We start from the raw sequence: 1,153,433 nt of genomic DNA, 5'->3' as shown, positions 1-1,153,433 counted from the left end.
CTAGGATGCATTGCATACCATAGTGTAAGCAAAGTGGCAAATATGGAGAGAATCAGGAACTGTGTTGTGATTGAATATCTTCATTTTAAGAGAATGACACCCAAGGAAATTGCGGAGGACATGTGGAATACACATAAGGACAGTGCTCTGTCTTATGCAACAGTGAGTAACTGGGTGTCTGAATTCAAACATGGAAGAATGAGTGTGGAAGACGCGCCAAGCAGTGGAAGGTGTGTCATCATTGCCACTGATGAAACAGTAACTGCAATTCACTATACAATATTGCAGGATTGTCGAACAACATTGCAGCACATTGAAACCACATTTGGAATCTCCCATGAGTATGCTCATGAAATTGTTGTGGATATTTTGGAAATGCAGAAAGTTTCATCTCGATGGGTTCTGAAAGACTTGAATGCAGATCAGAGTCGGGAGCATGTGCAGTATTGTGGAGAAATCGTCTGCCAATTTGAAGCATATGAAGATGGCTTTCTCGCAAGGTATGTGACATGGATGAAATGTGGGTTCACCGCTTTGATCCTGAGATGAAACAACAGTCACAACAATGGAGACATCCTTCATCCCCTATCCCTAAAAAATTCCAGGTGCAAAAATCAGCTGGTAAGGTGATGGCATCGGTCTTCTGTGACGCAGAAGGTGAAATTATGGTGGATTACTTGTAAAAGGACATAACTATCAATGCATCATACTATTGCACCCACCTGCACTGTTTCAGAGAAGAGATACAGAAAAAAAGCTGGAGAAACTTGGCACGCGGAGTTATTTGCATCGGGACAATGCACTGGTGCACAAAGCCCTTGCAGCACTGGAAACTCTGCATGCCCGCAAATGTATTTGTGTACACGGGTAATACATTGAAAAATAAATTTGTATTATGAAATTTCTGTCATTCTTTATGTGTTAGGCTAGAAACTTTTCAATCCCCCTCGTGTAATCAAAACCAAGTATATCAACTATACTGATAAGGAAAATTTGAATTCCATTGGTGGTAGAGACACAAATAACTCTTCTAACCATTTTCACAAGTGTTCTCCTCATAATTTTCTGATGATGTATTGAGGCACCATTTGGCTCACCTTTATTTAGTATTTTATGCTCAGAGAAAAACTAAAGGGCCTCACAGTAGAAAGAGCTCCCCACACATATGAGTGGGAAAAAGTTTTTTCAGATATGTAGCACTTTACACTGTCAGTTAATAGTTGTTAAAGTCTCTTTTAAGCATTATGTTCCACCTGCCAACCACATATACTTCAGTGAGTTCAGCATTATTATTTAAAAAATGGTGAAGACTACAAGTGTAATATATGGAAAAACATATTCCTTCTTGCAACAATTACACTGGTTGCCGCAAAATCTAATGTCTGCTATGATTCATATATTTAAAAAAAATTCTGTAATGGAAATAAAAGGCAGACAAAACTTACTTTTATCAGGAATAAACAATCAAAAACAAAACAAATCATATTCTACAGGGAAATAACTGCCCAAGGAGATTAAAGAGTAGATTGAAATACAAATACTTTCTTAGTTTGTTAAATCATTTTAGTGCTTCTTAAATGACTCATATTACAAAATCAAGGGTTATTTAAATAACACAATGTCAGGAATAATAAAAATGTAATATTATTGAACAATAAATGGCTGTCATTCTACAGGCAACTGTCATTGTGTAATGAATCTTACCATAAAATCTTATGCCCAATATCTGTGAGATAATTCTTTCCATTTTCTTTAGCTCAGCACCTCATTAATTGTGGTGAGGTGCTTACTCAGACAAGCCAAGGCAGCAACACCAAGAGGAAGTCTCATCAAAGTTGTTATGTCAGGGGAGGAAGGGAGAGGGAGGGAGGGAGGGAGAGAGAGAGAGAGAGAGAGAGAGAGAGAGAGAGAGAGAGAGAGAGAGAGAGAGAGAGAAAGGGGGTCTTCTAAATCACTAACAACAAGTTTTCATTTTGTTGTTATTCCATCCTTGACTGTTTTCTTTTCAATGACTCATTTGAAACATGCAAATAATGAGTTCTTTAAAAATGGAGATGTACCTCTCTCTGCAAGGCTTCATGAGACTAGGGCTGATGCGCCCCTACTTCCCCACTTTATTGGAATTATTTGGTATGGTAATGTATTTTCCACTCAGAAATTATGGACTGTGTCAATCTTTTATCTCAGGCTGGATTAGGTGTACAATCTTGTCATTCATGTATGCAACATAAACACTTTCTTTCTGTGAATGTGGCCAGAAACTACATCAACAGGTACTGTTAGACCGGCTTAAGTAAAAATGTCTGTTAGATTTCAGTTTTGACAGCACTTGGTCACAACAGTCAAGATTAGGTGTTTTGTGTGTGATAAATTTATTAAAAGTGCGTAACAACATTTTATTCTGACAATGTATTAATTCTGTAAATATTAGCAGTTCCAGTTTACTGTAATGTATTCACCTATTTTGACAATCTCCTGACAATTGATCAGGGTAGTAAGTATTATATTCAAATGTTTTATGTCTCTTATGTTATAATTTCTGACATGTTCCACACTCACAAGCATCATCTCATTTTGGAGTCTATGGAACAAAAACTAAATCTAATCTAATCTAACCTAATCATTCCGAGAGTTTTCAGAAAAGACATCCTGCATGTATATCACAGTGAAAATAGCACAATATGCAGTTTTGTTAAAGGAAGTTTTATTTTTGTGTTCATGTTCAAGACAGAATGAAAACTCACAATCTTCAAACTATATTATATGCTTGTTTTCTAGAGTCTGTATGATGACTCTTATACTAGGGTGTACCTACTTAAGTAGTAATAGAGACTTTTGAATGGCCGAAAGAAATAAGATGCAGAAGTTGTAATTATATGCCAGTCCAGTGGTATAAATTAGATTGCTGCAAATTATGAAACCTTTCAACTTTTTGAATGTGAAGTGAGACTCCTGGAAATGTGAGACCATGAACCAACGAACAATAGAAGATAAATGCAATACTGAGATTTTACTACCATTATTGTGCCCAGAAGGATGAGACATTTCTGCAATGGGACTCTGAAATTTGGAGTCCATGTGATCTTTCATCTTATCAGTTTAACAATCATTTTACATTTGTTTAACTTCAAACATAGCAGATCCCATGGGATATGCTGAAGAAATTTAATATTGGCCATACTATTTGTATGTTAAAATGTTCTAAAATATTTTAGGTGCTGCACTTTGAAATTACCCATTTATAATAATGATTAAATTTCCTAGAAATCAAATTTGTGACAAAAGAAGTAAACAATATTTTCCAGTGTGTTATATTTTACAGTTATCTACAAAATGCAGAGGACGTACTGAACTTATAAGCTTGCTTAACAATATGATACTTTTTAACAAAAATAATTTCTAGTAAAACCTTGTTTATATCATTTTTAGTCATCTGTGGGGTAACTTCTTCTGATATTGCTTCCAACATCAACTGACTGCTAATCTTATTTACCTTTAATTTCTATCAAATTTAGAAGGGGGAAGGAAGCAAGTGCACCCGTACCCAGGGGCAAGGGGGCTATGCACCTCCCTACCCTCACCTCTCCCCAATCCCACCCTCCTCCCCACAGCTCTCAGGGAAAGGAAAAAACTATAGTGTAGTCAGGTGTTTTTCTTTCAAGAAAATGATTGAACATCCATGTTTTGGGACTGCATCTTTTTTATGGCCGCTTACAAGTCACCAATCACCTTCCAAAATATTAAAAATACTCCATACCCCAATTCAAGACCCCTTGTGAGGTGGGGGATTCAATTGAATGAGGAAAAAAAGTGACTTGGAGATTGATCTCACTTCATGATATTTTGCATGGTACCACATGTTAGACTTTCTTCCCTTTCCAAATGCATATTAAGCACAGAAAGAATGACTGCTTAAATGCCTGATTAGGCTGATCTTCTCTTCACAGTCAACAAGGGAACATTGCATTTGAGGCTGCAGAATATCTCTGGATTTTCTGGTTAGTATTGGTTCTTGAAACTTTATAACTAGGCCTACACGGGATAACTGGCATACGTCTTCGACAGTCTACAGTTCAAATTTTTCATCATTTCCCTTGCACTCTCCCAGGAATCAAACAAACCTTTTACTGTTCATGTCACCCTTCTTTCTATACATTCAATATCCCGTTTTAAACATATTTGGTATGAGTCCCACACTCCTGAATAATCCAGTCGCAAATTTCATTTTATATTTCATATAATTGTTAATTTTATTAATAAATTTTGCTGTGATACGGAGTCAAATGGTTTTTGTAATTCAGGAAATACTGTATCAGTGGACTGAGGATGACTGTGTGGCAAGAAGAATTGTCACTACAACACCACAAGAAGATCATAGCATCGTTTGACTCAGGCGAATGGACAGGTGGCGACAGGTGGCAACAGCTGAAATCTGAGCACAGGTTACAGGTAATATGTCACAACAGATCATCAAGAACAGATTACTGGAAGCTAGGTTGAGATCATGCATTGTTTACCATTGACACAACATTGCAAATAATAAAGACATTGCGTAGCCTAATCAGGGTCATATGGGATACTAGATGGCATTCTGTGGTTTTCAGTGATGAGTCTCACTTCAATTTTTGGTGGTCATATTGATATCCAAGTGTCTACAAAGGAAGGTGCGAAATGTAAGAGGCAGTGATTCTTGAGACCTGTCTGCACCGCCTCAACATCTGGAATGATGTTATGGGACACTATTTGATATAACAGGACTGATTTAAAATATAAGAGGAATTCCACCTTATGCAAGACACTTTTGTAGTTTTGTTTTCACGTAGGCATGTTTCAGCACTTTTTATGCCATCTTCCATGGGTCTGCTAATTTTCCTTCTCACATGGAGCAATTGCATACTTGTACCAGTAGCTTTAGGCCTACTACAATCTACAGCTTGTCATTGTTTTTTTGATGGTAGCAAAATCTCTGTGCTTGGCAAGAAATCTTATAAAACAAATGTGTAAGTACAAAAACAAATGAAATACATCTGCTATCTTGACTCAAAGAAGTAAAAACACCACAGCATAAAAAAGCTGACAAGTTATAGATTACATAGTAGACCTAAAGCTACTAGCATACTTACTCAGTAGCTCAATGTGAGAAGTAAAATAAATAAGCCCACTGAAGATAGCACAAAAAGAGCTGAAACATATCTCAAGGAAACCAAAACGACAAAGGTGTCTTGCATAAGGCAGAATACCTCTTAAATTTTCTTAGCAAGCACGGAAATATGAATTGCAACATTCACATGATGATTAGGACTGATTTAATAGTTGTCACAGGGAGGCTGAATGATCACCAGTATTACACATGAATGTTTGTTGTTTGTGATAAGATAGCGTAATGCATCATGTAAGGAGGAGAAACTTCTGTCCCCCGTGTTGGAACTTGACAGTAGCAGGATTGTTGCCTGTAGATATTGCAGTTGATCATTCCGTGTTCTTGCTTCTCACATTGATAAGGATCCAGTTACTGCCATGAGAATATGGAATCTAAGAGTCCAGGATGGCCATAGCTAATGCCATATAAGATGAGGGCACAGGTATATTGTTTGCTCAGCCATGCAGGATTGTGCAGTCAGGAAATGGACTTGATAACAGCAAGGAAAGTATCCACATAGACAATTCAATTCGATTCAATCTATTACCATAAATTTTAGACCTGTCATGGAAATTCTAAGGAACTCACAGATATTGATGATAAAATACAATGCGTTTATATTGTATATATCATTATAAAGTATGTTAACAGTAATTATTGTTATTATTAATGTAGAAATAAAACAAAATCTTGAAAACATAATCAAATAAAAATGCAATGAAAAATAAAAGGAATTTAATTAAAGTTCTGAGTGAATAAGTTCAATCCTATATTGTTACATCTGTTACCAGCAGTCTCTGAAAAGCTTAAGGTTTGCCATCTAACTACAACTACACTTTAATCTAGACCAGTTGCTGCTACATTATTCTATATTGCCCCCACTGGTATGTGTGTGCCTCAGCAAACGTTGGGTCTACACATACCTATGTTTGTGGCCATCATATTTGCTACTTATTTTTAATTTTTATTTTATAGTTTCTCTTAGTAGATTTTATTCATGTCTGTCATTATTCTATTATGGAGGTAACACTTCTTGATAGTCTTCTAAATTTGTTGTTCTGATCTTTTGTCATTATTTTAATATTCATAGTGTCCACTTAATCTTAAAGACTAAACGTTCAGAGGTTTCTTTTTAGATATTCAATGTACAGTCATACTAAGTGTAGCCCATCATATTTTTTTTCATTTACAATTGTTTGCAAATCACAGGCTAATATTATGCATTCCCTATCTACTTGGAAATGGGAGGAGCTGAAAATGAAATGATCAGCAGAACCTTTTCCTCCACACTGGTGGGTGTATCCATCCCACTTGACATAGATGTTTGGGATATGGACCACAATGTGTTAATAGGTACACCATATTTCGAGTAGTGTCACTGTCGGGCATACTGAGCCTGTTCTTAATTCTTGGTGATTTCCCTAAATCACTTCAGGCAAATGCCGGGATGGTTCCTTAGAAAGGGCACGGCCAATTTCCTTCCCCACCCTTCCCTAATCCGAGCTTGTGCTCCGTCTCTAATGACCTCGTTGTCAACGGGACGTTAAATAGTAATCTCCTCCTCCTCCTCCTTAATTCTTGGGAATATGCTATATACCTGCCTCGCAGTGCTTCTAGTGTTCCAATCATACTGCGATTCATCTTACCAGCTGCTTTAGATTTTTTAACTAACATCTGTATCCTTAACACCACAGTAAACTTCTGACACCTATGTCTGTGTCTTTTTACATCATATTTGTTATGGATGTTTACAAAAGAAAGTCAACCAGAGACTTTGTAAGGGAGGGGGGGGGGGAGGTAGGGGGAAATATCAGTGTCAAGTACCGTGTCAATAACATGATGGTCGTTCCAAGATTTTCATGCACAAATATCCATCACAAATCAGACACGAAGCAATTTACGATAGGTTTCAATACTGGCACCACTTAGCATTTGGTGCTAAAGTCTTTGTGGTGAGGCAAAACGAATAAATGACTGGGTTTGGAGCTTCCTGTGTAGTGTCCACCAAGAAAAGAACTATTTGTCATGGGGAAGCAATAAACTACTGTTTCTGAACTGTGTTCTTACAGTGTGTCAATTGCATGAAAGTTAATTAACTGAGTCGAGGAACAGTGTGCTATAAACACACTCATATGCCTTGCTGGAAGGCACAACTGATGGAACTCCTGTGCAGCCTCACAGAAATGAAAGGCAAAGACGTTTTGAGCAGTGGAAGTAACAAATGCAAAACAGTGTTTATGCAAATCAATCCTACTTTGAGCTGGGCACAATTACTGAGATACCTTCCTCCTCTTCCTCCTCCTCCTTAAAAATCTACCGACCTACATTACTTCTCTGCTTTTCACTTCCAGCCTCAGACCTCCATTTGGTACGGTCAGGCAACACATTTCCAGACATTGAGCTCTTCGTTGGTCCTTCCTTCAGATACAACACAATCTACTTTTCATTATTCATTTGGACATCCAGTCAACTGTCATCCTCTCCATATGCCCTTTTCAACATAGTCTCTGAGATTTTACAAATGTCACTATATCTTTTCCATGTACAAGCTGTTGTATTTCATGGCTGAGTCATACTGTCCAACCTTCTGACTCTCTCACAGGTCCATAGATTTTTCACAGGAGTTTTCTTTCAAATGGCCTTAGGTTTTTTATATTCATTTCTGTCATCCTTCATGTTTCCTTATCATATGTACAGCTGGTCAAACAAGTGAATATTATACTCACGAAACTACTTTGGTGATTCACAAAACCTCTTTCCTTAGTGTCAGATGTCTTCCACATTATCCGGTGTCACACAAGAAGACCCATATATTAAGCTGCTCCCCCACTGGCACTGTGTTTATCGATTTTGATGAAACTTGTCACAATGAAAGATCACTGTTTCATGTGAAAACACAGTAGTGTACTATGTGCCATGGCAATTAAGCTCATTAGACAAAATACAGGGTGTATGAGGAGGAATGGTCAATATTCAGGAGTATGACAGGAATAATCATTCAAAACAATGAAGTGTAGCGAACATAGGCTCTCAGGTGCATATCTTAAGAGCTGTGATTTGTTCATCTTCGATACTGTGAAACCATCTCTTCTAGTGAAGAAAGTGCTCATAGCTCTTAAGGTATGTGTTTTAGAGCCCATGTTTATCAGACGTTTTTTGCTCCAGATGATCATTCCTGTCATATCCCTGAATATTGACCATTCTTGCTGGGACATCCTGGATATTATCCACCCCCTTCAGAGAGCACATTGGTTGTTATGGAGCACTGTAGATGGTATACGAGGGGTGGCTTAAAAGTTTCTAGCCCAAGATAGTTACCGTAATGCCTCACACAAACACCACCACCTACTTTTATGGTGACCCTTTGTAAGTAAGGAAGTCAAATTTCGTGGCTCCAGCTTCATTATTTTTGCTTCTAAGCTACAATGCATACCACAGCATAAGCAAAATGGTGATATAGAATGAATCAAGAACCGTGTTGTGACTGAATATCTTCATTTGAAGGGAATGACACCCAAGGAAATTGTGGAGGACACGTGGAATACACTTAAGGACAGTGCTCCATCTTATGCAACAGTGAAAAACTGGGTGTCCGACTTCAAAGTGGAAGTATGGATGTGGAAGGAGAGCCAAGGAGCGGTAGGCCTGTCACATATTGCCACTGATGAAACAGTCACTGCAATTCATGATATGAGTTTGCAGGATTGTTGAACGACGTTACAGCAATTGAAACCACATTTGGAGTCTCCCATGGGCATGCTCATGACATTTTTATGGATATTTTGGGAATGTGGAATGTTTCATCTCGGTGGGTCCCGAAAGACTTGAATGCAGATCAGAGTGTTCAGTGTTGAGAAAAAATCGTCCACCAATTTGAAGTGCATGAAGACAGCTTTCGTGCAAGGTATACACATGAACGGAACATGAGTTCACCATTTTGAACCTGAGACAAACAACAGTCACAACAATGGAGACATCCTTCATCCCCTACTCGAAAAAAATTCTGTGTGCAAAAATCAGCTGGTAAGGTGATAGCATGGGTCTTCTGTGATATGGAAGTGGTAATTATGGTGGATTACTTGCAAAAGAGCAAACCTGTCAATGCATCATACTACTGCACCCTCCTGCACCGTTTGAGAGAGGAGATAAAGAAAAAAAGGCGCGGAAAATTGGTGCACAGAGAAAAATTCCTGTTGGAATTGAATACAGGTGCACATGCCACTCGTATGACAATCAAGATGCAAATACACTCATGCCCATAAATTACAGATAATTGCAGAATGTGGTGCCACACAACGTGGTACTACACAAAACTGGTGCTAATAATACAGGTACATAGGGAACACACATCACACAGATCTTTAAGTCCACGGTATTGGTGATAAGTTGAGAAACCATCCCGAAACACACGTGCTACAAAATGCCACTGTCTCCTGCCCATGTAACCTGACATCAATATGGGATATGATCACCATACACACGTACACAGGCCGCACAGGCTGGATCAGGTGGTCGAGCAGCTGCTGGGGTATAGCCTCCCATTCTTGCATCAGTGAACTCCTGAAGTGTCCTAGGGGTTTGAAGACGTGCAGCGATACATCGACTGAGAGCATCCCAGATGTGCTCGATGGGGTTTAGGTCTGGAGAACAGACAGGCCACTCCGTTCGCCTGATATCTTCTGTTTCAAGGTACTCCTCCACGATGGCAGCTCGGTGGGGCCATGCACTATCATCCATCAGGAGGAAGGTGGGACCCACTGCATTCCTGAAAAGGCAGACATACTGGTGCAAAATGACATTCCGATACACCTGCTGACATATAACAGTTCCTCTGTCAAAGACATGCAGGGGTGTATGTGCACCAATCAAAACCCCACCCAACACCATCACACCACGATCTCCATACAGGTCCCTTTCAAGGACATTAAGGGGTTGGCATCTGGCTCCTGGTTCATGCCGGATGAAAACCCGAGACAAGAATCACTGTTCAGACTTTACCTGGACTCATCCGTGAACATAACCTGGGACCACTGTTCCAATGACCATGTACTGTGTTCTTGACACCAGCTTTTATAGACTCTCCTGTGGCCAGGGGTCAGTGGAATGCACCTAGCAGGTCTCCGGGCGAATAAGCCATGTCTGTTCAGTCGTCTGTAGACTATGTGTCTGGAGACAACTTTTCCAGTGGCTGCAGTAAGGTCCCGAGCAAGGCTATGCAGTACTCTGTGACCGTTGCGGGCACTGACGGAGAGATATGAGGTATCAGTCTTCTTGTAGTGTTGTACACTGTTGACGTCCCATACTGTAGCGCCTGTACACATTTCCTGTCTGCCGGAATCGTTGCCATAATCTTGAGATCACACTTCATGGCACATGGAGGGCCTGTGCTACGACCTGCTGTGTTTGACCAACCTCCAATCGCCCTAGTATTTCACCCCTCATAATGCCATCAATATGAGTTCTTTGAGCCATTTTCGACACACAGTCACCATTAGCACGTCTGAAAATGTCTGGACACTTACTCGCTGTACTGTTCTCTGACATGCACCAACACATTTCTGCATATATGGACTGCTGCCAGTGCCACATTGCGACGGCAGCAGGTCAAATGCACCGCATGGTCATACCCCGAGGTGATGTTAACCCACAAACTGCTCATGAGAGCGTTGTTTCATCATGTATCAGCGTTAACCTTAATTTATGAGCATGAGTGTATTTCCTGGATGATAAGTTTTGCACAGTCACTACAAAAATTATTCAGTACGATAACACACATGTGAAGGGCTCTGTATACCGTATGTAGTTAACGTTGCTGTCGAAGTTCACAAAGTACACTATTAATTGCCTCTATATACTGTAAAGTCATCTGCCAGTTCTACTGTACTGGGGAGAGACTGGGTAAGATCCATTCCACTTAAATGGGACGGTATTATCAAATTACATCAAGCTAAACAATTAGAAGTTTTACACACAGAAATAAATTCTGTAGAACAACTTGTGAAGGCCTATCATGAGATTTTCACAAAAGAATCAGGGACCTTACAAGGTGACAAAGTTACACTAGTGCTAAAAGAAGGGGCTCAATATACTGCTCTTCGTGCCTGGTCAATCCCCTACCTCACCAACTTCTTATAGAAAATAAAATACAGAACATAGTGGAGGAAAAATCCTTTGTCAAGTTGTCAGATGAGGAGTTAGCCAAAGCCAGATGGACTACACCTGTTGTGCCTATCATTAGAGGTCTGCACGGATGCGGATATCCGCGGATATATCCCTGGATATCCGCGGTATTTGTTACTTGACGGATAAAATCGCGACCGGCGCGGATATCCGCGGGTCATCTGCGGATAATGAGCGAGGCATCTGCCCAGTACGTATGTTGCAATGTTAGTTGAAAACTTCAAGTCTGTTGACATTCTTGGAATCTTGCAGGGCCCGGGTAGAGCGGATGTCTGTTGCCCTCAGCTCCTGGCTACGACCGACGTAGCTGTACCCAAGAGACCTGCGCCTAATCCGTTTCCGCGACCGTGTCTTCTGTGTGGCCTGTGAAGTGCTCTCTGGGTGGCAAACCTGCCCACTGTCTACCAGACAGGTGCCCGTTGCAATTTTCCGCTGCCTTCAGTTAGCGCTTTGTAGTGACCGAGTGACAACGTGCATCATAGCAAATATCAGTGAGAGTTCTTTCTTCAAATGAACGCCATATTTATGGATACAATTTCGTGTAAGGTGAAAAAAGGTGATTTTACATTAGTGAAGGAAAGCAAATTGAAATCGCCAATTTGGAAAAAATTGGGATACGTATTTGATGACAACGAAAAGATAAAAGATATAGTGGCTTGTTTTGCATGTAAAAAAGTATATTTCTACACTGGACACAAAAGTGGAACTTCAAATTTGCTAAAACATTCGTGTGAGGCTGGACAAAGTAGTGTAATTACTTATTTAAATACAAAGAGAGATGTGAAAGTTCCTGAAGTTCCGCCAAATTTGAAGACAGCCGCGACAGAAAAACTTATCAATCCTGTCAGAAAAGACATTTTACCATTCGAAGTTGTGTGTGAATCTGGGTTTCTCGAGACGGCACAGTTTCTTATTGATGTGGGGGCCAAGTACGGTGCAACTGAGTGCTAAGGAACTGCTGCCTCATCCAACCACCATATCCAGAAATTTGAAGGAAACGGCCGATCGTCTGCGTGAAACTGTCTCCGCAGAAGTGAAGAATATATTCAGAGATATAGGTCGAGCACTAACTGTCGATTTATGGACTGATTCGTACCGTAAAATAAACTATATGGGAGTGACTGCACATTATGTTAATTATGAAGAAGTGGAACTTGAGGATCGAGTGTTCTGCACCAGAAATTTTGAGAGTAAGATTAAAAAAACAGGAGAAAACATTAAACTTGAACTAATTAAGATACTACGGTCGTTCGATTTATTCAGTGCTGTGAATAACATCGTGTTCGTTACGGATAGAGGTCCAAATATTGTGGCAGCAATTCGCCAATACAAGAGGCTCTTGTGCTTAGCACACATTCTTAATACTGTGTTGGAGCACACGACTCGAGGAGACGCGAATGATAAGAGGAGTGACGTGCAGCGACTAATAAATTCCTGTCAAGCTATCAGAACTTTCTTTAAAAGATCTGGTCTTCAGAATCGCCTTCAGAAGTCATTGAAAGGAGATATAGACACACGATGCAACAGTAAATTGGATATGTTTGATTCTATTAATTCACAATGGTTTGAAGTTCTGTCAATTTTGCCAGAGAAAAACCAAGTTAATTTGATTGATTCTATAGACAAGGGGATATTGGAAGATATAATAACCTTTCTGACACCATTTAAAATAGCTTCTTGTGATCCCGAAGCCTCCAAAACCCCTACGCTTTATTTATGTGTGTTGTGGAAGTTAAAACTTCTTCCTTGAAAAAAAAAAATGATAGCGACAGCCCATTTCTGATAGATTTAAAGAGTACAGCCGAATCTATTTTAATCAGAAAATGGGACATAACAGTAACCGATAAACTTGCAACGTTTTTGAATCCAAAATATAAAAACCTAAAATTTCTTAGCAGTGCCGAAAAAGATGAAGTTGTAAAGGAAGCGAAAAATTATGTTGCGAGAAACTGTCCACAGTTAAAAGATAAGGAGGAAACAACATCTGGAATTCCTGCAAAGAAACAGAAGTCTGACGTACTTTTTAATGAATTTGAAGATTCCTCAAAAGATGAATCGACGAGAGATCTTGACTTCGCGTCAGATGAAATTCTCAGATATACGAATGATAAAGTCCAATTTTCGGAAGGCATCGACCTGATAGCTTGGTGGCATGGACGTGAAAACGTCTATCCGCGTCTTTCCAAACTCGCATACTTCGTGCACTGCACTCCAGCGTCTAGCGCGCCATCTGAGAGAAGCTTCTCTACTGCGGGACAAATAATGCAGGACAGACGCACGTCTTTGAAGCCACAGACGATTGATGACATCACGTTCCTGCATAATAATCTTCCAAAGTAAAAAGGTACTTGTACAGCTTCTCTTACTTCACTGTATTTTTTGGGCTTATCTGAATTAGTTACAATTTTTTTCATCTGATTCTTTCTTTAAGAGAATTTGAATCAGAAGCAAGCAGAAGATGAAAATATTTAATCTGAAGCCTGTGAGTTTTTATTGTAATATTTATAGTAAAGAATTTCCTGACATATTGTTAGTATTTTTACTATTCCCAACAAGAACATTTAAGTAGCATTAGGCAAAAGAAGGAAATATTTAACAAGCAATTTGTTTTGTTGTAATTTTCATATTAAAGAGCTCAATTTTAAGTTTTTACTCTTCGCAACAAGAACATTCAACAGCTAACACGTCAATATTATTAAAATAGGAAATGATGATCTCATAAGTGCCTACCTAAATTTTAGTGCGCACTACAGTAACATTTGCAGCCGCCGAGCATTGTCGATCTTTGTGAACAGTGAAACAGCCCGGCCGGAGCGGTGGCACGGCGGGCCTTGTAATTAATTATTACAAGTGGGACTTCAAACACGGCTCACGACCACCAACAAGCTGTGACTGCGATAGCCCGTGAAAGATTATTCTGATCACATTGAAAACGTACAAAATACAAAATATTCAAATCATCCAAAATAATAATGTGTCTTTTAATTTACAAGCCAATTAGTAAAGATAAGGGCTGAAATTCGTAACAAAATTGAACATTTTAACTGTAACTCGGTATTGCTTAACAGGGAACAGTGCAAACATTTGAAGTTATGGGACAGTGGTTTTTATATAGACATCTTGAAATCTTTTGCAGTTCCATTAAACTCTGAAAAAAAATTATTTTTTGACATTGAAAGTATTAACTGCGAAATCTATTGCATATTTTGTCTTAGTAATTCAGACCAATGTTGAGGATGTTTTAAAGTGTGAGAAACTTTGTTTAGTTGAGAATGAAACAGACATTTCATTTATCGCTAGGTCTTATTTCGATAAATCAGCCAAAAGGTGAGGTTCGAGATTTCAATCGTATTTTTAGCTAAAGCTAAATGGACTCCTAATTTCTATAACCACCAATTTTGTTGTCACTCTTCGGAAGAGGAGTTATTTCTTCCAGACAACGTCAATTATTGCTGGCAGTTTAACTTTTTCACAGGTGCGCCAGCGCTTTGTAGTGTAGGCCTAATACTGTAAATATTTTCACCTGGAAATGACGAGGACTGAACGCTTAAGCTATAATATAATTATCAGCTGACATGAATGGCTTCAAAATTTGACACATTCAAGCAGTGAGTACAAAAAAACTGTCGGTAAATGATGCAATGTGCTAGTAACAGTTTAAAACCATCGTCATTTTCAGCTGCCTTGGCACAAGAGCAGCGAAATATAATTGTTTCTATACACGTATTTTCATCATTTGATACTATTACATTGAATTTTATTTTTTTAAATAGCGTTTCCAATCTCAAGAGATCCGAGCCGCTACTGCGTGTGCTCCGGAGCGCCAATGCTTTCCTGTTTGGAATGGTCTGCTTTAGAGTAGGTATAGAGCATTTCCTGTGATTTAAGAAGTCAAAAGTAGTTAAGTTGTCGCACAAATGGCACCCTAACAATAACTATGTCATTACATACCATAATTCTAAGTACTGCTATTACTATTAATTACTCATTCAAAACTTAAATATATGCGGATGCGGATAAGGAACTTGCGGATGCGGATTAATTGCTGCGGATGCGGTTGCGGATTAGGACCTTGCGGATGCGGTGCGGATGCGGATTGCACTTTTCTTATCCTCGCAGACCTCTACCTATCATTCAGCAGACTAAAGGCCAAACACCTAAATTAAGAATTTGTGTGGAATTTAAGGTAACTGTGAGCTCAAACCTTGTCATTCCTCAGTACCCCTTACCAAAAAGTGCTGAGATTTTTGTTAAGTTAGGAGGAGGTGAGCAATTCACCAAACCTTACTTAAATAGTGTGTTTACGATTAGAAATGGATGAGCCATCTCAAGACCTGCAAACCATTGTTACTCCTTGGGGGTTGTATAAGTTTACTAGACTTGCCCCAGCTGTATGGCAAGCAAAAATGGATAACATTCATATTGTTCTTAAGAAAATACATTGCTATCTTGATGATAGTATCATCACAGGCTTCCCCCGGCAGAGCATTGGTTCCATTTAGTTGTGTTAACAGAAAGGTATAAGAATGCAGGTCTTAACTGTCAATGTTGAGAAAAGTAGGTTTTTCAAAATGTTTCAAAAATTGTGGACACATTATTGGTAAAAATGGATTGAATACTAGTTATAGGTATTAATAAAAATGAATTGAATGCTAGTCATAGGAAAGTAGAGCCCGGGCAGAAATTCCCAAAGCCAACAACCCAAACTCAGATCTTGATATTTTGTGGTATGAGGACCTATTATGGAAAATTTTTACCAAATTTGCCTACAGTTTCAAGTCCTCTGTATTCATGTGCCAACAAACCAAACGGGTATTCACTGGACAAATATATTATACTAGAATTAACATTTGATTACATTTTCACGCAGTTTGGGTGCATAGATCCTGAGAAATCAGTACCCAGGACAACCATCTCTGGCCGTAATAACGGCCTTGATACGCCTGGGCATTGAGTCAAACAGAGCTTTGATGGCGTGTACAGGTACAGCTGCCCATGCAGCTTTAACACGATAGCACAGTTCATCAAGAGTAGTGACTGGCGTATTATGACGAGCCAGTTGTTCTGCCACCATTGACCAGACGTTTTTAATTGGTGAGAGAACTGGAGAATGTGCTGGCCAGGGCAGCAGTCGAACATTTTCTGTATCCAGAAAGGCCCGTACAGGACCTGCAACATGCGGTCGTGCATTATCCTACTGAAATGTAGAGTTTCGCAGGGATCGAATGAAGCGTATAGCCACGGGTCGTAACACATCTGAAATGTAACGTCCACTGTTCAAAGTGCCATCATTTCGGACAAGAGGTGACCGAGACGTGTAACCAATGGCACTCCATACCATCACGCCGGGTGATAACGCCAATATGGCGATGGCGAATACACGCTTCACCGCGATGTCGCCGAACATGGATGCGACCATCATGATGCTGTAAACAGAACCTGGATTCATCCGAAAAAATGACGTTTTGCCATTCGTGCACCCAGGTTCGTCGTTTAGTAGACCATCGCAGGCGCTCCTGTCTGTGATGCAGTATCAAGGGTAACCGCAGCCACGGTCTCCTAGCTGATAGTCCATGCTGCTGCAAACGTCGTCGAACTGTTCGTGCAGATGGTTGTTGTCTTGCAAACGTCCCCATCTGTTGACTCAGGGATCGAGACGTGGCTGCACGATCCGTTACAGCCATGCGGATATGATGCCTGTCATCTCGACTGCTACTACCCTCCTGAACCCAACGATTCCATATTCTGCTAACAGTCATTGGATCTCGACGAACGCGAGCAGCAATGTCGCGATACGATAAACCACAATCGCGATAGGCTACAATCCGACCCTTATCAAAGTCGTGAACACGATGGTACGCATTTCTCGTCCTTACACGAGGCATCAGAACAACGTTTCACCAGGCAAGGCCGGTCAACTGCTGTTTGTGTACGAGAACTCGGTTGGAAACTTTCCTCATGTCAGCACGTTGTAGGTGTCGCCACCGGCGCCTACCTTGTGTGAATGGTCTGAAAAGCTAATCATTTGCATATCACAGCATATTTTTCCAATCGGTTAAATTTCGCGTCTGTAGCACGTCATCTTCGTGATGTAGCAATTTTAATGTCCAGTAGTGTAGATAACCTTGTTTTACTTTCCTGCCTTGCTTCTAAATCATGTGATTTTATAATACTGCTTATTCACTACCTTCGCGATGAATCATCTGTCCCCTCTTACGATCTGAAAACATTGTGGAGGCAGAACATATAATCCCAGTGCCTAATGGCTCACCAGCTATTGAACTGTTCATTGTTCTTGACAAAAGAATGAAAAAACAAAAGAACTGTACAGATATATGTAACTAAAAACTATGATGAACTAACGAAAACAGATGGAGTGCGAAAAATGAAACACTACTCAGTGATAATAAAATTCAGTATACAGTAAGGCCGCATTTTTCGGATGGGCAACACTTCCACTGCCCATATGCGCCATGCCGAAGTGAACACATGGCAGGGCTGCCTTCCCGCTGCCGGCCTCATCCCTCCAGTAGCGCTCGCGTGGCGCGCGGCGCGAGAAACTGTACCGCAACCACAACGCCGCGCGACCTGGAGCAGGGCCGTGTCGCGTCCCAGTCGCGTCGCGTCGCAATTTGCGCGGTCCCATTTGAACCAGTTACAAAAATGCGCGCTGCGCTGCGTCGCGCCACCCGCGTCTCAGTTTGCGCCTAGCCCTTTGGTTGGCGTTCCTACGGCAACGACAGAGGCCATTCAACGGGCTGCCCTGCCTCCTATGCAACATCCTGCAAGTGCTAGTACCATTGGCAGGCTGCAGCGCGGCACAGGGCTCCCAGCACGCCGATCATTACGACGTCTGCCTCTCATATCCTCGTAACGTTTGGCCGATTCGCCTGGTGTAGGTAATGAAATTACAATGAAATCCAGACCTTTAATTGCTTATAAGAGTTGATAAATATCAACGGGGACAGTTGAAAATGTGTGTCCCGACCGGGACTCGAACTTGGGATCTCCTGCTCACATGGCAGACACACTATCCCTTTGAGCCACAAACGACACAGAGGATAGTGCGACTGCAGGGATTGATATCTGGCACGCTCCCCATGAGACCCACATTTCCAACTTACTGTCCACACACTACATTTGTAGTGCCCCTGCCGACTATACTCATCACTCGCGGCAGTCAATTGTAATATTACTGGATTTCAGATACTTTGAAAATGAGAAATTTGTCATAAAAGAAAGGAACAGCCATCGGGCTGTAGTTCGTAAAGTTATTAAGCATCACAGCGCATGTGTAAAGAGACGAAATGCTTTATAATGTACGCCTACACCAAGTCGCGAGTCCAGCGTTAAAATATTTCAAATAAACACTATGACCCACTGGGCGCAGATATTTAAATCATTGCCACAGCGCTCGATAGCAATAAGCTGCGAAACATTTGAAAGAACAATCCATCATTTGTTAAGAAATGTTCTAGAGACTTCATTACCTTTTCACGTTTGGTCGCCGACTTGTTAAGACGTATTGTGTAGCACCGCTACAAGTTATATTTTATTAGTGTCAAAAACCATGTAAATCACCAAGCAAAACGCTTCGGTAAACCGTGTGACGCTAAAAAGTACTTATGCGCACGCCAGAACATTTAATTTTTAAGAAATCTCGGACAGACAAAAGCAGCGATTGTTGAACTGCTGCATGTATGAGACAAACATAAAAATGGAAGTTTTGTATTCATTGTATATTTGTTAATGTCTATTAGTTTAACGCCTTTGTTCTTTGTGAATATATTTACAGAAAATCTCGGCTTATTCTTTCCTTTAAACCCACCATGATTTTTCAATATAGGTAAGCTTTGTTACAGGTTCGCACTTCATCGCGGTATCTCTATTGTATTCGGGAGGACATTAATGTGTTCAATTTCCAATCCCATTAATTTCTCTCTCTTTCCAAGTCGTACCAAAAAGGCAGAGCAGAACTGCCGTGAGTACGCAATGTAGTGTTATAGGTTGCATTCTTTATCTTGTTGGCAAACATTGCCAGACATTATCATCATTATTGTTATATTTGATTAAATGTGTGTGAATAGCAAAATCTATAACACTACACAATCTACCGACTCCTGTAAGAGTTCGGGCAAGGTGAGTGCATCCGCACTGAAGTTCAGTGGTCGGTAAGCCTTATCTATATGAAGATGGTATCTGTTCTTTCGGACATGTCATGTGTGTGGACAGTAAGTTGGAGATGTGTGTCTCACGGGGAGCTTTCCAGTGAACAGTCCCTACAGTCGCACTCTCCCGTGTCCTCTGTGGCTCGGACGGATAGGTGTAATATCCACGACACTATGTTCTAGCCACAAGATGTTAAAATGAACTAAGTTTACAAACTTTAACAAATATTATCGATACTACGTATAAAAAAGACCGCATCGTGTAAAAATGACGATAATTATTTCATTATTTCTGTAATAATTTAATTACTCTGTGAATTAAAACTATTGTCAGAGAAGTACACTCATGGAAAACGACAATTATAATCTTTTTTTGTTATCTGTGATAATTGTGGTTCAGTTGTTCTTCCTGTGCTAACCGATGAACTGTTCGGACGTGAGACGCGTAAGGTCTGTAAAGAGAGAGCCTGTAACTATATATTGTTAATTATTATTTGAAGAATAGAATCGCTATTGTCTAGACTTGGATTTGTATTTATTTCAATTGTAATCCAATCTAAGTAATGTTTTTAAGTGTTAATTTTCAGCTCCGGAATTAGGAGCGCAGCCATTAGCGCTAGTAACTTACAGCAGAGTTTACTAGTAGCTGGTATAAAAATTGTTGTCTAGACAAGACAGCCTAGACACAATGAGAGGAAGCCGAAAGGCACGCGCTAAGTTAAAGCAGGATTGCGTGAGGTCTGAAACAGGATACGTAATGAATGCTATAAAGAAAAGTACGTAGCTTCTGGAATACTTAACTTTAATCCATCCTTTTGGTCCATTTGGAGATTGTGGCGATACAAGTGAGACTCATTCGATACATGCAATGTTACTAATGGCGCCTTGCTAGGTCGTAGCCATTGACTTAGCTGAAGGCTATTCTAACTATCGGCTCGGCTAATGAGCAATGCTTCGTCCATGTAGTCGCTAGCAAAGTCGTCCGTACAACTGGGCGAGTGCTAGTCCGTATCTCGAGACCTGCCTTGTGGTGGCGCTCGGTCTGCGATCACACAGTGGCGACACGCGGGTCCGACATGTACTAGTGGACCGCGGCCGATTTAAAGCTACCACTTAGCAAGTGTGGTGTCTGGCGGTGACACCACATTCCTCCCCCGCAAATCGGCGAACGGTTGTGTTATAAGGCTCCCGCCCGCCGTGGGGTGGACCCCATGTTGACGTATACGATGAGGTGGAGAGCCTAACAACAGGCCAGGCTGTGCCACCCGCACCCGGCCATTCGGTCCGAGGGGATCTAGGAAACGCCTGAAAACCTACTCCAGGGTGCACGTCAACATGCGGTGTATGCGCCCGTAAAGAGACAGGAGGGGCCGAAGGGTCGACCTCCATTGCGTCGGGGTACGCGACGCGCGAAGACGCCATGTGGTCCGGAGCGGGCAAGAGTTCCGTGGCGGAGGACGGCTGGTCACGGGAAGCGATCGGCGGCGCGTGACCCAGGGAGGCGCTTGGCGGCTGCAGCGAAGCGTCTACTGCGGGCGGCGCCGGCTGGAGGACAGGCGGCGGCGGCGGCGGAGGCGGCAGCGGCGCGTCGCCATGGGGCAAAATGGAAGGCATCGTCGGGAACACCTGGGGATGAGGCGAGCCAGTAGATGGGTCCCCAGGGCGCTGACCGGACGGCACCGTCGCTGAAAGCAGACGGGGAGCGGCAGAACCCGTGCGACGACAGAGGCGCAGCTGATTGAGATGCCGACGCACCTCACCAGAGGCCTCCAAAACCAAGTACATCGCGCGGCCGAGGCAGCGAAGAATGCGCCCTGCGAGCCAACGCCGTGAACCTCGATAGGTGCGATAGAATACAATGTCGCCTGGAGCAAAAGCAGGAAACTGCCGCTGCACAGGAACCTGATGCGGCGGGTGCAGCAAAGACATCAAGGTGCGATGAGGACGACCGTGGAGCAACTCAGCCGGCGAGCGACCATCTCGGGGCTGAGAGCGAGACGATGACAAAAAGAGCAACAACGCGTCCTCCCGAGAATGCGACTTTTTCAACGTCAACATCTGTGACTTGAAAGTCCGGACCAATCGTTCAGCGGCACCGTTTGACTGAGGCGAAAACGGCGCGGATGTCAGACGTTGAATACCATTGGCCTGGCAGAATGACTGAAATTCTGCGGACATGAATTGTGGGCCATTGTCGGAAACAATAGTCTGCGGAAGACCTTCAATGCAAAAGATAGCAGACAACGCTTGGATGGTGGCAGAGGACGTTGTGGAAGACATCCGGACAACAAAAGGAAAATTACTGAAGGCGTCTACCAGAACCAACCAGCGAGCATTCCAGAATGGACCAGCAAAATCGATGTGCAAGCGTTGCCAAGGGGAAGTGGCTTTTGGCCATGCAAAGACTTTCCGCGGCGGTGCGGATTGTTGTTCGCCACACGTCATGCAAGAACAACACATATTCGTAATCGCAGCATCGATTCCGAACCAAGTACAGTGCTGACGAGCAAGTTGTTTCGTTCGCACTATACCCCAATGACCTTGGTGAAGAAGCCGTAAAACAGAGGACTGTAACGAACGTGGGACCACGACTCTGGACTGATCATTATCAGAACGCAACAACAAAACACCACGTCGAACAAAAAGTCTCTCCTTATGAGCAAAAAATCGGCGAACCAACGGATCCTCGATCCGAGACTTTGACAAAGGCCATTGCGTAGCAACAAAACGCAAAACGGCAGCAAGGACCGGGTCAGCAGCTATGGCTGTAGCTACACGACGAAAATCAATCGGAAACGATTCGACCACGTCATCAGTTTCCGAATCAATGAACATGCAAGCAAGTTCGGAAGAATCGAATGCTCTATCCTCAGCAACAGGCAAATGGGACAACGCATCGGCGTTTCCGTGCTTAGCAGTGGACCGATACAAGATATCGTAGCGGTACTGCGAGAGGAAAATAGACCAGCGAATGAATTTCTGCGCTGTACACAGATGAAAAAGCGATGTCAAAGGTTTGTGGTCTGTGATGATGGTAAAGTGATGACCATACAAGAAATCATGGAACTTAGTAACACCAAACACGAGAGCCAAAGCTTCTTTCTCTATCTGTGAATAATTTCTTTGCGTAGACGAGAGCAATTTGGACGCAAAGGCAATAGGGCGATCATGCGACCCATCTTTATGCGCAAGCACAGCCCCAATCCCGAAATCCGATGCATCTACCATCAACAAAAGGGGTTTCTGGGGATCGAATGGCGTAAGGCAAGTATTTGAAAGCAACGCCGATTTCAACTGGCGAAAGGCGCGTTCGCATTCCGTCGTCCAGACAAACGGAACACCTGTTCGGCGTAAGCGATGAAGCGGAGCTGAAATGGAAGAGGCATTGCGCACATTCAATTACTCCTTGTGATTCTAAATCGTTTAATGTTCTTGCGACCTCATCACGCAATGCGTGGGGAACATTGCGCGCTCGGAAAAATTTCGGTTGCGCGTTTACTTGCAGTTCCAAACGTGCTTCATAGTTCTTAGCGCAACCAAGGCCCGGTGCAAAAATGTCTGCAAATTCTTCACACAGACGAGAAACACTGTCTGAAGGCACAGTCTGATTCACTGATAGGACCTGATTTACTATAGACATGTTAAACAATTGAAATAAATCTAAACCAAACAAGTTCACTGCAGAAGAAGAACGAAGAACGTAAAATGACACAAGTTTTGTTTGTCCCTTGTATGTTGCAAGAAGGCTGCACTGTCCTAACACAGGGATATCCTGACCTGAATAACTATTTAACTGAACATTTGCGGCTCGCAACGGAGGTTTGCCCAGTTGTTTGTACGTGTCGTGATTGAGCAATGAAACAGCAGCTCCGGTATCGAGCTGGAATGGTATGACCTTGCCATTAAAGTCCAAATCTACAAAAAGTTTATTGTCCTGCTGACGACAAGAGCGACTGTTTCGTGCAATTTGAACTGACACTGGTACAGCATCACTTGCTAATTGACGTGATTTCCGGCGACGTCGACACACACTTTGTGTGGGACGAACACAATCACTGTTAGAGACAGTGGCACTGGACGAAGTGGAATTAACTATATGAATGTCCATGGGCGAAGGTTCACGAGCCTGAGTATTCTTGGTTCGATTCCGGCGCGAAGCAAAGGGCCTGGAATGGTTGTGATTGTCTGATCTGAGCTTTTTCTGGCAAACACTTTGAACATGTCCTTTTTTAGTACAGTAAAAACAAATAGCTTGGTGTGATGGGTAATTGTCACGCGAATGTCTAGTTGCACACCGCAGGCATGATTTCACTGCATTTGTATGCTGGCGCGGCACACCTGGGTTAGAGCGTGGCGGCAGCTGGGCGGACGTGTGCGAGGGCAGTTTACCGGCCGTGCAGCGCGCCCGGTGGGCGTGTTAATGTTACACACAGCTGCGAAGTTGCAAATGATTCCTGAGCAAAGTCAAGCGTGTCTTGTCTATCCAATATGTCTATCACTTGTTGAAGGGAGGGATTGACTAGTTTCAAAATCTGTTCCCGTATGCGAACATCAGAAACGTTCTGTGCTATTGCATCACGTACCATAGTATCTGAATAAGGGAGTCCACATTCACACTCAAAACCACAATCCCTTGTAAGGCCTTGCAATGTTGCAACCCACTCCCTATTAGTCTGACCGGCCGTACATTTCGTACGAAAGAAAGTATACCTCTTTGGAACTACATTAACTGTTACCTTGAAATAGGCATCTAAAGCAGACAAAATTTCTTCGTAGGACAGAGTTGCTACGTCGCGTCGGGGAAATAATTTCACTATCACACGGTACGTTTGCACCCCTACACACCCCAATAAATGAGGCTGCCGCTCGTTACCTTGTATTCTGTAGGCGGCGAGATGAAATCCAAACTGGCGTGACCACTCCGTCCATGTTTCCTGAGCAGGATCATAGCGACGAAATGGGGGTGCAACTGCATGTTGTGGCTGCGGTAGCGGTGAAGCGGCGGCTGCCGCATCGTTTTGCAGTGCACGTTGACCCTGGACGAGCTGTCCAAGGGCATCCAATAACGCCTGCGTCTGCTGATTCTGCAAGCGATAAAATTCGGACAGGACATCTGGCGAAGCCATGACACAAGTAAATGTAAGCAATTAGAAAGAACAAGACCCTTATCCCATCCTCGTCGCCAAAAATTGTTGTGTCTAGACAAGACAGCCTAGACACAATGAGAGGAAGCCGAAAGGCACGCGCTAAGTTAAAGCAGGATTGCGTGAGGTCTGAAACAGGATACGTAATGAATGCTATAAAGAAAAGTACGTAGCTTCTGGAATACTTAACTTTAATCCATCCTTTTGGTACATCTGGAGATTGTGGCGATACAAGTGAGACTCATTAGATACATGCAATGTTACTAATGGCGCCTTGCTAGGTCGTAGCCATTGACTTAGCTGAAGGCTATTCTATCGGCTCGGCTAATGAGCAATGCTTCGTCCATGTAGTCGCTAGCAAAGTCGTCCGTACAACTGGGCGAGTGGGCTTAAAGAGTTTTATCTAAATATATTACCTTGATAACATAAATCGAGAATAACAATAGAAAAATTGACTATCTTCTGTCTGCCGCCATCTTAGCAAAAATATATCCGCGACAGTTTCGAATCGAGAATTTTAATAAACATAAATGTTGTTAGAAATAAATGAATGGAAATAAATGTGCACCGGTGGTCCCGAATCTAGTTTGAAGGATGGAATTCAACTCAGATTGAATCTTTAAAAATGGTGTTCACAGCACGTTACCTAATATCAATTTCTTAATTGCTGATGTATGAAGCCTAATTATTTCTGACGATTTACATGAAATATTTTAATAGGAGACATACGTCAGTGTTGTGCGCGGGTAGTATTTTGTGACTAAATGTTCCTTTTGCTAGAGAAAAGTGCTTCCATGTTAAGTAACAGTTGTGTAAAATCTGATAATTGGTATGCAATTTAGTGCCACTCACACGAATTTACAGACAACATTTCTACACAACGTCAAGTGGAGATTTCTTTAACAGAGTGACAAATATTAGCCGGGATAATCATTTTTGAGACCAAACGAATTGTTACGATGGCAATAGGTAACTGGTTTTATATTTTTTTGATCTACCTGAAATATCATTTATAACTAATTAAAGTTACGAAATACTATAAACCGGTTCCGCCACAGTGACTACCATATAAGCAGGGGATCCAGGGAGAGTCCCGGTTGGGGCACACATTTTCAACTGTATCCGTTGATATTTATCAATACCCGTAAGCAACTAAAGGTCTGGACTTCATTGTAATTTCATTCTTCAAGAGCTGCAAGATCACCACTGGTATCTGTTCTTTCGGACATGTCCGATAGAACAGGTACCATTTTCATATGGTGTAGGTAATGTCGGACATGTAACCTGCAGAACAGGTACTTTGTGGTCTCCCATCACACGTCCCGCCAGCATGGGGATTAGTGCTGGGGTGATATCGTATGGTGACCGTTTACCTTTAGAGTTCGTAACGGACTCTGAGACAGTCTCGCGATATGTGGGGCAGGTCCTGCAACCTATGGCTCTGCCATTCGTGAGCGCCCACGCACATGCCCTGTTTCAACAGGACAGCGCTCGCTCGTCCCCATACTGCTGCCACCTCCCGAGCGTGCCATGCAGTTGCGGTTGCCCTGCCATGGCTAGCCGCTATGTCCCATCTCTCCCCAATAGCGAATGTGTGGGGTTCCATGGAATGTCCCGTCAGAACTCCTCCTCCACTGACCAGTCTGTGATAACTATGCTCGCAGGTTCTAGCATGAAAAAACAAATAAGTTAAATATATTTCAATTTTTTTTTCAATTTTAATCTACTAGAATGTCGTGTTCCCAGTTTGGCACAGCTTTGCCACAGGAAACACGAAAGCGGTCGAAGACGTCCGTCTTCTGGTCGGCTCCTGATCGTTGTCAGGAGGAGACTAGTTTTTGATTGCGCAAAGACTTCTATTATTTGGAAAAGAACAACCCGGATTTCTTAACGTAATCAGTATGAATTTTATAATTACCTAAGGGATCATTAACAATGAACAATAAAAAAATTGCATTTGCAAATGAAATCATTAATAAATGGGGCAGCTATGAGTTGTATAGAAGACAAGGAGCGGCCTTCTGTCTACGACCAGGGTGCCGCAGTATGCTCTGCTGTAGTAAAGGCTGTCTGACATTTATAAAAATAATATGGCATGAAGGTTAAAAAAGTATAAAGGCAAAGAATAGAATAAGAAATCTGGTAAACACTAAATATATTCAAACAATTCTCACACGCAATTAGGGCTTATTTATAGACAGTATAACTTACATAAGTGCTTTTCTAACTGTATGGTGCGATCAGATTTCAGCCTGTCCTGTACTAGTTTCTTGGTTCACGTTTTTGTCACAAATTACAGTCATTACTTTTCTCCTTCCTTCGAGACAATTCTTGCACCGTTCAACACCTTCATAACAATAACTTGCCTGTTTACAGTATCGAACACAAATTACTCGAATTTTATTAATTAATAATGTTGTCTGCACGCTGCCAAGACCGCTCACTTTTATGGCTTAAAGACGACCTTCTTTACGCTTTTACATTACAAGCAGAAGTACGATAAAATCTGAATATCTACAAAAGTTTTTACTGTCATGTTTTATTTAGATCGAAGCGGAACGTTCAGTTCAGCTTCTGTTAAAATGTTTCTTTGACTGCGCAATCGATGTATTAGCGTCCGCGCTAGATGCGCATCTTTACAGTTATGTAAATTATATAAAACAAATGTCTTTCAAAGAATAGGTCTCATAAGTTGATCATTTAATATACAGATAGGTGAATGCCTTTCCAAGGGTACTCACAGCTTTGATACTACGGAAATTCCAATAATATTACATAGTGCAAGCAGCATGGGATGGAATTATCACAAGACTACATTCGAGACTTGTACAACTTCCTGCCGCAACGTCTGGATGCTTGTATTCACAACCATGGCGCCCGACACCGTACTAATACTGTAAATGCTTTTTGTGGCCATGTAGCGCAACAAATGTTCGTCCTTCACATTTAAAAGTGTATTAATTTCGTATGCTGGTATAATTTACCTGCCTGCCAACAATAATCGCACTCCATTTTGACCTGATGGGTGCAGCTATTTTCATGACGATCAGTGTACAATGATTACCCTTGCGTAGGCCTAGTAAAACTGTTTTGTGTCAAGACTACTTGAAAAATTGAACCTTAGATATAACATGGAAAACATGAACAGTGCACACTAACGTCGTGTGGCTGGCTCATAGAACTGTGTCGACACCTGAGAGGACAATATTGTCAAACTATCGATACATACCATCAGTATGTATTGACAATACTGAGAATATTTCTGAGGCCATCAATATCGCTCCTCAATACTTCTAGTATTGACAATAAGTCAATACGCACCCTCACCACTGAAATAACATTCTGACACATTGACATATTTCCATAATTGCATCAGAGGATGATTTAAAATCAACACTTAGTCACCTAAATAATTAAACAATATTTTATTTAACAGTTTATGTTATGGATTGTTCTCATCTTCTAAAGGGTAATATTTCTTCGAGTGTTTGACAGTATTTTGGTCCTTTATGCTATCCAAGAGAGTGAGCGAGTGGATGCTGCCTGTATTTGTCGTATGAATCTTGTTATTTGTTATAATTAATGAAGAATGAGCATGTGAATCACATGGTGGAATCGAGCAATGGTTCGAACTTGGCACGATGTCCTTAACGTAATATAGCCAGTGTAAGGATGTAGAAGCAAAACCTTTGCTTCAGTCCTTAAGAGAAGTATAGGTTTGATTATTTTCACTTTACGTATCTTTCAGAAAGTATAGAGTTCGTTAGTTGATGGAAAGTAAATCCAAATTTCAGAAGTTATGAGGATTTTCTAGAATTTTACGACTTTCTTCCAATAGGCTTAAAAATTCCGCGTGACGAGCTAAGCAGTCGTAAATCGGAACTTCAAACTACTGAATGTTGCTGAACTGTGTAGTATTGAGCGAGCGTACCAGAACTGGTAACCACAGGTGAACTTTCAGAGCATACACTGACTGTTTTAACTCGTAACTGGTGAGCTACTATATTACATACGTAAATGGTGACATGGGGATTACACTTACTCCAACGCAGAAAATAGTTTCAAGGAACTGGAATACTAAATGTGTGTTTTAGTAGTACTTAACAGTATTTTTCTTCGTTTCATTTTGGAATAACACAAAAAAACAACTGACAGGAGGCACATCTGAGTATCAAACTGGGAAATAAGTCGAAGTCAACATTAATAAAAAAAATATTTTTCCTACAATACTCGTTTAATAGCGACTAATTCTCATACGTGCTCTGACTGCGCATCAGTATCTGACTAACGTAGTGTTTATCACATAAATTAATCTGGTTACATAATTTCAGTGTTAAGTCAGTTTCCAGAGTCTCGCTACGAACCGTACACTGAGCACACATAGGCACCTCACAGTTTGCTCAAAGGACTTCCTTTTCGGCGGTCATTTCTCCTTGGGCGTATTCCACATCTCACTACTTTACCTGAATCAGTGTGGAGCCATACAGCTGGTACAGATACTTTCCAGATCCGCCTTAGGACCGAGCGAGATGGCGCAGTGGTAGCACACTGCACTCGCATTCGGGAGGGCGACGGTTCATTCCCTAAATCGCTCCAGGCAAATGCTGGGATGGTTCCTTTAGATTAGATTAGATTAGATTAGATTAATACTAGTTCCATGGATCATGAATACGATATTTCGTAATGATGTGGAACGAGTCGAATTTTCTAATACATGACATAATTAGGTTAATTTAACAACATACTTAAGTTAATATAACAACTTTATTTTTTTGTGTTTTTTGTTTTTCTTTTTTTTTTATTTTTTAAATATTTTTTTCTCTTTTTTTTCTTAATTTATATCTAAAAATTCCTCTATGGAGTAGAAGGAGTTGTCATTCAGAAATTCTTTTAATTTCTTCTTAAATACTTGTTGGTTATCTGTCAGACTTTTGATACTATTTGGTAAGTGACCAAAGACTTTAGTGCCAGTATAATTCACCCCTTTCTGTGCCAAAGTTAGATTTAATCTTGAATAGTGAAGATCATCCTTTCTCCTAGTATTGTAGTTACGCACACTGCTATTACTTTTGAATTGGGTTTGGTTGTTAATAACAAATTTCATAAGAGAATATATATACTGAGAAGCTACTGTGAATATCCCTAGATCCTTAAATAAATGTCTGCAGGATGATCTTGGGTGGACTCCAGCTATTATTCTGATTACACGCTTTTGTGCAATAAATACTTTATTCCTCAGTGATGAATTCCCCCAAAATATGATGCCATATGAAAGCAATGAGTGAAAATAGGCGTAGTAAGCTAATTTACTAAGATGTTTATCACCAAAATTTGCAATGACCCTTATTGCATAAGTAGCTGAACTCAAACGTTTCAGCAGATCATCAATGTGTTTCTTCCAATTTAATATCTCATCAATGGACACACCTAAAAATTTGGAATATTCTACCTTAGCTATATGCTTCTGATTAAGGTCTATATTTATTAATGGCGCCATACCATTCCCTGTACGGAACTGTATGTACTGTGTCTTATCAAAATTCAGTGAGAGTCCGTTTACAAGGAACCACTTAGTAATTTTCTGAAAGACAGTATTGACAATTTCATCAGTTAATTCTTGTTTGTCAGGTGTGATTAGTATACTTGTATCATCAGCAAAGAGAACTAACTTTGTCTCTTCATGAATATAGAATGGCAAGTCATTAATATATAATAAGAACAACAAAGGACCCAAGACTGACCCTTGTGGAACCCCATTCTTGATAGTTCCCCAGTTTGAGGAATGTGCTGATCTTTGCATGTTACGAGAACTACTTATTTCAACTTTCTGCACTCTTCCAGTTAGGTACGAATTAAACCATTTGTGCACTGTCCCACTCATGCCACAATACTTGAGCTTGTCTAGCAGAAATTCATGATTTACACAATCAAAAGCCCTTTCAAAGGGCACGGCCGACTTCCTTCCCTAATCCGATGACCTCGCTGTTTGGTCTCTTCCCCCAAACAACCCCCCAAGATCCGGCTTAGCAGCAGCTCAAGCGGTGTGTACTCTTGAGACTCCAAAGGTTCCTAGCCAAGCGACTTCACAAACTCAATTCTACGGGGTGTTCAAAAAGTCTCTCCGCAGTGCCATATGATTGTTAGCCGTGTGTGCCGTGTGATTGTTCGCCTACCGAGCGAGGTGGCGCAGTGGTTAGCACACTGGACTCGCATTCGGGAGGACGACGGCTCAATCCCGTCTCCGGCCATCCTGATTTAGGTTTTCCGTGATTTCCCTAAATCGTTTCAGGCAAATACCGGGAGGGTTCCTTTGAAAGGGCACGGCCGATTTCCTTCCCAATCCTTCCCTAACCCGAGCTTGCGCTCCGTCTCTAATGACCTCGTTGTCGATGGGACGTTAAACACTCACCACCACTACCATTGTTCGCCTGCCTGGGTTACTTCCCCTTCAAGTGGACTCTCCCAATATTCTGCAGTGACATTCTGTACCCATTCATAGGAGAACTTGCGTTAAGTGAAATACTGAACGGTTATTTTCAACAAGATGGTGCAACCGCGCATACAGCTCGCGTTTCAATGTCACTGCTTGCTGATGTTTTTGGTGATCGCATAATTTCACAGGGACTTTGGCCTCCACGATCGCCTGACCTAACACCACCTGACTTTTTCTTACGGGGTGCAGCGAAAGCAACTGTCTATAAAAACCATCCAGAATCCATCGATGAACTGAAAACTGCAATACCCACTTTCACTGGTTGTGTTACAGAAGAAATGTTACAGCTTGTGTTTGGAAACATGATTAGACGAATTGAATTGTGTATTCAATTGTATTGAATTGAGTATTAAACAACGGGGGGGGACACTTTCAACATTTAATGTGAAAATTTGTAAGTAAAAACGAATATTCAATGAATTAATAACTTGTATTTCACTGAGTTTCATTTCGGTATATTCACTGCGGCGTACGGCACGCGCGACTACCAATCATATGGCACTGCGGAGAGACTTTTTGAACACCCCATACTTTGCACTGAACTGGCTGGGAAAGCTGAGAAGGGGACGAATGCATCGACCAGGCTGATTTTGACCATGGCACATAAGATAACAAGTGGTTACTGATTGGGCCAACAGCTAGTGTTCACTCTACACTTTTTGTCGCTGCATCAACGTCTTCCTTAGTGTTGTTATAAAAAAAACGACAATTTCTGCCCTGCAGAATACGTATTTCCACTGTGGTGCATAGATGATACTAGGAGAATTGATTTATTTGTCTTTCTTACAAATGATACCAGAGTGACACCTTTGATAAATCTGCACAAGCTAGACATTTCCTTTCCGCCTCGTGATGAGAGGAAAGCTATTCTCCCTCTTACTTTATGTAATGTTGCCACATAGGTGAGGCCTTTCTTCCGTAACTCGTTCACCATTTCCATCGAAGAAAACTAATTATCAGTTGACACGTAACAAAAATGGGTTTTGAAAGCCGCAAACAGCCTGCGTTGGTTTGAAAGTTTTTTCTCTCATCTGCCGAGAGGGTAATTCCGTCGCTATCTTTCCTTGAGTAAATATACCCATTGAGGAAGTATTTACGTCTTGGAGTCGTTTTTTGGTCCGTTAACTTCAGTCTGTACTTACGAGGTTTGTTGGACATTTACATTTTAAACCTGCACTTGCCTCTGAATCCCATCAGCTTGTCAGCAATGCATGCGTACTCTCCGACTGAGTAACAATTATGTCAGATTTTTACGAAGCCTTCGAATAATCAGGAAAGTGGAGCTGTTGGATCAGTGTTTTTTCTTTCCTCTCTATCAACTTTGTTGTCAACTCGAAGGCGCACTATTTATAGGACAGATATGCGCTTTCAAGCATATCTTATGAGGAGAATGTAAATATTAACATTTCTGTCAATTTCAAGTATAAACTGAATGGCAGTCAGAAGATTATTTAATCCGACGATTGTGGATTGGGAACAATAGAAAAAACTATACCTAAATGTCTTTCATTTTCTTAAAAAACAAAAGTAAGCAAGCGTGGACTTCCTCTTCTGATCTTCTTGTGTTGCATTAGTGAGCACAGGTACCTGTAACTACTTTGTGTAATTTGTAATTATTAATGAATAACAATGCAGTTTCTTAGAATGTGTCTGCACTCATTCGTAGAATCCTTTGGAATTATGTATTTTAATGTGGTTGATGAGTTTTAAACATTTCAGATCTGTGTATCACGACTGAGCACACATTGTTTGGAAGCAAAAAGGCCGATAGCTCATCACACAGGGTAGTTTTACTATTACGTACATACAAAGTTGAACCCTTGCATCATTTTTCCTCGAAGTCCGATTTCATACTTTTTGCCACTTGGTTGCGCATGAAAGTCAATATACACGGTCAATGGTTTCAAACAATGACAACGCACACTAGCTACCAAGGTCTGATACAGCGAGAGGACATCAAAATAGTGATGGCAGAAGTATGATACTAAAGTTAAAACTTAACCAAATGATGATAAATTTTATGGTGTTTTTTTACACTGGTAACCACATCGTGCCTTCGTACTTGTTGCGCCTTTCGCGAAGCAAGCCTTTCTTAATTGCGTCTCATACATTTTGCTTACTGCTAAACATTTTTCCCAAATTTTATTCTGCCACTAAGGAAGGATACATTACAACTGGCGACCGTAACAGGACTAATTGCAGGTAAATGTTTTAGAAATATTTTTTTCTGTTACATGTATTACCCTGAATACGATGCCTGGCGACAAAAAATTATAAAGACGAATCCAAGGACAAAAGGAAAAACAAAAGGAAATCAAAAGATATACCAGTTTGTATGTATTGGAATTTAAAGAGGAAAATATCCATTATCAAAATAAAATATGGCGGCCATCGCGATAAGGAGCAAAAATAGCAGGTGAGGGCATCCTTGAATAGACGAATGCCTTTTAATGTTACGAATCTTGAGAGTTTATCATAAGTGTATCATAACCCCCCTGCCCAATTGGAAATTTTTAGTTTGCAATACAAAATATTTGTAATTGTTCTATTTATCGCATGCTCAAGATCAGTGGCACGAAGTGACTGCTTTTTCAGCTGGACAGTGCGATGCAGCGCAGTTACGAAAATATTATGAGTGATATTTGAACAAGACGAGATGCTGGGATAAGCCCATGTCCCTCAAAGACGTAATCAAGCAGTTGAAGGCTAAATTATCTGCAGATACAAACAAGAGAGTGATGCACACGCAGGAGGTGGGTCTGGAACAGTTTATGTTAGTTCTACATCCGCTAGATCTCCTACAGCAAGATTTAAGGAGAAATTCTGGCAACGACACTAACCAGTCAGCGACAGCCGGTACAGCTCGTAACAATCGAACTGAGAACGGCAGCTGGAGCGCAACAGCTTGTAACGCTATTATCGATATTACTTACAACTGTCTTACCTAAATTCTTTGTCTATTTTTACTTAATGTGATTTCCGTAAAACCGTGCTCTTTGATGTAGCATTTATGTAAATGTTTTATTCATTATTTATGACCATTTATGTAATTAATCCATGTCATCAATTTCGAAGTAATATACTACAAAAGACTGGAAATGTTAAAACTTTACTTGTAATATTTTTTCATGCGTAGGGCATGTAGATTTGTAATCATGTAAAACATGGAGGGAAGCCCCTTTGCAACGAGACTGGATTGACGGGAATAGAAAAGGTGGATCTGGCGGTCGAACTGCATAGCTCCGTTGTGGCATCGCTGGCATGAATTAATCGGTGGCTAACAGGCAAAGTGTTCGTATCTTGTGGAGTAAACCGAGGCCAGAAACAACAAATTAAAAGCACTGAATGTTCAGCGTCACAACTTGCAGTGAATTTATAAAAAACAAATAACAGCAAATATACGGGAGTTTACAAAATAAATTGTAATTCCAGAATGGAAGTTTGGAAGGTAGGAGACGAGGTACTGGCAGAAGTAAAGCTGTGAGTACCGGGTGTGAGTCGTGCTTCGGTAGCTCAGTTGGTAGAGCACTTGCCCGCGAAAGGCAAAGGTCCCGAGTTCGAGTCTCGGTCGGGCACACAGTTTTAATCTGCCAGGAAGTTTCTTAAATTGTAATTCATATTCTGTATTAAATGGACATAAAAATGTTCAAATGTGTGTGAAATCTTATGGGACCTACCTGCTAAGGTCATCAGTCCCTAAGCTTACACACTACTTAACCTAAACTATCCTAAGGACAAACACACACACCCATGCCCGAGGGAGGTCTCGAACCTCCGCTGGGACCAGCCGCACAGGCCATGACTGCAGCGCATCAGACCGCTTGGCTAATCCCGCGCGGCTAAATGGACATAAAAACATTAGTAGATAAAAGCGAGCAGGACGAGACACTATAGGGCATACCGACAAACATCATGGAACCCGACAGCAGTAACAGAAATGAATACACAATAGCGCTACAGAATGGCAATTGGCGTACGTAGTATACCACGAGTACGTAAACGATCAGATTCAGATGAGGAGCCCGTCACAAAGAAAACAGGAACTAATGGACGGAACAAATGAAAAAGTTTACGTGGAAGATAGTGGTTATGCGACTGAATCTGTTGGTATGCTCAGTTGGCCACAAATCGAGAAAGAACCGATCGAGAAACATGAGGTAGAATCAGAACATGAAGGTACGGTAGAGCGAGACAGTGAAGCACCTTTGAGCATGAATAATATGTTAAAAATTTTAGCCTATACAAATTAAAGCACAAGGTAACAGCATTAACAGTCAAATTAAGGCACAAGTTTGTGGCCTTGATAATCAACTCAAATCACCAATTAGTGGTGTTGATAATCAACACAAAGTACTAACAGGTAGCCTCAATAATCAGTTGAAAGCACAAAATAGTAGCCTTGAGAATCAAGTTAAAACATAGGGTGTAAAGATCAGTAGACAGATAGAAAAAAAGCAGACGAAAAAGTAGTCGTTTTGGGAACTGCAATCAAAACATTAAACTTGAAATAAATACCGATGTGTGCACTATGCAGGAGGCAGATCAGTGATATCAGCGAAAGGTTCTATTTAGAAATCCTATAGATACCAGAGGCCAACTGCCTTGCCGCAGTGGTAACACCGGTTCCCGTCAGATCACCGAAGTTAAGCGCTTTCGGGCTTGGCTAGCACCTGGATGGGTGACCATCCGGTCTGCCGAGCGCTGTTGGCAAGCGGGGTGGACTCAGCCCTTGTGAGGCAAACTGAGGAGCAACTTGATTGAGAAGTAGCGGCTCCGGTCTCGGAAACTGCGGCCGGTCGGTACCCTTAGGCCTTCATGGCCTGTGCGGGAGGAGTTTATCCATCTTACCAATGCAGGGCGGCAGACTTTCGGGAGCTGTTGCCGTGAAATCCCAGTATGTTAAGTGGTAGGAGCAGTTCGAACTAGATTTTGGGAGCGGAGCAATGAAATGCACGTCCCTGTCAGTGAACGGACTATCCGCGTCCTACATAATATGTCCACAATTTTTGCGTGAATGGAACAGTGTAACTGGCCCCTCTCGTGGAAAGTGGATTTTGGCAGTTAATGGTAAGGAAGTCGTGGATCTGTTAAAAACGAAAGCGCGGCATGGCAGAAACTGCCGTGGTAGTAGGTTGAGAATTATATAGCGGAAATTGCTGTATTTTGATGACATTCGGTCTCACAATTTTGATGATGTGAAGTCAGACACAAATGATGTGCATGTGGGTTGTAACACGAGTCGCATTCATAACAAGATAAAATAATCGCGGTGCCTCAATCAACACAACAAAACGAACTAGCTGATCTGTTGACAAAGTACATCCACATCTTTTCTGCCAAACCCAGGGTTGATAAAGATTATCAACGCAAACACTACTGCTTATTTTCTTGTCCCCAAACTGCGGATTAAACACCATGGTATAAGAGAAGAGAATAAGAGGATATGCAGTGGAGTATCAGAAAGAAGATATGTCCAGTAGTGAAAAGAGTTATTTTCCTTATGTTGTTTTATATGTTGTCATGTTTGTAGTTCTTTTACTAAAAGCTACAGTTAACGAATCAGATTCGCAGTGCTTTTGTGCCTAATGATTTCTCGTGGTAATAATGAGCAAAGGAATGATACAAGCATGGATAGGTCTTAGTTACCACGAATAATGAAGAGACATTTTTCAGATGGAATGATTTACAGTACAAGGGGTACGATACTAAGTTGCAATGTTCAAAGTAACCATTCAAATTAGTCTAGGTAAATACGTAGTTGAACAGCGTAGTTACTATATATTCTAAATATTCTCTTTCTGTACTATAATGAAAGATTGTAAGTAGGCTGTTTATGTTTTCTTATTGGCAACGTTACGTAGCGCTCTGTATGAAAATCACTGGCTGTGCTAGTAGGCTGTTTATGTTTTCTTATTGGGAACGTTACGTAGCGCTCTGTATGAAAATCACTGGCTGTGCTGCGTGCAGTCTGTGGCTAGTTTGCATTGTTGTCTGCCTTTGTAGTGATGGGCTGTTGGCTGTCAACAGCGCGTAGCGTTGCGCAGTTGGAGGTGAGCCGCCAGCAGTGGTGGATGTGGGGAGAGAGATGGCGGAGTTTTTAAATTTGTAAGACTGGATGTCATGAACTGCTATATATGTTATGACTATTAAGGTAAATACATTGTTTGTTCTCTATTAAAATCTTTCATTTGCTAACTATGCCTATCAATAGTTAGTGCCTTCCGTAGTTTGAATCTTTTATTTAGCTGGCAGTAGTGGCGCTCGCTGTATTGCAGTAGTTCGAGTAACGAAGACTTTTGTGAGGTAAGTGATTTGTGAAACGTATAGGTTAATGTTAGTCAGGGCCATTCTTTTGTAGGGATTATTGAAAGTCAGATTGCGTTGCGCTAAATATATTGTGTGTCAGTTTAAGCACAGTCATGTATAATTTTTCTAAGGGGACGTTTCATATGTCGACCCTTAGCCGAGGATACCTCACTGGAATCTTCTGATTTTTTTGTAGTTTGTGTAATTAATGTAGCTTTTGTTTATTGCTAGCGCGTAATTGTAGAGAGAATCTCCTTTGTAGTTGCAGTCTTTCACTGTTGTACAGTAAAACAGTTGTGGCATGCATGTAGATTTGCACCAAGTATTTCGCAGCTGCGCTTGCAATTAACTAGATATTATTTTCAGCACTATGTTAATGTGTTCTCTTATTTTTGCTCTTCAAATTGTGCTTTTCTGTGTTATCGTGTGAAATATTGTGACAATAATGGCGTGTGAAAAACGTAACACTAGGCTCCAAAGTAAACTGAGAAATAATAGTGACGACGAGCGTAGCTTACCAGCATCACTGTGTAATGAATTAACTAATGTTCAAAGTAGTAATTTGGTAACTGTGCATAGGGAAATGGAGCGGGCGTCAAATAATGGTGTAGACAGTGAAACAGGTAGTGAACAGGGAAGCATTATCGATTGATCGGTTGGCACCAGCTCGCCTCAGGTATCCGAAATGACAGGACACAATCTTGCAAATACTGCAGATTCAGATTTTGGGTCCTCACCGTTTTCTCAAATAAGTCAAGACACATTTTCCGCTTGTCAAAATGTGAATGTTGCCGGTGCAAATTCACTGCCGAAAAGCACTGACGAACATGTTTCAGACACCAGTGCATCGTTATTACAATTAATGCAGCAAATGGGACAAAAGCTTCAAAAGTTAGACACAATGGAACAAAATCTTCAAAAGTTAGACACAATGGAACAAAATCTTCGAAAGTTAGACACCACGCTTGAGCAAACACGTGAAGATTTAACTACTGAGTTACATAACATTGAATCGAAATGTCAAAAAGTCTGTAATGACGTAAAAACACAAATTTGTGAGCATTTTCAACCTATTTTTTCGTGGCATGAAAATGTATTACAGAATCACGAAGCAGCCATAAGAACTGCAAACTATTGTTCATGAAAATCATGAGACCTTGCAAGCTAAAATTGACTCAGTTGCATCTACCGATTCGGTTATGCAACTTGCAAAAACTCAGGAAAACTTAAAGGACACAGTAGATACTCTGAAAACTGGTTCAGAAAGACACATGGAGGAAATAAGTTCACTATCAGAGAAAGTAGTCGAACTTTCGGATCAGCTAAATAATTTATCTACAAAGGTAGATGATGATCTGAATGACACAAGACCTGTAGCCTTCACTGACACTGAAGAGTATGAACAAATTAGAAAATTCAAACAAAATCAAAATCAAATCAATACACAGTACAAAAGAGAAATTCGGGAAGTACAAGATCAGTTGGCACAAGTAATACAAGAATTACATATTTCAGAGGACACTCGCGCTCCAACACGGGAAGAGGAACTTAGAAATACGGAAAAGTCACAAAATAATAACACAGGGCATTTCGGAAATTATGAAAGAAATTGGCAAGGTGCACCGAATTTTGAGATGGAACCGCCGACACGACGTAACAATGACCGATATGCGACTCGCCGACATGATGATTTTGACTATAAGCTGTTTATTACTACACGTAAATTCAAAACATCTAAGAATTCCGGCAACGACATTCATCCACAAGCGTGGCTTCATCAATTCTCTCATTGTTTTCCTCCCAACTGGCCATTAGAGCACAGATTAGAATTTATGTGTGGCTATTTAGAGAATGAACCAACTGTAAGAATGCGATCGGTCGTTCACGATTGCCACAGTGATGGAGAATTTTATCATGCCTTCCTCTCAGCATATTGGTCTCAAGCTACACAAGACCGAGTAAAACACAGCATCATAATGATGAAACATTTCGAACAATCTGAATTTTCCAGTCTTGTGAAATATTTTGAAGACATGTTGCACAAGAATCAGTACCTGTCAAACCCATACAGCCCCTCAGAACTCATCCTCATTTGCTTAATCAAATTACCTGAACATTTACGACATATTATTTTGGCAGGACGTTGCAAAGATGACATTGAAGCTTTTCAGGGACTCTTACAAGAATTATAAATTGCCACTGACAATCGCGGAACGCGAAAACATGAACACAACAATTACAGGTTACAGCCGTCGCAATTCCGCGATGAAAGAAATAATAACTGGACATAACAAGGCTATTCTCACAACACAAATTGTGACCAAAACAGACACCACCCGTATGATAACCATTGGCAGAGTAGTAACAATTACAGGGGAAGATCACCTCTCCGCAGTAGTGACTATCACAGAGACAACCAGAGAAACAGACAATATGGGAACCAAAATAATTATTATCAAGGGAGACAGAATAACTTTAGACGTAACGGTCCAGCGCGCAGTTACGATTCCGGGAGAAATTCTCCACCACGTGACCGACAAGAAAGAAACTATGGAATCTACCGACATGACGACAGACGATATGATCGTAACGACAGACCTGAATTGCATCAGAACTGGCGAAATTCAAACAGGGCAGGGCCCTCTCGACAAGGTGAATTTGTAGAAGTTAGGTCTCCAAATCCCAATAACGACGCGCGCCAACAAAGAGACAATAGACAATGACTCATACCGCTGGCAGCCACAAAACGTACTTCTGAAACTGACGACGCAGCTGCCGTAGCTAGTAATTACGTAAAAATGGAAGACATTAGGGACATCTTACTCCAGGAACATGACGTAAAACATATCAACATTGCATATCCTGTGATTCACATTACAGTAAATGACGTAAAATTTATGGCAGTACTTGACTCTGGCAGTCCCATTTCAGTAATTAGTGAAACAGCCTTTATCAAATGCAACAAATCTAACGATTGCCCCACACTTCTGTTACGTAAGATTGAATTACAAGGTGCAATCTTTGGAAAAAGTGTAGATGTACGCCAGAAAACCCACTTAGAATTCTTTTGTCAAAGCCACAGCTTCCCTATGAACTTTCTTATTGTTCCATTATTAAACTTTCACGATGCTGAAATAGGTTTAGAGAAAGAAGGTAAGTCAGGTAAGTCAGTAGCTTTGAAACTTGAAGATTGGCTTTCAAACCATGACGAAGAAATTAATCGGCTTTACCTCCTGTTAGACAACAGTTCGGAATTTTCGACGGAACTTGACACTAACAATCACTCTGCAAGTACTGACAGGGATGATATCGACGGCGCATTTGATACTAATGAGTTAATTCAGAATAAAATTCAAACAATTGAGAATTGTAATGACACTGATAGGCAGGACCTTTTTGAGATTTTACAAGTACATTCCACAGTTTTTACTCACAAAACAGGAACAATCAAGGGATTTCAATACCAGTTTCGTGTTCGTGAGCATACTAAATTTTGTGTTAGACCATACGTAATTCTGGCACATTATAGGGACCGTGTTAGAACAGAAATACAATCTATGCTTGATGAGGGCATTATTGAGCTTGCAGTAAGCTCATACAACAATCCATTACATGTTGTTGAGAAGAAAAATGGATCGATCAGGCTTGTCTTAGATTCGAGACAAATCAATACTATCATCATTCCTGAAACAGACAGACCGCAAACGTTGGAAGAACTACTTCAAAATTTTAATGGTGTAAAAGTGTTGTCTTCTTTTGATCTCAGATCCAGCTTTTATCAGATCGAACTTCATCCAGAATGTAGAAAATACACAGCTTTCCTTTGTTTCGGCGTTTGTTATCAATTTCGGAAACTTCCTTTTGGTTTGAACATTTCTTTGGCAGCATTCATTCGCGGGCTAAATTCTATATTACCTGAGTTCTTGAAACGTCACATCACATTATATGTGGACGATATTCTAACAGCAGAAGCCTCATGGGAACAACATAATCGCATCCTCAACAGCGTGTTACATATTTTTGCAGAATCTGGAATTACAGTTAACTTGGAAAAGTCTGAGTTTGGTAGGACAAAGGTGAAGTTTTTGGGACATATTATTTCTTCTGAAGGGATTCAGCCGGATCCTGAAAAGTTAGAAGCAATCAGAGCCATTCCAGTTCCATCCGCAAAAAAACAAGTCCGCAGTTTTCTAGGTCTTGTAAATTTTTACCGTCGTTTTCTGAATATGCTTATTCTAGTTACACCAAAACTTTGTTCTCTCACTGGAAAAAATACTATTTGGAACTAGGACGAACAAGCACAGTTGTAATTCAATTCTTTGAAAGAAGCGTTACTTAATGCGCCAATACCAGCTCATCCAGATCTGTCACAAGATTTCTGCCTTAGCATGGATTCTTCTAAAGTCGGTCTTGGTGCCCATTTATTTCAAGAAAGCACAGGAAATGACACTGCTGTTCAGATAACCATTGCTTTTGCTAGCCGAGTGCTAACAAAATCTGAAAAAAATTATTCCGTTACTGAATTAGAAGCTTTAGCTATCGTTTGGGCATTTAACAAATTCCGTTTCTTTCTTTCTGGTAAGCACGTAAAAATATACAGTGATCATCGTGCATTACAATTTCTTATGTCTTAAAAATTAAATCTTGACAGGTTAAAACGTTGGGCATTGTTTCTGCAAGAATTCCACTTCATAATAATCTACATTCCCGGCAAGGAGAACATTGTTGCGGACGCACTGTCACGCGCACCGGCTGGGCTTGAGAAAAGTAACACAGAAGGCAACCTCGAGAAAAATTTCCATATTCTTTACATTCAGAAAGTCGCCTTTGAAAACTTCATCACCACATCTTTAAAGGACATTGTTCATGAGCAAGATAAAGATCCGATTTGGAAAGGCACCAAAAGTAAATGGCATGAAAAGACGCACACTCAGATTCGGCATTATTATCTGGTTAGAAACAACATACTCTTCAAACGCTGCGCTGTTGATGACAAGCTATGTGTACTTTGCATTCCAGACGATTTTGTTAATAAGCTCATTTGGTACATTCATTTCAGGTACGCACATTTTGGTCCACGAAAATGTTGTCCTATTCTTCGAACGACTTGTTATTTTAACAATATGGAAAAGAGAATTCGAAGAGTCTTGTCTATTTGTAAACTTTGTCAAAAGGCGAAACCATCTACTATCTCACATCGTGCTCCGTTGTTTCCTATCTTTCCTTCTAAATTAAAAGACTTTGCTGCAGTTGATCTCCTGGGACCCCTTGTCAGAACATCGAATGGATTTTTGTACGTTCTAGTCACTGTTGAACTTACTTCAAAATTTGTTTCTTTCACTCCATTACGTAAAGCCACTGGACGGTCTGTATCCAACGCCTTTGTTATAAATTTCTTATGTGAAGTTGGCCACGTTGCTAAAGTCATTTCAGATAACAGACCACAATTCAAATCTGCTGTTTGGTCACGCATGCTTCGGAATCATAAAATCAAACCTGTTTTTATTTCATTGTACTCACCACATTGTAACCAGTCTGAACGATTTATGAAAGAAATCAATAAGCTTTGCAGACTTTATTGTCACAGAAAGCATCAGCATTGGGACAGATATTTACACTTATTTCAAAATGTGCTGAATGAAATGCCTCATGACTCCACTGCTTTACCACCTACTCTTGTACTGAAGAATGAAGAACCACCGAACAGAATCAGAGAGCTTGTACCTTTCCCAAATATACGTAAACTTCGACACAAGGACATAATTGATTTGGCTATTAAAAATATAAAATCTACAGCAGACAAAAGGAGAAACTACACGGTAAAGCAAATGCAAAGAAATTATATATTGGTCAGAAAGTTCTCATTAAAGCTCATTCATTGTCACATAAGAAGAAACACTTGAGTCACAAATTCTTTCTAGTTTACAATGGACCTTACAGAATCCGACGTATACCACATGATAATTGCGTTGAAGCTGAAACTCTGCGTACTACGAAGAATAAAGGTTTACACCACATTTCACATGTAAAACCGTTTATTGAAAGATAATCTGCTTTTTAACTTAGTCTTTGCCATACAATTTTTCACTTCACATTTCTAGTATGCTTTGTCAGACTTAAGAAACTGTTAACATGCAACAATGTTTGAAGTTAAATATCCACTCAAGAATCAAGAGAACATATTTAAACAGAAGTTATGAATGCATTGGTATGGTGAACAGACGAGACAGTGTTATTGTGTGTATACATTCTTGCTTGTTAGTTGCACGATTACTTAACGACTATAAGACTTACTTACTTAGAACATATACTGGTACTGCTAATGAGATTTTAATGCAATATTTTGGTTTACTTGAAAATACATTCTGGATTTAAAGTACTTTATGTGAGATACCAGATGACACAGTGATTAGTTTATGTGACAGCTACACGATTTTATCACGACGCTACTAATGAGTGACAATTTACAATGTTGCTTTTGTGCTGTATCTGTTTTATATCTGCACAGTTTTTCTGAATTATTCTGGAAAGTAAAACATGTTTTAGTAGTAACTTTTGTGGTATAGCTACAATGAGACAGCCTTTTCCGTAGCACATCAATACGTTACAGCACTGTACTTTCTTCATCACGGCAATAAGCGTAATAACTAAGATATCTATACGCAAAGCATTTCACTTTTGTATATCATGAGGTAAGTACATTGACTTCTGCAGAACTTAGCTTTCGGAGGACGATAACTACAACACTTCCACAGAGATTATCTTACAACAAGAGCACAGTTTAGCGCTACAGGACACGCATTTGAGTGATTAATTTTGTACTTAAACCATTTATTTTTCAAGATTTTTCAATTGCAAAGAAAGTTTTCTGTGATACATTTCATTCCATTGCTGTAATCTGTAACACGTGAGGGTATAATTACCTTAATCCTCAGGGGGTACACACTTACTTTGTGTACCATGTGTGTGGCAAGCATAAGGAGCCCTAGCTAATATGGTATTTGCTTATACAACTTTACACATCGGTACCATATTTCTCTAACACAGAATTACACAGCTATCTGATCATTTAACTGAGAGAGACAAATATTTTATTTTACTACATCAGTGACAGATGTTTACGTAATTCACACTTATGAAGTTATATTTTGTCTGTACTTTGTGAACCATATTTTTTCGGAACCATTATGATACTATGAGGGCTTTGAATGATGTATTTGGTATGGGATCATGATTTTTAAAGTACGTTTGAGGTAGATGACACTATTGAAGTGGCAGAGATTTTTTTTAGGTTTTGAAACTATTGGAGGAAGCTACGACGATTTTGAGATTTGGCTGAGGTTTTATGATGTTATGATGACGATGTGTATTACGCTGTTGCGGTATGTTTATGATCAATAAGCTGATGCTATATGAGGAATTTGATTATGCTACATATTTATTATGATGAAATATTGAAGAAGTGTCTACGAATATGTATATGTGTAATAAAGCAAGGAATAATGAGTAGTGGTTAGGGACTCTGGTTTGTGAAAAAGGATGTTGGAAACCGAGAATAGTACTTTAAGAGTTATGAAAGGTGTGTATATGTGTGAATGTATCACAATGCCGACGAAAACTTTTTGAACACTGTTGTATTCATAGGATTTTGTTTGTACACATTTGCAACGCAAATTCTCGACATGTGAAATTTTTTATATGAGATTGTCTCTGTAATGCAAACTGGTGTTGTACATATTTTGGTAAGAAAGTTAAGTGATCACCTTCAAGTAATGAGTTGCGTGACAGTCACCTGGAAAAAAGCCATTAGGGTGTGCCTTTCAGAGGCACAGGTGAAAGAAAAAAAAAGGGGACCATTATCCTCGCTATTGACATTCCTTTATAGAAAGCATCGCAAATACGACACACTCAAACTTGAAAACATATGATAACACTGTGGAGCTCTTAATTTATGATATTTACTGAAATGCCTAATGAAATGACGAGAAATATTTTTATGTCTATACACCTGATTATGACTACTGTCTTTCTAGTTGAGAGATTTTTTTACTACCTCATGAAATGCCATATGGCTAATGAATGATGTTTCATGCCTTCCTTTGTACATATTTGCTCATTTTCTTTAATATCTAGTTTCTAGCTGCACTGCAGCATTGGTTATTATAAAATTTAATAGATGTGCTAATATCACTATTTTCTGTCTACAGACCCAGTAAAGAATACGTTTATGATATACTTTCTTAGAAAAGAGAGCATAAAAAGACATTTCCCTTCACAGGAATTGCATACATAATTTTTGTCAATGACTGGGTAACTTATTTAGTAGTGTAAGTTAAGGTGATGCATCACCCTAGTGTTAAGATGTGACATAGTTATTAAATATGGCCATTGTTAAAGTAATATTTTTTTCTGCTTGAGCTTTGTCATGTTTAGGTATAAGTTATTTCATTTGCTGCTGCTGTTTGCCAGGCATAGTGTTACTGAATTTGACTTTGTATTACTCTGTTAAGCCAGTTTTACTACTGATTTATTTTTATTGTTTGCTGCACATTGCCTCATATTAGTTGTAATATTGCAGTTGCTCTGCTAATTTATTTTAGTGCTGCTTGCTTTGCCAATTTCCATTTTTTTGGTCATTGCTGTTTGTGTTAATTGTTTTGTATTGCTGCATTGCCTCGTCCCTTAGCTTAGCATCTGAGCTCAGTAGATTTAAGTTAGCTTAAGAGGGGGTAGACTATATAAGAGAATGAGTTGCGATGAATTGCAATACATGCATTGAGAAGTTATATGAAAAAAGTACAGAAAGCAGGTATAGATAGGACTTTTTGGGAATAATGATGAACGAAGGGAGATCTCCAAGAAAAACAAGTTTTTTTTGCAAAATACTGCAGTACCAAACGTTACACTGAAAACAAACCCTGTCCTTTCTCCCTGTGTTATTCTGCTATGTGTTTGTGTACTCTTGTATATTTGTGTTTTTCCTGTCTTTATGTGTTTAGCTAATAAGATTTATGTTGTAGAATTTTTCAAATACTATGTTATTTTCTTCGTAAAGATGTTTAGACATTATTAATTCTGTTCTGTTTCAATGCTCAAGCGTGAAATTAATGTTTCGAAAACTATTCTCATTATTTTATATATTTACTTATGTCATAATTCCTGTAACACTGATGTATATGTTATTTTGATTCTTTTGTAAAGCCTGTCCCACAAATGTTATCTGTATTGTTATGTTTTTAGTTATGTATTTTGTACCTTTGTTATTGTATTCTTACGTTATAAATTTGTAATTGACACCAGTTCATCATATTATTAACTTGTAAGTTCCATTTCACTGCACACGTTTCTGTTGGTCATAGTATATGGACAATATGCGAGAAGTAGGGACTGATAGTGTTTGCACATGTGATAATAATTCAGCAAGGGACTGGATAACAGCATTGCTAGTTCTAAGGACATTTCAAACAAATTTTTTGTGAGTGCACAAGTGGTGGTTTATGGACTTGCTATATTCTCCGCAAGACTCTTCGATGGTGATTGTGCACCTGCTCAGTTGCAACAGATGGCTGCTGGCCGTCTCTACAAGGACTACAGTGGGTCTGCATCTTTGATGGCCCACCAGTACCATTATTTCTACAAGGACTATAGTGGGTCTTGTAACGTTCCCTGGCAAACTCACGCTATTAATGAACAAGAGTTTATTTGTACCATATATGCCGCTCTGAGCAAGTTGTATATACCGTAATTATTGAACAAAAAATATTATTAAATTTTGTGTAAAAGACATTTGTTATTATCGTAATATTTTTTGTAGTAATATTCTCTCTGTATTTAGGATAGTAATTTTTCTATATTCATTATGTGATTGTGAAATGTGTCAGTATCTGCGATAACAGAGATGTAACATTTAGCCAGAGGAGAATAATATTGTCAAATTACAAAGAAATGTTAATAGTCAGCAGTAGTATAAAAGAACCATGTACAGTGTATTCTTTGGTCTTCTCTGTGTAGAGCTGAATGCGAGAGGAAGCTGTGTTGAAGCGATTTATGAATGTGTAGACTTCTCTTGTCTCTGTCTAGATTTAGCCACCACTAGAGCAGAAGTTACAAATTAATGTGAGTTGAATTATTGTTTGATCTAAATATATCAGAATTTATCAAAAGTGTGTATTATTAATGTAAATTAGCTTGCCCACGTCATCTATAAAATTTCTTTAAAGAATTTTCAGCATTTTTAGCGGTGTTGCTGGGCTGTGCCGCGACCGATCGATTTGCAATGGCGGCACATTTAAAAAATTGTTCCGCTAAAGGAAAATCAACCAAACCCATAAATCGGGAACAGATAGATAAAAATTAACAGTGAATTAAGAAATTGTTCTTCTTTTACAGTGATCCTGAGACTGACGAATTTTAAACTAATTATACGTTTGTGCATTCGTAGGTGGATAGTTAATGTTAGTTAACATTGAAATTTAACAATTTTGGTTCTTTCAAATAACTTAAATGTATAGCGAAGTAGGTTTGATCAGTGATAATTAAATGTCGGCTTGGCAATAATTAACCATTTTCTGCTAATAGAGATAATCTCGTGTTCCATAGTTAACGCCGGGATAGAATTCAGTAAATATTTAACAAAAAATCTACTTCATTTAGAAAATGTGTGCCAAGGCCGAATGATGTAAAGGATTTAATTCTCAACTAAATATTCTTAATCAGTCAATATGAGTTCACGTAATTTTTAAATGTACGTAATTCTTTTGAAAGTGAATTTTTTTATTACCACACGTAAATAAGAGAGAGGTTCTACAACAAAGTTCGTACTTACAGAAGAAAGTTAAAGAAAGGCAAATTAAGTAACTAAAAGCAATAATAATTATTATACTATCTTTAACGAAAATAAAAGCAATTTCGTTAAATTGGCGCCCAATGTGGGGCTCGAATATGCAGTGGCCACTAAATACCCATGAGATAACTAGGGAATTATTATAGTCGAACTTTGTTGGAGAACATTTAATAATTTTTCCATGTATTGTATGTATTGCATAACGAATATTGTGTGGTAATACCTGTATATGATTTTTTGCATGAGAACAGTATATACCCAGAGGCAAGCTGAAGAAGAGAGCTCATTATTTCGAAAAATTAATTACCTACCACAATATCAGGGGGCAGCTGCACCCAAGATAGATCACCAAAAGGTAAAGCTACAGTGTAGTTGTCCTGTGGGTAGTAAAGTAGCCTCAGTGCAGTGTTCTCGGATCATTAGTGGTGTGCTTGTTGTTAGTGCTTTGTTTTAAAATAACAGGACATTTGAGTAGTTAGCCACTGTAGTATATAATAAGTGTGTTTTAACAAATGACCATTTCTTGTGTGATTGTCAGTGAAACCTGAGTGTTAGGATATTTAGTTCAGATTTTATTTCTTTTGTTTACTACGGTTAGATTGCGTAGTCAGAAGGATATCAACATGGATAATGAACAACAGTTAGTAAGTAGTGATACCGAGTTAGAAAGTGGGACACAAAGTAATGTTAGTGACGTAGTTCAGGAAGTACAATGCGAGAATCTGGGGGCAGAAGGGCAAGAAATGTTGCCACTGCCACCCAGTGATTCAGTTGATAGCGGAAATACTGTACCACCCGCAAGCACTGGACACGGACCAGAGAGTGGTGAGGTGTCAGAAGTGCAATCATTAGGAGTTATGTTCGAGCGCATGCTCAATTTCCAAGCTGAATTTGTACGTATGCAAGCAGAGCGTGAAAGAGAACGTGATGCTGAACAAGCAGAGCGTGACCAGAGATTGGTAGCTGAATTTGCATGTAAACAAGCAGAGCGTGATAGAGAACGTGATGCTGAACAAGCAGAGCGTGACCAGAGATTGGTAGCTGAATTTGCCCGTATGCAAGCAGAACGCGAAAGAGAACGTGATGCTAAACAAGCAGAGCGTGACCGACGCCTGCATGAGAGAGACTTGCAGTTAATGCAATCTTTGGAAGCTATGCAAAGGGAGATAGTTAGTTTGAAACAAAACTATGAAACCATACCCAAAACGGTGCAGGAACTAAGCGAAAGAGTAGATAGTATCCAAGTGGCTAACGCCAGTATCGTAGAGGAAATCAGTGTACTGACCAACAGGGTGGAACAATTAGAGATTGACACAAATCAAGTAATTGAGCACAAAGTGTCCGAACAAGTACACAAAATGGAAAGCGAATTTATAAAGGAAATAGACGAGAAAGTGCACGCCGCGATTGAAGCCAAAGATGTGGGCTCAAATGCGGAAGTGCAGAACCTGAAAAAAGTGGTACACACTGACATTCCGCTGTGGCAGCGGAATGTCAACCGTCGTCTTGCCGAAATAGAAATCAGCTTGCGGCATGACGACTCACAGCTGTATGTCACGCCAGCCAGGTCCAACAATGATAGGCTTATAAATACAGCAGTAAAAAATTGCGACTGCGAGACAGAACAGACAATCAATGTAAGCGAAACAAATAAATGTCATTCCAAAGTAGTGATTGAAGAAAGCCTGATTAGAAACCGACAGTTTCAGATCTTTACAACGGAGAAGAAATCTGTTCACCCTGTAGTGTTTATCAAGGGATTTAGAAACATTTTGCCTAGCGTTTGGAGTCATACACAGAAAATACAGTTCGTTATGTCTTACATACAAGGAGATGCTGCATTATGGGCAACCGAAGCAGCTGACAGTTGCGATACATATGAGCAATTTGAAGAGGCATTCTTGGCCAAATATTGGTCAATATGTATTCAGGAGAGATTACGGAAGGAGGTATATAATCCAGAGCCGTATTCTCCACGATTAGGCAATTTGCGAAAATATTTTGAGAAGTACATTAATAAGACCCGGTATTGGGACGAGCAGATTTCATCCCGGGATTTGATCGGACTTCTGAAATCACACTTGCCGATACACGTAAAGGAAAAACTTATACACGTGCCCGAAAATGACATGGAACATTTCTTGTCTGTTCTGGACTCAATTGACCTGATTCAGGAGGACGTTAAGGCAGCCTCTGAACAGGCTAGAAGTAACGGAAACGGTTACAGAAATGGTCGAAATAACACGCCTCCACCAAATAATGGAAACGGCGGAGGTAACAATAGGAGACAAGATTATGTACAAAACGGGAATAGAGGTAGAGACCGGAACGGCAACAGTCCGCCGGTGAATAATGGCCGGAAAAGGAGGTCTGATGACCGATATGAAACAGGCCCACCAAGCAATAGTAGATGGCCACAGAACCAGAGGCCCAGTCCGGACCGGCAAAACAGTGAAAGATATGACAATAACCGACCGCCACCACAAAATGCGCCAATTGCGCAACCGTGGCGGCCGACGCAACACAACTTACACATAGTGGAGGTCAGTGACACAGAGCAGCCACACCCATCCACCTGTAATAATTCAACAAACTAGATTCAGCCGAGATACGCTCTCCATCGTCGGCTGAGGTTTGGAGTGAGAGCAGCCCGACACCGAACAAAACATTGGGAATCTGTATCCTCAGGTATAATGACGGGGTACAGATGGGACATGAATTGATAACTGAACCATCCACGTGCATAAAGGAGCACAAAGACAAAGTACAAGCGATAATAGAGATCAAAATTAACAATATTGATGTGCAAGCGATCGTAGATACAGGTGCTACTGTCAGTGTCATGAGTATGGACTTATTCAAAGTACTGGGGAAAGAAAGGCGTATGCTGACTTTTCCTGTGAACAATTGTAAAGTCACTGGAGCCATAAGTGCACAGCGACAAATAATTGAACTCCAAGTGCAGGTAGAGATGTATATAGGGGAAGAAGCCATAGTGTGCTCATTCCTGGTAGTAAAGGGTTTAAGGGTAGCCTGCATTTTGGGGGTAGATTTTTTGAGAGAAAGGGACGCAGTAATCGGCCTTTCTCGGGGAAAATTAAGTTTGATGAACGCTGGTAGGAGGATAGAATTGTCCATGATCAGATCTGAAGAGGTACCTGTGCCTAATTATAATGCTATTAACATAAAGTGTAGGAATCAGTGGATACTACATTTAGACAGTCATTGTCAAGGGCAAAATCTCTATTATCCAGACGTACAAAGTGATCAATTAAAAGCAAATGTGGACGCACTAGTGAACAAAATATCACAGTCCGAAAATTTGAACTCAGTGCAACAGCAGGATTTGGTACAGTTATTAACTAACTATGCAGATGTATCTTCAGAACGACCAGGGATTGTTAAGGGATATCAGTACAATATCGAGGTGAAGCCTCACAAAACCTACTGTTGAGCCTCATACTCCATTCCTTAGTCCAAGAAGGAAATAGTAGCTATCTCTTAGCAGATCCCCACTCAGGGAGAGTACGGGGACTGTATCCGCGTAAGGATGTAAAAATATTCCTACAGTAAAAGACTAATAGTCCTATGTGGACACCATTCATTTGTAAATGAATGAACATTAATGATGTGTGATCTGTAGACATAATGTACTAGTGTAGAAGTATTTAGTTATAAGAATATGATTGACTTTCTCTTTTGTTTATGAATATTTGTGTTATGTCTTCTTTTAATTAATGTTAGCTTAAACATGCTCTAAATGTCTGCACTGATAACCTGATTAGTGCAATTATTTATAGTGTTAAATTGTGACAGAGATCAGTCAGGAGGAACATTTTAGTAATGATTAGTTTGTGTACTGCATAATATTCTATATGTGTGTCAAACTTGAAATATTTCTTGTTAAATCTTTTCCATTATATGTGTATATATGTATATATGTGTGTAGCTGTCAGATTGACAGATTCGAAACCAGAATAATATCAATAATATGAGGCCCTGAGAACTTTATTATCTAACCAATGTTATCAGAGAGAATAATGCACCCAGTAGTGACCCGAGGGCACCATGGGAGGCAAACTTATTGCAAATTTAAGTAGCGCAAAGTTACGCACAAAGAAGCTTCAATTGAAGCATGTGCAGATTCAATCAGTAAAAACGGAGCTAGCCTGATACAGTCCAAGTCAATTTTAGCCTACAGAGACTACACTGTAGTTACGTAGGACCTTGCAAGTGAAGTAAGACATAATTTCAAAGGAGTTATTGAACAATATGCCTGAATCCGGCTGGAATGCACAAATAAAATCTACTCGAACACGAATATAGATGATTTTTGGGCAAACTAATACGAAATTTTAATATTTGTTACCATGTACGCAAATATCACACACCTTGGTAAAGAGTTACGAATGTGCTGTTACAAAAATTGCACAACGGACATTGTAAATAAAAATAAATAAAAATAAAGGAACTTAAACAAAAGTGCAGTATTGTGTGGCAGAGACAGACAGTGACTGTTAAACCTGCAGCAATACGTCACGGAGTTGTTGTGTATAAGTAATAAAAAACTGTATCATCGCCGTGTGTGCAAGTGGACAAGGAACTAGCACGACGCGAACAGTGAGCCGATAACGGACGGTGGACCAAGTTAGTGTCAAACTTTAATTCTTTGTGTGTCAAGGGACGCTAGGAAAGCGCATTGACTACAGAGATACATTTTGTCATAAGGTGAAAACTTGCGTGTGACTAATGACAAGTCATGACATGGTGAAAAATATTGTGTGCCCATAAAACGTGTTACTGTGATAACGAAACATTGTGCAAACCAGACTAGTGAAGGCCTACTGAATAATAACTGCCAATAACTGTGTGCGTTTTTTTTCCACAGCAGGAAAAATGCCCATAAGGATAGTACACTGTTTGTGAACTTGTTGCATGTTTGCTGGAGCACTGCAAGAAGACGTCACACGGGCGAGCTGATATACAACGCGCATCCGGCTACATCAGCCATGCAGCGGCCGCAGCAGCCCGTAGCAGACCAGACAGCCACACGCCTCTCCGCGCCGTAGCTGTCAACAATCACTCCGCACCGCTTACCAACTACAGCATTATTGACTTTTTCCAAAATATTTACATAAACTGCATAACATGTCAATGACTCCATTTTGATAAACATTGAACATTTATTATGTATGTCCGTAAACTGATAAGAGAAAATGAACACTAACAAGTGCAAGAGATGAATTTGTAACACGTAGGTAGTGGGAACATTATAAAAAGTGATGCTGTGCTAAATGATTTCAAAAAACTAACTGATATATCCTAGGACAAGTGACCTTGCAGTATATCGTTGAACTGTATGTGACTGTGATATTATGTAACCGTTGATGACAAACTGCTAGATTAATTCAAATGAATGACTGTTAAAGAGACAATATTAATCATGAACCACCTGGGATGGCTGGGCTCCGGCACAGTTTTGCCCAGGTTTCCTGTCTGCCTTCGCCCAAATGGGGGAGCCATGAACATATATAACCCTGGGACTAATTAAAAGAGCCATTCCATAAAAAATACAGAATTGTAAAGAACGTTACTGGCACCATTGTGTCAAAGTATAGAAACTCTTTGCCAAATGCTGCCAGGGGGCAATGTAACGTTCCCTGGCAAACTCACGCTATTAATGAACAAGAGTTTATTTGTACCATATACGCCGCTCTGAGCAAGTTGTATATTCCGTAATTATTGAACAAAAAATATTATTGAATTTTGTGTAAAAGACATTTGTTATTATCGTAATATTTTTTGTAGTAATATTCTCTCTGTATTTAGGATAGTAATTTTTCTATATTCATTATGTGATTGCGAAATGTGTCAGTATCTGCGATAGCAGAGATGTGACATTTAGCCAGAGGAGAATAATATTGTCAAATTACAAAGAAATGTTAATAGTCAGCAGTAGTATAAAAGAACCATGTACAGCGTATTCTTTGGTCTTCTCTGTGTAGAGCTGAATGCGAGAGGAAGCTGTGTTGAAGCGATTTATGAATGTGTAGACTTCTTTTGTCTCTGTCTAGATTTAGCCACCACTAGAGCAGAAGTTACAAATTAATGTGAGTTGAATTATTGTTTGATCTAAATATATCAGAATTTATCAAAAGTGTGTATTATTAATGTAAATTAGCTTGCCCACGTCATCTATAAAATTTCTTTAAAGAATTTTCAGCATTTTTAGCGGTGTTGCTGGGCTGTGCCGCGACCGATCGATTTGCAATGGCGGCACATTTAAAAAATTGTTCCACTGAAGGAAAATCAACCAAACCCGTAAATCGGGAACAGATAGATAAAAATTAACAGTGAATTAAGAAATTGTTCTTCTTTTACAGTGATCCTGAGACTGATGAATTTTAAACTAATTATACGTTTGTGCATTCGTAGGCGGATAGTTAATGTTAGTTAACATTGAAATTTAACAATTTTGGTTCTTTCAAATAACTTAAATGTATAGCGAAGTAGGTTTGATCAGTGATAATTAAATGTCGGCTTGGCAATAATTAACCATTTTCTGCTAATAGAGATAATCTCTTGTTCCATAGTTAACGTCGGGATAGAATTCAGTAAATATTTAACAAAAAATCCACTGCATTTAGAAAATGTGTGCCAAGGCCGAATGATGTAAAGGATTTAATTCTCAACTAAATATTCTTAATCAGTCAATATGAGTTCACGTAATTTTTAAATGTACGTAATTCTTTTGAAAGTGAATTTTTTTATTACCACACGTAAATAAGAGAGAGGTTCTACAACAAAGTTCGTACTTACAGAAGAAAGTTAAAGAAAGGCAAGTTAAGTAACTAAAAGCAATAATAATTATTATACTATCTTTAACGAAAATAAAAGCAATTTCGTTAAAGTCTGCATCTTTGATGGCCCACCAATACCGTAATCTCTATCAGGACTACAGTGGGTCTACTCCGTGATGACCTATCTACCAGTATTCTTCAAAACTTCGACTGACTCTGCGGTGGGTTTGCTCTGTTGTGGCGCATTACCTGTCTGCATGTCAAGAGTCAGTACTGTCTTTCCGTTGGAAGGACAATACTACTGTTTCAAGACTGCATGGAAATCCACTGCTTCCATGTGCATTTTCTTTTACTGCTCAGACTTTGAGAAAAACACTGCAATTTTACTGTGATGAATGATCATGACTGTCTTTATGGACTGTGAGAAAATTTTAGCTTTTGACCAACATTGTATCAACAAGTGTGTGCATTTGATATCTTTGTTATTGTAATTATGAAAAATTTTATCAAATCATCATTGGCCACTGCCCAAAACAATTTGTAAAATTTTTTGGAGGGAACATGGGGGTATGTAAGTAGGCTGTTTATGTTTTCTTATTGGCAACGTTACGTAGCGCTCTGTATGAAAATCACTGGCTGTGCTAGTAGGCTGTTTATGTTTTCTTATAGGCAACGTTACGTAGCGCTCTGTATGAAAATCACTGGCTGTGCTGTGTGCAGTCTGTGGCTAGTTTGCATTGTTGTCTGCCATTGTAGTGTTGGGCTGTTGGCTGTTAACAGCGCGTAGCGTTGCGCAGTTGGAGGTGAGCTGCCAGCCATGGTGGATGTGGGGAGAGGGATGGCGGAGTTTTGAAATTTGTAAGACTGGATGTCATGAACTGCTATATATATTATGACTATTAAGGTAAATACATTGTTTGTTCTCTATTAAAATCTTTCATTTGCTAACTATGCCTATCAGTAGTTAGTGCCTTCCGTAGTTTGAATCTTTTATTTAGCTGGCAGTAGTGGCGCTCGCTGTATTGCAGTAGTTCGAGTAACGAAGATTTTTGTGAGGTAAGTGATTTGTGAAAGGTATAGGTTAATGTTAGTCAGGGCCATTCTTTTGCAGGGATTATTGAAAGTCAGATTGCGTTGCGCTAAAAAATATTGTGTGTCAGTTTAAGCACAGTCATGTATAATTTTTCTAAGGGGACGTTTCAAGATGAACTATAAGTGTACAAGAGATCATGAACTATGAGCAGGGACTAACTTCAGTGGGTGTGAAGAAGGAACATCTGGTTCACTAATATCGTAAGTTACCTGTAAATGGAGTGGGACTTTGTTAAAGGTATAGGCATATAGGCATAACCCCCCTCATGAACCATGGACCTTGCCGTTGGTGGGGAGGCTTGCGTGCCTCAGCGATACAGATAGCCGTACCGTAGGTGCAACCACAACGGAGGGGTATCTGTTGAGAGGCCAGACAAACGCGTGGTTCCTGAAGAGGGGCAGCAGCCTTTTCAGTAGTTGCAAGGGCAACAGTCTGGATGATTGACTGATCTGGCCTTGTAACAATAACCAAAACGGCCTTGCTGTGCTGGTACTGCGAACGGCTGAAAGCAAGGGGAAACTACAGCCGTAATTTTTCCCGAGGGCATGCAGCTTTACTGTATGATTACATGATGATGGCGTCCTCTTGGGTAAAATATTCCGGAGGTAAAATAGTCCCCCATTCGGATCTCCGGGCGGGGACTACTCAAGAGGATGTCGTTATCAGGAAAAAGAAAACTGGCGTTCTACGGATCGGAGCGTGGAATGTCAGATCCCTTAATCGGGCAGGTAGGTTAGAAAATTTAAAAAGGGAAATGGATAGGTTGAAGTTAGATATAGTGGGAATTAGTGAAGTTCGGTGGCAGGAGGAACAAGACTTCTGGTCAGGTGACTACAGGGTTATAAACACAAAATCAAATAGGGGTAATGCAGGAGTAGGTTTAATAATGAATAGGAAAATAGGAATGCGGGTAAGCTACTACAAACAGCATAGTGAACGCATTATTGTGGCCAAGATAGATACGAAGCCCACGCCTACTACAGTAGTACAAGTTTATATGCCAACTAGCTCTGCAGATGACGAAGAAATTGAAGAAATGTATGATGAAATAAAAGAAATTATTCAGATTGTGAAGGGAGACGAAAATTTAATAGTCATGGGTGACTGGAATGCGAGTGTAGGAAAAGGGAGAGAAGGAAACATAGTAGGTGAATATGGATTGGGGGACAGAAATGAAAGAGGAAGCCGCCTGGTAGAATTTTGCACAGAGCACAACATAATCATAACTAACACTTGGTTTAAGAATCATGAAAGAAGGTTGTATACATGGAAGAACCCTAGAGATACTAAAAGGTATCAGATAGATTATATAATGGTAAGACAGAGATTTAGGAACCAGGTTTTAAATTGTAAGACATTTCCAGGGGCAGATGTGGACTCTGACCACAATCTATTGGTTATGACCTGTAGATTAAAACTGAAGAAACTACAAAAAGGTGGGAATTTAAGGAGATGGGACCTGGATAAACTAAAAGAACCAGAGGTTGTACAGAGATTCAGTGAGAGCATAAGGGAGCAATTGACAGGAATGGGGGAAATAAATACAGTAGAAGAAGAATGGGTAGCTTTGAGGGATGAAGTAGTGAAGGCAGCAGAGGATCAAGTAGGTAAAAAGACGAGGGCTAGTAGAAATCCTTGGGTAACAGAAGAAATATTAAATTTAATTGATGAAAGGAGAAAATATAAAAATGCAGTAAGTGAAACAGGCAAAAAGGAATACAAACGTCTCAAAAATGAGATTGACAGGAAGTGCAAAATGGCTAAGCAGGGATGGCTAGAGGACAAATGTAGGGATGTAGAGGCCTATCTCACTAGGGGTAAGATAGATACCGCCTACAGGAAAATTAAAGAGACCTTTGGAGATAAGAGAACGACTTGTATGAATATCAAGAACTCAGATGGAAACCCAGTTCTAAGCAAAGAAGGGAAAGCAGAAAGGTGGAAGGAGTATATAGAGGGTCTATACAAGGGCGATGTACTTGAGGACAATATTATGGAAATGGAAGAGGATGTAGATGAAGATGAAATGGGAGATATGATACTGCGTGAAGAGTTTGACAGAGCACTGAAAGACCTGAGTCGAAACAAGGCCCCCGGAGTAGACAATATTCCATTGGAACTACTGACGGCCGTGGGAGAGCCAGTCCTGACAAAACTCTACCATCTGGTGAGCAAGATGTATGAAACAGGCGAAATACCCTCAGACTTCAAGAAGAATATAATAATTCCAATCCCAAAGAAAGCAGGTGTTGACAGATGTGAAAATTACCGAACTATCAGCTTAATAAGTCACAGCTGCAAAATACTAACACGAATTCTTTACAGACGAATGGAAAAACTAGTAGAAGCCAACCTCGGGGAAGATCAGTATGGATTCCGTAGAAACACTGGAACACGTGAGGCAATACTGACCTTACGACTTATCTTAGAAGAAAGATTAAGGAAAGGCAAACCTACGTTTCTAGCATTTGTAGACTTAGAGAAAGCTTTTGACAATGTTGACTGGAATACTCTCTTTCAAATTCTAAAGGTGGCAGGGGTAAAATACAGGGAGCGAAAGGCTATTTACAATTTGTACAGCAACCAGAAGGCAGTTATAAGAGTCGAGGGACATGAAAGGGAAGCAGTGGTTGGGAAGGGAGTAAGACAGGGTTGTAGCCTCTCCCCGATGTTGTTCAATCTGTATATTGAGCAAGCAGTAAAGGAAACAAAAGAAAAATTCGGAGTAGGTATTAAAATTCATGGAGAAGAAATAAAAACTTTGAGGTTCGCCGATGACATTGTAATTCTGTCAGAGACAGCAAAGGACTTGGAAGAGCAGTTGAATGGAATGGACAGTGTCTTGAAAGTAGGATATAAGATGAACATCAACAAAAGCAAAACAAGGATAATGGAATGTAGTCTAATTAAGTCGGGTGATGCTGAGGGAATTAGATTAGGAAATGAGGCACTTAAAGTAATAAAGGAGTTTTGCTATTTGGGGAGCAAAATAACTGATGATGGTCGAAGTAGAGAGGATATAAAATGTAAGTTGGCAATGGCAAGGAAAGCGTTTCTGAAGAAGAGAAATTTGTTAACATCCAGTATTGATTTAAGTGTCAGGAAGTCATTTCTGAAAGTATTCGTATGGAGTGTAGCCATGTATGGAAGTGAAACATGGACGATAAATAGTTTGGACAAGAAGAGAATAGAAGCTTTCGAAATGTGGTGCTACAGAAGAATGCTGAAGATTAGATGGGTAGATCACATAACTAATGAGGAAGTATTGAATAGGATTGGGGAGAAGAGAAGTTTGTGGCACAACTTGACCAGAAGAAGGGATCGGTTGGTAGGACATGTTCTGAGGCATCAAGGGATCACCAATTTAGTATTGGAGGGCAGCGTGGAGGGTAAAAATCGTAGAGGGAGACCAAGAGATGAATACACTAAGCAGATTCAGAAGGACGTAGGTTGCAGTAGGTACTGGGAGATGAAAAAGCTTGCACATGATAGAGTAGCATGGAGAGCTGCATCAAACCAGTCTCAGGACTGAAGACCACAACAACAACAACATAGGCATAACGACGAACCGTTACCAATAATGTGACGCCAGGACACTAAGGAGAGTGAAATCGACAAACGAACTATATAAGCAGGGAATAACGCAAGTGAGCCCAATCAGGTATTGTCAAGGTTCAAATGGTTCAAATGGCTCTGAGCACTATGGGACTCAACTGCTGAGGTCATTAGTCCCCTAGAACTTAGAACTAGTTAAACCTAACTAACCTAAGGACATCACAAACATCCATGCCCGAGGCAGGATTCGAACCTGCGACCGGAGCGGTCCCGCGGTTCCAGACTGCAGCGCCTTGAACCGCACGGCCACTTCGGCCGGTATTGTCAAGGCAATGGACTATTAAGGACAAGTTAATGGAAGAAACAATTCTGAGTAATATGAAGCACAGAAATCTGTAAATACACTTATATATAAACTAAGTGGTTGAGTAAGAAAAGAAGACTTTCACAAGTAGCTAATAGGTTGTTTCTTGATTTCTATTCTCGTGTAAATGCAATTTCGTGCATGCATACAACCAAACGGGCTACGACGATCTTTGTGAAGCCTCGATTTCGGTGGCGCTTGCCCTGTAAGTCCCGCACGCTTGTGTTAATGCGGTAGCTTCCGTCTGTGTTTTGCAAGGTGTTTGTTTGCGTTTGTCAGTCCCGGGGAAATGAAACCGCTTGGGATGTTTGGGAACTAAGAAGGACGCTTTAGTAGGATTATATGTAATATAAACAGGCAAAGATGTAGATACGTGCATTTAAAGCACAATTTAAGAATAAAAAGAACAGGCAAAGACAAAATCTGTGTGAATCAAACCCTTGGCTACATAATGAAGTCACGAAAGTATTGTACAGAAGGTAAATTATCAATGGAAATAGTAATGTTAAACTAATTAATTTAGAGTATTAATAAAAACTTTAAAATTATAGTAAATAAAAATAAAAATTTCCAATCCGTTGAGGATATAAATTACGAAGAGCACAGTAGCACGAAACCAATAGAACGCGACGTGTGTACAAATGAAGGAAATATGTGTCTCAGTGCGCACAACAGTACAGGTGAAGTATTCGTGTTAGCACGCGTAGCACAATTGTGGACGCTCATGTGAGTGATAATCATGAATGATAAGAGTGCAGTGAGACAGTAAAGCGAAAAAATATAGTGAAGTGGGTACTTACCTTCTGTGGTCGCCGATACTGAATTGTTCAGCAAATCACATGGCAGATGATGTAGCCCATGGAGTCTTCAAATAAAGTGAAGTACTTCGCAGATCACAATGTTAAGTCACCCCGGAGAAGTAAACATCGCGCGCGCTAATGGCAACGCCAGACTGTGGAGAGCGCTGATAACCACAGCGACAATATGGCTCACGGCGACGGGCAGTTACCATTTTTAAAATGTACGCAAATGAACAGTGCAATTATGAACTAATTGGAGACCGTGATTAAATCCAACCATACAAGGATATTATAAAAAGTGCTAGTTTTGGTCATTATTGAATGTATAAACACAAATAAAAGAGGAAACACTGCGCCATAGCTAAAAACCTCTATGTTAAAAGTAAAGACGAAAAGACATTGACTTTTAATATGTAGGCTAACGTTCATTAAGAAAAGTAAAAATCCCCATTAACTAATACGGATCGAACAAAAAACAGCTAATTTAGACTATTGTGGAGCAAAAAACCTGTGTGTTACAACTATTTTTCTTTGTGTAGGGTAAGACAAACTGTAGAGAGCTAACACTGGCGTACCAATGTTGTATGAAACCAACTCCGATGTGCAATCGTTCAACGTGATGGAGAAGAGCAATCGGAACATGCAGCAGGGACAGACAGAAGACGGCGCCACCGTACTGATGCGGCGATGCGACACCCGTCCCACGTAGGGTTGCCACAACTACGTCGGGAAACTCTGAGGTGGGGGTATAGAAAGGAAGTGAAAGAATTATTTGATATAATTACTTTAGAACACAATTACATTGAACTTGTTGCGGTAGAAGGCTTTGGTACACCATATTTCTCGGAAGATTTAATCTTTTTCAGCAAGTCTTTTTTTTCCCTTTTATGTATTTATAAAACCCCACACAAGTCAGCATGTAGTTAAACTGGCTTTGTTAGACTGATTCCACACTCCCTGGCAGCAGTCGAATTCTTTCATCAGTCCACTGGGCCGACATCAGCGGAAATACTCTTTCCACGGTGTCGTTGTGTTCGGGGTTTTCGGTTTCCTTAAGAAAGTAAATCCACCTTTCTTACACGGAATGTTGAGACTTCCATTATACCTAGTCACCCTTCGTTTACAAAAAGCTCTTCAGACACATACATTCTTGAAAACAATTGTCGCCTGAAATCTTAACACAATTTTTAGGCAGGTATATAATAGTGTTTTCAGTCGTCACCCAATCTGGGGTTTCAGATAGTGTCACCCAATCAAATACTTGATATTTATTAAACTAAATAGCCCATTTCTCTAAGTAATCAAATGCTATGGTATAGACAGCCATTGTCTCTTCCTCAAATTTCGAAATCAGATTAATTAGTTCTTAGTTAGGGTTCTCATTCCTTAAATTGTTCAAATTCATCTCGGTTTGTATGCCAATAAAACTGGTAGTCTTCCTTTTATTCAGAGTGCTTTGAGTGTCGATTAATATATTTCTTATTTAGACTATGGAGACTTTATTCTTCTCAACGCTTTTTATATTTTTTTCAAAGAGAGCCAAGTTTGACTACTACTTCTTCTTCTTCTTCTTCTTGCGTTACGGCCTCTGTAGGACCACGGGTAGCCCCTTCGTGGACTGCACTTTCCTCTTCTTCTCCCAGAACCTCTTCATTCTTTCTCTTCTTCTCTCCCGCTCTTTTTCTGAGATCTTCAATTTCCGTTTCTGCTGTCGGCTCCACTGGTGATACACTAATCTTTTACTGTATTCTTCTTTGTCATTGATCTCCGGCATATTGGTCGGTGTATATTTGTTCCTCCAATTTTCCTTTCCTTCGACCTTGATCCCCAATTCCACCCAGTCCTTCCGAAATTCAACAACCCGCTTGGTTCCTGTCTTTCCCCTTGTCCTCCCTGTTGTTTCCCACACTCTCTTCGTCATTCTGACCATACTCATCCTAACTACATGTCCAGCAAACCTTGGCCTTTTGAGTCTGATTTCCCCGGCTATTGTTCTCATGTTCCGGTACAATTCTTCCCTAGGTCTTCGCATCCACCTCTCTCCACCTCTTTTGGGACCTAGTATTTTTCTCAGTATTTTTCTCTCTTCTTTCTCTAGTTGTTCTGCCTCATTTCTTTCTAGTGTCATCGTCTCAGCAGCATATAATACTGCATTCCTCACGGTTGCCTTGTAGTGGCGTATCTTTGACTCTGTGCATATATTCTTTTTATTGTGTATGTCCAAGTCTGTCTACAGAAACAGAAGTAAATTTCACTGGTCGGACAACTGAAAAAATGTGAAATTATATTAGGTGGCCTGTCTTGGGCGTCAAATAAATGTTTAAATGAAATCCAAAGCCGAGGAATTCTCTCAACTGCGGGCCTTAACGACAGCCATCTTGTTTTTCAGTGAGATAGAAGAGTCTGATGATTGACATCAACGTAGAAGGAGAACTCTTTCAGCCTTCATGTTATTGCAGTGTATATTGAAAAAAACATTAAATATTTTCATGACGATTATTTCAATGTCGACAGTTAAGACTATAGCAGCGCTTCTTCTTTAATTTGGTGAAACACATTCCGCTGGCCGCGTCGATGGAGCTCTCCGAAGTTGGCGTTGTCTCCACCAAAAGCGATTAATTTATCTAATGGAATTTGCAGTTGTCTTAAAGTGTCTAGACAAAACTTTGCAACTGCCTTCGATGTTTCGTTATTCAAATAATCAAACTTCAACAGCTTCTGCTGGCTTCCTTCAGTTTCAGTAAAGAATTGAAAAACTAAAGGAAACGTCTTTTCAGCCTCGTGGTTCGATGTGTCGGTGCCTATGACGTAAAATGGAACTTCGTGCAATTATTTTATGCATTCAGACACGGAGTGTTTTTAACAATCGCTGTAGCCTTGGTCCTGGGTGCACACTGCTGTGTCAGGATACACTGCGGCATTCAGTTTTACGGTATACTCAAGAGATCTGAAGGATTGATAATGCTCAACAACTTTATAAGCTGTTGTTAGTTCTGCAGCAGCAACGAGCAATTCTTCCTAGCTATCTTCTTTAATCATGAATGTAGAAATAGGCTTTGATGTTGATACTACCTCGAATCTGTTTCTATGATTCTCCATAGAAATGTGGTGCCTCACATCTGCCTTACCTCCTTGAGTTTGACAAAAGACCACTCCTTTGTATAATCATCCGAAAAGTAACACTCTCTCTTTCTATCCTTAGGTGTTTTCTTAAGCTGTGATAAGTTTATTAAACGGTAAACAGTTGACAATAACACTTCAGTCATCGAAGTACATTTCACTACACACTTCACGCCCTACATATCCGCAGTAAACACTTAAAATATTACTAATTAGCACTCGTTGTTCGTATTACGCTTAGAAAGACTCGTCTTATCACATCGATGTTCGAGTGGTAACTGCCCGCTTCTTACACCTGACGCTGCTTAAATAGTTCCAACCCCGTACTATGGAGAAGTCTGGTATTTTCTCGAATGATGGCGCTAGGTCTAGAAGGTGCTTGCATCGCCGCTACAGGATACGTAACATGCAACGCCGTACGTGAGACAACGTTGTCAACACAAACTTGTTGACATAAATAAAACTGAGGCTGCATTTACGTGGGCACTAACAGATGGCGTTACTTCAGGACTTGAGACAAACTTGGAACAGTATTTTGCAAAATCGGGTCAAAATTGGGCCATGTCGGGACAAGAAGATCCATAACGGTGACGGACAGCAACCCTAGTCCCACCTCGCTGATGTCACTGCAACCCAGCTATCAACAACGTTCATCTCACAGCGACGATTTGAACTTTTACACCACGACACTACTTTATCAAAAATTGTTCTACGAAAGTAATATTTATGTAAATAAAAACTAAAAGCAAACTTACGTTATATAGTCAAGTTGGAAAGAAACAACAGTTAGTTAACCTTGCTGATAAAATATTACAAAAACCTTATGCTAGGTAAGGACAATGTATTAGAAACGGTAAACATCGAAATGCAACGAAATACGTTAAGATACTGTAAAAACCAAAACAAATGTGTCAAAAAGTGCCTCAGTCAAGCTTCCTTTTATTTGTCACAGCCAGAGCGTTTTCTGAAGTTAGTGACTCTGGTTCCTTTTAACACTCAACCATTAGTAACGCTGCAAATTTTGGGGATACATGAACATATAAGCTCATTTCCTGTGTACAAAACGCACTATGCATCTGATACAAACTTCACGTATCTGTCATCTGAACTGTCCATCAAAAAATATATGACTCGTATAAGCTAAAACATCTTGGTGCAAATACCAAGTATGAGATTTTTAATACATATTTTTAAAAAATAATCTAAAGTTCCGAAAACCACAAAGTGACTTATGTTTTTGGAGAGGAAAAAAGAAGGTGCGAATACATTGTCCTCATTTACAGAATACTGTGAAAAGAGTCGAGACTGCAGAATTAATGGTGCACATGAGGTGAGCTAAACAGTTCACATCTGCTCTTAATGAAACGACTTAAAAACAGTGAAGAAAATGAAAACATCTTAGGCCCTGTATTTGACTGTATTTAAAATGTAAGTTTACCGAAGATTCTTGTTTATGAAATTTATTGCTTGAGTGAACTTTTTTTGCATTTTCAACTCTAAAACAGGTTTAGCCCATTACTACATCTACATCGAAGGGCAGGCTCACAAAGGACCCGACGAAGCCGCTTCGTTCTGGTTGGACTACATTAAAAAGGTTCAAATGGCTCTGAGCACTATGGGACTTAACATCTATGGTCATCAGTCCCCTAGAACTTAGAACTACTTAAACCTAACTAACCTAAGGACAGCACACAACACCCAGCCATCACGAGGCAGAGAAAATCCCTGACCCCGCCGGGAATCGAACCCGGGAACCCGGGCGTGGGAAGCGAGAACGCTACCGCACGACCACGAGATGCGGGCGGACTATATTAAAAACCATGTACCCGAGACAGTTACCGAGTTAGACATGTTTTCAGATAATTGACCTAGTCAAAACAAGAACCATACATTGTCAAGAGTTTGTCTTACCCTAATTGATACGTGCAGTTTTTTTCCTTTGCATGGACTTTCATAAAACCATGCGACTGAAAATTCACCGTATCTACACTCCATTGAAGTTTGAGAGCTTATAGCTATCGCTGAGAAAAAACATGCAGGGGCAGTTAAGCCGGTTGAGACCGACATGTTCATTGGGTGTTCCACCTGCTGGCCTCATTATTATGAGAAGTTGGTCTCTCTTGAAACCAGACACGTTCCAAGAAATGAAAGAGCGAAATTTAATATTTCCAAATACCACTATTTTGAGCACTCTCATGAACACAGAAGTATTGTAAAAACAATTGAATACATAATATCACATGGTTTTCAAAGACTGAATATCTGTATCCTCAAGAAAACTAATGAAGTTAATGAAGTCATCCACAAAGAAATTGCAGAACGGAAGACTTAAAAAAGTTGTGCTGTATATTGTAGAAAACGCAAAGATTTTTACGATCATCTTTTACAGTGGCCATTAGCTTCTGTGTCTCTCAATGATATCTACGTCTACATCCATACTCCGCCAGCCACCTGACGGTGTGTAGCGGAGGGAGAGGTTCAGAAAAACGAGCGTTTGTAAATCAATAACATTCATTAACTATTAATGATTGGTGATTGTAATACAGATAACATATTTTACTCATTATTTAATAAAAACCTGCGCTATTTGAAGCAAAACCATATTTTAAATTTTATTGAGCGTTAAAAGATACCTAAGTCAACAAAATAAATTTTTTTCTGGTTTCCTATTAGGTATTATGCGTCGAAATATACCTAATTGTAAGTCTATGTACATACTTTAATACATAATTTTACCAAAGCACTATTTAATAACACACAAGAAAAGTTAGTTATTTTGTTTTCATGAAAACTATGGAAAAGTGACTTAGGTACAATCGTCCTTTCATATACATATAATACATGTTACGTAAAGTAGTACTCTTTATTTTTAACAAACTGAAGAATTATTCTGTATTGTTTATCATTTTCTGTAATTGTATCATTTCTTAAAGAAACTTTGTAATAAAAAATTATGGATGATACGGAAGTCTGAAGCTTCAGTTGGGGGCTTTCCAGTGCGTTTTCCAGCGATACTGAGCCGGAATGGGTTAATGACAAAATTTATTCGGCCCACAGCTAATGCAATTCCGGACTTCCTGAGCGAGCCAGTAAACGCTCAAAACTGCTGCACAAAAGTCATTTCTATCAATTTGTGAATCAGAGTGCAACTGAAATAAAACATTTGTATTTTAATTAAACGACTATGCCTCAGGACTGTTAGTTAACTTTAGTTGTATTCTGGAAGTGAGGTGACTGCGAACCATAACTTTCAGAATTCAAGAGGGCAATGAAGTGTAAGGAGAATGTAAATTTTTACATTCTTTTGTTGTAAATTTCAAAGATAAATTTAATGTCAGTGAGAAGCTTATTTAGACTGTGTATAGCGAAAATTGGGTAAGACTATATCTAAATATTTTTCATTAAAAAAAAAGGAAGCATGGACCTCCTCATCTTTTTTTCTTGTGATGCAATAGCGAATAGAGGTACGTTTAATTTCTGAATTCACTTTCTTCTCCCTGAAGATGTGCATTGACCCAGTCCTCTAATAGTGGCACATCTCCTCTAATAATATCCCTCGAAGCAACTATAAGCTTTTGAAAGACTGAAAAGAACATTCAGGACTGACAATACCACATGTGTCATAAAAATGCTTATAATGCGAGACAACTCATCTTTCGCAATGTGATCATTGCAGCGTTCGAAGAGCAAATGACCTGCTGAGAGGTGCCAAAACGCATTAGTCCCTGCGTGTATCTGCTTCGCGCGGGTTTCTTTTTATTCACCAGTTACGGGTTAAGCTACTGTTCTTTAGACAGCAGGCCGCAATTTCTGTGCTTTTTTGGCTACTTTTGAGAGAATGAGCTATGTGCGTGAACGTGATAGTGCAAGCTGTGAGAAAATATGTGATTGTGCATCAAGAATTCTGCGTTAGGGCAGATTTGGTAGTAACGAGTGTATCATTCAAATGTGAGTATAACGCAAACATTTTATGTCATAACTTGTTTCATAGAGTAGCTTTAGCTGGACCTATGACAAAGAGCCCTCTTGCAGCAGGAAACTGAACGTTTCACGTACCCCGTTCTCACACACAGTGCAGTCTGCATTTCAAACAGTTTTTCCAGGCCGATGAACGTTATATGTCGCTTGAGGGCAGGCCGTGATTCTATGGAAACTCAAGGAGGTAAGTGAGTAAATTATAAAGTTGTGTGTGAAGGATATACTTCCGGCCTGAGTGTGTTCTGCGATGTTTTGGGGCTATTTTTTGTGTCATAACTAGGCTCCACTCATTGAGGTCACTGCGAATGTGAACCATGATATTCGTTCCAACATTATTGGTAACCAAATTTTATCCAGTCTTCGACATCTTGAGGAAAAGTATATTGTGAACAGTCCAGTCCTCCAAGTTAATGACAACTGTGTTGTCAGGGCTGCGCGCATACATTGCTGGTTTTACGAAGACGTATCCTATTGTACTTCGACTTCCTCACTCAAAATAACCTGGTCGTAATTCAATATGGTCTACGAGATGTATGAGACATGCGAAATACCCTCAGACTTCAAGAAGAATGTAATAATTCCAATTCCAAAGAAAGCAGTTGCTAACAGGTGTGAAAATTACCGAACTACCAGTTTGATAAGACATGGCTGCAAAATACTAACACGAATTCTTTACAGAAGAATGGAAAAATAAGTAGAAGCCGACCTCGGGGAAGATCATTTTGGATTCCGCAGACATGTAGGAACACACGAGGAAGAACTGACCCTACGACTTATCTTTGGAGATAGTTCGAGGAAAGGCAAATTTATATTTGTAGCGTTTGTAGACATACAAAAGTCTTTTGACAATGGTGACCGGCATACTCTCTTTGAATCTCTGAAGATAGCAGTGACAAAAGACAGGCAGCGAAAGGCTATTTACAACTTGTACAGCAACCAGACGGCAGTCATGAGTCTAGGGGAATGAAAGGGAAGCAGTGGTTGAAAAGAGAATGAGACAGGGTTATAGCCTATTGCCGTTGTTATTCAATACGTACATTGAAAAAGCAGTAGAGGAAACAAAAGAAAAATTAGGAGTAGGAATTAAGGTTGAGGAAGAAAAAATAAAAACTTTGAGGTTTGCCGGTGACATTGTAATTCTGTCAGAGACAGCAAAGGACTTGGAAGAGCAGTGTCTTGAAAAGAGGATATAAGATGATCATCAGCAAAAGGAAATCAGGGATAATGGAATGTAGTCGAATTAAATCAGACGATGCTGAGGGAATCAGATTAGGAAGTAGAAGATGAGATTTGCTATTTGGGCAGAAAAATAACTGATGGTGGCCGAAATAGAGAGGATATAAAATGTAGACTAGCGATAAGAAGAAAAGCATTTCTGTAGAAGAGAAATTTGTTAACATCGAGTATAGATTTAAGTGGCAGGAAGTCTTTTGTAAAGGACTGGAGTGTAGCCTCATATGGAAGTGAAACATGGACGACAAACAGCTTAGATAAAAAGAGACTAGAAGCTTTGGAATTGTGGTGCTACAGAAGAATATTGTAGATGGGTAGATCAAGTGGCTAATGACGAGGTACTCAATAGAAATTGGGAGACAAGAAATTTGTCCCACAGCTTGACAAAAGAAGGGATCGGTTGGCAGAACACGTTCTGTGGCATCAAGGGATCGCCAGCTTAGTATTGGAGGGAAGTGTGGGAAGTAAAAATCGCGGAGGGAGACCAAGAGATGAATACAGTAAGGAGATTCAGGAAAATGTAGATTGCAGTAGTTATTCGGAGATGAAGAGGCCTTGCACAGGATAGAAAAGCATGGCGAACTGTATCAAACCAGTCTTCGGACTGAAGACCGCAACAACAACAATAAAAATAATAATATCACAGAAAATATTTGGGGCTTCTGTGAAGCAGCGGGTGACATATAACAATGACATTCCGGCATTTTCGTAGATCCACGGGATTTAATCGTCAATGAGTGGCTACAAGTGGATACGGCGTACCCGAAGAAACTTGTGAACTCTCTTCCTCACTTAATTGAGTCCATTATAAAGGCTGTAGGCAGTGTTACACTCTGTTACTATGATGACTCCTGGAGATGAGGAAGTTTCGTCTAACGTACTCAGTTCCTTAATTAATATGTCAACCATCCTATTTTTCTTAAATTTTTAGACTTCATATGACAATCTTTCATTACACAAGCCGTGAAGAATGTTATTCAGTTTCAGTGCCACTAGAAAATACACAGGGTGAGAAAAAAGCGAAGCATCCACAAGAAATTCCCGGATGTCAATGTAATTTCGCTCACATAGACACCATCGACGAGTATATTGCAATTCCTTGAGACATGTAGAATGGTTCTAATGGCTCTGAGCACTATGGGACTTAACTTCTGAGGTCATCAGTCCCCTAGAACTTAGAACTACTTAAACCTAACTAACCTAAGGACATCACACACACCCATGCCCGAGGCAGGATTCGAACCTGCGACCGTAGTGGTCGCGTGGTTCCAGACTGTAGCGCCTAGAACCACTCGGCCACCACGGCCGGCGAGACATGTGGAACAGCCACCAAAGTGCATGAGTATTGTTCGTGTTTAGTGTTGTTATTAGGCTTCGTAGGGTATAAAAGTGGCGTGAGTAACGTCACATACTGAGTGATCACTATGAAGGATACGGAGACGGCACGTACTCATGTGAGACAGCATTATCAGTACCTGACAGAGTTTGAAACAGGTTTGAATGTAAGTCTAGATTTGGTCAGCTGATCGAATCGTGGAATATTCAGATTTGTGGGGCATTCGGATGTGTCAATAGTCCGATGATGGACAGCCTGGGGACTTGATGATGGGTTCTGGTCGATCATGTTTGGCCACCAGAAGGGACGATTGCCATGTTGTGCAACATGTACATCATAGATCCTTCACATCTCTGCCCGCAAACGAAGAAGAATCTATGACTTCCCGCAACATTCTGCGTCATGGCCCATCACTGGTCAGGGCGTAGCAGCATCCACACTTGAGAATTACCGTTCCATGCGTAGGCTGCATTAACACCACTACACGAACGTCTGCTTTTGAAGTGGTGCTGTGACCATGAAGTATGTACTATTGATGAAAGGCGTTGCCCTGTGTTCAGTGATGAGTCGTGATGCTTCACTACCTGGGATGACCATCGTTGGCGAGTATGATGGCGACCTGTGGAGAAGTCCCGTTCATCTACTGTTTTGAAGCGACACAACGGTGTACTCCTGGCGTCATGGTATGGGGAGCCATACGGTACGAAACCAGGACACGGTTGCCAGTAATGGAGGGAATTCTGACGGCACAACGGTACGTCACAATCATCCAGTACTCTCATGCACTGCCTCTCATACGATACTATCTTGATGCCATTTTTGAAAGGCAGTCATCTACACATGGCACATGTCTCTATGACCTATCTACGTTACGACGTCCCCATTAGAACTTGTGCCGACAATCTTGGACTACAATTCTGTCCTAGCACCAGCATCCAGGATATGAAGGACCCTTTACTACACTTGTCGCTAGCTTGCATCAGAAGAGGATACAATGGCTTAATGACATCCTTCCCAACCGAATCAGAGCACATCCAGGCCAAAGGGGGTGGAACGTCACACTGATAAGTAGCCTTATACTGGGGCAAGCTGTTTGTAAGTTTGATTCGATTTTGGAATCACTGAGATAATGTCACAAACGCTCTCAACCAATAAAGTTTCATTTTGTTTCCTTCTTTCATGTGGTTGCTTCACCTTTTTTGTTAGTCAATGTATATACTCTTAAATGCGATTAGAGTTAATTGCTGTGTTAATGTTTTAATATGGATTTCGCCTTATGTTGCCAGCATCCAGCGATTTTGTTCAGTAGAAACCGATATTGTCTTCCTGTCTGAGCAGACATTCGTCAACGTGTATGCAGTCCCTTCTTTGACTGTGTACTTTCTCCAGATCGAGGGGCAAACCACAGTTGCCCACCGCCAATGACACAGGTGACGTATATCTCTTTTTTGTCATCGAAGACTTTGCGCTGGCAGAGAGCAGTGTCGTGGACGAGAGTGCAGCCAGCCAGCAGCAGCCGTCAGACAGGTGGCTGGGCAGGCGGCCCGCCACGGTCAGAGGTCGACGTCGGTGTAGGAGGAGACGTCGGCGTTGCTGAGCGAGTGCGTCAGCATGACCAGCACCTGCTGGTGCGGCAGCCCGCCGTCGTACAGCGGCCGCTCCAGGCTCATGCTCATGCTGAAGCTGTAGCTCCAGTCCGCCTCTGTAACACACCAGCTGCGCGTCACAGCACTGTGGTGGTCGTCAGTAGTAGGGCAGCAGGAGCATCAGCGCACATTGCCAGTTGCCTACATTCAGGAGGAAACCTATTATTCTTCTTTGATTGACAGGTCCTTCAACCACTGTTCTGCTAAGAGGATTATGACCCCCGGGGGACAATCCAACCTTTGATTGACGGGTCCTTAACCTGTTGTTTGGTTAAGTGGTTTTCCGTGTCACCCCTACCCCTCCCCACCCTCTCGGAAACTTGGCACCACTTCTGAGATCAAATAATTGACTAATTAATGAAATTAATTGAAACAATTGGCGGGAAATGGGTCAGTTGTACCGCTTTCGGTATTTACGAGCTGCTTCAGGTTATTCGAAGCAGCTCGTGAATGCTGAAAGTGGTACAATTGTGCTATTTCCCGCAAATTTTTTCAATCTATTTAATTAATTAGTCAATTACTTTGGTGTTTGTATGAATCTGAATGTGATCACTTCCAAAGAAATGATGAAAAGATAATAGTTTTCCATGTAAGCTGCAATAAATGACTGCAAGTTTCACAGTCGCACAGTTTTCCCTGTGTTGTATCGAAACATATGTTTTTAAAGGTTTTGTAGTTTTCCACATGTAAGCCATCAAATTCTGTCCATGTCCAATCAAATCTGAACATGACATGGAATTTTGGAGAGTGAAGTTGATTCTGTGTGAGAGCTTGAACTTTGATAATAGACACACGATCACGAAAACAATAGTCCTCTTTGTATCTGTGCATCTCTGCAAAATCCGGCTGCACAACAGGTATATAACCTGTAGGAATGGAATCATATCCACCCCTACATGAAAACTGTACAATGCCTGATTCTTCTGTCTTGTATATCCTTCAAGGAGTAAATCAAAATCTTTGTTCGCGCAGAAGGATGATAGACATGTCAATGGCTGGACCGACAGCTCATAACTTTTGAAAAAAAAAAAAAAAAAAGAAGATTGGGCATGAGGGAGATTTAAACACGAATCTCCCGCTTTACAGTCTAACGCCGTGGCTCTGCCTATTCACTTGATGTTGTGCATATTGAGCTGAGACCCTTCATTGTTTCCATCTTGCTTCTTTTTTCACAGTTCAGTACAGCTTCTTCCTGTTTTTATGCTTGATATGTGTTCAGTTTTTGACGGGCTATCCACTGGGCCATCTTACCACTGAATCTGATGGAGTGGGAGGGAGGGGGGGGGGGGGAGTTGTGATGAGGAGATTCCCTTGTAAGAGTGTGCTAAAAGATGTTGTGGACCGTACTTGCACATCAGTATATCTTTAAAAAGTTTGTTATTAAGAAAAGTCAACAACAGTTATCAAAATTTTGTTTTATTTTTTTATTTTTTTGGTTGTCATAAGTATCCTCCCCTGCGTTAATACATATTCTTCAAAATATGTTGGTATTGAGACGGTTAATGCCTAACTAAACTCTGGGATGAAAAAGAATTTTCTTTGAACTCTATTACTATGTAGCACGACAGTTTACTCAAAGTTGTTTTGGAAGGGCAGTCACTTACACATTTTCTTTTAAACCTCACCCCCCCCCCCCCCCCCCTCAAAAAAAACCTGGCTTCAGAACAGGACCCCCTTGGAGACTAATGGTGCAACGCGTTCTCTGTATGGCCGACCCATCGTTACAGCAGTTCATTGTTAAGAGATGCTTTTGTTTTTATCTTTGTCTTATTTCGCTGGTAGAGCTTGTACTATATTTATCCGCCAAAAAATCCAAGTTTTCATTACATTCGTACTGTGTGGAGAAAATGCGTAGATGCATATTTATGAAATTGAAAGCTCAAGCTGTCAAATTATCTCCGCAGTTAATTTTTAACAAACAGTAAGTAAACTAGACATTTTTGTGTTATCAATTCTCTCTGTATCTTAAATTTAACTATTCGTGATATACAGAAATGAAAACATTAGAGGAAAAAACGAGCCGCAGACTGTAAAATGAAAACCGCTGAAGGGATCGTTATGTCATTACCTACAGGAGAAGGTGTGGTCGCTGAATGAGCGCTGAGGGCCCAAACTCGCCACGAGAGGGACACGGGCGAACACCCACGTGACGCCAGACCGAGCACTGAACGCGTCGATGGTCCACTGCACTCAGTCGTGCTGAAAACAGAGAGACGGAGGCTTCGGAAGATTAGAATAGGGGTGTAGTACGTTACCTCACAGCGGAAGAAGCGCGGGGAACGTAAATTTATCGAAGGGTGGCACAAATGTGCGGAGAGGGTTGCAAGGGTCTATGCTCAGGCACAAGCAATTCAAGGACGGACGGATGTCATTTTCAAGTGACGAACGATCCCAGTATCATAGTCCAGCAGGTGGATGCCTTTATTGTTGAAGACCGGCGAATTACGGGAGCACCCATTATCCCAGAGACTGGAATGAGCGTCGGAATCGCACCGGACATTAGGTTTTTTCCCTGTATTTGTGCTTTCCTTGAATGAGTTTCCTTTCCCCACACTCCTTCCGCTGTACGGAAATGCATTACGGCCCTATGCTGTTGTTTTCAAGCCTCAGTTTTCCTGTTTCCAGCCTATTGAGTAAAGTGGACCATCGACGAGTGCAAGTGCTCGTTGTGTTCGCCCGTGTCCCCCTAGCGGAGAACTGGACCCTCAGCGCTCTTACAGGTACCACACCTTCTCCCGCAGGTAATGGTATTATGATCCCTCCAACCGTTTTCATTTTACAGTCTCCCACTCGTTTCTTTTTGAATGAACTTAATATGAATACTATTAAAAATCACGGATTTTTCCCTATACTCTTAAGGCAATTAATTACTAAAGACATTCGCCTCGATATTCACAGAAATCCACGTGTTGTCGTTTATCACTAAATCGAGACGTTGCCTATAGTAATCAAAATGAAAGAATTTGAATGGGGAAGGTGGTATTCTATAATCACCAATGACTACAAAAATTCTGATCTTTCAAGTCAAATTTGGGACGCGAAAACAAGGTGTAGTTTACATCAGCTTCTGACTCACCACTCACATACGAGAGAAAATATTGATTATACGTACGTGCAGAGAAAATGAGGTACGGTTAAAACAGTCTAATGACGGTGGAAATCGTTGATCAGTGCAAGTGAGTCCTCGTAAACCACGGCCTTCTAGAAAATGAAAGGTTGCATATTATCCACCTTTCGTTTGTTGTAACACGTCCCACATTTCTTGCCATTGATGTTTTCCATGGCGCTACACATCGCGTAAGTAGTCTGTATACGGCAATTTCAAATGGGGGGACAGTTACCGTGGATGCAGCTTGCATCGCTAAGGCAGCAACTTTAATATTATAGCGAATGATAGCTCCAGAATGCACGCACAGCAGATGGGTTGTCTGCTCTCTCCGTTTACTGCGAACCTATTACAGTACCGCATCCAAAACCTAAATATTAGTTGTTTTACTCCATCTCCGGTATTGATTATTTTCATGCACACTCTGGGTGTCGGACACGGTTAATATCTTTAAGAAGGGAGTTACATGCCAGTGCGGCCATGTTCCCTCCTGTTGAAAAATAAAATGTTCGCCGCGTTCTTGCTGTCGAGTGAAGTGCCATATCTCCAACATATCGACGTAAATGATTCCTGTAACTATCTTTTCTGAAAAAAGAGAACGTGTCGTAAATCTTTTATCAGGAAGCGGCACAAAACACACGAAAGTTTGAAGAATCTCTCTCTGGCTCGACTGTGACATGAAACCGCTGTGTTCCGCATGTTTTTCATAGTGGCGGTACAGTTTTCCACTTAAGTGGAAAGTAGCCTCATCACTGAACAATAAACGGGAAAGGATGTCGTTTCTGCCATCTCCACGTCCAGAATGGATTCACAGAAATCTACGTTTTGCCGTTTATTACCAGCTTGAAAAACTCGTAACACTTAAATCGTGTATGACTTAAAAGGCAAACGTCACCGGATAGGCATAGTATCTGCTTGAATCTGATTGTACTATTGTCGAATTCTTTGAACTGAGGCGATGCAGTACGATTCTCCCGACAAAAACACGCCGCACAGGTGTAACGGAATTACACTAGTTGAAACGGAGAACCCAAAACGTTTTTTGTTGCTGTGTTGAGCGGCATCCTAGCTCGATGCACACCCGGCGAGGCCCTACGTGCTGTAGCGGAGAGATGAGCTAACTGTTCCCGCAATGAACCCGCCATTAGCGGGGACAAATATGAATGTTGGCCTAGTGACTTGAAGGGTATGAGAGACAGCGAAAGGTAACTGAAGAACAAAATAAAATGACGTTTACTTCAAACTCCTACTGAATAATAAAGTCTGTCTTAAATGAATGTAGTTTCCTAGCTTTCGAAGCATGATGAAGGCTTGTTAGACAGATTAAGGCAGAAAAAGCTTCGCAATGCTACCACTGCTCCTGCCTCAGCAGCCAGATACACTTGTGACAATTGCGGCAAGAGATGCCGTGCTGCCATTGGCTTGACAAACCATGTGAAAAAATGCAACCCATAAACACACAGATACTGCAACAATCATCTACCAAGATGTCGTGGCCAATATGTATTACGAGGGCGCGCTGAAGAGTAATGCCTAACAATTTTTTATGTCAAAACACTTACAGCCGTTTTAGAAAAGCAAACATTATTAAAACTCTACATCTTTATTCCTCATGTCTACATATTCACAGCGCTTTGGCGCTAGAGGGCTCCGAATTACAGCTTTTAACATATCGGTGTGTAACGTAACTACATCGGCTCGTGAGAATCAGCGTGCTGTAATAGACATTCGAATTATAAAAGTTCGTTCACACATCGAGCATCCTCTCCTTCAGCATGACAATGGCAGACCACATACGAGCATGGCGACATCTACAACAATTCGCCGTTTTGGGTTCACTGTCATAGATGATCCTCGGTGGTAATGCCGGCACGGTAGCTCAGCGTGCTCGGTCAGAGGATTAGATGCCTTCTATAACAAAAAACTGAGTGAACGGATCGACGATGAACCTGAACGGGTGTCATCGGACGTCCGCCCGGAACAAATTCAACGAACAATATAGAACAAAATGAGATCTAACAAAAAAAAGGCGGTTCTAGGCGCTTCAGTCCGGAACCGCGCTGCTGCTACGGTCGCAGGTTCGAATCCTGCCTTGGGCATGCATGTATGTGATTTTCTTAGGTTAGTTAGGTTTAAGTCGTTCTAAGTTGTAGGGGACTGATGACCCCAGATGTTAAGTCCCATAGTGCTCAGAGCCATTCGAACAGTTTTTTTTATCATCCTCGGTACTGCCGCAACTTGGTCCCATCCGATTTTCTTAAAGAACACCTTCGAGGACTTCACATTGACAGAGATGAAGCGGTACCAGCAGAGGTGAGGTTGTGGTTCTGTCAACAGTGCCAAATGTTCTACAGTGACGGTATCAACAAACTGGTCTCTCGTCGGAAGAAATGTGTTCGTAGGAAATAAATATGTAGACATGAAAAATAAAGATGTGGAATCTTAACAACGTTTGTTTTATTTGAAAAACTTTAAGAGTTGTCGCAAAAAAATTTCGACGGCATTACTTTTCGAAATGCCCCCGTAGGTCCACATCAAAAGACGGGAAGTTATACTGTAGATATCTACTCAAGATTAAATGAGTCGTTTGTTACAAGTATGGGTCAAAATGCGGCAACTTATCGGTCCTAGATAGTTTCATGAAACTTACGAAATAGCAGATAGTGACTAAGTGTTCCACTTTCGATTCTTCCTTAATATGCCTTTACACTTCCTATTCCTCTTATTTTCCAATTTTATTTTTGTACGGCACAATTTTATCTACCTTCCTTCGCACAACTTTATCATATTTTTCCTTCAACTAGTTTGGACTTGAATAATTGTAATCTCCAATATAATTTAAATTAGCCATGTCATATTCACACTTGTTTCTAACAGGGAAACAAAGTCCTTATGAACTTTATTTGCATGCTGTGTATGCAACTTTTAATCAGATATTCGCCATCATTAACTAAATGCAATCACAGTCTTGCCCTCCAAATGTCGGAGTATGGAAATGCTACACTAGCACCAGTGGGCGGTCTTTTATTTTTAGTAAGTCTATGAGTGGGCAACGAACGAAGGAGCGAACGAGCTGCGCGAGGGAGACCCCTCGTGGCAACTGCATGAACCCGCGACTTGGCGAAGGGAACCAAGATACGCTTATAGTTTCGATACGTAAGCTAAAATTCACCAAAAGTTTCTGTCTTCATTGGTGTACAAATTGAAAGTATCTTTTTGAAACAGCCTGTATTATTAATGTAGAAACACACACCACTAAGAGGGGACGGAGAAAGTTTCTTGCGCTAGTCGTGAAAAGCTGCTTTTTATCTCACGAAGACCACGTTTAGCACTGCGGTCTACTTTTCAAACTCCAGACTTACGGAGTTCCAGTTAATTATGACCGCCTTATCGGATCCTTCCTCTGTAATCGCCCATTCGTTGTCACCATTAACAACACCAATTCCCGCACCTTCCATCCCACTACAAGCGTGCCCGAGGCTCCGTCCTCTCTCCTCTCCTCTGCCTCCTCTACACGGCCTGTATGCCTAAACCACCTCCACCAGCCCACTCCTTCTGTACGCTGATGACACCACCTCCCTCGCTCTCTATCCTACACTCAGCAAATACTGCGTGAAGAGTTTGACAGAGCACTGAAAGACCTGAGTCGAAACAAGGCCCCAGGAGTAGACAACATTCCATTAGAACTACTGACGGCCTTGGCAGAGCCAGTCCTGACAAAACTCTACCATCTCGTGAGCAAGATGTACGGGACAGGCGAAACACCCTCAGTCTTCAAGAAGAATATAATAATTCCAATCCCAAAGAAAGCAGGTGTTGACAGATGTGAAAATTACCGAACTATCAGTTTAATAAGTCACAGCTGCAAAATACTAACGCGAATTCTTTACAGACGAATGGAAAAACTGGTAGAAGCCGACCTCGGCGAAGATCAGTTTGGATTCCGTAGAAATGTTGGAACACGTGAGGCAATACTGACCTTACGACTTATCTTAGAAGAAAAAATAAGGAAAGGCAAATCTACGTTTCTAGCATTTGTAGACTTAGAGAAAGCTTTTGACAATGTTGACTGGAATACTCTCTTTCAAATTGTGAAGGTGGCAGGGGTAAAATACAGGGAGCAAAAGGCTATTTACAATTTGTGCAGAAAGCAGATGGCAGTTATAAGAGTCGAGGGACATGAAAGGGAAGCAGTGGTTGGGAAGGGAGTGAGACAGGGTTGTAGCCTCTGCCAAATGCTCATCAATCTGTATATTGAGCAAGCAGTAAAAGAAACAAAAGAAAAGTTCAGAGTAGGTATTAAAATTCATGGAGAAGAAATAAAAACTTTGAGGTTCGCCGATGACATTGTAATTCTGTCAGAGACAGCAAAGGACTTGGAAGAGCAGTTGAATGGAATGGACAGAGTCTTGAAAGGAGGGTATAAGATGAACATCAACAAAAGCAAAACGAGGATAATGGAATGTAGTCAAATTAAGTCGGGTGATGCTGGTGGAATTATATTAGGAAATGAGAAAGTAGTAAAGGAGTTTTGCTATTTGGGGAGCAAAATAACTGATGATGGTCGAAGTAGAGAGGATATAAAATGTAGACTGGGAATGGCAAGGAAAGCGTTTCTGAAGAAGAGAAATTTGTTAACATCGAGTGTAGATTTAAGTGTCAGGAAGTCGTTTCTGAAAGTATTTGTATGAAGTGTAGCCATGTATGGAAGTGAAACATGGACGATAAATAGTTTGGACAAGAAGAGAATAGAAGCTTTCGAAATGTGGTGCTACAGAAGAATGTTGAAGATTAGGTGGGTAGATCACGTAACTAATGAGGAGGTATTGTATAGGATTGGGGAGAAGAGAAGTTTGTGGCACAACTTGACTAGAAGAAGGGATCGGTTGGTAGGACATGTTCTGAGGCATCAAGGGATCACAAATTTAGCACTGGAGGACGGCGTGGAGGGTAAAAATCGTAGAGGGAGACCAAGAGATGAATACACTAAGCAGATTCAGAAGGATGTAGGTTGCAGTAGATACTGGAAGATGAAGGAGTTTGTACAGGATAGAGTAGCATGGAGAGCTGCATCAAACCAGTCTGAGGACTGAAGACTACAACAACAACATACCTTCCCTCACAAGATCTTTTACCAACTCATGAAATTCCCGCCTGTCTTCACTCACACTGAACAGCTCTGAACCGTCCACAAACTCGACTTCAACAATGCTGCAGTTTCCCCTCTCCTCTCCAATCTTCTTCTGCTGCCGCGCCTTTAGCAACACATCCCATCATCCCTACACCTACATACTCTCCATATACGCTCCCAAAAAAATTTCGACCATCTCTTCCTCCCAGATCATGCACTCCACCCCAGCGTTTCCCCAATCTACCAGCTATAAGTCCAGCCAACCCATTCCACTTCATCAGGACTATCTCTCCTTCCACTTCCTATATTTCCCTTTTTGTCCCGATCTGCCTTTCTTTCCCCACCTCATTTCTCCATCAACTATTAGCCTCACCATACCTCTCTCTACTCCATCCCCTTTTCTAAGCCAACGGTCATTCCTAACCCATCGATACTAACACCAGCCCTCCATCCTTAAACCACCACATTCCTACCCACCTTACCGGCAAACCTTTTTTCCTTCATTAACAGACTCCTTATCCTACGGCATGGCCTCTCAGTTTTAGTGCCAGGAAAGCGCTTCTTTTATACATCGGTTTTTCAGCATCATGTTTTAAAATTGCACTACAAATTCAAGAATTCATATCTCTTTATTATAAAAAAACGTTCATTTTATATTCACCTCAAAGTTTGAAATTCATTGTAAATATCTCACTCTTCTGCTTCTTCTTTTTTTTCTCATTTAGTTTTTGTTGTCATTTGGCTGAACGCTGGTTGACTATACCGCTGACAGTGCGTCCCCCCACGCCCATTTGGGGAAGTGGGATGAAATAACAATAAAAGAAAAACATTTTATAAGTCAACGCACTTTGTACAGTCACGATCAAAACTATATGTCGGCGACAAATAGTTCGAATCGCAACTGTGGACTGCCTTTCTGCCTACGTGGCCTTCTCAAGAAACGCGGACTTTGCGGACTAATTACTTGCGACAGTGCGGCGAGAGATTTTCGTAATTATTACGTGAGAGTTGCGAACAGCTACATAAAGACGAAGAAATTATAAACGCCAGGTAGTCTGCACTACCTTAAAAAAAGTAAAACACCCAGAAAACAGCCACTGGAGTGCATAAGTGTTGTTTTGTTTAGTGTTGTTACCAGCCTTGGTACAGTGTTTAAGGGGCGTGAACGGCGTCAGATGTCGAGCGATCACTGTGAAGAAACGTGCCAATGTGATCCAGTGTTTTTCGCACCTGACAGGAAGGTACATCTCCGTTCCTCTGGATGGTTGAATAGAGTAAAATCCAGACTTGTGAGGCATGCTGTTGTGACAGTGGCCCGATGTCAGACAGCGTGGGAACGTGAGGGCAGGTTCCGGTTGAATGCGACTCATCACCACAAGGGAGAATTGCCATATTGTGCACCAGGCACATCATAACCCATTCTTATCTGCACCTGCCTTGTGAGAACAAGCAATGGGCTCCATTGACTCCATGCAACATTCTGTGACATACAACAACATTGGTCTGGGACTAGCTGCAGCCTGACAGTCCCATGCGTACACTGTCGTTAACACCACAACACAGATGGCTACATTAGGACTGGTGCCGTGAGCGAGAAGCATGGACGGCTGATGAGAGTCGTCACGTCATGTTTCCTCATGAATCACAGTCCTGCGCTTCTTCGGGTGATCATCATTGCCGAGTACAGACATGGCTTGTGAAAGGTCCCAATTTTCCAATTTTTTGGGGAGTTACAGCGATATTACTCATGGCGTCATGGTGTGGGGAACCATCAGGTATGACTTCAGGTCATGGATGGTAACGATCGAGGGCACTCTAATCGCACAACGGTACGTCACAGACATCCTGCATCCTCAAATGTTGCCTCTAATGCGACGGTATCGAGGTGCCATTTTTCATCAGGACAGTGCTCGTCCACATATGACACATGTCTCTATGGAGTGTCTGCGTGACGATGAGGTACTCCCACGGCCTGCATGATCCATGGATTTGAGTATCTCATGTGCGAAAAGAGCGAGTTGGCATCAATGCTGGTTGGCATGAAGGAGGTCATTCTGTTAAATACGTCATTAAATTTGAGGTCAGAATATGTTCTACGATTTTACATCAAATGGTCATGAAGGACACTGGACAGTAGTCTTGTGGATCACTCTGCTGCTCTTCCTGTAGACAGATGTGACCTATGCTTTCTTCCAACCAATGGGCACGATTTTTTATTCGAGGCATCTGCGGTATACCATGGTTAAAAGAGAGGCTAACTCAGCCACAAATTCGATGATGAATCTAATAGGGATTCCATTGGGCTCCGGAGCTTTGTTCAGTTTTAACGATTTTAAATTTTTCTCAACGCCACTGATACTAATATGTATTTCACTCATCATTGCAGTTGCAAACGGCGAAGTGTATTGCGCTCATCCCATGGAAGCGCAACTCGCCTGGCTGCAAGTAGAGTGCAGCCTTTCGTCCGCCGCGGCACTAGGATGGGGAGGGTGGCGAGCCCATCGCCCCGGTGGCATTTTACCCCCGAGAAAGATCCCCAGTACACAACCTGATAGCGGTCTGAGTGGATCTTGAGCTGTTCTGGAAGGAGTGGAATGAGAAGAATGCCTGCTCCTACCCGGGATTGAATCGGGGACCACCTTCGCGAGACTCTAGCGCTCTACCCGGTGGATTCTCAAAGGCGAACTATGCAGTGGTGTGAAAATTAAATGAGAGCAATCCACCTGGATGCTCTTTTGTGAAGGAACATTTGAAAGTGTAATTTTTTTTAAATTTTACTATGCTATCATTAATTTCAGTTTCTATTTTGTCCACGAGTGAATGACCACAAAATTTCGCGCCGCTAACAGCCTTTACATGACCAGAATTTCTTCAGGTTTTGTGAAAGATCTATACATTCCTAGTTTGTTTCAGAGTATATTGTGGTAGGAAATACTGTATTATTTTTAAAGATAGACTGCCCACTAGTTGTATATTTTTTGTATTGCAGATCTGAAGATGGTCATTACTGACTGAAACCGGTCGTCGTCGAATGTCTTTACATTGTGATCAAAGACTGGAAGAAAAAACGTTTGAAAAATCTATCGATAATACTCCGGTAAGGAAGTCACTGATGGCTTCACGCATTGTCCTCTAACAGCCAAATGGGAAAAGGAATGTAGTTTATTTTCAATTTCTCCTTTTAAATTTTTTATCATTATTTGATAATTTCGAATCATTAAAGTACACCCACGCAAACTATTTTATCTACTCGATTTACTATCATAACTCGAGACATCTCTCAACAACAAAGAAAAATGACACATTTTCTCTTTGTAATTGCACACTTCATCTCACTAACTCTAGAAACCAGTTGAAAGTTTCTTGGTCCAGTCTACGTTGTACAGGATTATCTAACGTGTAAAACAGGCATTTGATTACTGGAGAAAAATCCAGCAACTAGTCACTTTTAAGAATCCTGTATTATAAATGCTTTGTCAGTTCTGTGGACTTTTGACTAAAAATGTCTTCTCATTTTCAGAAGTACTTAAAATTTAAGAAAGTGGATCGAAGAGTCCACGAGTGTACAGCCGGCTCTAACGTCCAACGAGCACAAAATTTCGGCGATCAGACATGGCACCATCGTGAGGTGCACTGACAAGCGTTTGCACATTTGACGATGGCGTCATGTCTAACTGGTGAAATATTGTGTTCGCTGGACACTGTGAATAGACCGTACACCGTGGATGGTACATCAACTACTACTACGGGAGAAATTTAAGAATTTAAGAAAGATGTGTATATGAATCATTACAAACTTATTTTCGTGTTCTTTTTTCAACCCTGTTACGTCATTTTATCTAAAAATCGTCTAATATAAAACAATGATTTATTAAACTACGTACCTGAATTTTTATCTAAAAACTCGTAAAGATTTTTAAATAAAACAAACGTCAGTTATTATTGTAGCCAAGATAGACACGAAGCCCACGCCTACCACAGTAGTAAATGTTTATATGCCAACTAGCTCCGCAGATGACTAAGAGATTGAAGAAATGTATGACGAGATAAAAGAAATTATTCAGATAGTGAAGGGAGGCGAAAATTTAATAGTCATGAGGGACTGGAATTCGATAGTAGGAAAAGGAAGAGAAGGAAAAGTAGTAGGCGAATATGGAATGGGGGAAAGGAATGAAAGAGGAAGCCCCCTCGTAGAATTTTGCACAGAGAATAACGTAATCATAGCTAACACTTGGTTTAAGTATCATGAAAGAAGTTTGTATACGTGGAAGAGGCCTGGAGACACTGAAAGGTTTTATATAGATTGTATAATGGTAAGACAGAGATTTAAGAGCCAGGTTTTAAATTGTAAGACATTTCCAGGGGCAGATGTGAACTCTGACCACAAAATACTGGTTATGAACTGTAGATTAAAACTGAAGAAACTGCAAAAAGGTGGGAGTTTAGGGAGATGGGACCTGGATAAACTGACAGAACCAGAGGTTGTACAGAGTTTCAGTGAGAGCATTAGGGAACGATTGACAAGAATGGGGGAAAGAAATACAGTAGAAGAAGAATGAGTAGCTTTGAGAGATGAAATAGTGAAGGCAACAGAGGATCAAGTAGGTAAAAAGACGAGAGCTAGTTATAATCCTTGGGTAACAGAAGAAATATTGAATTTAATTTATGAAAGGAGAAAATGTAAGAATGCAGTAAATGAAGCAGGCAAAAAGGAATACAAACGTCTCAAAAATGAAATCGACTGGAAGTGCAAAATGGCTAAGCAGGGGTGGCTTGAGGACAAATGTAAGGATGTAGAGGCATATATCACTAGTGGTAAGATAGATACTGCCTACAGGAAAATTAAGGAGCCCTTTAGAGAAAAGAGAACCACTTGTATGAATATCAAGAGCTCAGATGGAAAACTAGTTCCACACAAAGCAGGGAAAGCAGAAAGGTGGGAGTACATAGAGGGTCTATACAAGGGCGATGTACTTGAGGGCAATATTATGGAAATGGAAGAGGACGTGATGAAGATGAAATGGGAGATACGATACTGCGTGAAGAATTTGACAGAACACTGAAAGCCCTAAGTCGAAACAAGGCGCCGGGAGTAGACAACATTCCATTAGAGTTACTGAGAGCCTTGGGAGAGCCAGCCCTGACAAAACTCTACCATCTGGTGAGCAAGATGTATGAGACAGGTGAAATGCCCTCAATTTCAAAAAGAATCTAATAATTCCAATCCAAAAGAAATCAGGTGTTGACAGGTGTGAAAAATATCGAACTGTCAGTTTAACAAGTCACTGCTGCAAAATATTAACACGAGTTCTTTACAGACGAATGGAAAAACTGGTAGAAGCCGACCTCGGCGAAGATCAGTTTGGATTCCGTAGAAATGTTGGAACACGTGAGGCAATACTGACCCTACGAATTATCTTAGAGGAAAGATTAAGGAAAGGCAAACCTACGTTTCTAGACTTAGAGAAAGCTTTTGACAATGTTGACTGGAATACTCTCTTTCAAATTCTGAAGGTAGCAGTGGTAAAATACAGGGAGCGAAAGGCTATTTACAATTTGTACAGAAACCTGGTGGCAGTTATATGAGTCGAGGGACATGAAAGGGAGGCAGTGGTTGGGAAGGGAGTGATTCAGAGTTGTAGCCTCTCGCCGATGTTATTCAATCTGTATATTGAGCAAGCAGTAAAGGAAACAAAACGAAAAATTGGAATAGAAGTTAAAATCCATGGAGAAGAAATGAAAACTTTGAGGTTTGCCGATGACACTGTAATTGTGTCGGAGACAGCAAAGGACTTGGAGGGGCAGCTGAACGGAATTGACAGTGTCTTGAAAGGAGGGTATAAGATGAACATTAACAAAAGCAAAACGAGGATAATGGAATGTAGTCAAATTAAATCAGGTGATGCTGAGGGAATCAGATTAAGAAATGAGACACTGGAAGTAGTAAATGAGTTTTTCTATTTGGGTAGTAAAATAACTGGTGATGGTCGAAGTACAGAGGATATAAAATGTAGACTAGCAATGGCAAGGAAAGCGTTTCTGAAGAAGAGAAATGTGTTAACATCGAGTATAGATTTAAGTATCAGGAAGTCGTTTCTGAAAGTATTTGTATGGAGTGTAGCCATGTATGGAACTGAAGCATGGACAATAAATAGTTTAGACAAGAAGGGAATAGAAGCTTTCGAAATGTGGTGCTACAGGAGAATCGGTAGATCACACAACTAATGTGGAGGTACTCAACAGAATTTGGGAGAAGAGAAATTTGTGGCACAACTTGACTAGAAATCGTAGAGGGAGACCAAGAAATGAAAACACTAAGCAGATTTAGAAGGGTGTAGCTTGCAGTAGTTCCTTGGAGATGAAAAAGCTTGCACAGGATAGAGTAGCTTGGAGAGCTGCATCAAACCAGTCTCTCGACTGAAGACCACAACAACAACAACAGTTACTAACTTTCTTCATCTTAACTCTTCGTGTCTACATACTTATTTCTCAACGTAGCCACAATGACTACGAACACATTTCTCCCAATGAGAGGCCAGTTTGGTTATAGCGTCACTGTAGAATGTTTGACTTTGTTGACGGAGCCACAACATTACCTCTGCTTTCACCGCTTCATCACCATCAAAGTGAAGTCCTCGAAAGCGTTCTTTAAGTTCTGGGAAAAAGATGAAATCAGATGGAGTCCAGACCGGACTGTATGGAGCATGATCGGTCACAGTTAACCCATCGCGTCCGATTGTTGCAGATGTTGCAAAGCTCGTGTGTGTTCTGGGATTGTCATGATGAAGGAAAGGGTTCTCCAAGTGTAAAAGAACTGTTCGAATTCGTACTTTCGGTTTTCTGAGGGTCCTTCTCGCAGCGACTCTGTTACGTTACACACTGCCATGTTCGACGCTGCCCTGTAGCGGCAGAGGACTGCAAATATAGATATATGAACGTAGAATATTAATAACATTTCTTTTATTTATAATTCTTGTAGAGTTTTCACACAGAACATTCGGAGGCATTAATTTTCAGCAAGCCTTCCTATTTTGGAGGGCATTCGCCAAATAACCAAGTAAAACCTGTCGAAAACTCCGGTCGGAAGCAGCAAATTAGAATTATTTTACTCTATTTCTGGGGCAATCTTGTCCATTGTCTCAGCCAGCAGATCTGACGGCTGCACATTGCAGTGCACCAAGCCAAATGTGGTTTAGGGGTTGGATGTTTCATAATGAGTAAATACCAACCATGAAATGCTATCCTCGAATATATGCAAAATCCACGGCACGGTGTGGCCCCTTTCTAGAACGCACCGAGCGAGGTGGCGCAGTGGTTAGCACACTGGACTCGCATTCGGAAGGACGACGGTTCAATCCCGCGTCCGGCCATCCTGATTTAGGTTTTCCGTGATTTCCCTATATCACTTCAGGCAAATGCCGGGATGGTTCCTTTGAAAGGGCACGGCCGATTTCCTTCCCCATCCTTCCCTAACCCGAGCCTGTGCTCCGTCTCTAATGACCTCTTTGTCGATGGGACGTTAAACACTAATCTCCTCCTCCTCCTCTAGAACGCAAACAAAGTCACAGATTTCTTTAGGAGTGGAAATAAGTGCTTGCAGGTGTCAAACCTAGAGAATAGTGTGGTTGTTACAACAACTCATGCTTCAAAGCTCCCAGCTTTCCTATTGCCAAAACACCTTACGTTGTCACGAACAAGTATGAGTTAGGCGCCAATCGCGTCCTTTTCCATCAGACGACTTCCATAGTACTTATCACTTTTTTTTTTGTACCTTGTGCAAAATAATGTATAAGAAGATTGTATTTTCTATACAAGGAACAACTGGCCGTAGCCATTGCAGCAGCAGATGAAACTGATTTGGCTTTTTCAAGTACTAGTCTTCTACTGGCTGCTTTTATTTAGGAGTATATGTAGTTTCAGGCCTGAAGGGGCGAATGCACATTTCGTCTACAACAGCAAATCAACGCATAAAACGGTCCAAGTGATGCAGAGTAATTTCCTTTTCTCCTCACTTAAAACTTAGTAGATGGACTGTTGGTAAGGAACCCATGTCCAGAAATGTACCGTTTGGATGTAAAACGCCTTTTAGGATCGGATCATTTTCAAACCCTCCACTTCACGGTATGCACGCAGCGGAATGAGCTCTGAGTTATGTTCTGTAGGAGCGCATGCCTCTGGCAATGTTTCGACTGCTTGCCCATGGGATCTCTTCTACGGTACGAAGGACGTCCTCTTCAATGTCGATGGCGCAGCGCGCCCATTGAGCTCCACAGCGAATTACTCCAGTTTCTCACAGCCGTTGTTGCAGTCTGACAAAGGTGTTACATGACGTCGTAATTACAACAGGGACTGACGACGGGGCCCTCTTCTCAGCTTGTGTACGTTCCGTGAAGTGGGAGATTTGAAAGTGATCCGATCTTCAAACTTATTTTATATCAAACGATACATTCATTGACATGCGTCCCTCATCAAAACTTCGTGTACTAAGTTTCCTCTACAACTCCTAGAAGCCTGGAAGAAAACTACCCTTCCAGCTGGTCCCAGCTTCCGGTTATGATTCAACAAATTCAGCAGGAAATAGAAGGGGGTCGGCGGAAATAAGCGCTGACACTGAATTTGGTAAGGACTGGACTGGTCATTTTATTTGTTGTGTTTTCGAATGTAATACATGCAACTATACTGTAGTTCCGTGTGTGTCGCTAGAAAACGCTGTCGAAGAACCAACTCTGATGGAGGTGTAGGGGGCAATAAAAAGGCTACAAAATAAGAAGGCCCCTGGCGTAGACTTGATATCACCACTGTGCATCAAGGAAGGGAGATAGAAGATACATGAATGGCTAGCCGAACTGATAAAAGGGGTATGGAGAAAAGAGGTAATGCCGGAGGAATGGAAAACTGCTGCTGTATGTCCCATATACGAGAAAGGAGCGTTACATAGCGCTGTCTGGATACTTGTAATCAGGTTGTGTATATAGCCATGTAGTCAGGTAAATTAGCTCTAAGATATTAATACTTTATTACAAGATGTCTCATTTTTGCAGACATGAAACGCCTCTTAGTAGTAAGACAGTGATAATTTGACTTTTTTTGTATTTGCCTATGTAAAGTAACTGTTCGTCTCTGACGTGCTTCGATTTGCGACTGTGGCAGCAATCATTCTTCATCGTTGCTAAAAAATAACGTTTTAAAAAGAGGAGAAATTCGAGACAGTACACAAGGCGAGTAGGACAAGGCAGCCAACGCAGTACAGCCCCCTCGAAGACCTGTGTCTGGTGGTCTGTGCGCTGCGGTGTAGTGTGGATAACACCAGAGCACTCAGAACGGCCATTGGAGCTGCTGTGTCCGATCAGATTGTAAGGATCGGGTTACGAGAAAGGATCTTAAGACCCAGACGTCCTGCGCGACTACCCCGTTTGACAGAACAGCATCTTCGACCTCGCCCTCAGTTCAGCCGTTCCCACCTAAACTGATGACTTCATCACTGGTGAAACGCGTTATCCACAGACGAGTCCAGATTTCCTCTGACGCAAGGTGATGGCCATGTGAGTACTTGGAGACGCTATGGTGAGCGGGACCTGCCAAATGTAGTCCACAAAATCGACAGATTCGGCAGATGTACTGTGATGGTGTAGGGAGGCATCGGTGTTGACAGCTGTTCGGATCTTCTGGTTGGCCATGGTCTTCTTGCCGCTAGGCAGGACATCGAACAGATCCTGTGAGACCGTATAGTGGCTGATTTGTACGATGGTGGCCTTCACATGCACAGTAATGCCAGGACCATGTTGCGGGCTCACCAGGGATGTCTTTCGACGTCTGCACATTGAAATAGTGGAATGGTCAGCGGTGGGTCCCGACCCAAATGCCATCGAGCATGTGTGGGGCATGCTTGAAAGTCGCGTTCGTGGCCACTGTGTTCCACTGCATACTCTCCAAGAACTCTCATAACCTCAATAGACTTATACGGAGCATACCACGATGTGTCAGGCGGTGCTAAACGCTCACGGAAGGCATACTCGTTTCTGAAGCTCTCGAAGTCCACTGAAAAGCTCCCAGCCTGAGGGGATGAATGGTTGTTCCCATTTTGTTTTCCATACTTGCCTGACAATTCAGCCCTTGTTATGTAAATGGATGAGGGTAGAATGATATTTTGTCGAGTACTTAATTTGTGAAAGATAAAGGTATACTTCGGTAACATACCCAGTCCTCAGTTATTGCTCAGTGGAGTATGGCAGACGTCCAAAGTCATGTTCCTTAGTTCGTTTGAGCAGTGTAAAGCAAAGAAGTTACACAAACGACACTCTACGATCCTAGCCTGGTGCTGTCGAGAGGTGCAGTACACTGCACTCACTCCACAGGCAGACACAGTACGCACCTGTGGGACAGCTGCTGACGCTGTCCTCCGAACCGGCAGACTGCAAGAGGGTATCTTCGAAGACCCTGTAGGCGCCGTCCATATTGTCGTTGCTACCGCCCAAATACAGGAGGTCGTTGGATGTCTGCACACCGACTTCTTCTGTGTTCGGTTCGTCTCCGGAAACGAGCACTGTGTCGAGCACCACGTCTGACAGCAGGCTGGCCACGACGTCTCTGGCTACGGCGGCGCTCTCAGAGTCAGTGTAGGCGCCGGCGTGGCGAGAGTGCGCCTGCTCGAAGCACGCGATGTCGCCCTGCTCCTGCTGCGAGCGCGCGCTGTCCTCAGATGTGGCGCCGACCGACAGCCAGGAGGCGAACGGGCGCGCGGGCAGCTCCTCGCAGCTGCGGTAGGGGCGCCGGCCCGGCGGAGGCGGCGGGGGCGGCGCCAGCGGCGGCACGTCGCCCGCCAGGTGCTCCAGGTCGAGCGGCAGGTGCAGCCGCGCATCGCCCTGCAGCTGCACGTCGCAGCAAAGAATCGAACCGTCCCCCTCGCGGTTGCCCTCCCGCGAGAACACCAGCCTGCCGGAGACACCACCTGCCATCTACCACTTGCTCCTACTGCAGCACTTACACGATCTAAGCGGTATTTATTGTATTCTGGAGACTGTTCTCCTGTGCCTCTAAAGGAGATCGCACAATCCATTCACAACAATGAACATTCTATAGAGGGTGATTCAGTTGCCCCTACCTATGAGTTTTCTGCAACCCACAACACCTTCAAAGCCTACGCTCCAATTTTCGTATTCTCTCACTCGCTACTTGCAAACGATTAGTCCCATAGAAAAATGAACAGCATATATACTAAGATGGTATCTGTTCTTTCGGACATGTCCGTAAGAACAGATACCATCTTAGTATATACACTCCTGGAAATGGAAAAAAGAACACATTGACACCGGTGTGTCAGACCCACCATACTTGCTCCGGACACTGCGAGAGGGCTGTACAAGCAATGATCACACGCACGGCACAGCGGACACACCAGGAACCGCGGTGTTGGCCGTCGAATGGCGCTAGCTGCGCAGCATTTGTGCACCGCCGCCGTCAGTGTCAGCCAGTTTGCCGTGGCATACGGAGCTCCATCGCAGTCTTTAACACTGGTAGCATGCCGCGACAGCGTGGACGTGAACCGTATGTGCAGTTGACGGACTTTGAGCGAGGGCGTATAGTGGGCATACGGGAGGCCGGGTGGACGTACCGCCGAATTGCTCAACATGTGGGGCGTGAGGTCTCCACAGTACATCGATGTTGTCGCCAGTGGTCGGCGGAAGGTGCACGTGCCCGTCGACCTGGGACCGGACCGCAGCGACGCACGGATGCACGCCAAGACCGTAGGATCCTACGCAGTGCCGTAGGGGACCGCACCGCCACTTCCCAGCAAATTAGGGACACTGTTGCTCCTGGGGTATCGGCGAGGACCATTCGCAACCGTCTCCATGAAGCTGGGCTACGGTCCCGCACACCGTTAGGCCGTCTGCCGCTCACGCCCCAACATCGTGCAGCCCGCCTCCAGTGGTGTCGCGACAGGCGTGAATGGAGGGACGAATGGAGACGTGTCGTCTTCAGCGATGAGAGTCGCTTCTGCCTTGGTGCCAATGATGGTCGTATGCGTGTTTGGCGCCGTGCAGGTGAGCGCCACAATCAGGACTGCATACGACCGAGGCACACAGGGCCAACACCCGGCATCATGGTATGGGGAGCGATCTCCTACACTGGCCGTACACCACTGGTGATCGTCGAGGGGACACTGAATAGTGCACGGTACATCCAAACCGTCATCGAACCCATCGTTCTACCATTCCTAGACCGGCAAGGGAACTTGCTGTTCCAACAGGACAATGCACGTCCGCATGTATCCCGTGCCACCCAACGTGCTCTAGAAGGTGTAAGTCAACTACCCTGGCCAGCAAGATCTCCGGATCTGTCCCCCATTGAGCATGTTTGGGACTGGATGAAGCGTCGTCTCACGCGGTCTGCACGTCCAGCACGAACGCTGGTCCAACTGAGGCGCCAGGTGGAAATGGCATGGCAAGCCGTTCCACAGGACTACATCCAGCATCTCTACGATCGTCTCCATGGGAGAATAGCAGCCTGCATTGCTGCGAAAGGTGGATATACACTGTACTAGTGCCGACATTGTGCATGCTCTGTTGCCTGTGTCTATGTGCCTGTGGTTCTGTCAGTGTGATCATGTGATGTATCTGACCCCAGGAATGTGTCAATAAAGTTTCCCCTTCCTGGGACAATGAATTCACGGTGTTCTTATTTCAATTTCCAGGAGTGTATATAGTTAAGGTTCACCAGCCACTTGACCATCTTCTTCTTCTGTGCGAATGCACAAACAGTGCCCGAACTCTTACGGGAATCGACAACGCGCCGCGAGTAATGAGTATAATGAGCGGGGGCACCACGAATGTAGTGGGGGCAATACGATGAGAATGTGGGTTTCGCGGGAGGCGTGCCAGAGATAAATCCCTGCAGTCGCGCTATCCTCTGTATCCTCGGTGGCTCATATGGAGCCGGCACGGTAGCTCAGCGTGTTCGGTCAGAGGGCTAGCTGCCCTCTGTAATAAAAAAAACTGAGTGACTGGATCAATAATGAACTTCAATGGGCGTCAGGGGACGTCCGCCACGAACAATTACAACGAACTATAGCGAACAAAATGAGATAAAAAGAAAAGATGGATAGAGCGTCAGCCACGTAAGCAGGAGATCTTGGGTTCGAGTCCTTGTCGGGGCACACATTTTCACCTGTCCCCGTTGACGTATGTCAACGCCTGTAAGCAGCTAAGGGTGTTCATTTCATTGTAAAAATGAACAGGACATTTTTGTAGGAAATTTAATGTTGTTAAATTTTGTACTGGGATATGTTTTCGCTGGAGGCCATTGTTCTCGAGTTATTGGAGAAAAACGTGATTGAAGGTCATTTTTGGACGTTTTTCTCGAGTAATTCGAAAACTACGGCCTCTAGCGAAAACATATCCCTGTACAAAGTTGGAGTACATTAAATCTGTTACAAAAACATCCCACTAATTTTTCCTGTAGACTAACAGTCTGCATATAGTGTGCAGGAAAATATGAAAATTTTGCACGTGGGTTTTGGAGGTGTTGCAGGTTGTATAGAATCCATTGGTAGGGGCAGCTGAATCATCCTGTATATACTGCCGAATGATTTCACGGTGATATCCATACATATTGTAAAAGTATTTGTATGCACGTATCTTCCACATCTTCTCCTAAACCAGTGGGCCGATTTGAAGCAAAATTGGTACACATATCACTTACTGCCTAGAAAGAATCACTGTGGCGATAAGAAACACCTGCCTGTCAAAAGGGAGGGGATGGGGGTGAAAAACTAGTGTAGGTCACGACGCGTGAATTCCCAGATTTTATTCACCCTGTGATTGAGAATGAGAGTACTTAATGACTTGCAAGAAACTTTAAATATGGTTTCAAACCTTTAAGAAACTTTTTCTTGCTGACACTCTGCACAAAATGATAAAAGGAAAAAAAACTTTATCACTTACTACATCTTCGCTGTTCATGCAGTAAAACTGCCACATCAGGCACGATGTTTTCATTTCTTTATCTACTTTTTTTCTGCTAACTGGTGAATGTACCGACAAAATTATATCATTGTATGACACATAGTTCAGGAGCTATGACGTCATAAACAATTCCGAATTGTGGACAAAACCATGTAAATTTATATACAGTTAATTTATAAGACAATTAAAAAATATAATCTTACAAACTAAATGTTGTAGATGGTGTATAATCATGTCTACCGATACATACTGCCTTGCTGTTAGTATATCTGTCTTGGATAAAATCGTATGCTGATTTTAATTAAAAGGTTTTCAGAGATTAATTAATTATCTTATGTAACAAGAGACTAGCTCAATTAGGTGCATTGATGAGCGCTACAAATTGATAATTCGATCTCTTTTGTGTAATGAAAATTGTAAAAGTTATTAGTTATTTACATGGATTTCAATTAAACAAATCTACTCACCTCTTTATCTTCATAAACAAATAATCCGCAAAGAATATCTTCATATCAACAGAAACGTCTTTACTTCATGTTTAACGTGCTTTTCTGTATCCAAAGAGCTTACGCTGTGCATGCGCAAAAGTGAACTACATAAATCTGCTCTTTGTTCTCGCTAGTGGGAGGAGGATCTGACATCATGTCCAGAGGGTTCAAATGTGACGGAAGCACATGGTGTGTGCAAATCAAATGCTGCGTCCAGCCTGAATCGAACGTCAGTATTCAGATATAAGGAGATTGGAACTATTTTAATTTGTTGCTGACACAACGTTCCCCAAGAAAAAAAGTAGGCCCTACATAAAATATTAAGTATTGTTTGTTATTGTGTAGCTGTTTGTGTATGTCAAATTGTAAGATCAGTAACTTGCTCAGCAATTGCTGCAGTGTACCTGAGGAGAAATTACTGTGAACACTGCGTTCACTGCGGCTGACATTCAGCTAGATATTATCTGGAGCGTCGTTGAGCTCCAACTGTGGAGAAACGAACTAGCCAGTTAGTTAAGTTCTTGCAAGGACCGAGAAGGCATTTTAATATGCTAGCTGCTCAAACCATTCGTGTGCATATCGCCATGTTCCAAGACTAGGGATGAGTACATGTTTTCTTGCATAACAAGAAACATGGGGAGAGTTTCTGCTGGAAAAATCAGCAAAGGCTTAATTAGTTTTTACAGGAATTTCGGAGGATGACAGTAGTCCAGCAGACGACAGCTCATCGCAGCTAAGGCAAATACCGTGGGCAGAGGCATAAACTTGTTGGTTCACCAGCTTGCGTCCACTGTAAACTCGAGCGACCTTGGATAATCTTTTGCTCAACTTGTCACAAAACTAACCATCCTCCATGGACTTGATTGTCATCCTATATAGTACCGAACTTTGAACTGGAATTGTGTGATTTGTCATAGCACTGGCCAACATCATGATGTAGTCACAAGAATAATTTTGTACGGAAACTTATAGTAAAAATTTACCATTGTTGTGTTTAGGATTGATTCATTTTCTGAAGATGAGATGGGTTCGTTTGACAACTAAAAAATGGTTCAAATGGCTCTGAGCACTATGGGACTTAACTGCTGAGGTCATCAGTCCCCTAGAACTTAGAATTACTTAAACCTAACTAACCTAAGGACATCACACACATCCATGGTCGGGGCAGGATTCGAACCTGCGACCGTATCGGTCGCGTAGTTCCAGACTGTAGCGCCTAGAACCGCTCGGCTACTCCGGCCGGCATTTGACAACAGTTGCAACATTGTCACATTGTAAACTGTATAAATGCGGGTATTTCTGTGATAATATTGCAACATTAAACCAAAAATATTTACAGCTTACGCAGCTGTTGTTCCGTCCTAAAAACCTTACACCTGGAACCATGTAATTTCATTTGATTGAAAGCACCCAAACCTAGATTTCAGGGAGGATCCCCATTTCGTTCGATGCTCAGGTACTATTCCAATACAGTTGGAGAGCTTCTGCAATGCTGTTCGAGCTTCAGGAGAATACCAAGTGGGATGAGGTGTGACTGGGAATTTGGATAGAGGAGAGAGGTATGCTAGGGTAGTCCATGCAGCACTTCAGTCTGCATATATATATATATATATATATATATATATAGAGAGAGAGAGAGAGAGAGAGAGAGAGAGAGAGAGAGAAAGAAAGAGAGAGAGAGAGAGAGAGAGAGAGAGAGAGAGTCAAGCCTGATCCGGAATACTTGAAGATAAACAGGGACAAAGTTGTTGAAGAGATTAATCGGCGTTCAACAGAAACTTGGACAGACTTCGCGAAGACAATTCAGAAGGCAATGCTTTGGGGGCAACCTCCTAGGAAACGAAAACATAAATGGTGGAACGCGAATTGTGATCTAGTCATTGAAAGAAGAACACAGGCATGGAAGAAATTCAGCAGTAACAGAACATCAGAAACATGGAAGGAATTTCACGAGATTCAGAAACAACCAACAAAGGAAATCAGAATAGAAAAACGGGCATACGACAACAACAGGTTGAAAGAAATTGTGGAAGATTTCAAGAGAAATAACACTAGAAATTTTTACAGAACATTCAACGAAAATGTGAAGGCTTATCAAGCTCCTAGCCTCTGCTTCCGAAGAACAGATGATCCCTCGAAACGAACACGACGGAAAATTGCAAAATCCTCAAACAATACTTTGATGAACTTCTGCATTGAAAGAGACCCACAGAAAAATTAACCTTCCAAAAGGCCACAGCCAACCCAAATTCTAACCCACCCACAATAGAAGAGATAGAGAGAATTATCAAATAATGAAAAATAACAGAGCAGCAGAAAAAAAGGTATTACTGACGAGATCTGGAAGCTCCAAGATGAAAACATCACCAAGCAAATTTGTAACATTATCTCAGAAATTTGGGTGACAGAGAAGTTGCCAGAGAAATGGAAATGTGCTTTGATCTATCCCCTACATGATGTAGTTGTGGTCTTCAGCCCTGAGACTGGTTTGATGCAGCTCTCTATGCTACCCTATCCTGTGCAAGTTTCTTCATCTCCCATTACCTACTGCAAACTACATCCTTCTGAATCTGCTTAGTGTATTCATCTCTTGGTCTCCCTCTACGATTTTTACCCTCCACGCTGCCCTCCAATGCTAAATTTGTGATCCCTTGATGCCTCAGGACATGTCCTACCAACCGGTCCCTTCTTCTCGTCAAATTGTGCCACAAACTCCTCTTCTCCCCAATTCTATTCAATACCTCCTCATTAGTTATGTGAATTACCCATCTAATCTTCAGCATTCTTCTGTAGCACCACATTTCGAAAGCTTCTATTCTCTTACTGTCCAAACTATTTATCGTCCATGTTTCACTTCCACACATGGCTACACTCCATACAAATACTTTCAGAAACGACTTCCTGACACTATACTCTATGTTAACAAATTTCTCTTCTTAAGAAACGTTTTCCTTGCCATTGCCACTCTACATTTTATATCTTCTCTACTTCGACCATCATCAGTTATTTTGCTCCACAAATAGCAAAACTCCTTTACTACTTTAAGTGTCTCATTTCCTAATCTAATTCCCTCAGCATCGCCCGACTTAATTCGACTATATTCCATTATCCTCGTTTTGCTTTTGTTGATGTTCATATTATATCCTCCTTTCAAGACACTGTCCATTCCATTCAACTGCTCTTCCAAGTCCTTTGCTGTCTCTGACAGAATAACAATGTCATCGGCGAATCTCAAAGTTTTTATTTCTTCTCCATGGATTTTAATACCTACTCCGAATTTTTCTTTTGTTTCCTTTACTGCTTGCTCAATATACAGATTGAATAACGTTGGGGAGAGGCTACAACCCTGTCTCACTCCCTTCCTAACCACTGCTTCCCTTTCATGCCCCTCGACTCTTATAACTGCCATCTGGTTTCTGTACAAATTGTAAATAGCCTTTCGCTCCCTGTATTTTACCCTTACCACCTTTAGAATTTGAAAGAGAGTATTCCAGTCAACATTGTCAAAAGCTTTCTCTAAGTCTACAAATGCTAGAAACGTAGGTTTGCCTTTCCTTAATCTTTCTTCTTAGATAAGTCGTAAGGTCAGTATTACCTCACGTGTTCCAATATTTCTACGGAATCCAAACTCATCTTCCCCGAGGTCGGCTTCTACCAGTTTTTCCATTCGTCTGTAAAGAATTCGTGTTAGTATTTTGCAGCTGTGACGTATTAAACTGATAATTCGGTAATTTTCACATCTGTCAACACCTGCTTTCTTTGGGATTGGAATTATTATATTCTTCTTGAAGTCTGAGGGTATTTCGCCTGTTTCATACATCTTGCTCACCAGATGACAGAGTTTTGTCAGGACTGGCTCTCCCAAGGCCGTCAGTAGTTCTAATGGAATGTTGTCTACTCCCAGGGCCTTGTTTCGACTTAGGTCTTTCAGTGCTCTGTCAAACTCTTCACGCAGTATCGTATCTCCCATTTCATCTTCATCTACATCCTCTTCCATTTCCATAATATTGTCCTCAAGTACATCACCCTTGTATAGACCCTCTATATACTCCTTCCACCTTTCTGCTTTCCCTTCTTTGGTTAGAACTGGGTTTCCATCCGAGCTCTTGATATTCATACAAGTGGTTCTCTTTTCTCCAAAGGTCTCTTTAATTTTCCTGTGGGCAGTATCTATCTTACCTCTCGTGAGATAAGCCTCTACATCCTTACATTTGTCCTCTAGCCATCCCTGCTTAGCCATTTTGCACTTCCTGTCGATCTCATTTTTGAGACGTTTGTATTCCTTTTTGCCTGCTTCATTTACTGCATTCTTATATTTTCTCCTTTCATCAATTAAATTCAATATTTCTTCTGTTACCCAAGGATTTCTACTAGCCCTCGTCTTTTTACCTACTTGATCCTCTGCTGCCTTCACTACTTCATCCCTCGGAGTTACCCATTCTTCTTCTACTGTATTTCTTTCCCCCATTGCTGTCAATTGTTCCCTTATGCTCTCCCTGAAACTCTCTACAACCTCTGGTTTAGTCAGTTTATCCAGGTCCCATAGCCTTAAATTCCCACCTTTTTGCAGTTTCTTCAGTTTTAATCTACAGTTCATAACCAATAGATTGTGGTCAGAATCCACATCTGCCCCTGGAAATGCCCTACAATTTCATACCTGGTCCCTAAATCTCTGTCTTACCTATCATATAATCTATCTGATACCTTTTAGTATCTCCAGGATTCTTCCATGTATACAACCTTCTTTCATGATTCTTGAACCAAATGTTAGCTACAATTAAGTTATGCTCTGCACAAAATTCTACCAGACGGCTTCCTCTTTTATTTCTTTCCCCCAATCCATATTCACCTACTATGTTTCCTTCTCTCCCTTTTCCTACTATCGAATTCCAGTCACCCATGACTATTAAATTTTCGTCCCCCTTCACTATCTGAATAATTTCTTTTATCTCATCATACATTTCATCAATTTCTTCATCATCTGCAGAGCTAGTTGGCATATAAACTTGTACTACTGTAGTAGGCGTGGGCTTCGTGTCTATCTTGGCTACAATAATACGTTCACTATGCTGTTTGTAGTAGCTTACCCGCACTCCTATTTTTTATTCATTATTAAACCTACCCCTATTTGATTTTGTATTTATAACCCTGTATTCACGTGACCAAAAGTCTTGTTCCTCCTGCCATCGAACTTCACTAATTCCCACTATATCTAACTTCAACCTATGCATTTCCCTTTTTAAATTTTCTAACCTACCTGCTCGATTTAGGGATCTGACATTCCACGCTCCGATCCGTAGAACGCCAGTTTTCTTTCTCCTGATAACGACGTCCTCTTGAGTAGTCCCCGCCCGGAGATCCGAATGGGGGACTATTTTACCTCCGGAATATTTTACCCAAGAGGACGCCATCATCAGTTAACCATACAGTAAAGCTGCATATCCTCGAGAAAAATTACGGCTGTAGTTTCCCCTTGCTTTCAGCTATTCGCAGTACCAGCACAGCAAGGCCGTTTTGGTTATTGTTACAGTGCCAGATCAGTCAATCATCCAGACTGTTGCCCCTGCAACTACTTAAAAGGGTAATAAGTCAGATCCAAATAATTACAGAGGTATTTCTCTAGCACCAGTCACGTAAAAAATTCTCTCAAGGTGTTATGAAACAGACTAAAACCACAAGCAGATCCGCAAGTAGGGGAATACCAGGTAGGCTTCAGAAGAGGGAGATCAGGCATAGAACAGATCTGGAACTTGAGGACACTTTTGAAAGTCAGACAGGGAAGAAACACTGTAGTTACCTTTGTTGACTTTAAAAAAGCGTACGACTCCATAGACCGAAAAACGCTCTTTGACGTACTGGAAGAATTTGGCGTCGACAGAAAAACCAGGGCAATTATACAACAGACGCTCATAGACACTACCTCGAAGATTAAGTTCATGGAAGAAATTTCGGAACTCTTCCAGATACACACAGTCGTCCGACAAGGAGATGGGCTTTCACCACTCCTGTTTAACATAGTCTTAGACAAAATTGTCAAACAATGGGTAGAACAAGTTAAAGGAATACAGCTAGAAAGAACACATGAAACAAGAACAATCATAAAAGTCTGGCATTTGCAGATGACATAGCCATACTTAGTAATAACCCACCTACATAGGTATAAATGATCATCACGGTAAAATAAGAGAAATCAGAGCTCGCACAGAAAAATTTAAGTGCTCGTTTTTCCCGCGTGCCGTTCGAGAGTGGAACTGTAGAGAGACAGCTTGTAGGTGGTTCATTGAACCCTCTGCCAGGTACTTTATCGTGAATAGCAGAGTAATCACGTAGATGTAGATGCAGGAGGAAAAGGAAGCACTGGAACACCTACATGAAATAGCTACCAAAACAGGTCTACAGATATCGTATGAGAAGATTCAAGACATGGAACAACAAACCAACAATGTACACATGACGCAAACTATGTATGGATCCGTAAAAAGAGTCGAAAAATTTAAGTATTTAGGGGAATACATACAAATAAGAGTATCAAACATGGCATCCAACATAGAACGAACAGAAAGATTTCAGACTCACATGGTCACATTATAATAAGAAATGCATATCAAGACAGGCCAAAATTAGACACTACAAAACAGTTGTATTACCGGAACCACTATATGCGTCAGAAACGACCACAATTGGAGCATCAGCCATTATAGAGACAGAAAAAATTGAACGCAAAATTCTCAGGAAAATATTCGGACCAATACACAAAGATGGCATATGGATGAAAAGACCTACCAATGAGCTATACCAACACACTGATAGACTCACAGACATGATCAGAAAATGCAGACTAAATTTCTACGGACACATACAGAGAATGGACAGTAACAGACTTACAAAGAGAATCTTTGATGTAGTAAAACATTCAAGCCTTAAAACAAATTGGTATCATGAAATAGAGGAAGACATAAGGCAGTTGGGTATCAACAAACAAATGATAAGAGACAGAAAGGAATTCAGGAACAAAATTAGGAACGCAAAATTTATGGTAAATGGGAAGAGAAAGACGGGAGCATTATGGACGGAACAAAGGAAACAAGAGCATAGTCAAAGGATGAAGAGATTTTGGGAAGAGGAAAGGAAGAGAGGAAAAAAGTGAAAATTGTGTCATCATGAGATATTTGAGTTCAAACGCTGTCCATAAGGGCAAAAATGATATGAATGAATGAATGAATATTGAGAGTTCAAAAGGTCTCTGGAGCCATATAGTTTCATTTAGTTAATAATAAAGAATAAAGTTACGTAATACACAAATTGTGTAGTTTTTATTCTTTTTCATCATTACATGCACTGATGAACCAAAACATCATGAGACTGAATGGCATTGATGGCATTTCAGACAAATGGAGAAATCCACAGACATTTTTTGGCAAAGGGCAGAATGTTATGGCACAGTGCCTGGGGAAGAGCATCTCGGAACTGAGGCAGCTAGTCAGCTGTTCGTATGTTACTGTCATGAGTATCTATGGAAAGTGGTTGAAGGACAGTGAAACCATGAGTTGATGAATAGATGTCAGACGTTCGCAACTTACCACAGAAAGGGAAGTCGGACATTTGACCCATATGTAAAGCAGGATAGGTGCCGATCTGTGACAGATTTGACAATGGAGTACGAAGCTAGGTCAGGCATAACTGGAACATTGCTCAGCTGTCTAAAATATGGAGACCGGCAAGGGTTACCCATACATTTCCCATGTTGGCCCAACGACATCGTCTATTGTGGTTGCAGTGCCACAGGATCATCGAGATTGGGCTGTGCATCAATGAAATGTGCCACTTGCTCGATGAGTCATGTTTCTTGTTACACCAGGTCGTTGGTTGTGTGTGAATACAAAGGCATCTAGGCGAATGGCGGGTCACACAGGCCAGTGTGTGTAGTATAATCCTATGGGGGACATTCACCCAGGGTCACATGAGTCCTGTAGTAGTAAACGAAGGCACTATGACACCTGTTGAGTGCATGACCATTATTGCAGACCATCTGCGTACCTTCGAATTTTATGTCTGCCCCAGTGGTGATGGAATCTTCCATCACGATGACCACCCATAGCAAAAGGCCAGAACCGCGCTACAGTGGTTTCCGGAGCGTGATAGTGAACTCATTTTGATGTCTCAGTCACCAAATTCGCCTGATCTGAACCCTATGGAATATCTCTGGGACGTTCAAGGGCGCCAGCCCCATGGTCAAAAACCACCAGTCTGTAGACATCTGGTGCCACGTACCTCTGGAAACCTAACAAGGAATTATCAAATCCATACTACGGAGAAACGCTCCTGATTTTGTTTCAGTGGTGGGTCGACATACTATCAAGTCGGTTGTCATAATGTTGACTCATCAGTGAAGATGGTTTCATGGCAGATTTTGTGGACTGTATAATTATTTTGATCTCCTCTTTTTAGCAACTGAGAATCTGCAAATGACCACTGACTTGTTGGAACCTGGTACAGCATTGTAAAACATCATGGGGTTGTGTTACATAAAATTTTTAGTAAGAAAATAATGTAATTAATCTATCACTTATTATCCATGGTCATCGTTAGTTTTATGTATATATGCAGACTGAAGCGACAAATGAAAATTTGTACCAACACATGGATTTCGACACAGGTCTCCTGGTCATTTAATTCAAGCACCTATGCCTGGGTTTCAGGTAGCAGCCCTCGTTTTGTGCGATGCTTAGGTGCTATTCCAACACAGTTGGGAGAGCTTTTGCAGTACTGTTCGATTCTAGAGGAGATAACAATTGAACTGAAACGTAAATGAGAATTTGTATTGAGGAGCGAGGCATGCTAGGGTAGTCCGTGCAGGTGTGCAAAGCCACTGTGGTATGGTGATTTACTGGTTAACACATCTACCTAGAGTGCAGGAGATCTGTATTTGAATCCTGGCCTTAGTACAATTTTTTTATTCTCCGCTTCCATTTGCATATATATGTCATAGATGTTTGAGAATTGAAAAGGTTTCTAGAACCATGTAGTTTCGTTTGATTACGTTGGCAAGGGTCTTATCCAACAAACCCCTGCTCTAAGAGCCCTTTCCATTGATTTCTGTCGAGTGCACTCCATTTGGTGTTGAGGTCCATCCTAGCTACGCCTTCCAGATGTTATCTTGCCACCTAATTCTGGGTTTCCTCTGCCTCTCGCTCCGTCTTTTTTTCTGCAGAATACTATTCTAGGTATTCCGTTCCCAAAGGACGTCATAACCAGGTAAAACATTTTCTGGGGCAGGGTGCTCTCAGCTTAGACAGGCCGAGTGAGAAATGGCGAGGCTGCCCCCACCTGATGGGCGTTCCTGGCAGCGCGGCGGCCGGGTCGAGCTCCGGCTGCGCCTGCCTGCGGTGCGCCTGGCTGTACGGCGGCAACGGCGCGGGCCTGCTGGCGCCAGCGCCGGCGCTGTTACTGGCGCCAGCCAGCTGCGCCGCGTCCTCGTGGTTCCAGAGCTCGCGCACCGTGCTCAGCACGTCGCCCCAGCCCACGCAGCCGCGCACGTAGCGAGACACCGCCTGCAGCTTGAGCTCCACCGGCGCCGAGCTGCGGCACACCACGGGCGGCGCGTCCCGCACGCAGCTCATCTGGCGCACCACAACACAGGCCGTGCCCCACCGTCTCGCAGCGTACACGCACACATACTCACGTTCTACACCTACGGTAACTGATCAGAGGTATCTGTACACATGTTAGGTCACATTAATATGGCTTCTTCCGTGCTGGGGACACTGAAGCATCAGAGTGTCTGTGGAGCAATGGCAGGCCACTCTTCCTCAAGAGCTGAAGCCAGAAAGGGCAATGATGGGGGCCTTCTACATCATCTCAAAAATGTTTCGTTGGACTCAAGTTGGGACTCGGGACAGACCATTCCATTTCAGAAATGTCCATGAACCATTGCTTCACAGGTGCTGCTTATGATAGGCTGCATTGTCATGATGATACAGTCAATCACCATCTCTGAACTGTTCGTCTACTGTACAGAGAACACTGTTATGTATAAAGTGATCATATCCTATCGCAATTAGAGTTCTCTTTAGCGCAATAAGCGGACCACATCCTAACAACGAAAACTACCTTCATACCGTAACACCACCTCCTCCGTGCTTCACTGTTGGCACTACATGTGATGGCAGATAACGTTCTCCAGGCATTTGTTAAACCCAAACCCATACACCAGCGCCGGCCGGAGTGGCCTTGCGGTTCTAGGCGCTACAGTCCGGAACTGCGCGAGCGCTACGGTCGCAGGTTCGGATCCTGCCTCGGTCATGGATGTGTGTGATGTCCTTGGGTTAGTTTGGTTAAAGTAGTTCTAAGTTCTAGGGGACTGATGACCTCAGAAGTTGAGTCCCATAGTGCTCAGAGCCATTTGAACCCTTACACCAGCTTTCCACAGCGATAACCTGATTCATCACTCCAAATTACTCGTTTCCAGCCATCCGCTATGGAGTTTCGTCGCTCTTTACCCTACCTGGAACGTCTGCTTAGCACCGACAGCAGATATGTCTGCCTTGTGTGGAGTTGCTCGGCCATTGTGCCACATTGGTCTCAACTCCCTGCGCACAGTCAGCTCTTCTGCTGGTAGCAATTTGGAAATCATCACTGATTTCTTCTGCTGATTTCATTTGGTTTTGTTGTTCCGCGTTTCCACTTCACAGCTACACCACCAACAGTCCACTTGAGCAGCTTTAGAAGGGTTGAGATGTTCCTAATGGATTTCTTTCTCACGTGACGTCCCAAAAAATGGTTCAAATGGCTCTAAGCACTATGGGACTTAACATCTGAGGTCATCAGTCCCCTAGAACTTAGAACTACTTAAAGCTAACTAACCTAAGGACATCACACACATCCATGCCCGAGGCAGGATTCGAACCTGCGACCGTAGCGGTCGCGCGGTTCCGGACTGAAGCGCCTAGAACCGCTCGGTCACATCGGCCGGCTGACGTCCCATGGCTAGTCCACGTTGGAAGACACTTCTCTCTCCTGACCGAACCATTCTTTTGTCACTCCTTCTCCACTGACAACACAGTACGCCTCGTCACCTCTTATACCGGCTAGTCTGCGTCACGCGACATCTAGAGCTTAATTTCGCATAACATTCGGGAGTCCGGATACTTTTAATCGGATAGTGTACACACATTGTGAAAAACGCAACTCTGAGGAGGATACACTGATGACAGTGTTACTCTATGTTCAGAAAGTGAACAGACGCTGAATGAAGTGGAAACGTGACAGCAAGTGACCATCTGCACATCAGTTTCCTTTGTTATTTGAATTCCCCATGAGAGGGCGGACTGGATACGGATAGCGCCACTCTTCAGTCTAAGTATTTTATGTTTTACCTAGCTGTATAATCCGAAACAAACTCTGAAATGGGTTTAATATCCCCACCATCGGACATACATATGGATTCAGATGAGCTGGAGTGAGTCTCGTAGTAGAGTAGTGTGGAAAGCTATCAGGGACAGCATGGAAGAACATAATATGAATAGAATTGCTGATCCAGGAGTTTATTTGCCGGCGGCGGTATGCTGGGCGCAGTCGTCTCTTATGCTGAAATCGACTCACATGGACCTAGGTTTCACATCATGCCATACTCGCGGTTCTGCCTGTTAGTCATTTCAGTCATTCGTGCCAGTTGTGTATTGTACCTCTCTCCATGCTTTTCCGTACGCGGTGTTCAGTGTCTCTGCTTCCCTGTCGACTGCTCCAAATGTTGAGTTTCTCCTCTTCCTGAATCCAGCTCGCCAGATTCCGGGGTCAAGCAGCCACCGTCGGCTACAGTAGTGACATTTGTGCTCATAGAACAGTTTCACGGCGTTGTTGTGTTGATATGGATACAACGCAGAAGCAAAGGAGAAATCAGTTGCTGTACATAGAGATTGCAGGGGCAAGTGAGCTGACATGTGAAACGAGAAAAATTGGCTAAATTTAGTCGGGCATATCCGTAGAATGAGCGACAGAAGATTGCGCTGGAGCATCTAGGAGTACATGAAGATATGCAATAGCATCATGACATGGATGAAGGAAGTTAGAAAAGACTCAAAAGAAGTAGGCGTAAGCATAGAAGACATGACGGTCAGGAACACATAAAGAAAAGTAATAGACACTGCATAATTTAGGAAACTCGGGAAATAGCGAAGCGCACTAACTGACCAACAGAGGGAGGCTGGAAGTTGGAGTATAATAGGCAGGGAACAGAAAAGCATAAGCTAACCGTGGTCCACAGAAGACCCAAACGAAATGAAAAAAAAAAAAAAAATAAAATAATGCGATAATTTAGGACTTACAAAATTTATGTAGATGAAACTTTGAGTAATACTACACTTGTTTCAAACAAATTGGTAATCTTTCCTGTAATCCATTGGAATTCCTTTAATTGTTATTAATTTGCAGGACATCATTCCCGTCCGCGCACATTTGCTCGTCTTGTTAGCTATTGTGGACGCCAGAGCTGTTTTCCGTTGTCCAGGTGTGCGGGCTTTTGTCCAGCCTGGGGAGATGGGTCAGACATTCAGTAACACTTATAAATGGGCTATGGTTAGGGCTTATTATACTATTCTTTGGAGAGCCATTCTTCCATAGTGGCCGATATTTTCCGATATCTGTTGGAAAAAAAATTCTGAAAATAGTGGCAGGAAGCAGTCTTATCATAGTGGTCCTATTAGAAGCAGCAGGAAATGGCCAACGAAGTTGCTCGCATTCGGGTCTTGAAACTGGTTGGCAGGAAAGCTTCAGTGTTAAATAAATGTCGTGTGACTAGGGCCTCCCGTCGGGTAGACCGTTCGCCGGGTGCAAGTCTTTCAATTTGACGCCACTTCGGCGACTTGCGCGTCGATGTGGATAAAATGATGATGATGATGATGAGGAGGACAACACAACCCCCAGTCCCTGAGCGGAGAAAATCTCCGACCCAGCCGGGAATCGAACCCGGGCCCTTAGGATTGACAGTCTGTCACGCTGACCACTCAGCTATCGGGGGCGGACAGCTTCGGTGTTGAAACAGCTTCGTGGAGTAATCAGGAACATACCAAATCATGCCCCCACGAGTTGTAGGAGGAAAATCTTGAGCCCTCTGCGACAGAAGTATGTATTTCTGAAGACAATAGTCAGTGAACCTAGTATTTATATATTTTTCAAGTATGAAAAGCCTACAAGAATCTGAAACTTTGTTCCCGTGCGTGGGCACGGAAATGTGATTGAGGCAAATGCTGTTTATTGGGTGGGAGTAGTGTGATTTAATGAGCATTCACGTGGTCTTTAACCAGTTCACGGATCCAGTAGCCAGCTGGCTGTAGTGTTCAGTGAATGACGCACGCTTGGCGGGATATAATTGAAACCAATAAACACAATTTGTTTCTCTGTAAACTGGAGTAAGATATTTTTGTGTGTAACTTTTCCGTCACTGACTTGAAACTGCCATGCTGTTTTCTTTTTGTGGGGGACTATCGGGGAATGCTGCTAGGAGACAGCTGGAGGCGGTGCACTGAACCCTGAGCACGCTTGTGTACACGTTGAGGTCCAACGATGGGATCTCGGAATTTTTCACAGAGCAGTTGGATAGCTACGCTGATTGGGTTATTGAGACTGGAGTACTGAGAAGTTTAACTCCGTCTCACTAGTCAAAGTGATGATGGCGACCCTTGCTTTTACCGATTTAACAGTGTAACAGCACTGAGAATTGATCCGAGTCCGCTAAGAAACGTTTCTGTGCAAATCTGATGAGCTATAAGTCACATAATTTGTCTCGCACGCCTCACAACGATAAAGCTCCTCCTACGCTATCAGTAATATTGTTTAATACTACCGTACAATATATTAAAGGTTGCCTCAGGCATCGAAATGATACTGCGCAATTTTCACATGTGGGGTATGCAAACATGGCGGATATGGACGCCAGTTGGTATTTGAAACTTGCGCTCATGGAGAGAAAAGTGAATGGTCAGATGGCTGATGGAGTGGTATAGGAAGAGAGGAAGAAGAATGCAGGTAACTTTAGTAATTTTTTTAAATGAAATCATTCAGCTTTGGGCTGCTAAACCATTGTTCATTGCGACTGCAATTTCGACACGTGGTCATTTTCAATCACTCTCCAAACAATCAGTCGTCAAATGTAACACACGCAATTATGAAATTGACAAATGTTGAAGGTGAAAATTTCGAAGCTACCTACGTGAGATATTGTAACTGTAAGTAGGCTGTTTAGGTTTTTTTATTGGTAACGCCACCTCTGTATGAAAATCACTGGCTGTGCTGTGTGCAGTCTGTGGCTGCTTTGCATTGTTGTAATACTCGCCATTGTAGTGTTAGGCAGCTGGCTGTGAACAGCGCGTAGCGTTGCGCAGTTGGAGGTGAGCCGCCAGCAGTGGTGGATGTGGGGAGAGAGATGGCGGAGTTTTGAAATTTGTCATGAACTGCTATATTTATATATGATGATATCAAGGTAAATACATTGTTTGTTCTCTATTAATATCTTTCATTTGCTAACTATCCCTATCAGTAGTTAGTGCCTTCCATAGTTTGAATCTTTTATTTAGCTGGCAGTAGTGGCGCTCGCTGTATTGCAGTAGCTTGAGCAGCGAAAATTTTTGTGAGGTAAGTGATTTGTGAAAGGTAATAGTTCAATGTTAGTCAGGGCCATTCTTTTGTAGGGAATTTTGAAAGTCAGATTGCGTTGCGCTAACTAAATATTGTGTGTCAGTTTAAGCACAGTCATGTAGAATTGTTCAAAGGGGACGTTTCATATGGCGACCCTGCCAGGATTCGAACCTGGAATCTTCTGATTTTTTCCTGTAGTTTGTGTAATTAGTGTAGATTTTGTTTATTGCTAGCGCGTAATTGTAGAGAAAATCTCCTTTGTAGTTGCAGTCTTTCATTGTTGTACAGTAAAACAGTTGTGGCATGCATGTAGATTTGCACCAAGTATTTCGCAGCTGCAATTAACTAGACATTATTTTCAGTGCTATGTTAATGTGTTCTCTTATTTTTGATCTTCAAATTGTGTTTTTCTGTGTTGTCGTGTGAAATACTGTGACAATAATGGCGTGTGAAAAACGTAATACTAGGCTCCAAAGTAAACTGAGAAATGACAGTGAAAATGAAAGCAGTGTGTTAGCGCCACCGAGCAATGAATTAACTGATGTTCAAAGTAGTAATTTGGTAATTGTGCATAGGGAAATGGAGCGGGCTGCAAACAATGGTGTAGACAGTGAAACAGGTAGTGAACAGGGAAGCATTATCGATCGATCGGTCGGCAACAGCTCGCCTCAGAAATCCGAAATGACAGGACACAATTTTGCAAATACTGTAGATTCAGGTTTTGGGTCATCACCGTTTTCTCAAATAAGTCAAGACACATTTTCTGCTTGTCAAAATGTGAATGTTGCCGGTGCAAATGCACTGCCAAAAAGCGTAGAGAAACAGATTCCAGACACTAATACATTATTATTGCAATTAATGCAACAAATGGAACAAAATCAGAGACAAATGGGACAAAATCTTAAAAAGTTAGACACAGTGGAACAAAATCTTAAAAAGTTAGACACAATGGAACAACATCAGAGACAAACACAGCAACAGTTAGACACAATGGAACAAAATCTTAAAAAGTTAGACTCATTGGAACAAACACGTGAAGATTTAACTACTGAGTTACATAACATTGAATCGAAATGTCAAAAAGTCTGTAATGACGTAAAAACGCAAATTTGTGAGCATTTTCAACCTATTTTTTCGCGGCATGAAAATGCATTACAGAATCACGAAGCAGCCATAAAAGAACTGCAAACCATTGTTCATGAAAATCATGAGACCTTGTGGGCTAAAATTGACTCAGTTGCATCTACCGATTCGGTTACGCAACTTGCAAAAACTCAGGAAAACTTTAAGGACACAGTAGATACTCTGAAACTTGGTTCAGAAAAACACACTGAAGAAATAAGTACACTATCGGAGAAAGTAGCCGAACTTTCGGATCAGGTCACTAACTTATCTACAAAGGTAGATGATGATCTGAAAGACACAAGACCTGTAGCCTTCACTGACACAGAAGAGTATGAACAAATTAGAAAATTCAAACAGAATCAAAATCAAATCAATACACAACACCAAAGAGAAATCCGGGAAGTACAAGATCAGCTGACACAGGTAATACAAGAATTACGTATTTCAGAGGATACTCGCACCCCAATACGGGAAGAGGGACACAGAAATACGGAACAGCCACAAAATAATAACACAGGGCATTTCGGAAGTTATGAAAGAAATTGGCAATGTGCACCGAATTTTGAGATGGAACGGCCGACACGACCTAACAATGACCGATATGCGACTCGGCGACATGATGATTTTGACTATAAGCTGTTCATTACTACACGAAAATTCAAAACATTTAAGAATTCTGGCAACGACATTCATCCACAAGCATGGCTCCATCAATTCTCGCATTGTTTTCCTCCCAACTGGTCGTTAGAACACAGATTAGAATTTATGTGTGGCTACTTGGAGAATGAACCAGCTGTAAGAATGCGATCGGTAATTCACGATTGCCACAGTGAAGGAGAGTTTTACCATGCCTTCCTCTCAGCATATTGGTCTCAAGCCACACAAGACTGAGTAAAACATAGCATCATAATGATGAAACGTTTCGAACAATCTGAATTCTCTAGTCTTGTGAAATATTTTGAAGACATGTTGCACAAGAATCAGTACCTGTCAAACCCATACAGCCCCTCAGAACTCATCCGCATTTGCTTAATCAAACTGCCTGAACATTTACGACATATTATTTTGGCAGGACGTTGCAAAGACGACATTGAAGCATTTCAGGGACTCTTACAAGAATTAGAAATTGACACTGACAATCGCGGAACGCGAAACCAGGAGCACAACAATTACAGGTCACATCCGTCGCAATTCCGCGATGAAAGAAGTAATAACTTGACACGACAAGGCTATTCTCACAACACAAATCGTGACCAAAACAGACACCACCCGTATGACAACCGTTGGCAGAGTAGTAATAACTACAGGGAAAGATCACCTCTCCGTGGTAATGACTATCACAGAGACAATAAGAGAAACAGACAATATGGGAACCAAAATAAATACTATCAAGCGAGACAGAATAACTTTAGACGCAATGGACCAGCGCGCAGTTACGATTCAGGGAGAAATTCTCCACCATGTGACCGACAAGAAAGAAACTATGGAATCTACCGACATGACGACAGACGATATGATCGTAACGACAGACCTGAATTGCATCAGAACTGGCGGGATTCTCAAACAGAGCAGGGCCCTCTCGTCACGGTGAATTTGTAGAAGTTAGGTCTCCAAATCCCAATAACGACGCACGCCAACAAAGAGACAATAGGCAATGACTCACACCGCTGGCAGCAACAAAACGTACTTATGAAACTGATGACGCAGCTGCCGTAGCTAGTAATTACGTAAAAATGGAAGACATTAGGGACATCTTACTCCAGGAACACGACGTAAAACTTAACAACATTGCATATCCTGTGATTCACATTACTGTAAATGACGTAAAATTTACGGCAGTACTTGACTCTGGCAGTCCCATTTCAGTAATCAGTGAAACAGCCTTTAGCAAATGCAACAAATCGAACGATTGCCCCACACTTCCGTTACGTAAGATTAAATTACAAGGTGCAATCTTTGGCAAAAGTGTAGATGTACACCAACAAACCAACTTAGAATTCTATTGTCAAAGCCACAGCTTCTCTATGAGCTTTCTCATTGTTCCATTATTGTCGACGGAAATTATATTGGGTGTAGACTTTTTGAATGAATACAAAGCAATCTTAAACTTTCACGATGCTGAAATAGGTTTAGAGAAAGAAGGTAAGTCAATAGCTTTGAAATTTGAAGATTGGCTCTCAAACCATGACGAGGAAATTAATCGGCTTTACCTTCTGTTAGACAACAGTTCGGACTTTTCTACGGAACTAGACACTAACAATCACTCTGCAAGTACTGACAGGGATGATATCGACGGCGCATTTGACACTAATAAGTTAATTCAGAATAAAATTCAAACAATTGAGAATTGTAATGACACTGATAGGCAGGACCTTTTTGAGATTTTACAAGCACATTCCACAGTTTTTACTCATAAAACAGGAACAATCAAGAGATTTCAATACCAATTTCGTGTTCGTGAGCATACTAAATTTTGTGTTAGACCGTATGTAATTCCAGCACATTATAGGGACCGTGTTAGAACAGAAATACAATCTATGCTCGAAGAGGGCATTATTGAGCCTGCAGTAAGCTCATACAACAATCCATTACATGTTGTTGAGAAGAAAAATGGATCGATCAGGCTTGTCTTAGATTCGAGACAAATCAATACGATCATTATTCCTGAAACAGACAGGCCGCAAACGTTGGAAGAACTTCTTCAAAATTTTAATGATGTAAAAGTGCTGTCTTCCATTGATCTCCGATCCAGCTTTTATCAGATCGAACTTCATCCAGAATGTAGAAAATACACAGCTTTCCTTTGTTTCGGCGTTTGTTATCAGTTTCGGAAACTTCCCTTTGGTTTGAACATTTCTTCAGCAGCATTCATTCGCGGGCTAAATTCCATATTACCTGAGTTCTTAAAACGTCACATCACCTTATATGTGGACGATATTCTAATAGCAGAAGCTTCATGGGAACTACATAATCGCATCCTCAACAGTTTGTTACGTATTTTTGCAGAATCTGGAATTACAGTTAACTTGGAAAAGTCTGAATTCGGTAGGACAAAGGTGAAGTTTTTGGGACATATTATTTCTTCTGAAGGCATTCAGCCGGATCCTGAAAAGTTAGAAGCAATCAGAGCCATTCCAGTTCCATCCACAAAAAAACAAGTCCGCAGTTTTCTAGGTCTCGTAAATTTTTACCGTCGTTTTCTGAATATGCAAATTCTTGTTACACCAAAACTTTGTTCTCTCACTGGAAAAAATACTATTTGGCACTGGGACGAACAAGCACAATTGGAATTCAATTCTTTGAAAGAAGCGTTACTTCACGCGCCAATCTTACCTCATCCAGATCTGTCACAAGATTTCTGCCTTAGCACGGATTCTTCTAAAGTCGGTCTTGGTGCCCATTTATTTCAAGAAGCCATAGAAAATGACATTACCATTCAGAAAACCATTGCTTTTGCTAGCCGAGTGCTAACCAAATCTGAAAAAAATTATTCCGTTACTGAATTAGAAGCTTTAGCTATCGTTTGGGCATTTAACAAATTCCGTTTCTTTCTTTCTGGTAAGCACGTAAAAGTATACAGTGATCATCGTGCATTACAATTTCTTATGTCTTCAAAATTAAATCATGAAAGGTTAAAACGTTGGGCATTGTTTCTGCAAGAATTCCGCTTCACAATAGTCTACATTCCCGGCAAGGAGAACATTGTTGCGGACGCACTGTCACGCGCACCGGCTGGGCTTGAGAAAAGTACCACAGAAGGCAACCTCGAGAAAAATTTCAGTATTCTTTACATTCAGAAAGTCGCCTTTGAAAACTTCATCACCACATCTTTAAAGGACATTGCTCATGAACAAGATAAAGATCCGATTTGGAAAGACATCAAGAGCAAATGGCATGAAAAGACACACACACAGATTCGGCATTATTATCTGGTTAGAAACAACATACTGTTCAAACGTTGCGCTGTTGATGACAAGCTATGGGTACTTTGCATTCCTGACGATTTTGTTAATAAGCTCATTTGGTACATTCATTTCAGCTACGCACATTTTGGTCCACGAAAATGTTATCATATTCTTCGAACGACTTGTTATTTTAACAATATGGAAAAAAGAATTCGAAGAGTCTTGTCTATTTGTAAACTTTATCAAAAGGCGAAACCATCTACTATCTCACATCGTGCTCCGCTGTTTCCTATCATTCCTTCTAAATTAAAAGAATTTGCTGCTGTTGATCTCTTGGGACCGCTTGTCACAACATCTAATGGATTTTCGTACGTTCTAGTCGCTGTTGAACTTACTTCAAAATTTGTTTCTTTCACTCCGTTACGTAAAGCCACTGGACGATCTGTATCCAACGCCTTTGTTAAAAATTTCTTACGTGAAGTTGGCCACGTTGCTAAAGTCATTTCAGATAACGGACCGCAATTTAGATTTGCTGTTTGGTCACGCACGCTTCGGAATCATAAAATCAAACCTGTTTTTATTTCATTGTACTCACCACATTGCAACCCGTCTGAACGGATTATGAAAGAAATCAATAAGCTTTGCAGACTTTATTGTCACAGAAAGCATCAGCATTGGGACAGATATCTACAATTATTTCAAAATGTGCTGAATGAAATGCCTCATGATTCCACTGCTTTACCACCTACTCTTGTACTGAAGAATGAAGAACCACCGAACAGAATCAGAGAGCTTGTACCTTTCCCGAATACACGTAAACTTCGACACAAGGACATAATTGATTTGGCTCTTAAAAATATAAAATCTGCAGCAGACAAAAGGAGAAAACTACACGGTAAAGCAAATGCAAAGAAGTTGTATATTGGTCAGAAAGTTCTCATTAAAGCTCATTCATTGTCACATAAGAAGAAACACTTGAGTCACAAATTCTTTCTAGTTTACAATGGACCTTACAGAATCCGACGTATATCACATGATAATTGCGTTGAAGTTGAAACTCTGCGTACTAGGAAGAGTAAAGGTTTACACCACATTTCACATGTAAAACCGTTTATTGAAAGATAATCTGCTTTTTAACTTAGTCTTTGTCATAAAATTTGTCGCTTCACATTACTAATATGCTTTGTCAGACTTAGAATCTGTTAACATACAACAATGTTTGAAGTTAAATATCCAATCAAGAACCAACAGAACTTATTTAAACAAAATGACGAATGCATTGTTATAGTGAACAGACGTTACAGTGTTATTGTGTGTGTACATTCTTGCTTGTTTGTTGCACGATTACGTAACGACTATAAGGCTCACATACTTAGAACATTTACCAGTACTGCTAATGAGATTTTAATGCAACATTTTGGTTTACTTGAAAATACATTCTGGATTTAAAGTACTTTCTGTGAGATACCAGACGACACAGTGATTAGTTTATGTGACAACTACACGATTTTATCACGACGCTACTAATGAGTGACAATTTACAATGTTGCTTTTGCAGTGTTTTTGTTTTATATGTGCACAGTTTTCTGTTTTATTCTGGAAAGTAAAACATGTTTTAGTAGTAACTTTTGTGGTATAGCTACAATGAGACTGCCTTGTCCGTAGCACAACAATACGTTACAGCACAGTACTTTCTTCATCATGGCAATAAGCGTAATAACTAAGATATCTGTACATAAAGTATTTCACTTTTGTTTATCATGAGGTAAATACATTGACTTCTGCAGAACTTAGCTTTCGGAGGACGATAACTACGACACTTCCACAGAGATTATCTTACAACAAGACGCACATTTAGCACTACAGGACACGCATTTCAGTGATTAATGTTGTACTTAAAACATTTATTTTTAAAGATTTTTGAATTACAAAGAAAGTTTTCCGTGATACATTTCATTCCATTGCTGTAATCTGTAACACCTGAGGGTATAATTACATTAATCATCAGGGGGGTACACGCCTACTTTGTGTACCATGTGTTTGGCAAGCACAAGGAACCATAGCTAATATGGTATTTGCTTATACAACTTTACACATCGGTACCATATTTCTCTAACACACAAATTACACAGCTATCTGATCATTTAACTGAAAGAGACAAACATTTATTTTACTATATCAGTGACAGATGTTTACGTAATTACACAGTTGGATAACTTCACACTTATGAAACTGTATTTTGTCTGTACTTAGTAAACTGTTCATATTTTTTCGGAATCATTGTGATACTATGAGAGCTTTGAATGATATATTTGGTATGGATTCATGATTTTTAAAGTACGTTTGAGGTAGATGACACTATTGAAATGAGCAGAGAATTTTTTTTAGGTTTTGAAATTATTACAGAAAGCTACGACGTTTTTGAGATTTGACTGAGTTGTTATGATGTTATTATTACGACAACGATGTGTACTATGCTGTTGAGATATGTTTATGATCAATAAGATGATGCTACCGTATATGAGGAATAAGAAGTATGTTGGAAACCAAGAATCGTACTTTAAGAGTTATGAAATGTGCGTAAATGCGTGACTGTATCACAATGCTGACGAATATTTTATTTGGACACTTATATTTATAGGATTTTCTTTCTACAGATTTGCAACGCTAATTCTTGACCTGTGAAATATTTTTATATGAGACTGCCACTGTAGCGGAAACTGTTGTCGTAAATATTTCCGTAAGAAAATTAAGTGACCACCTGCACGTAATGCGTCATGGGCACCCAGCTGTGTCAGACGCCTGGAGAAAAAGCCATTAGTGCGTGCCTTTCAGAGCACAGGAAAAAAAAAGGGAGGCCATTATCCTGGCCATTGTCATTCCTTTAGAGAAAGCATCGCAAATCCGACACGCTGATTACTTGGAAACATATCGTACTTTCTGATATTTACTGAAATGCCTAATGAAATGACAAGAAATAGTTTGTCTACACACCTGACTATGACTACTGTCTTTCTAGATGAGAGATTTTTTTACTACTTATGAAATGCCACATGACTATTGAACGATGTTCTTATGCTTTGCTTTGTACATAGTTGCTTATTTCATTTGATATCTAGTTTCTAGCTGCACTGCAGCATTGGTTAAAATAAAATTTTATAGATGTACTAATATAAATATTTTCTGTCTACAGATCGAGTAAATAATAATTTTTTAAAAAAAATGAGGGAGCACAAAATGACATTTACCTTCACAGGAACTGCATTCATAATTTTCTTTTCAAGTAATTGGTAACTTTTTGGTAGAATAACTTCTTGTGGTGCACCACTTTAATTACTTAGACATTTCCCTTATCTGCATTGTTATCTTTAGTGTACTATTTTTTCTGCTTGAGCTATGTCATGTTTAGATATAAGCTGCTGTTTGCCAGGCATAGTGCTACTAAACTTTAATTTGTGTTACTCTGCTAAGCCAGATTTATTTTTTTTTGTTGCTGCACATTGGCTCATATTAGTTGTAATGTTGCATTGCTTGGTAATTTAGATTTACTGTAGCTTGCTTTGCAATTTTCCAATTTTTTGGTCATTGCTGTTTGTGTTACTTATTTTGTGCTGCTGCATTGCCTCGTCCCTTAGTTTAGCATCTGAGCTCAGTAGATTTAAGTTAGCTTAAGAGGGGGTAGCCTCTAAGAGAATGAGTTGCGATGAATTGGAAGAAATGCATTGAGAAAACAGGTTTAGGTAGGATTTTCTTGGAAATAAATGTTGAGGTAAGAAATGTGTGAACATATAAATACAGAAAGCATGCTTAGATAGAATTTTTTTGGTGGAAACAAAGGATGAAATAAGAGGAAAGATATATGAAGTTTTGGGTTGGACTGCAGTACCAAATGTTACACTGAAAACGAACCCTGTCCTTTCCTATTGGTGTTATCCCACTATGTGTTTGTGTACCCTTGTGTATTTGTTTTCTTCCTGTCTCTGTGTAGTTTCATAGAATTTTTTCTTCTTTTAATATTAAGCTACATTCACTATGATGAGGAATACTGATATCCTCGAATATAATTGGCATTAATAATATGTTATTTACTTTGTAAAGATGTTTAGACATTATTTATTCTGTTTTGTGTTAATGCTCATGTGTGAAGTTGGTGTTTCGAAAGTTATTCTGATCTTTTATGTATGTACTCATGTCATAATTCCTGGAACACTGACGTATATGTTATTTCGATTCTTTTGTAAAACCTGTACTACAAATGTTATCTGTATTATTATGTTCTTTAATGATGTATTTTGTACCTTTGTTATTGTATTTTTATGTTACCAAATTGTAATTGTTACCAGTTCTTCAAATTAAGTAACATTTCACTGCACACGTTTCTGTTGGTCATAGTACATGGGCAATATGTGAGAAGTAGGGACTGATAGTGTTTGCACGTGTGTTAATAATTCAGCAAGGGACTGGATAACAGCATTGCTGGTTCTAAGGACAATTCCAAGCACTTTGTGAGTGCACAAGTGGTGGTTTATGGACTTGCTATATTCTCTGCAAGACTCTTCGATGGTGATTGTGCACCTGCACAGTCGCAACAGATGGCTGCTGGCCATCTCTACCAGGACTACAGTGGGTCTGTTCTGTGATGACCTACCTACCAATATTCTTCAAAACGTCGAATGACTCTGCTGTGGGTTTGCTATATTGTGGCCCATTACCTGTCTGCATGTCAAGAGTCAGCACTGTCTTTCCGTTGGAAGGACAACACTACTTCTTCAAGACTGCATGGAAATCCACTACTTCTATGTGCATTTTCTTTAATTGCTCAGACTTTGAGAAAAACTCTGCATTTTTACTGTGATGAACAATGTGGACTGTCTTTATGGACTGTGAGAAATTTTTAGCTTTTGACCAACATTGTATCAATAAGTGTGGGCATTTGATTTCTTTGTTATTGTAATTATGAAAATTTTTTTTCAAATCTGTATTGGCCACTGCCCAATTCAATTTGTAAAAATTTTTGTGGGGAGCATGGGGGCTATGTAAGTAGGCTGTTTAGGTTTTTTTATTGGTAACGCCACCTCTGTATGAAAATCACTGGCTGTGCTGTGTGCAGTCTGTGGCTGCTTTGCATTGTTGTAATACTCGCCATTGTAGTGTTAGGCAGCTGGCTGTGAACAGCACGTAGCGTTGCGCAGTTGGAGGTGAGCCGCCAGCAGTGGTGGATGTGGGGAGAGAGATGGCGGAGTTTTGAAATTTGTCATGAACTGCTATATTTATATATGATGATATCAAGGTAAATACATTGTTTGTTCTCTATTAATATCTTTCATTTGCTAACTATCCCTATCAGTAGTTAGTGCCTTCCATAGTTTGAATCTTTTATTTAGCTGGCAGTAGTGGCGCTCGCTGTATTGCAGTAGCTTGAGCAGCGAAAATTTTTGTGAGGTAAGTGATTTGTGAAAGGTAATAGTTCAATGTTAGTCAGGGCCATTCTTTTGTAGGGAATTTTGAAAGTCAGATTGCGTTGCGCTAACTAAATATTGTGTGTCAGTTTAAGCACAGTCATGTAGAATTGTTCAAAGGGGACGTTTCATAACGCACTCAATTTTCTAAAGCTGTGATGTACTGTGTGAGAGCTGTTACATTGTGATATTTTGCATTTCGGGAACATGAAGAAGTCACACGGGGCTAAATCGGGTGAAAGGCGCGTGGTCTGTCACGGTGATTTAGCGTCGGGCCAAAAACTCGCGCCCAACGAGCGACGTGTGAGCGGGCGAATTGTCGTAATGAAGGATCCACCTGCCCCCTTTTGCCAACTCCGGTCGAACTCGGGCCACACGAGCTCTGAGGCGTGTCAGAACGTCAACGTAAAAATTTCCGTTCACTCTCTGGCCGGGAGGTACAAATTCCTTGTGAATAATGCCCCTAGAATCAAAGAAAACAATCAACATTGTCTTCACATTGGACCTTGATTTTCGTGACTTTTTTGTTCTCGGTTCTCCTGCTAGTTTCCATTCCTTGCTTTGAGATTTGAGCTCCACATCGAATTCGTAAAACCAGGACTCGTCTCCAGTGATGACTCGGTTGAGAAAGTCCCCTCGTTCTTCTGCTTCCAACCAATCCTCACAGCACTCAACCCTCTTTGCTTTCTGTTCTGGCGTCAAGAGCTTCGGTACGATTTTCGCACACAATTTCTTCATTTCAAGTTTTTGTGTCAGAATTTCGTGAACGATTGTTTTGGGAATTGACAGCTCGTCAGAAATCATTCTGACTGTCAATCTACGGTCTTTAAGAACACAAGCCCGAATTCGTTCAACATTTGCATCGGAACTCGATGTCAAGGGGCGTCCTGGGCGAGGGTCATCGTTCACTTCTTCTCGGCCATCCCGGAACCTTTTTAATCATTTGTTCACGGTTGATTCCTTCAGAGAATTGTCTCCGTAAACCTGTTTCAAACACTCAAAAATCTCACGGCCATTCTTGCCTAACTTTGCAAGAAACTTGATGTTGACGCGCTGTTCCTCAATCAGAGAGAGCTCCATGCCGACGGCAGGTGAAAAAGGGTAACTGTCAACAAGCTGCCGTACACTTCCACCTTCGCGCAGAGTGCTCTGACTCGAACTGAGCGTTGAGGGGATTGATTCCAGCAGCAGTCACACCTGTCAGTGACTGCAACTTGTAACATAAAGACATTATTCAAGTTTTATACTATTTTCCGGACAAATCTCGTATAAACATATACAGTTAATTTTGTTTTTTGATGAACGGGAAACTCAAAAAGTTGTTTTTCATAGCTTTTCATAGGTCTTCAGTATGATCCCCTTGAGACGCACGGCATATGTCAATGCGGTATGCAAACTTTTCCCACACTACAGCGAGCGTGTCTAGAGCTTCCACAGATGCTGTTATGCGATGTCTCAGCTCCTTCATTGCTGTTGGTAACGATGGCACATAAACAGAGTCTTTCAAAAACCCCTACAAGAAATAATCACATAGTCAGGTCCGGTGACCTTGGAGGCCAATAATGTAAGGCTGAATCATTTGGTCTAATGTGACCAATACACCATTCAGTAATCCTTTGATATAAAAATTCCCGAAACTTCCGGATGGCAGTGTGGTGGCGTCGCAGCCTGTTGGTAAATAAAGTCGTCAGAATCAGTCTCCAACTGTGGGAAAAGAAAGTTCTGAAGCATATTGAGATATGTGCTTCATATAACAGTGTTCTTGGCAAAGATAAATGGACAACACAGCTTTTCCCATAAAACTGGACAAAATTTTGGAGAGTCCCTCTCATGTTGTGTAGCTTCATGTGATTGTTCCTACCCCATATTCTCAATTTATGATGGTTCGCTTTTCCATTTAAATGGAATGTTGCCTCGTCACTAAACACTAAGCGTGGATGAAAACTGTCATCCCCCGTCTTGCCGAGAACGAAATTACAGAACTCCACAGGTTGTTGTTTGTCACCTTCATGAAGAGCTTGCAGTAGGTGAATTTAGTATGGTTTCATGTGTAAACGTGGTCGCAACACACGCGATACGGTCGTCGGGGGCATGTTGAGCTGTCGATTGCTGCAGACTGCTTGTGAAACTATGGCGGATGTGTTCGACGTCTGTGTCAGACACTCTGGGACGGCGCAGCGATTTGCCTTTACACAAACTACCTGTTTCTCGGAATTGTTCATGCCATCGTTTAATGCTCTGTTCCGTAGGAGGATCCACACCATACCCAGTACGAAGGTCACGCTGAACAGTTATTACTGAACCGAACTGCGCAAGACGTAGAACAAAACGCTTTCTGTTGTCCAGACACCATTTTTACTAGAACTGAAGTGGGCGCTCACTGCTGCTACCTAGCGGGGACCGTGTAAAACTCGAGAGTTTGCTCTTTCCAACAATACGTTGTTCACGCACGTATCTCAAATAACATAATATTATGATTTTTAAAAAATCGGACGATTCTTTTTGATATACCTTGTATTTCATAGCGGCAAGAACGCCATCTCTCGGCACAGGCAGCAGCATTTCGCAAGCAGTACAACCACAACGAAGCCGCGTCGAGCACAGAATGCTGAGAGCACATATGTAAAGAGGAAACAAGCCAGACACAGGAGCAGGCAATCATCGTAAGTCGTACTACTCGCTCCTTCCAGTTTCTGGATTTCTCCCTTACCATCTGCACCCATCCTGTCTGCTTCTCCTCTACCCTCACCTAGCTTGGCCTCACCACTGACCGTCATCTCACCTGGATCCCTCATCTCTACTCCATCCAATCCAAAGCCCACAACCGCCTCCAACTCCTCAAACTCCTCTCTGGCCGGACATGGGGGTTGAACCCCTCTACCATCCTCCACACCTACAAATCCTTAATCTGTCCCATCCTCTGTTATGCCAGTCTCGCCTGGGTATCCCCCGCCCCCCAATTCTATAAGTCCCTCCAGATCCTCGAGCGCTTTGCACTCCGCCTCGCCTTCTGTATACGCCTCCCGTCCCCCACGCGGATCCTCTACGACCTGATTCCTTTCCCCCATCTGCTCCTATTCCTCAAACATATCCGCATACTCTACAACTCCCACCACCTTGATCCCCCTCATCCCCTGGTTGCTCCTCTCCTCTCCAACCCCTGCCTTCTGCCGTGCCTTCACTGTTGTGTCCCACCTACCTTCCATCTCTACACCCTTCATCTCCTTTCCCAAGGTGGCTTCCATCAACTTCGCCTCCCAGATAATGCCCTCTCTCCCTCCATTTATCCCTCCTATCAACTCTGATCCTCAGCTCCCCCTCCTTTCCTCTGTCCTTTCCCCGGGCTCCCTCTTCCTCACATTCCATCCTGTTTTTTCCCTGCCTACCCTCTCTCTGGCTTCCTTTTCCCCCCACCCCTCACCTCGAGTCCTTTTGCATTCCCTTCCTCTGCCTTTCCCCTCCCCCTCTTGTGTCTGCCCAGCACTCCCTCTCGTGGGTCCTCATCCTCTGTTGACTCCTTCCCCCCTCCCCCCACTTCGTTTTTGCTCTCCTTCTCCCCTTTTTCTTTCCCATCATCTGTCCAGGTTCCCCCCGTCTGCCCTCAGCTGTAGTGTGTCATATTTGTGCCAACTTTTTAGTGCAGTGTTCAAGTGAGTGTTCAGTGTCGTGCATCTTTCCGACGAGTTGTGAACAGAAGTAGTGCTGTCGCTGGGTGTGATTTTTATATCTCTGGCGAACAGAAACCAGACTGTCGCCGTGTTTTGTAATTCTCTGTCTACTATTTTAGCTGTCTGCTTCCCGTGTATTTTATTAGCATCATCAACCCTTTGCTTTATGTTTTAAGTTCCACAATTTTCCGCCATTTTACCATTAAGTCACCGATTTTATCACCTGTTTTTATTATTTATTATCTTCATTTTTTTAAAACAAATTCTGTGGGCTGAAGAGCGGCGTACTAAGCTGCTGCCAGCCCGCCCCCCCCTTCGGGCGGAATCGAAATTCGATAAAGGAAAGAAGGAGGAAGTGAAGTTGGTGCGTGTGAGGTACCTGGTACCTGCCGGAGAGGAGGAAGAGCGGCTGCCCGGCCTGCCTGGTGAGCACGAGGTGGCAGGCGGCGGTCTGGCTGCAGTCGAGCAGGTCGACCAGCTTGACGCCGAAGGGCGTGCGGCGCGCGGGCAGCGCGGGCTCGACGCGGCTGTCCAGGTGGTCGAGGAAGTCGTGCGCGCGCAGCAGCAGCCGCGCCGCGTCGCCCGGGTCCACGTGCGGCAGCCGCGGGCCGCGCTCCACCGCCAGCGCCAGCAGCGACGACGCCTCGTCCAGCAGCGGGCCCGCGCCCATGCACAGCGGCCACCGCTCGCGACGCATGTACCTGTGTGCCCGGCACGCCCAACGTAACGTTAGCGACAGCCCCGGACGGTGCACAAGTCCCGCCCAATCACCCCCCTCCACACCGATCCATATCCTAAGCTCCGCCCACGGTCTGCCGCATGTTCCGACATCAAAGTTGTTCGTATCACAGATATGCCAGTCATAACAAGGGAGAAAATCAGTAGTCAGTACGAAATACAGTTTTTCCGGTACCATTGTGAAAAGAAATAGAAATATGTTCATTAATATGCGAGTTGAAAACTCATCAATAAGAAAGAAAAAAAATGGTATCCACCCTGTCTTTTTTATTTCATGAGCTTTCATCTGCACTATATCAAAAAATCTGGTATTTGTTAACTGCAGTCAGCGCAAATTTCCGTCACGTCGCGCAGTGTAAGAAATTCTGTTGGGAAATATTAATTGGTAGTATCGCCAAGGATGCTGTCCATTATCTCGATTGTCTAAAGTCAATGTTGTGCATAAACAAGGCAGAGTCGATGTCTTCGTTTGTTTCTGATTACCTCATTAAGACTAAAGAATAAAGAGTGGGATCTACATCTACATCTACATCTACATGATTACTCTGCAACTCACATTTAAGTGCTTGGCAGAGGGTTCATCGAACCACAATCATACTATCTCCCTACCATTCCACTCCCGAACAGCGCGCGGGAAAAACGAACATCTAAACCTTTCTGTTCGAGCTCTGATTTCTCTTATTTTATTTTGATGATCATTCCTACCTATGTAGGCTGGGCTCAACAAAATATTTTCGCGTTCAGAAGAGAGAGTTGGTGACTGAAATTTCGTAAATAGATCTCACCGCAACGAAAAACGTCTTTGCTTTATTGACTTCCATCCCAACTCGCGTATCATATCTGCCATACTCTCTCCCCTATTACGTGATAATACAAAACGAGCTGCCCTTTTTTGCACCTTTTCGATGTCCTCTGTCAATCCTACCTGGTAAGGATACCACACCACGCAGCAATATTTTAACAGAGGACGAACGAGTGTAGTGTAAGCTGTCTCTTTAGTGGACTTGTTGCATCTTCTAAGTGTCCTGCCAATGAAACGCAACCTTTGGCTCGCCTTCCCCACAATATTCTCTATGTGGTCTTTCCAACTGAAGTTGTTCGTAATTTTAACACCCAGATGTAGAAATGCGTAATGCAAGCAGTCAGATATTTATACAGTGACATTCTTCATTAATATTTGCCTGTGTAATGGGTGAATTTTTACTTGTGAACTCTTATGACTGCTTGCTTATAGCACACACGAAATTACTTTGAGTTCTTCTTCAGTGTTTGAGAGCTTTAGAGCTGCCTATTGTTAAACATATGTACAAAATTTCGTCAGTGTAATTCCAACACATCTTATCGTACTTTAATGTCTGTTAGATATCAGTTTTGACAGCAGTTGGCCACAACAGTCAAGTTTAGGTATCTTGTGTATGACAACTTTATTGAGAGTGCATATCTATGTTTCATTTGGACAGTATTACACAAACTGCTAAGAAGTACTAACAGCACAACACTGCTAGTATGAACAACCGCAGTAAAACATAAAACCACGAACAAAAACACGACAGCGACGAGGACTACCAAAGATCATATTTATGTGCTCTTGGTTGGTGTGGTGGGGGGTAGGCGTGGAGGGGGGTAAATGGGCTGGTAGGTGTGGAGGGGGGTAAATGGGTGGGGCTTGTGCGAATGTCCGGGGCTGTCGCTAACGTTTCCTCGCACAAAAACTGCTCGAAGAGCCTGCACCTATCGTGCTGTGTGTAAATCAGCAACCGACAGACGCGAGTGTGTCTGTGACGTCAGTCACTTATAGACTGTGCTTAATGTGGAGTTCTAAATTTCCGAGTATGTTACACACTGCGCATGTGCAGAAACGAGGGACTATTGGCCGCGTCTTGTAATATTTCTGGCTTAGTCAGCCATCATATTAGGCTCCAAGAAGCTGTTCCCAGAGCAGTGGAGATGCAAGAAGTATAGATGACGAAATGTGGTGTGAGGTACCTGTGACAGATGTTAGATTCTGTACCATTCCCGTGAGAAAGACTGCCTGCATAATGCTACTGTTCTGTGATTGGCTGCTGTGTTTGGAGCAAGGGTGCCAAAACGTTAAACTATAGTTATTATTATTAGTTAAAATACTCATTGGAATGACTTAAAAAAGAAAAAAAAATGGTTCAAATGGCTCTGAGCACTATGGGACTCAACATCTGAGGTCATCAGTCCCCTAGAACTTAGAACTACTTAAACCTAACTAACCTAAGGACATCACACACATCCATGCCCGAGGCAGGATTCGAACCTGCGACCGTGGCAGTCACGCGGTTCCGGACTGAAGTGCCTAGAACCGCACGGCCACCGCAGCCGGCTTGGAATGACTTCACTTTTTAATATAAATATGTCTCAACAGCTGACTATCAATCAGTCATTTTAGAATTATTAAAAACAATTTAAATCAAAAACAAAAGACTGACGAAATTGCAGACGAAGCACTTCGGAAGCGTTCGGGTCACGCCTTTTCTCGTATGGCGCGCGAAGCATTTCGGGCTGTTCGTCACTCTGGATTAGGCAGTCGAGAAGAACAGACATGTTGTCTGTCGTAGGATGTGTTTCCAATTTTTATTTAAGTTCCTGTTCGTCACTCTGGATTAAACAGTCGAGATGTACAGTCATGTCGTCTGTGGCAGGATGTGTTTGCCAATATTCAGTATCAAAAAATTCACTCCGGTAGTCATGAGGCACAGACAAGCGACACAAATAATGTAAAGATACATTTTCGTAATCATTGTGTTTGATCATGTATTTTGCTGTATCAGAACGTGTTGTCTTAAGATCATGTAGTCTTCTCGTGTGGCTATATTAAAATACGCGAGCGGCATCCCAAAGAAGTGATAGATTATTTCAGAACAGAGCCTCGCTAAAAGTCAGTTTCAGCCTCAAGATACAGAACCTACGACCTGCGTGCTGTTTTCTGCGCTGGGGACATCAACTTGAAGACAGCAGGTTAGTGAACTATAACCGAACCTTCGTATTCCACACAGTGCAGTGGAAACAACTAGGCGCCTCACGTGTACTGCATGCACAGAACAAATGTGCTCAGTGACACGTCATCTGCAGTAATGCAGAGGAGGTAAAGGAGGATGATCGTTATTAACACCAACAGTCGATTCATTCTTCCTTTCTTGCGTAGCCTGCCAACATCGAAAGCCAAGCTTTTCTGGCTGAGGCAATTCCTGTTATAGATATGGATTTCGTGCTTTCGTTTCTTCTTCATCTCTACTGTATTGTTTGCTTTGTCTTCCTGACACACTGAAAAGTTACACAAAATCTTCGTCTTTTCTCCTACTAATGAATTTCTACAAAAGAGATGAAACCTCTGATAGCAAATGGTACTTACATTTACAGAGAAAGCCCTCCACTACGCATAACTAAGAAAGTAAACAGATACACGTGTTTCAATGAAACTTATTTCAACGGTGGGAAAGTCAGAATTATTTGACGAGAAAAATAATTTTCGATGTGGTTTGGCATTTAGCAAGGAATACACAAGAGATAAAAAAAAAGGCGCTGTTTACTGCGGTCTAGGTACTGTTTTATGTGTTTGCAGTATATATTTTATCAAACATATGAGACAAATAAATGCACATGTTCTGAAATGCTTGGATTAGACTTTTCCTATTCAGTCAGTTCTCAAGAATGTAAGGAATTCACCACACGACCTTTGACAAGAACTTCCGCTATGAGTTCTGCTTTTATCATTAATAAACTCTATTATCATTGTTTGCCCGCACAAAAAAATGGTTCAAAGGCTCTGAGCACTACGGGACTCAACATCTGAGATAATAAGTCCCCTAGAACTTAGAACTACTTAAACCTAACTAACCTAAGGATATCACACACAACCATGCCCAAGACAGGATTCGAACCTGCGACCGTAGCAGTCACGCGGTTCCGGGCTGAAGCGCCTAGAACCGTTCGTTTGCTCCCACATTCCGTTATTATGTTTCGATTTTTTCGTAAAAGGATACTCCGTCACAACCTCACTTTCACCGTTCAGATGGCAAACCGCACAACAGACAGCTCTCACAACACGACGTTATGGTGCTGACGTGGAAAAGAAAATCACCACCCGAAATAGACGAGACACAGTACTGGGACAAAACACCAAGGGCTCACTTGTCTCGAGTTGTCATTTCAGACAAGAAAGACGATTCTGTAAAAGGGGCTTCACACTGATAGCCACTAAAATTGCAACGCCAAGAACGATATCAAATTGCAAAATTATTTCCTGTGTAAGAATACTTCGCCGAGTGGCGAGCCCTCTGTCAGCCACTGTGAACATCTTATTAGCAACTCAGGCGATTTTATCAGCCGAGTTGATCTTCCTCAACTTAGTCAGGATGACATTATAGCTAGCTGCTGTTTACGAATGTGAAATCAGTGAGAACACGCTTAATAGAGGAAGCAGCATGCAGCTCAGTGTGGTGTGGTGTGTACAGCAGTCTGGACCACCACCTCTGATGGTCTCGCTGTACCGTGTTACAACTTGCAATGTCTAGTTTTCATGAGCAATAGAAAGGGCGGAAATGATGTTTATGTTGATTTCTATTCCAATTTTCGTACAGGTTCCAGAACTCTGGGAACCGAGGTGATGTGTGTATGTTGCTTCTGGGGCCGAGCATTGGCCCGTCTTCTAATGTGGCTGATGTAATGCCATGTCACCAGGGACGCTACAAGGGATACTCTCTCTGTCCCCCAGTTCATTTGCCACCTCTCTCTCACAATCCAGTGGCAACATAATGCCCAACATTGTGTAATCTTAGGTATAATTCACTGAGTACTCCCTGTCAAGACAGTCATTATACAGAGGCGGTATTTTATATTGTGTATGTCACAAGTTCGGAGTAAGAGATCCTTTTGTTCAGTCAAGCTATTTAGGCAGTACGGAAGACTGAGAGAATTGGATGTGTGTACCTGGGAGAGGGCGTGAAATCCTACTCAGCGCTTTCCAGTTTCTCTTGGCGAGTATTGCGGTTTAAGGACTGGTGTTTTTTCCTTTTTTTTAAAACAGAAGGTCTAAGATCCCAGCGTGGTGACATTAGTTAGCTGTAGGTGTTTTGATATAACTAAGGACTTGTCTAGGCTTAAATGATACCAATAAGTTTCATTTCTTTCCACGCAAATTTCAACGTGGTTTTTTGAGTGACGTTTTCCCTCTTTGACTTCGAACTGTTTACCTGTTTTGTTGTTACGGTAGTTGTCAATGACAGTTGGTAATGGCCTGTTGAAGGCGGTGTACTGAACTATTAACGGTGAACATAATGGAATCCAGTGGTCAGACACCAGAGTCTTTCCTGAAAGTGTAAGGGGCAGTCAAACAAAACTCTTAACACCCAACACAACGGGACCATGGAATGGTTCCATGCAAAAGTAATCACCATACACTTTAAGACATTTGTCCTACTGAGAGGCAAGACTATCAATTCCTGTTTCGAAGAACGCGTCAGCCGTTGACGGATCTACAACCGCACCCACTCTTGCACTTTCTAGTCTGACTGAAACAGACGTCGACGCATGGTTTTCCTCAGGTTCCCAAAGATATGAAAAACACACAGTGTAAGATCCGAGCTGTAGGAAGGTGTTTCCTACCGAATCGCTGAAGCACAGCCTTCGTCCGATTACCAGTGCCGGGCCGTGCGTTATAGTGCAACAGGATGATTCCATCCCACAGTATTTCTGGACGTTTCGACTATATGGCACATCACAGTTTCTGCAAAATGTGTTCATAACATTGTGCACAGCTTTTGGTTCCACGTTCGAACAACTCGAGGAGCAGAAGGCCCCTGCAGAAGAAGAAGAGGATCATCATGAGATTACCGAAACTTGTGTGAACGCCTCTGGATTTCTCTGGCTGGGAACATTTTGCCTTGGTCTGTCGGAGTGCTGTAGGATGGGCCGGCCGAAGTGGCCGTGCGGTTAAAGGCGCTGCTGTCTGGAACCGCAAGACCGCTATGGTCGCAGGTTCGAATCCTGCCTCGGGCATGGATGTTTGTGATGTTCTTAGGTTAGTTAGGTTTAACTAGTTCTAAGTTCTAGGGGACTAATGACCTCAGCAGTTGAGTCCCATAGTGCTCAGAGCCATTTGAACCATTTTGCTGTAGGATGGAATGATCCTGTTCCTCAATAAGCGCTCAATGATACTACTAATCGGACAAAGGCTATATTTCAGCGATTTGGTTCGGAAACACTGCAACATACTCCGAGTAGCCTGAAGCTTTTACAGTCTCATCTAAAGAAAGTCATGCGTGGACGTCGGTTTCAGTAGGACAAGGAAGAGCAAGGGTGGGTGCAATCGTGGATCAGTCAGCGGCCGACGCGTTCTACGAAACAGGAAGTGACCGTCTCGTTTCCCACTGTGATAAATGTCTGAACGCGTGTGGTGATTACTTTGGAATGGAGCCATTCCGTGATCTTGTTGTGGTGGCTGTTCCATTTTCATTTGACTGCTCCTCATAGTTAGCTTTTTAAAAATGGTTCAAATGGCTCTGAGCACTATGGGACTTAACATCTGAGGTCATCAGTCCCCTAGAACTTAGAACTACTTAAACCTAACTAACCTAAGTTCACCACACATATCCATGCCCAAGGCAGGATTCGAACCTGCGACCGTAGCGGTCGCGAGGTTCCAGACTGCAGCGCCTAGAACCGCTTGGCCAGCCCGGCCAGCAGTTAGCTTTTAATTACTGAAGTTTAGTGGTGAAGTTTAACCCTATCTCGTGAGTTGAAGCGACACTGTTGACCCTCATTTACATTGAATTGGGAATGTAGCAGTATAGACAATTAATCCGGGTCTGCCAGTAAACGTTTCCAGTTAAATGCGCGGAGCAGTGCGTCGCGTAATTCGCCTCGCGCACTGCACATCGCCAAGAGTACTGTGGGTCGATATCGCAGCCACGAGGGTGACTTCGTGCGGCGTTATGGAAGCTCCGAAAGACGGACGAAAGGAACTTTTCAAAATGACGAGATTGTACTTATTCGGCGTATACAATGTCGATGGAAGAATACACGACTAAATTTGTAGCTGATTGGGGGTGGGGGTAAATACCTTATGGAAGACAGTACACAGAGCTGCCACCTCTTCCAGCAGCAACGGCTCTGGGCAACGAGTCGAACTGAGCTTGGATGACGTCAATCAGTGTTACATCACCTCTATAGCAAAGTTCTTCAGTCGTAGTGGCTGGCGGCGACTGGTGGTACAAATCTGATTATAATTAAACACTTTATTTGCACATTAAAACATTATATTTATTTTGCTGTCAATGGCCTTGCTCCAGTGGTAACACTGCTTCCCGCGAAGTTAAGCCTTGTCTGTCTTCGCTAGCACTTGAGTGGGTGATCGTCCAGTCTACCGACCGCTGTTGGGAAATTGAAGAGCTACTTAGTTTAGAACTACCGGCTCCGGTCTCGTAAACTGACAACGGCGGGTAGAGCGGTGTGGTGACCACATGCCTCTTCATATCTGCATCCGGTGACTCCTATAAGCTGAGGATAACACGGCGGTCAGTCTGTATCGTTGAGCCTTCCGAGACTTGTTCGGACGGAGTTTAGTTTTTTTATTTTCTTACTGTTGTTAAAACTGTAAGCATCTGTGGGAGAGTCGGTAACAATATGTGATCCCTCCAAGATACGAATCCCTTACCTGTCACTGTCCAGACCGCTGGCGACTAGTCGGTAATAGAATCCCAGTCGTGGTGACAATGTCAAGTTGCACTGAACAATGACACCCTCTACTTTAAAACGTACAGGTATGTCCTCTAGCATGTGAACAACCGAAAGTCACTTGCAAAAGCTGCTTCTGCAATGTGGAAACATCCATAGAAAGTGGACTTCCAGAGGCAGCTGCGGAAAGTTAGTGGGAACAGTTTCCTGCGTATTGGTGCAATTACTTGTCGAACTTGGCGATTGCTAGAAGCTTTTCTCAAATCTGCGGAAGCTTTGTATTTTCAATACCGGTATGAAATTATCAGTGTGATAAAGTGAGATATTCGTGTGGACCAAGCAAAGAGCGCGACTGTTAATTCAGAAAGCGCACTGACTTAGCGACACGAAGAATAGGTGATGCACTGGAAAATACTGCAGCAGATTTTGAGACAACACTTGCCTATCCCACGCCGCAAGCCTAATGGAAACATTTCTGCAAGTATTTACGGCGAGATACTGAAATTAAAATTGACCAAGCGATTTGAAGACGTAAAAAAAAAAAGAAAAAAAACACAATTTACGCCTTTCTGCGCACAAGAAACTAATAAAACGTATGTTGAAAAATTCAATATGCAGGCCTCTACACCCATTTCTTGACTTAAATACTTCTTTCTCCTTAACTTCTGTTTTTTTTTCAATATTTTCCTTTGGTAATAATCATGCATCAACGGTACCAACTGCTCTATTTCTTACAAACGGCGCTGTAAATTCGCCACTTGCGTATCTCGCGCTGCGACTCTAGTGGAAACACTTGAGCAAGAAGTTGTAGCAAGTTCCTCAAAACTAAATTACCCAACCTACTTGTCGGAAGCTTTTATTGGACTATAAACTCCTAAGCAAGTACACTATAAAAAGGTATTCGGCCATTCGTACATAATACGAACTTGACATCTAGATGTCACGAGAAGTGGATCCGGTAGTATAAAAGAAGGGGGAAAAAAGGTTAATATATTGATCGTCCCATCGACAGCAAAGTCATTGGGGACAGATCACAAGGTAGGATTAAAGAAGGATGGGAAAGGAAGTCGCCATACCCTTACAAAGAAGCCATCCCAGCATGTACGTTAAGTGATTAAGGGAAATCACAAAAACCTAAATCTGGATGGCCAGATGGGGATTTGAACTGTCGTCCTCCCCAGTGTGAGTCCAGTGTGCGCCACCTCGCTCAGTAAAAGGAGCTGGGAGTACTGTCTTGTCATCAGAGAAGCAGACTGCAGAATAAGTCTATATACTTATATCTTATATGGATATGGTGTCTGTTTCTTTCGTACATGTCCGAAAGAACAGACACTATATCCATATGAGTATATAGTTCTGGCAATACTGGCCATGACCTTCTTCTTCTGTGCGGATGCACAGATATTCCAGAACTCTTACGGGACTTGGTAAGTATGTCTTCCACGAGTAATGAGTGTGCTGGGGTGGGACACTACGAATGTAGTGTGTGAACATACGAGGTGAGAATGTGGGTCTCGCGGGAGACGTGCGCGAGATAGTGTCTGCAGTCGCGCTATCCTCTGTGCCCTCGGTGGCTCAGATGGGTAAAGCGTCTGCCATGTAAGCAGGAGATCCCGGGTTCGAGTCCCGGTCAGGGAGCACATTTTCACCTGTCCCCGTTGATATATATCAACGCCCGTCAAAAGCTGAACGTATTACATTAATTCTAATTTCGCAGAATAAGTCGGTCAGGAGAGCACAGTGACTTCGAACGTGATCGAGTCACTGGATAACACCTGCGTAACAGATCCATTAGGGACATTTCCAGCGTTCTGAAGTTGCCCACGTCGACTGTTGGTGGCATGATTGTGAAGTGGAAACGAAAAGGGAGAGCCACAGCAAAACCAAGACCAAGAATACCTCATGGGCTGACGGACAGGGACCGTTGAATGTTCAGAGGGTTGTTGTAGAAAGTCAGATGAAATGGGTGAGAGGAATCACTCGTGAGTTCTGAAGCGCTACCGGTGATCCAACTAGCACAATGACTGTGCTTAGGGTATTACAAAGAATGCTGCACAGTGGACGAGCAACCTCTCTTAAGCTCCGTGTTTCTGTAGTGGCCCGCATCTCGTGGTCGTGCGGTAGCGTTCTCGCTTCCCACGCCCGGGTTCCCGGGTTCGATTCCCGGCGGGGTCAGGGATTTTCTCTGCCTCGTGATGGCTGGGTGTTGTGTGCGGACTAGGTTAGTTAGGTTTAAGTAGTTCTAAGTTCTAGGGGACTGATGACCATAGATGTTAAGTCCCATAGTGCTCAGAGCCATTTGAACCATTTTTTTCTGTAGTGAGTGCTAAGCGACGCTAGAGGTGGTGTAATGAGCGACGCCATTGGACACAGGATGACTGGAAATGAGTGATTTGGAGCGACTAATCGCGCCATATGCCGTGGCAATCCTATGGATGGGTTCGTGTTTGGGGAACGCCTGTGGAAATTTAGCTGCTATTACGCGTAGTGCCAACAGTCAGGTACGGATGAAGTGGTGTTACGGTATAGGGGTGTTTTTCGTGGTTAAGGTGTGGTCCCCTGAGTGATATTAACAAAATGATGTTTGCAGAAGTATATGAACTCATTTTATAGCGCTGTGTACTGGGTGCAGCAGAGAAACAGTTTGGAGACGATGACTGCAGCAGTGTGACAGTGCACCCTGTCATAAAGCAGCAAAGCAGCATATTTGAGGATAACATTCCTGAAATGGACTGGCGTGTACAGAGTTCCGACCTCAACCCAATGGATCACTTTTGGGACGAGTTCGACCGTCGATTTCGCTCCAGACCCAACTGTCCAACATCAGTACCTCCTCTAATTTGGGCTCTTTAGCAAGACTGGGCTGCCATTCCTCCATAGACATTCAGACACCTTACTGAAATTGTCTGCAGCAGAGTCCAAGCGCCGTCCGCTGCGGCCAAGCTGTTCTAGGCCCTTCAGTCCGGAACCGCGCGTCTGCTACGGCCGCAGGTTCGAATCCTCCCTCGGGCATGGATGTGTGTGATGTCCTTAGGTTAGTTAGGTTTAAGTAGTTCTAAGTCTAGGGCACTGATGACCTCAGATATTAAGCCCCATAGCGCTGACAAGGGAACCTCCCCATCCCAACCCCCTCAGATTTAGTTATAAGTTGGCACAGTGGGTAGGCCTTGAAAAACTGAACACAGATAAATCGAGAAAACAGGAAGAAGTTGCGTGGAACTATGAAAAAATAAGCAAAATATAGAAACTGAGTAGTCCATGCGCAAGATAGGTAACATCAAGGATAATGTGAGCTCAGGAGCGCCTTGGTCACGTGGTTAGCGTGAGCATCTGCGGAACGAGAGGTCCTTGGTTCAAGTCTTCCCTCGAGTGAAAAGTTTAATTTTTTAATTTCAGACAATTATTGTCTGTCCGTCCGTTCGTTCGATGCGATCACTTTTTGGGAGTGATTATCACATCCACAAGAAAACCTAAATCGGGCTAGGTAGAAGAATCTTTTTACCCATTCGCCATGTGTACAAGTTAGGTGGGTCGACAAGATATTCCTGCCATGTGACGCACACGCCGTCACCAGTGTCGTATAGAGTATGTCAGACGTGTTTTCCTGTGGATAAACCGGTTGACCTATGACCTATGACCTTGCGATCAAATGTTTTCGGTTCCCATTGGAGAGGCACGTCCTTTCGTCTACTAATCGCACGGTTTTGCGGTGCGGTCGCAAAACACAGACAGTAAACTTACTACAGTGAACAGAAACGTCAATTAACGAAGAGACAGATAATAATTGTCTGAAAATAAAAATTAAACTCTTCCCCTCAAGAGAAGACTTGCCCCCCTTCTAACAGCCGTGTACCGCAAGTCTCTAGAGGAACGGAGGGTTCCAAATGATTGGAAAAGAGCACAGATAGTCCCAGTCTTCAAGAAGGGTCGTCGAGCAGATGCGCAAAACTATAGACCTATATCTCTGACGTCGATCTCTTGTAGAATTTTAGAACATGTTTTTTGCTTGCGTATCATGTCATTTCTGGAAACCCAGAATCTACTATGTAGGAATCAACATGGATTCCGGAAACAGCGATCGTGTGAGACCCAACTCGCCTTATTTGTTCATGAGACCCAGAAAATATTAGATACAGGCTCCCAGGTAGATGCTATTTTTCTTGACTTCCGGAAGGCGTTCGATACAGTTCCGCACTGTCGCCTGATAAACAAAGTAAGAGCCTACGGAATATCAGACCAGCTGTGTGGCTGGATTGAAGAGTTTTTAGCAAACAGAACACAGCATGTTGTTATCAATGGAGAGACGTCTACAGACGTTAAAGTAACCTCTGGCGTGCCACAGGGGAGTGTTATGGGACCATTGCTTTTCACAATATATATAAATGACCTAGTAGATAGTGTCGGAAGTTCCATGCGGCTTTTCGCGGATGATGCTGTAGTATACAGAGAAGTTGCAGCATTAGAAAATTGTAGCGAAATGCAGGAAGATCTGCAGCGGATAGGCACTTGGTGCAGGGAGTGGCAACTGACCCTTAACATAGACAAATGTAATGTATTGCGAATACATAGAAAGAAGGATCCTTTATTGTATGATTATATGATAGCGGAACAAACACTGGTAGCAGTTACTTCTGTAAAATATCTGGGAGTATGCGTGCGGAACGATTTGAAGTGGAATGATCATATAAAATTAATTGTTGGTAAGGCGGGTACCAGGTTGAGATTCATTGGGAGAGTGCTTAGAAAATGTAGTCCATCAACAAAGGAGGTGGCTTACAAAACACTCGTTCGACCTATACTTGAGTATTGCTCATCAGTGTGGGATCCGTACCAGATCGGTCTGACGGAGGAGATAGAGAAGATCCAAAGAAGAGCGGCGCGTTTCGTCACAGGGTTATTTGGTAACCGTGATAGCGTTACGGAGATGTTTAATAAACTCAAGTGGCAGACTCTGCAAGAGAGGCGCTCTGCATCGCGGTGTAGCTTGCTCGCCAGGTTTCGAGAGGGTGCGTTTCTGGATGAGGTATCGAATATATTGCTTCCCCCTACTTATACCTCCCGAGGAGATCACGAATGTAAAATTAGAGAGATTAGAGCGCGCACGGAGGCTTTCAGACAGTCGTTCTTCCCGCGAACCATACGCGACTGGAACAGGAAAGGGAGGTAATGACAGTGGCACGTAAAGTGCCCTCCGCCACACACCGTTGGGTGGCTTGCGGAGTATCAATGTAGATGTAGATGTAGACCTCCCGTTTCGCAGCTGCTCACGGGACCACGGCGCTCCTGAACTTTCATTCTCCTAGAAGTTGCCTACCTTGCGCATGGACTACTTTGTATATTTTGCTTATTTTTTTCATACTTCCACAGAACTTCTTCCTGTTTTCTCGATTTATCTGTGTTCAGTTTTTCAAGGCCTATCCACTGTGCCAACTCATAACCAAATCTGGGGGGGGGGGGTGCGATGGGGAGGTTCCCTTGTTAGAGCCATTTGAACCAAGACTCCAAGCAAGCGAAGGGTGGAGACACCTGACGATTATGTCCACTAATACTTTTGAGCAGATAGTGTACTTGCGGACGTTTCCTGCTAGCGGACGCACGCCTCAAAACGACGTCGGAGCGAGTGGGGCTGGGCGTACCTCCAGCAGCAGGCGCGGATGACCCTGATGACGGCGAGCAGGAGGCGCAGCACGGAGTGCCGGCGCTGCACGTGCAGCAGGCCGCGGCCCGCCTCGCGCCCGCCGGCCGAAGCCGCCTGCGCCGCGCGCCGCTCCAGCGCCGACATCTCGAGGCGGACTGCGCGGCACAGCCGGCCCAGGCGCGCCCGCAGCGCCGCCGCCGCCGCGCGCCGGAACGCCGCCGACACCGCGCCGCAGCGGCTCAGCTCGGCCGCCGGCAGCTGCTCCAGGATCAGCGCCAGCAGCGGCTGCGGCACACCCATGGAGGTAAAAATAAGAGGAGTTGTCATGACGTCACAAACTTGAAGCCGATCCAAGTGAAGATCCGCCATGTTAGCTACGCCAAAATATTCGCCTCCGGTGGTTTGATTCCGTGTAGTCGTGAAGTGTTTTGATAAAAAATGCCGGCTTCCGTCGCTTACGGGTGTACTAATCATTCTGATTATAGTCTAAAGTTTAAACAAATCACATTTCATTCGTAAGTGGACTTATTTAAGCGCTATTTTCTTGCATATACTTGAAATTCTGATGCACTCTAAAGTTTTACAGTATGGTTTTATTTCTGTGATTTGACTTTAGATTTCCTATCAGTCCAGTGCGAAGAGCTCTTGTGGTTATTCACAAGTAACTGAAACGTCCTGGTAAGAAATATCCTGGAAATGGGGTCTAATGTTTTAAAATGCAATAATTTAGTATAAAAGTAAGGTAACTACGTGCAGTTATTAAATCTTCAGTAAAATGTGTGGAACACCTGTTACAGTGGCTAAATTATAAGTACTTAAAGGGTTACGTATTTGTTAAAGCAAAGTTCCTTATCTAAGTCCAGGCTATTTAGATCATTACATTGATCACTGTGTTGTCGTGTTACCCTGTAAATTGCTGTTATTTGCCACACTGAATGTCACTTGGTAGGTACAATTTAAAAACAAAGCAGATGTGTAAACTGCAGTGGGTCTGACAATCTTAAATTCACTTCTTTTCCTTCGTAATTTAAAGAATCTTTCACTTTGTTGACGTGACAGCTGGCTTGTTTATATTATCCCTGCATACATCTATGGGACACCAAAGGAAATCAGGTAAGTTTCCTGCAAACTTGAACATTTAAAATTTACATTGGATTGAAAATGTAACGAATACAAATCAGTGCCTCTAAACTATCAATTATTACTTTTGGAGTTCTGGCTTTATCAATTATCGACACAAACACAATGAAAGTGAATAGAAATGGATTACGAAAGCACGCTTTTCATGGCACATACTTCTGTTCTCGATTATTCGAAGCGTATAAACAAAAAGGCATTACAGTACTGAGGCCAGAAGCGTCATATTTTCGTGTCGTATTACTGTATCGAATACGCATTTAAGACCAGAAAACGTTTGAAGTAGCGTTCCTTATGCTGTGTTTTTCACTAAAACAGTGTAACGTCTCCTATATAAAACAAATATCGCGTACACGCGACAGAAATAACGAACAAGAGGCAATTTTTAAAACTTGTCTGCTAATGTTTTGGGGGATCCAAGATGGCGGCAGGCCCCGCCCACTGGCTTCAAAACAACGTACAGCGGAACTCTGTAGCGCCATATCCCCTTATTCTACCTCCATGGGCACACCACTCCTGTCATGGTCGCCAACTCATTCCAGCCTCGTGGGCCATCAACCGAACCTATACACCTGGGGACAGTCGCTACGAGCGACAAGCCGCGTTTCCACACCAAACTAAAATGACGTCACAGCAAGTGACGGTTGACATGGCAGTATCTGAGCAGTACACCCGTGTAAGCAGACAAATAAATTTTTATCCAAAACACCACAACAGTACACAAGAATGACGACTTTTGTAAATCCATACAAATATAAGACTAGATGTATGTACATATACAGGGAGCGAAAGGCTATTTACAATTTGTACAGAAACCAGATAGCAGTTATAAGAGTTGAGGGACATGGGAAGCAGTGGTTGGGAAGGGACTGAGACAGGGTTGTAGCCTCTCCCCGATGTTATTCAACCTGTATATTGAGTAAGCAGTAAAGGAAACAAAAGAAAAGTTCGGAGTAGGCATTAAAATCCATGGAGAAGAAATAAAAACTTTGAGGTTCGCCGATGACATTGTTATTCTGTCAGAGACAGCAAAGGACTTACAAGAGCAGTTGAACGGAATGGACAGTGTCTTGAAAGGAGGGTATAAGATGAACATCAACAAAAGCAAAACGTGGATAATGGAATGTAGTCGAATTAAGTTGGGTGAAGCTGAGGGAATTAGATTAGGAAATGAGACACTTAAAGCAGTAAATGAGTTTTGCTATTTGGGGACCAAAATAACTGATGATGGTCGAAGTAGAGAAGATATAAAGTGTAGATTGGCAATGGCAAGGAAAGCATTTCTGAAGAAGAGAAATTTGTTAACATCGAGTATTGATTTAAGTGTCAGGAAGTCGTTTCTGAAAGTATTTGTATGGAGTGTAGCCATGTATGGAAGTGAAACATGGACGATAAATAGTTTAGACAGGAAGAGAATAGAAGCTTTCGAAATGTGGTGCTACAGAAGAATGCTGAAGATTAGATGGGTAGATCACATAACTAATGAGGAGGTATTCAACAGAATTGGGGAGAAGAGAAATTTGTGGCACAACTTGACTAGAAGAAGGGATCGGTTGGTAGGACATGTTGTGAGGCATCAAGGGATCACCAATTTAGTACTGGAGGGCAGTGTGGTGGGTAAAAATCGTAGAGGGAGACCAAGAAATGAATACACTAAGCAGATTCAGAAGGATGTAGGCTGCAGTAGGTACTGGGAGATGAAGAAGCTTGCACAGGATAGAGTAGCATGGAGAACTGCATCAAACCAGTCTCAGGACTGAGGACCATAACAACAACAACATGTACATATGTATGTCTCTATGTATGAAAATATATATGTGAACATACAGAGAGGTCCAAAAAAATGTATCCACTGTTTAAAAGTCCATAACTTGCGGAGTTGTCTCATTTTTGGTGAAAGTGTAGCTTAAAGTCCAACTTACAGATATCGCTGTAGGTGTTCGAAATTGCCACCATTAACATCCACACACAAACGATGCCGTCGAACTGCAGCACAAACTACTGACTGCAACGTGTTCAGTTGGATATTTGCACATGAATGTACGATGGATTCTCGAAGTTCATCCAATGTGCGTGGCTTCTGTCGATAAACGACGTCCTTTAGTGTTCCCCACAGGTAAAAGTCCATAGGAGTTAGGTCTGGGGAACGTGGTGGATACTCCACAGTACCTCTACGGCCTATCCATCTTCCTGGTAGATTTTCGTCGAGATACGACCTAACACGATTTTGGTAGTGGGCTGGGGCACCATCTTGTTGAAAGTAAACTCTTCCGTCTCCATACTAGTCTCGGATGGCAGGTAAAATAGGTGTCTGAAGCTTCTGAAGGTACACCTCACCGGTAACTGTGCCGTCAAAGAAGAATGGCCCAATCAAGCCCCGGTAAGACAACCCACACCACACATCTACTCCTGCCAAATTCACGGCTTTGTTTACATGGACGTTCGGATTTTCGGCGGCCCAGTAGATGCAATTGTGGCGATTTACTGTACCATTGAGTTTGAACTGTGCCTCATCAGACCACACAGTCATTTCTGCAAACTCTTCATCGTTCCACACCATGGTAGTAAACCACTCGCAGTACTCCATTCTACAATCTGGGTCGTCCTCGTTCATTGCGTGTAGCAATCATTGGATGTAGCACTTCCACTCTGCTGTCTTCAAGAACGAAACACTTGAGCGACTCACTCCAGTTTCACGGGCACACTGTCTCACAGACTACTGTGGTGAGCGAGTGAATTTTTGTAACGCACGACGGGAGTTAGCTGGACTTGTTACTGTTACAGGTCGTCCAGATCGTTGTTTGTGTACATCTTTAACACAGCCTTCGGCTTCAAATTTGTCTCGAATGTGACGAATCGTTAAACGTGTCGGTGGCTCTGTTTGATACTCATTTCGCCATTGCAGTTGAACCCTATTAATGTTTTCGTACTTAAAATACCACTTCAAAACTGACTTCCTTTCATCGAATGTAAGCCTTGCGCCAGCCATGTTTGCCCGAGTAACTAGGTGCAACTAAGAACGAAACACTGACTATCTGGCGACTGTCATCTGACAAAACAAAACAACGCAATACAACGCTTGTGTGGCGATTGCCGGAACTACAAACTATTACACTACCAAAGATGAGACAACTCCGTCAGTTAGTTTGCCAGTTATGGACTTTTAAAGAGTGGATAGATTTTTTTGTACCCCTCTGTATATGTATGTATAAATTTATACACTGGTGTCCAAAATTAAAGCAAGAAACCACTATCTCCCCATCCTGTGTTTAATTCACATTATAATCATGCAATCCGCGCGGGATTAGCCGAGCGGTCTAAGGGGCTGCAGTCATGGACTGTGCGGCTGGTCCCGGCAGAGGTTCGAGTCCTCCCTCGGGCATGGGTGTGTGTGTTTGTCCTTAGGATAATTTAGGCTAAGTAGTGTGTGAGCTTAGGGACTGATGACCTTAGCAGTTAAGTCCCATCAGATTTCACACACATTTGAACAATCATGCAAACTGTCAACAGATGTCTGTACAATTGTGTTTTGCACGGAAGATGGCATTTGGTCAATGGACAACCGTGCTGACGATGGTGTCAGGGCACCTCTCAATCAGGGTAGTGTCTGCCAGGTAGTCCCACATCCACAATCGTCGTGAGCACAGTCACAGCCGGTGCAGTATGGCACAGAGAAGACTCCTACCAGACTCTCTGTGGTGGAAGAATGGAAAGAGGACAGTCGCACACTGATGTAACATGATGGCTCAATGTGAATCGTTATGTTGTTTCTCGGATGTGGCGACAGTTTAGAGAGACCGAAACTGTATCTCAAAGACCAGGGCAGGGCCGACCACGTGTGACATCAAAAAGAGAGGACCATTATCTGGCTGTAAGGGCATAACGGTACCGCCCTAGTACTGCACAGCAACTGGCATCTGACCTCGCAGCTTCCACTGGATGTCTTGTATCGTGGCAAACCGCGTACAGAAGGCTTCGGCAGAGAGCCCTTTATTGTCAGAGACCGTCTGTAAGGGTACCTCTGATGCGTCTGCATAGAAGAGAACGTCTAGAGCAGAGTCGTCAACAAGCCACCTGGATGGTCGAACAGTGGGCCAATGTTCTTTTCGCAGATGACTTCCGATTTTGTCTGCAGAATGATTCTCAACAGATTCGCATCTGGAGTGAACGTGGAACGCCATTTCGGGAACCAAACATTATGGTAACAGACCGATATCGAGGAGGATCCCTAATGGTATGGGCAGAGATTATATTGACCAGACAAACACCTCTTCATGAAATTGTCTGGCTGAATCAGCATGGTTTTACCGCTGTCAGGTATCGTGACGAGATCTTGGGGCCTCATACGTATATACACTTGTGCCCAAAATTAAAGCAACAAACGGAAAATTTTGCAAGGTTACGTTTATTTAGCCGCAGATCAGTATAAACAGGTTGTTGCGAGGAGCTGACGCCCCAGACTTCGTTCTGATGTATGATAATGCTCGACCTCATAGAGCACAGGTGATTGACGTTTTCTTTGGAAACGGAGGATCTTGCACGGAGTGTGGCCTGCTCGCTCTCCCGATTTGAATCACGTAGAGCATGTCTGGGATGCAGTAAGAAGACGCGTTGCACCACGTCAGCATTCACCAACCACTCTCCAAGACTTACGAACAGCTCTGCAGGAAGAACGGGCGTTGTTGCCTCAAGATCAGACTGATGACATTATTTACAGCATGCCCCATCGTTGTCAGGCCCGTATTGCTGTCATAGTTGGTCACAACCCACACTGATCACATTAACCAGTTGCCAGAATGTGTGTGCAAATCTGACAAGCTGGAAAAAACAAAGAACATGATAGTCTACCGTTATGCACGATGGAGTTGTTTACGTTCTGTATTCTTACGTTGTTTTCACTTTACTATCACCTGTTTATACTGATCTGCGGCAAAATAAACGTAACCTTGCAAAATTTTCCGTTTGTTGCTTTAATTTTGGATACAAGTGTATATACGTATGTGTATGTAATTATATACACTACTGGCCATTAAAATTGCTACACAACGAAGATGACGTGTTACAGACGCGAAATTTAACCGACAGGAAGAAGATGGCATGATATGCAAATGATTAGCTTTTCAGAGCATTCACACAAGGTTGGCGCCGGTGGCGACACCTACAACGTGCTGACATGAGGAAAGATTCCAACCGATTTCTCATACACAAACAGCAGTTGACCGGCGTTGCCTGGTGAAACATTGTTGTGATGCCTCGTGTAAGGAGGAGAAATGCGTACCATCACGTTTCCTACTTTGATAAAGGTCGGATTGTAGCCTATCGCGATTGCGGTATTCGTATCGCGACATCGCTCCTCGCGTTGGTTGAAATCCAATGACTGTTAGCAGAATATGGAATAGGTGGGTTCAGGAGGGTAATACGGAACGCCGTGCTGGATCCCAACGGCCTCGTATCACTAGCAGTCGAGATGACAGGCATCTTATCCGCATGGCTGTAACGGATCGTGTAGCCACGTGTCGTTCCCTGAGTCAACAGATGGGGACGTTTGCAAGACAACAACCATCTGCACGAACAGTTCGACGACGTTTGCAGCAGTATGGACTATCAGCTCGGAGACCATGGCTGCGGTTACCCTTGACGCTGCATCACAGACAGGAGTGCCTGCGATGGTGTACTTAACGACGAACCTGGGTGCACGAATGGCAAAACGTCATTTTTTGGATGAATCCAGGTTCTGTTTACCGCATCATGATGGTCGCATCCGTGTTTGGCGACACCGCGGAGAACGCACATTGGAAGCGTGTATTCGTCATCGCCATACTGGCGTATCACCCGGCGTGATGGTATGGGGTGCCATTGGTTACACGTCTCGGTCACCTCTTGTTCGCATTGACGGCACTTTGAACAGTGGCCGTTACATTTTAGATGTGTTACGACTCGTGGCTCTACCCTTCATTCGATCCCTGCGAAACCCTACATTTCAGCAGGATAATGCACGACCGCATGTTGCAGGTCCTGTACGGGCCTTTCTGGATACAGAAAATGTTCGACTGCTGCCCTGGCCAGCACATTCTCCAGATCTCTCACCAATTGAAAACGTCTGGTCAATGGTGACCGAGCTGTTGGACTCAATGCCCAGGCGTATCAAGGCCGTTATTACGGCCAGAGGTGGTTGTTCTGGGTACTGATTTCTCAGGATCTACGCATCCAAATTGCGTAAAAATGTAATCATGTCAGTTTTAGTATAATATATTTGTCCAATGAATACCCGTTTATCATCTGCATTTCTCCTTGGGGTACCAATTTTAATGGCCAGTAGTGTATGTATGTTCCACATCTTCTTTTATACCACTGGACCGATTTCAACCAAATTCGGTACACATTTCATTTCTTGTCTGGAAAGAATCACTATTGGGGTAATAACCATCTAACTACTGTATAAAATGAGTGGTGGTGAAAAAGCAGCGTAGCCCAGGAAGCGAGAACAGCTGTATTTAAACCATTCAGAATTTGAGAATCAGAGCTGTTAGAGACTTTAAACATAATTTCAAATCTTTCCAAACTTTTTGTCGCTGACGACTCAACAAAATGATGAAGGGTTAAAAATGTTTATCGCTTACTACATTTTCGCTGTTCGTGCAGTAAAACTGCACATGAGGCATGACGTTTTAATTTATTACTTCCTCACTACTGTCTGTGACCATGACACATTTTGGACACAGTATTAACGTATACCACTGAATACACCAGCAAAATGACATCACTTTACGACGCTTAGTTTACGAGATACGATGTCATAAACATTGAGCTGCGTGAAAATGAAACTGCAGGTCGAAATTCGCTAGATATACAGGTGAAACGTGTGTACAAATCCACATGAAATATATTAAATATATGTGAAACCCACAGGTAAAAAGCTCATCATAAACGTATGGGACGATATCAGTGAAATTTGGCACACATATTACTTGCAGTCTGGAAAGAAAACTATAGAGATAAGAACCACCAGCCACCTATTGAGGTGAGATTGACAACATGCAGAGAGAATGGAGAACGAGGAGATGGACAGACAGCAAGGGAGAAGCAGGAGATATGCATAGATACGACTGTGGATGAGATGGATGACGATAGGGGGAGGGGGGAAATGGATAGAGGGGGGGATAAAAGGGGATGGACAGAGAAAGAAAAGAGGAGGGGAGGGACAGAGACAGTGGGAGGAAGGGATGGACAGAGAGATGGGGCAGGAGTAAATGAACAGACAGATGAGGAGAAGGAAATGGAGAGAGAAAGGGAAGAGGAGGAGATTGGCAGAGACAGGGGAGAGGAGGAGATGGACACAGAAAGGAAAGGGGAGGAGAAGAACTGGGAGAAGGGGGCAGCAGATGGACTGAAAGAGGGGGGACGAGGAGCTGGACAGAGAGAGGGGCAGGAGGAGGCTGATAAAGAGAGGGGGTAAAGGAGATGGACAGATAGGAAACTGAAATAAATACACACCCAGGGAACGCTGTGTGCTCAGCTAGTAGTGCTTCTATAAATTAATGTAATATTAGAAAGTACTCTGGCGTATGGTTTAGACAACACCTAACGCAACGAAACAACGTGCAAGGGGCAATCAAACTAAAACAAGACATGTGGAAAAAAAAGTAAGTAAATCGTTTATTATTTCAACGGAATCGCCATAGCTGTTAATACATTTATCTCACTGTGAAACAAGACGGTCATTGCCTTCATGAAACAATGTTTGCAGTTGCCTACTGGACCCCGGGCGAGCACTTCTTTGTCAGAAACAGATCGACGGCCTCGAATGTCTTTCTCTGGGGCTCTAAAAATATGGAAACCGCATGGGGTGGTGGGAGGGGGGGGGGGGGAGGAGATCGGAACTGTGTGGAGGATCTGTTAGGGCTTCCCAGAGAAACTTGTGCAGTGTTGTCGAAAGAACAGGCACGCCAGCTCCTGGAAAGTCATGATGACCGTTTTCTTTGACTGCAATGGCCCTCTGCTCACTGACAAGGCGCCACAATTACCGCACAGGAGCACGTAGATATTTCGCGAAAACTGAAGCCCGCTGTCAACTCCAAACGCCCTGGACTGTTGACGGACGGCGAGCGCACCAACGAGTATGAGCTGTAGCAGTCTCCGACGAATTGCGAATATGTACCTCAAATGCAACGTAAACTATTCTGAATATCCAAAACATCAACTTATCTTCTACGTCCTCCGTGTCCAAAGTACCACATAAAATAAGGTGCATTTAGTTAAGTGTTACTGTTTCAACACGCTCCTGTCAAAATTCTAGTGGCACCGTTTTCAAGATAGCGTCAGCTTAGATTATCCGGACGGCCACTAGTCTTGGCATTCAGGTTATGGCATTACAAAGTTTACGACGCCGTTCCTCATAAACTCCTAATGAAATTGCACGCCTATGGAGTATCGTCTCACAATGGCTATTCGGAAAATAAGGTCCAGTCGGATACGAAATGGAAACCATAGTGAAAATCCAAAACGTTTTATTACCTACAGATAGCTACTCCTTCCAGCTACTTCTTTTCATAGTCGCCGCTCCGACTGCGACATTTGTCGTAGCATTGTACCAACTTTCCAATACCTTTGTCACAGAAGGCACCTGCCTGTGCTTTTTGTCAATTCTGTACGCTGATCTGCAGCTCCTTGCCTGTGCCAAAATGTTGTCGTCATAGCCAGCGGTTCACGTGAGCAGGGGTGAAAATCAGAGGAAACCTAGTCCAGGCTGTATGGTGGGTGATCAAACAATTCAATGAAAATCGGCGCAGCGGCGTCTTCATTGCTTCTGCAGTGTGCGGTCAAGAATTGTCATGAAGGAGAAAATACATGACAGCTATGTTATATGGGGTTGCATGAATCAGGCGAAATCTCTCAGTGGGCACCCATACTTGGCGGGAGACACTATTTTCTAGGCATCTTTATGTGCTCATTGTACACTTTGAACTAAGAAGAGCGACGTGAGGAGATCAACAAGCATACAAATACGCACTCTACACCGCATCTATGCAAAGCTTATCCGGATTTTCACTAGACTGAAAAAGAAGGAAAAAGCTTATGTATGCATAAGACCATTTTTTTTTCATTTTCTTAGTTACTGACTTTTTCGCTGTTACATATTGTTGTGACCAGACGAAATTACAATCGTCCGGCCGTAACTGTAGGTTCTTTGACTACTCTTGAAGATGGCTCATTGGAAATACAACATATGAAATATTACTTCACTTTATTACGTGAATGATAAAAAGATTTTCTTAACTTTCCCACAGAGGTGCTTGATAATTTACAACTGATATTGACTATTAAGGCATCACTTGATATGCTAATTAACAAATTTTTCTCTTGAAGTACAATGTTCAACATTCACAAAAGTATACTTCCAACTGAGACTTGACTAACACTGACGTGTGTGTGGGACAGGACGTGAGTACAACCCCGGTATTTATCTAGTTGGGCGCCGGAGACCGCCCATAAACCAGATCTAGACGGGCCGGCTCACTAGCCCTCGTCGTTAATCTGTGAAGTGGACTCTACCCAGGGCAGGCTCGCCATCCCGAATCCCTGTAGCGAAGCGGTTGTGTCCTCGGATACGAAGTCGATTCAGCCACCGTCTGTTGCACTCGTTTTTCTCTAATGCAACAAAAGTGAGTTGTGGTAGGATGCTACTAAACTGACCTATGGGCTATTGGTTTCCAGCACCTACTGAAAATAAATTTGTTATGAGCCCTGGCATGAAGCAGCACTTTCCAAACGAATGCAGCAGGCAATAGAGCCAAATGCCCAATGAGAATACTTGTGTCTGGTAAGGCAGATCATCTGAAAAATCTTTGTATCTCCATCCTTGTGATAGATGGTTACAAGGACTTCGCTTGTTCAATGTGAAATGAAAATTAAAACCGCTGCAGCTGTCTCCTTTTCATATAATTCATTTACTTTACCAGTTCTGGTGTTCCATTACACTATCTCCAGGCCTCTTGACCAACGTCGGTTGGGAGGAGTCCAATCTTGTATGCTGTTACAACGGGAGCCAATATTAAATTAACTGTGTCCGAAGATCTCTGGTTTACACGACACTTCACTTAGCTCATCAACTGACATGAGTTGTCAGTTTATGAACGAAAGGATTTCTACCATTGACTTTTACATTAATCTTAAGCTACCTGTAATACTTTTATATGTTAATTTGTACATGACTCTATGTGCTTGAGTAGAGTCATTCATTCTTTCTCTCTCTTCCCCTTTCACACACACACACACACACACACACACACACACACACACACACATATATATATATAGGGTGGTCCATTGATCGTGACCGGGCCAAATATCTCACGAAATAAGCGTCAAACGAAAAAAACTACAAAGAACGAAACTTTTCTAGCTTGGAGGGGGAAACCAGATGGCGCCATGGTTGGCCCGCTAGATAGCGCTGCCATAGGTCAAACGGATATCAACTGCATTTCTTTAAAATAGGAACCCTCATTTTCTATGACATATTGGTAAGGTTGGCAGCAGACAGCTACTCACTTTTTCACGCAGCAGGACATACTGACGTGTGGGGAGGGGGGACGGGGGGGGGGCGAGGGGGCGGCGGGGGGGGGGGGGGGGGTTGGATGATTGACCCAATGCTCACGGCGAGTTTGCCTGATTGGCACACCGATTCTCGAATGTACAGCCTTTTTTTTGGTTCAGCCCTTATATGTTGAAATCCTCAGCTTAACAATGTTATGATAGCGGATTTTCTGCTTGAAAAGTGTTACACTTTTCTCCTACCTTTCCCATACCTTTTAACGTCGACACCGAGATCATTAGAGATGGAGCACAAGCTTGGAATGTTTCAAGAATGGGGAAGGAAATCAACCGTGACTTTTAAAAGAAACCAACCTGTCATTTGCCTTGAGCAGTTTAGGGCTATCACGGAAAACTTAGATCAAGATGGCCGGAGATGGGTTTTCTCCCGAAAGCGAGTCCAGTACGCTCTCCGAGCAGGACACGTTGACCCATGGGCACAGATCAGTTTTCGTCCAGAGCTCTGAGCGAGTTCTTCCGTTTATTCAGAATGGGAGGCCGACATTGTCACTTCTCGGCCGGTTGGCGGCGACAAAATCGAGGTGCATGCCCAGCAGTCTTTCTCAAACGATTTTCGGAAACTATTTGGTAAAAAAATTTAATTTTTTGCCTAACTTGTAGCTGTATATGTCAGGTTCATGATGACGCGCCCATTTCCTAAATCTTCTCAGTTATTGTGATATTTACGTTGATGTAAAACGCTGCGCAAAATTAGAAAAATTTTGCAGTGAAAAATAATGGTCGCTACAAATTTGCGTTTGATGCATATTACATGATATCTTACTACGTATGAAATTTAGCTAAAATATTGAATCTTACTTTAGACTTGGGTGGAGGTCTCTATCTTTCACCAATCTCGAGAAAATTGATTTGATGTAGCACACTCATTTCCAATCGCACCGCGGCAGCGATGATGCCAGAGTGAAATGTCCACAACATTCCTCGTATTTCATAAACGGTTTGAGATATCGAAGTGGGATTTTTCCAAATGGTAGCAGAAGAGGAGAATATTTTGCTGTATGGTTATTATGCAAAACTTCATCATCTGTCGAGTTATTCCACTAACTATCGACTTTTTCGCTGAAAGAATGTAATTTTTAAGGGCCATCGATAGCTGGTGAAATGAGAAATGCTGTGAGTTTTGGAACAACATAAGTGAAGACATTACAAATTTATTTTGTATCGAGGATGTGCTTTTTCATATGATACTGACCTTACTTCTCTTCAGTTCCTCACTTAATAAACTTAGTAAACCACTGTTTCAGAATTCTCTTGCATTTGCTTCTGCACAAAATGTTAGCGAGGTGAGACTGTATAAACTCCGCTGTGTTTTGGCAAAAGAAGTAAATTTTAACACTGCAACAAGAGATATGTGTAGGTTTTACTCAAAATTCGCCACTTGCAACTCTGAAAGTTACAAATGGTTAACAAGCTAAGCGAAAATAAATCGCTGCATTTTCGTGCGGAGTTCATTTTAAGTATTAACCAAAGCAGAGGTGACAGGTCTTTTCGAATGGTCACAATGTAAGTGTGGGCATGGAGGGGCCCTGCTTAATATTTATAAAAATTGTGAGCATAGGCTTCAGTTTAGAAAGATACTTCCTCTCCAGAGCTCAGCATTTCCCCTACAGTACCTACCCACAGCCCCCACCACTACTGCAGTCTGCGCACCTAACGGCCATGGCATTCTGTGCACACAATAACCACTGCACCAACATGCAAGGTGGTTCAGAATGGAATTCTATATTCTGGTCAAAAGACTGTAGCAGACTGCAAACAGACAACAAAGAGGAAATTGAAATATTTAAACACAAAGTAAAAGAGCAGTTCTTTTACTGATCCTCCTACAATAAGTCAGAATACTTGAACTCATAAATGTAAATTCTGCCTAACTCTAATACTTGTGTAAGATAGATCCTGATTTTACCATTACACAAGGTGTCCCAGAAGGAGTGGTCAATGTTCAGGGACTGGCTCGAACGATCGTTTGAAGCAAAAAACTTCATCTGGCCATATGCCCTATTCTGACTGGTTTTCGAAACAGAAAACGTTTAAAGTACATTGTTATTTGTTTTCTATGTTATTCAATACTTTGTCAAGTTTGCACATGTACAGCATTTAGCAAACATTACAACACGCCTATAACAAAGTATCAATTGAAAAAAATACATAATTTTAACACATCACCGCTGTGCATTGTCATACAAGTCACATTACAGCTTTTGAACAATTCACAATAAATCTTCGAATATCCCACAGTCAACTTCAATGCACTTGTGCACTCTTGGAGGAACATGTGTTCCTTGTCTGAGTGCCTCTACACGTTTCCTAGTGAGGTCAGCAGTGTCCATGATGCATCCAAACAGTTCATCTTGCACATTCACCTTTTGTTTGTACACCTCACACTTCATGCAACACCATTAACAGACATCTAGTGGCGTAAGGTCTGGCGATCTTGGTGGCCAGTTAATTATACTGCGACGACCAATCTAGCGGTTAGGGTAAGTGCGGCCGAGATGTTTTCTCATACGTCTGGTAAAATGTAGAAGGACCCCGTCATGATGAAGGTACATTACAGTCAGCGTTGACAAAGGAACACCCTCTAGATGCCAGCAAATGAAGTTTGCAAAAAATGCAACTAATTCTGGCCTGTCATTCGCTTTTCTAAAATGACTCGACCCATCAACGTGTTACCGATCACGTAGCAGCAAACACTGAGCAAGAAACGAAACTGAAAATTCGGTTCCGCTGTAGTGAGCGCATTTTCCTGCGATCGCCGTTGATTATTACGTATGTTGTTGACTCCATTCTGTGTAAACACGACTTTGTCAGTCAATAGGATTAACTGAAGCAAATGACAGTGTCGTGTAACCACTGACAAAATTGTAGTCGTGTGGCATTGTCGCCAATGTGATGATTGTGGACACGCTGTTTGTCAAATGGGCACAAGTTTTCCGCATTTAATGTTCTCCGTACACATATTCGTGGGACAATAATATATGCAGAAAGTCCCCATATGCAGGCAGTAGGACCACACTGCACCATTTCAACGATGTGTTGCTGTCCCTGAACGGGTCGTCGAGCTACACATTCGGAAGAATGTGGGGACTTGGAACATTGCCTGTTGCACGGAATGCGCTGAAAACTTTTGTATACACTCCACGATCAGGAATTCGGCATGTCGGAAAGCGCCGACGGTATTCTTCGACAGCGGCAGGAGCACTACCACCTCAGAAGCCGTAAACGTACACCATAACTGCATATGCTTCATTAGTATAGATGTGTGACATGTCAGCGAGCGCGTTGTAGAAACCAGTTAACCGATGCTTCTCTTTGACACACTCCCAGTCCCCCGCACTACTTCACTCACAACGCACCGCTGACACCCGCGCGTACAAGGGCTGGTTTAATGGCAGGAAGACGTTTCCCAGCGAAAAGATTTGAAAGCAATGAGTTACACTGGGCTAGAACAAGACGTCAAAGAGGCTTGGATGGTAATACATATACGCGAGCGTCACTAGCCCAAAAACAAATGTACATCAAATGTGGTCTATCACGGAAACCATTCGGTATGAGGCTTACGTCCATGTAGTTTTTTGCTTCAGATGAGCATCTGATGTCGTATCCCTGAATACTGACAATGCCTTCTGGGACATCCTGTATAGAGAGCTAATATTGTAACATCAGAATGTTTTCGTAGAGGTTTTAAATATTTATGGTAGTTAAGTAGCATAAAACGTGGAGAGGTGGCTCTTTCGAAGTAACTGTTTTTCTCCCAACATGCATATGTTCAGTAATCTAGAAGTAATTACCATAGGTATGAGTTTACATTGATTGAAGCAAGTCACTAATTTGATGTTAGCACTCTTTACAGAAGTAGTCAGTAGTGATTGCCTCTGCTTGTTAATATACACTGTCTGACAGAAAAGGTGAAGCGCCCAGAAGTGGAGGAGAAAACAAAGTGAAACTTGACTATTTGAGAGGGTATGTCATTCTATTTCTGCCATCGCGAAGTCAAGTGTAATTTACAATATGAACTCACTTATCAGTCTATATTGCACCCCATCTGGTCTGCATGTATGCACTGGCGGTTGGAAAGGGTGTCGTCAAGCCATTGTATTGTGTCAGGAAAACTGTCCTACAGCTTTGTAAGTGGTAACTGCTATCCTGGATACAGATACTGTGACGAAGTTACCGTCGGAGCTCCTCGGACATACGTTCTACGGGTGACTGCTCTGGGGATCTTGCTGGCCATGGAAATATCTCAACTTCTCGGTGACACTTCATAGAGACACGTGCCGTGTGTGGACGAGCATTATCCTACTGACAAATGGCATTACGATACTGTCGCATGACAGGTAACACATGAGGCCGCAGGATGTCATTGACGTACGGTTATGCCGACAGACTTGCCTCAGTCATTACCAGCCGTGACCATAAGTCACAGTTGATGGCTTCACACATTAAGACGCCAAGAGCAAGACTGCTGCGTCTCTCCAAAACATTGGAAGAATAGGACCTCTCCCGAAGTCGCCACTTTACTCGCCGACGATGGTCATCCGGCGAATTGTAGAACCGTGATTCATTGTAGTACACACAATGCTGTTCACACGCCATTTAGGCCTATCAGCAGTCGGTGCTTCCGGATAGATGCACCACTTCAAACGCAAACGTTTGTGCTCTCTACACGTGGGAGTGAATTCCTCAGTGCAACTGTTGTTAGTCGTGGACCAATGGCGGGGTGGTGGTAAGTTCCTATGAGACCAAACTGCTGAGGTCATCGGTCCCTAAGCCTACACTCTACTTAATCCAACTTAAACTAACTTACGCTAAGGGCAACACACACACGCATGCCCGAGGGAGGACTGCAACCTCCGAAGGGGGGAGCTGCGCAAGGCGCCTCAGACAGTGTGGTTACCCCTCGTGGCCGAATGGTGCGGGATAACACAGAATGTTGCAGGGGTCCGTCACTTGTTCTCGCATGGCAGGCACGAGTCTGTTACAGTCCTCCCTTGCGGTAGTCAGACATTGTCGAGCAGATCCTGTCCTTACGCTGTCATGCAGTCCAACTGTTGCGTTCTAAAGCCCCCAAATCTGGATACTGCACGACTCGACCAGCCAACCAAACGGAAATGAAATGAGCGTTTGGCGTCATTGGTCAGGAGGCCCTTGCGGGGCAGGTCCGGCCGCCTTGGTGCAGGTCTTATTACATTCGACGCCACATTGGGCGACCTGCGAGCCGGATGGGGATGAAATGATGATGAAGACAACACAACACCCAGTCCCTGAGCGCAGAAAATCTCCGACCCAGCTGGGATTCGAACTCGGGCCCGTAGGACGGCAATCCGTCACTCTGACCACTCAGCTATCGGGGCGGACAGCCAACCAAATGTAGACCCACAACGAGACCCCTTTCAAATTCTGTCTGGCGCTCGTAACGCTCTCACGCGAATACGTAGCATCTCCGTGCCCTTCACAGCGATCACTCAACACCTGATGCCGTCTGTGCCTCCTGTGTAGTCTGCGTGGTCTGGTAACAGCAGCTGGCCGCGGTGGTCGAGCGGTTCTAGGCGCTCAGTCCGGAACCGCGCGACTGCTACGGTTGCAGGTTCGAATCCTGCCTCTGGCATGGATGTGTGTGTCGTCCTTAGGTTAGTTAGGTTTAAGTAGTTCTAAGTTCTAGGGGACTGATGACCTCAGATGTGAAGTCCCATAGTGCTCAGAACCATTTCGGTAACAGCACTAAACGCGACCAGCGCTAATGCACTGTGGTCGCTCTTCTACCTACACTGTGAATTGCAACACTGAACGTATACATACTCACTGATAACGTGTACGTGTACCAAGGTACACGGTCATCCGACCGTTCCTTATGGGCGCTACACTTTTTTGTCAGGCGATGTATAACGTGACTCGCTCCCTATCCGTGAACGCTGTCCTTCTAAGGGGACTGGCGGAACACGATGAGTGAACGACTGAGAATGAATGAGTGAGCGCAGCCGTCACCTGTGGCAGCGCCTCGATGGCCGCGAGCTGCTGCGGCGCGCTGGGCTCCTCCTCCATGGCGGACCGCTGCAGCCGCCCGCTCGCAGGCCGGCCTCCGCGCGGTCGCCTAGCAACGAACTCGCGGCGAAACCGCTATTATCGTGACGTAAGTCGAGGCGTCGAGCGATGGGACTACATCTCGTTACAGATTTCTGAAGGAAACGTCGACAGTGATGCGCCTCCGGAACATCTGTGTGAAACAACCTACACGACTTAGTCTGACCGCTAGCAGCCTGGACTGCGCAGAACACAGCGTGTTATTCTGAACTGAGAGAAGTCTTCAGAAATTAAAATAACTTCGGCCGTGCCCCAGGGGAGAGTTACAGGACCATGACTTTTCACAATATACACTCTCAGTCATAAAAAAAGAACGACGCACCACGAAGAAATTATTCGAATGCGGTGAAAATTGGTAGATGTGATAGGGTCAATCCTAGTGTCCGATACCACCCGTGGGCTTTGACCAATGACGTAATGTGTGATGTTATTTTGTTTGTGCCGCAGATTGCTGTCGATGAACGTTAAATGATTTCTCTGGATTTCAACGTTACGTGCGTATATTAAAAATTCGATGTAGATTGTTTTATTTTCATCTCGTAATTTGTTTTAGGCATCTTTTGTTAATGAAAGTAGTCGTGATTTATAAGGTCTTCACGCTGTTCGTTATGGTTGAGTCAGTTGTTTTCACTGCGAAAATTCTGCTTCAGAAAATGAGTGACCGTAAATCAACTATAAAATTTTTGCAATCATTAGGCGTCATTGCTGAATTTTGCAAGTGCAGTGTCTGCGGAAATTATATGGTTTTGACGAAGGTTGCGTTATCACGAACTTCCGACGAATACATGTGGAGGTGCAGAAATAAGAACATATGGAGATCCATACCCAGGGGGACGTGATTCGAAAGATCGAGGCTGAATTTAGAAGTAATTGCCAAGCTAACCTACTATTTTTGCTACGAATATTCTTGCAAATCTGTCATGCACGACGCATGGGTTTCGTGTGACACTGTAGTCGACTGGTTCTCGTTTTGTAGAGAAGTCCGCAGGGAATTTATAAAGTATAGGAGGTCACTGGTGGGAACCAGGGGCTATAGTTGAAGTAGATGAGTCACATTTTAGAAAGAGAAATTACGAAAGGGGGCACGAGGTTGTTGGGCTTTGGGTTTTTGGAGTAGTAGTTTCTGGAGTAGATTATGCTCATGTTGTATTTAGGGTTGTACCAAATTGGACAAAGGCAGTCTTGACATCTTTAATAGAAGAATATGTGTAAGAAGGTTCTATAGTCATATCGGATGGGTTTGGTTCGTACAAGGGGTTATCATCATTTGGTCGTGAATCACAATGTTCATTTTAAAGATTATAAGACAGGGGCATGTACTAATACTATCGAGGGGTATTGGGGGGCTGTAAAATCAGTTGTCTGGCGGGGAAAGCGAAGGATTTCAGTGTTGCAAGGCCATTTGGATGAATACCGTTGGAGGAAGAGTATTCCTAACGGTTATTGTTTATTTCTTGCATTTATGAAAGTAGTCAGCAAAATGTAGAAGCCTCGTTTTGTTCATCTACATCTACATGGATACTCTGCAAATCACGTTTAAGTGCCTGGCAGAGGGTTCAATGTTAGTTACGTGTTGGTGGGTTCGATACTTTTTTCTTGTTTTACGTTGCGTTTTTTTATGTTACTGTATTGTGCGATGCTACTTTTTTGGTTTCAATTGGGGGAGGTTTTTCTGTCGTGTTAATATTTTCTGGTTACAGTTGTGGGCCGCGGGGTACTGCTGTGTCTTTGCCAGAGGGTTTATGTGATTGGCTCGTAGTTTCATTTTTTTAAATTATTGTTTTAAAATTTTGCGTCTGATTGAGGGCGGATGGTAGGGAAGAACTGATTTGGGTGGTACCTCATTCGTGTCTGGCAGTTTGTGTTTTTTATCATTTTTTCATTAGGTATTCTGGATTTTTCTTCTTGCGTTACAATTTGGCCTTCTAACATTATTATTTCTTGTTATGTCCTTATTTCGTTCTTGTCAGCCTCGATCTTTGACTCCTTTGGAAGTTCATATGTGGAAAGTTTCTTTTTATGTAGTCATTTTTATGCTTTTCTTTTCGATGTTTCTGCTACAGTTCTCTTATTTTTACTGTCACTCCTGGTGTATCGATTTTACTGAGTGTTACTTGGAGCTACTGTAGCTGGTGTGACTTTCGTGTAGTTCAGTTATCGGTTACAAGGTTTGGTCATTTTTGTGTTTTATTTCTTTGAATGTGCAGTAATGTGTGTAAAGATTTTCGTTTTTTGAAAGTCTAGTTGTATTGTGTAGTTCACTAACAAGATCATTTTTAAGCACATTTCTGATATGTTATAAGATTTTTGCGCAACGAACAGTGATATTGGAATCGGTAACTAGAAATGACCTCCTACATAGGTTGCTTCTAGTTACCGATTCCAGCTATTCGACGGTTCATTATTCAGATCGTTTTTGCACTACCTGTGGAAAATATAATATAATATATGCACTCGTAATTGTTCTCGTGTTCTTATTTATTTCAGTCATCTTCAACACGTTTAAATGAAATTCGCGCGTAAATAATAGTCGCGTTAAATGTGTTATTTTATGGCTTGCTACATTCGTTTATTTACGAGTATGATCCTTTCCATTCGTAGATTGTCCATTGCAGCATGTTTGGCTCACGTATGACGTCATTGGTCAAAGCCGACGGGTGGTATCGGACACTAGAATTTATCCGATGTGATATACACGTACAGACAAGCAAATGGTTACAATTTCAGAACAATTGGACGATTGTTTCGAGAGGAAGAGCAATGGTAGAGTTTGGCAAGCACAAAGACAAGCAGTAGAATCTCTCACCGTGTGCAGACCGGCATTATATTGCTGAAATGTAAGCCCAGGATGGCTTGCCACAAGGGCAATGAAGCAGGCGTATAATAATGTCGATGTACCGCTGTGCTGTAGATGTACCGCGGATGTCAACCAAATGGGTACTGCTAAGAAAAAAAAAATGGCCCTCCAGACCACCACTCCTGCTTGTTGGGCCGTACAGCGGGCGACAGTCAGGTTGGTGTCCCACCGCTGTCCGAGGCGTCTTCAGACTCGTCTTCTCTGGTCATTGGGGCTCAGTTCGAAGGGGAACGTTGAAGACGATGCTGCTCCAGTCAATGAGACTTCAGGCCGGCACCACTGCAAACGGGCTTGTTGGTGTACAGAGGTGAACGGTAGTCGGCGCAAGGATGCCGCGAGGTCAGCCCCCTTTCTGTGAGCCGCCTGTTGCTGCTCCTTGTGGTCACTGAAGCACCACTTGCACGTTGTGTAACGTAGGACATAATTAAGAGTTGTGTTGAAAACGTAGCTTGCCGTGGAGCCGGGAGTACAGATGTTGGTTCTCACGCTCGCGCAGCTGGCGCTGGCTACTGACCCGAGCGACCTGTGTGCTTGCTGAACGCTGCGTTCAAAACGTTACACATACTCTCTATGAATCTGAAGAAGTACTATTAAATATTATTCGATCTTTTTCATATTTTGTACACAAAATTCTATGGATAACACAATAATGCTATCAAAATTTCTAATAAATAATTTCTATAGTTTTGGAGATATAAATTTTTATCCAAAACACGTAGTAACCGGGCTGGCAGTGTAAAACCGAGTTAGGGATTGTAAAGTATTCATCTACAGTATCAATTAAAACTGCAGCCAAGAGGATAGGTTCATTCATGTAACCTAATTTTCTGGAAGTTTCTTTAGTTTCATTGCCACAGATTCCCGACATACTGAACAGTACATTGGAAAATTATTATTTCATTGCGTTTTGGTCGTGTGAGTGTTTCGAAGAAACTGATGGAATAAATCGAGGACATAGGTAGAGTAAGAATGTGAGATTTTATTAAAACTATGTAAATGTAAGCACGACAAAGTTGTGTAATTGAGGAATTTGTGACGTATGGCCGAGTGTGCTCGATTTTGTAAAAGGGAGCCAGAAGGGCTTTGCTTATTAAATTTATTAATAATTTATTTTGTGGAAAGGAATCGTATTTTGTTTTCATTAAATTTTATATAGCCTAATTGATTGCTTGACGTCAGAAATACTGCGAGTATAGATGTGTTCGAGATGACCTGATTGGCTGCTTAACATACTAGCCAATAGGAAGTCAACGACTGAGTAGGGCTTTGTGTCTCAGCTCTATGATTCGAGATAGTCGCTCGGGCGCCGTCTCCTGGTATACACTTTTGTTAAATTGCGTTGATCAGATTTGTACCAAAATGAAGAAATTCGCGCGTTTGATCTGTTACTGTGTGGTTGATGAAAAGTGACTACAGTTTTGAGTGTTTTGAGAAAGTTTGAACTTGGTGAGTAGTTTACTTTAGGAGATTTCGCGTGTGAACATTTCAAATTGCACATAAGCTCCTCGTACTGTGTTTCGTGCAAATTACGAGACTTTAGGGCGAGCACTTCTTCACAAGAAGGCTACTGAATGTGTTAACTCGCAAGTACTTGTGGATGAGTGACTGTTTAGGACGTTTAAAATATCGGGTCGGACTAAATATCTTCTGGCTGCTTTTGGGTGTGATCTTCAGAGACAGTCAGTAACATTGCGTAATTAGTGTCGGAATATTAAATAAGAACTTTATAGCCATTTTCTGTGGTTTAAACACAATAAACCAGCTTACAGGAAATTTTAGACATTTTTCAAACGAGTCATGCAAGAATCCCGAACGCCCGATAGTTTAACTAACTTTCAGATGCTGTCCAAGGACTGGTGTTATGTGGCCTTTGCGTGGTAGGTATTTAGTCGAATTTTTGCCAACGCCGCTTTTGTCGTCTAAACCAGTATCTACCATCGCAGAGTGAAGGGGGAGACCAACCTGAAGCCTATCCAAGTAGGTGGACGGATTGTTTAAAGGATAGTGAGAGAGAGACCCGACCCTCTCAGTCGGACCAATGATGATGATGAATCCGGGGCTGTGGGAACCACCCTGACGACTCACGTTCTGTCATCCTCTGGGTCGACCTCTTCCTTGTTGACGCTTTGTTCGGCCGTTCTTCATCCACTCCTAATATCGTCGAATAGTGGCATCGCTCCTATTGAAAGGCCGAGTGATTCACCAATTTGTCCAACCGACTTCTTTGGGTCTAACTACACGTCCTGTCTCAAATGCTGACGTCTGAATATATTGTTCACGCTCCTAGCTGCGAGGCATAGTTACTGTCCAACTAAGTACGCGAAATGAAATTCGCAAAGACTTTATGCCCTGGTATCAACGTGTTCCCGTTTATCATCATTGCCAGCTGCGTGGTGAAATCGCGCTGCAGCGTCACACATTCATCCATGGGTCGTCAAAGTTTACAGTTTTGGCAATTCCAGTGGCAGACGCTGCAAAAGAGGCTTTCTGCAACACGGTACGATTTACTGTTAAAGCTCCGAGAGCGTATATTACTCGAAGAATCAGTGAATATATTGCTTCCTCCGACGAATGTGTCGTGGAAAGATCATCAAGATACAGTAAGAGAGATTGGAGCCCAAGCGGAGGCTTACCAGTAACTTTTCTTTTCGCGAACCATATGGACTGCATCAGGAAAAGGGAGGAAGTGACAGTGGTACCACAATGTGCACTTCACCACACACCGTCAGATGGCTTCTGGACTGTAGATGTAGATGTAGATGTCGGTGTAAACTGGCACCGTCACCAATACACCAGTGTGCCGGCCGGGTGGCCGAGCGGTTCTAGACAGTACAGTCTGGAACCGAGCGACCGCTACGGTCGCGGGTTCGAATCCTGTCTCGGGCATGGATGTGTGTGATGTCCTTAGGTTAGTTAGGTTTAAGTAGTTCTAAGTTCTAGGGGACTGATGACCTCAGTAGTCCCATAGTGCTCAGAGCCATTTGAACCAATACACCAGTGAGAGGCTGGCATTGTCGGGTGTCACTGCGTGTCTGGTTCCGCTGTGCATATTATTGCGCCTGCCAGTTCTCAAGCAGGAAGCTTTACCGCACGCGAAAACTTTTCCCATTTCAAGAAGAAAATAACTCCGGTCCTAATTAAGAGCAGTTTTTTTCATGATTATTTTCGTTATAGAGGTGTAGAGGGGAGAGAGTTGTATCCGTGCAGCTGGAAAGGATAGTAAACAGGAGAAATGACAACGCCAGGGCACAAAGTGTTTGCGAATTTCATTTCGTTCACTCAGGTGGACAGTAACTACGCCTCGCAGACAGGTGCATGAACAATATACGCATGTGTCAGCTTTTGAAAGAGGACGTGTAGGTGGGCTCAAAGTAGCCGGTTGGGGTAATCGGCGAATCGCTCGACTTTTGAATAGGAGCGATGCTACTATTTGACGATGTTGGCAGGAAAGTGTGAACCGTGGGCGAGTAGAGCTTCAAGAAGGCAGCGGTCGACCTAGGGAGACGACAGAACAAGTGGTTCGAGCAGTCCTGAACAACGAATTTATCATTATCATCGATCGAACATGCAGTGACTACAAGGTCCATAATACGCTTCTCACAGGAAGAAGGCTGAGCTCACGGTGTCCTTTGTGACGACTCCCATTGACTTCTGTCCATCATTTGCAGTGGTGTGTAGCACATTCGGCCTGGAGTTGAATTGCTTCGGTGATGAGTACCACTTCGACAGAGTCCCGATGACCAGCGAAAACGTGTCTGAAAACGCCTCGGACAATGGTGGGATCCCAACCAGACTATAGCCCGCCTAACAGCCAGGAATGATGGTCTGGGCCGCCATTTCATTTCATAGCAGGTCCCTTTCGTCGTCATCTGCGGGGTCCTTAGAGCGCATCCGTACGTACGTTTCAGCAAGATAATGCCCATCCGCACGCGATTAGAGTTTCTACTGTCCGTCTTCATGCTTTCCAAAACCTACTATGGCCAGCAAGGTCGCAAGACCTCTCCCCAACTGAGAGCGTTTGGAGCATTATGGGAAGGGCCCTGCATCTAGCTCGGGATTTCGACGATCGAACGCACCAGTTGGACAGAATTTGACACGATATCCCTCAGGAGGACCTCCAACAACTGTAGCAATCAGTGCCGAGCCGAACAGCTGCATGTATAAGAGCCAGAGGTGGACCAAGGCGTCAATGACTTCCTCTTTATTTTGAATAAATTATCCAATTTTTCTGAAATTTTAATCATTTGTTTGTCTGAACACATACAGCACATCTTCCGATTTCCGTCCATTTCGGGTAAGTCCTTAATGATTCGTCGTTTTTTTTTATTACAGTGTACTTTCTTACTCTACTGTTAAACGGTGATATTCAGTTTTCATGAGCTGCATTCTTTTCCTGAACTTACAAAAATTACACCGGAGAATTAAGGCTTTTGCAAATGTGAAATGTTCCAAGGTAGACATGGTCATGATGGTTATGTACCCAGAAACAAATATTCGATAGTAATTTTAAAGCGCTGCGATTGAGAAAATCTTCTCGATACTGTAGTTAAGTCTGTTTCTTACATTATTACTCTTTTACACACCAATAATCAGTAAGTAAAATCAAATTTAAAAACAAATTCGAAAACCACTTGAAAGTTAAATGCATTTTGAAACAGAACCTATTGAAAACTAACACATATCTCCATTTTCAAGACAGGCGAAATTGTTAGGATGTTGAAGAAACTCAGTTCATCTGCAAACATCATGTCTTCCATGTTAAACCCTTTTTTTGATTCAAGATAAGAGATGGTGCACAATCGATGAGCTACATGTCACAAAAGCAGTTCTAAAACTATCTAGCATTCTATATATATAAAAGCTGTATAGTATATTAAAGCTATTTAGAATATGTTGTTAGTTCCACAGGTCCCGAATTTTATGGTGGATAAAATTATTATTTTATTTATTTTCGTATGAACATGTCAAGAGATGTGAAGTTCCTTGATCATGATAGTTTTGAGCCAAACAAATTTATGTGGACTTCTATGAAGATGAACCAGATTATCACCAATGAAGAATCATCAACATGAATTCCTTGGGAGGAGTTTTCAATGATGATTCAAGCACTGAATCAAAATCTTTATCAGGTGAACCATTCTACAGATTTGAATACTACAGAGCAAGAATCAATCCTCGATGATTACTTATCATGTGATGAAGACAATAATTCTTTAAGCATCACTCCTGCTCAATAGTTTGTGCCAGGTGTAGACTGATCAGATGTTTCAATTCATGATGTTAACTTCATTTCAAATGCAATAGAGGCCAGTGCATTTGTGAACCGCATCATCAAGAGTGATTTGAGGCTATATATGACGAAAACAGATCGATGGTGAAAAATGATACCTGAGACATTGTAAACAGGTCAAGAAATGAAGGCGTAATTAACTGTATGACTGTTTTGAGGAATAAGTGCAGAATTGATGGTCTTGGTGAGCGGAAAATCAAGAATAATTGCACGAACATTGACCTAACGACCTCGGCTTGCCTTTGTGGAAACATTCTCTCCAGTTGCACGAACCAAATCATTTACATTACTCTTGGCTTTGTCAGTAAAATTTGACTTGCTTATCTCACAACTGAAGATCACAAATGCATTGCTCAATGGTGAAATTGACACGGAACTACTCATGAAACAGCAGAACTCGCTAGTCGAATTCTAATAAAAGACGAAAGATGTGGAGAAAGTTAATTATATAGTCAAGAAAGCTAGTGACATGCCCCAGACACTGAAATCCGGTGGATAAATTGTTTAAACTTCGAAAAGCCATTTGTGGGATACGCCAATATATTCGACAGTGGTGCGCCAAGTTGAATACAATTCTAACATTAATTGGATTGCAATACACAAATCAGATGCACGTGTTTTTTTGTAGACAGTGTAGGAAAACGCCCAGTCTTCCTACTCGTTTATGTAGATGACATTATAGTCGCTTCAGCAGACCAAGAAAGGACAAAACAAAACAAGATGATTATCTGCCAGGTTTGATGTCGAGTATCTTTCTTGATGCCTTAAGCTTTTATCTGGGCATCGAGGCAAATCAGTCTGTTGACAAAATTAAATTATGTCAAACTGGTTATACCAGAGTAATTTTACTTCGATTCAGAATAGATCACTGTAAACCAGCAAGGCTGCCATTGGCATGAGTGGCAAGTTATATGCAACAGCTACGAATACCAGAAAATGGAACTCATTATCCAGTGAGGGAACTGAAGGAGCACTGATCTACATCACCATCGGTACTCAACCCAAGTGTGCTATGCAGTCACTAAACTAAGCCAGTACAATAACAGTCATAATTTGATTCACTCGCAAACTGCTAAACGAATCCTTAGCTGTCTAAAAGGTGCCATAGACAAGAAACTGACCTACATCAAGGATAAGAGAGGAATCTTCAGTTCTGCAGATGCTTGATAGAAAAGTTTCGATGCTAATATTTATCTACAGGCTACAACTTCAGTTTATCCAAATCAGCAATTTCATGATGTATGAAGGCTTTTACGACCGGATGACATATCTTCTGGTAAACCTTCCGGGATGTAAGGTTAGGAGCTGAAGAGTTTCATGGACCACGACCTTACATCCCGGAAGGTTTACCAGAAGATAATTTCATGATGTTCACTCACATGAAGAGCCGTTGTTCTTTCATCAATTGAAAGAGCTTCACCGATGCAGTTGTGAACGTGATCCACCTGTCAACATTGATGTAGGAGCTGGACTTAGGAGAGCTGTCATACTTCACCTTATTTAGTGACAGTAATTCAGCTGCAAAGGTAGCACATAACCCTGTTTTTGACTCAAATGCTCAGAATATTCATATAAAATATCACTTCATACATCAGTCTCTACAAAAATGTCTGCTGAAACTGGAATAATTGCCAATAGAAGATATTATAACAGATGTTTTGACGAAGGCTCTCCCTGAACCAAAGCATGAGGAATGTATTGAAGGTTGTGGACTTCGGTCCTAGAGCCACGAACTTAGGACACATTTTTTTTTAAATCTTTACTGTTGATAGATAGCAGTATGCACATACAATTCGAGTCTATTGTTGTTAGCTTTGTCTCATTCTCCACCCAGTGAGTTACAAATAAAGTTGTGCAGTAATTCCAAGTCGTGCCTGTAATTTCAAACCACATCTCAACAGTGTTAATAGGTCCACTCAATATTTTGTTCAATGGAGATTCTTTGATAGTGAAAAAGTAAACATATTGCATTATTACACGCAAAATGCAGCTTTCATGTTATCAGTATTATTATGGAAGCCACTCTCTTCAGTTAATCATCTGAAAACACATCCTCACACGATTAAATCTAGTACATCAAATGAGTTAGAAAATAAAGATAGAAAATACTCACAAAAATATTTTACCATATACTAACAATGTTACTTGCCCAAAAAATTATAAATTTGTAACACAGAAAATCTGAATGGCTGTAAAAATCTTGTTTTATATCGGTAAAAACAACCAGTAAACCGTTCCATTGATTAATACTGTTTAAAGTATAAATCTCTTCCTCAAATTTGATGTGTTTAACATTGTGCTTGTTTACAAATTTTCGCATTTGATTGTGTAATGGATCAATCTCGTCGTTTTCACATCTTCTATTTTTTAAAATACTGCCCGGGAGAAAGGATAGACCTATATTAAACATGACGCTAGGTAGGGAGCAGACGGTGGAAAATTTCTAGCACCTGGAAAGTATAACACTGTTTTGAAAAAGTTCGTATCTGCTAGAAATCGCAGCCGCAGCAAGTAAGTGGCTTAGTTTCCAGTGGACAGTCTGGCATCCAAACAAACACAAGTTATATAAGTGATCGCTGTTATATAAGTGATCGCTTCAACCTCAATATTTATCGTCGCACTTCACACTAAAACCATAACCGCGGACCTGAAAGATTTCATAAACTGTTTTCAGGCGAGTCTTGCATCTTGCGACAAACTATTTACGTTGATAAGACATAAAACAGAGATGCCAAATACGTCTGTGAAAAAGCAAATCGCATTCGACGAGGAGTTAGATGTATCTGTGAGATTTCTGGCGACAGGCAGGTCATACGAATGCTTGACGTTTGCTACTGTAATATCAGCAAACACAATTAGCAGATTTGTTATTGGGACTTGTTGAAGTAATTATTTTTTCCTGCAATGTTATATATGCAGACAATTAACTTTTTTTCATTTTGTGATAAGTTTACGTTCAAGTTATTTCATTATTAAACTTAACGGCTTGCCGAAATGCTGCCACATAGGCGCAGGACCCATGAAGAGTCGGTTTTGTGTGTGCCTAAAGCGTACAGCACTGAATGCTCCCGCGATGATGGAGAGCTTCATGGCAACATTACTTAGCACCAACCTGATGGTTTCATGACCTGAGCGTGGAGCATACGCTTCATGGAGCCCTTTAAATTATAGCGAATGCATTAAGATTCAACTTCCTTTTGTGAACTAAAAGCAAGCCATTGTGGCGTCTCGTGTGCGGCCGGTAGGGATTGAAATCCCCAAGTGCGTTAGATCAGCTTCACCTACGATGTCTCAAGTTCTTTTATTTTTATTTTATATTTGCTGTAGCCACCATGCTAGATTAGCTTCACCTATGGTACCTCAAGTACGTTTCTTTGTATTTTATATTTATTTCAGTCACTGTACTAGTTTAGCTCCACTTACGATACCCCAAGTTTGTATATTTGTATATTGTATTTTGCTATGATCGTCCGCAGCTCGTGGTCGTGTGGTAGCGTTCTCGCTTCCTACGCCCGGGTTCCCGGGTTCGATTCACGGCGGGGTCAGGGATATTCTCTGCCTCGTGATGACTGGGTGTTGTGTGATGTCCTTAGGTTAGTTAGGTTTAAGTAGTTCTAAGTTCTAGGGGACTGATGACCATAGATGTTAAGTCCCGTAGTGCTCAGAGCCATTTTGCTATGATCACTGTGTTAGATTAGCTTCACTCAAGGTACGTCACGTTCGTTTATTTGTAATTGTATTTTGCTTTGGTCACTGTGTTAGATTAGATACACTCAGAGCACCTCCAAGTTCATTTATATTTATTTGCGTATTTTCTTGATCACTGTGGTAGATTAGCCTCATTTACCATACGTCAAAGACATTAACGATGTTTCTCATGCTGTCTTAAAAAAGCTGTGTAAACTGATTCTCCACAAACAAACGATGGCCACCCCTAGAGTGTACTTGCAATGCCTTCATGAGTGGAGGGATTACCAGGCTGACTCGACTGAGAGTTTTTGTTCATTGACATTTTTATAACAACTTGCCTTTGTGAATGCTTTATGCATTTAATTGTGCCTGTTAATGTTCCAATAAAGGAACTGTTTTGTATTTGGACATCTTTTTGTACACCGTTTCCATGCTTTATCCATTCCTTTTACCCTCCAACCACGGTATCCACCTATTGCGTTCAGTGAGGAACACAGTTCCCACAACTGCATATATACGATGTGCTTTTCGAAGTACAGGCCCTTTTCTACACTGTTTTGTAGTGCAAGAAGCTAATAGGCCTCCTATGTTTTCAAATTAATAAAGAAATCAGTGCCATAGTGAGTCCTCCTTTGGACACCCTAAAATAGTAAACACAACGACTACCCACATATAGACCAATTAAAACTCTTTAACGTTAAAAGATTACTTAGAAAACTGAATCGGAAGAATGATGAGCACAAAGAGGAATTGAAAACTAAACAGTGCACGCTGACGCTGTGGTACCCGTGTCACGAAGCTCTGTTGAGATCTGAATGGTCAGTGTTGTCAAACTGTCAATTCTCGACATCAAACGCTCAGTACATATTTACAAAATTGAGAATATTTTTAGGGCCAGTAATATTGCTCGTTAATATTTCTAGTACTGACAGTACATCAATATGTGCCAACAGATGGCCAGTATATTGAAGGTTTGACAGTATTATTCAGAATGTGAGGACGTCTTGTCACTTCTTCTTTTGACATAGTTGGATTTCAATTGACCACTGCTCTTACTAATAAATAATGCTTACACAGCTTTCTCTTCTTTCAAGACTAATTATGAAATAAGTTTCCAGAGAAACTGGACTGGGACCATTCATGTAGGACCACTAAACATAATATCAGCATTACATCTGGCATTAAGATTTCCTGTAGGACTCTAAACAGTCTCAGTTCTCAAATAAAAAGTTCCGAATATCTCCAGTTCATAGAATATGTAAAGACTTACAGGGGAGCGACATGAAGAGCAGGAAATTACACTTATAAGTGCTGATAACAGTAATATTGGCAAAAAAGACCTGCCTTATTAAATAAATGATTCCCAAATAAAAAATTTAAATCTCACCAATCAGGCTAAACTGAACTATCGTGCACTGCCATACAGCATGAGATTAGCTCCTATTAGTGAACATGAAGTACGATGGTAATCCCAAAAGTAAGGTCTCCTATTTTTTTATAAGTACAGAACTTTGTTTGTGTGGCATTTGGTCACACTGTTATGAAGAGTGCTTCACGCGTTATGTGTAAACATGCGCACGCCGCGCCGAGGCGCTCAACCTTTGCCTGGTAGCCGTTGAGAATGGGGCTGCCGTTGGATGTTACCACCAAGTGCGAATTGCGCGCAGTTATTCGGTTTCTGAACGCAAAAGGGCACTGCGCCGATTGAAATCTATCTCCAATTGACGGAAGTGTATGGTGAGTCGTGCATGAATGTCAAAAATGTTCGTAAGTGGTGAGAGAGTTTGCAGCTGGTCGGACCGAAATTCACGACGAACAAAGGAGCGGAAGACCGTCAATTTCTGAGGAGACTGTGGTGTAGGTTGAGCAAAGCATGGGTGAAGATAGGCGGATCACCCTGGATGATCTCTGCACGTCGGTTCCTGAGGTTTCCCGAAGCACCGCTCACAGCATTTTAACGGAAACATTGAACTACCGGAAGGTGTGTGCAAGATGGGTGTCATGCATGCTGACTGAAGACCACATGCGGCAACTAGTTGATGCTTCTCGCGCATTTCTTCACCGACTTGCAGCCTAACAGGACAACTTTCTGGACTCAGTTGTCACGGGTGCCTAAACCTGGGCGTACCACTTTACACCTGAGACCGAACAACAATCACGCCAATGGCAGTATCCTTCTTAAGCCGCGGAAATTCAAACAAAAATGGTCTGCCAGTAAAGTCATGACAACGGTTTTTTGGGATCGGAAAGGGATATTGTTGGTCGACTTTATGCCCACTCGGACCATTATTAACGCTGACAGATACTGTGAGACTCTGAAAAAACTCAAACGGGCAATTCAGAACCGGAGAAGAAGAATGTTGAGCAAGGGCTTACACATTCTGCATGACACCGCTCGCCCACACATCGCTCGGCAAACCGTTGCTCTTCTGCAACAGTTTCAGTGGAACATAATCACACACACACACTGTAGTCCTGACTTGGCGCCCAATGACTATCACCTGTTCCCCAGGTTAAAAGAACATTTGGCCGGAAAGCGATTCAGCTCCGATGACGAGGTGAAAGAAGAGGTTCATAACTTTCTGACACATCATGGCGGCGAGCTCGTATGACATGGGCACACAAAAACTGCCACAGCATCTACAAAAATACGTCGACAGAAATGGTGATTATGTCGAAAAATGGCTAAATGTTCAAGTTGTAAACTGATGTAAACCATTGTAGAAATAAACAGGACTATGTAGTTATAAAAAAAATAGGAGACCTTACTTTTGAGATTACCGTCGTAATAAAGACGATAAAAAGCGTCAAATTCAAAACGTCGCCAGTTGTAGATGAAGTACCAGTGTCAATTATAATCTGTACTGTTTCACAAATTGTAAAGCCCTTGGCACACACTGTCACTTTATCGTTAACTGATGGAGTGTTCTCTGACTGATTAAATATTTCAAAAGAGATATCTTTATTCAATAGTGGTAATAGGCATAAAACTGAATACTATCCACCCATATAACTTCTCTCAGTACCCTTCAAAGAACCTTAGAGATTAATGAAACAACAAATCACCAAGTACTTAAACAAACATGAGTTGCTGTATAGTAGTTAACTTTGTTTTCGAACAGGTAGAAGTACAAAAACATTGATAATGGATTACACAGATGACATATTTAGAAATCTAGATAGCAGCAATAGCCTTGTAAGAGTTAATTTAAGTCTTCCTAAGGCTTTTGATTCTGTTAGCCATGAAGTTCTGTCAGTTAAGTTTTAAGCAGTGGGGAGAAATGGGTTGCAGACAAGTAGTTTAAATCATATTTGCAAAATAGATCATACGATGTGGAGCTTAGTTCAGCTCATTTTAATCACAACTCAGATTAGTATGATGCACAGAAAGTCGAAATAGGTATATTACAGGGTAGGATGTTAAGTCACTTCTGCTCCTTACTTATGTAAATGACACAAAGAGCTCAGAAAATTGATCTCAGATCATATTGTTTGGCCGGCCGAAGTGGCCGTGCGGTTAAAGGCGCTGCAGTCTGGAACCGCAGGACCGCTACGGTCGCAGGTTCGAATCCTGCCTCGGGCATGGATGTTTGTGATGTCCTTAGGTTAGTTAGGTTTAACTAGTTCTAAGTTCTAGGGGACTAATGACCTCAGAAGTTGAGTCCCATAGTGCTCAGAGCCATTTGAACCATTTGAACCATCATATTGTTTGTAGACAGTACTAGTACAATAGTGTGTGACATTAAAGAACATCTGTGTGCAGCAACTAATCCAGTCCTCATCTATGGTTCACTGCCTGAATGCTGACTGTAATATGAAGAAAATAAATTAGATTCGATTTGGAAAAATGAATCAAAACCAAGATCTCCAACTGGTATTGAGTGGAAATGACTTAGAAAGGCTGTAACAAACAAACATTTTAGTAATGTATGTTGGCCAAGACTTAAACTAGATGATCATATAACAAAATTGTACCAGAGACTCTATTTTACATGTTTTGCTCTGAGAATCATTTCTAAAGTTATGTTCCTCAGAGGGTGCTAGAATAGTTACTTTCGTTACTCCTTGTCCCTTGTAGCTTATAGAATAGTTTTTGTTGGGTAAAACTAATAGCCATTTAAATGAAATTAATACATTACAGAAAAGGGCTATTCGAATATTGTCACATAGCATTTCAATGACTCACTGCAAGTCCGTATTTAACAAGTTGTGTGTCATTAACTCATTACAGTACGTCCCTATACAAATGAGTATTTATGACAAGAGCTACCCCGGGGACCTGCAAACTAATAGTGGCTACTATAGCTTGTAACACCATAGCTCTAATGCTGTACTGATTTATTTTGCTTTTGTTTCATTTAATGTTACATTGCTGTGCTTCTGTAAATGTGTTTGTTTGAATAGATAACACAAAACTGTATACTCCTTTCTTTGTAAAAACTTTGAGTCATGGTCTGATTCTATGCGATGTAGTATATCTGTCGTTTAAATGCTTTGTCCCATTTGGAGGGAACAAAACTTACTGTATATGATTGTAATTTTGTGTGAATAATTTTTGGCAGAAATGTCAATATGTGCAAATGTTCTGTTTTATTTAATGTATTTGGTTGCTGTTATGTAAATTGATGATCCTCACTTAGGGTTCTTAGTTAGTTTATATGTAAACAGTGTAGTGGTTCCCCTCGGGAGCGGAACTGTGTAGCGTGCGCAAATTGTGGTTGGCCTACGTAGAAAAGGTGGAACTGATAGTCAGTCGGGGACGAGCTACAAGTCGGGGACAAGCTACCAAACCGTGCACTGTCATGTAAGAGATGCATATTGTGCTGGTTCCGAGAGAGGCTTTTTCTGCTACTTTCCAATGCCTCAGATGGAGGGAGAAATAGCTGGAACTATTCTGGAATTTGTATCTATCTTCGCCACCAAGAAGTGACAGAGTCCACCGATTCTACCTACCAACATGCATTTGCCATCACATTGCGCAATCATTGCATCAGAATACTACAATGATGTACAGTGAAGGATCAGCTTAATGGATGTGTTAGTGTGCTCAAATATAAGGTAATTTATATCTGAATTTATGTAACTACCCTGATTTTTCTCCTCATCATAACACCTCTCAGGTTCCTCTCCATTTGAGCTAAAGTGATATCCGAGTGTCCTTACTAAAAGAACATTAAAGCCCAGTATTTTGCTCATTAATGCCTCTTGAACATAGTAAAAAGAAAATTAAAGTTAATGTAGCTTGCTGAAAATAATTTTCCCAGTAAAACTGCTTATTAATGTGCTGATGCCAACTTCAAAATTAAAAGTTCTTAAGATTGAGGCTTATAAAGTTTTGCTTGATGAATGATCACATTACTGCCTGTTGTAAATTCTAAAAGGTGAATCAGTTTCTTGCAATTTTGTCAACATTGTGTTTCGTTGTAGTAAAAGTGGGAAACTGCAATAGTAGAAAATTATATGTTCATGATTGCTAAGTGTTTGTCTCTCTTGTGTATTGGAAGTGCATATTAATAGTATAACAAGATACATAGTTTGTCTACTGTATTAATGCTGGGTAACAAGTAATGGGAAGACCACTAATTATAAAAACCATAATTTCTTTAAAGCCTGAAAGTAATAGGGTGATTCGGTATCTCTTATAATTTTGCAAATAGTTTGTGCTGCTCCAGTTGTTAGCTTCAATCTTAAAACATATGTATGTGTCAGAGTTCATTGCACTCGTGTGTGGCCAATTATAGGTTGTGTTTATCCATTAGAGTTACTAGTAACTACTTTCTTAAACGAGAATGTTAATCATTCTCTTGCCTAGTTAGGCTGGCGACCGTTTTCTTTATCCATTAAACAGTGCAGATAGGCAAAATTTCGTTTGTTACTGTTCAAATATTTACGTATTTCTGACTTTCATTTCCGATAAGCCACCTCCGTTAGGTACAACACGGTCAACATAACAAAATTCCTCTCAGAGGGTAACTCTGGTCTGTTGCTTTATACCATAATTGCTTTAACAAAATAGTTTTATATCACAACCTGTTCCCAGCTTTAAGGTTATGGTGTAGCAGTAGCAGATGGTAGTGTTATACGTGGCTTTTCCGTGACAAGACTGATTTGTTCTGTTGGGGCATCGTATGCACTAAACCAAACTTTGTATTTGATTGAATAAGCTACATAAATGCTGTTGTAGTGTTATAAGCTGTAATACATGCAGTTGTGGATCCCTCCATTTAGAGTGAGCAAAAACAACTCACTCTCAAGGACATGTGAAACACTTTGGTGTTTTTTGTATAGTGCATTGTCAACATACATAAAGAGGTAGGAGAAGGAAGCAGATTTTAGAGCAGAGTTAAAATGATTTCTTGTTGAGAAGTGTTTTTACAGAAACACTAAGTTCCTGTTTATTTGAGTACTTTTTAATCTGTGTACAGATATACTATCTCAGCTGTGTTTGTCTTTACACAAGAAAGCTTCTGCTATTTGTTTGCTGTTTTCTCCTTTTCAAGTCTGATGCAATACATCTCTTCAGGGAAGATTAGTTGTGATGGAAATGATGTTGGCAGATGTTCATGTGTTACACTTTTCAGCAGTGCTATGTAATGTGTTCATGTGTTTCCATTATTCAGAAGTGTACTATATCTGAGTTCATGTTATAGTTATAACAATGATTTGATTTCCCATTCACTATGTATGAGGGGGGTTTGAAAAGTCCATGCAAAAATAAAAACTACTTACGTGTTTGGGGTAAACCTTTTTTATTTTTCTACGTAGTCTCGTTTTAGACTTATACACTTCGTCCAATGCTGTTCTAATTTGTTGCTTCCTTCTGAATAATTGGAATTGTCCAAGTCTGCAAAATAGCTATTAGTTGCTGCAATCACTCTTCAAATTGAGGAACAAATGGTAGTCCAAGGGATCCAGTCTGGAGAATAAGGAGGATGTGAAACGAGTTGGAATCCTATTTCCATTTATTTTGCGACCACAACTGATGAGGTGTGCTGGTGCACTGTTGTGATGGAAAAGGACTTTTTTGCGGTCCAATCGCGGCGTTTTTCTTGCAGCTCGGTTTTCAAACGGTCCGTTCACGATGAATAATATGCGCCTGTAATAGTTTTACCCTATTCCAGTTAGTTGATGAGCATTATCCCTCGCGAATCTCAAAAGACAGTCGCCATAGCCTTTACAGCCAAAGGAATGATCTTCGTCTTTTTTGGTGCAGATTCTCCCTTGGTAACCCATTGTTTAGATTGTCTCAGGAGTATAGTAATATATCCATGTTTCATCACAGTGACAAAACGATGCTTAAAGTCTTGCGGACTCTACCTGAACAGCTGCATGCCATCTTTGCAACACTTCACACGATTCCGTTTTTGGTCAAGTGTGAGCAATCACGGAACCTACCTTGCGGATTGGTTTCTTATGTCCAAATGTTTATGCAAAATATTATGTACCAGTACATTCGAGATACATGTAGCACTAACAATCTCACGTGCCTTAACTCTTCTGTCATCCAAACCATATCACGGATTTTATCAGTGATTTCTGGAGTCGTAACCTCCACAGGGCGTCCAGAATATTCAGCATCACTTGTGCCTATATGGCCATTCCAAAAATTTTGAAACCACTTATAAACTGCTCTAATCGAAGGTGCAGAGTCACTGTAATGTTTGTCAAGCTTCTCTTTAGTCTCCTGAGGAGTTCTGCCTTTCATGAAGTAATGTTTAATCACCACACGAAATTCTTTTTCGTCCATTGTCTGACAATCACTCGACTTCCTTGATTCACTCGAATGCCAAACACAAAGAAATAGACCAATATGGCAGAAACTTGGTGTGCGTTCTTTACAAAGAAGCTACTAACTAAACATGACCTCGATCCACACCGGTGGTGCCATCTCTCGGACTTTGACGGACTTTTCAAACGCCCCTCGTATTTCTGGTCTTCCTTCGTATCATGTACCAAGAGAGGCGGTTAAGCCAATGTTCGTGAACCAGACCTGCATTTGGGAGAATGAGGGTTTGTATATTGTCCAGACTTCCTATCCTACTTTTCATTCATTTACATACATACATACTATTTTTGTAATTTCTCTGACATGTTCGATGTTGTTGTGCCAAATAGTCTAAGGGCGAATAAGTAACTAAAAAATGATAAAATAAACGAATGTACAAAAACATTGTTGGTAAGTGTAACATTAAAGTTTCCGTATTAGCGTAAAATGTAAGCAAACCATGTTTAATGAAGTTTGATGTTGGTCCAAGGAGAGTTTGGCCTCCTTGTGTTGGTCACATGCATAGCAGAGAGCACTGGCAGTGTGTTTAACTTATTGTGTAGATCAGTAGAGGTCCTTGGATAGCGACCAAAAAATTGGAATTGTGTGCGAAATTTAGAAGATAGAAAAGGGAAGAGAAAATTACTTTTATCTTGATCTTTAAAGGACTATAGTGCTCACTCTGTTAAGGATAGTGGAGACTACCCGAAAATCGTAAAACATCATCGACTGTTGCCAACATTGCACAAAAGGAGGTTAGAATAAAAGGAGCTGAACATTTTAATTTTTAGTCGAATTATTAACTGTAATAGTCAACAGTACAAATGGCACAAGATTATTCTGATAATTTCACTATCAGAATGTCAATTTTCGTAGTTTAAGCACTGACATAACGTTTAATAATCAGGGGAACATTACAATATTGTACAAAAATTATTGACTGAACTTAAGTTCAATTAAGCATTGCCACTAAAATTAAAAGCTTACACTTAATGTCAGGTAAATATTATCTTTGCCTCTTTCAGACATTTTCCCTCCCTTCCAAGAATGTATAGGTCATTCTATACACTGTCAGTTTCGTTTGATATTTTTAAGAAATCGGGAAAATATATTTCAGTCATGGTTTTAACTTACTGTTGCAATCACTAGTGCACATATATTCAGTTATGATGTCTGTAAAAAGGAGTTTTACGACAAATGGGCTATGCACATAGAAGAGCAATTTTTATTCAACAGAACAAAGGTTATTTTTTTATTCAACAAAAACAATACTCCAGTGCTTGGTGAAATTACCTTTTTTCACTTTCACAGATGAAACGAACTTGCAACTCATCAACCAGTGAATTTTATCAAAAATCTAGTTTACTGTCCTCCAAAGGTAATTGGATTACTTTATTTGCATTCACTTTTATTTATGTGAGAACAAGACTTTCGGAATTCTCATTGTATGAGTCATATTAGAGTGTAATATCAAGTAAACATTATTGTCTCACGTGAGCACTGAAGTTCATAAATAAAGTGATGATATGATTCTGAAATCAACTTACAATGCAGGCAATTCGGAGGAATCAATAATCAACAAACTAACCTTGACCCATTAACATTAATTTTAATGAAGTTAGCAGAGAATGAAGAATGGGAAAAACACAAAGCCAAGGAAAGGGAAGAATGGAGAAAACTTAGGGAATGAGAGAAGGAAGAGCAGAGGAAACAGAAAGATAAGAAAAGGGAAGAACGAGATCAGAAAATCTTGGATGATCTAGCATATATGAACCAAAAGTTAGATGACATCAATAAAAAATATGAAAATCTGCCTAATCTAGTAAGTCAACCAACTATGTCAGTAGATGAGATAACAATGAAAGAATCTAGTCTAAGTAAGACTATAGAGTCATTGACTGAAAGAATCGACGATATAGGGTTAACTGATCAGAACCAGATTGAGGAACACATAACGAACCAAGCTCAAAAGTGGGAAGAAAAAGTTTCTGATTGGTTGGAGGCAAAGAGTGGCGCAATAAATGAAAGAGTAGACTCTATAGTTTCAGAATCAGTGAATAAACTGTCCAGTGCTACACCATCAGACAATGTCGATGCCTGTAAAGAGGAATTTTGTAAGATTAAAGACAAAGCAATTTCAGAACTACCAAAGTGGCAGAAGGAAATTAATCAAAAATTAGACTCGTTGGCAGACTAAACATCCATTAGAAGTGAAAGAGGTGTTAGCTTTAAGAATAGAGAGAACAACATTAATGATTCAGTGGGGGCTTGTGAATCAGCTGAAGGGGAAAGTAATAGACACTATGTAGAAAATGATTCGATACATATTTGTCCAGCATTACCTGTTCTAAAAATAGAAAAAAGTATTATTAAGAACCAACAGTTTCAAATGTACTCTTCAGAAAAAGATTTACCATACCCAGTAGTCTTTATTAAAAACTTTAGGAATATATTTCCAAGAACATGGAACGAAAGGCACAAAATTCAGATTGTGATTTCTCACATTGTAGGAAAGACAGCTTTGTGGGCAAATGACACTGCTGTTTTCTGTGGTTCTTGTCAGGAGTTTGAGTATAAATTCATTAATAAATTTAGGTCGTTTAACAAACGAGACAAATTATGTAAAGAAGTTAGTAATCCAGAGCATTATGATCCTAAAAAGACTACTTTAAGAAAATACTTTGGGAAACTGTTAATAAAACTAGATACTGGGATGAATCCATTGCACCTAGAGAGTTCATTCGTATTTTAAAACCTAAATTACCCCCTTGGTATTAGAGATAAGTTAATTTATATACCAGAGAGTGATTTGGAATACTTTCTGTCTGTAATAGATTCTATTGATCTTATACAGGAAGATATAAATCAGTTTAGTAAAAAAGGGAACGGGAATGGTTCGAAAGGGAATCAGTATGGAAATGGGTATTATATTAATGGGAATGCCTATCATTGATTTAACGGTAACAACGCGAAAAGAATTGGAAATGGGAACGTTTATGGTAATGGGAATGGTAATAATAGTTATACCACCAAGCCAAATAATCCTGAAAACTTTGTTAATAGCATGAGAAACGATAATGGTCAATATCAACCTAATTATGTACCACATAACAATAATAGTAGTCATGAAAGAAAATATAATAATAACCACATGGATCTAATAATAATTCTCAAAGTAATTGGCAATCCCAAAGTAACAAAAGAAATAACACAAATAATTGGCAGAATAATAGCCAGAGTGCTTGGCAGCCTTCTGCTGCAGTTATTAATAATGAACAGTATCCTCAGATGTCCAACACCATTAATAGTCAGTGTGATTCAATCAGGTATGACCAACTTATCATATCAAAGGCGTGGTCAGGACAAAATCATTATATTAGGATAATAGATGTTACCAATGAACCACCTAATGGGACTAAGAATTCAGAAAACTTATAACGACCAAGCTTAGCCTTCTGAGGCTGGGCGCACAACAGGAGAGAGACAATTCACAAAACCTGTTGCTATGCTAAGATATAATGACGGCAAAAATATTGAAGACGAATTAGGTAAAGAGAATGTTGAGGATAAATCTGATAATAACATAATCCAAGATGTAGTTAAAGCTCATATATATGATATACCTGTTCACATTACTGTTGATGCCAGTGCTACTATATCTTTGCTAGATTATGAACTATATAAGCAATTGAATACGCTAAGAAAGATTCCAAAATTGCCTGTTCAGAAATATAATGTTACAGGCGCATTTCGAGGGCAGATTCAATTCACTAAGTTCCAGATCATGCTCAGCAATAAAGTCCAGAAGTATGACATACAGTGCAACTTCTTGGTCATGAATAAATTATCAGTACCATGTATGTGGGGATGGGAATTTTTATGTAAAAATGAAAGCTATGATAGACCTAGGTGTAGGTTCTATTACATTAGCTAATTGTGGTAATGTGATTACATTAAATCTGGTGAGCAGTGTGGATTGTCTTTTAAAGTATGGTAATGGTATAAATATAAGATATATTGTACCTAATATTGTAAATTGGTACAATGAAATGCATACTCAGTCCATAAATACAATGGACAAAGAGATTGGTGTACTTATGAAATGCATACTCAGTCCATAAATACAATGGGCATATAGATCAGTGAACTTATTCATGAAAAAATAGCTGAGTTTACTGATCTTATGGACACAACAGATTGAGTTAAGGCATTCATTACAGTGGTATATCAAGATTTCTTAAAGTAAACCAGGCACAATATGAGGCTGTGTCTGTTATCTGGAAATATATCCTCATAAAACTTTTTATACGTCATCATATTTGATACCTTGGTCTAAGAAAAAGGCCATATCTAAAAAACTTCCTAAGGTATTGGAACAGAATATTATGGAACCTTCAAATCACCACCTATAGGAGACCTTCGGTAGCTGTTAGCAAACCAGACGGCAGCATTAGACTCGTATTGGCTGCTCGAGATATAAATTAAAATTATTGTGCCTGTTACAACCCAACCAGAGAACTTAGAAGAGTTGTTAAAAAAATTTTATGGTACAAAACATTATACTTCCATAGACTTAGGACATGGTTCTGGCAAATAAATTTTGATAAGGAATCCAGAAAATATAGAGCTTTTATATTTTCTAGAAGAAGCTGCCAGTTTCTGGTAATGCCTTTTGGGCTAAATATGAGTGGTGGAGTGTTTATAGCAGCCTTGGATACAGTGCTAGGACCGGAGTTACTAGACAGAGTTATGTTATATGTAGATGATATTTTAGTCACTACAGAAACATGGGAAGAACATATCGAAGTCTTAGAAAAGGTATATAAGAAGTTCAATGATTATAGTGTAACAACAAATTTAAAAAGTCTAAGTTTGGTAAGAATCAAATTAAATTTTTGGGTCACATTATATCAACTATGGGAATCAAACCAGATGTGAAGAAACTGGACATATTGAGAAATATGCCATATCCAACAAACAAATAGCAATTAAAATCGTTTCTAGGTTTGGCCTCATTTTTTAGAAAATTCGTACCCAACCATCTATTGGATAACGATCATTTGTTAAATTTGATGTGGAAAAATACTCCTTGATACTGTCATTTATTTGAATAATTTCACTGACTATGTTGCAGCCACCTCTCTGACTTTCAGCATGTAATCTGACCAGAAAACTTAATAATGACGAATAGAAAGACTTGTGAATAAACAATTTACCACGACATCAAGCTACATTACATCTGCTATTACTGTTTCAAGAGATTTTAATGAAGTTTGTGATTCATCCCACGTGTTTAAATAAAAATAAATGCAACACGAGCCTGGAAAGCGAAGACATCGTCATGCGCCAACTTAATAAACTAAAATTTAGCACCCACGAAAGACTACAAGAAGGAGGAGGTACCACACCATGTAATTTTACGGTTTTGCTTCACAGCTGATACATACACATTGTCATATGCTCCACTAACATCAAGGAAGGCTACTGTTAGATATCCTTGTACTATAAATGTGTGTTTGATGTCCAGTGTTACAACATGAGATTTACCATGATTCATCTTCATTTCCATAAACCATATCATCTCTGTAGTAAGAGGGCATATTTTTCTAGCCACCATTCCAAGAGAGTGTTGATAATCCATTGAATCGTCTTACATATGCAAAATAACAAGGAAATCGATTGACAGAAAGAAGCCATATATGGATCCTTTTCCAGTTTCAGGACAGGAATAGCTAAAAGTGTGCTCCACCCCATAGGAAATGTAGCAGTACTCCACAATGCATCACAGATTTCGATAAGCAGTTTTTCAGCAGGTCTCAGTAATCTAAGGATCACTGAATATGTCAGGTGATCGATCACTGGTGGGGCATTATTCCTTTGCTTCAATGTTTGTTTGACCTCTGCTGTAGTGAATGATGTTTCCAATATTTGTGCTGGTTGTCTGTGAGTATTAAATAACTGAAATGTAGGCATCCTATAGTCGGTCATTGTGAGTGCAAGTCCGTCAATGAATTCCTCTCTACAATAGCTTAACAACGATGCTTATTTGATTTCTACTTCTTTGTTTGACTATAGACTGGATGTCAGACAAAGGAGTGTCTTTATTGATCTTCTGTGTGTAATCATGCCAACTATTTCTCTTTAGCTGCTAAAATGTGTGTTTCGCTTTAGTATGTCATTGTTTATACCTCATGAATGTGAGGTTAGAATATTTTAACAGCTACTTCCCACTTTCCACTTTCTAGGAACAAAGTGTCACTCTTTTTCCGCCTGGGTGCTGATGTTCCTCTTTGTATGTGGGGTGGATTAATTGTAGGAAATTATGCAATCAGTGCATCACTGATAATACTAAACAATTTTTAATAACTTTCCACTAGTGAGGACAATGTTGTTAGCATCTTAATCTGGTTTTCTATTAATTCTTGATATGTTACCCATTCTACTTTCTTAACCTTCCACATTCTTGAAGGGCTACTGGGAGCTGACTGATACTCTTGAGGTGTGTGTATTTCTGTAGCATACTTTTCTGGTCCCAAAGGATAGCTGATGATATACCATTGGTAAAATGGAAATGAGCGTTTGGCATCATTGGCTGAGAGGCCCCGTATGGGGCAGGTCCGGCTGCCTTGGTGCAGGTCTTATTACATTTGATTCCACATTGGGAGACCTGTGAGCCGGATGGGGATGAAATGATGATGAAGACAGCACAACACCCAGTCCCTGAGAGGAGAAAATCCCCGACCCAGCTGGGAATCGAACCCTGGCCCATAGGACAGCAAACCGTCACACAGACTGCTCAGGTATTGGGGTGGACATATACCACTGGTGATCAGTAACGAGGTTTGAAGAGCACAAACCTATGTCAACTGAAGACAGTCGTTCATCCAGTTTCAAAGTGAATGTTGGTGATCCACCATAATGACTAAACACTGCAACATAAAGACCAAAGTCATCTAAAATTTCAGGTAAAGCTGCTCTGTAGTCGCATGCAAGGCTGGGGCATTCAATTGATGGTTGTATCTGGCTCAATAGATTGAGCCATTCCCTTTCTGAGACAACAGATCTCAGTGTCAATACAATGATACCATTGATATTTTTTGTCGATTATTCTGGCCCTAACAGCAACCTCCTGCAGACCATTAAGGCCATCACACCATCATTTCACAACACGTCAAAACGTTCCACAGTGCATTTCAAATGGCGCTGTTCACACTGGCCATAATGTCGCATCACAGCACTGTAAAGGTTTCTTGGGAACAAAGTTTTTATGGGTGAATCATGGTCCATTGTTGATAATGTAATTCTCAAACACATTTCCACCCGATACACAGCCATGCTCTATACCTCATACTTCATTGTGGCATTTACATTTCTTGGTTCATCTGTGCATAATCCTGACGCCATGCAATGTTGTAGCTATGTGACTTAGGCTGGTTTTTAGAGTTACTGACAGTCTCTCTCACAGCATTTGCCGGCCTCTACACTGTTGTTGCTCTAGGTGTTGTAGACTGCCCTGTATTTGCTGCTGTTGTTGCCATTGTTGTTGTGTTATTGGCTGGATTACGCAGCCAATAGATCTTGAGCTACTAGACTGCCATGCCAGTGATTTTAGGGATGGGAATTTCGTGTAACTGTTAAATGCAAAGGGCTTATTTAAGATTTCAGCTTATGTGGCCTGTTGTTGTAATGAATTTCTCACTACTCCTGCGATCTTAGCCTGGGCCACTTTGTGTTTTATGTCTTATTGGTGTTTGCAAGCTTGGAATCATTAGTTGGTGGCGAGATGTGGGGTGCAACAATATAAACGACACTGAGACTCTTCCATAAAAAAATCCATTCAATGTGGCCCACCACATTTATTGTGCCTGACATGGCATCTCCACTGCTAGGTCGATGGTTATATTTTAACCAATTCCTGCATTGTATTCCTGGAGTAATATATGGTTCTACAGACCATCTTGTACTCAAGATTATTAGGTGAAGGAGTAATATTTGCGACCTAAATGCGGTGCTGCCTACCAGTGTTGGGACACCCCTTTCTGGGTTTGTACCAACTTTTCGTGTGTATTGTTTGATACTAATAACTGGGTTTCATTCTGTATTTCTGTGTAGATTTCTTTATCTGTCAAAACTGTATCAACATCATCTATGATCCCATATGTATGTAATGAGAAATTGGTGCTGTACACATCTAGCTTTTTTTCTTTAAATATTGTCAATTCCAGTAAACTGTCACTATGATTACTGACTTCAGTTTCTATTTTCACTCTCTTCCTGTCTAACTGCCTTTTATTCATATCCTTTTTAAGGTGGACACTGTACAAATACATGAATTACCTGTAATCATGAGATGTAACTTTCCGATAGTTTTGTCTAGAGTTTTCAGAAAAACAAGGAAACGACCCAGATCTGTCCTGCTATATCTGATACTACTTTTGAATTAATACATATTTTACACTGGGGAAGGTCGCTGATCCCTCACCCGGTTAGTTACTTCTTGAGTGGGTTCAGCGGAATGTGTATCAGTTATCTCCACTTGCCGTTTTTCTCCAGATTTTTTATTTGATATCCTTTTGTCGCTTTAAAGTTTTATTTCAAAGTTTTCTATCATCTACTGTAAGTTTATAACGCCTGTTTTATTCATTGGATTAGAAGAAGTCTTCTCGCGCTGTGAATGGCCGATATCGTGTGCTTATCTGGTACAAACTTTTTCGTCTATCTTTACGTTCCTTGATGTTAACGGATACTGTGTTTCCATATTGAGGTTACCTTTGCAGAATCTGTACTACATTAGTAACAGTGGCCAATGTTTTAAGATTTTGTGATAAGTCACGTTGGTTTCCCTTGCTGTAGACACCGCTATGCATAATGAAGTGTCCGCTGTAAACCATTAGATGGCAAAACATAAGTAATTTCACCTTTTCTAGCTACTAAATTTCACCCACACTTCGATTTATCGGTTGCTAACCAAAGATGATACCTACCCTATGTTCGGTACTGTGTATTGTATTGTGTAGTGTTGAATATCTCTACGGTGCAAGGCACGTAGAAATCTGTGATGTAAATATTATTATTGTAGATGTTGAAAATGAAAGGCGTAACTGGTTTGTATAGGAAAGTATATAAATGTATAGTGGAACAAAGTCGGTGTTCAGTTTGCTGTTCGCAAAATAATGACCTATGTTTACAAGTTCCTAAGTACACTCTCCCATTTTTATCAAGGAACATCAAGTGCTTTTCCTCAGCTAAAGTCGAACAACATACAACTTATGATGTTTTGAATGTGTGTGATAGAAGAGATGGGGACACTGGCGCTGAAGATTCTCCGTCTGAAGTAAATGGAGAAACTAGGTACCCACTTTCGAATTCGTGTACAGAAGATCTCTCAACCTACGCACCATATTTCAAGCCAGCGTTTAACTTCGCTGCTTATGTCAACAAATCGCCGACGTTGCAGCAGTTAGTCAAACTCGGTGTCGATTTACATCGTATTGAGAAAAGCAGAAACAGCCCGGAGTACATACTGCAACTGGATTTTGAGAGAGATATGAGTAAGCATATAAGGTACGATGTTGAAATTTTTGTATGCCTTCTCCCGTCAGTAAAAGTTACTTCTGTGGGTCTCTGTCCAAGATATTTTCTATGTTTTGATTCTAAGTAAATTGTCAGTGAATTTCGAGTGGGTATTTTTTTATGAATGTATTTTCATTAACAATAGTAGGTGGGGTTATGGTGCTGAATCAGAAGCCTAACTATTGACTTGGACAGCTGAAAACGTAATATAACTCTGTAGGATCAGTTCCCGTGCCTTTATTTAAGTAACCTGTATCAATTTCCAGTCACGGCAACTTTTTGTTCCCTGAAACTTCTGTAGTGAACCGAGATTTAGCTGCTGATCTGTCTCACTGTAATTATCTCATCAGTGTTTCAGTTCTATTGGCATTGACATTTACCGTAATGGAATGTGTACTGTATGCGTGGATTGTCGTTTAAGGAACAAATTTCACAAATAGCATGCGACTCAAAGTATTGTTGGTTTAGTGTGATTAGGGTTTGTCGATTTTAAGCTGATTAATTCCCAGCACATGGGCAGAATGTTAGTCAATTCCATTAAATAGTGTTAATTGAGGTGTGTACAGCTCAGTGTTGACATGTTGAATTAATGTAACGGAAACGTCCGATTCCACCCGTCTGCTTTGACCAATGACGTCACCAATATGTCGGAAACAACCATTCACAATTACTCCCATGTCGCGACTATGGCGTCATAACGTAAACAGGGCAACAAACACAAAAATAGATAGAAAAACCAAGTACATATTCCTCCAAAAATATAATGAAACTAACGGAACAAGCGAGTGAAATTGGGGGTAAAAATAACACAAGCCAGTAAACCAAACGACAAAAACGATAAAAGAAAAAGACCACAACCTTCCCAAAATCAACTAAAAACAATATCCACTGGAATCGAACACTTCCCTTGACCTATATAGGTCAACAGCGACTGCCGATACCACACTATTAGTCTCAAAACTTTCACGACCACCACACTTAATCCCCAAAAACCAACCCTCTTTTCTTCACGACATGCTGAACACTTCACAACTTCAGCCAACAGGACGAATAGCTGAAGAAATTTTATTAGAGACAATGAACTGTCCCCCATCATCAGCGACAACTGAAAACTGTTGACCTTGTCAGTCATATCCACACCTACTAAAGACATAAACAAACCGATTTACCAAAATTCACACACGATGAACAGAAAAAAAAACTTGAATAACGTCGACATAACAAAACCAAAATCGTTGACTCACTGAAAAATATTCCACTGAAAGCACAGTAACCGCCGATACCACACACGTGCAATGCTACCACGCAAATGAACCCCATACGCTACATAACATGCTAACCATAGACACACCACCAGAGAGAGCCACCGACCACAACAATACACCACTTATAAACACGCCACATGCGCAAACTAAACCAACATCACCTAACACACAAACACACCACCAGAGAGCACCACCGATCATATCAAAATGACAACCACAAATACGCCACTCTCGCACACTCATCTCCCAGCACCATCGTGATGTCACACACCACAACAGTCTTACGTCACGGGACTAAGCCGATTGTTGGAATCAGACGCTTCGGTTATCTCCAGTTGCGTGGATGGGTCAAAGGGAATGTTCAAAACAAGTCATCAGCTGCACTGGCCTCACATTTTGATTCATATATTCACAGCCTTGTAGTTAGATGGCTGTTGTTGTTATGGTCTTCAGACCAGAGACTGGTTTGATGCAGCTCTCCATGCTACTCTATCCTGCGCAAGCTTCTTCATCTCCCAGTACCTACTGCAACCTATGTTCTTCTGAATCTGCTTGGTGTATTCATCTCTTGGTCTCCCGATTCAATTTTTACCCTCCATGCTGCCTTCCAATACTAAATTGGTGACCCCTTGGTGCCTCAGAACATGTCTTACCAACCAATCCCTTCTTCTAGTCAAGTTGAGCCACACACACCTCTTCTCCCCAATTCTATTCAGTACCTACTCATTAGTTATGTGATCTACCCATCTAATCTTCAGCATTCTTCTGTAGCACCACATTTCGAAAGCTTCTATTCTCTTCTTGTCCAAACTATGTATCGTACACGTTTCACTTCCATACATGGCTACACTCCTTACAAATACTTTCAGAAACAACTTCCTGACACTTAAATCTATACTCGATGTTAACAAATTTCTCTTCTTCAGAAATGCTTTCCTTGCCATTGCCAATCTACACTTTATATCTTCGCCTGTCTCATACATCTTGCTCACCAGACGGTTGAGTTTTTTCAGGACTGGCTCTCCCAAGGCCGTCAGTAGTTCTAATGGAATGTTGTCTACTCCCGGGGCCTTCTTACAGCTTAGGTCTTTCAGTGCTCTGTCAAACTCTTCACGCAGTATCGTATCTCCCATTTCATCTTCATCTACATCCTCTTCCATTTCCATAATATTGTCCTCAAGTACATCACCCTTGTACAGACCCTCTATATACTCCTTCCACCTTTCTGCTTTCTCTTCTTTGCTTAGAACTGGGTTTCCATCTGAACTCTTGATATTCATACAAGTGGTTCTCTTTTCTCCAAAGGTCTCTTTAATTTTCCTGTTGGCAGTATGTATCTTACCCCTAGTGAGATAAGCCTCTACATCCTTATATTTGTCCTCTAGCCACCCCTGCTTAGCCATTTTGCACTTCGTGTCAGTCTCATTTTTTAGATGTTTGTATTCCTTTCTGCCTGCTTCATTTACTGCATTTTTATATTTTCTCCTTTCATCAATTAAATTCAATATTTCTTCTGTTCCCAAGGATTTCTACTAGCCCCCCATCTTTTTACCTACTTGATCCTCTGCTGCCTTCATTACTTCATCCCTCAGAGGTACCCATTCTTCTTCTACTGTATTTCTTTCCCCCATTACTGTCAATTGTCCCCTTATGTTCTCCATGAAACTCTGTTCAACCTCTGGTTTAGTCAGTTTATCCAGGTCCCATCTCCTTAAATTCCCACCTTTTTGCAGTTTCTTCAGTTTTAATCTACAGTTCATAACCAATAGATTGTGGTCAGAGTCCACATCTGCCCCTGGAAATGTCTTACAGTTTAAAACCTGGTTCCTAAATCTCTGTCTTACCATTATATAATCTATCTGATACCTTCTAGTATCTCCAGGATTCTTCCATGTATACAACCTTCTTTTATGATTCTTGAACTAAGTGTTAGCTATGATTAAGTTATGCTCTGTGCTAAATTCTACCAGGTGGCTTTCTCTTTCATTTCTTACCCCCAATCCATATTCACCTACTATGTTTCCTTCTCTCCCTTTTCCTACTCTTGAATTCCAGTCACCCATGAGTATTAAATTTTCGTCTCCCTTCACTACCTGAATAATTTCTTTTATCTCATCATACATTTCATCAATTTCTTCACCATCTGCAGAGCTAGTTGGCATATAAACTTGTACTACTGTAGTAGGCGTGGGCTTCATGTCTAACTTGGTCACAATAATGCGTTCACTATGCTGTTTGTAGTAGCTTACCCGCACTCCTGTTTTTCTTATTCATTATTAAGCCTACTCCTGCATTACCCCTATTTGATTTTGTATTTATAACCCTGTATTCACCAGACCAAAAGTCTTGTTCCTCCTGCCACCGAACTTCACTAATTCCCACTATATCTAACTTTAATTTATCCATTTCCCTTTTTAAATTTTCTAACCTACCTGCCCAATTAAGGGATCCGACATTCCACGCTCCGATCCTTAGAACGCCAGTTTGCTATCTTCTGATAACGACGTCCTCTTGAGTAGTCCCTGCCCGGAGATCTGAACGAGGGACTATTTTACCTCCAAAATATTTTACCCAAGAGGATGCCATCATCATTTAGCCATACAGTAAAGCTGCATGCCGTCGGGGGAAAATTACAGCTCTAGTTTCCCCTTGCTTTCAGCCATTCACAGTACCAGCACAGCAAGGCCGTTTTGGTTAGTGTTACAAGACCAGATTAGTCAATCATCCAGACTGTTGCCCCTGCAACTACTGAAAAGGCTGCTGCCCCTCTTCAGGAACCACACGTTTGTCTGGCCTCTCAACAGATACCCCTCCGTTGTGGTTGCACCTACGGTACGGCTGTATTGCTGAGGCACGCAAGCCTCCCCACCATCAGCAAGGTCCATGGTTCATGGTTAGATGGATAAGGCATTGAATGTGGGGAAAAAAAAAGAACTGGTCATGGTCACAGACTGATCTGTAGGTTAGCCTGTGGTTTAGCTTGTTGGAAGGTGACAGTTTCCGTGGGGGTTGGCAAAGCTAATGAATGTGAATTTAAGAAAGTGTGGTTGTTGTGGCTGAGTGATCTGTAGCTTTGTCCATTTGAAAACATTGATGCTGATATCAGGTTATAGTTAATTGATTTAACTATGTGCATACAGGTACTGAGTGAGTTCATGTATCGTGATCAAGATTTACTGACACAAGCTGCTGTTGATAGGAGGCAGTTCTGCAGGCATTTAAGTTTGTCTCAGGATGAGGAAGTTTTGATGGAGAACCCTGAGTTGTGGTTTGATAAGATGAATTTTGGATGCGGAATCAAAGAGACTGGGAGATGAGTGTTTGCAGTCATGGAGAAATACTTTTCTTAGGTTGTGTCTAGTTGGGCAAAGCTGTTCTGTATTATCCACCAACACAACAGTAATTTTAAAATATTGTGCAAGTGTCACTCCAATGTAGGTTTCTTATATGAGCGAGAACAATAAAATTACATTTAAAGATGCTGTTGTAGGTGCTCTCATGGACACCATAGAGAGCACTTGAACAGTCACTAAAAGATCACTACACTGTACATAACAGCCTGAATGCTTTTGGGAGAACATATTTCCAAAATGAAACAGATGTATCCACGTATTTTGTGAAGGCTGCTGGCTCTGTTTGTAATCATACTGAATAAAATTGCTTTCACCGTCATTATTTCTTCCCTCATATATTGTAAACTGGTATTTCTAACAAAGATAGCCCAAGTTGTGTTGATTTTGTGTCACGAATGTTCACTTTAACTTGCTACTGCCACAGTTTTCATGATATTTATACTGTGGTCCTTTTACCGAATAAATGTTGAATGTATGTGTGAAAAATTTGAGTAACATAGGGCGTTCAGTACCACCTGTTTGCTTTGATCAGTGACATTACCCAAAGCCTCAGACACAATGTGAACATGATTTCATAAATGTAACCGTGATGGGAAAATATAAACATAAAACAACAGAATCATACAAATTCTTAGTAATAAATATTGGAGTTAATGGGACTATCTCTGGAAAGTGCGGTTTTGGATGGAGACAAACTAAAATATAGCTTAATGGCACCAAAACCACATTAACAAAACAATAGTTTTAAAAAACACAGTAAGGCAAATCGAAAACATCTGTTGACCTTTGTACCTCAACTTGAAATACTGATGCCACTACAGAAATATTAAAACAGACTGCACAACAAAAAAACAAGATGATTCGCATAACAAAAAATCTTGAAAACTATGAAAGACAGATCAGCAAGATAAATTCACCTATATAGCTTAACATGAAAGACCAATACTAATAGAAATATCGTACAGTGTGTAACAGTACATAAAGCCCATAGGCGAGACCAACACACATAGCTGAAATTAAGAAAAAGGCAGCATCGAGATCAGTTAACTTATCCACAGTACTACAAAACCAAAACATGGTTGTATACCTAATATTGAAAACTTAACCTTACCAATGTAGGTAAAACGAGCTCCACAATACCGTATTTACTCGAATCTAAGCCGCACCTGAAAAATGAGACACGAAATAAAGGAAAAAAAAAAAATTCCCGAATCTAAGCCGCACCTGAAATCTGAGACTCGAAATTCAAGGAGAGAGAAAAGTTTTAGGTCGCACCTCCAAATCGAAACAAAGTTGGTCCATTCTAATATGAGACACAATTTAGGTATAATGAATGACGATACAGCTACAGTAGTTTGGTTCGAGTCGTAAGCTTAGCAGTTAAGCTTTACCAGGTAGCCATTGCTACGCGTCAGGCGCTCCGTCCGTATTTATACGGGTACCCTCCCTTTTTCGCGTGCTTCGTCTGGTTTGGATCGATTGCTTATTTTGCTTTGATCAGACAAGTGCCGTTTTCTTTGTTATTGGTGTTTACGTCACTCTAAGCTGAAAATACATTACTGTGCTGTGTCATACATTGTTTGTCGCATTCTGATAGTGCGTGTTTACGGCCTGTCGCCGCTCGCGGCATGGCTTGCTTTTGTGCGCGCTATCGCCGCTTGCAATTAAAAAACAAGAGAGAGGAATCGTCTCATCAGCGAAACAATGGCAAGAGACTGCTATTTGTTGTTACTTACACTGCAGCTTTCTTTGATAATGATCAACAAGAACCAAATAATAGACTGCGTATGATAGAACATGTTCTGAACGAGAGTTAGGCAAAAATTTTTCTCCGTTTGAAAATCTTTGCGGCCGCTTCTTTAGTACGTCAAATTCTGCACAGAAATTAGAGTCGTCTTAGATTTAAAAATCTAGTCAGTTGCCGTGCTTCATTTCTGACTGTATCACTATTAGGCATAAGAATAATACGGATATAAACATGACACGATACGTATATTCTTCCGCGCTTGCTGTTGTCTCACTCGTTTCGTAGTTTATTAGGCAGACAGGATTTAAATGAGATAGCAGGAAACACGAAAGAATACATGGCAAAATGTTTATATTCGTATTACTCTTATGGTGAAGAGAATACTGCATGTGATTCACATTTTATCAGGTTCCTATTAGCAACCATCTCTTCTCACAGGTAGGAAAAAATTCAGAACGTAGAGTTGGCCATATTGACAAACATCCAAAACAGTTTTGCCAGTCGGATTTTCGTAGTACATTGAAATTCTGCTACATTTGAATATGAACAATACGGAATTTGTATTATTTCGTTGGATAATGTATGAAAATGCAGTGGTCGAAACTCGGGGCGGAGAAAAAAAGCTGGTCTTCCATCTTTTTTTTTAATTTATTTACTGACGCATTGGTTTTGGCGCCAGTATTTATCTTTGTGCCTACAAAGCATGCCTGTGTAGCGCTACATATATTCTACTGCAGAAGTTAGTTGTGGTGGCACCTACCAACATTTTTCAGAACTTCCGCTTGCTTTGCACTCGATTCTAAGCCGCAGACGGTTTTTTGGATTACAAAAACCGGAAAAAAGGTGCGGCTTAGATTCAAGTAAATACGGTACCTGCCAATCACAATTCTACATAATTACCAACAACACAAAGCAAAAATTCATAAATAAATTTCATTAACACCAGTTTTGATATATAAGAAAAGCTCAATTGTGCACATAAACCTGCAGGTTATGTACTACAGTAAAACAACATAATCATAAAAAAACATGCTAACCAAACAAAGTCAGCTGACACATAAATCTAGCAATCACAAGAATATAATATCATCAATGCAATCTCGTGAATAACAAACCAAGAACTGGTCCAAATAGAACGCCATTTGTGGTCATGCCACCATCCTCTGGCTTTTCTGAGATGCAGCACCTTTGCTTAGTGTCGTATCTTCTACACAAATGCAACACTCATATTCTCAGCAATAAAAACAAATAACTGTTGGACTTTAATTGTGCTCAACGTGTTGCCACCTACAGCAGCATGCAGGTACCTGTTTGTGAACTTTGAAGTCACATACATAACTAACAAAAAATGAAAGAAAGTTAAATATCTGACCATAAACAAAACATCTCACTAATAATATCAAACCCAAAAATTAATCTCAATTCAAATACAACGTACAACCGTTATGTCTGACATCACACAACACAGGTATGTCATGCGTCATTGTGGTGTGTGATATCAAACACTGGACTTAACCTCAAAGTTCTGCATGCTTTAAATCCCCAAAAAACACAAATTTAATAATGTATTCTTTCTACTATACTGTGTAAGTACTACGACTTAAATTTCATTGCTATCATTGCTGCTGTTGCAGTTTTAACGACCATTAGTGTATTAAAGAAAACCCCAGCAAATTGACCTAAGTCATTCTCTGCTGCTCAGAGATTCTTTTTTTTTTATGTCTGGTGTGAACTTTGCAGCAGATTGAGCAGTTTGTAATCCAGAAATAAGAACTAGAAAATGAACTAAACATTGTGGCTCCCAGGGACTTGCACTACTTTGTAGAGGTCAGTTAATCAGGAGCACAGAGAGATTAGTTGTCAGAATAGAGGCCTCCAAACATTCTCTGATATAGAAAGAATACACAATTAAATACGTATGTGATTTGAGGGTATACGGGGGTGAGCAATTTAGTACACAGGCCTGCAACCTCTTTTGTCATTCCGGTATCCAGTATCGTTGTTGGGTGCACCACTACAGCCATGTCAATGGAAGCCCAAGTATAGTTGCCATGCTAATGGTCTGTGATGCCCTAGACATTGTCACATTGTCCGCGTGTATACTTGTCTTGCTGCGACCAACTCAGTTTCCTGACTCGAGGTACATGACATTACTGTTCAATCCTGCACAGCTGAGTGAACAATGTCTATCCTCTCATATGCTAGTTATGCTGGGCTGACGAAATCATGAACAGTATTGAGTGTGGCCATCCTGAAACTATTGATTCATTACCTTCATCACAGTTGTAAGATCCTGAACAGTGCTAGCAGTCATATTGAGAGGCCATGATCCTGCCGCATTTGAATCCAGACTGGTGCTGGTGAGTGAATGTTTCCCCTTCTTACATGAGGCATAACACAATCTTCTCTCACTATGCAATCTGTCTGTAAATACCAAAATGTGTGATACTGTGTGTCAGCTTTGATCTGTGAATACCACCATTTCACACTTATACAACACATTTTACAGATGCGAACAAACAAAAATTATACAAAATATTATCAAAATAATGTGAAAAAGAACATGAATCTAATGGAACAACCACAGTAATTAGTAGGTTCTGAGTAAAGACAAACAATGATGTTAAAAATACACTAAAACAAAAACTTACTAAAGAATCTAGCAAAGGAAATCCAAAAAACCACAATAAACATAAATAAAAGAAATGAATTCTACAATACCAACAATTTAACCTGCAAAGACCTGAGACCAGAAATTTCACTTGACTTGTACAGCTCAAATAATGTTCACGAACCACACATCATTCCAAAAGCTGGTATCAGAAATTTCACATTGCTTATATTGCTCAAATGAAGTCTAAAATGCCTAGAAACCAAAACTCCTCATCCAGCTATAATTAAAAATCTAATCTGATTGAAATAGGTATAACAAACTCCACGGTATCCTCCAGTCACAACAGTTGGTAGTAACTTCAGCTAACAATACAACCCAAAGATTCATAAGGAATTACATTAACATCAGTTTTGATATATAAGTAAAACACGGTTATGCACATAAAAACATATACTATACAAAAAAGAACAAATAAAAACATACTCACCAAACAAAGTCAGCCAATACACAAATCTGAGGTGATTCAGAGACAAACACACAACAATCACCTCCAGTACCTGTCCCCAACATAATATCCAAATAAACAGATAATTAACAAAAATTATTCATTTCTTTGGGAGAGGAGGGAGGGGAAGCTATCCAAACAAAATAAACTAGTGCAGTCCCCCCTCCTCCCCCTCCCTCCCCCCCCCCCCCCAAACCTTCTCCACTCCCCACAACAGAAACAACATCTACATGACATCTGAAAATTAAGCCTAAAAAAATAATGTGAACCGAATTAAACACTCTACCCTCCACACATAAATTCAGCTCAGAACCTTTGGTCCATACATGTTCCAAGTAATTTCTTCTTCATCTTCTTCTTGCATTACAGCCTCTGTAGGACCACGGGTAGCCCCTTCGTGGACTGCATTTTCCTCTTCTTCTCCCAGAACCTCTTCATTCTCTCTCTTCTTCTCTCCCACTTTTCTTCCAAGATCTTCAGTTTCTGTTTCTCCTGTCAGCTCCACTGGTGACACTCTAATCTTTTCCTGTATTCTTCTGTCATTGATCTCCGGCATATTGGTCGGTGTATATTTGTTCCTCCAATTTTCCTTTCCTTCGACCTTGATCCCCAATTCTAACCAGTCCTTCCGAAATTCAGCAACCCGCTTGGCTCCTGTCTTTCTCCTTGTCCTCCCTGTTGTTTCCCACACTCTCTTTGTCATTCTGACCATACTCATCCTAACTACATGTCCAGCAAACCTTGCCCTTTTGAGTTTATTTTCCCTGTGTATTGTTCTCATGTTCTGGTACAATTCTTCCCTAGGTCTTCGCATCACCTCTCTCCATCTCTTTTTGGACCTAGTATTTTTCTCAGTTTTTTTCTCTCTTCTTTCTCCAGTTGTTCTGCCCCATTTCTTCCTAGTGTCATCGTCTCAGCAGCATATAATACTGCATTCCTCACTGTTGCCTTGTAGTGGCTTATCTGTGCCTCTGTGGATATACTCTTTTTATTGTATATCTTTCTCATCATGCAGAAGACTGACCTCATCTTCTTTATCCTCTCTGTTATTCCCTCCTTGCCCCTGTTCCTTCCTGTTATAAATGCTCCCAGGTATTTAAATTTGTCCACCATTTGCACAGTGCCTTCCGGTGTTTCCCGGTCTGCAGTGATATTTAATGTCTTTGTCTTGTTATAGGCGATCCTCAGTCCCACCTTTCTGGCTACCTTACTTAAGTTGTCGAGTTGTGTCTTTGCGTCTTCTTCCGTCTCGCTTACTATTGCTATGTCATCTGCAAAGGCTAGGCAGTCCACTTGAGCCCTGTTGTCCTTTTTGTCCCCCACATGGGTCTTTGGTATTCCCATTTCCTCGTTTATTGCTCTCCACTGCCTGATCACTTCGTCCAGTGCTATATTGAACAACAATGGTGACAATCCATCTCCCTGTTTAACACCAGTCTTGATCTCAAATTCTTCTGACAGTGCTCCTCAGAATCTCACCCTTGCTTTTGTGTCTGTCAGAATTTCTTTTATGAGTTCTTGTGTAGTTCCATCAAGTCCTCTGTTCTTCAGGATCCTAACAAGAGTGTGTCTGTCGATGGAGTCATATGCCTTTGTGAAGTCCACGAAGGTTATTACTGTCTTTTTGTTTTTTAAGGCCCTATGTTCTATCAGTTGCTTCAGGATAAATATCTGTTCTATACAACCTCTTCCCTTCCTGAATATCACTTGGTAGCCGCCAACTGTACTTTCTACCTGTTCTTCTACTCTCTTGAGCAATAGTTTTGACAGCACTTTGTATCCGACCTCTAGTAGCGATATTCCTCTGTAGTTGTTGTATCTCTCTTGTCCACCTTCGTATGTATTCATACTACAATTGCATTCTTCCTTCCATCTGGGAACTTCTTTGTTCTCCAGATCTGTTGAATTATGTTGGTCATGTTGTCTATTGCTTTGTTGCCTCTCCACTTTATCATCTTGGTTGCTATACCATCTTCTCCAGTTGCCTTATTATTCTTTAGATCGCTTATGACATGTGCGACTTCATCCCTGGTTGGAGGGCATGGCTCTCTCTCTTCCATGTCAGTCCCCAGTTCCAGCTCTCCTTCAGGTGGTTCACAGTTCAGCAGGTTGTGAAAGTACTCTGCAAAAATCAGACAGTTCTCCTTCGCACTGACAGCCAGCTCCCCTTTCTTATCTCTTATAAATAGTTCTCTACCCTTGTATCCAATCAGAGTCTTTTTGAATTTCCTGAAAAAGTGTCTGCTGTTGTTTTTCCTGAAGCTGGTCTCAATCTCATACAGTTCCTGCTTCATCTTCTGTCTTGTGGTCCATCTTATTGTTCGGGCCGCTTCCTTTCTTGCTCCTAAGAAAACTTGCCATTTTTCCGGGTCGTTCTTGCTACTCCAGTCTCTCCAGGCTTTCCTGCGAGTCTCTACTGCTTCCTCACATTCCTTGCTCCACCACCAGTGCTTCCATTTCTTTTCTTCCTTTCCCCATAGTTCACCCTGTTTCGTCATATTTCGCTTCATGTTGTCCCATTCATTGAATGATTCAATTCCTTCCTCATATCTGGATCGATTGTGTCTTAATTTTTCTCTGTCTACCTTTATGTTTTCTGTTCTTCTATTCGTCTGTGGCAGTCTGTCCCTGTTTGGAATCCAAAGGCACTTAATTTCCGTAAGATAGTGATCCGATTCTATTCTTGTGTTCTTCCTGACCTTTGTGTTCATGATCTCTTTAGCATTTGTCCAACTGATTGCTATGTGGTCAATTTGAAATTCCCCAAGGCAGGTGCATGGGTTTGCCCATGTCTTTTTCTTACATGGTTTGGCCCTGAAGTGTGTTGTCATCTATCTCATTTTGTGTTTTCAACACCTTTCAGTTAGTCTTTCTCCATTTTTGTTTGTCCGCTGGTGTGCAGGGTACTCGCCCACTACTCCTTTATGTTGCTTCTCTCTTCCAATCTGTGCATTATAATCTCCTACGAGTATCTTTACATGTCTATATGGTATGTTTTTCAGTGTATCATCTAGCTCTTCCCAGAAACTATCTGCAACTTTCTTGTCTTTTCTATTCTTGTAATTTGTAGGTGCATGTCCATTTATTGTTGTATACTTTTTGTTCCCTGCTTGAAAGGTCAGTGTTGATATCCTTTCTGACCTGCTCTTCATTTCAGTTATGCCATCCTCGTATCTCTTGTCTACTATGAACCCCGTACCAAAGCATCTAGGTGCATGTCTTTCCTTTCCCACTTTAACTCCTGGTTTCCCCTTCAGTATTATGAAGCCTTCTGACTCCACTGTATCTTCGTCAGTGTATCTTGTTTCCTGCATCACTAAGATCCCAATGCTTCTCTCTTTCATCTCATCTATTACTTGTTTAAGTTTACTAGTCTTAATCATTGTCTGTACATTTATGGTTCCAATTCTGAAAGTCTTTTTAGTTTTAATCTTCTTTGAGGTTCTTGAGAGCTCCGACAGGCAGGTCCCCCAGAATCCGAATGCCTGCTTGCGTCGACCTTGGTCAACAGGGTATTGTCTCCCTGGGGTAATCTGGATTCCATAGTGCGATCCATTCCACGAGCTAAAAAAATTTTTTGATGGGATGGCTCATGTCCGTTCAGTTATACAACTGAAGTTGTTAGCCCCAGAAGATGTGTTCAGGCCGCCCTTGACGTGGGGACACAGACGCCTTTGGTAGCCGTCCCTAACATGGAGTTTAGCCGCTACCTGATATGTTTCAGTGGCTCTTCCACTCTCTCTGCCATTGGGAAGCGACGTTCCTCTTCCACCTTCGAGATCGTTGGCCGGGCTTCGCCTGTTACCCTAGGTAGGAGCCCTGACTTGGTGCTACCATCTGGAGCCAGATGGACCCAGGTTTTTTTACGAGGTTGTTACTCCTCCTGCTCCTTCTTCCCCATGACTTGCGAGATGGGGCCCTGGGCTTGGAACTGGCAATGACGGAGTTATGTTCCCAGTAACCTATAATGAACTTTGATTCAGACCCATCTAAAGAAGAATGCAAGGTGGACATTTCAAACAAGACATGCAAAAGTTAGGTATTTGTAAGGTAAAGTAGGATTGTCAGATGCAGCTATAATTAGGACTGTCCAAAATTGATAAGTGTGTATTTACTAAGCTAAGTGGTAGTGTTTGAAATATCACTCTCAAGATCTGTGAAATGAAGAAACTTTATTTATTGGAATAAACACACTCAAATGCATAACTCAATGCAATGAACAGTTTAGGAGACACTATATGTGTTTAACATTAGCTCGTAACAGGGAAAGCTCTGTAACTATGTGCACATTACAATACAGGAAGAACATAACATGAAAAGTCAAAGAATAAACTGTCAGTGCTTGTGCTGCATACATCATCACTGGTTGGTGCATAATTAAATCTGACAGCCACAACAACATACGTAGCAGGTGATCTGACACTAAATCAGCCTCCTTGGTGAAACGGAATGTTGTTGAGAAAACACGCAAGGAAATTCATGTGATGTCCGTATTGAGTCATGCACCCTAGTTGCAGTTCTGCATTGGGCAGTGGTTGCAGTTGTGTCTGTGGTGCTGATAGTGAGAGACGAGGATGCTGGTAGTGCATCCTGGAAGATGTACATTGGCTTGATGTGATTGAAATAAATGGTTGTGCTCTTGCCATTCGCTGCAGTGTCCGGCCTCCATGCATCTCGTCTTAAAACATGGTATGGACCAGTATAAGGAGGTTGTAATGAAGATTTCACATCATCCATATGTAGCATTAAGCAAGACAGTTGCCCAAATTGTGATGCACAAAACTGGGTGGTGTGCCACATCTGGAAGCTTAGCAAGGATAATATGAGCAATGTTGTCCCCTAGATGAGGTATGAAGTATGGTTGGTCATGAGTGTATGACTGCAGAGAACTGGCATCAATAAAATGTCCTGGGAGATATAATGTTTCATCATAACCAAGTTCCACTGATAAGGAATCTGTCTCGCTTGTACGTGTTCTGCAGACTAATTAGCGATCATCCAGTTGTATGTCATGACACATGAGTACAGCTTTAAGGGAATGGTGCCATCACTTGATCATGCCATTGCTCACCGGATGATGGCTGTTGGTCTTATGGTGCACATATCCATAGAACTTGGTGAGCTGACAAAACCAAAGTCAGATTAGCAGCTGCAGTTGGTAGTAATGTGCAGTGGGCAATCAAAGCCAGATAACCATGCCAACACAAAAGTGAAGGCTATCTTCACCACCAGGCAAAACATTGGATGGGCCCCAGTGTGACACGAGTTATGTAGGGTATTGGAGGTTTGTCTATGAAATGCAGCTGGTATGAAAGGATGAGATGTTCCCTGAGAGACATTGGTGTACAGCTTGACACCTTCACCACAAATGTTGAAGAGCCTCAACGGTAATGCAGATATAGCATCTTTAGGAAACTATGGAGCTCCTGGTTATCTTGTTGTGCCATGCGAGTTCTGTGAAAGGACTCGATACATTGTTTATGCATGAGAGCCATTCAGCAACTACATTGTCAGTTCTGGAAATGTGCTTGATGTTGGTGCTAAATTGAGCTATAAGTTCTAGGTGATTATACTGACAAGGTGAGCAGTTGATGCTGTTCTACTTGAAGGCGTAAATCAATGCTTATGATTTGTGTAGATGATAAATTTCTTTGCGTCTATCTGCGGCCAAAAGTTCTCAGCTGCAATGTACACAGTAAGAAGTTCACAGTCATAGATACTCCACTTCTGCTGTGACAGTAACAGTATGTGAGAATAGTAAACAAGTGGTTACCATGAGACATCTGAAGATTGGTGTAACACGGCACCAATAGCTGTCTGACTTACACACACCACTAATGCTAAGGGTGCGTCAAGCTTATGGTATGTGAGATGTGCAGCATTCACCGCACTCTCTTTTGTGGTACCAAAAGCAGAGGACATCACAATGGTCCACTGTATTGGAGTATTGCCTCTAACCTTCAGGCCAGTAAGTGCTGCAGTTAGTGGTTCCTGCAGTTTTACTTAATGTTGTACATGGCGCCAATAGAAATTCAGCATTCCTAGGAACTGGTGTAATTCTTTAATGGTGTTCTGCTCCAGTATCTGCAGAATGGCTTCAACCTTTTCTGATAATGGGAGGGGATGTGCAGAAGATATCTGATAACTAAGGAAAATAATCTCAGATTGCCTGAACACACATTTATCTATCCTCGTTTGAGACCACACCATTCTGCTCTAAGCCTCTGAGCGCTTCAGTAAGATGTTGTCGGTGTTGCTTCTCAGTGACAAAAAAGATAAGAATATCATTGAGGTATGCAGTACAAAGTGGCAGGCTTTGCAGAAGTGAATCAGTTAATCACTACCATATCTGAGCAGCATTGCATAAGCCAAAGGTCATGTACATAACCACAGATAACCCAAATTGTTGTCTTTCCTTACTTCTGGGATATGGGTATAAGCTTTAGCACAATCGAGTACACTGTATAAGGTTGCACCTCGCAAGTCATAATTATAGTCCCACAACAGTGGCATCGAGTAGCGGTCTGGCACAGTTCTGGCATGAATCATACGATAATCTCTACAAGGATACCACGCTTCGTCCTTATTACACACTAGGTATAGATGAGATGACTTGGAGGCACCTGATGGTCGGATAATGCCTCTTTGAGCATGGTGTCAAACTTAGCTTTAGTGATAGCCATGTGATCAGGTGCCAAATGCGTAGGCATGTTTTATATTAGTGGGGCATCAATAGTTTTAATATGGTGCACTGCATTATGTAGCACTTGTTTCGGAGTGCCTAGAGGCCTTGTCAAAGTTGGGAATTGCTGTAACAAAGAGGCGAACTTCCAGTCAGTCGCTTGTGTTTGCTGTCACTGCTGTGCTGCGATAAGATCCTGTAGTAGGCAGGCTGGTGCCGCAGTTGTAACACTGGTTCCAGTCAGATCACAGAAGTTAAGCACTGTCCAGCTGAGCTAGCACTTGGGTGGGTAATCATCCAGTCTGCTGAGTGCTGTTGGCAAGTAAGGTGCACTCAGCCCTTGTGAGGCAAACTGAGGAGCTACTTGATCGAGTAGTAGTGGCTCCAGTCTTGTAAATTGACATACTGCCAGGAGAGCGGTGAGCTGACCTCATGCCCCTCTATATCAGCATCCAGTGACACCTGTGGACTGAGAATGACATAGTGGTTAGTCAGTACTGTTGGGCCGTCATGGCCTGTTCGGACAGAGAGTAGTTTTTTAGTCAGGCTGGTAATGCTGTTGACAAGTCGAGTGTTCGCCACCTCTGGCAGTAAATTGTTATAAGCCAGAAGATTAGCAGCTATTACTGCTTCCAAGATGTCCCATACGAAGAAGCAACACAGTCCTAAATCCAGTTCCATTAATTGGGTTCCGTAGTTAGATATTAAAGACTTGTTCATTGCTGACAAACGAAATGCTGTTGGCATCTGCATTAATTCGCTGAAGTTGTTGGCAATATACTTTAATCAGAACAAGTGTCCACCAAATATTGGTCTGATTTTCTATCGCTTAGAAACAGGCACTGCAGCGTTGACAGGCAGTCGGTTGTGCCTGTGATTGATGGTTGCTGGTGTTTGGGAAGGAACACAATGCAGTACAGTTTTACATCTGCCTGCCAAACTTGCAATGGTACTAGTGTATGGAATGCTCTGCATTAGCAGGTATAGTATTAGTCAATAAATGACTCCTTGATCGTCTATGGTATTGCCCTCTTATCATTGCTGGTGCTCTTTTGAGGCAACAGCTTGCTTAATTTGTGTACACAGTAAATCGACCTTTTTGCCATTGTAGCATCATAATCAACACACAAAAATGGCGCTGTCACTGTTGTACTGCTGCACAGCTCTGTTACTGTGCTAATGTGAGAAGGAGAAATGGCTTTTTGAATTCTGTCTGCAAGGGCATCACGCTACTCTTGCCTTGGCTTGTGGTGGCAGGCAGCTGCTCCAAATGGTGCACAGCAAATTATCTGGAACAGTACCAGCCTCTACCTTGTTGCTTAAGTGTCAACGGTTCTGTGATAGCTTGTGGTCTTCAATATCCTCCTCCATCAGCACTTGACAAATTCTGTCTTCCTGTGAGGCTATGACCCTTAGAATTAATTCTGTCTTGATCTTGTCAAAAAAATTTGCTGGTGGTGGTGCAGTTGTGATGTCCTGTACTTCCACAGTGATCGAGCTGGATCACTACTAGGGCAAACTTTGTTGAATAAGCCATGATGGCAACATAGAAGAAGCTCTCTTAAACCACAGTACAGAGTTGAGCGGCCAGAAAGGAGGTAAATGTATTACTAATCTTGATACAGCTGGTTTGTCTTGGTTCTTGTGAATTTTTTTCAAATTATGGTTGTGCTTAAAATCAAGTTGTGGTCACCTCTTGTCAGGTACAACTAGAATAAGGGCTGTTTGAATTTTAATAAGCATGTATTTATTAAGCCGAGTGGTAGTGCTTGAAATATTACACTTGAAATCTATGAAATGGAAACTTTATTTATCAGAATAAACACACTCAAATACATAACAGCTCTGAGCAATGGACAGATTAGGAGATGTTAACTGTGTGCACATTACAGTACAAGAAGTATGTAATGCAGGAAGTCAAAGAACAAACAGTCATTGCTGCTGCATACAGCATCATTGGCTGGCACTTAATTTAATCTGACAGCTGTGACAGCAACACACAACACATGTGGTGGATGACAGCAGTCTGACACCACAGGCCTCTTAAAAGCAGGTGCACAGTGAATTCCGTGCAAATGTGGCATGTGAAAAGACTTTCAAAGGTCAATGAGAGGTGCAATAAGCAACAGTAACATACCCATCTGATACAACCAGTAAGTCAGCTGTCTTTCAACATTGCTATTCAAAAATCCTGCATTTTGTGGTTTGCTTTTAAATCAATTCAGTAAGAAATGTATGTGCATCTGATTCATTTTGTGAACATCAACAGACAATTGTGACTCTAACTAGACTGCCGTGTTGTTTGTGTTGTATTGCTGTTTGTATTATATCGGTGGTTCAGTTCAGGTACCCATCAAATCCTTTGAAATAATTTGTACATCTGCATTCCATGAGATACAACCCTGTGCAACATGTATCGTTATTGATATTAGAGATGAATTAAGTGTCAAGTGTAAAGCATTGCTTTATTTGACCTGTTTACCAAATACTTTGACAGCCTTATTCAGTAGACCCATTGATTATGCTGTCAAAGAGGCTTGGAATCTGCACTTTGTTGCTAATCTTGTTACTTCGTGATAATACTTCAGGCAGTGTTTGGAGACACCTGGTTTATAGACTGTATCAGTCGTATATGTAATTACTGTTTAATGCACCACTCATTGACTTTTATAATAGTGTGTTTACTTAAAACAAGATACTTGACATGGAAAGCAGTATGTACTTGCTTTTAGGAGGCTTGTTCATCTTAAACATAACTAATTTTCAATTTCTTTACAGTATGTTGACTGACAGACATTTCAGGTAACAAAAGGCAATGCCACTAGTGACCAGAAGTCCCTTAACAATGGCTTTCATTGGACTAATATCCTAGTCAACTGGACATATACTTCAAGGGCAATTGCCTGGCTTGTAACAAACATCCTCAGTACCTTGGAGTTATACTTGGTTGAACACTGTCAGTTAAGCAGCATCTGATAAAGATGGCAACTAAACTGATTTCAATAAATGATATGCAAAAATTGCTTGTTACAACATGGGACTCTGCAGCTTCAACCCTACGATCAGCAGCCCTTGGCCTTGTCTACTCAGGGGCAGAATAGTGCAGCCCTGTATGGATAAACAGCAGCCACACAAAGATGGTGACACAACTTAATCAAACAATGCAGACTGTTAGCAGTACACTTAAGACCACTCCGGTGTTCTGGTTACCAACCCTGAGCTGTACTGCACCACCTAACCATTTTGAAGAGATATAGGAAAATCTATAACCACCTCAGCTACCAGTTCATAAGACTCCACTCCAGGCATCCAGAACAGCTAGCAACCGGGTGAACCATAACTTCAGCCTTTGTGTTTGCTAGCTTGGATGTAATAAGCTTCATAGATTTCTCCCACTCAACAACAAACCATAGCAACGTGACCTTCCCCGTAGAACATGGAGTGCACCTAGTGGGGTCCATACTAACTATGGCACATGCAGTGATCTACTATACAGATGGGGAAAGGTTAGCACTGTGGAGTGCACCTGTGCTGTTCTAAGATGGGCTGACAGACATATTGCTGAAGAATGCCCTCAAAATTCATATCCTGGAAGCCCCTTGGCCTTCTTGGACATTACAGCAGATGTGATCAATTATGTTTATTAAACATTGGTAAATTTGTAACTTATGTACATATTTTATTTTTATTTCTAAAATGAAGTGTAAATTACCATATGATTAATAATGCTGGCTGTTGGCAAGAGATCTGCTAGGAGAAGGAGATTTTCAGATAGTTTTGCTATTGGTGTTTGTAATAGATATGACCAACTGTCAGAGTCTAGTGGAGAGGAATCTCTAGTAGCTGTAGATGTAAGAAGTATGCAGCAGACCTCAGCAGTTACGGTGGCTAGGACAGTTGCAAAGTCTAAGAGAAAGAAGAAGGTTCTGCTGTTAGGTAGTTCTCATGGTAGAGGTGTAGGCCAGCAGTTGCAGGAAGTTTTGGGGAGTGAGTACCAGGTCACCAGCATTGTGAAGCCTAATGCAGGATTGGCTCAGGTGACTTTTACATAGGGGGGTTATGTAGGGATTTTACTAAAGAGGATCAGGTAGTGATTGTGGGTAGGGCTGGTAATAGTATTGATAGGGATGGGGAGTATGACATAGATGGTGACCTGGAAAAGATAGCCGCTCAGACTGGCAACACGAATGTGCATTTCGTGGAACTGTTTCAGCGTCACGATCGGCCTCATCTTAATACAGCCATCAGGCGTAATAACATGAGACTTGGGGGTGCGCTGATGACAGAAGGCATGAGTCACATTTCAGTGGTGTCGGTGGAGTCTATCTGTAGGACAGGTTTCACTAGACATGGCCTGCACCTCAACAGGTATGGGAAGGGGAGGTTGGCAAAACTTATAGGTGACAGCATAGGTGGGGGTGGTGGGATCACTCATGGAAAAATTCCGGTAGTTGTGGGTGTTAGAGCTGTACCTTTTTTAGATTGAAGTCAGCTGATAGGTATTCCTGCTCAAGGGAAGTCTCTCTAACAAAGAAACCACTTTCTACAAAGCTTGGGTATCCGATTAATGAGGGAATTAGTATATTTCATCAAAATATACAAGGTGTTAGAGATAAAGTTAGTGAACTGCTTATAGATGTTGACACTGAAATTATTGGTATATCTGAACACTTCTTAAATAAGGAGATAATTCAGAGGCTTCCTTTACCAGGATACAGGTTGGCTGGCAGCTTTTCTAGGAGCTCTTTGCGGTGTGGGGGAGTAGCCATGTATGTGAAAAATGGTATCCCATTTGAGTCAATTAATGTTTCAAAGTACTGCACTGAAAAGGTGTTTGAATGTTGTGCAGGTGTGGTTAAATTTAGTGGAGCTAAACTTCTTACTGTTGTTATTTATAGATCCCCATACTCCGATTTCACAACATTTTTGCTAAAGCTAGAGGAGGTTCTTGGTTCACTTTATAGGAAATACAAAAAGTTAGTTATATGTGGTGACTTAAATATTAATTGTATAAGTGATTCTGCAAGGAAAAGGATGCTGGTAGACCTCCTTAATTCATATAATCTTATGCAAACCGTATTCTTTCCAACGAGAGTGCAAGGGAACAGTAGAACAACCATAGACAATATTTTTGTTCATTCGTCATTATTAGAAGGGCATTCTGTTAGCAAAAAGGTGAATGGCCTTTCAGATCATGATGCACAAATTTTAAGTCTAAAAGATTTTTGTGCTGCAACACATGTTAAATATAGTTACCAACTTTTTAGGAAAGCTGATCCAGTTGCTGTACAGACTTTTGTAAACCTTATCAAGGAACAAGAGTGGCAAGATGTTTATAGTGCTGATACAGTAGACGAGAAATATAACGCTTTCCTCAAGACTTTTCTCATGCTCTTTGAAAGTTGCTTTCCGTTAGAACGTTCAAAACAGGGTACTAGCACAAACAGGCAGCCTGGGTGGCTGACTAAAGGGATAAGAATATCTTGTAGAACAAAGTGGCAATTATATCAAAACGTTAGAAACAGTCAAAATCTAAATGCAGCAGCCCATTACAAACAGTATTGTAAGGTGCTTAAAAAAGTTATTAGGAAGGCAAAAAGTATGTGGTATGGAGATAGAATAGCTAAGTCTCAGGATAAAATTAAAACCATATGGTCAGTCGTAAAGGAAGTGGCTGGTCTGCAGAGACAGGTCGAGAATATAGAATCAGTGCGTAGTGGGGATGTCCGTGTTACTGGTAAGTCGCAACTATGTACAGTACTTAATAATCACTTTCTGAATATAGCAGGTGAACTAAATAGAAACCTAGTCCCAACAGGGAATCATATAGCGCTCTTAGAAAAAAGTGTTCCGAGACTGTTACCTGAAATGCTCCTCCATGATACTGACAAGAGGGAGATTGAGTTAATAATTAAATCACTAAAGACCAAGAACTCTCATGGATGTGACGGGGTATCTAGCAGAATACTGAAGTATTGTTCCACGTATGTTAGCTCAGTACTTAGCCATATCTGTAACTTTTCCTTTAGGAGTGGTCGGTTTCCTGACCGATTAAAGTACTCGGTAGTGAAGCCACTTTATAAAAAGGGAGACAGGGATAATGTTAACAATTATAGACCTATTTCTATGCCATCGGTGTTTGCTAAAGTTATCAAGAGGGTTGTATATACAAGGTTACTGCAGCATTTAAATTCACATAATTTGCTGTCAAATGTACAGTTTGGTTTTAGAAATGGCTTAACAACTGAAAATGCTATAGTCTCTTTTCTCTGTGAGGTTTTGGACGGATTAAATAAAAGGTTGCGAACGTTAGGTGTTTTCTTTGATTTAACGAAGGCTTTTGACTGTGTTGACCACAAAATATTACTGCAGAAGTTGGAACATTATGGAGTAAGGGGAGTAGCTTACAATTGGTTCGCCTCCTACTTTAAGAACAGAAAGCAGAAGGTAATCCTCCGCAATATTGAGAGTGGTAATGATGTTCAGTCCCAATGGGGCACTGTTAAATGGGGCGTTCCCCAAGGGTCGGTGCTGGGGCCACTGCTGTTTCTTATTTATGTAAATGGTATGCCTTCTAGTATTACAGGTGATTCAAAAATATTTCTGTTTGCTGATGACACCACCTTGGTAGTGAAGGATCTTGTGTGTAATATTGAAACATTATCAAATAACGTAGTTCATGATATAAGTTCGTGGCTTGTGGAAAATAATTTGATGGTAAATCACAGTAAGACTCAGTTTTTACAGTTTCTAACCCACAATTCAACAAGAACTGACATTTTAATCAGACAGAATGGGCATGTTATAAGCGAGACGGAACAGTTCAAGTTCCTAGGCGTACGGATAGATAGTAAGCTGTTGTGGAAAGCCCATGTTCAGGATCTTGTTCAGAAACTAAATGCCGCTTTATTTACCATTTGAACAGTATCTGAAATAAGTGACATTTCAACACGAAAAGTAGTATACTTCGCATATTTTCATACGCTTATGTCATATGGTATTATTTTTTGGGGTAATTCTTCTGATTCAAAGAGGGTATTTTTGGCTCAAAAACGGGCTGTTCGAGCTATGTATGGTGTAAGTTCGAAAACCTCTTGTCGACCCCTATTCAATAGTCTGGGAATTTTGACATTGCCCTCACAGTATGTATTTTCTTTAATGTCGTTTGTTGTTAGCAATATTAGCTTATTCCCAAGAGTTAGCAGCTTTCACTCAGTTAATACTAGGCAGAAATCAAATCTGCATGTGGAATGCACTTCCTTGACTCTTGTGCAGAAAGGAGTGCAGTATTCTGCTGCATCCATTTTCAATAAGCTACCACAAGAACTCAAAAATCTTAGCAGTAGCCCAAACACTTTTAAGTCTAAACTGAAGAGTTTCCTCATGGCTCACTCCTTCTATTCTGTCGAGGAGCTCCTGGAAGAGCTAAAAAATTAAGCTAATTCCAGTGTTACATTCTTAATTTTCTTTATTTAAACTAACGACTTGTCGCCTGAATATGTTTCTTATATTTCATTTTATCTGTTTCTACAATCGTGTTATAATTTCATGTATTGACTCGTTCCATGACCATGGAGACTTCTCCTAAATGTGGTCCCACGGAACAATAAACAAATTAAAAAAAAATTAATTAACAACAATAATAATAACAACAACAACTAACTTTTCCCTTTGTTGGTGGGAATGAACTGTATTGGATGGTGTGTTTCTGTAGGAATTAAAAGTAAATTGTTGGATATTGACCAGCATAGGATAGTTAATCAATCAAGTTCTGTGTTAGGAATTATGCCTTCCATCTGGTGCTGTAGATTTTAGCTGCAACATTTTTATTGATTTATTGCTCTAGTACCAGTTTCTCTTGAAAACAATTTATGTCACAATTTTTGAGTGTAGCTCTATAAGTTTGATATAAAAAGGCAGTTCAAATGCACAAAATACAGCTGACAAAAATTTTATATTTCTCATGTCACATGACATCAGTGTGTTATTCCAACAGTGGAAATGTATTGGCATGAACTTAATAGGATCTACTGCCTCTGCCTCAGGATATTCCATGTATAGCATTACCATACTTTCAGGATTAGACTGAGCAGTCCTGCTTTTTAGTTCTATCCAGGGTAATGTCTGGAGTTGCAAAAATGTGCAAGGTTTAAGAATTTTATGACTGGTGAGGATTTTTTAAAAAATTTCTGACTTGTATATTCAACTTCATGCTTTTAAACATTCTCTTTCGGCTGTGCTTGTCTCGGTTGACCTTGGAGCAAGTGACGATGTCAATGAGGAGGTATAGCTGCAGGTTTCATCATAACTTTCTACTTAGTCAGTTCACAACACAACAGGTGCATTGTGTTTACATTGTTTTTGTGTGTGAAGTAACTCATCTACATGTTTTTCATGATTTTATCTCTATTTCTTTCCTGTCTCACCATTCTGCAGTGGGCAAAAGAAAGTGTTTATGTGCATAAAGTGTTAACCTGGAACAGGAATATAACTTTCTTGTTGTGAATTGTATGATGTAATTAAAGGAAACAAACCATTTCTGAAGAGAGTCACGTCTAGTGAAAAGTATATCTGTTTAAATAAAGTTAATGTTTGAATAAACTGTTAAGACTTTTAAGTAATTTCAAAAATATGCCCTGGGTTTGACCCAAGAAAATATGGTAATATGTTCTGTGTTGGACGTAAAAAAAATTTGGTAAGCCTATCCATGTATAAGTTCTTGTAACTGGCAGTAACAGCCTGTTCATTGCTGCTCCACTGATTTGTTCATAAAATGTTCCATTAAACAGAAAATAAGCTTGCTTCAGGCACTGTGTGAAGAGTTCGGTAAAATATTTGTCTAATTTCTCTCTTAGCCTAGAACTCAAAAAGTGGGACTCCCGACAATGTCAGAACTGACCATAATATCCACGCCGTAGAAGCACAATTGATAGAAGCAGTGTACAAAGTCAGTGGAGTTGTGCATATCATGTTTCAACTTTCCCCACTTGTTGGCTCTGAGACTGCTCTTAATGTGATGCCAATTGTAAATACTGAAAGTTACTATGAAGTGAAGCAATGCTGCATGTGAAAATTCCAAGCTGTTCATAAGTGCTGTACCAACATTACAAACAACTGTATTCTACACTCAGCTTTAATGAAATTAAGAACTTGTCTCTCTTTATTTCTCTTTTACATCTCTGTTTTATTTCACTTGCATAAGTTTCATGCATTCTTTGATAGCAGCAGGTAATCCTAAGGAATTCTAGCTCACTCTTGTTGCACTCATAAGGAAAACACAAATTTTGAGACTTCTCACATTAATCACCACAGGACTCAAAAGTTTGTAAAGGTTTTCCTAGTTACAGTGTGCATTGGTCACAGTCCTTTAGCTCCAGTGATTTCATTTGAATTTTTGTTGTAAAGGCCGTTTACTGTGCTATCTAACAGTAATATGTTAATGTTCACGTGATTGGAAACCTTTCGAAAACTGAAAGCCAACAATAAATTAAATATCTGAAGTGTGCTTGTGTAATGTCTAACTTGAGTGTCAGATGTTATCAAAGCAGCAATGATTCTTTGGATGCAGTCATAGAAAAAAAATATGTTAAAAACATAAAATATCCAGCTTTTCAACAAAGCCTTTAGTAACAGGTTTTGCCTACAGAAATTAGTGCTGCCAATTACAGTTTGAAAACGTGCATTATAGTTAGTACCACAAATAAAATAATAATTACTTTCCAGAAGAACAGTGAAATTAATTTTTCTGAATTGCTGTTAAGAATTCTTTTTTGTTTGTTATATCTTAGATAAAGCAGTTTCATTCTACAGGTTTCTGCATGATGTGGGTGTGCCACCAGATGCACTTGGTGCATTCATAACAAAGAATCCATACATATTTAAAGAAAATCTTGATGATTTGTCAACAAGACTAAATTATCTGCAGTATAAAAAATTTACTGCTGATGGCATAGCCAGAATAGTAACTACAAATCCATATTGGCTTATGTTTAGGTAATTTATGAAGACAATTTTCCTTCTTGACACACATTGTTCTGTATAAGTGCAACATTCCTACTGAAGCTGTTTGTAACATTGTTTTCTTTCCAAAGCACCAAAAGAATTGATCGTCGACTTGGCCACTTCCAGAAGACATATAATTTGAGTGGATCAGAACTACGCATGCTTGCTCAGAAGCAGCCAAAATTAATCACGTACAACTTGCACAAAGTGAAGGTAATATTTATGTTGTTTTCCCTGCATTTCAAGACTTTGTACATCATTATGTTAGTTTGTGCGAGTTGATCCTGGTATGTCTAATGGGTTCATTATTCAAATCTTTTATCAGTGTACTTCAGTATCTTGTCAGGAAACCAGCTGGCTGTCCTAAAATGTGACAGAAATCCACAGATATGAGTGATATAGTTGTTCCCCTGAGATAAGAGATGAGACTTGTAACAGTGCATTGTTCACAGTGAGAGCAATGCATGGAAGTGCGTTGTTGACACTAGGAGGTAACAAAGGATTGTGCTCAGTACATCACATTGTGTAGAAGTCATTAATGGTATGGGCAATATATCCTCACTGATACTCGTGTAGTCTCAGGTCACAGGGGCAGCATTACATCATTTACATTTGTGGATTGATTTGGTGTATTAAGTGGCAAAAACAAATGGTAATATTGCCAGGAGCTTGGATTTTTATAACAATTTGATATGACAAGCTTGTCAAGAATATTCAGGACAAAAAATTCATTGTTATAGTTTCAAAACTAGGCACCTGATTTCATTGTGTTGTAAGCAACAGGTGCATGTGACAAAGGTATCATTTGAGTGCTATCTTGCCATGCTATTTTGGACGTACAACATGTGTCATATTCATATATACCTACTCCTCTGCAATGCATTGGTGATATTTGGACAGGGCATCATGAATGAGTGAACCACACAGAAAACACATTACCTGTCATTTTGACTCTTCAAAGAGAAGTGCATATATTTGTGTCAGACAATTGCTAAGCTGTGGCACTAGCAGTAAGCAGGACTTGTGGGCTCAGGTATAAGCTCTCTACACAATAATGGCACTTCACTTAAAAATTTCTCTTTTCCAGCTTTTCCAAAACAGGTACAGTCCGATTTTCACAGGGTAGTGGAAAAAAAAAAATCATGGTGTACAGTAATTCCTGATACATAGAAAGAAAATATCAGCGTTTTTGATATTGTTCTCTTCATATTTGTTCTTGCAACCAAGTGAACAACAAGAAACACAGCACCAATCTTTTTTTTTTTTTTTTTTTTTTTTTTCTGACTGGTTTGATGCGGCCCACCACGGATTTGTCTCCTGTGCCAACCTCTTCATCTCAGAGTATTCCTTGCAGCCTACGTCCTCTCAAGTATTTGCTGGATGTTTTCCAATCTCTCCTCTACAGTTTGTACCCTTTGCAGCACAGTGTAATACCATGGAAGTTACTCTGTGGTGTCTTAACAGATGTCCTGTCGTCCTGTCCCTAATTCTTGTCAGTGTTTTCCATATACTCCTTTCCTCACCAATTCTCCAGAAAACCATCCAATTCATTACTTTCTCTGTCCACCTAATTTTCAACATTCTTCTGTAGTGCCAGTTTGCCCATAGTCCACGTTTGACAACCATACAATGCTGTGCTTCAAACATACATTGTCAGAAATTTCTTTCTCAAATTCAGGCCTATGTTCGATAGTAACAGACTTCTCTTGGCCAGGAATGCCCTTTTTGCCAGTGCCAGACTGCTTTTTATGTTCTCCTTGCTCTGACAGTCATGAGTTATTTTGCTGCCTGGGTAGCAGAATTCCTTAGCTTCATGTCCTTTGTGATCGCCAATCCTGATGCTAAGTTTCTTGCTGTTCTCATTTCTACTACTTCTCATTACTTTTGTTTTTCTTCAGTTTACAAGTCAGTCCATATTCTATACTCACGAGACTGTTCATTCCAATCAGTGAATGCTGTAATTCTTATTCACTTGCACTGGGGATGGCAATATCATCAGTGAATCTTATCATTGATATCCTTTCACCTTGAATTTTAATCCCACTCCTGAACCTTTCTTTTATTTCTGTTATTGCTTCTTCAATGTCTTGATTGAACAGAATGGCTGAAAGACAACATCCCTGTCTTACAACGTTTTTAATCCAAGTACTTCATTATTGGTCTTCTAGTCTTCTTGTACGTACCATGTATTACACATCTTTCCCTATAACTTACCCCTATTTCACTCAGAATTTTGAACATCTTGCACCATTGTTCATCGCTGAACACTTTCCAGGTTGATAAATCCTGTGAACATTTCTTGATTTTTCTGTGGTCTTGCTTCAATTATCAACCACAATGTCAGCACTGCCTCTCTGGTGCCTTTATCTTTCCTAAAACCAAACTGCTTGTCATCTAACACGTCCTCAATTTTCTTTTCCATTCTTCTGTATATTATTCTTGTCAGCAACTTGGATGCATGAAGTGTTAAGCTGATTGTGCAATAATTCCTACACTTGTTGGCTCTTGCAATCTTCGAATGGTGTGGATGATGTTTTTCCAAAACTCTGATGGTGTATCACCATGCTCATACATTCTACATATCAGCTTGAATAGCCATTTTATTGCTAATTCCCCCAGTGATTTTAAAAATTCTGATGGAATGTTACCTAACCCTCCTTCATTATTCAATTTTAAGTCTTCCAAAGCTCCTTTAAATTCTGATTCTAATACTGGATCCCTTATCTGTTCTCTATTGATTCCTGTTTCTTCTTCTGTCTCTTCATCAGACAAGTTTTCCCCCTCATAGAGGCCTTCAGTGTACTCCTTCCATCTATCCACTCTCCTCTGCATGTAACAGTGAAATTCCTGTTGCACTATTAAGAGTTATCACTCTTGCTTTTAATATCACTGAAGGTCCTTTTGACTTTTCTGCATGCTGAATCAGTCCTTCCAACAGTCATTTCTTTTTTGATTTCTTCACATTTGTGCCAACAAGTACACCTTAGCTTCCCTGCACTTCCTATTTGCTTTGTTCTTAAGTGACTTGTATTTCTGCATTCCTGAATTTCCCTGTACATTTTCCTACTTTCTTCTTTCAACTGAAGTATTTCTTCTGTTACCTTTTTCGTACCTATGTTTTCTTTCCAACTTCTATGATTGCTGTTTTTTTGCAGATGTCCATTCCCATTCAATGGAACTGCCTACTGAACTGTTCCTTATCGGACCATCTATAGCCTCAGAGAACTTAAAGCATATCTCTTCATTCCTCAGCACTTTTGTATCCCACTTCCCTGTGCATTGATTCTTTGTGACTAGTCTCTTAAATTTGAGCCTACTCTTTATCACCACTAAATTGTGATCTGAGTCTATATCTGTTCTTGAGTACACTTTATAATCCAGTGTATGATTTCGGAATCTCTGCCTGACCATGATGTAATCTACCTGAAATTTTTCTGTATCTTCCAGGCTTTTCCAAATATACCTCCTCCTATTGTGAGTCTTGGACTGAATATTCACTATTACTAACTAAAATTTATTACAGAACTCAATTAGTCTTTCTTCTCTCTCATTCTTAGTACCAAGCCCATATTCTGATGTAAATCTTTCTTTTGCTCCATTCCCTAAAGCTGAATTCCTGTCCCCCATGGCTATTAGACTTTTGTCCCCCCTTATGTACTGAATTACCTGTTCAGTATTCTCATATCCTTTCTCTCTCCATCTTCAGCTTGCAACATCGCCATGTTTACCTTAACTATCATTGTTAGTGTTGGTTTTCTGTCAAACTTGATGAGAACAACCCTATCACTGAACTGTTCACAGCAATACGCTCTCTCTCCCCTACTTTCTTATTCATAACAAATTCTACTATTGTTATACCATTTTCTGCTGCTGTTGATATATAATCTATACTCATCTGATCAGAAATCCTTTTCTTTCAATTTCACTTCACTGACCCCCACTGTATCTAGATTGAGCCTTAGCATTTCCATTTCCAGATTTTCTAACCTCCTTACCATGTTGAGATTTCTGACTTTCCATGCATTCAGCTGCCATTACTGATAATTTTTATTCAAAATTTAAGTAGTGACGGGATTTGAACTAGAGACCGAGCACATTTTCATTCTTAATCAAAACGCTACACCTGTGCCATGGGTACAACAATTTTATATGAGTTATATGAAACTAGTTGACCAACAGCTGAAGAAACTTCCTGGCAGATTAAAACTGTGTGCCCGACCGAGACTCGAACTCGGGATGGTAGAGCACTTGCCCGCGAAAGGCATAGGTCCCGAGTTTGAGTCTCGGTCGGGCACACAGTTTTAATCTGCCAGGAAGTTTCATATCAGCGCACACTCCGCTGCAGAGTGAAAATCTCATTCTGGAAACAGCTGAAGAGTTTAAGTGCTTCTTGTCAACACATTGCAACTTATGGAATGAACAGCAATACTGGATTTATAGTCGTGCTTCTGCAGAGAGACTTTCCTGCAACTGCTGTCACCTCAGATGCTGTCACAAACCAAAGCAGTTTACTATGTATTAAGTTCAGCAATTGAGGTGAACAGACACCTACAAAAAGGTAACTCATTAATAAATTTATGTACAATACATACACTTCAAGACTGGGCTATATACAATTTGATTTGCTGTGAGTTCTTCAGCAGTCTTGAGTTATATACAAGGAGAGCAATATTCTTGATGGAATCAAATAGTCTTGAATGCCGATAGAATCTAAGAAATTATTGACAAGTAATAATGCTTAGTAGCGTCATGCTACATTGATGTACTTTTTCACTGCATTCTTTACATTAAGGTAGATACAAGTCTGAAGATACATTGACTCTTCTGGCAAAGCTCTGAGTGTGGCTGCTTAAAAAGACGTGCCAGCCAGTCAGAGCACCGAGATAATTTGAATTCAGCAATGTGTATGCATGTCGCTCCCATCAGAGGTAGAGTGAGGGAAGAGGGAACTCGCTGGCGGCATGTTGTTGGGAGGTTTAAATGTCTCATCTCCTACATAGCGGTGTGCAGAGCATTGGGTGCAGTTGATATCCTGACATTTTTCTTGCAAACTGCTGGGAAAGTATCCTCAGGATGCAGAAAGCTGTATGACTGATGCATTCTCAATGTCCATAACTGCAGTTGTTGATGACAGTGGATATGCAGGCAGGCAGGTTTGAGCTCTCCAGCAGAGGCATTGGAAGATCCATGCACCAGGATATTAAGTGCCAGCAAGGGCTGCTGAGGGACAGCATGTTGGGTTGCAGGCAAAGTGTCTGAAAAGTGAAAATCTTCAGTGGGATCACTTTAATCATGGAAGCAAAGTTGCTTATGATGCCGTCAATGGGTGCCTGACACACTACAATTGGTGTAATGAGCAAGGCCGGATGTCTTGAATGACTACACCAGATTACCAGTTATCAGGCTTGTTGTAGACACAATCTCATCCCTCACGTGGAACTTGGTTGCAAAGTTAGCATCCGAAATAGAGTGGCGAAGGTGAAAGAGATGCAGCAAGTGCAATGGTGATGACCATGTAAGAGTTCTGCTGGTAAAATGGCGTGTGCAGGCATTGTACGGAACATGCTAAGGAACTACAATGAAGCATTTCCCTTGTATGCAAAGCACTAAGTTTGGATATCTGAGCCGTAAAAGTGTGAACGGTGCCATACGGATACATTGAATTCTGTTTTGTTGGCAAAATTGCTAAAATCCCAACAAAGAAAACTGAGGACCATTGTCCAAAGCAATTGTTTATGGCAAAACTTCAAAGCAAACAACAGAAGCAAGTGCTTTGGTAGTGGTAGCACTAGCAGTCAAATGCACTGAAATAACAAAAATATATTTGCTGCATGCACTGACAATAATGGGCCATCATGTTTCCATAAAGGACCAGCAAAATCAGTATCAATATGTTACCAAGGACATCAGGTGGAGCCCATTTGCGAATTTCTTGGCCTGGTTATCTGCACAGGTCTGGCAGCAGGTAGTCATTTCTTCTGTCTGTTTATCAAGCCCAAGCTACGAACAGTGTTGGTGCACTAGCTGCTTAGTTTGAACGATTCCCCATTGTTCTCTTTGAAATAGTTTCAACACATGTTGTTGCAAAGATGTGGGAATCAGGACTCATATTTGTTCATTAGGGACATGGAATAAAATTACTCTCTTCTGAAGAGAAAGGCTGTTGCATTGTGCATGGTATTTGGGAACTGCTGCACTCGAGATTGATTTTGGATTATGAGGCCAACCCAAATGATTGTAGTGCTTGAGCAATTATACTGATTGATCATGTGTTATCCACCAAAAATCAGTGGAAAAAGCTTGCAGTGCGTGCAAAGCAGAATGATCAGTTTGGAGGCAAGAAACTTCTGATGTGCCGAAATCCAGATCATTTCCCATAGGTAAGTGAGACAGAGTGTCTGATTTGCATGCCGTGTCGTAGGATGATAAAGAGCTTAATTTTGATAATTGGAAACAAGTAATGATCAAAGTTGCTGATTCTGTACTGTATGATCAGGTATCTCTACTGCTGGATGAAAAAGAGCAGCCAGCAGCTTATTATCAGTCAGGGTCTGTGTTTTTGTTAGTTTCTTTCTTTTTTCTTTTTCTCCCCCCCCCCCACCCCCCCCCACCCCCACACACACACATACACACAGATATTCATGAAACCTGGTGACACTATAAATTATGGCTTTTCCACCTGACTGTAGTTGACATGGGCCTTGTTCAACGTCTTAGATGTAAATGCTACACGTTGTTTCATGTTGCCAACCTTGTGAGATAAAACTGCCTCTGTTCCATGTGTGATGATGCACCTGCTGCAAGCAGTACCAGTTTTTGTGGACGAAAATGGGTAAAATATGGGTGACTAAACAGCTAAACAGTGCTTATTTCAATTTCTGAAAAGATTGTTCGCATTCTCTAGTCCATTTGGAAGGAACAGTTTTACTCCAGAAGCAATGTGAAGGAGCAGTTATTTGTGCTGCATTTGGAATAAATCTTATGTAGTATGTCGGTTGCCTAAGAACAACTTGGAGTTCTCATACATTTGTAGGAGAACATAATCTCCTTATGGCCTCTAAATGCTTAGTCAAGGGATGAGCACAGTGGGCATCAATGACACTTCCCAAATATTCAATTTCGGCATTGAAAAATGAACATTTATCTAAACTACACTTGACCCTTGCATCAGGTAAATCTTGAAAAAGAGACTCCAAAGTTTTGAGGAGCTGTTGTGGTGTTACTCCAGATACAGTGACATCATCTGAAATCATTTGAACAGGGCAGAACATCAGATATCACATGTTCAAGAAAGTGTTGAAATAATGCAGAAGCAGGGACACTTCCAAAGGGAAGGTGCTGGTATTGATACAAGTTGATTTGCATGTTAAACACCAAAAATGTTTTTTGTTACTCATCCAGGGAAAGCTGGAGATATACATTAACCAAATCAATTTTTGTAAAGAATCACCCACCTGCTAGGCAATCCATAAGTTTGTCAGTACTTGGAAGCGGGAAAGAATCAGTCGCTGTTTGAGCATTAACTGTAGCTTTAAAGTTAGCACAAAGCCTGATCTTCCTGTTTGCTTTGCCTGTGATCATAAGGGGAGATGCCTATCGACTTGCAGAAACAGGCTGTAAAACGCCAATTTCTTCTAACCTGTTGAATGAAGAGGCTACTTCATTGCAAGTGGTCAGGTGTACTAGATGGGTGTTGTTAAGCTTAGGTTTTGATTGTCCTTGAGTAACATATGCGTGAAAATTTGCCACATGTCCCAGTGTGCTGGTCAACAAGTGTCCACATTTTTCACATGGCTGATGAACAGTGGCATGGAAAAGTTGCATATCAATGGCATGCACAGTGCTCTGAATATCTAAATCAAATAAATCAAAAGCATACATGCTAAAAACAATGGGACTACAACATGACTGACCTACTATTAAAGGCACTCATGTAGTCGAATTTCTTTATTTTGCTTGCAAAGTGCATGTTCCAAGAACAGAGATATTTTAACTGTTGTAGGTTGTGAGGTCCAGGCATCATCTTTGTAGTTGAGGGTGTTCCAATTGCTCATAAGTATTTTGCTTACCGGTAATCAGTGTGACTGAAGCATCATTATCTGACTGAAAAGGTACATATTGATTGAAAATCTGCTGAGAGATGAACAGTTTGCTGTTCATCCTCAGAATGTATTTATTTGTTCTGACTTGTGCAAGACTGTCTGTGTCTGAATTGTGATTGACAAAGTGTTTAGCTGTACATCTATTAGAGGAGAGCTGGTGAGAAGGTAAGTTTTGGACTGTGTGATATGTTGTGCGATTCTGTTGCTTTTGCTGGTGATTCCAGTGTGGATTGCCAGGAGGAATGGGTACAGACTTAGACTGATAAATCATACAGGGTGTATCTAGAATGAATCTAGAAAATGAGAGGGCTGGTAGAGTGGGTCATAACAAGCATATTTCATGTAGCAGCCCATGTCCGCATCCCTTAGCATATGGTGCCACTGTGGTAGCAGGTCTGCAGGGCAATGATTTCAATGTATTTGTGACATAAGGTAAAAAGAAACATCGGGTTGAAGTTTTACGACCTTTATTTGCAAGTGCTGCTGTCAACAAAGTTGGAGATATTCCAGATGGAACAACACTTTGGGTTTTCTCCCTCTTACTGGGATATAAATGGATTGCTTTTGGCTGTGTAAATGCCTGTTTGATAGGTGTTGCATAGAGGGCAGCACCTGTCCACACTGCGGAGTCTAGTTTGCCCTGTGTCAGTTTGTCTGCAAAAGGGAACAATATTGTGTTTGTGCGGATAGAAAATATACCGCTGTTCTTGGGGGGAGAGGGGATACATGCACTGTAGAAGGCAGATGGAAATGTTCATGCTGCACAAAGTTTGTTCTTCCAGTAGTTTCCGAATCATTGAGTGCCAGTTCCATGCACATTTACTACCATCCACAGGTCCCTATGAGAGACAGGTTCACTTGAGGTACATTTTCCACTGCAAATCTCGTGTAATGGAACATGTGCATTTGAGGCCTTCTTTAAAACCTGGTGTATGCGTTTTGTGTTGCATGGAAAATAGGTGTAAATCATTCCTCAATTTGGTGTGTGTGTGTGTGGGGGGGGGGGGGGGGGCGGCGGGGGGCAGGAAGGTGATTTGCATCCCTACCACCTACAGAAGGTTCACGCCCTTCACCCAGATGATTTTCCACATCGAATTGGGTTCTGCCACTAGTTTTGGCAAAGGTGTGCCATTCAACCACACTTTCTGAACTGTGTACTTTCTATGGATGGGGCATCCTTTACACGAGAGGGTATGATCAACAGTCACAATCAGCTCATGTGGGCATTGGAAAATCTGCACACTGCCTTCGTTCATGGTCACCAAGATTGCTTCGCTGTCAACTTTTGGTCTGGCTTGGTAGGCGATAACCTGGTTCGTCCATACATGTTTCCCCAGTGACTGAACGCAAACAAATACTTAATCTTTTTATGAGAAACTGTGCCAGAGTTGTTGGAACATGTTCCACTCAGTGTCTTTTGATGGCGAATGTGGTACCAACTCGATAGTGCACCTTTGCACTTTGCACATGCAGTACATGAAACCTTTTGTGGGAACTGACTAGGGTGCTGTGGGCCAGGTGGGGCCATCTGAAATCTGTTGTCTATGAATCACCCATTGAGAATGATAATGAGCTGATAGCGTGCATTATGGCAGCCTTTGTTGCAATTTCCAATTTGCCAGGAGCATTTGAAAGAATGCAACAGTCACTCCAACATCATTGCGTGGCATGCGTACAAGTTGGAGGGCATAATTTTAAGCACTTCTTGTAACTGTTTTCAAAGAAAGGATGCAAAACTTCAGCCCACTTCCCATTTACTTTGATGCCACAAATACATTGAAATGTTGCCATGCAGACCTGCTACCATGATGGTTCAGATGGCATGATGTGTGCCTACCCTCCTGGTGGCGCGTGACGCTGTTCAGTGACATTTAGTGCTGTATGCTAAGGGATGCAGACATGGTTTCAATAACACCTAGCCCATATACTAAGGGATGCGGTGCGGACACGTGTTGCTACGTGAAATATGCTTGTTATGGCCCATTCTATCAGCCTCTCATTTTGTACATTCATTTCAGATACACTTTATATTTATTTCCATTTTATGATATCCATATGCATTTCTTTTGCATGCACACTTAATGTGTTTGCCCTGATTTATGGGGTTATCGGCATTGCACATGGTGGAGAAAGCAGTTTTTGCAGTCAAGTGCTACATAACATTTCATGCAAGACTTCGGAAAGTTTAAACTAGCTGAGGAAGTGGTGGAAGTGTTACGCTGTGTTTGTGCTGTTGCCTGTGGTTGCAGTTGTCTCAGGCCACATGACTCAGGGGCCACTCTCAGCTATTCATGGCCACTGTTGCAACAACAGCCATATTAAAATTACGTTCAATGAATACTTACTCTTCCTGAATTTCGGTTACTTTAAGCATGTCCTTGAGACCAGGTTTGCGATGCTTTAAAATGTTAGCCCATATTCTGTTATCAGCAGGTGTTTGAATAACAGGATCACAAAACATTTCATCTTGAAATGAGGCTGCACAAGAGTAGTTAAATTTACAGTTCGTAGTCATGACATTGAGTTAAGCAATCTATTCCTTGTAAGACTGATTATTACGATGACTCATACAAAAAAATTGAAACAAACAGCAGCTCTATGAATCTGAGCTTTGAAGAAATAACCCAGTTTGCTAACAACGTCTTCATATGGCTGACACTCCTCCCTAAGAAAAAAAGAAAGAGCATCATAAATCACCTGATATGTTGTACGCTGCTCAAGCTTGAGGTGGTAATCTGTTCATTCCTCTTGTTTTGTATCAAAACAATGGAAGGGAGGAGGTGGGACCTGGCTGCTGTCATTCTGTGCTTCTGTGATTCTTGTTTGCTGGATTTGTTGTGCGACCCTCAATCTCCAGTAGTTGTTATCATGGAGTTAAATTGTAGGGTCTGAAACTAAATAAGTGCAGTGAGTGAGTGCTCTCCAGAAATTACCATTGCATACACAAATTAAGAAGAAGTAAAATATATTCCACATAAAAATTATGAAAATTTAACATGTTTCCAAGTGCCACACTCAAAAAAGCACCAGATGTATCACCAATGTCTGATGTGTCAGTAATTCAGGTGGCCAAGAAAGGCAATCGGACATCTGCAAAGAAGTAACACATTAATAAGTTTATTTACAATAACTACAGTTAATAATTGAGATATACATAACTTTGACTTGGTGAATGTTTTTCGGTGGTGCTGAGGTGTATAGGCTGTTTCGAAAGTGATAGTCAGTGTGCAGGGATATGACAGGAATGATCATTCAAAACAAAGTAAAGTGAACGTCTGCTCTAAAATGCATATCTTACGAGCTGCGAGTACTTGTCCATTAGAAGAGTTGTGTTTTAAAGTAGCAAGTGTTTCAAAGTAGCAAAGGTGAACAAGTGCTCATAGCTCTTAAGGGAAGCATTTTAGAGCACATGTTTACCAGAGCATTTTTTTTTTTTTCTTCTTTTGGTCCATACTGCCACTTCCCAAAATTTGGAAAGCAAAGAGCTTGCAGTAGAAGAGATTTGTTTCATAGTATAAAAGATCAAAAATTGCTGATAGCTCTTAAGGTATGCGTTTTAGAGCCCATGTTTAGTTGACTTTTTTGTTTCGAGTGGTCATTCCTGTCCTATCCCTGAATACTCACCATCACTTCTGAAATACCCTGTGTACAATGAGACTAACATTCTTGATAGAAACAAGTAGTCTTGAATGATGATGCAATTCAACAAGTCACCAGCCAGTAGTCATGGTTCTTCAAAGTATTTTCTCACTCCAGCCTTCCATGCTAATGTTGATACAAGTTTGAAGATACACTGATTTTGCAGGCAAAGCTCTGAACTTGCCTGCTTAAAAAGATACGCTGACCAATTAGAGTCGCAGGCAGTGAGGTCATGTGAATTCAGCATCCTCTGTCTGGTGGTGTGTGTATATGAAGCCTGTTTTCAGACTGCCGCAATGTCTTGTAGGACTGTCAGGCAGTCTGTTTTATATGGGCCCTAATCAAAGGAATGTCCATTTCTTGATGCAAGGCTGTAGTTGGGTAATTTTGTGGAAGGCTCTAGATGAGTAGCTGGGCTCTATCTTGCGTACCTTGGAGCCAACATATGTGGCAGTTGGCTGCATTTCCACAAGCTGTGGATGCATATTCTAACACTGAACGGTTCAGTGGTAGATATAATGTGATCCCACAGTATGATCAAGCATCTATTCTGGATTAAGTAAGGGGCAAAGTGCTTTTAAGTGGGCATATGCTTTTTCTTATATCTCTTGCATATCTGGCTTCCACATGAGAAGCCTATCGAGGTTTACCCCGAGGTGTTTCACCATGCAAGACCAACGAATGGGGACTACCATAATTTGCAGCAGCTGAAGGTCCCAGGGCACTCTATGTATCATGATTATGGCAGCCTGGCTTTTCACAGCATTAAACTTAAGATGCCATTTTGTGGCCTAGGCTCCTAAGATATCACATGCTGTCTGCAGATGGTAATGAATAGCAACAATACTTTGGGAGCATGCGTAGAGTACGGTGTCATCTCTCTGACTTAGCTACGTCGGGAGTACAGAGGGAGTGCAACAGAGGGCCGAGAACAGACCCCTGCAGCACTCCCACTCATATAGGCCTCACAATTGAAATGCCATCATCACCACAAACATGGAAAATCCACTCTCAGAGGTAGGATATGATGATTCTGATGTGTGGTCTTGAAAACCCCAGTACACAGAGTTTGTAGAGGAGGCTCTCATGGCACACAAAGTCAAAGGCATAGGTGACGTCAAGGAGTACTGCTCCAGCATACTCCATATTCTCCAAGGCTCCCATTCGCATCCTCAGCAACATGCAGCAGCCTTTGTGTGTGTGTGTGTGTGTGTGTGTGTGTGTGTGTGTGTGTGTGCGCGCCTGTGTGCCTTTGTGTGTAAGCCTTGCATCTTTTCCTTCTTTCAGGATATGTTTCCATGCAGAGGGGTAGTTGCCAGTCCTCAAGACATGTCTAAAAATGTCTATAATGGGCCATAGTGCATCAGGTGGAGTTGCTTCAGCATAAGAGCCTCCACCTGGTCGCAGCCACCAACCTTCCTGGCATTGAGAGAGCGAAGTTGGAGTCAACTTTTTCCTCTGTGATTGGTGTGATAACAGCTCCTGCATCATCCACAAAGAGGACGGACAACTTTTGTCATACCGTTTGCATGTGTTGTTCATCAGTGTCATCTGCTATCAGCAGTCACTCCGCTGACTTGCAGAGGAGGGAAAATGTTGCCCTTTCCTCAGTAGTCTTCTTGTAAGTTTCCGTGCAGAGCCATCTTCAACATGAAGCATGGCTTCCTTGCCTGCCTAGTCCTGATTCCGATGGTTTTCCACTGCCACCTTTATTTCAAGGTGTAGCCGGTTTAGATGGCACTTGGTGGCAGAATGTCACATAATTTCCCACTCACAGAAAGTCCTATTTTTCTCAGTGATGGCCTGTAAAATCTGTCTGTAGGCCTTTGTGCTCCTCTAGGAGTGGCAGCATCTACAGCTCATAGTGCTTCTGCTGTGATCTGCCACAACGATTCATCTGTGCCGATGGCATTGGGATCTGGAGTAACAGCAAGAGTGTCTCGTAGACCGTCTCTTAACTGTTCCCAGTTCACCTGTCCTAACTGTCAACATCTTTTAGGTGGCTCCGCACCTTAAAAATCCATGTCAAAAAGACCAGTAGATTGTCAGATGAAAGATCCTCTCTACTCATTGCAGCAGTAGTGACGTGTATTGACCCCCATAATTACTATGATATTGAGCACATCAGGACAGCAGTGGACATATTAGGGTAATGTGTGAGGTCACACGGCCCCAGTAGGAACAGCTGAAACTCTCCGACTTAGGGGCATATGGTGTATACATTCTATGTGCATACTGTTAATCTGTGGATTGCATTAAGAATGGCACATTGGTGTTGCCTTTTGGTAATTGGCCACACTGGCCAATGCACTGCTATCCCAAGCACATGCAGAAGATTTTGGAGCAATTCTCTGATGATTTCAGTAGAGGGCAGAGCTCATCTGTGAAATCATCTACATTTGCACCAATTATTCGTTTAGAGAGATGTTTGCATGACAAGGGCGTTCTGTCGTCGGTCCGCTCCTGTGAATGTCTACTGCAGCTGGCTGGGCAGCAGGGCACTCTGTATTGAGCTCATACCCGATAATGACTTCCTGATTGGCGGGGCATACTGGCCAATGTTGTTTATGTCAGCATGCGACCCGTGACCGCTAGCTCACTTTTCCACGTACAGCTGTACCAGTTTAGTATGAGGGGCGGACACTGCAGCCCTTCCTCTCGTTACATTACTAAAACCAGACTAGGTGTTACACATGTCGCCAGAGTATTATTGGTATGCTGTTTAGTGTCAGCCTTTCAGAATACTTCACAGCCATGATAGCTTGCAAAATGTTTTTGCGTACAGTTACAGCATTTGGGCATCTCTTCTTGTTTTGTGCTGTAAGTATGACTTCCATGCAGCCCTGCACATTTCATGCATTTGAGTGGCATGGTGCAAAATCTCATGAAATGGTTTAAGCCTAAGGTGTTACATGGACAGACCCATGTAATTTCATATAAACTTTATGTCACAAAAACCACAGAAAGCACGAAAATGCGCACTCGTCTATTTATTTACTGTAAATAAATTCAGACCTGAATAACTTATGTAAATTAATTTTGTGGAATGTAATTATTATTTCCTAGATAATATTTCAAAAATATAGTGACAGTCAGCCTGTGACTGATTGCAATCCATTGTAATATGTTTTTTCTTTTTGATTTTAGAAAGGAAGTGAAGAGCATTCCTGGTCGGTTCTCTCTCTCTCTCTTGTTGTTAGCCTCTATTGATAGGATGCACTATAGCTGCACTCCTTTTGTATCATTAATTAATCTTTCTTTCGCGTAGACAAATGTGATGTAAGTGTCATGTATTAGTTTTAGAACCATTTGCAATTAAAGTAATTTAAATTAATTAAAAATCTCATGAGTTCTGATTTTAATAGTTCTCCTGGTAGATACGTGATACATAAAATGTTTTAATGCTTTATTGTTATGACCATTGACTATTACAAGCTTAACGGATCGTGACGTGGAGACACAATGGCCAAATACAATTAGTATTCTGCCATTTATCCATTTGCAACTTGCTACTGCATTCCTGAGATTAATTGCCAATCATCACAAATCATTTTGCAAACTTCAGTGCAACCGTAGGACCTTAAATGATCTGGACACAGTCTCCTAGCTATGATTCCATTTCACCCATCAATAACAGATACTGACCTTGCAAAACTAATGGGGGTATTTCTAAATCTTGTGGTATTATTCTGGAAGTCAATTTGGCCACTAACAAAGGTGTGTCCATCATGAACAATGGCCATCTGCTCCAGTTAATTTTAACAGTTTTCTTTCCAGTGATTAATTTACATTTAAAGTCAAATTACCACACATTTTAATAATCTTGTGTGAGCAGATGCATCAGGCCCTGGCACCAGAAACATTGCGCCTGTTGGCCCTTACTACGAAACTTTTGTCCTTGAATACTGGTAAAACTCACAATGCCTTTCAGCTGGATTATTTTCCTATTCTCCACATTATCCACTAGTATCACCATAAATAGTGGAGTTTGCTTGTTTTTGGGGCTTCTGCATATGAGAGACGGCCGTGAAGCCAAACCCCAGGCCCTCAAGCTCTTCTTTGAAGTGACCTGGGTCCATTTGGAAAGGTAGTTTTTCAGAGGACTGCCTTGAGTAATTTTAGTGGCTCGGATGAGTGTGTGTTGTATGGTAGACCGTGGTCATGTGTCACACCCATTACTGCATCATATTCCTCTTTCAGTTTCACTGCAGTCTCGTATGTGTCTTATCCAACTGTTTTAATTGCAACAGAAGACTTTGACTGTACCCTACAATTTAAGAGTTTCTGGAAACACTTTTAAAATCACTTGACCAGTGTATGACAATGAAAGTAGGTGTGGCCATCTCTAGTCTACTTAACTGTATATTACTGTCATCTGGCAGCACATCTGTGATGCTGATGAAGCTGTTGGCTGTCGGTTGTGACTGAGCCTGAGCAAGCGTAGTTGCCCTGACAGTGTGCTTCTTGTTAGGCACTAGGAAGCCATTCCCACTGGGCAGCTCACACACGGAGGCCTTTTTCTATGTGCACACCCTCAGTGCCTTGCCTGTTGAGGCAGCTGGTTTCTTGGTGGAAACCTCACTGTAAGACACCGCTGGGTGCTTCCTAGAAGATGTTTCCATGTCAGGTTGACCCCTCGCAGTCGCACCCCTATTTCTGTCTGGTTCCCAGCCAGGATTAACCCCTTCAGGAAAACTGGACTTTCCTGACCACAGCTGTGGTCGTAACTGCCTCAGGAACACCAGTGCAGCTAGTAACTGCGCCTTTCGCATGTAAAATAGGTGTTTCGCTGTGACGCAGCTTTTGCTCACACTAGCGGCACAGGTGGCAGGTACCACTGGAAAATTGCAGGGTATGTCAGTGGCCTCCTCCCCTACATCAAAAGCGCATACTGCGGTGTTTGGGAGCAAGCCCGGACCCACCACTCTCGCTGAGTTACGGTTCATGTCATTGGATGTGCACAACTGAAGCTGTGTACGTCGGCATAATGCCCCCCTCATTTGAATCCATAACTCACACTGTGTGTGTGTGTGTGTGTGTGTGTGTGTGTGTGTGTGTGTGTGTGCGCAAGTGGGAGGGGGAGGGGGGGCTGATATGCTTGTGAGACTCTTCTAACATGTACTTATATCCATTTTTTACTATTCAATGGGGAATAACACGAAAAAACTGACAGTGTAGTTATAGGCCATCCTTTCTCATCCTTGGTTGTCAATCTACTCATGGAGCACACTGAGATGACTGCTCGAAAATTGTTGGCATTGAAACCAGCTTTTTGCTACAAATAAAAAGGGTGAAAAGTGAGTCATCTTGTTTTAAAGGTTCTCACCTTTTTCACCCTTTTTTTGCTCTTTTTAAGTAGAAAATAAGTTATTTACTTTTGTTTCCAAGTTTCTTATTCATGAATTTTGCTCTAGTAATAAAACTGCTGCTGTGATACTCTGTTCTGTTTCAAAAATAAACTTTTTGAGATGGAAAAATGCAAATTCCGAAGTGATTGGCGTGAAAAGAGAGTGAGTTTGAAAAGTAAAGTTTCTGCAAATGAGTGAAAGTGAACTATTTTGCAGTGTTTGTTCTTGCTCTGTTAGTTTTGAGACTAAAGGTTGTAGTTAATTTTTAATCAGTCACTTTCAACAAAATATCAGTACAATTTTGAAATTAAATGTGTGCCACATACGTTACAGTTAGAACTTTCAGATCAGGTACAACCTTCAAGCTTGGTGCCAGCAGTAAGAATGTTAATTACCAAAGATAGTTCAATAACCACTGAATTGCCTGATTTTAGGCCCAAAAGAAAGAATAAGGAGCAGAAGCTGCAGTGAAATATTAAAGATTTGCAAAAATTATGCTTTTTGATGTCTGGCAAGATACTTATTAGACGAGTGGGAGGTTCTACAGTTTGAAAAAGATGATCCAGCTTTAGGTAACAAAGGTATTGACAATTACTGGCAGCAGCACATCACAGCAAGAGACTCATCAGCTATACAACTGATGCACCCAAATGTTTCAAGACTTGTTAAAGCTTCTTTTACATTGCCCTGATGGAAATATGAAAATAGAGAGAAGGTATTCATTCCATTTTGAAGCACACGTTAGGAGAAGACAAGGCAGGAATGACAAAAAGATTTTTAAACAGTGTTTTGACTGTGAGGGATGCTTTGGGAAAATACTCCCATTTTCTTTCTGTATCCATTGCCTCACATTGCTTAAGGTATGGACAGCAAACACATAAAATTTATACTGCTTATACAGAAGAATGTAAAAGGAAAAGAAAACCTGAATTAGAAGAAAAACAAACACATGAAACAAACGAAAGGCATCTTGAAGAGGAGATTGAAAAAAAAAAAAATAAATAAATAAATAAATAAATAATCAGTTTACTATGAGACAAGTGCTCTGAAAGAAAAGAAAAAAGAACAACCACCATCCAAGAAGTCACAAGAAGGCGTTCTCTCCGCAGCCTCCAACTAAAATTAGAGAGCCGGCCGGTGTGGCCATGCGGTTCTAGGCGCTTCAGTCCGGAACTGCGCGACCGCTACGGTCGCAGGTTCGAATCCTGCCTCGGGCTTGGGTGTGTGTGATGTCCTTAGGTTAGTTAGGTTTAAGTAGTTCTAAGTTCTAGGGGACTGATGACCTCAGATGTTAAGTCCCATAGTGCTCAGAGCCATTTTAAAATTAGAGAAGCACTCAAAAAATTATTTAAAGGCAGCAAATGTGGGCATGCTTGAGGGTGCACAGATCATGAAAGTAGAAGAAAGGGTAAAAGAAAGGTAGGTGCAAGCCATTCAGAAAAATCTGTGTAAAGAAAATCCAGAAATGTAGTATGATTACTCCTTTTTTGCTGAGACTCATAAGCAACAGTAATCCAAAACTGTTTTGTGATCTTTTCCCAGTATTGAAATTTAGAATGTCATTAGCTGCAAAAATGTGATGTAAATTTTTTATGTGAATTATGATTACCAATACCGAAATACCGTTAGTGATGTGGGTTGAGTGGGGCCACTGTGGTGTAGAGGTGTGTGGAGTGGCGCGTTGTGGAAGTGGTGGTGCTGGCCAGAGGTGGCTAGGAAAGCCCTGCTGCAAGACACAATATATTTTATTTCATCTTGAGGTTCAATTTTGAAGAGCTGCAGTGGCCCTGCACTGGCCCTGCATACGTGCCTGCAGGCACATAGTCCACTGGCAGGGCCGATGATGTCAGAAGATCGCAGCGGCAGAATGGCTGTTTTTTGTCCACGCCCTGCTTGGCTGACACTGTTTGCCCCTCAGCAGCATGTGCCCTGAGGGAGCAGTGCCAACAATATGTACATCCACTGAATTCTTGTCGGCATCTCTTGCTACTGTGTTAGAAACTTGACCTGGTGTCGAAGGATGGTGGAGTACCATCCTGACTGCAATCCCCTGCCATCCAAGGCAGACGTTTGGTGCTGCCATGGAGCCTGGGGAACAGCTCATCCATTGTGTCGTTCATTCTAAGTCCTTAGGTGTGGACTTACAACAGTGAGCTGTTCTGGTGGAGCTGGCTGTTCAGACCATTGTTGGCTGCTGGCTGGCCCGTAGCATGATGGAGACTCATCTTGACACACTGTCACATAGGGTGCTGCCAGAGTATGCATAATTGTGCTAGAATCAGAGGGTATTTATAGTGCTTAATAGCACACTTGTTGTGCCGACACATTGCTTACAGACATGTACAAATCAGCACCCCTGTGTCTCCATGCTGTGAAAATACTCTGCAGGTTGGCTCGTAGTTGCACAGCACTTCTGCAGTGTCACCATCATTGTGTGGCTTGGCTCATCTGCCTTGCAGTGTAAAACTAGACTTGTGTGTGAAATTTTATGTCAGTGTATCTGTGTCTGCCTACTTGCTTCACACATGGATGCAGTGGAGTTGCTTTTACGAGGGTTGCCTAGAAAGTAATGTACTGCATTTTTTTCTTCAACAATTCTTTATTGAACATAATGAAAATTACACATGCAAAATAATGGTGTTTTATCTATACACCTTGTTTTTCCATGTAATCTCCATCCCGTTCAATGGCCGTTCTCCAGCGCGAAACAAGGGTATGTACACCCTGTCAGTACCAGTCCTTGTCCTGGTGGTGGAGCCAGTGCTTCACTGTATGAACTTCCTTTTCTGATTGACAGTTGCAGTGCCACCTGCTGAGTTGTAATGCATCTGTCCTCACGAATGACAACAGCACCTTGCTGCAACATGTCCAGTGTGACAGCCGTGGATGGTCTCCCCGACCACTGCAAATTGTGGAGCTCCGTCGAACCGCCTTCTGATGTCCTCACTCTCCATGCCCAGTGACCAACTGTATTTCTGCAGATGCTCCATAGACTTTGCACAAGTGTTTGTGAATATTCTCCACAGTTTCTTTCTCTGCAGTGAGAAATTCAATGACGGCACATTGCTTGTAATGTACATCACCTATAGACGCCAGTTGACACCAGTTTGAACTGTCATGCAGCTATGCTACCTGTCAGGAGTGACAGTAACTTGGTGCACTCACTCAGGAGACTTCAAATAATACATATGTAATGTTTCACATTTGTAGCATTGTTTTCGGCTGAGGAAAAAAATGCAGTGGATTACTTTCTGAGCAACCCTCGTAATTAAGTAACACCCAAAATTTAGCAGTGGACCTACATAGCTGTCCTCTGAACGCATGATCAGTTTGCAACAGAAGATGTCACATACAGAGCTACGCCATAGATTATTCACAATTTTCCTCTAACGTTAACCAAACATGGGGCACATACCCTCTACAATTCTCAGCCCATCAGCTTGTTCATCCATCCTTACATAACTACAAAAACCTCCATTCTCATTTGAGCTACCTCTTAACATTAACCCCTCAAAAATAAACAACTGTTTGTATAAATATCCCTTCATCGTGCCCTTATGGTGTCTCGTAGTGTCAACAACAGTGCTCGTTTCAACACCGCTCGAGGTTCTTTCACATCACAATTAATTATATACTACAATACACTTTCTTATTACTATATCAAGTGTCTTGCATGCTTCATACCTTCTCATGTATCAGATGTACTGGAGAATCACATTGATGAGTGGCCATCCACTTAAGGCTGCGCAAAATGGAGTCAACACCGGCCTGGTGCTTATTGTCTTAATCATGTGCTAGCATTTCTGTACATATGAAAGCATTTGCTCTACCAAAACATGTCCCTCTTGCATGTCTGTTAGCAGGTTTAAAGATAGGACTACATTAGGATCTCGTGTTTCATTCAGGTAGGTCAGATTTCTCACTGGAAGGATTGCTAGTGACTTCTCTGGCCAGTCCAACAGTGGTTGCATAGTGTTCACTTATAGGAGAGGCTTATAGGTGAAAGGTCTGCTCTGTTATATCACAGTCTTCCATGTTAATAAGTGTTCCATTATCATGGAGTTCCAAAAGTTTTGCTCCCACGAGCTTCCTTGTTTGTAGCAGTTCACTACTGTACTATTAATAGAACAAACCCCCTTAAATCCCTACTTTCTGAAAATATGATCATAGCTCCAGGACATCATGTGGACAATCCTGGCCTACTTTACCTAAATATAATTGCATTCGCATGGGCCAGTACCTGTATGTTGTCCAGTATCCCTTGTTCCACACTAGTTAACTGTGTAGTGTGCTGTTCCATGATATCTTTTTCCTCCTTGCTCATCTATCCACTTGCTCTATCATACCATTCTGTTCCCAGATGTCACCAGCATCTGGAGTCCCAAAAACTGTTTTCAGTAACCTACCCTCCTACATCCAACGAACCTCGCTTACATCGCTGTACCATTGTGGCACTACTTCCACTATCTGCGACATTTGCCCTTGCAGTTGCTCGTATGACGGATTTGAACCCATAAATGGGTAAAAGTTGGAACAATTCATGCTGTATCTCCCTCCGCTGCCAAGCTCTACTTGATGTGCCTTATGGGAGCAACTAGGTGCATTCAAGTAAAGATATCATGACCAATCAAAACCATTTCCAAACTGTCTGTACTGTGCATATGTAGTTTTGTGGTTTTTGTGATCATTGTGACACCTTTGTCAAACCATATTTAGTGTATTTTGTTGTTTGGCCACTAGTAGAGCTAATTGACACCTTCACTCACTTTGCACCACTCAAATGTTTTAGCTCTAAATACAGAGCAAAATACGTAGTTTTTTCATGCTGATCAAAATGTATTTCAAGTATTTAGTCTCGTTCTGAAGTGCAGTATTTACATATGTACATTTTGTAATGTTTACAAACAATGTGCACAATAGTTTGTGTGTGTGTGTGTGTGTGTGTGTGTGTGTGTGTGTGTGTGGGTGTGTGGGGAGAGGGGGGGGGGGGCACTTTCTATGTAACTCAGGAGGCACCATTACCTAATAATCTCAAGAAGATGAGTGCAGTGCAAGAGATGCAGAACTACACATATGCAAACACCACACAAAATACTTACGTAAATATTTGCGCTCAATAACGTGCAAAATTCTCTAAGCACGTAGTGCTAAACATGGAAAAATACGTAACTGGTGCAATGTGTCATTACTTAAATAATGAATGAGAGCTGCAAGCTTTTGAAAAATATTAATTATGATGTATGAAATTCAGTCAAAAGTTTCTATTTCCCAGACAGTTCCAGTTAAATCAGCTGTTTTTATTAGATAATAATCTTTATTAGATAACAAACAAGTCTCTGACAAGTATTTTGTTGGCTGTTAAGTACATATCTAATACATGAATTGTGAAAATGCAAGGGGTTATCCCATATGTAACTTTTACAGCTGAAAATGTTATTGCCCACATTGTACACCACTTTTTGAAGTCCCTTGAAAATTGTAAAAGCGAGGTTTCACTGTACGTAATTTCTTGCAATGCAAAGTGACATTTTTCCATGCTTAGTGCTAAATTTGCTGCTTGTAATCTTCTAAAAGCATCTGATATGGTCTGTCACACACAAAAAAATAAAAAATAAATAAATAAAAAAAATGTAGTATCTAAATATACCATGTACATGTGAAGTTTCAGTCTCCTCAACATTCCATCCAGCAAATGCCGAAATATTGCCAGAGCATTCCAAACAGCAACCTGTAACACTGGAAATGGTCCCAGGGGACCAAGAAACCTGTTTTGAGATGGTCTTCGATGTATACCTTTATCTGCTGGTACCCTCTCCTCAGGTCTAAGGTAGAGAAGTACTTACACTGCCCCACATTGTCTTTGGTTTCAGTGATGTTTGGGATTGGATATGCATTGGTTATGGTTTTGTTGTTAAGGTGTCTGTAGTCACAACAGACTCTACAGTGCTTTCCTCTGTTACCCCATCCCCCATCCACTAGCTGTTGATGAATGAGCTCTTCTAATACTGGTTGCAAATATTGTGGTGTACAGTAAGGTCTAGAATATACCAGTGACATAGTTCCTGTAGGGATACAATACTGTATTATAGGTGTTTCTGGTAAATGCCTTCATGGATAAAACTAAGTCTCAAATTCAAACAACAATTTCTCCATTCCCAATCTATCTGTACCTCTAAGATGCTCCAACTTCCTATGCAGTGCAGTTTTATCTGCAGTTTGCACACTGCCCTGGTGCACACTGGCCTTTTCCTTGTGTCCCTAGCCACATCACCCAGGTCTTACAAATTAGCTACCAACTTTCATTGTGCCCAATAAAAACTTAGCTTCACTTTTCCCACTATACTACATTCCACCTCTACAGCTTCATTAATTGCTTCAAAATTTATTGAGAGCTCCGCACGGCAATCCTGTGGTTCCACTTTGCTTTTAACACCTGCTTAATTATCCCTGTTTGCCTTACCATTTCTATACTCAAGTTGGTGGTTTCCAGCCACACCACATCTATCACACTGAGCTTAGCAACATTGTCTCTGCTATGTCCCTTCCTCCCACACTTCATGTTAGCAAAGAATACTCCTCTTGTCTTGCATTCCTGTTAGTATATTGATCTCTTCATACTCCATGGCTAATCTGTCTGCAGATTATAAATACTCTGGGTTACCCATTCTCACTCTTCCATAGATATCAGATGGCAACCCCTTAAAAATGTGTCCACTACCCAGTCCTGGTTGGGGACAATTTTTCATATGTTGCTTTAGGTAGTACAACTGTACCTATTAGAGTTGAATTTCCAGAATAAATTTCAGTATTTCATTTCATCTTGTGTTACAATATTGGAGTTCTGTGATGCCCCTGGATATGACCTCTGCAGGTGTAGTCCACGGACAGTGCTGATGATGTTAGAAAGTCGTGGCGTCAGGATGACAGTTTGACGTACATGTCCTACTTTGCTGTCACTGTTTATCTAGCTCAGCAATGCATACTTCTGCCGAGTTCTCTTAGGCGGCTACTGATACAGGACTAGAAGTTTGCCCTGGTGTGGAAGAATGGTGACAGCATCGCCCTGGCCGTGAAACGCTGCCCTCCAAAGCAGAAGTTTGGTGCTGCCACAGAGCCTGAGTGATGGCTCATCCAGTGTGTCATTCTAAGTCCATGGGTGTGAGGCTGCTGGCAGACTGTGCATAACTGTGCTAGAATCGGAGGTTATTTATTGTAGTTAGTAACACATTTGTGCCAATAAATTGCTTCTAGTCATGTTCAAATCAACTTTCCTGTGTTTCCATTTTGAGAAATATTCCACAGACCGACTTGTAGTTGCACAGCTTTTTTGCGGTGTCATTATGATTGTGTGACTTGGCTCAGCCACCTTGTGGTGTACAAACAGGATTGCCTGTGAAATTAGACATTGGCACCTCTGTGCCTCTATGCTTGCTACACACACGGGTGCAGTGGAGCTGCTTTTAATTTATCAACACCCAAAATTTATTGCCGATGTTACATACCATACCCTATCCAGGATCATAATAGAGAAATTTCTTTGGTCTTAACTGGCCATTTCGGTAGAGGATAATCAAAAATTAAAACAATTCATTTTTTGATAGCTGTTTATTGAAATAATTTGTAACCTTTTAAAATACACCTTTTCAGAACACTTTATCACCTTTTTCAAATATTTTGTCACCTTTCTCACAATTTTAAAGTGCCACCATGGCTCCTCAGCCTGCAAAGTGAAATGGAACCACGTAAATTTTTTGGATCATCATTACTCTATACATTCTAAATCAAGTTCGCCATGGAGTATGGTAAAGACAGTCAACTACCATTTGTGGACATTCTGGTCACACACTGATCCGGCAACAAAAAACCATGTATGTAGCATACATCATGCTCAGGACCTATGTATGTTGTGACAAAAATGTCTCTATCCAACATGAGTTGCAACATCTCAAAACTGTGTTCGAGAAAAACTGGTGTAGCAATCGCCAGTTAAGAGGAACAGTCCTTTCTGGATCAAGGTGTCAAAATAGTGTGTCACCACAGGATCAACCCATCACACCACATCCTTGCTACCATATGTCAGCCCTACATCACAAGAATATCAAATGTGTTTGTCCTCTGGTCCCTTTCAGACAATACTAATAGTAGCCTCAACCTTTTGAAAACACATCAGTTTTTTATAATTAAATGCTGTCTAAAAAAAGTGCACAAATATTCAGTCCTATTTTGATAAGATTTGAAACATGTTCAGAGATTGGCAACCTGCTTTAAATATTCGTAAATCCAAAATTTTGTATTTCTCTTAACAGAAAAAAACTTAGTATGCTGTGACTACAATACGAATGAGCCACAATTGGAAACAGTAAATTTATTCAAATATTTAAGTGTAACAATTTGTAGTGCTATAGAATCTGTTGTGGGTAAAGCAGGGGACAGACTTCAGTTCATGGGAAGAATACTACGTAAATGCAGTCAGTGTACAAAGTAGATTTATTTAATCAGAGTGTTTGGGTTTTCATCTTTCTGTTCACTGTTCCAGCGGACTGGTCGGCCCGCTATTAAAAGTGTGGCGGTGACTTCGTAAGGCGTTTCTACAGCGAATTGTTTGTCGCTACGAACGCCGCCACAAAACTTGCCGCAGTTAAAGATGATATAAAACTCCTTGCAGACAGACAATAAGAATAGTGTAAGAGAGACTGGATGAAAACATGCACCATAATGGGCTGCCCCTGTCCAACGGATCGGCTGTTTCCAAACAAACACTCCCATTAAACACACTATACAGTCCCATGATGAAAATTCAAGGCACGTGTGTTATGCTATTATGCCAATGTCCTCAGGGAGGCTGTGGAATTCTGCCTTTCACAAAAACTAATGACCCTGGCCAATGGTGATCACTAATAGCAATTTAACGTTATTTTTGTCAGCTTATAAACCCATATACTCCTGCCCCCCCCCCTTTCCCAAAGCCATATGACAACACTTAAAACATGTAGTTACATTGTTTTTATAATGTGTCTCATTTGTGGTACTTTCACTAACAATTTGTTTTCCAGGAGAGTACATTTGCGATTAAGGAAGAAATGGGGTTCAGTGATGAAGAATTAAAGAAAATGTTGCTTTCAACACCTAGGCTCTGGATTATAAGTAAGTTACTTGGCTTTCTCTTAACCCAGTTGTGTAATTATTAATATTCCTATTCAAGAAGTTATACAATTTTAATTTTAATGTTATTCTTCTTGTGTAATATTAAACACAAGAAATAGTTTTCCGCAGAAGTGTGCCAATAAGAAAAGGGTAGGTTCTCTGCAGAATCAGTGAAGAAAGGAACATACGGAAAACAGTGATGAGGAGGGGGGACAGGATGATAGGGCTTCTGTTAAGGCACCCAGGAATAACTTCCATGGTAGTGGAGGGCACTGCAGAGGGTAAAAACTGTAGGGAAAGACAAGATTGGAATATATCCAGCAAATAACTGAGGACGTACGTTGCAAGTGCTACTCTGGGATAAAAAGGTTGGTACAAGAGACGAGTTGATGGTGGGCCACATCAGATCAATCAGAAGGCTGATGATTTAAATATAAGGAGGGGGGAGGAGGAGGAAGAGGAGGAGGAGGAGGAGAAGAAGAAGAAGAAGAAGAAGAAGAAGAAGAAATTGACCTCCAAAGAAGTTTCTAGAAAGATAAATATAATGTTTTACTTACAAAGGAGCCACAGATTTGGGCACAAACATCAGCTTTTATAATGGAATTAGTTCCTCTGCAGACAAAAGGTAGGTTAGGAAGGAATTTAACTATTAGGGGATTAAATACTATGGTCACATTTAACTCTGGCTCAAAAGTGGCAATGCAGGGCGGAGTGAGAGAGAAGTCATCAGTCATATGCTATTGTGGAAAACACGTTATTTGATAAAATGAGATGCTGAAAGTGACATTGAAGGCAGTTCACAGGTCAGAGAGATATAAAAAAGATTGAAAAAAAAAAAGAATCGGTTAAGAGATGGGGAACAGCAATGATAAAGAATGGTGTAAAAGCGGTACCTGAGAAAAGAAAAGACAATGCAGGCTGCCTTATGACAACAGAGAGACAAAAAAAGAAGAAAAGTATGAATGGAGAACTTTGAAATTGATGGCAGAAATAAAAGGAAGGATACGCAAAACAAGAGTTACCCACTGGTAAGAGTAACAAATACAATTTTAGTCTCTCTCACTCACTCTGTGTGTGTGTGTGTGTGTGTGTGTGTGTGTGTGTGTGTGTGTGTGTGTGTTTAGTTTCAACTGATAGGGAGTTATGTCAGAATCTGTCTGCCTAAGGGCAACTTGGTCGCAGCTATTAAGTTGCAAAGTGTGAAACTTTTTTCATTTCATTCCAGAGTTGGTACAGCAACCAGTATGTATGATATGAAGAAACAAGCAGTCTTGGTTGCAGTGTTGAATTTTTTTTTATTTATTTACTAATTGGGACATAATAAATTTAACACTGCAGCCAGTATTTCTTGTTTCTTCATATTGCTGCAAAATGTGCTCTATGACAGGGTACTGTATGCTACCAGAAGAGCTGCCTCTATGTTTCTGTTCATTGTCACTGATAGCCTTTGTTGAAAGGAGGTATTTGACATGAGTTGTGTTTCAGTCTCACCGTGTGAAAAGTTTGTCCTATCATAATTGGAGCAGTATGTTGTTGAAGGGTGAATAAAATAAATTTACTACTAGTGGATACCAATGGGTTTTGCTGTTGTAGATGGTAGCTACCGTGAGAGTTTTCAGTGTTGTATTTAGTTAATATTGTTGCAATTTTGCTCAACTGCGCTTGTGTCACGTGACAAGATGGATTTATTGCAGCATGTGTAGTTGAAGGTGTGGCTCGGTGGCAGACTACGGATACGCATGTCTCAGGTTTGATTCTCGGCCCATTCTAGGATTTTTATTCACTGCTTATCACTTCTTTCCCCTCTGCCAATATTAGCTAATGTGAAAAATGCTGAGCCACATCTTGGTTTAGATTCCAAGATAAACTGTAAGTCACACTGTAGCTAACTGGGTAAGTCAGTTCGAAGGAAGGCACGGGTGAACCACCTCCAATTATAGCGATGTGATGTTCAAACAGTTTTACCTTTTTACCTTATATGGCTGAGAGTAATTGTCAGAACTTTGGCTTGTGCAGCTTTAAATCCAAGATTACAAACCCATGTTAGTTCAGTATAAGAATACTTAAGTTTTCCTTCAAATGATGACAGAAGATCAATTACTAAATGAACTTAGTACAGTTAACATTGTGGGACTAGCAGAAAGATTTTGCAGTTCCTAATGCAACTGTTGCCTCTAGTGACAGTTCAAACGCATCTGAATAGTTAGTAATTTAAAATCCAAGACACTAATTGTTATCTGATGTAGTTTACAAGTTGATATGCCATTCTCAGTGAAGAGTACTAATCCAATGTTGAGTGATGGTGACTAATGGAGTTGCTGACAAGGTAGGTGTTCAGTAATGACTGAGGTGAGCTGCAGAATAGAGTGCTTTTTGATAGGTGGTAGGCAACTGGAACAGAATCTCGTGATTGGTGTTGAATGTATTATTCGGTTATGTTGTGTTGCATCTCTAGGATTTGTTGCACAGTGACATTAAATACATTTGGTGTGTGCAGTATGAGTCCAGAAAATGTTAGTTGTGTGCTCTGTGTGAATGTTGCATTTCTCTTCAGCAAGTCCCAAGTTGAATGCTTCAGGGACCTCTCTATTGTTGATATATAGCCTTCATCAATTCCACCGTCACTGAAATTTCATGTAATTGCTTGCTTCACAGTGGAGCAAATAGTCTTGAACTGAATGTGAACAACAAGGCCAAGCAGGACTTGCCAGAACATAATGTGGACAGTAATGAAACATTGAACTGACCAACATTCTAGTCAGAAAGAAGTCTCGTTATCTTATTAGATTTATAGATATACTTGTACTGCATACAGTTTTTAAACACGTGTTTTATAGAAGTTTATATTGTTGGATCTAAACAGGAATACATTGCTGCTCTGTTTTACTTCTTGAAAGTTATTTCAAGACACACTTACCTAGAGAACTTATAGTTTTTACAACAAATGATGAGATCTTTAGAAAAATGTAGTAGATGAGATGCATGTACCACAGGACAACTTTCTCCACCTGTAGAGGTATGGAAAGGATGTGTCATTCTGCTGGATACCATGACTTCTGGAAATCACCTCACTGTTCAGGCAGAGGCACATACATGTATGGAAAGGGCATAGGCAGAGGTTGATTAACAAAAAGCAGGCTAGGTGAAGCAAATGATTCCTCTATAGTGTTCATCTTACTGGCATCTGAGGTGACAAAATAATTCTTACTTGCCTATGGACATACCATAGTTCTACGAGACGTGTTCCTGCTGCACCCAGATGTTTTATTAGCATACAATATATTTGTGATGTACAGTTATCTTTATACATTTTATATAATGACAAGTGCAGCAAGTAGATTACCAGCTGCTCTAACCTCTATTTTTGGTGATAAAAAATATGGTATGGATTTTAGCATTTTGTTTTTGGTTTGGCTATCTACCTAACTTATTAGGTAAAAGAGTGTAATGTGTTTTCTAAGTTATTGCCTCATCCTTTTTTACCCAATGATCAGCTAACTATAGTACATGTTACGGAATTTTAGCTCTCTCTCTCTCTCTCTCTCTCTCTCTCTCTCTCTCTCTCTCTCTCTCCCTCCCTCTCCCTCTCCCTCTCCCTCTCCCTCTCCCTCTCTCTCTCTCTCTCTCTCTCTCTCTCTCTCTCTCTCTCTCTCTGTCTGTGTCTGTGTGTGTGTGTGTGTGTGTGTGTGTGTGTGTGTGTGTGTGTGTGCATGCGTGTGTGTGCACATGCGAGCATGACTGCATGTTAGAGTTTTATGGAAGGGGATCAGACATCAAATAGGGATTTTATATCTTACTCTTGAGTATAAATTATCATAATCACATTCATCTCAAAATATTTTAGTAAGGGTGCTTATATGCTTATATGCTTATTGTCTTAATCATAACGTCATTGTACCTCTGCCACCACATATTTGTGCTATACAGAACTAATGTGTGCCTGGTCAAGGCAAATATGGCATAGCATGGAAACATATCCAGTCTGCCTGAGAATCCAATGTATTATTTGAACAGTGGAGTAATGACAACATTATGAAAAGGGTAGACTGCTACTCACCATATAGTGGAGATGTTGAGTCACAGACAGGCACAACAAAAGAATGCTAAGCATGTAAGCTTTTGGCCAAAAGGCCTTCTTCTTGCCACCCCCCCCCCCCCCCACCCCCCCCCCCCCCCTGCCCCATCAAACAAACATATATCCAGGCCAGAGTCTGGCCTCAGTAACCAGAGTCAGTTTTACTTCAGAAGACAGGAGAAGGCCTTTTGGCCAAAAGCTTACTTGTTTAGCAGTCTTTTTGTTGTGCCTGTCTGGGACTCAACATCTCAGCTATATGATAAATAGCAATCTAATCTTTTCATAATAATGACAAAGTATTATTCAGTTTTTATGAATTATCCACTAAGGACTATCACAGTAAAGTGGCTGGTAGTATTTATATGACTCCATGGATTTGGGGAGGAGGGTAAATCTTTGCACTTATGGAATAACTCTTATTACAGGCTAATAAGTATTATATGTATAATACTTCAATAATATCCTGAAACAAGACAGTAATCAACCTAATATTTGTCGTAAATGTGAAACAACTGTTTGTGTAAACAGTAGCTTTTGTTTCATTTCAGGTCAAAAATCTTTACTTTCAAGATTCCATTTTGTACATAACGTGATGAAGGTTCCGCATGAACAAATTGCTGCCTCTTCAAAAATACTGACATGTCGTGAATTTAGAGTACGGCAGAGGCACCTATTTTTAGTGGCACTAAATCGGGCTCAGTACAACCCTAAAAAAGAAAGTTATGTTTCTTTGGAGAAACTAGTCTCAGGCACTGATACTGAATTCTGTGATACTGTAGCAAAGGCATCTATACAAACATATAATGAATTTTTGAAAACATTGTGTTAGCAGAATTTTTTGTAAGACACTTTTACTGTCTTTGTGAATAAAGTACATATCTTTGTTTTGTTGCAAATGTGATTTTCCTTCCCATTGTTTTAGAAGTTGACAGTGTTATTTTACTTTTTAATTTGTGCATTACTGTTACTTATTTTGCATATAAAGCATGTTTAGATATTTTACAATGTGGAGGCAACTAGGCTTTCAAACATGTTTCATTTTATAAAATTCAAAACATAGAATACTGGTACACAATTTTTTACACTATCAGGAAAGACAGTTTGGTACACAGAGATGAATCATGTCAATTTAATGTGCTAAAAGAAAATAAATAATGACTGTCTTCTTTGCCTTCAAAAAGTGAACTAAGATATTATAGGGACTGACTTCCATATCACTCTTAATGTGCACCTATTTTGCATTTGGGGGTAATGCTTACTGCATCCACATTGTTCATTAAGTTACACAAGTCCCTTGGATCTTAGAAAACTGGGAGCTCTTCAGGGAGTTCTGTCATTTTTGGCTGGGTACTGGTTTGGTTCAGTGGGAACGTGAGAAATTAATATTTGTAATTGTATGTGTCTGCAGAATGTTTGCCATGGTGATGCTGGCATAATAGCATTATCATCCTTGGCATTTAACAAAAAAAGAAAGTTGTTACTCTTTTGTTGTAATTCAGTTTTCATTGTGTGTGAGATAAATTATAAACAATTGGAAAGGTACACATGAAATTGAGTCTTTAATGAACTAAGTGTTTAACAAATTGGTGACCATGATGTGACTGGCAAGACGACAACATTTGCAACATAATTTGTGGCAAAATTTTAAACATAATTTTTATTTGATTTGAATTTTTCGTGTAGTGTGTTTAAAAATGCAAAGTGTGTCAACAGACAATGAACTTGAAGGGAATAATGAAAGGTTTAAACTGGAAATTGGTAAGGTAAGTGTTAATCTGCCATCATTTTGGATTGAAAAGCGAGACATATGGTTTTGTCAAGCCAAAGTGCAGTTTACAGACACAGAGTTGACTACATTTAACTATTTGCTTGCCCAGCTGGAGCCAAAATTAGTTGAGAATGTATGGAATTTAGTGATGAGAACAATAAATATTATTTTGCGAAAGGCTGTTTTTTTTAACTGTATTTAAAGAAAGTGAAGAGTGTCAAAAACTTTTGAGTGGTTGAGAACTTGATGCTGTGAAACCTAGCCAATTAAAATGGCTTGGAAAATTTCCTAGTAATATTCAAAGTATTTTAGTTATATCTGATGAAACAGTGGATAAGATAGCTCAAATGGCAATTGTATAGTCAAAATGAACTCTGTTGAGGAGGTTCAAATTGCATCACTTCATTCCATTCCATCAATATCATTGTCACCGTCAGTGTAAAACCTCCTAAGAATTGTAAAATGAGATTAAGATGCTTTGAAAACCAAGTGGGTGAAAATCGCAGAGTAGAAGTAGAAGCAGAGCAAAATTCGATAAAAATGGTAACTATTGCTATTATCATTCAAAATTTGTCACATGATGTAAGCCTGAAAAATGTGTTTAGCATTGCCAATGGCAAAATAAAAGTTGAAATGCCAGACACATACAATTCTGAATGGTCAGCCATTGTAGTAGATGTATCAAGAGGCATATTGCGGGCTGATTACCTTCATCATTATGGTTTACTCATTGGTCTCAAAAATATAAAGTTGTTAGACAACATCACCAAATTAAAAATTTCAGCAGAAATAATCACTGTAAATGCCAAAGAGAAAGTAAATGTGCTCTATGCAACATGCCAGTTTTCCAGTCTCTTGGAGAAATTTCCTGAACTAACATAATCATCCATAGTACCAAAAGTGTTGAAGCATAAAGTGCTACATTGTATCACTATGTCTAGTGGTCCACCAATATACAGTTAAGGCTCATAGAGTGGACCCAAAAAAAATTGCAAAATGACTGAAAATGAGTTTCAATTTCTGGTAAATAATGTTATTATACATCAATCACAATCGCAAGTTTGTGGAGATTATCACTGTTTGAATGACAGGAATCTCCCTGATTGGTATCCAGTTCCACGAGGTGATTTAAATTTTATGCTTGAAAATAAAAATGTATTCGCAAAGACCTATTACCAAATTCCATTATGCAAAGAAGGTAAACCAAAATCAGCTATTACTACATCTTTTAGTCTTTATAAATTTAATTTATGCCCTTCAAGACTTTCCAATGTACCTAGCACATTTCAGAGGTTTATAAAGAGAATTAGATTTATGTTTCCCATATTTAGATGGTATTTTAATAGCATTTGGATCTCCAGAGCAGCTTGTTGGGCATCTGAATTTACTCTTTGAACTGTTGAATAAGTATGGCCTTATATTAAATGTTAGAAAATCAGTATTTGTTCTACAACAGCTAAAAGTCATAGGACATTTAATTACACTTGCAGGAACAAAGCTGCCAGATCCAGGAAGGGTTGCAGCAATAATGAATTACAAATGACCCAAAACAGTTTGTGAACTTGGAGCATTCTAAGGAATCATCAGTTTTTATCATTGGCATTTGGAACATGCTTCTGAAATCCAAGCTTTGCTGATGATTGTTTAAAAGACGCACTAAACATTACTGAAGACATATTGACAGGACAGAAGAAACAATCGATCAGTTCCAAAAATGCAAAAAAGGTATTGCAATTACCATGATTTTGACATTTCCTGGTTTGTACAGCCAGCTCACATTATTTCTGCTTGCACATTATTTTGCTGCAGGTGCTGCATTGCAACAGCGGCAAGGTAAACAATGGAGACTGACTGACTGTATATTTTTTTTCCAAAAAAAGCTCGCATCAACACAGTGGTTGAATCCCATATAGGATAGAGAGCTCTTAATTTATACATGGCTGTCAAATATATCAGGTATCTGTTAGAAGGAAGAGACTTCATTATTTATACCAAACATTCTCCCTCTAAAATACGCATTTAAGCACAAGATGAGAAAGCAATGACAAACCATTGATGTTAACTCGAGTATAGTTCACAATTTACTACAGATCTGCAACATGTATCTGTTAAAAAAGATAATGTTGCTGATAGCTTATCAAGGCTTAAAGAATTAGTTCATATTAACTATGAAGATACAGGCGAACAGAAGAAGATGACAAAGAGCATCATCACCTACTGTCCAGTGGTCACACAGCACTTAAATTAAAATTCCATTTGACACATGGAGGAAAACAGTATTGTGATGTGATGTGTAAACACAAACTATATGTTCTTATATTGCTGAATCATTTAGATATACCATTTTCCAACACTATCATAATTTGGCTCATCCAAGCATTAAGATGACTGGGAACATGATCTCATCAATGTTTGTCAGTATAGAAAAGGATGTCCCATATTGGATGAAAACGTGTAATGCTTGTGAGAAAAACAACATATCATTATACATTTGTTGAAGCGACATTAGCACACTTTCCTATTAATGGTGAACCCATTGAATAATTCACATTGACTTGATAGGGCCAATGCTAATGTGGTAATGTTGACATTATCTTTATTATGTTATCATCTTGAGAATTTTACAGAAAAAGGAGGTTGTTACTCTGTTATTGTTGTTGTTGCAATTCTGTTTTCATTGTGGGCAAGATAAAGCATGAACAAATGGAGAGCCACATGTTAAATTGAGTTTAATGACCTTAGTGTACAACAGTGCTTTGCTTTATCTGCTGTGTTGAAATGTTTGTAGTTGGTGGCTGCTGACTTGTAGGAAGCCAGTTCAGGTAAGACAAAGTAATGGCCATAACAGATCGTCTGATATTGCACATTCATAGCATGAGAGACTTCTACAGAATTTGCCTGTATTGCAGAAACTTGATGAAATAATGTAAATGGATGGATAAAAAATCTACTAACCAAGCAGTGGCAGGAAAACACACACACAAAAGTGTTCGACTTTTACAAGCTTTCAGAGTCAGTGGCTCCTTCTTCTGGCAGAAGAGTTGAAGGGGAATGAAGAGGGATGAAGGAAAAGGACTGGAGAGGTTTAGGGAAAGGTGAACAGTTCTGAAAGTTCACCCAGAACCCCTGGTCAGGGGAGACTTACCGGACAGGATGAGAAGGAAAGTCTTTCCTTCACATCCCAGCTGGTAAGTTTCCACTGACCCGGGGTTCTGGGGGACTTTTCTGAACTGTACCCCTTTCCCTAAACCTTTCCAGTCCTGTGCATTTTCAACTTCTTGCGGCGTACTGAATAGTCCATTAAATTACAGGCATGCAGCTGCACAAATAAAATTTCCTCCACTGATATTTCGGCCACGTATCGTCCGGCCATCCTCAGAGGGAGTCACTAGACTGACGACAAGATACCAAACATTTGGCAGAAAAATACGCAGGTGAAAATATTTAGCTTCCTTATTGAAACCATTGGTAGGAAAATGTAGTCACCACATTCGTAATTCTATGGATTTTATTCAGAGACTTAGCAATGTCAGGCTAAATAGTACGGATGTGTGTGTTGGTTTTGATGTGGTATCATTATACACTAAGGTACCTTTAAAGGACTCTTTATCTCTTATCGGTCAACATTTTGATAAGAACATTACGGCCTTATTTGAACATGTGCTTTTATTATCTTATTTTCAGTATAATGGTGAATTTTGTGAGCAAATTGACAGTGTTGCCATGGGAAGTCCCCCCTCCCCTCTGGTAGCTAATTTATTCATGGAAGACTTCAAGGACAAGGCACTGGACTCAGCAAGTTTTAAACCAACGGTCTTCTGGAGGTACGTGAATGACACATTTGTGTTATGGCCCCATGGGATGGATGAGTTACATCACTTTCTTGAGCAATTGAATTCCATCCATGCTAGCATTAAACTTACTATGGAAATAGAAAAAGACGGCTGCTTCCCCTTTTTGGATGTTGCCTTTCGCCATAAAGGTGATGGCACATTAGGACATGCCGTATATTGGAAACCAACACACACAAATCTGTCTCTTCATGCCAGTAGCTGCCATCACCCTTCACAGACCATAGGTGTCCTTAAGACCTTAGTGCATCAGGGGCACTGTACATCCAATAAAGACAATTTGCAAGAAGAGTTCACATACCTCAAGAGCATTTTTAAATCGAATGGATTTCCTCCGCAACAAATTCGTAGAGCGTTCAATGCAAAACCTAAAATGCAGGTATGTGATGGGGAAGAAGAAAGTAATTTCTTCAGATCTAGTGCGTTTTTGCCCTATGTGGGTGCTCTTTCCTCGAAGATAGGCCGTATTCTTGAGAAACACTGTGTTAAGGTGATCTTCCTGCCCCCCACGAAGATTGCAGCTTTACTTGGCTCTGTGAAGGACAATTTACAGCTTCGTAAAGTGGGTGTGTATCAGATTCCTTGCGGAAATTGTGAGAAGTCGTAGATAGGTCAAACAACACGCACCGCTCATGAGGGGTGTGTGGAGCATCGAAGATACACATTCTTATTACAGCCAGACAAGTCAGCTCTGGCCAAACATTGTATTGATACAGGGCATTCCATGAATTACAATGCTGTGAAGATTTTAATATCCACGTCTTCTTTTTGGGAATCTGTCTTCAAGGAAGCTATAGAGATTAGGTTAGCTAATAATTTAATAAATAGAGACAATGGTTTTAATTTGGACAAAGCATGGAATCCGGCTCTTGGGGTAATTAAACTGCAGAGAAGTTGTCATGGTGACACTGCCACACCGATCATACATCAATAAGCAAATCGAATGTCTGTACGCCTTTGCCACAGGTGGTGCATGTGTAAACATATTTCTCTGCTGCCGACCAGCATCCGTAACCCGCATGCGCAGTACCACCACGGTGGAGCATATAAGGCCGCGCTTGGCATCTTGTCGTCAGTCTTGTGACTCACTCTGAGGATGGCCGGATGATACGTGGCTGAAATATCGTTGGAGGAAATTTTATTTGCTCGGCTGCATGCCTGAAATTTAATGGACTCTCCAGTCCTTTTTCTTCACCCCTATTTCTTCCCTTTTAACTCTTCTGCCAAAAGAAGGAGCCACTTGTGATGAAGCAAGCTGGGATATATTTACGTCCCCTCTTGTTTTGCCATCTAACTCCTTAAAATTCATTTTTTCATGATTGATTAATTACCATTAATATACATGAGGATAATTGGCATTTTCATAAAAGAGAAAGATTGGCCCTCAGTTTTAAAGAATATAGCACCAGATCTAATTTTATGCATAGTTTTGTGTGTGTCAGCAATTTCCTAATTTATTTTGACTATTTCTAGTTAATACTTTTGTTAGAGGGTGAAATCCATAATTGTTTCGTAACTTAACTTCTATTGTTGACTTATAAACAAATATAAGTTCTGTACTAATTATAAACATTTTGAAGAACAACTAATAGGATTCTTAAAGTATTTATTTGGCTCTATTTGAAAACATATTAGCAAAGACAGCTCTTCATGAATTCCAAAGTAATTACCAGTTTTGTCAAAAGTATTTTTTCCGTAACTATATCGGTTAATTTCATCATTTAAACAAATAATTGGGCCTAACTCATGTAGTAGAAAAAAACTGTTAAAAAGACGCAATTTTTTTTATGTATTCAGTTAATTTAATGAGTGAAATTTTAATTGTAGTTTCTGTAAATTAAACATCAAACAATGTGTAGTTTCAATGCCTATTATTGTGATGATATATAAGGGCCTCATTTTTGGTCCTGAGACAGTCAGTCCATGGCCGAGTTTCAGACAAGAAACCTGTGTTGGTTAGAACAACAACAATGCATCACCTTAACCATGAAATTAATGTAACAAAAATAGGCCATATGTTAAAACAGTGACAGTGACTGTTAAATTTATTTGAAAGACTGTGAACTGTGTGGTTTTGTTTTACTGCTCATAGATGTTCAACAGCAAACTATTGTAGTAGTATGTTGATGTTTGCTTGCAACCTATTAATGAGACTATTGAAAGTTAAACAATAGTGCACTGCTCATATAACTGTGTATTACTGGGGGGCTGTGAAGAGTGAAAGTAAAAAACTGTGAAACACAACTGTGTACCTGTCGGCTGCATCATTTAATGTAGTCAGTGTTGAACTTCTATCCCCCCTATTTTTCAGCCAGTGTAGCAACGCAGTACATAGACACTGAGGACAATCACTGAGGAAATAAAACAGATGGACATCACAAGCTCACCCTTTTCTCACACGATACACTGCAAATTATGGATGAAGGGCAACAGGTACATTCCATAGTCCTATATTTCTGAAATGCATTTCAGATGCCTGCTGCAGCCTTTTAACAAAGGTACAAGCATACATAATAGGTTCCCAGATATGTCAGCCTCTCGAAGCCTTCTTAAGTAATAAGACCTGGTACGTTCTCCTCAATGGCGACTGTTCATCAGACTTTAATTTTACTTTTCCATGTCCAGAAACCAGGTCACAATCTTGCAGCCCAGTATAGGGCCACGTCTAAGGCTTCTTTCTTGTCCAGCCATAAATCATTGGGGTTGCACCTGTAAGGGCTGTTTGGGCAGGCGAGCAGATGCTCCATATCCTGCACAGTGCCACAGTCACATTTATCATCCATGGTTCCAAGCCCCCACCTAATCATATTTGTCTTCACTGGGGCCACCACTGTCCTTATTCGGCTCAGTGTCTTCCTCCATGCCTTCCAGTTTGTGCTGAATCTGCTAGGCACTTTCTGTACAGGTGAGCAATTAGCTGGTGGTTCTTCTATTACCGTGGCTAAGAAACTTTTAAGGGATTTCAATCACCTGGGTTTACACTCAGTGCCAAAGGGCGATGCCAATCATCAATAGTTTGGCTGAGCCTGTCTGTGAAGTCATGTGATGTTCTCTGAGAGTTGGGATTTGCAAATCTGGCAGCTCTGTATAGTTTTGATAGGGAAGTAGGTTTCCTGCATCCCATTGTTAATCGACATGTTTCATTAACACTTATGCTGACCTTCTTTGCAATGGTTGATCTGAACCATACTGGGCAGGCATATTCGGCTGTAGAGAAGCATAAGGCTTGTGCGGTGGTTCTTAATATGGAATGTTTAGCGCCCCATTTGCTGTTAGCTAGTTTCCACAGAATATTATTTCTGGCAGTTACCTTTTGTCGCATCTTTTCGCAATGGTACCTGTATGTTAGAGATCTATTGAGCACCATACCCAGGTAAGTTGGTTTGTCAGTATGCTCCAGTATGGTATAATTCCAAGAGACATTAAGTTTATGGTTAGCTTGTCAGGATCGAAGGTGTAAGGCGCTGAGTTGTGTTTTGGACGGGTTTGGCTTAAGAAAGTTGTTTTTATAGTACTCTGACTTTTCCCTAAGAGCTTCCTCCAGCTTCTGTTCTACATCCTCAAAGGTCCTCCCCTGTGTTGTAATTGCCAGGGCACCTGCATACAGAAAATGTTTTGTATGCTTAGGTTCAAGTGGCTCTGAGCACTATGGGACTTTACTTCTGAGGTCATCAGTCCCCGTATGCTTAGGAATTGGTTGGTCATTGGTGTACAGATTAAATAAGGGGGGCACCAAAATGCTTCCTTGAGCCAGACCACTTTCCTGGTTTGTCCACCTGCTCTTTTTCCCATTGAGGACAACATAAAATTATCTATTTTGTAATAGGGACTTGATAGTCTTAACAAATCAATAGTCTGTTAGTTCATTATACAGCTTCTGGAGCAGCAGCCTGTGGTTAATTTTATCATATGCAGAGCTAAGGTCAACCAGGGCTAGCCCTGTTATCTTTTTATTGTCGAATCTTTCCTCTTTGTGTTCTGTTAAGCACAGAATTTGGCTAGTACATGATTTTCCAGGTCTAAAACCAGCTTGTTGAGGATTAAGTTTCATCTCAATAGATTCTGTCATACGATTTAAAGTAAGTCTCTTATACAGTTTGTAAAGATAACACAGAAGAGACATTGGGTGATGGTTCTTTGGCGAATCAGGTGCCTTCCCAGGTTTCAAGAGTGCCACTATCCTTGCCTTCCCCCACAACTTGGGGATGTTTCATGACATTGATTGAAAAGTTGCAGGATTCAGTTCTTTGTGCCCGGTCCTAAGCATTTGATCTGCTCCCTGCACATCATCCCCCCCCCTTCCCCCCAGCTGCTTTGCCGCTTTTTGTATTGCTGAGACACTTGTTGAATTCCTTCATTGTAAAGGGTGTTAAAAACCTATTAGTTTCTGACTGTAAAATCGTGTTAATTTTTACTTTCTGTTGTTTTGTATTAGTCTTTCCATTCAGGAGCAGTTGACGAGCCACTTGATTAGGTGTTACCTCAGCACACTGTTCATCAGAGGCAAAGGTATTATCAGGAGTGCCCCAGGGAAGATAGGACCACTATTATTTTCTATTTACATAAATGATCTGACAGATGGGGTGGTCAGCAACCTGGGATTGTTTGCTGATGATGCTGTGGTGTACAGGAGGGCGTCATTATTGAATGACTCTAGGAAGATGCAAGATGATTTATACGATATTTCTAGTTCATGTGATGCATGGCAGCTAGCTCTAAACGCTCAAATATGAAAGTTAATGTGGATGAGTAGGAAAACAATCTTGTATCGCTTGAATAGAGCATTAGGAATGTGCTGCTTGGTTGGGTATTGATTAGATATCTAAGCGTATCATTGCAAAGCAATACAAAATGGAGTGAGCACATCATGTGGGGAAGCTGAATGCATGTGTTTATTCTATTTGGAGAATTTTGGGAAAGTGTAGCTCACCTATAAAGAACGTGGCATATAGACGGCTAGTGCGACCTATTCTTGTGTAGTGCTCAAGTGTTTGGAACCCTCACCATGTCGGATTAAAGGAAGACATTAAAGAAGTTCAGAGGCTTGAAGTTATATTTGTCACCAGTTGATTTAATCAGCATGCAAGTAATATGGAAATGCTTAAAGAACTCAAATGGGGATGCCTGAAGGGAAGATGACGCTCTTTTTGTGAGGCACTATTGCAGAATTGTATCAAACCAGCATTTGAAAATGACTGCAGATGAATTCTACTGCCACCAATGTACATTTCACATAATGACCACAAAGATAAGATGAGAAAAATTAGGGCTCATATGGATGCACTGAAAATCAATGAAAGGGGACATTCTATGAGTTGGGGTGTGGAATTTCAGAAGTTTGAACTAGATACAAAATATAGAAAATATGAAAAGGGAAATGCAGAGGCTCAATATAGATACAGTTGGGTCAGTGAAGTGAAATGGAAAGTTGGTTGGTTGGTTTGGGGGAGGGGACCAAACAGTGAGGTCATCAGTCCCATCGGATTAGGGAAGGATGGGTAAGGAAGTCGGCCATGCCCTTTCAAAGGAACCATTTCGGTGTTTGCCCGAAGTGATGTAGGGAAATCATAGAAGTCCTAAATCAGGATGGCCAAATGCGGGTTTGAACCATTGTACTCCCATATGTGAGTCCAGTGTACTAACCACTGTGCCACCTTGCTTGGTGAAATGGAAAGAAGACAAGGATTTCTGGTCAGATGAGTACAGAGCAATGTCAACAGCAGCAGAAAATGGTGTAACAAGAGTAGGTTTCATTATGAATAGGAAGGTAGGGCAGAGAGTGAGTTACTGCTAACAGTTCAGTGACAGCATTACTCTCATCAGAATCAACAGCAAACCATCACCAACAACAATAGTTCAGATAGACATGCCGATGTCGCAATCTGAAGATGAAGAGACAGATAAGGTATATAAGGATATTGAACAGGTAATTCAGCATGTAAAGAGAGACGAAAATGTAATAGTAATGGGGGACTGGAATGCGGTCATAGGGAAAGGAGTGAAGAAAGGGTTAGGGCACAATATGGGCTCGGTAGTAGGAATGAGAGAGCAGAAAGATTAATTGAGTTCTACAATATATTTCAGTAAGTAATTGTGACTACTTCGTTCAAAACTCATAAGAAGAGGAGGTACACTTGGAAAAGGCTGGGAAATATGGGACGATTTCCATTAGATTACACCATGATCAGGCAGATATTCCTAAATCAGATACTGGATTGTAAGGCATGTCCAGGAACAGATAGACTCATATCACAGTTGGTAGCAATCAAGAATAGGCTGAAGTTTAAGAGATGAGTGAGGAAGAATCAGAATGCAGTGAAGTGGGAAATGGAAGTACTAAGGAATGAAGAGATATGCTTTAAGTTCTCTGTAGCTATAGATAGTGCAATAAGGAATAGCTGAGCAGGCAATTCAGTTGAAGAGGAATGGACATTGCCAAAAAGTGCAATCACAGAAGTTGGAAAGAAAAACAGAGGTACAAAGAAGGTGACAGTGGGTAACAGAAGAAATACTTCAGTAGAGCAATGTAAGAAGGAAGTACAAAAATGTTCAGGGAATTTGAGGAGTATGGAAATACAAAGTCTTTTAGGAAGGAAACAAATAGGGAGCACAGGAAAGCTACAACTGCATGAAGAATGTGAAGGAATCATAAAACAAATCATTGTCAGACGGACTGACTTAGCAAACAGAAAAGTCAAAATCACCTTTGCTTGGGAATTCGTGTTAAAAGCAAAGGAGAGAGCAGGTAGGTGGAAAAAGTACATTGAGGGTCTCTATGAGGGGAACTACTTGTCAGATGATGTGACAGCAGATAGAAGAACAAACATGGCTGGATATAGAAGAGATAGGGGATCCAGTATTAGGGCCATAATTTAAAAGAGCATTGGAAGACTTAAGATCAAATAAGGCAGAAGGGACAGATAACATTCCATCAGAACTTCTAAAATCATTGGGGGGTTGACAATAAAACAACTGTTTATGTTGGTGTATAGAACGTACGAGTCTGGCAACATATTTTTGGAAAAAAAGCATCATCCAAACAATTCTGAAGATTGCAAGAACTGACAAGTGTGAGAATTATTGCACAATCAGTATTACAACTCATACATCAAAGCTGCTGACAAGAATAACACACAGAAGAATGGAAAAGAAGTCTGAGGATGTGTTAGGTGATGACCAGTTTCGCTTTGCAAAAGGTAAAGGCACCAGAGAAGCAATTTTGATGATGTAGTTGATAATGGAAGCAACACTAAAGAAAAATGCAGATGTGGTCATAGGATTTGTCAACCTGAAAAAAGTGTTCGACAGCGTCAAATGGTGCAAGATGTTCAAAGTTCTGAGAAAAACAGGGGTAAGCTATAGGGAAAGGTGGGTAATATACAACATGTCCGAGAGCCAAGAGGCTACAACAAGAGTGGAAGACCAAGAATGAAGAGATATGGTTGAAAAGGGTGTGAGACAGTGGGAAAACCAGAAAAGGAGAGAATCAGAGCGTTTGAGATGTGGTACTACAGAAGAATTTTGGAAATTAGGTGGGCTGATAAGGTAAAGAATAAAGAGTTTATCTGAAGAATTGGAAAGGAAAGGAACATGAAGAAAACACTACCAAGAAGAAGAGACAGGATGTTAGGACATCACAGAATAACTTCTATGGTACTAGAGGAGCTATAGAGGGTAAAAGCAGTACAGGAAAACAGAGACTGGAATACATCCAATAAATAACTGAGGACATAGGTTGCAAGTGGTACTCTGAAATGAAGAGGCTGACACAGGAGAGGGATTCATTAAAAAAGAAAAAAATAGTGAATTTTACCTCCCTCTATTTGCAAGTGGAACAGGGAAAGGAAATAACTAGCACTGGTACCCTATGCCATGCACATTACAGTGCTTGCAGGATAGGTAAATAAATGTAGATAATTACAGTTCTTACATGATATATCCAATTTAAATATCATGCTGCTAAAACACTGTAAGAATTTAGAATGTATTTTAACTGATGTTGATTCTGTTGACATAAATGAGGTATGACTAGTCAGGGAAATTTCAGCACTATCTGCACTTTTTGCCCAAGTAAAAATAGTGAATTTTACCTCTCTCTATTTGCAAGTGGAACAAGGAAATGAAATTACTAGCACTGGTACCCTATGCCATGCACATTACAGTGCTTGCAGGATAGGTAAATAAATGTAGACAATTACAGTTCTTACATGATATATCCAATTTAAATATCATGCTGCTAAAACATTGTAAGAATTTAGAATGTATTTTAACTGATGTTGATTCTGTTGACATAAATGAGGTATGATTAGTCAGGGAAATTTCAGCACTATCTGCACTTTTTGCCCAAGTAATGTATTGAGCTTAATTACAAAGTTATATTTTGCCCCAAATCTTACTACTGATTTAAGAATATTGCATATGATAATGTTAGCAAGTGGTAAAAGGAGTTTGTCAAAGTTAAAATTAATTAAGAACCTTTTGCATTCAACTACTAAACAAAATTGTTGAATTGTTGGCCATTTTTACAATTGAGCACCACATTGCTCATCAAGAACATTTAAAAGATATAATAAAGAATTTGCAAAACTGAAAGTAGAAAAAAAAGTATTTTATAGCAATGAAAACAACCAATTATTGACAAAATTATTTAACTGGATAGATAAAAAATCTACTCACCAAGCAGCAGCAGAACACACACATAAAAGACTGTTGTGATAGGCAAGCTTTCGGAGCCAGTGGCTCCTTCAGGCAGAAGGGTTGAAGGAGAAGGAAGAAGGATGAAGGAAAAGGACTGGAGAGGTCTAGGAAAAGGGGTAGATTTTGGGAAAGTCACTCAGAACCGCAGGTCAGGGGAGACTTACCATATGGGATGAGAAGGAAAGACTGATTGTTGGGGACTGCACTGCATGAGATTTGAAAACCTGAGAGCTTAAAGGTGGAAGACAGAGTAGTATGCAAGACAGAGATTTTACTAAAATATGGTGCACGAGATAACAAATGTGAGAAGCTAAGTGCATTGTACGTAACAAGAGTTGGTAGGGGGCAGTGAAAAACTAAAACAGAGTGAGGCAAAGAGTAGTAACAGTGGAGAAAAGCTGAGATGGAAGAAATTAACGTAAATTAAGGCCAGGTGGGTGGTGAGAATCAAGGACATGTTGTAGTGTTAGTTCCCGCCTGCAGAGTTCTGAGAAACTTGTTCTGGGGGAAGAATCCAGATGGTGCATGTGGTGAAACAGGCGCTGAGGTCTCGAATGTCATGTTGTAAAGCATGCTCTACAACTTGATATTGCGAGTTGCCAGTATATACCCTCTGCCTATGCCCATTCATCCTAATTATAATTTGGTGGTAGTCATGTCGATGTAGAAGGCTGAACAGTGTTTACATAATAGCTGGTATATGATGTTTTGTTTCACAGGTGGCTCTCCCTTTGATAGTATATGTTTTGCCAGTTACAGGGCTGTTATAAGTGGTGGAAGGGGGGGGGGGGGGGAGGGGGTGCATAGGGCAAGTCTTACAGCGGTGATGGTCACAGGGATAGGAACCATAGGGTAGTGAGATTGGTACAGAAGGAGCATAGGGTCTGACAAGAATATTGCAGAGATTGGGAGGGTGATGGAAAGCTATTATAGGTGTGGTGGGCAAAATTTCAGATAGAATGGATCTCCTTTTAGGGCATGATTTTAGGAAGTCATGGCCCTGATGGAGTAGCTGATTAACACATTCCAGATCAGGATAATACTGAGTCACCAAGTGTGTGCTCTGAAGCTGTTTTGTGGAGGGAACAGCAGTACCAGTATTGGATGGGATGGCCCGGGAAATCTGCTTTTTAACTAGGCTGGTAATTACGTGCAGTGAAGGCTGATGTGAGAATGGTGGTGTATTGCTGTAAAGAGTCTGCATCACAACAAATACATTTGCCTTGGATGCCAAGGCTGTATGGGAGGCAACGTTTGACTTGGAAAGTATGGCAACTGTTGTTTGTTGGTAGGTGTAATGTGGACGGAAGTGTGTAGCTGGCCTTTGGTGAGGACGAGATCAACATCAAGGAAAGTGGCATGGGATTCGGAATAGGACCATGTGAAATTTAACTGGGAGAAGGTATTCATAGAGTCCAGAAATTTTAGCAGGTCAACCTCACCATTAGTTCATATGGTAAAGATGTCATCAATGTATCTAAACCAAACCAGGAGCTGAAGACTTATGGATACCAGGAAAGCCCTTTCCAAGCGACCCATGAAAAGGTTGGCATAGGAAGGAGCCATCCCGGTTCCCATGGCTGCACCCCTGATCTGTTTGTATATCTGCCCCTCAAAGGTGAAGTAGTTGTTGGTAAGTACGAAGTTGATTAAGATGAGAAGGAAGGATGTCATAGGTTTGGGTGGGGTGAGAAGTTCTATGGATTGAGGTGTTAGTCCTTGTGCAGCACCTGAGGTTTTAAGGAGGGACTGCAGGTCAGTTTGAATCACAGGGATGGGATCTTGATGACAGATGCTGTATGTAGAGGTGTCAGACAGCTGGCGTAGACCTTCACTAACATACTCCTTTGAGTCAAGTACTACAGTGGTAGATCCTTTGTCTGCTGGGAGGATAATGATGGAGTCATCAACTTTTAGGGAACATAGAACCTGGAGTTATGCAGAGGACAGGTTAGGGTCATGTTGTAGGGACCTGAAGAAGGGTTGTGAGGCAATGCTGGATGCGAAGAATTCTTGGAAGGCTTGGAAGGGATGATTTTGAGGTAGTGGTGGTGGATCAAGTTGGGATCATGGTCAGAACTGTTTAAGGCAAGGTTCAATGTCAGGTTTGCTATTGGAAAGGTTTTGGGGTTGGGTTGCAAAGTGATATTTACAATGGATATTATGTGCGAAGGAAAGAAGGCCCTTTACCAATGCAGCATGATCAAATGCAGGTTTAGGACTGAAAGTGAGGCCCTTAGATAATATAGATAATGCCAGAGGGGAGAGTGCTTTAGGTGAGAGGTTAAGGACACTGTGCTGTTGTGACTGGTTCATGGGATTATGGGTTGTTCTTGGTCTTGGAGGCAGTGGTGAAGGCTGTGGGATGTTGACGAGAGTTGCCATGCTGAGTTTGTAGGAGAAGAGTGGTGGTTGATGGTGTGGCTGTTTGGGGAGCCGCAGAGGGGCAGGAAGGGAAATACCACTGTTAAGGTAGTTTAGGAGAAGGTGGGGTAGCTTTTTGAGGTGAAGTCTGGCATGTTGTTCCAGTTTGAGGTTGGCTTGGCGGATGAGACCATTCAACGAACTGTAGGATTTTGGGAGAGAAGTTTGGTAGAGTGTAAATTTGCTGATGAGGCATATAGGTCATAGATTAGTCAGGTAAGAGCAAGAGATTGCTGTATTTGAAACTGTAAAAGAGCCTGTTGTAGGATAGGATTGAATCCAGAAACGGGGACTTTCAATGTTCAGCCTTTTGGAGTAACTCCAAGGGGCAAGCATGTTTCAATAAACAGAATGTGGGACCTTAGTTTTGATAGTGAAAAGGTTTTCGAAAGGAATGGATGTAATATGAGATGAGATTCATCATGGCAAGAGAGGACAATTTGGAGAGTTAAAAATCGTGAGAGTGGCAAATAAATAAACAAGCAGAGGGTGGAAAAGATAGAAAAATGGAAGAAAAGCAACGAAAAAAGTCGGAAAAATTAGAAAAATTCGTACTGAATCGTTAATAAGACGTAATGAATGGCCGATATATACTGATACGAAAAAAAAGATAAGAGGAAAAAAAGGATAAAATCAATCAGGAGAGTCGTGAAAACAGCCGAAATTTCAGAAAATGGGTAAACGGAAAGCAAAAGTCATACTACTTAGCTTGGCAATTAAAGTGACGTAAGAGAAGGCAAAAAAGTGGATCAGAGCGATTCGCCGAAAGGCAAAAGCACAAAAACTTGAAAGAATTACGTATAAACAAGATCAGTGGATGGTGGAAAAGAAAACAGCTGTCAAATCTGTGAATAAATCAGTGAAAGATGATCGGAAGAAGGCCATTCTGTGTAATGAACCATAAATTGTTGTACGCAAATTCGTAAATAAAAATGGAATTGTTGTATGCAAATAAAAATGAAAATGAACCTGTCTACTATGAGTGTAATCCCAAAGGTAAGGTCTCCTATCTTTTTTATAAGTACAGAGCTCGGTTTGTGTGGCAGTTGGTCAAACTGTTGTGAAGAGTGCTCCACGCGCTCTGTGTAAACATGCGCACGCTGCGCTGGGGCACTCAGTCTTGGCCTAGCAGCCGTTGAGAAAGGAGCCACCCTTGGATGTTAACCGACAAGTGCGAATTGCGCACAGTTATTCAGTTTTTGAACGCAAAGGGCACTGCACCGATTGAAATCCATCGCCAATTGACGGAAGTGTATGGTAAGTCATACACTGATGTCAAAAATGTTTGTAAGTGGTGTAGAGAGTTTGCAGCTGGTCGGACTGAAATTCACGACAAACAAAGGAGCGGGAGACCGTTAATTTCTGAGGAGACAGTGTTGAAGGTTGAGCAAAGCATGCGTGAAGATCAGTGGATTACGGTGGATGATCTCTGCACATTGGTTCCTGAGGTTTCCCGAAGAACCGCTCACAGAATTTTAATGGAAACAGTGAACTACCGGAAGGTGTGCGCAAGATGGGTGCCACACATGCTGACTGAGGAGCACATGTGGCAACGAGTTGATGTTTCTCGCGCATTTCTTCACCGCCTTGCAGCCGAACAGGACAACTTTCTGGACTCAATTGTCATGGGTGACGAAACCTGGGAATACCGCTTTACACCTGAGTCCAAGCAACAGTCACACCAGTGGTGGCATCCTTCTTTGCCAAAGCCACGGAAATTCAAACAAACACAGTCTGCCGGTAAAGTCATGACAACCGCTTATTGGGATCGGAAAGGGGTATTGTTGGTCGACTTTATGCCCACTGGGACCACAATTAATGCTGACAAGTACTGTGAGACTCTGAAAAAACTCAAACGGACAATTCAGAACCAGAAAAGAGGAATGTTGAGCAAGGGCGTACACATTCTCCATGACAACGCTTGCCCACACATTGCTCGGCAAACTGTTGCTCTCCTGCAACAGTTTCAGTGGAACATAATCACCCACCCATCCTATAGTCCTGACTTGGCACCCAGTGACTATCATCTGTTCCCTAGGTTAAAAGAACATTTGGCTGGAAAGTGATTCAGCTCTGACAACGAGGTGAAGAAAGAGGTTCATAACTTTCTGAACAGCATGGTGGCGAGCTGGTATGACATGGACATACAAAAACTGCCACAGCATCTACAAAAATGCATTTACAGAAATGGTGATTATGTCAAAAAATAGCTAAATGTTCAAGCTGCAAACTGATGTAAACCATTGTAGAAATAAACAGGTCTATGCACTTTTAAAAAAGTGGGAGACCTTACTTTTGGGATTACCCTCATAGCACGGAAGTCGATATTAGAAAGTATGTAGGGGTAAAGTGCTGATTAATCTTGGCGATATTGATAAATAGACGAATGGATTAGCACATAAGGTAGAAAACAGATGACAATTTGAACAAGACAGATGACAACAAAGACTGACAAGAGGGTTAAATAAGAAGCAATGATGAACTCATAGGCTAATATAACAACAAAAACAATCAGTTATTGATAAAATTATTTACTTGGATAGATAAAAAAGCTACTCACCAACTGGTGGCAGAACACACACATAAAAGACTGTTGTGATAGGAAAGCTTTCGGAGCCAGTGGCTCCTTCTTCAGGCAGAAGGGTTGAAGGAGAAGGAAGAAAGGTGAAGCAAAAGGACTGGAGAGGTCTAGGAAAATGGGTAGATTTTGGGAAAGTCTTTGTGATATTAGTGTAATTGATGTTAAGTTGTTTTCTTTTGAAAATAATGGCATTTAAAAATGTGAAAAATTGTATAGTTAAAAATTTGTGGCTAATTATAGATATTTTTAATTAATTTCTACTATTTTGTATTGCTTGATCATCAGTTTTATCTTATGCTTTATGTTTCTTTCTAAATACATGATTTTATTAAAATTTAAATAAAATTATTTTAAATATTATTGAAAATAAAAAATATATATCCATGTATGTATGTGGTGTCTCGTTGGAAGATAACATCATAGACATCTTGAGTACAGGGCACAATCACTTGTCTTACCAAGCCAGAAACATAACAGCTGCTGTCAAAATTACTGGCTATGTGAACCAGAGGCGAATGTATTGTGTACTCAATGGCACCTCACACCATCACACCAGGAAATCTCGCAATGTTTGTTCTTCTTGGAGCCTCCACATATAGATATGTCATTACCTGAGATTAATCACAACATACATTAGAAGCTCACTCTCACATAAGAGGTGACATGGGATTTTGAGATCATTCATTCCTTAGTATAAAAACAGCTGTGTACACAAGTGAATTGGGCATGGGGTCAGCTAGAGATTTTTCATGTCTCTGTGGTTGGAGACAATACTGAAAGAATTGGATGTCAGGCTATAGGAGGTAGATATGGTGTTGATAGTGGAATGAGACACTGGGTTGACTTACTGGTCTGCTTTTTAATGCTTCTTTATGTGTTAGCAATCAACATGCAAAAGAGCACAGACATTGGTTTATGAAAAAACAGGCTTACTAGATTCTCCAAGCCCTTACCAGAACAAATGGCCACCCTGCCCAACAATTTTGTTAAGATTCTGGTATACACAATAAGGTATGGTAATACAGACCATAAACCATGAAAGTGCCTGATTCTATTATTCCTTAGACTCAAGTACCCATCATAATGAAAGTGACACAAAGACCAGGTACATGAAGACAAATGTGTGATGGAAACCAGTAACCCCAGTCCAGTGGTGTGTACAGGCAAGTTCTTTGCAAGTCTTTCTTAGTGCACAAAGTTGATTGATTATACTGCTTACTCACATAGCAATGGCTACAGGCTCATTCATCCGAGGCTACTGTCACTGGATCTCTTCTGTTCACTGACCTCTGCCTTGCTTAGCATACTAGGCCTCTCTATATATGGCATTTGATGCTGTTTGCTTATAGATGATACATGACTGGGATCACTTTTCACCTTTAATTTACAGTCAGTGAGCATTATATCAGTGGTTTCTCAATGTCGGGGGGGGGGGGGGGGTGGTGATAAGGGGGGAGGCTATAGTCCCCCCTCCCCCATGGAGTATCATATTACAGTGGATAAAATGACTTCATAAATCAGCAAATATATTACTCATATTACTCCAACAGATTCAATCATTTTTTATAATTATGTAACAATATAGGTTGCAATGTATTCCAAACACATTTTAATAAAAGAATAAGAGCGGCAAATAGCTTACTACCTAAACCAATAAATATCATTTAACTTAAAATAGGCGTCTTATTATTTATTAATACACATCTTTTACCCTGAACTCCAAAACAGTTACCAAAAACTACTGTAAGCAACACCAAATTTTACCAATTTGTTGGTAGAGGACCCCAACTCTGCTTTTGTTAAGTGATATTCCATTCCCCCCCTCCCCTTGACCGACTTCTAGAATTGCCCCTATATGAAACTTGTTTTCCACACACACGTTTTCATCTATCCTCAGTGTTAACATCACGAGTATACTTGTCTCTATTACTTCATTAATGATCCTTTTAAGTTCTATTGTTTTGTTGCAGTTGTTGCCCATCATAATCTTCAATGCTTATTCCTTTATTACATTCACTTGGGTGGCACTGTCTACAATGAAACTCATGGTTCCCACACTTCCCTGCATGCATCTTATGTTTATAAAACTATTCCAGCTCTCACAGTGTACTGAATACAAATTTGCAGTATGTGTCAACAACATAATCATGCCATTTCTTCAGTACCCAGTTTCTGAGTCTCCATATTTACTACTCTAACAATGGCATTACATTTTCGGGCTAAGGCTTCTGGTTCCTTACAAACATAACATATCACAGATCTCACTTGGTCACATGACTTTGGATGCCATTGAAATGTAATCCAAAGTCCGTTTTAATTTATAGTTCTCCAGTAAAATTCCTTTCACATCTGCCCAAGTGGTGAAATTGTGTACATGTAGTTTACTTTGAGCTGTACCCACAATCCTAGTTTTAACAAATTTTAATAGCACACAGTTGTGTATGAATTCTCTAAGATCATCTTTATTTCCATCAAAAGCTCTCAGGATTAACTGAAATGCATCAGATGAGACTATATTCTGAGAGGGGACCTCATTATCTTCCCGATTCATATTAGGTAATTTTTTTCGTCCTTTTTCACAGCTGTAGACCTCGTTTCCATATTATGTTGTGATACCTGCCTCTGAGGCTAAGGTTGCTAATTCATTCTAGTGTGGTGGTGCTTGACCCAGGGGTAAGCAGGTTCGAATCCTGCTGGTGGAAAAAATCTGCACTGCCAGTATTTGGCCAGCAAGGGGAGGAGAGGTGGTAGTGTAAAGTTCTTGATCACCAGACTCTTACGCCAATGTCCTGGTTTAAATACCAACACACACACACACACACACACACACACACACACACACACACACAGACATAGTATTACAAATATTGTAATTCAGCATGTTGTAAATACATAAACAAAAACGGACTGTTGTAACCCATTTACCTCATTTCTCAATCAAGTAGCGGTGCTGTGTTGACATCTCATGTAGGTGTAAGTTTGTGCTTTCAGCACACACATACCCTGCTCTGTCTTGTTAACTGCTGTAGGCTGATCCCTGTGGTCTCGTAATTCTTTGACATGAGACAGTGTTTGCTTCTTCTTTCTTGCTTCTCTCTACTGACCACTAAAGAGGACTGGTCTGCCTGTGCACCACACCTGATCTACCTTGAAAGATCAAGTGGGTCCATCCTAAGATGAGGCTTACAAGTTTTCCTAAGAGAAAATCCTATCTTCCGTACTCTAAGGCACATTACCTCTTAATAAAGATACTCAGCCAGGAATCAAAGCCCGGACCTCACATCAGTCACCAGTTTTATAGGCTGTAACCTGATGATGGTCGCAACATACTCACTTTAAAAGCTCACTCTCAGATTAGAGACGGCATTGGATTTTGAGGTCATTCATTTCTTTCTGGATTAATAGCTGTGTGCATGAATGAAATGGCAATGGGGTCAAACTGAGATTTTTCAGGTCTCTGCAGTTGGAGACAGTACAGAAAGACTTGGATATCAGGCTAAAGGAAGTGGATATGGTGATGATAATGAAATGAGACTCAGGATTCGCTTACTGGTCATCTTTTTAATGCTTCTTCATGTGTTAGCAATGAACATGCAGAAGAGTGCAAACACTGATTTATAAAAACATAGTTCCTATGCTCTTCAGTCATTTACCAGAGCATATGGCCACACTGGCCTATAATTTTGTTAAGATTTGGATGCACACAGTAATGTATGGTACTACAGATCATGAATTGTGGAAGTGACAGATTCTATTGTTCCAATCGAGTTCTTAGGCTCAAGTACTCACCACAGTAAAAGTGACACAGATCATGAAGACAAATGTACGATGGAAAACAGTAACCGTAGTCCAGAGGTATGTACAGGCAAGTCTTTTGCAGTTCTCTTAGTGCACAAAGTTAATTGACTATACTGCATAGCATCAGCTATAGGCTCATTCATCAGAGGTTGCTGTTGATGGATCTCTTCTGTTTGCTGTAACTCTTGAATTCTGTGTTGCGTGGCTTTGTAGCTCTCTATATATGGCATTTGGGACTGTTTGCTTGTAGATGATAATGACTGCATCACTTTTACCTCCAATTTGCAGTCAGTGAGCATGAAATTAACTGTTTCTCAATGTGTATGACCTGTTAATGGGCTGACAAAAGTGGCGTGCACTGCGTGTCTACATTACAAGGCTTACAGCTAATATTCGTACTTAGATGATTTTTCTCTTTTTTCTGGCAACCTTTCATGATTCTGTCATTACAGAAATATCAATTGTGATGCTGTTTGCAGGAAAAGGCTTCTTTTAGAAAGACGCAATGGTAGCACTCTTGTCTCCAGTGTTGTTGTTGCATGCACTGCTGTTTGTGAGCCTTTCCCTATCGCTACATTTGGGAAGCCACAAGAATGATTTTTGTGTCGACGCCCTGATGCTCCAGTTTTGCACTATCCATGTGATACTTCTCTTGCTGCAAACAAGCCCATTTCCTGACTCAAGGTACATGACAGTAGGTGTACACCATTGCATGGCCAAGTGAACAACAGGTCTGTCCTCTTGGGAGCTAGTCAGTTGCGGCCTTTGAGATCTTGCACAATTTTGGGTAAGGCCCTCCTGAACCATATCAACATGAGTGTCATGGGATCCAAAATAAAGCATGTAGTAATATCAAAGAACTGTAAAGGGTGGTATCAATAGGTCATGATCCTGCTGCTGTAGAATTCCAACACATGCTTCCTACAGTGTGCATAACGAGATCTCACAACCATCAATGCTCAAATGCAATTTCTGAATGAAATATCCATTAAGTAATCTTTCCTTACGTACAAAATGTAGATTTTGCTACTCCTACCTGCACTGTGTGGTTAAGCTGCTATGCTAACCATTTGCATATTGAATCATGTAGTACACTTTATACTAATTTAACATTTCTTACATGCCACCACCTACATGATGTCACAATTTTAATGGTCTTAGGTCTAAATGAGTAAAGTGAATGGACATGGGAACTTCCTTGAACGCTATATAATTCAAGCAAAGTATCTGAATAAAAAACTTAATGAATTCTTGACTTATCCATAAACTACTAATGGAGTGCCCCTTGCCTATTATCCTCATTACTCGTGGCCTTTCTCCGATTCTCGTAAGAATTCAAGTCTGATGGCTACCCGCACTGAAGAGATTATTGAGTGTCCTTGCCTGAATTATGTATACGTGTTGTCTGTTCTTTTGGACATATCAAAGAGAACTCCTTTGTGTCTTAATTCATAGTGGCTGCTGGATAAAAACGGTGTCTGTTCTTTCGGACATGTCTGAAATAACAAATACCACATATATCTAATTCAAGCCGGTACGGCCAGTGAACTTCTCCGTGCAGATGCACACCAGGCCCAAACTCTTACAGGAATTGGCAAAATTCCATGAGTTATAATGATAGTGGGTTAGGGACACTACATTAGCAGTGTGTGTATAAGTTGAGAATTTGGGTCTGACAGAAGAAGGTCTAGGGTAGAACACGCAGTTGTGTCGACCACTGTGTCTGGATGGCTTAGTGGTCAGATCTTCTGCCTAGTATGCAGGAGATCCAGGTCTAAATCCAAATTTGGCACAAATTATCAACTTTTCTCTCCAAAAGAGGAGGTGCCAGATATATATAATTCAGGTGAGGACAGCCAATGATCTCTTCAGTGTGGACGCACACCAGGCTCGAACTCTTATGGCAATTGGTGAAATGCTGTGAATAGTGAGGATAATGGGCAAAATGAACTACATTGGTAGTATGTCGATAAACAGAGATCTTGGGTTTGATGAGAGGCATGCTAGGGCAGTCCATTCAGGTGTGATGACCACTGAAACAGGACGAAAGATGTTGTACCTTAGTGTAATGGGTGGTAGCAGTAGTTCAACACAACAAAGTAGATTTCACTCCCCAGTTGTAAGTACAGCTAATAAATAAGTTATCTTTACCGAGGCAAAGTGCAAAGAAAAACAGATATGAAAATCTGTGTTTGTGTAATATAAAGAGAACAGTGACTAAGAAATAAGCATTTGGAAGAGGGGAGCAATGTTAGTCACATTGATTAGAATTTCTGGGAGAGATTAATGGACTGAAAGTGGATGATAATGGATTACAAGGAACCCTTTGAGTGCGAGGTCGCAAGTTCAGTCTTTAGTAAGGCTCATTTGAAAATTTTGTGTTACCAATTATTAAAGGAAAAATATAAGCTACTAATGACTCATCATGTGCATTAGGAAAGGACAGAAGGTACAGAGATCAATCTCCTATGGGATACATGTATTACACTTCACAAAATGGACATTGTCAACATTCAAGAAATGTTCTAAACAAACCATTAACTTGCACCATGAACACTGAACAAAAACTGTCACACCACAGTGATCAAAAGGTACATACTATTAAGATCGAAAGTGAGCTCCTTGTAAGCTACGAACTGTGCAGGACTTCGGCTCGGTATCCACCCTTAAGGAATTCATATAGAATTATATTGGTGTAACAAGGTGATGAGAAATGATGTAATGTGATGACATGCACCCAAATGTGAAACAGCCTATTGTGGAGCTTATCATGAAACTGGCTATTCTTTAAGGCATAGCTGCAAATAGTTGGTTAGTATGTTTTATAGGCATGGGAAAAACTAAAACGCAGAGGCTGAATTTGTCCAGTGGTTCCAAGTGGTATGAAATGCAATGTCACACTTTTGAGGAGGGATATTTGATCTAAAGGAGTATGATTTTTATGCACAGATTAGGAATCAAGCAAAAGCAAGTTATTTTGAACAGATATTGGCTAAAAGCAGTACTTCTATCATAGTTGTAGTTATCTTATGCCCATTTTCTCACTCTTGCTTGCTGCGATGTGAATATTCCCTACTGTAAATGCACACATGGGAAAGAATCACATGAGGTTGAGCTCCTCCAACTTCTCACAGCACAATGAATAATTTTTCAGCCAATTTACCATCAAGATTAGCAGTTGGCATAATTGTATACAAATTTGTTGAGGCACTGATGTTAGTTGATTTTGATACAAATCTCTTGGAACCTCTAATTTCCAGGCATTCCTTCATATGCATTTCCTGTTCAAATCCTTGTTGGTCTGAGTTGAAAACAAATTCCTTACTGGATGACAAGATAAGTTTATACATATCATCTACAAATTTTTGAGCTGATTTCACAGTATTGTCAAGTTGACGCTTTGTTTGAAATTTTGTTATCTTAAGTCTTCCCATTCTGTAGCACTGTTTGAAGTTATGCATCCATCCATTGCTTCCCTTGAAATCACTGTAATCTGTGTCATGAAATTTAATGTGCATCACATAGTAGGTAGCTATCACGCAAATCCTGTAAACTGTACCAAGCATCCTTGAAATGCATACACACCAGTTGTCGTAACAAGTGCGCCTTATCCCTCCTTGAATATCCCTAGTTTTTCTTGTGCACTACGTGATCATATTGCTGCAGACTTATTCGAAATCTGTTCATAATTTTTTTTTTTTTTTTTTTTTACTAAGTTGTGGTTGATCTTCCATGCACGTAATTGTGTTTCAACCTGCTCATTGGCTTGACACCTGTTTCAAAAGCACTTTCACTTGTTAAGCATGTATTGTCATCACAGTACTCCTCATGTACATTATCCACATAGTTGAGCTTATATGACACCACACATTCTGCTGACTCATCTTGCAGAAATGCTAACATTTCACTTGCCACTTCTTTTTCACTATGTGAAATTCCTTGGGTTCCTTTCTGATGAAATGTCAATATTGGAAACTGTTGTTGTCAATATAAGGCAATGCTTGCTTTGTTTATTGTAGCCATTGCTCTGCTTTGTATCAACACCACTAGCACTGTACCACTGATGTGGGTTACTCATCGACTAAGTAGCACAACTGCATTCCATAGCCTCATGCTATGTTCACCGTTGGATACCTCACCCCATGCTGCCACTAGGAGCCAATTTTGTTGTTGCTTGGTAGACAATATGTGGAGCCTTGAATGGCATGAACATTATTGGCCTTTCGCAGTCTCACACTCAAGTGGTTGCTGTGTGGGTAGAAACATATACGAGCTAGGGCTCATGAATTTTCAAACAGAGGATATGGGATTCTAACAACCCATGTATGTGTAGCTAAAATTAGATACAACTAATTTTCTAGGCTTAGACTGATTCAAAAATGAAAGGTGAGTATTAATTGTGAGTGGTGGGGGAAGTGAAACAATGCACCAACTCTCTGCAGAGCATTTCAGTCAACAAACTGGGACATTTTCTAGGCTTAGACTGATTCAAAAATGAAAGGTGAGTATAAATTGTGAATGGTGGGGGAAGTAAAACAATGCACCAACTCTCTGCAGAGCATTCCAGTCAACAAACTGGGACACTGTCCTGAATGGATAATAACAATCATATAAAACAATAATAATTGTTACTACTGAAAATATGTAATCTAAACAGATGAGAACACATAAAATTGACATAATTTTCAACATGAAAGTAATTATTATTGCAGATATTTGCATTGGCATGGGCTTTTATCAGCAAAGTAGATTTTACTGCAGCCCAGGTTACCCGGTTAAGAAATACACCTTTTCTCAGGTGAAAATACATTTTCCTCGTGTTAAGTGACAGTATACATTCCCATGGAGCTGTAAAACTTATCACTCCTGAGCATGGTTAATGTTTTTATGCACCAGCGTAGGCATTTTAGAAAACTGAGCCCAGCAAAAAAAATGTGTTTTGGGAAGATCTTTCATGCATGGCAATGTGTACACTGCATATTTTTGTATTACGAAAGCATAAATTCGATTTCCACCAAACACAGCACATTAGTTTCCGAAGGATTGAAATCAATTTTTTTCCCTTTATTGTGTTTCAATGCCCCATTTGGGGCAGACTGGCGGCAGCATATGAGCTGCTCTTCAGCTGAAAGATAGTAAATATTCAAAGAAGACATTTAAAATAACAGAATGGAAAAAAATAGGGTGTACACAGATATGAAAAATGGGGAACAGTATGGAAGAGAACAGACAAAAAGGGGTGCGACTGTAAAATGGGGATAAAAACAGTAAAAAAGTAGCGCACACAAAAAAAAACCACACACTGGGACAATTAAAGAACACAAAGCGACATATGACTGGAGTAGAAGAGCATTGACGGACGGCGTAGCACATAACAATCACTGACAGTAACACTATGTACAAGACAAACACACAATTAAAATCACAACTCTTGACGCATGGGAGAACAGCAACAAACACAAAACTGACATAGCACACTGGTTACGATGAGCATACTGAGAGGATCTGCCAGGGGCATAAAGATGAGGGAGGATGGTAGAAGGGTGGGAGGGGTGGAGAGGGAGGGAGAAGGGAAGAAGGGACGGTGGGGAGACGGTTGGGGGGCACGTCATAAAGGGCGGGAGAGAAATGTGTGTGTGTGTGTGTGTGTGTGTGTGTGTTTTAGAGAGAGAGAGAGAGAGAGAGAGAGAGAGAGAGAGAGAGAGAGAGAGGGGGGGGGGGGGGGCTTTAATTACCGGATAACTACTACCATTAGCTCATTCCACCATTGCTGTATTTTGGTTCACAACTATCACTCAGTATCCCTTCAAAATGAAAAAGGGGCATCTAGAATACAGTGAGAATGAGCAGACATGGTGGTACTTTCTTAGTGGTAGATGTAAGTAAAATCTTCTTGGCTTTCTAAATAAAATTCTCACATTTTTTTATTTGTAGAGGCAGCTGACAAATGCTCAAGAATTTTACCTGAAATGATGCAACTAGAAAACTGATAATATTTTATTCACAAACAAGTGCTATTCTTATCTGAAACATAAACAGGATTGAAGAGGTAAACAAAGAATGTGCACAATCATTAACAAGCTAATAGGGCTGTTGACCCAGTGTTAGGTGGAAGTAATGGGGCCTCCTTGTTCTTTCACAATTTTCACAGCTGACTCACTTCTACGTGATGATGACATATAGGCAATCTCTCATTTAGTTTCATCTCTAAGTGCTAGTGGGATTAAGAATTTGAATAAAATTATTGAGATGATTTGGATATATCTTGACATGGATCAGCAATTAAAGTTTACCTACCAGTTTCTGTTCATTCACAATGTTATCTTCCTCACTTGCCACTGTCAAAAAATCACAATAATTAATGTAAAATTCTGTTTTATGACTTAGTGCACAAATTCTCTAAAATATGCATACTCTCATCATCAGGAAGTTTATGCTGCTAATAGACTTACATATTCGAGTCATTCTTACACAAAATAAAACACCGTAACACTCGTACATGCAGTGTAACTAATCACAACTATGTTGAATGAACAGTTTAATTTTCCATAATGAGCTTGATGTCTAATACCAGTCTCAAAAGATGGCTTTGATTTCTTGTGCAAATTTTATATCATTATTTAAAATGGAGCAGATTTCTAATTGATTGTTTGGCACCATATTCAGTTGTTAGATGGATTTCTCATTGTTATATTTCTATATAGCTGTGGAATTCTCAAGCTATCATGGATTCTATAATGAAATATATGGCCCTTGTAAAACCACAGTAAACGACTTTTGTCTGTGTATGGTTCCTAATTGCTGCCACTTCACTACAGGATTATCCAATGCAATTAACATTTTAGTTACTTACCATAAGATAATATTTTTTTGTGATTGTATTCAGAGAAGTGCCGACTGACACATTCTGCCATTACAAATTGCCACAAGTCATTGTAAGAAAGTCGAAGAATAAAGAAAATCCATGTAAATCATTATATATAACTAAAGTGCTACAGCCATTACTGACATAAAAATGTATGCTAGGATTCAGTATGATGTCTTCTGATGTTCTAGTATTGATGTGGCCAAAAATATTTTTGTGGAGAAATATGAGAAAAAGAGACTGTTTTATTACACAAATATTTTATTTAAATAACTTTATACATGATTATGAAGCATTAGCGAATGCATTATCACAGTCATTTACCTAATTGCATCAGTAAACTATGAATATTGATTTACACTTTACATGTATAAAATTGTTCTTTCTATACAAATTTCTTTAGCTGTTACTTTTAGTGTTCCCCTTGAAATACATATTTATGACAATATGTAGATAAGTAATAGATTTATTTGCCCATTTCCACTCATCAGCATGGAGTGTAATGAACAAATCTTTGTGAATTGCTAGCATCAATTGATGTGTTTTATTATGTGATGGATTCTGTGAAGGATCCAAGGAACGCACAATACAAATTGAACCAAAAATTCCCTACTGATGAGAGCAGTAGGAAACTTTGGCACTATGTCCTTATGTGCATGATTAAACAAAAGGAAAATTTTGTGCACTTAAAACTAAGAGGGATGAAAATTAAATATTCAGTTTTCCCAGTACATGCTATCACAGACTTGCACTTATCAAGGATATGCTGAGATAACCAGCACTAGTATCGAGGGTCACATTCCTGAATGGCACATTTGGCAAATGAATATGAATTAGTACATCCCAGCAAGTCAGATTTGATGATGTGGAATGTACAGATAAAACAGTAATGCACACGAGTCTCACACTGCCACTTCGGCTCACAGTGACTACTGATGAAGGCTGCTTCATGAAGCCTCTATTTGTGTCTTACAAATGATTTTCATTATAAAAATATGACTATATTTCCCACAAAATGTCAAATACAATTTGCACATTCTGTTTAATTATTGTATATCAAAGGCAGAATAAGGGATGGTCACTCTCAAGTGTCTATCCCACTTCTCCAGAAATTTGTCCAAAAAACTGTAGCACTTGATGTATTTAAAAGGTGGTATACAATTCTTCTTGGATGCTGCTTGAACGAGTTAGGGCAGCTTTCCCACTGCCTCCAAATGCTCCTGTCAGGGAGTCTGACTTTATGGAGTCCTGAGTTTTCTTTGAATGATAAGCTTCCGAAAATTCCTGTGAAAAGTGCCAATGAAAATAATTATGGAAGTTTTTAAAAATGGATAAACAGACACATAACACATAATAATTAAACAAACATGGGAGATTACCTTTAATCTGTTTCCAAGAAACACAGCTCTCTCTCGCTTCTTGATTGTTATTTCGGAAGGTAAAAGCCAACGATGCTCGTGACATTCCTCTGCTGTTGGTCGTTTGCTGCGGAGACAAGAGATTTTTTTTTAAATTTGAGTGATTACATTATTTGGCTCCAAAGTATAAGGAAGAACCATGGACTAAAATGCTTTACATTGCATAAAATGAGAAATGCATTTTTTTAAAAAAAAAGTGAATAATGTATGGGGACTACACTCCTGCAACCAGTGCTCAATAAATAAGGTCTACTGTATACCTTGGGAAGTACAGAGATGAAAGAAGTCTGAATGGATGCATAGAACCAGAAATTTACAAAGATGACCTACCTGTTGCATATTACCAATAGTATATAAGCTGTTACTAACCACTTCTAGTATAAAACCAATACTGTTGCCTTATATGGGGAATGTACCAAATGGTTTGAGCATAACAAAAAATAGTGTAAACATTGTGATCCTGCTTGTCTATCAGTCAGATGTAACTGTAACTGGGTGGAGAATGGCTGTAGGGAACATTACAACAAATTCAAAGAGACTGCTATAAGGTACAAGGCAAAAATCACAAAAAGTTCTGAGGAGAATCATGAAAAAATTAGAACTCACTTGAAATTGAAAGTGAACAAGATGATAACTGAGAGTACATACAAATATTACATTCAAACAAGAAAATTCAACAATGAAGTTAAAAGCAAGATTTAGGTATATAAAAATACATCACTCACTCACACAAGGATCAAGCTCTCGCATCCAGTGCTAGAAACTAATGTAATGTATGAAGAAAGTGAACATGGTATATGCAAGTGAAAGAACTCAGATATCTAACTTAATATATTATTTTGTGGAATGTCAACAACATACTATGATTCAGTTCTCACAACTCCAGTTACAAATAGGAAGAAAAAGAGAAAATATCCTATCAATGTAAAACATTAATGGTCAAGAATTTGTTAACAGAAAAGTTCAGATAATTACAGTGGTTTCTGTGTTTTCAGGTTCAAGGATTTTGATTCATCAGATCATCAGGGAGGGGAGTACATGTAGGAAGATTTAGTGACATAAGAATTCTGTATTAAAAGGGATAAGTCATGAAACAGCAGAAAAACGCAAGCAATGTAATGTAACAGACAACATAATAGATACACGATATTAATGCTAAACTGTAAATAAGATTTTTTACCACAAAATAAATACCAGTCATGTAAATTGGGTATTTAGGTAAATATAAAGAAAATCATGTTTAAAATAACTGAAGTCAAACTGACCAGAAAATGTGTATTTCTGGAAGAAAATAAATAAAATAAATAAAAGATAGCTAAGATATATGCTTTGGAGCTGTTAATGGCGGAAACTCTTGTGTACTGATCTCCAATGATATAAGCAGCAGTAATTTATCTGCTGTTGCGTTGATTGCCAGATTAGCAAGAGCATATTGAGTATGAATATCAAATATTATTTGTTTGTATCCATTCACTATCAGAGTTCTGTGGTGGTTACCAGTAATAACAATGCTTGCACTGGCATTGACTTGAAGATAAGGAATATTATTCCTACCATTATACAGGAAATTAGCAATCTGGCAGAAAGCTGGTACATAAACTTTACCACAGGATATTGGTGGATCTTGAAGAGACTCTTCTTCTGACTCTTGGGTTATGATCTGTTCCAGTGATGTAGTGTCAAGATTATGCAAGAAATATAACCTCATCAGACAAAATATCAATCACCCATTAAAATAACATACATGTCACTTTGGAGCACTGTAGATGGTGTGGAACTGGTACCAGGCAGTCATATGACCATTCACCACTGACAAAAGGCAGGGCAGTGAAGTGGAGTAAACTGTATGTGCCAATTGGTTGTATGGAACCAGCGCAGTAATTTAGGTTGACATGAAAGTGTGACAGAATAGCAAAAAGGAGGTGTTTTCTTTGAATGTGCTCATGACCAGGGCATGAATGAAGTTGCCTGGCTTGCTGCCTACAAAGAATGGTGTACCACTTGCTACATAATACAGCCTAAAAACAATGCTTGTAAAAAGATCTTAACTGACAGGAACTGGAGGTGAGTGTCATCACACCTTGTCAACAACAATTGGTTTCAAATCTGACAAGAATTACTGCTCTCGGTGAATGCAGCTCAATCACAACCAGCTTATGAGAGTACATTGAAAATGAAACTGAATACAATGGACATTTGCAGCACCTTGCAAAAGACCATTGCTCACAGCGACACATATAGCTGCTTGTGTTTTACTGGACCGAATGCCACAGAAACATGACAGTAGCTGACTGGAGATGTGTATTATGGTCCTACAAGTCACAATTTTGCTTCTTTTCAAATGATGCAAGGCACTGAGTGCACTGATGTCCCAATGAGGCATTTAACTCACATTCTGTGGAGAGTATAGTTCAGGCCAGAGGTGGTTGGATGATGGGTTTCTTGTACTATGACTTAAGCCTTTTCATTCAGTTACCATGAACCTGAGTGAAGATGTTTATTTCCACATTCTCAGTCACAAGTGTTGCCTTTCTTCTACATTGTTATTACATGGACTCTCCCACCTTCCAAGGAGATTATGGCCACTTTCATTAGTGTGATGTCTCCTGTAGGTGACTATGTCTGGAATGCTCATGCACAGTACATTTAATAATTACTAGAGAGTGAGTGCCAGATCAACTGCAAGTGATTGCATAGCACATGCCACAGGTACCGTAAGTCAACATTAGACATTACCTCTCCTATGCTATTCACACATGGAGCAAGAAAAACATGACTGTGTGTGCCCTAACGCTGTTGCCATCTGAAGTAGTGCACAGTGTTTCTTTTACAAAAGCGCTGATACTGACAAAGAATTGGGGCAAAGTTATTTACCTGGCAATGACAAAATAAACATTAAAGTTTCTGAGGTTGCTAATTTCTGCTAGCAAATAAGATATTCATGACCACCTTAAAATACTATTCGTCTGGGGCATTAAAGGTGTAAGTGCTGCAATAACTGGCAAAAACTACCACAAGACTATATAAATTAAAATAATTAGATGTCTGAAATGCTACACAATGCATGATAGAAGTTAAATATTAATAACAATAGTACAAATGATGATGATAAACATTCCATACAAGATTTTGACAACAAAAAACTGAACAAATTATTTATTGTTTCCAGAAGATCACTAGAAATAATTTATGATGTGTAAAGTTGTTTCCTCTTATTAGGGGAGAAGGTAGTTAGATAACAAGGTAGTTAGTAACTATGTATGCTATTCACTTTCAATTGTTACCTTGGTGTCCGTTTGAAGATAAGCATAAGAAATCTTGTGGCCTCTTGAGTAATTTCCTTATATAAGTGTTCAAATCGATATCGTACAAATGTGACATTTTGACGAGTCTCTTCAGCATCTTTACCCACAAATGGTGATACTCCAGATAAAAGAATGTAAGTAATTACACCCACACTCCAGATGTCTGACTGTGGATATGCTGGTTCATCATTGAGTATTTCAGGAGCTAAAATGACAAAAAGAATCATTACAGGTACATTTCAGGTACCAATATCAATGTGCAAGGAAATACAGTAGAAATTAATAGTAGAGAAAGTTGACATCACAGTTATGAATGAAATGCCTAAGATGTAAATCTCAGCTGTTAATATTCATAGTTATTCTTATATTTTCATTTGCATGTGCGCCTATGTTTTGTGTCCACTGTCTTGTACTGCTGAGATCCAACTGAGACATTCCTTTATTAATACCAAACAGCTTGATGTATTATCATAATACAGTTCATCAACCATAGCCTTGTGGAAATAGTCTTTACATGTGTGTCAGATTTTGTACTTACTCTTTAGAGATGTCCATATAAAAATACAAAACTACATACACAAATATGAAAGCTTCAATGGCACACATGCTAACCAGGAAAGGGCCATCTTCAGGGCAGCGATTTACTTCATACTATGGTAGATTACCTATTGTACAAAAACCAGTCTGCACCTAGCTCATGATCTGGTCAGGCAGGAGTTCCAACCACTATTCTCTATATAAATTAAACTATCTACTGCCAAATATCATCCTAAATCTATTTGTACCCAAAGAGTGGTGACCTCAGTGTGAGAACAGAGACAAGACAGTACACATGAAAGTACCAAAAATCTGCAAGACATGAGTACTGAAAATCCGCAATACACGAATACCGACAAGCTGCAAATCCACACGTTAAAAATACCAACACTCTACAAGATGTTAAAACTGAGAACCCATGATACATGAATGTAGATAGCCTGCCATCATCAAACACAAATTTGGAGCAGCTGAGGGCACAGCCACAACAGTTACATCAGTGCCAGAGCTACAAGTGCAGAAACAACTACTGTACTAACAGCGAGAATTCTTCTGGGATAAAGTGTGACTATTCTAGCCGGAGGCTGCTGCCTTATATAAGAAATACCACAAATGACGACAGATGTCACTAGGACATGGTAAAATTTTTACAGTCCAGTAAACCTGGTTGCATCTAAGGAAACAATGCATTGTGATAATTGCAAGACTAGTCGATATAACAATTGTCCACTTGATTAAGCTGCTGCTTGCCTGCAACAGTAATGCCAGTCAACTTTTTGGGGCATACAGGTGCAGGGGTTTGCTGTGTAGTTTTCAAAGCATCACTGCTGTAAGATAACTGCCCAATAATTTCATTGCTGCTGAATAACATTTCTTTACATTAATACTTGTTGCATAGACCATGAATACAACATTTCGTAATTATGTGGTACATGTCATTTTAATATAAGGTAAGAAACAATAGGTATAATCACCCTGTGGCACTTTCAAGTCAGCTGAAACACCCTCAATGTGAGTGATGTGGTCCTGAAACCCATAGTGGTAGACTTATATGAATGTCTGAAAGAAGAGATCATTGGCAACTATCACTCAAACACAAGCAACAACCGCAGCAGCTGCTGTACCAGGAGGGCCTGGGAGACAGAAAACCATCTCAATTCCTATGCTACCTCCACCTATTTATGAGTTACAACTTGCTGATGAATTTCTTAATTTCATATGGAAGTTACACTAAATGGAAATGCACCCCACATTATTGAAAATGGCACAAAAACTGGAGCTGAACAAGATTTTAGAGAACACAGACACAAATTCAGAAGTTTCGTACCAACATTTGTTTACCAAGTGCAGTGATTTCCCTGGCAAGTATGGGGTAGAGGGGGTTCTGATTGTTAAGTCCTGGTGCTGCCTGTCTATTACATCTGCTGCATCCATCACTTCCACATTAAAGTGTTCCTGATGGATTTTTGCCAGTGCCACATCCCAAGCAAAACTCAGTTGGAATCGGCTGTCCCAGTTGACGAGATTGTCATACACTCTTATTTCCACTACCTCTTTGATGACTGAATCCCAGAACCCATTGTTGGAGTGCAGCACCTTCGTCTGTTCAAATACAGAAGCAGAAACCAAGCACTTGAAATTTCTTCCTACATAGGACTGCCCACAGCCAAGATTGCACAGATAATGGACAAATGCAACACAAAAACCCTCTTCCATTCAATGATTAAAATAAAGCATATGCTTGGGTCTGAGCATTCACCTCAGCCCAACTTATAAGTCTGCAGTGTCAGAGCATAGTATCAATGAAGGAGACATGTTTGTTTTTTTAATAGATAAGGTGCTATGACACACCAATAGGTTCTGAGATTTGATCATCAAAGAGGCTGTAGAAATAAGATTATATGACGATCTTGTGAACTAGGACAATGGTTTCAAACTGAGCTCTGCATGGGATGTGGTATTACCAAAAATGCATTAGGAAGACTGTGACATGAAAGCAGCAGAGGCAGTAGGTGGCGTAGACAGAGAGCAAAAGGACTCAACACCTGGAGCTGGTTGCACTGCTTGCACATCCTGTTGCTGAAGCCACTTCAATAATATTTTCAGATGGCTCAGTCCTAATCTGTGGGTGTGATTCTACACAACATATCAATGGAGCCTGGGAAGCTTGGGATTGTTCTCCACAAATCTGACAGAAAAAACAATGCTCTTGGCCCCCAATCTATACAGAGCTTCTTGCTGCCTGTACTTCAGATTTATGGTCAAAAGCCATGTCTTCAGCGTATATACCAAGCAATGCTGCCAGTTGCTCACATTTTCACTTCTCTGGAGCAACTACATGCCACTTCACCTAAACCATCAGAAATTCACTGCCTAGTTCATGACTGACATATGGCACATCACTGGTGTCAAAACTGTCCAGAGTTGCAGCATATCGCAAACAACAGATTTCAATGAGTTGGCAACAGGTCAAAATAATGACACACCTAAAGGACCACCTGCAAGGAACATCCGCCCTCCAATTGTGGTGTTGTACGAGGGTGGTCCCATAAGTACTAGACCCCTTCCCCCCTACTACCCCAAAAAAAGTATTTATTTATCATCCTAATCTTCTTTCAGATCTGTACACTTTTCCCATCGATGTTCAATAAGTTCAATATCCTTTTTATAATAAGAACTGTCGAACTCCTCAAAATGGCCATTAACTGTCGACATCACGTCTCCATTTGTTGAAAATCTTCGACCACTGAGCCATTGTTTTCAAGTTTGGGAACAGAAAATAATCCGAGGGGGCTAAGTCTGGTGAATAGGGTGCATGAGATAGCAATGCAAACTTTAATTCATTAAAATGCATTGTCCTGAAGAAACAACACATTCTTCTTGGCCAAATGTGGCAGTTTTTGCTTGATTTCTCCACCCAAACATTGCAATAGGTTCACATAATACTTGCCGTTGTTAGTTTTTTCTTTTTCAAGGTACTCAATGAAAATTATCCCACGTGCATCCCAAAAAACCGACAACATGATGTTATTTGCAGATGAAACGATCTTCACCTTATTTGGAGTCGTTTCTATAATTTGTTTTCATTGTTTTGATTGTTCTTTTGTCTCAGGAGTGAAGTGGTGGACCCATGTTTCATCCATGGTTATGAAATGGCACAAACAATCAGCTTTGTTGCTGCAAAACTTCGCTAAACTCTCAATTGAAACACCTTCATGTCACTGGTTTTGCTTGAATGCAAGGAAACAGCAGAAACCTTGCACACAGTTTTCCCATGTCCAAATTTTCAGATAATATGCAATGTACCACACTTTTTGAAATGGGTACTATGTCTTCTGGCTCACGCACTTTCAGTCGACTATTATACAGTACCGCTTTGTGGATTTTCTTCACCATTTCTGGAGTCATCACCTCATTTGGTTGACCACTGTGATGCTCGTCTTGGCAGCTCGTACAGCCTCATTTAAACTCAGCTACCCAATATTTTACTGTTGTCAATGAAGGACCATTTGCACAAGTTCACTATTGATGGCTGCCAAACAAATACTAAACAATGTGGCGGCTTCAAACTTGAAACATATGCTTCATAGGTAATATACTTTCTAATTCAGTGATATTTCAACAACAACTGCCATCTCTCGGTCAGGTCGGGTACTTGTGGGACCACCTTCATAAGGGTACCATGTTTCCCTTACATATGTCAATTTTATATCCATGTTGTGCAGCTTCAAATAAATGAACAAGCAGAACGAGTTGAGAGTTAGAATATTTCTTGCTAAGGAGATAACTATCTTTACTTTATTTTTTTAATTGTTTCATTTTTGTAATCTGTGGTTGTTGTATTCTTGTCTGAAGTATTCCTTTTGAGCTACATGTAGCACCAAGAGCAGTCGGGCTGCCCGTGATGTCATCATTATTAGCAGCAAAGAGACCCCAGGCTGTGTACAGCTCCCAAGGAATACTGAAGACCAGAATGTAGAGCTGACAAGAAAGTCAATGAAAAATTCAATTGTTTCTGGTTTGAGAACAAGACTGGGCAGTCTTGCTTGTCTGTATTTATCCACATTTGTGAAGAAATAATAAATTGTTATTCTGTATTTGAGGAATGGTGAAGTAGTGTTATACAAAATAAAAAAGGATTTTGTCAAGAGTTAGTCAACGTTGATCCACTAAAGATGCAAGACAGTTGAAGACCCTTGACTGTGGCAATCATGACAGGACTTTGTACCAGATGCCGTATCAAGATTACCTATTGGCTTACAATCAAACCAGGATGTAAAGGACAGAGGAACATTTGCTATATATTTCTTGACAATTAATAAATACGAAAAAGATCCTGAAACGCTCTGTCATACATTAACAACTCTACAGCAGCAAGATAGTTGTTTAAATACACAGGTTTGAAGTATACAATAAAACAACTCAGATGAGGTTGAAAACTGGAAGATACACAAAGCAATTTTGTTTCATGAGAACAACAAAACAGGTAAATGGTTACTATGCATCCCTAAAAGACAGCACAGAATCACTTATGTGGTATGTACACTTAGATCATGCACACTTTGGACCAAAGAAATTTATCAAGCATATGAAACGGTACTACCACTTTGAAAACATGAATTGACAGCTAAAGAAAATATTATGCTCCTGTGAGATATGCCAAAAGGTAAAAATAAATACTTCAGGAGTACATACTTGACTGTATCCAATGATTCCAGGAGAAATTTGGGAGTTAGTGGCATCGGATTTCTTTAGCTCAATGCCTAAAAGCCAGGGAGGAACTGGATACATCTTGGTCATTTTAGAATATTAGTCAAAGTTGGTAAAGTTATACCCTCTAAGAAAAGCTACAACCAACAGCATAGTAAATAAATTATGAGATCAATATTATGAAAAGGAAAGTTGCTACTCACCATATAGCAGAGATGTTGAGTCACAGATAGACACAACAAAAAGACTGTCACAAATAAGCTTTTGGCTGCACTGAGTGTGGCTTCAGTTGCCAGTGACTGCCTATTTTTGACAAAGGCCATATTGGCCAAAAGCTTATTTGTGACAGTCTCTTTGTTGTGTGACTCAGCATCTCTGCTATATGGTAAGTGGACAAAATTTTTTATGTTGTACTTTGCTGGCCAGGGGCATGGAGAGTGGTGGGTGTGGGTTGCTGGGATCCACACCCCCAAAGGCAATGTACAGCATCTACACATCTCTCTTTTTCATTTCCAGTGTCTTCTCTCTCTTCTTTTCTCCCACTGGCACTGTCTCCCCTCTGTTCAAGCACCACTGTCTCTCTGCTCCTCCCTTTCAACACAAAATAGTGCATATATGTTTGCACACTAAAATATTTGGCAAGAAAGGCAGAATAAGGACTGAGGCAGCAGGTACTCCCATTTTCTGTCAGAGTCTTTTAACGAGGAGCATATTTGCCTTTTTTGTGCTTCAACAGGAGTGTTTTTCAGCTGGTTTCCTTGTTTTTCCTGTTATAGATGGATGTACTACTTACATAAAATGAATTCTGTAGGTCAATAAAGTTCTGACAACTTATTTGTATACTTTGACACTCATACTTTTACACAAAATCATCTCTCATCCAACACTAATTCTCTTCACACTATTTTACATAAATATGCATAGCATTTTTGGGTTGCACCTACAGTTAAGCAAAAAATATGATATATGATTTAAAAGTACAAATAATTTCTTATGACAAAATAACATGCTTATACTGCCAGGTGGCATCGTCAAGATGGTCTGATAGACGCAAAGTGCCCACTGCAGAGAGAGTACCCCATAAAGTTTTATTGGTAGGAAAATGGTGATTAAGAACATAGTTTGAAGATCTCAGAACCCTTTTGATGACCCCAGAAACCTTGCCATGTGTTCATTATGAGAGTTAAAACTGCATGTATGCCTCAGAGGGGATATTAAATGCATATTTTACATGCATAAGTACAGTAAGTTTGAATCTCTAGATCTCAGTAATGGATAATGTTATTGAAAACATTTTCAAACTTCCCTTGGAAAATCATCTTAAGAACAAACAGTAAACATTTAGATGTTTTACCATGAATAGAAATTACAGAAGTGGTTTTCACGGCTTTTCCAAGAACCACTCATGAAGAAATGGTGCTTTCATAAGCCTTAGACCACACTTAATGTGAAGCAACCAACCAATCTGCTTAATTTGCTTGGGCTGGAGGAGGTCTGTAACATATAAATTTTGCATGTACCAAAGGATAACTACAGTATTCCCATTCTCTCGGTACATTTACAAATGATCACTACACCAAAGGCTGGACTGATCATTAATTTACTAATGGAGGAAGTGGGAGGAATAAAAATTTTAGGGGAGAGCAACGCTTCACTACAGTAAAAATGTTCAAACAGATGGAAGTTAAGTTGCAGCAGTTATGCAAAGGTGAAGAGGCTTGCTCAGGATAGATGAGTGTGAAAAGCTGCATCAAATCAGTCTTTGAAATGAAGACCACAACAATAACATCCCCTCTAGCTTCTGCACCTAATAAATCAACAGCTAGTTCTGCCTGTAAAATAAAAGAATGCTTTTTATGAGCCATAGCTGATAAGTTATGACCTTTTTCACAAGTTTTTTGGAGCAAATCTGTATAAATAAACATGTAAATGTTGATTTGTTCAGGGTCTCAAATCTCCAAATGTAATTCGCCAATTGTTTTGAAATTTTGATACAACTTTGCATTCAGACTTGCATGTGCTGTTATACACCTACAGGAGTGCTTTTTATAATATGTAAACAGGAAATATTTTTTCCAGAATGAGATTTTCACTCTGCAGCGGAGTGTGCACTGATATGAAAGTTCCTGGCAGATTATACTGTGTGCCGAGATGAGGTACTGGCAGAAGTAAAGCTGTGAGGATGGGGTGTGAGTCGTGCTTGGGTAGCTCAGTTGGTAGAGCACTAGCCCGCGAAAGGCAAAGGTCCCGAGTTCGAGTCACGGTCCGGCACACAGTTTTAATCTGCCAGGAAGTTTCAGGAAATATTGTTAGCAAAAATCTTGAAAATGTCTTGACTGATTTACTTCAAATTCTTACACAATACACTAATAAACATTTGGGAGGACATAGCCTGTATACTTTTAATATAAATAATATATGACTATGTACACCAAATACAACAGGAAAAATTTTAGCAAAAAAAAAAGTTCTTGAGCAAATTAATTAAAATTTTTGCCTGATGATATAATAAAAATTCAGACTGACATTGGCTATATATTTTTTAAGCAACAATGTAAAAAATTTTGTGTTAAAACCAATCGAGAAAAAGAAAATGCTGTGCCGTAAAAATGTGCTGTTTTTTTTTTCCCCTTGCAACTGGGTTTCACAGGAAACACGAATGTTGTATTTATGGCTTCTCAGCATATGATTAGAATACTAGTACAGGATCTGAATTGACTGAAACTTTGTAATTCTACCTGTTCACAGATTAAAATTATATGAAATACCGTCACTAAGCTACTACCCTCACATATCCAGCTGCAGGGGAGTTTTCTCACACCCTGCATACAAATGATCCCAACTGATTTACCTATTCGTTTTAAGCTGCTTCAATTCCCAACTGAGGTTTTGTTGGCAATAACAAGGCTCAATCAAGATCAAAGTGATGGGTTGTGACAAATAGGCAAGGGGTGGGGGCAAATGGACATACAGAGGAGATAGATAGAGAGAGGGGGAAGAGGAGGTTGAGAGAGAGAGGGGGGAGGAGGATATGAACAAAGAGAGGGAGGGAGGAGGTGATGGACAAAGGGAGAGGGGAGGAGGAGATGGACAGTGAGAAGCGGGAGAAGGCGAGTAGAATGTATATCCAGTTCCTACACATATTTAACAACTGCAAACAATTGCCTGGTGCACTAGAACAATTAATAAATTTAATTCATATATTCCTTTTAACTGTAAAGTTAAGAACAGTTGGAAACAGATAATAGTACAAACAACTTTGTTAATATGTGGCACTGAATTTAAACATTTACCTGTATATTCTGTCTCACCAACTCTTTGAATAACAGTTCCCAATTTACTGACTCTCTGAGCTGATCCAAGGTCAACCAGCTTCACCTGTACACTTCTTACAGAAGCCATGACTATATTGTCAGGCTGGAGATCAAGATGACAGTATCCTCTCCAATGGAGATACTGAAGTCCATCCAACACCTGGTCACAAAAAAATTCAGTAGTGTTAAGACACTGGACAAATTACATAAAAATCATTATAATCAGTTTGCAAGTCCATGGAAGATCAGTCCTCTACCACGCATAAAGTTAAAAATGTACAGTGTATATATAAATGACAGTACACACAAAAGTTGTATATTGGGTTCTACTCAAATACTGTCGTTCAGACACTGCTGGTCTACCTTCCACATTTGAATGTGAGATGCCCCTAATGAAATAATATCTCATATATTACGTAAGAAGCAGTGCTGAACAAGTGTATAATACTTTAATAAATATCATAATTAATAACATGGAAATTTAAATTTTATGGCAAAGAAGTGACTATGAATGTCATCAAGGTAGTAATCAGATTAACTAATTTGTAAAGTGATCACAAGTTCGAAGCTGTTTCAAGGATTTGGGGGTTTACTGGCACACTATCTTGGGTTATATGTTGTGAATGCTAAAGTATTTTGTATGGATGGGGATTTGGGTGGTATATTATAGCGCTCACTCATCTGCAATAAGATCCAGTGACAAATTCACTGATACTGAGTGAGGTGACACACTGGTTAGCACACTGGATTTGCATTTGAGGGGATGATTGGTTCAAATCCCTGACTAGCCATCCAGATGTATGTTTTCCTTGATTTCCCTGAATTGTTCCAGGCAAATTCCAGAATGGTTCCTTTGAAAAGGGCACAGCTAATTCCTTCCCCATCCTTTAGCAATCTAGAGCCTGTGCTCCCTCTTTAATCACCACCCTGTCGATGAGAGATTACAATCCCATCTCCCTTCAGTTTTAAATTGCTTAGAAGAAATAAATTATCAAGTGAATTCAGAGAAGATGCTTAAGTTGATATAAAGATCAAAACATTATTACATACATCAGCTAAGCACTATTTAAGGAACCTTGTCCTATATATTGAGAAAGTTATCTGTAATTAAATAAAGAAATGCAGAATATATACCTGATGGCATTTATGGATGTTGTTGTTGTTGTGGTCTTCAGTCCTGAGACTGGTTTGATGCAGCTCTCCATGCTACTCTACCCTGTGCAAGCTTCTTCATCTTCCAGTACCTACTGCAACTTACATCCTTCTGAATCTGCTTAGTGTATTCATCTCGTGGTCTCCCTCTATGATTTTTACCCTCCACGCTGGCCTCCAGTACTAAATTGGTGATCCCTTGATGCCTCAGAACATGTCCTACCAACTGATCCCTTCTTCTGGTCAAGTTGTGACACAAACTTCTCTTCTCCCTCCTCATTAGTTATGTGATCTACCCATCTAATCTTCAGCATTCTTCTGTAGCACCACATTTCGAAAGCTTCTATTCTCTTCTTCTTCAAACTATTTATCGTCCATGTTTCACTTCCATACATGGCTACACACCATACAAATACTTTCAGAAATGACTTCCTGACACTTAAATCTATACTCAATGTTAACAAATTTCTCTTCTTCAGAAACGCTTTTCTTGCCATTGCCAATCTCCATTTTATATCCTCTCTACTTCAACCATCATCAGTTATTTTGCTCCCCAAATAGCAAAACTCCTTTACTACTTTAAGTGTCTCATTTCCTAATCTAATTCCCTCAGCATCACCCGACTTAATTCGACTACATTCCATTATCCTCGGCCGGCCGAAGTGGCCGTGCGGTTAAAGGCGCTGCAGTCTGGAACTGCAAGACCACTACAGTCGCAGGTTCGAATCCTGCCTCGGGCATGGATGTTTGTGATGTCCTTAGGTTAGTTAGGTTTAACTAGTTCTAAGTTCTAGGGGACTAATGACCTCAGCAGTTGAGTCCTATAGTGCTCAGAGCCATTTGAACCATTATCCTCGTTTTGCTTTTGTTGATGTTCATCTTATATCCATTCTGTTCAACTGCTCTTCCAAGTCCTTTGCTGTCCCTGACAGAATTACGATGTCATCGGCGAACCTCAAAGTTTTTATTTCTTCTCCATGGATTTTAACACCTACTCCGAATTTTTCTTTTGTTTCCTTCACTGCTTGCTCAATATACAGGTTGAATAACATCGGGGAGAGACTACAACCCTGTCTCACTCCCTTCCCAACCACTGCTTCCCTTACATGTCCCTCAACTCTTATAACTGCCATCTGGTTTCTGTACAAATTGTAAATAGCCTTTCACTCCCTGTATTTTACCCCTGCCACCTTCAGAATTTGAAAGAGAGTATTCCAGTCAACATTGTCAAAAGCTTTCTCTAAGTCTACAAATGCTAGAAAAGTAGGTTTGCCCTTCCTTAATCTAGCTTCTAAGATAAGTCGTAGGGTCAGTATTGCCTCACATGTTCCAACATTTCTACGGAATCCAAACTGATCTTCCCCAAGGTTGGCTTCCACTAGTTTTTCCATTCGTCTGTAAAGAATTCACGTTAGTATTTTGCAGCTGTGACTTAGTACACTGATAGTTCGGTAATTTTCACATCTGTCAACACCTGCTTTCTTTGGGATTGGAATTAGTATATTCTTCTTGAAGTCTGAGGGTATTTTGCCTGTTTCATACATCTTGCTCACCAGATGGTAGAGTTTTGTCAGGACTGGCTCTCCCAAGGCCGTCAGTAGTTCCAATGGAATGTTGTCTACTCCAGGGGCCTTGTTTCAACTCAGGTCTTTCAGTGCTCTGTCAAACTCTTCACGCAGTATCGTATCTCCCATTTCATCTTCATCTACATCCTCTTCCATTTCCATAATATTGTCCTCAAGGACATTGCCCTTGTATAGACCCTCTATATACTCCTTCCACCTTTCTGCTTTCCCTTCTTTGCTTAGAACTGGGTTTCCATCTGAGCTCTTGATGTTCATACAAGTGGTTCTCTTATCTCCAAAGGTCTCTTTAATTTTCCTGTAGGCAGTATCTATCTTACACCTAGTGAGGTAAGCCTCTACATCCTTACATTTGTCCTCTAGCCATCCCTGCTTAGCCATTTTGCACTTCCTGTCGATCTCATTTTTGAGATGTTTGTATTCCTTTTTGTCTGCTTCATTTACTGCATTTTTATATTTTCTCCTTTCATCAATTAAATTCAATATTTCTTCTGTTACCCAAGGATTTCTACTAGCCCTTGTCTTTTTACCTACTTGATCCTCTGCTGCCTTCACTACTTCATTCCTCAAAGCTACCCATTCTTCTTCTACCGTATTTTTTTCCCCCATTTCTGTCAATTGTTCCCATATGCTCTCCCTGAAACTCTGTACAACCTCTGGTTTAGTCAGTTTATCCAGGTCCCATCTCCTTAAATTCCCACCTTTTTGCAGTTTCTTCAGTTTTAATCTACAGTTCATAACCAATAGATTGTGGTCAGAGTCCACATCTGCCCCTGGAAATGTCTTACAATTTAAAACCTGGTTCCTAAATCTCTGTCTTACCATTATATAATCTATCTGAAACCTTAGAGTATCTCCAGGCTTCTTCCATGTATACAGCCTTCTCTTATGATTCTTGAACCAAGTGTTAGCTATGATTAAGTTATGCTCTGTGCAAAATTCTACCAGGCAGCTTCCTCTTTCATTTCTTAGCCCCAATCCATATTCACCTACTACGTTTCCTTCTCTCCCTTTTCCTACTACCGAATTCCGGTCACCCATGACTATTAAATTTTCGTCACCCTTCACTATCTGAATAATTTCTTTTATTTCATCATACATTTCTTCAATTTCTTCGTCATCTGCAGAGCTAGTTGGCATATAAACTTGTACTACTGTAGTAGGTGTGGGCTTCGTATCTATCTTGGCCACAATAATGCATTCACTATGCTGTTTGTAGTAGCTTACCCGCATTCCTATTTTCCTATTCATTATTAAACCTACTCCTGCATTACCCCTATTTGATTTTGTGTTTATAACCCTGTAGTCACCTGACCAGAAGTCTTGTTCCTCCTGCCATCGAACTTCACTAATTCCCACTATATCTAACTTTAACCTATCCATTTCCCTTTTTAAATTTTCTAACCTACCTGCCCGATTAAGGGATCTGACATTCCACACTCCGATCCGTAGAACGCCAGTTTTCTTTCTCCTGATAACGACATCCTCTTGAGTAGTCCCCGCCCGGAGATCCGAATGGGGGACTATTTTACCTCCGGAATATTTTACCCAAGAGGACGCCATCATCATTTAATCATACAGTAAAACTGCATGCCCTCAGGAAAAATTACGGCCGTAGTTTCCCCTTGCTTTCAGCCGTTCGCAGTACCAGCACAGCAAGGCCGTTTTGGTTATTGTTACAAGACCAGATCAGTCAATCATCCAGACTGTTGCCGTTGCAACTACTGAAAAGGCTGCTGCGCCTCTTCAGGAACCATACGTTTGTCTGGCCTCTCAACAGATACCCCTCCGTTGTGGTTGCACCTACGGTACGGCCATCTGTATCGCTGAGGCACGCAAGCCTCCCCACCAACGGCAAGGTCCATGGTTCATGGGGGGGCATTTATGGAAGTACATCCATTTATGGATGTACTGTATAATACTTGAAAACACAAATTATTATTTACTTCAGTTGTTGTGTATTAAATGGTCATAACTATATAGTTTCATAATGAAACTAACTCATGTGGGTACTGAGGAAGTCAACATTTGGTATATGCAAATGAAGGTTTAGTTGAGATATCAATGGAATAATTTTTTTCCTGTATCTTTCTACATCAGTTCATACTGTAACCATGATATTTTGAAAGGTGTATACTCTGATCCCACCTTCAGGTGAAGTACCAAAAGTCCGTGGAAATTTTTAATATTTAGTGTGTTCTGGTTATGGGATATCCCATAAGTAGCACTACTGCTGCTGCAACACATTTTAAGGCAAATTATGAAAATAAATGATCATGAATGAAGTCAGTTCAGCCATGAATAAGAAAGTTCATGGTTAAATTATTAATTTTTAAGACTGAGAGGAAAGAAAGCGTCCCTTTATTTTACCCTGTGAAACAGTGTTTCATGAAGATAACAACATTAATTGCACAAGACATTACTCTGCATGAGGTGAAACATAATGTAACAATAGTGCCAAATAATGTACCGATTGGTGTCAGGTAAATAACAGCGAACAGAGGAGATTATATTTATTTTAAATACTGTCAAACATGACAGTAAATCAGTGAATCTCCTTAGGTACTATGTTGACCACTGACTTGGATGGAATATTTATACAGATCAATGATGCACTAGATAATCTCTCATGTGATTGATTTATCCTACAAACTGAGGGCTCATTTTGAGGGAAATATTCTTCCTGCATGGATAGTTTGCTTTCTTCAATTCCTTTATAGATTGTGTAATTCTACTGCAGGGGAAGCTCCACTTGATCAAAAATTGTGTTTCAATGCATGAAAAAATAAAATAAAATAAAATAAAAAAGCTAAATGAAAGGAAGAGGATGGTAGGGGAAATGAAAGCATACCGGACTCACACCATGAGTGTGTTATATGCAATACTCTAAGGAAATGAATATGGCAACAGTCTTTAGCTTTCAGGTTTATAATTGTCAATGCATTAAAGAAAATCTTAATTACTTTGAACTTGGGACGTAATACACCAGCAAAACACAAGAAATGGACATTCAATAAAAAGCTGTATCAAAGACCAGCAATTATTCACAGTAATTGTAAATATCTTAGTCCCATGTATTATGGCAGACATCTAGCTTTGCATAACAAAATATTATTTATAAATATCATATTTTGACATTTGTTTTATAATACATACACACATTGGTTGTCCTCACAATGAGCTATCAGGTGCATTTTCTCTCATGTTTCAGCAGATATTTGCAATTTCAATTTTGCAATGCACAACTGCATTTAGCTCAAACAAATACTGCTCATCACATCTTTCATGTGATGCTCAGTGTCACTGGCAAGTATTTGTTTGTTTCCTCTTACAAACAAAATAATTTTTAAAGCAGAATTTTATGGTGCATTTGAAACAGAATCCCCAAATTAATCTAGTGTGATATTCGTTTAATTGGTATGTATTAACAGGGACAATACAGCATGAAGAATAATCAGCACTCCAGCAGTGATTGAGCAGCGTGTGGTGGTACCAGTCAGTACAGGCCAGGATGGTGCTGTCGTTGCTACAGTACAGGTTATTCTTCACGTTTTACTGTCTCTGCTAATACACATCAATAAAACAAATATCATGCTAGACTAATTTGGGAGTACTGTGTCAAATGGGCAGATAAAATTCTGCTTTAAAAAAAGTTTTGTTTGTAGTGGGAAGCAAACTGATAAAGCATTGACACTTGGCATCACATGAAAGACATGATGAGCAGTAATTGTTTGGGCTGACTCCATCTATACACCGCAAAAACAAATTTGCAAATATCTGTTGAAGCACCAGATAAAAGTACCTGATGCTCCTTAGGAGGGACACCCTGCATGTGTAACTACTGTTACTAAAAAAATTACTGGAAAATTGTCTCTGACTGAAACCAGCCACACAACTAAGAGTAAATCATGTAGCATCTTCAAGCGTTACAATATGTCATTTGTAACATAAAAGTGCACACCTGGTGCCCTCTGAATAAGTTAAGAAGTGAACTGTCAAAATGGATGAATAAAACAGTTTACACATTGTTAGGATATCTAGATCACATAACAAATTATCTACAATGCTGATGCTGAACGACATAAAAGTGAAATATTGAACAGTATTATTAAATGTAATATCTTTATCTAAGTAATGTGACACAACACATAATATTTGTATATAAAAGAGACTGTAGCGTCACACTACATTCTTTCACATGTTTCCAACAGTAGAACACAATGTACTAACACTGACACTGTGATCACTGGGAATGTCAATGGTAATCTGATTTTACCTTTAGTTAGATATGATGCCATGTAGGCTAATATTATCATGGTATCGTCACAGTCATACACAGCTGTGTATGAAATTTGCATGATAACACCAATTAAATGTAAAATGTCTGAAGATTGTTAAATTTTACATGGGAGTATGAAATACCTAAAGAAACAGCTATTTTAATACACACACTTTTTGCCAGTCATTTGCATGTGCAAATGATCATAACTGACAAAATTGTTCATCAATAAGGTAATTATATGAAATTAATTGCTTTTAAGTCTTAAAGTCAAATGAAAAATGAGTAGGCATTAAGTTATTAATGATATTTACAATATAAATAAAAAATATTTATTGTAATGTGGTTGTTTTTTGACCAGGATACAATACTGAGAAAGAAAGGGTGAATGAACTAGAAGTAGTTGTAACCCTTCCCCAAAATGGGAGTTACTTCCAACTGCACTTGTGTATATGAACAGATGAGCACTGAATTACGGTATTTCAAAACTAGATTATTGGCAGGGAGAATGCTGCCCCAAGAAATTTGTGATTAAAGCATATTACAGTGGTTTGGTGTAATGCTGAAGGTATTATTTAACAGAACAAGTATTTTAAGTACAGTAACATTGCAAGATGGAAGTAATCTCACAGATGTTACATCTTATTTAGAGTGAGAGTAAAGAGCAATTGGATATTTTGCATGCTGTTAGGACTGAATGCCTTTTTTATTTTATTTCACCTACAGCATAAAGAATAACAACAAATTGTGAACAAGGTAAAAACATGAAAATCTTTTGTGGAAAAGAGAAATGTGGTGACAGCTTATCTAAATTTAATGTTAGGATTTTTTAAATGAAGATATCTGTTTCAAAAGTAGCCTTATAAGTAAGTGAAATGTGGATGATAAACAATACAGATGAGAACCTTTTGAAGTACGGTGCAATAGAAGAAAACTGAAGATTAGGTAGAGGCACTGCAATGAATGAGAGGAAAAATAAATTATGGCAGAAAGTGACTACAAGAAAGTATGGGTTGACAGGACGCATTCTGAGGCATCATGAATATTTAAGTAAATGTGGGAAGGGGATAAAAATTGTAGACAGAGACCAAAGCTTGACTACAGAATGCACAATCAAATGGATGTGGGTTGCAATAGATAAGTAGCAATGAACTTCATCAGGATAGACTAACGTGGAGAGCTGCAAACAGGGTGTTCATTTATGAGCTCCAGTACAGTACAAATCCAATAACTTTTGTTCTCCTGGAGGTGCACACGTTCAATGTTTTAACAAAATAGCACACTTCACAAGAAAGGTAATAAGTGACAAAAGTAATAACATTAGTATGTAATGTCACTATTAGTTTGATATCTAATCTATAACTGCAATTTCATGTCACTCTGAAACTTACTTGTGTTATTATTGTAGCAACTTGCTGCTCAGTATATTCATGTTTACTTGAGAGATATGTCAACACATCTGCTCCCTGAAGCTTTTCTTCAACAAGTGCAGCCACACCAGATCCTGAGATCTTGTACGCTGTTTCCAAACAAGCAATGCGTTCATGCCTCAATGATCTCAAAGCTTCAAATTCCCTGTTCACCTGCTCTTCTGTCTCAGGCTTCAATTCTAAAAGTTTTGCAACAACTACCCTGTCAGAACTTTTCTCAATTCCCTTGACAACAATGGAGAAGCGCCCCCTGTCAAATTTTAGAACACAAAAAATAGAAATTGTCTAACATTCTCTCTGTAATAAATCATCAGATTCTAATCTGACTATAAATAAAATATCCATTAATTAAAAACTCACATTAGGTTTTAAGAAATGAAAGCAAGAACTTACCAGTCATAATATACAGTGTTGTCAAAAACAGCTTGAAAAGCTTTAAGGGTGCTACAAGATAAGTTGCGCTGAGAAATAATAGTTAAGAAAAAATTTCAATACACTGTGCCATTTCAAAGTTAATTAACACTGAAGTGAACAACCGGGCCACTGAGTACATAAATTCAAGGGGTCCAACACAGATAGTGTCACCAGACGTATTCTTCATTTGGCTTCCTCAAACTGAAGGAACAAACCCAAGCAAAAGGGTGAGCAGTGTTGTGTGGTATCATCTATGCTGTGAAAACCACTGACACTAAGTGTATTTGACAGGCTGTTTGAATTTGCGCATGCAACAGCCTGACTGACTAGCTACAGTGCTAATTAACTTGGAAATGGAGCAACTAACAGAATTTTTTTCTTAACATTTCTCAGCATAACCTATCTTGCAACATCCTTATAAGCTTTTCAGGCTGTTTCTGATCACCGTGTATATCTACTCCACCATTATAAAAAAACTCAGCCATATGTATATTCTCATTAAAAAATTTACTTCACTACGAATAAAGTAGTACAGAATGAAACACTGTGGTTCATTAATTTCTGCCCACATTAAATTTTTAGAATCATACACACTGCAGAGACAAGAAAATAACAAGACATATGACAAAGCACAGGCTGCAAATAAAGCAGCGAATCATGAATGTAATAATAACAATGTTATGTATCACATGTGATTCAAATTCTATGACACACTGGATACTCTTTCTTCTTACTCTTAAATACTTGAATGGAAGCTCAAGTTTTAAAGCTCATGATTTGTTAACTTTTATGTCCTCTCTGTGATGTTTCATAATGCGAAATTCACCACATACCTGTCTTTATAAGTTAATTTAAATGCCTACTGTCAAGGGTACTTTATTTTTAAACAACAGAAAGTACAGGCTGGAACATCAACAATGTTATGAAAAGGATAGACAGCTATTCACTGTAAAGTTGACATGGTGACTTGCAGACAGGCATGATGATGCTAAAAAGGCTGTTACAAATAAGCTTGCAGCCAAAGACTTCTTTAGAAAAGAAAAATGCATACACAATGACACAAACAAGCATGCCTCACACACAAAGGACTGATATCTCTGGTGTTTCGGCTGTTGTTGTGTGTGAGGTGTGCTTGGATGAACGTGTGCGCATTTTTCTTTTTTGAAGAAGGATTTGGCCATAAGCTCAGTGTGTAATAGTCTTTCCATCATTCCTGTGCGCAACTCAGTGTGTTATTTTTATGTTGGGTAGCAATTTATCCTTTTCATAATATTAAGCAATGGAAAACCCAGGATGGAACAATGACAATATTATGGAAAGGACAGATTGCTACTCACCATGTAGTAGAGACTGAGTCACTGACAGGCACAACAAAAAGGCTGCTAAACAAGAAATAGAGAAAATACACACACACACACACACACACACACACACACACACACACTGGTCATGTGTGTGTGTGTTTCAGAAGAAGGCCTTTCGGCTGAAAGCTTACTTGTTTAGCAGTCTTTTTGTTGTGTCTTTGGGTGCGACTCAACATCTCCACTATGTGGTGAGTAGCAATCTATCCTTTTCATAATATTGTTGATTTAATTTTTGTTATTCATATGATATATATCTGGTTGGTAGAAGTAGCTTGAAAGTAAGCAAGAGAATAAAATATTTTTTGTTGGCTGTGCTCCCTAACTTTTATAATTTGTAGAAATGACATTATGTAGCACCTTAAGCCAGTCTTCAATTTATTCTTTATTGAGCTACTTAAGGAATAACAGCAGCTTATGGTGTTACATAATGTGATTTCTACAATAAGCAAAATAAGAGTGTGTTTCATGTCATGACACATTGTGTGTACATAATACATTACTCAAACTATAGAGAATGAAAGCATGCCAGTACTCATCAAATCATTTAACAACCATCAATTTTCTTTCAGTTGTAATTTCTGTCTCAGTTTTGATTTTTTTCAAGAAGTATCTATTCTGGCATGCTCTGTTCCCCACAGATGAGAAATAAATGACATAAAAAAAGAAGCATGCCCTTGCTTTCTTACCGGGCAAGTTCTGAGACAAAACTGTATTTCTCAGTCAGTGATCCCTCAGTGGTCCACTCGACAGGATTCTTTTCTATTGAGTAGTCAAGTTTTGGCTTAGAATCTTCAATTGTGATGGCCTGTCCTGATTCTGTGATTTGCTGAAGATGCTTCATTGCACGTGTGACTTGAACCTTTGGTGACCCTGCAATGGATTAGGAAATTAACACTGGTTGTCAATATAAGTATGTATCACATTAGTAGTCACAGTAACATCCTTTTTTATTTCTAAATCCACATCATACTAACTTGATAAACTGGGAGATTGAGAGATACTAAGCTAATGGTTGAAAAATAAAGTATCCCATTGTGTTAACAATGGGTTTACTGATAGAAATTTCTTTAATGTTTGGCTAGTGAAAATAACTATCATTGTTACAGAGCTCTTTTTGGATAAAGTCTGACAATTAATAGGTAAAATTAACTGATGCCTGGACAGATTAATAAAGCAGAAAGTTCAAATATACAGCTTTGCAATAACTATGTTACAGTGGCTCCCACATGTAAGCTTTGACAGTGCAGGTGTCGATCAACGTAACACCTCTGCGCCTTTGAAATATATACATATGAAATTAGAATAATGTTCACACGCAACAGATCACTTTTATTGCCTCAAGTGTAGCATTAATATTTTCTTACCCAGTTTTTTCTCTATGGTGAACACGAAGAAACAAATGAGCTGTCTAAAAGCCTACTGAATTACATTACAATTTAACAAATACTAACTTTAATATTGCCATTTTGTATAAATATACCAGGCAAAAATTTAGTCATCTGCAGGAGACATAACACTAATACCATGAGGCACCACCTCTGGCCTTTATACTGGCCGCAGTTTGGTGAGTAAAAGAGTCCACAACTGTTTTACTTACGCCAAATCCAGCTGCACCCACCCATCGATGACTACATCCAGCAGTGCTAAGTAGGGGATGTTTTGATGGCTAAATTTCACCTGATGGTCCAAATAGTTCTATGTATTTTCTATGGGATTCAATTCAGGTAAGTTAGTGTGTCAGTCAAGTTGGAATATGTTGCCTGTGTGTTCATCAAATCAGGAATGTATGCATGCTGCCCTGTGAATATGACTGTTGTCATCTTAGAAGATGGAAGTTCCCACAGTATACCCCAAAAGAAGATGCAGAATAAAGGACAACATCTGATTGCCAAAAATAGCTAAATATACTTCCTGGTTCACGTTCACGATAACATGAATGAATGGGCCCATGTCATGTTACAAAACTCATCTCCAAAACATGCACAACTGATTCTAGCCAGAACTGTACTCTCCAAGTATTGCAGTTTAAACACCCCACAGGGCCATCAGTTCACTGGATGCCTTGCTGTGTCATTTGAAAGGAAGATATGATTGCACACTACATGCCTACAGTCAACTACTGTCCAGTTTGTGTTGTTTGATGCACTGAAGATCTGCCACTTTATATGCCACTGTGAGCAAAGGCCTTTTGCAGCGTTCCCAGATCCAAAGGTCTATTACAAGCAGTTCTCATCCACATGTTAGCTCGGAAGCTGGATGAGATGGGCCATCATTCACTGGCTGCAGCAATTCTTCTGTGGTTTGAAATTGACTGTCATTGGCACTCTATGACACTCGTCTCTGGTCCCTGTTGGCTAGGATCTTTACGCAAACATTGTTCTCCTGCCATGTTACATGGCTTCAAAAAGTACACCGTTCCTTGTAGACTTGCTGTACAGTCAACACTGATACAGCAGCAAATTGTGACACTTCATTCAGATGAGTGTATTAGCTTATTATAAAAGTCAGATATGATTAACACTAAATGATATCTAATTGTCTACCTCAATTCTGTTTTTGATGCCTAATTTCATACAAAACATATAGTAGCAAACAACATTTTTATCTTCGGTGCCTGAATTTTGCATTTCACATTGTTATTTGTTTCTCACTGTTGGGATTTACTACACTGCCAACACATAATTTTCCATTCCGTACATATACTGTTTTGTTTTGTCTTAGAATAATGTGTGTTTGTATTTTATTTATTTGAAACAAATTAATGCAGGACACTATATAAACTGCAATATGCCTCAAATATCAGTGTGATGAAGAGTACCTTTAACATTTCATTATGACCCAGTTGTAATTTAGAAATAATGAAGTTAAAAAACCTTTTCCATTTTTAAGGTTTGTTGTCATAATGAATGCTGTCAGATATCAAGCAAAGTCAAGGCATGAGAAGTCTTGGACCAATAAATAAATGTGAAATACAAATTGTGATTTTGAAGATCAGTGTGTGTCATAAGGAATAAGGGATTTCATGGCACAGAAAAGTCAAAACAAAAAATATTTTCAACTGGCAGCTGTTCGATAAAAAAGTATCATCTGTAACTATATTTAATAGAATACCTTAGTATTCAGCTGTGGCTTTGTTTCCCCTTTTTAACACACTATTAGGCAGCAGTACATATAGCACACCAATGATCATTTGTTCTAAGATCATCCTACACATCTTGCAAACACTAATGATTTTTAGATATTTAAATCATATTCTTTGTTCACACCTGTTATATATTTTAGTAAAAGTGATTTATGTGCCTCTTTCTTACACCGTATTACCTCTGTTTCTTATTTACATATTGTGCCAGAAGCAAACAACAACATGGATATAAAACACTGCTCAGCCCCACATTCACAATCTCTAGACAGAAATGCCTTCTCTCGAAATTAGTTCTGTTCCAGTTACTCCAAAATTGAGTTGGTTGACTGACTTCCAAGCAATCCATTTTTCTTAAGATATAATTAACGTTTTTGGGTGTTGTGTTTCAGCATTCTACATTTGTAGTCTCATTTCCTGGGGTGATGCTACAAGTTTCCTCAGTTGTCTTGAGGAAACTGTTGCTCAGCTTCAGTTGTGAATGTGCTTGCTAGCAGCTAAACAGCAGATGAGCTTCTGAAATTGCTTAATCTTCTTTTACTGGCTACTATTTCTCATCAAATATCGGAAAGTATGGGTCTAGAGTAACAATGAAGCTTTCCTGTAGGAGTGGACTGCAGACAACCTTTACTGTTGCAACATATCTGATTATTAGTCACTCGTACAACTTTTGTATGGTGGGATCTGTATCATACAGGGCATTTGTATTCACTTGTAGAGTAGAACAAAATTAGTGAAGAAGTCCTTACAGTTTCTGTTTGTGCTCTCCAGCTTGTTTCTATTGACTTGCACTCAACATTATTTTTAGCAGATACTTTAAAATTGGTATCTGGACAATGCTGCTTAAAACACAAGGCACAGTCCAGTGTAAACCCCAGGTATTTTGGAATTGCACAGTGTTCCTGTGTTATCTTCTAAGTAGATTTTTAAACTATTTTATGCCCTCCCAGGTCCTCAAATGAACACATTAGCTCACATTTTAGTGGGTTCAGTTTGAGTTGATTCTCGTCACAATATGTGTAGCAGGTGTAAAAGGTTCTACTGTTTCGAATTTCCTGCCTTGTGCAGTGACAAATTAGTATGGGTGCTAAACAAAAATGGTGCTAGCACACTTCCTTCATCTGCTTCTCTGGCCCTTGAATTCCATGCGGAAGATTCTATTCTTGGAGAGATTTGAGATAGTTCAGGTTCATAAATAAACTTTTGTGATGATATAAACATTTTCCAATAAAAAACAATGGTTCACATGATTGTAAACTACTGCAAGCTTCTGTAGCAAATACAAATACACTACAATAGTAAAGAAACTTCCTGGCAGATTAAAACTATTTGCCGGACTGAGACTCGAACTCAGGAACTTTTGCCTTTTGCGAGCAGGTGCTCTACCATCTGAGCTACCCAAGCATGACTCACAACCAATCCTCACAGCTTTACATCCACCAGTACCTCGTCTCCTACCTTTCAAACTTCACAGAAGCTCTCCTGCAAAACCTGCAGAACTAGCACTCCTGGAAGAAAGAATATTGTGGAGACATAGCTTTGCCACAGCTTGGGGGATGTTTCTAGAATGAAATTATCACTCTGCAGTGGAGTGTGCACTGATATGAAACTTCCTGGCAGATTAAAACTGTGTGCCAGACCGAGATGGTAGGTCTCTTGCCTGTGAAAGGCAAAAGGTCCCGAGTTTCAGTCTTGATCCAGCACACAGTTTTAATCTGTCAGGAAGTTTCACACTCCACTAATCACTGCATCACCTGTTTTGACCAAAAGTGAGTTTCACATCAATGTGACAAGATTAATTTTGGTGCACTATTATCTGCACAGTTTATTAGAGAGAGAGAGAGAGAGAGAGAGAGAGAGAGAGAGAGAGAGAGAGAGAGAGAGAGAGAGAACAAAAACCCTTTTATTTAAAGGCCACACTCAGTATAATATTCTGAACATCGCTGACATTTATTAACTACTGCAATAACATGTGCAGAAAGGATACATTCTCTTCTTTTTTAGGATAAACATTGCAGTTGTATTTATTAACCATGTGGCCTCTAAAGGAGAATTGTTTTTTAACCATGCAGCGTCACATGTTTGTACGGCATTTGTTGCCTTAATTTTTCTAATACTGTTTACACTACATTTACCTGATTCCTTTGTTTTAATTAGCTCTGTAGGAATGCCCTTTTCACTCCAACCAATGCGATTTCGAGCAGAGAGCCTAAATTGATAATTTGTTGTTGGTTTTAAGTCATGCACAAGGAAAAATTCATGATCAATGTTGTTTGCAACATCCAGCCACTCAACATTATCTGTAAAAGAATACACTGATGAAAACATATAAAACATCTTGTGTATAGAAAATAAAAAAAAAAACGACAAAACATTTTCCATAAAATTCTTCTGATAGGTTGTCTGTGTCATATTGTAAAATTATGAACAGGTTTGGCCACTATTGTAAGTATACTACTGAGGCAAGTAACTCTGATATACTGTTGCCACTCTTGCCCATTTATATGATTGAAAGATATAGGAAGTGATTGAGATAGTTAAGTGACCCTCAAACATGAACTGCAAAGATGGTTACAAGCTTCCTTCATCTTTGCTGCCAGTGGTAGCCACTATACCTTTAGCCACCATAAGGCCAGACTAGATTCGTGAGACTGCCCCAACAAATGTGGCTGTAAACACTTCTATGGAAGGCACACAACACACTGACACATCCTAATTGTGATCAAACTCCATGGCATCATCTACACATCATGAAAGCAATTGCTCTTGATGGGCCAATAAAAATCTTTCTCATCTTAGACACAATAAAACAATCAGCTTGCTTCATCTCTACTTGTGACATTCATTTATGTGATTACTCTTATCCATATTTCTTTTAAGGAATTAAATAGGGTTACAGGTGAAGATAGTACATTAGAGCTGAAAGTTTCATTTCTTTAGTAGTATTACATATCGTGATGAAGGCTAGTTGCTATAGTGGTAGAAAGGTAGAGTCTCATTTTACGTAATGTCACAGAATACAACCTACAAGAATTTTATGGAAACTGATTTCAGCCATGAAAAGCTATGAACATACATGAGAGAGCTTACAAGGAAGAAAATACTTTTGGGAACAAGGTAAGAATTGAATATACTATGTGAAGCAACACATGCCATAAACTTTTCGATATGAAACTATTTCCCATAAGCAACAGCATAAAAAATATTTTTTAAAAAATCTGTAGTATGAAACATGTCAAACAGTCATGTCTCAATAACATACAGTGTGACCCAAAAGTCTGTTAACATTTGAAAATTCAATACTTCATGGAATAATGTAGGCAGAGCGATAAAAATTGATATGGGGTTTTGTTGAAACAAAACAAAGTTAAAAAATGATCAACAGATGGCACTTCATATGATGCGAAAGCTATAATTAGCCTAACAACTGATTTTTAGCAAAAATGATGTGGGACAGTGTTGTGAACAGCTCTGTGTAGCATATCAGTAGGTATGGTGAGAAATTGCCTTCTTATGTTGCCTTTTATCATACCTAATGATGTCAAACGATCATGGTATACTTGTGACTTCAGGGTAAGTCCACAATCAAATGGATTGTGATCTGTGGATCTGGGAGGCCAAGCATGATGGAAGTGGCAGCTCAGCACATGATCCTCACCAAACATGTGCACAAGAGATCTTTCATATGTGTAGCAATATGGGGTGGAGTGCCATCCTGCATAAAATTTGTACCTTTCAGCAGATGCTCATCAGCCAGGTTAGGAATGATGCAATTCTGTATCTTGTCGTGTATTTTGCTTCTGTCACACTTATATTTTGAAAAGGAGCACCCCACATTTCCTTGGAGAAAAAGGGTCCAATAATGAATGATGTGGTAAGTCCACACCATACCACGACTTTCTTGTCATGCAATGGTGGTTTCCATGAAGGTTTTAGGATTCTTGGTAGCCAAAATTCAGCAGTTGTGGCTGTTGACAGATCGTAGGCATGTGAAATGGTCTTTAGTGGTCCACATTATGTTAGCCAACCAATTGTTATTTTCCCCCATTTTTTGAAGTGCCCACACCGCAAATGTTGTGTATCATAAAATTGGTGACTACCAGTTACCTTATGCTCTCCAAATGGTAGTGCCTGGAATGCGGTGCAATGTGCAACTTCACTATATGGAGATGAACCTGCTTATGTCTCCATTTCTATCCAAGCAGCAGGAGCACTTGTGTCTGATTGCCCACTATGGGGCCAATTGCATTATCAAACCTTAACTTCAAATTTCATCATCATTTTCTTCACAGCGACACTTGTCACAGGATCTTTAGCTGTTAAAATACCTTTCTTATGGCGATGGGATCATAAAGCTGCACAAGCGGATTCTCTATTCTTATAGTAAAGCTTCACTAATAATGACTTTTGTGGTAAAGTCAACTTGTGATGATTTTGCTGGCACATTTGACTCTCACTACAGCTCATTTTATGCACAATTCTTATGTGGCATCACCGATGTGTTACTGTCCAGCACCATCTGTTGGCCAGTTTTTGCAGTCATTTTGATTTCAATAAAACTTTATGTCATTTCAGGCTTGTGTGTCAATTTTCACCTCTCTACTTACATTATTCCATGAATTAGTGCATTTTCAAATATTAATAGTCTTTTTAGTCATCTTGTCTTCTTAAAAACTATTTATGAACTAAATGCACTCTCCTTATAATTCAGTCTACAATATTACATACAACTAACAAAAACAAACAAAAATGTTATTAAAAGGAAGCAATGTTATATTACTATTTCAGGAAATAACTAAAAATGCTTACACATGAACATTCACACTTCTGGGCCAATCTAGTGATGACTTTGAAAACTGCAGTAAAGAGGTAGTTCAAAATTAAACAGAAAATGATATACTGTGAATGGTGAGCATCTCAGAGAATTTTGTAGGTGTGGGATTTGAGTAGTTTATACTGGAATGTTCCCAGAATGATCTTTCGGTTAAAAACCGCAAGCACTATCTATTACACTCAAATGTGCTATACATTATTCCTTTCTAAGTGATTGTCATTTTCTCTGGTGCCTATTCTTCAACCTGTTTCTCGTTGTTGCCACACCTATCGCTGTCAGAGAATGGAACAGTGTGTAGCTACTATGTTTTGCTCTAATATGGGAAAAGTGTTTTGGAAATATTTGAAATGATGAAGAGGAAAATAGTGATGACTGTTTGTTGTGGTGTAAAAATAATTTTGTGAGGGACCACAGCTGTTCATATTGGCCTAAGGAGTGGTCATCAACCCACAAAGAACAAGAACACGCACTTCTGAAATGTGCAGGATCTTACTTGGCAGGACTAAAAATTGGCATTCCACATAATAGAAAATCAGTACAACATTAAGAAAACCCTTGTTAATGCCATTTTTCTTGACGTCCTAGGGAAGCAAAATATATATGTGAAAAATTTGAACAACATTTCCTCACCAATGAACAGAGACAATTATGGATGAAGGTGTGTGCAACGTAAATATGATGAATCCACAAAATGTCAAACGAATAGCAAAGTTGAATGAATAAAAGTTTTTGAAGACTTACATGTGCATTTTATTCACCTATTACAGAAAATTCCTGATCAGACTGTGTATGAACATTAAGATCGCTTTAATCATTTTTACTTCAGACTTTATTTTTTACTTCAGACTTTTGATGCCAAAAGAGTGCTTGAAAAGACTTGGTAAGGACGTGGGTTTTGCATTTGGGCAAAGGAGTTCACTTGCTCTCTCTGAATGATTTATGAAAACAAAAGGAAATACATGAAAGCACAACATCAGATCCTCTCTGTGTGGCATATACTTTTATCATAGCAGAGCAAGATGACAGTGTTTGAGGAAAGACAGAATATCTCAGTTCTGGAGATACTTACAGAAATTGCAGGAAGGAAAGCAAAAATAAATTAGATTGCCCATGTCACACATAAAAATAATATATATTTGGTTTTGTAAATAAATTTACAGAAGTCTTTTCAGTTCTGGGTTGTGTAAGATCCTTTTACTTGTCATTTTGACACAAATCTCTTTTCCCTCAATTGCTTACCAACTTATGGATAGAAATTTGATTAGTATGAAGATGAATCAAATATTAATGGGATCTTATTAAAAAACATATTGTAGAACAAAAGGCAGTTACAATTTATTTTTTGACATAGTGCCTCATTTTAAAAACACATTTTCCCAATGAGAAGGAAGGTTTTCTATCACAGCATCATAGAATGAAGCTGGTTGCACCAAGAGCCAACTACGCAAGAATTCCTCCATGCCCTCATCATCTTCAAATCAGTGCCCTCCTAGAGCTTCTTCAAGTGGACCAAACAAATGGAAATCGCAGTGAGATAGATCCAGGATGATCAAGTTGAGTCCATCTGGAACACATTTTAGGGAACTGCAGTTCATTTGTGATAATAGCTTGACAGCTTCCATAACTTGCACTGACTTGTTCTGCAATGTCTGATATTCTCACCCATTGATCACCTTCAAGAATTTCTCGAACCACATCAATGTTTTTGTCTGTAATGCTAGTCTCAGTATGGTGATCATACTGCTGATTTTCCACACATTCTCACCCTTCCTTGAACTCTTCGTGCTATGTAAACTCACACATCCTTGACAATGTATGGTCACCAAACTGTGTAGGCAATCTCTGGAAAATTTCCATGGCTTCAACTCCTTCATGAGCAGGACATTTTATAATTATGCATTGCATAGTGGAGAGGTGCACCTATTGCTCCAACATTGTGAGGGTTTCTGATGAAGCTGATGGACGTATGTAACAGCTGGCTCTCCCCACTTCTAACAAGCCCACCCCACAATACTAGAAGCAAATGTCGAGCCCTACCAACTGTTGATGCTCAGGAACAAAAATCCCATTTATATTTGTTTCACCTTCATATTTGATGATTTCCATCTTTTATACTTTTGTGATAAATCTGGAGAGTATGGCCATCTCACCTGCTTCTTTGTACTGTAGGCTGTAACATAAAACAGCAGAATTTCCATCATCTTTCGGCTGTTTCCACCTCAGCAATACCTCTGTGTCAGATACTTCTGATGCTTCAGGAGAATCTGGAGAGGATGGTATGCTCGCCAGAACAATTCTGCAATAATAAATTTACAGTTTATATAACAAATGTCATCATGATTGTATACATTGTTGGCTTTAGTAACATGTGCACTTAATTATACTTTCTACTGCATTACATTGTATTTCTTTGTCTGCTACTCTTAAATGCCTACAACGCATGTGTGTTCCAGGTGAATCAAGCATCTATGCTGGACGTGTCCAGCACTGCAATAATAAATTACATGCACAACCCTTCCTTGTGAATTTACATATTAGTGAAAAACGTATCAGAATCCCTACAGTAGTTTCTGAAGTTAGCCTGAATGTACAGACAAAAAAATGCCATGGGGAACTTTGTGGCATGATGGCCTGAAGCAAGTCTTTCAATGGAATGCCACATCAGCAACCTGCCCCAGTTATCCAACCAGGGAAGGGGGACCTACAGTTTAACAAGGAATAGGAACCATGTACTGCTTCTGGCAATCTTCACATCATTGAAAGATGAATGCAAGTTAAAAGACAGACTAAAACCCATGGTCCAACTGGGATTCAATCCTCAAACTTTCAATTTCCAGGCATGTGCTTTACTGATAGGCCACCAGGCCTGACACAGACTCATCAAGTTTCACTGCTCTCTGAACTTATGACAACTGTTCACTACTTTTCCTGACAGATACCATTTGTAGCTGACCAGCTCATAGCTCTCATCATTACCACAAGATGTCACTACAAGTGCCAATTACATATGGAAAACATAACAATACCAATGTCACATCCTCATCATTACTTAGGAATAAAAATTACACACACAAACTTTCATTGTGAATCAGTCTACCAACTAGAAAAAAACTACATCAAAATCCCCACAGTAGTTCCTGAAATTAGCCTGAACATACAGGCTGAAACTGTGGTAGATGGCTTTAATTTATGATACATAAAGATGCTTGTTTTCTTTATCACTGGGTTTCTGAGATGCGCTGTCTGTTACTAATTGTGGTGGACATGGGGATGCAAGGAAATAGTTGGGCAGGAGTAGAGTAAATGAAAGAATTTTAGTCGAGGACAGAGCAATTTAACATACTGTACTGTAGTTTCTTTACAGTAGAAAAGATCTGATAGAATGTAAATACTTTAGGAGTAAAGTAGACCACTTACCGAAAAGCACAAGTGCTGAATCACTGACAAGCAAACACAAAAAAGAAAGAAAACCTGCTAGTTTTTGGAACGAACCTTTTCTTGAGCTAGAGTACAAATGTGAACTAGGGTAGGTTGGGATAAGGTGGATTTTATGGGGTGAGGTGTGTAGAGGTAGTGACAGGCAGGAGGAAAGGAGAGGGGTGGGGACGGGGAGCTAGCATTTCAGAGAGAGACAGCTGATTTGCTGGATACGAATGCAGAAGGGAGAGGTGGCAGGCGCACAGGCTAGGCATGTGATACATGGATGTCTGAGCCAGTCAGGAGCAGACCACGATGAATGTAACATGGAGACATGAATTGGGAGGGGGTGCCAGGACAGAGGAAGGTGAAACTGTTATGTGGAGAGTGTGGCACAGTTGGTTAATGGAGACTGAGGCCAGGAGGGTTGTGGGAGCAAAGAATGTGTTGCAGGGATAATTCCCATCTGTGTAGTTCTGAAAAGGCGGTGGAGAAGGGAAGGCACCCAAGCATATTTGTGCTCAGCTGCATGTTATGCCACCAGGTGGTCTACTTATTCTTGTCCATAGTTTGGTGGTGACCATTCATTCTGGTAGACAGCAGGTCAGTTATTATGCTGACATACAAAGCTGTGCAGTGATTGCACCAGAGGGGATATATGACGTGACTGCTTTCATAGGTGGCCCTGCCTCTCATGGAGTAGGATAAGCTTGTGACAGGACTGGAGTATGGAAGTGCTGTGTGGGTCGATTGGGCAGGCCTTGCACCTGAGTCTTTGACAAGGATATGTCTCCTGTGGCAAGGGGTTGGGAGTAGGTGTGGTTCAGGGATGGACTAGGATGTCAGGTAGTAAGTCCCTCATATCAGGGCATGATGATAGATAACCAAAGCCCTGGCAAAGAATATGGTTCACTCATTTCAGTCCAGGGTGATGAGGGGTTGCTCCTTTGTGGCTCACTCTTGGGGGTTGCATGAGGAATTGTGGGGTTATGCCTGTCTATGAAGGCCCTCATAAGACCTTCAGCATACTGGGCAAGGGAATTTCTGTCACTGCAAATACGTCATCCAGAGGTGGCTAATCTGAATGGGAGGGATTTTTTTTCAGCACTGAAGAGATTACAGTTTCATGATACAGGTACTGTTGTTGGTTAGTGGATTTAAATGTGGATAAATGTATGGATGGAACCATCAGAGAGCTGGAGGTCAATGTCCAGGAAGGTGGATTGAGGAGGACCATGTGAAGCGAATGGGAGAGAAGGTGTTGGGTTACGAAGCAGTGCAGACAGATTGTCCTGTCCATGAGTCAACATCATGAAGTTATCATTAATGAACCTCAAACAGACAAGGGGTTTTGGGTTTTGGTAGGCTAGGAAGGTTTTTTTCTAAATGACCTCATTAAAAAGTTGGCATAGGAGGGTGCTATGTGGGTGCCCATAACTGCTCTGCAGATTCGCTTTAACAAGCGATGTTGATGCATCCAGTCTGCGTGATCCTAAGGAGAGAAGCCCAGAAAGTTGTGGCACTGGTTGTAGGGTGTGCCCACAATTCAAAACAAATCTTGTATTTGTATATGGAGTGCAAACAAATTTCTTACTGCTGCTTAATGCTTATGGTAATCTTATTGTTATACCAGATGGTCCCATTTTATATTTTTCCTTACTGATTCATGTTTTTTTGTGTTATTAAAGAATCAGTTTGAATAATCAAAGGACTGGTTCTTTGTTCTAGTGGTTACATAATTCTTATTTATATGCAGCAGTTGTCACATTTTTTCAGCACCTCTTTTTAAATTGGAGCGTTGGTGCCAGTCTCTCATTAATCTATATTGAATTCATTTTAATAGTTTTCCAATGAGTTAATTGTTTGTATCAAATAGGTACCCTATATAAATGCGTATCTAAACCTGTGTGTCAACTTACATTCACATGTCACCACAAATACATATCACCAAGCATTTTCTGCATTTACTCAAGTATCTTTTTATATTATTCCTGTATCATGGACAGATTTGCTTATGAAAATAAATGGATAACTGAAGTAAAAAGATGCTTAAAATAGTTTATTTTCCCGGCAGGTTCCTTTGATGACTTTCCAATTGCCGAAGTGAGATGCTTCTTTTTTCGAAATTAGAATTATATTAATACCATCAGCTGCGCACGGGCATCCATATAGATCAACGGGGACAGGTGAAAATGTGTGCCCCGACCGGGACTCGAATCCGGGATATCCTGCTTACATGGCAGACGCTCTATCCATCTGAGCCACCGAGGGCACAGATAATAGTGCGACTGCAGGGACTATCTCGCGCACACCTCCCGCGAGACTCACGTTCTCACCTTATATGTCCACACACTACATTCCTAGTGTCCCACCCCAACACACTCATTACTCATGGAAGACATTCTTCCAAGTCCCGTAAGAGTTTTGGGAATTTGTGTGCATCTGCACAGAAGAAGAAGGTCATGGCCGGTATCGCCAGAACTATATACTTATGTGATGACCTGGAGCCGTCTAGAACAAAATTAGAATTATATTAATACCATCAGCTGTGCACGGGCGTTGATATAGAACAACGGGGACAGGTGAAAATGAGTGCCCCGACCGGGACTCGAACCCAGGATCTCCTGCTTACATGGCAGATGCCCTATCCATCTGAGCCACCGAGGGCACAGATGATAGTGCAACTGCAGGGACTATCTCATGCACACCTCTCGCGAGACTCACATTCTCACCTTGTATGTCCACACACTCATTACTCGTGGAAGACATTCTTCCAAGTCCCGTAAGAGGTTGGGGCATATGTGTGCATCCACACAGAAGAAGAAGGTCATGGCTGGTATCGCCAGAACTATATACTTATGTGGATATGGTGTCTGTTCTTTCGGACATGTCCAAAAGAACAGACACCATATCCACATAAGCTACTTTTTTCATCCTATTCCAGAAACAGAATTTGTCAAATTCTGCAAATACTCTCTGTTCTAGTGTCAGTTCCTTCTCCTATGAAGTAAATTTCTTTCCAGCAAGCATGACATACAGAATAACCGTGTATTATTAGAAGAAGGTGAATGAAAGATCAAACTAAATTTCAGTGGATACACTGTTACAGTTATCAATGATGATGTGTTGTTTAGGATATCTTCTTCATGAAAGAAAGCTTTTCTTGTACTACTCCTTGACATTTTGCACCCTACTTCCAAATAAAACTATTTATTATGGACAGCAACACAGACCAGTTATCATTTTGTCCAAGTAATCTTTGAGGTTTGTACCCAGAGTATCTGGCGAAACAGTGACCATGAGTTTCCAACAAATGAAACTGTTCTTTGGTGAACTCTCAATCATCTTTGCCCATGATTTTGATTACTGTTTGTGTTTGGACTTTCGTGTGACGTGATGGCACCCATCAAAATCGAAAACTAAATATGTGTGATGTAAATGATGTTTTACATAGTAATAAGTGTGGGAATTGCAAAAAAAGATGATGAAAAGATTGAAGTGTTCAGAGCGCAGCGTTTGGCTGCATGAAAAATGTGCAGGAGTCAACCTTAAATACCTGGAAGAAACAACAACCTGGCTATGCGCTTTGTGCACCATGGAAGCCACATTGGTGCAAACTAGACTTAGAATGGAGAAGTTAAATAATTAAAGACATTCAAATGCAGTTGCACCTTCAAAAACAAACACATGATCAAACCAACGAGCACTTATTGAGTATTGGCATGAGTGATGATCTGGTGGTGTCATCAGATTTGAATGAAATGAATTCTCAAAATGACAAGTCTGATTTTGTGTTTCCTAAAAAAAATATGGCAGAGTCAAATCCCAGGAACATAACAATATCTTACTTTCAAATAAATTTGAGGTGCTAGTCTTTGCTGAAAATGGCAAAAACAGCAAAAGTCTGTTCCAGTAAATGTGTGTTGTGGATAACAGACATACAAGTATACAATCTAAAAGTGGTAAGAATTGTGAACAGAGGACTAAATGAGTGCAATGGCAGATGGTCATGGTTGTGGATTTACTCATCTTCTCAGTGAACAACCCACAGTAAATGCAAGCACCTTCATAAAGCCTGGTTCATCTATGTCCGAAATATGTAAACACACATGGTTCACTGATGTAGTAAGTTTTTCCTCACAGGATTATGTTGTGCTCTGCAGTGGATCAAATGATGTAAACAAAAACACAATGCAAAAAGCAAAACTGGAATTAAAAAAGTGCTTAGCACAGCTGACGCACACAAATGTTTCATGCTGAACATCACACACCAACATGACTTACTAGCGTGGTCATGGTTAAACAAGGAAATTAATGCTGTCAATGAACAAATATCAGCATTATGAAAATATTTCAAAAATGTAAAAATCCTGGATGTTAGCAACATCAGCTGCAGATTCCACACCGCACATGGGATACACCTTAATAGCCAAGGGAAAAAACTGATCATTAAAAATATAAATGATAATATCAACAACAGGAATCAAATAACCAAAAGCACAATCCTCTTAAGCTGGCACCCTCACAGCACAGCTGAGACAACACCAACATTTTTACTACGAAGAAACCTCAGAATTTTTATGGTGAATCACACAAGAGATGTGCAGCATAAATCATCTGATTCATTTTACCTGGGGCAGCCAGATGACAGTAGTCAAGAATTGTGTGTGTCCAACCAGCCAGACATCAAAACAAAAAGAGTGTTTTTCTTGCATATTAATATAGAGTCAACGAAAAATTAACTTGAAGAAATTGAATACTGGTTGGAAGAATTAAATTGTGATTTTTTGCTAGTAAATGAACACTGGGTAATTCATAGTGAACTTTAATTAAGTGTACCTTATTGATACCAATCAGCAACATATTACTGTAGAACAAATTTGAAGCATGTTGGTGTTTCAATCTATATCCGAGAAACAAATAATTTGGAATCTGAAGTGATACATATAATTTTTCTATGTGTAGAAGCAGTTTTTGAAATTTCATCAATATTGACAGCAAGTCAAGAACTAATAGCTGTATCAGTGTACCACTCCCCAAGTAATAATGAAGAATTATTCATAGAAAATATTGAAAAACTGATAATAATGCTCTTACAATATAAAAATTGCAGAGTTCTGATATTTGATGATATAAAATAGACATTAGGTAAAAGACCACAAGCATCTATTACACACATTAAGATCACTTAACTTCTGTTGTCTAAATGATACACCCATCAGGCTCAATGCATGCTTAGATAATATAATCTGCAACTTTCAGCTACATAAAACTGAATTTGGTACTGTAAACTTCATATATCAGATCACGCAGAACTGTGGCTTAGGCAGCCTCTAATCAACAAACCACACAGTTCTTCAGCTGAACTAGGAAGAGTAATCAGGCCACTCAATTAACATAAACTGAATCAGTTAAAAACAAATCTTAATCACGTAAACTGGGATACAGTACCCACTTATGATGTGTCTGCTAATGAATCAACGAAGAAATTTCTAGAGTTGCTAGTAGAAAATCTTGACCCAGATTGTCCCAAATATAAAAAAATACATAAGGCAGCACCAGAGTAATAAACCTCCGAGTGCAACAAATCAAGCTGAGAGGAAAACTTACACAGCAGTGAGGAGATAGTATTGATCTGAAATTAGAGCAGCCAAGAGGTAACCCAATGACAGTTACGTAACAAACTCGACAAATAAGTGTAAAGCAGCACAGAAAGTTATCAAAGCAGAGATAAGCTTTGAAAATATGTACAACAACATTCCAGTTCAACCAAACATCTTGAGTGCACACTTTACCAGTTCTGGCTCAAATTACAAACTCACTGAAGATGCAAATAAAACTGAATTTTTGCTTCCAGCTCTAGATAGTAAGCAACATGACAACTTCTGCTGGTCTCATGTAACCTACAGACAAGTTAGTGAAGCAACTGCTAAACTTAGCAACCCAAAAGCAGAAGACTTCTATGAACTTTCAAGTTATGTAATAAAAAATTTAAAGAAAGACATTATAGTGCCACTAACTAAAAACATCAACCAAATGCTACATGTAGAAATCTTCCCAAATTGCCTAAAAATTACTATTGTAAAACCTATCCATAAGAAAGAAGATGAAACATCTCCTGGTAACCACATCCCAGTTCACTCATACCAATCATATAAAAAATAATAGAATATTGTATGCACAAACAGATTAACCAGCTCTTTGAGAAAAATGATCTACTTAGCTCCTCACAATATGGTTTCAGACCTCATCTTTCCATTGTCAAAGCAGTTGAGACTCTCATCACAAAAGTATATGATTCTTTAGTGGCTAAGAAAACAACCTGTACAAATTTTCTAGATTTGAGGAAAGCTTTTGATATTGTCTCCCATAGTATACTTATCAAAAAGCTCCAGTACTATGGGGTTGGAAAAAATGTTTGTCACCTTATTGCATCATACCTAAGCAACAGAAAGCAGATGGTAACTGTAAACAACCAAAGATCAGACTTATTACCCATTACAAAGGCATTGCACAGGCTCAGTAGGGGGTCCATTCCCACTAATTGTACATATAAATGTCTTACCCTTGCCGTGTCGGGTAGTATTATATGCAGATGAAACAACTCTAATCACACAAGTTGATGATCTAGAGGAGCTGTGACATAATGTAAATGTAATAATGAACCAATGCACTAACTGGTTCCAGGCAAATATTTACAAACTAATAACAATAAAACTGAACACACTATTTTTGATTTAAGTGTTTCCAATGAAGATAAATCCAAGATTCTCTTGGAGTAAGTGCTGCTATACACTGATTAGCCAGAACATTATGACCACTGGCCTGCTATCAGTGTAAACCCATCCAGGTGATGGCAGCGTTGTCTGGCAAGGAATGACTGCTAGTCAGACACAAACACGGTGCACGTAGTATCAATGAGTTTGGTGTCCGTGTGTAGAATGGGAAAGGCATGTGATGTATGTGAGTCCGATCGAAGGTGATTGTGATGGCCCAGAGACCTGGCATTAGTGTTTCAGAAACTGCACAGCTTGTCAGGTGTTCCAGGAGTGCTCTGGTGGGTATCTTCGGCACATGGCAAAACCGAGATGGAACCACGTCCAGACATTGTGGGGTCGGGTGCCCACCCATCATTACAGATGTTGGACATTGTAGGCTGGGCAGACTGGTTAAACAGGACAGGCTGTGAACTGTGGCAGAACTAACATTAGACTTTAATGCTGGGTAATGATGGGCCTCCACAGCCAATGAGCCATGTGTGTGCTAATATTAACACTATGACATCAGCAACTATGACTGAAATGGGCACCTGACCATTGGCACTGGGTGTTGGTGCAGTGGTAGAGTGTTGCATTGTCTGATGAATAATCCTCATACCTTCTTCATCAAGTTGATGGGAGGATGCGAACCCATCATCTTGCATGGGAACAGCTTCTTGACACCTGTGCTGTGGGATGGAGACAAGCTGGCAGCAGTTCCATTGTGCTATGGGGAACATTCTGATGGGTATCTATGGATACAGTGGAGCTCATGTAGTGTACCATGATGGCCAAGGAGGATACACTTGCTCCTACCAAGGCTTCTTTGCTTCTATGCCATGACATGTCACCACTGTTATCCATGCCAAAGGTGTACATACCGACTACTACTTAGGGGTCATAATGTTCTGGCTGATTAGTGTACATCTGATAGCCATTTTTTTGCCATTTCAATACAATGTTTGAGCTGGGGCACTTACCCCATAGAAGAGTTCCATAGGTAAGGTGGGAGTTGAAAAATGCAAAATGTGCATATACTAACAGGGTTTTGCTTACATTATTCCTAGGTTTGTACAGCAAATAAATCACTAAAGACAGTTTTGAGCACAAATCTTCTGTGTGACCCATCCAGCCCATTACACCAATAACATTTAAAACATTTGAAGATGAATAAATTGCATTCTATTCTACTTTATTCTACTCAGGTTTCATTCACATTCACAAACTACACAAAAAATCCTACAGACTGCACCTAAATATCTGTTTGTCAAAAGCCTGTAATTTCATTTCTCAGCATATGCAAGTTTTTTTCATGTGCAATTTCTTCTTCTTCAAAAACGATCACATGATCAAACCAACGAGCACTTATTGAGTATTGGCATGAGTGATGATCTGGTGGTGTCATCAGATTTGAATGAAATGAATTCTCAAAATGACAAGTCTGATTTTGTGTTTCCTAAAAAAAAAAAAAAATGGCAGAGTCAAATCCCAGGAACATAACAATATCTTACTTTCAAATAAATTTGTTTAAATGAAGTGAACTCATTCCACTGTGATGTCTACAATATCAGCACAGTGCGTACATTCATTCTATGATCTTCTATTAGTACATCATGTTGATCTCTTAATGGTGTCATTAATAGCAGAACAGAGATTACATCAACTTGTGAGATAGTGCACCCATGTTTAAGATCATTAACTCAGAAGCACATATTTTGCAGTATCAGAGCAACATTTGTATGAAATTGACTTAATTTGGTTTTGATTTGCACAGCTACTAAATCCTTCAATGAAAATGTTTAATTACTACATGACACTCAATTTCCTCTGTTTTGTGTGTTATCAATCACACTAAAAACTTCAGATTCTTTCCTCTTGAAACTTTCAATACAAGCATTACAAGAGATGAGGTTACTAACTCTGAGATGCAGTTTAAGAAAATTTCCACATTTGCTTAGTAATTTACTTCATTTATCCATTTGTACTTGTAAGCGAGTAAAAATGCTTACATGTTATAGCATACATGATGATTATGAGTGAAAGTACCACCAAATACAATTGTTATGCAATTATAACATATAAACAGTAAAATAAACTTGAAGGGTTTGGACCAGAAAATCCCAATGAGATATTTCAGTGCAATGGGCTCCCCAAAATTAAAACCTTGTATGTAATATTCTGATGAAAAGTTAACTACTTGTTACTCTTCACTGAAGAAACAGTGAGCAGAATGATTCATTTAGGTATGTTACAATTGTGATTCCCCGCCCAAGTTGAACCAGAGAACATCATTTGTAACAAGATGGTGCATCTTCTTAATGATATAATTCTGCACATCACTCAGTACATGAAATGTTTTCCTGTTACTAGGTTGGCCATAATGAACAGGCTAATCTGTTGGCTCACAAATATATATTTGACTAAAACACACACAGTTACAGATAACCATTTGTATATGGAGCTACAATGCAAACGCTCATACCAAGATACACTTTGTTATTGTGGGTAACTGTCTGTTTGTGATTAACTGGTTTCATCCAGCATGCAACATGTGAAATGCTCTTAGAGCTTCATCTGTTGTTAATGAAGCAGTCGGCACTTCTGTCTATCAAACACAAGATACATCTTGAGAATGACTGAGCACCCCATTTTGGACACCTCTTATTCCACAATTCTCTCTCAGTAGTTACAACGATATCTGCACCACAGGACTCCCAGATTTCCTTCCACAGTGTGAGAATACTAGATGTAATTGATATCTCTGATCAATGTCCATAAATCTCTAGACTTCTACCACTTTCCTGGTAACTTTGTTCATCATTATCCCTTACACATTGCCTTCTTCTGTTTTGCAGGCACATGCTTTTATTGATGGCGATTCAGGTTTTTCACATGGTTATGAGTTTGTATCTCCTCATTCACTATCATTTTGGCCTTTTACCTGACTTCTTTTGTGATGCCTTGATATTTATATATTCCGATTTTTATTTTTAGTATTTCTTACTATGTTGTATACCAACACTCAAGCTATGAATATTTAAAACTGAGTAACATACAGGGTTTTTTGACATTTTTTTAAAAGCCAGCAACAAGTACAGGAAGCAGTATTACGAACATGTGCCAACAGCAGAGAAATATTATGATCTAATACCAACCGTGTCCTGCTGATAGCTTGTCCTACTCTGTTACGAGCAACAACTTTGTAGATTCCCACGTCAATATGTAATGCAGGTTCTAATCGCAAAAATGAACGTCCTTCTTCATCTTCTCTCACCTTAACACGGTTGCTCTCTAACACCACCTGATCATTCCTGGTAACAAAACATAAAAATCAAATTGTACAATGATTCTACAACTACTACTAAAATTTTTATAATATTTTCAATGCAAATAATTAATAACAAGCAGGTGACATACTTGAACCACTGAACAACTGGTTTTGGATCGCCAACTACAAGGCACGATAATTCAGCTGGCTGATCCTCAAGAACTGGCAGAGGAGTCTGTGGTTTTTCTCGGAAGAATGGAGGCTGCAAGACATACCAAAATTACCATTACTTTAAAATACTTACTTAAGTTAGTAAGTGTTATAAAGTAAAATTGTTCTGTGGCTGTCGTAAATCTCTCACCAAATCCAGTAAAATATACATATGACAATGGAAAGTCCTAGGTGGAACACAAATAATAGGAATGAAGCTCACAACTTGCTGTATAGCTGAGGTGTTGAATGTTCAGTAGGTACACAAATAAGACTGAAATTCAGTTTTGTGTATGTGCTTATCAACCACTCAATGTCTCATTTACATGGGACATTGTTACTTTTATTTCTTGCATTCATTATATTTCACCACTACAATCTACTTCATTTTAAATAACCAGAGAATTATTTTTCTTACTCCTAAGACTTCATAAAGACATTATCAATTGGTGAAATCAAACAATAGAAAGTGTAGGATCAAATATCAACAATATTATGAACAGGATAGATTGCTACTCACAAGACATGTTGAGTTGCAGACAGGTACTATGAAAAGACTGTCATATTTATGGTAATATTAATCTATCCTTTTCATAATATTATTTACTGGTGAATTATTTCCAAGTGAAAATAAGGATATCCTGGGGACTACTGGGCAAAAGTAGTAAGTAATGTTGGTATTTCAGTTGCTGTAACTTAGGGAAACTTGGGAGTCAGAAAAAGATGGAAAAACTTGAAGCCACATAAATGTTTCCTTAGTTACTTGGCATAATGAGAATGGTGTAAGAAAAATATATGAAGCTGAAAGATTCTACCTACAGCTATAACTTGCGCAAAGCAGTTAGTCTGTTAGGAGAAGGAATCAGGATGTAGGTAAAATGAGCAAGAAAATTTTGGTAAATATAAACCTCGAGAACATACAAACAAATCTTCTGTAGAAAAAGTATTTATTCATTTTTCAGGAAAGCAGTTCTTCAGAAAAGATAGGTAAAAAGTTCTTTTCACTTTCAAAATGAATCTGAAGCATTTGCCACCTGATGAAATGGTAAAAAAGGATTTTTAAACAATTATGGAGAGTTTTAGAGAACAGACCACTTAGTGCAAGAGATAATGGAAAATATGTACACAATGAACAAGGAATATTTTTCCTATCCCTTTTAAGCTAACAGTCACTAACCTCTCTAATTATTAAGCAAAAGCATGCTAAAGGTAGTACTTGTTTTAGCTACCTGTCCTTCTCTCTTGTATTCAATTATGGCCTCTGCTTCTGCATGCCCATCCAACCTAGTTCCAAGCTCATGTCTTAAACGCCGAAGTGAATACACTTCCCCTGAGCCATATTTATTTATGCGTTCTTTTCTTTCATCATCTATTTCTTCATCCATAACATCAGTGAAACGACGCCGTTCTCGTATTACAGGTGTCTGTGAACAAAGTTTATTTTTTTTATTGTTAACAAATATGAATATAAAGGGACTCTTTTTCTTACACATCTATAAGATTATAGACACTGACCCTCCAGTCATATGGAGCAGTTTCTGTCAAGTGTGCTGAATAACCAGGAGCCCTGTTTGCTGCAACTTTCATGTATTCTCGCAATCGCACGGGAAAGTCGACATCACGCAACTGAAGCAGATATGTATCAGGACCATACTGGTAGCTGTAACAGACAATGTACATAAGCAGGAATGCAGAAAATGATGCAATTTATCTATGAGTATGAACGCGAAGCAAAATGAAGGTACACATGGCCCAGTAATATTCATATGTAGGTGTTCTAGGTGAGTTGTAACTTTAGATTTATTGACACATTACTTTTTGTACAACAATGCACAAAAGCAATACTTATTCGGAAATCTAATACAGAAGCGAAACACTAAGCCATTTGCAAAATGTTCCCATAGTCTGACACTTTGCATTGCCATCTGAATCAGTAAACACCATGGAATATCAAAATTTACAATGACATGCTTAAAATGCCACAGGTATTGACAGTCAGCATGAAGTGTGAGGCCTAAAGGATGATGGTTACTTTTTTCAGTGATGTTGCATATGGAGAGAATTCAAGCTTTTAAATGTGCACAAAATTCCATTCTCTTTGGTATTAGTCACCCCCATGCGTATGTGCATTTGTCGTGCTTTACATTTCACATTGTTTTTGTGAGATACATTGAAGTTGCAGGGTTCAGTTTTAGCATGATAGTGCAATGGGAGGTACAAAATTAGCTACATTGCAAAACCTGCACATTTCTCATGTTAATACTTATACTTATGTATATAAGGTGACTCCCAGCATTTCCTTTGTCATCGAGTAAAATCAAGTGCATCACATAAATTCATTTTGAAAACTTAGGTACAAAAACTTCACACAAAACTTAAACATGTTTTTCATGTTATGTGATAGATTGTGTAGTATTGAATAGTCAGTTGTCAACATAGCCCGTGCTTTTCAGGAATGTGATAATTATATTGTGCTTTTCAGAAACTACAGCTGTAGTATTCTCATTTACAACTAGCAGTTCCCAAATTTTGTAATATATTTATCTGAGAAAGGTATATTTTTTAGAAGTTTCAGACACTTGTTATGAGTGTTTTGCATAACTCTTTTGTAGTAAATTTGCGTTTGTGATTTACAGTTACTGAAAATAAGTAACATCTCATGTCACACCAGTTCTCTCTTTTAATAGGAGAGTATATTGTCTGCATTTGATGTAAATTAATGCTACTGTTGAATTTTGCTAGTGAACATAATCTGAAAATCATTTCAGAGAAACAGTAAAATTTGTACTCATCTGGACCCACTGAGTTTATATCTCATATCGAAATACTATACCAAACTTTTCACCTTCCAGAGATAACCTGAAGATGGCAATCACACTGAAAGAGGTCTATTGTAATAAACAATATAATTGAACACGTTAGTGTCTTGATCTCATAGCGTAATGGTAAAATTTGTACTAAGATTTCTGTTGTCATAATTGATATCTTGGTTCTGGCCATGAATCAAAAAGCTACTGGTAATACTTGTAGCATATCAGACTCATAGATTAAGAGAGAATCAGCAAATTTAGTATAAAGTGATTTGTTTACTATTCTATAAAATACTTGTTAACTGCCCTGTAAAATATTACACCAGGCATAATGCAGTCCCATTGTGTTTGCTGTTCTTGGGCTGGGGAGGAGTTGGTTTCTATTTGTAAGCAGCTGGAAATCACCCTGCCTACTGTCAAGCAATTAGAAGCAGCTGCAAATGGGTGTTTTGGGAGAGCTACCAGGAGCTGTGCACCAGAGATACCAAAGGTACCTCAATTACTATCCTCTATGTGGACACTGTCTCTCCTGCAGAAAACACGAAACCCATCATTACTTGTCCTCTTGACTATGAGCAGTGTGTCAATGGTGGGTCTAGGCCTCCTCTATAGTGGAGACAGAGATCAGAAAGAACTCAGGATGTTGCACCCACCCAACTAACCAATAGGTTCACAGTGCTGTCTTCCACCGAAACTGGGCCAGCGAGACTCGCTTCACCTGTTAGGAACACTTGGTGTGTTCTGTGTCAAGGGGCAGTGAACATAAAGGGGTTTGGGTCTATTAATAGTTGGCAGTTAAAACGTTTGTTGAATGGTTGTATGTCTTAGGGAAATGATAGCAAGGAATGGGAAAGAACACTGACTGCACTTAGTGAGTGTGCCTGTGGACCTCAGTCAGCATTTTGAAAAGGATATTTCAGTAGTCATTGAAAGAACAGGGTGCAACCAACTGCAGACTGTGTTGCATCTTTGAAAAAATGACGCCTGCTGTCTGGGCTCTGAGGTCACACTTGGATCATTCCAGCAACTAGCAGAGAAGGTTGAGAAAATCAGTCTTCCTCATGGAGTTTCAATAAAGTTCACATTCTGTGGTACTGTCCCCAAAACAGACTGTGGCCCCTTGGTTCTGAGTGGAGGGGAATGCTTTAACCACAAACACCAAAAGTTCTGTGTCAAGCTAGGCTGTGACTTCTTAGACTTGTGCAACAAGGTTAAGAGTTGGAGGGTCCCCCTAAATAGTTCAGGCATGCAATGCTCATCAGAGGCAACTCAACTACCTGGAAGGGGGGGGGGCAGGGGGGGGGAGGGTGCATACAAGACTTTTTTTTAGATTAGCAGACTCTTCATCCAATCCAGATAAAAACAACTATAGGAAAACTTAGAAGTATTAGGGTAAGACCAAATGAAATGCCTCCCACAGATCAGAGTATCAAAATCCTAGTGCTTAACTGCCAAAGCATTTACAATGAAGTGGCAGAGTTTGAACTACTCATAAAAAGCATTGAAACTCATATAATACCGGGCACAGAAAGGTTCTTAAAAGCTAAAGTTGACAGTAGTGAGATCTTTGGGGAAAATTTAAGCATACACTGAAGAAAAGGGGAATGGGGAGATGGAGGTTATATTTGCCATAGTAAACAAGACATTGAAATACATAGAGAAAGCAATTAAAGCTGCATGTGACACAGTTGGGGCAAGCCTCGGCATCAAGAATGGGCATACAATAATAACAGGATCCTTCTATTAACCACCAGACTCACCTCCTGATGTAAGCAAGAACTTCAGAAAAGCCTCATTTTGTTTGTACATAAATTCCCTAATCATACTGTAATCACTGGAAGAGACTTTAATCATCCAATGATCAATTGGGATAATTATAGTTATGTTAAAGGTGGGTGTGACAAGACATCCTGCCATGCTCAGCACATGTCACACCTGTCTACAAGAAGGTTACTAGAAGTGGTCCACAAAACCACCCTCCATTACCCTTGACATCCATTTCTTGTAGAATCTTAGACCATCTTCTGAGCTCAAAAATAATGAGGTTTCTTGAATAGAACAACCTCCTCCCTGGCAATCAGCATGGATCTTGAAAACACAGATCATGTGAAACCCAGCTCGCACTTTTCTCATGACATTCTGTAGCCAAGGATCACAGCAGTCAGGTACATGCAGTATTTCTTGATTTCAGAGAAAAATTTGACTCAGTACCATATATACACTTATTGTGTAAAGTACAACTGCATAGGGCGTCAGGTGAAACTTGTGTCTGGATTGAGGATTTCTTGGTAGAGAGGACACAGAGTATTATCTTGGATGGAGAGTCATCGACAGATGTAGAAGTGACTTTGGGTGAACCCCCTGAAGGAAGTGCATAGGGTCCCTTGGTGTTCATGTTTCATATTAATGACCTTGCAGACAATATTAATAGTAACCTCAGCCTTTTTGCAAATGATGCAGTTATCCACAATACAGTACTATCTGAATGAAGCTGCACAAATATTCACTTAGACTTTGATAAGATTTCAAATGATGCAGTGTTTGGCAACTTGCTTTAATTGTTCAGAAATGTAAAATTCAGCAGTTCACAGAATGAAAAAAAAAAAACATGGTATCCCATGAATACAAAATAAGTGAGTCACTGTTGGAGCCATTAAACTCTCCAAAGAGCTGGGTGTAACATTTTGTAGGAATGGGAAATGGAATGATCACATAGTCTCCACCATGGCTAAAGCATGCAGCACACTTTGGTTGATCAGAAGAATACTTGGGAAATGAAATCAGCCTACAAAGGAGATTGCTTACATATCATTACATATCATATTCTATAATATTGCTTAACTGTTTGGAGCGTGTTATCAGATAAAAGTGATGGGGGATACTGAACATATATAGAAAAGGGGAGCACAAATGGTAACAGGTTTGTTTGACCTGAGGGAGAGTGACACACAGATGTTCTCTCAAAACTGAACTGGCAGACTATCTCAAGAATCTCAAGACAGCCTTCTTACAAAGTTTTGGGAACTGACTTTGAATGATGACATTAGGAATATACAACAGCTCTCTACATATTGCTCCCATAGAGATTGTGAGGAAAAGATAATACTAATTACAGAATGCATAGAGGCATTTAAACAATGATTCTTCCCACATTCCATAAGTGAATGGATCAAGAAAAAGGTCTAATAACTGGTATGTTGGTGTGCACTCTCTGACATGCACTTCACAGTCATTTGCAAAGTATAGATATAGATAGGTAAATTTGCCTTAGAGGGAATGAGAGATTACCAACAGCCGGCCAGAGTGGCCGTGCGGTTCTAGGTGCTACAGTCTGGAACCGCGAGACTTCTACGGTCGCAGGTTCAAATCCTGCCTCGGGCATGGATGTGTGTGATGTCCTTAGGTTAGTTAGGTTTACATAGTTCTAAGTCCTAGGGGACTGATGACCTCAGTAGTTAAGTCCCATAGTGCTCAGAGCCATTTGAACCAACATTACCAACACTTACTTCCTTATGTAGTTTAAGGGGTATAATTAAAATTATTTAAATGAATACGGATGAAAATAATCATTCAGAGATTACACAGCAGTTGCAATCAAATCTTTATCAAAGATCGGTTTTAAAAATTTAAGCAAATAAAACTTGAGATGATGTCAAAAACAATACCATAAATACACATGACTGATTGATTGCACACAATATAGATTAATTACACACAATGTACTCACATAAAAAAAAAGTTTTGCATCACCCCGGTTCCCAGAACTCCTGAAGATAGACGATGACTATGGATATTGTATCACAGACACAGTCCCTTTGACTGTTCAGAGACATCACTAAACCTGCCCAAAGACGTAAACAACCATGCATAAGCAGCGCCTATTAGATGAAGGGGGTGAGACAACCGATCAGTCCCAGTCATTCCACCAAGAAGGAGGTACATGGCTCATGTTGGCTGTAGTTCAACCATGCCCAGACAGTCAATACCATGGTTCAATCACGTCCACACTGATACTTTGTGCCAGGAAGGGCTCTCAACAAGGGAAGCATCTCGGAGTGAACCAAAGTGATGTTGTTTGGACATGGAGGAGATACAGGGAGACAGGAAATGTTGATGAGATGCCTCACTCAGGCCACCCAAAGGCTACTACTTAAGTGGATGACTGCTACCTATGGATTATGGCTCCAAGGAACCGTGACAGCAATGCCACCATGTTGAATAATGCTTTTCATGCAGTCACAGGACATTATGCTATGACTCAAACTGTGCGCAATAGGCTGCATGATGCGCAACTTCACTCCCAACATCCATGGCAAGGTCCATCTTTGCAACCACGACACCATGCAGCGCAGTACAGATGGGCCCAACAACATGCCGAATGAACCACTCAGGATTGGCATCATGTTCTCTTCACCAATGAGTGTCGCATATGCTTTCAACAAGAGAACCATTGGAGTTGTGTTTGGGGGCAACCCGGTCAGGCTGAACACCTTAGACACAGACACACTGTCCAGAGAGTGCAGCAAGGTGGAGGTTCCCTGCTGCTTTGGGGTGGCATTATGTGGGGCCAATGTCCACCGCTGGTAGTCATGGAAGGCGCTGTAATAGCTGTGAGGTATGTGAATGCCATCCTCCAACCAACAGCACAACCATATCGGCAGCATATTGACAAGGCATTCATCTTCATGGACGACAATTCATGCCCCCATCATGCACATTTTGTGAAATACTTTCTTCACAATAATGAAATCGCTTGATAAGAATGGCCAGAAATGAACCCTATTGAGCATACCTGGGATAGATTGAAAAGGGCTGTTTATGGACAATGTGACCCACCGACCACTCTGAAGGATCTATGCCGAATCGCCATTGAGGAGTGGGACAATCTGGAACAACAGTGCCTTGATGATCTGGTGGATAGAATGTCACAATGAATACAGGAATGCATCAATGCAAGAGGACGTGCTACTGGGTATTAGAGGTACCGGTGTTTACAGCAATCTGGACCACCACCTCTGAAGGTCTCGCTCTATGGTGGTACAATGTGCAATGTGTGGTTTTCATGAGCAATAAAAAAGGTGGAAATAATGTTTATGTTGATTTCCATTCCAATTTTGTGTACAGGTTCCAGAACTCTTGGAACACAGTGTTGCAAAACTTTTTTTGATGGGAGTAGAATGAATAATCACCCATAAAACATATTTAACAGTTCTATACAATCAAATTAGGAGCCAACCCTAGTAACAAAGAAGTTTTAAAAACTCGTGTAACCAAACACAGTGGATACACTCTTTGTTATGGTAAAGGTTTTCCTCTTCTCAGTACAAACATGATTACAATGTTAAAATGTGATGTACTAAGTGTGCTTGTTGCACTACATGTAATATTTTCTGACAGGTCCCCTTTTTAGAATAGATATATGTCTGTCAATGGACTGTTTTTTTTTTCCACCTCCTCTCCCAATGCTTAAGATTAGGTGGGCAGTTGAATACCATTTCAGGAAGGCCAGGAGACATTGTGGGTAGGATGTTCCTCATTTCCAGGCATGATGAAAAATGGGCAAAGCTCTGGAAAGGTATGAAACCAATTGTTCCACTCCTAGACTAGTAAAATTTATTCATGTTCTTGTGAGTCTTCTGACTATTTATCATTGTACCCAGAAATGAGGAACATCCTACCCACAATTCTTCTACCCTTCTTCAATTAGTATTCCATTGCTCAACTAATTTACACAATATCCTGGTCCCTTATTATGCCACACTCCATGCCAATCCCTTTCCACATGGATAATTTCCCTGTGGAAGAGCCCTGTCCAATTCACCCACCCAGCACACCCTACTCCAGTCTCATTACAGGCTTATCCTATCCACTGTACTCTGCTATGCATTTTATGGTGGTTTGCACAGTACAGATGTAGATAGGTGAATTTGCATTACAGGGAATGAGAGATTACCAGTGCTGGCAAACTGGGAAAGCAGTCATGTCACGTATCAGCTATGCTACCATTTCTGCACTGCATTTTATGTGGGTTTGACCACCAAATAGCTGTCCACTTGAATGAAGGGTCACTGTCAAACTGTGGCCAAGAACAAAGCTGACCACCCAGTGATGGAACACTCTGCTGGGCAGAATATGGTTGATTTCAAAGGCTGCTTCACAAACCACGCCATCGGGATCCTTTCCAGAACACCTGGATCCTTTCCAGAACACCTGGTTATTTGAACTATGTAGATACGAGTTGTCCTTGCAACACATCTTTCGTTCCCATAACCCTTACAGCCTCAATCTCCGCTGACCCCCTGCCCACATTCAACTTTACCTTGCCCAAGGGCGCTAATTTCAATCATCATGCACCCACATACATCTCCCTGTAGTTTCCATCCCAATTCACTCATCCACATCATCATCATATTGTGTACACTTGTAGGTGCTGGTGCTGGTACAGTAGTCCTATCCTGAAAACCTGCACCCTCTCCCTCCTGCATTCTTATCCCCTGAACCTGCTGCCTCCCTCCCAGGCATTAAACCCATCAGCTGCCCTTCTCCAACCTTCCTTCCCACTCCCTGCCTTCTTTCTGCTCTCAACCATCCCACCCGACACAACCCCACACGCCAGTCAGGCTACAGAATTGCAGTCACAAGACGAGTTCTGTAACACAGCAGCAGATTATGGTGCAAGTCAGTGTACTGAAAGATAGTGTCTTCTTTAATTGAGAGCTGTGCAGCTGGTGCTATTCTGACCACATTACCATGTCTGTAATTTCAGCATAGACAGCAAGTTAGAACAAAAAATGAATGAGACATTTCATGTGAAACTGGGGAAGCCCTCCATAGTGACACTTGATGTGATTCAACAAGTGTACAGAAATGCTGCAATTAGTTGTGTGAAGTGTTTTGAGTGGCATGCAAGCTTCAAGAACAGAAGAACATCACTGAAAGAAATGAGAGGTCAGGATGAACTTCTCCAAGTAAAACAACTGAAAATGATGAAATAATTCAGCAACTTGTTCATGAGGATCATTTGAGAACAATCCACAACATTGCTGCCAGTGTCAGTGTGTTGTATGGAACAGTTTTAAGCAATCCTCATGTGTGATTTCAACGTGGAGCATGTTGCTGCCAAGTCCGTGCCCAGGCTGCTGATACAGGAACAGAAGTCTGCCACAGACTCTGTCAGCGTGCTTCAGATGACCTGTCTTTCATATCAAGGATCATTATGACTGATGAAATGTGGATGTACAGCTATGACACTGAGACAAAGTAACAGCTTTCACAGTCAAAGAGTTCATCATCTCTGTGACCAAAAATAATGAGGCAAGGCCGCAATGCAACTAAGTGCACACTTATCATCCTTTCCAATATTTGCAGCATTCTACATCCCAAATTTGCCCCTATGGATCAGACCACCAGTAGCGAGTTCTACTCCAAGATTTTAAGGTGTTTGAGGAAAACCATACAGTGAAAGCGGTCAAACCTGTGGTGCATGAAAAACTCACCACTCTGTGTCAACAACATAGCCTGTCACCACATTTTATTCACATATGAGTGTCACTCCAAAAACATAATTATTGTACTTCAGCACCCAACTTATTTGCCAGAATTCGCTCCTCTGAGCTTTGCCATCTTCCTGAAGATGGAGATCCAGCTCAGAGGTTGCCTTTTTGCCAACACTGCAGAGATCACGAGTGAATCGCATAAGGTGCTCGACATTATTTGAAAAGAAGACTTCCAGGGTGCATTTCAGCAGTGGAAGAAATGCAGGAAGCACTGATTGCCTTACAAAGTGACTATTTCGAATGTGATAAAATGTACATGTAGGTAAGTAAATACAGAACTTTCTTGTAAACACAGCTAGTCTCAAAACTTTTTGATGCCTCCTTGTAGCTCACAAAGGGTTTCATGCAAAACCTAACAAAATTTTCAGTCTTGTTTATACGCCTGTCGGTGACTCAGTTCCCTTACTATTTAGTGACTTGTTACCTTTCATCCTGCATTATTTACATTAATTACTTTAAATGCTTTAAGGAGTAAAGATAACAACTCACAAAACAGTTGTAGTCTGAGTTGTCATGAGGCAAATAAATAAGACTGAAAGTTTTTCTAGCTTTTGGACAAATCCTTCTTCAGAGCAAGGGTTGTTTTCCACACCTCCATTAACCATTTTAAGGCAGCTAGCAGCTTTTGTTGGAGAAATAGATATTGTCTAGGCTTCTGAATTCTTGTAGTGCCTCAAGAGATTGTAAGGCAACAGAAGAATTAAATTACATGAATGAAGAAAGTGAGTGTGAGACATGTTCAGATAATTAAATGGTCTGAATACTCTGTGCATATAAACCTACAGAATTCCTGGAAGTACTATAGCAAAACTGTGCTTATGTAAGTTACAGTGTCTCATAGAAAATTCACAAAGATGGTAAGAAAATAAAATGATGTGATGGATCATACTTTGACTTGAATGTGTTAGCTGAAAGAAGTGGATCTGAAAAATGTCATGATTTAATTTGTGAATTGACTTTCATGCTAATTTTTCTGAATGTACTAAAGAAAACAGCAGATTGGTAATCTGCGTTGGTAACATTATTACAGATATCAAATGCAAATATCTGTCTACTGCTTACACCACAGTATTTCTGCTGACTCAGCTACCAAAAGTAGACAAAGTCTCAAGAAAAGTACATAAAAAGAACTTTCAGAAAGGGTAAGTTGGACTTTTTCCACAGTTAACTAAACACTCTAAGCTGATCTCTAGACTACTACCGGTCAAGCAGCAGAAACTATAACTTATTAAATTGCTTTTCAAACAGATTTAATGAATATTTTCTACTCAAAACTTGACAAAGAAAGTAAACAGTGAACTGAAATGAATTATACAAGCAATAAAAAATCTCTTGAGCTAGAAGATATGTTTCCTTAATGAGCTAAAATCTAACAAGAGCTCTGATTTTCTTATTTATGTATATACATATGGGAAAGTTATGTTGGTAGCTAAAAAATTTGGTAAATACAATAGAACTCCAATTGCCTGGATGATTAGGGACCATATGTGACCCAGATAATCAAATCTCTGGACCATTTCAATCAAATCAACTGTGGGTTCTTGGTAGAACATTGTAAATTATCTAAACAAACACTATTTTTTGCTTTGTTTCACAAATTTTATTACGATCACTGCACATCCTAGGTTTTTGGCTATAAACCCATTTTCAAGTGCATTACTGATTCCAAAGGTGATAAAGCAAAGATAAACATCTCAACTTCTTAATGTATTGATTCTTGGTTTAATGTAAAATTACTTCAGTGACCGTTTTCTGACATGTTACATATGGAATTACACCATTCTTCAATTACACTAACATGACTAACATACCAAGGAATAAAGTTACGCATCAGGCTAGAACTTTTTATCTACTCGTAGACTGAGGCCCGAAGTTTTACTTCTCTACACACACACACACACACACACACACACACACACACACACACACACACACACACACACACACACCTGTTGTTTTTTTTTAATTTCTAGAATTTCTAGCTGGCTGAGTTTTCCTAATCCTCCTCTGTGTCTAAGATTTCTACTCTTTAATGTATTTGTGGTTTTTGTTAAGGCAGTGTTCGGTGCAGATTAACCTCCCAGTCTGTCCACTGTAGCAAGATTGATACTCTTGGCATATCATCCCATAAACTCCACTTTTTGTGATGGCTGGTAGTTTGTCTTTTGTATTGAACAGGCAACTACCTATTGTCTGAGGGACATAGAAAAGTATGGAGAATCCTTTGCCTTCAGAATGTTGCTTATCCTGCTTGACATTTCCCCTATAAAAGGTAATCTGCACCATTTTTTTCCAGTTTGTCTGTGGTGTTCATTGGGGACAGTACAGATCTGGCTTGCAGAAACAAGCTGGCTTGTTGCTTAGAGTTTTGTCAATGATGCTGGGGTCGAATTCATTATTTGTGGCCATTCAAAGTCATCCTGGGACACAGGGACAGAAACCAGATGGTTGATCATGTGGTGGAATGCTGCATGTTTATAGGCTATTGGCAAGAAGCTGGGACAAATGCATCAGTGAAGTGTCTTTTTGATAAACTTTGAATTTATGGTCGTTGTCTTTTATCTTGAAGGTAATGTCCAGGAAATTTATGCTTGGTACCCCTAACTCCATGCTGACCTTTATGTTAGTGTGCCACTGATTCATATTCAGGAGGTTGAAATACATTTCAGTTTATTCCAAGCTTTTTTTAATGTGGCTATCTTCACTAAATTTCATGCTTCTGCCAATTTGTAAGAGCAGTCTTTTAAATTTAACTTTTAATGAAGAGCCACAAACACCTTTTTAATTTCCATCTTCTACCAAAAGCTTCCTCAACAATTGCCTTCTGTAATGTCACTTCATAGTGTCAATAAATGATTAGTCCATTGGCTGCAGGAAGAGTGTTTTGAAATGTCTATTTTCTCCACAAAGAAGGATTTCTATGGAGTGTGTGAGTGTGTTGTCCAGAATTGACAAAACTTTACTGCTTTCTTCTCCTGTGGCTTTATGGCACTTTTAATTTCAGGTATGAAACTTGAATCATGCCATTTGAAAAGAGAAAAAAAAAAAGAAAAAGAAGAAGAAGAAGCAGAAGAAAGCAAGAAAGTAGCTGTCACTAAGACCTTTGAGCCTATAAAAGATGGAAAGTTGTGTAATAGTTTTGAAAGCCTGAGGTTTTTGTTGCTTTCCTACCAACATAAGAGGGTTTCCTGTAGAGTTAGCACATTTAAGTAAGGTAACATGGTCTTTCCTAACCTTATGGCCAGAAGCACTAGTTTCCATTTCAGAAGCTAAAGTTGTTTCAGGTAAAACCTTCCAAAGAAAGCCGAAGAACTAGTTTCCATTTCAGAAGCTAAAGTTGTTTCAGGTAAAACCTTCCAAAGAAAGCCTGTCTCTTTTGTGTTGGATAAAAATTCATGTTCATAAGGCTATGCTTCAAGTTTGAAATTCTCAATAAATTTTCTGCTCCTTTTGGGTGTGCTGACAGTTTATTACCACTTAACTCCAGCTAACGAATACTGTCGCCTGGCTTGAAATTATGTAGCTGGAGATTGCTTGGTTTAAATGAAGACAAACTTTCGATTTTCTTGGCAAAAAAATTTGCTTTTTCGCAATAAATCAGTTCTAAAAGATGGTTTCCCAATGCTTGCTGTTGCAAAAACCTCTTGAATATGGGCTCTGCAAGCTCTTTGTTTACTGATTTTTTTAATGCCTGAAATTGTTGATATTCCCATGCTAAACATCTAAACTAACTGCTTACACTCACTATAACTATTGAACAAAACCAACATTTTTTTGGCATACAGTACAAATATCTTTTTTCTCCAAGCAATCCAGGTAATTGCTGATCCAGGTAGTTGGAGTTTAGTTAACTGGAGTTCTACTTTTATACATTGTTCTCTTGTACAGTAAATGATTTGAAAGTTGTATTTTGCATCATCATGAATGCCAATAAAATATGATACCAGGATGTGAATCATTAAAATACACATAAACAACATTTTTCTGTATAGAACTTTATGCTGCTTAGGTGGTAGCTGATACATGTGAGACAACTGGCTATATGAATTAGAGTAGGCCTAATATGAAAAATAGCTACACTTTGCACACAGTAGAAAATAAAAGAATTGTAATTCAGCGGGTCAAGCACTATTAGTGTTGTGAGAAATGGCCTGGCATGTGCCAAATTACAAGACTTGACGCTACTTCAGTTAAGAAAAACACAGCTTAGTGGTGTGTTCTGATTGGTATGACACTATATGGCTGTAACCAGTGGTATGTCATCTCACTGCCAGGCAACTGTTCCATGCTCCACATATTCCAAATGTCGGGTCTGTTCTCCTTTAATTGTGTGAGTGTATCTGTGCTAGGAAGATGAGAACATATGCTGAGTTCAACACCGAGTTCATTCATATTGTGGAGAAATACACCTGTATTTATGATAACAAGAATGCTGAATACAGCAATAGAAATGCTTCACACAAAGAAGACGAGTGACTGCTGGTGAAATACCTGAGACAGATATTTTAATATATTTGCACAAGAGAAAGAAGGATTAGAAATAAATAGAAATATTATTCCGGAGGCTACAAAAAACAGGCCCCACCTTTGCGCAGCATCATCTGGAAATTACACACAATTATGTAGTAGGTGCACAAATACAGAAATCTTGCTACAATGGGCAGAAACTGTCACCATTTGAAATACTGGATCTCATGAGGCACTATAAAAACCATCCTGAAGAGATATTGAATGTACAAACAGGCTACACTTACTCTTCACTTACTGACACTGCTCAATCTGACTAATTACCAATTCAAATTTTCTTAAGTTGTGTCCCAGTTTACCAATTATTTATTTATTTTAGTGTCCTGTAATTATGAAAGTATTATTTTGTATACATGGTATTAAAAATTAATTTCTTTTATTAATGCAAATTCTTTGCTGTTGATGTTTGTGCCGTTATGTGCAACAGTATCTTTGTCAGCAGCACTAGACAATGGGCTAATAACCTCAAAACTTGATTTATTTTAAAGGGAAAGGAAGAAACAACAAGGTGGCAAAAAAGTGTGGTTTTCCATACAATAGTGTTTCAAGAAGTACACAGAGTGAAATCAACAGAAATTATAATTAATGCTAGCCAGGAAACTCTCATTGTGTTATATAAAAGAAATATCTATTTTCTCTGTTAAAAAATGTTGAAAAAAGTTTACAGATTTCTGTGATTTAATGCTATTTCAGATCATTTCAGTATGTAATTACACATTCGGTTCAGGGGGTTCTTCACTTCAGCTCTGAAAAGCATAGTATACCTGACTCCTTAACTTCACTGTCTCAGCTGGTGTCCTGGATTTTGATGCGAGTTCATAATAGGGTGCTTTACATGGGTCTACATCACTCGCATTCCAGGGATGTGCAAGAGAAAAGCAGAGTGAGAAACAGAACAGAAATTATTGTCTCTCTATCTCATGTGTTTTTCACTTGTCTTTTGAGCAGGGTGCTGTAATCTTTACAAGAAATATCATAGCTGGAACAGTAGCATGCTGCATGCGTTCACTAACATTTCATATACCACAAGTGATAACAGTAATAATTTATTACTTACACTTCTAAATGAAGTTCAAATGAAATTCATATTCTGCACATTAGGGGGGCCTATGAGTAGGATTTAAAATGCCAATTATGAATAAATTTTAATATTTTAATTATGAAAATATAGACAACACTGTAAGCTAACCTTTTTCCCATGGTTCAAATAGCATCAAACTAAGGAGAATGCAGCATCTGTAATAAATTTTGAAGTCTCTTTTCCATTTACATGCTTTAATGTGACCAGAAGAGTACATAAATTGCTGTGATTGTATTTGATACGGACGGTGTATGTTCGATGAGCATCACCAGTCACTGTTCTGTGAGTGCCAACGAAGGTACTGCACTCTGCTGCAACTAGATACTTCGGGTCAGCTGCCACTGCCCAAACTGCAATGCCCCATAAAGATGATCCAGTAAGCTTTTTTCAGCCAGGTGCTATCTGAATGCCATTAGTAAACCATTCTTACTGTGACTATTGCCATGGAAGTGTTTACAAACTGGACATTGATTCTGGCTGGACATGCTCATTGAATCTGTTGATGACCTGGCTATTGTATGGATATCAGTGTTGGTATACTTTAACCAAAACCTTCAAATGAATTTTTTCTTGTATTCAACAAATTGTGTTACACTGGCACCACTACAGCATAATTAACTGTTTTAAGAGAATGGATGGTGAACATAATTTGCCATATATCATCAAGGCAACTCATCTTTTTGTGATACCAGGCCATTTAGATACTACAAAGCTCCACGAAGAGCATTAAAATCAATTCTGAAGAACAGACATAAAAATATTGTCGCCCTCATACTTACTGACTCTCTGACTTGGGCATTCCAATCTCATAATCAATTGGCTCTCTTGACGGTACATGGTCTTCCCACGTTCGGCGCTCCTTGGATTCTCTACGCTGCGGTTCTGGGGTTGGTTCTGGTGTGTATATGTGCCCTGGAGGATACACCATACGTGATGGATGTGAGAAAGCACCAGCCAAAGGTTTGCGCCGGTACCAAGTACGGCAAGAAGCATTGTTGTACCAATCCCTGAAACACCAACCATATTTTATGATACAATTGGACTGGTAAAAAATTACTCACCAAGTGGCAGTGGCAGAAAACACATTCAAAAGTTAAGAAAACATGCAAGATTTCAGAGCTTGTGGCTCATTTTGTGACGTAAGAATTGAAGGGGAAGGAAGAGGAATGAGGGGAAAGTACTGGTCAGATTTAGGAAATGGGGAGGATCACGGGAAAAATCAACCCCAACTTCGCATCAGGGGAGACTTACTAGGCAGGGCGAGAAGGAAAGTTCTGAAAATCCTTGACACTTTGTCCACACACCTTGCAATATAATTACAGAAAAAATTACTTTACATATAGACAATTTACTTAAAATGACAAACATTGTACTGATGATTATAAGGGCAGTTTCCCTTTTATGAATACTGTATCATTTATGATGATGAATTTTGTATTAGTATCACAGAAGCAGAATTTTAGTGGGATAGAAAATAAAAATCAATGACAGATATACATAACAGAGGAGAAAACTGCATAAAAGCAATTCCTGCAATTATAACAAAGGCAGGTAGGCTAACAGAGATGAATGGCAAAAATCAGGCAAGTGTGAGTAGGACTTGTGCTTTGTGTGCTCCCTAAAAACTTAAGTACATACACAGAAATTAATAATAATTTTATGTGACTCAATGACATAGTGAAAGTCTTTTTACTGGATGTCACTTTTTGACCCGTCCCCCCCAACTTACCCCAATTATCCAAATGGGGAAAATGGACCTACACTTTAGCATGGAATCTGAACCATGTGTTGTTTATGGCAGCTCCTCACATTGTTCAGAGGCGAAGGCAAGGTTACAACAAAGACTGGAAAAACCGCAGTCCAACCGAGGTTTGATCCTACAACCTCTGTTTCCAGGCATGTGCTTTATTGTTGCACCACATGGGCCAACAGGTATAGAAATACTTAATCTTGTGAAAAGGAAAGTAGCTACTCACCATATAGCGGAGACGCTGAATTGCAGATAGGCACAACAAAAAGACTGTCACAAATACAGCTTTCGGCCAGGATGGCCTTCGTGAAAATTAGTTGCCTGAGACTGCAACTATTTGTAAGCAAAAGAACTATGTATAATGATGATATCGACAGACTGAACTGCATGTGAACATACATACCATGGTTTGAGAATGACAGCTTTTCTTATGATAGTTTTGTTGCTGACTTCCAACTACTCTTGTGATGCCACATACCCAGTTGGAGCCACAAAAGTTAAACAAACAAAAAAATTTAAACAAAAGCATCTGGGTAAATAATGGGGTCACAGAATCACCGGAAAAATTAAAACTACACCTTAGTGCAATGTTAAGTAATAGAGAAAACTTCAAGCTAAAGAAGGCCTTCAAAATCTATCAAGAATGCTATCAAGATTTATTGATACAGATCAGGAGCAACTATGTTGCGAAAAGCTTCAGGCTTCACACAATGTTACATCTGGTGTATGGGGAGTGATAGACAGTTTTAGAACATGCAGAGACAAATCGTGTATGGACATTACTACTGACATAGTGGGATGTTCATAAAAGACCAACTTGAAGTTTCAAATATTTTCAATTAATATTTTTCCTCAGTAGGGGAAGCTATCAATGACAAACACAATAACATACAGTATAATTTTAAAGGCAATCTATCTGGGCATAGCATGTATCCAGCCCCCACAAACTGCAAAGAAATAATAAACATCATTAGCTCTTTAAACTCTTCCAGTTCTGCACGGCATGATGGCCTCAGTACTAAAGTATTAAAAGTGTGTAGATAAAATGTCTATGCACCTTTGCCTGTAACAGTAAATAATATAATAGACTCAGGCACCTTTCCAGGTGGACTAAAAATAGCTCAGGTAACGTTGATCTTTAAAAGAGGTGACAAATACAAAATCGAAACCTACAGACCAAGCTCAATAAATCCTGTCTTTTTCAAAATAGTTGAAAAAGTCATGTATAATAGAATTATAACCTTTCTCAATAAGCACAATGTAATGTTTGAAAATCAAAATGGATTCTTAAAATGTAACTCAACTAGCATAGCAGCTGTTCAGTTAATTGAAGAGATGTGGCATCAAGAACAAGCAACCTCGACCTCAAGAAAGCTTTTGTCTGTGCAAATGCTACTATCTTATTATATAAGCTATGACACATTGGCATCAGAAGCGCTGATCATGACCAAGTCTTACATGAGTAACCAAAGACAGTTTGCACTGCTTAAAACTGAAAATGGTTTTCACAAATCCAAGATCACTTATATAAAATACGGAGTACCCCAGGGCTTGGTATTGGGTCCTCTTTTCTTTTTGATTTCTGTAAATGACATAAAATGTTGCACTCAAAGTTCCAAATTAGTTCTGTATGCAGATGATATGTCCATTGTGTGTAAAATGGAATCATTTAATGAACTAGAGACCCATTGTAATAACGCAACAAGTGAAACTGTTCAATACTTTAATGAAAGCCAGTTAAATGTAAGCATCAGTAGAATATGTCTTATGGAGTTTAACAATAGTAGTTTTAATGATGAAAGTAAACTATACAATGGTAATGAATTAGCAAAAACAGAGTTTAAAGTAAAATTCCTAGATTTAACGATTCAAAGCAATCTCAAATGAGACACACATGTTGACACTCTAGCATGTAGGAAAATGATGAGAAAGGAGGACAACACTTTTAATTGCATGGAACTATGTAAGATAGAGCAACAAAGCAGAAAGGAGAGAGGCTAAGTGGTAGAAGCATCACATGCAGCTTCCTCCACACCATTATGCAGCGAATCAGCAACCTCAGTGGAATAAATAAAGGAGTCCGTTAATTTTTCTGTTACTTCATGTGATGGGGGCAGTGATGCAGTGATGCAGTATTCAGAACCGCTGAGAGGGAGATACAAAATGGGATACAGGAAACTAAGATGCCAAACAGTGGAAAGTACAGGATGGAAGAATAACAATGTGGAAATGAGAGACTGCTGTTCATCACCTAGAGGAAATGCTCAGTCACACACAGGCATAATGAAAAAGAATGACAGCATTCTTCTTCACTGGCTTGCCTGTGACTAAACGCCTCCTCTGTATGGCAAGTAGAAATTTATGCATTCTGTTCTTGTCATTTTTTTAAAAAAAGCAAAGGTTTCATACTGTGTGTTTCCTGTGCTTTCAGCAAAACTTTGAAAGAAATTTAAAGGGAAAAAACAACACAAACATAGTATATTGTAATTTTCAAAAGTTTGAAATTACGTAAATGGTATGTTGGAAATCAGAAAAACCTAAAAGAAAGTATGGAAACATCTGTATATGGAATCATAGTTCAAAGAAATGATGTAATCCTTGAAGCTCACTTTCTTACAGTCTTTTTGTTGTGCCTACCTGCAACTCAGCATCTCCACTATATGGTGGGTAGCAACTATCCTTTTCATAATAATCACTATAGATAATGTCTTCAGTATATGATAAATTACAAAATACTGTAATTTAATTTAATTGGTTAAATAAAAAATCTACTCACCATGTAGCCACTGCTTGGTGAATAGATTTTCTTATCTATCCAATTACATTACTTTGTCAAAAATTGTTTACTTTTGTTGTTATAAAATACTGTAACCCCCCCCCCCCCCCCCCCTCCCCCCAAAGAACCATGGACCTTGCCGTTGGTGAGGAGGCTTGCGTGCCTCAGCGATACAGATAGCCGTACCGTAGGTGCAACCACAACAGAGGGGTATCTGTTGAGAGGCCAGACAAACGTGTGGTTCCTGAAGAGGGGCAGCAGCCTTTTCAGTAGTTGCAGGGGCAACAGTCTGGATGATTGACTGATCTGGCCTTGTAACACTAACCAAATCGGCCTTGCTGTGCTGGTACTGCGAACGGCTGAAAGCAAGGGGAAACTACAGCTGTCATTTTTCCCGAGGGCATGCAGCTTTACTGTATGGTTAAATGATGATGGCGTCCTCTTGGGTAAAATGTTCTGGAGGTAAAATAGTCCCCCATTCGGATCTCCAGATGGGGACTACTCAGGAGGATGTCGTTATCAGGAGACTGGTGTTCTACGGATCGGAGCGTGGAATTTCAGATCCCTAAATCGAGCAGATAGGTTAGAAAATTTAAAAAAGGGAAATGGATAGGTTAAAGTTAGATATAGTGGGAACTAGTGAAGTTCACTGGCAGGAGGAACAAGACTTTTGGTCAGTCGAATACAGGGTTATAAATACAAAATCAAATAGGGGTAATGCAGGAGTAGGTTTAATAATGAATAAAAAAATAGGAGTGCGGGTAAGCTACTACAAACAGCATAGTGAACACATTATTGTGGCCAAGATAGACACGAAGCCCACACCTACTACAGTAGTACAAGTTTATATGTCAACTAGCTCTGCAGATGACGATGAAATTGAAGAAATGTATGATGAAATAAAAGAAATTATTCAGATAGTGAAAGGAGACGAAAATTTAATAGTCATGGGTGACTGGAATTCGGTAGTAGGAAAAGGGAGAGAAGGAAACGTAGTAGGTGAATATGGATTGGGGCTAAGAAATGAAAGAGGAAGCCACCTGATAGAATTTTGCACAGAGCACAACTTAATCATAGCTAACACTTGGTTCAAGAATCATAAAAGAAGGTTGTATACATGGAATAAGCCTGGAGATACTGACAGGTTTCAGATAGATTATATAATGGTAAGACAGAGATTCAGGAACCAGGTTTTAAATTGTAAGACATTTCCAGGAATAGATGTGGACTCTGACCACAATCTATGGGTTATGAACTGTAGGTTAAAACTGAAGAAACTGCAAAAACGTGGGAATTTAAGGAGATGGGACCTGGATAAACTGACTAAACCAGAGGTTGTACAGAGTTTCAGGGAGAGCATAAGGGAACAATTGACAGGAATGGGGGACAGAAATACAGTAGAAGAAGAATGGGTAACTTTGAGAGATGAAGTAGTGAAGGCAGCAGAGGATCTAGTAGGTAAAAAGACGAGGGCTATTAGAAATCCTTGGGTAACAGAAGAAATATTGAATTTAATTGATGAATGGAGAAAATATAAAAATGCAGTAAATGAAGCAGGCAAAAAGGAATACAAACATCTCAAAAATGAGATCGACAGGAAGTGCAAAATGGCTAAGCAGGGATGGCTAGAGGTCAAATGTAAGGATGTAGAGGCTTATCTCAGTAGGGGTAAGATAGATACTGCCTACAGGAAAATTAAAGAGACCTTTGGAGAAAAGAGAACCACTTGTATGAATATCAAGAGCTCAGATGGAAACCCAGTTCTAAGCAAAGAAGGCAAAGCAGAAAGGTGGAGGGAGTATATAGAGTGTCTATACAAGGGCAATGTACTTGAGGACAATATTATGGAAATGGAAGAGGATGTAGATGAAGATGAAATGGGAGATACGATACTGCGTGAAGAGTTTGACAGAGCACTGAAAGACCTGGGTCGAAACAAGGCCCCGGGAGTAGACAACATTCCATTAGAACTACTGACGGTCTTGGGAGAGCCAGTCCTGACAAAATTCTACCATCTGGTGAGCAAGATGTATGAGACAGGCGAAATACCCTCCGACTTCAAGAAGAATATAATAATTCCAATCCCACAGAAAGCAGGTGCTGACAGATGTGAAAATTACTGAACAATCAGTTTAATAAGTCACGGATGCAAAATACTAATGTGAATTCTTTTCAGACGAATGGAAAAACAGATAGAAGCAGACCTTGGGGAAGATCAGTTTGGATTCTGTAGAAATATTGGAACACGTGAGGCAATACTGACCCTACGACTTAAAAGCTAGATTAAGGGAAGGCAAACCTACGTTTCTAGCATTTGTAGACTTAGAGAAAGCTTTTGACAATGTTGACTGGAATACTCTCTTTCAAATTCTAAAGGGGGCAGGGGTAAAATACAGGGAGCGAAAGGCTATTTACAATTTGTACAGAAACCAGATGGCAGTTATAAGAGTCGAGGGGCATGAAAGGGAAGCAGTGGTTGGGAAGGGAGTGAGACAGGGTTGTAGCCTCTCCCCGATGTTATTTAATCTGTACATTGAGCAAGCAGTAAAGGAAACAAAAGAAAAGTTCGGAGTAGGCATTAAAATCCATGGAGAAGAAATAAAGACTTTGAGGTTGGCCGATGACATTGTAATTCTGTCAGAGACAGCAAAGGACTTGGAAGAGCAGTTGAACGGAATGGACAGTGTCATGAAAGGAGGGTATAAGGTGAACATCAACAAAAGCAAAACGAGGATAATGGAATGTAGTCGAATTAAATCAGGTGATGCTGCTGGAATTAGATTAGGAAATGAGACACTTAAAGTAGTAAAGGAGTATTGCTATTTGGGGAGCAAAATAACTGATGATAGTCAAAGTAGAGAGGATATCAAACGTAGACTGGCAATGGCAAAGAAAGCGTTTCTGAAGAAGAAAAATTTGTTAACGACAAGTATAGATTTAAGTGTCAGGAAGTCGTTTTTGAAAGTATTTGTATGGAGCGTAGCCATGTATGGAACAGAAGAATGCTGAAGATTAGATGGGTAGATCATATAACTAATGAGGAGGTATTGAATAGGATTGGGGAGAAGAGAAGTTTGTGGCACAACTTGACTAGAAGAAGGGATTGGTTGGTAGGACATGTTCTGAGGCATCAAGGGATCGCAATTTAGTATTGGAGGGCAGCATGGAGGGTAAAATTCATAGAGGGAGACCATGAGATGAATACACTTAACAGATTCAGAAGGACGTAGGTTGCAGTAGGTACTGGGAGATGAAGAAGCTTGCACAGGACAGAGTAGCATGGAGAGCTGCAGCAAACCAGTCTCAGGACTGATGACCACAACAACAACAACAAAATATTATAATGGGGACATATATGTGCGCGCATGATCAAAATGCCATGATTACTTGGGTGACAGTTTATTTTGACTGTCACAGGGGATTCTTTGCGATTTTTCTTAAAAATTTTCAGAAGTTGAAGATTTGTTTCAAGGTTCTGTATAAGCAGGCATTGAGTATGATGAGCCACTATCAGCAAGTTTCAAAGCTGGTAAGTTGGCACATGACATGAGTTTGCATCCTACAGCTGTATGAACTGGGGAAGATTATGTTAGATTGTGAATCAAAAATTTTGACAGGGAGAACATTAAAACATAAAATGTTAGTTGAGATTGTTCAAGTTGCAAAAGGTAAAAACAAAATGTTCAATAAAAACTTAAATTCCACCAGTTTTCCATTATGGTACTCTGTAAGAATGTGACCCTAAACATGGTCTACCCAGAAGTGGAACTATCTTTTTTGAAAATGTTTAATGTGTCTTAGGTTTTTGGTGTCACCCATACAGAATAAATTTTTATCAGCTGCTGCATCATGGGGCTACAAACATTCATTCCACTTGGGTTTATCCAGCCCTGTTACACAGCAATGCAGGTATGTGGGGCTTGCAATTCACAGAAGAGGGACCACATGAACATCTTTTAATTGGTATCTTGGACCAAGACCAGCAGTAGTTAAATGGTTGCGTATGAGTGTTAACCACAAGTTTCAATTCAACTGACATTGCCAATTATGGACACACTTATTAGTGATATAAATTTATTTATGAATGTCTAATGTGAAGTAAAATCTACATACAACCTGAAATATTCAGTAAATGAATCTGGAACAATGACTTGTGATTTTTGAAAGGAATGTTGGAACAGTGGAATATTCTTAACTTATCTGATTTTAGAGAACACCCTACTTTCAGTTTTGAATGGCAAGACATAACTCTTCTATTATTTTTGTTGAGGTACATTGCTTTTTGAGTAATTCAATGAGTTTATTAGAGCAGGTTTCTCATATTTAAAACTGAAAACAAAAGCTGTTTGATATAATGCAAACACAGGTCAAATTCAGGAACTGAAGGCTTAAATGAGCAAAGTTTTAAATATTAAAATGGATGAGTGCTTCAATCAAGTAAGTGGCTTGGTGGATAGGAATTGTTAAGAGTTGCTTGAAAGGGGTTTTAGGCAAGTGGAACAACCAAATGACTGAATATATGTTACAGCAACAAGGTTCTTTAAGAGCTACAGATGTTGCACCGGAATACAGAAACACCAACACAAATATGTGTTCGAACATAAATGTAGATGCTAACAAAGCCTGAATATATGTTACAGCAACAAGGTTCTTTAAGAGCTACAGATGTTGCACAGGAGTACAGAAACACGAACACAAAGACATGCTCAAACATAAATGCAGAGGCTAACCAAGCCTGCAGGTGGCACTGTTGTATTCCCCACTCCACTCTACTATTTGCTCCACCCCACCCCCCTCCATGCATCACTTCCCATACCTCCTCGTTACCACAACCACCAACCTGCTGCTCCTATTAGGCACAGTTATAACTCAGGTGCAGTGATCAGAGACAGTAATGTGCATGTTGTGCATGTGTGTATGTGTGTGCATTTTCTACTTCAGAAGAAAGTGATAATACGTGTAGCATCTGATCATTATAACTGTGTGCAGCTCAGTGTCTCTCTATACAGTGAGTAGTAATCTATCCTTTACCTAATACTGTTGATGTATTACTTTAACATTCTACAACAGGAAAATACAACTTCTTTTCAATTATTGTAATTTTCAAAATATTTGTTAATTTTAGGTAAGGTTCATTTCCACATGAAGTTTGGACAAAACGGGCTGGAATTATGAGATATATCCAACTGTGATCTACAGAGGATAAGAGGGAAGAGGATGCAGTTGTTTGTGAGAAAATGTGGTGGTATTGTAGAGAAGGTTGATTTATGTGATGTAACAGGGAAGATGTATCTGCGAGAGCAAAAATTTGTTCTTTTTATTACAAATGGGATTAGTTTAGCTCTCAGAGAATAATGTTATTAGTGGTGCAGAGTGAGAAAAATTATTGAAATGACCCTGAAAAAAAAAAAAAAAACTTGATGTTGAAAGTTAGCAGTATAATAAACTATGGATTTGCCTTTACAAATGTCTGCTTGTGTCTCTGTATGTGCAGATGGATATGTGTGTGTGTGTGCGAGTGTATACCTGTCCTTTTTCCCCCTAAGGTAAGTCTTTCCGCTCCCGGGATTGGAATGACTCCTTACCCTCTCCCTTAAAACCCACATCCTTTTGTATTTCCCTCTCCTTCCCTCTTTCCTGACGAAGCAACCATTGGTTGCGAAAGCTAGAATTTTGTGTGTATGTATGTGTTTGTTTGTGTTTCTATCGACCTGCCAGCACTTTCGTATGGTAAGTCAAATCATCTTTGTTTTTAAATATATAAACTATGGATATATTTATAGAGAAGTAACTTTGAGTTAAGATTTGGCCACAGCATTGTAGGAGGGGTCAAGAGGTTGTGTGCAAACACGCTGTGCAAGGGGAATTGCCCAAATGCTACTCATGAGCACAGTGCATAAAATCCTATGAAACGAAACGTCCTGCATTGCCATCCATACAAAATCACCAATGTCCAGGAGTTGCTTCCTGCTTATCTGCCAAGACAAACATTTTCTCTGGAATTTCTTGCTTGTATGGATGTGGACACTAATGCCCAAGGAACATTCTGTGGATACACGAAGCCCATTTCAGCCTCCATAGACATGTCAATATGCAGATTTGCAGAATGTGGCATACCAACTGGTACCACTTCATTCTTCAAACATGACCATATGGTGTGAGTTGATGGCATTATTTATCGTAGTGCCATATTTTTTGAGGAAGTGAATCCTGTTACCTGTACTGTTACTGGTAAATGCTGTGAGAGTCTTTTATGCACCAATGTCATTCAAGTCCTTCAACAGTGTGGATGTGTGTGTAAGATCAGTTTAATGCTCCTCCACACATTGCACAGCCAGTGAAGCAGCTACTGCAGAGGTAGAAATGCCAGACTGATTAGCTGTCACTTCCCTGCAGCCTGGCTGTCCAGATCATCTGATCTTAATCTGTGTGGCTTCTGGATGTGGCATTATCTGAGAGATGTTGTGTTTAGTGAATTGAACCAACACATTCTGAATGTGATCGCGAGGCACGTGCTGTTTCTCAATTTCAGCTTGCGCCAGAAAATGACGGACAGCACATTGAACATGTCTTGTACTAGAACCATCACAATTAGAAACTGATCTCATTTTACTTTTTATGTGGTTTTTGGCCCCAGGACAATAAAAAACCAATTTTATTTTTTATGCTGTTTTTGGTTTGAGGACAATTGCTTTTTATGTTGTTTCTGGCCTCAGGACAATTAAAAAAAGATTTTTCCCATCAAGTGTGAGTGGGTTTACCTAACTAACAGTGCCAAAATGGTTGACTTCCAAAATTGTGCAGTTATGCTCATTGAATGGTACAGATGGTGTAATGTGCAACTCAAATCATAGTCACAGTATCGCAATTCAGCTGTCATTTGTGGCAAGCCCATTTACGTTACAATGCCATCTACTGGTAATTTTTTTTTTTTTTTTTTTTGCATGACATTTCCCACTGAGTCAATAACATGCTGTTCAATTTTGACACCATTCTGAGCAGTGGTTCTCTTTCTACAGTGTTTTGCAACTGGATTTTAATTCTGGACACCCTATAAGAATCAGTCTCTATCATATGCGCAAATGGAGGGAGGTGGGAAGAGAAGGAGGAGGAGGAGGAGGAGGAGGAGAGATGTGGTGTGAGGTCTTAATCTATTATTACTTTGTCATTTCTTTGCATGCATCCACCAAAATGCTGTTTTCAAATGTCTTTCTGATTTATATCCAGTTACTTTTTTGTTTTTTACTATCTGCAATTCATTATTATTACTGTGTTATGGGAAACTTATAAGATACATATGTAGCTACTTCAGTCCTAGTATACATAGTTTTTGTGTTTGTGACTGACTTTAATTCTTTTCATCAGTTATCCCCATTATCTTAATCTTTTCCTCTCTTTCTATTTTGCATTTTGCTGTCTTTCCTTTTGTGTTTCTGCCCTACTTCAGATACTTCAGTTTTAACACTGATGGTTAAATTTGTCATTAGTAATCAATTAAAAATTACGAAGTAGGTTGTAGAGTCTACCTGTAGCTGTCATAATATATTTTGAGACGGTCTGTTGTTATCTGATATTCATCTGCTGGCATTTTATCAGCACGCAAAAGCCATGGATGCTTGAGAGCAGCTTTGACGTCCATTCTCCCATCAGCTTGATAAACTAGCAGCTTGCTGATGAAATCTCTAGCTTCCATGGATAACTTGGAAAACCACTCTTCAATAAATTCCCATTTTCCTTCTTTTATACGTGTCAGAGTCTCCCGATCATTAACACCTCTGAATGGAGATATTCCAGAGAGCAGAATGTATGTGATAATACCAACAGACCACATATCAGCACTAGTACTGACACCATCACCATTCACAACCTCTGGTGCAACAAATTCTGGCATTCCTGGAATTGAAAGAAACAGCTATTGCAGAAAAAAAGAAAGAAAAAGTAGATCTAACATTTATTAGCTTTTCATATACTGGTGACATACACTGCATAACATTTTGTATAATATTAAATTACTACAGCAGTATAACAGAATACTTATGTAACATAACTATAATAACCAGCTGTGTGAATCCCTGTTCAGCTTGCAAATGTCACAACAAATGGGGGGCATAAGAACTTTTATATTTTGGTTCAAAAATAAATTGTGTGTGAATATTCAGCAATAATTTCCAGTAATTATTTTATTATGATGTAACTGAAATTATAAAAATATTATCTCCAAAAGTTGGATGCTGCTCTCACAAATTATCAGACACACATAACTCAAGCAGTTAGAGATCATAAGAACAAGAGACAGTTTTCCACAAGGAAGGCTTTCGGCCCATAAGGCGTTTGTCAAAAATAGATGACACACACACACACATCACACATACATGACTACAGACTCAGGCAACTGTAGCCACACTGCGAGCAGCAGCACCAGTGAATGATGGGAGAGGTGACTGGGAGGGGTTAAAGAGAGGCTGGGGCAGGGAACTGGAGGATAGTAGGGTAGGGGTGGTGGGCAGTGCAGTGCTGCTAGGGAGTGCACAGGGATGAGGTGGAGAGAGGGTAGGACAGCTATGTGCAGTCTGGAGGATAGACGGAGTGCAGGGGACAGATCTTTTTTTTTTTAGGGGGGGGGGGGAGTTCAGAAAAGGAGAAGAGTAAAAACATTAGGTGCGATGGTAGAATGAGGACTGTATAGTGCTGGAATGGAAACAGGGAGACTGGATGGGTGAGGGCAATGACTTATGAAGGTTGAGGCCAGGATGGTTATCGGAATGTAGGATATATTGCAGGGAAAGTTCCTGCCTTCACAGTTCGGAAAACCTGGTGTTGGTGGGAAGCATCCATATGGCACAGGCTATGAAGCAGTCATTGAAATAAAGGATGTCATGTTTGTCAGTGTGCTCAGCAACCAGGTGGTCCACTTGATTCTTGGCCACTGTTTGTTGGTGACCATTCATGCGAACAGACAACTTGTTGATTGTCATGCCCACATAGAATGCAGCGCAGTGGTTGCAGATTAGCTTGTAGATCACATGACTCATTTCAAAGGTAGCCTGCCTCTGTTGGGATAGGTAATTTTTGCAATCGGACTGGAGTAGGTGGTGGTGGAAGGATGTATGGGACAGGCCTTGCATCTACATCTGTTATGGGAGTATGAGCCATGAGGTAAGGGGTTGGGAGCAGGGTATGTGTAGGGATGAATGAGTATATTGTGTAGGTTCAGTGGACAGTGGAATATCACTGTGGGAGGGGTAGGAAGGATAGTGTGCAGGACACTTCTCTTTTTGTTATGCCTATCTGCGACTCAGCATCTCTGCAATATGGTGAGTGGTAACTTTCCTTTTCATAATATTGTTACATTCCATCCTGGATTTTTCATTTTTTGATTTCAAAAGACAGTTCTGAGAGATCCGTGAAGTATATCACAGTGCAACATTAGTACAGTTTCCTAGCTGAAGAGAGCATGTCCAATGAGTTGGGAAACATGTCAGCAACATGAGATAACCCTCCATCAGCTTGATATTACTGACTAGGATTGCAGAATTATTGTGAAAGAGAGCACTGCCACCACAATTTGAATCAGATACAACACGTGAAAATCATGCAGCTGTAATGGAATCACCCACAAGTAGTGAATGCCAACGGTGACAGATCATAAAATTTTCACATCGTCTATTGAATCTGATTACCAACCAATGATCAAGATTCTTTTAGTGCAGTGCAAAGAATTTCTGCTGGAAGTTGGTTCTCCTTACCCTTGAAACCTGGAATCTGATTGATCTTTCCCTCATTTCAAACCTTCCCCAACCAATCCCTCTTTCATCCCTACAGAAGAAACATGTAAGTTCTGAAAGCAGTGTTTTTTCATTGTCAGTTCTTGGAATTTTGCCTCCTGAAGGCAAGAAATGGACAGCCACTCTATTTCCCTACAATTTATGGTATAGATTTCTCAACTGTATTTTATTTTCGTTACAAACTATTCTGTATGTGTGCTTACCCCTTAAGAAAATATTGTCAATGAAGACAAACTATTGCAGATAAAGGAAATATTAAATTTTTTAGTGAGCACAAAGAATCAAGAAATATGGCAAACAGTAAAACACAATATTCCACCAGCTTATTTCAGTCTCTGCTTTCCACATAAATCTGTGTAAAAAATTATGTTTTTTGTTTCACTAGTGCATTTTCTTCAACATATTCTGAAGAATTCCTCACTTCCACACGGCTCTGACTGTGGAACTCTTACTAATTTTTCTTTTATAGTTGTTCATGGCTGAACTCTCGTTCAATAGCAAACCACTTAGTTATTTATGTTTAATTCTTCCCACTATTACCCATCTCCTGTTACTTCTAAGAATAGTTCTCTAAATACCAGTCTACAAAAATGTGTTGGTATTCAAGACTATAAAGACAAAAGATGCACAAGTAACACAATGGTCATCAGATTACCCTCCTGTGACTGTAAATAATCCAGATAAACAACGAAATAAATGTAATAATCATGATTTTCAATTTATGTAGCTATGTTACAGAAATATTCAGTGAGATGAAAGAGCAGATGATAAATGGTGATCAATAGCTTGTAAAAAGCTGCTTACAAAATGTTTAAATATTCAGTTGCTGATGAGGAAGCAATATTACATCAGTCTCAGTAATTATGTTGAGAATGATGATTATAGAAAACTGTGAGGACAGAAACATGTTGTTTATAATTCCTGTGCTATAACTGAAATAGGAAGCTTAGTTTTCACTCAATAAGAACTACTTAATTCTGTGGTGCCCACAGTGAATTATGCAGCAGCAGTGCAGACAGATTCAGATACAAATATCAAACAGAATCATCTTTCTTTAAAGAAATCATCTCTGCAGGTAAATAAGTCATTAACTCAAAATACAAGAAAAAATAATTTCTTTCTGGAAATCACAATGGTGACAGCAACATATCAGATGACTGCACAAGTGTTTATGTCATGTGAGCCAGATTTTGCATACAGATACATAACCCTAATTATGAGTGATGTGGATAGTTCATCAGTGTATGTAGTCTTCTGTCATGTGTTTGTCAATAACTGCCTTGTTGAAGGAGCTTTTACCCCCTAAGTTATGTACCCATCAATGTGTGCTTAACTTTGCTGTTATCACAATTTTTTGTAATGCTGAACCAGTCAAAACATAAAGGCAAAGATAATCTGATAAACTGTTAGAAGATGAACAACATTACCAATCATGGTTTGTTTCAGTATTTTGTGGAAGTTTGGGTTATTGTGAGGCATGGGAACACAGCTTCTATTAAAGTAATGGATCCTAAGGATAAGGTAATAGAGGAGTTTGAGTATCTCATCAGCATGTGATTGTTTTTGCCACTTATCAGTGTGCAACAAACTATGTCAATCAGTGAGAAACACTGCTAAACACCACCAAAAATAACTGATTCATTGAAATAAAAAATGAAGGTGATGCATATTAATCAGAAGTGTCAATTACGTCCAACTAACGGTTTGAATATATAGGACAAATAAACAAATAAAATAAATGTATGTGATTGTGATGTTACACAGTAAGATAGAAATACAGTATCTTGGAATCATACCAAAGAGGTTGTAAATTTTCCCAAGTACATCAACAGTTGAAAATTAACATTGGTAGCCAGTGGTGTCACAAAGGTGCCAAAATTTATCATATTTTATTTAATTCAGTTTTAAAAATCATTTGCATCATTCATAATAAGAATTAACAAAAACATAGACTGCTGCTCAATGCTATCTTTGTAACATACCCAATTCTATTTCACACAATAGTAATTATTAGTGCATGAAAAAAAGGAAATCTAGTACAAGTATTTAATATAATTAATATGGTGATTGATATACCAACATTTCATCTTACCATAATCAAGAGATGCTAGTTTTCCAAAGTTTATTCTCCTGCTCAAACCAAAATCACAAATTTTTAAATCATCTCCACCTTGATGTGATATAAGAAGATCACCCACCTGAAAAATAAGAAATTTTCTAGGTGATAAAATACATTGTAAAATTGTACATAAAGGTATAAAAGAAGAATTTGGATTTTAAGATGTAGAAAGTACTATCCTGTACTTACAGTCAGCCCAAGATGTGCAATGTTTTGGTCATGCATATGTTCAAGCCCCCATAGCAACTGTCGAATATATCCAGCTATGTCTGATTCTGTTATATATCTTTCCTTTGTTAAGTTTGTCAGTAGTTCTCCTCCTCCTGCTCTGTGTATTTAGTTAAGGGAAGTACAAGAGGCATTTAATATTTACATTATATTATCAGCCACTTAAATGAAAGGTAAGACATTCAAAATTAATAATAATATTGCTCAAAAGTACAGAAGTTGTTGACAACACTGAGCTTGTTGTATTGAGTTTTTTTTAGTGGTTTCATTTTCAGTTTTTGTGGTGTGAGTGTGCCAGATATTTATGTTCATTCTGTGTGTGGCCATGTTCCATGACATTACAAAATTATATCTTTGTTTTCTGTTTTTTTTGTTACTGTAACGGTGTAACTTTTGGTATTTTGCTCTGTGATTTTCTGCCAAACATAATGAAAGACCTCAGTTTATTGGACAATGCAAAAGCATACATACGGTATCTGTTTCTGTTCTGTAATTCTGCAATGTCAGAATGTGTTCTGCAATGAATATTGCTTTTGATCAGAGTTTTATTCATGTGAACCATGAGCTCAAGTTCTGGAACCATCACATTTTACTGGTCTATTGTAGAAAACCTTTGTTTTTGTTTTGAACTGAGTATTGTTAAGTTTGACTTACATTCAGCCTACACAAAGATGGATAAACTGAAAATGTATAGTATCCACAAATTTGATGGTAAAAATTTCCAACTGTGGAAATATCAGTTGCAAATTATTTTTGTACTGAAAAAGTGCTCCATATTGTTGAGGGGAAACCAAGGCCAAATGAAGCTGGTGAGAGTCAAACTGCTTGGGATGACTTAAATGCGAAGGCGATGCTCATTCTATCTACTGTGATGGAATTTGACAAACTGCAATTTGTTATGATGTGCACAAATGTGGCGGAAATGTGGGCCAGACTAAAGACTATTCATGAACAGCGATCTGTAGTTAATAAAATGGCCTTGAAGCAGAAATTTTTTGATTACAGAATGTCGTTAACAGACACAATTGCACAGCACATCAGACAAGTTGAGTCCTGGGTACAATCATTAGCTGATATTGGGGAACCTGTTACAGAAGTTGACAAAATAGCTAAAATTTTGGAAAGTCTGCCAGCAAAGTTTGCAATTTTTTCAACTGCCTGGGACTTATGTCCTGAAGATCAACAAACATTTGATAATTTGACTTTAAGGTTATTGAAAGAAGAACAAAAACTCTTACAATGTTATGAAAAATCAACAGCCTTCACAGCAATTAATGTAGATAAAACATGCAAGTTCAGTTCAAATACTGGTAACAACAGTGCATCTAACATGATCAGTAGAAAAAACGTTGAATGTTATTACTGTCACAAAAAGGGACTTTTCAATCTGAGTGCAAGAAAACTTTTAGCAAAACTTAATACAAAAACTGATACATCTGAGCACCAAGCTTTGAGAGTGAAACATGCTTATGTTTTTGCTCCAGGTTGTGAAAACATCTGGTTAGTTGGCAGTGCTGTGTCAAAACATGTGATGATCCACACAGAGTGATTCAACACATTTAAGCCAATTCAGTCGAATGACATATTTGTTCAAATTGGAGACAATTTGATCATCAAAGCAGAAGACATTGGATCAACTGAAGTCTGAAGTACTGTCACTAGTTGAGGGCAAATGGCGACCTCACACTTTGGAAAACATATTACATATTCCTAAGTTAAAGAAAAATTTATTTTGAGTGGGAGCAGTCACAAAAAGGGGAATGAAAGCTATTTTTGATGGCAAGAGAATGGAAGTTCACAGTTCAGGTCTAATTGCAGCACAAATTAAGATGGGCAATCAGTGTTATCAAATGTTTTTTAAATGTCCAGATGGACTACAAGGCAAATCTTGCTTCCCTGAATTGCACCATGATCTGGCATGAGAGACTTGGGCATATTCATTTCAGTGGTTTCAAGAATATGGCTGATCTGAACTTAATACCTGGTTTCAATATGAAGAAAGTTGAAAATCTTCATTATGATCCGTGTCAGTATGGAAAGATGAAAAGAAAAGCTTTTAATTCAAATTTGGAATCAAGATAAAAAATTCCTGGCAAATTTATTCATGTAGATTTGAGTGGATGGATGAGAAAACCATCTCTTGAGGTGTACATTTGTACATAGTTTTCAAGGATGATTGCACCTCATACAGGTTCACGTCATTTCCTAAAAGTAAGCATGATACTTTCTCCTTGTTTTTAGAATTTCAGGGACTGATTGAAAGACAAACTGGAAACATCATCAGAGTTCTGAGAAGTGATTATGGAACCAAATTCATAAATAAGCAATTTGAAGATTATTTCAAGCAAAGTGGTATAATACTGAGAAAACAAGTCCCTATACACCATAGCAAAATGGCTGAATTGAACGAGAAAATAGGTCAATTGCTGAGTGTGAATGCACTATGTTATTAAGTACTGACTTGTCTCTCAAATTGTTGGTAGAGGTAGTAAATTGTGCTGCATATATCTTAAATCGCTGACCACATAAAGCAAACGACAATGTTATGCCACATGAAAAATGATTTGGAAAACCTCCTTCTTTAGGACACATGAGGAAGTTTGGACCAGCAGCATATGTATTCCTGATAAGTTTAGATGAAAATAGGATAGTAAATCAAATAAGTTGATGATGGTTGGCTATGATGGGTATAGTACCAATTATCGCCTCTACAGTCCTGTCATCAAAGAAAATGACAATCTCCTGCAATGTCTCTTTCAATGAAGAACAAATCCATAGCTTAGACATAGAACAAAGATATACTGAATTTTACCTGGGAGACCATGCTCCAGAAGATGTTCAAGAGGAATCTGAAGAGGATAATACTGGTTAACAAATGAAATAAAATCAAAAACATGTTCGAGAGGAATCTCTAGAGGATGATACTGGTGCACAACAAATGAGAGAAAAACAAAGGATGAATCTGAGAGATAGGTCAAATCTGTGAGCACCTGCTTGTTTTTGGGACCAAGATATAGCTTGTTCTGCCATTATCTTTGAACCTCAAACTTTTGAAGAAGCAATGGCATCGAGAGAGTCATCAAAGTGGAAACAAGCAATGGAAGAGGAAATGACATCATTGAAGAAGAAAAAAACTTGGGATCTTGTACCATTACCACACAACCACAAGTCAATTGGATGTAAGTGGGTGTATCATGTGAGGCGGAATTCTGAGGGAAAAACTGACCACTTTAAAACTAGATTATGTGCAAAAGGTTATTCACAACAAGAAGGTGTTGATTTTGAAGAGACCTTCTCTCCTGTGGTCCAATATGATTCAACCAGAGTCTTAATAGCCATAGCAGCTTCAAGAGATATAGATATTAAATGTTTGGCTTTATGCAACTGAATGAAGAAAAATGTGTTTCCCATGCTTTAACAGATGACACTGATGTTTACCTGTCACTTTATGTGGATGATGGCTTGCTTATTTGTAAGTCTCCAAAAATACTGGAAAATGTTCTGACAACACTGGGATCAATGTTTGAAATTACTGTGGGCAATGGAAAATACTTCTGTGGATTGGAAATTGAACAAAGTCCTTCTACATTTGTTGGTGTGGTCTTCAGTCCTGAGACTGGTTTGATGCAGCTCTCCATGCTACTCTATCCTGTGCAAGCTGCTTCATCTCCCAGTATCTACTGCAGCCTACATCCTTCTGAATCTGCTTAGTGCATTCATCTCTTGGTCTCCCTCTATGATTTTTACCCTCCACGCTGCCCTCCAGTACTAAATTGGTGATCCCTTGATGCCTCAGAGCATGTCCTACCAACTGATCCCTTCTTCTGGTCAAATTGTGCCACAAACTCCTCTTCTCCCCAATACTATTCAATACCTCCTCATTAGTTATGTGATCTACCCATCTAATCTTCAGCACTCTTCTGTAGCACCACATTTCGAAAGCTTCTATTCTCTTCTTGTCTAAACTATTTATCATCCATGTTTCACTTCCATACATAGCTACACTCCATACAAATACTTTCAGAAACGACTTCCTGACACTTAAATCTATACTTGATGTTAACAAATTTCTCTTCTTCAGAAACGCTTTCCTTGCCATTGCCAGTCTACATTTTATATCCTCTCTACTTCAACCATCATCAGTTATTTTGCTCCCCAAATAGCAAAACTCCTTTACTACTTTAAGTGTCTCATTTCCTAATCTAGTTTCCTCAGCATCACCCGACTTAATTCGACTACATTCCATTATCCCTACATTCCATTCTATAAAAATAATCTATATAGGCTAGTAAAGAGACATCAATTGTTTACTTCAGAAATTGAACATGGATGATTCAAAGCTGAACTTCACTCCTATTGATGTTGGAACCATGTTGCACAGCAGGCAGTCTCCTGCAAACCAACATGAGGTAAAGGAGATGGAAAGCAAACCTTATTGGTAGGCAGTCAGCAGCTTAATGTTTGCAGCAACGGTCTCACAGCCAGACATCATGTTCACTGTGAGCATGGTGAGTAGGTTTTTACATAATCTGGTTCTTGATCCTGGCATTCTGTTAAAAGGATTATTAAGTATCGACAAGGGACCAGGGTCCTGACCATAAGGTACAAAGCCGACTCTACTGGACTGGTGGTCTCCTCAGATGCCAACTTTGCTGGTGACTGTGACACTCTTCGGTCAACAACAGGCTATATGAGCTTGTTAGCAGGTGGGTCTGTGACACGGTGTTCACATCGGCAGTAATTTGTAAGCAGATCATCAACGGAGGCCGAATACATAGCAGCTTCAGGTGCTGCTACTGAAGTTGTTTGGTAGTGTGGGTTCCTTTCTTGAACTTGGTTTTCAGTTAGACAAACCAACAACACTCCATTTTGACAATCAAAGTGATATTTGCCTGATTAAAAACAGAACATCACAAACATACAAAGCACATTGACATTAAATATCACTATATACACGAACATGTTGAAAATAATGAGACAGAAGTTTATTCTGATAAAAAGTTGGCAGATTTATTCACAAAACCTTTAACTAGAGGCAAATTCATATCAAACAGGAAAGCTCTGTCAGTGATCTAAAAACTGAAGTATTGTACTATGTATGTTAGCCCAGTACTTAGCCATATCTGTAACTTTTCCTTTAGGAGTGGTTGGTTTCTGACCGATTAAAGTACTCGGTAGTGAAGCCACTTTATAAAAAAGGGAGACACAGATAATGTTGACAATTATAGACGTATTTCTATGCCATCGGTGTTTGCTAAAGTTATCGAGAGGGTTGTATATACAACATTACTGGAGCATTTAAATTAACATAATTTGCTGTCAAATGTACAGTTTGGTTTTAGAAATGGCTTAACAACTGAAAGTGCTATATTCTCTTTTCTCTGTGAGGTTTTGGATGGATTAAATACTAGGTTGCGAACGTTAGGTGTTTTCTTTGATTTAACGAAGGCTTTTGACTGTGTTGACCACAAAATATTACTGCAGACGTTGGACCATTAGGGAGTAAGGGGAGTAGCTTACAATTGGTTTGCCTCTTACTTTAAGAACAGAAAGCAGAAGCTAATTCTCCGCAATATTGAGAGTGGTAGTGATGTTCAGTCCCAATGGGGCACTGTTAAGTGGGGCGTTCCCCAAGGGTCGGTGCTGGGGCCACTGCTGATTCTTATTTATATAAATGATATGCCTTCTAGTATTACAGGTGATTCAAAAATATTTCTGTTTGCTGATGACACCAGCTTGGTAGTGAAGGATCTCGTGTGTAATATTGAAACATTATCAAATGATGTAGTTGATGAAATAAGTTCGTGGCTTGTGGAAAATAATTTGATGCTAAATCACATTAAGACTCACTCACAATTCAACAAGAACTGATATTTTGATCAGACAGAATGGGCATATTATAAGCGAGACGGAACGGTTCAAGTTCCTAGGCATTCGGATAGATAGTAAGCTGTTGTGAAAAGCCCATGTTCAGGATCTTGTTCAGAAACTAAATGCTGCTTTATTTACCATTAGAACAGTATCTGAAATAAGTGACATTTCAACACGAAAAGTAGTCTACTTCACATATTTTCAGACGCTTGTGTCATATGGTATTATCTTTTGGGGTAATTCTTCTGATTCAAAAAGGGTATTTTTGGCTCAAAAACGGGCTGTTTGAGCTATGTGTGGTGTAAGTTCGAAAACCTCTTGTCGACACCTATTCTATAGACTGGGAATTTTGACATTGCCCTCACAGTATATATTTTCTTTAATGTCGTTTGTTGTTAGCAATATTAGCTTATTCCCAAGAGTTAGCAGCTTTCACTCAGTTAATACTAGGCAGAAATCAAATCTGCATGTGGAATGCACTTCCTTGACTCTTGTGCAGAAAGGAGTGCAGTATTCTGCTGCATCCATTTTCAATAAGCTACCACAAGAACTAAAAAATCTTAGCAGTAGCCCAAACACTTTTAAGTCTAACCTGAAGAGTTTCCTCATAGCTCACTCCTTCTATTCTGTCGAGGAGCTCCTGGAAGAGCTAAAACATTAAGCAAATTCCAGTGTTACATTGTTCATTTTCTTTATTTAAACTTACGACTTGTTGCCTGAATATGTTTCTTATATTTCATTTTATCTGTTTCTACAATCGTGTTATATTTTCATGTATTGACTTGTTCCATGACCACGGAGACTTCTCCTTAATGTGGTCCCACGGAACAATAAATAAATGAATAAATAAATAAAATAAGCAAACTCAATAAAACAAGAGTGGGAGTGTTGACAGCAGTGAGCTTATTGTATTGAGTTTTTTTTAGTGTTTTCATTTTCAGTTTTCATGGTGTGAGTGTGCCGGATATTTATGTTCATTCTGTGTGTGGCTGTGTTGCATTGTTGTTGTCTTCAGTCCTGAGACTGGTTTTATGCAGCTCTCCATGCTAATCTATCCTGTGCAAGCTTCTTCATCTCCCAGTACTTATTGCAACCTACATCCTTCTGAATCTGCTTAGTGTATTCATCTCTTGGCCTCCTTCTACGATTTTTACCCTCCACGCTGCCCTCCAATGCTAAATTTGTGAGCCCTTGATGCCTCAGGACATCTAGTCAAGTTGTGCCACAAACTTCTCTTCTCCCCAATCCTATTCAATACCTCCTCATTAGTTATGTGATCTACCCACCTAATCTCCAACATTCTTCTGTAGCACCACATTTCGAAAGCTTCTATTCTCTTCTTGTCTAAACTATTTATTGTCCATGTTTCACTTCCATACATGGCTACACTCCACACAAATATTTTCAGAAACGACTTCCTGACACTTAAATCTATACTAGATGTTAACAAATTTCTCTTCTTCAGAAACGCTTTCCTTGCCATTGCCAGTCTACATTTGATATCCTCTCTACTTCGACCATCATCAGTTATTTTGCTCCCCAAATAGCAAAACTCCTTTACTACTTTAAGTGTCTCATTTCCTAATCTAATTCCCTCAGCATCACCTGACTTAATTTGACTACATTCCATTATCCTCGTTTTGCTTTTGTTGATGTTCATCTTATATCCTCCTTTCAAGTCACTGTCCATTCCGTTCAACTGCTCTTCCAAGTCCTTTGCTGTCTCTGACAGAATTACAATGTCATCGGCCAACCTCAAAGTTTTTATTTCTTCTCCATGGATTTTAATGCCTACTCCGAACTTTTCTTTTGTTTCCTTTACTGCTTGCTCAATATACAGATTAAATAACATCGGGGAGAGGCTACAACCCTGTCTCACTCCCTTCCTAACCCCTGCTTCCCTTTCATGCCCCTCGACTCTTATAACTGCCATCTGGTTTCTGTACAAATTGTAAATAGCCTTTCGCTCCCTGTATTTTACCCCTGCCCCCTTTAGAATTTGAAAGAGAGTATTCCAGTCAACATTGTCAAAAGCTTTCTCTAAGTCTACAAATGCTAGAAACGTAGGTTTGCCTTTCTTTAATCTTTCTTCTAAGATAAGTCGTAAGGTCAGTATTGCCTCACATGTTCCAACATTTCTACGGCATCCAAACTGATCTTCGCCGAGGTCGGCTTCTACCAGTTTTTCCACTCGTCTATAAATAATTCGTGTTAGTATTTTGCAGCTGTGTTTATTAAACTGATAGTTCGGTAATTTTCACATCTGTCAACACCTGCTTTGTTTGGGATTGGAATTATTATATTCTCCTTGAAGTCGGAGGGTATTTCGCCTGTCTGATACATCTTGCTCACCAGATGGTAGAGTTTTGTCAGGACTGGCTCTCCCAAGCCATCAGTAGTTCTAATGGAATGTTGTCTACTCCCGGGGCCTTGTTTCGACCCAGGTCTTTCAGTGCTCTGTCAAACTCTTCACGCAGTATCGTATCTCCCATTTCATCTTCATCTACATCCTCTTCCATTTCCATAATATTGTCCTCAAGTACATTGCCCTTGTATAGACACTCTATATACTCCCTCCACCTTTCTGCTTTGCCTTCTTTGCTTAGAACTGGGTTTCCATCTGAGCTCTTGATATTCATACAAGTGGTTCTCTTTTCTCCAAAGGCCTCTTTAATTTTCCTGTAGGCAGTATCTATCTTACCCCTACTGAGATAAGCCTCTACATCCTTACATTTGACCTCTAGCCATCCCTGCTTAGCCATTTTGCACTTCCTGTCGATCTCATTTTTGAGACGTTTGTATTCCTTTTTGCCTGCTTCATTTACTGCATTTTTATATTTTCTCCTTTCAACAATTAAATTCAATATTTCTTCTGTTACTCAAGGATTTCTACTAGCCCTCGTCTTTTTACCTACTTGATCCTCTGCTGCCTTCACTACTTCATCCCTCAAAGCTACCCATTCTTCTTCTACTGTATTTCTGTCCCCCATTCCTGTCAATTGTTCCCTTACGCTCTCCCTGAAACTATGTACAACCTCTGGTTTAGTCAGTTTATCCAGGTCCCATCTCCTCAAATTCCCACCTTTCTGCAGTTTCTTCAGTTTTAATCTACAGTTCATAACCAATAGATTGTGGTCAGAGTCCACATCTGTTCCTGGAAATGCCCTACAATTTAAAACCTGGTTACTAAATCTCTGTCATACCATTATATAATCTATCTGATACCTTTTAGTATCTCCAGGATTCTTCCATGTATACAACCATCTTTTATGATTCTTGAACCAAGTGTTAGCTATGATTAAGTTGTGCTCTGTGCAAAATTCTAACAGACGGCTTCCTCTTTCATTTCTTAGCCCCAATCCATATTCACCTACTATGTTTCCTTCTCTCCCTTTTCCTATTGTCGAATTCCAGTCACCCAAGACTATTAAATTTTCGTCTCCCTTCACTGCCTGAATAATTTCTATTATCTCATCATACATTTCTTCAATTTCTTCGTCATCTGCAGAGCTAGTTGGCATATAAACTTGTACTACTGTAGTAGGCATGGGCTTCGTGTCTATCTGGGCCACTATAATACGTTCACTATGCTGTTTGTAGTAGCTTACCCGCACTCCTATTTTTTATTCATTATTAAACCTACTCCTGCATTACCCCTATTTGATTATGTATTTATAACCCTGTATTCACCTGACCAGAAGTCTTGTTCCTCCTGCCACCGAACTTCACTAGTTCCCACTATATCTAACTTTAACCTATCCATTTCCCTTTTTAAATTTTCTAACCTATCTTCCTGATTAAGGGATCTGACATTCCACGCTCCGATCCGTAGAATGCCAGTTTTCTTTCTCCTGATAACGATGTCCTCTTGAGTAGTCCCCGCCCGGAGATCCGAATGGGGGACTATTTTACCTCCGGAATATTTTACCCAAGAGGACGCCATCATCATTTAACCATACAGTAAAGCTGCATGCCCTCGGGAAAAATTACGGCTGTAGTTCCCCTTGCTTTCAGCCGTTCGCAGTACCACAACAGCAAGGCCGTTTTGGTTAGTGTTACAAGGCCAGATCAGTCAATCATCCAGACTGTTGCCCCTGCAACTACTGAAAAGGCTGCTGCCTCTCTGCAGGAACCACACGTTTGTCTGGCCTCTCAACAGATACCCCTCTGTTGTGGTTGCACCTACGGTACAGCTATCTGTATCGTTGCGGCACGCAAGCCTCCTCACCAACGGCAAGGTCCATGGTTCATGGGGGGAGGCTGTGTTCCATGACATTACAAAATTATATCTTTTTTTAAATTTGTTGTTATGGCTACGGTGTAACTTTTGGTTGCAATAAAGAAAGGAACAATAAGTTATTTTTAGTCAGATTTAGCATATTTCACTATCTGATTTTCTGCCAAACATAATTAAAGACATCAGAAGTACACCATGAATATGGTGTTCTCAGAACTCAATGTTCAACTAGAAACAATGCCAGTTAATTACTACAAACTTTCAATCTCTAGGGTTAGAAAGCATTGTGGAAGGAAGGAAAAGAAGGAGACAGGCTCAATGAGATGTTCATGTTTCAAATGACATCTTGCATTGCATATATCTAGAGTTGTCAATCACATTAAGAGCATGAAAATGAAAGTACATCTGTTACCAAAGTATTTTGATGAACATTTATCATATTAGCAGCAAATGACCATGACTGTTAAACAATTTATCTTGTCTAATGTATACATGTCTGAACATTGAAATGAAACTGAGGGTTAATGTAATGACAATTTCAGAAGATACAAAGCACAATGACAAAGTATGCTTGAAATATTTAGTCATAGGTTAATTAACCTTCAAGTTATCAGCTGACCCATTCTCAGATGATGACTTTTTTGGTAGTTAAAATGCGAATAACGTGCACTTTAATATAGAAGTTTAGTTGTTCCACAGATGTTCTATGCCATCATTACAATGATAATGATATTCTGCACATTGTTTACATTGTAATTTATTTAAGTCAGTATCTGCTGATGAGCCTGCTGAGGCTTAACAGCCAACAGGGGAACAAACATTTCAAGCAAAAATGTTAAATTCATTTAGTTCAATGGAAGACCAGGCAGTTAGCATTTTATTACAGAAATCTACCAAAAATGTAGATGTCACACAGAAAACAGAGAAAAATCTCATCTGCAAGATATATCCCTCTCATTGCCTTTGTATACTAGCTTTTTAGAAAAAGCAGATATCACTTATTCTTGTATTTCCTAATTAATCAGAAATTGTTTTTAATGACTTGACTCTTTCAACAATATCTGTATATAATACTGATATGATTGTAGTTGGTCCAGTGGTGGTCAACCTGTGATCTAAAAGCAGACTCACAATAATTCTTACACGACATGAGAAGATAAAATGGTCAATGATTACTGACTACCGATTTATAAACTATGGTCCAGTATTACAATCCAAACATATCTACAAGGTCTTGCGAAGTAACTAAATGCGATATTATTAATGTTTTATCAATTGGGTGGGAAACATAAGCTCCAAAATGTTCTTAAAGAAGAACTACAATATGAAAAGGGTAGACTGCACTGAGTGGCAGACTGCACACACACACACACACACACACACACACACACACAGACATACATACACACACCCAGCCACTGACTATTGTCTCCTGGTGCTGCGACTTGACTGCAACTTTGTCTGAGGTGACCAGTGATCTTTGCTGGGATGGCTAGTGGGTTACAGAAATGGCATGGGAGGGGGAGAGAGAGCAGTGTAGGGGTGGGGGAAGAACTAGTGCTGCCTGTGGGAGTATGCAAGATCAGTAGAAAAGCTGTTGCGAGTTTCCAGTGGGAAGAATCCAGATGGCACAGGTTGTGAGACAGTCGTTGAAATGCAAGTGCGTTGCACTGGGCAGCATTGCCAGCAAATGAGTGGTCCAACTGCCTCTTGGCAGAGGCCATTCATGTGGACAGACAGCTTGTTAGTGGTCATATCTGCATAGCTATACTGAAAGACAGCCAACAATGGAGTGGAGTGAATAGTAAAACGTCCACATAGAATGTGGTACAGTGTCTGCAGCAAAGTTTGTTCATCATGTGGTCGTTTTCACAGGTCAGCTCCCATTTGATGAGATAGGAGACACTAGTGACAAGACTGGAGTAGGTGGTAAGGGGAGGACATATGGTTTCCACTGTCTGGTACTGCTAAGTGAAGAACAAGTATTTAGTGAGAAGGCTTTACACTCTCCATTTTCACTAATTGCTTCATTTATATACTTTACGCAGATTAAATGGTAGAATTGGTTGACATGTGACAAGGCATTATAGCCCCACCTGCTATAATCTGACCCCTTACATATTTAAATTTTTTGTTTTCTATTTTCTATTTATTACATAAAATACGTACTTAAAATATATGAAATCTCTCAGTTCTCACATACGCTGTGTTTTTCAAAATTTTATTATTCAGTATGTAGTTTAAGGTCTGCTGTAGACAATAGCATAGATACTTCTGGTACAAACATTTTACTAAAATATGTATTCTAAATTTGTGATTCACTAAAACCATGTGCAAGTCAAAATTTGTCCTTGTTTTGTGACTGACATGTCTTTCAAACATACACTTTACTTTTCACAAAAACTTGATATTTCTAAAGTTATTTCTATTCAAAATTATCATATTCTAGAATATTCAAATCTTATAATACACTCCTGGAAATGGAAAAAAGAACACATTGACACCGGTGTGTCAGACCCACCATACTTGCTCCGGACACTGCGAGAGGGCTGTACAAGCAATGATCACACGCACGGCACAGCGGACACACCAGGAACCGCGGTGTTGGCCGTCGAATGGCGCTAGCTGCACAGCATTTGTGCACCGCCGCCGTCAGTGTCAGCCAGTTTGCCGTGGCATACGGAGCTCCATCGCAGTCTAACACTGGTAGCATGCCGCGACAGCGTGGACGTGAACCGTATGTGCAGTTGACGGACTTTGAGCGAGGGCGTATAGTGGGCATGCGGGAGGCCAGGTGGACGTACCGCCGAATTGCTCAACACGTGGGGCGTGAGGTCTCCGCAGTATATCGATGTTGTCGCCAGTGGTCGGCGGAAGGTGCACGTGCCCGTCGACCTGGGACCGGACCGCAGCGACGCACGGATGCACGCCAAGACCGTAAGATCCTACGCAGTGCCGTAGGGGACCACACCGCCACTTCCCAGCAAATTAGGGACACTGTTGCTCCTGGGGTATCGGCGAGGACCATTCGCAACCGTCTCCATGAAGCTGGGCTACGGTCCCACACACCGTTAGGCCGTCTTCCGCTCACGCCCCAACATCGTGCAGCCCGCCTCCAGTGGTGTCGCGACAGGAGTGAATGGAGGGACGAATGGAGACGTGTCGTCTTCAGCGATGAGAGTCGCTTCTGCCTTGGTGCCAATGATGGTCGTATGCGTGTTTGGCGCCGTGCAGGTGAGCGCCACAATCAGGACTGCATACGACCGAGGCACACAGGGCCAACACCTGGCACCGTGGTGTGGGGAGCGATCTCCTACACTGGCCGTACACCACTGGTGATCGTCGAGGGGACACTGAATAGTGCACGGTACATCCAAACCGTCATCGAACCCATCGTTCTACCATTCCTAGACCGGCAAGGGAACTTGCTGTTCCAACAGGACAATGCACGTCCGCATGTATCCCGTGCCACCCAACGTGCTCTAGAAGGTGTAAGTCAACTACCCTGGCCAGCAAGATCTCCGGATCTGTCCCCCATTGAGCATGTTTGGGACTGGATGAAGCGTCGTCTCACACGGTCTGCACGTCCAGCACGAACGCTGGTCCAACTGAGGCGCCAGGTGGAAATGGCATGGCAAACCGTTCCACAGGACTACATCCAGCATCTCTACGATCGTCTCCATGGGAGAATAGCAGCCTGCATTGCTGCGAAAGGTGGATATACACTGTACTAGTGCCGACATTGTGCATGCTCTGTTGCCTGTGTCTATGTGCCTGTGGTTCTGTCAGTGTGAACATGTGATGTATCTGACCCCAGGAATGTGTCAATAAAGTTTCCCCTTCCTGGGACAATGAATTCACGGTGTTCTTATTTCAATTTCCAGGAGTGTATATACTTTCAAAAATTCACTGTTACTGGTACTGTTTTGTAGCCCTATTTGATTCCAAAGTTGTACAATTTTACTAAAACAACATTTTAGATCATGAAATATTTAAATCACAATTAATTTAACTCCCAGAAAATTCTTGTTGTGTTTTTGTAGATCCAAGAATATGGCAAAACATATAGAACAATTATTTGTGTCAATTTAAAGATATCTATACAATAGTTAAACTAAACAGTGTCTCTGCCTCACATGTTTAGGTAATATTTGCTTTTTCTTGTCTTTTATACCAAAATCAGAAATGTAATAATGTTATATTTTAACATTTTGTAATACTGTTCTATTTATCTCTTTAAATAGATGTTGTGCACAAAACCAGAAAGTCAGCAGCTAATACCGAAAGATGCAGTTACTATTTTAGTAATTTTGTTCATTGTTGGTCATGGTTGAGGGATCAAGAGGTATTTTCACTATGTTAGTCATTCCACATAATTAACTTTTGTTTCCATTGAGTTCTGACCTTATTCTCTTGCTCATGAGTCAGTCATCTGTGTTATTTTGAATGGCAATTTGTGAACATTTGCTGGACTGCTAATAAACCTGAATAATTCATTGCAAGAAAACTAATCATCAAGATTGTTTAAGAACAATAAATATGAATGAAGTACAAACTAAAATCAACTGTGTAGGAAAGTTATGGTAGAAAGAAAATAATTTAGGAGTAAAGGAGATCACTCAGCAAATAGTGAATGAGTTTGCCAGCAGGTGCATACAGACAAAGGGGTGAAGAGGTGGGGCTTTACATTGTACTGGTTGGGCAAACAATGCTGGGATTGGAATTCAGCAGGTACACTAGGATTAGGATGGAGTGTGGGCTGTGTCAGGTGGGGGGAGTAGAGGGAGAAATGTAGGAAACATGAAGAGATGTTGAGGTTGGGTAGCTAGCAGCTCAAAGGGAGGCAGCAGGCTTGCTGGCTAAGAAGGGAAGGGGGGGTAGGTGCACAGTCCCGGTATGTGATGCATGGGTACCAGAGCCAATGGGGTGCAGCATATGAGGAAAGAAATGTGGAGATGTGGATTGGGACAGGGTGACAGGACAGCATGGAGGACGTGGAAATTGTTGTTTGGAGGGTGTTGGGCAATGGGTTAACTGGGGATTGAAGCCAGCAGGATTACAGGAGTAAAGGATGTGGTGCAGAGATAATTCCCATCTGGATAGTTCAGATAAGCTGGTGTTGGAATGAAGGATCCAGATGGCCCAGGCAGTGAAACATTCACTGAAATCAACCATGTTTCGCTCAGTTGCATGTTGTGCTACTTGGTGGGCAACTCTGTTCTCGGCCACAGTTTGGTGGGGGCCATACATTTTGTTAGACAGTTGTCACGTTGTTGTACCAACATAAAAAGCTCTGTAGTGACTGCAGCAGAGGTGGCATATGACGTTGCTACTTTCACATGTGGCCCTCTGATGGGGTAGTATAAGCCTGTGACAGGACTGTAGTGGCTAATGATGGATGGGGGGATTGGACAGGTATTGCATTGAGATCTTCGACATGAAGGAAGGAAGATTAGGATTTAAGCACCATCAGCATGGATATCATTTAGAGACAGAGCACAACCTTGGACTATTTCAAGGGTGAGAAAGGATGTCAGCCATGCTCTTTGAAAGGAACCATCTCAGCATTTGCGTGGAGCAATTTAGGGAAATCACAGAAACCTAAATGTGAATGGTCAGACATGGATTTGTACTGTCATCCTTGCAAATGTGAGTTCAGTGTGCTAATCACTGTGGCACCCCGCTCAGTGGTCTTCCACAGGGATATGATTGTTGTGGCATATGGTTGGGAGTGAGAGTGGCATAGAGGTGGACTAGGATGCTGTGTAGGTTGGGTGGGCTGTGGAAAACCACTTTAGGAGGAGGGGAAGGGTCTCGGGCAGGTTTTCCCACTACACCCAACAGTCAGCTATGAGGGAGTGCCCCAATATCACCTTCCACTGGAACAGCTGAATCATTTTGTTTTGCAGGGATTTGATTAACCATCAGCATGACTGGAAACTAGGGACATCCTACCTAATATCCTTCCCACTTCTCCTAAAGTGGTATTCCATTGCCTACCAATCCTACACTACAGCCTAGTCTGCCAGCCATATCATACATATATGATCTCTGCTGCAACCACTGTGCCGGCCGAAGTGGCCATGCGGTTCTAGGCGCTGCAGTCTGGAACCGCGAGACCGCTATGGTCGCAGGTTCGAATCCTGCCTCGGGCATGAATGTGTGTGATGTCCTTAGGTTAGTTAGGTTTAACTAGTTCTAAGTTCTAGGGGACTAGTGACCTGAGAAGTTGAGTCCCATAGTGCTCAGAGTCATTTGAACCATTTTTTTGCAACCACTGCACAGCTTTCGACAACCAACCAGCTGTCCAGCAGAATGAATGGCCACTGCCAAACTGTGGCTAAAAGCAATGTTGATTATTCAATGGCACAACACTGGCAGATAGGAGTTATCCTTGCGCCCCATCCTTGACCCCTGCGATCCTCCTGACTTCAATCTCTTAACCCTTCCTCTGTCCTGTTGCCTCCTCCCACTCCATATCGCCTCCACTGTGTGCCATATCCTACTGGCTCCAGTACCTCTTCATCAAAGTGCCTAGCCTGTGCACCTGCGACCATCCCTCCCACATTCGTAGCCAGCAAACCTGCTGCTAAACTCAAAGCAGCTAGCTACCTACCCTCATCCCCTTTTCCTGTCTCCCACACTCCTAGCCAGCAAACATGTTGCTTTCCTTGCAACTAGCTTCCTACCCCCATCCCCTCTTCCCGCCTCCCTCTCCTTCTACTCATCTCATTCAACACAACCCTCACTCAATGCTAGTCTACCAGCCAAAATGCAATCTCGGCACTGTGTGTCTAGCTGGCAAAATGTAGAAGCACAGGTGTGCGTATTTGTACTCTAGCACAATGAAGGATTGATTCTGAAAGTTAGCAAGTTTTTTGTGTGAGCCTGCCAACAACTCATAGCTTCTGCTATTCCATGAGTGGTCTCCTTTACTTCTAAATTATTTAAATTCAACTGTGTCAGATATAATTACTAGTGAAACCAGCAATTCCTCGCAATCACTAAATAACGAGAATAATTGATTATATGTCTTAATCTCCTTCTGATGATTCCCTCTGTCCATCTCCTAATTCTCCCTTTCTCTACCTATCACCCCTTTCCCCCCTCTCTTTTGATGCCCTCCTCCCCTTCCCTCTGACAAGCTCATCCTTCCCCCTCTCTATATTTATTCCCCCCCCCCCTCCAACTACCTCCTCTTCCACCCTCCCTCTGATTTTGACCCTTCTTAATTGTTATTGCAAATGAAATCTTGACTAGGAGTTGAAGTCACAAATTATGCGGTTGGTACCATTTGTATATGGTGTATGAGGGACCTCTCCAGCTCCTGGATCCGTCAAGGTAGTAGCTTCAGTGACAGTATTTCACATAGTTTTAATCTGCAAATGACTAGGGCTGCAATCTACAATACTGTGGATGATTCTGATTCTGTAGTAGTACAGTAATCATAAGCCAATAAGCCATAAGGACTACCTTCCTACTTTCTGTTAAAACTGACTGCGTGGAACAGAACAAAACAGTGCATATCTATGTACACAATTTTTGTTTAAAATTATAAATAAGAGGGAGAATATATTTGAGAGAAATATTTTGTCTAATAATTTAAATGCTCTGCTATCACAGTTAAAACAGATGGCAAAAGTTGACAAACTCACAGACTTTCACAGCACAGAACAACAAAACACTGCATTTTTTCTTGCATTTAGTTTTAACAGAAAACCAGCACACTGTTGTTTAAAACATACATAGCCCATGTCTTTCTGAGTTTTTATTCGAGTATTTTGCATTTTTGCTGAAAAGAATTGCCCTTTACAAGGCATGCGCATGCGTGCGTGCGTTCATATATATGTGTGTGTGTGTGTGTGTGTGTGTGTGTGTGTGTGTGTGTGTGTGTGTGTGTTGTGTGTGTGTGTGTATGCGTGTGTTTGTGTGCAAACAAAGATATGTAGCCTACAGCCATCCTAATGTTTATTAGAGTATTGTGTATAAATTTGAAGTAAACTGCTCCAGAAATTTTCGAGATTTTTGTTAACAATGTAAATGATGACTTGTATTTATAATGTAGTATAAATAGAGATTTAACAATTATCTAAAGCAACGAATAACCATCAGAAGAAAATCTACAATACTTATGATGTGAAAAGCAGGTTTGTAGGCTTAAGTATGGTAAGCAGTTAGGCTGTCTGTGATAAAGAGTCCTAAACATTTAGTTTGCTTGCATGCTACATATTCATCATTTGGATTTGCAGCTCCTTGTGTTTACTGTTTTTGCAGTTAAAATTGTAGGATGTGAGGTCTGCCAGCTATGCAAAACACCATTTCTTCTAAGTACCCAAACATCTTCCAGCACCACTGTGCCATCAGTGGGTTTCCAATTTATTTAAACTGTAATGTGGACATTTTTACTAAATGATTACAAAAATTATGTGGATATTTAGTTCAAACAATAGTTTGTTTCTTTTTGTTAATGCCTTTACATTTGGTGTGCATGATTTTTCAGGACCACTTGTGTATTATTTATTACAGGTAGCTTGTCATCTGCAACCAACTCCCAAGGGCAACTCCCATCAAAATTTCTCATCAACATCATTTGGTTGCAGATGACAAGCTAGCTGTAATAAATAATACACGAGTGGTCCTGAAAAATCATGCACACCAAGTGTAAAGGTATTAACAAAAAGAAACAAACTACTGTTTGAACTACATATCCACATAATTTTGTAATCATTTAGTAAAAATGTTCACATTACAGATTAAATAAAATGTAAACCCACTGACGATGGCAGAGTGGTGCTGAAACATGTTTGGGTACTTGGAAAAAATAGTGTTTTGGATAACTGGCAGACCTCACATCCTACAATTTTGCATGCTACATTTTGGAGGATTAGTGAGTCGGCAGTGCAATGGATTTTGCACAAAGATCTTCATTATTAGATATAAAAAATGCCTCCAGGCACAAGGATGGGCATACGAAAAATACAAAATTCAGGTACATCAATAACTTAGTGAAGGTTAATATGAACAGTGTCATGTCTTTTGTGAAATAAAGCCTGAAACCGTGACCAATTATGAAAACATGGTCTTCTCATGAGTGCTGAATCCCATTTTTGTTTAAATGGGTTCATTAACAAGTAAAACTATAGATTCTGGCTTAATGAACATCCTCAGATGCTAAAAGAATCTCCTCAACACAGCACAAAAGTAACTGTATGGTGAGAAAGGCATTACCGGTCTGTAATTTTTTTTTTTGGAAAACAACATTACTGTGGCAGTTAATTCAGAGTGCTACATTACAATGCTCCAAATCATCTTCTTCCCAAAACTTTGATGTCACAGATAAACACTGAGGGGAGTATGGTTTCAATAAGATGGCACAATTGCACATGCACCTCATAATTCAATGTCTATCTTAGAGGATCAGTTTCCACATCACCTTATCTCTAGATATGGCAATCTTCATTGGTCTCCTCACTCCCCAGAACTAAGATTATGTAACTTCCTTTCATGGGAATACCTCAAGTCCAGTGTGCTGGAACAATATAGTAGGAAATCATTTGTTTTCACAACAGAAGTTAATTAACACTATTCATGAGTTTTTGGGACCTGGTACAATCATGCATAAATATATATAGCCAACATTCGAGAGATGTGACCTTCAAAACATAAATGAAAAAATGAACTTCCCAACATACACAATGTACCATCTTAAATAAGAATATTTTTTATACGGAAGTAATTAAATACATCTTATTTAAAAACCCATGACACCTGGGATGGGCCATGTACATGTGTATTCCATAACACCAGTGAAAAAGACTGATGGCCTTAAGATTACTGAGTGGCACTGTCAAATATTTGTGGTGTTTATTAGTGAAGCAGCAAAAAATATGGTATTTGGAAGCAAAGCAGCCCCAAATAGGAAGTGTATCAAAACCAGTGCCAAGGTTACAGCCAGCCAATGAGAAAGCATGACATGTCAACAGACATGTCAGAAGGGAACCAACCAACGAGCAGCCTCCAATAATCTGACAGCAGGTGAAAATCATGGAACAGAACATCAAACACTAGTTCCAATATGGACTCAGAATACACTGGAAAGGAACTATTTAATGTAAATATTAACAATGATTTGTTACTAAAAATATTTGGTGAAATGAGTAATGAAATCAGTTGTAACATTAGTAAACTGAATAAAAAAAGGTACAAAAATTGTAATGACATAAATTAGGAAACTACTAAAAAAAATTACAGTTCAGGAAAGATGATTAGTTCAATGAAAAGTTGTCTAGAGAATGAAGTGAAAAATGTAAACACGGGATTCTAATGATGATAAAAGTAATGAACTGATTTCTGAAACAGAGCAAACAGATACTGATGAGTAAGGAATGTAGAATTAGAGACCAAGGAATTCATTAATGAGAAAATTTATGATATTATGACAGAAAGCCAGACAGAAAAGAAATGTATAATTTTGAATCATCAATAAGGTGAATGAAGTGCAGCTAACTGAAAATAATATGAATACAGCTGATTCAAAGTGTACAAAGCCAAGTCACCAAAAATTTGATACAGTGAATGCAACTGTGACAGCACCTCAATAATAAATGTAGCTAAATAATTTAATGCAAGAATTAGATAAATATAATGCAAAAGGTAACTTTCAATATACAGTAAAACCACATTTTTACATTTTTCAGGGGACTGGCCCAAAAAAGGGTAAAATGGGGGGAAGTGTAAATTAAAGGAAAGCATACGAAACACAACAAGCTAGTAGATTTCGTGCCTCTTGTTCTCTGTTTATGAAGACTTCCAACTTCAGTAATTTAACCAAGACTGTGTCACACATTTTATTTACAATAATTTTGTAATAATTATCAATAATAAGTCTCACATTGGAAGACAAATATCTTTTTAATGTGGTTTGATGAAAGACTTTGCTTCCATGTTTTATTTACACCACTGAATATGATTGGAACAAAGAGGGGAACCTGTGTGCATGTTTGTGTGTTTCAGCACTCACTCACTGCCTTTGTGACTATGATGAAGGCAATGGCTGAGTGCTAACACACATAAACACACATTTCCTTCTTTGTTGGGATCATGTCCTATGGTGTAAATAAAACACGCAAGCAAAAGTCTTTCATGAAACCACATTCATGTTCTAATATGCGATGTATTATTGATAAATTATTGATAATCATTATAAAATTACAGGAAATAAAACTTGTAACACAATACTGTCTAAAACACTAAAGTTGGCAGCCTTTGTAAAAAGAGAACAATAGTCATCAAATCTACAGCTTATTGCCAACATGGAGGTCACTCTGTTCAGGGATGTCCTGCGTGAGAAAGATGGTGGAAATTCTCATGTTATGGAACATTTTGAGGAGGACTGTTTATGTCTGACATCGGATTGAACCAACCTAAGACTGTGCACCTAGTACGGAGTAGCATACTTCACGCAGAAGTAACGATTCTGAAAGCCCATTGTAGGGATGTCAGTCTTCAACATTGGTGTTTACTTGTAGAAATGACTGTGAAATTGTATTAAAGCTGTTGCAATACACTGCAATGAGCAAAAGGGAGATAGCTACTTAAGTCACTATCATCAGATAGCATTTAACATTAAGGCAATTACTCAGCATAGTTTCGCACCCTTCCAAACACTACGAACCGATAATACAGTTGACCATGACCCAACATGCTGACAATGAAAATCTTGCTTACCACAGTAATGCTATGTTAAATGATCAGTAACTGTGTGTATAGTCTGCATTTTCTGCTTTGTTCCAAGGCTGGCTTTGAGCAGGAATATGGTGCAATTTTTGCAGAAATCTGTATGAAAGTAAATGTTACAAGTCATGATAATGTCAAAGAAAACTTAAAATGTGGGAAATGTTGTAACACAGAATCATAAATGATGGGAAATCAGAATATTGAGATATTAGGACTTGTGTTGGGTCCAGCAAAAATGAATGTAAAAAGTGGGAAAATGTAAAAAAAATGGGGTTTTACTGTAGTTGCGGTGTATCATGAAATTGTGTTTGTGAATGGTAAGAGGATCTACAATGTTGAAGTTTACAGTTTTTTAGTTCTCCAGCAAGTAACTGCAGTAGATTCGGCAGTTGTAATGAACTTGATACAGCTGCTTCATGTATCTACCTCAACCAGTCAAGTAAGCAGTTGTAAGCTGTCAATAGTGCTACTAGCTGTCAGGGTCCTTCTTTCCCCGATCAACTATAGTAAGTACGTAATTCAACCCAATACTTGGTGGCTAAGCTGGGAAGCTGAGAGTCAGATAAATATTGAGAAAGACAGTAAGTAGAGAGTACTATTCTTTAGTGAATACACTATTTGGTGAATAGTGCTTTTCCAGTTGAATTAATCCATTCTTCATCTCTACACTCACTCTTTTCTTCCACTACCCAATCTGCAGATATAAGGGAAATGAATTTCCTTCCTCTCTCCTCAATTAAGATGTAACAATAGTTTTAATAAGATGGAAGCAAATATTATTTCAGTGAAGTTAAACAAAATGTTTTATTTTGTCTTTTGATATTTAGTAAAAATGAAATTTTGCATAGATTAAAGAATCCTTTCAGGTGAAAATAATACAAATTGGAGGAAAGCCCAAAGAAGAAAGAATGTAAAGTTTATTGAAAATATAACTGGAACATTAAAGAATCTGTAAGTATGCAAAATCCCCAGAAATTTATACAAACATACTAGAAAAATTTTTCAATAATTGATTCCAGTGTCAGTTGTATTTGAGAATACTGATGATAGTTCAGATGCCTGTGGTAATGCGTATCACTGAAAAATAAGTAACATTGCATGAAATATGATTATGATTAACTTTTTGTTTGTTTTGTCTGTTATGCAAATAAAAGCAAGGCTTGGTCAGTAATGGTTATTATTATTTGTACCTGTGAAGTGTTACTCTTTAAAGTAATGTTTCGTGAATAAGTGGAGATTCGATGTTTAATGATTACATGAGTTTTTCATGAAATTATGAGGGATATGAAGTAATGAAGACAACTGAATATTATGTACTGTAGTGATATGGCATGTGGTAGAGAGCCCAGTCTTTGTATTAATTAATTTGTGGGAACATGGGAGTAGCCAGGGATGCACGCTTCATTTACCCCATGCAAGTGCAGTGAACATTAGAGTTAAGATTTTACTCTTTGACTGTAAGTCAAGAGTAGTTTTCTTTTCCGAGTCAGAAAAATAAAGTATTTTGTGCAAAGCTGTATGTGGGTTTAATTTAATGCCTACATAACTGGTGAGCTTAGGAGAAATAAGAAAAGCTCTCGCAACTTAATATTGTGCAGTAGTTTCGCCAAAGATGGGAGAAGCTAACAAAATTCTACAAGCATCAAACGACGAGATACGATGGCTAAAGCAAGAGACTGGGCTTTTGGAGCTTGCAACACTGAAGAACAATAGCAAAACAGAATCCATGAATTTTCAAAATCTGGTAGTAGCAGCCACACCACGAGCATACTCACATGCTGAAGATTTTTCACGGACGAATGCGCCGTTATCAACTGCACCACGGTTGCAGTTAAGAGTGCCTCCATTCATGCCTACACAACTATACGTACGGTTTGCGATAACAGAGAATATCTTTGAGCAGCAATGCATAACCGAAGACAGTGAAAAATTCACTCTTGCAATTAGCAACCTGGATCACAGGGCAGCAGTAATAGTTTCTGATATGATCATACATCTGCTGCTCCAACTATCATAAACTACACTTAAAACGGCGTTGATTGCTTGCTGCATGAAATTACCTGAACAGCGTCTTTCCCAGGTAATGTAGCAGGAGAAATGCGGGGACATATGTCCATCTGAATTTTAGAGACATTTACGCATTGTAGTTGACACAAGCATGATATCCAATGAATTATTACTGCACTGGCACATGGCATCCCTGTGGCGACTGCCGCCAACTGAACATGAGAACAATCCCAGACAAATACCCGATACCAAACATTTAAGAGTTTACCTATGCTCTAGCGGGAGTGAAAGTATTCTCAGTACCGGACTGTTGTAAGTCATACAATCAGATTCCTGAAGGTCTGGCTGACATGGAACAGACAGTGGTGATCACACCCTTTGGTCTATTCAAAATTCTGTATATGCCATTTGGACCAAAAAATGCTGCCCAATCCAGGCAAAGATTCATTGATGAAGTGCTCCAGAGATTACCTTCATGTTATGCATATCTGAATGGTATCAAAATATTCTCTGAGGATGTGCATTCATATGATAGACATATTCAGAAGGTATGAGAGAGCTTTGATAAATAGTAGTGTTAAATGAGTACAAATGTGCCATGGGCAAGAGTCAAGTAACTTTTCTCACCTATGTAGTCTTAGCCGACAGTATACAGCCATTACTGGAGAAGATCAACATGTTGCACAACCTACCCAAACCTACAGACTATGAACAACTTAGGCATTATCTCGGTATGGTAAAATTTTAACAGTGTCATTTACCAGTTACCACTGAAACACAGGCCCCGTTCACAAATCCACTGGCTGGCAATAATACCACAGGAAATCAAAAACTGCAATGGACACCAGAATTGACCAAAGCTTTAGAAGACTTATAAAGAAGCTTAAAGGAGGCAGTGTTACTCACACACCCCATACTTGCAGCACCGTTGAGTATTGTTGTAGATGCCAGCCAGGTTGCAATTGGCGCAGCTTTGGAACAAAAAGTCGATGGACATTGGCAACCTCTTAGTTTCTTCTCAAAGAAGCTACAACTCCGACAGACAAAATGGAGTGCGTATGGTACAAAGTTGTTGGCAATATATGAAAGCGTCAAACATTTCTGCCCATATATTGAAACCAGGCCAGTAACAATTTTCACTGATGATAAACCTATAGTGTCAGCTTTCAGCAACATCAGTGATAAGTGCTCACCAAGGCAGTTCCGGCACATAGAGTTTGTTCACTACGGATATAAGGCACATCAGAGGTGTGGAGAATCTTGTTGCAGATTACTTTGCTTGTGTTTGTGGTGTGACCAGCACAATAAACTATGAAGAACTCACAACACAGCAGGAAGTGGATCTGGATCTACAGAAGCTATTGACGGATGACACAACAGGGTTACACTTACAGACAATACTCACGCCAGGAAGAAAGCTTAAGTTATGGTGTGATATATCATGGCAGAAGCTGTGCCCATACATTCCACAACAATTTCGTAAAGTGGCAGTGGCATTTTACAGTGTTCATGGCCTGGCACATCTAGTGGCAAATGCCATGATCAAGTTACCGACAGCATGTTTTGTCTGGCCATCAATTAAAAAGAATGCCGGGGAAGGGGCTTGCACATGCCTGCAATGTCAGCACTGCAAAGTAGGATGACACGTTTGCACGGAAATTGGGAATTTCACAGATCACCAGCAAGATTTTCCCATATCCATCTTGACTTAGTGGGTCCACTCCCAGTTTTGGATGGCTATAAATACTTGTTAACAGTGGTAGACAGATGCATGAGATGGGCGAAGGCCATTCCGATCACTGACATAGCAGCAGAAACAGTTGCAAAGGCATTTGTCTCTCAATGGATACCTCACTTTGGGTGCCCCCTTCATATCACAACAGATCAAGGATGCCAGTTCAAGTGTAGTCTGTTCAACAAGCTAGCTAATTTATGTGGGTTCCAGCACCACCATACAACAAGGCATCATACAGCAGCAATGACACGGTGGAGAGGTGGCACAGGACATTGAAGGCAGCTCTCATGTGTCATTAGAGAAGCTGGACATAAGCATTACCATTGGTTCTCCTTGGATTATGGACTGCCTACAAGACAGACATTGGTGCCCCAGTGGCAGAATTGGTGTATGGGGAACTACTGAGAATCCCGGCAGATTACCTAACTGCTGCCGCATCACCGATGCCAACAAACCTCGCATCACTGATACGTGAAATCCGTCAGCATGTGGAAACAATGAGAAGTCCTACAGTATGTAGACATGGTGACTGACCAGTTTCTGTGCATAAGGTGCTGATGGTGATTGACCAGTTTCTGTGCATAAGGTGATGGCAGACTGTACACGTCATGCTCCGCACAGATTCAGTCAAAGCGCCACTACAATCTCCATATACTGGAATTAATCAAATAGTACAACGCAACACCCATTCTATGGACATCTCACAGAATGACAAAACTATTAGAGTGCTCACAGAGAGGGTAAAACCAACATGGGTCTTACCAGAACTGGAGTACGATGACAGTCAACAGGATGAGAAGGACCAAAATTTGGAACTCACTACGCATGATATGGCAGAAGAGCCCATGGCAAGAGGACAAGGAACCACAACACAACAGCCCACACCCGCTCCCTCCCTCATACTCACAGCAAGAAGTCATCCACACGAGAGCGAGGAGACAAGTCAAATTTAAGAACACATTTGTCCCAGATGTTCCACATTTTAAGGGGGAGGGGGGGGGGGTGTTGTGTTTACTGTGTGGAAACATGTTATTGCACAATAGGGGTGAGTGTGTCACTGATGTAATATGTGAGGTGGGGTGGCAGTCATTAAAACAAAGGCAGTTTTCTTTATGGCGAGATCTATTTACAAAATTTCAATCACCAACTTTCTCTTCCGAATGCGAAAATATTTTGTTGACACCCGCCTACGTAGGGTGAAATGATCATCATAATAAAATAAGAGAAATCAGTGTTCAAAGGGAAGGTGTTTCTTTTTCCCAACTGCCATTCGAGAGTAGAATGGCAGAGAAGTAGTATGAAAATGGTTCGATGAACCCTCTGCCAGGCATTAAGTGTGAATTGCAGAGTAACCATATAGATGTAGACGTAGATGTAGTTGCCAGTGATGCATGCTTTGTTTACTCCATCCACGTGCAGTGAATGTAAGATTTAAGTCTTTACTCTTTGACTGTAAGTTAAGTTTAATTTTCTTTTCCGAGTTGGAAAAATAAAGTGTTCTGAGCAAACCTGTATTTAATTTGCTGCCTACATATTAATTAACTGCATTCATAAAATTATAACTAAAGTAATCAAAAAAAGTAAAGAGACAATGTCTTTGGCATAACAGATATTAGTAAATGTCAAGATACTGTTGTGTAATTTGACACAACATTTGGTTTATTTATGTAAAAGACGACAGTCAAGTTAAAATACTGTTCCGCTATTTTTCAAAGATGTAATGAATTTGTGAGTAACCTAAGAAAATCATTACAGATAGAGTGTGAAATAATGCAGGTGTGTCAGTTAATAGAGTGATAATGAACTATGAAAAAGTTTGTGTGTGTAATCAAACTGATTGGACAGAAAAATGAAAAGAAACTTGACACACATTAATAACAGATTTCAATAACTTTAAAAGTATTAGGCTTTTGAAAATTAATTAATTGCTCTGCTTTTGATGTTATCTGTGTGAGAATTTATAATCTATGTCTCACTAATGTAAATACCTTTGCATTGCTACAAAAGCTTTATGTCTTTATTCCATGTACTGGACTATACAAGAGTCCTTGTAACAGTTTTTAACTTGTTAATACCATTCCAATGAGCTACCACCAGCAAATTAAGTCTGCTAACAGGTTACCAGGCCCATGAAATATAATTTAGTGCAACATTCTAAAAAATACAAAAACATTGCCTAATAGAAATTAGCAGCAGCACACAGCAATTTGGGATGATGTAATAGCCAATATAATAGTTTCTTTAAATACCAATTCACTGTTTCCAACTGAAACACTGATGAGATGAGAAAAGTATAGTCTGTGGCAGTTAATTATGCAAACATATCTAGAACATTAACAATTCTGGGATTGCATCAGTGGCTAAATAACCGATGTAACTAAAGTGTGCACAGTGAAAACCAAAATTATACTCTCCATCTGTCCATCCATCTATCCATCAGTGGGTGTTCTTTTGCAAGATACATCTACAGATAAAGAAGCATGGGACAAGCTAAAGCTAGGCTATGAAGTTTGTGGCCCCTTCTGATGAATAGGTTTACTAAAGACATTACTGGCAACCAGACTATAAAACTGTTAATTAGTAGAAGAATACACACCAAAGATAATTTTTGCTTTGAAGTTAAAGAAGAATGGATTGTGTGTATTTTCCTTGCAGAACTGCCAGATGAATATAAACCTATGGTATGAGTTAAGAAAATTCAAACTTGCCAGTCGCAGGAGATGCAATAAAAAATAAATTATTGTAAGAAATAAATGACAATGCCTGTAATAAACCATTGAGGAATGACATTGCTCTGCAAAATGACAAGAAGAAGAATGAAATTACATTCAAAAGTGGTCCTAGCTGCTATAACTTCAACAAGTTTGAGCATCTGGCTAAAAACTCTTGCAGGAAGAGGAAAAACAATGGAAAAGCTTTGGCAAAGACAGCAAGCTATCAGACGTTCTTTTCAAACACTGCTACAGGTAATGATACGTGGACAGAATGATATGTAGACTCAAGCGTGTCAATGCATGTATCTAAAAATCCACATGTTGAAAATAATGTTAAAACAGTGATAGGCTCCCAAGTTATAATGGTAAATAATGACAACCTATCTGTGAAAGCAATAGGATCTTCATTTGCAGTCATTCTCATGGGTAACAAGAAAGGTAAAATTAAAGTTCAATGCCTCAACTAAGCACAAATCCACTACGTGTTAGCAAAATAGTAGATAATGGCCATTTGATTTTATTTCACAGGCAAGGCTGTTGTAATTATGAGACAACCAAAAATGTGGTTGCTGGTATGTCATTAGTAAAAGCAATATACCGACTATAAACCAACAACATGATTGAAATTTTTAAGCAAAGTCAATATTATACTCAAATAGCACAGACTGGTGGCATAAAAGACTAAATCATCTGCATTCTGAAGATAAGCATACACTTTGCAAAGGGCTGGCTTGTGGAATTTCATATGTAGGAGCAGTTAATACTGCATGTGCATTTTGCTCAGAAGCAAACAAACAACACTTCATTTTTCAAGATATAGCTCAGTCACAGAAATTCTTCAGCAAGTTCAGTCAGATTTGTGTGAACTGATGCAAACTAGGTCAAGTGGAGGAACCGAATACATTCCTACTTTACTTGATGATTAGAGGTAGGATTTTTTGAAACTTTCATCATACTGGACATAAATGTATATGTGCATATTTAGCTAATTTGTGAATGTTTATGTACATACATTATTCTTTCAGCAATGATTCTTGAAATTCAGAATTTGTTTAACGTAATTTAAGAAGAAGAGAAAGACCCGAGCAAATTTCTCTTTAATTGCTCTGTTTTTGTAGAATGGGTGTTATCTACCACATTTCTCAATGCATAAAAAAGCATAAAAATGGAAACATAGCCATAAACAATGAGCAGTTCCTGATATAATAGAAAAATATGCTCCTCAACAGCTTAATATAAACTAAATAGTGTTCAATAATCATGCAGCAAATCTTTGAAGTTTGGTGCAACAATTGCATCACAAAACTAGATATGTTTTGTATTATGTTACAACAGAAGCTGTCTGCCACAATGATAATATTTCCAAGAATTAAAAAGTGCCATTTTCTGTTAACTTTAAAATTTTTAACTAGCTTGCTGTTTAGTTTGAGTAGAATGAGAGAGGATATTACAATACTGAAGTAGAAGAGCAGTAAAGCTTATTTGCTTCAGCAGTGGACTGATGGAAATCCTACTCTAGCAACAGATGGAAATATAATACAAAAGGTACTGTGCAATGTGTGTGAAAAACATGTAAGTTTTATTTCCGTATTATTAGAACATATTAAAAATCAATGCAATTTTTGAGTTACTTATTGTTGTTTTCATTTAACTAAAATAAACTCACATTATTTTTATACCACTGTTACAGGTGGCCTGCAACAAAAAATTCCATATTACACAACATTTATGAACAGCTACTCACAGAAATGTTGTTAACAAGAATGGCTCCAAGATCCAAACAGCTCCACCAGCAGCATTTTCTGTGAGCAGACATGGAAACGATGGCAGCAATAATTTTTTGTAAGATATCTGCACAGCATCAGTATCAGACAATGTCCTTTGATTGTACTAAATAACATAGAATTTCAAAAGTTCCTGGGAAAATATTCCAAAAGAAAAGGTCCTGATGAAACAACAATGGGAAAAACTACCTTGGCAAAGTTTATGAAGAGGTAAATTTATCTAATTAAATTAGTTTTGTGTCAACTAACCGCTAATATTTTGAATTTTATAAAACTTGTCATTTAATTAAAACTTTAAAACATATTATACAAAAATATGTTAAAATGGGAACACAAAATCATGTATGGCCTGCAGAGCCACGAGGTTTGATTTAGATCAAGAAACATGTTTTCCATAAATTTTTTAAACTTGTTCCTCACTAAAGTGAGACCTCAAAACAATTACACCACTGATTTTTACTAATTTTCAATAAAATAAATCTTTTCAAGTAAAGCAAGAAATAAGAGAAGACATCGGCGACTCAAACTTGTGGTTATTGGTGGATCAAAAAACTGACCTGTGTGGGAGATTTATTGACAATGTCATCGTAGGAAAACTGATGGAATCCGATCAGCAAACACCCCATCTTTGTCTCCAGGGTACTAGAAGAAACAAACCATTCAACGATTGTTAGGATTGTTCTCGATCCATTATGTGTTTTGTGGCCTGCTAAACAAAATGAGGAAAAACTCTTGGTGGTAGTTTACAGGTGCAACAACATAGATTATTAAGGGTGCTAAAGCTTTGCAGGTATTTTATCCTAATGCTGTTCAAATGAATTATTTAGAACATGCTCTTCACTGATTGGAGGAAATTTGAGTGAATTTTCCATAAGTTGGAGCCTTAATTTCCTCTGCGAAAAAAGTGTTTGTGAAGGCAACATCAAGAGTGAAATTACTTACTGATATGACGCAAAATACTCGCAAACCCCCCCCCCCCCCCCCCCCCCCCCCCTCCGAGCTAATCTTCATGAGGTAGCGAACACTGAAGCAGTTCTATATTACAGTAATCATATAGAAGATGTGAAAAAGGAACGAGAAGCATCTCCAGAGAAAGTTAGCATTTAATAAGACTTATTGAGAAAATAGAAGCAAGGAATACAGATATAATGTTTCTTCTGGGTATGAATAAGGTGCTACAAGGACAAACTGAAAAACAACTTAATGGTTACTCTGTAAGTCACACAGCCTCTTTTCGGTACTGTCCTGTGACTTTGTGTGATGTAGATCTCTCTCTCTCTCTCTCTCTCTTTTCTTAAAGAAAAAAGAAAGAAAGAAAAAATTTAAGTGACAAAAGGAAATTGTTTCTTCCAGAAAGCTATGAAAAATATTTAACTGTTTACTGCAATAAAAACAATGAATGATGAAACAGAGAAAGGGGGGGGGGGGGAGAGAGAGAGAGAGAGAGTAATGAATCTAATTTTGTTGATGACTTAATTAAAAATAAATTTACATTTAGATTACTCCAACAAAATTAATAAATGTGAGAATGTTAAAAATACTTTTCATTTTTATGCATATCTGAAAGTTTTTAGAGCATATTTATCACATTATTTTATAGCATATTTTATGCATATTTTATAGTGTATATAAATGAGCTCTACTGATGACTACTCCATTAAAGTATTTATATGTTGTTGTTGGTATCTTCAATCCAAACACTGGTTTGATGCAGCTCTCTATGCTACTCTATCCTGTGCAAGAATCTTCACCTGTGAATAGCTGCTGCAACTTACATTCTTCTGGACTTGCTTACTGTATTCATCTCTTGGTCTCTCTCTACAATTTTTACCCCCCCCCCCCCCCCCCCCCCACACACACACACTTTCCTCCAATACTAAACTGATAATCCCTTGATGTCTCAAAATGATCCCATTAACTGACCCCTTCATCTAGTCAGGTTGTGCCATGAATTTCTTTTCTTCCCAGTTCTGTTCAGTACCTCCTCATGAATTAAAAGGTCTGCCCATATAATCTTCAGCTTTCTTCTGTAGCACAACATTTCAAAAGCTACTATTCTCTTCTTGTCCCGTCTGTCATCCATTATTCATTTCCACAAATGGCCCCACTCCATACAAATAATTTCATAAAAGACTTCATAACACTTAAATCTATATTTGATGTTAACAAATTTTATTTCTTAAACAAGTTTCTTGCCATTGACTGACTACATTTTATATCCTCTCTACATTGGGCATCATCAGTTATTCTGTTGCCCAAATAACGAAACTCATCTACTACTGTAAGAGTCTCATTTCTTAATATAATTCCCTCTTAGAGATCATCTGATTTAATCTGACTACATTACATTAACTTTGTTTTGCTTTTGTTGATGTTCATGTTATATCCTTCTGTCAAGACACAGCCAATTCTGTTCAACTGCTCTTCCAAGTCCTTCCTTGTCTTTGACAAAATTGCATTACTGACAAACCTTGAAGTTTTTATTTCTTCTCTCTGAACTTTAACATCTACTCCAAATTTTTCTTTTTTTTCCCTTTACTGCTTGCTCAAAGTACAGATTGAATAACATTGGTGATGAGCTACAGCCCTGTCTCACTGCCTTCTCAATCACTGCTTCCCTTTCATGCCCCTTCACTCTTATAACTCAATATTGCCTCTCATGTTCCTACAACTCTCTAGAACCCAAACTGACCTTTCCCGAGGTCAGTTTCTACCAGTTTTTCCATTCTTCTATACACAATTGGTGTCAGTGTTTTGCAACCACGACTTATTAAACTGACAGTTCGATTATATTCACACCTGTTAGCACCTACTTTCTTTGGAACTGGAATTATTACATTCTTTTTGAAGTCTTATGGTATTTTGCCTGTCTCCTACATCTTGCACATCAGATGGAAGAGTTTTATCATAGCTGGCTCTCTCAAGGCTGTCAATGGTTCTGACAGAATGTCATCTACTCCTGGATCCTTGCTTGGACTTCAGTGTTGTGTCAAATTCTTCTCGCAGTATCATATCTCCGATTTCATCTTCATTTATGTCCTCATCCCTCTCCATAATATTACTTTCAGGTTCATCTCCCTTGTATGGACCCTCCATATACTTCACTTTTCAACTTTTTCTTCTTTGCTTAGGGCTGGTTTTCATTTGAGCTCTTGATACTGATACACCTGCTTCTCTTTTCTCCAAAGGCTTCTTTAATTTGTGTATACTCTCAAAAATAAAAAATCAAGTACCACAGCTGATTCAAGAATTTAAAAATCTAGGTGAAAGAATTGGAAAAAGGGTCTACACTCTAAGAACAGATAATGACACATAATACGTGAACATATTCTAATAATTTTTTCAGACAAGAAGGGATCTGACAACACACTACAGTGCCTTATACACAAGAACAAAATGGAATAGCTGAGTGTTTTAACTGTACAATAGTAGATGCCTACTCTTCAAAGCAAATAAATCCTGGGGAGAAGCAATCTACTTCATCAAAAGCTCTCTGACTACAGCACTTAAAAGCAAGACTCCAGAAGCAGCTTTGACAAACAAGAAGCCAGATCTTCGACATCTTATAGTCAAGTGACTCTGAGTCTTTGTCACTGGAATAGGCAATGATATATGATAGTGCTGAAAACTGGTTGAAAGCAATACAAGAAGAGTTACACTCTCACAGAGAAACATACAACCACGCATGGGAGTCTGCTGCTTTACCTTCAGATGCGAAGGCAATAAATGTGAAATGGGAGTTTAAAATGAAGAAAGATTTGAAATGCCACACTGTACACTATAAAGCATAGCTAGTAATGAAAGGTTGTGTGCAGAATCAAGGCCTGAATTCTGATTATTTATTAACATATTTACTTGCCATGTCTGCAAAATGTGATCTTGACACTGTTCATCTAAATGTTGTCACAGCTTTATTACAAAGTCACTTACATGAAGCGATTGGTGTGAAAGTTCCAGAAGTAGACCCAGTGGGAAAGATTAAAACAGGCATTAAAAGATGGAAACAGGCAGTATATGGACTGAAGCAAGGTGGTTGCTGCTGGAACTTGAAATTAGACACTACACTGTTGAATCTAAATTTCAAATGGTCACCAGCTGACACAAATACAGGTACAGACATTTTAATGGTCGCTGTTTATCTGGACGATACATTAATTGTCAGTAAAATTTTATGAGAGAGAGATATTTTCACAAACACATCAAGAGAAAAATTCTGTCCGAAAGATCTTGGTGAATCTACAAACTGTTTAAGTATCCAAATTACTAGGAATTTCAAAGAAGGTTATTTGTGGGTGGACCAGACATACCATGTGAAACAAATTTTCTACAGTTTAATATGAAAGAATGTAGCCTGATATCTTTGCCCCTGGACAATAACCAAGTGTGTACTTATGATATGAGTCCAAAAACAGAATAAGAGCGAAGGAGGTATGAAGAATATACCATGTTATGAAGCAACATAAAGTTTAATGTATGTTTTAGAAAAAAGCTGGACTTAGCTAATCTGATAGGTATTGTCAGATGTTTTTGTAATTATCTGGGCATCCACCTCTGGCAAGCAGTCAACAGGATCTTTAGATGTCTAAAAGGTACCAAGGACATGACGCTTGGTTTAGGCTTGAAAGCAGTATATATCTGCTCAGCTGCTGACTTGCTAGGCCTAACATATGTGTGGATTTTCTTTCAGGATTTACTCCATTAACTTTTGAAGATCTCTCTTCTCCACAAGGCAGTGGCTTTATCTTCTAATTATCCCCAGGGAGGACTGGTTGCCACATTTGCCATTTTGAAGGTCTACTCTGCTGAAGGTGCTGTTAAGGTCTTCACCCGTAACCCTGGGTATGGGTTCCACATTATCCTCTGTGAAGGAGCCTTCACCACTCTGTTCAAAAAGGGCAATTGATGAAAATTTGGGAATTATAAGAGTCATCATTCTGCTGTCACACACACTGAAGCTGTTAGGAAAGCTCACAGAAATGGGACTTAGAATGACAGTAGAACCTTTGCTTGAGGAAGAACAACATGAATTCAGGAAAGGCTGACATACTATGGTTCTTATTCTTGCAGTAAGAATACGGACAGAAAAGTATTTGGAATATGGAATAAATCCTGTGATTGTATTTGTGGACATTGAAAAAGCACATGACAGAGTTCCTCGAAACAAGATATTGGAATGTTTGGAAGACCTAAAGGTGCCAAGGTACTTAAATGATAAAGTCAAGATGCTATACCAAAAGTATTACAGCTGTGTCCAAATAGGCAATACATGATCAGAATGGTTTGAAACCAAGAGGGGTGTCCAACAAACAAGAAAGTGCCCTTTCACCACTCCTGTTTGTGATATAATGGACAAGATCAAAAAATCTATCAAGAACATAGATTGCAAACCAAATGTCCTGGTTTTTGCTGATGATTTGATACTATGGGGAAAGACAGGTTGTAACCACATGACTAACGACATAAGGATCTTTGGGTTTGGCCACGGGTAGTGCTCAGATAGCCTGATGGTAAGGTGACCACTTGTGATAAGTGGAAGATCTGGGTTTGAGTCCTGGTCTGGCACAAATTTTGATCATCATCAGTCCATTGTAAAGCTAATGGTTGTCCATATTTACAACTGTGAATACATTTCATGCATTTCCAGAGGAACATTGTATTGTAATTGGGAATCACAAGGGCACTGCAATATCATATTTACACATTGACACTGTACAAGTGACTTTCAAGTAAAATGTCTCGCCTGTATTGGAATATACAGAATGGATGTATGAGTACAGGACGACATATGGAAGTATGGGACTGGCCATGAGTCATGCTCAGATAGCCTAATGCTAAGGCGACTGGGCAATAAGTGGGAAATCTGGGTTCTAGTGGCCCCCGTACAAATATTCACTCCATTATACAGTTGATGGTTGCCCATATTTGCAATTGTGTATACATTTCATGTAATCAAAAATGGTTTGCACTACTGTTCTACAAGTATATGCACTCCCCTTTACAGATGAAACATACTTTCCTAAAATTCATCCAGTAAGCAAAGTCGACCATTCACCTTCCCCACTACAATCCTTATATGCTTGTTCTATTTCATATTGCTTTGCATCGTTACATCTAGAAATGTAATTGATGTCACTGTGTCAATTAGCACATTACTAATGCTTTATTCAAACATTATGGGTTTGTTTTCCCTACTGACCTGCATAACTTACATTTTTCTACATTTAGAACTAGCTGTCATTCATCACCCCAACCAGAAATTTTATAGCATATTTTATGCAAATTTTATAGTGTATATAAATCTGAGCTCTACTGATGACTACTACAGTAAAGTATATACATTTATCACTCAATGATGACACTTTCCAGTAAACCACAGCACCATCAGCAAACAATTGCAAGTTGCTGCCTACCCTGTCCATTAGATCATTTATGTATATAGGGAATAAGAGTCAGCCTATAACACTTCCCCGAGGCATTCCGGATGATACTCGTGTCTCTGATGAACACTTGCCATCCAGGATAACATACTGGGTTCTATTACTTTGTAAGTCCTTGAGCCACTCAAGTATTGGCAAACTTATTCTGAATGCTCTTACCTTTTCTAACAGCCTTTAATGGGGTCTTTTAGGAAAACTATGAATATGGAATCTGCTTGTTGTCCTTCAGCCATAGTTTGCAGGATATTATGTGAGAAAAGGGAAAATCGAGTGTTGCACGAGCAGTGCTTTCTAAAACCATGTAGATTTGAGGACAGAAGATTTTCTTACTCAAGGAAATTTACTATATTCAAATTGAGAATATGTTCAAGAATTCTGTTTAAATTTCAAGTAGCAGTGATATCCTGGCAGAGTAAGAAACACCGACAGTACCCTTATCCACAACTGAGGCAGAATTTATGGTCCTGTCCTCATGAGGCTCCATGGTTTCAAAGGTTGGGAAGTGAAATATCTCCAAACCCTAAGAAAGATTCTATCAGACTATTATGTGACTATGAAGCAGCAGTTGAATTGTCTAAGACTAGTGGTTACAAGAGTCAAGCCAACCACATAGACATAGACATCATTTTGTAAGAGAAAAAATAGAGTCAGCCTAAGTTACTTCGGAGCATGTACGTTCAGATCAAATGCTGACAGACATGAAGACAAACCTCAGGCGAAGTGTCTCCATCGTCTGATGCTACAAGTTATTGGACTGAAAATTTAGTTGGTTTTTTTTTGTGTATGTTTGTTTTTACATGCATAATTTAATGAGCGTGATGGAATTTAGAATCTATACTTTGCTTGTGTAAATATCTTTTGCATTGCTATGGATGCTATATGCCTTTATTGTGAGTACTGAATTGTACAAGTGTTCATGTAACAGTTTTTAACTTGCAAATCTGTATACTAAATCTTATTGTTCTAATCAGATACTGCCAGAAAATTACTGTGCTAACAATTGCTGTCTACAGCATAGTTTCCATTGGCTTAATTCAAATTTCATGGTTCAAATGGCTCTGAGTACTATGGCACTTAACATCTGAGGTCATCAGTCCCCTAGAACTTAGAATTACTTAAACCTAACTAACCTAAGGACAGCACACACATCCATGCCCGAGGCAGGATTCGAACCTGCGACCATAGCAGTCACACGGTTCCAGACTGAAGTGCCTAGAACCGCTCAACCACAGCGACCGGCCAAATTTCATGATTCTGAATTACAAAATATACTGTAGATATTCATTACATATTGTTAGGTACACTCTTAATTAAGGTACTTTACATCCTTTCATGAAAATATGTACAACTATAATGTGAAAGTACCTGAGTAGCATTATAGTTGAAGTATGAGTATAGTTCCTACTGCAGATTTTTCTATTATATTTTCCTTGTGTGACAGAGAAAATGAACACTTGCATATGTTAATTTTGTTAAATATTTACATAGCAAGTGCACTAAACTAACAGAATATCAGTTCACTTTGTAAACCTTTGTCATCAACCATCTAAAAAAACATTCAGTAAAACAGTAATCATTATAAGTGTTAAATATATCTATGAGTATGTGAGGTGGTTGAATTATGTTAACTAAAAACATACTTGGCTGCAAGGCAACTTTATAAACCGATTTTTCTTGATAAATAACAAGATGAACTACAATAGCAGAAACAGCTTGTCTTAATGAAAGGATACAACTCTGTCACCAGAGTCAAGGAATTCCTTGTTTCATAAGCATCGTGCAACCGAATTATCTTTGGATGATTTAACACATTCAGTATATCAAGCTCATTGTTCATAAATGGACGAAGGTCAGACTTTCCGTGCATTATTTTGGCAGCGTAATTTCGACCTGAGAAGTATATTCAAAAGATGCATTAGAACCACCAAAAGTAAGAGCTGTTATTAGAGTGCTGAATTAAGTAACTGGTTATTACCTGTCAATCGCTCAACTGCATGATATGTAACACCTTGAGTGCCTCTTCCAAGCTCATTCCCAATGTCATACAGATCCTCAAATGGTTTTGCCTTTGGCTTGATGTTCCTACCTTTGCTATATGTGAGGTAACCATATTCTTGTTCACTTTCCTCTATGCGTATCATGGCAGAGCTTGACACACTTCCTGCTACATTACGAGCACTGATTGAATACAGCCCCTCATCTTTGTTGATGGCATCATTAATAACAAGTATGCATGTATCTGGCTCGCGGAACTGTATCTGTTAGAATCAACAACATAAATTATAAGGTACATGAGATTGATGTCAATAAACAAATTTTCTATATATGTTTAACATGCTATATTACAGAGCAAAAAATACAACCATAAATTTAAGCTATTTAGTGTGAGTTCCTAACAGAACATATTCAGTTGTAAACACTTGAAATGCATTCCATGTGAACTGCATTTTTATTTCTAGCCTTCAGTTTTAACTTTTTTGCAACAACCATCGAGTAGCAAATAAAAACTAATTTTTAATCATATACAACACCTGCATTTTTGGAATTACCTATTTTTAATACAAAAAATATGAGCCTTTGCATATATGCAGCATATCCTCAAAAAGAAACATTTCAGAATGCATGTTATTTGTCTTGGGTAGTTAGAATTAAATGCAAAGTATGCTGATAACAAAATATTTCTATCTAAAATGTTTGGTTGATGGTTGTCAATAATTCTTTAATTATTTCAAAATGGCACAGGAAAGAACAACAGCAAACCTAGGATGAGTACTAACATCTAAAATTCCTTTTCTTATGCTATGTCAAAACATGCTCAATATGCAGGATGACTGTGCAGAGACAGAATTCATCTGAAAACTGTATAATTCAGGATGTAAATCTGGTTATGTAATGATATGCAGTACTTGGATGTCAAAACTAAGTTGATTTTTTAATATCTCCATTGAACAGAATATTTTCATAACACTATATATTTTTTTCTACAGCATAATATTGTAAGTTAGGCTCCTCATCTCCATGTAACATTACTGATCAATCAGAGCTCTCAACACAAACAACAAAAATTTCTTGTTAACCCAAAACTTTTATATTTAATATTTTTGCTTAATACTATTATATTTAATGTATTCTTTCACTGGAAGCAACAGTAGCTAATACACCGGAAACGTATCCATACATGGGAAACAAATTTCGCGAACTGTAACTACATTTTTAACGCATAAAAATAAATGCTGAAACCAGAAATGAATCTTATTCTTTATACACAATCACAAATCATGCAAAATTCTTTAGTTGGAGTATTATATGAAAAACATGTGAATATGACTGAAACACAAGGTGTCCATAAAATGGTTCAAATTTCAAAAATGCTGCAGAAAGACACCATGACCAGAGTGATATAAAAGTTTAACAGCATATTATTGATTCAATAGAAAGATGATGTTCCAAAACAGAAAAGCTGAACAAGTGCTCATAGCTCTTAAGGTACACAAAGCACGTGTTTACTGAACATTTTCCCCTGTTTTGGTCCATACTACCTCCTCCCAAAACATGGAAAGCAAAGAGCTTACAGTAGAATAGATGTGTTTCACAGTAATGAAAATGAACAAGTGCTCATAGCTCTTCAGTATGCATTTTAGAGCCCATGTTTATTGATCTTTTTTTCTTGTTTAGATTGTTGCTAACAGCAAAACTCAAATTAGTTGCCACTTTTTAAAACATCCTGTATATATACATTTCTGTAAAATAATGACTGGTTTTCTTTCATGCAGTTCCCATGTCCTAAATGTAATTATTAAAGGATAACCACTTTGCACAGCCACTTAAAACAAGAAATGAAGATAAGGTTATGCTCTCATCATTTAAGTTATATACTCACATCCCCAAATAAATATCAATGAAAATCTATAACAAATTAAAATGTAAGAAAGAATGTTCAAAGCTAGGTGCATAGAAAAACGCTACATAACATCATGCTTTAAAGATGCTACTACTCAATAAGAGTTCGAGCATGATCTAGTTCATCATTATTTTCTGTTGCTGAGGTAACAAAAAAGTCACACTTATTAAAATACTGCTGCCTAACATCAGCTATAGTTTTATACTAATGAACTTTGTTACACATTTAATGCATCTCCTGTACCCTGATCATATGATCAGTAAATTTACATTATGAGACAAATAAACAAATAATAAAATATCACTGCCTTGCCCCTTACCACTCATCTGTATTCACTTATTCACTATTGAGACATTTTGCTAATGTTGGTACCTAAATGATGTATCACCATCTTCATTCTTATCATATATTTGTGACATAATTTCAAAAAATTATGACTACATACCACAGTTATTTTTCATTCACAGCAATGAACATTTTTCATGTGGTCTATGATACATCTCTGTAAGTTTAACTGAGCAGAACTTGGTATCAAACACAGAGACTTGTCACTTTTCTAACATCACTTTACCTTAATTCTGGTGGAAGCTGTGAGAGGTTGCCAATCTTTGTACCACTTTATTTCAGGATATGGTACTCCAGTGACCCTTGCTTCCAATCGACCACTTTTCCTTAACATAACAATTGTTTCCTCTGGACGTTTTATGAATGTAGGATATTCTGCAATATCAAGCCGAACTCGCTGTCTTGCTTCACCATGTTCATTTGTGGCTACAGCTTCATACATCCCTACATCACGATCTAACATCCTTCAATCAAAGAAATAAAATAATAATTAATGTTAAAAAATTTCAAGTGCAATCACTTTTAATGGAATTAATCTCATTACAATATTAACTGATATAATAACCTTTAATATGTAACAAAATTTGAGAGGAATAATTAAAAATACACTTTCACTTACCGATTAATGAAAAGCGTAGCTTGTCCATTCCGTGTGTAGCTGCTGTCGTACCGTCCCCCCATCTCTATTATTTCATCATTGAAGTAGTATGTCATTTTGGGCTTAGGATAACCATATACAAACCAAAATAAATTGGAGTTATGATTTTTGATACCATATTGGGTATCATGCTCTTGTCGAAGGAATCTGTAATTTTGAACAGTAATCGTTAATTAATTTTCTATTTAAAATAAAATGAATGACTGCAATATTTGAACTATAATTGATTTCATGCTATCTGTAACTTGTAATTACATCACAATGAGAATTTTCAAGCACTACTAACAAAGTCATTGCTTAAAAGTAAAATAAATGTTGTCCTTTCTTTGGTACAGAAGAATATATCTTTTGGTTAACAAGGAAGGTGTGGTGTGTGGGATAAAGTAGATCAGAATTCAACAATCAAGATTTGATCACCAGAGTTAGAAAAGTCTTTCCAGAGAATAAATTCAGAAATTTCAGTGACATTTGTGAGCCAGAATAGTTAAGCCAAAAAACTGACAAAAATATTGCAGTACTGCGAAGACTATATTAACTCACTTGGACCAGTAATAATAAAATCATGTCTATCTCAGAAGGCTAAACCATGACAAAATTACTTGAATATATTGAAATTAATTAATACATCTGAAACTAGACAGCTGATAGTAGATATTAAATCAAAAACATCAACAAAACAAGAAAGAATAATTCTGGAAAATGAATTTCATTGGAGAAGAAATAAAAGCAAATCTACCAAGTTGTAGAAAATATCACAGTTACAATAATGAAGCAACAATTACAATTTTATGGTTTATTTAGAAAATATCACAGATACCATAATGAAGCAACAATTAAAATTTTATGGTGCTTAAATAGAAGGACTATACCAAGAGACTCACAAAGATATTTAATTATAAGAAAATCAGACTTACAAAAACATAAAAGTTATAAATTTCACAAATTTGTTGGAACCCCATCAACAAGCTAAGGGTGGACATAAAAATGGAGGATACATGGTTAATGGATCAAGAAGTAGTGAGAGGGACAGAGAGAGAGAGAGAGAGAGAGAGAGAGAGAGAGAGAGAGGGAAAGAGAGAGAGAGAGAGTTCAAATGTGCTCCTGGGTTGGGCACAACGAATAAAAAAACAAAAACAAAATCACAAGGTGGACTGATGCAGATGCCAAAAATTGTACAAAACTGTCTTGGGATGGAACATTTTCTAAATGTACTTACCTGGGAAACATAAATCAAAATAACAGTAAAATCTTTAGTGAAAAGAGGGTTGGCGGAAAACTCAAGGTGAAATAATTAGGTCAAGGTCACAGACTGAATCTTACAATCCTCTGTTCACAAAGCCAGTATGTTATTAGCAAATAATGACCACAATGTTGTTTGTACAAGAATCCATGGCCAAAGAAGTAGGTCAAGGTCATTGACTGAATCTTTGGCGTTTCCCAAATGATCAGATATATACTGCGGAACAGTTCAAATATCTGGAGGCATGTAATGAAGATGTCATTATTGACATAAATACCATGTTTATGTCAATAATCTGTTTAATATGATAGGAATTTATTTTTGAAGTGATTCTGAACCTAGTGTCTTTCAAAGAAACCTTGTGAAAATCATTTTTCAGTTCAGAGGCAGTGATGATATCAACACATTAGATGAGTAGATTGTTGGCTTCCTAAATGATCATACCACACCAATAGAATGTTTAAAGTTATATGCAGGCAATTTTCAGTAATACATTTATGGTATGTATGAATCCTGTAATGCTCATGAAAATATACAAACGCGATTTTTCTCAAGCAAAATAAAATAGAATCTATATTCCTATCATCTAGATATGCTACCAAGTGAGAGGGCAAATTGCTCCAGCCTTAAACAAGGATGTGATGTGTCTTTGTCAAATTTGAGTAATTTTTCTACTGTCTTTGGCTACTCTAAAATCTGGAAACTAAATCCAGATAAAATTATTTAGCATGGGAAGACAGTTCCCTAAATCATCAAGAAGAATTATAATGAACTGAAATATGACTATATCCCAAAATCTATATTCATAAGACTTTATAAATCGGTAACTGGTCGCTCTGATCACAATAACATTCAGTCAAACAATAAGATAATTATTTTTTCACAGAGTATTGGACCCAAATGAAAGACTGTGTCATTTGTTGAATGCTCTCCCTAAGATGGGTTAGGCAGAGAGCTTTGTTCATTAAACCACAAACTTCTGCTGATTTCAGGAATGAATTTGTAACTTATGCTGATTCCAAGGGTGATGCTATAAATATCATACTGGTACACATAAGGAATACACTGTAAATGATCCAGTATTACAAAAAGGAGGATGTTCTGGTATTCTTTGTAGTCTTATATTGAGAACATTGCCCCATTGCTTTTAAGTCTCAAAGATTCCGCACTTATCAGTCAGGAGTTTAGTTTGGGCAAGAGTGGTGCTACTTAAAATTCTTGGCTCATGAACATTAACCTGAGTACAGAACAGAAACTGATTTTATAGCACAATTTTCTTAAATAGCTAGGGAAATGATGTGAAATGGATATTTACAAAATTTTATTTATGAGGAAATTAGGGTCGGTTTTTGATTCATGGGAAAAAACTATGAACTAATTGTGGTTTACCTGCAGGTGTCATCTCACTTTAGTACCATATCTTTTATATAACTGACTGAATGAGTGTAAGGTAGGAGAGCACCTTTCCTTAGATAACTCTCACTGATAGATTTTTCTATAATTTTATTCCATAACTATAAATATACATCCAACAAAAGATTTAACTGAATCAGGAGTTTTGCCATGTCTGAATTTCATAAGTCACTATATGAATTTAGATGAGGTAACATGATTAAGTCTGGATGCAAAATCAGGCAACATTTGAAAATCAATGCTTAATCACAAATGATGTGATACCATCTGAAGTAGATTAAACAGTGCTTTAGGCTAAGGGTATGTCACATGCTCAGTTATGGGGCCACAGGATTCCATGATTGTGTGTTGACACTAGCAACATGTAGGCAAGAACATCCGTGAAGTTGACAAGTATTTGCTTTGTGAGTAAGAGCATGTACATTACTTTCCCCACCAACTATCTCTGAATCCTGACAGTTAGTTGATTGGTTGATCTAAGCACTGTGGATGATGTAGTGAGTAACTGCTACATCAGGATATAAAATGCTGTAATAAATATACAGTTATCACAGATCATCATCTTTAGTGGCACTGTCCCTACATTGACCCAAGGGTGCATCAGTGTCAACGCAAAAAAGTCAGGTGTAGCCTCTTAAGTATCTTCTGCTAATGTTAACTAAGACCTGCATGAAAGTATACATTTTGTTTCTGGTCTAATATGTATGCTATGTTAAACAAACTGAAATCTAATTGTGTCATGGATTAACAAATCCAGGAGGAGCATGTATTATGAAGATTAGAGACACCCTACAATATATGAGAACTTCAACACTTTAGCAGAAAAATGTAAATGACACGAGACATACAAGAAGAACTTAACATCATGTATCACTACAAGTGTTTAATATCTTAAGAGAGCTGACACCAAATATCAATACTGAATTGCATCTATTGCCCACGTGATCAGGTCTGAACAAGAATTAATAACCGTACTGCATGAATCAAACAGTGGAAACTCCAGGTTGGAATATCAACAAATATTAGCAAAAGTATAGGTTGCTACTCACCATAAAGATTGAGTTACAGACAGGCACAATGAATAGACTGTTACACATTATATCTCTCGGCCACAGCCTCCTTGAGGAAAGAAAACACACACGTTTTCACACAAGTAAGCACACCTCACACACACACACACACAAACACACATGGCCACTACCACCAGCAGTTAAATCAGAATCTGTTTGGAGTTTTCGGTGGTGGCAGCCATGTATGTGTGAGGTGTGCTTGGTTGTGTGAATGTGTGTGTGTGTTTTTATTAGGGAATTTTGGTTGTTGTGAAGCACAAGTATTCTCAACAATCACATTTCATGATGCAGTTGTAGAAACTAAATCAGTATGCTTCCTTCATGCTTGCATTCGTGCTCTAACTGGATAGTGATAATCTACATTTTGCAAGGGACACAGTCATGTGCTGTTTGATTTTATGTGTTGATGTGTAGAGAGTGTATTTATCAGACAGTAGGAGAAAAGTGGTTGTATCCTGTTAAGTTGTCATGATTGCAAAGAAATAAGTATTGTCCAAGTATAATCAGATAACAGCATCACTTGTCTGTTGTGCTAAATGACATTTTCAGAAGAGATGAAGAGTTTCCATGCACATTCCGTGAAGAAGATTTATCACCATGCAGTAATTCTGACAAAGCTCCGCACTTTTGTGTAGAATGGTGGATTTAATTCTTGAACAATGTTTGCAATTAAAAATAGATATTAGTGTAGGATACTGTATAAAATCTGCACTTTTATCAAAATGTTAAAATATTTTTCTGAATGGTGTTCTGTACCCTAGACAATCTTTTAAAACAGCTGTTTGCCATTAGATAAATATAAGAAAGGAAACTTGGTATGTTTGACATTAAGTTAAAGCAGTACTCTTTAAATATTTCACCTAAGATAAATCTGAAGTTTTGAAAATTGGAATGATAATATCCTATTAGAGCTTCCTTCTACCATTAGAATGTGTGAAATGCGTTTAATGAGTGTCTAGAAGCAAGAACATTCACCCTTAGCTTCCTTACATATCAATGTGTGAAATACACTGATGAGCCAAAACATTAGGACTACTGCCCATTGTGAGACTGTTGGGATCGCTGGCAGGTGATGCAGTAAGAAAAGTATAAGTGGAACTGAGGCAAGTGGGAAATCATTCTAGCAATGATATGGTTCACAAATGGGGAAATTCACTGACATAATGGAGTTTGACAAAGGCCAGACTGCTGTGCCCTGGAGTCTGTGAAAAACCATTTCATAAATGGTGAAGCTGGCAAGGTGCTTGCGTGCTACTCTCATGAGCATCTATGGAAAGTGGTTAAAGGACAATGAAACACAAGTAGGCGATGGGGTGTTGAACATTCACACCTCATCACAGAATGTGGATATCAGAGGCTTGCTTGCTCTGAAAAGCAGGTTACGCAGGAATTTGGGTCAAATTTGATGGCAGAGTACAATGCTGATGCAGGTAAATGGGTTTGGGAATGCAATGTTGAACATGAGGCTCTGCAACAGACAACCCCCATGTTGACCCAATGACATTATCAATTATATCTGCAGTGGGCATGGGGTGATTGATATTGGACCACGAATGAATGAAAACGTGTCACTTAGTCAAGCGAATCATGTTTCGTGTTACACCAAATCGATAGTTGTATCCACATATGACACCATCCAGGTGAATGGCTGCTCAAAAATTCTCCACGAATGTACAATGAAAAACAAGTTCTGAATACATCAAAGTATAAGATAAAGAAGGCTACACAAAGTAAAACACACTAAGTTTTATTTCTGTTAAATACTGGATAATACACTAACAGTGTTGATTAAACTAAGTATCACGCATTTCAGTCAATTCTATACCTTTTATATGACCTTTTATCCTGACCTTCCTCTCCCCTATCCACTCCATCAAATAAATCTGGATTTTTTTGGTGATTTCTGTTTAACTAGCTTTAGGCAGAAAAATTATGTAGTACTTACATTTTCATTGTCTTACAGTAGGCTTGGTTATTTCAGTAAAAAATGGTATGTTCTCCATCAATAGCTTCCCGTTAACAATTATAATGCTGAATGAACAGTTCATGGGTGTACTGCTAGTTGAAGACATAGAACCAACAGTACACCTGCAAACTGTTCAATCAACCAATAAACCGAGATAAAATGAAGAACCACAATTATCATTTTTATTTATATGGTTAAAACATGATTTTTTACACTTGGTGTCACATTATATTTTGTTAATTTTTTCATGTGAATAATCCTAATTACTTTTCCTTGACCAATGAGTACAATTTACTTAATGTATAACAGCTATTCTGGAATCACATCTGTGTACAATATTAGATTTATATGCTCCATTTGTAGTCTACAAAGGCATTTTCCACATCATTTTGACTAAAATTGTGCAAGTAATCTATGGAACGTGGAGTTAGCTGGTGAACTATAATATTCTGGCATGTCTTTGGATGTAATAAGTCCTTGGCTGACACTTCCACTCTGCCAGAGTGGTCTAGTGCACATCCAGTATACCAACAATATGTTGGATTAGTGTCAATATTAAGTTCTAGATCCTTTATATTCTGTGAATGAAAGTTAAAGACAATACATCACACCAAGGGAATGAGAAAGTGCCTTTGCCAATATTGTGTCCAGACCAAAAGTGTTTAAATGGGGCAATTATTATGGCTCTTAACATTCATTAAATAGGCATTGAATCAAACCTGTATCTTCACGTTGAAGAGTAACATGAAAAACTGGCATAAATAAGTGTGACTTTGTAGCAGACTCCTTGTGTAGCCTTCATAACTTCTCAAAGTTCCTGTTCATTCCTCACTACTGTGACAGAAGACACAGCATTTTTAGCATTATTGTCAATTTCTTTATTTGGGAGGAATTAATCAAGTACTGTTTCATGTTTTGTTGGGAATGTTTTTACTGCTAGTAGTAACAGTATTTTGCAATTATCTTAGCTCTCTGTTGACTGATAGCAACCACTCAGATATAGTAAGGCAGTACCATGATAAGCCAAAGAACTTAAACTCAGGAGAACAGCAGATCAAATCCCTATCGAACCATCCAGATTTACGTTTTGCATGATTTGCCTAAACTGGTCAAACAAATAGTGGAATGGTTGTTATGAAAGGCTTTTGCTGATTTCCTTCCTAATCCTTCCCTAATGCGGGTTTGTGATGGGTCTCTAATGGTGTCACCGTCAACGGGATGTTAAACCCCAATTGTCCAATGTTAAGTCCCAATCTTCCTTTCTATTTATATATGATATTTTCAATCCTGAAAGTAAAGTCAGTTGAAATCTATACAGGAGCATCTACTTACCAACTGCTGAAACAGAAACAAGTGGTGAAGCAAGCCAGTCTTCAGGGTAACCTTCCCCATACTCCAGTACCAGTACATAGTTTATTCATTTTTACATTGTTTTTATTCAATTCTTAGATGAAGAAACTTCTTAAAGAGTTTTAAAATCTTGAGAGAAGAAAACCAGTCTCTTCATGTGTGTAATCCCTAGCTATTGTCCAGTTGTTCTTATTTTGGCATTGGATAAGTAGATGCTCTGTCCTAATTCCATATAGAAAGTTAAATATCTAAAAATGTATGAGAAGCAAATTGATATGAATGTTAGTCACATCTACATAAAATTGGAGGTAAATACAACAAGTACAGCAACAGCCCAGTACTGTTGAGTTGCTGAAATCTGGCACTGGGCATCAGCAGTAGATTGACTGTCAAACAGTTTGTTTAAAATTAATTTGCAGTCAAAGAGAAACTCAGTTTTCCGGCATAAATCTGAACACTTGCACTGGAAATGCATCAGTGATAACCTTATCTGTGTGTTTCCATGAAGGGTGACTATCAAGATAAATTTTTTTAGGTGAGGGCTCTAATAGTTTAGTTCAGTCATTACCATTGTTAAGTATCTCAAACCCCCTGGACAAACCTGATAATTTTCACTATAGTTAAGAATGCACCATTACCATGCAATTCAAGGTTTATATAAACTTTCAGACACCTCCATTGTTTAATCTGCTCCTATTTCCACGAGTAAGTCTTATATGAACAAATAACAGCAAATACTTTAATGTTGATGAAGTCATATGTGTGTGTTTGGCGCTTATGGGCACTCAACGGTGAAGTTATCAGTATCCTCACACTCATTAAAACAAACAAATGTGGCTAAAATACTGAAAATGGTTCCACACTCATGCACTCAAATCGGCCACACAAGTACTCTATCTCATATGCTCCAAAACAATGGAGAAAGAGTAAAAGTAGTTGTGCATGAGATTAAAACACAAGTAAAACGACAAAGGAGGTAAAAGGAAGATACAGGCAAATGTCACTGGCTGACTACTTACAAAAAAATATGGGCGAGCCAGTCACCCTGTTAACACATTAAAACCATCTCCCTGAAATCTTGGGAAAAATGTTGGACAATTCACAAAACTTTAAAACTCTAACCACATTCATTTGAAAGTTACTTATAATAGAGGACAGATCCACTGCTAAATTTGCCAGAACCCACTGGTCAGAAAATAAAACACAGTCCAATAAAATGTGATAAGCAGTGGTCTGAACACCACAAGCACAACACACTGGAGGGTGCTCTTGATGGAGCAAGAAACCATGCTTCCTAGGGCTGTGGTCTATGGGAAGACAAGTAAGGAGGGCCTTGTCCCTTTAATGTGGCTGGAAAGAGGTACACAATGGTCATGCTGTGGGCTTTACTATATGGAGCTTATAGCCTGTTACTTCCAGCCATTCATACTCCCATCAATGCATGACTTTGGAGCCCAAAAGCGAGACTATAGCATGCAGTGGAATGACACACTGAAATATCGGCAGAGCACAACATGCCTCCCTGGCTGCTAGACCTGCCCCTTTATCCCCTGCAATACCCATGTGTCCTGGTACATAGCAGAAAGACATCCCATTCCCCAGTCATTGTAGTTGGAGGAAGGCATCCTGGGTATTTTGGACTACTTTATCTGCTGGGTACAATGGTTGTAGAGAGTGAAGGGCACTCAGAGAATTGGAACAGACAAGAGATTTAGCACAGGGAAAATGCCTCGTCTGCTCCAGAGCATACGAGATTGCATATAATTCTGCATCAAAGACAGTAAAGTCTTGAGGCAGTCGAACCTTGAGGACACAATCCGGGAAAACAAAAGAGCAGCCAACAGAGTTCCCTTATTCTATTCTTCTATTCTATTCTTCTATCACAAGATTTTTTAAATTTATTCTGAGAGGCGCCTATTTGAAACTCCAGTAAATAGCTCCACTGAATATGACATCTACCATGTCGACCACTATAGGTTAAATGTGTAACAAAATCATCAGGAAGAAACAATGTGTAAAGAAGTAGGATACAGAAATATTGAGGGGTGGTGAAGTGCTTTTAAAACTCTCTGAGGCTGAAGACACTGTGATGATGAATACTACAGTAGGCAGTGCACCTGAAGGGAATGGACATCCTTAAAAAGGGCGATCGCTGAAGTTGGCCTGACAAATACAAGTAAAAATAAGCAGCTGCGAAGTAACATTGGGTAACAAAATAAATACTTCAATTGATCAAAAAGAATAAAACATAATTAAATGTTCAATAAAAGAAAGAAATACAGCAATATAAATATTTGAGAATGAAATAAATAGGAAGAGCGAAGATTATAAATTGAAATGACACATGCAAAATGTGCAGCAATCCAAAAGAAAATGGTTAGTCAAAATGATTTTTGATGGAACTAGAAGCAAAAACATCAACATTGAGTGTTAAAGGAATTCCACTGATAAACAATGAAAAAGGAACAGAGAGATAAAAAGAACATTGAAAGCTATTGCAAGGAGGAGAAACTGTCTGCTGATGTGATACAAGAAGAAATGACTGGCAGTTTGGAAGTGATAGGGGATTCAGTTTTAGAGTAAAAGTTTGGCATAGGTTTGGAAGACTTGTAATGAAAAAAAGCAGAAGGAATAGATAACACTTCTTCAGAACTTCTAAAATTATTGGGGGAAGAGGTAAACAAATAATTATTCAAGTTAGTTTGTACAATATTTGACACTGGAGACACAACATCGGACTTTTGGAAGTATGTGATGCACACAATCCTAAAGATAACAAACATAGATATACAGTAACTATCACAAAATCAACTAAAAGTTCTTACATCTGAGGTTCTAACAAGAGTAATATGACAAATAGTGGAAAGGTAAAGTGTGGATCAGTTTGGCTTGAATAAGGGTAAAGGTACCAGAGGCAGTGCGGCTGTTGTGCTTGATAACAGAGGCAAGATTCAGAGAAAATCAAGACACTTTCATAGAAACTGACAATGTGTAAAGGTGCAAGTTGTTCAAAATTCCCAGAAAAATAAGTGTGAATTATAAGAAATGATGGGTAGTATACAAAATTTTCAAGAACCAGGAGGGAAGAATAATAAAAGAAGGCCAAAAGAGAAGATCTCGGATTAAACTAGACATAAGGTGGGACTCCAGTCTTTCTCCCACATTGTTAAACTTGCACATCAAAAGAAGCAATAATGAAAATAAAGGAAGATTCAGGAATGGAATTAAAAATCAGGGTGAAAGGATACTGATGATAAGATTCACTTATGGCATTGGTACCCTCAGTGACAGTGAGGAAAAATTACAGGGCATGTTGAAGGGAATGGCACATTCCGAGCACAGAATATGGATTCACAATAAACCAACAAAGGTTAAACTAATAAAGAGTAGCAGAAATGATAATGACAATAAAGTTAACATCAATACTGGAAACCTTATAGCAGAAAAAATGAATGAATTATGCTACTTTGGAAGCAAAATAATGCATGATGGATGAAGCAAGGAGGATATAAGAAGCAGACTAGTCCAGGAAAAAAAGAGATTTCCTTAGTAAAAGACGTCTTCTAACGTCAAACAAAGGCCCTTAACTCGAGGAAGAAATTTCTGAGAATGTACATTTAGAACACAGGATTGTATGGATGTGGATAATGGACTGTATGGAAATGGTAAAAGAAGAGATTTGAACATTTGATGTGTGATGTCACAGAAGAATGTTAAAAATTAAGTGCTCTGATACGTTACAACAAATCCATATAAGAGCAAGTAGGACTGATGCATCAAGAGTTCTGTACACATTTAATTAAGTGTATAGATAGTGCATCCATCCTTAGAATTGAGAATCTCTATGATTGTTGCCCATTATCGATATTTATACTGGTCAGATATCAGTCTCAGGTATTCCAATACTTTAGAAAATGTTTTAATTTTTAAGTTTAAATTTTTTGTGTGATTTTGCATTTGCTATTGTAATTTTTCATACACTTTATTTATTTTGGAGTTGTGCAATACTGCATCAGTTACCAGTATTATTCTGATTTGAAACATTACAGATGATGTATGTGCAGTAGATACAGACTGTCAGAGCGGTAGTTGGGCAGCCTTTTGCATAACACAGCTAGATGGAAAAGGTATGGTTTTCACAGCAGTTGGGGATTTTGCTATATGATTCTACATACTAATGAAAACTAGATCACAATCCTTACAGTAGTGCCTGAGATTTTTGATAAGTTATGACTGCAATGTAAATTTTGAATAGCAAAAAAATATTTTTTTATGTGATATGATTACAAATTAACTATTTTCGGATTTTTCCTTTAATTGTACTGTGAAACCTAGCTTCTTGCCAAATTTCATGACTAAGTCAATGGGAAGTACCCTATAGGTGTTGATGTGTGTTTGCAAGTAGGAAAAAAATTGCTTTATCTTTTGATTACATTGAGTTAGAAGCTTAAACATTTTACACCACCAAGGGGTGACAGACCTTGACATAAGTTTTAACTTGACACCTCTTCCTGTTTGTGATGTAAAAGAATCTGAACAGTCAGACACACAGACTCACTGTGAAGTGATCCTATAAGGGTCTCTTTCTCACCAACTGACATACAGAACCATAAAAATGAGGAGTTTTGACCAAAAAATTGGTGAGGAAAGGAATATGTGGAAATCACTGACTAGAACAAGAGACAGTATTTAGGACACATGTTAAGACATCGGGGAATAATTTCCATGGTACTATAAGGAGCTCTAAAGGGTAAAAACTACACAGGGAGACGGTGATTGGGACATATCTAACAAACAATTGTGGATGTTGAGTGAAGTGCTACTCTGAGATGTCAGAAATATGGCAATGGAATTCAGAAGAACTGAAGTAACTGGAATATTCTTCAAGCTCAAAGACACAAAATAACCTGACCTGGTGGAAATACCAAACACTTGAGCAGGACTAAAGAATGGGTCCTATTAGTCATCTTAATGTGGTCTACTTTACAGGTGAACCACACTTCCCGAAAATTTGCATCATAACTGGAATTGACCATTTGCCTTTCCTACTACCATCCTTACATGCTCATTCCTTTCCGTATCACTTTGCAGTGTTACATTTAGCTATTTAATCTATGAGCCTGTGTCAAGCAGTACATACTAAATGCTGTATTCGCACATTACAGGGTTGGTTTTTGCACTCATCGGCACTAACTTATGTTTTTCTACATTTGGAGCAAGCTGACACCAACTAGAAATTTTGTCTAAGTCATCTTTTATCTTCTACAGTCAATCAATGATGACATATTCATGTACACCACAGTATCATCAGCGAACAGCTACAGATTGTTAGACAACCTGTCCATATGGTCATTTACATATTCAAAGAGTAAGAGTGATCCCATCACATCTCCCTGGGGCAGTATTGATGACAGCCTTGCCTCTGGTGAGCACTCACCATTGACAACATACTTCTATTACTCAAGACCTCTTTGAGCCACTCACATATTGGGGAATATAATCAGTATGCTCGTACCTTCGTTAACTGTCTACAGTGAGGCACCATTTCAAATGCTTTCTGGAAACCTAGGAATATATAACCCAGATACTGCTCTTCATACATGGTTTGCAGGATGTCATGTGAGAAAAGGGCAAGCTGAGATTCACACAAGTGATGGTTTCTAAATCCATGCTGATTTATGGGCAGAAGCTTTTTCTGTCTCAAGGTAATTTGTTATATTTGAACTGAGGATATGTCCTAGAAATCGGGAGTAAAGCAACGTTAAGTATATCGATCTGCAATTCTGTGAGTCCATTCTTTTAATCTTCTAACATAAAGGAGTCACTTGTACTTTTTCCAGTCACATGGGACCCTGCACTGGGTGAGAAATTCACGAAACATGTGATATACATCCATCCTTAATCCACTTACTCAGCATATAATTCTCCAGAGTGCAATTTACAATCCATTTAAAACTGGCCCATAATTGCTCTACATCCATCACATTGGAACTGCATGATATTCATTCACTGTGTAAATGGGATGCCAACAAAAGCTTATATGCTCTTTCCAGCAAAAATATTCTCCTACCCTTCTTGATGCATTTATTAACTGTAGTATCAATCATTACTATGATGATATCATCATCACTGATCCCTGTGTCTATACTGACACCATCAATAGGCCTGTTTGGAGCTCGGAGGTCCAGAACATTTCCATTTCATGTGGGCTTTTGAAGTAGCTGATCAAGACAGCCAGCTGAGTTCCTGTAACTTATTTGAAGATGTTCAAAAGTACTTCACAAGACTGGCTGTTTATAGCACCTGCAATGAATCCACAGACATCCCAGGTTGAAGTCATCTCCTACTACTTTGCATGAACTAGGTATTTCCATGCTACTGAGTGTAGACTTTATTTGAATGATTCTAAAACTGTCATGGAAGAATCAGGTGGCTAATAAAACATCCAATAATTAATTTAAGCCCAACCAGATCTATTATACGTGTCCAAATCACTTCAAAGTCAGACTCACTATCGATCTCAACAGACACAATATTTTTGCCGACTGTAATCAACACTCACCTTCCTAAAGCATCTAATCTCTCTTTTTGACATGATCCATGCTTCACTAAATATTTCAGAGCTTTCTACTTAAGGATTTCCAGCCAGCTACCAGTTCCGTAAATAATTTGAGTGCAGCAGCTTTCCTGGAGGTCAGTAAATTCAGAACTTCATTACAAATACTTTGACAATTTACTGTTAAAATTTTGACTGTCAAAGCGTTTTTAGTTTTTATGCAGTCTGATTTTGCTCTCTGTATATCAACTGGTAAGTGTTCGTCAGAGGACCTCAAAATACTGTTTAGTCTAAAAAAAACCACGTGCACTTCAGAAATACTCTGCTAACCATGTAACTGTTCCTTTGTGTAGTGCATCCCTGACCTATTGAGGGGAATCCTGCAGTTCTTCACATCCATAAAGCATGTCCAGAAATCTGCAACCAACAGTGTCACAGAACTGACAGAGCCTCCAGTTGAGACCTACCACTTGGCTCCAAAGCAAAAGACTGATTCTGGGAATGATGCTGCAAAACGTGAGTTCTGCTTGTACCACATGCACGTGGCCAGCTGTCTTTATCACTTATGCCAGCCACCTGCATGAACTAAGGATGGCCTCAGCACCCAAGCAACATTCATCATTGGTGTATGGATGAGGCCCAACAGCCAGGTCCACATACACACTCTATTTCTAGTGACGTGAACATATTAAAACCCATGTTAACCCTATGGTGAGGGTGGATACACAGCATCAGGTACACTGAAAAGTGCTTCAAAAGCAAAGTCCAAAGATGAGGAAAAGCAACACCTGAGGTATCCCATGCGACAGGCCAGAGTATTTCCACCACTATACCCTGAGGCAGTGGCCTGAAGATGGCTGACAATGGCCAATACTGTCTTCAGCTGTTTGTGAACTGTGGCCAGATCATCCTCCAGATTGCTGTATTATGTCCAGAATGTGTGTGTGGTCTTCAGTCCAGAGACTGGTTTGATGCAGCTCTCCATGCTACTCTATCCTGTCCAAGCTTCTTCATCTCCCAGTACCTACTGCAACCTACATCCTTCTGGATCTGTTTAGTGTTTTCATCTCTTGGTCTCCCTCTCTGATTTTTACCCTCCACACTGCCCTCCAATACTAAATTGGTGATCCCTTGATGCCTCAGAATATGTCCTACCAACTGATCCTCTCTTCTAGTCAAGTTGTGCCACAAATTTCTCTTCTCTCCAATTCTATTCAATACCTCCTCATTAGCTATGTGATCTACCCATCTAATCTTCAGCATTCTTCTGTAGCACCACATTTTGAAAGCTTCTATTCTCTTCTTGTCTAAACTATTTATTGTCCACGTCTCACTTCCATACATGGCTTCACTCCATACAAATACTTTCAGAAACGACTTCCTGACACTTAAATCTATACTTGATGTTAACAAATTTCTCTTCTTCAGAAACGCTTTCCTTGCCATTGTTAGTCTACATTTTATATCCTCTCTACTTCGACCACCATCAGTTATTTTGATCCTTAATCTAATGTCTAAGATAATTCGTAGGGTCAGTACTGCCTCACGTGTTCCAACATTTCTACAGAATCCAAACTGATCTTCCCTGAGGTCGGCTTCTACCAGTTTTTCCATTCATCTGTAAAGAATTCGTGTTAATATTTCACAGCTGTGGCTTATTAAACTGATAGTTCGGTAATTTTTACATTTGTCAACACCTGCTTTCTTGGGGATTGGAATTATTATATTCTTCTTGAAGTCTGACAGTATTTCGCCTGTCCAGAATATCTTATGAATACGATGTTGGTTTTAAAACATATCTTTAAAAGGTTTGGTATTTTGACAGCTGATTAATACTAAACAAATACGCTACTGGTCATTAAAATTGCTACACCATGAAGACGACATGCTACAGATGCAAAATTTAACCGACAGGAAGAAGATGCTGTGATATGCAAATGATTAGCTTTTCAGAGCATTCACACAAAGTTGGCGCTAGTGGTGACACCTATAACGTGCTGACATGAGGAAAGTTTCCAACTGATTTCTCATTCACAAACAGCAGTTGACTGGCGTTGCCTGGTGAAACATTGTTGTGATGCCTCGTGTAAGGAGGAGAAATGCATACTATCACGTTTCCGACTTTGATAAAGGTTGGATTGTAGACTATCGTGATTGCGGTTTATCGTATCGCGACATTGCTGCTCGCACTGGTCGAGATCCAATGACTGTTAGCAAAATATGGAATCGGTGGGTTCAAGCGGGTAATACGGAATGCCGTGCTGGATCTCAATGGCCTCGTATCACTAGCAGTCAAGATGAAAGGCATTTTATCTGCATGGCTGTAATGGATCGTGCAGCCACGTTTCCATCCCTGAGTCAACAGATGGGGACGTTTGCAATACAACAACCATGTGCATGAACAGTTTGACGACGTTTGCAGCAGCATGGACTATCAGCCAAGAAACCATGGCTGCAGTTACCCTTGATGCTGCATCACAGACAGGAGCGCCTGCGATGGTGTACTCAATGGCAAACCTGGGTGCACGAATGGCAAAACATCATTTTTTCGGATGAATCCAGGTTCTGTTTACAGCATCATGATGGTCGCATTGATGTTTAGCGACATCGTGGTGAACGCACATTGGAAGCGTGTATTCGTCATCGCCATACTGGTGTATCACCCGGTGTGATGGTATGGGGTGCCATTGGTTACATGTCTCGGTCACCTCTTGTTCGCATTGACGGCACTTTGAACAGTGGGCGTTACATTTCAGATGTGTATGACCCGTGGCTCTACCCTTCACCCGATCCCTGCGAAACCCTACATTTCAGCAGGATAATGCATGACTGCATGTTGCAAGTCCTGTACGGGCCTTTCTGGATACAGAAAATGTTCGACTACTGCCCTGGCCAGCACATTCTCCAGATCTCTCACTAACTGAAAACATCTGGTCAATGGTGGCTGAGCAACTGGCTTGTCACAATACACCAGTCACTACTCTTGATGAACTGTGGTATTGTGTTGAAGCTGCATGGGCAGCTGTACCTGTACACGCCATCCAAGCTCTGTTTGACTCAATGCCCAGGCGTATCAAGGCCGTTATTATGGGCAGAGGTGGTTGTTCTGGGTACTGATTTCTCAGGATCTATGCACCCAAATTGCGTGAAAATGAGTCACACGTCAGTTCTAGTATAATATATTTGTCCAATGAATACCCGTTTATCATCTGCATTTCTTCTTGGTGTAGCAATTTTAATGGTCAGTAGTGTATACTCCTTATAATAGTATCAATTTCAAGTGGCTCAATGGTATGGTGCACGTCCTTCAACTGGATGCCACTTCAGCAGCTTGCTTGCCCCTAACATACCACAGTCGTCCCACTGAGAAAAGAGGACCTACAGTTTAACACTGAATCTCAACCAGGTGTCGTTTCTGGTGAATCCACTCATCATCATTGAGAGGTGAGTGCTAGGTTAAAAGCAAACTGAAAAATCCTTGGTATGACCAGAATTCCTTCCTGCAACCCTTCAGTTTCCAGGCATGTGCTTTATCACTAGATTACCATGCCCAACTATTAATGAACTTTGTCAATTTTTATTTAAACTATAATAAATTTTGCCCATTTTTATTCACACTATTTTAAACATTACATACCTATAATGCAGAGCATGTAGAAGAAGAGGAACAGATTTGTGTCATGGAGTGCATAAGCCAACTGGGCAGACTTACTGTACAGGGTTACTTAACATGACCTTTGACACAAGTTCCTAATGTCTGTCATCATCAACACCACCTCTGTCTGTGAGCTCTAACATCTTGTGCAAGGCCTCATAAAGTGAAGCAACGATATTTTTGTTGATGACTGTATTTTGAAGTTTTGAAGGATCTCAAAAAATGCAAATGGAAATCTCAAAAAGATATAGACACACACAGAGAGAGTACTGTAGTTTTAGCTTTGATATAATCTTTACAAATGCCCATGCTCTTCATAGTGAATGGACAAAAGATGTAGAGAATGAAAACTGTCATGACGTAAAGCTACTGACTGAGAGTGAAGGCAATAACAATGAATCACAGTTCTATGTTCAAACCAGAAAGTACCTCATCACCTTACGTAGGTGGGGAAAGAAATTTGAAAACTAATAAATCTGTTGTCATGAGAAGATATAGATAAATACAAGTACATCTTCCAGTACACAGTCACTGCTAAGATATTGTAGATTACCGAGCCTGATCACAGAGCAGGAATTGGAAACCAGGAGTAGAACTTTCTAGGCTTACAATGATGATAAGAAGTGAGAATGTATAATTCTAAAAGGACAATTATGCCATGAATTATTCACACAAATGACAAAGACAAGACAGACTCACCAAGCAATGTTACTTGGAAGGTTTTCAAACACACCTAGCAAGTGAAATGTTGTCGAAAAGGGTTTAAAAATAGAGTCCTAAACTAGTTTCATAATAACTTAAATTCAATTACAAGTGATCATTTTTGTGTTGTGCACTATATTAAGAAAACCAATATATCTCATTTCATGATTTATTGCAACACTATGATTGTTAATATAGAAATTTCTGATACATGTAATATGTTGCAACATGTAAAAGTAAGTACTAAAAAAATTGTGTAAGCAGAATTTAGCAGTTCCAAAACGAATTTTCACTCTGCAGTCGAGTGTGTGCCAATTTGATACTTCCTGACACACTAAAGCTATGTGCAAGACTGAGATACCCAGACTGGGAATTAGAATTTAATACTCTCTTCAGCTATCCAGCAAAAGTCATACTTTATAATTGAATTCTGAAAAAAGCCTTTGACAAACAGGAATTTAACACCACTCATTCTTCTTCCGTATGGCTCATTTGTCAAATCACACAAATAAAATAACTAAACTTCTAGATTTTTATTTAAGTTGATAAGAATATGAAATAAAAGCTCTTCACAGAGATTTTGTTTTATTACTGAGTTATTTGTAATAGTGAAAACTGGATTCTCTCTGTTTGGGGAAGTTCTCTTTTTCAGTCAAATTTTTGGCTCAAAAGGCAAAAATATGTTTTTTTCATGCTTCTAAATTTTTTAGAATAACTGTTTTTCATTTTTTTCATGGTATTCCCCAAATGAAAAGCCCCAGCTTTCATGCTGACAACCAGTTGCCTATATTTCTGTGATGTCTAATCATATAGTAGTGGCTTGATATTACAGAACAGTTTTTTGTATGAGGTTTAGTACACCCAAGCTCAAAATAATGGAAATTGCAAAAATTTGAAAAGTTAGCTGCAGCGAGAATGTGATGACAGTAGCAATTAATAAAAAAATATGAGCAGAAGGTAACTGAGGATTTAGAACAGTAACACTGAAGCAGGTAATTTGTATAACAACAACACACAGTCACAAAATAAGAATACAAAGAAAAAAAATCATTAAATAGTAATTATTATTACGAGGGTCAGTTTTAAAGTAAGATCCAATTTGTAATGGAGTAAGAGAAACTTTATATATGCACATAAGTTGTATCACAAACTACAATATGCACATTTTTTCACTTTTCAATATAGTTGCCATGAATACTTAAACATTTATCAAGTCATGGTACCAGCTTTTGGATCCCAGCATCAAAGAACTCTGCCGCCTGACCATCAAACCTGTTAGTAACAGTTTCTTTCAGCATGTCATCATTTTACAAGCACTTTCCACAAAGAAATTCCTTCAGTTTTGGAAACAGATGAAAGTCTAATGGATGTAAGTCAGGGCTGTATGGTGGATGATCCAGTCATTCCCAATGAAACTTGCCCAGTTGCATCTTTGTTCTTGCCGCAATGTGAGGCAGAGCATTGTCATGAAGTACAATGATGCTGCTAGACAGCAGTTCCCGTCAGCGGTTTTGAATAGCACACCTAAGCTTTAATAATGTTTCACAGCACCTCTCAGTATTTATTGTCATTCCTCTTGGCAAAAATTCTAATAGAAGAATGCCTTTCTGATCTCAAAAAACCGTGGCTATGATTTTCCATGCTGAAGGTTCTTGTTTGAATTTTTGTGGTTTTGTTTTGGGATTTTGAATTATGCTACTCACTGACTGATGTTTATCCTCTGGAGTGTACTGTGTAATCCATGTTTCATCACCAGTCACAATGCTACTCAAGAACTCATCACCATCCTTGTGATAATGCTCCTAAAAGAATGTGCCATTCGCTTCGTTCAGTGTTTGTCTGTCAACGTTTCCGGCACCCATCTCACACACAATTATTTTGTTGTTGTGAAGTTTGTCAGAAACAATGTGAAAAACCACTGATCTTGAAATTTGTGGAAATTTCTTATTGAGCTCGTCAATAGTGAAGCGCCTGTTTCGGCGAATTGCCTCATCAACTTTTTGTGTAAAGTCCTCATTCATGATAGTAGGCTGCCTAGATAATTCTTCATAGTGAACATTTATCCTTCTTTCATTAACAGCCTCTACCATTTATGCATATTTCCATCATTCATTACACCTGTACCATAAACTTCAACTAGCTGCCATTGAATTCAGTAGGACAAAATTGTTTTGCATTTAAGAATCGAGTAATCGAGTGTGCTTCACAATCAGCATGATTACTGAGTAACATGGTGATAAACGAAGCATCAAACATAATGACGGTGAAGTGAGAGACTGACCAAGAGGGGCCGACCATGAATGGACGTCACGTGACAGGATGCACAGAAATGATGCGCTATCGATTCTTACTTTAAAAATGACCCTCATATGTAAGTAAGGGATACTGCAAGCCTGAGGTACATTCACAGGCCAGATAGAAAATTATGTTAATAGCAGGTAGAACGTCTCAAAACATATTAATAGACAGAAAAAATCGGAGAGAGAATATACAAAACAGAATAAATACATGTAATAATAATAATAGTAATAATTGAGGCAATATCTGTTATAAGTTGGTTGCACACTAGAAAGACTAAAGTGTTCAACAAAATGAAGGAGAATGTTTGAAGTTGGCCCTGAAATGAAAATAAGACAATTATCCTGAAAAGATTAAAAACCTAGAATTATTGTAAGATTTAGTTGTTTGTTGTATAGAAGACTATGAAAATAAAATCAACACTGTCAAGAAATTTGAAAGGGTGGGATTGTGCAAAAAAGGTGAATTTTTTAAAATTAAGAAACCAAAACAAAGGTTGCAAATATTATAGAAACAATTTTTTATTAATTCTGCATAACAACAATATGGAAAGGATAGATTGCTACACACCACATAGAGGATGCAATGAGTTGCTGATAAGCACCATGAAAAAAATGCTAAAATATTCAGGTTTTGGACAAAGTCCTTCTTCAGAAGTTCAAAATTCTCACACATTCACACAAGCACAGCTCATACACACATGGCCACTGTCACCTCCAGTTACTAAGGCTTGACTGCAACAGCATCTGAGATGAACAGCAATCTAGTGAGGTGGGCAGTGAGGGAATGGAACAGGTATGGCACAGGGAAGGGAAGGGATAGCAGGTAGTGGTGGGGGAAGATGATGATGATGATGATGTTTGGTTTGTGGGGCACCCAACTGTGTGGTTATCAGTGCCCATACAAATTCCCAATCTTTGCTCAGCCCAGTCTCTCTGCTTTCGTGAATGATGATGAAATGATGAGGACAACACAAACACCCAGTCATCTCGAGGCAGGTGAAAATCTCTGACCCCACTGAGAATCAAACCCAGGACCCTGTGCTTGGGAAGCGAGAACGCGACCACAAGCTTCGGATGTGGGGGGAGAGTTAATACTGCCTGTGGGAGTGTGCAGGCACATGGTGGGTCATGATAGGGCTGCTAATAGGTGCAGCATCAATAGCAGCGATGAAGGGGGGGGGGGGGGGGAGGGAGGGAAGAGGTAGAAAGGAAAGAGAAGACCAGTAGAGATAGGGGGGGATTAAGTAGATGCATTGGCAAAATAGAAGGTTATGTGTAGTTCTGGAGTGGAAGCAGGGAAGTGGTAGGCAGGTGGAGGTCAGGAGCTATCGAAGGTTGAAGCCGGGGGCATTAGGGAAACAAAGGATATGTTGCATGGAGAATTCCCACCTGTATAATCCACCACATAAAAACTGATCAGACCTTATAATCCTACCTGGCAATAGAGGTTCCACTATTGTGCTAATGAACTGCAGCAATTAACTGGTGGAGGTACTACGCCAGCTGTCAGATGTGTCCATCAACAAACTCTGCCTGGTGACTCTGTTCCAGAAATTCACCTGGTCCTCCAGTCCCTCCTGACATCCTTAGGTCCCCCCAGAGTCTCTTTCTTGAGTCTCTCTCTCTTCTTACCTCCATCACTCTTTGCACACCAACTTCCCACATGCTTCCTGAAGCAAATAACCCAACCACACAGGACGCAACATTGTGGCTCGTTCCTGTGCCACCCACAAAGAGTATCACTGTTCTTGAGGATCAACAAGCTTCAGTCTATCACCTGTAACATATCCTTCTATATAAAAGACACCAACCATTCCCTCCAGGGACTTCACAGTTCCTGGTTCTTTACCACCTGCTGCCTTAGTTGAAGCTGTCAGTGTCAGCTCCCTCTTCACTAATACATCCAATGACCATGAGCTTGCTGCTAGTGAACACCACTGTTCCAAACACATGACTGACTGCAATCCTACAACCATATTCCTGGTCATCATGACCAGCTAAATCCTCACATACAATTATTTTACCTCTGAAGGCATCACCTGCAAACGAATCTGCAGTATACCAAAGGCACCCCATGGCACCATCATATGGTGACTAATTCATTGGCTACCGAGAGGAGTCCTTCCTAATCACCTAGAATCCCAAACTCCTCTCCTGGTGCAGATTTACTGACGACATATTCACGATCTGGACCAAAGGTGAACACATCCTAGCCACATTCCTCCAAAATCTCAAACTTGCTCCCCCATTTGCTTCACCTGGTACTCCTCAGCCCAAAAGTCATTTCCTCAATGTCAACCTCTACCTCAAGGACAGCTACATCACTACCCCTGTCAAAATAAAGCCTACCAACCACCAACAATATCTCCACTTTGACAGCTGCCACCTATTCCATACAAGAAGTTGCCACATCTGTAGTGACAAGCAGTCCCTCTACAAATATGCCATGAGTCTCACCAATGCCTTCACAGACCAAAATAAACCTCTTAAACTTGCCCAGGGCCTTGTCTCCCCACTCATCTATCATCTCCACATACCCACTGTCGGCCACAAATGAACATTCCTCTTGTAACTCAGTACCATCCAGGACCAACAGAATCACATTCTCCATTAAGTTATTGACATCCTATCATTGTACTCTTAGTCGACCTGCTTAACTGGGTAGTAATGTGCTTGCCTCCCATGCACTGGGCCCAGGTTTGATTCCCAGTTGGGTTGGAGATTTTTTCCACTCAAGGACTGGGTGTTGTGTTGTCCTCATCATCATTTCATCCTCATCATCGGCCGCAAGTCACCTGATGGGGCGCTCACTGAAATAAGACTTGCAATTGGTGGCCGAACCTGAGTCAGACCTCCCAGCCAACAATGCCAAACGATCATTTCATTTTATTTCATTGTGCTCTTAAATTAAAAATATCTGCCCCCCACCCCCATACACACACACTGGTATTCCACTGCCCACCCTACCTAAACAATATTCTTGTCTATCCCTACTCCACACCTATCCCAACCACTTGCCTCATGGCTCCTATCACTTCAATAGACCTAGATGAAAGACCTGTCCCATACCATCTACTCCTAGCACATTAAAGACAGCACCACCTGTGATACATGCCATGTGATCTACCAACTTAACTGCTACCACTATGCAGCATTTAACGTGTCCATGACAGCTGACAAGCTGTCTATCTGCATGAATGGCCACTGCCTTTCCCACCAATTTTTCTGAACTGCACAGGTGAGAGCTCTCCCTGCAACATATCCTTCATTCCCGTAACTCCTTGGCCTCAACATTCAACAGCTTCTGTCCTCCACCTGCCTACCACTTCCCTGCTCCAACTCCAGTACTACACATGCCGTCTATCCCACCAATGCATTTACACTTTCGCCTTCTCTATTTTTGTCCTCTCTTCTTTTCCCCCAAACCTTCCTCCTTCCTCCAGCACAGCCTCCAAATGCTTCACCTAGCAGCCCTATCATGTCTTCAACATGCCGTTGCATGCTTCTACAGGTAGCAGTAATTTTTCTCCCACCCCTACCCTGGTATCATTTACCTTCTCCACCCCAGGCCTCTTCTGTACCCCACCTACCCGTAACAGCTAGATTGTTGAAGAAGTAGTCTTGTGTGTGTGTAAATTGTGCTTGTGTGAATGTGTGTGTGTTTTCTACTTCAGATGAAGGAATTTGTGCAGAAGCTGAATATTTGTTACATCTTCTTCATCGTGCCTGTCTGCCACTAATCTATCCTTTCCATATTGTTGTTACTCCATCATGGGCTACATTATGAAACAAGTGAATCAAATTAATTTTAGAAATAATGGCTGGAAGAGAAGTACATTGGAAACTAAAAATGGTTTATGAGGGTCATCCAAAAAGTAAGTTCCATTTCTATTTCTATCCATGGCAGTGCTACGATTGCAGTTCTGAGCATGTACAGCAGTTACTCCGACTCAAGAAGAAGGTATGTATGCCATTTTCAGATCACTGCTCCAACGTTTGCTTTGTAGTGCTTCTTTATAATGTCAGCTGTAATTCAAAATGCCACCGTGTGTGAAATAAGACCTGTGATTCATTTCCTAAATGCAAAGAAAGTTAAACCAAAGGAAACTCATCAACAAATCTGCAAGGTTTATGGACAAAATGCTATGAGTGATTCAACGGTTAGAAGATGGGTCAGACTGTTCAACAAAGGACGTGATCAAGTGCACGATGAAGAACAAAGTGGATGCCCGTCTGTGGTTACTGATGAACTGGTTCACACAATTGAAGAGAAGATTAAGCACAATCACAAATTTACATTTAGTGCCATTGCTATGGAAGTTCCGCAACTCTCACGATCACTAATTCATGAAATTGTTGCTGAAAAACTGAAATTTCAAAAGCTTTGCTCATGTTGGGTACCCAAAATTCTTACTGAACAATACAAAAAACAACGGATGGACGGTGCACTTCAGTTTTTGACACGCTACAATGAATAAGGTGATGGTTTTCTTTCTCAGGTAGTCACAGGGATGAAACCTGGGTATCCTACGACACCCCTGAAGCAAAATGGCAATCGATGGAATGGAGGCACACTTTATCCCCAACAAAGGTCAAGTCTAAGCAAATCTTGACACCTTAAAAAGTCATGTGCACCATTTTTTGGGACAGAAAAGGCATTTTGCTGATTGATTTCTTACTGCGAGGCCAAACAATCAGTGCCCACAGTTACTGTGAGACCATTAAGAAATTGCCCCATGCAATACAGAACAAGCACCAAGGATTACTGTCAAAAGGTGTTGTTTTTTTCCATGATAATGTGTGACCTCACACGGTGAGTGTGACCAAACATCTCTTACAGGAATTTCAATTGGGACACGTTTTATCATCCTCCGTACAGCCCGGACCTCTCTCCTAGTGACTTTCATCTCTTCTAACACCTAAAATCTGTCCTTGGTGGTCAACACTTCAACGATGATGATGAGCTGAAAGAACATTTTATCACATGGTTGAATACACAGGTGGCAAGCTTCTATGAAGAAGGCATACAAAAACATGTGCCACACTATGACAAATGCCTACAAAATTTTGGAAGCTATGTAGAAAAGTAGTTTAAAAGTTGTAGATTTTTGTACAATAAATATTTTTTCTGTATCTGTACATGTTTGTTTTATATAACCAAATGGAACGTACTTTGTGGACATACCTCATATATTGCAAGAGGTTATGTAAAGAAAGACTGTAATTTTACACAACCATAGCCTTCATAAAATTTATTAAATATTCTATATTTTTTCATAGGACTTAGCTTTTGCCAAGAATAATAAGTAATAGTTATCCTAATAATATTATAATGACCATAAACAAAGTGCATGGATACAAGTATCACAACTGACACCGGCAAGAGTTTTGAAAATATAGGACAAAAGGAACAGCCTTCGCGGCTAGATTCAGTCTAAAATATGTAGATTTATATAACTTGTTTTCAGATCATTTATAATTACCCATCTACTTGGATTACTAACCAATAGAAATAATGAACCAGAGACTAAACTTTTCTGATGTGGGCATACATGTGGTATCACTATATAATACAGAATCTATCAGACTAGATGCTAGAATAAAGTTCTATAGAACAATTATTCTCTTAACATACTTAACTCGATATACAGGGTGTCCTACTTATCTTGACCAACCTAAATAACTGTTTCTCCAGATGCAAACTAAAATGTTTCAAGCAAATGTTCTTTAGCCATCAGGGGGACATCAATCAGCATGATTGCCTTCATTGTAGCTTTTACAAAGATATGAACAGCGGTATGACTTTTTTAAATGGCACCGTGATTTTTCATTCAGTAATTCATTTTCTCTCCTAAATACCTATTCAAAAATGTATCACAGCGTACCATTCACTGAAAGTTATTAATTATATAACACAACTTTGATGCTGACATTCCCATGGCTTAGTGCATGTACTCGGGGTTATGGAACACATCCACGTGCTGGCGTTGACAGACGACAAATATAAACATAAGTAGAATACACACCCGTCATTTCATCAACTATCGTCAGTTGAAGAGTTGTGCAAGTAGAATGTACACCAACGAAGATACTCATCTATGGGAAATGTAAGAACAGTAATTGCAGTACTGTTTTCTTATGTATGGGTACATTTAGTACAGTAGTTTAGTCCTTTTAAATACTGTTGTGTACAGTAGGCATACAGTAAAGGCTGTCCTTCCTACAATCTACATCGATATAACGTTTCTTTTATTGTTGTCGTTGAAGGCAGGCGAAATGCTACACAGGCAGCGGAACAGAACAGAGAGTGATATCCTGATGAGAACCCACCTCCCCAATGGATGTTTTCTCATCTTGTTGCAACAGCTCAGGAAGCGGGAAGTTTCAGCCCACGACAACGCAATTGTCGTAGCACTCACACAGTCGAAGCTGCCGAAGTTACTGTTTTCTCTTCCGTTGCTATGAATCCACATGTGAGCATACCAGAGCTTGAACACCAGATTGGCATTCCTAAAACCACTGTACATCATATTCTTACACATCACCGGTTCCATCCTTACAATGTGCACCTACACAAAGAATTGCATGGGAATGATTTCCAGAATCGTGTACAGTTCTGTCAGTGGGCACAGCAGCAAAGCCTTGCCAACCCGAACTTCTTCCCCAATGTTCTATTTACTAATGAATGTTCCTTCTCAATCAAAGGACAGGTAAATACAAGGAACATGCATTATTGGTCCAGTGACAACCCACAATGGCTCAGACAGGTGGAACATCAGCATCAATGGAGAGTCAATGTCTGGTGTGTGATGCTTGGCACTACAACTATTGGCCCTTATTTCATCAATGGTAGTCTAAATGGCACAGTGTATGCCAACTTCTTCAGATAAATTCTTCCTCTTCTGTTGAATGAAGTGCCACTAAGAATCAGAATGCTTATGTGGTATCAACACGGTGGATGTCCAGCAAGTAATGCCTTGTGTGCACATAGTGTTCTGAACCGAAGCTACCCTGCCAGATGAATTGGTCAAGGAGGAACAGTTACTTGGCCTGCTAGGTCTCCTGATTTAAATCCTCTGGACTTTTTTCTTTGGGGATGCATTAAAGATGTTGTCTATCACAATATTCCAACAACCCCAGAGGAAATGCGGGAACGTATCATGCTTGCTTGTAATTCCCTTCAGCAGGCGACACTGGAAGCAGTAAATAATTCTTTCTTTCAATGAGTGCACCCATGTATCAGTAACCAGGGTCACCACTTTGAGCACCTTTGAATTTTCTATCCAGATGCAAATTTTGTAATTTTCATCTGGACCAACAGTTATTTATGGTGGTCAAGATAAATGGGACACCCTACATAAGCTAGGAGGCAACAAGAGTGCTTTATGGTGAATACAGAGTGCAGATATTGAATCTCTGAAAAGAAATAAGAATCATCGTACAATGTATCAAATGTATCTAAAAACAAAGATGATGTGACCCACCAAACGAAAGTGCTGGCACATCGATAGACACACAAACAAACACAAACACACACACAAAACACCAGCTTTCGCAACCAACGGTTGCTTCGTCAGGAAAGAGGGAAGGAGAGGGAAAGACGAAAAGATTTGGGTTTTAAGGGAGAGGGTAAGGAGTCATTCCAATCCCGGGAGCAGAAATACTCACCTTAGGGGGAAAAAAGGATGGGTATACACTCGCACACACACACATATACATCCACACATATACAGACACTGCTTGTGTCTGTATATGTGTGGATGTATATGTGTGTGTGTGCGAGTGTATACCCGTCCTTTTTTCCCCCTAAGGTGAGTATTTCTGCTCCCGGGATTGGAATGACTCCTTACCCTCTCCCTTAAAACCCAAATCCTTTCGTCTTTCCCTCTCCTTCCCTCTTTCCTCACGAAGCAACCATTGGTTGTGAAAGTTGGTGTTTTGTGTGTGTGTTTGTGTTTGTTTGTGTGTCTATCGATGTGCCAGCACTTTTGTTTGGTGGGTCACATCATCTTTGTTTTTAGATATATTTTTCCCGTGTGGAATGTTTCCCTCTATTAATTCATATCATTAATGTATCAAATGTGAAATACAAAAATGTGAAAAACTGGAGGATGAAGCTACTGAAATTATAATGGTTTGTATCATAAGCTCTGCTATGAAAATACACAGAGGAGAAAATGTAGGCAATCTGAGCCCTGTATCTCAACAACAGAAACAGGATTTCAACTCTGAGATTTCAAATTGTTTCAACAAATATCAAGTGAAAAGTTAAGATTTGGTAACCTAGCGCAGCACACACATTTTAACAATTTTGTTGGTGAAATTACAGCAACATGAATATGACACAACACTGTCACCGAATAAAGCTGAAGAATTAATGTATTAAAACCAGTCTCTGTGAGAGGAAAAATCGTTACACTATAATGATAATTCATGAAATAAAAAAGTTAATTCAAGCATCCAAGTTATCATTACATACATGCAAACCTGGAAAGCTGGATTATATAGGAACGTGCTTTTGAGATTTCTGTGATTTAAAACACAATATTTGGAAGGAAGTCTTTATGTTGTTATAAGAATGTGAGAAACAGTGCACCCCCCCCCCCCCCTCCCCCTCCTGATCAAGTGCAATACAAATAAATTTCACTGTTAGTTAGCAAGAAATTCTTTCTAGACAAATGAATGATCATGATTCCAGTTCCAAATGGTATAGTGATTTTAAACGTATGAAAATTGTACAGTGCAAATTAGTCTTTACAGCAGGAAATATCCTCTCTCATTGGTTCACAAATAGATTTCCCATGCTATTTCTTCTCATGATACAAACGAACTCATTGCCACTGTGAACCAGTCCCCACTCCCATAGCAGTACCCCCCCTCCCCCCTTTTTCGCCCTCCTCAAAACACCAATGTCTTGGAAAACATAACCACGTTCTTTGCTAATCTGTGATTGCCTCATGTCATCTAAGATCAATGATATTTTACACAAAATCCTCCAGTCTTCCCGTAACACAGAACTTGGTCATCCACTGCACCTATGCAATATCCTAGTCTATCCATAAACCCTTACTGATTCCAGCCCTACACCCACAAGTCATTTATCTTTGATTGACTCAGGTGTGAAACCTGACCTATGTAATGATCTATTACCTCCTACTGCATTTCCAAGTGGCACTTCCTACTCAATCAAAGTTAGTGCCACATGTGGATATCGCCATGTCACATATCAGCTGTGTTGCAGTTACTGTGCAGCAATCTATGTGGCTATGACCACTAACCAGCAGTTTATCCACATGACTGGCCATTGCCAGACCTTGGCTAACTGCATATTCAGTCACTATATTGCAGAAGAGGCAAACAAAAACACTGGCACCTCCTTCAATATCTACACCATTTGGTCCTCCTGCCCAGCAAGAGCTCCTCTGCACTATACAAGGAACTGTTCTTCAAGCACATATTATATTTTTACAATTCTCCTGGCCTAAACTTTTACAAATTTCAATTGTCACGTCCCCCTTTCCACACTCTTTCTACTCCATTACTCTGTCACTTCCACATTGCAAGGCCTTTTCCCTTGTATCTCTTTCTATCATACTCAAGCTGCAAATCAGCAGTTTTGATATTGTTAATATAATTAATCCTAATTTTGCCACTGTCAATGACAGCCACTAGTACAACCATCTCCTGTCTCGCAGTATTTTCTATAGTCCTTTCCTCTTCCTTGTTACACACCCATCAGTCCGGGAAAAGAGTCACTGCCTTTTCTAATTTTGTTCGTTGAAAATGTATATTAAATCAGACATAATTATTTTGCTGCAAGTAATAGAGTTAAAACTATTTTCCAAAACAATCACAGAGAAAATTAGTGTGAATGATTATTAAGAAAATTGGAATGGAGAATTTACAGACAGACTGACCACTAGTTCTCTTCAATGATGATGATCCAGCTGAATGTAAATACTCTAATAGCTCATCTGAGCATGTTTAGCTGATTTTTTTTTTTTACATCTAGTTACAAAAGTGTTAGTGTATGACAGTAAAAAATGGACAAAAGAACTATAATCATATGATTTGGTTCAGCATAGTAACACTGTACGTCCAATAGAAGGATAGGAAATTTTGAATATCAGACCAAGATTTCTGGAATAAAGGACTGCTGTTCGATACTTTTTTTAAAAAATTAAATGCTGTGGAGTACTACTGACATTGGTCCAACCCTTTCATATCATGTCTGTCATATTAAATACATATGTGGGGAGATATTAAAGTTTAGGTACAGCGGTATGTTACACTTCTTCAAAAAATCCTAGCTCTATATAAGTAGAGTGATATGATATATTTACTCCTGAAATAACCAGGGTATGTTATTGCACACAGCTGTTGATAAAGGCTGAAAGTGAACAAAAACACAAAACCAAAAGACAAAAATAAAAACGTAAATTCAAAATATGCACAAAAATCAAAATGATTGATAAAAGCAAAAAAATTATGCATATTTACAACTACAAAAATCAAACATTAAGGAACAAATAATTAATTTGTTAGTCCCAACAATCAAGAGCACTATTAAATCTTTTCTGTGGTACTGGAGCTCTCTAATAGAATAAATTTATTTCTTGACTTATATGAGTCTGCAGATATCACTTTCAATTTAATTTTCTTCACGTGAAAGAGTATAACCAAATAATAATACTGTTAAATCATTAGTGTTATACCAGAGCACGAAGAGACAAATCTACAATACTGAAATCTTTGTGAAATATTTCATATGTATGTTCTAAAGCTGTGTATATTTTCTTGATTGGACTTTTACCATGCAAGAGAACATTTAATAATTATTTGTTCCTCTTATTGCAATAATGTGTATTGTGTGAGATCTTTTATATGAGATATGAGTGAAGAGCTATTGAGTCTTTTACAAATGGTCACATTACGTGTCTACAGAAATGTGCTCTTTATTACAGGCTTTTTGTCGCACCTTGGGGCTTGAGCATATCCATCATGCGGTGGCTTCTCAATGTCAAAGTCCTTTGGAAAGTAGGGGGACGTCTCAGGACGGAAGTCGATTCCCGGCTCCAAGTATGGGAAGAACTTCGGGGGTTCCGGTTCAAGACGTGCTCTGGGAAAAACAATCAGCAGTAAAAGTTTTCAAGTTTATTAGCTAATAAGTTTACATTCACCTGAACTTCAATTACATGTTGTAACACACCATACAGCTGCTTTGAGGCTATCTAACTTACAGTTTATGACTCTCCTTGGGATACAAATTTTCATCTACTTAAGAAACAATTTTATATATGTTGGCATATACAAATTACTTAAGGATTTTATAAACATGATAACTCAGTTTATAAAGCTATGTATAAGCCTTTCCTTCACATGTAACACACTTGACAGCCACAAATACAACACAGTGACAGACAAAAACCAATGACAGGTAACATATAACATCTTGAAGCAAGACTTTTGGGGGCAAAATACAGCAGTTGCCATGTGTGTTTGTGTACATAGAACATTACTTATCTGTATGAATAATTTTCAGCACATCTTATTTGCAGACGTCATCTGACCATTCAGTCAGTTTTGTAATGTAGTAGAGATGACATACAAGTGTAAACTGAGGTCAAATTTACATTTTCTACAAATGATTTTCACTTTTCTTAACACAGAAGAGTTTACATAAGTTTTAGTTTCTCCCAAAACTCTCTCAGAATGATAGATAAAGTACAATATTTATCAATGACTGTTACCCCACAGTATATCTTAAATTTTGTCTTTCAAGAGAGCTTCTATGGAATGCTAGTCTTCATACACTTTAATTTATTTCACATACGGTATTTCAAAATACCACTTGGTTACTAGATGAATTCAACGATAACTTTGCAGTTACAGTGTTTCTTTCTATAATTATTACATATTTAAAAAAACATAAGAACAACTAAAAAATAAATACAACAGCATGAATTGCTTTCTCAATAACTGATACAGGCAGCTTTTAACTACATACTAACTGACAAAGCAAAAATGGTAGTTTGCAGTATTAATCTAGTTTTATCCATCTGCATACAAATCATTTTTGTTGAAATGTACATTATGTATAATAACGTTAAATTTTTTACACAAATGAAAGACATCACATAGAGTATACAGCAACTAGATAAATAATAGTTAAAGAAAGAAGCAATGTTACTGAGAAAAGAGCTAAATGCAGTGTCACACAGTAGATCTTTGAGTATCTTGAAGCAGTTACAACTCAGGAATTAGCAGTATCTACAGATATAATAATATTCCATTAGGAATTTCCTGTGTTACAGCAGATATACATAACAGAAATAATGCAAGAATACAACTCACAACGATATACAGCAAGTATATGTCTTTTGTGCTTCTACCATTGCTAACAATATATTGTTAAATTCTACTCCAAGCACTCTACAGCACAAAAATTTTAAAAAAGATTACAACAGCAAAAAGTGCATGCTCCTTTGTAATTCTCAAATGTTCTATGTTTTGTGATTATTGTTGCTAATAATTACATCTACAGCAGAAAATTACTGTACTTTACTTATATGTTTGCAATTTCATTTAGAAATTTTACACTGTGACATTTATATTTTGTTTCACACTCTTACACAGAAGTCTAAAAGTTGCTTGAATGATAACAAATCTACTATGCATGAATCTCCTTTCATAATTAAATCAATTAATAAAGTGACACGACGAGGAAGAATATGCATGTAATGTATCCTATTAGTTATTCAGGATTGTGGTAGGCATGGAAACAGGCAAAGGAAATGAGAAAGTAAACATAAGCTATTGCCAAGGTTGTAGCAGCAGTGCTTTAAGTGTAACTTACCTCCTTTCATCATCACACTCAAAAATAATTTAATATGGATATTGTGATCAAAACTGATACTATTTTTTATACTGTAAGCACATCTTTCAAATTTTAAGCATGTGTAACTATAACTATTACTTCAAATGCTGCTGAACTTTGTCTTGATGTACACTACAATAAAAGAAACTTCAAGGTCATACATGAATGACAATAATGTCATTTAAGTGTCCTAAATTTTATGTTTTTATTTGTAATAACTAAATGTAAAACTTTAAAAATTCGCTTAGATGACCACTGAATTTTCTGTAGAGATTTTCAGCTTCTGTCACCTGCACAACTACTCATCATACCTGTAAGTTACAGCATATGGTGAAGGATCACTGATGCCATATCTGTTCTCCACCCGAATTCTGAATTTATAATCTTGGAATGGTTGCAAATTGTGAATGTCACAAGCACACCCAAGAATACCTAAAACAGATCGACAAACAAGTTTTAGTCTGCCACGTATGTTACCTGAGAATTAAAATTTTTGAAATTATGCAACTCTATATTTACTGAAATATTGAAAACAAATACAGAAATTGTGTTCCAACATCTAGTAATTCCAAGAAGTATGCATCTATTTAAGAGTCAACTGATGCGTAAGTAATAATATCAGCAAGTAATGACTCTGTCAGTCATGCATTTTAAACTATATTGTATTTACTTGATCATCAGATTCATTACTTCGGGACTTATAATATTTGTCTAACTGAAATATTAATACAATCTGCAGGCAGACGCTGTTGTAAACTGGGAACACAAACAAAACAACAGCTCAGATAACAGTATGTACCATGACTATTGAGAAACAAATTTTTGTATGTATCACACTTTACTTTGCTTCTGCTAAATCACTTCATTTTGATGACAAGGAATGTTACAGTAAAACATAACTGTTTCAAAATATCATGATTCAGTATTACTCTAGTGTTTAACACATAATGATACTGGTTTAGATTGCACTGTGGTTTTGCCTTTTCTTCCTTACTCTGGAAATTTTTACCTTCACAGATAAAACATTTATTCAGGAAGCTGATGATAACCAGAAACTGAATTCTAGTGATCATTCCAAAAATAAGACTTTAAGTGTATATTCTTTCAGGGGAAGTTAAGAGTCTTATATCCCTGTTAAAAATATTATGATAGCAGAACATTTGCAATTGTGACGATAAACAAAGATCACCCTGTAGCTCCCCTTTTAATTGGCACATGAATGACAAAATGACAGATATCAAAATAAGTGACCAAAAAATAGAAAAGCAACTGAAATTGCTCAACAGAGGAAAGGCCACTGGATCTGATGGGATACCAGTTCAATACTACATGCAAAACAACTGTCTCTTTTCTAGCAGCAGATTACTGTAGATCTCTGGAGGAGTGAAGCATTCCAAATGATTGGAAAAAAGCATTGGTTATTCCCATTTTCAGAAACAGTCATTAATCAGATGCATATACTATAGGCCTATACCTCTGACTTCGGTCTGTTGTAGAATTTTGGAACAAGTTTTATGCTAGCATATTATGACATGTTTGGAGGCCAAAAATCTTGTCTGAAAGCAACAAGTACTCGAAGCTTAGCTTGCTCTCTTTGTTCATGATAGCAGTAGATACAGGCACCCACGGAGATGTCGTGACCCTTGATTTCGAAAATGCATTCGATGCAGTTACGTATGGAGGATTTAGTCTTGGTGTAGGGAGAGGCAATTGAGGTCAACACAAACAAATGTCACATACTCATATTAGGAATACATAGACAGAAAAACCCTTTATCGTATGGTTGTATGATTGCAGAACGATCACTGGAGGCTGTTACTTCCATAAATTATCTCGGAGAATGTGTACAGAGCAATCTGGAGTCAAATGACCACATAATCAAGGGCAAGGCAAGTGTGAGGTTGGTGTCACTGGAACCAACCACAGGAAATGTAGTCCATCAAGAAAGGAAATAGGTTACAAAACGCTAATTCAACCAATACTTGAATATTGCTCATCACTCTGGGATCCATAGCAGAAGATCCAAAGAAGAGCAACACATTTCATTGCAGCTTCATTTAGTAAGCACAAAAGCTTCAAGGAGATGCACAGCATATTTGAGAGGCAGATGCTGCAAGAGAGGCATTCTGCATCATGGTGTAGTCTACTGTTAAAGTTCCGAGAGCATATGTTCCTAGAAGAGTCAACCAAATGTACTACTTCCTCCTCATGAAAAGACCCTGAAGATAAAATTAGAGAGATGCAAGCCCACACAGAGGCTTATGGGCAATTGTTCTTTCCCTGAACCATTTGTGAGATGAACAGGAAAATGGGGGAGTAACACTGGTATATGAAGTAGCCTCCCCCACACACCATAAGATGGCTTGTAGAGTATAGATGTACATGCAGGTGAAATTAGGAAAGGCTATGACTTCCACACAGCTGTCTTATGAACGCTGTACAGACACACCTAACACATTTTCAGCTGTAGGAAAATTGCTGGCTATTCTCTTTTTTGTCTGTTTACTGTTCAAAGTGATTTTTAAAAGGTGGTAACCAAATTAAATTGTGTACACACATTCTTCTCTATAGATCTGACCACTCTTGGGACATTTCAACTATCCAGAAGTGTTACACAGTTTTCACACATCAGTGAAGAGAATTAGAAACATATTTCACTCCCAAATCATTATGATGTAACACTGACAAAATTCAAGTTACAATTCCCCCTCCCCCCTTAAAAGATGTGTTCTTATAATTTTCTAAATTTTGTTTAATATGTATTAATTAAATTATGAATGTAGTAATGTTCAGTTCATTGTTCTTTATGCAGCCACATGGTTCAGAATAACTTCTTCTTATTTGTATCCTTACTGCTGTGCTGATAATAACAGTGTTTTTTTTCCTTCCCTTCAACTGAATTTTAAATGATAAAAAGAGGCCTCTTACAAATTTGTGCTTTCTGGAAATGCTAAAAATTCAGGTATCCCTTTGCTGGCAGTGATCTTTAATTTTTGCTGACGGTGTTTTTCATTCTTCAGATTCAAACTATTTAAATCAATTTATCATCTAATCCAGTAATTGCAATCAACTTGCTTCATTGTAAGTTTCTCCCTTGAAAGTATCTGTATTACATAAGTGGACAAATGCAATAAATCAAATTTATTTTTCTAATTTAGTTCCTTCAATGTGGTCAACAACTACAAAAACACAATCAGTTTTTTAACTTTTTATTTAGATGTGAATGTTTGTTTTCCTGATTGAGGAGCTTTTTTGAGCTTTTTTTCAAAACTCAATAAAAGCAATAAACACAGTTTTTAATAAAATGAGTTTTTCTATTTTCACGTAGATAGATATGTTTCAGCATCTGAATTTTTACGTGATTACTACATCTCATGACATTAGTAAAGCATTTTACGGAAATGTATTAAAATTTAATTTTTATAACAGTATATTAAGGTGTGATTACTTCAGACTTTTTCAGAAGTCGATAAATGCTTATATTTATTGCTGTTATCAGTTGCACTGGCTTCTTTAATTCTGTGTATTTTTTCCACAACTAGTTTTCTTATGTGCTGTAGTGTTTATTACATGTCTCCATTGTTGCAAAATGCATATTTTTGCTTGTATTATTATTCTACAGAATTTTTTAAATTTATCGTTTTTGACTTTATTGAGAATAAAAAATAAAATTACAGTGACATAATATAATGATGATGATTTATGGAGGAGGGCACTTAACATCAAGGTCATCAGCACCCCATAATATAACAATAGCAATGATAGTATTATGAAAAGGATAGTTGCTACTTAAGATATAGTGGAGATACTGAGTCGCAGATAGAGACAACAAAAGAACTGTCAAACGTAGCTTTCAACCAAACAGGTTTTCATCAGAATAGACAATGGATTTTCCATTATTTGAATAGCAATGAGCTGACTCTTTTAACACAATCATCGAGCTTGTATCGTTATCAATACCAGATGAAGAATGAAATGAATAACACAAAAAGTATTGCAAGTTACAATCACACTGTTATTATCAAGGTTTTCCACTTACATTTATACATTATTTTTCTAGGACATCTTTGTAAAACTCCTTTGCATCATCTGGAATTTCAAAATACTTTAGCAAGGCAGACACATATTTTTTCTTTTCTTTGATTGCCATATTTTGTTTTGGTAAAGGGCTAGCATAGTTTCTTTTGTCTCAGGATGTCAACTTGTACTCGATCTCCAGAGAATAAATCATTTACTAACACACTAATAATTTTCTTTGCTTTGTTGTGAGTGCTGGCTTTTCATTTTGAATGGTAGCTTGGATTTTAATACTTTCTGTGCACTATATTTTAGATTTTTAACAGTCCAGCCTATGTTTAGAACTTTGAGAGTACTATGCTCTTCTAAAATATGATAATATTCTTTATGAGACAAGATGCTTTCTTTTTCTCTGTAAGACATCACAATTCTACCACTTGGTCTGGAGGCTTATAGCTATGGCCATGAACAGCGAAGAAGTGATGAATATTATTGAATTTTGTGCTCTTTTACAAGAACACTGTAAGCATAGCCATCATACAATTGTTTTTATTTTGGCTGCTGCAATAATCTGACAAGAGCTGTACAGTATTGGTGCTGTCATTTGGTTGTTTTTTATGTAAGTCAGAAAGAAAGTCCTGCAAAGCTGTCTCCAACCAGGTGTAGAAAATGATGTTTTACTTTTTTTGCTCCTTAGCATAGATTACTATGCACGGACTGTATATCAATATTTGTCTAGCACAGAAAACCTTACTTATAGGCTTGGAATAAGCTGGTTCTGCTGCATGTCAAAGCAAATCTTAATGACAGTTGGATTACCTTCCTTCATTATATCAGTATGAGGTATCCCAGATGATAGAATTGTTTCTAAAATATGTGCTTGTATCTTGATAAGGAGCATTGTTTCAGTCCTAAAATTTTTCTGTCTTCACAGAATCTCTTGAACATTTTACTGACTATGAGATCTGAAAGCAAATAAGCTCTCATAGCTTTCCCCCTTCCATGGTGGCTTCCTCTCTGCATTTATATTTTTATATCATTCTTAATGACAAAAGTTACCTCCTTATGATCCTTTCCTGACCTCCTTATGATCCTTTCCTGTTGTGTTGCCTTCTCTCCTTTCCTTTGGCAAAGTTCCTTACTCATGGAGCCTGCTTGCTAAATAGAGTAACTTATTCTCTGCCATGCCAGATACTCCTTGGAAACTGGCAGCACAAACAGGCACTACTTCACTGTTCCTTTTTCTGATAGTATACTTCACTGTCACTGATTTCTTCCCTTTTGCATTCTGAGTATCTACTACTCTGCACTGGAGTGAAGAAATATTAGGAAATTAACAGAAGCTTATCTCGATCCATTTTATTTGATAATGTCTCGTGGTGATGAACATGGGAAATATCTTTGTAGCAGAGTTCAGCAGCTTTGGATTCTTTTACACATTTAGCTTCTGAAGCTGAAACCTCAAATCCTTGATTACATTTAATGACAGGTTCCCTTTAACACTTTTTTGCTTTGCATTTCAGGTCAATGTAATGTCTTCTTGAATCAGGATTTTCTCCCATTGGAACATTCCTTGACCTGTATGCCATTTTCAGAATCACAAGAATCATCAACCATTCTGCTTCTGCTTGCAGCACTTCTTTGTAGACGCAAATGAGAGCATCACAAGTAAATACTTGTCTAATAGTAAACTGCAAATATTCTGACAACAATGAAATCTGGTAGAAATACTATTTCTACCACTAAATATTATTACAACAATGATTAACACCACTTAAAGCAACCGGTATACTCCTTTATTGTTAACTGCTTGCTGCAGAAAGAGAGCTGAGACACTAGAGGGTAATTATATTTCATTTGTCAACTTTTGCTGTAACTGTAAGAATGCATGTATCATGCTTTGCTGCAACATTGTGACATGGAGTATTCATACACACAGCAGCAGTCGACTTTTGCTAAAACTTGTTTAAGGAATTGTTGCAAAATGTCACCATTATGCCAATACTATTTCTGACTCAATTTTGAAATATTCTTCGTATATTGAGTTTTGAAAAAAATGCTACTAAATTACTCTACTGATACTGTGTTAATTTCGCTCTGTAGATCTTTTGTCTGTGAACTTTAATTTCATCTATTTTTTAAATACTAGTTGCACAGACCTATAGATGAGTTCTGATATATTCTTGTCAGACTCTATACAAATAGATTTTGTTACACTGTTGACAATAGTTATCAGTAAAAACTGAGAAAAATATACTACACAGTACAGTAATGTGTTTTGAAAATAAGTCTTCCTACTAGAACTCCTTTCCTTCCCAAAGTTAAAAATCCTTTTATTCTGAAAACAGCCTTCTCAAATCATTGTCACTATTATCCTTGATAAATGACAATAAATTAAAAGAAATAGGTTCAGATCTTCCAAAATACTCAGTATAATGTATTCTGAAGAGTTTTGCTTTCATAGATGCTTGTTAGTAAGAGAATTTTCTCTTTGATCTGCTTTGTTTTTATTGTAAATGCTATCTGCTTATTTTTCTGAATTTATTGGAATTTGAAGACTAGTTCACTTGACTGAATAATGCCATTAATCTATAATATTAATAAAAGTATATGACATTAAATTTCACAAACCTGTTCTGGCAGTAAACCATTCTCCATCAGGTTGTTCACTCATTTCAACACGATATGTGACTGGCAATGTCGGACCTATGGGTATCGATGGTCGCCACGACAGTGTCAGTCTCCTGTCACTCATTCTACAAATAATGGGTTTATCTGGCAATGGAAGAGGTGCTGCAGAACTTCGATGTTTATCAAAGTCAGTGTACAAGTAGCCCAGTGGACGCTTTGGATGTGTATCCAGTGCTGAAACAATTGTACAGTTTATAACAAACAAAATAATTTAAATCTCACTATACATTTACAAATCTACAGTCTGTTACATAGAAAGGTTGTGCTCAGAAGCCTTCAGTAGAAATGACCCCAGATGGACTTGAGTAACTACTGCAGATGTCACACTTCATTACATTATCAGAGATCTGAGAGGCCACTAATAGTTGAGTCACTATCATCAGCTTTCCTAATAGCAGTCATTTGGAATTCTGCAAATGGGAATAATTCATTAAAAGGTATTCTAATTTCAGTGAGTCCTATTTCCATACTTACAGAATTTTCTTCCTTGGTGCACACCTTCATTATCATTTACCTTCTTTTCATTAATTCACTTCCAAATACTTTCCACTGTGCTATAGCTGTTTTCACCTTAGCGTTTCCCAAGTCTGACACCTTTCTACACCCTGTTATGTGCAGTTTTTATATTGGTTTCTAACAGTGAAATGGATAATAATAGCCATTCATAAGCTATTATGGCTCTTGATTATGGATAGGCATATTAACAAGGACTGGGATATAGTAACAAATCTTAAAAATATTTGTTCTTTTCCTAAAACCCACTAATTAGACACAAGAAAGTACACTGTTTTGTTCTTAAGATCAAACTGAGATGAGAACTTTTAGTGAGTGGAGGGAGTAAATAGAATAAGAAGTACAGGAAAGAGAGAAGGAGGAGCAAGGGCTAAGAGAAGGAGGGGACAGTCAGGGAAAGGGCTAAGAATACAGAATTAAAGGAAGCTCAGACTGGTGCAAATAGGGGCAGTAGAGTGAGGCACATAATAGTATAAGTGATAGGGTTGAGAGACAAGTGGAAGACCATAGTGGAGGAGATTGGAAGGGTGTAAAGAATGATAATATTCATTTCAGGTGCAGATGAAAGGAATGTGAAGCTCATAGAGGATGTGATTTGGCTAGAGGATGTGATTTGGCTGTTTTCTTGAAGAATGATATTGTATTGTAAGGGGAGTAGGGAGTAGGCTTTTGTGGTTAAGTAGTGTGTAGGTGGAGTATTAACAGTATGGTGTGGTTGATATACTTGCGAACAAAATTTTGGCATTAGATCCCATCTGTGAAAGTCTGTTAATTCAATTTTAATTTTTCATGCCTGGATTAATCATGAATTTGTAATTTAATGTCTAACTAGAGACTGGTCACATTTGTCATGCTGAAACACATTTTGATTTTTTTTACCTGTGTTAGTTATTTGTGAAAAAGGTCTGCACACAAAACTGCAGCTGTCGACACACTAAAAGTCACCTACATAAAATCACAAAAATGGCTGTTTTTCTTGCTTGATTATTGCAGTGAAGGGTGACCACCCATGGAAATCATGAATCACAAGCTATTGGTATGGTGAGCATTTCGTGCATGTTAGGGAAGTGCAGCGATCTTAGTGCAGCATTTGCTAAAGAGGAACATCATTGCAAAGTTTTGGTGAAGAAGGGAAGCTAACATTTATTTCTTTGGGATGCACGTTCTTTGAATTTCTGGTACATATTTAAAAAGGTATCATCCTGATGCTAATTTGAGTTGTGAAAGATATTCTGCACATTTACATCTATACTCCAGAAGCCACTTTATGCTGAACATTCAGTCTGCCCTCACATATGATGGCAAACCCTGTAAACGTTTTGCTGCTTGCTGTGGAGATATACAACAGATGCTAAATGAAGCTACAAACAGAAAATATGTGTAAAGACTATGTGATGTGTGAAATGGTAGTTAAGCTTCTGCACAAGCATGTAAATAATGCAGACATGTGGCTAGAAATTACTGAAACATTTGATATTGCATGTTGCAAATCCACAAACAATGAAGAAACTGAAGAAAGTTGTATCTGTGAAGACTCTTCAAGTGATACCACCAACGTTATAATTATCAATTATCTCCAAAAGCAACACCAGGAACTGAAATTACCCTATCAGCCAAAGAAAAAGCAGTGATGTATTGGCTCAATGAAAATGGTAAGAAATGCCTATGTGTTAATACTGCTCGAAATAAATATCACTTTCTCTGTTCTGAATGTGAATTGTATAGATGGAAAAAGGAAGTTGCTGGATGACACAAGAGATGACTGGATTTTGAGTTAAATGCATGTTTTATGAGCTATTTATCAAAGCCAGACAAAAATCATTTAGTGTCAGTGATATAACTTTATGTGATTGGCCATTAGATATTGCCATCACAATAGGTGCTGAAGAATTTACAACTTCTCAAAGTTTGATCGGTCACTTCAAAAGCTCACATAAAATTGTGGCACGAAAAATAACAAAATTTGTATTGAGAAACAGATAAGTAAATGAAGTGATTCAAACAGATTAGTAAATGAAGTGATTCGAACAGATCTGTAAATGAAGTGATTCAAACAAACATGATAGAACCTTTTACTATGAACATGAAGCATAAGATCACTAGTTTTAGTGAATCTTACATTTACAATGCATATCAGTCTAGTTTTCAAAAAGAAATGTGTGCTAAGAGAAGACTGTCATTCAAAGGGGAAAAACATGCAGAGGCAACTGCGCAGTCCATGACTGCACCCGCACACTCATATAAAAAAGAAGTGTGTGCCAAGAGAAAACTGTCATTCAAAGGGGAGAAACATATAGAGGTGACTGCGTAGTCCATGACTGCACCCGCACACTCATACACTAATGCCCATAATTAGTCTGGATGGTTCACTGCTGCTTGAACTGTATGTGTTTTCAAGGATCAATTGAATGTTTTGGACCACTTGTCAAAAGAACAATGTTCTAAACAGACAATCTTGTGGTAGATGCATCGAGGGCAGGAAAAATAGGAAATGAAACATTATGGTTTCATGCATCATGCTTTCTTCTGTTCTGTGGCAACAAGTCTCTTCTCCTTCTAGATTCATGGTCAGTTAACAAAAGTTCTGATCCATTGAAAGCTGTATTTTGAGCTCACCCTGACAAAGAAGTAGAGATGCTTCAGATTACACCTGGCATAATGACTGTAATTGAACTGTTAGACAGAGAATTTTTATGTCAGTGGAAAGCATTTTACAGAAAACTTAACAGAGAAAATTATTGTGTGCAGATCACTGCAGTTTCTGGTCTGCCACTGTGACAACATTCTCATGCTGCAATAAGACAGGAGATCTGGATAAAGAGACCAACAAAGGAATTGTACAAAAAGGCAGAGACAATTACAGACAATATCAGAAAAAGAAGGGCAAAATTCTATGGGCACATTCGTAGGATGAATGAAAATATGCTGACCAAGAAGATTTTTAACATAGTGGTGATGAATAAGGTGAAAACTAACTGGGTAAAGGAAACCATGGAAGACCTCAAAAATCTAAACATCTCCACAGAAGAAATATCAAACAGAGGAAAATACAGAGAAAAAATCAACAAACAGAAATTTGAAGAAACACCAAAAGAGAAGAAATCAGGAAAGAAGTGGACAGAAGAGAGGAAGAAGAAACACAGTGAATTTATGAGAGGTTTTTGGGAAGAGAAAAGAAAGAGACAGAAAAAAGTGCCATAAATTTGAAATGTACCAATTTATGTACCATATTGTCATTGTGAATATTGATTGTGTTTTAACGCTTTCCTTAATGGAGAATTAACGATGATAATAATAATAATATATTATCAGTTTTCCTGTACATGGTTTCAAAATTTGATTAAATATGTGTGACAATCCTTGAAATATACTTATATTAGGCCTCACCCTGTTTTACCTTAGGATGTCTAATAATGTCTGTAGTTTGTAGGACTGTCATACATTGTCATTACCTGTATGTTCTTGGTGCACAAAAATGTATGTTTATTGTTTCAATATTTTGCATTTTTGCAGTGGTTACAACAAATAAAATTAATTTTGACATGTTCTAAACCATGTATTTAATTGTGTCTATTCCATAGCAATTTGGTAAGAATTCTGTAGATAACGTATCAGTTGTATTTCTCAATGATTTTAATTACCCTACAATCGCTGTGACTGGGTGAATCAGTTCTCTCATTATTGTGCCAAGAGAGCAGCACATAGACAACATCACCTTGTCCCAAGATGGCACTGGAATATCATAGCAAAAAAGAGGCCAAGGCTGTGCAATAGGCAGTTACAAGCACTGAAACCGTGTGGCAAATGTCTTACTTCATAAAGTTTTTGTAATGACTTTCAGGTTATTCTCACAGCTAAAATATTGTGTAAGGACTTTTTTCAATATTAACTCACAGTGGTAGAAAAAGCAACACAGATTTCGACATGATAAGTGTGACCATTCCTTTGTAAGTGAAAATTATGTTGGACTACTTGATGTATATATTTGAATTTTTTGCTAGGAACCTCAAGTTATTTCTCAACATGTGCAGAAGTTATGTGCCCTAGCGTTACCTATATATTTATATCTTGATGTCTACAATTGCATAACAATTTTAACTCATATTGAAAGATGGGACAGAACATTCAAAAAAATGTAATTATCTGTTTTCTCTAATATTATAGATGGTCCAATAAAATACTAGCTAAACTTCACTGAAGACCAGCACTGCAAGATGTAAGGTTCACATTTCTGACAGACCAGCTTCTTACTAAACTTTTCTACTTTACATATACTCCAAGATTACATGTTTTACGTTACTGATTATGATCATTGATGATGTACATAAGCAAATTAATTCACTCTTTTCCATTTATACAGTTAATTCTGCAGGTATAGTTTCAAAGGCTCAAGATTTCAAATTAGTATAGCATATATCTGCACAGCATTTTAATGAGACTTAATGTTCAGCTCAATTTTGTTAACACCTTCATTGTGCTATTACATAATACAATGTGTCTTCTACAACAACATCCCACTAAAGGCTTCTTGTAGTATAAATATTCTTGGAGATGTTTAAAAAGATTACACTGACAATTTTAATAACAAATGGCTTTAAAAATTTAAACTGCCTATTTGGCAAATAGAAATATGTTGTCTAGCTTTTTGAACTGACTGTAAAGGTTCTAAAATAAACTTCTGATAGAGAGCTACAACAAAACTCTTTCTGTTCCTTATAGATTGTCTTCATAATGACAGAAAAATACCACTTACAATCAAATGCAAGTTCCGCTTCACAGCTTGCTTCACCATGGGGGTTGAAAATTTTAAGACGGTAGCGTCCTATGTCAACAGGATCAACAGAGTCTATAATAAGTCTCAGGAGTCCAGAACCTTCTCGCTCCATTCTAATGCGATCACTTGGAAATAGACGCTCATTGTTGCGATACCATTCAAAATCAGGTTCTGGAATGCCAGCAGCACATGCAGTAAACTTTGCTGTCATGCCTTTGTATACTTCAGTGTCACCTATTTTCTTCATGAAAGAAGGTGGTTCTGTTCTCTGTGTTTCTCCACTAGAATATAAAGTATTTTACAAAGTTAGTGATACACATATCATCATAGGTGAAGAAGTACCTGAAAATATCAACACAATCATCCTATACAAGATCACCTTAGGAGTGCAACTACTTAACTACCATAAAGGGAATTATCAGAAGAGGAGATGCTGAGCTGCATACAGGCACAACAAAGAGAATGTTAGCAAGTAAGCTTTCAGGCAAAAAGTCCTTCATTGGAAGTAGACATACACTCAGCAGCCAGAGACTGTGGTCTCGTGTGTGTGTGTGTGTGTGTGTGTGTGTGTGTGTGTGTGTGTGTGTGTGTGTGTGGGTGGGTGGGTGGGTGGGTGCACACGCGCGTGCGTGCGTGCATGTGTGTGTGCATTATTCCATCCAGGATTTTCCATTGTTTAATTATCAGAAGGGGAAACACAGGTGTAAAAATAGTGAGGGAAACACTAACATTGAAAACCGACAAAATTATTGAGACTGTCATGGCCACTTGTTGACACATTGCCTGCTGACTTCTGTCTCAGGTTCTTCTGTTGGAATCTGTATGACAATTTTTCTGATGTTTTGCCAATATGATTGGCATTGTTGAAGCTTCACCCTTTACTGTTGGTGGCAGACTGGACTCTAGCCCATGCCCAATTTCTGAGGGCTTCTCCCCAGTCATTTCCACTGACTCGGAATGGTCATTTACCACAGTATGAGAACCTAATCCATTCAGCTTGGGGCTTTCCTGCTTCCTATTGAAGCTGTTGTCATGTTTGAGGACTTATGTGGCTTCCTCAAATAAGCAATGGTGATAGCTCTTCTCCACAGCATGTCAGCGAATTTTATTTTGGCGATGTTATAATGCAATGCATGTTCCACTGTTCTGCCATGGGCAGTTTGCCTGCCCCAACCTGCAATGCCATTTATGTTCAATGATGCTGGTGTTGATGGATAATCCAGTCATTCCTAAATAGAATTTTCCACATGCACTAAGTATTCGGTATATTCCTGAATTGTAAGTGGATCCTTTTTGTCCTTTGCTGATGTCTGAAACTCTTTAATCTTCTTGGTTGGTCTGAAAATTGTCTTTACCGCAAGTATGTGCAGTCACAACATAAACGTGATTTACAAGTCAAATGGTACTGCAATGTGGGGCAGGTGGTGAAATCAGCCATGGAAGAGCACACAATGTTTGTGACTGACCACATAGAAAATTTGCCCACACAATATTTCTAGCTGTGGATAAGAGCTACTACATCGACTTATTCAAGGAAGTCATAAAAATCTACAAACATAACAACAGCTTCAATAAGAAAGAAGAAAGTCTCAATGTGAATGGATCTTGGATTCCCGTACTGCAGCAAAATACTGAAAAGGAAGTGAAATGTGAGCTGGATGTGTCTACAGCATGCAATTTTCCCCTTACATAGCTTCAACACATAAAATGGATTTTATTCACCTATTTAAGCCTTCATTTCCTAACCTTATGCAGCAGTTATCCATCAGTATTGTCAGCCTGTATATGTTCTTTCAGAGTTATATATGATATTGATCGTACCAATACCGTAGATGTAAAGCTTTAACATACGAGAATTTCAGCACTTCATACAGCATTTATCTGAGCATTCTGTTTATTACTGATGAAATTTTATTACTATGTATTGTTGTAATTACTACTGCACAATTCCCAGGTAAATTTAGAGTCACATGTAGGTTCATTTCTTTTATCAAGTATGATGATAATCATTACAAAAATTGTAAAGATTACTAAAGCTGATGCACTGTCAAATGTGACCTCCTATCATTATTAATGCAACACATATTACAATACACTACATCAAAATGATGTGGACAAACTCTTCTCTGCATTTCATTCCTAATTACTTAGCAGTAGCTTGCATACTGGTTAACTGAACTACTGAAACAAAATAAGTGTTGTCAACACTTATTTTGTTTCATTCGTTCAGTTATCTTTAATTCACCATGGGATGACACTGTTTCCATGACATTTTAGTAGCAATGCAGAAACAAGTGTTGAAAATCACAAATGCAGATCTCCATAAGTATAACATTGTTAACAACATTCACATAGGAGAGTTTTAAAACAAAGGTTTTTGAGTAAGTACTAGTCCAAAAATTCAGCTCATAAGTCTGTCGTCTTGTATACATTCTCTACAGCTCAATGACTTGTTTATTCAGTGAGCAGTGGTTTATTTTCATGTAAATGTTTATTTTTCATCCAGTTTTCCACTGTTTTTATATATATAGTGTTTCCTTATAATTACAGAGTAGATTATTGCATGTGGAGATATATGCAATGTGTCAAGCAAATGAAAGTCCAGGATAGAATAAATAACAACAATGTGAAGAGGCTAGATTGCTATGCTAGAATAAATAACAATAATATCATGAAGAGGATAGACTGCTATGCTCCACACAGGGAGGCGCTAAGTCACATACAGGCACACATGGCCACTGTCTCCGTCTCAGACCACACCAGCCAGAGACAGTCGCCATTTTTGTGTGAGTTGTGCTTATGTGAATGTGTGTTTATGTTTTCTATTTCTGGAGAAGGTTTTTTTGTCTAAAAGCTTAAATGTTTAGCAGTCTTTTCATTGTGCCCGTCTGTGAATTAACGCATCCTCTAAGTAGTCAGTAGCAATCTAACCTTTTCATAAAACTGTTGGGTGCAATATTTTAAAATCTATACTTTTAAGGGCATATCATTTCTTATCAATGCACAAATTGCATATTTTACCAAATTTGTCTCATTTTCATAGAGAACATGGAAACAGGCATTGTGTATGAAAGGAAACTAGCTACAAAATGCCCTTGATGTGGACGCAAGAGTGAGCTACTGCCATATTTAGTTATATGAAAAGAACCTGTTCAAAACTGGAAAAAGTTTTGGCAAATGGAAGGAAGTCATTTATTCCACAGAATTTGGACACATATTTAGAAGTATATAGACACAGGCACAAATAATGACAGTCAGCAACAAAAACTGTTGATGTTAGAAATTTCTAACTGTCTAGCTCTGTAAGGAGTTCCTATTTTGCCTTGGTTTGTTCCTTTTAGGTGCATATTTCTGTAACTTCTAGTTCATAAATGCATGCACACTTTGATTGTTTTTAGTGCATATCAATCTGGCACATACTGATAGGCTACAATTTAAACCCTTCCAGAGAACAATGTTACATTAACAAACAAATAACAAATAAAATAGTCATGTGCATTGTTATCTTAGGAATCCACAAATAAATTTTTTCAGCTGAAAATTCAATTTAAAAAAACTATTAAAACTACAAGCAGACAGAATGATTCACCACTATTGATCTCCAGGAGATAATATTTCTGAAGTTAAATTCCCTTGTTTCCTGTCACTCACAGTAAATAGATCTCTCTCAACCCTTTTACAATTTTCCCCAATCAGCCCCTTGTTCCTAGATAAAAAAAGGCAAATATAAGCTCTGAAATTTAGAATTACTATCTTCCAGCTCTGAAAGCTAGGGCAAGTCTTTTCTATTTTAAATGTTCCTATTATTTGTAGTGGGGATTTCACTTTGTGAAAGTAAGTATAGGGTTACCACTCTGCCACCTCTTAATGTTAATAGAATCTTCTAGCAGGTAATTCATAAATTATAAGTGTTGTTAAATGCTTACATCTTCTCGACTACATCCAAATTTGCTTCACATGAGTCTTCACCATCTCTGTTTATTGCCTTGCATTTGTATCGGCCAGAGTCAGTAGGCTGACAATCTTTCACAAACAGACAACACGTTTCACCATCCCTTTTAATTTTATATTTATCTGATTCTTGGATTGGTTTATCATTAAAATACCATGTAATATCTGGTTTAGGAATACCTGTAACCCGTGCAGGAAATCTCGCATCAAACGTTGGTCTCTGCAATGTAAAAGTAAAACAATTTTAATTGTCAAAGGAATAACATGCAAAAAAATTATCAAGGTAATAAGCTCACGAATGGTAATTATGAACAGCCTCCCAGAGCATCACTTATGATGAAATCACAGAAATGCAATGCAGAAATGATCTATTTCTTAAAATAGGACTTGTAAATTAAGAATCTAAATAATGAAATTTATCTGGGAGTGGAAACTGATAACAACAGTATAGTTAGTTCACTTTCTTTAAAGAAATATTCATGGTATACTGTGTATGCAAGCCACATGAATGTGAAATTTTCATTGAGCTAAATGTTGTTTGTTTCAATATTGGTTGTGTGTTTGTTGCTGTGGTTTTCAGTCCAAAGACTGGTTTGATGCAACTCTCCACGCTACTCTATCCTATGCTAAGCTCTTTATCTCTGAATAACTACTGAAACCCACATCCATTTTCCCACTTACTATATTCATCTCCTGGTCTCCCTCTACAATTTTTACTCCCTACACTTCCCTCCAACAATAAACTGATGATTCCTTTATTTCTCAGAATGTGTTGTATCAACTGATCCCCTTTTCAATCAAGTAATGCCACAAAATTTATTTCTTCCCCAACTCCAGTCAGTGCTCTCTCATAAGTTACACATTCTATCCATCTAATCTTCAGCCCCCTTGTTGCACCCCATTTCAAAGGCTTCCCGTTGCTTCTTATCTGAACTGATTATTGTGCACATTTCACTTCCACACAATTCTTCATTCCAGACAAATACCTCCAGAAAAGACTTCTTAACACTCAAATTTATGTTCAGTGTTAACAAATTCCTTCTCTTCACAAACACTTTTCTTGCCAGTACCAGTCTACAATTTATATCCTCTCTACTTTGGCCACCATCAGTGTTATTTTACCGCCCAAATAACAAAACTCATCACTTAGTTTTAGTGCCTCATTTCCTAATCTAATACCCTCAGCACAGTCATTTGACAAAAGTCCATTACACTTATTTTGCTTTTGTTGATGTTCATCATATCCTCCTCTTAAACTGCCCTTCCAAGTTCTTTGCTGTCTCTAACAGAATTACAAAGTCATCATCAAACCTATAAATTTTTTATTTCTAAAAGTGGATGATGACGCATGGTCTGCACTGTGTCATAAACTGGTTCTGTAATACATACTTCTGTTCAGCCTGTCTGGTCTCTCTGTACCTGGCTTGTGGTAACTGGCCCATCACATCACCCTACTAATATGATGCCCTCCACCTCTTACCCATGCTCAATTGCATGTAGAAACAAGTGTGTAAAGCCCATGTATGATGCACAATTAGATTAAAAAGAAATAGTGAACAAGGAAAAAGGAATGTTTCCCAAAAACTTGTTTGATCACCAGTGAACTAGTTCTCAAAGATAAACATGTTTGCCCATCTCTAATTCCCTTTCAAATGCTTCATTGCTGTATTTTTACATTTTTTTCATTAATTAAATTCAGTATCCAGAGTTATTCTTTTAGTATTGAATGGACATCTTCATATTTATGAATTTTCACTTTGTGCACAGTTGTCATGAATATTGTTCACTCTTTCATACCAAGATGTTGGTTTATGACCAGAACTGCTAGTAATAACAAATGAATACATTAAAACTCCGTGTAATGCATTTCTTAAAATACATTACTGCCGTTGGCAATTGCCTGAAGAATATGTTTCAAAATTTAATAGTCACTTTTGCCACATCCATTATAGAGCTCATATCTAGTAACATTTGATTTAATCTCTTGTGGCCATTTTGGAGTAAACACTTCTGAAATAGTAAGATGTTTAAGTTCATAATACACTAGTGGCGGAAGAAGCAGAACTTTCATCGTGCCACAGCCTAGTAGATAATAGAATGTGATTACTTGATGTCATGCATTCAAAAACAAAGTTCCCACCACATGTTATGTAAATTTTGCTTACACTTCTTGTAAGTTAAAAAATATAAAAATGGCACAATACTTTTTAACCCATGCTAAAACAGTGGCATCATTGTAAGGTCTTTCTTCTAAGAAAACAGTGTTACTTTAAAATCTCCTCTTTTCTTGGTAGATGATATGACCTGTTGTCTTCTAATACCATATAACAAAACCTGTCTCTTTACATTTCAAGCAGGATTTTGCAGTCTGGTTACCTTCTTGTGGCGTACACTCAAAATAAAGCAGCATCTGTTGCCATTGTGATATGAAATAATGGGACAAAAGAACTAAACAAAATTTCTATGCAAGTTAATGAGTCAAATTTCACTATTTCTCCATCCTAGAAATGTCATCACTTACATTTCAGTGCAAACTGGTCAGTGGGCTGCAACATAACCAATGCAACTTTCTGAGATACACTCAAAGCTGCTTTGTTTCAAGTGCCAGAAGTAAATTAAAAGTTCTTAAAATATAGGTAAAACTGTGTAGTAGACTTTGAAACAATTAGACAGTGGCATTTTGTTGAACTGCACGAAATATAACTGGTTATTAATAGTAATTACAACAATAAAAAAATATGTCTCGTAATTACCTGTTGGAGATCTGTGAATCGCTGAGTGAAATTTGGCTTTTTATAGATCTTTCTAATTGTTGCAGTGCCTGTAGTTTCATCTTCACCCAAAGGATTTACTAGTTTGCATGTATATTTACCACTATCATCAAGGGATGCTGGATTTATTTCCAAACCAACCTATGCAGATCAAAGAAGCACTAAATATGTGTATGTATTAATCATCATCTATATTATAAAGGCTGATCAAAAAGTTTCCATTTGAGGGCATTGCTGCAGCATATATACAATGTGCTGCAATTCCAATACAGGTATATAAGCAATGACACTTAGCCACGGGATAAGTGTGGTGTTCGTGTCTTCCTGATGAGCATGCACTTAATGCGGAAATGTGAACTATGGCGACGTTATAACCAAATTGGGTGAAACAGGACCAACAGGCTGTTCTCTTTACTTGGCTGAAGAAAGACAAATAGTTGAAGACATCCATCAGAGAATGAAGAATGGGTATGGGGCAGCATGTCTGTCAAAAACACCACCATTGTGGAATGGTGCAACAGGGGAGTTGCTGCTTCATAATAATGCAAGTCTCCATATCAAAAATGTAATGCAGAAGTCACACAAACCAAAGAAAGGCACACTTGAGTGCCTGGTCTAAGGTCCTGATCTCTCCCTGGATGATTACTGTGCATTCCATTCCTTAAAAGAAGCCTTGAAGTGTCAATCATTCCTGTCAGATGAGAATGTGCAGCAGACAGTTACAGACTTCTTCACACAACAGGACATAGTGTTTTACCAAACAGGTGTCTTCAAACTAGTTCATCAATGGGATGATTATCTCAACGCTCAATCCAGTTTTGCCTAATTGGTATACTGATTCTGGACTGTATGGCCTTCAAATGAAAACTTCTTGAATGCACCTTATAAATGTACCACATACACAGTACATGACCATTTATATTCTTGTTAAGGTGCTAGTCCTTTACATGCTGGTCACTCAAATGGCCTTTTGTTAATTTTTATAAAGATAGCATATCAATATAAGATCTCTGCACTTAGAAAACATGAATATTATTAAATAATTATTTCGTATAACATAATGCTTCTGGTCGCTTACCTTTCTTCTAATGACAGCTACAACTTTAAGAGCAGCAACATATAATTTCTGAAGATTTATACAGATACTTTACATTAATTTGAAACTTAGAGCCCTATAATATCAAAAGTTTAATAGTGGTTTTAATGACAGGAGTTAATACTTGATACTAAAAATCAGTGGCAGCCAATAATTATCCCATTAGTATTATACAGTCCTACCTTTATTACAAAGTGTTCAGCATTCTATGTCACCATTAGTCATCTCTCAATGCCTCAAAAGCAATTTATTCTGGATGCATCGCTCCTGCAGTCTTCTGATAACATTTACAACAAAATTTCACCTTTGCTTGGAGTTCCTGAAACCTGATTTCATACACTCCTGGAAATGGAAAAAAGAACACATTGACACCGGTGTGTCAGACCCACCATACTTGCTCTGGACACTGCGAGAGGGCTGTACAAGCAATGATAACACGCACGGCACAGCGGACACACCAGGAACCGCGGTGTTGGCTGTCGAATGGCGCTAGCTGCGCAGCATTTGTGCACCGCCGCCGTCAGTGTCAGCCAGTTGGCCGTGGCATACGGAGCTCCATCACAGTCTTTAACACTGGTAGCATGCCGCGACAGCGTGGATGTTGTCGCCAGTGGTCGGCGGAAGGTGCACGTGCCCGTCGACCTGGGACCGGACCGCAGCGACGCACGGATGCACGCCAAGACCGTAGGATCCTACGCAGTGCCGTAGGGGACCGCACCGCCACTTCCCAACAAATTAGGGACACTCTTGCTCCTGGGGTATCGGCGAGGACCATTCGCAACCATCTCCATGAAGCTGGGCTACGGTCCCGCACACCGTTAGGCCGTCTTCCGCTCACGCCCCAACATCGTGCAGCTCGCCTCCAGTGGTGTCCGACAGGCGTGAATGGAGGGACGAATGGAGACGTGTCGTCTTCAGCGATGAGAGTCGCTTCTGCCTTGGTGCCAATGATGGTCGTATGCGTGTTTGGCGCCGTGCAGGTGAGCGCCACAATCAGGACTGCATACGACCGAGGCAAACAGGGCCAACACCCGGCATCATGGTGTGGGGAGCGATCTCCTACACTGGCCGTACACCACTGGTGATCGTCGAGGGGACACTGAATAGTGCACGGTACATCCAAACCGTCATCGAACCCATCGTTCTACCATTCCTAGACCGGCAAAGGAACTTGCTGTTCCAACAGGACAATGCACGTCCGCATGTATCCCGTGCCACCCAACGTGCTCTAGAAGGTGTAAGTCAACTACCCTGGCCAGCAAGATCTCCGGATCTGTCCCCCATTGAGCATCTTTGGGACTGGATGAAGCGTCGTCTCACGCGGTCTGCACGTCCAGCACGAATGCTGGTCCAACTGAGGCGCCAGGTGGAAATGGCATGGCAAGCCGTTCCACAGGACTACATCCAGCATCTCTACGATCATCTCCATGGGAGAATAGCAGCCTGCATTGCTGCGAAAGGTGGATATACACTGTACTAGTGCCGACATTGTGCATGCTCTGTTGCCTGTGTCTATGTGCCTGTGGTTCTGTCAGTGTGATCATGTGATGTATCTGACCCCAGGAATGTGTCAATAAAGTTTCCCCTTCCTGGGACAATGAATTCACGGTGTTCTTATTTCAATTTCCAGGAGTGTATTTTGTCAGATTCATTTCATTTTATCTTATGTTGTAGCATCAGGTTTCAAATGCACCTGACTTGACTTTTTTTGGATTCAGTTTTCTCCGTATTTCATTTCATATATCGTTCTTCCAGTTGCAGGGATTCACAACCTTGCTAACACTGTCTCCATCCCATCCTGCCATCACAAACCCAGAATATTGTCTATCCTATGAAGCGTCACTGCAGTCTACGGTGCCAGTGAACTTAAATTGAAAGTGATTTGTATTATCAGTAACAGTACAATATTTTTGTTACTAGCTAGTTTTATAATGGAAAAAATAAAAGGTATTTACATGACATGGGCTATAAATCGAAGGTAACAGCATATGCAGAAGAACATGGCAACAGAACAACTGAGTGGTATTTCGGACCTCCACCAACAGAAAAAGCCATTGGCAATTGGTGGGCTAGTAAAGAAGAACTGAAAGAAATGAAGATGACTAAATATGAAAATAGAGGACTGAATGCAAAATGGCCAAAACTAGAAGAAGATGTATTGAAATGGATTCAAGGACACTGTCAAAATAGCTTTGAAATTAATACAAAAATGATTCAAATACATGCTCGTAAGCTAGTGCTACAGTGGAATTTCACAGACTAAGGGTGGAGTTGGTTGGTGCTACAGGTTTATGAAGCGTCACTGATTTAGTATGCCAACCAAAACCAAAACATCTCAGAAAATGCCACAAGAGTATGAAGAGAAAATATTATCTTTCCAGCACTTTATTATTCAATATAGAAAGAAAACCAGTTTGGAACTAAGCCAAGTATAGAATATGGACAAAAGTCCTCTGACATTTGATGTGCCGAGTAATAGAGCTATTGCCATGAAAGGTGCTAAAACTGTAACTATAAAAAAAAGTGGACATGAGAAAATGCACTACACTGCTGTCCTTTCATGTTGGGCCAGTTATCATTTTCAAGCACAAAACAATGCCAAATCCTTCAGGAATACTGCCAGGTGATGTTGTTCATGTACATGATAAGGGTTGGATGGATGAGGCTGGAATGAAATTATGGATTAACAGAGTGCGGGGGGGAAGTAAAGGTGCTTTATTGAAGAAGAGTTCTCTTCTTGTGCTAGCTCAGTTTAATAGTTATATCAAAAATTCTGTGAAAGAGAAACTGAGACAGGGAAACATAGAGCTTGCTGTTAAAACTGAGACAGGGAAACATAAAGCTTGCTGTTATTCTGGGATGACTTACTTCACACTTGCAAACTCTTGATCTCATGATAAATAAACCATTTAAAGTGCCTATGAGAGAGGAATGGAACAAATGGATGACAGATGAAACCCGACATGAATTCACACTGAAGGGAGCTTTAAAACGATCTACCATCAAACAAGTGTGTCAGTGGATAACACAGTCGTAATCTAGAGTGAGAAAAGAGATTATTGTCAAATCTTTCAGGAAGTGAGGCATAAGTAATGCTCTCAATGACCATTTTATATATGAAGAGGAAAACAATGATGACAAAGAAGAAGAAGAAAGTTCAGGGATTTCAAAGGTCAGTTCAGTTTTATATAAAAAAAATAAAATAAAAATAAAAAATAAAATTGCAAGGATTTACAATCTAATATTAAAAATGGTAAAAATGTTATTTAAAAAATGCTTAAAAATTAAGTTGCATCTTCAGAGTTGCTACTAGTTTCCCCAAATGAAATTTCTTGATATTTTCCTGATTTCCAGACAAGTTTTAGCACTTTTCCCTGACACATATGAGGTCTCAAGGGTGAATAAAGACTTTTGTCGACAAAAAATTAGAGGGACTTTTGTATAAATGAAAGATGTAGAAAACTAAAATGGAGTGAAGAGAGGGATAACTACTGTGAAGAAATGCTGAGCTCAAAGAAATCAATGTAAATTAAGCCCAGATGGGTGCCGAGAAGCAAGGACATGTTGTAGCACGAGTTCTGAGAAATTGGTGTCTGGTTGAAGAATCCTGATGGCATGTGTGGTGCAACAGGCACCAAGGTCATAGCTGTCATGCTGTAGCACATCCTCTGCAACAGGATGCTGTGTTGCCAGTTGCCCTCTGCCTACATCCATTCATCCCAACTGATAATTTGGTGGTAATCATGCCAATGGCCATCAAATTTTCCCTTCAGTAGTAAATCATAAGATTGTTTTCCTTCATCTTCCACATTAGAAAGCTGCTGTCACTATACTGCAACAGGGCATAAAATTTTCATGAAGATATTAGCAATAGTGCTACATTACTCCTGCCCACACCTGTTTCTCTAATCAGCCAATCTGAAGGATATTTTCCCGAAGAACTCAAAGTGGCTAGGGTAATTCCAATATATAAAAAGAGAGATATGGACTCACCTTGCAGTTACAGACCAATCTCCATAGTCCCAGCTTTTTCTAAAATACTGGAATGTGTAATTTACCAACAGCTATCTGTCTATTTTGAAAAATTAGGAATAATTAGTGAATCTCAGTATGGTTTTAGGAAAAAGTTGTCTACTGTGGATGCTATAGACTTTGTAGTCAAATACTTACATCAAGTGTTTGAGGATAAGGGCTATGCTCAACTCACATTTTGTGATCTAAGCAAAGCTTTTGACTGTGTAAAGCATAAGCCACTCCTAGAAAAACTGGAATTCTATGGCATTAGACATAACAGCCTTAAATTAATAAAATCATATCTTCAGAATCGTAAGCAAGTTGTTTGTGTAGGGTTAGAAATGTCGAGTATAGAGCAAGTCAAGGTAGGTGTTCCGCAGGGATCTGTGCTGGGCCCGTTTTTGTTCCTGATAATGATAAATGATCTGCCGTCATTTATCAAGTCCACCACTGTGTTGTATGCAGATGATACAACATTTCTTCATGCTAGTGAGGATTTCAATAGCCTTAAAACTTGTGCAGCAAAGACAATTGACCAAGCATCCTATTGGTTCAAGGCAAATGGATTCCTGCTGAATGAAAACAAAACACAGCAGATGGTCTGTAACTTTAGAGAAAAGCTTCTGTCAGACGATCCAAGTTATGTCAAATTTTTGGGGGTATACATTGATGATAAATTATCTTGGGGTCAACATGTACAATATATTAGTGGTAAATTGTCTAGAGTTATTTACCTGTTAAGGCGACTTATGGATTGTGTTCCTGAAAAATATGTTAGAACATCCTATTTTTCATTCTTTCAGAGTATAATAACATATGGAATTATTTTGTGGGGGAACTCTAGCTGTGTACATGACATATTAATACTGCAAAAAAAAGCTATTAGGATAATTACTGGTTCTGCATATAAGGCACACTGTAAACCATTGTTCTGTGAACAGAAAATCATGACTGTTATAAACTTGTACATATACTATGTTCTAATTTATACGAAGAAGAAATTACCAGAAACAAAAACCAGAGAAAATGTACACAGCCACAATACAAGAAGGAATAGGTGCTTCTATATTCCTTACCACAGGTTGTCAAAGTCACTCAACAGCTACGAAATCATGGGGTACAAATTATTTAATAAACTTCCTCAATCTGTTCAAGAATTACCTGAACAATTATTCAAACAAACAATTCATGACTGGCTAGTCCTCCACCCATTCTATGACATAAGAGAATTTATCAACTGTAATATAATACTATAATGTTAACAAGAAACCTGTTGTTTCTTTCAAACTATTAATTGTATTTTAGTATGTATATGACGTTGTCTATTGCTGTATTGGCCGAATGACAATAAAATTATTATTATTATTATTATTATTATTAATTGCACATTTCTTCATTAGCATATTAGAATATGCATAATTAATGATTAACACAAAATGTATTGTTTATTGTTCAAATTGTTCCTTCTCATAAGATCAATTCAAGCCACACTTTGACTCAGTAAAATCCTGTATGCCCCAACATACAATGAATCTGAAACTTCCTGGTACATTTAAACTGTGAGCTGGACTGGGATTTAAATCTTTTATCTTTCACATGTAAAAGCTCTACCAACTTAGCTATCCAAGTGCGATTCAATACCCAAACTCACAGCTTCACTTCCATCAGTACCTCATTTCCTACCTCCCAAAATTCACAGAACTTCTCCTGCATGTCTTACAGGTCTAGCCCTCTTGCAAGAAAGGGTATTGTGGAGACATGGCTGATCCACAGCCTGGAGTATAGTTTACAGAGTGAATTCTCATTCTGAAGTGGAGTATGTTCCAATTTGAAACTTACCAGCAGATTAAAATAGTGTGCTGGACCAGTAATCGAACCTGGGATCCTTGCTTTTCATGGGCAAATGCTCTGTGGATTGAATTACCCAAGCATGACTCATGACTGATCCTCAGAGCTTCACTTCTGCCAGTACCTCAATTCCTTGCTAGGTATTCTGGATACCTTCTGTTAAGTTTGGAAGGTATGAAATGAGGTACTGTCAAAGGAGAAGCTGTTAGGGTGAGTTGTGAGTCATGCTGGGGCAGCTCAGTCGGTAGAGTATTTTCCGTGAAAGGCTAAGGTCCTACATTCAAGTCCATGTCCAGCACACAGTTTTAATCTGCCAGAAAGATTCAAATCAGCACACACTTTGCTGCAGTATGAAAATTCATTCTGGGCATAATGAATTTCTTCACAGTGAAACTTCAGGTAATATTATAAACACGGCACAAATGATTAAACATACCATAATCTCAAGATGGGTGCAATTTCATCCCTATTATATTTCCTTCTCATCCCATCTGGTAAGTCTCCCCTGACTAGGGGGTCTGGATGACTTTTTCAAACTCTACCCCTTTTCCTTAACCTATCCAGTCATTTTCCTTCATCCCTCTCCCTTCCCCTTCAACTCTTCTGCTGGGAGAAGGAGCCACTGGCTCTGAAAGCTTTATGTGTGTCCTCCTGCTGCAACTTGGTGAGTAGATTTTTTATCTATCTGCTTATATCCTATATTATTGAAACACATACATCACAGAATCTGCATCTCAGAGCACTGTTGACCAAATGGGTGTGTTAGTTTAACTAGCTTTTTGGTACGTAACTATTAATACCGAATATGGAGCCAAACTAAAAAAAAAATAAGCCTAGAAAATACTAAATACAGTAAATAATATGATGTGTGAAAATACAGATCCTCACAAAGCAATGGTCCTATATGTTACAGGTCTAATGAATCACATCTTAACTGGATAAAAAAAAAATAATAAAAAATAAAAAAAAAAAAAAAATAAATCTTGTTTCTGCATCTTACAGCAATCTTTTCACATTAACACAATGATCATAACTGAGAAACATGAAAATGCATGTTGTTTTCATGAACTGAGTTTAATGTACACCATTTTATAATAATACGCAGTTTTTCCAAGTGTGGGATGATATAGTTGGATCAAAAGTTCTAATTACCTTTCTTCCATCACATGTTAACAGAATGCGATCGGATGGTGAAAGAGACGTTCCATCTTTGCTCCACGCCACATCTGGTATTGGATTTCCAATAAATGGAGCAGTCAAAGTGAGACTGTCACCTTCCTCCACTGTAACATCTCTCAGACCGTGTAGGAATGCTGGTTTTTCTTCAGGTGCATCTCTTGCTCTTGCTACAAATAATAAAGCCCAAAATTGGTTAATTCTGTGCATGACATGTCTTCCAAAATGGAAAACAGGATAAATATATATACAATTGAATGTTACATCATATTTGACTTTATCTATAGGTTTTTGGGGAACTGAATCTTCATATTGTTTTGTAATGAAGGTTCATACATTATACTCACATCTATTTTCTATTTTAAAGCGCTGACAAAAGGATGTGGATGTGCACATATACTGATGGAACATATGGCATTAATATTTCTGAGAGGTACCTCATACCTTGTAAGCTGCACATAAATACTTAATTTCTGCACTAGTTTTGATAAAGATATCTGAACATGTTTGTAACTGCTTAGCTTCCTGAGTGTGGCATTTTTGCACACTCTGTCAAATGACTGACCTATTATAGTGTCATATTTTGTGAAACACAGTAAATAATTGCATTACAATATCAATAAACTGGATTACATACAAAATTGAAATTAATAATATCAATAAAGAAAACTGTATCCCTACTGACTGTGATACATCCAATGAATAATTTATAAATATTGCCAGGACTACCACTCCACTCAATAATTCTGCATTAGATGCTCAAGCGCTGTTAACTTATGCAAAACAAACAACTGAGAAATTTACATAGACCCCAATCACTTTAAATGACATTCATAAATCGATGCATAAACTAAGCAATTCAAAAACAGAAGATTATTTTGGACTCAGTAATTTCATCGTAAAGCGTATAGCAAAGGAAAACAAAATGCCACTTCCTTCAGTGTCTAACAGCGTACTAGATGAAGGAATTTTCCCAGAATGTCTTAAGCTCACAGTTGTATTATCTGTAAATAAAAATGGTGATAAAAACTTCTCAAATAACTGCAGACCCATTTCAATAGTACCAATCACATCCAAGATACTAAAAAATTATATGCATAAACATCTATCAACCATAAAAGCAGTCGAAGCTTTGGTAAATAATGTTTATGAAGTGTATGAAAAAAATCTATCTATATTTTGAGCACTTACTGATATAAGCAAAACATTTGACTCAGTGTCACATGTCATAATCATCAGAACGTCTGAATATTATGGCACAGAAGGTAAATCACTCAGTTTATTCAAATCTTATTTAGCTAATAGATTATGGATTGTATATGCAAGTAAGCAGAGGTCAGAAATTCTCCCAATAAAAAGAGGAATACCCCAAGGCTCTGTTCTTGGGCCTTTCCTGTTTGTTGCCTACATTAATGACTTTTCAAATTATATACCATGTAAAAACGTACTATGTGCTGATGACATGACATTAATATCAAAAGGAGAGACTTTACTAAGTGTACTAGCTGAGAACACGAAAATGATGCAAATGACTAATCACTGGTGCCATGCCAATCAGCTGCGGAAAAAAAAACCTCCCTCTCAGACACACACACACACACACACACACACACATACACACACACACACACACACACACAGAAGAAATAATTTTTAATTTAAACATAACTGAAAATGAAAATAAAACAGTAAAACTACTAGGACTAACTGTTTGATGTATCACAGAGAAAATATGGAAAAATTCAACATAAGATGGGATGTGCATGTACACAATACCAGAAATAAACATTTATTGGATTTGCCTTCCTCAAGACTTCCTGTAGTCCATACTAACTATAAATACTTGAGTATAAGGTTTTTCAATAAGCTACCATACTCAGCTCATACAGTACTATCAAATAAATATAAGAGTGTATTACAAACTTGGCTTGGCGCCATACGGGCGCGGCCGCCCTGACGTTGGCGACGGCGCCCGTATACCGTACGGGCGAGCCTTTACTTGGCTCCGTAAGCGCGTCTCCGAAGCCGTTTCGTCAACTAATGTGGAGGTAGTTTATTCTTCTTCCGCAAGAGGTTACCATTTATCGGCTACCTCATCGTGGGAGCCGTTGTGAGCACTGCAAAGACGAAGTTATCTGCAGTTCATTGACAGGTGTTTACGATCGTGAAAATGGCGCGCAGCGAGTTGACGGAGGCCGAAATCCTAGATATTCTATATGGAGATGCAGGGTCTGAAATTGGTGATTCTGACAAAGAGGATTCGTACTCTCCAGACGAAAGTACAAGTGATGATTGAGGTATGTATGTGTCTCAATTGCTTATAAAGTGAAGAGTTTATTACCGCATTTTGTATTGTGAGTAGTGTTCATTACTTCACTTGAATTTAGTACCTCTCAGTGCCAAACTTAGCTTTATTTTTTCTATGCAGACAGTGGTACAGTCCATTAGTCACCATCTGTGCTACCTGGTCGTATGTGCCTCACTGAGCACAAAAAGCAAAATTGGTCGGAACTAGACTATCAGCCAGCACTACCGGATTTCCAGGAAGTAGTCGGCGTAGAATCGCATTTTTCAGATGCCACTGAGGAGGTTCAATATTTTAGTTATTTCTTTGATGACGACGTTATTCGGCTCATCAAAAGCGAAACGAATCGGCACGCTGGTAACGTTATTACGGCAATGAAACGCCTAGGTAGCCTGAACATAAACTCTATTTGGCATAAGTGGTCTGCAGTAAAATTGCAAGAAATTTACTGGTTTTTCAGTATTATTTTGCATATGTGCGTCGTCAAATTGCCGAAAATCAGTGATTATTGGTCAACAGACCCGCTTTTGAAGACAGGATTTGCGAGTAAATTGTTGAGTCGCGATCGATTTTTCGCTATGTTGTCGATGTTACACTTGAATGACAACGCTACGTTCATTAGCAAAGGCAAAGAAAAACATGACCCATTTCACAAAGTGAGGACTTTTTTTAATTTCTTTGTGAATAAAAGCAAAAGTAGTTTTCATCCAGGCTTGAATCTGACAATAGATGAGGCAATCCGTTCCTTTCGTGGTAGAATGGGTAGCATTCATTTCACGGTGGGTGAGGAGAACCCTACGTCATAGTGACGTAGGTTCGCGTCATCGTGACGTAATTAACCTAAATTCATTTCACGCTGGGTGAGGAGAGCCATACGTCAAAGTGACGTAGGTCGCGTCATCGTGACGTAATTAACCTAGATCGACTACAGGAGAGCATGTATCGATCTCTGCAGTTGTATCGATAACATCGAAGGTAAATGTAAATCATGGAGGTATACCTCCATGATGTAAATACATGTGTGATGTGTACAATCGAAGTGACAGGAGTTGTGTGATATGCATATCCTAGCTGAATGAATGTGTGAACGAAGGAACCATAACGAAAGTATAAAAATCGTGTGTTCTGAAACGTGTGTGTTTCATGAACATAACGAATGTCTGAAGGAAGGAACCATAACGTAAAAAAAAACTTTTTTTTTAATCCGATGAATCGTGCATAAATCGTGTGGACAGAAACGTGAAATAATTAATTATTAAGCTGCAATCTAAATAAACTGGAATTTTATTGTGTTTCATGAACACAACGAATATCTGAATGAAGGAATCATAACCACAACGAAAGTTAAGAAAAGTGTCAAGTCATTTTTAAAAATCCGATTAATCGTAAGTAAATCATGTGGATAAAAACGTGAAATAGGGAGAAAGTAAAGTGTTTCGTATTTTTAGAAAAGCCAATGAATTGTACACAATTCATGTGGGCAGAAACATTAAACTGAAAAATTGTGGTGGTTCCGATGTTGGTGGAAATATTATACCATCTAGTTCCATTTAATTTTGCCTTCATGTTGTAAATCAACTAAGAAAATTTTGCTCTCCAGAAATAAATGTTTGCTGCTGATCATAATGTACTGACCTTTTACAACATACATCATTATTTTTCTTTGTAAGCTGTATATTGTGAAAAAACGACAAGTAAGTCTCATTCATCAGCATTTTAAGCATCTGAAAGCAGTGAGTACTGTGTCATTTTTCGCTACTTTTTGTATGACTTTCACTCAGTATGGAAGTAGCTACAGTAATCATGCCATACACCCACAAAATGTATGCCATGTCTATTGAGAATAAACACAGTATGCCACCATCACATATGAAACATCACATAGTACAAGAATCACAAGTACTCTTTGGACACAAACTTTCTTTAAAAGGAACTTCTTCCTTTGTGTATTGATAAACAAATGTGCAGTTACTCATAAATTTTCCTTTTAGGTGTATGACTGACATTCATACGCTTCTAAGAAAATTCTTAATGCCTCTGCACATTATCACATTCGTCCATATTACAAAAAATCGTAAGTTTTTTAATGGGAAAAGTGTGACTGAAGCTGAGAAGGTTCAAGGAAACTTTGGGTGTTGTGCCATATATTTGGTTAAAGATGCAGTGGGCACCTGGTGCTTAAAGGTGACAGACATCTCAGTATTTGGATCTAGCAAGTGGACCTATCCTCTAGGTGATTCTCAGGCAAGTCAACAACGGTACTTTGATACTTTTGTTTTTGGCTTTCAGATACTGTGATAAAAATGGCATTGCAACGGAAACTTAACCTTATCTCTGTTTTCCTGGGGAAGTTTGTAATAAAATGATAATATATCTGCTTGCTCTGAGTACTTGGGGAAACGCCATATACCTGTACATCGAACAAACTTCCGTAACAAGTATTGTAAGTGGTGTAGAGCCAGATCTGCCATGATATAGGTATCACAAAGGCAGTACACCGTGTGAATTGCTTTAAATTTTAGTCTGGATTTTATACTTCAGGGAAACATACCGAACACAATGGAAAATTTAACAGTGAGTGAGAAAAGTGTGAGGGCCACACTCATAAACGTTAATTCAGCGCCTCTCAATAAATTGTATCCCATGATATACCTTTTCAAGAGCACATACAGATCACCACTCATAAAACCTATCAAAATTAGCACTAGAATACAGGGAAACTTGTTTGGCAAAATCTGTTATGTCAAACATACAAACTCTGACCTCAGCCAATTGGGAAATATGAAAGTCACATGACACGAAAACAGCGCATTTGTTGCAGAAAATACGGAACTGCCAAGACGCCTAAGTGAAATTTTCATACTTTCTGCGTTATGATTGGTGTTCTCGCACCTCATTTGTGTTTATGAGACAATATTTAAACAGTAGACACCCAATATGATATAATGTGGAGGCCTATACAATTATGAAACACAAACTGTTTCGAAACATTATATCGTACTGTGTCATTTGTTTCGGAACAGTTGTGTGTTTCAGTTTGCCTATGTCTAACACAAACAAATAGCAATGCATATCGAAAAGGCACACAACAGTCGATCGGACATCTCGTGAAACATCATGACGCTTGCCCACGTCACTATGACACAGGGCTCTCCTCACTTAACGTGAAATGAATGCTACCCTGGTAGAATTCGCTTCAGAGTATACATGAAAAACAAACCCAATAAATATGGGATAAAATTTTATGCTGCCTGCGATTCATCAACTGGTTATATGTTGAACTGTGATGTATATACATGTTCTGCAGGGAATGTTGGCAATAGTATACAGGGCCTTGCAAAAAGGTTGTGTTCACAGTCCTTCGGCAAAGGACATTGCATTTATATGGATGTCTTTTGGACATGTTGTGGGAAAATAAAACTCTTGGAGTGGGAACTGTAATGAAAAACAGGAAACGTTTGCTGCGAATATTCAAAACACTAAAACTAAAAAAAAGGTCAGATAGTTCTTCAAAGGAAACACCATCTCTTGGCAGTGAAGTCGAAGTCAAAACGAGATGTTTTTTGTCTTTCCACAAAGCATAGGTCTACCAGCACTAGTATTCAAGTGCGGGCCAAAGGTGGAATAGCAGAAATTGTAAAGCCAGACATTATTATTGATTACAATAAGAATAAAGCTGGGGTTGACAGAGGAGATCAGTTCTCCAGCTATTAACCGTTTGCCCGAAAAACTTTGAAGTGGCGAAAAAAGCTGATTTTCCATTTGTTTATTATGTCAACTGTCAACAGTTTTATTTTATGTAAAGAGAAGACTAGGAAGAATGTATCCCTAGTAGACTTTATTCACAAAGTGGGGAAGAAATTGGCTGAGAAGGGCGGAAATATTTTTCAGCAACAAGCCGCTTCATCCTCACAAATTGAGAGGACATTTGCAAGGCCCTTACAGAGAAGGTCCCACCCACTGCGAAAACAAGGTGAATACTACTAGGTATTGCTAAGTATGTTCAGACAGGGGGAAGAAGAAGACGGGTAAGCACATAAGGAAGAAAAGTAGATGGTGGTGCAAGGACTGTGGCGTTAGCCTTTGCGTCCCACAGTGTTTCCAGGGTTTTCACACAAAGGCAAACTACATCTGAACTATTAAAATACTCTATACAGGTACCTGCAGTTAGACATCCCAGTGATATTTTTTTTTTAAATTTAGATTCAGTATAATGGCATTACTCAAGAGAAAGATCATGTAAAACTTTTTGTTCACGACATTTTTGTGTTTTCTTTCTTTAATTATAACACCTATTTGTATTTTATATTGTAAAATAAACTCACATTCATGTAAAGCTTTTATTTTTTCCTTTTAAATAATGCAAGAACCATATTCCTATTATTTTTCTGTTCTTTGAAATCTAATTTCAGACATCCATTAAATATGCCAGTTCACAGCCAAGTTCCGAGTGTAAAGAGGGCAGTGTTGAAAGTGTTAAATACAGTGAATTCTATTCAACTGACGAATCCCTACAAACTAATCACTCAAGTATATGTTTTCCCTGACTGATGAAGAAAATCTTTCAGTTCTTAAATAAGCTTGCTATTTTCTGTATATGTAATTGATTATTGCATAAAACTTGACACCACTCTGAATTTTGATAAAGCCAGTTGTGTGAAAAATACTGAAAGGCAAATAGAAATATTATCCTCTATTCTATTTTCTGCCCTGAAAAGGCCTAATGGCTTGATCCATTTCATGCTACTTAAAATTTACTGGGTTGAAATACTCCAATGTGAAACAAAAAGCAACACAGTTTCTAAAAGGCCATTAAGGCCTTTCTCAGCAGTAGCCACGGTTCTCTTGTTGCCTTACAAACTGCACTGCACTCTCTACTTGCGAGCCACACCGTATCAACCGTCTCGGCCATGCGCAGTAGACAGCTTCAAGACCACACTGATTGTTAGTGCAGCATCTTAGGTCCCACAATACTCCTGCCGATATAATGAAGCCTATACCTTCAAACTGATCATGCTCCCTGTGTTAATTACCGAATTTTTGCATGTTATCTCCTGCACTTTTCCAGTGCCACACGATCTTACATCTCTACCTACGAACCTCTCCCCATCCCCCACACTTTCCCCATTCTATCCCTGTCTGCACCCACTAAATCCACGACATCCAGTCACATCTGCCGTCCCCCTTACACTTATCGGCCCTCAAACCTGCTACCCACAGTAATATACATATATTTATTATTGATTAGTAACACTCTACTTTGACCCTTGTGACTTCTCGCCAATTTTAGTGAGTTTTTGCTTTCCACTATCGTCGTCTTCCTCAGATTTCATCTCGTTTTTTTCCCCCTTGTGCATCCATTTCGTCCTTTTTGTACTTTTCACACATATTTGGGTCTATTTTTGCGTAATTTTTCGGACGTAATTCTACTTTCTTACGTAATTTTTCGCATTTTTTGCACCACCATGGATCCTTGCTCCTTCCATCTGCGTCAATACAGAAAAGTTTCCTTATCCCTAGCCAGATCCCAGTCCCACATACTGTTCCTGCATTGTTGCTTGGCTCACGAAATCCCCCCTAATAGCCTTACCATCAAATTACCTATCTCTGGTTGCCACCCCTCCTTCCACAATGACCTCCACCTGTTTATATTCTGCCAATCCTTAGCCCTCATCAACGTAATCCTCAAAAACATGTCAACCAAGCCCAATCCTTCTTTCAGGACCTTCTCTCCATCCGCAAAATTCTCCTGCTATGTAATCCCAAATTCCTGGAACCCAAAACACACATTGAAACTCTTGCACTGCAGGAACTTGAGCAACATGCACAACGACCTCAAAAAGCTCTCCATCCTATTCACTTCCTATTCCCACCTTGGAGTACCACTGTCCACCACTTCTACAACAACCTCCCCCATGCCCCCTCATAGCTGACAAACCCTGTCTTGTAGACCTACTACACTTACCTCACCCTCCAAAACTCCCTCCCAACACCACACAGAACCAAGAACCTAAACGGACCCGCAACACTGTTATGAACCTTTCCTCCAGAAGCCTTAGTCCCACAGAAATATCAGTCCTTTCCAAAGGCCTCACCTTTTGCCCCACTCCAAAATTCAACCACGCAGGACTAGTTAAAGACCTTCTCTCCTTCTCCCGGTCCCTACAGTGGAAACACTTATTCGCCAGATGCTCGACCAATCAGGCTCAACCAAAGACCAATATTGAACCTTGCCTAACTCAGTTCACTCCTCCATCCTACTGTGATCCACCCCCACTGCCTCTAAACCACTGCCTGTTAACTTTCCAGAATTTCTTAACCTCCAACCTTGCCTTAACATCATTCCCCAAATCCCCCAATATGCAAACTAACCTTACATCCACAGTTCACCATCTAAAAACTGATCCTGACCATATAATCCTACCTACTGACAAAGGCTTCACCACTGTTGTTTTGAACTGCAAGGATTATGAGACAGAAGACCCCATCAGCTGTCAGATACTTCCATCTACAAACTATGCCACAGTGATCCCATTCCAGTAACCCAGCAGGATCTCCGGTCACTACTCAAATCCTTAGGCCCATCCCAGAACCTCTCCCCTGAGTTCATCTCTCTACTTACCCCTACCACTCCCCACACTCCCACCTGCTACATGCTTTCTAAAGTCCATGAAACCAACCACCCAGGATGCCCCATTGTGCCGGTTACTGTGCCCCCACTGAGAGAATCTCCGCTCTCGTAGACCAACACCTTCAACCTATTACCCGGAACCTATCCTCCTATATAAAAGATACCAACCATTTTCTTGACCAACTGTCCACAGTTCCTGTCCCTTTACCACATGGAGCCCTGCTCATCACTATTGATGCCACCTGCCTGTACATTAACATTCCTAATGCCCATGGCCTGACTGCTGTCGAACACTATCTTTTCAGACGCCCTATGGATTCCAAACCAACAAACTCCTTCCCAGTCTCCATGACCAACTATATCCTCACCCACAATTACTTCTCCCTTGAAGGCATTACCTACAAACAAATCCACAGTATGGCTATAGGCACCTGCATGGCACCATCCTATGCTAACCTATTCATGGGCCACCTAGAGGAATCCTTCCTAAAAGCCCAGAATCCTAAACCCCTCACCTGGTTCTGATTCATTGATGACATCTTTGCTATCTGGATTGAAGGTGAAGACACCTTATTCACATTCCCCCAGAACCTACAGAGAAGTTGCAGCATTAGAAAATTGTAGCGAAATGCAGGAAGACCTGCAGCGGATAGGCACGTGGTGCAGGGAGTGGCAACTGACCCTTAACATAGACAAATGTAATGTATTGCGAATACATAGAAAGAAGGATCCTTTATTGTATGATTATATGATAGTGGAACAAACACTGGTAGCAGTTACTTCTGTAAAATATCTGGGAGTATGCGTGCGGAACAATTTGAAGTGGAATGATCATATAAAATTAATTGTTGGTAAGGTGGGTACCAGGTTGAGATTCATTGGGAGAGTCCTTAGAAAATGTAGTCCATCAACAACGGAGGTGACTTACAAAACACTCGTTCGACCTATACTTGAGTATTGCTCATCAGTGTGGGATCTGTACCAGATCAGGTTGACGGAGGAGATAGAGAAGATCCAAAGAAGAGCGGCGCGTTTCGTCACAGGGTTATTTGGTAACCGTGATAGCGTTACGGAGATGTTTAACAAACTCAAGTGGCAGACTCTGCAAGAGAGGCGCTCTGCATCGCGGTGTAGCTTGCTCGCCAGGTTTCGAGAGGGTGCGTTTCTGGATGAGGTATCGAATATATTGCTTCCCCCTACTTATACCTCCCGAGGAGATCACGAATGTAAAATTAGAGAGACTAGAGTGCGCACGGAGGCTTTCAGACAGTCGTTCTTCCCGCGAACCATACGCGACTGGAACAGGAAAGGGAGGTAATGACAGTGGCACGTAAAGTGCCCTCCGCCACACACCGTTGGGTGGCTTGCGGAGTATAAATGTAGATGTAGATGAACCTCAACAACTTCTCCCCCATTTGCTTCACCTGGTCCTACTCAACCCAACAAAAAAATGGCTCTGAGCACTATGGGACTTAACATCTGTGGTCATCAGTCCCCTAGAACTTAGAACTACTTAAACCTAACGAACGTAAGGACATCACACACATCCATGCCTGAGGCAGGATTCGAACCTGCGACCGTAGTGGTTGCGCGGTTCCAGACTAAAGCGCCTAGAACCGCTTGGTCACCTCGGCCGGCCAACCCAACAAGCCACCTTCCCAGATGTTGACCTTCACCTCAGAAATGGCTACATCATTACCTCCATCCATATCAAACCTACTAACCACCAGCAATACCTCCACTTCAACAGCTGCCACCCATTCCATACCAAGAAATCCCTTTCGTGCACCCTAGCCACCAATGGTCGTTGCATCTGCAGTGACGAGCAGTCCCTCTCAAAATATACCGAGAGTCTCACAGAAGCCTTCACTGACTGTAATTATCCTCCCATCCTTGTACAAAAACAAATCTCCCGTGCCTTATCTTTCCAGTTTTCCAACATCTCCTGAAGTCCCACAGTCTGGCCACAGAGGAGCATTCCCCTCATAACTCAGTACCATCCAGGACTGGAGCAACTGAATTACATTCTCCGCCAGGGTTTTGATTACCTCTCGTTGTGCCCTGAAATGAGAAATGTCCTGCCCACTATCCTTCCCACTCCTCCTACCGTGGTATTCCACCATCCACCAAACCTACACAATATACTCGTCCATCTTTACACAACCCCTGTTTCCAATCCCTTACCTCATGGCTCATACCCCTGTAATAGACCTAGATGCAAGACCTGTCCCATACATTCTCCTACCACCATCTACTCCAGTCTGGTCACTAACATCACCTATCCCATCAAAGGCAGGGCTACCTGTGAAACCAGTCATGTGATTTACAAGCTAAGCTGCAACCACTGTGCTGCATTCTATGTAGGCATGACAACCAACAAGCTGTCTGTCCGCATGAACGGCCACTGACAAACTGTGACCAAAAAACAAGTGGACCACCCTGTTGCTGAAGACGCTGCCAAACATGATATCCCTCATCTCAGTGACTGCTTCACAGCCTGTGCCATATGGATCCTTCCCACCAACACCAGCTTTTCTGAATTGTGCAAGTGGGAACTTTCCCTGCAATACGTCCTATGTTCCCGTAACCCTCCTGGCCTCAACATTCATTAGTCACTGTCCTCACCCATCCAGCCCCCTCCCTGTTCCCATTCCAGCACTACACAGCCGTCATTTCACCGCCACACCCAGTCTTTTAATTTCTTTTTATTTCTCTCCTTTCCGTTACTTTTCCCCTCCCCCCTCTGCACCTTCTCTCCTGCCCTCCATCTAAACTGCAACACTTTACTGTTCGCTACTCCCACTATACTATCCCTCCCCCTCCCCGCCCCAGCCTCCTCCTTACACCCACCCAGTCACCACTTCCATCATGCACTGGTGCTGCTGCTCACAGTGTGGTTTCAGCTCTGTGAGACTGCAGAAGTGTGTGAAAGTTGTGTTTGCGTGAGTGTGTGTGTGTGCATGTGTGTATGTGTGTCTGCTGCTGACAAAGGCCTTAATGGCCGAAAGCTATAATTGTGTGAATCTTTTTGTTGTGCCTATTGCGACTCAGCATCTCCGCTACATGGTGAGTAGCAACTTTCCTTCTCTGGTATTGTTAAGTTTCAAACAATGCAAACTCCAGGTTGGAATATCAATGACATTAGAAGAAGAATAGATTGCTACTCACTGTAAAGATGGCACACTGAGTTGAAGACAGGTACAACAAAAAGACTGTAACACACTTAACTATTGGTTAAGGCCTTCTTCAGGAAAGGAAACAAACACACATTCACAAAAGCAAGCACATTCCAGTCCGAGCTACCGGAGGTGGCAGTCATGTTTGCATGAGGTGTGCTTTCTTGTGTGAATTTGTGTGTTTTTCTATGTTTTGCCTTTTCTGAAGAAGGCTTTGTCCAAAAGCCATCTGCAACACTTATGTGTCATCTTTCCTAAAAATTACAATTTAAAAGCTATGGGTATCACTGAGAAGTACATTTCTGAAATCTTTCTCCAGAAGTATTGTGTGATCTTCTCTTGTCACGAGAAGAAAGAAAACTTGTTTGTCCACATTCATATTAACTGGCCCTAGAAAGACTTAGAATACCTGCAAGTTCAATGTCTTCAGAATGGAAGTGTGTAAAGACAATACAATTTTGTAGAATGTGACCATCAAAACTTTGACAAATAATATTCATCGAAGTCAGTGTTTAAGTTTGTACCCATATATTCTAAGAGTTCTTACAAAATAATATTTTAAAATGCAATTAAATAAATTTATTTAATTAGCTCCCTGCATGAATTTCACTTCTCAGCTTATGAGGCACACGTGGTAATTCTTTGGAGGGATTACTGAGCAATTGGACAATCTTTTTTAAATGGAGTATGCATTACAATAGAAAGAATTATTGTTACAAACATTTTACAAATATTGAGTTTAAAATATTTTTGCTAAAATTTTTATCAGTATTTTAAAACGTGGTTGTCAAAGTGCACAAATGTACCTGGGGTGCAGCAAGAGGGAGGGGTGGGCGGTGGAGGTTGCAGATGCCAATCCCCAAGAAAAAAAATTATCTTCAGAAACCAGACTTACATCATGCCCTACCACACACTCAGACATATCAATCCAGTATCAGTTTGAAGAAAGGCAGAACATGTAATGGATACTAATTAATGGCAAGTGTATCCAGAGTCATTTGTCATGAAATCTCAAAACTGTTTCGTCTTTCAACATGAAACTAATGTGTGTGCCTCCCCCCCCCCCCCCTTCTCCCCTCCCCCCTCCCCTACCTCTAGCTCATATCTCGGGTATGCTCTTATTATTAGGTATAGTACTTTTGATTTTCATCTTTATTTTTAAGCTCATCCAGCATTACACAATTATATCAAAAACGGGGAATTGTGAGCAAGCAAAAATGAAAGGGTCTCAAAAAGAACTGATCACCACACAATTTGTTGCCAAAGCTGTATGAGTTTGCCAATCTCTTGTCTACATTTGCACACCATAAGCTACCTTATAGGGTGTTATGAAGAGTACTTTGGTTACCACTGACATTTCTCCTTTACTCTTCCATTGAATGAGTATTTCCAATTTCCATTGTATGACATTGAATTTTTCTGGTTTTCCTGACATACTCAATTTGCTTGATGCATGTAGCAAGACATAATACAACCACTCAAATGATACTGCTTAGTAGCAGATGCTAACTGTTGGGTTCCACAATATTTTGCACAGTCATGGAGAACTAGCAGTTAATGTAAATGTAGGTGCAGAAGAAGGCAGACATGTATTGTTAATGAATGCTAGTTGCAGCAGTTGAATTTTGCTACAGTGCTCAAAAACTTCCGTTACTTTTTGCTGTTTCACATTTCTCTCTGTTGTAAATGCAGCATGCAGCAATAAGTCTTCTACAAGTACAAAGTGTGAATAAGGGTAAACTTCTTTGTACAGGGTGAAGCAGAGAAAACACATGTTTTTTGAACCGATAGTATGCAGCAATCAGAGGGGGTAGAATTAATGATGGCAGACTACCCATACAATGCAGTTCAGTCACTATGGAGCGTTGGAGCATATAGCATCATGTGTTCATTGTCAAGCAGTACTTTAGAAACAATGATTCCATAGTCACAGTGCAACGTAGTTTCCGTCAAAATTTTAGAGTTGGATGTTGAAGTGCAGTGCTTGATCAAAATACTGTACTCTGATGGGTTGCACCATTTAGAACTACTAGATCTGTGATGAAAAAGAAACTACCAGGTCTTCCCCATTCAGTTCGTAGACCGAGTGAGAATGGCAGTTTTTGCTAGTCTTAAACGATCGGCTAGACAACAGGCTGTAGCGCTGAGTATGTCACGTTGTTCACTTCAATGCATCTTATATGATGATCTTAAGTTTCACCCGTACAAGGTCATGATTGTCCAGCAGCTTAGTGAAGGGGATTTTGTGCAGTGCAGAGAGTTTTGTCGCGTAATGGACGAATTTTTTACAGAAGATACAGATGCTACCGTCTTCATGAGTGATGAAGCACATTTTTATGTAGACAGTTAGGTCAATGTTCAAAATTATCGGTACTGGGTGCTGGAGAACCCACATGAATTACACCAAAGGCCTCTCCACCGTTTAAATGTAACAGTGTGGTGCTGCATTTCAAAGATGAGGATTGCTGGACCATATTTTTTTGAAGAGGAAGGAACTGCAGTTACTGTGACATCAGCACGCTATATTAAAATGTTAAACAACTTTCTTTGTCCAGAACTTGAGAGGCGTCAAGTGAACATGAGAGAAATATGGTTTCAGCAGGACAGTGCCACAGCACACATGGTGAGAGCATTCATGGAAGTGCTTCAACAAATGTTCCCAGGACATGTTATTTCGAGATATGGTGATGTTTACTGGCCCCCTCACTCACCCGATTTGTCGATATGCGACTTTTTTTTGTGGGGATGTTTAAAATCAAAAGTCTACATGAACAAGCCTCACACAATCAATGACCTAAAGAATTCCATTCGTCAGGAAAGTGAAGCCGTGGCAAATGAAACCAAGATATTATTTTTCGAACCTAATTAAAGTATGTTTGCTTCAAAACTGCATTAAAAATCTATCACTTAATGATTGTTTTTATTATTTTTATCAAACCAAGTCCCAGTCATTCAATAGTGAAAAACATGCGTTTCCTCTGCTCTATCCTGTACATAAAGACTAATGAGGCCCAATTTCCTTTGGATACAGGATGTGAGTAAAAGGGATGGCATAATGATTTTTTTTAAAAATCTGGTATATGGACAATATTTGTGCCTTTGCTGAAGTTATTATATTGAAATATCACATAAGAAAATTCTGTAAAGCTACTAAAATGCCGCACATATCAAACAGCACAGTTCATGAAATCATTCCATGTCCAAATATGTAAAAACCAACCTATATGATAATTATGAAACTCAGGATCACTGTTGACATATAAATGCAGAATTTAACAGACTGCCATGAAAATCCCTTTCAAAGGACTCACCTTCAATCCCTCACTCAAATTCTATCATGCTGTACTACTCAAGAATATACTCTCTCCCACCTGTTCCCTACAGTGATAACACCACCTATCTCATTTCACATTTAGTATACTACCAGTATACCAAATAATTGTTTTTATCTACCATGGCCCAAAATATTGTTGAAGCATGTAACCTCTTTAAAACAAGTCAAAGGAGCTATTTCTACAGAAAAAGAACAGCATTATGTTTCCTTTTACAGTTTCACTATAAAACATGTACAGATAAAACAGAAATGTACACAGGAAAGACCACATAGAAAATATTGTGGGCAAGGTGAAACAAAGACTGCATTTAATGGGCAGAACTGTCAGAATATGCAAAAAATCTACTAAACGGACTGCCTACATTACACTTGTCCATCCTCCTACAGATTACTGCTGTGTGGTGTGGGATCCTTGGCAAACTGTATCAATAGGGACACTGAAAAAGAGCAAAGAAGAGAAACTTGTTTTGTGCTACCACAAAATAGGGAAGAGAGTGTCACAGATATGACACACAAGTTGAGGTGGAAATCATGAAAACAAAGGCATTTCTCAAAATCTTGTACATGGCTGCACGTTCAGAGACCGTGAATAGTCACAATTGAAAGAAAATCAGCCCTCGGTCACTATTTTTAACAAATTAACCTGGTTTTGACACTGCTAGGAGGGTCTTCCTCAGAATTTAAAACAAGGACTTGTCTATATTCTATAACATGGTCACAGAATTATGACTAAAACTGAATGATAGAGTATAAGTACGGAATCGTCGTGAAAGACTGGCAGTACTTATATGTCATTTATAAAATAATAATTATGCCAAAAGGGCATTAATCACAAAGATATTTAAGATAAAGAAAACTGTGATGGCAAGCCACTAAGGGCTGCTCGTTATTTGCGTGGTGCAGGTTGCGAAATGGACTCTTAGAGAATGAAATTTTCACTCTACAGCAGAGTGTGCGCTGATATGAAACTTCCTGGCAGATTAAAACTGTGTGCCGGACTGAGACTCGAACTCGGGACCTTTGCCTTTCATGGGCAAGTGCTCTACCGACTGAGCTACCCAAGCGCAACTCACGCCCCATCCTCACAGTTTTCATTCCACCAGTACCTTGTCTCCTACCTTCCAAACTTCACAGAAGCTCTCCTGTGAGGACGGGGCGTGAGTCGTGCTTAGGTAGCTCAGTCGGTAAAGCACTTGCCCGCGAAAGGCAAAGGTTCGGGTCTCGGTCCAGCACACAGTTTTAATCTGCCAGGAATTTTCATATCAGTGCACACTCTGCTGTAGAGTGAAAATTTCATTCTAGAAACATCCCTCAGCCTGTGGCTAAGCCATGCCTCCGCAATATCCTTTCTTCCAGGAGTGCTGGTTCGCAGGAGAGCTTCTGTGAAGTTTGGAAGGTAGGAGACGAGGTACTGGCGGAATTAAAGCTGTGAGGACGGGGCGGGAGTCATGCTTGGGTAGCTCAGTCAGTAGAGCACTTGCCCGTGAAAGGCAAAGGTCCCGGTGGACTCTTAGAGTCCGTTTCAAAAACTGCACCACGCAAGTAACGAGCAGCCCTTAGTGGCTTGCTAACACAGTTTTCTTTTATCTTAAATATCTTTGTGACTAATGCATGTTTATTATTTTATAAATGACATATAAGTACTGCCAGTCTTTCACAACAATTCCGTAGTTATACTCTATCATACATTTTTAGTCATAATTCTGTGACCATGTTATAGAATATAGACCTGTGTCTGTTTTAAATTCTAAGGAAGACACTCCTAGCATTGTTGAAACCAGGTTAATTTGTTAAAAATAGTGACCGAGGGCTGATTTTCTTTCAATTAAAAGGCATTTCTTGTTGCGACAAGATCTTTCCACAAAGTTTTAGTCACCACGAAAATACTTTGTTGAGTCCCACTCACTTACAGAGAAAAGGCCATCATAATACAAAGTAAAAGAAAAGAAAACAAAGTTTGTATGGAATGATTTAACTGTTTGTTTTTTCCACAAACCATTCAAGAATGGAATGAAGGGAAACAGTCTCAAAGCAGTAGAATGAGCCCTCTGCCAAGTACTTAAGTGTGAATTGCAGAGTAGTCATGTAGATGTAGATGTAATACACACATGCTTCAGTACATACCAGTAACATCTAACTGAGCTTTTGATGGGACAGATCCTTTCTCATTCGTTGCTATTACTTCATATTCTCCAGCATCTTCAGGTTTAGCTTTGTCAATAATTAGAGCACTTGTTCCATCAGGCAGCTGCATTATTTTTGCATGTTGTCCATCAGGAACAAATTCTTTCCCATTGTGAGTCCTATAAAACATGCAAAAACAATTATCTTCAGAAACAGCGTTAAACTGTACCTCTTAAATAATACCTAATACACAGCTGAAGGTTATATGACAGACTGAGACCAAAATTTTGTGGAAAAAAAAAGATGTGTCTATCATGTTCCCATACAATGACTGGCTATAACGCAATGATCAGAAAACCTGTCTAATATTTATAAAGCTTAGTGCTAAATGGTCCAACCTTTTCTGAATTCAACATATGAATTATTGAAAGTGAATGCTGCCTCAGTTCTAAGGATGGTGAAAGAGTACAATAATTACAGTAGACCAATGCCTGCAACAATATATATGAGCATTTGTGTAATGTATATCGTGTGTGTAGATCTCTAGTGTCACAAAACTGTCTATTAAGAATCTAAATTTAATGTCATTCCCAGAAATATGTATGAATAATTTTATACATTGATGAGTAATGTGTTGTATTTAACAGTTGCTGTGTTTTAGAATTATATTTAACAGTTCCCAAATTAGTTGTTACTGTGTGAGTGTGAAATATAAATATATGGTGATATTCAAAGACATTCACACTTCATTCCTTACCATTTCAATGTAGCAGGTGGATGTCCAACCACTTTAACTTCAAATCTAGCAGGAAAACCTTCAACAACAGTTGCTGGCAGCAGAGGTACTTGGAATGTTGGCTTTTTCTCACGTGGTTCAACTTCAACCTTGGCAGAGCCAGTTATATCACCAAGCCTATTACTTACACTGACAGTGTAAACACCAGCATCTTCAGGTTTTACAGAATCTATATGTAATCCAATTATACCACCAGGTTGGTTCACGAAATTAACTGCCTGAGATGGACGAACTGGCTGACCATCTTTGAACCTAAAAATTAAATATTTTCACATTAGACAGTCCCACTGCTTCTCATCCTGAACGTATCATTTCTGTGGTTCTAATCCACTATAAGTCTTACAAATGGAGACATATAAAAATTAATATTATATCTACAATTAATGAAGAAGTAAAATCCAGACTTACCATTTAACCTCAGGTGCTGGAAATGCTGCTACTTGAGCTTCCAGCTTCAGTGGCTCACCAACTACACATTTAGCACCTTCAAGTGGCTTTGAGAAACTAGGCTTGCGGTTATTTGCTGGAAAAAATAAACAAAGGGGTACTGTTAAACCTCAAAACTTCAGTAAAATTTCTTGGTTGAAAGAAATTAACATCTGAAATAAAGCATTGAAATATAATCCAAACTAAGATTTATGAGATGAGTAGTGCTGTTTGCAGCCTACTGGATGTAATGTTCCACAAGAAAACATTAATTAATTTCATCTGTTGCATATCTGCCTTACTTTTTATTTATTTTAGTATCAAAGAAGGGAAATCAAGCAAACTAAATAACCAAATAATAATAATAAATCAGATTTAAATTGTAGTAGTACATCTCACGAACTAAAAATGAGTTTAGTGTTCATAGTGTCATTACATACAGAGGTGGGAGGGAGACTTACGTTTAACAGCAACAGCACATAATGCAGCATGTTCTCCATTCTTATTTTTGGCTACAAGTTTGTAAGCACCACAGTCAGTAGGCTTTACACCTTCAATGAGTAACCGCACAGTCCCATCAGGAAGAGCTGTCAATTTCACATGATCATCTGCATGTAGAGGCTGACCATCTTTGAACCTAGGTAAAGACAGAGTATGTTTTTATAAATTTATATATGGTATAATGAAACATACATCGATAATAAGTGGAAGACCCTCATGGCAAATTTTCTTATGAAAATACAATATATGTAGCCAGAATATATAATAATTCAATTAGGCAACTATTTACATTCTACCTGCCTGAGGGCATTTTGGGTAAGACATTATAACACACAGTAAATACACACATGAAGTATTGTGCAGCTAGTTGAGTATGTATCTTGGTACTTTGTGCAGATTACATACATTATTACTGCTGATTGAATATGTGTAACGGAGCAAACAAACTTGGCAGCAAACAATAATGTGAAGTAAGTCTAAATTTGAAGAAATTTACTGCATAACAATGAAAAAGAAACCCTGACATTGTTGAACACCATAAGCCTTGCCCAAGTAAAGACTGCTGATGAAGACCACAACAAGTTAGCTGGCTGGCTGGATGGTTGGTTTCAGTCATCTTCAGTAATCTTTTAAAGTTTGATTCCTCTTTATCTATTTTGTCTCAAATAAAATATGATACATCTTATACTTAATCCATTAACTTAGATTAATTTTGTCAAGTTAATGTTCATACAACCAGTAAATAAGTAGGACAATGAGCCAACAATCACTTAAAATCGTGAACTTTGACCTGAGAGAGGTTGGCTTGAACATTGGTGGTGAAATATTTTTCATCAATGGCTAAGGTCACAGAAGAGAAGGTGTTATGTGGCACAGTCCCCAAATATTATATTATCTACAAAATCTTTCAGTCACTCATGAAATATTTTTGCAGTATCAGGCAATGAGGGCATGAGAACTATTGTTTTCCAGTGAGAGGTGCTGTTAAGCCTAGTGATCCTCTGGCATTTCTGAAATGCCTTGACTTTCCTTCTCTTCCCTCTTGTTTCCATATTCACAGACACTATACTAATTTTATACGTGGTTATGGCAGCCATCAAAACAGTCAACAACATACTATACGCAATCATTACAGCTGTCAAAACAATGAAGTTATTACTTTATGCAATCAGGTTAGAGGAAGGTACTGACAAATCATTAAACTACCACTGTGCCATGATAGTAGTATGCCACAATCAACAATGATCTTGGACAAATTAAGTAAATAATATAATACTGGTACTGCTTAATTGTAATGGTAGGAGAAATATTTTCTAAAATCTACTGCACTGTGCAACAGATAATAAAAACAGGCAGAATAGAAAAAAAATCAGATTATTCAAATGTATAATTTTTGAAGAGTGAAAAGCTACTTTTTCAATTATGACTCTCATTCTGGGAAAGTTATTTTTTCACACATAAAGAAAAATTAAAATGTAGAAAATCTGATGCCAAGCCCACCTGGGTGGATGGAGGGAGGAAGTATTTTCCGTATGCTTTTCATAAAGCTGTTAAACAGATTACTTTTCCTATCCTAGTGAGTCTGATGGAAAAACGTTAGTGCTCCACTTAATTGTGGTATGGAGTTCCCCAGCTCCACCTTGGCTATGAAATACTTTTAAAAATTGAATCACTAGTGTATTTTCTCCTCAATGCCATTTGTGTGTCACAAACCAAGTTATTTTTACCAGTTTAAGGAACTCTTTCTCAAAACAACTGAAGCAATGAACATAATTTAGATCAGAGTTCAGTAAAATATGACTAATGTTACAGGTGAGGAAAATTGCAGAAGTTTAAATGAATCAGCTAGTTGTGTGCACACATTGCATTCTGTAGGTGTGCACTAACAATTCGATGAGAACACCACTACTGCTGCCACCAACAACAACAATAGTAATATTAATAATAATAAGTGTAAGCTGTTATCCAACATCAACAATGGCCATTTCAAAAGTTTTGCGCACTGTAACACAGAACTGAAGAAAATAATTTATTTTACAAAATACTTTACAGGCCTTCAATGTAATCTACATTCTTGCTTGTGACAGCTTCCCAATGCTTTGGTAACTTCCGTATTCTAGACAACGTAACTCCATTGCTGAGTTGCCTGATTTACTCACGCCACCTCACTGGAAACTTCAACAATTGTATCAAAATGTTTTCCTCGGGGTTGTTCCTTTAATTTGGGAAATGAATCAAAGTCTGATGGCCTCATATCAGGACTGTATGCTGGGTGGAGAAGTATTTCCCATCCATATTTGTTGAGTGTTTCTCTCACTGGGAGGACAGTATGCATTCTTGCATTATCATGCAAAATGAGATCACTAGCTGCAAGCATGTCAAGCCATCTTTGATTAAATTTCAGGTACAAAACATTCTGCAGAAACAGCTTGTAATATGCACCTGTTATGAATGTCCTCTGGGGCACTGTATTTGCAGCTATGACTCCATTTATGTCATACCAAAGACCATCATCAGTTTTACCTGTGATTGTTGGTGGTGGAATTTTTTCAGGCACAAAGAGTCGGAACTTTTAAATTGTGATGACTGAGACTTCAGTTCTGGTTCAAAATCTCGTATCGAGGTTTCCTCAGGTACAACAATCTTTTTCAGAAAATGTTGCCCTTCTGTTTGATAATATAGCGAAGAGCCAAAGAAACTGGTACACCTGCCTAATATCATGTAGGGCCCCTGCGAGCATGCAGAAGTGCCGCAACATGGTGTAGCATGGACTCAACTAATGTCTGAAGTAGTGCTGAAGGGAACTGACACCATGAATCCTGGAGGGCTGTCCATAAATCTGTAAGAATGTGAAGGGATGGAGATCTCTTCTGAACCACACATTGCAAAGCATCCTAGATATGCTCAATAATGTCTGGGGAGTTTGGTGGCTAGCGGAACAGTTTAAAATCAGGAGAGCGTTCCTGGAGCCATTCTGCAGCAATTCTGGATGTATGGAGTGTCGCATTGTTCTGCTGGAATTGCCCAAGTCCATCAGAATGCACAATGGACACGAATGGATGCAGGTGATAAGACAGGATGCCTACGTATGTGTCACCTGTCGGAGTTGTATCTAGACATATCATGGGTCCTATACCACTCCAACAGCACACACCCTACACTACTGCAGAGCCTCCACCACCTCGAACAGTCATCTGCCGACATCCAGGGTCCACAGATTCATGAGGTTGTCTCCGTACCCATACACGTCCATCCACTCAATACAATTTGAAACAAGACTTGTCTGACCAGGCAACACGTTTCCAATGTCGGTGTTGACGAGCCCGGCAAGGCATAAAGCTTTGTGTCATGCAATCATCAAGGGTACACGAGTGGACCTTCAGCTCCAAAAGCCCAAATAAATTATGTTTTGTTGAATGGTTCGCACATTGAGACCAGCATTGAAATCCACAGCAATTTGCAGAAGGGTTGCACTTCTATCAGATTGAACAATTCTCTTCAGCCATCGCTGGCCCTGTTCTGGCAGTATCTTTCTCTGGCCACAGCGATGTCAGAGATTTGATGTTTTACTGAATTCCTGAGATTCACGGTACTTTCATGAAATGGTTGTATGGGGAAATCCCCATTTCATCACTACCTCGGAAATGCTGTGTCCCATTGCTTGTGCACAGACTATAACAACACATTTAAACTAACTTAAATCTTGATAACCTGCCATTGTAGCAGCAGTACCCGATCTAACAACTGTGCCAGACACTTGTTGTCTTATATAGGCACTGCTGAAATTTATTGTCAAGAACAGAGACATCTTTCAGACACAATTCAGGAATGAAGACCAGGAAGGCTGTGTGAAGTGATGCTACCCGATGATAATGCTTGTCCACATTCTGATAGACTTACAGAAAACACTATACAGCAGTTGTGTTGGGATGTCATTCCGTACCCAGTTTATTCACCTGCTTTTGTACACTCAGATTTTCACACTTTCCAGTCTTTTTCAAACAACTTTCAAGGAACTTCGTTTCTGGATGAAAATGCACCCCAAAAATAGCTCAACAAGTTCTTTCTCTCAAAACCACATTATTTCTACAGTTGTAAAATTGAAAGGTTACCCCAGCACTGGCAAACTGTTGTAGATACTGAAGGAGAATATATTATTGTTGACTACAGTTTCTGTTATGTGTATCTCTTGCATCCATTAAATCTATGGAAAAATGCTATGAACTTATGCACCAACCCAATTTGTGGGGTTTCAATTCACTATAGAATCGGGTGTAAGTTACTGGTAATAATATAAGTGATGAAAACTCCTGTCTTATTGTACACATGTAATACATAAACAGAGTTGACATGGGAGTGGTATCCTCTTAAAAGGATTGATGCAATGAATACATTAAAATGCACTGATACCCTCATTGGTGAACTTCTACAGCCATTTGAGTTAAAAAAAGATTTCCAATAAATGGTATGGTCATACATTCAGAGCAGCATTAACAGTTGGACAATGCACTGTATTGTACAGCCAGCACATATGTACTGATCACACCATTCTGGCACCAGACGAAGGTTACACACTGAACAGTTAAAAAGTTGTGTCCCGTAATTGGCATGTACCTCCTAGCTGACAGCAACAACATCAGTAAAGAAGAGATCAGAAACTGAAATATAGTGAACTGAGTACTGAGGTTAGCTGAGGTCATCCTTGTCATAACTTTGAACTTGGGAACAGAATCCCATAACCGCAAGTATTATCTGCCACAGCAACACTAGGAGCATGGTAGTATCTGGAACAGCTCAGAGTTACTAAAAAGAATTAATGAAATCGCCTCATGCACAGGACAAGAGCTGCAGTAGAACACAACTGAATCCAACAAATCAGAGTAATAATGATAATAATAATAATAATAATAATAATAATAAGGATGAAATAATAAAAACAACAATAATCTGCATAGGTATCAAGAAAGATAAAAGCTCCAGTCATGATAAGAACTTATGGAACCAAGGATAAATGATGATAAGGTGTTTTACAGGGAAATTAGACAGCAAAATCATCATCTGTAGCTGCAACATTCTTAAACCCTTGAGACTCTGCATATTTAAACATGTTGAACTACACGTAATTTTCATTGAGTCATCAATAGACACACACAAAAGGAGAAATTGCTAGCTTTAGGACATATCCTTTGACAAACTGGAGCACGTGTTCACACGTGCACACGCACCCCCCCTCCCCTCCCCCACACGTGCAAGTGCGCATGCGCGCACAAACACATAGATGTGCCTATACCGCTACATTGTGCCTTTAAGACAACAATGAAAACTGAAAGATGCAAAGTAGTATAGTGGTACCAATACATCAGTGACAATTTTCTTGTAGGTAAATAACATGTCCATATATGATAGTTACTCAGACATGTCAACAAAGCCTAATTTTCTGATAGAAGTTGTACATGAGGGCATCTATGTTGTATCAAGCACTCTGCAATTATTGTAGATCTGTGACTGAACTGGATACAGTCTTACAAACAACACAATGTAGTCTAATGGTAATACACAATCAACAAACATAATGTAAGCACAAAATGATTTAAATGTCTTGAAATAAAATGAATAAACCAATGAGGATGAAGTTAATGGCTACACAATGACATGAAATGATATCAGGATGAAGCAAGCAAACACACACACACACACACACACACACACACACACACGCACAGACTGCTAAAATGTCACTGAAATATATTTGAATACATTTGTCTACTGCTAGGAGATGAATCCTGTTGATCGTACACAGTCTTACAAAGATCTAAAAATATGCCTGTGACACACCCATCTTTGTGAAGAGCATCAAGTACTGCTTTTGTTAATTCTACTATGGCTGACTCAATATTTCTACCACCTTGGAAACCATGCTGTGATTCAGTTAAAAATTTGCATTTATTCAAGTAATTCATTAATCTGGAAATTTCTCTGACTTGAAGAATTCATTTTATTATGTTTGTTAAGGAAGCTCGTATACTATCTATGCATTGCTTCAGTATGCACACTGGTACTTTATTTAAGCATTGTGACTTTTCATTTTTTTTAGTTTTTGACAGTTTTATTGACTTCATGCTCTGTGGTTGATAGTAACACTGTTGTATTTAGTGCATAATAATTTACAGGTGTCATATTTTTTGCCAGGTGGTGTGGATGATTTACTACTTTATCCCCCTTCCCGTATGAGTATGTTATTATGCCTTTGTTTCTCTCTCCCCATTTTCTTATTTATGACATCCCTGACTGCTTTACTTTTATTCTCTGCATTGTGTATTAGTTTTTCATTAAAAGACTTTTTTTGCAGCAATTAGTACCTTCCTATAAATCTTTTTGTACCTATGACAGAAATTAAGAACTCTGGCTAATTATGACTCTCTTTTATGGAACTGCAGTACTTGAGGGTACAGGAGGACTTCTTAATACCTTCTGTCATCCACTTGTTTTGGTGAGACATTGCTTCTGATATGAATACTTTTGGAAAAGTATTTCAAAAGTTCAGTTTAAAGAATGTTAAGAATCTGAGATACTTAATGGTTCAGGAGGACTTCTTATTATTTGCTGTTATCCACATCTTTTGTGTGACATTGATACTGATGTGGTACTTCCGGAAACATATTTTCAAAACTCAACATTAATAAGGCACATAATTTAGAAAATTTCAAATTTACATCTAAACACTTCATCCCAGCTGTAGTTTGGTAACTGTTTTGAAAAATCTTCCATTTTGATTTCTGATAAATGTCTTTTGTAGTCCTGCAGATTAGGGAATTTTTCCATATGCAATTTTACTGTTATTATTTTCCAGAAATGATCTGACAGCCCAAGACCTTTCACAGTTACATCACACTTTTCCCTGTCTACAGATGTGGTCACATGGTCAATTACTGATGCAATAATTGTAGTAACACTTGTTGCACTATTGAGTATGCCAAAACTCTGAAGGATACTTTTGAGTGTGCTATTACTTCATTTGTGATATTTATGCTTATTTCCATGTCTCCACTCAAAATTATGTTGGTTTTTGTACTTGACACTTTATCTAGAACTTCTGTTTATTTATACTGGGAGACTGATACACACACAAACTGATTAATTTCTTGGTGATATCATGCCCTGTTATCTCAACAGTTAGTATTTCATAGTGTTTGTCTTCAATTACTGAACTAAGGTCATGTACTGATTTGAACTGCGTTCCTTTTCTGATATAAGTGCATTTTCTTCTATCCTTTGAAGTAGTATTACAGTAAGAGTGTGCTGTTTCATATAGCGATAATACTACATGTTGGATTTCTATGTCTATATTCCAACGCTCAGTGACACAAACTACTGTGCAGTTCAAAGATTAGAGCTCAACTTTAAGTTGCTGTATTTTATTTTTTATTGATTGCATATTTTGGTGACAGACTGCTAAGTCTGTCAAATGTCTCACGACACTTTTTCTGATGGTTTCTTTTTCTATATGACATGTAGTATATGTGTAAATTGGTATGTTAGAATCTATCTTATGAGTGATTGTTTCAGAATTTTTTAAACAGCTGAAGATATCCTTTAGACAGGGGATCCCATTGTCTGGGTTTGTCCCATAGAAACCTACTTCTCCCACCCTTGACAACAGGTTTTTGAACATGCCTGGCCCTAGATCCATCCCTGATACTTTCATGAATCGACTGTACCAATCTTCCTTTTCAGTCCTGTTTAGGTTTAGGCCTTGCCTAGAGAGACTCCACCTACTGACAGTCCCAACAGGTGGCACAGCAACATGTGCAAAGCCAGTTGCCATTAGTGCCATCTCTAACCCCATATCAGTTCACCTCACAATTCTATTAAGATGTGGCTGATCATGACTCTGAAACAGCTCAACAAAGTGCACAATGGTGCCATGAGTCAGGGAAGCTATCTTGTCCAGGTCACCTCCTATGTCATATGTCCCACCCCCATTAAAGCTGTTTCCTGCCCCACCCACTATATTAAATGGTCCTGTTTTGAAAAATACACTAAGTCCTCTATCACTTGACTTAGTCCGGCATTTGACTTGAAAATACTGTTGACCTGGTACGCTGTACTTAAGTTTTCCTGTAATTGGGAACCTACACATCGCTCATGGCTACTACCTAGGAGCAGCACCTTCTTCTTCCTAATACTATGCACATTCCTTGGCTTCCTGATCTCACTTGGAATGTGCTGCTCATTTCCTGCTCCTAGTCCTATGTGAGGCTTTTCTCCACTTAACCACGGCAGTGGTATATACTTATTTTTAGTGTTGACAATAAAAATATCAGACCATGTTCTCTTTCTCCTTATCTTCCTACCAACTCCCAGGTTCCAACTACCTCCTCCCCTCTTTCTCACTTGATCCTGATTTATTCCTTACTTGTTTCCTATAGCTGCCCTGAATGACACCCCCCTCCCCCTGCCACCTCTCCCCCTGTGAAAATATTTCCTGCAAGACTGGCAACAAATTCCAGTACATACTATCCTATAACAACTCTCACATATCTAAATCATAGCTTTGAATGGAATAATAAGTTTAACATTACAGGATGTATCAAGTTTGTCAGAAATACAAGATTAGCCATAGGTAAAAAAAAAAAAAATGACATAAAAGTGTTCTGGGCTGTTGCTATTGTTTTGGTGCTGATTCAGAGTTACAGTGACAGAATAATGGATTGGTAGTCATTTTGTTTTTGGAGAATTTGTGTTACCAATATGGTCTGTTTACGTTTCTAACCATTTATAACTTGGAAAATTTAGGCCTAGATCACAGCTATCAGACTAGTAAGAAATATGAATCAGCTGCCTTGTTTCAATGAAATTTATGCTATTAAGAAAATTTAAACAAATTTTCAATGTTCATATCATGCAAAATTTCAAACAAGAGTTTTATTTTGAGAAAAAGCACAATAAGAATGTTACATATACAGTTGTGTAACAAGAACAGACACTACAGCAAGTATACAAAACAAAATAAACTTAAATTTAGCACTATTTACTCTTAAATAAGTACTCTATATGGAAGAAATATACCTGTGTACCTCACTTGGTGGCTCTTTTGTATTATGGGAAAGTTTTTGAGTCAGGAGTGGTATCAAAGCTAATTTCGTGTTGCAATCTACTCACAGGATGACAGCTGCCTACCACCCACAGAAGGATGGCCTCACAAAATGCATTAATAAGACACTGGCAGCTATTCTCTCAATGTACGTAGATATAAAACAGAGAGACTGGGATATAATACTGCCTGTTGTGACATTTTCATCCAACACAGGGATGCAAGACATTATATACCTCACTCTCTTCTTCCAGCTCCATGGTCAAGGGGTTGAAATGAAAATGAATACACTACTGGTTTTTCAGACAGATGATACTCAGGATGACTTTGAAACACGTCATTGCCAGAATCAAAGTAGCAAGACATCTGGCTCATATATGGATCCTGAAGCCCAGGAGCAAGACTGAGAGCACTATAACACCAAGTGCCAGCTAGTGAGATACATTATGGGAGACTTGGTACGGATTTTTGCACCTGTGCAGAAAGTGGGACTAATGGAAAAGTTACTAAAGTGCTCTGTGGGCCATATTGTACCCTTCAACACTTGTTGGACATCACTTAAGAAGTTAAGCATTCATTCATGTTCTCCCTACGAAGCCCTATTACAGACCTGAGGTGCAGATCAATGATGTGGGCTGCTCAATCAACAAAACCAAAGACCAGTTCAATGACTGTGAATCTCTGATGGGAGGGGTCATCTTCAATGCAAACCATAGTGAAGAGGATGTGACAATATGATCAGACTGCGAAGATCCGCTAGCACTGTCATACAAATGACCACTGACAAGATCTAGAGCCAGGATGCTGCAAGCAACTCCAATGAGAACTTAAGAAAGAGCAGATCACTGTTTTCCAGGAGAAGGAGCAATTCCACAAGCTGTGGTGCATGCAGTATGGTGAACGGGTTAGTGTCACTGTCTGGTGTGCTGTGTTTTGACAGTTCAGACCTGACCACCATCAATAATTTGTTATTTATTATTTATTATTTATAATTTCTGGAAGTTTCTTGAAACTTCTTATGTTTGTGATGTTTTTGTACTCTGGAATACTTGATGTATGTATAAATAGCAGTACTCTCCATCCAGGAAATCAGTTCTGTTCTGGCTGTATGTTAGTCTTCGTAATAAACTTGCTTTCAGTGTTAAGTGTTGTACTTCAGTGATGACCCTAATTACAGATCTGTACTTAAGTGTGGTTGCAGTGTGACAATATGTTCCTTTAAACTGTGGGTTTCTGGAGGAATTTTAGGATTCTTTGTGTAATCTGATGTTCTTAGATTTTTGTACTACTAAACATGCCCAATTAAGACTCTGGTTAAATATTTCATAAAAACGGTCCCATTTTTTATTAATACCGTATGATTTGTGTGCCTGCAGCCAGTCTCTGTGTGCAAAGTGCTCCTAAAGCCTATAATGGTAAATTTTTCCTTTATGAGTGAGTATGCCACTACATGGAACTATTTTGTGATTTGTGTTAATCTCTATGGATAGAGAGAGCTCTATGGTTCAAGGGACAGTTTTCTATATGTCTTACCACAAATTCTTCTCCATTATAACCTGTAACAACATGATCAATGCAAGACTGTGAGTTTAGTGTTGTTCTGGTCGGTAAATAATTTATTTAAATGTGACTACAGCATTGTAACAAGTCAGAATAGTTAAGATATTTACATTATATCTCAGAGACTATGTTCACATTTCCGTTATTGTAACATATCTTTTGTTTCATGGTGGTTTATCCAGATATTCTTGTAAAATAGAAGAATTCATCCCTTTCATTATTTGGGGATATACTTAATGTTGAAAATATCATTCCTGTATAAGTACTTTTAAGTCTGCTTGTTATGGCAAACTGTTACATGCAATGTAAACATCATTTCAGCAGAAATACCATGACAACTTCCCCTTTCATACATTACATCAATTTTTGTAAGATTACGCAATTTCTTATTTTGTTTGTTTATTTTATGGTTATTTTCAACATTGTGTTATTTTATATTGTTTCTCTCCTTTTAAAAAGTTAAGAATATACAATACATTTTATAATCCTGTTTCCTGACACAGAGGCTGAAACAATAAATAAACGGATAAATGTGTCCCCTGGGAAAAATGCTAATGAAAGCCAAGGACCTGTGTTCGATTTCTGGTTTGATACAGATTTAATCAAATCTTTGGAGTGGAAGGAAAAAGGAAGATAGGGTTTAATGACAATGAGTTCATTATCATAAGCTCAGATTTTTGCAAGGATGGGGAAGGAAATTGGCCATGTTCTTTCGAAGGACTCTTCCTGGCATTTGCCTGGAGAAATATGAAAAACCAAAATCAGTATGATCGGATGTGAATATAAATATAAATTCAGAGTGTTCAGCATTGATGTCTGCAGGACTGACAACAATGATCAAAGGTTCTAAGCACAGTATACGGAGTACGTGACTGACATCCAACATCAAATGGAAACATGCATGTGATGCTAGTATGACACTGTTGTTGCATTTTGCACTATGACACGAACATTAATATTCCACATATTTACTCTGTTTTCACATAAGTGCTTATTAGTAACAGCAACTGAGCTGAATTGTTGCTACTACTGATGCAATTTAAAATTTGTCAAAGGAGGATAAGATATTTATCATAAGTTAATATTGTGCCACAAGGTTCTCAGTCCAGTTATCATACTAATATGAGCAACTTTATGTGCAGATTAATAATGAGACATGGTGTAATAAAGAGCTAAAACCATAAGGCTAACTTATGTGACCACATGGCCACAGATTTAAGAGACAAAAGCTAGATCAATTCTGTAGTGTGGCATTGTGTACCAGTCAATCTGTTGAACGTATACACATTTTCAATAATTTTTACTGCAGGTAAAAATAACATGAGTCTGAACCTCCAGGTTATAGTGGTATCCAAACCACTGTGCTTCTTTTAAAGTAGTCACAATAGGGAAATGTAGTACTGGTGCCTATGGCACGGAGAAGGAATATATACCATTAACATTTTAGTTTCCCTATGACTGAAGGAAGACTAAAGATGACCGAGCGAGGTGGCGCAGTGGCTAGACACTGGACTCGCGTTCGGGAGGACGACGGTTCAATCCCGCGTCCGGCCATCCCGATTTAGGTTTTCCATGATTTCCCTAAATCACTCCAGGCAAATGCTGGGATGGTTCCTCTGAAAGGGCACGGCCGACTTCCTTCCCCATCCTTCCCTAATCCGATGAGACCGATGACCACGCTGTCTGGTCTCCTTCCCCAAAAACAACCAACCAACCAACTAAAGATGTAAAAACACATAGAGAGTAAAAACGGAGTAATTTGCTGAACATCATAACTCCAAAGTTGATGTTTTCAGGACAAATAAAGATAGTGTTTAAAAATGCTGCTGCAGCATAACTGATCAAAATAGATGCACACTAATATGATAAAGTGTAGTGCAAATCTAAGAGTAATTGGCTCTCCCTTCCTTTCTTATAACAAAAAAATAGTGACACTTGTAAACTCTGACCTGGGACACTTGTCACAAACAAGCAAAATGTTCTTGCATTTATCTCTTAAATGCACAACACTTAGTCCATTACAAATATCAAATGTGAATTATTAAGATGCCAATGACCCATAGGTACAAAATAGAAGGTACTTCTGAGCAGGATCTGTCTGTACTAGTGATATACACTGATCAGCCAGAACGTTATGATGACCTAGCTTATACCTGGTACGTCCACCTCCGGCATGGTTAACAGTGGCGATGCATCATGGCATGGAAGCAATGAGGCCTTTACACTGATCAGCCAGAACATTATAATCACCTAGCTAATACTTGGTATGTCCATCTTCAGCATGGTTAACAGTGGCGATGCGTCATGGCATGGAAGCAGTGAGGCCTTGTTAGTTTGCTAGTGGAAGTTGCCACCACATATGCACACACAGGACACCTAAGTCCCATAAATTCCAGGGAGAAGGGCAATGAGCTCTGACGCCACATTGAACCGCATCCCAGATGTTTTCGATCGGGTTCAAATCTCTGATTTGGGGGGCCAGCACATCAATTGGAAGTCACCAATGTGTTCCTCAAACCACTCCATCACACTCCTGATCTTGTGACATGGCAGTTTATCTTGCTGAAAAATATCACTGCTGTTGGGAAACATTGTCATCACGAAGGGGTGTACATGGTCTGCAACCACTGTATGATACTCCTTAGCTGTCATGGTGCCTTGGAAGCCCATGGAAGCCCACGTAAATGGTCCCCACAGCATAATGGAGCTGCTGCTGGCCTGTCTCTGTAGTTCAGTGCCATCCATGCGTTTCTCCACAAGTGCAGTAGATCATTTTAATGAAAATTTATTATACTTTAATTTCTGACAACGCTTGGTTGTAACAGCCAAGTAACTACATACTGTGTGAATGTTGGGTGTATGGAGAGCAGATGTAAGTCTTAAGTCTGTAAATAGTGGAAGTTTAATTTTAAATCTTGTACATGATCTGACTGTTCTTAACTGAGGATCACTGGAATGAATAATTTAATTTTTGACAATACTTGGTTGTAATAGTCAAGAAACTAGCAAATATCTGAATGATGGACTTAATGAAAGCAGATGTAAGTACTAAACCTGTAAATATTAGAACTTTAAATTTAATTCATGTACATAATTTTATTGTTTATTGACTGAGTATCATTAAAATTAATGAAAATCAAGTTTTTCTAATTACATTTTTGTAATCTGTTTATCTGACATGTTCCACACCCAGGAGGATTCCCTCTTTTATAGGTCTATGGAATGAATAATTAATCTAATCTAATCTAATGGTCACAGGCCCATTTCAGTCATAGTTGCTGTTGTTGTGGTGTTAACATTGGTACATGCATGGGTCATCAGCTATGGAGGCCACCATTAGGAGTGTTTGGTGCACTGTGTGTTCAGACAAGTACTCTGCCAAACTTTAAAGACTGATGTTAGTTCCACCACAGTTTCCCACCTGTCTTGTTTTACCGGTCTGCCCAGCTTATGACGTCTGACGTCTGTAATGAGGGATAGCCAGCCCACGATGTCTGGACATGGTTTCACTTTGGTTCCACCAAGTGTTGAAGATACTCCTCAAACACCTGACAAGTCATGCAGTTTCCAAAATGCTCGTGCCATCACTGCCCTTGTTCACACTCAGATAGATCGATAACTTCCCCATTCTACACATGGAAAGTATGCTCACTGATACTACATGCACCATGTGTGTATCTCATTAGCAATTGTTCCTCACCAACTGACACTGCTATCACCTGCACACATTTATATTGATAGCAGGTCAGTGGTCATAATGTTCTGACTAATCAGTGAATTCACATTCAGAAACTGAAGAGCACTTACAGGCAACGCTTATGCCACACCATGATTACATGAGTGTTGAGGTCGATGCATGTTAGTGAAAACAGTTCTTTTCCTGCAGAGCTGAATGCTCACTCCACATATATCCTTATTCTATGGTACTAGTTATTGTGTTTAAGTAATTCAGTATGTAATTACTGAATGAGTAATAGTTGCAAATGAAACAAATAAGTGTTAGTATGATGTTTTGCCAAGAAGTTGTACTAGAGAAGTATTGAGAGACAATAACAGCAGAGTATTTAAAGTATTGTAACTACAACTGATTATTAAGCAGAGAGGCGCATTAGTACTTAAATATTTATTTTCTGAAGTATTACTATTAAGTGATAGAATATATTAAATACATGGTCTTTTAGTAAAGCATCTTTGGCTGAATAGTAAACTGATTTGCTTCTTAGACTTAATCCTACAAGACAGTTCCATGTACTGTGCTCAGTACTGATCCATGTGTTACAACTAACCACATTTGTTTAATGGAGCTAGACAAATCAGTGAAACACCTATATTTTCAAATAGTACTGCAAATCAACTAAATAGCATAAATATATATAAAAACAAAGATGAGGTGACTTACCGAACGAAAGCGCTGGCAGGTCGATAGACACACAAACAAACACAAACATACACACATACACACATTTGTGCCAGCGCTTTCGTTCGGTAAGTCACCTCATCTTTGTTTTTATATATAATTTTTCCCACGTGGAATGTTTCCTTCTATTATATAAATAGCATAAATAGTTACTCCCATTATTAAAAATGTTGTTGTGACATATTTCAACAGTGGGTGAGAGCAGCAACTATTTTTTCATGTTGCATTGAAGCTGTAACCTAGCTTTTCTAATTTCATCTGCTAAATTATCATAATTAAATGAACTATATCATATGGAAGAAAATAAGAACACAGACACAAGCAAAGTTTAAGATAATACATAGGACAGATAAATTTATATTGCATATGTCCTACAACAGTCCCTCTATTCCATGTTCTTACTGATTAATTGATAAATTCAATTTAGAGAAAGTAAGTATTATTGTATTGTACATATGTAGTTGCCGGCCGCTGTGGCCGAGCGGTTCTAGGCACTTCAGTCCAGAACCGCGCTGCTGCTACGGTCGCAGGTTGGAATCCTGCCTTGGGCATGGATGTGTGTGATGTCCTTAGGTTAGTTAGGTATAAGTAATTCTAAGTCTAGGGGACTGATGACCTCAGATGTTAAGTCCCATAGTGCTTAGAGCTATTTGAACCAATATGTAGTAATTACTAAATCAAAGTGTGTAAAGAGTTACTTAAATTCAAAATTAACGTAGTTACTTTATGCAGCAACCATTCTGTGTATAATTTCTAATGATACTCACCACTGGACAGTTGGAATTGGACTACCATCAAGTTTGCACTTCAAGTCTAGAATATCTCCCTCATCCACTTCAGCAGCTCTATCAAGAGGACGAGCAAATGATGGTGGTAGCTGTGTCATTGAAAGTTTGGAGCTGCTTTCTGCTTCTCCAACAAGGTTTGCAGCTTTCACTTTGTACTGAAAAATTAAGTATATGCTTTATAGACAGAACAACATAACAGAAAACAATGTTTGAAACTGAACAGTTCATTACATAACAATGAAATGTTTTAAAATTAGTGAGATGCACAGGCATGTGCATTTGGGAATCTGTGCAGTTGTGTGTGTACATGTCAACTTAAGAAAGAACAAGAGCTCAAAAGCCAGTATAAATATTGTTCTGTTGCTCAGCTATTGGTGAGCGGTTACCGTTGCATTATTTCACATGTTATTCCATCCAAGAATTCCACTGTTGTTAAACCACAGAGTAAGATACTCAAAAATAAACATTTCTTGTTAAAATTGGCCTAAGTATGTATTTGATTACATACTAAATCAATACTAAACAAATAAGACTACTCAAATTACTAAATATCTTTTTATCATGGTATTGTAGCGACAAAGATCATCAGTCACTGTCGGCGACTGTGTTTATGTGTAACTATCAAAGAGATCATGCTCCAGCTGCCAGAGGTGCTGGATTTTGGTTTGTTCACTGTGAGCAGTGTGAAGTTTCAAGAATGTTACAGAGGACAGTAATTTTTTGATGATTATAGACAGATTTTTCAAGCTCTTCTCTAGCACTAACCAGTCTCAAGTATTCGCAAGTATCTTTTCTGTGTTATTAGCTGATAAATGTTATTTGTTCCTGGTACACTGGAGTTAATATTTCATACAATTGCCTCAGAATATCATATGCACAGTTACAGTTGTTTGGGTTGCTAACACCTAGTTGTGCTGACATTGGTGGCCCAAACATGATCTCAGCCTATGTGATCAGTCTACATAATCAAAAGAAGCAGGTCTAACTTTCAAGACTGAATAAAGAATACTCACAAAATGACAGACAGACCAGATGTTACAGTATTATCAGTATTATGACTCACTGTGCAACTGCCTTATTCTGGCTTCATAAACCTGTCTTATGACTCATACAGGTAGAGGTAAGCTTTCATGACACTACTCAGTCAAATCTGCCTTGTGGTTAGCCAGGTCATCATTACGTAGCTGAAGCCAAAGATATAACTGCATCTCCTGGGTGAGATACCTGTGACAAACTCAAGGCGAAATTAATTTGCAGGGTTTTCACCTAACAAGGAGGGCATTTATGCCAAGTCCTAATGCAAGAAAATGTTGGTGACAGAAAACTGTCACAATATCTCAGGCACTTATGCAGTAAAGTAGACACAGGCACTGCATCTGATACCTTACTGTGTACATTGTGCAGCAGCCATCTTCCAGCCCAAGTGAAGGCTGCAATAGTGTGTCAGATGGAAATGCCATTAGATGCTACCTCTGATCTGGCCTATAGGATACAAGACACAATGATGCTGACTTTGATCAATACAGTGGCAGCACCAAGCAATAGTACTTTGTTATCAGTGATAACTAACTCAGATTATAATTACCTTGCAGATAGGTTTGACAGTCTGACCAAACAGACTCGACAACTATTGTCTCATCACAACTGCAGCAACAGCAGGGGACACTACTGAAAGAGACCGTGTAGTCAGTCCTCATCAAACTTCCTGCCCTGAGTGATGCAGAGCGGCCCCCTTCCATTTGCTAGCACCATGTATGTATGTATGTCAGCAGTTTTAATTTTTTCCTATGTTTGTAATTGTATGTATGTAATGAATGTTTTGCTTGACTTTGAGGTGGTAACTAAAGCCCCAGAAATTTCAATGTTTTTGACATAGGAGTCACAATGGTATGGTAATCATATTAACAATTTTAAGCAAAATGAGCCCTCCGTAAGCAACTATAACATGCTACATGGGAATTTTTTGCTTTTATGAGTTTGACTTACTAATCAGGCTGTTCTGATTTTCACTTTGCTTATAATTATGTCTCATCCAGGATGAGTCATGTTCTGCTTGTGGAAATTTATATGCTTTATGCGTATGTTCTTAACTGTTCATTTACATATGAGAGCTTTCTGCACATTACAATAAAGCTTGGCATGATGCAACCAAGTCCTGTATGTGACAGTATTTTGCTTAATGAATCAGACCAAATGGTCAAGTTTTCTGCATGAAGGGATGCTATGTTACTTCTGATGTGATCATAAGTAACGAAAGCTCAAACCATTATAAATGAAAACTGTAACATGTAAATGTAAGTCACATTTTGTGTATAAGCTCATGAACTACAGAAAATTATGTACTTATAGTGCTTCCTTTTCATCATGTACACTGTACTGACTGAATAATGTGAAAGACATTTTAAGTATGAATTTGTGAATATAAATTGTGCTTTAAAGGCAAGAATGCTCTATTTGAGTGCTGCACTGTGTGTGCAAAAACAGACAAAATCTGTGTAATCACAGAAATCAAGTGACTGATTTAATTATCAGTGAGTTCAATTATTCAGTTGAGTAATGCTTCACCTCACATGCATGTATCCTTAGAATTGTTCATTATGAAAAAGAGACAGGCACTGTGTCACGTGAGTGGAAATGAGATATGTTTACTCACGAGGCAGACAGTATCAGATAAAAATAATGCACCTGAATGCTGTAATGCCAGGTGCACCAACCATGAAAACTAAAAGCACTGCAACCCGACAAGCCTGTGATGAATACTCATCACAATGCCTACAGACGATGCGGGATGTTAGAAATGCTGTGCCACAATAAAAAGTGATGCTTTATGTAGGTTCTTGAAAACAATGAGTGCCTACAACTAAAATATGTTCAAAAACTGGACTGACATATAGCTTCATATTACATACAAGAACATTCACATACAAGGATAAATGTGGAATGAATGCAAACTAACAAAGCTTCTTTACAGCTAAACTGCCATTGCTGTATCACATTAATCCTGTATTTGGTGCTATTTCATGTACTCGCGGTAATCATCATGGTAACAAAGTAAGCCTGCAGGACCAGACCAGCTGACCGCCTGTGGGGTGGAGCCAGATGCAACAGCTGATTGCCGAGGGAGGCGTGCACCTGACCTTGAGCCAATGCACTGCACCAACCAACCACATGTTGAACCATGGACTTCTGTTGCAGTGTACCACACCCACATTGCCACCACCAACGCAACTAATGAAGAATTAGTTATGTATTCACAAACTAAGACTGTGAAAACTTTGTACTTCTGCAAACATTATCAGCATGAACTGTTTATCAAACCTTTTTTTGGCAAAGACTTTTGAATTAATTCATGTTTCCGATATACAAAAAACAATCTTTCAAACGAATGCCGTAATGTCCTTTATGTAGCAAATATGTTTTTGTCAAAAATTATTTAATTGGATGGATAAAACCTTCACCCCTCTTTCTTCCCCTCCAACACTTCTGCCTGAACACAGAGCCACTGGTTCCAAATGGTTGCCAATAATAGCCGTCTTTTATATGTGTGTTCTGCCACCGCTTGGTGAACAGATTGTTTATCTATCCAATTAAATAAATACATTTTTGTGAATTTCATAATCATAACACAATAATTTTGATTTCTAACCACATTCTTTGTAAGTGGAGCAACGTAATCCGTAAAGGACTTGGTAACAGTCTTAATACTCTGGGCTTGGTTTTTAGGAGCATCTGGTTTTTCCCATTGCCTTTAACTGGAATGGAGGAGTCAGTCAATATCTTTCCAGGGAATGTAAATTTGCCAGACTTTTTTCAGTAATTGTAATGTACAAGTTCGCCAAAAGTCAAGAATATAGTGCCCATAATGTCATCTGATACCTAAAAACTTTTAACACTCATGAGTGTTCTGAGAAGGAGCTGATACATATTGTAATCATGAACTCAAACTAACGTAAAGTGTTTCTTTCACAAGTGTGAACAAGGTGGTCAATTGTGACAGTGCAGACCCAGTAATAGTGTAATTACTGTCCACAAAAATGATGTGCATTTGTGGGCCAATGATCCCTGGAGGCCACTGGACTGTTTGCCCTGGGGAGAACAATATTCATATATAATTATGAACAGAGCAATGAATTAAATCTTTCATGATTCTTGAAAGACACATGTAAAAATGTACAGGAAAAATATTTATCATTCAACTTAATTGTATTTAAAAAGGATATTGCTTTATTATGTATCTTATTCTTTGTTGTATGTTAAAAATATTAATAACTGTGAAACAGCCAAATGATTTTATGCAATTACTTATTCTGGTCTTGATCTTGGATGAGGATAGACGTGAGAGACATTGTAAGTGTACCTATATTGCACTTTGGTTAAATAATGTGTTTCTTTGCTCTTAAAATGTTTATTCATGTATATTTAGCATCACTATATGTTACGAAACTAATGACTTATTTTTCCAGAGTATCAGAACATGCAATACAGCATGAGGTTATAATTTATTGTTGTCAGCCATTTGCATGACCACAATATTTTATTTGAATATTGCCAATATTAAAGGGCACAGAGCTGTGAAAATAATTTACAAAGTTTGCATTTTAATTACATTGCTAACTTCATCATCATTTTAATTTATATGCAAAGATGAGAAGCAGTTTCCATTAAATTCTTGTGGTTGCCGCATAGCAGCTCTTTTGTCTCAGTTACATGAATTCACAGAAATTAACTTACCCTGAAATGATCAGTGATAAATGTACCACACAATAATATTTCTCTACGTGAACCCACATATTAGTTTCTATGAAACTGCAATGCAAAAAGAACCTGAGATATTTTGTTAACATATGTCTTATTATGGTGCTTCACACTGCTCTTTATGTGTTTCATATTGCGGGCATCAAACCTTCGAATAATATTTCCATTTTAAAAGAGACCGTGTAATTTGTCTGTGATAAGTAGTGTTGTCACTTCACCGTGCGTGTGGTGTAATTTGATGTGTAATCATATGTTATGTGCCTAAAATCATACAATTTAATGAACTGCACATGTACACAAAATTAGACCACACCACTTGACACACAGAACAGAACACAACAACATACATATTGAAAACAACACAGGGCCTATGTCAAGCAAGAGACGACACTTGTGTTATCAGCTGCTATGATTACTATTATGTTCGTGACAAACACACATAAGCGTGCTGGCTTCTGGACCCAATAGTTTCCTGGGTAAAATTTACATTGGGCATCATCTGTTGCCTGACATAGTACCACAGGAACATGTAATGAGGCCAGAATGATTCAAGCCTAAGCCACAAGAAGGAAATTTTGCAGGACAGCAAGATAAAGCTTTGGAAAAATCTATAAATCAAGTTAATAAATAAATCATCTGTACAGTATTGAGAGTGACTTGAGAAAGACTTCCTCAAGAACAAATGTTGAGCTTGTTCTCTCCTCAGGCATTATGATTGGCCCAAGTTGAGTAGCTCCATGAATAAGTTAAAAAAAGAGTAGGTAGATTATAGCAAAATCTTTAAGTGGAGACAATGTCTCTTAACGAAGTGCCCCTGTAATGATTTAGTGTGAGGGCATCAACTGTTTAGACAAATTTAGATTTCTTGTTACACGTTATGTAATTCATTTTCCAGTTGTAGCAACAATGTGTACTGTATAAAAACAATGTAACAGACATGCTCCAAATCAGTTTTCCAGAAACATTTTAAGTGTTGTAAGTTTCTGGAGTCACATGCAATGTATATAGAGATATGAAAAAAGACCTGGTTCTAACAAAAAGATGCTGAAGCATATTAACTTACCACACCAACATCAGATTCCTGAAAATGCTGAATACTGAGACTGCTTACTACCAAAGCCTCTGAATCTGTTTCTATCACAATATGTTCACCACTTTGCAGTTCCTTTCCATCTTTGTACCTGGAACACAAGTAACTTATACATGAAAACACAGCTGTAAGAGAGAAGATTATGTATATAAAGTTTAACTTACAAGTGTAGGGCAATTTTTGTTGTAATATGTGCAGCAAAAAAATCAGTATTTAGCATTTTTTTAAAAAATCTTCAAAAGTTCTGACACAATCTAAAAGTAGACAAATCACTTTTAAATTCTGAGAGTTTAAAATCTTTTGTTAAAGTGTCTTTTTGGTTGCTTTGGTGTAACTATGAGCACTTGGTGTTTTTTTTTTTTTTTTTTTACTCAATGTTATAATTTGAAATAGAATTTTCATGTAATAGTTTTATCTTGTTAACATCTGAGCAATAAATGTCTGTTCCAATCAGATACCACCTGTAAAATTCTCTGCTAACAGATTATGGGCCCACACTATGTACTTCAGTATAATATTCCAAAATCCTATTAGCTGCTGGAGGAAATTAGTGGTAGGATGTGGCACTTTGATATAACATAATTCCTAATACAATGGTTTCTCTGAATACCAGTTCATTGCTTCCTCAGCAGAAGAACTATAGTACATGCCAGTTTGCTGTGGAATTGTGCCAATGGCAAAATAATGGATGTAACTAAAGTGTGCACAGGAAGAGCCAGAATTGCGATCTCCACGCATCTGTTGATATGTGCTCATTTGCAAGATATGTCTATAGAACAATACACTGTGAATCATCAACTGATTAAAAATATTGCTATCTCAAGAAGTTTGAAAATATGCATTATAAAGAGATACGTTGCACAGGACTATTATAACAGGCAATTTGAATGTGGCTTGAGAGAATACTATTTTTAATTTGTTGGAGAATAAATGCCACACATGCTGAAAGGGATATGTGGTTTCATTTTCCAGAAAAAATTAGACAATGGGTTTTAGAAGATTAGTTAGCGATAGTATAACAACTGAAAAAGCTGAAACTTGCTTTTTTATGACTGTTCCAGAGTACTTGCACAGAAAGGAGGGAATCTCTTGTTGTGTTAGCTTTTAACAAGGGTTGTCACATACAAAAGAACAATATCTGGGTAGGAGAAAGGGCTAACTATTTATTGCCTTATAAAGGAACTTTCCTATCATTCAAATGAAGCAGCTTATGCAAACCATACAAAGTCTCAGCAGCATGTTCAAAATCCAGAATGTGAATCAGTTAATATTGGTTTCGAACAACAAACAGGACTAACCAATATTAGTATTTTATAGCTTTGATTACAAAAATAGTGATTGGAAATATGCCGAGTGTCTCACAACTGCAACATTATACAGATAAATCACGTGTATTCTGAAATATACATGAGAGGCCATCTGTTTTCTTAATTATGCTGAAAAAAAAATAACAACAAAATTTATGGAAGGTATCGCAAATCACTTCTCCACCGTAAAGAAAACACTTTAATTCTTAGTTTAACACAGCAGCTGTTTCATTAAATAAAAAAATTAATGAAGTCCTGAAGAAAGAAGTAAGAAGGCTAAGAATCAAAGTGTTAGGTAATGAGAATAATTAATTAGAAACAAAGACTGGCATAAGTTAGCTACCAGTGATCAAAAGCATGAAAATTATTAAGAGCATATCTTCATTGCAGAGGGAAAAGTAAATATACGTACAATAGTCTCACATAAACTCTTCTTTCTCATGAAGAGGTGAATGCTTCAACTGGTATAATCTGTATCACTTCAGGCAGAGAGGTTGCTTCATAGTCTCGGATGTTATTGAATTTAGCATATGTTAAAATTCGGGAGTAACACATATTTTTTTGTTTTCTCTAAAAAAATTCCTGCCCCGAGATACAGGCCTCCAAAGATGACACAGCGAACACCATTTTGAAGATGTGAATTAAATGCTGTATAACTGTAACAGTTCTAGATATTTTGTTAGAGTTTTTTTTATTTGAAAGATAATTGCTTCATCATTACAATGGTAGCCTCCATTTGGACAAATCTTTCAAAGTTCTTTTACTGTCACTTTTTTTTTATAATTTACAGAATTTTTTTTTCAGGATGCCAATCCAGAAAAGTTAGATTATTATCTGTTAATTAGTACCATGTAGTACTATATTCTCTGTAAAGGAGAGCTTCCACTTTTACATTTTTTTTTATTTAAAAAAATAATTTTTTTTTAACTTTCAGTGGTAATGTATGTTTTCACTGAAGTTGTTTCTTACTCATTTATTTGTTATAATGTTTATTTCTATTGTGTTTGTTGCTGTCATTTCTTATCACTTTCTTTGTTACAGTTATTTCTTTTCACTTTCATTGTTGCAGATATTTCTTACACTTTGTTGTAGTTTCTTCTCAGTTTCTTTGTCATGGTTGTTCATTGCAGGTTTCTGTATAGTACTTGTTCAGTGCTAATTTGTTTACTGAAGAGGCTTCTAAGAAATCTGAGAACACCGAGTGAGTTCTGTGTTCTTGTGAGGCATTTGCCAGTTGACACAGTTGCAGAGTGTTTTGTGAAAAGGACTGTTTGGAATGTCTTCTGACTGGGGCCACAGGAGAGTGAAGTGTGCTGACTATTTGCATATCCATAACAGAGTGATATATAAGACAAACAAAAAAACAGACTTTGTTCAGGTTGGGAATGACTGTTCTTATTTGAAGATGCTGTTTCAAAGTAAAACTGTTTCCAGTGATGACTTTTGTGTTCTATATGTTTTGACAGAATAACCACAATGATAGTATCTGAACAAGGTGAAGCGTTCCTTGGTGCAAATGATGCAGATTTTGCATCAATAGAGGAAGAATTAAATACCTTGAATCAGTCAACTACAGAGGTAGGTGTTAGTCCTGTTAAGAAACCACAGTCAGTGAAGTCCAGTCATAATATCTATGCATCAAGAAAGTGCAGAGAAATTACTAAAGCTATGGATGAATACACTATAGCAAAACTGACTAAACTTGCAAAGTAAAAATTACATCTTCAGAGGAAATGAACCAAAGTATTCTCACACCTCTTGCCAGGAATTTTTCACAAATATTAACTCAGCTGCTGAATACTGTGCAGTGAAAAGGTGCAAGATTTAACTATTATTCCACAGAAATTTTCAAAGAAAACAATTTTGAACCATGCTCCATCACTATCAAAGTACATAGTAGACAAATTAAGAAATGTGAGGTCTGTTAAAGGAGTCTTTGGAAGACCAGATCCCTATTATGGCCATCCTGTAGAAGCAGCTCAAGTTCAAATATCACAGTCATTTCATCTGGAAGATAAATGGGACTGTTCTCACCAGAGTGTCAACAAAAAAGACACTATAACTGTAACAGTTGAAGGTCAAAAATTTGTGAAAGTGAAGAGGTACATGACTCAAGCATTAAAGAAACTTTTGCAATTTGTAAGAGCAACTACGGTATACAACTTCACATATTGGAAGATCAAAATTTTATACACTACGACCTAAGTGGATAGTTCCACACCCACCTAGAGATGTCTCTTTATGTGTCTACTGCATGAATTTTGAACTTTGCATGGTAACTTTGAAGAACTTACTGTAGCATGCAACATATGAAACCTCCATTGGTCGTGTGAAGTCATTAGTAGTCTGTGACATAAAGCGAGAGACTTGTTTGTTTCAAGAATATGGTGACTGCCCTGGAAAGGGAGGACTGTCTTTGCAGACATTTGGCCTGGAAGATGTAGCAAATAACTCTGCAGAAATTATATACATGACATGGGAGGAAAATAAACTAATTATGAAAACTGTTACCTTTAACAGTTTCATTGATGAACTTGGTAAACGGTCAGTGAAAGCAATAACACCAACATCTGAATAAATTGCAACAACAACACATTGCACAAGTGATACGGTGTATACAGACCGAAGAACTATGTTTAGTGCTTCACTGTGATTTGCTGAGAACTGGTCTGTAATTGTCCCACAAGAAGTACAAGGGCATCATTGGAGTAATGACTAGGTTTCAAATTTTACAAGAGTGACATATTTTCAAAATAAGATCACAAGTGTTGCAGTTATAAGTGATGACACGGGACATGACTCAGCACATGCTTTGCTAGCAATGTGCAAAATTCTTCAACTGCAAACAGGGGCAGAGAAGACCATCATTATTTCTGATGGTGCCCCTGCTCATTTTAAAAATTGTTACCAGATGTTTGAATTGAGCAAGTCACTAGTGCCAACTGAATGGATATACAGTGCTACTGGTCACGGGAAGGAGCCTTGTGTTGGTGTAGGAGGCCTGCTGAAACACCATGCTACAAAACATAATCTTTCCAGACCAAATACAGCTGCGATTCAGAATGCTGGGGATTTTATGAGAGTCATGAAAGTTACACATCCACAGCCCTCATTCTTTTGTTTGAAGAGAAAGTAGAAGAATTCAGTGAGCAGAAAAGAGAAGAATGGTCCAAACAACTACTCCTGTGAGGGCATTCAGAAGACACATTTTTGGACTCAAAGTGATGGGCGAACTCATATTACATGCACTTTAAAGAGCAAGAAAGAAGAAATTTTGTTCGTTTGGCCAACACCTCAGAAACAGCAGGATAATATTCAGATTCACAACTTGAAAAGGGGGATGTTTGTGGCATGCGTGTATGACTGACTGGTGCATTGCAGAGATTATAGATAACAGTTATGAGTTAAATGAAATTGCAGTGAACTTTATGCTACCACAGGGACCAGGTGCTGGATATAGGTTTCCAGCTGAAGGACAGCAACAAAGCCATCAGTGCTCACTTCCTGTTCACAATGTTTTGAAGACTGTAAGTGCTCCAGTTCCTGTTGGTCAACAGGAAGGCATCACTCTATATCAAAGGAAGATAATGAAGCAGTGGAACACATTTTTACTTCACTGAATGGCTAATTTCAGTACAAAACAGAGAGCACAGAAGTTGTGTAAATTGAAACCTTTAAGTCTTTGGACCTTTCACATACTTTTGGAACCATTTAAAATGCTTGAAAAATGGGTCTCTTACTCATCTTTCAAAACTAAAATGATTTGAAATAGGCTAGGTTTTGATTTTTACGTGCCTTTTATGTGATAATGTGGTAATAAAACAGATTTTATATATGGCAAAAATTTCAATTGTTTATAAAACCTGTTAAACCTAAAAGTGAAAGCTCTTCTTTTCAGGGAATGTAGAACTATATGGTACTAATCAACAGAAAAAAAATCAAAATTTTATGGATTGACATTTTTTTTAAAAATTTTTTATCATAAATTATAAAAAAGTTCAGAGTGCTATAGTAAAAGAACTTTGACAGATAAGTCCAAATGGAGGATTTCTTTGTAATCATAAAGCAATTATCTTTTAAATAAAAAAAACAAAAAAAAAATATCTTGAACTGTTCTAAAGGTACAGCATTTTAAATTTTTTTCCAAAATTCGCATCTTCAAAATGGTATGCACAGTGCAATCTTTGGAGGGCTGTATCTCGGAGTAGAATTTTTTTTGGAGAAAACAAAAAAGTACTTGTTCCTTACTTGGTCCTTCATTTTAACATATGCTAGATTCAATATCATCCAAGACTATGAAGGTAAGATTGTTTCCTAGCCTGTCTGAATTGATATGGACTATGCCAACACAATATGCCACTTAAGGCATTAGTAATAACAAGAATACTGTAAGTACAAGTGCAGTTGCAGAACGAAGTGTACCACCAATTGGACACACAGTGACCACATTGCAACAAAATTCTTTTATTATATTTCTGAGCCTCAGATTGCACAAACTGTTCCATTATTGGTTTCACCTTGGTACTGGGTCACCATTGGGTGAGCTGTTTATAAAGAAAGAAAAATCAGGATAGTAAATTACTAGGCTATGATTTATGTGACCCCAGACAATGAAAGAATTTAGACAGAGCAAATAATGATATACAGAGAATCATTTTCTGTGTTTAAAACTCACAAGTTTTAATGAAACAGAAGATCCAGAAAAGTTAATGCTAAAGGAATGAGTTGACTTAATGCAATAAAATTTTCTGCTCTGTAACATCCTGTGATGTGTTTTACATAAATTATTTTAAAAAAATCAATATTATAGAACAGAGTTTTAGAACATCCTTCATTTCCACTTTAAATATCCTAAAGTCTGTTAAACATGAAAATACCTAAATGTTTTGGAAATGTGAGAAAAACCAAACTGTCAGAATGTTAAATGGCTGCTTGCTCAGGACTGTTTGACATTATAACACAATATCATCATATCAGCTCATTACATTTTATCCAAGTAACTGTAAAGTTCTCAGCATACCCATTTAACCATACAACTAACATTACTGAAATTAATGTCACACAGATAGTCAACATTACATATATGGACAATACCATTATTCTTGTGGGAAAAAGCTAAGTAACCTTACTGTTCTTGTAGTAGAAAGCTAAGTAACTTTACTATCAATAGAAAGTAATAAAACATGAGTGAAGGTAAGTGAAAAGTTGGTCTCATCAAAATGAATAGTTTAACAAATGTGTTGAATCTTCATCAGTCAGACTGAAGTTTACTTCTTCAGTAGCTACAGAGAAAACCAGGAAGTCATATCCCATGTAAAGAAGCACAATATGTAGAAAGCGAAGCTACATTTCTTTTCAGCTGAAAGCAAAGAAGCTACAATCATTTTTAAGCAAATGCGAACAAAAATAGGAAAGCCAATTATGGTGGAGAATGTATTGCACACCTTTGTGATCTATGTTAGTAGTAAGATCAGTGCAACATTAATATAAATTTTAAGGACAAAGCTTCTTATTGCATAGTCCATCATCAACTTCTTAAGACTATAAACTTGATTTTGCAGATACTTACCACGTTATCTTTGGTTTTGGTACACCATTCACTCTGACTCTATATTCAACTTCTTCGTAGTCTTTAACTGAACGATCTTCAAGATTTTTAACAAGGGATGGAGGCTCCGCTGCAGGAGAAACAAGACAAATGCAATCATGAAGAAATTGTAAAAAATGAAGAAATCCTGGAATGCACTATCAATGGTGCTTTATACTGATGGTGATAGGTTTGTGTAATGTAATTCAGTTTTTTCGTGTTCAAAGTTACTTTAACTGTATTTTAACCTACTCTAATGTTTTTGGAAATCCTCCAAAATGGTAGAAAACCAAACCATGATAGAACTATGGCTCCAATTTGCAATGTAATGCATGATACTAATATTTTTATATCTTTCTGTACAATTTATTAAGACAGTTGACACACTTATCTGTCATTTGCTAGTGGGCCATCCTTTCGCAGTATTGCTGCCTGCTACCATCATAGACCAATACAGTTAAAATACTGAATTACGAGCAAGTTAAACAGAAGTGCCCTATGATAGTGACAGGTAACAGTGCTGCAAAACACACACACACACACACACACACACACACGCACACACACGCGCGCGCGCGCGCGTGCGTGCGCGCGTGCATGCGCACTTCGGTAATACTGTTCAGATGACACACACTACCAACTGATTTGATACGTTAACAACCTTGATTTTAATAGATCTGAAGAAGCTCTCCCAAAAGGTGCCACGAAATGATAAATAAATTTATTTTGGTAATCAAGACGAGTGTATTACCATTTACTAGCTACGTGGTTGCAGATCTTCTTAACAGTTTTTGTCTAAAGTTGCAACAATCATGTTTCATTTAGGATGTTATTAAAATTTTACTGAATTTTGTTTTCATGACTAACAATTGTGCAAGGTGGTAATACATAAGCCAATCTTTGTTGTGGCTTTGGTGGGATGTCCAAGTGGTGGAATGTTTCACAGAGCCCACTTTTGGTGGAGGCAGTGAGTAGGGCAACTGGAAATTTGAATGTAAAGCTTACAAGGAATAGAAAAATGATTTGGAAGAATTGAACTAAAAAGTAAATTAAAAAGAGACTGTTAAATTATACAAATTATTTGTATAACATATGCCAAGATTATTTAGATAGCATAGAACAATACCTACTGAAAAAAAAAGTTAGAAGCATGCCAGAGGCAGTGAAAGCAACAGCCAACAGCTGAAGGGCCTCGTGGCATGGCAGACAGAAGTGGAGAAAAGGGATCTTGGGAGTTGGTGATGGACCACAATGAGTGTCAGAGGTGTTGCCTCACAAGGTAATGGAACAGCATCATGGCATAAACTTAATTAATTTTTCTGCCAATCAACACGAGACTTGATACAAGTGTTGTAATTCACAAACATGCACACAACATACCTTTGTAAACACTAGGAAAATAGCGAACAGCGGAAAATGTTCAACTAACTGTAAGTTGGGAATCTATGCACTGAAGTGGTATGGCAAATGTTAGATGAGTGACTAAATTCTATAGCTTGTGACTGGGGATGTGAGTTATGAAGTGTCACACTTTCGAAAGTGCAGAAGATTAATATTGACTTTGTGTATCAATGAAATGAGCTTAACATGGATGGGCTTGAGTGGTTATTACAATAGTCATGAATTTCCAGAATGAATTTTTCAGCATACAGTGGAGCATGAACTGATATGAAATGTCTGGGCAAATCAAAACTGGGATCTATGCCTTTTGCAGGCAAGCATTCTGCCAACTGAGCTACCTAAGAATGAATGACAATCCTCCTCACAACTTTAATTCTATCAGAACCTCTGCAAGAATAGGTTGTGAGTCATTCTTGGGTAGCTCAGTTGGCAGAACACTTACCCAGCAAAGGGAAAGTTCTCATTTTGAGCTGTGGTCTGATGTACAGTTTTCATTTACCAGGATGTTTCAGTCATGAACCGTATCACAGCTGTGGTATGTGGAAAACAACTGCATGAAGGCATTCAAAGAAAACAATGTGTAGCTTGCTTCATCACACTGATCAATGAGATGATTCTGTATAAATGGTGAACTGTACAAGTGAAGCAATATGTTCAGTTCAAGACTTGATTTAATTCTTTGCTTGCCACAAACATTACTCTTTAGTCATCTGAGAACATACACTGTTTTTCTGTTTCCAAACTAGCTCAAAGCATTTTTTAGTAAGCAGGGGATGTATAGTAAGCAGGGGATGTAGAAGTCAAAAAGTAAGGATTAAAAAGTACACCACCCACTGTAGATGCTCACATCGAAAAGATGTCACATGTGAGATTATTTAGAAGTGGTTAATCTGCAAATAACAATCCAAAACCCAGTAAGCCCATACATAGTGCATCACATAAACAGGCAGGCATTTCAATAAAACTAATCCAATTTCTGTTCTAAAACACAAACTTTAACAGAATAATATTTCAAAAACAGAAACTCAAATTCTATTCTAAACTATACCCTCAGCTTTTACTGTTATTTTTGGAGCCTCATGACCACTGCAACAGTTTGTAGTTTATTTTAGCATTGTAGCTATAGTACAAATGCATATATATGGGTCCACACTCTCCAAGTTTGGAGTCATCTTTCAGTGCTGTTACCCCACAGGAGAATATAAGTCACTGTAAGAGCATGGTGACATCACTACTCCACCTACACACATCAAAAAAATTTTGGATCACCCCAGTTCCCAGAACTCCTGAAGATAGATGTTGACTGTGGATACTGTATCACAGACACAGTCTCTTTGATTGTTCAGAGATGTCACTAAATCCGACCAAAGATGTAACAAACCATGCATGAGTAGCACCTATTAGACGGAGGGGGCCCAATGGCCAATCAGTTAAAGTCATTCCACCAGGAAGGAGGTGTACGGCTCATGTTGTCTTTAGTTCAACCATGCCTAGACGATCAGTACTGTGGTTCAACCGTGTCTGTATTGTTACTTTGTACCAGGTAGATCTCTCAACAATGGAAGTGTCCAGGCATCTCGGAGTGAACCAAAGTGATGTTGTTCGGACATTGAGGAGATACAGAGAGACAGGAAGTGTCAATGACATGCCTCGCTCAGGCTGCCCAAGGGCTACTACTGCAGTGGATGACTGCTACCTACGGATTATGCCTCAGAGGAGCACTGACAACAACACCACCATGTTGAATAATGTTTCTTGTGCAGCCACAGGCCTTCATGTTATGACTCACACTGTGCGCAATAGGCTGCATGATGTGGAACTTCACTCCCGGCGTCCATGGCGAGTTCCATCTTTGCAACCACAACACCATGCAGTGCAGAACAGATGGGCTCAACAACATGCCGTATGGACCATCAGGATTGGCATCACGTTCTCTTCACTGATGAGTGTCACATACACATTCACCCAGACAATCGTCAGAGACGTGTTTGGAGGTACCCAGTCAGGCTGAACGTCTTAGACACACTGTCCAGTAAGTGCAGCAAGGTGGAAGTTCCCTGCTGTTTTGGGGTGGCATTATGTGGGGTTGATGTACACCACTGGTGGTCACGGAAGGCACCGTACGTGAATCCCATCCTCCGACCGATAGTGCAACGTTATAGGCGGTACACGGGGCATTCATCTCCATGGATGACAATTCGTGCCCAGATCACGCACATCTTGTGAATGACTTTCTTCAGGATCACAACATCACTTGACTAGAGTGGTCAGCATGTTCTCCAGACATGAGCTCTATCGAACATGCCTGGGATAGATTGAAAAGGGCTGTTTATGGACGATGTGACCCACCAACCACTCTGAGGGATCTACGCCAAATCGCCATTGAGGAGTGGGACAATCTGGACCACCAGTGCCTTGATGAACTTGTGGATAGTGTGCCATGATGAATAGAAGCATGCATCAATGCAAGAGAATGTCCTACTGGGTATTAGAGGTACCGGAGTTTACAGCAATCTGGACCACCACCTCTGAAGGTCTCGCTGAATGGTGGTACAATGTGCAATGTGTGTTTTTCATGAGCAATAAAAAGGGTGAAAATGATGTTTATGTTGATCTCTACTCCAATTTTCTGTACAGGGTACAGGTTCCAGAGCTCTTGGAAGCAAGGTGATGCATAACTTTTTTTGATGTGTGTAGTATGGGAGAGTATTAACTCTCAATACTTAAATGCCTAAAGAGATAGCCATGCCTGCAGATCACATGGGGGTCACATTGCATGGATGAAAACATATGACGCAGGCCAGTGGCAGTGTGGGATTACGCAGTAACCCAGAGCAGCAAAAGTAAAATGGCCAGTCATAAGCCACAACAGGGCCACATGCTGGCAAACAGAATAGCAAGGGGTCGGTCAGAAGCAACTGAATTGTTGTTTCATGAGGAGGCATATAATTATTCGAAAGAGAATTAACTAGTACGTTAATCGATTATTTAACTAATATTGTTCACAATGTTTGCCACAGAGCAGCAGCAGCACTTGTGTGATAAACTGTAAATTAATTTAGCCTTTGTTTTTTGTTCATGTACTTCTGCAAAGAAGTGTAATGTATGTGTGTATTTTACTGTGAAGACTAGAGGTTAGAAAATTAATTGTAGTTTTTGTTGTTGCATAAGTCTTCTGAATATCCTTGTGTAGGGCAGCTTCCTAGTGTAAATTTTCCGTGTAGAGAAATTTATTTCTGTTTAATAGCTTGCGGTCTTAGAGTACAGTGAGAAATCTTCACACCAACTTTTAGTGCTACATTATTCTCCTTTGATATATTTTCAAACTCAGGAGTGCCATTTGAGACCTTATATCTATTTTATACACAGTATGATATGGCTACTAGGGACTGTGCTTGTTGTGAGCAGACACAAGGAGAGTTGGCTGCTGTCCATAAACAGCTGGAAGCTGTGTTGGCTACTGTTGACAAGCTTCTAGCTGATGCTCAAAGTTGTGGTAACGTCAGGGTGCCAGTGCTAGACCTGTGATAACACTGGTGCCACTTGTATCCCCTGGTGATCTGGACATCGCTGCAGCTTCTGATATGCAACATCTGACCGGTCCGTCCTCACTCCAGAGTGGGTGGCAGACAGTGGTGGGTTCACGTGTCACTGGGCGGAAGGGAAAAGAGGCAGCAGGCTGTGTGGCTGGTTCCATACATCTTAGCAATGGGTAGGAGGTGCTTCCCAGTGTTGATAATAACTATGAGCCAGCATGGGATGCCTCTCCTGTTGGGCCAGCAGTCAATTTTCCTGCCCAATCTGGAAAAAAATAAGTACAGAGGGTGGGTGTGCTAGTCATTGGGAGCTCCAATGTTAGGTGGGTGATGGCGCCCCTCAGGGAGACAGCACGCAAGTCAGGAAACAATTCCAGGGTGCATTCAGTATGTTTGCTGGGAGGTCTGATCCATGATGTGGAGGAGGCCCTGCCAGTGGCTGTCAAGTGCACTGGGTTTAACCAGCTGCATGTAGTGGCATATGTTGGCATGAATGATGCCTGCTGCTTGGGTTCTGAGACAATCTTTGTCTCCTTCCAGTGGCTGGCTGATTTGGTGAAGGCAACTAGCAATTCACGCAGGGTGCAGGCTAAGCTGTCTATTTGTAGCGTCGTACCCAGGGTTGATCACGGTCCTCTGGTTTGGAGCATAGTCAAAGATCTAAACCAGAGGCTCAGACAGCTCTGTGAGAGTATCGCTTGCAAATTTCTCTACCTCCACTATCGGGTGCAGAATTGTAGGTTTCCCTTTAATAGGTCAGGCATGCACTACATGCAGGATGCGGCTACTAGGGCAACAGAGCACTTGTGGTGTGCAGATGGGTCTTTCTTAGGTTAGAGGACCTCTCCCTTGGGAGCAAAGATGATTTGCCTGATCAATCAGCCACAGTGACCTCAGAGGACCTTGGTCCTCACAGATCAGAGACAGAAAAGATTAATATGATTTAAGTAAACTGCAGGAGCATCCAAGGAAAGGTCCCAGATTATTATCACTTACTGCAAGTTATAATGCATACATAGTATTGGGAACAGAAAGCTGGTTGAAGCCAGACGTCAATGACAACGAAATCCTAAGTTCAAACTGCAATGTCTGTTGTATGGATAGGTTAGTCACCAATGGAGGCGGCATGTTAATTGCAGTAAAAAATTCGATAAAATCTAGTGAGGTCATCACAGATTCTGAATGTGAATTAATCTGGGTGAATTTGAGTATCAAAGAATGGTAAAAAATGGTGATCTCATGCTTTTATAGACCACTTGGGTCAGGATCTGTAGTTGTAAAGCACTTCAGACAGAACTTGCAGAATATCATTAGTAATTTTCCTGACCATGCCGTTGTAATAGGGGGTGACATCAACTTGCCAGGTATAGATTGGGTGTGTTATGCCATAAAAACTGTGCCATTGTTCTGGATGTCTTGTCCAAAAATTACCTTGAGCAGATAGAGAACCAATTTGTGAGGGTAAAGTCTTAGACCTCTTGGCAACAAACAGACCTGAACTTATCAACTCAGTTAATGTAGAAGAAGGTATCAGTGATCATGAGACTGTGACATCATTTATGATGATGGGTACTATAAGTAATGTTAAGAAAGGTTGGGAGATATATTTGCTCAGCAAGGGTGACAAGATACAAATTTCAAAATATCTCAGCAGTCAGCATCAAACATTTAGTGATAAGATGAAGATGAGGAGAACAAATGGAAAAAATTCAAAGGCATTGTTCAATATGCCCTACACAATTATGTTCTGAGTAAGGTTTTAAGGGATGGGAAAGATCCACCATGATTTAATAGTTGTGTTAGAAAAGCACTAAGTAAACAAAGAGCACTTGATATCAGATTCAAGAGAAGTAAAAATCTAGCTGACAAACTAAAGATGAACGAAGCCAAAATGAGCATAAGGAGAGCAATGAGAGAAGTGTTCAATGATTTTGAAAGTAAGACGTTGTCAACCAACCTGAGTAAAAACCCTAAGAGATTTTGGTGTATGTAAAATGAATAACTGGGTCAAAATCATCTATTCAGTCTGTCAGTGACTACACTGGCATGGAAATGGGAGATAACAGAGAGAAGGCCAAAATACTGAATTCAGTCTTCTGAAGTTGTTTCACTGCAGAAGATCGTAACACTGTCCCTCCTTTCAGTTGTTGTGCAAATGTCGATTTGGCAGATATTGACATTACCGATCATGGAATTGAAAAGCAGCTACAATTGCTTAGTAGTGGAAAGGCTTCAGGACCAAATGAGATACCTACTATAAGATTATGATAAAGAACTTGCTGCCCTTCTAGCAACGAAAGGTACCTAACAACTCGAAAAAAAGTGTAGGTCATTCCCGTTTTTAAGAAAGGCCATAAGACATATCCACACAATTATAGACCTATATTGTTGACGTCAATCTGTTGTAGAATTATGGAACATGCTTTATGCTCAAGAATTATGACGTTCTTGGAAAATGAACATCTCCCCTATAAAAATCAACATGGATTCCGCAAACAGAGATCCCGTGAAACTTAGCTCACTCTGTTCCTCCATGAGATACACAGCTCAATGGACAATGATATACAGGTTAATGCCATGTTCCATGATTTCAGTAAGGCATTTTACACTGTTCCACATTGCCGTTTAACAAAAAAAAAAGAGCTTATGGAGTATCAGAGCATACCTGCAATTGGATTCAAAACTTTCTTGCAGACAGGACACAGCACGTTGCTCTTAACAGAACTAAATTGACAGATGTAAAGGTAATATCTGGAGTACCACAGTGAAGCGTGATAGGAACTTTGCTGTTTACAATATATATAAAAGATCTATTGAAATTTCGGGACAGCACTCTTCAGGGGGAGTCAGACAACATATTACTTCCCCCCACATACGTCTTGTGTATTGACCATGAGGAGAAAATTCGAGAAATTAGAGCCAGTACAGAGGTTTACCGACAATAATTCTTCCCACACACTATTCGTGAGTGGAACAGGATTGGAGGGATCAGACAGTGGTACCGAAAGTACCCTCTGCCACACACCATTAGGTGGCTTGTGGAGTATGATGTAGGAGTTGATGTCTGTCAGGTAATTTGCAATGTGACAGATTATGCTATATAAATGGGAAAATTGCTGGTCTCTTGGCTGATAATACTTTACCATAAATGAGGTCTGACTAGCTAAAATAAATATGGATAGACCGAGGGGACCTCACAGAGTGATAAGGTATTAAAACAATGTCAAAAAGTAACATGTCTCCAACTGAGTTGTAGAGAATTTCAGATGATATCCTATAAAATAAATGTCTATGACAGGACATAAATGGCTATGAAAACTGAACTCCACGAACGCATCAGAGATATCTAATTGTCTTACTTTTTTCTGCAATTCTGAAGACTGATAAGCAACTACATCTGAATTTTTCCAACTGAAATTGCTTGTTGCTTTCATTATTATGTATAAATTGTGTAACCACCTTGAACACCTTGCGTACTTCACTACTGCTCCCAACACCTTGTCTCATGGCTCATATCCCTGCAAACAGACATAGATGCAAGATATGTCCCCTACATCCTCCCGGCACAACCTTCTCCAGACCAGTTACATGCATCTCCTATCCCATAAAAGGCAGAGCTACCTATGAAAGCAGCCATGTGATCTACAAACGAAGCTGCAACCATTGTGCTGCAATCTGATATGTGCATATCAACTGGACCCTTCTGTCAGCCGTGTAGTTGTATTGATGTGTCTTAAGTCAGAGTCATACTTGTTCCGAGCATAGAAAAAGCCCTCTGTCCATGCGCTTGAACAGTGAGCTGTGAGCTGTCAACAGGAGAGGTTCCTTGTGACAAAGTTTGACGGAATCGCATGAGGTGGACGTGACCGCACCTTGGCAGTCAGTATTTGGCAGCTGTTTTGATGTACTGGAGAGCAGTGGAAGGGGACAATGACATGTTTATGTTTGACTGTGAGCACACCACGAGTGCTTGAGTTATTACTGTGTTCTACTTTGATCCATCGCATTAACTGCATGTCGAAAATTTTGTTTGCTCATGCTTTGAGAAGTGTGGTGGATGTTGTCTTTCATGCTCCAGTGTGGATTAACATTCCTTTCTTGCAGAACTGGGAACTTTACATGTAATCAACAAAATGTCCTGAATGTGATACTTGCTTAACATTATCAGCTGATGGCTTGTGCTTACCAATGGCTGGTTTCTATGCTGACATCAAAACGCACTGTAAACTGACTGCAATGGAATGGGTAATATAATTTTGATTCCCTAGTGCTGAAAAGGTGACCATCGGCTCAAGGTATAGTAAATGATCATGTTTTCTTGTTTCATCATTTCCTAGAGTAAAGTTGTTGATTATTCTTTGGATGACAAGTACATAAAGCTCAAACTTACGTGGTTAAAATTTAAAAGGAAGAAACAGTTGTCAGTTGCTTCATTGTGTTGTTGAGCTCATACTGTAAGATCATTCTCTTTAATGACAAATACTGAAATCACCAATTTAAGTGTTAAATTTTAAGGGAACCGACAGTTGTCATGTTGCTCAATTGTGTTGTTGATTTCAAACTGAAAGTATCTTTACTCTTGTTACATATGTAATAGCACTTAAGGAAAATTGGTCTATTAACCTGTAGTTCAAACTGGCCAGTGCCAGAGTTTGAATAACCACATTGTGCCATAGATCTGGGCTACTTTGGGTAAAATTTCAAGAAGGGCTAGAGCCTGAAGTTTAAGTCATTTACAGTCTGCATCTAAATCTGTGTGTTGTAATTTGTCCTGGTTCAGTATGGGTCATGTATCTTGTAATTTTAAAAGGGTTGGATCCCAAGTCATTTTGGAAAAACTTGCTAAATTTGAGATTTAAATTTTAGGTTTTTAATTTCCAAGGACTAGTGCCAATGTTCATGTAATTTTGGTGTACAAATTTTATTTGCTAGAAGCAAATTGTCTTTTTGCTTTCTATGCTTTGTTGAAGGGGCTAGTGCCCATGTTGTGTAGTCTACAGATTTTGCTCAGTTAAATAATAAGTTTTAAAGGGGGTTAGTGTTCGGCATTGTGCAACCATTATAACACATAATTATTATCTAGTCGAATGCACTCATGGCTGTTGGTTTTGTCTTAAGTTGAAGATAATACACTTCATAAATCTAACTCTGTACCATTTGGCTTTAGTTCAAGATGCCATTGTATGTTGTTATTACCTCATTTCTTTTACTTTTTTAAAAAATATGTGTGATTAGTGCCTCAAAGTAATTAAAGAAATCTTGCTAGTTTTGCTAAGAACCTTCTACATGGCTTCGTACCACCTATCAGCAACGTTAACTGTTTTTTTTTTTCCTTTATTTTTGTTGAGTAAAACAAGTTATGATTTGGAATCACAATATAAGTAATCCTGTTGGATACTCTTAAGTTCCAATGTATGTTTATTAAATGAAGTTAATAAATTTTATAAATCTATCATCAAGTGGCTTTACACTCAAGGATTACTGTATCCAAGCCATCCCACCTAAAGCTAATGATCGTTAGTTGCAAAGTAATTCCATCTAACTTCACCAGCCTCAAGCCACCCCTCCTCGTTTCCTACCAATCATAGGAGTTAGTATGGTTTTTGTTGAATGGCTGCATACCTAGGTACTGGCATTCAAAATCTGATTTTAATTAAATATTTATGCTAGTGAAGTACTTGTATATTTTATGTATTATATACTGGTGTGTTTTCAGTGTTCTCAACCATGATAACCAGCCCAGTATTCAGTCTTAAGTATTTACGCAAGGACATCTTACAGTATGAGCTACACATACACAGAGAGATGGAGGAGAGCAGCAGCATGGTTGAATTGTGTCATTGGTTACATGGCACGTTAGATAAATCTGTCACTGTCATGACTCAAACTGTGGGAGAGGTGAATACAACTTCCACTGCAGGTACGGTCCTGCTTGGTGTAGAGACAGAGGGTGTTGAATTATTAGAAGGTACTTAGCCATCTCAGGCTCAGTTACTGCATCTGCACACGATGATGGACCATGTTGCCAGGGCGAAGTCATTTCTGTGCGAAGGCAATTAACAGCCTTGAAGTGGCAGGAAGGAAGTAAAGGTGATGGAGAGGTAATACCTACAGAGCAAATAGTCACAAGCAGAATAGATAATTTGTCAAGTCAGTCTAATATCCAAACCCTCTGCTGGCTGTAATTCTAGGTATTAGTGTTCTGTCAGTTAAAGACACTGTACATATTAAAGAAATGTTGTGGCTCACCATTCGATTGTGAGAACAAGTCCATGTGTTGGAAGTATCATATGAGCTGACAGGCAATTAAGAAGGTTAATTATCGTAGTAATAGAGGGAGAAAGGGCCTATTTTTTGTGTAAGAGAGTGTATTTTAAGTGAATGTTTGGGTCAACTGAGGCAGAGATATTTGGTTGAGGAAGGCTTTTATAGGGTGCAGAATGAACATGAAGTATTAGCCGATTATGTTGAGCAAGTAAGGATAGCTATGTTAGCTTTATGCATGGATATTTCTGAAAAGGGGGGGGGGGCAGTGGTTATCATGCTTGAAGGAATGTGTCTGCAAGACCAATCATGGGTCATGTTTATGTATAAGTCAAAGTCAATTGCTGATCTTTACCATTTGACAGTCAGTGTAGAAAACATTATGCAATGAAATGAATTAAGATACAGGGTTTGCTTGTGCACAAAGCTTAATCAAAGCATGGTGACTAACCAGGCTGATCATGGTGGGAAGTGAGGCACCTGCTTTTGGTGTGGGAGTGAGCACTATTTTGTTACGGATTGTAAGGGACCATATGCAAATGGTACAGATAGCTGATGCCGAGGCCACTCGCGGGAACAGAGGGCTCACTTGTCACCTCACGGCTGCTGAAAGGTATGTGCAGTTAACACAGGTCCACTGCAATTCGTATGCGCCACCATAGGAACAGAACTGTGTGTGGATTGGTTGATTCTGGCAGTAGTGTGTCATTGCTTGACTATGACTGGTATCTTAAGCATAAGGGTATTGCCAGCCTGCTGCCACTGCAAAATGTTAAAGAGGAGTGTCATTCTGTCACAGGTGATATGTTGGAGGCCAAAGGTCAGTCCAGGGCAAATTAACGGTTGGAGAATACATTTGGCCATGGAAATTTGGGTCGGTAAGAACCTCATGGTGTAATTGTTGTTGGGGTGTGATATTTTGGTTCACAGTCACTGTGTTTTACATTACTCTAAAGGAAAACTGTGTTTTAAGTTTTCTCCTTGGGTCAAGGTAATATTGTGTTGCCACCTGGTTTTTCCCAGTGTTGGTCATGCTGAGAATTGTGATGGAGATTTGTTGTTAAGCAGTTGTCAGTGGATAAGGCTAAGCCAATAATGAATTTGTTGCAACAATTTCCTTGAGGTTCTAACTGAAAAGTGTGTAATGGACATCTCAGGGAGGTTTTGATTCAGCTAATCAAAGCAGGTCTCACTGTCAAGCATAGCAAGGTAACATTAATCAGGCATGAAACATCCTTTTTAGGGCACTTAGTGTCTGAGCATGGAATAAAACTCGACCAATCAAGGACTAGTGGTTTACCTAACTTTCCTGTATCTTGTAAGAAAAAGGCTGTGGCTCATTTTGTCAGTACGGCAATTTTTTTTAGAAATTTATTTTTAGAAAATTTGTGCTGGATTAGCCTTGTCCCTTAACCAGCTGAGATATAAATGAGTGAAGTTCAAGTGGGGTGAGAGCCAACAGGCAACTTTTGACTCAATTAAAGAGACTTTTTGTAAGGCATCAGTGCTGGGAATTTACGATTTTAAGTCTCCCTTTGTTGTCCAGACTGATGTGTCAAACTTGGGCACAAGAACGACATAGGGAATGTAGATCTTTGGCCTATATTTATAGGGCAATAGCAAGTCCTGAATTGAGGTAGTCTGTGTATGAAATGGAGGCATTGGCTGTGCTATTTTTATTAGAAAGGTTCAAATCCTATCTGGAACATCAACAGCTTTTGTTAGAAACTGATAATCAGGCCCTTAGTTGGGTACTGAGGCCTTGTATAACTGGTAGAACAGCGTATTGGGCGGTATGTATAATAGCCTTTAAGTCTGACTTAAAATAGATTGGGGGTACACAGAACCAGGTGGCACATGAGTTGAACCGTATGCCCGAGCAAGGAGCTGAACAACCATCTCATGTCAATCTGGAGGCACTGGGAGCTATTGAGGATGAGGAAGTTCTTCCTAGTTACGTGGCATTGGCTGTCTTAGGGAAAATACAGGCATTATTTTCAGTCATTAAATAAGATCAGGAAAACGATGATGATCTCTGGGACATCCTGAAGGAGTTGAAAGAAGAGTGACAGGTAAAGGTATATTTTATCAAAATAGGGGTACTGTGCTATCGAACCAGGTATGAAGAATGATTAAAATCTGTTTGCCTCAGAGTATGGCGCTGGCAGATTTAAATATTTCCATCAATCACTATGCGGAGATCACCTGGGGGTGCATAAGACTCATGTGAAAATCGAAAAACAAATTGACATAGAAGGGAATGGTTATGGAAATCAGGCAATGGTGGGCGAATGCCAGGAGTGTAAGTGGTGTAAGCCCAACACAACCATGAAAAAGGAACTGTTGCATTCCATCGGGGAGTTCGGCCATTAAATAAGCTGTTCATTGATTTTATTGGCCTCCAACTGTGCATTAAAGAAGGCAACTGATTTTATCTGGTGGGGGTGGTGGACACTTTCATGCATTTTAATTGGATGATTATGAGTAAAGGAATCACTACTGAAATAAGCAAATGGTTGTACTCATCAATATTCATGAGTTTTGGTCCCTCTCAGGAAATGAAATGTGATAATGGTCCAGGATTTACTTCCCGAGAAATTCTGCAGATTTTGTTTTAATCAGGGCATAAAACATGTGACCACTTCACCATGCCGTCATTTGCTGAATGCATTATTCATTATCTGAAGTTGTCTCTCATTAAATATCACTCCAGGGATCAAGAGGAGGTGGGATCAATCCCTCAGCTGAATGTCTTTAGCATTTAATATGGCCTTACATGAGGCTCATAAGACAATGCCAGCTAAGTTCATGCTAGATTACCAAATTAATACCCCATCGAGCAATGCATGGTCCACGAATGACCTTTTGCCTGAGGGCTTAAATGTGGATGATCTCAAGTACAAGTGGAGAGCTGCACAAAAGAATATCATCCATGTGCCCATCAATGGGAAGCTCAGAGGTACAATGAAGGGAGACACGAAGTATCCTTGACAGTGGGTGATATGGTGTATGTTCAGAATGTTTGGGGCCAGAGCAAGAAGTAACAGGGGATGACAGAAAAATTACTGCCACGGTATGTAGGTCCATATGCTGTTGTCAGAGTTCCCTCCCATGTCAATTTCTTGGTTTAGGACTTGCAGTTGCAGAGGCAGATTAGACCTCATTTAAACCAGATTAAGCTTAATGGAAATCAAAAGGTGGGGGGCAGCAGGTGAGTAATGCCATGGGTGGTTCTTACACCTTCCCTGCCCCTTCCAGGGCTTTGTTTTTCAGAGGGAGGGGGGGGAGGCAGACTGATATGTGCATATCAAATGGATCTGTCATTCAGCCATGTAGCTGCACCCACCTGGCTAAAGTCAGAGGTCATACTTGTTCTGAGCATACAAAAAGCCCTCTGCCCATGTGCTTGAACAGTGAACTGTGTGCCATCAATATGAGATGTTCCTTGTAAGAAAGTCTGATGGAATCATGTGTGGTGGATGCAGCCACACCTTGGCTGCTAGTATTCACCAGTTGTTTCAATGTACTGGAGGTGGAGGAAGTGATCTAGTGAGGTGCCTGTGTTGGACTGGGAGTGCACCAGGAGTGTTTGAGGTATTACTGTGCTCTACTTTGATCCACCACATTGACTGAAAGTTGAAAGTTTTGTTTGCTCATGCTTTGGGAAGTGAGGCAGGTGCTATCTTTCATGCTCCAGGGTGGATTAATGTTTCTTCCTGTTATCTGTTGTAGAAGCAGGAAAGTTTATATGTTGTTGTTGTTGTTGTCGTCTTCAGTCCTAAGACTGGTTTGATGCAGCTCTCCATGCTACTCTATTCTGCGCAAGATTCTTCATCTCCCAGTACCTACTGCAGCCTACATCCTTCTGAATCTGCTTAGTGTATTCATCTCTTGGAATCCCTCTACAATTTTTACCCTCCACGCTGCCCTCCAGTACTAAATTAGTGATCCCTTGATGCCTCAAAACATGTCCTACCAACCGATCCCTTCTTCTGGTCATGTTGTGCCACAAACTCCTCTTCTCCCCAATTCTATTCAATACCTATTCATTAGTTATGTGATCTACCCATCTAATCTTCAGCATTCTTCTGTAGCACCACATTTCGAAAGCTTCTATTCTCTTCTAGTCTAAACTATTTATCGTCCATGTTTCACTTCCATACATGGCTACACTCCATACAAATACTTTAAGAAATGACTTCCTGACACTTAAATCTATACTCGATGTTAACAAATTTCTCTTCTTCAGAAACGCTTTCCTTGCCACTGCCAGTCTACATTTTATATCCTCTCTACTTCGACCATCATCAGCTATTTTGCTCCCCAAATAGCAAATCCCCTTTACTACTTTAAGTGTCTCATTTCCTAATCTAATTCCACCAGCATCACCCGACTTAATTTGACTACATTCCATTATCCTTGTTTTGCTTTTGTTGATGTTCATCTTATACCCTCCTTTCAAGACTCTGTCCATTCCATTCAACTGCTCTTCCAAGTCCTTTGCTGTCTCTGACAGAATTACAATGTCATCGGCGAACCTCAAAGTTTTTATTTCTTCTCCATGAATTTTAATACCTACTCTGAACTTTTCTTTTGTTTCTTTTACTGCTTGCTCAATATACAGATTGATTAGCATTTGGCAGAGGCTACATCCCTGTCTCACACCCTTCCCAACCACTGCTTCCCTTTCATGTCCCTCGACTCTTATAATTGCTATCTGCTTTCTGCACAAATTGTAAATAGCCTTTTGCTCCCTGTATTTTACCCCTGCCACCTTCAGAGTTTGAAAGAGAGTATTCCAGTCAACATTGTCAAAAGCTTTCTCTAAGTCTACAAATGCTAGAAACGTAGGTTTGCCTTTCGTTAATCTTTCTTCTAAGATAGGTCGTAGGGTCAGTGTTGCCTCATGTGTTCCAACATTTCTATGGAATCCAAACTGATCTTCCCTGAGGTCGGCTTCTACCAGTTTTTCCATTCGTCTGTAAAGAATTCACGTTAGTATTTTGCAGCTGTGACTTATTAAACTGATAGTTCGGTAATTTTCACATCTGTCAACACATGCCTTCTTTGGGATTGGAATTATTATATTCTTCTTGAAGTCTGAGGGAATTTCGCCTGTCTCATACATCTTGCTCACCAGATGGTAGAGTTTTGTCAGGACTGGCTCTCCCAAGGCTGTCAGTAGTTATAATGGAATGTTGTCTACTCCCGGGGCCTTGTTTCGACTTAGGTCTTTCAGTGCTCTGTCAAACTCTTCACGCAGTATCGTATCTCCCATTTCATCTTCATCTACCTCCTCTTCCATTTCCATAATATTGTCCTCAAGAACATCACCCCTGTATAGACCCTCTATATACTCCTCCCACCTTTCTGCTTTCCCTTCTTTGCTTAGAACTGGGTTTCCATCTGAGTTCTTGATATTCATGCAAGTGGTTCTCTTTTCTCCAGAGGTCTCTCTAATTTTCCTGTAGGCAGTATCTACCTTACCCCTCATGAGATAAGCGTCTAAATCCTTACATTTGTCCTCTAGCCATCCCTACTTAGCCATTTTGCACTTCCTTTCGATATCATTTTTGAGACGTTTGTATTCCTTTTTGCCTGCTTCACTTACTGCATTTTTGTATTTCCTCCTTTCATCAGTTAAATTCAATATTTCTTCTGTTACCCAAGGATTTCTACTAGCCCTCATCTTTTTACCTACTTGATCCTCTGCTGCCTTCACTATTTCATTCCTCAAAGCTACCCATTCTTCTTCTACTGTATTTCTTTCCCCCATTCCTGTCAATTGTTCCCTTATGCTCTCCCTGAATCTCTGTACCACCTCTGGCTCTTTCAGTTTATCCAGGTCCCATCTCCTTAAATTCCCACCTTTTTGCAGTTTCTTCAGTTTTAATCTACAGTTCATAACCAATAAATTGTGGTCAGAGTCCACATCTGCCCCTGGAAATGTCTTACAATTTAAAACCTGGTTCCTAAATCTCTGTCTTACCATTATATAATCTATCTGAAACCTTCTAGTATCTCCAGGGTTCTTCCATGTATACAATCTTCTTTCATGATTCTTGAACCAAGTGTTAGCTATGATTAGATTATGCTCTGTGCAAAATTCTACCAGGCGGCTTCCTCTTGCAATTCTTAGCCCCAATCCATATTCACCTACTACGTGTCCTTTTCTTCGTTTTCCTACTGTCGAATTCCAGTCACCCATGACTATTAAATTTTCATCTCCCTTCACTGCCTGAATAATTTCTATTATCTCATCATACATTTCATCAATTGCTTCATCATCTGCAGAGCTAGTTGGCATATAAACTTGTACTACTGTAGTAGGCGTGGGCTTCATGTCTATCTTGGCCACAATAATGCGTTCACTATGCTGTTTGTAGTAGCTTACCTGCACTCCTATTTTTTTATTCATTATTAAACCTACTCCTTCATTACCCCTATTTGATTTTGTATTTATAACCCTGTATTCACCTGACTAAAAGTCTTGTTCCTCCTGCCACCGAACTTCACTAATTCCCAATATATCTAACTTTAACCTATCCATTAAATTTTCTAACCTGCCTGCCCGATTAAGGAATCTGACATTCTATGCTCCGATCCATAGAACGCCAGTTTTCTTTCTCCTGATAATGATGTCCTCCTGAGTAGTCCTCACCCGGAGATCCGAATGAGGGACTATTTTACCTCCGGAATATTTTACCCAAGAGGATGGCATCATCATTTAACCACACAGTAAAGCTGCATGCCCTCGGGAAAAATTACGGCCATAGTTTACCCTTGCTTTCAGTTGTTTGCAGTGCCAGCACAGCAAGGCTGTTTTGGTTAGTGTTACAGGGCCAGATCAGTCAATTATCCAGACTGTTGCCCCTGCAACTACTGAAAAGGCTGCTGCCCCTCTTCAGGAACCACTCGGTTGTCTGGCCTCTCAACAGACACCCCTCCGTTGTGGTTGCACCTACGGTACAGCTATCTGTATCGTTGAGGCATGCAAGCCTCCCCACCAACGGCAATGTCCGTAGTTCATGTAAGCAACAAAATGTGCTGAGTGTGGTGCTTGCTTAACATTATCAGCTGATGGCTTGTGTTTACCAACTCTCTAAGTGGCTTAGTGCCACCAATCAATGGCGTTAATTGTTCTTTTTTATTTGAGTAAAACATGTCATGATTTGAAATCACGATATAAGTAATCTTGTTGAATGCTCTAAGTACCAATGTATGATCCTTAAATGATTTGTAAATTTATCATCCAGTGGCTTTTCACGCAAGGATCACTGTATCCAAGCTATCTGACTGTACAGGTTTTAAAAGGGTCGTTAGCTCCAAAGTAATTCCATCTATCCCCCAATCCCCATCCTACTACTTTCTACAGGGACGTGGTAGCTAACAGGCTATCTGTTCGTATGAATGGCCACTGACAAACTGTGGCGAATGGGTGCCTGAACTACCCAGTTGCTGAACATATTGCACAACTTGATGTACTTCACATCAATAATTGCTTCACAGCCTGTGCTGCTTCACAGCCTGTGCCACCTTCCTACAACACAAGCTTTTCTGAATTGCACAGGTGGGAACATTCCCTCCAATATACCCTATGTTCCCATAACCTTACTGGCCTCAACCTTTGCTAGTCCCTGTGCTCCACATATTTATCCCCATCCCTGCACCCATTCCAACACTATACAGACTCCAATTCCACTAGTGAACTCACTAGTTTTTTCTCCCCTTCTCTACTTCTCTCTATTCCCACACCCCCTCCCTGCTTCCCTTCCCCGCCCAACCAAACCTCCTGACTGCACTTAGCAGCCCTACACTGACCACACCACTTGCCTGCACATTCCCATGAGCAGCACCACATTTCTCTCCACCCTACCCTGCCTTCGCTTCCTCTTTAAACCTCCTCCTTACCCCCAACACCCACATGAGACTGCTGATCATGTCAGGTACAGCTGCAGTCCACAGGTCAATCAGAGCCAGTGGTTATGCATAAGTGAGTTGTGCTTGCGTGAATGTGTGTATGTTTTCTATTTCAGAAGGCCTTTTGGCTTAAATGTATAGCAGTCTTTCCTTTGTGCCCATCTGTGACTCAGTGCCTCATCTGTATGGTGAATGGCAATCTACCCTTTTCATTATATTACTGGAATTTCATCCTGGACTTGTTGTCAACTTTGACTGATTTCTCACATGCTGCGAATGTTCCTTGATTTTCTTAATAACTTTTCTTTGCAGTTTTGAGGAGTTTTTGCAGTGTGCAACTACTGTAGGATCTTTATTTGTTTTTGTCAACAGATATATTTCCCTTTTCCTTCCACAAGATAGTTTTATCCTTCTTATGATCCATGGTTTTTTTACATGGGTGTTTAATTTCCTTTCTAATTAGTAAATCTGGTACACTCTACTTAAATGAAGATTTGAATTTATCATGGAATATATTAAATTTCACATCAGCATTTGGTTCATTACAAGTTTCATCACAGGTCAACAGCCTTGCTGCTATTGAACACTTCTTTACCAATGCCTGACAGATTCCAGATCTACAACCTCTTTCCTGGTCACCATGAGAAACTTTATACTCGCCCACAATTACCTATAAACAAATCTGGGGTACGGCAATGGGCACTCACATGGTGCTGTCCTACGATATCCTTCTCATGTGTCGCCTACAGGAATCCTTCCTAACCATCCTGAGTCCCATACCCCTCACCTGGTTCATATTCACTGGTGACATCTTCATGATCTGGATCGAGGGTAGTGACACCCTATCCACATTCCTCCAAAACCTCAACATCTTCTCCCCCATTCTCTTCACCTGGTCCTCCTCAACCCTACAAGATATCTTCCTTGATGTTGACCTCCACCTCGAAGATGGCTATCTCAGTACCTCCATCCATATCAAACTTAGCAACCACCAGCAATATCTCCACTTTGACAGCTGTGACCCATTTCATACCAAAAAGTCCCTTCTATGCAGCCTAGCCACCCATGGCTGTTGCTCTCTGTAGTGATGAATAGTCCCTCTCAGAATATATGAAGGGTCTCATTGAGGCCTTCACAGAGCGAAATTAACCTCCCAACTTTGTAGAGAAACAGATCTTTCATGCCCCATCTTCCAGCCGCCCAGGACCTACCAAAGTCCCATCGTCCAGCCACAGAGGGGTACTCCTCTCATTGCCCCAGTCTGGAGCAACTGTCCACCAGGGTTTCTTGACTACCACTTGTCATGTCCTGAAATGATGAATGTCCTACCCATTATCCTTCCCACCCTTTCTACAGTGGTACTCTGCCACCCACCAAACCTGCACAATGTTCTTGTCCATCCCTACTCTACTCCTGTCTCCACCCCCTTGCCTGATGGCTCATATCACTATAATACACCTACGTGCAAGACCTGTCCCATGTATCCTCCCACCACTACTTACTCCAGTCTGGTAACAAGTATCACTGGTCCCATAAAAGGCAAGGCTACCTATAAAAGCAGTCATGTGATCTAGAAAGCTAAGCTGCAACCACTGTGCAGCATTCTACATGGGCATGACAGGGGCAAGGCAACCAACACCCCAGATTGCATCTCTCATCAAGTGCTTTTGCTCGCAGTCTGACCTCAGTAGCCAGAGTCATTGGTCATGTGTGTGTGAGTTGTGTTTGCATAAATGTGTGTGTTATGTTGTCTAATTCAGAGAGAGGCCTTTCAGCTGAAAATTTACTTGGTTAGCTGTCTTTTTGCTGTGCTTGTCTGCAACTCAACATCGCCACTATATGGCAAGTAGCATTCTTGCCATCATTCCATCCCGGGTTTTCCATTGTATGATTGTGTAATCTTAAAAATATTTGTCTTGGAGCTTCATCAAAGAAAACCTTGGTTAGGATCCTACTGTGTTTTTATATATAGGTGGGTTGGAGAGAGAGAGACTGGATGGCAGCAAAAAAAAATCAACAGAAGAATAAAAATGACATGGATTGCTTTCTTGTAAACTAAATAAGGTTTTCAAAATGAAGCATCCAATGTGCCTGAAAAGGAAAATTTACAGTCAGTGTGTATCACAAGCTTTTGACTTAGGGTAGTGACATAGGGGCTGTTAATGCAAAAATCATTCAATGAGCAACAGTGAGATGTTGGGAATTACTAAGACAGACACAAAAAGTCCATGAAAATGGGCAGTAGATGGCCTAACTGTGTTCTTCATTGGGTTTCAAGTGATAAGAAAAGGCCCAGATGATGACCTAATGGGAGGCGGGTAGATGACATTTTGGGAACAAGTAAGAGCTACATGGATCCACAGGATACACCTGAATACCAAACTTTCTGAAATGTTCTGCAGGACACCTTTGCCCAGCACTGGATGTCAAATTGCTGATGAACCCCACAAAATTACTTCTCCCAAAATGTGGACTGGAAAGTACAGAAAATAATTTTACATGTAGCTCCAAGTAAATGGGAACATATTGAAACACATTACCATATATCATTAATATGTGTCTGAAAGAAAATGATGAAGTTTCACATGTGAATGGAGACACAAGTAATGTGCTCACTGAATTTTTTTTCTTTTACTGAGGACAAAACAGTGTCTTTACAATTTCTATATAATTTCTTGTTTTTTTTTTTAATTTTTATTTTTATTATTTATGTCTCTTTATAAGCTGTAAATTTAATGGGGGAACAGAGTCTTTCATGCTGTAACTAAATGAACTTCTGTAGTCTACCAACTTGTACAACAAGATTTATCAATAACTCTATTAAGTTTCCGTGAACATTTAAAATTATAAAAACTTCATAGAGTTTAATTATTTTATTTTATATAGCACATACTTACTGTGCACTGTCAGTTTGGCCTGCTGACTACGTTCACCTTGGCTGTTACTTGCAGTAACCACATACACACCATCATCACCAAGGCCAATATTCTTGATTTCTAGTTTATAAACTTCTTTTTCCACATTCTCGGAAATAGTTGTGTGATCTGAACTGGACAGCTTTTCACCATTTCTTGTCCTACAGAAAATACAAAATTTTAGACACACAGTTCTTAGAATAACCTGTTATAAATACCATACAAAACAATATCTTTGTTTTACTAGGCTAAAGGGCCTGGATGCTGATGTCTTACATAATTATTGTGCAGTCCAAAACATGAAAACATGCAGTATAGTAAGACTACAATGCTCATGAGATACAACAGGAATCATTCAACTTTTACAAATACCTGGCTTTAGCAGTGGGCAGTTATTTGAAATGGAATGATCACAAAGGCTCATTCATAGGTAAAATATGTGGCAGACTTTGGTTCATTGGCAGAGTACTAGGGAAATGCCGTCAGTCTACAAAGGAGATTGCTTATGAAACATTCATGCAACCCATCCTAGAATATTGTTCAAATGTATGAGACCAATACCAAACAGCACTAAGAGATCATACTGAATGTATACAAAGGAGGAGAGCATGAGTGGCCACAGATTTGTTTTGCTATGGGAAAGGATAATTGAGCTGATGAAGAAACTGAATTGCTAGGCAGCTGAAGATAGATACAAACTATCCTGAGAAAGCTTACTTATATAGTTTCAAGAACCACCTTTAAGTGATGATTCTAGGCATATATTACAACCCTTATGATCAGTCCCATAAGCATCACAAGGACAAGATTAGACTAATTGCAGTGCACATATATACATTGAAGCAATAATCCTTTCCCCCATACATGAATAGAAAAGGGAAGAAGTACTAATAAGTGGTACAATGGGTAATACCCTCCCCTACTCATTTCACAGTGTTTGCAGATTTGGATATACATGTACACATAGTCAACAATTGTTGGAGATAAAGCTTTTCATGTTAATCCATTTGTCATCTTTTGCCTTCCATATATAATTATCAAGGAAAGTAAATCAGAAGAAATATTCAATACATCCAAATTACGTTTTTCTTTCTTATTTCAATCAGTCAGCATAATTTATCAGTTGCATGAAGGAAAGTACTGGGTGGTTATAATTAAACTTTCTCTATTTAACTCTTTATAATACAGAAACTAATTATTGTACAAGTACCAAACTTGGTAGCATTAATGTCTAGACTATAGGGTGCATGATTTGCATGCATCACAGTGCCACTGTCCAGTTCCAACTAGGGCCACAGGTGCCATGGTCAGTCAATGTGATTCATAGTGTCATACACCTTACCAGTCACAGTGCACTTGTTGATGTGTCAACATGAGCTTGGACAAAAGGAGGACAGCATTACTGGTGAATCTCTATTATCAAAACAACAGTAATGCTGCAGCTGCAGTTCGAGAATATTGCTGACTGAAAGGATTACGGAAGGGTTCTCTTTCTCCACCTGCTGTGCCAAGCATGAAGAAGTAGTTCGAATCAACAGGAGAACTGGGTGTCACTCTGGGAAGAGGCCAATGACCAGTTACACCACAGGTGGTTGATGAAATGGCTGTTGCTATGGCAGACAACGCTGCACACAATTCCCGATCATCAGGTAGTGTGAGTACTATATGTACCGACAGTTGAACATCCCGTGGCCACTGTATGGAAGGTAATTCAAACAATTCTCAAGTGATATCCATACAGGATCCTTATCATGCAGCGGCTTTCACCAAAGGACACAGAATGATGTGCTGACTTTGCTCTCCACTTTCTCGCAAGGACTGAAGTTGACAAGGGCAGTCCCTAAACCATCCTATGAAGCTCGGTTTCCTTGACAAGTGAGGGGAACATACAGAATTGCCAAGTGTGGGGATCTTCACCTCCAGTCACTGTGCATTAAGTTCCTCTGTATGCTGAATGTGATACCATATGGTGTGGCTTCACAGCTATGCTAATCATTGGCCCATTCTTTTTTGAACAGGTCAGCATTCAAAGCCCAAAGATGTGCAACATGACTGGCCAGCGTTACTTGATATGCTTTGCCAGCAGGCCATACCCACACTACAGGAGAGAGACGCATTGAACTCAACAGTTTTAATGCAAGATGGGGCCCAACCGTACATCGCTCATGAAGTTCACCTGCTTCTGGGAAACACATCTGGAAATGATCAAATAATCAGCTGATCATTTCCAAATTCTTGGCCGGCATGATCACCTGACCTCACTCCCTGTGATTTCTGGTTGTGGGACTACCTGAAGCACAGGGTTTACGAGGGGAACTTTCACACATGTGAAGAGAGGTAGCCAGCATACCTACAGATATGCTTCAGTCTGCTGTGCAGAATGCAATCCTGCACTTTCAGACTCATCTGGACACTGGTCGATGCTCTACTGAGCCCCTCTTGTAGCAGTAATGGTACTGATAAGTAATTGTATGATGTACTGTAGCAACTGAATTGATTCCGCGTTATTTCTCTTCCCCATGTTCTTGACATTAATGCTACCAAGTTCGGTACTCATATGGTAATTAGTTTCCATGTTATAATGTGTTAAATAGGGAAAGTTCAATTATAACCACCTGGTATTTCTTCTGCAACAGTCACCATCCATGTTCTTGTCATAGGTTCAAATGATGTTTAGTCTCACAAATATCTCTCTCTCTCTCTCTCTCTCTCTCTCTCTCTCTCTCTCTCTCACACACACACACACACACACACACACACACACACATACACACACCAATGGCAGACAGAATAGGGAAGGGAGGTCAGGCCTCCTAACTTTTCAGTAGTGGTGGTGGTGGTGGTGGTGGTGGTGGTGGTGGTGGCGGTGGTGACAGTAGTAATAATTATTTTTAAAATAAACCTTTATGCACCTTTGTCAATGAGCATGAAGGACATTAGCTTGTGTTACTTCCTCTAAACCTCCAGCAGTAGACAGTGGCATGAAACATATGATGAGGAGGCCACACACATACCAGACCACCTGTAAATATTCTGTTGCTGAGGTAATCATGACATCACTACTAGGAACAGAAATGGGGGTACAGGCTGTTGTAGCCATGTTTCCATGCACTTCCATGGCAAGGGAGACCAGTAGTTGTGGTGCCATCTCTCTAGGCTTCCTGACATTATTTGCCCAAAGTGCAATGAATAGGGATGAAGCCCAGCCTTGTACCGATATGGATGAAACAATTTTGACTGAGGACATCATTACTCCCTTGCAGGAACTTTCATTTTCATAAAGATGTGAAACTGTACAACATTGCATCTTGAAGAAAGGACATCCAACTCCAGCACTACACTATGCATTCCTAAGTTTGTTGTATGAGCAGCACAGGTGTTCATGGGCTTACTTTGCAAAACGAGAATTTTTCTGCTGGACATGTTTGCTCTTAAGCACAAGAAAATTTGTATAATCTGCTAACACTTTCAGCCGTCTCAAAAATCTGTTAGAGGTGTAGCACAGCATGCTTCTACTAAAGATCATCTAAGTAGTTTTATTTTGTATAAAGAACTATTCAAATAATTGTTTCGTATTTCAGAGCTACTTAATGAACATTACAAACTGATGAAAATCAGACACAATAATGAAGTGAAGCCTAACAAAGACATCATTAAAAATTTAAATGAGATCACAAATCTTTTATGCAAGCAGGAGGTCATGATGAGACAGAATCCTGGAAATTTTAGAACCATTTTCAAACGTGTGCTGAACAAAGATGAAGATCTGAAAGTACGCTGGAAGAAAATGTGCTATTTTCAAGGATTCTCAAAAACTATACAGAATGAAGTGATTGAATATATCAATTAGGAGATTTGTGAATACATACCTTCAAATGTGTATAGAATCTCATTTTATGCCTGTAGTGTGGACAAAGCAACAGATGTTTCAGATGATCACAATACACTAGTGCTGTGAGACTAGTGGACTCCAGTGGCAACATTCAAGAACATTTTCTTGGTTTACATAATGTTGCTGCTATATTCACTGGGCTGAGTGGTGTGCTTTGAAATTGTGACGTGAACAACAAACTAGTCGCCCAAAGCCTGCTCTGGCAGGAAAATTAAATGCCCTGCAGGCAAAGGTTCATGAAAGTCTCTCCTCCTAAGTTCCTTTTCCTCACTGTTTTGTTCTTTGTTTGAATTTAATTTTGCAGCAGAGAAGTTCTTGCATAAAACTGTTTGGGACTTTTTTTCCTCCACCCTTCAGGGCATTTCTGTTTTCTTCCACGAATCTTCCAAACACGCAGCAGTTCTTGACAGTATTGTTGGTAAACACATTCCTTTGAACAGTGAAAAGAGGTAGAACTGTAATACCAGAATGATACCTAGCATTCACAAAAACTGTCTAGGGCTAACTGATGTTTTAAATGAAACAACTGACAGTGCAGACTCTAGTGCAACAACCACAAGAAAAGCCTATGGTTTCAAATGTACCCTCCTAGACTCTGACTTTGTTTTTCTCTCTCTCAATTTTCAATGCATATTTTTAAAGACTGAACTGCTTTTCAATGTTCTTCAGAAAAAAACCAATGATGCGCAGTTTTGCAACAATGCTGTCTTAGAATGTATAGCTTCCATGAAAAACTTAAGAAATGAAGATAAAGTGATCGACTTTTTACGTTCTATGAAATGCTTGACTAACTTTCAAGCTGAAGCTTCCACGAATAGAGCTGAAATTAAGGATGAATACATTGGCAATCCACTGATGGTAAAATACAAGCAGATGTAATTCCAGATACTGGATAATATTGTAAAACAACTGGAAACAATATTTTCACATTGTGATAAACTGCTCTTCCTTAAATTAGGCAATACTACACAATCTGTGAATAAGGAAGTGGAGCAGACCAACAAGGAGGACAAAGCTATCTGTAAGCACTTTAAGAACGTTACCTTAATTAACACCAGTAGCTGTAGCAGAGAATGGCATAGCAAGCAGGGTCAACATTTCAGTAATCTAGGTAAACGTGTTTTAAGTGATACAATTCTCGGAATAGTATTGGATAAGCTAGAGAAGGAAAAAAGACAAGTAATGTGTTTGGATTATGTTTCAACTGAGATTACAAAAAACTTGTGTGTATAGACCAGGCTGGGTGTTGTAGTAACATAAGGACACAACGTGCTCAACTTTCATGTGGTAACTAAGGTCATGTCAACTAAGAGAATATGCAAAAAAAGAAATGCCTAAAGTAGAGTTTAAAATATGCTACCTCAATATTCAGGGTATGGCAGACAAAAACTTAATAGTCAACAAATTTTCAAATGAAAACGTGGTAGATATTCTATGTTTAAGTGAACATTGGTTACAAAGTATTGGATGATTACACACTACTTAGTTACTATTGCAGAAAACAGCACTTACGTGGTGGGGTAGCAATATATGCAAAAACACCTCTTGCACCAAACTGTGGCAGGATGGATCTCAATACCCTTTGTGATGAAATGCATTTTGAAATATCAGGTCTAGTAATTGAGAACCTTAAGCTAATGATAGTAGTAGTGTACAGGCCACCTAGTGGTGACCCCCATATCTTTCTGGAGACACTTCAGGAACTCTTAATGTACATATGTATAGAGAAATGGACAAAAATACAATATTGTTATTGGTGGGGATATTAATTCAAGTTTTGATGTCTTGAAGGACAGAAAAATCGTGACAGAGCTCAAAAATGTGCTTCAACAATTTAACCTGTACTATGTTTACTGCAAACCTACCAGAGGCTCATCCTGTCTAGACAATATATTTACAAATATTAAGAGAACTTGTATGTCCACTGATGTAATTAGTTTCCTTTACTCAGACCATGATGCAGTATATCTTAGTGTTAATAATGTAACTTCAGACTGCGCCAAACCAGAATCTAAAATTGTGATTACTAGACCTGTGAGCAGAGAGAGGATGGATAGTTTCAGACATGCCCTCACTTATTTCAGTTGGGACACACATTTTATTAGGCTTCAACACTGTTCACCAAGTTTTTCTCCATATTTTTAAATACATTTAAAAATAACATCCCTCTGAAAAAATGTACAGTGAATATTAGTAGTAATTACAAGAAAAGGAAAACGAAGGAATGGTATACTCCACAGTTAGGGCAACTGAAAAATACTGTTATGCTGTGTTCTAGTCTGTACAAAAACAGAAAATCAGAACTGTATAAAGAATTGCATGCTCAAGCCAAATACAAGTATAGGAAGGAAATAAATGAAGCAAAGAAACTGCATAACATAGTAAACATTGAAAAATCTAACAATAAATGCAAAAAGGCCTGTAGTGTAATAAACTCCATTGCTCACACTAAACACAAACAGGAAATCGCCATTACTCCAGAAGAATTTAATAAATATTGCATAAGTCCATTGAAGAAATCAGTAGCTCAATAAGCAAACCCCCTGAAAATACACTTAATATTATGGACAGCTGCTTTGAAAAGTTTCCCCCAAGTACCTTCACTTTCACAGAAGCGAGCCCCAATAATATCCTAAAAAAAGTGAAAAATTTCAAACCTTCAGTTAGTGTTGATTATTATGATATATCATGTAATTTGTTGAAAGATGTTATTGATTGTGTGATTTATCCCTTAACTTTTTGTATAAACAAATGCCTAGTTGAAAGTAAGTTCCCTGACATATTAAAAATTTCTAGAGTTGTGCCCATATATAAAAAAGTGGAAAAGAACTGTCCCATTAGTTACAGACCTATATCTATAACCCCAGTTTTTTCAAAAATTTTAGAATCAATTATGTATGAGCAAGTTAGTGTCTACTTGGGCAATCTAAATATAATTAGTGATAAACATTTTGGATTTAGGAAAGGTAAACCCACAACAGATGCAATGGACTCCCTCGTAAAATTAGTATTAGATGTGTTCAAGGCTAGGGACTACACCCAGGCTACATTTTGTGACCTTAGCAGAGCCTTTGACTGTGTAGAGCATGACACTGTGCTGAATAAGCTAATTTGCTATGGTTTTGATGACAACAGTATAAATATGTTCAGGCATTTTCTAGAGAACCATCAACAAGTTGTGTGCATTGGTAGGGAGAATTCAAATTTGGTTAATGTTAGGTATGGAGTGCCTCAAGGGTCAGTGCTTGGACCTTTGCTGTTTATACTAATGATTAATGACCTGCCCTTGTTCATAAATTCTCACACAATATTGTGTGCTGATGACACAACTTTTATACATAAAAACTCTGATCTAGGTACACTGAAAACACTGACCGAAAATACCCTTGCTCAGTCCTCATTATGGTTCAAAGCTAATAGCTTCTTACTAAATGAAAACAAACACCAGACACCTTACTTTAGCCTTAAAGAGATTCCTAATGACCAAGAACTAGAAACTGTCAAATTTTTAGGTGTTATTATTGACAATAAATTGACATGGGAACCACACATTAAAAATATATTGGCTAGGCTTTCAAGAGTTATTTATCTAATTAGAAATTTAAAAAGACATGTTCCCAATGACTGTGTGAGATCAGCATATTTTGCCTTCTTCCAAAGCATCATTTCTTATGGAATCTTAGTGTGAGGTAGTAGCTTTCATGTAAATGGCATTTTACTTTCACAGAAGAAAGTAATAAGAATAATAACAGATTCTGATAAAATAGTACATTGTAAACCTCTGTTTATTAAATTGCAGTGTCTTACAGTAGTAAACTTATTCATCTACAATGTTTTATTGTACATTAGAAACAATGTCTCTAATTTTGTGTTGCGAAGTGATATTTATAGCCACAATACTGGAAACAGAACATCTGTAGACATGCCATATCATAGATTATCAAAATCGCAGAACTCCTACCTAGTTCTTGGACTAAGGATGTTTAATAGACAAAGTGCTGACTTTAAAGAACTGCCTGTAAATATGTTTAAAGCTAAATTATACAAGCTACTAGTGAACAATCCGTTTTACACCACTGATGAATTTTTTGAAGATGAAAATACCGCATTCTAATGTGTACCTATTTTATATAAACCAATTTACATAAATATTGTAGTTTATGTAGAAATATATGCTCTTGACTTTGTCTATTACTGTAATCAGCCGAATGACAATAAAATTTTATTATTATTATTAATACACCGATTATGGTCAGTATTTCCTTCAAGACAGTGTGGATTCATCATTACAAATGTATGATGCACCTTTCAGCCACTTGCAATTGGTTATAGAACTGGAGACCATATTTCCTCCCCAGCATAAGAGACATTTCACTCTGTCAGTTTGGGTCACGTTACCAAAGAATGATTCAGAATGGAACAAACCAATTTCCTCCACAAGCTTTCAGACTATTTTGTCTAATTTTTACCATTCCTGCAACAAGTGCTTTATTTGAAAGGAGTTTTTCTTGTCTTAAATGCATTTTAGAAAAAGTATGCATGGATTGCTTTTCAGCTATTGCTTGTACCTCAACTGAGAAACAAGTATGTAAACACTTGAAAGCCGAGGCACATGATGCCATCAAGAGATTGAGGAAGAAGAAGGATCATTGAGTTAAACTTGTTTTACAAGTAACAACGCTGAAATGACTATTTTCTAATTCATTTGTAAATCAAAGTATGTGTCTTTAATATTATTATTATTATTATTATTATTATTATTATTATTATTAGTAGTAGTAGTAGTAGTAGCAGTAGTCTCCATTGTCGTTGTTAACATCATGTTAGTTGAAGGATTAGTGATGGTCATTAGGAACACTAGGTATGTGTACATTAAAAGGGATTTTCCAATATGTTTCCTGGCATCCGCAGAATTTAGGCCCATGATCCACCACTGACATATGCATATGTCACTTGAAAATGGGTAAGCCTAAAATTGGCAAAGAGTCAAAAATGAAAGCAATGCATATACAGTGGGGACATGGAGATATCATTTTATTACTGACGACTGACTTAAATCATAGTCCCATATACTGTTAATGTTGCTGTTTTCAACATTGTGGTAACATTATGTAAGGCTGTGGATAAGACATATTAGCAAAACAGAAAAATATAATAAAAAATAAATGCTACTCTAAAAATAAATATTTACTTGCAAAGCTAAGGATAAAAATTTTCTGAAGTTGTCTTACAAAACATTTTAATAACTTTTATATTTTTATTTCCTTTGATCATGCTCATGTCACAGTAGAAATCAAGGTATTAGCAATATAATATAATGCAACTTAATCTTGAATAACACATCTAAAAAGGCACTGCTGTTCCCCATACTTACTTTGCATAAGAAACTCAAGTGAATTTTAAATATGGAAATTGTGTAGAAGAAGGTAAATGAAATATTTCTTAAAAACTGTCAATAAACAAAGTGGGAAGAATACATGATCACATGGACTTTAAAAAAGGATGTTCAATAGTTACATAAAGTTTTCTGGTGGCATGTCATATTGTACAATAACTATCACTGTATGGCATTAATGCCAAGTTGTGGGGCATGATTTAATCTCAATATAGTTACACCCACTGCTACAGCTGCGCATGTTAGAGTAGACAGACAAGTTACCACTCCACTATGACATATGGTCAAGACACCTAGACCAAGATTGTGGGAATGTTTCAGTCTGTAGGAGACATTGTCTTTGAGCTACTGCAGATCACAGAAACTCCTGTAGAAAATTGGTGGCACTATGCAGAACTTCAGATGATAATAATTAATAAATAACTTATTAAAATACCAAGTTGGCCACATTGGAATCCTTACCCATGTTGATGTTTAATTATTTATTAAAAATTACTTTCAAGAGATAAATAAAATCAGATTAACATAACGAATGTTGGCAGAAATGGCTGATCTATGACCATAATGCACCCTGCACAGGGAGTTGAGAAATGGTTATGAGTGGTCATGAAGCAGTGCAGCTCGGTGCACAATGATGTGAACATGTAACTTGTTATCCAATCAATCACTTATACTTTTGTAGTTCAAAGTAAAGTAAATGTTTTAAGTGCCTCAGGTTATGTTTGATTCAATGTTAAATTACTCTTAAGAAAAGACTGTGACATTAAACATAATAGCTGCAGTGCTCAGTCTTGACATTAGGCACTGTGATCATAACATTGCCTTATGGGTTTTTGTTGGTACTTACATGGCATTTATTCTACCACATCTCATCTGATATAAGTGTTTTCTTATTTTCAGTCAACTGCACAAATAAGAAAGGTGATTCCCCCCCACTCATTCGAAAAACTAAAAATAGTGATAAAAAATAATTCTAAGTGTTATTGTAGTGACAATACTACAATCCCTTTGACCCCCCTTCATTCACTGTTGTCAGAAATGACAAACTATGGTGAATAATTCCAACTAGAAAAATGAGATGTTTTGAGAAGACATGAGGTAAGTAGGCCTCTCTTCCAATAATCAGTGAGCTACGGAGTGCAGTCTGCTAGGATTTATTTTTACAGGTTACCCAATGCAGCCGTCCAAATACAACTTTAAAAAGGGGACAACTTACAGAGTTAGCATGTTCAAATGCAGAATTACATTGTGGCAGAGATTCCATTTTCTTTTTACAAGAACAAGGAATTGCTACAACTGCATAAACTGATGTTTCAGCCACAATTACAGTGGCCTCCTTCTGTGCCTATTGACATATTTTGCTGTTCATGATACATTATATTTCACCATTATGGCTCTATTAAGCACATTAAGACACAATTTTAAAAGCATTGATACATTGGCCTCTTGTGGCACAAGAAGTGGTAAACTACTCTGAAGAACCAAAGAAACTGGAAAACCTGCCTAATATCATGTAGGGCACTTGTGAATATGCAGAAGTGCCACAACACAACATGGTATAGATTTGACTAATGTCTGAAGTAGTGCTGGAGGGAATTGACACCATGAATCCTGCAGGGCTGTCTGTAAATCCACAAGAGTGTGATGGGTGGAGATCTCTTCTGAACAGCACATTGCAAGGATCCCATGATATGCTCAATAATGTCCATGCCAGGGGAGTCTGATGGCCAGTGGAACGGTTTAAACTCAGAAGAGTGTTTCTGGAGCCACTTTGTAGTAATTCTGGAAAGCTGGTGGAGACTCTGTAATGGTGTGGGGCATGTGCAGTTGGCAGGGTCCATGGATTCATGAGGTTGTCTCCATACACATACACATCCATCCACTCGATACAATTTGAAACGAGACCCATCTGACCAGGCAACATGTTTCCAGTCATCAACAGTTCAATGTCAGTGTTGATGGGCCCAGGTGAGTCATGTAGCTTTGTGTAATGCCATCATCAGGGGTACACGAGTGGGCCTTCAGCTCTGAAAGCCCATATTGATGATGTTTTGCTGAATGATTTATACCCTGACACTTGTTGATGGCCCAGCACTGAAATCTGCACCAATTTGCAGAAGGGCTGCATTTCTGTCACACTGAGTGATTGTCTTCAGTCGCTGTTAGTCCTGTCCTTGCGGGATCTTTTTCAGGCAGCAGCAATGTCAGAGATTTGTTTTTTTACTGGATTCCTGATATTCACGGTACACTCATAAAATGGTTGTATGCGAAAATCCCCTCTTCACTGCTACCTTGGAGATGTTGTGTCCCATCGCTCATGCACCAACAGTAACACCATGTTCAAACTCACTTAAATCTTGATAACCTGCCAGTGTAGCAGCAGTAACTGATCTAACAACCATGCCTGACACTTGTTGTCTTATATAGTCATTGCTGACTGCAGCACTGTGTTCTTCCGGTTTACACATCTCTGTATTTGAATACACATGCCTACACCAGTTTCTTTGGCGCTTCAGTGTATATTGTAATTTGTTTCCTGTGGTGCGTGGGGAGGGAATGGGGATCTGCTTTTGCCTACTGTCCATGCAATATGTGTTACCACTGGTAGCCTTTGGCAAATGTGGTTGTGACCTTTATTTTTCCTTATGAAGGGCTGGGGCCAAACAGCTTCCATTTCTCAAAGGTAGCACTTGCATCTCAAGTTATTTGTGTGGTCTATTGGGTTATGATGGCTGGCAGCCAAGATGGTGCAAGGCCAATACCATCCTCTCTGTTCATGTTATTAAGATGTTTTAATATTTCAGTGGCCTCTCTGAACTTGCGTTTCACCACACCTATATTGCTGATGTTTAGCTTCTGTTGATTTGATGTGCCACTGAAGTTGATTGTAGCATTCAAGCTCCTGGGTGAATGTTGCAACTTGACTGCAGGTTTTACTGATGTGTACTTCTAACTCGAAGTCCACCTTGTACGTGCCCACAGTGTGCTGAGCATCTACTGTGGCCTTGTTGCAGCTTAACACATCCTGGATCTTGTGGGTGCTATAGACGTTGGGCTGGACACCAGTCCAGTGTAGGTATTACCATTTCAGTCAGCGACAATCTTCACATAAGGTAAGAGTGGTGCTGGCTGTGGTTTCTCAATATCCCACTTGTCTCACATTCATTTAGTCATTGCCATGGCTGTGAGGATCAATATGTGGTGGTAAACATTGGCCAAGAATGTTGTTCACAACCTTTCAAGATCATATGTTGTACTGTGAGCATCACTTACACGTTGCATGTGAACAGTCACTGAATGGCTGATGGATCTCTTCTGCACTGGTTGATGGAGGTATTGGCATGTAAATAGCTGTCCATTGTGTGCTCACTTCTGATATACTCTGTGTCCTTGTGTGCCATCCTTTGTTGTATACACTTCCATGTCTAGAAATGGAATTTCCCCATTCTTCTCCACTTCGAGTGTGAACTGGATCTGCATATGCATCTTATTGAAATATTTGTGAAATGTGTGTAGGTCTGTCTCACCACATAGCCACACAGCAAATGTCTCATCTACATCTGCCCCAGCAGTGTAGGCATAAAGAATCTGAACAAAGTGCAGTTGCTTCAAAGATATCCATGACTATGTGGGCTGCTAACAGGAATATGTGAGAACCCATTACTATGTCATCTATCATTCCATAGTCTTTTTCCTGTCATTCTAAGTATTTAGTTGACAAACACAGATCAATAAGGTTGCATATGTCTGACAGGACAGTCTCCTGGAAGATGTGAACAGTTTAATTTAATGGCACATTTGTAAATAATGACTTTAAGTCAAAATTGACTGTGGTACGTAAAACTGACTCTCCCTTCTGCAGTCCATAGAGTGGCAGAATAACCATGGCCAAAATGTTATTTTTATCAACTGACACTTATAATGTGACACCTTACCCAGGAAACTTTTTCCTAACTTAGTTGGGTTGGGTTGTTTAAGGGAAGAGACCAAACAGCAAGGTCATCGGTCTCATCGGATTAGGGAAGGATGGGGAAGGAAGTCGGCCGTGCACTTTCAAAGGAACCATCCCAGAAATTGCCTGGAGTGATTTAGGGAAATCACGGAAAACCTAAATCAGGATGGGAAGACATGGGATTGAACCATTGTCTTCCCAAATGTGAGTCCAGTGTGCTAACCACTGCACCACCACACTCGGTTTTCCTAACTGACTCTGGCTGCAAAAGCCTACACAGTTATTTCATGTTTAACATTTTTTTTTTTTTTTGAGCAGACATTCTAACACAATGGTAAATCTCACATAAATTATGACCTCTTACTTTCAGAAATATAGGCACTCTTCTAGGAAACAGCCACTGACCCGTATAATCTTCTGGGGAATGTGAATGCATTATGCAAAAAGTAAACATTGATATTTGAGTTGTGTTATTTCTTGATTTATATGGTACCAAAGTGGCTTACCAAGTTACTTTTGGCTTTGGATTTGCCAGTATTTGAACTTCAAAGACGGTGTCTTCATATGGAATCTTGGTAATATCACTCAAAGCATCAATTTCAGGAATCAGCAGGATATCCAAGCGAGCCTGAAAACAAATGAGTTGTGTGAATTAAATCACTAGTATAAGAAGGCATAAAACAGGAACTCTGTCAAAATCACATTCATTCTTTTATTTTATTTTTAAAAAAAAGGTAATTAATTGAGAACTCTGTTAAAATTACATTCACTGTTTTCCACATTTACTTCGAGTCACATGTACAATCATACTATCAGTCTGACTGTAAACATAGTCTCTTTTGCAAAAGCTGTTAAAGACCCAGGCAGGACAACAAAGACAAGGCTAAAATAAGAAAGATAAATGTATTTTAACAGAGGGCAATTCATTCTGGAATCTAATTTCTGCACTTTTCATCAAATATAAAGTACAGTCAATTAATGCTTTGTGTCCTGAGCTCTAGTAAAAGAACTTATACTTAAAAAGGTGGATGTTTTTACCATAATTTAAAAAAAACTGGAAATTTTTGAAAAGAATATTCTTTGTAGTCTAGGGTGGTAGGTAATAATTAGTTCTTTAATTAATACAAAATTTCATAAAGTGATTTATTATAACTGTGTTCTAGGTATGAGGGAAAAATTGGGCAAGGATTTATGTACAACTTCAGAATTCAATTTTATTTTTACAGGGAGAATTATCCAGTGATGAAGTGCACAGTGATCTTTTTGGAGAGCTTTACCACACAATTTTCTGCTTTGTGAGATACATTTGAAGCACTTTAATTTTCACATTGCTATTGTGTTCACTGTATTGGTAGCTCATGTCTTTGTGCCACTCTTCTATAAACTCCTTATTGCCTCTATAAAAGAACACAATATATTTTTTTGTCTCTCTTTCAGCCGTGTTACTATCTCAGCAGCTTTCAGGTGAGATGGTTTCCAATCAATAACCTGGAGAGTTCAAATACAACAGTGATGGTTTGTGATCTTTGATTTCTGCAAGATCTCCACAGATGCTTGCCACTAACTGAAAAGTATCTGGATATTTAACTGTTACCTTATTATAAAGCATGCTGTAGTTTATCAGTACTGGATAATTATTTGGAAAAACAACTTCCACCACTTCATAGTTTGCTGCTTCAGTGCACTGTAGGAAAGCTGCTCATCATGTAAACCCAACACCCAGCTTTCATATACAAGGTCTCTGCCTACATCGGCTATATACCGGCCTTAATTGCCAGGAACGTTCACATTCACTGTGAGGATCTTGCTTCAATTTTACTAGTATCCATGCAGATGAAAGAGAATTCATACAATATAATGTTTTCTGTTTCTAGAAACATACTGTCATGTGTATATTCCTTCCTCAGTCAAAGACCAAAACTTTGTGAAGTCCTTAATATTCACATAATATAGCCAAAAGTCACATTAAATTTGGTTTAATACAACTGGTTTTGCTCATAATGTATGAGCATCATCAAATAATCATTACTCCGGTGACAATGTTTAGCCCATTAACAGTATTACTGAGTACCAGTGTCAAACACAATACCATGGAGCTGTACCTCGTCCATCCTGAAGACAGACACAGCAACTGAGGGTCAAAGTTCATGCTCCAAAAGTGCATTTCTCCTTGCACTTTGCCAATGCATCTGCCACTAGTCTCTAAAATGCCCAGTGTGAGGGCACAGATATATAATTATAAATACAACAGTTTTCTGCACAAATCACTTATTTATTTTGTCAGTATTCATTCTCATGTATCACACCATCATCTTCACATGGAGAATTGTTCAGTTACATAGTTGGTGTCAGTGAAGACCACAGATGCCTTTCCACAAAAGCAGACCAAATACACGACACATTATGCATCTTTTGAAAGAAAGTAGAGTCGAAAACTGGATGCATGCTGCTACTTGTTGCATGTGTCCTCCAAACATTACGTTATGTTTACCTAAACATCAATGTCAGGCTGGTTGTGTTAAAAGTTTCATCTACATCTATATTCTGCACATCACTGTGAAGTGCATGACATAGGGCACTTCCCAGTGTACCATTTATTGAGTCTCTATCTTTTCTATTCACATATAGAACACAAGTACATGGGAAGGATGATTACTTAAAAGCCTCTCTATGTACTATAATTAGTCTAATATTGTCTTCGTGTGCCCTACAAGAGATATACATAGGGGTTGTAGTCTATTCTTAGATTTATCACTTAATACTGGCTTTTAATGGATGGCTGGTAACTCTCTTCAAGTAACTGCCAGTTCAGGTATGACAGCATCTCCTAGATGCTCACATATGAGTTGAACACACCTGTGACCATAAAAGCTGTCTTCCCTTGTATGGGTTCAATATTCCCTGTTGGTCCTAATTGGTATGGGTCCCAGTCAATGGAGGATTATTCTAGGATGAATAGTGTGTTGTAAGCAATCACCTTTGTAGACTAACTGATAAACTACGAAGGTCTGCCACCTGTTTTACCTATGACTAAGACTATGTGATCGCTGCATTTTATGGTATATACCCACAAACCATAACATTCAAATACTTGTATGAGTTAACTAATTTCAAAAATGTCTCACTAATATTGTAGCCATAGGATACTAATTTTTTTTCATTTTGTTAAGTGCACAGCTTTACATTTCTGAACATTTAAAGCAAGTTGCCAATCTTTTCACCACGTCTGAATATTTGTGTAGATTTTTACAAACATTACTTCATTAAAGATAACTGCATCATCTACAAAAATCTTAAGTTGCTATCAATATTGTCTACCAGGTCATTAATATACAACATGGATAGTAAGTATCCCAACACACCTCCCCGGGAACATCTGACTTAATTTCTACTTCTACTAATTACTAACCACTTAAGATAACATGCTCTGTCTTCCCTAACAAAAATTCCTCATCCTATCACAAATTTATTTTGATTTCCATATGCTCATGCCTTCAGAAATATGTACTAATATCATACTGAATGAAAGGGTTTTTATAAATGAAGAAATTATGTATCTACTTGTCTTGATTCATGGCTTTCAGCAAGACACGTGACAAAAATTTAAGCTGGGTTTTGCATAACCATTGTTTTCAGAATCCAAGGTGGTTGGTGTGCAGGAGGTCATTATGTTCATGATACTTTCTTACACTTCAGCTCAAGATATATTCCAGGATTCTATAACAAATGGATGTCAAGGAAATTGGTTGGTAGTTTTGTGGATCACCTCCACTACCCTTCTTGTAGATAGGTGTAACATATGCTTTCTTCCATCTATTGGGCACTGTAATAGTTCAAACACCTTCCCCCACAGCAGTAGGAATCAATTTGTTATAATTTTATTATTATTGGGAGACTTAGTTTCATTCAGTGTATCATCTGTATAATTTTAAAATCCCTGGCTTCCTCTGATGAAACAAATGATATAATATCTGATTGCACATTTCTTCTTTATCTGTTGTTAAGTGATGTAGAAGTGTCTTGTAATGTAAAAAAAAAAAAAAAAAAATTTGGGAAGCAATAATGATAAACCAATGTTTATAAAAGAAAACTAATAATAAAAAATGAGTGTGTTCAAAAAGGCTGTCTCAGCTAAATTATGCGTCTATTTTATGTTTAAGGCACCACCCACCTAGTATTGGTAATGTAACACAATTGTAGGAGGAAGCTGTGATCCTATAAAAAAAAGAGTCATAGTTGTTTAAACCTGAAAGGAATGGAACAGCAATCCTGGAATGTGAAGTTTTGTGCAAGTTATTTATACATATATACAATACTTGTATGCATATTCTGATGAGGATGGAAAAAAACTGTAGAAGGCCACAAGGTAAAAGGAAGTAACCAGAAAACCAAATGCACTATAGAGAGTGGCACCACCAAAAAACACACAAGTGATGATAACTTTACTTTCATAATATAGGCTTTCACAGGGCAGTACTTATTTGGTATTTTATTAGTAGTTTAGATTTTTTCTTTTGATTTATCTCTGGAGTATGATTAATGCCTGGAAAGCACAACTTTATTTATTTATTTAAGTTTATGTAAATGCATAATGATGTACCTGTTATACTAGCAAGCATGTGTAGGAGAGCACTATTGGAGTGTCTGTCATAGTATAGCATCGGACTGGTCAAGTGAGCACTTATGTACAGTTGGTAGCTGCTAGACTAGCCACTGTAGTATTGTTTCTATGCCCACAATTTCTTAACCAGGTGGTGTATATTTGGTTCATTAAATATCATAGATTTTTTATATTGTAAACTTTTGGTGTGTCTGTAATAATGGTCCATAGCAGTTATCAAACAAAATCTAAATAACTGACCATCAAACCAAGCTGAAAAATACAATAATAAATTTAAAGAACAAGGGGATAAGCTTTTGTTGATGAAAGATTAATTGTCAAGTTGTCAAACCTGGAGTTAATGAAGGTTAATGTAATCAAAGTTGTAGCTGGTGAAGTATCTAAGGTTCAGTGCCAAGCACAAAGTGAACTGCACACTACGCAAATTGACGTTAACAAAATGAAATTACAATATGAAGATAAGGAGGAGATAATACCCCCATTGTCGGATCTGTAGTGAGAAATCTGCATACAGAATTCACTGATCTTTGCGCTCAAGGTGAGTGAGCAAATTCCATGCATGCCAATATCATCACGCCACTACAAATAAATAAGGGGTGCAGTTAGCTGGAGAGGCCCTTGTAGAAGATAGCGTCTTATGCCACCAGCAATTCCCTTTCTTCATGCCTAGGGGGAGGATAACCACCCAGCAGTTTTTGTCAAATCGTTCATTGTGTTCGTCTACCCGCTGGAGTGAGGAGCAATGAATCCAGTCTCTGCAGGTCCATTCCAAAGCAACACCCCTCTGTGGGTGGCAGATGCTGCACAAAGAGTGGAAGATGCTGCACAAAGATACCAAGATTTTGCAACCTTTCAACAAGAATTATCGGCTAAATATTGGTTGGCAGGAATGCAGATGTGTCTCTGCAATCGAGTATTACATATAAAGAAATATAATAGTTGGATTGGTAGTTTTTGAAGGTACTTTGAGCAATATCTGAATAAAACGTAGTGCGGGGACCACGAGACATTTTTCAGAACATATGAAGCAAATTACCAATCGACTTTTGTAAGACATTGCTCACAGTACCAAACAATGGCGTTCAGAAATTTCTGGCTGTAGCAAACAAATTCAATTTGTTATTAGAGAACTGATAATTGGTGCAAAACATGCACCCACCTGACAGAAACAGTGACAACTGATGTAACTGAGGGTGTAGGACACCTGTTCATGAATACAACAGAAATACCACGGAGGTGAATGACACTTTGCACTTTGGGTGCAATAACTGATGTAATGAGCAGTGGTGTAACAATTGATTTGATGTGACCCATCGAGGCAAGAGGTGCGATGGATACTGCAGTAACTCTTGATTGAGAGCAAGAACTGAAAGTGCAGCTGACACAGATGGAGCACCAGCTAATCAAACAAATGAGATCCAGTCAAACTGACACAACCATTGGATGTTCAGAACAATTGGCCAGTGGTGAGAGAAGGGGTGGCTCCAAACAGATTCGATTCGTGCAATACCAGCATAGGACTAATCTAAGTGAACAGCTAGTCAATGAGACTGAATGAATAAATAATCTATCACTATACATATTGAAGGAATATCAATGGAAGCAGTAACTGACATGGGCACAGACCTTATGTTAAGTGTTATGTTGCCAGAATTGTGAGCAAAGTAAAGGAGAGCCAAAAGATTTTAATGCTTTTCATAAGTGGTTTGAAGGTGTTAGGCACACTGGGGGTGCACAGCTAACTTGTGAAGGAGCTGGTTCACCTAGAAATGGTTGTAGGCATAGCTAATGTGATGCATACTTTATTGTGGTCCCAGGGTTTGATAGCATATTGTGCTGTGTCCAGCTACTAGTGCCTGTGAATATGAATGCATTGAGTGTAATGTTGCCATGCACGTGTACCGAAATCAACTGCTAATTGTATCAGCATGGGCCAGCCACTAGAGGCCACCTGTAGGAAGTGGGCACATGGCACAGTCTGTGCTGTATTGTACTCATGCCTATACATGTACAGAGCAATCCAGACTCACTCTTGCCATGTTTTTTACCTTGTACCACTCACATCAATTGTACTGTGTATTGTTTATGTTGTGTCTGCTGTACAATTCTTTGCTCTTGCTAAGTGTGGAGTCATGAGAGGCTTATTTCAGTTATTGTTCAGAGGTTTATGACGAAAGTCAAATTTGTGTTATTTGGATTGGTTTCATGTATTACTTGGTTAGTACATGATTGGTGACAAGTTTGGACTGGTTTCAACGTGTCTTCTTTAAGTGTGGTTTCATCAGGTTTAGTCATTATGGATGCCGTGCTACCAGCCCTGGTTGAACAGCTTACTTTGCCACTGACCACTTTGTCGGCTACCATTAACAGAGAGGGTACTGTTCCACTGGCCTATCCACACACTTTCTCCCATATAATGATTCAGCTGAGGATTGGGAAGCTCATGAAAAAAGACTCAGACAGAATATTTTGGCTTTTGGTGTGACTGCATCGAATTTGTGCAAAGCCTTATTCTTCTCGTGGATTTCACATAAGGTGTATCAACTACTGTGTCATTATACAAGAACTGGCAGCTCTTACTTTTGATCATATGTGCAGTTTATTATCCACCTCCCATTCCAAAGGAATGCATGTCATGGAGGCACAAGTGGAATTCTACTGATGCCGCAAGAAACCAAACCAATCATACAGGGCCTAGGCAGCCGAATTTCATGGCTTTAGCTGTAAGTGTCAGTTCATTACCTATGCTCAAAATGACTCCTGGAGCATGACACAATTACCTTTTAAGCTCCAGACAAGGAAGTGCACCAGTAAGCTTTACTCTGTAAAAACATCCCATTGGCAGAAGTTTTGCAAATAGCACAATATTCTGGAGTTTCTCTGGCAACAGATGATCAAATTGCAACATGGAGAAACGTGGCAATAGTGTTACAAGATGTGCCCTCTAGGGCAGCAGATAGCTTGCATGAGGAAGGGGCAGTTTTGGTGGAAAACAAGCAGTCCCAGAGCCGAGGAGACCAAGGCTGGTCCTAGCAGTCATGACTGCTTCAGCACTAGTGTCAGCATTCTCTGTTTCTGCCTCGACCTTTTTTTTTTTTCCTCGGCTATTTGTAATGCTTGCCAGAAGAAAGTCCACATCATCTCCATCTGTCATTCACCAAGGGCTGCTTAGGGTATGGATATGGACACAAACTGTGTCATTCCAACACTTGTGACTTCTCCCAAGTTGTTTATTGAGTTAAATGTTTTTTGCCAAGTGCTCCAACTACAGGTCAACACAGGTACTGCAGTCACATTCTCAAATCTATGTGAGTTTAGACTCACAACCACTGCCACTGGTCATGCGGAAGCTGGTGTTAGTTATAACAGACTGAACATTGTGCTGTTGGGACAATTTACGGCATCTGCCTCTTACAAGTCAGTGGTTCATTCCATTACATTTCTGTTGGTTGCTGATGCTGCTGTTGAGAACTTGTTCTGGATGGATACATTTCAGGCATCTGGATTTTCTATCACCAACGCAGTTCATCTTGTGTCCAATCAGGTACTTTCAATTGGAAACAGCATGTGAGAAGGTTTTGGACTTGATATCAGAAGGTAAAGGGTGTGCTACAAATTTTTCTGCTCATATTTGTTTGAAATCCATGGCTTGGCCTTGTTTTTGTCCTGCACATCCTATTCCTGTCAACCTGACAGATCAAGTGGCTAGTGAGTGGTCATCTCTGCTGGCTGTAGTTGGGAAGCCATCGGGTAAATTTTGCCTCTGTGGCACCTTCGGTACTACTGTAAATGAACAGTCAATCTTGGTTAATTATCTCCTCCCATGCCAGGAGGAACTGTTGGCAAAAATATCAGGTGGACAATACTTTTCTAAAACTGATTGTCTGAAGCAGATCTGCAGGTTCGTGTGGATGAAGAGTCTCAGTGAGTTCTGGTTTAGAATACTCCCTCTGGTCTCTATCAATATTTGTGCCTTCCTTTTGGTGTGTCTAGTGCCCCTGCTATTTTCCAGCAATTTTTAGAGCTACTGGCTATGCCTGTCCTGGGTTGCATTAATTATTTGGATGATATTGCTCTCATGAGCTCCTCCACAGTTGATCACTTGAAAAATTTGTGCACTTTGTTTTTTGTTTTACAGTCCACAAGCTAACGGTGTAACATTGCAAAATCTCAATTTTTTCAACCTTCTATTGCTTATTTGAGATTTGAGGTCTTGCAGGACAAGGTTCATCCACTGCCAGACCACACCTCTGCTGTCACATCTGTGCCTGACTCCTCATCTACAAAGGAGCTTCAGGCTTTTTAAGGGAAGATAGCCAGTTATCAAAAATTCCTGCCAGGGTTGCCGCATTGGCCAACCTGTCACTTGCCTGGTATACAAGAATGTACCTTTTTGCTGGTGCTCAGATTGCAAACGTGCTTTTGAAATGAAATCTAAATTGCTCTTGGTCACTTGTTTAGTTACATTCTCTTCAGACCAGCACATAGTTTTGGCAACTGACACCTCACACTACGGCCTTGGTGCAGTCCTAGTCCACCGATATCCTGACAGCTCTGAATGACCTGTTTCTTTCACCCCTTGGTCTCACAGTCTGGCCCAGCAGTGTTACTCTTAGGTAGCCTCATTGTCCATCAGGTGGTTGTTTGTTCAACAGGGATGGCCACATAAACCACTAGAGGCTCTTGCCACAGTCTATGCTCTCCAGAAATTTCATGTTTCTTTGTATGGCTCGAATTTTCACCTTATTGACCATTAACCCTGGGTTTCCTTGGTTAACCCTCACACTTCCTTGCATGACAAAGCAGCATGCTGCCTCCAATGCTGGGCACTGTTCTTGTCTTGATACAATTACAAAATCCATTTTTGACCTATGTCCAAACGTGCCAATGTGAACACCTTGTTCCACCTTCATGTGTGTCCTGATATCAACTTTGATTGCCTTGCTTCCATCTTCATACAGAAACACAGGCCGCAATTGAGGGTTTCACAATTATTAGCTCGCACTTAGCGGCTGCCGTTACCACCAACCTGGTTCTCCGCCAGGTGGTTCAGTTTGTTTAACAGGGCTGGCCAGATAAATCACTAGCTAAACTTTGGACTCCCTGTGCCAATATTTTTCCTTATGTATTGCCTCTCTGTTTTTTGCAATATTTGTTACTGTCCATGGAAGACCTCTCCCCCAGAGTAGACATTCATCCAGCATTACAGCACGAGGGTCTATGCCTACTCCACCAGGGCCATTGGGGAGTTTCACGAACTCAACTGTTAGCTAGGAGACATATGTTTTGGCCACAGACTGAAGGCTCATGAGCAGTGTGCCCAACAACAGGCAGCTTCCAGAGCATTTCTGTCCCCCTGGCCCACTCCACATCAATCATGAGAATGCATTCATGTTGCCTTGTACCTTAGTTTCCGATAACGGGACCAGTTCATTTCTGATATTTTTCAATTATTCTCTTCCCGTCATGGCGTTCATCATGTTATGGCTATGCCATTCCATCTTCAATCAAATGGCAGGGCAGAATCACTAGTCCAAATGTTCCAGTCCGGGGTTGCCATCTTTGTGACATCCGTACAGGCGACAGGCTGGTGGGGCGTCACTTTGATCAGTTGCGCTCCCATTGCCGGCGCAACCCTGTCGCTGCAGCCCACCCTGCCCTCCTCCACATCGAGCCCATCATTGTCTACTATGGCTGCCTCCTCCATTTGCAGCATCCTGGGGTTCCAGCACTCTGGTGCTGGTCACTGAACCATCTCTGGTCCGTTGCTGCAGCCTCCTGTTCCGGTTGAGCTGCCTCCACCAGTTCCCTCGCTATCATCACCTCAGCCATCGTCACAGATGGGTCAAGTCCCAGCTCCTCCACCGATGGACCTGCCTGCTGATGATGATGCAGAAATGGCGATAGTACCCTCCTCCTTGGTGTTGTCGTCGGGCACCACATCCAGCCCTATGCTGCAGTGCCACCCCGGCACATCACACCACCCCTGTGGTCGGCACTGGCTGCCGCAGCTCTGGATCCAATGGATGTGTCTCTTGTTGGGCCACTGATGTCTCCTCCATTGCCTGAGCACCCTCTTTGCATGAGGGAGAAAAATGCTATATCCTGAGACTAGAATGTGTTGTGAGAGTGAGTGCACTGAGTGTAGTGTCACCACTTGTGTGTACTTACATTAATCACCAACTTTAATGGTGAAGGCCAGCCACTAGAGGTCACCTGTAGAAAGCATCCACATGGCACAATCTCTGCTGCACTGTCCACCAGCAACTTGTGCCTATATACATATGTTCTTTTAGTTTGTATTGCTCACATCAGTTGTTCTGTGTATCACTTACGTTGCACCTTCTGTATAATTCTTTGGTCTTGTTACATGTGGAATCACGCAAGACTTATTTCTGTTGTTGTTCAGAGCTTTACGAATAAAGCTATATTTGTGTTACTTGGATCAGTTTCATGTATTACTTACTTATTGCAGATTGTATCTTTGATACTGATTTTGTGTGGGAGGTGGATGGAATAACCGACTTCCCCAGGTGTAGATTTTTGACACAGGTAGAGGGCTATGAGGTCACAACAAAATTAATTAAGTCACCACTTAGGTACTATAAATTTTATTGACAATTAGAAGTACGTATGGTAGGTACCAAGTATGGGCCACCACAAGAGATAGGCAGCACATGTTCCATGAATTTGACACAAGCAATTGTCAACAAGATAGAGTAATACAGTAGCCTTCAGAACCACGCAGAGTTGAGATTCTTATTGCTGCAGTATACTGATGTATCTGAAGAAAACTTGGAATCACGAAAAATTTTGGTTGCAAGTTGCAAGTAAAGTTTCATTGACCATTTTGTTTAAACCATAAAGCATAGCACTGGATAAAAGCTCAGAAGTCGACAAGAAATGAAACAAAACCTCGACTTAGGTGTCACTGAGGTGTCCACCATTGATGAAAGACATTATGCAATACATATATACATATTTTTAAAAACAAAGATGATGTGACTTACCAAAAGAAAGTGCTGGCAGGTCGATAGACACACAAACAAACACAAACATACACACAAAATTCAAGCTTTTGCAACCAACGGTAGCTTCTTCAGGAAATAGGGAAAGAGATGGAAAGACGAAAGGATGTGGGTTTTAAGGGAGAGGGTAAGGAGTCATTCCAATCCCGAGAGCGGAAAGACTTACCTTAGGGGGGAAAAGGATGGGTATACACTCGCACACACACACATATCCATCCACACATATACAGACACAAGCAGACATATTTAAAGGCAAAGAGTTTTCAAACTCCTTACCCTCTCCCTTAAAACCCACATCCTTTCATCTTTTCCTCTCTTTCCCTATTTCCTGAAGAAGCTACCATTGGTTGCAAAAGCTTGAATTTTGTGTGTATGTTTGTGTTTGTTTGTGTGTCTATGGACCTGCCAGCGCTTTCTTTTGGTAAGTCACATCATCTTTGTTTTTAGATATATTTTTCCCACGTGGAATGTTTCCCTCTATTATATTTATATACATATTTTGGTAGATATAGGTATTTGTTTGACTGTTGGTCATATGTTTGAATTGTTGTAAAGGGAATTACGTTAACAAACAATCAGTAAAATGGGTAGTGATTCAATAGTATGTAAAGTGCTAACTACAGGTATTTGCATAAATCACATTCACCGTAAGCATGTTAAATCAACAACAAACACATACAAGCACAAAGATGCAAAATTATTAATATGGGAATGTCCTGGAAATTTACAGTTTTTATCTGTAAAAATGGATAATTATTTCTGTTCAAGAATTTCTCTTTGGTACAAAAGAAGTTGTTAACGAGAAACATCTGTTTCTTAGATAAGTATGAAACTAGGTATGAGATGCACTATATATTCTATAAAAACTTACCTTCTGTAATAGAATATTACGACCGAAAAAATCAAATTTCTTTAATAACTCACACAGGCTCCCAACTGCAGATATCATTTAAAGATTTTATTATGTGCTCAGTAAATGTATAAATAACTAACTCAGTAGTGAGGCTATTCTGGAACCAAAATTGTGATTGGCTAAGTATTTAATTACTACGTGCGTGTATTACAATCTGGAGTACACTAACTTTTCAAAAATTTTTCAAAATTGTGTAAGGAGTGACGCTGGATTGTAGTTATTGACATCTGAAGAGTCATCCTTCTTATAGAGGAGCCTAACAACGCCCTGCAAAAGCGATTAAGAACATGACATATGACAGGGTCACAACTTTTCAGTATCGCGTTAGCGATAGTGTCCACCCAACTCTGGCACCCCACATGAATTTTTACTGTTTAGACTACAGGTAGTGAACCTTTTTTACCTATCACTCACTTTTATATCTCTGGTAGTAGTAAAATTTTCTAACCGCCCACCAGTTCCATAGTAATGGTGATCTATAAAGTAGGGAAGTAAATTTACTTTATAAAATTTATACACCAGGGTTAAAGCATGTAATAATATATCCTTACCAAATACTTCACATCAAAATTTTATGAAAACACAATGAAAATGTTTCAAAACACTTACCACCTATGGGCAGAAGGGACCATGTTGATTAACTCTGGTTTAGAATCATGAAAATCTCCCTTACTTCAGGTGGGGATGGGAGACTAATTTTTCTTACACTGAATGTCCTCCATATGGCTTCTTCAGTGAATTGTTTTATTGTATTTTCTGAATTATTTGCACAAAATTTTATCTACTTTTTAAAGTAGTAATTAAAAATATCTGCTACAGTGTTTACACTGCTTCTATTTGGCTCAGCAGAAAGAATATCATTTTCTATAGCTTCTTTAACTGCCTCTCTTTTGACAATATTCCATATTGATTTTATTTTATTATCTGATATGTCAATTTCAGATTATTATGAGCAAACTCCTGTATTTTTTAAAAAACTTTTCAAATATTTTACAGTATATACAGTTTATAATATAGAAGTATGTCTGGATTATTACTTGTTGTGGCTCTTTTGTACAAGTCCTTTTCTCATTGTGAAGGGATTCTAATATCCGTAGTGTTTACAAGTTTCTTTAATGACTTCCCATTAAGACAGATAATTATATTTTCAGGACAGTTACTTTCAAAAATGGATACAAACTCTTTCATAACACAGAGGGGATTTTAATTTATAATGTATATGGATGATTCCAACAAGGAGTTGTGTGTTTCACCACTAGATGACAATAGCATCATTTTCACACCAGTAGGGGGACTTTAATTCATCATATTTCAGCCAATTTGCACAAAATATTTTTATGTTATGCACAGAAACCTTTCTTGTGAATCAATCATTTCTATTTGTGGAAACCATATCAAAATCCCTGCAGTGGTTCCTGAGATTAGCCAAATACACTGAGGTGACAAAAGTCAGGGCAAACCTCCTAATATCATTTCAAACTTCCTTTTGCCTGGTGTATGCAGCAACTCGATCTCACACAGACTCAACAAGTCACTAGAAGATCCTGCAGAAATAATGAGCCATGTTGCGTCTACAGCTGTCCATAATTGCAAAAGTACTGCTGGTTCAGGTTTCTGTGCACAAACTGACCTTGCTGTTGTGTCTCATAAATGTGCATTGGGATTCACATCACGCAATCTGACCAGGCCATGGTCATCTAGGGTCCAAACAATATGGGCACAAGCCCAGGAGAGGCACTGCAGGTGATGCTGTGCTGTTACCAAAGGCATTCATGCCTGTTGTCTGCTGTCATAGCCAATTACTACCAAATTTTAGCACACTGCCCTAATTGATATTCACTGTATGCCCCACATTAATTCCTGTGGTAATATCAGGGAGTGTTGCTGTCTGTTAGCACTGCCAACTCTACAAAAACATGCTGCTCTAAGTTATTAAGTGAAGGCCATCAGCCACTGTGTTTTCCATGGTGAGAGGTAATGCCTGAAATTTTGTATTCTTGGCACACTCTTGTCACTGTGGAGCTTGGAATGTTGAATTCCCTAACAACATCTGAAATGTAATGTATCATGTATCTAGCTCCAATGCCCATTCCCCAGTCAAAGTGCTGTGTATCTACATATTAACAAAACATTAATACTTACACTGCTTTCATCTTCTCCAAATTTGTTTGTAGCCTTGATTTTATATTGGCCTGTGTCACCATGTTGGCCATATGGAATTTTAAGGGTAAATGTAGTCTCTTTTAATCCATCTCCAATGTCTTTTGTTGCAGCAGTAAATATGTGCCTCTCATCTTCTGTTACTTTTTCTCCATTATGGAACCTACAATAATGGAAAATTCAATTTAGAAAACCACTATAACTTGAGTTTCCCAAGTCCCTACAATGATGTGTAACAAAGTATTTTTACTACCTCCATTTTATGTCCAGTGACTAATTTTTAAAACTTAAATTTTAATAATACTAACATTCCTATTATTAAAATGTAATGGAGACACTGAGGTTCATCATGTGCTCATTCGATTGATATTTCTGTCAGTAGCTATTCCTTACAACTTAAACCTCACGTAATAAAGACACGAAAAATTTTTTAAAAATTGATATTATGGGTTATGACAAGGTATCTCATTCATAAATGGGAAAATAGAGAAAAATTATTACGTTGCACAGTGTACCAGTATCTGCCATATGCCACACTGCAGCTTGCAGAGTACAGGCTTAGAGAGGGAGAGAGAGAGAGAGAGAGAGAGAGAGAGAGAGAGAGAGAGAGAGAGAGAGAGAGAGAGAGAGAGAGAGAGGATGTGATCATTTAAATATGTTCAGTATATTAAGTAAATTCAGTTTTTGTTTAGCTGCACTGTTTTCATGTAGAGGTGAATACAGCCTGAAGCACAGAGAATCAATAATTTGTAAAGTTTGAATAAACCATATTATCTCACTTTTCTGTGAAGGCACCTTATGTTTACATTGTGCACTACATACGCAGTAGTTACTTATTTTCTGCCTCAAGATAGATACGTTTGGAAAGTATGTTCATAAAAAGATGAGTATTAATTTATCTGAAATAATACAAACATTGAATATTCTTTTCCAGCTAAAAATTTGAAAAGGTTTTGTTGAATAGTAGGTTATACTGCCCAATATTATATGCACGCAATCTCTGATAATATGTGGTTTTATTTGGATAACCATGAATGGCCTGAAACTATTTTGTCAGCGACTTCAAACTCCTGTTCTCCTTTGAACTAACTTTACGAGAAGCGGAAATATACTTTTATTGTGTTAACTGGTTTTTGGGTAACAAGGCCATCTTCAGACATTGGTTAAGTAAAAAGGGGGAATTTATTTTCAACATAAACTCAGTTTTATAAAAATTATTTTATTGTATTTTTCCGTCTTTGGTCACACACATTATGTCATAACTGGAGTTGACATCTTAAAAAACCATCATTAGACTGTCTCTTTCAAAATAATGAATTGTACAATATTAAGAAATTTACTTAATAATGCAAACTAACATCTGTATACACCTAATTGTAACTGAAACATGTAACTGACTGTAGACATTAGTCTACGCTGTATGCCTATGCCAGAGACATATTAAATTGTATGGCCTAAAGAGAGCACCATAACTGTCTTGTGAATAAAAGTCTTGTGTGTGTGTGTGTGTGTGTGTGTGTGTGTGTGTATGTGTGTGTGTGTGTGTGTGTGTGTGTGTGTGTGTGTGTGTGTGTGTCTGTGTGTGTGTGTGTGTGTGTGTGTTAAAACCAGGACAATAGGATTAGTAAAATGCAAAAAAACTAAATTATAAACTCAAATCAACATCTGTATACACCTAATTGTAACTGAAACATGTAACTGACTATAGACATTAGTTCGCATTTGTAAGTCAAATTAAATATGTTCAGTATATTAAGTAAACTCAGTTTTAGTTTAGCTGCACTATTTTCATGTAGATATTGTGCTAAAGAAGTGAATACAACTTGAAGCACAGAGAAAATATAAAAATGAATGAACATGGCAATTACTGAATCATTCACAAATGTTTACTACCTATTAACAATATCTTAAGAAATACTCTCATTGCATTATTCTGTGAAATGCTATTAGTGAAACTGATATATATGTTTTAAAATCTCTATACTGTTGCACAGACACCAGTTTCTTCGAATGTATTGAAACTAAAATCTATGATCTTCAGTATGAAAATTTACTTAAATAATTCAACTTCAGGTGTATTTAATTTTTCTTATCACAATTTTCCAAATTTTACATCTTTTTTTTTCCAGTAGAACACACAACTGTAGCTTTTAGCAACCTTGTAATACTCTGACCTATAATTAAACATAAAACACACTGACCTGCAAATAGAATTATTCTATCAATTGATTTGGTGAATAATCAAATGTTGGTGGTGTTTCTCATTAATATAATAAATGTTTTACTAGTGTCTTCATTCTTCAAGGGTCTCCAAGTATTTAACTGTTTGGAAAGGTAAGAATCACACGATTTTTGACAACATACTGTGCCACAATGATCAATGTGATAACAGTCATTGACATACAATATGTGTTCACATACTTCCATAATGTGTATCAACCACAATGGTGATAAACCCATTATCAAGACCTGTTACTCAATTTCATTCTTCTATATTGCTAATTTTCAAGTCACGGGATGTGTTTACTGACTACATTACAAGCCTTCCAATACACATCTTGAGTAAATGATGACTGTCATTCACGATACACTGTTGGTAGCCCCTTGGTTCATCTGGGCCAATGGTTCCCAACAGGTGGTCCATGGATCCCCAGGGGTCCGCAAACTATGCCAGAGGGGGTCCGCAAGATGCTACTAGAATAAAAAATATATTTCATATGATAACAGATTTTTTGTTTTGGCCGCTTTTTGCATGAGCAGAGCTTTAGCGAACGCTAACTTCTGTGTCTAGCATCTTCCTAGAGCCAACTGACACTAGTACACTCTAGTGGAAAACTAGAATTAGGTAGAGACAAATAGTTCCGCTGTATGCTGTTAGACTACGCTTGCTGCCTCTTTGTAACTGATTTTTCAATAATGAATATGTCAATGTTTTTTCTAAGTACCAGAAAAAAACGTATAAAAAGACTCTTAATTTGGCTCTTTTAGGACCTTGATACTGTGATATGACAAGGTACCAAGAAAATTTTGCTGGGAACCCCTGATCTGGGCAGTCTGTTGTTCAACAGTTGCATGTACATTTGCCCGTATACAGCTTCACAGCCATTGTTCACCCCTATCAATAGAATGACCAATGTGCACCATAGTCGTCCCAGCACTAGCTTCGGATAGCACTATTTTGCCATGCACAATATACTTTAACTATGGCAGCACGCAAACAGTTTATGAACTATGCCATTTTGGAAATGCTTCCACCCTTGACCCAGAAGCCAACAATCATACCCTTTTGGACGTCAGATAAACTGATCTCTTTCTGCATTATGACAATTACTGCACTGTTTTCCATGTCCCCCAAACACACTTTACATACCCTTCACTACCATCTGTGAGAGGTTATTGCGTGTTAAAGTCAAACACAGGTGGTGGTCACAATAATGAGACTGGACTGCGCATCTCAGCTAGCATAGTCACCCATCTGTCTAGTGAGACTATTGTGTTCTTTTTCAGTTTTTTGTCAAATTATTTATCGTCTTGCAAATGAGGAACACAAATTTCAAATGCCACTAATTCAAGAGTGATATTTCTCATATTACATTAAGCTTGTTGTTTTGTTCCCTCCATCAGGCATGCTTTTTAACCTGTTATTAAACTGTTCTATGATATCTTCTTTAATGTAAAGTTTTTTAAACTTATTTGAGTCAATAACTAGACTGAATGTAACTTAACACTGTGCATAAAGGCCTGCCATTGCAACAGTTGGCACTTAAGTAATAAAATAAAGTAACAGATCATGTACTATACTGCAAATCACCAACAAATACAATGAAATTGAGCTAATTATTAAAGCCATGTGAAACAATAAAAAAAATGAAATGAAATGATCATGTGGCATTATCAGCTGGGAGGTCCCACCCAGCGAAGTTTGGCTGCCGGGCTGCAAGTCTTATTTCAGGTGATGCCACATTGGGCGACTTGCATGTCAGTGACGATATGAAATGAAATGATCATATGGCATTGTTGGCCTGGAGGCCCCATTTGGGGAAGTTCAGCCGCCGTATTGCAAGTTGTTTTTAGTTGACGCCATTTCAGCGAGTTGTGAGTCAATGATAATGAAAATGATGATGAAGGACACACAACACCCAGTCCCCTGCTGGGAATCGAACCCGGGCCCCCTGCGTTGTAGGCAGTAACGCTACCGCTACACTACAGAGGCGGACATCAGTGATGATCTCCAACCTGGCTGGGAACTGAACCCGGGCCTGCTGCATGGTAGACAAACACTTTACCATTCAGCTAAGCAGGCAGACTTGTGAAACAATAGTTTATTAAAATTAAGACCATTAAACTGGAAGCTCTCCAAAATGGGTAATGATGAAATTAAACAGTTATCAAGACAACAATGGGCACAGCAAATATGTATTTGCAAATAATTAAAACTCTAGATTTTAAAATGGAGCTTGCTTCCTTCAATATCTTTCATACTTCTTTGGCATAGTTCACCAAGACTGAGTTAATAGGTCTTCCTCACCATCACACATCAGAAATTCTGTATGTTTTTAGATGAGATGGGTTACAAAAATTACAGAAATTCTAAGACATTCTGCAAAGACTCTGGTATACATGAGAGACAATACCACAATAAATATGTGTAAAGACACAATGTACCTGGAAGGCTGGTGTCAAAAACACTACATATTTCCAGAAATTATACACAAACTTCATTTTATTTGACCATCAAATGAGAAAAATACTGACTTCACGAAAGAAAAGCAGAAAATATGAACTTTGTAAGCACGAAATCTTTTGGCAACATAAGTTTGAAGGGTCACACCTATCCTCTATGAGTCTTTTGGGGTGCAAGGAAGAAAAAAATCCTGGATTTTTCCGGGATATCTCGGCTAAAAAATACACTTTTAAGTAACAGTAGATTTTCACTTGGAACTGTAAAACTTATCAATCCATTGAATGTTAACATTTTGCGCACTTGCACTTTAGGAAATGGGAGAAAAATGACAATCCAGAAAAACCTTTTATGTGCAGCAACATATTCGCTCCATATTTTCGTATTACGAAAGTTAAAATTAGAATTCCACCAAACACAGCATGTTAGTTTCTGGAGTATTGAAATCAAGATTGCCCTTTTGTAAGCCAATCATACATCATGTCAGATGATCTCCCCAGCCGATGACAGCAGATATTCAGAGAATAGGACATGTGATGTACTCAGCCAATAGCAAGATCACTGTTAAGTAGTGTGAATAAACAAAGAGGAAAGTTAATGGTTTACATTGTTATGCATAGTGTAGCAACAGAAAAGCTAAGCTTTTACATATAATATTGGTCTTGAAGATTAGTAAGCTACAAGGGAACCTAAGCTTTCTCATGCAATATTGATCCTTTTCTTTTTGCATGTGTTGCACTTTAAGATACATCCCACAAATGTGCCAGTAAACTTTAAAATAATGACATAAATGTCTGGTCTTTGGGCTCGAAAGTCTTCTGAGTGGCTGGTCCTCACAGTGTGAAGCTCTAAACAAGAGTCAAATGCTTTGTGATTTAAGAAATTCATCCCACATTCTCACACGTAACATAATTCATCTCACATAAAATGAAATTTACTTTGAAAGTCACTCTTCTCGAACCACCATTCGCAATATTTTCCTGAGACCAGTTAGAAATAGGTCCATTTCAGCAGTTGCCAGAGAGTGCCAGAAAACAGGCGTTATTGTGAATGCACAGCTGCGATGATGTAGGAAGCCTGTATGTTCATATATATGTTACTGTGAATGACCGAAATTGGAGAATGTCGACTTTCACCGGTGAATGTCAACAGATACCAAATACGTCGGTGAAAGAACAAATATTTCATTACATTGTTGTACATTTGGACCCTCGCCAGTGTGTGTTGACAATCACAGATATGCTCTGGTGGAGGTCCAAAACAGAAGAGTCAAAAATCAAGCGACTGGCTCTCTCCTGCCAAATCCTTTGTTCTGCTTGGAGTCAATCAGCTTTGTCAGTCTTATGCAAGCTTTGATAAAGTGAGCAACGTTTTCTTAATTTTTTTTCCAATACCCTAATTTATACTAAATGGATACTGCAGTAAAGCGTGATCTTTTTCATGAAAAGTTAAATGCATTAATTGCGGGTAAACGAGGAGACAATTGTTTTTATTTTTCTCAATAAAAGTATTCTAAAATACTTTCTGAAGTGTTTTCTGCTAAAATTAAATGCAACACACCTTTGGATTACAGATGATTAAAACATTTTGTTGTTTTAAAAATTGATGATGAAATGAAGTTAATTGTACCATTAAAACCAGGGGTTCAAATGGCTCTGAGCACTATGGGACTCAACTGCTGAGGTCATTAGTCCCCTAGAACTTAGAACTAGTTAAACCTAACTAACCTAAGGACATCACAAACATCCATGCCCGAGACAGGATTCGAACCTGCGACCGTAGCGGTCTTGGGGTTCCAGACTGCAGCGCCTTTAACCGCACGGCCACTTCGGCCGGCAAAACCAGGGGAAACGAGCATACAGTATTATGTTATCAATGAAGAATTGTACAGTATACTATATGAAACTCACATCAGAATAGGCCATGGAGGAAAATCACGTTTGCTTAAAGAGTTGCAAGTTAAATACAAAAATATTACATATTAAGTTGTAATGTTGTATTTCAATTTATGCAAACAGTGTCAAATGAAACACAGTGCACCTAAGAAAGGTACTGCTGTGAAGCCAATGGTTAGTTCTGAATTAAACTCAAGATGTCAAGTTGATCTGATAGATCTGCAGTCAAACAGAGATGGCGAATATAAGTTCATAATGGTGAATCAAGATCATTTAACTAAGCTTGTCCAGCTATGACCTTTGAAAACTAAAAGAGCTGAAGAAGTAGCGCATCACATTCTTTCGTGCACCAGCAATATTGCAATCAGATAATGGTAGAGAATTTAGTAATCAAGTCATATCCGAAATATGCATTATGTGGAAAGATTTTATAATAGTTCATGGAAAGCCTTGTCACAGTCAAACACAAGGCTCAATTGAAAGGGCCAATCAGGATATACAGAATATGCTAACTGCATGGATGAACGATATCAATACAAATAAATGGTCAGATGGTTTACCCTTTGTTCAATTTGCCAAGAACACTACATACCATGAAGGAATACGCCAAAGTCCTTATGAAAACATGTTTGGTGTTAAAGCAAAAAGAGGCATAGCATCATCTTTTTTGCCTGGCTTACAAATTGCAAATATTGAAACTGAAGAACAACTCAAAGAAATTGCCAATACTTCTGAAACTGAAGAACAGCTTGAAGAAACTGTTAATGCTTATAAAAAAATTTGAGCAGTGGTCGTACCAAAAACCATTTTCCAAAGAAAAATATTGAAGAGGACCTACAACCTACAACGTCTTCACATCAAGTTGATTTCTACAAAAAGAGCGGCCACAAAAGAAAATTTTCTACTGCAAGCAACAAAGATGTTACAAATCTCACAAAAACAACTTCCTTCTGCTCAAATTGGTGATAATGTACGAATACAAGTCCCTGATGTCGAGCGTGGTCGTACAGATAGCCGAAATGTGTTAGCGGTTGTTGTTGAAATAGAAGACTCTGACTTCTATAAACTGGCAAATAAAAATGGTACCTTCAAGCAGCTTTACACACCTAATTAATAAAAGCCAAATTCCTTTAGCAAAGTGACAAAAATAATTTCATTGTTCTGCACGGTGATTATTGCCTAACTGGCAAAAATGTGGAAATAAAATCAGAAAATTGAAACTAATAATATATTTTTGCCTTCCGTAATTATCTGAATGTATTACAATTCACTTGATAGCTCCCAGCCACAGAAATATGTTTTATTTTCATTTGATGTGGGAGCCATAAATGAAGAGGAAACAGCAAAATCACTAAACATACACATGGGTCTATCCCTCTCCCCACTGCAACTCGTAAAACTCCGTCGTGCAAGCACAAATCTGGCAGCTAGGGCATGCCAAAAAAATTTTGCTCTTTAGCATCTGGATTCTTGCTGCTACTACCGATACACCTAATAGCCACACTTCAATTAGTTGGGAATGGGAGAAGATGCTGCTCATACACAAATCAACTGTGCATGTGCCTCAGTGCACTGGCAACTGCTCAAATGAACCTAATGTAAACAGTTCTGATGTAACGATCATAGAAACCAGTTTATTGCTGCAAAGTATTGCATAGTCTTCATCCTAAGGCCTTTGACACATTTTGCTGTTGGCAGACTCTGGTGGGTGCACCGTGTTTTGTTGTTGTAAATGGTGCATTGCCTTTGCAACTAAAGTTTTATTTTGTGTTTTTTTCTCTTGTTTATGTTTTATTGCTGCAGTAATATTCTGCAGTAGTGGGATACAGTAATATCCCTTGTTAGAGTATCAGTTTTTACCAGTCAAAATTACAAAAATTTAACTGAAAACTACAATAATGAAAATTTAAATTCCTATTTCTTTTTTTTTTTTTCTTTTTTTTTATTTGCTTTCTCCTGGATGAAAAAATTTCCAGGTTTTTCCCAGCTGTCCTGGGGCATATAAACCCTGTTGCAAACAGAACTTGAATATATGAAGTTACTAGCAGTGGGAAATCCTACGCTACCTTAAAGGGGAGATCGGAACAAAAATATATCAGCTATGCCAGAGAAGCTGGTTGCATCCGACAGAGGGTTAAGCGACTTTTAAATTAAATTGTGAATAATATAATATTGATTTTTCTGATGCACCACTGGACCAGATTTTGATCCATATTAAGTGTGTCTCATCCTAGTCTCTAGAAGCTATTCAAGTGTAATAAAGATTATTATATTTTTAATAGCTCAACCTTTTTATGCCTTGTAAGCAAATCACTCACTGAATGACAAACAAAAACTGAATTTCGGTTTAAATGAAAATATTATCCACAGCAACTCTGCTTAACACTATTCCTTTCATCATTAAATACTGTAGTTTGAGAAAGAATAGTTTCATACTTTTTCTAAGTATAAAAGTGGAAATTACCAGGTCACTGTTGGTACAGGATCACCTATAAATACACATGTTAGTTCAGAGTCTTCATTCTTGCACACTGCTACATCTTTGAGTGGAATCTTAATCTTTGGCTTTCGGAATTCATTCACAGCTGAAAAAATTAAGACACAGACAGTTTTAATTTATGTGATTACAAGTTTTATAAACCACATAAAAATAACCTCACTGAAAAATTAAAGGAATTAAAAGCATATTGACCTGTAATCTATTACACAAAGAAGTTTACACGTATATCATAAAGTACTCAAATATCGAATAAAATGCTATCTTAAAATCAAATAGTGGTATGAATTTTAAAATGGGTAACATTCTATAAGCAATATCGTTTAACCAGATCATTGTTGTCTGATAAAGAAAAGATTTAGTTCATCTCATAATTGAAATATTCCAAAACTCAATACTCAAGATATAGAATAAACTAAGCCAGGAAGTGGTCGTGACATTATTCATGTATTAAGTAGTGTATGGGTAAAGGAAACAACCTGTTGAGCAGCAGAAGCGAGAGGCATACACAAAACTTGCTAGTTTTTGGAATAAATTCCTTGTCATATATATAAAACCATGAACCTACATTGCGCTGGCTGGACACACAATTCCAGATTTGCTTTTCTGGTTTTATAGGGTGGGGTGGGGCTTGTGTCATTTGGGGTTTGTAGAGGGATGATGGCATAGACTGGGAATGTGAGACAGGACAGAGGAAACGGTTGAGTAGAGGCAAACAGATTTCCTCTGCAGTGTCCTCTAACAAGCAATATTACCCCTAATGCTTTTACCACCTCCAAGAACCAACTACAAAGGAGCAGCACCACTCTCCTCCTTCATCATCTAATATCACATTGCACTGAAACAACTGATCTCTATTCTTTGCTAGGGCTTTGAATATCCATCATCATGGTCAGACATAAGGGACATCCTACCCAAAATCCTCCTCATCCCTTTTTAAGCGTTATTCTGTTGTTCACCCAACCTACACAACATCCTGATCCCACCACGATAAAATAAGGGAAATCAGAGCTTGTACAGAAAGATATAGTGCTCATTCTTTCCGCACGCTATACAAGATTGGAATAACAGATAAAAATAGAGGTGGTTCAATGAAACCTCTGCCAGGCCCTTACATGTAATTTGCAGAGTTTCCATTAGATGTAGATGTACATGTAGATGTAGAACCCCTTGGCACAGTGATCACATCCCTGTGGAAGATCCAGGTGCAATATCTGTCAAACCCACCCACACAGCACATCCTACTCTAGTCCTGCCACAGGCTTGTACTCACCTGTCAGAAGCAGGGCCACCTGTAAAAGCAGCCATATCATATACCAACTCTGCTGCAATCACTGCACAGCTTTTTATGTCGGTATGGCATCCAACCAGGTGTCCACTAGAATGAATTAGCATCAGCAAACTGTGACTAAGAACAAAGCTGACCAACCAGTGGCACAACATGCACAGGTGAGTACAACATACTTGAGTTCAAGAGCTGCTCCACTACTCAGGCCACCTCAATCCTTCTCTCCAGAGCCAGCTTTTGTGAACTACGCAGATAGGAGTTATCCTTACAACATATCCTTTGCTCCCGTAATCCTCCTGGGCTCAATCTTCATCAACCCACCATCCTCATGCCCTCTACCCCACAGTTTTCCCTTCCTCTGTTCTGTCTGAAGGGGGTCCTTCCAATCCATGCCTCCATGTGACCTTCATTGTGCGCTGTATCTCATCAGCTGCGGTACCTGTGTATCATATGCCTAGCCCATGCAACTGCCAGCCCTCCCTCCTGCATTCCTAGGCAGCAAACCTGCTACCTCCCTCCATGCCACTAACTGTCCATCTCAGCCTCTCTTCCTGTCTCCTGCCTCTTCTCCCTCCCTATCCGAAACAACTTCCGCCCTGATCTAGTCCACCTGCCAAAATGCAATTCTGACATTGTATGTCCAGCTCACACAGTGTAGAGACATATGTATGTGTGTGTGTGTGTGTGTGTGTGTGTGTGTGTGTGTGTGTGTGTGTCTATTTTTGTACTAGTATGTATGTTTTGTACTCTAGCTCGACAAAGAATTTATTCTGAAAGCTAGCAAATTTTCTTTCTCTATAGTGTTTGCCTGTCAACAGCACAACAGTTCTGCTACTTGGTGAGTGGTCTCCTCTATTATATCCTTATATATTACCTAATGAAGACATTTAAGTATGAATTGCACAACACTTTGTTCCATGTACCAGGATTATGCAGGTGACTACACATCATCATAATCTTGAAGTGTTTCCAGCACCAGGCTGTGTCTGTTTGGAACATAAGTCTCACCATCTAGTCCTTTTTGCCACACCATCTTTCTGTGTTCACTCTGGTACAGTTCTTGCCTCTTTTTTTCTACACAATCCTCCAAACTTCTCAGCCATCTACCCCCTGGTCTTCCACTTGGTTGTTTCCTTTGCATCTCCATTTTGTGTATATTCTTGGGAATCCACTTGTTTCTGTACTCTTTAAGTACCCATACCATCTTAGCCTTGATGTTTCTACTCTGCTCTGCCAGTGTTACTCTTTCAGTATTTCCTTTTATCTTTCATCCTTCATCCTATGTTTTCTTGTTACTCCAACCTGCTTCTGTGGAACTACATTTCACATGCCTGTAATTTTCTTACATATCTTTTCTTTATTAACCATGTTTCGGGTGCATAGGGAATATTGGAATGTACAACTTCTATATATTACTTATTTGTTTGAATTCAGATGCCTCTGTTCCAAACCTAGCTTCTAACATTTCACAGGAGTGCTCCTGCCTGCCTGCCACATTCACTGACTGATGACCATAGATGTTAAGTCCCATAGTGCTCAGAGCCATTTGAACCATTTGAACCACATTCACTGATTTCTTTCTCATTTCTTCCATTTCCCTCTGCCACACTTCTCAAGCACTTGATACTTTCCATCTTCGTCAATGGTTCACCTCCAGTCCTTATTCCACTAGTTGGTCTATCTTTCTTTATAGGTGCACTGGATGATTTCACATTTGTTGACATTTAAATTTCGTTCCGTACTGTCTCACAGTTCCTTCCAAAGCATCCACCTGTTCCTGAATCTCCTCCTCCCTATTTTTCAAGATCATCAAGGAGGAGGAGAAGATTATTGTTTAACTTCCCACTGAAAATGAGGTCATTAGAGATGGAGCACAAGCTCGGACTGGGGAAGGAAACTGGCAGTGCCCTTTCAAAGTAAACACCGCAGCATTTACGTGAAATGATTTTGGGAAATCATGGAAAAATTAAATCACAGTGGCTGGAAACAGATTTGAACTATCATCCTCCTGAATGAAATTCCAGTGTGATAACTATTGTGCCTCCTACCTCAGTCCAGATTGTCACCAAGTCATCCACAAATGCTATGCTTTTGTCTTATCTTCCTCAGTTTTTTCTGCTGCATTAGTCATCTGCCGCCCAAGACCATAATGAAAAAGAGAGGTGATAATGTACTGCCCAGTTGGAAACCACTTGTTTTTTTGCTTGAACCAACCCATCCTTTCATTTCCCACTTTCCACAGGTCATGCTTCCACAGTACATCTCCTCCACTCTGTTTATTGTCTCTTTTTCCACTCCCTTCTTTTTAGTGCTTTTCAGACCTTTCTTCTACAGACACTATCAAATGCCTTCTCTGTATTGATAATGGCCATCATAAGGTCTTCCACAAATCTGTAGTAGTACTGCAAAGATGAAGTCAACAGTTAACCTCCTATGTCTGAAGCCACACTGTTACTCTCTCAATTTGTTCTTGACCCTAGTTCAGATTCTGCTCATCAGGATCTTTTCATATACCTTGGCACAGTATGGTATCAGTGTGATTCCCCTGTAGTTTCTACAATCCTACCTACTCCCTTTCTTGAATGCAGGGACAATATGTACCCTTCCAATGTTCTGGAGTCTTTTTCTCATTCCACACCACCCTCATCACAGGATACAGCCACTGTTTCCAACATCCCCTGCTGGCTTTGCCATTTCAACACTTACTTCATCCATACCTGGCACCTTTCCTCCTTTCATCTTGTCCAGTGTCATTTCCATTTCTTTCCATGTCAGGTGCTACCCCCACCCTCCTGAGATTACTTCTACTTCCTGTAGTCTGTTATCCACATCTCCAAGTCCATTTAGATTTAGCAAATGCTCAAAGTACTCCTTCCACACACCTTCAGGATCTCTTTGTTATTAACCTCATTACCATTTCTATCCATCAAGTTTGCTCTCACAAACCCCTCCTCTTACTTCTGACCATTCCACGTAGCACTTTCTTACTTCCTCTGCTATTTTCCTCCATCAAACTCTCTAATTTCACCATGGTATCTCCTTCCACTGTTTTTTGCCCCTTGTCCTTCCACATACAGCTACTGCAGCTTCTACCATAGCATTTTCAAATTGTCCACATTCTTCTTCTCCTTTTTTTTTTTTTTTTTTTTTTTTTTTTTTGTTTATCCTTTGATAACTTTTATCTTGTAATCTCCTAGTATTCTTCTTTGATTTCCTATTCCTTGAGTTTCCATATTCTAATTTTCCTCTACTGGTTTTCTGTTTTCTCTCATTTCTTTATGGTTCTTGTACTCATCACCAAAGATTTCTGCACTAGATTCCTGCTGTGCCATGTTACTTTGTGGCTCTCTTTCTTCGAGTAACCTATCACTGAACCATTTTTCTTGAAGAATTCTAGCGGTCTCTTTCCTTCTTCATTTCTACTTCCCCATCCTCCATCTCCCAGTACATTTTCATACCCTTGTCCTTCATTCAGTACTTCTGCATTCAAGGCTACCACTTTTATTATCCTTCGTTCATTTAATTGCTTTTGTAGTTCTTCCTCAAAGTACTCCATCTCTTGAAACGTACAGCCCAATTTAGGAGCATACACCAGAACCACCTCTATATTTCTTCACATTGTCATTATTCTGACTTCCATCAGCCCATCGCTTATCCTCTGTAGCTCTTCTTTTAGACCATCCCACACAAATTATGGAATTGTTGAATAAATGAAGATGTGATCAGAGAAGTTGGTGGGGAAGGTGTGGGTGAGGGGGAGGGGGAGGAGGGGAAGAGAAAAAGAAAGAGAGAGAGAGATGGAAACGTAAGAGAAGATGGTGTCAATGATGAGTGTCATTAACTTTATTTACTTCAGTTGCACTCATAGTTGTGGCCTGTTATATAGCAAGCATATTGCAGTGAAAACAAAGTGCAGTTATCACCTTGGATATCTTCAAATAAAAATCAGTAGTACCAGAATGAATACAAGACAAAATGTACTAATCCATCAAGACAATAAAATGAAAATTATAATCACCAAGTAAAATTAACAAAAGGAATAATGATTATGTAAAAAACAATGCTGACATTACACACTTTCATTTACACTGCAATCTAGTATAATGAATGTTACAATTGATATCAATGTAATGGAAGGAAACATTCCACGTGGGAAAAATTATATATAAAAACAAAGATGAGGTGACTTACCGAACAAAAGCGCTGGCAGGTCGATAGACACACAAACAAACACAAACATACACACAAAATTCAAGCTTTCGCAACAAACTGTTGCCTCATCAGGAAAGAGGGAAGGAGAGGGGAAGACGAAAGGAAGTGGGTTATAAGGGAGAGGGTAAGGAGTCATTCCAATCCCGGGAGCGGAAAGACTTACCTTAGGGGGAAAAAAGGACAGGTATACACTCGCACACACGCACATATCCATCCACACATACAGACACAAGCAGACATATTTTCTGTCTGTCTGCTTGTGTCTGTATGTGTGGATGGATATGTGCGTGTGTGCGAGTGTATACCTGTCCTTTTTTCCCCCTAAGGTAAGTCTTTCCGCTCCCGGGATTGGAATGACTCCTTACCCTCTCCCTTAAAACCCACTTCCTTTCGTCTTCCCCTCTCCTTCCCTCTTTCCTGATGAGGCAACAGTTTGTTGCGAAAGCTTGAATTTCGTGTGTATGTTTGTGTTTGTTTGTGTGTCTATCGACCTGCCAGCGCTTTTGTTCGGTAAGTCACCTCATCTTTGTTTTTATATATAATGAATGTTACAATTGTTTATATTTCCTAGGGCTATCAGAGATTAATATGACACTATGAACATATTTCACTGACCTAGGTCTCACATTATGTTCGACATGCTAATAGGTAAGGAATGGCAACAGACTACTTCATTTTTGTGGATGATGATGTGCGACTGTAACAAACAGAGCATGTGCAGGACCTCTTGGAATGAGAGGATATTCGGCAAATGGACTGGCCTGCTAGTTCTCCAAATTAAATCCCATCAAGCATGTGTGAAGTGCATTGGGGAGATGCACTGCAGCATGTCCACATGCACCAATGACCATTCAACAGTTGTCAACTGCACTGGTGGATGGATGGACCACCCTACCACAAAGACACCTTACCAGCCCTGTGGCCAGCTTGGGAGCACATTACAGAGCATGCACTGGCATTTGTAGTGATCACACAGCATATTAAGAATGATCTACCACCATTTCTAACATCCAGAAGACCACGATGAATTGCAGTGACTTCTGCGTAATTATTGTCTTTGAACAAAAGTGTCATTGAGTATTTCTTTCAGTTACTTTGTATACTATCTGTAGCATTTCTTCTGTGCATGGTCCAAGTTTCATTGAGCTATGTTGTTTGGTAGTGCCACACCATGCAAAAGTTGATTTCATCCTTAAGTTTTATGTCTCTTTGTGTGTGTGTGTGTGTGTGTGTGTGTGTGTGTGTGTGTGTGTGTGTGTGTGTGTGCGTTTATGTGTGTGTGTGTGTGCCGTGTGTGTGTGTGTGTGTGTGTGTGTGTGTGTGTGTGTGTCTGCAAAAGACTATAAGGAGAATTCTGAAGCTTGTGACTAGATATGGCAAGTGTTTAAATGAAGGTGGTGATTATGTGGAGAAGTGGAAGAAGCTTTACATATGTAACTGAACTGTTTTTCCAATAAATACACTTTTTTCGCTTTATATAACTAAAAAGTCTTTATTTTCTGGATGAACCTCTTATATATGTTTTATACCCCCACATGAACTATGGATATTGGCAAGGTGGGGTGGATTGTGTGCCTCAGTGGGACAGTCTGTTTTGTAGGTACAATCATAACAGAGGGGTGTCTATGGAGGGTCCAGACAAACATGTCACTCCTGAAAAGCAGTCACAGTCTTTTCAGTAGCTGCAATGGCAACAGTCTGGATGATGGACTGATCTGACCAATGCCAACCTGGCATTGCTGTGCTGGTACTGCAGATGGCTGAAAGCAAGGGTAAACTACAGCCACAGTCTTTCCCAGGGCATGCTGCTCTACGGTAGGTTTGTATGATAAGGGTGTCCTCTTGGGTAAAATATTCTGGGGGTAAAATAGCTCCCTAATTCAGATCTCTGAGCAGGGACTACTCAGCAGCATATCATCACCACGAAAAACAAAACTGGCATTCTATGGGTTGGTGCATGTAATGTCACAACCCCTAGTCAGGTAGCAGGGTGAGAAAGTTAAAAAAAAAAAGGAAATTGATAGATTGGAGTTATATATGGCGAAATAGTTAAGGGGGATGGTAGGAAGAACAGAGCTTCTGGTCAGATGAGTACAGGGTTATCAAAAAAAAATGTAACAGGGATAATGCAGGAGTAGGTCTAATAATGAATAAGAAAATAGAAAATCTAGGTAATATGCAATGAACAGCACAATGAACACATTGTTGGGGCCAAAATACACACAAAGTCAATACTGTAGTGATTCGAGAATTTCTGTGTAAATTCTAGAACCACTCAACCTTCTACCACTTCAAACACATGAAATTATGGATATGAGTGTGGGATGATAGAATCCTACCTACTACTCATCACGTTTGTGTGTGCAGGTCTAAAATCAATTGCGGGAAGAAAGTAGACGCAGCGGTCGGACGGCACCGACAAGTACCTCGGGCAATCCATAGATGTTTTAGTGAGTGTGTAAGGAAGAACCATGGAGTTTATATGCAGCTCTGTGCTTATTGTGTCATTGACTTTTGTTATTAAAACAAGAACAGTTGAAAAAAGGTACTCTTGTAGACTCTTGATGCAACCTTGTTAGAGGAATGACTCATTTTATAATTCATGTTAAGAAAGGTCATGGTATCCAAAGCAACTTTCTTTTAACTGTAGCTCAATTTGTTTCTAATATCCGACTGTACAAGATATGTGCAGGAAGTTACATATTCACGTGGAAAATGAAATTTTTATTGTGTACGGAGATCAAATACATCGTTAGTTGACAAAAAGTAAAGTTTGTATGTCTACTTATTTCATAAGTAGAAAGAGTCTAAAAATTCCCGTACCTAGTGTTATTCGATGGAGAAGAAGTCAAGAGGGTTTCCAGCAGCTGGCTATTCAGTAATGAAGAGTGGCTGCAAATGCAAAGTAAATCATCTCGTAAAGAAGTGGAAGGTGGTTTGGAGGAATAAGCCAATATAACCCAGATCCACTCTCACACTTTAAGTCATCAGAACATTAGAATACCCACCACAATGCTACAAGTTTATATGCCAACAAGACATAGATTGCGGAAACAGATTTTGAACTGTAAGATGTTTTCAGGAGCAGATGTGGACTCTGATAATAATTTACTGCTTATTAACTGTAGGTTAAAACTGAAGAAATTGTGAAGATGTAGTAAATTGAGAAGACAAGATCTGGATATGTTGAAAGAATCTGACATTACTGAGAGTTTCAAAGGGAACTTTAGGCATCATTTGGGTGAAAAGTTGAAAGGAAGACACTAAAAGATGAATGGGTCATTTTGAGAGATGAAATAGTGAAATAAACACAGGGTCAAATATGTAAAAATATAAGAGCTAGTACACATCCTTGGAAATCATAGCATCCACTGAATTTAACTAACAAAAGGAGAAGATATAAAAATGCAACAAATGTAGTAGGAACAATGAAATACAGGAATCTACAAAATTTGATTGACAGAAAGTGCAAAACGTTTAAGCAGTAATGGCTAGACGACAAATGCATGGCTGTAGAAGCATGTATAACTAAGGAAAAGATAGACTATCCATAGGAAAATTAAAGATATCTTTGGAGAAAAGAGAAGCTGCATTACGAATATCTATAGCTCAGATGTAAAGCAATAATAAGCATAGAAGGAAGAGCTGAAAGGTGGAAGGAATATATGGAGGGACTATACAAGGGAAATGAACTTTAAAGTTATATTACAGAAAGAGAAGAATTTGACAGATCTTGAAGATTTGATTCAAAGTAAGGCCTCTGGAGTACGTAAAATTCCCACAGAATTAATGACATCCTTGAGAGATCCAGCCATGACAAAATTATTCCACCTGGTGTGCAAGAAATATGAATGAGTGAGGTATTCCCAGACTTCAACAAGACCGTAACAGAATGTAATAATTCAAATGCCGAAAATGGCAAATTCTGACAGTTGCAAATGTTATCAAACTATCAGTTTAATAAGTCATGGTTGCACAATATTGAGATGAATTATTTACAGAGGAATGGACAAACTGACAGATGCCTGACCTTGAAGAAGATCAATTCAATTTGGATTTTGAAGAAATGTAGTAACGTGAGACAATACTGGTCCTACAAATTACCTGAGAAGATAGGTTAATGCCAGACAAGCTTATATTTATAATATTTGCAGATTTACAGAAAGTTTTGGACAATACTGAATGGATTCACCTTTTGAAATTCTGAAGATAACAGGAATAAAATACAGAGGGCAAAAAGTAGTTTACAATTTGTGTAGAAACGATATTGCAGTTACAGAGAGTTGAAAGACATGAAAGGCAATAAGTAGCTGACCAGGGAGTGAGACCATGTTGCAGCCTATCCATGATGTTATTCAATCTGTGCATTAGTAAATGAGAAATTTGAAAAGGGAATTAAAATTAAGGGACAAGAAATAAAAAATTTGTGGTTTGCCAATGGAGTTCTAATTATAATAGCAGCTGACTGGAATTAATAGTGTCCTGAAAGGAGATAATATGATGAACATCAAAAAAAGTAAAACAAGGGTTAATGGAAAGTAGTCAAATTCAATTAGGTGCCACTGTGGGAATGGGATTAGGAAATGAGACACTAAAAGTAGTTGACAAGCTTTTTATTTGGATGGTAAAATAAATTTTTGGAGAAAAAACCAAGGTGGCTGTTCAAAAACTGAATCTTGAGGCTCATCAAACATCCTATCTTCTTAAACTCGGAGTAAAATGGAAATAAATAGAGTCCTTTCTGTTGTCCAAGGACTTAGCAACAAAGTCTTTGAACAGTATTCAAGGGTCTCTCTCATTTACAGTCATTTTTGATTCAGAGTTGGATTTGAACAAGGACAGATGAGGAAACATCTTACAGGAATACTTGGAACTTTCTTCATCTGTAGGTATGGTATCTCAAACTGTTTCATTGGACCCAATTTAATATGTAGAAGTGGTAACATAATTTTTTTCTGATTCACAAGGTTTCTGGGAAAAAAGAAGAAAATTCAAAGATATTATCATAATATTTATGATGTACACTAACCAGTGAACCACTGCTGCCAAAATTTCAACTTTGTATTATTATTCATTGAAATAATGTATAAAACATGTTGCTGTGCTTTTCAGTCTGATGACTGATTTGATGCAGCACTCCATGCTAGTCAATGCTGCGACAGCCCCAGCATCTCCATATCAGTACAGCAACTAACATCCATTTGATTCTGCTTACTATGTTCACCCCTTGGTCTCACTCTATAGTTTTTAGTCCCCCACTCCCATCACCCACTTCCCTCCAATACCAATTGTATCCTATCAACTGATCTCTACTTTTTGTCAAATTTTGCCATAAATTCTCTTTCTTCCCACTTCCATACAGCACCTCCTTATTAGTTATGTGATTTACCAATTTAATCTTGAGCATTCTTCCAAATAGAGAGGATATAAAATGTAGACTTGCACTTGAAAGAAGAGCATTTCTGAACAACTGGAATTTATAAAGACTAAGCATAAATTTAAAAGTTACGAAGTCTTTTCTGAAGGTATTTATCTGGAGTGTGACATTGTTTGGAAGTGAAATGTGGACAACAAGCGGTTCAGACAAGGAGAAACAAGAAGTCTTTGCAATGTGGTACTATAGAAAAATGCTCAATGGCACAATTTGACCAAAAGTAGAGATTGGTTGATAGGATCCAGTTGGTATTGGAGGTAAGTGGGGGATGGGGGTTGTGGGCTACAAATTATAGAGTGAGACCAAGAGATGAACACAGTAAGCAGATACAAATGGATGTAGGTTGCAGTACTTATACGGAGATTAAGGGGCTGGTGCAGCATAGACTAGCATGGAGTGCTGCATCAAATCAGTCTTCAGACTGAAAAGCACAACAGCATGTTATATATAATATTTCAATCAATAATAATACAAAGTTGAAATTTTGGCAGCAGTGGTTCACTGGTTAGTATGCGTCATAAATATTATGACAGGATCTGTGAATTTTCTTCTTTTTTCCCAAAGACCTTGTGAAACAGAAAAAATTATATTACTGCTTTTACATAGAAAATTGGGTCAGTGAAACAGTTTGAAAACACCTTACCTAAAGATGAAGAAAGTTCCAAGTATTGCTGTAAGATGTTTTCTCTTCTGTCCTTGTTCAAATCCAACTCTGAATCAAAAATGACTGTAAATGAGAGAGACTCTTGAATACTGTTCAAAGACTTTGTTGCTAAGTCCTTGGGCAGCTAAAAGGACTCAATTTTATTTCCATTTTACCCAAGATGCTGGAAAAGTTAAAGAAGATAGGATGCTTGATGAGCCACAAGATTCAATTTTTGAGCAACCACCTTGGCTTTTTTCCAAAAATTGGGTGCTGTCAGTGAAGAACACAGTAAATACAGGGTGTTTCAAAATGAATATACCAGTTTCATCACTTTGTTGCATTTGTTATATTCAACTTACAACTATAAATTGTACATCAAATGAAAGAGCAACTCAAACAGTTTTGTTTGTATATCTTTGCAGAAAGGGAAGAGTATGGAATAACTAAGAGTAACTGAAGAACACATTGAACGAGTGAGAGTCTTTGACGTGGAGACACAACACACCTCTTCGGAAGGCTACTCATGAATTAGCAATTCCAGTGAGTCTGTGTGGGAACTTTTAATGAGATGTTTAAACTACATCATTACCATTTTCAGTTCTTACAAGTTCTAAAGCCTACAGATTATAGCTTACATGACAACTTTTCAAACGAAATGTTGCTGCATGATGATGAAGATCTTCTGGATTGTGTCGTCTTCAGTGATGAATCGACACTTCACCAAACTTGAGTTGGAGAAACATACACAATGTGTGCAACTGGACGAATTGCTAATTGACGACTAGCCTTCCAAAGGGGTTTCTTGAGTCCCCACATCAAAGATTCTCACTCGTTCAACACGTTCTTCAGTTACTCTTGGTTATTCCATATTCTTTCCTTTGTGCACAGATATACAAACAAAACAATGTGCACTCCGTGTGCATACCGGGGGGAGTCATTCCAGATGTGGAAAGGGTCCTTCCGGATGCCATGAAAGGTACAGGGTGCACCCATCTGCAGGTGGTCGCTCATGTCGGCACCAATGATGTGTGTCGCTATGGATCGGAGGAAATCCTCTCTGGCTTCTGGCGGCTATCTGATTTGGTGAAGACTGCCAGTCTCACTAGCGGGATGAAAGCAGAGCTCACCATCTGCAGCATCGTCGACAGGACTGACTGCGGACCTTCGGTACAGAGCCAAGTGGAGGGTCTGAATCAGAGGATGAGACGGTTCTGCGACCGTGTGGGCTGCAGATTCCTCGACTTGCGCCATAGGGTGGTGGGGTTTCGGGTTCCGCTGGATAGGTCAGGAGTCCACTACACGCAACAAGCGGCTACACGGGTAGCAGGGGTTGTGTGGCGTGGGCTGGGCGGTTTTTTAGGTTAGATGGCCTTGGGCAAGTACAGAAAGGGCAACAGCCTCAACGGGTGCGGGGCAAAGTCAGGACATGCGGGGACCAAGCAGCAATCGGTATTGTAATTGTCAACTGTCGAAGCTGTGTTGGTAAAGTACCAGAACTTCAAGCGCTGATAGAAAGCACCGAAGCTGAAATCGTTATAGGTACAGAAAGCTGGCTTAAGCCAGAGATAAATTCAGCTGAAATTTTTACAAAGGTACAGACGGTGTTTAGAAAGGATAGATTGCATGCAACCGGTGGTGGAGTGTTCATCGCTGTTAGTAGTAGTTTATCCTGTAGTGAAGTAGAAGTGGATAGTTCCTGGGAATTATTATGGGTGGAGGTTACACTCAACAACCGAGCTAGGTTAATAATTGGCTCCTTTTACCGACCTCCCGACTCAGCAGCATTAGTGGCAGAACAACTGAGAGAAAATTTGGAATACATTTCACATAAATTTTCTCAGCATGTTATAGTCTTAGGTGGAGATTTCAATTTACCAGATATAGACTGGGACACTCAGATGTTTAGGATGGGTGGTAGGGACAGAGCATCGAGTGACATTATACTGAGTGCACTATCCGAAAATTACCTCGAGCAATTAAACAGAGAACCGACTCGTGGAGATAACATCTTGGACCTACTGATAACAAACAGACCCGAACTTTTCGACTCTTTAAGTGCAGAACAGGGAATCAGTGATCATAAGGCCGTTGCAGCATCCCTGAATATGGAAGTTAATAGGAATATAAAAAAAGGGAGGAAGGTTTATCTGTTTAGCAAGAGTAATAGAAGGCAGATTTCATACTACCGAACAGATCAAAACGAAAATTTCTGTTCCGACACTGACAATGTTGAGTGTTTATGGAAAAAGTTCAAGGCAATTGTAAAATGCGTTTTAGACAGGTACGTGCCGAGTAAAACTGTAAGGGACGGGGAAAACCCACCGTGGTACAACAACAAAGTTAGGAAACTACTGCGAAAGCAAAGAGAGCTTCACTCCAACTTTAAACGCAGCCAAAACCTCTCAGACAAACAGATGCTAAACGATGTCAAAGTTAGCATAAGGAGGGCTATGCGTGAAGCGTTCAGTGAATTCGAAAGTAAAATTCTATGTACCGACTTGACAGAAAATCCTAGGAAGTTCTGGTCTTACGTTAAATCAGTAAGTGGCTCGAAGCAGCATATCCAGACACTCCAGGATGATGATGGTATTGAAACAGAGGATGACACGTGTAAAGCTGAAATACTAAACACCTTTTTCCAAAGCTGTTTCACAGAGGAAGACCGCACTGCAGTTCCTTCTCTAAATCCTCGCACAAACGAAAAAATGGCTGACATCGAAATAAGTGTCCAAGGAATAGAAAAGCAACTGGAATCACTCAATAGAGGAAAGTCCACTGGACCTGACGGGATACCAATTCGATTCTACACAGAGTACGCGAAAGAACTTGCCCCCCTTCTAACAGCCGTGTACCGCAAGTCTCTAGAGGAACGGAGGGTTCCAAATGATTGGAAAAGAGCACAGGTAGTCCCAGTCTTCAAGAAGGGTCATCGAGCAGATGCGCAAAACTATAGACCTATATCTCTGACATCGATCTGTTGTAGAATTTTAGAACATGTTTTTTGCTCGAGTATCATGTCGTTTTTGGAAACCCAGAATCTACTATGTAGGAATCAACATGGATTATGGAAACAGCAATCGTGTGAGACCCAACTCGCTTTAGTTGTTCATGAGACCCAGAAAATATTAGATACAGGCTCCCAGGTAGATGCTATTTTTCTTGACTTCCGGAAGGCGTTCAATACAGTTCCGCACTGTCGCCTGATAAACAAAGTAAGAGCCTACGGAATATCAGACCAGCTGTGTGGCTGGATTGAAGAGTTTTTAGCAAACAGAACACAGCATGTTGTTATCAATGGAGAGACGTCTACAGACGTTAAAGTAACCTCTGGCGTGCCACAGGGGAGTGTTATGGGACCATTGCTTTTCACAATATATATAAATGACCTAGTAGATAGTGTCAGAAGTTCCATGCGGCTTTTTGCAGATGATGCTGTAGTATACAGAGAAGTTGCAGCATTAGAAAATTGTAGCGAAATGCAGGAAGATCTGCAGCGGATAGGCACTTGGTGCAGGGAGTGGCAACTGTCCCTTAACATAGACAAATGTGATGTATTGCGAATACATAGAAAGAAGGATCCTTTATTGTATGATTATATGATAGCGGAACAAACACAGGTAGCAGTTACTTCTGTAAAATATCTGGGAGTATGCGTGCGGAACGATTTGAAGTGGAATGATCATATAAAATTAATTGTTGGTAAGGCAGGTACCAGGTTGAGATTCATTGGGAGAGTGCTTAGAAAATGTAGTCCATCAACAAAGGAGGTGGCTTACAAAACACTCGTTTGACCTATACTTGAGTATTGCTCATCAGTGTGGGATCCGAACCAGATCGGTTTGACGGAGGAGATAGAGAAGATCCAAAGAAGAGCGGCGCGTTTCGTCACAGGGTTATTTGGTAACCGTGATAGCGTTACGGAGATGTTTAATAAACTCAAGTGGCAGACTCTGCAAGAGAGGCGCTCTGCATCGCGGTGTAGATTGCTTGCCAGGTTTTGAGAGGGTGCGTTTCTGAATAAGATATCGAATATATTGCTTCCCCCTACTTATACCTCCTGAGGAGATCACGAATGTAAAATTAGAGAGATTAGAGTGTGCACGGAGGCTTTCACAGTCGTTCTTCCCACGAACCATACACAAGTGGAACAGGAAAGGGAGGTAAGTGGCACGTAAAGTGCCCTCCGCCACACACCGTTGGGTGGCTTGCAGAGTATAAATGTAGATGTAGATGTAGATGTAGAACTGTTTGAGTTGCTCTTTCATTTGATGTACAATTTATAGTTGTAAGTTGAATATAACAAATGCTACAAAGTGGTGAAACACCTTGTACTTTCATCAAGACATGAAACTGATGAAAATATCATGTTAGGGCTGTTTGAATACTGATATGGCTGGAAAGTAGCATTGGTATCCTCATAGATATGAACAACAAGCAATTACTTGGATAAAAAGCTACATAAGATGATCTAACGATATGAGTGAAAGGAATTAAAAGCCAATTGGCACATAAAGCTTATGTAAAAGGAGGTGTTTTCATGTTTATACTTCAATAAAATCTTTGTTTATACCAAAATAATTAAATTACTTTTCATTTCAATTACATTTGCAGTGTTACTTTTCTACTTCATAGTGAAATCAAATTGAGCCAAAACTGTACATAATAGAAGAACAACTGAATTCAGATATGGATTCAGTGTTCAGAAATCACAAGATTAAGCTATTACTGAACAAAAAATATTCAAAAATAATATTTGATTGGCCTGCATAATTTAGTTACACAGTTGCAGTATGTGCTGTACCTTCAGAAATGCAATTAGAGATTATTACATAATTACACTCTGCTGATATAACACAGTGGAACAATCTCGTTATTGTGGTATTGTGGCATACACGTAGAAGAGTTTAACAAAGTATGTAGAAACATGGTCAAGCTCATGTTTCAGTTAACTTTTAGTTCTGAACAACTTTTTCTGTCAAGAAAAGCATAATAACCATAAAATGGTCCCAGCTTCATAATCATACAATGGAGACCATCTAGAGTTTTGTGGCAACTTGGAATATAACACAAAATAGTTCATCACTTGCAAAAAATAAAAAATTTTATGTTCTACAAATGCAATAAATGTTAGTATTATTTACCTGTATCAAATGTTTCTTTCAAACACATTCTTTTAAAATCAACTATGCTTAGTCATAGCCTGCTCACTAGTGCTGTTAGTGCAAGCACATTATTACCTGACTGCATGTGCACCTGACATGGATAACATTGTTCCTGATGTGATTGACATAATTCTGAATCAATGTCAGACTACACATATTTTGTGAAGTCCAGTTAATGTCATTGCTCTTCTTTCAGGGTCCCCTGTTGCATTCTCTAACATAATAATAATAATAATAATTCTGTGTGGCCAAATCTTTCTACTGGACATTACTTTGGCAACTAGTGTGCGCTGAACCTACCACAGTAATCTTACGGGGGAAAGAGGACCTATAGTTCAATGTGGGATCCAAACTAGATGTTGTCCCTGGCATATCTACATTTCATTGAAAAATGAATGTTATGTTAAATGCAGACTGAAAAATTGTGTGTTCTTCCTGGGATTCATCAACACAACCTTTTGATTTCCTGGCACACACTTTACCAGCAGAGAATCAGGCTCAACTAAGGTTCTAGAACACAATGAAACAGTTGTTTTACAAGTGAACACTGATCTGGATCTGCAACTCACGTTTCAAGCTGAGCTTCGCTTCTTGTGTTTTCTCTCCGAGCCTGTTCGTAACCTTCACTTTATAAACACCTGCATCACTTGTCTGTGCATCCTTCAACTCTAATTTGTATGTGTCTCCATCTTCAGAAATGGTTATTCTGTTTGATGACTTTAATTCTTCCCCATCTTTGTACCTGTGATAAAATCAGACAATTGTTTTTGAATAAAAATACTCTAAATATGAATTCTTTTGTAAATTACACAGAAATTGTACAGCCTGTGCCAGCCATATAGAAGAGGGAAGTGCTATTACTGTAGCTTAGTGCTACAACTCATCAGTTAATATATAGAGAAAATATATTGAAAGAAAATGAAGGGTAGAAATAAATTTTGTAAATGTGTCACCTTATAATAGGACCTTAAATCATCCATCACAAACAACAATTATATTTATTAAATGATTAGTTGTTGCAGAATATTAGCATCTAACTCTAGAACTTGAAAACAGATGTACTTTAAATGTGGCTGTCAACCGCTCAACACATCCCCTATGTGACAAGCTGCTATTCCGTCCCAGACTTTCCTTCATACATGTCAAAACATTGAGAGAAGTGTAGCAAGTCCCGAACCCCTGACACACACACACACACACACACACACATACACACACACACACAGAGAGAGAGAGAGAGAGAGAGAGAGAGAGAGAGAGAGAGGTGGGGGGGGGGGGCGGGGAAGCAGGGTTGGGAGGTGAGAGAAACAGAAGAAAAATTTAATATAATGAAACAAAATATTTGCGCATGTGTATTGCAAACATAGTATGGATGTGTCACTGTTGGTGTTGGTGTGTGTGTGTGTGTGTGTGTGTGTGTGTGTGTGTGTGTGTGTGTGTGTTTATTTGTTTGTTTGTTTGTTTTAATTATGAGTAAATACATTATTTGTAAATAAGATACTATCAATAATTTGCAAAGAAACTGAGCAACTCACCATTTCACATCTGGTTTCGGAATTCCACTTGCCTTTACTTCAAACACAGTTCCAAGTGACTCATATATTTCTCTGTCTTCCAAATTTGACGAATTTATCTCTGGTGGAGCTATAAGGAATAGTACAATTGCTATATGAATTACTTAAAAAACTGTAAAATATGGTAACTAACAATCAAAATTAGTCAAAAAATTAGTGACAATATATAACTGGATATGACTTATATTCAAATTATGTATTACGTAATTTTGTAAAAGGAAGTACATAGCTTTGGGACACTTTAGCACAATTTTTTCATTCTGTATTTCATAATGCACATTGAAGGTCAGATGTCTACGTTTCATAAATCAAAGACATTTAATACAGAAATTAGCTTAGAAATAAAAAATGTTTCTGACTGTTTTCCACAAAAATATATAATGAAACCTGATGAGATTTTGTATACCATATATTAACATATTGCTCATGGTTCACACTTAGTATTTTTCAACAGTGCTTGTCTTTATTATTTTCAAACATGTGTTCATGTAACTCTAACAAAAGATGTATTCCTAAGTATTTGCAATTTTCTCCTTTTGTAGTTTTCACCTTATAAAGGAGGAAGACATACAAATGTGGAACCAGATGACTGTGAATAGTATTTTATTATCTCAGATTTGTGTTATGTTCTGAATGTCTCACACAAGGATTGATTTGCTGTTCAAGGGCAAAAGAGTGGCTGATGTTTCACCTCACTGTTTAAAACACAAAGCAATACTTCTCAAAGTTTTCTAGATAATGTGTAAGGAGTTCCTGATAATTTCCAGATGAGCCACCATTATTTATAATACTGTCCATTTGGAAACAATAATTCAATGAGTACTAGATAAAAATATATATTAGCCATACAGCAAGGAAATCTCCACGTTGAATTAATGATCAACAATATCACATACTGGTAACTCTGGTGGTGATTTTTGTGTAGAACCTACAAAGTCTGGTCTGTTTGCCCATTTGTATCGTGCATGCCTGTAATCTGAAAAATATAACACAAATAATATGTTACAGCACGCATGAGAAGAGAGAGGGAGAAATGGACGAACCCTGAACCTTCTACTTAACAGCCATTCAGAACTGTAATACAATATTTATATTTTTACGTACTACTTTCAGGAAATAAAAAGATAGCCAGTTAAAAAGTCTCTCCTTCTTAATTTCAATGGATAGTAAGGTCATTAGATTCTCTAAATAACACCCATTACAGACACTATAGGGGTACTTCCTACAGTTTTCACCAGATACCCCTTTCTACCTAGGTAACTGTCCTAAGATAAATCACCTTTCAACCTCTGTGCCCCAAGATCTAAAAATTAACAGTCCTTCAGATTGCAGTAGATTTTCATCACACACACAATTGCTTCTCATTTTGCAAATTTCTTTTAATATGTTGTCTCAATTCTGAAAATTAACCAGACAGTTTGGAAACTTACCAATGACAGAAACATATTACATGGGAGATACAATTATCTTGAATTTACTGCTCATCAATAACTGAATGTTAGTAACAAGCATTCAGGCAATATTGAAGTGATTGTTTCTAACTGAACCTTGTTTGTTTCTGTATCCTAAATTTTCAGATATTAATAGCTGGCGATAATGCAATATAATTAACTTCAAATACAACATAAAATTGGTTGAAATTTCCTGTTTCTTTTGATACCAATCATTTTACAGAAACTTACATTATCACTTTTCATTGTATGATTCAGATTTTCTTATGCTTATGTTGTTAATATTAAATGAAAGTCACGACCACTCGATTCTAGGCACTTCCCACAATCATTACCTTGCAGCCAGTTTCTCACAAAAGAATTAATTGCACTTTGTTGAAATGGCATGTATCTGATTTCAGATTTATAATCCCAGATCATATGTTACTGATTACTATATGAAACAATACGATTCCATTAAATTTTTATTTTGGTAATTTTTGTGGTAATTGTTTTTAGCACTTTCATCTTCATGTCAATGTTGTTCAATTGGTAATTATAAATATGATTTGTGGCATTCTATGAGAGGCTCTCATTTCTATTACAATACACATATACATACAGAAAACATTTTTTACAGTTTACATCAACTGTGTTTAGAATATATAATGAATAACAGAGTTATCATCATTATGACACATGGCTCCCTGAATGCTCTGACAATGACCTAATGAGTCATTATGTTAAAAAAAAAAGGTCCCAGAGCTGAAGATGATCAGTTATGTGTCAGTCACGACTAGGCTGACATATAATGTGTGCCACATGTGCTACATCAGCACATTTGTTTGAGATAATTTTTTAGTGGCAACACAGATTTCAGATATCTTAATTTTCAGCCACTGTCCGTGTCATCATAGTTTTGATCTAGCACAGAGGTCAGAAAGATAACTGTATCACTTTTCAACTCTTCTTGCTTACATTTATAAGAAGCCGTATTGCTTGCCAAATAAGTTTTAGGAACCTCACAACTTATTGGAAATAAGCACACATGACCTCTTTGATGATGTTCATGCACAGAAGGTTCAGTAAAATGGATAGTGTTACCCATTTCTCACATGAGATAAAATCATTTCATTTAGGCAATATAGAGAGTTGTTTAAGTTTGCAGGAATGGTCTATCACACACATGTGAAGTACATAACTAGCATAATGATTACAGATGAGAGAGAGCCTATGTCCCAACTACCCTTGGCACACAAACAATATCAAAAATAAAAATGAAGTAGAGGAGTTGGTGATCAAAATACATCCTTCCAAAAGTACATCTGGGCTGTGTTACGTATTATATAAAATGGAGTAGAACATAACAGAATAGAATAGAATATTGGAGTTCAGAAGTAGCTGAAATCACTAAAACTCCAACATGGGAACATTGGAGTTCAGCAGTAGCTGAAATTACTAAAACTAAACATGGGACCTTAGTCCCAATGAAATTCTATTTACTTCTGTATAGGAACTATAATAGATTTAGCTCCACTGTAGACTCTTAATTTACTGAAGATCCCTTGAGCAGGTAAAATAAATAAATAAAAAAGGAATTAGAATTGTTTCACAGAGCAGACATCCTGTAACACTCATATCTGGTTGTAACAAAAATCCTACAGCATAATCCAATTTTAAACATACCTAATAGCTTACCTGGTACAACATGTCTTCCATGGAAATTTTAAGAATAAATGGCCTACTTAGAACAAAATGACTTCCTTGGACATTTTAAACATAACAGTCTATTTAGAACAAAAGTACTACCTAGAAAACCAGTATTCTGAGTGCCATGGATAAAGATAACTAATTTCTATTAGTTCTTTCTAGACCTTCAATTTTGATCCACTACCATAATAACGTATAGCAAAAAGTTTGTAATTGAGTGAAAACTTTCTTGGCAGTCAAAAAGGGCTATGTAATTCTTACTGGAGAGTCACAGGCTGAGACAAAAGTTTTAATTGCTACACCCTGGGAAGGAGTATAAGCACCACTATCACCTATCTGGTATACTATTTACTTGAGAGATAGTATTATCCGTATTTTCAGAATTTTTGCCAATGATCCAGTTATCAATATTAACAAATAATATCTCATAAAACTTTCATAAATATCCAATTACACTCATATATATATACACACATATGCAGACACAAGCTTGTGTCTGTATATGTGTGGATCGATATGTGTGTGTGTGCGAGTGTATACCCGTCCTTTTTTCCCCCTAAGGTAAGTCTTTCCGCTCCCGGGATTGGAATGACTCCTTACCCTCTCCCTTAAAACCCACATCCTTTCATCTTTCCCTCTCCTTCCCTCTTTCCTGATGAGGCAACAGTTTGTTGCGAAAGCTTGAATTTTGTGTGTATGTTTGTGTTTGTTTGTCTGTCGACCTGCCAGCACTTATATATATATATATATATATATATATATATATATATATATATATATATATATATATATATATATATATATATATATATATATAAAATGCTGCCTGGTGCAAAGACTAGCATTTAGTCTCCACAGAGAGAAATGTGAAGTAGTACACTTAATGAAACGTAAAAGTTTGGTACTCTTTGACAACAGGCTTAATGACTCATAACTAGCTCTAGTCTCATCAAAAATAATTGGGAATCACAATCTGTAAACACATGAATTGGAAGTCACATAGGCTCAACTGTACACAAAGCAAATAGCAAGCTTCAACTTATTGGTAGGACAGTGGGAAATTGGAGAGTCTCTACAGAAGAGATTGCGTACAAAAAAACTGTATGCTCCATACTTGGCTGCTGCAAGTGTTTGAGACACATATCATGTCAGACTAACAGGGGGTATGGAGTGTACACAAAGAATGTCAGTGTAAAATGATAACATGTTTCTTTGACTGGTGAGAGAGAGTTCACATGAAATTTTGAAAAATTTTAAATGCCAGATGCTTAAAGGATGACACTTCCTCTGAAGACCTGCTACAAAAATTAAAAGATCTGGTTCCTGTTCAGCAGACTTGTAGGTAAACCAAATAGCAGGCAGAGAGTTATTGGTATGGTATTGAGAAACTACTGTTTTGTCTACAAGACTGCTTGCAAAACATCTGTAAAGTTCTTATTGGAATTATTGCACTTGTTTGTTGGGCCCATATTAGATCTGATTACCACACTGATTGCCACGAGGCATCCACCGGTTACAGCAGAGCTTCACACTTGATGCTGTGTACCTTCTGGTGGTTACATGCTCTGCTCTATTTATTGAAATAGGTACTGCAATACCATGCATTAATTTTTTTTGAATTAGCTAAGCCTGTGAACAGGAAATCAGGTAAAAAACTTTGTTCAACAATTTTAATTTTGTTTTTTGCACATTACTTTTAACAGAATTCTTATTACTAATTTTTACAAAATTTCAGCAATGTAGTACATTCATATAAAGTAATTGTTAATTTATATTATGGAATAAACAGTGAGATTTTCTTTACCATACATCAGGTATAAGGAAATAAGAGTGAATTGAATGGTCAGACTTCTTTGATTGATAAGAGGGCAAATTAGAAATGCACTCTAAGAAAGACCCTGCACACCTTGTGGAAAAACTACCTGGACACAACCAGGAACTGGACATTAAGGCAGACACTACACATAAATTCACTAGAGAATATGAAGGTACGAATGAGTCTGATAGGATTGTTGGCCAGTACTTAGCTTTAGGAGGCTAAATAAATAGTACTGCTGATAGACACATATAAAAGTGACACACCATCTAGCTTTCAGAAAATGTAGTTGCTTCGTTGGGGAGGAGAAATGCCTCCATGTTCACCTTTGTCTACCATCACTCTCACAACATACAAGTACCCCTCTGAGCACACTGCCTTTCCTTTTTTCCCCTCTCTCTTCCTTGATGAAGGAATGATTATTCCTGAGACACAAGGCAGTGTGCCCCTTTTACTTTTACATGCATCCATTGGCAGTTCTACGTATCTTGCCTCCTGAAAGTAGTACTGGGAAACAATTCCGTCTCTTAATTAATCTGTTTTCTTTATTGAATTTGTCTTTGATTCAACAGGCTCTCTTCTTTCATATTTAAACAAATGGCTCTTTTTTCTTGTTGTTCTTTCATCTTTATAGGTTGTTTGTTCTTTCATGTCTCTCTTCTCTCCTTGTTCTTTCTCTACATGGGGAACTGCCCTCATATTAATTTGCTACGCATTTATACTCTTTGCTACATTCCACCATATTCCTCATCCCTATTCTATTTGCCTTATACCTCCACATTTCTATTCCCTCATTCCAATTAATACACAAGATGTGGCCATACATGCACAGATTTGTGTTAAAATTCTTGCCGCTGAAAATAACAGTATTTCGAAAGGCAGAGAATATTAACAGCTCTAAATTTTAGGTACAGATTTACCATTCACCACTTCATTTTAATGAAAGCCGCAATCTTTCTTCTAGAGGATTGCTCTTCAAGTTATACATATTTTGAAATGAAACAAGTAAAATTTACGGTAAGGAGCTGACATGGCACTGTCGAGGCATCCCATTCACTGGCCAAAATTTTATGTTATAACTATTAAGTGATCCACTTTTATTGCAATAATATACATTTCTTACAGCTTTAGAATTATGATTATTAAACATGAGGTGTAATTATGTTCCATGGTGTTTAAAGTAAAATTTACTTCTGCTCCCTTTTGTACTATAGATTACCAAATTACAGGCTACTAGAGTTAACATAAACTGATTAAAATTAAATTTCTAAATGATATTGACAGAACTTACCATGTATCATACCTGCTTCCAGAAAATATGCTTGTCTCCATCACTGAACAGTCAATAAAAATGAAAGGCAAACTGTTAGAACATGCACTCCAAATACATGAGTCTGTTAGTATCAAGCAATCAAGGAAATTAAATGATGTCAAAAAAACATTCACTACACATTATGATACACAATTTCATTCTTTTGCATTTTTGGATGGGAACATTACAAACACAAAAAATTCATGGTAGTGATATATTAAAAATTGATGATTCATTTCAAAATAAAAACTACAGGAAAAATACAAACACAAAAAATAGACTTTTCTTTCATTATGGATGGAAAACAAATTAGCTTCTGATTTTAAGTGAAATATCCTATTTGTTTCATAAAGAATGGCAAACATATATTTTACCAGATCTTTTGATAGGTCAGACCTGAAGCATTATTATTAATGGCATTAAAAAGTCCATTTTTGATTACTTCAGTGCTCTATTGCAATAGAAGTACTGCATGAATACATTTAAAAACGTAAAAACTGCTGCAAAACAGCTCTTGTTCTCCTGAAGTATTCCCTTTATTAGTAGAAATGAAGTGTAACATCACCCCATACACCAAAAAACTGAAACTGCAGAAAACTAAAAAGAGAAATATAGACATTAAAATCTGTTTGTTTAAAACAATAGAGATAATATTTATTTCACACAGCAAAAATAAAAACTGCTAAACTCTTACAAATATATGTGTTAAATAATGCTGGTTAAATGTATAAATGAAATAAAAGCACAGCATAAAAAGCAAAAAAAAAAAAAAAAAAAAAAAAAAAAAAAAATAATAATAATAATAATAATAATAAAATAGCACTTGCATTATTAGATCTTTACTAATTTTCTAACATGTCTAATAATTCTGAGAACATGTTAGTGGATAGCACAGCTGGTAAATAAAACAGAATTATATTCATGAGTAACTCACTTTACAACTATTAATCAGTTATTTCAAATATTTTAAAGTATCTGAAGCAGGAAATATACTTGTATAAGAGTAAACTAAATTTAGAAGAGTATAATTAGACCACAAATCACATACAGCTCTTATATTATCTGATTCCAGCCTCTTCAAAGTCAGACTACTTGGATGCCGTATTTAAACATATCAGTAGTTTTTGTATCAACTTACACATTTTGAAATATATGAGACAATACTTTATAATGAATCACCTTTTATAAATCAATCAGTCAATTAAAACCAGTACAGATTTCCTAGTAGTGCAATGTTAAAAAAATAGACCTGTTTCATTACATGAAAACATAACATCTAATTATAAATGTAAAAAATAGATGTCTTCTGCATGTTAGTATCAGTCTATCAAACACATGAGATTTTTTTATCGTTTTCACTAGAGTTTCAAATCCTATTGATAACAAGTGAATTAAGAAGGAATTTGTAGCTCAGTTTCAGTAAGGATCAGGGAGTGAAGTGCTTCTAGTTTCGTTGAAGAGCTCAACTAATTATTTGTTTATATGACTGGAGCAAAGATATAAATCTTGATCTTTAACATATATCATCTTAATGTTTTAAGGACTCTATTAACTGATTTAGAAGTTTTCAGGAATGAACTATCAAACCTGAAATAATTCTTTCTCCAGAAGAAGCTGTTCCCTCGTTTGAGACAGATTTTCTGTTTACTTTTGCATTCTGTGTATTCTGCCTCACTTTCCTTCTGTACAAATTTATCTTGAAATATGTATCGTGTAAATAGATAAGTACACTTTAGTTTTCTGGAACACAGTGCTAATAATTCATCAGCATTCAAAATCTTTGTTGTTTTTTTTAATTAGTTGCAAAAAATGGTGACTGTAAATTTGAAAACATAGAAGGGAACATGCATTTTCTTGTAGCTCCCAGTAGTATGATATAGTTTCATAAATGGTTGTGATTCACATTTAAATTATGATTTTACAGACACAGATCGTCGGAAGATATGACTTTAATGTTTTGCACATTTGCAATGGTGGTTTTCAAATCACCATACCTTTTCATTCTTGTAGTTTTTACAAGAAAAAAAACATTTTAAACAGTAACTATAAATGAAGCAACACACATCCTGTGCAAGTTTAAGGAAGGATTCTATGTTATGATGGTAGTACAGATGAGAATTTTTGTGCTTTGGAAAACTACATCATATGCATTGTATGGGACAGAGAAGCAGAGCTTATTGCAGCATTACTCAAGAGAAACTGATATAAATTAGTCTACTCTAGAAACTTGAAGCTACTGATCTTATTACATAAAACACTTACTTATTTAAATAGGTATCAACTTTTCATTATGACAGATCTCCTTTTTTAAGGCTATAGTGAAGGACTACACAACAACATTAAATTAAGAATCCACACGGAAACTAACTGAAGACTCTACAGAGGGAGCTAACAGACAAACTGACAAAAAGTGTGAGGAATTCTTAGAAGGAAGTAATGCAGATATAAAGTAAAAACATAAACAATGAAGTGAATTTGCCATTTTTTGCTTTTAATGGTTATGGGAGAAAGAAATGAATTACTGTTGTTGTTGTTATAGACTTCAGTCTGATGAAAGGTTTGATGCACCACTCCCCAATGATTTATCTATTTTAAGTCTTTCCATATATGCATGGAAACTGCAGTCTATATCCATTAGAACTGGCTTACCATATTTAAATGTTGGTCTCTGTCCACAATTTTTATCCCTTGCACTTCTCTCCATTGCCACATTAACTATTCCTTGATGCCTATCAACCTATCAAGCTTTTAGTCAAGTTGTCCCACAACATTTTTTATTTCTCTTAATTTTTGCAGTAATTCTTCACTTCTTATCTGATTTGCATATCAAATCTTCAGCATTCTTCAGTAACATCACATTACAAAAACTTCTATTCCAGTGCTCCTTGTGTTGTTTGTCAAACACATCTCACTTACATTTAATGCTAACTCTCCACACAAATACTTTCAAATACTTTTTGTTGGCACAGACTGGGAAGTATGGTATTCTTTAAAATGTTTTAATTGACAGCAACACTCATTTTGCCATCCCTACCCTCTCATTTTACAACACTCCCAGCTAAATACTACTTGCTGGGGATCAAGCCCAAACATGACCATTTGAGTGACACATCATTACTGTGACTCATTTCTCCATAAAACTGCCTTTAATTTCTCTGTTGACTTATGATGGTATTGCTTGCATCACTATGAATCACAAAACATATTTGTATCTGTGACCAATGACTTCTGGGCAGCAAGACGATTCAGAATGTCAAGCTCTAACACCCATTAATGATTCATTGCGACTGATCTCTGTACATGAACAGCAATAGATTCTCTCTCTCTCTCTCTACTTTTCCAATAGTTGCCAAGGATACTGGACAATTAATTTCTACTGTATATAACAGAGTATGACACTTCTTAAGTTACCCAGAGAGATGATTTGATTTAGTGTTTCCATGACACTTCCAACTGTGAGGGGTCCACATCTCTCCTCTTGACTTCACAAAACATCACTAACAGTGGAGTGAAGCACATGTATCTGCTATGGAATCTCTGTGACAGAATACTGAACTCATAAAAGTCAAGCCCTGTTGCAACTAAGTCAATAATATGAATTATTTCTGCACTAAGATATGTCTATGAAGATGACACATTCTGCCTGTGCTTACACAACCTCGGCTAAGAAGCCTGACATCACAATGGGTACAGCCAGTGGCTTGTCTTGAGGCTTTTGATATCATAGTACACTATATATTACTTTATATACATTACCATATGAGAGAAAAGTATGGAGAAAGTAGTGCAATTCACTGTGGTGAGACTGTCAAATGAATTTCCACCTAATAATAAATAAAAATCAGCCAAAGACACTCATTTGTATACACTCAATGTAACCTCATGACTCTGTAGCAAGACAGTAAAACAATCCAAATTATAAGCAGTCCAGTGAATTATCCAATCAGTATGTCTTGCAGACTACATCAACCTCCCCAAAATTCTACCAGTTTTGATATGCACGTCAATTTCTTGCTAAAAATGTAACAGGCCTCTGCCTTCCTATCATCAACATATATTTATGAAAACAGTTATTTTTCAAGTATAAACATACATCATTGATGTTTTGATGCTAGCCAATGATGAATATTTAAATATATTAATTATTAACATGGTGATGGGTACCAGTTCAAATGGTAGATCACATGCAATCAGCTGTCACTGTTGTAAATACTTCCAAGCCAATTACATAAGTTTGAATATCACTATAAGGCATACGAGTTGAAATTAATGTCTGTTATTAAAATAATAATAATAATAAAAATGATAACTGAATTTAGATGGCTTTCAAAGCAGAAAAAAAAAGAAATCAAGAAGAAAGAAAAAACAACATGGAGATAAGGTGAAGGAGTTTTGGTAAAACAGGAAGCATGAAAAAAAAAAAAGACGATGTATTTAAGTTATGTGGTCCAAGCTGTCAATATCAAGATATAATAATAATGATAATAATAATGAGAGATGCTTCCACGAAATCTGTGTCAGACAGTTAAAACAGAAACCACAAACAATGCCCACTTTCAGGGATACACTCCAACCCAGCATTACATGTGTCTTGTGTATTATATGACCTCTACTTTCACTTTCCTTTGGTCTAATTGTGCAAATGAAAGTAAACACCGCAGCCACATGTGGTTATGTATTGAATCATAAAAGTGTAATTGTCAACAAGTCTTTCATTGTTGTACCTGTCATAAAAATTTCATAAGGAAAAATGCCTTTTAAAAGATTCAGGGTTTTTGTAGGAACATGTGCAAAAAACAAGATATATTTTTATATGAAACACACACTTAAATATCCATGAGATATTAAAATTTATCTACCAACTTTGCCTGAGGAGTGCAAATCTATTTGCAATTCGAGCGTTAATACTGTACCTTCAGTTTTTCGCTCTCCTTCTTTATCCAAGATTTCTTCCAAAACACTGCGCTGCTTTTGAATACGTTTCAGGAGTGCTTCTACTTCTGGATCATCCTCACACACTGCTTTTTGAGCCTTTTCCTCTGACACAGTCCTATGTAACTGATTTTCTGGAACACCATTTACAATGTCTTCTTTGGTGTCTGAGATAATTTCTTTACCTGTCTGTGATTTTGGCATCTCATTTATCAGATGCGGCTCTGTTGCCTGCAGTGAATATATACCATCTATTTTATCAGAATCCAAAAGCTGACCTTTCTTTAGAGCATTTTTTTCTGGTGTGTCTTCATTGCCTGTAACATCTTTTGGTTTGCTTTCAATTATACCTATATCTTGTTTTTCATACATTTTTCCTTTATCTTTCTCTGAACCAACATCAGAAATTAAAGTTTCCTCCTGAGAGTTAGGAACTTCAACTGCACCTTCTGCTTCCCACAGTTTTCCTTTCTTAGTTTCGTTTGGAATATCCTTTACATCACCCTGAAACACGCTGCCAATTTCAATTCTGTGTACTTCCAAGGTTTCTTCACTGATAGCCCCTGGTGACAAACTAGCTCTGCTGGTAGCCTCATCTTCAGAAAGTGACACAATGGACACACCTCTACTGACATCTATCTTCAATCGTTTCACGTGCTGTTCTTCACTCTCAGGTTCTTCAACAGTTGCTGTTCCTCCCCTGTGACTAATATCGTGAATATCAGGTGTGTTTGGTGAGCTGTCTTCTATTTCCTCAAATGTAACACCTGACATTGGTCCTTCCCTTTTTAACTCTGTAGGATGGATCTTTTCTTTAGAAAATTCATATCTTTCAGCGGATTTCTCTTCCAACAGTTTCCCCTTGTCTGCATTTTTTGGTTGATCATTTACAAATGGTGACTGAGATCCTTGTATTTCTTCATGTGTAACGCTATGCTTCTTAAGGAAAACACCTCTCTCACTTTCAGGGCCATCTGATTCTTCGCAGACAACTCTGGTGGATTTTGTTTCAGAAATAGAGTGTACTGCAAATGGACCTGTAAGAAAAATATGATTCATTTAAAAATATACTGTGTAATTGATAGATGAACTCAAGCAAGTTATTACAAAATTAAGAGAGGCATAGATTTAAAAAAATTCCTTTGCCTATTTCGTCTTTCACATGCAATTATTATTATTATAAGGGAAAACATTCAGTTAAACACTTATAAGAACCAAAACACATTTGTGTAGAAGTTCCTTATGATGACATTTTGGGACTAATACTGGTCATGATATACAGGGTGATTATAATTAATCTTTCAAAACGTTGGAGAAATACCACCACTGGTCAGAATGATGTCAAATTGCAATGGAATATCATCAGAGAAGGGGGAAAACGTATGCCAGAAGAAAAAAAAATAGTATGAAAATTGATCAATAGATGGTGCTGTATGCGTCAGAAGATGTAAATGAAAACAACTGTCCTGCACAACCAATTGAAGTTGGTATAAACATGCTGGATACATGACTTTGCCCCCTTTCGCATCTGTGATGTTTGCCATGACTGTCTCAAAGCAGGATCACGCTCTGCTTGTATAAAGCTGTATTACAAGAATGATGACTGTGCCCACACTGCTCTGCAGAAGTTCCAGATACTGAAGGGATTGAAAAAAGGTGTTGGTCTGATGACTGACATTGGTCTGGAGAAAATGATTCAGAAATTCGAAAAGACCGGTTCTTTTGGTGTGCAACATGGTAGAGGGAGAAAACAAATTAATTCGACATCAGTGGAAACAGTGGCCACAGCAATGCAGGAGGAGACAAGTGGTGGTGTGCAAATATGTAATCCATGGGGAATTGCCTGAACATTTGACATACCCATGAGCACGGTGCATAAAATTCTATGAAACATCCTTCTTTGCTATCCATTCAAAACTACCCATGTGCACGAATTGCTTCCTGTTGACCTGCCAGCAAGAGAGACCTTTGCTTTAGAATTTCTTGCTTGCATGAAGGTGGACAATGATTGGCTGTGGAAGATTTTGTGGACAGTTGAAGGCCACTTCCATCTAACGGGATATGTCAACAAATAGAATTGTCAAATACGAGCAACAGAAAATCCATACGCAAATCAACCAGTACCACTTCATCCTGAAAAGGTCACTGTGTGGTGCAGGTTTATGACATCATTTATCAAAGGGCCATATCTTTTAGAAGAAAGAAGTGCTTCTGGTCCTCTTACTTGTACCGTCAAGGGTAAGCACTGTGAGTGTCTTTTGCACTACCATGTCATTCCAGCTCTCCAACAGCATGGGTGTGTGGGTAGGATCATTTTTATGCAAGATGGTGCACCTCCACACATTGCAAATCCAGTTAAGCAGCTGCTAAAGTGACATTTTGGAAATGCTAGAACTATCAGCCGCCATTTCCCTACAGCCTGGCTGTCCGGATCTTAATCCAAGTAACTTCTGGCTGTGGGGCTATCTGAAAGATGTTGCGTTCAGTGTTCCAATTGCAAATATAGCTGCACTGAAGGCACACAATGTGCAACACATTTTGAACATGACCCCAGAAACACTTCGTACAGTTGTGGAACATGCTGTTTCTCGATTTCAACTTGTTGCAGAGAATGGTGGACAGCACATTGAACATGTTTTGGGCCAGTCACACAGAAATTAGTAATCCGATTAGATTTTTATTGATGCTTTTTTGCGATTTTTGTCCTCAGGATAATTAAAAACTGATGTGATTGATGCTTTTTATGCGGTTTTTGGCTTCAGGACAATTAAAAACCGATTTTTCCCATCTGATGTGACATGACCTTGTTGTGATTGATGGGCTTACGTAACTAACACCCATACACAGTGAGTAATACACTTTGTTTAATGTCAAACGTAGATCTTAGGCATTGTTGTATGATTCATTTGTTGTCAACCACTACCAAATTATGATGCTTACAGCACCATCTATCGTTATATTTTGTAACTATTTATTTTTCTTCTGCCATAGATTTTCCCCCTTCCCCAATAATATTCCATTGCAATTTGACATCATTCTGACCAGTGGTGTCATTTCAACAATGGTTTGGAAGTTTAATTTTAATTATAAACACCCCGTACATCGATGACCTGCCAAGATAGTTAGTCACAAAAAAAATCTTTATGCTGATTACAACAACATTGAAGTCACTAAAAAACAAGATAACAAGCAAATTAAGAAAGTTTACAATTTCTCTATATGTGATACAGCTGAATTCAACATAAAGAAAACAAATGCCATCAATTTCAGTTCGAAGAGGTAAAGTGACACTTTTACATTTAATGTAGCTGTGTAATGAACATAAAATCTCTAGGAATGAAAATTTATTCTCAGCTGAAGTGGTGTGAACAAACAAAGATACTTTGAACAGAATGACATCAGCATGACATGTCCTTAGAGACATCTCAGCTTGCAATAGCCAATTCCTTTTAGTTTCATACTATTTACGCATACATTTATTTCTTAGCTATAACTTTTTGTCTGGGATGAATGCACGAAATATGTCACAGTTTTTGAGCTACAAAAATGGGCTGAAAGAATTATAACCAAAAATAGTTGTTGAGCTCCTAGTAAAGTCTGCTGAAAATATTGAAGATTTACCAGTCAAGAACATAAAAATACCCTCAAGAAGTGCAGCATGAACAGCTTTATCCATGACCATGGAATTAGATCTACAATGAATTAACTTTAGAAGAAGGAGTGAATGTAAAACTCGTAACAGCACTTCCTACCAAGGAATAAAACTGTACAATCAACTGCCTAAAATGTTAAACAGATTTCTAAAACAAAATTATTTTAAAAAGCTTGTCAATCAACATATTTTGTATGACATTCGTCCATCGTCGAAGGATGATGGTGTAGCATAGTTGGTTCAAGCTCTGCGACATCTGCTATGGCTGGAAAGCCCCACTCAAGAGTGGCAGTCTCTACTGCAGGTTGGGCAATTGAAATGTGTAGGACTTCCACCACAGGCCATTCTCTCCTTCCGTCTTACCCTCTTCCTGATGTCCTCTTGCATGTGTTTATTCTCTGCAGGCTCAACCCCATTGCGCACAGCTTGTCATCACTTGACATGGTCACCAGCTGAATTTTCCCACTGACTTGGATTGATGCTGGCCTTTATTAGATCTCTCTTGCAGACATCCCTGAAGCGAAGGTGAGATCTTCCTACTGACCTCACACCCTCCTCCTGAAGTTCTCCATATAGCACTTATTTCTGGATTCGCTCAGGATCCATGCATCTGACCATGTCCCAGCCACCTTATTGGTGGCTCAGGAGTGCATGAATGCTGGTTGTGCTTGCGAGCCGTAATACTTTGGTGTTGAATACTCCTTCCAAGAGATCTGAAAGATCCTCTGGAGACAATGGAGATGGAAGCTGTTCAGTTGGGATTCGTGTTTATCAAGAGCTGTTCACATTTCACAGCTATACAAAATCGAAGAAATTGAAGAAATGTATGATGAAATAAAAGAAATTATTCAGATAGTGAAGGGTGATGAAAATTTAATAGTCATGGGTGACTGGAATTCGGTAGTAGGAAAAGGGAGAGAAGGAAATGTAGTAGGTGAATATGGACTGGGGCTAAGAAATGAAAGAGGGAGCCACCTGGTAGAATTTTGCACAGAGCACAACTTAATCATAGCTAACACTTAGTTCAAGAATCATAAAAGAAGGCTGTATACATGGAAGAAGCCTGGAGATACTGACAGGTGTCAGATAGATTATATAATGGTAAGACAGAAATTTAGGAACCAGGTTTTAAATTGTAAGACATTTCCAGGGGCAGATGTGGACTCTGACCACAATCTATTGGTTATGACCTGTAGATTAAAACTGAAGAAACTGCAAAAAGGTGGGAATTTAAGGAGATGGCACCTGGATAAACTGACTAAAACAGGGGTTGTACAGAGTTTCAGGGAGAGCATGAGGGAACAATTGACAGGAATGGGGGAAAGAAATACAGTAGAAGAAGAATGGGTAGCTTTGAGGGATGAAGTAGCGAAGGCAGCAGAGGATCAAGTAGGTAAAAAGACGAGGGCTAGTAGAAATCCTTGGGTAACAGAAGAAATATTGAATTTAATTGATGAAAGGAGAAAATATAAAAATGCAGTAAATGAAGCAGACAAAATGGAATACAAATGTCTCAAAAATGAGATCGACAGGAAGTGCAAAATGGCTAAGCAGGGATGGCTAGAGGACAAATGTAAGGATGTAGAGGCTTATCTCACTAGGGTTAAGATAGATACTGCCTACAGGAAAATAAAAGAGACCTTTGGAGATAAGAGAACCACTTGCATGAACATCAAGAGCTCAGATGGAAACCCAGTTCTAACCAAAGAAGGGAAAGCAGAAAGGTGGAAGGAGTATATAGAGGGTCAATACAAGGATGATGTACTTGAGGACAATATTATGGAAATGGAAGAGGATGTAGATGAAGATGAAATGGGAGATACGATACTGCGTGAAGAGTTTGACAGAGCACTGAAAGACCTGAGTCGAAACAAGGCCCCCGGAGTAGACAGACAACATTCCATTGCAACTACTGACGGCCTTGGGAGAGCCAGTCCTGACAAAACTCTACCATCTGGTGAGCAAGATGTATGAGACAGGCGAAATACCCTCAGACTTCAAGAAGAATATAATAATTCCAATCCCTAAGACAGTAGGTGTTGACAGATGTGAAAATTACCGAACTATAAGTTTAATAAGTCACAGCTGCAAAATACTAATGCGAATTCTTTACAGACGAATGGAACAACTGGTAGAAGCCGACCTCGGGGAAGATCAGTTTGGATTCCGTAGAAATGTTGGAACATGTGAGGCAATACTGACCCTACGACTTATCTTAGAAGCTAGATTAAGGAAGGGAAAACCTACGTTTCTAGCATTTGTAGACTTAGAGAAAGCTTTTGACAATGTTGTCTGGAATACTCTCTTTCAAATTCTGAAGGTGGTAGGGGTAAAATACAGGGAGCGAAAGGCTATTTACAATTTGTACAGAAACCAGACTGCAGTTATAAGAGTCGAGGGACATGAAAGGGAGGCAGTGGTTGGGAAGGGGGTGAGACAGGGTTGTGGTCTCTGCTTGATGTTATTCAATCTGTATACTGAGCAAGCAGTGAAGGAAACAAAAGAAAAATACGGAGTAGGTATTAAAATCCATGGAGAAGAAATAAAAACTTTGAGGTTCGCCGATGACATTGTAATTCTGTCAGAGACAGCAAAGGACTTGGAAGAGCAGTTGAACAGAATGGATAGTGTCTTGAAAGGAGGATATAAGATGAACATCAACAAAAGCAAAACAAGGATAATGGAATGCAGTCGAATTAAGTCTGGTGATGCTGAGGGAATTAGATTAGGAAATGAGACACTTAAAGTAGTAAAGGAGTTTTGCTATTTTGGGAGCAAAATAACTGATGACGGTCGAAGTAGAGAGGATATAAAATGTAGACTGGCAATGGCAAGGAAAGCGTTTCTGAAGAAGAGAAATTTGTTAACATCAAGTATAGATTTAAGTGTCAGGAAGTCATTTCTGAAAGTATTTGTGTGGAGTGTAGCCATGTATGGAAGTGAAACATGGACGATAAATAGTTTGGACAAGAAGAGAATAGAAGCTTTTGAAATGTGGTGCTACAGAAGAATGCTGAAGATTAGATGGGTAGATCACATAACTAATGAGGAAGTATTGAATAGGATTGGGGAGAAGAGAAGTTTGTGGCACAACATGACCAGAAGAAGGAATCGGTTGCTAGGACATGTTCTGAGGCATCACGGGAGTAGGGCAGCGTGGAGGGTAAAAATCATAGAGGGAGACCAAGAGATGAATACACTAAGCAGATTCAGAAGGATGTAGGTTTCAGTAGGTACTGGGAGATGAAGAAGGTTGCACAGGATAGAGTAGCGTGGAGAGCTTCATCAAACCAGTCTCAGGACTGAAGACAACAACAACAACAAAAGGGTGCTGATACATAAGCGTTATATACTTGCAATTTAGTTTTTAATGTGAGTAGTCAATTTTTTTATACTCTGTTTTTCTATCTACCCATGACAGCCGATGTTCTTGCAATTCTATTTGTATTCTTAGTGTTCACAGAAAAGTTGCTACATATTGTAGATCCCAAGTAGGTAAAGTCATCAACTACCTGGAGAGGATTGCCGTCAGTGCTGATGGATAGAAGGTTGGTGGTTCCCTGCACCATGATCTTTTGGAGGCTGATGGTAAGACCAAATTTTCCACTTCATATAGTAACTGAGTTTGCAACCAGAGCTGCATCATATGCATATAACAACTCATGAATAACAACCGTATTAGCTTTGGTCTTGGTCTTGAAATGGGCAATGTTGAAGAGATTTCCATCAGGCTTCGTAGGTAAATACACTCCCTCCTCACAGTCTTCAAAAGCAAATCTCAGCAGAAGGGAAAAGAAAATGCCAAACAGAGTAGGAGCTAACACACACCCCTGCTTTACAGCACTATTTACAGGGAATGATTCCTATGTTTTGCCATTGAAATAGTTTGTTGCTTGCATTTTCTCACGGAAAGAGACAGCAGAGATAGCAGAACACATTTTATACAGCTGAGAATTCCTAACACAGTGTAGTTCCACCATGTTTTGAGATATTTAACAGAACATGCCCCATATTTTTGATCTACCATTCACAAATATATAATAGATTTAAAAACAAAGATGATGTGACTTACCATACGAAAGCGCTGGCAGGTCGATAGATACACAAACAAACACATACATACACACAAAATTCAAGCTTTCGCAACCAATGGTTGCTTTGTCAGCAAAGAGGGAAGGAGAGGGAAAGATGAAAGGATGTGGGTTTTAAGGGAGAGGGTAAGGAGTCATTCCAATCGCCGAAGCAGAAAGATTTACCTTAGGGGGAATAAAGGACAGGTATACACTCACACACACACACATATCCACCCACACTTACACAGACACAAGCAGACATGTCTGCAGAAATGTCTGCTTGTGTCTGTGTATGTGCGGATGGATATGTGTGTGTGTGCAAGTGTATACCTGTCCATTTTTCCCCCTAAGGTAAGTCTTTCCACTCCTGGGATTGGAATGACTCCTTACCCTCTACCTTAAAACCCACATCCTTTCATCTTTCCCTCTCCTTCCCTCTTTCCTGACGAAGCAACCATTGGTTGCGAAAGCTTGAATTTTGTGTGTATGTATGTGTTTGTTTGTGTATCTATCGACCTGCCAGCGCTTTCGTATGGTAAGTCACATCATCTTTGTTTTTAAATATATTTTTCCTGCGTGGAATGTTTCCCTCTATTATATTCAAATATATAATAGTATTTATATGACTGGTGCCATGTTGATCACTTGTGTGCATCTTAATAAGCAGGGTACCATAAACGCCAACAAGCAGATTGTGTCCATTAAGGGACCTATTTATTGTAACATGACCAACAACTGAGCAGACTCCATGTCATATGCTATATGGTGTTTGTGTTTCTATGAATTTGGCAAACTTAAGATCAGGGAGCAGATTTGAATCAGTAGCAATTTGTCACAAGCTCCTCTCACATGACCTTATCAGTTCAATGATCTTTATGTCCCCAGAGGTCACCATGTGTAAGTGGAACTTACTTTCACTCTGCAACACAGTACAGTTAAACATATATAAAGTAATCTAGAAGTAGATCAGCAGTCTTACTGAAATTACTTTATAGTTGACACTTCACACATTGGGGATGCCTTCCTCCAATCAGAGCACTCAACATCACACCCAAACTGCTTGCCACTGGCAAACTTCCATATCAAATGCTCATTTCACTTTCATTGTATGGCTAGTGCTGTACAAAAAATGCATGGATATCAGCAATGAAAGCCTGGCAAGGAAATTGTGACAACTTGTGTGCAATGTGTGGGAATTCTTTGAGAGGGAGGCAGAAAATGGGAAACCTCTCGTAATGATTTTCAAAGCAGTTGCGTGAACCGCAGATGTGGCTAAGGTTAGTGAACCACCACACTTCATATTGGTAAAGAAAAATACGAGAAGCAAAATACGAACTGAATCCTCTTGTCTTCATACACTGGGCAAGAACAGAAACATTCAAAAATGTGAAACAAATCTGACCTCTTTTGCACAAGAAACAATTCCTTTTCACAGATACAATTAGTATCATAACAGAGATCAGTCTACATTAGATAAGCTTTGTATGACATTGCACAAAGCCAAACTTTTTGAAGGAAGCAAATCACTGTTGTGAGTGGTTCTGAAGTACAAAAATATTTCAGGCCATGAAATGTTGATGAAACCAGAAGACACAGTCAGTGGTCATGCAGTTTTTCATGTGAAATTAAAGACCTTAATTTCGAGAAGGTTGTTTGGTCCTATGAAATCTAGAAGAATACGGGTTATCCTGTTACAAAAAACTAGAGTGATGACAAAGGAGAAGGAAAGGTGACAGAATTATTCTTTTTGGATGCTGATGCTGGTACCTACCATAGCTTTATTGCTGACTGTCCACTGCTTTTCAGATGAAAGAAAGCGACAGAATACCATTAGAATATAAATCATGAAAATTTTTAAATTAGTTTGAAAATACATTGTTACCAAGTTTAGAAAATTCAACAGTAATCGCTCTTCACAATGCTCCATGCCATTCAGTTTTAGAGAATAAGACTCTAGCCCTCTCCTCTTGAAAGAAAGTCATTATTCAGGTGTTGCAACGCAAAGATAATATGGATGACACACTGAAAAAAGTAGAATTATTAGAACTCACTTCATAAGCAACAATTTCCAACATATGTTGTTGATGAAGTAGTTCATAAATACAGACATAAAGTTGTAAGACCTTATCACTGCCACTTTAAGACAATTGCACTTACTTGGGAGCAAATGGAGTAATATGTTGCTCGCAAACATAAAAAGTGTACTGGGAATAACACTGAGAAACTGACTAATCAGGGCCTTGGAAATGTCACTGAAATGGACTGGATGGCTGTTATAATAATTACAAAGTGAGTAATTGATGAAGCATGGAATAATGAAGGTCTTCTTCGAACTTATTGCTGCTTCCAGCTGTTCATTCACTTCAAAAAGTTACAGTGACTCTGAAATGAGTGATATTTACCCTCTTCTGGATACTGCAGCTGCCTGCAGCTTCCTTATTTTTAAGCAGTATACTTTACTTCAATGTGCTGTGCATGTGTCACTTATAACCTGTAACATGTACCGTACCAGCTCCTGAAGCCAGTGTGAGAATAGTTTCATGTCACCAACGTGAAATTACAGTTTGCTATTAGGCCTGTTTTCTCAGACAATTGGCACATCTTGAGATTGTGATTAAGTTAGCAGTTCCATCATTAGTCATTTCAAATAAGCTGTCAAGAAATCATCTCATGTTTCCGTCATATCTCACAGTGGCTTCTGTCACAATTGCTCTGCAGTACACATAAGTAAAGGGGACCCTCACACATTCAATAATATTATTAATCTGACAGTATATTCACTGCCTGTGGGCATGTGTTGATGTACTGTCAGTGCTAGAAATGTCGACAAGCAGCACTATTGCTCCCAAAAATATTCTTCATACTGTCATTATGTACTGTGTGAAGTTGAGCATTGATGGTTTGACAATATTCACCACTTAGAAGCTGGCAGAGCTTTGTAAACCAGCCACACAATATTAGTGTGCACTGTTTATGCTTTCAGTTCTTCTTTGAGCAAAACATCTCCCAGTTTGAATTTTTCAAGTAGTTCTTCAGCACAAAACAGTTTTAATTTAACAATGCAGTAGCAGTTGTATTTATCACTTTATGGTGGTCAATGAAGGATTTACTATGGCACGGATTTCTTTATTAATTTGGAAGCATGGAAGCCTCATCATACATATATACAATGACTGCAAAATATATGTCAGCCTCACCCCACTATCATAAAATGTTGAAAGAGTTAATTTCCTGAGTAGATATAATTACTTCACAGAATCAAAAACATTTTTGCTAACTGTGTATGCTGATTTTAGAGCGCTAAACTTCCAGCCTGTTGCCAGATTTTTCAGTTACATCTCATCTCTCATCGACTGTGGCTGCCTCTCCCATTAGCGAATTTTGCTTCTCAATTTTATGTTGTGTCAACTTTAATAATTTGTCATAAGACGTAAGACTGCTCAGAAAATAGTTTATGACATCTTTCATTTTGTGGTTATGATTCTTGTCAGCAAATAAACATATGACAAGCTGTTTCTTTTTTTAGTCACTCTCGTACTTATTTCTTCTTTTCCATTGTTTTCCATTCTCTATGAGCTATAGCTACAATAACTGTGGCACATGCTTTCTTCAAGGCATTTGACATCTTCACTTTGTAAAACTGTGTTGCCAACTGACAATATTTTTGATGGTGTGAAGGTAATTTCAACATACTGAAGGTATGGCAAACTAGTATGGTCAATAAAAATTAAATATGTGAAGGTCACTTAACAGCACTTGTGAAGCGACCGGCTGTGTGTCACCTATACTCAAGCAGCAGCCAATGTGGAAAAACTGTAGTGATAGACATCAACTACTAAGTAATTTTAATAAGCCTGTATTCATGACTTATTGTTAGTATGCTTTACAGATATTTCTAGTAATACAGTAGCTACTTTTCCCTGACAATGCATAACTTGACTTTTTCCACATTGCTGAAGGCTCTCCTTCATGATGGGATTTACAGTGAATGAAAAGTGTGTGAATGAAACAAACAATGTGCTCTAAAGTCACATTGTTCTCCTTTGGGCAAGACGAGACATGACAAAGAGCTTATAAAAGAGCTTCTTGTTGCAGCCTACTACTTCAAATGAAGGTGATAAGCAGGAGTCTTCTCAAAACAGTGGTTAAAATTCACACAAATTTTATGTAACAAGTTCTATACTTGGTGTGTGTAAATCCAATGTACAGGTAAATGAAAGTATATGTGGAAAGTGTAAATAGGATTCTTGCTTCATTTTTGTTTTTTGTTTTTTTATAAATTTATGTACTTTGGAGTTTTATAAAATTTACCTTTAATGATTTTAAAAAGAGTGCTTATAATGTGGAGATGAAAAACTTAAAATCAGTTGTAATCAAATTTGAAGTTTTAAATCTTAGCATCTAAAAATTTTATTCATTTTCTTATGCTCTTTGGCATCATTCACATTTTACTGTAATTGTTCAATTATATATTCCTAGTAAAATTTCAAAAGAACACTTCAGTTATTTAACATAATGGAGTATTGCAACTGAATTAAATTTTCCCCATATTTACTTGTCTCCTAAAACAATATGGTGATCAAAATTTTGTGCGTCCACTAAAGGTCTTCGATTACTTAGCTATAATACACAGATGCAGCTAAGGTGATTTACACATATAATTATATTGAATATAATTGGCAGATGTGAAAAGTGCAATTGTTGTGACCATCATTAATGTAGATTAGGGTACCATGAATTGTGGAACCAGCACTGATTTTTACTGACAACAAAGACAAAAGAAGAACATATCACAAAGGTAGGCAAATTCACATAGAATGTTTGCTACAAATGTGTGAAAGTTATGTCACTAAGAGGGCTACCTCTTGCAATGGCACATATTAGTACTAATGTGCATCAGAGCTTGTGCAGTTGGGTGACTGTGGAAGGTAAGTCTTGTATTCATGTAAAAATCCTCATTAAAAATGAACAGGCATATTCTGTACAGTGATGACAGAGAATGCCCTGGACATTTGTGTGTTTTTCAGGACAACAGTATAAAACTGGATGTCAATGTAATTTTTTCAGTGTTCCTGATTCATTATTATGTATTTTGACTCTTGCTATTATAATAATTTTTATTATGAAATGCTAAGCTAGATGTGTTGGGAAACTGAAATACATACAATTTCTAGCCACCAGGTTATGAAGAAAGTCACTGCTATTCAATTTACACCACTCAGTTGCTGTTTTTATTTATTATTTTATACTATGTATTTATGCAACTTCACTGACCTCAGAGTCTATGTGGTGGAAAAGATAAAACTTATTTAATATGAATAAAGTGTTAACTGGAACTTACATTACAAATATTCTACTAAATTATTGAAGGTGTAGCTAATAAAATGTTCTTTTACTTTGTTCTGAATGTTTTGGGGTTTCCTATTTCTGGCGCGATGTCTACCAGCAACCTATTTAAGACTTCTGCTGCAGAATATAAAACTTCATTTTGAACTCTAGACAGGAATGCATAGTCTCTAAATCAAAATCATTTTTACTCCTAGTATTACAGTAGTGAATTCCACAATTTGTCCTAAATTCGCTCAAATTATTATGTACATTTATGGAGTATATGTATTGGCATGTAAATGTAAGAATCCCAAGATCCATGGAGACACTTCTGTATGATGTTCATTTATCAGTTTTCATAATAATCTTTACGGCAAACTACTCTATAATAAAAACAGTAGTGTCTTTGACTTCAGCTGCACTGCTCCCAAATGGCAGTATCAAATGAAAATACGTAAAGTAAGCTAGAAATCCTGTCTGCAAGTTAACACAGTGAGATAAATTTCCATGTTTGTTTAGTTAACGAAGTGCTGGTGCCACTTCAGTTTGTCAATCATATGCATACCCAGAAATGTTAACATAGTGTTCAATTTGGTGAGTGGCCACTGATCTGTAGTTGTGGTACCCGTAAGTCATTCTTATTTGTTTGGAACTGCCCAATACAAGTCTTCATAATATCAAGGGTTGAGCTGTTCACTGTGAACCAGTTGTGATACTGTTGTGAATCACATCACCATTTCTGAACAGTCCTCTAATGTCTCTGGTAGATCATTTATGTAAGCCATGCACTGAACCTTGTACAAAAACATATTTAATGTTTGCCTTCTTTAAATTCAGTTTTATTCCTGTGATACCATTTGTCAATGTGACCCCTTGCTTTCTGCTGTTAATATATGACTACATCCATGTAAAGGGAATGTCTATAATCCCACAAAACTTTAGCTCCGGTAGTGTAGGTTTATGATCTACACATTCAAAGGCCATGCAAAGATCACAAAAATGCCAACAAGGAAATGTTTCTTGTTCAGTTCTAACAGGATGAAGTGTCCTTTCCAGTCGTGATACATGTGTAGTGGAGGGATAAAACACTGACTCCTGGTGCAGCCGCTCCATACTGTCTGGTGCCTATGTCACTCTCAAATAGATGTGTTTCTGTTAAATCTGCGATGATGGAGTGTGAACTCATTCAAAGGCCATGCAAAGATCACAAAAATGCCAACAAGGAAATGTTTCTTGTTCAGTTCTAACAGGATGAAGTGTCCTTTCCAGTCGTGATACATGTGTAGTGGAGGGATAAAACACTGACTCCTGGTGCAGCCGCTCCATACTGTCTGGTGCCTATGTCACTCTCAAATAGATGTGTTTCTGTTAAATCTGCGATGATGGAGTGTGAACTCATGAGGAAATTGAGGCCAGCTTGTCAAGCTCATTATTTACCTCCATTGCTACCAGCTCTTTTATCACAGAGTCCCTAAACACAATGACATAGCCCTTTGTCTGTTCAAAACAGAACATGTTTTCTTTGTTGATGCTATGTTCTGCCAGTCCAGACTTGCACTTCTGATGCACTCCATACATTGCTGTTTAATGACTTAATGTATTTGTTGTCACACTTGTTACTAGGTATTAGTAATCCTAGTGAGTTTTTGACAGAGATCAGCATGTCTTAATCTTGTGTTTTGGATGGTCTACAGTTTTAAATAGTAGGCAATAAATACGTGTCAGCCTTTTGAATATTCATTTCAAGCATTTACTATCAGACAGTTAGTGAAAAGTTGTTTTCTGCAACTAACTCTAGTCATGTTGTTCTTAATATCATAATTCTTGAATTTCCCAAACTTCATTTTAAAATCTGTGTTGCACAAGGTCCCTTGTTAAACACAGGTGTAAAATGTTCCCTTTCACCTTAACCTGACATCTAGCGTCATTTTTTGACTTACCATTGGAAGATCTTATGTAAGGAAATATACATGATAAAAGAATCATTGGGTTTAATTCTTCGCATCTCCTAGTGACAATTTTATATCAGAACACTTTGAAACTGCTGTTCTCAATGATACACTACAACATTTCACATTCTACTTCATTACAGTATTTTAACTTCCCTTTTTTAACATAACGTAAAGTGAGAGCAGTAGTCATACCTTCCAAGCCATTATCTGAAATTGTTGCTACTTCATGATGTGTTGTAGATGCTACAGATATTGTTACAGTATCCCCGTCGCCACGAGAATATGTAATGCTCTGTCTCTCTAACGTCACCGATTTTCCACTGTCATCTGGAACACTGTCCCCTGCACCTGTACAGAGTAAAATTATTGTACCAAACAACTAATTATTTCTTAGTAGACAACAAACAGTAAAAGGAAGTTAATTACTCTACATTATATGGAACATTTACACAATTTCTATCAAAACAATGTGGATTGAGTCAGTTTATTAGCTATGTAGGCCCCTATACGTGATTTGTTAGTCTTCCTAGAGCAACAAATTGGCCATTTACAGATTACAAAATATTAAATTTACTACCAACATCAGCTTTCCTGAATCATGCAGGTAGGCCTCTCCTTGCAAAATATCCTATGTTCCTGTAACAACTCTGACATCAACCATCATTAGTCCTTGTGTTTTACCTACCTATCTCCTTTCCTGCTCCCATTCCAGCACTACACAGCCTTCTTTTCCATGAATGCACCCACCCCACCAGCCTTTTTGTATCCTGCTATCCCTCCCCCTCTCCCTCTCCGTCTCCGTCACAGCCACCTCCTTAACCCCATCACCAGGCACATCAGATTGTTTCTCCCATGAGGCTCTGTTGCAGTCCACAGTCCAGCTTCTGTGGGCTAAGACAGTGGTCTTTTGTGTGTAAGTTGTGCTCTTGTAAATGTGTGTGTGTTTCCTAATCAGAAGAAGTCCTTTTGGCCAGAAGCTTAAGAGTACATCAGTCTTTTAGTTATGTCAGTCTGTAACTCAACATCTTCTCTATATGATGAGCAGCAGCTTATCCTTTTCATAAGAAATTTGTCTACAGAACAGTGGTTTCAAAAAAATAAAAAAATTAAAAAAAATCTAAAACATTATACACTGGATTTAAAATTTAATGTGTACATTATTAAATATTTTTGTCACTCCATATTTCTGAGGCAGTGATTTAGTAATGGGTACTGAAGGCAATTTTTTTTCACCTAATACTGTAGTTGTGGACATAACAATGGTTAGATAGCATGGAAACAATGAGGGAAACAATTTTTCTCAGCATGCCTACAAAAATATTATGAATCAGAGTCTTACTATTGTGCTGAACATTAGTTGGAAAACCCATTACTGAAGTTCTACTGTAACAGGTGAATAGCTGTTAAAACTAATTTTTTCTGTTGAAAACTTTTTTTATTTTATTTATTTTTTTTAAACTGCATTGAAATGTCCACATCTATCTCTTCAGAATTATGCAAATTATATGGACAGACAAGAATCACACCTGCTTGTTTTTCAATCCCTCTACATTTTGAAGGAATAAACTAACTTTACTTTTCTGAATACAGACTGGCTGCCTGCAACATTAATCCAGGAGAAAGAGATAGAAAACATGTATAAAACAATGCTTGATCAGGAAATTCAACATATTAATTGGATCAGTGTATAATTTCAAACAAAAAGGTTTTTGTTGCTTCTGGTGATGCACTAAGCTTACTAAGGCACCTCCCTGTAAATCCGTGTGGCACAATAAATTATCACAAATGAGCATCTCCTAACTGTGAACCCAGGGAAAGAACAATGTATACAACCTAGCACAAGCCTGCAGGCACAATACATATGCTGTAAGCAGATAGTGTGAGTTCAAAAAATTCAATGATTTGTGTGTGCAACTTGGGACAGTATGTGAGTTCGCCCAAATACTGACAACTGTGAGCCAAAACAGGCAAACAATGAATTCTGTATGTCTCATCAGCACTTCTGGCTGGTTTGTATGGGGTGAGGGGAATAAATGAAATAAAAACAACAAATGGACAGCCATTGCACCGTGTTTCTGAAAAGTGACTGTAGGCCTAGGAAGATTTATATGAGGTATCCACAATATGGCTGTACTAAAATGCCTGATATCATGTGTATTGCTCACCCTACACTTAACTACCATGCTGTCAGCCACTAAAAGGTTTCAGCAAACTCCCTGTCACGCAGCCATGTGAAATGCTGAACTATTCCCTTTGCTGTGGTGACAATAGCACTTTCTCTCCAGTACACTAACTAATTTTTATTCAGTTGCTCATGACTGTACGCCATTAGGATTTCAAAGGGAACATTCACATTTAACATTTGCATTATAAGAATTTTTTCACTGCATTTTCAATGAAGATGTTATTCTCCAACATATTTCAGAAAGCAGTCTCAAATTTCAGATTTAAATACACAAAATTTATGTTCTGCCATTACCTTTGCTGTGTACAGCATTCAATGGTGTTCCCCTTTCTTCAAAAATTTCTTTTGTTTTAATTGATTCTGGGGAGAAGTGCTCCTCTATTATTTCCTCTTCAATCTTCAGTTTGTATTTCTCCTCAAGAGTACCACCTTTAGTTTCTTGAGTTTCTTCTTGAGACTTATCCTTGTAAAATTCTTCTTCCTTTTTTTCTAAGTTAGAATTTTCATATATAATACAAGTTGAAACAAGTGCACTTGAATTACAACTAAATAATGGACTAACACATGGCAAATTCATTATTATCTACATGATACTACTCCATTCCTAGAAATTACATGGTGTTAAAACAGTAACACAAAGGGGAAAAAAACTGCCATTCACAGTCCACAAACTTCACGAATCAAAACCTTCCACTGGTTGCAGCAAGCAAAGTGCAATTTAACAGGCACATGTGAATATAAAACATTTTGGTAAAGCCATGACAATTACTAACATCCTTTTCAAAATGTGAAGCATACAAACTAATTGAGGTGAAGTAAAACTCTGTTCTTTGTCTCAGATATCAAAATGTTGAAATACAGATTCCACTTCACTGAAAAAACTACTGTTTATCATTAAAACTTTAAACAATTATTTTAACATATAAGATCTGGACAGTTTTCAGTATATAGCTTTACCAAAGAAAGTCATAGTTCTCTGTTTAACAAATAAATGATGCAGTCGTGCCAGTAATAAAATTCCAGCAGTTCATAACAAGGAAGATACTACATAACAATCAAGACACATAAAACAATGACAGGTAACTCTAAAAGGAAGAAACCAGTTCTTGTGGCTTTCATTATTTTGTAAGACATCTAGAAATGCAATATGCAGTTACTCCTGTGTTCTCCAGTTTACCAAATACACATCTACAGTGTAAAACATCAACAAAAATTTCAACTTATTAGACTAGGTCACACAAGTGTCTAATATCACAATTATTCCCTTTGTAAACAGTAATTAATATTTTGGAAAACACAGGAATAAGATAAGTATTTCCATGCTTAAGTGATCTCATTCCATAACATCTATAAAATGTTTCAGTCACTTTCAGCATTCATTGGTGTCTTTTAATCTGCCATTCATGACATCAGGACAACATTTAACATAGTCATTACAACAACATTACTTACTGAATGATTACTGAGGACAGAGCGTTGCCTGGTATACTTCTTACTATTTTCACACAAAAAAATTAAATTATTAAATATGTTAAAGTAAGATTAAACTGATATTAACACTTATGTCTTTAATTAAAAATTATTTGTTAATGTATTTATGTGGTAGCGATCCTCAAGTAATAAAGGGTACCACATCTGCCTGCAAGTCAAAAAAATGAATGCATTATTACAGTACCAACTGTTCAACATGGTCTAAGTATGCCTGTCAAAGTACTCAAAGATGGTCCACTTCTAAATGCCAATATTATGAAAAGGATAGATTGCTACTCACCACATATAGTGGTGATGTTGAGTTGCAGACAAGCACAACAAAAAGACTGCTAAACATGTAAGCATTTGACCGGAAGGCCTTCTTTGATGTGTACACACACACATTCATGCAAACGCAGCTCACACACACATAACCACTGTCTCCAGCTTGCGTTGGCAGCCAGAGACAGTGATCATGTATGTGTAAGCTGTGTGTGTGTGTGTGTGTGTGTGTGTGTGTGTGTGTGTGTGTGTGTGTGTATGTGTTTTGTCTGTATCAGAAGAAGACCTGGCCAAAAGCTTACATGTTTAGTAGTCTTTTCTTTTTTTTTTTTTATTGTGCCTGTCTGTGGTTCAACATCTCCACTAGATGGTGAGCAGTTGTCTATTCTTTTCATAACATTGCCATTATTCCATCTAAATGCATCAAAACATACAAGTACTGTAATAACATAGCATTTTCAGGCATATCTATCTGATATTTCTTACTGATGTGTAACAAGAATGATATAATCATTCATATGATAAAATCCAAGAATTTATCATCTAAATTAAAAATAACATTTTCCCTTATAAAATCAGAGAATTCAGATGTCTAATTTACCACTTTTGTGATCTCCATAGTGAGCTCCATATTATATAACTGACAACTTCATGAATCATAATACTAACTTCCAGTAATTTCTCTTTCATTTGTCATGATCATGCTACCTTGATCAGTGGAACAATAGATCTTGTTGCATGAATGGGATAGTTGCATTCCAACTCCATGGATGAGGTGCCAAAGATACATAGTGATGTAATATAATTCAATGTCTAATATACTTCACTTTCTTGACTTGGTGTAGACACCTTGTTCTGTTGCTGGTATTTGTTTACCACATTTTTGCACTAAATAATCCCAAATGTCATAATATTGCATTTAAGTATTCTACAAGGAAGTTATTTCGATTGACCAGAGCTGGTGCATATGTTTCATTTCATAGAAACCACTCAGACCTATAATACCTAGTTTCTGTCTTTGATACTAGAATAGAAGTACTCACATCCTTTCCTCCATTTGTTTTCTCTACACTGTATTTTCCCTTGTGCCTTTATGTCCTCTGTATCAAGTAATTTTGCTTTCTCCATGTGTTGCTTGTTTGGAGCTCTTTATTCCCTCCTCCCCCAATCAGACCGTACCCCCACCCGTCCGTCCATCCATCCTCTCTCTCTCTCATCTCATCGATCAATAACCCCCCCCCCCCCCCCCACCCAATGCGCATATCTCTCCCTGTCTTATACACCTAATCTACGTCCACATCCTTTGGGGATGAGGGATGGGGTGTAGAGAACTAAAGCTGGCAATAGAATAAAAGCTTGTAAGCTACTGTAATATTTTAAATCTTTTTATTATGGTTATGTTACAAACATGGTTTGTATGGTTGTCTGTTCATGTTTTTGTTTGTTTCTTGTTTACATTCTTGAACGCCCATTATAAAAATACCGGTTTCCTGTCCACAAAACTAAAGAAGGGCAAATACAGTCACAGATTACCAGAGATTGAGCTGTTGGTAACTTAAAGTTAAACTAAAAATAAATCACAGGCTGCCAATGGGAATAAATGGACTTGTGAATCCTGGGTTACTTATGAATACCTTTCTGTATTTCATATGCCTTCTGATTGAAAACAAGGAGCTATTTTCATTTACAAAACTGAACTGCTCTGTCTGTTTATTGATTTCTGATGTGTACTTATTTGCATTGAGTCATGGTAAACACAATTTCATTCATGATAACATCCACAGTTTCCATATCTTTCACTGATGTCCTGAATAAAATACAAATATCATTCCTGAGATAAATGTACATCACTCATTTGTAATTTTGTGGTGTAGTTCCCTGATTGCCACTGAATTGATCTGGCTTTCTTCTTGGCAGTCTCACAAGGATCATGTCCATAATCTTCCTACAAAATGGTCAAGGCTAAAGGGTACAAAGTGGGACATTATCTTTAACAAGCATATTTCATAAGTGGGTGACAGCTGTAAATATCAGCATTTTTACTAAATGAGGTTTTTATATGTTCTGATGCATGAAAAATAAATCCTGCAGTGTACAACTAAATACGAGACAATAATTGGTCAGATGAATTACGAACACTGTTCTGCTTATAAAAGATCTAGAAGACTTCAAGAGAGGTTCTTGAGCAAATGCACAGAAACAATAAAGATCACTGGATTGGGCTCTGGTTTTCCCCTTGAAGGTTCAATGTAAGGTTTCAGAAAGTTTTCAGATGTTCCTTAACAAATAATGCTGCTCATGTAAAAACTAATTTCTCTTGAAAAACTGTGCGTTGTAATATATGACCGAGCTACACAAAAAGCACAAAAAGATTGAACTACTTTATGAAGGATGTTCTGATGTATGACAAAGATTATTTTGTGTGTATGAGGGATGCTAAGAACGTATGTGCTATCAGAAATAACTATCTTAATAATGAAAATGTTTGCAGGAATTGTTTCAAAATTGTAAGCAACTGGTGTCAGCATACTCCAGGGGATCATTCACTGCAAAAGCAGCTTGCAATAACTTTGAACGAATAGTTTTTGGTAATGTATGTTTCCTTGACATAAGTTCAGAATCAGAAATCCTTATATCATCTCTTGTGTGTCCCAAGTATAGTTTCATTTTCCTTAAGAGGCGAAAATACATAAATAACATGTTTTATACTTACTGCTCACTTTTACAGTACTCTTTGTTGAAGATGTTCCCATTTTATTCTCTGCTCTGGCTTCATATTCTCCTGCATCTGAGCTCTTGACCAATGTGAAACTCATACTGTAACTTTCTTTTCTTGTGGAATCCCTTGTGATTTTTATTCGTGCATCAGCACTTACTTCATTGCCATCCTTATACCTGCAATACCAGTGTTTCATATTATGTATTTAATGTATCTATGTAGGTCACACACATTTTTCTGTTAAACTATGTGTTCCTGAAACATGAATAACTTTAGGTGATGTCTAGCATAACTGGTCCTATCAGAGTGCATCATGACTTGTATTCATATACAACACTATTAAGCCACAGAAATGCACTTCACTCTGTGAATGTAACAACACACTTTGGTTTGTGAACACTGAGAAGTGCATCTGTAAAGTCATGGTGCAGTTATGAATGTTTGTTACGGCTAAAAAGAAATGAAAGAAAAGGTGCAAAATTGTGCTACACTGGCCAGTATTGCAAAGAGTTTCTGTAGTATGGTGTTCAATGGTGTGAGTGCACAGGTGATGACACAACACAACAAATTGTGTAGCAGCAGCAGATTAGGCCATGCCAGTCAAGATGTGGATGGTACAGAGGAAAGTTCATTGTGTTCTGTGGCTTCTAAATTCACATCCGAGACCAATGTTCAATGTGAATATATCGTGTGTGCAGCTAGGACCCACTACGTAGAAATAACATTAATAAGTTGGATAAGCAGTTACAGAATACTGGCAGTTTATTGGAAAAACCCAATTCTGGTAGGCCTTTGGTAAGTGACAAGCCTGTAGAAGCTATACGGAATAGCTACCTAAGGAGACCCAAAAAATCAGTGAGCATATGTGCTCGAGGATTAGGTCTATAAAAGACTGCAGCTGATAAGGTTTTAAACAATGTCTCCATTTTCGAGATACAAATTGAGTTGTTGCATAATATCAAAAGTGACTGATAAGACTCAAGGAATGCACTTTTGTTACAACTTTGCTTAAGGAGGTCAACTTCGATGAACGATTTAAGAAGAAGATTGCATTTAGCAATGAAGCCACATTCCATGTCAGTGGTCACGTTCATAACATCAGAATAAGGGCTTCTGAAAATCCTTGCGCCCATGTTGAAAATGAATGTAACACCACTGAGCATTCCTGTGAATCAGCCTTTGTCGTAAAAGAACTACCTTGACATGTTGCAACTGTATGAGGTGCCACAATTTCCAGGTGTCATGTTTCAACAAGATGACTCTTGAAGTCATTGTCTCTCCATACCTTTAAAGCAGGTACATGTCTCTCAGCCTGGGGACTGACTGACCTGTCCTGTCTTTCCAACATTACCCACCTCCTCAGTCCTTATCCCTCAAGGAAGGAACTATCAGTTGCAGAAACGAGAAAATTTGTTCTACTTATATATATGATTGTACGCAGTATTTAGAATTTTGTCCTCTGGAGATAAGTAGTACGCTCGCATATTTTATTTTCTCAGGCTTGTCTAACATTTGGCATTACCCCCAAAGGCCTCACACTTAAAGTTCCCATCTCTGGCTGCAAACCTTCTTTCCATCAGTCCCTATACCAGTTCCAAACTGAATAATCCATTGCCCTCACCCACCTAATCCTTCACCTACACATCAACTCAGCCAATGAAAACACCCGTCAACTCCTATCCTTAATAAAAGTCCTCAATCTTTCCTCTCCCACATCCACACTGGCTGTTCAGAGCATCCTCCTACAGGCCAACCACAAATTAGAACAGAATGCCACCCTTCACCTCAAAAAACTATCCAATCTCCTGGTTTCCCACCTCCAGAAAGGCAACTCACTCACCCTTTACAACCTTTCCAGCAAACCTCAACCTCCTCTCATTGCACACAAACCCAGTCTCTCCCATCTACTCAATCTCCCACTTCCAGCTCCACTCCCTCCAAAACCTCAAAATTCCAATCAACACAATCTGGTACCACAACACCCTAATTCAGTAGTTAACCTTTCCTCCAAACCTCTCTCCCAATACGAAACCTCACCTTCAGCCCCACTCCCAGATTCAACCAAACAGCCCTCGTCAAAGATTTACTGTCCTACACTCGTACTCTCTGCTGGAAGTATCACTTTGCCACGAAGAAAAATGATCCTAATCCTACCCCTACTGATCCAACTCCCCAAGACATTATCCAAATTGAACCCTGCCTGGAACAGTTCCGTCCTCCGTCACAGCGGGACCCACCTCCTCTTCCTCAAAATCACCCTCTCCAAACCTTCCAGGAATTTCTGACTTCCAGCCTTGCCTCTCAATCCTTCTTAAAAAACCTTAATCCTACTCCCAACATCACCACTGCTGAAGCCCAGGCTATCCGTGATCTGAAGGCTGACCGGTCCATCGTCGTTCTTCCGGCGGACAAGGGTTCCACAACCGTGGTACTTGATCGTCGGGAGTATGTGGCTGAGGGACTGCGTCAGCTTTCAGACAACACCACATACAAAGTTTGCCAAGGTAATCCCATTCCTGATGTCCAGGCGGAGCTTCAAGGAATCCTCAGAAACTTAGGCCCCCTACAAAACCTTTCATCTGACTCCATCAACCTCCTGACCCCACCGACACCCCACACCCCTACCTTCTACCTTCTTCCTAAAATTCACAAACCCAATCATCCCGGCCGCCCCATTGTAGCTGGTTACCAAGCCCCCGGAGAACGTATCTCTGCCTACGTAGATCAACACCTTCAACCCATTACATGCAGTCTCCCATCCTTCATCAAAGACACCAACCACTTTCTCGAACGCCTGGAATCCTTACCCAATCCATTACCCCCGGAAACCATCCTTCTATCCATTGATGCCACTTCTATATACACAAATATCCCGCACGTCCAGGGCCTCGCTGCGATGGAGCACTTCCTTTCACGCCGATCACCTGCCACCCTACCTAAAACATCTTTCCTCATTACCTTAGCCAGCTTCATCCTGACCCACAACTTCTTCACTTTTGAAGACCAGACATACCAACAATTAAAGGGAACAGCCATGGGTCCCAGGATGGCCCCTTCGTACGCCAACCTATTCATGGGTCACTTAGAGGAAGCCTTCTTGGTTACCAAGGCCTGCCAACCCAAAGTTTGGTACAGATTTATTGATGACATCTTCATGATCTGGACACACAGTGAAGAAGAACTCCAGAATTTCCTCTCCAACCTCAACTCCTTTGGTTCCATCAGATTCACCTGGTCCTACTCCAAATCCCGTGCCACGTTCCTTGATGTTGACCTCCACCTGTCCAATGGCCAGCTTCACACGTCCGTCCACATCAAACCCACCAACAAGCAACAGTACCTCCATTATGACAGCTGCCACCCATTCCACATCAAACGGTCCCTTCCCTACAGCCTAGGTCTTCATGGCAAATGAATCTACTCCAGTCCGGAATCCCTGAACCATTACACCAACAACCTGAAAACAGCTTTCGCATCCCGCAACTACCCTCCCGACCTGGTACAGAAGCAAATAACCAGAGCCACTTCCTCATCCTCTCAAACCCAGAACCTCCCACAGAAGAACCACAAAAGTGCCCCACTTGTGACAGGATACTTTCCGGGACTGGATCAGACTCTGAATGTGGCTCTCCAGCAGAGATACAACTTCCTCAAATCTTGCCCTGAAATGAGATCCATCCTTCATGAAATCCTCCCCACTCCACCAAGAGTGTCTTTCCGCTGTCCACCTAACCTTCGTAACCTCTTAGTTCATCCCTATGAAAACCCCAAACCACCTTCCCTACCCTCTGGCTCCTACCCTTGTAACCGCCCCCGGTGTAAAACCTGTCCCATGCACCCTCCCACCACCACCTACTCCAGTCCTGCAGCCCGGAGGGTGTACACGATCAAAGGCAGAGCCACGTGTGAAAGCACCCACGTGGTTTACCAACTGACCTGCCTACACTGTGATGCATTCTATGTGGGAATGACCAGCAACAAACTGTCCATTCGCATGAATGGACACAGGCAGACAGTGTTTGTTGGTAATGAGGATCACCCTGTGGCTAAACATGCCTTGGTGCACGGCCAGCACATCTTGGCACCGTGTTACACCGTCCGGGTTATCTGGATACTTCCCACTAACACCAACCTATCCGAACTCCAGAGATGGGAACTTGCTCTTCAATATATCCTCTCTTCCCGTTATCCACCAGGCTTCAATCTCCGCTAATTTCAAGTTGCCGCCACTCATACCTCACCTGTCATTCAACAACATCTTTGCCTCTGCACTTCCGCCTCGACTGACATCTCTGCCCAAACTCTTTGCCTCTGTATATGTCTGCTTGTGTCTGTGTATGTGCGGATGGATATGTGTGTGTGTGCAGGTGTATACCTGTCCTTTTTTCCCCATAAGGTAAGTCTTTCCGCTCCCGGGATTGGAATGACTCCTTACCTTCTCCCTTAAAACCCTCATCCTTTCGTCTTTCCCTCTCCTTCCCTCTTTCCTGATGAGGCAACATTTTGTTGCGAAAGCTTGAATTTCGTGTGTACTTTTATGTTTGTTTGTGTGTCTATCGACCTGCCAACACTTTCGTTCGGTAAGTTACATCATCTATGTTTTTAGATATATACAAAAATTCACTATTTTAACATTCTCAAGTTCAGAAGATAAAACTGGGCTTGAATTAATTTACTGTTGTTCAGATACCATCTGCTACCCAAAGTGGGAAAATGATATTCTTTGGTTTCAAGCTACCACTTAATGATATTCTGCTAAACCAATGTATCATATGAAACTAATGAAAACCTGATTTGTGCTTACATAAAAAAGACCATATCAGCTTCACACCATTTTACAAACAACTGGATGCATCAAATGTGAAGCACTTATTACAAATCTGTCAGAAGTTGGTATTGTTAAGAAATTAAATTACAGTTGGGAAGCTTTTAAGGTTAGCATAAAATACAACAGGAGATTAGTACGATGTATTTTTTCACTTATTTTACATACAAAGTTTTGTATTCTTGTGTCACTTTTTGGTAAAATAATTTTGTATTCATCTATGAAAACACAAACTGTAAATGTTCTGCAATAGTCAAGAAGGTAATATAGAGGTAATATTAATTGCTCAAAACTTTGACTTAAATAATTATATTATAGCTTTAGTTGTAACTCACCATTTCACATTTGGCTCAGGATAAGCATCACATTCTATTGTCAGAGTCAAGCTGTCTCCTTCATCCACTTCAACATCTTTCAGAGGTTTTTTAAATTTTGGCTTGACTGAAAGAAGGAGATGATTTATCAATTAACCCTATCATATTATGGAAATAAGGAACATGTGCCTTATTTGAGTACTTAAAATAAAATCACTACAAGACAATATAATGTTGTTGTGGATATTGTGCAGTGATTTATATATTCAAATTGTCTGAATGACACAGTCTAGATCACAATGTTATTTATTTTCAGTTATCAGATTCAGACTGTAAAAACCATCTTCAGATCTACAAATTAATATTCAAAATTAAAAATAGCAATATGCTACATATGTACTATAAATATGTCACACATCAAACTAAATACAATATACTATAAGTAAATCATAAGGTTACCTAAAAAATGATCACAGCAACTGTTGGCATCGTCAATTGAACTATTAGCAGTACCTGAATGATGATGTACAACAGTTATTGCCATGAGTCATTAGGTAACCAGATGCATTCACTTATAGTGTATTGTATTTGCTTTGCTCATTAATGTATATGTTGTATGTGGCATATACCTAATTTTAATTCTTAACACTAATTTGTAGACCTTAAGACAGCCTACAAAGTTTGTGTGGAAAGTTATGTACGGTGCTAATCTCATGCTCCTATTGGTCAGAGAGAAATCTAACAAACCAGACTGGGTAATGGGCTGTTAGCTTCCCAACATGACCAACCCATGTTTCCTCCTAGCTCCCAGAGAGTCTGGCTGTGTCTCTATGTAATCCGATAGCTCAGTAACTGGATTTTTAAAAAAAAAAAAAAAAAAAAAAGGGGGGGGGGGGGGGGGGAGGGGAGTCACAGTTGTCATACCACACATTGCCAGTTCTTGGAAACTCCACCAAGACAATGCACTCAGCCACATCACATTCTTGGTTAGCCAATACGTGGTAAAAAGAACAGAGTGCCAGTGCTGCCCCAGCCCACCTATGGTCTTGATCTCACTCCACTGCTCGATACACCCTTCAAAGGACGTCATTTCGAGACCATCAACAACATGAAAATTCCTGTTATTCTAGCCCTAAAGAACATTCCAACTCTGGGTTCCAGGATGTCAAAAATGCTTAGGAATCTCGCTGGTATAAATGTATTGAAGCAGGAGGGTCACACTACGAAGAATTTTGATTTTTGTACCATTCTAATAAATAAATTAGATTTTATGTACTTGGTGACATTGCTTCCAAGACAGTTTTTGAATACTGGCTGAAACTGGTAATAATAAATAAAATTGTGATGGGCAAATGGCAATTAAAAGAAATAATAATAAATAAATAAAATTGTGATCCAGACTGTGTTATTCGGACAATTGTCATGTAATTGTTGGAAAGCTTAAAAATCACTCTTAACCCTTTCGATGCTATGGGCATGTATACATGTCCTGCTACACCATTCCTCAGTTGCTGGGGTTTTCCTACAGTGCAATGGATGTCTGTAGGCATTCTGAGCTGCCAACCTCTCACTGATGTAGACAAGTTACTTTCATATCTCGGTGAAAAAAAAAAAAAGTTTCATGTGTTTATCATACAACACATGTGCCTCATTTCATCCTATCATTTGAAAAAAAAACTGTTTTAATATCTTGAATCATTTATGAGATATGATGATTGCTATGTCCATATGATTTGTGATGCACAAGTAGGCGAATAGTAAGGTCACACATGACCGTCCTTTGGATATAACTTGAGACAGAAATGAGATTCATCCTCCTCTCAATTTTAAATAAAATTTTAATACCTTATCTACAGATCATTCACTGCAATGTATAAGCTAAAATCAACGATATGTGAAGTTTACACAATGAATTTTTACCTCTGCTAACTCTTTAAAATTTCATATAATGTTTTACTTAATTTGATGCAGCACAGTAAGTATGACAGATAATTAAAACAAATTCAGTTCTTTATTGAGTGAAGATATCAGACTGTAAGATGTACAAAAATACAATTTTTTCACCTGATAGCTTTTGAAAAATTGGATAAGTATTTCATATTAGCTGGAATGCCGTCTCTCAGCACAGGTCCCAGCATTTGGCAAGCAGTCAGCCATAACAAAAGCCACCTCAGCATAGAATGCAGAGAGTGCATCTGTAGCAGTGAAAGGGTTAAGCAAGCTATGGATTAATAAATGAAGAAAAATTAAGAGGTGATGAATTCTTAAATATGCTGCCTGATGTGCACTCCATCAGTGGGCGTGTATAAAAGAACAGCCACCAGAGAGTATTAGTGTTGTTTGTGTTTAGTGTTGTTACCAGGCCTGCTAAAGGATACAAGAGGCATGAAGAACTTCAGATTTTGAGTGGCCACTGTGAAGGAGACAGAGATTCTCTGTACTCATGTGATACAATGCAATCAAAACTTAAGAGAGAATGAAAGGGATCTCACTGTGGGTCTCCGTTTGACCAGCTGGTCAAATCGTGCAATACCCAGATTTGAGGGGCACCTGAATGTGATTGTGGCCCAATGTTGGACTGCAAGTTCAAAAGTAATAGAAGTGGGCATAGCTATAACACCAGGAGAAAGGATGATCTTCACTATGCAGGGTTGAATCTGACTTTGGCACAGAAAGGGGTAAATTATGCTGCCACAAAAGTCTTTGGTCACCTACCAAACAGCGTCAAAAGCCTGACAGATAGCCAACTAACAAATTAATTTGTAAATATGATGGCAGCATGCTGCACATTTATGAAGTTAGTTTTAAAAAATAAATTAATTAACAATATCATGAGATGGAAAGTTGCCACTCACCATATAGCGGAGATGCTGAGTCACAGACAGGCACAACAAAAAGACTCTCACAATTAAAGCTTTCAGCCATTAAGGTCTTCATCATCAACAACACACATATACACACCACACACACACACACACACACACACACACACACACACACACACACCATTTGCCTGAGACTGCAGGTGTGTGTGTGAGTTGCGTTTGCATGAATGTGTTAGTATGTGTATGCGTATATATATCTATTGTTGACGAAGGCCTTAATGGCCAAAAGCTTTAATTGTGAGAGTCTTTTCATTGTTCCTATCTGTGACTCAGCATCTCTGCTATATGGTGAGTGGCCTTCTCATAATACTGTTACATTCCATCCTGGATTTTCCATTGTTTGATAAATAAATAAATTAGGCAGATATAGGTTAGTAATGCCTATCCATCATTTCCCACACATTACAATAACAGAAATTCTTCTACACAATAGAAGCAGTTGTCAAAGAGAAACTTTATCAGTTCGTTTTCAAATTTTACTTTGCAGTCAGACACACAGTTTATATCACTGGCTAAGTTATCAAAAATTTTAGTTGTAGCATTGTACATCCCTTTTTTTGCTAAAGACAATCTTAATGTAGTGTAATGAATGTCATTTTTGCTTCTGGTATTGTAATTACATACATGTTTTTGTGAACTACAGCAGAGGGTGAAAATGTTTATAAACAGTATCTTGTAGCAACCATCAACTGACACATGTAAGAAGATCACCAGACCTAATCTAAGCACATGAAGTCACAGAACATCTATACAGAACCATCAAAATCGCCCAATGTACCCTGATAATTCATTGTGGATATAGTTTCTGCTGCATCTGAATCTCATCAGCACTTTGAAACAATTGGTAATATGTTTTAATTTCTCTGAGGTCAACTATGTGACACTAGGGACTGTTAATCAGCTCTCACTTATGCTTTATTTGGAAAGGTACATCAAATATTAAATTCCACTCCCTTCTCCATTCCCCCTCCCCCTCTCTCTTTTGCTTCTCCTGTACAACCTGTATACATCAGGAGCTAATGAGTGCTTCACCATCCAGTCAAGTGGCAGCTACTGATTTGATATGTTGCATATAAGTAGCACACATCTACAAAAATTAATTCATAGGTACCATGTAACTTAATGCATATTGATATGGCTAGCTAGTTAGCATCACTCAGTGTAAAGAAACAGGTGAAACATGTATTTAGATTTACAAACCACTGCGCCAAGTATAGATCTGATGGCACTGTCTTGTGGTTGTTATTCAATGAATTTGTCCAGTCTGTGTAATCTAGTTTGACACAAAATATTGGTCTAAAAGTATGTATAAAATGAACTACTATTGCTCTTACTGAATAGCTAAAAATGCATTAAATGGTATTATAAAACAGTAACTTACAATTGACAGTTAAATTAGAGCTTGATTCACTGGTGCCTAGATCATTAACCACTTTACATGTGTACTTTCCAGACAACTCTGTTGTAACTTCCTTTATAACAAGTTTATAAGTGCCTTCCTCTTCAGTACAAGTGAACTCATTTTTCTTTTCTGTTATATCTATATCACCAAGAAACCTAAAAAAAAAAGAAATGTAAACAAGTCTTTTATACAGAAAAAAAGATAATGCGCAGAACAGAAACGCTGCAAAAAAATCATGCGAGTTATGTTCATACTACAAAGGATGTTGGAATGAACATTCCTACAAGATATTTAGTATGTGGCATTGCTGTGCAGGCCGCAAAGAACTGACCAGTAGTGCATCACGTTTATAAGAAACAACATATGTGTCTATGGACAGCAAGTAGTTGGTTATACACTGAAGCACCAAAGAAACTGGTATAGGCATGTGTGTTCAAATACAGAGATATGTAAACAGGCAGAAGATGGCGCTGCAGTTGGCAACACCTATATAAGAGAAAAAGTGTCTGGCGCAACAGTTAGATAGGTTACTGGTGCTACAATGGCAGGTTATAGAGATTTAAGTGAATTGAATGGAGTGTTATAGTCAGCGGATGAGCTATGGAGGCAGCAATGAAGTAGGTATCTTCCCATACAACCATTTCACCAGTGTATTGTGTTATCCCCCCCCCCCCCCCCCCCCATGAACCATGGACCTTGCCGTTGGTGGGGAGGCTTGCGTGCCTCAGCGATACAGATAGCCGTACCGTAGGTGCAACCACAACGGAGGGGTATCTGTTGAGAGGCCAGACAAACGTGTGGTTCCTGAAAAGGGGCAGCAGCCTTTTCAGTAGTTGCAAGGGCAACAGTCTGGATGATTGACTGATCTGGCCTTGTAACAATAACCAAAACGGCCTTGCTGTGCTGGTACTGCAAACGGCTGAAAGCAAGGGGAAACTACAGCCGTAATTTTTCCCGAGGGCATGCAGCTTTACTGTATGATTAAATGATGATGGCGTCCTCTTGGGTAAAATATTCCGGAGGTAAAATAGTCCCCCATTTGGATCTCCGGGCGGGGACTACTCAAGAGGATGTCGTTATCAGGAGAAAGAAAACTGGCGTTCTACGGATCGGAGCGTGGAATGTCAGATCCCTTAATCGGGCAGGTAGGTTAGAAAATTTAAAAAGGGAAATGGATAGATTGAAGTTAGATATAGTGGGAATTAGTGAAGTTCGGTGACAGGAGGAACAAGACTTCTGGTCAGGTGACTACAGGGTTATAAACACAAAATCAAATAGGGGTAATGCAGGAGTAGGTTTAATAATGAATAGGAAAATAGGAATGCGGGTAAGCTACTACAAACAGCATAGTGAACGCATTATTGTGGCCAAGATAGATACGAAGCCCACACCTACTACAGTAGTACAAGTTTATATGCCAACTGGCTCTGCAGATGACGAAGAAATTGAAGAAATGTATGATGAAATAAAAGAAATTATTCAGACTGTGAAGGGTGATGAAAACTTAATAGTCATGGGTGACTGGAATTCGAGTGCAGGAAAAGGGAGAGAAGGAAACATAGTAGGTGAATATGGATTGGGGCTAAGAAATGAAAGAGGAAGCCGCCTGGTAGAATTTTGCACAGAGCACAACATAATCATAACTAACACTTGGTTTAAGAATCATGAAAGAAGGTTGTATACATGGAAGAACCCTGGAGATACTAAAAGGTATCAGATAGATTATATAATGGTAAGACAGAGATTTAGGAACCAGGTTTTAAATTGTAAGACATTTCCAGGGGCAGATGTGGACTCTGACCACAATCTATTGGTTATGACCTGTAGACTAAAACTGAAGAAACTGCAAAAAGGTGGGAATTTAAGGAGATGGGACCTGGATAAACTGAAAGAACCAGAAGTTGTACAGAGTTTCAGGGAGAGCATAAGGGAACAATTGACAGGAATGGGGGAAAGAAATACAGTAGAAGAAGAATGGGTAGCTTTGAGGGATGAAGTAGCGAAGGCAGCAGAGGATCAAGTAGGTAAAAACACGAGGGCTAGTAGAAATCCTTGGGTAACACAAGAAATATTGAATTTAATTGATGAAAGGAGAAAATATAAAAATGCAGTAAATGTAGCAGGCAAACAGGAATATAAACGTCTCAAAAATGAGATCGACAGGAAGTGCAAAATGGCTAAGCAGGGATGGCTAGAGGACAAATGTAAGGATGTAGAGGCCTATCTCACTAGGGGTAAGATAGATACTGCCTACAGGAAAATTAAAGAGACCTTTGGAGATAAGAGAACGACTTGTATGAATATCAAGAGCTCAGATGGAAACCCAGTTCTAAGCAAAGAAGGGAAAGCAAAAAGGTGGAAGGAGTATATAGAGGGTCTATACAAGGGCGATGTACTTGAGGACAATATAATGGAAATGGAAGAGGATGTAGATGAAGATGAAATGGGAGATATGATACTGCGTGAAGAGTTTGACAGAGCACTGAAAGACCTGAGTCGAAACAAGGCCCCCGGAGTAGACAATATTCCATTGGAACTACTGACGGCCGTGGGAGAGCCAGTCCTGACAAAACTCTACCATCTGGTGAGCAAGATGTATGAGACAGGCGAAATACCCTCTCAGACTTCAAGAAGAATATAATAATTCCAATCCCAAAGAAAGCAGGTGTTGACAGATATGAAAATTACTGAACTATCAGTTTAATAAGTCACAGCTGCAAAATACTAACACGAATTCTTTACAGACGAATGGAAAAACTAGTAGAAGCCAACCTCGGGGAAGATCAGTTTGGATTCCGTAGAAACACTGGAACACGTGAGGCAATACTGACCTTACGACTTATCTTAGAAGAAAGATTAAGGAAAGGCAAACCTACGTTTCTAGCATTTGTAGACTTAGAGAAAGCTTTTGACAATGTTGACTGGAATACTCTCTTTCAAATTCTAAAGGTGGCAGGGGTAAAATACAGGGAGCGAAAGGCTATTTACAATTTGTACAGAAACCATATGGCAGTTATAAGAGTCGAGGGGCATGAAAGGGAAGCAGTGGTTGGGAAGGGAGTAAGACAGGGTTGTAGCCTCTCCCCGATGTTGTTCAATGTGTATATTGAGCAAGCAGTAAAGGAAACAAAAGAAAAATTCGGAGTAGGTATTAAAATTCATGGAGAAGAAATAAAAACTTTGAGGTTCGCCGATGACATTGTAATTCTGTCAGAGACAGCAAAGGACTTGGAAGAACAGTTGAATGGAATGGACAGTGTCTTGAAAGGAGGATATAAGATGAACATCAACAAAAGCAAAACAAGGATAATGGAATGTAGTCTAATTAAGTCGGGTGATGCTGAGGGAATTAGATTAGGAAATGAGGCACTTAAAGTAGTAAAGGAGTTTTGTTATTTGGGGAGCAAAATAACTGATGATGGTCGAAGTAGAGAGGATATAAAATGTAGGCTGGCAATGGCAAGGAAAGCGTTTCTGAAGAAGAGAAATTTGTTAACATCCAGTATTGATTTAAGTGTCAGGAAGTCATTTTTGAAAGTATTCGTATGGAGTGTAGCCATGTATGGAAGTGAAACACGGACAATAAATAGTTTGGACAAGAAGAGAATAGAAGCTTTCGAAATGTGGTGCTACAGAAAAATGCTGAAGATCAGATGGGTAGATCACATAACTAATGAGGAAGTATTGAATAGGATTGGGGAGAAGAGAAGTTTGTGGCACAACTTGACCAGAAGAAGGGATTGGTTGGTAGGACATGTTCTGAGGCATCAAGGGATCACCAATTTAGTATTGGAGGGCAGCGTGGAGGGTAAAAATCGTAGAGGGAGACCAAGAGATGAATACACTAAGCAGATTCAGAAGGATGTAGGTTGCAGTAGGTACTGGGAGATGAAAAAGCTTGCACAGGATAGAGTAGCATGGAGAGCTGCATCAAACCAGTCTCAGGACTGAAGACCACAACAACAACAACATTGTGTTATCAGGTAAAACATCAAATCCCTGACATCACTGCAGCCAGAAAAGGATCCTGCAAGAACAGGACCAATAATAACTGTAGAGAATTGTTCAACATGACAAAAATGCAATCCTTCCACAAATTGCTGCAGATTTCAATGCTGGGCCATCAACAAGTGTCAGTGTGTGAACCATTGCATGAATCATCACTGATATGGGCTTTTGGAGCCAAAGGCCTGCTTTTGTACCCTTGATGAGTGCACAACACAAAGTTTGCCTGGGTCCATCAACCCAGACATTGGACTGTTGATGACAGGAAACGTGTTACCTGGTCAGATGAGTCTTCTTTCAAATTGTATCGAGCAGATGGATGTGAAGGGATATGGAGACAACCCCATAAATCCATGGACCCTACAAGTCAGAAGGGGACTGTTCAAGCTGGTGGAGGCTCAGTAATGGTGTGAGATATGTGCAGTTGGAATAATATGGGATCCACGATACATCTAGATGTGACCCTGGCAGGTTACACATACGTAAGCATCCTGTCTGATCAGCTGCACCCATTCATGTGCTTTGTGCATTCTGACAGACTTGGGCATTTCCAGCAGCACAATGTGACACCCCACCACATCCAGAATTACTACAGAGTGGCTCCAGAAACAATCTTCTGAGATTAAACAGTTTTGCTGGCCACCAGACTCCCCAAACATGAACATTATTGAGCATATCAGGATGCTTTCCAAGGAGCTGTTCGGAAGAGATCTCCACACACTCATATTCTTATGGATGTATGGATAGCCCTGCAGTATTCATCGTGTCAATTCCCTCCAGCACTACTTCAGACATTAGTCGAGTCCAGACCATGTCGTGCTGTGACTCTTCTGCATGCACACGGGGCCTTACTCAATATTAGGCAGGTGTACCAGTTTCTTTCGCTCTTCATTGTATTTCTTGTGCTGGTTATATTATTTAATTATGTGTGCTGTCTGTTCACTTCAAACATTTGAATTATATATAAATGTTCTTTACAGTCTACTATGAGATGTAATAAACTACTTTATGTAGTATTAAGCAAATAGTGTTTTCATATGATCAGGGAGATAATATTTTTCATAAAAAGTTAGTCTGGCCTTTGCAAAGGGAAAGATCCAGTTCAGCTGTCAATAGCCTGAAAAACTGTGCAAAATTGAATATTTTTAGCTTCATTTCACAATAATTTATTGACGATATGCTGCCAGAATGGACGTGCAGTAACATTTCTAAAAGACATGGTCCCAAGCAACCGCTCCCTCCAAAATACGAAAACACATCACAATTTATATACAGCAGTGGTCAGTATCTCACTGGTACTACAGAGCTGCCCATATACAAACGTCACAGTAAAACCACTGATCAGAATGAAAACATAAAATATACAACGTACTAGCCATGGGGACTGAACAATGCTGTGAGACATCATAACTAAAACTGTTATTTTAAAAGGTATGCGTAGGACCAACACCATAGGGAACTGGACTTCATATTACAATTATATGACAGCATCTGAAGCTATATGACTGAACAATGATTAAAACTCACTTCTGTGATAAAATCAAAGTTTCTGCAAAGTGAATGACTGTTGTCAGAAAATGGTGCTATAAATCTGGCAAAACATGAATAAAGAAAATCTTGACATAATTGAGTTAATTTGTCAAAGTGTGAAGGGTGTAGCTACACCTCTACAAATCTTTCATAATTTACTCTTCAAATAATTTTATCAAAATATACATGATGGACAGTAATTACAGGCACATAAGGGACTTAAAAACTAATTCCAACAGCACTGGAGCCACTAAGTTCCCAGAAATAAGCTACAGCTGCAGAGGATGTAATAGGCATCAAGTGGTTGTTAATGCGTAAGTACATATACCTAATGATATCCATTTTGGATTGTCAGAACCATTTGATGACGCTGTAACAGCTGTCTACAGAAATAAGACAAATGTTAAATGATGTAGTAGTACACACTAGAGTACCTATGGCATCAATTAGTCATATTTGCAATTAAATAAGAGATTTCTATCTATTCCACTGCTAATTATACAGAGTGAAGTGAAATTCATTTTCTTGGGATTCGCAGTGCGACTCCTCACATGCAGCGATAAAAAAATGTCTCCCACAAAATTTCGTCTAGCAAGTACATCCAGCAGAAAAAAGGACATAAAAGAGTGGCAATCTGGCAGCTTAGAAAGAAGCCCTTCCCACATCGTGGGTATGAATTTATTCACACCATTGGTCAGCTTTGAAAGAAGCCCTTTACTTGTTGTGAACGTGAATTCATTCGTACCACTTCATCTACTAGATGCAAAACCTGTTTTTCTTGTACCCTCCTCCAACAGTCCCATAGATTAGTACCAACTATTATTCTTGCCTCATTCAGGCCCACTACATTTCATTAGGGTCTTATGTTACCAGTAGGACTAGCAACATGCTTTGCGAATAATGTCTGAACTTGGTTACTATTTGAATGTGTTATCACCATTGTCCAACTAATTATGCCTTTCAACATTGCTTCAGGTAATCACATGCTGTTTAGTACATATCTAAATGCATTATTATTATTATTGTTATTATTATTATTATTATTATTATTACTCTACCAATGGGATTGCGGAAACATTATGTCTATTACCTTTAGGGAAACGGTGCAATTCAAAACCGAACATTTCGCAATAAGCGGTGCTGGGATGAATAATGCACAACAATATCTGTCAAAGGGGTAATGCATGTTAGGTGGAACAGCATGCAGGACTGACAGCATGTTTATACTGTAGGTGCTGTCCACCAGACAGGGACTAGTTGTGAGTGGAGTAATGCACCCATGACAGACTCCAATGTACATGTGTACACATATCGAATTTTCTCATTGTAAACCTCTAAACCAATGTGGCAGACAAATGGCATACACAAATGATGAATATGTGGATATGCTTCTGGTTCCTGGTGCATCTAATACCCAGGTTGGTGTTGCCGCTCATGAATCTGCTGCTAGATATCCTTGTTGACGCAATCCACATACAAATGTTTTGTCATCTGGAGCTGCAGCTTTGGGAATCATGTTCTCTCCTTCCACCATGACGTGGCAGAGGTTGTCCACAGACTTGCCGTACTTCAGCTACTGTGGAAGCTATTCTGGAGATTATACACCAAGAACCTCAGAAAGTACAAGTACCATAGCAAGGTAGCTACTTGTCTCAAAACGCACAGTCGTTAACATGCTGCATGAGCATGGGCTCCACCCCTCTCATCATGCTTTCACGCAACACCTGCATACTGCAGATTGCCATCAGTGGATGCAATTCTGTGAATGGTTCCAACAACAACAGGAAGCCAATAATGATTTTGTGGACACTGTAATATGGTTGGATGAAGCAGCATTCACTTGTGAGGATGTCTTCAATATGCACCATGCCCACCACTGGTGTGAGGTTAACCTGGACAACACCTGCAACTATGGATATCAAGTTCGCTTTGGTATCAATGTCTGGCCCGGAATATTTGGTGACAGACTTGCCGTACTTCAGCTACTGTGGAAGCTATTCTGGAGATTATACACCAAGAACCTCAGAAAGTACAAGTACCATAGCAAGGTAGCTACTTGTCTCAAAACGCACAGTCGTTAACATGCTGCACGAGCATGGGCTCCACCCCTACATGTTGCCTGACAAGTTGACTCTATGAAGGTATCATGCATTCCTCTCAAACTATTTGCTTGATGCAAAATGTTGCACTACATGTTTGGCAGAGGGTATGGTTCCAACATGATGGTGCATCTCCACACTCTGGAATTAATGTGCGACAGTATTTGGACAGAACATTTCCAGGGAAATGGCTCAGACATGGAGGTCCAGTTGTATGGCCACTGCGTTCACCTCACCTAAATCCCCTGGATTTCTTCCTATGGGGACACCTGAAGGAGCATGTCTACTCTACTCTGCCGATGAATGTGGAACAACTGATAGCACGTGTTTGTGCTGCTCTTGTTACTGTGGGCATGGCATTGTTGTGAAGAGTCCAGAGCTGTATGATTCGGCAAGTTGCACAATGTCTGGATGTGCAGGGAGGTTGCTTTGAGAATCTGTTGTTCTGAAGACAATGTATTCTATTGTGAAGGTCATGCAGTCATTAATATAGGCATTATTATTGTCACTGGTTGCTAATGTTATGCAATGTTTGGACATGCAGGGGTTTGAACAACCTGTTGTTCTGAGGATAATGTATTCTGTTGTGACGATCAGGCAGTCATTAATTTGGACATTATTATTGTCACTGGTTGCTAATGTGCTCATATTACATGTAATATAAATGACAAGTAGATGTTGTGTTATTTTACTGTGCTATCATCTGTAGCATCTCAAAACTAGTATTGTTTTTGTAGTTAATCTGTCCTATGACAGGCCATTTGTTTCAACTGTTTATTTCTTATTTGTCAAACCACATATTTGTTACATTCAGCATTACAAAATGTTGTTAATTTAGGATACATGTGAGCTAAGAAACAGTGTATATTACAGATGAAATGTCAGAATGGAATCAGCAAATAAAAAAAATACGTCCCAACCAAGGATCAAACCCTCGACCTCCTGCATGCTAACCCAAAACTATCCAGTGCACCAACTGTACTGCATGACTAATATGTGCTGACAGAGGTATTCAATTCAATTCAATTCAATTTTTATTATCACATAACATGCCTTATACAATCAAAGATTGTGACATAGGTGACTTGTCAGTTTTTACACTATATATAACAATACTAAAAATACAATAAACTAATAATATACATGGTGTAACATCTTCAAAGAGGTATTTTAATTACAATTATAATGCATTGTTACCATTCATGAAATCTTCTACACTATAGTAACATTTATCTTTCAGATATTTTTCCAGGTCTCTTTTGGTGCCTTTTACATTTGGGTCATCCATATCTTTCCATATTTTATTTACAAATTTCATGCCCATATAGTATGGGGTTTTTTCATATGATTTTAAACGGTGGATAGGTAATATGTAGCTCGTTCTATGTCTTGTATCATATTGATGCAAGAAGAAGTTGCCCTCAAAAAGTTGTGGGTTTCTTTTTGTGAAAGCGAGAGTCTCATTGATGTATATGCTTGGAATGCTCATTAGATCCAGTTTTACAAATAAAGGTTTGCAGTGTTGCTTTGGTTTTGCTCCCACCATTGCCCGGATGATTCTTTTTTGTAGTCTAAAATCTCTAAGTAAATCTGTTTTTTCAGACCCCCAGAAAATTATACTATACCTAATGACTGAAACAAAATATGCATTATATACAGTTTTTCTTACAGCTAAATCAGTAATACTATACAAGATATTCATAATATATACAAGGCTATTCAGTCGACCCTGTATGTTGTCCACATGGCGACTCCATAACAGGTTTTTATTGACTAACATGCCAAGGAATTTGACACAGTCTGCAGTCTCTAATTTTTTGTCCATATACCTTATTCCACTTATAGACTGTGCAGATTGTTTTGTGGTAAAATGAACAATTTCTGTTTTTGTAAAGTTTAATGCCAAGTTATTGTTTTTGACCCATGCCTCCACTTCCCCAAGTGTTTGTTCAATATGACGAATTAGGTCTACCTCATTTTTACAACAGACTACAGCTGTTGAGTCATCTGCATAGAGGATAGTATCAGACTGGACCTGACATGGCATATCATTAATATAATATAGAAAAAGCAGTGGCCCTAATATTGAGCCTTGTGGAACACCTAATTGAGTGTTTTTCCAGCCAGAGAGAAATTTCTTGCCGTTGATGTTAGTAAGTACTCTTTGTTTTCTGTTTGCCAAGTATGATGACATCCAGCTAAGAGATTTGCCTTGAAAACCATAGCGTGCCAATTTTTGGAGAAGTAGGTCATGATTTACTGTGTCAAAGGCTTTGGACAGGTCACAAAAGATGCCTGACACACACATTCTATCATCAAGACATCTGCTGACTTTTGTGACTAATTCATTTATTGCATGGATTGTGCTGCGGCCTTTTCTGAAACCATATTGATGGCCTAAGATAATGCTGTTAGATGAATTGTGATTTTCAATCTGATCACATGCAGCTCTTTCAAATATTTTTGAGAAAATTGGTAATAGTGAGATTGGCCTATAGTTGCCCAATTCATCTTGTTTGCCTTTTTTGTGCATGGGCCGAACTTCTGCATATTTTAATCGATCTGGGAAACATCCCTCATCAAATGATTGGTTGATTATGAAAGAGAGTGGATATGCAATACCGTGACGGACTATTTTTATTATTTCAGTGGGGACCTCATCCCACCCCACAGATTTTGAATTTTTTAGGGACATTTTGATTTTCATGACATCTGAGATGGAAACATGAGAAAACTTAAAACGTGTGCAATTGCTATCTGTCATATTGGGCTTTGTATTTGGTGGTGAACAGTCACCAAATTTGTTACAGTTTATGAAAAAGTCATTGAATGATTCACAAATGGCACTGGGTTCTGTAACAGCTCTACCATTTATCACTATTTTAGAAGGGTATTTGCTCTCTGCCTCACTGCCAACTTCACTTCTTATAACAGACCAAACAGCTTTTGATTTGTTTTTTGCATTTGAAATGAAGTCGTTATTTGCAGTACGTTTTGCTAGTTTAACTATTTTGTCAAATGTTTTTTTGTATGTGCTTACATACGTAAGAAATTGAGGGCTTCGATTTATTTTTGCCTCCATATGCAGTTTCCTCTTAGTAGCACTAGACACTCTAATTCCTTTTGTTACCCAGGATCTACTTTTTTGGGACCTGGTCCTCACTGTTACAAAAGGGAAGCATTCATTGAATATGCCCAAGAATTCAGTTAAAAAGTTATTGTAATTGTCAGTTGTGGAACTGTGTTTGCTGACTGTCCACTTGGTTTGGCTTCGTTTTTTGCAAAATACTTCCACATTTTCTTGACTGAAATTCCTACATCTTTTTGTTGTGCAGACTGAATTTTGCTTCGGTAGTGATACAAATAGTGCTTTATGGTCTGATACTCCTAAATCTAGAAGAAACTTTTCTTTTACATAATAATTATAACTACTTACAATATTGTCAATACATGTTGCAGAGCTTGCTGTAATTCTTGTATACTGATCGAAATTGAGATTTAGCCCATTTGTTGCTACCAGGTTCTTTAAGTGTGAAGAAAATTTGTCATCAGTCCTTACATCTATGTCGAAGTCAGCACATATAACCACTTTCTTGTACAGTTTCTCACATTTTAATTTATGTAGCAATGTATCAAACTTATCTAAAAATACAGAGCTTATATGGTACCCAGGGGTGCGATATATGCTGATAATTAGTGTGTTATACTCTTTAAGTTCTATACAACAACTTTCAAATGTGCCTTCTTCATTCAGATGGCTAAAATTCTGTCTGATATCATAGTCTATCGTGGAATGAACTAATATGCAAGAGCCTCCATACCCATTGGTCCTACAAAAGCAGGTAGCCAGTTTATAACCTGTAAGTTTATTTAGGAGACTGATATTTTCAGATTTTAGCCAATGTTCATTAAGGCATATTACTTTCACAGATTGTTTCACACTTTCTAGCAAAATTTCTATATCATAAAGCGTCCTGATCATTCCTTCAGACAGACCTCTTATGTTCAAGTGCATAACGAAATTACTACTGCATATATTTTTAGGTAGATGGTCTTTAAAACTAATTTGACTATAAAGTAACGGAACGTCCACCTGAGTGTTGACTGCTTGTTCTGGATTCGTTGTATTGGGCCAAATTCCGATAGAACTGGCCCCCTTCATCAGTTTCCCTGTGTGTGAGCATCTGGATGATGAGTAGGTACAGTTTTCTTGACGATAATTTCAGTCTTTGCTGTATGTTCTGAGGCTGGTTCTGGCACCGTCTCATCTTTTGGACGTGATGTTCCTGTTTGAGCTGGCGCTGTGGCTGCGATTTTGAAATTGTTTTCTCGTTTATCCATTTCCTTGGTCGTAACTGGTTGCACAGCAATCGGTTTTCTTGCAACGTCGTCGTCTTTTTGTATTAATTTTGCTAGCATTTTGCCAACGTATGACTTGCCAGCATTATTATAATGTAGTCCATGTTTCGTAAACAAATCTCTTGCATCTGGAAGATCAAGAAATGTTACATTTTGTTGGGACTTGCATATTTTGTAGAATTGTCTGTTTACTTTTGCAAGCTCCAGATTTACGATGGAATTGTCTTGCAGGTCGTATCTGTGGGGCAAACTAGTAACTATGATGTTCGGAACTTTCAGATCAAGTAATGTAGTTTTTAAACACTGGGTCGCATGTTTACTCTCATTTCTGTATACATCATTACTTCCACCCATGATTATGACGGCATCATTCTTAGATAGCTCATTAAGTGAGTTGCTGCTCTCAATTATCTCAGTCAAAGGTGCACTGGGTTTTGTCATACCTGTTGCCGTGAATAACGTACTGTACTCATTTATTTTTTCGGCAATTTTCTTGGCGTGGCTATCACCAAGTACAACAACTCGTCGTTTGATGTTCACTGGTTTATTTTTCGTATTAGATGTTTTCTTGGCTGCGCACTCGATTGGAAGTTTCGTCACTGATTTTTGTTCGTCATTGTTCTTTGTCTTATCACAGTCTTCGTCTAGTGTTGTGAATTTATTTGCTAGCGGTATCGCCAGAACTGTACTCACTGTCTGTTTGTTTGTTTGTTTGTTTTTTTCGGCAAACGCCACGTTTTTTGCGCAGAACGACGGTTAACAACACTGTCTTGTGCTAGACGATGATCTCGCTCTATCTCTTTGTATTTCGTTTCCAGTTCTTGATATTTCTGCCGAAGTTCTTCATATTTCGTAATTATAGTCATTAAATCCTCTGTAAGCACACTTATTATTTTTTCTTTTGGTTTTATCGTGTCCATTACGTCGTTTTTCGTGACACTCACAACGCACTGACGGCATGTCCAGTCATGTTCGTCTTTTATATATTTAGATTCACTTTAACACATTTGTCGTGATACCACGACCTGGACTGGATGCATAGTATACCTCTCTTTACCTTTTTTACGCAGATTTTACACACGTCGCTATCACTTTTTAAGGAAACTGAGACATCGCTACAGAACAAAGTTTCATTCGGCGCCATCTTGACCATACATGAGGTTACAGTGTTGCCAGATTGCCACTCTTTAACACCCTTTTTCTGCAGGATGTACTCGCTGGATGACATTTTGTGACAGACATTTTTTTATTGCTGGCATGTGAGGAGTCGTGGTGCGAAGCCCAAGTGCGCAAATTTCAATTCACCCTGTATTTAGCTTAAGTCTCATCTTCCCACTGAATAGCTCTTAACCACATACAGCATTATGGGACTTCTGGAGTTTACCATTCCAATTACACAGGATTATTACACATTACTGAAATTGTTTCATTAATGTGCCATGACTGTGATGCTTTCCCATGGGGTTATGAGAAAGATTGTTTTTGTGCCAACAGATCTACCAGAACTTCAGTCTCACATCAATAATATATTTGAATACACTGATATGAACAGGTTTGCTCAATGTGAAATAAATAATAATAATTAAATTACAAAGAGACAACACTTTACTTCAGGATGCAAATATTCCAGTACCACTAGTAGGCTGATACACACACTTAAAACAGAAAAACCTGTCCAAGGTTTTGGAATCTTCATGTTCTTTATCAGGGAGGAAAAAGGTACTGATTGGAGAAGGTTGAAAAGGAGGGATGGATCGCTTGAATCCCACTTTGAAAGAAATCCACCTGTCATGGAGGGACAGAGTGAGATGTAATGATAAATTAAAGAGGAAGAGAAATGAAAAATGGAAAACAATTAAGAACAAGGTGAAAAATGTGAAAATGAATGGGGGCAGAGAGAGAGAGGGGGGTGGGGGGGGTGGGGAGAGGGGGGAGTGGCGGATGGAGACAGAAGAGCAATTAAGTAAATAAAATTCAACCACAGGAGAAGGGAAAAAAATAAAAGTGGGAGGGGGAGGTTGTTAACAGTTGTTAAGATCAGGAAGGTGACAGGATGCAAGGCAATGTGGGAAAGCAACATCCTATTGCCTCAGCCCTGGAAAATTGCCCATGAGGTGATATCTCAAATCATGCTGTACAGCAGGCTTAGCAACTGGAAACTGGTTATGTCAAGGTGGAGAGATCCTCTGTGTCCATTCACATACCCAGTTTAATGGTGGTCATTCCAACGTAAAAAAACCTATAAAAACAGTAGATATATGTATATTTGAAAACAACATATATTGTTTCGCATATTGCTCTTCTTCCTATGATACAGATTTTTGACTGGTGGAGTTGCACTAGGTTGTAGTGGGTTGGTGAATTGGGTAGGTTTTATAGCAGGCACAACTGCAGGGGGAAGGAGTCTTGGTGTATGTATAATGGTCTGGGAATGTCATATAGTTTGACAAGCATATTAAAGAGAATGGCAGAAGGTGACAGTTAATGATATGGGAAGGATATCAGGGAGACAATCTCATTACAGGGCTAGACTATTACTAGTCACAACACTGATGGAATAATGAACTGACGCACTTCAAGTTTAGGTGGTACGCAATGATAACAATGATGATGACTCCAAGTCTTTTGGAAGCAAGAGCTGTGTTCACTGAAAGATGAGAAGAGAAGAAGACTTTCAGAGATTTCTTTGTGGTTAAATTCTGTGGTGTAGTTGCAGGAGAAGAAAGACTGAGAGAGGCCTTCGATATACATGTCAAGGGATTTGGTGTTGCTGTCTTATGTAGGAGAGGCTGTTTGTGGTAGGTCAGAGGTGCGGGTCTACCAAAACTGGCACACTTTTGATAGGAATGTTCTCATCTGCTACAATGTAACAGGCATGCTGATCATTTTTCTGAATTTTGGAAAGTGGTAGAAGATTGGGATGTGGGTCAGATGGAGTAAGCAGTTCTACAGAAACACCAGTGAGACTTTTTGAGGGGCCTAGGGTTTTATGGATTATCTACACCTCAGTCTGGATGGAAAGAAAGGGGTCTTTACGAACAGTTACTGTATGTATGTTGTGGCATATGTAACTCAATGGCACATACTGCCCACAGTCATGTACCACAGTAGTGGAGCCTTTGTCTCCAGTGTGGATGGCAATATATCAATCTGCCACTAGATTACAGGTAACTTGGAACTCATCTTGAATACATTTTTCAAGTTTTGCTGATATTCTTCAGGAATCTCTTTGGGATTTGTGCCTGAACTGTTCTAGGCAAAGATTGTTGCTCATTATATTGATTGTTGGGTGGAACTGAGGTTACGGGTGAATGAGAGAAGGTCTTTCACAAGGGCAGTTAGACTGAATTTGGGGTGTGACTGGCCATTGCGCTATTCAAAAGAGTAGTATAAGAGGCATCTGAATGAGAGATTTGGGACTAAATGTGGGCTGGGATTGTGAGGTGTGAAGATTGAGATTATGGCTATAGTTGGGCTTCAATAGGAGATAAATAAAGATTCAGTGTTTCACTAAGAAGGCCAGGTTGGCTAGTTGCCTAAGGGATGGGGAGGTGATGGCTTGTTGGATGCAGTGTTGCGAATGTTGATGGACAGTTTCCTCAGGCAGTGTGAGGTGTTTTGTTCCAAGTTTCTGGCAGGTTTCTTCTAGATGTGTTTGCAAATATAGGACCTAAAAGGTGAAGCATTTTAACCAGGAGTAGTACACGGCAATACAGACACTTCCCTGATGGTTTAGGTTATGTCATAAGAAATCAAAATTGATTGAAAAGTAGACGTTAATAACTAACTCAGTCTCATATGAATCATGTAGAATTCAACACAGGAGATATTTTGTAAAGAATACTCTTCCTCATTATGCAACAGAATTATTACATAGCCTGTAAATAACACCATGTACCATGTGGCTGAACAGCAGAGAGCATGAAAACAAACAAACAAAGATTTGTGTAAGGTCTGCCATAAAAAAATTAAGAGAAAATATGAAAACAATGAGAAACAATTACAAAAATGTTAGTGAACCAGATAATGAAGGAAGGGACATAAATATGAAATAGCAAGAAATGTTAACAATAAATAGCAACAGCATATCTTAAAATATTTATCTGGTGCAATATATTATACTGACTGTAAAATATGGGGGACGTATAAAAGGTAATGCAGTATATTTTTTTGTCTTGTCCAATATCGGTTTAAAAATACAGAACTTGTGGGACATTGTGGAATATTCCTGCTTCAGCCCCTACAGTTTCATGAAGTTCCAATTGGTGGTGCCACTATATGTAGCCCTCAAAGTGGCATCTGCAATAGAGGAGCATTCCCGGCAGTAAACAAAAGCACAGTGAGGTGTCTGTCATAATCACAACAAGGTCGCGCAAACCTGTCTGATCTCAAAGTTGGCACACATATCTGTGACTCCTGCAATGTTGTTACATGCAGATGACTCCTGCAATGTTGTCACTAGCAGGCATTCTCATTCAAGGTCATCAACAGTCACAATCAAACACATCACTGCACAACTAGACTTTGTCATCGGTAGTGCAACAGTCCCCCCCCATGAACCATGGACCTTGCCGTTGGTGGGGAGGCTTGCGTGCCTCAGCGATACAGATAGCCGTACCGTAGGTGCAACCACAACGGAGGGGTATCTGTTGAGAGGCCAGACAAACATGTGGTTCCTGAAGAGGGGCAGCAGCCTTTTCAGTAGCTGCAAGGGCAACAGTCTGGATGATTGACTGATCTGGCCTTGTAACAACAACCAAAACGGCCTTGCTGTGCTGGTACTGCGAATGGCTGAAAGCAAGGGGAAACTACAGCCGTAATTTTTCCCGAGGGCATGCAGCTTTACTGTATGATTACATGATGATGGCGTCCTCTTGGGTAAAATATTCCGGAGGTAAAATAGTCCCCCATTTGGATCTCCGGGCGGGGACTACTCAAGAGGATGTCGTTATCAGGAGAAAGAAAACTGGCGTCCTACGGATCGGAGCGTGGAATGTCAGATCCCTTAATCGGGCAGGTAGGTTAGAAAATTTAAAAAGGGAAATGGATAGGTTGAAGTTAGATATAGTGGGAATTAGTGAAGTTCGGTGGCAGGAGGAACAAGACTTCTGGTCAGGTGACTACAGGGTTATAAACACAAAATCAAATAGGGGTAATGCAGGAGTAGGTTTAATAATGAATAGGAAAATAGGAATGCGGGTAAGCTACTACAAACAGCATAGTGAACGCATTATTGTGGCCAAGATAGATACGAAGCCCACACCTACTACAGTAGTACAAGTTTATATGCCAACTAGCTCTGCAGATGACGAAGAAATTGAAGAAATGTATGATGAAATAAAAGAAATTATTCAGATTGTGAAGGGAGACGAAAATTTAATAGTCATGGGTGACTGGAATTCGAGTGTAGGAAAAGGGAGAGAAGGAAACATAGTAGGTGAATATGGATTGGGGGACAGAAATGAAAGAGGAAGCTGCCTGGTAGAATTTTGCGCAGAGCACAACATAATCATAACTAACACTTGGTTTAAGAATCGTGAAAGAAGGTTGTATACATGGAAGAACCCTGGAGATACTAAAAGGTATCAGATAGATTATATAATGGTAAGACAGAGATTTAGGAACCAGGTTTTAAATTGTAAGACATTTCCAGGGGCAGATGTGGACTCTGACCACAATCTATTGGTTATGACCTGTAGATTAAAACTGAAGAAACTGCAAAAAGGTGGGAATTTAAGGAGATGGGACCTGGATAAACTGAAAGAACCAGAGATTGTACAGAGATTCAGGGACAGCATAAGGGAGCAATTGACAGGAATGGGGGAAAGAAATACAGTAGAAGAAGAATGGGTAGCTTTGAGGGATGAAGTAGTGAAGGCAGCAGAGGATCAAGTAGGTAAAAACACGAGGGCTAGTAGAAATCCTTGGGTAACAGAAGAAATATTGAATTTAATTGATGAAAGGAGAAAATATGAAAATGCAGTAAGTGAAACAGGCAAAAAGGAATACAAACATCTCAAAAATGAGATCGACAGGAAGTGCAAAATGGCTAAGCAGGGATGGCTAGAGGACAAATGTAAGGATGTAGAGGCCTATCTCACTAGGGGTAAGATAGATACCGCCTACAGGAAAATTAAAGAGACCTTTGGAGATAAGAGAACGACTTGTATGAATATCAAGAGCTCAGATGGAAACCCAGTTCTAAGCAAAGAAGGGAAAGCAAAAAGGTGGAAGGAGTATATAGAGGGTCTATACAAGAGCGATGTACTTGAGGACAATATAATGGAAATGGAAGAGGATGTAGATGAAGATGAAATGGGAGATATGATACTGCGTGAAGAGTTTGACAGAGCACTGAAAGACCTGAGTCGAAACAAGGCCCCCGGAGTAGACAATATTCCATTGGAACTACTGACGGCCGTGGGAGAGCCAGTCCTGACAAAACTCTACCATCTGGTGAGCAAGATGTATGAAACAGGCGAAATACCCTCAGACTTCAAGAAGAATATAATAATTCCAATCCCAAAGAAAGCAGGTGTTGACAGATGTGAAAATTACCGAACTATCAGCTTAATAAATCACAGCTGCAAAATACTAACACGAATTCTTTACAGACGAATGGAAAAACTAGTAGAAGCCAACCTCGGGGAAGATCAGTTTGGATTCCGTAGAAACACTGGAACACGTGAGGCAATACTGACCTTACGACTTATCTTAGAAGAAAGATTACGGAAAGGCAAACCTACGTTTCTAGCATTTGTAGACTTAGAGAAAGCTTTTGACAATGTTGACTGGAATACTCTCTTTCAAATTCTAAAGGTGGCAGGGTTAAAGTACAGGGAGCGAAAGGCTATTTACAATTTGTACAGAAACCAGATGGCAGTTATAAGAGTCGAGGGACATGAAAGGGAAGCAGTGGTTGGGAAGGGAGTAAGACAGGGTTATAGCCTCTCCCCGATGTTGTTCAATGTGTATATTGAGCAAGCAGTAAAGGAAACAAAGGAAAAATTCGGAGTAGGTATTAAAATTCATGGAGAAGAAATAAAAACTTTGAGGTTCGCCGATGACATTGTAATTCTGTCAGAGACAGCAAAGGACTTGGAAGAGCAGTTGAATGGAATGGACAGTGTCTTGAAAGGAGGATATAAGATGAACATCAACAAAAGCAAAACAAGGATAATGGAATGTAGTCTAATTAAGTCTGGTGATGCTGAGGGAATTAGATTAGGAAATGAGGCACTTAAAGTAGTAAAGGAGTTTTGTTATTTGGGGAGCAAAATAACTGATGATGGTCGAAGTAGAGAGGATATAAAATGTAGGCTGGCAATGGCAAGGAAAGCGTTTCTGAAGAAGAGAAATTTGTTAACATCCAGTATTGATTTAAGTGTCAGGAAGTCATTTCTGAAAGTATTTGTGTGGAGTGTAGCCATGTATGGAAGTGAAACATGGATGATAAATAGTTTGGACAAGAAGAGAATAGAAGCTTTCGAAATGTGGTGCTACAGAAGAATGCTGAAGATTAGATGGGTAGATCAGATAACTAATGAGGAAGGATTGAATAGGATTGGGGAGAAGAGAAGTTTGTGGCACAACTTGACCAGAAGAAGGGATCGGTTGGTAGGACATGTTCTGAGGCATCAAGGGATCACCAATTTAGTATTGGAGGGCAGCGTGGAGGGTAAAAATCGTAGAGGGAGACCAAGAGATGAATACACTAAGCAGATTCAGAAGGATGTAGGTTGCAGTAGGTACTGGGAGATGAAAAAGCTTGCACAGGATAGAGTAGCATGGAGAGCTGCATCAAACCAGTCTCAGGACTGAAGACCACAACAACAACAGTGCAACAGTCATGTGCTACCCTCAGGAGACTGAAGAAATAACTCAGCATGTTCATCAACACAAAAATGCAAATGAACTTCTCCTTTTGCATGACAAAGTAATGCCTCACACATGTCTGTACAACCAAGAGAAACTCATAAAACTTCATTGGACTGTTCTTCCTCATCCACCCTACAGCCCAGATCTCACACCTTCCGACTTCCATCCATTTGGTCCAATGAAGGTTGCACCTACAAGAAGCAATACATGGATGATGGGGACGTTATTGATACAGAAAGATGCTGGCTCTGATGTCAGCCAGTAGAATGGTACCATGTGGATATATTGGCACTCCCAATAAGCTGGCGTAAGGCCACAGCATTTAATGGGGATTATGTTGAAAAACAGGATTTTGCAGCCACAAGAGTGGGGAATAATAGTGTATTGTAAAGCTGAACAAAACCAACATGATTTCAGAAAAACATTTGATGCATTGCTTATTGTATGCCACTTGTATAAACATACCTCACATTTATGTAGTATTATATCTTCTCCTTACAGCTAACACACACACACACACACACACACACACACACAACAATAACAACAACAATAATAATCTTACTGATTTTATTATATAACTTACCATTTCACTTTAGGCTTGGGGTATGCATCAACCTTAACATTAAACTCAATATTTGTATCGCCTTCATTTGCTTGAAGGTCAGACAGATCTCTCTTGAACTCAGGAGCACAACGGACATTTAATACTCCTTCATCTTTTTTCCAGCCATGATCATTTATCACTTCACAACTGTAAGTTCCTGAATCATTTCTTGTAGTGCCTTTGATTGTTAAAGTGTGTGTTGGGCCATCAACTTCAGTTATAATGTGCTTTCCATCTGCTTTGAGCTCTTCCCCATTCTTAAGCCTGTAATATAACAAAATAAATAACAAAACATTCCATTAATCTGCACATGTTCATGGAAGTAAACTAAAAATCTAGAACAGAAATAAGCAATTAAATTGCATAAATGAGCACAGTGATTACCATTTCACATCTGGTTTAGGATCACCCTGAACCTTGACTTCAAATGTTATTGTATCATCTTCCCTTGCTTCCACTGACTTGTTCATTGTTTTAAGGAACTGTGGGCCAGAGTGGACAACAAATTTCCAAAATTCAGAAGTCTGGCTCATTTCATTGGTTGCCACAATTGAGTAGGACCCAGAATCCTCTAATTTTGTGCTTGTAATGGAGAGGGTGTATGTCTCTGAAGTTTCCTTGATTATTTTTATACGATCTGTCTGTACAATTTGTTGGCCATCTTTGTACCTGTTAACCAGAAGTAACATTGTATTTAATTTTTGAAACAGGGCAGGCAGAAATATAAATAAATATAGTTCCTCTCTAAAGATTTTGCTACTGACAGTTTTTTTTGAGGACTGAAATAGAATTGTCTTTTATTTTCCCTTACCATTTGATTTCAGGTTCTGGAACTCCTTCCACTTCAACAGTCATCTTAAATGGTTGATCTGTCATGCATGATGCATCCTGCATTTTGGTCTTAATTTTTGGTGGTGCTGGAATAAAAAATTCACACAATTTTTGTATGTGATTAGAAACCAATTCATATTAAAAATAACTAGGCCCTACTTAGGAATGTACTTGATAATTATGAATACACAGTAACAATTTCTTTTAGGCCTATTTAATGTTTATAAATAGAAACTAGTATCAACTTGACAAGCTTCTGCAAGATAAGCCACCATCAATTATTTTTGAAACATTAAATACTGATAAAAATCACCACATCGCACCGCAGCCCACTGAGTCACTGCTCACTTGATAATAAAAGAGGAAAGCAACAAACAGCACCCAGTACACTCATTGTCAGTACCTCTGATGGAAAAGTGAAAAGAAAACAAATGGGTTGCTGCCAACAGACAGTTGAGTGATTAAAAATTTCAGTTATTTCTGAATTTAATATGAGAGCAATGAAAAACTTTCATTATGTTTGTGTCTTGTGCACAATACATGAGTCAAGTGTGAACATGATGTGTGAAATAGTTTTGTTTGTATAGCTACTTCCAATTGTGCATTTTGATGAAATAGATAAACGAGAATTTTGAGCCATTGCAAATGTCTATCTTGAAAAATTTTTCTGCAGGAGAAATTTGTCCAAAGTTGGAGAAGTTTTACAGAAAGCCAACTTTTTCATTTGAAACAGTTAAGAAATGAGTGACTGATACAAATTTGATTCTATTTCTCTTGAAGATTATTCACATGAGGGGATGTTACGAAATTATATTTAAAAATTTAAATATCAAGAAACTGGACAATAAAAGGTACAGGTCATAGTTTACACCAAAAGCATATTAGAAGAAAGAGTAAGGTGGTATATTTTACATTAAGAATTCATTTTGTGCAAAGATGGCTGCATTAGTGGATTTATTAACAAATAAATTTATAAAGGAAACCATGATGGTGTTTAAAACACATATTTATGTCATATTCTGGCCTGGTGTATTATTGAATATTTTCAGTTGATTGTAGTTTTTGATATATTAATAACAAAACTGGAAAACCACCATACCTGTCTGTTTGAACATACTAATCTCTGAAACTTCATGACAAAATTTCGTGGGGTTTCCACAGGTAACTTGAGTGTAGCATGGAACTACATAGATGCTTTATTTCATCAAAATTGGAACAAACAGAAAAATTATAATTTAAAGCTGTACCTAAATTTGTCTGCTCAGCTTAGTAGTATGTTGACCAACAGATAGTCACAACAAAAAGTCTGCTATGCAATTGAGCTTTTGGACAAAAGGCTTTCTAATGTAGAAAACATGTGATCACACAAACACAAGTACTCACACACACCAGACCAATGTCTCTGGTCATACTGCATACAGTAACTGCACCTTATAGGAGAAGCAATATGTGGATCCTAGGGCAGGGAGGGGGAGCGATAGCGGTGTAGGGGTGGAGCAAGGTCTAGTGCTGCTTGGAGGAGCATGCAGCAACATTGTGGAGAAAGGGTAGAGCTACTAGGTGCAGTTACAAACTTTGGCAAGAGGGGGAAGAGGGCAGAGAAGGACTGAAGTTGAGGAGAGAAAAAAGATTAGTGGCCACATTGTGAAACTTAACAGGTTAGAATGGAAAGCAACTTGAACACATGGTTACCATAACTCTTAGTTCATTGAGGGCTAGCCACTATCCAGTTTCCAATACTGTAATGGCCAATTTTGTATATTTCCTTACTACACTAATTATATCATAAGCAACCATTCCAAATTAGACAAATAACAAGATAATGTCGGAAACATAAACAAAGTAGTAATCTCTACGTAGTAGGTAATGTAATATGTAAACGATGATAAAGTACTAATGTACCAAACCCATAAAGTTCAATCAATTGGTACGAACATCTAAAACTGTTACATTCAGTTTTAATTAACATATAATGAAAACATGTTATACTAAGTTGCTCATTTTTGTTTATTGCTAGTCTTATTCCTTCGTCCCTCTTCCTTTCCCTTCAAACCTTCTGCCAGAAGGACTCACTGGCTCTGAAAGCTTAGGCATTTCCATATATTTTATATGTATTTGCTCCTGCTGCCACATGATGTGCAGATTTTTCACCTATATTTTCAAATACTGATTATTTTCACTGATATAACTCAAAAGCTCTGAATGGCGTGATTTGTTGTCTATTTTCCATTTATTATCTAGCCAGGTTTTTTTAGAAACTCTTAAATATGAAATACGACACTAAACACAGTTTGTGTTTCTGTCACCCTCACTCTGCCCACTCTAATAGCAACTGGAAAACAAATTATGTTATACATCAATATCTGCTGAGCTGCTTTCTCCCCATGGATGAGATGAGCATTACTGGTAATCTTCTTATTGATCACAAGGAAAAGATGCAACTTATATACAAGCCAATGTTTGTAGAATTGAGAAGTAGATTCCATAAATCAACAAGTTCAGACCTTAATTAACTACACTGAAATGGGAGAAATTAAATCATAAAAACCTGTGTCCAAAGTATAACAGTACAAGCTTAGGCTAGAAACGCACATGGATTGTCATCACAGAAGCATCCACACTGAGACAGAATCACAGGCTAAGGTCATAGGAAATGATGATGGTGACAGTAATAGAAATTGATGATGACAGTAGTCTTGTATGGAAGATGCCTGAGATCCAGATCTATCATATTTAATACAGATTTTTTATAGAATTGTGCCAGAAAAAGGAGACACACAGAATAATGTGGACCAACTCTACTTCCTGATCCTCATTGTTACTGTAAAGATACTTTGCAAATTTAAGCACCTGGAATGTGAACGACTCAAAATGTTTGCTGGCAACAAATGGAAGTGAGACATGACAGAGACCAGAGACACAGAAAACTGATTAATGCATTTCACACAAACAAAATCAAATTCAAAACAAGTTCAACATGCAAATATTAGTCACATCGCAAATGATCACTGTAGGTGGTGCAGAACTGGACCAGGTTTAATGTGACCCTGCAGCACTGAGAGGAACTATTGCGTTTGATGTGTAATGATGATCTTACTGTGAGTGAAGTTGCCCAATTTGTTGGTGTATCAATGCAGACTGTCCAATGTGTCTACAAGCAATAGTGCACCACTCACAGCCATGGAACACAGCATAAGAACAGTGGTGTCTAAATAAAAGGTGGTGAGCACCAATCAGGAGTGAGTGAACTAAAGTAGAAAGTTACTAAGGAGAAGAAAATCAGTGACTTCCAGTCAATAGCACTGAACTAAAAGAGTGAATTACTCCAGGAGTAAATTTTTCATTTACTTCTGAAGTAAATTTATTTCCTCCATTACTGGTGGAGAGAACCATTGAAGAGTATGCTACTATGTTAGTAACATCAGTGGGAAACAAAGCCAAAATTTACTCCTAGGCAGTAGTAGGAGTAAAGTAACACAGTAAGGTGCGATTCTTGAGTTCTGTGTTTTAAGTGCTGAATTCTATGGATTACCTGGACTACAAAGAATATGTGGAGATGGAGGAAGAGGTGAACATCCCAAGAATGAGGGTTGTACTGGAGAGAAGAGACACTTTTGTAATGTTTAGTGACAGTGATTTCAAAGAGCGGTTTGGATCTCGTAAGGAATATTTTGAGTTGCTGCTTGGTATGCTGAAGCCATTACTGCAGCATAATTCTGACTGGAACTGTGCCTTGTCTCCAAGACTGCAACTTCTTTGAGGATGCAAATCTTTCATACAGGTACTTATCAAATCGTAGCAGGGGATCTCATTAATATCCATCGTACTACTGCTGGAAGAACTTTCAACAGTATGATAAAAAGTTTAATTGCCTTAAAGCCACTGTATGTGTCCATGCCACAGAGCCAAGAAAATATATCAAAGAACAAAAGGCAATTCCATCGAAATGGTAGATTCCCAAATGTCACAGGGGCCATAGATTGTGTACATATACCCATACTTTGTCCTTCTGGAGCACAAGCAGAACTATACAGAAAATGCAAGAATTTCTTTTCTATCTATGATGCCAATATGAAGATTCTGAACATGGTAAGCCATTGGTCGCATTCCATGCATGATGTACATATTTGGGACAATAGTAGAGTTGCTGCAGAGTTCGAAAATGGACAACATGATGGGTCGCTTGTTGAAGATAGTGGATATTCCCTCTGAAACATCTTATCATACCTGTGTTCTGAGCCCACACAGGAGCCAAACGGTGCTACAATAGAGCCCATATTGCTACCAGATGTGTAACAGAGTGAGCATTCGGTGTTTTAAAGAAACGTTTCCAAATTCTCACTAAAACAGTGTGATTTAAACCAAACAAGTGTGGGAATGTTATTGTGGCTGCTGCAGTTCTACACAACATTCTTATTCAGTCACAAAAACCCACATTTCATGAGCACATTGGCTGAAGAAGTGGAACCTGAAGTTTGCTCCATTATGTTCTTCAACTTATTCATAATTTCCATTTAAGGTTATGCTCTTCTTCCATGATTTTTCTTCATCTTTCTATTAATAACATTTTTACATCATATTCCTCTCATATTAAATGAATTTTTTAAGGAATGAAGCCTGTCTGCTTTTTTCAACAACTCTCGGCTCTTCACCACAACCACAGGTTGTCTCCCTCTTTTGTTGGGTGCATCTTCTGATAAGCCCCCACCAAAGAATGCAGGGCGAGGTTCATGAATATGGGATCAAGTTCCACCTACAGCAGTTATAATAGTCAAAGTTGCTTGAAAGTACCACATTATCTTCAGATGCGTCATTGTCGTGAACTCCTGCTATCCCTTCGAAAACTTGTGAGATCGTATCAACAACCATTTGGCTTATATCATTGATCTTCGCCTCACCTACTCCACTGCCAGTTTGAAATTGTTCTCAATTACATTTAGCTTTCATTTTCTTTGCTTTTGTTTTCATCTCCTTCCAAATTACTTTAAGCTGCTCTTGTGATTTTTGCATAAGAGCTTCTGCGTTGTATTCAACGTGTAATTTTTTTTTCCTTTTTTCCTTTTTTTTCCAAGCATTCTTTTTCCTTTTTAGCATGTTGATATCATGCTTTTTAGATTTAATAGCAGTTATGTACATTTTCATTACTTCAGCAATTCGTACCTTTTCATTTTCTGGTATGTTTTTTGAACGTTTCCTAGCTACCTCCATGTTGCTGCGAGCTCGTATCTCAAATTGGCGCATATGTTAATAAGTGTCACCAACCAACAATGGATGTTGGTAGCTTTAGATGGTGGGGTTAACAACAGATTCATCCATTAATAGCACATTTCTTTTTCATAATACAGGGATCTTATCATTAATTAATATGACAGGATTTATATTTTCCAATTTTAATAATTCAATTTAATAATCCTTTTTAGCTTCTACAATTATAGTGATGAACATAAATCATGCAATAAGTGATGCAATAATGTCTACCAGAAGTCAATATTTTCTGGGAGGGGATGTAATGCACATGCCAGCAGTCTGCAGAAATGGCTTACTTCTTTAGTAAAAAGGCATTAATACATTAGAAACAACTAAAGAATTAAATAGTAATCGAGCTCTCCAACAGTTACTAAAGGAGTATATTACTGCAGAAGTAGCTTAATAAAGTAGTCCAGAGTAAAGAAGTAAGTGTTACTGCAAAAATAATTTATACTAGTTCGGTGCTTGCCACACAAAATTTTGTGATGGAAGTAACTCTTCTTCCAAATTCTTTAAAAGAGTGGAATTTGGCTCCCCTGACAGGCATTCCCATGATGTCCCAGTGACATCAACTGCACAAGGCTTGAGATCATTCAGATTAGTATGTGAATCAATGGAAACATGTCACCTGGTTGGCAGAATCAGATTCTTGTTACACTAGGTTCAATGGTTGGGTGTGGATATGCCAACATCCAAAAAACAGTTGCTCAGAATGTGGCAGTGGGGGGAGTACTATGTTATGTGGATGTTCTCCTTGGTTTCCATGGGACCTGAGGTAGTAATCAAAGGCACCAGGATATCTGTAGACTATATGAACATTACTGTGGACTAATTTCACTCCTTTATTCCTGATGTATTCCCCAACAGTGATGGCATCTTCCAACAGGATAACTGCCTATGTCACAAGGCCATAATCATGCTACAGTAGTTAACAGAAAGCATGGCAGTAAACTCGCATTAATATCTTAGCTGCCAAATTCACTTTATCCTAGTCCAGTAGAACACATCTGGGATACTAGCAGGTATCAGTTCCGAGCCCACAACCCACTGGCCCTTAATTTAGGGGAACTGTGGGACCTGTGAAAAAACATCTGATGCCACATAACTCCAGAAACCTACCAAGGACTTTCAAAACCCATACCACGTACAATCACTGATGTATTGCATTCCAAAGTTGGACCAACATGTAATATAAAGTGGTAGATTTGTTAGAAATGTATCCAAGGCTTAAGTATGACCTTCAACAAATTTTTATAGTATACACCTGTATCTCATGTGCAATACTCTAAAATGGAAATTATCACAAAAAGTGCATATCGAAAGTATAAATGAAGAATTTTATTCTTATGAAGCATCTGATACTTCTGAGAACTAAACTGCACATGTCTTTTTCTGTTAGTCTTCCAATCAGCTCTACTCCAGTTGTTCCTCTTTCAGCAACTGGCAAATAAGTGCATCATTTTTGTCTCTCATATTATTATATTTGTTATAATGATAACAATAATGAATATTATTATAATAATAATTGACAACAGAAGATACAAAGTATAATATCCTATGGCATTATCTTGTGGGGTAACTGCAGTCATATACATGACATCCTATTATTGCAGAAGAAAGCCATTAGGATAATTACAAATTCTTCACATAAGGCTCACTGCAAACCCTTACATATACACCACTTACCACAGATTATCAAAATCAATAAATAGCTATGAAGTCACAGGGCACAAACTATTTAATAAGCCGCCACATGCTATACAGGATCTTCCTGAACATACATTCAAAGAAAGACTGCATCAATAGTTTATTGCCCACCCATTCTATGATATCAATGAATTCTTCAACTGTAAAATGCAGTAATCCAACAGATGACCCACTGCACATTTATTGTAATATAAGCTAAAATATTTCAGTAGTCAATACATTATCACAATGTATTATAAATTGTATCTTCATTTGACGTTGTCAATTGCTGTAATGGCCTAAAGACAATAAAATCTTTATTATTATTATCACTAATTATATGAAAACCATATGATTTGAAAATATGTGTAGTATAAACTAACCTTTGACCATCAGATCTACTTCAGCAGAATCTTCTCCCAGATCATTCTTTGCTACTATCTTGTATTTTCCAGCATCATCTGGTGTAACACCTTTAATAATAAGGGAGATACTTTCATCATCTTCATAAAGAAAACGAACCCTGCCCCCTGCTGTTACTTCCTTGTTGTCCTTGTACCTGGATATGGCAAAGTGATCAAAATGCATGTTTCTTACAGTATGACATTTGCCACAGAAACAATAAATATTGTTTCATAAATTCATTTCATATATTAAGAATGTTAAATAAAACTAATGACATCAAAAATGTGTGTTGTACAAGTCACTGATAAACATACACTAGAACAGCACAGGAAATTAATGGTTGGTATTGGATAATTCTTTAATTTTGAATTTAATCAGATAACTGCACTAGATAGACCTCCCACTGAATTATACACGGACAAAATAAATCTATTATTATTATTATTATTATTACAGTTAAGCTTGTAGAATCAAAAGTAATGGCTAGGCATTTAATAAAATTGATGTAAAATTTGACATCAGATGAAAATTATTACTAGGAGGTGAAATGACTTCACAACAATTGTCATCTAGGACATGAGCTCCAAAGTGTGTGTGTGTGAGAGACAAAAACAACGTTCTTCTGGAAATGCCCAGGTCTAGGCTTCATGTAACTAAGTTCTAACCATTTCTTCAACAGTTAGTAGCCCTCTGTAAGGTGTAATAATGTATACTGAATGGAAGAAGCACCTTCAAATTCTGAAAATGTATGATTTTGTTGTACAAAAGTGGTATTGATTTGGCATTCAAAAATAGCAACATTACTTGAACAAGCCCCTTCCCCGCCCTTATGAACAGGCTGATATTCACAAAAACTAACTGTGCTGCAAACAGCACACTATCTGCAAAAGATGTGGCAGTACTCTACAAGTATGTTTTATCTGGTATTTATTTTAATACAGTATTCTGTGTTTTAAAATGTGGATTTCTTTGTAACAAAATAATTTATGCAAAGTATAATTCACTGTATTTAACTGAGAAGATAATGTAAGTGTCTCAAGTCGTGGTTACTGGTATTTTCATGGCTTTCATTATGAAGCACCACATAGAGCCATAAAATACTAACAGAAATATGTCACGATAAATGGGAAATCTGCATTCAAGTCCCAGTCCAGCACAAATTTTTGTGTGCCACTAATATATAGTATATCTATAAGCCCCGCCTAGTAAAGCCAACATCAAATGAATTCAGAAGCTGTGATTAAGTTTCATATTCATGAAATACACTGACAGAAAAGAAAATTGCAACACCAAGAAGGAGTTTTGTGTCATAAATGAAAGTTGGTAGGCGTGTTGCTACAGCTGAAAGATTATATCCATCGAAAATGCGTGCCAGTCACATAAGAGAGGCTCTAGTAGTGTCACTATGAGGATGCGAAGCAGGTTTGGTCTAAATATGTGCGACAACGGTCTTGAACTTTAGTTACCTTTGAGATCGGACATGGTGAGTTGATGTTAGTCAAGAATGCCTGTAAGGTGACAAAGACATCATTATCAATATGTCACTGAGTTTGAAAGAGGTCATGTATTAGAGCAGTGAGAAGCTGGATGATCCTTCTGCGATGTTACAGAAAGACTTGGCAAGAATGTAGCCACTATACACAATTGCTAATAGTGGTGGTCACGGGAATGTGTGGTCACACAAAGACTGGGTTATAGATGACCATGTGGTACTACTCAAAGGGACAATTATAATGTTTAGCATATGGCTCTTGTACATCATACTGCATCTGCAGCAGCAATCTGAGCAGTAGTTACCAGCACAGTGACACAACAACTTGTTAAAAATTAGTTACTTCAAGGACAACTTTGAGCCAGATATCCTGTAGCGTGCATTCCACTGACCCCAAACCACCACCATCTGGTGTTAAATGAGAGCTCATTGGAAAGCAGGTTAGAAGTCTGTTGTGTTTTCTGATGAAGACTGGTTCTGGTTCAGTGCCACCAATGGCTGTGTGTTGGTTAGAAGGAGGACAGTTGTGAGCCTGCAACCGACATGTCTGCATGCTACATACAATGGACCTATGCCTGGAGTTATGGTCTGGGCTGCAATTTTGTATGACAGCAGGAGCACTCTCTTGGTTATCCCATGCACCCAGTCTGCAAACTGGTACATTAATCTCATGTGCCAACATTTCTGAACAGTATTCCAGGGGGTGTTTTGCAACAGGATAACGCTCGCCCACATTCTGCTGTTGGAATCCAATACGCTGTACAGGGTGTCAACATTTTGCCTTGGTCTGCTCAATCATCAGATCCGTCTTCAACCGAGCACATAAGAGATATCATTGAAAGACAAATCCAATAACATCCACAAACAGTATTAACTGCTCATGTTTATTTATTTTCTTTATTTATTTATTGTTCTGTGGGACCAAATTAAGAAGAAGTCTACATGGTCATGGAACAAGTCAATATATGAAATTATAACACGATAGTAGAAACAGATAAAATGAAATATAAAAAACATATTCAGGCGACAAGTTGTAAGTTTAAATAAAGAAAATCAACAATGTCACACTGGAATTTGCTTAATTTTTTAGCTCTTCCAGGAGCTCCTCAACAGAATAGAAGGAGTGAGCCATGAGGAAACTCTTCAGTTTAAGGAAGTGCATTCCACATGCAGATTTGATTTCTGCCTAGTATTAACTGAGTGAAAGCTGCTAACTCTTGGGAATATTGTATTGACCGACCAACAGCAACAGGCACAGAATTCCATTCCACAAACTGATATCCAGCACTTGTACAACATTACGCATGCTTCTTTGCAAGCTTGCTTTCAACATTCTGATTTTATTTTTTATGTTGTGATTTTCTTTCCGCCAGTTTGATTTTTATTGAACCTAAAAATCGTGCTTATACTTAGAAAATCAACAGTTACAACACTGAAATTAAATAAATCAGCTAAAAACACATGGTATATAAGAAGCCATTTACTAGTATTAAGAGAAGGAAAGTTGCCACTCACCATATAACAGAGATGCTGAGACTCAGATACACACAACAAAGACACTCTCACAATTGTCACACACACACACACACACACACACACACACACACACACACACACTAGCACACGCAAGTCACATACACAACTGCAATCTCAGGCAACTGAAACCACACTGCAGGCAGCAGCACCAGTGCATGATGGGAGTGGCGACTGGGTTGGGGTAAGGAGGAGGCTGGAGGGGGGATAGTATGGTGGGGATGCCGGACAGCGAAGTGCTGCATGTTAGACTGAGCCTCCTTCTTACTGCCCGCCAGTTGCCACTCCAATCATTCCACTGGTGCTGCTGCTTGGAGTGTGGTTTCAGTTGCCTGAGACTGCAGTTGTGTGAGTGAGCTGCGTTTGCATGAGTGAGTGTGCGTGCATGTGTATGTCTGCTATTGTTGACAAAGGCCTTAACAGCTGAAAGATATAATTGTGAGAGTCTTTTTGTTGTGCCTATCTGTGACTCATAATCTCTGCTAGATGCTGAGTAGCAACTTTCCTTCTCATAATATTGTTACATTCCATCCTGGATTTTCCATTATTTGATTTAAAACCATTTACTATGTTATTTTAAACCAAAATAACAATAAAATAATAAGAAAACAACTAACTTGGATATTTTAGACAATTATTTATACAACAGTTACATCTGTACAATGAACTACAACTTGGCGTATAGAAGGAAACAATTAACTTGGCTATTTTACACTGGTATTCATAAATTTTTGCTATTGTATAGAAGCAGTTCTTCTAAAATAAAGTTTTCATTTCTGCTTTCAATCTTTTAATGACTCAAAGCTTTAAGGTATCCTTAATGACAGTGCAAGTACTGGATGGTTTTCGAATAGTGTCAAGAGACTAAAAGAAAAGAGAAAGGGAATAAACTGATATAAGGTTAGGAAAATTGAGAAAAATTGTTTTAAAAAATGGGTACATGGGGTATACTTTCAACTATGGATTTAGCCTAAAAGTACATCTGTTTTGTTCTCAGCTGCATGCTCACCATTTTACATCTGGTTTAGGGAAGCCATTTATTTTGAGTTCCAACATAGCTGATCCACCAACACTCACTTCTGTTGCTTTAGTTTCAGTTACAATTTTAGGGGCTTCTGGTTCCTTCAGGAGCTGGTTTACAGAACCTAAAAACAATGGAAGCTTGCAAATATAATTTTCTTCATACATTTCAAATACATGAAAATGATAGCATATACGAACATTACAAATAAAAATGAAAGTATCAGACATGAACACAGCTGTCATGGCAAATACTCATGACTATGCTCAGACCAAATGGGGAAGTTATGACTGAATGTTGAATCTGAATTGTTAGAGAGAGAAACATATGAGGAGACAAATAAAAGGTAGGCTAAGGTGTTTAATATGCTATGCCAAGAAAGATATATCAAATGAGAGTCAGAAATGGAATGAAAGCAATGACAGTAATTATTAGCAAAAACAGATGTAATTATGAATGTGATGATTGTAATCAAACAGAGACTGTTTTTCCAGAAAAATGGGAAATGTTACTTCTTGGATATTATAATTTATACAGCATATGACATATACACTGTATAACAATGAGATAAAATCAATCTATAAAAATAATATTTGCATCAGTGGACGCTACAACCAATAAATGAAAATGCAAGTCTAGAATCCGCAAAAGGGAAGTGCAAGGATTCGTTATGATACTGATTTACACTGTAGTAGCATTTGCTTGGTTTATGATGTTCTGACTCATATCCATAACCACGTGAAGGCCCATTATTCATTTTTCAAATGAACATCCATCACTACTTTTCATCTGTTTATAACAACTCATTTTGCATGGCTGTCATTGCAGTAGTTGTTGTTCGGGTTTAGGCTGCTCAAAGTAGTTCTGCACAGTGTGCAATTATCAGTCTTGACAGTGCCTTGTATCAGGCAAAATTTACTTGTTGCTATTAAGCTGTACACGAAGTTACACAATGCAATGGTCATTTAATCACATCAGTACACAATGTTCAATTCTGCTGTAGAAAAAAAAATGACTAACAGCACTTCATTTCTGTATTGTGTCCCAAGTTGTACTGTATAGCTTGAAGGTAATATTTCTCATAAATACACTCCTGGAAATGGAAAAAAGAACACATTGACACCGGTGTGTCAGACCCACCATACTTGCTCCGGACACAGCGAGAGGGCTGTACAAGCAATGATCACACGCACGGCACAGCGGACACACCAGGAACCGCGGTGTTGGCCGTCGAATGGCGCTAGCTGCGCAGCATTTGTGCACCGCCGCCGTCAGTGTCAGCCAGTTTGCCGTGGCATACGGAGCTCCATCGCAGTCTTTAACACTGGTAGCATGCCGCGACAGCGTGGACGTGAACCGTATGTGCAGTTGACGGACTTTGAGCGAGGGCGTATAGTGGGCATGCGGGAGGCCGGGTGGACGTACCGCCGAATTGCTCAACACGTGGGGCGTGAGGTTTCCACAGTACATCGATGTTGTCGCCAGTGGTCGGCGGAAGGTGCACGTGCCCGTCGACCTGGGACCGGACCGCAGCGACGTACGGATGCACGCCAAGACCGTAGGATCCTACGCAGTGCCGTAGGGGACCGCACCGCCACTTCCCAGCAAATTAGGGACGCTGTTGCTCCTGGGGTATCGGCGAGGACCATTCGCAACCGTCTCCATGAAGCTGGGCTACGGTCCCGCACACCGTTAGGCCGTCTTCCGCTCACGCCCCAACATCGTGCAGCCCGCCTCCAGTGGTGTCCCGACAGGCGTGAATGGAGGGACGAATGGAGACGTGTCGTCTTCAGCGATGAGAGTCGCTTCTGCCTTGGTGCCAATGATGGTCGTATGCGTGTTTGGCGCCGTGCAGGTGAGCGCCACAATCAGGACTGCATACGACCGAGGCACACAGGGCCAACACCCGGCATCATGGTGTGGGGAGCGATCTCCTACACTGGCCATACACCACTGGTGATCGTCGAGGGGACACTGAATAGTGCACGGTACATCCAAACCGTCATCGAACCCATCGTTCTACCATTCCTAGACCGGCAAGGGAACTTGCTGTTCCAACAGGACAATGCACGTCCGCATGTATCCCGTGCCACCCAACGTGCTCTAGAAGGTGTAAGTCAACTACCCTGGCCAGCAAGATCTCCGGATCTGTCCCCCATTGAGCATGTTTGGGACTGGATGAAGCGTCGTCTCACGCGGTCTGCACGTCCAGCACGAACGCTGGTCCAACTGAGGCGCCAGGTGGAAATGGCATGGCAAGCCTTTCCACAGGACTACATCCAGCATCTCTACGATCGTCTCCATGGGAGAATAGCAACCTGCATTGCTGCGAAAGGTGGATATACACTGTACTAGTGCCGACATTGTGCATGCTCTGTTGCCTGTGTCTATGTGCCTGTGGTTCTGTCAGTGTGATCATGTGATGTATCTGACCCCAGGAATGTGTCAACAAAGTTTCCCCTTCCTGGGACAATGAATTCACGGTGTTCTTATTTCAATTTCCAGGAGTGTATCTGTGCAGTTGTGCTCTGTAGTCATATTTTGAATAAAAGTAACATTAAGTGAATAAATATGAGTTGCACACACAACTTGTATGTCACTCAGATTTTTTAAAAAAAGTAATCAGATTTACTAGTGGTGGCAGATATCAGTCTCTAAGTTTGTAGTATGATTCTGATTTTTCACACCTTTGGTTGAAAGTTTTCCTGTGTTAACCAGTGACTTAGGATTTGCAGCAACAGTCAAGTCATTAACTGAGATAAATATGTGTGATATTACTGGAGATACCATGCAGTGCTGGAACATCAAACTGAATATGATGTTCTGAACAGGCTGTAACATCTTCACATGCTGTACCCTTGTGTAATAAGAAAAAAAAGTTTGTTGTTTTGCCTAATTCACATCTTTTGATGTGTCAGATTTTATTTCAGAGCATTGAACAGAAATGTCTGCTTCACAGAGCTTTAAAAAAATTTTGGAATATGTTATGAATTTAAATGTGGCTGCTGCTATGTAACAGACAGCAGCACTGATACAATGCCTGCTTTTTATGCCTTTTGCACCTTTTTGTTTGTTCTGTTCCTTGATGTGATATTACGACTTAATAAATATCAGAATTAAATTGAATTAACTTTGATTTCTCTAGAATTTGCAGAAGCCATTTCTATAACTTTATTAGTCATTCTGTAATTATCTCTGAGGAGTTTTAACAGAGGACATAATTCATTAGACCCTTTCATAATATTTGCAAGTAGGATGTTTTGTGGTAACGGTGAATTTTGCACTCTCTCTCTCTCTCTCTCTCTCTCTCTCTCTCTCTCAAAACAGAACACTATATTCTGCAAGCATCCATGAGAGTCATTTATGTGATACAATTGTACATCTTACACAATTTCCCCAGGTTACACAAAGACAGTGGCAATGCACATCCACTAGGATACCACCAAGGGAAATATTAGCATTATCTTCAGTTATTACTACAGATCTGAGTTAGTCATCACATTCAGACAAGCCATACAGAGGTTACAACCTTATCTCTTTGTGACTTGACCATAGAAATTATTAATTGCAGTAAGGTTGCCTTTGCCACATTTTCCTTCAGAAGTCTGCACCTTGCATTTGTGCTCACTTCAGTTGGTTGGCACATGTGCTGGGAAATTCCAACAGATGAAAAGCAACTATGTCTGACTTTGTCATGCTTGTTTGGGCATTGAGTGTTCAAATGATCAGTCTGAGTAATTACTCAATTGCTGATCAGGTACTCACTGCAGACTCATATCACAAGAACATGAGACCAAAGGATGTGTAAAAATGAAACTAGGTTCCAAAGAATATGTACTTAGTGTGGTAGACTGTGATCATAGCAGTACTTGGAAAGATCTTCATTAGTGAATATTCAGGACATAAAACATGTTGATTATGTGTACTGCAGCATGTGCTTTGCTCTTCTCTTCATTCAGTTTCACAACAATGCATGTGATGGCACATGTTAGCAGAATACACCAAAATATAAGTCCTAAAGCATTACCAGCTTCCATAGTTAATACTATCAGTAAAAGGTATGCAGAAATGGAGGCCAAAGATCTACATGCATATAAACCAGTATCAGATGGAAGGTTTTAAGGGGACAGTGGATGAAATTGCTAACCCTCAATTTTGTAAAATAAGTCTGGCCACATTATCTCTTGTGATTTCAGCTACATGTTGATAACGTTTCTACAGCTGGAAAGAGCTGATAACTATATGTATTGTTTTGTCTTATCATATTTTACTTCTCATCTTTGGATGAAAACAGTGTCATCCAACATATTACACATAGCAGTTATGTTGAAATCTTGTAATCAAATAAAAAGATGGTTGTTTAACAATGATATTAATTATGGCTGTGATTCATTTAGGACGACAGTGATGCAAATACTAATTACATATGTGGAAATACACCAGTTGTTGAAAATACTGTAAGTTTGGCTTAGCAGTATATTTTGCATCAGTCTAACTTCAAATGGTTTGGCATAGCATTTATTAAAATTTTGGGGAATTCATTAATGATTTGAATGTATACATTTAATGCAAAATATATCAGTGAATTCTTACAAAGTTGTAACTTTTTCATTTCGCTTTTTAGTAACAGAAAACCTGTTACACACATATTTGAGGGTTAGCATTATTTCAGTCCTAACATTAAAGATATTCTTATCCAGCTTCAGCTCTCTACAATAAATTGTGCATTTTTATTTATAGAAAGAATCAAAATTTACATCCAGTAACAGAGAAGAAGGAAGGAGCAGGTCACCACATCCTACATCGAATAGGCTACAACACATCAGAAAAGAAGTACTACTAAGAAAGAAGCAAAAAACAAATGAAGGCAGGCTTTATAGAACCTATAAATGAGAAGCAGTTCCTGGACACACCATTAGGCAACTGTGTAGCTGTCTTCTGAAGTGTGCAGAAAAACTGCCAAATGCCAATAACGATATTTCTAACTGCTACTGGAATCTGGCTGACTTTGACAAACAAAATTTATATTTATTAGTTTTATAAAATCATATCCTGTAGAAAGGAGTGATCAAACCTCTCCACAATCTTACTGTGGTGCCACCGCCAGACACCACACTTGCTAGGTGGTAGCTTTTAAATCGGCTGTGGTCCGCTAGTATACGTCGGACCCGCGTGTCGCCACTGTCAGTAATTGCAGACCGAGCGCCGCCACACGGCAGGTCTAGAGAGACTTACTAGCACTCGCCCCAGTTGTACAGCCGACATTGCCAGCCATGGTTCACTGAGAATTACGCTCTCCTTTGCCGAGACGATAGTTAGCATAGCCTTCACCTAAGTCAATTGCTACGACCTAGCAAGGCGCCATTTATCCTTTGCTATGTATCTAATGAAGCATGTACAGTAACAAGACCAATTCACTTTTCTTTATAGCATTCATTACGTATCCTGTTTCAGACCTCACGCCAGCCTGCGTGAGTTTAAGCGCGTGCCTTTCGGTTACCCGTCACTGTGGACTGGCTGTCTTGTCAGTCCACAACACTTACCACAAGCAAAAGCCCTATAATTTTAACATTTAAATACAGATGGACAATGCAGAATGTGTACAGAAAATCTTTTTTGGTGGTCCATATTAAAACAAGTGGAAAACATGAAAAACATGTAAATTGTATTCCTGGAGACAGAATCCAGGATTTCCACAATTATATCTGACACATATCTCCATACCAGACAAATTATAGCCTATAGCAAAACTCGTATAAAGTGTATTTTAACAGTGATTTGAATACCGCAGCATTATATCATGATTAGCTTGTTAAGTACTGTGAAGAAAGGAACATTCAGTCTGACTGTGAAGACAATACAGGCAGTTTCTTTGTCATTCATTTAATACTTGATTTCAGTCACCAAAGTCAGATACTTGCAAGACTTGTGATGAGCTGCACGTTATACTCTGATTAGTACCATACTGAATGAGAAATAACAGAGGTCCTTAAAGAAAAACAGCTGCATCTGAGAACTGCAAAGAGCTGCAGCTTTGAGAAAGAAACCCGAAGAATTCAGTTGCAAAGCAAAAGAAAGCCCAGAAATCTGACTTGCAACAAAGGCTACTCACACCAAAACATTCCTCTGGTCCTGCTTTTATTTGCGCAAGATTTGGATATAAAATTTGAGCATTCATAACTACACTACAGATGTTGGTTTTATGTTCATGAAGGACAAGAGTGTTGCTACTGAAGGCAGTGATGAGGTAAGTAGTTGTTTATTGAAGTATGTCTGCTATATGAAGATAAAAAGTAGGAATTTGGTCATATTTTCAGAAAACGTTGGTGGCCAAAATAAAAATTGCAACATGGATACATTACCTATTCTCCGTATGTATCTCTGAAGAAATGTAACATTATTTTATGATACCTGGCTACAATTTTTTTGCATCTGAATTGTGAATGTTTTAAGGTTATTACAATAACAGTTTCACTTTCTAAGTTTGGCAAGCACTTTTTGATGAAGGCAACAATAAACCATATAAGTATTAACAATGTTACAAATATAAAAAGTTATGGGACTGTCCAACAATTTCTAATGGATATACAATATTACTTAGCTAAACATATGGTGGAACAATTTGTAGAAAAAGTTACAAATAAGTCTATTACAGTTTAAGATTTATGGATTTAACCAAATGTACAAAACACAATAGCTTAAAACTATGCTCTTGTGTGTCAGCACTTTCTTGTAAGAAGTCAGTTTATAATTTGCGGAGCTTGACACTGTGAACATTTTGTCACATATTACAGTAGTGTCAAGCAATATCAAAAGACAGAACAATGTCCAGCATCGTCCAGGCATATGAATGAATATTTTAAAAAGCAAGTTACACGATTTTCTAATTGAACAATGCTACTACTCTGTGGAAGATTTCATGAAGAACAAAGTGATACTTTGAGCTGGATCCCTAAAATTGAATAAAAATTTATGGCAATTATAGTAGATGTAAATACTGTAAGTTTGACAAATTGCAAGTAAGTAAATGCTCCATAAAGTATTATTGTAAGTGTGACAAAATTTTAAATAAGCAAATTGTAACTCTAACATGTCTCCAGTACATCATACATATGTTCTGAAATTGTGTACGTTATGAGATGAATAAAACACACATCACACACACATAGCAGATATGTTGACCTACCTGTCTCACAAAACGTTTTATCTCTCTATAACTACACAGATTGTTGACAAAAATTGAACACTATTGGAGAAATTCATAACAAAAATTTGGGTTCATTATTAAGACTCATACTGTTGAAACATTCTGCAATTTAGAAATAAATCCTCAGCATTTTAATTAGATTTTATTTGTTCCTGACTCAGGTACTAGTATATACAAGGCACTGTTGCCATTTTGCCATCATACATTACACATGTTCTGAATACTGTCTCTGAACCCATTTTTGGTGGTAGTTACACAAAAAATGAGCCTGCAATGATATTTTCCATGATTTTTGCTGTTAATGATGTGGTCCACTTCATGAAGAAGATAGGCGACTTGAATTTGTTTGTGCCAAGCTTGAACCAAGAAATGGAAAGTAGATGGAATAGCCTATTTATGGTGATGCAATCTATGATTCAGTAGTATGACCAAGTTGTGGAAATATTTGCAAAGAAGAGGTTCACTGAAAACTTCATGGTTAAATAGTGACTCTGGACAAGAACTCACGGCATATTTTGAGCCATTCAGAAATGCAACAAACCTCTGAAGGCTAAAAATATCCAGTTACTCAATTTGTTTTGTTGTGGATGCATAAACTGAAAAGTCACAGTGCCACAAGGGCCTGATGATATAGGGGTATGTTCCTTTGAATTAATTTAGGTGTAGATTTTTATTTAATACCCACTGTGCACCCTACAAAGGTAAATTTTGATTTGTTTCAAAATGTCAGTTTCAATGTCACTGGCATTTGGCAGTGCTGTCATCTCTTAGCTCTTGGTAACATGAGTATTGAAAAAAGACTTATCTCTTAGCACTGACTCCGACTCATGGAGGAGAAACAATAGCAACACTTCTGTGGCCATCCATCCAAGACTAAAAACAGGAATATCAGAAGTATCACCAAGATACAGGCACAGAGTTATGGTTCCAACAAGAAAGTAGCGAGTGTGCAAGACCAGGTGGCTTTGTCCATGAGATATTGCCCAGCTCGATCTAGGGATGGGTGCTCTCAAGCAAATCTCCTATTTGAAGACTTCTAATAATGTCCATTGTTGACGAGTTTCAGAAGATTAATCTTCCATATTCAGGCCTTTGACTTTATAATTATGGCATAGGATGGGCTACCCACTAACTGGCCAAGTTTGGGTAGAGTTATTGTTTTTGCGAGGTCATAGAGAATGTGGCACAACAAGCCTTGTGTATAATCTCATAACACTCTTATTGATGCCACAGCCCATATTATTTGAGGTTGGCAATTCATTCTATACCTTTAAGTTATAGCTGTCCATGTTTAAATTCCTGAAAACAGAAAGTTAATAACCAAAACAATTGCCCTTAATATACGACACTGTGGCATGGGTGAACTATATTTACAGTAAACAGAAGTTGTTGGGGGCAGGAACAGTTATGTGAACAATTATTATGTGCTTTTCAGTAAATGGCTGAGTACAGTCCAAAAATGATAAGGAATTTGCTATGGACCTTTTCTGTATTCGTGTATGAAGGAATTGTTAAATTTCAGTGTTATTTAATTCCAGGTAGAGTCTAGTTGTTTACATAGCCCGCAAGGTCAGTCTGATAGTCCCATTCCAGTTGTTCCAACTGTAGCTGGTAAGCAGAGGTTTCACTTGGGTCTGAAAAACATTATTAATATTCAGTTTTACTTATCATCATCAGTCAGTAAACAGAAGCTCCAAACTGAACTAAATGTACTGAAAAGCCATGTACATTTCATAGTTCTCTCATCACCATCCCATAATAGCTACCATCTCTCTGCATGACAACTGTTTGCTTCTCTCTCACTTGCTAGGTCAATATAAGCCACACCAAGCACTAAGTGAACAGTTTAAACAAACCAGTGTGTTACTTACAAGATGGGCTATACTGTATGTTACATACCTTGAACAGTCAGCTCAGCACTGCAGGATATTTTTCCTGATGTAGTAGAGGCCACACATGTGTATAGACCTGCATCCTCTGGTTTCACATGTTGAAAAACAAGTGCCAGGGAATCCTCTTCATCCTTGAGAAAATGACAAGAATCACTGACATTAAGACAAGAATTCTAACAAAAATATCAATATAATATGCTTATAAATCTCTGCTGCATCATATACAGTATGCTGTTCCATCTTTTCCCCATATGGTTTGGGCTCTGTGAGTCATTGTCAGCTCGCCCATAGGCAAGCACAGCTTGTATAGGCTACCTGCCAGGCAGCCCTACTTCACTATATTCACAGTCTCTTCTGTCACACAGGTCACTTGCCCACTCTTGCCAGTAAGCACTTGGTCAAGCCAAACAGTTGTGCAGGCTACGGCTTGCCTGCATCTGCTTGCTTGTGCCCATAAGCACTTGGCTTTAGTTAGTACTACAAGTCATCACTTATTTTGTGTGTGCGTGTGTTTGTGACTGTGAGAGAGAGAGTTCTGTAAACTGTCTTCCTCTAGCATTTAAGTGAATGCTAAATAGTTTCATCTTTTCACCTCATAAACAAGGTGTCTAAGCAATAGAAAGAAAAGACTACACTAACAATCCATTGAAAACACTTTCAAAAGGAATAAAACAAATCAATAATTTAAAACAAAATCAAGTTAGATTCATCAAAAGACACAAAATTAAACACCTATCTACTTCTGGATGCACTGAACTCTACTAATAATTCAGCCATCTGAAATGTTTCTGCTACAGAATCTCTGAAATAATGTAGATAAATCAGAAAATCTTGATGAAAATGACATATTTTCAAATTTGAGTATTAAAAAAACTAACAGCAACTAAACCTAAACTTTCAAATCACTACCCTTACTGAAAATTGAATTGAAATACCTCATATGAAATCAGTGTTTCTTTTCTGTCAAGTAATAGTGAGAAACAAGTGCAGCATAAAGAGTAAACTTGTCATTCATTACATATTCTGCACCAGGAGCATTATTGGAGTGGACCTCACTTTCTAAATTTTTATTTTTTGATATGAATGCTTTGTCATTTCGTAACCATATTTTCTATTGTATTCGAAAATTTTAAATTCATTCTGTGATACTCAATTTTTGTAACTAATGAACTACTCTCTTTATTCCATATATATTATTGTTAAATGTTTAATATTTATTGATCAAAACTTCTTTTGTATAGTTTGCTTTCTTGGTACTAATACTCTACAATTGTGGTAACTCTGATCATATTCCTCATGTCTGTGATCTCCAATTCAAATTTTTTATACGTTCACATAAATTTAATGGAGGCATGAATATTTCACTTATTTTCACTGTAAAGTTATAACAGACACTGTACCCAATGGTGATTGGTGCATGCCACTGAGTTCTTAGGCTATTTATTCTCACCAGTGATAGTTGCAGCACTGGATGTATAACAAGAGGGCATGCGAGGTCATGAGGATGGGGTTTTAAAGTGGAGATTGGTACACAATAGTGAGAGGAGAAGCGGACATGTCAGTACACTGCATGTGATACACTGCAGTGGAGACGGGTTGTGGACCCATGGAGGGCATGAGCGAACCTAAATCGAGAGCAGCAGTGCCTCGCACTGTGCTGTTTAGTGAGGATGAAACAAGCCACTGTGGCTGGCATCTCAAATATTTGGGAGTGCAGAGCAGGAACTACTACTCCTAGATTCATGATAAAATCATCGTTAAGTACGTTCCTGGAGAGTTTATCAGCTATTTTTCGTAAAACTCAAGTTTTTGTGTGCTGAAAAACTTGGGTTGTGCGAAATCTTGTGTGGGTTTGGCTAGAAAGTGGCAGTCTTGGGGATATGCTCCAGGGTTGTGTCTTAGTGTGCAACTGTAAAACATTGTGATTAAAATTAACAGGTGTTGTACATCTGGGTTATTACTTAATAGCCACTTGCTATGTACTTAAACTTATGTGTGTTTAAAAGCATCTAAAGTGCAGAGTGGCTAAAGGCCCTTAAACTGTCTGTTGTGTGGCTGTAGTAGTAGCCCAGTGGTTGTTATATCCGATATTTCTCAAGTTAAACATTTGGGACCAACACAGGCTAGTGAACTATTTTACCAAAGGAAATTCTGCATATGAGCTATTGGTTGATATGTGAATGGCTAGAACCCCCTAGTTCAAATATTCTCTGTTGCTATTATTCTTACTGCGATCTTTAACACGTTCCGGCTGTATTGCCATATGCATTGTCTTAGAGTAATTTGTGGTAATAAAATGGTTTATGTCTTGCCTCCAATTGTACCATTATGTTTCTATGTTTAAGTTGTCATCACAGAATAATTTTAAAACCTTCCACCTGTTATATTGCATGATTAGAGGGCTTATTCATTGACAAGTTGTAAACTTATGTCTGATTAAGTATCAAGCAGCTAGTGCCCACATAATTTCATGTGACTGGCTGTACTTACGTGTAATCGTGTGCATTCTCAGCACTGAAGACACCTGTTAATGCAAGTACTATTTTCGTGTTCTGTGTCGATCGAGGCCTATGTTTGAGAATGTCCTGTTAGACAATTAGCTTCATTAGTCCTTTAAACTGAAACTCACAAGTACCCGTCATTGCTCAGGGAAATTGTTAACTTGCTTAGTTTAGTGGCAGCTAGAGCTGTGAAGCTGTTTAAAAAAAATTTTTTTTTTTTTTTTTGGTGTTATGTGAGGCCAAGAGCTGGATTCAAAAATTTTCTGGTATATTCCTGAAGTTAAAACGACTAGCGCCAATTCAAATTGCTTAATTTATTTGAGAATTTAAAGAAGGGTAAGCACAAAGCTAAACTTCAAATCTAATTGGTTTGTGTAAGCTATTAAAATGGTTAGCACTGTGGGCATTTAAATATTAACTGTTTGTGTAGTTTGAAAATTAAAACAGCTAGCGCTGATTCAAACTGATTCATTCATTTGAGAATTTAAAGACAGCTAAGTGCAACTCAAACATAAAATTTAATCTGTTTGCGTGAGCTGCTCTTGTAGTTTCAAAACTTAAATGGTTAGTGACAATTCAAATTGATTCGATCCATTTAAGAACTTAAAGACAGCCAAGTTAAACTTAAAATTTAATTTGTTTGTGTCAGCTGTTAAAACAGTTGTTGCTGCAGGTATTTCAATATTCAAAAGCTTGTTTAGTTTGAAAATTTAAATGACTAAGTGCCAAATCAAACTGTGAATTCAAAGTGGCCAAGCACCAAGTTAAACTCCATGTTTTGTGTGTCTGTGCAATCTTTATACCATTGGTAAATTTATCTTATTTTATATTGTATATTCACAATTTAAGGGGCTACTGTCGTTTCAAGCAGGGAAGTTGAGCTAAGTTTTTAAGACCACTACATGCCAATTAAAATTTTAGTATTTTGAGTGCTGTGCAATCATATGTAGATGGTTAGAGCCAATGCTGATCTGAATGATACTATGGCTTCTATGGTTATTCTGATAGAGCAGCTAGTGCCAACAGAAACCAAGAATCATAAATGATTCTTTTAGGTGAAACTGTTGAGAACCACGAGGAATATTAAGTTCTTGTAACAATTTAGCAATGAAAGGGCTTTTGAATTTGGGTTACATGTTAGCTTGTGTCATTTGTTTTAAAGGCAGGTTGGGCTAGTTGAAACTTAAAGAATCTTAACTGGCTGGGCCTTGTTGAATTAAATTGAAAACTGGATGTGTTGTTATGTAATGAGGCCAATCCCAGTGGTATTTTGTTTTTCTTAATAAGTGTGTGCATTACATAATTGCTGAAGTACAATTTTGTCAATAACACAATAAGATTGAGATCCATAAAAAGTAAATTTCATTTTCTGTGCCTAGTACCTTTTACTTCAGGACCCTTTAGTCCTAGCTACCCTTGCTCCAAAGGGTATCCTCATTCCTTGTTTCCGTGGTAGGGCAAAGGTTGCGGGGAGGTTTCAGTAATGACAACAGTTTCATTAGAAACTCAAATCTTAGATATACACTACATTAACAGGAAAAGAAATCACTATGAAAGCAAAAGGTGTTTCTCTAAAAGGATTATAATTATCTGTGACAACGGCTTACAAAGAAGATTACAGTTCATCCAGTAACACCACGCAAAATATGGTTATAATAAACACAGTGCCAGCAGTCATGACATGTATTTTCTGCAGCAAAAGTTATCAAACACTGAAAGGAAGGAGAAAATTATTCAGTGAGGTATTTTGTGAACATTTAGCTAATAAATAAACTACATTCATTACCTTGAACAACACTTTAAATCGCTCTTCAGGATCAAATGGTTTTCCATCTCGTAACCATGTAAATTTTGGTTCTTCTCCAGGCTGTAAAAGGCCTGCTGTTTCTAATCCAGCAAAAATTTTCTTCTCAGCTATTGGAAAAAATATATATTTTTATTAATTTCTCTTTTTTCCTTGAAAACGATAGAATTTTACTATGAAAAATTTAGCAGCAGCATACGTTAGTGCAAATAGCTGTTGATTCTGTATCCATTGATCCTTACGTACATCTCTAGAATGTAGAGTTCAACAGGGTAGGATAAGTTCTTCAGATGGGGTAGTTCAATTATGCAACCAGGAAATGGCTTGACATAGGTACAGAATGTAACCTGATGAAATATACGTCCTTATGTACTTATTTCACTTTACTATGATTCACAATGCCATAATGTCTTCCATAATGGTATCTGTCTAGAAGAATTTCTAAACAACACTAACTTCATTACTACTAATACAACTTATGTCACTGAAGAGAGAGTAGCCTATGACACAGTCCATGCTATTTACCTTATGAGACTGAACTAAAACCTGCCAACTCTTTTCTAGAGCATTCATTGCTACAGTCCTGAAATAGAGTTCCAGGTGGTAGTGTTTTTTGCTGACCCATTTGTGACCTTAGTGACTGAACAATACTGTGTGAAGCATACAAGGAGGCAAATCTGTTTCATAAAAATAATTTCCCAAGATTTACTAGTTTTTCCAGGTTGAAATTTCAGATTTCCCTCAAACAATATTTGTTCTGTGAGAACAAGTTTTACTTTAATAGTTTTCATAATTGAAAATAAATTTTATTTTTGTTTCTAAATCACTTTATAGTGGTTACTCCATGTTCAGCTATGATTTACAGATTTATCAACAATTCTAGTAGCAGTAGTAGTAGTAGTAGCTATATTTGTCCTAGATCTCTTTTTACAAGGATATAGGACATGTCAAAGTATTTACAAGTTTATACCAATTTAAAATAAGGTAATTTGTATACATATACATTTACAGACTTCTAGTTAGAGACAATCATTAGATTTACTCCTGGTATACATGAATAACTTATTAAATAATGTAATGCCATACTGTTCTCTCATATCTCACTATCAGTCACTGCACATACTACACACATATTGTTTCATAACATTTCACTCACTACACACACATGCACACACACACAGACTGGTGATCTTTGGGCCATTTTCCGTGCCGCAACTTCTCATTTGCTATCCTGAAAAACCGCGTAGGCGTCCCTCTATAATGAGTGACATTATGATCTCAGAAAGAGGAAGAGGTGTTAGTATTGTGCTATGCATAGCTTAGGGGTAAGTTTTTCTAGAAAAGGAAAAAAGAAGGAAAAAACATAGTGTGAATGTGTTATGTGGAATGTTGGATGTTTTATAATCATTGTTATTATTTATACGTACAACATTTTTTTTACCAAACCCCTACTCTGTTTTATCTAAGTAATCCTTCAATGTCATACTACATAACAGGTACTGTTTAGCTGCCTTTTTAAATAAGTGTATTTTTATAGTTTATATAATCTCTTTTGGTAATTTATTGTACACTTTTATTCCTTGATAGAAAATGCTGTTTTGAGTTTTATGTTTATTTTTTCTTAGTAAATGTAAGTTGAGTCTAGAGCTTGTTCCATGATCATGGACAGAGCTGTTTGTTATTTTTGATGTGTGCAACTGACTGGTAAATGTATTTACACAGAGCAGTTAAAACCCCCCAGCGTTTTGAACAGATCTTTATAATGAGCTTGAGTACTATTTTTGGTTATTACTCTTATGGCTCTCTTCTGGAGTTTAAAAATTGTGTTTATATTTTGTGCATTTGTTCTCCAAAAAAGAATGCCATAGCTAAGAACTGAGGGTATATATGAAGACTATGTAACTAAACGACACTGTAAGTTATAAGATCATGTTTCCCTGGACATTCCAGGGTTTTGCTATGGTCAATCTACAATCAAAACAGTGTAAGATATTACATAGCCAGACTTACAGTTTTAACTGAATCAGCAAACACATGTCACACTGGTGCTACATCTTCATCTATGGGTACTTTCCACTGTACAACATATTAGGGCTTTTTCTGTTTCATTCACATATTGAGTGCGGGAAGAATTATTGTTTAAATGCCTATGTGCATGCGTAATTAAACTAATCTTATCCTCAAGATCCCTATGAGAGTGATATCTAGGGGGTTCTTGTATATTCCCAGAGTCATCATTTAAAGCTGGTTCTTGAAACTTTGTTAGTATACTTTCTCACAATAGTTTTCATCTATCTTCAAGTCTGCCTGTTCAGTTCTTTCAACAACTCTGCGACGTTCTTCTGTGAGTCAAACAAATCTGTAACCTTTCAATGACCTTCTCTGTATACATTCAATACTCCCCGTTAGTCCTATCTGATATAGGCCCCACATGCTTGCAGCATATTTTGGTAAGGGTTGCACAGATGATTTGTAAGCAATCTCCTTCCATACTGGTTGAATTTTCTTAGTGTTCTACCAATAATCCAAGTCTGCTCCTGCTTTACCCAAGACAGAGACTATGCGATCATTCCATTTCATGTCCCTACTAAGTGTTACACCAAGGTATCTGTTTGAGTTAACCAATTCCACCTGTGATTCAGTGGTATTATATCCACTGAATATCATGTGTTTTCATTCTATGAGGTGCACGGTTTTAAATTTCCGAACATATACAGCAAGATGACCATTTTTGCAATCTTAAATTAGTCTTTCCACACAAAATAATATATTATGTATTTTCATAGGTTTTATTGCTGCACAGCTAGATACCTCCAGGAGGCACTCAAGTTCTATTAATATACTGTTGCAAAAACTTTTATGTGTAGGACAAATGGAAAATCTTTGTGAGAAATGTGTTACAATTGATTTGTGATAGGATACAATGATTGTTTTTTTTTTTTTTTTCAAGTGTCACTATGTGATGCACTCCTCTGCATGAAATAATAAAATTAAATGAAACCTAACGTACTACGTTCCACTGCACAACAGAACGGAGGAAATATCACATGAAACTTCAACACTATTGTTGCAATATGGCTATATCTTATAACTCTGTCAAGTTAAGAAATATTGTATGGAAAGCAATAATATGGCTATTGATTAAGGCACAATGAATCCAGTTACGTTTGTCAAATACTTCCTTTCCTTTGACCATGTCCTTGCTGGATAATTTTGGTATTTAGGAAAACTTGAGAACACCAACCGTGATTTATAGAATTTACAAAGAATAAAAAATCAGTGTCACTGGAATGGAATATGAAGTGACAGCTTCCCAAATTAAATAGTATTTTTTTTCTTGGAACCTGAAGAAAAGTATTATACAGGGCTAGTGACGTGCACCAGCTTCACATGGTTAGAACTAAGCATCTATGGCTGAACAACTTGTTTGGCATAGCAATAACAGATTACACACACAAACCCTCCTCGTGAATCAGTCTATCTATTTTTGAAAAACTTATCAAAATCCGTACAATGTTCCTGAGATTAGCCTTCACATAGAGACAGAAAAACATGGCTAGGAATTTAACTTCATCATAATTCACCCAATTTGCATGAAATATTTATATATTTTATTCACAATCCTTTCTCGCGAATCAGTCTATCTATTTTAGAAAATTGTATCAAAATACCTCAGTAGTTCCTGACAATAGCCTTCATACGCAGACAGAAAAATGTGGCAGTGAACTGTAGTTTAGTAATATTCATAGATGTATCAGGAATACTTCTGTAAACTTTGGAGGCATATTTCTCACATCAAAATAAGAATGAAAGTTCATATTAATGTATGCTTGAAAATTATTTTATACTTTAAGAACATTTGCCAAAATTCTCAAGTCAGAAGCCAATAACAAATGTTTGGAATGTCCTTCCTTTGCCTCTACAGGTGTATACACCAGTTGGATTATGCTCTCTCACACCCTTTCAAACCTATCCAGATAGTGATGCATGGTTCACAGGGTTCTGTCACACAGCGATGAAACATATCTGCATTAGAAATGTCTCTTGTATGACACTATTCCTTATGTAGTGCCCACAGATAATCATTCAAAGCACTGAGGCTGGGGAAATGTGCAAGCCACAGTACTGGTCCTCCTCTCCCTACCTGTAAGTCTTGGTAGACAGTATCCACTGTATCACAAACAGTGTGACTGAAATGTGTTGGAGGCCCATCATGCGTAAACCATTTGCCTCCTGTGGGAGTTCATCATTTAGCAACTATGGAAAAGTGTTCTGAATAAGGTACTCATAGGCAGCATCTGTGAAATGAGCTAGTCATAGGCAGCATCTGTGAATGGTGTTAGCAGGACATATAGATCTATCAGGTGGTCACCTATTGTCACAGCTGAGAATAATGTGCACAACATGAATGCATCAGCAACCATTAAAATGTGTTCTATTATCACAATATGGTTCATTTTACTCATTTAAAACATTGCCGATGGTAGTGTTTTCTCGCCTGTTTATTATTTACAATGGGAATACCATGCATATTTCACTAGAATTTTCCACTTTGGCACTGGTGCAATACATACAAAAGAAAATAAACCAGGAGACTGTAAAACAGTGAACAATGAAGTCTACTGGTATGGCAATATTGTGTCTTGAATGAATTTTAACATACATATTTTCATTCACACACACATTTTTTGAAGCACATGCATATGCAGAGACATGCGTTCTGAACATTGCAAACTTTGCAAAATGTCCTTTCATTAATAATTCAAAATCCAACACTCCTTCACACATATTTATAAGATATGTTTTACTTATTTTGTTGTTATGAATCTGCCTCAAAGATAGTTACTTATTTATAAAATGCCCTACACAATCTTTATTTCACTAGGTCAACTCTAATTAACTTAAAGGACATATTATTCTGCTGTTATGCCAGAACCGTGAAGGTTTTCCCTTGTGACTGGATCAGCAAAACACAATATATATATGAAATAATGAATAGGAATAGCAGATCATCTGGATAGTTCCATCATTCACTACTGCTACACATCTACTGTACAGTAACAATGCTATAATGTTGAACCAATGTCCATAAGCAAATTTCAGTGACTGGTTTGTACAGGGGATAAGTGTTACTGATTTTGTTTTCAATGTCATTAAATTTTACAGTGTCACACACACACACACACACACACACACACAGATATATATATATATATATATATATATATATATATATATATATATATATATATATATATATATATATAAAAACAAAGATGATGTGACTTACCAAATAAAAGTGCTGGCAGGTCGACAGACACACAAACAAACACAAACATACACACAATATTCAAGCTTTCGCAACAAACTGTTGCCTCATCAGGAAAGAGGGAAGGAGAGGGAAAGACGAAAGGATGTGGGTTTTAAGGGAGAGGGTAAGGAGTCATTCCAATCCCGGGAGCGGAAACACTTACCTTAGGGGGAAAAAGGGACGGGTATACACTCGCACACACACACATATCCATCCACACATATACAGACACAAGCAGACATATTTAAAGTTTCCCTATATATATATATATATATAGGGAAACATTCCACGCGGGAAAAATATATTTAAAAACAAAGATGATGTGACTCACCATATGAAAGCGCAGGCAGGTCGATAGAAACACAAACAAACACATACATACACACAAAATTCTAGCTTTCGCAACCAATGGTTGCTTCATCAGGAAAGAGGGAACGAGAGGGAAAGACGAAAGGATGTGGGTTTTAAGGGAGAGGGTAAGGAGTCATTCCAATCCCGGGAGCGGAAAGACTTACCTTAGGGAGAAAAAAGGACAGGTATACACTCGCACAAACACACATATCCATCCGCACATACACACACACACACAAGCAGACATTTGTAAAGGCAAAGAGTTTGGGCAGAGATGTCAGTCGAGGCGGAAGTACAGAGGCAAAGATGTTGTTGAAAGACAGGTGAGGTATGAGCGGCGGCAACTTGAAATTAGCGGAGGTTGAGGCCTGGCGGATAACGAGAAGAGAGGATATACTGAACGGCAAGTTCCCATCTCCGGAGATCTGACAGGTTGGTGTTAGTGGGAAGTATCCAGATAACCCGGACGGTGCAACACTGTGCCAAGATGTGCTGGCCGTGCACCAAGGCATGATTAGCCACAGGGTGATCCTCATTACCAACAAACACTGTCTGCCTGTCGCCGGTCATTTCCACATAGAAAGCTTCACAGTGTAGGCAGGTCAGTTGGTAAATCACATGGGTGCTTTCACACGTGGCTCTGCCTTTGATCGTGTACACCTTCCGGGTTACAGGACTGGAGTAGGTGGTGGTGGGAGGGTGTATTGGACAGGTTTTACACCGGGGGCGGTTACAAGGGTAGGAGCCAGGTGGTTTGGGGATTTCATAGGGATGAACTAAGAGGTTACGAAGGTTAGGTGGACGGCGGAAAGACACTCTTGGTGGAGTGGGGAGGATTTCATGAAGGATGGAATTCATTTCAGGGCAGGATTTGAGGAAGTCATATCCCTGCTGGAGAGCCACATTCAGAGTCTGATCCAGTCCCAGAAAGAATCCTGTCACAAGTGGGGCACTTTTGTGGTTCTTCTGTGGGAGGTTCTGAGTTTGAGGGGATGAGGAAGTGGCTCTGGTTATTTGCTTCTGTACCAGGTCGGGAGGGTAGTTGCTGGATGTGAAAGCTGTTTTCAGGTTGTTGGTGTAATGGTTCAGGGATTCCGGACTGGAGCAGATTCGTTTGCCACGAAGACCTAGGCTGTAGGGAAGGGACCGTTTGAAGTGGAATGGGTGGCAGCTGTCATAATGGAGGTACTGTTGCTTGTTGGTAGGTTTGATGTGGATGGACGTGTGAAGCTGGCCATTGGACAGATGGAGGTCAACATCAAGGAAAGTGGCATGGGATTTGGAGTAGGACCAGGTGAATCTGATGGAACCAAAGGAGTTGAGGTTGGAGAGGAAATCCTGGAGTTCTTCTTCACTGTGAGTCCAGATCATGAAGATGTCATCAATAAATCTGTACCAAACTTTGGGTTGGCAGGCCTGGGTAACCAAGAAGGCTTCCTCTAAGCGACCCATGAATAGGTTGGCGTACGAGGGGGCCATCCTGGTACCGATGGCTGTTCCCTTTAATTGTTGGTATGCCTGGCCTTCAAAAGTGAAGAAGTTGTGGGTCAGGATGAAGCTGGCTAAGGTAATGAGGAAAGAGGTTTCAGGTAGGGTGGCAGGTGATCGGTGTGAAAGGAAGTGCTCCATCGCAGCGAGGCCCTGGACGTGCGGAATATTTGTGTATAAGGAAGTGGCATCAATGGTTATAAGGATGGTTTCCGGGGCTAATAGATTGGGTAAGGATTCCAGGCGTTCGAGAAAGTGGTTGGTGTCTTTGATGAAGGATGGGAGACTGCATGTAATGGGTTGAAGGTGTTGATCTACGTAGGCAGATATACGTTCTCCGGGGGCTTGGTAACCAGCTACAATGGGGCGGCCGGGATGATTGGGTTTGTGAATTTTAGGAAGAAGGTAGAAGGTAGGGGTGTGGGGTGTCGGTGGGGTCAGGAGGTTGATGGAGTCAGGTGAAAGGTTTTGTGGGGGCCTAAGGTTCTGAGGGTTCCTTGAAGCTCCGCCTGGACATCAGGAATGGGATTACCTTGGCAAACTTTGTATGTGGTGTTGTCTGAAAGCTGACGCAGTCCCTCAGCCACATACTCCCGACGATCAAGTACCACGGTCGTGGAACCTTTGTCTGCCGGAAGAATGACGATGGATCGGTCAGCCTTCAGATCACGGATAGCTTGGGCTTCAGCAGTGGTGATGTTGGGAGTAGGATTAAGGTTTTTTAAGAAGGATTGAGAAGCAAGGCTGGAAGTCAGAAATTCCTGGAAGGTTTGGAGAGGGTGATTTTGAGGAAGAGGAGGTGGGTCCCGCTGTGACGGAGGATGGAACTGTTCCAGGCAGGGTTCAATTTGGATAATGTCTTGGGGAGTTGGATCATTAGGAGTAGGATTAGGATCATTTTTCTTCGTGGCAAAGTGATATTTCCAGCAGAGAGTATGAGTGTAAGCCAGTAAATCTTTGACGAGGGCTGTTTGGTTGAAACTGGGAGTGGGGCTGAAGGTGAGGCCTTTGGATAGGACAGAGGTTTCGGATTGGGAGAGAGGTTTGGAGGAACGGTTAACTACTGAATTGGGGTGTTGTGGTTCCAGATTGCATTGATTGGAATTTTGAGGTTTTGGAGGGAGTGGAGCTGGAAGTGGGAGATTGAGTAGATGGGAGAGACTGGGTTTGTGTGCAATGAGAGGAGGTTGAGGTTTGCTGGAAAGGTTGTGAAGGGTGAGTGAGTTGCCTTTCCGGAGGTGGGAAACCAGGAGATTGGGTAATTTTTTGAGGTGGAGGGTGGCATGCTGTTCTAATTTGCGGTTGGCCTGTAGGAGGATGCTTTGGACAGCTGGCGTGGATGCGGGAGAGGAAAGATTGAGGACTTTTATTAAGGATAGGAGTTGACGGGTGTGTTCATTGGCTGAGTTGACGTGTAGGTGAAGGATTAGGTGGGTGAGGGCAATGGATTGTTCAGTTTGGAACTGATATAGGGACTGATGGAAAGTCCCTATACCAGTTCCAAACTGAACAATCCATTGCCCTCACCCACCTAATCCTTCACCTACACATCAACTCAGGCAATGAACACACCCATCAACTCCTATCCTTAATAAAAGTCCTCAATCTTTCCTCTCCCACATCCACTGTTCAAAGCATCCTCCTACAGGCCAACCACAAATTAGAACAGCATGCCACCCTCCACCACAAAAAATTATCCAATCTCCTGGTTTCCCACCTCTGGAAAGGCAACTCACTCACCCTTCACAACCTTTCCAGCAAACCTCAACCTCCTCTCATTGCACACAAACCCAGTCTCTCCCATCTACTCAATCTCCCACTTCCAGCCCCACTCCCTCCAAAACCTCAAAATTCCAATCAACGCAATCTGGAACCACAACACCCCAATTCAGTAGTTAACCTATCCTCCAAACCTCTCTCCCAATCCAAAACCTCTGTCCTATCCAAAGGCCTCACCTTCAGCCCCGCTCCCAGATTCAACCAAACAGCCCTCGTCAAAGATTTACTGTCCTACACTCGTACTCTCTGCTGGAAATATGACTTTGCCATGAAGAAAAATTATCCTAATCTTACTCCTAATGATCCAACTCCCCAAGAGATTATCCAAATTGAACCCTGTCTGGAACAGTTCTGTCCTCCATCACTGCGGGACCCACCTCCTCTTCCTCAAAATCACCCTCTCCAAACCTTCCAGGAATTTCTGACTTCCAGCCTTGCTTCTCAGTCCTTCTTAAAAAATCTTAATCCTACTCCCAACATCACCACTGCTGAAGCCCAGGCTATCCGTGATCTGAAGGCTGACCGATCCATCGTCATTCTTCCGGCGGACAAGGGTTCCATGACCGTGGTACTTGATCGTCGGGAGTATGTGGCTGAGGGACTGCGTCAGCTTTCAGACAACACCACATACAAAGTTTGCCAAGGTAATCCCATTCCTGATGTCCAGGCGGAGCTTCAAGGAATCCTCAGAACCTTAGGCCCCCACAAAACCTTTCACCTGACTCCATCAACCTCCTGACCCCACCGACACCCCGCACCCCTACCTTCTACCTTCTTCCTAAAATTCACAAACCCAATCATCCCGGCCGCCCCATTGTAGCTGGTTACCAAGCCCCCACAGAACGTATATCTGCCTACGTAGATCAACACCTTCAACCCATTACATGCAGTCTCCCATCCTTCATCAAAGACACCAACCACTTTCTCGAATGCCTGGAATCCTTACCCAATCTATTAGCCCCGGAAACCATCCTTATAACCATTGATGCCAATTCCTTATACACAAATATTCCGCACGTCCAGGGCCTCGCTGCGATGGAGCACTTCCTTTCACGCCGATCACCTGCCACCCTACCTAAAACCTCTTTCCTCTTTACCTTAGCCAGCTTCATCCTGACCCACAACTTCTTCACTTTTGAAGGCCAGACATATCAACAATTAAAGGGAACAGCCATGGGTACCAGGATGGCCCCCTCGTACGCCAACCTATTCATGGGTCGCTTAGAGGAAGCCTTCTTGGTTACCCAGGCCTGCCAACCCAAAGTTTGGTACAGATTTATTGATGACATCTTCATGATCTGGACTCACAGCGAAGAAGAACTTCAGAATTTCCTCTCCAACCTCAACTCCTTTGGTTCCATCAGATTCACTTGGTCCTACTCCAAATCCCATGCCACTTTCCTTGACGTTGACCTCCATCTGTCCAATGGCCAGCTTCAGATGTCCATCCACATCAAACCCACCAACAAGCAACAGTACCTCCATTATGACAGCTGCCACCCATTCCACATCAAACGGTCCCTTCCCTACAGCCTAGGTCCTTATGGCAAACGAATCTGCTCCAGTCCGGAATCCCTGAACCATTACACCAACAACCTGAAAACAGCTTTCACATCCAGCAACTACCCTCCCGACCTGGTACAGAAGCAAATAACCAGAGCCACTTCCTCATCCCCTCAAACCCAGAACCTCCCACAGAAGAACCACAAAAGTGCCCCACTTGTGACAGGATACTTTCCGGGACTGGACCAGACTCTGAATGTGGCTCTCCAGCAGGGATATGACTTCCTCAAATCCTGCCCTGAAATGAGATCCATCCTTCATGAAATCCTCCCCACTCCACCAAGAGTGTCTTTCCGACGTCCACCTAACCTTCGTAACTTCTTAGTTCATCCCTATGAAATCCCCAAACCACCTTCCTTACCCTCTGGCTCCTACCCTTGTAACCGCCCCCGGTGTAAAACCTGTCCAATGCACCCTCCCACCACCACCTACTCCAGTCCTGTAACCCGGAAGGTGTACACGATCAAAGGCAGAGCCACGTGTGAAAGCACCCACGTGATTTACCAACTGACCTGCCTACACTGTGAAGCTTTCTATGTGGGAATGACCAGCAACAAACTGTCCATTCGCATGAATGGACACAGGCAGACAGTGTTTGTTGGTAATGAGGATCACCCTATGGCTAAACATGCCTTGGTGCACGGCCAGCACATCTTGGCACAGTGTTACCCTGTCCGGGTTATCTGGATACTTCCCACTAACACCAACCTGTCAGAACTCCAGAGATGGGAACTTGCCCTTCAGTATATCCTCTCTTCTCGTTATCCGCCAGGCCTCAACCTCCGCTAATTTCAAGTTGCCGCCGCTCATACCTCACCTGTCTTTCAACAACATCTTTGCCTCTGTATTTCCGCCTCGACTGACATCTCTGCCCAAACTCTTTGCCTTTACAAATTTCTGCTTGTGTCTGTGTATGTGCGGATGGATATGTGTGTGTGTGTGTGAGTGTATACCTGTCCATTTTCCCCCTAAGGTAAGTCTTTCCGCTCCCGGGATTGGAATGACTCCTTACCCTCTCCCTTAAAACCCACATCCTTTCGTCTTTCCCTCTCATTCCCTCTATCCTGACGAAGCAACCATTGGTTGCGAAAGCTAGAATTTTGTGTGTGTGTACGTGTTTGTTTGTGTTCTATCGACCTGCCAGCGCTTTTGTATGGTAAGTCAAATCATTTTTGTTTTTTTATATATATATATATATATATATATATATATATATATATATATATATATATATATATATATATATAAAAAAACAAAGATGATGTGACTTACCAAATGGAAATGCTGGCAGGTCGGCAGACACACAAACAAACACAAACATACACGCAAAATTCAAGCTTTCGCAACAAACTGTTGCCTCATCAGGAAAGAGGGAAGGAGAGGGAAAGACGAAAGGATGTGGGTTTTAAGGGAGAGGGTAAGGAGTCATTCCAATCCCGGGGGCGGAAAGACTTACCTTAGGGGCGAAAAAAGGAAAAAAGGACGGGTATACACTCGCACACACACACATATCCATCCACACATATACAGACACATATATATACAAAATAGAGGGAAACATTCCACGTGGGAAAAATTTTGTGTGTATGTTTGTGTGTCTATCGACCTGCTAGCACTTTCGTTTTATATATATATATATATATATATATATACACACTCACACACACACACATATCCATCCACACATATACAGACACAGCATGTGTCTGTATATGTGTGGATGGATATGTGTGTGTGCGCGAGTGTATACCCGTCCTTTTTTCCCCCTAAGGTAAGTCTTTCCGCTCCCGGGATTGGAATGACTCCTTACCCTCTCCCTTAAAACCCACATCCTTTCGTCTTTGCCCTCCTTCCCTATTTCCTGATGAGGCAACAGTTTGTTGCGAAAGCTTGAATTTTGTATGTATGTTTGTGTTTGTGTTTGTTTGTGTGTCTGTCGACCTGCCAGCACTTTCATTTGGTAAGTCACATCATCTTCGTTTTTAGATATATTTTTCCCACGTGGAATGTTTCCCTCTATTATAACCATATCACATATATATATATATATATATATCTAAAAAGAAAGATGATGAAACTTACCAAACAAAAGCAGACAATGTCTGCTTGTGTCTGTGTATGTGTGGATGGATATGTGTGTGTGTGCGAGTGTATACCTGTCCTTTTTTCCCCCTAAGGTAAGTCTTTCCGCTCCCGGGATTGGAATGACTCCTTACCCTCTCCCTTAAAACCCATATCCTTTTGTCTTTCCTTCTCCTTCCCTCTTTCCTGACGAGGCAACCATTGGTTGCGAAAGCTAGAATTTTGTGTGTATGTTTGTGTTTGTTTGTGTGTCTATCGACCTGCCAGCGCTTTTGTTTGGTAAGTTTCATCATCTTTCTTTTTAGATATATTTTTCCCACGTGGAATGTTTCCCTCTATTATATTCATATATATATATATATATATATATATATATATGATGAGACTTACCAAACAAAAGCGCTGGCAGGTCGATAGACACACAAACAAACACAAACATACAAACAAAATTTCACAACAAACAGTTGCTTCATCAAGAAAGAGGAAAGGAGAGGGAAAGACGAAAGGATGTGGGTTTTAAGGGAGAGGGTAAGGAGTCATAACAGTCACAAGGATAATTTACAACACTGAAATGGACATGCTTTACCTCTGTGGTCTTTTTTCTACGAGTACTTATGGAAAGAAATGTTGTGAAGTTATCATAACACAAAATACATCTCCAACTTACTTGTAACTGTTACAGTTGCTTCACTTGACACTTCTCCATATTTGTTTTTAGCAGTACATGAATATTTTCCTGCATCATTTTGGTGGACATCAGTAATAACAAGTTCATAATATCCAGACTCGGCTTTATCTCTTACAACTTGAATGTGGTCACTTCCTTTTTCTATAGGTTTCCCATCCTTATAGCTGAAATGTATGAAAGGAATATTATCTTTAAAAGGTAAGTAGTGTGCATGTATGCAGACATAAAGGTAGAGCAAGAGGGATACCTGAAACAAAGTCTACAATCTATTTGGTACTTGCTCAAAATATACTGTATCTGTGTTTAATTCCTAATAAATTATTAATTATAAACTATAAACACACAATTATACATTAGAAATTAAATTACTTTCATGTTTTCAGCATCTTTAATTAATATTCTATCAAAAATATACTTACAATGTTACTTCTGGGTTCGGTGTACCTTGAACTTTTACCATAAATCGCAAATATGTATTTTCTAGCAGTTCTGTGTCCTTAAGCCGAATTAAGAAACTCGGACTATTTGCTGCAGCACGTCGTGCCCTTTCTTCTTCACTAACTGTGAAACAGAAATGAGTTTAATTTCAGATAAACTGTTTCCACAAAACTTAAAAAACCTATAGCTAAGAAGAGTTACTGCCAGTAATAACAGTTGCAAATAATTCTGAAAATTACTGTATAATTATTACACTTATGAAGAGAACATATTTTCATTGTAATTTTCCAGGTTATGTTTAAATGTATCTTGTATAATCTTAATTAAGTTAATGTATCCTCTGTTAAGTTAATTAAGTTATACAGCCTAAGCATTCATAAAATGTTCTCATTCATATACCTATCTATCTCTCTATCTACCTATCTGTCTCAGATCTATAAAACTTGAAAAGTACATAATAACTGTGACTAGGTTGAGATATCACATATTTCTTTTGACATTAAAACTTAAAATTTTTCTCTGCAAACTTGATATATATTTTTGCTCTTTATGCATATTATCACCTGACTTAGGTTATTATCTCTGATATATATAGACTGCAATACTTGTTTGCATATGTTATAAGTGTAATCTGTTTTTATAATATGTAAAAGCATTTGACTCTGTGAAGCACAGTTAGCAGCTGCCAACACAAGTCTAAGCTATCCCTGAATGGTGTCTACAACTTTTTATGTAATCATGGCTCCTGTTATCCAACATTTGTTTTTGGGCAACTATGTGTTATTTTTTGTTTGTAATAATTTGTCTGTCATGAAGTAGTGGGATGCATATACATCTCTGCAAATTATTGTGTTCACGAGCATACTATCAATGTCTTGCATAAAATTATTTTGGGTATTGAGGCATGTCATTGTTAACAACTGAAGCAACTAATTTCTCCAAGTTGGTCAAAACATCAGTAATTTCCAAACAAATTTCAGACTTACAGCTGGTTGTCATTTAATTCATTGCACAATATTTTGACTGGGCACCTGCCAGTCACCTTCAGGTGAGCCATCAAAGGCTAACTGTTAGTATTCTATGACTCACCTGGAAATGACTGGCAGGTGCCCAGTCAAAACATCGTGCAATGAATTAATTGATGACTGGTTGCAAACCCAAAATTTGTTTGAAAATTCAGTTCACTTGGAAAATTTTAAAAGTCACATGTCTGCAATTTGTTGCTGTAGTAGTTTGCAGTGACATGTCTCAATGCTCAAAATTATTTTATTCAAAATCACACTGGCTATGAAAGCCTACTAAGTTATATTGATATCTTTACCACTGAGAGCACAAATTTCTATCAGATTTGATATTTGTACTATATTCTTGTTGGCAACATACCTATACATTACTTTCAAACTAAATTACTATGTGCAGTTTTCATTCAATTTCAGAAATTTGATCTATAACTGAGAAGAAATAGTCCTTTCACAAAATCTGAGCTCCAATCAATACATTGCTCTTAACATTACCACACGTCCTTCATGGAAAATGTTACTCTACATGAAACTCACAATGTTTCTTTATGAGAGTTGCAAGTGGGAAAAGGTATTATTGAATGTGCAAATAATAAATTTTGCATTTTTTAAAAACTTACTGTCCTGAACAACTAGTTGTGCAGTACATGTGGAGCTTCCAATGACATTGGATGCTTTAGCTGTATATATACCAGTGTCCGACTCACGACAGTGTTGAATTTCCAGTTTGAAACTGCTGCTATCTTTAGATTCCATTTTAACTCTGTCTGCTAGCTTATCATCCATTGGCCGATTATCTTTCAGCCATGTCATATTAGTTGGTGAATCAGAGGCAACTTTGCATTGAAATATAGCATTCTGTCCAGCTGAAACAGTTTAAACATCAATTATTATTTACACTGTATTTACCATAAAAACATTAACCTTAGCTCCAAAGGGCATTCAAGTGAAATAAATGTTTGTCCTGAGTGACACCTCATGTAATATTAACTGAATACTCTTGCTGCAAATTCAACATTTACTATGATAAGTAGCTTCAAATCTGAGTACAAGCATTTTAATTTCTATAATTACATGACATTTTGTGTCACTTTTATTCATACAAAGAATAAACAGCTACAAAAAATTATAAATTACATTTAAGTTTTTGTCTGAATAAAATTTACCACCAAACCATCAGCAAAAAGAAATGCCATAAACATATCAAAATGACACCATGATATAAATGCAACTCAAAAACATTAAACTGGCGCAACTCAAAAAAACCTGCATTTCAACAAAGAAATAATTGTGATAAATTACACTGATGGGGGGAGCAAATGAGTATTTTTAGAGTTACTACAATTAACAAAAAACCTATGTTGATTCAAGCATTTTAAACATATAACACTTGCAAATGTGGGATATTTCTATTTGAATTGAACTGTGCATGATTTAATTCAAATACTTTTCTCAAGACTAATGACTATTTCTGCTCAATTTTTTGGTAATATACACATTAAGCCAAAATAGCCACCAGATATCTACTACTGCTGGTCGCACAAATGCTGGTTCAGCAACAAAAAGAATGCCAAGCCCAATATTTCCTTTATAGGAACGTCCTTTGCGTCAGTCTTCACAAAAAGGGGAATAAGCTGGCAATAAAATTTGTTTCCATTTTTCCTGTAGCATAATCACAATGTGACCGACTGTTGTAATAAATATCACTCATTTGGGACAACAGTGAGTAATATAACAGACCACAATCTGATATCATAGCATCCAATACATGCAACTAATAAAGAATAAGATACACTTGTATATTTCACTTTTTGCAGTTAATCTTTCAATACTTATAGTGCTTCATAGTATTATCTGAGTATGCTCACTTTCCTGTAATTTTCCTTTTATTTATACTCGTTATTCTATAAATGAAGTCAAATAACAATAAGCATATATAAAAGGCTGTGAGACCTGACCAGATAGATGTGCAATGCTAGCACATCCCTTCCCAGATTTTGGGGCATATGTCAGCCCCAGATCGGATCCGCTTGGTGAGTTAACGGTGAAGGCCAGTATGCCAGCCAGCCTGGATGTGAACTTTAGATGGTTCCACATCCGACTAAATGAAAATCAGGCTGGTATCCACATACAACCTCAGTTATATGGTTTGCAAACACTTCAGAAACATTCTCATACTTTCCTGTGTGGCAACACTAAATGCAGACAGATGGGGTGGTTACATAAATCCGGCCTGCGGGGCAAGGGGTGACGACAGGAAGGGCATCTGACCACCCTCTGCCACTCACATTTTGAAATCCAGATTAACGTGCTGACCCCCTGACAATATGGGATAAGGCCAGGAGAAAGAAAGGTACATAAAACAGTGAATTGGTAATAACAAGTAATTCCTGTAAATTCGAGATAGACACATAAATTTTGTGGAGTTATATTTACTGGAAAGATGACTATGTTAATTAATGTTCTAGTTCTTGTGGAAAAATGTTAAAACCCAAAGTAATTAACAAAAAAAGTTAAAATAATGCAGATGTGGAAAGTCTGGTAATTGCATCACAAAAAGGAAAAAGTTGATACAAATAGTCACTGTAATTGTGCAAGTCTAAATTGCTGAGCAAATTTTAATGTCAATCTTCAAGGGAAATCATTTTGGTTATAAAACTGCAATTGTATCAAAGTCATAACAAAGAATTAAACACTAAGCTCACTGTTAAAAGGCTATATAAGTGGAAGTGGCTGTGACTATGACTCAGTAAACAGTACAGATACATCTCAGTTTTGGCATAGTCATTAGGAATGTCTGCTCAGTCTAAGGAAATGAACAGTTTTGTAATGGAAGAGTGAATGGTGAAGAAATTTTAAATAAATTATGACTTATAAAATTGGTTCTGAGAAAAATATTTCCAATGATGTAAGACTGCAGCATATTCCACGAGAAATCACTCCAATGCTCATGGCAGCAAATGAAAATGAACATGCTAGTAGGATCAACAATCATCGGCACCTTCAAATCAGCAAGATAAGAATTTAAAATATTAATGAATCATTTTCTGCTCCAAAACCTTTTATCTTTTAGAAGAATCACTGTAAAATAATGGGAAGTTTCCATCTTAATTGGTAGTGGAAACACGCTACATCGTTTGTCAATATGTTTGCAAAACTCTCTACTGGATGTGAAAGCGAAGCATAAAGGGAGGAAATATAACATCTAAATATTCATAATTTATACACCACTGAGAAGTGTGGCTGTGAGTACCATAAGTTAGGATTTCTTCTCATTCCAATTATGTATGGAGCATGAGAATAACAACTGATTAAAAAAAAAAAATCTTGCCTTCGCAATCATTATGGGAGTGGTATGTGGGAGGCTTAGGCATATTTCTAGATCATTCACTTAAAGCTGCTCCTTGAAACTCTGTAAGTAGCCTTTTATGGTATAAATGGTCTACATCTTGAAGCGTCTGCCAGTTCAGTTTTTTTCAGCATTTCTGTGATACTCTCCGGCGAGTCAAACAAACCTGTGACCATCAGTGGTGCCCTTCTTTGAATACATTCAATATCTTCTATTAATCCTATTCTGAGATGGTTCTGCACATTTGACCACTACTGACACATGTTTCTGTACATTTAAAATAAATGTCTGCCAAGTCATTAATAAACAACACGAGCAGCATGGGTCCCAATACACTTCCCTAGGACTCAGAAGTCAAAGAGTACTGTAGCCATTAGATGGCCTTGATTCATGACTTTCAGGATGCCAGGTGAGAAAAGCATAAGCTGAGTTTTACATGACCATTGTTTTCAGAATCAGTGCCACTTGGCTTGGAAACAAGATTAAAAGTAAAGGAGATCTATGAGACCTAAAATGATGGAGGTTGAGAACATATAAAACAGTACATATCAGACTGCAAAGTTCTGAAAATCTGGTTCTGGAAAAGAATTGAGCTGAATTTTGCACTGTGTTGCATATTTTACAATAGAACACTCTTCATCAACTGCGTGTGGTGTTTATGGTTTTCATTTTGTATTAAGCCTTGTTCACCTGCCACCCTAAACTATTGCCAACTGTAACAGTAAACAGATAGCTTTTTTTTGGAGCATCACCTGTGACCAGCTTTGCGAAAGAAGGGGCAACACTTTCTACGCAACCCACCCATCATTTTGCACGACAATATGTGGGCACAAACAGCGCAAGCTGTGGCTGCTCTGTTCGGTCGATGGGACTGGGAAGAACTGTATCATCCACCGTATGCCCCGGACTTAAGTCTTTGTGACTGATTTGATTCTGAAGATGAAGGAAATACTTTGTGGCATTTGCTTCAGAACTGTTCCAGAGATTCAACAGGCAGTAGATCGGTCCATACGCACCATCAACAGAACAGACTCTGCTAACGGTACACTATGCCTTCCACATCACTGGCAACGGGTTCTACACAATGCTGGTGACTACATTGAGGGACAGTAACAGGTGCAAATATGTAACTCTTTTGTATCTGTTGTGAATAAATAGTTGCCACTATTGAAGTTCCAACCCTCATATGTTACCATCTTCTTTGTTGATTTGCTTCATCTTCTTGATATGAACTGTGTATCTTTATAGATACAGTTATTGGCAGCACAGCATCCTGTCATTTTCTCACACATTCATAGTGCCAACTACTGAACAATAACAATGTTCCAAAACTTCTGAGGTTATTTTTATCTTTATTGGCCAGATACTGGAGGTACCTCATTTAACAACTTAAAAGTAAGTAAATATAGAGAAAATAATCTGGGCTGAAACTTCACAAACTGGATCAGATTGATAACAATAAAAAGAAGCAGCAAGTTTCATAGCATGTATTCTGGGAATTAGTCTAGAGAAAGTAATCAAGGCAATTTAAATGTAGAAGATATTGGAGAGACATCAAGAGAGGTACAAAATACAGGAGAAAATTGAATTCAAACAACAAGATGCTTTAATTAAGATGTACTTACATTTTTTGTTATTACAATGAAGTATTTCAAAATAATATTGGTGTAAAATATGTTTCCTTTCAAAATCCATCTATCAAATTTTTTTCTTCTAACTTCTTTTTATGAAAAATTACATCAACTTACGTTCTACATTGCAGCCTTCAATAGTTTCAGTGAATACTGGACGACCATCACTGGAAGTCAGAGCAAGTCTGACTACTGTATCACCACCACCAACAGATTGTGTTGAACTTGATGCTACCCTCATGGACTCAGAAGATGATATATTGCTTGACTCCACGTAGATCTCCTCACTGAGATGACTACTTGACACTGAAGAATATTCTGAGGGACAGACACAACATATAACAGCAAAAAGGTAAAGTCTTACCAGAGAGATGCCACCCTTCGTGTTCTTGCCACAATGACTGCGAATAGATCAGCTGTCAGCGTTATTAAAAGTATGTTTAGAGAAGAGCATTATTAAGATATGATTAATATTTCCATGTTACTGCATGTTTTAGAAAAATAAATAATTAAGTTAATTTAAGCAAAGCTCAGTAATATGAGAACTACTCTGGAAATTAGATACTAGATTAACTTCAAGTTACAGCACAGTTTATCGTATATGGTAATCTGGTACTAGTACTATTGTTTAATGCTATGCTACTGTTTAATGGAAGGAACAGAAACATAAAACTTCATTTAGCTACGATTTTCATTTTTTGGAAGTTTTGGGTAATATGAGAGCTATCTCCTGAATTGTCATTAACAACATTTTATACATCTGCTCATGTTGTGACTGAAAGACTGAGTGTACTAAAACTAAAATAAATATTCAGACTTTATTTCAAATAAAATTAAGTAGTCAGAAAAGTGATACTGATACGCGATTTCTCACAGTAGCTTCTTGACAGATTAAAATGGTACACTGGACTGGGGCTCAAATTGAACCCTTGCTTTCTGTGGGCAATGTCCCTACTGACTGAGCTACCATGGGACAGTTTGCTGTCCACCTCACCATTTCAGTGTGCCTATACTTCCCTTCTGCTGTCCAAACGTCAAAGAGATTTTTCTACAAGCCTTGTTTCACTAGCATTTAAGGGGAGCCACTGTTGGAAAGTAGGATGGAGGTACTGGCTAACAGAAATGATGCAGGTTGTAAGGCAAGCCTGGGTAATCCATAGGAGGACTGCCCATAACAGCTGAAGGTTAAAGTTTGACTTCCAGTCTAGTACACTGTTTCAACAGTTCAGGAACTTTTGTAACAGCACCCCACTGTAGAATGAATTATTCATCCTGTATGTCTTATGGATTTGCCGTTATCTCTGGTAACCTATTTATATTCAACAAACAAAGGAGTGGACAAAGGATTATATTCAAATCAATGACACTGACAGTCAGACAAGGCAATTTGCTGTGATGCATGTTTTATTCACCTTTGTCACATCACTCTTTTATTTCAGACAATATTTACCACATTCAATTGCAGACAAAGCTTGATTTCAGTAATCTAACTGTTGTGATTTATTTTCACTGTGTAGTTTGTTTCTCTGTATGGCATGTTTATTGTTCATTACAGACTGTCAGAATAAAACAGTGAAAGTGTGCAAAAAATGATGAACCTAATACAGTCCTGAAAAATGAACTAAGTACTGCACTTCAACAGACAGTATGTGAATACATGGTCCACCACAGCCATTGTTGTTACAATCAATCCATAGAACAGACAAAGTTGCACATGAGTGTCTGCTACTTTGTTAATTTGATTCAGATATAGTGCTGACAATATAACATTGCAGTTGGCTGTGAACAAACAAGAACCCTGGACAACAGAGGAGCAGTAGAGCCAACGGAGGAGCAGATAGGAGCTGTAGGGGAACAAGCCCCACCTCCCTCTCACATAGCTGGCAATTTACACTCATGATTTATGCTTTTGCGAAAGCGGAACTGACACACTGTCATACGCATTGCAGAGCCCTCCTAGTGTTTCGAGAATCCTACTTGAGACTCAATATAGACCCGAATTAGCCTCCTAGAATAGAATGAGCTATTAGCAACCCAAAGCAAAGCACACAACATGAAGTATTTGGTAACAGCTACCATGCCTTTTCTTGCTTAGGTTGGCAGTGTTGTAAACATGGTAGTTCAGGTGCAACCCGTACTGGTATCTTACCTAACCATAGCCCAAAACACCCCTCCCCTAAAACTGCCATGTTAAAGTGTCCGTGTTATACACTGCTGTTGTTTGAGATCTCATTTATGCATTACTACTATTTTTACTGTCAGTTTTCCATTTATCAGATGTTTGTAAAATCGTAAAATCTGATAGAGTGTTTTGCATCTGAATCATTAAGCATTAGGAGTCGACAAGTACCACATCAAGACTTTAGTCATAGTTTCTAGTGAATTTGCATGAGTTCAAAAGCTTGGCTGGAAGCCATACCCATCAGGTCTATGTCACAATAACAATTTGAGTTCCCAGTATTGCCAACATAAACAGTGACTGAATATGAAACATAGGTTTCTAACATCATTCACTTTGTGAGGAAGGAAATAACATTAATGAAACTTCAGCATGAATGAACTGATCAGATGTAGCAGAAACAGTGTAGTAGTTATGTTCCTAAATGACAAAAAACAAGAATCCTGACCAAGATAGTCTCAGAGTGTATAAACATATATTATCATTGTGCAACAAGGAAATGCATACTCTGCACATGCATCTGTGTGTATGCATGTAAGTGAATAGACAGTCACAAAGTGTGTGCCTTCTTTTCTCTGCCAGTTTTCTGCTAGAATTAATCAATTTTGTAAATATACATCAAACAAGAAAAAACTGAAACTTCCTGGCAGATTAAAACTGTGTGCCCGACCGAGACTCGAACTCGGGACCTTTGCCTTTCGCAGGCAAGTGCTCTACCAACTGAGCTACCGAAGCACGACTCACGCCCGGTACCCACAGCTTTACTTCTGCCAGTATCTCGTCTCCTACCTTCCAAACTTTACAGAAAAAACTACTTATGTGAGAACTATTACTTATCGCAGCAATCACAATGATATGCATTTGAGGTGACAACTGAAAATTTTTGTTAACAGCAGTATTCAATCCTGGATTTCCTGCCTTTTATGAGCAATTGACTTAGCACTGTCCATCCAAGCATGTATCCTGGTCCAACCCAAATCTGCCTCAGCTTCCTTTCCTTTGTCATTTACTATCAGTGGAGAAACCCTGTATCTGCATCCCATATACAGAAACATTGCTAATACTAAAATTTTGTGTCTGCTAGTAGGTGTGCTTGGATAGCCTAATGGGAAGGTGACAGCTTACGAAAAGCTGAAAATACAGGTTTGTGTCTTAATCCTAGCAGGAAGTTTCTGCAGTCACTTGTGGTGACTAATTAATCTCTTTTTCATAAAACTAAAGTGTAAATGAAATTAAATAATAGATTAATCACAAATTTAAAGTTATTTTAATTTTCTTTTTATTCAGGGACTCAGAAAGACTGTTAATTTCAGTGATTATTATTTATTTAATCATGAAATTAGAAAGTGCTCTTTTACCAGTGTGTTGCACCAAACATAGTGCTAATCCATAAATCATGTTTGTAAGACAAGATGTGAGTAAATTATTAAACAAATAAATTAAACAATGAAGCTGAAGACACTATTTTGATTTTGCTGAAGGATGAAACTGGATACCATATTAAAGCCAAAATTGTAGTCATAGCTACAGGAACATCATTCTGTTATTAGCTTCCCCCTCCCTCCACCCCAACAATCAAACAGCAACATAACAGTATTATTTATAAACCTCTGAAGTAAGTTCAGAGATACAGCTACTCCGAAGATAAAGGGATTTGCACCATAAAAATACCAGAATTTACATAGGAAAAGCTCAGCAATAGTTCAGAGCTTAAAAGAATATGCGAATGACAGTAAATATAAAGCACATATTTGGTTCTAATAATACCAATGAAGACAACAATTGAAAATATTATTGTGTATAGAGATATAGACAGTAAATTCTCAAATTTGACATGAAACTCAGTAAGTCATTGTTTAAGCATTTCAACATGCTTCCATCACATAAATTATTAATTGTGGATTCCAGATAGACACTCAGAAGATACAAATGTGCTGAACCCATTACTATCTGTTAGTGAAATCAGGCTATTCTGGCAGTGATTGAAAACTGCCAGTATAGCTTAAGCAATTTCAGGGATGCTAAGTTGCAGATAGACACAACAAAAAGAGTCTCACAATTATAGTTTTCAGGCCTTTGTCAACAATGACAGACACACAGACAGACAGACAGACAAACACACACACACACACACACACACACACACACACACACAGGGGACAGATTTTTTTTGGGGGGGGGGGGGGAGTATTTCTCTCCTTTTCCACTACATCCCCCCCCCCCTCCCCATCTCACCCCTTCCCACTATCTAACCTGCAGCACTTCGTTGTCCACCAGCCCAACCATACTATCCCTCCCCACCCCCCTCATACCTCCTCCTTAACCCAACCAGTCGCCACTGCCATCACGCACTGGTACTGCTCGCAGTGTGGGTTCAGCTGCCTGAGACTGCAGTTGTGTGAGTGAGTTGCGTTTGCTTGTGTATGTGTGTGTGTGTGTGTGTGTGTGTGTGTGTGTGTGTGTGTGTGTGTGTGTCTATTGTTGACAAAGGCTTTAATGGCCGAAAGCTGTGATTGTGAGAGTCTTTTTGTTGTGCATATCTGCGATTCAGTATCTCCGCTATATGGTGAGTAGCAACTTTCCTTCTCATAATATTGTAACATTCCATCCTGGATTTTCCATTATTTAAGTAATTTCAGTTTATATAAATACAGCTAGCACCCCTCCAAATTAGACTGCTGAGTGCTTCATGGAATAATGCCACATCAGAAGTGGGAGGGGGCGAGGGCACATCCTAAATATCTAAAGCAAGGGCACAATTACTGGTGTTATACAGGAGGAGTTTCACAAACAAATGTGGAAATAACAAAATGTGTATATGTATTCAGATTTGTTTTCATTTATAACAATATATATTAATATTTACTTTTTCCTTGCCTTTATTCTGTAGCTTCTTTTAAGGTAGTAATTTTATTGGCTTAAACCAGAATTTATAAAGATATTTTAAAACCATTTGTTAAAAGCAGATGTAAAAGTTTTGTTCATGGAACGTTTAAAAGGCATTTTAACACATTGTAATTATTAAGACAATGTTTAGTTGAAGAAATGACCACTGATTATTTCAAATACACAGATGTGACTTGAACATAATTCATCAAAGAGTGGCACTACACTGTTTGTCATTAAAATGAGACATGATAGCACAACCACACAACTTTGAAGTTTTAAGAAAAGACAAATGTACAATGACAAATACAACAAATACTCAAAAGACAATAGAAAGAAATACTATTAGTTAGCTATGTATGGAAATGTTTAAGAGGCCCAAGAAGAACAGCTACAAAAGTTAGACTGCTTACAGAGCACACAGCAAAATAAAACCGCAAAATCTTAAACTTCATACTACAGTGTTAATGTAACAGACCTTCAAGGTATTTTTATTCTATCTGTTTAACAGTAGTTCAGATACTAGCAAAATTTCGGAAACAGGTCCTATACAAAAGCTGAATGCTTTATGGAAAAGTTCTTGAAGATAACCTCCATATTTTATGCATAATATATTTTCTTACCATGAACACTTCTTGAAGATGAGGAGATACGTTTTGATTCAAAACTCATATATTGATCCATGTCGTCTTCTTTGTTTTCAGAAGCCTCTTTCTTTAATTTTGAAACTTCAGCTGTTTCTAATGTCTTTTCTTCTTGTGAAGCAGACTTTTTAGTGGCAGATTCTGCAGAGACGGAGTCTTCTATATGTCTGGTTTCTGCAGTAAGATCAATGGGTTCTTCAGTTTTTTCTGAGGCAGGACTTCTAACACTCGTGTCAAAAGTTGTCCCTGATTTATTTGTAGGCTGGGCAATGGAATCTGTTGACTTTCTCTCTGTTTCTGGCTTCTTTTCTTCAGATTTCCCTAATGCAGTCCTTCCTGGTAAAACACTTACAGGAGCTACAGTAGATTGTTCTTCTTCCTTATTTGCAGATACTGTGACAAGTGTTGTGGGCTTGTCCTCTGTTTCTGACTTCTTCTGTTCAGACTGCTCTATCACAGATCCCGCTGATGCACTGTCTTTCCTAACTGTATCTAAACTTTCCTCTTTTCTACCTAATTTATTTGTAGACTCGGTAAGAGAATCTGTTGATTTTCTTTCTGTTTCTGGCTTCTTTTCTTCAGACTTCTCTAATGCAGCCCTTCCTGGTAAAGCACTTACAGGTAACGCAGTAGGTTGTTCTTCTTTCTTGTTTGCAGATTCTGTGAGAACAGTAATGGACTTGTCCTCTGTTTCAGCCTTCTTCTGCTCAGACTTCTCTATTGCAGACCCTGCTGATGTACTGCCTTTGCTGACTGTATCTGAGCTTCCCTCTTTTCTATTTGTGGGTTCTGTATGAGGAGCTGTGGGTTTTTCTTCTGCCTCTACTTTATTTTTCTCGTTCTGTCTGTCCAATAAAGTATTTGCTGATGTTGTTTTATTAGTTTCCACTAACTGTTTCTCTGCCTTTTCTAATTCTTCTGCAGTCTTAAGTATGTTGTGGCTATTAATTCCTTTATCTGTAACAAAATATTCAAAGTTATTTTTTTTCTTTTCTATAATTGGAGAAATTTAATAAAACAATTGATTTAGAACAACAAATATTAGTAGAACAAAATAAAATCTGTTTGCTTTTCACTTTCAAATATGAAATTGTTCTAACAAGAAAATAAGATTTAGAAGATTTGGAAACTTATTCAAGAATAAAAATGAAATGAACTCTCAATTTTGTAAGTTTCTTACCTTTTGTGGAAACAGAATTGGTAATATTATTTACTTTCTCTGAGCTTTTCACAATACCAATATCAGACTTGAATTCTGTTTTGCAGGTTTCTGTGTTTTCTGGCAACTGTTCCTGGTCTTGTTTGACTTGACTTATGTTATTTGCTTTATGAGAATCTGCTACTTTTTCTGTTTCAGATATTTTTTTGATCTCAGTTTCATGAAGCAGTTCTGGACCATTAGTCACTGGTCGTGAATCTTTCAATTTTTGTGTCACTTGTGATTCTTGTTTTGTTGGTTCTTCTCTCTCCTTTTTTTCAAAAGACTGGTGTTGCTGGTCTGTTTTGCTCTCCTCCGCTAAAATATTTGTAGTTTTTTGCTTTTTTGGTGGCCCCCTGTTGTCTTGGTCTGCAGAATCTAATGGCTTCTTTACTGTTTCTTTTCCTTTCTTATCTGGTTCACTTTGATTTTCTTGTGGCAACTCTTTCGTGTGTTCCTTTATGATGCCATTCACTACTTTTGACTTTTCTGAAACAAGTTCTGTTACAGATGTCTTTTTAACTGTTTGTTCTTGGCTTGTGGTGTCAACTGTATCTTCAGTATGACTCTTTAACTGCAGGTCATCAGCAGCATGCTCAGCAAGAGCAACTGTAAAGTAAAACAACAAAATAAATAAATAAAATTGAGTAAATTACCTGAAAAATCAGGAATAGTCAATATCAACTCATCATTAAAATAATAACAATGACAATTAGCATGACGCATGTAATTTAATAATATTTTCATCCATTGTGTACTACATAACATTTTTCATTGTCATTCAAATAAAAGTAAAGTTTACCTTCATATTTTATAGCAGCATAAGTATCATATAAAATGGAAAACTAGACAGATAAGGAGCATATGTAAGCACATAAATTTTCTGATTATTAAAACATATAGGAAATGTCAGATGGTTGATAGAAATTTATGTAAGATTACACAGGCCAATGAAAAATTTATTTTAAGTTTTTTTTTTATTTTGGAAGCTGATATTTATAGATTTTTATGAGCTGAATCCAAATCTAGCCTTAGTTTTTTGTATCAGCCACAGTTTTCGAGCACTACGCTTTTTATTGTATAGTATAAAAATCCTATGCTATATGGTAAGTGGGGAAATTACTGAAAAGCTTCGTTACAACATAAGCATGGTTTGTATTTACAGTAAGCTACTTAAAACAATGATACGTGTTAATAGAGGTTTCACTTGTCAGCTGGAATTGGTTTGTATTTTCTTTCTCTTTTTTCTTAGTAGCTTCTTGTGTAGCTTTTCCTGCGATGAGTCGCTTGCTGAACTTCTCGGTGAAGTGACCAACAGTAGTCCCCCACCATGTTCGTGTTCCCAGTGGCCTTGGTAGTGGTTTTCCATCACTTTAATATCCTGGTGTAAATGCTCTCTTTGTTCCTCACTAACACCTCCCAAATTGTCCGGGAAGTGACTGTTCAAAAAGTGAACTTTCAGGCTCATTACACATCCTAAAGTTTTAAACTTCTTTAACATTGTAGCTATAATAGAAACATATTCTGGGTCTTTTACATGCCCTAAGAACTTTGTAACGACTTGCCTGAATCATATCCATGCTTCTTTCTCATTTAAGATCATTGTGGATTCAAAGTTAACATCCAACATCAATTTTCTAATGTCATGTCTGCCAAAGACACCTTCTTTTAGTTTAGCTTCTGGAAGGTGTGGGAACGTTTGGCAGAGATACTTAAAACATGGTCTATCTTTAGGTAAAGCCTTTACAAACTGTTTCATTAGGCCTAACTTTATATGTAGAGGTGGTAGGAATACGTTTTTTGGATCTACAAGGTTTTTCCGTAAAATGTTCTTCTCACCAGGTTTTAAAGACTCTCTCACAGGCCAGTTCTTTCTGCACCAATGTTGATCCATAGCCCTACTGTCCCATGCACACAATAAACATGGAAATTTGGTAAAGCCACCTTGCTGACAAAGGAGCATGCATGTTACTTTTAGATTGCCACATATCTTCCAACCATGAGCAGAATAGCCTATTTTATTTAGCACTAATTGTAGGTTTTAATAGCTTTCTTTTGTATGTACAGAATGTCCAACAGGTATAGATGCACACATGGTACCATTGTGTAATAAAATAGCCTTTAAACTAGTTTTGGATGAATCAATAAACAGCCTCCAGTCTTCCTTTTTGTATTCAATATCAAGCTCATTCATCAGACCAGGAATGTCTGAGTAGTACACTAAATCACCTTCTTGTTGAAAAAACTTGGAAAATTGCTGCTCTCTCTTTCTATACAAGTATATTCTGGTTCCAACTGCCTATAAGTTATTTTCTTTTAATCTACAGACAAGCAATTCAGCTTTTTGTTTTGTTAAGCCCAGATCCCTAACCAAATAAGCTTGGTCTGAGTAAACAATCTGGGCTCTAGACTTTCTGTATTACAATGGAATTCATCATCATCTGGTTCATCTAAATCAGATTGCACATGAGAAAATACTTCTGTTGGAATAGAATTTAAATCATCTGGTGGTTCAGGAACTGGCAAATCTACACCATGCCCTACTGCTCGGATGGCAGACGGAAGGTTAGGGTAGCTTATTACCTTCTTGTTTTTCAAATTGTGACCAGCAATACCAACACTGCAAAAGTAGTAATCATCGGAATTATTTATTGGGTTCCTCCATATCGTAGGAACAGCAAATCTAAAGGCTTTTTTTTTCTCCTTTTTGGATCAGTTTCTCAGATCTTCAACACACACATAACATACCTTATGCAGCACCCAAGATTTATCTTGATCACCAAGTTTAGATCCAAAGTATGATAGATAAACCTTTTTCACAAAGTCTGTAATGTTTCTTTGGTGTTTTTAAATCACAAATTTAGCACAAATATAGCAAATACAGCAATATAGCAATATGGTTTTTACCACCACGATTAGACATTGTACTGAGCACATGTACAGGAAAGTGAGGTTAGATTGACAGTAAACAAAACACCATCTGTTAACACAAAAATAGAATTGACCTTTTTTTGCCAGCAAATGTTTTTCAGTAGTGCTACCAGCATCATCTACATTCATCAAGCCTCCTTTTTAAATTATTTTAACCATATAAAAGCTGTTAAATTCTTTAAAAAATCACATAATTTAATAAATTCAACTGTAAAATGTGAAGAAATGGTGGGTGATACAGTTTTTTAAGTATCATATTTGGATTTCCACCCTAAAAAACATAAGAATAAGGTACTTCCAGGAAAAAAGTTTTTCCATCACTCGTCTGTGTTATTAAAAGGAAGTCGTAACATGGCAAATACATCAACACTCAAAACTAATGAGAAGAAAGCAGAATTAAAATGAAACAAAAGATGTAACATATACTTTATTCTCAGCCTAATTACTTAATGTAGATGGAGACAAGAGCTCAGATTGTGCGGTTGGGGTATTAAATAGATGCCAATAAACTGGTCAAGTGTAGATGAACCAAAGCAAATAAGTAATTAATTTTAGCTGCAAATGAGAAAAAAAAATCAATATTAAAGCAGGTTACTTGTATCAATACTAATACTAAGTATTTAGTATTGGAGGGAAGAGTGGAGGGTAAAAATCATAGAGGGAGACCAAGTAGTGAATACACTTAACAGATTCAGAAGGATGTAAGTTGCAATAGGTACTGGGAGATGAAGAAGCTTGCACAGGATAGAGTAGCATGGAGAGCTGCATCAAACCAGTCTCAGGACTGAAGACCACAACAACATCTGTATCAAAGTGGTATAGTAATAAATATGAAATACACGAAAAGTATTCACAGTTGTGAATATAAACAACCTTCATCCGTATAATGGAACAATGACTCTGAAAATTTTTGCCGGACTGGGACTCAAACCCAAATTTCCCAATTGTCACCAGTAGTTGCCTCAACTGTAATATCATATTTATCTGCCGACATTGGGAAAGCAACTTTCAATTAACATGTCTCCTCTGTATGGGAATGTGCACAATTAATGTAGGATTCGGGTTGTAGACAAATGGATGACAACGTATGAAAGTTTGGGTCTGGCCATGAAGTATGCTCAGATAGCCAAAGTTGTTGAGGCAACTCTCGCAACAAATGGGAAACGTGGCTTAGAGTCCTGTCTGGAAGAAATTTTCAATGTCATCATTCCATTATCCAGCTGAAGGTAGTTCATATTCTCAGCTGCGAATACATTTTATGTATATCATTACACTAGAGGTTGAAAATACTGCTTTAGTTGTAAATTTGTTTTATTATCATACCGGTTTCAGGCTCTCATAAGCTGTTCTGAGCTCAAGGCGGCAGGAGTGGCTGTGCAGTTCTGGGTGCTACAGTCTGGAACCGAGCGACCGCTATGGTCGCAAGTTCGAATCCTGCCTCGGGCATGGATGTGTGTGACATCCTTAGGTTAGTTAGATTTAATTAGTTCTAAGTTCTAGGCGACTGATGACCTCAGAAGTTGAGTCACATAGTGCTCAGAGCCATTTGTTCTGAGCTCATAGGTAGCAAACGTGCCTAGTACACAACCACTGCGGCGCTTGGGGGCCACAGCACAATTGTGACACCTGAGGATGGGCTTATGAGAGCCTGAAACCGGTCGTGATAATAAAACAAATTTAAAACTGAAGTGGTATTTTCAACCTTTAGTATAATGATCAGTTGCGGATGTTCACCCAACAGGGTTGTTTGTATATCATAACAGCTGTAGTTGCCACAGTGCATGTTCCTTTTGACATACATGCACTGCAATATCACAAAAAACCATCTGGTAATATTACTTGCACATGCTGTTTTGATACAGGAATTTGCTTTCCTAGAACAACCCTGTACATTCAATGTGCATCTGAAAGTTCTTGCAACAAGTTAAACTCCAACCTTTCATGAACTATAAACAGTAGTGAAGTCCATTACGAACACATCACAGGTCATTGTGTATCATATTTAGAGGTGGCACCACCAACGCTGATGCAGTAGAGTGTTGTTTACTATTAAATTCAAACAGATTAAAAATATGTGCCTCAGCTGCCTTGCTTATTCAAGGCCTTCATTTCTAATCACTGGTGCCTTCCAGACTGTATTTTCACCGTGTAACAGAGTGTGTAGATGTGGAACTTCCTGGCTGACTGAAACTGTGTGTTACACTGGGACTTGAACTGTGGACCTTTGTGTTTAGCAGGCAAGAACTCTACCAACTGAGCTACCCAAATATGACTCATGATTTGTCCTCCCATCTAGTTCAGGCAGTATCTCATCTCTTACCTACCAAAGTTCACAGAAATTCTCCTGCAATATCCTTTCTTCCAGAAAAGCTAGTTACACAGGAAAACTTTGAAATCTGGAAGGTAGGAAATGAAGTACTGAAGGAAGTAAAGCTGTGAGGATGGATCTTGAGTAATGCTCAGGCACCTCAGCTGGTAGAGTACTTGCCCGTGATAGACGAAGGTCCTGACCCTGAGTTGCAATCCAGCACACAGTTTTAATTTGCCAGGAAATTTCATATCAGTGCACGCTACACTGCAGAATGAAAATTCACTCTGTAAACAATCCTCCAGGCTCTGGCTAAGCCACATCTCCACAAGATCATTTCTTCCAAGAGTTGTCTGTCCCGAAAGATATGCAGGAGAACTTCTGTGAAGTTTTCAAGGTAGGAGATGAGGCACTGGTAGAATTCAAGCTGTGAGTATGGGTCATGAGTCATGCTCAAGTAGCTCAGTTGTAGAGCACTTAGCTGTGAAAGGCAAAAGTCCTGTGTTTGAGCTCTGCTCCGGTATGCAGTTTAATCTGTGAGGAAGTTTCACTGGTTCCTTATGTCAAACAGTTTATGATTTTCTACTGTCTACATAATTTTGACCCAGGTGTTTTGAAACAAGGTTTATACACAGCCTGACAATAAAAATGTAGCACCCAGAAGCAGTGGAGTAAATGAAATGAATCTTCACAGGTTGAGAGGATATGTGATGTTATTGCATTTATTACTAAATCAAGTCAAATTTACAAAGAACTTTGCAGTATGAGCCAATATATGAATATGACTTTGCATCATCTCTGGTCCAATGCAGGCACAGATTTCATTGGGAAGTGTGTCACAAAGCCATTATATCCTCTCCTGAGGCATGCTGGCCCATAACTGTTGTGTCAGGTCCTTGATACATGGATACTGGCACTGGGACAGAGTCAACATCAATCTGATCCCATATATGTTTCATTTGGAACTGACCAGAGATTTTGTTGGCCATGGGATCAAGCAGACACATGCCATGCGTGGACAAGCAATATCTTCTTGAAAAATGGCACCATGAGACTATCATGTAAGAAGTAATGTGAGAATGCAAAATGTTTGTGATGCACTGTTGTGCCATCAGAGTTCCCAGCCACAACCGGATCTGAGCTGAAGACATACCTGATGGTTCTCCAAACCGTAACACCAGGAGTAACACTGCTGTGCCTCTCCAAAACATTGGAAGAATGAGCCCTATCTCCTGGTCACCACCACACTCACTGACAATGATCAGCTGTGGTAGTGTACAACTATGATGCATCACTGCACACAATGCAATGCCATTCATCAGCAGTCAATGCTTTCAGTTCATGCCGTCACTCCAAATGTAGCCATTTGTGCTGTGGTGTTAACGGCAGCCTATGTGTGGTATGATAATTCCCTAATCCAATTGCTGCAAGTCTCCAACCTATTGTGTGGGATGACACAGAATATTGCAGAGAGTCCTTAACTTGTCTTGCGATGGTAGGCACAAATGGGAAGGGGTTACAAAGTACTTGGCACACAAAATATGGAAATCCTCTCTTATGATAAAGCACAGATGACTGGAAGCTTAACAGCAAGTACGCCTGTCCTCATGTTCCCACATAGTCCAAGATCTGGCTGTTGTCATTTATAAATGCTCCAAAAATCTGTATAGTATATGATTGGACCAACTGGCCAAATGGAGACCATGAAGCCCTCTTTACAAACTGTCAGGCGCTCAGGTACTGTCTCAGATGAGTGAATGAGATCTCCATGTCCTTCGCAGTTATCACTTAGCATCTGACACTGTTCATGCTCCTCAAATAATCATACCAGGCCTGGTAACAACACTAAACATGAACAGCACTAATACACTCTAGTGGCCATTCTACATGTCACAAAGAATTGCAGCTCTAATAATTTACATACCTGCCAATGATGTATATGTATATAAAGTTCCATCAAACCACACCATGTCTTCTGCATGTTTCACTTTTTTGGCAGGCTGCGTATATGAAAACGTATGTATTGTACAATAAGATAAGGGGAAGTATATAACGACTAGCATTTCAAAAGTGGGTGTGTAAATACCTAATTGTCTAAGTATGTCAATAATGTAAAGGTATGGGGAATAAAATGTGTTCAGTAACATAGTAGTCTCCTTAGAACATTAAATCTGCCACATTCCTTGAACCAGAAATGATTTACTCTATCTGTTCAGTTTGGGTAACCACAATACTAATAAGATAGCAAACTCTGTAAGCATATCATGAAGGTGAGTCCACAGTCTTCCTTCAGAAAGTTCCATCCATAAATACAAAGTGCCACATTCATTGTTTACCAAAAAATTGTGTATTTGTTTTGTCATTTTCAGCAACATTTGTTAAACCTTGCTGACAATAGAAAACGATATTGCTCCAGTTTTCTGACTTCTGCATATGTGTAAAGGTCACAGGTCTGTGCCCTCCTCCCATGTTCTGTGAACAGCTTAACACGTGTGAGTCTGCTTTACCCACAGTGCTGTAGACATACAGGGTGAGTCAAAAAGGACTTTACAACCTTGGAGTGATATATAAATTTGCTGAGATAACTTACAGAATTAGTAGATGTGTGATTTTGTAGCAAATAACCTCAAGTTTCACAAAAAAAAATTTCAACTGCCATTTTGGTTCGATGTGACTACCATTTCTCATGCAGAAAACATCCCATTGGTAATAAATTTCTTCCCACACTCATTGCAGCAAATCAGGTGTAACTTGCACAACGGCAATGTAGATTCGATTTTTCAGTTCAGCTAAATTGTTTGGTTGGGGGAGGAACATACACATGGGCTTTAATTAAACATTAATTGCAGAGTTCATTTCATGAAACCAAGACACACATAGAGCACACTCTGCATCAGAGAAAGTAGCCACTTAAACTGTGCACTATGCTGGCACTCCTGGTGATGGAATGGTGTACTGATTCACTGCGAGAATCAAGCTTGAGATTGTTTGTTACAAATTGACATCTACTGGGCTGTAAATTATCTCTTAATCACAGAAGGTTAGTCTAGAAAGGAAAGCAAAGAAGTGCATCCCTTTTATAATGTTTCAAGTTCAGTCGGTTAATACTCCCAACACTACTAAACAGAAACATTAAGAAGTATTTTTCCTTTGTGATTTTAAGAGTATCTCTATCCTGACCTGGGTCAGAACATGAACAGAAAAATGGATACCACTGTGATCGAAACCACTGGGCAGCTCACTGCTGAATGTGGTTATGATGAGAGCACCTGTCATTGTTCCCATCATGCATGTATAGACAATTTTGCTGCTAGGATTAACCCTGCAGCTCTCTCGTGAGATTACAGACAATTTGACATTTTGAAAGGTGAACAGTACAAATAGCGACACAAAATACTGTCTGTGCATTCAGTCTTCAAAATCCATTTCCTGCTGAAACTTTCTTCTGTATTTCCACTTTGAAAATACAATATAAAAAAAAACATAAATTCTTATCAAATGAGAAAGTCATTGCTACCATGAAGGAATATTTTTTAGGTTCTGACACTGTGCACATTACTTTAAGTTGGAACACAATCACACAATTCACACAGAACTTGATGAAGAGGGCACCTAAAAAGAAGTTATATTTTTTAGATGGTTAGATGTCTAATTTTCAATTTTCAAACATATAAAAATACTTACACTGTAGAGAAGTAGACAATTATATCAGCAGATTTTTTAAAATATGCTAAAATGTACCTCATAGAAAATTATTCTGATATTCACACTTTTGTTTCTTTTTATCCTCCAATGATTCTACAGGTGATAATACATGTTTAATTTCAGTATCTAGTTCATTTCATTATTTTTTTTACAGATATATGCTTATAAATCAATGACATAAATCTAATCCACTGAACTTTCCAGATGCGAGAAACTCTGATTGCGCTGACCAAGTACCAAGACAGAAAGCCACAGACACATACAAAATACTGTAATATTGCAAAGAGATAGCGTTTATTAATTGGGGACATTGTCAATACATCTTCATATTTTAAGGAGAAAAAAGCAAACTTGCAAGATATCAACACTGACACTCAATCTTGTGCCAAAATATGGGCCATAGTACTGAAATTTCACTGTTATGACCATCTGAAAGTAAAGCTTTTAAACCTTCACACATGTTGGATGTTTGTCATTCGCTCTGCCCCACTGTAACTGATTAATGCCTAATTGTGAAGTAGTGCTCAGAGAAGAGACAACCAGAATCCTCATATTTCCAGGATGTTGACGAGGAGAGAAGAGGATGTGGGAGGTGGACACACCTGCCCAAGGTGTTTTCAAATCTTGTTTGAGAACACATTACTCTACACATCATAAGTAATATGAGTACATAATATGTCAACCTCATGCACATTTATGTTCAATATTATTTTAACAATATTCTCATACTGATGTCCTGCAGCTATATATATATGTATATGCCTCACAATCAAAATTAATAAAATTAAGCAGTTCAAGAATTATTATGAAAACAAGTTTGTGATTTCCAGTTTACAATTTAATCATGCCAATCACATAAAAGAATACCATATATATTGCAAATGTACTTCATTTTAATGACGTCAGCTTTAAAATTCAAACCAAGTCTTGCACAACAGCAATGTTAATGATCAAACAGTGCTATGCTACTTCTTTAACAACACACTCATTCATTTCATTAATTTACATTGCATTAGTGAATTGCAACATAATAATGTTCAAAGCAAAAATATCTCTAGGATCAACTACAAGTTAGAAACTGTGGACTTAGACATAATGAACAAAGCACTCACTCCACTGTACAGTACTTTGCACTTGGCCATTAAGTGAATGCAGTGGGGCAGAGCAACTGACAAACCACTTGTGTGTGTGAGAGTTTGAAAGCTGTACTTTTAAAAGATTATAGCTGCATACTATCAGTATTATGACCAAAATTCTCATGCAGGACCTTTGGGGTTGATACATTGCACATTTTCTTCTTTCTCCTTAAAATATGCAGCCGAGTTGGTGATCATTCCTTCTTAGACAAGACATTACAAGTAGTAAACATTACTACTAAACCCTGTAATAAGTTTCAAATGGAAAATGCTATAGATAAATGCCAACAGTGTCTCCCCTTCTCATCAAAATAGGTGGCTCTCTCTGATCTTGGAATTTCAGTGGCCTGCGCTTTTTTTTAACCTCCGCAACCTATCCCTCTCCACTCTGAGGAAGGAACTAACAGTTCTAAGAGCTGGAATAGTGTTGTGCACATTCATATGTGCCTATTGATAGCACTAACATTTCACCTCCTGAAGGTAAGTACTGATCAGTAATTCTATTTCATAACTTTATAATAAACAGTTGATAAGCACACGATACATATTATGTAACAAGCACAAATGACCACACAATAATTTATACGTCAAAGCTATAATTACAGAATATGAGGCAATGTACCAGCAAAGAATTTTCAGGCAACAAAATGAAATCTACTTTGTGGCTTGACATCTACATTACAAATCTTTCATGTATGTTAGAGATTACATGACTGGTAACAGTACAGGGTTATTACAAATGATTGAAGCGATTTCATAAATTCACTGTAGCTCCATTCATTGACATATGGTCACGACACACTACAGATACATAGCAAAACTCATAAAGTTTTGTTCGGCTGAAGCTGCACTTTAGATTTCTGCCGCCAGAGCGCTCGAGAGCGCAGTGAGACAAAATGGCGACAGGAGCCGAGAAAGCGTATGTCGTACTTGAAATGCACTCACATCAGTCAGTCATAACAGTGCAACGACACTTCAGGACGAAGTTCAACAAAGATCCACCAACTGCTAACTCCATTCGGCGTTGGTATGCGCAGTTTAAAGCTTCTGGATGCCTCTGTAAGGGGAAATCAACAGGTCAGCCAGCAGTGAGCGAAGAAACGGTTGAACGCGTGCGGGCAAGTTTCACGCGTAGCCCGCGGAAGTCGACGAATAAAGCAAGCAGGGAGCTAAACGTACCACAGCCGACGGTTTGGAAAATCTTACGGAAAAGGCTAAAGCAGAAGCCTTACCATTTACAATTGCTACAAGCCCTGACACCCGATGACAAAGTCAAACGCTTTGAATTTTCGGCACGGTTGCAACAGCTCATGAAAGAGGATGTGTTCAGTGCGAAACTTGTTTTCAGTGATGAAGCAACATTTTTTCTTAATGGTGAAGTGAACAGACACAATGTGTGAATCTGGGCGGTAGAGAATCCTCACGCATTCCTGCAGCAAATTCGCAATTCATCAAAAATTAACGTGTTTTGCGCAATCTCACGGTTTAAAGTTTACGGCCCCTTTTTCTTCTGCGAAAAAAACGTTCCAGGACACGTGTATCTGGACATGCTGGAAAATTGGCTCATGCCACAACTGGAGACCGACAGCGCCGACTTCATCTTTCAACAGGATGGTGCTCCACCGCACTTCCATCATGATGTTCGGCATTTCTTAAACAGGAGATTGGAAAACCGATGGATCGGTCGCGGTGGAGATCATGATCAGCAATTCATGTCATGGCCTCCACGCTCTCCCGACTTAACCCCATGCGATTTCTTTCTGTGGGGTTATGTGAAAGATTCAGTGTTTAAACCTCCTCTACCAAGAAATGTGCCAGAACTGCGAGCTCGCATCAATGATGCTTTCGAACTCATTGATAGGGATATGCTGCGCCGAGTGTGGGAGGAACTTGATTATCGGCTTGATGTCTGCCGAATCACTAAAGGGGCACATATCGAACATTTGTGAATGCCTAAAAAAACTTTTTGAGTTTTTGTATGTGTGTGCAAAGCATTGTGAAAATATCTCAAATAATAAAGTTATTGTAGAGCTGTGAAATCGCTTCAATCATTTGTAATAACCCTGTATTTTGTGATGCTGACAATGGATGAGTTCGCAGTTTTTATTATTCTGGAATAAGTTTTAGTAATAATGTTACAGCCTTCATCTGTAGATATCACAAAACAACAAACAATAGAAAACACACAAATAAACCAAAAAGTTTCAGTCCCAAGCATCTTTAATAAAAGATTTCTTACAAGTGATAAATAAGAGTAAGTTTTGATCGAAGATACTCAAAAGCCAGCACCAAAAGAGGTGCAGTAGAGGAATTACATGAAAATACACAATTCTTGTTCTCAGGGTAACAATACAGCTTCCTTGTAATTGTAATTTATTAATCATGTAGATCATATATCGTGTGCAGAGAACCACATGATGATATAGGACGAGTTAAAAATGGAGATGAGATGATACATGGATAAAATGATTATGGCAGCGATCTTATAATGATAGAAGTGTTCATATAATACATGTGTAATGCCAAGATACAGGAAAGTGCGTAGGTGGATATTTTGTGAAAAATTCAGAATTGCCCACTATTTCTAAATAAGTTCACATTATTAAGACAAAGAAACATAAATAACTTGGAAATTCAAAAGTACCATACCCATTACTAAAGTAAAACAGTAAAGGTGACACACCTCTGAATTAACGTGTTCAGATTTACATACAAAATACAGAACATGGTCAGAACCAATTTTTTGTAAAAAAAATAGTGAAAGATTTGTTTAGTTAGTCTGTCAGGTTTCATTCAAAGTATGTGTCCACAGAAATCAATCCTCCTTTTCCGTATGGTTTCTGAGAGTCTCTCCAACTTTGCATAGAGGGCTTTGTTTCTACAGAAAACTTGTTTGCTATTTTGGAACTTGGGACCCATGATCTTCCTCAAAATTTTTCTCTCCTTGAGTTCCAATTTTTCCATTTGCCCTGTCCTCTTCATAGTCTCTTCTGCATACAGTGCTTCCAACTTGAGTTATAATGCCTTATTTTGGTGTTCCAAGAGAGGGCTTTCTTATTGTATGTGTTTTTGGTTTTCTGGAAAGCTAGTTCCATTTTGGTCCTTCTTGCTTCCATTGATTTCCCTTCAAGGTTGATCCATTCAATCCATTATCCTAGATACTTGAAACTCCTGACCACCTCTATGTGTTGAGCTCCTACTTTAATTCTCTTACGAGTGTCTAGTAAATTCGTCCTAATCTTCGTTTTTTTGTAAGAAATCTCAAGTCCTATCTCCCCGGCCTGCTCTTGTAACTCGGCAATTTGTTCTTTAGCTTCCTCCCACATTTCCATGAGCAGTGTCAAGTCATCAGCAAATGCTAAACACTTAATCATGATTCCTTTGTTTTTTGTTCCAAATCTTATTCCTCCTCTCGTTCTTGCATTCTATATACTCACAACTCTTTCGAGTGCACAGTTAAACAGCAGGGGTGAGAGACTTTTATAATGGAGTTTTTCAGTTATTTTGGAAAAACCAGATAGTAGCAAAATTGGCCCGTAGTTTGATACCTCTGTTTTTATCCCGTTTTGAACAGAGGTATTACTTTTGTGGTCTTCAATTTTTCTGGGAACACCCCTTCTGATAGAGAACAGTTACAGATTTCAGCAACTCACCTGGGTATGAGGGGAGCATGTTTCTTCGAGATGTAGACAGGGATATTGTCAGTACCAGCAGAGAATTTGAGCTTCAGTTCTTTCATTATAGCAAGTATTTCCTTTTTCATTGATGGGGTATAGAAAAATAGATTTATTATTTATACAAAGGTGAGTCAAATGAAAACCTTAAATTTGTAATAACAAATCGAAATTTCGCCCCATTATCCTGTAAGTTGGTAAGCGTGCTACAAACAGCGTACAGAATGGCCTGTAGGTGGCAGCATGGTGCTGATGCAAACATACTGTCGCAGTATCAGTATAAAGATGGCCACCCCACTTGCGACTTGCACCAGGGAAGAACAGCGTTCTGTTATTCAGTTTTTGCATAGTGATGGTGTGAAACCTATTGAAATTCATTGACAAATGAAGGTTCAGTATGGTGATGCATGTTTGTCACAGCAGCAAGTCTACAAATGGAGTAGGAAGTTTGCAAATGATGTGACTTCAGTGAAAGATGCTCTTTGTCCAGGTCAGGCACAACAAATTGTGACTCCACAGAACATTGCAGCATTTGAAGCCATAGTGAAGGAAAACCACCGAGTGACACTGAATGACATTGCAGCATGTTTACAGATTAGTAATGGGTCAGCACACCACATTATGCATGATGTGGTCCAGTTTCACAAAGTGTCTGCAAGATCGGTGCCAACTCCAAAAATGAGAGAATGACGTGTTGATGCTCATAAAGAACTTCTTCGGCACTCTTGAACAAGAAGGTGATGGCTTCCTTGCAAGAATCATTACTGGGGGTGAAACTTGGGTTCGCTTCCACCAACCGGAAATGAAGAGAGCGAGCAAGGAATGGCGCCATTCCTCATCACCAAAACCAAAGAAGTTTCGAACAGAACCATCAGCAGGGAAGGTTATGCTGACTCTCTTTTGGGATGAAAAAGGCATCATTTTGGACCATTACATGCCTAGAGGGACCACTGTCACCAGTGTGCATCATACACAGATCTCCTAAAAAATCATCTGCAGCCTGCAATTAAATCAAAGCGACATGGATTGCTGTCAGCAGGTGTCCTTTTGCAACATAACAATGCAACACCCCACGCTGCCTGTAAAACAGTTGCAACAATCACAGACCTGCATTTTGAGTGTCTTCCTCATCCACCATACTCATCAGACCTTGCCCCAAGTGATTTCCATATGTTTGGACCACTCAGAGATGCAATGGGAGGAAAGAAGTTCCATTCTGATGAAGAGGTACACCAAGCGGTGCATGAGTGATTGCGCAGCAGATTACCAAAAGAATTTTTTTCTAAAGGAACTTATGCACTTTGTAAGTGCTGGAGGACTTGCATTGAGCATGGGGGAGATTATGTTGAAAAGTGATACAGCTTTGTACTACTTCTGCAAAATAAATAATATTTTTAAAAATATTGAAGGTTTTCATTTGACTCACCCTTGTTGCACATCTGGATTGATTTCTGGGAGTACACTGTAATTTTGATTTATAATATGTTCAGCAATGTGTGTAAAGTAGGAATTAAATTTATTTGCCATTTTTGTAGGTTCAGTTATTACAGCTAACTTCACCATTAGGCAGTGAATATTATAGATATCTGTTCTGCTGCAGATTTCTTCCATATGGAATTTATCTTACTGCTGGAATTTTTTGTGTATGTGTCATTTGCAATTATTTTTGCTTTGTTTGACAACATTTTTGAAAATCTTTTTATATGTTTTGTAATAAGCATCAGATTCAGGTTGTAGTGCTTCAAGAATTTCAGAGTAAATTCTAGAACCACTTGGCTTTCCATCATTTTGAACACCCGATCTTTTAGAGGTGAGTGGGAGAAATGAATACACCCTACTGTGCATCGCCTATTTATATGTGCAGGTCAAAAAACATTTATGAGAAAAAGATGGACCCTGTGGCCGAACGGCAGCAGACAAGTACCTGCTGTATGGTGCACAGATTTTTGTGAACGGGTAGAGAAGAACAAGAAACGTTTATGAAGTATTCTGTGTTCTTCAGTGTCTGTGTTGATTGTAAAAACACTAATGAACAATTGAATATAGTTTTCTATGTACATTCATGTATTGGGCTCGCTTGAGCCGAAGAATGTTAGAAGGTGATGTGAGCTGTTTGGACAATCTGTGTAGTAATCTTTTTTTGTTTGAGGATACCAGAGTCCCACAAGTCATCCATTTATTTTTTGTTTTCCTTGTGTATATTTTCCTCTGTGTTGAAAGGAAGCACAATTCAAAACAGTGGGAAAAATTACTGATAAATTTATTATATTTTCCATCTGTGTGTTTGCAGTTATAAATCTCTTTCCAGTTTTCTTTGCTCAAGTAATGGAGAAAGTGATTTATATTTTCATTACTGTATTTTCTACAGGTGGTAGTTAGGCAGTGTTTAAATTGCAGCTCAGTTTTTGTACTCAGGGAGAGTTTTTGAGCTGTGTGATCCCCAAAGCCTGTGTTACATGCTTTGATTTTCTAGTTCATTTCTACATTTACAAATATCTGATCACTGGTGGTAGATGAAGTCTTTGTGGTATGGGTTGCTGTTTCTACAGTAGATTTCATCTTAAATGTTTGCAAGAGATTCAGTATCTCATTCTTTTCTTTGGTGTCCTTTGCAAAGTCAATATTAAAATCATCACAGAGAATAACTCTTTTTGTTTATTTGTGTTAGCCTGTTAAGTGAATATTCTAAACTTTTTAGGAAAGTATTTATGTCACCAGTTGGAGCTCGGTATAAACAAATAATATCAGTTTAGTGTCCACTAACTCAACTCCCGATAGCTCTACATATTTTTTCTTCATTTTTTCAACAGGAACTATATTATGAGGAAAGGGGCAGGAACACTACAACTGTAGTTTTAACTTATGGCAGTGAGATAAGGACTTTAAAAACAAGGAACCTTCCTCACCTGAGGGTTGATCAAAGCTCAATAGATATGAGAATCATGTGGATGGGAAAACAAATAGTGGAACAGAATGGGAACAGACTAAAGAAGAAGGTATAAATATAACTGTAATAAAATGGAATGAAGGTGTCTGGTGCAGTTAGTCTAGTGCGTGGATCACACATGGATCATGTTCTTCACTGGATTCCACAAAATAAGATACAACAGAGACCACAACACAATGAAAAGTGGATAGATGTAATAACCAAATATGTAACAGCATGCGTGCATATTGCTGAAGACATAATGCTCAGGGAAGTCTAGGGGAGGCTAGTATCCAGCAACTGATGTGAAATGGTTAGTTCATAATCAAACAAAGAAGATGGTATTTACTGTAGTTCACAAAGAAACAAATAAGTGAGCAAATTTATCTGTAAATGGATGAATGAAATAGTTATTTATGAAATTTCACTGAATGTCAGAATGTCTTTTCATAACTGAGGGTTTTCACAAATTTCTAAATACTTCCCTTTTGGTAATGTAAGAAAATGCTACACTTACATTTATCTGTAGAATATTGTCTTATTTCCTTTAACCAGATGTCCTTAACAGTGTCTGAATGTGCAGCAATAGTTAGTGGAAAATTTCCAAAACCACTGGATTTATGATGTAGTTCAAACACTCTTAAATTATCCTTATGGTCTTCGACTTCTACGTCAGGCAACTGCAAATCATAATATTCATATTAGTTCATCTTTTTACAGCTAAATAAAATAATTAAACAATGATTGAACAAACAATAAAGCACCCTTCCTAATTAGAGGCATACTCAGTTATAACTGATGTCATTTATGAAGACAAGTTGTTAACTTATGCAGGTGTTTCTTCCATTTGGATTTGGGTTTAATGTCCCATAAGTATTAAGATGATGCCAATGAGGCACTAGAACTTGTAGCTACATAACATTATTAAATAAAATGACAGCTGTTCATATCTATTTTCTTAAAGTTTTTGACCAGCTGGAGTCCCATTCCATCCACAAGATGAATTGCAGAAAATTGTTATAAAGAATTTTCACATACAATTTCTGTATACACTTTATGCTCATGGTGGGACAATTTTTCCATAATTCATATATACACTCCTGGAAATTGAAATAAGAACACCGTGAATTCATTGTCCCAGGAAGGGGAAACTTTATTGACACATTCCTGGGGACAGATACATCACATGATCACACTGACAGAACCACAGGCACATAGGCACAGGCAACACAGCATGCACAATGTCGGCACTAGTACAGTGTATATCCACCTTTCGCAGCAATGCAGGCTGCTATTCTCCCATGGAGACGATCGTAGAGATGCTGGATGTAGTCCTGTGGAACGGCTTGCCATGCCATTTCCACTTGGCGCCTCAGTTGGACCAGCGTTCGTGCTGGACGTGCAGACCGCGTGAGACGACGCTTCATCCAGTCCCAAACATGCTCAATGGGGGACAGATCCGGAGATCTTGCTGGCCAGGGTAGTTGACTTACACCTTCTAGAGCACGTTGGGTGGCACGGGATACATGCGGACGTGCATTGTCCTGTTGGAACAGCAAATTCCCTTGCCGGTCTAGGAATGGTAGAACGATGGGTTCGATGACGGTTTGGATGTACCGTGCACTATTCAGTGCCCCTCGACGATCACCAGTGGTGTACGGCCAGTGTAGGAGATCGCTCCCCACACCATGATGCCGGGTGTTGGCCCTGTGTGCCTCGGTCGTATGCAGTCCTGATTGTGGCGCTCACCTGCACGGCGCCAAACACGCATACGACCATCATTGGCACCAAGGCAGAAGCGACTCTCATCGCTGAAGACGACACGTCTCCATTCGTCCCTCCATTCACGCCTGTCGCGACACCGCTGGAGGCGGGCTGCACGATGTTGGGGCGTGAGCGGAAGACGGCCTAACGGTGTGCGGGACCGTAGCCCAGCTTCATGGAGACGGTTGCGAATGGTCCTCGCCGATACCCCAGGAGCAACAGTGTCCCTAATTTGCTGGGAACTGGCGGTGCGGTCCCCTACGGCACTGCGTAGGATCCTACAGTCTTGGCGTGCATCCGTGCGTCGCTGCGGTCCGGTCCCAGGTCGACGGGCACGTGCACCTTCCGCCGACCACTGGCGACAACATCGATGTACTGTGGAGACCTCACGCCCCACGTGTTGAGCAATTCGGCAGTACGTCCACCCGGCCTCCCGCATGCCCACTATACGCCCTCGCTCAAAGTCCGTCAACTGCACATACGGTTCACGTCCACGCTGTCGCGGCATGCTACCAGTGTTAAAGACTGCGATGGAGCTCCGTATGCCATGGCAAACTGGCTGACACTGACGGCGGTGGTGCACAAATGCTGCGCAGCTAGCGCCATTTGACGGCCAACACCGCGGTTCCTGGTGTGTCCGCTGTGCCGTGCGTGTGATCATTGCTTGTACAGCCCTCTCACAGTGTCCGGAGCAAGTATGGTGGGTCTGACACACCGGTGTCAATGTGTTCTTTTTTCCATTTCCAGGAGTGTAGATGAGCCTGTGCTTGTTATCTCATCTCAGACAAGACTCAACCCCTATGCTCATGGTGGGACAATTTTTCCATAATTCATATATATGAGCCTGTGCTTGTTATCTCATCTCAGACAAGACTCAAACAATGTGTTACATACAGAAAAGATTTTGTCATTTCTGGGCAAACATTTCTTGTTGACATTTCCCATATGTAGACTCCTTATTTTGCAAGTGCAGGTGACTGGCAATGATGTTGTGTCCAAGCATTCAAAAAGAAATTCACTACAGATAACAACAGGGGCTAGTTTAATTATTTTCATTTCCAGTGGATGATATTTGTGACAACTCACTAAGATGTGGTGTGTGTCAGCAGGGTCACAAATGTTATGCAGTTTCTTTGTGAAGAAACAGGTATATGTTCACCAATTACATAATTAGCTTTCATTATAATCTTAATGTATGAACCAACCTTAATAAACATAGCCCAATTATATGCATATCTATTCATAATTTCACCCGTACAGTAGAAATTATTTCAATTTGTTCTTAAAACTGTCCTCATGTTTTGTCACTATCTTTAATTCACAATAGAGGTAGTCACATACTTTTATGGCTGCACATTCTTTCCCTTCTAGTGCAAATGTCACATAAAGTTCTTGACAGAGGAGGTCTTTTTTGTTCCTAGTGGTGCATTTATGAATTTCTATTTTTATCTTCAAATTGTGATTTGTTCTTCACAGCAAACTTCATACAATATTAAATGTACCGTGAGGTTGTTTGAAACATGGCAAGGTGGAGCAGATCTACTTGTTGCAATTACAGTCCTTAAATAAGGTTGTTTTTCTTTTCCTTTTCAGTTTTTTTTGTACATGTAATGCATATTACCAAAAATACTTAACACTGCATGTATAGTTTTCACACCTCTGTAGTAACAGTATAATAAGTCATGAGTAGCCATATATTCACAATAAGATTTAATAGCAATCCTAGAAATATTTATTTTGTTATAAATTTAGCCATGAATCACAAAATTTATTAACTAGGTAATTAATTTGGGTCTTCACACCTAAGTGAATCCAGTATATTATACAATCTGTGTCACTCCATATATAGATAGTACAGTCACATTAACCAGCCACACAAATTTCGTCACAAAATCTTTCAAGCCAGACATGTTTAAATTAGAAAGACATGAGGTATGTAATTATCTGGTTAATAAATTTTTGTGATCCATGACTGGATTTAAAACAAAACAAGTATGATCAGATCTTGAGGAAAAGTTTTTTTCATTATTTTTTTTTGCATGAAATAATCAAAACTTAGAATTCACTAAAACCATGAGCTTGTTATGGAAAGCTCATTTAGTAAGTCAGTTGGCATTTAGTAAGCACCAGCTAATGTTCCATGTTAGTTGTCATTAAACATTCAGAGAGTGAAGTTACAATGTTAGGTATCCACAGGCAAAATGAGTTGCTGGCCTATGTTATACTATCTCTTTTAAAGGTACTAACTACAAGCTGATCATCACAGGTTTCAAACAATAAATATAAATGAATTAAACAAATAAACTCGACTCTGTTGAAGTGAATCATTATTACCTGTTTAAGTTACTCAATAATCACTGGAAGAAGAGCAGTAAATATGAACATCTGTGAGATTTAATAGGCATCCAAAACAAGACAGTAACATTAAATGTTGTTAGTGTGACTATCCTTACATAATGTTTCTGTACAATGCATACTATCTTTCAGAGAGGGAAATTGTCTCAGAAAATTATACCATGTGAGATGAATGAATGGTACTATGCAAAGTAAGCTAATTTTCTGATACTCTTATCACCAAATCAACAACCACAAATAAGAATGTCGCTGAATTCAATCAATTGAGACCTTAAAAGGTGATTTTCAATTATAGTTTTGATCAATGTGCACATCTAGGAATTTTGAACACCAGAGAAGGGAAGTTGCTACTCACCATATAGCAGAGATGCTGGATCGCGATAGGCTCAATAAAAAGATACCAACCATTTCCTCAACTGACTCTCCACAGTTCCTTTCCCTTTACCACATGGTGCCCTGCTCATCACTATTGATGCCACCTCCCTGTACACTAACATTCCTAATGCCCATGGCCTTACTGCTATCTAACACAGACACCCTATGGATTCCAAACCAACAACCTCCTTCCTAGTCTCCATGACCAACTATATCCTCACCCACAATTTCTTCTCCTTTGAAGGTATTACCTACAAACAAATCTGCGGTACAGTTATGAGCACCTGCATGGCATCATCCTATGTTAACCTATTCATGGGCCATCTAGAGGAATCCTTCCAAAATCCTAGAATCCTAAACCCTTCGCCTGGTTCAGATTCATTGATGACATCTTTGCTATCTGGATTTAAGGTGAGGACACCTTATTCACATTCCTCCAGAACCTCATCAACTTCACCCCCATTTGCTTCACCTGGTCCTATTCAACCCAACAAGCTACCTTCCTAGATGTTGACCTCCACCTCAGAGATGGCTACATCAGTACTTTCATCCATATCAAACCTACTAACCACCAGCAATACCTCCACTTCGACAGCTGCCATCCATTCCATACCAAGAAGTCCCTTCCATGCGGCCAAGCCATCCATGGTCGTCACATCTGCAGTGATGATCAGTCCCTCTTGAAATATGTTGAGGGTCTCACAGAAGCCTTCACTGACTGTAATTATCCTCCCATCCTTGTACAAAAACAAATCTCTCGTGCCTTATCTTTCCAGTCTCCCACCACTTCCCGAAGTCCCACAGTCCAGCCACAAAGGAGCATTCCCCATGTAACTCAATACCATCTGGGACTGGAGCAGCTGAATTACATTCTCCGCCAGGGTTTTGATTACCTCTCGTTGTGCCCTGAAATGTGAAATGTCCTATCCACTATCCTTCCCACTCCTCCTACCATGGTATTCCACTGTCCACCGAACCTACACAATATACTTGTCCATCATTACACAACTCCTGCTCCCAATCCCTTACCTCATGGCTCATACCCCTGTAATAGACCTAGATGCAAGACCTGTCCCATACATCCTCCTACCACCACCTACTCCAGTCTGGTCACTAACATCACCTACCCCATCAAAGGCAGGGCTACCTGTGAAATCAGTCATGTAATCTACAAGCTAAGCTGCAACCACTGTGCTGCATTCTATGTAGACATGACAACCAACAAGCTATCTGTCTGCATGAATGGCCACCGACAAACTGTGGTCACGAAACAAGTGGACCACCCTGCTGCTGAATACGCTGCCAAACATGATACCCTTCATTTCAGTGACTGCTTCACTGCCTGTGCTATATGGATTCTTCCCACGAACACCAACTTTTCTGAATTGCGTAGGTGGGAAATTTCCTTGCAAAATATCCTACATTCATTCCCATAACCCTCCTGGCCTCAACCATCATTAGTCAATGTCCTCACCCACCCAGCCCCTTCCCTATTCCCATTCCAGCACTACACAGCCATCATTCTGTCATCACACCCAGTCTTTCTATTTCTCTCCCTTTCCACTACTCCCCCCCCCCCCCCCCGGTCCCCTGTCCAGCATCACCATACTATCCCTCCCCCTCCCTGCCCTAGACTCCTCCTTACCTCCACCTAGTCGCCACTCCCATCATGCACTAGTGCTGCTGCTCACAATGTGGTTTCAGTTGCCTGAGACTGCAGTTGTGTGTGCGAGTTGTGTTTGCAAGTGTGTGTGTGTGTGTGTGTGTGTGTGTGTGTGTGTGTGTGTGTGTGTGTGCAACTCAGCATCTCCGCTACATGGTGAGTTGTTTCGAGTGAAAAAGGTTGATAAATATTAATAACTTTTCTAATACAAAAATATTAATTACATCAATTATTTTATTTAGCATATGGCTAATACAGACATATCATGAATTTAAATTACATATACATATGTACATATTGACACACAAAAAACTTAAGTTTGTCTTTACAACTGAATATCCAGTCCTTCAATCCAGCGCACTGCATCTGGAGTTGTTAGCAGGAAGTCCTCTTCGGTGCCATGATAGGCTTGAATCCTGCATTCACTGACAATGTGGTGAACAGTCTGGTATGGAGCCCCACAGTCACAGGCTGGATCAGGCAGCTTCTTCCACTTGGCCATGGCCAGTACGGATTCTGTTGAGAGTAGTCCAGGTCTTGCATGGTAGGTTGAATCCACTTGGAAGTTTAGCACCAGAGAAGATTATGCAGGTGCAAATCTGTCACTGCTTCCCACCGACCTTTCCATTCATCAAGAGGTTTGAAATCCTTAGCAACCATGTCAGCTGCATCACACAGAAATGGATGGCATGATTTCAGTCTCTTACGATTTAAAAGTAGCAGGTCACTATGCACAGGTAGGTTAGAATTCCTGGAGATCTTGTGGAATTCTCTCATAAGGGCAGTACATCTGCATAGATCAGGAGGCCAATAAACTGGAGTAGACCTGATTGTGCCAGATATTATGCACATTGTCATATTCAGCTGGGTATCAACAAGTCTTGTATGATGACTGTTCATCCAAACGGGTGAACAGTGCTCACCACTTGAGTACTCCAAGCCCAGAGCTGAAGATCACAGGGTGGTTGCTGAAGATCCCCAGGTTGTTCCACATAGCTTATGGAGGATGTTGTTTCGCCTCCTAAACTTTTGAGCTAAGTTAAGAAGGTATTGTTTGAAGCATAGTGTACGATCCAGGATTACACCAAGATATTTTGGGTTCCAATTATGACGAAGAATTGTGCCTCTGAAACTTACTTCCAGTTTTACGTTCACCAACTGATTATTTAGATGGAAGCAACACACTTTTATTTTGGGTTGGAGTCTCCAGATTTTGAAGTAATTATCTAATATAGACAGGTCATTGATTAGAATCTCTTCTGTTGCCTTCATTTCCTGGTGTTTTACTGTTAGAGCCAGGTCATTGGCATAGCACTATTTTCTGGATGAAGTGTCAGGTAGATCAGATAGATATAGGTTGAACAGTAATGGTTAGAGGACTGATCCTTGAGGCAATCCATTGTTCAGCTTCCTCTCCTTGCTTATGTTGCTTTCAGTGATTACCTGGAACTTCCAATCACTTAGCTTGCTGTTAATCAGTAGAGCCATTGTTCTGCAGGGTATGATGCGGACAAATTTGTAGATAAGGCCTTGCCTCCACACAGTGTTGCTCACGTCCGTAGGTTTAACCTTAAAATAGCCTTCACATGCCTCCTGGGTTGTGCTAATAGAGCAACAGTGATTACAGGCAGCCAGGCTATCCATAGGATCTCCTGGCAATGACATCTCAACATAGCAGAAACAGTTCTTTTCAGAGGCCATTAACAAGAAACAATGGACCAACTATAAGACTCCTTCAACTAAATATCGAAAGCACTAGCAGGGCAAAGTGTGACTACCTGTCAAAATTTTTGCTAGACAACAATATCAATGTTGTCGCCATTCAGGAAACTCATGTTTCCAGTGAAGGAAATTCCGAAGCCGAGGTCAAATTCCTGGATTTTCTGCACTTGGTGTAACTTACCATGAGGTGTATGGAATTGCTACGTATGTCTGTAACGACATAAACGTAGCTTCACTGATTTCTGTAAGTGTGGAGGCAGATATACATACAGGTCGGTGGGAAGCAGTGACAGATTTGCACCTGCATAACATCTTCTCTGGTGCTAAACTTCCAAGTGGATTCAACCTACCATGCAAGACCTGGACTACTCTCAACAGAATCCGTACTGGCCATGGCCAAGTGGAAGAAGCTGCCTGATCCAGCCTGTGACTGTGGGGCTCCATACCAGACTGTTCACCACATTGTCAGTGAATGCAGGATTCAAGCCTATCATGGCACCGAAGAGGACTTCCTGCTAACAACTCCAGATGCAGTCCGCTGGATTGAAGGACTGTTTGTCATACAATTGCATGGTATTACTATTACAAATGTTTACAAACCACCCAAAACAACATGGCCCAATTTTGTCCTACACACAGCAGAACATCCTGCAATTTAGATAGGAGACTTCAATAGTCACCATGAACTTTGGAAGTACTCTCAAAATGATGAAAATGGAGCATGTTTGCAGATGGAACAACAGAACAGCAAGGTAGCACTCACTTTCAGGAGGAAAAACGCTAGTACTGCCAACAGAAATATAAAAAAGTCAACAACCTATTCCTAGCTTTCAGGACTATTAGTTCCTTCCTCAGAGAGGGGTGAAGGATACAACAGGGAAGCCTAGATAAAAAGGAACAGAATGAGAGGAGATAGTCTTCACAACAGATGTCCCCCTCTCATCGTGGACTCTGAATGATTTGCCTCTCATTTTCTCCTATCCCTCTTCCATCCTGTAGCAAGGAACTAATAGTTTCAAAAACTAGGAATATGTTTTTCACCTTTATATGCACTAGTCAGCAGTACTGGAATTATATCTATGATGGTAAATGCTGACAAGCTGATTGTCTCTCTGTAATTTTATTATTTTCTCAAGTCATCTTTCCTTAATTACTGTTTATTTCAAACTTTCATTCCTAATCTTCTTTGTAACACACACATAACATATTATTTCACTTACTTTCACAATATCCTTCAGAACAAAAACAGACCGGTCTTCAGATATCCGCCGAACCTTACAGACCAAAATGCGCGCCTTGAACAAAAATAAGTACCTCTCTTTATGCTTTCCTTCTTTATCTGTTACTGTGAACCAGTCCTATAATGAAAACAATATGAATAATAATTAACAAATTTTTTGAAAAATTGACTCTCAAATTACTAAACTAATTAGCATATTTGGATTTCCACTAACTACTAATTAAACATGGAAAATCCAGGATGGAATGTAACAATATTATGAAAAGGTAAGTTGATACTCGCCATATAGCGGAAATGCTGAGTCACAGATAGGCACAACAACAGGACTCTCTCAATTAAAGCTTTTGGCCATTAAGGCCTTCATCAAAAATAGATGACACACACACACACACACACACACACACACACACACACACACACACACACACACTACACACACAAACACACAAATGTAACTTCCACACACGATTGTAGTGTCAGACTACTGAAACCACACTGAGAGCAGCAACACCAGTGCATGATGGGAGTGGTGACTGGATGGGGATAAGGAGGAGGCTGGGGTGGGGAGGGGAGAGGAGGGATAGTATTGAGGGTACCACCCTGGACTGGAGTAATTGAATTACATTCTCTGCCAGGGTTTCGATTACCTCTCGTCCTGCCCTGAAACAGGAAATGTCCTGCCCACTATCCTTCCGACCCCTTCTACAGTGCTATTCCACTGTCCATCAAACTTACACAATATACTCATCCATCCTTACACAACCCCTGCTACGAATACCTTACCTCTTGTCTCATACTCCTGTAACAGACTTAGTTGCAAGACCTGTCCCACACATCTCCCACCACCACCTCTTCCAGTCCAGTCACTAACATCACCTATCTCATCAAAGGCAGGGCTACCTGTGAAACATGTCATGTTATCTACAAGCTAAGCTGCAACTATTGTGCTGCATTGTATATAGGCATTACAACCAACAAGCTGTCTGTTCGCACGAATGGCCACTGACAAACTGTGGCCAAGAAACAAGTGGACCACTCTGTTGCTGAACACACTGTCAAACACGATATCCTTCATTTCAATGACTGCTTCACAGCCTGTGCCATATGGATCCTTTCCATCAACACCAGCTTTTCTGAATTACGCAGGTGGGAACTTTCCCTGCAATACAACCTACCCTCCTGACCTCAACCTTTGTTAGTCACTGTCCTCACCCATCTGGCCCCTTTCCTGTTCCCATTCCAGCACTACACAACCGTCAATCCACCATCAAACCCAGTCTTTTTATTTCTCTTCTTCTTCACTACTCACCCCACCTCTCCCCTGCCCTCCATCTAACCTGCAGCAATTCACTGTCCGCCATCCCCACCATACTATCCCTCCCCCTCCCTGCCCCATCCTCCTCCTTACCCCCACCTAGTCACCACTCTCATCATGCACTGGTGCTGCTGCTCACACTGTGGTTTCAGTTGTCTGACACTACAATCGTGTGTGGAAGCTACATTTGTGTGTGTGTGTGTGTGTGTGTGTGTGTGTGTGTGTGTGTGTGTGTGTGTGTCATCTATTGTTGATGAAGGCCTTAATGGCTGAAAGCTTTAATTGTGAGAGTGTTTTTGTTGTGTCTGTCTGTGACTCAGCATCTCTGCTTTATAATGAGTAGCAACTTTCCTTTTCATAATACAGCCACTAATTAATTCATTTGAATACATTTTGCAGGACTATGAATGAAAAACAATATATTTAATTTTGCTGTACTCACGTGTTTTAATAGCCTACCAAGCTTATGGATGTTACCGTGATACCCTTCAATGTTACTAATAAACTTGATGTCGTCTGCCCGATGGGGCACAGCTAGCATCAAATCAAGAGCTTTTTGGAGGTCGCTAGTGTCTTCGCCAAGTCGAGAAGAATACTTCACCAGCTCCTGCAAGAAACAAAAACACAACTGAGACTGCAAAGTGCAACAAAAGTAAATTGACTCTATAAGTACATAATTTTGCAATAATAAAACTGCTTCACTGTCATTTTAATTATCTGAGTATGTGGTTAAAAGGGGTGTGGAACTGGATATGCACAGTTCTGAAAGTTGTTGAACAAAGAAACTGTATGAGATATGTACGTGACTGATGTTGCAGAAAATGAAAAGTTATTGACTGAAGATAAAAGAAATGGCAGAACACATGAAGAACTAGTGTAAAATTAATTTGAAGACAATGTCAGAGTGATGGGCCTCAGAAACAGAATGGTGGAGGTTTTTAGATGAAAGAGAGTATATTGTTCAGAAAAGATGCCTACTGTAAGATATAACTGAATGGAGATATACTCCAGAACAACTTGTGCAAAAGACCAGATATTGTGTAAAGGAGTTAGGGGAAACTCGTCAGTTTGTATTTTCTCAAATGATCAATAAGCAACATGTTATTAGCAGAGTACAGGAAACAACGTGCATACATGGCTGGGAGTGAAATCATCTATTGAAGGTCTCCACTGTTTATTAGGAAAGATAGGATTAAATTTTTTTAAGTGTAGCAATAATGAGGACTCAGGGACAAGGAAGTTTCATATCAAGGTCTACTGCACTCAAGCAAAAGAATGAACTTAAGTATTTCTGTGACTCAGTAGCCAGTGCATATGATATACAGGGTGTTTCAGTAAGAGTGTGCAAAAATGTAACAGGACACAGAGAATGGTGACTGGAATTGTGAATTGTGTTTTATTCATCTCATGATGTACATTTGCAATCCATTTGATTTGCATACAGGAGACATGTCAAAAATTTATAAAACAGTTACAATGATTTTACATTAATAAATAATGGCACTATAATAAATAATAACACTATAAGGATATTTCTTGAAATGTGTAACACATTGTATCCAGCTCAAATTTCCAGTTTGTCCCACATGAATTCATCCACTGAGTAATAACATTTCAGTGTGAGTACCTCATATAGTTTTCTTTTAAGTGAATCTAAATTCATCTTCCCTTTTAATTTATTACAAATTTCCATTCCCATATATTGAGGTCACTGGGAATTTGAGGTAGGGAACTTGGGGCTGGAGAAACCAGCTGAAGGAGATAGGGAAGTAAACTTGTCTATTGCTTTGTCAAACATTACTGTTTTCCAGCTTATTTACAACTAACATGCCTATAAGTTTGCAAATATTGTGCTGTTTATTTACATGTACATTCTTTATTTCCTGCAAGGAAACAAGGAGGATGAGCCTGAGTATCAGTAAGTCAAGACTTCTCCGTAAGGTGGTCTGTTATATCGTATTCACATCGTCCCATAACTGAATGTGCTATGAATCAATGACAGACCCATTCATTACTCAGTGCCATGGAGAGACATACAGTACAATACAATGGAGCAGTACTGGTACAGTTTCACAGAACTCACTGACATGCATCTTGTGTATGGGGAAGTACATTGCAATGCTCTCGGTGCTGAAAGGCTCTACAGGGAACGATTCCCTAAGAGGCATCATCCATCACAACGAGTGTTTATTTCTTCCAATCGATGAATGCAGCAGAATGGTTCATTGGAAGATTGAAACAATGGACCTGGCAATATGAGGACCACTCACACACCTCATCTCGAAGGAGGGGTCTGCGAGGTCACCTGACCTGAATCCCCTTGATTATTTCCTGTGGGGTTATCTAAAGTTACTTGTGTATGAGACCCCACAGAATTCAGATGTGGAATTAGTTGCCAGAATTGTAGCTGCCTGTGATGTGATTCGAAACATGCCAGGGATATTTCTCAGTGTGTGTCAGAATCTTGTTTGCCAATGTCATGCTTGCATTGAGGTTAATGGCCGCCAGTTTCAGCACATTTTGTGCGATGCAGCACACATGGTATGTTCACTGTGCCATTGATGGTATTTACAGTTAACTGTAATTAATGTAAATAAAAAAGTAGACAGTAATGTGATTTTATTCCAATTATTTAGCTGGCTTCTCTGACCCCAGGTTCCCTACCTCAAATTGCTCAGTGGATCAGCCACTATGTCCTGTTAAATTTTTGCACGTTCTTACAGAAACACCCTGTATATGACATCAAAATCTGGAAGAATTTCCATAAAAGGTGAGTACTTAATGGGCAGTATAAATTTTTACAACAATCATGTTTTAGACCTCATTCACTGTGATTCCTCTGCCAAAATATGTAAATTAGTGCCAGCCGGAGTGGCCGTGCGGTTCTAGGCGCTACAGTCTGGAACTGAGTGACTGCTACGGTCACAGGTTCGAATCCTGCCTTGGGCATGGATGTGTGTGATGTCCTTAGGTTAGTTAGGTTTAATTAGTTCTAAGTTCTAGGCGACTGATGACCTCAGAAGTTAAGTCGCATAGTGCTCAGGGCCATTTGAACCATTTTTTTTGTAAATTAGTAAAGCAAAGTTTGAAATATTGGGTGGACTGGGTGATACAGATGCCTATAGTCATGTCCATACGGGTCCCCAGGAATTATAAAAATCATGGGAAATGGAGCTACTGAACGGTGAGGATAAAAGTTTTAGAAAATGACAGCTAGCAGATGCCTTCTGTGATAACAGAATTTTATTTTCCCATTATTGGTTTCAAGTCACCTAGTGACTCATCATAAGCTGCTCAGGTATATACAAATATTTCACTAACATACAACAATGATAAATATGATAAGAAGGCAGATGAAAGTCTTGAGTCATATCCTATCAGCTCACTGACATTCCATTTCCCTCTCACCAGTTTGTGTGACATATTATTTGTATGTTTTATAATATCACACATGATAAATCCTGGTGCAGTCATTAACCTTAATCTTGCACTTCAACTTTCATAAACACCACATATCCTAATGATGGACTGTTTGCTCTGACTGTATAGAATTGTAGAAAGCTCACAGTTCAAGACATATTAACACTGTACATTGTATATTGTCTCCAATGATTTCTGTTAAATAACAGGAATAAAGCTAGAGAAGTAGATATATCCAGAAATGTAATAACCAAAAACATAACTGCAACACACAGTCTGCTGACGGAAAACTGTTGTTGTTGTTGTGGTCTTCAGTCCTGAGACTGGTTTGATTCAGCTCTCCATGGTAATCTATCCTGTGCAAGCTCCTTCATCTCCCAGTACCTACTACAACCTACATCCTTCTGAATCTGCTTAGTGTATTCATCTCTTGGTCTCCCTCTATGATTTTTACCCTCCACGCTGCCCTCCAATGCTAAATTTGTGATCCCCTGATGCCTCAGGACATGTCCTACCAATCGATCCCTTCTTCTGGTCAAGTTGTGCCACAAACTTCTCTTCTCCCCAATCCTATTCAATACCTCCTCATTAGTTACATGATCTACCCACCTAATCTTCAACATTCTTCTGTAGCACCACATTTCGAAAGCTTCTATTCTCTTCTTGTCTAAACTATTTATTGTCCACGTTTCACTTCCATACATGGCTACACTCCATACAAATACTTTCAGAAACGACTTCCTGACATTTAAATCTATACTCGATGTTAACAAATTTCTCTTCTTCAGAAACGCTTTCCTTGCCATTGCCAGTCTACATTTTATATCCTCTCTATTTCGACCATCATCAGTTATTTTGCTCCCCAAATAGCAAAACTCCTTTTCTACTTTAAGTGTCGCATTTCCTAATCTAATTCCCTCAGCATCACTCGACTTAATTCGACTACATTCCATTATCCTCGTTTTGCTTTTGTTGATGTTCATCTTATATCCTCCTTTCAAGACACTGTCCATTCCGTTCAACAACTCTTCCAAGTCCTTTGCTGTCTCTGACAGAATTACAATGTCATCGGCGAACCTCAAAGATTTTATTTCCTCTCCCTGGATTTTAATATCCAAATTTTTCTTTTGTTTCTTTTACTGCTTGCTAAATATACAGATTAAATAACTTTGGGGAGAGGCTACAACCCTGTCTCACTCCCTTCCCAACCACTGCTTCCCTTTCATGCCCCTCGACTCGTATAACTGACATCTGGCTTCTGCACAAATTGTAAATAGCCTTTTGCTCCCTGTATTTTACCCCTGCCACCTTCAGAGTTTGAAAGAGAGTATTCCAGTCAACATTGTCAAAAGCTTTCTCTAAGTCTACAAATGCTAGAAACGTAGGTTTGCCTTTCGTTAATCTTTCTTCTAAGATAGGTCGTAGGGTCAGTGTTGCCTCATGTGTTCCAACATTTCTATGGAATCCAAACTGATCTTCCCCGAGGTCGGCTTCTACCAGTTTTTCCATTCGTCTGTAAAGAATTCACGTTAGTATTTTGCAGCTGTGACTTATTAAACTGATAGTTCGGTAATTTTCACATCTGTCAACACATGCCTTCTTTGGGATTGGAATTATTATATTCTTCTTGAAGTCTGAGGGAATTTCGCCTGTCTCATACATCTTGCTCACCAGATGGTAGAGTTTTGTCAGGACTGGCTCTCCCAAGGCTGTCAGTAGTTATAATGGAATGTTGTCTACTCCCGGGGCCTTGTTTCGACTTAGGTCTTTCAGTGCTCTATCAAACTCTTCACGCAGTATCGTATCTCCCATTTCATCTTCATCTACCTCCTCTTCCATTTCCATAATATTGTCCTCAAGAACATCACCCCTGTATAGACCCTCTATATACTCCTCCCACCTTTCTGCTTTCCCTTCTTTGCTTAGAACTGGGTTTCCATCTGAGTTCTTGATATTCATGCAAGTGGTTCTCTTTTCTCCAGAGGTCTCTCTAATTTTCCTGTAGGCAGTATCTATCTTACCCCTCATGAGATAAGCGTCTAAATCCTTACATTTGTCCTCTAGCCATCCCTACTTAGCCATTTTGCACTTCCTTTCGATCTCATTTTTGAGACGTTTGTATTCCTTTTTGCCTGCTTCACTTACTGCATTTTTGTATTTCCTCCTTTCATCAGTTAAATTCAATATTTCTTCTGTTACCCAAGGATTTCTACTAGCCCTCATCTTTTTACCTACTTGATCCTCTGCTGCCTTCACTATTTCATTCCTCAAAGCTACCCATTCTTCTTCTACTGTATTTCTTTCCCCCATTCCTGTCAATTGTTCCCTTATGCTCTCCCTGAATCTCTGTACCACCTCTGGCTCTTTCAGTTTATCCAGGTCCCATCTCCTTAAATTCCCACCTTTTTGCAGTTTCTTCAGTTTTAATCTACAGTTCATAACCAATAAATTGTGGTCAGAGTCCACATCTGCCCCTGGAAATGTCTTACAATTTAAAACCTGGTTCCTAAATCTCTGTCTTACCATTATATAATCTATCTGAAACCTTCTAGTATCTCCAGGGTTCTTCCATGTATACAATCTTCTTTCATGATTCTTGAACCAAGTGTTAGCTATGATTAGATTATGCTCTGTGCAAAATTCTACCAGGCGGCTTCCTCTTGCAATTCTTAGCCCCAATCCATATTCACCTACTACGTGTCCTTTTCTTCGTTTTCCTACTGTCGAATTCCAGTCACCCATGACTATTAAATTTTCATCTCCCTTCACTGCCTGAATAATTTCTATTATCTCATCATACATTTCATCAATTGCTTCATCATCTGCAGAGCTAGTTGGCATATAAACTTGTACTACTGTAGTAGGCGTGGGCTTCATGTCTATCTTGGCCACAATAATGCGTTCACTATGCTGTTTGTAGTAGCTTACCTGCACTCCTATTTTTTTATTCATTATTAAACCTACTCCTTCATTACCCCTATTTGATTTTGTATTTATAACCCTGTATTCACCTGACTAAAAGTCTTGTTCCTCCTGCCACCGAACTTCACTAATTCCCAATATATCTAACTTTAACCTATCCATTAAATTTTCTAACCTGCCTGCCCGATTAAGGAATCTGACATTCCACGCTCCGATCCATAGAACGCCAGTTTTCTTTCTCCTGATGACGACATCCTCTTGAGTAGACCCCGCCTGGAGATCCAAATGGGGGACTATTTTACCTCCGGAATATTTTACCCAAGAGGACGCCATCATCATTTAACCATACAGTAAAGCTGCATGCCATCGGGAAAAATTATGGCTGTAGTTTCCCCTTGCTTTCAGCTGTTCGCAGTACCATAACAGCAAGGCCGTTTTGGTTAGTGTTACAAGGCCAGATCAGTCAATCATCCAGACTGTTGCCCCTGCAACTACTGAAAAGGCTGCTGCCCCTCTTCAGGAACCACACGTTTGTCTGGCCTCTCAACAGATACCCCTCCGTTGTGGTTGCACCTTCGGTACGGCTATCTGTATTGTTGAGGCACGCAAGCCTCCCCACCAACGGTAAGGTCCATGGTTCATGGGGAGAGGGACAGAAGACTGATAAAGACATAATGGAGGTGAAGCACTGGCATTCTTTTGGAATTAGATGTTCCATTATATGGAAAGAGAGAGAGAGAGAGAGAGCAAAGTATTAGAAAGTCATCTAAGATTTAAGGAGCAGTGAAACAGAGCTGAAATGGACAGTTTGTAAACTGACATTTGAGGTGCGTGATTTTCCTGTCTAACACTCCAAATATTCAGGAACTGACTGATATTTTTGAAAAATATGTCTTTTCACATGCGTTTCAATGACATCTAAGGATAATGTCTTCCACAAACGTCTCCATGTCTACAAGGCAAGCATGCCAAAATTAAATTGTTCACTGAAGTGTGGCTGCAGAAGGTGTGTGGGCCAAAACATTGTAAAATGGAGCAGTAACAATGTAAATATTAGAACAAAGAATTATATATTGAATCAATAGAGTCAGTGCAAGTTTGGTCTCAAATACTTATGTATTGTATAATTTAAAGTAGTATTTCGTTATAAATAAAGGTGGAATAATGAAGTTATTAATTATTTAAATAATAAAATACTACATCACTTATGTTTTTTTTTTTTTTTTTTTTTTTTTTTTTTTTTTTTTTTTTTTTTTTTTTTTTTGTGCATGGTACTGTGTATGGAAAAAATGTAACTGGTGCACTGTTTTATTACTTGAAACGACACATTGGTAGATTTTCTAAAAACATAAATTTGATGAATGACATTAAGTCCAAATATTGTTAGATTTTATGGAACAGGGCACCGTAAAAAAGAAATCTGAGCTTGTAGTTATAAAATCATCAATTGAGATTACATTTCAAGTGACTGAATACCTTCAGTTATGTAAAGAGAAAAAACAACTTCTGCAGCATTTGAGAATGTGTGTTTTTATTAGCTCTGATGGAGGACTGTATTTTAAAACTAAGCAAGATACTGTCTGTTGTCTGTTGCTCATGACCTCTATTATTCGGAGTAGTGATTTTTCTTTATACACATACTATTAAGACATATCGACATACAGGTGTTTTTAAAAACAGATCACTATTTGACTTAAAGAAGTACACTGTCTTACCAGAAACACTTAGACATTCCTCTCAATGAACAAAAATGAGAAAGACTACCATTCATCTGTAACTAACTGTCGTGTGACATGTAGATTCACACAACAGCATGCGCACACACACAAATATCCAAATGCACCCACCTGTGACAACACTATCTACCCTACACTGCCACAACTGTGGATGAGTATGTTGTTTTATGTGTGAAAGTATGTACTAAACTACAAAAACAATCATAATTTACAAGTTAGTAACTTCTCTGTACAGTTATGTGGTTCTGTATGGTAAAGATCAAAAGACAGAGATTGGGGATGTCTTTATTATTTTTTGTTGTCTTCATCATGGAATTGCTGTTATTGTAATATTTAGACAGTCTTTTTGACATTTAAAACAGTCATTATTTTTTATTTTCTAATTTCAACACAATACTCTTTAGCACGTTAGTTTGACAAGTTAGAAAAGGAACTGTGGAATTGATGAACATTTGTAAGCTATTTGGTTTGCATACAGGAGACATATCAAAAGTTTATAATACAGTTACAACGATTTTTACACTAATAAATAATAGCACTAAAATAAATAATAACACTATAGTGATATTCCATGGAATATGTAACACATTGTATCCAGCTCAAATTTCCAGTTCGTCCGTTGAGTCATTTCAGTGCCAGTGCCTCATACAACTTTCTTATAAGTGGACCTATATTTATCTACATTAACTTGTTCCCTTTTAATTTATTACAAATTTTCGTTCCCATGTATTGATTTCCCTGGGCGTACAGTCTGAGGCAGTGGGTGGCGAAAATAAAATTTTCTTTGTTTCTAGTTCCATGTGAATGGACAAAATGGTTGCCCTCAAATAATTCATGTCTGGTGTACAAGAAGATAATAAAAAAATGGCTCTGAGCACTATGGGACTCAACTGCTGTGGTCATAAGTCCCCTAGAACTTAGAACTACTTAAACCTAACTAACCTAAGGACAGCACACAACACCCAGCCATCACGAGGCAGAGAAAATCCCTGACCCCGCCGGGAATCGAACCCGGGAACCCGGGCGTGGGAAGCGAGAACTCTACCGCACAAGAAGATAATAGTCTCATACATATATAAGGATGGCAGAGTTGATGTTTTAAATTTTCTAAGTAATGGATGATATGGTTCTTTATCATTTGCAGTGCACATATTTCAAATAATTTTTTCTGGTTTTTTAGTACTCGCACTATGTTTGTCACATTACCCCAAAAAAACAATACCATGCCTAATAACAGATTCAAAGTAGCTTGTGTATGCTACTTTTCATGTGTCATGTTAGTTGTAGTTGATAATATCTGCATTGCAAATGCAAAGCTGCTCAGTTTGTTTGCTAGGTATTCAATGTGTGCCGGCGAGCTCAAATTTTTATCTACAGTTAAACCTAAGACTTTGACTGGCCCAACTTCTTATTTATCTTTGTTGTTGTGAACAGCCTTAATCTGGTGACATTTTGACTGTTTTGTTTTGAATTGCATCATTTGAGTCTTAGATGTGTTTAGATTCAAACCCATTTATCTGATAACAGGTTTCTAAGGTACTGACGGTACCAGTCGCCGATTTGGGAATTTTCTTCCAAATCCCGGTTTTCAACTAAGACAGAAGTATCATCTGCTGTCAGAACTGATGGGAAGCTGATATTTAATGGTACACCATTAACATAGAAGAGAAATAGGATTAGGCTTAATAAGGAGCCTTGTGGGACACCCTGAGATATTTTTTTTCCAGACAGAAAAATAATTAGTGCCACTTAAAGAGATGCTAAATCTTTGCTTTCTGTCTGATAAGTTGGATTTAAGCCATTGTAGGGCACTGCCGCTATATTCGTACTTTTCATGTCTGTAAATAAGCAATGCAACCTTATTCCTCTTGCCTAATGATGCACTTATTTTCTCTATGAAACTGTTCACTGCATCTATGGCGTTTTTCCCCTGCTGGAAACTAAAGTGATGGTTTAGAATAATTCAATATTTTGTAATGAAGTTTTGGATTTGGGCAACAGCAAGTTTTTCAAATATTTTAGGTATGACTGGGAAAATTGAGATAGTACAATAATTTACCACGCTCTCTCTTGATTCCTTCTTGAAGTGTGGTTTGACTTCAGCACATTTCAGTACCTGTTGGAAACAGTCCTCTTCAAAACATTGATTTATTATTTGAGCGAGTGGGCTTGCAATTTTATTGTGTACCGCTTTAATAACTTTGGTGAGTATTCCATCTCAACCTGCAGATTTTTTTGTTTTTTAATGTTAAGATAGCATTTTCTACACCCTCCACAGAAACTTTTAAAAATTTTGTAAAGTTTTCAGAGTTTTCATTTAGGTGAAAGGGATTTACTTTATTGTGATAATCTGTTACATCTACATCACACTTTGCTACACTTATAAAGAATTTAGTAAAACTCTGGTATTTGAGTTAGACTAACAATAGTATTTCCTTCAATGTCAATTTTTGAAATTTCTTGACTGTAGGCTTTAACACCTAACTCAGATTTGATGAGTGACCATACAGCCTTTGTCTTATTTATGTGGCTTAAAATTAGCCTGTTATTTGCCAGTTGTTTTGTTGCCTTGACAGCTCTTTTAAATATGTTTTTATAGAGCCTAATATTTTCATTGAAATCAATATCTGCATTATACTTTCATTCTCTATGCATTTTTGGAAAGGTGAGTACAGGGTTATCAACATAACACTGATAATGTCCACCAATGTTAAGGTTTTTTTTCCCTCAAATCAACAAACAAGATTGGATGACAGCCTGAGTTCTAATGCTTTCTGAAAGCTTGCAAGTTATCACATGATTCTAAGTAAGAATGGGCTAACTATTATTTACAAGTAACAGTTTACAACATTCCAGTTCCTGACAGGTAACAGGTTCCAGAAACCAGTTATTTATTAAACAGTTTCAACATAGGCCATGAAGTATACTGAAATCCTTGAAAAAGTTCATGTTACTCTAGCAATATCTTCTAAATGTTCTATGTAGTTGAGGAAATTATTTTTAATTTTAGTTATTATGATCATGCAATCATACTTTGTTCTTGAAACAAGAATTCAAATTTAAAAAAGTCTTGTCCTGGTGAAATTTTTTTCTTTCATGTCTTGTTGATCTCAAATCGTAAGCACTTCAAGTGGGATCAGGGTTGAGTTAAACACAAAGATATTTATAAAAAATCATGGTTTACATTATTGATCTTTGTTTCTTAAAAAGTTAAACATTACATGTATTACATCTTTTCTGTCCTGGAGATGTGACTGCAGCAAATTACCTGCAACATCCCTTATTCCAACTAACTTGGCTTTCTGTGTGAGAATAAGGTAACTGAGAGAATCAAAAAGCTTTTGATAACTCACAGAAGATGCCAATTGCATTCATTTTTTCATTTAGAGACTCAAGAACTTCATCTGCATGGGTACAAATTACATCATCATCTGTTGAACAGCCTCTTTAAAAGACAACCTGAATCTTGCTGATACCTCTGTTCCTCTTGAGGTGTTCAGTAATTCAAGCATGCATTAATTTTTCTAGAATTTTAGAGAAAACTATTAATAACGAAATAGGATAGTAGTTAATGAGCTCAGCTTTGACACTCTTCTTGTAGAGGGGCTTCACAATGAATATTCGAGTCTTTTGGGTACAATGTCTTGTTTAATTGAAGCATGAAAAATATGGCACAAAATATCACTTATCCATACACCTAAATTATTTCAATAAATTATTAGACAGGTTATCCACCCTTGCAGAATCCTTACTTTTTTGAGACAAGATAACTATTCAAATTTCTTCTACAGTGACAGGATCAAGGCACAATTCAGAGATTATGTTGGAGTATGCAGCTTGACATAAAATCATGGCTTCATCAACAGAGAAATTAGAGCCACTTTCTTGAGTAACTGACAGGAAGTGTTTGTTAAAAATTTCAGCTAAATTTTTGGAATGCAGGTGTACAAGCAACACCCTGACTGCACAGAGCTATCTGTTCCCCTATAAGACAAACAATGGAAATTCTAGGATGGAATCTAACAATATTATCAAAAGCCTAGCTGCTACTCACCATACACTGGAGATGCTAAATCACAGAAAAGCACAATAAAAGAGTGTCGTAAACTTAGCTTTTGTCCAACAAGGCCTTTGCCAAAAATAGACAAAACACACACACACACACATACAAACACGCAAAAGCAAGGCACATACACACATGATGACAGCTGGAGCCAGACTGCGAGCAGCAGTGCATTATGGGAGAGGCAACCAGGTGGGGGTAAGGGTTAAGAAGGAGCCTGGGGCAGGAAGGGGGAGGGACAGCAGGGTAGGGGTGGGGGACAGTTAAGTCGTGCTGGGACTATACAGGGATGAGGTAGAGAGTAGGGCAGCTAGGTGCAGTCAGAAGGTTAGACAGAAGGTGGGGGAGTGAGGGGGGGGGGGGGGGGGTAGCGGAAAAGGAGAGTAGTAAAAAGACTAGGTGCATTGGTGGAATACAGAGCTGTGAAGTGCTGGAATGGGAACACGGAAGGGGCTAGATGGGTAAGGGCAACGACTAACAAAGGATGAGGCCAGGAGAGTTGCGGGAATGTATGATATATTGCAGAGAGAGTTCTCAAATGTGCAATTCAGAAAAGCTGGTGTTGGTGGGGAGGATCCAGATGGCACAGGCTGTGAAGCAATCATCGAAACGAAGAATGTCATACTGTGTGACATGCTCAGCAATAGGGTGGTCCAGATGTTTCTTGGCCACAGTTTGTCACTGAACATTCATGTGGGCAGAGCACTTGTTGGCTGTCATGCCCACGTAGAATGCAGCACAGTGGTTGCAGCTTAGCTTGTAGATCACATGACTGGTTTCACAGGTAGCCTTGCCTTTGACAGTATAGGTGAGGTTTGTGACTGGACTGGAGTAGGTGGTGCTGGGAGGCTAGGTCTTGCATTGAGGTTTGTTACAGGAATATGAGCCATAAGGCAAGGAGCTGGGAGCAGGGGTTGTGTTGGGATGGACGAGGTAATTGTCTAGGTTAAGTGGGCAGTGGAACACCACTGTAGGGAGGGTAGGAAGAATAGTGGGTAGGACATTTCTTATTTCAGTGCATGTCGAGAGGTAGTGGAAACCCTGGTGGAAAATGTAATTCACTTGCCCCAGTCCTGGGTGGTACTCAGTCAGGAAAGGAATGCTCCACTGTGGCCGGATGGTAGGGCTTTGGGGGATGTTGGGTGAATGGAAAGATAAGGCAAAAAATGGCTCTGAGCACTGTCTAGAACTTAGAACTAATTAAACCTAACTAACCGAAGGACACCACACACATCCATGCCCGAAGCAGGATTCAAATCTGCAACTGTAGTGGTCACTCGGCTCTAGACTGTAGTGCCTAGAACCGCCCGGCCACTCAGGCTGGCGAAAGATAAGGCAAAGGAGATCTGTTTTTGTACAAGGTTGGGAGGGTAATTACGATCTGTAATGGCCTCAGTGAGAGTCTTAGTTTATTTCAAGAGGGACCTCTTGCCACAACAGATGTGACGGCCATAGGTGGCTAGGGTGTATGGAATGGACTTCTTGGCATGGAATGGGTGGCAGCCATCGAAATGGAGGTATTGCTGGTGATTGTTAGGTCTGATATGGACAGAGGTACTGATATACCCATCTTAGAGGTGGAGGTCAACATTGAGGAAGGTGGCTTGATGGGTTGAGTAGGCCCAGGTGAAGTGAATGGGGGAGAAGGTGTTGAGGTTCTGGAGGAACGTGAATAGGGGGTCTTCACCCTCGATCCAGATCATGAAGCTGTCATCCATGAATCTGAACTAGATGAGGGGTTTGGGATTCTGGGTGTTTAGGAAGGATTCCTCTAGAGGGTCCACAAATAGGTTGGCATAGGATGGTGCCATGCAAGTGCCCATAGCAGTACCATGGATTTGTTTGTAGGTAATGCCTTCAATGGAGAAGTAACTGTGAGTGAGGATATAGTTGGTCATGGCAACTAGGAAGGAGGTGGTTGGTATGGAATCTGTCGGGCTTTGGGAAAGGTAGTGTTCAGTAGCAGTAAGACCATGGGCATTAGGGATGTTAGTGTAAAGGGAGGTGGCATCAATAGTGATGAACAGGGCACAGTGTGGTGAAGGAGCAGAAACTGTGGAGAGTCTGTGGAGGAAATGATTGTTATATTTTATATAGGAGGGCAGGTTCCACATAATAAGCTGAAGGTGTTGGTCTACGAGAGCAGATATTCTCTCAGTGGGAGCACAGTAACTAGCCACAATGGACTCTGGGGAGAAGTTGTGGGATGGGCCTAAGGATTTGAGGAGAGACTGGAGATCCTGCTTGATTTCTGGAATGGGGTCACTGTAGCAGGGTTTGTAGGTGGATGAATATGACAGTTGGTGGAATCCTTCTGCCAGGTAATCCTTACAGTTCAAAACAACAGTGGTGGAGCCTCTATCTTCATGAAGGATCGAAAGGTCAGGATTAGTTTTTATATGGTGGGCTGTGGTTCTTTCTGTGGATATGAAGTTAGTTTGCATGTTGATGGATCTGGGGACTGATGGTGAGGCAAGGTTTGAGGTTAAGAAATTCTGGAAAGTTAACAGGGCATGATTTGGGGGCAGTGTGGATGGGTCACGGGTGAATGGAGGAGCGAACTGAATCAGGCAAGGTTCAACATTGGTCTTCGGTTGAGTCTGATTGGTAGGGTTAGTGACAAAAAAGTGTTTCCACTGTAAGGGCCGGGAGAAGGAGAGAAGCTTTTTTATAAGTCCTGCATGACTGAATTTGGGAGTGGGGCAAAAGGTGAGGCCTTTTGAAAGGACTGATACTTCTGTGGGGCTAAGGCTTTTTGTGTGAGAGTTACATTTGCATGAGTGTGTGTGTGTGTGTATGTGTGTGTGTGTGTGTGTGTGTGTGTGTGTGTGTGTGTGTGTGCGAGTATGTTTTCTATCTTTGGCAAAGGCCTTGTTGGCCAAAAGCTAACTTTCCAACAGTCTTTATGTTGTGCCTTTCTGCAACTCAGCATCTCCACTATATGGTGAGAAGCAACTGTCCTTTTCACAATGTTGTTACATTTCATCATGGATGTTTTTCATTGTTTGCTTTTGCCTGACAGCTTATCGCCCATCTAACCCAGTGCTGTTTTCCTTTGTTACTATTTTCTGATGCACTACTATACTCAGTGATCGTCCTTCTTTCGCTTCTTTCCTGTGTTTCTCATAACCTTACAAACCTCACTGCATGCTCTACTTGTGAGCCACACTGTATCAACTGTCCAGGCCATGCACAACAGATGGCTGCAAGACCATGCTGATTGTTGGTGAGTACCTGCACCTTTCCTGTGACACATGAACTTGTATTTCATCCTATCAACCCCTACCCACCCTCCATGCCTTCCAGTTCGCAGTTACTCATTTCATCTAATCAGTCATGGCTCATGTGCCCCTTCCTCATGTTTATCCACCTACAGACCTGCAACACACTTTACAAACATTTTTATTTTTTCTTTGATCTCATTGTGACTTCACACCAATTTCAGTTTGTTTTCACCTTTCACTATCTGCCTACTCTATCAGATTTCATGTAGCTTCCCTTTATTTCATCCATTTCATCCTTTTTGTGTTTTTCCCCTTTGTTTGAGTGCGTTTTTGCGAATTTTTTCAGATGTAATTCTGTGTTATTAATGCATTTTTATGAGTTTTTTCCACCACCATGGATCCTTGCTCCTTCCATCTCCATTAATGGGCAACCACTGCCCGGCACCTCTACAAAAACTCCAAACCTCCCCCATACCCCATCATAGCTGGCAAACCCTGTCACACAGACCTATTACATTTACTCCACCCTCCAAAACTTCCTCCCAGCACCACACAGAACCCGGAACACAAACAGACACAAAACACAGTTGCAAACCTTTCCTCCAAAAGCCTTTGCCCTGCAGAAGTATCAGTCCTTTCCAAAGGCCTCACCTTTTGCCTCACTCCCACATTCAATCATGCAGGACTTGTTAAACACCTTCTCTTCTTCTCCTGGTCCCTACAGTGGAAACACTTTTTCGCCACCAACACTATTAATCAGACTCAACCAAGGACCAATGTTTGCCTAACTCAGTTCACTCCTCCATCCAATTGTGATCCACCCCACTGCCCCCAAATAACCCCCTGTCAACTTCCCAGAATTTATTAACCTTAAACCACACCTCACCATCATTCCTCAAATCCCTCAACATGCAAACTAACCTTACATCCACAGAAAGATCCACAATCCACCACGTAAAAGCTGATTCTGACATTATAATCCTACCTGCTGACAAAGGCTCCTTTGAAAGCAATACCTACAAACAAATCCAGGTTACAGCTATGGGCACCTGCATGGCACCATCCTACACCAACCTATTCATGGGCCATCTAGAAGAATCCTTCCTAGACAGCCATAATTCCAAATTCCTCATCTGGTTCCAAATCACTGATGACATTTTTGTGATCTGGATCGAGGGTGAGGACACCCTATCCACATTCCTCCAGAACCTCAACACCTTCTCTCCCATTCACTTCACCTGGTCCTACTCAACCCATCAAACCACCTTCCTCAATGTTGAATCTGTTTCAAAGATGGCTATATCAGTACCACTGTCCATATCAAGCCTACCAATCACCAAAAATACCACCACTTCGACAACTGCCGCCCATTCCATACCAAGAAGCATAATACTGTTGCCTAATAAGTTGTGATACAGAAGTCAGAGGCTTCCTTTTACAGCAACACGGCATGAATGGTACTGATTTTCTTAAAATTACTGCAATTGTAAGAGCAAGAGAAAAAAACATTATCATAAAAACTAAATGTTTTCTCATTGCTGTCCCAAAACAAGTAAAACCATGAAAACTCAATTTTTTGTTAGTGAATGCTATTCTATTAAAAATGTCATATGGTCCAGCGTGCAACATACATTTTGTTTAATATGTGCAACTCAATTACCAGTACAGTAATATTTCAACAGTTAATCTGACTATTGCCCATCCCTATTTTAAGGTATCTACATCAGATTCATTATGCTGATTGACATGTCTTCTGCAAAGGCATCATGAGGAAAACAGAGGAGTAAGTGCCTTTAAGTTAGAGTTGATTCAGACAGTTGGTAAGCCAGACAGTGAGCAGTCAAAGTGAACACCCCTTCAGCTAGCAAACACTTAGAGCTCAGCTATCGAGCACTTAGAGTTGCAGCAGTCCAACCTATGGATAATGTGAACAATATAAATCACAATCCTGAAAGAAGAAACTTCCAGTCCCTTCTGAAATTTTTCCAAAGTCTATAATGTTTGCAGAGCCCACAGCATTTCAATGACAGCTACACATTTTTCATTTGATTCATAATGTTTCCAATTACAAATTTCTTTAGATGTGGGAGTAGGTGGAAATCAGAGGATGTCAAATGTGGTGATTGAAGTGAATGTTTCAGTTCATACTTCAAATCCTTCATTATTCGCACTGCCAATGCATCTTTGAACGCTAGTGGATTGTCTTGATGAAAGATGAATTATTAGCCATTTTCAACCTGGGCCTCACCTCATGTACTTTTCCAATACCGCTGGGGACTTTTTTAATATCTGATCTTTATTGTTTTACTCTTTCAAAGGCAATCAATAACAATAATTTTGAAGAGACGTAGGGTTATGTTAGTAGATTTTAAGAATTGACAACAGAGCAGCAATTGCTTTATAAATCTTTACCAATGTAGGATGAATTTCCTTTGGCAATCCAAATTTTATAATAGCACAGTATTCCACATTATTCATTTGATCAAAAGACACAGAATATGATTAGTCTGAAAACAAACCCTACATGCAGATCATGCATGACTCACTTTATTAAATAACATGTACCAAAATAACAGTACCAAAATTTAATTTATATTAATGTGATCTCTGTTTCAAGCTGAAAACATTTTACTGTTCCCCCAGGGGATATTTGCATCCAGTTCATCGGTCAATGCCTGCCAATGACTTTTTAATAAATTCTCATGGAATTTTATGCATATAATTTGCAGCCAGCACCATGTGACATCTGGTACATACAGAGTTCTCTGGGGAAATACGCTCAGTTATTTAATAAGTAAATCTGTCCTCAAACTGAAGGTTGGTTTGAATGTCACAGTGCTTTACTAAACATAGTTTTACTTGATGTGGTATTCATCTACAGAACTGACTAATCAAATCAGTTATAGGAGGTTCTACCATTGAACATGAAGTCCGAACCACTGTGCAACTTACCATTTTCAACATTATAAGCTCATTTTCAGAGGTCAAAGCAGCATTAATTAACAGAGAAAATCTTGAGAATGACCAGGGATTTAACCTGTGTCGAAGGTTTTTCACTGGTGCCAGAAACAACACGCCACAAAACTGCACTAATTACACACAGCTGGCCATTAAAATTGCAGGACCACAACAGATAGCAAATAACAACACTTTACTTATTGTGTGTTTACTATATAGTAGGAAGAAGGCATGATTCCGTTTGTAGGTGAATTAGGGTACACAGAGTGTGAAGCTGAGTACACAGATCTGCCACCTCTGGTAGCAACAACGGCTCTAACACAGTCGGGCACCAAGTCAAATTGAGCATGGAGGGCAGATCCAGATATGTCATTCCATGCTGCTTCAATTCTTTACTAGATGTCATCAGTCAGAGTTCCTAGTGAGTGGTGGCTTACCAGTCTTTCAACATCCTATGACCAGTTGTTTTCAACAGGTGAGAAATCTGGTATATGTGCTGGCCACAGCAACAATAAAAAACCTGTTGTATCTATGCATGTGAGAACAGCATGAGCAACATGTAACCTTGCATTATCTGGCCTGGGCACAGCCATCAGCCTTAAAAAATCAGAAATGTAATGCCTGCTGTGAAAATTACCTGCTATGTGAATCAGAAGTGATCATGTTATATATCCAATAGCAACCAGTACCATCACACCCTGTGCTGGGCCTGTATGATGATAATGAAATCGATCTGGCAACATTCATTTTTTTTCAGTGACTCCACACACAGTTACATCCGTCATGAAGCTGTATGCAGAAAAGACCTGAAAAGATGTCACAGCATCCATTGTTGTTGGGCACATCATTGTTTGCATGCTTCTTTGCTGCCATGTCGAGGGAAGCTGCAACAGTGATTGCTACACTGACGTGGCCTCACAGTCTGTGTGGATATTTGTGTCACTGCAGACAAACTGCAGCCAACCACATTTCCTGACAAAGTACACTACTTGACTGTATGACCCTTCATGGCCAAACAAACAATATGGTTGTCCTCTTGGCACTAGTCACACAGTGCTGCTGGGATCCTGCATGGTATTGAGCAAGGCCCTCCTGAACTCACTGACTGAGTACTGATCGGCCACAATACCACTGCTGTCAAGTTCTGACACAACCTGGTAGACACTTCTTGTTACACGAGGCATAACATGATCTTGTCACAAATAACCAACATTCAAATGCTATTCTTGAATGAAAAATGTGATGCATAATTTTTCCTTAAATAGAGAATGTTACTCTTATCTGTTTTATGGGGTTGGGCTGAAATGCAAAACGTCTGCATATCCAAGGTTTGTGGTTTGTGGGATTAAAGGGACCAGACTGCAACGGTCATCAGTCCATATCCAAGCATTTAGTACACTTCATGCCAACTTGACATTTGTTTCTTGCCTTCTTCATGGTGTTGCAGTTGTAATGGCCCATTACTGTCAACATATTGACATTCTGATTTGGCCTAGGTCTATCACTGATAAGCAGAACTCATCAATGTTGTAATGCTTAAGCACTAATTGTGAACATTAATGAGTATTAGATTGTGCATTACTTTAGTTGTACCCTTCTGATACGTGTGTCATTATGACAGTAAATCTGTTGCAAGACTCCAAGAAATTCTGAAACTGAATACAACGATTTTCTTAAAAAGAAAAATATTGTCTGCTAAAACTGGGAAAGACTAAGGAAGGCTCACTGAGGTCAAACGCAACTTGTGTTTTCCACGTACAATACCTGACACTTTTATGGGTGTAGGCTTGTATACAGACTACATATGCCTGAAAATCCATTCAATATTGTCTGGGCATGACTCATTATCAAGGAAGGGCATAAGCATATAAATTAATCCTTCAATCAACCACCTAACTCACCAACAGATGTAACCAAAAACTTTAGGGAAAACCCACGTTCACTTGTACGTGTGGTTCTCCAATGACACTGCTATCACTGGGGAGAATTAAGTCATCCAAAAATCAATTGAAAAATTATAGTTTTGTATTTGGCAGGCATGACAAGATGTCCTGCAAAACATTACTAAATAAATTCTCCGAGAACTACCTATAACAGACTGTCTGGAAGTCCACTCATGGTGGATATATATTGGATCTAATAGCAACAAACATACCTGACTTCTTTGAGGATGTCCACAGAGAAACTGGTATCAGAGACCATGGGGCCATAGTAAAAATGATTACCAAAGTACAAAGAGTAGCTAAAAAAATAGAAGAATTTGTATTTTCAGAATACTTGATAAAGAGGCAGTAGTGTCTGTGGCACAGGTTTAAAAAAAATAGTTGACCATGCACTTGATGGATATGACCTAGTAGAACAGTTCAGTTCATGATGACAGAGACCCTCCATGCTACACATTCAATGTATAAGAAACTTCTAAAAAAAACAGACACTACTGCATAATATGTGTAAAACAAAACATACAGCCATAGATAGGGAGATGCTAAATGAAACATGTTTGGTTGTCAACAGAGCAATGCATGAAGCCTTTAACAACTACCACAGCAGAATATTAACGAATGATCTCTCACAAAACTCAAAGAAATTCAGTTCATATATAAAGGCTGTTAATGGTACCAGAGCTAGTGTCCAGATGAGACAGGGATTGAAACTGAGGGATGCAGTGGAAAAGGAGAAATGCTGCACTCAGTTTTCAAATGTTCCTTTACAAAGGAAAATCTGGGGGTATTGCCCTAGTTTAATTCTTGCACCATTGCAAATATGAGTGATTACTGTCAATGGTGTTGAGAAACTGCTGAAATCGGTAAAACTGAACAAAGCTCCAGGGTCAAGACTGTCCCCAATAGTTGGGAGAAAGCACATATCACACCAGTCTACAAGATGGTAGAAGTCATCCACAAAACTAAAGACCAATATCCTTGACATTCATTTATTGTAGAATCGTATGACATATTTTGAGGTCAAACGTTATGGGGTATCTCGAACAGAATGACTTCCCTGTGACAACCAGCACATTTCTGAAAACAATGACCATGTGAAATGCAACATTGATCATGTGAAACACAAGTTGTAGTTTTCTCACATGACATACTGAAAGTCATGGAACAAAGCAGTCAAACAGACACAGCATTTCCCGATTTCTAGAAATCATTTAACTCAGTACCCACATATGCTCATTACCAAAGGCATGATGGAAAAGAGTACCAAGAGAAATTTGTAAATGGTTTGAGGTTTTCTTGGTAAGGAGGACGCAGCTTGCTATCTTGAATGGAGAGTCACCGAAGTATGTAGAAGTAACTTAGGGTGTATCCCAATGAACTGTGTTGGAATCTTTGATGTTCATGTTGCATATTTAAGATCTTGCAGAAAATATCAAGAGGAAACTTCGAATTTTTGCAGATGACGCAGTTTTTTATAATGAAGTACTGTCTGAAAAAAGCTGCACAAACATTCAATCGGTTCGTGATAAGATTTCAAAGTTGTGCAAAGATTTGCAATTTGCTTTAAATCGGGGCTTAATTTTGGCTGGAATGTGCCGGAGTGGTTTTTCAACAACTCACAGGGATTTTTTTAACTCACTGGAATGAATCGACACCTGGTATTTAAAACCGGCATGTGTATTAATTGCTTATTTAGATTTAGTGTAGTTATAAGTAATGACTACAATACAATACTCCTTTTTCCAAGATACTGATGTTTAAAAAAAATTAATTTCAGAACAGTGCTTTGCAGAAAATAATTTAGTTCTATCAAAAAGTTTTTAAAAATCGAAATGTGGTTTTTTTGGTTGCGCACGTGTGTGTGTGTGTGTGTGTGTGTGTGTGTGTAAAGGAAGGGGGTGTATTGTATGGTTGACGAGGTGTGTTCGGACACCTAAAATTTTAGAAGTTAAGCATTGATTTAAATGTTTAGGAATGTAAAATTTTGCACTTAACACAATGGAAAAACCATGATATTCTATGACTACCATATCTACGTGTTGTTTCGCAACCCACAGAAACATGTTTATCTCGTGACATGGCACAACAGGTTGTCCCACCTCGCCAGTCAGGGTGGCCGAGTGGTTCTGGAACCGCGCGACCGCTATCGAATCCTGCCTCAGGAATGGATGTGTGTGATGTCCTTAGGTTAGTTAGCTTTAAGTAGTTCTAAGTTCTAGGGGACTGATGACCTCAGTAGTTAAGTCCCGTAGTGCTCGGAGTCATTTTTTGTCCCACCTTGCTTCTTGTCTGTGCGCAGGGCAGAGACACGTATTATGCTTCCCACCACGCAACTTCATCACATCATGGAGAGAAGCTGAACCGCACTACGGTGCCAAACTAGTGCCGATTGAAAGGGTTTCTGCAAGACGTGGGAAGAGCATTCGGTACCGATAGCACATGGAGATAGACGTTCTCCTTCTTATACAAGGCACAACACGACTTTCTTACAACTAAAAATATTCGACTGTGATTTCTGAATGAGAAACCCGCTACGTAATCTTTCTTTATAAACAATTAATGTAGATGGCATTATTCCGACCTCCTTCAAGAGGTTGCTCTGAAATGCTGGTTATTAGCATATCCAACCCTGTAGCACACTTCATGCCAATCGTACGGTACCTTTGTTGTGTACCGACTTCATGATGCTGCAACTTTAATTTCCAGTGGTGTATGTACAGGTATCTTAAACAGCCCATGATAATTTTGTAAGTTATTCTTTTATGTGATGTACTGAATTATTTCTATGGCTACAAACGAAGACTCTGGGTAACCAACCGACAGATACATGGCAATCAAATTACGTGTTTCACAGGAGAATAGTGCCAAAAGAAAAACTAGACACTTTCAATGGCTCACTGTCTGGTATAAACTGGCAGCAATTAATTACAGAAGCAAAACCCAATGATGCCTTAAATGTTCTTTTCCAGATGCTAAAAACCAAATTTGATGAGATGTTCCCACTGATACCAAAGAAAAGCCACACAGGTAAAGCACAAGGACAACAGAAAATAGTAAATGCAAGAACATGGTACACACCTGAACTAACCAATCTAAAAAACATTGTTCTAATGTGGAATGACTGTGCCAAAGCAGCCACAGATCCAAATAGCAAACAATTGTTACACAGTAGTTACTTAGAGGTCAAGAGATTTCACAGAAAAAAAAGTAGAGGAAGCTAAAAGGAGGATGAATGATAGATGCAAAAGAGAAGCCTATAATCCGTGCAAAGCAGCCTGTACTCTAGTAAATGAACATAGAAAGAAGCCTACTTCCTCTTCTAATGCCTGCAGTCCTGATGACTTCAATCACTAATTTATCAAAGTTATAGAAAACACTGATGCTAAAATCCCTGACTTGGTTATAGATCCTGCTGTTTACTTACCAATTAAAACTCACAGCAAATTAGAAACATGGAAAAAAGTACATGCAAATGACATAGTGAAAATAGGAAATCTCACAAAACTTTGGAGTGTCAAGATATCTACGGGATGCCCTGTACTGTCCCAAAGAAAATTATTGGACAAATAGCACAGCCATTAGCAACAGCTATAAACAACTGTCTATCTGCAGGAGTTTTCCCAGATTCCTTGAAACTTGCAAGGACAGTAGCAGTTTACAAAAAAGGAAACCCAGATAATGTGTCACGTTTTAGGCCAATATCAATCATTCCTATACTAGCAAAAGTGATTGAATCCATCATGAAAGATCTGATCCTAACTTATTTTGAAGAAATCAATCTCTTCAAGGATGCACAACATGGGTTCCAGAAGTGAAAGTCCTGTACCACTGCAGCATTAGACTTATTAAGAAAAGTAATGCGGGCATTCAAGGAGAGAGAGTTTTTGGCACTCACATTGTGTGATCTAAGCAAAGCTTTCGACTGCATTCCCCACAAGATCTTGTTCAAACAACTAAAATGCTACAGTGTGGGAGGTAAAGCCCTAGCTACACTTCACTTGGAAAACAGAAGGCAAATTGTTTCAATCCAAGGAGCAACACCCCAGGAACAGAAGGTAGAACATGGCTTGCCACAAGGTTCGGTCATAGCCCCACTCCTCTTTTTCATTTTTGTAAATAATCTAAGTGAAGTTGGTGAGACACTACAATTTGTGGACGACACCACTCCTATTGGCAAAGGAGAAAATTCTGCCCAAGCAGTCATGAAGTCTAATGTACAGTTCGAAAACGCTAAAAAATGGTTCATCGCCAACAAGATGAAAGTAAAGAAGAAAAAACCCAGCGTATGGTATGTAGCCTCGAAAAAAACACATAGTCTGACCATATTGAATCTGTGAAACTGTTAGGCTTCACCATAGACCACACACTGGAATGGGATGGACACACTGTGCATGTATGCAAGAAACTCTCTCGTGTAATATATCTCCTACTGAGATTTAAAAAAGTGATTACAGACCAGTTTCTGATAACTGTCTACTATGCTTTGTTCCATAGCCGCATTTTGTATGGATTACAGCTATGGGGTCATTCCGCAGGCTGCAAGGATGTGCTACTACTGCAAAAGAAGGCAATAAGAATTATTACATCGAGCAGCATCCAGGAACACTGCAGACCGTTATTCAGAACATTGGGAATAATGACTGTTTATAGCCACTATGTATTATTATGCCTCCTCCACATAAGGGAAAACCTAGACACCTACAGCAAGAGGCATAACATCCATAAACACAATACCCACAGCAAAGAAGACATAAATCTACCAACCTGCCGACCTTCCAAAACAAGAGACAGTTTTTCGGTGATCGCTGTGGGATGTTCAACAAACTACCTGTTGAATTGCAGACCCTGCCGCTGGACAACTTCAAGAAACAAATTGCGGAAGGCCTAAAACAATGCCCGCTATACTCGGTCCACAAATTCTTTGACTGTGAAGAAAGCGAATGGACACAGTGAACATGACATAGTCTACATACATTCCCTGTATAAAGTTTAGATGTTATTCTGTAATTCATTATGTTATAAATCACTTGACTGTAACTTTGACGCAGTCTGTCCAACCATGGCTGGTGAATGACGAAGGCCTGATAATAAATGGTATTACGCTAACTCGCTAATTTTCAATCCACAATTTTGCATTACGAAGTGAAGGCGAGCTGCCTGTTCCGTAGGTACGGTGGTTAATACCAGGAGACCGTCTACCCGACGGGAGGTCCTAGCCACATGTTTCATTTCACCTCTGAACGATCGGCAATTAAGTGCGGAGCACTATTTTATTTATTTTTTTAAATTTATTATCCATCTTTAGGCATTAAAAATGCAATTGATGTCGTCATTTGTGTACATATACAGTTTACATAACTAACAGAAGTGGTGTAATATATTGTAGATCATTATTGTCTAATAAGATACAAAAATTTGTCCTTGATGCTGCACAAGGTATTTGCATTATATTTACATATATAAGTTTAATCTAAGTGAAACTATATTAGTACCGGTACTTAAGATCATCTTTAGTGCACATTATAAACTCTAAGATCATCTTTAGTGCATATTATAAACTCTTCTATTGTGTAAAAAGCTTTTTCTCTAAGCCATTTCTTGTGACACTTTTAAACTAATTCAGTGACACATTATGTGCCTCTATTGCCAACATGTTAAATAGTTTTACTCCCATGTACCTGTAACTATCTTGAGTTTTCTTTAGTCTAGCAACTGGGATGTCAATTTGCTGTTTTATACGTGTGTCATGGTGATGGATAGATTGTTGTAGTTTGTGACTGTTGGTTTTCTTTTGTCTGTATCAGACAACTTAGTAAAAAAGAGGGCTGCAACTGTTAGTACTTTTAGATTTTTGAAATATGGTATACAAGACTCGTTATTTCTGACTCCATGGATGCATCTGACTGCCTTCTTTTGCCAAATGAAAATTTGTTTTGCTCCGGGTGAGTTTCCCCACAACGAAGTGGCATATGTTAAATGGGTGTGGAAAAAGGCATAGTATGCATTGAGTAATAACTTACCACTAACGCATGACCTTAGTTTACCTAACAAATATGTCACACGTGCTAACTTAGTACAAATATAATTGGTATGACTCTTCCACGTTAATTTTTAGTCAAGATGGATCCCAAGTAGTTTAGCTGAGACACAATCAATCTTATCACTCTTAACACACAAGCTAAAGAGAATATTTACAGTTTTATCATGATTTATATGCAAGTCATTGAGTTGGAACCACTTGATGGCTGCTCTGAGATGAGCCTCACTTTCCTCGTTTAATTTTCCTAAGTCTTTCCCTGCTGTAACAAAAGTTGTATCAATTGCATAGAGTGTGGATTTACATAACATGGTGCTGGGAAAGTCATTTACATATATTATAAAAAGTAAAGGTCCAAAAACAGAGCCTTGTGGTACACCCTGCATGATATCCAAGACATTTGCCTCATATTGTTAAAATGCACAATTTGTTTTCTGTCGCTCAGATAGGAACTGATCAGAGATAGTTCTGAGCCTCTACTACCATAGCAGTGCAGTGATGATGTGGACGGTAATGGATTAAAAATATAGCGACTAGGGCCTTTCCAAGAACTCAAAGAGGCATTTGCATCTAGTGATTACATAAACCACAGCTAACAGCATTGCCAAACAGGGATCTGAACCGAGTGCGTGGTCCTCTCGAGTAGAGGTCCAGCATGCCGCCTGTGTTGCTTACAAGCTGCTATTTATGTCGCAAATACGAGGGTGGTTTGGAAAGTTTTGGGAATCATCACGAGAGGTCAGCGCTAGCGCAAAGAGTTGTTCACGTGATATTAATTAGGCTGTTGCTTGTAAACAGCTGTGGCGGTGGCGTGGTTCTGTTGTTCCCGCATAGTGATTTGCGAAGATGAAAAAAAAAAAATATATATATATAGATAGATTCGAGCAGTGATTAAGTATTTCGTGAAGAAAGGTATGAAAGCAAAGGACATTCATTCCGATTTCCAAAATACACTGGGGAACTCTACTCCTTCATAATTCAACTGTTGCCAAGTGGACAAATGAATTTAAATTTGGTCGGGAGAGCTTAGATGATGATCCGCGCAGTGGTCGGTCAAGATCTGTCACTACTCCAGAAATCATTGCAAAAGTGCACAAAGTGGTCATGGAGGATAGCCGATTGAAAGTGCGTGAAATCGCTTACAATTGCCAGATGCCATCTGAAAGGGTATATCACATTTTAACTGAAGAATTAGAAATAAAAAAAAAAAAAATATTTGCAAGATGGATGCCGCAACTTTTGACGCTGGATCAAAAACATGTGCCGTCGCCGTGGCAAAATTACTCGAACTAAGGAATAATTGTTGCCACATACGCCTTATTCACCTGATATGGTTCCGTCAGACTCCCATCTCTTCCCAAAGCTGAAAATTTTTCTTGGTGGACGAAGCTTCACTGCAAATGAAAAACTGATAGCCGGGGTTGACAATTATTTTGCAGGCGTGGAAGAAACCACTTTCGAGATGGGATCAAGGATCAAGGCATTAATCTACAAGGAGACTACATTGAAAAATAAAAACAAGTTTCAGTGATGTAAGTACTTTTTTTCTATTCCGTTCTGCGAACTTTTCAAACCACCCTCGTGTATTCCACCTTCATCGCCACTCGCTCCCGACTGCTATGTCAATAGGGCGAAAGACAAAATGAACGAGTATTATAATTAACAGTGAAATAATAGAGATCAAACAACTTCAAATATTTGCGATGTGACATAACGTAGACTACAGCACAGACGTCGAACTAAAAATAACGCAAAATAAATAAATTCAATTAAATATGTGGAACAGTTACTAAAAACGCACGAAACAAAGGTGGGAGTAGAGGATAATGATATTCCATAAGATGATGGTTGACTCCACGATCATATACAGAAGCGAATAGTGGGTTTTTACTACGAAAGAGAAAAAAAGAGAGAGAATACACCTACATCTATATCTGTACTCTGCAAGCCACGTTACGGTGTGTGGCGGAGGCTATTTCTAGTATCAGTATCTACTAATCTACTACACCCCCCCCCACCCTCCACCACCTTCCTGTTTCATTCATGAATGACGCGTGGGAAAAATGATCGTCGGTGAAGCTCCGTTTGACTTATAATTTCCGTAATTTCTCTCATCGTTATCATTTCGCAATATGTATGTGAGAAGAAGTAATATGCTGCCCAATACTTCTTGGCATTTCAATACTAACCTCTCCACGATGCACTACGCCTCTCTTGCAGGGTCTGCCAATGAATTTTGTTGAGCATCGCCGTAACGCTCTTCAGCCGAGTAAACGATCCCTTGACGAAACGTGCCGCTGTTCATTGAATCTTGTCTATTTCTTCTATTAATCCAAATTGGTAAGGGCTCCAGACTGATGAACAGTACTTAAGAGTCGGTCGCACGAGTGCTTTGAAAGCCACTTCTTTCGGGGATGAATTACACTTCAATATGATTCTCCTAATGAATCTCGATCTATCATCTGCTTTTCCTACTATTTGTTTTACGTGGTCATTCCACTTTAGTTCGCTCCGGATCGTTATTCCTAGGTATTTTACGGTAGTTGCTGTTTGCAATGACGTTTTCTCCTGTAGTATAATCGAAAAACACTGGCTCTCTTCACCTATTTATGCCCAATACGTTAGTTACATTTATTTGCGTTCGGGGTCAATTGCCAGCCTGCACCAATCATCTGCAGGTCTTCCTGCATTTCGCTGCAGTATTTTGGCGTTGCAACATTCCTAAACACTACAGCACCGTCCGTGAAGTCTCAAGGACCCTCCAACGTTATCCTCTTGATCGTTAGTATCAGCTGTAAATAGTAGCGACCCCTGGGGTGCTCCCGAGATTACCTTTGCATTTGCTGATTTTATTCCGTTAAGAACGACGTGTTGAGTTCTCTCTGCAAGGAAGTCCTGTATCCAGTCACAATCTGGTCCGATATTCGGTAAGCTCTTATGTTTTTTCACTACACGGCATTGCGGAATTGTATCGAATGCCTTCCGAAAATCAAGGAACATCGCATCAACATGAGCGCCTTTTTCTAGGACGCTCTGGATGTCATGGGCGCACAGAGCGAGTTGAGTTTCGCAACATCACTGTTTGTGGAATCCATGTTGATTTTTATAGAGGAGATTTTCGTTCTCCGAGAACATTAAATACTTCTCGCATAGCTGTCCCCACGGACATTTTGGCTTCATACAGCTTCTGCTTATCTACCAGGCTTTGACATCGTTTAAAGCGGAGCTGAATCTCTCTTTGCTTTCGCAGCAATCTTCCACGGCTATTGAACAACATTGGATCAAGCACAAGAGTGAAATGCTGTATAGAATATATAGATTTAGAAATAAATCAGCAAGAGAAAAGCTACACATGTATAACCTTAAATAAAAGAGCAGACGAGAGTCATCTGAAGCAGAATGAATATCTGAAAAGAATGTACTGTGAACAATTACCGCAAAAAGCTACGAATTATAAAAGACGACGCAGAAAAAGAAAGGGAAGCCTGCGCAACAGCTAATTTATATTGCCTAGTACTTCAAGTGTCACGTAGTTGATACTATACATCTCACCTTAGTACGTTCAAATCCCTAAACATCAAGTCTGTGTAGCTACAGTATTATTAATAATACTTTCTACTACTTTGGGAAAGACAGAAATCTTAGTTAACGATAAAGAAAACAGTGTCAAGCAGTCGTCAAAATATAAGTTTATACAGAACATTCCAGAACTAACATAAAAATAAGCCTTACAATACGTTTATGTATCCTCAAAATGTTAACTCTCTGCGTGGCGATTCCCCAGGAAAGATCACTATGGAAAAATACTTTATTGACAAACTTCTAAGGAGAACAAAGCGAGCCGTTCAAATGTTCCATTAAGTACGGAAGCACACTCTATGCATCACAAGTGAACCTTCATTTGTGATTTTTCTTCATTTGAAGCAATGTCAATTTTTTTATGCCACATAAGGAATGTACATCATGCAGCCTGAAATTTATGGTCAATATGTTCGCTAGGACAAGGATTCACCGTTGGATACATTTCGCATCTAATGTAAGCAGTCAAATTCTACTAGAATTCCTGCAAGTACTACTGCACGATGCCTTCCAATTCCGCTGGAAGTCTATCGCAAGTTGCTGATGCATAATACCGACTATTAGTTCTGTAACAAGTCACCTATACTTCGTGGTAAGTGATTTGCGAGTAGGCCATTCACCCCAGTCGAATGATATAACCGTGCTGTGGCTATTATCAAAAATATTTGTCCTTTTCAAGTGTGACTCATACAGATATACAGTTATGAACGAAACTGTAGTCAGTATCTATCTTTCTTGATCAACTCTCGTATGCTACCTGATTATAAAACTTCTTGTTATACCGGGCTAAAGTTAATGGTTGTATGCCATTAACGGATTAGGAACAGCAGAATCAATCGTAGTTGACATGGCTGACAAAAATATGTTTGATGTTCTTTCAGATATGACACATTTCCTCGCTATTGCCTATTCCTGTAACGTCACCAGATGATAATAGAGGAGACTGTTATACCCAGGGGGCAGTGTACCTAGGAACACACCATTTTTTGTTGGTCGGTATTTCAGTCTAGCGACTGATTTTAGACTCACATGAGCGAATGCGCACTAGAACCCGTCACAAGCTCCGCCATTTTCTAGTTTTCGTTGTTGCTAGACAAGAGGTTGTGTTTTGTATAGCATCTGTAAGTACTTCGCGTCTAAATGCTGTATAAATACAGTGTGTTCCAAAATAATGTATACACTCTTTGAAACAGAATATCTCTTTAATTAAAGGAGACAGAAATACAATTTTTATGGGTAATAATTTAGAAGGCGATGAAAAACATAACAATTCATTCTTTTGTTTCAAGATTGTCAGGAAACATGACGTTATCGTTTGAACAACGGAAATGGGTGCTAAAGTTTTACTGGAAAAAGAGAATGTGAGTGCAGTACGCTGACGTTGGGGAGTTGAATTTGGAACACCACCACCGACAAGAGTAACAATTACAAGAATCAGAGATAAGTTTGAAGTCGAAGGAACGGTGCACGATATGAAGAAGGGACATAGAGGACGAAAACAAGTTCAACAGACTATGAGAGTGTTGATGCAGTAATCCAGGCATACACACGACCCCCAAGAAATCTGTGAGGCAATGCTCCCGTGAGACTGGGATCTGCAGAAGCAGTGTTCATAGAATTTTGCGGTCTCAGAACTTTAAGCCTTACATTCCAAGACTTCTCCATGCTCTTAATGAGGATGATCCTGATAGGCGAAGCAAATTTTGTGAGTGGTTCATTAGCAGATGTAAAGAAGAGCAACGTTTCCAAGATCGAATTCTTCGGTCAGATGAAGCGACGTTTAAACTTGATGCAACAATTAACCGCCATAATTGCGTGTACTGGGCCAGGGATAATCCATACGTAACCGAGCAAAAGCATGTTAATCTACCAGGAGTAACAGTCTGATGTGGTCTGTCTTCTAGAGGGTTAATCGGGCCGCACTTCTTTGACAACACTGTAACGGGTGACTTGTACTTGGAAATGTTGGAAATGGTAACTTCTGGTCTTAGCGTTGGGTTTGGAAATGAACACGATAGGGTGCCACCTCACTTTCACCTGGATATGAGGACATATCTCATCCCTGTCAGATGGATAGGACAAAGAAGGAGTGTGGAGTATCCTGTTCAATCTCCAGATTTAACTGCTCTGGCTTCTTTCTCTGGAGTACTCTCCAGAAGAGTTCACGCTGAGAGACAACACACACTGGATGTTCTTAGAGAGCAAACTGAGTAAGCCTGTGATGCTATTCCGTTGGAAACAATAAAGTTGGCATGTCGCTCAGTCGTAAGCCGTTGTTGACGGTGTATTGCTATGGACGGACAACAGTTTTAACATTTACCACCTTAATTCGGATAATAAGGCACCTAACACCACTAAAATTGTATTTCTAACCCCTTTCATTAAAGAGATGTTCAATTTCAAAGAGTGCATACATTATTTTGGAACACTCTGTATTTGTACAGCATTTAGACGCGAAGTACTTACAGATGCTATACAAAACACAACCTCTTGTCTAGCAACAACGAAAACTAGAAAATGGCGGAAACTGCTTGTGACAGGTTTTAGTGCGCATTCGTTCATGTAAGTCTAAAATCATTCGCTAGACTGAAATACCGACCCTGTATATTGCAGCTACTTGGAATATGTTATTGATTCTTCAGGTACAGAGTTTCATGGCGAATAAAATGCTATGGATTGTACCGTGAAACGGGAGGTCTTTTACCATGGAACATTTGATACATGCAAGTGAACTGACTTCCTTTAATGTAGTTACTGTGGTGTCTGTATTTGACAGTGTCTGTATAGTTCGACGCAAATGTGCTTCAGGCGTGTATCCGGGTCTGAAGGAATAGACAGTGCTGACGATCTACAGCTGTATTTCACGCCAAAGCAAGGCAAACTGACGAGAAAAACATTGTCTCTCGCTATGCAGGAATCACAAGAACGGCGTGCGAGCACTATGAGACGTAGACATTGTAAAATATGGAAGTTTCGTTAAGTCCAAGAGGCGTGTATGGATAACCGGCATGATTAAGGCGACCTCTCGCGATAAACGAGAAATACGCGTTCGAGTCCCGGTTCGGCACAAATTTTCATGTGTCTATGGTAAACCATATATCTGATGTAATACCATATTCGCAATTTGCAAGTAAATTTCATAATTTCTTTAACGTCTTAACAATTTCATCTGTCTTAAAAATGGAAATTCGTGTTAGTTTACAATACATTTTATTTAACTTGTAAGTGGTTTTGATAACACTTCTGCTCAATTTGTTTGTAGTTAATAATTATTGGTGTGTAGTAGAGTAATAATGTAACAGACAGACTATTAAATACAGTACTGACAAGATTTTCTCAATTGCAACGCTTTAAAATTTCAATCGAATATTTGTTCCTAGATACATGACCATGTTGTACCTTGGAACATGTTTTCACATTTGGAAAAACCTTAATTTCCCGGAATAATTTTTGTAATTTCGGAAAACGACTGAAGCACTTAAAACGTGAGTGCTACCATTTAAAAATGGAATAAGAAGTTATATTAAACTCCTATTGCACGGTTACGGGCGAAAGTCTGAAAAGCGTACGAAGGTACAACACTGTCCGCGACCGTAGCAGTCGCGCGATTCCGGACTAAAGCACCTACTACCACTCGGCCACCGCGGCCGGCTAAAAAAGGTTTAGCTATATACGGTCCAGTCACATGATTGTGACCACCGTCTATGTTCGACGTTAACGTGCGATAACCACTCACAGAGGGCAGGTGGCAGCACTAGCAGTGTCGGCATAGAAACTCTGTCGGACAGACGAGAAAAACAGTGCAGCTATTATCGCAATATTGAAACAGATCGATTTATCTGACTTCCAAAGGGGATTATCATTGGCATTCGGGCCAAAGATGAAAGCATTTCCGAAGCGGTTATGTCTGAAAACAGTTTGCATGCCACTGTGGTTAAAGTATACCGTGCACGGCAAAACGGTGCAACCAAAAACCAACGCCGAGCCAACTGTGGTTCACCACATGCCGCAGACGACGGGGTGAATGGCGGCTACGGTGATGTGTAACGGACGAATAAACGTACAACTGTTGAGCACGCAGCAACCGACCACTCATATGAACCAAGGGGATACCAACAGCGTCTCCTCAACGGCGGTTGAGCGAATGTTGCTGCATTTTACATTCCGCAGGAGAGGCCTGGTTCATGCACCCATGCTGACTGCTGTTCATCAGCAACGAAGACTGGAATTTGCACGCCAATACGGCAACTGGATGTCCACCGAGTGGCAACAGGTGATCTTTTCATACGAATCCCATTTCACGCTCCAATGGACAAACTGCCACTGTCGTGCTTGGCTCTGCAACGATCACTGTAAGGTTGGTTGGTTGGTTGGTTTGGGGAAGGAGACCAGACAGCGTGGTCATCGGTCTCATCGGATTAGGGAAGGATTGGGAAGGAAGTCGGCCGTGCCCTTTCAGAGGAACCATCCCGGCATTTGCCGGGAGTGATTTAGGGAAATCACGGAAAACCTAAATCAGGATGGCCGGACGCGGGATTGAACCGTCGTCCTCCCGAATGCGTCACTGTAAGGGCCCAGGCCAGATGAGGGAGCGTTATGGTCTGGGGAATGTTTTTGTGGCATGTTCTCGTCATTCTGGAAAGCACAATGGATCGACAGAAGTATGCATCTATCCCTGGGGACCATGTCCATCCCTAGATGCAGTTTGATTTGCCTCGGCACGAAGGCATCTACCAGCAGGACAATGCCTCATGTCACACAGCTCACAGTGTACCTGTGTGGTTCGAAGACCATCAGGATAAGTTTCCCACACTGTGCCGGCCAACAAACTCCCCGGATTTAAACCTAATCGACAGTGTGTGTGTGTGTGTGTGTGTGTGTGAGAGAGAGAGAGAGAGAGAGAGAGAGAGAGAGAGAGAGAGAGAGAGAGAAATCTTATGAGACTTAACTGCTAAGGTCATCAGTCCCTAAGCTTACACGCTACTTAACGAAAATTATCGTAACGACGAACACACATATCCATGCCCGAGGGAGGACTCGAACCTCTGCCGGGATCAGCGCACATGACTGCTCGCCTGAGACCGCTCGGCTAAGCCCGCGCGGCCCTAATCGACAGTCTGCGGGACTACCTTGATCGGGCTGTTCGCACCATGGGTCCTCAACCGAGAAACCTACAGCAGCTGGTCACGGCGCTAGAATTAGCATGGCTCCGCAACCCCATCAGTACCTTCCTAAACCTCAATGACTCTCTTCCCAAATGTTTGGTCTTTTGAGAGGTGGTCACAACATTAATGTGTCTGGAAAGTGTATACATATGGTGTGACCCTCCTAAGAGTCGACAGGCGCATTTTTTTCTGGTGATTCAGGAGATATCTGCTAGTAGCTGTAGTCAGCCCAAAGAAATACTGCTTATCGTATCTCACATACGATGCCTAGTGTCGAGGGAAAGCATCGGTTTGTTTCTCGTTACAAACAAAATAACTCTTAAAGACGAAGTTCACGTGTTCTTTCGATAGAGTGGTCGCATCTTAGTCTAGTGTGATATTAGTTTAACTTATATATATCAACAGGCACAGCAAAACACGAAGAATAATCAGTACTCCATCAGCGCTGACTGGTATTGCCATACAGCGGTGCTGCTCAGTTGCTGATGGAGTGCTGATTATTCTTTATGTCTTACGGTTCAGAAACCGTCAATACATTAGACCGCTTTATAGAAGGGGCATATAAAATCCCGATTAAAAAGTCATTTGGGACCGCTCTTTCAAAAGTCTACGTAAAATCATTTTGTTTGCAACGGAAAACAAATTGACACTTTCTGTCGACATTGGGCATCACATGATGTTACGAGCAACATTTGTTTTGGGCTGTCTCCACCAACACATTGCGCAAACGAAACTGCAAGTATCTGCTGAAATATCAAGGAAAATGCGCCTGGCAACTCTTAGGAGGTACACTACATATGTAACATTTTCACCCTGTATATAACCTCTCTATAGAGGGGGAATATAAAATCCCGATTAAAAAGTTATTTGGGACCGATATACAGGGTGTTACAAAAAGGTACGGCCAAACTTTCAGGAAACATTCCTCACACACAAAGAAAGAATATATGTTATGTGGACATGTGTCCGGAAACGCTTATTTTCCATGTTAGAGCTCATTTTATTACTTCTCTTCAAATCACATTAATCATAGAATGGAAACACACAGCAACAGAACGTACCAGCGTGACGTCGAACACTTTGTTACAGGAAATGTTCAAAATGTCCTCCGTTAGCGAGGATACATGCATCCACCCTCCGTCGGATGGAATCCCTGATGCGCTGATGCAGCCCTGGAGAATGGCGTATTGTATCACAGCCGTCCACAATACAAGCACGAAGAGTCTCTACATTTGGTACCGGGGTTGCGTAGACAAGAGCTTTCAAATGCCCCCATAAATGAAAGTCAAGAGGGTTGAGGTCAGGAGAGCGTGGAGGCCATGGAATTGGTCCGCCTCTACCAATCCATTGGTCACCGAATCTGTTGTTGAGAAGCGTACGAACACTTCGACTGAAATGTGCAGGAGCTCCATCGTGCATGAACCACATGTTGTGTCGTACTTGTAAAGGCACATGTTCTAGCAGCACAGGTAGAGTATCCCGTATGAAATCATGATAACGTGCTCCATTGAGCGTAGGTGGAAGAACATGGGGCCCAGTCAAGACATCACCAACAATGCCTGCCCAAACGTTCACAGAAAATCTGTGTTGATGACGTGATTGCACAATTGCGTGCGGATTCTCGTCAGCCCACAGATGTTGATTGTGAAAATTTACAATTTGAACACGTTAGAATGAAGCCTCATCCGTAAAGAGAACATTTGCACTGAAATGAGGATTGATACATTGTTGGATGAACCATTCGCAGAAGTGTACCCGTGGAGGCCAATCAGCTGCTGATAGTGCCTGCACACGCTGTACATGGTACGGAAACAACTGGTTCTCCCGTAGCACTCTCCATAAAGTGACGTGGTCAACGTTACCTTGTACAGCAGCAACTTGTCTGACGCTGACATTAGGGTTACCGTCAACTGCACGAAGAATTGCCTCGTCCATTGCAGGTGTCCTCGTCGTTCTAGGTCTTCCCCAGTCGCGGGTCATAGGCTGGAATGTTCCGTGCTCCCTAAGACACCGATCAATTGCTTCGAACGCCTTCTTGTCGGGACACCTTCGTTCTGAAAATCTGTCTCGATACAAACGTACCGCGCCACGGCTATTGCCCCGTGCTAATCCATACATCAAATAGGCATCACCAACTCCGCATTTGTAAACATTGCACTGACTGCAAAACCACGTTCGTGATGAACACTAATCTGTTGATGCTACGTACTGATGTGCTTGATGCTAGTACTGTAGAGCAATGAGTCGCATGTCAACACAAGCACCGAAATCAACATTACCTTCCTTCAATTGGGCCAACTGGCGGTGAATCGAGGAAGTACAGTACATACTGACGAAACTAAAATGAGCTCTAACATGGCAATTAAGCGATTCCGGACACATGTCCACGTAACATCTTTTCTTTGTTTGTGTGTGAGGAATGTTTCTTGAAAGTTTGGCCGTACCTTTTTGTAACACCCTGTATATGCCCCACACAACGAGCAAGGGCGAACAAGGGAGATCGCAGTGGTGGCCGGTTATGGTGTGCTAATGTGCTACAGCACACTGTAAATTTCACACTGAAATTAAACTATGCCACTCTGTATGCGAGTCAGAAATCGCAGTACAATTACACCATTTCTCTTTGAATGCGAGCCAGACATCTGACCAAAATTACGCCATTTCTCTTAGAATGCGTGCTGGTATGCAAACAAAACGGACCGACACATGTTTTGTAACTCTCACTCCATGATAACTAGAAACTAGTGTCGAGCGCTGAAATGACGTCAGCCACACTAAGATCAACTGACAGGAAGTGGCCGGCAGCAGTGACCGTGCGGTTCTAGGCGCTGCAGTCTGGAACCGCGTGACCGCTACGGTCGCAGGTTCGAATCCTGCCTCGGGCATGGATGTTTGTGATGTCCTTAGGTTAGTTAGGTTTAAGTAGTTCTAAGTTCTAGGGGACTAATGACCTCAGCAGTTGAGTCCCATAGTGCTCAGAGCCATTTGAACCATTTGACAGGAAGTGGTCCAATAAGACGTCTTACCCAGAAATTTTTTACACAGGAAGAAGGCAACCAAAGAAATGCACTGTCAAAATTTTAGCTGCTAAGAGACACTGCAAGTATTTAAATAATAGCTGAAAATTGCCAAATTCGTAGAGCGCTAGGCGGCGATACATTAAGTAGTAGTAGTAGTAGTAGTAGTAGTAGTAGCTTTATTCATCCGTAGATCTCTTTTTACAACGATATAGGACATGTCAAAGTATTTACAAGTTTAGATCAATTTAAAATAAGCTAATTCGTATACACATATATTTACAGACTTCTAGTTAGAGACTATCACTAGCTTTACTCCTGGTATACAACACTTTTTTTACAAATAACTTATTAAACTTATTAAATAATGTAATACCACGCTGTTCACTCATATCTCACTATCAGTCACTGCACACACTATACACACATTGTTTCGAAACACTTCACTCACCATACACACACACACACACACACACACACACACACACACACACACACCTCACTGCACACACATACCATTTCACTCACTACACACACACACACACACACACACACACACACACTGCTGATCTCTGGGCCGTTTTCTGTACCGAAACTTCCCATTTGATATCCTTAAAACATGAGTCAGCATCCCTCCGTGATGCGTGAGATGTTGAGCTCAGAAAGAGGAAGAGGTGTTTGTTAGTATTGTGCTATGTATAGCTTGGGGATAAGTGTTTCTACAAAGGAAAAACGAGTGAAAAAGCATATTGTGAAGGTGTTATGTGGAATGTTGGACGTTTTATAATCATGATTATTATTATTAGTTATTCGTATAACATTTTTTCCAAACCTCTACTCTGTTTTATCTAAGTAATTCTTCGATGTATAAAATGTATTTCATAACAGGTACTTTTTACCTGCCTTTTTAAATAAGTGTATTTTTGCAGTTTCTTCAATCTCTTTTGGTAATTTATTGTAGTTTTATTCATTGGTAGAATATGCTGTTTTGAGTTTTATGTTTATTTTTTCTTGGTAAATGTAAGTTGAGTCTATCTCTTGTTGCATGGTCATGGACAGAGCTGTTTGTGCAGTAATTACCAATGTTATTTTTGATGCATACAACTGACTGGTAAATGTATTCACATGGAGCAGTTAAAATCCCCAGTGCTTTGAACAGATCCTTACAATGAGCTCGACTAGTACTTTTGATTATTATTCTTATGGCACTTTTCTGAAGTTTGAAAACTGTGTTCATATTTTGTGCGTTTGTTCCACAAAAAATAATGCCATAGCTAAGAATTGAGCGTACATATGAATAATAAGTAACTAAAAGACACTGCATGTTACACACTGATGATAGGATTCTAAGGGCATAACATGCTGATGACATTCTATCTGGATGTACCTTTGTGTGTTCACTCCACTTCAACTGAGAATCAATATTCATTCCTAGAAATTTTGAATTTGTTACACAGCCTATAGAGGTGCCATCTACATTTAATTTAACATTGTCATTTTTCCTCTTCAAACTGAAATTCATGGCTTTAGTTTTCTTTACGTTCAATGTCACTTTATTGCTTATTGGCCAATCATAAACTTCCTTGAGAGATTCATTTGCTTTCTCGGCAAGGAGTTCTCTGTTTTCTCGGTGACTATAATACTGCTATCATCAGCGAAGAGAATTTTTTCACCATGAGTGACACTTCTGGAGAACTCATTGATGTGTGTCAGAAACAGTATTGGTCCTAATATGCTACCTTGCGGAACCCCTATATTAATGTATTTTGATTCTGATAAGTGTTCTACTAAACGTTTAGATCTATTTGAAGTACGTGTTATCTCTACTCTTTGCACCCTATCTGTTAGGTATGATCGAAACCAGTCATTAGCTACTCCTCTTATTCCTAACGCTTCTAATTTATTTAATAGAATTTTGTAGTCGACTGTATCAAACTCCTTAGAAAGATCCAAAAATATTCCTGTGACACACTCATCTTTATCAAGAGCACAAAGTACAAAAATGGCTCTGAGCACTATGGGACTTAACTGCTGAGGTCATCAGTCCCCCAGAACTTAGAACTACTTAAACCTAACTAACCTAAGGACATCACACAAATCCATGCCCAAGGCAGGATTCGAACCTGCGATCGTAGCGGACGCGCGGTTCCAGACTGAAGCGCCTAGAACCGCTCGGCCACTCCAGCCGGCGCATGAAGTACAACTTTTGTGATTCCACTATGGCTGACTCCGTATTTTTGCCACTTCGGAAACCAAACTGTTATTCGCTTAAAAGATTGTATTTATTCAGGCAATTCATTAATCTGTCTTTCATAATTGCTTCTACTATTTTTGAGAACGCTGACAGCAGGGAAATGGGTCGGTGATTTTCTGTGTCTTCTGCATTACCTTTCTTAAGCAAAGGTACAGCTCTTGCCTGTTTTAACTGCTCATGAAATGTCCCTGATGTAAAAGATTCATTTACTATATTTGTTAAGGCGTCTTGTATAATCCCTATGCATTGTTTCAGTACACACAGGAAATACGACACAACCCAATCGTAATTTGTATGGGACGTTTCAGGTTACCGTTAGTTGATAGTTTCTCTGACAATACAGTTCACAGTTTCTATCCTCTCGAATTAGCCACTCCAGTAACATCTGTTACAATTTATCCGTTGCTTTTTGCAGCATTGGTAAGTATTGACAATACAGATAATGCTGAATTAATATTTATTGTGTTTTCGTAAGGCATGCCTGCTAATAGTACCTTTTTTTCGTCCAGTTTCACAGTAATGTGGAAACCAATTAACGTTCTCAATTTACCAATGATGAAATATGAAGAACGTGGTTTCCAGCTGAAATCACCTTCTTCTCCTAAGGACATCGTCACGATAGTTCATAGGCGAAGTACTGATGCTAAGTTGTGTTCGCATTGACCCTCTGTCCATAATCATGTTGTATAAATGGAGATGATGTTTTAACTATTGACGACGCCTTTGGCACAATTGTTTTATTAATCTCCATTGCAGGATGTAATTTTAGGTATTTTACTTCTGATGAAGGTATATTTGTATATACCGAAACCGTGGTAAAGAATTTTTATAAATCTTTATCCTGCAACTGTTTTGGCTGTCATCATTTACTGTGTAACATGTAAGTGGAGACGTTTTTGTTATGTCAAGAGCTGAATTGTCAGACAAATGCCACAGAGATACTTCCACTGAAAATTACGTTCATGATGGTTAAAGAAGTTCTCAACCAACCTGCAAAAGTTGTTCTTATTGTAGTTACATATACTGCCGAATGTTATCAAGCAGTTTGTAAAGTGGTGGAAGTACATAAGGTGGAAAGGTTTGGAGGGGGGGGGGTTGAGGGAGGAATGGCGGAGTTGTGGGGAGGAGGACGAGAATGCGAAATACGGAGACTAGAGGGAAGGGCATTTCAGTTTCGTAAGAGAGGCGATTCTGTAGAACATGTTTCAATGCCATGGTTAATGGTATAGTGAGATAAGTATGGATAACTGTTAGTACTAACAATCACACAACAGGTAAATAGATGTGTACGAGTGTTACATAATAGTAAAAATCTTTAATGACCTCGCCATCGAATGGACAAAACCGAAATATTTATTCCTTCCATGCACAATAGCAGCTACTTAATTCTTTAGGCTGTTCTTACAATATCCACTAGCGGAATAGGATCTTAATAATCTACCTCCTATGATATTATTTCTCTTTTCGATGAGGTAAATAACAGAAATGACTATAGCAAATATTTCCTTACCTTTAGTAGGAGTTGGTAGTCGTTAATTCGCTGGATTGGAAGCTTCAGATGCTCCGACAAGCTCTTGTCGTCACCAAGTTGCTGGCTAAGCTCCTGCAAGGACAATAATACACATCATAAGCATAAGAATAAACAGTGCAGTGATAAGCTCTATAATTAGGTTTGTCATCCGTCCCGATATATCAGGACCGTCACCGTTATGAACCCTCTTGTCTCAACATCCCGACAAGACCCAATTTTGTCCCGAATTTGCAAAATCCTGTTAAGAATTTGGCTCAAGTACACGAGTAACTCCATCTGTTAGCGCAACATATAAATGCAGCTTCAGTTAGTTTTATTAATGTCAACAAGTTTATGTTGACACGGTCGTGTCTCAGAGGGCTTTGGATGTCGCGGATCCTGTATCGACGATGCTAGCACCTTCTACATCTAGCGCCATCTTTCGAGAAAACCCCGTATTTCTCCAGCATTAACGGGACTGGAACTATGAAGCAGCACCACAAGGAAGAATCGGGCAGTTCCCATTTGAATAGCGATCTCATAAGACTTGCTGAAAAAGGTGAAATATTCCGAAAAATATGGTGTAACAACTACTTCTGCCGCAACAAGTTCCATGTGGGGCAGGGGAATGAAATTACAAACACGAATCCGAAGGGACCGAAAAATCAGGAGTTCGTGTTAAAAAAATTCGTGTTAAGTGAAAAACACAGATTTTAATAAGTATACATGTACAGCAGTACACTAATGTGTAATACACTACACTATCAATCACGTTATTGTAGACTTATAACACTATAAAGTGATTGTAAAATCCAAGTACTCACAAATTATGTACGTTACTTTCTTGGAAAAAATTCGGTTATGGTTCGCTGACGTCCATGGGAACGATAATATTTTGTAATTTCACAACCAATTGTAATGATAGGCCCGTAAACCCAGCAATGACGTCGGATGTTGAAGCGAACCGTTCTAAACAGTGCAAGGCTGTAAACATCTCCTGACAGGTAGGTGGAATGGTATCTGTATTCTCTTCCTCTTCACTTTCATCTGATGGCCCTTCTTGCACCTCGTTCACAGCTATTGGCACATCCGATTCCACAGAAGCACATACGGCAACATCGTCGTCTACACTAATGAATTCTTCGAAACTAATCCCAGGGTTCGCAACGTCCTGCAGAACTGACCATTCATCAGGTGAAGTGGCATCTTCTAGCTCGTGGACGTCTTCAGTGTTGCTATGTCTCCAAGCTCTGTTAAAGCACTTCCCTACATGATGTGGCGATACTGAGTTCCAGGCTGCTGCGATGGCTTTTCTTGCGTCAAGCACATTCCAATTTGGGGTTCCACTATTGTTTGCAGTAGCACGAATTGCAGCTCTCACAAGTCGCTTACGATAAGCTCTCTTTATGAGAGAGATTATGCCTTGGTCCAAAGGCTGAAGGCGGCTAATGGCGTTGGGTGGAAAAAAACTGAACCTTTATGTTGGTAAGGTTCAGATCATGAACGTTGTGGGCAGTACATCTGTCCAATGTAAGAAGAACATGTCTATTTTGAGCAGCCATTCGACTGTTGAAACGAAGAATCCACTTGCGAAATGATGTGCCATCGATGGAAGCTTTCTTGTGGTGAAAGTAGATGCAAGGTAAAGTGTCCATATTTATGTTTTTAAAATAACGTGGTTTCTCGGATTTACCGATAACCCAGGGACGGAACTTCTCACTGTCGTCAGCATTACAGCACAGTACAACAGTCACACGTTGTTTGCTTCGTGCTCCACCGTGACACCAACTTTTATCCCCAGGGTGTGATTTGGAAAAAGATTGTAGAAAAATCCAGTTTCATCCCTGTTAAACATATCACACGAGGCATACTTTTTCCTCACTCGGTTGAATTCATGCAACCAGCTGTTCGCACTTTCTTCATCGACTTCATTTGCTTCACCACAAATTTGTACAAATGAAATTGAATGTCTCTTTTGGAACCGATACTGCCCATATTTTTAGCAATATCGTTTGCTTTTGACTGAATCGCAGGACCAGTTAAAGGTATGTTAGATGCTCGCATATGATTGAACCATTCTAGCAGTAACGTCTCGATGTCTTCATACTTGGCGGTACGAAGTCGTTTAGATTTGTTCCCAGAACCTGATGCTGCAGCGTTAATAATTTTTTTCTCGATTCTTAATAATCGTAGGTAAAGTAGATTTAGGTATTCCAAACTGCTCTGCAATTGCTGTTTTCTTGGTACCACAGCCCACTTAATCTAGAACCTTAAGCTTTAACTGTACATTAGAGCTGTCTGTTTCCTCTTTGCCATTTTCGCGTGCTACGGTACCGGTTGTAACTGTAGCTTTTATTCAGTATTCCAACTCGAGACGGCTACGACTAACAGAACACCTGTCAAATCTGGCACTGAGTACATTCCTAAATGCTGCTGCACACATTATTGAATGTCTTACAATGTACAGCATAAGCTGATTGTTGAGGTGATAATCGCGGCTACCGACCTACAAAACGTTAAAAACGAGTCAACAATAAGTATAATTAGCTTTGCAGCTACATTTCCTACATTCATTTCGGAAAAAAATCACGCTTTAGAATACTCTAAGGTCGGAAGTTTGTGTTACAGTGAAATTTAATTAGGCTAGGAACGGAAACAGAGTTCGTAATTCGCCTTAACCGAAATTCGTGTTAACCGATAAAACATACCATAAGAAATAATGTATTCCTGGTAGGACAAATATTTTTTTCGCCTTAACGGCGAGTTCGTCTTACGCGAGATCGCGCTAACGCGGTTATACTGTATAATGGATTGTATGTTTTGTATTTGACTACAGCTAATTCTCAAATGAACACTGCTGCTCGTGATTGCTTTTCAATTTATAGATCATTTCAGGAGACGCTACGTCAGTTCCCTTCTAAGTCGCAATTCATCTACATCTTAGTCTTACCTTAACTGTCGAATTTATCTGCTTCTTAACTTACATAGTAAACGTGAATCATAGGCAGAATACGTTACATATACTCATAACAAGCACACATTGGTATCGACTGAAACTGGAGTTTCTAGGTTATAACAAACTTTTTTTAAAAAATATGTACTTCACTCGCGTTTTGTACAACATTACGTAAGTTTAACCTGATGTTCTTCCCTTTATGCTCCTATCCAGATGAAAGAAGAATAATCATACACTTTATAATTATGAAAACATCCGATGAAAAAATATGTATTCCTTCATGGGAGTGGGTGGGGTAATTTTGTCCATACCCACGAATGGGTGGATGAGGATCTCATCGTAAACGGAGGTAGGATCTGAAGAGGGTGTGTTTCCTGTTACATTCATGTAAGAGCAGTAAAACACTTAGACGATGATATGCTGCTATCTGCGGAACAAAAAGGTACACTATTTGTGAGGCTGCACTTGAATAGGAAGAAAAATATTTCGTATCTTACAGCCATCCTGATTTATGCTTTCCATATTTCCCCTAACTCACACGAGAAAGAAGTTTGCGCTATTCCTTCAATTAACAACTACTGTCTATCAGAGTAAGAGCCCCATCTACAATGGTTTTGCCGCCGATGGCACAGTAAATACCAACACAAGAGAGAAAAAGTTCCGGGAGAGAACTATCGACAAAGTTTTGCCGAAATATTCTATATCTGTGCACCTTGTGTGGTTGTCTCTCTGTCATTCATTCATTCATTCATTTTCTCCCACTCCCCCCCCCCCCCCCCCCAACTCTCTCTCTCTCTTTCAGCCGAGAGGCAGCCGGAAAAGTATAATTAAAAGCGGAAAAAGATGCCCTGGTTGGCTAAACGGAAACCCGCAGCATTGAGTGACAGCTGGGTGCAACACAGCGGATGAAAGAATTTAATACGGAAGCGCAATTAGGAAAGGATGCTCTGTGAATGCCTTGCGGAAGAAACAGAAGGCAGCGGTGCATTTGGGAGAAAGAATGATTATGCTGACATAATGAGTCATTTGTCACGGAAAATACTGGACACCTTACCTAACTGGAGATAAAGTTCTGGAATTCCAAATGACATAATTTTTCGTGCTAGTTAGCGTGATTTTATTTTGAGTGTGCTTAGACCAAACTGTATTATATGTTCATCACGAAATCAAATTTAAAAAAAAATGGCTTTGAGCACTATGGGACTTAGTATCTGAGGTCATCAGTCCCCTAGAACTTAGAACTACTTAAACCTAGCTAACCTAAGGACATCACACACATCCATGCCCGAGGCAGGATTCGAACCTGCGACCGTAGCGGTCGCTCGGTTCCAGACTGAAGCGCCTAGAACCGCTCGGCCACCCCGGCGGGCGAAATGCAAAGAACAGAGTAAATAATTGTTCATACCGCATAACCAACAGCTATCCTGTTGAGAAGAAAACCAAAAACAGGAATATTTCGTATTACGCATATCTGCAGTTTGTGTTACATTCCTCGGCGCCCTGATAAGAGGAATTAGTCTCCAAACCCCGCCCCCGCCCTTACCATTCAGCTCCGTATTCTGCTGCTGCTCTCCCAAATCTCTTCCCGCAATAGGCGTTGAAAACTGAACGTTTCCACGTCATTTATATGACAACTGATATTAGGCGAAAATCCACAAATTGAGCTAACTTATCTCTAACCATAATTCAAATTAATGTTACGCTTAGCAGCCTACGTGGTGCGGGAGTATATCAGCAAATCATTTTTAGGCAGGCCTTGTTGACAAAGTACAGCAAACAATCTTTGTCGACAATACAATAACGCAAAGCATACCAGAATGGAACAGTTAAATAAACTCTTGTTCCTATCTGTAATACCCGAAATATAGTGTAACAGAGTAAAACTGCGACAAATATACTCTTTAAAAGTTTGAAAACACATTAATTTTACCTCAGTTACCTATTACTTCTATTGCTTTAAAAATACCGTACTATTATGCTCACATGATAAGATGGGTGAGACAGGAGAGGTAAGCGAAGTGTGTACGGCGGATGAGGTGGATGACACATGTGATGTTACTGGGGTGGTTGAGATGGACGGCGCGGATAAGATGGTGTTGGAGATGTATACCGAGTCGTTCATTCGTCAATGCCAACATCATTATTATAAACAAATCATAAACCGTTTGAAACAAGTTTATAATGTGCTGTGCTACAGGTGGCATATCTCAGAAACAACTAAAGCAGGTACAGTTCTTCCCTCTGACAGATGTACTCCTATGAAGAACGAATTCTTGTTGGACTAAAATTGAAGAAGCAGGATGCTGAACGCACGCACAAGATAAAGCATCTCTATAGCTGTTGTAATGTGTCTTTAATGGAGCCTTAAATCCCACTCTTTCTTTTCATGTTTTATTATTTTAAAATAGAGTTTAGAGGAAGGTCACTTATTCCCTTCCTTTCGCAACGGCCGATGTTCCATTCAAATTAGTGTGAACATTATGCAATGCGACAGCACCAAAGACTGACTTAGGTGCTTTGAGGAGTTACCAACTCAGGGATTGTGTATAGTGGTTTCTGAAGGGAAATAAACAGCGTTGTTAATGTTAAACATGGATGTCTTGTGTTAAAAAACAAGGTTTGCTAGCGTGCTCCCGTTTCTTCAATATGATCCGTATTCGCTGTTCGTGGCTTCCATTCCTACAGTGTTGCCACATCTCGTACTTTACCAAAAGTTTTCTCATAAACAGTGGATCGTTCGGCATTTTGATTAATAGTATTTTTGTTTTAAAATAGAGTGCTCCATAGCTTAAGTTCTTCAACTTAGCCTGAACTTCGAGTCATCCTAAATAAACCTTTATTGTAACACAATGCCAGTCCTGAAGTCATTCATGCTAGACTGTTGTTAGAAAACTGCGACTGTTTATAACAATAAAAGATAATTTAAAACAATTATCTGTGTCAGTCATTTTTTTATATATTCCCAAGAACGCGTTTCGGGACTTAGACCCTCTTCAGGTGTATAAGTGAATTACATTACATTTTTGTTTGCTGGATATGGCCAGTTGTCTGTTTTGAGTTTCATTTCGAATATGCTCCGGCAGAAAGAACTTTAAGGTTCGTTATAAATATATTGCATTTTATGTTATTGGTTCATGTTTGAGTGACATTTAATGATGAAAATGTGTATTTATAACGAACCTCGCGGTTCTTTCTGCTGGAACATATTCTAAATCAAACTCAAAACAGATAACTTACTACAGCAAAAAAAAAAAAAAAAAAAAAAAAAAAAAAAAAAGTAATCCACCGATCCACCCGAAGATGAGGACATAAGTCCACGATACGCATCATTAAATGTATACAGAGAGTATAAAAAATGAATGGTGCAGACAGTTGTTTTAAGTTATCTTATTATGATCGCTGTGTAGTTGTTTCTTCATTTTGAAGAACGATTCGTTGCAGCTCTACGCAACACCGTGCTCCACAAAATATTTCATAAATACTTCCAACAGTCAATATTATGTTGGATGTTAATGAACTTCTCTTTTTCAGAAACACTTCAACAAATACTGCTGGGCTGTATTTTATAGCGTCTTCTCTTTGGCCGTCGTCAGTTATTTTGCTGCCCAGACTCGTCTAGTGTTTCATAATGTCAATCTAATTCCCTCAGTACCAAAGAATTTAATTAGTATACACTTAATTTACCTTGTTTCAGTTTTGCCGATTTTTCATCTTATAACCTATTTTTAAACATTTTTCATTCCGTTAAACTTATCTTCCCAGAAATTTGCCATCGTCTGACTTAATGACAATGTCATCGGCAAATACAGTTACTATTTCTTCTATCTTAACTTTAATTCCCTCTCCATACTTCTCTGTAGCTTCCTTTACCGCTTGCTCGGCACACAGAATTAATAACCTGGGGAACAGACTCCAATCCTTTCTCACTGGCTTCTCATCTATTGGCGCACTTTCATGGCCTTAGCCTCATACAAGTGCAGTCTTGGTTATGTACAAGCTGTAGATGGGCTTTCACTCCTGTATTTTCTCCAAATAACTTCAAAATTTGGAGGTAGCCGGAGGAGGAGTGGTGGCCTTAAGTCTTCAATAAACTGACTGAGCCCATGTCCCCAGTTTAACTGCAATCCTTTCAGCAGCACCACAGAACAAGTGAAGACATGTGACGCTGTTGATGGAACTCATCCGTCGGATGGGGACGTTAAGCTTAGTGGCCTTTTTGTGCTATTAGAGAAGAACGCTGGTACCCTCTTCGTACACTCTCATCGTCATAATGAACAACGCAAACAAGTCCCAAAAAATCTACCGCACTCATTACGTCATCTTTGCTCAATACAAAGCCACAGTTATGACAACGCTCTTGCACCGTGGTTGTGAGGAACAGAACATATCCAAATAGATGACTGAATCTCTCCTACAGGTTTTCCTGTCAACATTGACAAACCACTTCATCTTTATAGGTCGTGGTACTGAGTTAAAAACTCTTTCGCTCCAGGGCATGCCTACCACACATCAATTCGAGTACGTTTTTCATTGGTAGTGAAATCTACAAGACGACAACGGGTGTAGTGAGAAGTACTCATATCGTGCGTTTGTGCTGCCGGTGACAATTCACACCAACGTTAACCATGTTGCAGTGAAGGCTTCCATAGTGTATACGGCGTCTACAGGACGATGTCCTGTGGAAATCTGCTGCAAAAAGAACGCCATGAACAAGCGGTTGGACAACGGCCTCTATAGCGTCTGCTCTCGAGGGTGTCAGAGAAAATTTTGGTCCTACATAAAATCGCAAAACAGGTCGAAAGAAGACTTCTATACAATCGTTCGTTGACCAGTCTGGTGCGACAATACAAAAGCAAAAAGAAAGATGAAGTTTTAAACTTCAGATTTAAGAAACCATTCACCCAGGAGGATCGTACGAACATACCAGCATTTACCCGTCGTGCAGATCCCGTACGGAGGGCATAGTAAAAGGCATCCCTGATGTAGAGAAGGTTCAAAACAAATAAATTGCCAGGTCCGGATGGAACCCCAATTCACTTTCACAAAGAGTATTGTACATCTACATCTAAATCTATATCAATACTCTTTGAATCACTGTGAAATGCATGGCACAGTACGTCCCATTGTACCACTTATTAAGACTGTTCCCCGCCCCATTCACGCATGGAGTTCCGGAAGAATGATTGTTTGAATGTCATTGTGTGTGCTGTAAATAACCTAATCTTGTCCTCATGATCCCTTTCGGAGCGATATGCAGGAGATTGCAGCATATTCCTTGAGAGTCTCCATTTAAAGCCAGTTCTTAAAACTTTATAAGTAGACTTTCTCGGGATAGTTTCCGTCTATCTTCAAGTGCCTGACAGTTTAGTTTCTTCATCTCTTTGTACTCTCCTTCGAGGCAAACAAGTCTGAGACCATTCGTGCTGCCTTTCTCTGTATACATTTAATATCCCCTGTCAGTCTTTCTTTTTACGGGTCCACGGATCCCTCACGCTTGAGCAATACTCTGGAATGAATCGCGCGAGTGATTGGTGGGGGGTATCCTTTATATAGTGATTGCAATAATACCTGTAGTATCCTACCAATAAACCGAAGTCTGCTACCTGCTTTACCTACGTCTGAATCTATGTGCTCGTTCCATTTCATGTCCCTACGAAGTGTTAAAACGTGGTATTTGTATGACTTTAATGATTCCAACTGTGACTCATTGGTATTATATCCATAGGATACCATGTTCTCTCGTTTTGTGAATTGCGCAGTTTTACATTCCTGAGCATTTCAAGCAAGCTGCCATTCTTTGCACCACTCTGAAAAATCTTATCAAGGTTTGACTCAATATTAGTGTAGCTGTGTTCAGACTGTACTTCATTGTTGCATAATACTATCCCTTACTTGGCCTGCGTTTATCGCGAATCTCTTTCCCAGTGCAAGGTCCCAATCGATTGAAAAAAAAAAAAAAAAAAAAAAAAAAAAAAAAAAAAAAAAAAAGAAACGCAGGTGACTTCTGTATACAAGAGGGTTACAAGGATGGACACGCAAAATTACAGGCCAATATCATTAACACCGTTTTGTTGCAGAATTATTGAATATATTCTCACTTCGTATATAATCAATTTCCTTGACACGTGAAAGCTTTTGTCCGCGAATCAGTATGGTTTTAGAAAGCATCGCTCGCGCGAAACTCAGCTTGCCCTTTTCTCACATGATATCCTGCGAACCATCGATGAAGGACTACAGGAAGATTCCATATTCCTAGATTTCCGGAAAGCGTTTGACACAGTGTCCCACTGAAGACTGTTGACAAAGATACGAGGATACGGAATAGATTTCCAGATATGCGAGTGGCTCGGAGATCCAGTATGTTGTTCTCGAAGGCGAGTGATCAAAGACAAAGGTATCGTCAGGAGCGCCCTGGGGAAGTGTAATAGGGCCACTGTTATTTTCAACATACATAAATGACCTGGCAGATACGGTGGGCAGTAATCTGCGGTTCTTTGCTGATGATGCTGTGGTGTACAGTAAGGTGTCGAAGATGGATGAGTGTAGCAAGATACAAGAAGACAGGCAAAATTTCTACTTGTGATGAGCATCTAGCCCTAACATGTAGAAATATGTAATTTAATGTGGATGAGTAGGATAAACAAACCCATAATGTTCGTATACAGCATTCATGGTGTCCTGCTTGACACAGACACGCCATTTAAATTTCTGGGCGTAACGCTGCAAAGCGATGTGAATTGGAATGAGCATGTCCGATTGGTAGTGGGATAGGCGAGTGGTCGACTCGGTTTATCGGGAGAATTTTAGAAAAGTTTGGTTTTTTTGTGAAGGAGACCGCGTATAATACACAAGTGCCACCCATTCTTGAGTACTGCTCGAGTGTTTGGAATCCCCAATATGTCGGATTGAAGAACATCATCGAAGCAATTCAGAGGCGGTCTACTAGATTTCTTACCGGTATTACGGATATGCTTTGTGAATTCATATGGGAATTCCTAGAAGGAACACGACGTCCTTTTTGCGAAACGCTATTGAGAAAACTGGCGTTTTAAGTTGCCTTCAGAACGCTCTATAGCAGCCAAAGTACATTTCGCGTAAAGATCACGAAGATAAGAGAAATTAGAGCTTGTACGGAGGGGTATAAACAGTAATTTTTCTGTCGCTCTATTTGAAAGTGGAACAGGAAAAGAAATGACTACAATGTACCCGCCGCCTGACACCGTACGGTGCCTTGCGGAGTATGTATGTAGACGTAGGTGTGGTGTTCAATTACAGAGGGTCACTAGCTGAAGATGGATGGTGCAGCTGAACGAATTATTACTTGAATTGATTACGCAAAACATATTAGATTGGTCCTTAAGTTCGTAGCGTCTTCGTTTTGCATTTTGGTACTCCGGTTGCTATGGGTTTATTTATCAACTGTATTTTTTAATTGAAGTTCACTGTTGGTCTCTGGAGATACTGGACGGAGCTGCGGACCCTAGAAAATGGAATGTGAACAGGAGATATCGGAACATTTCCGACAAACGGAGGCCACCAGAAAAAATTGCGCCGTATATGAGGATAATGCCACTGGACGAAGCACGACAAGAAAATTGTTGTCTCGTTATAATTAGGATATTTTTGACATTAGTGGCTCTCCACGTTCAAAAAGACCTTCGGGGTTTCATGAAGATCGTTTAAATGCATTAATCCACAATGATTCAAGTCAGTGTACTCGATGACTGGCAAATGTGATGAACTGTGATCATTCTACATTCGTGCGACATTTGCATGCAATGGGGAAGGTTAAAAAAATCGGTGGAAGTGTACCACATGCTCTAAGCCAAAATCACAAAAATTAGTAGGTGGAAATATGTGCATCTCTGCTTGTTCGCAATCAAGTGGCTGGTGAACAGCCGCGCGGGATTAGCCGAGCGGTCTGGGGCGCAGCAATCATGGACTGTGCGACTGGTCCCGGCGGAGATTCGAGGCCTTCCTCGGGCATGGGTGTGTGTGTTTGTCCTTAGGTATAATGTAGGTTAAGCAGTGCGTAAGCTTAGGGACTGATGCCCTTAGTAGTTAAGTCCCATAAGATTTCACACACGTTTGAACGTTTTTTGCTGGTGAACAACACCGACCATTCCTATCCTGTATCGTTACTGGCGACGATAAATGGTGTCTTTATGTTAACATAAGGGTGGATAAGCCTAAACAAAGCAGCAACTCCCCATACAAAGACCTACGCGCATCCACGAAAGATAATGTTGTGCTTCTAGTGGAACAACGACGGTTTGGTGTACTACGAATTGTTTCCCCGAGGTGTAACCATCTCTAATGGTATTTATTGTCAACAACTGAGACGCCTTGCAGACGCAGTTCACGAACAGCAACCAGGAAGACTGCGTTAAGTGCTGCTTCTCCACGATAACGCCAGCCCGCATTCTGCTAGACTGACACAATACGCTACGCAGGAGCTGGGTTGGGAAGTCATTCCGCACCCACCTTATTCAACTGATCTTGTGCCCTCAGATTGTCATCTTTTCTGCTATCTAGTGAAACCTTCAAAGAACTCCCTTTCCGGATGAAAATGCGCTCCGAACATGGGTCGACGAATTCTTCGCCTCAAGACCACGTGACTTCTACAGTCGTGGAATGGGAAAGTCACCCCAGCATTGGTAGACACAGAAGCAGAATAAATTATTTATGACTATAGTTTCTGTTATGTGTATCTGTTGTGTTTATTAAACTTACAGAAAAACTTTACGAAGTTATGCACTAACACAATGATTTAACATCATCGGATGTTAACGGAAGACACACACACCCCTCTAACTAGATCTCAGTTTGCAACGATCTAGATCGTCAATAATAGGCAATAGTGATTTACGTTACTTCACCTGCGATATATACAAGGAATGTTAGATCACAACACCCATAACGTTATAATCCTATATGCGAACGACTGGAGCTGCAAGAAACAGTGTGAGCAACACTGAAGTGAAAAATGAAGTACAAAGTACATTCGACACAGTCACGATACACTTTCAAACTTAGCCTAAGTGTAAACTCGTGCTACTTAGGCCAATGTATGGTGTGTCAGAGCACACTCTGTTAACTGTGTGATATTCCGTCTTTCCTACTGCATTCACAAACAATGTACTATGCGTGGGACGAGCTGCTGTCGGTGCAGCTTCGTACACTACAATTGCCGATTCATCTTGAGGCACCTGCTTTTGGAACTTCTAGACTGAAGACTTCTGTGATGCTCTTATCCTTCCTAAAGTTTTTTCAGCATTTCTTTCGCACAAGGCAGTGAAGATCGGAGTAGTTCTTATTTGAATATCTTCTATCCCCTCCTGAACTAGCGAAATGCTCCAGTCTGACGGACACAACTAAGAACTGGGTGGATGAGAGTTTTGTGAGCGACATCCATCATGAATAAATACACTTTCTTAGGAAAATTTGAATGAATCTCAATCTACTGACAGCCTTCCTCACAAAATAAAATGGTTGTTCGACTTCAAAGGATTATAGAAATGTTTCCATAGATACTTAATAGCTATGACGCCTGCAGATGATGGAATCAAGCAAAACCGCATCTGTTCGTGTTTTCCGCGCATTCCATTACTTTTCTTACACTGAGGGTGTTGTGTGCCGGGCCTAAAGCCCGGTCCACACGCAACGTTGTGTCTGCGCAGACATCGGCGCAGATATCTGTACATGCAAAAGATCGCTGCAAATGTGTTGTGTTCAAACGACACAAACCCCAATCTACTAATCGCCCGCCATCTGTCGGTGTAGAAAAGAAATATCAGTGGCAAGCGACTACGCTCCCCGTAAACCTCAAAAATTTAATTCAGTTATTTTGAAATATAGAAATGGAGGAAGTTCTGTTGTGGTCTGTGTTCGCAACTTGTGTTGCAAAAAATATTCAGACCAACCAACAGAGAAAGCGGTCAAAATGGTGTAGACAGTGGCTGCTAAAGCGAAAGCAGTTTTCTCACGTAAATTTACTGCGAGATTTGCAGGGCGAACCTTAAGAAAGCCAAGCAGGTCAAAATACCATAACGTTGGCTGGTATACTTGATCTACTCCTACACCAGATCTTCTAGATTTCTGAACTTTGGATAACTCTTTTCGGTAAACAGCTCGCAACGAATTTATTTATTTTATTACTGTTTCTCTGTTTGCCGAGGCGTCAACTGCCCGCAATTTTTCAATTAGAGCATTGTATGGTGCTGTCTTTTTGTCTCGGTCACTATATTCTTTACTTTTAATCTTCCAGAAACATGGGTGGTTTCTATATATTTCAATGAATTCACTAACAAGCTCTCGAGAACACTGACGAGTGTCAGCCATTTTAATGCCCTGTGCGCACAAATACAAACACTAGACTGAGCAAACAGCTGTTTCGCGCCAGATTTGCGGCGATCTCCTGTCCACACATTCTAGCTTGTCTGCGCAGATGTGATTTGAACCCACAGATTTGAGAGGTTTCGCTCAAACCTCCAACTCCAACTTCCAGGTTTGCACACATCTCAGGTTGGTGCAAATCTTCTGTCCACACCCAACGATCTGTCTGCGCAGATGTGATGTGTGCAGACATTTGCGCGGACACATCGTTGCGTGTGGACGGGCCTTAACGGCACACAATAAATACCAGGAGAGACCACCAACTCACAGGCACAGTCACTCTCCTGGAAACTGTGTTCCGAGCAGGAGCCTTCAGATGGCCCTCTCAAATTGAGGCCCCTTCCTGCTTCCGCACCACGTCCACCTGCATATCTAAAGCCGGCCTTTGTGGCCGAGCGGTTCTAGGCGCTTCAGTCTGGAGCCGCGCGACCGCTACGGTCGCAGGTTCGAATCCTGCCTCGGGCATGGATGTGTGTGATGTCCTTAGGTTAGTTAGGTTTAAGTAGTTCTAAGTTCTAGGGGACTGATGACCTCAGACGTTGAGTCCCATACTGCTCAGAGCCATTTTTTGCGTATCTAACTTGTCCGCCGATAGTGTTGCCAGCCACTAAATGGAGCGCTGTCAACCGGAGATGAAAATTCATCAGCTGACAGGCATAAAACACGACGCGCTGCAGAGTTACGTAACTGCTCTAAGAGATCCACTGAGAAGACAATTTTCCAACATAGTAGTTACTATTTACTGAATAATAGGACGATCACGAGTGTCTGCATAAGTACTTGTATGGTCATTGATAGTGACGATATCATGGATTGCCAAGAGACAGCAAGGTTATTTGGATTTCACTGTATCAGGTGTAGGACCTCAAGTGCCACACATAAAATTGTGCCAAAGTTAGTTACTATATTGTACCATAACTCTTAATCAATATTATTGGTTATTTCCAATTGTGTTGCCAAATTAGTGTTCCAGTGCCGCCCTGTCAAGCAAGTGTTTAATTAGTAAGCGTGCATTCTGCCGCCTAATTTATCAGATCATAGCAGGAATTCAGTTTCCTGCTGCTGGGGATGTTTGGGCTGACCTAATAGTAACATCCAGTTACAACATTCTCGACAGAGGCTCAGACGCCAGCCTCTGTAACAACCGTTAATCACCAGAAAGTCATCCTTCATTTCACAGCAACTGTCTACTAACTCCAAGTCCAAGTCTTTGTCACACTATGGCCTATAAGCTTTGCGTTAGGTAAGTGACTGGAATGTAGTTCTCTAGTAAGTATGTGGAATGCAGTTGGCTGTTTAAATGGGTAGCATTTCTTGGGGGGGGGGGGGGGCGAAGTTTTGGCCCAGGTACTTGCAAGCATGATGCAAGCATTTTGTGACCTGCTTTGGCTGAGGGAGCTTGCGTACGTCGGAAGAGCAACGAGTTGGAAGGACTTAATCGAAGCACTTTTTTAACAAGATTCAGTGCTAGCGGAAGGTTCAAAAATGGTTCAAATGGTTCTAAGCACTATGGGACTTAACATCTGAGGTCATCAGTCCCCTAGACTTAGAACTACTTAAACCTAACTAACCTATGGACATCACACACATCCATGCCGGAGGCAGGATTCGAACCTGCGACCGTAGCAGCAGCGCCGTTGCGGACTGAAGCGCCTAGAACCACTCGGTCACAGCGGCCGGCAGCGGAAGGTTCGTTTTAAATTGTTACATGTAGACTGCGGTGTTGGTAAGAGGCGTAGTCATAACGTTTTTATTGTTACCTCGACAGAAGAAAGTTAAATAATTAATTTTTTGTTTACTTTTAGGTAGATCTCTGCAGTCCTGATACACATTGAAAACTCCACAATACAATATCGTGGCATGCCGCTAGGGCAGATAAACAAAATGTCACAACTTATTTATAAAACATCATGCCCTACATATCGTGCTGTTTCCCGTACCATCGGAAATGTTCAAGGTGTTTCATGCCAATCCAAAAGGCTAAAAATGAAGTCTGGATCGTCCTGAAACCACTGCAGCATTTCCACTGCTGCTGGAAACGAATTACAGCAATACAACTCGTTTAATCAACTGTCTGCGCCAGTTCGTTTTGGCTTATCTAGCGGTGTGCTACAGTAAAACTGCGCGATGATTTCAATGCATACCAGGAGTACAGACATACAATGAAACGCGGAAGTAACTGGTATAGGCATGCGTATTCAAATACATAGATATGCAAACAGGCAGAACACGGCGCTGCGGTCGGCAACGCCTATATAAGACAACAAGTGTCAGTCCCAGTTGTTAGATCTGTTACTACTGTTACAATGGCAGGTTATCAAGATTTAAGTGAGTCTGAACGTGGTGTTATAGTCGGCGTACGAGCGATCCAAAAAATCCAATAAAACATCAAATCTCGGACATCGCTGCGGCCGGAAAAAGATGCTGCAAGAACGGAACCAACAATGATTGAAGATAATTGTTCAGCGTGACAGAAGTGCAACGCTTCCGCAAACTGCTGCAGATTTCAATGCTGCGCCATCAAAAAGTGTCAGCGTGCAAACTATTCAACGAAACATCGACATGGGCTTTCGGTTCTGAAGGCCCACTCGTCTACCCTTGAGACTGCACGACACAATGCTTTACGCCTTGCCTGGGACTGTCAACAACGTCATTGGACTGTTGATCACTGGAACCATGTTACCTGGTCTGAGAGTCTTATTTCAAATTGTACCGAGCGGATGGAAGTGTACGGGTATGGAGACAACCTCATGAATCCATGGACCTGCATGTCTGCAGGGGACTGTTCAAACTGGTGGAGGAACTGTACTGGTGTGTGGCGTGTGCAGTTGGCGTGATATAGGACCCTTGATACGTGTAGATACGGCTCTGATAGGTGACATGTTCTTAAACATTCTGTCTGATCACCAGCATCCATTCATGTTCATTGTGCATTCCGACGGACTTGGGCAATTCCAGCAGGACAGTGCGACACCCCACATGTGCAGAATTGCTACAAAGTGGCTCCAGGAACACTCTTCCGAATTTAAACACTTCCGCTGAACATTATTAAGCATACCTGGGATGCCTTGCAATGTGCTGTTCAGAAGAGATCCCCAACCCCTCGTATTCCTACGGATTTATGGACAGTCCTGCAGGATTCATGGTGTCAGTTCCTTCCAGCACTACTTCGGACATTAGTCGAGTCTATTCCACGTCGTGCTGCGGCACTTCTGCTTGCTCGCGTGCTACACGATATTAAGCAGCTTTACCACTTTCTTTGACTCTTCAGTGTATATCTACTTACAGAAATCAATTAATTACGTAACTTTCTTTAGTTGAGGTAATAACAAAAATTTTATGACTAACCCCCCGTGCTGTATAATGTCTGCACGAGTTTGAGCACTTTGTTCTATGTTCTAATCGATAGATTAACATTGTCTAAGCTCACAAAATTGTGTTCGGCTACGTTAATTGGTAGCTGAGTCCGCCTGACACAGTTTCATCTGCGTTATATTGTAGACGAAGCAGATGGTCGTGAGGTTTTTGGACTCGTTGCGAGCAACCGTGTTAAATTCTAGGCGGCTGGTCCGTCAAGCCCTTCAAAGCTATCTACGAAGTCATTTACATATAAAGTGCCCAAAAAATCTTTCGCACCACTCTCATGGCTTACATGCTTCATATTTTAATTATTTACCTTTCATCGGAAACCTCTTCCTCAGTATTCTATTGACCGTAGGAAATCACTATGTACAGTCACTTTCGTAAAGGAAGTAATAGTAAACCTACATTCTCAATGCAGTTCAGTTCAGTCATCAATATGACTCGAAGGGTCTTTTTAAGATCAAATTTTATGAGCATATTCACTTTACGGCAAAAAGAGTTGTCGGCACGGAATGTTACCCAGAGCATTGACGTACACCACAGCGTCATCAGTCTAACACCGTCTCCAGAATATCAATTTGACTTCTAAGCGACCATTGGGGAACGACACTGCAACCTGCTCAATACTGGGGTGCGCAAAGTAGATGTGATTAATGTCGTCGGATTCTCTGTCTAAAGCCTAAAGACCGCGGAAGAGTGTAGATGCGGCCTGGTAGCAATACTCATCTGAAGCATATATTCAACAGAGAGATGGATCAGTCATATTTTCGGCCTGTAAATCGGAGGCAACTCACCGCCATTGAGGTGATTTGAAAAATGTTTAGCATCGGGATAGCCTATTGTCCGGCACTACAATCAACATTTCGGCGATGGGTGCATTCTTTAAAACTACAAAGCACGAGAACACAACACCCACCTAGTAAACAGCTTCCTGTAAGGTTCAGGGATCAACAGAATGCAATGGCGTGTGGCACATGCTGACAAAAATCCGATCGAGCGTGCTTGGAGCCATTTGAAACTTGCAGATTGTCGTAGCAGGAGTCGTCCCCACACACTGGATGTTCTCATGAGGGTCGTTACCGAACAGAGGTACAAACTTTAGCAGCAATGTCTCGACCACTTTGTGGGTAGCGTGGCAAGGAGGGTCGAAAGGATCAACGCATGTTATAGTGCAGGGGATAAAGCAATGCAGCACTGAATGTTACTTAGCACTAGATTTGTATTTTACAGGTGCATAAAGGCGTGTACTTCGAAGAGATTGCTTGTGTTTTGGTTATTGTCTGTTTTTATCTCACAGTACAGTCTTTTAATTCTGAGATTGATGTGGCTTATTATTTCATTGCTTGCAGGTCGTGCAACATTTTTCGAGCACTTTATACATAATATGTACCAAATGAGGTAGATCCGACGCTACACTAGCTTATGGAAACGTGTCACCTCGTTTTATACAATCTCTTTAACGTAATCTCATACGCGAACTGACATTCCATAAAACATGTGTTTTGTTGACAAAGTGGCAGTGAAGTGAAGACCTCCATCGAAACTTTCTGGAAGCCTACAAGCACAGCATCAACGAGGACACTGTCCTCCACACAAAATATGCACGCTGACAGACTACGTTTTTAGGTGAAAACTGTAGATGAAGCCAGATTTAGATTATTCTCTTTCCACTCCTTTCATCGTTTACTCAGTGAGTAGCTTCCATACCTGAAACACGATTCTGGATGGTCAACTGAAAACCGATCTACTGCTATAACACTATCAACGATTGTCATAACCTCATCATTTGCATGAAAACGGTGCTCGACTTGAAATTCTTCAGATATGTAAATAGGTGAAATCAGCAGCTGCCAAATTCAGTGCATCGGATGGATGTTTTAACGATTAGTGCTTCAAATTCTGTGACGTTACTTGAACTTTTCTCGTGATGTTAAGAGTTTTTTTTTAATCCAGTTGGTTCAAAAGATTGTAGTAGTATTCAACAGTTTTCAAGTTAATCACAAAGAAAACTCCTTTTACTATCCTACAAAACACTGGCCATAATGTATTTGGCAAATGAAACCGGTTTCGCCCTTTTTAAGTGAAAGGAAACTGGCTTCTATCCACTGTTTTGATTGCTGTTTCCTTTTTGATGTGATTGCTGTTTCCTTTTTGATGGGAAGTAGTGGACCTACGTCTTGTGCCCAGTAACAAACCGGCGCATAAATTCACTTGGACTGTTAAGTAAAAAAAATCAGTTTCCTTTTTGCCTTCGCTTATCTGTTTGGCCGAAACAGACACCTGATGGCAACTTTAATAAGGTGGATGAATAAAATTAATGCGGAAATCAGGTTGACACTTTCCGCTATTGCGTACCAACGACACGAATTTCATTCGTTATCTGTACCAGGTTGGGGAATTTAGTCTTTCCCCTCATAAACGGAAACAGAAGGTGCAGCAGAGAACGTGACATGACGTAAAACTACTGAGACGAGCGTCGCACTTCACTTACAGGAGAGCTCACTTCACTGCACTGTCGGTCGCGCTCCAAAGAGCGCAGTCCCCGGGCTGGTCTGCTTGCTGGGAAGGCTGCGGTGTGCTTTCGGCTGGCAGTAGAACCGAAGACGCGCTACGGCCGGCACGAGAGGGATGCGGAAGACGGCACACGTAGCCGGGCAGTGCGCTGCGAGCGAGCGAGGCGAGACACTGGGAGTCGGCGGTTCGGACGGAGGCTGAGTGCTCTCCTGGCGACGGCGAGGTCTAAGCGCAACTGGCCGGCCCCTTCTCCAAAATTAGCCGCCACTGGCCCGGTCTCCGTTCCCCTCGGCGCAGGCGCACGCACCGAGGTCGGCCACAGGCGCCTATTACACCCCCAACAGGTGGCTGCCCAGTCGTCACAGCCGTACGCTACAGTGCGCAACACTGGCTGTATGTCTGGAGAAGTGAATCAGTGTGTGCGGTGCCACGAGGAATGAAACCTTCACATAACAGCCACGTCTCACTATTACGATATTTAGTATATTGTGGGCTATACGCTGCAGAGAGACGTGTTGAAAGTGACTCACGCGGCTGCTGATACGTATCCATTGGCGTCTGGTGACATCTGTAGTGCTTACCACTATTGTTGAAAGTTGCGTCAGGCATAGCTCAAGAAATTTCATCTGATCGTTACAATTCACAATATGTACAAATGACTTGACCAAGCAGCGTTTGTATCTTTCAGACTGTTCGTAGACGATGCCGTTACGTTAATGGAGGCAACGTCTTTAAAATATTGTTACGGTACGCAGAAATGCTTGCAGAGAATCGTTATTTGCTGTACAGATTGTTGGTTCACCCTCAACACAATTAACATAAATGCAATGCGCAGATTGTTTACACGATCGCTGGCCAGTCTCTGGACTCGGGTACTATTGCCAAGTATCTAGCAGTATCTATCCGGGATGATTTAAAACTCAACTATCACATATACCTAACTACCTAACTGGGAGGGGGGGGGGGGGGAGTGGGGACCAATTTGGACGAAGATGGCAGATATATTTGTTGGAACAACCCTGAGGATGCCTCGGGTATGGATGTGTGCGATGTCCTTAGGTTAGTTAGGTTTAAGTAGTTCTAAGTTCTAGGGGACTGATGACCACAGCAGTTAAGTTCAAATGGTTCAAATGGCTCTGAGCACTATGGGACTTAACTACTGTGGTCATCAGTCCCCTAGAACTTAGAACTACTTAAACCTAACTAACCTAAGGACATCACACACATCCATGCCCGAGGCAGGATTCGAACCTGCGACCGTAGCAGCCGCGCGGTTCCGGACTGCGCGCCTAGAACCGCTAGACCACCGCGGCCGGCACAGCAGTTAAGTCCCATAGTGGTCAGAGCCATTTGAACGAACCCTGAGGAAGTGCAGTTCACTCACGAAGGCGGCTAGTTCGAAGAGTTTCTGAATATTATTAGTTTGTATGTAACCCATACTAAGTTCAGAGAAAGAAATAGAGTATACTTGAAAAACAGCTACAGAATTTGTCAATGATATATTTTGGCGGTGCGGAGGCGCCACAGAAATGTCTAAAGATCTCCAATGGGAGCCTCTACAAGTAGTCGCTGAACAAATGGGTCAGTGTTAATAGAAAAACTGAGAGCGCTTATGTTCCAGTAAGAGTGAAGACGCACACTACATTCTGCAACTCGCTTACTGACCGCGTGAGCACAATTAGAGAAATCCTAGCAATACAGTACGCAAGACCAATTGTAGCTGGAGGGCAGTGCAGTGCAAGCATGCATGCGAACAACCCACTTCTATGAGCAGCCCGAGCAGTCTGATATTTTACGCTCTTGAAAGAAAAATATAAATGTCAATCAGTTAGTTTTACCAACAGAGCGATGACCGATTCGATGGCTAACTTGGCAATATTAAGAAATGTTAGTGTACCAGTAACTATCCTTCACCTTTAATCGTATGCGTCTGATAAAGCGGTTAGTAAATGTAAATAGCGTATGTAACCAGCCCATCGTTTGTGAGGCTGCCGCAGTTGCTTAAGTCAATGAAAGTTTATTAAATCAAAACAAACTACTATTTTAAGCCTGTTCAGGTTTTGTAATCGCTACTCACGCCCTGTCGCACTCATTCTCTCGCCATACTGTTACTAAAGCAGCTGTCGTATAACAAAGGGTAGCAACCATGAAGAAAGCTTTGCGCATCTAGCACGAAAAAAAAAACAAACTAAAAATGATGTTCTCGAATTGAGAGTCCGAATGAGCTACCCAGTTTCTAGATTGAGAAGGCGTTTTGGTTCAACTGAACCTACTTGAATGTTGTGTTATGATGATGCTGTGGCACGTAACATCATGTGCGTGCAAACAGAACGAGAGCATAACACTGACAATATTTCTTTTGCATCTGTAAGAGTGTTTGGAATGTAGGCTCCGACGACAGACTCATCTGTAGCGTAGGCCGAGGTTAGCTTAGATTGGAAAGTGAAAGTATGCTTATTGGCACTGGCGCAGCGCTATCGAACGCTTCATTTCATTCAGTTTTTCCTCTCCGTTATTACTAAATTTTTAATACTGTGGTGGGGGGGGGGGGGGGGACTAGAAGTCATGGCGTACTTATTGGATCTCGCAAGTCTTATACGAAACCATACACAGTGGAAGGCTGATCTTCTGGCATCTGGCAGAGTATTTGAACCCTCTATGGGCATTAGGGTGAGAGGTGGGATGGTACCGGCAGAAACTCAATGCTTGCAGTACTTTTTATAAACAATGAGTCTGTCAGTATGAAAGCACATGCTGGGTAATGAGAGAGAGAGAGAGAGAGAGAGAGAGAGAGAGAGAGACGGACGGAGGGGGGAGAAAATGGTTCAAATGGCTCTGAGCACTATGGGACTCAACTGCTGTGGTCATAAGTCCCCTAGAACTTAGAACTACTTAAACCTAACTAACCTAAGGACAGCACACAACACCCAGCCATCACGAGGTAGAGAAAATCCCTGACCCCGCCGGGAATCGAAACCGGGAACCCGGGCGTGGGAAGCGAGAACGCTACCGCACGACCACGAGATGCGGGCAGGGGGGGGGGGGGGGGGGAGAAAATATTTTACATACTCTAATGTAAATGGTAAGTTTTAAATCACGAACACTTAGAAATGATAGCAGCTTGATACTTCAGTTTTTACACTGAAGCGCCAAAGAAACTGGTATAGGCATGCATATTAAAATACAGAGACACGTAAACAGACAGAACACAGTGCGGCGGTCGGCAACGCCTATATAAGACAAGTGTCTGGCGCAGTTGCGAGATCGGTTACTTCTGCTACAATGTCAGGTTATCACGATTTTGGTGAGTTTGAACGTGATGTTATATTCGGGGCACGAGCGATGGGGCACAGCATGTCCGAGGTAGCGATGAAGTGGGGATTTCCCCGTAGGACCATTTCACGAGTGTACCGTGAATATCAAAAATCAAATCTCGGACATAGCTGTGGCCGGAAAAAGATGCTGCAAGAACGGGACCAACAATGACTGTTCAGCGTGACATAATGCAACCCTTCCGTAAATTGCTGCAGATTTCAATGCTAGGCAATCAGCAAGTGTCAGCGTGAGAAACATTCAACGTAACATCATCGACATGAGGTTTCGAAGCTGAAGGCCCAGTCGTCTACCCTTGATGACTGCACGACACAAAGCTTCACGCATCGCCTGGGCCCGTCAACACCGACATTGGACTGTTGATGACTGGAAACACGTTGCCTGGTCGGTCGAGTTTCGTTTCAAATTGTATCGAGCGGATGGAAGAGTACGGGTATGGAAACAACAACATGAATCCCTGGACCCTGCATGTCAGCAGGTGACTGTTCAAGCTGGTGGAGATTCTGTACTGGTGTGTGACGTGTGCGGTTGGACTGATATGGGACCCCTGATACGTCTAGATACGAGTCTAACAGGTGACACGTACGTAAGCATCCTGTCTGGTCACCAGCATCCATTCATGTCCATTGTGCATACCGACGGACTTGGGCAATTCCAGCAGGGCAGTGAGACACCCCACATGCCCAGAATTGCTACAGTGTGGCTCTAGAAACACTCTTCTGAGTTTAAGCACTTTCGCTGAACATTATTGAGCATATCAGGGATGCCTTACGACGTGCTGGTCAGAAGAGATCTCCACTCCCTCGTACTCTTACGGATTTACGGACAGCCCTGCAGGATTCATGGAGTCAGTTCCCTCTAGCACTACTTCAGACATGAGTCGAGTCCATGCCACGTCGTGTTGCGTCACTTCTGTGTGCTCGCGGGGGCCCTAAACGATATTAGGCAGGTGTACCAATTTCTTTGTCCGAATCACTGGTCGCTGACATGAGGGCCATGGGAGTATCATACCGACATATTACACAGACAACAGACTGTAGTGCAATAACTGTGGAATGAATGGTAGCGAAGTGGACTCAGTACAACAGTGTGACAAGAAACGTTGTCTCCGACTCTTGCTGAAGGAATACATTACGAAAAGCGCGTAGGAATGTTGCACTGGCTTTGACGAGCGGACAGTAGACGATATATGGTCAAAGATTACAGGCAGAAGCTGATGGAAATCATTACTGGAAGCTACGTTGAGATCTCGAGTTCCCTTGCGTCGTTTACCGATGACACCATACCACCGAAAAAGAGACTTGCATGGTGTAGAGCCATAGTCCAACTGCAACACTGTCTGGTATTCTTTGGCGTCCAGCGATGAGTCTGCCTTCTGTAGTGGTCAGATCGGTGCCAATGTGTCCACAGACGTCCTGGTGAAAGGTCACAGTAAGTAGCTATTTTCGAGACTCATACCTGTCCGCAACGTGGAATCAGGGTGTGGGAAGCAACTGGATATGGCACCAGGATTGATTTAATAGGATGACTGAATGCTCACAGGAATGTACAGAGAACCGTTAACACTCTCTATAACCAGGGAACCAAAAAGGCATATTTCAGCAGATTATGCGAGAGCGTACACTGCAGCTCACATCGCAAACGCTTTGAGGAATGTATGGATCCTACACGAGCCTCACCGATCCCCCGATTAGCCAATCAAAGCATGTCTGGGAAGTGATGATATGACGTTAACTTTTATATCAGCCTCCTGCCAGTAGTCTTCATGAACTGACACAGGATGCATTTTAGGCATCGCAAGAAATTACTCAGGACGAAAATCGGACTGTACTTGCTTCCATGCCATAACGAATACAAGACGGTGTTCGTGCCCGTGGGGGACTATACCTCGTGTTCGTGTCGATGATGAACAGCAGTTCCGAACTGAAGGAAGCTAAAATCATCTAACACCCATTATGTGGCGAACATTTTGAACGTTTCCACAAAACTGGATAGATATACAACTTCTGTTCCATGGAGTAGCTCTGTCCATTTCCTTAATGTGTTTTTTCTCGTCTTCACTTTTGAAATGCGGCTTAGCTCAAGACGTTGGTCATGAGCAGTTATGCAAGGGCTTGTCTCCTAGATCCACACGCCGCTGACAAGTGTTGCGTACGACGTTGCCATGTCCAGGCTTGGCCATCTGTGGTTGACGTTCGCCAACATCGCGTCGATGACGTATTGCGCCCGCTTTGTTGACGTGCATTCTACGGCATCAGTCCCCCCCAATGACGGTAAAAATGCACTAGTGCCCACAATTATAATGGCCTGACTTAGTCTCAAACTGAAAAAAAAAATCACTATAAGACACCTAGTTCAGGAGATATGCCGTCATGAACACGAGATGAGCGAAAACGAAACTGATGGCCGAAATTCGCTAGAGATACAGGCGAAATACATGTACAAATACATGTGAAATATGATAAATATACGTGAAATATTAGTAACGTGTGTCTACAGGGGCAAAGCCATGGGTAAAGAGTTCCTCATAAACCCCTAGATCGATTTCAACCACGAGACAGAGCGGTGAGGAGGAGATAGAGGGAGGGAGGTGATGGAGAAAGGGGTAAGGAGCAAATGGACTAAGGGGGGCAGCAGATGGACATAGAGGCACATGAGCAGATGGTTAGTGAGTGGGGGATGGAGGAAGTGGAGAGAGAGAGGGAGGGGGGATGTGTAGGTGGGCAGAGAGAGTGGGAGGTGGAGATAGACAGAGGGGTGGGAGAGGGAGGGTACCGACAGCAAGAGGGGGATGGAGATCGATAAACTAATAGAAGAAATGGATCTTGATACCCGGACAATGCTGAGAATTCAGCTAGTGAAGTATAAAGGCCATCAACTTAACACTTTGCCGTCCGAACGCCTCTTACTTGGCTTGTCGCCGGCCGTTCTTGACATTATCGGGAAATTATAAATTGTTAAGTTCTAATAATCTCTTCGTTAGTTCTCATAAGTTCACAACCCTATTCCCCTACTTTCACAAACTTTCGAAGATGTACACGCGTAAATAAATACAAAATTTGTTTGTTTCATATATTTGTTTATTTGCATTATCTTTGGTACTTCGTACCTCTCTTTCGTATGATATGCAGCAAAACAGTCTCCATGATGTAACGCAACTCAACAAGACTTGCACATTAAGTTTATTGTTCTCCTTTTTTGTTTTTGGAACATACACGGCAGTTCCTTCGTTTTCGTTTATTCGTTTCGTAAATAAGTATTAGCTGGTGCTGGTTTATGTGACCGGAAAGTCTGTCAACCGGATCATGATGAGAAGTACGCGATGTAGTGGCAACCCCCAAGTTTTGATCAGAAGCAGGCACATGGTCTTTTATCCACGAATCAGACACTTTCAATAAAAAATCCTGAAATCGGAGACTCTTGTCTGTATTGAAATGTTGCCATGTACGTAACGCATTAAATAATGAGCAATTAAAGAGGTACAGACAAACCTTTTTTGACTATTTTATAGTTTTTCTGTATATAGGGTAATAACTTAAATATTGGTCTGCCCGATTCACTCCTTTCATGTATTTGTTGTAGTCTACTACACTTTCAGGTTTTTTAATTGTATAATTGGTTCCTCTACATTTTGAGTTTCAGTCAAAGTGGCATTGTGTATTGTAGAGATCATTCGTATCATTTTAGTTTTCGAAGTTCTCCACACCTGTGCGAATACTTCACCTTTCCGTTGATGACAAGCTTCAAACACATTTACTTTTGCGCGCTTTAATTTTCCCGGAAATCCTGTATTTTCCCGTATCGTTCCAGGAACTCGAATTTTGTTTTCAAGTAACTTCTCTGCAAGTTCTTCATTGTTATAATAATGATCCATGTAGAGGTGATGCCACTTTCCATAAGAAGGTATCAACAGTTCCAGCACTGTTTTGCTAAACGGTGTCCAGCGCCGCTATATATTTTTAATGAGGAAATGTATCCCGTACTCGAATCTCACTGCATCCGAATGAGCATGCCATATTTCGTAATTTTCGACGGATTTTAAACTTTAAAATTTAACCGTCTACACCACGGTATCATTCCTTCATCAATTGAGCTACTCTGACTTGGATTAAAGGTTTCTTTAAACTTTTTGGAAAAATAATTAATTACGAATTGAACTTCGAAAAGCTGGTAGGTATTATCCGGTTTACTGTTGTTGTCGGAAAAATGTAAAAATGATAATATGTGCCTCAATCGGTTGCGGGACATCGTTTTGCGAAATGGGGTGTGTCTATCAACGGATTCGTTGACCAATAATCATGAATCCTTGCTTTTTTTACAATTCCCATAAGGATAGTAAGCCCGAATCATTTTCTAAGTTCGGGTCCCGTAACGTCCACAAATTTGGCATTTTTTGTATCCAGTTTCCTTCTAATGAAATTTTGACTGTAGTACTTGTTGGTTTCGTTGCTAATATATTCAAATAGATCGTTTCCAATATACAATTCTAAGATATCCTCGACGCTCTGCTTATCCTTGGGAAATATGTCTGGACCGGGAGATCCTTCAAATTTATTATTGGTCCTCGGCAAATCAAAGTCTGACTATTGTGCACTGTCGTCTTCTTCTGATTCATCCGAATCAGTTGACAACCGTAGCGTTCGCCGAATTCTTCTTGGACGTATTTTACTATCTTCCGACGATTCTACTTCACTTTCATATTTTTGATATTCAATGTCTTCTTCCCACTCGGCCAAGTCGTCCGAAACGTCAGACAAGACGTCCGCGCATTCATCGTAAATCATCGTATCGTCTCTTTCGTCTGCCATGATGAAAGGGCACGTACTTGTTGACGCGTGTAGCTTATTGCTACCTAATTAAACACCAACAGAATGCAAAAGATATTAAAATTCTGTCGCCGGCCACTGAGCGATACTATGCACACGACACCACCGTGGTGTCGCCGGCCGTTGACCGCTATTTCGCGCACGACACCACTGTGGTGTCGCCGGACGGCATAGTGTTAACAGAACATCGATTTATTTTAAAAAAAGTTTCTTCACTTGTTGTTTTAGTAGAGTACCTGTGTTTCTTAAGTTTGGAATGAGTAACAGAAGTTTTAGATGTGACCCAAAATAAATGTGTCACATTAAGTATTATCAGATATAGCCGGTACCTGTGTTCGATTTCTGGAGTGCAAGAGCTCATCCCTTAAAACATCAGTGGCTACCGTCGTACTCCTGATCACATATTTCGTAGTTAATTACTCATTACTAAATCTAAATATTTAATATGTAACCTTCCTCACAACAAAGCCTGCCAGGGTGCTATATCGGGTAAGTGTACACGACTTCGATTACTGCACAGTGGTATCACGTGCGTTGTTGCAGCGAGAAACTCAGCGCTGGTACACAGAGGCTTACTCTCGAATAGCACTAACGGTGGTCATCGGCCTTACTATTCCTAGTCGGTTGACAGCTCACTATCAACAGTGTCACATGCTTTCACTGTACGAGATCCTGGACAGGTTTAGGGTTTAACACAAGCCATCAGTGTCCAGTATAGCAGTCGGGACGCATAGGTCAACACCTATTACTCCCAGGCATGCCAGTTTCTGGTGATGAAAATTTCTTCCACCGGCAAGATTCGAATGACTATCTCCCAGTTGAGTGTCACCACAATAGCGTGCATTGGTGAGATGGCTGTTACAGTGGGAGCGGCTTGATCACTTGTCCTTGGAAGAATTAGTGTGTAGGTGAGATTTAAAAGGGTTCGTGCACAGAGGACAAACTTCATTCACTGGTAGCTGTGCTCCGTAACAGTCCTGACACACCTGCAGTAGCATAACATTTTCTTTTTGCTTCATGGACTTCGTTACAACAGAGGTGTTTATTACTGATGCCAAAATGTCTAGCAATAAAACGTGTTTCTTATTTGGATTCCTGCTAACACCAGGGGAAGTACATCATTCACAGATGATGACAACGTAAGTACCGCAGGTGGTGGACGTTTGCCATTGAGTAAGCAAGTACCTTGTTAGCAAGTCAGTACTTTGCCGTCCACAGTAATTGACTCACGTGCCACAGTTCTGTCCCACGTCATTTGGAGCACCGTGAGGTCATCACTAAAATAGGATTGTGAGGCCTTAACCACATTCTTCAGTACGTTTAGCACACGCAGTAGTGACTGTAATAGCGTAAAGACATTATTACGAGTGCCAAGTAGGTTCTGGATCCGTATCAAGAAATGTAAAATATGTCGTAGAGACCTATGACTTGATGCAACATCTTCGTGAATATTTTGTTTGTGGATCGACTGACTAACGAATGAATGCAAGATCTTAAAGATTTTTCGTACATCACACATCAGCGACAGAGTTAATTCGGTAGTACACAAAAAGAAATAAATTGAACAATACAAGGGGTAACATTGGCGGTAAACCCTAACTCAGACAAGATTTCTGCAGATATGTGATCGGTTTCTCTTGATCAAGCAGGTGACCCTTGTACTAACGAAAAGAATGGCTTTGTAGTAGTCACAAAAATATGAAGCGCTGCTAAGGAACAGTAATGATCCTCCCGGTAAGATTTTTCCCACAGGAAGAAATTGTGCACTACGAGTTCACCACTATCGGAATCGAGTACAGACGATAAAATGCGTATATCGGAGGTTACAGTTTGGGAAAAATACTGGCACTTCGGTAGCCAGTGTGCTGAGTATTTTATATGTTTTGACGATACCATTACGGCCTTATCACTTTAGGATATGGTGTAGAAAAGAACTGCGGATGGTCATTACTGACTGAAACCAGTCATCGTCAAAAGAATTGATATTGTGATCAAAGACTGGAATAAAAAACATTTGAGTTGCACTACTGATGTTGAGCAAACGGGGACTGGTCAGTTGAAGCATTAACATTACTTTGAAAGGGTTCGGTTTGCTATGCTCTTTGGTCTGATGCTAAATGGCGCTATGATTTTCTCAGATTTCTTTCCAAAGCTGCTCCTGAATTTGCCCAAATCGGTACAGCCAATACGCCACCGGTTACAGCCCGAGGAACGTACCGGATCGTATGCGGCGATCGGAGCCTGCTTCGCCGGATCCCTTGCAAAGCCGGATATAGTTCTGCATCATACGTGAAATAGGCTGCAAATCAGATTTGGAGCGACAACGCGAGCTGGGTGAGTCAACGGGGTGCGGGCCCGCAAATAACAGCCACCGGACAGCGAGAGCTGCCCGACAGGGAAGGTAGCTGCGAGTTTCGGCCTTGCCTATTCAGCCAGTATTTATAACCGGCGCGCCGCAGCTTCCCAACGGAGTCCACGCCCGCCGTAAACAATGCTGGCTGGCATACCTGTCTCGCGTCCCAGAACCCACACATGAAGGTACGGCCTCTGTTCTGGGCGAGACTACGGCTTCCAAAGCGGCGGCCCTGAGTAAGGTACATTTCAGACGAAAGGAAGATATAAATTTTGTTGTAGAGCGAAAGGCTTTCAGGCGTCCCCAATAGCTAACAAAGCATTTATTTATAATGGTGTAAAGTAGAATCCTGTGAAATGCTGAGCACGAGGCAGCGGTTGGCGCAGCGTAAAGGGTGCAAAATCGTAATTCGACGGTTGTGGGATCGAGGCCCTACCTGGAAACTTTTTATTTTCAGCTTTTACTTTACTTACATTGCACATCAACCGCTCAGTATATTGTAATCATTAATACTTTCATAAAGGCATGGAAATAAATGGTCAACTAAAAATCTGCGATTATGAACAAATTTCCAGGAAGAGATTGTAAAGAGGACTCGAGAATTAATACATACTTCTCAAGGTATGAATTTCACAATAAGTTTTGCCATGTGTGATTGGGGGAATTCGAAGGTCCTCTGTTAGATATGCAACTGCTACATATTCCTGTTTGAGAGCATTATACAGATTATTATTGCTCCCACATGGGAATGAACGTGAGGCGGCAGTCTTGGGAAAGCGTGTTGGCGATTTCCGTGTAACATTATCTGAGTGACACTGTACGATAATACGAATCCCGGTGCGTTCTGATTCATCGAGATATTTAGTTTCTAATCATTCTCTTCCTGGAGTGGAAGCGAAAATCGTGTGAACTCCATTGTACTGAGTACACATCTGCTTTCGCCAAAGACTGGCTCGTAAATTAGTATGCGGATGTTAATAATGAACAGCTGCGGTAGAAAGTTGTAGTATTGACTTTTAGAATTGATTTAGCGCTGAAATAGTTATATACCGTAAAAGCCAAGTTACTGAAAGTAAGCATGAGGACAGACTACTTAAAAATCGAACAGAGGCCTGCAGTGCGATAGGAACGCAAAGTGCTGCTCGGGGCCTGTTATAAGCTTGTACCTCGGCAAGCGAGCTGGTGCGTCACGTTCCTTAGTTCACGTCTCCGAAATAAAGTAGGAAGCGCGCGCACACGACCGCGGCGACCACGGCGGCCGCCTGCCGAGAACTAATTTCGGTCCGCGTAAACGGATCTCTGTTGGTCCCTCTCTGCCGTTCCAGTGTACAGCCCCACATCCCTCGTTACGCAAAGCAGTAAACGCACAAAGAACAAACTGCGCCTGTACTGCTCTGACGGTCTATGAACAGCTGCCTTGGCCAAGTGCAGATACTGCCCTCGTCCTCCCCCTCCCCCGCCCACGAACCATAAACTTTACCGTGGTGGGGCGGCCTGCATGCCTCAACCACATCGGACTGGTATCCATACAGAGGCCACACCAATATATGCTTTCTGAAGCAGTTTGGATAACTGAGCGATAGAACTACCGCAACAAAAAAAATCGTTTTTGGAAACGAAGAATCATTGCTTATGATAAATTATTAATTTGGAAAGAAAATTAAGTCACACCAAAACAAGATGAAGAGTATGGGATGACATTAAAAAAAATCAATCCATCATTTTTTACTATAACGCGTACAAATGAAAGTGGAGAATAGAGACAAATGAAACAACCAAATAATCCTAATAAACATACGCCGGAAACCAATGATTTCCCCGATACGACCTACGACGACTGAATACATGAACACCTTATAGCAGAACACCCGAGGACCCAAACTGCAGATAAATGCACTTAAGGCCAAACAAAATACAACATGTGTTCCATCATGGTCACCGTTCACGTGAAGTCAGGCTGTATCACATCTCGTCGATGCCCGCATACGCTCAAAAATCCTTGGCAGGTACCGAATGCAATGACAGTCATCCGCAAAGAGTTTTCGTAGTTCATCGGCGCTATCAACAGGGCTGAAATACACTAAAGCTTTTAAATATATCCACACGGAGAGAAAAAAAAAAAAAAAAAAAAAGAAAGAAATCCAACAGGGGGCGGGGGGCAGGGGAGGAAGACCTGGGAATCCATGGTACTGACAAGCCACCACCGGATACATTTGTTGTCGAAGATACGTGCTACGTCACTTACGAGTATCCCCTAACAGACAGATAAAGACTGTCCGTGCACCAGTGGCATGACCACATACGCATCCATTCACTGTAAGGAACACCATCCAAATTGATTTCTTTTACAAGGATCCATGTACTTAGTCATGATACGTGGTATCGGGGAAATCACATTGGTTTCTGAACCTATGTATGTTACGATTATTTGCTTGTTTCACTGCCCTTACTCGCCCCTTTCCTCTGTATCTTAATAGTCAAATATCCTGTATAAGATACGGTTTCAACATAAAATACGTATCACTTATTTAAATACAAATACATTTCTGCAGACAGATACAACTGCATCTGTACTTCACAAGTCTCTGTACAGTGTGTAGCGAAGGGGACGTCACATATAAATAGCAGAGATTTTCTGTCTTAATCCATTCAAGGACTGATGGTTGTTGGTTGTTTTTGGGGCAGGAGACCAGACAGCGAGGTCGCCCCGGTAGCTGAGTGGTCAGCGTGACAGACTGTCAATCCTAAGGGCCCGGGTTCGATTCCCGGCTGGGTCGGAGATTTTCTCCGCTCAGGGACTGGGTGTTGTGTTGTCCTAATCATCATCATTTCATCCCCATCGACGCGCAGGTCGCCGAAGTGGCGTCAAATCGAAAGACCTGCACCAGGCGAACGGTCTACCCGACGGGAGGCCCTAGCCACACGACATTTCCATTTCCATGGGATTAGGGAAGGACGGGGAAGGAAGTCGGCCGTGCACTTGGAAAGGAACCATCCCGGCATTTGCCTGGTGCGATTTACGGAAATCACGGAAAACCTAAATAAGGATGGCCGGACGCGGGATTGAACCGTCGTCCTCCCGAATGCGAGTCCAGTGTCTAACCACTGCGCCACCTCGCTCGGTTTTCAAGGACTGAGTGATAGAAAGAAAGTCTTGTGTTTTGTAAGGTTGGCAACGTTGCCACCTATCCTTTTTTGTAGTTAATTGTATGTGTGTTATTCTGTTTAATTATTTTGCTATGTGTTTAGATACTGTGTATGAGTAATGAAGGAGTAGTGGTGGGGTGTTTTGTGTGTGTGTGTGTGTGTGTGTGTGTGTGTGTGTGTGTGTGTGTGTGTGTGTGCTGAATTGGTAGGGGATGGAGAAGCAAAGATGAGGAAGTAAATGCATAGTAGTATGATGAAGAGTTGCAAGAAACTGTGAGGAGCAAGACGTGACATAAAATGGGGTGGGAGGGAGGAGAGAGGAGAGGGTGAAGGATGGGAAAGGCTCTTTCCTTTTTCATGTGATTTTTCAATTATTTTATATATTTTCTGGTTCCCCAATATTTATATGGTCACAGAGCTACTGTTTTATTTAACAAAAAAAATCACATGAAAAAGAAGAGCCTTTTCCACCCTTCACCCTCTCCCACCCAACGTCCATCCCCTAATTCCATTTCACATCTTGATTCTCGCCTTCTCCTCCATCTCACTCCCCATCACACTACTATGCTTATATATCCACTCATCTTTGCTTTTCCTTCTCCCACATATTCACCACACACACAAATACCTCCATCACTATTCCTTGATTACTCTTACACAATATACAAATACGCAGCAACATAACTAAATAGGATAACACACGTATAATAAACTACAAAAAAAAGTATGCGTCAAAGACGAACTATTGGCAACGTTGGCAAACCAACAAAACACAATAAACACTGAGAAGTATACAATAAACAGTAGTCAGTGACGTACGAAAACGTGTGCTCTGTAAAACGTATGAAATGCATAGTTGTGCAAAGCAGAGGAAAATTAGACGACAAGAATCTGTATCTAATAAAGAAAGAAACGAAGTGCGTGCTAGCAGATGGTATTTCCTGCTGTAGGCGAGAAACCAATCAGAAATTACATTAAGTAAAAACCTACAAATCGTTAATTGTTTTTCGATGTTAAAAACAAATTGTAGATACCTTTAATTACAGATCACGGATGAAGTGATGATGCTTTACCTCAATAGAGCGAAACGCGTCTGGTGAGAAAAACACGCATTTTCTTGTAGTTGTAAGGGGACAAAATACCCTCAGGAATCTAAAGCAACTACGGACAATGTGGCAACATAAATGAAGAATTTAGACTCAGGAATTGTATCAGGCTGACTTGGTTCTGTAAGACAGAGGTGTGACGAACAGAAACAACACGCTTTTCACACCAAAGATTCGATTTTGAGTTCAATTCATTGTACATTACTGTAACAGTAGTTTTCTATTAGAACTCAAATATGTAAAGATGCCCCAACAATACATCTCCAATGGAGACAATCTGTCACCCAATAGCAGCATCGCAATCGTACCTTACAAAACCCGATAGGTGTAGCGATTTTAAAGTGCAAAATTTCTTGGCCAGGCCGTGAAGATTGCTTTTTATATCTTTTTAAGTCGAAAACCGCACATAGCTGTTCGGTGTATTCTAGGTCAATGCATGTTGGCCATCGTTCTTCCGATGAGAAGCTCTAGTTCCTGAGGGGCTATTCCGAAAAGTCTGTGACCATATAACTACAGTTACAGTAACCGCTACAACAGACTCTGAACGTTTAGCGGTCAATAACTTTCTTTATACGTGGGAGTAGATGGCAGTCGTGCCAAACCTGGCAAATACACTCCTGGAAATGGAAAAAAGAACACATTGACACCGGTGTGTCAGACCCACCATACTTGCTCCGGACACTGCGAGAAGGCTGTACAAGCAATGATCACACGCACGGCACAGCGGACACACCAGGAACCGCGGTGTTGGCCGTCGAATGGCGCTAGCTGCGCAGCATTTGTGCACCGCCGCCGTCAGTGTCAGCCAGTTTGCCGTGGCATACGGAGCTCCATCGCAGTCTTTAACACTGGTAGCATGCCGCGACAGCGTGGACGTGAACCGTATGTGCAGTTGACGGACTTTGAGCGAGGGCGTATAGTGGGCATGCGGGAGGCCGGGTGGACGTACCACCGAATTGCTCAACACGTGGGGCGTGAGGTCTCCACAGTACATCGATGTTGTCGCCAGTGGTCGGCGGAAGGTGCACGTGCCCGTCGACCTGGGACCGGACCGCAGCGACGCACGGATGCACGCCAAGACCGTAGAATCCTACGCAGTGCCGTAGGGGACCGCACCGCCACTTCCCAGCAAATTAGGGACACTGTTGCTCCTGGGGTATCGGCGAGGACCATTCGCAACCGTCTCCATGAAGCTGGGCTACGGTCCCGCACACCGTTAGGCCGTCTTCCGCTCACGCCCCAACATCGTGCAGCCCGCCTCCAGCGGTGTCGCGACAGGCGTGAATGGAGGGACGAATGGAGACGTGTCGTCTTCAGCGATGAGAGTCGCTTCTGCCTTGGTGCCAATGATGGTCGTATGTGTGTTTGGCGCCGCGCAGGTGAGCGCCACAATCAGGACTGCATACGACCGAGGCACACAGGGCCAACACCCGGCATCATGGTGTGGGGAGCGATCTCCTACACTGGCCGTACACCACTGGTGATCGTCGAGGGGACACTGAATAGTGCACGGTACATCCAAACCGTCATCGAACCCATCGTTCTACCATTCCTAGACCGGCAAGGGAACTTGCTGTTCCAACAGGACAATGCACGTCCGCATGTATCCCGTGCCACCCAACGTGCTCTAGAAGGTGTAAGTCAACTACCCTGGCCAGCAAGATCTCCGGATCTGTCCCCCATTGAGCATGTTTGGGACTGGATGAAGCGTCGTCTCACACGGTCTGCACGTCCAGCACGAACGCTGGTCCAACTGAGGCGCCAGGTGGAAATGGCATGGCAAGCCGTTCCACAGGACTACATCCAGCATCTCTACGATGGTCTCCATGGGAGAATAGCAGCCTGCATTGCTGCGAAAGGTGGATATACACTGTACTAGTGCCGACATTGTGCATGCTCTGTTGCCTGTGTCTATGTGCCTGTGGTTCTGTCAGTGTGATCATGTGATGTATCTGACCCCAGGAATGTGTCAATAAAGTTTCCCCTTCCTGGGACAATGAATTCACGGTGTTCTTATTTCAATTTCCAGGAGTGTAGCATGGACTTCTCTTGCACTTTAGTTCTCGTCGCCTTTTTATTCCACTTGGTCCAAAAGGATTGCGTTTTGCAGTGTAACTAATAAGGAAAATTTCTTTTACATACCAGAAAACAGCAGCTTACACCTTCTAACAGATAAAATCGACTTCCGCTTTTTCGGTATACCGGGTAGTCGTTACCACACATTACTTTGAGCACTGTTTCGCGTCTAGCGTGAAATGGTTGACCCAAAATCTGTTGTTGTTGTCAGTAATAAAACCACGCACAAAGTCAGCTGAATTGAAAAGTGAAGTGTCCAAAATTACTATGTAAAAAACTTCATATTTTCTTTTCTCATTATTCAGAAACTGCACCACCCGTATTATATGAAGACTTCTTATAGTTGTTTTTTATATGCATAAAAAACACCGTATTAAAATTAAATACCAGTGGCACCCACCAACTTTCTACATTTTTCGTGGTTAAGTGACAACTCACTTCATGGCCCTGCACTAGAACACCTGCAACACGATTTGTACAAAGGAGTTTGCACGTCTTAACCACATCATGTACGAGATACTTACCTCTCCCTTTCACTCACAAAACTGTTCGTCGAATGCCACATATTAAAAATAAACAGAATGAGGAAAAATAATACTGCTCACGAGAAACAAGGATCGCTGAACAGCATTCGTACTCCGCAGGTTCTGAAAAGTGTTTAATTGTAGAGCGACGACGAGGGCCAAATGGAAACCGCAGGAACTTTGCTTCCTTGTGCCAAGTCTATTGTTCGGCGATCTACGTCTCATTTGCCTCCGTCTTTCACTCGCGGCTTCGGTGTAAACAAGGACACAGCGTAAACGATGGAGAACTAATCTCAATTTTTCAGTCGAACCTTCACTGCGCTCAATGTACTTGCTGATTCAAACAGAAAATCTACATTTCAAACTTTCAGACTTGCTTTCTTTGTTTACCAGTTTTTGACATACCGATTGTCGGTATTTTGCGAATGACTATTCCGTTATCGAACCATCATCTTGGTACTGCCTTCAGTTTGATAATAGAAAACTCTCCTAATTGTCCACAAAGCTGCGCCTCCTTTCTTTATTCTGGAAACATTTAGTGGAAAGATGTAGAATGTGTCAAAATACTCTAGTATTGTTATCATGCGTGTAGCACCATTAACATATATGATATGCTTGCATATTTTTTCAGAGTGAACCTCAGATGGTTACAAACTATTTTGAATTGGTTTTACCAGTTTGTCGTGAGAAACAAAAGAATCTTACACGTTTCCGATATTGGCAGCACATCACTGATATTATTGAGGTATAATAAGAAACAGTTTCTCAGTTAACGATCCGTGAGAACGAAATGTTACACTACGTGTAATGGTCGTTTTAGAAATAGTACATGTTTCGTTTTGCGAAACAGTTCAATAACTCACGGCGTTCTTCTCGGTGCCGGGAACATTCGAAAGTATAGACTTTAGGAAGTACACGCCAGACTGCAAATAATTTCACGATTGCAAATTTATTTTATGCTGTGGCTAACATACGTTTACGTCTATACACTGCAATCAAGTCCAAAATATGTAACAGAAATTCCCTGTCAGTGAATTACTTCGTCGCTGCACGCTTCACAGAACACAAAAAAGGAAGGAAGGTTACATCTTAACGTTTCGTCGGCTTTGAGGTCTATAGTGACGGTGCATTAGCTTTACATACATAGTACCACTTGGGCAAAAAAATGATAGAAGAAAGCGATAATGTTCGCAATGAAGTTTATGTATATGCTGTTCGCAATGAAGTTTATGTATATGTGATGTACGGCAACATTGCGTGTTCTATATGAAGTATGAAGGAGTTGTAGGGGAATGGTATGTTGCCATGACGCCAGCTAACTGAATGTTTTCTGCAGTTTTGTTACTGAGGAGAAGAACAGAAATGCTCTTGAGCTAAGAACAACAGAGACGAGCAGAAGAGGCAGATTTCGTTGTATGCAGCTTATGTTGCCTCGTACCAATATTGGCAGAGAAACGATAGCAGAAAGCAAGAACAAAATTGCTGTAGCTAGAGTTTGCAGCTAAGTTTCTGTAGAATATTATGCGTCAGTAGATGCATCTCTAAAACAGCGAAATACAAAAATACGCTACTAAAAATATTTTGGGACTTGAGCGATTTCTATTTCAACGTCAGTAGATCGCTACTACAGTTACCTTACTCATACTCGGCCACGTGAGAACTGAACGACGAAAGGTTCAAATGGTCAAATGTGTGTGAATTCCTATGGGACCAAACTACTGAGGTCATCGATCGCTAGACTTACACACTACTTAAACTAACTTATGCGAAGAACAATATACACACACAACACCCATGCCCGAGGGAGGAATCGAACATCCGGCGGGAGAACGACGAAATGAGAGGGTGTAAACACAGGGGAGGGTGTAAATGTGTTGGCGCTGCAAACATCGCACGAGCTACCTGTCTCATTTATAAAATGGTTTTAATGTTGCCTGTAACGTTTCTACATTTAGTAAATTTAACAGTAAAATTAAAACTGTAGAGAAAACCACTCCACAGAAGAGAGAGAGAGAGAGAGAGAGAGAGAGAGAGAGAGAGAGAGAGAGAGAGAGCAATTAGGGACGGAGACTTTCGGAATCTATGGAAAATAGTATACATCGGAAAAAAATTTTCCAACTTTCTAAAATCTGACATACACATTATGTTAACAAGGTGCGTTAACGCCTATCAGCTACTTACTAACATCTATAATTCTTGGGCGTAAAAACAGCAGGTGTTGCAAGATCCAATGGGATTAAACAGAAACCCCAGTGACGAGTTATGCACCTGCAGCGTGAGGCAGTTGAAAAAGGTGACAAAATATATGAAAAACGTGATAAAATATTTTAAAATCGTGAATAAAATGTGACAAATTATTTCAGTAAACACTTCGGCACAAATCAAGTATTTTCATTTTTGATAATACCACACCAAAAACGCCGGTTAAGACTATAATAAATTTCGTTGTTATGTTTCTGGATGGGCTATGACCAATTTTTCCCTTCATAAAAATTTATTAACATACGGAGGTACACCTGTAATTCGATATTGGCAGCTACTTGTAATTCACAAACAAAATCTACATCACATTTTTACAACCACAGACACTCTACAGTTCAATACTGAGAAAAGATCAACTTTTTTTAATACTATTTCTTGTGAATCTTAGCAAAAAATGAAATAATCGAACCAGATTTCCTTTCCCCAAAATTTTTCTGAATTGTTTACACCTCTTTTCCTTTCGCTCCTTCTTGTAAATCCATGATTTGTGCAGTCCCGAGCATACCCTGGGATCATTTTGCTGCCTTTAAATCACTTTTTCGCGTGTTTTCTTCAGTTTAACTGAAGCATGAAGACAAGTTCTTAACGTGCCTCGTTAGACAGTTGCTGTTATTTCCTTCTTTCTTTCAGAACAGCTATCGCGTCTCCTCTTAAAGACGTTTTTCTTTTTTATCCTCTTTTTGCTTTTCTTCTACGTTTCTTTTCCTTTCACATTCTCCCGTACAAGCAGCACAATCACCGTCCATACCTAACGGGCTGTGAGTCTATGGCCACAGAAGGAGAATGAGGGTGTTGTTCTAAAGCATCCCTGACAATCAAAAAACTGTTTAAAAATCTTTCGATCACCGCTGCCTTATCTTCTCCTAACGTGTGCTTCGAAATTGAATATATCCTCTCATGTCCGCATTTCCAAGGGACAATATAAGAGAAGCCTTAACAAGTTCTGAAACATGTGGATACTTTAAGTCTATGGATAAAGAGTCTGCTTTTGAGGAGTCCTGCTGCCAGTAATTGTCAATAACTTTGTTTTCTTAAGCTGGCTCCTCTTTGACGAACTGTAGAATCTTACACTCTTCTAATAAGTGTTACTGGCGAATATCAAAAGGACTTCATTTTTGCAGCCTTTTAACATTTCACCTCAGCTTCTGCTCTTTAGTCTTTCATTGGCGTCTAAAAACCTAAAACTTTTTAGTGGTGCACTTCATAAGCAAGTCTTTACCATCACGTTTACAAACTGTGATGTACTGTTTTTGAGCATTCTTTAGAAACTACAACTTGTCACGTTCTTCTAGTTTACTAAACTCTTCGGTCACTTGTGCACTAACACCTAGTTGTTCAGGAGGAAGAACATTATCAAATGTAAAGATTTCATTACGAAGAACTTCAGAAATACTTTCAACTTTTCTCAAAGCAGAAGTCTTCAAAACAAGAGATAAAAAGATTTGAAGTATTTCTATTCTGTTTTCAACTTGTGGATCAAACGTGTTTGGCTTTGAGAACGTTGCGTGAACTTACTGAATGGTTTTGCAGATGAAATTATGAAATGAAGTTCTAATTTCCTTGACGGTTTTTTAAAGTATTCACAATAGTACTATGCGTTTGGAGTGAACAGTGGCACAATTTTTTAGAGGTATATGCCTAAGAAAGTAATATTGAATACCCTCTCACTGTTCCAAATCCTGTTGGCTGAAGATCTTAAAGTAAGATAACTTGTGACTGTATGCCTCAAAATTTGTGATGCGGAATTTTAGACTGAATTCATTCAAATTTATCCCAGCGAACAGGTCTAGCGTCAAAATAATTGTAAATACTGGCCAGAAATTCTGATTCTTATTAACCTAAACGCTCCAAAACCTATACATAAGCATTATGCAATGTTTGAATGTTGTAAGTTCCGATGTTTTAAGTTGTCTGCCTCGGGTCTTCTCGACATCACTGTCTAAAAGACTAAACACTTTTTCTACGACATTAGGTCCGTATGATCCCAGAATAAAGCGTTTATTTAGGGACAATTTGTCTTCAGAAAGTGCTTATCATAATATCTGACGTAACGTTTCAGCTTCCGCTTTGCCGATAAATAAAATTCTTAGGCGACGCGTTGTTGCGCAACGCTTATTGGCTGACCAATATGATATGGTTTGTTCGTAATTCTTTTTTTTTTTATCTTTAACATTGGTAGCTTCACCGAAACTCAAAGTGTAATATGTTGAACACGCTTCTTCTAGCATGTTGTTGTTGTTGTTGTGGTCTTCAGTCCTGAGACTGGTTTGATGCAGCTCTCCATGCTGCTCTACCCTGTGCAAGCTTCTTCATCTCCCGTATCTACTGCAACCTACATCCTTCTGAATCTGATTAGTGTATTCATCTCTTAGTCTCCCTCTATGATTTTTACTCTCCACGCTGCCCTCCAATACCAAATTGGTGATCTATTGATGCTTCAGAACATGTCCTACCAACCGATCCCTTCTTCTAGTCAAGTTGTGCCACAAATTTCTCTTCTCCCCAATTCTATTCAATACCTCCTCATCTACCTCTCCTATACCCATCCAATCTTCAGCATTCTTCTACAGCACCACATTTCGAAAGCTTCTATTCTCTTTTTGTCGAAACTATTTATCGTCCACGTTTCGCTTCCATACATGGCTACATTCCATACAAATACTTTCAAAAATGACTTCCTGACACTTAAATCTATTCTCGATGTTAACAAATTTCTCTTCGTCAGAAACGCTTTCCTTGCCATTGCCAGTCTACATTTTATATCCTCTCTACTTCGACCATCATCAGTTATTTTGCTCCCCAAATAACAAAACTCATTTGCTACTTTAAGCGCCTCATTTCCTAATATAATTCCCTCAACATCGCCCGATTTAATTCGACTACATTCCATTATCCTCGTTTTGCTTTTGTTGGTGTTTATCTTATATCCTCCTTTCAAGACATTGTCCATTCCGTTCAACTGCTCTTCCAGGTCCTTTGCTATCTCTGACAGAATTACAATGTCATCGGCGAACCTCAAAGTTTTTATTTCTTCTCCATGGATTTCAATTCCTACTTCAAATTTTTCTTTTTGTTTCCTTTACTCGAGCGGTGTAAGGCGCTGCAGTCATGGACTGTGTGGCTGGTTCCGGGAGAGGTTCGAGTCCTCCATCGAGCATGAATGTGTGTTTGTCCATAGGATAATTTAGGTTAAGTAGTGTGTAAGCTTAGGGACTGATGACCTTAGCAGTTAAGTCCCACAAGATTTCACACACATTTGAACATTTTCCTTTACGGCTTGCTCAATATACAGACTTAATAACATCGGGGATAGGCTTAAACCCTGTCTCATTCCCTTCCCAACCACTGCTTCCCTTTCATGCCCCCCGACTCTTATAACTGCCATCTGGTTTCTGTACAAATTGTAAATAGCCTTTCGCTCCCTGTATTTTACCCCTGCCAGCTTCAGAATTTGAAAGAGAGTATTCCAGTCAACATTGTCAAAAGCTTTCTCTACGTCTACAAATGCTAGGAACGTAAATTTGCCTTTCCTTAATCTATTTTCTAAGATAAGTCGTAGGGTCAGTATTGCCTCACGAGTTCCAACATTTCTACGGAATCCAAACCGATCTTCCCCGAGGTCGGCTTCTACCAGTTTTTCCATTCGTCTGTACAGAATTCGTGTTAGTATTTTGCAGCCGTGGCTTATTACACTGATAGTTAGTTAATATTCACGTCTGTCAACACCTGCTTTCTTTGGGATTGGAATTATTATATTCTTCTTTCTAGCTTATGCTCCCGCAAATACGAGGGAGCTCTGTTTCGGTCGAAAAAAATGCGTAATTAGTTATGTGCCATCGTGGAACATTCCCGCTTCAGCCCCTGTGGTTTCAAGAAGTTCCGATAGGTGGCGGCGCTATACGTAGCCTTCAAAATAGCGTCAGTGAAGGAGATGCTTTCCAAGCAGAGAGCTGTCATTCAGTTTCTTTTGGCACTAAACCAGAGCACCGAATATGTTCACAGGCGACTGCACAGTGTCTACGGAAACCTGGCAGTGAATAAATGCACCGTGAATCGTTGGGAGGGGCGTCTGTCATCATCGCGACAAGGTCGCGCAAACCTGTCCCATCTCCCGCGTGCTGGCCGTACGCACACCAGTTGTGACTCCAGCAATGTTGGAACGTGCGGACACTCTCATTCGAGGGGTTCCACGGATCACAAACAAACACCACTGCTCAACTGGACGTCTCTTGGTTGTGCTGACACACTCGTCCACCAGTTAGGGTACTCACGTGTGTCCGCCTGCTGGGTTTCCTTCCGCCTAACGGAGACCATTAAAAGCAACGAAAGGCCATCTGTACGGAACTGTTGCGCAGTACGAGGCTGATGTGACAATTTTTTGCCGAACACCGTCACGGGCGATGAAACATGGGTTCATTACATAGAACCGGAAACAAAACAGCAACCCATGTAAGGCGCAGCGCCGCATACCGATCCTGCCTTGGAGGCGGTTAAGTGGAAGATGTGTCTCAGAGCTGGATAGTGACAGATGGTGGCGCGAGACTGGACGCGCACGTAGTTTACGTATCAGGCGATAGAGGACAGTACTGGGTAGGGGATGTGATTTAGTTTCAATCGTGCCCACTAGAGTGCACTAAAGTAATAGCATGGTTTTCATAAACTGTTCTAGTATTTTCATAAAGTGTTATTATGTCTTTTTGTGTATGTAAACAGTTATAAATGTGTTTTAGCAGTATGAATGATGCGTGAGTGTGGTTTAAGCTTAATATGAAGATAATTGTTTAACGAGTTATGTAGTGGGATTTAGTGTGGGAATATTTCGAAAAAGTATGGATGTGGACAAAGGGGATTTTAGTAGAATACACTCCTGGAAATTGAAATAAGAACACCGTGAATTCATTGTCCCAGGAAGGGGAAACTTTATTGACACATTCCTGGGGTCAGATACATCACATGATCACGCTGACAGAACCACAGGCACATGGACACAGGCAACAGAGCATGCACAATGTCGGCACTAGTACAGTGTATATCCACCTTTCACAGCAATGCAGGCTGCTATTCTCCCATGGAGACGATCGTAGAGATGCTGGATGTAGTCCTGTGGAACGGCTTGCCATGCCATTTCCACCTGGCGCCTCAGTTGGACCAGCGTTCGTGCTGGACGTGCAGACCGCGTGAGACGACGCTTCATCCAGTCCCAAACATGCTCAATGGGGCACAGATCCGGAGATCTTGCTGGCCAGGGTAGTTGACTTACACCTTCTAGAGCACGTTGGGTGGCACGGGATACATGCGGACGTGCATTGTCCTGTTGGAACAGCAAGTTCCCTTGCCGGTCTAGGAATGGTAGAACGATGGGTTCGATGACGGTTTGGATGTACCGTGCACTATTCAGTGTCCCCTCGACGATCACCAGTGGTGTACGGCCAGTGTAGGAGATCGCTCCCCATACCATGATGCCGGGTGTTGGCCCTGTGTGCCTCGGTCGTATGCAGTCCTGATTGTGGCGCTCACCTGCACGGCGCCAAACACGCATACGACCATCATTGGCACCAAGGCAGAAGCGACTCTCATCGCTGAAGACGACACGTCTCCATTCGTCCCTCCATTCACGCCTGTCGCGACACCACTGGAGGCGGGCTGCACGATGTTGGGGCGTGAGCGGAAGACGGCCTAACGGTGTGCGGGACCGTAGCCCAGCTTCATGGAGACGGTTGCGAATGGTCCTCGCCGATACCCCAGGAGCAACAGTGTCCCTAATTAGCTGGGAAGTGGCGGTGCGGTCCCCTACGGCACTGCGTAGGATCCTACGGTCTTGGCGTGCATCCGTGCGTCGCTGCGGTCCGGTCCCAGGTCGACGGGCACGTGCACCTTCCACCGACCACTGGCGACAACATCGATGTACAGTGGAGACCAAACGCCCCACGTGTTGAGCAATTCGGCGGTACGTCCACCCGGCCTCTCGCATGCCCACTATACGCCCTCGCTCAAAGTCCGTCAACTGCACATACGGTTCACGTCCACGCTGTCGCGGCATGCTACCAGTGTTAAAGACTGCGATGGAGCTCCGTATGCCACGGCAAACTGGCTGACACTGACGGCGGCGGTGCACAAATGCTGCGCAGCTAGCGCCATTCGACGGCCAACACCGCGGTTCCTGGCGTGTCCGCTGTGCCGTGCGTGTGATCATTGCTTGTACAGCCCTCTCGCAGTGTCCGGAGCAAGTATGGTGGGTCTGACACACCGGCGTCAATGTGTTCTTTTTTCCATATCCAGGAGTGTAGATTTGTGGTAAAGGGGAAGTTAATTCAGGTATAAAAAACAATAGTAAATAACTTTATGCATAAACAAAACTTCAGCATATTAGATAATTACATCGGTAAAAAGTGCAGTCGTTAGGTTTACTATTTTGCGATTGGTTATTGATGGAAAGCGCGGACTGAAGCGGGAGAATGTTGTTTTGCTATTGGCTGTTGAGTAAACTGACCAACGGTAAAGCAATATTCTTCGCGCGCCTTTCTCTGCTGGTAGAGAAGACTTTGAGTATTCTAGAGAGGAGTCGGAGCCTAGCCATTACACAGTTCGGACGTGTGTAGTAGTAGTTCCGATGGAAACGATAAGTTGCCGGATCTAGCAGTGTTTCATACATCAAAAGTTTTGTAAAGTGACGGCATAATTATTCTGATCAAGAAAAGACATACATTCCGCGTGGCGTATTGAGCAGGTCGGTGGCTAAAAACTGTGACTGCATTAGGTACCGACAGACTTAATATTTGTCGAGCATTCTCAATCAAAAACAATCCGTACTTTGGTAGCTATTACGTTTTCGGGAAATGCAACACCAAAAACCTGCTAACGTGAGTGAAACGGGTTGTGAGTGACTGTATTAAGACTAGCACGGGCTTGGCAGTGATACTTGTTCACGTAAGTTTCAGAATATATTAATTAAGCACAAAATTTCCAAACTTTTATTTCGTGTGAAAACTTTCTCCCGAAACGTAGATTAATGACTTCAATTGCAGCCTGGTTCACGTCGAAGTACAGTAGGTTTCGCTCGGCTTCCCTACTGATGATCTGCTGAGACAATGTTCACAGGTAGGTGCAGGTTCGTCGTAAAAGGGACAGAAGGAACCGCGCCGCCGCACATGGAGTGGCTCCACGCCACTAATCCTCCGAACAAAATGTTTAAAGCCGCAGCCGGTAAAGTCAAGGCGACGGTCTTCTGGGACTCTGAAGGGGCTATTCTGTTTGATGCCCTCTCTCATGGTGTAACGATTAACTCGGAAGTCTACTGTGCTCCTCTCAGAAAACTGAAGAAACGAGTTCAGCGTGTTCGTCGCCACAAAAACGCAAATGAGCTTCTTCTTCTCCATGAAAAAGCAGGGCTGGACAGAATTCTGCGCACCCGAGAGCAGCTCACAAAACTTCAAGGACTGTTCTTCCTTATCCACCCTACAGCCCAAATCTCGCACTTTCCCACTTCCATCTGTTTAGCTCAATGCAGCATGAACTCCGCGGGTAGTAGTAAGTGGATGATGGGGAGGTTATTAACGCAACAAGACGTTGGCTCCGACGTCGAACAGTAGAATTGTGCCTTGCGGGCATATAGGCCCTCCCAGTAAGGTGGCGTAAGGCTGTCGTACTGAACGGAGATACACTACTGGCCATTAAAATTGCTACACCACGAAGATGACGTGCTACAGACGCGAAATTTAACCGACACGAAGAAGATGCTGTGATATGCAAATGATTAGCGTTTCAGAGCATTCACACAAGGTTCGCCGGTGGCGACACCTACAACATGCTGACATGAGGAAAGTTTCCAACCGATTTCTCATACACAAACAGCAGTTCACCTGCGTTGCCTGGTAAAACGTTGTTGTGATGCCTCGTGTAAGGAGGAGAAATGCGTACCATCACGTTTCCGACTTTGATAAAGGTCGGATTGTAGCCTATCGCGATTGCAGGTTTATCGTATCGCGACACTGCTGCTCGCGTTGGTCGAGATCCAATGACTGTTAGTAGAATATGGAATCGGTGGGTTCAGGAGGGTAATACGGAACGCCGTGCTGGATCCCAACGGCCTCGTATCACTAGCAGTCGAGATGACAGGCATCTTATCCGCATGGCTGTAACGGATCGTGCAGCCACGTCTTGATCCCTGAGTCAACAGATGGGGACATTTGCAAGACAACAACCATCTGCACGAACAGTTCGACGACGTTTGCAGCAGCACGGACTATCAGCTCGGAGACCATGGCTGCGGTTACCCTAGACGCTGCACCACAGACAGGAGCGTCTGCGATGGTGTACTCAACGACGAACCTGGGTGCACGAATGGATGAATCCGGGTTCTGTTTACAGCGTCATGATGGTCGCATCCGTGTTTGGCGACATCGCGGTGAACGCAAATTGGGAGCGTGTATTCGTCATCTCCATACTGTCGTATCACTCGGTGTGGTGGTATGGCTTGCCATTGGTTACACGTCTCGGTCACCTCTGGTTCGCATTGACGGCACTTTGAACAGTGGATGTTACATTTCAGATATGTTACGACCCGTGGCTCTACCCTTCATTCGATCTCTGCGAAACCCTACATTTCAGCAGGATAATGCACGACCGCATGTTGCAGGTCCTGTGCGCGAATTTCTGCATACAGAAAAAGTTCGACTACTGACCTGGCCAGCACATTCTCCAGATCTCTCACCAATTGAAAACGTCTGGTCAATGGTGGCCGAGCAACTGGCTCGTCACAATACGCCAGTCACCACTCTTGATAAACTGTGGTATCGTGTTGAAGCTGCATGGGCAGCTGTACCTGTACACGCCAAACGAGCTCTGTTTGACTCAATGCCCAGGCGTATCAAGGCCGTTATTACGGCCAGAGGTGGTTCTTCTGGGTACTGATTTCTCAGGATCTATGCACCCAAATTGCGTGAAAATGTAATCACATGTCAGTTTTAGTATAAAATATTTGTCCAATGAATATCCGTTTTTATTCTGCATTTCTTCTTGGTGTAGCAATCTTAATGGCCAGTAGGGTATGTTGTAAAATAGAGTTTTGCAATCAAAATAGTGGGAGATAATATGTTGCATCCCAAATAAAACCCGCCTGCTTTCAGGAGAAAAGGTGTTGTGTTACTTATTGTACAACACTCGCAGTAAAACAGCAGAAGAGGGCAATGGTTCGATAACGTTATTACTGATGTATCGAAATAGTAACGCTATTTTTTTAAAAAAAGTGACTCGACGAGACAGCAGCTATGTAAATATGCAAGTTAATTTATACAAAAAGCAAAAACAGCAATTAGCTATTGGTAATAATGCTATTATTTAAAATGAAATAGCAGCGAAAGGTGTTTCGGGATTTGCTGAAGAGAACCACCACCTCGAGGAACCGTCGTTACTGTTAAATACAGCCAACATCTCTTGTTCAGCATAAGTGAAATCTAATTACAAACGTTTACAGCCATCTGACGATAAAACATGTTAGTTCGTTCCGGTAACGGCGTTATTTGCACCTAAAAAACAGTGCTATTAACGGTGGCTGAGGGGTGATTTTACTTTTTGTAAGTATAAATCTCTAGAGATGTAGGGTTAAGAAAACGGAAAACTTTCGTATAAAGTTAATACCAAGACCATGACTGAAATGGTGCTAAGATGGTGAACAGTTAACCACCAGTGAAGTTAATTTTTAAAGTCGACATTTTTTTTGCCAGATTTTGTGGCGACAGATTGAGATACTTTCGGCTTTTAGCGTTTCACACACATGTCTGGATTTTGTGAGACTTCTAGTACCTTTAGAAATAGACACTAGGCACCTGTACACAAGCTAACACATCTACATCTAGGTGGGGACTTCAAAAAATTAGCTACACATTAGTATGCCACACCAAGTAACTTTCATTGAATCTTGCACTACATATACAATTGACGCAGGGCTTTATTTTTCAACATAGTAATCAAGTCTCTATAAACAATGATCGGAACGTTTTTCCAATCATTCAATTCCTCAACGATGGAAATCCGCTACATGTCATAGAGCCGTTCGAGAACCGCTGTGTGAATACCCTCATCCTTGGAAAATCTCATTGCCCTGGATGTTTTTTCAGTTCGCGGAAAAAATGGAAATCGCATCGCGTAAGATCTGGACTTCCCGATCAGCACACCCAAGTCCGTGCGGCCTTGCTCAAGTCGCTGGGTGTATTCCACTACGGTTGGAGTCGACATTGCATTTGATCCCTACTTCGCCAGAATTTCACTGTGAATCTGTGTGCAATTTAGACTGTTTGCCCACAGGAATCGTACTGTTTTGCGTACTTCAACTTCGGAGTACGTTTCTACTTGCCGCGCCATTTCATTCCCTAACTGTGATGCACCTGTTATCCGAACCGCAACAGAACGGTGTCTGCAGTAACGGGATATGTGTAACTTACTTGCTGAAGTCCCTACGTACATACTCGTATTTACTCCGCAAGCCACATTACAGTATGTGGTGGAGGGTACTTCTGTGGTCACTATCACTTTCCTCTTCCCTATTACCGAGCAAGGTGGCGCAGTGGTTAGCACACTGGGTTCGCATTCGGGGTTCAAACCCGCGTCCAGTCATCCTGATTTAGTTTTGCGTGATTTTCCTAAATAGCTTCAGGCAAACGCCGTGATGTTTCCTTTGAAAGGGCAAAGCCGATTTTCTTCCCCACCCTTCCCGAATTCGAACTTGTGTTCCGTCTCTAATGATCTCGTTGTCGACTGGACGTTGAACACGGATTTCTTCCTCCTCCTTTCCAATTCCCTTCGCCAATTGCTAGTGGGAGCCCTAATTTCGTTCATTTTTCCTGTTTTTCGTGGTCATTTCGAGAGACATTTATGGGAGGAAGTAATATGTTGCCCGACTCCAGATGGAATGTACGCTCGTGACATTTCAACAGCTAACTTCTCTGTAGAACACAACGCCTCACGCGCATCTTCTGCCATTGGAGTTTGTTGCGAACCTCCGTTACTAAATGGTCTCGGGACGAAACGTGGTGTTCTTCGTTGGGGCTTTCTGTCTTATTAATCCAACCTGGTATATAGGTCACAGACTGATGAGCAATACTGAACTATTGCTCTTACAAGTCTTTTGTCAGCCACTTCTCTCGTGGATGGCTTACATTTCCTTATTGTTCTTCCAATGACTCAACCTGGTATCTGCTTCATCTGCAATTACTTTTATGATTCACTGGCCTTTAGGTCGCTGCGAACGGTTATTCCTAGATATCTTACTATTGTTACTGTTTCGAATGGTATATCACCAACAGCATAATCGAACAGAACGGATATCTTCGCCTGTTTAGGCACAATACGTTAAATTTAAGACGGATTAGAGCTACAAGTAAGATAAGATATGGAAACGAAGTGGTAATTGGACATAGTGTCCCAATTACGGATATATGTGAGGGGATGACTAGTTTCGTCATTCGCCTTACAACAGAGGGAAACTTGATCGGTATTAGTTGATTGCTGCTATTTTTAACTTATTTCTACGTTCAAATGGTTCAAATGGCTCTGAGCACTATGGGACTCAACTGCTGTGGTCATCAGTCCCCTAGAACTTAGAACTACTTAAACCTAACTAACCTAAGGACATCACACGCATCCATGCCCGAGGCAGGATTCGAACCTGCGACCGTAGCAGTCGCACGGTTCCGGACTGCGCGCCTAGAACCGCGAGACCACCGCGGCCGGCTATTTCTACGTCCCAAATGAAAGTATTGATGCCTTAGGCACTAGGAGTGTTCAAATGAAAAGGTACGAAACTTCGTAACAACGAAGCGGTTGAAATTTGCACGGGCGCTTTGGGATAACGTTGTAAGACATTTAGCGACGCGAAGCATGCGTAGTCGTCTCTCCCCCCCACCCCATCCCCCCAAAAAATTCGAACATGTGCCACCAGCAGGCAAGGTGATACCCACCGTCGTCTTCGGCGTCCGAGATCCGATATTCACAGAATTCCTCGAGCACGGAGAAACCGTTAACCGCGACGTTTACAAGAGCAAGCGGCCTGGACTGCTCACGGAAGGAGCGAGTCTGCTCCACGATAACGCATGTTGCCCTGCGAGTTTCACGTGTTTGGTCTGCTTTTAAAAAAAAAAAAAAAACGAAAGAGAGAGACGAAGTGAAGGACACAGTGGAGAAATTATGGAAACAGGGAATCTTTCGGCTGGCGAAAAGAGAGACAGTTGTGCTCAGGACTCTGATGATTAAAAGTAAATAAGGATTTCAGTTATACCTTTTCTTTTCAACGCCCCTCATACTGTGTTGCGTCTGTTTGTGTGTATGTACAATGATTAACTCGATTACTTGCTCGGCATAACAATGGTATCTAAAGCCAATATGGAAATAACATTTTCTTTTCTTGTTTTTGTTACTTTTCGTTTACTACTTCAGGGAGTAGCGGGCCATTTGATTACCGGCCTGTTATAAGGAATCAGTCTTCTCGGCCAAAAACCGGGCGAGACTGCAGTGTGTGTGTGTCGCAGTTTACAGATGAAAGATTGATAGAACAACTGCGAGAAAACCCTTAAAGATATCCACAGCAGATGTGGAAGAAACATGAGGATGAAGTAATCTCTATGATCATTGCCAGTAAGTCTGGAAAGTATTTCCTGTTCAGACAAATAAACAAACCAACACTTACGCAAACACAGGAAGGCACTAAGCGTCAAGAGTCTTCAAAACCGTTAGTGGAAAAGTGAATTACGTGTGATAGAGGAACGGTGCCGCGGCGCACCCTAAAGCTGTGTAACGCCTCGTTTCTCAACTGCGCTTTGGCTCTGGCAGTGCCGCTGGCAGACGGCCGCACTCACTGTCACAACAAACCGCTGCTACAGTCATGGCGGATTTGCGAGAACGCGTTTGCTGGACACTGCGACAGAAATACAGGGTGTTTCAAAAATGACCGGTATATTTGAAACGGCAATAAAAACTAAACGAGCAGCGATAGAAATACACCGTTTGTTGCAATATGCTTGGGACAACATTACATTTTCAGGCAGACAAACTTTCGAAATTACAGTAGTTACAATTTTCAACAACAGATGGCGCTGCGGTCTGGGAAACTCTATAGTACGATATTTTCCACGTATCCACCATGCGTAGCAATAATATGGCGAAGTCTCTGAATGAAATTACCCGAAACCTTTGACAACGTGTCTGGCGGAATGGCTTCACATGCAGATGAGATGTACTGCTTCAGCTGTTCAATTGTTTCTGGATTCTGGCGGTACACCTGGTCTTTCAAGTGTCCCCACAGAAAGAAGTCACAGGGGTTCACGTCTGGCGAATAGAGAGGCCAATCCACGCCGCCTCCTGTATGTTTCGAATAGCCCAAAGCAATCACACGATCATAGAAATATTCATTCAGGAAATTAAAGACGTCGGCCGTGCGATGTGGCCGGGCACCATCTTGCATAAACCACGAGGTGTTCGCAGTGTCGTCTAAGGCAGTTTGTACCGCCACAAATTCACGAAGAATGTCCAGATAGCGTGATGCAGTAATCGTTTCGGATCTGAAAAATGGGCCAATGATTCCTTTGGAAGAAATGGCGGCCCAGACCAGTACTTTTTGAGGATGCAGGGACGATGGGACTGCAACATGGGGCTTTTCGGTTCCCCATATGCGCCAGTTCTGTTTATTGACGAAGCCGTCCAGGTAAAAATAAGCTTCGTCAGTAAACCAAATGCTGCCCATATGCATATCGCCGTCATCAATCCTGTGCACTATATCGTTAGCAAATGTCTCTCGTGCAGCAATGGTAGTGGCGCTGAGGGGTTGCCGCGTTTCAATTTTGTATGGATAGAGGTGTAAACTCTGGCGCATGAGACGATACGTGGACGTTGGCGTCATTTGGACCGCAGCTGCAACACGGCGAACGGAAACCCGAGGCCGCTGTTGGATCACCTGCTGCACTAGCTGCGCGTTGCCCTCTGTGGTTGCCGTACGCGGTCGCCCTACCTTTCCAGCACGTTCATCCGTCACGTTCCCAGTCCGTTGAAATTTTTCAAACACATCCTTTATTGTATCGCTTTTCGGTCCTTTGGTTACATTAACAACACTGTGTTCTAGGTGGTGGAATTCCAACACCAGAAAAATCCTCTGTTCTAAGGAATAAATCATGTTGTCTACAGCACACTTGCACGTTGTGAACAGCACACGCTTACAGCAGAAAGACGACGTACAGAATGGCGCATCTACAGACTGCGTTGTCTTCTATATCTTTCACATCACTTGCAGCGCCATCTGTTGTTGAAAATTGTAACTACTGTAATTTCGAAAGTTTGTCCGCCTGAAAATGTCCTGTTGTCCCAAGCATATTGCAACAAACGGTGTATTTCTATCGCTGCTCGTTTAGTTTTTATTGCCGTTTCAAATATACCGGTCATTTTTGAAACACCCTATACGTCGGCAGTTCTGAAAAGCAGCGCCGCTGTAATTGAGAAGTTGGACACAGAATTTTGCGCTCACCTGTGGCAACCTGCTAAGGTGAACAACTTTATCGCCACGTTTCTACATTTTCATTGCTCAAGTAAATAAAGAGCCCAGAGTCAAATATAGGCGCCGTCTTATTTGTCCTAAGAGAAATGCAAAGAAAGAAAAGAGGTATAGACCGGACCTCTAAAATCTTGCCAGACACATTGCTGCCCGTAGAGTTGGAGCTATTTGATGTGGTACCGGATTAGTCTGTGGACGCAGGGCATCTGGAGAAATATTGAGGGATGTCGTTCCAGCGTATCCTACATTTGGTCGGAATTTGTATCTGGGTGGTCTTGATTCTAACCGGTTTCTCCTACACGTCCATAATTCTTGAAATGAGTTCGTATTGCAGGAAGGTAGAGGTTAATCCACTGTTTGGAATTTTTCCAGAACGCTCAACAACCATGAATACTTGCTGTTCCATGCGCAGGGTATTTAATCTGCTAAGAAACGACTTTTTTTGGAGTTCTAACTGCGAGAATTTTTTGTCACCATTTGATAGCCTAACCATCTCGCAAATGGATGATATTACAGTAAGTTTTTCAATAGGAACCAGAAAGAATTCAGAGGCAGAACACAGGCTGCTAGGTCCTGAGAAATTCTTTTTTTTTAATTTAGTCACTTACTCTGCTCAAACTAATTGAGAATCTGTCGTGAACTGGCTGGGAAAGAAAGCAAGTCTCTCCCATTTATAAGAATAATAACAGAATTGACGCACAGGTTAACACATTTATATCTGTAGCGTCTCTTTGTTTCAGTACGCTAGAGCCTCACTCTAAGTTCGAATGTTACGGTACACTTCAAGGCAAAGCTGCTTCTCTCTAAAATTCGGGTGGATCTTCCGTAATACCACTCACGTGAAACACAACTCTCTCTTGTTATTTTCTGTACCTTTCCAATAGCAGACGCACGCGGATAGGTACATTCCATCTTCCTTGCTTTCTAAAAGGAGTCCTTCACTATGTCACAGTACCCAGCGATAACGAAGAAACTATCATGCGGAGTATATTCATGCATATATGATTGGCTCGAAGAAATGTTGACCAACAGGACATTCTCCTTGACGACAAATGCTCAACAGAAATGAATGAACATCGGGCATGTCACAAGGACGCAAATTTATCAGACTATTAGCAGCAATCAAACCGTCCGCTAACTGTGCTGTAATCCACAGGGAAGTCTCATCGCCGAAAGATTATATGGAGATGCAAAACGACAGTTACTTCCTATGGTGTGTTCCTTAAATGTATATGGATACACGATAGTGCCAACACACAAGAGAGGGAACCTGACAGAACTGCTGGATTACAGCATTAGTGGTAAATGGCTGGAGCGTATTATATTGTCTAGATACCTGCTAGTAACACCATTTAACGATTTGCAATGAAAGGGCAAATGATATCACTAGGAGGCAATTCGCAGCCAATATTTAGATGGTTTGGGGGGATTCCAGACTAGTGGCAGGAAACTGTCTAAGGATTTATGAAGTGGACATAGCTGACTACGTCGAAGAAATTCAGAGCATGCTATAAGATCATAACAGGTCGGCACAACCTGCATGTGGCGTTAACGGGGATTTTTGGGGGAACTGAATGAGAACCGTGTGAGAAAAGATGACGTTCTTGCAAGACTTTCCTTCACTTAAATGCAAGGACGTAGAAATAGATAATTTACAATGATGATGATGATGAATGGATTGTGGTGCGCTCAACTGCGCGGTTATCAGCGCCCGAGATGATTAAGAGACTCACTCTTCTTTACTAATGAAAGAGTATAGGGTATCAAAAATGCACGCACAGCTCGAACAAGTGTGAGGCTCTCCTAAAACTAATGACTTCTGTGTCATTTCAAAGGAGGGTCTTATTGGGCTGTTTGTCTTTCTAGAGCCTATGGTTAAAGGATAATTTTCTAGGATGAGTTGAAAACTTGGCTAATGTCACAACTGAATGTCTGCTTTGGGCACTGACGGCTCTCTGGCTCACTACCACAGACATGTAAGAGGATATCGCAATAGCGATTTGTCACAGAACTTAACAGACCGCAGATGACAGGCAGATGTCGCACTGTGTACTAGGCGCTCCAGTCCGCCGACTTAGCTCTTTGAATCTTCTTGCTCTGGGACTACGTGAGAGACGATGTCTTCGTGACGAAGCTGTTCGCAATTTTGAAGACTCTTGCAACTGTGCCATTGCTTATGTGGCCGCGATACAATACGACGTGTCTGTTTACAAATGATTCCCGCTAGGATGTAAAACCAAACAGGAACCCAATGAACATTTGTAAAACATGTTACAATACATTACGATTATTTTCTATTTACTTATGTCCATAGTAATTTCGCTATTAAATATGTTTATTAACAATCGCGACTTTGGCTGTCGTTCCAGTCTCAATTGAAAGCTCTCTATGAAGTGCACCAATACGCTTTTGTTTCCCTTAAGAGTATTAAGAATAGGTCATATTCGTAATAACGTAAGATTCTACATCGTTATTACGCAAAGTGTAACTGTGTCTTATTGTTCACATGAAATGTGTAAACACGGTTCACACGAGCACAATGTCCCCTTAAGAGAAATTATCAACAAATAATACCCGTATAACAAAAGTGTCGATTAGCACGTGAAGTCATGAGGACGAGATGGAACAATGAGGACCTGATTATCAGTAATATTACGAAAAATAAATAAAAAGCGATGTCCTGTCAACAAAAAGGTACTCATACATGGTTTAGTCATATCAATGTGACCACCGCCTATGTTCGTCGTCCAAGTCCAATAACCATTCGTAGACAGCAGGTGGCACTACTGGCAGTGAAGGGTATATAAAGCGTTTAGGGGGTTTGCGGAAAACAGTGCAGTCGTTGTCGATATGCGGAAATGTGGAGATTTTTCTTACGTCTGAAAGGGTGTGACCGTTGGTTTTCGAGCCAAGGATAGAAGCATTTCCGAAAGGGCTAAGTTTGCAAACTGTTCGCGAGCTGGCGTCACTGAAGTACACTGTGCGTGGTAAAATAGCGCTACGCAAAACCAGCACCGACGTAACTTTGGTGGACCACAGGTCACAGATGACAGGGGTGAACGACAGTTGTGGCGATGTGTACGGACGAATGGACGTGCAATTGTTTAGCAACTGACCGCCCAGATCACCCAAGTGTCTACCAACAGCGCCTCCTCAAGGACAGTTCGGCTGTGTATGGGCCTCCGCAGCAGACGCATGGGTCATGCACCCATGATGATTGCTGTTCATCGGCGACGAAGGCTGGAATTTGCACGCCAGTACCGGAAATAATCGTCCACTACGTGGTGACACTATCTTTTTCAGACGAATCACGTTTTATACTCCATCAGACGAATGGTTGTTTTGGCGTTCACAGCCTGAAATATCTGGGTCCAGGCCGATGGAGGGAGCGTTACGGCGTTCCCTGCGTGATCTCATCTTTCTGGAAGGCACATTTGATCAACACTAGTATGCATCTATCCTTGGGGACCACGTTCACACCCACATGAAGTTTGTTTTTCGTTTACCGTGCTCCCCTTGTCACCCAACACCGTCGATTTAAACTCAGTCAAGAATATGTGGGAGCACCCTCGATCGTGCTGTTCGCGCCACGTAGGCGTATCCTCAATGGAGAAATCTATGGCAGCTAGCCACGGCGCAGTATCAGCAGGGCTTCAGCTCCTTGCCAGTGCTTTCTAGAACCTCATTGACTCTTCCTGCACGTCTCGCAGTGGTCCGCACTGCAGAAGGTGGTTATTCAGGTTTCTGACAGGTGGTCACGTTGATGTGCCTAGACTGTGGAAATGCTTCTCTCCAAAACGAACAATACTCTGCAACGACCGTTCTCGAAACATTGAAGTGGACTCACATCTTCAGCTTCAAAAGACGACTGATGACTTATCTTCTGAAAAAGGATTTATGCATTTTCATGACACTGAATGCGATCATTACGCCATTACATCTGATTGCCTTCCTTCACCACCTAGCTTCCGATATATACTAATGACTGTCAGCGTTTTTCTTTCTTGCAACTTCATTAATATCTTAACAGTATTACTTTAGTAACCTTCCCTATGTTGACTTTCTTATTTTCAACAGTTATTGTCATAATTATTATTATTATTTCTTTTTCCATTTATTATTACAAGTACTATCAGTTATTGATCTGTCAGTGGAATTAGTGCAGTTGTTTCTGTGACAGAGATTCTCAAGCTGACCTACATAACATTTACCGTGCAATTACACTCCTGGAAATTGAAATAAGAACACCGTGAATTCATTGTCCCAGGAAGGGGAAACTTTATTGACACATTCCTGGGGTCAGATACATCACATGATCACACTGACAGAACCACAGGCACATAGACACAGGCAACAGAGCATGCACAATGTCGGCACTAGTACAGTGTATATCCACCTTTCGCAGCAATGCAGGCTGCTATTCTCCCATGGAGACGATCGTAGAGATGCTGGATGTAGTCCTGTGGAACGGCTTGCCATGCCATTTCCACCTGGCGCCTCAGTTGGACCAGCGTTCGTGCTGGACATGCAGACCGCGTGAGACGACGCTTCATCCAGTCCCAAACATGCTCAATGGGGGACAGATCCGGAGATCTTGCTGGCCAGGGTAGTTGACTTACACCTTCTAGAGCACGTTGGGTGGCACGGGATACATGCGGACGTGCATTGTCCTGTTGGAACAGCAAGTTCCCTTGCCGGTCTAGGAATGGTAGAACGATGGGTTCGATGACGGTTTGGATGTACCGTGCACTATTCAGTGTCCCCTCGACGATCACCAGTGGTGTACGGTCAGTGTAGGGGATCGCTCCCCACACCATGATGCCGGGTGTTGGCCCTGTGTGCCTCGGTCGTATGCAGTCCTGATTGTGGCGCTCACCTGCACGGCGCCAAACACGCATACGACCATCATTGGCACCAAGGCAGAAGCGTCTCTCATCGCTGAAGACGACACGTCTCCATTCGTCCCTCCATTCACGCCTGTCGCGACACAACTGTAGGCGGGCTGCACGATGTTGGGGCGTGGGCGGAAGACGGCCTAACGGTGTGCGGGACCGTAGCCCAGCTTCATGGAGACGGTTGCGAATGGTCCTCGCCGATACCCCAGGAGCAACAGTGTCCCTAATTTGCTGGGAAGTGGCGGTGCGGTCCCCTACGGCACTGCGTAGGATCCTACGGTCTTGGCGTGCATCCGTGCGTCGCTGCGGTCCGGTCCCAGGTCGACGGGCACGTGCACCTTCCGCCGACTACTGGCGACAACATCGATGTACTGTGGAGACCTCACGCCCCACGTGTTGAGCAATTCGGCGGTACGTCCACCCGGCCTCCCGCATGCCCACTATACGCCCTCGCTCAAAGTCCGTCAACTGCACATACGGTTCACGTCCACGCTGTCGCGGCATGCTACCAGTGTTAAAGACTGCGATGGAGCTCCGTATGCCACGGCAAACTGGCTGACACTGACGGCGGCGGTGCACAAATGCTGCGCAGCTAGCGCCATTCGACGGCCAACACCGCGGTTCCTGGTGTGTCCGCTGTGCCGTGCGTGTGATCATTGCTTGTACAGCCCTCTCGCAGTGTCCGGAGCAAGTATGGTGGGTCTGACACACCGGTGTCAATGTGTTCTTTTTTCCATTTCCAGGAGTGTATTATAAGTAATCACTGTGATTAGAAAAAGAGAAGTACGTCTTTTGCGTTAAACAGCTTAGTGAAATCACGAAAATCTGACTAGACGAAAATTTCAAAGCCGCTTCTCCTGAATGCAAGACTATTTTAACTAGTCATTCGATTTATGATTTTATAATCATGATCTTTTGTTGGTAAGATCGTCATGTACGCTCATGTCTACTACTTCTTTCATGACCGAATCCTAGAACCTGCTGCATAGCGCCTTTGTCTGTTCAAAAACATTGAACAATCATGTGTCCTTCGTTGATGCTGCGCTCTATCGTTGTAGACTTGTCGGTTTGGCCGAAACAAAGGCTGCGTACATGTTCTGAACAGTATTGCGAAATGCATCACTGAGTCTGGTCGATGCAATGCATGCCACACTCACAACTGATGCTATGGACGCCACGTGCCTCTGGCCGCACTGTTTACCGCATCCCCCTGACTCGCTTTATATACCCTTCACTGCTAGTGCTACCACCTGCTGTGTGTGAGTGGTTATTGCACGTTGACGTAGAACATAGGCGGTCACATTAATGTCATTGGACAGTGTAAAGAGACGGTGCGCGATGGAGCGGGATAGAAAGGCTTTGGTTTCATGAAAACGAGTATCATACAATGCTGCAACGCTGTTCAAATTAGTGTATTAAGACAGAAACAAATACCTTAAGGGCAGACAAAGAGGAGGTTTTTATAGGACTGCAGGATAACATGACTGCAGTCAACAATGATAAGTACAGGCGTTTTTTTATCTAGTTAGTTTTATGTATTTTTGCAGTGTGTGGAAGCCGTATGGTGCCTTCTTACAAATTGTAGCAGTGTGTTCATCCTACATTATGTTTTTATTCAGTACTACTGCTAGATTTTTAGCTGTAATGCAGTATGTCCCAATTAAAACTAAAGATAGTGATTCCCTAAATGTCTGATTGACAAGTCAAGAGTGATTTACCACAGCCGTTTGGGTTTAGGATGGATTGAGTTTTTACCTTATCTACTGAGATAATATTCAATTTCAGTATATTATCGCAAGCTAAAGACGCAGATTTCGATCAGAAAAAGACCTTTCTTTATTGTTAATATATTTGTTTAATCATAATAACAGGCCAGAATATGAGGAACAGCTATTTTATACGGAGCAAATTATCTATATATCGTTTCTGCTGTACATTTCATTTATTATCTCTTGGATTAATGACAATGAGGCCTCCTTTACAACAAGACAAGTATTTTTATTACAAGGGGTCTTCAAAACATAAATTACACATTACTGTGGCAGGTCAAGTAACTTGTACTGGACGCTGCACTACACTTCATAGTGACAGATACATGGCACCGTATTTCAACAAAATCAAGAAAAGTCGAAGACCCTACCTACCTATAGTTCAATTTTTCGACGATATAAATCCGCTCCTTGGTCACGGAGCCATTCGACAACCGATGTATGAACGTCATCATCGTTGGAGAATATGCGATTGCTGCGAATTACTTCCTCGACTGCATGGAGATTACCGTCTGTGGTCGATGTCGACGGTCTTTTTTCTGGTTTCCTAATTATTTTCACTATGAAAACTGCACTTTTCAACTAGCACTGTGTCGCTGTTTAACAAGTGACAATTTACAAGTTTAAGGTTAAAAACCGCAGCATTACGAAACAAAAAGGAAAATTTTGAAAACCACATAACGCTGTAACTTCAGGGAATCACATCTGGGTAAGAACAAGTTGTGTTTTTCAAGGAGGATCCTATCCCAAAACAAATTTATGAAGAGATTGATTTTGGACATCTTTCATATGAGATAATCATTATCATCGCCGAATTAATCCCATTACAGAGGCGGTGTTTAATGGTGTTATAGTCATGCCCCAGGAGGTGTTTACTACTTTGTCCAGTGTGCATATTTTTGCCTTGTGGACTTACTGTTTAATAGATAAAATTGATAATGGATCCTATCGCCTGGCACCGGCCAATGTTTTTGGGGAGCGTCCCTTGGTTGTATGGGAAAGCCCGTAACTGGATATTCCTAAGGCTTCCATTTGGAAACTATGCCTGCTGCTCTACTACTAGTATTTTGCTGGAAGGAGCTGGCCTCTGCAACGGTTCGGATCTTGAACAAACTGCAATACTCTTCCGAGTGAAGAATGAACTTATTTAAAAAGAAAAAAAGGAAAAATGTGTCGTATTAGTTCTGATGCAGATGACAGGGAGAAAGAACCTCACCGCGTCTTTTTCCCGTGGAGCAATAGCGGCGCTGGCCTGACTTTCCCAGAATGGATGGACGAGGATGTCAACTCTACCTTTTTCCAGAATGCGAGTTAATGGTGGTGCATGAAAATGGCACGCAACTTGAACAGGGAACCAAAAATTCGATGGGAGTGGAACTAGTTCAGACTTTGTCTTGATAAACTGATGTTGACACGGGAATTGATGCTAGTCACGTGTTCTGTCAGCCAAGATGCACCTCGGGATTTCATAGAGTAGGGTTATAATCTATGCGGCTACGGAGGGTAGTGCGTTAACTCCCCCCTCCCCTCTCTACCGCTTGTCCTCAGAGAAGTTATGACATCTCTACTAGTGGGAGACGACGCGACGAGAGAATAAATACACAGGGGAGAAAGTCAGTGAAGCGCTCACTGCCACCAGCTTGTGGCTAGGTGGTCAGCTAGCGTGTGAAATGTGAGAAGTGTCCCAAGTTGGCAACGTTCAAGGTCGCGCCGGCCCGCTAAAAGCGGCGCTGTCTATTTGCGGCCGCAGCCACAGCCACTGCCTACGGCGACGACGCGGCCGCCACCGCCGCCATTCAGCGCGCACTCCCCGCGACGCGATAATTTCCTGAGACGGTCGGCGGTGCGGAGGGCTCCGCGAGCACTTCTGCGCAACCGCCACGTAAGATGCTTCTCCGAAGTCATGAACAGTTGATAAATCACTGTAGTTTCAGAAGGCGCAAAATATTAGTTTTTCCGTCAAGAGACCACAATGGTCGCTTTAGAGTGCTGAAGACGATATACACCACCGTCCATTGAAATTGCTACACCAAGAAGAAATGCACATGATAAACGGGTATTCATTGGACAAATATATTATACTAGAACTGACATGTGATTACATTTTCACGCAATTTGGGTGCATAGATCCTGAGAAATAAGTACCCAGATCAACCACCTCTGGCCGTAACAACGGCCTTGATACGCCTGGGCATTGAGTCAAACAGAGCTTGGATGGCGTGTACAGGTACAGCTGCCCCTGCAGCTTCAACACGATACCACAGTTCATCAAGAGTAGTGACTGGCGTATTGTGACGAGCCAGTTGCTCGGCTACAATTGACCAGACATTTTCTATTGGTGAGAGATCTGGAGAATGTGCTGGCCAGGGCAGCAGTCAACATTTTCTGTACCCAGAAATGCCCGTACAGGACCTGCAACATGCGGTCGTGCATTATCCTGCTGAATTGTAGGGTTTCGCAGGGATCGAATGGAGGGTAGAGCCACGGGTCGTAACACATCTGATATGTAACGTCCACTGTTCAAAATGCCGTCAATGCGAACAAGAGGTGACCGAGACGTGTAAACAATGGCAACCCATACCATCACGCCGGGTGATACGCCAGTATGGTGATGAAAATACACGCTCCCAATTTGCGTTCACCGCGATGTCGCCAAACACGGATGTAAACAGAAGCTGGATTCATCCGAAAAAATGACGTTTTGCCATTCGTGCACCCAGGTTCGTCGTTGAGTACACCATAGCAGGCGTTCCCGTCTGTGATGCAACGTCAAGGGTAACTGCAGCCATGGTCTTCCAGCTGATAGTCCATGCTGCTGCAGACGTCGTCGAACTGTTCGTGCAGATGGTTGTTGTCTGTTGACTCAGGGTTCGAGACGTGGCTACAAGATCCGTTACAGCCATGCGGGTAAAATGCCTGCCATCTCGACTGCTAGTGATACGAGGCCGTTGGGACCCAGCACGGCGTTTCGTATTACCCCCCTGAACCCACCGATTCCATATTCTGCTAACAGTCATTGGATCTCGACCAACGCGAGCAGCAATGTAGCGATACCATAAACCGCAATCGCGATAGGCTACAATCCGATCTTTATCAAAGTCGGAAACGTGACGGTACGCATTTCTCCTCCTTACACGAGGCATCACAACAACGTTTCACCAGGCAACGACGATCAACTGCTGTTTGTATATGAGAAATCGGTTGGAAACTTTCCTCATGTCAGCACGTTGTAGGTGTCCCCACCGTTGCCACCCTTGTGTGAATGCTCTGAAAAGCTAATCATTTGCATATCACAGCATCTTCTTCCTGTCGGTTAAATATCGCGTCTGTAGGACGTCATCTTCGTGGTGTAGCAATTTTAATGTCCAGTAGTGTAGAACTGGCACCAGGCAGTCATGTGACTCTCCACCGCTGACGTAACTCACGGCAGTGAAGTGGTGTATATGTGTCAGTCGGTTGTATTGAATCAGTGTAGTAAGATCGTTCGGTTCGTGGTGTTGCTTGGACACGTGGCAAGACGGCAGAAAGGACCTACCGCGTTTAGACGTGCCAATGCCACACCGTGAATGGTTGCCGAGTTTGTTGATGTATCAACGAGGACTCTCCATCGACTCTACAAAGAATGATATACTACTCCCAGCCGTGTAACAATGCTTAATAAGAGCGAACGTAAATATATCCTAACACACAGGGACCGGAAGCAAGTGTCAATCTTGCCAATGTTAATCGGTTTTAATGGACCCACTGCTTTCAAAGGACTCAGATCCAGCTCAACCAGTTTCCGACAGAACATTGCGGACGGAACGGCATGTAATAGACATCTGGAGTCGGGTATGTTGCAAAAGGCCGTTGCTCACAGTAGTACATAAAACAACGAGTTTTAGAAGGGCCGGGAAACACGACAGTAGCCTATTGGAGGCGTGTAGAGTGCTCCGACGAATCACGGTTCTTCCCCCAAGTCATGCATGTCGTTTGGTGCCCTGACTGCCCAATGCCCAATGAGGCGTTTAACCCGTGGTTTTTGGAGACTGTAGTTCAGGACGGAGATTGTTCTGCTGTGTCGAGGGGAGTTTTTCCTTTATGACTCCGGCCCATTCCGTCACACATAACGTCTCATTCGACAGCAGCATCAATAACTACAGCATCTCAGACTCTCATTCCCGTGAAAGTGCGAAATGACTTGTGACTGAAATACAAAATCACTAGTTCTACATCGTCTCCTTCCCGGCAGGTTGACAGTTTCATCTAGCGCGAGCACACTTAAAATGGTTCAAATGGCTCTGAGCACTATGGGACGTAACATCTGAGGTCATCAGTCCCCTAGACTTAGAACTACTTAAGACTAACTACCCTAAGGACATCACACACATCCATGCCCGAGGCATGATTCGAACCTGCGACCGTAGTAGCAGCGCGGTTCCGGACTGAAGCGCCTAGAACCGCTCGGCCACAGCGGCCGGCTGCGAGCACTCTGACAGCAAACTCAGCGTTCAACGTCACGACACTAACAAGTCTAAGCTACCTCTAACAAGAAAGAAAGACAAAGGTTTGACGTCATGTCGACGACGACGACATTAGCGATATATGGGAAGATCGATCTGGGGAAATAAATCGGCCATGCTCTTTTCAGTTAACCTATTCAGGCATTTGCATTAAGCGATTTAGGACAATCACGGAAAACATGATTCTGCATCGTCGGACGGGGATATGAACCGACGTAAACCCAAATGCGAGTGCAGTGACCTAGCGATATGCCATCTCGCTTCATTCAACTAAGGAGCAGGATGCAAATAATTATCGGTAGGCTCATTATGAAATAAATAAATTAAAATAATTATTCGTAAGATGTCCTCAATATCTCCGAGACCTTATCGACTTTGTGCGCTCCTTTGTTAGTGTACGTCCAGAAGAAAAACGAACTGTCGTCCCTCTCAGTAATTTTGTGTCCGTGGTCAACGTAAAAGATATTATGTGTTAAGATCCCACTTTTACCTGTGTTATGTTTCGGTTCTCAAACTAAAAGAAACCAACGAAACACTAAACGAATATCTTCTGTTGTACGGGATTATGATGAGACACCGAAAGTCATCTGCTAACAAGATGTATTTTCACTTTAACGAAGTTTAGAGCAAAGAAGCTTGATTTTTTGTGGAATACGAGACCCTAGTCATTTGCGCATGAAAATAAACCCGCTTTTCTAGGGCGATGAAGGAAATGATCTAATAGTGAATCAAACAGTTTTACGTGCAACGATTTCTGCGGGCCTGTGAGCAAAGAAGTATCATTTGGGTAGAGAGTTCATGGTTTCTGCAAGAAGGTGCCACATAGCATTCGAGACATTAGCTTTTAACCATGATACGGTCTAGGCCCAACATATCTGTCTAGCTTGAATTCCAGATTAACACCTTGCAATCTTTATTTCTTTGACCGGACGTTAAATCGCAGTTACCTGGCAACAGTACTCGACCAATGAGTAAACCTAATTAGGATACTCGATAAGTGATCAGTAAAACCGAAGTACTGATGTGGAGGCAAACTTCACGCACAGTGCGCTTGCGTAGGGATGGTGGAGACCACTGTAACGTTACCTCCTTTTCCTATTATGTGCAACTGCCTGAGATGGGGAAAACAACGTGAAAGCCATATGTCACGAAATTGTGTAAATATTCTTCAATGTGTGCAGATACGGTTTTTTTTTTTTTTTTTGCTTAAATGTATCAGAGTTAGAAGTAGGAGGATGCATCTTCATTCGACTGAAAGCACGGTGACTGAGCGTGAAAAAGCGCACGGATCCGATACACAACTGGTGCACTACGTAGGAAAACGGAAGCGCCCTGAGCATTAGTGAAGTTGTCATGTTGCACAGTACACTTATGAGCAATTGACGTGTTTGGTATGTTATGCATAAATGACACTGTGATTCCTGTAATCTTCCATCATGCTGTTTGGGAGTAACTTTACCGAAGCTTCGTATTTTCTTATGTGTTGTGGACACACTCCGTTTCCAGAATGGTTGAGACTACACAGTATCTAAACAACTGCCAAACGATCTCAGCATCTTGTATGTAAAAAGAGTTCTCACATTTCATCAAAGTAAATTAGTGCTTTCTCTATCACATTAATTTAAAAAAAAAGTTCACAGTTGCTAACTCAAAAATACTTTTCTCTTTACATATTTCTAAAGTTGCTAAACAAATGAACACCATAGAATTCTATTTCAGTTGATTTCTAAGCCACCAAATAGTGACTGGGATGATGGCGTGTCTCCATTTGTTTTCACTATGTAGTTTATCTTACGGCTAAGTAATCCATTAAGTTCTGGTAAACAACAAGGAGCAGTTTATTTCCAATGACCTGTAGCAGAGTTAGTAACTGACGTTTAATTCTTGCCTGGAGTTTGGCAAGCAACTCGAGAACCATCTCATCCCACAAATTTTCTGCTAAGTCGAACTGTTTTCTAGCTACACCATAGTGGCTTATGGGAGCGAGCAGGAACTCCTTATATATAAATGATCAAGAAGAAAACGTCGGATGCTCTTTAAGGCTGTTCGCAGATGATGCGGTCGTCTACAACAAAGTAGCAACGCCAGAAGATAATAACAATTTGCAGAATGAGCTCCAGAGAATTGATGAATGGCACAGGCTCTGGCAGTTGACTGTGAACGTAAATAAATGCAACATATCGCGTATCTATAGGAAAAGCAATCCGCTACTGATGACAAACCACTGGAAATAATATCTACCGTAAAATATCTCCGAGTAACTATCTAGAGCGACCTTACGTGGAATGACCACACACAGCAGATTGTGGGAAAAGCGAATGCTAGACTCAAATTCATAGGAAGAGTCTTAAGCAAATGTAACTCATTCACGTAGAAAGTAGCTCATAACGCGCTTGTTCGACCTATTCTTGAGTACTGTTCATCTATGTGGGACTCCTACCAAGTAGGATTGATTGAAGAGATAGAGAAGATACAAAAAGAGCGGCGTGTTTCGTCATGGGATCGTTTAGTCGGCGCGAGAGCGAGAGCTTCAACTCCATTGGCAGACGTTACAAGATGGGCGTTGTGCATCACGCTGAGATTTACAACTGAAATTTCGAGCGAGCACTTTCCGGAAGAGTCGGACAACATACTAATTCCCTCTCCCCCCCTACATCCGTCTCGCCTAATGACCACGAGGAGAAAATTCGAGAAAGTAGAGCCAACACTGAGGCTTACCGACAATCATTCTTCCCCAAGCTATTCGCGAGTAGCGGGCGGGGGTGGCCGAGCGGTTCTAGGCGCTACAGTCTGGAACCGCACGACCGCAACGGTCGCAGGTTCGAATCCTGCCTCGGGTATGGATGTGTGTGATGTCCTTAGGTTAGTTGGGTTTAAGTACTTCTAAGTTCTAGGGGACTGATGACCTCAGAAGTTAAGTTCAAAAATGTTCAAATGCGTGTGAAATATTATGGGACTTACTGCTAAGGTCATCAGTCCCTAAGCTTACACACCGCTTAAACAAAATTATCCTAAGGACAAACACACACACCCATACCCGAGGGAGGACTCGAAGCTCCGCCGGGACCAGCTGCACAGTTCATGACTGCAGCGCCTGAGACCGCTCGGCTAATCCCGCGCGGCAGAAATTAAGTCCCATAGTGCTCAGAGCCATTTGAATCATTTTTTTATTCGCGAGTAGAACAGGGATGAAGGGCTCACAGGGTTGCCACAGGTTTCCCTAAGTGTAAATTCCTTGACATTTCGCTGATTTCCAGACAAGTTTTAGCACTTTTTCCTGAAAAATTTTGAGATCTCAAGGTTAAGTTAAGACGTGAGCGACAGTCCATCCTTGTAGCTACGGTACAAGAAACAACAATTCAGACGAGGGAATACCTAAAAAAAATTGCAAGCAGATGACGTTTCCTGATGTGAACAAAAATCTTCATCTAGAAAGAAGTGTACGAGGGTGGGAACTTAAATAGTTGCAACTATTTATTCAAAACCGATACATGTTTGCACCTGTTACTGTCCTTCAAAGCAGTCACCAGCGTTCTGTAGAACCCGTTGTCAGCGATGTGGAAGGCGTAGTATACCGCTAACAGAGCCTGTTCTGTTGATGGTGCAAATGGAGCGGTCTAAAGTTATCGTGATTCTCGTGTACGACTGTGATGGTGTTATCCTAAAGCATTACTTTCCCCCACGGCAAACAGTAAATGCACAGTACTACTGTTCGTTTTTGGAGCACCATCTGCGACCAGCTTTGCGAAAGAAGCGGCGACACTTTCTGCGCAACCCACCCATCATTTTGCACGACAATGGGCGGGCGCATACAGCGCAAGCTGTGGCTGCTCTGTTCGGTCGATGGGAACTGGAAGTACTGTACCATCACCATACCCTCCCCCCTCCCCCCCCCCCCCCCCCCCGGGGATTTAAGTCCTTGTGACTTTGATTTCATTCCGAAGATGAAGGAACCACTTCGTGGCATTCGCTTCAGAACTGTTCCAGAGATTCGACACGCAGTAGACCGCTCCATTCGCACCATCAACAGAACAGGATCTGCTAACGGTATACTACACCTTCCACATCGCTGGCAACGGGTTCTACACAACGCTGGTGACTACTTTGAAGGACAGTAACGAGTGCAAATATGTAACTGTTTTGTAGCCGTTGTAAATATAGTTGCCACTATTTCAGTTCCAACTCTCGTATAAGGCGGCGAAGAACTGTGTAAAGCAACACATAGGTGACCAACAATAAAATGTTGGTTCTACTATGCTCATTAATGTTAGTTATTACCCACTGTGTCATTTCCATTATTTTACAGGCATTTTGTGATTTTTCTTTCGAGAAATATAAGAGTACATTAGCATACGCACCGTCAGCGACTGACACAATTTTCTTCTGCTTACTGTCCATACTTTCTAACATACAAACTACTATTGAAGTGCCAAAATGTATTAGAACAAATAAAATGTTTATAAAACTCCACGCTGTACAATGTACTTGCGGTGAGACTGTTGCGATTCCTGAAACCCACCATGGCCTCTCTCCTGCTGAAGAGCACCGCAGTCCTGGGCCCATGGATAAACCACTAGAACCTGGTGCAGTACCCACACACAAACAGACACGGGAGATCGGTGAGAGAAGATCCGACGAGCAGGACGTGCACATCAGCGGGGACCGAATGGCTTCAGATCGGCACGCTCGATCCATTGCAGATACCCGCAGAAACGGCGTGCGGTTCCAGTCCGTTGCGGAAATAAACTCGTGTCGCCAGCTCTTCACGAGGCACAGACAACATGTTGATGAAATAAAATCACGGTGATCAATCTATGCAACAGATAACTTGTTCAAATACTCTGAGAATTAATAATAATGAGGACACGTAGCAACTCACCGTAGCCGGCCGAGGTGGACGAGCGGTTCTAGGCGCTACAGTCTGGAACCGCGTGACCGCAACGGTCGCAGGTTCGAATCCTGTCTCGGGCATGGACGTGTGTGATGTCCTTAGGTTAGCGAGCTTTAAGTAATTCTAAGTTCTAGGGGACTGATGACCTCAGAAGTTAAGTCCCTTAGTGCTCAGAGCCATTAGAACCATTTTTGAACTCACCGTAAAGGTAATTACTGAGTCGCAGACAGGCACGTAGAAAAGACAATGACATTCTCACAACTAAATTTTCATTCATAGCTTTTGTCAGAAAACGAGAGCACAGACACATAGTCACACAATCACTCAGACACAACACACGCACAAAACGACCGTCTCTGGCCGCTGCGTCTACAGTCTCTGAGAATCAGATCCAAACAAACCATTCACCATTCCTCATGCCTCCCTGCCTCTCGTCGGCAGCTGCTAGGCTAGCGGTGGCAGCACCGACTGCAAGCTGAGAGGAGTGGTACGTGAGAGAGAAGGAGTAGTAATGAGGGAGTAGGGAAGTGGCGCACGTACTCAGCTGCACCCAACCAGCAGTGATGCATGCCACCTCTGTAAACAAATCGTTTCATCTACTAAAGCAAAACCGAGATTTTTAAGTGTTTTTTTTTTCAGATTTCCCTGACGTCTTTGAAATTCCCTGATTTCCAGAGCCTGTGGTAACCCTGGCTCTGTCAGAGGTACAAGAAGTACCCTCAGTTAGAGATACAAGCAGTACACTCCGCCACACACCATTACATGGCTTGCGGAGTGTGATAGAGATGTAAATGCACTGTACTCATCTTCATACCTAAGGTCGCCCAACCACGTTAGCGCAGTTGTACTCGGCGAGGAATTCACCAAGTTCGGATGCCAAGAAAACAGTTCAACTCGGCAGAACATTTGTGGCACGATGTGGTCGCGATTTACTTGCAAAGTCCACCCGCACAACGAATTACTCAGTCTGCTAGTGAAATTTTTCACCTCTAGTCTTTAGCCTCACATGAGAGGATGAATAGCTAGACTACGTGACTATGTCTTGGATTCTATCACGAACTTCACACCACAGCGTCTCATGAAGTGAAGTTAAGGGGCACTGTTGATGATAGTTCGACCGTAATGTGGGACATTAAGCTTGGTGTCTCTCTTGCAGACTATCATCGTAGTCATCAACACGAAACTGTCAAATATACTTGCATATACATGGGCATCTCAATCTTTTTGCCTGTGACGTATTGTCCCAGCATTAAAACAACCTTGATTAATTCCTACAAAAAAGTAAAAAGACCAACCAGCCACTGTTAAAATGCTATCTGTTAAAAAACAAGAGTACCGTTACCGGTTTCGAACCAACAGGTTAATCCTCCTCAGGCAGCTGGTCACATTTCAACTGCATTTAGCTTGTGCTCTACGTGCGATTTGGGTTCCTTTACGTTACAGCGAAAGTTCCTTAGGCTGAGAGTGCCACATAGCAAAAAATATGTAAGATAAAGGACTACTTTACTGTGTATAGACCTGAAGTTAGAGACAAGAAAAGACTGGAGACGCAGAAGCTTGTGAAGAGAGGGTAAAAAAGTATAAGAATTAGCCAATTGATGCGAAGAATGGAGGAAGTTTAGAGCTCAATGTAACGTCTGTACTGGCGTTATATGGACGTCGACCATACCATAGTTGAATGAACCATTTACAGTCAACTCATGTGATTTAGAAAGATACTACTGTCTCTAATGTCCGTGATTTCAACGGATAGTTTACCTGTGGCTTTTGTATTACAACGTAAAACAGACTGTCATCCACACGAAATACACTGATGTGCCAAAACATTGTAACGACGTGCTTAATAGCTTGTTGGCCCACCTATGGAACGCAATGCAGCAACGATTCTGCGTTGTCTGTATTGGACATGTCCTTAGTAGATTTCCGGAGGTTTGTAGCACCAGAGGTCTAAGGCACGCTTCACACGATTACCGTAAATTAATGGCCCGCGGTTTTTGGGCGTATTGTTGGTGACAGATAGCGTTCCATCGAGTGTATGGGCGAATCTGATAGCCAAATAATCAACGAGGGTCAACTATTATGTTCCTCAAACCTAAGTAGCACGATTCTGGCTTTATGATAAGGACAATTAGCCTGCTGGAAAATGGCATTTTCATTGGGAAAGACATAAAGCATGAAAGTATACTGGTGGTCCACAATAATATTCATGTAGTCCACAGCTATTATTGTGCCTCTGTTACTACCACAGGTCCCATGGAAGCCCAAGTGAATGTCCACAACCACTCTTAACATTATATACTGCCCCCACCGTTTCTCTGAATGAGACCGTTCCCTGACATGGTCATCGAGGGGGTGTAGAGCGAAACGTGATTCATCTGGTCATGTGACAGGTTTCCACTGTTCCACGGTCCTGTCTCGACGATCAGTGCACACTGCAATTTTAATTGACGATGTCGTTGGGTCAACACCGGAACACACAGGGTTTGCTGCAGACCGTCTTGTTCAGCAATGTGCACTGAACGAGTTCACCGAAGCACTTGCGCCTGCATGAGCATTGTACTCTGTCGGCATATTTGACACAGACCGCCGCCCATCCTGATTTACAGAGTGGGCAAGCTTTCGGCGTCCACGTTCTGTGACGAAACGTCGTCGTCCAACACCTTGTCGCCTACTCGTATTTCCACCGTCGTTTCACTACTTTAGATTGATGCTCACGACAGCAGCACACGAATAGTCGAGCAGCTTCACCGTTTCCGAAATGATCGTTCCAAGGCGCCGCACCATAACAATCTGCCATTTGCTTAAGTAACTTATGACTTTACGTACATTTCCTACCATTTCATAAGCGTTCGATGCCACAGTGGTCATTAGTGTCATCCTATTTGAATATTTCGCACTGGCTAACAAACACATATCGAATAGTGTGAAATTATTCTAAAGACGTTATCCGAGAACTACATTAAGCAGAGAACCGACTCGTGAAAGTAACATCTTAAATCTCCTGGTTACCATCAGGACCGAAATTTGCGACTCAGTTGCCACAGAACAGTGTTTCAGTTATCATGAAACCGTAGCAGCATCACTGAATACTGCATGCAAAGAAAGGTAGAAAGATATTCCTGCTTAGCAAGTGCGACAAGAAACAAATTACCAGAGCAATCAATATGAAACATTCACCCCAAGAACTGAAACTGTTGAGCCAAAATAGACCAAATTCAACAGTATTGTACAATATGCCTGAGACAGGTATGTGCCCAGTAAAATTATGAAAGATGAGAATGACCAGCTGGATTTCTATAGCCTGCAACGGAAGCATAGAGAGCTTCATTGCCAAAGCCTCACAGACAAATAAAAACTGAATGAAGCGAAAATCAGCTATGCGTGAAGCATTCAACGAATCTGTAAGTAAAATTCTGCAGTTCCGACAGAAAATCCTACGTTCTGGTGCTGCATTAAATCAGAAAACGTATCGAAGTCATCTGTCCATACACTTTGCAAGTACAATGATACTTCAACAGAGGATGACAGAGAAAGATCGAAATACTAAACTACTTTCTCCAATGCTGCTTTACTCACGAAGATCGTACAGCAGCTCCTCCTTTATATCGTCGCACGAACGTCACAATGATATCTAAGTGACCATGGGATAGAAATTAAACGAAATCGCTCAACAGACGATAGGTCTCTGGACCTGATGTGATATCAGTATTATTCTACATAAAGAATGCGAAAGAAATTGGGCCAGCCGGAGTGGCCGAGCGGTTCTAGGCGCTTCAGTCTAGATCCGCGCGACCGCTACGGTCGCACGCTCGAATCCTGTCTCGGGCATGGATGTGTGTGATGTCCTTAGGTTAGTTAGGTTTAAGTAGTTCTAAGTTCTAGAGGACTGATGACACCAGAAGTTAAGTCCCATAGTACTCAGAGCCATTTGAACTATTTGAAAGAAATTGCTCCTCTTCTAGCATCATACGTCGCTCGAGGAACGAAGGGTCCATAGAGACTGGTTATTTCCTTTCACTATAGGCCTACATCGCTGATGTCGGCCTGTTGTAGAATTATGGATTATGTTTTATGGTAGCGCCTTATGTCACTTTTGGATCCGATGAATCTGTGTAGGGCACAGAAAACTGTAGATATCAACGGCTATGTTAATGCCGTGCTCCTTGACTTCCTGAAGGCATTCGATGCAAATTCGCACAACAGCTTACTGAGAAAAATACAAGCGGTCGGAACATCAGACCACTATGTCATTGGATTGAAAAGTTCCTACCAAACAGAACATAGGTTGTCATCTTTAACGGAGAGAAGTCGTCAGACGTCGGGCGTATGACAAGGGAGTGTTGTAGGATCATTGCTTTTCACAATAAACCGGGTGTCTCTCCTAAGAGACGTCAGGCGCATTTTCTCTGATGTTTCGGCAGATATTTGTAATGTCGTTATTGCAATGTGGAGCTTCGTATGTCCCAAACAAATACTGGCTCATCATATGTTTCATGTGACGCGAAGTGTCGTCGGAAACTGTTGGTTCGTTTCCCGTTACTAACAAAATAATTTTTAAAGCGTAATTCCACACGCCCATTCTATAGAGCGGTCCAAAATTAGTCTCGTCCGATATTCGTTTTGTCGATATATACTGACGGCGACATAAAAACACGAAGATTAACCAGTATTCAAACAGCGACAGCACCGCAACGGCCCTCTCTGAATGCTGCCGCCATGCAGGAGCGCCGCTCAGTCGCTGGTGGAATACTGATTATTCTTCGTGTTTTTCTCTCCCCGTTAATACGTACCGACAAAACGAATATCGCATTAGACTAATTTTACATCGCTCTGTAGAATGGGCACAAAAAATTCCGCTTTTAAAATCATTTTGTTTGTAGGGAGAAACAAACCGATGCTTAGCGTCGCATCAAAAGCGTAATGAGCAATATTAGTTTTGATTGATTCTATCTACGTTTCTGAAAAACGTCGAAAGTACCATGAGGTGCCTTGAGCATGATCTATTGTATACAAAGAAATCGCAACGCTAGAAAATGGTAGCAAAATGAAGGAAGACCTGCAGAAGGCCGACACTTGTTGCTGGGAATGGCATTTGGTTCTCACATGAATGTAACGTATTGCGCGTATATAGGCTGGAGACCCGTTACTATACTGATTGCATGACTGCAGAACGATCACTGAAAGCAGTTACAGCCATAAAATATCTAGGAGTATGCGCACGGAGCAATTTAAAGAGGAACGATCGCATAAAACTAACGACAGGTAAGGCAGATGTCAGACTGAGATTCATTGGCAGAACCGCTTGGAAATGTAGACCAGTTTCAAAGAACGTAGCTTATAAAACCCACATTTGGACTTGAATGTTGGTCAGTCTGGGATCCGAACCAGATAGGAGTGATAGACGAAACAGAGAAGGTCGAAAGATCAGCTTATTTCGCTAGAAGATCGCTTAGAAAGCGCGAAAGCGTCACGGAGATACTGAGTGATCTCCAGTGGCAGACGATTCAAGAGACGTGTTGGGCATCATGGTATACTGTTAAAACTCCGAGAGCTTAAGACTTGGAAGAGTCAACCAGTATATTGCTTTCCAGGCAGGCCTGTTGGATTGGTGTGGAGGTCCGGTGTACCGGCGTGCCGGCCAGTCTGTGGATGGTTTTTAAGGCGGTTTTCCATGTGCCTCGGCGAATTCGAGCTATTTCCCCTTATTCTCCCTCAGTTACACAACGTCGACGATTGCTGCGCAAACATTTTGTCCACGTACGCGTACACCATACTTATTCTACCACGCAAACATTGGGGTTACACTCGTCTGGTGTGAGTGGTGTGAGACGTCTGGGGAGGGGGGGGGGGGGGGGGGGGAGGGACTGGGCCCCGAACCGCACAATAACCCTGGGTTCGGTGTGGGGCGGCGGTGGGGCGAGTGGACTGCTGTAGTCTGTTGTGTACCACTGCGGTCTACGGCGGGGAAGAAGCCTCTCCGTTGTTTCTAGGCCCCAGTTCCACACAATACAATACAATACAACCAGTATATTGCTTCCTCTAACGTATATCTCGCGGGAAGACTGTAAAGGTAAAATTAGAGAGGTTAGAGCTCATAGGAAGTTCTACCAACAATCGCTCTTCCCGCATATCATTCGGGACTGGGACAGGAAAGGAACGAAGTAACAATAGTACGCAAAGTACTCTCCGCCATACATCACTATGTGGAGCCGGCCTGAGTGGCCGAGTGGTTCTAGGCGCTACAGTCTGGAACCGCGCGACCACTACGGTCGCAGGTTCGAATCCTGCTTCGGGCATGGATGTGTGTGATGTCCTTAGGTTAGTTAGGTTTAAGTAGTTCTTAGTTCTAGGGGACTGATGACCTCAGAAGTTAAGTCCCATAGTGCTCAGAGCCATTTGAACCTTTTTTTTTAAATAACTGAGTAAAATGGTCGAACAACACATTTCTGTAGTCAATGATAAGCGACACTAGAAGTGAAGTAAAGAGTGGCACCACTGGACAATGGATGACTGGTAACGAGTGATTCAGAGTGGCGAATCGCCCTTTATCCTGCGGCAAGCAGATGGAAAGGTTTCGGTTTGACAAACTCAGAACGTTATTTATCATCTGCACTGCCAACAGTGAAGTACGGAGGGGGTGGTGTTACGGTATGGAGCTGTTTTTCGTGGCCGGCCGCGGTGGCCGTGCGGTTCTGGCGCTGCAGTCCGGAACCGCAGGTTCGAATCCTGCTTCGGGCATGGGTGTGTGTGATGTCCTTAGGTTAGTTAGGTTTAAGTAGTTCTAAGTTCTAGGGGACTTATGACCTAAGATGTTGAGTCCCATAGTGCTCAGAGCCATTTGAACCATTTTGTTTTTCGTGGTTTTAATGTGGTCCCCTTATTGCGCTTAAGAAAAAGGTGTATGCGGAAGAATATGAACAAATTTTACAGTATTGTGTACTACGTACAGAGGAGGAGCATTTTAAGACGATGCTTGATTATATCAGCAAGACAAGGCACCCTTTCTAAAAACAGCATATATAAGTCAGTGGTTTGTCGACAACTACATTCCTGAAATGATCTGGCCTGCCAAGAGTTCCGAGCTGAATCTAACAGAATACCTTTGGTATGAGTTAGAAAGTAGACTTTGATCCACACCCCAACAGCCGGCATCACTGCTTGCGTTGATTTCAGCTCTTGAGGAAGAATGGGCTGTCATTCCTAAACATCTCTGTGAAAGTGTCCCCAGTAAAGTTCAAGCATTCATAAAGGCAAATGATGGGCGCACCCCATATTATGTCTACTAATAGGTGTCCGGATTCTATTGCTCAGAAAGTGTAACTGACCCAACTCCTGACTGAACGCGTGGAACTGCATGCATAACTCGTGCACTGCTACCTGACCGCGTCCACACTCGTCTACGAAGGTGGTCAGATATACCATAAATCCAAAGTCACTGATTCCTATGACACACCGCATGTTCCCTTACAGACCTTCATTGGGCACAACCGTGCTGACGGATTTGCATTGTTGATCGCAATGGATGCGTAGAGGCCAAACTGATCGTGTAGAGACGGTGACTGCCGAGACAATTGCCTCCGTTAAGGTTCACCCAGTTCTGTTACATTCCTCTCGGGTTACATGCGAGCTATAATTTGTAGGTACTGGTCATCAGATGGTTGTGGCGATCGCAGGCGACGACTGCGAGTCTTACCTGAAATGTATTGCGTCTCACGACAGCGTTTGAAACTTAGAATGACGTTTTTGTGCTGTACATCGATTCGGGGGCAACTTCCACTGCTGGTAACACATTTTCCGTAACCTGACAATAACCGCTGGGCAACATCTTTCAAAACTATCCCTTGGAGACATGCTGACAGAATGAACAGTTTACGCAAGCCGCAGAGTTCTGTTCCCGCTTGGAAAAGTGCGCGCTCTGCCGAACTACACTGAGAACCCAGCTTTACTTTTGCTCCCGTTGCGTAAATAGTGATTTCGCTTGGTCAAAAGTGTTGGGAAACAGAAATTCTATATAACATATACATATGACCCAATTCGCGTGAGTGGTGCGAAACTTTTTATGAGCACTTTGTATTATATGCGTACTGAACAACAAACGATGTAATTCACGATACAACGTACTGGGTACTTCCACGTGTTACTGGTGGATTTTATTCGACTCTCTCTGACGACACGAACCACATACCCAGTTTAAATTCTGGTATAAGTTAAAAATCTGCTGTTTGGCACAGAAGTGCAGCGATAATGTTACAGCAGAATCCGGTACTCGAAGGGACTGCCAGCAACGATTTGCGTAACAGCAGGGAGATTTCATGGAACGTACGTAACCAAGTTCAGGCGGAATAAATATGCGTGCTCCGTCCACATTTAAACACCGGGCAAGCCCTGTGCTAAAATTAATCGGACGGAAAAATCTTTGGCGCCTGCGTATGGGCGGACGCCGGTTTCACCAACGAGGTCTCAGTGTTGTCAAAAATCTGTAGCTCCCGCATGTAAGATTCAAAAATATCCATATTTTGTTCCATTTTTTACGTTGCTCATACTAGCGAGGTTGTAACAGGTGTCATTCGCTCACACACAACTTCTTATAAGACTTGCAAAAGAACCAATTATCTCCAAAAGTCTTGTCTTTGCTACTGGATGATAAGGCGATATGATTACATACTGAACGATTTCTTAGTTGATGCGAAACTGGTTTACAGTCTGCATACAATGTTCAAAACTTATTAAGTTAAGCAGGTCAGTTGCACCAGTATTACTTGTTATTTCACTCGTTCTACATTGCACGAAAATTATGTTCTGTTTCCTTCCCTTGTGCGGGGAAAATATTGCCAAGTATATGGGTACACCAAGGGAATCCTTGTTAGATATTAATAACTATAGCTCTCCAAGATATGTTTTATGTTCGGTTTCGAGACACAGCCCTCTAGGGAAGTTAATAAACAAATAATGTATCACAGCAGTAATTTCTGAAAACGTTACCTTGACAGATGAGGTCCATTTGCTAACTCTCTGTTGAGGAATAGTACTCCTATCTTTTGCTTGTTTCTCTGTCATAATCATGCTGCTATTACGCACAAATATTAAAACAAATTCTGACGGGTTCCTCCAATGCGCTCTGAAAATTCAATAAGCAATCTGTCTGAAGCCTTTAGTACATGCTGTGATTGTAAAACTAGCTATAGTTATGGTCCTTTCCCAACCTATCTTTCTTACAGTTTTTCTAATATTTTGAGTGCCTAATAATTTACTGGCTATTCAGCCATTTACTGCTTTGTGAAAAGATCTGTCTCTCAGCTAGGCAGAACAATATATGTTCTGTTATACGCTAACTGTCTAGTCTGCATTGTTGTGTCCTAATGACAAGTGGGTTGACAGGTTTGTATTTACTTACTTCGCATAGATCCGGACGCGTACGCGGCTCAGTGCCAGCAAAGAAGTTTACTACGGGGACGTAATTTATGAGTAACTTCGAATCGCCATTTTGTCAATTCGAGACAACGGCGCGTATTTATAAAAGACGTCACCATAACAGATGTTGAAACATTGAGAATGCCAACACAATTAATTTTTCAAAAGCTTAAAAGACTATAACAAAAATGGAAAGTAAAGATATGACTAGTAAGTCGAAGATTTCGGAGACAGATCGAGGAGGCAAGATGCAGTTGACCTCACAACGAAGTACATCTAGCCGTCTTACAAATATTTTAGCCTGCCAGTACAAAACGAAGAGAGTTGTGGGCGCTGTGACGAATATTATATTATTGCACGACGAGACATTTGACTGAAGGGCTTGAAGTTCGAAGCAAAAATGAAAATTCATTTTGTTAATATAGCCATAATAGCGATACAAGTTAACGTGCACTCATTGTAGCTTCGATGGCGATGTGTTGCTATGAAGACATTTTATATTGGACTGTTAATGGTAACTTCAGGATAACCTGAACTCAAATGTACATAAATTTCAAACGTAAACATGTCTTCATAGCAACCACATCGCCATCGGCGCTACAATGACTGCACGAATAGAGTGGTTTGTACTCGCCATTATCACTCCATTATTTAACAAAATGAATATTAATTTTTGCTTGAATACTTTGAGCTCAAAAGACAAATCTGAAATACAGTCCGATATTTTCGCAGCCAACCCCATGAAAGAATTTGTAGTACATAGTGAGTATAGCGACAACCTGTCAATTCCTATCCCCCAGTATGGCGTCAGAACAGGAGTACGAGCGGCTTTCTCACCACGTTAGTACGACCTAAATGAGAAGCAGGTTCTGCGGGCTTTTGCAGCACACTAAATGTTTTTGCTGAGATGGACATGAAATTTGCGAACAATGCTTCAGCTGCGTTTTCACTGTGAAATACTTGGTTAAAGAGCGGCGACAAAGAAATCGGTGACGTTAAGGTTGAAAAATGGTTCAAATGGCTCTGAGCACTATGGGACTTAACTTCTGAGGTCATCAGTCCCCTGGAACTTAGAACTGCTTAAACCTAACTAACCTAAAGAGATCACATACATCCAGGGCCGAGGCAGGATTCGAACCTGCGACCGCAGCGGTCGCGCGGTCCCAGACTGTAGCTCCTAGAACCGCTCGGCCACTCTGGCCGGCTGTTAAGGTTGATTTCCGAGATCTGTGTGACTTAATAGTGAAGTGAACGACTGACCTGGACTAAACTGAAGTGCCTCACCATTTCTAGTGGCACTACAGCAATAAGAAATGAATTTACGAAACTGAATATGGGTGGCTAAGTACGTAATTAATTATCCCGTGCTATAAGACGTAACATTATGTGGATGTATTAAATCTACAAAATTACTTTCATTTTCAAGCCAAGGTATGCCATCACTTTTGATGTACCGAATTGTACAATTTTTATAATCATGATATGCCCAGTTTTTCTAAGGTATCGTTGAGCATATCGCTTTTAAATTCACTCGACTTGTAATCATTTGATGTTGCTACACAACAACACAATGTGCGATTTAAATTTTTCTGTACTACACTGTACATGTTAATATCGTATATAATATCGCGTCCTATTATCTAAAATGTTTATATCTACATATTAAGCATTAACAGTGGTAGGTTCAGACCCACTTGAAAATGACCTAGATGCGACAACTGAAAACTGGTCGTGGACTTAAATAAAGCATACATTAGCAACTGAAGCGGTCTTTCATTAACTGAATGTGCAGTTGCGGAACAACAGAAATCTCCGAGTATGGAGAAACTAAATAATAGGTATGTAATGGAATGCGCGCCAGAAAAACTGAAGGTAGGTTAGGAGAGGCTCGTCATCAGTGTCAGCAGTGTCCCAATAATCCGCTGGCGAGCGAGTGCACAGTGAGTAAGAGGACGGTGTGAGTGGGGGGCAGCTTGAAGAGGGGGAAGCGTTCTCGCCGTCGCTTAACGCAGCTGTTGCTCGTCAGTCGTAGGACGTGGAGCTGCATGCTCTCTGCACTCTAGCCAGACTAGTAGCTGAATGGTCAAAGGGGCTGGCTTCTTCTTGGATCTATACTGCACAAAAATCAAGACAAGGAACGTGGCACGCTTATAAAAATACATCGCACTGTAATGGGTAGTACAGGCCCATCTCTAAAGTTACGTTTACGTTGATCATAAAAACTGCATACTGCCGCCTATAGAGGGTGGTCGGAAACAGACTGAAAAGCTCGTGAACGTGTTGCATGGCAGGTTGTGCTGAGAAATAACTCTTAATGGAAAAGTTCGATAAGCTGCACCGTTTCCGAGTTAATTAGCACGGAAGTTAGCCAATCAGGCCGTTGCGCGCCGGATTCAAGCGGCCCACCAGAGATGGTGTGCCAAATGTGTTCTTCGTTTGGTTTCCTACAACCGAACAAGAGAGCGATACAAAAATTAACTTAGCTGCTAATTGATTCGGAAACGGCGCAAACAGTTGTTTTGCAGCACAACCTACCCTGCAACATTCTATAAACTTTTCAGACTTCCTGACCACCCTGAATATACCGATAACGGTTTTCCGCAACATTGTAGCCACACAGATGCACCCAAATGTTCAGCCACTATTTCCCAGCAACGTTTACCGCGATACATTCCCGGGCCAGAAGGTTTTACAAGAGGCCAAACTACTGCCCCAAAATGGACGAGGGCGAGCTAGTGGAACTAAGTGCAGCTCTAATGCTTTTACATCACACAAGAAATTGAGTTAGAAAGAACTAGAGAAATCTAGCTTTGTGAATGCGTTTTTTTTTTAACTAACCGGTACGCTTCAGAAAAATTTAAGTACTAAACTGATGTCTGATACATATTCGTTCCAAAATTTTACCACAATGATGGAACACGATTGCGAATACCTCGTACAAGCAACTGGAGAGAGTATGTACCAGTTAAAACCCCACTGGCGATCATCCTTCGGTTTTTAGCTACTGGTGATTTGAAAGGAAATTTCAAGTACCTTTTTAAAGTACAGTATTTATCACTAAGCCTCATGGTATTAGAAATTTGCAATGTTTTGATAGAAGGACTGAAAGATATCATTACGGGAATTGTGAAATAAGAATACAATTTTGATTTTATTTTTGTTCACAAGCACACACTCCTGCTTCATGTACGTCTCAAGGTAATATGAAAATCACATCAAATCTAAATCATATGGATGAAGAGGCGCCAGCACTTCCACACTTCCTATGCAACTTTTTTTAACCGGGTTTTTGCATAGGTTCTAATACACTCCTGGAAATTGAAATAAGAACACCGTGAATTCATTGTCCCAGGAAGGGGAAACTTTATTGACACATTCCTGGGGTCAGATACATCACATGATCACACTGACAGAACCACAGTCACATAGACACAGGCAACAGAGCATGCACAATGTCGGCACTAGTACAGTGTATATCCACCTTTCGCAGCAATGCAGGCTGCTATTCTCCCATGGAGACGATCGTAGAGATGCTGGATGTAGTCCTGTGGAACGGCTTGCCATGCCATTTCCACCTGGCGCCTCAGTTGGACCAGCGTTCGTGCTGGACGTGCAGACCGCGTGAGACGACGCTTCATTCAGTCCCAAACATGCTCAATGGGGGATAGATCCGGAGATCTTGCTGGCCAGGGTAGTTGACTTACACCTTCTAGAGCACGTTGGGTGGCACGGGATACATGCGGACGTGCATTGTCCTGTTTGAACAGCAAGTTCCCTTGCCGGTCTAGGAATGGTAGAACGATGGGTTCGATGACGGTTTGGATGTACCGTGCACTATTCAGTGTCCCCTCGACGATCACCAGTGGTGTACGGCCAGTGTAGGAGATCGCTCCCCACACCATGATGCCGGGTGTTGGCCATGTGTGCCTCGGTCGTATGCAGTCCTGATTGTGGCGCTCACCTGCACGGCGCCAAACACGCATACGACCATCATTGGCACCAAGGCAGAAGCGACTCTCATCGCTGAAGACGACACGTCTCCATTCGTCCCTCCATTCACGCCTGTCGCGACACCACTGGAGGCGGGCTGCACGATGTTGGGGCGTGAGCGGAAGACAGCCTAACGGTGTGCGGGACCGTAGCCCAGCTTCATGGAGACGGTTGCGAATGGTCCTCGCCGATACCCCAGGAGCAACAGTGTCCCTAATTTGCTGGGAAGTGGCGGTGCGGTCCCCTACGGCACTGCGTCGCTGCTGTCCGGTCCCAGGTCGACGGGCACGTGCACCTTCCGCCGACCACTGGCGACAACATCGATGAACTGTGGAGACCTCACGCCCCACGTGTTGAGCAATTCGGCGGTACGTCCACCCGGCCTCCCGCATGCCCACTATACGCCCTCGCTCAAAGTCCGTCAACTGCACATATGGTTCACGTCCACGCTGTCGCGGCATGCTACCAGTGTTAAAGACTGCGATGGAGCTCCGTATGCCACGGCAAACTGGCTGACACTGACGGCGGCGGTGCACAAATGCTGCGCAGCTGGCGCCATTCGACGGCCAACACCGCGGTTCCTGGTGTGTCCGCTGTGCCGTGCGTGTGATCATTGCTTGTACAGCCCTCTCGCAGTGTCCGGAGCAAGTATGGTGGGTCTGACACACCGGTGTCAATGTGTTCTTTTTTCCATTTCCAGGAGTGTACTTCATTTTTTCCGAGTGCGTTCTTTATATGCATTAACTTCTAAGTCCCATGGCTCTGGCCGTATATAAAATGCACTTATAAAATACATAGTTATCTCGTTTGTCCCCGTCTCTACTGCCGTACGCAACAAACATGTGGCTATACAAAGTCCGAAAACTTTCGAACAGAAGCGAAACAATATTGTTTTCGCCCAGACACGTGACTTCAGCGCTTTCGGTGAGAGAAGTAGGGGAAAAAAATGTGAAAGCAAAAGGGAAGCATTTACAGACAAGGACAGACAGAGATATTGTCCTGCAATGCGAAATATTTTCCACCCTTAGTGAAAACACCGCCAACCCTTCGCAATATGTCGGCAACTACGCGCGGGGCAGCCTGCAATATCAGCCAGCTATACCACTAAGTTGCCTTTTATTACAGCAATGTTGACGGCGTCCCCTTTGCTGCCAAATATAGCCCATCTAAACGCATCTCAATGATCTCGTTGTCAAGACGGAGTTTAACTCTTCTTCCGTTTTCGAATAGCTTACGGCAGGAAAGAAAAGCGACTGTCCCGCGCTGTAACTCTGTGCACGTGGTAGCAGACCTTCAAGGCGCATTCATGTTTCCCTCAACACGTTAGCTCGATTAGATGCAAACGTTCTAGAGCGCGCACGCGCACACACACACACACACACACACACACACACACACACACAATTTATTCCAGTGACGCTACACAAGAGGACGATTACGTCACTTTATGGTCAATGTTCCTACCTTTTATCCCTCCTGACATGTTAAGTACCCACTGTTTGAAACATGAAAGTATGTGCGTTCCTAATGGCATCTGAAACACCTTAAATAGAGCAGTACTGTTGTAACAGGGTTGTTATGGCACTGCATCGACACCCTTTGCTAATATTAATAAATACATTTCAGTTAAATGCTCACATAAATTCTTTAATGACTGAAAGGTTTGTATTGAGTTATAGTGGCACTGGGTTGGAGTCGACGTTCCTTTCTGGTGATAATTAGTATGTGATTAAATTAATTAAAAATACTAATTACGGAATATGAAAATGATGTGGATGATATAGACATTCTGTAACTAATCCTAAATGAGCACCAGGGAAGTTACCATTCTATTCTGGTGGTCTATCACGATGTATTACGCCGAGGCCAGCTCCAACGTCGGCACAGAGTTCTGGCAGTTGATGTAAACCATCCCTTGGTGTCAGAAATGGCTACGCAGTTCCACAACTTACTTCATCTCACAAGTAAGCTAGCGCTTCGTGTTTGCACTTCTTAAGGACAGTTACTTATTGCTGATACCCGCTGGGTCGCGATTAAGTTGTCAGGGGAGACTGAGATATACAAAAATTTACTCCAAATGGATAGTGTAAAGGTGAGCGTGTCTGGAAAGGTACGCACTCGGCATTATTTGGGGCAATTTGGCGCTCCTTACCTCTACCACGCCCAGCTGTAATTGGGGAAGCGCTTTGTTCTTTATGTACTGTTTTTAGGAACCCAACACGCTTTTTTTTAGGAATCCAACACGCTTGTAAGTAAGTTGCGTTTCATTTTAAATGATAAATCTCTTCTGACTGCCCCACAGATAATAGTCACTCCTTAACGAAGCAACTGGCTTTTCCTTATTGACAAATGTAATGGGCAGTATATTAGGCATGCTCGCTTTTGCAAACAACAAGAAGCAGGTATGTGTGTTGCAGAAATCCCACCTCAAGCCAGTGGGGCGACACGCAATGTCAAAATAAGAACGTTTAAGAGGGGATTCACTGGCACACTATCTGGGCACAGGGAAAAGGTCGGGTGTCTTAACCACTCGCCCTACCTCAAGGGACAAAGCACGCTACGATGCAGACTGACCAGTCCATACCAACAGCCCGTAAATAGTTCTTGGCTGCTGGCTGCGTCAGAACATGCTAGGAGTCGACATTTCCATGAAGCTGTTATTACAGAACTCGGCCGTCGGCCAAGAGGTATTTATGGACTATTGATAGTGATTAGTCAGTCAATACCGGTTTAGACATTAAAGAATATACGTTATCTTTTGACTGAAATAGAATTTACTGTCAAAACCAATGAGGTCGCTGAAGCTCTGCCGATAACATGACAAACTGGAATATTCTTCGCTAAATCTAAAGACCACGACTGTCCACATAGCGCAGTTTTGCTTGGTTTTCCACGTGAACATCAGATAATGGGCCGACATTTTGTTAGATATAAACGTCGGAAGAACTGATTTTACATCAAATTATTCGATTCTTTACGTACTTCGACCTTATTTCGATATATGGATCTCGAACTTCCTTTCATAGATTCAACTTAGCATTGTGATAGTGTGGATACATAAAAGACATTTAACTGTAATGTTATACGTACAAAATTCCTCGCTTTAAACGAGATAAATTCAGTCGAAAATAAAGTAAAATTAGTTTTTTTGCTAAAATCAATATTTCTTTCGTCAGCTTGGCATGGTTTACAAAGAGAACAATGTAAAGCTCTACCCAGCGGAAAAATGATATGTTGAACCTACCTGGCAGATTAAAACTGTGTGCCGGACCGAGACTCGAACTCGGGACCTTTGCCTTTCGCGGGCGAGTGTTCTAACAACTGAGCTACCCAAGCACGACTCACGCCCCAAAAAGCGGTTCAAATGGTTCTGAGCACTATGGGACTTAACATTTGAGGTCATCAGTTCCCTAGAACTTAGAACTAGTTAAACCTAACTAACCTAAGGACATCACACACATCCATGCCTGAGGCAGGATTCGAACCTGCGACCGTAGCAGTCGCGGGGTTCCGGACTGAAGCGCCTAGAACCGCTCGGTCACTGCGGCCGGCTACTCACGCCCCGTATTCACAGCTTTACTTCTGCCAGTACTCGTCTCCTACCTTCAAACTTTACAGAAGCTCTCCTGCGAACCTCACAGGAAAGCTTCTGTAAAGCTCTGCAGTCAGTTTAGCCGCCGTAGTTTTGTGTTGTTTTGACACAATTTATTTTAGCATACGAAGGTCTCTGTCATTTATTTTGATTTGGGCTCACTATTACGTTTACGCAATGACGTCTTTCCGTGTTTTGTGTATGCTGTCATGACTGTTGAAACAGTTGCTCTTGAAACATTCAGTAAGTTGGCGGTCTTGGTTACTGATGCTCCAGCTAATCAGGCCCGCCGGCCGGTGTGGCCAAGCGGTTAAAGGCGCTACAGACTGGAACCGCGTGACCGCTACGGTCGCAGGTTCGAATCCTGCCTCGGGCATGGATGTGTTAAGTCCCATAGTGCTCAGAGCCATTTGAACCATAATCAGGCCCTCACAATCCCTCCTCTTTGGTACTCTGTTAGGTCTTTCATTGCACGTCGACTTCGGCCTCTGAATGCAAATAAGAAGTGTGCACTATTCGTAAACAACATGCACTGATGCACAGTCCAGCGCGACACATACCTTTCTTGCATTGTTGACCGTCAAACACAACCATCCCATTACTACCACTGTTCACATTGTTTTGCCTCTCCCCTGTGCAGACGTGCTATGTGTCTCTGCACAAGCAGAGCTGACACATTGTCATAGGGATCGCCGAACGAATCTGGTGTTGCGAGAGTCGAACTCCATTCCCGTGACGGACCAGGATTAGTCTCTTCACTCTTTTCAGAATAAGAAAACAACGAGCAACAGACAACACTTAACAAAACACAGTGCACAAATCATTCGGTAATGACTACCAGTAGTGATTGCTCAAGTTGTCAGTGTCGCAATTCAGGTAGTTCAGCGCCGATCACTGTTAGTGTCTGAGGCAAACCATACTTCAACCCCCACCGCCGCGCCAACCTCATCTAAAACGGTCACGATAAACTTTCCTCATAGTACCAAAACTCTTTATTTTGCTTATAAATTCCTATCCAGTAGCAGCCGATCCGAGTTGAAGGGGTAATATGTTTCACTGACAGTGCCAGAACGACGCTGTGGATTCTCGTCTCGGAGCTTAATTGGACCAGTCCTTTTGGAAAACAGAGTAAGTAGTCATATCTATGTGAACGTATTAAACATTAGTACATACTATATGAATACGGAATTTCACATTCTGCATGATGGCGCATCACATTACCACCATGAATAACTTTCCCCGATATCAGTGTTCCAAAGGACTGAAAAGGGCAAGGGGATGTGACTGATTTTCCTCCAGATTCAGTACGGTTGTACTAGGAACCAACACAAAAAAGCAGGTACTGGCAAGCCGTAAGAAAAAAAACCAAAAGCCGTGTGAAGCTATTTTGCAGTTGACCGGCAACATTTGTTACAGTAGATCAAAAACAGATCTGTCCAGACTGCAATGGTAATGGCTATTAGCAATTATAATAACCGTGAAAAACCAGAGAATAGGAATAGCTATGACTGTGCATGCCTCCAAAATCAAATCAGAACTGGCGGATGACTTGGATATAATGCTGTTTGTCTACATCTTGCTCTATGACGAAACTTTAAAATTACACTTGTCAGCCCTGTTTTTATACAGTTATTTATTATTAACAGCAATGATCTACAGATGCAAATCGCAATATGTCACAGGAAGGAACATTATTTTTCGTACGTTCGTAATACAAAGGTCTAATTATCATTTAGCAAGGGGCGCTTGATTCTTTTAAACACAACGAGGCGCGTGTAAAGAGTTAATAAAGTAGGGCTGATTTCTCTGACTGCATCGTCATGTATTTTTGAGAGAAGTGTCAGATAAACTCGGTGCTGTGGGAGCGTGCTGCCAGTCAGCCTGTAGAATGCACACACATTTCAATCAATTTTCAATTACAGATAACTTTTATATATGACAGCCTGAGTTTTTACCCCCTCTCTCCTCCTCAGATTATAGAAATCACCAAATAATTTTGCTTATTTTAAAGTAATGAAAATAGAAAACATTCTGACATGGAGAATGAATAGCACTGATTAATATTTAAATTTCCATGAGGATGGAAGGCGATTAAGCACATGACAACTGAAAGGAAAAGAAGAGGAATTTTGTACCTAAAATTATTTCAGAATGCGATAAATCCCTAATTTTCTGCACGTCGTAGCTACAAATTCGATGTTTCACGAGACACTTTTACTCATAAGGTAGAGGCAACGTATGGTGGCGACAAAACTTCTGTTCTGCCCATATGAATGCTCACTCCATAGATATTATTACTCTACCAGAAGAAACGATTACTCTATCAAATTCGTACTACTGCACAGAGTTTAGACAGCTTTTTAATATTCCTAACTTTCCGATAGTCACACGACATAGCGGGAACGGTACGTTGTGAAGCAAAACCGATGTTGTCGCTAGAGCGTTAGCGTGCGCGCCCCTTGTCCCGGTTGGCGCAGCGAGTGTTGTGACTGGCGGCCCGCCCACCACAGCCTGCAGCCGGCATCATGTCGCAATGTTTACGTCGCACCCTGCCCCAGCCAGCCGCATGGCACATTCTGTGTCCCCTGTCCAACAGGCTGCGCATTCCTCTCGTACGTGCTCGAGAGAGCGACCGTCCCTAATGATCTCGTCATCAACGGGATGTCAAACCCTGGTTAGCTCCCAAAATGGAGTGTGATATGCTTTCTGCTGCCCATTTACTGAAACATACGACAGGTATGCTCTTCCTCAGGAAGCCTCCGATTATACACCTGTTGTTTTGGCACTAAGACTGTTATAAAATACGAAATGTAAAGTTTTAGAAACTTCTACTGGTGAAATACCGTAAAGGTGAGTTACAAAAACTGGAACATCGCAACAACTAGACAAAAAATAAATATTTAATAGATATTTTTAATGCCATCTGGACTTCCAAAGTCAAACACAGAGATGACACTTTAACATGAATTTAGGCTCACACTGCGACCAATCGTAAAGAAACAGTGGATGCTTTAGCGAAGCACAGTACTCCAAAAGGTAGATCCCAAAGCATTATTCTACCATATATTGATTCATTTCTTACCCGTGAAACGTACTCAAGGGGAATGGCCCGCAGCTGGGTGTTTACACAGACAAATGGTTCAAATACACTCCTGGAAATTGAAATAAGAACACCGTGAATTCATTGTCCCAGGAAGGGGAAACTTTATTGACACATTCCTGGGGTCAGATACATCACATGATCACACTGACAGAACCACAGGCACATAGACACAGGCAACAGAGCGTGCACAATGTCGGCACTAGTACAGTGTATATCCACCTTTTGCAGCAATGCAGGCTGCTATTCTCCCATGGAGACGGTCGTAGAGATGCTGGATGTAGTCCTGTGGAACGGCTTGCCATGCCATTTCCACCTGGCGCCTCAGTTGGACCAGCGTTCGTGCTGGACGTGCAGACCACGTGAGACGACGCTTCATCCAGTCCCAAACATGCTCAATGGGGGACAGATCCGGAGATCTTGCTGGCCAGGGTAGTTGACTTAGACCTTCTAGAGCACGTTGGGTGGCACGGGATACATGCGGACGTGCATTGTCCTGTTGAAACAGCAAGTTCCCTTGCCGGTCTAGGAATGGTAGAACGATGGGTTCGATGACGGTTTGGATGTACCGTGCACTATTCAGTGTCCCCTCGACGATCACCAGTGGTGTACGGCCAGTGTAGGAGATCGCTCCCCACACCATGATGCCGGGTGTTGGCCTTGTGTGCCTCGGTCGTATGCAGTCCTGATTGTGGCGCTCACCTGCACGGCGCCAAACACGCATACGACCATCATTGGCACCAAGGCAGAAGCGACTCTCATCGCTGAAGACGACACGTCTCCATTCGTCCCTCCATTCACGCCTGTCGCGACACCACTGGAGGCGGGCTGCACGATGTTGGGGCGTGAGCGGAAGACGGCCTAACGGTGTGCGGGACCGTAGCCCAACTTCATGGAGACGGTTGCGAATGGTCCTCGCCGATACCCCAGGAGCAACAGTGTCCCTAATTTGCTGGGAAGTGGCGGTGCGGCCCCCTACGGCACTGCGTAGGATCCTACGGTCTTGGCGTGCATCCGTGCGTCGCTGCGGTCCGGTCCCAGGTCGACGGGCACGTGCACCTTCCGCCAACCACTGGCGACAACATCGATGAACTGTGGAGACCTCACGTCCCACGTGTTGAGCAATTCATCGGTACGTCCACCCGGCCTCCCGCATGCCCACTATACGCCCTCGCTCAAAGTCCGTCAACTGCACGTACGGTTCACGTCCACGCTGTCGCGGCATGCCACCAGTGTTAAAGACTGCGATGGAGCTCCGTATGCCACGGCAAACTGGCTGACACTGACGGCGGCGGTGCACAAATGCTGCGCAGCTAGCGCCATTCGACGGCCAACACCGCGGTTCCTGGTGTGTCCGCTGTGCCGTGCGTGTGATCATTGCTTGTACAGCCCTCTCGCAGTGTCCGGAGCAAGTATGGTGGGTCTGACACACCAGTGTCAATGTGTTCTTTTTTCCATTTCCAGGAGTGTAGCTCTGAGCACAATGTCGCTTAACATCTGAGGTCATCAGTCCCCTAGAATGTAGAACTAATTAAACCTAACCAACCTAAGGACATCACACACATCCATACCCGAGGCAGGATTCGAACCTGCGACCAGATTGAAACGCCTAGAATCGCACGGCCACATCGGCCGGCGCCTACACAGACAGATGGAACAAGATTTTATACCCAGTCCAACTTATCCTAAGACAACCATGGTTCTTTTTAACTGAGTCTCATACTACATTCATCATTTGGATGTGCCTAGGACATGCATGTTATCGGAACCATCTCAACAGCATAAAATTTAAGGGCGATACATATTGTTTCCAGGAACCTTCCAAATAGTATCATTCTGGCACGGAAAAAGTACAGGAAGAGTAAGAAGACTAATACAAAGAACTCTGAAAACAAAGAGTGGCATCCTTCACTTCAGCATCTCCTTTATTGCATGCAAACAATAACATCATTTACAAAACTTTGGCTTCCTATTTATCTCAGGGAAATATTGTTTTATAAAATAATAAATACTCTAGCATTACTCGAATATTAATCCATGTAAAAATGAACGTAAAAAAACTGCAGTGATTACCGTTGCTAAAGTAACACTATGTTTCGACACTTCTCTGGACTACTGTACTTTGGTAAGCGTATTCCATTTAACCATTGCTATAATTTTTGTTTACTGCATCAAAAATTATTCAAGACGTCGCCTGTATAGTTTTATTGACAGAGAAAACAAGTAAGCAGATAAACTCTATTTCTCCTTCCTTTTCGAAAGACCGAGGTATCCTACCATCAGTAGCTACTTTCGCTGCAGTGTTGACGCTCCAGAGTGCAAAACCAGCACGGTTTGCTGTTTCTCGCTTCTTATGGGAGTGAGATTCTGTAAACATTAACCAGAGATTGCATACTAAATAATTTGCTTTTATTTACGGTCTTTCTGGCCCACGAAAATTACCTCGACAAATTTGGTTCTACCGTCATGTCAGTGGGAACATCTATTATAACGCGCAGCCGTGAAGGAATGAGTAGAAATTTCGAAAAAAAAAAACGAGTCCTTATGACCTAAGAACATATTTTAGTGGAACAGTATACTGATGAGGCGTGAACTATAAAGGCCAAACTGAACCAACCCTCACGTACGACATTTTATCAAATTACAAAAAAAAAATGGTTCAAATGGCTCTGAGCACTATGGGACTTAACATCTGTGGTCATCAGTCCCCTAGAACTTAGAACTAATTAAACCTAACTAACCTAAGGATATCACACACATCCATGCCCGAGGCAGTATATATATATACACTCCTGGAAATGGAAAAAAGAACACATTGACACCGGTGTGTCAGACCCACCATACTTGCTCCGGACACTGCGAGAGGGCTGTACAAGCAATGATCACACGCACGGCACAGCGGACACACCAGGAACCGCGGTGTTGGCCGTCGAATGGCTGCGCAGCATTTGTGCACCGCCGCCGTCAGTGTCAGCCAGTTTGCCGTGGCATACGGAGCTCCATCGCAGTCTTTAACACTGGTAGCATGCCGCGACAGCGTGGACGTGAACCGTATGTGCAGTTGACGGACTTTGAGCGAGGGCGTATAGTGGGCATGCGGGAGGCCGGGTGGACGTACCGCCGAATTGCTCAACACGTGGGGCGTGAGGTCTCCACAGTACATCGATGTTGTCGCCAGTGGTCGGCGGAAGGTGCACGTGCCCGTCGACCTGGGACCGCACCGCAGCGACGCACGGATGCACGCCAAGACCGTAGGATCCTACGCAGTGCCGTAGGGGACCACACCGCCACTTCCCAGCAAATTAGGGACACTGTTGCTCCTGGGGTATCGGCGAGGACCATTCGCAACCGTCTCCATGAAGCTGGGCTACGGTCCCGCACACCGTTAGGCCGTCTTCCGCTCACGCCCCAACATCGTGCAGCCCGCCTCCAGTGGTGTCGCGACAGGCGTGAATGGAGGGACGAATGGAGACGTGTCGTCTTCAGCGATGAGAGTCGCTTCTGCCTTGGTGCCAATGATGGTCGTATGCGTGTTTAGCGCTGTGCAGGTGAGCGCCACAATCAGGACTGCATACGACCGTGGCACACAGGGCCAACACCCGGCATCATGGTGTGGGGAGCGATCTCCTACACTGGCCGTACACCACTGGTGATCGTCGAGGGGACACTGAATAGTGCACGGTACATCCAAACCGTCATCGAACCCATCGTTCTACCATTCCTAGACCGGCAAGGGAACTTGCTGTTCCAACAGGACAATGCACGTCCGCATGTATCCCGTGCCACCCAACGTGCTCTAGAAGGTGTAAGTCAACTACCCTGGCCAGCAAGATCTCCGGATCTGTCCCCCATTGAGCATGTTTGGGACTGGATGAAGCGTCGTCTCACGCGGTCTGCACGTCCAGCACGAACGCTGGTCCAACTGAGGCGCCAGGTGGAAATGGCATGGCAAGCCGTTCCACAGGACTACATCCAGCATCTCTACGATCGTCTCCATGGGAGAATAGCAGCCTGCATTGCTGCGAAAGGTGGATATACACTGTACTAGTGCCGACATTGTGCATGCTCTGTTGCCTGTGTCTATGTGCCTGTGGTTCTGTCAGTGTGATCATGTGATGTATCTGACCCCAGGAATGTGTCAATAAAGTTTCCCCTTCCTGGGACAATGAATTCACGGTGTTCTTATTTCAATTTCCAGGAGTATATATATATATATATATATATATATATATATATATATATATATATATTATTGGTGTTTTGCCCTTAAAGAGCGCATTTGGACTAAACTACATGGCCAGTTCCTTTTGCTGCCTTCCTTGCTGCCCAAACTTCCCTCATTCGCTCGCTGTGTTTCTGTTTCCGGTCCTCTGTCCATGCTTCTTGTCGGCTTCGTGTCTTCGGCTTCATCTTGATTGCCTTTTTGGTTGCCCATATTTCTTTCATCTTCTGGCTGTGATCTTGTTTTCGTTCTTCGGTCCATTTTATGCCTGTTCCTTTGTCGCATTGTATCTCATGTAGTTTACTTTTCTTAATGATGTTTCTGAACTTTATTCTGTCGTTTATTGTGTCTGCTGTTATGTTGAGCTGGTTCAGGTCGTTTTCTACCTCTGCCACCCATTTGTTGTTTCTAGTGGTTATCCAGTCAAAGATCTGTTTGGTCAGCCTGTGTGATGGCATTCTGTATAGGTGTCCATAGAATTGTAGTCTGTGTTTTCTAATCTTTTCTGTGATTGTCTCCGTATGTTTGTACAGTTCCTCTGTAGGTTTCTTGATCCATATTCCATTGTTCTTAGTTGCGCCAAATATTTTCCTATGTATTTTCCGTTCTTTTTTTTCTAATTGTCTGATACGTGTATGCCCTCGGATTAGTGTGGTCTCTGCTGCATATAGTGCCTCGGGGAGCACCACCGTGTCGTAATGGCGTAATTTGGCTTTTTGTGAGATAGACTTCTTGTTGTAATGATTCCACACTACTTTGTATGCCTTGTCCAGTTTAGTCTTTCTTTCTTCATTTGAGTCTCTGTTATGTCCACTCATTTGTAGTGTTTCACCGAGGTATTTGAAGTTTGCTGTTTTGTAAATCGTGCCATACTTTGTGTTCAGAGATGAGAGTTTCTTTGTGCTCATAAACTGTGTCTTTTCGTAAGAGATCTGTAGTCCAGTTTTGGAAGCGATTTCGTGCAGTTTTTCAATAGCGTCTTTTGTTTCCTTTATACCTTTCGTGACAATCGCCAAATCGTCTGCAAAAGCCAGGCATTTAATCTGTAGGTTTCCTAAGGTTATCCCCTGTTGTGATGTTTCCCATTCTTTTATGACCTTATCTAACACCAGATTGAAAAGGAGAGGTGAGAGGCCATCGCCTTGTCGGACACCTGTGCGAATTTCGAAGGGCTCTGATAGTTCTCCACAGAACTTTACTTTGGAGGTCGTGTTGGTTAAAGTTTGCTCTATGATAGCCCGTGTTTTGTTGTCTACTTTGTATTCTGCTAGAATTTTGAAGAGAGTTTTCCGGTCGATAGAGTTGTACGCCTTTTTGAAGTCAACAAAGGTAATGATCAGGTTCTGTTTGTGTTGTAAAATCATTTTCAGGTTCCAAATTTGTTCCGCACAAGACCGCCCTTTACGGAAACCTGCTTGGTATTCCCCAATCAAGTGGTCGGTTTGGCATTCTAGTCTGTTCAGTAAAGCTTTAGAGAGGATCTTGTATGTGACCGGTAGTAGGGATATTCCTCTGTAGTTGTTCGGGTTAGTCTTGTCACCTTTTTTGTGTAGTGGGTGTATCAGGGCAGTTTTCCAGTCGTCAGGAATTTTCATGGTCTTCCAGATGTCTTCCAAGATCCTGTGGATGTCTTTGGTGAGTTCTGGGTCTTGTAACTTCCAGATTTCCGGGATGATGCCATCTTCTCCTGGTGCTCTACGATTCTTGAGTGACTTTATTATTTCTTTAACTTCTTCTAGAGTTGGAGGTTCACTATCTGGATTGCATGTGCTCGTTTCTGTCATCATTTCTTCCATGGGGGGGTCCGTGTTGAGCAGTTTTTCAAAGTACTTTGCCAGAATGTCACAATTGTATTTGGTATTGGTTTCTAGGGTTCCATCCGGTCTTCTGAAGCACAAGTTGGGTGGTTGATATCCAGTCATATTTTCTCTGAACGTTCTGTAGAAGTTTCTTGTATTGTTCTTCATGAAGTCCGATTCGATCTCTGTCAGTCGCCGTTTGTCATACTGTCGTTTTTCACTGCGAATGATTTTGCTTGATTGCTTCTGTGTTTTCAAGAAGTTCATCCAATTCTCTTGGGATTTATGGCAACTAAATTTTTTCCATGCACTGATTCGTTGGTCAATAGCTTGGTCACATGTGTGGTTCCACCAACGGTGTTTCCGTGTTCGTGGTGCTTGTGCTAGTTTCATGGCCTCTCGGATTCTTCGTGAAAGTTGTGTCCAGTCTGTCGTTTTCTCCATTTTAATTTTGTGTAATATTTGTGTCTGGTTTAAAGTAACGTATTCTGGATCTGGTCTAACAATTTTGTTCTTCTGGAGCTTTTTCTTGGGCAAAAGACGAATCCTGATCTGTAGTAGGTGGTGGTCTGAATCGAAGTAGCCTTTACGGGTGTCTATGTTCAAAATTTCTTTTTGTGAGTCTTTCTGCACTATTACGTGGTCGATTTGTATATATATATATATATATATATATATATATATATATATATATATATATATGTATATATATATATATATATATATATATACCTTCATTTAATTGCTAACACCGTGTAGTAACATTCTTTAAGTACGAAATGAAAATTATAAAATGACACTTGTCTCTAAATAAGTGGCTGGCTCTGAGCACTATGGGACTCAACTGCTGAGGTCATTAGTCCCCTAGAACTTAGAACTAGTTAAACCTAACTAACCTAAGGACATCACAAACATCCATGCCCGAGGCAGGATTCGAACCTGCGACCGTAGCGGCCTTGCGGTTCCAGACTGTAGCGCCTTTAACCGCACGGCCACTTCGGCCGGCTCTAAATAAGTCTTAATGATTGATGCGTATGTTTAGTGTTACGAAACTTTGAGCGTAACAGACTCCAATCCACTTTCATCAAGTCGACTTAGAATGCTCGTCTCGTCACTGTATGTAATAGTTTAAGAACGCAGCAGACCGAACACCGTGTGCTGAAACGCACAACTCTGAGCGATCAAATCAACAGATTTGAGATGACACATCTGCGTAATTGCAAAGTGATAAAATGTCGAATGTGGTACCTGAACCAGAAACTAAGTGTTCGTTACTCATTATGGACTTGATTATATTCCAGATACTTACTTCACGGTTTATAGCGAATTATAATCACTATTTATGCACAAAACAAATGAATCTGCCCTCTAACAGACTTACAACGTCACAAGTTACACAAACAGAACTGTAGTCACAAGCCATGAATGCAATATCAATATTCTGTGGTGCCATGCTTGTCCTTAGCGTAAGTTAGTTTCAGTTAGATTAAGAAGTGCCTAAGCCTAGGGACCGATGACCTCAGCAGTTTGGTGCCATAGTCCTTACCACAAATTTCCTACATACGTGTGAGAAGCTGTAAACAGTCATTTCGTTTCTTTATGTCTTTATAGTCGCCATAAGTGACAAGTGACAATCACAAACAAGGAAATGCATAATAATACACCACAAATTCCATGTGTTTCTCATCACACCACTCAGCCAAAGTACTAATGCATAGTTAAATTTGTATGCAAGCAAAACACAGAGTCTTTTAAGAGTGACAAGTAGTCAAACAAAGGAACAGAGCCGTGTACAGGGGCACGGCTGCCGCACTTTTCCGCCCGACTTGGAACTGGGAAACTCCTGAGCTTATACACGGGGCACATGCGCACGAACTAGATGCATGCGTGACTTTGCATCGTTGTATGCGCCCCCTTCCCTCTTCGTGCAACAGTCGCATGAACCTAGTGCACCCGACAAGTTGCACAGGCATAAATGTACCTCTGTCAAACGCCTTGCAGACAAATTGTGGCACGACTTATAGTATTTCTGCTTTGCATTCAACAATTAGTTAACTTCTGGTTGAAGAAAACACGTCCAAACGGCAAAGTACTTCGCAGTGATAAGAAAAACGTGGAACTCGTGTAAAGTGGAGAATATGTTGGGACGTGGCTGTGGAGGGCAAGAGGCAGGTGGCCCCGGCTGGCTGTCGTATTCTTAGCCGCCAGCGCCGCGCTCTGTCTGAGGACTAACAGCCTTTCAGCACCGGGAATGGGACGACACCTAACATCAGTAATATAGTCCTTGGAACAAGTACCACTGTCAGTAATTCGACAGTTTATTCTTGGAAAGCTATTTGAAACTCTCTCCTACAATGAAACACCACAACCAGTAATTTCGAATGACATGTTACATAACTGGATGCCGATCTCGCAAACGAGTTATTTTATTGTCGACTTATGGATTTACTTAAGAGTGGAAGGCATTATTTGTAGTGTCAAGCAAAAATTAACGCATAGAAACTTATTGATCACTTGAAAACAGTTCTTTACGAGTAAGCTTTTTCAGATTTTCTCGTGATTCCATACAATGAGACCTGGGATGCAGGTGTTTCCTAGTTTCTTCGATCCCGGCTAATGATGTTAGGGGATGAATTGTTTCTTGTTGAGTTCTGTAATGAACTACCGCTCCCATACCACAAATGCTACGGAGATCACGTGACCAATGGATCGCTAGACAGGAGGCAATATCAATGGCACTTACTGCTATTAGTTTCAAAATTATTAATTAAATGTCTGTTTTCCTCCACCTTTTTTTTGTTATTTGCAAATGAAGTATTAGCAATTCTCTCCTTTTTGTTGCAGTACCGTTTAAAAACGTAGTGACTAAGAAGGAGCGATGTCAGCAGGCTCTGCACTAATACGTGCGCTAATTGCGATGCCTCGTTTATACGTTACTTACGTATCACCTTCAGACTGTAGCATCGTTTAAATTCTGCATGATAACGTCGCTTTATTCCGGTACCCGGTACCAGTCACGAGATGGCGACTTGGTGGCTAGTCCTTACTGTTCGAGCCGCTCATATGCCAATCACAAAGTTGTCTCAAGGAGACTATAACAAATTTTAGGTATGTGCTGCAAAAATTATTGCACATAGTACCAAATTAGATTCACGTCCCTACCTGGAGTGATCCTGTTAGACAGATTCACCCGATTTTTACAGTTTTAAGAAAACGATAAATGCGGAAGGACAGAACACAGTTTACAGCATTTTGTACTGCGTACAGTAGACAGACAGTTCGGGGACGGTGATTGTTTCTATCCGCATGTCACCGCGTCCTGTCATAAAGCAGCATCTGTGGGACAATGGTTTATGGACAATAACAATCCAGAAATGGACTGAACTGCCCAGAGTCCCGACCTCAACCAGAAAGGAACACCTTTCGGATGAGTTCGAACGTCGACTGAGCTCCGGAAAGCATCACTACCTTCTCTGGTCTGCCATTTACCCATAGACATTCAGACATATCTGTCAAAGTGTACTCAATAAAGTTCAAGCCTTCATAAAAGCGAAGGGTACATACGTCCCATATTAAAGTCCACAAATAGATGTCCGGATACTTTTGATCAGACAGTGTTCCTCGTTCTGCGGGTCGGAGAGTGGAACGTTAGATCCTTAAAGGGTAGGTATGTTAGCGAATTTAAAAAGAGAAATGGATAAGTAGATGATGGATATAATGAGAATCAGTGAAATGAGGCGACAACAAGAATAGGACTCATGATCAACTGAGTTCACGGTTATAAATACAGACTCAAATATCGGCAATGCATGAGTACGTCTAATAATGAATAAGAAAATAAGAATACCTGTAGGTTACTACGAACAACATAGTGAAGGCATTATCGTAGACATGAAGCAAACACATACTACTGTAGAAAAAATGTATATGCCTACTACCTCCGCAGATGAGGAAGAGACTGAAATAATGTATAATGGAAAAAAAAAGTTATTCAGGTAGTTAACGGAGGTAAAAATTTAACTGTGACGGGAGACTGGAATTCGATAGAAGGAAAAGGAAGAAGGAAAAATAGTAGGAATATGGACACAGGGAAATGAATAAAAGTGGAAGTCGCTTGGTATAATTTTGCACGGAATGTGATTTAACCATACGTAACACTTCGCTTAGGAATCATGAAATAAGGTCGTAAACGTGTAAGAGGCCTAGAGACACCGGAAGGTTTCAGGTAGATTATGTAACAGTTAAAACGGAGATTTCGAAAACATATTTTATATTGCGAGACATTTCCAAGGGCAGATGAGTCTGACCGTAGTTCACTGATTATGAACTTCATATTACAACCGAAGAAATTGCAGAAATGTACGAAATTAAGGAGATGGGACGTGGGAAAATTGAAAGCACCAGGTGTTTTGAGAGTTTCAAACGAGGCTTTAGGAAACCATCGACTAAAACAAAGGAAAGAAGTAGAATAAAAGACAAATGTGTTTGAGAAATGAAAAAGACATTGGAGGATCAAATAAGCAAAAAGATAAGGTCCGGTGGAAATCCTTGGCTAACACACGAGATACTGAGTCTAACTGATGATAGGAAAAAATAAAAAAGTTCAGTATCATGAAGCAGGCAGAAGGGAATACAGACTTCTAAAACATGAAACTGATAGAAAGCGCAAAATAAGTACGCAGGTATAAAGCTGTAGAAGCATGCATCACTCGAGGAAACATAGATGCCGCCTACAGAAAAACTGAAGAGACCTTGGAGGAAACAGAAAAAGATTTACTAATACTGAAAGCTCAGTTGGCATGCCAATATTAACCACAGAAGAAAAAGTTGAAATGTTGGAAGAATATGTACTTATAGAAGGGCAGCATAAAGGGAAATGAACACAATGTTATAGAAAGGGAATTGGAAACAAATGAAGAGTAGACGACATTCCATCAGATGTGTCAAGATCCTTGGCAGTATATACAGTAATATGAAAAAATTATTTCGACTGGTACGCAAGCCATATGAGACTGGCGTTAATAGCCTCATACTCCAAGAAGGCTGTAATAATTCCGACATCAAAAAAAGGTGCCTGCTGACAGGTGCGAGTATTATCGAACTATCGGTTTAATAAGTCATGGTTGCGAAGTACTGATACGAAAGATTTAGGAATGAATGGAAAAACTGGCGAAGACCAAACCCGGGGAAGATCAGTTTGGGTTCAGGAGAAATGGAGGAACATAGGCAACACTGGTCCTACGACTTATCTTAAGATGGGTTAAAGAAACGCAGGCCCACATTTACAGTGTTTGCCGATTTAGAGAAAGTTTTTGACAATACAGACTAGACTGCACAATTTGGATTACTGAAGGTAACAGAGATAAAATAAAATACAGAGAGCGAAAAGTTTTTAAAAACTTGTACAGAAATTACGCTTCAGTTATAAGAGTCGAATAACATGAAAGGGAAATGTCTCCCCCGTTATTCAGTCTGCACATTGAGCAAGCAACGAAGGAAGCCAAGGACAAAGGAACAAATTTGTCAATATCGAAAATAAATTTAAATATTAGGAAGTCTTTTCTCAAAGTATTTGACAGGCATGTAGCCTTGTACGGAACTGATTCATGGGCGATAAACAATTCTGACAATAAGAGAATGCAAGCTTTTGAATTTTGGTGCTATAAAAGAATGCTGGAGATTATATGGACAAATCGCATAAATAATGCGAAGGTACTGAATCGAATTGGAAAACAAAGAGATTTATGATACGACTTGACTACAAGAAAGAAACTATGAATTTGGTAACGGAGGGAAGTGTGAGAGGTCAAAAACGTAGAGGGAAACAAAGGCTTAAACACAGCAAGCAGCTTCAAATGGACGTAGGTTCAGTGGATATACAGAGGTGAAGAGGCTTGCAAATTATAGACTAGCGTGCAGAGCCGCATCATCCAAATCTCCCAACTATACATCAGTAACAACATACACAGAAGGGAAAATCGCAACACCAAAAGCAATTAATGTAGAGTAATGAATTTCGGGAATACATTTGTCTAGGTAACATTTTTAAGTGATTAACACTGCAAGGCCACAGGTTAATGTAAGCGAGAGATAAGCCATTGCAAATGTGAAATGTTGGTACATTAACTGCCGATGTAACCGCCAGAACGTTGAATTCAAGCATGCAGACAAGCATGCATTGTGATGTACAGGCGCTGGATGTCAGTTCGCGGGATGGAGTTCCATACCTGTTACAGTTGGTCAGTAAATACAGAGACGGTTAATGCTGTTTGTGGGTGACGCCGGAGTAGTCAGATAACGTCCCATATGTGCTCGATTGGAGACATCTCTGGTGATCGAGCAGGCCAAGGCAACACGTCGAGATTCTGTAGAGAATGTTGGGCTACAACAAGGTATGTTGGCGAGCGTTATCCTGCTGGCACTGTAATGCTGTTCATGAATGGTTGCGTAACAGGTCGAATCAGCAGACTGACGGACAAATTTATAGTCAGAGTGCGTGGGATAACCACGAGAGTGCTCCTACTATCATACGAAATCGCACATCAGACAATAACGCCACGTGTAGGTCCAATAGGTGTAACATGCAGAAAGGTTAGTTACAGGTCCTCAACTGGCCTCCTTCTAACCAACACACGGCCTTTATTGGCATCACAGCAGAACTAGCCTTCATCAGAAAAAAACAGCAGACCTCCACCCTGACCTCCAATGAGCTCTCGTCTGACATTACTGAATGTCGGAAAAGGGGATGTTTTGGACTCGGTGCGATGTACGGTACAGACCGCCTGCCTTGGAGTTGTCCTTGAAGTATTCGATTTGTAACAGTGGTGCCAACTGCTGCTCAGATTGCTGCTGGAGATGCATTACCATGCGCCAGTCATACGCTGAGCACGATGGATTTCCCTCTGCGTAGCGTCCATGTGGCCAACCGAAGGCCAATCTTCTTGCGACCGTACATTCTCGTGAACCGCTGCCAGCATTCGCGTACAGTGCCTTAAAGGCGTTCTTGACTAACATCAACTCACTACATCCAATCTCAAAGATAACTAAAGCTGACAACCATTACAGCGTGTATTTAAAGCAAACTTGATATGCATCCTGATAGTGGCGCTAGCAGTACCACTTTTTCCGATTGGTGCGAAATTTGAATAGACGTCTTTCAGATGAAGAAACAAGCCTACCAACTTCCATTTATGCTGCACACCTCCTCCTTGATGTTTCGATTTTCTTTCCGTCAGTGTATAAGTATTATCATTATCGTAGTGTTAAACAAAGGAACTTTTTAAATGTGGAAGATATATTTTCTCCAATAACGTGGTCAGCTGGGGACCCATATCAATTTTCTCGACAAAAATGGTGAAGCTGGTGAAGAGTGTGCAATACTAGATGTAACACATTTTGCGCCCTCCTTTATAACTGCTCAGCTGTATATAGATGATGATGAGTAGCTGATAACCAGGCTTTATCCTCGTAACTGTTTACGGTAAAAAAACTAATATACAGGCGTGGAAGGTTCATTTTTTGAAGTAAAAACAAAGGCATTCTTGTTAACTATTGTCACAGCATTTATTTCTTCTTCTTTCTCCACGATACTTCACCATTCCCTCATTTCAGACTTGTGCTACCAAAACCGTCCGTCGTGAGTCTTAATCTGTAACTTCCCGACGAAACTGACAAAAATGGTCTCGGACCATCAGTATAAAATAATCGTACTACGCCATCGGGAACCCATTTTGCCGTTTCCTTAAGTTACACATGTCAACCAAACGAATAGAATATGTACGGCAACAACTGTACCACTATTGTACGGGAAATGGTGGAGTTGCCAGTGTCGAACGAATCTACCACTGTCTTCTGCTGGAATGATTAACTACCTGCTCCAGAACGAGTTGGAATTCTATATACGGTCAACACTTGGAAATATAAGTAATGTCAAAATACACAAAGTAGAATCATTCATTGTTCTCTTTGTACTGCTAATAGTTAGAGCTGCTAAATTACTGACTGGATTAACTTTGTCAATAAGCCACAGAATGCACTACGTTTAATTCTGTAAGACTGGAGGTTTCGATCACCGGATTTACAGATACCTAGTAATTTCGAAGAAAAATGTGAGATCGACAACGTTCGAAAAACGAGCATTCAATTGTGAACAGAATCGTAGAAATTTTGTGGATACACACTACATACGTTTGAATCTCGCAAATCTGTCCACTGCATCACTCTGACACTTAAATTTACACTACCGCCCAAAAATTTCCGAGACTGATTTTATTCCTGGCGCATAAGCGATGCCAGCGCAGTAACTACTGTGGCAGGTTTAACTACCAACTGCAAACAGATGTGCATTCGACCAGCCAGTTGCGATTAAGCAATGTTAAGTAGTGAACGGGCGACCGTAGTATGCCAACGATGTAGTATCGCAAATCGCAATGGAGCAACATCTCTAAATCAGTGTTCAAGACGCTCTCCAGAATATTTGGGACAAAAAAAAAAGTGTTCGCAAAGGTTGCCTCGCATACATTGACCCCAGAACAAAAACAACGACGCGTGGGCATCTGCCGCGACTTTATTGAGATGCAAAACTCAGACAATTATTTTCTGGAAAAATAATCATCACCGGTGACAAGACTTATAAAAATGTTATCAATACGAACCTACCAGAAACCGACAAAGTGCAGAAATTCACATGAAGAGGCAAAGCTTTGACGGCATAACCGACATTCATGTGTAATGTTACTAAGGCAATGTGTTCTCTTTTACGTCTTCAGTCCAGTGCTTTTACTCACCAGTTAAATCACCTTTCAAACAAGAGATCTGTGGATATGGAAAACTTATTCATCTGCACAAAGATTAAGATTGCGAAATGGCAGTGGTGTTGCTAAAGATAACTCTTTATTTACCTAAAATGGCATTAGGCGATCAAAGTAACTACATCATCTGACATTATAGTGATGAAAGGGAGGTTTGAAACATGACGTCTCTCAAACGCTAGCCTATTGCTAACACCACTTATAACCTGTCATGGTTACTGGCCAAGCGGCATAATTATCTTAAAAATGGACGTCCACTGAAACGTTTTCCATTGAAATACATCCTACAGTTCCATTAACGTTCTTCCTATGCCAAGTTTTTAGTCACAGGCAGCAGTTCTTTTCATAATTGAAGAATTTCCTGTATGAGGACAATTAAACTGCTCAAAAAGGGTTTTGCGTAACCTGTAATACCCGTGAACGAGTGTGCTCTTAAATTTAGGGAGAGCAGCTAATGGTAAAGAACAGGCCATCTGAAACTTAAAAAAAAATACTGGGTATTAAAGCCTTAACAACAACAAACATCAAGTCACTCTGTTCGAAAATGCACATCCTTGCACATTTGTGAAATCAAAATCATCTTATGGTTAAGTCCCAAGACTATGTATTTCCGCCTCGTGAAGTGTAACATGCTTAGATCCTCCTTGGTATGTTTTCCACGTAATGGATGAGACGTTGGTCCTAAGTCTGTTCCACTCTTCGACGGTGGCCCTCCTGAGTCCATACAGTGTGTTATGTAGGTTCCTGCGAAGACTCGCTGAAAGTTTCAGTTCTCTTCAAACATGCTCAGCCGGATTCGTATCACCAGATACTGCAGGCCGTTCCATTCGGTTATTCTGGCCACCTGACAGAAGGTATTCACGAGTTGGCGCGACACGCTAGTGTATTATCGCTTTCAAAGACGACATCTCCAACGCTGACAGCTGGGCTGATACGGAGTTGGAGGCTACAGTCCTGAAACGGCACAGATCTCAGATTACCCTTGACAGAATGAGAAGCGTCCAACGCCGGTAAGCGATACCAGTCCTCAATTCACTGCCTTACAAAAGTGTAAGGCCCGGAAAACATGATCGGAAGTCAGTACAGCTTCGTACACGGATGTATCATCGGCAGATATCTAAATTGACAGAGTTGCAATTCTCTGTGACAGGCACAGAGGCTACCAGACTGCATTAGTGCAACATTGAGCAATCACTGTGAAGAACATGGAGATGTCCAGAACTTGTGTGAGACAACGTTATCAGCACCGGACAGAGTTTGAAAAGGGCCTCATTGTGTGTCCCTATTTGGCCAGCTGGCTGAATAGTTCAGTATTCAGATTTATGGGGCATTTGGTTGTGACAATGGTCCGATGCTAGACTATATGGGCACGTGAGGGCAGGTGTACGTCTCGTCAAGATTCCTATCGACTACACCTTGTCATCACACGGAAGGATCGTCATACTGTGCATTAAGCATATCGTACCTCCTTCACATATGCGCCTGACGTCCGAGAACAAGAAAAGGACTCCCTGCAACATTTTATGTCACCCAGCACCACTGGTCGGAGACAAGCAGTAGCTGCACTAAGGAATTACTGCCCCACACGCAAACTGCCGTTAACACAACAACCCAAACGGCTGCATTTGGAGTTGTGCAGCGACCGGGAAGCATGAACTGCTCATGAATGTCGTTCCACTGTTTTCAGCGACGAATCGCGGTTCTGCACTACCCAGAATGGCCATCGTCGGCGAAAATGGCGGCTACCTAGGGAGAGGTCCATCCTTCCAATGTTTTGCAAAGGAACAGTGGTGTTACCCCCAGCATACCGACGTGGGACTTCAGGTTGGGGCTGGTAGTGACTAAGACGCCTCTGATGGCACAATGGTTAAGTCAGTGTCTACGTCAAGGTCATTCTCCGTCTTTTAAGTGTTATATGTCATGCAAACGGCATCAAGGTTCCATATTTTAACAGAATATCGCTCGTCCACCTATGGCACGTGTCTACGAACTGTTAGCATGATTCCCAGATCTGTCTCCAACAGAACGTGTATGGGACAAGCTTGGACATCAACACAATCCCAGTGGGAGTATCCGCGATATCGAGGACCAGTTACAATAGCTGTGGGCCAATTTGCTTCAAGAGAGTGAAAGGTCTCTGTTGGATTCCTTTCATGTTAATTTCTTAAATCTGTTGTCATTTACGGCATAAATTCCTCTTCTAAATTTACTATGGTGTTTCTGACAATCTGGGAGGAGACTGAACAGTGAAACGCGTTACTTTTACACATCAACAAGAACGATCTGTCACACTACTACACTTTAAAACACAGTTTATATGCAATTCATGTCACACAGTCTCATACGGAACCTACATCCGCTTTCTTTTATATACTGTATGTGATAAGATACTGTCATCCCCCTTCCCTTCTGTGTGAGAGGATGAATGAGCAAATGTATTTCTAGTTGCATGCTTGATGGTAGCAGACAAGCCTGTCTGCTAGAGAACAGTAGGACCAACGTCGGAACAGGTAGCTACGCTTTCTAAAAGCAGAGAGGTTTCTATTCTTAGTATGGTCCTGTCCGTCCCTTGTCATGTTGGAATAGGAAGCTGCCTCTCTGGTCACTTCCGTTTGTATCTGTTAAGCACGCTCGGTAGGAGCCCAGGTCAGTCTGTCCGCGGCGACCGTCTGAAGTGGTAAGATCTCCGGCTAAGTGCGTGTCTGCTAAGTCCGTAGGACAATGGATTTCTTGAGTTCAGCCTAACTGAAAATTTAATCACCTTTATTTCACGTTTAGCTCTAAAATATCTAATGTTATCTTAAATTGCAATGCAGTGTAATTCGAGTGTGAAGTTGAGAATGTCTTCCGGTAGTTGCTTTGTTACTACTTTGTGAGTTAAGTGGAACCACGTGTTGATCAGTAACTCTAACTAAGATCATCAATCTTAAATGCGAATGTGCGTGAGATTATAATGTCTCGTCTTGACAATATTTTTCAATATAGCAACTATTCTTTATGTTCAACCCACGTGGGGTGTACTTTGTGAGACCAGTACCACGTGCTTATACAATTGTTTGACCCATCAGGTTAATAGTAAGACGATAGTAACCAGTTCGAGGTTTTTCTTTTGTAAATTGCATTTCGATGTAATTTATTTTAATTATCAAAATTATTGTGGAGTTACACTCTTTGTGTAAACCAAGTTGACCACGTGAAGCATGTGGTGTAAGCATCAAAGTAGCCCTCAGCTATTCTTTTCGGGAAGATTTCACAGAGAGTATGAATTTAGTATACCAGTGTGTGGTAATTTCATGACGGACAGGGTGGCGCTATGAACGTAGCTTCTTTGGGTGAAAATTGAATCGGTTGGTTGTGGTTAATTTCCTCTTGCATATGTTTCAACGTTCTTCGTGTGGTATTTTATGAATGCAGTGTTGTATGCAGTCTCCCAATCTTGGCTCCATATTTGATGTGTTCCGTAAGATTACAAACTCACATTTTCACAATCCTAAATAAGGCACCAGTTTAGTTCTGAATCAAGTGTAATATGCTGAAATTTTAACGGAACAATGATCAATGTTAAAATAAATGTCCAAATGTAAACTGATTTATTACTTTTTATTTAAATTCTCTTTTTATATATATATATCACCGGTTGTCGGAAGATGACCATTAAAAGATTATAATTAATGTTAGTCTGGTTGGAAATTTGGTAAGCTAGACTGGATACCTGGTGAAACAGTTACTCAGTAATGCAAGGTTAACTTCCCCAGATAGCTCACGGCTTTTAACCCACTTTTATGGTCTTGAATATCAGCACCGCTTTCATAACAAATTAAGGCAACAACATTACAAGAGTATACAACTGCTTTATTACCCGCTTTCCAACCGAATCAGCCACGCATCCAGGCCAGAGGTGGTGATAAGTGGACTAATACCAGTAAGTTCTTTATAAGTTTGATATTATTCTGTAATCCCTAAAATATTACACACCCTATCAACCCGAGAAGTTTCATTTGTTTCCTTTTCCCCTTCTGGATGTTTCACGTCACCCAGTGCATGACTTGCTGAATCCGAGGGACTAGCATTCCTAAGAGACATGTTTCGGCTCCTGGCCACCTACACTCCTCTTCTATGACGATCGTCGAGCGTCAAAGAAATCCTCCACTCGTCGGTGAAGATAACCTGACACTACTGATCTAGGTTCCTTTCTAAGTATTCGCTTGACACTTGAGAGTTTGCGCTATTGTTCGTGGCGGGACGCCTAGAGTGTAGACTGATCGTGTGGAGGAGGTTGCGTACTGTCTGTCTGGATTGACACATTACTCGCAGCTAGCTCCAAAAAAGTAGCAAGCGGTGGTGTTGCGTTTTTCTCAGAGTATCTGAGAGGCACAATTTGAACTTAGCAGTCCTCACTTGGTGGTGCTGACAGCAGGTGATCACTACGAATCAGATCTTCAGAAAAGCATTTAAATGTCAGAATGACGGTTTTATAATGTACACCAATTCGGGGGCAACTTCTGCTGCTGATAACCCTACTTGTTGTCACGCCTGCATTTGAAATGGTCACTGTATTCGCACGCTGACAGACTGAACAGTGTATCCAAGAGGAGTATACTTGGTTGTAGGATACCAGCCGTCTGCTTTGACCCGTGACGTAGTTGCGCTGTGCCGTGACGTGTTGTGTGGCGTAATCAAGCCGTGGTGTGCATGTTTTGGAATGAAGTGAAGTTCTATTGTGGAGGGCGCAGTGAGTGAAGAGGTAGCGTGCTCTAGTGGTTTAATTATGTAATTGCAATGTGTTTGTGAGGTATGTTATCATTTAGCGTGATACAGTCGTCATGATGTGGAGTATATGAAATTATGTGGTGGCACAATGGAATATATTGTGCAGAATGTTGCCATATAAAACAGAATATGTTGTAAAATTTAAACTGTTCTCTTAGGTGCCTGTGTAACCACTGAGTAAGTAGATCAATGTTTTTAGTTAAATCATGAGAGTAGGTAATTGTAGCAACGTTTATTAATATGTCGAACGTTCGACTCTATTATTAATAAACATTGATCCACCTACCTTCTCCCATGATTTAATTAAAAACACTGATCCAATTACGAAGTTAATCGAAAATAGTGTTTTTCCTGGATTTCGCCATCTTGTCGTATCCGATTCATGATTCACCGCGTATGCAGCTACCAACTGTAACACGCAACAGAAAAGCCGCTTACACCGTAAGTGCACTTTTACTCTTGGATTGAGATGTGTGGGTGAACTGCAGACTGGGATACCGGCCTTTGCAGTTATAGATGGGGTACTGGTATCCTGCTCTAGGGCTGGCCTCTCAAAAGTCATTACCCCACTAACTGTTGGAAACACGGGGCGCTCTGCTGAACTGCACTGAGAACTCATGTCCACATCTACCTTTAATACACACGTCGCTCTCACAGCGATTTTCTGGTCAAAAGAGTACTGAGAAAGAGCTTTGCGATAAAAGAAAACTATGCAAGTCACGAAAACGGTTCAAAACTGTTTTTGAGCAGTTTATTTCACCGAGATGCCTACTCTGGGTCTCAGCAAAACACACACACACACACATTTTGGTCTTATTTTTATCGCTGGAGAATATGTTTCGCTACAACATGATGCAGCGTGGAATCAGATGTTATTAGCCCTCAACCATCATGCGATTGTGTCGAAAGACATGGAGAGAGCTCCCTGATGCTTCCGGTCTGGAATTAGAGCAGAGGTTCGCAGGTCCTGCTGCTGGACAGCCCGCCATTGTGTGAGTGACGGGAATACCGCTGGCAGGCGCGGGGCTCGCCTCTGGGCGGAATCCGGCCGGCTAAAGCGGGACCTGACTAAGCCGCGTGGGCGGCCGCGCTCCGTGGTTCGGGTGACCACCGTGTGTGAGGAAACGCAACGCTCGCAGCTTTCTCAACGCTCACCGCTTCCAACCGACGTGCGGCGCAATCAGTGACGGCAGCCGCCACTACGAATGGAATGACTGACTCACCGCGCGAAATGTGACACTGAAAACACGCTATTCACATGTTAAGGCTGTCCTGTTTGCGTATTGCTGCAGCTGTTTAGATCTATAAAGAACAACGTGTCTAATTCCTCCTGATAACTGGCCCACAGAGGCTCGTGTGCGTTTGTAATTAGTTTTCTTGCATGCAGTAGCAAAAGTACAGTCTAACCGAATTGTTTGCTACGAGGCTCCTGAGCGGACGACCAATTAGCAAACCGAGAAAAATTTCTTTCTACAAGCGAATTGTGAATCTTGCGTTTGGTTTCTAAGTTGTTACTTACTATTGCATGTAGAATATGTTGTCACATTTGTGGTATTACACCAATGAGTTACGATTTTTCCAATAACCAAGGTACCATGGAAAAACCAACATTAAGATTTAATGTCCGTGAGATATCACCTATAAAATATGACTGAACACAGGTGATACTGGAAACAGGCAGCGGCGTGTTTAAGGAATCATCTAGGTATGCGCCCGAAATAATTTAGGGTGGCGGCGAAAAGCTGTCAGGATGTAGGGGTTGAGATGCTAACTCAACTCCTTGCAACCGAGGAGGTGTTGATCGACGAACCAGTCCGTTCGGCGCTTCCTCCAGGTCGAGTGTCATTACATTAGTATGCGTCACCGACCTCGAGAGGCTGCAGTCTCTGTAGATTGGAAATTTGTGGTAAGGTCTCATGGGACCAATCTGCTAAGGTCGTCGGTCCCTAAGCCCACGCACTACTTAACGCTAAGGACAACTCACACACCCATGCCCGAAGGAGGACTCGAACCTCCGACGGAGGCAGCCGCGCGGACCGTGACAAGGCGCTCTAGACCGCGCGGCTACCCCGCGCGGCTCTTTGTAGATTCCCTCCGGGCAGATTTTGTCCACGAAAATGAGAAATTCGCAAAAGTAATAGCAGAGGAGGAGGAGGCGGCAGAGGAGGAGATCAGTGTTTAACGTCCCGTCGACAACGAGGTCATTAGAGAGAGAGCACAAGCTCAAATTAGGGAAGGATCGGGAAGTAAATCGGCTGCGCCCTTTCAAAGGAACCATCCCGGCATTTGCCTGGGGCGATTTACCTAAACCAAGGTGGCCGGACGCGGGTTTGAACCGTTGTATTCCCGAATGCAAGTCCTGTGTGCTAACTACGGCGCCACCTCACTCGTTAGTAATAGCAGCCTAGCAGAAGCAGAATGAGTCTCACTCCATTACCAAATAAGGAAGGAACTTAACCATTCGAGACCAGAGGTATAAATCACATTACAACGCTAGCAAGAAACTTTACCACTTGAAACCAGCGGTATAATAGTCAGCCGGTGTGGCCGAGCGGTTCTAGGCGCTACAGTCTGGAACCGCGCGACCGCTACGGTCGCAAGTTCGAATCCTACCTCGGGAATGGATGTGTGTGATGTCCTTAGATTAGTTAGGTTTAAGTAGTTCTAAGTTCTACGGGACTGATGACCTCAGAAGTTAAGTACCATAGTGCTCAGAGACATTTGAACCAGCGGTATAAATGAAACACAAATTGTAAAACAGAAAGGCCTGTAGTAAAAGTAGGACAAACAAAACAAGTTGCAAGAATCATTTCACGAAAATTGTTTTTAGAATTTGTAGCAGAAGACCAGAGTGTGCTGGAGGAGTTCTTTTCATCAGGAATAGTACAGACATGCACCAGTGAAGTTCTAAACTACATCTGACTCGGATAAATAACAAATATTTTAATATGAAACTTCCTGGCAGATTAAAACTGTGTGCCCGACCGAGACTCGAACTCGGGACCTTTGCCTTTCGCGGGCAAGTGCTCCGGAAATATTTTAATAGTTCTGACGATAGGTGGATGCTACCGGACAAAATCCTGGCAGAGGCTGCAAACAGTGTGTCCTTACAAATACACCGGTGTCGAAAATTAAAGCAACAAACGGAAATTTTGCAAGGTTGCGTTTATTTTGCCACAAAAACAGTATAAGCAGGTGATAGTAAAGTAGAAACAATGTAAATAATACAGAACGTAGGCAACTGCATCACGCATAACGGTAGACAAAAGTATTATTCGTTTTTCCAACTTAACGGATTTTCACACACATTCTGACAATTGGTTAACGTGCTCAGTTTGATGTGTGAGCACCTCTGACAGAAATACAGGCCTGGCGAACGACGGGGCATGCTGTGAATGATGTCATCGACCCCATGTTGAGGCATTAATGCCCATAACTCGTCTTCGAGAGTGGTTGATGGACGCTGACGTGATGCAACCCGTGTCCCCGTACATCCCAGATATGCTCTATGGGATTGAAATCGGGAGAGCGAGCAGGCCATGCCATGGTTGCAATATCTTTCGTTTCCAAGAGAACATCAACCACTCGTGCTCTATGACGTCGAGCATTATCGTCCATCAATACGAAATCTGGGCCCACAGCACCTCGCAACAACAGCACAAGAGGTTCTGAGATCTCGTAACGATACCTGACAGCAGTTAAACCTTGCCGATTCACCCTTACAATTGCGTGAACAGGTGTTCGTGAGGTTAACGTAATTGCTGCCCACAGTATTAGGGATCCTCCTCGATATCGGTCTCTTTCCGTTGTGTTTGGATCCCGAAATCGAGTTCCACGTTCCCTCCAGACGCGAATCCGTCGATAATAACAGTCCAAACCACACCGGGACTCACCTGTGAAAAGAACATAAGCCCACTGTTCGACCGTCCAGGTGGCATGCTGACGACTGCACTCTGGGCGTTCGCTTGTGTGAAGACGCGTCAGAGGTACGCACACAACAGGTCTTCGACAGTGAAGACCACTCTGCCAAAGCCTTCTGTAGATCATTTGCCTCGTTATAACATGTCGAGTGGATGCTGCGGGGTCAGATGTCACTAATACTAAGGCGGTACCGTCATGCACTTACAGCCAAATAACCGTCCTCTCTTTTTGATGCCACAAATGGTCGGCCTTGCGCTTGTCTTCGGAATACAGTTTCGGTCTCTATAAACTGTTGCCACATCCGAAAAACATTGTGCCATCAGTTTGCGACTGTCCTGCTTCCATTCTTCCTATGGCTCTCTGTCGCAGAGTGTCCAGTAGGCGTCTTCTCAGTTCCATGCTGCACCGTACATGACCGTGTACACATCAACTGTTGTTGATGGACTACCCTGCCAAATACTACCCCGTTTGATACGTGCCCTGACGTCATCGTTGGCGTGGTTGTCCACTGACCGGAATGCCACCTTCCGTGCAAAACACGACAATACGGACATCTGTTGACAGTTTGTATTAATACATCGTGAATTAGACACAGAACGGGGCAGTAGCGGTTTGTTGCTTTAATTTTGGACACCAATGTAGTTGGGAAAAGTTTACTGCTATCTGCGTTAAGATCTCGACTGGCCATGGGTTGTCTATTGCTGACACCAATGTCTTGCATACAGTAGGGCCAAGTCAACTGGGACACTAGTGGCGACTGTGATGTCCAGTGTTCAGTCTACGACGGTCAGAGCGACCTCAGTGTATCCGTAGACGCCTTGGTGGAAGACCACACGAGCAGCGATTCTAAAGATGCAGACCTCGTCAACTCCTTCACTCGTGATGAGAGGAGCTATTGTATATGACAACAGGACTAATTTGGTAATGGTTGAAGGGAGGATGACTGTATGGCAAGACTGGTGAACACTCTTATTACACTACTGGCCATTAATATTGCTACACTAAGAAGAAATGCAGATGATAAACGGGTATTCATTGGACAAATATATTATACTAGAACTGACACGTGATTACATTTTCACGCAATTTGGGTGCATAGATCCTGAGAAATCAGTACCCAGAACAACCACCTCTGGCCGTAATAACGGCCTTGATACGCCTGGGCATTGAGTCAAACAGAGCTTGGACGGCGTGTACAGGTACAGCTGCCATGCAACTTCAACACGATACCACATTTCATCAAGAGTAGTGACTGGCCTATTGTGACGAGCCAGTTGCTCGGCCACCATTGACCAGACGTTTTAAGTTGGTGAGAGATCTGGAGAATGTGCTGGCCAGGGCAGCAGTCGAACATTTTCTGTATCCAGAAAGGCCCGCACAGGACCTGCAACATGCGGGGTAGAGCCACGGGTCGTAACACATCTGAAATGTAAAGTCCACTGTTCAAAGTGCCGTCAATGCGAACAAGAGGTGACCGAGACATCTAACCAATGGCACCCCATACCATCACGCCGGGTGATACGCCAGTATGGCGATGACGAATACACGCTTCCAATGTGCGTACACCGCGATGTCGCCAAACACGGATGTGACACATCATGATGCTGTAAACAGAGCCTGGATTCATCCGAAAAAGTGACGTTTTGCCATTCGTGCACCCAGGTTCGTCGTTAAGTACACCATCGCATGCGGTCCTGTGTGTGATGCAGGGTCGAGGATAACCGCAACCATGGTTTCCGAGCTGATAGTCTATGCTGCTGCAAACGTTGTCGAATTGTTCGTGCAGATGGTTGTTGTCTTGCAAACGTCCCCATCTGTTGACGCAGGGATCGGGACGTGGCTGCACGATCCGTTACAGCCATGCGGGTAAGATGCCTGTCATCTCGACTGCTAGTGATACGAGGCCACTGGGATCCAGCACGGCTTCCCTCCTGAACCCACTGATTCCATATTCTGCTTACAGTCATTGGATCTCGACCAACGCGAGCAGCAATGTCGCGATACGATAAACCGCAATCGCTATAGGCTACAATCCGACCTTTATTGGATCTCGACCAACGCGAGCAGCAATGTCGCGATACGATAAACCGCAATCGCTATAGGCTACAATCCGACCTTTATCAAAGTCGGAAACTTGGTGGTACTCATTTCTCCTCCTTACACGAGGCATCACAACAACGTTTCAGCAGGCAACGCTGGTCAATTGCTGTTGTGTGTATGAGAAATCGGTTGGAAACTTTCCTGATGTCACCACGTTGTATGTGTCGCCACCGGCGCCAACCTTATGTGAATGCTCTGAAAAGCTAATCATTTGCATATCACAGCATCTTTTTCCCGTCGGTTAAATTTAGCTTCATCTTCGTGGTGTAGCAATTTTAATGGCCAGTAATGTATATCCTTTGTAAACAGGGCACCAAAAGACACATTCCAGCAAAAACTGTAAGACCTCACACTGCAATTCATGCATCAAATACCTCGAGTAATTTACTAATCCTAGAGTCACTGCCCAGACTTCTGATTCTTTATACCAGAACAGGGCTGAGATGCCGTGGGAAGACGGATACTTTTATACCAATCTCCAGCCAGCAATCTTTATGAAATGATACGCCGTGTGTGTCAGGCAAGAAAAAAATTCCTCGATATATTTTGAGGGTGTTTAATTTCACGCCACAATGAATACAGTAGTGTGTTCAGGCCCTTAGGTGGACATCAGTTGCGAATGGAATGAAAGTTTAATCATTTAATATCCGTTATGTGGCCGGTATTTTTCTAAAGCTCGGACTGGTGCTTCGTGATGTAGCATTTTCCATTTCCGTCAGTGTACGAAAAGAGAAGTGAGGCGCTGTCGGTGTTTTTGTTTGTCCCTCCACGGGTGGGAGTGAAGAGACGAGCGGCGCTAAAGAGAGAAGTGGCAGAGGAAGGCGAGCGTACCTGCGGGTTGCGGGGCGAGACGCGGCGGTGCGTGCAAGCCGGGCGCGCGGGTCCAGCCAACTGGCGGCGCCGCCCCGGCCAGCCGGCCAGCCCGGGACGCCGGCGCACGCCGCCTGCCCACCCGAAAAAAACGCCGCCGGCCGCGACGTGACGACGCGCCAAACTGCCGGGCCGACGACCCCTCCCCGGGCACTGTATCCCGTCGGCTTTCCTACTCATTCAACTCACACCGTCCACTATGTGGTACGTTTACATGGACCGTAAAAATTGCCTATTGCCGATAATATCGTCTGGCAACATTGCGGCCACATGTAAGACATTACCGGCAACTCTTGCCCAGCAACGTTTGCGGCTGTGCATTTGGGGCCAGAAGAGTTCACACGGGGACCACTATTGTCACAACAAGGACGAATGTGAACTCAAAAAATGGTTCAAATGGCTCTGAGCACTATGGAACTTAACTTCTGAGGTCATCAGTCCCCTAGAACTTAGAACTACTTAAACCTAACTAACCTAAGGACATCACACACATCCATGCCCGAGGCAGGATTCGAACCTGCGACCGCGGCGGTCACGCGGTTCCAGACTGAAGCGCCTAGAACGACACGGCCACACCGGCCGGCGAATGTGAACTAATGGATGTGAGGGCGGCTCCAGACGGGAAACGAAGTTAAAAAGAACACGAAATTGCTAAAGCCGATACAAATGAGTGTATACCAATTACAACTGGCAATCACTCTTCGGCTTGCAGAATGAGATTTTCACTCTGCAGCGGAGTGTGCGCTGATATGAAACTTCCTGTCAGATTAAAACCGTGTGCCCGACCGAGACTCGAACTCGGGACCTTTGCCTTTCGCGGGCAAGTGCTCTACCAACTTTTTTTTTAAATCTCATTTTGTTCGTTTTCGTTCGTTGTATCTGCTCGGGGCGGACGTCGGAAGATACCCGATTCAGTTTGTGGTTGATCCATTAACTCAGTTTTTTTTTATTACAGAGGGCAGCTAATCCTCTGACCGAACACGCTGAGTTACCGTGCCGGCACCCATCTGAGCTACCGAAGTACGGCTCACACCCGGTCCTCACAGCTTTACTTCTGCCAGTATCTCGTCTGGCAGAAGTAAAGCTGTGAGGACCGGGCGTGAGTCGTGCTTCGGTAGCTCAGATGGTAGCGCACTCTTCGGCGTTTTTTACTATTGCTGATTCGTAGTATAGAAGCTGAATGTATACCTATTGGCATTACTCATCAATAAGAAGCTTGGTACAAGATGTATTCAATGCTTTGCCTAAAGACTGAAGGGGTTCATTAAGGTAAGTTTCAAATATGAGGGTGAGTCAAATGAAAACCTTAAATTTGTAATAACAAATCGAAATTTCGCGCCGTTATCCTGTAAGTTGGTAAGCGTACTACAAACATCACGCAGAATGGCCTGTAGGTGGCAGCATAGTGCAGATTGCACACACACCGTCGCAGTATCAGTATAAAGATGGCCGCCCCAATTGTGACTTGCACCAGGGAAGAATAGCGTTCTGTTATTCGGTTTTTGCGTAGAGAAGGTGTGCAACCTACTGAAATTCATCGACGAATGAAGGTTCAGTACGGTGATGCATGTTTGTCACAGCAGCAAGTCTACGAATGGAGTAGGAAGTTCGCAAATGGTGTGACTTCAGTGGAAGATGCTCCTCGTCCAGGTCAGGCACAACGAGTTGTGACTCCACAGAACATTGCAGCAGTTGAAGCCATCATCATCATCATCATCATTTAACTCTGATTATGCCTTTCAGCGTTCAGTCTGGAGCATAGTCCCCCTTATAAAATTCCTCCATGATCCCCTATTCAGTGCTAACATTGGTGCCTCTTCTGATGTTAAGCCTATTACTTCAAGATCATTCTTAACCGAATCCAGGTACCTTCTCCTTGGTCTACCCCGACTCCTCCTACTCTCTACTGCTGAACCCATGAGTCTCTTGGGCAACCTTGCTTCTCCCATGTGTGTAACATGACCCCACCATCTAAGCCTGTTCGCCCTGACTGTTACATCTATAGAGTTCATTCCCAGTTTTTCTTTGATTTCCTCATTGTGGACACCCTCCTGCCATTGTTCCCATCTACTAGTACCTGCAATCATCCTAGCTACTTTCATATCCGTAACCTCAACCTTATTGATAAGGTAACCTGAATCCACCCAGCTTTCGCTCCTATACCACAAAGTTGGTCGAAAGATTGAACGGTGAAGCCATAGTGAAGGAAAACCGCCGAGTGACACTGAATGACATTGCAGATGTTTACAGATTAGTCATGGGTCAGCACACTACATTGTGCATGATGTGCTCCAGTTTCACAAAGTGTCTGCAACATGCGTGACACAGCACGACGTGTTGATGCCCGTGAAGAACTTCAAATGGTTCAAATGGCTCTGAGCACTATGGGACTCAACTGCTGAGGTCATTAGTCCCCTAGAACTTAGAACTAGTTAAACCTAACTAACCTAAGGACATCACAAACATCCATGCCCGAGGCAGGATTCGAACCTGCGACCGTAGCGGTCTTGCGGTTCCAGACTGCAGCGCCTTTAACCGCACGGCGTGAAGAACTTCTTCGGCGCTTTGAACGAGAAGGTGATGGCTTCCTTCCAAGAATTGTTACTAGGGACTAAACCTGGGTTCACTTCCACCAACCGGAAATCATACTCACCAGACCTTGCCGCAAGTGATTTCCATATGTTTGGACCACTCAAAGACGCAATGGGAGGAAAGAAGTTCCGTTCTGATGAAGAGGTGCGCCACGCGGTGTATGAGTGGTTGCGCGGACTACCAAAAGAATTTTTTTCTAAAGGAATTTAGGCGCTTTGTAAGCGCTAGAGGACTTGCATTGAGCTTGGGAGAGATTATGTTGATAAGTGATACAGTTTTGTACCACTCCTGCACGACAAATAATATTTAAAAAAATATTTAAGATTTTCATTTGACTGACCTTCGTAATAATACAATTTTTATTTATATTCTATTTTTGTTCACCAGAATACACCACTGTTTACACAAACAATTCCTGCTTCAGAAACACCTCGAGATAGTGTGATATTCATGGTATCAAATGCAAACCACGTCGATGAAGAGCCACCTGCACTACCGCTCTTTCTGGCTCCTTGCGCCGTTTTCCCTATGTATCTGACACAAGCTCAAAGACTTCGCAATTTTTTTTATGCTTCATCAAGAACGACTGAGAATTCATCGTCAACAATTTGCCAACTGTCTTCTTTCAGACAGCGATTTTCGATACATTGTTTTCGACGTTCCATCCTCGCGGCATAGATGAACCGCATTTATGAAATTCTTAGTTCTCTCATTTGTCCGCTTCTCCATCGCTGTGAACAACAAACTCACAACTTTAACAAAAGAGGTAGCTATATATATGCGCACAAACTTTCGAACAAAAGTGAAAACGATATTGTTTCCGATCTGACACGTTAATGCAGAGGTCTCGGTGAGAAAAGTAGGAAACTAAGATGAGAACGAGAAAGAAGCTTCCACAGACAAGGACAGAGATAGATGTTACCCTACAATAAGAAACATTCTCCACCCTTGGTGTTACGCAGGGCAGCTGTGCGGTTCGCGCAGCTACCCCCGTCAGAGATTCGAGTCCCCCCTTGGACATGGGTGCGTGTGTGTGTGTGTGTGTGTGTGTGTGTGTGTGTGTGTGTGTGTGTTGCCCTTAGCGTAAGTTAGGTTAAGTAGTGTGTAAGCCTAGGGACTGATGACCTCACAAGTTTGGTCCCATAGAACTTACCACAAATTTCCAAATTTTTTCCACCCTTGGTAGAAAACAGCGGCAACCCCTCAGCATTACGTCGGGAACTACCGCCAACATCAGTAATACCTCCCGGCCATACGTCAGAATTTCCACGTATTGCAAACGCAATTCAGCAATGTTGCCGACAACGTAACTGCAGACACATATTGCCGTAAAACATGGCCCATATAAACGCACTTTTTCAGTGTAAGCCATCTGAAAGTTTTCTATGGTGCTGAGCCACAGTCACACAGTATTTTTTGAAAGACTACACCGCCATTTGAATGTATATTTAATTATATTTCCTGTGTACAATCTAAATTTTGGCTTTCACGCCATTATCGAGTACAATGTTTTTAGAACATTAATTTCATTTTGCTGTGTACTGCGTAGGATGTCAAATACACAATTGAACACATCTGCTTAACGTGATATAAATGGTGAAAAATTTACGCCTTGTAGGAATGCAGCATATTATCTTACAAGCACATCAATCTGGGAAAGTCAACCCAGAGTAGGTAAACACAAGACTAGCACATGCCTTTAAGATGTAACGATCACATTACCTCTTAAAGGTATGTGCTAGACTTGCGTTTACCTATGACGTTACCTCTTAAAGGTATGTGCTAGACTTGTGTTTACCTAACTATCACGTTACCTCTTAAAGGTAAATGCTAGACTTGTGTTTGCCTTCCTTCCCCGTCCTTCCCTAATCCGATGAGACCGATGATCTCGCTGTCTGTTCTCCTTCCCCAAAACAGCCCAACCCTAGACTTGTGTTTACCTATCACTTTATGTCTTACAGGATTGTGCTAGTCTTCTGTTTACCTGCTTCAAAATGGTTCAAATGGGTCTGAGCACTATGGGACTTAACTTCGGAGGTCATCAGTCCCCTAGAACTTAGAACTACTTAAACCTAACTAACCTAAAGACATCATACACATCCATGCCCGAGGCAGGATTCGAACCTGCGACCGTAGCAGTCACGCGGTTCCAAACTGAAGCGCTTAGAACCGCACGGCCACACCGGCCGGCACCTGCTTTGGGCTAAGTTTCCCAGATATGGTGTGCTTGTACGATAAACGTGCTGCATCCCTATAAGACGTTACTATTGCACCATTTATATCAACTTAAGCAAATATGTTAAACTGTGTACTCGTCATCCTGCAGAGTACACAGCAAAATGATGTAAATGTTCTAAGAACATTGTACTCGGTAATGGCGTGAAAGCTGAGCTCTAGATTGCACACAGGAAATATAGTGAAATACACAGCCAAATGGCGTGGTATTATTTCAAAAAATAAGCCATTGAAATTGCAGCACAATAAAAGACAGCAAAAAACGAAAGCCCATTTACTGTGCGTATAACTTTAGTTAGAAGAATACATGATTCAACTGGCAGGTGATTTGGGAGTATACAAGGCTTGAAAGACAGATGAGAGTGGTACGTCATCCCATCCTGCTTCAACGCTATGCCAGAGTCCATCAATCGTAGTGGCAGGCGAGTGGATGCGCGCCAATGCCTCGGCATCCCTTGGCCCTATGTTTTTCAGTGGTTTGGAGATTTGGAGAATGTGCTGTCCAGGGCAACTGTCGAACGCCCTCTGTATCGAGGTATGTCAGGAAAACATGAGCAACGCGCAGTCTTGCGTCATATTGTTGAAGATAACGTCAAAGTGAGCTCGAAGGGAAGGCACAGCTACTGACATTAAGACGTTTGAAATGTAGCGGCTGCTGTCCAAATTACAGATTATGAGAGTGAGATGTGATCGTGTTGTATACCCAATGCCAAGCCACACCAACATACCACATGTTGAACAACCAAAATTCAAGTGCCATTTCTGAATGAGAAATACATTGCGTAATCTTTCCTTACACACTGAATGTAGATGGACTTACTACTAACTACTTTGTGCGATCGCACTGAAATGCTAATCATTTTCGTGTCCAAATACGTAGACACCCCATGTCTATTTGACTTTCAGTGTACGGTGTCTTCATCGTACTGCAGTTTTAATACGCAGCTGCTTTATCTCTGAAGTATTGCGTCATCACGAGAACGGCAACATCACGTCACCACTGTTGTAATTTTCAGCCATTAATTATGAACGTAAAAGACATTAGATCTTGAGTTACCTTATGGGTACAAACAGCCGCACGGCGTAAATGTCAGGATGAGAGATTCAGATCTACTCTCAGTAATTTCCCGAATCATCACTAAAATATAATCCACATCTGTACTCCATAAGCCACTTTGCGGGCAATTTCGGAAGGTACTTTGGGTACCACAGTCATTTCCCTCCTTTCGCGGTCCATTTCCTAGCAAAGCGCGAGAAGAACGACTGTACGTAAGCCTTCTCATAAGCTCAAATTTCTGCCAATGCACGGTCATTGTTACTGTGTGTTGCTAAAGTCTGGTTGGAAACAACAGTCTCCGAATTTTAACAACAAACCTCTCCATGATACGAAAGTCCTCTTCTGCAGCCTATTTCACTGTAAATAAGGGCTCTCCTCAATTCTTAAAAATCTCGTTTTGCAACGCATAGATATGTGGGTCCCTGAAGGCACTCGTGACACCACAGAGCACGCTATCCCACCTCTGCGCTATTATGTGTAGGGTCACTCATCGCTCTCACAGAGGATGCGCGTGACCTCTAACGCTCATACGCTATGAAAATGTGCTCATACATCCAAAAATCACTGTTGTCAACTATTCACGTGCAAAGCTAGACGTCGCACAATGAAAGACATTATAATCACAAATTCAAGGTCTACCAGATAAAGTCTGCTAACGCGAAGAAACAATACATCGAGAGTTCTAGATCACGTACTTCCCTTGTCAGTTGCTGCACCGGCGGAGGCATGTTCTAGACTGTCCGCCAAGAAATTTCGTTACGTCATAATGGTAGAGAATATACAGCGACAGGGTGTCAAATCAGCGCCAACACAACAGGTTTTGGTAAGACGTGTGGATATCACATGCTGAAATACCTTACCAGAGAGCGAGAAGATGACCTATTAAACAGCGCAGTTCGTGACATACTCTTTACGATCTGGGAAACCGTCGCCCTTTTTTTCATTTTTTCACATGAGACAACAGAGTCTCGAGACAAAATTTCACGTCATGTGTAGTATACAATATAAAATTATTTAGTATTCTGTTCCTCATGAAAAGCAAAAGGAAGTAACTGATTAAAAATATACTCTACCACTGGCAGCTAGTAAAGCACTATAAATTTGCTACGATGATATCGTGATGAACCTGTGGAATAATTTCCCAGTCTACACAGAAGTGTGATCGAAAGGATGTATGTGGGTTAACATTTCTTGCCATGAAAATAATAAAAATGCAAAGAGATCCAAAGTCACTATCCAACAATGAAGAGAATTGTTTTTGCAGCAGTTCGTGATCTGATCGAAATATATTCTCATCTGGAAACAGATTGTGTCACGTTTCAGAAATGTATTTTAATAATTGCCCTTTCCACTTAGTTTGAATTTTTGTTGAACACAGCGTGTTGCGATATTTACTCTGTTGCTCTTCTGCTGCTGCTGCTGCTGTTGTTGTTGTGGTCTCCAGTCCGAAGTCTAGGTTGATGCAGCTCTCCATGTCACTCTATCCTGTGCAAGCCTCTTCATCTCCGAATAAGTACTGCAATCTACATCCTTCTGAAGCTGTTTACTGTATTCCTCTCTTGGTCTCCCTCTACGATTTTTATCCCCTGCACTTCCCTCCAGTACTAAAGTGGTGAAATCTGCCTCAGAATGCGTCCTATCAACCGGTCCTTTCTTTTAGTCAAGCTGTGGCACCGATTTCTTTTCTTTCCAATTCCATTCAGTAGCTCCACATTAGTTACATGATCCACTAACCTACCTACAGCATTTTTCTGTAGCACAACATTTCAAACGCTTCCATTCTTTTCTTATCTGAACTCCTTACCGTCCACGTTTCACTTTCATATAAGGCTACACTCCAGACAAATACCTTCAGAAACGACATCCTAGCACTTAACTCTATGTTCGATGTCAACGAATTTCTCTTCTTCCGAAACGCTTTTCTTGCGGTTGCCGGTCTACATTTTATATTCTACATACTTCAGACATCATCACTTATTTTACTGCTCTACAGATTTAAGTGCCTCGTTTCCTTATATAATTCCCTCAGCATAACCAGATTTAATTCTTCTACATTCCACCCTTTCTTTGCTTTTGTCGATGCTCATCTTATATCCTCTTTTCAAGACAATGACCATTCCGTCAACTGCTCTTCCAAGTCTTTTGCTGTCTCTGATGGAATTACGATTTCATCGGCAAACCTCCAAGTTTTTGTTTCTTCCCTGAACTTTAATTCCTTCGTCAAATTTTTCTTTGGTTTCCTGCACTGCTTGCTCAGTTCACACGTTAAATAACATCGGGGGTAGGCTACAACGCTGTCTCACTCCTTCCTCAATCAGTGCTTCCCTTTCATGCCCCTCGGCTTTTATAGAACTGCCACCTGGTTTCTGTACATGTTGTATTAATCCCTGTTACCTTCTTCAGAATTTCAAAGAGAGTACTTCAGTCAACACTGTCAAAAGCTTTCTCTGTGTCCACAAATGTATAAACGTAGGTCTGCTGTTCCTTAATCTATCTTCTAAGATACGTCGTAGAATGAATATTGTCTCACGTGTTCCAGCATTTCTCCGGAACCCAAACTGATCTTCCCCGCGGTCGGCTTCTACCAGTTTCTCCATTATTTTGTAAAGTATTCGTGTCAGTATTTTGCAAACATGACTTATTAAACTGATAGTTCGGTAATACTCTCGCCCGTCAGCACCTGCTTTCTTTGGAATTGGAATTATTACATTCTCCTTGAAGCTGGGGGTATTTCGCCTGCCCCATACATCTTCAGCACCAGGTGGAATAAGTCTAATGGATGACGTCTACATTTTCTTAGCAACCGATATCTAGCGTACAGCTAGAATGATCCCTTGTCGCGCGTGGTCTGCTCATTATCTGCCCTCCTAGAACAGGGGGGGGGGGGGGGGGGGGGGGGGGAGGGTAGCGGTTATTTCCTTCTTTACTTTTTATGCACTGTGCAGAAAGTCTCACCAGAGAACAATGTTCTTTGTACCTCGGTCATTGCCATTAATAACATGAGTCTACGTGATTTGATACGGTGGACACGTACCTTCCTTTTTGATCCTGCCACAAGTTGTGTCTTAACACTACCCATATATGACGGTAGTGCGTGTATGAAAGGGAGCTTCTGTGAAGTTTGGGTGGTGGGAGAGAGGCACTGGTGGAAATAAAGCTGTGATAGTGGCTCATGTGTCAGTACGAAAATTGCCTGCAGAAAGAGAAGTTTCTGGGTTAGACTCCCGGTCCAGCATCAAATTCCATCAGCTACGAAGATTAAAATTCAGCGCACTGCAGAGTGAAAGATTCAGTCTGGACTAAATTTTATGTTTGTAGAATTAGTCACATAGGTTGAAATAACTCCATTTCACACAAACTTTTGCTGCAGTCAAACTTTGATACTAATCTGAAAGATAAAAGATAAGAAACAGCCTTATGACACTGTCGGATGGGAGGGGCCCAGGCATTGTTCAATTACGTGACTGCAAATCCCTTTCCCTTGGGCTAAAATTACATCCTTCTTTCATTACACGTGAGCGTCATCTCTTAAGCCTGCCTATCCACAGAAAGTAGACGGCGTGTTAATGATTGTACTGTCCAGGAGGGAAATGATAAGTTGAAAGCAGATTAAGCACACAGTACACATTTCTAGAAAAACCAAATGGCGTGCCGAGTTTCAAATCCCCATACCACAGGTGGATCACCACTAACGTGCTCTCACTCCACGTGACACTGCAATGAGATTTGGAATCTAATACAGGTTATTACTGCACGGTGTAATGACCAGGACCATAAGCAACCACCAATTCTTTCTTTGTCCGCCAAATATCAAGACAGTGAAAAGTTCTTGGATCACCTTGTTCCTAGCCGGTTATATCCCATCCTAAATGAGAGCCAGTGCATTATAGTGTGTTGGCAGTCTAGTTGAGGAGGCAGATTTATCTGCAAGTGGTTATGCACCGCATTTCTATTTTCGAAACGCGTCATAGTTTTCTGTAACACAGCTCTTCTTGTTTTCTTGCTGCGGATAAAAAAATCCTGGTAACTACCGTGGTACTGTCGTCAAGCGTCTAAGAAACTGACTACAATAACAGAACCAAGAAAAAAATGTTCAAATGTATGTGAAATCTTATGGGACTTAACTTCTAAGGTCATCAGTCCCTAAGCTTACACACTACTTAACCTAAATTATCCTAAGGAGAAACACACACACCCATGACCGAGGGAGGACTCGAACCTCCGCCGGGACCAGCCGCACAGTCCATGACTGCAGCGCCCTAGACCGCTCGGCTAATCCCGCGCGGCACAAAACCAAGAAAATCCCCTTAAAGTGATGTGTTAACTGGAAATTAAAGATTTTTAAACGTTCTTTTCACGTATACAGTCCTTCAAAGTGTTATGTAATATACGTGATAATCTAACGAAAGAAGGGTAGGAGAAAAGGGGCATCCGGTAAGTAAACAAACTGTAAAACTGAAAAAACACGGGGTGTTTCTCACACACACAGTCAAACGCTTCCATACATATGCTTATACAATATACGACGCACGCTTCTACCTGTACGGGCGGTCAAACGCTTGAAATCTGATATCAGATCTCTATTTAAAAAGCTAGATGAAGATTATTGTTACTGCACAGTGAATTTTAAATGATACATCCAATTACTCGTTGCCCAGGAGACTGGTTGCTTTTCTATAGAATGACACTCGACCCCAGCATGTCAAAAGTTGTTTGGAAAGTACAGATACTTGTCCAATAGAAATGGAAGAACTTTAATTTTTTTACGCTGAAGGCACTTGTTATTTCCCTCAATTATGCACGAAGTGTTCTAATTCGCCGCACCTTCACTGCAACATTACTGAGGTCGAAAATTGAATTCAAAATTGCCATCTGAATTCCGAGACATTAGTAGGAAAAGACCACGCAAAAATCTGAGTGAAAGCCAATTTAATCAATATTCATAACCGTCCTAAGCAAAACTATTCACTGCCCCTATTATAAATTGATATGGTGGAATCCAGAATGCTCTCTTGGCTTTTGCATAAAGAAGTTGGGCATAGACAGCAGCCCCCACAGGAAATATGCATAAAACACAAATGGTACGACACCACGGTGAAGCGATTCTTGAAATAATGCAAATGTGATGCCAAGCAGTCCTTCTGTGCCTCGATGACGTACGATGTTAATGTGAATGACATGGTGGAACGTCAAGAAATTAAAGAACAGAAAATATGATGCACTAAATTTTTCCGCTGGCAGTATACCATTCGCACATCTTCAGAATGAGTTGACAGACAATTGGAAACGTAACTGGCCGACAGGCTGTCGACTCACTCTGAAAATCCCTAAAACTGAATAAATCAGTCATTGCGCCGCGAAAACTGTGTCCTCAATCACTGGCGATACAGCCAAAAGCTTGATACACGATTTGGCAGACACAATCGCCCCAACATTTGTTAACCCTTAACGCTTTTCATTTGATCTCGAGTTAACTTCAACTGGCAATCAAGCGAACTTCTAGCATGGCCGCTCGCAGCGAGACATTCGTCAGCCGATAATCCCATATTCGTCGCCAGAGGCATTAAAACATCTGCTACGACAACACACAAGCTCTCAGTGTTACAATGCCCCAGAACATCGTGGTTTAAATAATGACGATGTGGCAGTCTATGTCTAACGGCAATCATAGGGGTGCGCTTCCATCACGGAAATTGCCCCCCCGACACTACCACAGGATAGACATTAGCGATGCACCAACTTGTTCGGGCGACTCAACACCAGAAACAGATTTGAAATATAAACCCTTTTTTTATTAGAATGGCATACAACAAGTAATTTGTGCAAGAGATAGGTACCTGAAGCACCACTTCCTCACTAATATCACCACTCTTCTTGCATCGTAAAATGCAAAAGTTTACTTAATAATCACGGACCTTTAAGAAATTGCAGCCTAGACATAGAATTATCACCTACTACGTGCTCTGTGTGGACTAACATAAATTTGTTGTAATCATCAGACGTTCCTCTAGCGTAATACGGTGTTGGCAGCACGGTACGTACACACACACACACACACACAAAAAAAAAAAAAAAAAAAAATTAAGAAAATAATTCACCATGACAATACCTGATGGTACCCCTATTTGACAACAAAATAAGAGATTGGAAAATGTGTTAGTCCGTGGTCCTCCGTCGATCATACAGTATGGATGTGACATCCTCAGACCACACACTGAGACAATGAAGAAATTATTACCTCTTTTACATTAATTTTTGTACAGGTCTTGTAATACATCTCCCTGATGTTCGTAGTCGGCGTAATACAATATCATCGAGCAACAGTGAACCACACTGGAGAACCAGTTACCTTCTCCAAGAAGTTACTTTCTCAAATAAATGTAACTTCTTCTTTGAGAGAAATGGTCTAAAATCCCGCCCCATTGACCATTCCAGGTAGCATTCAAGGTTCTAAAACGGCAAAAGCTACGCTAGTGCGTTTTAGGGAAGTGTTCATATCACTTCGTCCCACCCCTGTGCTTGGCGGACGATCAGAACTGCACCAGACCTGCTACAACCTAGACCGCTGGGGCTGTGCCTGGTGGGCGCACAGTTGGCATACCGCTCAAGGCCGGCCCTGCAGCCGCTTGTTTTCGCACCTGCAGCCGCGCCGTAAATACACGCCGCCTCGGCGTCACCTTGCTGTTCCACGAGCGTACTTTCTAATTACACTTGCCCCATTGGGACGTTTTCCAGCGCACACTTGCTCACCACACCAGCGCCGCCCCTGCCATGTCTCGCGAAAGGAAGGCCAAAGCGACCCGCGCGACGCCGCCTGCCTACATCTGTTATTGAACAAAAGTGAGAAACTAAATGTCGCACACAGCTGTCGTCCACTCATTAAGAGAGCAGACAGCGCGTGGAAGACTGTTCCTCGGTCCATTTCCTTCAAATAAACGACAGTGATCTCTTGTCTGACTGGTCTGTGCTACGCAATAACACTTGGTAACTACCAGTGGTTACCAAACTACACAAGCAAAAGGGTCTTTCAAAGTGTTCATAAAATAAAAACAAATAGCTTAAATATAGAACAAGAATTAAAAGGGCTCGTAACGTATAGAACTTCTAACAGTATACGATGACTCAATGGCTCCTGGCTACTGCGCCAATCCTTACGGCCACCTGGTACCAGCAGATATACAAACATTACGTCGGCCATGTCCGTTAGTGTGCTTCTACGTCAGAACGAACGGTATTTATCACAACTGTCGCTTCAATGCGGGGCCATGTTCGTCTCCACAACTTCCCATATCTCTTAATTGTTATTAAGCGTGAATGGGATGGTCGTAGAACTGTAATAACAAAGCAAAATACCGAGCTTACGTATTTTTGAACAGTGTTGAAAAGGTACAAGTTGCCCACCTTGCCACCTAAAATAAAGTTACTTTAATGGTTTATGTACAGCATTTTGTCATTCCTCTTCAAAAGGCTCCAATATTAGAGAAATCAAACTTTGAACTCTGCTGGTTGTATCACGACCGCAGATATTTTTCGTCGAAACCACAACACAGAATTTATGAAAGTATTGTAATTTTTTGTGCTCTTCTTCGATCTTGGAGCAAAAGGTTTGGCCTTATCTTCGCCATTTTCTAACATAATTTACATACATGAATGTAGGTAAATAAAATGGTGCTTAACAGCGCCGGCCGATATGACCGAGCTGTTCTTGGCGCTTCAGTCTGGAACCGCGCAACCACTACGGTCGCAGGTTCGAATCCTGCCTCGGGCATGGATGTGTGTGATGTCCTTAGGTTAGCTAGGTTTAAGCAGTTCTAAGTTATGGGGGGACTGATGACCTCCGATGTTAAGTCCCATAGTGTTCAGAGCCATTTGAACCAGCTCAATAGCGTTATTCATTGTATACTTCGATATTTCAGGAGAACTCAGTAATAATTTCAAATTCGTTAACTGTGCGTTCCGATATAAACAAGACTAGTGCCTTGTGACAAGATTACTTCAACTTTATGAATCTGTCATTATATGGCCGGCCGCGATGGTCTCGCGGTTCTAGGTGCGCAGTCCGGAACCGTGCGACTGCTACGGTCGCAGGTTCGAATCCTGCCTCGGGCATGGATGTGTGTGATGTCCTTAGGTTAGTTAGGTTTAAGTAGTTCTAAGTTCTAGGGGACTGATGACCACAGCAGTTGAGTCCCATAGTGCTCAGAGCCTGTCATTATATGATATCGACCCTAGAAAGGAAGACTAACATTTAAACGTTTGTAACTCGTTGATTCGTGCCAGCTTACAAATCCAAAAGTACAAAGTTCCCCTAATAAGTCAATCAATCCTACGATTTTTTTCTGACACTTATAGTTTACTTCGCCTCTGACAGTGATTAGTACATGTGAAAAACAACAGTGCCAAGAAGCACACTGGTTTGGAAACCACGTTAAACAGTGTATCCCCCTATAACTTGCACGGCTAAGTCAGTTCAAACATGGAAGGCAACGGCATACCACCTCCAACAGGACCACGCCTAGTGAAGCTGTGCAGTGTGCAAACAAAATATCGGCTGATGACAGTTTTACCGTACTTCCCCGCCAGCAGCAGAGGGCGAGTCTCATTGAAACTAGCTGTAATAGCATAGGCAGTACGCGTGTGCCACTCTCGTTTAGACTGCATTATTCGTACGAGTACTGTAAGGGTAGCTGTGGACCAACCTCGTACCTGTGAGTCAGTGGTTTCCACCTAGTAATTAACCAAAACAGAGAGCAACTTCTAGGCCACGCGCCAATCAAAGGTTACACTCGTGTTCTATGGTTCAAATGGCTCTGAGCACTATGGGACTTAACATCTGAGGTCATCGGTCCCCTAGAACTTAGAACTACTTAAATCTAACTAACCTAAGGACATCACACACATCCATGCCCGAGGCAGGATTCGAACGTGCGACCGTAGCAGCCGCGCGGTTCCAGACTGAAGCGCCTAGAACCGCTCGGCCACTCCGGCCGGCACTCGTGTTTTATTAATGAGTAATGGGGCATTTGGTTATGACGTGAACAACAATGCAAATCCTCATCCGACCAGTCAGATTTACTTTGTCTGCGGTTTTTCAAAATCGTTTAAGATAAATGCCGGGATGTTTCCATCGAAAAGGGTATGACCATTTATTTCCGCAATGTCTCTAATGACCTCGTCGTCGACGGTACTTTAAACCCCAATCTTCCTTCCCTCGTTCGTCCTCTTATCATTCAAAATCTATCACGTGCTTGAAACTCGCACTACAGCAAGTGCGAAGGATTCAGTGTATGCGAAGAATCACCAGACAAACCAAAGCAAACACAAATTTGGCAGAGCATTTCATCTTTGGATTTCATTGCGTTCAAATGTAAGCGTAGGCTTTCGCGGCCATTGTCACAGTCAATAAAATTCTGGGTATTTGACTGCATTGTCAATGTGTAAAACTTCCGACGTTTCCGCCACTATTGCAAATCGTCTTCCTCAGGGTGTTCTCGCTAACTGCTGAATGAGAGCCTCTTCCTTCTGTAAATTAGAACCAAAACTTTTCTCATTGCCGGCCGAAGTGGCCGTGCGGTTAATGGCGCTGCAGTCTGGAACCGCCTCGGGCATGGATGTTTGTGATGTCCTTAGGTTAGTTAGGTTTAACTAGTTCTAAGTTCTAGGGGACTAATGACCTCAGCAATTGAGTCCCATAGTGCTCAGAGCCATTTGAGCCTTTTCTCATTCAGCAGTTAGAGAAGACACCCTGAGGAAGGCCATTTGCAATAGTAGCCGAAACGCCGGAAGTCCCACACATCGACAATGTGGTCACTTATTCAGAAGGCTTTTATTGACTAGTTGTTAAAAGCTTGTTTGACATAACTTCAAGAAATACGTGTTTGCATAATAATTGTAGGGCAAATCGTTGGGACCACCGGAAGTTCTCCCACAATTTTCTCGATCATTCGTATTTATACATAAGCGCATATCTTAAAGCGTCATCTTTCATTTTTTATTGTTATGAAAATGAATAAGAAAGATGCCCCCATACACAATTTTTGAAGTAGCACAAACAGTATTGTACGACTAATAGCGATTGGTATATCTTTTTATGTTCGCAACTTAGAGAAAGCCGATTTACTAGAAGGTTACTTCTGCTGCATATTCTTTCCCAAGGGACTTGGAAGAATTCGCCGATGTCATCTAATAAAACTTTCGAATGGTTTGACACACGGTAGCAATACCTTTCACAATCGCAGGGATCATACTGAATTTACTCTTTGTAAACAAAGCTAAACCTTTTAAGCACTCGCTAAAATTTTCTTTTGTAAGGTGGTCTGTCACATTAGTCAATTCTGACAGCTCGTATCGAAGCGAGCACAACTTCTGGTTGTAACTGTCGCTTGAACGTGTAATATGGCGCAGATTCAATTCTTGTGGTCTGTAGCACGTTAGTGTTATCGTTGTGTTGTGTCTGTCTCAAGAACGAAGAAATCTCCTACTTGATAGACAACACAGACACCATCAGACATTTTGATGATGAGCCCAACATGCATGGTACACGCCGTGTACGCAAGATGTGCTGTGAACAATGTACTGGGTAAACGTTTTAGTAGCAGAATAAAATCGTCTCAGTATACAAATAATAGGAGGAAGTTGGTATTCAGAAACTGTTACGCCACAGCTTCAAAAGCGAGCATACAGTACCAGACATGTAGATAAGAAAGTCGTTTTGCTGAATCCATCCGGCAAATGAGTGGCACTTTGAGCCCTATCTCAGTTCGCAGTTACTCTAAGTATCTTAATTCAGTTAAGTCCATGTTTTTCGACAAGTAGCGTGTTCAGTCATATACGATGGAAGATCAGAAAGTAACGCACAATAATTTTATTACCAAAAAATCACAAGTGAACTTACATCTTTTCCCTATTTTTCTACATAGTCACCAACGTTCTGAACACATTTATCCCGTCGTTTCAATATGCCCTGTTCGTTAGAAGTTCGTTTGGAGTATTGCCATATGCAGACGGCTGATTTCACTTCCATATCTGTTGCAAAGTGTTGGCCGCCCAGGAATTTCTTCAAGGAACCAAACAGATGGAAGTCCAATGGTGAAAGTTTCGGACTGAATGGTGGATGCTGAAGCACTTCCCACCAAATTTGGCGATTTTCTCACGAACTGGAGCAGCAACGTGGGGGGCGAGCGTTGTCATGAAGAAGTCTGACACCGTCAACATTAATGTTGTGGCGTTTGTCATAAAGAGTATGAGGCAAATTAACCAAATTTTTAATGTAGGCTGCAACATTCACAGTGGTCCCATCTTCTGCTAAGTCCACTAATAACACACCATGCATATCCCAGAACAATGTCACAAGCACTTTCCTAGCAGACTGAGTCACTTTGAATTTTTTTCGTACTGGAGAGTCAGCGCATTTCTACTCCATAGAGGCCTGTACGGTTTCCGTTATGTAGTGGTACGCCTATGACTCATCACCAGTCACTCATCAAAAAGTCACGCCCTTCTGCGGCGTAACGCGTGAAGTGATCAAAGCTTGTCATTATTTTATTGCCGTTGTCTGTCAGTTTCTTAGTCACCCAGTGAGCACTAACTTTACGAAATTTCAACATGTCAAGAATAATATCGTACACTGCATCATATGAAATGTTACACTGCTGCGATAAGGTACGCAGTTGCCCATGCCGGTCGTTCAAAATTGCTGTCTCAACGACTCCGACATTCTGCGGGCTTGCAGCTGTTACCGGCCGCCCCGAGAATGGCGAATCACTAACGTTCACACGGCCTTCTTGAAAGAATACGCACCACCTGGAGACATTGCTACAGTCCATACAGACGACACGGTACACGCGACACATTCACCAGTGAATTTCATTCGATTTATTTCCTTTGGCCCACAAATATTGAACTACACATCGCCGTTCTTCTTCACAAGTTGACAACAGTAATATGGGCGCCAATTTTGTTTCGTAGTTCAGGATTCCCTCGCTAGGTTTGCACATGAAAACAAAATACCCTCAGCAGCTCAAACTTCGAACTACATCGTCGTGAAATATCAACATTACAGCTGCAATGCCAGGGAAGAGAAAAATTATTGTGCGTAGGTACCCGTTCGGATACCAATTACAGAATTATGTAATAAATAGCTTGATTTTAATAACCTATAACGCAGTTCCGTTCAGATACGAATTAGATCATCATGTAATAGCTTGAAGTAAATAAGTCCTCCCTCGTACTTGTCGCTGTATCCATACCAAAATTATAAGAGAATTTCCTGATACTCAAAGCCACTGCAGCCAAATTGTACGTGAGAGGCGATACTGTGGTGCCCCCGCGCACCCGGCTGATGCCTGAAAGTTCGCGAATATCGACAGCGCCGTGGCAGAGGCGCCAGAGAATTACACGGCCGGGCAGGGCGACCCATTAATGATGGAATGCAGCCAGCACCGGCCGATAGAAACGGGTCTAATCTTAGCGGCGAGCGCGAGGGGCCGCGCTGACGAAACTAGCCCACATTCTCGCAGCTGCAATAGCCCCACGCTGAAAACGCAGTATTTACAACACCTCTGCGAATAGCAGCCAGATGGCCTCTGCGTGACACAGTCTCCATCGAAACAGAAGTAATGCTGCCACGGCCGGGCCCGGCGTTCATACCCCACCCAGAATTAAGTTTTCTGTGATTTTCTAAATCACTTCAGGAATACCGAAATATTTATTTAGAAAAGGCCGAACTGTCACTTCATTCCTGGAGCAAGTGCTCAGTCTCCAACAACTTTGGCCTCAACGGGATGTTATACTCTAAACTTCCTTTTGCATGCGCATCCTTCCATTCAAGTCTGCAAGGCGTCTCTCGTGCTCTTGTATGGACGTACAAACAGCAGTCTTTTGCAAACTCCATGAATTATCCTCAAAATCCGTTTTCTCATTCCTTGTCTGTCCATAAGCTATTTTTATCACCTACAGTGTTGGAAACTGGGTCGTTATGTAAATGCCTATAGGAACACGTTTAAAAAGATGCTGTTGACGCAGTTCTTAATTTTCCTATCTATCTAAGACAGTCAACAAGTGTAATGCTCTATGTATTGAAGATTTCTATTAACTATCATCAGCATTCAGCAAAAGTAAGTTTCTTCTATCTGAAAACACGTTCTTTTCACTCTTTCATTGCATTACTTCGCTTGAAGACACTTACATGTTATTGTACCGTTAATGACTGTGCTCTGCTTTCACATTTCATTGGTTTAATTCAACGATTTCCTCTAGTTTTTTCCCCTTTTTCAAGTGTGTTTATAATGCATGTGCCTATAAAAAATTGAATCTATCAGTGACATCCTGTACTGTATTGCAAAACGTTCTCTAATTCTCCTTTGTTAAGAGTTACCATTTCTGATTTTATACAATCTTCATAAATTCCTCATTTTCTGTATCACATAGTTACCCTGAACAAACTATTCTTTTAACATTATAATCTCATCACCGAATTCAATCTCTAGCTCTTCCATGTAACTTGACATTATGGAGCCACACTGACAGGTTGTCTCCTGTGGTCACCTCAACATTTACCATACTCTCACCCACTTTAACCCTGGAACAGGTAGAGACCGTGCTTCTTAGAACACTATGCACAATGAAACGGTTATGTGGAGTACAGATACCACCTAAATGACTGGCCCTCTGTCAATCGTATCCGGTGGTACAAACAAATGGAGTTCACATATATTGCTGATAACACATAAACTGCAGGAGTGAATGTAATGTGGTAGTGTGTGTGAAAGGGGAGGTGATATGTCTTTTACTAATGAATACTTCCACTTCTTCCTTGTTTTCTTCATCAATTAAATAATTTTGTATTTTTTCTTGTCTATTGTTAAAAAAACCAATAACTAACCCATATTTTACAAAAAGCTATATTTCTTGCATCACTTTCCCTCCCTCAGTTCTGACCAAATAAGGTTATTTCTGCTCTTGGAGCACTTAATTGCCTCTTACACCTCTTCCATGCCACAATTTACCTAAAATGCTTTGAGATGACTGGATTATTGGTTCATCTTTGCTGGGATCTGCAGGATATTCATTCCCAGAGCTTGAAGCAGCCTTAGAAAGCAATGGACCTCATACATAGTAGATACAGAAAGCTGGCTGAAACCCAAAATTTACAAATGTAAGGCTTTTGTAGTAAATTTAATTGTATGTCAAAAAGGATACGCTAATGGGAATTGGAGGTCTCATATTTGTCGCAGTAGACTAGAAACTCAAATCCATCAAATTATAAATTGAAGCTCCATGCAATACTGTTTGAGCAAGACAAAATATCAAAGATGAGGATAAACTTGGATTTTTCTATTGACCACTAAATTTATCTGGGATGTAACTAAAAATTTGAGAGAAAACCTCAGTTCACCAGTACAAATATTCTCCAATCATACTGCTATCATTGGAGAAGAAATTAACAATCCAACAATCTACTGAGAAAATTACAGTTTTTTTAAGTGGTGGGGGTGACAAGACATCTTGCAAAACATTACGAAATGCCTTTTAAGAAAACTGTTTGAAAACTGTTTATAACAGATAGTTAATGGAAAGGTATTAGACGTTAATTGCAACAAACAGACCTGATGTCTTTGAGGATGTCCATATCAAAACTAGTATTGGCAACTATGATGCAGTTGTAATAACAATGATTACTAAAGTATTAATGACAACTAAAACATGTAGGAAGATTTACACACTTAATAAATTAGACAAAGAGGCACCAGTGACGCACCATAGAGGGTTCAATGTTTACCTCTGGGAAGAAGCATGTAGAAGATATGTGCTCAGATATAAAAGAATAACTGACCAAACACTCGATAGATATGTACCTAGTAGAACAGTTCATAATGGGATGAACACTCCATGGAATATGTTGTTGCAAAAGGTGCATAAAGTCACCTGCAACTCGCTAAACTCTAATTTACCACTAGAAATGGACGGTGAACCTTTGACAATGCCAGCCACTCCTGCTGGCAAAATGTCAGAAAAATCATTAAACAAACATCAGCTGAAGGTCCTAGGACATAAACTAACAGGCAATATGTCAACAAGTGGTCACGAACGCCTCAATTTTGTTATACTGTCATAGTAAAGAAACTTCTAAGGAAACAGTGACTTCTGCACAATACATGTAAAAGAAAGTGTAAAGCCATCAATAAATGCTGACTAAAACACATCTGACTGTCAATACGGCAACACACATAGCCTTGACTCACTACTATAGTAGAATCTTACTGAAAGATTTTGGTCATATGTAAAGTTACCATAGTTAGTGTTCAAACACTCATGGATGATATAGAAACAGAAACTGAGAACAGCAAAGCAAAAGCAGTATTACTGCACTCTGTTTTCTGTTGTTCTTTTACTAACGCAAATACAGAGGCACCGCCCCAATTAACTTCTCAGACCACTGCAAAGATGAGTGATACTGGTACAGATATTAGTGTCAGTGGGGGGGTTGAGAAACAGCTAAGCTCACTAAAACTAAAGATGACTCCAGAGCATGATGGGATCCCTCTCAGTTTCTACACAGAATCTGAAGCTGATTTAGCTCCTGTTTTAACCATAATATACCATAGATCACTTGAACAAACACCTGTGCCCAGTCACTAGAAAAAAGTGCAGTTCACATAAATAATCTGCAAAAATTAGAATCCAATCTCTCTGACATCCAACTGTTGTAGAACGTTTTCTGGGCTCAAACATAATGACAATAATCTCAAATCCTTACCTTCTCTATAACAACTAGCATAAATTGTGGAAACATCAGTCATGTGAAACCCAGCCTGCACTTTTCTCACATGATAGCCATGGATCCAGGAATGAAGGTAGATGCAGTATGCCTTGATTTCTGAAAAGCATTTGGTGCAGCACCACACCAATGTTTGTTAACGAAAGTACACTATATGGCAATACCAAGCAAAGTGGCTGGACTGAGGATTTCTTGGTTGGCAGAACGGACCATGTTACCTTGTATTGAGAGACATCAACAGATGCAGAATTAACTTAAATCATATCCCAGGGAAGTGTGTTTGAACCCATGTTGTTCAATATTAAAAGTAACTTCACACTTCTTGCAGATGATGCAGTAACCCCCTACAATGAAGTACTGTCTTTAAGGCCATGCATAAATATTCAATTAGATCTTGAGAAGCTTTCAAAGAAGTGCAAAGATTGGTAACTTGATTTTAAATGTACAGAAATGTAAAATTTTGCACTTAATAAAATGGATAATAATAATATAATAACAATAAAAGCAACTTATTATTATATAATTGCAGTATCGTTGATTCATGATTGGAATCGGTCAATACATATAAATACCTGGGTGTAACAATTTGCAGGGTTATGAAATGGATTGGTCATATAGTCTCAGTCTTAAGTAAGGCAGGTGGTAGACTGATGCATTTGCAGGATACTGGGAAAATGCAGAAGTCAACAAAGGAGACTACTGGTACTTACAAAACTCTTTCGCACCCCATCTCAGAATACTGCTTAAGTGTGTGGGATCCTACCAAAAAGGACTAACAGAAAACATTGAGCAAATAAAAAGAAGGGCGGTACAAATAGTAACAGGTTTATTTGATTCGCAGGAGAGTGTCACAATAAATGTTGGAAAACACGAATTGGCAGACCCTTGAAGGTAGATGCCAACTATCTTACAAGAACCTACTCATAAAATTTCAAGAAACAGTACTGAGTGAAGAATCTAGAGATATTCTTTGGGTCCTGTTGTCACTCCTATAGGGGCAATAAAGGCAAGATTAATCGAATTACAGCATGCACAGAGCCATTTAAGTAGTCATTCTTTCTGTGCTCCACATACAATCAGATTGGAAAGAAATCCTCATAGTATATACCTTCCTCCATGCAGTTCATAGTGGTTTCCAGAGTATGCATGTACGAGGGTTGGAACTTAAATAGTGACAACCGATACAAAAGACTTACATGTTTGTACCTGTTACTGTCTTTCAAAGTACTCACCAGCATTGTGTAGAACCTGTTGCCAGCGATGTGGAAGGTGCAGCATATCATTAGCAGAGCCTGTTCTGTTGATGGTGCAAATGGAACGGTCTGCTGCCTGTCGAATCTCTAGAACAGTTCTGAAGTGATTGCCATGAAGTGGTTCCTTCATCTTTGGAATCAAATAAAAGTCACAAGGACTTAAGTCACCTGTGACCAGCATTGCAAAAAAAGTGGTGACACTTTCTGTGCAACCCAACCATCATTTTGCATGACAATGTGCTGGCGCATACAGCGCAAGGTGTAGCTGCTCTGTTCGGTGGATGGGACTGGGAAGTACTGTACCATCCACCTTAATTCCTGGACTTAAGTCCTTGTGACTTTGATTTGATTCCGAAGATGAAGGAACCACACACTTCATGGCATTCACTGCAGAACTGTTCCAGAGATTTGACAGGCAGTAGACTGTTCCATTCACACCATCAACAGAACAGGGTCTGCTAACAGTACATTACACCTTCCACATAGCTGGCAATGGGTTCTACTGGTGACTACTTTGAAGGACAATAACAGGTACAAACATGTAACTCTTTTGTATCGGTTGTGAATAAATAGTTGCCACTTTTTAAGGTTCCAAATTTTTCCACTCGCTTCTGACAGAGACAAAGGCATAAAAATAAGGAATCAATTACCAAAATCAAGTTATGGGAACTTCTATTTGGCAGGTAATTCTACTCTGATGAGTTTACTAATTTGAACTTATAATTTACTAATTTGAACTTATAAATTACTAATTTGAACTTATAATTTACTAATTTGAACTTATAAATTACTAATTTGAACTTATAAATGACTAATTTGAACTTATAAATTACTAATTTGAATTTATAAATTAAACAACTGTTATAAGCAATTGTGTGTTTTTCACTATCATAATTTAAGTAATAATTATGTATGGTTATCTTCAATTCTGATCACTGATGTGAATTGTGTAGATACATACAACAACACTGACTTAACTAGCTTCCGAAGTACTACTCTTCTTTAGTATACATATCAAAAGAAGTTTTTCATCATCCCAGTTCCCAGAACTCCTGAAGATAGATGTTGACTGTGGATATTGTATCACAGACACAGTCCCTCTGACTGTTCAGAGATGTCACTGAACCAGCCAAAAGATGTAAACAGCCATGCATGAGCAGCGTCTATTAGTCGGAAGGGGTCCGACAGCCAATCAGTTCCAGTCATTCCACTAGGAAGTAGGTACATGCTTCATGTTGTCTGTAGTTCAACCATGTCTAGATGGTGAATACCGTGGTTTGATCGCATCTGTATTCTTACTTTGTTCCAGGAAGGGCTCTCAACAAGAGAAGTATCTGGGCATCCCAGGATGAACCAAAGCAATGTTATTTCGACATGGAGGAGATAGAGAGAGACAGGAACTGTCGATGACATGCCTCACTCAGGCCACCCAAGGGCTACTACTGCAGTGGATGACCACTACCTGTGGATTATGACTTGGAGGACTCCTGAAAGCAATGCCACCATGTTGAATAATGCTTTTTGTGCAGCCACATGATGTGGGGGTTACAACTCAAACTGTGCGCAATAGGCTGCTTGATGTGCAACTTCACTCCCGACATCCACGGTGAGATCCATCTTTGCAACCATAACACCATGCCACACGGTACAGATGAGCCCAACAACATGCCGAATGGACCACTCAGGATTAGCATACATTCTCTTCACTGATGAGTTTCGCATATGGCTTCAACCAGACAATAATCGGAGACGTGTTTGGAGCCAACCTGGTCAGGCTGAATGCCTTAGACACACTGTTCAGTGAGTGCAGCAATGGGGAGGTTCCCTGCTGTTTTGGCATGGCATTATGTAGGGCCGACGTATGCCACTGGTGGTAATGTAAGGCGCCGTAACAGCTGTACAATACATGAACGCTATCCTGCGACCGATAGTGTAACCATATAAGCAGGATATTGCTGAGACATTCATCTTCATGGACGAAAATTCACGCCCCTGTCATGCACATCTTGTGAATGACTTCCTTCAGGATAACAACATCGCTCTGTTAGAGTGGCCAGCATGTTCTCAAGACACTGAACCCTATTGAATGTGCCTGAGATAGATTGAAAAGGGCTGTTTAGGGATGATGTGACCCACCAACCACTCTGAGGGATCTACGCCGAACTGCCATTGAGGAGTAGGACAATCTGGACCTACACTGCCTTGATGAACTTGTGGATGCATGCCATGACGAATACAGGCATGCGTCAATGCAAGAGGATGTGCTACTGGGTATTAGAGGTACCGGTGTGTACAGCAATCTGGACCACCACCTCTGAAGGTCTTGCTATATGGTGGTACAGCATGCAATTTGTGGTTTTCATGAGCAATAAAAAGGGCAGAAGTGATGCTTATGTTGATCTCTATTCCAATTTTCTGTACAGGCTCCGGAACTCGTGAGGTGATGTAAAACGTTTTTTGACATGTGTACATGTACATACTTGAATACTTGAAAACCAGTCACTGATCAAAGTTTGGTACTTCCTCTGCTGGTGTGTGTGTGTGTGTGTGTGTGTGTGTGTGTGTGTGTGTGTTAATGTTCCATCCTGGAATTTGAATTCTGAAGTAAATTAAAGATCAACCATTTTTTAAACAATCTTCAGGATTATTTCCCAGATGAGGCTTAGAAGACACATCAGTGTTCACAAATTTAAGGATATCATCTTAAAAGAAGTACAAAACTTAAAATGTGTGAAAATAAAAGTTTGGAGAAAAGGGGGACCGAAAGTATTACAGTGTAATCAACAAATATGTTGTATATGTGTTGATGTAATTTTTATGCTGTGACAACAATCACTCAGTCAGATTAATTGTTAACATGTTTTCTGATATTTTAATCAATGCCTTCCCCTCAGTAACTCCTGCTCTTGACTAACATTGCTAATGGGTGAATACTGAACATTCTGCTTCCTTTACATTTCCAGTCTCATCCCTGAAAAAACATCTGATGATCTTGGGAGCCTTCTAAAGTAAAATCTCTGAAAACACATCTGATGATCTCAGGAGCATCCTAAATAAATCTTCAATGCACTTGCTGTGCACATGACAAAAATCATTGTTCTGCATAGAAATCTACTTATGTACTCTGCAAATCACTGTGAATTGTAAGGCTGAGGACCCTTAGCATGGTACCATCTATTATAGTTTCTTCCCACTAGAACTGCGTAAGGCAAGTGGGGAGAATGACTGATGAAATGCCTCTTTGCATGTTACAATCAGTCTAATGTTCTCTTCAAAATCCCTAGTGGAGTGATATGCAGGTGTCTGAGGTACATCTCTAGAGTCTTCTCTTAATACCTTATCTTGAAATTTTGTAACTAGGCTTTCCTGGAATAATTTGCATCTGTTTTCAAGAGTGTGCTAGTTCACGTTCTTCAAAATTTCTGTGACAGTCTCCCTTGAGTCAAACAACCCAATGCCCACTCCTGCCATCCTCCTTAGTGTATGTTGAATATCTGTCATTAGTACTATGTGGTATGGGTTGCACGCATTTGAGCCCTAAGAAGGGATGCACAAGTGATTATTTAGCAGTCTAAATTGTAGACTAAGTGTATTTTCCCAGTTTTCTCCAATGGAGTTTGCCAGTTGCCTTATCTATCATCCCACTTAACATTCTTACTAACTGTTACACAAATACAAATACTATGTTTTTTCATTTACTGATGAGGATAATTTTACTTTTCTGAACATTCCTGGCAAGATGTCAATCTTTGCAGCACTCTGAAATCTTATCGGGATCTAACTGAATACTACTGCAGAATTTTTCAGAATGTACTTTATTATAAGTAACTTTATCATCCTTGAAAAACCTCAGGTTGCTATTAATAATGGCTGTCAGGTGATTAATATCCAATAAGAACAACAAGTGTCCCAATACACTGCTCTGGGGCATGCCTTAAATTACTTTTACTTCTGTCAATGACTCTCCATCCAAGATAACACACAGTGTTCTGTCAATCAACAAACTCTCACCCCAGTCACAAATTTGTTTGATACCCCAAATACTCATACTTTTGTTAACAAACATTGGTGTGGTACTGAGTCAAATGCTTGTCAGAAGTTGAGACATACTGAATCTACTCAGTTTGCTTGATCCATGGCTTTCAGAATATCATGAGAGAAAAGTAAACCTCCCTTTCATTTCCACTCTCGAAACAGAGTGCCGACTGGATCAGGTTTTTTTTAACAAAAATGTTGGCTACACACATAAGAGTCACTAGTACCTGAGAATCCATTGGGGCTAAGACATAGCCTCTTGGCAGAACATGATTTGACCAACTTAGAGCTGGGTACTCTCTCAGTGTAATGCATGGATATTTTGGTGTCACCAGCAGTGTATGGTTCCCCTTTGTGACCTGTCAGTAGTTTTATAAGTGCTGGGTGATGGCTAAAAGTGCTCTACTTTAAAATATCTGACCCTTTAGCATAGGCTGTTTCAACGCAGCCTCATCGAGCAAGGGTGCTCTCAGACTCCCATCAGTTCACCCATGGGTAGGCACAGGTTGGATAGGCAACTTACCAGGCAGTCCTACTGCACTGTGATGGTGTACTGCTCCTGCTGCGTGCATATCTGACACTTGGCATCACATGATTTATTACTGCTTCACATTTCTTAATGAACATAGCTACAACAATGACTTCTTGAAATAGCTCACTGCCATTTTCCACTTGTTGGGTAGATCAGTTCTTGTTTGTTGAAGAAATAAATGCAAGGAAGCAACACATTGCCACACTGAAGGGCAAAATACAGCAATTGGTAATTTTGAGGCAGAAAAGAGTCATGACATAGACTGTCTCTGTGTTCTTCAAACGCATCAGTTCCAATTATTACTAATTTTAGATCACCGACATGGAAGAACAGTTGACTGATACTGCCTTACGAGCAATGTACAAACTGGCACGTCATTGCAACAAGTGGTGGGCCCTATTCAGCGGGGTCTCTGTTCAAATTGTGGCTGTCACAGAGGGCTTAACACAAAGAGATGTAAAGAAATATAAAGGAGTTTGACTTTCCAAGCAGACAGTTTCTCATCTTATCTGAGATGTGGGCACTGGTCTGGGAAACCAACTGAAGGAGATTACACATGTTTGACATTGTGTCAACTGCTCGGGGCAACCTGAATTGTTATATTATTCTGAAATATCAGGTACACAATAATCACTTGTAAGACATTTTATTGATTACTGAGTTTGACAGATCTGTGCTGTCATCATTGGCTCTTATAACACATTAGCAGAAGTTCACGATCTTTACACACTTGCAATTCACATAGTGATGCTGTGTTGCTTCACAATGAAAGGCAGCAAGGAACACCAGCATTTCAAATGTAAACTACCACAAATGTAAAACACACATCATGTTGTGCTGATGTCCTAGCACATTGTTAACACCACAAGAGTTGCTATTGTGGTGTTAAGTGAATGAGCTGGCTAAGAAATCAGCTCAACATGATGTATGGTATATATTTGTGGTATTTTACATCTGACATGTTGGTGTTCCTTGCTACCTTTCATTGTAAAATGATGCAGAATCACTATGTGACTTGCTGGCTAGTAAAGACCATGAACTTCTGTTAACACATTGCAAGATCTGATGATGACACAACAGATCTGTCAAAACCGGTAATCACTGAGCGAGGTGGTGCAGTTGTTAGCACATTGGACTCGCATTCGGGAGTATGATGGTTCAATCCCTCGTCCGGCCATCCTAATTTAGGTTTTCCGTGATTTCCCTAGATCACTTCAGGGAAATGCTGGGATGGTTCCTTTGAAAAGGCATGGCCGATTACCTTCCTTGTCCTTCCCTAATCCGAGCTTGTGCTCCGTCTCTAATAACCTCATTGTTGACGGGATGTTTAACACTAATTTCCTCCTCCTCCTCCTCCTCCTCCAAAACCGGTAATCAATAAAAGGGTTACATGTGATGTCAGTGTACCTGGTATTTCAGAATAATGTAACTGAAGGAGGGCAAGATGCACTCCAGAAAAAAGATGGAAAATCTTCAAGAGACACATCGTATATAGACAAGTTCTCAATGCATTGTCTCGAGACAGCAGCTTACTATGGTACATTTCTATTGTGACTGGCATATAGTGTGCTCATAGACTACAAAGAAGAGCTGAAGAATCATGTGTGACTGCACTTTTTAGACATCCACATGAGGTAGCAATAGCATTAAATTTAATACATTGCTAGTGCAGTTAAAATTTATAAGATTTCACAGAAATTAATTGTAGTGTTTTATGTTTGTACAAACCATTGTAAAACTACAGTGCTGAACAATGCTTGCCTGCGATAGTGATGTTTGAAATTAGTTTTACTATCTTAATTCATTCAAATACATTTCTGTGTACCTTGTATGTCATGTCACTCTTGAGCTTCACATAATTTTCTCTGGAAGAATATGCTTATGAACAAAATAGAATAGTTTCGATCACTACCAGCCTGCACTCATCAGAAATTCAGATAAATGTAAACCAAGTTTTAGCAAAGTTATTGGTACCAATACAAACTCTGCAGCTCACTGCAAATACTACAAAATAATCACTGTCAAAACATTTGTCTATTCCATTACAACATAACTTTACTTTTCTCTTTGTCATTGTTTTATGCTGTCAACAGCTTGCTTCTGATATTAATTGATTAGTTTTCTTCCTCCTTGTCTTCTGTACATTGTACAACCTCTCTGTAATTTTCCCTTAATTAATTATTCCAATTTTCTCTACAGTGATTTCAAATAGGTATCTGTTGTGCCCTCTGTTGTGTTGAGATTACGATATAATTTCGCACCAAGAACACAACACTGTTAGGAACAACGGAACAAGAAGTTGAGAAAGAATTTCACAAAATACCCAGCAGATGTGGAAACACTTAGAACATTATTGGTGGAAATAGAAGCAGCCGTCAACTCATGACTAATTACACAGGGTGACTTGGAAATACTGACATCAAGCCAGTTCTTAACTGGAGAGTAGCTAACTACATTATCAACTGGTCTCCAACCCAGAAGGATATTCCGAGAGAGGCAAAGTAGAGAGAACATCTGTGAAATGACTTCATGAGGAGGTGGAAGAAAGAATACCTTCTGGAGCTCTGAAATTATCAGTAAATCTAGTGTCCTAACAGGAAACCTGTCAAATGCAAGTGATATATTGCACTATGACAGGAAGAAACACTGCCCAAGCACTGCTGAAAGAGGGCTGCGGAGAGACAGAATAGTGCTCAGCCGATTTGTGCAACTGGTCACATCACTTGAGACTGAACAAAGAGGTGAGGATGTTGAGGAGTGTAAATAATTACTGTTGTTTTTCATCTCCGTATATAAAATATCTTTGACCACTGTACATAATATCTTTGACCACAGAAGTAATAATAAATGTAATGAAATATATGCTGTGTCTTGTGCATTACTCCATGACATATAACAATATGTACAAAATCAGCAAAAGTTACAATTACTGATACACAACACAATAATACAGTCTTCTGAATACACCTTAGATTAAAATCTGGTAAAGTTCCCACAAATTGTTTGCTTCTTATTTATATCTTTTTTCTCACAAACACTTCTTATTCTACATGTTTATGAGATTTCTCTAATGTGTAAGAATGATTTTGTAGAAGTAATCTCTTGAGCTGAAACTTAAGCTTTGTTTTGGGAAGAGTCAAAACTATCCTGGGCAGAACATATGCTTCTTTGAATCCTGTGTACTGCAAGTTCTTTTCACAGAGTGCTGTTCTGTGGCTGCTGATGAAAAAATTTTCTTAATATCTAGTATGATACAGATTCAAATCAGAATGTGTGTTAGGATCAATCTTTTAACAAGCAACATATCTTTTACAATATACATGATTATTATGGTCAGCACAACAGTATTTGAACACATGGCGTGACATGAAACAATTCCTTATATTATCTCCACACAATTCATATAGGTTTTTTGAAGAACCAGTAGCTTGCAGAGATTTACTTTGGTTGTTGCTCCCCAAATTTCTTACCATAGTTCAGGTGTGAGAAAAGTAAAGCATGGTATGCAGTCTTTAGGGCAACAATATCTTCGTAAAACTTAGTAATCACATTGACTGCAAATATACTACATATTCATATATAACCTACATGCTACAGAGTCAAAATGCATGTCTCATTTTCCTTGAATGGTTAAAACAACAAATTTTACACTAAACTCTTATTTTACCATTCAGCCACCTGTGTACACTTTAATTTCATCTTTGTGTCTACTGTTATTGCACTCCATGAGACATGTCTTATTGGAGCTTACATTTAGGTCACTTTCATTAAATGATCGAGCAATTTCATTTTTCACATTATTGTAATGGGTCTCTAGTTTATTAAATGACTCCTTTTAAGATCCAAAGGACATATCATCTGTATACAGAAATATTTTGGAGCTTAGACAGCAATACTGAATGACATTCACACAAATCAAATAGAGAGAGAGCCAGATACAGGGCCCTGTGGGCCTCCCTTGTTTTATATCAGCAATTTTAGATTTGTGAACACCACCTTCGATTTTAAGTAGCACAAACTCTTTCAGTTACTCATAGGAATTGATTAGGTCATAAGCAGTGTCTCTTATACTGATGGTCCATTGCTTTTCTAATAGGAAAATAATTTTCACAAATTCAAAAGCTTTCTAAGGCCTATGTCTATATCTGCAACATGTCCCTTGTTCTCGATAACTTATCAGCTCTTTACTTAGCTGCACTGCTAGTTTAGAAATGCATTGTGGTTTTCAAACATAAGATTGCATTTATAACATTATTATAAATGACTTTTTCAGGAGATAGGAAGTACAGAGATTGGTCCATAATTTTCAGTTTTGTATTTGTCACCTTTCTTAACGATTGGAGACCCCAAGGTTATTTTAATCTATTTGGAGGATGTCTGACTCTATTATATGATTTACTGCTTGAGAAAGTGGTAAGGATACAATTTTTCTACATGCTTTTAGAAAGCTAACATTGGAAGATTTTAGAGAGCCAATGATGTTTATTATTTCTTTGCAACTTGTAGGAAATAGGTATATGATAAGCTTAGATGAAGTGTCTTTAAAATTATACTGTAGCTTTTTAAGTTTGTGTCTGATGGCTTGCCCAACTAAAGAAAAGGATTCAGTGAAGATGTCTGCAATTTCAAGTTGGTCTTTCATGTAAACCTCACTGTAGTTAATAATAAGTCCATACAGGACTTCTCTCTGCAATTTCTAAAATTGTTTATCTCTACCCTGACACTGGTAGTAACATCGTGTGAAGCTTAAAGCTGGCTTAAAGCTGCCCCTGGTCTATGTTAGTAAATCTTTGCAGTACTGTTGATGAAATCTTCTCATGTTATCATCCAAGTCGTAGTATCATCTTGTCACAACATTTAGACATGTTTCCTATGTCTCATTTACAGCTGAAGTGTCAGGTTCATGTCCTGTTCAGACTTCTTTTATGGCCTTTGGACCACAGACTACTCTGTCATGGGCTCAAAGGGTAAAACCAACTGCGTGACTCCCCAAGAGATGTCTCAGCTGATGGTGGGATGATGTTACCTGGTAGGGTGGAGGGGTGTCTGCACATCCAGTCCTCGTCCTGCCCATCTATTCCACCAGCTGCCTCCACTGCTTTCACATTAGAGTGTTCCTGACGTATTTTTGCTAATGCACCTTGAGTTCCTTCTGTATGCTGGCTGGTTCACATCCAAGGTTGCCATGATAATGAAGAATCACAGCATAAAAATAGTTTTTTGCTCAAAGGTTAAAATAAAAAAACTGCTTGGGTCAGTCAACGATCAACTAGGACTACAGACACCTGGCATCTGCAGTAGCATCAATTGTGAGTGTGACATGCAGTACATTGGCCTGATACAGCAATGCTTCTCAAATTACTGCTCAGACCTGGTGAGTAGCATTCATCTCAGCCAAACAGACAAGTCTGCTGTGACAGAACACAGCATCAACAAATGACGTGTTTGTTTTGGGAAAAAAATGGTGCTGTACCACACCAACAGGTTCTGGGATTCAGTCAGCAAAGAGGCAGAGGAAATAAGTATACATAAAAAACTTGTCACTGGGACAGCAGTTCCCAACTAAGCTCCACATAGGATGTGGCATTAATAAAAATACATCAGGAATGTTCTGATGTGAAAGTGGGTGGAATAGAAAGGCGGGACAAGGACTCAATGCCTCAACCCTCAGCATGGTGAGGGGGTGAGAGGGGGAATGGCAATACTGTTCATAATGTCTCTTCTGTAGGCATGCATATGGCCCACTCATTGGATCCTCAACTAAGAAGTTATGGTACAGCAGTTATAAAGGAACAAACTGGACATAAAAACCCAACACTTTGGCTGGAGATGACAAGCAAAAAACACATCAAAATATTCAACTAGACAACACCATTACTTGCTCGATGACATGAGATGCTTTCATTAATAAAATTTGGCAGGAAAGCATGAATTCCTTTTATAGTAACCATGATAAATTTTGAAGGCTTCATATAGCTTGAAACATCCATTACACAACAGAATAATTTTAATTTTCCACCGTGTTACTATTTATCCACATACTTTTTTATGTTTATTACACGTTTAACTTTTGTGATTACAACTGGGCATGTGGCATCAAAATAGCAATAGAAGTCAGCAGAAAAGCTATCACAAGAAAAGCTATTACAAGAAAAGCTATCCCTTCAACATCAAAATATGTGTGCTAAAATGCATTTCAATCTATTGATTTTATCTTCATGCATGATTCTTTTGCTTACCTTTTGTTTCTTTTAATGACAAGGAGTGCCAATGGCTAGCTTTAGAATCAATACAGTTCCAACTGAGCTCAGCTGATACACAAATTACTAAGTGAAAACAAATAGTGGAGATACTGAGCTGCAGATAGGCACAACAAAAAGATTTTTTTGTTGTGCCTATCTGCGACTCAGCATCTCCTCTATATGGTGAATAGCAACTTTCCTTCTCATAATATTGTTACATTCCATCCTGGATTTTCTATCGTTTGATAAGTGAAAACAAATACTCTTTTGGATAAGAAAGCCATAGCACCCATTAGGATAGTGGTGGAGGTAGGGAGAGGGTGTATTCAGGAGGATGGCAGTTTCAATCCCCATGTGGCTTTTCAAATTTAGGTTTCCCGCGAATTCTTAAATTGCTTAAGGTAAATGCTAGGATGGGTTCTTTGAAAGAGCATGGCTAATTTCTTTCCTCGCCTTTCCCAAATCCAAGCATGTGCTCATTCTCTCTCAAATGACCTCATCATCTACAGAATGATAACCCCTAATCTCCTTTCCTTCCTTACTAGACAGTGATATGTATGACAGATGCTAATGTCAAATTCATAATATTCAGAGTTGCTATACTTACTGGTGACAGTTTTAATGACTGGTTCAAGTTTGATCAGAAAGAATGATTAGAACAGTCTGTAATCTTTTAGATGGCCTAAATGTGTGAGAAATTATTTTCTGATGAACTTACGTTTTAAGAAATTTGGATGAGTGAGCAACATTGGGTAATCAGTGACTCTTGTGTAAACTAGAAAATATAATGTAGCCACTAGGTTTTATAGGTGTTAATTATTTCAATGGTCAGTCTTCCATGTACAAAAATAGCTAACATATTTCTATCCACATTTCAAAGTCTCTTACAGAAACTAAGAAGAGGATAGCTGCAAATTTAAGTACCTTGATCCTATGTGGCATCAGAATCTATTGACTCTAACCAAGAAGATGGTTCCAAGTTAATTTGCACAGATGTCACTAGAGATGAAAACGGAAACAGCTACCTGTATCTACAGCATTTTGATGAATTAAGACACAATACAATAAAGTTCTGCTTTCATTTTGGAATATCTGACCATACTGTCATACTTCCTGCGTCATCAAAAATGAATGAAATAGGCAGCAAACCAATGAGTATTGAAAGGCAGTTCTGCTGTGTAGTAAAAGACAAAGTCTTTCAAATTTCTGTGTAATTTTCAACTGAACATTTCCCCCTGCATTTTGCCATACAAAATTACAAGTAAACTGAGGTAGATAACTGCTGACATAAAAGTGTAAAATATTAAAAAACAGCTAGACATTGAACAGGAATGAAAGAAATATCTGGAATATTCATATCATGTTACATGACACAAAAACATATTTAGAAGATAGCACGGGCAGGAAAAGACATGGTAAAAAAAATGTTCATTCCTGATTCATAAGAACCAAAGGCAGAAAGATCAACTGTGGCCCTTGAAGTCAATATTTCAACTGGGACCACAAAAACTTTATAATCAAAATTGGTGAAAAATATTGAAAACCCTTCCAAAATATTAAAATATGCCAACAAATTCCTCATTACCACTGGATGTTAATATTAGTTGCCTCCAGTTTCAGTTCAAACAAGCTACAAAATTTGGAAGAGTGACAGAAAACGGTGATGAAAAATAATATTATCACTGAAAAATTAAAATTTTACTGGCCAGAATATGAAAAAAAAACAATAAGCAGTTTTTAATATAATATCAGTTCACAGCAATTATTTTAAGTAGGATTATTTTCCAGATTTTCTGAATACACGCAGAGGTAAAGATATTATTAAAAAAAGTCTCAAAGGAAGTCTGGACAACAATCATTCTAGTATTCTTCTTGCAAGGTTTCCAGAGGTGTTTGAATTCAAATTATCATACAAAGATTTAATAGCATCACAGTTATCAGTTTGACTTCCAGAAATACAACCATTTAATATCTGCCACTGATGAGTTTGCAGAAAAACTTAGCTTTTCTTTAGCTGACTCAAAATGTCCCAGGAATCTGCTGCGACATTACAAAACTGTCTGATTGCATGAACTACTCTAGCATTCTGTATGGGAAGATGCAGAGCCTGAACAATGTTTCGGCATGGTTCTGATCATATTTTTATTTATTTACTTAAGCTGACCATATCTGGGTCCTCAGACTCTTCTTGCACCACATCAAGATTTCACACATAGTGTTTTTGAACAAAGTTTCTTAACCCATAACTTCCCGACGTGTCCATATGGACACAATTGTTGACTAGTTTTGTTTTTACTTCATTGTTGGCTTACAATTATTTTTAGCGTTGGCGGTCACATATTATTTTCAGGGAGGGTTTGAATTTTACGTACATTGTGTTAACACTTTAATGTTACCATTTACACTGTAATTGTGACAGCCTGTATTTCAGGGAGTGCTTTGACGTCCACAATGGAGCATGTTGACGTAAAGTAAGTAATGTTTCGTAAAGAACTTCTTCATTCTGGCATGTGAAACTGTTTGCAGTATATCTAAATATGTTTATATATCTAAAAACAAAGATGATGTGACTTACCAAATGAAAGTGCTGGCACTCTTTGTCTTTAAATATGTCTGCTTGTGTCTGTATATGTGTGGATGGATATGTGTGTGTGTGTGTGTGTGTGTGTGTACGAGTGTATACCCGTCCTTTTTTCCCCCTAAGGTAAGTCTTTCTGCTCCCGGGATTGGAATGACTCCTTACCCTCTCCCTTAAAATCCACATCCTTTCGTCCTTCCCTCTCCTTCCCTCTTTCCTGATGAGGCAACAGTTTGTTGCGAAAGCTTGAATTTTATGTGTATGTTTGCGTTTGCTTGTGTGTCTATCGACATGCCAGCGCTTTCGTTTGGTAAGTCACATCATCTTTGTTTTTAGATATATTTTTCCCATGTGGAATGTTTCCCTCTATTAATAAATATGTTTATAGAGATTTTCATTTGAGAAAAGTTATTATCCATCGATTCACTTTCTGTTTATGAAGTGATTATTTCAGCCGTGTCCATATGGACATGCTGGGCAGTTGCAGGGTCAAAAATTATTTCGTTTCTTTTTATCTTTTCATTTCATAACAGAGGTCTGGCAGAATCTTTAGAGCCTGGTTTGACTGTGCAGGATGTTTTAGACAACCTGTTTGAGGATTCAAATGCTCCTCAGGCTGATGGAATTTACATCACGCCCCCTGATCCAGCAGTCCTCACGGATGAGGATTCGGGTGATGAGGATGAAGGAGGAATAGCAGATAATCTCAAACCTAGACAACTTCGGACTGAAGCTGAAATAAGATTAACAGACACACACACAGAAACAGATTTTAGAAATATAGATTACAGGAACAGAAATATGCAAAGAAACCAGGGTTCATGGTGCACTATTTTCAAATTTGAAGTCTTTTCCTGATCCATGCTTTGATACGTATGTTGATAAGTCTGCAGCAGAAATTTTCAAATTATTCTTTGATGACGATCTGATACAATTCCTAGTTGATGAGTCAAAGCACTACGCACTTTTCAAGAACTTTCCAAATCCTAATATAACTTCTGAAGAAATGAGGTGTTTTCTGGGGATCCTCATTCTAAGTAGTTATAACTCTCTCCCTAATAAGAGGTTATAGTGGGATTCCAATTTAGACACATGAAATGATTTTGTATGCAATGCCATGAGGAGAAATTGTTTTGAACGAATTCTTAGATTTCTGCACTGTAACGACAATAACAAATTTGATGAAAAGGACAAGATGTGGAAAATTAGACCCTTTATTGAAATAATAAGAGACAAATGTAATAAGCTGTTTGTTCTTCAGCAACATGTCTTACGATGAACCAATGATAAAATATTTTGGGAGACACTCTTGCCAGCAATTTATTAGGGGGAAACCGATACGATTTGGATATAAAGCATAGTGTTTATGCACTACTTCTGGATATCTGGTAAATTTTTCCTTTTATCAAGGAAAATCACCCAATCCAAATACAGTATATGAAGCACAGTTTGCTAAGCCTCACTCGTTCACATGATAGATGGCTTGACACTGGATTTAAAGCTACTGCCATTCCACTTTTTCTTTGACAACCTACGTACGGGTTTTTCTGTTCTGTCATATCTGAGAGAAAAGGGCTATGGAGCAACAGGCACTATCAGAGAAAACAGAGTTCCCAAATCGTGCCCAGTTTCCTCAAAGAAAGTGCTAGTAAAAAAAGAAAGGGCATATTTTGAATCCTCACTTTCCAAGGATGATTGTGTTATAGTCACAAAATGGGTGGACAATTCAGTGGTTACTGTAGCTTCTACCTGTGAAGGAGTTGAACCTGCATCATTTGTAAAAAGATATTTCGCAAAGGAGAAGAAGACAGTTCAAGTACAATGTCCTGAAATTATCACAGTCTATAATAAACACATGGGAGGAGTGGATAATGTATGGATGAAAACATTGCCATATGCAGAATAAACATTCGAAACAAGAAGTGGTACTGGGCTTTACTTTCTTGGCTGATTGACGTATCTGTACATAATGCATGGCAGCTGAAGAAAGAAACGGTAGCTAGGACTACTCAACCTGAATTCAGAAGAGAAATTGTACAAGTTTACCTAAAAAGATATATGAATCCCGTAAAAGGAGCAGGCAGGCCGTCTATCAGTCCTATGTGTGGATACAAATTGCGTGTTCCAAGTGATATCAGATATGATGGCATAAAGCACTATATCAAGAAAACTGAGAAGATGAGAGGATGTGTAGGTTCGTACTGCAAACAGAAATCATCAGTTGTTCACTCAAAATGTGGGAAATGTGATGTAGGACTGTGTCTAGAATGCTTTGAAGTGTACCATGAAAGTCAGTAAAACAAATGATTGTGAATTGTTTTGTGTATGGTGTTATAAATTGGTTTGTAAGAATTATTTTGTTCAAATTTTGCCTACTTGTTTTAAAACTCTGATTAATAAAACATATCTTCAAATGTATTTCAATATCACAGAAAATATTTCAAATATGCATCTGAGTGCCCAGCGTGTCCATATGGACACGTTATGTTACAGACAAACTAAGACAGAGAAAAGTCAAATAATGGCTTATATGCTCTACTTAGATGCACAAGAAGTCAAAAAATTGAAAATAAATTTAAATATCCAATTTTGAAAAATTCGGGCAGTTAAGGGTTAAGAAATGACGAGAATTTTAATATGATAAATAGTAACAAAATGGTATTAACAGATTAAAAATGGTTTCGATGTTGACAATGTGAATAACAATACTTACTTGTAAGAACTAATAACATAATGCTAGCAGTACTGTTACTGTTGCTTCTGACACTAACAATAACAACAACAATGACAATAACAATAATAATAATAATAATAAACAATCAACATCTACAGCTACACACATAACCCACAGCCACTGTGATGTGCATGGCAGATGATACTTTGTATAGCACCACATTTTAGAGTTTCTTCCTGTTCCAACTGCATATGGTACACAGAAGAATGATTGCTTAAATTCCTCTTTACATGCTACAATTAGTCTAATTTTTACTTCACAGTAATAGATGGCGATCTGAAGTACAAGGTGAGCACAAAGTCTTGCCCTGATTATAACAATTTATTACAGAGTAACTGTTTGACACAATAATTTAAAAAAAAAAAAAAAAAAAGGTCAAGGGGTGTAATGTCTGGAGTGCAGGGTGGCCAGGGTTTTGGACCGTTCCTTCCAGTCCACCAATCTGGACATTACTCCCCTCTCCAGACATTACACCCCTTGACTTTTTTTCTGGGGCTATATCAAGAACAGAGTCTTCGTCACACCAGTTGCTGACATTGACGAACTGAAGGCTAGGATACAAGCTGCTGTGGGTACTGTGACAGAACACATGTTACGAAACACCTGGCGGGAACTGGAATACCATTTCGACATTCTCCAAGCTACCAAGGGAGCACATGTTGAGGTTTACTAACGTAAGTGGTCTTAAAAAAAAACTAGTAACACTAACCTATGTAACGGCATCAAATGTAACTTATTATGTCAAATGGTTATTATGTTAAAAATTTTTATAATCAGGGCAAGACATTGTGCTCACCCTGTATATCTCTGCATTGTCCTCTTAATACAAGGTCTTGAAATTCGGTAACTAGGCTTTTACGGAATACTTTGCATCTATCTTCATAAGTCTGCTAATTATTCTTTAAAATTTCTGTGACTGTCTCCCAAGAGTCAAACAAATCTTTGTCCATTCCTGCTTTCCTCCTTTGTATTCATTCAACATATTGTTAGTACTAATTGTTATAGGTTATTCATATATGAGCAATATTCTATGGTGAGATGCACGAGTGACTTGTAAGCAATCTAATTTTTAGACTGACTGCATTTTCCCAGTTTCATCCACTGAACCAAAGTCTGCTATCTGCCTTACCAAGAATTGAATCTACATGATCGTTTCAATTCATATTCCAATAAACTGTAACCCCCCCCCCCTCCCAAAATATTTGTGTAGATGACTGATTCTAATTCTGAATCATTGCTGTTGTAGTCAGAGAATACTACTTTTTTTCATTTAGTGAAGTGGATAATTTTACTTTTCTGAACATTTAAAGGAAGTTTTCAATCTTTACAGCTCTTTGAAATCTTACTGAAATCTGAATGAATATTACTGCGGCATTTTTCTGAGAGTACTTGATTACCAATAACTGCATCATCTGTGAACATTCTGAGGTTGTTATTAATAATGTCTTGTCTTGTGATTAACATATAATATGAATAACAAGGGTCCAAGCACACTTTCCTGGGACATGTCTTAAATTACTTCTACTTCTGTCAATGACTTTTCATCCAAAATAATGTACTGTGGTTTACCTACCAATAAATCCTCACTGAAGTAACAAATTTTGTTTGGTACCCCAAACTCATACTATTGTTAATAAACACTGGTGTGGTATTGAGTTACATGCTTTTCAGAAATCAAGAAATACTACATTTATCTGACTGCCTTGATCCATAGCTTTCAGGTTATCATGAGAGGAAAGCACACGTTGGATTTTGGAATAACCAATTTTTTCAGAATCTATGCTGTCTGGCATGAAGGAAATCATTGTGTTCAAGATAACTCATTAGGTCTCAGCTCAGAATATGTTCTAGGATTCTACAATAGATGAATATAAATGAGATTGGATGACAGTTTTGTGGTTCACTTCTGTTATTCTTTTTGTAGACAGGTAAATGCCATACAATCACTTCTTTTTTTAAAAAAAATTTTTTGTATCACTCATTTTGTTGTGGTGAGAGAAGTAAACAATGGCAGTACATCCATATAATCTGAACATTGGATGAGAGCAGTATCTCTGCTTTTGATTTGCTATCCTCAGTTTCAATTCCTGTGTCCTCCATGAGTGTCTAGCCACTAATTTTAGCGACACTGACAGCCTTTGTATGTCTAGATATTGTTAAGGTTTTGTGAAAAATCTTTCAATAATATTCTGGTATTGTCATTGAAGTCACTGACAGCCTCACATCTCACTCTCGTGATAGCCAGATGCATTTCATTTAGCAATAGGTTTACAAAAGCGTGTGTTTATAGCTGTACAAAAGTGATATTTTCTGACATATCGAGTGATGAGGCAAGAAATTTAGGCACACTGTTCTAGTTGAGAGGTTTGTGAAACAAGAAAAATCTGGTTGAAAACAAGAATTCTTAATTTTAATGGGATAATAAGTGTATATTGCTGTGGTCTTCAGTCCAAAGACTGGTTTGATGCAGCTCTCCATGCTACTCTATCCTGTGCAAGCCTCTTCATCTCCAAATAACTACTGCAACCCACATCTGTCTGAATCTGTTTACTGTGTTCATCTCTTGATCACCCTCTACGATTTTTACCTCCCACACTTCCCTCCAGCACAAAATTGGTTATCCCTTGATGCCTCAGAATATGTCCTACCAACCAATCCCGTCTTCTAGTCAGATTATGCCACAAACTTTTTCTTCCCCCCCCCCCCCCCCCCTCCCACAATTCTATTCAGTAGCTCCTCATTAGTTACATGATCTACCCATCTAATCTCAGCATTCTTCTGTAGCACCACATTTCAAAGCGTCTATTCTCTTCTTGTCTAAACTGTTTATCATCCATGTTTCACTTCAACGCATGGCTACACTCCATACAAATACTTTCTGAAAACACTTCCTGACACTTAAATCTATACTCCATGTTAATAAATGTCTCTTCTTCAGAAACACTTTTCTTGCCATTGCCAGTCTACATTTCATATCCTCTCTACTTCGGCCATCATCAGTTATTTTGCTGCCCAAATAGCAAATCTCATCTACTACTTTAAGTGTCCCATTTCCTAATCTAATTCCCTCAGCATCTTGTGATTTAATTTGACTACATTCCATTATCCTTGTTTTGCTTTTGTTGATGTTCATCATATATCCTCCTTTCAAGACACTGTCCATTCCAATCAACTGCTCTTCCAAGTCCTTTGCTGTCTCTGACAGAATTACAATGTAACTGGCGTACATTGAAATTTTTATTTCTTCTCCATGGATTTTAATTGCTACTCCAATTTTTTCTTTGGTTTCCTTTACTGCTTGCTCTATATACAGACTGAATAACATTGAGGATAGGCCAAAGCCCTGTCTCACTCCCTTCCCAACCACTGCTTGCCTTTCATGTCACTCAACTTTTATGACTGCCATCTGGTATCTGTATAAATTGTAAATAGCCTTTCACTCCCTGTACGTTAGCCCTTGCCACCTTTTGAATTTGAAAGAGAGTATCAGAGTCAACACTGTCAAAAGCCTTCTCTAAGTTTACAAAAGGTCTAAATGTAGGTTTGCCTTTCCTTCAGCTACCTTCTAAGAGAAGTCGTCTTATGATCAGTATTGCCTTGTGTGTTTCCACATTTCTCTGGAATCAAAACTGATCTTCCATGAGGTTGGCTTCTACCAGTTTTTCCATTCTTCTGTAAAGAATTCTTGTTAGTATTTTAAACAGTGACTTATTAAACTGATAGTTCAGTAATTTTTACACCTGTCAACTCCTGCCTTCCTTGGAATTGGAATTATTATACTCTTCATGAAGTCCAAGGGTATTTCATCTGTCTCATACGTCTAGCTCAGGAAAGAGTTTTGTCATGGCTGGCTCTCCCAAGGCTATCAGTAGTTGTAATGGAACGTTGGCTACTCCTTGGGCCTTGTTTTGACCTAGGTCTTTCAGTGCTCTGTCAAATTCTTTATGCTGTATCATAGCTCCCATCTCACCTTCATCTACATCCTCTTCCATTTCCACCTTTCTGGTGACCCGTCATTGCTTATGACTGGTTTTTCATCTGAGCTCTTGATACTCATACAGGTGGTCTTCTTTTCTTCAAACATCTCTTTAATTTTCCTGTAGGCAGTGTCTATCTTATGTCTCATTATATATGCTTCCACATCCTTATATTTGTCCTCTCGCCAAGTGCACACATGAAGAAATTTTTGTTGCTTTAGTAGGTATGTCATTAATTAGTAGTTGATTATCTGGTCATGTACTATTTATTCTAAGGCTTTGGAAAGTGCCAGAAGAATGCCAATAGGTTGGTAATCAGAGAGTGCTGTGACAAAATTCTTCTTTGGTAGTGGCTTCACAAGTCTCTGTTACCAGGCCTCAGGGAAAACACTAGGGGGTCAAGGAGTGACTGAAAGTATGAATTATTGTGAGCAGTACAGAGTCAATAATAAGCTTCATTATCTGTACTTTGATGCCATCATCTGTAGTAGATGCTGATCTCTAAAATCATGTAGAGGACTAGATGGAAGCTTTCTAGGGTACCCCATGTTCTTCCAGGTCCAATCATGCTTTATTTCATAAAAATACTTTGTCCCCAAATATAATATTCACTTTATACAACAATAATGGAAATTCAGGATTGAAGCAATTAACAAAACTGAGAAAAGGAAACAACTCATCTGTACGCAGATACACTTAACAGCACAGAGACAGAATAGTTACTCAATTTAATTTACAGCTATTTTCTAGTGTAGGCTCTCTTTTTCTATTTCTTTAAGAATAATGTGGAAAATTTGTGATGGAGACTGTAAATTAAGGGTCACCTACATATTTAAAGTTTATGTATTATGTCATATTAATGAGTGCTTCCATCACTCTTGGGAGAAAAATTTTGTTTTCATTTCAACCCTGAAACTTACCTTTAAAATACACTGTAACTTGATGAATCACCTCTGCTTTAAATCAGTTATTTAAATTCATCATTGAAATAGTAAAATACTGATTCTGTTTGCATTGCTCCACTTAAAAACTTACTGAAATCCACATTGTCTTCAGTTTGTTCTACATACTCAGAAACTAACATTGTCCAGTTATGATTCAAGCAGAAACCACTTTAGTATCTTGTTTAAAAAATAAGCAGTTAATTTAAACTTTTTAGGTAAACATTTTTTACCCATGGGCCACGAGGTTTAAAACCAAAAAATTGCATGAAACATGAGAAAAGTTTAAATCTGTAAAGGCTAAAGATCTTATGAAATGTTCCCTTCAGAATGATTGACAGATGCTTACATTAAGATCAAAAACCCATTGCCTTATCAATTGCAACTAGTTTGGCATTTATGACTGTGTCAATATAGTGATAATTTAGGATAAGATCAGTAAGAAAAAAAAGGTACATGTACGAGTAAAACAAACCTCGAATCACGTGATTGTCTAACTCATTATCATTTCATGACAATCCTCACTTAGTCTGCATACTACAACATTTATTAACATGTTTTCATGAGTTTCAGTTAAACATTTCACAGTTACTTCTATGACAGCAGAAGGTATGCCATCATTTCACACATAACAAGCAACAAGTAACAGAAAAGACAAGGGAAGAATGATACAACTACACAGGAAGCAAGGGAATATGCCATCATCTATTCTCTGTTCTAAAGTATTTTAAAATGAACTGTAATTCACTGCTCTCTGCTCAGTCAATTACTTTGTGCCAAGATCTTATCAGAGACTCCAAAACACAGACATATAACACAGAAGAGCACAGTTTACAAGACCTTAGTTGTAAAAAAATTCTTTTCGCATTATTAACAAGTGGACTATAAGTATTGGAACTGATGAATGATTCTGCTTCTTATTAAAGCAGAAAGTAATTACTTTTTATAATGAGTACTTACATCAAAATAATCTCGGACTTCATCATTTTCTTGCAGTAGTTCTTGTGCAGCTGGCTCATCACGGCAGTAGGCAACATGCTTGTCAAAGTCACGTTCCTGCAATAAAATTACAGAATGAACAGCTTTTATTTATTTTTTTGTATGTTACTGTTTGTGGTGGAAGGACTAAGTAAGAATTTTAACTACTACGTAAATAATATAAAGCTCTGTTTTCCACTCAACTGATGTCACTGAAATGTCATACCATTCTGATGAACATACTCAGTTGAAAACCTGAGAACTTCATATTAGTTCAACTTTCTGAGAAAGAAAGTATGATCATTTTTTTATCTCAAGCATGTTGCATTGCACCGCTTCTGAATATTTAGTAACTCCTATGGTTCATGATGGGCTAAGTTTTTCTAAATAATTAAATGCACTAAGAGAACATAAATTACCTTGAATAATATGGTGTCTAACTTTGGACAAGAGGACAATTTTTCAATTTTAGATAATGGAAGAGCTTATCCTCTACTTTAATTTCTACAGCACACCCCTTAGATGAAAATTTCATGGTATTCAAAAAAGGGCAAAGGCTTTCCTAAAATGCTGAAAACTAACCAGTATTCTGTCATTGCCATTACATGGTTTTCTCTGTGACACAGGCAAACAGCAGACAGACTTCAGTTACTATTTTAAAGCTTATTTGTGTTAATATTTGCAGTAAAAATAAATTGTTAGTGCATTTTCACTAATCTCAGTCTTTCTGCCTGTGTTATTTACTCAAGTGGTCTGCTATTCGTGAGTGTGCTTACGTTGTTCGTCTAAGCCTCATGCCTCAGTAGTGTGCTTACATTTTGTGGCGTGCACTGCAGCTTTAGTGGTTATAAAGCTAAGTACTGACAAACTTATTTGTGCACTGTTATACAGCTATTAAATTTAATAGTTTTCAGCGGTGTTTCATGCTGTTTGTGGCAAAATAATGATTTAATAAACTTTTGGAAATGTTTGATTGCTGTGTTTTTTAGAGTTTTCTGTGTGTTGAAGTCATTTAGCAAATTTTGTGCTTTAGTTTTCAGCTGATGTTTCTTATTGTTTCTAGTGTAATAATTCAGTCAAAGTTTCATTCAGTGTTTTAACTTCGTTGAGTGTTCCAGTGGCTGTTAGAATTTTAGGATTTAGTTAATAGTTTTGTGAAGTTTTGTTGGTATTGGTATTAGCTATGGTGTAGTAGTATTAATACAAGTTGTTGCTTTCTTAGTAGATAGAGAATTTTGAGACCACTATTGTTAGTTCTATAAACAGTTCTACTGGTGTAACTGAACTTCGGTAACATAGACGTATAGTTTTGTTCAGTAGCTGTAAAATTTTACCACGAGTGAGAAGTGTGGGCTCTGCCATAGGTTTGTGAGTAGTGGGTTATGGTGTGGGATTTGTTCAAAGTATTTTCATTGGGGGGTGGGGGGAGGGGGGGGGGGGAGTGCAGTGGTGAAGCCAGTGGGTGTTCTAGGAAGACCTCTCCTGGGAATGCAGAATCTTTAGTAGAAATAAGTTGATAGAGGAGCAGGAGTGTAAGATCTGTGCCCTTCAGGTGCAGTAACAATGCACAAAAGAGGAACTAGATAGGGTGAGGGGGGTGAAAGGTGGTGGGGAATGGGAACTGGCAGTTGGCAAGAAGACAGCTACAAAGAGGAGGTATTCAGACAGTTATGCTTTGTGTATATGCTATAGATTTGACTAACTGTCAGCATTGAGTGGAGAGGAGCCTCGCGCAGCTGTAGATGTAGATGTAGGCAACACACAGCAGTCCTCAGCAGTTAGGAGCCTATGTCAGCTGCAAAGTCTAACAGAAAAAAGGTTCTGCTGCTAGGTAGTTTGCATGGTAGAGGAGTGGGCCAGCAGTTGCAGGAAGTGTTCGGGAGTGAGTACCAGGTCACCAGCATTGTGAAGCCTAGTGCAGGGTTGGCTCAAGTGACTGACGTTATAGGAGAGTTATGTCGAAATTTTATGGAGGAGGATCAGGTAGTGATAATGGGTGGAGCAGGGAACAGTCTTGATAGGGACAGGGAGTATGATGTAGGTGGTGACCTGGTAAAGGTAGCTATTCAAACTGGTGGCACTAATGTGCATTTTGTGCAACTGTTTCAGCATCATGATCAGCCTCATCTTCACGCGGCTGTTAGGCACATTAACATGGGGCAGAGAGGGCGCTGATGGCAGAAAGCATGGGTCACATCTCAGTAGTGCCTGTTGGGTCTGTCAGTAGATTGGGATTCACTAGCCATGGTCTGTATCTCAATAGTTTTGGGAAGGGGAGACTGGCAAAGCTTATAGGTGACAGTGTAGTGGGTGGTGGTGGTGATGTGATCATTCATGGAAAAATTCCTAGTAGTTGGTGTTAGAGCTGCACCTTTTTTAGACTGAAGTCAGCTGATAGGTAAACCTGCTTAAAGGAAGTCCCTCTAACTAAATAGAGAAGGAATTAGCATATTTCATCAAAATATAAGAGGTATTAGAAATAAATTTAGTGAAATGTTTATAGATGTTGACTCAGAAATTATTGGTATATCAGAGCACCACTTAATAATCTGGCAATTCAGAGGCTTCCTTTACCAAGATACAGATTAGTTGGCTGTTTTTCGTGGAGTTCCTTGCGGGGTGGACGAGTGGCTATGTACATAAAAAACAGGATTCATTTGAGTCTATAGATGTATCATGGCACTGCACTGAACAGATATTTGAATGTTGTGCAGGGGCAGTTGAATTTAGTGAAACTAAACTTCTAATTGTTGTTGTTTATAGGTCCCCTAACTCTGACTTCAGAACATTTCTGCTCAAACTAGTGAGGGTTCTTGGTTCACTTTGTAGGAAGTATCAGAATTTAGTCATATGTGGGGACTTCAATATAAATTTTCTATATGATGGTGCAAGAAAAAGGATGTTGGTAGATCTCTTAAATTCATACGATCTTATGCAGACACTGTTTTTTCCAACTAGGGTGCAGTGGAACAGTAGCACAGCCATACACAATATTTTTATTCAATCTTCATTACTAGTTGGGCATTCTATTAGTAGAAAGGTGAATGGCCTTTGAGACCATGATGCACAAATTTTAACACTACAAGGCTTTAGTACTCAAGCAAATGTCACATTTAATTACAAACTATGTAGGAAAGTTAATCCAACAGCAATAGAGAGTTTTTTAAACCTTGTCAGGAAACAAGAGTGGTAGGATGTTTATAGTGCCGATAATATAGATGATGAATATAATGCTTTCCTTAACACATTTATCCTGCTCTTTGAGAGTTGCTTTCCATTCCAACATTCTCGACAGGGTACTAGTAGTAATAGGCAGCCCGGGTGGCTGACTAGTGGGATAACGATATCTTGTAGAACAAAGCGGAAAGTATATCAAAATGTTAGAAGTAGTCACAATCAAGCTACAATATCCCATTACAAACAGTATTGTAAGGTTCTTAAAAATGTTATTAGGAAGGCAAAGAGCATGAGGTATGCAAATAGAATAGCTAATTCACAGGATAAAATTAAAACCATACGGTCAGTTGTGAAGAAGTGTCTGGTCAGCAGCACAAGGTCAACAATATAAAGTCAGTTCAAAGTAAAAATATTTCTGTTACTGATAAATCAGATATATGTACAGTATTTAACAATCATTTTCTGAGTATTGCTGGTGAATTAAATAAAAATTTAGTTTCTACAGGGAAACATATAACTTTCTTGGCAAAAGCCTTTCTGAGACTGATGTTTGAAATACTCCTCTGTGATACAGACAAGAGGGAGATTGAGTCAATAATTAAATCACTGAAGACTAAGGACTCTCATGGTTACGATGGAGTGCCTAGCAGAATATTAAAGTACTTTGCTGCACTTGTTAGCCCTGTATTTAGCCATATTTGTAATTTTTCCTTGAGGAATGGTCAGTTTCCTGAATGATTAAAGTACTCAGTAGTAAAGCCGCTTTATAAAAGAGGAAAAAGGGATAATGTAGACAATTTTAGATCTATTTCTATGCCATCAGTGTTTGTAAAATTTATCAAAAAGGCTATGTATGAAGGGATAAGTGATCATTTTATATGACACAATTTGCTATCAAATGTCCAGTTCAGCTTAAGAAGTCGTTTAACAACTGAAAATGCTATATTCTCCTCTCTCTGTGAGGTACTGGATGGGTTAAACAAGGTTTCAAACACTTGGCATATTTTCTTTATTTAACTTAAGCATTTGATTGTGTTGATCACAAAATATTGCTCCAGAAGTTGGACCATTACGGAATATGGGGAGTAGCTCAAGTAGCTCATGATTGGTTCACCTCGTGCTTTAGCAACAGACAGCAAAAGGTCATTATTCACAATGTTGAGAAGGCTGTGATGTGGGATCTGAGTGGGGTACGTTCAAATGGGTTGTGCCCCGTGGATCAGTGCTGGGGCCACTCCTGTTCCTTATTTATATAAATGATATGCCCTCTAGTATTACAAGTAACTTGAAAATATTTTTGCTTGCTGAGGACACTAGCTTGGTAGTAAAGTATGTTGTGTGCCACAATGGATTGGTTTCAAATAGTGCAGTTCATGACCTAAGTTCATGGCTTGTAGAAAATAAACTAACACTAAATCACAGTAAGACTCAGTTTTTACAGTTTCCAACACACAATCCAACAAAGGCTGAAGTTTTACTTTCACAGAATGGGCCTATGATTAGTGGAACTGAAAAATTCAAATTTCTAGGTTTTCAGAAGGATAGTAAGCTGTCGTAGAAAGCCCACATTCAGGATCTTGTTCCAAGACTTAATGCTGCCATTTTTACTATTCGAACGGTATCTGAAGTGAGTGATCGTTTGACATGAAAATTATCCTACTTTGCTTATTTTCATCGCTTATGTCATATGGTATTATATTTAGGGGTAACTCTTCCCATTCTAAAAGGATATTTTTGGCTCACAAGCAGGCGATTTGGGCAATTAGTGATGTAAGTTCACAAACCTCTTGTCGACCCCTGTTCACGAGTCTGGATATTTTGACATTGGCCTCTCAATGTACAAGGGTTGGAACTTAAATAATGGCAACTTTTGGTCCACAACTGATACAAATGAGGTACATGTTTGCACCTGTTACTGTCCTTCAAAGTAGTCACCAGCATTGTGTAGAACCCGTTGCCAGCCATGTGGAAGGCTTAGTACACCGTTAGCAGAGCCTTTTCTGTTGATGGTGCAAATGGAGTGGTCTAAAGTTATGGTGATTCTCATGTATGACTGTAATGGTGTTATCCTAATGCATTACGTTCCTCCACAGCAGACTGACAATGCACAGTACTACTGTTTGTTTTTGGAGCATCACCTGCGACCAGTTTTGGGAAAGAATCGGCAACACTTTCTGAGCAACCCACCCATCATTTTGTACGACAATGCAAGGGCACATACAGCGCCAGTTGTGGCTGCTCTGTTCGGTCGATGGGACTGGGAAGTACTGTACCATCCACCATACTCCCCAGACTTAAGTCCTTGTGACTTTGATTTGATTCCGAAGATGAAGGAACCACTTTGTGGCATTCGCTTCAGACCTGTTCCAAAGATTCCACAGGCAGTAGACTGCTCCATTTGCACCATCAGCAGAACAGGCCTTTCCAATGGTATACTACAGCTTCCACATCGCTGGCAACGGGTTCTACACAATGCTGGTGACTACTTTGAAGGACAGTAACAGGTGCTAACATGTAACTCTTTTGCATCGGTTGTGAATAAATAGTTGCCACTATTTAAGTTTCAACCTTCATATATTTCCTTACTGTCATTTCTTGTTCACAATATTAACTTATTCCCAAGAATAAGCAGCTTTCACTCGATACTTGGCAGAAATCAAACTATCATGTGGATCGGACTTCCTAAAATCTTGTGCAGAAAGGTGTGCCGTCTGCCGCTGCATCCATTTTCAATAAGCTACCATGTGAATTCAAAAATCTTAACAGTAATCCACGCACTTTCAAATTGAAACTGAAGAGTTTCCTCATGGGTCACTCCTTCTATTCTGTCAAGGAGTTCCTTGAAAAATTAAGCTCATTCTTGTTGTATTGTAGATAACGTTTACTTAAACTTATGGACTGAAGTTTTTTGGGTTCATAAACATTTATTTTTATCTGTTATTACTTTTATGTTGTAATTTCATGTACTGACACATTCCATGACCATGGAGATTTGCTCCTCAATTTGGTCCTACGGAACTTGACGTATACATAAAAATAAAAATAAAACCATTCTGCCAGTATTCCTTACATGTAAAAAGAGCAATTTCCTATGACCCAATATTTTATGGGATTACTAGCTTAATTCTTGTCAAAGGGAGAGTATGGTATCAGACTATGAGAATTCCAACATATGTAATATTGTCAAGATGATTAACAAGTGCGTATAGATAATATTGTACCTTTGTGTTTGTGATGTCAGTGATGCATGGAGTGGATCAAATCTGGTAAAAATACATAAGATACAGCTAATTATACAAATTTATTCTTACAATTTGATAACTTTTATGTAGACCTATGGTATTGATTCTGACAAAAGTACTACTGTACACACAGAATGATATCTGCTATAAATAGCTACTCTTATTTTTTGTGAAGAGTACCTTGAGAAGAAAACTGTATGCAGTCAAAATCCTTATTTCATCAAGGACTTTCCATTTCTTTAAATGAATATATCATATATGTTAAGAAAAGCAACTCTTCAAACTTAATATGAAAACTGTACTACCAACAAACAATTATTATCCTGTTACATACTACCTGTGCATACATTAGCTAAATGTAAGCTAGTAAATTTGTAAGACAGTCACTACTTTGAAAAGTGCTGCTGCTTCCTCAGTTATATTAAATATCAACTGTTTATTTCCTACTGGTAGCTTAATATTCATCATCGTATGTAGATCCTATCAAAGTGAGAACCTACAGAGATGTGGAATGAATCAGGTTGTTACCATAAAGCCTTCTTCTTCTCAATTTGACTCTGTACTTCTTCATTAATTACTTTGACAAGCCAGAATGAGCTTAAATTGCATAAATATGTATGCCTCTGCTGGAGGAAAATAATGTGCCTGAGGCACGTTTGAGGAACCATTTATGTAACACATGCTGCCATATTTACCCGAGTACAAGATGACATGAAATATAATACAATGCCGCATCCCCCCCCCCCCCCCCCCCCCCACTAGAGTTCTTAAAAAATTTTTTTTTAACAGAATCTGACTAATCAAAATTACAAACTGTTCTTTTGATACAGTATAACGTACCTGCTTAAAAAAGCTAACATTTTACCTATTGTAAACTTATGCTGTTTACTCATTTTTCTACATTCCGATAATACCAGAAGAAATTTATTTCTATCTTCATTTCCTTTTTTGCTTACTATCTATCCCAGTCGTATCTGTGATACCAATCTGTGGTATCACTGTTTTTAATTACCATCACCACCACCACCAACACCACTGGTATTACTAACTGGAATGATAGTTTCATTTATTCCAAGAGATGGGAGGGAAGAGACAATGTGTTTCTATAAACAAGCAGCAATGCAAAGAATAATTTTGAATGTCACAAATATTTGCCTGTTCCTTCTGCATGTATCACAATTTCCAAAGTGGAGGTTAGGGTAGGACCTAATAGCACAGCTTGGAATGCTGTGAGTGAAATGGACATCAATAAAAATTTTGAATCTTGGTTATCATAAATATTTGGCTGTTTCTTCTGAATGTGTTGTGATTCCCAAGGTCATGGATACAGAGGGACCTGAGAACAGCTGTTTTTCCTGAATACATAGAGGATTTCACATATATATTAATGCAAGAATGAGACAAATTCCTTTACCTCTTGTTCCAAACATGCCATCTGCCTTGCTCTCTCTCATTGTGTGCATAGAAACAACAGCTGACACACACCCTCTAATTCTCATCATACCTCATCTAGTGAGCTTTGACAACACTGGTGTGCAAAACATGTAGATATGCCACTGGTGCCCATCTAGACTTTTTCTGTCTCCTGCAGAAATAAATGCTGTTGCTGTGTACTTGCCCATTTTAAAATCACTTCAGTTTTGACTGCAATGGATTCAAGCAAACTGCATTTTAAACATGGTAGATCTTTACAAAAAGCCAATGCACATGGTATCCATTCACTTCCGTGGTTGGCAGCACAACAACATTTGCTGTTGTCATTGTTCCCCCTTCAACCCCTCTGAATTCTGCAAAATAAATCTGCATGAGACCTCAGCTGTCAATGTTTCACCAGTAAATGTGAGACACCGCCTCTATTAATCTACTACAGAATGTAAAAATGTTGGCCTCAGCAGCAATACAACCCTGTATTTCTCAAGTGATGAATTTTGGAAAAATCTTGTCGTATAACTGGGCAAATACAGTATACAAGCACATGATGTATAGATTGAATACCTGGTGGAGTAGTGAAGAGTCACTGAATCAGACTGGGCACAATTTGGCTGAAAAAAAATTGGCTGATAGGACACATCCTGAAGCATCTATGAGCAGTTAATTTGGTAATGAAGTGAAGTGAGGAGGATAGAAACTGTAGAGGGACAGCAACACTTGAATACAATAATCTGATCCAAATGAATGTAGGATGCATAATTATGCGTATATGAAAAGACTTACACAACATAAGTTTAGCATGGAGAGGTGCAGCAAACCAGTGTAACATATTACAATGGTCTTTCTGACTTGAGGAAAAATTTTGTACCGTGGAAGAACAACGTACAAAAGTAAATGAAGCTGGAGGTTTAAAATACTACATGAAAACTTGATGCCCTATATGGCAGTTCAACAGAGTATTGCATGGACAAACTATGTGATACATTGAGGTGTCATAATACTACAAATATACAATGCTGTAGAGCATTGTACTGTATCCATTGAGAATTGTACAAATATGATGAAACATTATTGAAGATGCAGTTATGAACAGCACAAACTGACCAGGTAAGTATTAAAGCAGTTGGTTAAGGCAAAAAGATAGCATAATGAAGACAACTGGAGTTTCTCTGCTTTGATAGACTACTCACGGCAGTTCCCAACAATAATAGAATTATAAAGTGCAGGAGTACCTGATAATACATTTACAGATGCAATTACATTTAATAGTTGGACGTAAAACCAGTATTAAATGGTTTATATGACAATGGCAATAACATATTTAAAATAAAATGTATTAATTAGTAAAATTTAGATGGTAAAAAAGCATGAATTTATAATAAATAATAAGTGATGATTCAGTCAAAATGCTTATAAGGTTTAGCATATTTATGAAGTTAAAAATGTAGATGAGGTATGTGCCCCCCCCCCCCCCCCTCTTCTTCTTTTTTTTTTAAATAGCCAGAGCTCAAAGCTGGTTAATACTGTGTCCTGTTATCCTGTTACGTGTTTCTATGAGTGACACATCAGTCTGCTAAAGATGAGTGGTTGCCTTTCTTTTATTTTGCATATAAGTTTACTTATTATTTTATAGAGTGCCTCATTATAATACAATCATGGAATATGACATTACATTGTGTGTGTATTAATCAAAAATATTTAGAAACAATAATATTACAGTGGGAACATGATGAAGACTGGAAACAAATTACAGCACCAGCTACAATTTTATTTTTGTTGTGGTGTTACAAATTAAAATTACAGACAGGTGCTATAATTTGTTTCCAATTAATTGCCTGTTTAAGATACTGTGAATCCTCACAGTTAACACACTGCAGGAAAAAAGTCATTTGTTGAAAATTTATTGGCTCTGGTAATAGCCTTGATATTTCCATATAAAAACAATCTACCATAAATTTTATTAATTTGGTGTGCTACAGTTAAACTTATTTTGGAAGCTTCTATTCTCTGCAAAATATCCTAAAGAGAGAAATCTTCAAATTGTATGTGAAAACATGTAGTTTTCCTTTAAAGGTCTTCAAAGTCTTGCTTAAATCCATAGAAAATGAAGAAGCTCATGCTTCTGATGCAGAGATTTTTTGCCACTGTATGGATGCGGCTGGTTCTTTTAAATAAGAATAGGTTGTCAACAACAAATCTTATGAGGGGGTAGTTGTACTGCATCAGTGAAAGAGTCTTCAGCTTGTACAATAGTAGCTTATAGGAAATATGCAAATTAACACCATGTTATGATTGCAGGAGAAAAATATTCTTTGCGCATGAACTGAGCTGTCCCAGAATATTACTCCACAAGACATCTTGGAACAAAAGTAAATCAGTTTAAATGCATAACTAGTATTGAGAGTGGACTATTTTTTGTTTATAAAGACAGCTGTGTTTAACTTTCTAAAGAAATTATAAATATCTGTCTTCTGAAGGTGCTTATCATCCAAACAAATCTCCAGAACTCTTATGTCTTCTATTTCACATGTTACTATTGCAAGACTGAGTGAGGTGGCACAGCTGCTAGCACACTGGACTCTCGTTCAGGAGGATGACAGTTCAAACCCACATCTGGCCATCCCGAGTTCGGCTTTATGAAAAGGAAAGTTGCCAGTCACAATATAGCGGAGATGTAGAGTCACAGATAGGCACAATAAAAAGACTGTCAGAAATAAAGCTTTTGGCCAGTAAGGCCTTCGTCAAAAATAGATGACAGAAACACACACACACACACACACACACACACACACACACACACACACACACACACACACACACCTCTCTCTCTCTCTCTCTCTCTCTCTCTCTCTCTCATCCAGTGTCTGTCAAGCAAAAACGATGGAGTAACCATTTTCAGTACTTGCTCCTCCAGCTGTCAGTTTTGCGGTTTTGATGTGTGACTTAGCTGAAGGAAAGGAAGTGACTAAGGCATGTGTGAGGAACCATGCTGGAATGGATGTTTAGACTGAGGGTAACCACAGGAAAACAAAATCAAGATGTTCAGAAGAGAATCGCTGTCCTTACAAATACAAGGCAAGTGTTTTGATCACCACACTACTTCTAGTATTACTGCAGTGTACTTGATTCTTTTGTAATCTGTGTTAATTTGCTGGATCCAAAACTTGCCTTCTGATATTCTTAACTTTAGTTTCATAAAATTTATGTTATTAAATTTACATGGCTTTCATTTATTACTTTTACATATATTTTACATTTTATAAAATTCTTTGAATTTTATCACCTGTACTTACCTCACCTCTGACCATATTTTTATGTCATAAGTGACCTTTGAATTCAGTTAATATTGTCAACTTAATGGTTCGTATTTCATTTTCACCCTTGGTTGCTACTTTACAGATTTTATGACTGTTGGATTCTATGAGTAACTGCTCTCAAAACATGTTTAGGCAGTGAGGGAAAGGAAATATTACTGTTTTCATGAAACATGAAAGACAGAAACAATAAAACAAACATGAAGAAAAACACACAGTATATTACGACCATTATAGAAGATACACAAAGAAGATAATTTGAGACAATATGAAAACTGAAAAATATTATGAAAAGGACAGGTAGCTACTCACTGTAGAGCAGAGATGCTGAGTCACAGATAGGCACAACAAAAAAGACTGTCGAACAAGCAAGCTTTTGGTTCAATAACATCTTAATCGAAATGAAGTTAGGTAACACAAACCCCCCCCCCCCCCCAACACACACACACACACACACACACACAACCACAGTCTCTTGCAGATGAGGCAAGACTTCCTACTTTTTTTATTATTATTTTTTTTACATTTATATAGTCTCCAGCTACTGAGGCCAGACTGCGAGCAGAGTGCATGACGGAAGAAACAGTCTGGGTGGTGGGAGTAAGGAGGAGGCTGGAGCAGGGAGGGAGAGGAACAGCAGGGTAAGGGTTGGGAGACTGGCCTAAGCAGCCAGAGACTGTGGTCATGTGTGTGTGAGTTGCATTTGTGTGAGTGTGTGGGTGCATATTACCTAATTCCAATGAAGGCATTTTTGGGCTAAAAGCTTACTTGTTTGACAATTTTTTTTGCTGTGCCTATCTGCGAGTTACCATCTTCATCTGCATGGTGAGTAGCAATCTATCCTTTTCATAATATCACCCTTATTCCATCCTGGATTTCCCATTGTTTGAAAACTGGGAGAAAGAGACAAAGCTTAACAGCACAAACACCTCAAGAACAACTCAAGAAATTTTCAAAAATATATTTTAAAGTCAGCCAAAGCCATTGCTCACAGCCTTAGCATTCCAATTGCCATTGGAATTAATGAGAGCCATATTACCAGCTGATAATGAAAGTGAAGCTATACAGTTCATTTTAATTACATTCTTACACAATTCAACAAAATTATTCCTCTAAAGGTTTTCAGATGTGAGCACTGTGTGTGCCACAAAGAAACAGAAGCATTACAGAAATTTCTTACAATACACAACAGGTGTTACAAAAATGAACGTGTGTTTCCGACAAATTCTTGTTTTTAATAACAATATTATGAAAAGAATAGTTGGTTACTCACCATATAGAGATGATGACAAGTCACAAATGGGCACAATAAGAAGACTGCTACACATTTTAGCTTTTGGCCAAAAGGCCATCTACACACACATGTTTACACAAGCATAACACACACACACACACACACACACACACACACACACACACACACTCTCATTCATGACCACTGTCTCTGACTGCTGTGGCCAAAGACAATGGTCATGTGTGCATACGATCTGTGTTTGTGTGAAGGTGTGTGTGTTTTTTACTTCCGAAGAAGGCCTTCCAGCTGAAAGCTAAAATGAATAGCAGTAGGTTGTGTCAAATATTTCAATTTTTTTTTTTTTTTTTTTTTTTTTTTTTTTTTTTTTTTTTTTTTTTTTTTTTGAATGAAGAGGGGCATAAAGTTGTGTTTTGGTTATCAATTCCCAATTATACTTACCAAAATAGCAATTGCATTCTCTTGCTTGGTGAAAAAGCTACTTAAATTTTGTGATATTCAGATGTTTCATATAAAATTTGCAGCAAACTGTCTTCCTCTGAGACGTGGCTTCTTATCATTATTTCTGTCTGTACTTCTGCTTTATAGTTAAGAATACACTATAAAATCAGTTAACTTTTTTATACCATTCATAAAAGCGTCTTTTGATTAATATCATACAAATAGCAACTTTTTCCTGGAACAAATAGTTTCTACCACTTGCAAAATCAGAAAATTGGCAACTGTGGCTAGTAAAAGGAAGACAAGAATGACAACTACCACTCACATGAGTGACTTCAATGGAACTGATTGAGAAATACTGCATTCTGAACTCCCAGCTCTGCATGGTGTTCTGAGATACGGGCTTCTGCTAAGAGACCAAGTGAGGTGGTGAAGTGTTAAGCACACTGGGCTTGCAATTGGGAGGATGATGGTTCAAACTCGCGTCTGACCATCCTGAGTTAGATTTTCCATGATTTCTCTAAATCGAGTCACGCAAATGACAGGATATTTCTTTTGAAAGGGCACTGCAGATTTTCTATCCCATTCTTCCCTTACCCAATGGGACCACTGATCTCGCTGATTGGTCACTTTCCACAAATCAGCCAACCAAGCAGTCTGCCAAAAGAGCAGAGTGGAGAGATCGTCAGAAATTATCCAGTAGCCACTCTTGCAAAGGACATTCATCCAAAAGTTCTTCAAAAATAGGAGCTAGTAAACAGTTGTTTTGTGGTGTCAGTTATAAATTCGAGAGTCATAGTACTGAAGAAGATAGAAGAAACCTGGGAAAAGACCAAAAACATATCACTTGGCATGGGAAAACGAGAAGTGAAAGAGACTTTCATACCAACGTCAGACAAGCTCTTTGACATCCTCAGTTGCAAGTCTGAGGTTAAGTTAAGTTCAGAATTTGGTGGTACTGACTGCAAATATAAAATGCACATCCCCTGCTCTTGGTCAAAAGATATGAAGATCACTATCAAAAACTAGTGTTTATTAAAGATCAAGGAGAGAACGTCCGATCTGTTGAACTGCATCAAACTGGGTTGCCAGGTATAACTGAATGGAAGACAAATTAAAAAGCAGAAGAGGCAAAAAGATGAATTAACAAGAATTTCTGAATATAAGCAGCAAAGGAAGGAACAGTTAACATTACAACCAAATAAAATTCTTTTCTCCAAAGGAGACACAGGGACAACTAATCAAAATATCCACGGGTATGCTGCCGGTCTATAGTGTCCAACGGGCACAATATTTCGGCGATCATACATGTAGGGTGCGCACTATCTCTGACGCAGAGAGTCTACCCCAGGAATTGGAACATCTGAGAACTGTATTTCGAAAAAATGGGTACTCAGAGTGGCAGATTCAACGTGCTCTCCGCCCAACCACTGCAGCACAACCTGTTGAGATGGATGAAGTCACGAGGGTGGAGGTAGGCACTGCATTTATTCCATAAACAGGCGCACTCTCAGGGAAAATTGCCCGCATTCTGAAGAAACACCGGGTCGGAACTGTGTTTTGTCCTCCAAATAAAACTCGTGCACTGGTGGGGAGTGCCAAAGACGACCTTGGTTTGAGGAAGGCTGGCGTGTACCAGATTCCGTGTCAATGTGGCAAGTCGTATATTGGTCAGACGATGCGTACCGTCGAGGATCGATGCCGTGAACACCAGAGGCACACTCGACTGATGTATCCGAGCAAGTCGGCAGTCGCTGAACATTGTTTGTCGGAAAATCAGCCATGGAGTATGACCGCATGAGGATTCTGGTACAGACGTCGAGATACTGGAACAGCGTTGTTAGAGAGGCCATCGAAATTCGCACCAATGACTACCTCATAAACTGTGACTGTGGCTATAATCTTAACAAGGCTTGGCAACCAGCGATCGGGTTAATCAAGAGTAAATCAAGCAAACGTATAGCTGTGACGACCACGGCGGACAGAGCCATCACACCGACGTCATCTCAGACGCCGTCGCAATCTGTTCCACCGCGCGACTGTGGCACGGGGGGCGGACGGTGGAGGGAGCGTGCCGCGGGCAGAGGGTATTTAAATCGGCCGCCGCCGCGACCGAACCCAGTTCCCTCTGAGCAGCCATAGCGTACGGATCTCCGTGCCGGCACGTTCACAGGAGCTCAGTCCGTCAGTTCACCTGATGATGGCGACATGTATGATCGCTGAAATATTGTGCCCGTTGGACACTATAGACCGGCAGCATACCCGTGGATATTTTGATTATCAAATACGCTGGGAGAAACTCAAGAATCACAGGGACAACTGATGTTAAAGATGAAAATTCTGGAGATCCTTTGCTTATACCATGTGACGATTCTGATATACCTTCTATGTCCAGTGCAAGTCATTATAGTACATTACGAGCAATGTTACATTGCAAAGTATTAGGATGGTGTCAGTCTACATGCTACAGGTGTCATTACAATAGCTGCATATTTGGATGCTAGATTACTTGCTGAAGTAGAGACAGAAGATTTTTGTTTGATCACAATAAAGCAAGAAGGGCACAAGAAAATGTCATGAGATCATTTGATGAAGAATTTCATGCTCAATGTAGGATATGCAATATTAAATGCATCTTTTGTGATGGACTACAAGATTAGACAGACAAGAGTTCTGTTACAAACAGATAACTAAGGTCATCAGTTTCCAAGTATTGTGACAGGAGAGCGTTACACTGTTTGCATTGAGCCAGCTGAAATGTATCTTTGCCATTTTACTCCAGGGAAAGAGAATCTCATGGATTTTTTAAAGAAAAACAGTGCTGATAAAAGTTTGCAGGCTATTGGTGGTGACTCAATGAATATAACAATGGTTGGGAAGGAGGACTCTTGCATTGGGCCAAGACAAAGCTGAATTATAAACTCATCCAGTTGATTTGTGCTCTGTGTATACTAATGAGCCACCTTTGCACCACTTAATCAAACAGTTGGAAGGGAAAACTTTGTCCAACAAGAAACAAATTGATGAATGAAGATGATGACAGACAGGGAGACCTGTCTATTTGACCTAGAAAAACACCTGGAGTAAATCCAAATGCAACTTCACTTTTGGAATTAACCCTTTGGTTCCACTGAATGACACAGTTGTCAAAGATAAGGTTTATGATTACAGAATGACTAAGGCTAGGACATGTGCACTTCCAACTGATCGGGCATTGTTAGAGGATGGTGCTGTAAGCCACTCTCAGCAGTTAACAGCTGTAAATAGGATTTGTTACATAGAGGCTTCAAAACATGGCCTTAAAGGCAACAACTTGAAGTGTTACAAATTCTTGTGGAGTACAGCGTTGGCATTCACTAACCCAGCTGGCTTACAATAAAATCTAAATTCTCTTGTGTGGAAGGATCCTGTCACATACTTTATCAACTGAAGCTCCTAAAATCCCAGAAGAAATTAATAGCAGACATTGTTTTGCCAACAATCCAACATTCATTGTGGTTTGCATTTGGTGAAATGATGCTCTGAATACTTTTATGCTCAAAAGACCAAGGAGAAAGGAAATCAGGGGTGCAGAAGACACTGAAGTGAGGACTGCAGATGATGATACACCACAAGACCTGTCTGATCAGCCTAGGAAAACATCTGCAGTAAATCCAAACACAACTTCACTTTTGGAATTGATAGACAAGTCAGAAAAAGTAAATGAACTGTCACTTACTTTTAAACCAAATATATCAGGAATAAGAAAGTTTGATTAAGAGCCAATGCAGATTCCAAAATGACCATGTGATGGACAGTCCACAGAGAGGGGTGTGAAACAAGTAACAGAGGCTTATGGCAAAGTGTATACTCAAGAGAAACAAGAAGGATACATTAGAGGCCAGGAAGCAAGCAGGAGAATGATGTCTAAAAATGAACTGAAATAAGATTTGATGAAAATTGTTGGCTGAAGCATTTTACATTTTTTATAAATTGTTTTCAGTGTTTCATAGTCAGAGAGAGGTTATAAAGAAAATTGTTTGAGTTCATTAAATCATTTTTTGAGATAATTTTGGTGGCATTTATATTAGTTTATGTACTTTTGTCAGAAATTTCAATATACATTATAATCAAGTGCGAATTTACCAAGCTAAATGCTTATCAGCAAAGAAAAACCTTACAAATTAGGATATTACACATAAAAACACACATTTTCAGGCCCTCTCTCACAAAATTTTAGCTTTGTCCTCCAAAGTGACACATTCTAGTATAGCAGTATTTACACTGTGCCTGTCTGTGACTTAGCATTTTATCTATATGTTGAGTAGTAATATTGTTGTTATTCCATCCTGGACCTTCCATTCTTTGATAAAGGCTTGTTCTTAGAATTTTGATGCTGTGTAATCCAACATAAGTAAAAAGGATATAACTCAAATTTATCCATTTTGGAATTGGGCAAGGTAAGGGACTGTAATGTAAATACAATATATTACTTACTACAAAGTGTCTGGAAGTATTATGATCATAAATTCAGTAAAATTCATCCTTACAAGTATATGGATTGGTGTTGTCTTCCCATGCAACACTGATGGATAGAATATTTGTCTCCATGCAATACCAATGGGTAGAATAATATAAGAGTGAAGATGAAACTAGTGCATTTTTTATCTGCCATCTAACCACCATAAAGTAGTTTTAAGTGTACAGATAGCTTGGCTAGTCTAACTTACCCTTCTTAAATTATGTTATTCCAATTATTTCAAAGCATGAAAACTTCTGGAAGTTCGGAAGGCAATTTGATCATGTGACAGGATTCAAGAATCGTTCATCTGAGATTCCTATCTGGTACTTTACAATGGTGATAATGAAAAACCAGACAACTACGTGTAGGGTTCACGCTCTGCGTACAAATAGTTCTCTGTAGTTTTAGATGAGCAAGTTTGCGAGTATCAAAATATGTGACATAAATGGTCACATCTTTTGATTGCACTGGCTTAGAAGCATAAATCTTTCACATCACCAAGGGACACTAGATCCTAGCATTTGACACACATTTCAACTTGAAACATCTACTTGTTCCTGAGAAAAAGGCATCTTAACAGAGGGACTGAGACACACACAGGCAATAAAGTGATCCTGTAAGAGTTTTATTTTTATTGGTTGAAGTACAGATTCCAAAACCCAGAAACAAACAATTTTAGAATTATTTCCGCATCACAATTAGACTCTTCTGGCTGATGAATTAATATTATTCATCATAAAATTTATCTCAAGGGATCATCTGTTGATATGTTTTATTAATCAGACATATAATAGAGAAAATCAGACCAATCCAATACTAAATAAAAAGTATTGTTTTTATCATACTTACTAATCTCAGGAATGTACGTCCCAACATTGTTGGCTCACTTGCATAGTACTTCACACCTTCAATGAGGATGCTGGAAAATCAAAAGGAAGATTTCAGTCCTTTGACAATAACTACGAATATAACGTGAAATTAAATAACAACTACTTCTCAAATCACATGTCATCAAAATTTACATCAGAAATTTCTGTTTTTGCTAATGTCACAGTACATACATAAAACCAGTGATAAGAAGCAATAAAGATGAAATTTATTTCTTACATCAGTTGGTTTTGTATTACCTGGCTCAGGAAAACCATTCTATCTTAGATCAGGGTAATGTTTGTCGTGTATAACACAAGTTTAAAAATTTGTTGATGGTATGGAAAAAGGCCTGCTGAATTAAAGACTATAGCTATATCTGAGAGAGTGATCCTCTTACCACAGAGAATAGAATATCACATGCATCAATGGATGAAATTCTAAAGCATTCTACATTATGCTTTAGACATTTATTTTAGGAAGTCCCATATTTGTCAACTTCAAACTTGGTTATCAGTGAAGGTTAACCTGTGATGCGTTCAATGTAAACATGTTCAGACATGATGCACATTCTGCATTCATACCTGGTCTGCATGTTCTGTGAGTCAGTGTATTAAAGACTTTTAATCATGTTACATGTATCTGCAAATGGTAACAGCACACTGCGTAATACTATGTAGTGCCAAGGAAAGTACTTTCATAGTGGAGGAAACTTCATGACAATGCAAAAAAATCTAACAATGTTTCCAGATGCGTTCAACAAGAATTTAGAAAGAACAGAGTATTATATTTTACAAAAATGCACCATTTTTGTAATTTTAGTGTTCTGCTTGTTCAAACAGATACCACAATGACGAGCTATGCCCAAAACTAGTCAAACAAAATAAATACTCATACCTTTGTGATTAGTATCCGATGGTGATTTGCTTTTCCTGCCTAGCACAAGTATTGATAAGGAGAACATGTCAGAGATACTTTGGCTCCAGGTAATAATTAAGGCTTGTGCCCATGCAAGGTGCAGCAGCCGCAGTGAGCATGTCAGGTGCAAGTGTTTACCATTAAATTCCACAGGCCGGCTATTGCTAGCCAGTGTCTCATAGTCATTGAAGCCTTTAGTTACACACCATTGAACAGTAAAGTTTTGTTCTTGCCTGGTTTTCATTTGTGGTTAGGATTGCTCGCTGGATTGCTTTATATGTTTAAGATGACTCTGCTATGCTCTGGATTTGTTTTGGTTATTTGTTCACTTTGTGATCTCCACTGTCATTTACCTCTGGAACCACCTGTTTCATTCCATCAGTCTCTATATCACCTAGTTATCATAAACTGTGTTCTACCTGCGCAGCGTAGGATCGAAGGGCGTCAGTGAGAACTTCCTCACCATGCAAGTACTCCAGTGTGATGTGGATCTCAAATTTCTCAAGTTGTAGCAGTAACAGCTACAACAATAAATGCAGCCACAATAACAGCTAGAAGAACAATGAGAATTCCACAAGCAAAGGCAGACACAGCTGTTATAGTTTCCTTAAAACCAACAACAGTCAGCAGCTGCAGTTTGCTCGCATCCCCCTCTCCCATTTGCTTATTTCGACATGGCAAATGAGATCTGGGAGGTCCATTTACATTGTTTTGTTCTTCACTGTAAGGCAAGTCAAATAACTCATCATGAATGTCAGTGAGTGCCACTGCTGTCTTTTAATAGTAAACTGCCAAAATTCTGCAAAAATTACTATCACACTTGGAGCCTATTTGTTTGACTTTTTCTGATGTTTGTTGTTTGCTAACTGACTATTACAGTCACCAAGCTCACGATGTTGCAGGTAGGCAGTGTGTAAAGCAACATAAGCAATCCTACACAGCATGGACTGCCAACTTACAGGGCTTGGCACGCAAGTGTGATTTTTGCTGTAAACAGTGTGACACATTGTGGATTGATTCATTTATCTGTGATGTTATTATATGTCTTGTTCCTGATCGAGAAATTAAGATGCAGACATCAGAGGTGTCTGATCCCACCCTGAGTGCCACGTTAAAACTTACCAAAGCTTACGAAGTAACTGCATCAGCGTAAGATACGTTTCACAATTCCTCTGGTGATGACATTGTGTTAGTCACAGATGTGCTCCACAATCAGCTGATGACTTCCACTGAACATAATCATCCAATTTACTGAACACCTCTTCACTCAGTAGTCTGGCGACACGGGATACAGTAGTTCGTGCAGTAGTTAGCGAACCCCCATGTGCACAAATGAAAGTGTTTTATTCATTGTTAGCATTTCCAAATTGAAAACACAGGCTCAAGAGCACTTTCTTTCCCAGCACTGTTGAAAGGCATTTTAAAAAAATTTCCGAAATTCACATCTCCAAAATAGTGTTCGCAGTGTCATCTTTGGAGGCCTGTATCTTGGGGCAGGAATTTTTTTGGAGAAAACAAAAAAGTACATGTTTCCTACTTACTCCTAAATTTTAACATGTGCTAAATTCAATAACATCTGAGACTGTGAAGCTAGCCCCCCAGCCTGAGGCGATACTGATTATGCTAAACATATAATGAAATATTTCACTGGCACACTTGTTGAAGGAGGTTTAATAAACATGCATTGATGTTTACATTCCACAGTAAGTTTTCATCAAGTACAATCAACACTCTTCCACTGGAGTTGCCTCACAGTACAAAAAGGTATATTGAATGCCACTTCTGGTAACAATAAATATGTCTCTGTACTTTATGCACAGAGTGCTGCATCTTATTTGTATGCCACTGTTGTCAAGAATTAACCCCACTGTCTATCTACAGATGTATGCTTTCATTGTTTTTCTAGGCCTGTACACTGTAATTTTGTTACATGCTTCCTCTATCGTGAGATTCAATTTCAAAGCAAGTGGTATCTCTAGGAAACTAGCATCATTGTGATGTATTCCAATTAATTCCGGAAATATTGCAGTTTTTCACAAGAACTGCAAAAACTGTATTCTCATCACAGTAATCTATTACCCAGTTTCACTGTCATGCATGATAATCCCTTTTTCGATACATTTATTGATTTTTATGGTACAGGTCAGTGCACTTCACATCTGATATTTACGAATGATAAATATTTGATAAAGCTGATGTTTTTTCTTTGTAGTGGAAATGAAAGTGTTCCATTTCTGCTATATAGTTCTCAGGTTCAGATTCACCACTGTCTCAACTGTTACTTCATAACTTGGTCACATTCTGTATCTAATGCACTCTGGCAGACTATCAATGAATGCAACATTAGGAATAATTCCTTATTCTGTTTCATTTCTCATATTACTTTAATAGTGACTAGGCAATTTTATAACACTTAAATGGTAAATAGTTAACAGATACATAACTACATGTCATCGTGGTCCAGCATTGTCATGTTGAAAAATTACATTGTAGAAAATATTTCTCGAACCAATTACTGTTCATGACATTAAGCACAAAATCAGTAAATCTCATGGTAATTGAAGTGTACATGCCAAGGCCCGTGAATTTGGCCATGAACTGGAGATCACTTATGAAAATCTAAGAGATTTGGTGTTTTGGAAAGTGAAAGATCTAGTCAATAATAATTGTGTTATAGGAGATCAAATGGTAAATTAAATTGTGCAATTTTTTGGATTAGGGACAAGAAATGAATGAGACAAGACACATGTTAGCTTCTATAATCAAATTGTTTTGGTACTGGTGAATGCTTCATTCAATACATGCAAAATAAAACTGTAATCATGGAAAAGTCCTGGCAATGTAATCACTTTCAATATGATTACAGACAGTACTGATCAGAGGTTCAGGAACAGCAAATCTGATGGGGAAAACACCACCAGCAACAGATAAATTAAACCACAATCTCATAATGACAGAGGAATACACAATATTGGAATCAATCAACACACTGGGGTCAAAAAAATGGAATTTGGAGTAACTAAGAAATAAGAATGAAGTTTAACAAATGATGTAAAATTAAATCTAAAGAGACACACAGTACAAAAGATACTGGGAAAATCTTTTAGAAAAAATTAAGAGGCTCCTCTCTCATATGCTCAACAATAAGGTGCAGAAGATAAATAGGACCCAAAGTTACAAGCAATGCTTGATAAAGTTGAAGAAAGGAGATAGGACAAAAAAAATGGGATCTTAAAGAATGCTGGCTAAATAATGAATTAAGAAGAGAAATGGACAAAACCAGGACAAAACATATAAACAAGGTATGCAGAAATTTACCAGAACTTCAGAAACAAGAAAGGTATGACATGATATACCAAGAAGCCAAACAACCAGATGAGAAATTTGAAAGAAATAGGTGCAGTGGCATAAGAAATGAATAAGATCAGTTAATCACTGATGAGCAAAATAACTTTAAAACTCGGGTAGAAATACATTTATCACAGTCTATATGGCTGGATGATTTATTAGGAAAAAAAAAAAAAAAAAAAGCAATGGCAAAATAATGCAGTAATTACACAGATATCAGTCTTATTTCACATAAAGGGAAAACTGTTGCATACATAATTTCTAAAGGCTTGGTAAATAAAATAGAACAGGTTGTGGAGATAGACTGATTTAGAAAAGGTGCATTTTCACCACTTGGGGCGCAGTGACTTGCCTACAGCATTGTGCCACATTTATTCCTAGAAGAGCCGAGCAACTACTGATGTTTGAGACATTCTATTATTCTTACTAAAAACAATGCATGTGGTTTTGAGACTTAATAAATCTGCTGAAGTTCCATCTTGATTTGATTGAATGGAAGTTCAAGTGCGGGATACTCTCATATAATCATACATCATGTCAAGATGTTTGTCTTTAATGCAGTGGTAAAATGTTTTCGATCAAGTCTATTGGATGACACTCCAGAAAAAGTAAACCAAACTGGAGTAGACAGGTGACCAATTCACAACATACTCTTGGAGCAAAACTCAAAATTATGACTGAAGGTTGGAGATATCATCAGTTTTAAAAGTGGAAGTGAGGAAACAGTTGATCCTTGCATTCTGAAGTATTCACTATTTATGGAAAGAATGTGATGCAAGACTCATTGGAGGCTGTATTGTAGGAAGGCAAATTATTATTAACATGAAATATGCAGATGCATGAAGTGATAGATGGGGTATATGACATTTGGATAGAATATGTAATGGATATCATAAATGTAAAAATAAAGGACACGAGAAGACCTGACTAAGACATGGCTTTTAAAAGTAGTGGGATTTGCTGATCTGGATGTTGAAAAACTCGCTCAACGTGCATGCGCTGTAGCTTACATAGTTTTTGTAGGCCAATTTGAGGTAGTTTCTCTACTTGATAGACCACAAGTGTCCCATATCAAACTGTTCATCTCTACTTGCTGCCTTAATATTCTACCTCAAATTGTCCTACAAAAACTACACAAACTATAGAGCATGTGCATCAAGTAAGTTTTTCAATATTCTCGTGCTCTCTTTGCACAAACCAGTTCTAGAAAAAAAATTGAATAGGACATTTTTTGTAGGAAATTTATTTTAGTTTAATTTTGTACTTCAACACATTTTCACTGGAGAGTGTGGTTTTCAAGTTATTTAAGAAAAATGTACAAAAGTGATATTAAATGTGTTCTATCTCAGAAACCATTTAGAATAGGGTGTATGTTCATATGAAGTTTTTTATTCCGAATCACTAATATTATCATGCCTCAAAGCACGTACCTTTCCTTCTGACTCACCCTGTATCTGAAATGTATAAATGTTTATTACTGGAGAGGTCAGAAGTGCACTGAGTGTGATACAAAAAATTGAATCATGAACACACTGATATTATAAGATAAGCTGAGTACATTAAAAGATGTTACACTGACAGTTACTTTCAGGTATCAAAAACTGGTCTGAAAACATCAAAAGCAGTAATAATAATAATTAATATGATTTTATCACACCAATCAACTGAGAAAATCGCCTAATTTATGATAAAGATTGTAGTAACCCCGCCAGATACTCAGATGGATTATACAGCGATATCAATATACATAACATTTCACCAATACAGTGAGGGTACCAGTTGCAATAAAATGGTTGATGTCAAACGCACTTCTGTAGCAAGCCAAATGTAAGTTACCTGACTCACTTCTACAAGTGGTCTCTGCAGTGCTGACTGTTTACTGTGGTTTTATTGTGACGAATCATGAACTTGTGCTGTCCACCATCCCTTGTCTATATGGAATCTTTGACTGCAAAATGTGTGTTATCTGGCTAACTAATGCATGACTTAGACTTTACTCTTCTACCCTAGAACAATCTCTAAACAATTTCTACAGTGGCTCAGATGAATACTTTATCAAGAACTGTTTTTGCTTAGTTCATGGACTAACTGGTCATTTATAATGTTGCTACAGAAATGTCAACAAATGTTGTGGCTTGAAGTGAAGGATACTCCACTAGTGATGAGGAGGTTGCAATTTTGCTTCACGATGTGCTACCATAGATGCCAGATTTTTTGAGCTTTGCCTACAGGAACAACAGTAACAGCAGCAGCTAAAACTGCAGCATGACCAGCAGCAGTGTCAACAGCACAGGAATTGTTCTATCACTTAGCCAATTCAACACAACAGCAGTCACAGGTGCTGCCACCCAATTCACATTTCAGCCATTTAAAGAGGCTCAAGCAGACTGGAGAGTGGATCAAAACTGCATTGCACTAAATTTCCAAGCAAGTGATAACAGGGACATGACTCTTATTTCACATAAATGGAAAACTATTGCATATATAATTTCTAATGGTTTGGAAAATGAAATAGAAGAGCCTATGGGAGTAGATTAATTTGATTTAGAAAAGTGACAAGAGAAACTTTTTGATTGCTGAGTGGGTGGAGGTTATTGTAAGTGAGATTAAATGTCCAGATTATAATGGGCCTTTTTGTTGTCTGTGAATCCTCTCAGTTATAGTCCTTGGTTCAAAAGTAAGCCTTGTTGTCTGAGCCATCAGTTTTACCATTGTGTGAAATATTCTCTTTATTGTCTGAGGATTTTTCCAACAAAATGCATGTAATAATGGTAAGAATGGAATTCTTACATCAACAACACATTATGCACTTTGGACTGCAGAATTGCAAGGGTTGGGTGGAAAACGTAAATTTACGTGTAAGTGTGGCAAATCATTCATAGAAGTAGGTGATTTGCTTAGCCACAGGTAAGAAGATCTGGACACAAGCTTTAAAGCAATCTGACCCCTTCCTGCTTTGAGTGTTGCGAATCATGCTTAGACATGAAATATCGAACAGGTTACAACAAAATTTTTAGACAGAGTTTGTCACTTAACATGTGACCAAGAGCTGTAGCAATACAGTACGGCAAGTTCCCATCAAAGATCCTAAAGTGTTAAGCAAGTTCCAGTCAGTAACAGCTATCTGGTTGCTATCTCCAAAATTGGTCTAGTACTAAATGTCATTCATGGTGATACATTTTGTCTCCCAATTATCCAGACAAGTTTTCCTTGCATCCCATACAGGAATGTCCACATTATGAGGGCAAGTGTTTATGTAACGTTTCCTCCAATGCGGACGAATGCCGTAGCATGGTGGGCACAAGGCAATGGCTTCACTCTATGCAAATAAATAACATTTCACACAGTTATCAGGTTTTGGTGCCATTTCAGAGTAAAATCTTGTTGCATGCAACTTGGCAAAACATTACAGTGAATTTCCTTTCCAGTACTGGCACATCACACCAATTCGTTAACCAGTCCATGTACTCTAGTTTGGATGCTTCCTCCATCAGTGTAGAACAGGGGTAGTCAATCTCTTTTACCCACCAGCCAATTTTGTGTCTTTGTTACGAGTAAAACTTCCTAATTTCCATAATAATGATCACTTCTAAACTAGGGAAATATCTTCACTTTATAAAATTTGTAAAGCAGAGCAACAGCAAGTTAAAGCGTTTAATAATAGTTACTTACAAAATTATTTATGTTAAAATTTTATGAAAACATGATGAAAATGTTTTTACAACTCTTATCGCCTATCGCCCAACATGACACAGCTCGAACGCCTGCTACTGGGCAGTAGGGACCAGGTGGATTGCCACTGGTGTAGAACAATCAAAGTTGTAAGTGTACAGCCACCACCATTTGTCACTTCTAGATCATATGCAACTGATGGCCACTTATAATCAGGTGTCTTGAATACTGTCACATCTGATTGAGGCAGATCCACTGGTCTAGAGTATATTTGCTCTCAATGCATATTCTGGTTCTGAATTTTCAGAGTACCATATAGTACACCCTCTCAGCTCATCAGTACCAGTTGCTATCACTGACATGCTTCATAACCACTGTGCCACCATTTGAAAATGGTTTGGGGAAAGCAATGGACTTTCAGAACCACATTGTCTTCCTGACAGCAAATCAAAGATTTTGCAAAGCCACCAAATTCCACTGGGCATTAACGATGAGGTTAAAATTGAGCTGAGTTGACTTGAACAGCAATAAGTTATGTTCCCCAACCCCTACAGTCAGTGGGCTTCACTGCTAGTGGTGGTCAGGATACATGGCAGTTCTCTTCTGTTGTACGGAAACTTTAAGCCAACCCTAATGCTCAGGCAGACATACATCCTTATCCCTTGCCTTCTTTGGATGAACCCTTTTACTATATTTCCAGGTGGTAAACTGTTCTCCAAAATCAACCTTGAAGAGGTGTATCTTGAGATTCCCATTGACAAAGACTCGAAGATTACACCATTTGGACTGCATCAATAAAACAGGTTTCCTTTTGACGTCACTAGTGCCGCTGCCATCTTCCAGGGGTTCTTTCAACAGACTATTGCCAGCCTTCCATATTGTGTAAATTGCCTTAATGAAGGTAGACCTACCACAAACTGGTATTGTAGTTGCAAATTGTCATAACTGTGTTGGGAAAGAACAGAGCTCCAAGCACAAATAGAAAGCACTGAAGCTCAAATCATAATAGCTGCAGAAAGCTGGCTAAAGCCAGAAATAAGTTGAGCCAAAATTTTTACAAAAGACCTAACCATGTTCAGTAAGGATAGAATAAATACAGTTGGTGGTGGTGTTTATTGCTGTCAAAAGCAGTTTACCTAGAAGTGAAAGTGAAGTAGATAGTTTCTATGAGTTGGTATGAGTAGAGGATATACTTGACAACTGGAATAAATTAATAATTGATTCATTGTACTAACCCACTGAAACAGATGATACAGTTGCTGAACAGTCCAAGGAAAGCTCGAGTCTTATTTAAATAGGTACGCCACTTATACAATTGTTGGTTGTGGTGACTACAATCCACTCTCCATATATTGGTAAAAATACATGTTTAAAGTTACCAGTAGACACAAAACACTGTCTCAATGTCTGAATGTTTTCTCAGAAAATTGTTTTGAACAATTAGCTCAGCAGACCACTCAACATATAATGGTTGTGAAACCATATTTATCCTGTTAGCAACAAATAATCTTGAGCAAATAGGGAGCATCATGAGGGATACTGAGATTAGTGACCATAAGACTGTTGTAGTGAGACTGAATACCAAACATCCAAACCTGCCAAAAATAAATAAAAAAGCAGATAAAAAGTAGCTTGACATTTTTCTAAGAGACAGTCTACTCCTTCCGATCTGACTATGGAAGCATAGACCAAATGTGGTTTGAATTCAAAGAAATAGTATTGATGGCAACTGACAGATACCCCCTTTGTCTGAAAAGTTCCGTAAAAAAAAAAAAAAAAAAAAAAAAAAAAAAAAAAAAAATTTACACAGTTATGAAAGTGTCTGAAGGTGTTGGAAACAAGCATGGAAATTTTCAGCTTTGAAGCTTGTAAGCTCATTTGACACAGCCGGTTGGATGACTGTGATATCTTGATGAAGCTTTTCTTTCAGTCACCTTTTCACTCGCAGAAACAAGAAAAAATTTCAAGGTGAAAGATCAGGCAAGTATGATGTATGTGGGATGGCAACAACAGAATGTCTGACCATATACTCAGTAACAGATAAAGCACTACCGGTATGTGGCTTTGCATTATCATGCAGTAAGAACCAGTTCTGAGAATGCTACAAATCAGGGAGGTTATGTCAAATTGCTTGTCACAAACATTTCAAGACTTCGATGTAAAGAGTCAGGTTCACTGTTTTATATGTGGGTACATACTCATGATAAACTATCCTTTACTATAAAAGAATATGGTCAACATTGTCTTTGTTCTCAATGATTGTCATTTGACTTTTTATGAGGCTGGTGATTTAGGACTCTGCGATTCAGAACTTTGATGCCTAATGTGAGGGTCATACTTGTAGCACCATCTTTCATCCCCAGCAATAATCTTTGACAGAAAATTGGCATCATGTCTGGTTCGATCCAGTTGTTCAACAGAAATTCTTCATCTTTCCTCATTCCATTCATCTGTTAGTGTGTGAGGGACAAGTTGTGCATTAAAGTTTCCATTTCCCTAAATGTCCACACAAAATCTTATGGCACACATCATGAGTCAAATTAAGCTCTTCTGACATCGCATGCACAGGTACATGACTGTCTTCTTGCAATAGCTGTCTTACATGCTCCAAGTCTGCATCAGTTGTGCTGAAAAAGGGTGACCAGCTCTGGGATCATCTTGCACTGAATCTCTGCCTTCACAAAACCTGTTGTGCCACTTGAAAACATCACTCCTTGAAAGTGCCTGGCCTGCATATGCTTACTTAATCATTGTCCATGTTTCACTAGGGGTTTTCTTGAGTTTAACACAAAACTTAATGTTCACTCTTCGTTCATAATCAGCATCCGTTGTTTCACCGTAACTAATGCGCCAAGGACCTAAACAGTGTGTTGCTAAGCACAGCTCTGCCTCATAGTGAGTTTGCACAGAAACACAGCCAAGGTCATTTCAAGGATGCGCAAATAACAGGTAACATGACAACATTTGTTCCTTTTTACTATTGCGAACTCAGAAATTAAAAAAAAAACGCCCTGGAGCTTTTCTAACAAAGGGAGTACATACCACATAAATTAATAAGCGATGGCACTGATCCCCCATGGCACACAAAATAGGTCAGAACGATGTTGCAGAGGGAATTAGCCAAATTTAAAAGAACACAAACTCTCCAAGACTGACAAAGTTTTACAGAACTAAAAATTTAGGATGAACTTCAATGCAAGATGTTTTTATGTTTCCATAACAAAACTCTGTCTTGAAATCTGCAAGAAAACCCAAAGAGAGTCTGGTCATATGTGAAGTATAACAGCAGCAAGAAGCAGTCAATAACTTCACTGTGTGATAAAAATGGTGATGTCACTGTTGACAGTGCCACAAAAGCAGAGTTACTAAATGCTGTTTTCTGAAACTCTACACCAAAAATGACAAAGTAAATATTCCAGAATTCAACCTAGAACAATTGCCTGCATAAGAAACTTACAAGTAGTCATCCTTGGTGTAACTAAGCAGATTAAATCACTTAATAAAGGCAAGGCCTCCAGTCCAGACTGTATGCCAGTCAGGTTCCTTTCAGAGTATGCGGATACAATAGCTCCATCAGGAGTTATCTATCCCTTATTCCTGCTTCTGTTATGTTTCCTTTGGAGCAAATCGTGACCCAAAGCACTGTAGTAACATTTTTATGAAAGAGTTAAGTTTTCCACTTAGAGAGTCTGCTTTACAAATCTTTTATGAGCATTCTCCCCATAATTTCTCTACAAAAACAATAAGTCACTGCTAATGATTACAATGATCAGTATATTTTACTGATAACACACGACCACCATGGCCAGATAATCCACTGACTGCTGATTTTATATTTAGAGCACTAAAAATTGTTAGGTTTAAAAACAAACTGCGAATGGCTGCTGCATTATGTGCTTCTACACTCATAAGGAATTTTGCTATGGTGCATAGTCCACAGATAGGCATCATCAACTGCCGGTGTCTTTGATCGGTAGTGTTGTAACAGAAAATCAACATTAAAGTCTCCACAAAGATTTGCATAACCTTCCTAAACCTACTACTAACAGCTTTATGATATTTCCTGCTGGTAGCCCATAAACTGTCAGTACTACAAGCTCACGTGATTCCTGATCCACTAACATGCCAAACATTCAAAGAGCTGTTCAACACAACATTAATTAATCTAAAGGGACCAGGATTTAATTTCATTTTTTGCATAAATTGCCACACACCCTTTCTTGTTACTGGTTCTACAGTAGTGTGACTTTAGCTTGAATCCATGAAAATAACTATGTTGAATTTTAGTAATATCCATTAGATGTTCAGATTTGCACAACACATTTGCACACATTCCATCAAGCCATCTATGAATATGAGATGGCTGGTTGGCTGGTGAGTGGGAGGGGAGAGTAAGGGATCAAATAGCGATGTCATCAGTCACTCGATCCAAGAGCATGGATATGAGGTGTTCATCCATTTTATTAATGAAGCTTCAGATATTTTTATGGAAGACATTACATGTGTTTTCTTCATGATCTTCAAACTAGTATGAGAAGCATTCATCATACAGAATACCTTCAGATCAGAAAATGAGGAGTTTCATGACAAGTGCAATAGTTTGAAACAGCTGCTTGGAAGAAATGACAAAATTTGATCATCAAACACCTTACAAGGAAGCTTGCAGAAATTCAAACAAAGCAAATCTGGTTAAACAAGATGGAAAAAAAATTGTGCCTAAAACTGAAAGTTCTTTTACTAAGTGACAGTCATGGTAGATAGTCCACAAAGTTTCTGAATAATATTCTAGAAAAGAATTAAATCATAACTAAAATAAGGAAAGGTAACCACTCACTTACAGTGGATCAATGCATGGAGCCCAGAAACACATAACAGAAGACAGGAGTCACACTAGCTTTTGAGTCCTACAGGAAAGGGCATTTGGGTGTCAGTGTTGTTATCTTTGAGAATGTGTACTTTTGCTAGAAAAAGAGTCAGTGCTCAAAAGATAGTGAGAAAGCTGTTTTCTATTATGTGTTTCTGTGCTCCATGCATCAATCTGTTATAGGTGAGTGGCTACCTTCCCTAATTTTACATACTGCTCCATCCAGCAATTTCCATCATTATTCCAACATAATGTCACTGCACATTATTCCAAAAGTAACACAAACTGTTAATGAAAAAACAATATTGGAGTAAAAATTAACAGCCATATTGTGATTGCCAGAACAAATCACAGCTACAATGAAGAAAAATCACACTTATTTTGAAAATCTGTTTATGAAATAACACACAATACAGTTCTGATGAAATTAATGTTGTGTACAATCCCATACAGATATGACATTCCAGCCAAAAACAAATACATTTATAGATTAAATAGCTAAATAATGAAAGCAGCAGATGGGCAGGATCTCCTACAGTAATGAACATAAACACCTTCCTCAGCAGAAATGATTTTAAAAGGCATGGACTGCAACTGGTGTCTAAAGGAAAAACAGCTTTGTGTACAGACTGAAAGCAGAGCTGGTAAGTGAGACAGAAAAAAAATCATCATTAAGAATAAAACATATCTACAGAAACCAAAACAGTTACTCAAAATTTATCTGAAAACAATTAGTTGAATGAGATCTCCAGAGTAGTAACGACAAAATCAAATCAGAATCCAAAATCAGCTCCAGAAGAAGAACTAATACCACTGCAAATCAATCCAAAATGAAAAACCAGTGATGAAGACAGCAACATATACTAGACCTAATGAGACTGAGCTGAGCTGTAATACCTCCACAACAGAAATGAAAAAAATAAACAAAAATCCAAAATCCACTGCAGAAGAAGAGAAACTGGAACTGAGCCCAATTAAGTGAATGAAAAGCACCAAGCAACAGTTGTATAAAAGAAAAAAAGAAAAACCAAATGGAAAAATGCCTACGAGAACTTCAGTAAGGAAAAAGACAGAATGTCAATACCTGGCTTGTGATTTTTTTATGATACAGTCAAAGAAGGAAAAAAAACCTGGAAGTTATGTATTAATGTCAAGAAATAAAAACATGATAATCAAATAGGGACCGAGAATTGTAACATAAAGAAAAATAAATTAAGCTCAGAATTCTGTATCAAAATGTGTAATACATGGGCAACAAAAATTAGAAGCAGAAGACATACAAATGAAACATGCCCTGACATAGTGTGTAAGTGAACATGGATTAAAAGACAATGAAATATGAATTTTTTACCATAAATTGTTATATTCTTGCAAACTACGAGGGCAGTTCAGAAAGTAACCTCCGATTGGTCACAGTGCGGGTTGTGGGGGGAGTAGCGACGCCATCTGTGCGTTCACGCACTCAACAGGTCAGTCGGCATCAAGCCGTGGTCGAGTGAACATCGTACCTGCGCTAGTTTAGTTTTTGTGGCAGTTTGAAATGTGTGCTGCAATAGAAACCCCGCCAAATGTGAAGTGCGTGCTGTCATAAGGTTTTTTACAGCCAAAGGATATTCTGCAGCAGCTATTCATCGTGAGCTTTGTGCCATGTACGGACCAAGAGTTATGAGTGAAGGAGTTGTCCGTGAATGGGTACGTTTATTTAAAAGTGGATGAGAAAACGTTCATGATGAAGAGAGGAGTGGTAGACCATCATTGGTGACTGACGAACTCGTTCAGACAGTTGATGCAAAAGTTCGTGAAAATCGACGCTTCTCAATGTCGGAGTTGTCTACTGGTTTTCCACAGATTTCTAAGACTCTCTTGTACGAGATAGTGACAGCAAGATTGGGTTACCGTAAGTTCTGTGCACGATGGGTGCCCAAATTTCTTACCGACCACCACAAAACTCAAAGAATGGCCTCTGCATTAGACTTTCTGTCACGTTATGAGGACGAAGGAGAACCATTGTTAAACAGAATCGTGACCGGTGATGAAACCTGGATTAAGTACGTGAACCCTGAGACAAAAGAACAATCAAAGATGTGGGCACATTCAAATTCGCCTACCAAACCAAGAAAAGCCTCGCAAGATTTTTCTGCCAAAGGGGTGTTCTTGGTTGAATTCATGGAACGTGGTACGACCATTAATCAAGACATGTACTGTGAAACAATAAAAAAGTTACGACGGGCTATACAGAACAAACGCCGTGGTATGCTGACTTCCGGTATCGTTTTTTTGCACGATAACGCCCGTCCTCACTCTGCTCGCAGAACAACGGCCCTTCTTGAGTCCTTCAAGTGGGACGTTATCAACCATCCACCTTACAGCCCAGACCTGGCGCCAAGTGATTATCACCTCTTCATGCATTAGAAGAAATGGCTCGGGTCACAGTGGTTTGATGACGACGAAGAGCTCAAAGATGCGGTCACAGGCTGGCTCCAGGCACAAGCGGGTGATTTTTATGCAGAAGGAATTTCAAAGCTTGTGAAGAGATACGATAAGTGCCTCAATCGCTATGGAGACTATGTAGAAAAATAGTGCAAAGATGTAGTTGTAAGATGTATATATTAAAATATTTTTATTTAACTTGGTGTATTTTTTTAAATCAACCGGAGGTTACTTTCTGAACGGCCCTCGTATTTCTGCAGATCAGAATTTAACAGTGGAGGAGATGCAATATTTTTTAAAACAGCTGAGAATTATGATAGCATTATGAATGAAACATAAAAAAAATGTACCCAAAAGTGAAGAAAAAGACTTTGAAATTACAGGTATTGTGTACAATGATTTAAGAGTATTCAATGTGTAAATGTCACCAAGTGGTAAAATAAATAAAAAAAATTCAGAAAAACAAACAAGCTGAAAGACTATGTAATATATGGTGATTTTAATACTGGTATGGGAACAGAGACACAAAGAAAGCAAAAATTTGAGGAGCTGCTAATGCAATATGAAAGCTACTGAACTGGAACCAAAATGAGTGAATTTGGAAACTGAGTCTGTTACTGATAACATTATACTAACATAATTAGCAACACATATACAACAAAGGTTCTACAAACAAGACTTTCTTATCATTTTGGGCAGCTATGTGAAGTATATGGAAGCCTGAACTCAAAACAGAAGATAAAAATGAAGAAATCAATGAAACACCAACATATTTAAAGTTATGTTGAGAAAAGTACAGTGGCCATACACTCTTCAAGCCCAGAGAACAAATGAAAAATGCAATGCTTTTCAAGAAACATTAATATATTACTTTAACAAAGCTTTTCCAAATACAAAATTGAAAAGAAAAATTCTTCAAAGCAAGCAGTGTATCATGAAATAAATAATAGAACTGAAGGCTACCCAAAGATTAATAAAACAGAGGTGAAGTACTGAGACCTATAAACAGCACCAGAAGTAGTACAGACAATTGGTAAGATAAGCAAATGGCAAATCAATTAATGAGATTATTTCAAAATCATCAATAAAATGACAACAGCATGAGATATAATTAACTCTGGGAGAGGTAACAAAAATATGCACAAAAAATAAATGAAACAGAAGAAGTATGAAAGTGAGTAACAAAATTGTGACAGGTAAAACAGAAATAGCCAACATCCTGAAGAATAACTACATAGATACTGTAGAAAACCTAAAGCATGATTGTAATAACCAAGGAAATCACCAGACCAAGGTAACAGATCTTCTGCCCTATCCTCACCTAATTCTACCCTGCTTTATTTTTGTTTTATTTATATTTGTTTCCTTTATATTATTTCTGTAATTTATCTGACATGCCCAATACTATTTCAGCAAATGGTCTATGTTCCTGAAATCATCATCTGAGGAGGAAGAGACAAGAGTTATAAAAAAGCTAAAGGCAAAGAAGTCTGCTGGACATGATGAAATGTGAAACTACCAAATCAAGCAGGTGGCAGCGTAAATAATTACACCACTACTGGATATTGTCAACTGATCATTCCAAGAAGGAGTATTTCCTGATAAACTTGAATTAATAAAAGTAGTGCCTATGCATAAATTACAATTACCTTTAGTATCAGACTCTTCAAAAAATAAACAAATAAATAAATAAAAATAGAAATGTCCATAGTCAACAGAGTAACTGATTACCTGAAAAAGCGCAATGTAATACCTCCAGCAGAGCCTGGATAACAGATAGGGAAATCAACAGAAACAGCAACTGAATCATAAACAGAATTTATCCTAAAGGCCTTGGATAACAGGATGGTAGTGTCTGGAGTTTCTTGACTTATCTGAGGTGTTCCGGCCCAAGATGCTGGAGTTGGCCATCTGTGCATGAGGTGTGCTTGCTTGTATGTATAAATGGTGTGTGTTTCTCTTTTGCTAATGAAGGTTGTGACCGAAAACTAAGTGATGTTTTTTAATTGTGCCTGTCTGCAACTTAATGTGTCTTCTTCAGAGTAAGCAGCAATCTGTCTTCTCGTACATTGTTCACATAGACTACAGATTTTTCAGAAAACGACTAGATATTCTGGTATCATGTTAACACATGCATTGCCAAGAGAATTACAAAACTTCAAAACTGAGATGCTCCCTGCAACCTTAAAAATATTTCTAACAGAAGAAGAATATAGTGTGGCTGAGAATATGAGTAAACAGTGTGCAAAAGTTCGTGCTGTTAGTGACAAAATTTATGTATCACGTTAAGAGAAACTGACCTTAAGAACTAGAGTTAGAAAGTAACATAGAATTAGAACCACTTATTTATCATCATACAACACAAAATTGTATTTTTTTAAACTCTGGTATTGTAAATCAGTATGAATTGCACATCATTGTGTGTTATGTAGCAATATTTCTATCTGTGCAACCTATTACATGTACTCACTTTGTCTGCTTTTATACGTATATGCATAATGACATGTCCTCTGTTACAAGTACATAGCTGTATGAAAGGTAATTTACTTGATGAATAAAAATCACAATCACATCCTCAACAGAATGCTAACTGATGCCTGCACCCACTACTATTATTGCACAATCTTTTCCATGCTCATTCTCTGAAGAGCCTAAATCATAGATGACATCTCTTATTACATTTCTACACACTTTTTGTGATCCTTGCTGTGATATTGATGGAAGCCGTATGGTACAGCAAGATCCCACATACCTGGAAGTTTTAGGCACTGTTTGGTATGAGGGCACATTCTTTTAAAAGTAATTCTACAACCAGCCTCAGTGGCGAGGCATATTAGCATTCAGTTTACATCTTGCACCAAGCAAGGTGACGCAGTAGATAGTGCACTGGACTCTCATTTTGGAGGACGGTGGTTCAAACCTGCGTCCGTCGATCCACATTTAGGTTTTCCGTGATTTCCCTAAATTGGTCCATGCCAATGCCGACATGGTTCCTTTGAAAGGCCATGGTCAGTTTCCTTCTCCATCCTTGACATGATCCAAGCTTTTGCTCCAGCTTTAATGACCTCGATGTCAGTGGGACATTCAACGCAATCTTCCTTCCTACATTAAATACTGCAGTAAATCTTGACTGCATGCCACGCAAACAGTGTACTGCTTGTTCCACAAGTGACAAGCATTCCATATTGCTGCTGACCTTCCATGAGCAATGAGGTAGGTATTTGTGATCCCCACAAAAACTGACATCACCCACACATTCACTGAAACAAATGCACACACATCTTCAAACAAAAGACATCACAGAACTATGTGCAGCAATTAGCAAAACTAGGAAGATGGAACAGCATAATGACAAAACTAAACCAACCGGGAAAAAATGGGATATTCTCCTCAATTAATTCACATATTTCAATACAACAGGTGATGTGTAACTGCAACACGGTAACACACTTGTGAAATAGGAGCACTGTAAGTAATAAAATCACAGCAAAACATAGGGATTTGCTGCATAGTGCAACTATTTTTAACATACAAACACAATATGCTGATTCAAACAGTCTGAATATGTAAATGAAATAGAGTAAATTTCTGGAAACAATTTCAGCTAACTTTTGATAATTTGAAATAATAAACAAAACATTCACATTGGGGAAATTTCTAGGGTATTTAGAACAGGCAACTGCTAAAGAAAGGTAATGCAGAGGACAGAAAATTACTGACCCATTTTCCTGCCGACACCATTCTCAAAAATAATACAATCAATTATGAAAGACAGATCAGTAAATTACTTGATTAAATACAACCTTTTAAGTGAATCACAGTTTAGTTTCCAAAGTGGCAGAAGTAGGAATCAGCCATAGCAGAATTCACAAAAGTGATACTTGATGCCATTGACAACGATGAGTGTATCACAGACATATTTGTAGATCTTTCTACAGCTATCAATGTCACTGACCATAAGATTCTACTAAATAAGCAAGAAGCATTAGCAATAAGAGGAGTAGCTAATAACTGATTCCTATCACACCTAGCAGATAAGGTACAAAGAGTAGAGACAACACACACCTGAAAGACATCTAAACTTTTACTAAAACACGTACCAGAAGCAAAATACATTAACATAGGAGTTCATCAAGGTAGCATATTAGGACCAACGCCATTTCTAATATTCTCAATGACTTCCCCAGTAGTGTTAGCAAGGAGGAACAAATTGTTTTCAGTGATGACAGCAATGTTATAGTAACTTAGAAAACAAGAGAACTCGTTGCAGAGAAAGAAAATGAAACCATCAGGGAAGTTTATAATTGGTCAATAAGCAATAAAGTCACCACGCAACATAAAAAAAAAAAAAAAAAAAAAAAAAAAAAAAAAAAAAAAAAAAAAAAAAAAAAAAAAAAATATTTTCCCTGTATTTCAGTTTGAAGAGGGAAAATGATGCTGTTATATTTACAGACGTTGTAACAAATGCAAAAGTTCTATGAATGAATATTGTTTCTCAGTTGAAATGGTGTGAATACAGAAAGACACTTGCAAACATACTGTCATCAACATTTATCCCCTTTGCATCCTATCATCAGTGTGTCAACAACCAGTCTCTTTTCAGTTACATACTATTCATATATACACTCATTTTTTAGCTATGACGTTATTTTCTGGGGAACATGTGCACAAAATATGAACCCAGTTTTCAAAATACAGAAAAGGACCACAATAATAATAACCAAAAATAGTACCCAAGCTCTTTATAAAGAACTGTTAAAGCACTGGGGATGTTAACTGCACAGTGTGAATACAGCTACCAATTAGTTTTACACATCAAAGACGACACTGATAATTACTGTAGAGACAGCAATATCCATTACTATGGTACAAGATCTACATTGGATTTACATTTACCAAGAACGAATAAACATAAAACTCAAAAGAGCATTTTCTATCAAGGAATAAAACTGTACAGTAAATTACCAGTGGAGATTAAAGAACTTGCAAAAATAAACTTAGTTAAAAAGCACCTCTTCACACATAAATTCAAGAGTTATTTAGACAACAAAGACTGTGGTTTGGTAAAATAATGCAATACAAATAACAATAACAATAATGAAATATCTATAAATCTCCACCTGGCACATGCACATCAAATTCATTCTTCTCCTTTCTCCTTTTCTGAAAAAAAAAAAAAAAATTCTCCTAAATCTATACAATGATTAACCCTAACACCTAATCCCCTTTCTGGGCTCAACACCTCATTCATTAATTCATTATAGAGGAATGCTGACTCAGGCTAGCGAATGGGAAGTTACAGTGCACGACATGTTCCTGACATCAGCTGATGGTGTTGTAGTGTCATGAAACAATGTGTGTATAATGCATGTCTACAGTAACAAGGAGTGAGATATGAATTAATAGTTCAGCAGTGGCCTTTCTCATTATTAAAAAACTTATACGTAAAACTGTGTTGTACACTAGAGGTAAATCGAATGAGGTAGTGCTGTTTTAAACAGAGTGGCCTTGTATTAGGGAAGGTGGAGGCTCCAATCTTCACCCAGGCATCCTGATTTAAGTTTTCTGTTGTTAATCTGAATTATTTCAGGCACATGCTGGGATGGTTCCTACTATATGGCCATGGCCAATGCCAAAATCAACAATACAGGCTCCGATGCGTTTGAAGTCTGTGTGTGTCACAGAGGACTTCATAAAGGACGTACAAAGTCAATATGGTGTACTGTGTTGCCAAATAACCACATACCAAGGAAAATTAATCTTTAAGGAAAAGCTGGAGTGTTAATATGAGAATTTAGGGCTCTCACACAAGCTGTATTCCCACTAAACATTAATGCAGCTGGACACTGGAAGATTGAAAAATTAAATGCACAACTTACGTGTTGTGGAAATCAGCAATTTGCTTAAGGTTGCTGAAGAGGACATCTTTGTTATCCCGCACAACTCGTGGCACAGCAGGGTTGTCGAGTGGTTGCATGTATCGTTCCACTACTTGTCTTAGGTCTCGGCCAAATTCCTCTTCTGTCTCCACCAACTCTCTAACAACTGCCCTGAAAGGAAATGTAGAATTGTTTATATGAGTTGTTTGTACAAACCTTTCCTAGACTCTAAGAAATGCAAGGCTGCTACAAATGCAAAAATCAAACTAAGATGAGTTATTCATGGACAATTTTATAAAACTGTTTTATTATTTTAGCATTACTAATGTGATTAAAATTTCCTTTCTATTACTTATCCTTCTAAAACAAACCCAACATCATTGTTGCACATTAATTGTATAACAAAAAAAGAATATAACACTTGTTCATGCTCTTAGTTTACTTTTTTTATGTCATTATTCACACTATCAATTCAATTACCCAGTACAATTCTTGCATACTTATATGGCAAATGGCAAAGTCAAAGAAATTACAAATTACCATGGCTGTGTATAGACAACTTGTCAAGTCAATCAGTGGAAGCAATAGAAGTTGAGGTATCGCCAGAAGATGAGAAAACAACATAAGGTGAAATGTGTAGCAAAAAAAGGACAGAAAAACAGTGACTCCATCCCATGTGAAGCAGTTTTTAATCTCAAGCACAAAGAGGAAGAGGCCATCATGATACAGGCAACTAAATGTTTAACAGAGTTCCACCAAAACATACAATCTATAAAAACATAGTTCAGCAACTAGAAGTAGACATGCAAACACTAGACAGTTCAACTGTACTTCTTACTGAATACTTGTGTGAAAGGAATGAAATTTTGTATATAGCTTTAACCTCATATGAACTTGTTTGTTTCTGCAGTAGACACTCCATGAAAGGTGAGGGTTCATGTATTTATGTAAAAAGTGGTATCATTTGAAGTCAGAAATGGCCTTATTACATTAAGTGTAGATAAATATTTTGAATTATTAGCTGCTAAAGCAAGAGAAAGTAAATAAGCAAAGCAGTCGTCAATCTGAAGATTGTTTTGGACACCACAGTGCTTTACTAAACATGGTCCTGTTGGAGTGGTAAGCTGTTGCCTTCCTCTGACTTTTGGACTTCCTTACCTAGCCAGTTATAGGGGACCTACAGTTGAATGTGGACTCCATACCATGGTGCAAGTTGGACTTTTTCACATCAACGAACATTGCCAAAGATGAAAGAAGTGATGGATGACATACAAAAATCCTAGGATTGTCTGGGGATCAAACTCAAGGTCTTTGGATTTGTAGACTAGCACTTCACCACCGAGATACAGGAGAACATAGCTCATAGGCTAAAAAGTTAAATGCAGTCTTTGTGTACCGGTTCTCCAGACCTGATATGGACATTTTTTTCTCAAGTCTAAATCAGACTTTAGATAAGGTATTGTTTTCAAAAACAATCATCTTGTGGGGATTCAAATATCAATACAGTGAAGTCAGCAATGCCTACTTAAATATTTTGTACAATTATGGTGTGTATGCACTTCTTAAGTTGTCCTAGTGGAGTAATCAGTCTTCAACATTGATAGACCTTGCATCAACAAATATAGAGAGGAAAAAATGCTGTATGAAGGCTAAAAATCTCGGCCTATCCATTCATCTATCTCAGATATTAAATATAAATATTTGTGTAGAAAAGCCTCTAAATTAAATATTTACAAAAGGGTCTTCTCATTGCAGGAATTAATTTGAAGAATCATTTGGCAAAACAATGCATTCTTTCAGAGATTAAAAAATCCTCTAAAACTCTTAGGTGTCTCAATTCCACCAAAAATAGGCTGACACATTCTTTTTGCAATTTTATAAAAACTGTTAAAGAATTTACAGAAAGTACTGCTAGCAGCTAAAACCTTACAAACCATAAAATACTACTGAAAGCAGAAAACGAAAGCAAAGCAGCCTGGAATATAATCAAACAACAGACATCATACAGTACATAGCACAAAAACACTAAAATTCATAACTTTAAAACAAAGACAGTCAAATAATCCATCCAAAAGGAATGGCAAACTTCCTGAATGTTTACTTTAACAACATTGTTAAGGAGTTACAACAGAAATTTCCAGACACATGTCTATGTCTTACTGAACCAACACCAGCCACTAAACTCAACTATCCAGCGAAAGAGAGAGAGAGAGAGAGAGAGAGAGGGAGAGAGAGAGAGTGTGTAGGCACAAGTTATATGCCTATTTAAACATTGACCAGTCTAGATGAAATACCAGTTTGTGTCCTTAAAGCATGTGGTTGTTCTTCTGAATACCTAATGTGAGCATACCTTAAAATGGTGATGTAAGAAATGTGGAAAACAACAAACCGATCTCTTTGCTGTCCCCCACTTCCAAAATTATTGAAATGCTAATGAAAAATAGATTAACAAAGTACTTAAATAAGTTTAACCTTCTTTGCAATGAACCCAGACCCAGGAGAGATACAGAATCTTCTACAGCACTGTTTACAAAAACCATTCTTGAGGCACTGAACAAAGGTGATCATGTGAATGGAATTTTTTTTGGATTTTACATCATTGACCACAAAATTTTATTGTATAAATTAGAGTTACCAGGAACAAAAGGTTAAAGTCACACCTAGAAAACTGGGTGCAGTGAGTTGAGATCTCACATACTTCAAAAGGATTTTTAGTGAATCAGACCCAAAATATATTACATAGGCGTCCTACAACTGGTTATCGAAAAACAAAGTAAGCCTAAACGTAAAGAAAACGAACTTTATGTACTTCCATTGGGATAAAACACATTATAATGCTAGATTAAAAATTAACACTGAGGGTATTAGAATGTGTAACAGACACCATCTTCTTGAAATTGAATGTAGACTGCCAGCTGAAATGGACAGAACATGTACAGGCTTTGTCAAAGGGACTATCTACAGCATGTTATGGTCTGCAAATCCTTGCACCAATGTGCAATAGTGACCTTGTTGTGATATAATCATGTTTTGGAGAAAAGTTTTGTCACTGTACTGATTTATGCAAAAGCTAGAAACTCTGATTGTCCCATGGGAATGCATTTTCCAGATTATAATGTACACAAGAAAAAGTAGTCTTTGTCAGTATACTACAAACAGTGCAACATATACCCATGAGACTAGATCCAGTCAATACTTACATACTTGAATGGGGGGAGGGGGTGAAACATGTAAAACAAAAACAAAAAAAAAGAAATAGTATGCTATAAATACATAAAACTGTACAACAGGCTGGCACAGGAAATTATAAGCCTAAATGAACACCATACCTTTAGTCAGGGGCTAAAAACATATTTAGTAAGTAAAAGTTTTTAAACTGCAAATGATTACCATGTTTAAAATAATTGCAGATTGCCACTTAATATTTTTAATACCGGTACTCTATGTTTTAAACATTACAGTGTAAGCGTTAAGCGTTGCAGTGGATGACATACTGTAATTATAAATATTGCAAGACTAATTATAAGAATTGTAAAAGCTGTAAGAATCTATGTATGTTTATTTAATAAGGAATATTGTACCAACAATTGACAACATCCATGCAATTTGTATTGCTCCACGGATGAATAAATGTATCTTCTTCTATCCTGTCTTTTTCTGATTGTTAACTATCCAACAATAAGATGCCGCAATTCAGGTCACGGCGTATACGGCGTATTATAACTGTAACTTTCAAAATTCTGAAATAACAGTCGTTCTTCTGAGGGCTTAAGTGTTAAGTGCCATTTTGAATGATACTGCAAATACACGATCCCCTAAAGGCATATTCTGTCCTTCGACAGGGAGTCTGTGGGAATTATAATGTCAATCGACGAGAGCTGAAAATCCATCTCCAGAGACAACTACGATCTTACTGTAGAATTGGGCACTTTGCAGCCAATGGCTTGCCTCTTTTTGCTACTGGTATAGGAATGGGATAAGAAGCGCCTCGCACGTGCAGTGATGCCGACAGAGCACTGGAAGTCTGGAAATCACTTTTTGTACTTTATGAGTAGCATCTACCTATGTGAGGACTGAAATATCGGGCGTTATAAATTGCTATAAAATAAATATCAATCGCACAAAAGCAATAAATCAAAAACAAAAATGACTGGCGTGTTGCTTGGCTTCTTCTGAAATACTGTTTGTGCTAGTGATCCAGGTACGGAATTTGGCCATTGTTATCGAACTTTACAATTGAAAAATGCTCAGTCACAAATATAAGAAAGTTTCAATAGTAAGCATTGCGTTATCTTTCTGGTTCAACCGAATATTACTCAAATGATTTGGTTTCCTCTCGAAACTCATACCTTATGGAAAATGCTCTTTCTTCTATGAAGTGTAAGTGTAATTGCTAAATAAAGAAAAGACCTTTTTTACTTGAAACGAGTCGTTAACTCATATTACCAGAATATGACGAACTGCCAGTCGGTAGGTAATTGACCTTCATTTGCCTTTAATACTGAACACACTCCTTTCTGGATACTGGTACTGGTATCAATAATTTCACATTGCGAACAATTATTAATAAGCATGAATTTTGTCAGGTCCTCTTCAAACAGGGCAAAAGAGAGAACTGAAGCTATGGGATGTTTTTCCTGAAAAGATTGTACGATTACGCTATTTGCACGTTTATTTCCGGCCCTGCTGATCTAATTCATCTTTTTGTTTGGCGCTTATAATACTTGCACTGTACGTACATGAAAGCTTTATAAGCAACTTTTGTGTACACCGTACAATACGAAGCCATTCAGTATTCCTAAGCTAGGCAGCTAATATTGGGAATGTATAATAGTCAAACGAAAATATCGCAAAATTGCAGTTTTCTTCGGATAAGTGAGAGGTGTGACGGAAGCGGGCGCTGCGTGTACCGGTGTATCCTGGGTTGCTGCAGCATTGTATTCAGAAGTTGCTCCCGCTGCATTTGCAGGAAGGACAAAAATTATATTTTCATTATCGATACTTATTGTAACACAAATTTACAACTTCCTATGTGATGGACGAGCGTACCACTTCTTAACATTTAATTCTTTACAACTAGTACAGGATGATTCAAGAATAACGGACGCACTTATGAAACACTACGACAGTATTGCCCATCTTGTTACATTTAAAACTGAAGTTCTCTTGGATATATCTCTTAAGAGAAGCTTGATTATTGAATTTCTTTGTTCCTGTTGTTCTTTTGTCATCACGAATCACATTATCTTGCTGATACACACCGCGTGTGAAACAGTTTCGTTATGCTGAATTGTAAAGAGTTTTGGTGACCCAAAAAGTTCGAGTCGTCTTTCAGGCTTTAACGTGAAACCGTGTCTCTTTATCATACTGCATTCCGACAACCTGGTTATGTGTCTAACGAAAAAATACCTCGAGGACCTCACTTGAAACAATGAATTGGTGAAGGCAACCTTGCAGTGAATTCTGAGTAAGTTCACTCGAAGGTTTTCATTATATCGCCATACAAATCGCAGAATATTAAGATCTGCTGATTGATTATGCTTGGTAATGATACATAGTGCGTAGGGTACGTTGTAAATGTATAGCAATTGGTTTCACTCGAATGAACGTAGCGGTGAAAAAGTGTGGAATCTTGCGAAGCCCTCTCCCGGAGATGCAGTACATGTAGGAATAGATTAATAGCGCAGCGGGAAGTGAGAGTATGTGCCCTTCTGGAACAGCTAACCAGTGCTGCTTGCGTCTAGTCGCCATGAGCCCGTGCTTGCACTCCAAGCAAGAAAGGCACTCATACAGGTGCGTGCCTCTTTCTCAACATGTGTGCATGAGTGATTCCATTCACAATAGAGGCGCGCACGCTACTCCAGTGATGAAGCTGCAGGTTCATTGCGTCTCCGTGGCTGGTCAGCGGCCTGTGGTCTGTGTATGCTGGCGATGTGAACCAGCGAGGCTGCAGTATAAACGTGCCCTCTAAAGACAGTTTGAAGACTAGCTACCATTAATTATAAAGCACATGCTAGATTCTTAACATTACAATGAATGAGGCCAAGAATATGCAAGTAAGTGTACTTTAACATATGTTTTTGGATGGGGTCCGCCTTTAGCACAACACAATTTTGTTTTTCGTCCCAGACACGTTTCATTGCAGTTGCAGCATCATCAGTGTTTTATTATTGTCATTATTATTATGGCTTTTCCTGCCGTATTGTGTTTTTACAGTGTCTGTTTCTATTTATAGTTCGTCAGCTGCAAGGTTTCATTTTTCGCCATCTTCTTCTTTGTCAAGTTCTGTTTATTGAGTTGTAACTGTGGCTGTCTTTGTTTAGCAGCTGGTGATCTTGCGATAGCGTTCTCGCTTCCAGGTTCGATTACCGGCGTGGTCAGGGATTTTCCCTGCCTCTAGATGACTGGGTCTTGTGTCGTCTTCACCATCATCATTCATCCTCACTACGGTTGGAGGAAGGCAATGGCAAACCACCTCCGCTCGGGCCTCGCATAGTATGGCGGTGCGGGTCTCCCGCATATGATAAAACGTTCCTTCTTCCCTGTGAAGAACATGCTGTATTCACATGTCAAGTGTCCATAAAATTTTCCTATGTGTCTTTTCGGGCAAGCATGTTTTATCATATCTATTTAACAATAGCCTTTAACATAAGAGGCGATAATTCTCTTTTGTAGCGCGTAGTGAAATTGACCTCTGTCGGTCGATAAAGTATAAGCGCGATGAAAGGACGTCCGTTTAAGCAATCACCATATTTTTTACACGTAAAACATAATTTGACCTATGCTGGTCATTTGCTATTACATGGCGATGAAGTGGCGTTGTTCGTTCACTCACGCGTTAGTTTTAGTAATAAGATAAAAAATTAATCTTGATAATATTCTTCATTCAGTGCGTGTCATCAATAAGAAGTATATCTACATCAACTGATAAAAACACCTACTCGACCATCTGTGTATAGGTTCACCGAGATTATTATGACGCTTACATACTACAGTTTCGCTGTTTTATGTTCTATGTCATCTTTCATTAATAACGATGGGTGCGTTATGCAGCATTCGTTGTGAAAGGGCCGATATATTCTAATAGTGTAAATCGGGGTAGTGTGTTCGAAGTTACATAAATCCATGCATAGTTTGTTACATTTTAGTCATAACTTGGTGCAGAGGCTTTATGTTTAAGATTTTCAACCTTTCTATAAGTTATTTGTTTTATGATATAACTGCGTTGGTCTTTTATCTTTGACAGTCATGGTCTCAGTTAGACATGCGCAATGTTCCCCGCCGTGGTGATTTGCAGCGCGTTATCTAGTCCTATTTAGTATCACGTGAGCTCCCGAGGCCCACCTCACGGCGTCCATGGAGACGAGGCGCACGCCGGGTTCAAGTTAAGTCTTGGTGTTGACTTAGTACTTATGCACCGCATTTTAAAAATTTGACTACCCCTATTCAGGCCGTTTTAGTTTTATTTCTAGACCATGTCCTCTTAGACAAATTATAGATTCAGGTACATCTGAAGAAGGCTCAATTATTTGGGCTGAAACCTAGGTAAGGGTTGGTTTCATTACCGCAATCGTGGCTGATAGTTTCTTATATCTCTCAAATTATTATTAACTTTTCACTTTACCATCATTTTTCCAAGATGAACATATGCTAGGCGTGTTTTTTTTTAAGTAAGTACCGTTCTGAAATTTTAAAAAAAGACGTGCTAAGATATCTCAATAATTTTATTTTTATGTGAAAACCTGTACCTTAATCTACTTTTCTACATAATTTCCGTCAATACTGAGGCACTTGTCATAACATTGTACCAGTTTTTGAATACCCTCCCCACAGAAGTCTGCCGCCTGACTTGTTAACCACTGCATCACCACTGTTTTGACTTCGTCATCGTCTTGAAGACGCTGACCGCCCAGGTGTTTTTTCAAGGGCAGGGACAGATGGTAGTCACTGGGCGCAAGATCTGGGCTGTACGGAGGATGATCTAGAGTTTCCCATCGAAAAGATGCGATGATATCTTTGGTCTGATTCGCCACATGCGGACGGGCATTGTCTTGCAGCAAAACGATGCCCTTGCTCAACTTCCACGGACTGTTGCTTTGATTCTGGTGTGACGTAGGCCATCCATGTTTCAATCGCCCATAACAATTTGGCTTAGGAAATCATCACCGTCGTTGTGGTACCGCTCAACGAAAGTCAATGCACTGTGTAAACGTTTGGTTTTGTGCACTTCCGTCAACATTCTCGGTACCCAACGTGCGCACAATTTTCCGTAATTCAAGTGCTCGGTCACAATGCCATACAAAACGCTACGAGAAACATTAGGAAAGTCATCCCGCAAGGAGAAAATCGTAAAGCGTCTGTTTTCTCTCACCTTATTGTCGTCCACTTCCCGCACCAAACTTTCATCAACGCCAGAAGGACGCCCACTCCGTTGTTCATCATGCACATTTGTGCGGCCATCTTTAAATGCTCTCACCCACTTTCTTACCATTCCATCACTCATAACGTTTTCTCCGTAAACTGCACAGATCTAACGATGAATATCGATCGCTTTTAGGCCTTTAGCACTAAGAAATCTTATAACAGCCCGTACTTCACAGTCGGTGGGACTCACGATTATCGGAGGCATCTTAAACACTCAGTACACAACGTAAACAAGGAAGAATCAGACTGTAATGGCGTCAGTGCGTAGATTAAGGTACAGGCTTTCATGTAAAAATAAAATTATTGAGATATCTTAGCACGTCTTTTTTAAATTTCAAAACGGTACTTCTTAAAAAAACACGCCTCGTATCAGAGATTCGTATGCAGCGGTGTGAATATGATGAACAAAAATACCTAATTGTGCTGAACTGAGGTTTAAAAAGTTGCAATTATTAATTCCTTTTTTTTCCAAATTTGTAAATATGAAAACTGTGTAACTCTATTAAAGCATCACAGAACAACTCCTATTATCAGAAAAGGTTTGTAGTGACATAAGGGGGAAATGGCGGTAATCGTGGTCTTAAGACGGCTAGTGGCCTTCCACCTGCAAGCCCGCCTACTCACTCCCTCCTCCGGCAGGCGACCTCGGCGCGCAGCTGGCTCTCTGGGCCGACGTCGTCCGTGGCGCGCACCAGGAACTTGGCGGCCACCCAGCCCTGCGTCGAAGGGTCGTCGCATCGTCGCACGAGCCACCTGCACAACGCGCACAAATAGAGTTATTATCGGGGCCGTTCTCGGCCCGCAGCACTGACCAACAGTACAGCTTTATTCAGATATGTTTCCTCAAAATTTGTTTGGAATGTATTGTTTTGCGTCCATATAATAGGTTAAGATAAAGACTGAAATTCTTTCACTAATTTAAGCTCTAACAAATGCTATGAATCTTGAATTTTTATACATTATCAGTACAACACAATCAATATTACTCAGTACATTAAAACTATACGTCTCAGTTGATTCTATTTACCTTTATGCATATAGCTAGGAAAAAAACACCGTTTATGAGCAGTAAGTCTGTCCATCACACATCTGAAATAAAATGTTTTGACTTACTTCGTTTCATTGCATACACAACCTGAAAATGAACAGAGCGCTCTTGCTCTTGTTTCCACTACACGGGAAGAGTAACGTAAGCACTAAATATATAAAGTGTAGTTGCATGAATAGGACTAAAAATAATAATGTGTTCATTAATGATAAAACTAATCATGTATACATATCCTGCAAACTGACTCGTTCCTCATAATTTCGTATGATCCGGCCGGCCGAGGTGGCCGAGCGGTTATAGGCGCTACAGTCTGGAACCGCACGACCGCTACGGTCGCAGGTTCGAATCCTGTCTCGGGCATGGATGTGTGTGATGTCCTTAGGTTAGTTAGGTTTAAGTAGTTCTAAGTTCTAGGGGACTGATGACCTTATAAGTTAAGTCCCATAGTGCTCAGAGCCATGTGAACCATTTGATCAAATGATCTATGCAAAATGTAACTAACTAACTGACCCATATTTATACCATCGCTCGAATTACCGTCAACTAGGCCCTCAAAACTAATGACTCCAATGTAAACTCTAAGTATTTCGTAATATGAGCCATCTACCCGTTACAAAGTATTTCTTGCTTGTTACTTTCATTAATAAGAAATGGCAGTACACATGCCAGATATGATTTCATGGTTCAAATCTACGTACTGACTTTTTTCCTTCTTAAATAAATACTCTCCTGCGAATTCCTACATTGAGGAGAAGCATCAATGACAGCGCCAAATTTAACGACGATTTCCGTTGCGTAAATGCCCATTACTTTCATCCAAAACATCTCCTTCTTTATATGCTGCATATGTTAATTGTTGAATCAAACAGGTACATTAAGACCTCTGACTTTAAAATAATCACATTACCACTACTGTATAAACACTGTTGCAACAATTTGCAAGTGGCAGAAAAGAAATAAGATTGGAAGTTAGGGACAATTTTTTGCTGTATGATATACGCACTTTAGCCGGTATTTCGCCAGATGCGTGCATCGTCGGAGCGAATTCACGGCAGTAAAGTGTAATAAAGTGGGATAAGTACGAGGGGCGTTTGAAAAGTCCATGCAAAGTCCGAGAGATGGCACCACCGGCGCGTATCGAGCTCATGTTTAGTTAGTAGCATCTTTGGAAATAACGCACACCAAGTTTCAGCCATATTGGTCTATTTCTCTGTGTTTGGCATTCGTGTGAGTCAAGGAAGTCGAGTGATTGTCAACAAATGGACGAAAAAGAATTTCGTGTGGTGATTAGACATTACTTTATGAAAGGCAAAATGCCTCAGGACACTAAAGAGAAGCTTGATGAACATTACGGTGACTCTGCACCTTAGATTAGAACAGTTTACAAATGGTTTCAAAATTTTCGGAGTGGCCATATGTGCACAAGTGATGCTGAAAGTTCTGGACGCCCTGTGGAGGTTACGACTCCAGAAATCATTGATAAAATCCATGTTATGGTGATGTATGACAGAAGAGTTAAGGTGTGTGAGATTGCTAGTGCTGTGGACATCTCGAATGGACAGGTACATAATATTTTGCATAAACATTTGGACACGAGAAAGCTATGCGCAAGATGGTTTCCGCGATTGCTCGCGATTGGCCAAAAACGAAATCGTGTGAAGTGTTGCAAGGATGGTTTGCAGCTGTTCAGGAAGAATCCGCAGGACTTTAAGTGTCGTTTGTCACTGTGGATGAAACATGGATACATTACTATACTCCTGAGACCAAACAACAATCTAAACAATGGGTTACCAAAGGAGAATCTCTACCAAACAAGAAGAAGACTATTCCTTCGACCTGAAAGTTATGGCGAATGTCTTTTGGGATTCGCAAGGGATAATCCTCATCGACTATCTGGAAAAGGCTAAAACTATTACAGGTGCATATTGTTCATCGTTATTGGACCGTTTGAAAACCGAGCTGCAAGAAAAACGCTGGCGATTGGACCGCAAAAAAATCCTTTTCCATCACGACAATGCACCAGCACACACCTCATTAGTTGTGGTCGCAAAATTAGTGGAAATAGGATTCCAACTCATTTCACATCTCTCCCTCCCCCCTCCCTACTCTCCAGACTTGGCTCCCGTGGACTAATATTTGTTCCCCAATTTGAAGAAATGTCTGGTGGGACAAAGATTTTATTCAAAAGAGGAGGTGATTGCAATTCCTATTATTCGGAAGGGATCGCCAAATTACAACAGCATTGACGAAGTGTATAAGTCTAAAAGGAGACTATGTCGAACAATAAAAAAGGTTTACCCCAAACACGTAAGTAGTTTTTATTTTTGTACGGACTTTTCAAACGTCCCTCGTATTCGTTACTCCGTGTCGCTACCAGCGTGGCCAGAGTCGGGCAAGAACAGCGTGCTTTGTGCCATCACTCTTTATCACCTACTCGTCCCGCTGAGACGATGTGGTGTTATACGAAAACTACTAATTCGAACCGATTTAGGTATGAAATGTGTGCGCGAAAGACCAAATGCGAATTAGCAAGAAACAAATTCGTATTTCAAGTCGCGCATATTATTTGTCACTCAGTAACGATTACTTGCGGTTTGCACCCTGTCTACTGTCAAACAAAACTGATAGTTGCCCGCCGTTGTAGGCATTGACATGTGTAGACATGTTTCCAAGCGGATTATAATCTTATATAGTTTACATCTCTGATAGAACAAAATTTCACGACTCGAACAATGGCACAGGTAAAAAATCACAACACGCCAGTTAGCAAAGTCTGAACAAAGTTGCGCTTACCAATGGGAGCTGCGACATTACCAGGCGAGGTGGCACAGTGGTTAGCACACTGGATTCACATTCGGCAGGACGACGGTTCAAATCCGCGTCCGTTCATCTTGATTTAGATTTTCCGTGATTTAGCTAAATCGCTTTAGGCAAATGTCAGGATGGTTACTGTGAAAGAGCACGACCGACTTCCTTCCCCATCCTTCCCTAATTGATGGGACCGATGGCATCGCTGTTTGGTCCCTTCCCCTAAATCGACCAACCATTCAGTTGGAGAGAACGAGCAAAGTGGTGTATCGGGATGGGTTAAACATTAAAACACGCGAGAAAACAGAAATTTGATGAAACATCGTAGACAAAAATGCTACACACACACAGTGTATACCTCAAATAAAATTTACTGTAAGGAACATTAAAAATAAATCGCAGAACAGTTCAAAGTGGGATAAATTGTCACTAACCTTAACTAAAACGAATAGCTGTCAGACTTTGATCTTATTCTGGTTGTTCGACTGTTTCGCAGAGCGGCGCACGTCGTTTGGCGCAAGGGTACATTAACAATTGATTTGTAGGCGAGCCTTGAGAAAAGTGTAAAGCAAATAACCTCTGTCGACAATATTCAGGTGCAAGGTCGTAGTAATGCACAGTAGACAAGTGCGGAACAGAATATGTAATTCAAACTCTTGTGCCAATTTGTAATACGTAAAATGTTAAATAAAATAGGGCCATGTCGAATGTATTCTTCCAACATTCGAAAATATACACTAATTCTACCATTATGTTACTGTTCCAGTGCTTTAAAAAGCTGCCTATCTTTCGCTCACAATCGTAAACAGCGTTAACACTTTCAGTTCAAAACTGCGGTTAATTTTCCCCCGAAAAAATTGGACATAGTGATGCGACGCCCCTGACAGCGAATGGCCCGCAGCGTGTGCTACATGGATAAACCGCCTCCGGTTAAAACACGACTGCAGTGCTGATCTTGGGAGAGGGCTGTCATATTTTGTGCTGACACCATTTTCGTTTTCAGTAATTACGAAAGAGTGGTTCCTTTTTTATTGCTCAATCACTAATAAATTCTCTTTAGAATAAATTAGCAACTCTAAAAAGTGAGTCGTAAATACACACACACAAACTTTGAGGGCAGGTTAATTACATCGAGAAAAACGAGAAACGTTTGTAGATACGCGTCCAGAAGTATTTGATGTGTAAGCTAGATGTGTAGTCGTGTCGCAACAACGGTACTACTGATGCCGCGCGGGGTTAGCCGAGCGGTCTTAGGCGCTGCAGTCATGGACTGTGCGGCTGGTCCCGGCGGAGGTTCGAGTCCTCCCTCGGGCATAGGTGTCTGTGTTTATCCTTAGGATAACTTAGGTTACGTAGTGTGTAAGCATAGGGACTGATGACCTTAGCAGTTAACTTCCATAAGATTTCACACACATTTGAACATTTTTTTGGTACTACTGATGGGATATACATTGGTGTCCACAATTAAAGCAACAAACCGAAACTTTTCAAGGCTGAGTTTATTTTGCCACAGAACAATATAAACAGGTAATAGTAAAGTAGAAACAATATAAAGAATACAGAACGTTAACAACTGCAACATGCACATCGATAGACAAAAATGTTCTTCTTTTTTTCCAACTTAACGGATTTACGCACACTTTCCGACAGCTGGTTAATACGCTAAGTATTGGGTGTGACCACCCCTGGCAGCAATACAGGCCTTACAAATGACAGGGCATGTTGTGAATGATGCCATCAATCTCATGTTGGGGCCATAACGCGCATTCATTCAGCAGCGCTTCTCGCAAGGCCTGGAGAGTGGCTGGTGGATGCTGACGTGATGCGACACGTGTCCCGAGTGCATCCCAGACGTGCTCTATGGGATTCAAATTAGCAGAGCGAGTAGGTCACGCCACGCATGCAATATCTTCCGTTTCAAGAAAACATTAACTACGCGTGCTCTAGGAGGTCGAGCATTATCGTCCAGTATGTAGGTAGGCGGTTTATGTGTTTGTATGTTGGCAGCGCTATGTAGCGCTCTGCATTAATAACTCTGACAGCGCTTTGTGCACTCTGTAAGAGACTCTGTGGCGGGTCGGACTAACAATTGGAAGTTAACAGTCAGCGGTGATGGCAGTTGGATGTTGGAAGTGAGTAGTTAGCATTGATGGAGGCTAGAGGTTTGAAGAGTTAGCGAAAGCGGATGATCTGGACGTGTCCGACTTGGAGATTGAATATTATTAACGATTACATCATTTTTCAAACTGGATGTCACGGACGATTATATATTTTTTTGAACTGGTTGTCACATTATTAAGGTAAATACATTGTTGGCTCTATAACATAATCTTTCCTTTGCGAACCACATACCTATCAGTAGTTAGAGCCTTCAGTAGTTAGAATCTTTTATTTAGCTGGCAGTATTGGCGCTTGCTGCATTGCAGTAGTTCGTGTAATGAAGATTTTTGTGAGGCAAATGACTTATGAAATGTGTATGTTATTGTCAGGATTTCTTCTAATTCAGGGCCATTCTTTTGAGTTAATTTTAAAGCAGGCAGAACGCGTTATCCTTGAATATTGTGAGTAATTAATTAATAGGAGAACTTTGAGTTGTGTTTGTCTGGGCTAATTCTATAGGTTAGTGTTGAAATGATTAAGACTAGCAAAATGACACTTGCATTCAATTTCACTCAGCAATATAAGCAGAAAAGTAAATAAAGCAGTTTCATTTCCTAGTTATTTCAGTTTAAGTAAAAAAATCTTTATTAAGAAGTTTCAAGTAATACGTCGTCTAGATCCACAGCACCTCGCAACAACAGCACGCGCGGGGTTAGCCGATCGGTTTACGGTGCTTCAGTCATGGACTGTGTGGCTGGTCCCGGCGGAGGTTCGAGTCCTCCCTCGGGCATGGGTGTGTGTGTTTGTCCTGAGGATAATTTAGGTTAAGTAGTGTGTAAGCTTAGGGACTGATTACCTTAGCAGTTAAGTCCCATAATATTTCACACACATTTGAACATTTTTGAACAACAGCACACGAGGTCAAAAGATGCCGTCACGATACCTGACAGCAGTTAAACCTTGTAGAATTAACCGTACAGTTTCATCCTTCCCGACACCGCCAGAAATTCTCCTCGATATAGGTCTCTTTCCACAATTTTTGGGTTCCGAAATCGTGTTTCACGTTCCATCCACATGCGAATCCATCGAGAATCGCTGTCCAGACCAAATCGGGACACATCCGTGAAAAGAACATCGGCCCCACTGTTCGACCATCCAGATGGCATGTTGACGGCTCCACTCCAGACGTTCCCTTCCGTGAAGATGCATCAAAGATGCATATACAACAGATCTCCGACAATAAAGGTCACTCTGTCGAAGCCTTCTGTACACCGTTTGCCTCCGTAGAACAGTGGATGCTGCGAGGCCAGTTGCCGTGTAGTACTAAGGCGGTACCGTCGTGCCCTTACAGCCAAATAACGGCCCTCTCTTTCTGATGTTACACCCGGTCGACCACGCACTGGTCTTCGGGATACAGTTTCGACCTCGATAAATTCTCGCCACATCCGAAAAACAACAGAACGATTCACATTAAGCCATCGGTCCCCTCGCAGAGAGCTCGGTAGGCGTCTTGCACAACCTGTGTGCACAGCGACTGTAGACGTGGGACTCCCGACAAATACTATACCGTTTGATAGGTGCTCTGACGTCATCGTTGGCGTGGTTGTCCGTTGACCGGAATGCCATCCTCCGTGCAGGACATGATCGTACGGACATCTGTTGACAGTCTGTATGCTTATATCATGAATTAGACGGAGGACGGGAAAGCAGTCGTTTGGACATCAGTGTATTTGTGGAAGACAGTGACTGTTGAGATAGTCAGTCTCTTCGATTTCGGTGGCGAAATGTAAAATTATTCAGAATGCCTTTCACCTGCTTCAAGGCATTTTCAGACACTTCAGACGATGGATTCTCGCGTTCTTATAAATATTCCAGGCTCGTTGCGAATCGTTTTGCAGGCATTCATGTAATATTTTTGTAGTCTGTATTTATTTCCACGCCCTTTACACAAACTGAGGACCTTAAATTTCATCTTAAATGAAAATCTATTAGGAAGTGTGTTGATCTTGCAGGCCATGAAAATGGTTCGCCTGAACCTGTGATGATAAATCACAGTTAACACAAATGAAGCATCAAGAAACAGTTTCGTTTGGAGAGAAGGAGGACAAGAATGCAGTTCAAACATGGCGGTCGGAATGAGCCGGTGTTCCATCATGCATAAGCCACATTATTGATATGAAACTTCCTGGCAGATTAAAACTGTGTGCCCGACCGAGACTCGAACTCGGGACCTTTGCCTTTCGCGGGCAAGTGCACAAGTGGTAGAGCACTTGCCCGCGAAAGGCAAAGGTCCCGAGTTCGAGTCTCGGTCGGGCACACAGTTTTAATCTGCCAGGAAGTTTCATATCAGCGCACACTCCGCTGCAGAGTGAAAATCTCATTCTGGAAACATCCCCTAGGCTGTGGCTAAGCCATGTCTCCGCTATATCCTTTCTTTCAGGAGTGCTAGTTCTGCAAGGTTCGCAGGAGAGCTTCTGTAAAGTTTGGAAGGTAGGAGACGAGATACTGGCAGAAGTAAAGCTGTGAGTACCGGGCGTGAGTCGTGCTTCGGTAGCTCAGATGGTAGAGCACTTGCCCGCGAAAGGCAAAGGTCCCGAGTTCGAGTCTCGGTCGGGCACACAGTTTTAATCTGCCAGGAAGTTTCATATCAGCGCACACTCCGCTGCAGAGTGAAAATCTCATTCTGGGCACATTATTGATGTTCGCATGAACATCGTATAGAAAACCCTGAAGAAGATCCTATACAAATTACTGCAGGACTGCTTAGAATATACGGCCCTATAAAGCAGTCACCAGCAGTACCAAACCACACGTTAACGACGAATCGTTGCTGATGTCTTGTTTAGATAGGTATCATGTTATTTCTCATCTGCCCGCAGGCATTAATGGTTTGTGATACCGTCTCTGCCCAACGTTGCCTAATCTGTGAAGAGCAGGGGGTAAACAAACAGTGGGTCAGCACCTTGTGGACGAAAGCTTAGACAAAAGCGATTAATAATTAGGCATGAGACCCTGGACACATTGGAGGTACTATGAGTGAGGAGACGGTAATTTCCAAGAATGATTGCCTATCGAAGTCGCTGGGTCCAAACGATCGTAAATCGATCATGCAACCCCGGTGGCGGGCGTTGTGTTCAATTGTTTGTGATCGTCATTTTTATCTATATTCCGTCGTTCCCTTACTTTCCCTAAATTACATACCTCCGCGAATTATTTGTGAGTTGCTAGGGAAACCCAGAAGATTTATGTCGTTACTGAGTGATATGTCTGGTGTCCTTGACGTTTCTTCGGCGGATTCTCTCACATGGAAGAATCTAATTCCATGTTTATGCAGTGTAGATAATTGTTCGACTTTTTGTAGCAAATATGGAGCACTACCAGACAAGAAAAGAAGGGACTGTGTAGACTGTGGTGGTGCGAAGTGTGTAAAACTCCGTAAGAACAGTTTCGATGCTGAAATAACGTTACAATTTCATTGGGGACAGTGCGGAAAACGAACGAGTATCAGGAAGATTACATGGTTCGACTCTTCCAAATTATCCATCCAGATCACCGTAATGGACTTTCAGATGACGACAACACCGACTTCGAGTAAGGTAAGTCGCCTCCTTTGCAATTAAAAGTATTTTTGTAACGCTCTTCTTATGTCGTTGTTGTAGCGACCAACGTAAACATACTCATAACGCCCGCCAGATCGCATGATCGATTTACGATCGCACGTTCGATATGTATCGTTTGGACCCAGCGACTTTGATAGGCAATCATTCTTGGAAATTACCGGGGAAACTGTCCACCGCGTGTCCTCAATGCGGTATTTTGACTGACTGCAAGTTCTGCAGCTAATGATCTTTTATTGCGCCCTGGGTCGTTGGCAATACATTACAAAATCTACTCCTGGTTCAGTATTCAGATGATTTTTGTTGTCCTTTCCCACAAGCCGCCTGTAAACGGCCGCGGATGTTGGTTCGCGTGTCGTTGGTCTAAGAAGGCCGTTCCACACAGCTGCGCTGCCAGCGTTCAGTGCCACCAGCACGACCGTACATTTAACGTCCGCCCACTCGCCAACGTGAAACCCATCACGGTCCGACACTCCAGTGTCGTTGCACTCGAGCGCTGCACATGTTGCTCGTACACAAGAAACTAAACATGTCGAGAATAAAGCGGATGCACACATCGGTACACGGAATACCATCGTTGTCTTTGAGTAAACGTCTTTGCCTGTACCCGGTGGACCAGACAGTTCCGTATGTATGTGTATATGTGTGAAAGGTAAAGTTTCTCATTTTCCTGATGTGAGCAGATATGCACAAAGTTTGCTCACGTATTTCAGATTCAGCCTATGGAATTCAACTTACTGTAGTTATCCATTTCGTAACAGGTACACTGCGTATCTATTTGTATCAATTCTGGACGTGAATAGGTATGACAGCAGTCGTAAATGTAGTCTGTAGCCGAAATGGTAGAATCATCTTAATTTCTAGTGGCACGCGTAGATGAAAATTTGAAGTGAAAGAGACACATTCCGAAACTTATTAAACAGCTAGGTTCTACAACGTTTGCATTAACCGACCAAAGGGAGATCAGAGACAAATAAATCGATAAGCAGTTGCCATGTGGCTCCCAGCGTGTTCCAGATTTTTCGCCCTGATTTCGCTTCGGCGGCTTGCGCATTTTTTCGTTACTTGTATACATAAACAGCTCCTTATTTACCATTGTGTAGCCGCGTGTAACTTGTTCAAGACCTTTGCGGGATAGAAAAATCCGATAAATAATTACTTTTTTCCCACAACTAATTAAGGCACACAGTAACTGCGTTGCAGCAACCAGCCACTTTTCGTATTATCAAGTTTATTTTACTACAATTTTGACAATATGAATAGTGACTGTTGGCTGAATTTCTTCATCAGTACGAGGCCCATTCAATAATGAAACATAAAAAAATGGCTGATTAAATCAGTATACATTTTGTTTATTTTTCCACGAAATTCCTAACAATTTCTACGAAACGAATCGTCTTATCCTCTCAACAAGGTCGAGAGGTCGAGATTCGTGTTGAAAAAACACGCCTACCACTCCAATCCAGGATATTTCCTTTTCATCGCGCGCTCGATAACATTCTCTATAATGCACGAGTAGTATACGCTGTTGACAGTGCGTGGCTTTTCCAAAAAATCACACAAAATCGGACCACGGACAAGCCAAATGATGGTTGACATGACTTTTTTTACCATCCGATAGCTGCGTTTTGAATTTCTTACGGACAACCGATTCAGGGTGTCCACACTGCATGCTTTGGTTCTTGGACTCCGGCTCAAAATGATGTAGCTAAGTTTTATCACAGGTTAAAATCCTATCCAAAAATATGTTACCTTCGCTAGTGAAACCATTTTTGAGGTCGATGCAAATGCGAAATTTCTGTTCGTTTTCATAAACGGTAAGCTCTCTCGGAACTACTTTACACAAGTCTTATCGTAGTTCAATCTATTTCGAATGATGTAAAGTGTTGTGCCAACGTCATCGATCTTCTTGAATAAGTGAATCAATACAACCTTGCAACGCCGCGGTCGATTTCTGATGCCGGACTCCCCGTGAAAGCTCGCACAGTTCATGAAACTGCTACTGCATTGTTTGCTTATGCAAGAGAAAATCTCTGATGATTGATTGTACACTTTCCGGGGGTAAAACTTGTACAACAGAATGCTATTCTTCAAAAGTTACACTCGCCATCGTAACGAAGAGCTTAGACGTTAAGTTAATATTCATCGAATAAATGACTAACACTCTTAGCAAAGTTGTCAAGTAACCAAAACTTTCAGCGTCCTGTTTTGGGTGCTGCCTTCCCTGTTTACTTATTAACTCTACCTCGTAAATATGACTGTTGAGTTAGCATTTACTGATAGGTAATCAGCCAAAATAGCAGCCTTATAAATTGCTGATTATATTCTCATATTCGTTATGTTTTGTTCAGGGACGAGGCTCTAATGATCCAAATGGATCTGAAGCTAGTGTAAAAGTTTTCATCTTCTGTTTCCAACCACTTTGTAGAGTGCAGGTTGCAGTTTTACTACTACTTCCTTCATTCTTCCAGAATCTTCTCATTTCCTAGTCGAACTTTTTTCAAGTTATTCGGCCCAGATTTTATATTCAGTTTTTCGTAACTGTCAGCGAGAGGAAGAGTATACAGCTTCTTTTGATCTGTCTAGATTTGTTCACTCAAATAACGTGGACATCAAATTCCAGTCGTCCTGAGTGTCAGAAATTTTCTCAAAAATTTGATTTAATGCGTGCCGTTTTCTCTTCTTCAGCTTGCCTCAAGGCAGACTGGGACTATTTTTTTTTCTTTTTTTGCTTTTCTGTACCTTGATTAATGACCTATCTGTAGTAATGCTCCAGGCTTAATGCTGTAATGCTTTAATTGTGCATCACACAACAGTTTTTATCGTACTTGTTCCAAATGATTTGTTTTTTGTAATTTAGATGTTCTCTCTCCATTTGCTACACGAATTATACAAGGTGATTGAACGCTTTCTCCTAGGTACTTGAAGCTAAATACTTGAAGTATCTTTCTAAATTCGGTTAATACAAGTTACCTACCGTGTCGTAGTGAGGATACATCTGTGTTTTGAGCGTTGAGATGTGGAGCTTGCTTTTAATTTGATGCTGCTATCAGGGGACTGTATCGTGTCTTGTGTGCTGTTGAAAAGTTTGCCAAATCATCTGCAAAGGCCAAGCAGTGCGAATGACTTTTAGTTTCCGGAAGTTTCTCAATGACAATTCCTTTTACCTGTTTTTCTAGTAAAAGATTAAACAACACGGGAAACGCCTATCTCCTTGTCGTTCTCCGTTGTGCGTTTATGACAGCAAACTTCACGAGACCTCGCTAGAAAATTATAACTAATACTATATTCCAGAATCCAGAGCTGCAGTGGGTGCGATATACAAGACGTTCATATATTTCTCTTAGTAATTCAAATTTTGGAATGGTGTTGGTTAATGTTTGTTTAATCATTTCTCTTGATATTGAATTATTCTAATATACTAGAAACTGTCTGTCCTATTGAATCGTGTGCTTTGTTAAGGTGAATGAATGTGCTCAGTATGTATCTGCCTTTAGGAATTGAATGCATGCTCTTAGTACTTAGGATCTGCTGCGCACATGATATCAAAAAAATGGTTCAAATGGCTCTGAGCACTATGGGACTTTACGTCTGAGGTCATCAGTCCCTTAGAACTTAGAACTACTTGAACCTAACTAACCTAAGGACATCAAACACTTCCATGCCCGACGCAGGATTCGAACCTGCGACCGTAGCGGTCGCGCGGTTCCAGACTGAAGCGCCTAGTACCGCTCGGCCACACCGACCGGCACACATGATATCGATTCACATGTTACTTGCCTGATAATGTTCAGTTGATTGATCTGCCTGTACTTCATATCTGTTGCCAAAAATTGGACATGGGGCTGTAGTAAGGAACGAATCCAAGCCAAAGTGTGAGCAGTCTCGTGCTTGAATTTGCGCGCACGACGGCCTGACTGACTAACTTCAACGTTAATTAACTCGGAAACGGTTAATTTATCGAATTGATTTCTTCTCAATTGTTTATCAGCACAATGAACCCTGCGACATCTTTACAAGCTTTTCAGACAGTTTCTGACCACCCTGTATATCAGTTCTATCCTATTTTTACGTCGTGATGAATTGCAGCAAGTTGTCAGTCTTCAGGATTTTTTTCACTCCATTCTAATTGGCAGTGAATAAGCAGAATACGCGATTGCACGTTGTGTAATCCTTCTTTGGCAATAAGATTTGAACATATGTACCGTAAAACACTTTTTATATGAAGTTTTTTTTATTTGCGTCAGGATATGTTTCTGAGATAGAAAAAAGATACAACAACCGGAAGAATTCGACTTTTGGCTTGAGTGTTAATGAGAAATGTCTCAACAGTTCTATATTCATTTATGACTCCAATAACCTGCTTGAAAAATATACTAAGGGCTATTTTCCTGAATTCAGCGTCGGAACGGTCCACGGTAGAAATTAATGGTATTCGCTGTAGACGTAAAATTGACTGTATCAGAGCACCACTTTAGTGCGAGGCGCTATATTTAATAGCAGGGCTACACTCGCCTGCGGAAGACCCTAAGCATTCATAAAACTGCAGCCACCACTTCTCTATTTCCATCAGAATTTGCAAATTGTAGGTGATATTTTTGGAACGATAAAATTAATTTTGACGTTTTGACGATCTTTTCGTGATAGAGGTGTCACCTGAATGTATCGATGGAAACAGGATTAAACGAAATAAGGGACACTTTTCCTAAAGCGTTTATTAACGATTCTGTCAACTGTTGCTTTCTCGCTTCCCACGCCCGGGTTCCCGGGTTCGATTCCCGGCGGGGTCAGAGATTTTCTCTGCCTCGTGATGACTGGGTGTTGTGTGATGTCCTTAGGATAGTTAGGTTTAAGTAGTTCTAAGTTCTAGGGGACTGATGACCATAGATGTTAAGTCCCATAGTGCTCAGGGCCATTTGAACCATTTTTGAACTGTTGCTTATTTATATTAGGCGACTAGTTTCGAGCCTTACAGGTTCATTTTCAAACCCGGCACATTGAGGCTGCAGTGACAGTGCGTTATCCTATTAACTAACATCAAAGTGGCAACACATGCTTTATAAACGTTTGCAGAATGAACGCCGCAACCTTAGGTTCCTCTTATCAAGTTAGTTGAGTTTGATTTTGACTTGGTAAAAGGCACAAGCGGATTGTGGCACTCATTTTTCAAACATTTACAAAGCATGTGTTGCCACTTTGATGTTTGTTATTGAGATCAGGCACAGTCAGTGCAGCCTCAATAGGCCAGGCTTCAAAATTAGTCGTCTAATATAAATGATGCATCTGTTGACAGAAACGTTAATAAACGCTTTAAGAAATTTAATAAAGTTGCTCGTTCCCTGTGAACAAAATGTTGAAACTGAAAAAAATAATGTTTTATCCTGACATATGGCAACCCCGCGTGCTGAAGTTCGAGACGATCCTTAAGTTACTCAGTTCAAATAGCAGTTTAATTGCTGGTTTCGTGCTAGAGCGTGATCAATTGAACCATATTCTTGAGAACAGAGTTTACCCATTTGATTTGCAAAGAGCTTCATTCTCATCATTTATCTGGTTGCTTAATTATTTGTCGTCCCAGGTACATTTAACAAAGAATTGGTCCCGCTTAGGGGTTTTAGGAATTAAAAAATCATACGTTTGCAATGTACGGGAACGAGCTATTCACATTACAGGTCATCAACACGTCTGCCAATATATCTGTGTCTTCGTGCTCCATCCTTATTGTGTATGGGCAGTTCTATGCAACGTGCACCCCGTATGTCGCAAGAGGCGCAGACAATCGTAGCAAACACCTCCTCAGCTTGTACACGGCAACCTGGCCGTCTCGGAGTGCAAGTCGAAACCTAGTGCCCCAGTCATATACCTAAGTGAAATGAAATGCATCATGTAATGAGAAGCAGGACCTATCACATTCCCGCCAGATCATCGGAGTTAAGCGCTGTCGGGCTGGGCTAGCAATTGGATGGGTGACCATCCGCTCTGCCGAGCGCTGTTGGCAAGCAGGGTGGACTCAGCTCTTGTGAGGCGAAATGAGGAGCTACTTGGTTGAGAAGTAGCTGATCCGGTCTCGTAAACCGACATACGATCGGGAGAGCGGTGAGTTGACCACATTCCCATCCACATCCAGTGACGCCTGTACGCTGAGAATGACACGGCGGCCGGTCAGTGCCGTTAGGTCTTCATGGCCTGTTCGGACGGAGTTTAATTTAGTTTTTAGGATCTCTCACAACTGGCACGAAGTACCGATACATGGCTACAGAGCTTGACACGTGAAAAAAAAAAACACTGACAGGTGAAGGCCATTAGATTATCTCTGCGTCCAGTAAATCAGCCGTAGGAAGAGAGAGAATACGCATTCTGGCCTGCTACGTTGCCCTGCAGCGCGTGTGGCGCGAAGAACCCACACAGAATTCCTCCGCCGCCCTTCGCCACTGACGCCATTGGCGGAGGGGGAGGGGGCTGTCTGTACGTACGAAGCGAGAGGCGTGGGAGCGGCCTCCCTTTGCCTCCAGGAATAGCCGCGTGGGCGCAGACAGAGCGCCTGCGCCTGCGATAATAATAACCCCGTGATTCAGGAGCGGACCGCCTCTTCTTTCACGTCCCCTCCCATTCCTCATACCGGGGCGATCCCGGAAGGTACAAGTGTGTCATAAGGCCACTTGTCTGTCATGCTGGTTGTTTTAACCCTACTGTGCTATTCCTTTTCCTCCAAAAGAGTGCTTTCCAATTTTTCCTGAAAAAAATGCCTCTTATGGAAAAGAAAATGAGGATTTATTAGACGACGATGTTTTGCTTTAGGAAAGGTAAAGGCACAAGAGAGGCAGTTCTGATGCTGCGATTCATAGTGGAAGCAAGACTGAAGAAAAATCGAGACACGTTCAAATGGCTCTGAGCACTATGGGACTTAACAGCTGAGGGATCAGTCCCCTAGAACTCGGAACTACTTAAACCTAAATAACCTAAGGACATCACACACATCCATGCCCGAGGCAGGATTCGAACCTCCGACCGTAGCGGTCGTCGAGACTCGTCCATAGGACTTGTCTCACTGGAGAAAGCGTTCGACAATGTAATGTGGTGGAAGGTGTTCGAAATTCAGAGAAAAATAGGAGTTAACTATAGGGAAAGAAGGGCAATATGCATCATGCACAAGAGCCAAGAGGGAACTGTAAGAGTGGAAGAGGGAGACCAAGAACGAAGTACCCGGATTAAAAAGGGTGTAAGACAGCGATGTAGTCTTTCACTTCTGCTGTTCTATCAGTACATCAAAGAAGCAATGTCGGAAACAAAAGAAAGGTTCAAGAGTGTTATTAAAATTCAGAGTGAAAGGATATCAATGGTAAGATTCGCTGATGACATTGCTATCCTCAGTGAGAGTGAAGAAGAGCTATAGGACCTGCTGAATGGAATGAACAGTCTAATGAGTACAGAATATGGATTGAGAGTTAATCGAAGAAAGACCAAAGTAATGAGAAGTGGCAGAAATGAGAACAGCGAGAAACTTAACATCAGAATTGATGGTCACGAAGTAGATGAAGTTAAGGAATTCTGCTACCTAGGAAAGTTAAAGAATTCTGCTACCTAGGCAGCAAAATGACAGACGGAGCAAGGAGAACATCAAAAGCAGACTACAACTGTCAAAATGGACATTCCTGGCCAAGAGGAGTCTACTAGTATCAAACCTCGGTCTTAATTTGAGGAAAAAATTTCTGAGAATGTATGTTTGGAGCAAAGCATTCTATGGTAATGAAACATGGACTGTGTGAAAACCGGCCAAGAAGAGATCGAAGCATTTGAGATATTGTACTACACAATAATGTTGAAAGTTGGGTAGACTGATAAGGTAAGGAATGACGAGGTTCTCTGGAGAATAGAAGAGGAAAGGAATGTATGGAAAACAATGACAAGAGTAAAGAATAGGATGATAGGAAACCTATTAAGACATCAGGAAATAACTTCCATGGTACTAGGGGGAGCTGTAGAGGGTAAAAAATATAGAAGAAGACAGAGATGGCAATACTTCCAGCAAATAATTGTGGACGTAGATGGAGAGGTTGGCATACGAGAGAAATTCGTGGCGAGCCGCATCAAACCAGTAAGAAGACTCATGAAAAAAAAAATTAATGGAAATCCTTAGGGACAGATTGAACTGTAAAAGTTACATTACTTCGAAACTGGAGTACACGAGGTCAGGATCAGAATTTGGAATGGGAATATGGACAAAGCCATACACTTGATTAAAATTCGAATGTGTCACCAAAACAATATTCTTAATCTGACGCGTTGAGTAATGCCGAAGGAAAATAACATGAGCTATGTAGGATGAAGGAGGTTTCATCTTTGCGTAATCGAAGCTCACTGCTTACGAAGTCCGAACTAGTGTTGGTTGATGTCTACTTCCGGCGTGTGTACATGTCTGACCACTCTACTGGCCTCTCGGTTCATCGTGATAATTTATCAACACCGGTGGTTTCAAAACAACACCACTGTCGCTCCAGGCACTACTCCTCTAGAGAGCCTGTATGAATGGAGGGAGAAAGACCAACGGCAATACTGGCGCTGATTGGTTGAGAGCTCAGGACGCCCTTTTCTACCTATCTTTAGTTTAATGTGGCTGGAGTTGTAGAGTGCGCGGTGCTATTTCTAAGTTTCAAAGCCTTAATCCATGGTAAATAGTTTGCTGGTAGAATCATAGTAAGTCTTTCGCAGATCTTCTGTCAGGTCATAGTACGTAATTTCACATCGATAAAAGAATCAGGGAAGTCGAAAATGAGCCGGTATTCTTCGGCTTACATTTTCACATCGATTTTCGTAGACTAAATTTTAATTGATAGTGATTTACTGTGTGTGACTAATATGGCTTACGTGATTATACAGGACAGTCGGGAGCAAGGTCATGTTGTTCGTCTATTGACTGTAAAAATGTGGCGAAGACAGCTTGATGTCAGTAATACTTCCAAAGAATGAAAACAGACACAAACAATGGGCAATGAAAGACCGAGGAGACAGAAATTACATAGGGGACTTTTGGAAACAGACAAAATATTCCTTCTGTACGAAGTGTGTATTTTGTGCTGTGATATGTCATTATTATATTAGTAGTGTCTAACATGTCGTTGTATCCACAGTTGTTCAAGGCACTGTTGCAGCGTACAATTTCTATGTTGCTGGCACTAGACGAAAAGAAAGCAACATTTTTATAACCAAACAGTTATCACCCTATTATTTCAGTTGTAGGACTACACTCATCATTAAAAATTACTCATTTGGTGCATCACACACTGCACCTCATGACTAACTAATACTATATTTTAAAATGTGCATTAGTGGCTAGGTGGCCACATGCTAGATTATCGATCTAAAAATCTCGGGTTTAATTCACAGTCAAGTTCACTTTTTTCTTCAGCTATCCCTACCTTCACTTCTGCTGATACTTTCTTTGTGTGAAACAAATGACTTTCGACTTGTGAGATACGTTCGTTGAAATACACTCAGTTTAGAGGCTCGACGTTTTTATTTATAGACATTTCTTAAACTGCTGTCTATCCACATTCACAGGGCAAGTCAGTTACAGAAAATGAGGTACAAGGAACATAAATCTGCTAGTACTGACAATCATTTAGCTGCTATGCACTACTGTTACTTTGCCAGATAGAACCTATAGATGTTTCGTTTTCGAAAACCCCTACTGTGAAATTGTTTGTCTAATTTTTTGCGTCTTAGCTTTTCTAAAAGTGAGTACAGCAATTAAGTTTTCTGGATTTCCCCGACGTAAGAGAAACGCATTAAATTCACAATGATTCATCGAAAGTATGCTATGCCCGGAATAAGAAAGACTTTTAATGCTTGTATTTCAGCAACTTCATCGATGAATAGCTCAGCAGAAGAAAATGAAATTGTTTCAGGGCCGCTGAAATACAACAAATGACACTTCTCCTGATCGGCTCTTATTATCTCCAGGGCCCAAGGAAATTGTTAAAAATGGCTAATATTTCACTACAACCAGCGTTCATCAGACGTATACACCACTTCATAGCGGATTGTTCGGTTCACATCACATTAAATGTATAGACGTACAGGAATGGTATTTGTTTCAGCCACATACCAAATAACAAGTTAGAAGCGCTTCTTTGGTGGCACTTGTCAGATAGATGTCTTGTTGTTGTCGTCTAAACGTGATTGCATTTTCCCTTGTGAAGCTACCTAATTGTAAACCCTCATAAAGGCTACCTGAGGATTGTTTATGCCCTCCACTCATAGCTGGTTACCGCAACCGAGCTATCTTTCCTTTATCCTCCCATCAATCCCCTTTGTCGCTCATACCGTGACGTCGAATCTGTCTGTGGTACGTTAATATTAATAAGAGTCTAGACTGCGGCCAAGGTAGTGTTTTAGAATACATGGGATAGACAAGTTTCCGTGTCTGCGCACATGTCCTCTACAAAAAACCAAAAGAGAGCAAAAGGCGAGTTTTTGTTTTCCATTCAGATGGGGTACGTCACTTCCTATTCTGTACCCGTGTGACTATCAGGTGGTTTTCCGCACTCATTCGGACTGACAACGGGCTTGTTTCCAACTTTCCTGTCATCTAAAGTTACGAGGGTTACTCTAAAAGATATGCACACTATTTTTGTAAAAATACAGTTTTCATTCTGCATGTCTGAAAGTTTTACAGTGTGTAGATACACCCTTCCCGCTTGTTTTCAAACTTAGTTCAACCTGTTCCCGTGAGTGGCGCCGTCACAGCATGTCTTCAAAGTGGTTGCTACACTTGACGTTCGTCAGAAACAACGTGCTGTCATAGAATTCCTGTGCTGTGAAATCGAGACAGTGGGAAACATTCACAGGAGATTGAAAAAGGTGTATGGAGATGCTGCTGTCGATCGCAGTACAGTTAGTCGGTGGGCAAGCAGGTTACGTGATGAAAGCGGGCACGGCAATATTGAGGATTGTCCTCGCAGCGGCAGGCCTCGTACTGCACACACTCCAGACAATGTGCAGAGATTTAACGAATTGGTGACTGCTGACAGACACGTCACAGTGAACGAATTGTCACGCTACGTTGGGATAGAGGAAGGAAGTTTTTGCAGAATACTGGAAGTGTTTGCGTTAAAAAAGGTTTGTGCCTGTTGGGTTCCCAGGATGATGACAGTGGCTCACAAAGAAACAAGAAAAACGGTATGCAGCGAACTTTTGGAACACTACGAGAATGGTGGAGATGAATTTCTTGGAAGAACTATGACAGGTCATGCCAAGTGGAGCCACCATAAATTCTGATGCATATGTGACGACACTGAAGAAACTTCAAGCTCGACTGAGTCGTGTTCGACCACATCGGCAAAAGCAGGATGTTTTGCTGTTGCACGACAACATGTTAGTCAAAAAACCATGGAAGCGATCACAAAACTCGGATGGACAACACTGAAACACCCACGTTACAGTCCTGACCTGGCTCCATGTGACTATCATCTCTTTGGGAAACTGAAAGGCTCTTTTCGTGGAACAGGGTTTGAAGATGATGACTCCGTTGTGCACACTGCCAAACAGTGGCTCCAACAGGTTGGTCCAGAATTTTACCGTGCGGGTATACAGGTGCTGGTTCCAAGATGGCGTAAGGCAGTTGAGAGGAATGGAAATTATGAGGAGAAATGAAAGTATTATTCCTAAGGGATGTATCTACACACTGTAAAGCTTTCAAACACGAAGAATAAAAGATGGATTTAAAAAAAATAGTGTGCATTTCTTTTGGAGTGACCCTCGTATTAAAAAATCCTTACTCAAGCGGTAACATATTTTCCATCTTTAGCAACTTGTATTACTTTTTCATCAGTCTCCTAGACTTATTATAATAACGACAACAGTGAACTTTTGCGAGTTTATGAAATTTCTTGCTCTCACAGGTGGGTATAATACATTTCATTCTGTTTCTCGGCACTAGTTATATTCTCATCCTCACGATGTTTGCTTAAACTCCACGATGTGCTATATTTGGAAAATGATTTTGCGCTGTCAACCTTAGGCAGTGGCCGCGCAGGGTAGCCGCGTGATCTTAGGCGTCTTGTGACGGTCTGCGCGGCTTACCCCGTCGGAGGTTCGAGTCCTCCCTCGGGCATAGGCGTGTGTGTCGTCCTTAGCGTTTAAGTTAGATTAAGTAGTGTGTAAGCTTAGGGACTGGTGACCTCAGCAGTTTGGTCCCATAAGACTTTACCACAAATTTCCTTATGCAGTGTCAACGTCTACTTAAGGTTTTCGGAAATTTTTGTCCACGACGAATAATTTCTTACAATTACAGTGTGACTTGTCGCGAATTTTTTCTGTGTCCACGCGCAGTAGTAAATGCGGTAGACGTAATTAGTATGGGATCGGCCCACCTCGAATTCATAGTCAGATAGTCGATATCCATGGAGAAATGATTATAAGAATTGGCATCGGCGAAACTCAAGGTTTTGCAAGTTTCCGAACAGACGTACGTATAGGCAATCGTTATTAAAATATTAATATCTTTTTTTTTATATTTTATTATCGTTTTGTTCCAAATGCTATAGTGGTGCGTGCAGTTCATGTTTTGTGTAAATTTGCGTGCTACAGTAAAGTACTCTTCAGATAACGTGTCCAACTGGGTAAGAGTGAATGTGGGAACTTAGTACTCAGTCACTCATGAAGGGTGTTTAGCTGTACAGATGGCATAACATACCGGGTATTTGGAATTTTGTTTAATTTTTAATTTGTATGCCTATTATTGCTGTAAAGATTACAATACAACTGCAGCGGTGACGTACAACAACGACACGCCATAGCTTCCCAGACAGCAATGTCCACTATGCAACAGTAATGAAAAATATAGTCTGCCGGAGTTGCAGAGGGGTTCTAGGCGCTTCAGTCTGGAACCGCGCGACCGCTACGGTCGCAGGTTCGAATCCTGCTTCGGGCATGGCCGTGTGTGCTGTCCTTAGGTTAGTTAGGAGAAGTAGTTCTAAGTTCTAATTTGCTTGTTTGCCATTTACTTCGTCTTTTCTGCTTTTACGTGTTGGTGATACAGTTTTTAGCGAATATTACTCAAACCGTGAGCAAATACGGCAGACAAGAAATATAATTAACCGTATTCGAGAGTAGGAGTCGATCATAGCTCGTCCAGCGAGGTGGGATGCTTCAGATAGACAGCGTCTTTCAATGTGCCCCACAAGAAGTAGTCACAAGGAAGCAAATCGGGCGAATACTGAGGCCAATCCAGCTCTGTACTAATACATTTGCAATAATCCAACGCAATGATTCTACTTCCCGAAGTATTAATCAAGAAAGCGAAACACCTGTTCGGTGCGATGTCTGTCCACAGATTTCATGAATCATTCGATGCCTGGTCTTTTCTCCAACGATAGCTGTGTGACGACTAGTTGTTCCAAAATTCCAATGTAACGTTCGCTAGTGGTCGTTGCTGTCATGAACAAACGGCCAATAGTGCCTCTTCGGCATACCACAGCCCAAACAGTAACTTAGAGAGAATACTGTGGCATCGCTTTGCACACAAGGTGATTTTCGGAAAGTGAAAATCGCCAGTTTTGTTTATTCGCGATTCCGTTCAGGTTGAAGTGTGCTTCATCTGTGAACCGGATGCAGCCAACATCAAATCCTCCATTTAATATGTGGTGCGCAAAGTCAGCTCTCTGTCTCACAGTCAGCATTGTGACGTAGGCTCTGTTTCTGTATTTTTTGCCCGCTGGAACGCTTAAAACCAGTCTCTGCTGCAATTATTCCTTGAATTTTGCTAAGTAATTCCAGAAACCACTGCGACATTTTCGGGAGTGACTGTAATTTCCCTGGGACCAACATTCCCCACTAGATTATCAGCCACGCTGCTGTCCGTTGGAATTTTGCGAAGAGCTAGCGAATGCTTTTCTCACAGTGACCTTTTGGTACATTAAATCTTATTTGAAAACTGTGCTTTTTTGCCGTAGTACTGTGTTCTAACCTTTGGTGTTCCATTGACATAAAAAAATTCTTCAATGGAGTACATGATTTCAATCTATTCCTTCGGTACGCTAACCTCCCTTCATGTTTCATCGATGGAACTGATCGCTGTGAGCTGCGACACACTATTTATAGGCAATAAGTATTGCGGTTACAGCGCCATCTGTTAGCAGCTTTACGGAATATTTCGAAACTTGTACATAAAATTCTTACAGCTTTCAGAATAAATTTATGGTTTGTTGCACTTGTCTGTCGATCTTAGTTTACGAGATATTTAATTCTGAAATCAGGGACTTCTTCGCTGGACACCCTTTATGAGAGACGTTGGATGATAAACGGTAAAACGGTGTTTATTTGTACATCCTTTTTTATGCAAGGTATAGCATAATTAATAGCAGAAGTTGCAACGATATACGATTCCAGAAGCAAAAACGATCAACTAAACCTCTATATGGAAATAGCTGTGTTATATTGGAGTCAGTAGTGGCTCGTAGTACTGATGGCGGTTATCGCTGAAACAACCAACTTTCCGATATATTGTCTCTTTCCCACGCGAGTTTAACCTGACTGTTAAAACCGTTCAAAATAACCGGTTCCTGAAATAAACTATTTTCGGCTTTTTTATTCAAATGGTTCAAATGGCTCTAAGCACTATGGGACTTAACATCTGAGGTCATCAGTCCCCTAGACTTACAACTACTTAAACCTAGCTAACCTAAGGACATCACAAACATCCATGTCCGAGGCAGGATTCGAACCTGCGACCGCAGCAGCAGCGCGGTTCCGGACTGTAGCGCCTAGAACCACTCGGTTATAGCGGCCGTCTTTTTTATTCCCATTATTTACTACAATAAACATAGAATTGGAACAAAAATTGAAAAATGTTGACTGTTTCAGTTTAAAAATAAATTGAATCAAAATATTAAACTAAACAGCTAAATAGAAAAAATTGGTCCGTCCACTGTTCTCTGCTTTTCTCGAAAAGTGATAAGTTGTTGAATACGGACTACTAGGAAAAAAATCACCATTATTCTCCTAATGATTCTAATTTTTTTGAAACTCTGCTCAAAAATCATGTTGCAAACGGGGATCATACAGCTGTTTGGGTACCACGAATAGTCAGCATTAAAGGGTGAACACTGAGGTTGAAGACTATTTTCCATATTAATTTGTCTGTTTTCAAGATCTACAACGAGATAAAGGTGTGTTATATAGACACAGGCAGCAGATCAGCAACTTTTATTTATTGTATACTATGTATGAATTGTTATGGAGTTTTTAGTTTATTACTGTTACCATTATTTCCTTTATATTTTATTATTTCGTAGAAATGGCATACAAGTCTTTAATCTTAGGAAGCAAAAGAAGCGTTGTACTTTATTGCTACGTCTCTTCGTAAAAATATTTCCAGACTAGGGTTGGTGCTATTTTGCAATATAACGGGTATCTGGCGACAACGGCGAGAAACTGCCGTGTATACCAGGCGGAGAGAATTCTTGCACACTGCGCGTAGACTCATAGCTTAAGCCAAGACACACGGCAACAGGGACATTATTGTGTCAGCAATGTTGTACTAAGTCTTATGCCATGTCTTTGTTGCTCGTTTCTGTCGGCATTGTTACTAAAATACCACTGATCGCTTTCCTCATTTTCTATAATAACACAATGTTTCAAACCAATGCAAATTTTGCAAATAAAAACTACTCCTTTCATAAAAAAGGTTTATTTAAAAACGAAAAATTTTAGTGTTGCTACTTTGGCTAATTGATGTTTCGTTTTTTTACTCGGGTATATAAAAAACGCCTGTTTTAACCGAGACCAAACAAATATCGAAAAATACTGGTTATTCAGAACTAAAATACCGGTATCAGTTTTGACCGGTCGGTTTTTCCCATCTCTAGCTCGTAGACACATGTTCGCAGTTATCTCGAAAACGCCTTGTTTGCCGACTCATGTTTACTGGTAAGACCTTACTTAGATCTTTTTCTTACATTTACGAATACTCCCATTTGTCTCAGTTTTCTTTATTACTTATGATACACCTTGTATACTGACACGCCGGCCGGAGTGGCCGTGCGGTTCTACGCGCTACAGTCTGGAGCCGAGCGACCGCTCCGGTCGCAGGTTCGAATCCTGACTCGGGCATGGATGTGTGTGATGTCCTTAGGTTAGTTAGGTTTAAATAATTCTCTAAGTTCTAGGCGACTGATGACCTCAGAAGTTAAGTCGCATAGTGCTCCCAGCGCAACGCTGCTTTTGTCACACTAAAATGAAACACATATTCGCCAAGAAAGTTCTTCCCTGAAAAAATTTCTTCGTTATGGTGAGATTCGTTTTATCCAAATACCCCGTTAACGTGTCCATTTGTCAGCTCTGTCCCGGAAGCTTTTGTTATTGAGCAAATGTCTACATCCCCGTAACTCCACATGCAGTTTTACGATAGAGCCGCGGTGTGGAGGCACTCCTATAGCCGCTTTCTCGATTTCTGGTTCAAGGCAGCTATAATTTTCTTCAGTCTCGGGATCAATACATTTCACACATTACGTTACATACCCCACTATTTATATTTTCAAAACATCTTGAAATGTAAGTTAAAAGTATTTTTTTCAGTCCTGTGGTAGCAGAAATAAAATCTCGCACTACCTTCTCGACTACATCTGAGTGAAAATATTCTCTTACCGACAAGTCAGTGAAGTGTTATTACGTTTGGCTCGGTATCGCATGGGCGATTGTGATGTTTATGCGGCGTATTGTTGTGTTCGTGATGTGTTAGACATGAAATGAATCTGCGTGTGGAATGAAATAAAGAGGGAGGGCGAAAGCCGGTGTCGGAACATATTCTCTTGAATAACAACTAGAGAGGAACCTGCGTTATTTTCTTATCGATTGACATACAGCATAAACATCTCCATGAGACTGACGACAGGTCTACGGTGTAACCTGCGATACTGGTGAAAAGTCTGATACTCAGGAATCATGTGCCATCACCACTCTACCCGTACAAAATTTCCTGAAAAAAATTTCTTACGCCACTAAAATTTGAATCGTCGTACTCCCGCTACTGTGCCTTAGCGGCGTCGAAGAGGAGACTAAGTGCAAGTGTTTCGAAACAATATACGTTCTGCATTTCCTGAATATCTGGTCAGGAACCGCAGCCTTTGATTAACATTAAATACGAACGAACGACCAGCAGTGGTATAAATGCCGTGATTGCGACGCTGAATATGCGTACTTTGACCAGTATATGAAACACAAGTGACACATTTGTAAACTCATTCGTCCATAAACTACTAAATTCAGTAAACCATATTAAAGAATTACACATGACTTACTGTGGAAGTTTTTTCTAAAATTAAAATAAAAAGAAATAGCTAGATGAAGTCCTCATACATTTAAGCTGCTCAGGAAGCCTGCGATCATTGTATGAATTCTGAGAACGTTCTTACCACCGCTTTTTGACAGGTATTAACAAGAGTCTTTCTCTAAAAAGGTGGTGCTAAGGACACGCTCGGTACATGCACTATGTGATCAGAAGTATCCGGACACCTGGCTGAAAGTAACTTTCAAGTTCGTGGCGCCCTCCGTCGGTAATGCTGGAATTCAGTATGGTGTTGCCTCACCCTTAGCCTTGATGACAGCTTCCACTCTCGCAGGCATACATTCAGTCAGGCACTGGAAGGTTTCTTGGGGAATGGCAGCCCATTCTTCGCGGAGTGCTGCACTGAGGAGAGGTATCGATGTCGGTCGATGAGGCCTGGCACGAAATCGGCGTTCCAAAACATCCCATATGTCTCCTAAAGGATTCTGTGCAGGCCGGTCCATTACAGGATGTTGTTGTCGTGTAACCACTCCGCCACAGCCCCTGCATTATGAACAGGTGATGGATCGTGGTGAAAGATGCAATCGCCTTCCCCGAATTGCTCTTTAACAGTGGGAAGCAAGAGGGTGCTTAAAACATCAGTGTAGGCCTGTGCTGTGATAGGACCACACAAAACACTAAGGGGGTGCAAGCCCCCTCCATGAAAAACACGACCACACCATAACACCACCGCTTCCGAATTTTAGTGTTGGCACTACGCACGCTGACAGACGACGTTCCCCGGGCATTCGCCATACCCACACCCTACCATCGGACTACCACATTGTGTACCGTGATTCATCACTCCACACAACGATTAACCACTGTTCAGTCTTCCAGTGTTTACGCCCCTTAACACCAAGCGAGGCGTCGTTTGGCATTAACCGGCGTGATGTGTGGCTTATGAGTTGCCGCTCGACCATGAAATCCAAGCTTTCTTACCTCCCGCTTAACTGTCATAGTACTTGCAGTGGATCCTGATGCAGTTTGGAATTTCAGTGTGATGGTCTGGATAGATGTCTGCCTATTACACATTACGACCCTCAGCAACTGTCGGCGATCTCTGCCAGTCAACAGACGAGGTCGGCCTGTACGCTTTTGTGCTGTACGTGACCCTTCACGTTTCCACTTCACTATCACGTCGGAAACAGTAGACGTAGGGGTGTTCAGGGGTGTGGAAATCTCGCCTACAGACGTATGGCACAAGTGACACCCAATCAGCTGACCACGTTCGAAGCCTGTGAGTTCCGCGGAACGCCCCATTCTGCTCTCTCACTATGTCTAATAACTCCTGAGGTCGCTGATATGGAGTACTTGGCAGTAGGTGGCAGCACAATGCACCTAGTGTGAAAAACGCATGTTTTTGGGGGTGTACGGATACTTTTGATCACATAGTGTAGGTCATAGAGTTATATTCTGAGCCGTAACTTGATTAGCCATAACGAAGTGCTATGTTCCTACGAACTTCTTTTATTTCCGTTAGCTTTTACTGAGACGTTAAAATGTGAATCAGAATGAGCTATTTTAAGTCTATGAGATATACCACGATTATATTAGTGCGTGTGTTATTTGGCACAACCCATAATCTCTAGCGAGCGGGTAGTGGTTATTTATTGCGCAAACATCAAAGCCGAGCGATTAGGGATAACAGATAGCGCGGGAACCGGCAGGCAGCCAACAGCAGCGGTTACTAAGAGCAATTGCCGCTAGTAACTGGCTTCACAAAGGTGAATTAGACGGAACCCCACGCGAGAGTTAATGAATAGTATAAGATATTCACCTGAAGTAATTGGTTTCAACAATTAAACTGCCGTTAACATATTTTCCGCAGTTAAGTGCCTAATTCGTTCGGTCTAAGTCGTTATCATTTCATCTCTGCTTCACTTCTACTATCATCAAGTCTTCCTTAATCTAAAAAAAAATACGATAGTGCATTGTAAAGTTTTATTACATAGCCGTTATATGCTGCCTACTCCACTTCACCAAACGAACTTGGTACAGCTGATAGCAGTTCCTTTTTACATGTGATAAAGTAAGGACGTGAAATGAGGCAGTTTAAAAGTTATTAACATAATTTATTTTTAAATGTGGCTGTATGGTGGCCATTTGCAGATGAGATGACACAGTAGAAAAGAAGATTTAGTTTAGTAACAGAAATAATAATGTAATACGTTTGTACTAAATAAGCTACAAGTTTCTAAATAATAACTTCTATGGAACAAGAGTTGCCCAGAAGCGGTTTATTTAGCGTTCTTTCAAATATAGCATTGTCATGGATGTCATTATTTCTTCTAAATTGAAGCGGATTGTTGGTAACCAGTTTCATGACAGGAAATACATACTGCGATGGCAGTGTTAATATTTCTATTTCTTTTAATCAATTATTTTCAAGACAACTCTGCATGAGCACACGATTCAAGATGCTCCAAATCCTTATCTTCACAATTATACGCATGGAAGAAGACCGTAAACTAAGTACTTTGATATCTGGAGCTAATTGTCATAAACTGATATTTAGTTTTTTATTCAAATAACCCACTCACACCTTGTGGCAAATACTTTGAGCTGATAGCAGCTGTTGGAAGCGACAATTGCGTCTCAAAGCATATGTCAAAACGCAGCATAAAATTTTGCCACACCCTCTAAAATATCTTCTATGTTTGTTGTAAAATGACACAGATAGATAAAACCCTACCAACAAAGCCTCCTTCAGTTTTAATGGGGTTTTATACACCTGCTGCTTTATGTAACTCCATGAGTGTCCGAGAGGTGCAGAGATCAACCTTCTATGGGATATACTTATTACACTTCATAAAATGGACATTACCGACATTCAAAAAATGTTCAAAACGAACCATTAACATGCACCATGAACACCAACCGAAAAACGGCGCGCCACTGTGATCACAAACTTTAACACCATTAAGATTAAAGGCAAACTTCTTGGGAGGTAAAAACCGTGCAGGACCTTCGGCTAGGTATCAGCTCTTAAAGAATACGTATTGGCGTAACGGGGTGATGAGAACTGATGGAATGTGACGACATGCAGCCGAATGCGCGACGGTCTGTCGTGGAGCTTATTTCGCGAAAGGCGTAAATGCAGATACTTCGATGATACGTTTAATAGGCGCGGCGGAAAAAAAAAAAACAGACATCAAGAGGATGAATTTGTCCAGTGCTTCCAGGTGGTATGAACTGCAATATCACACATTTTTCAGGAGAAGCAGCTTACAATCACTGTTCATACCATAGTTGCAATTCTCTTACGCCCATTTTCCCATTCTTGCTTGCTGTAATTTAAGCCTAAGCTCCTACTGATGTTGACAGAAACACAGTTACTATGGAGGGTGTTCTCAGACAACGTTTTTATTTTTTACATATAAAACCACTGTTTTGGTGAACATATATTTTCGTGACTTCGTGTTTGTTACTCTTCTTGGAAACAGACTTTTAGGGAATTTGAATTTTTTAAACAATCCAGAATTTAAAACATTCTGAAAACTAAAACATAGCAAAATTTTCAGTTTATTTTTATTTTATATACTACTAAAATAACAGCATATAGTTACCTTCCTACACACCCACAGATTCTCATCAGAGAGATAGTATTACAGATTTTCTACATAACTGTATGGATAAAAGCATTTGAGTTATGACAAATTGTATTTGGAACCAGCTTTGAGTTTACTACTTCTCACTTCAGCCTTAGAGCGATTCTTCCACCCCATAATCCTGCAAGGGAGAAATTTTGCCAAATTCTTATGTTAAAAATCAAGAAGGGAGTAATGACTTTATGTATTCTTCTGAGGCCCTGAATCAAATTTTAATTGCTTTCAGCGTGCATGCATTTCTCGCAGACTCTCCTGCAATTGTCTAGCCAAATAGGAGCAGCACGCTGATAACACGGGTATCTTGTTTTCCACTTGAAACAAGGACAAAAGGCTGAAGTTTTTGTTTTTTAAAACATTATTTCTGTAATCGAGGCACATATCTCCAAAACAGTAAGTTTTCTCTGAGACTTTCCGGAATCTGTTGCAGTCCAGGCAGCTGAAAGACAATATTGAGTTCCCTTGGTTTTACGTTAGTTAGCGGCTTCCGTTTTCTCCAGCTTCTGTTTTCTGCATCGAAAACATCTTTCTGTTCTTACTGAAGAAGTATGCTTCTCCATCGTCACCACCTGTCACATCTTCATCACGTTCAGTTTCCTTCTCTCAATTAGTACTGTGATCACTAAATGCTCGAAATCAGGATAATTATCACTGTCATCAAAGTTTCCATCTGAGAATTCACTGAGGCATTCTTGAACATCCACATTCCTGCCATATAGAAAACGTTGCAGAGAAGGTCTAGCTTTCCTCACCACGGAGAAACGGAAATGTTCAACAAAAACACGACAAACAAACACTATGGAACACCTGTGAGACCTTCCATGGCAAAAAAATATGAAATAAATTGCAGCAATAATGCCAGATTCCTGCAAGTGTGGCTTGCCATCCGATAGGAAGGTACACAGAAGAGTCAACTTCACCTGACAGGGGCGTGTGAAATATCAGAAGACAAAAAACTGCCGACCGCGGTGGTCTAGTGGTTCTAGGCGCGCAGTCCGCAACCGCGGGACTGCTACGGTCGCAGGTTCGAATCCTGCCTCGGGCATGGATGTGTGTGATGTCCTTAGGTTAGTTAGGTTTAAGTAGTTCTAAGTTCTAGGGGACTGATGACCACAGAAGTTAAGTCCCATAGTGCTCAGAGCCATTTGAACCATTTTGAACAAAAAACTGTGGCTATCTGAGAGACCATCCGTAGTAGTTAAGGGTTAAATACTCGCTACTCCCCTTGCTGGATCTGCATATGAGAAAGAATCGTAGGGGGGCAGAGCACCTCCAACTTCTCCCAGCACAATAAATAACTTTCCAGCCAATTTAATATCCAGATCAACTGTTGGCGTAATTGTATATGAATGCCTTAAGGCATTGATGTTAGCTGATCTTGATACCTTTAATTTCCAGTGTTCCTTTCACATGCATTTCCGCTTCAAATCCCTATTGGTGGGAGTTGAAAAAAAAAATTCGTTACTGAACGATGGGATACATTTTTTTACCTCATGTACAATTTTTCACGCCGATTCCGCTGATTGCAGTGGATCGTCAAGTTGACGTTGTATTTGAAATTTCGTTATCTTACGTCTTATAATTACGTAGCAATGTTTGAAGTTACGCAACCAGCCACTGCTTCCCTTGTAATCACTGTAATCCATGTCGCGCACAGTTTGATGTGCATAATGTTGTAGGTCACGATCATGCACATCCAGTAAATTGTATCGAGCATCCTTGAAACGCGCAGACACGCTTTTGTAACAAGTGGCCGGCCGAAGTGGCCGAGCGGTTCTAGGCGCTATAGTCTGGAACCGTGCGTCCGCTACGGTCGCAGGTTCGAATCCTGCCTCGGGCATGGATGTGTATGGTGTCCTTAGGTTAGTTAGGTTTAAGTAGTTCTAAGTTCTAGGGGACTGATGACCTCAGAAGTTAAGTCCCATAGTGCTCAGAGCCATTTGAACCATTTGTAACAAGAGCGCCTTGTCCTCGCTTGAATATCGGTAGTTTTTCATATGCACTATACGGTTATATTAGTGCGAACTTATTCGAAATTTGCTCATAATTGTTTTTCCACTATACTGCGGATGATGAAGCATGTACGTAATTATGTTTAATGCCCGATCCTTGGATAATACTTGTTCTTTACTACGTTGCACTGGAGACGGGATTTGTGGCTCCCTGTCCGACAAGGGTGGTGAACTACATGGTTCGATACCTGTTTCAGCATCACTTTCACTTGTCAAGCACTTATCGTCATTATTGTTGTCCTCATACACATTGTCCGCACAATCGAGCGTCTACGACGCCACACATTCCACTGACTCATCTTGCAGAAACTCTAATATTTCATCTGCCACTTCTTTCTTACTCTGCAAAATTCCTTGTGTTCGTTACTGTCATGTTGCAGGTATTAGTCATATACAGTGCCACACTATAGTAACTGTATTACAGCTTGTAGATCACTTTTGCGGCAATGTGGCCGAAACATTGGTTCGCCTTTTTACTATATGCCACAGTCTACAAACCATGGGAAGTTAGTATTCTTGCACATGGCACTCCCTCTTCAGGTGTACACACGGCTAGTGGCGAGGGTGGATTAGATGGTGGTAGCTCGATTCTTGTTGGTCGGAAAACATCGTCTGGTGAGTGGGACACACTTAGTATGACTTCCCTCGCATACGTCTCCTTCCTACAGCGTCTCCCTCCCCTGTTCAGAATCGGCGGCGGCCAGACAGAAAGGGAACAATGGCGGCGACGTTGAGTAAGAGCACCTGGACGTGTTTGTGGAGCGTGCCAGAGGCTGGCAAGCGGCCGCGTATCGGGGTGTGCGGCGACGCACCGGCTGGCAAGCGTCATAACGAGGCACAGAGGCAGGCCGCTCCTTACGCGGCCCGGCCCAGTTGGCAAACACGGCAGCGGCGCACTGGGAGCACAGATCTTAGTCACGGCCGTCGTACCTCCATTTATATTGCAGCAATGCCAGCCTTCGGTGGATCCCAACTTTCTCTCTTCTAGAAATTGCGCACATTTGTGTACATGCACAGACCACATCAGTGGCAACAAGCCAAAGATAAGCACAAGAAATATGTTTTTAAAGAAACACGAGAGTAATTAATTGAAGTATTTTTTGCAATATTATCGATAATATCTTCACTAGTCTGATAGCTATGTAATATTCTTGAATTAACCCAAGTGATCTGTTGCAACGGTTAAGACACTCTACACACACAGTGTCTGGAATTCTGTGAGCTGTGATATCCATTCGGCAATTTTTATTTAGGCTATCCGTGATAATTACCATAAATAACTGAAGGTGAATTCTGTAACATTTCTTAAAAGAACCTGCCACTGGTCCTTATTGTCCACTAAAACGTCTGTTTCGAGACTAAAGACCGCGAAACTGACAGGACATTAGACTCTATAGTTCGGGTCTTCCTTTATAAAACAGACTCCTGTCTAGTTATTAGCATAGTTCGTTCATCTTAATTGGGGCCCCTCATACAGGACGCGTCAGTTTTACAATTAGTGGACACATACTCAGTGAAAAATGGCAACATGATGACCATTTACATGATTAACTTAAACTGTGCCTTTTTTCATTCAGAGGTTTCTAGTTACCTACTCCTCTCTCTCACTCTCTCTTAATTCACATATACACACACAAACACACAAATATTACTACACTTTCACGAATTCTTCTATGCCTCAGGAATATTTCTCATACAGATATTATTGCAGTTTTCTTTATCTATTAAATTCTTAGTGTTTGACAAATTATTCTTTCTTCCGAAGAAGATGTTTTGGGAGTTTCGTGTAGTGTGTTGGGATTTTAATTACGCTATCACTTATTGAACCGTCGTGCGCATTCCATCTCTACTATGAGGACATTTACACGAGGCATAAACCATCCTCTCACAAACAAAGAACATTCAACTATGACTTATGAATGAGAAACACGCCGCGTGATCTTTCCATTCATACAAAATGTGAATGGTTTTACCTACTTTATGGGAGTTTGCTGAAACAGGATTTCTTTGGGATTTGTGAAAGGTCTTTCGATAAGATTCCCTTACACTAGTAGTTATAGTCTCCATGCATTGCCCCTTTTGACGCCCAAAAGTGTTTCATTTAACATCTCTCTATCTGTAGAATATGGTTTGCTTACGGTGCGTTCCCCGGCTACCCATACCGCACAGCATCTTTGTGTTCCGGGTTGCATGAACTGCAGGCGAGGCCGTGAGCAGCACAAGCCTCGGCAGCTGTACACAGAGGTCACCTACAACGGATGGGACTACTTTGCATGCACACCATGGATGCTAACCAGAGGTGTTGAAAGTTCTTCTGTAAGCATTAGACAACGTTGGACTGAAACAGGGGACAGGAGTACAATAGAAGACGAATATGTAGCTCTGGAAGATGAAGTAGTGAAAGCAGCAAAGGACTGCATACTTAAAAAGACAAAGCCTAGTGGAAATCATTGGATAACACAGGAAATACTGAGCTTAAATAACGAAACGAGAAAATATAGAAATTCAGCACATGAAGCAGGCGAAGGGGATTGGATAACAGGAAATACTGAACTTAAATAACGAAACGAGAAAATATAGAAATTCAGCACATGAAGCAGGCGAAGGGGACTTACAGACGTCCAAAAAAATTAGAGCGACAGAAAATGCAACACTGCTAAACAAGATTAGTAAGAGGATAAGTTTAAGGCTGTAGAAACATGCCTGAATAGGGCCAAAATGAAGAGACCTTTGGTGAAGAGACAAGTACTTGTATGAATATCAAGAGCTCAGATGGTAAACCAGTACTAAGCGAGGAGGGGAAGGCTGAAAGATGAAGCACTATATCGAAGGACTCTACAAAGAGAACAAAATGAAGATGAAAACGGAAGAGAAAGTAAATGAAGATGAGGTGATGCTGCGAGAAGAATTTGACAGAGCATTAAGAGACTAATGTCGATACAAGGCACTTAGATTAGACGACGTTCCTTCAGAATTATTAAGATCTTGTGGAGAATCAACTATGACAAAATTATTCCATCTTCTATGGGGACAGGCGAAATACCCTCAGACTTCAAGAAGAATGTCATAATTCAAATTCCAAATAAGGCAGGTGCGAATATGTATGAACATTACAGAACCAACAGTTTAATAATTCCTTGTTGCAAAATACTAACAGGAATTATTTATAAAAGAATGAAAAAACTGGAAGAGGTCGAAACGTAGGAATGCACAAGGCAATACTGACCCTTGGACTTATTTTAAAAGATAGACTGAAGAAGTTCTGCCCAACATTTACAGCATTTATAGATTTAGAGACATCTTTTTACAGTGTTGTCTGGAATGCAATCTATTGTTGTGAAGTAGCAAAGATAAAATACAGGAACCGAAACGTTATATACAATTTTTCCTGAAATCAGAAGTGAAGCAAGGAATTATCCGAAGGAGAAACGGTAGTTGAGCAAGGATTGACGGCGAAGTTATTTAATCTGTACATTGATAAAGAATTAAAGGAAACCAAGGATAAATTTGGAAAGTGGAATTAAATTTTAGGAAGAAGAAACTGAAATTTTAAGGTTTGCCGATGACACTGAAATGCCCCCAGAGATTAACAGTGCTTTAGAGATCATTTGAATAGAAAGGTTAGTGTCTTGAAAAGAGGTTAGAATATGAACATCAACACTAATAAAACCAAGGGAATGGAATTTAATTTAATCATAGCAGACTATGTTGAGAGGATTAGATTGGAAAAGGAGAGACTAAAAGTAGTAAATGGCTTTTGTGATATTTCGGACCAAACTATGTAACAGTGGCGAAGTAGAGAGGTTATAAAATGCAGACTGGCAGTAACAATAACATTATTTCTGAAAAAATACATATTTGATAACTTAGCGTATAAATATTAAGTGTTAGGAAATATATTCTGAAGTACTGTGTATGGATTATAGCCTTATGCGGAAATGAAACATGGGCTACGAAAAGTACAAAAAAGACGTGAATAGAATGTTTTGCAATGTGTTACTACATAAAAATTCTTTGTTTTAGATGGTTAGATCAGACAACTAATGAAGGGGCACTGAATCAAATTGGGGAGACAAGGAATTTGTGGCACAGCTTGACTATAAGAAAGGACTGATTGACATCAGACGTTTTGAGGCATCAAGAAATCGTCAGTATGGAAATAAAGGGAAATGTAGGGGGTAAAAATTGTAGACTGAGATCAAGGTTTCTGTATAGCAAGCGATTTAAATAGACGTTGGATATAACACTGTTGTTATGCAGAGATGAAGAGTCCTGCACAGGCCAGACCAACTTGGAGAGCTGCATCAAACCAGTCTTTGGACTGAAGACCACAACAACAACATCAACAAGTTTCAATACTGGTGCAGGTCTAGGGAGTTGCAAGCTACCTCGTCATAGAACTATCAAAGCCTTTGGTACAAATCTTCCAGTTGACTCATAAACAGGGGGCCAGGGTCAGTCTGGGGACAATGCTGCAGATTGTGACAGTATCGTTGGTTACAACATGCGCCATAGTCTACAGCTGTTTTCTCGCTATTCGCTCAATGGTTGCGGAAGCAGCTTTTTCAGTATATTGAATTAGGTCATCAAGCATAAACAATGAGTACACACCATGATCCTTCTTATCCCTTGCTGTTGTTTCCTGATGAGGAAACTAGAAAAACATTAGGAGAGCTATTGGCATAGTGACATCGTCGTAATGGAGTTCGGCCATCTAACAACATGTGTACAGGAGACAAACTTCTGTAGCTTGTAAAATGTTTAACAGACAAAAGAATGGTATTTACCCCAGAGAACTTGGGAAAATAATAATAAAGTTTGATAATGAGTCTTTGTACCTGTAAGGAGGTCATATTTTGTATTGGTTAGCTCTTTTAGTGTGGTTATATGTATTTACACTGCATATTTGATATCAAATGCATTAATAAGTGGAAATATACAGAATATGTTAAGATTTTGCCTAAAATGTCAGCACCAGTTGCACTTTTCTTTTTATTTTAGAAACGACTCGTTTCGTGTTCCTTCAGGACGCCTGACATACCACTGGACAAATGGCCTGAGAGGCCGAAATCGCTCGTGGTTTTTAAAATAAAATGGCAATTCAGAATCAATACTACAGTTGTGGAACCTGCATAAAGAAGCTTCATATGCTGGACAAGAAATTATGTTGACTACCTTTTTCAGAAACTAGCAATTATGCAAGAAGCACAAGCTTATGCAAGAAGCACTTAATTATTTTAGAATCTCAAAATATGTTTCTTATGGTTCAAATTTTTATCATTATGTGCGAAAGAAGGCACCTATCCACTCAGATTACTAGCTGGGTCACGCAGTAATTCCAATTGATAATTATTTTAACGTGGTGTCGCACGATAGTGCTACGTTTGATTAGGAATATGCAATAGCTAATTAATGCGTGACATTTTTTGGTAAACCGTAATGAAGATTTCAGATCTGAAACAGATACAATAAGAGCTATTTCCTCTTCTTGCCTGGTACAGCCTTAAACGCAATGCCGACGAAGTTTCAGGAAATGGATGGAGCGTTAACTAGAAGCGTTTCGGTGCAGTGCATCTATCTTCTTTCGTTTGTTTTTAATGGGTCGTAGAAGGCAGCAGTCGTCGAGCGTAGTTAGGAGCAAGGTTGTGAAGGATAGCCATTACAGTGCACGCGTACACGTGTTGCCGGAAACGAACTTGTCTTTGGGTACTAGGAGCAGCTGTGACGTCTGACGAACCGAGACTGGAGATTAGCCGACAGAAGCCTCTAAACCCATCAGCGGGTTACAGCTTGCTTTGAAGTAAAGCGATAAAGCTTTTTACGTTCGAAGCTCTCAAGATTCGAAATAACTTTAGTGCTTCAGTCTGCCAGCATCCTAAGGAAATATGTGCTTGTCAGAGTCAGCGGTAAGTGCGTAAGCTCACAATACACACCCAGATGGAGATTATAAGTAATTACCCCTTCAGAAACCTAAACAGTGCAGCTGATTCGAATCAGTTTACGAACGACGGTGAAAATGAGGCAGCGTAAACCACGTGTCTGACAAGGTCCAGCAGAAAGAGGCTATGAGCACTATGGGACTCAACTGCTGAGGTCATTAGTCCCCTAGAACTTAGAACTAGTTAAACCTAACTAACCTAAGGACATCACACACATCCATGCCCGAGACAGGATTCGAACCTGTGACCGTAGCGGTCTCGCGGTTCCAGACTGCAGCGCCAGAACCGCGCGGCCACTTCGGCCGGCTCCAGCAGAAAGAAATTACACCCGGTGAAGGGGTGGAGGTAGTGACTGACCGATTCATTTAATTGGCAGTCTTAAATTTAGGTCCTCCAGGATCTTCGTATGTCATTATGGTGGAGTCCTGTATTCTGGACAATGAAATCCTGTTGTTCCTTCTCCGCTGTGGATTGTGGCATTAAGAAACATTCCAGCATGTCTCTATGAAAGTTCTCCAGGCAAATAGCAATAGAGGAAGTACGTTTCGTTTCGATCCAGTACAAAACACTGGTCTGCGTTATTTTGATTGATTTTGGTAACGACGCAGGGTTCTACTGATTCTCCAAGATTTGGGTCACTGATCATGGGTCGTGACACACCCTCATCACGATTGATGATAGTCATAAAATTAGAAAAAACTCTTCTCTGTACGGCGTCATTAGGGTGGAGATAGTGGACTGCTTGGAATATGTATGGGATCCGTAACTGCTGGCTGCCTTTCAGTAATATACAGTATACCGTCTCCACAATCCTCGTTAAATTCCAACGAAAAATGTTCAAACTGGAGGTTTAATAACGCTTACTACTTTAGGAAATTTACAATTCGGAGCATCAATTTCATTACGTGCTCCTTGCCTGCAAATTTATCACAAAGTAAATTTTAATGTACAAACCAGTGAATCCTGCACAAATCATCTGTTAATCTTTGTAATTCTTTGATCTTTCATCGCCAAATAAAGCTTTAAATTTTTTCCCATGGTGTTGCAATACCGCTCTATAGCAAATATGCGATATCCGTCGATTATGTGACTGCGTAACAGATAATAAGAATTCTTATCCTTCTCTTCGAAAGAGAACTATGATTCTCATTCATTTTAAAGGCTTGTGATGACAGTTCGGTAGACAGCCTCTTTTTGTGCAAAAAGCCGCTGTGCTTTTGAACATCACGAGTAAAGAGCGAGGGAAAACAGCGTTGTCACTACAATACTGCCGAACGGAAGAAATTCACCGACCGAAATATTATATACCAAATGACGGAAAACACAGTGTCGCATCGCATTGCTGAGTGAAATGTTGCGCTGTACTGAGAAATGCCGAGAAGGTCCGAGCCCTGGACCACAGGCGTGTAGCACACTGTGGATGCCTGACGCTTTGCACGGCGTGCCTGAGTCTGGCTTCTACGGGTTAGAGAAAGACCAAGCCATCAGAGGATGAATTTGTGGCGCGACTGAGAATGGCAAGTTACGTCATGGGTCAAATGGTTCAAATGGCTCTGAGCACTATGGGACTATACATCTATGGTCATCAGTCCCCTAGAACTTAGAACTACTTAAACCTAACTAACCTAAGGACATCACACAACACCCAGTCATCACGAGGCAGGGAAAATCCCTGACCCCGCCGGGAATCGAACCCGGGAACCCGGGCGTGGGAAGCGAGAACGCTACCGCACGACCACTAGCTGCGGACAGTTACGTCATATTTAATGTGCTGTCCACATACAGAAAGTAATTTTCTTTGTTGCTGAAGTCTGCGTCCACAGCTGGGTGGTGTGTAAAAATAGCGCATTGGTAACACCCTTAATTTTTGACCTAATTCGTTTCCCGTCACATCATTTGTAGCCGGTGGGGGTTGGGGACGTCGTAGCCAGGCCTCGGGTTGTGATCTCTGTTCGCTTCGCCCTTTTGCCCTCCCCGCCTCTACTCTTTATTTTTTTGTGGTCAGGCAAAGAAAAAAGTGGCCAGCGCGGCAGAATGCCATGCTAGGGGCCTGGGTTCGATTCCCGCTTGGGGACTAGATGTTATGTTGCCTTCACCATCATTTCATCCTAATCGACAAGCAAGTCTCCGAAATGGCATCATCCAAAACGACTTGCAACAGGCGACCAAGTTACCCGATGGGAGGTCCTAGCCACACGCACATTTCATTTCATATTGCTTCTCATTCCTAATTGTTTAGTTTAAGTTATATCTCAACATCGCCTTAAATGCTGTTAGTCGGTGCTACATAAAACACTGCCTTTCGCTGCTGATCCCAGCCGGTTGTCGTTGCTCCACTTGGTCACTGCAGGGAACATCACAGCCGGCCGGAGTGGCCGAGCGGTTCAAGGCGCTACAGTCCGGAACCGCGCTACCGCTACAGTCGCAGGTTCGAATCCTGCCTCGGGCATGGATGTGTGTGATGTCCTTGGGTTAGTTAGTTTTACGTAGTTATAAGTTCTAGGGGACTGATGACCTCAGAAGTTAAGTCCCATAGTGCTCAGAGTCATTTGAACCAACCAGGGAACTTCACAGCTATACTTCCGATAGGACGCTCGCTGTTCTGCTAATTAGCTAAGAAAGCGAGTTGCCGTCTCCGTTTATCATGTATATGAGTATGACGACGAACTAATGTTAATAACTGTTCCCTTATTAATATAAGAAATAAATATATTTTAGTGTTACGACTGACTTCATATTTTAAAAGACGGAAATATATGTCATCTATCCGCAAACTTCATGGGTAACACGCGTACGTCATAACACGGAGGGGTCTCTACACAGATATCGCATTGAAAGAGAAAAAAGTATCTAAAGCAGCAACTCACTGTTGCGTTTAATCCTATACTAGATACACCCGGAGCAAGGTGAATGAGCGAAAAGAAATTTGCGTCACTCTGACGTCTGCGAGGCTGCAATCTTCTGTCGAGTAGTAGTTCTGAATCCTACACCGCAGACTTAAGCTTTCTGAATTGTCTGAGACTAAACAGAACTTCGTAGATTACGCTGGTTTTTGGGAATAATAGTGTGTGTAACTTTCTACAACACGTCAAGGGAAGTCATTCTCTTACGTAGGACTTTTTTTATAATCACTTTATTTCATACTGTAGCTATTAGCTAATTTCGTCCTCTTAGGTATTTTCGATCTACCTGTGTTAGTTATTTTGTAAACCCTCGTCGCCAGTTTTGTAAACACTCGTCGCTACTGCTGTGGAGGCTGTGTTGTCACTGTCGTTACGGCAGGCCGAGTGTGTGAGTTCGTGAAACGGCTTAAAGTGCAGTCCACCGCTAAGACAATTTCTCCCTGCCATTATTACACAGTTATGCGCCAGGGTCAGGTAAAAGTATAGGAGAACGAAGAATATTACACAAAAAAGGCCCTCATTGGCTAAGTGCAAATAATCGTAGGTAAACTTCACAATACATAGCGAATGCAGTTTACAACTGCCTGTTCACTTCTAAGAGTTCACTAAACGACGTACCCTGTCTAAGTCAGCCCTGGGCGATGATCTATAACCAAGAGGGCGAGAGCTGCTCTTCTGTCTTCCGAATAGGCCTCTGTCCGTTGTCGCCCGGTAATTGGCGGATTGTACTTGGCCGGCAATTGGGCGAGGCGAAGTCGTATCTTCATCCTCAGCGCCGTCCGCCCCGGTAGCTGAGTGGTCAGCGTGACAGACTGTCAATCCTAACGGCCCGGGTTCGATTCCCGGCTGGGTCGGAGATTTTCTCCGCTCAGGGACTGGGTGTTCTGTTGTCCTAATCATCATCATTTCATCCCCATCGACGCGCAGGTCGCCGAAGTGGCGTCAAATCCAAAGACCTGCACCAGGCGAACGGTCTCCCCACGGGAGGCTCTAGCCACACGACATTTCCATCCTCAGCGCCGTCCGTGCCGCTGGCGGAATCCGTGCGAATGGCGGGTCTCTGTGGCATTGGCACCACCTCGCATCTTTGCGTCTGTGGAGCTTTTGCCCTGGCTGCGAATGATTGGGACGACACAGCAAGTTGCGTCACAGGGAAAAACTCCAATCGTATAACGTCTTGTATTTCACACATCTCTGTGCAGCAAGCTACATCTGACGACGTCTTCAATAAAGATGTCTTCGATCAAGGTAGTTATGAGTACAGTTATCTCAGGCGTGAATTCCATGTGCAAAAAGAGAAAACTACGACACTTATGCGGGTTTTCTCACTGTGCCAGCATACAACACATTAAAAAACGTTAGTATCACATCTGGAACGCTGCTTGCTACTAGCCACAACCGGCACCTGATCCGCTGCCGTTCTGTTTGGAAGACATCATGTATTACAAATGTTCCTGTTAAATTATCATTCTAAGACTCCGCGCCTGGCGCGACACTGAGGATTCCATACCACAACTTCCGCACAGGCAGATCTGGAGCCAGAACCCCAGAACGGCCAGCCCTTAACACCATTAATAGGTAGAGTGGTTACAGAAGATTACAAATTAGCCAGCAACGCAAAGGATCGGGTTCTTATCTAGCAGTTAGACTTCACCAGCATAGAAAATTTGTAAGCATTTCTACCTAGTAAAGGAAGTTAATAACTTCCTGATTGCTCTTTTTATTTCAGTCCACATAAAATCATTTCGTTCACGTTAACTAACTTTAAAAAAGTAAGTAGCATCCTGACAACCCAATCACGATTCAGTAGTAGTAGAGCGTTTACATGGATGGAAGATCGACTGTGTGAGCTGAAATCCATTATCTAAACACGGGATAGGATCGCTGTTATTTTCTATATGCTGTACATAAATGATCTGGCGGACAGGTGGCAGCAATCTGGGGTCGTTTGCTGATGATGCTGTGATGTACGGCAACTTAGCGAAAATGAGTGACTTTAGGACGATACAGGATGAGTTAGACAAATTTTCTAGTTTGTGCGGCTAATGACAACTAGCTCTAAAATGTAGACAAATGAAAGTTAATGGGGATGAGTAAGAAAAACAAACCGGAAATGTTCGGATACAAGGTTAGAAGTGTTCTGCTTGACGCAATCACGTTTTTAAATGGGTCTAAGCACTATGGGACTTAACATCTGAGGTCATCAGTCCTCTAGACGTTGAACCAATTAAACCTAACTAACCTAAGGACATCACACACGTCCAAACACGAGGCAGGATTCGAACCTGCGACCGTAGCAGGCTCGTGGTTCCGGACTGAAGGGCCTAGACCCACTCGGCCACAGTGGCCGGCCGTTGTTTAAGTATCTGGGCATAACGTTGCATAGCAATATGAAATAGAATGAGCATGTGCGGATTGTGTTACGGATTGGGACAATTTTGGGAAAGTGTGATTCGTCGGTAAAGGAGACCGCATAAAGGACGCCGGCGTGACCTGTTCTTGAGTACTGCTTAGATGTTTGGGATCCGCATCGGCTCGGATTAAAGGAAGACATCGAAGCAATTCAGAGGCGGGCTGCTAGATTTATTACTGATAAGTATGAATAGTACGCTAGTGTTACTGAGATGATTTGGGAACTCAAATGGGAATCCTTGGAGAGAAGGCGATGTTCTTTTCGAGGAACTATAAAGGAAATTTAGAGAAACGGCATTTGAAACTGACTGCAGAACGATTCTACTGCCGACGACACACATTTCGAGGGAAGACCACGAAGATGAGATACGAGAAATTATGGATCATACGGAGGCATATAGGCAGTCGTTTTTACTTCGCTCTATCTGGGAGGGAATAGGGATGGAAACGACTATTAGTGGCACTGGCTACTGTCAGCCACGCGAAGTACGGTGGCTTGCGGAGTATATATGTAGATGTAATTGTACTTCTAGAACCGATATTGTGTTGTTTGTATTCAGAAGCAACATTGGAAATCGTTTTTTTTTTTAATTCTTTATTCATAATAATGTTCACCATACAAAACAAACCCATCACCTAAATAATTAGTGAGTCCTACAGTTTACTACAGTTTCACATGCTTCTTAATACACAGTAGTGTGTCTTATTTCTAATGGTGTTCCGAAAGGATAGGCTAAACACGGTTGGCGGTGGGTTGTTTGTTGCTGTCAGAAGTAGTTTATCTTGTCGCCAAATTGATGTAGAAACTTCCTGTGAGTTAGTATGGGCAGGATTCGAATCTGCGACCGTAGCGGTCGCGCGGTTCCAGACTGAAGCGCCTAGAACCGCTTGACCACACCGGCCGGCTCGGTAAAAGGATTCAATTATTATTTTATTCCGGTTGCCAACAATGACCATACTTAACGGTCATATACAACCGTTCGCTCGCCGAAAGATCCGTATCCAAAGATTGGAAAGTTGCACAGGTCACACCAATATTCAAGAAAGGTAGCAGGAGTAATCCACTAAATTACAGGCCCATATCGTTAACGTCGATATTCAGCTGGATTCTAGAAGATATATTGTGATTGAACATAATGAATTACCTCGAAGAAAATGGTCTATTGACACAGCGTCAACATGGGTTTAGAAAGCATCGTTCCTGTGAAACACAGCTAATTCTTTGTTCACATGAAGTGTTGAGTGCTATTGACAAGGGATTTCAGATCGATTCCGTATTTCTGGATTTCCAGAAGGCTTTTGACACTGTACCACACAAGCGGCTCATAGTGAAATTGCGTGCTTATGGAATATCGTCTCAGTTATGTGACTGGATTTGTGATTTCCTGTCAGAGAGGTCACAGTTCGTAGTAATAGACAGAAAGTCATCGAATGAAACAAAAGTGATTTCTGGAGTTCCCCAAGGTAGTGGTACAGGCCCTTTGCTGTTCCTTATCTATATAAACGATTTTGGAGACAATCTGAGCAGCCGTCTTCGGTTGTTTGCGCATGACACTGTCGTTTATCGACTAATAAAATCATCAGAAGAACAAAACAAACTGCAAAACGATTTAGAAAACATATCTGAATGGTGCGAAAAGTGGCAATAGACCCTAAATAACGAAAAGTATGAAGTCATCCACATGAGTGCTAAAAGGAATTCGTTAAACTTCGGCTGCACGATAAATCAGTCTAATCTAAAAGCTGTAAATTCAAATAAATACCTAGGTATTACAATTACGAACAACTTAAACTGGAAGGAACACACAGAGAATGTTGTGGGGAAGGCTAACCAATGACTTCTTTTTATTGGCAGGACACTTAGAAAATGTAACAGACCTACTAAGGATACTGCCTACACTACGCTTGTCCGTGCTCTTTTAGAATACTGCTTCGCAGTGTGGGATTCTTACCAGGTAGGACTGACGGAGTACGTCGAAAAAGTTCAAAGAAAGGCAGCACGTTTTGTATTATCGCGAAATATAGGAGAGAGTGTCACAGAAATGATACAGGATTTGGGCTGGAAATCATTAAAAGAAAGGCGTTTTTCGTTGCGATGGAATCTTCTCACGAAATTCCAATCACCAACTTTCTCCTCCGAATGCGAAAATATTTTGTTGACACCGACCTACATAGGGAGGAACGATCACCACGATAAAATAAGGGAAATCTGAGCTCGTACAGAAAGATATAGGTGTTCATTCTTTCCACAGTCTATACGAGATTGGAATAATAGAGAACTGTGAAGATGGTTCGATGAACCTTCTGCCAGGCACTTGAATGTGATTTGCAGAGTATCCATGTAGATGTAGATGTACGTTATTGTTCTGCCAGAAACTACAAGTGATTTCTATTATTTTACTGTACTAAACACTACTGCAGGATTTCAGATGCGCCAGCACAACTGTAAACTTACTTTTCTGGCCGTGCCCACCGAGTTAACCCCAATGGGCATGCCCCTGGCACTGGTCTGGCCCTCGAAACTGTGGAAAATCGGTATGCGGAAAACGGAATTTTGGCGTCCATATGAAGGTAGCGTTGGTGCTTACCTGGCCTCCGGGTCGGTGGGTGAGGTGGGCTCGTCGCGGTCCCTCTGGCGGGGGTCGGCGTGCTTCCTGCGCGGCCGCACCGACAGCTTGTGGCGCGCCGCCGAGCTGTCCAGCAGCCCGCCCGTCTCGCCCACCGACAGCTCGGGGTCCAGCCGCGGCCGTCTGCAACAAACCACGCGTACCGTGGTCACACTGACACTCTCTTCTAGCCAGGCGCGTGTATACTACAAGACACTGCCTGACATATAAACAGTCGATAAATCTTTGGGACAGCAAATACGCGATGCTCTGTCGTGAAAGCTGCACAATAATAATCGATCTTGACTTGAGCAGGGCATTCGATACTGTCGTCTAATGAGCAATATTCCAATCTACGGAACAATACAGCCAATTTGCGGTTGATATTGAAATCGCCTTCCCGACCATTTACACTACTGGCCATTAAAATTGCTACACCACGAAGATGACGTGCTACAGACGCGAAATTTAACCGACAGGAAGAAGATGTTGGGATATGCAAATGATTAGCTTTTCAGAGCATTCACACAAGGTTGACGCCGGTAGCGACACTTACAACGTGCTGATGTGAGGAAAGTTTCCAACCGATTTCTCATACACAAACAGCAGTTGACCGGTGTTGCCTGGTGAAACGTTGTTGTGATGCCTCGTGTAAGGAGGACAAATGAGTACCATCCCGTTTCCGACTTTGATAAAGGTCGGATTGTAGCCTATCGCGATTGCGGTTTATCGTATCGCGACATTGCTGCTCGCGTTGGTCGAGATCCAATGACTGTTAGCAGAATATGGAATCGGTGGGTTCAGAAGGGTAAAACGGAACGCCGTACTGGATCCCAACGGCCTCGTATAACTAGCAGTCGAGATGACAGGCATCTTATCCACATGGCTGTAACGGATCGTGCAGCCACTTCTCGATCCATGAGTCAACAGATGGGGACGTTTGCAAGACAACAACCATCTGCACGAACAGTTCGACGATTGCAGCAGCATGGACTATCAGCTCGGAGCCCGTGGCTGCGGTTACCCTTGACGCTGCATCACAGACGGGAGCGCCTGCGATGGTGTACTCATCGACGAACCTTGGTGCACGAATGGCAAAACGTCATTTTTTCGGATTAATCCAGGTTCTCTTTACAGCATCATGATGGTCGCATCCGTGTTTGGCTACATCGCGGTGAACGCACATTGGAAGCGTGTATTCGTCATCGCCATACTGGTGTATCACCCGGCGTGATGGTATGGGGTGCCATTGGTTACACGTCTCCATCACCTCTTGTTCGCATTGACGGCACTTTGAACAGTGGACGTTAGATTTCAGATGTGTTACGACCCGTGGCTCTACCCTTCATTCGATCCCTGCAAAACTCTACATTTCATCAGGATAATGCACGACCGCATATTGCAGGTCCTGTACGGGCCTTTCTGGATACAGAAAATGTTCGACTGCTGCCCTGGCCAGCACATTCTCCAGATCTCTCACCAATTGAAAACGTCTGCTCAATGGTGGCCAAGCAACTGGCTCGTCACAATACGCCAGTCACTACTCTTGATGAACTGTGGTATCGTGCTGAAGCTGCGTGGGCAGCTGTACCTGTGCACGCCATCCAAGCTCTGTTTGACTCAATGTCCAGGCATATCAAGGCCGTTATTACGGCCAGAGGTGGTTGTTCTAGGTACTGATTTCTCAGGATCTATGCACCCAAATTGCGTGAAAATAATCACATGGTGGAAAGGTCGCACACATCTCTGTAGTCAGTGCTAGCGGCGTTTAAGATGGTGTAAAGACCGACGCCAGTGAGCGGTGGGTGTCTGGAAAAAGTTATTTGGAATGGTGAATTTCTCATGCTCTGTGGCAGTCCGATGGAATGGAAGTACGATATTGGGGTATCTGTCGAAGTTAAGAAGGGAATCCCTTATTGCGTTTAAGAAAACACTAAATGCGGAAGGATATGAAACATTTTACAGCATGTGTACCGCGTACAATAGAACAGTTAGGACACAATGCTCGAATGTACCAGCATTGAAAAGGCAGCCTGACATAAAAGCATCTGGAAGGAAATGATTTGTGGACAATAACCTTCCAGAAATGGACTGGCCAGGCCAGAGTCTCAACCTCAGCCCATTGGGACACGTTAGGAATGAGTTACAATATCGACTTCCCTCCAAACCCCAGCGTCCAAAATAGCTACCACCTCCTCAGACATTCAGGCACGTCAGTGAAAGGCTACCCACCCAGATATCATAAAGCCGAAGTGCGGTCACACCACTAGCAGGTGTCCGGATACTTTTCAATCCGTGGTGCATTATTCTCTATGATTTATTTAGACGCAAGTTTTAAATTAGATTTAGAATTTCATAGGATCTTTTGTTGACACAGTTATTTAAGGAATTATATATGTAAACCCAGTACATAATTTTAATACATTGTGTTGTTCAGTCTCACTGGCAAACTATATAAGTAAATGAAATGCAGTGTCGTAGAATGATATCACTGAACTCTACTCAGAAATACTGAAACTACAATTTAATGATGTATCGTGACACGTGAAGATGTGTGTGAGGCAAGGATTCGAGCTGCAGTCCCCTGTTTGTCATAGAAACCTATACTAAAATGTGTGTTTACATAATCTATGTGCTACGCACCTAGCAGTACCCACATTGCAAGCTACTGTATAGTTGCATTGTTAGCTACCTCCTACAGAAGATGGGCTTTGTTTTGCTCCCCGATTTTCTTTGTTTTAGATGGACTAAACGGTAGCTATACTGCACATATTTGGCACGCTGTGTAAAAGGTGACAAGCAAGGAACCTAGTGAGAACAGTGCATTTCGCCTGCTCATTTGTATACATAGTATTTTCTTTGTGTACGTCAGATCACGTGTATCAGACAAATTCCCTTTCAAAACCTAGATCCAAAATATTTACGTAAACTTTAAAAGTACTTTACATGTTGATTTTATCAAATTACGTGCGTTTGTCCTGCCATAGTCGTGATGGAAAAGGACTCTCGAAGTATACAGACTCTGAAAAAGCAACGTCACAAGAGATACAATGACTGCCGCACGAAAGTATATATAAAAATAGGATGGGGCTATGGGTATGGAAACGCTAAATGAAAGGCAACACTTGAAACTTTCGACTGCTGTAGCATAATCTTATCGAAAGACCTCTCGAAAAATCCAGACAAATAATTCTGTCGTATGTGAATGCTGTCAGTGGCAGCAAAGCTGCTTTCAACTGTTCCTTTGCAAGGGAAAGGAATTCTGCCTCAGTTTAAGTGTGGCATTATCGCAAAGATGGTTGCTGTAGATATTAGTATCCACGGTGTTGAAAAAAAGCAAAAATCCCTGAAATTGAATAAATCACCAAGCCCCATTGAATTATTGTCAGATTCTATAAATAATTGTCATTTGAATTTGACAATATTTTAACCTTAATATACTGTAGATTTCTCGAACAAAACTTTGTTCAGTAGTTGGAGTTCTGATGTTTTGCGTTTACTAGTAGAGGATTGCTTTATGTTCATAGTTTTTATGATTTATAATAACCACAGAGTATTATGGAGATGCTAATCCCACTTCATTGGCACACACTGCTAGAGATGCGGTGTTCATTCAGGTGTGCCGACCGGAGTGGCCGTGCGGATCTAGGCGCTACTGTCTGGAACCGCGCGACCAGTACGGTCGCAGGTTCGAATCCTGCCTCGGGCATGGATGTGTGTGATGTCCTTAGGTTAGTTAGGTTTAAGTAGTTCTCAGTTATAGGGGACTGATGACCTCTGATGTTAAGTCTCATAGTGCTCAGAGCCATTTGAACCATTTTTCAAGTGTGGCCTACTCTGTAAATTCTAAGAGCATACATTCTTAGGGCAATCAAAATATTGCCCACTTCTACATATATCTCAAGAAAAGACCACGAAGGGAAAATTACACAGATTCGACCTCTCCGTAGTGCGCGGAAAAATGTCTCAGACATTACCTTTAGGTTTAACATGGGGAGATTTAGCGGGCCAGCACAGAGTGCCTGAGTGTTCGTCAAACCACGAACGTGTGTGTGGAGCCCTGTGAACAATGCTGTGGTCAACTTGGTCACCTTGGAAATCGGGATTGTACACACCTTGGTTACCACGAAATTGCAGAAATAGGGCTACGCTTGGCCACCCGTAACGTTATAAAAAACATCGTTATTCGAGTTTGCGTTAACGTGAATGAGTGAGCCCAAGTCAAGGAACGAAAAACATCCCCAGAACATCAAAGAACCACATACTGCGGGCTAAACCCGTTGGGGCTCTCGACGCATTACACTACATTGCGCTTCACGCCTCCAGTCAGCTGCTGTCAGTTACTGTGTGTTTGGCCCACTAAAGTCGTGCAACCTTTTGAGCCTATCTAACTAACAGCCTTTTTCCGAGGTAACCGAGACACTATCTCCAATAAGTTTCCTTTTCAGTATTCGATCGGAACTAACTGAGATTCACCTACATTCACTGGCATTAGCAATTCCTGTCGGGTTTCAAACAAATTGTCATTGGCTAAATGTGACACTTGTCACCGCTCTCTGTCGGTTATTGTACAGGGTATCCGAAAAGTCTTTCCCTGATTACATAGACTGGGTGTTGTGTGCTGTCCTTAGGTTAGTTAGATTTAAGTAGTTCTAAGTTCTAGGGGACTGATGACCATAGATGTTAAGTCCCATAGTGCTCAGAGCCATTTTTGAACCTGATTACATAAATTGATAACTCCGGCTGGAAGTAAGATACAAATATGAAACTGGTGCCCAATTGTTTACAAACTATCCAAGTTTTTTTTTCACACATCAGTAAACTTCCACATGCGCACCCATGGTAGCTCGTAGCACATATAGGCGATATTCAATTTCCGTCCACACATTAGCCAACATCACTGGAGGGCTCGATTCAACGACTGTTGTTATCCATTACCGCAGGGTTTCAAGATCTGGTACACGTGTTCGGTAGACCTCGTCCTTGACATAACCCCATAAAAAGAAGTCTAATGGGGTTAAGTCAGAAGAGCGTGGAGGCCAAACCGTAGGCCCATCACAACCAATCCACCGCCCAGGAAAGGTCATATCGAGATAGGCACGGACGTCCAAACCCCAATGAGGCGGTGGACCGTCTTGCTGAAACAAGACATCGGGGTGATACTGAAGCAGCTGAGGAACAGCATACAGTTGCAACATGTCCAGATACACTGCAGATGTGATGGTAGCCTCAGCGAAGAAGAATGGCCCGATAATTCGATCGTGCAATAGCGCGTACCAAACATTCACCTTTGGAGTACCTCTGGTGCACTCCATGACCTCGCCAGGGGGTTGTGAACTCGAAATGCGCACATTATGGCGATTCACTACTCCATTGACAAAAACGGTCGCTTGGTCGGAAAAGGCAATTCGTCTGAGATAACCATCATCGTCCTCAATACGTGATAGCATTTCGACCGCAACGTCATATCGACGTGTACTGTCATTGGGCAACAATGGAAGTGGAAGTTTACTGATGTGTGAAAAAAAGAAACTTTGATAGTTTGTAAACAATTATACACCAATCATAGCGTGTAGGCTTTCACGGCCGGCGTCTTCAGTAATTAAAACTTCCGGGCTAAGAGGGCGTGGTCCAATAGTAAAAATACTTCTCCCTGACGTTTCGTTGCCAGCTGCGGGCAACATCATCTGAGGTGAGTCTACGACTGGCTGCTAGGCCGTGGAGGTCCTGTTTATATAGAGCGTGTAGAGGGCGCCACCACTCGTCACGTGTTGCCAACAGTAAAACTATCCCTGGCTGGCGTCATTACTCTCGATCGAAGGTAATCGATTGTCAAATCTTTGGTACAAAGTCGATCGCCATATCTTATTTAACTTCAAGCCTTCTTCTTTCCTGTTAAAATTATTGTGGTGTTTAAAAATCTCTACAGCCTCTCTATACATACGTACATAAAAATGCGGTCTTAGCTAGCACGCTCGTCTCACTAAATTTTATTTCGTGGTCACCCGTTTCAAAAACATGTTCCGCTACAGCCGATTTGTCCGTGTGTCCCAGTCGACAGTGCCTTTTATGTTCAGTTAGGCGAGTATTGATACTTCTTTTTGTGGTTCCAATGTAAACCTTCCCACAACTACACGGAATCTTATACACACCAGGAGTAGCTAAAGGGTGTCGTCCATCTTTCGCCGATCTTAAGCATTCACTAATGTTCTTGGTGGGTCTGAAGATTGTTTCAACTCTGAACTTGGCCAGCACTTTCCCGATACGGTCCGTAATATTGTTGATGAATGGAAGAAAAACTTTCCCCACTGATGGTTGTTGTTGTTGCACGTTTTCGGACATTTTTCTTGGAGTGCTCGATCTATCTCCTTTCCAGCGTACCCATTTTTCTGGAAAGCGGTTCGCAAGTGATTTACTTCCTCTTGCAAATAAGCTGGCTCACAGATTTTATTAGCCCTGTCCACCAATGTCTTGATAATACCTCTCTTCTGCCTGGGATGATGGTATGAATCCTTATGAAGATAACGATCGGTATGCGTATCTTTTCTGTAGACTTTGTGACCCAGAGTCCCATCTGCTCGTTTAATTACTGAGGCGTCCAAAAAATTAATCTGTCCATTACTTTCTGTCTCCATAGTGAATTGTATTTTTGAATTGATGCTATTCAAATGCTTCAAAAAAAGGTTCAGTTCTTCTTCACCGTGATTCCATATGACAAAAGTGTCGTCCACATACCGATACCACTTCAAAAGCCTTCTTCTGGCTGACTGCAGTGCTTGCTGTTCAAAAAATTCCATAAAAATATTAGCAACGGCTGGACTTAGAGGTCTACCCATTGCCACTCCATTAATTTGTTCATAGAACTCATTATTGTACTGAAAATAAGCCGTGGAAAGGCAATGTCTAAACAAAGCTACTATATCAGTAGGAAATATGTCAGATATGCAAGCAAGAGCTTCGTTGACAGGAACAATGGTGAACAAAGACACCACATCAAAACTGACAAGAATATCACTGGGGCTGACGGTAATCTCCTTCAATTTTTCGATGAAGTGCATAGAGTTTTTAATGTGATGATCAGTTTTTTCCAATAAACGGTTGTAACAAGGTGGCAAGATATCTAGCCAGCTCTTGAGTAGGGGATCCAATAGCACTTACTATCGGTCTCAGTGGGACATTAGGTTTATGCACCTTAGGTAGCACCCAGAAAAATGGGTACGCTGGAAACGAAATAGTTCGAGCACTCCATCCCAGAAGAAAAATGTCCGAAAACGTGCAACAACAACAACCATCGGTGGGGAAAGTTTTTCTTCCATTCATCAACAATATTACGGACCGTATCGGGAAAGTGCTGGCCAAGTTCAGAGTTGAAACAATCTTCAGACCCACCAAGAACATTAGTGAATGCTTAAGATCGGCGAAAGATGGACGACACCCTTTAGCTACTCCTGGTGTGTATAAGATTCCGTGTAGTTGTGGGAAGGTTTACATTGGAACCACAAAAAGAAGTATCAATACTCGCCTAACTGAACATAAAAGGAACTGTCGACTGGGACACACGGACAAATCGGCTGTAGCGGAACATGTTTTTGAAACGGGTGACCACGAAATAAAATTTAGTGAGACGAGCGTGCTAGCTAAGACATCGCATTATTATGCACGTATGTATAGAGAGGCTGTAGAGATTTTTAAACACCACAATAATTTTAACAGGAAAGAAGAAGGCTTGAAGTTAGATAAGATATGGCGATCGACTTTGTACCAAAGATGTGACAATCGATTACCTTCGATCGAGAGTAATGACGCCAGCCAGAGATAGTTTTACTGTTGACAACACGTGACGAGTGGTGGCGCCCTCTACACGCTCTATATAAACAGGACCTCCACGGCCTAGCAGCCAGTCGTAGACTCACCTCAGATGATGTTGCCCGCAGCTGGCAACGAAACGTCGGGGAGAAGTATTTTTGCTATTGGACCGCGGTCTCTTAGCCCGGAAGTTTTAATTACTGAATTAGACACCAGTTTCATATTTGTATCCTACTTCTAGCCTGAGTTGTCAATTTATGTACTCAGGAAAAGACTTTTCGGACACTCTGTATTTTTGAGGCCACTGTTGTTAGGCCGTGGTATGTGGCTGAGAGTTGTATACCGTTCCTTGTGGTCGCCTTTGGCAGTCCGTGTTTATACACGTAGAAAGTGGGCTATTTCATTCACGGTGTGTTCATCGGCGCAGCCAAACACGATAGTTCTTTTCCGTCACGCTGAAGTGAAATCAAGCGACCGACTGGCACATACAGACCATTTCAGTGCTACGATTTACGTCATCAGTTGACGGCCACGTGACCACATGGTGCCAGGTGTACACTACACACAGTGCAAGAAAGCGACCAGCGTGCTCATTTAAGGACGTGAGTGATATTTAGCTTGGTGAGCTTACAGTGGCGTGCACCCTGTGCGAGCAGCGTGACATTTCCGCGCCGCCCCGCACTATTAGTAGCGGCACTCGCCCTGGCAGGCATTCCCCACGGCCGCGCGGATGCCGCCGCCCTGAATCAGCCGCAGCCTGGCCCACTGTGCCAGCCGCTGCGTCACCGCCTATACTCTGAGCGCCGCCGAGCACAGCTGGGCGATACCTACCTGTACGTCACCCTCGTGTCGCAAGTGTCGGTGGCAAAATCGTCCGACGGAGAATGGGCGAGTTTCGCGTTGACAATGGAGAGACGTCTACAGACGTTAAAGTAACCTCTGGCGTGCCACAGGGGAGTGTTATGGGACCATTGCTTTTCACAATATATATAAATGACCTAGTAGATAGCGTCGGAAGTTCCATGCGGCTTTTCGCGGATGATGCTGTAGTATACAGAGAAGTTGCAGCATTAGAAAATAGTAGCGAAATGCAGGAAGATCTGCAGCGGATAAGCACTTGGTGCAGGGAGTGGGAACTGACCCTTATCACAGACAAATGTAATGTATTGCGAATACATAGAAAGAAGGATCCGTTATTGTATGATTATATGATAGCGGAAGAAACATTGGTAGCAGTTACTTCTGTAAAATATCTGGGAGTATGCGTACGGAACGATCTGAAGTGGAATGATCATATAAAATTAATTGTTGGTAAGGCGGGTGCCAGGTTGAGATTCATTGGGAGAGTCCTTAGAAAATGTAGTCCGTTAACAAAGGAGGTGGCTTACAAAACACTCGTTCGACCAATACTTGAGTATTGCTCATCAGTGTCGGATCCGTGCCAGGTCGGGTTGACGGAGGAAATAGAGAAGATCCAAAGAAGAGCGGCGTGTTTCGTCACAGGGTTATTTGGTAAGCATGATAGCATTAAGGAGATGTTTAGCAAACTCAAGTGGCAGACTCTGCAAGAGAGGCGCTCTGCATCGCGGTATAGCTTGCTGTCCAGAGGGTGCGTTTCTGGATGAGGTATCGAATATATTGCTTCCCCCTACTTATACCTCCCGAGGAAATCACGAATGTAAAATTAGAGAGATTCGAGCGCGCACGGAGACTTTCCGGCAGTCGTTCTTCCCGCGAAACATACGCGACTGGAACAGGAAAGGGAGGCAATGGCTGTGGCACGTAATGTGCCCTCCGCCACACACCATTGGGTGGCTTGCGAAGTATAAATGTAGATGTAGACAAGTGACACGTCTCTGTTTGGCACGCCAGGATTACCGTTTGCTACATCATCACCCTTTATTGCAGTCATGAACGCTGTGTGTTACACCGATTGTCGATAAGTAAAACGTTTATGAGGATACGCACTGTAGTGTGCGTGCGGTATAATAGTTGTAAGAGGCACCTCCCTGAACATCGATACTGCATGGTCTAAGGGGAGCTGATGTGTGTTCAGACAGACCACACAGGCACCCAGTGCACATTGTCTTCTGTTCAAAAATGGCTCTGAGCACTATAGGACTCAACATCTTAGGTCATAAGTCCCCTAGAACTTAGAACTACTTAAACCTAACTAACCTAAGGACATCACACACACCCATGCCCGAGGCAGGATTCGAACGTGCGACCGTAGCAGTCCCGCGGTTCCGGACTGCAGCGCCAGAACCGCTAGACCACCGCGGCCGGCTGTCTTCTGTAGTTCAAGTATTCACAGGAGGAACCTGACAAATGGCTGACAAAAAAGGATGCGGGGTTTTGTAGTATTGGCTAGGAACCTGACAAATGGCTGACAAAAAAGGGCACGGAGTTTTGTAGTATCGGCTAGGAACCTGACATGGTTGACAAAAGAGGACACGGATTTTTGTAATATTGGCTAACTTAAGATTGCTCAAGATTATACAGGTATACTATTACAAGGAACATTTTTGTGTGACTTGCTTTTAGTTCGGGAAAAAGAGGACATTACGCAGCAACAACAAAAATTTCTAACTAATAATTCACTTGGCGAGATGAAGAATCCGAGTTGTTTCCTGTAGTTGACACAGTTTTTCATTTCATTTGCGCCGCATCTAGGTACGACTTTATAACTATGATTAACGTGAAATAAATTCATATCGTGCAGGTAAACAGTGAACTCCACCACTACAATAACAATCGGTGTCCAGAATGTTGTGGAATATTGTGAGCGTACCTTCAACCTCCCCCCCCCCCCCCTCCCTCGTACTCTCCTCTCCCTAGATCGCACCGTCACCAAACAAAAGCGTACTCACAAGTAAACTTACGTCATTTTACTCAAGAGCTACAAGTGTGCTCCTGGTCATTCCAAACACTAAATCTTGCTTGGTAATGGAACCAATCGAGACACGTTCATAGGATTTGTCAACGTAGAGGAAGCATTCGACAGTGTAAGGTGGTGAAAAGTTCGAAAAATAGGTTTAAGATATAGGTAATACATTGCATGTACATAAACTAAGACGGAATAATAAGACCGGAAGACAAAAAACGAAGTGATCGAATAAAAAAAAGTGCCCCTAATGTGCAAACGAAGAAACAATGACGGAAATAAAACAAAAGTTCAGTAGTGAGATCAAAATTCAGAGCGAAATGATATCAGTGATAAAATTCGCTGTCCATATTGCTAGCCTCCGTAAAAGTAAGGAAGGATTGCCGGACGTTTTAAGAAGAATGACCAGTCTAATGAGCACATACTACAGAGTGAGCGTAAACCGTAGAAAGACGAAAGTAATGATGAGTAGCAGAAATGAGCTTAGCGAGAAACTTAACATCAAAACTGGGGCCTTCGAAATAGAAGGAATGGAAATGCCGTGTGGCTAAGGCCTCCCGTCGGGTAGACCATTGGCCTGGTGCAAGTCTTTCGAGTTGACGCCACTTCGGCGACTTGCGTGTCGATGGGGATGAAATGATGATGATAAGGACAATACAACACCCAGTCCCTGAGCGGAGAAAATCTCCGACACAGCTGGGAATCGAACGCGGGCCGTTAGTTATGACATTCCGTCGCGCTGCCCACTCAGCTACCAAGGGCTTCGAAGTAGATGAAGTGAAGATATTCTGCTACCTTGGGAAAAAAATCACATGATGGACGAAGGAAGGACGACACGAGAAGAAGACTGGCAAATAGGACGTTCCAGGGCAAAGGAAGTCTACTAGTACCTAGCTTGGCCTTCATTTGCGGAATAAATTTTTAAGACTGCACTTTTGGAGCATAGTTTGTATAGAAGTGGATCGTGGATTGTGTGCACAACCGGAGAAGAAGAGAAATTAACCATTTTACACGTGGAACTACTGAAGGATGTTGGAAATTAGGTGACGTTATAAGGTACCAAATGAGTGAGTTCTCTGTAGACTCGTTGAGGAAACGAACTTTACAGAACACAAGTTGTGCATAGTCACGAAAAAGTTTCCAGAGATCCACTCTTGGATCAGGTTATTAGTTTCGGTCGGCAATGACCATCTTCAGACATGAGTAAAAACGTGTTGCATTATGCATATCACTCTGTTACTTGTGATAGTGTAATGCAACACTTTTTTACTCAGGTCTGAAGATGGTCATTCCGAGCGAAATTAACCTGAATACAAATAAACATTGTGATCCACGGCTGCAGTTATGACGAAGCAAATATAAAGAACACTTCTAAGGAGGACAGGATGCTAGGTCATATGTTAAGATATGTAGAAATAACTTCCATCGTACTGGAGGGACTGTAGAGCGTAAAAACTTTACGAGGAGACTGGACTCTATGCAACAAAGCTATGCCGAAAATGATTTCATGGATTGACTTGACTGCTTGCTTTTAATTTATTTAGTTCGCTAACAATCGAAATAAAAAAGAGATCCTGTCAATGGGAAAGCTAATTTGATATCCTTTCAAGCGCTGTCAGTTGACTGTGTGTTAAATATGCAGTGAAGGAAACGTTGCAATGAAGAATGAAATAGAAATTTGTATAGATATTTGTACTCCAGAGTAGAAGAAGAAAGTTTTTACACTGCTGTAGAGACGACTTTCATAAATGTGAAACGAGACAAGGGCTTCTTCGAAACTCTTTATGCACAAGGAAATATCAACTGGTAGAAAATTCCGACCACGAACTAGGCTTTTGAAAGAGAAAGTAAATAAACAGAAAACTTATTTTGTATATTGCTTTCCCTTTTTAATGGTTCCAGGTTAAACAAATTTCCTAGTACTAACACAACGAGATAAAAACAAAATACAATTTTTGCCAAAAAGTAAGTGGAAGCATTGGAATCGAAATACCCGTGAGTGTTGAGGTGAAACATTGACTCACGCCACACGGTGAGCCAGTGCTGGCAAAGCGACAGTCGTTGATGACATTGCAAAACAGTGGCAGCTATTGTTTTAGTTGTAATGCTTTTTTCTGTACACAAAATTCCGGAAAAAAATCCTTATTCCTCTCCGGATATGCTCTGCTCGGTAGATTTTCAGAGCAATTAAATAATGTTAGAGATAAAGCACAAGATAAGTCCTACAAACTCCTGCGTTAATAATATGAAAGAGAGCGATTACATTTCATAAGTACAACTTTGCTAGAGATAGTTTCATCTCTCTGTACACTCAAGTGCCAAAGAAACTGGTATAGGCAAGCGTATTCAAATACAGAGATGTGCAAACAGGCAGAATACGGCGCTGCGGTCGGCAACGCCTATATAAGACAACAAGGGTCTGGCGCAGTTGTTAGATCGGTTACTGCTGCTGCAATGGCAGTTTATCAAGATTTAAGTGAGTTTGAACGTGGTGTTACAGCGCGCTAGCGATGGTATACAGCATCTCCGAGGTATCGATGAAGTGGGGATTTTCCCGTACGACCATTCAACGAGTGTACCGTGAATATCAGGAATCGGCTAAAACATCAAATTTCCGACGTCGCTGTGAGAGGAAAAAGATCCTGCAAGAACGGGACCAACGACGACTGAAGAGAATCGTTCAACGTGACAGAAGTGCAACCGTCCGCAAATTGGTGCAGATTTCAATGCTGCCGCGCGGAGTGGCCGCGTGGTTTGAGGCGCTATGTCTCGGGTTGCGCGGCCCTTCCCGCCGGAGGTTCGAGTCCTCCTTCGGGCATGGGTGCGTGTGTTATTCTTAGCGTAATTTAGTTTAAGTAGTGTGTAAATCTAGGGACCGATGACCTCAGCAGTTTGATCCCTTAGGAATTCACATACACATTTGAACATTTCAATACTGGGCCATCAACAAAGTCTCAGCGTGAGAACCATTCAACGAAATATCATCGAAATGGGCTTTCGGACTCCGAAGGTCGATTCGTGTACCTTTGATGAGTGCACAACACAGAGCTTTACGCCTCACCTGGGCCCGTCAACAGCGACATTGGACTGTTGATGACTAGAAACAAGTTGCGTGGTGGGACGAATCTCCTTTCAAATTATATCGAGCGGATGGACGTGTACGGGTATGGAGATAACCTCATGAATCCATGGACCTTGCATGTGCAGGAGGAGACTGTTCAAGCTGGTGGGGGCTGTGTGATAGTGTGGGGCGTGTGCAGTTAGAGTGACATGGGACCCCTAATATGTCTAGATACGACTCTGGTGGGTGACACGTACGCAAGCATTATGTCTGATCACCAGCATCCATTCATGTCCATTGTGCTTTCGAACGGACTTGGGCAATTCTAGCAGGACAATGCGACACCCTACACGCCCAGAATTGCTACCGAGTGCCTCCAGGAACACTCTTCTCAGTTTAAACACTTCTACCGGCCACCAAACTCCCCAGACATGAACGTTATTGAGCATATATGGGGTGCCTTGCAACGTGCTGTTCAGAAGAGATCTCCACCCCCGCGTACTCTTACGGATTTATGGACAGCCGTGCAGGATTCATGGCGTCAGACGTTAGTCGAGTCCATGCCACGTAGCGTTGCGGCACTTCCGCGTGCTCGCGAGGGCCCCACACGATATTAGGCAGGTGTACCAGTTTCTTCGGCTCTTCAGTGTTTAAAAGGAAATGTCCTCACTGGTCGCTGACTCATTACCGTCCAACCCAAACCGCTAAGGAGAGGAACTTGAAATTTGCAGAGGGTGTTGATCTTAGGCTTTAGGCATCGTTTAAGAACAATGCTAGAAATGTAGGTTTGCCTTTCCTTAATCTTTCTTCTAAGATAAGTCGTAAGGTCAGTATTGCCTCACGTGTTCCAGTATTTCTACGAAATCCAAACTGATCTTCCCCGAGGTCGGCTTCTACTAGTTTTTCCATTCGTCTGTAAAGAATTTGTGTTAGTATTTTGCAGCTGTGGCTTATTAAACTGATTGTTCGGTAATTTTCACATCTGTCAACACCTGCTTTCTTTGTGATTGGAATTATTATATTCTTCTTGAAGTCTGAGGGTATTTCGTCTGTTTCATACATCTTGCTCACCAGATGGTAGAGTTTTGTCAGGACTGGCTCTCCCAAGGCCGTCAGTAGTTCCAATGGAATGTTGTCTACTCAGGTCTTTCAGTGCTCTGTCAAACTCTTCACGCACTATCGTATCTCCCATTTCATCTTCATCTACATCCTCTTCCATTTTCATAATATTGTCCTCAAGTACATAGCCCTTGTAAAGATCCTCTATATACTCCTTCCACCTTTCTGCTTTCCCTTCTTTGCTTAGAACTGGGTTTCCATCTGAGCTCTTGATGTTCATGCAAGTGGTTCTCTTGTCTCCAAAGGTCTCTTTAATTTTCCTGTAGGCAGTATCTATCTTACCCCTAGTGAGATAAGCCTCTACATATTTACATTTGTCCTCTAGCCAGCCCTGCTTAGCCATTTTGCGCTTCCTGTCGATCTCATTTTTGAGACGTTTGTATTCCTTTTTGCCTGCTTCTTTTATTGCATTTTTATATTTTCTCCTTTCATCAATTAAATTCAATATTTCTTGTGTTACCCAAGGATTTCTACTAGCCCTCGTCTTTTTACCTATTTGATCCTCTGCTACCTTCATTATTTCATCCCTCAAAGCTACCCATTCTTCTTGTACTGTGTTTCTTTCCCCGATTCCTGTCAATTGTTCCCTTATGCTCTCCCTGAAACTCTGTACAACCTCTGGTTTAGTCAGTTTATCCAGGTCCCATCTCCTTAAATTCCCAGCTTTTTGCAGTTTCTTCAGTTTTAATCTACAGTTCATAACCAATAGATTGTGGCCAGAGTCAACATCTGCCCCTGGAAATGTCTTACAATTTAAAACCTGGTTCCTAAATCTCTGTCTTACCATTATATAATCTATCTGATACCTTTTAGTATTTCCAGGATTCTTCCATGTATACAACCTTCTTTCATGATTCTTAAACCAAGTGTTAGCTATGATTAAGTTATGCCCTGTGCAAAATTCTACCAGGCGGCTTCCTCTTTCATTTCTTAGCCCCAATCCATATCCACCTACTACGTTTCCTTCTCTCCCTTTTCCTACACTCGAATTCTAGTCACCCATGACTATTAAATTTTCGTCTCCCTTCACTATCTGAATAATTTCTTTTATCTCATCATACATTTCATCAATTTCTTCGTCATCTGCAGAGCTAGTTGGCATATAAACTTGTGCTACTGTAGTAGACGTGGGCTTCGTGTCTATCTTGGCCACAATAATGCGTTCACTATGCTGTTTGTAGTAGCTTACCCGCATTCCTATTTTCCTATTCATTATTAAACTTACTCCTGCATTACTCCTATTTGATTTTGTGTTTATAACCCTGTATTTACCTGACCAGAAGTCTTGTTCCTCCTGCCACCGAACTTCACTAATTCCCACTATATCTAACTTTAACCTATCCATTTCCCTTTTTAAATTTTCTAACCTACTTGCCCGATTAAGGGATCTGACATTCCACGCTCCGATCCGTAGAACGCCAGTTTTATTTCTCCTGATAACGACATCCTCTTGAGTAGTCCCCGCCCGGAGATCCGAATGGGGGACTATTTTACCTCCGGAATATTTTACCCAAGAGGACGCCATCATCATTTAATCATACAGTAAAGCTGCATGCCCTCGGGAAAAATTACGGCCGTAGTTTCCCCTTGCTTTCAGCCGTTCGCAGTACCAGCACAGCAAGGCCGTTTTGGTTAGTGTTACAAGGCCAGATCAGTCAATCATCCAGACTGTTGCCCTTGCAACTACTGAAAAGGCTGCTGCCCCTCTTCAGGAACCATACGTTTGTCTGGGCTCTCAACAGATACCCCTCCGTTGTGGTTGTACCTGCGGTACGGCTATCTGTATCGCTGAGGCACGCAAGCCTCCCCACCAACGGCAAGGTCCATGGTTCATGGGGGGGACTGAATAAGTATGAACAATTAAATAATAAAAGCTATGTTAATTGCATTGTAAATTTTTCCAGTAACTTTGTTATATACAACTGTGAGTTGTGTAATCTAATGATCTACAAAATTCCTTGGAAACTAATCTAAATTAGGCATTGCGCACACGCCAGTATCGTTAGAAATGATAGCAGCACAGTACAGCAGAGGTAGCAGCCGGGTCAGGAGAGTCAACGGGTACGAGTCGGGAGTGCCTGCTGTTATCTTGTGGAAGCTGTATCCAGATTTATGTTTCGTAAATCTAATCGCTGCGGAGGTGAAGCAGCGACTATTATACCAACTCCTATTAGCATTGGGATAGCCTGTACCGCCTTCCCCAAAACAAACGACGAAAGTATACAATTCATTGTCGACACATTTCTAGATTTCCAGAAAGCATTTGACACCGTGCCCCACTGCAGACTGTTAACGAAAAACTAACCCGTAATGTTCGGTTACAGCATTAGTAGTCTCCTGCCTGGCACAGCCACGTCGTTTAAATATCTGCGCTTACCGTTGCACAGCGACATGAAATGGAATGAGGATGTGAGACTGTGGTAGGGAAGACGAATGGTCGACTACGGTTTATTACGAAAATTTTGGGAAAGTAGTTCATCTGTAAAGGAGACAGCATGTGGGAAGCTAGTGCGACCTGCTCTTGCGTACTGCTCAAGTATTTGGGATCCGTACCAGGTCGGATTAGAGGAAGACATCGAAGCAATTCATAGGCAGGCTGCTAGATTTGTTACCGGTAGGTTCGAACAACAGGCACGTGCTGCAGAGATGCTTCGGCAATTCAAATTAGGAATCCTCGGAGGAAACGCTACGTTCTTTTCGAGGAACTCTATTGAGGAACTTTAGAGGACCGGCATTTGCTGACTGCAGAGCGATTTTACTGCCGCCAACATGCATTTCGCTGAACGACCACGAAGGTAAGACACGAGAAATTAGGGCTCTCTGTATTTCCGAGTGGAACAGGAAAGTAAATGTGTAAGGTACCCTCCGTCACTTACCGTACAGTGGCTTGTGGAGAATGTATGTAGATGTAGTATTCGTCATTCCAGTTTTTCTAGTTTGTCAATTGGAAATCCACAGTGCCACTTTTTAAGTCTGAATTATTTAGTAACTGCTAACAACTGTAACTTTACAACTAGCTCACAGCATGAACGGTGGCTGCGTAATAAAATAGTTAATAGTGGTTATTTGCTGCGAAAATATTGGAATATTCGTGACTCATAACTCTTAGTCGTGTTTAATACATTTCTATTGATCACAGTATCTTCTTGTTGTATGGGATCGCTGTATGAAACTGCTGAGACTGATGTACATGTAAATGTGATTTAGTCTCAGCCTTTGCATGTCTTTTTCATGGATGTCATTACGACAGTTAGCGTTTCAAGCTTTTATTACAGAAATAATTATTAAAAAACTCATTTTTAACATACTACGTTTTTAATCGGATTAAAAATTATATAGTAATGTCTCCTAATTCCAAGAAAATTCCTGTTTCCATAAAGATATTCCCGAAAATTTATGATTGTCACCTTTTAGTAGCTATGAAAATACGTGTTAGATATAAAACGATAAACATGAGGCGCATGCAATAGATAATAGTAATGAGATGAGCTATTCATATGTCAATTATGTATTTCGTATTAAATTGTGTAAGTATTTTCACACCTGTTAAAAATTCACAGTCACAAGTTTTCAGGACTATCTGTGTCTGGTTAAAAATTTGTATTTGGCTAGGAGAAACTTTTTTATACTTTCTAGTACAATTTAAAAACATGTATATGAAACATTGATTTTTGTTTAAATGATTTTCTGCTTTCATTCTTGAGTGTGTGAAATTTTCCATCGAACAATTTCAGGTTTTTCAGTTCCTCTTCACATAATCACCCAGTATATTGCTTCCACCTCCGTAGATGTATCAGGAAGATCGTGGAGGTAAAACTTCGAGAGTTTCGAGATTACAGGAAGCTTACCAGCAGTCGTGTTTCCTGCGAATTATTCGCGACTGAAACAGGAAAAGGGGGAAATAGCAGTGGTACACAAAGCACGCTCCGCCACACACCTGACAAGAAGGCGAATTAATAATGCATTGCCTTTTAGTATTGAGTTACGCTGAAAATTTCAAGTTCAAATGGCTCTGAGCACATCTGTGGTCATCAGTCCCCTAGAACTTAGAACTACTTAAACCTAACTAACCTAAGGACATCACACACATCCATGCCTGAGGCAGGATTCGAACCTGCGACCGTAGCAGTCCCGCGGTTCTGGACTGAACGCCTAGAACCGCTAGACAAATTTCAAGTCTCTAGTCATCACGAAATGACAGCGATAAACGAAGCACCTGCCGCCACACATTAGACAAGAAATTCAATTAATACTGCATTGTCATCCGGTTCTAAGTTATGCTGAATGTTTCAGATGGCTAACTCATCGGCAAGTTAGTTTAAAATCAGTTGCAAAATATGTGCCGAACAGGCAAACATACAGACAAGAAAGCGACTTAAGAAAAACTTGTTTAAGAGAACAATGAGACAATACTTAGTGAATTTATGCATAGTAATTCTAATGGATAATCAGACTTAGTACTATAGTTTAGTTTTAGTATATCTTTTCAGGTATATGATCACAGTTCGAAGATTATTTGGCAAAGAATCGAGACTAACAATCATAGCCTCAATCAAAAACGAACACCGATGCTGACAGAGAAGAGATTTAGCTGCTTTAACGCGATGCCTATATTCATGACAGGATTTGTCTACTTAAAAGCCAAGTAGACTCCAGTTTTTTATGCTGTTGCTTTTTAGACAGCGGATATAGCTCGATCGGGCTACTAAAGATAAGTGAATTAATAGCAACACCAGTTTAGGTCCCATACGTTATATTAATATCGGAACCATTATGAACATTGTTCAAGAATAGATTGCAGAAGAATCTTGTTCTCCGTTTTAACGAATGCCTGCACTCGTGCAGAATTCTACCAGTAAATCGAAATGAAAGAAGGAAGATAGATTAGGATTTAAAGTCCCGTCTACGACGCACTCATTAGAGACGGAGCAGAATCTAGGATTGGGCAAGAATGATGAAGAAAAAATAAGCTGTGTCCCCTTTAAGGGAATCATCCGGCGTTTGCCTTATGAATGCAGGGAAACTATGGAAAATTGAGGTCGTTTTATATGTTTGTTTCTCTTCTCTACGTTAAGTCTAAACATTTAATTATTTTAGCGGTGTCCAGCAGCACATCAGTAATCCCGTTGACAAAAGCAGCAATATTTTTTTCTCCTGTTCTACGTCTACTCTGTAAACCACTGTGAAGTGCATGGCAGAGGCTGCTCCACATTATACGACATATTAGATCTTTTTCCTCCTTCCATTCGCTTTTGAAGAGCGGATATAATGACTGCTTAAATGCCCCTGTGCGCACTATAATTAATCTGATATTGTGTTCGTGGTCACTAAGAGAGCGATACATGGAGAGCTGTGGTACAGTCCTCGATTTCGCAAGTAATATTGGATCTTTAAAACTATATAAGAAGGATTTCGCGGTATAGTTGAGACCTGTATTCAATCTTTGTTCAGTTCAGATTTTTGTGTTCCCACAATCCTCTTTTGTAAGTAAAAATGTGCGTTCCATTCAGGCTGCTCTTCAGTGTATACATTCAGTATACTCTGTCAAACGTATATGGCATGGGTCACACACACTCCACTAATATTCTAGGCAGGACCTCCCGGCCAACGATGCCATACGCTCAGTGTTGTACGAGTGTTTTGTAAGCAATATTCTCTGTTTTCTGAATACACCCTTGGAAATCTCCTCGTTACGGATATGTGGGAAAAAGCAATACCTAATTTAAAAGTGCATTTTTCCGGTTTCTTACCGCCAAAATCTGCCACCTGCTTTCCCCACGAACAGCCTATGGGATCATACCACCTCACATCCGCACAAACTGTTACACGCAGGTATTTGAACGAGTTAACTTATTCCAGTTGTGACCCACCGATGGTGTCGCCGTAGTATACTATGTTATCGCATTTTGTGAAGTTCACAGCTATGAACATTTAAAGCAAATCACCAGCCTTTAAACTACTTTTTAATCTTTTCAAGATCTGAGTGAACAGCTGGTTTCATATAGTAATTCATTACAGATAACCAATTGTCTGCAAAAAGTGTGATTGATTGCCATGATACTAGTATAAACATGAACAGCAAGGTTCCCAACGCACTTTTTGGGAATCTTTGAAGTTGCTTCTAGATCTTCGAACACTCTCCATCCAAGATACTATGCTACGTCTTCTCTTCCACGAAATCCCCAATCTATTCAGAAATTTCATTTGATACCTCGTAAGATCGTACTCTTGTTAACAAGCGTAGGTGTGATACTGCGGCAAATGTTTTCCGGAAGTCAAGAAATACGGTAGCAACCCGACTGTGTTGATCAGCGGTCTTCGGGATGTCACGTGAGTAAAGCGCGGATTGGGTTTCGGATGATCGATGTTTTCTGTTCGAAGTACCTCATTACGTTTGAGCTCAGAAATCTTATAAGATTCTACGACTAATGGATGTTAGTGGTATTGGACGGTAGTTTTGTGAATCATTTCTGACACCTTTCTTGTAGACAGGTGTTACCTGTGCTTTTTTCCCAAACACTGGGCATTCTTTTTGTTCACAGGTTTACGTTGTATCACGGCTGAGAGGAACTAACTCAGCCGAAAATTCTGCATAGAATATGACATGGATTGTATTGGTTCCTGAAGCCTTATTTAATTTTAGCGTATTTCCCTGTTCCTCAAAACCGGTCGACATTAATATTTGTGTGTCATTTTTGTAGTAATGTGAGGATTAATCAGGGGAAGAACGCCTTGGCCTTTCTTTGTAAAGGAACGTCTGAAAACTGGAGTTCGGCATTTCTGTTTTTGCTTTACTGCACTCAAGTTTCTGTGTTATCCGTGAGTGTCAGAGCACTAACTTTGGTACCTCTGACAGCCTTAACAATTGACTCGTATCTCTCTAAGTTTTGTGAGAAGTTTTTCAATAAGATTCTCTTCCAGTAATATATGAAGGCTTCACACATTGACCCTTTTATAGCGAAACTCGTTTCATTTAGCATCTCGCTAGGTATAGCCCCATATTTTATTTTGCATCCATTGTAACTTCGTAATCATTATTGCAACAATTCACACTGAAACCAGTTTTTGTAATTTTCAGATAAAGTACTTAGGATTGTTAGGCAGGCTGTCTTGTCATTCCAGCCATTTAGATAACTGTAGTTTTTCCAATCGATTGTGGTATTCGTAAACTCTTCTCAAGTGATGGCGATGTGATAGGGGAACATATGAATGAGCGACCTAATGTATTCTCTAAAACTTTTCTGTTATAGTAGGAGCTGAGTCTGGTGGTCGATAGAAGGACCTGACTATAAGTTTATGAACCCTCATCCCCCCCACCCTTCCCCACCCAACCCCTTTCGACGAAGGCTTATCGATCGGGCTCGCACGCAACTTAAATTACTATCTCGGTGGCTTCAGGTTTCTCGTCTATTGTGGCGCATACACCATCTCTATTTCCCATTAAACTATCCTTTCGATACATGTAGATTTACGCGAAAAATACCACTGGTATCAATTTCAGATTGTATTTAGTTTCTGTACATAGTATTCTGTCATGTAAACTGTTTTTAAGTGTAATTTACACTCTGGTACTTAGTTACAAATGCTTCGACAGTTGTTTACTAAAATTTTAATAGTCTCGTCTGTGTGCGTGGGAAGACGCATTTCTTTGCATCTTACGATAATATACCGGGCCATCTCACAGCTATCGTGATGTGGACTGGATGGAAAATCGCCTAATCCAACAAAAACTCCTTGTGTGAACCTCATACATAGTCATCTACCCGGGTGCAGCCGTTGATGTGTATTGCTCCTACTAAACGTTTAGTGTGGATATGAATTACCTCGTACCTATCCACACAGAACGGCAGCTTTCATTTTAATTCATCCACCGTTTTGCCTCTAAGTCGGTTTGATTTCCGTGCACATGTTCGAGTATGACTCTCTGTTGTGCATAGCTGCGTTTTAAGTAAATAATCTAAGAACGACGAACATACTACCTGCACGCTAGTTTAATTACAGCCTGTTCTGCTTAACTGGAATGCAGCTAATTCTTCGTAGATAGCTGATAATATCGAAACAATGTGTCTAGCAAATGAAAATATGCAAATTTTTAAGTGATCTGCCGTATAGTAGAAATTCTTCTGCCAATCGGGATACTGAAGCAACTACGGTTTTCTGAAGTATACTTGTTACAACGCCATTCTACAGCTCGTGAAAGGGGTTACAGTCAAATAACATATCCTAAGTTTTGTAATGGAACTTTCCGCCAGAATCCAAGCGACAATTTCACTGGGGATCTTTATCGTAATGACAACCGCTATGGTAAGGTATGTCTCGAACGTATGTTTCTAAAATATGTGAAAGACAAGGACAACAATAGTAGGTAGAATGAAACTGATCTGGGAACTCGAGCTGAAAGGTGTAGCTTTCCTCACTGACGCCATTTGACTTTAAATATTTGTACTCTAAGGATCCTATAATTTCGAGGAATTATTAATGTATTTACTTTTATTATAGGAATATTTATTATTATTTATGTGTATCCTGGTATGGATTGCATCAATACGTTTGATACACAGGAAAGGAATTGATAGACCTTGACTACAGATTCGTTAATGATTGCGGTACCTTGTACATCTGAGGCACAGCATTATTTTTTTGTGTTCAGCTTGTGCATTCTCTGTCATTACTGTAAAGTTAATTTTAGATACGGCAAGCGGAAATAAAAAATACATACAGAGTAGAAGGTGGCGATTTTCTGGAAAGCAGCATTTATCACTCTACAAAGAGAAGAAGTAGGCACCATGAAAGTGCAACTTTCCATCTGCTAGACGTTTAAACGTCCAAACAATTGGCGAAATTGCTCGTTCGGACTCTCCCAGACGCCATAGAAACCAGAGACCACCGTGAATTTTGTAAATGTGGCGGCATGCCACGCTGTGTGCCAAGATTCAGCAAGTCGGGCTGGCTCTTTTCACCACCTCCGTTGATGGCGAGTGGAATCGAGCTTTGTTTGTGAAACTCGTCGAGAGACATCGTTAACACTGACGACGAGGAACTGCCTACAGCTAGATGTGTCTGTGGTATTATCGGTAGCGGAAATAGCGAATCCAAGCGCATCAACAAATCTGCTGTGTCGTGATTTATCTGTTGACAATTGTGTAGCTGGGATATCAATCACTTACATTGCCTTATATTTCCTTCTCTGTACAAGTCCCGAAAATGAGATAAGCCGTTATCAACAAGACTTAACTACATTTACGTGGGAAACACATCTAAGGTAAAACGAAAATCTACTTACAAGACTCCAAGAACTATTTTTCGGCATAATATAAGAATATTTTTCAGTCTCGTTCTTATCTGTAGGTAAAATGAGGATAACAAGAGCTCGGATAAGGGCATGTAATCTCATTTTGCTCCCGAACTCCATCCGTCGACAGAGCTGGACGGAGCCTTAATATACGGCGAAACAGAAAGTACTCTCTGCTGCTCACTTTGAGATGATTACAGAGTGTAGATGGAGATGTAATTATGGTACCAAGTTTAGCCGTACAAATTTCTGCAATTTTGCATGTTACTGAGAGTAACAATAAAAATAATTGTTACCTTGACGGTTCCAGGCGCTTCAGTCTGGAACCGCGCGACCGCTATTGTCGCAGGCTAGAATCCTGCCTCTGGCATGAATGTGTGTGATGTCCTTAGGTTAGATAGATTTAAGTAGTTCTAAATTCTAGGTGGCTGATGACCTCAGCTGTTAAGTCCCGTAGTGCTCAGAGCCATTTGAACCATTTGGTTACCTTGACGTATAAAGTGCGAATGTACAGAAAAGTATGGATACATTAGCATCCAGTCAATGATCTGAGACCAACGTTCCAGTCAGCAGACGAGATAATGAAACATTTGTACACCTTCTCTGATTTTAAAAATGGGGTTTTGTAAATGGTTAGTAAATTTTTCACTTATTTCGGTGAGTCAGCTATAGATTTGTGCCTCTTCATTCAGTGTTATTCCATACGATTGATCTATCTAAAGTGAAAGCAGCTGACGTAAATCATTCGTGAGCCACGAACTCAAGTAACATACACATACTGTACAATGTAACGACATCAACTGTGCGACGCCGGCCGCTGAGGTCGAGCGGTTCTGGGCGCTTCAGTCCGGAACCACGAGGCTGCTACGGTCGCAGGTTCGAATCCTGCCTCGGGCATTGATGTGTCTGATGTCCTTAAGTTAGTTAGGTTTAAGTAGTTCTAAGTCTAGGAGACTGATGACCTCAGATGTTAAGTCCCATAGTGCTAAGAGCCATTTGCACCATTTTCAACTGTGCGACGGATACCATTCTTAGTCGTGGATGAAATCGAATAGAACTGCGTCTACTGAAGAGGCCCAGTTCTTAGTTTATAATATCTGAAATGGACATCTTAAATGTACGGCAGTATTGATAGATGCTGATGGATCTAATAAGGAAGGCGACCAAGGTTGGTCTTTACTTTTCAAGGACACTGAGCCCTATGACGCGTATTCGTGCAACGAAATTCACAGCTCCCCCGTCACGTTGAGTGGCCATCAAGCTATCCGTCGAACTTATCCCTCAAAGAAATAAATAGAGTTTACATTCTGTTTCACTTTTTCAGTCTATAAATTATAGAAAAAGCGGTATCACACTTCTGGGTACGGACGCGTGGAGATAAGGGATGTGAATTAGCAAATGCGCCGAAAAATTACGGAGTAACGTCCTCTTGGGTAAAATATTCCGGAGATAAAATAGTCCCCCATTCGGATCTCCGGGCGGGGACTACTGAAGAGGACGTCGTTATCAGTAGAAAGAAAACTGGCGTTCTGCGGATCGGAGCTTGGAATGTCAGATCCCTTAATCGGGCAGGTAGGTTAGAAAATTTAAAAAGGGAAATGGATAGTTTAAAGTTAGATATAGTGGGAATTAGTGAAGTTCGGCGGCAGGAGGAACAAGACTTCTGGTCAGGTAAATACAGGGTTATAAACACAAAATCAAATAGGGGTAATGCAGGAGTAAGTTTTATAATGAATAGGAAAATAGGAATGCGGGTAAGCTACTACAAACAGCATAGTGAACGCATTATTGTGGCCAAGATAGACACGAAGCCCACGCCTACTACAGTAGTACAAGTTTATATGCCAACTAGCTCTGCAGATGACGAAGAAATTGATGAAATGTATGATGAGATAAAAGAAATTATTCAGATAGTGAAGGGAGACGAAAATTTAATAGTCATGGGTGACTAGAATTCGAGTGTAGGAAAAGGGAGAGAAGGAAACGTAGTAGGTGGATATGGATTGGGGCTAAGAAATGAAAGAGGAAGCCGCCTGGTAGAATTTTGCGCAGAGCATAACTTAATCATAGCTAACACTTGGTTCAAGAATCATGAAAGAAGGTTGTATTCATGGAAGAACCCTGGAGATACTAAAAGGTCTCAGATAGATTATATAATGGTAAGACAGAGATTTAGAAACCAGGTTTTAAATTGTAAGACATTTCCAGGGGCAGATGTTGACTCTGGCCACAATCTATTGGTTATGAACTGTAGATTAAAACTGAAGAAACTGCAAAAAGCTGGGAATTTAAGGAGATGGGACCTGGATAACTGACTAAACCAGAGGTTGTACAGAGTTTCAGGGAGAGCATAAGGGAACAATTGACAGGAATCGGGGAAAGAAACACAGTACAAGAAGAATGGGTAGCTTTGAGGGATGAAATAATGATGGCAGCAGAGGATCAAATAGGTAAAAAGGCGAGGGCTAGTAGAAACCCTTGGGTAACAGAAGAAATATTGAATTTAACTGATGAAAGGAGAAAATATAAAAATGCAGTAAATGAAGTAGGCAAAAAGGAATACATACGTCTCAAAAATGAGATCGACAGGAAGTGCAAAATGGCTAAGCAGGGATGGCTAGAGGAGAAATGTAAGGATGTAGAGGCTTATCTCACTAGGGTTAAGATAGATAATGCCTACCGGAATATTAAAGAGACCTTTGAAGAAAGGAGAATCACTTGCATGAATATCAAGAGCTTTGATGGAAACCCAGTTCTAATCAAAGAAGGGAAAGCAGAAAGGTGGAAGGAGTATATAGAGGGTCTATACAAGGACAATATTATGGAAATGGAAGAGGATGTAGATGAAGATGAAACAGGAGATATGATACTGCGTGAAGAGTTTGACAGAGCACTGAAAGACCTGAATCGAAACAAGGCCCCCGGAGTAGACAACATTCCATTAGAACTACTGACAGCCTGGGAGAGCCAGTCCTGACAAAACTCTACCATCTGGTGAGCAAGATGTATGAGACTGGCGAAATACCTTCAGACTTCAAGAAGAATATAATAATTCCAATCCCAAAGAAAGCAGGTGTTGACAGATGTGAAAATTACCGAACTATCAGTTTAATAAGTCACAGCTGCAAAATACTAACGCGAATTCTTTACAGACGACTGGAAAAACTGGTAGATGCCGACCTCGGGGAAGATCAATTTGGATTCCGAAGAAATGTTGGAACTCGCGAGGCAATACCGACCCTACGACTTATCTTAGAAGAAAGATTAAGGAAAGGCAAACCCACGTTTCTAGCATTTGTAGACTTAGAGAAAGCTTTTGACATTGTTGACTGGAATACTCTCTTTCAAATTCTGAAGGTGCCAGGGGTAAAATACAGGGAGCGAAGGGCTATTTACAATTTGTACAGAAAGCAGATGGCAGTTATAAGAGTCGAGGGGCATGAAAGGCAAGCAGTGGTGGGGAAGGGAGCGAGACAGGGTTGTAGCCTCTCCCCGATGTTATTCAATCTGTATATTGAGCAAGCAATAAAGGAAACAAAAGGGAGTAGGTATTAAAATCCATGAAGAAGAAATGAAAACTTTGAGGTTGGCCGATGACATTGTAATTCTGTCAGAGACAGCAAAGGATTTGGAAGAGCAGTTGAACGGAATGGACAGTGTCTTGAAAGGAGGATATAAGATGAACATCAACAAAAGCAAAACGAGGATAATTGAATGTAGTCGAATTAAGTCGGGTGATGCTGAGGGAATTAGATTAAGAAATGAGGCACTTAAAGTAGTAAATGAGTTTTGCTATTTGGGGAGCAAAATAACTGATGATGGTCGAAGTAGAGAGGATATAAAATGTAGACTGGCAATGGCAAGGAAAGCGTTTCTGAAGAAGAGAAATTTGTTAACATCGAGTATAGATTTAAATGTCTGGAAGTCGTTTCTGAAAGTATTTGTATGGAGTGTAGCCATGTATGGAATTGAAACATGGACGATAAATAGTTTGTACAAGAAGAGAATAGAAGCTTTCGAAATGTGGTGCTACAGAAGAATGCTGAAGATTAGATGGGTAGATCACATAACTAATGAGGAGGTATTGAGTAGAATTGGGGAGAAGAGGAGTTTGTGGCACAACTTGACTAAAAGAAGGGATCGGTTGGTAGGACATGTTCTGAGACATCGAGGGATCACCAGTTTAGTATTGGATGGCAGCGTAGGGTAAAAATCGTAGAGGGAGATCAAGAGATGAATACACTAAGCAGATTGAGAAGGATTTAGGCTGCAGTAGGTACTGGGAGATGAAGCAGCTTGCACAGGATAGAGTAGCATGGAGAGCTGCATCAAACCAGTCTCAGGACTGAAGACCACAACAACAACAACAACGTCCCATTTACGACTAAGTAAACAGAGAAGAAGTACAAGCTGAAATTGAGAAGAATGGGAAAGGAAACTGATGCTGTCATTTTCAAAGTCACAATCCTAGCATTTAGTTTAAGAAATTTACGGGAGCTACGGAATGCCTTAATCAAGATGACATGAGGGGGTTTTGAACCCCACTATTGCCTATTGCGAGTGTACTACACTACCTCCCCTGACAGCGCTGTTGAGTGTCAGGTTCTTATTTGAAGTCACAGGGGTTATCAAAAATATCGAAACACAGCGACAGATGCGTGCTTCAGTATAAATGCAGATGTTAGCCAAGACTACAGGCTGAGCTGTTGTATTTAAGCACAAACGGCACCTTTGCAGTGTCCTCAATACGTTGTAAGTGTCAGTCGTGGTCAGGGAAATGTTCTGTATAGTTGTGAGTGAATTATGTCGGAGCAGTGTTAATTTGAACATGGGCACCGAGGATGCGCAGTGGTTAGTACAGTGGACTCGCATTCGGGAAGACTACGATTCAAACAATCGCTTCAGGTAAATGCCGGGATGGTTCCTTTGAAAGGACACGGTCCATTTCCTTCCACACGAATCTCTAATCCGAGCTTGTACTCCGTCTCTAATGACCTCGTTGTCGACGGGACGTTGAACATCAATCTCATGGTCTTCCTCTTCTTCGAACATGGACAAGTTGTTGGTACTCGTTTGGTGAATGCTTGCGTAACCGAAGTAACGGAAGTGATTGGTGTTTCAAGAGGTACCGTATCAAAGATACGGAAAAGCGGAGAAACATCGTCCACTATGTCACAATGCGGACGATAGTGTGTGTCGGGTGATTGTGACACTCCATCATTGAAGAGGACCGTGACGAAAGATAAAAGTAATGCAGCTGCAAAAGTCACTGTAGAATTGAATGTAGCACTGGCGAGCCCTATCAGTACCAAAATAACACGAAAGGAGCTTCAGAAGTAGGTAATTGAAAGGCGAACTGGAATTCCAAAACCAATCAGTGACGCAAATGTCCGTAACAGGAAAACGTGGTACTGAAGCCATAAAACCTGGATTATGGAGCAATGAATAAAAGTCACTTGTTCGGCTGAATCTTATTTCACACTGTTTACAACTTCTGGTCGTGTTTACGATCAAACAGTGAAGCACGGTGGAGGTCCGGTGATGAATCTGGGTGGCCACATCGTGGTATTCCGCATTACTGCCAAGGATAATGTGACCATACTGGCTAATAAAGTACATCCCATGGTACAACGTTTGTTTCCCAGTAGTGATGATGTGTTCGAAGATGATAGGGTCCTGTTCACACACCTTGCAACGTCCTGGATTGGTTTTGTGAGGAAGAGGATGAACTGTCGCATATCCCGTGGTTACAACGATCGCCAGGTCTAAATATTTTTGAGCCTTTGTGGTCTGCTTTGGAGAGAATGGAGCGTGAATACTTCCATCATCGTTGCCTTGAACTGTCACAATTTTTCAAGAAGAATGGTATAAGATTCCCTTGAAAACCGTACAGGACCTGTATTAATCCATTCTGAGACGACTGGAAGCTGTTTTGAGTGCCAACGATTATCCTGCATCATATTAAGCATGGTTGTATTCTGTTGTGCTTCCATTTGTTCGTCGTCCCTTGTATAAATAAACGTCACGCCAGCTGCTGTTAAGAAACACTTTAACTTTCAGTAGTGACTAGATTCACTGGACATTTTCGGGCGAAAAGTGCCTTGCCCCTTCCGGAGTGCTTGTCATGTGTTAAAAAAGACGGTCCTTGCAGCTATATCCTGAATCTGTTCAATGAACGTAAGTGGTAGTGAAAATTAAAACGTTTCTTAACAGCAACTTAGGTGTTGTATTACGTATGTCTTAAATTATCGACATCTGCGGTAGTACAATGCAGAAGATAAATAAAATTATTACATGTTCATGTGCCAATGGAATGTGAGTTAGTGTGAGTGAAAGGCAACAGCTGCGACTGGTGAAGTCAGCTATCCTGTTGGGACGCACCTACTTCTAGTTACTTATGTGAAATTCAGTGTTGCTAACAAGCGTCCAAATAGAGCCACCGAACGAGATTTCTCAATCGTATCACGACTCGGACGCGGGAGGATGGCGGTTCAAATCTCCGTCCGGACAATCCGATTTAGGGTTTCGGTTGCTTCCGTAAATTTTTTAGGCATCTGCTAGAGCTATTACGTCGGAAAGATACGGCCGATCTTCCCCGTTCTTCCCTAATCCGGCCTTGTGCTCCGTTTATAATAATCCCGTCGTCAACGGAATATTAAACCGTGATCTTCGTTTCTTACTTCTAATTAGGGCCACGATTTTTAACACATTGGCTGCATCCCAACTACCAGAAGACGTAACTTGTGGCGTATGCACATTAATATGAGACACTTTTTGGAGTAGGTTTACTGATCGAGGACCTATGTGGGAACTTCGCAACAGATCGAAACTTTGTACCAGATTGCATGCAGAGTATAGTGCCGCGCTTGTCTTTATGTTCACGAAGGCGTCAAGTAGAAATGTAGCGCAACGTAATAAAGTCTCTCGAATAGCAGCAAATGTGTTCCCGAGAGGGTTCTGTTCCGACAGACATACTCACAAACCGTCCCTCCGTCAGGCACTGCAATGAGTGGAATTTAACCCAAGAAATCTGCTCACGTTCCGGTGATAAGAGGGCGAAGCCCCCATCGCTCCTCCACTTCCTGGGTTAATAACGGCAACGGAAATTCCATTCATAACCAGGATTCGAGCCTGCTATCTCTGCGTCTAACGGCGTGCAATTATCGTGCATTACTAACTGCAGTTATGCATGCTCACCAGTTTTCCTGTACATTTTTCCTGCTCCAGTAAAGCAAGATATCAGTGTCGTCTACGCAGTACCGAGAAGCGTTTCTAATTCCGCTTTTCACGATTAGAAATGTGATCCACGAACACCTTGCAATCGGCATCCTACACTACTGGCCATTAAAATTGCAATACCAAGAAGAAATGCAGATGATAAACGGTTATTCATTGGACAAATATATTATACTAGAACTGACATGTGATTATATTTTCACGCAATTTGGGTGCATAGATTCTGAGAAATCAGTAACCAGAACAACCACCTCTGGCCGTAATAGCGGACTTGATGCGCCTGGGCATTGAGTCAAACAGAGCTTGAATGGCGTGTACAGGTACAGCTACCCATGCAGCTTAAACACGATACCACATTTCATCAAGAGTAGTGACTGGCTTATTGTGACGAGCCAGTTGCTCGGCCACCATTGACCAGATGTTTTCAGTTGCTGAGAGATATGGTGAATGTGTTGGCCAGGGCAACAGTCGAACATTTTCTGTATCCAGAAAGGGCCGTACAGGACCTACAACATGCGGTCGTGCATTATCCTGCTGAAATGTAGGGTTTCGCAGGGATCGAATGAAGGGTAGAGCCACGGGTCGCAACACATCTGAAACGTTCACTGTTCAAAGCGCCGTCAGTGCGAACAACAGGTGACCGAGACGTGTAACCGGTGGCACCCCATACCATCACGCTGGGTGATACGCCAGTATGGCGATGACGAATACACGCTTCCAATGTGCGTTCACCGCGATGTCGTCAAACACGGATGCGACCATCGTAATGCTGTAAAGAGAACCTGGATTCATCCGAAAAAATGACGTTTTCCCATTCGTGCACCCAGGTTCGTCGTTGAGTACACCGTCGCAGGCGCTCCTATCTGTGATTCAGCGTCAAGGGTAACCGCAGCCATGGTCTCCGAGCTGATAGTTCATGCTGCTGCAAACGTCGTCGAACTGTTCGTGCAGATGGTTGTGGCCTTTCAAACGTCCCCATCTGTTGACTCAGGGATCGAGAAGTGGCTGCACAATCCGTTACAACCATGCGGATAAGATGCCTGTCATCTCGACTGCTAGTGATACGAGGTCGTTGGGATCCAGCACGGCGTTCCATATTACCCTCATGAACCCACGGATTCCATATTCTGCTAACAGTCATTGGATCTCGAGCAGTAATGTCGCGATACGATAAACCGCAATCGCGATAGGCTACAATCCGACCTTTATCAAAGTCGGAAACGCTATGGTATGCATTTCTCCTCCTTACACGAGGCATCACAACAACGTTTCACCGGGCAACGCCGGTAAACTGCTGTTTGTGTATGAGAAATCGGTTGGAAACTTTCCTCATGTCAGCACGTTGTAGGGTTCGCCACCGGCGCCAACCTTGTGTGAATGCTCTGAAAAGCTAATCATTTGCATATCACTGCATCTTCTTCCTGTCGGTTAAATTTCGCGGCTGTAGCACGTCGTCTTCGTGGTGTAGCGACTTTAATGGCCAGTAGTGTATTAGAGAAGTCAACACTCGAGATGTTTATCCCGGTAGGTAGTGCCTTACTAACGGAGTCAGCAGTAGTGAACTTTGCATTTCAACAAAGGCAAATTAGGGGGTTCCTCGTCGTTTGGGTTGGAACAAAGTACACGCAGATTCGCGTCCGGCACACGCTGTTATAAAATGAATCTTTCATCCACGTTTAAGACCCTAAAAGACAATCTCTAAGGCGATATTCTCTTCCTTATAATTAATTTTTTAAATTTTTTAACCGACCTTTATTTTTGGTGATGGAGGGAACATCACAAATCCCTTTACTTTGCACATTTCGTGTGTTTGATACCAGAAGACAATGTTTTGTCGTAGTGGTGGGAGCCCTGGGACGGCGGCGCTGATTGGCTTGTCTTTAATTAGCCGGCCGTACCTACCGCCAGCGGAATGTGATAGGCTGTCGGTGGCCCGCGGCGCGCCAGCCCCGGCAAAAATAACAGCGCTTCCACCACACCACAGCTCACCGCGCTGGCTGCATCACCTGGGCGCCTAACACCTCAGCCGCGATAAAAGGGACACCGACAGTTTCGCTACTCAGGTGTTCTTCAACTGGCAGAAATCTGTCGCAGCTTCAAAACGTGGGTAACAGTTCGATATGGGATGATTCCAACTGCGCATTCACTCCGAAAAATGCCTTTTCAAAACTTTCCGTATCTTAGGGGAAGTGCTCCCGTCACGTGTGCTTCTCCTTCGCGGTTCTCCATCTCATAACTTTGAGGCCTCTACGTTAATTTTGCAAGAAGAATGGAGCTGACGTCTACGACAGAGATATAATTATTAAAAGCGTTGTTCATCGTGTACAGTGCTACTAGGGGTAGCGACATTGTGCGCCACATTACGTGTGCTACGCTAAACGACAGTGAGTTCGTATTATGAGAACGAAGTCTTTCGCGACGGCACTTATATGTAAAACATTCTCGGTTTTCTTGCCGCGTCAATTCGGGATAAAATCTCGAGCTTTCGACGATAGCCTCCATCGTCATCGTCAGGAGCGTCTGACTATCTTCACTGCTCTCTCTTCTCACCTTTCACTTCCGTGGGGAAGTGTATGGAGGAGTGTGTAGCCTGTTGGCTTTTACTCCACAATGTGTGTTGTGAGTGTGTAATTGTCTTTGACTGTTTTGGCTGTCTGTGTATTGTGGTGGTGTGGCGGTGTTCTGGTGGTGTCTAGTATTTGCCTGAGGTTGGCGAGTTTTGGGTATTTTAAGGATTAAGGATTGGTATTATGATTTGTAGATGTTTGGGATTTTCCTCTCCGACTTAGTCGTCGAAGATCGTCATGGGGCGTTTGTGCTTATCGCGGGACATGTCATATCGACCTAAGGAGTGGATGAGGTTATTTACAGATCTGGAAGGGCTCTCGTAGAAAGCCCTCGCCAGGTTTTGGAATCTTTCTTTGAGGAGTGGGATTTCGGCAGCGGCGTGGAGATCGTCGGTGGGGAATCCCATGGGTAGGTGCGGTGCCGTCCTGAGGGCGCGGTTCTTCAGCCTCTGGAGTTTGTCCAGGTGCTGCTTTGCCGCATATCCCCAGAAAGGGGATGCATACTCTATTACTGGCCGTGTCAGGGCCTGAAAGACGTTTAGCCCTATAGAGCAGGGAAGGGAGCTGGTTGTGTTGAGGACTGGGTATAGGATGAACATTCTGGCGCAGACCTTCCTGTGGATCTCGTCTGTATGGGGTTTCCACGTTAGTCTCGAGTCCAAGGTTACGCCGACGTGTGTTCTACGAATTGTTCGAGAGCTTCTGCCCCGTGTGGCCAGAGTATAAATGTATCGTCAACATAACGATAAAATAAGGATGGATGGAGAGGAGCCGAATTTAATGCACATTCCTCAAAATTCTCCATAAAAAAGTTAGCCATTGATGGAAACAACGTAGAGGCCATCGCCACCCGTTCTTCATTTCATAAAATTTATTGCCATACAAGAAGTAGGTGGTCGTCATCACATGCCGGAACAACTTTATAGTTTCAGGAGGAAAAAGATCCGCCAGCATTTTCAGAGTGTCCTCCACAGGAACCTTCGTGAACAGCGATATCACATCCAGGCTGACTAAAATGTCATGTGGACCAACTCTAATCTCATTTTCTCAATGAACATCTGGGAGTTTTTGATGTGATGTTCACACCGGTCGACTATAGGATTCATCAACTTTGTTAGGTGTTTGGCTAGCTTGTAGATAGGAGAAACATTTGTACTGACAATAGGCCTCAAGGGAACATTATCCTTGTGGATCTTCGGTAGTCCGTACAACCTGGAAGGTCTAGGAGCTCTGACTCTGAGGTTTTTCGTAACATCATCTGGCAGACTGGAATTCTCCAGTAGCTCCACGGTTTTTCTGCTGTACGTCAAAGCTGGGTCCCGTTTAAGACATTTGTACGTACTGTCCTCCAACAGCGATGTCATTTTCTATGACATTCGGTAGTATTAAGAACAACGGTGGCATTTCCTTTGTCAGCCGGTAATACGACAAGATCTTCATCTTTCCGAAGTAAGCGGATCCCCTCCCTCTCCTCTCTACTGATATTAGATCTGGAAGGCTTAGCAGAGGCCAAAAAGCGACTGGTAGTAAGTCTCACTTCGTCGGCGTCGTCCTGTGCAAGATGCCGCACCGCCTGTTCTACTCCACCGATAAGATCCACGATGGGTATAGTACGTGATGTAGGAGCAAAATTCAAACCTTTCTTAGGGCCGAGATGGCTCTTTTGTCCAGGTTCTTGTCCGACAGGTTGACGACAGTGCGTGCTGTTTCATACGATGACTCCGATCTTTGCATAGCTGGAAGACGCTCAGATTTGTTTGCTTGTTCAACCGATGTATTGCTAAGATGAGCTCTTTTATGAGCAGCCGTCGTCATATCGACCCACTCCCATTCAAACGGCGAGAAAACTGTAGATAATAAAAGATGGAAACTATGTAAACTTCGTGCATTAAAATCCAGTTCGTACCTCGTGTGTCGTAACCTTTTTTTGACGATCGCCCGGCTTGTCTTCTGTAATATATGCTTCATTCCAACCGACTTGATATGGTGTTTAACCACAGTAAACTTGGGCACAATCTCTTTACCGCGACAGCGTTGCAGAAATGCCAAATTACTCCGCAAATGTGCATATTTGAGGCGCAGCTTCTCTAGTTGACGAACCTGGCGTGCGATGTCCTCCCCATAGAGGAAAGTAATATGAGAACGAAGTCTTTCGCGGCGGCTCTTACGTATATGTAAAACATTCTCGGTTTTCTTGCCGCGTCAATTCGGGATAAAATCTCGAGCTTTCGACGATAGACTCCATCGTCATCGTCAGGAGCAACTGACTGTCTTCACTGCTGCTGAGGTGGCCTTATAGAGCCCGTGGACGGCTTCTGATTGGCCGGCGATTACATACTGCTGTCGCAGATGGTGTCAGTGTGTGCGCTGGCAGTGAAGACAGTCAGTTGCTCCTGACGATGACGATGGAGGCTATCGTTGAAAGCTAGAGATTTTATCCCGAATTGACTCGGCAAGAAAACCGAGAATGTTTTACATATAGTGATTTCGTATGTTGATAACATTTAACAAGTCCCGTTATCAATATTCTCTCTGGCGCTAATTTGTTCAAATACTCAGTCTTGTTGTAGGACAACCCGAAACCTGAGAAGTTCTCTATTGCAACGTTTTCTCGAGAACTGCAATTGATTATTCGAATACCATGTAACATTTCCCATTTTACTTTGCAGTTCACCTCCTGTCGGCAGAATAGTTGTTTCCAGTTGCCTCTTACTATCTGTTGCCTTCAAATCACATGAGAGAGACTGTGCAGCAAAAACCTCGAGCGATTTTTATAATTTTATGGAAAAAGTAAGGTACTATCAGGAAAAGTTATCTTCAGAGAAATTTGTAGCTTTGCTTCGTATGCATAATAATACTTTCTTTAGAGGTGCGACAGACGTCATTAAATACCACATTATGGATTCAGGAGCGCTAAATAGACATTCTAGGGCCGAGTACCTATAGCCGGTTGCATGGCTGAATTCTACGGTGCCATTATCAGCTGGCTTTGCTTGTAGCATTTCTGCGTTCTCAGATGAGTATTCGATTACATTTGGTTCTTGAGAACAGATGTATAGGTTCATTCAGGTTCTCAGTGTAGACCATCAGTACTGTGTCATGCAGATAGAAATATCAGTTACTTTCCCCTCATTTTTTACTTCGAAATTATGCTGTTCCCTCAAAAAGAGCAACAGATCACAGATATACGTAATGAGTCGTGTGATTAACAGATTGTCACCTTGCTGCGAAGTTGCAGTTAATGAAAACAGTTCAGTGTGAAACAGAATAATGAGGAGATAGTGGTGATGTGGGAGTCACATAACTAGAGTGAATATGTGTATGCGGTCATTCTACACTAATGAAACGTAAAAAAATTAACATCTCTAAAGAAAGATAAACAACATATTTTCATTCGATGCTAGAGGTGGTCAATAAAGGAAATGATCCGTAGTATGCATGGATGTGTACTTTCAGTAATTATATATTTGTGATTAAGATTAATTGTATATTTGTCGTTGGTAGTTATAAACAATTGATGTTCTCCCTCCTGTCAATATACAGTTCATTTGCTAACGCCAGAGATGCTTTGCACAAGACTGCCACAAGCGATAGTGAAGTCGAGTCGAGCTTTGCATTGGTCTCTATCTTGATTCTAGGGCACAGAGGTACTGATTATGATTAATAACGTGTTGTAAGCTACAGCGGTGGAAGAAGGAGTGCAGCCATTTGTGATGAACAGAGAGAGTGATTATTTACATTTGTATGTTAGCAACGTACTATCGAAGGAAGTAAACACCCTCTCAAACGTGTTATCCTTCTCTCCCTCTGAAGCAGTTCTCAACAGAGGCAAAAAATGCTACATTTAGATCTACTTGTATTCGTGCTACATGTTATTGTATTATATTTGCTTAATGATGCCCTAGACTGATGACCATAGATGTTAAGTCCCATGGTGCTCAGAGCCAATGATGCCCTATCCCGAAACAAAAGATCTGAGCATGTCAACAAATAATTTTTATTCATACGGATTTCTGAAAAAAATCTGTTGATGAATTCAGTCAGTTCCTTGTATAGTATGATCTTCAGCCTGGCCAACTACTGGTCATTTGTGGGATGTGATGGGATGGAATCTGAGTATGCAGACTTTTGCTTGACCAGTTGCGACAGGAGGTGAAAACTGAGCATTACAATATTTCCGAATTGTTTATGATCACCACCGTGGTTCTTATTCCATTGCATCTGAGTGTTCATTTTTTCTTCTCCAGTAGCGTAATTATGAAATCATGTCAACAATACACTCCACGCGCAACCATCCCAATTGTCTACACCAAACAGATGCAATGTAGATGCAACAGTGAGTCGTCGCGAAGCAAAGGTGTCTGTTTCTTGGCTTCGTTTTATCATTGGACAATGCTGTTACTTCAACACAACTTTTCTCATAAAGGGATACTTTTATAGACGGGAACAGAATATAATTAAAAATTTATGGATATCTGAAATGATAATTACAGTGGGGATATTCCGGAGAGCCTTTTAATTGGGAAGATGGGTAGTGAAATAGTAATGTAAACAACCCTCTTCCATTCAACCGTCCATTACCCGAATGATGAGTCATATGCACACAGCCGTAGACTGCATCGCCATGAGAGCGTAGAAAGCCACCGTAGCATGGGCTGGGTGGGCTATTTATAATGACGGCACTCAGGCAGATATAGGTCGCAGCGCTTTCGAGATTTTGACGGACGCCAGCAGATTAAGATTGTGTGTCGATGTTGTTACGAGACGCAGGCGCTCTACTTTAGCAGCTAACGAAAAAAGCGTAAAGCAGCCCAAGATTTAATTCTTCATAGGCACCAGTACGGACGTATCTGCATACCGACGCCGCCGGATTCTTCCCTATACAATGAACACAAAGTACTTCTTGCTTCTTAGCGACAAGCAGTTATTGTAATCACTACAACCGTATTCAATTACGGTATATCAATAAATTAATCAGGACACCATCCGAATAGCGTTGCAAATACGGTGACATATCTGAGACTGAGAGTATAAGAATAGCTTTTGTTGCCGCTGTAAAAGAGCACGAGAAGCCATTGGGGTTCGAGTATCGAAAATAAACTTCGTAGTTTAATGTAGGTCAACGTCGGAGTTACTATCCAGGAAACACTTAACTGGAGAATTAGAGGGAAGGAATTAGTCATTTCAGGCCCTGCAGTCATGGACTGTGCGGCTGGTCCCGGCGGAGGTTCGTGTCCTCCCTCGGGCATGGGTGTGTGTGTTCGTCCTTAGGATAATTTAGGTTAAGCAGTGTGTAAGCTTAGGGACGGATGACCTTAGCAGTTAAGTCCCATAAGATTTCACACACAATCAATTAGTCATTTGTAATGACAGCTACAGTCCTTTCTATAGTGGACAGAACTGAGTGTGGTACCATTACCTGACAATCTTTCTACTTAAAATGAGAATTTGCAGCAATTGCTAAGTGTTCATAGGGCCTTATTTAATGATTTTGGAGATCCTGCTCACCTATAGTAGTGATACGCAATGTCTTCTCTTAACGCTACGTCTTTGCAATCGGAGATCAAATTCTTTACATAATTATACGGCTATGCTCATCAGTAAGCTGATAAATTTAGTATAGTTGTGGCATCCATAGTTGTCGTATCTAAATTCTGTTGTCGGAGCCATGCAAGTGCAAGTTCTGTATCAGTATGAACGAAACAACCTGAAAATAATGGGAAACGGCTGGGCGACTATCGATAAATGTTCGCTAACAGAAGAAAGGAATTGACAGTTGATTATAAAGCAAAATCACGATTCTGAGCGCCACATAAAAGTTCTTTTTTATTGGAAGCCATAATGCACATTTCAGGTACCGTAAATGGTAATAACTTCAGTAAACACGCTCTTTTAGCGAAATTTATATTGATTTTTTGAACTAGTGAACAAGGGGCCCCACCAAAAGAATTTGTCCAGTTCGAAGAAAAACGCGAATGTGCAATGCAGTCCCCGAGTGAATTTTGTTTTTCCTTTTCACTCTTAATTTACTGCCTAGCAATATCGGGGGGTCATAAACTATTCACGCATGCACGATATGAGTCAGTCAACCCTGTAACATCAGTAATGAAGGAGACAATTTGTCACCCATTCTACAGCTTTTGCCATTTTATAAAGTATTGATTATGTGGTATGTCCATAATGACTTTTAGTATAACATTTTTTCCTCTTACTACCGTTGGCCCTCTGGAAGCTTTGAATCATTTGGAGTAAAGTGTGAGACGCTGCCTGTACCTCGCACACGAGCGGCCTGAAGGACGGCGATGGTAGAGGAACCACGAGGAAGGCAAAATGAAAGACGACGCTTCTGCAACACGGCCGGGCGGGCAGCGCTGCATTGCGCCTAATTGCAGGCTGGCTGCCTCTATTTCGGCGCCGTCTGCATTCGAACACCGGTCACCGACCTCGTCTCGCTAACCGTATCTCCAGATACAGCCGCCCGTTGCAGCCATGCCGTCTGTAACAACTAACTTCAGCTCTACAGTATTACCCTACAAAATTAATAGCATTTCTCGTTGTTTTGTTGGGCAAAAGCTGACGGCTATCACTAAAAGGAACGATACGTTTCATTTGTTTCCTACTAATATTTCTTTTTTCATACATCAGCTCTCCGTTTCAGATCATCGTAAAATGAGAAATAACTTCATACCGTAGTTGACGGAGGTAATACGGTACCAGAAATTATGAAGCATTGAAAACAGTGTTAGTTATCATCGCTGCAAGTGTTTTTCAGTATAATAAACATGGATATAAGTGTTTAATGAAAAGCGAGAGTAATGGGACTATCTGAAAGTAGCAGAGAAAGCGAAAAATAAGTAAACCAGAACATATTACCTGTAGCCCGATGTGGGTGTGACATGTATACACAGTCATTGGACTTTTCTTTTAATAATGAACGGTATGTTATTACCTGAGTCTATACCTTTTTCGTTGGCAGATGCGCCGTAATGTTGAAAGAAGTGTGATGGTACGAATGGAAAATTAATACGTACTGGCTCTAAGTGAACTGTTAGCGGGCTAGGTGTTTTTTCACTTACCAATGAAAACTTGAACTTTTCTGGGAAAAGATATATTCCGTTATTGAAAAGAGCTCTGTATATTTAAGCAGAATTTACATCAATCTAGTGGCAACACTACTTGGCTTGTGAAGTTCTATTGAATGAAGCGGCTTTATGTGCAATAGCCCACGATGTTTTTTGAATAACCAGGATGTAACAAGATCATCTATAAACCTGTGCTGAGCACATCACTAAGATGTAATTAATTTCGTGAAAAGCAAGAAAATAATGAAAGTTCGTTTTTAGGTCATAAGTACATTAAACAAATTAGCACTTTAACCTTAGGAGCATAGATTGTCAATTCACCGCTGCTTCATGCTCTTTCAAAGACAGTCCTGCTGAAGAGGCATGTGGTCATCACCCTGTTCTGTGTTCTTTAACCCAAACACTGCGGTCAGGAGACTGTCCGTCACATTCTGCAGCTGGTTAGTTGATTCGTGGGAGGGGACTAAATAGCAAGGTCACCGGTCCATCGGATTAGGGGTGGATGGGGAAGGAAGTCGGCCGTGCCCTTTCAAAGGAACCATCCCGGCATTTGCCTGATGCGGTTTAGGGAAATCACGCAAAACATAAATCAGTACGGCTGGACGCGGGTTTGAACGGTCGTCCTCTCGAAAGCGGGTCCAGTGCGCTAACCACTGCCCCACGTCGCTCTGTTTCTGCAGTTCTTATTAGTATTCTTTACTTACGGCAAGCCCGCATCTCGTGGTCGTGCGGTAGCGTTCTCGCTTCCCACGCCCGGGTTCCCGGGTTCGATTCCCGGCGGGGTCAGGGATTTTCTCTGCCTCGTGATGGCTGGGTGTTGTGTGCTGTCCTTAGGTTAGTTAGGTTTAAGTAGTTCTAAGTTCTAGGGGACTTATGACCACAGCAGTTGAGTCCCATAGTGCTCAGAGCCATTTGAACCATACTTACGGCAGGGAGGTCTGTGTCGCCCATAAATTCAATCTTTGCATTAGGAATTATTTGTCTTACAATGTTATTCCTGGTTTAAACTTAGTTTCACTTCATTCACTGAGTCTTTGACATGGAGGTTAAACAAAAGTGGCAATTAACTGGAATGATCCGCACTGGTCGTAAAAACTCTTTATTAGTGACCTGAACCAAATTAATAAAGAATTTGTTTTTACAAAGACAACTTAAAAAGGGTTTGAAGAATAGAGTGGTACTACCAAGTAGTATTATGTAGCAATACTTGAAGAGTTCTCAACTTCCTGCTCGTTGCAGCGTTCTGCTGTCTCCATCATTTTAACTGTGACTACAGCTTTTAGCGAGCTATTTATTTATAACGTGACGTGAATAATGGGGAGTGGCTCTAAGGCAGTTAACTTTCCGCTGTGAGCTGTTAAAAAGAATCTGTGAGTACTCTTCAAATGTTATAACATAGCAGGCCTACTAACTTTTAGTATTACTCTATTCTTGAGACTATTGTTAAGTATTCTCTGTGAAATGATTTTTCCTTGTTAATTTACAGGTCATCTGAGGATGCGTCTTCAGTTGACGCGAGACCAGTCGCGATTTTTAGTAAAAAGTATTTTATAGCCAGCGCGGTTACTCGCAACTTAAAATATCGTTATTAAGTGGAACCCTGCCTTAAACACCAATTGACGCCAATCTGACTATCGTTTTTGACTGTTTTACATTTTAATATTCCTGAAATCTGTTCTGAGAGGGAGATCGGAACCGACCAAGCATTCGCACATTTGCTCCGATGCGAGTGAAGAGCGATGTGGCAATGCGTCCACCGTCCAGCCTTTCTGCTGGCAGGCGTGCCAGACCCGGTGATTCAGAACTGTGGGCTCTGGCTCACTTCCCTGCGTGCACAATCAACTAATTGATGCAATCGGCCAGAAAACTCATGGGTCAGTGACCTTTCTGCTCCATCTAAAAAATTCATTAGAATTATATACTTCATTAGTGTTTTCACAGCATCTCAATGAGTTTCCTAGTTATATATGCATAAAGATACACGCGGTCGACCAAATGGAATTTATCTGCATGCGTGCCGTATTGTATAGAAGAAGAGAAAAGATGGGGTGTTTACAATGAAATGAACGGTGTGTCCAAATTACTGTAGCACTGCGTGATCGCAGTGGAGTTTCTAGAAGCGCAGGCTGACGTGTATCTCACTAGACTATGCAAACGAACAAACGACAGCAACAACGGCGAATATCGCTGGAGAAGTTCTGCGTCCCGAACATTCCCGCTCCGTCGTCAATTAAAATTGTACTGTCTGTGTTGTAGTAGCGAAAACTGACACCAGTAGAAGTATACTATAATACACGGTCCTGTCATTAATGTGAGCACCGCTTACGTCCGACGTCAACGTGCAATTACCATAGACGGCAGGTGGCAGCACGAGCGGTTCAGGGTGCATAAAGGGTGTCGGGGGGGGGGGGGGGGGGGGCGTGGAAAACGGTTCAGGCATTATCGAAATGAGGAAACGGAGCCACTTATCTGACGACCAAAAGGTCATGATCACTGGATTTCCGGTGAAGCCTAGAAGCATATCTGAACCGGCTAAACTATTCGCGTGGTGCCGTGGTTGAAGTATACAGAGGTGACCTCCTTTTGCCCGATGTAGAGCAGCAACGCGACGTGGCATACACTCAACAAATTTTTGGAAGTCCCCTGCAGAAATATTGAGTCACGCGGCATCTATAAACGTCCATAATTACGGGAGTGTTGCCGTTGGTGCAGGATTTTGTGCACGAACTGACCTCTCCATTATGTCCTATAAATGTTGGATGGGATTCATGTCGGGCGATCTGTGTAGCCAAAGCATTCTCTCGAGTTACCCATTATGTTCTTCAAACCAAACGCGAACATGATGGGTCGGTTACATGACGCATTGTCATGTATAAAAATTCCATCGTTGTTTGGAAGCCCATGAATGGCTGCAAATGGTCTCCTTGTAGCCGAACATAACCATTTACAGTCAATGATCGGTTCAGTTGGACCAGAAGACCCAATCTATTCCAAGTAAACAGAGCCCACACCAGTATGAGGCCAACATCAACTTCAACAGTGCCTTGTTGACGACTTGGGTCCATTTCTCCGTGGGGTCTGCGCCACACTCGAACCTTTCCATCAGCTCTTATCAACTAAGACTCAGACCAGCCACGGTTTTCCCGTCGTCTAGGGTGCAACCGACATGGTAACGAGCCCGGGAAAGGCGTTGCAGCCGATGTGCTGTTAGTAAAGGCACTCGCGTCGGTTGTCTGCTGCCATAGCCCATTAACGCCAAATTTCGCTGCATTGTGGTAACGGATGCGTTCGTCGTGCGTTCCACGTTGATTTCTAGAGTTATTTCGTGCAGTGTTACTTGTCTGTTAGCACTGACAACTACGCAAACACCGCTGCGCTCGGTAGTTAAGTAAAGGCCGTCGGCCACTGTGTTGTCTGTGGTAAGAGGTAATGCCTGAAATGTGTTCTCGGCACACTCTTGATACTGTGGGTCTCGGAATATTGAATTTCCTAACGTATTCTGAAATAGAAGAGTCCCATGCGTCTAGCTGCAGGTATCATTCCAGTTCGTAGTCTGTTGATTCCTGTCGTGCAACTATAATCACGTCGGACACTTTTCCACATGAATCATCAGAGTACAAATGAGAGCTCTGCCTTCTATACCTTGTATACGCGGTACTACCGCCATCTGTATATGTGCATGTCGCTATCCAATTTTGTCACCTCAGTGTATACCGTGCATGGCAAATTGGCATGACAAAATGGCGCTGACGTAACTGGTGCAACACGGGCCAAAGGCGACAGAGCTGAACGACCACTTCGGAAACGTGTACTAGAGAATAGACGTGAAACTGTTGAGCAACTGACTGTCCAGATGAGTCAAGGGGCTGCCAGCAATGTCTTCTCAACGACCATTCAGCGAAAGTTGGTGCGTATGGGTCTCCACAGCAGGCACCTGGTTCATGCACCCATGCTGTCTGCTGTTCATCGGCAACTGAGGCTGGATTTTGCACTCTAGTATCACAACTGGACACCCTCCGATTGCGACAGATAGTCTTCATAGATGAATCACGTTTTATGCTCCATCTGACAAGTCGCCATTATCGTGTGTGGCCCTGCAACAATCGTCGTAAGCTTCCAACCCGGAGGAGGGACCGTTATGGTTAGGGAAATGTTTTCGTGGCATTCCCTGGGTGACCTCGTCATTCTGGAAGGCACAATGGATCAACACAAGTATGCATTTGTCTTTGAGGACCATGTCCACTCCTACATGCAGTCTGCTCTTTTCTTCAGCACGATGGCATCTACGAGCAGGACAGTGCAATGTGCCACACAGATCGCAGTGTATGTACGTAGTTCAGACAGCACCAGTATGAGTTTACCGTACTCCCCTGACCAAGAAACTCACCGAATTTAAACTCAATCGAGACTCTGTGGGAAGCCGGCCGTGGTGGCCGAGCGGTTGTAGGCGCTTCAGTCAGGAATCGCGTCAGTGCTACGGTCGCAGGTTCGAATCCTGCCTCTGGCATGGATGTGTGATGTCCTTAGGTTAGTTAGGTTTAAGTAGTTGTAAGTTCTAGGGGACTGATGACCTCAGATGTTAAGTCACATAGTGCTCAGAGCCATCTGAACCATTTGAATCTGTGGGACCACCTTGATCGGGCTGCTCTCGCCATGGATCCTCAACCGATGTAGCTAGCGCAACTGGCTTCGGCACTGAAGATGGTGCGTGGGCTTCGAGTTGGTGTGACTTCTCATCCCTGTCGGTACCTTCTACAACTTCACTGTCTTCCTGCCCGTCCACCCTGCAAAATGTGGTTAATCAGGCAGTTGACAGGTAGTCACATTAAAGTGACTGGACAGTATAGAAGGAAAAATGTTCTGTTACATATGTGTCGCAAACGTGCTATTTCCGAGATAATTCCAAATCTGTGGTCATGAGGCAGCATTGACTTCAGTATGAAATATTGTCAAATGTAAGATTACCTTTTAAGTCCCCATGATGCAGCAGCGGCACGTTTTGCAACTGACGTAAGACGACATCTAACGCGCCAGCATGATACAAGATTGGCAGCTCGAGCAAAGCCTGTGCATTGGCCTCTAAGATCACTTGACGTCAATTCTCAGGATTTTTCTTAGTAGGATCAACTAAGGAGGGATGTTTACAGTACTCCCGTTGATATGACTAAAGAACTAGATCAGCGAACTGTATGTTCGTGTCATGGTTTGCGAGATGGTTCGGGATTGTTTGAAAGAGTTCGTACCCCACTGCGGAGATCAACAAACGAGAGGACGACACTTGCAACACGTTTTACAGGAACGAATAAACTGAATGTCTAACGTCCTACGGAAGTGTTGTATTTGCTGCTAAGGAAGGGTGCAGGTGATATATGAGCCCAATTCTAAAGGGACGATCTAAAAGTTCCCATTTTAGGGCGTTGTTGCAGCGTATATAAAACGAAGAGCGACTCTGATGCGGTTATATAAACACCATCATGTAGGCAAGGGATTTGTGTGGCTTTAGTATCTTTCCGACGTATGTACGGTGAATGTGGACACGTGAACTATGGCGACGTTATTGCCACATGTGTCCAAACAAGACCAATGTGCTGTTATTCTTTTCTTGGCTGCCAAAGGACAAACATCGGTAGACATTCATCGGAAAACTAAGAATGTGTGCAGGGCAATATGTCGGAAATCCCCATTGTGGAATAGTGCACCAAGTTCCGTGCTGATCACAGTTAAATCCAAGACGTTTGTCTATCTGAAAGGCCAGTCTCATCCAACTCAAGTGGGAGATTCCCGCCCTGTAATTCTGATCTCTCCCCATGCGATTATCACGCCTTGCGCCCCTTAAAAAAACAGCTCTAAGCACTATGGGACTTAACATCTGAGGTCATCAATCCCCTAGACTTAGAACTACTTACACATAATTAACCGTAGGACATCCATGCTCGAGGCAGGATTCGAACCTGCGACCGTAGCAGCAGCGCGGTTCCGGATTGAAGCACCTAGAACCGCTCGTGCGTCCCTTAAAAAAGGCCTTGAAGGATCGACAGTTCCTATCGGACGAGGATGTGCAGCAGGCAGTTAGGGACTCCTTCACACAAAAGGACACAGTGGTTTACTAAATGAGAATATTCAACCTGTTGCGTCGGCGGTATGATTGGCTCAGTGATCACGGCTATTTTGCCCGACTGGCATACTGATTCTGGACTGTAAGGCCTTTGAACGGAAACTTTTGATCGCCCCTTATAGACTGCGACTTATCGAAGAATTACGTTTTAGATACATTCGCACTAACTAGGACGATATTTCAAGCTGAAGTGAATAGCGGCTCGTAGCTACACATTAGCAATTATCTCTCAAACAGTTCGTTTGTGGACCAATATTTAATGTAATGCTCGTGCCTGTATTACCTTTATTTTCATCGGTGTAAGTTTCTAGTATTAATTATGAAGCACGATGTGTAACGCTATTACTAAACATCTTCGACCGTGTACTGTTATTATCGCGTCTCCGATCCTTTGCGTTAGTCAAGGATCTACATAGATAGTAATATACGATTAGCTGTGGTAATTAAGAATGTGCAAAAAGGAAGGGGAAGCCAAAAAATAAATTTGCAACATGTGATGCGTTGTTAACATGAGATGGATGCAATTTTGTATTGCGGCAGTGGATGATCCGCTGAGCGAGGGACAGTATATGGGCTTCAAATACGATTTATAGCTATACCCTCGAAAGCACGGACTTTTTTCAACTGCACTCACATTGATATTCTTAGATCATGTAAGAGCTGAAAACAGTTATTGATCACAAAATATTTTCTTTTAATTTGTGATCGGTTCCGTTCCACACGATCATCGTCAGGTATGTATAGAAAACACAAAAAGAATGTATAGATTTATCAGCGAAAATATAAATGTTATGTCTTTATCTTTTCTTGACATGTCGGATGATGATGACAGCTACGGACCGAAATAGGTCATACAATTAAAGGAAAAAACTTTGCGATCAAAGATTGTTTTTACTTATACAAATTTTAAACAACAGATTGCTGTGTTCTTCAATGTGACTATGTCGCACTTCGTTTACAGATAATTTTGCTCTTCAACCTCATGACGAAGGAACGGGCTGTCATCTCCGCTTACTTCGTTCTGATTCATGCCAAGTTAACAAAACAGAGACGCAGAGTTTCGGTAAAAGAATCTGTAACCACTCACTGATTGCTCGTTTACAGAATCTAATCTACGCCAACGATAGAAGCTGTTCGAACCACTTGCTGCTACGCTCAAACTCCTGAGGTTTTGGCAAACGGAAGTGTGAGCTGGCCGGGCGCCGGGAGCCACAGACGGAGGAGTGATTGAGGTAGTGACACATTGCTGACCGCTGCAAGCAGCAACCAGGAGACTACTATGAACAGTTCTTACAATTTTACAAGATCAGGTAGCAGCGTCATACTGGTGACTCTCTTGATATCTTGAAGTATTAAAAATGGTCTTCTCACAAATAAAATAAAATATTGCTGCCACTCGTTTGACTGACCGTGGAATTTCACAACAGATGCATCATAGATATGCACACCCATCTACGTTGGCAAGACCAGTAATGCAGTGTCATGTGGAAACGGTCTCCCGAGTCTACGATGGAAGACATCTCATGAGCAGAATTTTACCTTCAAACGGAGACCAACCTACAGTTCCCATACCACTATCAAAGAATAACAGTCAATAGATCGACATAAATTTGAATGCTCTTCCTTCCTTCATTTCCATTATCATTCGTGAATATATTTATAATGAGATGACGAAAGTCATGGTATAGCGATGTGCATATATACAGATGATGGTAGTAATCACACAAGGTATAAAAGGGCAGGGCACTGGCGAAGCTGCCATTTGTACTCAGGCGACACACGTGAAAGGGTTTCCGACGTGATCGTGGCCACAAGACGGGAATTAACAGACGTTGAAAGCGGAATGGTAATTAGAGCTAGACGTATGGGACATTCCATTTGCCGGCCGGAGTGGCCGAGCGGTTCTAGGTGCTACAGTCTGGAACCGCGCAATCGCTGCGGTCGCAGGTTCGAATCCTGCCTCGGGCATGGATGTGTGTCATGTCCTTAGGTTAGTTAGGTTTAAGTAGTTCTAAGTTCTAGGGGACTGATGACCTCAGAAGTTAAGTCCCATAGTGCTCAGAGCCATTTGAACCAACCATTCCATTTCCGAAGTTGTTAGGGAATTCAATATTCTGAGATCCACAGTGTCCAGAGCGTACCGAGAATAGCAACTTTCAAGTATTACCTCTCATCACGGACAACACAGTGGCCGATGGCCTTCACTTAACGAGCGAGAGATTACAAAAATCAGCAGGTGACCATATATACTTCTCTGCTTGCTCGTCGTCGGTCGGCTCTTGAACAGCACCGACCATTCCTATCCTGTAGGGTTACTGGTGACGAGAAATGGTGTCTTTATGTTAACATAAGGAAAGCAAAGGAATGGTTAAGCACAAACGTAGCAGCGACTGTGTGATGTACTACGAATTGCTTCCCAGTGTCTAATCATCACTGCCGACATTTTTAGTCAACAACTGAGATGTCTTGCAGACGCAATCGAAGTACGGGTACAACGACCAGAAAGACTGCGTGAAGTGTTGCTACCCCACGATAACACCCGCCAGCATTCTGCTAGACTGACAATAAACATTACACAGGAGTTGGGTTGGGAACTCATTCTGCACCCAACTTATTCACCTGATCTTGTACCCTCAGATATCCACCTTTTCAGCTCTCTATCGAACAACCTTCAAGAACTTCTTTTCCGGATGAAAATGCGCTGCGAACATGGCTCAACGCGTTGTTTATCACCTTTTTTCTTATTGTTGTATCTCCTCATTATGTTTTTAACTTTGCTGTAGGCTGCAGAGCAGCATAGTACGCTGCTGCTCCCGCCTCCCCCCACCTCCCTCGGGGAGGGGGAGATCGAAATCCAAATAAGGAAAAAAAACGCGTTGTTTACCTCAAAACCATGTGATTTTTACATTCGCGAAATTGAAAAGTTACCCCTGTGTTGGCAGTCTGTTGTAAATAGTGAATGAGAATATATCACTGATGACTGAAGTCTCTGTGTGTTTACTAAACTTATGGAGAAACACTACGAACTTATGCGCCAACCCAACAGATTACTACGTTGTTTCGAATAGTCCCAGACTATTTATTAAACTTATGAAAAAACGCAACAAACTTATCCGCCAACCCAATAGGTTACTACGTTATTTCAAATAGCCCCAGACATTTTCTACGGTATTAAGATAGGATGATTCAATGCGTTATTCGAGGCACGACAGGGTACCCGAGTCGTTATCAAACCAGGAACAGATGCTTGTAGCTCTGCGAACAGAATTGTTCTTAGCGACAAAGATGAGTATTTCTATAGCATATTCGTCACGAAAATGTAGAATAAAGTGTAACACTTCATCACTGAGAATGGTGAAAGAAATTTTGTGGTTCGTCTTCACGGTAACCTGAATGTTGGAATAAACTTCTTGCTTCATCTTTATGGTAACCTGAACGAGTGATCCCACATTATGACACGAAATACATCCACAAAACATGACAGAATCTCATCCGACATGAACTACGCCCCCACACACTGTCGGTTATACGTCTCATTGGACCGTCGGTGCACTCGACACCTCGCAGAGTTGAAAAGAGACGTAATAACGACTTGGCGTACCACACCGCACCACTCGAGTCACCTAGTGTCCAGTTTGTGTGCTGAAGGCATACAGCTTCTCCTGCCGCTCTGAACAGTGGCTGTTTCTTCCGTTGTAGCTGTGGACAATACTATTCAGCAAAAATCAGGTAGGGTTAGATTTCCGTACTTATATGTTTACTCTGGCTCAGATTTTCGGTATTAAATGCCGAAATTTAGTATTCAGTTACTGTAAAAACATTATAAACAATTTCTTCTGTTGCTGAGAATACACAGGATTAATTATGATCCTTCTATCATTTACAAAATATGCTTACTATGCCTGATGTATGTTAAGTGGTGGAAGGTCATTTACATAATTATGAAGAATAGGAATGAGCCAAATTTAACCTTACAGAGCTCCTTTGTGATTGCTGATTAGCAGACAGAAAAAGCAGGAAATATACCAACAGAAATATGCGCTGCGAGAAAAATTAACGTCAAATTGTGACAGAGAACTGAGCTGCGCAAGATTGTCACATGAAGCCAATGTCCCGCGAACGTCACGTCAGAACATTCTCCCCAAAAATCGTTGACACCACATAAGGTTGACGTTCTATGTCGTTCCATTGGCGACAGGACCAAATTCCGTCACTTGTAAGATGAGGAATGTTTTGACTTTGATATGTTACTTGTAGTTATTTAATCACATGTTATGTGTCATAATGGCCCGCATCTCGTGGTCGTGCGGTAGCGTTCTCGCTTCCCACGCCCGGGTTCCCGGGTTCGATTCCCGGCGGGGTCAGGGATTTTCTCTGCCTCGTGATGGCTGGGTGTTGTGTGCTGTCCTTAGGTTAGTTAGGTTTAAGTAGTTCTAAGTTCTAGGGGACTTATGACCACAGCAGTTGAGTCCCATAGTGCTCAGAGCCATTTGAACCATTTTTTATGTGTCATAATGTCATTCGTGATAGTACTACAAGTACTGAAAGGCTTTTTTAATGACATTAATGTAAGTATATATATATATATATATATATATATATATATATATATATATATATATATATATATATATATATATATATATATACAGGGTGTTTCAAAAATGACCGGTATATTTGAAACGGCAATAAAAACTAAACGAGCAGCGATAGAAATACACCGTTTGTTGCAATATGCTTGGGACAACAGTACATTTTCTGGCAGACAAACTTTCGAAATTACAGTAGTTACAATTTTCAACAACAGATGGCGCTGCGGTCTGGGAAACTCTTTAGTACGATATTTTCCACATATCCACCATGCGTAGCAATAATATGGCGTAGTCTGTGAATGAAATTACCCGAAACCTTTGACAACGTGTCTGGCGGAATGGCTTCACATGCAGATGAGATGTACTGCTTCAGCTGTTCAATTGTTTCTGGATTCTGGCGGTACACCTGGTCTTTCAAGTGTCCCCACAGAAAGAAGTCACAGGGGTTCACGTCTGGCGAATAGGGAGGCCAATCCACGCCGCCTCCTGTATGTCTCGGATAGCCCAAAGCAATCACACGTTCATCGAAATATTCATTCAGGAAATTAAAGACGTCGGCCGTGCGATGTGGCCGGGCACCATCTTGCATAAACCACGAGGTGTTCGCAGTGTCGTCTAAGGCAGTTTGTACCGCCACAAATTCACGAAGAATGTCCAGATAGCGTGATGCAGTAATCGTTTCGGATCTGAAAAATGGGCCAATGATTCCTTTGGAAAAAATGGCGGCCCAGACCAGTACTTTTTGAGGATGCAGGGACGATGGGACTGCAACATGGGGCTTTTCGGTTCCCCATATGCGCCAGTTCTGTTTATTGACGAAGCCGTCCAGGTAAAAATAAGCTTCGTCAGTAAACCAAATGCTGCCCACATGCATATCGCCGTCATCAATCCTGTGCACTATATCGTTAGCGAATGTCTCTCGTGCCGCAATGGTAGCGGCGCTGAGGGGTTGCCGCGTTTGAATTTTGTATGGATAGAGGTGTAAACTCTGGCGCATGAGACGATACGTGGACGTTGGCGTCATTTGGACCGCAGCTGCAACACGGCGAACGGAAACCCGAGGCCGCTGTTGGATCACCTGCTGCACTAGCTGCGCGTTGCCCTCTGTGGTTGCCGTACGCGGTCGCCCTACCTTTCCAGCACGTTCATCCGTCATGTTCCCAGTCCGTTGAAATTTTTCAAACAGATCCTTTATTGTATCGCTTTTCGGTCCTTTGGTTACATTAAACCTCCGTTGAAAACTTCGTCTTGTTGCAACAACACTGTGTTCTAGGCGGTGGAATTCCAACACCAGAAAAATCCTCTGTTCTAAGGAATAAACCATGTTGTCTACAGCACACTTGCACGTTGTGAACAGCACACGCTTACAGCAGAAAGACGACGTACAGAATGGCGCACCCACAGATGCGTTGTCTTCTATATCTTTCACATCACTTGCAGCGCCATCTGTTGTTGAAAATTGTAACTACTGTAATTTCGAAAGTTTGTCCGCCTGAAAATGTACTGTTGTCCCAAGCATATTGCAACAAATGGTGTATTTCTATCGCTGCTCGTTTACTTTTTATTGCCGTTTCAAATATACCGGTCGTTTTTGAAACACCCTGTATATATATATATATATATATATATATATATACACTCCTGGAAATTGAAATAAGAACACCGTGAATTCATTGTCCCAGGAAGGGGAAACTTTATTGACACATTCCTGGGGTCAGATACATCACATGATCACACTGACAGAACCACAGGCACATAGACACAGGCAACAGAGCATGCACAATGTCGGCACTAGTACAGTGTATATCCACCTTTCGCAGCAATGCAGGCTGCTATTCTCCCATGGAGACGATCGTAGAGATGCTGGATGTAGTCCTGTGGAACGGCTTGCCATGCCATTTCCACCTGGCGCCTCAGTTGGACCAGCGTTCGTGCTGGACGTGCAGACCGCGTGAGACGACGCTTCATCCAGTCCCAAACATGCTCAATGGGGGACAGATCCGGAGATCTTGCTGGCCAGGGTAGTTGACTTACACCTTCTAGAGCACGTTGGGTGGCACGGGATACATGCGGACGTGCATTGTCCTGTTGGAATAGCAAGTTCCCTTGCCGGTCTAGGAATGGTAGAACGATGGGTTCGATGACGGTTTGGATGTACCGTGCACTATTCAGTGTCCCCTCGACGATCACCAGTGGTGTACGGCCAGTGTAGGAGATCGCTCCCCACACCATGATGCCGGGTGTTGGCCCTGTGTGCCTTGGTCGTATGCAGTCCTGATTGTGGCGCTCACCTGCACGGCGCCAAACACGCATACGACCATCATTGGCACCAAGGCAGAAGCGACTCTCATCGCTGAAGACGACACGTCTCCATTCGTCCCTCCATTCACGCCTGTCGCGACACCACTGGAGGCGGGCTGCACGATGTTGGGGCGTGAGCGGAAGACGGCCTAACGGTGTGCGGGACCGTAGCCCAGCTTCATGGAGACGGTTGCGAATGGTCCTCGCCGATACCCCAGGAGCAACAGTGTCCCTAATTTGCTGGGAAGTGGCGGTGCGGTCCCCTACGGCACTGCGTAGGATCCTACGGTCTTGGCGTGCATCCGTGCGTCGCTGCGGTCCGGTCCCAGGTCGACGGGCACGTGCACCTTCCGCCGACCAGTGGCGACAACATCGATGTACTGTGGAGACCTCACGCCCCACGTGTTGAGCAATTCGGCGGTACGTCCACCCGGCCTCCCGCATGCCCACTATACGCCCTCGCTCAAAGTCCGTCAACTGCACATACGGTTCACGTCCATGCTGTCGCGGCATGCTACCAGTGTTAAAGACTGCGATGGAGCTCCGTATGCCACGGCAAACTGGCTGACACTGACGGCGGCGGTGTACAAATGCTGCGCAGCTAGCGCCATTCGACGGCCAGCACCGCGGTTCCTGGTGTGTCCGCTGTGCCGTGCGTGTGATCATTGCTTGTACAGCCCTCTCGCAGTGTCCGGAGCAAGTATGGTGGGTCTGACACACCGGTGTCAATGTGTTCTGTTTTCCATTTCCAGGAGTGTATATATGAAGCAACACGTTGTCTACTTGGAAGGATAGGTTTTGTTTTACACGAAATATGTTTTATCACCTGACTGAAATCGACACATGGGCGGCCGGATGTACCAAGTTAAAAGCGTGCTACCATCAGTCGATGGTGTCTTGCTTCAGTTTTTTTCTATCAGCTGGATTTTTCGAGCGTTCAACTACACTACTGGCCACTAAAATTGCTACACCACGAAGATGGCGTGCTACAGACGCGAAATTTAACCGACGGGAAGAAGATGCTGTGATATGCAAATGCTTAGCTTTTGAGAGCATTCACACAAGGTTGGCGCCGGTTACGACACCTGCATGGTGCTGACATGAGGAAAGTTTCCAACCGATTTCTCATACACAAACAGCAGTTGACCGGCGCTCCCTGGTGAAACGTCGTTGTGATACCTCGTGTAAGGAGGAGAAATGTGTACCATCACGTTTGCGACTTTGATAAAGATCGGATTGTAGCCTATCGCGATTGCGGTTTATCGTATCGCGACATTGCTGCTCGCGTTGGTCGAGATCCAATGACTGTTAGCAGAATATGGTATCGGTGGGTTCAGGAGGGTAATACGGAACGCCGTGCTAGATCCCAACGGCCTCGTATCACTAGCAGTCGAGATAACAGGCATCTTATCCGCACGGCTGTAACGGATCTTGCAGCCACGTCTCGATCGCGGAGTCAACAGATGGGGACGTTTGCAAGACAACAACTATCTGCACGAACAGTTCGACCACTTTTGCAGCAGCATGGACTATCAGCTCGGAGACCATGGCTGCGGTTACCTTTGACGCTGCATCACAGACAGGAGCGCATGCGATGGTGTACTCAACGACGAACCTGGGTGCACGAATGGCAAAACGTGATCTTTTCGGATGAATTCAGGTCCTGTTTACAGCATCATGATGGTTACATCCGTGTTTGACGACATCGCGGTGAACGCACACTGGAAGCGTGTATTCGTCATCGGCATACTGGCATATCACCCGGCGTGATGGTATGGGGTGCCATTGGTTACACGTCTCGGTCACCTCTTGTTCGCATTGACGGCATTTTGAACAGTGGACGTTGCATTTCAGATGTGTTACGACCCGTGGCTCTACCCTTCTTTCGATCCCTGCGAAACCCTACATTTCAGCAGGATACTGCACGACCGCACGTTGCAGGTCCTGTACGGGCCTTTCTGGATACAGAAAGTGTTCGACTGCTGCCCTGGCCAGCACATTCTCCAGATCTCTCACCAATTGAAAACGTTTGGTCAATGGTGGCCGAGCAACTGGCTCGTCACAATACGCCAGTCACTACTCTTGATGAACTGCGGTATCGTGTTTTCGCTGCATGTGCAGCTGTACCTGTACACGCCATCCAAGCTCTGTTTGACTCAATGCCCAGGCGTATCAAGGCCGTTATTACGGTCAGAGGTGGTTGTTCTGGGTACTGATTTCTCAGGATCTATGTACCCAGATTGGGTGAAAATGTAATCACATGTCAGTTCTAGTATAATATATTTGTCCAATGAATACCCATTTATCATCTGCATTTCTACTTGGTGTAGTAATTTTAATGGCCAGTAGTGTATTCTTACCGTGCCTGATGTATGTGAGGTGGTGGAAGGTCATTTACATAATTATGAAGAATAGGAATGAAGCAAAAATTTAACCGTACAGCGCTCCACTCGTGATTGCTGATTAGTTATCAAATATTACGAGACAGAAAAGGCCGAAAATATACCAACAGATATATGCTCTGCGAGAAAAATTAACGTCAAATTGTGACAGAGAACTGAGCTGCACATGATTGTCACGTGAAGCCAATGTCCCGCGAACGTCACGTCAAAAGATTCTCCCCAAAAGTCGTTGGCACCACGTGAAGTTGACGTTCTATGTCGTTCCATTGACGATAGGGTCAAATTCTGCCACTTTTAGGGTGAGGAATGTTTTGGCTTTGATATGTTACTTGTAGTATTATCATGAATGACGTTATGACACATAACATGTGATTAAATAATTACAAGTACTGAAAGGCTTTTTTATTGACATTGATGTAAGTGTATATATATATATATATATATATAAAATGTAGGTATATACCGGGTGATCAAAAAGTCAATATAAATTTGAAAACTGAATAAATCACGGAATAATGAAGTTAGAGAGGTACAAATTGACACACCTGCTTGGAATGACATGGGGTTTTATTAGAACCAAAAAAACGCAAAAGTTCAAAAAATGTCCGACAGATGGCGCTTCACCTGATCAGAATAGCAATAATTAGCATAAAAAAGTAAGAAAAAGCAAAGATGATGTTCTTTACAGGAAATTCTCTATATGTCCACCATCATTCCTCAACAATAGCTGTAGTCGAGAAATAATGTTGTGAACAGCACTGCAAAGCATGTCCGGAGTTATGGTGAGGCATTGGCGTCGGATGTTGTCTTTCAGCATCCCTAGAGATGTCGGTCGATCACGATTCACTTGCAACTTCAGGTAACCCCAAAGCCAATAATCGCACGGAGTGAGGTCTGGGGACCTGGGAGGCCAAGCATGACGAAAGTGGCGGCTGAGCACACGATCATCACCAAACGACGCGCGCAAGAGATCTTTCACGCGTCTTGCAATATTGTTTTTTTTTTTTTTGGTTCTAATTAAACCCCATGTCAGTCCAAGCATGTGTGTCAATTTTTACCTCTCTATCTACATTATTTCGTGGTTTATTAAGCTTTCAAATTTATTCTGACTTTTTGATCACCCGGTATATATGAAGCACGTTGTCCATTTGGAAGGGTAGGGTTGTTTTGTTTTGTTTTGTTTTTTACACGAAATATGTTTTATCACCTGACTAAAGTCGACACATGGGCGGCCGGATGTACCAAGTTAAAAGCGTGCTACCCTCAGCCGATGGTGTCTTGCTTCAGTTTTTTCTATCAGCTGGATTTTTCGTGCCTTCAACCATGTAAGTCCGTATAACGTCATCGTCGTAACAAACGATATTGCGATCGATCGACTGAACAATCGTTCATGCGCCCCTAGGCTTAGGGTACACGTATGGTGTATCTGGGCTACTTCCTGGAATGACAAGATTAACCGAGGAGATGGCACCGGGTCCTAAGCGACTGCCTCCTCGTGTCCAGGAAGAAGCTGTCGCTTGACACACTTGGCTCAACACGGCCGGCGTTAACGCGGTGACGGAAGTGTCGTGCGCTGCCAACGACCTGTGACGTTGTCGCGGAAGCGCGCTATAAGTTCAGCGACACGAACGGCGATAGGGCCGAAATGAGCGATGGCCGGGCTGCCGGGCTGCCAGCTGGCTGGCAGGCGAGACGCGGCGGGGGCGGGCCTGACGTGCGGAGAGGAACGACCGCGCCAGCGCCACATGGGTAAACACGGCTGAGGCCGCGTGGCAGCGTCCGCGGCTGCCAGTTCGCGGCCAGAAAGACTTCTCTGTTCCCGCAGGGCAGGCGGGGCTGCAGCTGGGATTTATTTGCATAGCTCGAGCAACTGTACACATCGTTCTTGTGCTTATACATAGTTTTCACATTTTTCTGCGGATCCTGTTATGGGCCTTTTGGCCTGTCTGAGTCGTACTACATTGTGATCAAAAGTATCTTGATCCCCCTGCATAATGCGGAGTTGACCACTAGATGTCACGAGGAGCGAGCGAACCACCCGCTGTAAAAGGAGGTGGGCGAGGGGGGAGGGGGAGGATTTTTTGTTATGTTATGTTATGGTTTTAGGTCGCAAAACTGCTACGGCCATTAGCGCCCGGTCTGTGACCTAGGTAAAAAAATAAAAAAAAAATAAAAAAAATTAAAAAAAACTGGAAACCAGCAGCAATGGGAGCGAAACTCAAAAAAAGTGAGGAAACTAAAAACAGAAAGAAAGCTTAAAAAACCACTATAGAAGGGGGTTGTTTGTCCCCAAAAAGAGCTTCAAATGACTGCCGTCATCTCATTAATAAACTCGACAACGCGATCGGCTGAGCGCGTGTCATCTGCTAAAATGGACGATATATCAGGCGACAGCTGTAGACGGGCGCGTAACAGAGTAAAATAGGGGCACTCAAGTAAAAGGTGTCTCACCGTCCACAGTTGAGATCAGTGGGGACAAAACGGGGGAGGATCGCCACTTAAAAGATGTCGAGCGCTAAAAAGACAGTGCCCTATCCGAAGTCTAGTTAAAATTACTTCCTCCCGACGACGAGTTCTGGAGGAAGAGGTCCAAGCACAGGGAAGAGCTTTCACGTCCCGCAATTTATTACTGGGAAGTGTCGACCAATGTGCGTGCCATAAAAGAGCAACACGTCGACATAAAACACTCAGTAGATCGGCGAAGGGAACCATGCGAACAGCGGGCTGAAGAAGAGAGACTGCAGCCTTGGCCGCCTCGTTTCCACAGATACCAACATGTCCTGGGATGCAGAGGAACGCCCCCCAAGTGGAGCAAGGGGAGGCAGTCCTGAATCCGGTGGACCAGAGGGTGGACAGGAAGAGAGCTTGGAAATTGAGGAGAGAGCTGAGAGAATTTGAGCATATAATATACTGTATCCGCTGATGGCGACGGATGTATTGGACAACCTGGAGAACAGCGTAAAGCTCCGCAGTAAAAACCGAACACTGGTCTGCAAGCTGAAATCGATTAGGGGTGTCACCAACAATATAGGCACTCCCAACACCAAATGATGATTTTGAGCCATCAGTGTAAATAAATGTGGCATCCTTCATTTGTGCGCGTAGAGCAGCAAATGCCTTCCTTAGGAAACTTTCAAAGGTCACGGAGCAGGCAGGTCCGGGGCCGGAGCCAAGGCGGTGCTGTACCCCAAGTCGTCGAGGGGGAGGAGTTGTGTTGTCAGTAGACAAGCACTAACATCAGAATGGTTCGGTTGACTAGTCGCTGGATGTCACCTGAGTGACAGAGCCATCAGGGACATTCAACCTTCTCAAACTGGTCAAGTCCATTGTTGGTGATGTGATTCTGAAGCAGAAACGCTAAGGAACAATCCCAGTTAGAGTAAGACCAGGCAGCCCTCGTATAAGTTACTGGCGGATTGAGACCGTCGAGCATTGCGAAGGGCGGTTGTAAAAAATCTCATGAAATTGGCGGAAGGAATCGCTTGTAAGCTCCAAAGTGCTTTTAGCAGTCCAGTTAGCGCTATGAGTGAGCGAGGGGAGTTAAAAAGAACGGGGTACGTCGGTCGAGCAGCTCCTCGTAAGCCACACATTTCCGTCGTCAGTGCTAAGCGACTCTAGACGTGGTGTAAATGACGACGCCACAATAACAGTGGATGCCTCGAAATAATTTATTTGGAGTGATGAATTACGCTACATCCTGTGACAGTCAAATGGAAGGGACTGGTTTTGGGGCATGCGTGTAGAACGTTATATGCCGTCACCTGCAGGGCCAATAGTGAAATATGAAAGAGGTGGTGTTAGTTTGGGGATGTTTTTGGTGGTTATGATGTGATTCCATTATGGCGCTAAGAAAACACTAAATGCGGAAAGACATGAAGACATTTTACAGCACGGTGTGGTGCATACAGTAGAGGAACAGTTTGGAGGCGTACCAGGATGACAATGCACCGTGTCATAAAGCAGCATCTGTGTGACAATGGTTTGTGGTCAACAGCTTTTCTAGCAGCTCTGTGCTGCGGGCATCTGCAGCTGTGGCAGTACATCTTGCAAAAAGAACACCGCATACAGCTGTATGATAATCCTTAATGGTACACGACCGGTTTGGTGGCATGTGGTCACATCTTCAGGTGTTCATGTAAATATAAAGAATCTGAATGACTACGCATATGGTCTAGCAGACCAACGTCATAGTATTACAATCGCAAAACCCTACCAATAACAATCACGCTTTGCTCACAAGTACAGTGAATAATGTCATCGATGTAGGAAAGAAGTGAGACACAGGCTTTACTGGGCAAATGGCATTACCCGAAAATTGGAGGTAGTCATTTAGGTAAGGGGTAGAATGGTGCATACATCATCGTCTATAAAAGCGAGGAAGAACCTACAACCAATTATGATAAAAACGTGTAATGGAGGAACCTAGACAATAGCACGTACCAGACGAATAGTTCGAATACTTCAAGATTGTTCAGTAGATTCTGATGGCATCCCACGCGAACACCAAGAACACACCAGCCACACTAAGCAGGCAGCAAAGTATTGGTACTCAAAGTGTAGACCTTGCTTCGCTGGGAGCCCCACCGCGAGATGGGGTGAGCAGTACATTAACCATATCCAGTGTGCTTGTCCGCAACCATGAAAGGTTGAGGCCCTCCGTTACAGGCAAACAATAAACATTAACAACCACAGTATATATCGTTACATATCACATAATAAAGCATACGTGGCCCCAGACGCAAAATGTGTATACTCTTCTGGGCTTACTTCTTATCTCTTGCGTCTGGGACAGTGCATGCTTTGTTGTGTGACATGCAATGTTTTCTGTGGTCGCAACGGGAGGCCTTAACCTTTCCTGGTCGCGTATAAGCACGCGAGATGTTAATCTACTGATCTACTGTTCGTCTCACCTCCCAAATGTGTCTCAGCTAAGCAAGCTCTACACTTTGAGTACCAACGCTTTCCTTCGCGCTTAGCGTGGCTAGTGTGTTGTTGTTGACTGTTTGTGGGGCATGCCACTAGGAGGTGCTGGATAATCTACCAGTACTCATACTATTTGGTTGTAGATTCTTCCTCTCCTTTATAGAGGATGAGGTATGCACCATTCGACCTCTTTTCTAAATGGATAACTGCATTTGGCAGGCAATGCCGTTTTATCGGTGAATGTTGAGTCTCCCTTCTTTCCTACATCGGTGTCTTTAATGGCTTAAAGTATTGTGAGTATGTTTAGCGATTGTTATAATTAAGATTTTGACATTTTAATGTTGTAACATGGGTCTGCTGGAGCTGGACCACATTGATAGTTATTCAGATTCTTTGTATTCAAATGTACACCTGAGGATGTGCCTATAGCCACGAAACTGGTCGTGTCTCATTAAAGATAATCATACAGCTGCACGCAGTGTTCTTTTTGCAAGAATTACTTTTCTGAAATGAACCAGACTACCCAGAATCACAACCTGAAACCAATGGAACGTCCTTTGGATGAGTCAAAATGTCGACTTCGCTCCAGACCCCATCGTCCAACTTTACTATATTATCTCGTTTCGGCTCTTGAGCAAGAGTGGGCTGCTCTTCCTCTACACCTCTCAGAATGTGTCCCCAGCACAGTTCAAGTAGTCATAAAAGCGAAGAGCGGACACACCCCATATTAATGTCCTTTAATAGGTACTTTTGATTAGTTAGTGTAAACTGCTTGGCATTAAAATTGCAACAACAGCAAGAGTTGAAAATAACGAACTTTTAACTTAACGCGCGTATACTGCATAACAGGAAGAATTTAAGATTTGGGGTTGCACAGGTTTCCAAATTTAGTGTACATAGCCGCCACCTCTGGCAGCGTAAGTGGCACTATCTCGACTGGACACTGAGTCAACATGAGGTTGGATAACAGCTTCGGGCCGGCCGCTGTGACCGAGCGGCTCTAGGCGCTTCAGTCCGGAACCGCGCAGCTGCTACGGTCGCAGGTTCGAATCCTGCTTTGGGCGTGGATGTGTGTGATGTCCTTACGTAAGCTGGGTTTAAGTAGTTCTAAATCTAGGGGACTAATGACCTCAGATGTTAAGTCCCATAGTGCTCAGAATCATTTGAACCATTTGAACAGATTCGGTTCGTCATTCCATGCTGGTTCAAGCCTATGCCGGACTTCATAAGTCTTAGTGCTTGGCGAGTGATGGCGTATCAGTCCATCATTAACCTATGGCCAGGTGTTTTCACTGAGTGAGAGGTCTAGCCAGGGAAAAACTCCAACACCCTCTGTATTGAGGTAGGCAGGAGATTCCGGGTAACATGCAGTCTTGTGGTATCTACACAGATAAGCCAAAACCTTATGACCAGTGCCCAACATGATGCTGGACGCCACCCGGTGGCTTTGCGGGCACATGACGCGGTAACAAAAGTATGTAATCGGAGCAGACACGGGCAGGGGATCACCCTAGCGAAGATATGGGCTGCAAATGGGGAAATCCAGTGAGATAAGCTACTTTGACACAGGGCAGATCATTGTTACGCAGAGTCTGTTAACAAACATCTCGTAAACGGCGAGGCTGTTCACCTGCTACTGTCGTGAGGATCTACGGACAGAAGTAGAAGGACACTGAAACTACCGCTAGGCGCTCAGTGGTTGGACCTTCATGATTCTTCACAGAACGCGAGGCTCGGAAGCTTGTCTGCTCTGTCAAGTAGGATAGATGATGAATTGTGACATCTCTGCCAAAAGAGCACAATGCTGGTGCACGCACAAGTGTTTCGGAGGACACCGTTCACCGTGCATTGTTGAACATGGAGCTCCGCAGCAGACCACCCCTACGTGTTCTCATCGTCAATTACTATTGCAGTGGGCACGGGACCATCGGGATTCGACCGTCGATCGATGGAAGTTTGTCGGCTCTTCAGGTGAATCACATTTTTGCTACACTAGGTCGCTGGTCGTCTCCACAAACGCCGTCATCGATGTGAAAGGCGGCTCGAAACGTGCATCGCGCCACAGACGCAGGCTGATGGGAGCAGTATTATGCTATGGGAAGTACTCTTCTCCGCTTGCATGGGATCTGTGGTAGTAATCGAAGACACGCTAATAGCTGCGAACCACATGCATCCCTTCATGCATGATATCTTCCACGACGGCGATGTCATCTTCCAACAGTATAACTGTCCGCGTCTCGTAGCCAGAACCATGCTACAATGGTTTGAGGTACATTATATGGAACACATTTTGATGTTTTGGCGACGAAAGTCGTCTGATGTAAATCCTATGGAACCCAACTGGATCGCCATCGGGCTCCATTACCGCGTACGCAAATCAGCGGCCTGTTATTTAGGCGAAATACATGACCTCTGCGTAGACATCTAACGCCACATACCTCCAGAAACTTACCAACTAACTGTTGGATCCCTGATACACAGTATCAGTGATGTATTTCGCTCCGAAGAAGGACAAACAAGCTATTAAGAAGGTGGTGATAATATTTTGGCTCATCAGGGTAGTTGTAAGATAATGTCACGGAGACATCGAAGATAGATCAAAGTTACCGGTCTAACACGTCAGAAATCATATGCCTATAGTCCAAATTACCAGCTGTGCGAACCATGGATGGTCGTGTTGTGTAGCCAGTGGTACCCCATACCATAGCGCCGGTTTTTGGGCCCATATGGCAGTGATGAACGCAATCTGGCAATGCTCGTTATCCTCGGATCCTTCACACACGGATGCGTCCATCACGATGCTATATGAAGAATCGGAACTCGTCTGAAAATGTACGTAATGCCACTCAAAATCGTTGGCGCACCACTGTCGGCGCTCCTCTCTCTTGTGCTGCATCAAAGAAAGATGCAACAGCGGTCGCGGAGCAGATGACAAACCTTGGTGCCAGAGACGCAGCCGTACAGTCCATGTGCACACTTACCTTGCTGCAAACAAGCAAGAGTGACATGGCCGTATGATCCTGCAGGCCGACCGAACAGTAAGTCTGGCATCTCGGGCGCTAGCTGCATGGGGCCATGGAGGGCCTGAATGGCGTTGCCATGGAGGGCCTGAATAGCGTTGAATGAGGCCCTCCGGAACACATCGATTCCCTTTCGCAACACAGTCGTGGGATCCCGACTACCGCGAGCAGCAGTATCGCGAAGCCATAAACCACAGTTCCGATAGGCAACTTTCTGCCGCTGTGGAGTTTCAGGAGCGTGGTACACTTCGCTCCTTGTTATATGAGGCTTAACACGATCTTGCCACAAGTACACAGCATTCAAATGCGCTTAATGATGAAAAACCCGCTACGAAATCCTTCCTTATGCAGTCGGTTTTACTCCTATTTTGTGCGGTTGCACTGAAATCATACACTATGTGATCAAAAGTATCCGGACACGTGGCTGAAAATGACTTACAAGTTCATGGGACCCTCCGTCGGTAATGCTGGAATTCAATATGGTGTTGGTCCACCCTTAGCCTTGATGACAGCTTCCACTCTCGCAGGCATTCGTTCAGTCAGGTGCTGGCTGGAAGGTTTCTTGGGGAATGGCAGCCCACTCTTCACGGAGTGCTCTACTGAGGAGAGGTATCGATGTCGGTCGGTGAGGCCTGGTGCGAAGTCGGCGTTCCAAAACATCCCAAAAGTGTTCTGTAGGATTGAGGCCACAGGACTCTGTGCAGGACAGTCCATTACAGAGATGTTACTATCGTGTAACCACTCCGCAACAGGCCGTCCATTATGAACTGGTGCTCGACCGTGCTGAAAGATGCAATCGCCATCCCCGAATTGCTCTTCAACAGTGGGAAGCAAGAAGGTGCTTAAAACATCATTGTGGGCCAGTGCTGTGATAGTACTACGCAAAACAACAAGGGGTGCAAGCCCCCTCCATGAAAAACACGAACACACCATAACACCACCGCCTCCGAATTTTACTGTTGGCACTACACGCGCTGGCAGATGACATTCCCCGGGCATTCGCCATACCCACACCCTGCCATCGGATCGCCACATTGTGTAGCGTAATTCGTCATACCACACAAAGTTTTTCCACTGTTCAATCGTCCTATGTTTACGCTCCTTACACCAAGCGAGGCGTCGTTTGGCATTTGCCGGCGTGATGTGTGGCTTATGAGCAGCCGCTCGTCCATGAAAACAAAGTTTTCTCACTTCCCGCCTAACTGTCATAGTACTTGCAGTGGATCCTGATGCAGTTCGGAATTCCTGTGTGATGGTCTGGGTAGACGTCTGCATATTGCACATTACAACCCTCTTCAACTGTCGGCGATCTCTGTCAGTCAACAGTCGAGATCATCCTGTATGCTTTTGTGCTGTACGTGTCCCTTCACGTTTTCACTTCACGATCACATCGGAAATAGTGGACCTATGGATGTCCAGCAGTGTGGAAATCTCGCGTACAGGCGTATGACACAAGTGACACGAAATCACCTGGCCACGTTCGAAGTTCGTGAGTTCCGCGGAGCGTCCCATTCTGCTCTCTCACGATGTCTAATGACTACTGAGGTCTCTGATACGGAGTACCTGACAGTAGGTGGCAGCACAATGCATCTAATAGGAAAAACGTATATTTTTGGGGGTTTCCGGGTACTTTTGATCACATAGTGTATATCCAAGAATGTAGTACAGTTCATATGGCCAGCAGTGTAATTGTGTCCACCATATTTTCACATTATCGGCCGTTGAAACGTTACTAGACAACTGACAATCATACGAGGTAGTCTAGGATGTTCGGTGAACTGTATTAGAACAACTAATCTTTTCAGTACTATTCGCATTTGTCACTAGCAACGCCTGTCTCTCGAGTAAACTTTTTACTGAAACTCAGCCACTCGACGTCAGTAAAAGTTCATGTACATACAAATTATCTCTTGAAGGAGAAAATGACGCCGTCACCTCTAAACAAACAACTATCGAAGACAGCTGTCCCACAATCTCGCGAAGTCTCTTAGCATAAAGATGTGATCACCATAAACTACCTCCACCCGACTATTAAGGATACCGTAAACAATAATTAATGATACGAAGAAAACATATGATAAATCTTCAGACAGAAGGATACTGGAATAGTCCGACACGCGTTATAGCTTAACAGGCGACAGTGGAATGGATGTCCATACCTAACAGGACCAATCAAATCTCTCACAAATCAACTCCCAAACGTCGCAGCTACTTCACGTTTGACGGATTATGTAGGTAAGTCTGTATAATACGAGGTGCATTCAAGTTCTAAGGCCTCCGATTTTTTTTTCTAATTAACTACTCACCCGGAATCGATGAAACTGGCGTTACTTCTCGACGTAATCGCCCTGCAGACGTACACATTTTTCACAACGCTGACGCCATGATTCCATGGCAGCGGCGAAGGCTTCTTTAGGAGTCTGTTTTGACCACTGGAAAATCGCTGAGGCAATAGCAGCACGGCTGGTGAATGTGCGGCCACGGAGAGTGTCTTTAATTGTTGGAAAAAGCCAAAAGTCACTAGGAGCCAGGTTAGGTGAGTAGGTAGCATGAGGAATCACTTCAAAGTTGTTATCACGAAGAAACTGTTGCGTAATGTTAGCTCGATGTGCGGGTGCGTTGTCTTGGTGAAACAGCACACGCGCAGCCCTTCCCGGACGTTTTTGTTGCAGTGCAGGAAGGAATTTGTTCTTCAAAACATTTTCGTAGCATGCACCTGTTAACGTAGTGCCCTCTGGAACGCAATGGGTAAGGATTACGCCCTCACTGTCCCAGAACATGGACACCATCATTTTTTCAGCACTGTCGGTTACCCGAAATTTTTTTGGTGGCAGTGAATCTGTGTGCTTCCATTGAGCTGACTGGCGCTTTGTTTCTGGATTGAAAAACGGCATCCACATCTCATCCATTGTCACAACCGACGAAAAGAAAGTCCCATTCATGCTGTCATTGCGTGCCAACATTGCTAGGCAACATGCCACACGGGCAGCCACCTGGATGAAACTTTTCGCATTTTCAGGTCGTCATGCAGGATTGTGTGCACAGAACCCACAGAAATGCCAACTCTGGAGGCGATCTGTTCACCAGTCATTCGGCGATCCCCCAAAACAATTCTCTCCTTTTTCTCGATCATGTCGTCAGACCGGCTTGTGCGAGCCCAAGGTTGTTTTGGTTTGTTGTCACACGATGTTGTGCCTTCATTAAACTGTCGGACCCACAAACGCACTTTCGACACATCCATAACTCCATCACCACATATCTCCTTCAACTGTCGATGAATTTCAATTGGTTTCACACCATGCAAATTCAGAAAACGAATGATTGCACGCTGTTCCAGTAAGGAAAACGTCGCCATTTTAAGTATTTAAGACAGTTCTCATTCTCCCCACTGGCGCTAAAATTCCATCTGCCGTACGGTGCTGCCATCTCTGGGACGTATTGACAATGAACACGGCCTCATTTTAAAACAATGCACATGTCTCTATCTCTTTCCAGTCCGGAGAAAAAAATCGGAGGCCTTAGAACTTGAATGCACCTCGTATGGAACCATCTACAAGACTACTCTGCAAATCACACTTAAGTGCCGGGCAGAGGGTCCATCGAACCACCTTCACGATAATTCTCTACAATTTCACTCTTGAACAGCGTACCGAAAAAACGAACACCTATATCTTTCCGTGCGAGCTCTCTTTCCCTCATTTTATTGTGACGATCATTTCTCCCTATGTAGGTCTGTGTCGGCAAAATATTTTCGCATTCGCAGGAGAAAGTTGGTGACTGAAATTTCGTAAGAAGAGCCCACCGTAACGAGAAACGTCTTTGTTTTAATTACGTCCACCAAAATCCAGTATCACGTCCGTGCACACTCATCTATTTCTCGATAATACAAAACGTGCTGCCCTTCTTTGAACTTCCTCGATTTACTCCATTAATCATGTCTGGTAAGGACTCCACACCACGCAGTAGTATTCTAAAAGCGGACGGACAAGGGTAATGCAGGCATTCTCTTTAGTAGACTGTTGCATCTTCTAAGTGTTCTGCCAGTAAAACACAGTCTTTGGTTCTCTTTCCCCACAACATTTTCTTTGTGTTCTTTCCAAGTTGTCCATAATTGTAATTTCTAGGTATTTAGTTGAAATTACGGCCTTTAGATTTGACTGATTTATCGTTTAACCGAAGTTTAACGGATTCCTTTTAGCAGTCATGTGGATGACCTCACACTTTCCATTATTTGGGGTCAATTGCCAATTTTCGCACCATGCAAATATCTATTCTAAGCCGTTTTGCAATTGGTTTTGAGCTCTGATGACTTTAGTAGACGATAAAGGACAGTATCATCTACAGACAACGTAAGACGGTTGCTCAGAGATGCTCAGATAGTCTCCTAAATCATTGATATATATAAGGAATAGCAGAGGGTCTATTGCATTTCCTTGGGGAATGCGCGAAATCACTTCTGTTTTCCTCATTGACTTTCCTTCAGTTATTACGAATTGTGACCTCTCTGACAGGAAATGACGAATCCAATCGCATAACTAAGACGATATTCCATAAGCACACAATTCAATTACAAGCTACTTGTGAGGTATGGTGTCAAATGCCTTCTTGAAATCTAGAGATAGGAAATAAATTTTAAATCCCTTGTGGATAGCACTCAGCACTTCGTATGAGTCAAGAGCTAATTGTGTTTCACAAGAACGTGTTTTTTAAATCCGTATTGACTCTGTGTCAATACACCGTTTTCCTCGAGGTAATTCATAATGTTCGAACGGAATGTATGCTTCAAAATCCTACTGCATGTCGACGTTAATATATGGGTCTGTAATTTAATGGATTATTCTTACTACCTTTCGTGAATATTGGTGTGACCTGTGCAACTTTCCAGTCTTTGGGTACGGATCTTTCGCTGAGCCAACGGTTGTATATGATTGTTAAGTTTGGTGGTATTGCATCTGCTCTGAAAGGAACCTAATTGGTATACAGTCTGGACCGGAAGACTTGCTTTTATTAAGCGATTTGAGTTACTTCACTACTCCGAGCACATCGACTTCTAAGTTGCTTATGTTGGCAACCGTTCTTGATTCAAATCCTGAAATATTTACTTTGGAGGGGTGTGTTCAGTAACTCTGCTTTAGCAGCACTGTCATTGATAGTATTTCCATGACTATGTGCACAGAAGACATTGATTGTGTCTTTCCGCTAGCATATCTTACATACGAGCAGCATCCGGATTTTGTGCCAGGTTTCGAGACAAAGCTTCGTTGTGGAAACTATTATAAGCATTCCGCATTGAAGTTGGTGCTAAGTTTCGAGCTTCTGTAATAGATCATCAGTCTTGGCGATTACGAGTTCCTTTAAAGTTAGTGGACTTTCTTCGTTGTTTCTACAAAAGTTCTCTCACCTGTTTTGTGTACCATGCGAAATCAGCGCCGTCTATTGTTAATTTATTTGGTATAAGTCTCTCAATTGCTGTCCATGATATTTCTCTGAATTGGAGCCACATCTGGTATACACCTATATTGTTATTTTGGGAAGAGTGGAGATTGTCTCTGAGGAAGCCATCAAGCGAATTTTTATCTGCTTTTTTAAAATAGATATATTTTTCATTTTCTCGCTTTTTGAATTTGATGTGATTTATTGTACCATTAATAAGTTTTAGAGCCGCTGCAGACTAATCATCAGATGGTGATGACGATGGTAGCTTGCAGTGGCTCGATAACTATTTAATGGGACAGTAAGTCTCAACAAATTCAAACAGCAACAGTAAGTCTCATCAAATTAAAACAGCGACTAGTTGTGTATGATATCTCCAGTAACTGCCAATCTAAACCACAGCTGCAGTCGTCATTCCCACTTGATATAATGGATTTACTTTAATTTTGTGAATTGGCTTCATTTAACTTTATAACGTGAATGGATTCAGGGGTCATGACTGAAGCATGTACTGTTTGCATATGCTTTCAAGGAATACATTTTAATCTTATGTCCCCTTATTAATGGACTACAACCTCCACATAAAGGACGATCATACAATGAAAAAAGATAAGGCAGGTGTGGCGACGGTCGTCAGAGAAGAGTGCCAAATCCTTCCCGTTTCCCCCATCGCAAAGTTACTAGCAATTGCCATGACGACATTTGTCAAAAGAATGCTAACGGTATGTTCCAGTTATCTTCCACTAGGAGATTTATTTACGCTGAGGCTCTTAAGTATCTCCTTCGCAAACTCCTGCAGTCATAATCATTTTTGGAGATTTAAACGCACTTAATGTACTGTGGTATTCCGTTACTACTTACCCTAGGTCCGAGTCGTGGAGACTGTCATTCAGTTATAACTATAATGGCTTTTCCATATTGGATGCGGGCACATTCATCAGTGCTTCAGGATCGTTGATCCTATTAATCTGTACCCCTCTTCCAATCGCAGCTACAGTTCAGAGGAAAGCTATTGATGATCTCCACTAGAGTCGCTATTTCCCCACCGGCACCCATCCAACAGACAGAGCAGCCTGCGCTATGAATCTCTCAAAATGGATCTCAATAACATTAACTACCTGCTGGTCAGCATAAGAGGCAGCTTGTCCTTTGATGGATTGACGAGTGTCCCTCAGCAATTAGGGATCACCCAACGCTGCGAATGTTCATGTGTCGATCTATAGTAGATGACCTCGCAGCTTTCGCAATAATGCTAAAATATGTATATATTTTATAATTTAAAATTTTTTAAAAACTATACTTAAAAACTTTACAAGTGCACTCAACTGAAGAAAGACATGTATCGCAGGCAATCCGCCTTCCCCCTTTCGAGCGAGGGAATGATGTATTAATAAAGGGTAATACCATAACCCCCTATGAACCAAGAGTTCTCGGTTTGGCATATCCATTTCGCAGAGACCGGTTGTTTTTCGTCCTTACAAGAAACATATGTGATGGTATTATGTTGTTTGACGGCGACGAAGGATTAAAACATTTGTTTTCAAGTTTCCGCTTCAGCTGATTTCCTTTCATTGACTAAGCTTGGCGTGACAACGAACTTTTTGTGGCATACGAGAGGGTACTGCTGGATATACGTGACCGCCATCTCTGTGCCATTTCAATAACTTACCGGAAAAACAATACTTTTTACAGCCTGCAAATTACTTCTACGTCACTACGTCATAGTAATTGACGGAAAGTCTTCTAGTTAAACAGAAGTGATTTCAGGCGTTCCCCAAGGTAGGCCCTTTGCTGTTCCTTATCTATATAAATGATTTGGGAGACAACCTGAGCAGCCGTCTTCAGTTGTTTATCGACTAATAAAATCGTCAGAAGATCAAAACAAACCGCAAAACGATTTAGAAAAAATATCTGAATGGTGCGAAAAGTGGCAGTTGACCCTAAATAACGAAAAGTGTGAGGTCATCCACAGGAGTACTAAAAGGAACTCGTTAAACTTCGGTTGCACGATAAATCAGTCTAATCTAATAGCCGTAAATTCAACTAAATACCTAGGTATTACAATTGCGAACAACTTAAATTGGAAAGATCAAATAGAAAATGTTGCGGGGAAGGCTAACCAAAGGCTGCGTTTTGTTGGCAGGACACTTAGAAAATGTAACAGACCTACTAAGGAGACTGCCTACACTACGCTTGTCCGTCCTCTTTTAGAATACTGCTGCGCGGTGTGGGATCCTTACCAGATACGACTGACGGATACATCGAAAAAGTTCAAAAAAAGGCAGCACGTTTTGTATTATCGCGAAATATGGGAGAGAGTGCCACAGAAATGATACAGGATTTGGGCTGGAAATCATTAAAAGAAAGGCGTTTTTCATTGCGACGGAATCTTCTCACGAAATTCGAATCACCAACTTTCTCCTCAGAATACGAAAATATTTTGTTGGCACCGACCTACATAGGGAGGAACGATCACCACGATAAAATAAGGGAAATCAGAACTCGTACGGAAAGATATAGGTGTTCATTCTTTCCGCGCGCTATACGAGATGGGAATAATAGAGAATCATGAAGTGGGTCCGATGAACCCTCTGCCAGAAACTTAAATGTGATTTGCAGAGTATCCATGTAGATGTAGACGTAGATGTACTCCGCAAGTCAAGTACGGTGTGTGGTGGAGGGTACATCTGGTACCACTAACTGATCTCCCTTCCCTGTTCCACCCGCGAATTGCATGTGGGAAGAATGATTGTCGAAAATCCTCTGTATTAGCTTTAATTTCTCGAATTTACTCGTTGCAGTGATTTCACGAGATGTAGGAGGAAGTAATATATTGTCCGGCTCTTCAGGGAAAGTGCTCTCTCGGGGAAGTTCGGCCACCAAGTGCAAGTCTTATTTCATTCGACGCCACACTGAGCGGCTTGCGCGCCGGTGGTGAGGATGAAATGATGATGAGGACAACGCAACACCCAGTCCCTGAGGGGAGAAAATCTCCAACCTGGCCAGTAATCGAAACCGGGCCCGCTTGCATGGGAGCCGAGTACGTTACCACCTTTTTTTCTCATTTTGTTCGATATTGTTCGTTTTCAAGTTCAGTGTTAAGCCGTTGACTCAGTTTTTTTTTCTATTACAGAGGGCAGCTAAACCTCTGACCGAACACGCTGAGCTACCGTGCCGGCACATCCAGCTAAGCAGGCGAATGTTGTCTCGTAACTTCGACAGGAAACTTCTCCGTGATGCACAGCGCCTCTCTCGTAGCGTATGACACGGTAGTTTGTTGAGCATCTCTGTAACGCTCTCGTGCGAGCCAAACGATCCCGTGACGAAACGCGCCGCTCTTCGTTGGATCTTCTTTATCACTTCTATCAGTCCGACCGACGGAACAAACACTGGTAGCAGTTACTTCTGTAAAATATCTGGGAGTATGCGTACGGAACGATTTGAAGTGGAATGATCATATAAAATTAATTGTTGGTAAGGCGGTTGCCAGGTTGAGATTCATTGGGAGAGTCATAGAAAATGTAGTCCATCAACAAAGAAGGTGGCTTACAAAACACTCGTTCTACCTCTACTTGAGTATTGCTCATCAGTGTGGGATCCGTACCAGGTCGGGTTAACTGAGGAGATAGAGAAGATCCAAAGAAGAGCGGCGCGTTTCGTCACAGGGTTATTTGGTAAGCGTGATAGAGTTACGGAGATGTTTATCAAACTCAAGTGGCAGACTCTGCAAGAGAGGCGCTCTGCATCGCGGTGTAGCTTGTCCAGGTTTCTAGAGGGTGCGTTTCTGGATGAGGTATCGAATATATTGCTTCCCCCTACTTATACCTCCCGAGGAGATACGAATGTAAAATCAGAGAGATTCGAACGCGCACGGTGGTTTTCCGGCAGTCGTTCTTCCCGCGAACCATACGCAACTGGAACAGGAAAGGGACAGTGGCACGTAAAGTGCCCTCCGCCACACACCGTTGGGTGGCTTGCGGAGTATAAATGTAGATTCAGATGTAAGGATCGCAAATTGGTTAACAATATTCATTGACACCTTTTCTTTTTGCATGTTCCTATTTTCGCGTTCTGGTGTATTTGAGGACGAATTACTTCTTGTAATTTCCCTTTGCAACAAGATAAACGTAGTTTCCGACGGATACCTAGAATGCGTCGTAAGCAGTTCTTTAGAAACGCTTCTGTCAGTGGACAAGGCGGCAGACGAGGTGCGAGCAGACAGTGGGAGGGCTAGTGGGACTGTTCCAGGAATATGCCACAACTTGACGTCTGGAGGCTACCAGTAAGCTAGCGAGTCGATGGGCCCGTTTACGTCTCCTGCAACGCGCGAAGTCTCCCACGCTTAACGTGAGAAAGCAGATCTGCAAACAAACAGAACTACAGGCGGCGTGTGGCTATCCCGGCGCCCCTCCTAGGAACACAGTGTTTGTTTCTGCGAGCACCACCTGGGCGGCTCATCAGCGCAAATATGTGGCCTGCTGGCAAGCACAGCCGCTAAATGTGACCGCCGAATTGCTGCCAGTGGCGGGAGACGTTGTCGCGACGGCATGCTTGTCTAGCGAGGAAAAGAGGCCAGCACACACATTCAAAGAAACTTGCAAAACCGATAATAGCCTCGCTAAAGCATGAAAACACTTTAACATGGCATGAGCGTACACAAAACCCACTACGTGTGGCAGTTGCCTTGTAGATCGAATTTTTAGCACACTCGAAATTAAGAGTATCCTTTGCTGCTGTTGCTTCCGCACATTATTATATTCCTGCGGTGTATTTCAGAGATTGAATTTCCATTATCTGGAATGCCATTTAATTTATTTAGTGCAAGAGCTAGAATTCTACAGCGTGGGTGCGCGCTATTTCTTCATACGTTAACAGGATTCAGCAACTTTTTAAAAGACTGTCTTGCTATCTCACTTTTGTAGATGTCATTTTTAAGCGGATTAAAGAGAAAGCTCTCAAATATACGTACTGCAAACCGAATGTTTTGAAAATCCTTACTGTGTAAATTATATCCAACCAGTCTCTTCAAAAAAGAAGTAATCTGCGGTTGGGGGCAAAGATTGAGTTGCGTTCAGCACGAGGAAAATGAGAGGCAGAAATTATATCTGTACAAGCATAATGATGTTAATGATGACGACCTTGATATAGTATAAACAAAATAAGCGTCTACCATATTACAGACAGTTGCTCTATTGGAAACGAATCCTCTCTTTGTCGCCTGCTCTCTTCTCCATCCCTCCCACCGCCCACACCACCCCATACACACACAAATTTGATCATAACAATTCACATTCCTTATGCAACCTCTAATAAAATATTTCTTGGAATAAAAGCTAAAATAGCTTCACTGCCTAACCGTCACTAGAAGAATGGGAAGAGTTAACATTGAAATCTACCCTCTAACACTTCGATGGCTTAAACCAGAATTTTAAATGCATTCTGCGCTGGTTCAGTTGTCTTCTGTAATAGGCAAGAGATTTCCATATGATATGAGGATTGTTTACAAATAAAACGCAAATTTTCAAAATACGCTGTACGAAAAGTGGTATTCCACGGTCTTTACATATGAGTTTCAGCATCTCGAGTTCCCACTGACACATGGTTCTGTACATGGGTAGGGAGATGGGTGAAAGTGTTGGATTTTGCTTATGACGACAATGTACAGGGGGTCGAACGGTCAGGACTTCTGAGCGGGCATCCAGGGCTGCCGTTAAATGACAGAACAGAAAATTAAGTTAAATAAAATGAATGTATTTCGGGTTACGGAACACAAGGGGCACGCCTGGAGTGGAAGTTACAAGGTGTAGCCCAGTCTAAGAGGACGAACAACTAAATATGCGAGCAATGGAAGGGGAGGCGGTTCATGTTAAGTTATGTTGGTGGCCGGTCTTGGAACGCAGAGTCGGAGACTCTGCCACATAAGAAAGACGACTCTGCTGCTCGAAATCTGGATCAGAAGACGGTCAGACAAATGTGTTGCGCACTGCAGAATCCTCCAGCGTTCAACGTGACCTGTATCCCACGCACGCAACACCTTCAACTGCACATAACTGCCTCTGTTCTGAAAGGCAGGCAAGTTGTGTCACGTAGGAACAGCGGAACTTGTTCTGGGAGAATAATTGTAAAGATTTGACTGGGCATTTGAAATATTTTTTTTAAACCAGTTCCCTAAAATGTTTCGTGACTGGATGCTATCTTGTACAATTCTTCTGTTCGACTTTGAGATGAAAATGTGGTGGTGGAGGGTACTATGAATCGCAGGGCTTCCTCTGCAAGTTTTCCTAGCCATTTCAGCCTTATATGAATGAACAGGATATGTGTAATCTACTACACAATTGTTTTCGTTTGTGGTGGTGTGACGTTACGCGTACGTAGACGAGCGATTTGACAGCCTGGGAGTAGTATGAGGGGAGGTGAAATTGTTGTATGGCTGAACGATAGCGGGCCCAGGGCTAGGGGACCGGACGGACGAAAATGGTTCAAATGGCTTGAGCACTATGTGACTTAACTTCGGAAGTCATCAGCCCCCTAGAACTTAGAACTACTTAAACCTAACTGACCTAAGGACATCACACATATCCATGCCCGAGGCTTGATTCGAACCTGCGACCGTAGCGGTCGCGCGGTTCCAAACTGTAGCGGCTAGAACCGCTCGGTCACCCCGGTCGGCCAAATGTTTGTCAGAACATCATAACCTCTACAGTTACATAGTAAATACCTCACATGTTGTCGTACTTCTGTATTCATTTAATGAACAGTTTGCTATTTTGTCAGTAATTTTATTTAAATATTAATTAGAAGTGGTTATATAAAATAGTTGTAATTTAAGAAGTGGTCACTCGCTTGTGTTAGCTGACACCACCTTTGCAAAAGAGTGCCAAAAGATGCTTCTGGCTAGTAACCCTCAATAATGGTTTAAACAGTATTTGACGACAATGTGTTGTCATTTATAATGTGTGCTGTTGTGCAAGAATACTGGCTCCTTTATTTATCTATAACTCTGTATTTATATTTACTGTGAATGGTCTGAGTGTGACCGAATGTTTATACCATTTCTTTATTTAAATGTTGTTGTAATACATAAGCTTAGTCCAGGAAGTGATCATGTTGAGGAATACCATGTCTGTACAGTGTAAGAACGATGATTCGATCGTGGAGGTGTTTGATTCTGGGCAGTAAACGGCCGCTACCACTTTTGAAAGGACTTTATATTTCGAGAGGACTGAATGAGCTTCAGAGTAGGACTCTTAATTTTTTCCGCTTGTATTACGGAACTGAGGGTAGAAAGAGTATGAGTTACGATTCTTTGTATTGTGTGTGATAATTTGTAAATGATCATGTTGAACCCTGAACTGTTTTGAGCTGGTGATTATTTCATATATTGTGATTATGGAATGGACTGAGTATTTTTTTTTTTTTTTTGTATCCTTGACGACTATGTAGTTTGGGGATTTTGCTACCATTCTCGTAACGCTCTCAATGTAATTTTACTGCATTTGATAAGGATACTTTCTGTTTGTATTTTGAGTTTTCTTCAATTACAGACGTTATAATAGAACCTTTGTTATTAAATAATTTAACTTTTATATTTCTTGGTACTTTATTAACTCGAAATTCTAGCCAATGCACAGACTATTTGACTTTAGGATCACGGCTACAGATTTTTACCAGCTAGTTAGTTGCGGGGCATGGAAGGAGATGTGCTCGGCTCGACCCTATGACTACATCGAGCTGCTCTTTTTAATCAGAGACGTGCACAGCCCAGGCACCTAAAGTACGAGTAACTGCAGGCGAGGACTCTACTGGTTTGCTCGTATGGGATGATGTTTGGAAGAGCAACTACACAAGCAGTAACTGTTACGTACCGTCGTAGTACAATATACACAATTGTGCCAGAGTAAAAAGACATAAAAAATTTCTGATAGATTCGTCCCACCTAGCCCAGAAGAAATAACTTTCACTAAATTGTAGGAAATAAAAACAGTCGCTACACTCCCAGAAAAATTGTATGTTTGCAGTACTACGTCACCATTTATTAGTTTAATAGTCAGTTTACGTCATTAAACCCGTTTTCCAAAGTCTCTGCTGAAAGAAACAGCAACAGCAGATAAATAGCATATTGTAAGTCCATTTCACTTCACTTCTTCCGCAGTATGGGAAATCGATAAGAAAAGCGGTATAACGCGAATATGAGACGGCACTTTGTGGAATCATCTATCTGAGAAGTGTCCGCAGGACTACCCATTATAATGAGACGCTTGCATGATTAACCGTGTAAAATATAGTAGTGAAATCCAAATTCCTTTTTGCCAACAAAGAAGTAATACTACGAGACCTCACCACCGTCGTCTACACATTAAGAAGCAGATAGCTAATACGTCTAAGATTTAATTATGCCCCCTATTATTTTGTCAAGAAACTATGTTTGTTTGGTTTTAAATTTATTAAAAGACCGAAGAGCGGGAGAGTGATTAATCCCAATTCGCTTCCGAGGAATGCCATGTAAATAACCGCATCAAAATGAAGCTAAATAGGAAAACAACGCTCGCCTCACCTCGAGGAAGACTGGACGGCTACCCGGATGGTCAGCAGCATGTGCGTTTTATTTCTCTACGTACGGTACTTGTGACATTGAAGAACCAGCTCGACATTTGCTTAAACGGGCACTGGAAACTACCCGACAACCTCTCGGCCGCTAGCTAACAGTTGTCAATCGTAAGCACGGGTTCAGTCCTGGTCTGGTTCGTCTTTATATCAACTGCTGTACGTAAGGGTAGGTCACATGGCACGCGTTCCTTTATCATGTCACAGAAACTCAGAGTAAAGTCTCAGCAGATATTAATTCCATGTTGCTTCAAGTTCGCCATGTGTGCTACCATCTTGCTCGATTGTTGAAATCAATCTTTGAGATATTCAATAGTGAACGGCTGTCCACAGAAACCACACCTTGAAAAAAATTAGTAAACTGTAGTCTTGAAAGTGCCGCCGAGCAATAAATTCAACGACGGCCAGTGTGGCCGAGCGGTTCTAGGCGCTTCAGTCTGGAACCGCGCGACCACTACGGTCGCAGGTTCGAATCCTGCCTCGGGCACGGATGTGTGTGACGTCCTTAGGTTAGTTAGGTTTAAGTAGTTCTAAGTTCTAGGGGACTGATGACCTCAGCTGTTAAGTCCCATAGTGCTCAGACCCATTTGAACCAATAAATTCAACCGTAAGTGAGAAGTAACTGTCACTTTTAGTGAATTAATCTTGGTATCGGATTTTGGCACTCGTTTTTCTAACAATTTCGTACAGAAAGGTGCTCAGCATCGGAACATTCTGTGCTTTGATGAAGATAGTGGAAACGCATAGGATCGAGAGGGAACGGCTGCAGCGAAGGTAGGACGACTGTGCAGCAACGAAATGGCGGACAGTTTGGTGTGCGACCGGAGTTATTGATGAGATTTAAACCGCGTGAGACGGCTCGCACGTGGCCACGCGGCTGGCCGGTCATTACTCACAGCCAGCCAGCCGCAGCTGCACCGCACACCACGCTCGCTGCTTCCTAATTGCGGTATCGCAGAAGCTAGTTCATAGTTCGTGGCGGCGTCGCGTCGCCGGCGTGTGCTACGTGTAATTTCCAAATAATCCACCGATCGGATCTCCGGGCGGTAAATACTCAGGAAAAACAAATCTGGTATTCTACGGATCGGAGCGTGGAATGTTACATCGCTTATTCGAGCAGATACGTTAGAAAATTTAACAAGTGAAATTCGTAGGTTGAAGTTGGATACAGTGGTGATTAATTAAGTTTTGTGGCAGGACGAACAGAACTTCTGGTCAAACAGAGAGTAGGTCTAGTAATGGATAATGAAATGGGAATGCGGGTAAGCTACTATGAGCAGCATAGTGAACACATTATTGTAGCCGAGATACACTGACAAGGGGAGGCCACGACGTTTGGAACGCGGATAATACTGCAGACTTCGTACACTCGTAGTACTCCATTAGGACAGCAAAATGTGTAAGCAGTAGCGCGTACTTCTCAATCGTTATTGAGAAAATCGCAAGATAATTTCGATCGGCATATATATATACACCTGTGCGTGGCCAGGAAGCGCTGGCAGGTGAGTGGTTAGCGTTCAAGCCCTGTAATCGCTGGGTCGCTGGATCGAGTCCCGCTCGTCAGTGTCTTTTTTTTTTTAATTTCTAACACAGTCATTTTCTTTACTATTCATAATACAATTGATGTAATGGGAACAATACGTGCAATCGGGTGAACTTTTATTAAATTTACAATGTTATTTGGCAGTCTACAAATTTTTATTATCACAAATAATGTAATATTCATAACTGGCGACTAGTAAACGACCAAACGCATAAAGTGATACTGAAAATGTATGCTTGTCCGTGCCTTCAAAATTGTTCGTATTTAACCGAAAGAGAACGAGAAATTGCTTCTTGTGAAGACGCTATTAAAATACACTCGATACTGCATGACCAATGATGAGCGCCGATATTTAAGGAAATGCTGCGTTAATGTATGGTTTGCTTCCAAATTATCGGCTGAAAGAGAGGTTTTTGAAAATGTTAACGAGGTTTGTTTTTCCACAGAAAACCTCAAAAGACCTTGCGTGTGCGGAAACATAGCATTTATTCAATGCAGCCGGTGCCGTTTAACTTTGTTTCTCATGTTTTTACGAAAATTCCATCCCGCAACTTGTAATCGTTATGTCGAAAGCGACGCTTAATTGTACATCTTTCGAAAGCCGTCTGTGCCGGTCAAAACTTGGAGGTAACAAGTCGTTTCGGGCTCCTTCCAGGTATAAGGGGTTTCTCAAATCACGGACAAGCATACATTTTCAGTATCACTTTATGCGTTTGGCCGTTTACTAGTCGGTAGTTATGAATATTATATTATTCGTGATAATAAAAATTTGTAGACTGCCAAATAACATTGTAAATTTAATAAAAGTTCATCCGATTACACGTATTTTTCCCATTAAATCAACTGCAATATAGATATTAAAGAAAATGACACTATTAGAAATAAAAAAAAAACTGACGAGCGGGACTCGATCCAACAACCCAGCGACTACGGGTCTTGAACGCTAATCACTCGCCTGCCGGCGCTTCCTGGTAAAAACGGGCACGCACAGGTGTATATATATATGACGATCGAAATTATCTTGCGATCTTGCAGTAGATCCGCGTTCCAAACGTCGTGGCCTCCCCTTGTGAGTTGAAAAAAGTAACGGGATAGTGATATGCATATATACAGATGGCATTACTATCGCGTGCACAACGTATAAAAGAACAGAGCATTGGTAGAACTTTCATTTGCACTCAGATGATTCATGTGAGAAAATTTCCGACGTGATTATGTCCGCACAACGGAAATTAAGACTCTGAACGCGGAATGGTGGTTGGAGCTAGACGTGTGGGACATTCTGTTTCGGAAATCGTTAGAGAATTCAATAATATTCCGAGATCCACAGTGTCAAGAGTGTGCGCGAGGATACCAAATGTCACACATTACGTCTCACCACGGATAACGCAGTGGCCGTCGGCCCTTACTTAACAACCTAATGGTTCAAATGGCTCTGAGCACTATGGGACTTAACATCTGTGGTCATCAGTCCCCTAGAACTTAGAACTACTTAAACCTAACTAACCTAAGGACATCACACACATCCATGCCCGAGGCAGGATGCGAACCTGCGACCGTAGCAGTCGCGCGGTTCCGGACTGAGCGCCTTAACCGCGAGACCACCGCGGCCGGCCTTAACAACCTAGAGCAGCGGTGTTTGCGTAGAGTTGTCGGTGCTAACAGAGAACCAATACTGCGTGAAATAACCGCAGAAGTCAATGTGGGACTTACAGTGAAACTATCTGTTAGGACAGTGCGGCGGGATTTGGTGTTAATGGGCTATGTCAGCAGTCGACTGATGCGAGTGTCTTTGCTAACAGCACGACATCGCCTGTAGCGCCTCTCCTGGGCTCGTCACCGTATCGGTTCGAACCTAGACGACTGGAAAACTGTGGCCTAATCAGATGAGTCCCGATTTCAGGTGGTAAGAGCTGATGGAAGGGTTAGAATGTGGTGCAGACTCCGCGAAGCCATGGCCCCAAGTTGTCAACCAGCCACTGTGCAAGCTGGTGGTGGCTCCATAATCCTGCGGGCTGTGTTCAAATGGAATGGACTGGGTCCTCTAGATGTTCGGCTACTTGGAAATCGTTTGCGCCCTTTCATGGGCTTCATTTCCAAACAAAGATGCAATTTTTATGGATGACGATGAGTCATGTCACCGGGACTCAGTTGTTCGCGATTGGTTTTAAGAACATTATAGACGATTCGAGCAAATGATTTGGCCACCCACATCGCCCTATCTGGATCCCATCGAGTTGCTGCACTAAGCGCAGCAAAATGAGGACCGACACGATATTAGGAGGTGTCTCATGACTTTTGTCACCTGAGTGTATTTTTCCGAGATGCAATAGGCTTATCCTGAGCGCCGATGTAAACAAGTTATTATTATTGTTATTTTAATTTCTTACGTATTTTGTTGTTCTTATTAAAATCCTAGGCGGTTGTTAGACATTAGAAGTGGAGCGACTGCAAGTTCTATTTGGATTAGAAGGAAGTTACAGCAGTAAACTGTAACATCCCCCCCCTCACCACCGCCCCCCACTCCCTTCCTGCCGGTATCACACCATGAATCCGCATATGAAATGACAGTGATCATCATAGTACGCGAAAGAAAGGAAGGGAGGGAGGAAGATCGGGGCTTAACGTCCCATCGTCAACGAGGTCGCTAGAGACTGAGCAGAAGCTCTGAATGAGGAAGGAAATCGAACTTGCCCTTTGAAAGGAACAATCCCGGCATTTGCCCACAACAATTTAGGGTAATCACGGAAAACTTAAATCAGTGTGGCCGGATGCAGGTTTTAACGGCCGTCCCCATGAATGCGAGTCCAGTGTGCCAACCACTGCGCCACACCGATCGGTTCAGTACGCCGAATATTCTACTTTCGTCGTACTCACTGCATCGGTCATCTTCCCCTCTCTCTGCCACCCTTATATCCATTACTGCCAGCGTCACCACTTTTGGAAGCAGGGATGACAAATTGAACACATCCGCAGGACAAGGGACGTTAGCACTTTGTGACTTAATGGACGAGGTGTAACTTGCCAAGCGAGGTAATACCTTCTAGAAATAACTTGTTTCGTGGCTGTGTTAGACGTTCTACCACGAGAATTTTGGCCTGTAGGCAACGCTTAAGAATGTTATTGAAAAAATGATCTGATTGTCCAGAAAAATTATATGAGCTGTCCAATCGGGTGGATGGTCAAGCACATGGAGATATCTGCAGAACGCTAGGTGAGAAATCTTCGTGATGTAGGGGATTTAGCTTAGAGACACTAACCGGCGTGACTCGACAGTAGAAATTTCACTGTAAAACGCCAGAACAGGGATGTCGGTGATGGCCTTGATGAGACCTGGCTTCTGAGCATCAGTGCCGCTGGCGCTCTACACCCAGCTCTGGCCGCAGCTGAAACGCCCGCGTTACCCACGCTGCCACCGGGAGACACCCCAGCGCATGCAGCTGCGCCGCCAGCAGCCCACCCGGTAAATGAGTTGCACTACACCTTTCCTCAAACTCCATCTGCGAGTTTCGTTTGTCTCTTAGCAAACACGAGTGAACCTGATAGTTTTTTGTTGATAAGGTGCACATTATTCTTTTATTTGCAGTTAAGTGCTTTGGATCACGCTACAAAAACTTTGCGAATCACTATTACAAACAACTTACGCCAAGTAATAGTGATTTGCAAAGTTTTTGTAGCGTGATCCAAAGCACTTTTATTTCTCAGAATAAATGTAACTGACAGTCTAATTATGTTCATTCGGCTGGTCTTCCCAATCTACATCTACATCCACATTTATACTCCGCAAGCCACCTAATGGTGTGTGGCGGAGGGCACTTTACGTGCCACTGTCGTTACCTCCCTTTCCTGTTCCAGTCGCATATGGTTCGCGGGAAGAACGACTGTCTGAAAGCCTCCGTGCGCGCTCTAATCTCTCTAATTTTACATTCGTGATCTCCTCGGGAGGTATAAGTAGGGGGAAGCAATATATTCGATACCTCATCCAGAAACGCACCCTCTCGAAACCTGGACAGAAAGCTACACCGCGATGCAGAGCGCCTCTCTTGCAGAGTCTGCCACTTGAGTTTGCTAAACATCTCCGTAACGCTGTCACGCTTACCAAATAACCCTGTGACGAAACGCGCCGCTCTTCTTTGGATCTTCTCTATCTTCTCTGTCAACCCGACCTGGTACGGATCCCACACTGATGAGCAATACTCAAGTATAGGTCGAACGAGTGTTTTGCAAGCCACCTCCTTTGTTGATGGACTACATTTCCTAAGGACTCTCCCAATGAATCTCAACCTGGTACCCGCCTTACCAACAATTAATTTTATATGATCATTCCACTTCAAATCGTTCCGCACGCATACTCCCAGATATTTTACAGAAGTAACTGCTACCAGTGTTTGTTCCGCTATCATATAATCACACAATAAAGCATCCTTCTTTCTATGTATTCGCAATACATTACATTTGTCTATGTTAAGGGTCAGTTGCCACTCCCTGTACCAAATGCCTATCCGCTGCAGATCTTCCTGCATTTGGCTGCAATTTTCTAATGCTGCAACTTCTCTGTATAGTACAGCATCATCCGCGAAAAGCTGCATGGAACTTCCGACACTATCTATTAGGTCATTTATATATATTGTGAAAAGCAATGGTCCCATAACACTCCCCTGTGGCACGCCAGAGGTTACTTTAACGTCTGTAGATTTCTCTCCATTGAGAACAACACGCTGTGTTCTGTTTGCTAAAAACTCTTCAATCCAGCCACACAGCTGGGCTGATATTCCGTAGGCTCTTACTTTGTTTATCAGGCGACAGTGCGGAACTGTATCGAACGCCTTCCGGAAGCCAAGGAAAATGGAATCTACCTGGGAGCCTGTATCTAATATTTTCTGGGTCTCATGAACAAATAAAGCGAGTTGGGACTCACACGATCGCAGTTTCCGGAATCCATGTTGACTCCTACAGAGTAGATTCTGGGTTTCCAGAAATAACATGATACGCGAGCAAAAAACATTTTCTAAAATTCTACAACAGATCGATGTCAGAGATACAGGCCTATAGTTTAGTGCAGCTGCTCGACGACCCTTCTTAAAAACTGGAACTACCTGTGCTCTTTTCCAATCATTTGGAACCTTCCGTTCCTCCAGAGACTACTTATCGCGCAAAATGTCCCACTCAGGTGCAAATAGAAATATGATTATTAAGAAATGCTAACAAAAAGTCAAGTAATTACAATGCAAAAGAGTCTTTTTGTTTGACGCAGCCTCTTATGGCGAGAGGGAATGCAACCAAGTACATGTCAAAGATAATCGTTTTAGTTGTGCGTGTGTTATGGTGTGGGGAGGCGTAATGTTGCGTACGTCTTTGAACGCGGTACACTCACTAATCGACGGTACGGCGACACTATGGAACTTTTCAGCTCATTTTTATGGATGACAATGCGCGACCGCATCGAACAGTGTAGGTGGAGTAGCTCTTGGAACGAGAGGATATTCTGCGAATGGACTGTCTTGCACGTTTCCCTGACTTAAATCCCATCGTGTGTGTGTGTGTGTGTGTGTGTGTGTGTGTGTGTGATATGCGTGGGAGGGACATATCGCAGCACGCCCACATGCACCAACGACCATCCAGCAACCGTCAACTGCCATGATGGGGGAACTGAACGCCCTATCACAAGAATTCCATACCAACCTTGTGTTCTGCATGGGAACACTTTGCAGGGCATACATTGACGCCCGCGGTGATCACAAACTCTATTAAGAACATCCCGTCTTTTGTAAGTCGCAGTGACTTCAGTGGAATAAAAGTGTCTTTCGTGTTGTCTCATTGCATATTTCTGTCAGTTACCTTCTTTTCTATACTGTAGAAGTTCCTCCTACGTGTAGTCTAGGTTTCATCGAGCTGTGTCACTTGGCAGCGATACATCATGCCAAAGTTACTTTAGTCCTTAAATTTTGCGTGGTCAGAAATAGTCTGAACAGCTTGTAAGGATGGTGCAGGACAGGTTAGTGCTGAGAAAAAGCTGTTAAGAAAACAATTCGATAGACTGCACCGTTTCCGATTTAATTAGCTTTGAAGTTAACTAATCAGGTTGCTGCGCGCGCAAATTCAAGCAGCCTGCCGGAGAAAGTTCCACCACACGTGTTCTTCTTTTGACTTCCTAACTTAAATTTATCGGTACCGAAAAAGGCGCATTTTAGCAGGTAATGAGCGTTTAAACGGGTGGAAATTCACGGAATTACAGACGTCGTTGCATTACCGCATTTTAGTACGTGCAAGTGCTTTCTCAATAATTATTTCTCTGTACAACCTCCCGTGCAACAGACTTACAAGCTTTTCAGTGTTTCTGACCAACATGTATACAAAGAAGCAACCACAAATGACCAAGAAGTCATCCTCATGGAGACTGTCTACAATAGTGTTCGAAACGTTTTATTGTATCAGGACGATGTCACACCCCCAAATGACTCTTGCCGGAATGGATTATGGGCGCAAAGACCCCCCGCTCATAAATTTTCGCTCCATCATCCGTGACTGTATATCACTTAAGTGCATTGCAGATGACGCAGCCACAAAAATATACGACCTTAATTAGGTAGCAGAATCTTATTAAAAATAAAGGAACATGCAATCAGAGCAATACTAACGAATCGTTCGCTGTACTACATTAGAAAAATGTGAGATCTGCGCGGGAGCGACAAACTGTGAATCAAATTTTCAGAGTGCGTTTAACTGAAACGTGTACCTTCGCAAAAAGCATGGTTTGGGAGACAGGCGAGGGAGCAACGTTGAGGGTAGGGTCTGGTGCCCAGAATGTTTTAGGGCAGTGACGAAACTGGTTGCAGCGGATCGTGTTGCAACGATGTTGCGGAAGCACTGACATGTTAATGTCACAGCCTTGCTTAGCTCCGAAACGTAGCGAGTATATTAGTGCGGGTGGTCACAGGGCAGGAGTGAGTTATAGTAAATCTGAGGCTGACGGACGACAACTGGGTCTTGCCAGCGCTCTATAAGTAGCACCTGCTTTATGCGTATGAAATATTTACCCACTCTGTGGTTGGCAGATGTGAGAAACGAAGAGGAGGCTACGAAAAATAGAGGTGGCATACCTGGCAGACGGCAGCCATAATCTTGACCGGGAGTAGAGTGATTAAATTTATTTTGTATATTACTACACACAGTGGTGCAAATGACGCAATTGGTACATAATGGGCCCAAAGTGCATTTTCACTCGTTACTGCAATTGGCGGAAAGAGTAAAGTTGCTTATTGGACATAGCTCATCTATGATAAAAGAAAAGCAGATGTAATTATGAATAGCAGACAGTAAAAGTGGGGAAGTACCTGTATCAGGTATTACTCATGTCAGTGGGCGTAGGCTATAAGTAGATGGAAATGAGCAGACAGGTAGACTTGAACGAATTCACTGAAATATGTACTGTATAGGGTGTTAAAAACTGTGGAATATTTTAAGAGTTGGTAACACTGATCGAAACAAGAAAAGCAAGTCCAATAGTCATGGGTACGGAAATCCATACTTCCTGAGATATGAATCCTATATCTAGGGAGGGACTCAACGTGACGTGCATTCACGTTACTTGTTCGTAGGTTCACCCAGTCTGAAGTTGTACATGCTGGCATGCATTGATGAAGCGATCACACAGGGTGTCCCGAGAACAATGATCAGTCAGTATTTAGGGATGTGACGGGAACGATCATTCGAAGTAAACAAGTCTATTCAATATGTGCTCTGAAATGCGTACCTTAAGAGGTATGCTCACTTCTTCATCTTCGATACTGTGGAACAAATCTCTTCTACAGCAAGCTCTTTGTTTTTCATATTTTAAGAGATAGTAGTATGGACCAAAATAAGAAAAAATATCCAGTAAACGTGGACTCTAAAATGCTTACCTTCAGAACTATGAGAGCTTATTCAGTAGAAGAAATGTGTTTCACAGTACCGAAGATGAACAAGTGCCCATAATTCTTCAGCTATGTATTTTAGAGCTTTGCTTCAAATGACCATTCCTATCACATCTGGGACAGACTGTATATTGTCTCCACATCGCTAAATGGATTGGCTTCGTTCAGTTCCTTCATGTTTCTCCAAAGCCGAAAGTCTAGAGGTTTTAGGTCTGGAAAATAAAAAGGCCAAAATACATGGCGTCCACAATCCAGTGTCCTGAAACGTCAGCGTTCGCGCACAGTACTGCGAAGATATGTTATTACGCCTACCCTAACAGGGTAGGAAATTCGTACGTTAATAAGTCCTGCTGAGCAGCCTCATTTAATCTCTATAGCAGTATATATGGCCCTATTAATCTGTTGCCAAGAACATCGATCCTTACCTTGAATGAGATACGGTGCTGATGCCTTCTTTTGGGATTGGGAATAATCACGTCACATAATTATGCTGATCATGAAAATTCACAGTACCATCTCATATGAACCCCGCCTCACCAGTAAATAAGATATTACTTGTAAAGAGTTGATCTGAGCAAAATTTCGCACGAGCCGTTGACAGAACTATCAACTGCCACGTTGGTCTCAGGACCTGAGCGCGCTGAATTGTTCGCGAAGCACTCCCGAGACGAGAGGATAATTCACACCTTCCGCTGGCGCTAAGCATCGCCAACTGGTTCGGAGATTTTCGTCCTGTAACTGTAGCATGCGCTCCTCCATCTTAAGTGTGAGGACACAGTGATACCTCTTAATGTTTACCTTTCGCCATGTTAATGAATGTGTGTCCATGAAACACTGGAAACGTCAGCCGAACAGCTTCTTGTATGGTTCTCTGGGACATGGATATTTTTGAGTGCAGAGGCATTGCCCGCAGACTACTTCCGTTTGTTGAGCCATTAGAAGAAAACGCTATCCTCCATATCACTTCTGAAGCAGTACAACACCACTGTTAAACAGCATAATCACAGTAAACACAAAATTGAAGCCATTTGTGTAAGTAAGTGAGACAGGACCGCTATCTCGAGTGATCACAGCTCGAATTACTAATGCTACCTAATGTTCGGAGTAATATATATGTAGACATCAAAACCATCTGTTGATAATGATGACGCAGCGTCATTGTAACTACTGTGCTCACATTCGGGATCAAATGTCTTTCAGCTCCGTCAATGTATAAGTATCATGGCCTCAGAAAGTATGCGTTCGGACCTGTTTAGTGGAATATATTTCTTGTTTCGATATGTACGAGCACCTCCCAAAACATACGACAATTTTTTGACACCCTGTAGGTTGTAGGTCTACCAGACGTGGTCGCAAGTTTAAGCAAATCGTGCCGTATGTTTTCCGAAGATAGGGTGTAGTCGCCATACGTTTGTGGTTAGGTCTTTAGTTTTCATCGGAAGATCGGAACTCGACCATCAACGGAAAGAAAAAGATCTGGTTTATGGAGTTCCTGTTCAACTTCCGTCGAGTGTGTGGGCTATCGCTTAATGAATGCAAGGTCCGGTTACCAAGATAGAGTAACCGAAGCATTTATTGTGCGTTAGACGTAGGAAACAAACTGGCGACGTTTCGGCGTACTCTCTCTCTTTCGCCCCCTTTCTTTCCCTCCATCCCTGTTCTTCTCTACGTCCGTCTTGCCGCCTCTTTGTCCCTCCCCTTTCCTGTGCAGAACGCATCAGTCATACGCCTTTGAAGATCCACAGAAACCCAGTACGGGTGCAGATATAATCTGTCTTCTCTACAGTTTCGTATTCGAAGGGGAGGGGCATGGGTTTAGCTGAACTGTCTCGAGTCTGTGCACACCCTGGCTTATAAGGACGGCAGTTGTAGCATACCAGCACGTCGCTTTACCTTCATACATCGTTGCAGCTGGCCTTCACCTCCTATATGAATGGGATGTGGAGCTTTTTAAATTCTACATCTATATCTACATACATACTCCGCAATCCACCATACGGTGCGTGGTGGAGGGTACCTCGTACCACAACTAGCATCTTCTCTCCCTGTTCCACTCCCAAACAGAACGAGGATAAAATGACTGCCTGTATGCCTCTATACGAGCCCTAATCCCTCTTATCTTATCTCTGTGGTCTTTCCGCGAAATGTAAGTTGGCAGCAGTAAAATTGTACTGCAGTCGGCCTCAAATGCTGGTTCACTAAATTTCCTCAGTAGCGATTCACGAAAAGAACGCCTCCTTTCCTCTAGAGACTCCCACCCGAGTTCCTAAAGCATTTCCGTAACACTCGCGTGGTGATCAAACCTACCGGTAACAAATCTAGCAGCCCACCTCTGAATTGCTTCTATGTCCTCCCTCAATCCGACCTGTTAGGGATCCCAAACGCTCGAGCAGTACTCAAGAATAGGACATACTACTGTTTTATAAGCGGTCTCCTTCACAGATGAACCACATCTTCCCAAAATTCTACCAATGAACCGAAGACGACTATCCGCCTTCGCCACAAGTGCCATTACATGCTTGTCCCACTTCATATCGCTCTGCAATGTTACGCCCAAATATTTAATCGACGTGACTGTGTCAAGCGCTACACTACTAATGGAGTATTCAAGCATTACGGGATTCTTTTTCCTATTCATCTGCATTAATTTACATTTATCTATATTCAGAGTCAGCTGCCATTCCTTACACCAATCACAAATCCTGTCCAAGTCATCTTGTATCCTCCTACAGTCACTCAACGACGACACCTTCCCGTACACCACGGCATCATCAGCAAACAGCCGCACATTGCTATCCGCCCTATCCAAAAGATCATTTATGTAGATAGAAAACAACAGCGGACCTACCACACTTCCCTGGGGCACTCCAGATGATACCCTCATCTCAGATGAACACTCACCATCGAGGACAACGTACTAGGTTCTATTACTTAAGAAGTCTTCGAGCCACTCACATATTTGGGAACCAATCCCATATGTTCTCCGCCACACCCTTCACAGCAGGTCTGAGAAGCACTGCAGACTGGGTACTATGTCAGCAGCAAATGTCGGTTACTGCATATAGTTGCAAGTGATCGTAATAATGGAACTCGCAGTGAAAACACGTATGATACACAGGCAGCCTACCAGTCCGTGTAGCAAATCAGTAATTTCCTTTCCTTCCCAACCACTGGGCCATGATTTTTGAGAAGCCGTGTATTTTAACATCAACAAACAGCCTGGACAAACAGTCTTCACTTGGGTCGTAAACTGAAGACAGGCGGTCGTAAATCAGGAAGCGCCTTGTGTGGGACAATGGCGTGGGCAGGTATGCGGGGTGTATTTGCGGCGGCGGCGGCGGCTCAACGCCGGTGGGGTTGAGCGGAGCGAGGTACGCGGCCGACGCTCCTGCCGCGCGCCTCCAGAAATAACTGAAGCGCAACTCCACCCTGGCGGCTGCCCAGCCAGGCTGCACCTGAGCACCGAACCCTCTGGAGCACCAGGTGGCCTCTGTCTGCTGGCTCCTTTCTTGTCGGCTACTTGCTCGATACGTATGGAGCGGCAGAACCCCGATTTATGGCACAAAGAGAATAAGCATCCCGAGGGACTATACGACGAGGGAGCGGCGGCTTCACGTAAATATTGTACAGGTTTGTAAACTAAATGGTCATAAGCACAAGATCATACATATTTAGTCAGATTAATTTTTTTACTCCCTTTTCTGAAAAAAAACAATGTTTTCATTTCATTTTTATCAGTACCCAGAACAACCACCTCTGGCCGTAATAGCGGCCTTGATACGCCTGGCCATTGAGTCAAACAGAGCTTGGATGACGTGTACAGGCACAGCTGCCTATGCAGCTTCAACACGATACCACAGTTCATCAAGAGTAGTAACTGGGGTATTGTGACGAGCCAGTTGCTCGGCCACCATTGACCAGACGTTATAAATTGGTGAGAGATCTGGAAAATGTGCTGGCCAGGGCAGCAGTCGAACATTTTCTGTATCCAGAAAGGCCCGTACAGGACCTGCAACATGCGGTCGTGCGTTATCCTGATGAAATGTAGGATTTGGCAGGGATCGAATGAAGGGTAGAGCCACGGGTCGTAACACATCTGGAATGTAACGTTCACTCTTTAAAGTGCCGTCAATGCGAACAAGAGGTGACCGAGACGTGTAACCAATGGCACCCCATACCATCACGCCGGGTGATACGCCAGTATGGCGATGGCGAATACACGCTTCCAATGTGCGTACACTGCGATGTCGCCAAACACGGATGCGACCATCTTGATGCTGTAAACAGAACCTGAATTCATCCGAAAAAATGACGTTTTGCCATTCGTGCACCCAGGTTCGTCGTTGAGTATACCATCGCAGGCGCTCCTGTCTGTGATGCAGCGTCAAGGGTATTCGCTGACAGTCCATGCTGCTGCAAATGTCGTCGAACTGCCGTGCAGATGGTTGTTGTCTTGCAAACGTCCCCATCTGTTGACTCAGGGATCGAGACGTGGCTGCACGATCCGTTACAGCCATGCGGATAAGATGCCTGTTATCTCGATTGGTAGTGATACGAGGCCGTTGGGATCCAGCACGGCGTTCCGTATTACCCTCCTGAACCCACCGATTCCATATTCTGCCAACAGTCATTGGATCTGGACCATCGCGAGCAGCAATGTCGCGGCACAATAAACCGCAATCGCGATAGGCTACAATCCGGCGTTTATCATAGTCGGAAACGTGATAGTACGCATTTATTCTCCTTACACGAGGCATCACAACAACGTTTCACCAGGCAACGCCAGTCAGCTGCTGTTTGTGTATGAGAAATCGGTTGGAAACTTCCCTCATGTCAGCACGGTGTAGGTGTCGCCACCGACGCCAACCTTGTGTGAATGCTATGAAAAGATAATCATTTGCATATCACAGCATCTTCTTCCTGTCGGTTAAATTTCGCATCTGTAGCACGTCATCTTCGTGGTGTAGCAATTTTAATGGCCAGTAGTGTACATGCTTCCAAAGGTATGTGTCACTTTCTGCGGATCTCGAGTTTATTTTTGTCATAATTTCATACAGACTTCCGTTTGTTTTTCTGTTTTAGACCTAAAACTACAGTATGCGCGGTTATTCTGTAGTGATTGGTCACCTGAAGCTCAATTATTTAATGCATGAGTTATACAAGGTGGCCAGCTTTTATGCATTTTATGACTTAACAGCATGTGATCTGCGACGACGTCGGAAAAACTAATTGTTTTTTCCCCTGATATTAACAATTATGATGTTCTGTATTCAACGTTTTTTGTTACCACAAAATACAGAACATCTACTACTATTAGTCTGGGAAAAAATTATACAAAAATAAGTATTTTGACTAAAAAAGTACAGTTTTTCCCGAAAACTTGGTAGATGATATGCTGTTAGTTATAAAATGTACAACAGCTGGTCAATCCTGTAAAGCTTTAAAGCAGCTTTAGGTGACCAGTCACAACGAATCAGATGCTCACGCTGTATTTTTCGGCCTGAAATAGAGAATAAATGAAACGTTTACAAAATAGTTGCAGAAACAAAAACGAGACCGACAGAAAATGACACCTACGTATGAACAGTAATTATAGGAAGGCGGAGTTCTTAAAAGTCAAATTTAAGTCACAAACACGGAAAAAATGACTGCAGGAACTTGTAACGTCAGCAATTTGATGAGATAATTTCAGACAAAAATTTAATTGCTGTGTGTAGCCTCCTACAGCTATAATGCGGTCCTAAAATATTACATGTAGATACGACAAAGGAATGGAATGTAATATTGAGACATAGTGTTCTGTGGTACTTCTAACAGTTGGGCAATTGAGACGTCAAAGGATATTTTAGGTAATACATACCACAACACGTCTGTCCGTCCCATCATGCCCCACGTATGCTCAATCGACGACAGGACCTGTGATTTTCCTGGCGAGAATGTTGGCGAACGTTTTGGAGAGCGTGTGTGTAAAGTGCGCAGTGATGTATATGCATTAGCCTGTAGGAAGAGTACGTTTCTCTCTTTGTGTAGTAACGGCAACAACTGGGTAGGGTGATGTTCTCGATTCCGGTATTATTCTCAGTTCCTAAATAAATACCAGACACGTACACTCATTATAGACTATGGCCCTTAACACCATTTCCTCAGAGTTGGTCCTGCATGTCGCTGCCTGTTACATTCCTTTCTCGTTGCCGACGTACCACTACCAACCAATCATTACAGAACACAAAGAAACTAGTCTCTTCACTCCATAAAACTTTGCAACATTTAGACCCCACCTGCATCTCTCCTTATACCACAGGTAGTTGGCTTCATGTTGACGACTTACGAGAGGATATCTCTGCTGATCAGCTTCCAAAAAATAGTTCTTGATGGTTCTAATTGACGCTTTGGACCACCTGACGAATCGCGCAGTTCTCCTTCCTCTCCCACTGCGTATCATTGGCTCTCCTAATCTTTGGCTTCGATTTGACACTAACAGCGAACAGTAACGGTAGTTAATTGCTTACTTGGTTGGGTTTGAAATACGACGGCGTGCCGAAAATTAATGCCTCCGAATTTTTTTATTCTGTTCTCAATATCGGTCGACTTTCCCGCTTCGCTGACGCAAGTTGCAACCCTCTAGAGAGACCCGAATTGTTTCGTGTGACATGACAGTAAGTAACGTGACAATGTCGGTGCCAGAGAAACAACGTGCTGTAATCCAATTTCGAATTCGAACAGTTCGTCTACACATGGAGCTCCCTTTAATGCCAGACTACACACGAGCACTGCGACATCTACAGCAATTCGACGCCATGGGTTCTCTGCCATCGATCATCCTCCACACAGTGTAGACTTGTCCCCATCCGATTTTCATCTGTTTCCATAACTAAGGAACGACTCCGAAGACCACTTTGTGATGAGCCGGTGTAAGCAGAGGTAAGAACATTCTAGAGTCAACTAACTGATCGCTCGTTGGGAGAAATTTGTTCGTCGGCAGGGTGACTAACGTTCACAAATATATACATGGTGTTACAAAAAGGTACGGCCAAACTTTCAGGAAACATTCCTCACACACAAAGAAAGAAAATATGTTATGTGGACATGTGTCCGGAAACGCTTACTTTCCACGTTTGAGCTCATTTTATTACTTCTCTTCAAATCACATTAATCACGGAATGGAAACACACAGCAACAGAACGTACCACCGTGACGTCAAACACTTTGTTACGGGAAATGTTCAAAATGTCCTCCGTTAGCGAGGATACATGCATCCACCCTCCGTCGCATGGAATCCCTGATGCGCTGATGCAGCCCTGGAGAATGGCGTATTCTATCACAGCCGTCCACAGTACGAGCACGAAGAGTCTCTACATTTGGTACCGGGGTTGCGTAGTCAAGAGCTTTCAAATGCCCCCATAAATGAAAGTCAAGAGGGTTGAGGCCAGGAGAGCGTGGAGGCCATGGAATTGGTCCGCCTCTACCAATCCATCGGTCACCGGATCTGTTGTTGAGAGGCGTGCGAACACTTCGACTAAAATGTGCAGGAGCTCCATCGTGCGTGAACCACATGTTGTGTCGTACTTGTAAAGGCACGTGTTCTAGCAGCACAGGTAGAGTATCCCGTATGAAATCATGATAACGTGCTCCATTGAGCGTAGGTGGAAGAACATACTGACGAAACTAAAATGAGCTCTAACATGGAAATTAAGCGTTTCCGGACACATGTCCACATAACATATTTTCTTTATTTGTGTGTGAGGAATGTATCCTGAAAGTTTGGCCGTACCTTTTTGTAACACCCTGTATATAGGCATGAAGAATAAAAATGTAAAATGTTTAAGTTTTTATTTTAGGAAGTTTTTAGAGTTTTCACATTAAAAATTCGTATGGATTATTTTCAGCATATCCTCGTATATAACATAGTGAACGATCCTGAATAGTGCGAGGTTCGTAGTTGAATATAAAAGAAGTCCGTCCTATCGAATTTTACAGGTAACCGAAAGTTTGAAGATGGTTTAATGGGAGACGAACGAATAATGATGTTGAAGAACGACCAGTCCGTCCTTTAGTTGTGACTGGTGAACTACGAGTATATTCAGTGGCTGAGGGAAACATTCAGCAGCAGAGATTTTCATCATTGATGGATTAAGCATGTGCTGAAAAGTACATCATAATTTTTTAGTAGTGATTTACATTATATAAAGTGTGTACCAGGTGGGTTCCTCGAATTTCGACCACAGAACACAGAAGACAACGAATTGGAACTGCAATTGGAACTGCACTGTCTTTTCTCACTCGGCACGACGAGGGTAGCGAAGAGATTGTGAACCACATTGCTACTGGTAATGGAAATGTCGTGTGGCTAAGGCCTCCCGTCGGGTAGACCGTTCGACTGGTACAGGTCTTTCAATTTGACGCCACTTCGGCGACCTGCGCGTCGATGGGGATGAAATGATGATGATTAGGACAACACAACACCCAGTCCCTAAGCGGAGAAAATCTCCGACCCAGCCGGGAATCGAACCCGGGCCCTTAGGATTGACAGTCTGTCACGCTGACCACTCAGCTACCGGGGCGGACATTGCTACTGGTGACAGGACCTGGACTTCGTATAACAGTCGGGAAACAAAGCATCAGTTAATGGAGTGGCGTTATTCACGGTCCTAAAAAAATCCATACAAATACTGAGCAAAAGAAAGGTTATGACCACAGTTCGGGGATCAAAAGGGCGCTCTGCTCATCTATAGGGCAGAGCAGAGGCGATAAAATGCAGCGATCTATTGTCAGACCCTTCATCGACTACACTTCTTGTTGTCTTCAGTCCTGAGACTGGTTTGATGCAGCTCTCCATGCCACTCTATCCTGTGCAAGCTTCTTCATCTTCCAGTACCTACTGCAGCCTACACCCTTCTGAATCTGCTTAGTATATTCATCTCTTGGTCTCAATCTACGATTTTTGCCCTCCACGCTGCCCTCCAGTACTAAATTGGTGATCTCTTGATGTCTCAGAACATGTTCTGCCAACCGATCCCTTCTTCTAGTCAAGTTGTGCCACAAACTCCTTTTCTCCCCAATTCTGTTCAAAACCTCCTCATTAGTTATGTGATCTACCCATCTAATCTTCAGCACTCTTCTGTAGCACCACATTTCGAAAGTTTCTATTCTCTTCTTGTCTAAACTATTTATCGTCCATGTTTCACTTCCATACATGGCTACACTCCATACAAATACTTTCAGAAACGACTTCCTGACATTTAAATCTATACTCGATGTTAACAAATTTCTCTTCTTCAGAAACACTTTCCTTGCCAGTCTACATTTTATATCCTCTCTCTACTTCGACCATCATCAGTTATTTTGCTCCCCAAATAGCAAAACTCCTTTACTACTTTAAGTGTCTCATTTCCTAATCTAATTCCCTCAGCATCACCCGACTTAATTCGACTACATTCCATTATCCTCGTTTTGCTTTTGTTGATGTTCATCTTATACCCTCCTTTCAAGACACTGTCCATTCCGTTGAACTGTTCTTCCAAGTCCTTTGCTGTCTCTGACAGAATTACAACGTCATCAGCGAACCTCAAAATTTTTATTTCTTCTCCATGGATTTTAATAACTACTCCGAAGTTTTCTTTTGTTTCCTTTACTGCTTGCTCAATATACAGATTGAATAGCATCGGGGAGAGGCTACAACCCTGTCTCACTCCCTTCCCAACCGCTGCTTCCCTTTCATGTCCCTCTGCTCTTATAACTGCCATCTGGTTTCTGTACAAATTGTAAATAACCTTTCGCTCCCTGTATTTTACCCCTGCCACCATCAGAATTTGAAAGAGAGTATTCCAGTCAACATTGTCAAAAGCTTTCTCCAAGTCTACAAATGCTAGAAACGTAGGTTTGCCTCTCCTTAATCTTTCTTCTAAGATAAGTCATAGGGTCAGTATTGCCTCACGTGTTCCAACATTTCTACGGAATCCAAACTGATCTTCCCCGAGGTCGGCTTCTACCAGTTTTTCCATTCATCTGTAAAGAATTCGCGTTTGTATTTTGCAGCTGTGACTTATTAAACTGACAGTTCGGTAATTTTCACATCTGTCAACACGTGCTTTTTTTGTGATTGGAATTATTATATTCTTCTTGAAGTCTGAGGGAATTTCGCCTGTCTCATACATCTTGCTCACCAGATGGTAGAGTTTTGTCAGGACTGGCTCTCCCAAGGCTATCAGTAGCTCTAATGGAATGTTGTCTACTCCCGGGGCCTTGTTTCGACCTAGGTATTTCAGTGCTCTGTCTAACTCTTCACGCAGTATCATACCTCCCATTTCATCTTCATCTACCTCCTCTTCCATTTCCATAATATTGTCCTCAAGAACATCGCCCTTGTATAGACCCTCTATATACTCCTTCCACCTTTCTGCTTTCCCTTCTTTGCTTAGAACTGGGTTTCCATCTGAGCTCTTGATATTCATGCAAGTGGTTCTCTTTTCTCCAAAGGTCTCTAATTTTCCTGTAGGCAGTATCTATCTTACCCCTCGTGAGATAAGCCTCTACATCCTTACATTTTTCCTCTAGCCATCCCTGCTTAGCCATTTTGCACTTCCTGTCGATCTCATTTTTGAGACGTTTGTATTCCTTTTTTCCTGCTTCACTTACTGCATTTTTGTATTTTCTCCTTTCATCAGTTAAATTCAGTATCTCTTCTGTTACCCAAGGATTTCAGCTAGCCCTCGTCTTTTTACCTACTTGATCCTCTGCTGCGTTCAGTATTTCATTCCTCAAAGCTACCCATTCTTCTTCTACTGTATTTCTTTCCCCGATTCCTGTCAATTGTTCCCTTATGCTCTCCCTGAAACGTTGTACAACCTCTGGTTCTTCCAGTTTATCCAGGTCCCATCTCTTTAAATTTCCACCTACACTACGCCGTCCATAACAAATGGCGCGGATTGTTCTGCAGCTACACTGTGCTTCTTCATGACGACGCTCGTTACAATGCAGCTGCCGTGATTAATGATTTGCTTCGGCAGTTTAAATAGGAAATTTTTGAGCATTCATCTTACATGATTTTTTGGGCAGCCACTATACAAATGACAACGAACTGAAAGAGGACATTAATGAATGAACAATTAAATGATTGGTGGCAACTGAACATGCAGAAGGTATAGGAAACCTTCTGGATAGCTTCGAGAAATGTTTAAATTCGAACACCGACTACATAGAAAAATATCTAAGAAACCAAAGTCCATTCAAGGGGCGGAGTGGGGTGTGGAATGGGGTGCGCGGGGGGGGGGGGGGGGGGGGGCGGAGGAACGACACGCCACGAAGGAATTATCCGAATGGGAGGGAAATCGTTAGATATATTGTACATGTTCGGCCAAACAAATGGTTAGAATTTCAGAAAAGTTGGGATTATTTATTCAACAAAAAGAGCTTCTCAAATTGCGAATGTCGGTATCGCGTTGGTCCACCTCTGCTCTTTTTGCTGGCAGTCATTCGACTTGGCACTGACTGACAGCGTTGTTAGACGTCCTCCTGAGAGATATCGTCCAAATTGTATCCAACTGGCGCATTATATCGTCAAAACACCCAGATGGTTGGAGAGCCCTGCCCATAATGCTCTAAACTTTCTCAGTGCGGAAGACATCCCGCGACCTTGCTAGCCAAGGTAAGGTTCGACAAAACACGGAGACAAGTTGTAGAAACCCGGGCATCGTCTTTCTGAAATGTAATCCCAGGATGGCTTACCATGAATGGCAACAAAATGGGGCGTAGAATATCGTCGTACCGCTGTGCTGCATGGATGCTGTGGATGACAAGTAAAAAATTCCTGTTATGAAAAGAAATGGCACCCCCGACTACCACTTGTGGTTGTCGGGCCATACGGCGGGTGACAATCTGGTATTCCACCGCTTTCCGGTGCGTCTCCAGACGCGTCTTTGGCCTGGAATCTCATTGACTGGAGTAGAATTGTCTTGAGTGATGAGTCCCGCTTCGAACTGAACTCCGATGACCAGCAAAGACGTGTCTGGAAACGTCCTGGCCAGTAGTGGGATACCAACCTGACTGTTGCCCTTCATATGGCCCGACAACCAGGAGTAATGGTCTGGGATGCCATTTCATTTCATAGTAGGCCTCCTTTGGTTGCCGAGCGGTCTAAGGCGCTGCAGTCACGGACTGTGCGGCTGGTCCCGGCGGAGGATCGAGTCCTCCCTCGGGTATCGACGTGTGTGTTTGTCCGTAGGATAATTTAGGTTAAGTAGTGTGTAAGCTTAGGGACTGATGACCTTAGCAGTTAAGTCCCATAAGATTTCACACACATTTGAACATTTTCCTTTTGTTGTCATCCGCGGCAGCCTTACTGTACAGCGGTACGTCGACGATATTCTCCACCGCCTTTTGTTGCCCTTCATGAAAAGCCATACTGGGCTTACATTTAAGCAAGATAGAGCCTGCCCGCACACTGCGAGGGTTTCTGCCGTTTGTCTTTGTGTTTGCCAAAATGGCCAGCAAGGTCGCCGGATGTCTCCTTATCTGAGATCGTTTGGAGCATTATGGGCAGGGCTCTCCAACCAGCTCAAGATTTTGACGATCTAACGCGCCATTTGGACAGATTTTGGCATGTATCAAGAAGGACAGCCAACAACTCTATCAATCAATGCCAAGCCGAACAACTGCTTGCCTAAGAACCAGAGGTGAACCAACTTATTACTGACTTGCTCAGTTTCTGAACCTCTTCCTTCAGGCAATTTTTCTGAAATTGCAATAATTTGTTTGTCTGAACATGTACAGTACATCATATCTACCGATTTCCATCAGATTCAGATGATTCTTTCGTGATGCATCATTAGTTTCGTCTTAGAGTTATGTTGTAAAAATAGATTTACTTTTATCATCTTGAGTAAAAATTGCTGGAGAATCAGACGTTCTTTATTGTATAATTACTCTCGTGAAAGTTAATACAGCTTTCTGCTGCTTGCTGGAGGGTAGAAGAGAATCAGGAGAGAGTAGTATGTTAATAATAGTATGGACGGTTACGTAAAGCGGGTAAAAGCAAGACAGATACATCGGGGTTAGTTCTCCTTATTTAGTGTTCGAGAACCAGTGCTAGTTTTTGAGCTATATCCAGAACGATATCGGTATTAGCTTTCCTAAAGAAATCCTCCTGGAATTTGCTGAAGTACTAAATAGAAGTGACGGAAGACGTCTCTCGAAATGGCTAAGCAGCCTACTTCAAGTTTTGAACCCTCAAATTAGCATCGTCTCTGCCACACGGTCTCGTGAGCCACTGATATGCAGTATGAAGGGTACTTCAGTAACCGGAATGAAGAAAATCAGGGTTCACATCTTATGCACTTAAAATATGTAAGTCATATATAATTAGGACAAAAGCAATGTTTTTTGTGGAAGTTGAAGACAAAAACTTCAACAGGAGAATCAAAGCAGCAGATAAGAGAGTCCTTGTGAGACACTCTTGACAATATTACTGCGAAGTCTAGTTGTATACGCAACAGGGCCATACTTGAAGATGAAAAGTACATGACACTGGCTGTTATTCTAAAGTTTACTTCGGCCTCGTAATGATTGGTGGGAGACATTTGCTTCATATCGCAGAGAGAACTTTTTTACCTATCAGTTAGAAATACAGCATGAGCTGTTTCACCTAAACTCCGAATGGCTCTGTGGCATGCGGACGACTTTTAAGCAACAGCAATTTCCTTTTCTCTTTCTTTGACCCTACGTTAAGTACATAGGCTGCCAACTGCAATAAAATGCAACCACAAGTCTTGTTCTATAATACTTCAGGGCATTTCGTGGTTTGTATACCATTCTCATCCCTTAATCAAACGAAAGTGCTGAATTAATATCAGTACTTCACGAGCATGTACGGTTTCATGCTCCATTTTACAAGAGCCAGAGCTGCAGATATGCGTTAGGTGAAAGAAAATGAAAAGACACGTTTAGGAGTTTACATAAATTAGTGGGTGACACGATACGAAAGTACGTCGAATTTCCGTGAAGGGATATTTTAACACACACACACACACACACACACACACACACACACACACACACACACACAAGCACACATTGACGGAGGTAAGTGCTATGCCAATCCAAATGCAGGCAATCGATCTTTGTCAAACATAATGAAAGGTAGCCTCAATTGGCCGGAAAGGCAGCATCAATTGGCAGCTAAAGTTCCTGAGACTGATAGCGGAGGACTTGAGGAGTAGCAAGGACTGGGTTGACGTCATCATTCACAGAATTAATGATGAGTAGAAGATGTGCTCCCGAATTTTTGCTGTACTAATTAAAGAGCAGAAGGCGATAAAATGAGACCTGATGCTAAAATTATATTTGGAATATCACGGTAGGCGGGCAAAGATGTCTGTACAACGTTTCCGTGTACATCTAAAGACGTGTAAAATATCGAATCTATTAATTCGTATAGAAGCTTTGCCAACAGTTGTACAGTGTCTTTCTAAAAGTGCTCAAAAGTGTATTTTGACCAATGTACAATATTTTCCTGCTAAAGCAAAAATGTTTTAAAAGAATACTTCGTTCCAACAAGCTGTATTTTAAAATAGTATTTTATTAAGCACTTCTATTTTCTAGCGTTGCTTATTTTGAAGTGCACCTACAATAGGTGTGGGAACATCCCGCTCGTGAAATAGAAATCGGATGCCATGTGCAGCTGTGCAGAGCACGGTCGTCATTGTGCACGATCTCATTACGCATAGCCACAAAGCACTCCTACGCACACTTGCTTACAGTACCACCACGTGTGTACAAATGTGCGCGGGATAATTATAATTTTGCTACTGCCTAAAACCGCGTACCTCTGTACGACACCAGACGTAGTTTCTTTAGGAACTGTTGTTGCTGTGGTTAGCTGCATCTTTACCGATAACGATAACAGATATGATGTGCCTATAATTATGTAATGTCGAATTTCCAACATCAGCTGAAAGTGCTAATATTCACTGGACAGAGAGCAACAAACTCTTCAGTAGGTTAATTTAAAGCAGGAATTATTTTACAGTCTATACAGTATACAACATAAACTTATAAACTGAAGAGTGTGTGACTGAGTGCTACTATATAGCCATATAGATACATCTACAATTTCTTTATAGTCACGAACAATTAAAAGTTAATATGGCATACTGCGTTGCAAAAGTGTCATATACGAAGCAGGCATAACGCCAAGTGTACGAGTGTCTTTTATTTTTGTTTTTTATTTTAAAAAAATAACTACTGTTCCATCATAATGACGTTGTTTATTCGTTTTGACATTTTGTTCATTGTGGGTTACGCCATTATCCTTACAGATAAATTTATATATTTTTGTGGAGTGCCGCAGGGAGAAGATCGGGAGGAGATTTGGATAGCTGAAGGAAAACTGAAATAAGGATGGTGAGACTAGGTGGTCGTTATAAGATGCAACTTTATGAGACCCCCCCCCCCCTCCTCTTCTCTTCGGTTTCGTTTTTAAGAGACAATTTGTTTTCCCACTGCAACATGTGCTTTTTCTGGCTACTATCCGACTCTAATACGTGGAAAGATAGGCATTAAAATACAGCACGAGAGTGTATTTTAAGGTCTATTTATATGTTTTTACGATAGAAATGTTTGAAAACTTTGTGTCACAGGTGGAAAAATTGATAATTTTTTTTTTTTTTGCTTTATGGTTTCATTATCATCATTTAAAATTAGATTACATTCACAAAATGCAGATGTTAACACTTAACTTTTAAAATTGTTACACTGAAATATAATTTTGTAATGTCACACATATTAAGAAGTGACTGCAATTTTACTTAGAAATTTCTCATGTCACTGCCATAACATTCAGCAGAAATAAAAATGCTTTCTTTCCATTTTGTGATTAGTTTCACTTTAAATCCATTCCTTAAAATCCATTATTATATGCAAAATGTTAGATTCAATTTGTTGCAGAATGTGCGCCGTAATGAGCATTTGTGAAACGTCAGGCTGTGTGCAGTATTAGGTCTTGCCTCAGAGCCGAAATATTAGACAGTAACCTACCTGCTCCAGTTGTGTGATAAGATACAGATTGTATTTGAAGGTGTGGGTGCGTTGACCGTACCTCTCTGTTCAATACTTACATTTCATTTCGTTATCGAGGAATCTTTTTTTTTTTTTTTTTTTTTTTTTTTTTTTTTTTTTTTTTTTTTTAGTTAGTGCTAGGTAAGTTCTTTTTCGACTGCAGTGGTGGAAAAATAATTTTAATTGTTAATTTGATTCAGATATGTGTCAATGTATCCTTCTAGTCGACGTTGGAAAAATTAAAAAATTAATTCGTACAGATTCAAATTAACTTATTACTTTGTAGTATTATGAAATTATAGTAAAACAGAAACACGCTATCGATTAGCTTGTTATAGTCGATGACATGCAGTTGGTGGAATTTAATTAAGATTTCCCATCACTTCAACGAAATGTTTATGCTGCGTCACTGGAGACCTGCTGTGTTTGAATCGTTTCGCCGTACAGTAACTTCTGGCTGCACCAAGAATCACCTGTTTGAGAATAAGTGCCCCAGATTTATTCTTTATAAATAAACCGATTTAATTATGCGCAAGCTTAATTTCATGCTATTCCTGTCATCTACGGGATTGTAATGAAACATACCTATTTCAAATTCTAGCAGTTATTTTGATTTCACTGTGTTTCTTTATTTCGAATAGTCGCAAAAACGTTTTCCAATTATCACAGTTTCCATTACATCCGAAATAGTTAAATTAAAATATTGTATATTACGGGCATTTGGGGACACTAAAATATCATGTTTCACCACAGATAAATTCCTTTTACTTATTGAAAGTTCTAGAGTACGTGTTTCGACTGAAAAGGTAATATATCAATGCAAACAATCGTAAGTGTTATAGGTAAACGGGGAGAAGGTCAAATATTCTTGCATTTCTGAAAATAAAAATAATAAGTGTATGTAAAACAAGTTAGTTGCCTTTACCGAGCAGAATTCCGTCGATTGACAGCATTTTAACGCGTAACTTTAATTTATCATGCTAATATTTTCCTCAAATATTGTAGTTTTTTCAGGGCTAGATCTCTAAATATTTTTAATTATAATTTTCGAAATGGGTAGTAAATGATGGATCCATACTTGATATAAAACATATGACTCCTAATTTAGTGGAAACTTAAAAATACTCGTGTAGTGTCTTAAATTTTGGACTGCTGTGATTGTTTCATTATGACAGGTTTAGTTTTAGTTAAGTATTACTAGAAACCTGAAGAGACCGTTAATAAATATTATATGAATCCAGTTTGTTATTAGCTATACTCGTTGAGGACAACAACTGATACGAAATTTTCATGTTTACCTCCTGAACCGTTTGCACGTAATCAGTCATAATCAGTAACATTTCAACGAATGTATAACAATTATTTTAGCTTTCTTACCTCCATAAATTGTAGCGTTGGCACACAGTTCTTCATTTTTGCACTAATGTTTAGTTGAAAAAGACTGATTTTTGTTATTTTGTCATGTACACGAGAAAGATCATGCAGTACATTATATTTCGTGCTGTTAGACAATGAAGGAGCTTTGACACAAATACATTTTTCTATTCCAATACTCTAGACGTTTATATTTAACATTTCAGTTTAATGTTTGTGTAACAGCGCTTTTCGGAGAAATGCTGAGACTCGAGGCCAGTTTGTGTATTTCCAAGGAAAGTACCGACTAATTCCGGGAAACCTGAGGATACTTTCCCGTGTGGGGTTGTGCCGTGGTCTTGGGGGCATTGCCACGGTTCGCAAGGCTCCCCCTGTCGGTGGTTCGAGTCCTCCTTCGAGCATGGGTGGGTGTGTTGTCCTTAACGTAAGTAAGTTTAAATTGAATTAACTAGTGTGCAAGCCTAAGGACCGATGACCTCAGCAGTTTGATCCCATAGAAACTTACCACAAATTTCCTGAGGATATTTTATCGCAGAAGTTATGGCAATAAGTTCTACATTTCTACAGGAAACACTGTTTCTCACAAGCATCTAAACCGTTTGTCGACACCTCGCCAGTCCTTCGTCGCCCCTTAGCAGTAGCAGCTCTCTGGTCATTCGCCTGAATACCAGCGTCCGGTGTTAATACGGCGTCACTAAATGTTGCTAGAAGTATCGGGTACATGTCGACACGTTCTTATCCTTGTCTTTTTCGGGGAGGAATGAGGCTAGATTGGGGAGACACTTGTATTGGTGCTAAGCGCGCTGTCAATAGCAGTATAATTAGAAATTAAGCAGAGAAGTGATTATGGCAACGCAACTCAGAGATTTTCGATCGGGGTTAGAAAAAGAAGTGGTTTCCCTGCACAGTTTCGGGCGTTTGTTGGCCTTGATTCTCGATAGGCCACTGCTAATTCCTTCTCCGACCATTCCCAATCCAGTTAGAGTTCCGTTGCCTGCAAATTAAGTCCCGAAAGAATGAAATGGTATCATGAACAAAGAAATTTACAGTTGAGAATGCGCATGACAAGATAACCGACAATAAGCTATCTAAAACCTTACGCAATCCGTTCAGTCTTTAGCTTTCGATAGCTATGGTAAAAATAATTGGATGCGGATCGAAATGTGCACTCCAGATGCGCGAAACTTAACAAGCAAACTGAGACGTTATAACTCATACGAAATGATTCAAATAGTTCAAATGGCTCTGAGCACTATGGGACTTAACTTCTGAGGTTATCAGTCCCCTAGAACTTAGAACTACCTAAACCTAACTAACCTAAGGACGTCACACACATCCATGCCCGAGGGAGGATTCGAACCTGCGACCGTAGCGGTCGCGCGGCTCCAGACTGTAGCGCCTAGAACCGCTCGTCCACTCAGGCCGGCCATACGAAATGACCTACACGTTCTGTGCGAATGGATTACATTTACCTTTTACTCAGCAAAGCATGAAATGCTAACATCCACCTTCCGTATTGTATTGGTTAACACTTGTACCGAATGTGGCATATATCTCCTTGGAAATTTTGTATAGGTGATAGCGAGATCCAATATTAAAATCAGCTAGTATTAGTATCCATGAGATGCACCTATGGGCAGCATGAGGGCAGGAACGACACGGTAGTTAGTTACCGCTCCACAATGACTGAAGATCACTAGGCCGTAGGCTTGCGGATTTATAACCCCTTGTGCGGCTGAAAACACGAGAAAATTTCGTTGTGTTGTGTCGTTACTAGATCACGTATTATCATGGCGGTGGGTTGGTTGCACTACTAACGTCAAAAACCGAAATTAGTAAATACCAATAGAGTATGAGACAAATATCTGAAACTTAAATATCATTTTAGCACCAAGAATTCGGAAGAGCTGTGTCGTGACTAATCATGTGGATCCAGAAATGAATCCAGTCCGCTTGTATCAGTAAATGAAGCGAAACGTAGTTGCTAAGAATAATGCGAGACTGAGTAAGACTCATAAATAAAAGTCGACTATTTATGGCGGACGGCCGAGGATAACTTGCTGTGACAGACGAGCCTTTCTGACCCAAATGCACGCCAAGCGGATGTAAGCAGGGGCAACCCCTTGGTATGCTGCAACCACCGCTACTCAGATAGAGAGCAAGTTGTCCTCACTAGGCGAACATAACAAGCGCAGGCCTGCACTCACCTCGGTGAACCGATAGGACACTGTCATAGTGATACAGGCTACATAGCCACAATTTTTGCAGGTATATCTGGTACCTTATTTGAGAGGCGTGTCATGTTATTCGTCCAAAGTTATGCTAATTCTGTAAGAGGTTTCACGGAGGGCTTAGTGTGTGAATTGGAGAGACAATAAGTGCCTCAAATATTAATAGCTAATAAATGCATCATTGACCAAGATCAAGTACAAGAACGTGGAAATACAAAGGATAGCCAACGAGAAATTAAAACTGTGAAGCAACCGACGAGACGAGATCAGATGGATCCACTGATAAGCACATTGTCAACGAAAGGCAGGCGTCGGGATTTAGAGCCGTTCTGGTACATTGGTTCAACTTATCACCTTTAATCAACGCGGCGTGTAATGGTCAAAGAGTAATCTCAGTGTTTAATATACAATTGGCACCTTTCCGAATTGTCTGCCGCTGAGACGTCCGTCCTCTTATGCAACAGCAGACGATTCAAGTTTGATGTTACTTATTGTTCAGGCACATAACGAAGGACAAATAAACAGTAAAATTTATAGTGCTGACAGCGATTCAAATATACTGTGATGGCTATTATTTATTTACTGTTAATTTATGTATTTAAATCTGTAATCTGTTGGATTAGCCGTGCGCCTGTAGTTGATTGTTTTCTCAGTGTCGCAGGGTCGAGTCCAGCTGAAAACATTGGGAATTAGTGTTAACTCGTATTTGATGATGTGTGTTGTCTTCTGTCGTTGGCTGTACGCAGTGCTGACCGCACTGCCATAGAGAGCAGCTGTTATGTAAGTAGTTAATGTGGTCTACAAAGGCATTGATCAGCCTCGCTGCGAAACTGCAGGAGGCTGTAAAAGTGGGGTTTAACTCAAACACTGGAGTAATGTAAAATTAAGCATTAGTTACATACTTTTTAAAGTATTATGATTTGGGAAAAATTCTTTATTTATTTCTTTGATATTTTAGGTTACAAGTAATAGGCATAAGTTACACACATATTTTTAAACTGGTTGTACATTTTGTTTGTGAATGTTTTGTTAGAGACTGCGGGAAATATATTTATCAATGCTGGTTCAGAAGTAATATACAATATACGGGGAAGTTACAGTCTTATAACTCTAAGCCTCAACATTACCACAGAATGAACTTTTTCCCTTGTCGATTATCGACTTCTGTCTGTTTACTTGGAATGGACGCTATAATGTATGATCTCAAGCTATAAAATGAATATTGGTTTAAATACTTCGCTAAAAATATTACAACATAATAGAATGCACAATCAGTTGTTATACACAATATAGCAGGTTTTAAAAAATACAACGCCTTCTCTCTGTCTGTAGAGAACATCTGCTGCAGCAGTTAAAGATGTATCTGTAGTGAAATGGTGCGCTCTGGTGCATTTCTTCGTTATTCGAGAAGGTTATTCAGACTGTAGCTGACACTACCATGGTACCTGGGGTGGTCAATGCCACTCAAGTCCATTAGTTTCTGCCTTTATATCTTTCTGAAGAGGAAGTTCTATGGCAATGAGGTGAGCGCTTGTCATAACCTGATTGCTTGAAGAATTTCCTCGGAAATAATACATCTATTTGTCACTTTCGTCTCAATATATCCTGTTTAAAAAGAATGCAGCAAATGTCCCAACATCGATTTTTAAAGACATGTACGGAATGTATCACTGATCTCTTTGTATCAGATATGCATTCAGCCTGCTATCAATGTACTTTATTTCCTTTCATTCCTATCATACGTCATGTTTCGTGCCTACGTCTGTAAAGCAGACTGCTCGGCATCAATTTTGCCAGGAACAAAAGTACTGTTACCTCCCCGGATATAGCAGATTTTCCTGAATCACGCTGGTTATACAAGGATACGCTTTTACCTCTGGCTTCAAACAATGTGATTTGTAACATATGCCGACAACACTACTATAGAGCGTCAAGGGACGTATAAAAATTAATACTGAGTACGAAAGCTTTTTTCAAGAATAGTTTTAGTGAGAATTTGTAACAATCACATACGCCGAGGAAAGTCAGAGTTGGAGCAAACTTTTACAGGGCGGCAAATAACATTTACTACGTGCACAACTGAAGCACTAATTTAGTTTAATTCATGAAACTACTGTAAGTCCCAGCACAGTGTCAGAGTTTCTCCAAATCGAAACATCAAGAGGTTTGTTAAGAGGTGCACTGGTTCAGTGACGGCCCCAAGAGATACCATGCTATTGTGTCTTTCCACTATTTCTGGAACACTGCGTTTTATATCTCTTGGCAGTTAAGAATATTCTAGAAACTTTTTCGACTAATATAAAATATATATTACTATCACTAGCACTAGTACTGCTACTGATGCTATTATCTCTACTACTATTGCTATTGCTATTCTATGATCAGACCACAAATCACGTTTGGTAGATACGTTCCACTTTTTAGATAGGAGTAAGTATCACACAAGTTTTTAGGACTGGAGACAGTCATATACACCCGCCATAATACTGTTCTGAAAGTTTAAGGAAAGCGATAATAGCTGTAATATGTAGTGAGAAACAGTGAAACGCTCCTCACTTCTTCCGTGTTCCGTAAACAATTTGGAACAACGCCATAGCTATCTTCGGAAAGGATCATGCGTTTATCGGGATCGATGGAGGAAGGAGAGAAGGTGCTCCCTCCCTGTCAGGAGTGAGAGGTCCAACTCAGGACACCACACACACATCTTCTCACAGGAGCGTGTTGCCTCCGCGACGCCTCAGGCCTGTAGAGTTCTGAAACGTGGCGAGCATTCTGCTGGGTGGGTACTCACTTGGCCGACTCTCGGTCGCCGCTGTCGATTATTTCCACGATGTCCCCCTTCTTCAGCGACAGACCATCCGCCTCCTCGGCTGTGAAGTCCTGCGTCGCGACGTACAGGTCCGACAGCTGCAGGCAGAAAGTAATCTGTTCAGTCGTCAAACATCAAGGTGCACACATGGAAAAACAGTATACGCACACGTCTTGGCTGCATATATGCATTCTCCATATTCTAAAAATTAATTAGGAGTATCCAACATAGTAGCTCTGCGGAAGAAAAAGAAAATGCCACGCAGTATTTCGCTGTCTTTCCTAAAATTAAAATGGAAAGTCAGTCATAAATGTGAGATCGCTGTAAAAATGCGAAAAAGGCTAAGACATTAGTTCAGCTACAGGAAGAATTTTAAAATAACCTTGGCAGGCAATGAGTATTGCGTTATCTTCCAAATTTTCTCTTTCTTTAGCTGTTGGCACAATAAAAGTTATGCTTGCCCAAAGGTATATTTAACGGTAACATACTTCTGATTATATAGCTGCTCTGACCCTCAGTTTCCTGAAATAGGACAGACATTTTCATATTTGATGTGATTTCAAAGGTGAGGAACGCTTGGTCATCAGCAGTCCTGTAAATACAACTCCAAAATGGAACTACACTCCTGGAAATGGAAAAAAGAACACATTGACACCGGTGTGTCAGACCCACCATACTTGCTCCGGACACTGCGAGAGGGCTGTACAAGCAATGATCACACGCACGGCACAGCGGACACACCAGGAACCGCGGTGTTGGCCGTCGAATGGCGCTAGCTGCGCAGCATTTGTGCACCGCCGCCGTCAGTGTCAGCCAGTTTGCCGTGGCATACGGAGCTCCATCGCAGTCTTTAACACTGGTAGCATGCCGCGACAGCGTGGACGTGAACCCTATGTGCAGTTGACGGACTTTGAGCGAGGGCGTATAGTGGGCATGCGGGAGGCCGGGTGGACGTACCGCCGAATTGCTCAACACGTGGGGCGTGAGGTCTCCACAGTACATCGATGTTGTCGCCTGTGGTCGGCGGAAGGTGCACGTGCCCGTCGACCTGGGACCGGACCGCAGCGACGCACGGATGCACGCCAAGACCGTAGGATCCTACGCAGTGCCGTAGGGGACCGCATCGCCACTTCCCAGCAAATTAGGGACACTGTTGCTCCTGGGGTATCGGCGAGGACCATTCGCAACCGTCTCCATGAAGCTGGGCTACGGTCCCGCACACCGTTAGGCCGTCTTCCGCTCACGCCCCAACATCGTGCAGCCCGCCTCCAGTGGTGTCGCGACAGGCGTGAATGGAGGGACGAATGGAGACGTGTCGTCTTCAGCGATGAGAGTCGCTTCTGCCTTGGTGCCAATAATGGTCGTATGCGTGTTTGGCGCCGTGCAGGTGAGCGCCACAATCAGGACTGCATACGACCGAGGCACACAGGGCCAACACCCGGCATCATGGTGTGGGGAGCGATCTCCTACACTGGCCGTACACCACTGGTGATCGTCGAGGGGACACTGAATAGTGCACGGTACATCCAAACCGTCATCGAACCCATCGTTCTACCATTCCTAGACCGGCAAGGGAACTTGCTGTTCCAACAGGACAATGCACGTCCGCATGTATCCCGTGCCACCCAACGTGCTCTAGAAGGTGTAAGTCAACTACCCTGGCCAGCAAGATCTCCGGATCTGTCCCCCATTGAGCATGTTTGGGACTGGATGAAGCGTCGTCTCACGCGGTCGGCACGTCCAGCACGAACGCTGGTCCAACTGAGGCGCCAGGTGGAAATGGCATGGCAAGTCGTTCCACAGGACTTCATCCAGCATCTCTACGATCGTCTCCATGGGAGAATAGCAGCCTGCATTGCTGCGAAAGGTGGATATACACTGTACTAGTGCCCGCATCTCGTGGTCGTGCGGTAGCGTTCTCGCTTCCCACGCCCGGGTTCCCGGGTTCGATTCCCGGCGGGGTCAGGGATTTTCTCTGCCTCGTGATGGCTGGGTGTTGTGTGCTGTCCTTAGGTTAGTTAGGTTTAAGTAGTTCTAAGTTCTAGGGGACTGATGACCATAGATGTTAAGTCCCATAGTGCTCAGAGCCACTGTACTAGTGCCGACATTGTGCATGCTCTGTTGCCTGTGTCTATGTGCCTGTGGTTCTGTCAGTGTGATCATGTGATGTATCTGACCCCAGGAATGTGTCAATAAAGTTTCCCCTTCCTGGGACAATGAATTCACGGTGTTCTTATTTCAATTTCCAGGAGTGTATTTAAGTCGCTGTTAGCGGTGGGTTAGTGTATATTATTTTTGTGTTTCAGTAAGTGTTTGGATACCAATGAGACACAACAATTGAACACCGTGACGTATAAATTACAATTCTATTGATCTGTGATAGGCAAAGAGGTGAACAGCTGCGGATTGTTCACAAACATAAAATGATTTTATCTGTACTTCAGATTTGTGTTTGGCACCTCCAATATATAAGGCTGATTCTAAATTGAACAAAACAGCTATACTTCGCACAATATGAACTGACAAAATTCAAAGAGAATGTAGAAATTTTTCAGTGGCTGCTATCTCGTAGGCCACGAACATTAGCGTAATAGCATAAACCAATTTCATCTATCTACTTTTGTCGAATAGGTTTTCACCTTCCATGAGATTGGAACTGCGATACACTGAGTGGAATGTTATGACAGAAGTATTCTGAAGGACTCTGGCTAAATTTTAAGCGATATTCTAATGTTTTTAATTTGTGAAATAAGTCATTAATCAGATGATTCGTTGCGTAAATAAGAAGTTCCTTATATGAGAAAAAAATAAATCGTCTCCTGTAACCCCGCAGTTGAAAAAAAAAAACAATAACATAGAGAAGCGATTGTGGCCGTCCATTGTAAGAGGAAACAGTTCTATGTAGTTTGTTGTAGCGATGGTCTGTTAACGGGAACGGTAATTTCTACACCCGTTATATAGACTATGAACACGAAACATCCTCCCCTCCCTTTATTCTCCGACCACTACTGTCGCTACTACAGCAGTCGTACTCACAGACAACCGACTGCTTCAAAAATGAGCTTCTCGAGGCATCGTCCCATTTCTCTTCGTTTTTGTACTATTTTATACCGCATGTTCTACTCCGGTTGCTACGCTCCTTAGAAACTAATTTAACATGTCAGTTTAGAATTTAATGACATCTTAGTGAATCATCATTGGCACATCTCGTATGATTCGTTATATATCTCGGAGGGTAGAGAGAATTCTGACGAGTCACACGTGATGTGCCACGACCAGTATATGCCATACCGTGTAGCGCAGAGTTTCTAATGTAAATCGTTACCGACTCGGCGACATTCGTGTACAAAAATGTTTAAAGAAGAAGTGAAATTGGTTGGGAGTTTCTTTAGCTATGATAGCACCGTAACCTATGGAAACATTCAAAGCCAGTTACCCTTATAAAATTACCAGAAGCTGGGCTTTTAGTCCAATTTATAAAATAAGACTTGTCATAAATGACACGGAAGCATAAAAGTGATAACATTGATTAAATTATCGCGCTTACAGCTTATCTTGATTTCTTCTTTCGTAGAAGACCCACGTTGGACGTTAACGTGAAAATAAACGGAGGGAGGGGGGGGGGGGGGGGAGTGAACCCATATGAAGATGTGCCGCATATGACGCCCGAATGTTGCGGCTAGATGTGGTGTATGGCGCGAGTAAAAACACGATATCTGACAAGGGAACCTCCCCATCGCACCCCCCTCAGATTTAGTTATAAGTTGGCACAGTAGATAGGCCTTGTAAAACTGAACACAGATCAATCGAGAAAACAGGAAGAAGTTGTGTGGAGCTATGAAAAAAAATGAGCAAAATATACAAACTGAGTAGTCCATGTGCAAGATAGGCAACATCAGGATTATTGTGAGCTCGGGAGCGCCGTGGTCCCGTGGTTAGCATGAACAGCTGCGAAACGAGAGGTCCTTAGTTCCAGTCTTCCCTCGAGTGAAAAGTTCAATTTTTTATTTTCAGACAATTATCGAAGTTTAAGCACTCACGTATAATCAACTTGCCTCTCCAAAATTCCAGGACATGTTCAGATTTGCTTGGACATATGCAGGATTTGAGGGTCTACACACGGAAAAATTTGAAAACGTTAAAAACGTATGTTTTGACAGAGCACAGGGAAAACTGTGCGACTGTGAAACTGTTGCATTCATTTGTTGCAGTTTATGTGACAAACTCCTATGTTTTCAACACTTTTTTGGGAGTGATTATCACATCCGCAAGAAAACCTATATCGGGCAAGTTAAAGAGTCTTTATACCCATTCGCCAAGTGTACAAGTTAGGTGGGTCGACAACATATCCCTGTCATGTGACACACATGCCGTCACCAGTGTCGTACAGAATATATCAGCTGTGTTCTCCTGTGGAGGAATCGGTTGACTATGACCTTGAGATCAAATGATTTCGGTTCCCATTGGAGAGGTACGTCCTTTCGTCTACTAATCGCACGGTTTTGCGGTGCGGTCGCAAAACACAGACACTAAACTTGTTACAGTGAACAGTGACGTCAATGAACGAACGGACAGATCATAACTTTGCGAAAATAAAGAAAGTAAAATTTCACTCAAGGGAAGACTTGAATCAAGTAACTTGTTTCGCAGCTGTTCACGCTAACCACGGCACCACGACGCTCCTGAGCTCACACTATCCTTGATGTTGCCTATCTTTAGCATGGACTACTCAGTTTATATATTTTGCTTATTTTTTTCATAGTTCCACACAACTTCTTCCTGTTTTCTCGATTGATCTGTGTTCAGTTTTTCAAGGCCTATCCACTGTGCCAACTTGTATCTAAATCTGAGGGGGGTGTGAGAGGGAGGTTCCCTTGTGAGGAGCCTGTCACAGTGAGGTGTGCAGTGAACATGGCAGCACGGCGCGAGTTAACCGACTCTGAACGTGAGAGGATAACAGGTGCAAGACCCATGGTTCATAACACATCGAAGGTTACACAGTAAATTGGGTTTCCGAGGACAACACTGTCTAGGGTGGGATGGATAACTCGCCGGACAGGATTACAAGCGTTTGAGGAGCTGGTAACGTTCCTGCAAGAATTCTTAACAGTGTCAGGAGATGTGCGCTTATACAAGGATATCGGATACGCTCAATTTTTCTTCTATATAGGCAGTGTTAGAACTAGAGACTGGGTACGGTTTTGACACTGTACAGATACCAATATTCAAACCACAAGTTTCTGGAGGATCTTCGCTAACTTCCGTATCAAAAAAAGGCAGGAGGCTCATTGCAGCGTTCTCAACGATAGACTATTAAAATATAGTATTTGGCTACAAATGACTGATGATGAGAGAAATAATTAATCAAAGTTTCAATCTAATTTAACAGTTTTGTTGCTAATTTAACGACAACTTTCACTGCATTAAAAACATTACACTTTTTGTGCATTTGTGATTTGTTTCTGAGCTATTACTCACTACACTCTTTCTTTCTTGTGGCCTTCAGTGGCTGATATCTGGTGATAGTCCACTTGTGACGTATTTCCGCCTGTTTACGGTTAATAAGGTGCCGTACCGACAAATCGTGTTCTGACGGAATTTGAACCCCGTTATTCCCGAGTACGGATTCGGTGTTTCAGTCAATGCTCTGCCTCATCTAGTACCTAAGGAAAGAAAACGGCTTTATTCACACAGGGCGAGATGTACCAGTTGCTATTTGGAAAACCCCTAACTGGCCTTAGCCGAAATTGCTTGTAGTTTGAAAGATAGATGCACACCGTAACATCTGCCGCTTGCCTGAAATGACGTTCTGTACTCAAAGCAAAAAAATAATAATTTTGACGAAAAATAACTTTCTATTTGTTGTCCTCTAGTAAGCCTCTGAGTGTATTCGTGAGCATATTTTCTGAGGAAAGGCATCCATGTTCATATTCAGCTTTCAGCATGTGCTTTGGAACGTTGTGCTCGACAAAAAAGCAGGGGTTGTAAATGTGCTTGACGGTTAATACTGTACAAGGCCAGAGTCGCTGTTACGGGCAAGGCTCTTGCAAACTGAAGCTTCTAAGCACGACTCAGAGCTTCGACCTACTAATGTCTCTCTCATGGTTGGTTGAGACTCACTGGAAAAAAGAGAAAAGAAATGTTATCCATCAGCGAAACAACTGGCTTGCCAAACAGTTGTTCTTCCGCCCGATTCTTGCTTATTTCTCGTCAATGTGGAACCATTACCAGGTTGCACTGACAGAAAAAATAGAGGATATCCAACGCAGACTGGCACATTTCGTCATACATTCATTTAGTTCAGCGCGAGGGCATAACCCCACTGGCAGACGCTGCAAGAGCACCGTTATGTACCACAGATTGGTTTACTGTAGCCGTGCCGAGAGCGTTCTTTTCAAGAAGAGTTGTTCAACATTACTTTCTCCCAAAAATGTCTCGCGAAATGACCAAGAGAGGATACGAGCACGAGGAAGCAATATATTGGTTGACTCTTGTAGGAATGTAAGCTCTAGGAATTTTAGAAGCAAACCACATCGTGATGCACAACGCCTCTCTTGTATTAGATGATTTAGCTGAACATCTCCACGACGCTTTCACGCTCACTAGACAAACCTGCAACGAAACGCGGCGCTCTTCTTTTGATGTTTTATATTTTCTCTATGAACCGAATCTGATATGCGTCCCACACTGATGAGAAATATTTAATTTTTGATCGAACGAGGTTTTTCTAAAATACGTCAGCGGTCTTTCCACGAATTTCTGTCCGTCTCCTTTTCCTTTACTTTTATGTGGTCGTTCCACTTGGCCGGCCGCGGTGGTCTAGCGGTTCTAGGCGCGCAGTCCGGAACCGCGCGACTGCTACGGTCGCAGGCTCGAATCCTGCCTCGGGCATGGATGTGTGTGATGTCATTAGGTTAGTTAGGTTTAAGTAGTTCTAAGTTCTAGGGGACTGATGACCACAGATGTTAAGTCCCATAGTGCTCAGAGCTATTTGAACCATTTGAACCATCGTTCCACTTGCAATCGTTTCGTAAGCAGAGTTCCACATATTTAATGGATGTGACTGCTTCCAGTTATAGTTTAAAACTCGTGTAATGAAACAGTAGAGATGATTTGCAACTATCTCTGAGCCATGCGCTACATTTGTTTATATTGAGGATCAACTGCCCAGACTCTGCAGGTCTTCCTACAATTTGCCACAATTTTGTAGCGTTGTAAACTACATACGACAGCATCCGCATGGAGCTTCCAATAACAGGGTGACTGACATCTGGCTGTTTACAGAACACGTACCACAGAAACGTCTAATCAGACAAAAAACTTGGTCAGACATTCTCTTATGTTCAGGTTTGCCATAGTACTCAGGTACTACAGATGCGGCTTACAGAGTAGTTGTTGGTGGTACTTACGGTCGATAACCCAGTTATTGTGATTCGTTTTCATTGTTTCACTGTGCGGCACATTTAATTTACGCAGGAGAATGCTGACACTGTCTACGACTCTGGTGCGTAGACAAGGGGAAATTCATGAGAGCCATGACCGCATTTCACCCACCCATAAAACCAGAAGCACCAGTGATGTAAACAAATTATTGCATATATCTTGAAAGATTTTTATTATTGTTATTATTATTATTCTCGGCCCTTCCCAAAGCCAAACACTTGAACTGCATCTGATACGACAACATACAGAAAAATGATAAATCTATTATGATCTCGCAAAGGGGACTCGGTAGTTTACTGTAGCAGATGATCGTGTCAATGCATTTGGTACTAATTACGCAACTGCTGCTGCAGCTATCATATCGTATGCCTGTATAACGGCGGACTGAGAACATCGACCCTTCCCACGTTCATCTGTCCTCGACTGCTGTTCATTTAATATTTTGATACAATTATAGGTCATTCGAAAAAAGTTATTGTCCGATATCATCACAATTATTTCAAACGAAATACTCGTTTCGGGTGGCATCGGAGTTCCTCATATCACGATATACGTGTTGTGGTCCAAACCCACCACTGAAGAAACTACACTGCCCGGCTGAAACGGGAAATTTCGTATTAAATTATTGCTAGGTTGTCAGACAATAAATTATTTTCGAAACGATAAGACTCTGTAGTCTCCAGCCCGACTAAAATGCCGATCTTTCCGAAATTTATTAATTTTGTCGAGAGTAAAAGACTTATGAAACTCGATCGTGGTATGCGCGAAGTTTCTTTAACATCTGGAGAACTCTCACTGTCCGCAGGTCGTGGTCTTGCGGTAGCCGGGTTCGATTCCCGGCGGGGTCGGAGATTTTCCCTGCCTCGAGATGACTGGGTGTTGTGTGTCTTTCATCATCATTTCATCCTCATTCACTCGCAAGTTGCCGTAGTGGCGTTAAAGAACTTGTGGAGCGGCGGCCGAACCGCCCCGCGAGGGGTCTCCCGGACACCAATGCCATACGCTCATTATTATCATTATTATTTCTCTCTGTCGAGAATGGGAACTTATCAAGATGTGACAGTGTAAGGTGAGACTGAAGGGCGGGCTAGTTCGGCAGACCTCTGTCATCTGCGTGTCGACGCTCCAGATGCTGTCGCCGCAGGAGCCGCGGCGGACGTCCTCACTGGCGGTGTAGAAGGGCCGGCTCGTTGATGTGACGGTGTCGCTGCTGGCCAGACTGCGCCACGGCACGCCCGCCTGCCCCTGCCCTTGCGCGTGCGGCACGTCGTCCGTCGAGCTGGCGGCCGTCAGCGTCGTCGTCGCCTCCTCTTCCTCGGCGTGGGCGGGCAGCTGCAGCGTGGCGGCCGAGTACATGGAGAAGCGGTGGGCGGCGGCGCGCGCCGGCATCCGCAGCGCCGAGAAGACGTTGAGCGGCTCGAAGTGGCTGACGCCCGTCTCGTCCAGCAGCGTGTAGGCCACCTCGCCCGTGAGCACGGCGCGCGCCGCCTCGCGCGGCACCACGGCCTGCAGGCCTTGCTTGATGATCAGGATGGGCGCTCCCGGCCTCGACCACGGCCGCCGCGACACGAAGTCCTCTATGGCGAGCCAGTTGCCGGCCAGCAGCAGCGCGGCCGGCACGTCGTGCGAGGACTGCAGCGGCGGCGCCGCCCTGTCGTCCGTGAGGGCGGCGCTCTGGCGCACCAGCTCGCGCAGGTACGGGTCGCAGCGTGCCGAATCCTCGTCCGCGTCGACGGTAGACTCCTCGCCGACGCCCGGCGCCGTCGGCTGCAGGCGGGAAAGGGCGCGCGCGAAGCTCGGCCTCCGCTGGGCCAGCTGCCGCATGACGGTGAGGCGGCGCAGCACGTCCAGCGCCAGGACGTCTCCGGCCAGAGCGTGCGTGATGCGCGGGTCCGACAGGACGGCGGCGAGGGCGGCGGCCGCGTCGTGCATGTCCAGCGCGCGCGCCAGCCCGATCGCCTGCGTCACGAGCGCGCGCAGCTCTCTGTCGTCGCCGGTGTCTGCGTCTCGGATCTGCTGCTGCAGCTGTTGCTCGCTGCTCTCCCGCACCGCCTTCACTATAGCCTTCTGCAGCGTCGCCGTCGCTTCCTGCAACTCGCCCGCGCCCCTCTGCGCCAGACTCTCGGAAACTTTGTCCAGCACTTGGCCGACGAGCTCCGGATTGCCGTGCGATATCTGCTTGAACGCGTCGCCTACAATCTGCTGCCGGCTAGTCCCGTCCACCGACCTCAACACTGCGGTGACCTTCTCGACGACTGCGTCCATATTCCGTTCTCGCAGTAGCTCCTCCAAGACGGCGACGTTCGAGTACGCTTCGGCGCCCAGCATTCTGGCGGCGCTCTCTCGGACGCTTCTCACGTTACTCGGCGAAACTAGGTAGTGGTGCAGCGACTCCACGAACGCTTCGGCTGCTTTCTGTCTGTTGTCGGGTTCCAGATCGTAGACGTCCTTGAGTAGCTCGTCGAATACCGGGCCAATTGCCGCTATTATAGCGTCTCTCGAACTCTCTCCGGAAGTTTCTGATTTTTGGGACGCGGTGACGACGACCGCCGAGACGACAGAACGGATGAACTCCTTCACAGTCTCGCTGCCTACGGTTACGGCCCCGGTACTGGCGAGCCTCATGCTTTCGAGCACCTTCTCCGAGAGGCTGGCGGCGTCCAGCGGCGCACCCTTGGCGCTCTCGAGAACGTCCCCGCTGAGTTTGGCGACGCTGGCCAGCACGTCGGCCATTCGGACAGCGGCGGCGCCGGAGAGCGCCAGCTTGTTGGTGATGTGGTGCACGACTTGGGCGCCCGCGCTGTCCTCGCGCACTGCCACCTCGGGCAGCTCCGCGGGCACCTGTCTGCCCACGGCCATTCCCGCGTCCGACAGCTGCCGCAGCATGCGCGCGTCCACCGCCGCCTCGCCGCCCGACACGTGCACGGCGGGCGGCCGCAGCAGCCGCAACTCCTCCGGCGTCACCTCGAAGCCCTGCACCGAGAACTCGAAGCCGCCCTCCGGGGAATGCTGTAGGTCGGGCGCCACGAAGCGCGGGCCGTCCTTCGTCTCCACCACTTGGCCCGGGATGAAGGCCACGTGCTCGTCCGTCTCGACCACTCGGCCGGGCACGAACCTAGGACCGTCTGCCGTGTCCACCACCTGGCCGGGTACGAAGCGCGAACCTTCCTCCGGAGTCGATATGACCTGGCCAGGAATGAAAGTCGGTCCCGCTTTCGTCTCTACTATCTGACCGGGGACGAATCGCGGTCCCTCCGGAGTCTCCACGGTCTGCCCGGGAACGAACTTTGGCCCAGTTCTCGTCTCCACCACCTGGCCGGGTACGAACTTCGGTCCGTCCCTCGTCTCGACAACTTGACCCGGCACAAACTGTTCGCCCTTTTCTGTCAGAACCACCTGACCTGGCACAAACTTTCCTTCTTCTTTCACAAAAATTCCTGGGACAAATCTGACCTCACCATTATCTCCGTGTACAAGTTTTCCAGGCACCACTTTCCCTGCTGGTAGTCCACTGGCATTTCCGGGGAAAAATTCGACTCCACTAGTCGTCTGCACCATGTGTCCATAAATAGATTCTTTCTCTTTCATTGTCAGTGCACCGATAGTACTAGCACTAACTGGCAAACCTTCGAGTATTTTTTCTGAAAGAATCACGTCCTCGACACTCTTAGCCACAGCAAATTGTCGTACAGTCACTCCATCTTCAGAGACGTCTGTCTTTCCCGGAACAAATGTTAATCCTTTTGATGTCTGCAAAACTTGGCCTTCGACGAATTTTGGCCCTTCTGCGGTATCTATTGTTTTTCCTGGCAGAAAAGACAGGGTTCCATCCTCATTCTTCACGCTTATTCCGGGCACAAACTGTAGTGGAGTGTCGTCAGTACCTCCAACGGTTCTTCCGGGAATGAATTTCGGCCCAGTCGGCGTTATTAATGTCTGGCCAGCAACAAACTTTCTCTCGCCTTCAGCCGTTTTTACCGTCTGCCCTGGTACGAACTCCCACTCATTTTCCATTTGAACACTCTGACCTGGAATAAAGAGTGTCTCGCCTTCTGAAGTAGACACCGTTTGCCCCGGAACGAACTGTGGTCCCTCTGGTGTCATTACAGTCTGTCCAGCGACGAATTTTGTTGCAACAGTTCCATCTGGTTGATTTTCGTGGACCACTTGCCCTGGGACGAATTTGGGTCCGTCAGGAGTGAAAACGGTCTGGCCAGGTACGAACCGTGGGCCCTCGGGTGTGTTCATGACCTGTCCTGCTACAAATTTCTCTCCCTCCCTGGTAGCTAAAGTTTGGCCAGCTACAAACACAGGAGTAAGACTGCCGTCTTCCTCTCTGACGTCAACCTTCTGCCCCGGAACTAGAGCGGGCCCTTCAGGCGTCATGACAGTGAAACCGGGGACGAAGCAACGACCAGCTGGCGTCTGCAGCGTCTGACCCGGTACGAAAACTGGCCCACTCGGGGTGTCCACCTTTTGACCTGCCACGAAACGCTGCGCCGCTGCAATGTCTAACATGAGCCCCTGCACGCGACGGCCACCTTTGTCATCGCAGATGACGGCTTCTACGCCAGAATCGAGACTGGCGACTAGGCCCGGAATTTCCTGCACGCCAGGTAGCAGGTTGGACCTCTCGCCGCCCTCGAATACTTCTTTGATACCGTCAGTGGAGTCCAGCTGTACTGGATCCAGTGCACGGATGGCGTCCTGCAGTTCTGTGGGTGGCTGCTCCAGAAGTGGCCGGAGGGGTGCGACGGCGGCTGTGGGCTCCAGAGGAGCCACGTCTGTGGGGGAGAGTGCCGTGTGTGGCGGCACGATTCCCGGTAGCGACTGACTCAGATCGACCAGTTCCGCCTCGTGCGGTACTGGCCTGGGCAGTGCCACCGTCACCGGAGTGGCACCTTCTGCTGCGGCTTCTTTCAGCGCCGTTTCCATGTCACCGTCGGCTGCCAGGAGTCCCACCGTCTCCCGGCCCTTGCCAGCTGCCAGGTACAGGTGCGCGTCGGTGGGGAACTGCTTCTCGTCGAAACGTCTCCAGCTGAGTTCCTCTGCACCCACCACCGGTCCGGGAGCTTTTCCAGGGGCGGGGCTAGTCATCTTCAGTTCGACCATTTTGGCCTTCTTCATCTCGAACTGCGCCATCTTCTCTTCGGCGACCTCCGCTTCGCGCTCCCTCTCCTCGAAGAGTCGCGTGACGGAGGAGAGGTTGCCAGTGCGCTTCCTCTTCTTCTTCGCGGTGGCGGAGCCCTTCTCGTCGTCCTCCTTTTCTCTCTGGCGGACGACTTCCTCCGTCGGACCCTCGCCCTCGAACCACTCCGCCTCGTCCGGGTCGAGGTCGCGCACCTCCACGGTGACGTTCTTGCCGTGCCGCATGCGGAAGAGCACCGTGTCGGAGTCCTTGGCCAGCATGACGTCGCGGACGTCGCCGTCGCGGACGGCGGCTTCGAGGCGTGCGGGGAAGACGAGCCCGCAGCTGCGCTCGGCCACGGTGTACACGTAGCGCGCGTCCGCCTGGGAAGCCGTCTTAGTGGCCAGGACGGCGGTGAGGGGCCGCTGCTGCTCGTCGCCGTCATCGAGCACGGGGAAGACGTAGCGGTAGTCGGCGATGACGACGTGCCGCCTGGTGGCCGCTGCCGCGCCCTGCTTCTCCAGGTAGTGGTGGTGCTCGTTGCCCTCGGAGCTGGCGGTGATGTGGCAGTGCTGGCGGCGGCCGGACCTCACCGTCACCACGGGGATGTAGTGGTGGCTGGGCAGCCCGTACGACTTGCCCGTGATGCGGCAGAAGCGGCGCGCGTCCGCAGGCGAGATGGGCGGCAGCAGCGGGAAGTAGTTGGGCTTGGGCAGCCCGCGCGCCCGGCCCGTGATGCGGCAGAACGACATCGTCAGTTGCTCTCGCTCGCCTCTGGTCTCAGCAACACGATAGTCTTGTTGTAACCACTCGTGGAGAGAGTACTCAGCAGGTGGGATCGTATACCAGTCTTGTACCGGCAGCTGTGTGTTATCACCAGTTGGCTGTGGTCGAGGATATCAGGAACACGAGATCAAGAATTATATCTGCTGCGATGGCGGATCACGAAAGAAGGCTGTAAATACCTCTCGAACTTCTCAGCATCACTATCCTTCCTTTAAAAGATATGTGTAGCGCAAATTCGCAGACTTATTTATCAGTTGTTTTATCCACTCTCACAATTTATGCTTTCATTCTCAAATGCGACGAACAGAACTGCTCACGTTATTCCAACTGCCAACGCAGAAAACTCCTGATAAGGTGCTCTGGGAGACGGAGAGATAGAGAACGTTGTTAATCAATCCTAATAAGATTTTTCAATTTTTGGTGTCTGATTCATAACCGATATTTTCACAAAAGTAACTTTTTTCTTATCTCTGTCATGCACCAGCAGCTGTACTATGTGGCACAGTGCACTATCACCAGATGCCACAGATTCAATGATGTCAACAACAAGATGAGACTGGTCTGTACAGGGGGCTGTAGACACCACTGTTACTTTCCGACGTCGCTACAATCCCTTTAAAAAATATTTACAGTAGTAATTCAATGACCAGTTAATTTTATCAGTTCATTCAATTTCTGCTTTCATTCTATAGTACAGCTAATTAAACTGCACTGGTTATGCCACAGTCGAGATAAAGAAATGGGGAAAGAAGCTTGAAGAGAAAATTTCGTTAATCCAAACTTGTACGATATTGCGATGTATGTATCATCTCGTTCACACCCGATATTTTCATAAACGTAGTTTTTTTCTGTCACGCACGGGCGCTATCCTTACTTACTCTGGAGAAAGTGTCGTAGTATGAAGTCTGGCTAGCGTTCGTTCTCTTCACAAACCTCGTGTGCACGACAGCGACCTCCAGATTCAAAAGCCGTAGGTAACCGTCTTTGTGTACACATGAAAATCGTAATTTTCTTTATAGAGATCAGTGCGAAAAAGTATACTACATTAGTAAAAAGTGATGCACTTCGGTAAACACCTGTAGCCGCAAGTTTAGAAGGTTCCACAAACTTTTTGAGTTTAGAAAGGCATCTCACGAGCACACGAATTCACAGTTAATGCCGCCGTAAACAAAAGTATTTCTAAAACACTTCACTGGTCTAGAGATGATTAAAGCAGGATTGACACAACTGTAAGGTTGACACCGGGAAGCAGCTGATGGTGTGTTACAACATAACTTTCACTTCAGTGTCAGGTCATAAAAGTTATTAGTTTATTACTCATCGGTATTGTAAGACATAAGCGAAGATAAGCATCTGGAAACGGAATGACAGGTGATATTGCGAACTAATGTGGTTTCACAAAAGCGGTAAACGCCGGCACGAAGTTGTTACGGAGCTAACCCGCGTTAAACGTTTGCGCCGTCTCGAAACCATCTTCCACTACGAAATCTGAACAGGTAAAGCGTTGCAAAAGTCCGGTATGCCGAACAAGAAGCGTCGAGCGTTGACTGCTTGGGCGGGAGTGTAATCGCGTTGTCACTCGCGAGACGGTTGCTCGGGAGGTGGTGAGTGTCGCCGACAGAGCCGCAGGCGGAGCGCTGGGGGCAGGGGCGCGCGCGGGGGGAGCGTGGCTGGCGTCGCGGCAGAGGCGGAGGCTGTGGCGGCGTCGGCGTCGCGGTCGGCGTCTGCGGGCAGACTGGCGGCCCGGCCCCGCGCCCAGCCGGCAGGGCAGGTAGCCGCCGGCAGCGCCAGCGCCCCCTGCAAGGTCAATGGCGGTGGCGCGCGGCCAGCGCCCGTATTTCTGTGGACGCCCGCCCGCCTTTGTCGGGCCACGTACCTCCGCACGTGCGCGAGCCCGCTTCTGCGCGCTACATTGTAGCTGCACATCATCAGCCGCCGATCCGGAGCTCGTTTCTAGCGGCCGGGGGGAGGGGAGGGGGCGCAGTTTGTTACTAGACCACACCAGCAAATATTACTCGGAGTCACCCGCACTTAAATAATGTGCCACAGATGCCTAAGATTTTAATAACAACAGAATTGTATTCTACACTACTGGCCATTACAATTGGACAAATATATTATACTAGAACTGACATGTGATTACACTTTCATGCAATTTGGGTGCATAGATCCTGATAAAATCAGCACCCAGAACAACCAACTCTGGCCGTAATAACGGCCTTGATACGCCTGGGCATTGAGTCAAACAGAGCTTGGGTGGCGTGTACAGGTACAGCTGCCCATGCAGCCTCAACACGATACCACAATTCATCAAGAGTAGTGACTGGCGTATTGTGACGAGCCAGTTGCTCGGCCACCACTCACCAGACGTTTTCAATTGGTGAGAAATCTGGAGAATGTGCTGGCCAGGGCAGCAGTCGAACATTTTCTGTATCCAGAAAGGCCCGTACAAGACCTGCAACATGCGGTCGTACATTATCCTGCTGAAATGTAGGGTTTCGCGCAGGTATCGAATGAAGGCTAGGGCCACGGGTCGCAACACATCTGAAATGCAACGTTTACTGTTCAAAGTGCCGTCAATCCGAACAACAGGTGACCGAGACGTGCAACCATTGGCACCCCATACCATCACGCCGGGTGATACGCCAGTATGCGAACACGAATACACGCTTCCAATGTGCGTTCACCGCGATGTCGCCAAACACGGATACGACCATCATGATGCTGTAAACAGAACCTGGATTCATCCGAAAAAATGACGTTTTGCCATTCGTGCACCCAGGTTCGTCGTTGAGTACACCATCCCAGGCGTCAAGGGTAACCGCAGCCACGGTCTCCGAGCTGATAGTCCATGCTGCTGTAAACGTTGTCGAACTGTTCGTGCAGATGGTTGTTATCTTGCAAACGTCCTGTTGACTCAGGGATCGAGAAGTGGCTGCAGGATCCGTTACAGCCATGCGAATTAGATGCCTGTCTTCTCGACTGCTGGTGATACGAGGCCGTTGGGATTCAGCACGGCGTTCCGTATTACCCTCCTCAACCCACCGATTCCATATTCTGCTAACAGTCATTGGATCTCGACCAACGCGGGGAGCAATGTCGCGATACGATAAACCGCAATCGCGATAGGCTACAATCCGACGTTTATCAAAGTCGGAAACGTGATGGTACGCATTTCTCCTCCTTACACAAGCATCACAACAACGTTTCACCAGCAACGGCGGTCAACTGCTGTTTGTGTATGAGAAATCGGTTGGAAACTTCCCTCATGTCAGCACGTTGTAGGTGTCGCCACCGGCGGCAACCTTGTGTGAATGCTCTGAAAAGCTAATCATTTGCATATCACAGCCTTCGTGGCTGGTGAACAGCAGCTAGCATGGGTTCCTGAACCAGGCGCCTGCTAAACCCTTCGCTAAACGGTCGTTGAGGAGACACAGTTGGTAGGCCCTTGGTTCATCTGGGCGGTCAGTTGCTGAGCAGTCACACGTCTATTCGCCCTTAAACATCTCTCCAGCCGTCGTTCGTTCATCCATATCGTTTTTGGCGGGGGTGCGCCATAACTGCCTCGGCGCCGATTTCGGATAGCACCATTTTGCCAAGCGCGATATGCTTCAACCACAGCGGCACGCGAACAGTTTACAAACTTAGTCGTTTCGGAAATCCATCCACCTTTGGCCAAAAAGCCAATTATTACGTGAGATAGATCGTTCCGTTTCCACATTACGACAATGACTGCATTATTTTCCGCGGCCCTCATACACTTTGCATACCCTAAACTATTAGCGCTGTTACTTGCCTCAGTGAGCGATTATTGCACATTGACGTCGAACATAGGCGATAGTTACATTAAAGTGACTGGAGCAAGTATAAAAGTGCATACGATACCAGTTGTAGATGCAGAGCAACCCATCACTTTTACATTGTGTGTGCAGTTTCCGTAAGCCATCGAAGTACGTACGTTATAATGTCAGCAATTACAAAGGAGTGAGGGAAAAAGTGTTGGGCAGTGTCTGCTAGCACGGTGGCCGAGTGGTAAAGCGTGTGTATGCAGAGAGGTCGCGGAGCACGGAAAGTTTCAGTCTGCCTTTAATTCAGCGTCGAACTCTCAACGAAGTGAGGAGTGGTTCGGATACCGCGTAAACTGCAGATCCCCTCCCCCGGTTAGATACCTGGGATAGATTACGGCCATGCAAATTGCCAAAGTGGGGTCCAATTGAAAGGTTTGAGAATGAGTCACACAAAATTATTATTATTATCACTATTATTATTATGAAGTATCGCCTTCTATGTATGCTACATCGAGATTATACAATCATTTTATTAAAACGAAACAGTTACAAAGATAAAATACAATTACAGTCAGTGTATAAAACTATAACTGGAATGGAAACGAATCTCACACTTCACACCTCGAACCCATTTTCTTCGCCGGCTGGAGTGGCCGAGCTGTTCTAGGCGCTTCAGTCTGGAACCGCGAGACCGCTACGGTCGCAGGTTAGAATCCTGCCTCGGGCATGCGTGTGTGTGATGTCCTTAGGTTAGTTAGGTTTAAGTAGTTCTAAGTTCCAGGGGACTGATGACCTCAGGTGTTAAGTCCCATAGTGCTCAGAGCCATTTGAACCCATTTTCTTCATTGCTGCGTATTGGTGTGCTTGATACACATATACAGAGCGAATTTCATAAAGTGCTTGCCCACATCCCTTTACAATTCCTCACTTTGTAATGTATGCGCGTTCGTAACGTATGGGAGCTGCACATAGTACGTAGAAAAGACATGTTGCTCTACAACTCAACTGATACCGTATACACTTTTATATTTACCATACATGTGTTTGAGATTAGTTATGTAAAATGAAACTCAGCCCGCCTTTTACTTTTTGTGATAGATCTGAAGATGTCAGGAATCTGAACGAGGCCAGTAGTCATTACTAAGACAAATAAGACAACAGAAGGCAGCAAAAATCGGAGAATACTAATAAGCTGCGCGGATGTATAGGGTGTTCTAGCAGGAATGGTCAATGTTCAGGGATATGACGAGGCCGATCATTCGAAGCAAAAAAGACTATTAAACATGGGCTCTAAAATGCACACCTTTAGAGCTATGAACACTATTTGATCTTCGGTACTGTGAAACACATCTCTTCTAATGCAAGCTCTTTGCTTCCCATGTTTTGGGAGGAAGTAGTATGGACCAAAACAAGGAAAAGATGTCCAGCAAACTTCGGCTCTAAAATGCCTACTATAAGAGCTATGAGCATTTATACAGTAGAAGAGATGTGTTTCACAGTATCGAAAATGAACGAGTACTCATAGCTCTTAAGCTATGTATTCGAGAGCCTATGTTTACTACATCTTTTTGCTTCGAGTTACCATTCCTGTCATATCCCTGAATATTGAGTATTCCTCCAGGAACACCCTGTATGTTTCCACCTTACTCTATGCCAATATTATAACAATCATTTACTTACGTTGGTACTTAGTACATCGCTTTAACATAACACCTAAAAATTGCATTTGTCCGAAAATTTGAGACGAAAATCTGTCATGCAATTAATTTAAGAACTAAATAACAGGCTCTTGTAACTTAAACATATAAAATACAAGAGCGCAGTCACCATTATAAGTATTTAACTTATCGCTACGACTGTGAACGCAGGTCTGAAACCTGTACCTATGGGAGCGTATAAATGAGAAAAATTCTGTGTGTTTCATTCATTTTTACCTACATTATTTCTGTTATTTTTCTCTCTCAGTCGAGGGTCTTTCTGTTTCTGTCTTCCCTTACTCAAGTTTCTGTGGTTTTGCCGGTTCTACTTGTGGAACTATGAACCGTGTTGGTTTTGTTACTGACAGTAGGTACTGTCATCCTGAGAATGTGCGCCTTTAACTGGCTATAAGGTTACTGGCAAGGTCGTGAGCCCATTCACGTGGGCTGGTCTTCATACAAGAAACTGGAAAGTATCCTGTGTTGTAGTTTGTGAGTCGTAGAATTTCTTGCTGTTTACGTTGCTTTTCATGCTACTTACATTGATATATGTAAAAATATAAATTTTTCTGCTGAAATGTCTTTCGCTGCATCAGGAACACAGTAACCGGTATTCTGCGTCATCCACCCAGTGATCTAATGCTCAGAATCGGAAAATAAACACAGAGAACTGCGACTCGTTAGTTATGAAACATTTATTTCTTTCCCAACTTATCTAGCGTTATCAGTCGCATCTTCAAACAAGGCACGCAGAAGCTGCATAGTTATCTACCTGGCCGGAAGAAAGGTATTGTCACAAGAAGGTGGCAAACTTTAATATATTGCCGTGAGTGATAGTTACATGACAACTTGTATTGGAAAACAAAAATTCATTTTGTTAATATATTGATACCAGGCTGTACGTAGTATTTTGTACCTTGAAAAAGGCATAGTAAAAATCTGTGTTGCTTTCGCATCGTGTTATTTGGAAATTTTTAGACCAGTAACAGTTATTTTCTCGTGGCAAAATGGCTGGAGTAAGAAGGAAATTGTAGAGCAGTGTGCCAACAATAAGTGATGAAGGTTGCGAAGATATGAGATATACTGGGGACGAGCAATCTCTCTCGTGCGATGAGAAAAGTCAGTAGTTCGCCAAATTCTGTTAACGAAGAGCAGCCATGTAGCGCGAAAGCGAAAGTGAGTGCCAGTAACGCATTGTGGATGTCAGAGAATACCGTAATGGCACGAGGGTTCTACTTCAACAGCCTATCGGTCTCCGGAAAACGGTTGCGTCATAGCGCAATATTTCGAGTCGTATTTCGTCTGTTATCTCAATACCGCTACGGAGAGGAGAACCGTACGCAGCGGCGAGCAGCTTCTGAGCTACGAAATGCGACAGCACAGATCGACCACCATTCGGTACCCGAGGCCTTTACGTATGCTGGGGCTCTGTCCAATGTTTTGGCTCGAAATTGGGGCATCACGACGAATCTGAACATTTTTACTTCAACAATTCGATGCCACATACAGCGGGCTTAGTTGGTGCCATGCGTGCCACTGTGCCTGGTCCTACTATCCAGAAAAAGACGTTACAGACCGTAGTGGACACGTGAAAGTCGCTGACATGATGAGTGGTGGAGACTAAGCATCATAGCGTCCAACGCCGAGTGAGGTGGTTTGGAGCGCCGTTGGATACAACGTGCGACCTCAACAGGTACTTGTTGAGGGCGAGCTGAACAGAATCCGATCTCTCAGGGTGGTTTCGAAACCCAAGCTACTGCCCCTCCTTCAGTCAAGTCTACAGGCCAAATTTGAGTAGAACAATACGAAGCCAACAGTTACAAGGACTGAACAAGTCTCTTCAAAGCAAACTTCCTTGTGCTGCACGTTCGACTCATTATCCGTCCATCGTAGATGCGTATAATACGAGTGATAGACAAACTGCTTATCAGTCATACAAGTTGACTTTACTTTGAATACGCTGCTGAATTAGCTATTTTGCTGTCTCATATTTATCGATAATATGTTGCACAGCGAAGAGTTCCGTGTGGCTAGAAAACATCTCAACTCATTCCTATTTACAAAAAAGATAGAAGGCAGTAAGCACAGAACGACACACGAGTATCTCTGACATCCGTCTGATCCAGAATGCTGGAGGAAATCAAGCTTCTTTCAATGAATCAGAAAGGATTCAGGACAATGTAATAATGTGAAAAGCAGCGTGCTTTATTCGAATAAAATACGTTGAAACAATTCATGCATGTGAACAGATGGATTGTTCTCTTGGACTTCCGAAAGGTGTTGTACGCTGTAATGCATCGTCGACTAATAGCAAAGATACGTTGATACAGAGTATCTTCGTAAATATGCGATAGACTTGATGAATATTTGAGTAACAGAATCCAGTCCATTATACTGGGCGGTGAACTTTCTACTGAGACGAAAGTGTGCGTAATAGTGTGGTGTCACCGCCAGACACCACACTTGCTAGGTGGTAGCCTTTAAATCGGCCGCGGTCCGTTAGTATACGTCGGACCCGCGTGTCGCCACTGTCAGTGATTGCAGACCGAGCGCCACCACACGGCAGGTCTAGAGAGACTTACACGCACTCGCCCCAGTTGTACAGCCGACGTTGCTAGGAATGGTTCACTGACAAATACGCTCTCATTTGCCGAGACGATAGTTAGCATAGCCTTCAGCTACGTCATTTGCTACGACCTAGCAAGGCGCCATAGCATTTGATATTGAGATTCTATTAATGTATCATCAAGAGCGATGTTCTCCAATTATGGATTAAAGTTAAGTATTACAAGATCTACGTACTTTATTTGCTACTATTAATTCCCTTAACTGTTACAGACCTCACGCCAGACTGCGTGAGCATAAAGCGTGCATTTCGGCCTCCTCTAGCAACACGGTGTTGGCTCTTCTGCCAACACTACAAATAGAACCTCTCATGTTTTTATTACACAAAAACTGTTAATCAGTCGGGATCAGCAAAAAGTGGTTCAAATGGCTCTGAGCACTAAGGGACTTAACATCTGAGGTCATCAGTCCCCTAGAACTTAGAACTACTTAAACCTAACTAACCTAAGGCCATCACACACATCCATGCCCGAGGCAGGATTCGAACCTGCGACCGTAGCGGTCGCGCGGTTCCAGACTGAAGCGCCTAGAAGCGCTCGGCCACACCGGGATCAGCAGCACAATAAGATTGTTCACAACGATTCTGTTGTCTACAACGAAATCTCATCGTTAAACGATGGTATGGAAATGCAGAGAAAGTTAGCTAAAATTCCCACTTGGTGTAATTGATGAAACTCTCATTAAATATGGAGAAATGCAGAAAAGTGCCTATCACACAGAGGAAGAATTCGATAGTATCCGATTACAAGATTATTGGTGAACATGCTGAATTAGTCACATCGCATAAGTATTGAAGATAATACTGAGAAGCGATATGAAATGAGGCAATTACATAAAATCAGTATTAGGCAAGCTGAATGAACAGTTAGAGTTTTTGTAAGGACCCTAGGAAATGCAATACACCTGTAAAGGAAAACACACACATAACACTAGTGCGACCAATTCTAGAATCTTGATCCAATGTTTGGAGTCCTTATGGTGTAGGCATGACAAAAGTCATCTAACGAATTCACAGGCGCGTTGCTAGTGTTGTAACAGATCGGTATAGTCTATACGAAAGGGTAACAGCAATATTTGCGGAACTTAGATAGGAAACTCAGACAGAAAGACAAATAGTAGGAAAAGCAGACGCCAGACTAAGATTCATAGGAAGAATCTTACGGGAATGTAACGCATCCACAACTGTACATCAATCTGGAATCCTTACCAGGTAGGACCGGTAAAAGAGATAGAGAATAGCCAACGAAGAGTTGCGCGTTTCGTCACGGGGATCGTTCAGTTCGCGCGCGAGCGTTACAGGGATGCTCAACAAACTTCAGTGACACACGCCACAAGAGGGGCGTTGTGCATCGCGGAGAGATTTACTATTGAAAATTTCGAGAGAGCGCTTTTCGGGAAGGGTCGGACAGCATATTACTTCCTCCCACATACATCTCGTGAAATTACGACGAGAAAATTTTAGAAATTAGAGCTAATACAGAAGCTTACCGACAATTATTCATCCTACGCGCCATTCGCGAGTGGAACAGGAAAGGGGAGATTAGTTTACGGTACCGGAAGTACCCTCTGCCGCACACTGTTAGGTGGCTTGCGGAGTATGATGTAGATGCAGAAATACGGCGTGCTTCTCTAGAGACACTGTTAGGTAAATTCAGATACCTGTGTAGGAAGAAGATTGCGCTCCCATTTTGTTGCCATAATCGTACATTTTGCGCAGGCATCATGCCTCTAGAGTCTGATTGACAATCCCGTTTTTCGGCTTTCGACCAAGCTGTGTTCGTCATATACTGAGAGCGATTGTAGTACACGTCAGAGGCATTTGGACTCTAACCTTATCGCAGCTGACGTAGACGGTTAGCTCACTTGTCGAAATCCTGTGTAACAAAATTTAATCGTTAACCCAACTACACAACCGAAAAGCGTATTAATCATTGTGTTTATATTTGTGTATGATCTCTATTGACTAAATAGAAAAAGCGTGAGGAATTTATGGAAGCGAAACTTGGAGTCATTGGTCAAAGCAGAATTAGATGGAGGAATATTCTAAAGCGACTTGGAAGATGTTCAGCTGTTTGTGCAACACTTTTGCATTTTGTAGTCGAGGCAGTGGACGAGACAAATTGCTTGCACCGCTTGACCCTCCATGCTTTAACTGCGTGATCTCCTTTGTCAAGACGAATGAGCTGACAAGATGCCTGGACGCGGAATGTAAGGCGAGCAGTGCGAATGCGGCAGACATTAGGGATTTCCGAACCCCGTGACGCAACGTTCACCTCTGGCAGGACTTCATCTGTGAGCGCGAGCCACCCTGGACGTTAAGCTAAGCGTGGGATGGAATAATTATGCAGCGAGGGCCCCAGCGGCTTGCGCCAGACATCACAGCGAGGGAGTGGAAAGGCCACGCGTTCCGGTCTTAGCCGTGTGTCCTCAGCGATCTTCCGCGACGATGAAACTATTTTTCAAAATACACAGTGATTTGTGCCATGCTGTTCCTGTATTTTCTTAGAAGTGAATAAGATACTGAACAAGCTAGTAGAAAACAGATTGCCTGTAGGCCTAGTGATCATTCACTGTAATCATATGAGAAAGAAAACAATACAATCTACATCACTTTTATGTCTCCGTATTTGTGTAGAGGAGGAGGTATTGAATAGAATTGGAGAGAAGAGAAATTTGTGGTACACCTTGACTAGAAGAAGGGATCAGCTGGTAGGGCGTATTCTAAGGCATCAAGGGATCATCAATTTAGTAATGGAGGGCAGCGTGGAGGGTAAAAATCGTAGAGGGAGACCGAGATATGAATACGCTAAGCAGATTCACAATGATGTAGGTTGCAGTAAGTACTGGGAGATGAAGCAGTTTGCACAGGATAGAGTAGCATGGAGAGCTGCATCAAACCAGTCTCTGGACTGAAGACCACAACAACAACAACAACAACATTTATGTAGAACGAAGAATAATTCCAATTGTACTTTGGTTCCACGTTAGCCGTCATGTACGTTGTCAGTGGAGCAGTAATTCAAGAAGGCTTTCAAGAGATGTCAGCCAGGGTGACGCAGAAATACTTTGAAATAAAATGCAGTCTTCTCTGTTTATGAATGTGAATTCTGACAGATTATTCCATCTTTACCCCATCAGTTGAAACAATTTTGAGACTGGATTATTAAAAAACAGAGAAACGTTGAGATGGTAGATTTAATATTCCAGGTGCTCTACGTAGTCTCCCGTCACTTGAGTACAACTCACAGAATGTTCATACGACCACGTGAAACTGTCAGGAAAACTCCAGTCCTTTGGGACGTTGTTCAAGTCGCGCCTTACACTAGCTTGAGTGTTGGTTATGTCGTCAAAGGGTTGACAATTTATGTGAATTTTTGCACTTTGTGACGTTGTGCCAAGTTCTTGGTGTAACACTAAGTCTCGTCATCCGTGACGATTTTTTCCAGAAAAGAACTGTCCGCGTTTTGCATTTCCATCAGGTCATGACGAGTGTCCAAGATCGTTGTTTTTGTTCGATAATAAAGGCATGCCGGACACGTATTACAGGCATTTTTCTCTGCATCAAAACAGTTCGGAGAACATCTGATTGAGAAACGCTGCTCCACTGTGATTTGTGACAACAATGTTGACGCACTACAGTCGTACGACCACTGCTCAACCCTCCCTGCTCACAACTGTCTGGTCAAATGTGCACCTGTTGATGACAGTTTTTAGTTTAAGCTCCCACCGTAGCTGCTGCATCGACGTCGCTTTTACGTCAGGATAAATACCAGTCTCGGAACTTTTTGGACGGACGGTGCATTCTACTGAATTATTGTAGACAGAAGATACTTTAAGCAAATTACTGCTGGAGGCGCTTTCCGTACGCTTAAAGTAGGAGAGATGCGACACTAGTTCAGTTAAGGAATGAAGGAGGACACAAAATTCTGCTAATATCTTGTGTAAGGAATCATCCCAGCATTCGTCTGACGTTATTTAATGAATGCAGTTAAAATCTAAACCGCGCGGGATTAGCCGAGCGGTCCATGGCGCTGCAGTCATGGACTGTGCGGCTGGTCCTGGCGGAGGTTCAAGTCCTCCCTCGGGCATGGATGTTTGTGTGTTTATCCTTAGGATAATTTAGGTTAAGTAGTGTGTAAGCTTACGGACTGATGACCTTAGCAGTTAAGTCCCATAAGATTTCACACACATTTGAACTTTTTTTAAAAATCTAAAAGTGGACTCCTCTGCAACATGTGTTTAAAAAAGACTCACTGAAATTGTTGAGATGGGGCTGTCGTTCGGATACTTGTATTTGGGAAGAACGGCTATAAAAACACTTTTGGTATCCTGATTCAGTGTTTCCGTGGTTTTCCTGAAACGAATGCTAGCAAGGTACTTTCAACGTAGCTGCGGCCGACGGTCTCTCCCAGCCTCGTCCAACCTCCAGCTAATGTTCCGTCTCCAGTAAACTCTACGTTGACGAGAACTGGCACTCTGATCTTCCATCCTTATTCGTTAGAACCCACTGAAAATATTCTTTCAAATTACGTAAGCTACTTAAAAGGGAACGCCAGGTTACCGACTGAATTCAATTCAAGAGAACCTCTTGTCATGTGATGTTACGTATTGCATGTAGTAACGTTGTCGAACATGGTTGTTTTGGCGGTCCAGGTGTTAAGGTGTGGGCAGGCCTGAAGTTGCATGAGCGTACTGACCTCCAAAAGTTTGAACACGGTACACTCAATGGTCAGAGCTATTGTGACAATGACTCTTTCTCCATGTGCGTCTTTTCAGAGATACACTATGTGATAAAAGTACCCGGACACCCCAAAAACATACGTTTTCCATAGTAGGTGCACTGTGCTGCCACTTACTGTCAGGTACTCCATATCAGCGACCTCAGTAGTCATTAAACATCATGAGAGAGCAGAATGGGGCTCTTCGCGGAACTCACAGACTTCGAACATGGTCAGGTGATTTGGTGTCATACGTCTGTACGCGAGATTTCCAGACTTCTAAACATCCCTAGGTCCACTGTTTCCGATGTGATAGTGAAGTGGAAACGTGAAGGGACACGTACAGCACAAAAGCGTACAGGCCGACCTCGTCTGTTGATTGACAGAGACCGCCGATAGTTCAGGAGGGTCACATTGTGTAATAGGCAGACATCTATCCAGACCATCACACAGGAATTCCAAACTGCATCTGGATCCACTGCAAGGACTATGACAGTTAGGCAGGAGGCGGGAATACTTGGATTTCATGGTCGAGCGGGTGCTCATAAGTCGGTAAAATGCCAAACGACACCTCGCTTGGTGTGAAGGCCGTAACTATTGGACGACTGAACAGTGGGAAAACGTTGTGTGGAGTCATGAATCACGGTACACTGTGTGGTAGTCCGATGGTAGGGTGTGGGTATGGCGAATGCCGGGGGAACGTCATCTGCCGGCGTGTGTAGTGCCAACAGTAAAATTCGGATGCCGTGGTGTTATGGTATGTTCGTGTTTTTCATGTAGAGGGTTTGCACCCCTTGTTGTTTAGCGTGGTACTATCACAGTACAGGCCTACATTGACGTTTTACGCACCTTCTCGCTTCCCACTGTTGAAGAGCAATTCGGGGATGGCGATTGCATTTTTCTAAACGCTCGAGCACCTGTTAATAATGCACGGCCTGTGGCGGAGTGGTTACAGGACAACAGCATCCCTGTAATGAACCGGCCTGCACAGAGTACTGACCTGAACCCTGTAGGACACCTTTGGGATGTTTTGGAACGCCGACTTCGTGCCAGTCCTCACCGACCGACATCGGTACCTCTCCTCACTGCAGCACTTTGTGAATAATGGGCTGGCATTCTCCAAGAAACTTTCCAGCACCTGATTGAACGTATGCCTGCGAGAGTGGAAGCTGTCATCAATACTAAGGGTGGGCCAACACCATATTGAATACCAGCATTGCCGATAGAGAGCAGCACAAACATGTAAGTTATTTTCAGCCAGGTTCAAAATGGCTCTGAGCACTATGGGACTCAACTGCTAAGGTCATAAGTCCCCTAGAACTTAGAACTACTTAAACCTAACTAACCTAAGGACATCACACACATCCATGCCCGAGACAGGATTCGAACCTGCGACCGTAGCGGTATCGCTGTTCCAGACTGTAGCGCCTAGAACTACTCGGCCACTCCGGCCGGCTGTAATTATTCTCTTTGAATAAAAGTGTCATTTCTGTTCATCTCATTACGTATTTCTTTCAATTTTCTTCTGTACAATACCGTATCGGTTCTTTCTATGTATTGTCCAAGTTCCATCGAACTATGTTACGTGGCAGTGACACTTAGTGTGAGAGTTACTTTCATCCTTAAGTTTTGCGCAGCGGTGTATGTTGGCTCTCTTTGGTTCCACGCCTTAATACCCACAGATCCACCCTAGCTCGTGAAGTTTCAAACTGCATAGAACTTTCAAAATTCTGATCGGATGCAGTAGTAGATTCCCCCCTCCCCCCCCCCCCCCCCCCACCTGCCCCCTCTCATCCCAGACGAGTGTAACCCCAAATGTTTGCGTGGTAGAGTAATTATGGTGTACACGTGCGTGGAGACAGTGTACGCGCAGCAATCGCCGACATAGTGTAACTGAGGCGGGATAAGGGGAACCAGCCAGCATTCGCCGAGGAAGATGGGAAACCGCCTTAAAAACTATTCACAGGCTGGCCGGCACTCCGGACCTCGACTCTAATCCACCCGTGCCGGGGACGAACATGCCTTCCCCCTCGGGACCATATACTTAATCTGCGTTATAAAACTGATTTCGGTCTCGTGTTTCCTTGTCGGTGTTTCGATTTCCCCATGCGTTAAAGTGTAGTGAAATGTTTTTGTTTTGGCAGTTCCAGAAACAAATAGCTATCATTAATAAGCGAATGATGCCCTCATTTCCTATGTCC

General features: G+C 40.5%; 3 protein-coding genes, 1 non-coding gene and 1 pseudogene across 6 annotated transcripts; 2 read left to right on the top strand and 3 right to left on the bottom strand.

Annotated features, from left to right (window-relative positions):
* The first annotated feature begins 35,717 nt into the window (after window positions 1–35,717).
* On the top strand, window positions 35,718–35,835 carry LOC124596659 (annotated as a pseudogene).
* A 148,376-nt stretch (window positions 35,836–184,211) lies between these two features.
* Window positions 184,212–242,126, top strand: LOC124596439 (transcription termination factor 3, mitochondrial-like). Its single transcript, XM_047135574.1, has 5 exons — window positions 184,212–184,745; window positions 210,731–210,913; window positions 211,012–211,135; window positions 237,065–237,155; window positions 241,779–242,126. Exons 1-5 carry the CDS (start codon window positions 184,261–184,263, stop codon window positions 242,057–242,059), a joined length of 1,164 nt encoding a protein of 387 aa, XP_046991530.1. The 5' UTR covers window positions 184,212–184,260; the 3' UTR covers window positions 242,060–242,126.
* Window positions 242,127–271,457: 29,331 nt separating this feature from the next.
* LOC124593678 (obscurin) lies at window positions 271,458–960,028 on the bottom strand. 3 transcript variants are annotated; one of them, XM_047131972.1, is made up of 66 exons: window positions 959,891–960,028; window positions 938,762–938,831; window positions 920,537–920,632; window positions 759,593–759,685; window positions 718,207–718,371; window positions 716,430–716,567; window positions 707,848–708,010; window positions 690,633–691,259; window positions 689,432–690,409; window positions 683,861–684,061; window positions 679,384–679,629; window positions 677,726–677,867; window positions 677,286–677,470; window positions 664,027–664,154; window positions 659,747–659,870; window positions 650,629–650,764; window positions 646,573–646,748; window positions 639,237–639,342; window positions 638,810–639,094; window positions 638,405–638,689; window positions 617,927–618,102; window positions 613,682–613,787; window positions 608,516–608,697; window positions 604,345–604,539; window positions 602,058–602,213; window positions 586,842–587,897; window positions 575,622–575,730; window positions 574,656–574,828; window positions 557,312–557,432; window positions 548,254–548,434; window positions 534,056–534,177; window positions 520,293–520,471; window positions 498,257–498,365; window positions 491,354–491,471; window positions 485,515–485,690; window positions 469,637–469,812; window positions 469,158–469,272; window positions 468,711–469,001; window positions 467,954–468,132; window positions 450,360–450,553; window positions 442,232–442,390; window positions 439,454–439,698; window positions 435,507–435,808; window positions 430,181–430,414; window positions 423,844–423,964; window positions 421,634–421,774; window positions 390,365–390,550; window positions 389,972–390,209; window positions 387,475–387,757; window positions 387,233–387,389; window positions 348,940–349,078; window positions 348,724–348,829; window positions 344,373–344,739; window positions 333,100–333,327; window positions 317,862–318,006; window positions 317,576–317,770; window positions 316,286–316,398; window positions 316,024–316,179; window positions 304,844–304,989; window positions 299,995–300,159; window positions 295,407–295,590; window positions 292,904–293,192; window positions 284,478–284,658; window positions 275,917–276,142; window positions 272,594–272,699; window positions 271,458–272,498 (listed from the first exon to the last, which is right to left on the bottom strand). In XM_047131972.1, the coding sequence occupies exons 1-66, from the start codon at window positions 959,986–959,988 to the stop codon at window positions 272,358–272,360; spliced, it is 13,509 nt and encodes a 4,502-aa protein (XP_046987928.1). In that variant the 5' UTR covers window positions 959,989–960,028; the 3' UTR covers window positions 271,458–272,357. The 3 variants fall into 3 exon arrangements, with proteins under 3 accessions (XP_046987928.1, XP_046987929.1, XP_046987930.1); XM_047131973.1 differs by lacking the exons at window positions 920,537–920,632; window positions 938,762–938,831; window positions 959,891–960,028 and adding an exon at window positions 778,798–778,952; XM_047131974.1 differs by lacking the exons at window positions 586,842–587,897; window positions 602,058–602,213; window positions 604,345–604,539 and having other exon boundaries at window positions 959,891–960,019.
* Window positions 308,704–308,778, bottom strand: Trnat-ugu. Its single transcript has one exon. It is a non-coding gene; the product is annotated as a tRNA-Thr (tRNA).
* A 163,129-nt stretch (window positions 960,029–1,123,157) lies between the features above and the next one.
* On the bottom strand, window positions 1,123,158–1,140,114 carry LOC124593677. Its single transcript, XM_047131971.1, has 2 exons — window positions 1,133,592–1,140,114; window positions 1,123,158–1,125,145 (listed from the first exon to the last, which is right to left on the bottom strand). Exons 1-2 carry the CDS (start codon window positions 1,138,368–1,138,370, stop codon window positions 1,125,026–1,125,028), a joined length of 4,899 nt encoding a protein of 1,632 aa, XP_046987927.1. The 5' UTR covers window positions 1,138,371–1,140,114; the 3' UTR covers window positions 1,123,158–1,125,025.
* Between the last annotated feature and the right edge of the window lie 13,319 nt (window positions 1,140,115–1,153,433).

This window comes from Schistocerca americana, chromosome 2 (assembly GCF_021461395.2).
Source record: "Schistocerca americana isolate TAMUIC-IGC-003095 chromosome 2, iqSchAmer2.1, whole genome shotgun sequence".
NCBI lineage: Eukaryota > Metazoa > Arthropoda > Insecta > Orthoptera > Acrididae > Schistocerca > Schistocerca americana.
This window is presented reverse-complemented; position numbering and strand designations above follow the sequence as displayed.

Coding starts and splice junctions, on each gene's coding strand:
- LOC124593678 (XM_047131972.1), bottom strand. CDS start 959,988: ATGCAACCACTCGACAACCCTGCTGTGCCACGAGTTGTGCGGGATAAC. Junction 587,898..602,057: donor TTCAGATAATGGCTTGGAAG/GTATGACTACTG, acceptor TTTTTCTTACAG/GTCCATTTGCAGTACACTCT. Junction 344,740..348,723: donor ACTAGCATCTCTTGATTATG/GTAAGATGAAAT, acceptor TTTCAATTCCAG/GAATGCCAGAATTTGTTGCA.
- LOC124596439 (XM_047135574.1), top strand. CDS start 184,261: ATGTTGAAAATGAAAGGCGTAACTGGTTTGTATAGGAAAGTATATAAA. Junction 184,746..210,730: donor GATATGAGTAAGCATATAAG/GTACGATGTTGA, acceptor TTCATTCTACAG/GTTTCTGCATGATGTGGGTG. Junction 237,156..241,778: donor ACCTAGGCTCTGGATTATAA/GTAAGTTACTTG, acceptor GTTTCATTTCAG/GTCAAAAATCTTTACTTTCA.
- LOC124593677 (XM_047131971.1), bottom strand. CDS start 1,138,370: ATGTCGTTCTGCCGCATCACGGGCCGGGCGCGCGGGCTGCCCAAGCCC. Junction 1,125,146..1,133,591: donor TCGACACGCAGATGACAGAG/GTCTGCCGAACT, acceptor TTCTGCCTGCAG/CTGTCGGACCTGTACGTCGC.